Source organism: Vicugna pacos, chromosome 8 (genome assembly GCF_048564905.1).
Source record: "Vicugna pacos chromosome 8, VicPac4, whole genome shotgun sequence".
In the NCBI taxonomy this organism is placed as follows: Eukaryota; Metazoa; Chordata; class Mammalia; order Artiodactyla; family Camelidae; genus Vicugna; species Vicugna pacos.
The window spans coordinates 24702058-25813481 of record NC_132994.1 but is presented as its reverse complement, the minus strand read 5'-3'; the positions used below and the strand labels follow the sequence as shown (position 1 = coordinate 25813481).

The 1111424-nt window shown below is 36.6% G+C and overlaps 6 protein-coding genes, 3 long non-coding RNA genes, 2 other non-coding genes and 1 pseudogene across 31 annotated transcripts; 7 read left to right on the top strand and 5 right to left on the bottom strand.

Moving 5' to 3' along the window:
* Positions 1-136810: 136810 nt before the first annotated feature.
* Positions 136811-469559, bottom strand: LOC107033197 (uncharacterized). Of its 2 annotated transcripts, XR_012074875.1 has the most exons (6): positions 469446-469559; positions 468471-468537; positions 454665-454767; positions 230510-230616; positions 151589-151706; positions 136811-136953 (listed from the first exon to the last, which is right to left on the bottom strand). It is a non-coding gene; the product is annotated as an uncharacterized lncRNA (long non-coding RNA). The 2 variants fall into 2 exon arrangements; XR_012074874.1 differs by lacking the exons at positions 136811-136953; positions 151589-151706 and adding an exon at positions 220680-220976.
* LOC140697673 (uncharacterized) lies at positions 412280-429808 on the top strand. The gene is made up of 4 exons (XR_012074876.1): positions 412280-412353; positions 414238-414302; positions 419892-420000; positions 429710-429808. It is a non-coding gene; the product is annotated as an uncharacterized lncRNA (long non-coding RNA).
* TRNAT-GGU (transfer RNA threonine (anticodon GGU)) lies at positions 438648-438719 on the bottom strand. Its single transcript has one exon. It is a non-coding gene; the product is annotated as a tRNA-Thr (tRNA).
* Positions 469560-469662: 103 nt separating the features above from the next.
* MMS22L (MMS22 like, DNA repair protein) lies at positions 469663-577244 on the top strand. 2 transcript variants are annotated; one of them, XM_006200264.4, is made up of 25 exons: positions 469663-469775; positions 470371-470549; positions 471579-471704; positions 474672-474721; positions 479368-479455; positions 479551-479728; positions 482210-482300; positions 483962-484092; positions 485558-485671; positions 491230-491406; positions 496387-496449; positions 505191-505310; positions 507483-507709; positions 511385-511888; positions 550411-550604; positions 553019-553169; positions 554902-555053; positions 555798-555940; positions 559764-559923; positions 563815-563984; positions 566626-566837; positions 569582-569745; positions 570561-570657; positions 572037-572204; positions 572906-577244. In XM_006200264.4, the coding sequence occupies exons 2-25, from the start codon at positions 470386-470388 to the stop codon at positions 572997-572999; spliced, it is 3738 nt and encodes a 1245-aa protein (XP_006200326.2). In that variant the 5' UTR covers positions 469663-469775; positions 470371-470385; the 3' UTR covers positions 573000-577244. The 2 variants fall into 2 exon arrangements, with proteins under 2 accessions (XP_006200326.2, XP_072821743.1); XM_072965642.1 differs by lacking the exon at positions 469663-469775 and adding an exon at positions 469937-470017.
* A 2561-nt stretch (positions 577245-579805) lies between these two features.
* KLHL32 (kelch like family member 32) lies at positions 579806-761613 on the bottom strand. Of its 7 annotated transcripts, none has more exons than XM_031680209.2 (11): positions 761274-761613; positions 721056-721143; positions 712664-712844; positions 677700-677807; positions 654127-654225; positions 631246-631461; positions 606329-607055; positions 593842-593900; positions 590607-590799; positions 588827-588921; positions 579806-580155 (listed from the first exon to the last, which is right to left on the bottom strand). In XM_031680209.2, exons 2-11 carry the CDS (start codon positions 721076-721078, stop codon positions 579994-579996), a joined length of 1863 nt encoding a protein of 620 aa, XP_031536069.1. In that variant the 5' UTR covers positions 721079-721143; positions 761274-761613; the 3' UTR covers positions 579806-579993. The 7 variants fall into 7 exon arrangements, with proteins under 7 accessions (XP_031536069.1, XP_031536070.1, XP_031536072.1 ...); XM_031680210.2 differs by having other exon boundaries at positions 761307-761613; XM_031680212.2 differs by having other exon boundaries at positions 631246-631299; positions 761274-761611.
* LOC116281673 (U6 spliceosomal RNA) lies at positions 611931-612036 on the top strand. Its single transcript, XR_004191134.1, has one exon. It is a non-coding gene; the product is annotated as a U6 spliceosomal RNA (small nuclear RNA).
* On the top strand, positions 614346-614455 carry LOC116281666 (U5 spliceosomal RNA; annotated as a pseudogene).
* Positions 761614-790022: 28409 nt separating the features above from the next.
* On the top strand, positions 790023-797125 carry NDUFAF4 (NADH:ubiquinone oxidoreductase complex assembly factor 4). Its single transcript, XM_006200270.4, has 3 exons — positions 790023-790243; positions 790776-790879; positions 795668-797125. The coding sequence occupies exons 1-3, from the start codon at positions 790108-790110 to the stop codon at positions 795953-795955; spliced, it is 528 nt and encodes a 175-aa protein (XP_006200332.2). The 5' UTR covers positions 790023-790107; the 3' UTR covers positions 795956-797125.
* A 42584-nt stretch (positions 797126-839709) lies between these two features.
* On the top strand, positions 839710-951444 carry GPR63 (G protein-coupled receptor 63). 2 transcript variants are annotated; one of them, XM_072965640.1, is made up of 11 exons: positions 840410-840482; positions 878238-883497; positions 884250-884324; positions 886699-886884; positions 887022-887116; positions 917665-917833; positions 930415-930517; positions 942711-943033; positions 946434-946539; positions 949255-949383; positions 950078-951444. In XM_072965640.1, the coding sequence occupies exon 2, from the start codon at positions 878387-878389 to the stop codon at positions 879644-879646; it is 1260 nt and encodes a 419-aa protein (XP_072821741.1). In that variant the 5' UTR covers positions 840410-840482; positions 878238-878386; the 3' UTR covers positions 879647-883497; positions 884250-884324; positions 886699-886884; positions 887022-887116; positions 917665-917833; positions 930415-930517; positions 942711-943033; positions 946434-946539; positions 949255-949383; positions 950078-951444. The 2 variants fall into 2 exon arrangements, with proteins under 2 accessions (XP_072821740.1, XP_072821741.1); XM_072965639.1 differs by lacking the exons at positions 840410-840482; positions 942711-943033; positions 946434-946539 and adding an exon at positions 839710-839968 and having other exon boundaries at positions 878125-883497.
* Positions 951445-986994: 35550 nt separating this feature from the next.
* FHL5 (four and a half LIM domains 5) lies at positions 986995-1022937 on the bottom strand. 4 transcript variants are annotated; one of them, XM_072965637.1, is made up of 7 exons: positions 1022772-1022931; positions 999500-999584; positions 998623-998793; positions 997366-997540; positions 995403-995572; positions 991280-991466; positions 986995-987223 (listed from the first exon to the last, which is right to left on the bottom strand). In XM_072965637.1, exons 3-7 carry the CDS (start codon positions 998779-998781, stop codon positions 987060-987062), a joined length of 855 nt encoding a protein of 284 aa, XP_072821738.1. In that variant the 5' UTR covers positions 998782-998793; positions 999500-999584; positions 1022772-1022931; the 3' UTR covers positions 986995-987059. The 4 variants fall into 4 exon arrangements, with proteins under 4 accessions (XP_072821738.1, XP_072821739.1, XP_072821737.1 ...); XM_072965638.1 differs by lacking the exon at positions 1022772-1022931 and adding an exon at positions 1022168-1022347; XM_072965636.1 differs by lacking the exon at positions 999500-999584 and having other exon boundaries at positions 1022772-1022937.
* Positions 1022938-1023004: 67 nt separating this feature from the next.
* On the top strand, positions 1023005-1050868 carry LOC140697672 (uncharacterized). 9 transcript variants are annotated; one of them, XR_012074866.1, is made up of 8 exons: positions 1023005-1023096; positions 1023679-1023713; positions 1032762-1032813; positions 1033382-1033507; positions 1034635-1034718; positions 1035124-1035316; positions 1035524-1035566; positions 1050788-1050868. It is a non-coding gene; the product is annotated as an uncharacterized lncRNA (long non-coding RNA). The 9 variants fall into 9 exon arrangements; XR_012074865.1 differs by having other exon boundaries at positions 1034630-1034718; XR_012074867.1 differs by having other exon boundaries at positions 1033348-1033507; positions 1034630-1034718.
* On the bottom strand, positions 1029497-1063280 carry UFL1 (UFM1 specific ligase 1). Its single transcript, XM_006200273.3, has 19 exons — positions 1063147-1063280; positions 1061816-1061961; positions 1060720-1060748; positions 1059972-1060069; positions 1059314-1059428; positions 1054447-1054577; positions 1049146-1049204; positions 1047037-1047183; positions 1045569-1045744; positions 1044152-1044331; positions 1042326-1042446; positions 1039875-1039991; positions 1036736-1036853; positions 1035422-1035585; positions 1035208-1035338; positions 1033111-1033191; positions 1032719-1032804; positions 1031986-1032166; positions 1029497-1031392 (listed from the first exon to the last, which is right to left on the bottom strand). The coding sequence occupies exons 1-19, from the start codon at positions 1063221-1063223 to the stop codon at positions 1031174-1031176; spliced, it is 2376 nt and encodes a 791-aa protein (XP_006200335.1). The 5' UTR covers positions 1063224-1063280; the 3' UTR covers positions 1029497-1031173.
* Between the last annotated feature and the right edge of the window lie 48144 nt (positions 1063281-1111424).

Genomic DNA, 1111424 nt, shown 5'->3' with positions numbered 1-1111424 from the left:
CAAGTATGATGACAAGTAGTAAAATTGAATAGCAAGCAACAGCTAATCTTTACAAAAAGCACAACAGATTTATTATCTTGGTTTCATTTATCAGTAAGTCAACTTAGAAAGGTTAGTTAATAAATGCTAACCATACAGCTACAGAGCAGTGGGTGCAGGATTTTCAATTCACAGACATCTATCACCAAAATTCTCTTATTCTTTCTTATACACCAGTGGTTTGTAGACCTTTATACACATCAGAAGTCTCAGGAGGGTTTGGGGAAACACACATTGTAGGCTCCCCGTGCCGACGCTTCTGATTCAGGAGGTCTTAGTTGGTGCCTAAGAATTTCCATTTCCGAAAAGTTCCCACATGATGTTTCTGCTGGTTCAGAAACAGCACTTTGAGAACTAGTATTCTATATTCTGGTGCCTCTCAGACAGAGACAGAAGGAGAAGAGGAAGCAGTCTCACTTCATCACTACCTCAGAGGCAGGCAACTGGTCATTAAAAATCAATCTCAAGAGACACACTGCCTTAATTTGGGTCCTGGGTCCACTACTAACAACATGTGTGTCCTCCTCCTTCATACAAATAGGAACCGTTCTGCTCTCCTAAGGTGGTTGTGAGACCTAAACAGTTGATATGCATAAGATACTTAGAACTGGGCCTGGTATATAGTCTATACTCAATAAGTGATAACTATTAATACCACAACTCACCAAACTGTTTACAATTCCTGAGTGCTAAATATTTTAAAAGACATATTGATTTATACAGTTGTCATTTTCTGACAAAAGAAATACACAAATGAATTGACAGAGACGAAAATTTCTGAATATAAATAAAGAAAAAAAATCTATTGTATGATTTCTTGTGTAACAGTGGCTAAAATTTTCAAGCTAAGTTTTTAAAGACACAGACCATATTTCAAATAGATGATTCTCGTATTGATCTTCCATAAATCCTGATAGCATAACGTAACAGTAAACCATAAATCAGTGAAAAGATTTCTGACGTGAGTTGGGATAATAGGTCCGAGGCACTTTGTTTTAGGATGATTTAGCTTCTATAAGGTTTAAATTCAAAAAGTTCAGATGGATAGAGAGTACGCATATCTATTAAACTCTTTGTCTTAAATATTAGGTGTTATTTGTCATACAGACTTGTCTAAAGGTGCTGGATCATAGTTGATTCATCATTGACTCTTCTAACAATGAAAGCTTTGGCGAAAATTTGAGTAATATGAGAAATCCAGGGTTCAAATATACCACTCTGTTTAACAAATTTACGAACCAAATTCTTTTTCACAGAGACAATGTGTCAATTCACTTCATGTGTGTGAGTGGCATGGACCATTTAATATACAATCAGGTAAATACAAAGAGATAAAGAGAATATGAGAGAGAAAAAGAGAGCAAGAGTAAAGAAGAGGGATTTTCTCTATGGAAAAGCACTCAGATTTTTCAACTAGAGGAAAGCCCAGATATAATGATGAAGAAGAATATCAGCAAGAGAAAGCAATAACAAATTAATCTGGTATACATACATATACATATACATATATATATATATAGAGAGAGAGAGAGAGAGAGAGGAGAGAGAGAGAGAATGTTTTGCATTATTAACATTAAAACACAACCAGGCTGTTTTTTGAGGCAGCCAGTAGTGATGAAGATAGAATTTTGTTGCTAAAGAGAACTGTTATTTTTACTTTGGAAAAAGTTCAGAAGGGCCTTCTTCTCCAGTGACAGATCAAATTTTCATAGTTCCACTATCTACAAAGGCAAACCTACTTTTACTACATTTCTGAAAGTCTCCAGTCTCTATGGAGGGTCCTCCCAAGGTCATCTCTATAGTAATTCAGAATCCTAATGCATTTTATCACTCAAAAAAGAATTAAAATTAATGTTAATCTAACAAATCTTTCAAAACCTATAAATAAGAACTTTAAACTCTATGGAAGTGTACAGATCCATGAAACTTAATGTAGCTTCTACTTTTATAGAATATAAGGTCTAGAAGTACTGTTCTTCCTATGGCTTAGACCACTACCAAACCGTTCTCAAGGAAGGGAGTAAATTACAAATTACTAACTTGGTCCTGTGAGAAAAACTTGGGTCACTTTTATATTATAATACTTTAATGTTTGTGCTGTCTCTTATAGACGTCATGTTTACCAGTATTTACAGTATCTGAAACTCTGCAATGTCCCAGGAGAAGGAATGGAAGTTCTGAGGCTTTTATATGCTTCCTGTTGCTAAGGTAACTACATCCTTGATATCCATGTGTTCAACATGTCACTCTCATTTTGTGTCTTGCTCTCAGAGAGCCAGCACTGGTGCATGGCATCAAAGAAACACAAGAAATAAAAACAAGAAAAAAGACATATAGAACTGTTTCCTTAAGATTTCTTTTAAAACTAATAAACTCTCCCAAGTTAATACTGAAATTCTTACACTCCTAAATTGAGTTAATAGAGATTTAATGAGAAATTAAGAACTAGTAGACAGTATATGAGTCTTCTATAGATAAGATTATTAAATACTGACAAACATACAAAAAAAACAAGTTTATAAATGATCAACTGTAGAATAGTACTTACACATGTACCAAAGGAAAGGAATATTTAATCAGTGTGTGAACTATTCAAAAAACTCAATAAACTATTATAAAATTTCATTTTAACTTTAAGTGTACCCACCACAAAGGCCTAAATATCAGTCAGTTCAATCATCAACACTTTGATCAACATAAAATATGTTTAAGAGAAAGGCAATTTATTTTTATGTGCTAAATATGAAATGATCTATTAATACTTAAACACCACTTAAAGCAGAACTGTTTCTACATTCAGGTCCCTTTTAGAAATGAAATATATTTAGGTTTATATCAACAAAAAGGGCATAATTTAGCACTTTTTAAATCATCATGTATATATACTTAGAGATAACTTCATAATTCTCCAACTAAATTTTAAGCAAATAACCTTGCGCACCTCTGTTATATAAATTGATGGCATAGCATATACTGCAAGAGATTACTAAAGATAATTGATCAAGAAACACTGGTTTTTTCCCCCTTGAATGTTAGTCTAGCCCTGCCTTTGTCATTCCTGTTTTTAATTTTTAGGTTTCAACAATAAAATAAAATTTTAAATGGTTTATCTCTGTCTCTATGCAGAAATACAGCAACTTCTTTTCATGTAGCATAATCTTCAGTACACAGCACGCACAGTGACTTAGCTTCCATCCTTTTCTTCTTTTATAAGTTCCTGTCTCCCCAACAACCCATCAGCACCTGATAACTCCTTCCAGTCACTGCCTACACAGATTGAGCCAAAGCTTAAATTGCTGAATATGAAGTACAGAAAGGGCTTCAGTGTCACCCATCAATGTTAATATATGGACAAATGGTCAAAAAGTGAATTACATTATAGAGGACACTTTGTAATACAATATAAATATTGTATCATCATTTCAGCACCTAGGTCAGCTACTGCTGAGTTTAATGTTACATTTTTTCTTTTAAAAAAAAGGTTATTGAAAAGCTCGTGACATAAAAGTTTTAATCAAAATGTTTAGTATTAGAATAAAAGTATTTTTTAAAAAGACCTAATTGTTACCAACACGCGCTGGGCCTACTGAACAGCATAGACAAAAGTGTACATTATTTCCGACTGAGTAGAAAATACCGATATGATTTGGTTTTCATCATGCATAGATAACATCTGTTTTTGTAGTCAGAGAGCATTAACAGCTACTGTTTTGGAACATGAAAAGTAGATGAGTTGATGAGTTTTCTTTTTTATTTTTTACCTTTTTTTAAAATTTTTTTTTTACTTTTTTTATTGAGTTTTAGTCATTTTACAATGTTGTGTCAAATTCCAGTGTAAAGCACAATTTTTCAGTTATACATGAACATACATATAATCATTGTCACATTTTTTTTTGCTGTGAGCTACCATAAGTTCTGATGAAAATTAATTTTTTTATGGAGCAAGGTGAATTCATTAATCTGTATAATAATACCAACAATAATTGAGACAGTTTTATGAACCTACAGTAGTACTAGAAAAAAGAATCAGAAACAATTTCACTCTTACAAAATAACTGACTATTTAGTGTTATTAAAGTTATCAATTTAAGTAATTAATCTGTACAGTGTTCTGTTCTACATAAAGAGATATAAAGAATTTGAAAAGCAATCCCTATCCTCAAAAAGAGACAGATATATTCCTAAATCACTGCAGCCCATGGTATAATGCCATAGCAGTTGTCTGCACTATGTGCTATGTTAGAGCAAATGTGGGAGTGGCCAATTCTACATGTGGGGCAAAAATTGTGAGAACAAATACAACAAACATCTGAGGCTGCTGGGATGGCCAGTAAAATCTTACAGACTGAGCCAGACTGACTCAAAATATAAGAGTTTTTGAACAAAAGTAATATATTTTCTTTATAAACTTTAAAAAATAATTTTATTCTGGTATAGATAACTGGTAAAGAAAATTCTACGAAGAATTGGAGGTACATTAATTGCTTTTGTGCTTTTATGCTTCTCACCAGGGTGGTTCAATTTCACATTATTCAAGTAAAAGCCTCGTTAAAAATCAATGAAGAGGATGCTTCTTTATTTGGCCAAAATTGAAGAAAAGAGACCTGATTACCTTCCTGACTGAAAGGACCAAAAAACTGGACAAAATGTAAAGGTTTTGAAGACACTGTCCATCAAGTAATGAAGGACAGTGATCCCTGATGGACAGAAAACAAAGGAGGCACATGCTATGGTTACTTTCAATTTAAAGCCTTGAAAGTTTCTAGCTAGTAATACAGGAAGGAGGAACTCAGATGGAAGCCCGAAGAATCTCTGATGTGAATCGCAGAGTTGGGAGTCTGGAGAGAACAAGAGAGCTAGAGATTGTAGGAAAGAGTACAAAGGATGGAGAGATGCATTTGAAGAGAATACGAGAGATCTGTAGAGGGTCCTTTGGGAATATTTAGCTGAGTACTGATAAGGGCATAAGTATGAGGAAAATACCCAAGAGTGGGGAAAGAATCATCCTAAAGGATTAGAAGGAACAATACTTGTGATCATTCAAGACCAGAAGTGTACCTGTTCCCACCAGTCAGACTGGAAAAGTTCCATCCTACATGGGCCATTGGATAGAGTTGTGAGGGTTTTGTCTACGCTAATCTAACTCTAGATTAACAGCTGCTCTGGTTTCACCTAACAAAACCTAACAAACGAACAACAACAGCAAAAACCTAAATCAAACCATTTCTAATGCTTAACTAAATCCTAGAACAAAGCACAAAAGTATTTATAAAATGCAAAAAATTCAGCACACAACAACATAAATTGTATCATTTATAATCAGGAAAACATGAAAAGGAAAAAAAAAATCAACCAGTTAAAACCAATGCAGTATTGTTAGAAACAGCAAACAAAGTTATCAAAATAACCATTACAAGTTTATTCCATATGGTTAAAAAGTAGAAAAATAGAGGATGTATAAGATATCCAAATCAAACTTCTAGATATGAAAACTATAATGTCTGAAATGAAAAATACACTAGATGAGACTACTTGTGGATTACATATCACAGAAGAAAAGAAAAAATTAGTGACCTTGAAAACATAGTAAAAGAAAATATCCAAAACAAAAGACACAGCAAAATAATTTTAAAATAAACACAGATGAATGATTTTTTTTTAGAATATCATAGCTCAGTGGTTCTTAGTATATTCACAGAGATGTGTACTAAAAATCATTACATTGTATACTTTATTGAATTCTTTGGCATGTGATTTATAACTTGATAGAGCTGTTTAAAAAATACGAGCCGTGAGCAACTTCAAAGGACCTAATGCACATATACATGTATGGAGTCCCCAACAGAGAGGTGGGGGAGGAGGACAGAAAAGAGATTTGTAGAATAATGAACAAAATTTTTCCAAAAGTTACGAAAAGTTTAAACATAGAGATCCAATAAGCTCTATAAATTGCAAGAATAAGAAAAAATGAAATTAAGGCATATCATAATCAGATTGCTCAAAATGAGAGATTAGAGAAAATCTTAGAAGCAGCCAGAGTAAAAATACATGTTTGAGACACAGGGAGAAGAATAAGAGCAGATTTCTCATTAAAAATAATGTAAGAATGAAGGCAGTAGAGTAACACTTTTAAAATAGTGGAAAAACTTTCATTTAGAATCAAGAATTAGTTTTTCAATTTCATTCCTCTATTTCAAGTTGTTTTAGTTACCCTAGAGTATGTGCATTTTCACATGAGTTTTAGAAATAGCTTGTCAGTTTCTGCAAAGAAGCCTGTTCGTATTTTGATTGGGATTGTATTGAATCTATAAGTCAGTTAGTAGAAAAGTGACATCTTAATAATATTAAATCTCCCGATTCATGTTTATGTTATATCTCTCTGTTATTTAGGGCTTCTTTGAACCTTGATTGATAATGATGTATCAGTCCTGGTTCATGGATTGCATCCAAAGTACCACACTTTTTTGGTAGTGGCAGAGGTTGGAGTGGGACGGGGGAAGGGGAGGTGGTAGGTGGCAAACTCTGTATTTTCCACTCAGTTTTGCTGTGAACTTAAAACTTCTCTAAAAAATGAAGTATATTAATAATTTTTTAAAAGAATGACTCACAATTTATCCTTTCCCACCCTCTCTCCCCCTGGTAACCGTAAGTTTGTTTTCTATGTCTGTGAGTCTGTTTCTGCTTTATAAGTAAGTTCATTTGTCTTTTTTTTTTTTTTAGATTCCACATATGAGTGATATCGTATGGTATTTTCCTTTCTCTTTCTGGCTTACTTCACTTAGAATGACATTCTCCAGGGCCATCCATGTTGCTGCAAATAGCATTATTTTATCATTTTTATGGCCGAGTAGTATTCCATTGTATAAATATACTACAACTTCTTTATCAAGTCATCTGTTGATGGACATTTAGGTTGCTTCTATGTCTTGGCTACTATAAATAGTGCTGCTATGGTGCAGGTGTCTGGATATATGCTCAGGAGTGGGATTGCTGGGTCACACGGTAAGTCTATTATTAATCTAAAAGAATTACTTTAAATCAACAGTCTAAACGTCTGTATTTAGAAATTAGGAAAAGACAAACTAAAACCAATGTAAGCAGTGGGAAGTAAATCATAAAAACTGAGCAGAAGTAAATTTAATAGAGAAGAGACAAACCAACTAAACCAAAAGTTGGTTGCTTGAAAAGACCAATAGAATTGGCAAAGTTTTAGCAAAATTGATCAATAAAAATAAAAGAGAAGACTCAAATTACTAAAATCAAGAATTACAGAGAAAACATAACTACCAATCTCAAGAAATACAACTGTTTATAAGGGAATAGTATGAAAACTATATACCACCAAATTAAATAACTTCTAAAATTGTTGGAAAAGAATCACCAGAAATTACTGAAAGGCACAAATTACTGAAATTCACTCAAGAAGAAACAGAAAATTTAAATAGGCCTATACCAAGCAAAGACAAAATTAGTAATTTTAAAACTTCACACTGGGGTCAGTTCAAGATGAAGACATCCTGAACTCACCTCTTTGCACGGACACCAAATTTACAACTATATGTGGAACAATTTCCTCCTAAAAAAAATAAATAAATAAATGGAAGAGAAATCGCTTTATATCTGGCAAAGGAGAGGAAAAAAACCACACTGAAGTGGGTAGGAAATGCTAAGACACAATCTCACCAGAAACTCCACCCCTAGTGCAGTGACCCACAATTGAGAGGGAACACAAACCCCAGAACTTCTTCCTGAGGATAAAAGTATTTGTGCTCCAAATCAGACACCCTAACTTTTGAGAACAGCAACAGATGAGTGCCCCAAAAATCTGGCTCTGATGACCAGTGGGGCTTACAGCCTATGTGGCAAACTGAGGAACATTCCTTAAAGGGCGCAGGTACAAACTCACCACCCGAGGGCCCAGCACAAAGCAGTCTTTTGAAAGGTGCCTGCACTTTATGTGAAAGAGACCAATTTCTAATTTTAAAACAATTGTCTAAGGGGGGCTGGATCCTGCTGGGATACTCTCCAGGGACAGAAGCTAGTGGGTGCCTCCTTCCTGCTCTCTCAATGCCTTAGTGCCTTTCTAAAGCCAGCAGATACCACCTTTTTATTTCCTTCTCCTGTGAGCGCCACATCTATGCTCCCGCTAGTAGGAACCATCTTCTGTGCTCTCTCTCTGTTTTGTTAAAGTCAGAAGGTGCCATCCTTTTTTTGTTTTTAACTTTTCTTTTTTTCTTTTTCTTTTTTATTCACTTTTGCTTTTCTTTCTGTTTTTCTTTTTTCATTTTCCTTTTTTTCATCCAATGCCATCATTGTATTGCCCCTCTGCCTTAGTCCAGCCAACGGGCAGCACCTTTGCAATCTCCCTCTGCCATGCTCCACAAAAGACCAATACCTCCCAGAGGGGAGCTTCTACACATGTCTGGTAACCCATTTTTTTGTGGCTGCCACTCAGGGGATGCCCCTTAATCACCTGGCTCTGGAGGCTAAGCAGACTTGTGTTCCTGGGTCCCATGCACTGTAACAGCTGGAGCGCTCATTCTTGGCTGATTGCTACCCCCAGGGCACTGCACAAGTAGCAGACTGAAACACATTCCAGTCTTTTTTGAGGAAGACACCTATGTACTTGTCCAGGAGCTCTGCCCTGAGGGGCAGGCTTTTGGTCTGGCAAACTTATAGAGGCCTCCAGAAGGTCTCTTAGATAACAGAGGCTGGTGAATTTATTCTTTTCACTCTCCCACCTCACAGCAGCTCACTAGTATCTTACAGAAAGAAGTTTATATCCTTCTCTAGTGTCCTGATTTTTGTGGCTGCTGAAAGGAGACACTTCTTCATCACCTGGCTCTGGTGGCCAGTAGGGCGTACACTCATGCATCCCACAGGACTATAATCAACAGTGAAAGAGTTCTTAGACAGCTACCACCCTCCTGGGCACAACAAAAGACAACAGTCCCAGGAGCTCAATCTTCCTGGAAAGAGGCTTATTAGCTTATCATCATAGCTGCAGCCTGAGGGGCAGGCCTCTAATTAAACACATATCTAATGACCGATTGTAAACCTTTCCTCAGACGTAGGATGCCGAGCACTAGCTACGCCCTCTCCCTCTGCCACAGTCCAGAGTGCTAGCATCTCTCAGAGGGGAGCTATTACATGTGTCTGGTACTCCAGTTTTTATATTTGAGTCCCTGGTATTTGCAGATGCCATCTAAGGGATAGTCCTTGATTGCCTGGCTGTGGTGGCCAGGGGCACTTGCATTTCTGGGTCCTGTGGGAGTGAAATAATCAGAGACAAATTTTGGCAGGCTGCCATTGCCAGGGCATTGCACAAACAGCAGACTGAAATACACCCCAGCCCTTCCATGGAAGAGGCCTACTTGCTACTTCTGAAGCTTCAGCCTTAGGGGCGGACTTCAGGTTTGGCACACAGCTAAAATCTGTAGAGGTGTTCTCAGGGAATACAAGCTAGGAACACCAAGTTTGTCCTCTTCCATGGTCTCACTATGGGTCACTGGAATCTCCCAGAAAAAAAGGTTGTACACTCAACTGTAGCCCTGATTTTTGTGACTACTGTCCAGGGAACACCTCCAGATTGCCTGAATCTAGGGGCCCGTGAGGCTTATGCATATGGTTCTGCATAATTATATATATTTGCATCCTCTAAAAGCTGTTGTCTGAGGGTCTGACCTCTAATCAGCCTGAATCTCGGTGCTGACTTAGATCCTCCCATTGTCTGGACTTGCCATACCCTCAACTACTAAGACTTATTTAAAACAAAACAGATTGGTTAGACAATCACAAAGGTTTGAGAGACAACCAAAAGTGAGAGTAAGGTTAAACAATATGATTCATCTCCTACACATGATCAACACCTCAAGACTGGAAGAAGGGGCTGTTTCATCTAATGCATAAAAAGCAACACACAAAGAAAAACGAAGAAACAGAGGAATGTGTTCCAAACAATAGAATAAGATAAAACTTCATAAAACGTTAATGAAAAAGAGATAAGCAATTTATAAAGAGTTAAAAGTAATGATCATAAAGATGCTAACCAAACCCGACAGAAGAGTGGATGAACAAAGTAAGAAATTCAAGGAAAACATAAAGGAGTTCCAAACAGAAGTCACAGAACTTAAAAGTACAATATCTGAACTGAAAGACACAATACAGGGGTAAAACATCAGACTAAATGAAGCAGAAAAAAAAAGGATCAGTGAACCCAAAGACAGGGCAGAGGAATTCACCCAATAGAGCAGCAAAAAGAAAATAAAATTTTAAAAAGTGACATTAGCTTAAGGGACTAATGTGGCAACATCAAGCTGACTAACATCTAAGAGTCCCAGAAGGAGACGAGAGAGAGAAAAAGACAGAAAACTTATTGAAAAAATAATAGCTGAAAATGTTCCTAACCTGGGGAAAAAGTAGACATTTTAGATCCAGGAAGCCTACTGGGTTCCAAATAAAAGGAACACAAAGAGACCTACATAAGACACACCATAATTAAAATGTTAACAGTTAAAACCAAAGAGTGACTCTTAAAAGCGTCAAGGGAAAACAAAGGAGCCTCCATAATACTATGAGCAGATATTTTAGAAGAAACTTTGCAAGCAATAAGGGAGTGGCAAAATGTATTCCAAGTGCTGAACGAAAAAAAAATTCCAACCAAGAACACGCCACCCAACAAAAATATCATTCAGATTGAAGGAAAGAGTTTTTCAGATAAGCGAAACTAAAGAAGTTCATCACTATTAAACCAGCCTTACAAGAAATGTGAAAGGGACTTCTTTAAGCTGAAAAGGTGTGCTAGTGAGTAACAAGAAAACATATAAAACTATAAATCTCATTGGTAAAGATAAATATATAGTAAAGTTATAAAGTTATATATGTATAAACTTATAAAGTTAGTATGAAGTTTGAAAGACAAAAGTAATACAAATAACTGTAAATACAATAATTCATTATATTTAGTTATGTAAGCCCCATTGTAACTGCCAAACAAAAATCTACAGTACATACACAAAAGACAATGAGAAAGAAATCTAAGCACACCACTAAAGAAAGTCATCAAACCACAAAGGAAGACAGAAAGAGAAGAAAGGAACAGATGAACAACAACAACAAAAAATCAAAATAATTAACAAAATGGCAATAAGTACCTACCTATCAATAATTACTTTATATAAAAACGGATTAAATTCTTCAATTAAAAAATACAGAGTGGCTGAATGGATCAAAAAAATCAAGACACCACAAGCAAAGGCAATAAAAGCAAAAATAAACAAATGGGAGTACATCAAGCTAAAAAGCTTCTGAACAGGAAAAGCATACCACCAACAAAGTGAAAAGCAACTTACTGAATGGGAGAAAATGTTTACAAATAATATATCTGATAAAGAGTTAATATACAAAAAGTATAAGAAACATATAATAGCAAAAAAAAAACTAATCAGATTGAAAAATGGGCAGAGAATCTGAACAGACAGTTTTCTAAAGAAGACATACAGATGGCTGACACGTATGTGAAAATATGCTCAACATCATTAATCATCAGGGAAATGCAACTCAAAACCAAAATGAAATATCATACCTAACACTTGTTAGAATGGATATTATTAAAAAGACAAGAAATAACAAGTGTTAGTGAGAATGTGGAGAAAAGGCAAACCTTGGGCACTACTGGTGGGAACGTAAATTGGCACAGCCACTATGGAAAACAGTATGTAGCTTTCTGAAAATTTTAAAAATATAATTACCATATGATCCAGATATTCCACTTCTCGGTATTTATCTGAATAAAATGAAAACACCAACTCAAAAAGATATATGCACCTTCATGCTCATTATAGCTTTATCTACAATAGCCAAGAAATGGAAACAACCTAAGTATCCATTGCTGGATGAATAGATAAAGAAGATGGGTTATATGTATAAAATGGATTTTTTTTTTCAGCCACAAAAAAGAGTGAAATCCTGCCATTTGTGACAACATAGAAGGAACTTGAAGGTATTATGCTAAGTGAAAGAAGTTATAGAGAGAAAGACAAATGCTGTATGATCTCAGTTATATGTGGAATTTTTAATAAATAAGTAGATAAATAACTCAAGCTAATAGAAACAGAGAATAGATTAGTAGTTACCAGAGGAGGTGGGTGGGCATGATGGGTAAAGGGAGCCACAAGGCACAAGCTTCCAGTTGTAAAATAAATGTCATGGGGATGTAATATACAGCATGGTGACTATAGTTAATACTATAGTGCACATTTGAAATTTGTTAAGAGAGTAAATCTTAAAAATTCTTATCACAGGCAAAAAAAAAAAATCTGTAACTATGAATGGTGACAGTGGTAAATAGACTTACTGTGGTGATTATTTTGTAGAATCTACAAATATGTAATCACTATGTTGTACTCTTGAACCTAATATAATGTTGTATCCAAACTATACATCAATAAAAATTTTTTAAATTTAAACTTCACACAAAAAAAATTACAAGCCTAGATAGCTTTACTGGTGAATTTTACCCAACATTCAAAGAAGAACTAATACAAAATCTTCATAAACTCCTCCAAAAACAGAAGAAGGTCTACTTCCCAACCATGTGTGAGGCCACTGTTATGATGATCCCAGAGCCAATGATTCACAAGAAGAAAACTACTAACTGATATTACTTTTTAATATAGATGCAAAACTCCTCAACAAAATACTACAAAATCAAACCCAGAAATATATAAAATGGATTATATGTCATGAACAAGTCCCAAGAATGCCAGGTTGATTTAACAACCAAAAAAATCAATTAATGTAATACACCATATTAATTTAAAAAAAGATTGTCTCAATAGACTTATAAAAAATCTGACAAAATCCAAAACCAGTTCATGACAAAAATAATCCTCAAATTAGAAACAGAAAGAAACTTTCTCAGCCTAATAAGTAGAGTCTGTAAAAACCATATGGCTAACCACTATACCTAACAGTAAAAGACTGAATGCTTTCCCTGAAGATAGAGAACAAATTAAAGATGTTTTATGCATAACTGCATATTTCTTCAAATTTGGAATATTATATATAACCTTTCAGATGCTTTGATATTTAAAACATATCATAATAGTAAATGGTCATCAAAAGCATAATTCTACTGGCTGTATAATATTCTATTAAATTAATGTACTGTAATGTATTTAAATAATCCCCATTGTTGGAAAATATGATTACTTTAAAATTTTCTCTTATAAATAATATTAGAAAAGTCGGCATACTAGATCAAATAATAGGAGAGCTTTTGAAGACTTGATTTATTTGCCAAAATCCTTCCACAATAAACTTGCACTAATTTATAATCCTACATGAATTTTGAGTTTTTTTTAAACTTTAACATTTTATTTAATTGATATTGAAGATATTTGCATTTTTATTGATTATTTATACTTCTGGTTTTTTAGATTATCTGTTTATAGTTTTAACAATCATGGAACTCTAATAAATGTTTTCCATTTTTCTGAACTATATACCAATTAAGATTCCCAGTCAGAGAAGAATTTGGCCAGAACTTTAACACGATATATGAATATCTAGTATGTATATGAATATTTAAATACAAAAATCTGTATACTTAAAAACACTGTATATTTTCATTATATAACTTACAATCAGATTATCTGAAGATGTTTAAGTAAAATAGGTTTAACTTATTTTGAAGTATTCCTAGGCACTCTCATCTTCTTTCATTCCCATCTAAATCCCTGTGAAAAGTAACTGAGTTCTAGCACTTTGCTGCCAGAAATGAGACCTTTCCAACAGAACAAAAGGGCTTCCCTGTAGATGTAACTTTCAGAAACAAGGACCTCACAAAGTACTGTCATTTAATTTGAATTTTCAGCACAATGTTAAGGGATTGTTTTTCTTCAATTGCCACCCACATGCCGTTGATCAAGAATCTTCTTTATTTTTGTGCCCCGCATGTTCTAAATTGTTGCTTTCACAGCTAAACCTGCTCTAAGCAAAGTACATTTAACTATCCAACTTCCAGAAGAAAAGGTTGCAGTATAAGTGATACAAAATGGAACAATACAGAATAATACTAATTAGTCAATGTAATTGAGGAAAATGACTCTAAATGACACATTTTTAAGAAAAGCTGGGGACTATGGTGATACATTCCATAGATATGGGTTAAGTTTAGTACTTTGTAAACTTGAACCACTTTACAAATATTGGAGAAAATGTTTTAATATCTAATTTACATTTTTCTTTTTGCTATGTTAATTATATGAAATAATTAAAAACCATAATTTGTCTGATATCATTTAAATCTTCTATATATTTTAATTTCTTGGTAGTTTTTTTTCCCCTATCATGTATCATTCACTAAAAGCCTGAAGTACTCACATAAAAAAAGATGTTGCTTGAAGACTTGAGATGACTTCAAATATTTCTGCACTTCACAGTGAATTGCTCATTCACCTGAGTGTTTAACAGTGTCAATGCGCTCAACATTATCATATTTAATTGAATAGTTCAACAAGATAATATGCCAGGGCATACACCATCCTGTGAAATCATTCAATGCATTAGGCTAACAATAAATAAAGCAACACTTGAATGCAATACAGAGGACTTACAGGAAATTACACAAAAAAGGAGAAAAGAAAGGGAGACAAGAAAGAGGGACTTTTCAGAAGAAAAGGGAAGGTGGATGGATGACTGGGGAGAGATTTCTGAAGTCTGGTAACACCAATCCTTAAACCTCATTTTCTTGAATGGCACTAAGAGTAAATATAACTCATGAGAAGAAAAAAGAATATGTTTGAATTTTATGTACATGGCAAATGAGATGGTCGACAAGATTTTCCTGTAAATAATAACAATCATATGGTTTTTGGGGTCATATGAAAGAAGCCATAGATAATGCATACACAAATGAGAGTCACTGTGTTCCAGTAAAACTTCATATACCAAACAGGTATTTGGCCGAATTTGGCCCATGGCCTTGTATCACTGATGTCTGATTTAGACAGTAAAGCTAACTCACCCTTGAGCTTAGACGGCCTAAAATATCACGGATAATAGAGTCAGGCCTTTCATTTTACTAGGGATTCAATGACTCCTTTTTAGAGGTCAGTCCTTTTCTTCCATGGAGTGACCCAAAGCATATATGACATCAGCTCTATGCAATTGCTTTCTGCTTTACAATCAGTTCTTAATAATCTCAAGACCTTCATTCTTTAGGCATTTTGCATATCCTAATTACTGTCACTCCAAGATATCACTTAATGTTCAGTATAGCAAAAGAGCTCAATGGTGTCCCCCTTACCAACACAAATTTTACTTGTTCCCGGTACGCTGAATACCTCTTTATCAAGTAAAGTAAAAGAAAGTTCAAGTGCAAATGAAAGTTTCAAATAACACAAAGGTAACACAATGTATCAGTCTTTTTTATGCAAATAATCATATTCCATTATTAGATTTCCAAACATAATAAATATATTATAGAATGACATCAAGATTATCTTTCCCCATTCCAGTCATTCTATGGATATTGATGAAGGACAATATTTCTAATATTGTCAGACTTGCTAACTTTTACTGGATTATAAATCATAATCAAGGCATCTTTATGTGTTTGACTCCTGGGACCAAGATAGGTGCTTCTGCAGATTCTTTCCAAAGCTGCTGAAGGTTCGCAAAGACAGGAATCGAGGGATGAGGGCTTGCATTCCAGCTTTTTCACAGGCTAAATGTGTGATCTCAGACAGATTATTTAATATCTCTGAATTTCATTTTCCAGAAATGTAAGATGATGACAATAATGCCTAATACAGATGGCTGTTGTGAGGATTAAGTAAGAAAAACCAGAGTTCAATATATGTTAATTCCATTTCCTTCTTTCCCTATCCTAAATGGATGCTTCTGAGGGTGCAGAAACATCAGAAATCCTTTTTATCAAAGGACAACTGATTGAGAAAAAAAAGTCATTGAGGACAAAATCATTGAAAAGAAAAAACAAATTTTTACTGTAATTAAGAAGGGGTCAATGGCCCAATTGGGGCTTTACTTTCAAAAATGTGATTAAATATATGGGTATAACTTTGTTTATAACAAAATAAATGTAATCTTGTAAGTATAAGTATGTGCTAATTCCTAGAACAAAAGAAAGGATTGTGTTAATGGAGAGGGAAGTATAACTGTTTTAGATAAAATATGTGATAATGTGATATGTATGAGGCCATTTTCTTTATATTTCAAACTTTTATCTCAAAAAGTACCATTCTTGCAAAATAAATCACAGAGCATTTAAAATAAAATTCTTTCAAAATAGATAAATAGTGGATAAAAGATAAGAAAACAGTGAACCACTTAAACTAACCAATTATAGTGTGCACCTCTATTTCAGGTATTCCACATACCCTATTTTGGCCTGAAACCAAATTTTCTTAATTGCAACATAAAATGTTAGATAAAATATGCATGTACTAAGAAAAAAAACTATGTAAATGTTGGTAGAAATCATTATATTGTTATTACTACATGCAAACTGTGAAAACAGCCATTTGGAATAATTTTATTGCTGAATTATCTTCATTTGGAAGATAGTAAAATGTATTGGGAATATATATGAAGTGATGTTCTATAATTGTTCTTGGAAACTCACACTTGGCTGTAATGATATGAACCTTGATTAACCTTATTAATATAATTAACAAGGAACTTAAATATAATTCACAGCTTTCTCAGAAGAATTAATTTACTTCAATATTAAAAATGGGCCTTTTTTAAGACCAAATAGCAAGCATATAATATTTCTTAGTGGATTTTTTAATTGGCACAATTGTAATAAAATAGCAGGATAATTATAGTAGTTGAAAATACAAAGTTAAAAAGTATGGTATAGATATGAAATATAGTAGTTACACTGTTTGTTTAAGTCTTGGACTCATAAAACAAAAAATGATTCGGAAACTTTAAGATCACATAATACAATGTGTTCTCCATTCTCCTTGGATATGTTTTTCTATTTTTTTCTTCTCGTGCATGCAATACCACATAAATGTTGACACATTTAAACAGACCAAGAAACTACTTGCTGTCACAATGAGTAGTTTGCCACCAAAGTTAGAGTATTTATTTAGACATTAAATCAGTCCTCTCTCAATGAATTGGAAATTCAATTACAGTGAAAGGAACAGGTTTGGTGACCCTTTCTGTGATTACATCTTGCATATAAATGTATCTAAATCATAAATGAGTATCATTTTCCTAAACAAGTAGCTATACTGGGCAACTTATTGCCCACTTAAGTTAAACTAGTACCATGTAAGCATTTTTATAAATACATAAATGGAATGAAATCTCTAATTTAAAATATAAATGAATTCAGTGGAACTTCATGCTTTTTAATATGTATGAACCACATGACCATGTATCAGGTTGAACAAGATCTTACAAATATAAATGTACAACTTGCAGGAAGTATCTAAAATTACACAAGAATTCTTATAGAGGCATTAAAATAATGTATCACATTGTGACTTAAGAGGTATCTAAAAATTTCAATAAAATGTGGTCTGTAGAAGGAAGAAAGCTTAGCTAATCATCATCATTGTCAAAAGTTAAATGTGCTGGCTTATGAAAATTCATATATATATATATATATATCTACATAGATATAGATATACATTACTGGGATAAGATTAAGAAATAGCATTATTTTTGCTATTTGATAGAACTCAAGATAACCTTACATTAGGAGATTCGTAAGTAAAATCTGAGAAGAATGAAGCTGAAAATATTCTTCTTTATTGAATGTGGCTTAGATTAAGGATAAGGAAAGTTCACTGCTATCTGAGAACAGTTTTAGAGCATGTGAGGGAAACTAGATAAAATCTGATAGCTGAAATAAAGCTTCTAGGAAAAAAAAAATTAAAATGAATTACCTATCATTCTATAGATGTTTCAGGCCATCATATTGAAATCATGTCCACCCAGAGCAAATTAGTTAGTTAGCAGCCAACATCCAGGACACTAATCAGATCTGCCTTTCCTCTGCATGTTTCTGTCCTGTGGACACAGCCCTTATCCTCTAACAAACAACTCCCTGTGGGAAAACCTGTAACTACAAGTTCAGTATTCTATTCCAAGAACCTTTCTAAATTTAGTTCCCTCCTGTTGTTATGGAAAACAAAGTTGGATTATTTAACATTTTTAATGCACTGCAGTTTTTATATGAGTTTTATATGCAGTTTTTATATGTTTAACCTGTTATAATAAATGGTTATTTTAAAAGTCAAAACTTTATGGCCCATTGACTATATAGATGTCTATAATCTTTAATATCACAGCCTTTATTATTGTGTAAAAATTACTTTTCTTAACCCCTGTACCTGAATCTCAAAAAGAACCAAGGAAAAAATAACTAAAAACGTAGGATATTCTGAAAAACAAAAGTGAAAAAAAAATAGGACAATTTAATAGTATACTATAATTGGAAACCATTTACATAGTATTTGTTTTGAAATATAAGCTTTTTGAGGGTAGGGCTGTGTCCTTTAAATGATAGTATATATTTGTATTTATATTAAACAGAATAGTAATTTTAATATGTCATTTTGCTTATTTATATATGAAATATAAGTACATAGTTCCATGTTTGTATCTGCTTGTTTATTATGAATGTTGGTTTTAGAACCAATATATTTCTGTGTCAAATAAGCACAGATGACACTTCAGTCTGTTTCACATCCCCATGGGCCTTATGATGGCTTTCTGCATGCCACATAACGGTGTCTCTGACATTCAGGCTTGGATGTCATCCAACTTTTTAAAGCTAAATGTAGACAAGACTAAATTATTACTCATAGGGTCTCCTCAACATCAATCTTTATATTTCTTTTTAGTTCTTCCCTCTGACATCTAGTATATCCTCCTCAATGTCTCAAGGCTCATAACACTGAACTGATTTTAGATTCTGAGCTTTGTTTTTGATGTCCATATTAATCAGGTTGCAAAGTCATCTTATTATCATCCTAGGAGCCTTTCTAGGATAGATCTTACTGAGTCTCCCAGGAACAGAAAAATCCTCAGATATGCTTCCGTTATTTCTTGCTAGGATTACCACAATTCATTATATTCTGGCCTACCTGTCACCTCTACTCTTAGCTGCTTACAGCTAGTGCAGACTCTGGTAATGCATAAAGGCATACAAAAACTAGAATATCTGATCATATTACTTCAGCAAAGAGGAAATTCTGCTTGCCTCTAGGGAAGCTGTGGATTGTGTTTGAGCCTTTATTCCACACAAACATGACAGGTTTCTGAACTATAGTTAAGTAACTTGTTTTCACTAATTGTTATTTTTCTTCAGGAAGAGTGCCAAGCATTGAAAGTATTCATTTCCAAAAGCGAGTTTACCTCATAGAAAACATAATACTTACGACCCTGCAAGGTTGAATAATTAACATTTAATAAATTGATTTCCATTTTTTGTTAACTTGGGAGGAGGGCTTATCATATAAAAGAATCTTGTTAAAAATCAATTATTATTTTATAATGCAAATAATCAGTCATGTTTGTTTGTACTGTAAACTTAAATGTTAGTAGTAGGGTATTAGGTTTAATAAGGCAAACAACACCTGCACTGATGCTGTACAATGAAACAACCACCTCTGTTTCAGTCTGAATTCTGAACTGTGAGCAAGTCCTCTAGGAAAACTAGCAATGCAAGAACAGATTTACAGTATGGTCTCTCGTCCAGCCACTAACAGAAGTTGGCCAAAATGAACAATAAACTATACCTATTTTCTGTTTCAGATGTGATTAATTTGTACATTTACATTTCTTTGTTCTGGGGCATATATCATCTTATTACTTTGCTTCACCCATGTTATGCTGTTCCAGTGTATAAAGATCATCATCAGAAATCTCCTTATGAGATTAAAGAACTTTACTAACTTCATCTTCTATGCTAAAGCTGACTTGTAAGGTTCTTGAATATGGCAAGATGAATCTTTCACCACATCAAATCCATAAAAGGTACAAACAATGAGAAGGCAAAAGACATGCTACACTCTCTTTGTGTCCATGCTCCTTACCTATTTCTTGTGTTATCAGTCCCATGGAAGGCATCTATGATAGACCTCCAATATCATATTAATATAATCACATTATTATGCAACACTGCAACTGGTCTGTCAAAAACACTTGCCAGGTAATAAACATGAAAAATGGCAATGTCTCCCCAAATCTTTACTTGCTTTAGGAACTGAAGTACCAAAGGGAGGCAAAAAACAAGTGCATATCCTTACTAATATTCAGGACAGATGGTGGGTGGTGAGGGACAATTCTGAGGATAAGAAGAATCGTGAAACTAAAATCACCCTTGAGGTAAAAGACATTGAGCTCCTTTTGAAAATCAGTGATGACATATTATCTAAAAACACTGTTATTCAATTCTGGGAGTTGACTAAGTAACAGGTAGGCAGCAAACTTTGGAAGACCAATCCCTTAATAAAACTATTCTATCAAAATAAAGGTGAAAGTCTTCTGTACCAGTAATAATCAGCACGGTGTTCTAAAGTAATGGAAATTTTATCCTTTATAGCCTTAAATCCAAGATCATCCTCTCCTCTTATGAATAGCCTCCTTCTTCAATTACTTCCTTTACAATATCCAGAAAAGTAAGAGTTCCAACAGTAAAAGCAGAGGCAGTAACTTCTTTCTCCAGAAACATTCTTCCCCTGTAAGTTTCTCCATCTTCCATACCAACCTTGGTTGGCAGCAAAGCTGTTATATTTCCAATTTTCAGTTGATCATCAAGGCTTTTCTCCTCCTTTACATGAATTAAAAACATACCTGATAAGATGTTTTGAAAAATCTACACACTGAAAAGAGATTTTCTGAGTATAAGGATGCCATAGTTTTCTTTTCATAGGATATCAGAAAATACTACAAATCCTTATGTTCCAATCAAATTTACCACGTCCATTCATTCATTTCTTCATGTATTAATACAATACTATTTATTAAGTAATCTTAGGATATCTACAAGACAACCTAAGCACATATTTAAAGTGACATCAGGAGAGGATTCAAGATGGTGGCATAGGAAGATACTGAACTCACCTCTTCCTCTAAACACAACAAATCTACAGCTACATATAAAATAGTTCCTTCAAGAAAGGACTGAAAAACTGGATGAAGTGAGCCTCTACAACAAAGGTCAAGACAGATAGGAGAGGCAGATATGATATCACCAAGGAAAAAAAACACACCCCAGCAGCAGTTATCCAGATTGGGAGGGGTCACAAAAGTTAAGCTCCTTATCAGGCACCCTAATCCCTAGGTCCTGCACAGGAGAGACGTGCCCCCAAATACCTAGCTTTGTAAAGCAAACTGACAGGATGTATGCCCAGAAAATCTATAGAAATGCAGAGAATGGAAAATACAGTCTTAAAGTTCTAGTACATACACTCACTCAACTTGAAAACCAGAACAAAAACATCAGACTGAATAGCACATAGAGCACAGGTGAAGGGGACACACTAATCTTAAAGTATCTACCAGAAAAGGAAGAATCAGTTGAGATGCTCCCAGGAACTGAGACACTGGCAGGAATCAGTTTTGCAATCTCAGGCTACCTTGCTAATGCCAGTGCTGGTGGGTGCCATTTTGGAATTCTCCTTCTAACCTCACCTCCAATGGGCACACCCTGCTGAGTGCCATACCCATTCCTGAGCTTCGCCCAAGATTCACAGCTGGCAGGGGCATGCCACGTCAACAGACATGGCCCTGCCACAACAGGGGGGCACATGTGGCCTACATAGGGGACACCCCTTGAGCTTATAGGCCAAAAGGGAGTGGCATGCCATATTCAAAGTGCTGGAAAAAAAAAACAAAAAACTCCTAACCAATGATTCTATACTCAGCAAGGTTATCACTCAGAAATGAAGGGAGAAAAATATGAAAATGAATATACATATGTATGTGCATGACAAGAACATTGTGATGTATACCAGAAATGGTACTTCACCAACACTAAACCAGCCCTAAGGAAATGTTAGAGACTTCTTTAAGCTGAAAAGAAATAAACTAATTAATAGCAAGAAAACGTACAAAAGTAAAAATCTCATTGGAAAAGGTAACTATATAATAAACGTAGCAGATCAATTACTTATAAAGCAAGCATGAAGGTTAAAAGACAAAGGTAGTAAAATTAACGTAAATTACAATAGTTAAAGGATACATATAATAAAAAAGATGTAAAATGTGTCATCAACAATACAAAACCTAGAGGGGAAGTAAAAACATAAAGCTTTGGAATGTGTTCCAATTTAAGTTGCTACCAACTTAAAACAGACTGCTGTTTATGTAGAATATTATATGTTAACCTCAGTAACCAGAAGGAAAAAAACTATACAAAAAAAAAAAAAAAGAGAGAGAGAGACGAATCTAAACATAACACTAAAGAAAATCACCAAAACAGGAGGGAAGAGAGAAAGAGAAGAAGAAAGGAAAAGAGAGAAACTACAAAGATAGCCAGAAAACAAGATATATTATGCTTCCCTCTGTTCAAAGCAGCATTACTTACAATAGCCAAGATACGGAAACGACCTAAGTGTTCAACAATGGATAAATGAATAAAGAAGATGTGAGACCTATATATATAAGAATACTACTCAGCCATAAAGAGAATTATATCCTGCCATTTTCAACAATGTGGATAGATCATGAGGGTATTATGCTAAGTGAAAAAAGTCAGACAGAGAAAGACAAATATCATATGATTTCACTCATAAGTGAAATCTAAAAGAAAAAAAAACAGACAAAATAAAACAAAAACAAAACAAACTCACAAATACAGAGAACAGATTAATTAATTGTTACCAGAGGGGAAGAGGATTGGGGGTTTGGCATGTTTACCATATTATTTACTTATAACATTAAACATTAAACATAGTGTTTACCATGTTATTTATTTAAACATCATCACGATAGAGATCAGATTTTTGTTATACTTTAAACTTATTTTGCAGATTTATATATATTTTAAACTCAATGTTTGGTGTAGGAGGGCTCTACCCTCTTAAAATGCTTAGGACCTCTAGAGTCTTTATCTAGTCCTACAAATGCCACACCAGGAGTTGAGTTAACACTATGAATTAGATAGTCTCCATCCTGAAGAACACTTAGAAAAAAAAAGATGATTACAGATTGTAATAAATAGCTTAAGATAGTGATGAAGGATGAGGAACTTGCCTTAGATACAGTTGTTATGAAGGTCTCTCTGAGGACATGACATTCAAGTTGGTAACTAAAGAATGACAACAAACTTGCTTTAAAGATATGGGACAATAGCAATCCAGCAGTTGTAGGAGCCAGAGTGAAAGTCCGGTAAAGGGAAGAGGCTTTGAAATAATTGAAAAACAAAACAGAACAATATGATCAAGCACACTGACTACGGAAAGGGTCAAGACAAGTTTGGAAAGGCGGGTAAAAGAACAAACAAGGACTCATGAACTAAATAAAGCTGTGATAAGTAGTTCCAATGTCATTGCAATAGAAATGGAATGCATTAAAATAATTTAGCAGAAAAGTCAAAATGGCATGATCTATGTTCTTAAGGAATTATTCTGGCTGCTGAGTATACATCTGAAAAAATAATACAGATGAGGAAACTCAATCTCTAATTTGAAAAATTGAGTGGATGATTTTTTCTTAATAAACAATGAAACTTCTGAGGTTGAGAGTCTAAAGGAGGAAGATCAATGCAATAGGTAACAAAATACAAAACTGTATTTTGGACAGATTAAATCTGAGATTTTTATGAGACCTTCAAGAAGAAATATCAAGTAGACAGTTTGGATATAGAAGTCTGGAACTTAAAGATGTCAGAACTTAAAATATAAATTTAGGAGTCCACAGCATATGCAGTATATTTAAAACCAAATGTTTGGAGGAGATGATCTAAGAAGTGGGTAGAGACAGAGAAGAGAAGAGGGATCCAGACCAATCTCAGGGCATTCCACTATGTGCCAGCAAGGAAAAAACACTGATCGCTAAGATAGAAGAGGCAGGAGAAATTAAGTTAAATGAGGAAAGGTTTCAAGAATAAAAGAGTGGTTAAAAACTGTTGTATGCTTAAGGAAAGGAAGAGATAAGAACTGTCCATTAGACTTGCCTAATGGACCACGGTTGTCTCAGGTTTCACAGTGGTTATAGTGATATGGTGGAGATGGAAATCAGAAGGGATGATGGTGTTAGATAATGAATCATGGATGAGAAAGTGGAAATAGCAGATTAGGTTTATTCCCTACATTGCGGCTCTGTTAACTCAGAGTAAGATACATTAAATGAAACTACGAACTAAATGGAAAGGTCATGTTACTGCAAAATATTAAATAATGGCGTAAGGCAGAGGGTACTTATTTTGCACACCTATGCCACTCAGTCCTTCACCATACTCTAGGTTAATTTTTTAAGGATTAAAAAATTCCAGAGTACAGAGACTTAAATTTATTTGATCTATTTTTCAGGTAATAGCAGTTCTTCATTCTGCTGCCCATTTTTGAATAAGTAAGCAAACAATAAGCATAAACTATCTATGTGAAAAAAAATCTGCAACAGAAAGAAGGAAATAAATACAGTGTGACATATAGATGAAGAATATATTATCCAATAATACAAAAAATTAGATGATAAGCATTGGACACTCTTAGGAAAATAAAAATATGGACTCCATATTTTAAGAGGATACAAGAAGAGAAAACAGCCTGAATGAAAACTGAGAGCTAGGGAAATATTTTAAGGAGAAAAATTATCTCATAAAAATGTTAAAATTATTAGAAATAGTCAAATGAAGAATCAATCAAGTTGAAAACTGAACCCAAGATGTGGATAACAAGCTTGGGAAAAGCATAAGCAAACATACACTGAAAAAATCAATCAGAAAGGAAAGTATACAATTAAATCCAATAAATATTGAATTTAGATTTCTGAAGAAGAGGATGAAATAGAAAATATGTTCAACTGTGTAACAAATGCAAGGCTGTTTATAAGATCTCCTAATTATGCAACAATGCTCTTATCTAAGGTTCTTTCCACAAATTTGTTTGTAGCTTCAGGTAAGAAGAGAATATTGAAATGTGGCTGGATATACTTAGATAGCAAGAACTGGCTGTTGTTTTACAATTTAATAGTTCAGGAAAAGGGTATTTGAAAGGCAGGTAATTTCTCCCTCTTTATCAGTTTTCTTAATGGAAAGTTAGGATTAATTAAAATTTAAAATTTAAACATAATAAAGCCAGTAACTACCCTGCTCCATCCTGTCTTTATTGCTGGATTAGTATTTACTATTGCTAATATCTAAATCTAAGATGATGTAGTCTAAAACTAGAAATGCTAATAGCTTTTAATTATTGAGAATATTGTAGAGGAAGTAAATAGTAGACCTATGTAGTTGGATAGTAACTGAAGATGACAACCATATCCAAACCTTCAGTGAAGTCTTGCAATTCTCCTTCACCAGAAATAACAGCTGAGAGAAAAGCAGAAAAACAAAACCAAAAACAAATATAAAGTATAACAACATAATTTTTCCCTTCAGACAGGCAGACCATGCTAATAAATTGTCAATTATGTTTTAAATGAATACTTTTTTGTAGAAACTATGCATCATCAAAATTGACTCAATAAATCTAAATAAACCAATAATAATGGGAGAAATTAAGAAAGTTGTCTATGGTACCTCAGAAACATTCTGAAATATTGTTATAATTCTTATAAATCTAAGCAGGAAAACTTCCTAATTATTTGAGAAGTTTATATACCTCTAATAATAAAAATAAAACAAATTATAAGGAAAATTTATTTTTTATAGTCAAAGTTCTTAAATGATATAATAGCATCTAAGATTAAATTATGTATAAAAATGTAATGCAAAATGAATAAAAAATTAATTCCAGTAATTCAAGGACTATTCATTATTTCTCAAAAAGTTAGATTATAAAACTATATGAAGATTTCAAAAGAGACCTAAAATTTACTAGCTAAAATTCAAGGATTTAAAATTTTAAAAAACTGAATGTATTTAAAAGCAGTAAGAATCAGCATTATGCTGACTCTGTCATAACAAGAATAAGAAAAAAATTATACCTTCATATTTTTTACACAAAGGTATCAAAGCTTTGTGTAAAACTCAAAATGAACATGAAAGCAACAACAGAATTACATAAGTACTGGAAATAAGGTCAAATGATCATCATTAGCAAATAAGAGTTTTGCTATCAAAAAAACCTTAAAGAAGTTCTTTACGATTATAATGAAACTAATATTTTGAAAGACAATGATTTTCTTATGTACCAGTCAATATTAATTATAAAATGCATTATGAAAATAATAATCCCCACTAGACACAAACATATAAAATATTAAATTCCTCAAAATAAATTTAATAAGAAATGTATTGAAATATGTAGTGAAATAACATAAATTTAACTTAGGTTCTTAAAATATTATGGATGGAGATATAAAGTTCTGTTTTTTAAAGAGTTAGTATCATAAACCTTCAAAATTGGAAATTCCAATCAAAATTCCAATAGATTTTTTGGAAGGAAACTTGAAAAAAATGTTTCTCGTGTTTTAAGAAAGATGAGTTAGATAAGAAAAAACTGAAAAAAACTATATTTCCTTAACATGTATTAAAATATACAGTTGGCCTTCTATATCTGCTGTTCCAGTCACTTATCAAAATATTCCCAAAAACAAATTCCAGGAAGTTCCAAAGAGCAAAACTTGAATTTTCCATGTACTGACAACTATTTACATAGGATTTACATTGTATTTACAACTATTTACATAGCATTTACATTGTATTAGGTATCATTGGTAATTCAGAGATGATTTAAAGTATATGGGAAGATGTGTGTAGGTTACATGCAAATACTACATTATATATGCACATCATTTTATATAAAGGAGTGAGCATCTTTTGAATTTTGGTATCCAGGGGGGGTCTTGGAACCAATTTCCTGTAGACACCGAGAGACTACTGTATATAAATATAATAATTTAACATGGTGATATTTATGAAGAAATAAATAACACAATAGAATAGAAAACAAAATTTAATCAAAAGTAACTAGAACCCTCTATATAAGAAATGTGATACTTAAAATTATAGTAAAATGATGAATTTTCAGAAACTAGACTATAATTTAAGAAAAACTATGAATTCAATTTACTTTTGTATAACAATTTGAGTAAGGTTTTAATATGTATTTTAGTCATTAAAAATTTCACTTTTAGGAATTTATTTTAAGAATCAAAATACATTATAAGTTAAAATGTATATTTCTTTTACTATTAATGAAAATGGAATTAAGAAGAAATGTAAGAAAATGGAAATAAAATACATGCATTGATTACAATACATTCTTGCACACGAAATATTAGCAGCTAGTGTGATCTTGTAGAACAATTATACAGTGTACATTAAATAAAAACAGTAGGTTAAAATGAAGACTTTTTTTTCTAGCTAGAGTGTTTGAATGATGATTTTTATTTTAATGATACATTAGATTTTATATAATTAGCAACATTTTTGAAAAAGTAATAATTACATACTTTTATTTTTTGAAAAAAAGACAAGCATTCCAACCAGGGCTAACCATTTACACCATATGTGATCTTGGGCAAAGCAATTAACCTCAGAGTCTCAGTCCTTTCAACTAATAATTAAAAAAATAAAAATTGCTGTACTGCTTATCTGTTATATTTAATAATATATGTATAACATATATTGTGTTAGTATTAATTAGTAGAAGACATTCTCCTATTTAATTCTATTAAGAAATATCTGATGTGCAAAATGAGAACATTAAAATGTGGGAGATATGGAATACAGTCAATATTTTATAATAACTATAAGTGGAGTATAAACTTTAAAAATTGTGAACTACTATGCTGTACACCTGAAACATGTAGGATTATAAATCAACTACACTTTAATAAAATTGAATAAAATGGTTAAAAAAATAAAATAAAATATGGAAGATACAATCCAAAAGTGATTTTTGTCTGTTAACTTGACTATATTAATTTTGGGAAACAGGTTTGTATTAGGGTAAATAGAAGTGTGGGGGTTAAAATATAGACAAATATAGCATACAATTGAATTTAGGGTTCTTAGGAAGATAAATATGTAGCAGTAAGCTTTATCAACTTGAAAAAGTTAAAAATCCTAGTACTAGAAAAATCAAGTAATGATAAATTTACATCCCTGGTCTTGAAAGTCACTGTTTCACAACGAGACTACTTCATAAATCTTTGCCCACAGATTTCACATTTCGCATCCACAAGATAAACATATCTTTGTGACATACATGTTAGAAAATAAATTAAGAAAGTGGTTTGTTTTTGTTTTTTAACTACTTTTATGATGGACTGTGAATGTATGGAAAGTCACTAAGATTCCTTGATGGAATCAAAAGTTTTTTTAAAAAAACTGGAATTCATAAAAAGAGTAGAATGGGTTTTTGCTTATTGCTGAGGAGTGAGGAAAATGAGTAGAGTTTGTTAAAACAGTAAAAACTTTCAGTTACAAGATGAATAAAGTCTGAGACCTAAATTTATTGTTGATAATAGTATATTGTATAATTTGCTGAGACAGTGGAACCTAATTGCTCATAAGGGAAAATATAGTAAACATTAAATCATGGACTGTTAATTAACTTGATTGTGGGAAATCATTCATAATGTACAAGTCAAACCATCACAATGCATATTTTAAGTATATTACAATTGTATTTGTCAATTATACCTCAATAAAGCTGAGATGAATAATTTTGAAAAAAAAAGTTTTGAGGGTTGGCACAGATTAAGGATGAGAAGGAGTAAAGTAGCGGTCAATCTTATGCAAGAAGACATCATGGTTACTCTTACAGGGCATTTTAAATACAAACATTTGCATTGATGTTATCTGCCTACAGTTTCAATTCCTAAAGAACCTTCTTCTAAATTTTTTTTATTTGCTTTAAAAATGTGTATATCTATAAGGTCAATAAATTTTAATGAATAAAGACTTGGCATCTGAGAGATTCTAACTCTCTGAGATAAGGAGGTAATTTCTCTAAACACTTGGTCCCTCATTTGTAAGATGAGTGACATTAGAGACTTGTCACATATAGTTGTTGGGAGAATTAAATAAGATGATACTTGTTGAGCCCAAACTAATCCTGGCACAGAAGAAACAGCAGTAATTATTAAAGATTTTTAGTAATATCAGCGGTAATTATGCAACCTCCTTTGGTTATGTAACTATTCCTGAAAATGCACGGAATAGTTTGGAAATAAATATTCTCTCTATATAAATTTTGACAATAATTTAGAAGTTAACTCTATACGAAAAAGACTACTATATGGATTAGTAAACAATGTGTTCTAATTGAGTTCTTCCTAGCTATATAATGATGCTAAAACTAGTCCTTAATTTCCCTGCAGTTAATAAGAAAATATGTATCATATGTATATATGTGTGTGTGTGTATATATATATATATAAAAAATAAATAAATACAGGCAAGGGCCAGAAGAGCTAAAAATAACTTCACTTTTAAAAGTAATGATACATAGGGTATATTTATATTTATACAAAATTATGAATATATATGATTATAATAATTTCAAAGTTGCCAAAAGATTTGCTGACATAGGATGGTGAAAATATTTTTAAAAGAAGTAATTCACCAATTAATGTCATTAGTATGGTTCTCTTTGGTGGTCAAAATGAAGAAACACACTTCTTCACATATGCCTGCATATGTTTGCATGAGCAAACAGAAAGCTACACCAGCCTATCAACCTTGGTTTTTTGTGGGGAGGAGCTGGGGCAGATATAACTGGAAGAAGTCTCATGACCAGATGGGTAATGACTATCATTTTTTATATTCTTAGTATAAAGATAATATATTAAATATATTAAAACATATTTTAGAAATTCTCTTAATCTCATCGGGCAAGACATACCAAGATCCTTTAAAATGCTCATTTCTCTGGATGCAGTAATTTCTCTATTAAGAATTTTTCATAAGAAATAATTAGAGATGCTTTCCAGGATTTATGTACAAGGATGTTAATTGTAGAATTATTCATAAGAACAAAAAAATTGAGCTAACATTCCATCAATAAGGAGTTAGCTAGACTATTAAAATCTTATATGTGTGTATAATATAAATATACAGTATATTTCTATGTATAATATATAACATATACACACATTTTATGAAAATATTAAAAGCCAGGTAGATATATTTACAAGAGAATATGAAATGCTTTGTTCTACATGCTACAAATGTGTTCCCAGTTTGTCACTGCTTTCCATTTCTATTGTGACATATTTACTACACTTTAAGCTATATGAAAAGATACTAGAATTAACACCACCAAATTATTAACAGTGAGTCAGTACATATATTTCCCATATTTTAGTTTCAGATTGATGTTTATATATCCTACATACCCTTTATGATGAAAATGTTACATTTATAAAAATTATATAAATTATTAAAAAAATAAAATTTAGTTTTATTTTATTTAATATGTTGTATTTATTTAAGTAGTTTGCACAGAAGAATTCTACATTGACTATAACAGCATATACGTAGACTTAAAATATATACTGTTCAGGAAGTCATGCTTGTCAGAGGACTGTGACATAGGATAAGACTTTTTTAAATTATTATTTTCTTAGATAGAAAGTGGAAATAAGAATTGTTAATGATTTGCAACCTGAACATATATCTGAAAGTTATCAATTAACATTTTCTTTTCATGATATATCACTGTAACATATTACATACAAATGTTAGAATACATATGTTTTATAATATATTCAGAAATTTTAGATTGTTAAAGAGGCAGTTATTACTAAATACTTTTCAATATGGATTATCTCCAACATAAACTTTAATGGATAGATTTTTTAAAAACTTTAATTTATTGTATTTGTTTCAGTTTTAGATGTCTCAAATGCAAATTTCTTTATAAAATAAGGTGGAATAGGAAGGGTTTGGTTGGTTTGGCTTGTTGCACTTTTATATAAGTAGTTTGAAAATAATTCTGAAGTGAAATTTTCACTGTGGTCAAATTATTCCTATTATCTTTCCATAGCACCAGCCATGAAAAAAGAATTCTTTGCTATTTTAACAATCATATTAAAGAGTAAAAAGACCTTTCCAAAAGGTGAGAGAGATAGCCTTTGGTACTGTTAGCTAAATGTCATATCTTCCTCAAGAACCAGAAATCACCTTTATTAATATAGTTGACTACAGTGGCATCTGCTGCCCCATTGTGAATTTAGAAAGCCACTAAGTTTTTCCTATTTCTCACGTGAATAATCTGGTTTGTATATCAATCGTGGAAGCTGCCTCATTTTTTCTCTTGGCTCTATTAATTTCAAACTTAGTGTAAGACTAATTATACTAGAATTCTTGTGGTTAGAAGTGTCAGAAATCAAGCTCTAACAGTTTAACACAAAAACAGAATTTTAATAAGTCATGAGATGTCTCACTGAACCCAAAGATAACAGTGGGGGAGGGCCTGAGCAAAAGCTTGAATGAGCAACTTTCTTCTCTGCTTCTCTCTGAGTTTCTGTTTCATTTTTGCATCTTTCTGTCATTGCTTCTTAATCTTCTTGGTCCACAGGCCAGGACACATGGTCATATAACTGTTCCTAACAGTCCAGACTCCCAGTGAGAGTATGACACTCTTGGCCCCAAGTCCTAAACCTCCTGAACCTAAACCCAGTGTTTCATAACTGGCAAGTTGCCCACCCCAAACCAGTCAACTGACGTCACTTGGTTATAAGGTTAATCCTGCTGCTACAAAATGGATGGCAGGACTGGGGAAGAAACAGACTTAGAAACAGTAGCATTGATGGTCCAACAAAGTAATAGATATCCATTGAACAAGGGCCCTACCCACAGTATTTTCTGCAGAGGCATACCTCATTTTTTTGTGCTTCTTAAATATTATGTTTTTCACAAGTTGAAGGTTTGTGGCAACACTGCATCAAGCAAGTCTATTGGCGCTGCTTTTCCAGTAGCATTTGCTCACTTTCTATCTGTATGTCACATTTTGGTAATTCTAGCAATATTTCAACTTTTTTTATTGCTGTATGTGTGATGGTGATTTGTGATCAGTGATCTTTGATGTTACTATTGTAATTATTTTGGGTCACCATGAACCCCACCAATATAAGATAGCAAACTTAATCAATAACTGTTGTATATGTTCTGGTTGAGCCATCAAGCAGCTGGTCCCCTGTTTCTCTCCCTCTCCTCAGGCCTCCCTATCTCCTGAGACACAAGAATATTGATATTAGGCAAGTTAATCAACCTACAGTAACCTGTAAGTGTTCAAGTGAAAGTAAGGGTCCCATACCTTTCACTTTAAAAACAAAAGCTAGAAATAATTAAGGGGAGTATTGTCCCCTTCCTCCCTCCCCAGGCACCACTGGACCAATTACCTCTGAATGCTGTATTTGGATCTCATGCTGCCTCTGTGGTTCCCTCCCTCATTTTTCTTGGACGTGATAGCTCTGCTTATTGCAGGACAATGATGGCTAAACACTAAGAAAAAAAAAAAAACAGAACTGTTTCAAGTACTCAAAACTGACTTATAGACCAACCACCTGGACTGAACCCTTGCGAGCACGCATTCATAGACAAGAAACTTCCGAGCCTCCTTATATCGCTGGAAATTCAGCTGTGCTCCAGACTACAGCCTCCGTAACTATGCTATGGAGTTTTAATTTATTTTCTCTTATTTCACGTACACTGCTTTTTTTGATTACAGTATATGATGGATGTGTATGAAAAAATGTATCTTTGGGAAAACAATTACAGTTTGTTAATTTGAAAAAAAAAATTAATGAGGATGGCATCCCAAAAGAATAGAAAGGCCTAAATCTAGGGCTCTTGCTTCAGTTAGCCAAGTTGTGAATACAAAGAAAAAATTCTTAAAGGAAATTAAAAGTGCTACTCCAGTGAACACAGGAATAATAAAGTGAAACATCATTATTGCTGATATGGACAAAGTTTTAATGTTCTGGATAGAAGATCAAATTAACCACAACATTCCCCTAAGTCAATACCAAATCCAGAGCAAGGCCCTAACTTCAATTCTATGAAGGCTGAAACAGGTGAGGAAGCTGCAGAAGAAAGGTTTGAAGCTAGCAGAGATTGGCTCGTGAGATTAGAGGAAATAAATAATTTCTAGAAAATAAAAGTACAGGTACTGATGTAGAAGCTGCAGCAAGTTATTCAGAAGAGCTAGCTAAAATAATTCATGAAGGTGGCTACGCAAAACAACAGATTTTCAATGTAAATGAAACAGCATTATACTGGAAGAAGATACCATCTTAAGACTTCCATAGCTAAGAAGAACTCAAAGCCTATCTTCAAAACTTCAAAGAACAGGCTAACTCTTTTATTAGGGACTAATGCAACTGGTGACCTGAAGTCAGTGCTCATTTACGTTTCCAAAAATCCTAGGGCCCTTAAGAATTATGCTAGGTCTACTCTGCCCACGTTCTACAAATGGAAGAACAAAGCCTGGGTAACAACGTATCTGTTTACAACTTAGTTTACTGAATATTTTAAGCCTACTGTTGAGACCTACCACTCAAAAAACAAACAAACAAAGATTCCTTTTAAAATAGACTGTCATTGACAATGCACCTGGTCACCCAAGAGCTCTGATGGAGATGTGCAATGAGATTCATGTTGTTTTCTTGCCTTCTAACACAATATCCATTCTGAAGCCCATGGATCAAAGAGTCATTTTGACTTTCAAGTCTTATTATTTAAGAAATACATTTCATAAGGCTAGAGCTGCCATACACAGTGATTCCTCCAGTGGATCTGGGAAAAATAAATTGAAAACCTGGAAAAGATTCATCATTCTAGATGCCTTTAAAAACATTCACAATTCATGAGAAGAGGTCAAAATATAGACACTAATAGGAACTTGAAAGTTGATGCCAATGTCATGAATGACTTTGAGGGGTTTAAGATTTCCTGAAGCTGTAGTGGAAATAGAAAGAGAACTAAAATTAGAAATGGAGCCCAAAAATGTGACTGAATTGCTGCAATTTCCTGATCAAACTTGAATGGACGGAGTTGCTTTTTATGGATGAGCAAAGAAAGTGGTTTCTCAAGATGGAATCTACTCCCAGTGAAGATGCAGTGATGATCGTTGAAATGACATCAACAGACTTAGACTATTACATAAGCTTTGATAAAGCAGCAGGAGCAGTTGAGAGGATTGATTCCAATCTTGAAAGAAGTTCTGTGGATAAAATCCTAACAGCATTGCATACTGCAGAGAAATCATTTACGAAAGGAAGAGTCAATTGATGCAGCAAACTTAACTGTTGTCTTATTACAGGAAATTATCATAGCTACCTCAACCTTCAGCAACCACCACTCTTATCAGTGAGTAGTCATCAACATCGAGGCAAGACCACCAGCAAAAAGATAACAACTTGCTGAAAACTCAGCTTATGGTTAGCATTTTTAGCAATAAAGTGTTTTTAAATTAAGGTATGTAAATTGTGTTTTAGACATAATTCTATTGCACACTTAATAGACTACAATAAAGTGTAAACATAAGTTTTATATCTTCTGGGAAACCAAAAAATTGTGTGACTTGCTTTATAGTGATATTCACTTTATTGTAGTTCTCTGGAACGGGACCCATAGTATTTCCAACGTATGACTGTATTAGATTGGTTTCTCCCTAAACTACAGAAATTTACTTTGGATCATATGTAAGTAGAATACTTTGATTCATTAATCTCATGAGAAGTTAGTTTTAATTTCTATAAAAAATACTAATTCCATCCAGTTTCTTTACTTTCTCTGGTGCCAATTATACTTGTCCATGAGTAGTTCAATCCCTCTTCCTCGCTACTCACCCCTGGTATGTGGTACAACCAAAGATAAATCATTATCATAAATGATATTATCATCTGAAACTCTTTCTTAAGCCCTAAAATATTCTGGTTTCCTTATCATCAGGTTAGGTAACCCATGTAGTAGAGCCAGGCCAACAGAGTTCACCCTATATGCCCTGACATTCACCAAACATATAATCACATTTACACTATTACTTACCCATCACATAAATGAAGATGATTTTGAGTCTTATATGTTCCCACATTCCTAATTCATGAAATACCAACTCTAGTATTCCATTGATTAGAAGAATGTGATCAAGAAGAATTCGATTTTGGAACCTATTACTACCTATCATTGCATCCACATACCCAAGGATATCAGTATGCTATTCACAACTTTATTTCAGAGGTCTACAGTTACAGATTTCAACTCCAGTTCTGCTATGTAATGTAATCTTGGCCAAGTCACTTAACCCTTCTGAACCAATAATCTTATCTCCAAAAAAAAAGAGGCTTGTTATATCTACCTCAAAGTATTGTAAGGATTAAATAGGATAGTATGTACAATGCTACAAGCACATTTTGTCTTTTTAATAAATACCACATTTCATAGCACTCAATCCAATAAACCTCTAGGACCAGAGGCTCAGTCTGGCCCTGGGATTATAGATACAGCCAGGCTAATGGTGGGATGTAAAAAAAAAAAAAATCAGCCTCCATTAGATCTCCATTAGATGATAAGGTAGTTTCATATGGAGAAGAGATAGCATCATCTCTCTTAGCCTGCAGAAGCTGCTGATTATGACAACCTCCTTTCCATTCACCCTGCACTCCCCCTTGATGTATATTGGCACTTCTAAGACTGGAAACAACTACAGAGCTGAGGTCTGAGGGGTTCTTTTGAGCTAAGTAACATATACATTGCCTATCAGATAATTTAAAGTGATAAAAATCAGGACAATGGAAAATGAAGTGTGAGTGCTACCTAACAGTCCTGAGACAGAATTTCTTCTCCAGGAAACCTCAGTTTTTCTCTCGTAAGGCCTTCAACTAGTTGGATGAGGCCTAGGCCCACCACTCACATTATCAAGGGTAATTTTCTTTACTTAAAGTCAACTGATTGTAACAGTTGATCATGTCTACAAAATGCCCTCAGAACAACATCTAGACTAATGTTTGATCAAACACCTGGATACTAACCAAGTTGACATATATAATTAACCATCACACTACCCTTTCTAAGATAATGTTCCACTTTTCCCAATAACATGCTATAAATGAGGCCATGCTCACCAGTTTTATTTCCATGTAGGCCAATTAGCTTTAGCACCCTACCACCTCCACCCTATCTAAATTACTATCCCTTAAATTTTATCTCATATCTAAATGTCAGTTCTAAAATCTGTTTCTACCAATTACTGTCTCCTTTTGGTCACATGGTTAACTGACTGCTGTAGTGCTAACAACTTAAAATAGGCAAACTGTTCATCACTTTAACTTGTGTAACAAGACTAACTCCTTAACCCAAGTCTAGGTCTTTGGTAAACCAGATAATCCAAGCAAGCCAAAATCTACTACCTCCACAGGGTTTCCTGAAAATCATTTGATGTTTCAACAGCAAAAACATCACTTACCTTTAGCAAAATCTTTCATGCATAGTGTTTTATTCAATCAGCACAATATAACAGGCATAATTATTTCTCACATTTTATAGAGAAGGAAACAGAAATCAGTAGGCCAAATGACTTGCCTAAGCTTCTTTAGAGAGGTGGTTTGTGAGATATGGGGGGATCTAAAGACCCAGTCCATCTAGTCAGCACACATGACTTGAATGCCTGTTATATTTTAGGATCTGGGATTCAACAACAGACAAAACTTAGAGACCACCTGCCCTCATGGAGTCCAAATTCTAGAAAGTGGAGTAAGACAGCAAACAAATAAATAGGTAAGATAAAGGTGTTTCTGAAGAAAAATAAGGCAGATAGCAATTAGGGTATATATGAGTTGAGGGGGTGAGAATTGCAACACAAAAAAAGGTGGTCAGAAAGACCTCATCGAGAAGGTGGCATTCGATCAGGGCCCAAAAGACATGAGTGAGCAAACCCAGTGGAAATATCGAGAAAGAGGGTATCATACAGAGAAGGTCTTGGCATAAAAGCTGTCTAGTGTGTCTGAGAACCACAGTGAAAGCATTACAGCCTGATGCCAACCTAATTTATGCTAATCTGTCATTCCCATCTTCAGACGTCTTTGCTATAGAATTATATTTGGCATGGAAAGTCAAATATGCTTTATAATAGGAAAGCTATGAAATCTACAGTTATTATTTTATCCCCCAACATATCTATTACATTGATACTTGTCACAATATGAATTTATCCTTCACTCATCAATGGGTAAATAGTGTTACAAATTAACAGTACATGACTACTAAGTACACAAAGCATTAATTTGGCTCCTCAGCCAAGGGAAAGAGTGATTGTGGTCTTTCTACATTCTCTCATTTTAGGAGATAATTTAGGCGTGGCAGTACTTTGTTTAAGATGTATTAACACTTTGAGAAAACCACTGTTAAAAAGTCCTTAGGGAAAATTACCTTTTATAACGCAAAGTAAGTCTGAACAAAAATTTGCATTTTAAAATCACAATATCTGACCGTATCTACATTACCAGGGTTTCTTGTTTTGTAGGTAGATTTTCAAGACATATGAATCAATACTAATGGTGTCTGTGAACGAGGACCATTTATATCATCTTATGAGCCTTACTATATGATGATCATTTATCTAAAATCTGTGTCCACACAATGCTATTTGAGCAATTTTAAAATGGTGAATGGTAGAGAATCCAGTCTAACTGCATAGAATCAAGTTGAGTCTAGGTAATATGTGTTACCAATAAGATATGTGCTTATTACTTATATATAAGACATACCAGTTACCAAGTAAATTCTATACTATAGCATCACGCTTACTGCCATCTAAGCTATGTAAATACAGCAAATGGATGTTCAGGTTGACAGAAGTTTGCAGCACATTTTTCATACATCTCATTTTGCTAATACGTCCTTTAAATCATTCCCAAGAAAATTAGTATGGTATCTATTCTCTATTTCTTCCTTCTCAATTCAGCCAGATGCCCAAACACCACATACGGAAGAACAGGGGTTCCAATGACAAAAAGCCAATAAACTCGATAAGCAGAAGTATCTGAACAGGGACTTCTTAATTTAAGAACTTTTTAAAAAATCTAAATATTGTTAAAGTACACCTTAAGATTATTCCCATATTTTCCAATAAAAACTACGAAGGCACTCCTTCAAGCACAATAACAATAAATAGCAAAAAGAAACTTTTAAAAATCCCATTGGTCCTGCAGCCTCCTGCCAGAGCCCCACACAATAGCAGAGACTAAGGCTGAGAACGGCTCCACTGGAGCAGTACTAATACATTTGACACAGCTTCCACCCCGTCATTATGCAGAGGAGCCTGTGCTGATCCCTTTGTAAATTGGAGACTCTTTTAACCAGGAATCCCAGGATGAAACGGAACCATTTTCCTCACGGCAAAACAAATCCTTCTCCAGTGAATTTTGTTATTGTTTATTGTTACACTGTTTTATCAGCACTAAACTGTATGAAAGCTTCAATTAGTTCTTGATGAATGATCCCATAAAAGCATGTAGTTTCATTTCCCCTGCCACCAGATATTTCACTGAGTGTTATTAAATGAAATATAATTGGGATAAGATTCAGGAAACTTACAGAGGCTGTAGCGCTCTCAGTTCAGCCTAAAACGGTTAGTCATCAGTGTGGCTGGATCACGCTCGACACACTGGTGCGTATTAATTCCCATCGCTGGATCCTGAGGAGAACGTAGAGGCCCTAGGTACAGCCTGATGCACAATCTCTGCCCCTCAGTGAGGATAAAGGCCTGTGATGAGGTGCTGAGTTCAGTACTGGGTCAAAGAGTCATTATCTCCACAGAGGAGCAAAAGACATCTGTACCAATCAGCTTTTGCATGATAGAATATATCCACATAATATGTTACATAGGACCTATGGCATTGTTCCAGCCATAGGTGGAGGCCATCAGTTTTCCTCCTTCTTCTTTAGTAGAGAAGCCCTAATTTTTAGCTAGATATATTTACACATAGAATAAAAGGCTAACTTCTCTGCCTCCTTTGTTATGTGACCATGTTGCAGCCAACAAAATGTAGAATTAGGGTATGAGACTTCTGAGAAACCTTATTAATGGGAGCTGACTCAGCAGGGGGAAAACCTTATAAAGCATCTTTCTACCTTTCTTCCTTCTTCTGGACTTTAATGCAGAAGTGAAAACTGGAGCTTCAGCAACTCTGTTGGATCAGGATGTGACCTTAAGATGAAAATCATGTAGGAGAATCTTAGTGCAGGGAAACAGAAGCCTGAGTGCCTGAAGACATTCTGGAGCTATCATCTAAGCCTTGAACTGCTATCTTAGGTCTTAATTAATGTATGATATTCTACTTTTTTTATTGAAACCCTATTATAGGCAACAGAACCTAACTATAACCAAGAGAGCTGTGGATCCTTAATGTATTTTTTATTTTATTTTTTTAATTGAAATATAGTCAGTTTACAATGTTGTGTCAATTTCCGGTGTGCAGCATACTATTTCAGTTGTACATATACATACATATGTTCCTTTCCATATTCTTTTTCATTATAGGTTACTACAAGATATTGAATATAGTTCCCAGTGCTGTACAATAGAAACTTGTTTATCTCTTTTAGATACAGTAGTATCTGCAAATCTCGAACTCCCATTTTATGCCTTCCCACCCCCTTTCCCCCTTGGTAACATTTTAAGGTAACAAAACAACACGACTCTGTGTTGGTCATTCTGTGAAGCGTTTTAACGCATTGTGGCATTTCATATTTAAAACAAACCTATAAATTAGGTACTGATGTTATCTCCATATTACAGATGAGAAAACTAAATCATAAAGCCACCCAGCACATAGCCTGGTTGGTGGTGAGGGGTTAAGGGAAAGGACTGGAATTCATGTGTTCAATGCTTCTTTCTTTAATGCAATGAATAATACATTTGTACCTACATCATGTGTCAGAGACTAAGTGCTTGGTAAACAAAAATGAACAAAAGGATGACCCTTGCCCTCATGGGTCAAATGTTCTAGGACAGTCTCAAGAGTTCTTAACTATAATCTTGGACAAAGATTAACAAAGTGTGGTGAGCGAACCCCCTGGGAACCCAAGATCTCGTGGGTACACAAAATCAAAACTATTGTCACAATAATACTAAAACTTTACTTGATTTTTTTCTTTACTGTGTTCACAATCACACTGTTGGTACAAAAGCAACAGTGGACGAAACTGCTGGCAGTTTGCACCAAATCACTTGTAGTCACGGTATTTCTCACCATCACAGGTCCATAGTTAATAAATAGCTCAACTAATTAATTAAAGAATTTCCCTTAAAAATGTCCTCTGGGAAGCAGTAAAAATTTGTAATTTCATTAAATCTTGAAACTTGAGTACACATCATTTCAATATCCTATGTGATGAAATGGGAAATATATAAAATGCATTTCTGCTGCATACTGAAGTAGGATGGTAATCTGGAGGAAAAGCACTTGTGCGACTGAATCACAAGCTGAACTAAGTTGTCTTTCAGTCTTTCACGGAATGTCATTTCACTTGAAACAATGATTTCAAAGTAAACTATGGTTTATTCTTCTATGAATATTTCAAAATGAATGAAGTAAACCTGTCCGATAAAGAAAACAACAGAATTTGCTGCCAGTGATGAAATTTAAGGCTCACAATAATTAAGATTTTTTTTGATGAAATTCATGGTGATATTGGCAAGTGTGATGTTTTGGTATTTGGAAAATCTGCATAACTCAGTGAACTAATATTTTCTGAATGACCAATGTATGTGTTACATACATGCATGGGCAAAATCATGCATTGGTAAAAGATCCATTAAAAGTGCATAATAAACTAATGGATTTTAAAGTAACAAAGTATCAAAAGTATGTTGATATGATTTCAGATTTCACACTGCATAACCTTCAAAAAAACAACCACTTGCTGAGTTTTGGTGTAGTATCAAAAAATACCTACAACTGTATGTGATAACAACTAAATATCTATATAAGACCGTATATTCTTCATGTATTTTGATCATAAGAATGAATTGCAGAAGGTTAAGGTGCAGATGTAAGAACTGATTATTGCTTATTAATTTAGACTTTAAAGAGATTTGCAAAAGTATAAAATATGTCATTCTTCTCCCTTAGTTCTTTTTGTCTGGGAGTTATTTTTCACAAAAATGTTATCTATGTTAGTATGTAATGGGTGTAGTATTGTTATTGTAAATGAATTGTTTTAAAATTTTAAAAGTGTTTCCTTGGTTTTAAATTTTAATAGTAAATAAAGACAGATACAACCCACAAAACAAAACTTATGAGGCCAGAAAGTTTGAGAACCACTGGTCTAACACATGGCCCTTCATATCCATTGGTTGTACATTATTCCTGACATTGGAAAAGATCTTATTTTAATGGTGAGCAATTTATTTTGAAACAGAAGACCAGGGTTCTTCAGATAGGTTATTTTTAGTTCTGTGGGACTCAGCATCTCACAAGTGCTTCTCTCAAGTCTTCTATTAAACCAGAAAGACTCCATAGCAGAAGAAATTTGTTAGTGTAAATTTTGTGACCTGAGTATGATCACAAAAGGATGCCAGATTCCTTTTATTTGGAATACGAAAATTAAAGTGCAAAAGCATGTGACTTTTAACATTGCAATTAAGCCAATACTGGGGAGCCTGCAGAATAGACAGAAATATTTGTGGTTAATTATTCTAAATGTTGCAACTGTTGTTTTCTCTAAATTCCTAAGAATCCATATGTTTGCTGCAACCTTTCAAAAACTGAATAGAAAAGGATTACTGATTCTTACATCATTTTCCTCAAGACAAAACATATTTTCTACAACCCAACCAAGGAATCCACTTAACAACTGAGTTAAATATTGCATTATTTATTACTCCTTAAAATTAAGATGATGTCAGACACCTAAATTTCAGTTTTTATATATTTGATCTAAGGATAACAAGATTTATTTCTTAGAGTCGTTGTAAGATGAAAAGAGATAACAAGCTTGAAAACATCCAAAACATGTGCAACATAACTAGTGCCTAAATACTTTGGATTTCTTTTGATGCTTTCATTTTCTTGGCCCTAGTAGTTCCTCTAACAATAAAATAGCTCTCATCCACTGTGGTGGCCATAAAGACATGCTTCTTAAATCTCTCACAACTGTGACAAAGAATAATTGACCTCTGGCCTCTGCTTCCATCTCAGGTGTAGTGTTTGCACTGAAGCTGTGCTTCCTATAGGAGGTTCCCATTCAATGACTGACATGGTGTTGATACTAAGATGGGCCTATTCCTGGGAAATCACAATTCTCAATATTCTAACCAGAAAAGTGTTGAGAGTCCAAAAAAAAAAAAAAAGATCAGTTTGCACAAAATTATAGCGCTAAAGAGCTGAGAATGTTTCACTGAATTTGTTATTAGGTGGAAGGTTGTCCTGAAATATGAAACTACAAAGATTTGCAGAGTGGCTTCAGTTGATTATGAATGAGAGATGGAAAGTAATAGGGAGAGAAATGTGATATTAGTTAACCCAAAACCTTTGTAACCACAATTTTAATTCAGAAATTCAAATTCATTCTATTTTGTGCATAGTATCTTCTAACCATATGTACATTTTAACTGGTAATATAAATCATTATCATATATTATACTGAGTTCTATTCTGTCATATATGCAAGTCTTATAGACACACACACGCACTCCATATTTTAGTCCTCTTTCAAATGTAGGATGAAATCACCACCTTGGGAAAACAAGTAATTGAAGGGGAGAAAAGAGGATTAACCTAACCCACTTCCTGCTCCTGATCTCCACAATCTTAAATTTAATATATTCTGAATCAGCTTTTCATGTCATTTTAGACATAGAATACTATAAACAGAATTCAAATTATATTTTCTATTTAAACATACTTAGACTATATGCATAATAATAAAAAGTAAATATATAAGTAATAAATGATGAAACAGTAAAAAATAAAAAGTAAAAATTACTTTAAACATTTTCTGTACCCTGCCCTAACATCTATGCATTTCAGTAGCTCTTCTTAGACATTAAATTTATTTGTAATCATAATACCAATTTATATTCAAAACTCTCATAACCTAATCAAATTTCAAATTTAGGCAAAAAATGTATTCTTCAGTTACATACAAACTTCTGGAGTGGAAAATAGTGGCAATTACATAATTGGCAATGATGATGACCATGGTGATGAAAGCTTAGCACTCACCACTTTTCACAGTTTTCCCTAATGTTAACTCAGTCTCACAACAGTTCTATCAAGCTGATGAAGCAGGTAAACCTTTTTTCCTAAAGAGAAAAGCATAGCAGTCGAGGTGATTTATTTGTTATCAAATAAATTGTTCTCCTGATCTGTAGTCTCCTCCTCTAGATAACAAATAACACGAAGTGAGGGAGAATTGCCCTTTCACACAATTCAAATCCATGGGGTTCTGCTCACCATTCGTATATTATTTTCCCAAGTCCTTGTGTTAGAGTTAAAGGGATATGGATTCTAAGCTTTGATACCAATCTTATTTTCTTAATTACTAGATCTTACCATATTTTACTTACCAGATAAAACAGTTCAAGTCAAACGAGAACATTTTAAAAGCAAATTGCATGTAAATATGTCAATTATTCCCAACTTGGTCTGTATATTCAATGCAGTCTCCATCAAAATCCCAGCAAGTTATTTTGTGGATATCAACACACTGATCTTAAATTTTATCGGGAAAGGCCAGAAAAGCCAACACAATATTGAAGGTGAAGAACAAAGCTGACTGACACTCCAAACTTCAAGATTTACAATAAAGCTACATTAATCAAGACAGTGTGGTGCTGGCAAAAGAACAAACAGATCAATGGAATAGGATAGAAAGCCCAGAAATAGATCCGCATAAATATAATCAACTAAACTTTGACAAAGAAACAAAGATAATTCAATGGAGCAAAAATAATTTTTTCAGGAAATGAGACTGGAAGATCTATATGCAAAAAAAAGAAAAAAGGAATCTAGACACAGATCTTATACTGTTTTAGAAAATTAAGTCAAAATGGATCATGGACCTAAGTGTGAAATTCAAAGCTATAAGACTCCTAGAAAGTAGCACAAAAGAAAACCTAGATGATCTTGGATATGGTAATAACTTTTTACTTACAACACCAAAGGCATGATCCATAGAAGAAGAAACTGACAAGCTGAGCTTCCTTAAAATTAAAAATTTTTGCTTTGCAAAAACATTGTCAAAAGACTTGGAAAAAAGCAAGCCACAGATTGGGAGAAAATAATTGCAAAAGATATTTCTGATAAAGGACTATTTTTTTAAATGTACAAAGAGCTCTGTAAGTTCAACAATAAGAAAACAAAAAACGCAATTAAAAAGTAGGACAAAGGCTTGAACAGACACCACACCAAAAGTATGCAGATGCAAATAATCATATTAAAAGATGCTCTACATCATATGTCACCACAAAAATACAAACTTAAACAACAAAGAGATACTACTGCACACCCATTACAATGATCAAATGCCAGAACACTGACAACACCAAATGCTGGTGAAGATGAGGAGCAATAGGAACTCTCATTCATTGCTGGTGGGAATACAAAATGGTAGAGCCACCTTAAAGTTTAGCAGCTTCTTACAAAACTAAATGTAATTTTACCATATTATCCAGCAGTTATACTCCTTGGTATTTACCAAAGGAGTTGAAAACTTGTCCTGCATGTGAATGTTAATAGCAGCATTATTTATGATTGCCAAAACTAGGAAGCAACTAAATTGTACTTCAGTAGAAGAATAGGTAAGTAAACTGTGGTACATTCAAATAGCAGAATATTATTCAGTGCTAAAAAGAAATGACTATCAAATCATGAAAAGATATGGAGGAAACTTAAATGCAGATTACTAACTGAAAGAAGCTCTTTTGGAGACGATGTGTATTGCATGATTCCAATTCTAGAAATGGCAAAACTATGGAGACAGTAAAAAGATCAGTGTTTACAGATGTTAGCAGGAAGAGAAGGATGAACAGGCAGAGCACAGAGGATTTTTAGGACAGTGAAGCTACTCTATAATACTATAATTGTCAATACATATCATTCACATTTGTCCAAACTTTTAGAATGCACAACATCAAGAGTGAACTCTAATGTAACTATGAACTTTGAGTAATAATGATGTGTCAGTGTAGGCTTATCAATTGTAACAAAAGAACCATTCTGGTGAGTGATGTTGATAGTCACACATGTGAGGGTGGGGAGTATACGGAATCTCTCTGTACTTTTTGCTCAATTTTGCTATGAACCTAAAATTGCACTAAAAAAATAGTCTATTTTTAAAGTAGATTTCATACCATCGGCAAAACATTTTAAAATCATAATCTGAGAGTTGGGTACTAGAAGCTGTATTTTATAGAGCTTTGGGACTTTTCCTTCAGAGCCTTCATAATGCTGTTGGGCTTCTACTTTAAAGGACTTCATTTTGCTAAGGGGTGGCATGTTTCCCACTTTGAAGATTCTAACATGTTTTAAAGGACCTGTCTTTGAAGAAATGAATATCTGTAGGATTCCCTGGTGAGAAAGTTTCCTATTCTGGGAGAAAAGAAATCATATGTTGAAATTATTTACCAGATTATGGTTTTAACCCTGGAGACAGTCTAATCCCTCACAGGGTTATCATCTTTTTGAAAATATTAATATGCTTGGAAAAGGTTCTACTTCTGAAGAAATTTTTATTGCTAGAAGGAGGCTATCTTTAAATTTTCAGCAAGTTGTTGTTTTCAAGGATGTTTAGTAGCATAGAATGACTTCACTGAGAGAACATTAAAGTAAGAGGTAATTTCTTCTATTGGCATTTTTTTTATAGAATTCAATGAGCATCAGACTAGAAGTAGTATCTCATGAAGTGTGTAAATCAACATTTTCATTTATTAAATTAAGTTAAAATGTTAAATGAAATCTATTTAACTTAAAATTATGTATATTCCTCCATTGGTCATCTTTTATGTTTTGGTAGTGTAAATATAGAAAAGACAGTCACATAACCAATGAGAAACATTTGGTCTAGCATTAATCTACTAAAGGAAACACATGTTCTTTATCAATTGTCATTTTAATTCCATTCCTAAAGTTCCAAACATATACAAAGACAACACAACTATTTCTTATTTGGAGAATTCACATAAGTGAACTGAGGGAAGACAAAAGGACTAGAGGATCTGTAATTATAAACATTTTAATGTTTTCATAGAGAAAATAAAAATGAAATGAGAGAAAATAAGGAGAAAAGTGAAGAAATAAGTTACATAATTACACAAATATTATCTTACTTCCCTGTAGAAAGTGAAACATACAGAGGAAAGAATCGCAAAATAGGGGGGATAAAGAACAAGGAATTTAATGAGGAATCTAGTTTTACTAAAAACAATCAACTGAAACTCAATGGTTGCGTTTTAGTAAAGTTTTATTTAAAATGTTTTCCTTTATTTTTTAATTTACCATATGTCGTATATGAGAAACTGATAAATGATTTTATGCAAATTGAAAATCTCAGGAAGAGATATTCTAGGTGTACTTCCATAAAAAAATGTGGAAGTACAATCTATCTGATGAGTAAAATTTGATGTTAATGGTTTTGCCTAGAAGTAAAAGTATTTAACCTAAAATTTGGCCCCAGACTGTTATGTAATTGTGTGTCCTCTGATCACTTAACTCAGTCTCCAGCTAAACTGCAACACTTATTACCCTGAACACACCTCCATATATTTTGGCTCATTTTGTCTCCCACTCCTAGAATGTTGTCAAATTCTATCCTAGCTTTAAGGATTATCTTAGTCCATTTGGGCTGCCATAACAAAACACCAGAGATTGGATATATTATAAGCAACAGAACTTTTTCTTACAGTCCTGGAGGCTAGGAAGTCCAAAATCAAGGTGCCAGCAGATTGGGTGTCTGGTGAGAGCTCACTTCCTAGTTCACAGATAGTGTCTTTTCTCTGTGTCTTCATATAGTAGAAGGGGAAGACTAGCTCACTGGGATCTCTTTTATAAGAGCACTAATCCCATTCATGAGAGCGCCATCATCAAGACCTAAGCTCTTTCCAAAGGCCTCACCTCTTACTATCATTATACTAGGCATTAGGTTTTAATATACGAATTTTGGAGGGGACACAAATATTGACCTATAGCAAGGATCAAACCATGTTCCACTTCCTCCGTGAAGCCATCAGTGGCATCAGAGCCCACCAGACCTCTGTTTTCTCTGAACTGCAACAGTATATGTTCTTGATCTAATGTTGAGTTAATTGTAGAAAGAAGTAGGCACAGTTCCAGTTGTTTTTAAAATATGACTTCATATTTGAAGTTTAACATTTTAATGCAAAGAATTCTTATTCATATAATATGTTGTACAAAGTGAGACTTATTAATAACTTCAATGTTTTGCTAGTTCAACAGAACCAGATCTCCTACTTAATTATGCTTCTGCCAATTTTAATAAGATATTGTCTTACAGTTCTTTAAAGTTGCATTTTTCTCTTGAATAAACTGTTCATATTGTTGTTATTAACCTCTAAATTAAATAGATATCCAATCTAGTTATTGCTAGACATTAGAATAAGAAATAGATTTTTCATTGTGTATTTATTACTTTACTATCTTTTAAAATTTCACACGTATAAAGCTGGATCTGCTTAATGTTATGTTATTTAACTGAATGTGCCTCTATTAACCAGACCAGACTTTTCTGATTCAGAGATTTGCACTCCATGAGTGTTTGTGGATTCAATTTCCCCTAACATTCCTTCATCAATGCAGAATTTGTTTATATAGCAAACCATAAATTTATATGAAAAAAGAAAAGAAACACAAATTACAAATGCAAATCTGGGTACTAAAATTTCATGGCAAAATTTGCTACTCAATTTGATCATTTAAAACATGATTAATTACTATTTTCAGGGATCATAAATCTAATTATTTTATATCCATTTACAAACTTTTTTCCAATGCAGTATACACATACACATATTGATCAATTAGTCATCAACAATCTATTGCATACATTCTATGAATACAGCAGTTATTCTATTGTGGTCAGAAGCTCTATACCAGAATTTCATTTAATTTTTGTTTTCATTAAAGTGATAACCAGAAGGCCTATGAATACTTATCTCAGAGGAATGGAGGTATGGCTGTGAGGGAGAGTGAGAGAGAGCATCTGGATGACAGAAAAGAAAGCGGGAAAATCAAGAACAGAGAAAAGAATTAATGAAACTCTGGATAAGGTTGAGGTTTACGTCATAGATGTCTAACTTCAGTGAGGCTAGAGGTTTCTTACCTCTTACTTCCATAATGGGGCCAGATGGGGGAACACATGGGGCAGTCTGGTCCCTACTAGCTCTTGCTTCTCTCACCTGGGTAAATAAGTAATTTGAATGGAGGAAAAAAAGCAGTGGCTTTACTTCAAGGATTTTAGATGTTAAAATCCCATATGAAAGACAGGATAAACTTATGCGAAAAAACTTAGGAATGCTTAATATACACCCCCAGAGTGAGAGAACTAAAAACTGCCTTCTTGAAAGTATTCGTGGCAATTCCTTCTCAAAGAGTTTCTAAAATCTCACTGAAACTGAAGGTCTTCTGTAAAAGTGAATATGCATCTTTTAGTTGATTCTATCATGTAGTTTATGCTCCTTAGTTCAAATCTGAAGTAATTTGACACTTGCAGTTCTTATAAACTACATGCTTTACATTATTTTGAATTTAATTAATTTAAATGGCAGATAGTAGCATAGCTTAGTGCTAACAGTTATATATTTATTTATAAGTCAAAATGCATATGTTGCAGAATGGTCTCGCAGTGAGAAAAGATGAAATAAAGGAATATATACAAATACAACCTATTCAACAATTTTCAATCAAATTGAAATTTCCTTTTTTTTTTTTTTTTTAGGAGATGATTCTCTTAGGACAATCATGTAAGAAGCAATGTACATGGTCACTAAGGCTATTTTTGTTCTTTGTTTAAGGCTTTAAATATACCAAGCAAACAGAGTAAGATGCTGAAAAAAATATATATATATGTATATATACTCTACCCTGATTAATGAATGCTACAGATATCTTTCTGCTCTATCTGCTTGGTTAGCTTTGTTTCAAATGTGATACAGATCTTATGCTGCATGGCAGATCCAGAAATAGCCCGTGTTCCTTTAAATTCAGGCAATGCATCATATTCTATTACACTGTGTCACATCAGTCTATGACAGTAAAGCATGAGTTATGTGGCTATGGAACAGTAGGTGAACCGGTCTCAACAAATGGACATTTGAAGATCAAGTACAATATTCTCATGAAAAAAAATTTTTTAACTAGAATCATAAATAATATATAAGACATGAAGGACAGTGTTTCTTATTTACTCACAAAAATCAACAGCCCACATAATCTTTCCAAAAACTCCGAAAAAATCATCTTGACCACATGCATTCATACAATCTGGCACTTAGATTAAAGTTTCTTATGTCAAACTTCACCTTTGTGTTTTTTATTTGTATTAGTTACAGAAAAGATAAAAAATGCATCAGAGTCTCTTTTCACATAATCTATGTCTAACAAAATAATAATGGGAAACATTAAAACATAGACAAAAAGAAAAGGCCTTCAAGGATAAGAAATTCTGTTTGTTGTAAAAATTAGTATTATTCCAGTGGGGTCTTAAGGAAGAGTATATGATCAAAGCCAAGAGAAATTTAAATTGCTATATCATTACTAGTATAATTCTAATTAATTATATTTATTATGCCCTGATCTGCTAGGTATTGCAGAGAATTTTAAGTGTACATAGTTTTAAGATATATATAGTTCCAAACAATACAGCATATAAAATAAATTAAAAACAAACTTTAGAATAATAAGAGGGAACAATTAAGAAAAGAATAAATGGCAATTTAGAATGTTGCAAATCTGAAGTTCTCTGATATTGATACCGGATTGTTTAGAATGTTTATGTAAATTGAGTATGAAAAGTATGCTTTAAATAGGATTGAAAAGAAATTGAAGAAGATTCTAGGTATAGAATAAATACTCTGACATAAATCGCAGCAACATTTTTTTGGCTCTGTCTCTTAAAGCAAAGGAGATAAAAGCAAAAATAAACAAATGGAACCTAATTAAACTTAAAAGCTTTTGCACAGCAAAGGATACCAATGACAAAACAAAAAGATAACCTACAGAATGGGAGAAAATATTTGCAAATGATATGACCTATAAGGCATTAATATCTAAAATATATAAACAGCTTATACAACTCAACATCAAAAAAAACCCTCAATTTAAAAATAGGCAGAAAACCTGAATAGATATTTTTCCAAAAGAGACACACAGATGGCCAACAGGCACATGAAAAGATGGTCAACATCTCTAATTATCAGGGAAATACAAATCAAAACCACAATGAAATATCTCACAACTGTCAGAATGGCTATCGTCAAAAAGAACACAAATAACAAACGTTGAGGAGGATGTGGAGAAAAGAGAATCCTTGTATACTGTTTATTGGGAATGTAATTGGTGGAGCCACTGTGGAAAACACTATGGAGGTTTCTCAAAAAACTAAATATAAAACTATCATGTGACCCAGTACTTTCACTCCTGGGTTTATAGCTGAAAGAAACAAAAACAGTAATTCAAAAAGATACATGCACCCCAATGTTCATAGCAGCATTATTTATAATTGCCAAGATCTGGAAGCAACCTAAGTGTTCATCAACAGATAAATGGATAAAGAAGATGTAGTATGTATATACAATAGAAAAGAAGGGAATTTTGCCATTTGCAACAACATGGATGTACTTGGAAGGTATTATGCTAAGTGAAATAAGTCAGACAGAGAAAGACAAGTACTGTATAATACAATTTATATGTGGAATCTAAAAAATACAGTAAACTAGTGAATAAAAAAAAGAGACTCACAGATACAGAGAACAAATTAGGTTATCACTGAGGAGAGGGAAGGGGGGAGGGGCAATATAGAGACATGAGAGTAAGAGGCACAAACAATTATGTACAAAATAAGCCACAAGGATAAATTATCCAACATAGGGAACATAGCCAATATTCTGTAATAACTATAAATGGAGCACAACTTTTAAAAATCGTAGATCACTACCTTGTACACCTATAACTTAGATAATATTGTACATCAACTATACTACAATTTAAAAAAAAAAGATTCTAGGTATAGAAGTAGTGAAAAAGATGGAAAAACAAAACTCCAGTAATTTTAGTAAACTAATATAAAAGTTCTTACCTAGTGGATTTTTCATGAGATTTTTACAACAGTCTTTTCTGAACATCCAGATATCCCTATTCATGCCCCTAAAACTGCCCTTGCAGATTTGAGGAAACTGAACGTCAGACAGAGAAAGCCCTTAAGTTATGTAGCTTTGGGTTCTGACACGGATTGCAAAGTAGAATACAATAGGTTGTCTGCTTTTAAAGGACTAAAACTTTAATAGGAACTTTACTTCCAAATCAGTATTCTCTAGCCCGTAGTTTTTCCCCTCTCTCTCTTTCCACACAGGCACAGAAACACATGCACACACATAAATGTTTCTTTATCTTTGCTTAGAAGATTCCACATTTCCTTTGGGTGTTTTTCAGAATGTTTATTTCCCAAAGTTTTAATCATTTTTCAAAATATTTATTTTTCCACTGCTCCTTAAGTTTCACCAACAATTTTAAAGAGTCCTACCGAATGCTCAATGCTTTGGGCTTTGAGACATTATATCACTTTTGCTCATAATGCTAGGTATCTTATAGGGTCACTGTGCATTCTGCTCTCTGCCATGAGAGGCTGACCCACATGCACTCCATCAACAATTTTCCTTGCCTTCCAGCTTATGGTTGGATTCTGCCAATGGGGAGCACCAACAACAAATTGTAAGGATGGAGGTAAGTGAGGTCAGGACACTTCCTGCCCTGCTTCGCCCTGGCTTGGTTTTCTCAGTTGGCTGTGTTCCTCAACAACTCCTTTCAAGATATTTCCCTTTCTGAGTTTTGGTACCTGCTGCCTTTCCTTCTTTTGGGACTGAAGTGATAACAGCTCTGTTTTTTTTTTTTTGGAGGTGGGGGGTTGTTGTTGTTGTTTTCTGTTTTTTTCTAATCACCTCCATCTTTTAGGCTTCCTTTTCATCCTATCCACACCATTGTAAATGGCCTCTTGCAAATAATAATTCTCAGTTTACCCAAACAGATGTGCCATCTATTTCTGATTGGGACCTTGGTTGCTATTCCCACTTATCTTATTGTAGCGATTACTATGTCATTAGGTACTATTTATTTTGATGTTCATTTTTACCTCTCTGTTTTAATTATTTTCTGTCTGCTTTTGTTGAATTTTTCAATTCTTATGCAATTTTTAAAAATTAAGATATTTTATTAAAATATTTTCAAATAATTTGATATGTTACTCTGATGCTTTAAACTTAATATTTAGAACATGAGTTAACCTTAACTGATAAGGAACTCACATTGTTATAAGCATGAAATTCTGTAAAGTAGTGCCTTTAAGAGCTTTAAAATGTTGCACTGGCTTCTATAATAAACAATCATAGGCTCTTATGCAATTCTACTCTACTTGTCTGCTTACTTTTGCAATTTGACTTCTCTTTCCCTACTGCCCACTTTACTTAACACATATTTAAGGACATCAACTATTCTAGGAGACACTGAGCTAAGCACTACTAGAAGCACATAGGACTTTGTAGTGTTACCTGTGTGCCCCCTAAAAGAGTCCTCTTGTTTCTTTCTCATTTGATATTTTAAAACTGCAATCACCTTGGAAACAAAACTAAACATAATAACCAGTCCTGAGTGAGGGTCCACCTTAAAGTAGCTGTATGGATCTTCAGTGAATGGGTTTTGTGATTATTGCAACTATTTTGTAGCTTTGGGTAGCCCATCTCTGGATTTATAACCTTTTATCAGAAAGTTGAAAAACCAGAAGTCAGATATTGGGTTGAGTGAAGATTCATAAGCATGGATGTCATGAATTGCTTATAAATGTAATTGATCATTGATGTCACTTCTAGTGTGTATGGAGAAACAAATTTTCAGATAGTACCTAGGGAACTTAAATTAAAAGATTTTTCCATGAAGCATTTACTAACAATTGTAACAAAATATAGTATCTTTCAGTCTGATAACTCATGGGATTTATTATCTGTATTATATAGGCAAATTGATTTTTATTTAAATTATCAATTGAGAATAATATCTTAAAATATTTTCCATTGGTTTTAAGTGAACCTTCTTTCCATGGTTTTAAAGATGCTTACGGGTAAAGACCCTGAGATATCTAAACTTAGTATGCATAATCAACTGTAGATAGTGTGATATTAGGGACATGGTGAATGTTGACAACTTATTGAACTAAATACTCTGATGCAATGTTATTTTAAAGAAAAGGGTATACAGTGTTATGTTTTGGTCTAATAACTTAATTAGGCCTTTGAATTTAAACATACAGGTTTCTCAAACAATCTGAACACTTTAATATCAAAATCACAGAAGGTGATCACAGATATTTTGGTCACTAGATGAAGGGAATTCAGTGAAGGAAAGTAACGGGATCCCTACACTTACTGAATGTACAGTGTGCACCTGCCATAGAGGACCACAGTGCAGGGGTTCAGAGCGCAGGCATCTTGACTTGATTAGCAGCACAGGCACCTACTAGCAGATAAATTAACCTCTCTGTGATTCTGTTTCCCCAATCATTGGGAGTATTATAGTAATGTATATCCCATACAATTCTTGTGAGGATTAGATAAGTGAATATATGTAAATACTGTCTGCACAGGAAAGTGCCCAATGTGTATCATCTCATTTATTTTTTATAACAGTACTTTGGAATTGGTGTCATACCCATTTTTTTTTCTTTTGGGAAAGGAAGACTGGAAAACAAATATCATTTATCTGTCCAGAAGTCTTAAAAATTAAAGTCCACGCTTGATCATTGTGAAGACTCACTGCAGCCAATTCATGGACATTTAAGCAATATCTCTGTTTTATATTTTTATGTTACCCAAAGCCCTAAATAGAGGGACCTGTCAAAATATATAAAATATGGCTTATCCATTAGTGCTGACCATAGCCAAACACTAATCAACTTTGAAAGTAAAAATGAAAAGAAAATGTTTTTAAATGTGAGGACAGAAGAGGTTGGGCACATATTGCTTACTCCCACTCCAAAATGATCAGGCAGAATTAAAGTTAAAGACAGAAGAGGCAATGTGCTTTTTCTTATATTCCCTGGTCATCTTCCCATCTCACTTCTGTCTTTCCCACTGTTTTTATTGTGACTCCTCATGTGAATTTGCTAAATCACTTTCCACCTCTATTTTCTAGTATACTTTAATTTATGGTCCCATGCATTTTATTGGTTTGCATCATAATCTTAATGGCATTGCAAAATGTGCATGAAGGTTTTGTGTTCAATAAAAAATTAACCCCTTCAAAACTGCTTCTTTACTAGGTTGATCAACACTCTTATCAGTAACTGCACATCCACACATGTTGGTTGAGCATCTGTCTCCTGGCTTGCGCCCTTGTCAAATTTACAGATTATTCTGCATAACTTTTCACCCTGAATCTGCACTCTACATGGCATAGGTAAAAAAAGCACACAGCCAAGTGCAACACTCTTTCTTTAGAGAGTGAACATGCAGTGCAAATTCATGCTGTGAGGATCTGCAAAGCTCCTTGAGCCTATGAACAGGAAAAATGTTGCGACAATCTGGAAAAGCATATTTTAGACAAACTACTATTGTATTATTTAGGTAACAATGAAATTGTTTCCAACAAAAAAGCAGTTTATAATACAGATTTTTTAAATATAAGAATATAACTTTGAGAATCTAAATTTAAAACCAGCCCCCCATTAGAGAATGTACAGGTAAATAATTAAAAAGTCAAAATCAAAATACCAATAGCCACATATTTTATACATAAAAAAGATCTGCTTTCTCTAGTTCGCATCACAAAAAGAAATATTTCTTTGCAAAAGCTGAAAAGAGTGGAATCCAGATCCTGAATATTTAATAGAAAATAAAATGATATTTATTTTTAAGTGCATTCTACATTCAACACAACTGCATACTCACAACAAATCTATTGCGTTGCCCTGACATAGTTACTGCAAAGGTTTTTCCTTTGCTATCCCAAGGGCCCAATTGATTTATCTGCCAGAAGCCTAAAGCCCCAAAATAAGATAGCTTTGAGTTTACAGAGGTCATTTTTCATTGTCTAAATAAAAATTTCTAAACAAAAATCTCTCATCCTGTTAACCGCAGGGTCCTTATCTCCCCAGAGGCTACAGCAACCTGAAAGAAGCCATTTCAATTCTTTCATGAAGAAAGATAAAAGCAAGTTTTCGATTAGAAAGCCCAGCAAAGCCTTCTTATTAAATGGTGGTAACAGTAACTAGTTGAAAAGGCAAAACTGTTCAAGAATGGGGCGGGGGAAAGAGGGAAATTATTATGCATGAGACAAACCTTATACAGGGACTGTGAAGACAATCGGAGACAGTAACATTCCAAGAGGCAAAAGGAAGTTTATGAATCCTTGTAACTCCTCTCAGTTGTTCTACCCAGGTCCTTAATAAACTGCCTAGTTTTATCAAGCATGTTCTCTTAATTGTGTGTGCCTACTTTTATCAACTAACATTAAGTACATGTCACTATAATTATGCATTCAGGCCCATCTTCTCTGATCTGTCATCATTCAAAGTGCTTATGCAGACAGGCAGGGGTGGAATGTGGCATGCTAGCCTAGCTTCAGAATAATAGATTTTGTAAGCCTAAACTAAAAAGAAATTATCAAAAATGACTTCATAGACTAAGTTTTGATAAAGAAGAGAAACACAGACACTAGTGGCGATGCCCTGGGAAACAAACCAGGACCATGAAAGAGAAGATTTTGCTGTTTGCAGAAACCTGCTGTAAGCGAAGGAAAATGAAAAGCATGGCTCATATTTTAACATAGTTCTTTCAGTAGAATGTAGAAGTAGAAACGAAATAATTTGGGAGCATGTTTACACTAAAGCATAAACTAGTTCATTTACCAGTTAAAGTGCCAGGGTATTGCTCCTAACATTTCTGAAAAATAGAAAAGGCCTGAGGTTGGAGTTGGGGAGTAGGGTACTTAATTCAGTAAGGAGAAAAAAATCTTTCTCGGTTTGTTCTCTAAATGTAGATCCTATTAATTTTTTAGATTTTTATTAATTTTAAATTCTGATATAAAGAGAGGTACCTCCAGACAAGAATAAACAGTCAGGAACACCTTAAGGTAAGTCTGGCTTACCTTATTTTCCCACTCTTAGCCTGAAGGTAGTAACTGAAAATGAATAGAACTTTATTCCTCTCAGTTCAGATACATATTCTGAAGAGCATCTGAAGGTGCACTTTATTATGTACCTAATAAAGGAAATACTTTTCCTCACTTCTCCTGAGAAAATACGAAAATAAGAAAATAAGATTTCTATACGCTGATTTTAAAATTTACTTTGTCACAAACTGCCAGTTATCCAATAAACTGCTGTCAGAAAGTATGGCTTTATATTAAATATTTTAATGCTAAAATTATTATATCTGATAGGGAATATCTAAGTTTTCTAGCATTCTGCAGAGTATTCATCTTAGTTGATTCAGATGGAAGCCATGTTGCTCAAAACCAGACAAAGCATGAGGACATGACATAAGGGCTTTTTCTGTGTGTGTGTGAATGTGTGTGTATAATTTTGTTGTTTTTGTTGTTTGTACTATAGCTATGGAGTAAGTGATAATACCTGCTTTGAAAATTTTCCAGCCAAAATCATCCTGATTATTTCTTTGGGGCATAACTTAAAAGATTAATTTATTACAAGTTTATGTATTACAAGGAACCCAATATTGCCTCACAAGCAAATATGTGCCCATGAGGCCACCTTCAGGCAAAGTGTGATGGTTTTCTATCCAGTGATGAGTCTTCATATATACCTCAAGAATTGCTTATAGGGTACCGAACACATGACCAGTTTTGCAGTTTATGAGACATATGGATTTGCCCTGAACCAGAAATACAGAATATTTCCTCCCTTGGCCTCCATCAGAGAGTAGAATGTTTATCTCCCAGATCTCACATGCCCATCAAAATCCAAAGTGAGGAAATTATGATGCTTAGGGAGAAAAACTGAAAGCTATTCTCTCCCTTATAAATTAAAATCTGCTTCAAGTCAAAGGTCCCTCTAGAGAGTATTATATATGGTTTTATTGGCCCCACACATAATTGATGTCATTAGATTGTTTACTGATACCTCTGACTCACTCTACAGAAGAATGCATACAACAAGCAGCTCCATAAAATTCCTAATTATAGTTTATGTAGCAAGGTTGCAGAAGACATTACCTCACATCAAGATCCACATAAGAAGTGTTATTTAGAAATCAGTGCTCAAAAATAACTATGCTTCCCCTGAGAAACTCTAAGAGCTTACTTTCATTGATACTGTTTTAGATAACTGAGTTTATCAATGTTATTCTTATTTTTACCCTGTTCTACAATTGTGCCATTTCAAACATTTGGGAAGCAGAATGTGGCATAAATAATAAAAGGAATGGTTAAAATGATTGAACTCACATTACAAACCCCTGCAAATTAGGAAGAATACCTGACACACACTGGCTTGAGTAACAGAGTCAAGAAAGTCAGTCATAAGATGTCTGGAGGAAGGCGGTTGGTCCATGGCTAGTGCAGCTGATGAGCAATGTCAGCAGGGATCAAACTGCTCCATCTTTCAGCACTGATATCATCAGCCTGTTATTTTTTTCATCTTTGTGCTTTTTGACTCTTAGCTTTAACTGCTGACAGTATTCTAAATAATAGGATTATATTCAAAGATAAGAGGCAGAGAGAAGGAATAGTACCAGTTATGCTTTTGTTAGGAAGAGAGTATCACCATATGCCCCAAAAGACTCTTCCCCATGCCTCACTGGCTGTAACAAGAACCCATGGCTCCCTCTTGCCGCAAGGGATGTTGGGAAAGAGAGTATTCAGCTTTCTGGGACTTGCTGTGGGGATGGCAAGAGAAAGGGTAGTATACTTGGCAGGTAGATTGTCAAAAACAATATAAAACAAACAAAAGGGGCTTCTAAATACTCATCATTAAGTTCAGAAAGAATAAAGTACCGTATTGGTGGTGCTAGGAAATTTTCGCCAAAAGTGTATTTGCTGTAGGCATCTTTGCCACAAGCATTTTTACCGTAAACATTTTTGCCACCTAACTAATTGGCCGTAAATCAGTTTTGCCATGACAGATAAAATAACTGGTTGACAGTTTGGTTTGACTATTTGGTTTCACCTGGTTGAAATGCATTAGCATTTCTGCCATTTAGGGCCATTATTGATGGCTTTATGGTGGTGACAGGTAACAAAAATTTGCCACAGGAGTTGGTTTCTGACTTTAGAACACACTACATTGGAGGAGAAAGAGGCTGAGAGCCTGAATTCACATTTCCCACAGAACTCTGGAATGTCTATCAACTGGCATATCGTCATATCGTCGTTGAACAGTGTAGAGGCTTTCACAACACAACACAAAGCTCAATTACAAATACATATCCTAGTATTTGGAAAATAAAACCTCTTAATGAAGGAAGAAATTTTAGCAAAAAAAGAAACAGCATCATGTTTTTTGAGGAAACAAGTCAACAAGCAAAAAAAGAATATATATAAATATATGTGTGTGTGTGTGTATACATAATACTAAGAACAATTACAAGTGCTTAGATACAACCCACAGAATAAAATCAGTTACTTGTGCAGCATTGCCAAGAATCTATACACATCTTAAATGTACTCAAATATTTTGTATTTTGCACATTTCAATTTTGTTACTAATTTTTCATGTTTCTTTTTTAAAATGTTCTTTTCGTTGTTATTGTTATTTTCTCTTTTACAGCAGAATTGTCTTATGAACAATTAGCTGTGCAGCAAAAATGCTTGCAGCAGAGATGTCTATGGCAAAGATGCTTATGGCAAAAATACCAAACACGATACTGAGTATGACAATATTATAAAATAGCTGAGCAAGTTGTAGAGTTTTCTTTATAATCTGGATGGTTACATTTAAATATGGTAATTGTGATGGCATCATACTATCATTGCCTAAGATTTCAAGGCCCAGAATAAACTTAGAGTGCAGTTCAGTTTTGTGATGGTAATGCAAATCATACGTTAAATAGAGTTCTTAATAATGTATATTTTTGGCCAACTTCTTGTCAGACCTGATAGGTCATCATTGATCTTACATTGTATTATGGGTGGAAAAAAAAATAAAATGTCAACTCTACCTTTATCTTTTATACACAATGTTCTTTCTTAATTCATGTTACATTTGAAATCAGTGGGTTTTTTTGCAAAAATCTTTTTAAGTCACATATTCCTTTTACAAGCCTTGTTTAGTTTCAATGTGTAAGGAAATCCATAAATCAGTTATCTAAGCACATGAAAACTATAATATTTGACATTACGCTTAGTATGTGTCAGACACAGTTCAAAAGGTTTTATTCACATTTTCTGATTTAATCATCACAACATCAAAACAAGATAGTATCTCTATTCTATAAATGAAAAAGTGAGGCTTACTGAGGGTTTAAAGGCTACTCAGCTGGTAAACCGCTGATCTTGAATTCAAAACCAGGCTGCTCTAAATCCAAAGCCTCCTTTCTTAACCACTCTAACAATAAATCAGTTAAGTGAGTAACCAATCAAAATTCAGCCAAGTATAGCCTTCAGTGAAATAGAATTTCAAGGCACACTCATGGTCTAAGAAAAAGTAAGAAATCAAAACAAAACCAATACAGTGTTATAGATTTATTGACAGTAAACCTCTGGGAAAATTCAATCCAGTTCTACAGTTGTATCTATGGTAGAGGACAACAAAGTTTTATCTTTAGGATAATGAGTGGCATCAGAATGCTCTTAATTACTGTGATTTCTAAGAAAAGAGAGATATGAATACTTTTATGAAAGCTGAAAACCAAAAGAATATTCTAGTAAACATTCAACCAATAGGGAAATTCAATGAATTTTACAGCCCCATTCAGTTAACATAAAGGCCTTACTACACATAGGAAACATCATGATATTTTTTAACCCTAAATCTTCCATAAATGCAAAGGTGACATAAAAAACTGTGAACTTTCTTTGAAGAAACAGGAAAAATAATGAACTCAGTGAACACTTAATTTTCTTGTGACATTCCCTCTAGAATTCTTAAATGCATACACCATGGGCAAGCTGGGAGCCAGTAAGTTAGTCCACATTTAATAGACGTGTGCTGACTCTCACTAAATAGACCTCAGTCTACACCATAATCCAACTATAGCAGTGCACTGTCTCTCCCAATCCTCAGCTTCTTCTCATGGTTCTTATCCCAACAGATTTAAACTAGAATTTTAAACATTCATTTGCTTGTTCTTCAATTCTGGTTCCAAACACTAGTAGGCTTTTGTTTTAACTCTCATATCATGTTATGGAGAAATAGGTTGTTTGGTTCTTGCTGACCTCCTATTCTTATTAAGAAGTTAAATATTTTGCTCTACTTTACTATAAATCTCAAAAGTGATAAAATTGCTTTCAGATTGCTTAGATTTAGGTGCAGAATCTGATGCAAAATTAGGCTCAAACTTATTTGATAAAAAAGCAACAATGGAGAAGTTCCCAGAGACCTGAACTGAGAGCTTGGTACAACCATTATGTACTGTGATACACATTGTTTTACCCTCTTTTCATCAAAACAGTCTCTGATACTTACACTTCAAATTACTTTCCAAAACATGAGAGGTCTTACTAGCTCTTTTGTATGAAATAGGTCTTTTTTCAGCAAGATGTCATCAATTTTCACACTGAAACAGGTATTTACCTCATTTCTGAGGATTGGTGGTATATATTATCAAGTAAGATATGCTCAGAATTATGCATACAGTCTTATTCAGATGTTTGAAATTTTCTTTAAAGGTCTTGTTTTTAAATCCATGCATTCATCCACCCATCCAACTAACATTTACTAGGAACATTGAATATATGATACACTCTGCTAGATAGCTTCACCTTCACTCTTGTCTCACATGTAAAAGGATTTGCTTGGTTCAGAAAGTGTCTAAAACAAACAAATACAAGCATCTTTCTGAATATACATAAAAGCATATTATAGAAAAGTGATCATTTCAATTGAGATGTCGATAATGTTCCTGAATGTGTGCATGTGGGCCTTTGCAGCAAGATCAGTTTACTCTTGTGATGTATTTGCCACCCTTATTCTAGGTTAAGGCTATTAGTACACAAACAATAGAACTGATAAGAATCATATGAGGAGTTAGCACAGTCTCTTGCCTCAAGTTGCTGATAGTCTCATGGGAAGACAGAAAAATAAATACACAATCTAATCAAATTTTAAGCCATTTTAAGTGATATGGGAATATAGTGATTTAGCTATGATGTTAAGACTGGAAGTTTTCAGGAAAGATTTCCCAGAGTAGGTGATGTTCCAGCTCAGTCTTACAAGATGAGTTTTATCTGGCCAGAAAAAGACGGTGAAAAAAGCATGCAGACACAGAGAACAGCACCAGGACAGGTATGAAGGGCAAGCAGGGAACTACAACCATTTAAGTATGGTTGGGGGTAAGGTATGAGGTATACTAGTGGGGCATGGGGCTGGAGATTGTATGCTGTCTATGTCAAAACCGGTCAGGTATTTCAAAAAACTCAAAATGTACCACAGATCAAAAGGAGCCAGTGAATGGATGTCAGAGGAAAATGAAATAATTAAGTTTTAGGTTTGCATGTTAGAGTGATGGCTCTGAGTGCAATCACTGCTGTAGGTTGACTAAGAAAGAAAAACCAGAGGTACGATCTCCCATTCAGTAACAGGAGGAAGAGAAGATTTTTCTGGAGAGCCCTCTGTCCCAGTGGGATCTGTTCATGCTATGGACACTTAAATCTGTGGGTTTCTTGTTCACACCTGACTCTGGACTCACATCTCCTACATACCCTCCCCTTCCCTTCATGACCTTCCCTCATGCACCATTCTCTTGCCCTATAACGTGATTTCACTCCTTTATTATTCTCATTATTTAATAACCCAGTCAACTTCTACCAACTATTTTCTCCTGAGGAGGAGACAATTAAATAGAAGCAAATAAGTGGCATTGTTCAAAAAAACAGTATTACAAATTTATAGCACTAATCTTTTGTTTATGTATATCACATACCTAACTTTTCTAAAACATATAGCCACAGTTCAGCTCTATGTAAGTAGTTTCCTTATATCTTATGCTTATCCAATGATATCTACATTTTTGGATAAAAATAATTTTAGTAGGTACATATGCAACACCAGGCACTGACATAAAGAATACATAATGAAATAGTTATACTCCAAGAGAAAAATCAATTTCCAAGTGCTTTAAGTGGAACATTAAAAGAAAAGGAAATAATAAAACTATACATATGGCTACCCACACATACACATACATACACACAAACTATGCAAAAGTTTATTTTTCTATTTTAAGCTATGTCATTGAACTTATTTGGTTACTAGAAAAATCTTTCAAAAAGCACCCTGAAACAGCACTGTGGAGACTTAAGGCTGAAAGAAAAATTCCACTACTATATAGCTTTCAGTATAGTACCCATAATGTCCTTGATGGAGACCATCATGTATTGGGACACATATGCTGTTTTCTAGTATTTCTTTGAGTAGCTCTGATTCTTGCTCCTCAGGGTTTCTATCATAATACAAGAAAATAAAATTTTAAGCCCAGAAGGATTTTTTTTCAGTAATGCAAGCTATTGATTGGTGCAGTTTTTTCAACCAGAGCTTACTATTGCATCCAGATTCCTTACAGCTCCAATATGCCCAGTGGGTTAATATTAGGTAAGGTACAAGCTGTTAGAAAACTACCAGTAAAATTTTTTTCCTTCAACGTTGCTACATATTTCAAGCTCCTGTGGGGCAGTAACAACAACTTTATTTCTTTGCCTTTATCCAAACCCCAGACTTCAGACATACTTTGAGTGTTATAAAAATCAGTCGTGAAAACCTAATTCAAACCATGATTTTCCTGTGTTGGTTAACCCTGAAAGACTGGGGCATATCCATGCCTGCTGTCACTCAGAAAGACATCTTAAACACCTACCAACTCTTCCCATCCCCAGAAGACCATGGGTGAACTATAAATAGTCATTGCTGTTGCCTTCTCTAATTGGACATCTTATCTTTCCATTGCCTACCTCTCCCAGGCTCTGCTTTGAATTTTCTTCCGGCTCCTGGTCTCAAATCCTCTGGCTTGTAGCTCAGTCCATCCTGTCTAATCTCTAGAGATTGTCCTCGACCTCAGAGGCAATTTTATAGGAAGCTTAAGCTTCAAGTTACCTCATTTGCACTGGCCCCTTCCATGGCCCTGAGTGGGAAAGTAGCCATTTGCCCATTAAGTCTTTTCATTTACATTGAAAAGTAAGAATCTTTATTTTTTTCCCAGAGGACTCCCCCTATATTTATATAAGCTTTGGACTCTACAAAACCCAGATCTGCCCCTAATGTTATCCCTAAGCTGGTTTTTTGGTTGAGGCTTCCCTTATAGAACTCCTTTCATTTTCACCAGCTGGGTTCCTCTTGCTGAGGCCCAGAGCTACGGTCCAGCTTAGCCTAGGTTCTTCTAGGCTTCTGGGCACAAAGCCCTGCCAGATTCACCTCTGAGTCCTGCACGTCAGCATGGGAGAATGAGTACCTGAACTATAGTAAATAGTATGAAACAAATATTGCCCTAAAAATCATGTGTACAAAATGCAAAATTAAGGCCTCATCATAAGATAGAAAACAATTTACTTTTATCCACTGCCAATTTCCCTGGGACATATCCTAGAATCACATAAAAACTGAGACAAAGAAAACAACCAGATGCATCTAAATTATCTCTGACAAGGTTTAGCCACAGATCTAGGGTCTTGAAAGAATGTTTGTTTCCACCTAAATGCTTGGCACCATCAGAGACTACAGCCCAACTGATAAAGCTATGCATGTGGGGCTGTCCACTTGCAGAATGGCAGGTGGAAAATTATTCAAGGGAAGGAGTTTAATTGGTGACCTTTAAAATAATGATTCATTACCTTAAAACACTTTTATTATGTCAGCGTGAGTGCTTCAATTGAAACTAATGTATTTAAATCAAAAACAGTAGGTCTTATTTAACCTATCTCAACCAAAAAAAGTACATTTTAAAGAATTTGTTAGAATTCTTTATCTTTTCTTTCCTTTCCCTCCCCCATTCTCCTTTCATCCTTTTCCTTCCCTCCTTTCTTTGCTTCTTTCTTCCTTCCTTTCTTCTTCCCCTCCCTCCAGTAAGCCCTGCTTTTGTTACGAGGGCATTCTCCACTTGTTCATTTGCAAATGAAGTGGTATCTGCAGGGTAGACTCTAACCCTAAACAGTCAAAATCCTTTCTCCGTTTCCTGGAAGCAGCTGGCCAAAAATGACTTCAGGAATAGCTCTTCCAACCAGGCAAAGAAGTCAGCAGACCAGCATTTAACTTTTGGTGCAACTCTTACTAGCTACTGCATGGAGTTGCTTAGGTATGGAGACGAGATAGTATCTGTAAAGCACCTGGTATGGTTCTGGAACCTTACTAAAGGTCGGTGCATTGCAGCTTCCTCACAATCTAACAGTAAGTCCTCCATCAAGACCCAAAGAGAACAGAGTCATGGCACATACTATTACATGCCCAGCCGAAAGGCAACCCTTTTAGGTCTTACATTTGGCCTGGATTTTACCCAGAAAGAAAGAATGACTGGGAAAGTTGGCAGCCCATTAACCAATATGCTAAATGTGTTGCATGACTCACAAAAAGCAGATTCCCACATGCTAACATGGATCTGAACCTAGTGGAGACATATGCAAGCAGGCAGCTACTCTAGTACCAAGAAAATAAACGGCTGGGCAGAAGCTATATTTACTAGGACATGTTTGTGATTTTCAAAGCAAAATTTTGTGACCAGTTTTCATTATATTCTGGGCTATGTAACTTTTTATGGCATACACATTTATAAATAAAAGTATGAGAGCCTCTAAATCACTGACTTAGGCTGAAATGATGCCTCTAGGGTTTGGGATTATAAAAAAATAAAAGGAGACCGAACAGGGATCATAAGGCAATATCCTACAGGAAGCAAATTGATACCTGGGATTACAGTAGCAATTCCTTTCTGGCATTCAAGAAGGAACATATTTTAGATAAACAAATAGGCAGAACATTTTGGATCTCTGTAAATAGATCTGAAAAGTCAGGCAAGAGCCTTTCCCTATATGGGTGCAAATGACATCATTCTTAACCTTTTGAGCAATTGGTGCATTTGGAAGAGCTATAATTTGCAGATACGATACTGAAGTTGAACTATTCACTCTGTTTCACATTACAGTCCTATTGGCAGAGTATGAGAAAGGCAAGCTATGACCAAATTTTTCATGACTGTTTTTTTAATAAGAAAATTTCACCTGTAATACTTCCATACTAATGTAGATATATGTCTTTTTGGTTCTGAAAACAATAGTAAGTGCTGATTTATTCCCACACCAGCCTTTTATGTTAAATGCTATAATTGCTGTTTTTCCTAATGGGTGTACAGACATAGGAAGTTAAGTGACACACAGAAGAGATTCTACACCATAGTCATTTCCTATGTTTTAGTCATAGGTTCAGTAAGTATCAGTGTGTAAAGTAGTGAGTGAGGAGTTTGGAGGAGCTTGAAATGAAAAAGGACACGTCATATTATTCTTTAAGAAATTTAGAAACAACAGGAGAGAGGAAATGCCGCACAAATACTTATGATGCAAGAAGCAGCTTAACATGTGCCATGAGAAACGTACAAACACTGGGCCACAGAATTTCAAAAGAAAGCAGAAGTCTGTCCAAGATAACTCAAAAAAGCTCCAAGGAAAAATGTTATTTAATCTAGACTTCAAATTATAAAGAGAATTTGAAACAAAAAATGTTGTCAAGATGTATTCTAAGATTCTGATGTTAGATAAACTTGCATTTGTTCCTGCTGGACAAGTACTCTGCGATGTAAACTTAAAGTCTAATGAAAGAAGGGAAATCCTTTGACTTTTATGCTCACAAATTTCACCAAATATTTCTAATCTGGTGCAAAGATCAAAGTATACTTAGGATAAGAGATAGTATGAGCAAAGAAACAAAAAAATCACTAACTCTCTACTGGCTGCTGTATTTGAGGCCCGATGACTAGAGGTGTAAGGATAGAGGAGCATTACTGACTGACATCCTCCTCCCTCCGGGGAACTCTGGCATGGCCAGGGAGCACTGCAGCTTCAAATAAGAACACATACACCCTAATTCATTCAGTTGAGTACTTATTTTAAAAGACATCAGGATAACAAACATCAATAACAAATTATTGCATGTTTGTTGTATTTTCTTTTTTAGTGTGTTTTTCCATTTACCTAACAATGAAAAACATTATATTATTTTGATTTTATTTGAATACACATTCATCTGGATGGGGTACAGGATATAAATTGGTTATGCTGCTTTGATAAAGTGCATAAATTACTCTCCCTTTTATTCATGCCATTCCCTTTCATTATTTATAGTTATGCTCACCGAAGAGAACAAATAAATCCTATGACGACACCACACAAACCCCTGTTGGAAATATTATGTGTTCATATACGCTAATCCTTTTCATAGGGTGAAGGCATTGCAAACAGCTCCTCATGCCCTGAGTTTCCACTGTGCGCTTAGGGTCACTCCTGGGCATCTACATAAACAAATGTTACTACTGGTGAAAAGCAGGCACTCAGGACCTGGAGGAAAACAGAGGATAGCAGTGTTTGATACACGAATAACTATAAACTAGAATTCCCAACCTACTTAAAAATTACTTGCAGGGTTATTACTAAAGCAACTTTTCTATTAATTCATGTTAATAACTCCTGGGTTTGAAAACATTATCTTGGGTCAGTGCTGGTTATATTTCACATTCTCCAAGGTAATAATTTAAATGTAAGTAAATGTAAGATATATCTGACTACGTACTTTGCATAAGCAGTGCAAAAATATTCAGAACCAACAGGACAAAAAATGCATTTGTATACTCAATTTGAATAGAATTAGTGAATCAGGACCATAAAAACTGAACTTGGGTGTGAAGAAAACACATCCAGAAAGACAAGGAGCAGGATGAGCAGGGGTTGCCAGAGGAGGGAGGGAAGGAGGGGATGTGGGAAGACCAAGCAAATAGCCTCTTTATACATTGAGATGGTTTTGAGAATAATAATGTCCCAGTTTCTTTTTTTTTTTTTTAATCCAAGTAGCTATTGAAGATTGTAATGATTTCAGTCTAAAAAGCAATGCTGGAAAGCCTCTTCGGAGATTGCCAACTCCCACTGTGCAGAAACACTGTGTCCCTGAACGCTGGTGTAATGGAGACAAACAAAAGAAACACTTCAAGGAAAGAGGAGGCAGGAGAGGGAGGGCGGAAAAAAGCACAGAAGATGTGGTTCCCAGGAAAACAGTAAGAGTTTAAGCAATGACCAAAAGCAAGCATAATATCCCCCAAGTTGGAAACTGATGTCAGTTAAATAAAAAGCTCAACAATTTAAGTAACATATTACATAATAATATTCTCAGTCAAAATAATAGTAACTTGTCGTCAACAGTAATTACCTAGCTCCACTTGCAGTGACACTCATTCCTCACCCTAACTGGCTCAACTTGATTTCACCTTTTCAGATATCTGTATGGGCGCCTGTTGGGAGCAAATTTATTTGAAAGAATATTAGTTATGTAAACACGATGCTCTATTGCTCCTGTCTGTTTGCATATCTCTCTCTCTTTTTTTCCCTCCCTTTCTTCTGGCAAAATAAATGCTTTGAAAATCAACATATGTAACTACACAATGAAAGTATCCTTAATAGGATAATTTTCCTTAGTTACTTCAGCTCCTATAAAGATTTGAACATGGCTTATCACATCCAGATTCTGACCATTATTTAAAAAGGCCAATAATAATTATTGTTTAATTGCTTTCAAATTCTCTTTATGTAAAACTTTCGTGAGATGGTGATAACCAGTATTGCATGCACTTTCTAGAAAAGCCTATGAAGATAGACATTTTAAGAAAGCATATTTTAATTTGTTTTTAATCTCAGATAATTTTAATCACAGTGTCTATTTTCAAAACTACAAAATGAGAAAGACTAACTCTACTTAATGCCACTATTTCTATACCAGGAATTGAGGCTTCTCGGGTATTCATTAAATATCACTGTATTCCAAACCAACTTATAATTTCTAATTGTGTTATTCACCTTTGTATAAGGTATATCTGTAGGTTTCATCAAAGTATTTTGGTGTTACTACATTTCATAAATGTTGCAGTGCAAATGAGGCATCTACTTCTTATAACCAGCAACTCATTCCCTAGATAAGATCACACTGGATCATTCTGACAGAAGGTTCTCACATCTCTATTTGGAAAACAAATTATTACACTTGAAAACTTTGAAGAAAGGCATTCATTTCAGGCAAAAAAAAAAAAAAAAAAGAAAGAGAGAGAGAGAGAAATGGGAAAATACCAATGCTGCCAAAATTATTTTTAAGGTCACAAAATAATCTGAGAACAACCTTATCACTTAAGTTTCTTTTTTTTAAGAGAGACATAATCTTGATTATGCTAACATATCATCACTGTGTTTCAAAATCTAATTCTAAAATTTACCAATATATAGAAGTTTCAGTGTTATACAAAAATATTTTACCAATGAACATAAAATATCATTGAATAATACTCTTTTAATATAGTCACAAATAATAGTTGGTTAGCACAATATTCGTACACTTAATATCTGAGTAGCTATTAAACCTACCTAGCTATAAAAAAGGAGACTAACAAAGAATAACACAGGAATTCTGCTCTCACTGACAGTCCCTGTTTATGATTCTTGAATAAAGAAAACCTTTTTTGTTTAATATTATTCAAAACCTTGAAAGACCTAGCTGTTAACTACAGGCAGATCCATTCTTATTCATAACACTCAAATGTTTTATTTGGATATCTCTTGTCCCTTTTGTTTTTAATTATTTATTATTAGTGTTGGCATATTATACACAATATAATGATAGTTATCATTATATAATGGCTAATATTTATGAAACATTTACCATGTGCCATGCATTTTTATAAGAGCTTTACATGTACTGACACACTTAATTCTCACAGCAACCTGAGAAATGTATTTTATTATCCCAATTATATAGATGAAAGGTTAAATAACTTGCCCAAGAGCAAATGCATTTTAAGTGGAAGTCAGAATTAAATCTTGGTAGTCTGCCCTGTATATAATACTTCTACTATTGACAAGTCAATGTTTTCAGTGTCTAAATATATCTATATTTATTTGATTATACTCAAATTTCCATAAAATTTTATAATATTTCCAAACAGTAAAATATATATGATTTACCAATAAAATTGTAATACACTTTTCAGAGGAAACCCTATGATTATCACTTATGACCATCCATCCTCCGGAAAATAAAATTTTAAAAGATAGAATGAAGAAAGAAAAGGTAAAAGCATTTCTGTTCAACCTCAAGAAGGGAGAAAAAGATGGAGGCTACCTAAGACCCCAAGGAAGAGCAATGGGTTTCAGTCACTTCCTTCCTTTTCCCTTTCTTTTGATGCTATTAATAAGGTTATGATTTGTGTTTTCTTCCGTTTAAAAAAGGAAGAAAAAGAAGTGTTTGTCAATGAAAAATGAGTAAGGGGAATGGACTTTTACTCTTTCCTTACAAGATCCTGAGAGCTATTTTTCTAGAAGTTTTTTAGAAGAGAGCTAATGGCAAGTTCTCTCTCTCTTCATTCATCATGATGTTTAGTAAGACAGTCTGGGTGAGTGGTTGCTCACAGGGAGCTTGACAATGGGTTGCTGGCTAAACCCTTAATCGATCAGTCTAAGGAAGCATCTCTGATGGTAGTAGAAAACTCTAGATGATAATGATCTGTGGTAGTCTCACCTTTGCCTGGAAATCTGCCTATGGCCTTTCATACCTGGAACAGGGTTTCCATTTACATTCAGATTAGAAGCAGAAAGGGGATAAGTAAAGCATCCTGGGACAGTATCGTACAAAGCTGGAAAGATATAGTCTGTGCCCTCTAAAAGCTCACAGCCTGGCGAATGAGTGAGTGAGAGACTGAGCGAGGTTACTATGGCTCTGAGGCACTGCACACGTTGTTACAGAGGACAACGCCGCTTCACCAAGAAGGGGCAGGGCCAAGGCAGGGTAACCAGGAAGGCTTCGCAGAAGAGATGACTTGTGTCTGGGTCTTGCAGAAGGTTTTACCGTCAAGCCAACCATAGAGAACAGGGAGGAGGATATGCAGAAATGAAAACATTTCTTGCCAGAAGAAAAAGAAAACAATCCAATCAATTTCACTTGTGCAGAAATCAGTTCTTAGAAACTACTTACAAACTCCAGCAGAGCAGAAGGTTTCTCAGCCATTCCCAGCAAGTTTGTAATCCCACATGGGGCTCTCCTCGTTCATTTGCCGAGAGTATGAATTATGGGGCAGCAGTGGTGAAATCATCCAGCGATGATTTTAACCCCTCAGCCCTTCTTCATTTAGCACCTTCTTCCCATTTTACTGTTTCTCTGTTTGGAGTTCTGTTAAGCAGGGTGCTTGTGGCTTTAAAAATGCAAAATGGTTGCCAAAAAGAACAGTTTTGCCATGTAGCAAATGTTCATACTCTGCAATGCTAATTTATATCCTTTCCTATAGTTATACAGGTTGCTATGTGCAATGAATTAAACATTAATGAAAATCATTTGATGATGCAATTAGGGAATATATTGAGAAAAATAGATGTTTGAGTACAGGTGTTGCCATTCTAAGGAGGTGACTTTTTTTCAAGATTTGAAAAGCCACTGAAATGAAAGCACTGGGAAATGCAACTATTGAAAAACTTAGCATGAGTAATTTTCTGCTTCTTAATCTGGATCCTGGCTATATGGATATGTGCAGTTTGAAAAAATTCACCAGTTCTGCACTTATGATGGGTATACTTTCATTTATGTATATTATGTATTAATAAAAACTTTAAGAAACTTTAGCATTAGCAATGAAATGTTTAATGCATTCAAAAATGGAGTACAGTCATATTTTTCAGTCCCAAATCTAAAATAAAAATAACAGATAAATAGGAGAAAATGCTTTCCCACATAGGCATGGATTGTTTCATCTCTTGAAGAAATTTGATAATCGTAGTAGGAATTTGGGCTATGATATTTGTGGAAATTTTCCCTAAAATATATACTTGTGAATGAAGTATGAAATGCTATTTTTTTTAAATCTTACTTGAGTTCAATACATTGCTGCTTTTGTTTCCACTTTTGTCTTTCTGTATAAGAGAACTGAACAGCCCTGGAGGCTGACAGATAGTTTATGTGGCATTTAACAACAGAGGAGGAGGACCCATCAGCCAAGAGTGGCAATGAGCTGACTGACTTCATGGAATAACATAGGTGGGAAAATTACCTTGATGCTTTCTACTTGTGCTGATTTTTCCTTCTGCTGACACTTCTGATGCACTGAAAGTTGCTTTGCTCACATACTCTGCTACTGGTGTCAAAGCACACTCTCAATCTTCATATGCCAAAAGAGGAGGAAAACCTTATTTCAATGCCCAAAAGACTTAGCTCCTGTCAGAGATATTCATTTAACACTCACAGTTGGTCTATGGCAACTTGAAGATGTTGTCTTAAAAAGTAGGGCTGGTAGGGGGTGGGGTGGAGAAGAAAAGGCCTGGCTTTCTAGGGAAATCTTGTGCTTTCCATATCCTGAAGGCATGTAATAAGAAGAGGCTGTTAGAATCATAAACAAAGAGGGCAATTTCAACTGTTACTTACAAGGTCTGCTTCTTCAAGAAAAGGGGGTAGGGTTAAGCAAGCATAATAAGATCATTACAATTGGCTAAGAATGGGGATATTTTAAAAATAATAAAAAGGGTAATATTAACAAAGTTTTCTCTTATAACCACCATTCAGTCTTATTTCTTATATAGTTTTGGTCAGTTACAGCTAATAAATTTCATGATAGGAAAATTCATTGCCAGCATTAATTGCAGGCTTTGAATCTTCTGACTGTTTCAAGTGCTTTAAACACCATCCAAGAAACATGGCCATTCCTATATGTGTGGCACTTAATCCTAATCTACATGAAATAAGCACATGGAACTGGAAGTCACTTATAAAAAGGTAATGATATATTTTAGTAGAGATTTGCTATCTGGCTGAATGACAAACAGATGACAAGTCATTCTTCTATTTACTCTGACCACATACACATTCCTATTGCATGTCCTTTTCCAGACCATTTATTCATCTTCCACCACTACTCCCACCATAGTATACTTCTCTGATAGTCTTATCCGTCGTCCCATCCTGAAATCCATCCCAGAATGTGGTGAAGTACGCAAACTTAGTTCATTGAGCTTTCTTTTCTTTCCTTAGGCTATTTTTAAAAACTCTGTATTTTACACAATAAATCCTAATTCAGCCAATACCAATTCATTCAAACAGCATCTGAATTTTAAAATTGGCTCCTTTTCAGACAATTAGCCGGGGTGCCAATTTCCCAGTCAAATAAAATCATTTTCCCATTAACATTTTTGGTTATATAATCTGCTATACAAATATAATACTATTAAAACTCAATGTGCAAATTAAGTCCCTAGAATATCTCAGTTGCTAATTTGGTCAGATAATTCCAAGCATACATTTTGCTGTCATTTAAATTGGAGATTTTTCTGCTGGTTGATTACTTTCCAAGGGTGAGAATGTGGCTGAAGAGCCCAGTGCACGTCTCAGATTTTCCCCACTTTGCACACATGGAAACTGTCTTTGGGCTGGGACTCTCTCCTCTGTCTGTGGAGCATATTGTACTTGCAGCCCTGCCTTTCCTCCTTCTAGGCTGCCAGACACATTTGCCCAAAATGAGTCACTCAGTCTTTGATTTTTTGCATTTAAGTTTGGCCTGTCTGATGTTGTTTGCACAGCCATGCCACATTGTTAGAAGTTGTGATTCAGTGTGTCCTTGGAGCTTTTCTTTTGCCAGCCCTGCCTACTTGTGGTGCTCCTATTTCAGCTCACTGTTGAGCAGCTGACTCAGGGCCTTACAGTGAACCATCCCCCGGGTTTGCCCAGTTCCCATGCTTGCTGCTGTGCTGATCTTCTTCACTTCACAGCTACAGGCCCAGCCGGGGGCACACTTTTAGTAATCTTGCTTTCCCATTTATGTCACATATGTCTTGCAGGTGATGCGGGAAGCTGCCTGCGACATCTGTGACAGATACAGACCCCCCAACCATATGGGAGGTTGGACAGTACCAAACATTTGATTGGATCCAGAGTTTGGTGCCACATTTTCTGCCAACCTTCTAAAAGGCACACGGGCCGTCTTGAGTCGGTTTCTGTTTCTTTGTTTCCCAGAGCTACAGTTCGGAGTAGTTCGATTTTTAACCACATCAGTAACACACCACTATCACCTACAGATTACTGGTTACTGGTTGTACCACTTTTCAGCTCTGTTCTTGTACAAATTATTTAACCATTTTAAGTCTTAGTTTCCTTATTTGTCAAATTGTGGTAATAATCATTTCTGCTTCATAGAGTTATGTAAAAGATTAATTAGGAGAGATGATACATGTAAATTGCTTGGTATACACAAATGCTCATTAAATGTTAGCTATTGGTGTATATAAGCTAAAAAAGTCTCTTTAGGCATTAGTATAGCATATGTAGCTTGCAAAATATATATGCTAAAATATTTATTTGCTCAGCTCTCATTTTATTCCCTGTAAATTGAAAATTTTCTTATTGTAATTTTCATGAAATCTGTCTTTGAAAATGTAAGAATGTAAAGTTTACAATACTTGACTTCAGTCCCTGGACCAAGTGAAATATTTCAGTCCATTTCATACTTCTTTCCCAAATACCATTAACACTAGTGCTCCATCCTCTCCATGAAGGAAGGCAGGATTCCACTCCTGAATGTTTCAATTTAGCAAGAGCTTCTAAAGCCACGTGGACTTCTGCCCACTGTTGGTCCTTCCATTGTGTGCTCATCTTTCTGTTACTCAGTTCTGAAAACTGGAGGCTAAGATTGGCTTTTTAGACCCTCATTCAGTTTCATGTGTTTGATCTCTGAGTCCCCGTTAATGAAACTACTGCCTCTAGCTCTGTTTCACAGATTGCCTTGTCACTGTAATACCATCTAACCTTACAGTGTCCTCAAATAGGAGAAAGGAAAGGGAGCTTAACAGGCATCTTGCCCTCCACAGAGTCCTCTTCGGCCTGTTGACTAGTCTGCCAAAAAACTTGGTGAAGGAGATCTTACTTGTTTAGCTACAAATCCTTTCCCATGTTAATAATCACTGCCTTTTATACAGTCAAAAATCTGCCTACTTGGCAGTCTATTATATTATATAGAGTATTATGAATAAGCAGACTATATTTCTCTATGCCTGACTTTCAAAATGTTGAAAGGAACTATAATAACATCTTCAAATTGTACTTATCAGTTCTATCATTCTTCATGATATCTAGCCTTCTTCCCATTTGAGTGATCGTCTTTATTTAGTTCTTAAACATGTGATTACACTTCCTTTTGTAGAAAGAACTTCTTCTTTGAAAAAGCACAGTAAAGCCACAAAGAAGTGAGTAATTTTGTTTTTCTTTTTCCTTCTTTTTGTCATAACAATGCATTTTCCCAGAGGCAGAGGACTTACTCTTTTTCTTGCCCTAAAATTGCTCGCAGGGCTCTTTTGTCCTGATCACACTTCAGTGAAGATTGAGACTTGGGGCACTAGTTTTAGCATTGCTGTCACTTATTACTTGTTACTCACTTAAACTCATCCTTGGTTACAGATTCCTTACTCTACCTTTTATGTTTATATGCTTTCTGGGCATGGAAAACACATGACTTTACATATACATGGGTAACATCACATGCCTCTTGCCCTTTTCACTGTAGCTATTTTAAATTATGAATCAAAATTCCTCGTTTTAGCCTGCCATCATTTTTTAACTGTATTCATCTTTTGAGTCCTTAAACATAGAATTGTACCCATATTTCTCTGAACTTTTTCCACTCTATTGACTGGAATTGTAAGGTTATCATATTTGGCTGTGCAATCATGACACTATTTAAAATTCTAATATAAAAATACGACTTTCTTTCAAGGTTGACATGATTTCTACTTTAATGTGTAATTTCTTGTACAAAAACAGTAGACTCTCTCACCCATATGAGAGACTATGAACGTAAAAACACATCAGATGTATCTTAGATTACTGGTATATAACAACAGGCTCATTCTTCATCTCTGATTCTAACACTGGGTTAATCCTATTATTGATAATAGGAAAGTTTAAGACACACTTTCCTTTGGGCCGGGGTGTGGATTCACACACACATATACAAACATACTTTCCCAATGCCAAATGCTATAAATTATGTGTTTCTTATAAACAAGGTTTAGTCATCCATTTAGTCATAAATCTAATCCAATCAATTTCAGTGATACCAATAATATTACTTTGTTTATTTTAGCATTATATATAAAAAATATGGTTGATTATAACATATGCGTGTGTGCATTATGTGTGATCTTTATGTGTACATGTGTGATTGTATATGTATTTTTATTTGTCAAAGTATTAATTATTCTGTGTCCTGATCCTTTCCTTTGTTGTTTCTTCCTTAGAAATACTGGGCACTTTCTTGATGCAGTTTCATTTTTTTAAACTAGGTTATATAAGTTATTCATGCTTACTTCTATTACTTCATTGTTATATATATTATTATACTTATTAAACTGTATATTCAGTTTTTAAAATATTGTTGGAATTATTTATCTTTCTCAAATATTATTTTTTAAAAGTTTAAATCAGATCAGTGAGTCTATGGCAAAATATACCCTTCCTTATGTCCTAAGAAGAACTCTATCACCAATCAGATAGCAATTTGTCTGAAAATCTCAGCCATGGGCCAGAAAAATAATATTATAGGTTTTTCTTTCTTGATAGTACATTCTCCTTATCTATCCAAAATAATGGCTTTGCACTGGAAGAAGGCATAAAAACATCATCTGTGTCTTCAAAGCCATTAGTTTCCTTCCTAGGAAGACATGTTCCGTGATTCTTCTACCAGACTTGTTCAATAATTTAGCACATCTTCATTGAATGCCTTCTCTGTTACAGTCAATCTCCTGGCTGGACAGGCTGGTGAATCTGCCATAACGGGAAGGAATTAGTCACCTGGTCAAGGCTGTATTGACATGTTGTGTGTAATTCATGGTTACAGTCATGGTTACAGTGGGCACAGGACTTCAAGTCCAAAACCAAATTCTACTTAGGATGGTCAGATCCATTCAGTGCCTCCAACTGACCTCTAATTCAAGTTAGCTGCTGAGACTTTTGTTATATATGATCAGAAAGATTTATTTCAACTCTACCCAAGCTTAGGAAGACACAGAGCTGGCTCCTTAAAGAAAGTAATGGGTCCTCACTCTGATAAGATAGATGCATTGACTGTTGAGTACTTTTGTGTAACAAATTTGAGTCAGGAAAGTAACACTTCTACTTAGGAGATTGCTGCTATCTTTCTCCTGTTTCAAGCATTCTTCATATCCATAAGTTTTCACAGTCTTCTCATTAAATAAATCCTATATTCCCTAACTTTGTCTGTTGGCATCTTGTCATCAAAGACTATTACCACTGTAAAAACCACAAAAATATTTTCAGAAGTCAACATACATCTAACTTAGCCATATCAAGTCAATTTTCCACCAATACAGCTCTACCTCCAGGTAGCTTTGATAGAACTTTTATAGGATTCTTTGGTTCCCCTAAATTTACCTGCTCTGGAACAAACCTATCTTTTTAGAGCTCATAGTTCTGCTTTTTCCTCTGTTGTCTGCTTCCATATACATGAGAGGCAACAGTAATAAGCACAGTGACCAAATCTTTATGATTAAGTGGCTACTTGAAAATGACCTAGTTGCTACTAGCAATATTTGTAGGTATGGTCCTAAGACCTTAGACATTAACTATTCTTGTGGATTATAAAGTTCCTTAATTCTCAAAGAAATATCCATTATATCAAGGAGATAACACCATTATAAAGTACTTTTGGATCATTAAAAAGAACATAAATCAAGAGTGAAAAGTGATTTCTAAAAACAAACACCAAAGATCTGCACAGAACATAAATCAATGATTATTTATACATAGTAAACTCAGCATAATCAACATTCCAAAGCTGATGTATTTGAACTATTAGAGCAGTGGTCCGTAAGATTTTCTTGTCTCCAGTGTGTATCCAGTTCTTTCTTTTCCCAGCAGATTCTTTAGTCATTATGAAACCTTCATCTTTAGTAACAGCTTATTGCTTTAAATTCCACTATCTTTTTATTGAAATAATTACAATGGGTTTTAAATGTGTGCTTTCTGCCTTTTGTATTCTTTTATTTATGGTATGTTTTTTAAGAACTACATATTATAGCATTTTTATTTCTTATCCTGACATTTGCCTTTTAATTAAATCTGTTTATATTTAATAAACTTTTGATAAATTTAAATATAAATCTACCATCTTACTATTTGCTTTGTATTTATCCAATCTGTTGTTGCTATTTTTTCTCCTTTCTTGTTTTATTTTGGGCTAACTAAAATTTTATTATTACGTTTTCTTTTCTATTACCTTGTTGGTTATACATTTTAAAAACACCTCTTTAAGTGGTACCATAGACAGTACTAATATTTGACTATAAATTAGTAGTTCTCTCCCTTCTAGGAAAAAGTTTCTTAGGATAGGTTTTTAAAATGTTTATTTAATGCTCTCCACCACGTATGCTATCAGTTTAATGTATTTTATTTACATATACAAATACTTCTTTAAAGTATTCTATATACTCATAAATTTTATCTAATTATTTTATCAGTTACTAGCTTATCAATCATCAATCTGTGTATTTCTCTTTTTAATTCTGTTAAATGTTGTTTCATGCATTTTGAATTACTGAGCACATGTATACTTAAAATTGCTATGTCTTAGGGACTCAGCCTTTTATGATTATGAAATATTCCTCTTTAACCCGGATAATTTACTTTGTCTACTTTTTTAAAATTTTAACATAGCATTCCTGTTTTCTTATAGTTTTCTTTTAGACAATGGGTGTAGATGGGTTTTGTTTAATCTTTTTTTTCTTTAATCTAGTCTGAAATATTCCCATCTTTTGAGTTTAGTCACTTGCATTTAATATGTTCAAAAAACATGGCTGGGTTTATTCTAACAATTTGCTTTTCATTTCCTATTTGTTCCATATGGTTTTGTTTCCCCTTTTCTTTCTTTCTGTTGTTTGACTTTTTATTCTAAGTTATTAATGTCAGTGATTTTATTTTATAATTCTAGAACATTTACGTGATTCCTGTTTACTGATTCTATTTTGTGTGAAGTACTCCAGCTAATTTTTATTTTCTTAAAAGTATTAATTGCAGATATCTTTAAATTGTATATCCTAAATTTCAGCCTTTCATAATCTGTGGCCTGCTTTCTTTTGATTATTTCTTTCTGAAATTTTGTTCATTTTTTTCTATCTCCTAGGATATATGATATTTTATTTCCAGTTGAATTCCAAATATAGATTATAAAGATTTAAAAGCTCTGCACGAAGTTATAATATTTTTTCCAGTCAGTTTGAGTAGAACAGATCATCTAGTTCATATTTGGATCAAGATGATTTAATACTGAGTTTGAAAATTTGTGAGGTGTGGTCTATTTCTGATTTGCCCTTACTCATAGAACATAGGCTTCCTGGGTTTCAGCTCTTTTTTTCAAGGTCCCTTCTCCTTGGCAGGGCTTGATCTCCTATTTTTGGCTCCTCAGCACTATGAAACTGCAAAAATATCTGCTTATTCTTCTTGATTTCTTGGACTCCTATCTCACAGCGCTTAGGAATCTGCAAATCCCTCAAGGACAACAGCGGCACAGAATATCAATTTCACCTCAATTTATGTTTTCCTTTTCCTAAGACTTTAGCCCTTCAAAACCTGCCTACTTTTGTTTCTCTACAATGCCTTCAGTCAGCTACTTTTTGTATTTCCTTTAGCTTCTATATTGTTCTCCAAGCAAGGTTGTCCTGATAAGTCATTTTATTGTAGTTCAAGAAAAAAGAATTCAGCCTTTCAGGTTCTAAGATAATGATTTACATATTTGTCTTATATCCATTACTAATTTACAAGATTCTTGTAGGCAAGGACTCTGACTCATCATCTTCGGTTGTTCAGGGACTGAAAACAGCTGTCAGTAATTATTAAGGCTTTCAGTACGCCTCTTATTTCTCTCCAAAAAAAAAAAAAAAAAGTCTGCACACTTTCCTTTTGAGCTACTTACTCCCCCTGCATCTCTCTCCACCCACCACTACTATCATCTTTCCATCCCTGATTTCCTTAAAAAACAAAACAAACAAACAAAAAACCTATTTTAAAATACTTCAGGATTCTTTTCTTTCCTGACACTAACAGGTGATCAGAACACAATCTATCATCTCTCAACAAACATATTCTCAATGTCCTGTGCCACCCTGGATGTTTTAAGTGAGAAGTCAGCATCCTCCCTCCCTTAAACAGACTGTGAGCCCCTTAACAGCAGAAGGTGTCCCTTTTGCTGAGCATATATACACTTAGAGAGTGGGTTTAGCACCAGGTAAAACAATGGCAGTTTGAGAAATGTGGACGTGGACATCTGCAAACCTCAGAAAGGGTGCTAAATTATATTTGAGTTGAATTGGCATAAGAAGCCATAATCATAACAGAATTAATGAAATATCTCCAATACATAAGCAAAATGGAGACTTTTCATTAATGTAGTCTCTCATGAATGCTTGCATTTATCTTCATATCCCTAGAATCTGTTCTCTAGGCAGTGACCCCTACTCCTTAATAGAAGTTGATAGTAAGCTCTGAGGTAAACTGGTATCCAGAAAAGTTAACCTTTATGTTTAAGTACTTCTAAGCACTGGAGTTCACAGTAAATAAGCTTTTAATCAGCAATTATACATAGTATGAATATAAATCAACACACGGAGAGTAAAATATCAGTATCACTGTTTACCCATATGCAAATATTGATTGAAGCAATTCCTACCACTTTACTAACGTTCAGAATTGTATCGGATCTGCCCCAATTCTACCTTTACATATCAGAACAAAGACATGTGGAATTTTAAAAAATTATATCAGTCTTTGAAGATTAGCAAACATTTCTCTTCTGAGTGTCACTTTTATCTTGTTCAGCATCATTTGCCTGATTTAAACTTTTTAAATAACAACAACAAAAAAAGGTGAAAACACCTGCACAAAAGAATGCTCAATTCAACTAGTAGACAAAAAAGAAAAAAAGGGGAAAAAAAAGTAAACATGGCACAGTAGGAGAATAAAGCTTCTGGGGAAAGAAAGCAAAGCTGTGTGACAGATGGAAAGGTCTCAATGGATGAATGGTACTACTACAAATAAGTAGCAGGCAGCCAGAGGGAATCAAATAATGATTATGGAAGAAAAATGAGGGTTAAAAAAGATGAAAAGAATGTTTTGACTCAAGCGAAAGATTCTATATTAATAAAATTTCCTATTTTTAAAATATATTTAATTACATAGCCACAAAAGATAGAAAATAATTCATGTCAAATAGGGTAGACAGCTGACAAGCGGACCAGTATAGACAATATAAAAATCTCAACATGTCCTTGGAGAGGAAGGAATGCATTCCACAATTTGTACTGGCATGCCCCCAAACCTGAACAGATTACTTTCTGACGATCAATATCTGTAACCACCAGAGGCCTGTTAGAGAGTTTTTAAAAAATCAGCCTCAGAGAGACCTGGTCCCCAGCTTACATTTTATTTTTGCCAGTGGGTGCTGAGGTAAGAGTTTTGGACAAGGCTCATTTTTCTTCTCTTTATAGGGCTGTGTATTGAATATGAAGTGCCCTCGCATGTTGTCGAGCTCTAGTTAGCTGCATTCAAGCCCTGTCTACAGGTACTGTGAAAGAGGACTTATCCCCCTCGCCGCCCTGAAATAGCCTGGGCACATTTGACTCTGAAAATTGCTGGCCACACTGTAGCTGGGTTTCCAGTTGTAGGTGCTTATTCATCAATCTGATTTTAGTCTAATGTTGAGTACAAGTGGAATATTTTCGTTTTAGATTAAATGGTATTATAGTTACTTGACTTGAAAACCTAGAACATTTCCTCCCTTCCAATTTCTATAATATGTGCAAATATCAGTAAATCAAACAATATTTTTCCTAACATCTTTCTACCCAAATAAATGGGTATAATTAAAAAATCTATTTTTAATAATGCAGCAAATTAAAAACAAGTAACAGAAAAACCCACAGAATTTTCCCCATGCGTAACCAAATGTAGAACACTCATTTCAGTCTAGGTCGACTGTTTCTAAAGTGTACTCTTCAGCAATCTAGTTTGAGACATTCTCCTATTTAAGTTTACATCATTAGGTACATTTGAGCACGTTCTACCCTGTCTAAGCAACTGATAACATATACTACAAGTGAACAGCTCTGAGAGGCCCACAGCAAATGAACCTATTTAGCTCTTTTTAACCCTGCATTTCTCAAATGGATTTGAATCAGAAGTTATTTAAAATCCTGAGAAACTTTAGGGTATATCCATTTAGAGCTGTTTGCCAAAATTCTGCCTTGGAGTTCCCTCAACTTCATAATCATTTACCCCTTGACTGAAATATTTTTTTCCAAGTAGTGAAGATGAAAATCACAGAGAAGACAGAATGATATTTCTTGCCCATCTCATTTAATATCCAGAACCCGTCTACCTGAATAAATGTTTGCAAGGAAGACAACAATGGATGGGAAATAGAACCCCACCCCACACCTTATTGTAAAGATGCATCCTACCCCTCTGTGCTCACTGCTTCTCCACCTCCAAGTGATTATGTTATTAAAAGCAAACTTAAGGATGATGGATGAAAAGAACAACTGTTATCTTTAACCACAAGACTATAGCATTTCAACAGTGTTGGTAGGTGGAGGGAACAGTGAAATTGTTGGAGACAAATAAATGGATTAGAAAAGGTCCTGAAATGAGATGCTGGAGATATCTGAAAACAGAACCTTGATCATCTAATGCACAAAATGCGTGAACTCTTCCAATCAATAAACAAAGACATATAAGTATGATATCTGGATTGTAATATTCAAACAAAGTAGGAAAATAATCTGAGAGCTTCAATATCTGAAAAATAAAGTGCCATCATTGTATAAATTTCAGATTATTTTATTCTTTATCTTTTATATTATTAGTCTCTTAAGATGTTCTGCAAAAATTTAGTCAAGTAAATTTAACAACCCTGAATATGATATCTCATAGTTGAACTCCTAATGTTAATTATCATTATAAAGGTCCTGAGAAGTCCTGCAGTGCAGAAGAGTGTTAAGCTTTCCTTGAGTTTTTCTCCAACTGAAGGGAATAGAGAGTCATATTTCCAAAGTAAGACTATTAATATCCTTTAGTTTACTTTAGGAAATAGTTTCCCACTGTTTCTTCCAGCAGATTATGTTCATAAGGCTATGGAAATGCAGAAAGGTTTATAATGCTTAGGAGAGTGTCAAATGGTAACATTAAAACAGTATTTCTCAAACTGTGATCAGGGAAGTCCAAGGCTTCCCCAAGACCCTTTCAGAGAAGCCATGAAGTCATAGATCTTTTAATAATACTAAAATGTCATTTGCCTTTGCACTCTCACTGTCTCACATATATAAGGAAGAATTTCCCAGAACCTACATATCAGACAAGTAAAGTCTATGCTTAGAAATGATCAGACAGCACATGTAAAATCACGAAAAGAGCAGTATCACATAAGAACCCTATTTACTGTGCCAATGCTAGGAGAGATTATTCATTTGAAAAATATTAAGTGTCCACTGTATGCCAGACACTAGACTAGGCTCTGGGTATACACTGATGACTCACACAGATAAGGGCCTTGTCTTCACTGGGTTTTAACTGAGGAGATAAATACAATTAAATTTGCAGGAGCATACTGCTATTACTTGAATAAGGAGTACCTAAACCTGAGACATTAGAGCAGCACTCACCCCCAAAATTGACAACCAATTGAAACATGAAGAATTAAGAGGAGTTAATGAGGGATAAAGTGTGGTGAAGAATGTTCAAAACCCTGGAGGTCAGAGAGAACACGACATGTTCAAAGAACTAACAGAAGTAATTGTAGCAGGATTATGAAGTGTGTTCGAGGGCAGAGGTGGGGGCTGAAAAAGAGACAGGCTTAAGAGAAATCTCACCCTTAGTCTATGTTAAGGAGGTTGGATTTTATTATAACAGCAACTAAAGCTACTGAAATGCTTTCCCTTTGAGAATATAGACATTATCATATTATCAATTTATTATCAACTGATAATGAGAGAGCAGCATTATGAAGTTTGAGTTTCATAAAGATACTTTTTGGAGAATGATTAGGAATAGGACATGACTGGGGGCAAAGAAATCAGCTAGAGGGACATTTCTGAAAAAGACAATAATCACGACCTAAATAAACTGAGGTAAGAACAGAGACAAGATGATCACATTAAGAAGCATTTGGAATGTTTAATCCATAGAAATTAGTATTGAGACATTAAAGTCAGAGAAAGAATTTAAGAACAACAGGCAGGTTTTTGGGCTTGAACCACTGAGAAAGGGAACACAGGTGGCAGAAAGTCTAAAGAGAAACAAGAAAAGCTGAATTTTTAAAATATTAAATTTAAAGTGACTCCAGGAAATGCAGAAATGACCAATAGGCAATTGGATATTCAGATGTGGACTTAGGAAAGACGTCTAGAATAAATATGTAAATGTGTGCTTCACTAGCATGCAAATGGTAATTTAAGCAATAGAAGTGGATGAGATCTTTAAGAACCAGTGTGGGGTGAGAATAGGAGAGGGCCCAGAACTAAGCCCAAAGCACACCGATATGGTAATTGGTGATATGATGATAATTTTCTAAAACACTCAAATTAAAATGTATCCTTTATGTACAGACAATTAAAGTCAAAGGCTTAAGAAAAGCTCCATTTGCCTGGCTTCTTTTTATTTGTATACCCCTCCCCTGCCTCACACACACACACACAAGCAAGGCACAGAGCAATTTAGGATCTTGCACAATAATGGCTGCTTCTGTTGAATGCTTACTACAACCCAGACTTGTTAACTAAGCATGTTCGATGCATTATTTCATGTCACATCTCACACATGCATTAGGTATAATTACTACCCCCATTTAAATGAAGACACACAGGTAGAGTCATCAAGTAACTTAAGGATAGCCACAGTGATGGCAAGTAATGAATCCATGAAGTGTAGAAAAAGAGATGAAAGAAGAATTAGATGGATCTGAAAAATAATGAAAGATCCAGGAGTCTCTGTTTCCAAAGGAGTATTTCAAGATGCTGATATTTAGAATGAGTTGGATCCTAAAGGACCTTCACTTTTCCCAACAAAATTAGACTGTGGTGCTCAGTGATACTATGGAAATAGTTCCTCCTGGGAAGCGTAGTTCTATAGCTTTCCCCCAGTTTCCCAGGAATGTGGCCATGAGGCAAAGAGGCCTGAATCCCTTACTACACATTTTTTCCTCAATAAGCTCAGCATTACTTGAAATTTCTATTCTTACACCCCGGATAGTGCCTCTTGTATTACTGGTTAATCCCAGATCCCATCCACAGTGAAAAGTGAAATGTACGAAATCAAAATTTACGCTTATTTCAATGTACCTACTCTATGATGAAAGAGAAAGCAGGTAATGTATCTTTTGGTGAGAAATCTGGTTTCAGAGTTATTTTCTATTTGTATTTTTGATACAGCAAAGTGACATAAGACATTATGAAGTCTCCTCATAAGGTCATTCTCTATTCACCACATGTAATCATCCTAGCAGCAATCAAGCTATAAGCCTCTTCTCAGTAACTCTAGGTATCAGTTGATAATACGATAATGTCTATATTCTCAAAGGAAAGGATTCTGGTCCAAATATACTATAATCAGCCAAAATTCCATTTTAACAGAGTAAAGAAATAAATCGTTAAACAAACAAGCTCTTAAGGAGTGTACTAGCCATAGACACCTCTAAAAAATTTGTAGTGTATTCCAGCTGATTTATAAATATAGATGCCTCAAAATCATTGTATTAAAGAAACAGAAATCTCTTTTTTTAAGATAGACAATATCTAAATATCAACATCTTGTTGACAAAAAACAGCAGTGTGAAAGAGAGGAGTCATTAACTGCGTGTTACATTTTTTAATCTTTTAAAGTGGGGATGTAGAGGCCATCAATAGATATTGTTTCTAACTTACAGAAGAAGAGATTAACATATGTCAATAAAAATTCTTAAAAACAAGAAAACTGGAATGAAAGAGCAAGGATGGGTTAAAAAAAAGAAAAACCAAAGTCTGAAACATGTTAGAAATTAAAACAAACATATCAGATAAGACATTTAATGACAAAAATTTCTCTTAGAGGGGGAAAAAAAAAAACCTCAGAAAAGATTAAAAACAAAACTTGGTCATATGATACTCATCACAGAAACATCTAAAGCAAAAACAGAAATATTAAAAGAGTAAAATAAGTAAGTATCCAGACAAAAGCAAACCAAAAAAATTAAAAGTAGAAATCAGAAATAGAGCTGAATTTCACGTTTAAAACATCAATCACAATGTGCACACTTTTGTTCTCTTATTCTGGAGTGTTGAGGACAAGGACAAGGGAGAAGGTGAATCTGAAGAAGGTAAGCAGACAGGACAAGAAAGTCCGACAGCCACCGGTTTAAACCAGAGTAAGGAAGATGACAACTGAAAACCTCTTACCTCTTGCCCTGCCATTCCTCTCCCCAAATTAGATTCCTGAAGAAGAAAAGGAGAGAAAACCTGATATCCATCCATTTTTGATATCCATTGTTTAGAACCCATGACAGAAAGTAGTTTCAGTTACAGAAAATAAAATTATATTTATTTTGCATCTTAGGTCATGAATTGTGATTAACACCATCTATATTAGTTAGAAAATGTAAAAAAATACATAATTTAATTATCATTTTCATAATAAAAAAAGAAACATAATACAACTAAATCAACGGGACAGTACAAGGAGAGCAACACTTATATTCTAATGTCATCTTATTTTGAATAGAATTTGAAGTAAAGAATGAAACTAGGTATTTAAACTGAGAATGCCTCTTTGGACCAAATTGGAAGCAATGTTACTGCATTGCAGGAAAACTATTTAACTTATATAATACCTAGAAGGTACTTCTAGGTACTGCTAGGTAGGTAACAGAAAGAGATAAGAAGTTCAGGCATCTCTATACACGATCACAATGAATAAAGCATCTCCATCTATATGGTGATGAGAAGAGTTGAGATTCAGCTGCACTCTTTCGTTCATAAATTAGATAACGACACTGAAATGGTAAAGTAGTTACTAATCGGTTCTTGTTATGAGGATAGTTATACATAAGGAAGGTATCTTAGTCAGGATTCTCCAGAGAAACAGATCCAATAGGATATATAGCTCTTTATAGAGCAGAGAGATCCATCTGCCTCAGGGAGTTGGCTCACACGATTGTAGAGGCTAGCAGATCCAAAATCTGCAGGGTAGGCTGGCAGGTTGGCTATCAAGCGAAAAGTTAATATTACAGCTTGAGTTCAAAGACAAACTATAGGCAGAATTCTCTGTTTCTCAGAGGATGTCAGTATTTTTTCTTTTAAAGCTTTTAACTCATTGGATGAGGCCCACCCACATTATGGAAGGTAATCTACTTTACTCAAAGTCTATTGATCTATACGTTAACCTCATCTAAAAAGTACCTTCACAGCAACATATTATTTGGTCAAATACCCAGGTACTGTGGCTTAGCTAAGTTGACACATAAAATTAACCATCACATATTGCAAAAATAATTTTACAGAAGAATCAGAAATGAATATAATAAAACCTAGCATAAAGGCCTGTACCTCAGAAACTGAATCTCAGAAAGCATAGAAAAGTTATAATAAACCATACAGTAACATGAGTAATTCCTTACAATTATATAGAACTTTTTTTTTAAGATGTCAAAGCATTTTTACAAGTTGGTTTAAAGAAGAATTATTATTAAACATTTAAGGCAAGAGTTCCCAACTTTCCTCCACATATGAATGTAGACTATGTATCTGAATTCAACTCATCACAAGAACATTTTTCATTTTATTCTCATAACATGAGTTATAAAGGGAAAGGTCTATTCAATTGATTGGAAAATAGAAACACAGGTATATTAGGCAATATCTCTGATGTGTCCTAACAGAGAAAATTTAAGCACAAATTCTTTGACTGTTAAAGAAGTCAGTGTTCAGCTCTACTTCCCTGCTCAGTCCCTCCTCACTCCATGAAAAAAGCCAGACATTAAAGCAAGGTAGGCATGGTAGTTGAGGGAATCAAGTCAACAAAAAACGTTTGAATAAGTACTCTGCATTGGGAGTCCAAAGAGGAATAAGACAGACATGATCCTTCATCTTGGAGACTATGCAGTTCACTAAAGGCAATAAGCAGATAATTGGGTGCCAAGAAATTTAATTCAGCCTGAGTATGTTTTCCAACAACCTCTTAGAGTAGATGTTTTCCTAATTTGAGTGTTGATTGAATGTAGCCCTTAGCCAAAAAGTTGGAGATGGAGAATGGCAGAGGAGAGGATATCTGGGCAGAGATAGCAGCAATAGCAATGGCATGGTAAGTGTAGAATGAGGGAGTATAAACAATTCTAGGTGCTCATAGGCAAGTGAACACACAGAGCAGACAAAGTTCAGGATGGAGAATTTCAGGGTTAGGGAACGGAGGATCTCAAATGCTATCAACTGATGGTGAGAGAAAGCCATTGAAAAATATCAAGAAAATATATTTAGGGTTTAGGTATATTACTCTTACAGTATTGCAGAGAAAGGTGGATAGACTAGAGGCAGAAAGAGCATTAAGGAGATTTTGCAGTTATTCAACAATAGTAGCTCAAACTGATGAGAAGCATTTCTTCTGACCTGCTGACTTGTACACTGAACTCAAATTGAAGCTCCCTATCACTTCCAGAAGTTATCAATTTTTGAGAGGAAAAGATACGGAAGCCATTAGGAGAATTGGAAGGGTGAGCTACACAGTTTCTGGTAATAACAATTATTGGTCATCAATATTGATCATTTAGAACCTCATTAAAAACGTTAGCAGATTCTCACAAAAGAATTAGCAAAATTGAGAGTGGAGTTGAACACTTAGAACTAAATGATATTTGGGAAAACTGACTTGATGTAGATATTGGGTAAGTTTTTTAATTATAATCTGCTTAAAGAATTAAGGGTGTAAATCATTGTTAAAATATGAGAAAGCTATTAAAATAAATTTTTTGAAATAAATTCTTAGAATAAAGTAGCATGAGTGCAAAATATAATTTTAAACAGAAGCAATCACGTCAGTCTAGTCCCTGACATAGGCCACTCTCTATAGTTCGCTCTCAGCAGTCACCTTGTAGACTTGAGGAAAAGGAAAAGAAAAGGAAAAAGAGGCACTTAGTCATCACCTAGTGACAGCCCCACTTGGAAATACTGAAATTAGACTAAATACTAACTGGAAGAAATATGGAATTTTTTGAGGTAAGGATATATGTTTCTGCTGTCTCTCCCCAAATAAAAAGAGATCTGCGTTGACATGAACAGAACCAAAGCAAAGCCCGAAATACATAAACAGACACAAGGAAACAGTATCTCTATTTTACCTTAGATTCAGCCCAAGACCAATTGTCCAAAGAGTATTTCGAAGGAAGGCCTAGGTTCAAGCAGGTATTAAGTTAGAAATCAAGTTAGCAGTAAAAAGGGCAACAATGTGGTTATTAAAACTTTTGGTTGGATCTCATATAAAAATCTCATAAAACTATTTCTCCATGGAAAAATGCACTTATGCATAACATTTTAGGGAAGCAACAGAACATCTGAAGACTATCCATGGAACCTGTAAGATTCCAAATGCTCCATATTAAAAAACTATATATCTCAGCAAACTAAAATTAGAGAGTAACTTTCTTAATAGGATAAAGAACATCCACAAAAAGCCTACAGCTAACATACTTGGTGGTGAGAAATTAGAAGCTTTCCTGCTAAGATTAGGAACAAAGCAATGCTATCCCCTCTCACCACTCCCTTTCAATATCATTATGGAAGTATTAGCTAATACAGTAAGATAAAAAGGAAATAAAGGGCAAATAGATTAAAAAGAAATAAAGAAAACTGTTTTTTTCAGATGACACAATTGTCTATGTAGAAAATCCAAAAGAATAGACAAAAATACTGAAACCAATAAACACAACATTTTGTATATTAAACTTGCACAAATTTAATATACAAAAGTCAACTGCTTTCCAATATATCAACAATGAACAAATGGGATTTGAAATTAGAAAAAAAAAATGCCATGCACATTAGCCCTCCCCAAAATGAAATACTTAGGTATAAATCCAATAAAATGAGTATAAGATCTATATGAGGAAAACTATAAAATGCTGATAAACAGAAGGATATTTTATGTTTATAGATAGAAAGACTCAATATGTCAAGATGTCAGTGCTTTCCAACTTCACCTATAGATTCAATGCAGTCTCAATTAAAATCTCAGCAAGTTATTTTGTGGATAATGACAAACTGATCTTAAAGTTTATATGAAGAGGCAAAGACCAAGGATAAACAACAAAATATTAAAGGAGAAGAACAAAGTTGGAAGACTGACACTACTTGACCTCAAAATTTACTATAAAGTTACAGTCATTAAGATAGTGTGGTATTGGTGAAAGAATAGACTAACAAATCAGTGGAACAGAATAGAGAGACCAGAAATAAACCCCACAAATGTAGTTAACTGATCATTCACAAAGTAGCAAGGCAATAATAATGGGTCAAGATAAAATGTACATGTATGTTACTGAAAAATCTGTCATATTATATAAGATATTTATAAGTTTATCCTCTGCTTTTTCTTACCTAGTTTAAACAAAAATTAGCCCTGTAATACTTTAATAGAAGAAAATAGTTGTTTAGATAAAAGATAATCACACATTCCATAATAAAAAGGAAAAGCATATATAGCAAAAGAACTTACTGATTAAGTAGACCTACTGTTTTCTGATTATTGAGAAAGTAATTTTTCATTTCTTGGCACATAACAAAAACACAAACAAATTCTGGAAAAAAAAGAGTTAATATACTCTAAATTACTAACTTTGAACTCTGCTGTGTAAAGCTATCACCATCACTACGGCTGTACTCAACATTGCCACCATCATCTTTTCATGGAAAATTACTTGCTCCTATTAGATGCTCTATTAGATGCTACAGCCAACAGCTTCCCTCCGGCTCTCACAATAATTCTTACTTTTCTTCCTCCATTTTGACACACCTAAGAGAAACTCATACTCTAATGAAAAAGAAATAATTTTGTAGAGCAAAGATTCTCATGCTTTCTTGATCTCTAAGGCAGTCTTTTCAACGTTTTCTCATTAATCATATTTTCTTTGAAGTTTTTTAGGAAGTCCCTTTTATTCCTAGTTTATTAAACGCTTCTATCTTCTTGAATCTTACCAAGTGCTTTTGTGTATTTAAACATATGACCCTACAATTTATCTCATTTAAGTTGTTAGGGTTGTAACTATAACTGATTTTCTAATGTTAAGCAATCTTGCATTTCTGGGACAAATCCATCATAATTGTAATGTAGTTTTTATACATCACTAGATTTAGTTTGCAAGCAATTTTTGCATCTATTTTCATGAGTAATCAGCCTATAATTTTCATTTCTTGTACTGATTTCTCATGAATTAGTTTTGGTAAATGTATTTTTAAACATTTATGCATTATGTATATATGTATGTTTATTGATATAAAGTTATTCATCAGTATCTTACTCTATGTATAATCTCTTGTATATCTGTAGTTCTACTGCATTTTCATTCTTACTATTATTTATAAATATATCTTTTCTCTTCGATTAATTTTCCTAGAGTTTTGTCTGTTTAATAGTTTTTCTTAAGTGTTTTATTGATCCTCTCTAGTATTTATTTTCTATAACATTGATTTCTACTCTTATTTTAATTCTTTTCTCCAATCTTTCTGTGTTGTTCTTTTTTTCATAACTTCTCAATTTAGAACATTAGACTTTCTTCATTTCTAATGTAAACTATAAATTTCTCAGTTCTATTTTAGCTGCATCCTAGAAGTTTTGATATGTAGGGTTTTTAAAAATAATTCAGTTCTAAATATTATCTAATATCCATTATGCCTTGTAGCTTTTTTTGTTTATTGTTAATGTTTAACTTAATTGCACTGTAATCAAAAGTGTGGTCTTTATGACACTAATTTTTGAAATTTCTCATTAGTTTTTACGGTCTAGCACATAGCCAGTTTTCATACATGCTTCAGAAGTGTTTTAAAAGAATAAATACTCCATATTTATTGGATTAAGTATTTCATTATCTGCCCATTAGATGCATTTGTACTTGGGCCCTTCAAATTTTAATATCCTACTGTTTCATCTGCCTTATTTGTCATTTTCTCAGGGTTAAATTATTCAGCAATTGGGTAGACTTGTCAATTTTACCTTGTAGTTTTTGCCAATTTTTCTTTGAATATTTTGAGGTTATATTATTAAGTTCATAAAAATTAGAATTATTATTTTCCTGAGGTTTGAAACTTTTATCATCAAGAAATAACCTTCTTTATCTGCTGTAAATCCTTTTTGTCTTTGTTTTGTTTGCCTTTAATATAATTATACCAGTTTCATTTCATTAGGTTTTATGTGATACATGTTTTGCCTTCCTTTAAATTTTGCATTTTTCTATAAATTTCCAACGTGTCTCTTGTGAACAGTCTACAGTTAGCTTTTTAATCTGAGAATCTTTTGTTTTTTAACTGGATAGTTTAGTCCATGTACTTTTTTTTTAAACATTTTTTATTGATTTATAATCATTTTATAATGTTGTGTTAAATTTTGGTGTAGAGCACGATTTTTCAGTTACACATGAACATATATATATTCATTGTCACATTTTTTTCTCTGTGAGCTACCATAAGATCTTGCATATATTTCCCTGTGCTACGCAGTATAATCTTGTTTATCTATTCTACAATTTTGAAATCTCGTCTATCCCCTCCCACCCTCCACCCCCTTGGCAACCACAAGTTTGTATTCTATGTCTATGAGTCTGTTTCTGTTTTGTATTTATGCTTTGTTTGTTTGGTTTTGGTTTTTGTTTTCTTGTTTTAGATTCCACAAATGAGTGATCTCATATGGTATTTTTCTTTCTTTTTCTGGCTTACTTCACTTAGAATGACATTCTCCAGAAGCATCCATGTTACTGCAAATGGCGTTATGTTGTCGGGTCTTATGGCTGAGTAGTATTCCATTGTATAAATATACCACTACTTCTTTATCCAGTCATCTGCTGATGGACATTTAGGCTGTCTCCATGTCTTGGCTTGTGCTGCTATGATCATTGGGGTGCAGGTGTCATCCTGAAGTAGGGTTCCTTCTGGATATATGCCCAGGAGCAGGAACCCTGAGTCATACGGTAAGTCTAATCCTAGTCTTTTGAGGAATCTCCATACTGTTTTCCACAGTGGCTGCACCAAACTGCATTCCCACTAGCAGTGTAGGAGGGTTCCCCTTTCTCCACAGCCTCTCCAGCATTTGTCATTTGTGGATTTTTGAATGATGGCCATTCTGACTGGTGTGAGGTGATACCTCATTGTAGTTTGATTTGCATTTCTCTGATAATTAGTGATGTTGAGCATTTTTTCATCTGCCTATTAATCATTTGTATGTCTTCCTTGGAGAATTGCTTGTTTAGGTCTTCTGCCCACTCTTGGATTGGGTTGTTTATTTTTTTCTTATTAAGTCGTATGAGCTGCTTATATATTCTGGAGATCAAGCCTTTGTCGGTTTCATTTGCAAAAATGTTTTCCCATTCCGTAGGTTGTCTTTTTGTTTTACTTATGGTTTCCATTGCTGTGTAGAAGCTTGTAAGTTTCATTAGGCCCCATTTGTTTATTCTTGCTTTTATTTCTATTGCTTGAGTAGACTGTTCTAGGAGAACATTTTTGAGATGTATGTCAGATAATGTTTTGCCTATGTTTTCTTCTAGGAGGTTTATTGTATCTTGTCTTATGTTTAAGTCTTTAATCCATTTTGAGTTGATTTTTGTGTATGGTATAAGGGAGTGTTCTAGCTTCATTGCTTTACATGCTGCTGTCCAGTTTTCCCAACACCATTTGCTGAAGAGACTGTCTTTAATCCATTGTATATTCTTGCCTCCTTTGTCAAAGATTAGTTGACCAAAAGTTTGTGGGTTCATTTCTGGGCTCTCTATTCTGTTCCATTGGTCTATATGTCTGTTTTTGTACCAATACCATGTTGTCTTGATGACTGTGGCTATATAGTATTTTCTGAAGTCTGGGAGAGTTATTCCTCCAGCCTCTTTGTTTCTCTTCAGTAATGTTTTGGCAATTCTAGGTCTTTGATGGTTCCATACAAATTTTATTATGATTTGTTCTAGTTCTGTGAAATATGTCCTGGGTAATTTGATACGGATTGCATTAAATCTGTAGATTGCCTTCGGCCATGTGACCATTTTAACAATATTGATTCTTCCAATCCGAGACCATGGGATATCTTTCAATTTTTTACAGTCTTTTTAATTTCCTTCATCAATGGTTTATAGTTTTCTGTGTATAATTCTTTCACCTCCTTGGTTAGATTTATTCCTAGGTATTTTATTACTTTGGGTGCTATTTTAAAGGGGATTGTTTCTTTACTTTCTTTTTATGTTGATTCATCGTTAGTGTAAAGAAATGCAACTGACTTTTGAACATTAATCTTGTAACCTGCTACCTTGCTGAATTCTTTGATCAGCTGTAGTAGTTTTTGTGTGGACCTTTTAGGGTTTTCTATATATAGTAACATGTCGTTGGCATATATTGACACTTTTACCTCTTCTTTTCCAATTTGGATCCCTTTTATTTCTCTCTCTTGCCTGATTGCTGTGGCTAGGACTTCCAAGACTATGTTGAATAGGAGTGGTGATAGTGGGCATCCTTGTCTTGTCCCAGATTTTAGTGGGAAGCTTTTGAGTTTTTCACCGTTGAGAACTATGCTGGTTGTAGGTTTGTCATATATAGCTTTTATGATGTTGAGATATGTTCCCTCTATACCCACTTTGGTGAGAGCTTTTATCATAAATGGGTGTTGAATTTTATCAAATGCTTTTTCTGTATTTATTGAGATGATCATGTGGTTTTTGTCCTTTCTCTTGATGCATTACATTGATTGATTTGCATATGTTGAACCAACCCCACTTGGTCATGATGTAAAATCTTTTTTATGTGTTGTTGGATTCTATTTGTTAATATTTTGGTGAGGATTTTGGCATCTATGTTCAAAAGTGATATTGGCCTATACTTCTCTTTTTTGGTAGTGTCTTTGCCTGATTTTGGTATCAGGGTGATGGTGGCTTCATAGAATGAGTTTGGGAGTATTCCCTCCTTTTCAATCTTCTGGAAGAGTTTGAGAAGGACTGGTATGAGTTCTTCTTTGTATGTTTGGTAGAATTCCCCAGTGAATTCATCCAGTCCTGGATTTTTATTTGTAAGGAGGTTTTTTTATTGCTATTTTGATTTCATTCTAGTGATCAGTTTGTTCAAGTGGCCAGTTTCTTCTTGATTCAAGTCTTGGTGGACAGTATGTTTCCAGAAACTTGTCCATCTCCTCTAGGTTATCCAGTTTGGTTCCATATAGTTTTTCATAATATTCTCATATGATATTCTGTGTTTCTATTTTATTTGTTGTAATTTCTCCATTTTCCTTTCTTATTTTGCTAATTTGTGCTCTCTCTTTTTTCTTCTTTGTGAGTTTGGCCAGTGGTTTGTCGATTTTATTTACTTTTTCAAAAAACCAGCTTTTGGTTTGATTAATTTTTTTTCTATTTTTTTAATCTCTATTTTATTTATTTCCTCCCTGATCTTTATAATTTCCTTCCTTCTGCTCCTTTTGGGGTTTTTTGCTCTTCTTTTTCTAATTTTATAATATTTTCTATTTGTTCCACTATTTTTGTATTTCTTTCACCCCCCATTCTGTCTTAGAGGTTTTCTTCTTTTGCAAGAGAACAGAAATATCATGATATGTAAAAATATGCTTTACAAAATAACACTTTACATTGAGCACTTTATATATATTGTCTCATTTAATCTTCACAACAACACTGGGATATAGTCATCTCATTAACAAAACAAAAAGACACATTTATCACTCTCAATACTTCCAAGGGTTTTGGGAGCTGTAGCCAGGAAGCACGGATTAAGACCAAATATATATGAGTAATATATTTTGGTTGTCTGAGTGACCAAAAATATTTTTATAAATTATAATATTGCAATGTTATAAATATTTTAACTTGTATTATGGGTTATTATTTGGAACATAATGAAAAATGTGAACTGAATTCAGACCCTGCTTTCCCCCAAATTTTCTTTTGGTAAGGACTGCCTGTGCATCTGTGCCTTATAATTACTTTTCCAAAGTACACTGTAATTTTATGTAGTAGCTTTGTGAAATCATGATATGTGTGCTCAAGCAATGGGGTACCTGGGATTTGAATTTGCATTTTATTTATTTCTCAGATAAAATCTTTCTGCTTTAAGAGTATCTCACAAGGCAAAAATACCTGGTTTTTAGATTATTGGCTTAATCACCTAGCATGTGTCAAACTGTTAAATAACCCAAGAAAGACATTTTCTTTAGAAATGAACGAAAGTTTCACCTTGGGATGAGCATAGTGTGACAACCAGATTTGAGGTCATCTGAGATGGTAGTCATCCTCACTTGGTGAGTTTAATTATATAACATTCCAAAACCATACTATAATCTATGTAATTATAAGGAAATAAAATTGCTCTAATTCTGAGTGATTAATATTCTACAATTGACAAATATTATAACTGCTCAAACTTGGTCAGTTTCTGTATTTATCCAGCTATGCAATAGACACCATTCTCTCACCTACAATGTTCTTCTTAATTCTTTTTTTCCCGAAATGATAACTATGAGTCCACAAAGGGAAAGTAAACTCTCCAACTCAGACCCCTCTTTAGCTCTGTCTTTTTGAACATTTTGTTGTCATTTCTATGATATCGTGCCCTTCTTCATATGTGACATTTTAAATATTTTTACAGGCAGCACATATTTCATCTCCTCAGATGAACTGTAAACTCCTTAAGGGCAAAAGCCTTATTTTCTATTCTGTTTTACTATCCAATATCTTAAAGTACAACTAGAGAGATAGTTTCAGTGTTCTACCATTTTGTGTTTATGGCATGCTCTGGAATATGGTTTTGGGTGGCATCTTGAAGAATCAGAGCATCAAAATTACCCTCCATTACCCAACAATGTTTAGAAAACATTCTTGACTACACTGTAATAGTGACTTATCTAGGCTACAAAAAGGCTTTATATCCACCATACCATTGGCTTGCTCTTCTTCTACTTGTGTTCCTGCTTTGAGTTGCTTGAGAACTATTTATTGAATGGATCTCATTTTTTTTACATATGAGTAGGGTCAGGTTCTTCCATATGAAGATAAACATGAAATCCTTTTGGTGTTAACTTTTGCCTTGTCTCTTCCCTCCTACTTCCAGGGAATGGTACATAGTCTAGCCTGTGATATGATGGGCCTACCTTAATAGGCTGTGTAAAAGAAGGTCACAATTTTTTTGTAAAAAAAAAATAACTTTTCCATATTGATTTGAACATTGTACAACACAGTACATCTTTGAGTCCCACACACAGGGTAAGGAGTACTATCAGTTGACTCTACAAAAACATAGATCAGAGCAAAATCTTTGCACTTAAGAACATTAAAACCTCAAATTAGAAAACTGTGTAAAACTGTAAAGCACTCCAACCAACATATAGCTTTACTCGCAGCAATATAAGAGTAGAGGTATTTTAGACCTAATACACAGAATTCTAGGTGTAATTCTGTTAAGCAGCTTTACATTTTGCCATTAGAACTATTTCCCCTCTATGTTAAGCTTTAATATCCTTTCAAATGCATTAATGTGTCCCCAGAACAGACTCTCACAGACTCCTGCCTGCTTTGAATATTTCCATTTTAATAACAGCTTCAGATCTTCACTCAGAGCTTTATATACCCCTTACTGTCACAGAGGCTTGTGAAAGACAGAAGGAAACAGCTCATCATCCACAAAAGTCATCCAATGTACAGTTGTTTGCTTTGGCATACAACCCACAGGAAAATTAAAGAGGAACATCATTTACATTTGATTTTCTCTACCCTTTGTGCCCATCTCTGAATAATTCTAGAGGAATTTTCTAAGTCTCTGTAAGGACTGCTTAAATCTTTTCCTTTCTGAGAATGACTATAGTTCTGTGCTGAAAGAGCTAAGGTCCCTCTCTTAGATTTCAGAAAGGGAGAGTAGAGGCAAGTATCATTTAGACCTCCATGGTGTTGAGGTCTTATAATCAGACTTGCTATTCAGTGGCCTAGCAGCTCAGAGACAAGGAACACTACTTCACCAAAGCAGAAGTGTTGAAACAATTTTTGTGACAGTGGTGATAGTTTTTCAGGCTTGTCTAAAAGGAAAAGTGAACTTTTTATGTTTTGCGAAATTTCTGATCATATCCATAACCACTGTCATGCTTAAGAGAAATTCTCAAGAGGTCGAGGTAATGATAATTTTGGAGTAGGGGAGAGGGATAGCTTAAAGCAAGCTGGAAGAATAGTTCAGATATAACCTTGAAGACCTATAAGGTTTTTCATTAAGAAAAATAAATACAAAGTCGGAACAGATAAGAGTGATTGTGAAGACGCCAAGAGGAAGGATGTGGGGGTGTGGGAGGAAAACAGACTACCAGAGGACAGAGGAGCCTGGGCACATTTTGTATTTTGCCCAATTGCTTATGTACAAGTACCATTCTATTTCATATTCCACCTTCAAAAAGTGTGATTTGTCAAAGATGGTAAATGCTCTGTTCCCTTATCACATCTCAGTTCATTTGAAATTGCTAATGAGAACACAGGAAGGCAAAACTGTATACTCTTAGCTGATGGCTTGCTCTGACACACTCTCAAGAACAGGAATGAGGTTCAACATTATGGGACTGGGCTTCAACCTAAGGGGTGTTTTGAAAATAAGTTAGTATGTCACTCATCTTGATGACAATGACCCATTTGAAGCCTTTAGCTCTTCACCAAACACACTGAATAATTCCAAAAGATCTTATCTGATTGATTTTACTTGGTAAAATGAAAGCAACTATGAAGAGCTATTCATTTCCTTGAATTAGCACATATCCTTAAGTAGTTGAGTATCTTTTTTAAAAAAATACTTTTTTTTTATTATCTGGGGTATCTAAATAACTAAATCAGTAACCCTTTCCTGAACTCTGAATGTTAATATCCAGTTGCTTGTCACCTTTTATACTAATATAACACAGGAAGCTCCAACTCAATACATTCCAAACAAAATTTAACATTTTTATTCACAATTTTATTCTTTCTTATCTCTTTCTATTAATAATGCTTTATTCTCCCAGTAGCCCAGGCTCAAATCCTTGGAGTTTCCTTTGACTCCTCTCTCAAACAAATCTCACATTTTAAGTTTATAATTCTTTCTTCCTAATCTTTTATATTCTAATTCTTTTATGTTCTTACAACTACTACTATAAAAATGATCTTCAAAGAACACCAGATGATCTATTGAGGGAAGAAAAAAATATTAGAATTTCTACTTTAAAAACTTCCTTTTTTCTATTTTTGAATATAGACAGAGCTATATATCTATATCTATATCTATGTCTATATCTATATACACAAAGAGGGAATTGGTTTTTTTCATGCTAAGGGTATTTAATTAAAATGTCTCCCAATGGTGTGTGAACTTTCTCTGCTTCTCACCTGACTTGTTGCAACAGTCTTGGACTGGTTTTCAGTCTGAAGTCTCAGCTCTAATTGTACCAGGCAAGATGGTATTGATTGGACATCTGACACATTTTTGACTCCAGTTCTTTGCTCTTACCATTTTCTCTACCTAAGTATCCTTCCCACTCCAGTGACACCTGTCCCACCTTACCCCATCCTTCTGGATTCAATTCAGATGACCCCTTCTTAATCCTCTACCTGAAATAAAATTTTCCTTCTCTGAACATCTATGGCAGGGATGTCCATACTTCTTTTATGGCAGACGTCAAAGTTAGTAGAGTTATTTCTTTCTAGGTATTTGCCTAAGTGTCAACTGCAAGCTCTTGGGGAGAGAGTCCATGTTTATATACTCCCATGTACTTGGCATAGCCAAAACAGTGCCTTACACATAGTAGGTACTCAAAAACATCTATTAAATTAAATAAATAATTAATTAAAATTATGAATAGCAATTTCTTTAAATTTCTTTAAGTTGCATTGCAATTTGTGTTTTCTTAAGACTACTTCTATTTTTAACTACAGTATATACTTGGTAAAGGATTTTACAACTCTCTAAATTAGCCCATGGTGATTACCCCTACTGTGCAATTTACCACTATTTTATTAAAGCAAGATTAAAGATAATACTTCATTGGAAGAAGTAACAGCAGCATTAACCTCTATTTACCTTGACATAATAAAGCTTTAATAAAACATGGGTAAATTGCATTGAGGGGGATAATTATTCTAACATAAAATTTAAAGGGAACTTAATTTCTTATTCTGCATGTTTAGTGCTTTAAGATTAGTGTCATTAATGTCCTTTTTCTCATTTATAGAGGATACATAAAAATGTTCAACCCTCTCCAATTTGTTTTCTTATTAAATAATTCTGAATTTATATTAGAGCTCATAAACATAAGAACACAACTTTAAAATGCAACAGTTTTTCAGAAGTAAATATCCTTACAGAATGTCAGGGCAGGGAGAGTTTTGTGGGAGAGTTTACCCTAAACCAAAAAAAAAGAAGTCATCCTTGTCTAAATTTTTGAGTGTTGAATCAAAGAAAATTCTTGTTTGTTTTATATCCTCTGGCTTTATTACATCAGACAAGCTTCAAAGGGGCAGAGCACGTAGGATTGAAAAATAGCACAGCTGCATTTTGCAGTGGAGTGTTCTGCCTCTGTTTGTGTTTTGTTGTTCATGTAATACTTTTCAATAAACAAAGATGTCAATCAACTCTCTTTGCAGCACATCACATTTCAGATTTAAACCACTTCAGACACATCACTGCCCCAAGCTCACATTTAACAGATAAAAATTCAGCTTTCTGTCAAGGCAGAACACAGTATTGATTGTAGGTGGTATTTAGGTGGGAGAGTGGCAGAACAATATTACTTTCACAGTCACATATAGTCCACTATGGAGGCATAACATAAAGTGCATTACACTCCGTGTAAAATTTTTTTCCTATTGCTCAGCATTGATGAATACCCATTTCCAAACACATTCCTAAGAAAGGCTTCCACATACAGCAAATTGTGAGGGTGGCAGAGGTGGGTGACAAACACATGATAGCAATCATGAAAACTTTGATCACTTGATTTGATTCTAGTGCTTTGGAAATTAGCATAATTATTCAAACATGCTTCATTAAAAATCATGACTGTACAAGTCCTTTGGTTTAATGATCCAAGTATATACCATGTGAGCTAAGCTTTAAATAAGAATACCAACTTGCTGCTAGGAGGCATGAGAGATGTTTTTCTTAAAATCAAGAGAAAGTGCAAAAATACAAACTCTAAAAAACAAGTCAGGAAAAAAATCTACAATTGACCAGCAGTGGATATGGTGGGTTTAATTTTTCTATTTATCTTCACATCTATCTGAATATCTCTCGGGGCCACCAAAGGTTAGATACTACGTCACTTCTAAGCTACTGGAAGATTGGCATACAATCCCTGTAAATCTCGAACTAATTACATTTGAATTTTAGGTGTCAAAGCTAGTTTTGAAGGTTGACCTTTGAAGGTTGGCTGAAGAAAAGTTTGACAGTTCTTCAAGTATTCACAGATACTAAAAGAGGTTGTTTCAAATTAATGAAAAAGGGGAGAAAAACTAAATTAATGATGCCAAAGATACTAATAAGACTACTGTTATTGGCACACATTTAATTATGTATGAGATCTCATTTAATAATGATGTCAACTTCACTTATACTGCAGGCTACACAGGAAAATAAAGACAGCATACAAGACACTCTGTCATTTTAGTTGTTCTGTTAATATTAAGTACTAACATAGGCAAAAGTGAATCATTTTTATGGGGTTAAAATATAGGGTATGAGGGGATGAGTTTTAAGTTAAATTAATCTGCTCCTAAATCATTCAGATTCTGAGGCATAATGGATAATTACCAAGACTCTCTGATTTTATATAGGTTCCTGATACATGGAGTTGGTTTAAGAATGGATTGTCACTTTCCGTATCACTTTTTTTTCAGTTTTGACAATTTATGTAGCATCATCAGAGAGACATTTCAAAGAGTTCATAACAATTTTAAAGTAGATTAAATTTTAGAGTGTAATGTATTTTCAAAATATATTTTATTTAAATACACAACTTTATTGCCAAATATCTAGAGCACTACAGAATTAAAATGCAAACTCTCACTGATGGCCTTTTAACACCAAGAAAATAGTCATTAATCTCAGAAATGTTAAATTGATCAGTTGCTCTCATGCAATGAAATAGCGTGAACATCAGGTCCCTGGTCACCTTTCAAGTTCACCGCTAGTCTGGTGTATCTTGGCCAGGTGCCTAGATCAAATATTAGCAGTGTACCTGTCCAGGAGTGATTCGTGAGTGGAAAAATGACAGATGATTCACTTTAGCCTCACTGAAAAAAATGTAAAAGTGATTAAAAGCAACTAATCAATGTGCTGTACTAAGAAAATAACTAAAAAACTAAGTCTTATGTTAGGTGGGAAAATATGGGCCCAAATTTGCACTCAACCCTACCTCTATCAATGGACATATTATGGGGTGTTAATAATCAGCCATGAGACCACAGCCCTCAGGGAACTCTCCTGCAGAGCTACAGTCATTTGCCTGGAGTGTTTCTACCTGGAAAGATTAATTCACATCTCTCATGTTATTAATATTACAGCTGTAAATGTCTAAGAAACAAATGAATACTTCTACAAAATAAATCTGAGAAGAGAAATTAGAAAATCAAGTTTAAAACTAATAGTAGTTAAATAATAATAAGTAAGAAAGGTTGAGACTTTAAATTCTTTGAAGGCAGAGATCATTTTTTATTTATTTTTACTATCATAACAGTTTCTATATTTAACTCAATAAATTACTTTTAAGTGAATGACATTCATTTCATTCTGGTCATTTATTCTGGTTTTCTGTGAATAAAATTTAAACCTGGTGAATCCAGGTAACAACAAGCAGTGCAGCAAATTTGGAGTGCCAGCCGTAGGAGGAGTGCAGGTCAGCGATAAAAACAGTAATGTCTACAGACAGATTGTTCTCTCTGGCTATTGACGCTATGTCAAGGAATTCAGATTTCCTCCCACAAACAGTGACAATTTTTGGAGGATTTTTAATTGGAGAGTGACATGGTCAATACTATGCTTTAGAAATAGCACCCTGCAGTGAGGATCCAGAGATGAATTTAAGCACAGCAAGACTGATCATTTAAAAAATTACTGCATTACTTAAGGAAAATGATGATCTGAATTAAGGTTTTAACAGTAAAGGTGATTAAAAAGTGAGGAAGGAGGGAATGGGTCAGGAATAGTCGGTATAATAATAAAATAAATATATAGTTATTGAGCACTACTAGGTGCCAAGCACTATTTTAAACACGTGGCCTGAATGAACTCGGTTCATCCTCACTACAAATCTGGGCGGAGGGATTATTATTTTAATATAGTAATGGAGGTGAGGAAGATCTCCAGGTTAGGGAACTTGCTAAAAGTCACACAGCTGGTAAGTGACAATGATGGGATTCCGACACAGGATGCTTGCCTCTGAGGCCTCCTCCTTAACTACTGTGTTATGACTTGTAGATTTCTAGCTTTTGTGACATAGCAGATAGTCATGCTAGTCCCATACACAACGGGAGTCTCTGAAATAAGTCTTATATGAAATATGTGAGATAGGAAATAGCAGGGTTTCTTAACCTTGGCACTACTGATACCATTAATTATTTGTTCTGGGAGACTATCTTCTGCATTGCAGGATGTTTAGCGCCATTCCTGACCTCTGTGCATTAGATGCCAGTAGCAATCCTCTACTCCCCCACCCTAGTCACAGTAACGTTTCTAAACATTGCCTAATATCCCCTGGGGGCCAAATCATCCTCTATTGAGAACTACTGGTTTATGGAAAAGATAATAAATTCAGTTTTTGTTAGTTTCTTATATTGGATTCAAGTTCCCGGCATCTAGATAGAAATGTCAGCCAGAAGCTAGATTTATGAACTAGAATCCAAGAAAAATTCTAACTGGAGCTGTAGATCCAGCAAATCATCATCACATAGCTAATAAATGGATTTGATTTCCAAGGACAATATGAAACCAATGGAGGTCCAAGGAAACCTTGGGGGCAGGGGCACAAGCATTTATGAATTGAGAAGAAGAGAAACCTTGAAATGAGGATGAGAAGATAGAAAAAGAAAATCAAGGGAAGGAGGCATTTTGAATAATGTCAAATTCTGTGAAGAGTCCAAACTGGATTTAGAAGTTAGTATGCTACTGGCTACTTCTGCTGGGGCCATTTCTATTTTTTTCCTTGAGATTTTATTCTTTTTTTTTCTCATTTTTTTAAGTTTTTATTCTCAGGCTTCATTTATTATATGTCTGTATCTTAATTGTTCAAGTCTCAAAGTCTTCAAGAATCAGCTGGTTACACTGCCAACTGGCACCTCTTTCTTAGAAAAGCAGTTTCAGGCTAGTCTTTATGATCAGCAAAGTCATGTGCTTTCAAGAATGACACTTCCTCTGGACAGACACTAACTCAAATGCTAATGAAAATCAGTGCTCCATATCCAGATGCTGATTATCCTGGATAAACATGTCTTCCTTGCACAGGGAGTTTAAAGGTGTAACACAGACAAAGAGATCAAGAGACCAAGGGAAGCACTGAGGTGACTATACATGAGAGCACAGCTTTTGCCTCATTCTTAAAATAAGCCTCAATTATATGAGATTACTGGGATCCTATTTTTCTAACAACCTGAAAGACAAACACAGAAACTGGTTCCAGAGACAGAGCTGTGATAAAGGACTCTCAGAGGGGACGTGAAACTGGTGGTGGCACAAAGACAGGACCAAAGTGGAAGCAGGGAGAGCAATCACTCCCTCTGAGCACTTCTTTCTGTGGACACATGATAGTGAAGACTGCAGTACAAATGGCAGTGGATGCCCACATAAAAGGAGACCAAAACATATAGTAAAGTCAGAATGAGGATCACAGGTGTTTAATGAGCTGATACCCCATGGCTGACCTTACCCAGCAGCTCCACTGCCTTCTGGTCAGAATCTAGCTAAGGCTCTGCCATGTAACTTAGGGTACAGTTGGCTGTGAAAAAGCAGAACAGTAAGGTTTATTTCTCTGTTATCTCCACGCACATTGCAGGTAAAGTGTTTGGTAATTGCTGCGTAAGAGTTGTTTTGAGGGGTTAAGAATGTACAGATGAGGAGGTTATTTTATGCATGTATGTATCATGTATAAGTATTTATTTTGTCAGGATGTTTTTGGCTTTGAGCAAAATCTACTGAGTTAGAGGCCAACTATGGTTCTAGATTCCACAGCCAGAAGATTTAAGAAAATGCAGGTTATTATGTGATTGTGGCTTGTAAGTCAGCATGCTGAAACCTGTTCTTGAAAATCACATATATGAGCTAAATTTAGAACAACCTGTATATCCAGCCAAATCTTATCTCCATAGAGTTGGATCTCTTATAGAAACACACACAAAAAAGGAACTTTGGAACTATCTGAGAACACTCGGATGAGACTAGGCTGCCCTACCAAGCCCCTGTGAAATCCCAAACATAGTATTCACTATCCTTCAGGGCGAAAGTGACTGTTACATTATGATGTGTTAATTCATAAGGTAGCGGTGATTGAGTTGCAAAATTGCATGAGAAAGTAAAGAAATTCTACCCAGAATTGCTTTCAGGAGGGTCTGGACTTGGAGTTCGCAAACTACAGCCTGCTAGTGGACGACCTGTTTTTGTGAATATATTTTTACTGGAACATAGCTATGCCTATTCATTTACTTGTAGTCCATGACTGCTTTCAAACTACAATAGCAGAGTTGAGTAGTTGCCAGACCATACTATGGTCCAGAAATCTAAAATCCTTACTATCTGATCTTTTCAGAAAAAAAGTTGCTGATCCTTGGGTGTCAATGAGGTACTTCTGACTGAAGCAGGAGAAGATTTAACCAGTGTGTCCCAGGAGCAGGAGATCTAGCATAGCTGTGCTGAAACGGCTGAGTAATGAGGTTCTCACCAGAAACCCCTGGTTTTGTGCATCCACCAGGGCAGACAGCTGCAACTCCAGCTGCTTTCCTTGCTCTCTGAACTTACTCAGCCACAGCATTTACCTGTGATATTCCGCACTGAAGAGTCAGGCAGTCACCGATCCCTGGAATAATGTAGCCCAGATGTGTTTTGTCTTGTTCCGTTTTGTTTTTGGTTTGTTTGCTTGTTTTGAGAACACTAGTTTACTCTAGGTGAATAAGTGTTAATGTAGGGGGAAAAAAGGGGGTTCATGATTAAATAACTTTGGGATATGTGGACATACTTGATTAAACAAAGCTAAATAAGTTTCTCTGCTTCATAGTTTTTCAATCTTTAGTAGGTTAAAATGCCTTATGGATCCCGCAGAAGAGGGAGAAGGTGAACATGTAAGTGTATTTCAAAATTATTTAAGCCCAGCACTTTTTTTTCCAGAGATTCCACAAGACTTAAATTTCTTAGATATTTACTTTGAGAATTCAAAGTGAAAGAAAGAATATGGATCTGTTAGAAACTGTCTTTTGTCACAGGACCTTAGTATAAATTGTTTCCTCTTGGACCATGTCTCTCTGCCCCCAGCACACATACACCTTTTCCTGGTTAACGCCAATTCATGATCAGATTCTTAGCTCACATGCAATTCTTCCATGAACATCCCCAATTTGTTCAGGTCACTTATTTTACATGTCCATGGGATCTATTATTCACAGCCTTATCACAGGTATATTTTTTAATTTATTTGAGTGACGGTTTTATTAATTAGCCTTGCTCACCAGACTCTCAACTTCATGGAGATAACTATTATATTCCTGTTACCCAGAATAGTGCATACTAACACATGAGAAACATTCAATAAACACTGATTAAATGCATGAATGAGATCTATAATGTGCAGCAAGCAACACAGCGCTGCTATTGCAGTCTCCACCAGAAGCTTGAGGACTCAGTCCATCAAAAGCTGACCGATAAAAGCTGATTCTGATAGATTAAAAATCTCCATACGCTCAGTCTTTCACAACCAGGATGGTGTTATTATCTGACCGTAAAGCTACTCACTTCGAGTAGAGGCTTACTCCAAGTGAGAGGAAGAGCTCTAATTAATCCAGACTCTAAGATAAGATGCCCATGGCTTCTCTGTATCAAGTGTTTGAGGCAGACACTCCATGCTGGAGAGAACTCTGGGGATGTGTCCTCAGAAGGAGAACCACTGTGAAGCCTCTGGTATTTTGAATGAAGAACATAGTCCCTTCAGGGTCACTCTCCTGAGATGCAGCTCCTATTGTATTGCTGAAACTCTGTGGACTCCCAACACTAGACTGAGGCATATACTGATTTTAAATTACCTGTGGGATACTGATGTGGAGATGCCTACGATCTATGGATTTTGGACTCAAGAAGGTAGTCACAGAGGAAGAAATCTGTGTAAAGCCATTAGTGTGGATAATATCATGCAGGAAGGCATGGGTTAAAAAAAGAAAAATAGGAGGAGAACTCTGGAGAAAACATCTTTAAGGACAGGGGAAGGAAAAGAAGACAATCTAAAAAGCTCCAAAACAAATAAGGACGACTAGATGTTAACATTTGTTAAATTTAGCTAGTGAGAACACAGTGTATGTTATTTTTCACACTATGAGTTTGTTTGAAATATTTCAAAATAATTTTTAAAAGAGCCTGAGGAGTGACCAGAAAGACAGGAAGTAAGGCAGGAGGGAGCTACGTAATTGAATCCAAGGAAGGGTAGCATTTCATGTAGGGAGAGGTCAATGATGAAATGGAGAGGTCAAGCAAGATAGGGATTAAAAACTGTCAGTTGTTTTGTCAATTGAATGGTTATTGTGACCTGACTGAGAACAGTTTCAGAAGACATGTGGGGCAGATGACAAATTTCACTTGGTATAAGAGCAAAAAGAAGATGAAAAACAGCTGACTATTAAAAAATAAAGCTTTTTTTTTTTTAATCTCACCTATCAATACAGTGGGTAGGGCAGATTCAGGCTTGCTTAATTCAGTAGTTAAATGATATCATCAAAGACACAGGTGTTTTCATCTTTCTGTTTTGTCATCCTTACCATTTGGATTTTGTCTTCAGGCTTGTCCCCTTGTATTAAGAAATGGTTACAGCAGCTTCAAGCATTAAACCCTCAAACAGCAATAACCAGAATCAAAATATTAAAAGGCGAGGGAGATGTTTTCCATCTCTTTTTGAGGTGAGGAAACTTTTCTGCTATCAACCAGGAAACCTCTTTTCATTCTCATTGGCCAAAATAGTATCTCTGTGCTCAGCTCTAGATCAACTGTCAGCAAGGTAGATGGGACTACAATAAATAACAAGACTTACTCCCTGAGGCTACAGATCAGAGCAGCATCTCTTCTGAACACAAGACAGCAAACGATAAACCCCTGATAAAATCTGGGCTCTGCTGTGTTGGCAAGAACTAGCAAAGCAGTGGTTGAGAGGGAAGGAGGAGTTGAGGTAGACAGGGCACCTGCCGCGGCCTAAACTGAGAGGAAACATCCACCAGAGAGGGAGAGGTGAGAGTACAGGCAGGAGAGGCAATGGGAGGGTGGAAGCCGGGACATGAGTAGAGAGATCAGTCTTGGACAGCAGGACTCTCAATCCACTGAGAAGGGAGATGGTTAGGCAGAGGGGGGATGTGGGAGAAAAGGCCAGATGCAAGTGATTTTCAGTTGCTGAGATGAGGTTGTTGCAGATTTGAGTATGTCAGGAAATACAACTATGTTTAAAGAGCACGAACTGCAAGTTGCCAGAGCTGGATGGGGTCACTAGGGAGAGGCCAGGTCTCAGCAACATCTAATTTCCAAATAATTAACAGAAGAAAGATAATTAGGTCTAGATGGATTTGAAAGACTTGATTAAGTAAAATAGGATTGTGGAAATATGAGATGGGGAAGCATCTTCAGTGTCAATTTAGTCTTTAAAAACCTTTATAGGTACAAGTTTATTTAAATCCTGATATATAAAAATTAACATGCTTATTAGGCAGCATATGTTGGGAAAAATTCACATAGAGCCTGGTATACAGTAGATCTTCAATAAATGCCAATTTCTGGTTTGAATCATACCCTATACCAGGTCCATTAAAAGCCCTATTATATCCAACCCAATTTATGTACTTCAGATTTTCTTGGCCGCATCTGCCTCCTGGCACTTAAAGGTTTGCTTGATTAAGAGTCCCAGCCACCTGTGGCAGCTTCCCAGGGTAAGGACCAGGCTCAGGCGTGGCTTCCCATGATACCCTCTACAGCCAAGGGGAGATGCAAACCCTCTAATGGTCTGGTACCCAGTCTCAGATGAAGTACAGTGCTCCAGAACATGGAGCCAGACTTCCCCAGTGATCACTAGGAAGGGCAGGGTAACACCACCAGAAGAAGTAAGGGTGTGTTAAACATTCACAGCTCCTCAGTGTCTCCACAGTGAGACTTGAGCTACAATAGTTTAGACTGCTAACCAGCTGGGTTACTCGACTGAACCTGGACCAGTGAGTGCAGGAAAACAGAAGGATCTGGCAAAGAAATTTCTCTCCCTTTGCACCACTGACTTTTCCCAAAACTACAGTGGTTCCCTACAGCCTACGTTAAGAGTGTCTCAGGATCAAGCAATTGGCTATGGATATCTATGAACTGTGCTATCTAGGTAATGCACAGCATTACAGCTTTTGCTTCCCTGCTTTCTTGCCCCACTCCCCTTTTCTCCCTCTGCTGCTCTGAGATTTCACACCAGCCTTCCTACCTCCTTACAGAGTTAAAAAGTGAGCATTTCTTCCAAAGACTGTTTTCTAGGGAATCCCAGTGAAAACTCAACAAACAGCTGGATTGCTGACCTATTCAGTATATACGTCAAGGGTGTGAAACAGTAAGGCTGTTTGTCAATACCCAAATGTACAACTCTAGTTGATGAAAACTGCTCAAACAGCCAATCAATCTGAGCCTGTTATAAAAAAAATCTAAACTTAAAAGGAATTACATAATCATTTCAAAACAATGCACGAAAAATACCCAGCGCATGTCTGGCACAAACTAGGCACTCAGTAAATATTCATTAGATGGTTTGTTCATTGATTTCCACTGATTTCAGCAAAAACAAAGGACTGGGAGGGAAATAAAGCATTTGTTGACCTTTTGTTGAGTGTGTGCACAGTTGGAGACAATCTAAAATCCACAATGAACTACAATAAATGTTTTCATGTTCAGTATTGGATCACATGGAGGACTCTATGTAGCAACTGTAATATGAGCCTATTGATAGAAATTCACACCTCAGAAGGACAGCCTGATATGTGTATTTGGGTGAGAAACAGCATAGTCCACTGGAGAGCAGCAGTGAGCTAGATCACATGGGGCTGCTCTTGAGTGAAAGGCAATTGTGCCAAGGACAAGGCGCCATGATGTAATCCAGGACTTGTTAAACCTCAGACACGTCATCCATAGCCCACCTGTCACCACCACTCATCCCCTACCAGTTCTATGGATGCACTGTGAATGAATATACACTTGAGAATGTCACATGGGTTATGTGGTACTTTTAGCTATGGAATTAAGTCCTCAGTGTTGTAATAAATATAAACACGCATTACATTCAGAACCACTTCTAGTTGCAGAACCATAGGCACAAATGAGATCTGTGTATAATTCTGATTTACTCTAAAATTTTCAGATGCAAATCACTTGCATACAAATCCTAATATTTCAGAATGGGCAATAATTAATTGTATTGTCCTCAAAAACACTTTAATTATAAAGTGAAATAACTGATTAGTCCAATTCTAAACCTTTACAAAAACTTGAAAAACTTCATAATTTCTATCCTTAGTAATATGTTTTGTATTAAAAAATAATAGTTCAAATACATCTAACTGCTGACAGCATCTTTCCAAGAAAGGTTGGTGAATAATAATTTAACGTTGTAGTATCAGAAACAATAATCCCATGAAATGCACTATTATTATCATGTTATAGAGAAGGAAACTGAGTCTTAGAAGGTATAATTATTTTGCCTCAGGTCATTCAACATCAGATGTTGAACTAAGATTGTTGATGCTCTGCCAATTATTATTACCCCATAGCATACTCTGAGCAAAAAAGGCAAATATTGTCCAATTTTTAGTATATTTGATTTTAATCCATTCATTCATCAAGTATTTATTTAGCACATCTATCCTTGAGTAGTTTTTCTGCTACATACCATCTCACAACACATACTTCATACAATTCCCAAATCCTGCGCAATTAACCTGGGAAGTAAGATGAGCAGCTATGACTATCATCATTGTACCTTTCTCTTGAGACTTACTATGTGTTAGTAAATAAATTACATTAGACTAGTTAACCCTCAGAATAATCCTTAAACCTTTACAGATGATACAGTCACCATATGGAAATGTGAACCAAGGCTCTTAGACTACAAGCCTATGACCCCACCCATGGCCCAGTTTATAGTAGAAAAACTTAGAGCTCAGAAAAGGTATTATTTACAAACATCAAAGCTTGAAACAGTTATAATCAAATCTAAATCTTTAACTCTAGAACTTACTATTTAGTTTATAAAAGTTAGATTTTAAAAAACTCAAATTTATGACTAAAGCCCAAAATATAAACAGTAGTAAAGAAAATTAAAAAAACTTGTAAACACAAGGTAAGCAGTTAAAGTCTTTTGTCCCAGTTGAAAGAGGAGATGAAGATGCCACTATATCCTTTGTACATGAATTTCATTATTGAATAACTGACTCAAGGTACAAAATTTTGGAATTAACATTAATTCAAATGCATTCCTTTCAGTGCACTGTTCTGCACTTTCGGGAAGACAGGCTATATAAGTCAAGGAAGTGGAAAGAACAGATACTAAGTACAGGCATAAAGATCATTTAACTGGCTCCCATTTTCTTGCTTTACTACTTCAGCCACAGTCCTCTTATACCATCATCAAGGTCATGAACAATTCCTTTGGATAATGTATTCATCAAAGTATCAAGATATTTTTAAAAGATATCATAATACACAAATATCCTGAAAATAAGAAGACAAATATCACTTCCTTTCTTTGCTTTTATTCCCAAAGTTTAAAGAACTCAGAGTCACTTGCAAGATGGAAACCAACTGCTTTAAATTTTGATACCATCTTAAAGAGATTCAAAGAAAGTGCTAGGATTCAAAGCCTCCCTTTGAAGTGAAAAAAAAACACCCTCAAGAAGATTGGTTTTTGTCTTGCATTAGTGATCTTTCTTAAAAGTCACTAATGTCTAATTCTCTTTTCAGTCTAGCATATAAGTATGTACTGCATAAGGTTCAGAACCATGTCATGTGCAAACCCTCTTGCAGGCATTTTACCAAATGCCATCACTTACATTTGGAAAAAGTAACATTCATAAACAAAAATGAAAGTGAAGATAATACCAAAATTAGGATTTGTTTAAAGTTACTGGGAAATTATTACCTCTTGATCTACCCAGAATATTGATGAGGTGCTTCTTTGAGCATATTCTAGTTTCAGTGAAGAATCGGCATAGCTATTCCATTTTAATTCACTAGTCACTTCACATTTAATGCTACATTTATTAAAATGTTTCCAAGTACCTAGAACATTAGGGTAGGTGCTTTGAACAAGTTTACATTTTGATTACTTCTACTATTTCAAGTTGTCCCCCCATCCTCCTCTCATAGCATGTGCTTACCATAACTAGAAGTTATGACCAATAAGGCCGTTGCGAGTTGACCCCTGCCTCCCTGTCCAGCCTCATCCTTCACCACCCCTTTGTCTCCTCAGCTGTTCCTTTCTTCCAAGCTAAAACTGCCTGGAGTAACTGCTACTTGCAGCTGAAGAAAGGCATCATCTCTATCACCCCTGTTCCTGGTACATGTGCTCCCAGAATTATCCCTCCTTCCCTGGTCAACTCTTAGTCACACTCCACCCAAGGATTAGTTGCCCTTCTGTGCTCCTGCACAGTAGTCTCTGTCTCCACCACATGACCCCTCTAAGCTAATAAGTATCATGCTCTTACTGTGTGTCAGCCACATTCAATCTTCTGAAAAACTCTATAAGGTTGCCACTATTGCTATCTCTATTTTTCAGACTTTGTAACATTAAGTATATTCAAGATCACATATTAAGGATCAGCTACAGAATTCAAACTCAGGTCTATCTGATTTCAGATGCCTTGCTCTTAACAAATATATTATTTCTAAAAGTCATAACGTAGTGTGATGCTGACTAGAAATCCACTGTCCTTATCATTTGGCCATTAGCACATATGGAGAAATCTTTCCACACCCCATGCAAATACAATTTTTTTGATTTCCCCATAAAATGTTTTTAATATACCCATAATGGTTTCTAGTTAACGTTGCCTTCTTTTTTCTAAGAGATTAGTAATCATCTGATTAATAGTAAAGAATAGAATTCTGCCAAATACCAAAAACCAAAGTTTACAAGCTATGGTTTCTACAATCCACTTTATCCTCTCCCTAGCACTTTCTTACCTGGGTCATTACCTTCCTGATTTTTCATTATTCTTAATAGAGTAATAACAATGTTTCTGTGATCCTGTTTTTATATGCTTTTAATATTCTAGAGTGAAATGTGTCTATCTGGTTTAGGGGTATTACTCACATGTTACACCTGGCTGTGTTCTTGTATTTCTGTCCCAGTCTTAAGTTTGATTCCCCTCCTTTGTGTCATTTCTGTCTCTTCTATTTGCATACCACTTTCCCTGATGTCAAATGTAGCAACTGGAGTTGAGTCACTTGCTGTTTTCTCTCAGCTGGTAGCATTTGCTCAGCTTCTTCAGGAGCAAGCCTAACCCCTTTTGCTCAGCTATTACTTCTACATACAAAAAAAAAAAGACCATTTTGGTTGTGATTAGTATTTGGCAAGGTTTGCCCCAATCATTTTTGCTGTTTCTGATACCACTTTTAAATTCCAACACATAAGGTATTCCAAAAGATTAATCCACTCAAAGGACCCAATGTTTCTCAACTATCTTGTTCCAGACACAGGAAAGGTCATCGTTAGAAGGTCTAGAGGTGCAGATAACTGATGATTTTTCAGCCTTATCTCAGCTACATAGACCTCGTCCTAGAAGCACCAAAGGCAGTATGTCTACGTATTCACTTTATTGCTGTTTATGATGCCATAGGCTTGATTCTTGGATTCCCATTTCACACCAGAATTTATTTACCAACATATAATATGCACAGCTCAAAGTCCTCTCGTTTTCAGGAAAGAGAGCAGCAAGCCAATCTATAGAGTTCCCATTGGCCTTAAAATCAGAACACATCAGGAGTGCCTTGTTAGATGAATTTAGCAGCAGGGAAGCCTGCAGCTCATCAGTTTTCTGTTCCTCAAAAGTAGGTACTTACTACAGTCAAGAGGAATTATTCCTGAAGATTTCTGGTCATGGGGATGTTTTTATTACCTTAAAAAATGTCAGAATAAGACAAAAGAAAAGTCCTCATATTTGTTTTCACCTACAATATTACATTTGATTCAAATGGCCTTTCGAGCTACTCTGAGGGTTTTAATTAGTAAGTGAAAACTACATATTCAAATAGAATTCAAGTTAATAGTATTTTTATTCATTCTATAAACAAACGTTCAGACTATCTACAGCGGCCCAGGTGCCATGATAGGTGCACAGATATATAAGACATGAAAGTCTCCCACCTCAAGAGGAAGTACACACAGTGGTAAAGAAAGAGATATTAATGGAGTATGATGAAGACTGAAAGACAGACTAGAGGAGGGACAGTTGTGATCTTCCTGGCAGTGTTCAAGAAGACTTCATAGCAGAAGGATATAAGAAAAGAGAAGAGGATTCACTGTCACTGGGTAACCTAATATGTTCCAGACCTTGATTAAGCACTCAAAAAAAGCCATCTTATTGAATCTTCACCATCTTCCTTTTACATGGACAGTCTTCCCCTTCATTTTTAGATGAAACTCAACATGTTAAGTAACCTGCCCACATTTTGCAAGTGATATTGCTAATACTCAAAATCTGTCTAATTCCAAAATGTTTATTCACTCCCTACATTATTCTGCCTTCCAGGTGTCATATGACCTATGCGGCAAGGGATTGCTGGGCATTTTTTTAAAGAATATACAGCAAAGGAGTTTTCCAGACAGAGAATTAAAAAGGAGGCAATTCCAGGCAGAGGGAACTACATTTTAAAAAGAAAGGTATGCTAAATAATATAGGAAAAAAGAAACTCTAAGATTAAACTTAAATAATAATGAATTTGCCCATATTAAGATCTAAAAGTGGAAGGTTTATTGTAAGTATTACCATTCTCTCCATGTTGTGCCCTTCTCAGTAAGTCCCCTTGCCTATTTTAAATTTTTAGGACATATCTATAATCCTGATGTTTCTAAAGATAAAAATAATAATTGATAATTGGATTTTTATGTGTGAAATACTTCCTAAAATCTGAATATACATTAATTGCTTTGTAAAAATTCTTATGAGGCAAGTAGCATTATTACCCCCATTTTAAAGATGAGAAAATTGCTATATAGGAAATTATGTAGCCTACTCAGGGTTATAGAACTAGGAAGTGGTGGAGCTGTGATGTGAATATAAAAATCTGCTCTTATTCACTACACAGTACTGCCTCCTCAGTTTTAGTCACCAATAGAAGCAACTTAAGATTCAAATGTTATCATATGAGAAAAGAAATAAAATGTGACAACATATAAAAATATTCGAAGGTTATATAGATCAGAATGACTTGGCTCTATCATCTCTCATTTCTCAACCAAAGGGACTTTACTCAAATTACATATTGCCAAGCAAAAACTGCTCATTCTCACACTGCTTCATTTTTTTTTCTCTCCTTGGAGCTTTGTTTTGTAGAATAATCTTCCCAGATTAAGATAACTATTAACTGCACTAGATAGAAATATTCAACGTCCATTTATAGAAATAATCATATTCATATGTCAGGCAGCAGAGCATTTCAGCTCTTCAAAGCATTCCTTTGTTTCTTTGAGTAAGATGCATGTGTGTCATCAAGAATTAAATGGTGTAAGGCTGTGCTACGTCTGTGGAGTAGCAAGCTTGTGATATCCAACTTCCTGCACTCCTGTAGGAAACAACTGTAGATTCAGGGGGAAAAAACAAACAAAATAGAGAAAAGCAAACAAACAAATGAAACACTCTCGGGCTCTGGAAAGTGGACAAAGCAGGCTGCACAGGGGAGTTGAAGCCTGGAGGAGACGACTGGCAGTGAGTGCCCTGTTGTCATGGCCTTGCCCTTTGGGCAGTCACAGTTATAGCAGTGGAGAAAAGTGGCTGAAACTCTAATAGAATATCCTCTTTGTTTTTGTCTGGGGAAACCAGAGGAAAGAATATGGACAACTAGGGCCATCAGACAGTACAGGGGAATCCAGGAAAGAAAAGAGCCACTGGTCAAAGCTGCCCACCATAAGTGGAACAGAGTATGAAGTTTGAGTCTAATCAAGCTAACTGTTTTTAAAAACAAAACAATAGCACTCTTTGAAAAATACAGCAGAATCCAGAGAATCCAACACATGATATGCTCAGTGTCACTGTGTAATTATTCCATAGTCAAGAGCTAGGAAAATGTGACCAAGTCTCAAGCAAAAAGAAAATAAGCAGAAGCCAATTGCAAGATGACCCAGTTGTTGAAATTCTCAGACTTTATAGGAAAAAATGTGCTCACTGGGGTAAGGCAAATATGCTTATAATGGATGAAAAGATAGAAAAATTCAGCTTAGAAATACAAACATAAAGATAAATCAAGTAAATTTTTAGAATTAAAAAATACAATATTTAATTCAACAAAAAGGAAACAATCTGATTAAAAAATGGGCATAAGATCTGAACAAACATCTCCCCAAAGCAAATATATGACTGACAGATAAGTATATGAAAAGATGCTCCACATTATATGCCATTAGGAAAATGCAAGTGAAAATGAGGTACCACCACATGCCTATTAGAATAGCCAAAATCCAAAACACTGACAACACCAAATGATGATATTTTCATACCAAAAAAAACCCCAAAAGGTCAAAAGATAAGTTACATGTGGAAAAAGTATTAAAATAATCCAAAGGAAAAAAGAAAGAGAAAAAAATTATATAGCAGACATGAATCCAGGTATATTAATAATTACATTAAATAATAACATACTGCAAGGTATTTATCTATCTATTACAAATAAAAGTAAAATGGAGAAACCTAGCAAACACCAACTTAATCAAGTGATCATAGTTAACATTATAAGACATATCAGCATCATGTACCCCCGATATGATAGACTACAAAGGATAAATCACTTCCACAGTTTTTTCGCCTAATATGAATAACCTCAATTTAAGAATGAGAAAAAAACAGGCAAACCCAAATTAGGGCCTTCTTACAAAATAGTTGACCAGTACTCTTCAAAAGTGAATAGGTCATGAGAGACAAGGAAAGGTTACAGAAATGTCACAGGTTGGAGTAGACAAAAGGGATTAATAATTAAAAGCGGTAAGATCATTGACTGGATCCTAGAATGAGAAAAGATTAGTAGAAAAACTTCTGAGACCCAATAAAGTTTATACATAATGAGGTATTGCATCAATGTTAATTTCTTCTTATTACAGTATGTATATAATATGTCAGCATTAGGGGAAACTGGGTGAAGAGTATACAGGAAATCTCTGAATCATTTTTGCCACTTTTCTCTGTCTAAAATTATTTAGAAATCAAAGGTTAAAAAGTACTAATGGATTAAACCCTCCAATTGGAACACAAATATTATCAGAATGGGCAAAAGAGACACACTTTAAAATTAAAGAAATCCGTAGGTTAAAAAATGGATTTTTTAAAAGATGCACATGAAAATAAATATAAATGGGCTGAAAAGCTATATCAATATCAATAAAATAGACTGAAAGAATATTACCAGAGATAAGGAAAAACATTTCATAATGACAGAAGGATTAATTTTTCTGAAAAACATAATCATAAATCTATATTGTTAGTGACTATAATTGTTTATTATTAACCTGGACTCAAATAAATTTATTAATATCTGAGTATACAATGTCATATAAAACTCAATCATATTTTCACGTACTAGTCATAAACAATTGGAAGATGAAATTTTGTAAAAAGTCACTTAGTGTTACACCAAATAACATATTTGGGGATAATTTTAACATAATATGTCGAATATGTCTTCACCCAAAACTACAGAACAGTGATGAGAGAAATTACAGAATAGCTAAATAAAGACATATACTATGTTAATGGATTAGAAAACTAAGTATTTATAAGATGTCAGTGCTCTACAAATTGATTTACAGTTAAACATAATCCCAGTGAAAATTCTAGCAGGCTTTTTAGTAGAAATTGATAAGCTAATTCTAAAATTTATGTAGTAATGCAAATGACTTAAAATAGCCAAAACAATTTTTTTAAAAGAATAAAATTGGAGGATTTATACCAATGAACTCTAAAGCTTACTGTAAATCAAGACAGTGTGTGGTATTAGTAAAAAATAGATACGGATTTTTTTTTTTAAAGAGGGATAAAGATGCAATTTTCAAAGTGTGGTATAAGGTTGAATTAAAATTACTTTCCTAATAAGAAGTCAATTGCCTGTTTCACTCTCTTGTACTCACAAGTGTACAGGGGAATCCTCCCAAAAGTGAATAACCTGTAATATCTCAATAGATTTAATGCAGAGGTAGATATGATCATCTAGCTGTCTTCTACTAAAACAGACATTAAAGAGATATTTTAAAATGCAAAACAATGCCTTTTTTCTCATTTTAAATTTTGAAATATATAGGTATTTTATGTATTTTGTTTACTGTTGATTTTATGTAAATTAATAAATATATATATTTTAAATTTCTGAGTTTTAATTTCTAATACAGTAAATATTGATAGATATAACCCACATAAATAAACAAACATACAAAAGTTGTTAGTATTGCCCCAAGACCAAAAAATAAAATTGAAAATCACTGGAATAAAGAGCCCAAAAATAGATCCATATGTTGATTGAAATACTGAAAAGATTTTCAATAAAGATGCCAAGAAAATTCCATGGAAAATGGAAAATCTTTTCCAACAAATGGCTCAGACACCATTGGATATATATAGGAAGAAAAAACAAACAACCAATCTTACTTCTCACCATAAAAAAAAGTATAATAATTCTGAATGTATCATAGACCTGTATATAAAAAACTACAATTGTAAAACTTCTAGAAGAAAACATTAAAAAAAAACATGATTTGAGGTAGGCAAAGATTTCTTAGATATGACACAGAAAATACAAAACATAAAAGAAAAATTTTAAACTACTTTATCAAAATTAAAAGCTTTGCTCTTGAAAGCTACTTTTAGAAAAATAAAAAGGCAAATCAACAAATAAAAGAAAACTTTGTAATGCATATATTTGACAAAGAACTTGAATCAGATCATAAAAAGAAACTTCAATTCAGTAATAAGATTACAATCCAATAAAAAGAAGCAAACTATATAATGCACTTCACAAATAGCAATATATGAGTAACTACTAAGCACAAGAAAATATGCTCACCATCATTAATTAGAGTAAGGCAAACTAAAGCCATAATGAGATACTAGTTTATATCCATTAGAATGGCTAAACTCACCAAGACTGACAATACCATGTCTTGGTAAGGATATGGAGCAACTGGAACTCTCTGGTACTGCTGATTGGAACTTAAAATGGTGTAATCACTTTAACACTGTTTCTCAGTTTTGTAAAATGTTAAACATTTATATACTATATGACTCAGCCATTTCACTCATAGGTATTTTCACAAAGAAATGAACACACATGTCTACACAAAGTCTCCTGCACAAATACTTACAGGACCTTTATTAACAATATTCAAACTAGAAACAACCCAAATGTGGATCAACAATTCAGTGGCTATGCAAAGTGTGATATTTTCATCCAATGGCTACTGAGCAATAAAAAGAAAGAGACTAATGATATACAAAACAGCATGACTCAACCCTCAATCATTATCTTGGGTGAAAGAAACTAAAGGGTATATATGCCATGAATCTATTTATATAAAATTATTCAAAGTGCTAACTAATCTATAGTGATTTAAAAAAAAATCAATGCCTGGAGTTGTAGGTGGCAGGAGGAATAGTCTGCAATGGTGTAATGGGACACAAAGAACCTACTGAAGGTGGTGGAAATGTTCTGTATCTAACTGTGGAGGTATTCCATGGGTGTAAACAACTGTCAAAAATGATCAAATTGCATGTAGTATACTCTATATAAAGTTGATACAAATTTTTGAAAAGAACTAAGTCTACAAATGTGACATCTAAATCAATTTCTAAAAAACATTTATTTGCACACATACACACACAGGTTAGAGCTACATATCCCTATCATCACCCAATTTAATGATTCAACCATTGAGTCTTGTAATGTGGAAAGTATTGAAAGAAAAAAAATCTTGACTCTTTATACTCTAAAACTAGGAAGAACGGCACAATCAGACAGGATGAGGCCTTAATAAGGCAGCATGCTGAGAGAGGATAGATCTTGTCTTTTTCTGATCAACATCACAATAATGATAACAATTATACAATGGTCTCTGCGCAGTTCAGAGATCTCTCTCTCTCTCTTTTTTTAACCATTCTTAATAGATTGTTAATTCAGGACTGCATCATGTTAACAAACAGATCAGCTGAGAATAAGCAAAAAGTCACAGTGTGAAATGAATTATGTATATTTTACCAAGAGTCAACTTCAGCAAACATACCAGTTATTATTACAAATAATACATATCTAATATTAATCAATCCTCATGAAAAAGAATTTTAAAACCATTAATCATTAATGTATTAAAATAAAGTATCTGCCTGTGTTCTCTTTAGTTTATTATTCTGCTGTTTTTGTCTGGACCATTTGCCTGATGGGTGAACCACTCATGGAAGAAAGCCTCAGGATTACAAGCAATACCCTCACAGCAGCATAGGTGGGTAGAAAATCAGAATTTTCTTAATGTCAAAGGGATCACTATAGGAAGAGAAAAGTCCACTAGTCATGAGCGAATAAGAAAGGACAACAGTAGTCAGGTCTGTGTACCAAATGAGAGATGGGTGAACACAATTAATTTAGTACCTAATCCTCAAAGGATAATTGGTGGGTCACTATTTTTACACAGCAATTCAGCTGCTCATGTGATGGACCTCATAGGTCAAGGGAAATGCCATACTAAACTGGAGAGCCTGGTTTTATTTGTTTTTGAGTATTCTTTGTTGTATTCCTTGCTGTGTGTGGTCGCAATGAATAGAATCTTCTGGGTAGCCAAATTTTACGTAAAATGCAGACATTTTTTTCTTTGCAATAGCTGAAAGGGTCAAACTAAATCTTAGTCAACAAAAACTTAGTTCTCATTATTGTTATTATTACTCCCATGTTGCAGGTTTAATATATTCCATGATGCTTTCATGCTGTTTCATCAGCCATCCTCCCCGGCTACAGTAAAGCATGATTGTATATTTAATTATTTCTTGTCTTTTCTGGTGATAATTTTACAATAACTTTGTGATGCTCTGCCATTGTTAACACATTGCTCCTTAAAAAGTCCTGGAAACTTATTTTTGAAAGGTGAACTTACTCCCATACCCAGGTTTAAAGACCCTGGGTGCCTTTTGCTTTCTGGGTCAGAATCTTAAGTATAACTATGTAATATGAGGAGCCAATTTTCTGTCTCATTTTTCAGGTTTTTTTTTTTTACTTCATATCTCCAAACTCAAAGCATAAAAGAGAGGCAATAATGAAATAATGGAGTTCATTCCCAGGAGTTGAGTTCCCATCCCTGATTAGTTGACTTAGCCTCTTTGTCTCTTTCTCTTAACGGGAGGTAATAATATCCAATTTGCCTGCCTCACAGTATTCATTAGGGTATCAAAATAAAGAAATGAACATATTTTTAAAAATTGAAAATATGAGAAAGATATTTTAAAATAAAAATTTCAATTGTATTACTTGGTGTATTCAGCAGGGGTTACACTATCTAGAACACTAGTAGGTAAAATATAGATATTGTTCATATTTAGCTTTTCTAAAATTACTTAGGAGATAGTATCTATACTCTGATTATTGTTAACATTTTGTTAAATGTATACCCCCTAAAACATAACAATTTATCGCAAGTGTGATTATTCTTTATATAGAAAAGAAAATAACTCATGTTTATCTCATCCACTAAAAATTGTATTAATTTTTTAAAAATCATACAAAAGAAGTGATTTTGAGTATTAAAAATCAAGGTAGATTTAAATAAGGGGCCGGAATTATAAGAGTTGCCAATTGATGCTATTTGGCTGAGATTTCTGCCATTATTTACTGAACCAGTCCTATAAAGATCATGTCACTCTGGTGTCACTATCTTGGAGGATTGAGACAGACAGTGATTTAAATCAACGTAATTACTGAAGTAGGGTTGAAAGAAAGTGTGTCTTGTGCCTCTCAGGACATTTTACTTGGTGCATATTTGAGGAGGAGATAGACTGTGGTCAACCTTGCTGACAGGTTGGCCCTGTAACTACTGGCTTTATTTTGCATTTTCTTTAATTGATTTAGGGAGGGAGAGAGGAAGAAAGGGGATAAATAACTTTTTGTTCTTCTCGTCAACAACTGGATTAAGAAGAATTTAGTAGGAATAATATTTTGTGATTAACTTTATTCCGTATGATTTTAGTGTTCCTATTATGTCTGTGTGCATTTGAGTGAAAGCATCTACACAAATTTTCATTCTGCTTTCTTCTGCCTTCTACATTCTCTTTCTTTTTTCCTGCCCAAATCAATGTAAATGGTGGCATCCTGTCGTGGGGACAGCATTGCCCATTGGCCTAGAAGTGTCTGGATCTGAGTTCCAATATTACCATTTAATAGATAGGTGACCTTGGGAAAACCATTTATCCTTTCCAGGTGACATAAAAACAATGTTATGTGTGCCAGTTTCAAAGATCACTTCTAGTTTTAAACAGAATTAGCTTATTGTTTTTTAATCCATCAATAGGTAGTTATGATTCTCTTCTGTGAATATTGATTTCCCTCTCATTGTGTCAATTAACACTCTTTATGTTAAAGTTTTTGTGTGTCTTAGAAAATGCAGTTAAAATATACCTGAGTGCCCATGGAAGGTTTAGCTAAAATAAAAATCGAAAATTCAGTACTTATAGGGAAAAACACTTATTACCATCATTTAAATTGACACAAAAAATCAGTTTATTGAGATGTAAAGCTTGTTGTCTTTATCAAGTATTAAATGTACATGTATCTACTTAGTGATTTGTCATTCAAAACGCTGAGGCTCACTGTATGTAATATTTTTATAATAAAGAAAATTTTAGAGACCGTAATAGATCACCAAATCCAACACATAATACATTTTAGAATCCCCAACATTAGCTCACTGATTGGTATTTTCTAAAATTTAGCTCAAAAAGCAGATTCACAAAGTATCACGTAGCCTTCTGATGTTTTAGGTCAAGGAATCCTCTTAGTGTAGAAATTTTCTGGGGTGTGAGGGCTCTCTATGTGGCTCACTTACAGATTACAGGGCTTTTCTACAGGTTAAAGTATGTAGTTATCCTGGTAGCTGCAAAAGTAGAACATCACATATCACAGTAAAATACTCCAGGTGCATTGTCACTGTCTCCATTCCCTTTGCCCTGCTTTCCATTTAGTTATCACTGGGTTTCTAGAGCTCTTGAACTTGAAAAAGGTTAGACAGCACACCGCTGGAGCAGTTTGTGAGCATCAGCAGATTTAGCTTGTAATTTCATTGATCTATATGGGCTCGCTGTTTGCAAACCAGCTGCTGCACTGTTTCCCTACAGCTACTGATCTCAGTAGCATTGATTTTTTCCCCCTTACATTAACATAGCATTACTTCTTTAATGGGCAATAAATGACTGGATGTAAATACAATCAGGGCAGCAACAACAAAAGGAAAACGTCAGACTCATTTTTATTTAAGGGATCCTTTCTATTAATTTTTGCCATAAAAATTATAACACAAATTATTGACAAAAGTAATGCAATTTTGATTTTAGTGCATTTTGTTCGTTTATAAATATGTGGTGTCTGCCAAGTGGTCTTCTCTTCCTAATGCATTAAGCAAAGCAATACAATAACAGTGCTTTTATGGACACTGTAAATTTGCACCATTACCTTAGTACAACTAAATTCTCCTTATGAAAGAAAGCAGAAAGCACTACAACAGTTTATGCGTAACTCCACATAAACTGAAAATGAAGGTATTTTAGACTGCGTCAGCTGGCTAAAGGACTCCTTTAAGATATTGGTTAATTTCAATAAAATCATAAAAAAGACTAATATTTGATATTAAAGAACTTAGTCAATATAAATATTAAGATATAACCCTTACACATCTTCCTGATGCACATTTAAAGTGTGTGTCTGTGTGCACACACACATGCATGCTCAGGGTGAGCAGTGTTTAGAAATTATTTCTCAGAGATCCTTTCTGGAGTTAAAAATCTGTAAATGATGATTGTGGGAAAGGATATAAAAAGCATGCATTTTAAAGTTCTTTATGCATGGATATGTTTTAGGTGGTGAAAGAGGTGAAAACAACTTTAAAACAGACTTTCACTTTTGCTTGTCAATTTAGTTACTTTAAAGAAGCCAACTGCCATTAGCCCCAAACAATGACTTCAATTTGGAAAAAAACAAAGCCAACAGTGTATTTTATTTCATAAATTTTAGAATTTCCACTGATTGCCATTACTAGTGAATACACACAACCAACCGCTCATATCAAATTCAGCATCTATTACCAAGGCTATTGTTTCCTTTGTCGTTTGTTTTGAGATGGGCAAAAATCTTTTGGCAGCAGCTTCCTCAAATATTTTATGTCAGGACTCTGACAAATATGAATTTTGAATTTTTTTAAGAAAACAGTATTGAATCTAAAGCCTTCTTTAAAAATCACCTATTTTTGCTACACCTTTAAAATATTTCTTTTCACTTTCTTGATACTTTTCCAGCAGTTTTTTACATTTCACTGAGGTTCAGGGACCATTATATTTCAAAGAAGTAGAAATAATTATTTTCAGCAATAATTTTTGTTGGTATTTGTATATCAATTTTCTTTTTCTTTTTTTTAATTCTGTGTTGTACATAGGTGATAAAAGCATTGACCAGAAGTATGATTCACCAGAATCGATTATAGAGATAGAAAATATCTAGAGCAACGTCTACAGCACATTCCAGCATAACTCTTACATTTTAATGGTTTTATTATTGTTTCATTGTTGTCACTGTTACTTACAAAAACATTTACTCATTTCTTTCACTCTAATATCTTTTTTCAAAATTATGTCAGTGTCTATGACTCTCATCAGTGGTCTAAGCCATCCCCAAGCCTGAGAGCTATAAATGACTTTAGCCTGAGCAGTACTCTATCCTGATGGTATTGTCCAAAGTCTCACTGTCAAACGATGGACTGCAGCCGAGCCTGTCATTATGTCTTGGTTGGTTCTTCTACCGGATCATCAAGCTAACATACCCACTTCCTGCAATATCACCCATTCTACTACACTCCACATGCCAATACATTTTAAAATGTTTATTTATTATTTTTTTTTGGTAAATGAATTAAATCCTCATTCCTCTCTTGCCTACCAGAAGAAAATTAGGACAGTGGAGCTTCTTTTCTTTCAATTCTAAAATTCCAGATTTAGGAAGGAAAGGAATGCTTAAACAAGTGAAATCTTTTTCAGATATTTTTGGAGGCATGGAATAGATAAATTTTTCAAACAAGTACTCTTAGATTCCTTTTTTAGAATTTCATATAGCCCATCTTTATTTCTATTATGTTTAAGAAAAATCTAGCCCTAGGAGTAAGTCCATAATTTATGTGGTCCAGGAAAATGTCCAAAATTTTTCTAATATTTTAAATACAGTAAATGATATTGATTCTATTATGTGTAAACTAATGTATAATGTGTAAAGGTATTCAAGATCACACTGAATTGTTTCTGTTACAACTTACTTTCTCTTCAATACTTAACAGACAGGCTTATTTCCAAACTATAATGCCATAAATATAAAACTATACAGAATCTTTTAAAAAACCAGGCTTTTTGGATTAATTCACTTAACAAAACTATTTACCTTAAACTATTTACTGAAATACTAGCTGGAAGTCAGAAATAACCAAGTCATGTCCCCAGTCTCAGAGAGCTTACAGTCCAGCAGAGATTACATACAGATATACAATTCACCCTATTTTTTTGTCTAAAACCTCCTAGAACTGGTGAGATACTTCTTTATAGTCTACTATAGCACAGACAATGGTCTATGGTCCCCACATTGGGATACACAGGAAGACTGCATCTCCTAGTTCTTCAGTAGGCAGCTGGGAATATGGCCAGTGGAATTTCGGTAGAAAAGATGAGCTTCATTTCCAGGCATGACCCCTAAAATATCTCACATAAACCTCCATGGGACCTTTTTTCCTTTATGCATTGACTGGACAAATGAAGCGAATCCATCAGAGATTTCCAAGGAGAACCCACAGTGTGGAGGAGCCAAGAGAAAGGAGTCTGAGTGAAGAACTTCCTAGGAGAACCTCCTGATTTACAATGGATTATGAAAGGAGTGGGAAAAACTACAACAACAACAACAACAACAACAACAACAACAACAACAACAACAACAACAGCTTTCATTGTGTTAAGCCTCAGAGGTGTTAGGTTTGTGTGTTAACTTATCTTAGTAATTCTCTATAACTATATCACTATGCCCTGTGCTGTTATATAAAGGTGTACAAAACTGTGAGCAAGAAATGTAGGGTTTTGAGTCACTATAGTAAAAGAAACTCAATCCTTGCCTTTATGAAGTAGCTTATTTCTTCTTGTGGATTTTTCTGACCATGTTTTCCTACTAGGTGTTCTGAAAGGTTCTCATCCTTCATTGAAAACCATGTAACTGCTTCTGACTTTAATTTTGAGTGGTCTCAAAAATGAGATAATCAAGCCTAAAACTTTTAGTTACCATTTATAAAACACTTACCAAGTACCAGGCAAAACCTTAATCACATACAAACTTCACTAAAACCCTTTAAGGGAGATATTATCATAACTGTTTAATATACGATGAGATAGAAACTTACAGAATTGAAATAAATTACCAAGTTAGTAAATTCTAGCATAAGTATTTGACCCTAAGTCTATGAATGCTCAAACTATTAATTCTTTTAACCTAGTTAAGTAGCATCTTTTATTAGAATGTTTCAAATAATATGTGTCAGTATATTATCTTATGATATTCATACTGACTCATGAGGGACCCCCTTTTTCATGATTATGTTTCATTTCTTAACCATGTTCTCTTTTTCACACTTTCACTTTTATTTATTTATTTATTTATTTATTTATTTATTTATTTATTTATTTATTTATTTATTTATTTTTTACATTTTTTATTGATTCATAATCATTCTACAGTGCTGTGTCAAATTCCAGTGCCCAGCACAATCCCTCAGTCACCCATGGACATATACACACCCACCGCCACACTTCTTTCTCTGTGATTTATCATAACATTTTGCGTACACTTCCCTGTGCTACACAGCGCAATCCTGTCCATCCATTCTACAATCTTGAAATCCCAGTCTATCCCCCCCCACCCTCTAGCCCCCCCTCCCCCGGCAACCACAAGTCTGCACTCTCTGTCCATGAGTCTATTTCTGTCCTGTATTTATGCTTTGTTTTTGTTTGTTTGTTTGTTTTTGTTTTTTAGATTCCACATATGAGCGATCTCATATGGTATTTTTCTTTCTCTTTCTGGCTTACTTCACTTAGAATGACATTCTCTAGGATCATCCATGTTGCTGCAAATGGCATTATGTTGTCGGTTTTTATGGCTGAGTAGTATTCCATTGTATAAATTATTTTCTTTATAACATTGGTTTGTAACGTTATATAAGTTTCACATGTGCAACATTATAATTCAACTTCTGTATACATCACAGTGTGTTTATCACCAAAAGCCTGGTTTCCACCCATCACCATACAGTTAACCCCCTTTACTCATTTTGCACTCTCCCTACTCTGCTTCTTCTCTGGTAGCCATCAATCTGTTCTCTGTATCTGTGTTTGTTTTTGGTTTTTATGTTCATTTATTTTGTTTTGCTTTGTTTTCTGTTCCACACTTGAGTGAAATCATACGGTATTTGTCTTTCTCTGACGTATTTCACTAAGCATAGTAGCCTCAAGGTCCATTTACGTTGTTGCAAATGACAAAATTTTATCTTTTTATGGCTGAGTAGTATTCCATTGTATACATATATGCACCACGTCTTCTTTATCTATTCATCTGTCAGTGGGCACTTAGGTTATTTCCATATCTTAGCAATCGTAAATAATGCTTCAATAAACATAATGGTCTATATATCTTTTTAAATAAGTGTTTTTTATATTTTTTAGGTAAATACACAGAAGTGGAATAGATAGATCATATGGCAGTTCTATTCTTAGTTTTTTGAGGAATTCCCACACTGTTTTCCACAGTGGCTATACCAATTTACATTCCCACCAGCTATGTGTAAGTGTTCCCTTTTCTCCACATCCTCTCCAACAGTTGTTATTTCCTGTATTTTTCATACTATCCATTCTAGTGGCATGAAGTGATATCTCATTGTAGTTTTGATTTGCATTTCCCTAATAATCAGTTATGATGAACATCTTATCATGTGCCTGTTGGCTAGCTGTATGTCTTCTTTGGGAAAATGTCTATTCAGATCCTCTGCCCAATGTTAAATTGAGCTATTTGGTTTTTTTTGTTGTTGTTGAATTGTATGAGTTCTTTATATATTTTGGATATTAACTCCTTACTAGATAAACAATTTGCTAATATCTTTTCCCATTCCATAGGTTGTCTTTTGTTTTGTTGATTGTTTCCTTTGCTATCCAGAAGCTTTTTAATTTGATGTAGTCTCACTTGTTCATTCTTATTTTTGATTCCCTTGTCTGAGGAGACCTGTACAGAAAGATACTGCTGAAACCAGTGTCAAACTGTATACTGCCTATGTTTTCTTCTAGGAGTTTTATGGTATCAGGTCTTATGTTCAAGTCTTTCATCCATTTTGAGTTAATTCTGTGTATGGTATAAAATAGTGGCCTAATTTCATTCTTTTGCATGTGGCTATCCAGTTTTTCCAACACCATTTATTGAAGAAACTGCTCTTTTTCTATTGTATGTTCTTTGTTCCCATGTCATAAATTAATTATCTATATATGTGTGGGTTTATTGCTGGGCTCTCAATTCTGTTCCTTTGATCAGTGTGTCTTTTTCTGCCAATACCATACTGTTTTGATAGCTTTACTACTATAGCTTTGTAGTATAACTTGAAATCAAAGATTGTGATACCTCCAGTTTTATTCTTTTTTCTCAGGATTGCTTTGGCTATTTGGGATCTTTTGTAGTTCCACAGAAATGGAATTTTTAGTTCTATTTCTTTGAAAAGTGTAATTGGAACTTTGATAGGAATTGCATTGAATCTATTGATTGCTTTAGGTAATATGGACACTTTAATATGTTCATTCTTCCAATCCATGAGCATAGAATATCTTTCCATTTCTTTGTGTCCAGAATTTCTTTCAAAATCTTATAGTTTCTGGTATATAGATCTTTCACTTTCTTGGTTAAATTTATTCCCAGGTATCTCACTCTTTTTCTTACAGTTGTAAATGAGATTGTTTTCTTAATTTCTATTTCTACTAGTTTGTTGTTAGTGTACAGAAGCTGAACATATTTTTGTATATTGATTTTATATCCTTCAACTTTACTATATTTTATTTCTAATAGTTTTTGGTAGAGTCTTTAGGGTTTTCAATACATAAAATTATGGCATCCACAAATAGTGACAATTTTACTTTTCTTTCCAATTTGAATGCCTTTTATTTCTTTTTTCTTGCCTAATTGCTCTATCTAGGACTTTTAATACTATGTTGAAATAAGAGTGGGGAGAGTAGACATCCTTGTCTTGAACCTGATCTTAGAGGGATAGCTTTCACATTTTCACCACTGAATATGATTTAGCTGTGAGTTTGTCACACGTAGCCTTATTATGTTGGTGTACATTACTTATATACCCACTTTATTGAGAGCTCTTAACATAAATAGATGTTGAATCTTGTCACATTTTCTTTGCATCTATTGTGATAATCATGATTTTTATCTTTCATTTTATTAACGTGGTATATCACATTGATAGATTTACAAATGTTGAAGCATTTTTGCATTCATGGAATAAATTTCACTTGATCATGGTGTGTAACTCTTTTAATGTATTGTTGTATTGTTGTATTCAGTTTGCTAATATTTTGTTGAGGAGTTTTGCATCTATATTCATCAGAGATATTGGTCTGTAATTTTCTTTTTTGTGTTGTCTTTTTCTGGTTTCAGTATAAGGGTAATGCTTGTCTCATAAGATGATTTAGAAAGCATTCCTTCCTCTTCAATTTTTTGGAAGAGTTTGCGAAGGATAGGTATTAAATCTTCCTGGGTTGTTTGGTTGAACTCACCTTGGAAGCCATCTCATCTTGGACTTTTGTTTCGAGGGAGGTTTTTGATTACTGTTTTAATCTAGTTACTAGTGATCAATCTGTTTAAGTTTTCTATTTCTTCATGATTCAGTCTTGGAAGGTTGTATGATTCTAAGAATTTATCAGTTTCTTCTAGGTTATCCAATTTGTCGGTATATAGCTGTTAACAGTGTTCTCTTATAATCCTTTGTATTTTATGGTATCCATAGTAATTTCCCCTCTTTTGTTTCTATTTATCTGAAACTGCTCTTTTTTTCCTTAGTGAGTTTAGCTAAAAGTTTGTCAATTTGTTTTCCTTTCCAAAGAGCTATTGTTAGTTTCATTGATCTTTTCTATTGTCTTTTTAGTCCCTATTTCATATATTTCCACTTTGATTTTTATTATTTCCCCCCATTGCTAACTTTGGGCTTCATTTGTTCCTCTTTTTCTAGTCTCTTTTGGCATAAGGTTGGATTGGTTAGTTGAGATTTTTCCTGTTTCTTGAGGTAGACCTGTATGTTATAAACTTCCCTCAGTACTAATTTTGCTGCATCCCATAGATTTTGATATGTCATATTTTTATTTTTATTTGTCTTCAGCTATTTTTTATTTCTTCTTTGATTTCTCATTGATCCAGTAGTTTTTCAGTAGCATGTTGTTTAGTCTTGTCATATTCGTGACTTTTCCAGTGCATATATATTAATAAGTGTTGTGTCTTTCGATGGATCATTCCTGTATCAGTATATAATATCCATCTTTGCCTCTTGTTACCATTTGGGCTTGAAGTCTACTTTGTCTGAGTATGGTTATCCTGTTTCCTTTTGTCTGTTATTTGCTTGGAGTATCATCTTCCATCTCTTCTTTCTTCATTTTAAAAAATCTTAGTTCTCTCTTCTCTTCTACTTGAATTATTTCTAGATTTTTATCTTCAGGATTGCTGATTCTCTCCTCCATATGGTCTGTTCTATTTTCAGTGCTTTCTATTGCATTCTTCCATCTTTTCTATTGAGTTCTTCAGCTCTAGAATTTCTACTTCATTCTTCTATAGAGTTCCAATCTCTTTGGTAAAGTTTCACTTCTGTTCATTAATTTTATACCTGAGCTCATTGAACTGCCTTTCTGAGTTTTCTTGTAGCTCGCTGAATTTCTTCATAATAGTTATCTTGAATTCTCAAAGTATTAGATCACAGACTTCTGTGACTTTAAGTTTGGCTTCTGGAGAATTGTATATTTTTTTCTTTTTGTGATACCATGTTACCATGGTTTTTCATGGTACTTGATGACTTATTCCTCTGTCGGCTCATTTGAAATATTAAATACCTTTCTTATTAGATTTTTTTTTAACTTTAATTCTAACAATTCAACAGATTGGTAATTAGAGGCCTTTCTCTTGTTTTTCAGTGGGTAGCATTATAGCACAAGTTTTTGGTTTCTCATACCTGAACTGCCTCTGGCTACATTTGAAAATTGGCACTTTCCACTCTCCACCACTTCTGCCAGGGTGTCACTGGTACCCTTGTTGTTGCTTGTGCCTCTGGGGACATTGGTGCCCTGCTGCTACCAGGGTCACTGCTGACACTGGTGTCATCACTGGGGATATTACAATGGCAGATTCCTCTGCTGCATTCAAGTTCTCTTGGGTCATGGGTACTGCCACCCATGGGGAGAGGGGGAGGCTGGGAGGAAGTCAAAGTTGAATGTGCCTCCACTGCTTCCAGAGTTGTCAGGTTTATGGGCACCACCACCTGAGGCAGGGGCCAGAGTTACAGGTGCTGCTAAAGGTGGAAGGACAGGGGTCTCAGACCCTGTGACTGCTGCTGTCCAGTTTCCTGTGGCCATCGGTGCCACTGTGGCCAGGAGGCTGGAGTCATGTGTGCCACCTCCCCTGCTACTATCAGTTTCTCAGGGGCTTGCTAGGCCAGCCACTGTGGCTGGGGAGACAGGATCATAGGCACTATCTCTGCTGTTCCCCTATTCTGCCTCCTCTGAGGTCCACCCGCCTTCAGATGGACAGATATGTGAATGTCTCTGGTGTACTGGTGTGTTAGGTAGAGGAAACTTTGTTGATTATGGATGTTTTACTAGTTGTAGATCCAAAGGGAGGAACAAAGTAAGTTTCTCACACCACCATGATGCTGACATCACTCTCCTTGACCATGTTCTTGATAGATTAGGTTCCCATAAAGTTAAATTCAAAATAAGTGAGACGTATTTTCTTATGACAGATTTAAAACAATCTCTTATCTAGTATTTGTGGAAATGACTTTTTATATTTAAAACATTTTTACCATAGAAAATTTTAAATATAAAAAATAAAGAATATACTTGGTCCTGATGCACTTATCATACAGCTTCAACAGTAACTAAATCATGGCCAACCTTGAGTCAGACCATCCTCATCCCTCCAGATTTATGTTTAAGCAAATTACAAACTTCAAATTATTTCATATATAAATGAAATATTTAGAGACTATTTAGAAAGAGAATAGATAATCTCTTTCAGATATCCTTAAAAGATAAGAATACTAAACATACATATAATTGTGATCCTTAAAAAATATTAAAATAATCTGGGTAAGAATTCTAAAAAGACATTATTCATGTATTTGCTAAATAACATATATTGAGTACATATCATGTTCCAGGCCTAACTGAATATCTTTGAGCCCCAATCAATAAATTTTTGTGCATGCGTGAAGAAATTTCTCTGTAGTAATAATTGGCAGAAGTTGCATTTCATGATTTCAAATTTATCCAGTTACAAACACAAGCAAAGGGTGTCCTTTAAAAAAGATAATCCCAGCTGGAATTCACTTTGAGTCTCTGAAACCATTTACATGGTAAGGGCCTATCTCATAAATTTAAACAGCTTTGATTCTATACTCAAATTACATAGCCAGTTTTTTTTCTTCCTAGCAGCTTATAAGTTGGCTATGATTTAAAAGTTTTGTGTGTGTGTCTTAATTGTTATGAATTTTACATCTATGCCGTTAAACATTCACACTTCAAATTATTGTCAATAACATTCCTATTATTACAGTTATTTACAACTTGCTTGTTTACAATCTATATTACCCAGGATGCAACAAAATTAACTTACTCCAAGTTATGAAATTTTTCCTTCTTATCAGCGTTAACTTTTTAGGACTGAAAACAAAGACTTAAAAGATAGTTATTAACTGCCAGGATTAAATCATCAACTGCATTAATAATTCCTAGAAAGCATGGCCTGGCTTTTGCACTAGAAGTCAGGTCCTGAGCTGTTTCTGGCATCCTGTCTCTGTCTTGTGTATCATTTACTGTCTTACTATCCTTGTAGTCAAAAGGAGAATAACAAGGTAATAGTACACCTCCCTGGGTGCCATGCAAAAATCTTGTGAGAATTAATACTCAGAAAGGATTTCTGAACTTAGTGAGAAAAGGTACTTTAGAATATAAACATCATGCAATTATTCTCATTACTGTGAGCTAGAAAAATGCTAGGAAGAAATAGCATGATTATTGTGGCATGTATTAAGCCAAATAGGAAAGCAGACTAGTGAGGAATCCCATCGAAGATAAAAATTACTTTGACCAATCCTTTCTTCCCTCCAGCCACTGAAAGAAATTATTTTTATAGCCATGTTTAAATGGTACCCTAACTTCCTTTCATTTTGCTTAAAATCTGTGATACAGGAATTGTGCTTAAATGAAATTTCCATCAGCTTTTACATATTAAAAAAAGCAAGTGCATTTTAATGCACATATTGAACATTAAATCATTTTGTGCTGCAGGTTATTGCAAGTAAATAGTAATTGTAAAATAGATTCTTTTTGATGAAACAAAATGAAAATAGACTGCTAATATTCACCTCAGATTTCTTCATCATTTCATTAACAGTTCAACTAGGAAAGGCATTTTTATAATGATGGGCAGGAAAAATCATACTCATCAATATGCATCCATATTCATATGTTTGTACACTGACTCTCAAACCTTAAAATAAGGACACAGAAATATGTGACATGCATATGCTCCTTAAAATGATTTGTGAGAACTATTGTATTTGTTCAACAATTGTCTCTTCATTCACAATATTCAGACATCAAAGTCATTAAGAAATATTACAAAATTTAAATAAGAATCAGGTTGCTTTTCTGCAGACTTTTTTTTTCAGAAAATAGGAATTTGACAGACAAAAATTAGTGAAGCAGATTAGATTCCTTGCATATTAGCTACAAACTTCTGTTCTACTTTTGTGTCAACTGTGAACTCAAAGCCTCTCCCTCTCCATTTATTCTTTGTATCTTTATAAAATATTTTTCTTTATATTCAACTCTTTTACATTTCCACATATGGCTTACCCCAAACCTTCAAGTAATTATGCACTCTAAGACATTGTGAAAATGTAAAGATTCAATCTGTTTTAAACAAGAATAATAAACCAGCCATGCCTTGAAAGGACAGTTTTCACTGGTGCAGACAGGGAGCTGAGAATGCTACTGCTGAGCTTGCATTGCCCCCTGTGGTTGCTATCTGACAGTTCCTGAGGAAAAGCAGCAACGTGCTCTGTCCTCTTGGTGTGTAGCAGCATCTGGGTACTGTGCTTTGAGCTTTAGCTCAATAGTGAATAAATGCCTTATAGCATGAGAGCATCGATTCAGATGCTAATATTTTGGAAATGTATATGCTTTATTTCAATTCTTACTAATGCAGTAAATTAACATTTCACCGGCTATATCACTTTAATACATGTTGTCAACCTTACACAAATTTTCAAATTAGAGTAGTGAAAATTCTTTCACATAGGAAGCAATTTGATAGCTTTCAGGTATGTAGCTCTCTGAGGAATACACTCCTTTTTTTCTGAACTCCGATTTTACCTCTTGTCAATTTGGTACCATATAGTGCTGCATCCCAAGTTTAAGTTGTGCACACAACTAGGTTTTTACTTCCAAACTAGATAGTGAGTTCAATGAAAGCAAAGGCTCTGCCTCATGTCATTGTATCCCTCCCCAGTGATAGGAGAGTGCTGGACTCAGAAAAGCTGCTGTATCAAGCCAAGATTATTGATGTCTTGCTTGAACTTAATCTTATTACTAATTGTCTTAGGTCCAGGTCCCTAGAAACAGAGCCTAAGAAAGCAAATTGGATGCACAAGATGCACTAAGGTCATAATCTTTAGGTAAAGCTTGCAAAGGAAGGAGAAAAACAGGAGAGGAAATAAATGAGCAAAGATGTGGTCTCAGATAGTCTAGCCTTGGCCTGATCCTCAACATGGGTGGGAAGGGAGTTTGAAGCAGAAACTGCACGACAAATATGCCCCTCCTTAAGACAAGAGAGCCAGCCTGCTGTACCCCCATTTGGGGTTCATTAGCTGTGGCCACCCCCAGAAGGTGGGAGGTGTGTAACCTCCTGGGTGAGGCAGAATCTCAGCTGAGGGCAAATCTCCAGAGAAGGGGGTAGCTGTGAGCTGTGAGTAGCCAACACTCCAGGCAGATGGGGGACAATAAAGGGGCCAATAAAGGGAATCTGGGCTGAGTATCTGCAGCATCCGCTTGAATGCACTTGTTTCTTACATCAGATTTACTCCATCAAGGCAGATTCTCCAAGGTTCTGTGGTCACAATACTTGAGGAAACTTACTAGCTGCTGCAGTTGATCTTACGGCAAAAAAGAATATTCCTCTCCCTCCTCTATCACCCTTTCCATATTCCTCTCTCTCTCTAGCACTTCACTGGCCTTAGTAGTCCACCTAGTGGAGGAACACAGAGGTTCACCCTGGAGGGTTGAACCCCTGTTACACTGTCATCATTAAGAAGATCATGGTTGCTGTATTTGCCCATTTACAGTTACAAATGAACATCAGAGGACCCAGAGATACCACCCCTTCCTCACTCCAGTGGATCACCTAAGTCCAAACACGTTCTTCCCTGTTCTCAGATTTCCTGACTCCCAAAGAAGGCAAAGGTCAATCACTCTTGTTTGTGTCCGCTGGTCTACCAGCACGAGGTGCTTAAAACCACCAGGTGGCAGTTGTACATTAACAGTTACTAGGAATCTTTTTGTGTCCACAGGTGGAAAGGAGCTTATCTGGAAAATCAGCTCCTCTAGACACACAGAGGTCAATGTTTCAGGGTCAGGAAGCACAAATTCCCCAAGCAAGTCAGCGGGAATGATAGTGAGTAGAGCCACGCCTACTTTCACCTCTTAGTTCCTAAAGTCATGTGTATTCGTTTGCTAGGGCTGACATAGCAAAATACCACAGAAATGTATTTACTCACAGTTCTGGAGTCTGAAGGTCCAAGACAAGATGTTGGCAGGGTTCATTACTCCTGAGGCCTCTCTCCTAGGCTTGCAGATGGCCAGCTTCTCACTGGGTCCTCACATGGCCTTTTCTCTGTGCACATGCATCCTTGGAAATCTCTTCCTCCTGTTGTAAGGATGCCAGTCCTATTGGATTAGGTTCTCACCCTCATGACCTTATTTAGCTCTAATTACCTCTTTAAAGGCTCTATCTCCAAAAATAGTCAGTTGGGGGTTAGAGCTTGAATATACAAATTTGGGCGGGGGAAATACCATTCAGTCCATACCATCATGAATTCTACCTTTTTATGACACAGCAACACACAATGGATGTTAGTTTAAGAGTATATCACGTTCTGAAAAATAGTTCTGAAAATCTTTCAAGCTGTCGTCCCCAAAACAGTACCTCATCTACATCTTTTAAAGGTTATTCCACTATTCTAACAGGATAACAATTACTGGATGGTACAGAAGCTGATGAGATCAGTGGTTCCCATGGTCATGTGCCCACTTTTCTAACTTCTTTGCAAAAAAAAAAAAAAAAAGAATCTCTTAGTGTGAGATGTTTTCATACAGGACCTCATGCCAGTAAATCAAACACTTCATGAGCAACTAGAGTATGATATTCGTTAAAATCCTGTGGACAAGAAAGGAGGATATGTATGTATCACTCCTTGTCAGAATAAAGTTTGCCTTTTTCAAGATAGAAAGCATCCTATTTTTTAAAAATGGCACCAAGTGGCTGACTGGTCTCCTTGGAGTATGGCATCATATAAGACATTCAACACTAATCTCTGTTGCTCACAGGTCAAGCATTCAAGAGTAGCAAGTAGCTAGACAGGTCTTGATGAGACAGAGCACATGTTCTTGGAAATATACATAGATTTCATTTCTGCCACCATGGCTCTCCCTTTCATGTGCCCATGATGCCATCATTGTCATGGTCAGGGAGAGAAGCTAACTGATAACCACTGGCCTAGTTATCCTATCCATTTGGTTGTTTAGTGCTGCTTCTATATAGGGGCCCACCCTGCTGTACAACAAAAAGAGCTTTATGTTACCTTTCCACTCCATCCATGTCTCTTCTCAAACATCTTTAACCTTGATCTCACACTATTGCTTCTTCCAAACCCCTTGAATAACCATCTAAATTATTTACCCCTGTCTGTGAATTCATGAATATTATTACCTCATCTCTCTTTACACAATAACTAGGAGCTCTGCCCAAAGTGCTTCCAACTGATAGGTTTTCCTTCCTTCATCATTGTCTTTCAAAGCCACACTTGAATGGAAGTATAATGTATCAACTACTCATTTTAGGATTGCACCAACATATCAACTTATCTGTGAACCAAACTTAGATTTGTTTAACCCCTCTCTGATACTCGGTCACAGGAAACCCCTATGTCTGTCACAGCATGTGTTACCTTAGAAGTAGATTCTGTAATAGTATTTAGAATATGGGATGTTTATTAAAGATTTCTCATGGGATCAACATCTGTGGAAAGGAGAAAAAGGAAGTAGGGCTCAGAAGAAGTCAAGTTCTAATGCAGCCTTGGCCAACTCCATGGAGATCTCTAGATAAATATCTCTGGTAATACCTAAACTGGCCCTTCAGAGTTAGCCTGAATTAGGCCAAAGTGACCAGACATTTATATCTGCATTTACTGGTAAGAGAAATCACCATGGGTGAGGCCTCTCTCTACAGCTTAGACAATCCCTAAAAGATCTGAGAGCTAAAGAGTATCTTTTCATAGCTCCCCTAGAAGATGGGGCATTGAGCCCTCCATTGAAGGGGGAACTGATTTCATTAAGTGTCCATCATAAAGCCATTGGTATGAGCTAAGGTGAAGCTGCTGATACAACAGTGATAGGTAACAAGGAGTATGAGCTACCTTGTTTGTGCAGCTCCCGCGAACCCTTTGAACCTGCCTGAGCTTACATATCCTGGATATGTCACTTCTGTCTTATACTGGATTGATGCTGGGCCCACCCTACCCAATTTCATTTCTTGGTAGTATAACATTGCTCTGCCCATGATGAGAAATTCTAGCTGCACTGTCACTCGAGATTCCATTGTTAGATGCTTCATTTCTAGGAAGGCCTACTAGGATACCATATGTAGAATGGTTTGGCATTTATTTGTAGAAATTGTCTTTGCTGTGTATGGCATGTCCTTGCTCCAGAACTTCAGGAGTCTGTGTTGCAGCTCTCCTATTGGGGCTTGATAGAGTCTCCATGTAGCATGATTTTCTACCATAAATACCTCCTGGTATTTATCAAGTATGTGTGACGTATGTCTGAGGTATGCCTGACCATATGGCTAGTAGCAGCCTACTTGAACCACAGCTGGACCACCTGAAGAGTGATTTCTTGCTCTGGGCCTTTTGAAAAATCTAGCAGCTTCTACGTCTATGATGAATGGGTTAGAGTGGTATTCCCAAATGCAGAATATTCTGCCTCCAAAACCTGAAGATGTCTGCCAAGAGATACGATTCTTAGTAGAAGGAGGTGAAAGGTACAATAACTTGTTCTTCATTTGAGAGAGGATGTCTTGTTGTGACCTAGACAACTGAACCACTCCTCTACAAAAAGTCTGTACACTGAGGCCGCTTCTGAATACTAGTAGAGTCTATCTTCCACACTCTGTTACTTTGGAAGAGATATGCTTGCATTCCTAGGTCACTGAACTCCAACCCCTCTAAATTGTGTCATTACTAAAGGTCCCTAAATATTTGTGAGGTTTATCCCCCATCCTCTGGAGTACACATGTTTTACCAAGGAACTGATAATCACTGCCACTTGTTGTCCAACAATATATTGAACCAATATGATACTCTGCACTATATCCAGATGATCCTTGCACCACTGAAATATATTGACAATTTCAATATATAAAATATATTATGAGACATTTAACATAGCTCCAAGGAGAGACTGTAAGTGTATATTGTCTGTCATGTCAGTGTTAACTGCTTCTGATCCTCTTTTTTACATGTATAGAAAAGAACGTATTCCAAATCTCAGCAGCCATATATCCAAAGCTGTGTTCATCTTCTCAACTAAAGACATCATATCTAACACAACTGCCAACTGGGATTACCATTTGGTTAACTTAATGGTTAATCCACTGTCATCTTTCATGATACATCTGGTTTTTACATGGGTTAAATTGATGAATTAAATGAAGATAATGGTACCACAATCCTTAAAGCCTTTAAGGCTTTGAGAATAGCACTAATCTCTTCCATTTGCCCATGGATACAATATTTTTTTTTGATTTATTATATTGGTTTTAGTGGGGCAGTTTCATGGACTTTTACTTTCACTGCAGTTGTTCCTACTGAGCTAGTCAGAGAGCCATAAGAGAGTTCTGCCAACTGTCAAGTATGTCCATTATGATTATATACTCCCATACCAGAAAACTGACTAGCAAGTAAATCTGGTTCCTTGAACATCAGCATCAACTTGGATAGTGTATCCAAAGGTTCTCAAAAGATCTGGATAGTCCCCTTTCCTCAGTGTACAGTTACTCATGCATATGATTAAAGAAACAATATATAATTTCAATGATGTTACAAGGCCTTCCTTAGGGAAGGGAAACTGATTTCTCCTTAAGTGGATGAATCTAGGCCTAATACTTGTGCGGGTCTGGAAACTTGGCAAAGGATCATAATTTTCGATTGGGGTGGCTGATCTCAGCCTTCTGCATATCCATTCTTGGCCACATCTGATTACAGATAGATAATAGATGATAGGTAGGTAGGTAGGTAGGTAGATAAATAAATAGATAACACTATTCTACATATTGAGTACATGCTCAATTCTATGTAAGCAATATATTGAATACCGTTATCTATCAATCTAGTCCAATTCTGTTATAATATTTCTCCTACAATCATCTCAACCTACAAAATACAGCCACTATGAGCTTCTAAATGATGCTGGTGTCCCCTTCACAAATGGACTCTAGACCTTCTGAAAAACAAAATCAGCAGATGAGTTTCCCGGGTTTATTTAGTCAGTCCCTTCTAGAGTGCCCAACTTTCTGAGCTTTTGATCACTTCCAATTTGCCAAGGCAGTCTGGCATTTCTACAACATTAAATGTAAGGCATTGATTTTCAAGCTTCCAAGAAGCTTGCAAGCAGTGCATTAGAACCATTTTCAGGGTGTTAAGTTCTGTATCAAAGGAAGGTACCCCCATGTTGAGATACTCTCCCTTATTCAGCTTTATGTTTCACCCTACCATCCTGATCAACAACTTCAGAACCCACTCTCAGGAATACTTTCCTAGTTACTGTCGTACTTGTTAGTCATTCCTGCAATTCTACTGACATATAATCCATCCCCTCCCTTAGCAGTACTTTAACAGTTGGGTTACGCTGAGATATAATCTTAGTTGTTGGTTATGTGTCCAAGAGAGGAGAAGGAGGTAGATTTGGGAAGGTAGCATTATTTTGTAGAGCATCTGCCTCATTTTTCTGTACAGATTTCAATCAAGAGGTATGTATGGGGATGCTCTATCTTTCAATAAAGGAGATTGGACCACACATACAAGCCTAGAAGTTTCAAGGGAATCTGGGAGTCCAAGATTTGCATGTATATAAACCCAGATAACCCTATCCCAAGTTTCAGTGTCACCTTCTTTACCTTTCAGGTCTCTGGCCTTAGCATACGAAACTTTCCTAGGCTGAGAATTAAGCTTTACTCTTGAGTTCTGTGACTTCTATAATTAATTCCTATGCCTGGTCTTCAGTTCTATCTGCCCTCCAGCTGCAGGAGCCGAAGGCCCCTTTAAAAGCTGCCAAAGAGGTCCTCTGACTCTCATACTTGACTTTAAATTGGTGTTTGATTGCCCTGGGCCTGTTATTTCATCTCTTCAAAGCACCAATGGTATTCAGAAATAGCTCTGAACTCCACAGTCTTTATAATTTGTATTTCTCTTGTACCTCTGAAATGCCAGAGACTGTGCAGAAGCCAGTTCATCTCCTTTTCCCCCTGGCCTATCCCAGTTGGTCTCAGTGACAGTTTTAGCAGTTGCACTGTGGTGTATGCCAAAGCTATGCAAACTCCACCTACCTATCACCAGCAATGAGCTATTTGTAGCAAGCCAGCCCTCAAGTTTCTAACTCCAGGATCTCATTCTTGGAGTCTGCTTCCTCAGGTCACCCTTAGTACCATCTTAGGTCAGTTCCCTAAAAGCAAAGCCCATCCAGGGTTTCAGATGGAAGAGGAAGATCTCTTCAAGAATACGTACAAGGTGGGAGTGAAGCAGTGTAAGGAAGGAGAAAGAGCTGATCAAGAATGCAGCCTCAGCATTGGTCTTAGTAATATTTTTGGATATGTCTACTCAGACAAGGGAAATAAAAGCAAAAATGAACAAATGGGACTACATCAAACTAAAAAGATTCTGCACAGTGAAGGAAACTATTAACAAAATAAAAAGGCCACCTACTGAATAGGGGAAGGTATCCAATAAGAGGTTAATATCCAAAATATACAAAGAACTCATACAACTCAACACTTAAAAAAACATAATTAAAAAATGGACAGAGAGTCTGAATAGGCATATTGCCAAAGAAGACATACAGATGGCCAACAGGCACATGAAAAGATGCTCAACATCACTAATCGTAAGGGGAAGGCAAACCAAAACCACAATAAGATACCTCACACCTGTCAGAATAAACATCTCCTGACAGACAACAAATAACAAGTGTCAGCGAGGATGTGGAGAAAAGGGAACCCTTATATACTGTGAGTGAGAATGTAAGGCAGTTCAGCCACTACTTGAAAACAGTATGGAGATCCCTCAAAAATTAAAAATAGAACTACCACAGGATCCAGTACTTTCACTCCCAGGTACGTATCTGAAGAAAACATTAAACAAGTTTGAAAAGATATGTTTACCCCTATGTTCATTGCAGCATTATTTACAACATCCAAGATGTAGAAATAATCTACGTGCCCATCAATAGATGAATGGACAAAGAAGATGTGGTACATGTATATGCAGCATAAGATTATTCAGTCATAAAAGAGAAGGAAATCTTGCCATTTGTAACAACATGGGTAGAACTAGAAGGTATTATGCTAAGTGAAATAAGTCAGACAGAGAAAGACAAATATTGCATAATCTCACTTATATGTGTAATTTAACAAAACAAAACAAATGAACAAACATAACAAACTAGAAACAGAGCTACAGAGAACAATCAAGTGGTTGCCAGAGGGTAGGGGAATAAGGGAGGAAAGAAATAGGTGAAGAAGATTAAAAGGCACAAACTTCTAGCTGCAAAACAAATGAGTCAAGAGTATACAGTGTACAGTGTGGGGAATACAGTCAATAACTATGTAGTATCTTTCTGTGGTGACAGATTGTATCTAGACTTACTGAGATGATCATTTTGAAATGTATAGAAATACTGAATCACTGTGGTATGTAACAGGGACTAACATAGTGTTATGGGTCAATTATACTTCAAAAACAAACTCATAGAAAAAAGAAATCAGACTTGTTACCAGAGGGAAGATGCGGGAATTGGATGAAGGCAGTCAAAAGGTACAAGCTTTCAGTTATAAGGTAAATAAATACTAGGATGTAATGTACAACATGGTATGTACAACTGGCACTGCTGCACATTATTTATGAAACTTGTCAAGAGTAAATCCTAAGAGTTCACAGCACAAAGAAAAAATTTCTTCTCTTTCTTTAAATTTGTATCTATATGAGATGATAGATGTTCACTAAACTTATTATGATAATCATGTAATCATGTCATGATGTATGTAAATCAAATCATTATACTGTGCATCTTAAACAGTGCTGTATGTTGATCATATCTCAATAAAAATGGAAGGAAAAAAAAAAGAATGCAGTCTCAGGTAAAGTCTAGCCATGGGCTGATCCATGCAGATTGCCAGGAGTCTGAAATACAAATCGCACCACAGTGTTGCCCCTTTTTGAGGCAATGAAGCTAGACTTCTGTACTCTTATATCAGTCAGACTTGGTCTAAATGCCATCCCTGAAGTGGAGTAAGGAGTGTCACAGCCCCCCTGGCTAGACTTCTCTCATCAGCCAAGGGTATTTCTCAGGGTATGGGAGATAGGAGATGGGGCTAGGAGATGGGAGTGGGGTGAGAGCTGTGATATACTTGTGGCCAACACTGCCAGCAGCTAGGGTATGGGTGCAACAACCCAGGAAAGGAGATAAGACAGAGTACCACAGATTCTACTAAGCTAGAAAAATTACTGACTCTGGCATTAGAAATAACTTAATTAATGACCCCAGACAGTTATTTTTTTTTAGTATAATAAGTTCATCCAAGATCTGTTTGGGCATAGAAGAAATATATAATACATACAAATGTTCACATAATCAAAGATTCATGAAGAAGTTTCATAAGATCACATGGAGGAATCAGAACACTTGTTTGGAGAAATTTATAAGATGACATCAAACTGAGGACTAGAAGTTGGCACCACCTAGCACTCAGCCGGAGAGGACAAGCAGGACAAATTCATTTGGCTGCCAGCACAACTCCCCTCGTCTCCTTCAGGGGTGGCTGCCAGCCAGCAGCAACTCAAACTCCATCCAAGCCTGTGTGAGGAACTTACAAGGTAACCAATTCAGAAAGTCAGCTCTTAAAAAATTAATTGGCTTCATCCTGATGACAGATAAAGAACTTCTCTTGAATTCATCAGTAAGTTGTTAGTATCTAAAAGAACAAAATTCTATCTAAAATAAAAATCCATCTAAAATAAACAAAATTCGCAATTCTATCCACAGGGTAAAGAGCAATAATCACAATTCTACCCACCCACAATTCTACCTACTGAATCTGTTCTTCACAAAACTGAAGTCAAGAAAGTAAATCATATATGTACACACACACACATAGCACACAGACACACACACACACACACATATCTATCATATACACACATGCATATATATATCATACACACACATATATATCACACACACATATATATATCATACACACACACACAGGTATTTGATATATATACCTTTATACCCATTTACGTCCCTGCCTAACACTCCACTCCTTATACCAAAGCAGCCATTTGGCATTCCTTTGGCATGACCAAAATAAAAATCAAAGCCCCCCATTGGCAACGTTCCACCAAATCAGTCCATTCCTAACAAGGACATTAGTTATTTTCTTATTCTTTCCCATTAAATCTTAAAGGACCAATATCTCATTTTAATAATGATTTGAGTCTATACAGTCCCTGTAAAATTCCACTGACATGATGAAAAATAGAAGAGCAAAGCAAATTTTAAAAAAGAACTTAGCATTGCTAAAGTGCAGAAGCCATCAATAATCAAGAAACATAACTTTTTTTTTCAGGAAGTTTGAAGTACAATGATCTAGACTAAGGAAAGTTTGATTGATGTTGATTGGCTTGTTACTCAACATTAACAAAGGAGAAGAGCTTAGCTTATAAACCGAGTGGTTAGGTTTCCCCAAAAGGACTCAGGAAATACCCAAGTTCTGCACAGCTGGACATAAAGCAAAGACAGCTCTTACATTCAGTCTGTCTCCAAGAACGGCTGACCACTGCTTGTTTTTTTACAACACCTGGTGGGCAATATGTACTAAGTGAAATTTGTATTTTACCACGATTTTCCTCAACAAAGGCAGCTGGGTGAGTGAAAAAGGGGAGAGGGATTTGCAACATTTCAGTTAACTTGAGACCATCTCAACAAATCCAAAATAAATAAAAGACTAGGGGAACTGTGAATTTATATAACACATTCATCATTATTGACCTCTTTCCTCTCTTTCTACTAGCAACAACAGCTTTGAAAATTTTTGGAGAGCCCTAAGTTCCCATCAACAGGAACTGGAGAAGAGAGAATGCTGGTTAGAAATACATCAAAGGACCTTGGGAACCCAGTTAGAAGTCACAGGACAGTGATCCCCAACTTTCCATCCCAGGCTTCCCAGCTGTCAGAGAGTCTTAAAAGATTTTAAAGTAAAAGTTGCATCACTGGATGAGTGGCCTATTGATGGATCTCATCTACTGAGCTGTCCTCTATGGTGAAACCCCCACCCAAAGTCCACTCACCATACCAGGACAGTCCACCCCCAGTATCAGAGTAACGTTTATAAAATAGCAAAATAGACACTACTTGAAGACCGTCAATAAATAATTGTTCAAATAAGGAATACTCAGCAATTGTTAGAAGAGATGAGTTAGATACAAATTAAGATGAAAAAATTGCCAAACCATTAAGGAAAAAAAAAAGTATGAAAGAGCCCTTACAGCATGGTTACATTTTTATTTGAAAACTTTAAGCATATTTAAGTAGATATAATGTATACTATGGAAGTGAAATATAATGCAACCAAAAAATAATAGCTGAAATACTATGTAACAAAATGTGCATTATGATTACAAATGAATGTTAAGATTATAGGCGATATTTTTACTCTTTATATTTTTATTGTCTAAACGTTTGTTTTTTAACCAGAAAAAAAAATCAGTTCAGACTTTTTCATTTATGTTGGTAGCTTTATCATATGGAACTGATCAAAAATTTTTATATTCCATGGCTGTGCATGTGTATCCTCTCTTGAATATGTGTTCTTTCACTTTTATCTTAAAATATTGTATATAGAAGTTGAGAATTCAGTAGAAAGAAATTCTAATGATTTGGCAAGACAGAAAATCTTGCTTCACTTTTGAAAGAAATGATTCCCCATTCGGGCTATCTATTACTGTAGTTCTGGCAAAAGTACAACGTCCAAGGATAAGTTTAGAGTGATGGTCCTATTTCTTTTATGTGACTGCATTATATAGTAATCTACTTCTTTGAAGTTTGGTAATTTGGTTATTTACGTAGCATAAACTTCAGACACCTATTTCTGGTAATAGTGGATTAAATAATGCCTTCTAACACTCCTGCTAAGTACGCTAGAAAACATGAATGAATATCAGAAAAAGTAGGCAAATACTATTTGAATGTATTAGAAAGCTAACAAGGCTGAGACTGGGGAGAAACTGAAGCCTAAACAGATAAGTTTGGCAACTAGGGCCACTTTTCTCCTGGGGACATTTCTCTGCAGTTCTTGAAAATTTGGCTCAGAGTTTAAGGAGTAAGCAGCTCTTGTCTTGGGAGTCAGGGTGAACTGCAAGCAGCTCTCTCAGGGACTGATGCCCAATTGTAAATCATTTGGATCCTTGAGCTTGGGTTAAGGTGATCCAAAATTGCTAGTTTCCCTAACAGCTTGACAGAAGCAAAGGTAAATTCTCTCTATAGAAAGACAGTCTTATTCTGAGCTTCAGATATTGTTTATAAATTTTCATCTGGGATCATTTTCATTTTGCCAGAGGGGCATCCTTTGGTATTTCTTGTAATATGAACAAAAGAATCTGCTGATTGAAGGCCTTCATTTTTTAGCTTGATTAAAAATAAGTTCATTTCATATTTATTTCTGAAGGATATTTTTTCTTGGAGTAGAATTCTAGGCTGTTAGTAACTTTCTTTCAGTGTCTTAAAGAAATAATCTCATTGTCTTCTTGTTTCCATTGTTTACATAGCAGTAATCACCAATGCTCACATTTCCGGGTAACTTGAACTCCAAAAGCCATCTTATTGTTCTCAGTAAGTCAATAATAAATGGATTAGGTAGACTTCTACAATACGTCTCCATTCAGCATCTCCACTTCCTCAACATCCACTCACTCCTCAGCCCACTGCAGTGTGGCATCTGTCCCCAATATTATTCTGGAATTATTCTCATTAAGAACAATAGTATCTGCCTTCCATGTCAAAGAACCTGCAGTAATATTATTGTTCCTCAGAAGCATTGCCCACAGTCAATAACATTTTCCTTTATGCTAGATACTCCTACAAACACACTCTCTTGGTTTTCTTCATCTCTGTCTGGGCATTCGTTCTTCCTCAACTTTTCAAACTCTTCTACCCTTTGCAGCCTATATTTTGGCCATATTGACAAGTCTTTTTGTTCCTCAGTGCCACACAATCTTCTGGCTCCTTGTGCTAGTATCTCTGAAAAATATTTTTGTCCTTGGTTCTCATTTTAAATTTCCTCTGGAAAATTTTTTTTTCTATATACCTAACACTAGGTTAAGAGCTCCCATTTTTCTGCTGTCAACCATTGGTTGTAGTAGTCATATTTTACCATTGATTATTTGTTAATTATATTACTTCTTGCTAAGATATGAGTTCTAAGAAGATAGGGCCCTCTTCTTGTTCACTATTGAGTGTCCAAGATTCAGCCTCTGGAAAGTGCTCAGTAAATATTTACTGAGTGAAAAAATCTGCTGTAGTCTATTCATCTCTCCATGTACCATGCCAGTCCCCTATTAAGCTTTCATTACTGAATTTCTGCAAAAGCCTCCAAACATATGTCCATATTGCTCTCCTTTCTCACTTACATCTTAACCTACACATTGCTTTCAGATTAATGTACTCTATTTTGCCTTTAAATATTATTAAATATTATTATTCCCCCTCCCTTTCCACCACACACATATTCTTGGGCACTCTCATACACACACACCCACCCCTTTCAAATACAATATGTTATAGTTACATATTTATTAAATATTGAGACTCACAGGCTTGAAGACAACATGTAGTTACTTAGAAAAATGGATGCTAATGAGTTAAATTGTGTAAACATCCTATAGTAATTAACCTATTTGTAACATAAATGTGCATTTGTCGTGCTTTCAACATTTGTTACAGAAACAAATCTGTAATTATAATATAATACCCACAACATAACTCATTATCCCCTATATCTCTCAGTGCTTACCTGTTATCTTCAAAGCTATGAGTCTCTGTGATCCAGCAATCCCACTCATGGGCATATATCTGGAGGTAACTTTTATTTGAAAAGATACAGGCACCCCAATATTCATAGCAGCACTATTTACAAGATCCAAGACATGGAAGCAACCTAAATGCCCATAGACAGATAACTGGATAAATACATTGTGGTATATATACAATGAAATACCACTCAGCCATCTAAAAGAATAAACTGCCATTTGCAGCAACATGGATTGATCTAGAAATTATCATACTGAATGAAATAAGTCAGACAGAGAAAAACAAAGATTATATGATATAACTTCCATGTGGAATCAAAATAAAATGATACAAATTAACTTGCTTACAAAACAGAAACAGAGTCAGAAACATAGAAAACAAATTTATGGTTACCAAAGGGAAAGGTGGGGGGAGGGATAAATCAGGAGTTTGGGATTAGCAAATACAAAGTGGATCAATTCACTCTGATAGGTGAAAAGGAACTTCTTTAGGATATAGTACCAGGAGTGAATTCTGGAATATGAGAATGTTGAGGGGGCAAAGTAAAGATCATTTGGGAGAAGAATCATGGCCATTTGCATTTTATCTGGATAGTTACAACCTCATAATTGATGACTCAAGTAAGGTAAGAACTGAAAAGTCTTTATTACATTGAGAACTAAAGTGGAGCGCATGAAGGTGAGAGAAGGGGCAAGAGGGAGAGCATCACAAAACCAACTGCCACAGGATGTTGGTTATGGAGTAGATGGGCACACAAGTAAAGAACAGACTCCCAGTTCAGGACACTTGGCTGTGGAGAAAGCTCACCTGAGCCATTCAATCTTTCATTGAAATAAATTTGGTCTTCTTAATCCAGTGGATGAATTTTGTAACACAGCTTAGGTCTGCTATTATGAGCAATAATCAGAACTCCAACTGGAAACTGCAATTCTGTCTTTGAGATTTTGTTTTATGGCTTGCCTTGGCATTACAAAGAATCTCTTCCATACTGGCAGACATGCCTCTAGAATGGTGCTACCAGAATGTAATAATAATCCAGAAGGCTACTGACATTAATATAACCTGGCTTGACTTTTCATTGTCGAGTTACGCTACTGTAGTGTGTACATCCAGCACAGCGCTTGGGTGCTGAAGAGATAGCTAAGCTGAATGGCTACTTCCTTCTTTGACTTCTCGTTTCCCTTATTCTCTATAGCTGTCAGGAAACTATGGCCTGCAAGCGAAATCCAACCTACAGCCTGTTTTTGTATGACTGTAAGCTGGGAAAGATTTTTAAGTTTTTAAAGGACTGGAACAACAACAACAAAAATATGCCACAGAGATTTATGTGGCCCACAAAGCCTGAAATGTTTGCTATCTGGTCATTGGCAGAAAAAGTCTTGTCAACTTGTGCCCCAGAAAATAGTATAGAGTTATCCTACTACTTCTGCCTTTTGTCCTTTCCTTTCACAATCTCATCTGATTTTAAGAGGGCTTATTGCTTAATAGTCTCTACGACTTGTCTCCATTTCTAATCCATGTCACCTTATTGACTGCTACTTAACTCTTCTTGTCTTTCCTAAATCATTTACCTTCCATATCCTTTCCCTATTGTGTCTCCCGAAATTCTTGCCTCAGTTTAGAGGAGGCTGGCATTTAATAACCAATACAAAAAAGTATTTCTTGCTAGGTGACTGATTACAAAGTGTCACAGATGTAATCTTGAAGTATTCATCTTAATTTTTGCTGCTTCTTCAGGTCAAAAAAAAAAACCCACAAACAAAAGGAAGTTGAAAAATCTTCTCTCTTATTTCATGCTGTCCATCTTTATCTGGATACCTTCCCTCACTCCTTTATCTTAACTTCACTCTTTTTATCTTTGATTTTTATAATCCTAATTAGCTCTAGTCCACTCACTTGTTAACAATTATCTCATCTCTAGCTAATTGAAGCAATCCTTAATTGTTTTACTTCAGTTTGTGTGTGTGTGTTTGAAATGTCAAATGCAGTCATATACATCTCTTAAAATTTTCTAAACTATGCTTCACTTTTTAGAGATGAATCAAAGCTAAAGAAAAGTGACCTGGACATTTTCCAACATGAGTTTTCTGCTCTTTTCAGATAGTAGGCTTGGTAATTGCCAATAATCAACATAAAAAAGAGCTACCGCAACAGTTTCCCACTTTTCACCTCATTATTTCCATGAAAATGATGAAATACACTTAACCTTTTCCTCATTTTATAACATTCGACCATCTACAACACAATATAATTTACAGACCTATGAGGAACTAAGTATGGACACAGCAAGGTTTTCAATTTCTTTTTTATATTACCACCAAGTCATCCTCACATTCTACATATTTCCTTTTAAGGTATTAAGTGGTATCTACTTCAACTTTTTTTAAAACTTACTAGCACTCAAAAAATATTTGTGCTTTTCTCAGACCTTTCCATTCTCACAGACCCGTGTAAATGACAGGGCAATATGATCCTAAAAAGTTCAACACTATATGCATTATGAAAAAAAGTTTGTTGTGCAATGTTAGAACATCCACTTACTTCATAAAGACAAAGAAGAGTTCTGTCATTACTGAAGTAATATAGAACACACTCTGGTTACGCAAAAACAAGAACTTCAAGCCTGAATGGCAACAACAGTTGTATGTAATGAGCCTGTTTGTACACACCTAATTTAAATCTCTTAGGTTTTCACTGGTATCTTTTATAGGCTAAACCAAACCCTAAGGATGTAATCTAATTAAAAGGATTAGTGCTTATTAATAAGCTAGCAGTAATATTTCATCAAAAGTTTGCTAAGTCTCTCTCTGCAAAACCAATAGATAAAAGCAGGCAGGGCATGAAAGTGTCTGTCTACTGCATTAGAACATGACGAAAATAATATTTCTTAACATTGCCAAAGAACCATCTATTTCTGAAGATCATACCAGTTCCTATTGCATAGGCCAGTAAGGGTCATTAAACACCAATGGGTCTCTGAGTCCTTCTTCAGAGTCAATGACATTGTAGACTTCACTCAGGATCTCATTTTCCTCCACACAAGGTCTGCAGGGCAAAGAAGGCAAATGAACTATGAAAAACATAATCACTGCTTTTACTGTTGCTTTTTTTGTCATAAAAATTCCATTTATTTAAATTCCATTAAAAAGCACATTTGGCTGCCGAGAGCATAAATATACACTTTTATTATACTTAGCATTTTTCATTTTCAAAAAAATTCTGACATTTGTTTAGATAAAAATGCTAAAATATTTTCAAACTACCTGTTTTAGATAACCATTTTCTATGTGTTTGTTGCATATAATAAATGCTGGAAAAACAAGTGATTTGCAATGCAATTCAAAAACTGTATATATTTCCCACTAGAAGTTATCAGATTACACTGATCATTATCCTTACTCTGTCATGTGCCTGCCACTACGACTTTTCCCAAAATACAGCTCTTAGGAGAGTGATTTAAATTACTTGAGCTGTAGTGGAAAACATTTTTTAAAAATCTCATTTATCTAATTGCTGTGATGCATTTAATAAATCATTAACTGAGCAAGTGCCAGTGTTAGAAATTCAGAAAGGCTCTTTAACACAATGTTCTCCTAAAGACGAAACTATAACTCAGTCATTCATATTTGCCTGTGCAACTTGGCAGATCACCAAAACCAAATATTGGGGGAAATTATCAAGCAACAACATTGACAATACCTCCGTCCTAGAAATAAATTTAAATTTAGTAAAACTAAAGGTAAAATTAAACTACCTAATACCAGAGTCGTTCTTCTTTAGAAATATATATAAGATTAAACCAAGATTATAAATTTATTAAGAATTGAAATGATCTCTAATTTTATTATAGTCCCAGACCTGTGCACATGGGTTATTTGGGAATTTTTCGCCAATTTATTTTTAGAGTATTGAAATGGAATAGCCAAGTAGCAGCATTTACATAAGAAGATACACCTAGGAACACTCTCTACAGTATCATTTGCAAAAATAAGAAACTGGAAATAACTTTAATGTCCATCAATATGAAATTGTTCAAAAATCATGTTTTAGTCACACAATGAAATACTATTTAGCAGTGAAAACAAATATTTGATCTACAGATGTCAATTGGATCCATTTGGATAGATATCAAAAAATTGTAAGCAGAGAGCAGATTATGATATCATTTATATAACTTTTTAAATCATCCCAAAACAAGTTTATAAATCATTTTAGATGACATATATGTAATATATGAATCTAAACATACTTAGGAGACCAGTATGAAGAGGGCAAGGAGAGGAATAGTTTTAAAGTGGTGGGGGAGCACACAGAGGAATTCAGCTCTTAGTGATTTATTCCTTTAAAATACCTGGAATAACTATGACAACATGATGAGGTTAACAAATATAGATGATGTTTATCTGTTACACACTATATTGGTGTATCTATTTTCATGTGTGTCTGGAGTACATTATAATGACAAAACACTTACAGGAACAAAATTAGTGAGACCTCATTGTTATATTAATAACCAAAAAATGGCTTCTATACATTGGCCTATGTTGTCTACTTCTTCACATTAGGTTGGAACCTTAGCTCCTATGCTCACCAAAAAACCTCCAAAGTTTTACTCATCCAATTGTTTTCAATGTAGCTGAAATAGGGAGATTTTAGCTATTTAGAGTCTTCCTGCTTTGCATACCACACAAAACTGCACCCAAGATGTGCTAGCCATAGATCAGATAAGCTCTGTGGTCATAAAAGAAAGACTCCATGCTGCTGCTGCCCGTCAGAGCCCTCTGACCCCGAGACTCTCCACCCTGCTGCCCAGCAACATCATCTAGGCACTAACCCCCTCTCTGCCCCTCCTTCTTCTGAGGACTTTTCCTTGCCCTCTTGCTCTTCTAGGTATGGTCCCTCACCTCTTGCCTCTGGAAGGTCTCCTGCTGTGAGGGACACTTCCCCAGGTGGAAACCTGCCAAAGAGCCACCCAAACAAAACTCATTGTCTGCTACTGCCACCTCATGGTCAAATCTGTTTCTTTGATCAGCCCCCAAATCCTTCGAACTCAATACACTAGGAAAAAGAACTGGGAAACATCAGAATAGAGGTCAGGAGACCTGAATTCTAGCTTCTGTTCTCCACTTTGGCCTTTTCAGTAGTCAGAACAGTTGAAATAACATTAATCTGGCTAAACACGTCCAGTCTTTGTCAAGAAGAGGATCATTATTTCTTCAAGAATAATTGTTAGCTGTGAGTTTTCAGAAAAATACCAGAATCTTTTGGTTGGCCATTTAGAAAACTGTATCAAGGAGCGTGGTGTTCAGAGAGACGCACAGGGCCCTCCTGGCCTGCCCTGCGGCTCACACGGTCAAGTCCTCCTCTCTCTACCACTGCGATGAGCACAGTGCCTGCCAGGCATCAGAGGGACAGCATTTGAAACTCATGTAATAAAACATTTAAATAGAAGAGGAGAAAAGGAAGTTTTATCAAAGGTAAGAATTTAATACTAAAGCAATAACAATACAAGTGGAATAAAAGGAAGCATAAAGCAGTAAACTAAAAAATAATAATAAATGGAAGTTAATCGCTAAAATAAGAAATTAAAAGGACAGGCATAGAAATATGTCTATCATGATTGGATTGTCTCTTTCACTCATATGTTCATATAAGAATAAATATTTACAGAAGAATATTTAAGAAAATGTAAAACTGGAATGGGGGCAAGAAAATCTCTTTATGACCCTCTGTACTCATTTGAATTTTTTTTTGACCAAAGGCATGTACAAAATTGACATGAACCAAAAACTTAAGACAAAACAAATATCAAAATCTCCTAAATTTTCAACGAAATTTCACAGTCTAGATTTATAATAAAATTTCTAGGTTTTAAAAGATATTTATATCCAATAGAAAGTCAGTAGGATATATTTGTCCCAGTGACAAAAATTTTGATCCCTGCTCTATATCCTCAAAATTCTACTACATGTAATTGGAACTCAGAAGGGTAAAAATCCTATTATCTTGAGACAACAAATTATAAGAATAAAATAGGTTACTTCTTCACAAGATCTGATGTAAATTAACATTATAATGCACTGAATCTGAAAATCCCCTTGTTTTGTTTAGCTCAAAATAGGGTACTTTTTTCAGAAACTTATATTTTAAATATAAATAATTATATCTTGATTTTCATATCCCTTTCAGTTACTTTCTCAGGATTAACACTGAGAGAAAATCTAAATATTTTGAATCTAAACTGCCTAGCTTTTCAAAATATTTTTCTCTCTACTTATATTTTAGCATATCTGCTAAATTGCAACATTTTCATTTGCCTCTCTCTGATTCCCGAACACAATGACCTGAACTAAGTCCATATGGGTGACACTGAGATGCAATGAACAACAGGTACCTTCCTCATCTTGCATGTCCCTGAAGAGCACCTGCTGTCTTCAGAAATGATTTAAGTGACCCAGGTTTGAGGCATCCCATTGCAACGATTACAGTTCTTATAACTGAAGAAAATTGTGTGAAAGCTACATCTCTGTTGGATTTAAATTCACAGAACTACATAGCTGAGATTCAGAGCCCTAAATAGGATGTCATATAGGAAAATGCCAAACTGGCTCCAAGTGATGATTCCTTTTCAATTTTTGAAAATAGTAATGTTAACCATCGCATCATTATCTATTATCCTACTAGATGTTTTATAGGAAAGCTCCATTTTGGAAAGTAGTGCATTACTTCACAATTCTACCAGTTTCCGTTAATTATGCATGTGTATACTTAAGCATACATACATACATACACAGTTATTTAACAACTAAATGAAGACACACACAAAAAAATTTAAAAATAACTTAGCACATATACCCTTTTTATTCCTAACAAGTTTCTTTTACCTTTTTTAGGAAAGTAAATGTGACAGATTTTCAAAAATTGGCCCAGGGACTATCTTTGAGACAGCCATGGGAATAATCTGCCATAGAGAATAAAGCCACAGCCATGATACAGTTAGAGGTTTGGGAGCCTTGCCAGAAACAAGCTGGTAGGGCCTGCAGACTAACCTCAATTCATGCAGTTCTCAGGCAGATAATAGCTGCATGGTTAGAAGCCACTTCACTGACTCACCTAAACACTACTTCAAGTTTCCCTTCTATGCCCATCTCACAGCATGGCTTGGAAAATATTTTATCTTTGAAAAGATACTAACTTACTAACTATCTACCTGACAGTGTACACAGATTTGCATCTAAGCAAGGGCTCTTTCTATGGGAAATTAAGATTTTAAATTTTTTTAAGCAATAATGCAAATACTCTTCATTGTGAAAAAAATGAAAATTATCTGGAATAATAATTTTTAATTCTTTCTCATTATTACATACTACAAAAGCAAACAACAAAAATCTTGTGTATTCTTCTAGAAATATGCAAATCTATGTGCTAGTACAAGGGTCAAAAAACTTTTCCTATAAAGAACCAGATAGTAATTTAGATATTATGAGCCTTTATAGTCTCTGTACCAACTATTCAACTTCACTGTAGTAGCAAGAAAGCAGCTATAGACAATACATAAACAAACAGTCTGGATTCCAGTAAACCCTATTTACAAAATCACGTGCTGGCAATATTTGACCTTTGGCCCTTGTGTCATAGTTTGTCGAACTCCGTGCTGGTCTGTAACACACTTTTACCAATGACACAGCTGATAACTATAAAAATAAACATCTATAATTAAGTATAAAGAAAAAAATAATCCACTTCCTATTGAGGTGTAAGTGCAATCTGCTCTTAAACTGTAGCATTAAATCCCAGGAAAAAGGTGAAAAACAACAAGAACTAAATGCATTTCTTTTCAGTACTACTGCTTTTGGTCTTTCTATTTACTCTTCAACGCTTTTTGTTGTGTTTTAAAAATAGTAATTGATCATGCAACTAGAGAGAGAGAAAACTAACATTTCAAAGGGCAGCACTGCTGACAATTGAGTTCTCTGCTAGGTGAAATGGGCATTGACTTATCACAAAAAAACAGAAGTGGATGTTTTCAGTGAACATCCTAGAAGGTGTGCTTGTAATGAAAGATTAATCAATAAATGCAAAATGTACTTCTTCTAAAACTTAAGGTTCAAAGTAGAAGCTTTCTAGAAGAGGTTTCTAGAATATATCAGGTATTGGCTTAGCTCCACAAACCCACAGCACTGCCTTTATTTAATTACCATCCATGAAGCATTCTGACAGCACAAATGCAGTGCTTAGTAAGCATCTTACTCCAGGCAGATTGAAGATGTATAGTAGCTCTGAATTTACAATACACACCATGACTTGTTCTGTCATCCAACTTTGGGGATGGAACATACTTGTCTCTATAATGTGATGTCCCATCCAGTTTACCTGTGGCAAACAGGAGTAAATATAATGAACCAAAACGCTGGCATATTAGTGAGATGAGAACAAAAATATTTTTCTTTTTTCAAGAGGCTTTAAGTAACAAGAAGTCACCATACATAATTTATTCACACTGGCACTTTCACGCAAAGTAGTATGCATTTAACATTTTTCAGCATAAATGAAAACTTACTGCAGGGTACTATTTTCTCAAATTTTCCTTGTGATCTTGAGATCTGACTAATATATCAATTAAGAGAAAGAAATACACCATCATATTTGTCTACCGTAGGCACATAAAGTGATTTAGTACTTTGAACTTTGTTCCAGGACACACATGTCCTTCACATGACCTTCACAGGCTAAGTTTGCTTTGTCAGATGTTAAGATATTAAGTTGTATGGCTGCAAGTCTAGCAGTAGGTACAGACTAGTAAAACAAAAAGTATTTACTAATTAAATTGTTGTAATATATTGCTGCATCTGTTTATACATATGGCAACTAGAATAAAATAAGAGCACATAATTAAATTTAACATTTTGCTAAAATCTGCAAAAAGCCTTTTTACTGATAAGATGTTATACATTTCTTTTAAAATTTTTTACTTCTAGGAAACTAAGAATGTTAGGCTGTTTATCGAGTTCAATTTTGATAGACATAAATGGAGAAAATATAAGTTGACAGAATAAAAGGACTTATATCAAAACTTTATATGGGAAAAAAAGGAGAGAAAGGTAACAGGGAACATATTTTTCAATGAACTAATTTCTTTTTGAATGTTTTTACTTATCAGTAAGAATCACTTCTTTTTAACCATTAATTTTTAGCAAAAATAAATTTTGCAATGTCTTTAAAAAGGACATTCAGCTTAAAAAAATGACTGAATTGGTTTCTGTTTCACAATACTCTTCACTAAAGACCCACCACATATCATGGACTATGCAATATATATCATTGTTATTTAGCATTTGTTCCACACAAGAAGTCTAGTGAATAGCATATCACAGCCAGGATTTCTAGCAATTAGACGGAGCCTTGTTAACAAAATCAATCCCTGCAATGCTCAAACAATGAAAATATGGCACATGGAAGAAAATAGAGATTATACCTAGCCTTTCAGAATATAAGGGTTTTATGTTTATCTTTGCCCTATAAATCCACTGATTCTCCTAACTGTACTACCATTGTGAACGAAAAGAACAAGTCTCTCTCTCTCTCTCTCTCTCTCTCTATATATATATATATATATTCTTTTTGTATATACACATCTATATGCATATATATGTATACACAATATATATTTAACAAAATATATATGTATATTTAATATATGCATATATAGTAAATATATATATACATATATATTTAATAAAATATATAAATATATAACAAGTAAAAGTGTCTTAGAACACCAGAGAAATTAGCAACCCAGTAAGACTCTTCAAATGCTCAGTATTTTGTATTTATATACTATACATATTAATATACATAATTGTTTATATTATATGTATATTTATACTTAGGTCTCCTGAGCCATAGTTTAAAACTGCTTCCTAGTTTTACACCTGGTTTATAATACTTTACTGATGCTCCTTCATATTCCTTGAGTTTTCTTTGTAAAGTTAATGGAGAAGTACACAGCATGTGGAGTATTTTCTCTAATGCCCTCGACACATATTTGGCGGCAACAGTACCACAGGGAAGTGGGGGAGGGAAGAAGGGTTCTATGCTGTCTTCAATAAACCACTCATCGCAAATAAACATGAGTAATCTTTTACTCTGATACTGTAGTAATCACTTAGGGACCAGAGGCATTGTCATCACAACAAACATTCACACACAGCCTAGATACCAAAGCTCTGCTGTGAGACAGGGGCCTCCCAGTCTCTAAAATATATATTTGGCTTTGCTCTCCTCAGAATAGCCACATCAATAACACTCTATATTCTGATTTTTCACGTATTCTGTCTTAATCACCTCTCCCTGCTCCTGACTCATAGCAAGCTGATTTAACCCTGGAGTGAAGCTTGTGAACATACAACAAAGAGATCAAAGGATATAGAACATTAAAAATATATATATATATATATATATATAAATATTAAAAAGTGTTTCAGAACATCAGAGAAATTGGTAACCCAATGGTTACGTTTCAGGCCTAATTAGTTTTTCTCAGACATTTTAAGACAGTCAAAATTATGAGACCAGTTATTTGTTTGCTTGTTTATCTCAATGCAGAATTTAAGTTTCGCTTTTGTTTTGTTTTACTGGGTAAACGTGGGTTTGAGAGGCAGTAAGAAACTAGGCTTAGTGATGTTTAAGTACAACTTCCTCATTTTGAAGATGAGTAAACTGAGACTAGATTTGTTTCACTTCTGCTGCTCTAATCACCAAAAATCTCTTTTCGTTGACTTCTTTTCTTCTAATTCTAATGATTCTAAATCAACCAAATAAATATTGGAGTTTGGATCTTTCATATACAAAATCAGAGGTATTTACACAAGTCCAAGACTGAATGCTAGCATTTTTTAAATGCAACCATGTGAAATTACTATTAAAAGCACTTAAAATGTCTTACTATTGAATGTCTTCATGCAACTAGAAATAACATGATTTTAAAAAGTCTCTTCATGTACAACATGGCAAGATACTATTAAAATCAGATGAAAGACAAACTTTTAGATAATTTCTTTATTAAAGTCCCCTTTTCCTGTGTCCTGTATATTATTTCTATCTTTGTTTTGCCCCCAGTACTGGTGTATCTGATAGGAAATAAAAGGGAGGCAGGCACACTGACATTCCTCTTCACCTTTCAGGGTCTTCTGGCTCTATTATGAATTTGGTTGTAATATTCATTTTTAGAAATGTCTACTCAAAGTTATTCCTAAAACTTTCTTGGAAGTCTGATAAAATATGATTCCTTTATTTTCTAAACTAAGATAAAAAAAGGCCTAACAAGTAACAGTGCCAATTTTTCAGGCCTTCAGATTATTTGGGGAAAAAAAAACTTTTGCTAATTAGAAATCATTTTCTTTCTCACGACTAGTTTAAAACAACATTCCTTTCTCTAGTTCTCTAAAAAATAATAAAAAGCATAATGTTGAAAAAAAAAAAACTCTTGGACAAAGGCAAAAATCATAGACTACATCCAAAGTCTACTTTACATGATGCACACAATGTCCACAAATGCTGAGGCTTTTTTGAAAAGCATGTTTTTCTTTCATATAAAGATAAAAAGAAAAGCTTTTAGGTCATGGGCTATGGAAGGGGAAGAGATAATGTCTCCTGCGCTTTGATGTTACAAGTAGCTCTTCATTACAGAAGACTTCTGGTGGTGTAATAAAGGTCCTGATAAACTGAGCTGGAATATTCAAAAACCAGCTTCTATGTGGAATTTGTGACTTTATGGTCCTTGGCACAGCAGAACAAACACATATGTGTTATAAACAAATAACAAAGCTTTATTATCTTTGAGTAGAGACTTTACTTTTGTATTTAAAGATATGTCACTAAAAGGAAAATCATCATTTCCATATTTCTTAGGAAGCTATCTGTTTGGAAATGTTCCCAAAACACCAACTGACAAGAAATTAGGATAAAATAACCCATTCGTAGTTAAATGCAACATACAAAATTAGTTTCAAACTTCTATGCATTCATTGTCTGTAAACCAAAATTATAGCCTATTGAATGATATTCAAAACTCTGATGACCCACACTTTGTTAGTTCTGAGGCTAAAGGTCAATCTACATGAAGTTTGACAACTTACCTGTAAACAAGTTCCCTGAGTTTCAAACTCTGGGATTCTAGACATAATAATTATTTAAAGAAAAATTTGGTCAAGTCTCTTTTAGGAAAATAATACTTTTTGAGAAAATTCTAAATGCATGTGTGAAGAATTAAAAAAAATAGAAGTATTAATGAGAGATTATAACATTCACATAAGATGTACAACCACAAATCATCACTGTTTAGCAAACTCCCTTCAAGACCTCTCTGTGCATAGACGGATGTAGGCATACATAGATCTAGTATATGTAGATATGAGTACAGATGAATTGGGCATACATAGATGGGGAGAATATAGGTCAGGCATATGTAGATAAGGGTGTATACAGATCAACATAAACAACTTTGAAATAAAATCATGTCAGCATGCATGGTACTATGTGACCTGCTATTTTTCTCATTCAGAAAAATTCAGCATGCATAGTACTATGTGACCTGCTATTTTTCTCATTCAGAAAAATGTCACAAGCATCTTTCCAAGTCAGTAAAAATACACTTTTAACACTTGATACAGCATCCACTTGTAGCAAGATTTGCTTTTCTAATTTCTTGATGATGGACACAAAGTAATCATCTTTTTGTACACAATAATAAAATATTATCTATTGGTTGATTTACAGTTCATCTCTTTCCAAAAAAAATTTATGGTACCTTACAGTAAAAATATACATAAATAAAGAAAGTGTGATTTAACACCAAACAAACCAAAAATAAATAATATAAAAGGAACCAACAAATGAAAACAAGAGAAAACCATAATTCTCCTGGTAAGTGGAATTTTGAATAAAAGTCTTTACTTCAGGATCTCAAAATTTATCACTAAAATATCTATACCTATGGAAAAAAATACTAAATGAAACTAAACATTAAAATCAAGTATCAACAGCTTATTGATCAAATCTAGGGAGGCTATTAACTTCAAAAATAACTGAATTAGATAAAGAAAAACAGCAGCTCACAAATATCACCACAAATGATACAAGAAACAGCAGATATTCTGACTATAAAAAAGAGAAAATAACACGTTAATTTTTGTAATAGAATACCTCTGCAAAGACTCACAGTAAACTGGTGCAGTGACTGTCTCTACCTGGGGCAGGTGGAAAACTCGAATCAGGAAGAGGGGAGATCACATTCATGTTCTTTCAAGACCTCTGTATTTCTACCACAAAAAATGTATTTTCTCATTAAAAAAAAAATTGGTTATCATGTCTAAAGATCATTAAGCCCAACACAGAAAAATTCAGTTACAGAACTATAGATAAATTATTATCCCATATTTAAAGAAAAAACTATATATATATTTGAATGAATGGGTAATGGGTGGGATTATCATTTATTTTCTTGTTTCTCCTTACTAGATTTTCTTCCATTCTTCTACCACAAACATATTATTACTGTATAAGCAGAAAAGCTCCTACTTAAAAATAATTAGAACTAAAATTAGTTAAAAATAACAAAAAAGAACACTAAATGTAAAAACTTAGCAATTCAATCAAAATTATATTCAAAGAAAGTTTCATAAACTATAATTCCTTTTTCATTTTTCATTAAAAGAAAGGATACAAAAGGAAATGAAGTCGGCCAAAGGATTTAAAATATCAACAGAAAACAAAGCAAAAGAAATAATATAAAATAAAATTTTTATAAGACAACTATTTTTAAAAATATAAGGCAATGTTTAAAACATTACAAAAATCCTTAACAATTATAATTAAGAAAAAAGTGAAAACTCAAAGAAAGGAGAAATATACAAAGAAACTTCAATCTCTGCTAATGGATCTTTGAATTATCTCCTGTCTTCCCTTTGGGTCACCCACACTGGTCTCTTTGCTCTTTCTCACATATGCCGGGCACATGTTTACATTCACACTTGATGTTCCCCTACCTAGAATTTTTTCCCCAGACATTAAGCACAATTCACTTCCTCAAGAACTTTAGGTCTTTATTCAATGTCACCTTTCAGTGAGGTCTTCCCTATTAAATACATGTATATATAGAGACACACACACACACACACACACTTTTGTATGGGTGAATAGAAAAGATAATGAATTTGCTATGTAGTTCTTCTAATCTGTGAGGTTTTTAAAGGTAAATACATTTTTAAATATATTCATTTCCTTAATAATGTATAATAAAAACCTTTAGAAGGCACTAAATGCTTTTGGAAAATACTCATTTTAACAACTGTGGTATCCAGTAAATGAATATAACACAGTACATTGACAGTTTAACAGGTGTTAAACGTTTTTTACTTTTCTATTTTTTATTGAAATGAAATCTGAAAGAAACATTTTATTAATTTATTAAAAAATCAGTGATTACCTGTAATGAGCTAGAAACATTGCTTCAGCACAAGAAGAAGCAAGAACAAAGATGCAGTCTTTGCCTCCAAGTTTATGGTATATGTGGAGGAGAAGATGGCAATTATGCAGATAAAATTTTAAAAACCCACACAAGTATGACTGTGATACAGTATATCATGGGACAGACTGGGCAAGCGTATAAACTACTACTGGATATTGAAAGAAAATCATGCTGAGGAAATGACGTTTCAACGGAGACCTGCAGGGAGTCCAACAAAAGACAGTGTTTTAGACAAAGATTTGTGTGCTGAGCATCTTTGTGCACCACATAAAATCTTCCTGCAAATCTGTATTTCCCCAGGATAAAAAGCTAGACATTAAATCAGCAGATCAATGGGCATGACTACTTTTACAGTTTTCGATGCATACAATCTAATTTCCCAGCACTGAGTTTGTTTCAGTACATAATCCCACCAGCAAAGTATGAATGTGTCTATTTTACTGTCCTCTCGCCAGCACTGGGTATTGTGTTTTGAACTTGATTTTTAAATTACACTATGAGACCATAATCATTTTTGAAAAATCATAAAATACGCATAAGTAAAAAATTACTAATAAGTTTACAGTTCCCAAGTTGCCACCATCTAGCAATTACTACTTTGAACATTTTACCATATATTCAAGACATTCCTCTGTGTACACGTACACACTTAAATGGTATTGTTGTCCTTGTACTATGATTGTTTTCCACTTAATATATTAGAAGCTTTTTCCAGAATTATACCTGTGCATCTACATTTTCAAATTCATATGCTGAACAGGATCCCATTTTTAGACTACAGTAAGTTTAGCCAATTGTTAATTTTTCTGCAGTTTCACTACTATGTGTCTAAGTGTAGTTTTTGTTTGTTTGTTTGTTTTTACCCTATTTATCTTCCTTGTGGCTTACTGAGGTTCTTAAACCAGTGGATCAATGTCTTTGAGTAGTTCTTAGAAATTTTCAGTCATTGTCACTTCAAAATTATCTCTGTATATTTTCTTTCTCTTCTTCTGGGACTCAGATTAAACATGCTAAATCTTCTCATCAGGTTCTCTAGCTAGCTCTCTTACCATTTTCTGAATTGTCTATGTTTTTGTCTCTCTATATTTCATTCTGCATAGTTTCCAATGAACTAGCCTGCAGTTCAGAATATATCAAGCGTACATAATCTGCTTGTAAACCCATCTTTTGAGTTCTTAATGTCAACTCAGAATTAAGTTTTATAATTTCAGGTGGGCCCTTTGCATAATTGTATCATTTTTTATAGTTTTCAGATTATACGGAGATTTTTAAGCTTGGCCTTTTCCTCCACTAACATGGAAAACATCATTGTTTTATATTTCTAATATCTGGAGTACAGAGGTCTCTTTGTGTTGTAAGCTGCTTCCGCTGATTAAGGCTGATGGTGTCTAAAGGCATTTTATACCTTGTTTGTTATCTTTGGTTGTTTGCTAAACTTTGATGTGAAAAACTACTTTTAGAAGAAATTTGAGACCCAGGAAATGACACAGTCCTTCAGAGTGAAACTTCTTTTCCTTCTGCCAGTCATGTGAGGGTAGTGGCCACCTGAGAGCCAGGCTTGAGGTTTTCAGGCTGTGTAGATAACCACTCAAGAGTACATTTCATGTGCCCTTACCCAGACAGATCCAGGGACAGATTTCAGAGATCCAGGCCAGAGCAGGGTTAGTTCCCTTAGGAACCGAACATAAAAATCTGCTTCACACTCTACCAAAATTCCAGCTTTACAGTTTAGGGGTTTCCCATAGCCAAAGATTGACTGGGACATATCTCTTTAATTTTTGGGGGTGGGGGGGCAGTGTCTTGTTATTTATTTACAGACTATTTCCATGGGACAAAAGAGAATGTATTTATTAAGGGCTTGCTGGCATACAAATACAAACATATGAATGTCAGGCACTGAGGACACCTAGCTAAATTATTTGCCTCTAATCGCTTTTGTTTGTTGGTTGGTTTTAGATTGCTGGCCCTGCTCAGCTCCATGGACATCCAGCATGGGAAGGGTTACTCCCAGAGGTCAGCACAGCCTCCCTGCCTGCACAGCACTGCTGTGGGCAGCAGTGGTGACGTGGTACCCATATGCTGGATTTTTCTGCCCTGCCTCTGCAAGTAAGCACAGCATTGCTCCTTGGGCCAGAGGTGGCTCCCCTCAAAAACCAAAAGGCACACTCAGGCAGGAGGGTATAGCTTAAATGGTAGACTGCATGCTTGGCATACACAAGGTCCTGGGTTCAATCCCCAGTACCTCCTCCAAAAACAATTAAGTAAATCTAGTTACCTACCCACCAAAAAAAAGTAAATAAATAAATACATGCAACGTATTTCTTTAAAATTTAATGTTCTCTCTGGTTCTTGGTCTGGTGTTTTCTTACTATCTTATCAACTACATGATCTATTTAAGATGTGTTGTGTGACTGCCAGTTGTTGTTGTTGTTTTACACTTTTTTTTTTAGGATTATTGGTCTGCATTATCAATTCATCATTATAAGAGAAAGAAGTCCCCCATATTTAACTCCAATTTGTTTGAAATTAATTTTATTCCCACTTGTAGTTGTTGTACTACTACTTCAAATGGTGCTATCATGAACATTGCTTTAAATATACTTAGTGTTCTTTTGGTTACTTCTTTAAATATCTACAAATAAATTGTTGTGTTCAAATGGTATGCATTTTAAGGCCTTGACATGTCTCACCAATTTACCATCCAGAAAGAATCTGTTTTTTTCTCCCTTTAGTTCTTTATCAGAAAGTCAATTCGCCCCAGCTCCCCTCCCCATCCCACATTCACAGACATTTACACATATAACTGAGTAATGACTTTTCATTTTTAGCAGCTTAAAAGGCATACAAATATAAATTTAAACATAAATATATATCTTTTGAAGTGTTTATTTGTTTCACTTCTAGTGAGACCAAGCATATGTTAATGTTAATTGAACATTTGTAGTTCTTCATCTGTGTATTACTCACTATAACTTTCTTAATCATATAGTAGGTAGTCGATAGACAATTTTATTCCTACTTGTACTACTAAAGATTAGTAGATACAATTACAATGTAACTATATAAAAAGGGAAAATTAAAGTAAATTTAGTCAGTAAAAGAAAAATAACATGAAAATATGAGGCTTTAAATAAACAGAAGTAAGACCAAAATTAATTATTTAAAGCAAGAATCAGTAAACTATGGCCTGGAGGCCAAATCTGACTTGCAGCTTGCTTTTATAAATAAACTTTTATTGGAACACAATCATGCACATTCATTTATGCCAGAGCCGAAGAACTGCCACAGATACCGTCCAGCCGGCAATGCCTGAAATACATGTATCAAGAGTGACTGTTCTTATATCTCCTAAATGTGAAACACTAGCAACATTTGTACTAAACTCTACCATAACCCTCAGTATTAATATTATCATTGACCTGGTTATTATTTAACATCACTCTATAATTTTACATGAAAGGTAAATGAGCAATATAACTGTTGAAAAGGAGGAGAACTACACCTTTGTTTACATCAAATATGAAAACACAAGATAAAAAAAGAAAAAATTGAAGAATTAGTAAGATAATTGAGTCATTGAGTAGATACTAATATAAACAAAAACCCATAACTTTCCTCTACTTTATCCTTAACCAATTAGAAGATAAAATGAAGAAAAGCTCTATTCAATAGCCATAAGCACATAAACTATTTTTTAAAATTCTAAGGGAATCTGTAGTTTCTTTACAAATAAAATTTCAAAATGAATAAAGAGACACACCACGTTTTGGATTGTGGAAAACATAATATCAGTACAGCAGTTCTTTACAAGAACACTTAGAGGTTACAAACAATTTCAGACTTTTTAAAATTATTTTTTTAATCATTTTATTACTTGACAGATTAACTTAAATTGTATCTGAACAGATGCACAGGTTTGAAAACTAACAAAATTGGTGGGGGGAGGTAGTGGAAACAAATAATCACAAATAGTTGCCCTGTCAGACATTAAATAATAAAAGTGTAATGATTAAACATTATCTGACATACATCTCAAAAATGTTCTCCTAGAACAGTATACTCAAGCAATAGAAATAAAAACAAGAATAAACAAATGGGACCTAATGAAACTTACAAGCTTCTGCCCAGCAAAGGAAACCATAAGTAAAACAAAAAGACAACCTACAGAATGGGAGAAAATTTTTGCAAATGAAACTGACAAAGGCTTGATCTCCAGAATATATAAGCAGCTCATATGACTTAATAAGAAACAACCAAACAACCCAATTCAAAAACGGGCAAAAGACCTAAACAAGCAACTCTCCAAGGAAGACATACAAATGATCAAAAAGCACATGAAAAAATGCTCAATATCACTAATTATCAGAGAAATGCAAATCAAAACTACAATGAGGTATCACCTCACACCAGTCAGAATGGCCGTCATTCAAAAATCCAAAAATGACAAATGCTGGAGAGGCTGTGGAGAAAGGGGAACCCTCCTACACTTCTGGTGGGAATGCAGTTTGGTGCAGCCACTATGGAAAACAGTGTGGAGATTCCTAAAAAGACTAGGAATAGACTTACCCTATGACCCACGAATCCCACTCCTGGGCTTGTACCCAGAAGGAAATCTACTTCAGGATGACACCTGCACCCCAATGTTCATAGCAGCACTATTTACAATAGTCAAAACATGGAAACAACCTAAATGTCCATCAACAGGTGACTGGATAAAGAAGAAGTGGTATATTTATACAATGGAATACTACTCAGCCATAAAAACCGACAACATAATGCCATTTGCAGCAACATGGATGCTCCTAGAGAATGTCGTTCTAAGTGAAGTAAGCCAGAAAGAGAAAGAAAAATACCATATGAGATAGCTCATATGTGGAATCTAAAAAACAAAAACAAACAAACAAACAAAAACAAAGCATAAATACAGGACAGAAGTAGACTCATGGACAGAGAATACAGACTTGTGGTTACCCGGGGGGGGGGGGGGGGGTAGAGGGTGGGAAGGGATAGACTGGGATTTCAAAATTGTAGAATAGATAAACAAGATTACACTGTATAGCACAGGGAAATATACACAAAATGTTATGATAAATCACAGAGAAAAAAATGTGACAATGAGTGTGGATATGTCCATGAATGACTGAAAAATTGTGCTGAACACTGGAATTTGACACAACACTGTAAAATGATTATGAATCAATAAAAAATGTAAAAAAAAAATAAAGGTCATTCTTCCCTCACTTTCCTAACATTTTTATGGAAACCACGTTTTTTGAAATGAATTGTTTGCTCTGGGCTAAAGTGGAGATAAAAAGAACGCAAACCGTAGTGGTAAGTGAACTAATGGAGGAGCACATTTACTGAAGCAAGTGAGCAAATGGACCAGAAAATTATGTAAAGTGAGTTACAAGATACTCTGTTTAGCCTAGTGCATAAAACATGGGGTAAGGAGTTAGAAGATTTAGGTTTAAGATCCAATCCTGATACTTAGTAACTCCTTTATTTTGCACAGGTTAACATTTCTTAGTATCATTTTTTTTTCATATGTAACTATGTCATAAATCACACAGGGCCCCTGTGGGAGTAAATAAGATAATTAAGTTAAAACATATATAAGCCAAAATTTTAGTTCTATATACTAAATTCTGAATACTTTATATAAGGTATACTGGTCTTTTTTTTCTTTCTTTCTTTCCTATTTAATTGATTCCCCAACTAATCTTGAAACAATACTAAACCTATTTAAATATTGTTCCTAACTCTTTTTAGACATATTATTTGCCACACTACATTACAAATACTAGAGTTAATAGACTATGGACTGTAGTTCTGTGAATCCAATTGTTATATTTCTTTACATAAGTCATTCATTTTTAATTAAACCTCTGGTCTGCAAACATATTACTGCACTTCAAAACAGAATGATTTTCGTGGTGTTTGATTTTCTTTGTCATGCATTAAATTGTATCAACTCTTGATGAATAACACAATCCAAGAGAAACAGGAAGGGCAATCTATGAACACACTATAATGGCTCTGTTCATGCATCCCAAAATTGTGCACCTATGAAGTTCTAGGCACTGTGCTAGGAGCTGGGAATCTAACATAGACAAAATCATCCTGGCCCTACTCTACACAGAGTGCAATCTATTGAAGATTTATAATTAAACAAGATATTATGAAAGTCTGTAAGAATAAATGCTATGATAAAGCAGCACAAATTATCCTTGGAAGCCAAAAGAAGGATAATTTGCGATTAAAAATAAAATCAGGGAAGGTATCCGAAGGAAGTAACTTCATGCCAACACCTGAAGACAATTAGCCAGGGGAAATGGAGATTATGTGGAAGAGTACGACACATTTAAAGAAGTAAAACATACATACGGACTGTTGGGTAGCATAAAATGTGATGAGGAAATGTCATGAACAGGACAGCAGGAAACACTGTAGAGCTTCTGCAGACCAGGTTCAGGAATAGTGGAAATCCATTGAAGTATATTAAAGAGGAGCATGTTCTCATCAGATTTGTGTTTTAGGAGGCTAGCTTTGGCTGATTTATAAAAGATGGACTGGTTTACAAAAGCTTTCTAAAAGCAGGACACTTTTTAGAGAGATCAATTGGGATTCTACTGCTGTATCTCAGGTGGGGAATGAGGGTCATTTTGGCAAGGGTAATTGCAGTAGAAAACATTTATGATGGAAAAGTGTCTGAGCTTGATGATTCCCTCACTGATTCATTCAACCAGCCATTTAACCAGTACTGGTTAAAACCCTACTTGGTCAGGCAATGAGCTGTTGCTGTGAATGTGGCCTCAGATATGCATGCTTTCATTTGTCTATAGTCTAACAGAATGACTAGGTAAGAACGACTAGCTTACTGCCATCCGAGGAAAAAAATAGGTTCCTTCCCTTGAACACTTCACCAAAGCATATTTCCATCCAAGTAGAGATGTCCAACTAGTCTCTAGATAGGGTGGTCTGGGACTGATACATAGAGTAGGGAGCCCACAGTACACAAATAACAATAAGAGATGATTCTAGGAAGAGAGGACACAGTGACATGAGGAGAGAAGACACGACAAAGGAGCAAGGAATGCCAACATTTAAGGGAGGGGAATAAAAGCAGCCTGTAAAGAAAGAGGAACAGTCATGGTCAGAAATGGAAAGTTAAGAGATTGTGGTGTCCTGGAAGCCAAAAAAAAAAGAGTTTCAAAAAGGAGAGTATGTTAACAATGTCAAATGCAACTGATAAGTCAACAGTGAGTATTTTCCACAGTATTGAATCTATTGCAACATAAGCCACTGTGACTATGTGGCAAACAGTTTCCATGAAATGGCAGATTAAACATGAGATTTTAGTAGACAGAAGTTAAGATATTTCCCCCACATTTTGTAAATTAGTAGTACATATTACGAATTTATAATATCAGAGAAATGCATTTGGCACAAACATCTAAACAACAAGGTTGTTTCTCCACAACTGCCTTCCACTCTGATTTGCTCTAGTGTGTCCATGTCCAATATAAACTAAACTGAACAGGATTCCAGTTATGACCTGACCTGCACATAAGACAACGGAGCCATCGCTTCCTTAATCTGCAAAATGCACTTTATTAGCCACTTACGTGCCCAGACTTCTGATTAGCTTCTGCGGTAAGAACAGACTGGTCCATGGGGAGTCAGACCTCACTGATGACTCATGAGAAGTTTGTCACCTTGTCTGACTAAATCTTTTATACATTTATGCTCTTTTTCTATGATCCTTAACTTTTATGTTACCTTTTTGTTCATAGTTATTTTTATTAGAGATTCAACCCATTGCTCGACCTAAGACCTCTTTGGACACATAATATATTTAACAAACATATCATGTTTTTACTATGCTAAGCAATGATAAATTTTAGGGGGAGCTTCTTTCTATCCTACCTTCACATTACCTCTGAAAGTCATTAGCATGCCATGCATTGTCTTCATCCAAGATGACCAAAGATGGAGCCCATAGCACACCATAAAAGATTACCTTTCTTATAGACTTCAATCCATTAAGAAGCATATTTAGGATATAATCGCTCAATCAATGTTACTAACTTGCCTGCCTATGCTATCACATATGCTATACGTCCCCAGACTGTTTAATATTTTAGCATCAGACACTCAAATGTCTTGTTGGACATTCATTTAGTTATACCAGTTCTATCATGTTTCTTTGATTGACCTGTCTAGTGAACTTAACAAAATACAGTAACAATCATATCTTAGTAGGACTTGACCCAATCTAGTTCACAGTGGTTATCACTTTATTTCCTGTGTATTTATGAATTATTTTAGATAATATAGAAAGCATTAAGGTAAAAAACATGGATATATAGTCTCTAGAGTTGCTTTTCTTTCTTGTTTTGAAAAAAAAGTGGAACTCCGATCTTCTATAGCTTCAGTTTTCTACCATAATATTGCCTGTAAATCTTATCAAAGTTCTGGGATGTAACTCAACCAGATCAGGGAACATAAATGTATTTAGATTATTTACTTGGTCACAAAAATATGTTTAATTTCCTAGGCTTAAATTTTCTCTAACTACACTATCTTGCATTTATTTCCAAAAAAGAGGATGGTCTCTCAGTCTTCTCTCTGGTACTTTACATTAGAGTCCCCTGGAAGTTCATACCACCTTTATTGTGATATCGAGGACTTTTTTCTACAGTCTCATTAGAAAAATAGCAAAATCATTTTACATTAATATGTACTTGCCTTCAACTTTCAGGTATTTTTTCCTAAGTTGCTTCTATTTCAGAACAGTTTTTATTATAGTCGGAATATCCCTGATGGACTTATTGGGAAAACTACATTATCTATTATTCAATAGGCTTGCTGAGTTTCTTAAAACCATTGCTCTGGATAATTAATAAATAAACCTGCCAATAAAATAATTCATGTGGAACTGACAACAAAGTAAATACATTTATTTGCCAAAATTTTCTAGCCAGAGCATTATTAAAGGAGACTGTATTATTTTCTTTTTAGTTGGCTTAGCATCCAACTTACCTAGTCTATCAAATAAAATACTTCTTCTCTGTTAGAATCATCATAAGAGGACGGAGTGTAGCATTATTAAAAAGTAGTTCATCGCTTGTTATGGCAATACACCTTTGAAGGGCACAGAAATTATTTTAATTGGATAAATTAGATGTTCTTTGTGTCCATATGGAGTGTGGAATTTAATGATTTGGTTGAATGGATGTCAGTGTTTCTGTTCAATCTTTCAATTAAACTAATATTAATCTTACATTTTCTAAAGAAAGCTTAATAGCGTAAGATAACTGTGATATCTCCAGGACGTACAGTAAGGTCACTGGATATAAATTAGCCCACATTGTTTTCCTGAATAACTCTGTAGCAAAGAGAGAAGCTGTGGAATTGTAGCTATATTAGCTTTTCTCCTTTTCAATCTCTTCAGACCAACACTAAAAGATCTATGTCTCTCTCTTGTCACATTGTTATACCTGGCACAGTTATACTACTTCATAAGGGTTTTTTGTAAAACTATCAGTTAATTTCTTGTTTTGTCTGTTTTAACTCACAAAAATCAAGATAACCTTTCAATCAGCGCTTTTTCATTTCTGGAAGGTCTACTAAAATTATAATGTCTTTCTTTGTTTTTCAAAACTAATTTGATGTGATTTGTACAGTGTTTCAATCACGTATCATCATGCTAGGAAACAGATTGGGCATGGATTTTCTTTAAGAATTATATGAAAATATAAAGTTATAAAATACTGAAATCATTTTACATTGCTCATAAAATTGCCAAATTTTAAGAGTGCTTCAATTTGAAAATGATTGGGGTTCTAGGAAGACGACTCAGAGAGCCTGTAAAACTACAAGAACACTTCAGCACTTCTGTGAGCATTTCCATCCAGAGATGATTGACAGTACAACTTGCTGAGCAATTTGCCTGGTATTTGGAGGAAAAGCTTGTTCTTTCAAAGTGAAGAACTCTTAAAAATACGAAGAAACTCCAATAATTTTAAATTGCAGCATGTAACACAGATGCCCCCATATCCAATTCATTCTCTAAATAAAAACGTTGTAACTTTTAAAACATAAAATACCTACCCACAACTGAACAACAATCTATCCCCTCCAATTCGATGTCAAATCACTATAGCTGTTATGTCCCCCAGTCTGGGATTTTCTGACATGAGGAATTGTTCTTCAAACAAGATTATTTTATTTCTTTTAAACTCCTCCTGTGTTATTATTCTGAAATTATTTCTGAATTTCTTTCCAAGCATCCTGTGAACTTTGGAAAGCCATTCTGAATTTAGATAAATTGTGTGTGTGCACTTGTGTATAAAATACAAAATATGTCTTCTCAAAAGTTATATCTGGAAATAAAGCTACATGCTCAAGAAATATATATAATTCCTCTGAGTCTATTTATATGTCTATAAAATAGGGATAATAATGTCTACTATAAAAGCTCATTGTGATGTTTTGATGAGTAAACAACCTACTACGCTGCCTGATATGTGGTAGATCTATAAACATAGTTGTTATTTTGATATCAACATCATTATCATTATAATAATCATTGTAAATCTGAAGTTTCATGTCATAAGAACTATTTGATTACAATTGTAGCTCCAATGCAACCTTTATCATCTTGAGCAGATTATGCACATTTGGGGGCCTTGTCATAAAATGTTAATAGTAGGTATGTCTGGAATGTGGATTATTTTTTCTATTTCAGTTTTTTTTCTTTTTCTCAACTATGTTACCTGGTTTTTACATTAAATACACATGTTTATACAAAACTAGAACAAATACCATGTACTATTTTTCCAAGCATACTTGGCAGTTGTGTATTAATAAAACTGCACTGATAGGCAACAGATAATGACTGTATGGGGTTTCTAGGGGAAATAAAAACAGAAGACAGCATCTAAAGAGATTCAGAGTTACATGAGATGTGGATGATTAATGCAGATTATGAAACATCTCATGAATCACAAATCCCTTTTATACCCTCAGACCAACGTGAATTGGAAGGAAGGCATCCTGTCCCTGTGTTTCCTGCTATTATAGCTACAGTGTTTAGACTAGACGATCCTGAGGCATAGACAGTGCTCAAACACTTTTGTTAAATGAATGGCCTGGATGAGGACTGGCATTCCAAGTCAGTTGGTGAGGCTCAACTATGGAGTAAAACTGGACTGGAGAATGAGACTTGGGTCAAGATGACTAAGCCAGGTCTTTTGATCCTAAGTCCTTTTTCTTTAAATCTTAAAGCCCAATTATCCCTAACAGCTGTATGGATAAGTAGCTGAAATGGAAAGAGAAAAAGGTGGTCCTGTTAGGCTCACACATTCAATAGAGGTGGAAGAGATTACACAGAGAGTTAGAATCAAGGAACCTGGTTTAAACCTCTTGACCTAAATTATGTTCTCCAATCCAATTTCCCCTGTAGTGGGGATTATCAGGCACATGCACAGTAATTAATAAATTGTTCTTTTATTCCTCATTAGACTATTCTTTAACAGATTTAGTTTCTTTGAAAAGAAGCCTAGAGGGAAGATAGAGTTACTGACAGGCCTTGAACTCCAACATATATTGTAAAAGCATTAAGGACAGGAATCCGTTTTCGAGGTGAAATAATTATCTGGAAAGAATCTCTGGAATGAGTCAAAACAGAGTTTTAAAAGGTGAGTAGGAGTAATTAGGTAAAAAGAAAGAAAAAGACTTTCCTGCTAAAAGACACCTTGACCAAGTGACAGAGACAAAGGGTCCTAGAAATAGAGAAACAACACGCAGGTTTAGAATGCTGCAAAATAATTTACAAGATGGAGAGAAATAAGAAAACCAGTGAGACTGGCACAGGTCAAATCATGAAGAGCTTTGAATGCCAAGCAAATGAGCTTAGCCTCTACTTTATGAACAATGAAAAACCATTAAAGAAATCTAAAAATAGAGACAATCCCAGCAGTTAGGTGGGAGAGAGAGAAAGCTGAAAATAGGAAATCAGTTTGGAGACTGCAATAGTTAAAGATCAAAAAACTGACTAAATTTGACTATCAAAATTTTTTAAAATTGATGACTTAATTAAATTTTGACAATTTTGGAGTGCCATTCTTGGACTCTGAATTCAATCTAAAGAAGAACCAAAAACACATGACTCTAAACAACATGCGGGATCACAGAATGTGGCTTCTATGAGTTTACTGGACTGCACTGTCATGGGCAGCATAGAGGCTCAGCTGGAGAAACTTCAGACTTAGGACTTTCTGCTCTACCAAACTAGGAATTCCGCTGAGGTGTCAAGGCAAAAGGCTGAAGACCGAGATGGGGTATTCAATACAACCATGAAGGGATCTAACAGCCGCTGCTGCATGTTTTCATCAAGTGACAAACTATGATTGTTCAACTGGTGGCATTATAATGACATCGTCTGACTTTTCTATTCATTCTTTTATTCCTTTGTGTAATATCTGAAAAGTCCATGAACAATCATTGGTATGCTAGGGACAAATTTAAGAGCATGAATGTTTATATGAGGAACAGAAAGCTGAAAAAAATCTTTAATTCTCTGGATTTGGTTTAGCAGATCTGAGTGCAAAACCCAGTTTAATTATTTATTTGGTCAGAGCCAATGTTATACAAAACTGCTGGTGTGCTTCTGAAGATCACAATCAATCTCCCATTTTTTCATTTCTCATTTATAGGCCTGGATGTGTTTGTAAATTTGTTTTATTTTATTTTATCATGCCTTGTTCCAAACAAGAGTTGAGTTTATTGTCCTAAGCACAGCCTAAACCTTACCTTTCTTCATAATATTTTATAATTTAAAATTTCGCTTAAATTAAACATTCATATATAGTTCGATTCATGAGAGTAAATTTGAGGTTTTCACATAAAACTATTAGAGTAAATTAACAGAATTTTTAGACTGAAATTTTGCAACAATATATAACTTTTGACTTTCAGAACTTATCACAAGAAGGCAAAGACTTGAGAAAATAATATAATTTCCTAAAGATAATGTACGTTACAATTCATAAGTTTTGATAGAACAGAAAGTTTCAAGTCCAGAATTTTGCCAAATTTTTATTAATTATTAAATTTAGAGTCTGTATTTCTAAAACAAGTCAAGTATTTTATACAATTATTAAATATGTTATACTAGAGATAGGATTACTATTTTATGCAAGATTCACAATCTTTAAAATTTCTAGTATCTCCTAACTGCTTAAAAAGCAGTACAAATTGTTTTAAATACATATAAATTGGTTGCAACTACTAATTAAAACTCTTAAAATAATTAAAATTAAAACAACTGACTAATAAATAAGTTTAAAAGTAGAACAACTAAAACTTTTAAAATAATAAATATTTTATTTTTAGAAAATCCATTCCTGTTAAAAATGCATGCATATATCTACAATATTTTCTGCATTTCAGTCATCCTCTAATTCATCATTGTAAATCTTCATGGAATTTTTGATAGTCTGGTGTTCATTTACTACATTTCATATTTTCTTAAAGTCATAATCTCCACCCATATTTTAGATGCTTACTGGATAAGGCATACAAACCTACCCCTAGGTATTTTTTTAATAAAAAATAAAAATGTTTCAAACATTGAGAACTAAGTCGTGTGAAGGACTCTGATTTTTTTTTTTTTTTAGTGTGGTAGTTGTGTCACGGAATATAGTTTCCCTCTAAAATATCAGTCAAAAAATCAAATGATTTATTTTAATTTTTTAAGATTACGTGGTGCTTTTCTTCTATGTACAGATGTGAAATAACAAATATCACAGCTAAATATATATCTAAAATAGTTACATCATTCAAACACATATTGTAGATAGATGTTGCTCCAGTAAATCTAAGAATGTCACTCCCTACTCTGTAGATGCATTTATGATTATTTTTTGGAAGGAAGGACGGAAGGAAGGGAGGAAAGAAGGAAGGAAGGAAGGAAGGGAGGGAGGGAGGGAGGGAGGGAGGAAGGAAAATGAAAGGAAAGGAAAGGAAAGGAAAGGAAAGAAAGCTTTTCTGCACAAGGCTAATAAGCAAGGAATCTGTGTAGCTTGTAAAGCATGAGTTTATACACAGCAACTGTGTATGACTTAACTCATCAAACAATCAATCATTCATGTTTATTGAACACCTATTATGTATAAATCATTGTTTCATAACTGAGACTTGGGAGAGCCTCAACGAAATCAGTAATTGAACTGTGAAAAATAAACCCAGAGGTGCACCAATTCTTTCTAATATTCTATACCCTAGATTTACATTCATGCTATTAAATTGGTCCCTGACATTATGAGATTTAATTAATCCATTAACTCTAAAATCACAATGAGATGTGTGTGTTAAAAAGATATTGGCTAGGGTGGCTAGGGGTGCATCCAGTGTTTCATTTGTTACATAATCTTAAAGTCATGCCACAGTTAAGGGAACAGGTGCCCTGATCTTTCAGACACAAGACACACTAGCAGTTGCAAGGCTCCCCTCCATTGCTTTGGCCATTCGACGTTTAAGAGTACAATGGTTCCCATCTCTCTAGAAATGATGATTCTTACTAAACTTACTTCTTTGATTCCTCTCAGGTTAATCACATTTTATCTACTGAAGAATAGCTTTTAGCCTAGTTGATTAATTCACACATGGCCTATACTAGTTCTCCTAAGATCACTCATGATTTGACTCAATTAACCACACTGTTCACCAAGCACTATAAAAGAAAAATAAGTCTTTTTATTTGCATGCTGTAAACCAAAAACTCAAAATATGGAAATAGCACCCAACTGATCATTCCCATATGTCTTATGCTTGACCCTATAGCAGAATATTCCTATAATGTGCATCTATCCCCTTGAGCTGAATATAATTTATAATTAATGCAGTATAAATAGCAACTCCTGGACCATGATCCAGCTTCATAGGCCCCTTATCTTCCTGTCCAGCAAAAGCCCAGAAGAGAGTAAGGATACAAGGCATTAATCTAAAAAGGATACCTGTAAGGTCCACTGTAGCAGCTGTGATCTGAACAAGATACCTTCATTCTACCCCAGTCCCTGACTCACTGCTTACAGTGGTCCATCACAGGGAGACTAGAGCAATGTGTTATGGGTACTGAAATGGGGAGAGAGAGTTGCTTATTTTCTCCTTAGCTTGAGCCTAAATATTATTAGTTCAATTGATCTATTTTACCTAAAGGGACAAGTTTTTACATAGGATTTTTCTTTGTCTCAGTCATACTGTCTACCCCCCAATACATCCCCTATCATTACTTGCAGAGGACAGCCTACTTCTCTGAGAGAATAAAAACAATACACAGAAACCTTCCATGAGCTCCCACTAACAAATCAACCCACTCATTTGCATCCAGGTACAAATACTCTGCCATCCCTCCTTGTACTATGGCTGTTGTTTTGATGCTACTTCATTCTAACATCTATGCATCAGCTGCTATCCCTCTCACCTTCTCAAAGATATAATTCTAGAAATTCTCCTCTTTCTTCTGCACTATCATCCCACCCCACCCCGGTATACTCCATCAGCACAGAAATAGGCTGTTTTTATCCTCTTTCTTTAAAAACAAACAAAACTTATGGTCAACTAATATTTGATGGGGAGCCAAGAATACTCAATGAAGAAAAGAGAGTCTCTTCAATAAACGGTGCTGGGAAAATTAGATATTCACATGTAAAAGAATGAAACTAGATCTCTGTCTTACACGACTCACAAGACTTAACTGTAAATGGTTTAAAAACGTAAATGTAAGACTGGAAGCCATAAAACTCCTAGAAGGAAACATAGGGAAAAAAGCTCCTTGATGTGAGTCTTGGCAAAGATTATTTGGATATCGCACCTAAAGCACAATCAACAAAATAAAAAAATAAGCAAATGAGACTACATCAAACTAAAAAGCTTGCACAGCAAAAAAAATTTTCAACAAAATAAAAAGACCTAAGGAATGATAGAAAATATTTGCAAACCATATATCTGATAAGGGATTAATAACCAAAATATATTAAAACTCACACAACTGAATAGGAAAAAAACTAAATAATCCAATTAAATATCGGCAAAGGAACTGAACAGACAATTTTCAAAAGGAGATATATGAATTGCCAACAGGTACATGAAAAACTACTCAACATCATTAATCATCAAAACCACATAAAAACCGTATGCCTGTTAGAATACTACTCAGCCATTAAAAAAAAAGAATAAAATATCATTTGCAGCAACATGGATGGACCTGGAGATTGTCATACTAAGTGAAGTTAGTCAGATAGCATGTATGTGTGTAATCTAAAAAAAAGAGAGAGACAAATGAATTTACTTACAAAACAGAAAGACTCACAAACATAGAAAACAAACTTGTGGTTACCAAGGAAGGAAAAGGAAGGATGGAGGGATAAATTGGGTGTTCTGGATTTGTAGATATTAACTACTATATAGAAAATAGATAAACAGCAAGGTCCTACTGTATATCACAGGGAACTGTATTCAATACCTTGTAATAGCCTATAATGAAAAAGTATTAACAGGAATATATATAAATATATATAACTGAATCATTATGTTGTACACCAGAAATTAACACAGCATTGTAAACCCACTATACTTCAACTGAAAAAAAAGACAAGAGATAACAAATGCTGGCAATGATGTGAAGAAAAGGGAACCCTAGTGTACCGTGGGTGCAATTTTAAACTGTTACAACCACTATGGAAAACCACATGGAATTTCCTCAGAAAATTAAGAATAGAACTATCATATTATCCAACTCTTCCACTTCTAGGAATATATCTGATGGAAATAAAAACATTATGTTAAGAGCAGACCAGGATGTTCTCTCTTGGTTATAAGAAGGGCAAATCAAAGATTTATACTAAAGGAGGTGGATACAGGAGAGCTTCATTTCTCTCTCCTTGTATATGTAAATGAACATAAGTGATAACAAACATGCCAGCTGATATAAAGATTATTAACCTATCTGCACCTTCACGTTAACATCAGCATTACTTATAACAACCAAGACATAGAAACAACTTAAGCGTCCATCAACAGATTAATGGATAGAAAAGTTGTGGTGTATATATCTGTACAATGCAATATTATTCAGCAACAAAAAAGAGGGAAATCTTGCCATTTGTGACAACATGAATGGAACTTGAGGGCATTATGCTAAAGTGAAATAAGTCAGAGAAAGACAAATACTGTATGATCTCATTTATTATATGTGGAATTAACTAAAAAAAAAACTCACAAAAAGAGAGCAGATTTCTGGTTACCAGAGGGAGAAGGAAGAAGAACTGCATGGAGATGGTCAAAAGGTACAAACTTCCAGTTTATAAGATAAATAAGTAGTGGAGATGTAATGTACAACATGATGACATAGTTGACACTGCTCTATGTTAAAAGAGTAGATCCTAAGAATTCTCATCACAAGGAAATTTCTTTTTCTTTTTGGTATCTATATGAGATAATGGATGTTAACTGAACTTATTGTGGTAATCATCTCACAATATGTGAAAGTCAAGGCCTTATGCTGTGCTTCTTAAACTTATATATGCTGTATGTCTGTTATATCTCAATAAAAATGGAAAACAAAACAAAACAAAAACACCAAATGACACTACTCTCTCTTTCCAGCCACTAAAATCTTTTCTATAATCCTACCTCAGCAAAACCCCTAGAAGGTGTTATCTATTTGCATTATTTTCATTGTTTCTAACTATTTTCACATTCTCTCTGGAATCTACTCCTGAGTTTTGTCTCCATGATTCCACCAAAACTGCTCTGAACATGGTCAACAGTAACCTTCATATTGCTAAATCCAGTGGTCAATTCTAGTGCTTATCTTATTTCTCCTAGCACAGTATTTGCCATACCTGAAACATAAGTTTTATTCAGCTCCCAGTAAGCCAGAATTTCCTGGATCTCCTCTTAAGTCACTAGTTTCCCCTCTTCAATCACCTTTGCTGGTTTCTCCTCATCTCCCTGACCTTTTAACATTGGAAGCCCCAGTGCTTGAACCTTAGATTCTTTCATCCGTCTACTCTTACTCCCTTAGTAATCTCATGCATCCTAATAGCTTTAAATACCATCTCTGCGCTGATGATTCTTTAACTTCCATCTCCAGACCCAACCTCTCACCTGAACTTCACATTTTTATAGCCAATTGTTAAATCCACATCTTTACTTGGATGTCTAACATAAATCACACCTATAACATATAATAAACTGAAATCATCCTTTTTTCAACAAAATTTGCCCCTACTTCATACTTTCCTCATCTTGGTAAATGATAACCCGATATTTTCAGTTGTTCAAAGCAAAAGCTTTGTCTCTTCCATTTCTCACATCCCATAATCAATCCTTCTCCAAACTTGTCAGTTCTGTCCTCAAAATATATGTCAGACTAATCTTTATCACTATTTCTACTTCAAGCATTCTGAACCAAAACATCAGTATTTCCCATTTGGATTACTGGAATATTCACTTAACTAGTTTCCCTGCTTCCACCATGGCCCACTGAAGTCTATTCTCAATACATTGGCCAGAGTGATCCTTTTAAAATGGAAATCAGATGACCTGGCTTCTGAGACAATGATCCATGTTGGTTTTCTCCTACTTCAGTGGTTCTTCCCTCTCAATATTCTTTACTCTTTCAGCTCTTTCTCCCAAACTCTTACTATTGGGATGCCACAGAGCTCAGTCCTTCATCCTCTTCTATCCTCTCTACACTCAATTAGTGATCTCCTCCAATATTAATGCTATAAATGTCATCTATATTCCAACAACTCCCAAGTATCTATCTTCAGCTTGGCTGTATACATCGAACTGCCTGCCTCGTTTTCCCAGTGGAATACAAAATAGATATCTTAAATTCATTATTTCTGAAACTATATCTGTTCCACTTATCTCTTTCCCATCATAGTCAATGTCAACTTCATTCTTTAATTGCTCAGTCCAAAAACTTGGAGATACACTTAATGTCTCTGTTTTTTTTTTTTTTTGCAACCTATGTCCCCAAATTAGCAGCATCAGCATAACCTGAAAATTTGTCAAAAATGCAAATTCTCAAGCCCACTCCAGACCTACTGAATCAGGAAGTCTGGATTGAGCCCAGAAATTTTTGTTCAGCAAAGTTTCTCAATGATTCTTCTAGTTGATTCCAGATGTTTGCTCAAGTTTAAGAGCCCCTGTACAAAAGAACATTGAGAGTCTTATTGAAAACTGAAAAAACTTAGGAGTAAGGACTCGTTCTTCAGTTAAAAGTTACAGCTGTTTGTAGGCCACTGTAGGCCATCATAGTTGCCATTGTTAAACTTCACAGGGGACTCATGGAGTTTTGGTGAGTATGAATGTGTCATGGCTAGAGCACCGCATGTGAGGGACAACAGCCTGGGTTGAAGGACTATTCTGTCTTATTACCTACATATTCTTCACTACAGTATTTCACACCTTTCTATCCTACAAAATAAGGAAAATAATACTTAGCTCACAGAGTATTGGGAAGATTGAAAGAGGTTATGAATTTAATAACATATACTGCAGTATTAGCATATAATATTCATCAGTAAATGTTAGTTTCTGATGACTTTACAGTGAAAGTTCGACTCAGGCCTCTCTGCCAAAGCATCATCTCTATTTCAAAAAACTAAGTATAAAGACCAAAGGCCAAGGACTGAAAAAAGATTCTTTAGAAATGCTCACATTTACTGAGAATAGGAAGAACTGATTCATAATTCCTGATTTGTCCCTTATCTGAGGCAACTCCTGAAATCTTACCCTGTCCATAAAGCATTCCCATTTCCTGTCTTTCTCTCTCAACATGCCACTTTCACAATGACCTTAAGTATTCCTTTGCCTCTCTTCACTGATTCAATGGCATAAAATCTAGTTTTCATGCATTTGTTTATTTAATTTATGCACTTGGCCAATGCCTGTCTTCCAGCCTTTGCACCTTGTATATAAAACATCATTAATCCTATATTTGTTAGGGAAAGGTTGTTGGTAGATAGAGCTTCTACTTGCATAATGTTTGTAGAGCATTGTGCAAATACAGACTTAATTAATGCTTTATAATAGATAATCTCAAATAAAATGGAAATAAGCCAAAATTATAAATATATATAGTACTTCTAACTAAGTTTAATCCATTTTTTCCCTGAATTCACAAAATTCCAATTTGCCTCTAGCTATTCTCCTTAGTGTTTAGTAACTTGAGCAAAACATATATGTAAAAGATTTACTTAAAAGGAAAAAGACATAAAAATTAAGCTGAGAAGATAAATCAGGCCATTAAAAATAATCACATTCTCCTACGGGATATTTTTTTCTCACCCTTGCTTCCATCCTCCCTCTTCCTCTGTGTGTGTGTGTGTGTGTGTGTGTGTGTGTGTGTAAGAGAGAGAGAGAGAGAGAGAGACAAAACTTTTGTAACACAACATCCTTGAGAGATGAAATAGGTTAATAACCTTTATATCAGCTGGCATGTTCATTATCATTTATGTTCATTTCCTACAAAGAGGGAGAAATAAAGTTCTTTTGTATCCACCTCCTTTAATATAAATCTTTGATTTGCCCTTTTTATAGCCAAGAGGGAAGATCCTGGCTGATAACTTTCTTAGAAGGAAATGGAGAGTTGATTTGAAATGAACTGAGTTAAAATCTCAGGTGATTCTGCTTTCTAGGATATGGAAAACCTCCAAACTTCAAGCTGCTATAGCTTTTTAGAGATGCCAAACTTCTGGAGATGTCAGGTAGAGATTCCACAGGACTGAGGTGTCTTAATGGATTTTATCACTTTGTTACATAACTGAGACTATAGTTACCATCAGCCATTGTTATTGTATGTTTTGTGTGTGTGAGTGATTTTTGCAGGTTTATATAAAAATGGTTTCCCTTCAGAAATAGAAATGTGGAATCTATTGATGAGCAATGATATCACCATGACTCCTTGACATCAAGAGAATAATTATTCAAGAAGAGCTACCATTAAGCTCTCTCCAGGGAACTCCCAAAGTCAAGATCAAAAGCCAGTTGCTTAGGACATTTTCAGCATATCCTATGCCTGGGCAGAAAAATGAGTCACTGCCTCAGTTATTATTTTCTAGCCTTTTTTAAATGTAGGGAAATACAGAAATGATCTACAGCTATAAGACTGTGAAATATTCGGGCATCACTCAGCGTTCTCATATGACAAGATTTATCAATCTTTAAAACGCTCAAAAGGCTGTGAGAACAAAAACTGTCAAACACAATCACAGCACCGGGGCTCCACAGCACCAGAAGAAATTAAGTGAGGATGTCACTGAGTAAGCGGCTCCTGCTCACACACTCACACCAGCCGAGAAGAAACAGTAAGTGCTACGGAGTTAGAAAAAAAAACCTTGCTTCACATGTGGAATAGCACGACACCTACACAGAAAAATAGCGAGCTGGGGCAGTTATCGGCCCTGACATTTCAGCTCCACTCCCTCCCACCCCGCAACCCTCCTCAGTCCCACGGGCAGCTGCGGCATTGACAGAAGGCCTGTGTCAGTTTCCATCTGACTGTCACTCTCACTTCTGCCTCTATTATCAGCAGTGCACTGGGGCAGTCCCCGCTTGGAAGGGCTGCTGATCTCTATCTCTCCACTCAGCGCTGGTCCTGCCATGAACCTGACTAAGAGAGAGCAGCGGGGAAAGTCTGTGCTCTGGGAAAGGGGACGGGGGAGGGAGGAGGCGGGCGGTTGGGAGGGAAGAGAAGGAGAAAAGAAAAGAGAAAGAAACCAACCAAAAAAGGTTAGGGAGGATAGGGGTGGGCCAGAGGGTGGGGGCAGTAACGAAGAGGAACAGACCGAGATGGAGTGGGGGGCACTGATACAGTTTGGGTCCTTTTCTTATTTTTCCTATCCATTCTCCAGCGTTCAGTCTTTTGTGTCAGCTTTCAGAAATGCTCTGTTTGACTGGCAGCCTGTCACAGATCAGTTACCACCTAAAGCCGCTTGGCAGCGAGAGGTGACGGCCCAGGAAGGGATCTAAGTGGGTTTATCAGTGCTTCTTTACGCCTCGTGAGCTCCTTGACACAAAAGGAAAGGGTATTAAAGATCTAAAGCGAGCCCAAAAGCGTGAAAGCTCCTTATAGGCTGCAGGATGTGGATGTGACTAAATTTTTAAATATTTTGAGTTGATGCTATTCATTTTGCCAATAGAGTAGAAAGAATTTTTGTTACAGAAATGAGTGTATGTTCCACTTGAGTGAGATTTGGAAAAGGGAGGAAGTCCCTAAAATATGTGCTTAGAATATTACAACCACCCTGTATTTACAATCATGCATCTGTTTTGAATATAAATAAAATGAAACATTTTTTTAAAAAATTCACAATTACATGATTCAAGTTCATCTTAATATTACAGATTTTGTTTTAGACATAATTTAATATTTGAGATTTAATTTTTTTGTAGAAATGGTAAGTATGGAGAAGATCCAGAATTCATTAGATCTCTGCCATATCTTCTCTCATGGTCCTTTATGCATGGATTATTATTAAAGTAGTGTATTTTTAGCATGCCAATAGCTTCTCTCAGCATATTCCTACAATGATAATGGTCCTACTACAGATATCCAAGGTACAAAGCGGTCCCCTCTGTTATCTAAAGATATTTTCTACTGTTTTGCTATTTATTTTAAAATTAAAAATCACTGGGTCTTCCCTGGAATATCACGCGAATGCCATGATAGTGGATTATCAATGATAACCTACTTTCTGGTATCCAGGACAGACAGATTTAATTTAGGAAGTGACTAAACTAAACATTCTGATTCCACAAACCACACATGATTATGGCAGCCAGTCTCAGCACAAGCTATTAACTCTGTGACAGGAAGCACCGTATCCTGAGTGCCTATTAAAGACTCTGGATTTTATTTTTTATTGCAAAGAAAATAATGAGAAGATAAGTATATTCTATTAAACGTTTACCGAGGTCTTACAGTAGAAACTTTTCTAATTCCTTGATTTTACAAAGAACTGCCACCTATTTTCAGTCCTCCTATTGTTTGCCTACTAACCTGTTTTCCTTCCCCCTGTTATTTGAGTCCCTTTCCAGACTCTACAAATGCTACCAAGCCTTTCTGAGAGAAACTCTTGCTTGCCTAGAATTCTCTATTTATAGACAGTTATCATTTTATAGACCAGCAGAAACGTGACAACAATCAAATTTAGCTCTTTCATTTTATATATAGATAAATAGATGAACAAAATTTCCTACCTATACAGTGCTCTTTTATAATCTTACGAAGTCCATAATATTATCACAATAATAAAAAAAAATTAAATCTTAAGAAACAAAGTTAGGCAACAACACAGAACAGATGAGCAAAGGGGTTTTTGAATCAGAAAGCCTGAACCTTCTACTCAATAGCTACATGATCTTAGGTAAGTTAACCTTAACATTAACCACTCTATATTTGGTACTCATCTGTAAAATGGGAAAAAATATCTACTTCATAGTGTCATTATAGGAATAATAAAATAATGCATCTAAAGTTTTTAGGACAATATATATCACATGGTAAGCACTCAATAAATATTTGCTAGATTGTTTATAATTATTAGTCCAAAGACTCACAGATAAGTAATCAAATAATTAAAAAGGAGGTAGGTTAGGGCAGATCTTATGACACTGACAACATAGACCATTTGCAAACCAATCAACAAAAGAAGATAAGCGTCCTGTTGTACAATGAGTTTAGGTAGCCAGTTTGCTTCCTATCTATGTGAGGTAACTTCAGCTAAGTTTGATCACCTTAAATATTAACCAAGTGCAAAAGAGGTCTCAATTTGGCTTCTGCAAACTCTGGAATCAAGGTAGTGAATGTTAATCCAGGCCAACCATTAGACTGTACACAGGTGTCACTAAAAAAAAAAAGAAAAAGAAACCTGCTTTGTGCTTTGTTCAAACTTGGAGCTAAATGGTCCAACTTAGAAATTTCTATTAACATTGAACAAAAAATTGGAAAAAATTAAAATTGTTTTTACACTATTATTTATTGTTCTAAATGATCAAGACTATTAGCGTTAAGTAGAAGTGCTTCATTCATAATTGAAACTGAGACAAAAAGAAAGAGCAGATTTAGTATCTGGAAACAGGCTTTTCAGAGATATTTACCGTGAATTATTTGAAATTCCAGTATGGCTTTCTTCTCAGTATCAGGAGCTGTAGAATTGAGTTAATTGTCTTATTTTCTATTGTAAACAAATTATGGTCCCACATAAATTATTCTCATATTAGGCTACATCAGTCAGATCATTGAAGGTACCATATATAACCAGGAAAAAGTTGGGGATGGTGTGGGGTATAAGTAGAAAAAAATAAAATTTCAAAAAATTAGCAAGAATCTCACAATCTAATCTCACTTTAAACCAAATTTAACTCATGCTTGGTGTCTTCTAAAAATGTCAGTGCGTTATATAAAAAAGAGGAGCACTAAATAAAAGATTATTGACTCTAGTCTTAATGGCAATCTTTCAAATCCATGGCCAGGGAAGAGGGAGGAGCCCAAAAGAATGTTAACACTTGTTTAATCCCCATATGTGACCATTAGCTTCACTGAAAGAAAACTGCTCCTAGTCATAGCTGCAGCCCACGCTGGTCATCTCACAAATGTGCCACTACACTAGTCAAGTGCAAAAGAATGTGGATGGCTCTTGTCACAACTTCTAAAAATCATCGTGGGAATAAAGTGACTATGTCCACTTGTTGAACAATGCTAAAGCAACCAGTCAAATGCTTTAAAGATTCTCTTTCTTTGTTTCCTCCTGTTTCTTTTCTGTTTGTTTTATCACAAACTAATTTGCATTCACAGAAGAACTGTATTTTTTGAAGGAGAAAATGTGTTACTTTTGCTTCATTACTGAGGGAGCAAGTAAAAAGTGGAGATGACTAGAAAAGTGAGGTGCCACATTAGATCAGCAAGTTGGAAACATAATTTAATCCCACTGAATGTGCCTACTAAAAATATGGAAACATCTTTTTAAGTTCAAGGTCCTCTGGTCCTCTGGTCCTCAGAAATTGTTTTTAATTTGACACAGATTTCTTTGCAGCTTTTAAAGATAGCACAGAGAATAAACAAATTTTTATTCAATACACAAATACACAGATTTTAGGTAGTTCTATTTCTCAATCTCCTCAGTCAGGTCATTTAACTAGAAATGTGCTAGTGAAAAAGGGAAAAAACAAGTTACGGGTGATGATAACCAAAAAAATGTTAAGACGTGAGAGAATTGTTTTAGTAAAGGCTCCATGGATGCCAATCCTCTTCCTAATCCACTAGAATTATACTAAGAGGTTAGCATGCACAAAGCATCATCTTTTCTGTCCAGAACACTGCCATTAATTTATGATTCTATAGCTAGCAGAAACAACCTGGTTGCAAATTTACATGCTCTGGGCATCAAATAGACTAATTAAACCGATCTATACAGTAATTGTCTTCTACTGTTTACTGATTAAAAAGCCCTTGAAATAATCAGAATTCCTTGCAATAGGAAGGTTTGGACCCACGAACTATGATGACTATCAATGGTCTCAGAACTCCTCCTGGAGGACATGAGGTTAAGAGGCAGTGAGGAGGAAGAAAATGCCTGGCCCGCCTCTCAGCAATCACTGTTCTTCTGAGTCTCTGACTCTGAGGCAGTGTGACCTGTTTCATAGTTTAAAGCTCGGATATTCCAAGGTTACCAATAATACTCCTTAGCTAAAATTTCAAGGGAGCTCAGAAGATTCTTTAGATAAATGTCTTACACAACGGCTAAAGCTCTAAGGGAAGGTTAGCTATAAATATAACCCTATAAGACTAATATGACAGTCTTACTCAATCCGTCCATAAATTATACTTTTTTTTCTAAAAATAGTTTGCTTCTGGTTCATGGAATTTATGATTCTAGCAATAGCATAATGAGGAATATGAGTGTTCATAGGTAGACAAAAAACAACTTCCAAAGATTTTCAGAATTGTATGGTTGTCACCCTATATGCTAGGAATCCTCAATTACCAACATTTATTGAGGAAATCTTTCCATACATTTTATAATGAAATATGAAAGCTGAAAGTAATTTGAACACTTTCATAACATTTTAGAGTCCTTGAATACTGAAAAACCTAAGCAATGTTTTATGTTCACTTTCTGTACATAGACTCTTTGCACTTGAAAATACAATATGGTTTGCAATTACCATGTTAGAAAAGTTTAAGTTTTCACAATAATCCAGACCAAACATATATTTTGTAAATATGTTCAGGAGCACTCATTAGCTAGTTTACTACTGCTTTCACTTTAAAAAAAAAAAAAGAAAGAAAAACAAGAAAGAAACAAATTTATAACAAATGACTTTATAAAGTTAGAGGTTACTGCATTACAGGAATGTCAAGCTAGATAGCTTCTATTTTTTGTGAATAACAAAAATTTAAGCCCTGTTGAACTATTCAGTGTAACGTTATTTTAAAATTTGTATAAATACCTACCAGGCTGAGGATGTCTGCCAACTTTCAGTATGGATTGAATCGTCACTAAGAAATTTTCCCCAAAAGAGTGTACAATGAAAATTCTTATGTAGCCATTAGCTGCAATTACCTCCTGTAGTAGAGTTATGTCTAATCCCTTGTAAGGTCCTAATGCTCATTCAAAACCAAAAGGACAGACCCCATTTTTTTTTAGAAAAATAGAGACTGTCAAACCATTAATAACTGCTGCTAACAAAATGACAGAGCATCCTTTTAAAGTTTGAGTGTTATTCTGCGTTCATATCCCTCATTAGCTCTGATTCATAACTAGACAAGACAGGGCCAATATTACTGCTTTGAAGTGAAATACTATCATATCTTGATTATTTTTGCTTTAAATTTATCTCTTTCTTTGGGGTATCCAAATGTAAATTGCTCTTTTCTTTTGGACATACATTCAGATTTTAAGAAAGTAATTTATAAATTATTTTAAATTGTATTAGAACTAATTTCCTCCTCCTTAATATATTCAATGTTTGGACAGGCTAACTCTCATATTTTCTATTTAATGGACCAATGTAGATATTTTACAAGTATCCATGCTTTATACAATAATGCTGCCTGATTTGCCTCTCCCACAGGATTATTTTGAATATTAAGGATGATAAAGTATATAAAACTACTTTATACACTGTAAATACATAGATTTTAAAGGTACTATTTACTGTTATTTTCTAAATCTGACATCCTTAACATATAGAATATATTGGTATTAATTCTATTTCCTATTACTTTCAGGTGTTTACTCATCAATACAGGTATGTCAAGTTCATCTTCCTTTACTCAGCATGAGAGGGTCAAGGAAGGCTCACCAGGGAAATATGGATGCTACAGGTGGGACTCCCAGCTTTAAACTTTATCCTGGGTGATATCAACAATACAAGCCACTGAAAAGCTTTTCTGCCTAAAATGCCTAGCAGTACATTTACTCACTTTCTCAGGTTTATGTAAAATTATCTTGAGACTTCTTTTCAATATCTGACTATGCCACTCTGCACAGTAGAATGGGAAAAGGCTGTCACCTTAGAAAGCACTGGACAGAGCTCTGAAGACACGAGCCATAGAAAGGTATTAGAGGAACCTGAGAAAATACTCAGTGCATGGGGAGCTCCTTATGGAGTTGATCTTGGGCAGACAAGGAGAAGTTTAGGTCACATGAGGCCCAGGAAACAAACAATTTCACAGTGTGAAACAAGGCTGATGCACTTGATAAAAATTCTGCACCCTGAGCAATAGCATCCTGTTAATAGGGGACAGTAGGAATGAAATCATGCTCACTCTTCTCACAGTCTTGCTCCCTGTAACTTCCTTGCATTCCTCCTGAAAACATTTTTTTATTGATATGCTCCTCAATTTGTATGCCTAGGAGGCTCCTCATTATTCAGAATAGCAACTTTTTTCTAATTCTTCCAGCCAGAGAGAGACTATTTTATTATAATTTGCAGAAACGTGCAGGATAGATTGGTGGTGGCCCTGGGCTGAAGACAAACCTGGTAGAGAAACTATTGCTTCCAGAGAAAAGATCAAGTGAAAGGTATTTCCCTAAAGTAGGTCTTCATCTGGCAGAGACTCTCTGAAGTGGCTGAGGCAATTCGTGAAAACTAAGGATATTGAAGAAACCTGGAGTTAAAAGAGTTGTATCAAAATATTTCCCAGTGAAACTATGAAAATCTACTTCAGTACTTGAAAAGGCCCCTGGTGTCATGGACTGGGGGGGTAGGATGAGGGTAAGAAACATGCTGGAGTCTCCCATACAAGGAGGCAGTTAGTCTTTTTTTTTCTTAAATGCATCTCTCCCATACTAGCTGAAAGTTTCATGACAGATGCTGTGTTTTTGACCACTGAATACACTTGACCTAGAAAAGCTCAATAATTAAATAGTTGCACCAGTGCTCACTGTGAGTCAGGTACTATCCTAAGCACTTTGCACTTAATAATTGACATAATACAACATTTCTATAAATTACATACTATCATTATTATTTCTTATTTCTGGATAAGGAACTGAAGCATAATGGAGCTTAAGCAACCAGGTAATAAATCACACAATCACACAGGTAGGGCTGGGATTTGAACACAATCAATGTAGCCTAGCCCCAGAGTCTGCCTTCTTAGCCAGTTTTATACTATTCTAAATAAATATTTTTATGAATAAACGAATGAATGAATGACATAGGAGAGTAAATGTCAGAGAACTACTATGTAATTTTAACCACACTGAATTTTAAATTACTTTTGGTCTCTGGGAAGATTTCAATTGGGTACTCAGTGCTTCAGAAGTCATGCCCCCTTACTTATATTACATTGGAAATACAGGCTAGCGAGAAAATTTTAATAGCAGGGTGTCTCCAAGATCTGGAATGAGAAAATATAATCAGCTATGGGAACACAAATGTAGGATATCCAATCCAGTCTTGGGGTGGATGTCAGAAAAAGCTTTTAAGAGGAAGGAATATCTCAACTGAAGTGAGATATAAAGGATGATCAAGATCAAAAGGAAGGAGGGATGTTCCAGGCAAGTATGACAACCAAGTCGGTAAAAAAATAGCAGAGTGTATCTGAGGAACTGAAAAATTAATGCTTAGTATAAGTGTAGCAAAGGGTGTGAGGGAAATAAGGCAAAAGATAAAGCCTACAAAGAATGAATGACAAATCTTAAAGGGTCTGAAAAACATAAAGAGTTTAGACTTGACTTAGACCTTAGGATTCAGAAGTCAGCAGTCAATTTCATATGCAGCAGATCAAATAAATGATGTGACCAGATTGACATTTCATTACTGTGGCTAATGTGTGGAGAGTAGATTGGAGGATGCCAAGGCTATGGACTAGGAGTTAGTTTAAAAGGCCATTTAAGTAATTAAGCATCACATGTGGTGAGTTTGAGATGTCTGAAAAATAATCAAGACGTTTAAAAGAACATTCAATTTCTAGGGATGGAGCTCATCAGAGAGGTCTGAGGCAGAGAAACTGATATAAGTTTTCAGTCTAAAGATGGTCTTCAATACTGACGAGTAGGTGACGATTCCCAGAAAGAATTTACATGAGAAGAGTCTCCAAGTCAGAATCCTGAGAAATGCCAACGTTTAAAGGCTGGAAAAAATAACAATAATCTGAGAAAGGGAATAGAGTGTATGTTTTCAAAGCCAAAGAGAGCATGATAAGCCAAGTCTAAATCCACCAACAGGTCAACTAATATAAATTGAAAATACCCATTGAGATTAGCCCCAAAGAAGTTCTCTGTGATCTGAGTGAACACAGTCTCACATTGGAGTTTTGAAGACAGAAGGAAACTGAGAAGTAAGTACGAAGTGAAAAATATACAATTTTTTCAAAAATTATGGCCTTTAATAGGAAGAGACAGGACAACAGTTGGAAGGAGGAGTCTGAGTCTAGGCACAAACTGTTCTAAGATAGCAGAGATGTGAGTATATTCAAGTACTCATTGTGAGTATTTGATGGAGAAAGGTTGAAGGCACAGGAAACAGAAGGGATAATCACTCTAGCAAGAGCCCTGAGAAGTCAGGAAAAGGAGAAATCCAAGATCCTGATCAGGCAATTGGCCCAGAGAGGAGAGATCACATTTGTTCAACTGTAAAGGAAGAGGGGAGAAAATAAGAAGGAGAATGCACTTCAGCGTGAACTGTCAGGAAGAAAAGGTATTTTTCATCTTATGGGTATAATTTTCTCAGTGAAGGCAGTCAATTTTGATGTACTTATGGTCACTGGTATCTTCTTTGTACTTATTGGATGGATGGATAGATAGACAGAGATATTAATATCCATATATAAATATATCCATATACACACAGGTATGTACATGTATTTATATATACACATAGCCTAACATATATTAATATCCTGTATAGCATCTGCTATAACATCTTACAATAACACAACAGGAAATCAATAAATATATGGTGATTAATTTTTTAAAACATCTCATTTTATACTTGTACTAACACCTCAATAAAGGTATGTCAATTAATCTTAAGTGAGAATGCGTTCAAATTTCTTTTGAAGTTATTCTTTTATCTACCATATGCAACAATAAAAGAAAAATAAAATTTGGAGACCAAGAATATTATTCCAGTATTTCTATTTCTTGGAGGACTATAAATTAGATTGCCTGTTATATACAAAGCAACAAATTTTACTGTTTGTTTGCTCCATGTAGTTTTATGTTTTAAAATAAGAAAGAATTATCCAATGGAATATCTATTAAAATATGCTCAATACATCAGTTCCTTGTTTATGTTTATGCCCTAAAATAAAATACTTCTCATTCCAGTTACCAGCATACTCTCAATTGCACATTATAGCTTAAACGTTTGTACAACAACCATGAGACTGTTAGGCAAAAAACCTATATTTGCTACTGGAAACTTTTGAGAAAAGAATTTGAGACTAAATTTCACTTTCTCTTTTTCATTTAAAAAATGGTGCATGTATGAGAGCCCAACAATTAAACCACTGTATCATCAAACAATGTTTTAAAGTGATGCTTTTAAAAAAAGTAATTAAGGCAAAGCTAGATACCCAGACTCTGACAACTTCTCTGACATCAGTGGTAAAAGCTGAAGTCACAAGTTTCTTACCTAATTTGAGTTTTGCATACAAAATTTGAAATAGGCAGTTTTCATTCAATTCCCTATCCCCACTTTGCCCCTAACCTTATTGAACTTCAAACCTTCCTTTCAACTTTTGCTGTCGGTAGGGAAGTTCAATTTTCTGTCAAGAGCAAACTTACTTCCTTCCCCTTGCAATTCATTATAAATGATGGAATCATTTCATACTCTTGTAGATGGCAGGTCCATGCTTCTCGCAGCTCAAATAGGTTGAATTCACCAGTCTCAAAAGACTTTTAATTGGTCTTTAGGGTATCACTACATTACCTTTTATTTATATGACATGCTGTCAAAAATTGTAGATATTTAAGGTAAATTTGTTTAAGTTAAAATTATCTTCACAGCATTTCAGTAAGTAGTTAGAGGCTTACTATCACTGTGAAGATGAAAAAGCTTGGGTTCACTGTCGAGTGAAATGCTAGGACAGAATCTTCTTAACATTTTGTCTTTACCAAGGGTTGCCTAATTTTGCAAACATAAAAATAAAAGACAGTTAAATTTGAATTTCAGATAAACGAATTAAATTTTAGTATAAGTATATCCCCATACAATATTTGATATATACTTATACTAAAAACTGTTTTATTATTTGAAATATAAATTTAACTGAGCTTCATATCTTATCTGACAACCCTAAATGCTTCTCATCTGAGAAAAGAAATATTCATAACACTGTTTTTTTTAATGATTCTTCCAGCCTAAACAGTATTGCAAACTCACATTTTCAAATCTCCATTGAGATTTAAAATTAAAAATGTGCTCCAAATTCCTTTTAAAAAAAAGTTCTTGAATCTTCCAAGCTAAGATTCTTATAACTAAATGTCTATCTTGGCAGGTGTGACTATTTTTTTAAACATGAAAAAAAAAATCCAAGGAAGCTTGACTCACGATAACTTAACATCAATACCCAAAAGGCAACTAGGAGAAAAATTCAGAGAACAATTTGCAAACTCTTAGAAAACTGAGAATTGCTAGAGAAACTAACTATGACTTGTAGAAAAAATAATGACATACCAATCTAAAATTAGATATTGAAGGTGAAGAGAAGCAAGAAGTAGGACACAACGTTAGTATTTGCTTTGCCCACAATTATACCTATCACAGTCCAGGGCAACATGCTATTAATGATCAAATGTTTGGAGAACCAGACTGAAAGACCATCATCAGTGGCCCACAAACGATAGAATTGCAATGAGTAGTCCTCCCTGGGAATCTGTCTAGGTTCAAAGTCATTTAAAATTACTGTAATGATTAAATGATAGGTGACAAAAGAGCACTAAGAATTGTCAACAAAAGTTGCTAAAGGAAAAATAGAGGAAAGAGATGAGGCTAAATCTCTAAGACTGTCTATATCCTGAGAGTCAATTCTTTCAACAAAATGATTTCAAAAGGTTCAAAACTCAGAGTAGAATTTGCAAAAGAATTTGCAATTATATAAAAACACTCCATTTGTAGAAACTGTATCACTTGCTAGCAGACCCAAGCATACTCATAAGTCCAGGGAATCTGCTAACAAATTTGAAAATAGGGTTATTAATAAATAATAATTGAGTTACGCTATCTTTCTGACTAAGCTAATTTTAATATGAGTGGTAAATGGAGATAGTTTGAAACTGCTGTTTTCGTAATAATGGAAGAAGATAGTATTAGTGTCCACTTAGGTTTGGATTTATCTATTCAGCCTACTTTGAGTCAAAGCTGCTAGTCAAAATAACCTTAAATGGTTTTCATAATTTGGGGATAGTCCATTTGCCCATTTTCATATAGAAATGCATCTATCTAAAGGGGTCAATTTTTTATATGAGCAATAGTATGTATTCCTTGTCTTCTGTATTTGAACAATAAGATAAGGGAAAGTCTGATTGTCTTGAGAAGTACAGAAAAGTTATATAATTCTAGAATTGGCCAAGCACATATAAATCAGTCGGCAGCTTGCCCATTGCAGGTACAAGAGAAAAAATTTTTCAGAAGAGCGAAGCAATGCATTTTCCCAGAAATCACTTGTAAAAGCAGTCTCTTCTAAGACATTTGTTTTATATATATTCAGTTGGCCCCTGTTTTAGTCCTGCTGTGATTTCTAATTATTCTGTGACTGAAGTCCTTTTTATTAAAAAAAAATTCAAAAGCATTAACCTGCAAAAAATACTAAGTAGGTACTTTTGTTGTTATATGGGCCACATTTATTCAAGTTGTTACTGACCATTACTTTTTATATATTAAAACATCATTATCTGCTCCTTGAAGGTTTTAGTGGTTTCAGGGCTTAGCTTTTCATTCTTAATACCTTAAAGACAACAGGCCTGAAAGAACAGAGCATAAAAGAAAGTACACTACTAAAAGAAAGGACTTTTTAATTCGCATTTTGATTGTGCTCAAAATACTTAACACTTACTAGCCTTAAAAAATTTTAAGTCCTAGACCTAGCACAAGAATGTTGCAGTCTGAACAGCTTTTTTTACTAAGACCTAAGTGAGTGCATATCTCATACTGGAAAAAGAAGGGAACACACAAATGCTGAACGATGACTTAGGAAGGTTTCACGTCTTTGGGTTTGTTTTTTGGTTTTGGTTTTGGTTTGTTTGGGTTTTTTTTTTTTTTTTTCTGCTTCAGCATTCCAGTGCAATGGCTCTGCTGCTCTGACCACTTGTAAAACCCTCAGTCCCTGTCAACTATGACCAGCAATTAGGAATTTTGTGTGGAGAACTTTCCTATCCACTGCATACTTAGTCCTTATTTTCTGTGTTAGCCGAGCAAAACGTATGTCTTTATACAATAGGCAACCACTTAGGAATCAACTTGGTGATGTTTTATTTCTTTTTTACTACTTTCTAGGAATTCAATTAGCTTTAAAGGAAAAGAAAAGCTACTTCTGGTTAAAAGTCTAGATTTCACCAAAATTCTTTAAAACGGGGTAAAATTCCTGTATTAATACCTAAAAAATAATATTTGATTCCCAAACAAAAGCATTGCTTTTCTGTCCAATTTGATGTCTTTTTCATGCTGCCTCAGTGATGGCCAAATAATTGGTTGTTCACTTGTGTCCTTGTCTCCCCCGACAGTTCCACAGATGCCCCGAACAATGCTCCAAAGACTGCTTTCAGTAGGGGCAAATCCTCATTAATCATTCCTGGCTGACAGCACAAGGGGACACCTGCATCTGGTGCAAGAGCCCAGCCATGGCTTGTGGGAGCATGGATTAAAAACTAACCCGTGCGAGGTGCGGCAGGCTACTTTCAACAGGAATATGATAAACAACAACACACATGCGTGCACATACATACCAAAGAACAAAAACAAATTCTCTTTGGGTTTGTTTTTTCCTTCCAGCATCTCCATTTACTTAATATCTCAAACTGAAGCTATGGCTCATGTTGCCATTAAAACACCATTCTACTCTAGGAAAGTGTATCAGAGAACTAACCACACACAGGGTTATGATAAATAGCTGCTAAATTCTTCATGCCTGCATCACACAATGTTAGCATTAAATACTGATGAACTGTCACATAATTTTCATTTAGAAATGATTGCAGTTTCAGCTTCCTATCTTATGGTGCTCGTAAATATTTCCCCTACTATATTTCACAAGTAGAATGTATTCACAAAATTTTTGAGCAAGAGTTCTTGCCCCTATGTGATTGCTTTCTTTTATTGAAATAATAAATATGACTATTTTGAAGAAAGGGTTAAAAAGAATCCTGGAAATACCTCCAGGAAATTAAATATATTTTTATGTACCATTAAAGTTATTTTAACTTGCTTTTTCAAGAAAATGAAGTACTTTTTAATTTCACAGAATACATGCGTTTTCTTTCACTTGTCACTATTTTCCTAACTGTGCCAACCAGGAAGACCAAAAATAATGAACCCCATTTCATATCTTGTAGCTTTCCTCTTAAGCAAAGTATGTTTGTAAAGCATCAGAGCATAAAAAGATTTGTAGTTAAAATACTTAGGAGATTTAGGGTGAACAATAATTGAGGAATGTTTTTAAAGGAATTTATAAGCAAGCTTAAAAACCTCTAAAAAAGAACTGCCAAAAGAATACAATGATTAATAGAGTTGATGTTTATAATTCTCACTTTATAAAAATAAATAATAAATTTATGCATCAATTAGAGATTAATTAGAACATTATAAATATAAAACTGAAAGGTTAAACATACTGAATGCAATACAATATAATTTCATGTTGGAGATATTCGATTTGGAAATGTAATCAAGTTCTGAAGTTCTAGTTTCAAAAATTTATATACATATGCAAAGCTGTATATTGCATACAAGCTAAAGGGTCCCCAATGTGAAAATTTAGTTTGCATTTAGTTTGGATATTTAGAATGATTCGGATGAATGAATCTTCAGAGGTTTTTAACAGATAAGTTATGTTGTCAAAATTGTTCTTTCAAGGCATCATAATATCCTTTAAACTAATTATTTACAAAATAATTGTAAAAGAATGTATGTAAATTTGAAGATGGAAGAGTAGGTTAAATGCTGTGAGACAATAGGTTAATAGTCAGCAGAGCATACAACGGTAGTAAATACTATTTGCTACTATTTAAATGCTATTCAAGAGACACTTTCAATATCTCCCAGAGGAATCTGAAATGCCATTCTCTTCAATTTTGCTAGGGCCTGTCCCGTGGCAAGGACATAGCAGCCAGGCAGCAGAGCTCTTTGCCCAAGGTCATGCCCCTGTCCTTTTTGGATGCTGCTGGTAACCCCTCACAACCAAGGGTTGCAAACCTAATTGAAATGTAACTGTACTTGATAATCGAATATAGTAGATTCATAACCTGCTTAGAGACCCTCCTGTATTTGTATTTGCCATTTAAATCAGAACTAAGAAATATGGCATGTCCACTCTTCACTGAGAGATGTTGAAATACAACATGAAATTGTCCTTCAGTGCATTCCTGTGAAAGTTTAGAACTAAGAAACTGCTTCTCATACAGAAAATATAATTAAGGCAGTAAGGAAGGGTAAAAGGAGGGAGAGAAGGGGAGAGGGAAAAAATGGAGGCTAGATGTAAACTTCCTTGTATTAAGTACTCTGCAATCCATGTCTTTTTTTTTTTTTCCCCCACACCATTTCAATTTTCCCTACTCTCAGGAAAGGAAGAATAAGTAACTAACTTTTATTGAACACGAACTCCATGGCAGGCATTTTCTGTGAGTAGCTACTTCATTTAATCCTTAAAACATTTCTCTAAAGTAGACATGGTTTTCTGCGATTTGCAAATGAGGAAACTGAGAATCAAGGAGGTTAAATAATATGCTCAAGTCACATAATCAAAGTAAAAACTGGTTTCAAATTAGACCTGCCTTCCTCCAAAACACATATTCTTTCCACCAAACCACATGGTGGCAACATTTCCAAATCTCTGGACTTGAATCTAAAAACATCCATCTGTCCACTGAGACAAACCCTCAAATTTTTGTCATATTTGCCCATTTTATTTGGTTTTCATGTGCCCATAATTCCATGCCACTTATGCTCCACTAGCTCCTTCCCATTCATTCTTTATATCTTAGCCTAGTGTCGCCTCATCAGAATTATTTTCCCTTCACAGTTGCTTTTAAAGTATCCTTAACCAACCTCTGCATAATAGTCTTCTGTATAACAGATTGCAATTGCCTATTGACTTATCTTTATTCTTATCTAACCTCTATTCCCAGAGATTGTTGGCAGCGTCTTAACATTATTCTTACCAGTGTGACTAAGAACTATGTCTTGAATGAATGAATGAATGAATGAACAAAGAATGAAAGTTTATATAGATGATTATTGCAGATAGACAATTACAAATTTAAGTAAGCATGTGAAAAATATTTGGGACAAAATAATTGTACTACTTCAAGAGAAAAATCAAGCTTTGTCTTCAAATTTCAAAGTAAAGATATTTATTTTCTTCTGTTCTAAAATGCTCTAGAAAAATGGTAAGTGGATACAATACCATTGATTATTGATGTATAAAGAAGAACTAAAATTCAAATTTAAATAATCTTGCAAAAATAAGCTGTATTTATGAACCAAATAAGACATTTGTAATTACCACTGTAACTGAGACTACTGCTTCCTTTGAAACTTATATATATTTTTTATATTTAGTGATAAATATTTTACAGGCTCCAGTAGCATCTTCTTTTAAACTTTATTTCAGTTAATTAAAGAAACCTGAAGCAATGTGTTCCTAATTCATTTTTCAAGGAATAGAAGATCCATTAAACATGTTTCATTATTTATTGCATAGTTTTGCATGTAGCAGTACATTATTATTTCTGAAAAAAACAACAAATGTAGTGGTAAAGCTTATTTTAAATAGATATGCTGAAACCAAACATTAGTCCTAAGCCTCTTTCTTTCAAAAATAACATCAACTATAATGCATCAGATATCATTTTACTTTGAACTTTAAGGTTTTTACATTGAAAGGCTTCTATTAATTTTCAGAATAGAATTTTAGAGCTATATGAACTTAAATAATTTATTCCATTCCCTTTATGTTATGTATTGGGGAAAAATGAAGCCTAAAAAGGTTATTTATTCCGGATCATATGTGTAAGGAATATTTAAACCTATGCCCCTAACTCCAAGCCCAGTGGTAATTCCACAGAATATACTATGTATCATCTGATACGTATCCTAAGGGTCAGCAAATAACAGTCTGCTAGTCAAATTGGGACCACTGCATGTTCTTGGTAAATAAAGTTTTATTAGAACAGAGACATATCCATCTGTTTGTGCGTTGTCTATGTTTATGTGCTATAAAAGCAAAGATGAATAGTTACCACAGAGTCCATGTGGTCCACAAAGTGGAAACTATTTACTGCTTTTTACTTATAGAAAAATTTTACTGACTCAAATATTCAATAAGAATATGATACACAAAAGGTTCAAGTTCATAGTGGATTTATAACAGCTCCATCAATAAACTACAACTTGGAGAATAAGGTAGTGTAACTATGTCATTGACAAATTAAAAGACATTTTTAAAAATATATCATTGATTGTGTGCTGATTCTACCCTAACTGATCACATCATCTTTGTCATGCCCTTCATTTTTAATAAAAGAAATTGAGGTTTAGATTGGTTATGTAACCTGTCCTTGGTTGCTCAGCCAGTCAGTAGCAAAGATGGGATATGATCTAAAATCTGATTCCAGAAAGAAATCTAAATAGTATGAATGTAAAAGATCAAGAAAAATATGTAGTATCAGTCATAAAAAATAATTCAAAACATAAGCAACTTAAGTGTAATTCCTATTATTAAAGTGATTTAAGGGGATATTTCCATTATTTACATAAAAACAGACTATTAAGGCAAATAACCAATTACAGAAAAAGAAGGAGTTTCAGGAAATTAAAAAGTATAATTATCAAAAAATAATTCAGTGAGTGGACCAAATAATGTCATCAACTCCACCAGGATACAAGCAGGAAGTATGAAAGACAAAAGAGGGAAAACTTCCATAACAGAGGACAAAAATCAAAGAAGTGGTGTCTATTAGAAGGAAAAAAAAATGAATCTCTGAATAGAGGGCAGAGACAATGGAGGGAAAAAAAATTCAAAGAAATAAAAAATAAAGAAAAGTTTACTAAGCTAAACAAGAAACAAGTCTTCAGACCTAAAGTGCTCAATATGTGTCAAGTAGAGTGACAGAGGTAGGGAGTACACTTTGGTAGACTGGTTAAATTTCAATATTCCAAAAATAAAAAGTACCTAGAATCTTTCAGAGAGGAAAAATATTACATAATAAGCAGTGAGATTCAAAATGGTATCAAAAATTTTACAACCACAATTTACATTAGAAATCAGTAGATTAATGCCTTCAAAGTCCTAAGAGAAAATTATTTTGACTCTGTAAATCTAAGCCCATGCCAATATATCAATCAACTGCCAGAACAAAATATTTTTGGATCCACATAAACAAGAAAATATATTTCCTATAATGAAATACTATCAAGGGTGTTTTCCAGCAAAACTAAAAGGAAAAGGCTAGAAAGGCTGGTGGCAAAAGGTATTTTAAAAAGTTGGAGTTAACTATAGCTAAGAAGTAGTAAAGAAAATTTTAAATAACTTAAAAGTCTAATAAATGCCCTTAACCCTTTTAGACGTTTTCTTCTCTGTGGGTCCAGGCCCAATATTTGATTTAACATTAAATAACAGTTATATAAGTATAAAACTATAAATGTCATTTATATTTAGGATCATATTTAGATTCAAGCTATAGTCAAATTTGGAAGATTTAATTATATATAGTCAGAGATCAAACTTTGGCAATGTGAAAATGATAATATAACTACATCATAACTATAGCTATAAAAATTTAGTTATTAAAAGTAGAAAGGGAAGAGAAAAATACTGTGCTAAATTCTTTACTTCTAGTAAGAATTCAAAAATACTAACAAAACAGAGTAAATCAAGAAATTTATGAATAATATTTTAAAATATAATGGCAACCACCAAAATATTTTTAAAATAGAAACTAAGAATGATTGTCTCTGAAAGTGGGAAGTCTAGGGAGGTTGACTTTTACTATTTAGATTCTTCTGAATCATTTGAATTATTTTCACTATGTGCAAATATTGATTTATAAAAAAATTTCTTTTACTGATGGTGCAAAGCAGAAAATCAAGAAAGTATAAAACATTTTTCAGGTGCTTCCTGAAAGCATGATATGTTGGGGTTGCTGTGCTTATCTTGCCACTGATAACTTACTAGAACTGGCTAGACTGGCAGTCCTCAGAGTTCAGACCTTTGAATAAAAGAGTCATGATTGGAACTAAGCCCAGAATTAAATTTGTGATTTAAATCAAGGCAGATATAGCTAAAATATAACAATGAGTGCAAAGGTAAAAACGCACCTCTAATGGATGTGTGAGAATTACTATGAAACAGGTACTTGCCGTAACAGATTAAAAACGTGCCTGCCTCTTGAGGAGTGGTGGAAATGTTAGCCATCTTGATGGTGGTGGTTTCATTGGTGGTATACATCTATAAAAATTTATGAAATTGTACATCTGAAATTTGTCTAGTTTACTATTCAGGAATCATACCATAATAAAGGTATTTTTAAAAAAGAAAAAGGTGCCCAAAATACAGGTCCCACTTTTATAGGAAATATGATAAACTGTATGATAAATATCCATCCAACAAATGTTTATTAAGCACCTAGTATGTTCCATGAACATACTTATTTGTAAAGAAGCAAAACTAATGCATCACTCTTAAATACCTACTGAGAGTTGATACTAAACATAAACATTGAATTCTCCACTTCAACTAATCAATTTAATGGAGGTGCTATGAGGCCATAATTGTAATTTTGCTTTATAATTAAAAGACAAACTGAAAGTTAATATTACACAGTAGGTTTGCTCATTTCCCTTCTATCCTTATCTACTATACCACATATTTACTTTCAGTTACCTGGTAAAATGATTCTAGTCTGCCACTGCTGACTTCCTTCAGTATGTTCCACTCATTCATTCATTCAGCCAGAAAATACTTATCCATATTAATTATGCACCAGGCACAGTCCCATGCTCTGGGAAAATAGCAGTAAACAACAACAAGAAAACCCAAGCCCTTATGGAGTTTACATTCTGAATTTATCTCCTATTTCAAAAACAAGACTCCATTCCTTTAGTACCCTTGTTCAACACACTCATTTAAGGAATGCTAATTGGCCACAGTAATATATAACAATTACTCTCTGTTTACAAAGAAGGAAAATGAGATTAGGGGAGAATGAACAATTTGTCTAAAATCAAACAGAAGCAGACTTCTTGACCTATAGCATAAGAGAGACTTACTTTGATCTCCCTGAGGTGAGTAGGAAATTCAGTCTTTAAATTATCAAATATATTTTCTGTGCATCAGCAAAGGAAAGTTAAAATTACATATGCAGTAGATGAAAACCTAGAGCATGCCATACATAGTGCTCTGAAATGTGTAGTGTATGGAAAGTCTTAGAAATTTTACTTTAAATCTAGAAATGAAAAAGGTAATTAAGACTTCGGTCACATTAATGTGTCTTTTTTTTTTTTTTTGCCTAGGTTAAATAACATTAGAGCAATTAACATGTCAGAGTTTTTCAGGTACTTTTTTTTTTAATTTCTTACTTATTCCCTAAAGTAAAGGAATAATTAACTGAAATCCAATTAGTGTAGACTTAGAACACCTGTTTCTGAAATCCTTTGAATAACTTTATCATATTATTATTTTTTCTTGGTCTTTGTTTTAAGATGAAACACATATCCCTATCCAGTTGCTCTTAGGAGCTGAGAAATTTGCATATCACATAGAAGAAAAGTACCTGTTTGTAAAAGAAACTAAAGATTAAAAAGACCAAAAGAGTTGTGGATATATTAGAGCAGCTACTGTTTCTTAACCCTCATTTGACCAAACACAAATTTATAAAACCTCACTGAGTGCTAGAAAAAAAGAACTTAATTTGGGAGAGGATAATATAGACCCCATTTTAATATCCATAATAAAATTATTATTTGAAATGCACACCAAAGAAGGAAATAATGCATATTTGTGGAGGGGGAAATATTTGATATCTTATTTTTCAAATAGTAGTGGAGGGAAATGCTGTTTTATTGTGATAGCAGAAATAGTAAATTATGGTAATTCTTGGGAATCAATAAGGGATCAAAGCAGAGTAAATATGAAAAAGGCATTACAAACAGGGAAAAGTATAAGAAGAAGGAAGAGGCAAAATGAATAAATATAAAGTATATCAATCATTTCACTAAATGCCAGGCTACATTTTCTCACTAAACAACAAAAACATTTGATCAAATTTTAAAGTAAAATCCAGTTATGTGCTGAAAACCAAAAAATCTTACAGACTTAGAAATTAAAAGTTCATTTCTCACTATTCCTGGGATCGAAAAAGAAATCAAAGGGAAAGTACAGACTGTTAAGAAAGCAATGCAAAAGATGATAGTTCATAATGAAAATATGAATACCAAAGGTATGTTTTCAATAAGAAAGGTGGGTGGATGAATAATTGTGAGAAGACAGGCAACAGAACTTCCATCCCTCTTCTGTAACTTTGAGAAGTTACCTCTATTTCCAATGACTATTTTAAGAAGTTTATTTACATTACCCAAGCACCTTGGCCTCATGATCCACAGTTGCAAATCCAGTATATATATATATAACCCTCTAGATGTTCACCTCCTGTCTTCCCTTCAGGTAAGTCCTTTTGAATCCTGCATTTATCATTCACCCTCAGAAGGTAAGGGGAAAAAAGAGAAGTGAATTATAAGAATGTTCATTTCTCTAACTGTTCACAATTCCAGAAAGAACTGATGTGGGAATGGCTTAAAAAGAATGACTGAAATGAACTTTTAGAATACCTATACTTTGGTACCAGTAATATTAAGTAACTTTCCTTTAGAACTCTGTGTTCTTTCTTAAAATCTAAGAAAATATTTCCTTAGAAATAAAATGTATAGACACATGAATGAAAGCATGTGCTAAAATACAGCTGAAGATGACACAATAAAGCTTAAACTAATGTTTGTTCAATATGAGATAGCCAGATTACACTGAACTTAAATAATTTTTTTAAAAATCTGGCACCGTTTGGAACCATACTTTCCAACAGACATATAAAACAAGCCAGAAATGTAATTTTCAATTCTGTAGTAGCCACATGAAAACAAGTTTTTAAAAAGGTGATATTAAATTATATATTTTATTTTATCCACTATATCTCAAATATTATTTCAAGGTGTAATTAATATAAAAAGTGATTCATAAAAAAGTGATTCATCGGATACTTTTCATCCTTTTTATACTATGTCTTCAAAATTCAGTGTATATTTTACTTTACAGCATATCTCACTTTGGACAAACCACATTTCAGGGCTTCATAGTCACATGAGACTATCATATTGGATAGCAGTAATTGGACACATTGCAGAACATTCAGAGATTCAGAGACATAGCAGCAACTTCCAAGTCCACTCCTTTTAATTTAATGGTAAATCACTAAAATTCTATTTCTGTGCATAATAAAATTTCACTCAGAGAACACAGGCTATTAAACTCTATTTAGATCCTTTTGTGGCCAAAGGTTTCCCTGCCCTTGCAGAGTTTCCGATCAAAATGTGTATATAAAATAGGAGAGAAAAGTGTTCTAAATATTAAGTGAAGGTCTTCATAAATATATTTGAAGAACAAGTTCAGAAAGTAATATTTAGAGCCTAATTTTTAAATATCTTATCTTAGGGAATTTATATTGATAAAATTATAGAAAAATTATGTATAATTTATTTATGCAGTGGTGACTGATCTTCAGTTTTTAGTCAGACTGGAGCTTTAATGCATCTTTAGCAGAGAAGCAGTATTTGTAACAGTGACATTACACAGAATTTGGCCTACTTCTTTATATTTATTTTCTTTAAATCTACTAGTAAATTATAGTTTCATTTAGGCTGTTCAAATGTAAGGTATAGTGTTTTATTTTAAAAAATTCCTTAGTGAAATTTCTTTCCATAAATCAGTGCTAATTTGACTTCTCCAGGTTAGCTTGATGCAGTCACCCTAAAAACCTAATTCACAGAACAGAAACACATGAAATGCACTTGGTGGGGTCTTGTTTTATCTTCTTGTATGTTGATTTATCCACAGACTCCCTGGACTGCTGTATGATAATTAGTCTTCATCCTGACACTTTCTCCTTCACCTTTGATCATACACTCTGTGCTTTTATTCTCCTTGGCCAGAATTTTACTATTATGTGGCTACAGTTCATAATCCTTGAAAATCCTTATTAGTCTTGAATCCTTATCATGATTCTTCCTAGTGAACTGCTTGGTGACACGTTTTTGACCAAGTCAAATATCTGAAAATTACTGACAATAAAATCAGTCATTCTGAATTGTAAGTTTATAATAGAAATCCAGGACTATTTCAAACTGCAGGTGACAAAATAACAAGATCACAGTGAAGAAAAAGAAAATATAGTTTAAAAGATTCTATGAATAATAATACAGACTTCAAACTTTTTGATTCACTTGAGATTTCACTTGTGGTTGAATTTAATAGCTTGTGTATATACGAACATACTCTGTTATAATCTCTCCTATTCTCAGATACATTCCCATTACATAGATATATTAAGAAAATATTACAAACAAACAACTCAACTAATTCACTACTCATTACATCTATGTGAACTTTATAAGAAATATTGTCTTGGCTCATTATCATACATTTTGATTTTACCACATGTTCAAACTCACTAAAAAGTAAAGTATGAATTTTAATGCCCTACAACAATATTTTGACTACATTCATATTTAAAGAGAAAAGCATTCATTGAAAGAATAATAAGTATATATTTTCCTCTCCAAAGAGAAAATATAAATGGAAATGAATAGGATGAAATAAATGTTTGTTAATTACATACATTTTTCCCAGCTGTTGAAACTAACACATATACTTAATCAAAAGATACTGACTTCACAAAATAAACATCTTAAAAAACTTATTTGAAAATAGAAAAATGTGTGACCTACTCTAGAAAAATATCATATTGAATGTCATATTCATAGAAACTTTTGGGAGAGTGGAGGGAAAAGTATTAATAAAGTCCTCTGGGTGAAGAAAGGGGACACAAGGTAAGAAGATCTGACAGAACCGCGAGCCTGGTGGGCAGGTTGCACAGTAGAAAGAAGGGTCAGACGCACAAAGAAGAGGCAAAGCAAGCTGAGGTAAAAAGCCAATTAGTGGATTAAAGGGTAGGAATCTGAGTTCTGAAACACAGGGGTGATAATATAGGCAGCTTGGGAGAGGATTAAAATAAAGAAGTGATAACAGTATTCAGTTGAAAGGGAAGCCTGTCAAAAATGTAAATAGGAAAAAAAGGTAAAACAATGAAAACAAAACCCTGACATTTACTCAAGGGTTATAGTAGCAGAAACTCAAAGGGGTAAATGTGATGGTTTTAGCTCTAAGTGTTCTGAAATCATTAACAGAGGACCAAGGCAGATGGAAAATTTGGTCCCAATTACAGGAAACCAAATGGACTGAAAGGAGTAGAGGGAAATAACCCATTTCATTTTCCTGTTGCTTTTTTTGAATACATCATATTAGGCAATCAAAGCCTGACATCCACAATTAGATCGTTCCTAGAGATGGTACTGTATTATTTAGAACAATACATTGGAGATAAATCTGATGTTTGGCAACTCTAAAAATATGGTATTTCAGAGCACATCACTAAAGCTAGATAGTGCTGAGTTTTCAGTTGACAATTTGTATTTAAATGTTTACATAATCTAGCTTATATTCATATTACTTCATTCATTAAAATATTTTGTTGGTAGTCCATAAAATGAAAGTTTATTGTTTAAAGGGTAATTTTGGCCTTTGATTAATTTATTAATACATAATTAAGTTGATGCTTTATTAATACCTACTTTTAAGAGCAAATAAAATTTAAAAAGTCTTTTCTTGTTATCATATTAAATTTCACTGTATGGCACTGTTCAACCACATATTACAAAGAGACATGTCTCTACCAATTATTCCATCAAAAATGGGAACATAACGCATAAAAAAAGCAAAAAAATTTACAATTAGAATTTTAATCCTCATTCTGACTATATTTTAGGTAATTCTTATAATATAAAAATACTTTTATTTAACAAGTATTTTGATTATTGGTGGAATGTCGTATTTTTCAATTAAAATGACAAAACAAATAATTTAGAATAGGTCAATGATGAAGATAGCAGGGGCAAATTGTGACAAGGACACATGAATTTAAAATATTTAAATCTATTATATAGTGTATATGCAGATAGATGTCTTACACAAGTGAAAATTTAAACTTCATCTTTATAACAAATTGCTTTTAATTAAAATGAAAATGGACTACAACTTAAAATTTTTCTGACCAGCAGTCCTAAAGCAGTCTCATAAAGTATGATGAAAACACACATACAGATATAGAAAATATAAAAACTAAAAACAAAGTAAAATTAAAGCTGACACTAAGACCACATCAAAGAATGCCAGAGCTACATCTCACGAACTAGTACTAAGTGGGAAAAAAAAATGTGAAATTCCTTTTTTTCCCTAGTACCTCTGCTGACTCAGGGACCTAGGCACTATGCAATGAGAACACTGGGAAATCAGTTGTCACGTTCCTAAAGTATACACTTTTTGAGCTGAAAGAAGAACTTCCCAATGAATTAAATAAGAGATCTTTTTTATTTCTGATACCCTAATAAGACTTTTCCAAAAAATATGTTTCCTAGAACAGTGTTTAGGGTCATGATGACCAATGCACATTATCATAATTTGGATTATAAGAATAATAATGTTAAAAACCTTGTAAGACATCAGACGAAAACAACAAAGAACTAACTACAATGGAACAAACAGTCAGGCTGGCCTCAGACTTCTTTATAACATTAGGTGCCAGAAGGAACCGGGAACAATAGCAGATTTTTGAGATGAAAATGTGGTGATCCAACAATTCAGGCTTTCACCAAATTATATTTTATGTGTTAAAGCAACTGACAACTACTCTCAGAATAGGAAAAAATCTATGTAATACTAAAAAAATAATTTTTCAGGACATACTCCAAAAGACCAAGAGGTGAAAAATTAGAATTAAAAATCTTAAAGTCATAGTATTACTTTAATTATATTCTTTAAACCTCCATTACTATAAAACATCCACATGCTGGACATACTACAATAATACATTGTACAGTACATTAATAAGCTCACAAATAGACAAAATCCTTCGATACTAAGGAAAAATGAAGAATAAACTGAAATCACAAAAGAGTCAACTCAAATTCAACAGTACTGACTTTGGGGTAAAACTGATTCAAGGAACCAGCATTTTAGGGTAAAAAAATAATAATAACCTCCCCTGTGAATATGTATTCTTAGCTTGTTCACATAAGGGTCAAATTCATACCATCCCATAGTAAGGAAATGGCCAGGCTGAAAAAATCAATTAAAGTAACTCCAGACTGGTAGCCCCCTCTGAGCTTAGAAGAAGCAAATGCAAACAGACCTGGTAAAAGGGTTTGCAGCAGATCTAGGAGGGCATCAACAGTATCCAGTTATCAGCCGTGATTTAAAGGACTCAGATTCCCTTTATTCAGATTCAGATTTTGAACGTTCCGTTTCAAAGAAAAAGCATGTTCACACGATCATTACATCAATAAGCTACTGAATTTAGAATAATCTATTACTTGAAGTTATTTAAAAAAAATCACAGGGAAAAACACCCAACCAAACTCTCCCAACACAAAAAACAGTTATGAAGGCTTGTCTAGTTATTTACACTGATGGTGCTACGAAAAGAAAAATATACCCAATTAAAAGTGAAAGTACTTATATGTTGAATAATTTTAGTATTACTAATAAGATAATGATAAAATTATATATGCATGTTACACTCAACTACAAAAGCTAAATATTTAATAAAATGTGTGATTGAAAAAATCAGAATTGTGAAAGAACTCACATATTCTGTATTAATAAATCCAGAATGGTAACTCTTGTTGCTAACTTATCTGTAGATAGAGATCATTTGCTCTTCAAAAACTATTTTAAAAAATCAGTAATTTTTTATTTGATCACATTTTCCCAAGATTTTCAAGGAAACATTTTGTTAGTAAAGGATAATCCTAAATATATTGTTTGGGGATGAATTCTTATGTCTTTTGACCTATTAAAAAATTTGTTTCAGAACAATCACAATTAAGATATGTTATAACTTTTTATGCAATAAACAACACATTGGCCAATTCGAGAAATCAGAACTACATATGATGCTAGCAGAAATACAGGGACACATTATTTAAAGAAAATTTTAAACCCCATTCTCTATCATGTAACAGGAGAAAAATAAGAAAATGAAAAAGCTAACCAGCATAAAAAAGATGGTAAATACATACAGGTATATCCAATTTACATCTCAAAAATAAGTATTTCATTACTCTAAAGCACACATGGAACACTCATGAAAATTCAATGTATATTATTTCAGTAAGTTCTATAAGTAGGAAATGATGCAAACTTGATCCCAATGCCATAAAATTTTTAAATTATAACAATATTTTTAAGGTCCATTATAAACTGAATTTTAGAATTCTATCAACTCTTAAGTGAAAATGGAATTTTATAGTATGATAATTAAAACACTACGTAACAGAATTTATACAATTATATGAAATTACTAATCAGATAAAATACGTGAGTTAAATTCCCAATTCATATAGGTAGGAAAACACGAAGAGCAATGAGATTTTTCCTTTTGTAATGTTCACATTTCTAGTTATGATCTTTTCTTTTTCATTTAGAGAAGTTCCTTTAACATTCCTTGTAAAGCTGGTGTGGTGGTGTTGACCCCTTTCAGCTTTTGCTTGTGTGTGAAACTTTTGATCTCTCCATCAAATCTGAATGAAAGCCTTGCCATGTAAAGTAACCTTGGTTGTAGTTTTTTTTCCCTTTTATCACTTTTAATATATTGTGCCTTTCCCTTCTGGACAGCAGAGTTTCTGCTGAAAAGTCAACTCATAGGCTTATGAGAGTTCTGTTGTATATAACTTTGCTTTTCCCTTGCCACTTTTAATATTCTCAATCTTTAATTTTTGCCATTATAATTACAATGTATCTTAGTGTGGTACTCTTTGGATTGATCTTGTTTGAGACTCTATGTGCTTCCTGGACCTAGATGTCTGTTTCCCTTCCCAATTTAGGGAATTTTTCAGCTATTATATCTTCAAATATATCCTCTACCTCTTCTCGCTTCTCCTTCTGAGACAACTATAATGCTAATGTTAGTACATTTGATGTTGTCTCTTAAACTGTCCTTATTTCATTTTATTAATTTTACTTTTTCTGTTCAACTTCAGTGATTTCCACTACTTTGTCTTCCAGTTTGTTAATTCATTCCTCTGCATCATCTAATCTACTGTCGATTCCTTCCAGTGCATTATTATCTGTTATTGCATTCTTCATCTCTGGTTCATATTTATATATTATAACTCTTCATTAAACATTTCACTCTGTTCATCCAATCTTCTCTCAAGTTTTTTGAACATCTTTATGATCATTAACTTGAACTCTTTATTGGGTAGCTTGTTTATCTCTACTTCATTTAGTTCTTAATCTAGGGTTTTATCTTGTTCCTTTGTTTGGAACATATTCCTCTGTTGCCTCATTTTGCCTAATTTGCTACTTTCATTTCTATGTATTTGGTAAGTTGGTTACATTTCCCAACCTTGGAGAAGTAAACTTTTTAAAGAGACATCCTTTGCATCCCAGCAGCACACTCCCCTCTGGTTACCAGAGCCATGTGCTCTAGCAGTGCCCTCTATGTGTGCTGCATGCATCCTTCTGTTGTGGCAGGCTGACTACTACAGGCACCTCGTAGGCATGGCTGGATCCAGCCCAGTTGGTTGCCAGACCCTGCCTTGTGCAGAGGCTGCCAGATGCTGGTGGAAGGGGCTAGGTCACAAGTCAACTGGCTGCAGAGACCTGAGGGGTCCTGAGACTAGTGTTGACCCACTGGTGGGTGGAGATGGGTTCCAGAATGGGTTGTTGTGGAACCAGGGGTCCCATATCTAGTGTCAGTCTTCTGGTGGGTGGTGCCAGTTTCTGGCTGGCTGCAGGATCTGGGCTGTCCCAAATCCGGTATAAGCCCATTCATGAGTGGGCAGGATCCCAGAGCAACTGGCTGAGGGATTCAGTGTGTCTTGGAGCTGATGTCAGCCTGCTGGTGGCTGGGGCCAGGGCCCAGTAAAGTACCAGAGCTAGTGCTGGCCCACCAGTGGGTGGAACCAGGTCCCAAGGTCTCTGGATAGGGCTTTGGGGATCCTGGAGCTGGTGTTGGCCTGTTTGTGGGTGGTGCCAGTTCCCAACATGGCTGCCTGTGGGGTCTGGGGTGTCCCAAAGCTGGATTCATCTTGCTGGTGGATAGGTTCAGATTTGGGGTGGCTGGCTGAAGGGCTCAAATGTTCCAGAGCTGGTGTTGCCAGCTGGACGGCAGATTTGGAGACCAGTAGGTTTCAGGGCTAGTGTTAGTCTGCTGGTGAGTGGGCTGGGTCCTAACTTGGCAGGTTACAGTTCCTAGAGCTGGTGTCTACATTTTGGTGGGTGGGACTGGGATCCAGATGATCCCAGGGCTGGTGCCTGCCCACTGCTAGGGGAGGCGGGGTACTGGGTCTAGTGCTGACTCACTGGTGAGTAGATCTGAGTTCTTGGGTTTCTGGTTGCTGAAACCAGTGAGCAGGGCCTAGGCCCGAGAGGTCCTAGGGCTAGTACAAGCTTGCTGCCAGGAGAAGCTGGGTCTCATGATCTCTGGGTGAAGGGTCCTGGGTATTCCTGAATTGGTGTGTCATCTTTGTGTTGAGCAGGGCCAGGCCCAGTGAGTCCTGGGATAGGTGCCTGCCCCACTAATGTGTGAGGCTGTCCAGAGGCTAATGCCAGCCCACCAGTGGGTGGAGCCATGTTCTGAGGTCTCTGGCTGAAGTGATCTGTGGGTCCTGGGGCTAGTGCCAACGCACTGGGGTATGGAGCCATGTCTTGGGCCCTCTGGCGTGCAGGGCTGGTTCCTGGGGTGGCTGTGGGCTCAGGGGGTCATAAGACAGCCAGCCTACAAGTGAGTGGGGCTGTGTCTCCACCCAGTTAGTTGCTTGGCCTACGGTGTTCCTTAACTGCTGCTGACAGGCTGATGGGCAGGGACAGGTCCCTGCACCAATAAGCTAGAGGGAGGATTCCAAAATTGTGCTTACCAGAACTAGTGTCTCTGTTGGTGGAATGAACTGCCAGAAGTGGCCACCACCAGTGTCTATGTTCCCAGGATGAGCTCCAGTTGCCTCCTGCCTCTTTGGGAGGCTCCCCAAGATAAGTAGGCGGGCCTGACCCAGGCTCCTTTCAAAGTATTGGTTCTGCCTGGGTCCCAGAGCCTGTGAGATTTTGTGTGTGCCCTTTAAGAGTGGAATCTCTATTTCCTATAGCTCTCTAGATTTTCTGAAAGTAAGCCCTGCTGGCCTTCAAAGCCAAACATTCCCTGAGCCCACCTTTCCAGTGCAGGAACCCCAGGCTGGAGAGCTCAATGTGGGGCTCAGAACCCTAGCTCCCAGGGGAGAACCTCTGCAATTTTAATTATCCTCCCATTTGTGGGTCAGCCACCCTGGGGTATGGGTCTTGAGTATACCACATCTCCATCCCTCCTACCTATCTCCTTATGGTTCCTTCTTTATATCTTTAGCTGTAGATCTTTTCTGCTAGCCTTCTTGTCTTTCTCATCAATAGTTGCTCTGTAAATAGTTGTAATTTTGGTGTGCCTGTGGGAGGAGATGAGCTCAGGGTCTTCATACTCAGCCATCAAATATGTACTTTTAAATACAAGTATTGATATAATAGATATCCCTTTGGAAAAAATATATTAGATCTATACTACAAATATACCAGAATAAACTAAAAATTGATCTGTTTTCTAAATTTTAAAAAATGAAGCCATACATGTACTAGAACAGAACATGGATAAATTCCTCTATAAACTCAGTATGGGGAAAGCCCTTCTAACTTTGATTCGGAATCCAGATACAATAAGAGATAAATTCAACTGCATAAAATCTTTTAAAATATCATTTAGCCTGGAAAATATAACACCATTAGCAAAATCAAAAGAAAATGACAAAACCTAAGAATATATTTGCAATATATATTATAAAGGGCAAATATTCCAAAATATTAAAAACTCTAAAAATGAGCTACAGATATGAATATATACATCACAGGAAAAAATATATATAAAATGACCCGAAAATACATTTAGGATATTCAGGGTCACTTAATTTATAAAAGTGCAGATTAAAATTGCACTTATTGACCATATCGCACTTATCAGATTGACACAAATTCAAAGATTAACAATACATCCCGCTGGTGAGGTTGTGAAGAAACACATTTGCATACATTGTTGGTGAGAATATAACATTAAGCCACCCTGATAGAGGAAACTTTGGCAATAACTAGCAAAACCAAATGTATCTTTTGTTTTTTTGTTTTTTTGTTTTTTTAACATTTTTTATTGATTTATAATCATTTTACAATGTTGTGTCAAATTCCAGTGTTCAGCACAATTTTTCAGTCATTCATGGACATATACACACTCATTGTCACATTTTTTTTTGTGCCAAATGTACCTTTTGAATCAGCAATTATACTACTAAGAATTTACTCTGATGACATATCTCCATACTACAAAAAACACATGTGTAAAGATATTCATTGGAACATAAATTATAATAGAAAACTGTTAAAAACAAGTTAGATGCCCAGAAATAGAATGCAATAGATTTTTATAAAGTACTGTATGTCCAAACAATAGAGTATCATGTATTTATAAAGACTGAAAAAGATATTTATAAACTGATAAGGAGTGATTTCCAGGATATATTACTGAATAAAATTTTTTTCTATCGTGTAGGCATGAAGAATATAAAGAAGATATACATTGAGTGGGTGTCTCTGTTTACATATTGCTTACTTTTGCAAAACATAAACAGGAAAAATAAAACAGAAACTAGTGAAAATGGTTGTCTAAAGATGGTAAGTGGGAACAAGAAAAGAAAGGAAAAGAATCAAATGTCTCTGATTAATCTATATACTTGCGTATATATATACATACATACACACACACACACATATATATACACACATACTGTATATATATATATATATACACACGTATATATACACACATACTATATATGTATATATAGTACTTAATGAATTATATATAAATATATAGTGTATATATTATATTATATATAATTAATATATTAATATAAGAATGATCTATATTAATATTAATAAGTTAATATAAATACTTTGATATGCTTATTAGAACATATTTATATATTAATAAATTATACGCATTGAATGTATATACTTTTAAAAATATGAAAATGAATATATGTATATATATGCATGACTGGGACATTGTGCTGTACAGCAGAAACTGACACATTGTAACTGACTGTACTTTAATTTAAAAAATATATACTTTAATATATACTATAAAAATATAAATACTATAGTATTTAAGCAGTATATATTTATTATACATTTTTATTTAAGTATTTACTACACTGTATATTACATATACAATATTTAATGTGTGAGCCATATATATTCTTTATATTATAAAAAATTAAATTTAATCAAGAATGCAAAAACAATAGAATTTAATACAAATAGAAACAAATCAATTTAACTGTATATAAGATTTATAATATAAGTGTGTGTGCATGCACACATCCCAAATAATTTAAGTAACTTTGGAACCTCGTATTATGACTATAAACCTCTATCTAATAGGATATATTTTAAAGACAAAAAGAAAATAAATTTTTAAACTTCAAGTTTGCTTAGCAAGTTTGTTGTTAGTAGTGGTAGTAGTGTGGTAATCCTGAAAATATTTTGTGGGTACTGTAGGATATGCTAAAAGGGTAAATATATTGGTGTTCTTGGGAGTCAGGATTCTCACTGCAGGGAAAGTAAAACTCAGACATGAACTGAGGCTAGTGTGAAGAACCCTGCAATGTAGCTATAAGAGTAAGATCTAGATAAATAAATATACATATACACATATGTACACACAAATATATATATATTTAGTCTATCTCCTGAAAGCCCATAGGAAAAATATGTACATCATAAATCCCAATCTTGGTTTTTAAATACAATTCCATATGAAAAGGAAGCAGGGAGCCTTGGAGAAATGGTTGATTCCAGGTTTGGGACATGGTAAGTGTAAGGTAAGCTTACAATATCTTGCTGAGCTAAAAAGCAAGGAAGTAAAACAAAAGAGGTGGGGTGGAAGAGAAAGTTCTTCTTTAAAGCAGGTTTATTAATAAATATAAATAGAAAATCATTTTGCAAGCACTAATGTTATAACTGATTCAAGCAAAGATCATCATGAGTACTAAAAATATTAAATCAAATTTTGTTTAGTAAAACATGTTCACACTATCTTAATATATTGCCCACAGTTATCTATCAATTGCAAGAGAAAAGGATACTTTTACAATGGAAGAATTTCAGAGATGCCACCCTAATCAAATAATTAAAGTTAGCATCAACAATAATGGAACAGATCAATATCATACATCTCCTGATGTAATACACTGAGATGGATGCAAGATCCTCCAGGTAGTATTCTTGACAAAATGTTTAACTTGATTCCAATAATATAGAAATAATATGTAAAATATTATACAAAACAACTAGGCTGGAGTTTTCAAAACTCTTGAAGTAAGGAAAATTAAAGAAATTGTTTTAGATTAAAAGAAATTAAGACAGCTACACGTATTGAATGATCCTTGATTAAATCATGGGTTGAAAAATAAAACAACTATAAGGGATATTAATTGGATAATTGGGAATTTTTTAATATGAGCTGATATCAGGTAGTATTCTCACATCAATGTTATATATTTTGAATGTAACAACATTATTAAGCTAATAAAGAAGAATGCCCTTGTTCTGAGGCAATATATGCTGAAGTATTTAGTGGTAAATTATAATGATGTCTGCAACTGATTTTCAAATGGTTCAGCAAATATATATCCATATATCAGAGAGAGAGAGACTGCAAATATGGCGAATTGGTAAAAATTAGTGAATCTAGGTAAAGAGAATATAAATGTTCATTATACTGTTTTCAGTTTATCCATGGGTTTTAAAGTTTTCAAAATAAAAATCTGGGAAATGTTTTTAAAGCATTTAGTATTAATAAACTAAGAAAGTATTAACTTGGAAGAATTCAGAAATTAAGCTGTACAAAACTAAGATTATCAAAGGCATCGTAATATAATTATAGTCAGGATATTTAACAGTCTCATAGAACCTAAATAAGAATAATAACAAAGGAAGTATTGCCATTTGTTTAGCACAGCGCTCTCTCTATTTCAAAGAGATATTACTATCACAAGTAGGAATACAATTTTCTCAGATGTCCTCATTCACCAAATATGTGTAGTAATTCACAAGAATGTTCACTCTTCTGTTAATTCCAGAAGTGTATTGTAGAATTTGTAGTAAAGAGTAAATTTAATGATAGCAAAATCACTAATTTCCACATTGGCGGCAGGGAACCCTGGCTTCAAGTCCCACATTTATTACTCACTAACCACGGAGTCACCATCTAACTTATTCAGACTTCACACTTCTTACCTGTAAAATGTGAATATGAATATCTAGTTCATTCATGACTCCAAAGAATTATAGGTTAAATAACAGATACCATATAACAGCATAATGTCTGACCAAATTAGGTGCTCCATTAATGGTAGTTGAATCTGAATCTGATACTGTCTAATAAAATCAATGGTGTAACACATTTTTGACACTTGAACTTGGTTCTATATTAATATAGGCATTGGTGCTGTCTGCAAGAGAGAATACGTTGAATTTCATGAGCATATACTCCCCAGTAGAGATATTTCTTCAATTAAAATTTGTATAAAATGACAGCTTTAAAAAAGGCACAAGGACATTTGTAAACTAATAAATTCTCATCCATAATTGATCTATAGACAGGCTTTTAATTAATGCATTTTTCTAATAGTTGTAACATTGGTACTATTAAAATTAAAACATTACAAAATATTGTTATCATTCCAAATATATACATATACCTAAAAATAATTTTATCTCTTACAAATTTACCTCTTGTGGTTCCCCTTTTTTTACAGAAGTATGCCCAAGTTGTCAGAACAGAGTCATCTTACATGTGAACAAAGCAGGTGCTAATCTATTTTGAGGTAGCATATTTTGAGAAATGTCATGGCAGAAAGATCCCCAGTCCCTTTCCTCTAAAAATAAAAAAAAAAAGAGGTACTAACAGTGGATAGCTCTACAGAAAAGACTGGCAGTTGAAAAGCCCCTTCTACCCTCAAAAAATTTTTGATCACTTACTTCTCCTTTAAATATGTTCCAGTGGGAAAAGGTGTATAAAAGGAACAGTGGGCATGAGAAGAAGGAAAATCCTCTAATTCACTATTTTTCCAGAGGCTAAAACACACATCACAGAAGTAGTAGACTATAGAACCAGAGTATCTTGAGCTATAGAGAAGACCCCTTCTTCACCCACTCATATCAAATACAGACCAGTTCCTCTTTGTAACCTCTGATTTGTATGGACATTTGTTATATAATCGAGAAAGAAGAGAAAATTTTATTTGGGTCCAGAAGCTCCCAAGTCAGAGGAGACATGAATAGTGAAGGAGATGGCATCCCTTCCCTACCTGGCCCATCCAGGTATGAGCACTTGTGGTTCCAGAGCTAAAAGTTAGGAGGTAACAGAATGGTCTCATGAGATATCCTGTGATTCCTGATGGGCTTAAAAGACAGAAGATGCTGGAACGTTTTCATGAGAGTCTTCACTGACACAAGTGAAATTCTGAGTTGGGCAAAAGCCTTTCTCTCTAGTGTTTTCCCTGCACTCTGCACTCCTTTGGCACTCTAAGGGCGGGCAGCTCTATAGACATCCATGTCCAGGAAAGACAGGAGGACCACTGCCAGCCTAGTCAGGAGGTGCAGCTCTGTGAAGCCGCTCTGTGGGTGGAAACTATGATTGGAGAACAACATGAGAGAGAAAGAGTATTTGGTCACCTAGGGGAAAAAATGGGATTGCGAGCACATGTGAGGCCCCTGTCCCATTAATATTACCACATGCTGCCACTGGGACAGTTTCTCCCAAGAAATCCTTTTATCTTAGAAAAAAAATCTTTAAACATTTCTATACTATAAGATAAGCAAAACATTCTAACCACAACCTTCCAAAATGTGGGTTCAACTAATTCCCATTAATTTTTCCCTAAGAATTTCTGCTATAGTCAGTGTGTTCCCCGAATATGTTTGCTACTCTCTTCTTTCTTTCCTTTCAGCTCGTTAGCTTTGATCAGAGTACATCATTTCATGAATTTGGTATAGCTTCTCACAACTTCTCCTGCCCCTCTAAATACAAATCAGAGCAATAACCTATCAGTTTCAGAAACCCTTCACAGACTTCAGCAAGCCACCTGAATCTATTGCTCCTTCAAAAATACGGCAGAAATTGTCCACATTCAGATATCATGCATTTGCAAACGGAAAAAAATTTTTGATTGAGCCTTCATCAATTATCTATTGTTTGGGAACATCTTTTCTTCTGTTGTCTGATTTTGTATTTGACCTTTGCATTTTATTCTAGTTTGGCTTTCCCATTTAGAAAATACGTTTCTTGATGTCAGGGTCTGTTGTTATTTTCATCTTTGAATCTTCCACAGTGCTTAAGACAGAGAGGTCCTTATAAATATTTTTGGTGCATAGGTTGATTCATTTATTATCCATCATGGTATTGAGAAAAAAACAGATGGAATATTTGGGGTGACAACTGCACCACATTTTGAGATGTTATTTCCTCAATCCAGAAAAATTTCTTCATTTATAATATTAAATTTCCAGTTATTGAGCTGAAGTCAAACAAGCAGGCCACAGTCTGCTAGCATTTAGCAGCAATTTTTTTTCCAATCTACAAGCAAAATTATCAAAGAGATAAAATGTTAGTAGTCACCTCCTCTCTCATCAGGTTTACCAACACTGAATATATGACTACATATAAGGTGGCATCTAAACCTGGCACCATGATCTTCTTTTTATTCCCCATTGTGAATCTTCTTGAAGAAATTTAATAACAAAATATTGCCAGCAAACTTAAGGTCTAAATAAGCTCTTTACATTTATCTTTAAAATGTACTTTTACGTACTAAAATAAAGACTCTTCTCTCCTAAGTTCTGCACTGGCAGAAAGACCAAAATGTTTTGCTTGGTCTTTTGCTTCCCTATTCACTGACGATCAAAATTAAAGTCATCACATTAAAACGATCATGTACGTAAAAATCCTATTTACACAACACAGTCAAAGATTAGTAAGAACTGATAGTTATTAAACATGAAATCACAGGATGGTTTATTTTAATAGTCTCTGATGTGCGTCAAAACGCATTGTTTTCTCTTCTTATATGAAGCTTAGCTTCTTATTTATTGTTTTACTACTACCTTTATGTTATAAATACTTAATGTCATAAAAATATACAATAGGAAGAAATCTCTTTGTTTATCGTTAGCATGAGAAATCAGCCCTATGTTCAATTCAACACATTTCAGGACAAAAAGAAACCACTGATCCCCAACCTCTAGGACAAGAGAAATTAAGCAGAAAGAGTTGCCTCCGATGTTTTTAAAACAATATATTAAACTGGATATATGGGGAGGGAAAGCAAAGAGTTGATTCGCATGACCAGGGTGAAAAGAAAAATAAACATTAGAGTTGCAAAAACATATATTCCATAACAAGTTCTTAAGACTCCCAGGTGCAACATCAGCAGTGCTCGGGTCTCGATTTTTATTGTAATCTTGTGGCTTTTTATTTGTAACTTATATGAAAAGAATCATATTGATTGGGGCAGATTTAACTCAGTAAAACCTATTCTACTGAGATTGTCTGTGCTAGGTGATTTTATCAAGTTCTCTTTTGGTTTCATTTTCTTCCTCATCCCTATTCCCAGAGGAGGCTGCAGCCCAGCTTGCAGAGCAAATTGCCCTAAATTGAGTTCTTTCTCTGGCACAGACAGGGCTGCCTTTGGCTCCTCGGCTTGAAAACTTTATGCATTCTTTTTTCCTTCTTCCTTAACAATCTCCTTCCCTTTTTCCAATTAAAATGGAGAAGTTTGCACCGGTACCTGCTCCCAATTAAATGAATACTGCATTACCAGCCACACTCCCGGATCTTCTTTACCCTCCCTTCATTAGCCTTATTCCTCTGAGGCTGCATGGCTGTCTGCCAGAGACTTATGGCAAGAATTCAAAATCTTGCACACTTTATCCCCTCCAAATCATCCTTGAATATAAGCAGTCTGCTCCTTAGGCCCAGCATGAGAAATACAAGAACGTGTTCAAAACGCATAGAGGGTGGGGAGGGAGAGAAAAGGAAAATGATTTATTTAAAAGGCTAAAAGCCTATGCAAAGAAAGACAAGCTAAGAGAGGTTAAGCTTCCCAGTTAATTGACCTTAGTTTCTTTTTTAAAAGCCTGAATAGGAAGAAAAACAAATGACAGTTCGATGACCATGCTTTGTTTCTGAGCGCCTTCATGCCTACAGGAAGTACATCATCATCTTCACACCTCAGGCATGCTGACTCGCTAACACTCACATTATACACCAGGACCACAAAAGCCAACCTCGGAAGCCTGAGCAACTGTTTTGTTTTGTTTTGTTTCTTTATAAAGATCAACATGGAATTTTCCAACAAATGTGAGTGCTATGGGGCCACTGCATCAGCCATTCTCAACTGACACTTGGAATCAGTAAGTGTGCATCAAGCTGTCATGAATGATGACCCAGGTGTCAGGCCACAGAAACAAACAGGCATTCAGTGTGCTTCCACTGCCCTCTGAAACTGTGCAAATTCCACTTACAGAAGCTTTGAACACATTTAGCAGAATGTATGATCAAATCTCATTTCTGGTACATACTGTCTGTGTGACCTTGAGCAAGTTATTTAACTTCTCTGAGCCTCATGGCTCTCATTTGTAAAGTGGGGATAACAGTTTCTAGCAGCAAATCCTGTTCTGTGGACTAAGTAGGACATGCAAACTACTTAGTACGATTCCTGGCACACGGTACATAGCTAGTGTAAACTTCTATTATTGCTACTAATACTAATATCAAGCAAAAATTACACCATATGATCTAACAGAACTTTCGGGGCATTTCCCAGGACATGGCAAAGGCTAAGGACACTATGTAGATGATTTTTAATTTTACAAAATAAAAAAATGCACAACTGGATTCTCAGAAGCCTATCCTTGTTTGACACAGAGCCCAACACAACTAGGAGAACCACTAAGGTCATTATTAGACAACCTATCATTTAGTGGTAATTATTAGTCATCAAATTCTCCAAGCACCTTAGAAAATGTATAGTCATTGTTGACTCTTTAAAGGCAATACAAAATTGAACACTTTAAAGTGTTCAATTGAAGTCATCACTGAAGTCAATTTGTTTTAGTTCCAAGAATTAGCATATAATTTGGTTTATCTCCTAGTGAGAAACTTCTAAGGCCTGCTATAATGCCACAGTTTACTACTTGAAAAAATAATAATAAATAAAAGGAAAACTGTAAAAAGCCATAATTACTGTCTATAATATGTGACTATATTGATGAAAAGACAGAAAGATTATGAAATTATGATAGAAGGTAAATATTATAAACAAACTTATGCTGACCATTTTTATCTCCTGCAGTAGGCCCAATTCCTTTCTCTCCATGAGCTGCAAGATTATTGCCTGATTTGTAAAAAATACAGTGTTGTTTGAGAAACCTAAGGCAGCAGACATACTCTCAACACAGGAAGGTACTTTATAAATAACATTTTTTGATTAATCAAATCCAAGTAATATGTCCCATAGCATTTTGTATAATTATTAGGAAGGCAAACATTGGAATTGGAGACATGGAATTATATTCTAGCCTTCACATTTTATTTGCTATGCAACCTCTAAAAACTTATTTAACTTCTCAGACCTTCAATTTCCTCAAATATAAAATATAGCAATATGATCCTATTCTAAGAATTACATTTAAAATAGTTAACTTGAGATACAAGAATCTGTTTTTATCATCATCATCAACAGTGATTATTGTCAAATTTTTGACTTTTCAAAGGTTAGTTCTTACAATAGGAAAACAGCATTTTATGAAGCAAGAGATTTTGAAATATGTCATTTAGTCCATCAAATATTGGTGGAACTGCACTGAACCCAATAGCAGTAATATACTCACTGCTTCAGATCATGTATATTTGAGGGCAGCTAAAATGCAATGGCTTATTAGAGATTTTGGTTTTAAGGAAAAGATTGGGAAATCTACCTCATTTATGAAGTTATCTAAATGTTTGTTTAACAAAAAGACAAAATCACATACCTAGCACATAATATATAAACAAGGTCACACGGTAATGGCAGAGACAGGATTTAAGTTCAGGACTGCCAATTACAGATAAATGTGTCTCAGGTTATCTTTATACTCATAATTCAGAGATGTCATATTTCCTGGCTACATGAGAAAAAAACTCATTAGGAGAGCATGAAATTTTCCATTGCTGTACTACCACGGGCATTTTAAAATTACAAAATTAATTTTAAATAAAAATGTATTCTAAATTTCAAGTATCACACATATATCCCCTGAAAGCTGCCCTCCTGTTATAAATCCTGTCCTGGTTAATGGCACCACCATCCACCCATCCCAGAAACTTGGTGTCACACTGATATCTTCCCCCTCAATAAGTCATTTGTGTGGACAAATATATTTCCATAACATTGACCAAAGCTGAATCTTCCCCTCAATTTCTGCTGATACTGCCTTAATTCAGGACCTCATTGTCTTACGCCTGCACTACTGTAGCGGTCTCCCAACTAGTCTCCTTTACCCCAGCTTTCTTACCTACTCCCCATTCTACATTCCACTCTCCACTCTTCCACATTCTCATCAAAATGATCTTCCTAACAGTCTGATTGTGCTATTCCCCAACTTGAAACCTTCAATCTCATGCAGTCTCTACTCAGTCAGGCCCCTATTTGGCTGTCTCTCCTCACTCTCATCTTGTGTCCACTCTCATCCCCTATGCTCTCTGTATGTCTGTGTGCCATCTTCTTTTTCATCTTTGCTCTGTTTTTTAACTTATGCCATTCTTCCAGTCTGTAATTCCATAATTTTTCCCACTCAGAGTGCCTAAATATTCCGTTAGTGCTTAAAAAGAAAGTTCTATATAGACTCATTCGATGAAGCTTGTGTCAGTAATTGAGAGAAGTATGTTAAAAATCTTTTTGGATTGTGCATTTGTCAATCTTCCATGTAGTTCTCTCCACTTAATGCTTTATATTTTTTAAATTATATTAGTTATATGTAAATTCTAAATCTATAAGCATAAATATCTAAATACTCCATTTAACTTTACATTAATGTAAATATACTTGGTATAAAAATTATATAGTTATAGCAGCTTTCTATTGGTTAGTATTTATCTGGGATAGTTTTTTCCATGCCTTTACATTCATATTTGCTATGCATTTACGTTTTAAGTATGAATCTTTAGATTGGATGCAACTGAGATTTTTAAAATCTGGTCTGACCATTTTTGTCTTGTAATTGCAGAGTTCACTCTGTTTTCATTAATTGGGATTACTGGCCTATTTAAATCTATTTCACTTAATTCATACGCCTAAGAGCAACTTATCTGATTTTTTCTGTCTTTTTTTCCTTCTCTGCCTCCTTAATTCCTTCAGAAAGCATTTCCTGAGCAACAGCAATATTGTAAGCACTACTTCAGACACTGGTGATAAGGGCCGAAGAGAATAGACAAGATCCTTACTTTTAAGGATATTACATTCTAGTGGGAGAGGACAGAGAATGGATAAGCAAACCACTGAGTAGTAATATAAATAGATAGTATTGAACATGTTTTTAAATAATGTTCTATTCTTAATCTTTACTCTTTTCAGAGCTCTTTAATTTTTTCTTCCTCGGCTAAGAGTAGGCTTGTAATGAGTCTCTCCTTTTCCCATTTCTCTTCTGATACATCTGCCTCACTAATATTTTTTATTATATCATAATTTAAATATTACTATTACCTAGCTTAAAACCTTCAGTGTCTCCCTATTGAGTAAAAATACCTCAGCCTGACATTCAAAGTCTTCTGCAAAATGGCTCAGCCTACCTTTTCTAGCTCTTTTTTCCATATATCTTTATGTGTCCTCTACTGTACTCTCTAGCCAAATAAACTAGTTACTTCCTGTTTCTAAATACATCTAGGTATTTTTTTCTCTCTCTTACTCTACTTTCTCATCCCTTTCCACTTGATTCTCTAATTTCTGCCGTTCTTTAAAGAACATTTGAAATACCATTTCTCCAAAAAACACCCTTAATGATTCCATATATTTGTGAGCTCTCCCTCTTTTGAATTTCATAGCACTCATTATTTTTTACCTTTTTAAAGGGCACCATTCTATATTTTTTCACCTATTATAATGTAAACCTCTTAATGGCAAGATTTTTTTCTTACTCATTTTGATTTCCAAAAAGTACTAAGTAAAATGTCCTGGAGATAACACATAAGCAGTAACTAACTCTTGAATTAAATTAACGATTGTGTCTAAGCCTGATCACCACCTCATACCATCCATTCTTATCCTAAGAGGCAAAAATATTTGGATAAATGCCCATAAATGGCCAATACATTAAAAAAAAAAAAAGAAAACTATGCAACTTCATTCTGGAGAAAACTGTTTTGAAAAGTAAAACACCCCAAATGATCAAAAAGCCTCAGTTAAACTGTAAAAATTAAGTAAGCAATAAATATATATGAAATATATCTATACTCAGTTCAAATGATGAGTGAAAGTATATCTTGCTTGTTGGGAATGGGAGAGATAGGAAGGGGAGAAGAGAAACAGATTGGAGAATAACTACTTTAAATATGAGATGTTAAGAGTTTCTTGGAGACATAGGCAAATTATTAACATATTCATTAATATTTCTCAGTAAACATGTATGGAGCACCTACGACATGCTAAGTTCTGTGCTAAGCCCAGGGAGTACAAAGATGAATAAGGCTTAATATTTGCCTTCAAGAAGCTGGAGCTTAGTGGGGAAAAAAAGATAAATAAACAGATAGAGTAAAACACAGGAAGTGTTAACAACAGAAGGGTCTGTGAAGTTCAACTGGAGACTCAGGTAGGAGGCTCTGTAAAGGTTTCAGGTGAATTAGCTCTTTTACTGAGAAAACAGCATGGGAGCTGAGAAAGGCAAGCCTTTATGCTTTCAGAGTATTTATGCCCTCTTTTACTTGCAGATATTATAGTGATAAATTGACAATATTCTACACAGTATTAATGTCACACCATGGGTGTATCACTATCTTTTGCATATACTGCTTTATGATATTTTATAAACTTCTGATTAAGCACGGCAGTGGAGGCACATATTTATTTATTCCTCATCCTTGTAAAACCACACAAAACTGACAGTGAATGAATTTTAAACTTATAAACCCATAAGGATGAAAAGAATATGAGAGGAGAAGATATCAGATAAGGAATAACAAAAACATTTCTGAAATGCTGGAAGATAGATGGATGAATGGTAACTGCTTAGCAAACTGGATAAAGCTAAAACCTCAACCTAAATTGAAGCCAATAGGAAGTTTCCAATTTTACCTCAAAATCCCAGTAAGTCTCAGAATATGAAAATACTAGGTATCTCTGAAGGTGAGATGTTAAAATAATGGGGAAGGGGTATATTAGTAACTCCCTTCCCCACTATTAGTTGAAAGGATTAGTTGAAAATTTACCTTAAAAAAATTAGTTACTAGATCCTTTCCCTGACCACAACAGAAGATCAGAGGTTTGCACTCTGTAGAAGTTCGTACAACAGAAGACAGATTAAGATGTTCTATTGAGTAATAAAGGATGAAATGCAAATCCCCGTACTGCATGGTGAGACCTGCAGGTCATTTTCTGGTTTAGTTCCCAGAACATAGCCCACTAGGCTTTTACCTTCCAAGCATAAAATTGGAGAAGTCTTCTCTAGAAAAACTGAAAGGCTCAGAGAAACATGTACATACATGAGATTTAGGGCCTCTCAATTAAAAAGTCATGTGGCCACCTTATCACACTGTAATAAACTAACAGCCAGGGATAATCAACATATGGAAAAATCTTCTAGGACGAAAGAAAAACCTAAACATGGACTCTAGAATCTGAATGGGGTCAGGTTTCTGGACAGAAATAGGAAAACTAAAAGATAATGAAGTAAGACAAACTTTTTGAGGGAAAATTATTTCCAAGCTAAAATTCAGCAGCTAGCCAATGTACTTACAGAATGTAAGTGCAAATCAAGAATATTTACAGACAAAGAAAATTCTGGTATATTCAAGGCCACAAAAAAAGGTACCTCCTGTGTATTCTCTTCAGGAATCTTCTGGAAAATAGCTTCAATTAAAAGTTTGCAGTCAACCAAGAAAGAGAATCAGAAAATGAGTCAGGACAAAATAAAAAGAATGTCCCAGGATGATGGTGAAGGCTCTAGGAAGGACATGTACAAAAAAAAAAAATCATGTCTAAAAGGATTGATAGGAAAACTGATTCACAACATAGATACATCTATCAAAACAGGGTATGCTTGAAGAAAGTAAACTCAATATATCAGATGTATTAACATGGAAAAGGGTGATGGTTGAGGAAGAAACATACAGATTATCAAAGGGAGAAGATTTGGAAATTGAAACAAGTGACTCAACGTATTCTATGATTGATCTTAAAGAAAATTCCATCACATTTTAATGTTTAAAGCATTAAACTCTAAGAGAAGAAATAGTTTAAATTAATTCTATTGGCAGAGTTTTGCTAATTGGTTTATCTGAAAGCTCTTGAAATACACTGACATACCTCTTCAATGACAGCCAGATTATGAACAAAGGACTGTTGCTTGTTGAAGTTGTCATTTGTACCTGATACTAATTACTGAAATAAATGTCATAAATGTGCCTCTCTGTTAAAAATCGTGGAGGAAAATAGGAGAATGAACTTCATGTTTAACCTTTCTCCTAAAATTAAAACTGGCTAGAAATTAAAATTCTTGCCATAACTGCTAGTTCCCCTGAGACTCTCCAGAAGTCTTATAATAAAACTTTGACTTGGACTAATTTGAATGGCCACCTATTCCCTGCAACAGTCTCTAATTGGTATCTGTAATAAAATATAAGCCATATAAATTGGACAAAATTTAATGGGAAACTTCCCCAGCTTAGCTATTTAGTGATTGTTCTTTAATTAGGAGTCCTTGATTACATTTTCATTCCTACAAGATGAGTCTGCAAGCATAAAACAAAATACTTTCTTTTCCACCTCAACCTAGATTCAACTCATATCTTCCCAAAGCACTTCAAACATACCAGTTCATGACCTTAACCTTCATCAAGAAGCCTGGCTGCTGTGGAAAATTGGTCTTCTACTCTTGGTAAATCAAAGGAGGAGAAAGACTGTCATATAGTGGGCCAGGAAGGCACAGTATGCTCAGTGTCCAATTAAGAAGTGAAATAGACTTATTTAGTTAAAACTACATGCAACCCCTTATTTTCAAACATAATATCTTTAATTTACATGAAATTAGTCAAATTATACTATTTTCCCAAATTAAATAAATTTGACTAGCTTATTATTCAGACCCCTTCCAGTTTCCAACAAACTAAGCCAATGCTTATCTCAAGGCAATGAAAACTCAACAATTGGCTTAAAATTCACAAACCTACATTTGAAGTCATCATCTGAATCTCTAGAAATAAAAGAAACCATAAAACCTAATATTCTCCACAGCAGGAATAACCATTTTATCTCCCCAAACTAACCTACCTTGAAAAAAAAAAAAACATTTGAACAATGCTCACATGGCAGAGATATATACAACAACTCCAAAATTAATTTGCTGAAGAATTTGAAGTTCTAAATTGTGTATATAACCACTAACTTAACTAGTAAACCATTCAAAGTTCTGGGTTTCTTTTAAGATGATAGCAACCTGCCTCAGTGGCCAAGAGAAGGGATCCTTAGTATGTTATATTCTTAAAACCTAGATGAAAAAGATGCTAGCCTGCACTGGGAAATTTTCATATGTGAATAAATATCATTTAGCAATATTTTGTCTATCATTTGATAATATTTAAGCTATTTGATAACTATACTAAAAAATAATCTTTGCTTCTCACTGAGCTAAATCTGGGGTTTAATTCATCCATGTCCATCAAAGCCTTTCTAAGGCAAAAATGAACCTGCACACATGAGACAATTCCAATAAAGATATTTTCTAAACTTAACTAAATACTGCCCTTAACTCCTCAGACTGAAACTATAGGGTGAATTCATTTCAATACAACAACCATTATGAAATAATTTTAGAAGACCCTTGACAACAGTAAAATTGACCTTATTATTTCAATGTACTCACACATTTTGTTCACAGGCTCAGGACATAAGGACTCAAAACCACCTCTGATGCTTTCTGACAGATTGTAGATGAACCAGATTCCATAGGGGTGTACACGCCAAGGACATCTAGAAGCCAAATGACAAAAAATTAACATCTCCAGATTCTGTCTGTGTAGAACCAGGAGCAACTCTGAGATTTTTAAACTCTGAGTGTACTGTCAAGAGAATCAAGTCCATTTTTTTTGTTAAGGTTTGTTGAGTTTCAGGGTTTCATTAAAAATAGCACCATGTTTGAAGCTAGTTTTTCTGTATCAAAAACTTAACTTCTCTGTAATTTGCTTATATTAGTCTCAGTTTTCATTTCAAGAGGGATAGAATTTCAGACAGGGTGTTGGCTTTTTAAGGAGATTTATTTAAACATTTCATGAATTTTACAACTAGAACTTTAATTCATTCACAAAAAGAACATCTTAAGACCATAAAACAACGGTTACCAAGATGAGCTTTGAGAGTTGGTATCAGTTGAGTTGGAGTTTAGATTTTTAAAGGAAAAATGGGACTAACACTAGTACCTATTTTGTGATGGGGATGTTAGCATTAAACTTAGTACCTAACATATAGAGTTTAGAAATGTGAGACTTATTATTTTAATTATTAGTCCCCATTCAGCCAAAATTCACAGATACTTAAGAGCCACTCTTCTTACTCCGTTTGTAGGTGGTCATTCCTTTTTAATTAATGAAAGCAGTTATTGTAGAAGATTGTTCCATAGTCAAAAGGGGAAAAGCAGAAAGTATTAATGGTGAGGCAAAGAACTTTCAACAAGCTCAGAAATTACCTCAAAACTCAAAACCAACATCAAAAGTCAGTAGCAGAGTCCCCAGAAATGAAAACGAAACAGTTGCACACACTATGTAGCATGAGATGAAAGTGGCAAGACCCAGTGTTAGGAGCTGAACTACATCCTGTTGGTTCCCTCAAACTCATGCAAGGTTACTAGACAGGTATAGTAGACTTGGCATAGTTTCTTTAAAATCAAAATCAAAGAAAATGCCTATGAGTGAGGAATTCATTTGAATGCAATTCCAGGAAGTATGATTAAATGATAAGGGAAGTGAAAACAAAAAGAAAATAAATAAAAGGATATATTATCAAGTCAGCAATTGATTGCTTAATTTAGCAAGACTTTCTGAGAAGCCTTACAAAACTGACTTCAGAATCATTTTTGTAAGGGAAGAAAAGGAGCATTAATCCATAAGCTCCCATTCCCCCAAGGCCAAGGATCACTCTGAATGTTGTCACCTCCCTTGCAGTTCCAAGTTGCTCATGCATGAATGTCAAACAAGTTCCCACAAGTGGTCTTATGCCATGTGCGTTGAGACTTTATTAATTTGCATCTACATAAAATAAATTACAGCCTGAATGTAACTGATAGCAACAGCCATGGTTGAAATTAGTGTTGAGGCTTTAAAATGATGAGCAAGAGTTCAGCATACAAAAATCAATCAATGTTAATATCTTATGAACAGAATAAAAGAAACCAAGACACGTGATCATCTCAATTGATGCAGGAAAAGGATTTTACAAAATCCAATACTCTTCAATGATAAATGCACTCAACAAACAGGGAATAGAAGAAAATTTTATGGTAAATAAACACGATAAAGCACATTTATGAGAAACACACAATCAAAATTATACTCGATGAAAGACTTAAAGTTTTTCATCTTAAATCAAAAACAAGATTAGGATGCCCACTTTCACCTTTTCTATTCGACACTGTACTAGAAGCTCTAGCCATAGTTATTAGGCAAGGAAAAAAAAAAAAACAGTGTCCAAGTTGGAAAGGAAGGAGTGAAATTATTTATATTCACAGATGGCATGATTTTACATACAGAAAATCCCAAATATTCTGCAAAAAGACTACTAGAGCTAATAAACACATTCAGCAATAGTTCAGTATAAAGATCAACACACAAAAATCAACTACAATTCTATATATATAGTAGCAATGAATAATGTGAAGATGAAATTAAGAATATGTTTTTATTCACAAGTGTATCCAAAAAATGAAATAATTAGGAATAAAGTTAATCAAGGAGGTGCAAGTTGTACAGTAAAAATTACAAAACATTATTGAAAGAAATTAAAGACAAATAAAGTAAAAGACATCCCATGTTCATGAATTGGAAGACTTAATATTGTTAAAACAGCAATACCACCCAAAGTAATCCAGAGATTCAGTATAATCCCAATATAAATCCCAATGACTTTCTTGTAAAAATGTGAAAGCATACCCTAAAATTCATATAGAAATAAAAACGACCATGAATAGCCAAAACAATCCTGAAAAAGAAGAACAAAGTTGAAGGACTCACATTTCTCCAATTTCCAAACTTACTCCAAAGCTACAGCAATCAAAAAAATGTGGTACCAACATATAGATCAATAGAATAGAATCTAGAGTTCAGAAATAAACTATAGTTAATTCTTTTTGTCAAGGGTGCCAAGATCATTCATTCAATGGGAAGGAAAGACTTTTTAACAAATGGTGTTGGGGCAAATAGCATCCAAATGCAAAAGAGTAAATTTGGACCCTTATTTAGTACCATATATAATATTCAAAATGGATCACAGACATGAATGTAAGAGATAAAACTTTAAAACTCTTAGAAGAAACACTAGGTAAATGTTCATGACCTTGAATTTGGTAATAGATTCTTAGATATTACACCAAAAGCACAAGCAACAAAATAAAAAATAGATAAACTGGACTTCATCAAAGCTAAAAACTTTTGTGCATATAAGAACACCATCAAGAAAGTGAAGGGGTAACCTACAGAATAGGAGAAAATATTTGCAAATCATATATCTGATAAAAACATACAATGCAAACACATGCATATAAATAAATGTTCATAGCAACACTATCCATAATAGTCAAAAGGTGAAAACAAATCAAATGTCAATCAACTGAAGAGTGAGTAAAAAAAATGCATTCAGTGAAATATTCAGCCATAAAAAGAATGAAGCACTGATAATGTGACAATGTGAATGAACCCTAAAATTATGCAAAGTGGAAAGAAGCCAGACACAAAAGGTAACATATTGTATGATTCTATTTATAAGAAATATCCAGTGTAGGTAAATTCATTGACAGGAAGTGGTTGCCAGGGAATAGGGAAATGGGTCCCAGGTGCTTAATGGGTACAGTGTTTTCTTTTGAGGTGATAAAAATGCTTTGGAATAAAATAGAGGTGATAGTTGCATAATATTGTGGATTGTCACTGAACTGTACAGTTTAAAATGGTTATCTTTATGTTATGTGAATTCGATCTCAAGTTTTTAAAATTAATGTACAAAAACATCTAGTACAGTTCTCTCAGTCCTCAGATTGCTATAGGTCTAGCTAACTGAAGTCACATCACAGTCAAAGCAAATAAGTGTGTTTCCTGTGTATATGAGAGATCATTTGAGATGACAGTGGTAAATATGTTGAGAGGCTGAAGTAAATCACCTGAAGCTGCCCCTGTCAGCCCAAAGTTTTGCCGTAAGCCAACAGGGTCACCTTGGGTCAACAGAGTTCCTCCACACTTGTCAGCTCCTCTGTCTGAACCTAAATTATCCATAATATCCATCACCTATTCACGTGGTTTTTTAGAATACTATCTACATTATCCTACAGATAAGGGTCATGGTATCTCTAAACATGTTTATTTAAGCCAATAAACAGGGAGAAAAGACCACAATAGAAGGAGAGCAGAGGATAATTTTTTGGATCTGAAATTATATAATTATAACTGGAGATGACTGCACAAAGAACTATATAGCTTTCTCAATAAATAAATCAACTTCTGAAAATAGAAAATATATATATGTATGTTCACAGGGGGTTGTGAATGTGATTTTTAAGAATGCAAGCATACTATCACATCTTTCTTCTACACTAACATGTCTCATTTATACTCTATTTACTGTAACAGATAATATTGAGTCCTGCTCAATTTTAAAAGCAGTAATTTTCAACATTTCTTACCACATCTTCATTGGATCCAAAGTCATGTAGCCCCAAGACAAGTTAATACCTTTTTAAATTAACAAAATCTTTTTAAAATTATAACAACGAAAACACACACACAGAGACATACACCAATGACTGCTTAGTGAAAGTGTGGAATCTCTCTTTTCACTGCCCCTCTCTTCTTTAAACTGCTTCTTGACAAACATTCCTCTTAAGATTCAAAAGGGAAGTACAAGTAACGTTGCAGACAAACAGGAGTCCTAAGGAACTAATCCATTTCTGGCTAGAGAAGAACAGCATTAAATCCACCAGTCTCCTAGGATATTTTCCTACACCTCTTGAGTGGAACCCACTCTCTCCCCTCTGAGTCAGGATCAACTTCTAAAGAGATAGTCTCAGAACCCCTTTGATCTTTGTGAGCTTCAAGACTGCCTCCCCTACCCGCACTCATTATACTTAATAATCCTCTTCCCTTTTCTTTTGGGAAAAAATGAAATATAAAATTTTTTACTGTTATCAACAATTCTTAAATGCCGTACTAATGTTGGTGTGTCCTTCTTACAAAATAAATTATAACTATGACAGCAAAAGTAGAGAGTGTACAATATTTGCTAAATTCCTGTAGGAAGTCTCTATTTATCCAGAAATCACATTTGTTTACTGCTCTCTGCTTCTTATGATGCTGAAACTTCCATCTTATTGTACATTTAAAAATAAAAGTAAGGCTATGAGGGTCAAACATGAGGGTCAACTCAACCTTTCCCAAGGAAGTAAAACAAGAACTAACGTCCTCAACTGCCAGAAGTCACAATTCTGCAGACACCAGCAGTCAGTCTTTCGCAATCGCCCACGAGTCATCAAGCACCACTCTGCTTGGACTTACCCCAGTGGAAGACTCACAGGAGCTCCTTTTTGGTGGCTATTTTATCTACCCAAGTAGCTTACTACAAGAGAAAAACCCATTTAGGCCTCTCTCTCAATTGTTTCAGGAAGAGGAGAAAATTTTATCTTACTTTGTGTGTATCTGTGTGTGTGAGAGAGAGACAGATACTGACTTGCCAAATATCACAGAGTACACAGGGGGCCAGACCAGTATTTTGAACCCATGCTACATGACCATAAATCCTGTATTCTTTCCACTGTACCCTACTCCATCAATGTGGCCACTGGTTAATAATAAAAGGCAAAAAAAATGCATTCATTTTAAATTTAAGATCTAGGAACAACTAACAGCTTTTTAAAATTTGAGTCCATGAAATAAATCAACTATATGTCATTTCCTAATGAACTTCCTTAATCTGCTAATCAAGACATATGTAATATGAACCCATTTTCCAAAGATCTGTGTTCTTGTTTACACTGAATTCAAAACACAACTTATTCACTTTAAACTGGAGGCATGTTTTGTTCCCTGCTCCTTTCCCTGCTATAAGAGATGATCATATATACGCATTGTAAAGATACTTCTCCTAACATAGCTACAAAAGGCAATTAAATGAGCTTAATAATTTTAGTTTTGTTTGCAGCCTCAAACAGAACGTGGCTATATGTGTAACCCTTTTTATGGGATCTTACTGAGATCAGAAAAGAATAATTATTCATTGATTAAAGCACAGTAAATCTCCTACACACTAAGGATAATTTATTCAGCTATAAAGTCACGGTGCACGCTTTTCTGCTATCATTCATTTACACACAAAAAGAAAATTATAGATATCACTCAGGAAAGAAATACTGATACTGAAGAATATTTTGTGTTTGAGATTAAGAGCTACTGGAAATCCACCCATACAACACCAACATTAAACACACACATACACACACTTTTGTTATCAGTAATGTCCTTATTTTATTCAGTGCTGTTTCTGTGAAAGAAAACTAACGTTAAACAGTGTGAAAATATAGTGCATCAGAAGTTAAGAACAAGTTTATGCTTTTCACTTGAAGGAAAGACAACTATAAAAGAAACACATTATACACTTGATTCTAAAGAAAGTGAGTACAAGGCTAAAATAGGTAACATTTATTTAAAGTTTCTTGTTAGAGGGACAGTATGTGCAACTGCAGTACTGTTATTCTTGAGTAAATATTCATATATAATGGGTATATTATACACTAGAATGCTGTGAAAAATAATAAATAAGAAAAATTTATACTGTTTTAATAGACCTCAGAGCTAAATGGGAAAATAAACTCACAAAATTGAAATATATGAATGTAACTACATTTACAGACATGTTTGACACCTCACATAAATATAAATTCATTACTTTAGACTTCATCACATAGTAACTGAACCCACAACCAGGCACTGGAGAAACAAGGGTGAATGGGAGAGATAAGATGCCTGCCTGGATGCCTAATAGGCCTTAATGCCTAAGTCTTTATAAGCATGTATGTACACCAAAATAGCAAAGATGAAGAAGCATAGAGTGATGAGGGAAGTGCTGAGAATTTACTGATGACCCACTCGGCTCCGCTATACAGTGATACCTACTAAGTTAACAATATCAGTGATTCCTGTATTTTCATGTAGCTACACTGAAGCATTCATCATAACTTTCATCTCTACAAGTAATCTAGATCTTGGATTTCAGATACCCATATACTACTGCCATCCAAATTTACTTAGTTCTAACCCATAGTAGGAAGAGAGAAAGCAGTGCCTAACTGATCAGCTGCCTCCAAAGTCTCCAATAACATCTTTAGACACACAAAACCATGCCTCTAAGTCCCACTTAGGATCTAGATTATTCTTATTGCTCAGGGATCCAATGAATAACACAAAGGACGTCTACATTTCCCAGCACTCTCTGCAGTTAGAGGGGATCATATAACTGAGTCACAACCAGTGGAATGCAGATGGAAATGATGTATGCCACTTCAAACCTGGCTGCACAAGATATCACTCTCTCTTTTCTATCCACTGCCTGTGAGACACAAAGTGAGCTTGTATCTACATGTTGAAGATAGTAGCATTACAGCAGAAGAAACTCCTGGATCCCTGAATGACTGTATGACAAAAAACTTTCTGTACTTTTTTCATCACAGACCAGGAACAATGAGTTTCCCGTTTAGATCTTGGTCACTTCAAAATAGTCTAGCAATCAAATTCCTAAAAGCTTAATAACCAACATCATGTTATGTATATTTGTAAGGAATTAAGGTACAGAAGAAATGAGACTGGAAAGAAGACATAAATGATTGTCAAAGGAAAAGTAAGTTGAAAGTTTGTACTCTTTCTCTGAGGCACAGAATTCTACACCCATATTATTACATATGCAATTCTCCACCACCTATACTATCATCACATCACCATCAACTCTACCCGTAAACTCCATCCCAATTACTGGACTATGATGTTTTTTAATCAGTTTATATACTGCCAGACCCAATTCTCAAATCATCTTCAGAGAAAATGTCCATGTGACCTCTCAATCCTTTGATAGCTTCCTCTTTGCATCCCCTGGCATCTATACATGCTCCATTCGAGTGAAGCTACTATATGTCACTCGTTGGATTTCCCTGTGACTATCTCAAAGGGAGGAATCCCCATTTTTGGCATTTTCAACACCCAGTCCAGAACTGTGCCCAGAGAAGGTACTTATAAATATTTATTGAATCCATTCTTAGTAACTAACTTATAACTATTTGATAGTTTTTGTTCTAAACTTTTATTTTTGATTTTTTTAATATGATTTCAAGTTACTTGAAGTCAAGGTTGTATTATGTACCTTTATCCCCCACAAGCCTGCTTCTGTATTGTCATGCATTAAGTAGATAACCAAACAAGTATATTGAACAATTATGTGGAATTCATTCTTTATGTTTTTCCAAATGCTCAGAGAATAGTTAGAAAATTAGTCTATTTAGGGAAAAAAAATTTTTATATGTGTACTTTCTACAGTTATTTATGACTTTACCTCCAATTCTTCTTGGGCCATTTGTGGCAATAAAACACAAGAAATCTTCAGGAACAGGTACAGAAAGAGTACCCCTAAAAATGCCCTATTATTTCATACAGAATTTTTTTAAATGCATTCTTTCCATCTATAATGGGTGCATAACTAACCTCCTATCAGAAAGTTATCACCTCATAAATAAAATTTTACTTCCTATTACTTCTAACACTAGCCATTTCTCCATATATTACCTTATATTTGCCGACAATTTAAGCATTATCATTCATTAGTAAAGGTGTTTCTATTATGAGAAAAGAAAATCTCAAGCTACCTTAGTTTATACTTCTTGAGATCATCTAAATTTCATTTATTAATTTCTTGCTGTCTTGTCTACTTTCTAATTTTAATTTGGATTCTCATACAGATATGTCCATAGAAAGGGACTATTCATGGATAGATGATTATTTTAGTATACGTGAAGGTAAATTGTTCATTTACACTAGGATATTCATCAGTAACTGTGAAATTTGTTAAACGTGTTTTTTCACAAGGACGCTGAACCACTGACTGCATGCTGACAATGTGGATCATAGTCAACTGGACAAGGTAATACCACTCCAATGGGGAATGTCATGTTGGCCATCCAAGGTTCCTCTTGGGGGATGTCTGCCCTATTGTATACTTTACATTTCTGAGCATCTACTCTAGTGTATGACTGCCTAGTTATTTCAGGTCTTGTCTGCTAAAAAGGTAGTTGCACTAGATAACATTAAAGATTTCTCTAAATCCTGAGAATCTATGGTTCCAAGCTGCAGGTACTTCCCACAGAGGTTGTATTTTATTCTTGTTTGTATCCCTGTTATGGATTGAATGTTTGTTTCCCTCTAAAATTCATATGTTGAGAACTTAACCCCAAACATAATGTTACTAGAAGGTGATTAGGTCATGAAGCTGAAGCTTCATAAATGGGATTACAAAGAGCTCCCTTCCCCCTTCCACCAAGTGAGAACACAGCAAAAAAAGATGGCTATCTGTGAAGTAGGAAGTAGGCTATTACCTGACACTAAATCTGCTAGTACCTTGACCTTGGTCCTCCAGAATTGTGAGAAATAAACGTCTGTTGTTTATAAGCTACTTACTCTGTGATTTTTTTTATAGCAGCCCATACAGACCAAGACAACCCTCTTACCATCCAACACCATTCTAGATATAGTAGGCAATCAATATGAAATTGTTGAATTATTTATTGATTTACCTTAGGCTTTAAAACTATCATTTTCCCTTTATCTTAATCAGCTATGAAAAGGTTATGGAGACTAGAGGTGATGGAAAGTGGGTATTACACTCAATAGAATTACTGCTCTGTGTCAGGCACTGAGGTGAATACTGAATCCAAACAAATTCAGAGGCAAGTATTATTTTATTTCCATTTGATAGATGAAGAATTTGTAGCTCAGAGCAATTATTTGCTCAGAATAACAATGATAATATTAAAAAATATAATTGGGAGAATCTGAATTAAGGGATGGTCTGCTTATCCTACTGTCACCCTCTGCCAGTCCCTTGCAGTTAAACACCAACACTACGGAATTCCTACACAAAACAGACAGCTAGTATTTACAACATAAATGGCTTCTACATTGTTCTTTGAGGCAATGGGAACTCCAACAAGCTGGTGGTCATGTAGGACTCCATAGCTTTTCTTACTCATCTATACCACCCTCCATATTTCCCCTGAAATTTTGAAACATTTGTTTGGGATGCTAAGTTCTGTTTATTTTAAAACTGCATCTATTTAATCTACTTAAAGGATTCAACATGCGCCCCTTTGTTTTCTACGGATTAGTAAGAATAAAGTGGAAAAAAGAAAGACTTTCAGAAATAACCAAATAAGATTTCACTGGAAGCATAGGCCAGGAAGGCTAGAGAATACCAGAGAGAAAGAATGCCAGTGACTATAAGGATGAGAAGAGACAGTTGGAATTTCAAAAAGACATTTCATTTGAGTTAGAAGATATACATTGTAAAATATTCCCCTTCTTTTGATTTTCTTAAATTCTACTCTATTCACTAAAGTTCACATGTAAGTGTAGTTTTATTCTGAGGGAACTCAAAGAAGAGTACATCAAGATAATTAACAAAGATATTAAATCAAGAGGCATTAAGATTTTAATAAGAGAATTTCAGTCCCTACAAAATTCTACTATATAATTAAGTAAATATCTAAGTGGGCTTAAAATTAGCAGCCCATCTTAGATATTGCCGTGACCTAGCCAGACCTTGACCAAAATTTTCTGAACTGAGAGAAATTGCTTGAAGAGTGTAGCTCACCGTTTTATCAACACACTTCTCTGAATCTAGAATGTTGGTATTAATTGCAGTATAAAGGACGAAGTATGAGAAAAGGTTGGACATGTGAGCAACATTTTGTAGTTGCTGAATATAAATCAACAAACTGACAATTTGTATCAACAAAATAAAAGCACTTCATTTTAATGTTACTGTGTTGGGCATTGCATATTTCATATACATACTTGGTTTAATAATTCCAACCTTCAATTTTTGATAAAATATCTTTCTTTTATTAAAAAAGAGGTCTTTCTTTAATTCATTTTTAGGGGGAGGTAATTAGGTTTGTTTATTTATTTCTGGAGGAGGTACTGCAGATTGAACCCAGGACCTTGTGTATGCTAAGCATGTACTCTATTGCTTAAGCTATACCCTCCTCCCTATTTTTTTAAAGTCTTCATTGTCAGATCTAGAATCACATGGTATGCACTTATTCCTGCACATTCAGAGTGACCAAGGTAGTTACTTGATAAGTCTCTACCTCATGAGAATATATGATTTGTCACGGAAAACAAATATTTTTTTAATTACACAAACAATTTCATAATTTCAACTTGTGATGATGTTGGTTATCTTAACTTTTTACTTGGCAATGAATTGATAATTCTATATTGATTTCCAAATTTTTTTTTCTAGGCCATGGAGCTCAGAAATTTGGAAACCACTGAAATTAGTATGTAAGAATAGGTCAAGGAATTGGAGTAAAAGGGCACTCTTGCACCTAAGGGAAAGAGAGAAACAGCATTGGAAAAGGAAGAGTGTTATAATCAGGGTAGGTATTTTTATGGTTCAAGATCTAAATGGTAGAGCCATTTTGATGGTGATGATCTTTAGTATGGAACTAAGTAAATAAGCTGCTGAAGCACACTGGAGATAACAGCGATTTGCTGTGGACTTCTTATATGCCAACGGTGTTACATATATTCATCATTAAAACAGATAGATGGGACATAATATAATTCTCATTCTACAGATGAAGGAAAGATGACACAAAGAGGGTAGGAAATTTTCCCAAGGTCACATAGCTAGAAGTGATTCAATCCAGCCTGTATTCAGAATTCAGTCTTTCAAATTCCATGCTCTATTGCCATCAATGAAAAAGAGCACTGGAGTAATGAAAACCAAAGTACAATGAGACTGGGTAAATAGATGGGTCATCAGTATGATGGCTGAAAGAAGGTTGTAAACCAAGTTGTAAGATCCCCAATAAATATTAGTCAATATACAGGAGGCTTTTGGAATTTGTTGGCCATGAGGTAAACAAAACAGCCTAAATATAAATCAGAGCAACCTAGAAAGTAATGAAATATTTTCCCAGGAGCCAATGAAGTTTTAATTTTTTTTTCACTTTCCATAAGTAATTTTTTTTTCACTTTCCATAAGTAATTAAATTCAGTATCCAAGCATCCTTGGAAAATATGATTCAAAACGTAATTTTATGGAAATTTGCTTTATGATAGTAATCCCACCTTAGAAAGAAAGTTGCAGATTCATAATTTCACTCCCACTATCAAATAGAAAAGATTCTCAGTTTTCCATTGCTATCAACAAGCTGGGAGGGTTGTTGATACAACTAGATCACTTTTGTCAATCTAGTTGTATCACTTTTGTCAATCTACCCTGGGAGATGGTATCTAGAATCAACTGGAATGTAGAGCAATGAACACATAAATTACTCTGTAATCACCAAATTGAATAAACATTTATGATTCTTTGATATCCAAAGTCCAAACAAGTTATTTTTAAATGGTATCTCTCTTATTCATTAAACATTGCAATCTTTATTAATAGATGTTATTAAAAAGGTATGTGTCTCTTCTCATGAACTAGTTTAACCCTCATGCAGCCACATGCAGCCTTCTTTCTGTTCATCATCATCACATTCCACTTTTACCACATTTCCTACCTCAGTCCAACATAGACAGCAAGTTTAGACATTCCCTTAAATAACTGGCCACATCAGAATAACATATTATTAACTATTATTATTTAAATCTTATTTTTTATAATGAAATTGTTATCAAAATTTACTTTTTATAATTAATTTCTGCCTAAAATGCAAAAAAAATTAATTTCATAATTACAGTTTAACAATATAACTCATCAATTTCATCTGTTGATCCCTCATAGTTGTATGAATGTAACGTATGTAGTTACACACGTGTTTTTACTTATTTTCTTAAAAGATAACACATTATAGAAAAGTCCATAAATGGCTGAATAAATTATTATAAAGCAAAGCCCCATGTAAGTACCTCCAAGATCAAGAAGCAGAATGTTAACATCACCATTAGGGAAACTGTTTTTGAAATGATGCATCTAGTCAATGAATATCAATGACTTAACTTTACTGAAAAAGAGACAAGTGGATGCTATATTCTTTCTACCAGAAGTAAACAGCATCACCCATGAAGTATTCTCCTCCTGTTCCCCCTTGAAACTTAAAACAAATCAACCTTCTAGTTCTAACTTCCAGGTTTCAGGAAATACAGGGGGCAGAGCAACATATAAAACAACAGCAGGAGATGTATTTAGCAAATATCAAGACTGTAGAAAACATTAGAGGGGAAATGACCCAGTTTCTTCCAACAACAAAACCTAAAAAGTAAGAAAAGGAATTGGAGGGGAGTGGGCACTTAAAGATGAAAAGGACTAAGTTGTTGAGTGACCATATACTTTTTTTTCTCCATACTTTTGTATATATATTTTTATTGGAGTATATAGTCAGTTTACAATGTTGTGTCAATTTCTATTGTACAGAATAATGCTTCAGTCATACATGAACATACATACATTCGTTTTCATATTCTTTTTCACCATAAGCTAACCACAAGATATTGGCTACAGTTTCCTGTGCTATATAGTATGAACTTGTTGTTTAGCTATTGTACATATATTAGTATCTGCAAATCTTGAACTCCCAATTTATCCGTTCCCACTCCCTTTTTCCCCTTCTGGTAACTATAAATCTGTTTTCTATGTCTGTGAGTCTGTTTCTGTTTCGTAAATAAATTTGTTTGTCTTTTTTTTTTTTTTAGATTCCACATATGGTTAATACACAGTATTTTCACCCAAACTGGGATATTTCAGAGAGTAAAAGGGGATACTATTGAAATGGAACTCTTGGACAATCTAGAGTGTACAGTCACACCACTCAAGATGGACAGCAGCCAAACAAAAGAGGTAGGCCATTTTGTGAGTCCTAACTGAACAAACAGTTTAAAAAATTGACCATAGCAAGAAAATTTGAAATACCGAGTGGATAACTGATGATGTGAAGAAATTGTTGAGTTTCTTGGTGTGATAATGGCATTGTGAAGTGTGTTTTTAATACTTTATCTATTACAGATACATAAAAATATTTATACATTAAAATGATATGATGTATGGGACTTAGTCCAAAATGATCCATATTTTAGGTAGGGGTAATAGGGTAATAGAGATGATATAAGACAGTCCATAAATTGGTAATTTTGAAACAAGATAGTAAGTATATGCAAGTTTATCAAATTGTATTCTCTGCCTTTGCTTAGTTTGGTATATTCCATGACTATTTGCCTTGACATTTAGTTTATAAAAAATATTGCCAGCACCTCAGAAATCCCCCATATGCCCAATCCCAATCACACTCTTCTTGCTCTTCTCTAAAATTGACCACCCTGTTTTATTTTATGCCTGTGTTACTACTTATCACTAAACACTATAATTTAGTTTTTATATACATAAAAGTTTTTAGTACTTATTCTTCTGTATATTTTTAATCTATATTACATATATAATTTAATGCCACAACCCCCTGATAATTATACAGAATGCCTTCCAGAATTGTCCATCTGAAAGACAGGAGACTGAAGCGTTTATCTCTGTTCTTGTCCTATTTTTGAGGATTGTGTTTTGGTGTGTTAATCCCACACTCCCAGACTGGGTTTGCACACCGGCCAAGAGATTCTTTAGTGCTGCAAAAGGCCATGAATAAAAACTATGAAATACTGTTAGGGAGATGCATGTAAGCCAGCAAGGAACTATGTATCTGCTAGCTACAGCTTAAATTAGCAATGAGTCAAAAGAATGTGGCATTGGGCACCAGTAGCAATTACTAAAATGTACTCCAATTTAATATTTTCCTCTACGAGTAAGGCATTTTGTGTGCAGCTTGAAAAACAAATTACCTATCCCAAGGTCATGATGATATTCACTGATACCATTGTTTAAAGTATTATTTTGCTTTAATATTTAAGTATACAGCCCTACTGGAATTTGTATTTAATTAGGGTATGATGTAGGGTCAAGTTTTATTTTTTCTCCGTATTAGTATCCAATTCTTTCTGAATTATTTATTGAAAAGACAAATCTTTCCCCACAGTGCCTCATTTGCATTAATCAAGTATCCTTATAAGCATGGCTCTGTGTGGTAAAGATGACAAATTTTTGGTCACTTTTTCCACTGAGTGGCAGAATATATGCCTCCCACCCCCCTTAAATCTGGGGTGACCCTGTAACCTGCTTTAACCATCAGGATGTGGCGAAAGTGATGCTGTGTGAATTCTAAGAGTAAATCTGAAGATATGGGTAGTTTCTCCTTTTGCATGTTTAGAACACTCTCTTTTGAAACCCAGCTGCCATCTTGTGAAAAGTTCAAACCATGTGGAGAGCCTAATGTAGGGGACTCGAGGTGCTGTGATCAACAGACCTACAATATCCCAGCAAGAGTCAGCACCAACTGCTATACATATGAATAAGCCATCTAGGAAATTCCATCTCTGCCGAGCTTCTGGAAGACTGCAGCTCCAGTTGACAACATATGGGGCAAAATAACCATCTGCCAAGTTCAGAATCATGAGAGAAAATAAATGGTTGATGTTTAAGCCACTAAGTTTTGGGACGGTTTGTTGCATAGTAGTGAAAACAATATGCTTTTGGGTTTTCTGCTTGGTCTACTTGTCTATTTTTGCTACAGAGTCTTAATCCCTGTAGTTTTAATATTTGGTAGAACAAATCTTCCTACCTTGTTCTTCTTCATCAGGATTGCCTTGTCTATTTTGACACTTTGTATTTACATGTCAGTTTTAGAATTTGCTTTTCAGGTCCCACAAATTACCTGTTAGGACTTTGAATTGAATTGCAATGAATCCGTAAACAAACTTGGGGAGAATTAATATCTTTACAATATTAAATCTTTCAATCGTGCTGCAGTTTTCCATTTATTTAGGCTTTCTTTAGCATCTCTCAATAATATCCTACAGTTTTATGTAGAGGCCTTCCACATCATTTGTTAGATATGTGTCAAGTCATTTAACATTTTAAGTTATTGTAAAGATACAAGTTGTATTTAACCTGATTTTTATTGGTACATAGAAATACATCTTGTTTTTATATTAATCTTATATTCAGCAACTTTTCAAAATTTGTCTATTAATCCTAAAAATATTTCTATAGATCTTTTATTTGATATATATCCAACCATATCACATTTAATAAAACATATTTATTCCTTTAAAATTTTGTTTTCTTTTTCCTTATTTTTCGTTTTCCAGTCCTTCAAATAAAATACTACAACATTTAATACATGTGATCATAGCAGTTAATCATAAGATCTTAAACAAAAGTATTTTAACATTTCACCATTAAGTATGATTTTCCTGTATTTTGAACATATCCTATATCAGATTAAGGAATTTCTCTTCTCCAAGTTTGCTTAAAGTGTGTATTATGAATGTCAAATCATGTTGAAAGTTTTTGCTTACTCTACTGAGTTAGTTATGTGATTTTTTCCCCTTTTTTAATGTAGTAAATTTCTTTAAATAATTTTCAAATGTTAAATTAACCTTGCATTCCTGGAATAAGCTCTACTTAGTCCTGATATATTGTCCTTTTTATATATTGCTGGATAAAATTCACTAATATTTTCTTTAGGATGAATGGATTAGACTACAATTACAATGCTGTAGTTATTAAGTTGTGGTTTAAGGTTGAAGATATTACGGCATGTGCTTCGGGCTTCTAGTGCTTTTGTTGAGAAGCAAGGCGCTAGACTGACACTTTTTCGGAACAACAAAGGAAAAAGAAATTGAAAAGTTTTAAAGGCATAATGAAAGCAACCACAGCAGCTAGGATTTGAGGACATTGGATGATTCAGATGTATTTCACTCGTTTTTCCCTCAGGAATCTACAAATTTGTAGCACAGGCTACAGAAGCAGAGAAGAAAGTGATATCTTGATACCCTAGAACTTTCTTCAGCCGCAGGGATATGGAGAAACAAAATTTAGAGTGTGGGACTACCAAAGCAGCCAAGGCTCAGTGGTCTAGCACCTTGGAGAAAGAGAAAATGCAGTGAAATCAGCCCAATATTCTTTACCCCTTTTCCACGTGAGGTATTTGCTGAGCTTAGAACTCAAACCTTTGTCTGACTTCTCCCTTTTCTACAACCTCTTTTCAAATCACTTTATCCCTGTGTTCCTGCCATAGCAACTGTCCTTCACTGCCCTTCCTGGCTTCTGGAACGCACTGTTCTGTTTCTCACAATCAAGAAGATAATTTGTTCTGCTCCAGTTTCCTGGAATTCTTTCCTCCTTTCTCCCATAAAGCCATCTCCAGAAGCATACAGGAACTACAGGACAGATCTAGGCCTCTAGTGAGAACACAAATGGATAGAGGACTTCCAATGGCACTCTGAGGGAAATGAGAAGTATGACAGAAGAAGATAAAAGATCTTTTATATGCCAATTATAAGAGGCCTCTTTGTGGACTGGTAAGTGCCTTTATGAGAAGAATAAGTAAGTTTCATACTGGATTCCAAGGGTGTGCAAGGACAACTGCTGGTACAACTTTCTAGTAACGTACTGTGTCTATACTCCTTCCCAGGTATTAGAGACATAACTAAGAGTTTAAAAATCCTTCTTAACCTTTAGGATAGCCTTCCTGGTAGATTCCCCTAAATTCACTACTCCTGCAAGATTAGGTCCGCCTCCTGGTAACAGATACACTTTCTTAGCATTGAATGCATCACATTTACCTTAGTTTTAATTTTATATTTATCTGTGTTACTATATCATTTTGGGGTCTCTCCATCACAAAGTTGATGTCCACAAAGCAAGAACCGTATGGGTTTCTTCCTGCCATTATATTCAGTGGCTAGTATTGTGCCTGATAACTCATAGATACTCAAATATCTACTGAAAGGATTAATGAATGAACGTGATATGAAAATCACTTCTCATTTGAAGGTAATTTCATAAAGGAAGCTGGAATTTGTCTTGACAGAATGACAGCATCTACAGAATTACAGGCCTGACTGAAGAAAATTGTTTTAAACACTGTAGCCTGAAAACAAGGACAGGGTGACTCATTAGCTCCAAAATGAATAAAATCATTATAGTCACATTTTATATAATTTTCATAACATTAAATAAGCTATTTATAGAATCTTTCATTTAGTATAAAATTACTGAGGGCCCATCTCATAGAGTCTAAAGACTTCAACTATGGCTTCAAGGTCTTATTAGGCAAGATAAAAAATAAACAACACACTCTAGTATCATGGAAGGAAATGATGGTACATGGTGAACAACAAAGAACATGGTATTTAGATTCTGATGGATCTGGACTCATATCCTACTTCAGTTTCTTCATATCTATTGGACACTGGACAGTTATTTAACCGTCTCATATATAAAATGAAGATAGTGTCTTCTTCATGAGGTTATTTTAAAATTGCACAAAAAATTGCATATAATCTTCTTGCACAGAGTGGGCACACAATAAATGCTGAGAAGATAGCATCACAGAAGAAAGAACATGAATTTTGGAATCAGACGACCTGAGTTAGCATCCCTGCTTGAAGATTTGTTACTGAGTGACCAAAAATAGTTACTTCACCTATTTAAAGATTCAATTCTCTTATCAGTAAAACGTGCACAATAATATTAATAGTTATCATGCAATTTAAATGTACAGAGTTACCATTTGTAAAGCTCCTATCACATTTCCTAGCAGAAAGTAAACATTCAATAAATGATGTGAAGAAGAAAGAGAAGGAGGAGGTGAAGGAGGGAGAGAAGAGGAAAGAGGAGAGGAGGAAGGAAATACATAGCACACAAGAGAAAAGTATGTGCCCATAACTCAGGCAAAAGGCTGAATTGAATATATTAAGCTAGGTGAACAAAAGTAATTTTTCCTTGTTATGCTCTTTCAATATACATTATTTTCTCCAAAGCATTTATCACAATTTGTAAATACATATTCATTTGTTTACTACAACTGTCTTCTTCCCAAATTATTTTTTCCCAGTTTTACATACTTGTAAGCTTACAGTCTAGTAGAAAAGAAAGTTAACAGAAAAACAAACAAATAAAAATAACTTCAATTGTGTTAAAGGTCATGAAAAAAGGATAGAGTACCATAAGAGCAGAGGAGTCTTTTTAGGATGTTACAAATTGCCTATAGCAATCAGCAACTTGGAATAGAACTGCGAAAATAGACATGTAGAGAAAATATTTAGAAATATATTTTGGCTTTGGGATGAATTGCTTTTGTTATTAGACCAGATGCAGAAGAAAAGAATAAAGAAAGAAGTCAAGGATGAGCTAGCAACTGGTTAGCTGATTCTAGTCACTTCCTGTACAATGAGGGAAAGCTCAGCACGTGAATCTAGAGCACAGAGAAGCTGTCAGGGTGAAAGATGTACATTTAACTGTCACCAATATATGTTTTAAATTATTAGTGCCTGAGTTGCTCAGGAAGAAAATCTAGAAAAGGGACACAGATCCAAAACCAAATTCAGAGGAATTCCCTCACTTAGTGTTGGGATAGAAAAGGAAAATCAGCTGAACAGATGGAAAAAGAGGTAGAAGAAAATGAAGAGAGCAGTCTCTTGGGCTTCTTGCAAGAGAAGGGCCATTTTTTAAAAGGAGGAAGTCGCCAAGTGTGCCAAATGCTCCCTCGAGTACACTAAGCTCACTCCCACTTTCCACAAACCATTTCTTCTGCTGTTTTCAACCTCAGAATCAAGAACAAAATAAACTTCTAAGGATGTCTCTAATTTCCTGTCTGAGGAGTAAAAATCATTTAGGCCTACATGTAAGGACAAGGTGAATAAATATGAATAAATAAAAATGTGCCAATTTTCAGACATGGAGAGTAATTTGGGATATAAATTTAAGGAACATTTTACTACATACCAAAGTAAACACAGAGAAATGTAATAGTTAAATATTTTTTAAAGCAACTGATGGAAAATGATATGAAAAGAGAATAGCATAGCTCCAAAAGAATAACTTCTTCAGCTTTAAAACAAAGAAGAAATAATAAAGGAGAAGATAACAGACTTTAATCACAGTCACTTAGAATTTCCATTCAATGCAAAATAGTAATACAAAGAAAAAGCATATCCAGGAAAAAATGTTCACAAGGTGCAATGATTGCGTTCACTGAAGGAGTACTGGATTCTAGTTGCATGTGGGAAACAACCACCTCACTCTTTGTCAGCACTGTCTCTGACTAATCAAGTCTCAAAGCTACTTGCAGTAACTTACAGGAAGTGAAAGTTCAATTCAGTCTAATATCAAACCTCCAAATCATCAACATAGAAAATCTCCTGTTTTGGCCTGCTCTAGTTTCAGAAATTTCTACAGAAAGGAAGCAGTATAATCAGCTTCTTACTTTTTCTTCACTCTACCTCTTCATAATTACTCTTTAGCAGCTATTTTGGTCTCTCTAGAGTTGCGTCTGGGGAAGGTGGATTATGGGAAAGGGACAGTGCATTATGGCTAATGAGCTGTGTCTGAAATCAGGGGGTTGCTTGTTTTTTCCTGGGACATTTCAGTGAACTTCTAGGTTCCTTATATGTAGAGAAGGCCACTTTACCACTGGCTTTTAAAACAACATTTCTCAGCCCCTAGTATCTGAGGCTTCATACTACCCATTGTCTATATATGGGGAAGTCCCCCCTTACCCAGAAGACTTGCTTCTCCTGGAAGCTAGTCTCTCAGAGCAGAGTCCCTTTAAAGATGATACAGTTGGGTTCCCCTCCCCTAGCCCACCTGGACCACTGGAAAACTCAACCTCTTTGCCCCATCTGAGGATAATACAGCTAGCTCCTGTCCATCACTTTTGGACTCCTTAGGCATGGATTAGGTACTGACACCTGTCCTTTAAATGTCAGGGAACATAGGGCACTTTCTCTGAACAGTTCTCTCCTGAGATGGATAAATACTCCCTCTCTTCACCCTTGGGGAGTAAGAGAGGGTCTGCAACAGCACCCAAAAACTTACTTTCAAAAGAAATTCTCCCATGTCTGTCTCCTTCTCTTTTACATCCAAGATAGCCAACCTGTATAACTGATCTATTGTGTATTATATATATTGTTTCCAGTGAGAACTCTGAGACACTTGGAAAATTCACAATTAGCACGCTGCTTCACTGCTAGGGTTCTGGTGGGTGTTCCTTCATTACCGCTGACATTGCAAATCAGTGCATTTTAGAGACAGTGATAAGGTTCTTCACCCAGTAATTTGGCTGGAAATACTACCAAAAAAGAGCATGAAAAAGCTTATGCATGTAGATGTCCACTACAGCATTCACCATCTAAGGTAGTGCCTAGATGAGAAATATCAGCCAGGGCTAAATGATAAGGAAAACTTTGTTTCCTCAGAAAATATATTAATAATTAGTTTATTCACCCTACTTTATTTCAACTTTTGTGCATCAGAACCATTGCTTTTCTCGTCTTGTTTTGACTTCTTAGTCTTACGTTCATTGCTCTGGTCCTAATTTTGTTGGAATTTTGTTAAATATAAGATGTTTTTATAAGATCCTTCAAGCAACTCATGCACTAAAGCAAATATAAAGGAAATAATGAATGAGGAAACCCATGACAAGAACTAATGCTCAACTGTTCAAATAGAAAATGAAATTGCTTAAGGAAGCAGTCACTCGAAGACATCACATCCCCCAACCAAACCATCACAATAATTTAATCAGAATCTCTAGGGGTATGCTGAGGCTTCATTTACTTTAAGTCCCCACAGGTGATTCTAATATGTAGCCAAGGTTGAGAACCAGAACCATAAGGATTACTATCTACAGAGGAAAAGAGACAAGCAGTAGAACACATGAATGATGTGTGTATAATGCAGCCATTCAAAATTATAACTCTAAAGAAGACCAAGATAGTATAACTTAAGATATGGCACACAAAGCCTCGCATTATCTCATCTCTGCTTCTACTGTCACATTTGCTGCCCCCTTTGTAGGCCTCCCCATTCCGTGTGTTAGAGCCTCACTAATCTATCTGCAGGTACCTAAACATGCCAGGTCCTCTTAGGCCACAGCCTGATTCCCCTCCTTATCCACCTGAATCATTCCTCCTCCTAGTTAACTGACAGCTGAAGTGCATGCAGCTACAGATGGCTTTCCTGGTCTTCCAGGCTGACCTGGTATCTATAGCACTTCCTGCTAAAAATGGAACATCATACTATTATAATTGTTGGTTTTCTCATATTTCAGTTTTTGTCACTTTGAAAGTAGGAACATTATCTTCTTCTTCATCTCTGAATCTCAGTATCTATCAAAGTGCCTTAGCACAGAGGAGGTGTCCAAAAATTAATAGACCGAATTTTTAAATGCTTATGATATAATAGAAATACTTATGATATGTGCATTAAGTGCATTTGATATAAAGAGAAGGAAAGAAAGAAGGAAGGGAGGGAGGTAGTGACGGAAGGAGGGAGGAAGAAAAAACTAACATTCACAGTACACTTTCTAAGTGACAATATTTATAACTTCATGTAATTCTCACATCATTCATTAGGGTAAATATTATTTTCCTTATTTTACAGATAATAAAAGTAAGGCCAAGAGTTTTATATAATTTATCCAACAATTGAGAGTTAATGAGTACTATATTCAGGTTTTGAACCCAGGTTTATATGATCAAAACCACCTTGCCTTTTCAAAATAAAAGTAGTTATTTTATATCCTGATTTAGGAGGAGATGACAAGGTGTTAAGGGGCTGGAGGCTACAGGCAGGGTAAGTCACGGCAGATAAGAAAGACAACACATTTTCTATAATGCTCAAAGTAAATCCACTCAGAGACAAATACACAGTTATAGTCTTTGTGGAGCAAATTCAGCAAAATTACATAACTGAAAAATATCACAACTACTCAATATTCTTAAGTGTAACATCTTCTGCATTTAATCATTCCATGTTTAAGGCTCCAGTAAAAGCCTATCATATTTAACAGTATTCAACAGAATTTCTCTGCTAGTGTATTATATAACCATCCTGCAGATTAAGTGTTTCAGGAACAAATAGTATTGAAATCCTTTATTTCCTCAACTCCCTAGCAGTAAGTTGATCAAAATTGAAACAAAATGTGTAGTACCTATATTTGTGCTTATAATTTATTATATCCCATAAACAAGTTATTTTGAGATTTCATTATGTGTATTAGCAATAAGAAACCAACAAAAGAAGCTATCTTAAATGTACAAGTAAATCCATAATAAATAAATATAAAGAAGGATACCTTGAAATTTAAGGGCAAAGCATCTATGGTACACACAGAGATTACAATGCTGAATGCACTCATGTTCCATTTTCACCAGAACCCCAAAATCTGCTGAAGACAGGAAATTTTAAAACTAAAAACAAAACCCTTCTCAATTTTATTTCTGTAGTTTAGGAAATTGAGACTCAATTCAGATGAGTCTTGTCCAACACCTTATGGCTAAAGCAGTCAGAATTTGAAATCAGCTCATTGACAGCCAAGCCCATCTTTATACTAAACCATGATGCATCTCTCCATTACTGGTTTCTCTATCTTCACAAAATCACAGCAAAACACTCTCAGGTAGACCTGCTCTGTTTATTTCATTCCTTTTTCTCCTTTGGTCAGAGCAAGTGTTTTTTTAATCTAGTTTTTGTTTATATTGCTTGTAGCATAATGTTTCTAACAATATTGTCATATTTCTCCTTATATTTTGTTTTGCAACATAAAGCAATATTATTTACATTTATTATTAACAAGTTTACCCAGAATTCTGTATAAAATAATTACTCACAATTACTTATGATGGTAAATTTTTGCATTGAGATAAACATCTCGCTATTGTTATGAAGAAATTACTTTAGTAAGATGATTAAAGGAGGAACACACACAATGCTTGGTATTGGAGATAAACTGTTAGTGGATTGGAAACTGAAAGAAAAAAATGATTAAAGAGACATATCTAGCCACCTCCAATGAATCCAAATATCTTTAACCTGACACATTACATCTCAGAGTACCAACAGAGCTTGCAAGTGAGATTTTTGAACCATAATTGGCAATATTTAAGGAAATGACTGTAAGCTAGAGGGTGTTCTTGGGGAGTAATGAGGAAGAAAATGGAACTACAGAAGACAGTATTCAAATTTCTCAAACTCAGATGCTTCTAGGGAGTATAAATGAGTGAGGTAGATAGTAGGGAACTAGTAAATATTGGGAGCACAGGCTTTGTCCACAGTGAGCAGCACTATTCAGTTCCACTCAGTTGTTGGGATAAGGGAATTTGGGCTTTATTTGGTAGGTCTTACAATTTTCAAGAGTAGTCTAAAATCCAGACTTCTAATGAAAATGTTGGTCTTAAATTTAAAAAGTATTTACAAGTCAAACACAAAATAAATAAAATGCATCAGACGACAGAATTCCTCCAATGCCACATTCCAAAGTCGGCCACTGATTTATATCAATGTTTGCTATTTCTTCCATTTGGAAATAAGAAAAGTAAGACTTCCTCCAGAATTGTAAAGTTGACATATACTAGAATGAATCAGAGATACAAAGTCATCTAAAGAAAAGGAAAGGCTCTCAGGCAATAGCAAAGTTTGACTAAATGAATTAATATAACCAAAGAAAGATTTGTCAGTCTGAAAAAAGGATAACCAGAGTTTGGGTCTGAAACAGAAGAAAAACGGGTGTTCTGGCTCACAGACTTGAACAACTCATTCCTAACCTAAGGTATCTAACTTGATATTTTTGTAACTGCCTTCTGCCATTAAGTACTAGATTCAATTTCATGCATACCAAGCTAACACTCAGGTAAAATTTTGATATTATGTAAATCTGTATTCAGGACACTACTGTCCCCATGAGAGTAGTGTCAAATTATAAATTGATAGGATGATAGATTTGTTTGTACATCTGTCTCCAATGAGTTTGGTTAATGTAAGTTCATCCCTGAGAAACAGATCCATTCACAATGTGCTCAAACATGAACAACAGAATTTGAATTTTCGTAAATTCACTAAGGAAAATTCTACTTTCTGAGTTGTATTGGTGGACAATATTAATTTTCTTTTCTAGAACTACCAAAAATCACCTCCCACCATTTTATTTTTACTTCATTAGTACTAAAAAACTAAAAATGCTCCAATAGTTCAATAGGAAAAAAAAGGTTGAGATATTTCTACAATCCAATAGAATGGTGAGTTTAACATCAATCCCAAGTAAAACTCCAGAATGAAATTAGAGTTTGTAAGTATGTTAGAGAAACAACATGGATTCAGTAAGTATAATTTTTAAAATTAATAATAAAGTTACTACACTGAAATATTTTAGAAATGTGGTAGGCACAATGGACCTAACTTTAGAAATAGTGACACTCAGAGTTCTCCTTCATGATTTTAACAATTTTCCTTCATCCCTTTCTTGAATAAACATAGAGAATTTTTATCATATTTTCAGTTCACAAGGCTGTAAAAAAAGAAATAGAATGGATGACAGAACCAGAAATAAAAATGATATGATAAAATGGGATGAGTCTGAATTATACTTATTTGAATTAACTTTAAAATCTTTCATTCTAGTTCCTAAAGCCAAATGCATGAAATATCATGACAATTTCAAAATATACATACCTGGGGGGAAAAAACTGAATTTTCTGGGAGTAATGTCAAATAGAGTAAATAGTGTTATTAATGTAATCTTAATAGTTCACTGAATTTAAAATTTTTTCACATATAGAGGGAGTATGGTGATAATTAGTCAAGAATCTCTATGAAGTCAAACACCCAAACTCTATTTAGGCCCAAGTATCATTTCTTAAAGAGCATATAGGTTTATGGAATTCATTTGGAAGAAATAAAACAACTTATGTGAGTAACAATTCAAGGATTTTAAGCATTCAGATGGAAAAAAATCAAATAAGATATTAGAATCATCTTCTAATATCTGAAGAATTACTGTAAGGACAAAATGCAGATTTATTCAGTTGGATCCCAAGAAATAGAACTGGGAACATGGTAGAAGTTTCAGGAAAACATATTTTAGCTCACTATAAAAAAAGGATTTTCTCATGGTCAGAGTTGCCAAAACACAAAATGGACTGTCCTAGACATAGGGATATTTACATGGATACTGAATAACAACTTAGTGAAACTGTTACAGATGGATTTCAAAAGTTGGATGGATCACTGGATTTGGCTAATGATTCAAAAATACTTTTCTGAAGAACTTAGTGACTTAAAGATTCCTTGTACATATGATTCAAATTTAAATCTGAAAATACTTGTTCATTTATTTCACAACTTTAATTTCAAAAACACACTGAAATGTGTTCAATATAAATATTATCAGTATACCAGTGTATCTTCCTGTGCCACCAGTTATCCCATTTGTGCACCATTCTGGCAGGTGTTTTCCCCAGCACATGTGTGCCACACATTCAGCTAATTGCTAGGCACTGCCATGGTGTATCAGCACAGCACATGCTCTCTGACAGCCAAAAGTTGGTTGTATGATAACAAGTGAATATATAATAAAGTGTGCCCTGGAAACATAGTATTAGAGATAATTTTAGGGTTTATTTTAAGTTTTAGGTGCTGATTCTCTGACTGGGTAAGGAGTGTGATCTGCTTTGAGTTAAAGTTACTAATTCAATCTTGAAACCAAAATTCCCTCCCTCTACTCTTTCAAGCTTCTGTATCTGTTCATTAAAGAGAATGAAACATTACAAGGCATTCTTTTATGGGAAAATTATCATTTGTAACTACTTATCTATGAGTCTCAGGATGCTCTAATACTGTGCAACCTAGTCAAAATATAGAACTAAATTATACACTGAGGTAGCAAGAGGAGAGCAACCAGCACACATACCCTCCAATTTCAAACGTGAACATCAGGTCATACGAGACTCACTCACTGATTTTATAAGAACAATATTAGAAACATAAACATATATAGTTTAGGCTAGTAAAATGTCACTTATCTGTTTAATTTGGGGGATTCTGAGTAACATTTTTGCTTTTAAAATGTAGTTTCTAACTTTCAAAATGTATTTTCTGATTTTTAAAAGTGTATAGAAACCACTGGTATAATCATTAAGATTATGTAAAACCTGATTTTATATGATATAATGTTGACTGTAAGAAAATTCTAGCTTGTCTTTGCTAAGTACAATAAATGATTTTCTAAAAAGGGCCCTACCTTAATCACATAACGTTTCGATATTCCATTAAGAGATACGTATTTTAGTGCATCTCTATATTTATAAATATGCCTTTTCCTCAGTTTATTCTTCATATTTACAACATGTAGGTTGTTAAAATTCACCCTGTCCATTACATAAAGTATAAACGAAGTAGAAACCTTAAATTATTACTGTTCTAATCAACTGCACTCTGGTTTTATTTTAATGGAATTAATATAAAAGCAAGATTGTAACTATTCAACTTCAGTGAAACTCTGACTATCAGAAACTCTATAAAAAGATAGCACATAGTATTTTTAGAAAGACAATAAAAGGAGAGAAGTGCCAAGATGGTGGAGTAGAGAGACTCACAGCTCGCCTCTCCCACAAATACACCAAGAACTGCATCTACAAACCCATTGACTCATACAGAATACCTGCTGAACTCTGGCAGAGTGTCTCTAGCTTTGAAATACAGGAGGATTCTCACAAAATCCAGTAAGAGAAAAAAAAGAAAAAGAAAAAGAAAACTGGTGCAGGACCCATCCTGTGGGGAGGGAGTGGCAAAGGAAGAAAGACACCCTCATGCTGAGATGCCCCTCTCCACCTGAGAGGTCAGTGGGGACAGAAGCTGAGCTTCCAAGGCTCAGAGGAGAAAGTGGCAGCTGCTTGGCAGACAGAACTAAGGGAAACTGGCATGGACAGTCCCTGCAGTCCCCCGCCCTAGACGCAAGCTGGTAGGAACAAGCCAGGACCGGCTGCTGGAGATCAGTGATGAGCCTGAGCCCAGAAGCAGCCTCAGGGGACTGGTGAGCAACGTGAGTTCTGGCTGAGGGTGTGTGCGAAACAGAGCAGCCTAGGACCCCCACAAAAAAGCACCATTGCTGGTATGCATGTGGGTGAGGGCTGCAACACAGCCACACCATAGCCACTGTCTCTGCTTGGCTCCATTGTTGGTGTGTCCTCCCAAGAAAAGAGCTGGCACTCAGTTACAGCCATCATTGCTATTCAGAGGTGAATACTGAAAGGTGAATCCATACCCCGGGGCCCTGCAGCTTCACAGGCAGGACTGAGATTTGTTCACAGCCCCAGGCAGACAGGGTGGATTTGCTCTGCTGGAACCTTTGTGAACTTGGGCCTCTAGGACAAACAGGCAGTGGGTGGAGTTTTGGTAAACAATGGGGGCAAATACAGGTATTTACAACAGTCTGGTGAAACTCACCACACGCAGAGGTGGGGCTGGGGTCTGCACCGACCCTGTGATACACTCATTTCAGTGGGTCCTAGTGCCTGATATTGGCGTATCTGCACTGGTGGTTCTAGGGGCCCAGAACCTAGGGGACACCATAGCGGGTGGCTGATATTCCCGCAGCTAAAGCAGGGACAAAGCCAGTGTCGACAAAGAGTACTTTGTAAGCCTGCATAACAAGTGACAGACAATACCACAGAGGGCATTTCCCAGTGGACATCTCCTGCTGAGGTATACTCAGCAACTCTTCTTCCCAGCTGAAGCACTCCAACTCTGCCTACCACACTCCGCAGCTCAGAAATGGGCTAGAAGCCTCTATTCCAGCAACTGAAGAAGATCTGGCCCCTGTCAAGGTTGTGACAACCACAGAACAAAAAGGGAGTCTCTAATCAACAACACCAATCAGGGCTGGCTCTGATCACCACAACAGCAACCACACCCCCAGTCAAAGGGATAACAGCCAACACAATGGAAGAAAGACTTGACAACCATCCATACTAAAAACAGACCTTGAGAAAACTATTAAATGTACACATTCTACACAGGAATGCTCCCACTTTATATAAAAACCAACAAATAAATAAAAAACAGCCCTTCAAGATTATACTAGATAACATACTCCTAAATCCATAGAACCAGAAAAATATAAGTAAAATGAAGTAGCAGAGGAACCATTCTCAATTAAAAGAACAAGAGAAGTTCCTGAAAGAACAATGAGTTAGACCTTGACAGTGTACTAGATCATGACTTCAAAAATGAGGTGATAAAAGCACTGAAGGAAATAAAAAGAGACAATGCATAGAGACAGAGAATACTTTAAAAAAGGAAATAGAAACAGCTATCCAAGTACAGGAAGCACAGAGGGTCCCACACAAAAAGAACCCAAAAAGACCTACACCAAGATATTATAATTAAGATGCCCAAAGTTAAAGATAAAGAAATGATTCTAAAGGAAGGAAGAGGAAAACAGTTAGTTACAAGGGAACCCCCATAAGGGTTTCAGCTGATTTCTCTACACAAACACTGCTTGTCAGAAGGGACTAGCAAGATACATTCAGTCCTGAAAGAAAAAGGCTGAAACCTAGGATACTCTATCTGGCAAGACTATCCTTTATCATACAAGGAGAGACAAAGAATTTCATACACAAGCAAAAACTAAAAGAATTCAGCAATACTAAACCTATCCTAAAAGAGATATTGAAAGGCCTACTCTAAATAGAAAAGAAGCAAGAAGCTATAGAAATGAGAAAACCATATTTGTAAATGTGATAAGCACAATGAGTTCCAAGAGAATAAACATGAAGATGTTAAAAAAAAAAAAGGGGGCAGCAAAATCATAAAAAGTGGGAGATAGGAGCAAGAAAATATAGGTTTTTTTCTCCTTTATTTTTCTTTCGTTTTTTCATTCTTTTAAAGATGTGTTTGAAGCTACCTAACTACCAGTCTAAAGCAGATGTAGTAATGGGTTAACATACTTAAAAAACAGGGTAACTACAAATCAAAAGCATACAATAGTCACACACACACACACACACACAAAGAGATAGAAAGAAAAACAAAAAGGAAAAGAAAGGAACAAAGAAGAAATACCAAATCAACTAGAAAACAAAGTTCAAAATGGCAATAAACATGCATCTATCAATAAGTACTATAAATGTCAATGGACAAAATGCTCCAATCAAAAGATATAGATTGGCAGATTGGATAATAAAACAAAAGCCTACAGTATGCTGCCAGCAAGAGACCCACATCAGAGTGAAGGACACACATAGGTTGAAAGCAAGAGGACGGAAAAAGATATTTCATGCCATTAATGAACATAGATGCAAAAATCCTCAACAAAATATTAGCAAACAAAATCCAACAACACATAAGAAAGATTATATACCATGATCAAGTTGGGTTCATCCCGGGGACACAAGGATGGTTCAACATATACAAATCAATCAGCATGATACATCACATCAACAAGAGAAAGGACAAAAATCACACGATCATCTCAAAAGATGCAGAAAAAGCATAAAATTCAACACCTCTTTATGATAAAAACCCTAACCAAAGTGGGTATAGAGGGAACATATCTCAACATAAGAAAAGCTGTTTATGACAAACCTATAGCCCTCAAAGGCAAAAAGTTGAAAGCCTTCCCACTAAAATCTAGAACAAGACAAGGATGCCCACTCTCACCACTTCTAGTCAATATAGTATTAGAGGTCCTAGCCATAGCAATTAAAGAAGGAAAAGAAATAAAAGGGGTCCAAACTGGAAGAGTAGAGGTAAAATTGTCACTATATGTGGATGACATGATACTATATATAGAAAACCCTAAAGGCTCCACACAAAAAATACTAGAGCTGATAAAAAAAGTTCAGTAAGGTAGCAGGATACAAGATTAATGTACAGAAATCAGTTGCATTTCTTTACGCTAACAATGAAATAGCAGGAAAAGAAAGAAACAATCCCTTTTAAAATTGCATCCAAAAAAATAAAATAGTTAGGATTAAATCTGACCAAAGAAGTGAAAGACTTATACGTGGAGAACTACAAAACACTGATTAAGGAAATTAAAGATGACTTAAAGAAATGGAAAGATATCCCCATGTTCTTGGATTGGAAGAATTAATGTTGTTAAAATGGCCATACTACCCAAAGCAATCTACAAATTTAATGTGATCCCTAAATTACCTAGGACATTTTTCACAGAAGTAGAACAAATAATCCTAAAATTTATATGGAATCACAAAAGACCCAGAATCGCCAAAGCATTTCTGAAGAAAAAGAATGAAGCTGGAGGAATAACCTTCCCAACTTCAGACAATACTACAGAGCTACAGTAATCAAAACAGCCTGGTATTGGTACAAAAACAGACATATGGATAAATGGAACACAATAGAGAGCCCAGAAATAAACCCACAAACTTTTGGTCAATTAATCTTTGACAAAGGAGGCAAGGCTATACAATGGAGTAAAGACAGTCTCTTCAGCAAATGGTGTTGGGAAAACTAGACAGCTGCATGTAAATCAATGAAGTTAGAATACTCCCTCACACCATACACAAAAATAAACTCAAAATGGCTTAAAGACTTAATGCTATAAACCTCTTAGACAAAAACATAGGCAAAACATTCTCTGACATAAATCTTAGCAATGTTCTCCTAGGGCAGTCTACCCAGGCAATAAAATAAAAGCAAAAATAAACAAATGGGACCTAATTAAAATTATAAGCTTTTTCACAACAAAGAAAACCATAAGCAAAACAAAAAGACAACCTATGGAATGGGAGAAGATATCTGCAAAAGATGAGACTGACAAGGGCTTAACTTCCAGAATATATAAACAGCTCATACAACTGAATAATAATAGAAAAAAAAAAGCCCAATCCAAAAATGGGCAGAAGACCTAAACAAGCAATTCTCCAATGAAAACATACAAATGACCAATAGGCACATGAAAAAAATGTTCAATGTTGCTAATTATCAGAGAAATATGAATCAAAACTACAATGAAGTATCACCTCACACCAGTCAGAATGGCCATCATTCAAAAGTCCACAAATGGTAAATGTTGGAGAGGGTGTGGAGAAAAGGGAACCCTCCTACACTGTTGGGGAGAATGCAGTTTGATGCAGCCATTATGGAAAACAGTATGGAGATTCCTCAAAAGTTTAAAAATAGACTTACCATATGATCCGGGAATCCCACTCCTGGGAATATATCCAGAGGGAACCTTAATTCAAAAAGATACATGCACCACAATGTTCATAGCAGCACTACTTACATTAGCCAAGACATGGAAACAACCTAAATGTCCATTGATGGATGACTAGATTAAAAAGTTGTGGTATATTTATACAGTGGAATACTATTCACCCATAAAAACCGACAACATAATGCCATTTGCAGCAACATGGATGTCCCTGGAGAATGCCATTCTAAGTGAAGTAAGCCAGAAAGAGACAGAAAAATACCATATGATAACACTTACATGTGGAACCTAAAAAAAGAGGCAAACGAACTGATTTACAAAACAAAAACATACTCACCGACACAGAAAACATATATGGTTAGCAGGGGGGTAAAGGGGTGGGATGGGAAAAGTTGGGAGTCCGAGATTTGCAGATACTAACTAATACATATATAAAACATATAAACAATAAGTTCATACCATATAGCACAGGAAACTATATTCAGTATCTTGTAGTAACTTATGGTGAAAAAGAATATGAAAACGAATATATGTATGTTCATGTATGACTGAAGCATTATGTTGTACATCAGAAACTGACACAACATTGTAAACTGACTATACCCTAGTAAAAATATATATAAAAATAAATTAAAATAATAAAAGTTAAAAAAAGAGAAATACAATAAAAGAATATAGTATTTGAGAATGAAAAAGCAAAGAAGGAAGATTCACTTGACCTGCAGACAGATAGGAAATGAACTTATCTGACCAAGCAACTTTGGTTGTCAAGCAATTTCTTGTCCTACAAAGCAATCTGGCACAGACCTCAGAGTCATCAGAATAAAATCTGAGAGCCATTTTACAGGAGAATCAAATAAGATTTGGAATGAAAATTTCATTGTAAAGCAAGAAAAATTTGCAATAATTTTCTATAATATAAGAATACTTTTTAGCACTTTTATTGCAGAAGCAATTCTAAATAACAGAGCTTTTCTTATAATAGCATTTCTATAATAATGGTGTTTTATAACAGAAGTGCTATTATTATAGAAATGGCATTATAATAGTGGCATTATTATTGTTGAATCTCTCCTATAACAGAAGCACCAAATAAGCCTATCTATATTAAAGAAATTTCAAATTTCTTCCTTCTCAGAGCTAAATGTGATTTGGCCAGTCTCTTTCATATGATCATATTACAAGTAATTTTATATGAGTTGACCCAACATTACAAGATATGTCCATTTCACACAGACTCCCAGGAAATCTGACATCAAACCAGGAGTCAAAATATTTAAGTTATATTCTCAACTCTAGCATTAGCTACTGAGTGACCTTGAGCAGCATGGTGATTCTCTTCTGAGCCTTTTTTCTTTCCTCATTCAAAAAAAAAAAAATCAAGGAAATATAACTTTCAACTTCAACTTAATAACTTTCAAGGAAAACCTTCTTATTACTAAAAAGCGTATTTGATCCCAAATCCTAATAACATCAATTACATGTTTTTATTTTTGTTTTAAACTCATTGATGTGCTATTCTGTAATTGTTATATTTATTCTATTGGGATAAACTTATAATCTCAAGTTAGAAGCTGAATAAAGGTAAGAATTCCTTTCCAAAAAAAGAAAAAAAAAACTTTCCTTAAATGGGCAGCACATAGCCATGAATATAATGGATAATTTTAAAATTTTAATTAAAATGTACCTGATAACAAGGTTCTAAAAACCCAAGCTGAATCTGAAAATAACAGAATTTCATCCTGCAGCTAATAGAATACTAGTCAAGAACTTGAACACTTTCAGGTTGAAGTAAAGCAATAAAATATTAGAATAAGGTTGGAAGTGATAAAAACATATAACATTCAATAATAGAGTTCAAAAATTGCCTCAAAAGAAATCTATGTTCACATCTAATATATTACTATAAATTTCACTTCTCATCCAATAAAGTATATATCGCTTTGCCATATATTTAGGTAGTATTCATCAAAAGAACTTAACTATGTATGGAAAAGAATAAGTAAATTTAAGTTTATAAAATCCTTTTTATTAAAGATACCTGTAATCCTTTGATGATGAGCTTCCAGCAGATAAAAGAAGACAGGAAAGATTTTAAGTTCCAAACGTACTGACCTTTTTAACACTAAAATAAAATCCTATATATTTCTAGGTTGATACAATTAGATTACATCATCAGCTTAGGATATAGTCAGAGAAACAGTGAAGTAAGGAAATTCAATATACTGATATATTCTGCAGGCATTTTTATATTCTTATACTGTGAAACAGAGCAGTCCACTGTGGGGTCTTCGCAGGGACATAACCGCTCTCCACCTTCAGTGTCTCCCATCTCTTGTTTGTAAAAAAAGCTTCAGCCTCTTAGGACTTCCCTGAGTTCCAAAGAGCAAATTTACTCAGAGAAGTGAGAAAATGCAGAAACAAAGGAAAGCAATCAAGCAAAACTAAATAATAATATTTTAGCCATAAAACAAAGCCAAGGACATTTAGTTCCTTCTCGAGGGCTATAGATAATATCCTGAGCCATAATCTTGAGTTGTTTTGCAGAGACTAAAACCTCCACCAGGTGGAGGAAGTTAACTTCATTCTGACCAACAGCACCTAGACAGGTTGGAACCAGAAGGTTGATAATTGAGCCTCTAGAAACATCACCCTGTTACCACACCATCAACCAATTAGAAGATAATTCATCAGCTGATCATGCACCCTGTGGCCCTCTCCCTCACACTGTCTTTAAAAACCCTTCCTTGAAAGCCATGGGGGAGTTCCAGTCTTTTGAGCTTGAGTTTCCTGTTCTCCTTGCTTGGTGCCCTGCAATGAATGCTGTACTTTCCTTCGCCACAAACCAGTGTCTGTGGATTGGCTCTTCTTCACATCAGGTGAGCAGCCCTAAGTTCGGTTCAGTAACAACTATCATGAATGCTTTCAGTGTGTATTCTGAATAAATGAACTTATTTTATTATTAATTGCAAGGTGAAGAAAGTTTTGTTAGCATGAATATATGTATACACATATATGTAGGGGTGTATGTATAATATATACACATGTATATAAATATAACACACATACATTCCATTGTCACCAAAGAAATAAGAGTTCTTTTGGGGACAATAACCATACAATGCTTATTCATCATAATGAATGACAGCCATTAGGAGCTATCATTTTTTTAAATTTTAAGACATTGTGAAAAAAAAAAAAGGTAAGAGCATTTTTAACCCAAGAAGAGGAGCAAGAAAAAGAACAAAAAGAAGAAAGGATGAGGGAAATGAGGAGAAAAAGTTAATAATTATTTTCAATAAATCACTAAGAGATAGACTTCAGACAGGAACTCCCTGGGCTCCACTCTGGCTACCCAATGTTTGCATACTCACACATAATCCATTTACTAAAGCCTGTTACCTCAATCTCAAAAAGAACAGTGTTGAAGTTTCAAAGTATTGGGTCCAGTCTTCAGAGATACTTAGTTTTCCTCTGTTCCAAGAGGAATTGAGGTCTAAGGTTAATTAAACATCTTCTGTGTGCCAGATCCCATCCTAGGTATTTAAATGTGACAGTTTATTTAATCTTTACTGTTCTCAGAGGTTATTATTGTTATTTTTATGATTATTAATGTTATTGCTATTCTCAAATAAGGAAACTGGATGGACAGATGAAATCAAGCCACTTACCTACAGTCACGCAGAGACTATGCAACAACTTCCTAACCATCAGAAAACCTACATAGGCTACTGGTCAAGGGGTGGGAGGACCAGGACAGGGTAGATTAATCCAGGCAGATTCACCCTGACTGTGAAGGAGTTTTTCTAAATGCTCCGTAGCACTATTAGCAGCAACGTTCCTGGGAAGACTCACATGCTGTCAGAAAGAAAATGCATCTTAAACATCACCAGACAAAATTCTTCTGTTCTACAGAAGAAATCACTAAGCATAGAAAAGATAACCTTCCCAGAGTCTGAGCCCGGACTCGAATCTTTGGCTTCTGTCTCCCAGTTTGGATCTCTGCCCTCTACAGCATAGCACCTCTCCGTGGGCAGCATATGTTACCATTTGAACTAGTTCTCTCTCGTTGGCTAGATCATGATAGACAGAAAGCTGGTTTTACAGTCTTCCTCCAATAAATAATATTAAACTGAGAAAACTCTTTTACAGGAGGCACTAAATGGAATCAGCTTGGAAGAAAATCACTTGACTACATGTAGCCTCAGGCATTTGTGCCTCAGATAAACCAATATAGGCCTTTTTTCATAATCATACTGTACCATTATTAGTACAGGGGTTTAAAGTACCTAGTACAGGAGATTCTGTTTGCTTTGTGCCCCCTCTCAGATAGTATTTTTAAATTCATGAAAGGAAACACATACATAAAAACCAAATATATTGAAATTTCAACATTAAAGTAGTCTTTTAACTGCTTTATTGAGATATGGTTGACATACAAAAAGCTATAGATATTCAATGTATACAACTCATGTGTTTGACAATAAGTATACATCCATGAAAACATCATCACTGTCAATGCCATAAGCTTAGTCATGGAGACAAAATTTTATTTATACTTTCATTAAATAATAGTATCTAACAACAGTTCTAACAACATTAATTTAAAGCAGTGGTGAGGGTAGTTTTTGAATCATCCATAATAATTGTAGTGTGATATGAAAATATCAGTGATTTCTTTTAGTGTTGAAGTTATACTACTACTAACATCACTGTGGTTTGTGGCCTACTTAAATAAGTAAAGGAAATGCTAAGTTTCATTACAGATTAGTGAAAATAAAGATTCAGTTTTTGTCCTCTGAGTTTTATCCACATACCCCTTGTGCACTCCAGATTTCAAAAATTCTGATTCTAGGAAAAGTTGGTATGATAAGGTAATTGGGAAAGAAAAATACTGGAGGTTTTATTTAATCTACAAAGAAGACTGACTCGCAAAACTAACAAACAAGTAAACAAAACAAAACCAGAATTCCTATAACCTCCAAAATCTCAACAGCTCATGGCATAATGTCCTTGTTCCAAAAGTTACATCATACACTCAACATTTAATAAAGGGTCTCACAACACCAATGTTTGAAACAACTGAAATTTCTGTTAGAGGTAGAATCTTTACACTCTACAGCTCTAAATATCCAGAGGAAAGGAGAAAAAAATGGGAGGGAGGAGTGTGAAAAATTGGGAGTGAGTTGATTTTTTAAAAATCATCAAGCAGCACACAGAGAAGGCAAGAAGAGTTCAGGGTAATAAATCCAATTAGTGGATCAAAGGAAAAGAAGTCACATTTTGAAATAAAAGAGTGATAATTTTAAGCAGCAAGAGAGAGATTAGAATAGAAAAGTGATAATGCTATGCAGTTTAGACAGGAGATGTTAGAAAACTGAATAGTAAAAGGGGTGGGGACACCTCTATTAAAACAGCTGCCTAAATTAATCATCCCTTCATTTTGGGGTCCTGATTAGAAAGATTTCGATTCACCAGTTTATCTTTGTATTCTGTTGTCATCTTTTGCTTTGTTGGTTTTAATCTTATTCCTCAATTGATTCTTATCTCTCAAACTGTTCTTTCTTCTTTATCATTCATGATAAACAACAATCCCAGTTTTCTTCTTCATCTACTAATTCCATTATTTTCCCCACAGGTTAACATAGAATCCAAAGGCAAATATTGCTTATAACTTTATCTCCCAATTCCTAGTTGTTATTAGCACTCAGCATCTTGTATGCACAGTATCAGTTTACCATGCAAAAGGTAATAATACATGTGAAATTTCCTTAGACTATGAGGATCTACACATTCTTGACCTCTAGAATCTGTAGGCACCATACTGAATGGCAACTGTGGTCTACCAGCCAGCACCCCAAAACGTCACAGGGCTAAGCCCAGAATAAGAAGGGAAGCACTCTGATTACGGGGACCTGATAGACAAACTGTGGACTGTGGGTGAATCAACATTCTGAACTTCAGGTTCCTCAACTGCAGAACTGGAATAGGATCTAAATAATTCTTTAAAATAAAAAGATTGTAACTCATTACAATGACAACTTGTGTGCATTTCATATTTCTTCTGTTTGAGCTTCACTGAGCTTCTAAGATCTGCGGGTTTAGTATTTTTTATAAAAATTGTTGACAATTATTTCTTCAAATATTTTTGATCTCTATCATCTATTCTGGGGACTCCAATTACATGTATACTAGACTACATGGTACTGTCCCATGTGTCATTAATACTCTGCTCTTTTTTTTGGCTATCTTTTTTCCTCTCCTTTTCACTTTAGATGGTTTCTATTGCTATGTTTTTAAGTTAACTGGTCTTTCTTCTGTAGTGTTTAATCTACTGTTAATTCCAGCCAGAGTATTTTTCATTTCAGATATTATATTTTTCATCTCGAAGTCTGGGTCTTTTTTATGTTATCCATTTCTCTACTTGTCTTGTTAATGCTTTCCTCTAATTTTTTAAACATATAGATTTTAATTATATTAGCTATTTTTAAATCCTTGTCTGTTATTTCTACCATTTCTATCATTTCTGGGTCTGATTCTATTGATTAATTTTCTCTCAGCTATCGGTCATCATACCCTGTTTCTTTGCATGCTTGATAGTTTTTCACTGGAAGTGAGACATTTTTAAATCTTACTTTTTGGGTGCTGGATTCTATTGTATTCCTTTAAATATAGTTGAGTTTTGTTTTAGGACATAATTAAATGATTTAGAATCAATTTGACTCTTAGAGTCTTGTTTTTCAACTTTGTTTAGCATGGGTCCTGGGGGCCCATTAGTTTGGGGTCAATTTGGACACACTATTAAGGCAATATCATTCTGAGGACTCTACTCAATACCTTACATGTTAGGGTTCTTTCCTTTCAGGCTGGAAGGAATACAAACTATTCTCTGCTCAGCGTGAGCTCTCAAGATTGTTCTGCCTGCTCCTTCTGAGGGGTTCTTTCTCTGGCCTCAGGTAGTACTCTCACCTACCTGCATAAATCAGTACTCAGCCAAAGACGGAAAGGGATCCCTCAGTACATTTCCAAAGCTCTCCATGGCTCCCTCCTCTGTCATGTTTTGCCTCACTATTTCTGCCTGTCTAGGGCTCTCAAACTCCAAATTCTGTCTCCTCAACTTAGCCAGACCAGCAAACCCTGTTTGGGTTGCCCTTACCTGGGCTGCAGCTTGGAAAAGCTCTCCAGTCAACCAGCTGGGACAATTACAGGGTTCTCCCTGATGTTTCTCTTCTCTCAAGAATCATTATTCTGTGCTGCTTGTTGTCTAAAATTTGAAAACCATTGTTTCATATATTTTGTCTAATTTTCAAATTAAGATGAAAGGGTTAATCTAGTCCCAGTCATTACTTTTTTAGAAATTTAATTCCTGACTTCTATGTCCAGTATTCCATTTGAATGCTGAATAAAGTAATTCTTCTCTGAATTTCTAGCCAAACCAAACCAGAACAAAACAAACAACCCAACATATATCCCAAATACCAATTTTTTTTAATTAAGTAGTAGCAATGGAAATATAATGCTGATGTAAGGAGACAGGACTTCTACTCCTGGATTTTTATTAGAATAAGGTGTTTGGGGGAAACTATTTAATCTAGTTTAAATCCATATTCAATATATTTTAAAATAATATTTTACTGCATGATTAAGCATAGCCACTGGAAAGTAACACTTTAAGGTGTTCATTTTTCTTGCAAGGACGAGATAAGATGTTTGGAGACAACATTGCTAAGTATTTTCTTAGTTCTGGGTGCTTACAAGAGTCAGTGAAGAAAGTTGGTCCATTCCCTCTGCATAAGTTTAACAAATACCTGGCAAACACAAACACATAACTTTATATATTGGGAAAGCCGTGTGTAGCAAAACAGAGCTTTGCGAGCAGGCTTTGTACCATAACCTGCTGTAGCCACATGTCAGTATTCAATCCCGCACCAAAATTTAGTATAACAAAGGTTCCAATTCTGAAGTAAGACTAAGAGTTTTAAATCCCAGTGCTATCTCTTACAATCGTGTAATAAAGGGAAAGTTGCTTCTCTGGGCCTCAGTTTCAGCATATACACAATGGGGACAATAGCATTATTTAGGGGAGGATTAAACACGGACTTGTATGGAATCTGAACTTTATACAATATCAGCCATATATTATTGTCAGCTTTCACTCTATCTCATACACTCACCAAAGCCATTTTCTTTTCCCTTCTTCTGATTTTATAAGATGAGGTCAGAAATTCAAATTAGGATGACCACAGGCAATATGAATTTTCTCTCCTTAAGAGGAAATTATATTATTTCTAAAAAAATATTGTTTTAAATAAAAAAATCAATACTTTATTTTGAATCATATAATGAATCAGCTTCTACAATGTTCAAGTTATAGCTACCTTTTCATACAATACATGCGACAATAACAAAAAGAACTCTCTTGAGACTCTCAATTTCTATAATAATTACGGAAACATCACTTAATAGGTATATTTTACAAAGAAGTAATATTTTAAAGGAGGTTTTTTTTGATTTTTTGTCAATGTGTTTATGTCATCTTCTGTCATGATTCTGGGTATACAAAATTATTTTATCATAAAACAATATGCTTATACTCTAATGTATGTCTTCATTATCTAGAAAAATCTTCCCATTATATGCAGGTTTAAAACCAAAAAATTTCTTGGCACTTATTTTTAACTGAGAGACACATTAAATGCCAGTTTCCTTGAACATGGAAAGAAATGCAAAAATATGGTCTGGGAACACTGAAGGAGATGATAAAAAATTTTTAGGGGAAATGAGATTTTATTTAAGCTCTTAAAATTTGATCCAAATGTAGATCACTATATATAGTCCTATTAATTATGTAAGAAAGATCATTACATAGGATCTCAAAATAAATAATTTTGCTCCTACTACAGAATATCATGTGTCACTAAATTTCAGTACTTAACTCAGAATCAAAATCCACAGGCTGACAGGTAAAAAGAAAGCACATGCTGTATATATTTACAGCTATAATACTTGCATTACAAGAGGATTAAAAAGAAATGAGGCTGTAAATGAAAGACTTTTATGGATGGATCTCTTCTAAGTGATATATGCGATACAAATGATTAGCATTAACTGATCTTCTTGAGGAATGTACTGGTATAATTCATTATAATGGCTTCGAAGTGCAATTAGTGAACTATAGTATAAATGACACTGCAGTTCATAGACCTACCCATAAGAGTAATTATATTTTGAAAACTACTTACTGAAAAATTGATTGAATGAGTCCTATGGGTATAGATAATTGAGATAAAAATATGTAAACAAAATGTCTATTAATAGGCTTTATTGGCACATTTATATATTTACTTGGTTTGCTAGTGCAAGATTGTATAAAGGGAATTTTAAAATGGATTTTTCTAACCTAAGAAAAACTAGATTTGTACATTTCATTTATTAAAGCTAAATTATATCTCTAAATATGGTATAACTATATTTTTAATTGGATGAAAATAGAGAGAATGTCCTATTTTAATGACAAACTAAGCAGGATATGAAAGATCAAACTTCATGTCCTCTAGAAATAGGATAATCCAATTTATATTTTTATACTTCAAGTAAAAGGAAAATTATAGTGGGTGACACTATATCATAATCAAGTTCATAAAATATAAATCAAAATTGTAACTATAGGATATAAAATAATAACTCAAAAATATTTTCATTGTTTAGATACTACACTATCATACTGGCAGAAATACATGTTACAAGTTAATTCTTAATCTTCAGATTTATTGTTCTAATAACAAAAAGACATAAATATGATATATGTACCCTATATTCCATATTTACAAAGGTGTAATTTTAATACGTATATGTAGATACACACACATATGCACACACACACAGGAGTACTAGACTGTGCGATTATAGGTTTGATGTCTAGTTCATAGAGATTAATGGTTTAAGTTTCAGCTTTATATCTAACTAGTGGAACTATATATGATAATTGAGGACCTGCATCTACTCTTTTGTAAAATGAACATACTGCACTATATGATACCTAATTCTAAAGTTCCACGAGACAAGACTCTGTGGGTGAATCTTAGAAATCAGCCAGACTTATACGCCTACTCATAGTCCATATATTTTATTAGATAATCAATCTCGAGATAATTTGACGAGCTGTACTTTTCCCAGTTGTGAATGGGGATGTGATCATTTCTAACCCATGAATTCTTGCGAAGATCACGTGAGACAAGTGTGAAATTAACCAGTATCATTCTTGGCCCATAGAACTACTCAATATCAGCTATTATAGTTGTCTTTAACCTCCAGCTTAAGCCAAGTTATACTGAAGTAACAAAAAAAAAATTCAATAACTGAAAATAACAAGTATTTTTTTCTCACATTATTTATCATTTGTGGGTTGGCTGCAACTCTGCTTAATATCCTCTTCATTGAAAGACTCACATTAAAGGAGCAACTGCCATCTGAAACATGTGGTCTCACAGCAGAGGGGAAAGAGCAATACGGAACTGCACGATGGACCTTAATGCTCCAGTTAGGAAGTGAGTCACATCATTTTCACCACATTGCATTGACAGAGCAAATCCCATGCTAAGTCTGGCAACGATGGGGTGGAAAAGTATAATTCTCTAGCAGGGAGGGGCCAGTAGGAAAGGGCAATAGATAATTTTGAGGATATACAATCTACCACAATGTCCTTCAGTCCTCTTTGAATCCAGTTACCCCTGCAGCCAGCTGCTCTGCAGAAATATGTGTGATGTGTCTGTGTTTCTACTCATACGTGCTTACATATTGATATGCAATAAATGTATATTTTATGGGTATTGAATTACACCTTTCTTTAACCTTAACTCTGAAAAATTAGACAGATTCATATGCTTAAGGACCAAAAATAAGCAGAACTTAAAGTCTGATTATCATGACATCATGCATGAATATCTAATATGTTTGCTTTGGGACTATTTGGAGATAGGGAAAAACCAAGAACTTTTATAGTAAAAATCTTGATTAATAAACTCTAGTCATTACCTTCAATTAAACATTTATGCATATATTTATTTGTATGCTGCCATTTCTTTATATTTTACTATGCTATCTTGCACAGCTTTGACTTTCAGGGAAAAAAGTAAATGAAACCAACACCCAAAGATGCTTCTTACATCTCTGTATGTCACATCTTAGTGCTTGTTGTAAGCCAATCAAAGGCCTTTCAACTTGCCTGCACTACTGTTGAAATTAAAGTGCTTAAATTCTGGGACTGTGGTACAAGTTGCAGTTTAGAGCATTTTACAGTTCACCACCCTATTCCTAGTGGCTGAAACAGTATGTGGCATGAGGTAGAAACTCAACAATATTGATGAGGAAATGAATAAGTAACTGAACAGATAAGGAGAAAGATATTTTATTGGTTATGATGAACATATTTAACATATTTTTATCTTATCTCCTAGAAGAAAGGACCTTTAATTAATTATATTCCAATACAAAGAAAAAGCCATTTAAAGATTTTTAAAATGCTTATTTCAGAGATAAAGTGAAAACCAAATCTCTTGGCATCTCATAAAGTACAGTGTACAAAAGTTATGCCGCACTATTTGTGAAAGAAAAAAAGAGTCAAAATTTCTTGTAATAGTTTCTCTACTGATATGAAGCAGTATTTGGTATAGAAGGGGAAGAGCAGGTGAGACCTTCAAAAAGAATGTTAAGTTTTAGATAAATATTGTAAATAGGTATTAACCATACTTGTCTATTTTTTCATCTAATTCATGATTTTGATTTTCCCACAGCAAAGTTTCCTTACTAAGTAATATCCTCTTCGTGGTTTTATTTAAAAAACAATCCTTCAAATAATCACATAGTGTCTTTATTATACTAAATATCAATGGAGCAAATCTCTTCATCATAAAGAAGTCTTCATGTTCAAAATATTGTTATAAGAATATATTCAATGGTTACTGCTTTCACATCTGCTTCTTGATTCCCTGCATGTACTGCCAATCTACAAAACCTAAGGCTACAGGGTAATCCCCAGATACTATTAATAAAAATAGTTATCATTTATGGTGCATCTGTTATTAAGTTTTTACTATGTTAAACGTTTTTTGTTGGCTAACTCAGGTAATCCTTAGAATAATCCTAAAAATAAGTGGTATTATTTCCATTTTATAGCCAATGAAACTGAGGCTTAGAGAGACTATATCTACCAAATGGTTAGTGGCAGAGTGAGGATGCAAACTCATCTTTTTAGCATAGATACTGGAGCAGAAGGTATGTTTTCTACAGCTGTTTGAGTGCCTGGTATACCTTGGCACATTTCAATCCAAGAAGTTCTTGGTGCTAAATTAAAAGCCACTTTTCTATGAAGAAGCAAGGACTCTGCCCTAAAATTAAATATGGAAATAAAAACTGTATTAGTTATCTTTTGCTATATTACAGATTACAACAAACTTAGTGGCTTTAAAAAAAACCCACATTTATTGTCTCACAATTTCAGTGGGTCAGAGGTCAGGGAATGGCTTCACTAAGTCCTCTGTTCAGTCTCACAGGATGTTGGCTAAGCTTGTGTTCCCATCTGCAATCTAAACTGGGGAAGGATCTGCTCCCCTGATCACATGATCTGGGGAAGCTTTCAGTTCCTTGCAGTTGCAGGACTGAGAGTTTCAGTTTATTGTTGGCTGACAGCTGGAGGCTTCTAGGAAGCTCTAGGAAGCCACCTGCAGTTCCTTGCCAAGTGACATTTCTCAACATGGGCACCTGCTTCCTGACAGCCAGCCAATAATAGCAAGATTTCCTAGGCACCCAGGGGGCACTTTACATATCATGCTGCCTTTTTCAGAGTCAGTTGTCCCCACTGACGCATTGTAAGGTCCCAGTATCTTTAGACTATGGTACAGACCACCACTCAGGTACCTGTAAGAAGTGGCCCCAGCGTGCTTGGGAGAGAACTGCAAGGGGTAAAAAGAAAAGTTAAAAAATTTTTCTTGTATAGTTTATAGGTGAATCTCAAGCTTCAATGGTATAGTGAAAAAAAGTTTGGTTTTTTCGCTTATTTGTTTGTTTTTTGGTTTGGAACATTAAAAACCAGTTCCCTTCTCTACACAGAAGGCAAGTGTGTATCTAAAAGGCTAATATTTATCTAGAACCTACTGTGAGCCAAACCCTGCTCAGCACTTTCACAAATGTCATCTCATTCAATTATGTATGTCTATAATTCCCCAAAACTGTGAAATAAACATCATTAACCACAAACAAGAGTTGAAAATAGGATCACAGAGGAACCCCTCAATGGCAAGAGGATATAAGCTACAGAAGCAGAAATTGTATTATAGTTACATGTGTTCTTAGAAACCTACAGGATATTCCTATCTAAGAAGGTGTTCTTGTTTCAATTAAGAAATAATTTCTTAGAAGGGAAATTTTTACTTTTTTAATGGTTTAAATGAGTTAGAGATAATACATATAAAATAATGATATTAATATGTATTTAATATTTACTAAGCATCAGGCACTGTTAGAAATAAATTACCTCATTTATTCTGCATAGTCTACTAAGATATAAACTATTATTATGTCTATTTTATAGATAAGGAAACCAAAGACTGAAGAGGTTAAGTAATTTGTCAGTCATACAGGGGCTGAGCCAAGATTTGAACCAGGCTCTTGATTCTTAGGAACTTTGGGGGTCAATTCACTTTCTTCTTCAAATAGCATTTGTCAGGTTTTTACATAAATGTGTGTAATTCATAAACACAAATAATTTATAGTGAAGACAAGTCCAAGAAGATCTGAATGAATGCTTTACGATGAAAAATCTACATTTCATGTATCCAGGTCATTCCAATTTTCTCATTTCCCAATATATGTTTAAATTTTAACTGTGATGTTTCTTTGAAAAGGTGCCCTTCTGCATTTTCAAACCCTTCTTTTTTTATATATGGAGTAAGGCAACTCTGTAGCTTCTAATCACCTCCTTAATATGAGTTGTTTTTGAAATGGTAAATTGCTGTGAGATGAAAAGTAGATCTCATATTTCTTGGAGCTAAATTCAGTACTCAGCTACAAATATTGTCACAAGGTCTCTTTGCTGAGGTCTTTTATGTTACTTTAAGTTTCAGCTATTATTATTACTGCTGCCTCTAAAGGTGCATAAAGTATCTCAGGAAACCTGTTTTTGAGAGCATCTATATTTGTTTTTTCTTAATCAATCTTGAGATAATTTCATGTTCAATCCTGCTGTCTGCTAGGTGCTCTGTACTCTAGCATCCTTCTTAGATTGATCTGAAACCATGTTTAAAAATGAAACCTCGGCAACACAAGGTTTGGTAACATTATACTTGGTTTGAAAAAAATGCCTCTGGTATCCTAAACCAAAATTACTCTGGAAGGGTGCAGGCTGCATTCCCAGGCATGCAATTGTGTTTGCAAGTCAGCTCCATTGCTCTGTTGTCCCAGAGCGGCCACGGACAGGCTGCTGCTCTACTAAGCCTCTGTAGCAGTTGGCGGCCAACAGCTCTCTATGGGGAACTCGAGAATGGAAAGGCAGCCAATCATGCATGGTATAATTTACGTCTGATTAATGAAGGTCTAAGAATCACAGAAACAATTAATTTGTATCAGGACTCCTGTGGGCCAAAAAGTAAGAGATTGTGCCACCGGTACCCAATTTTAATTTTTGCCTTGATCAATCACCTGCCTTTTCACATCTACTTTGTTTTCAGAATTAACTTTTGCAGCCACAGATGTTAAAAGATGCAACAGAAAGAGTTTTCAGAAAATGAGAACACCAAGGGAAACACTCATTGATAAAACTCACTTGTCACTGCACTACATTATCCCTTTTTCAATTTGATAATGGTAAGGCATTTTCCTCACAACTGCAAGGGAGGATTTAAAAACTTTTTTTTTTTCAAATAAACCACTTTGTTTTTATTCGTGTAAGAAAGATTACAATGGCCAGGAGAAAGGGAAAAGAACAGTGGCCTCCCTAGGAGGAGAACAACAGCAGGAGCAATTTAAAATAAAAATAACTAAAGATGCCTTAACTATACAGTTAAAAATGAAATGAAAATTGCAAAAGCAATTTGTGGCAGGAAGCCTTTAAAATGTTCTAAGGATTGTTCTTATTTTGCATAAGCCGTGGCCAATCTTTAAAATAGTTAGTCCATTAGGCATATGTATACCTGATTCAACACTCTATTGTAGGCAGAAGCCCCTCAATTACGAAATTGTAGAAGGATGGGTCTGACAGAGCCTCATCTAATTACAGGAGCAAATTACAAGTTCATAAACTTCATAAAGCATTCTAATATCTTTCCTTAATAAGAAATCTCACTGCTCAAACCAGGAATATATCTAATGCAGTCATATTTTTTTCTACTATTCTTGGCATGTAATTACCCTTTACTTGTAACAATGCACAAAACAATAGAAAATACCATCCATCGGTTTTTATTGATCAACTGTTTAAATTAGTATTAATCTTTCTCACACACTTCTAAAAGATGATTTAGCATGAATGCAATCATTTATATTTGCTTTGCAATTATCCGATATTGCTTTCTAATCTTATAGATGTGTAAAGTGAAATGGACAGGAGTAAAATGGCTAATGTCAAAGGATGCAGGGAGCTGAAGCAGAAAGTAGAATCCACATGGCCTTAGAGGTATTTCTTTGTTTTGGTGCCTAAGTCAAATAGAGGGATTAATAATAACATCTAATACACAGTATTGGCTTTTCTATAACTCTGGTGGCTTGTACACTAAACTGTCTTTAATAATATAAACTACTGTGGATGATTAATTTGGTGATATGTAATACTATTTCTGTTTCTGCCTAAGCAAAAGTTTGCACTGTAAAAGAGTGCAGCATACTATGCCAACTGTATGAGATAGAACTAAATTTCTTAACACTTGGGAAAAGATGGTCCACACTAGAAAAAATGTGCAAATTTTAATTAGTCATCTATGATACCCACCCGTCCCCTCAGAAGGTGGTTGCTTTAACTGAGCACAGATTCAATAACTGGCCTTAAATGTTGCTAAATTTAATCAATTTCATAGTACTACTGGTTTTCATTGTAACCCTTCCTCTGGATACGCTTATGACATTTTGACTACTTATGTTTTCCTATGATACATCATTTTCACAGCATATACATGATTATCATAATTTTTAAATAATAGAAACATTTTAACTGATTTTGTTAACTTAGTGTCTTAGCACAAAAAGCTGAAGCTGGAAAAATCTTACGTTAATAGCTGTCATCATTTATTTGATAAATTTTAAAATGTGAATTTCCAGTTTCTCTTTCCTCTAAGAATTAACAAGATGGGTAGATTTTATACATGAATAAGGGAAACACAGAAAGGACCATGAACACCAAAAGCCTTTCTGTTTCCTTGGCTCAGGGAAGCAGTTACTAATGTCCTGTTAGTTAAAGCTTAGGAGTCAGTGAGACCTAAAACTCATCATTGCTATATTCTCCTTGCCCTGTAGCTCTGTGATCCACATGCCACAGGTACCCACTTATGTATCTTTTGAGCATCCTGTTCTGAACACTACTGAGCACACTGGCATAGGCTTTTACCAACCTCCACATTTCAAGGGCAGTGACTTAAACCCTCACATGTGATAGGTGGGTTTAACCACTGAGATGGAACCAAACTTGGCGGGGTGAGGAAGGAGCCCCCAGGTCTGAATAGCAGTGTTAGGATATTCTCTCTACAAGCTATTTTCCACCATCATACATGGGCCTGCTAACTCTAAGGTTTGGAAGAAAAACTCAGAAATGAAAGCAACAGCACCAGCTGTGCACTGATCTGCACTGATCTTCATGGACTAACACAACAGCAATACCTGAAGAGGGAAAAAGTTGCAATGATGCAACATACATTTTCCCTGGTATTAAAATAATTAATCCCATTAATAGAGGCTACCTGCAAAGTTCACATTAATGGACTTTAAATGACACAAGGGATGGTAGAGAGAGAAAGACAAGTGTACCTGCACAGTGTCCCAAGTTCAGCTCTAAGGTGACAGCAAGTGCCAGGATGACTGCGTTAATACGAGGTCTTTAGAATTCTGTACTATGGAAGTGATATATAAAATTAATGTTTCCCATTCTCATATAGTAGACAAATATATTTGTATATAATTCACAAAAATACTTCAACAAAGACGTCAAATACTAATAAATGTTGATAGCATATATACCACTTAAACCTGCACATGACACCGCCATGTTTCAAATTTGTTGGATGTATAGCAGGAAGCCTTACTGAGATAACTGGCAGATAAGCTTTATTGTTATTTTTTTCTTTTAGAATCAGTTAAATCAGGAAACCAATCTAAACTGCCAACAGTTCCAGACTTGGCACCAAATGCAGCTAAGGAATGTCTGAATTCCTTGACCCTATGGCCCTACATAGATGAAGCTTAGGAAATTTCCCTATCACAGTGGAGCACTGGTTGTAGGGTCACACTAGAGGCCATCATAATGGTGATTTTTAGCTGCTAAGATCCACTTATTCACACTTTCATTAACTGGACGAATATTCATTGATATTATCTAGTAGACAGACGTTGATATTGATAGTAGTAGTTCCTACTATGTGCTAGGTACTATGCTAAGCACAGAGAATAAACAACAGAAAAACGACTGCTTTTAAGCAGTCATCCATCTAACAAATTAGGTATTCTCAATTTTTTTCTGCCTCAGTAAGCCTAAGAACTATGACACAGTCCACACAGTGTAAGTAGTTTCTGGTGGAGGCAACTATCACGTTAGGGAGCTGGGTGTGGAGAGAAGACAGGATAAGGTGTCTGGTGTTATTTTAAATTTTAAAATAGATTTCCCCTTTTTTGGTGGAGAATCACTACAGTAGAAATAACTAGATATAAATTTCCCTTCCCTCTCAAAGGAACTTCCACGTGATTATATTATTAAGCTCGCTATACTTCATTGGTAGAGGTAACATCAGCCAGTAAAAGAAAAACAAGTCACAGTGATGTCATCGCTTTGTTGGCCAAAGTAGGAGGCATGAAAAAAATAAAAATGTAAGCAGCTGCCACTTATTTTATGTTTTCTACATTACAGCTAAGTGTTTTACATACATTTTGTCAGTGAATCTTTGCAAGAACGCTGGAGAGTAGGTATTACTATTACTGGATGACCATACATTCTGCTTTGTCTGGACAGTATCCGTTGTACTTGTTACCTTAATTATTAATAGGTCCTCCATTCACTACCAAAAGTGTGCCAGTTGGATAAGAAAAGCATTCTTTTTTCCTACAAAATAGCAGCTTCATATAACCCAACTTAATAGATGAGTTTACAATAACCTCATGCAATCTTGGAAGGGCCTTTAAAGCTCCATTGAAATAACCTTGGTGTCCTATTTGGATTTCTGAAGATGGCCATTTGAGAAAGAACCAATGCTACATCCTCTAATAAATTCAATTTCTGTGCATGTGCTCATGGGAGGCATGGAGACAGCAGGACATAGAATGAACATCATTTACTAGTGGCAGAGATTTAGCAGGTGTACACCTCCCTACAGATAGATGGAAAAACTGGAAATAACGATTCTTGGTCAGAAAACCTTGTGAGACATATTTCCACAGGATATATAATGGCAACAATTCTAAATACAGCTTACACAGCTTAGAAGTCATTATAAAGGGTTTGATAAAATAAAAGAATTTGATTAAAGTTTACTGTAATGAGATTTGAAAATCAATTCCCACTCCTTTGTGACTCCTTTTCTATTAAGGATCAGAGTATAGCAACACCTTTAGAAAAGATAATGGTCTACTACTTATTCTCAAATTTGACGAAAGTAACAAAGTTACATCCTCATATTGCATTCGATAGGATAATAGTGAAAAGCAAATGTGAGTGCCAAAACAAGAGGCAACATGGAAGCAGCTATAAGTGAATGATTTAGCACTCAGTGAAGGAAACTGAATTCTTCCTGCCACCAAATTTTGCAACACATATAGGCACACTGATTATGAATTTTTATACTTTTTAAATATTCATACCATATTGTTTGGACTGTACAGCTCAAATGCATTCCAGCCTTGCTCACTTTGCCCAGTTTTGCACGTGTACACTGGTAATGACCAATAAAATTCTATTAATGGCAGCAATCTCAGACACAAGCTTCCCAGATAATCGGTAAACCCCCATTCCCCACTATAAACCCAACAGTGATCTTCTCATCAAGTAACAGTTGTGAGAATTTCTTTATCACCAGTTCATCATTAGTGCCAACAAGTATTGATTTATAGTCTGGTAAGGGGAAAATTCCATTTACAGGAAGTTTTACCACTTAGGAAATTGTCTGAATCATCTAGAATTATCTGTAAAAAACATCTTCAAATGGCTTTTTCATCTCTGAATTTTTGTTAAGCCCCTGGGGTAATGGTTTAACCCGTGAAAGCATCTTTACTAAGGAAGGAAAAACTCCTGTGTGAGTGTAATAAAGAGGACAATGTTTAATTATTCATGTGTTTTTAAAGAGCATCATTTTATTGGAAAGATTACTTATTTATCCAAATATTTGTAGAGATTGTGTGATAGAATTAAATGTGTACAGACCACAGACTGGCAAAAGAAAAGTTTTCTTGGAGGAAATGTTATACGTAAGTAAGGTTTTTATTACTGATTAATTAAGGATGAATTATTTCCACAAACTATCTACAAAATTATGAAGGAAGTTAACGGCAGATGTATTTTCTCTTCATAAGCAGTCACTCATTATGGCGACTAATCTAATGCACAGCTTAAGGTCTCAGTACTTAGAATGACGAGGTCCTCATAAGAGCACCTAGTCTACCTAAGCTGCATACTTGTGAATCATCCAAGTGCCCTTCAGGATGATGAGCTTTTGATTAGTCCTTTCAATTAGTGTTTATTTTCTTAAGTAGAATACTCACAACAGTTTCAAAGCTCTGAATCTCCTTTAATCGCTGCCTTTAAATTAAGAGGAATAGATTTTTTTTAAACTGGTCTCTTGCTGCTTTGGCCAAAAGATCAAGTATGAATGCAATTTAAATATGAAAGCTAGCATCCAATAAGCAAAGACTCACTTTTAACTAAAGGTGAAAATTCACTCTAACTCCATTAAGTAAAAGCCATTACTATGTATGCAAACCTGCTGACATATTCTTGATTGATAGTTGTGCTTTCCCATTAATGGAAAGATGAAAACAATTACTTTTTTGCGAAGACTGCACAAACATAGCCACTCTACACATTTTCTCAAGGTACCCTAGAAATTTTATGTTCCTAGTTTTACTTCTAAACACCCCACAAAATTGGATATTTAAAAGGTCACTATAAAAAACCATCTATAAAGGATATTATGGAGGCAACTGGGAAATTTGAATATAGACTCTATATTAGATAATTTTATTTCATCAATATAAAGTTTCTTGAGCATAATAATGGTACCATGGTCAGGTAGGAGAATACACATCCACAAGATAAAGGCTGTAGCATTTAGGGGTGAAACATCTGCAGATGGCTTTCAAATTGTTCACATATATATATACACACACATAAAAGTAAACATAAATAGTAAATACAGCAAAATATTAATAATTAAGAAGTCTAGATAAAGGCTGTAAGGGTGTTTGTTGTTTTCTTCTTCCAACTTTTCCACAGGCTTAAATTTATTCAAATTTAAAGCTGTGAAAAAAGCCACTTTCCTTTCTCTACCATAACTATCTTCTCCAACTTACAGAAGCCATTTGTCATTTACTGGCAAAAAGACAGAGCTTCTAACTGGGTGGTCAGAACACAGCATTCTACAGAAGCACAAGAAGATAAGTCAAATTAGTGAGGGTGGGCAAGAAATCCAGGTAGATTCAAGGCTAAGATGTCATAAAGGAACCTGACAAGTTCCATGGAAACACTTCCTCCTTGGCTCTGAACCAGGCTGACTGAAGTCTCTTGTTGACCTCAGATTTTCATCTCTGTAACTGCATGTTTCACCCAAGCTGTGCAGCCTTTGAGCCCTGGCAATTCTGCTGTGCACTCTACACTTCCTATAGGAGGAAAGTAGCCCATCTTCCCTGGGCATGTCAGAATGCTTCCAGGACCATGGAATAGTGTCTTCTGACTGGCTGAATAGTGTGCCTGGCCACAGCTAAGATCCACAGTTGAAGTCTCTCTAACGCCACTGACAGAGGTAGCACCAATTCAGCGTCTAGGTCTCAGTGTCTTCCAAATCAGAAGTTGTGGAGAGTTGGGCTAGCAACTTAGCACTAAGTCAGCTTACTGTTGATTTTGCTGTGTTTTGGACCCCAGGCCTAGTAATTCACCACCTGAATTATTTTGTGATCCAAGGTCCTTGCAAGGTCCAGTTTTAATGGCTGGGGCTGTCTCACACCTCAGTTCCACCCATCCACTTCTTCCTCAGCCCATGCCTGAGTACCTATTACTATCTCTAGTAAACTCTACTAGTAAATTCCTCTAGGACTAGGTCCTAATGTCATCTCTTTACTCCTCCATGAGCAGACACTTACTCTTGACCTCCTAGTGCCATAATTGAATTCTCACTTTCTTTTTCCAGGCTAGCTACCAACTACTGTTGCTTACCCAACTGTCTTCTGATTGCTCTTTATGCTAATAATTCTCAACCATAAGAACAGGTAGCCTCCTATGGTCTCTGCCTGCTGCAACTTGCTGACTGCAAGACATTCTTATGTTCCACTACCTCTCATTGCCTGTTTCTAGGACCATCCCACATAGCGTGTCCTATCCCAGTGATTCTGGTTTCTTCTTATATAACTTAATCTAGCCTATCCAGTTGCCAACTGAACCAAATTCTAAGATAGCCAAAAGTACAGGTATAATTTACTCACTTATTTTTTATATCGCAAATATTTATTAGGCACTAAGTATGTGCCCAGTTCTGTGCAGGACATAGGCACTAAGAAGAGTTTTTAGTTTTCTGGTATTCCAAGGATGATGTGTGGATACTTGGGTGAATCTTGCCTTCTTGAGTCAGAAGAAAAGATTGTCAGGACTGTAATATCAACTCAGCCCTAATCTTATATGATAGATCATTTCCCACAGACATCCCAAGAGACAATATAGGTCCAAAATATGGTACTAAAAGTGTCATATTTATTGGCAGATGTGTGGCAATAGTAGGTCATGAGCTATTGACAATGCATATCAAGTAATATGAGGCTTAAAATACAGACTAAGATTAGCTGGTTACCTGAAGCTCATGCTATTTCATTATTCAGACCCTGGTTTACTTATGGCTGTCGTACATCTTTTCAAGACCATAAAAATTTCAGTGGTCTATAAAGGAGTATTATGTCAAAATCTAAAGGCCTAGGGTTCTGTGACCCCCATTAGCCAAATATGGGATTATGAATAGTTAACAGTTTTCTGTCAGACTTACGTTATCTTCTCCACCTTAGGGCTAAATTCTATGTTTCTTATTCTCATTCATTGTGTCCTTTCCCACTCTTTTCCCAGCCCTCCAGCCTCAACATATCTTGACCATAACTCACCATGTTTTAGTATTTCTTATCTGTTCCAGACTATAAATTCTACCCTTGGCAGAAATTGTTTACCCAACTTTGTGTTCTCTGTGCCTGAGACAGGGCCTGGGATATACTAGGAACTCCAAAAAAAAAAAAGTTTGACAGTATAACTTCACATACCCTAAGTATGAAGTTTAATCTCATAACCTCTTACAGGTATGAATTAAGTTTAAGGTGAAGGGCTAACACAATCCCCAAAATAACATTTTGCCTTCGGATGTGTTTTTTGTCAAGAAAAAAAGTGTTGTAAGAGATCAAGAATTTTTTAAATAACTTTGTCCACAAGTCCTCTGAGAGACAGAATTTCTAGGCTAAAAAAGTAACATATGAATCTTAAAAATATGAGATATTAATGGTAAATATGAGACTATATCATAGAAACACTGTAATGGTTAATTTTATGTGTCAAGTTGGCTGGACCACAGTGCCCAGATATTTGCTCAAACATTACTCTGTATATTTCTGGGGCAGTGTTTCTGTATAAGATTTACATTTGAATCCATGGACTTCTTTAAGTAAGTCAATTGCCTTCCATGATGAGTAGGCTCCATCCAAGCCGTTAAAGTCCCAGAGAGCAAAAGGCTGATCTCTCCAGATCAAGAGGGAATTCTCCAGAAAGCTGCCTTCAGACTTCATCTGTAACTTCAGTTTTTCCTGGTTGTAGGCAGATTGCCTATGTACTCAAACAACAACTCCTTCCTAAGTGTCCAGACTGCTTTTGATAGAGGCCTTTTTTTCTCTTGCACTTAATTTCCTGTAAATGCAGTAGCTCAGACTACATGTTCCAGGTATCTTATGAGACTATAGAATAGATAAAGATAAATAGACTCCTCTCAGCCTTGGGAACTAAGGAGCTATTTCTTCGCTTAAAGTCAGTCCTTCTAGTGACCTCAGGATAGAGATCTAAAGTCTGGTATTGAGCTGCCATCTTTCAGTGCATAGGCATTAGGGAATGAGTAGATGAGTAGATCTAAGAATGACCACCTAATGCCAAATAATTACAGTAGAACTTGCATTCAGTCATTTATTTATTCAATTAATAAAAGTCACTCAATTATTTAAATATGTGTTGAGCATCTACACTATTCTGAACATTGTTCTAACATCAAACATGAGCAAAGAAAACTTCCCCCAAAACAGTATTCCTTGTTTTCATGAAGCTCACACGCTAGTGGAGAGGACTAACTAATCAAAGAATCACAGAAATAAATGTACAATTTAAAGTGTTTTGTGATAAAAGAGAGGAGACATATAGCATGAGACAGTATGAGCTAGGCAGGATTCTAAAATGGTCCCCAAGACTTGTCCCCTCCTATGCATGCCCTGTGTAATCCCCTCCCTTTGAGCAGATTATGGGCATAATATCTAAATAGAATGGTATCTCACTCCTATGTTAAGGTTACTAATCAACTTTGAGTTCATGAAAAAAGAGATTATCTAGGGGTGTCTGAGTGGGCCTGACCTAATCAGAGGCATATTTAAAAGAAGATGAAGCATCAGAAAGATGTATTCCTGTTGGCCTGGAAGAAAGAAAATAGCCATGTTACTAACTCCCTATGTAAACTATGTGCCAAAGAACTGTAGACAGACTCTAGGAGCTTAGAGCAGTCCTTGGCCAACAGCTAACAAGAAAAGGAACCTCAGTCATTCAACCTCAAGGGAATGAATTCTACCAACAACCAGTGAGCCTAGAAGAGGATCCTGGGTCTCAAATAAGAATAGCAGCCCAGCCAATTCAACTGCAGCTGTGTCACACAGGAGCAGATCCAACTAAACCACGTGCACACTCCTAACTTAAGGAAACTGTGAGATAATAAACGTGTGTTATCTTAAGCAACCAAATTTGTGGTGATTTGTTCTGCAGGGATAGAATACTAATACAAGCACAGAATATAGATCTGACCTAGTCAGAGAAGGCATTCTGGGGAAGGGACGTTTGAACTAAAATCTAAGAAATAAATAGTATTTCATCAGAAGACAAGGGCTAGAGATGTGGGAAATCAGATGCAGAGGATTTTGATTTAGAATCTTTAAAAGGCTTGGGCTAGCATTGCAAACATATAGAGATATAAAGACACCTAGGGCAGTAAATAAGGGGAAAACACTAGAAATGGGGCTGGAGAGGAGAAAATGACATGGATGAAACAGAACTTTGAAGACCACGTTAAGGAGCACAGATTTTATTTGTGGAGATTAGAGTGTTGTTGGTTTATCCCTTGATGTTCTCAGGGGGCATCTCTTTTACAACAGATTTCTGTCCCTGTGGTCTCTAGAAGCAGCTTTATACTTTTCAAGGAGCTCTGACATGAACTCTGTTATTCAAGAACATAACCTGCCCAACACCCTTCACTGGACATGTAGGACGGTCTGCCTTCTAGACATACACGGAGATGATATACTCCTCGAGCACTTCCCTGTGTCACGTTTTAACATGAGTTGAGAGTTAGGAAGTGAAGGGAGGGTGACTGGGGTGTGGAACAGAGATGTATAAAGAGTAAATCCTCACATGCCTGAGAGTTGAATGTATTTCAGCTCTCAACTCCTAATCTTTGATTTTCTCAACTCTCCTGCTGAAAGAATAGGTCCTATTGAAGCAGAAATCAGGAAATCAGGATATTATAGAATTTTCCAAGAGTAGACAGGTTTCTACAATTCACACCTATACCCAACCTTTTGAATTAAGAGTTAAGGGGAGTTTCCAAATATCTCTTTAGCTGCTCTTTCACCATATGTGGAAAGATTATTTTCCCCATACTTTCCTATGCAATTTAAAACCCATCTTCTTTATCCTCAGATTTTTCCATTCTAAAGTTTAAATACCAAAATTAAGTAAATTGTTACATTAGAATCCTTTTAAGAAATTCATCCTTTAAAAGAAGTCTGCATACTGTTTGACTTAAGTCAAAAAAAAAATAATAACTGTTTAAGTTACTATAAAGAAAGCAAGTATGATTCAGATTTCCATTGTCTACAAGGAAAAGTTTCATTTTTAAACACTTTTAAAAGGTGACTGATAAAGTATAATACAAATTACATAAGTTATGGTTCACTAGATTCAGCAACTCTGTATTATACAGAAATTTAATCAATCTTTCAGGGATTGCAGACATATCACAGTAGGAGGTACTTTTGACCTTTCATGGAGAGGTAAGCAAGATGAGGTAGTGAACTGCATATTTCAGTGGGTTTGTTGGATTTTATGTAATTGTCTTTTTCAGAATTTCTGACCAAATTTGAGCCCTCCTATTTGGTAATTCATGCTATTTTACATATGAAAACCTGCAATTTGCCTATTTGAATCAAAATGTTACCTTTATTCAAACTCAAATCTTTTCACTTTCTGCCTCAATAAGGGTGGAGAATAAGTAAAGAAGAGCATGCAAAGCCATATAGAACACATTGAAATTGTCCCCTTTGCAGCCCTTATATGCTTCCTTCATAGTCCTGGTTAATAGTGGTTGTCAAAATATAATTGTTAATAGTAGTCCTTTTCAATCTCAAAAGTGTGCCAATTTGGATGATAAATTGTATGTTCACCCTAATCAAGTTTGGCATCATGTCTAGGAAAGTAACCTCAATGTATCAGTCTAGTCATTATTATCCCATACTGGGTAAGGACAGAGAAGGGTTATATCTTCTACTTTAATCTAGGGCTCAATATAGCCTAATATATGGCTCCAAAGAAGGAGAATTCTATGAAAGAGAAATAGAATAACTACAGATTTAATACTAAACTCCAATTAACCTATAAGTAAAAAGGATTAAACTTTTTTATGGATAAAAATAATACAAAAATGTCCTATGCAGTCTAGTTCCTAGACTCTTACATACAGAATTGTGTTCTTTTTTTCCACTCTTTGGGTTTTAATATTTAGGATTTAAAACAAAACAAAGAAAACCTTGGCACTCAAGTAGTCAGAGTTTTTTATTTGGCAGATGAGAAAGTGAAGTCCCAGAGAGCGCAAAGACTTCCCCTAGATCACCTAGTTTATTTGTTTGTTTAATTTTTTATTGAAGTATAGTCAGTTTATGCTGTTGTGTCAATTTCTGGTATACAGCATAATGTTTCAGTCATATATATACATACCTATATTTGTTTTCATATTCTTTTTCATTATAGGTTCCTACAAGATATTAATATAGTTCCCTATGCTTTACAGAAGAAACTTGTTTTATCACCTAGTTTATTGACTAGGGCAGGAACCTGAGCATCTTATTCTCAATAGACAGTTCTTCCTTTCTTTTTTTAAATTTTTTTCTTTCTTCTTTCTTCTTTTATTCTTTTTTTTTTGGAAGGGGTAATTACGTTTATTCATTTATTTATTTTTTTTAGAGGAGGTACTGGGGATTGAACCCAGTACCTTGTGCATGCTAAGCATGCGCTCTACCACTTGAGCTATACCCTCCCCCCAACAGTTTCTTTGATGCTATGTTCTAGCTCCTGTCTTACAACTCAAATTCTCTCTACAACTGCCAAAATTTGAGTATACTTATAAGAAATTGTTTTCTAACTTACCTATATCCAAGTTTTAAGGATATCTGTCAGTTACCTGGACTTTATTGTAGCTCTGGCTACTGCCTTCATATCAAGAAGACATTATATTGTAGCTCTGGCTACTGCCTTCATATCAAGAAGACATTATAATGTGATTTAAATGTAATATTTTCATTGATGTTAAATAATGTTAGTTTCTAAATAAACCTATAGCTTCAAAGCACCTTTTTAATTCCTGCTATATAAATGCATCAACACTTGAAAAATACATTATATACAAAGGAAGAAGTTATATTCCCTCTGAATACAACACTGAAATAAACAATTAGGAAATGCATTGTACTAGCTAAAAGCACTCAAACGTGAAATCACTGTAGTTGGTTTTCAGATTTTATTTTGAAAGTCACACACGTTAATATCCATTAAGCTAATTGTTTGTTAGGGATGAGATCGTTTACAAATAGACTTGCCCATCTGTAAACTGACAGATATTAAATTTTTAAATTTCTGTGTTTTAACTATGAGCTCAAACTCATTAAACTATAATAAAATTTTCTCTAGTTAAAAAATCAAATAATAGTTTACTTTTTACAATTATGTTTTAACTAAACAATAGTACATCTTTAACACTCTCACTTAGGAAACTTTCAGTGTACTATTTCAAAGTCACCTGAAATACTGCATAGTCTAAGACCAGTTCCACACGTGAGTCTTAGCATATATCCTTACTTCTCTCTTCCCATTTTGAATGCCAAGTAACAGAAGAGATATATACTAGTTTTCTTGGCCTAGTCTTCATGAGCAACCTATTTTTTTACTGCAGTATAATTGACTTACAATATTACATTAGTTTCAGGTATACAGCATAGTTCGTGAGCAACCTATTAAATACTGAAGACAAATTTAAGTCCAGGGAACTTCTCAGAAAACAAATCTATTGATATACGACTTGAATGTCTAAGTTCTGAACCATTCATGTTAAATCTGGAGGACAGCTACTTGGCTGACATGGTGGCATTTGCTCACAGAGTTAAAAACTATTTGAGAAATAGAGCATGAAATTAATTTATATCCCTTTTGTAATAATAAATAAATAAAACTATGAAATCATACATGTACCAATACCACAGCCATCATATTAACTTCCTTAGCTATAAATATATCTCCTGCTATTTGACAACTATAGATTTGAGTTTTCAAGTACTAATAGCTTTTACATCATGTTATCAGATGTTACTGTTTGCATGCTGAAAAACAACAGGCTGATGTCAAGTTTTACTCAGGATCTCTCTTTGAGAATACAATATGGTACCAGACCAAGAAAAAGAAGTGTTAATTCTAGTTCAAGTTTCACTCAAAATCTACATAACCTGACATTTGCCACTCTTCCAGAACAACAGAATGTCTGTCTGTTCAAAGCGAAATTGTCTTAAATCTTTAGTTTCTAGAATTATAAAGAAATAGGAACTGCTTTAATGTATGTGAAACACTTAGAGTTCATAGGCAAAATGCAAAATATATAAACACTGAATTATACATACTAGGTATTATTCAATGATTCATGTTGTCATGCCCTACAGAAAACCTCTCAAGGTTTGAGAAATACTTTTTTGCCTATTCTTGTTTCACCTAACTATATTAGTAGGTCATATACTTCAATAAAGGAACTTCCCTTGATGCTAAGGACATAATTTTTATCACAAAGAACCAATCCTTAAGAGCATTTCCATCCTGATAGCAAGGTCAGACAGAGAAGTGGGCACACTCACAGGTTAACAGTCATGAGAACACCATTTGGTACTCATACAAATTTTGTATAATTTTATAAAATATTCTGTATATTTTATAAAATATTCATAACTTCAAACATTATAAAAATGTGTCTTGGTAAATCAAACGAATCTTTTGCTTTTCTTCCCTGAGAAGTAACACAGGTACATGCCTACATGTACTGTTAAGGAAAACGAGTACATGCCTACAAGTCAGGAAATCTGGAGCTTTGGCCCTAATCTGGTGTTCTTCATTCATTTGATAAGCATTGTTTCAGTGTTTGCTTTGAGCCAGGTGCTGTGCAATGAAGCAGGAATGGAAACAAGAAAATAATTCCTATTATCAAGGAGGTGATAGTTTAGTTAAAGAGGAGAGAAGTAAAATACTTACAAAATACATGTATGCTTTCAAATGGGAGTCTAAAAAGTGTTACTAGCCCAAAATGAAGAAAGCAATGATCTCTGTCATGGGAGGGGGCGCTTTAAGAAGTAATAATTAAGAATAATTACAAATAACATTTACTGAACAATTCCTTTGTGTCCAAAACTGAAAAAAAAAGTTTTATATGGATTACCTCATTCAGATTTTTAATACAAAAGGATAGTTATTATGTTCCCCATTGACAGATGAGGCAATTGAGACTTGGAAACTTGAGGTTTAAAAATGTAAACCAAGTAACAGACCACTGCACACAGGAACTTATAATTGAACTGAATCTTGGTGAAAGAGTTACCTAACTCAAATCTGATTTGGAAGTAGACATTCAATAAAGTATCAATGAATGTATGTATGTACTTGTGAATGATAGTCACATTCTCTTTCAATTTTATTATCCAAAAATAAAATTAATAATACAAACCCCAGTAAACCATTCATTTAAATATTAATTGAACACCTACTATGCCAAGTGCTATACTAGGAACTTGAGATACAATGGTAAGCTAGACTTATGCTGTTAAAAGGACAGCCACTGACTGTACATAGCTATTTAAATTTAAACTTTATTAGTTTGCATTAATAAAACTAAAACTTCATGTTCTCAGTCATATTAACCACATTACAAGGGCTCAATAGCCACATGTGGTTTATGGCTACCATACTGGATAATGCAAAATAGAATGTTTACATTATTGAAGAAATACTACTGGACAGCACTGAACCAGATGGAGGCTGATCCCTATCCTCCTGAATTTTAGGGGGAAAGATAGAAAGCAATTCTTCAAATAATTTTATTATAGTACTGATATACGCCATGAACAAAAGCTAAGAGTGCTAAAAGGACATCTAATCAGGAGACTTAACCTAGAATAGGACTTACAGAAGACTTCCCAGGAAAAATGACATTTCACTTGAGATCAGGAAGGTGAGAAGGAGTTAGCCAGGGTAGAAAGTGGGAAGGAGATTTCTGAACAAATGGCCATGACATGTGTGCAAGCTCTAAGGAAGGAGGGATCTGGGAGAAATGGAGTGGCTGTAGCATGAAAATGGGGAGTGTGTAGGGGCAGGTGCCTAGCAAGCTGATGGGGTCAGCAGGGGCCAGAGCTGGTGCAACCATCCTTAAATCAACAGAGGTGATTAAAGGATTTAAGAAGAGAAGACCAGCACATCTAGTGTTTTCAGAAATACCACTCTGGCTGTAATAGAGAGAATAAACTGGTAGGGGAGTGTGACAAATGAAAGCCAAAATATAAGTTTACTATGGTATTCAGGCAAGAAGTTAGCAACGGTCATGGCTTAGCCTGGCTCTACATTAATATGCCAAAAATTAATTCATCTGAAACCAATTTTCTGTGGCAGTTCACCTGACGATACATTTGCCAAGCAGCCAATTCACCAAATTTACCATGTTTATCAATTAACTTCTCAGAGAATATAATACCTCTTGAAATAACTAGATGTAGAGTCAGCAACCGAAATTCCTGGACCCCCTCCACAGTGGTGAAAAGATATCTACCAGCCACCACAAGAGCACCCTCTTGGACTCAGAAGGAACTTTTTTGACATTTAATCTGGCACTGGGTACTACTTTAAGAGCACTAAACTTAACCACACATAGTTAAATATGTCATGGTGCCCCAATCACTTAGGAGCCAGGAGAAGCCTTAAAGTTTCTAGAACGGGGTTTTTTGGCTACTCTAAGAAAAAAAAAAAATCATTCTCCTGCGTATTTTAATGGCCTTGGTTCTAACTAAAATCCTCAAATAGGAGGAAAGGACAGCAACAGCCTTCAACTGAGAACTAAATACCTGCCAAACACTGGAAGAGTTTGCTCTGCTGTCTAGGGGAACACTGCCCTCCTCTACCAACAGAAAAGAGAAACAGTGGAGGAGCCAGTAATAAAATATTCCACCTCACTGTAGGTTGTAGAATGGTTAATTCATTACCAGTTTCTGTGGCACGAGACAGTTTTCTCCTGGGCAAAAAAAGGAAAGTATTAATATACAAGTCAGTAAATAAGCAGTTTAAGTTCACAGCACAGAGTTGAATTCAGATTGATGATTTTTCAAATAGCCTATGGTGATAATTATGACTGTGAGTAATGAGGGGGAAAAACTGTATTTGTTTGATATGTTTTGTAAACTTTCTCAACCTGGAAACGCATTAACTATCAAGATCACTTGCACCTAGATAAACATAAAATAAGAGAATATTTTCAACAGACTTTCTTTTTTAAATTACTTATTTGTTTATTTATTTATTTTTAGTGGGGGAGGTAGTTAGGTTTGCTCATTTTGTTTATTTTTAGAGGGGGTACTGGGGATTGAACCCAGGACCTTGTGGATGGTAAGCATGTGCTCTACCACTTGAGCTATACCCTCTGCCCTTCAACAGACGTTCTGTTTATTTTTCAGTACAAAAGTGGATTTTCTATTAAATTAATTTGCACTATATTTACAACAATTAATCAGAGTTAAAACGGAAAGATAAAACCAAATTAAAGCACTGAGTCACTGCCTTTGTTTGCCAAGGAAGAGAGGAAAAAAATTCTCACAGATGTAGAAACAGTAATACACTTAAAAATGAGTATTGGCAGTCTTTAATCTATTTACTTGACACTTTCAAGACTGTAATTAAAGAAGCTCAATAAATGCATAATAGACACAGGAAAGGATTAAAAGTGACATCCGGCCCATGAGATCTCTTTTAGATAGTAACAAAAAGGAAAAAAATGATAAAGGTCTAATTTTGCTTTCACTGATAGCCCCATTCTAAGCCCTTTGAGAACCAGAATATTAGCATTCATAACTGTCTGGAGTGTATCTTACAGTTCAACACTTCAAATTCACTCTTCTTATGGACAAGGAAAAATGGTTCATAAGACGTTAAATTAAGAGAGTCCAGTGTTTGCTTTTCCCTGGTAGGCCACCACGGCCTTGCCCACTTCTGTTTCTCATGGTTTGCTGGAGCAACCTGCACAACATTAGGCATGTCAAGTACTTAAGGAAAATGTGTTGTTTCAACTACTATACCCTGCACGGTAGGACTCTCAGTGACTATAATAGTGAATCTTAATAATGAAGCCCAACAATTGCTCCTTCTTTATTGATGCAAGTAAAATTTTGCCCCTGGGTTTTAATGGCTCTAAAACCTAGAAAAGGCCAAATCTGTTATGAAATGAATCAGATAATACCTTCACCTAGTGCTCTCAGTACACTCACATAAAACGTTCCCTATCTTTCCATCAAAGTTTCTGCCAAGAACCTCTTAGTTTCACTGGATGTGTTTAAGCTACCATTTCAGTACCAAGATCACATAGCATTTTCAAAAATGAAAAACAGCATAAGAATGTTTTAAAGGACAATATACACTTTATTATTTAATCCAATGCTAACATTGTTGAGAACAACTTCAGGGATTAAATTGAATGATGACCTCAATCTACTGATGTCCACAGTCCTACACAGGACTGACACCAATCTTTTACAGAATTCACCCATTTAATTCAACAAAATTATTCAGGTTTCAGAAAGGAATTAATTCACTAGGGACATTAAGTTAAAACATTTTAGACCAAATGGTGCAGGCTATCACAAGAATCAAAAAAAAAGTGCAAAGAATATTTAACATAATATAGAATCAAAGAGGCAAGTGCTCACATTTTTGTGTCAAATGTGAACTTGGATTGTTGCTCAGAATTATTGTAATGGAGGATTAGCAATGAGACTTGCAGAAGTAGCAAATTTATTGTGTGCCTTATAACCAATCTAAACTCAGTGTGCCACCACCTGTAAACATGAGCAATAGATTTCTTTTTTTAAATGACCTGGAAAGTATCTAACAGGCTATCCTTGGGGAACTAACACTTTTTGAACCAATTAATCACCGGATGTCACCACTGCTCCACTCCACTGAATATGAAAAAGCAATTATTAGGCAATAAAGAAAAATTCTCTAGAAAAGGAAGTGTTTATATACCACTATTAGAGAGCAAACTATTCTGCAAACAATATTTACAAGTCATCTTCAAAATCTTCATTTTAAAAAGCAGAAGAAGATCAAAAATGGTTCTCTACATGAATGGATTTGAACACTGAAACTAATTTAAACATTTTGATTTCCTTTGTACTTTGAAAGAAACATGGATCAAGAGGAGCTAGGTAATGAATACTAAGAATATTAAAAGGAAAGGTATTTCATAGTAGCTAGAGCCTTGAACTGGACTGAACTTCAAAGGGGACTGATTTGTATTTGGGGCCTGAAAATTAACCAACTTTATGACTCTGGACAAAACAGCTCTGTTTCCCAGTCTCCCCAGGTATGAAATGAGGTTAGATTAGATGATGTTTAAGATCCTTCCAGCCCTAACCTTCTATGAAATGTCAACATTTTTAGAACTACTTTTTCTTTCACATCTGTACAGCTTTGTCAATATGTAGGCCACTGTAAAAGAATTATGGTTTGGGTTTAGCATTGACAATCAATATATGAATTTTCATTAAAACTTAGCTAAGTATCTCTGAATCCTGGCACTGTTAATTCTCTAACACTTTTATAATAAACAAGGTAATTTTTATTAGACCAAGCAAGACTTAGGATGTTGTGACTGACCAGAGATAAATATTAAATATAAATATAAATATAAATATAAATATAAATATTAAAGGATACTTTGCATATATTATAAGCATCTTCTTGGGACTTCAAAGCACAATGCACTTTTCTTATTCACTGTATTTTTATAGTCTTCTAATTATCTTCAGAATACTAATATAGGTTTAACAAATGAAGGAGGCACAAGAACTGTGCAATTTGTTAGAACATGTGAAATAAGAACTCAAATTCTTGTTCAATTCTTCACTACAGGAAACTACATGAGAATTGCAGTATAGTAGTATACTAGGTGCAAAAATCTGAAGACACCTGCTAACAGAGCAAACTGGAAATAAAATCCATATGCATAATAATCATTTTCTGCCAAGAGGACCATGAATAAGGAGAACAAAAAATGAAAGTCTACATAGTACAGTACACTCATATGACGTATGATTTACTTTTATGGTAACAATAAAATATCTAACATTCTTTGATATTTTGCCATGAATTTCCAAGAATTGTGATAAATATTTTAAATAAACTTTGCATTAGAGAGACTAGAGAGCTCTCATTTTGCACATTCTCTCATATCTAGTTAGGTGTTACCAATTAGATGTGTAACACCTGAATTCAGCACTTATGTAAATGGAACAGACACAATGCACAGGCAACAATTTTTTCTGGGTCAGATCTAGTAGCTGTGGTGTGGCTCTGGAGTCTACAATTCCGGTAATAAGTTCTTGGCTCCCCAGCCGCCTGATTTTAGCAGGTTTTGGCAATTTCCTTGGCAGAACTGTTCTGCAGCATTACTCTGGGAGACTCTCTGGAGACCCAGCCTAGTTTCTAATCTTCCCAGAATTCCAAAATTTGTAAGCACCTAATACCTTGTACTTAATTTCTTTTTGCTTAAAATAGCTAAAGTGGTTTCTGATATCAGCAACTGAACCTTGGCTAATATAGACTGCTATCAGAAATAATTGTAGATAAAATACTCAGAGATGAACATCTGAGTTTGCCTAAAAGAAGTAATAACCTGCCTGCCAGAAAGGGTTGAATATTGGTAAGTTATGGTCTCCAGTAGTAAAACAGATACTTCAGTTACCACCCATGGTGACCTGGAATGATGTGCCAATCAAAGATATAACTATAATAAAATAAGTAGCAATTCCTGAAACAGAGAATGATGAGGATAAGAATACAAGGATGGACACTGGAACTTAACACAACATTGTAAGTGATTAGAAATCAAGAAAAAAATGTTAAAAAAAAAAAGAATACAAGGATGGTCAGGTGGATTAGTTGCTTGTAACTGCATGGAAGACTTTTAAGAAGAAAAATAGCAGGCTCTAAACATATGGTCTCTGTTTAAGCCATAAGAAAACAGGGAATTTCTCTGATTGCCTTAAAAGAATCTCTTATTTCTGTCATAGGGCTGATTAGCTAAAAATCAAATAAAGAATCTGATTCTTTAGTTGCTAAATTACAATGAAGTCTTATATTTCTTATGTGAAAATTAGAAATGTGCTTAGGAAAGAGTAGAACCTTGAGAATCTGGTGACAGTTGAGAAAGGTAACAACTGGGGTTTTTCAAAGATCACTGATTACACAGCATCCCCCAAATCCTACCAACCTATTGGGTCAATGGGATTCTAAACTGCATGAAAAACTAGTACCAACCTCACTGGAGGCTGCTACCTTATAAAGGATGGCAATATTGCGTATGCCACATCCTATTTTCTTCCAGATCTGAGTCAAATGCCAGCGTGTCATCAGTTAGTTATCTGAAATCTAAATTCATTGGTGACCTAAGATATGGTGGAGACACTGGAAAAGTCTTGGTAGTACATTTATCAAAGGGGGGATGCAAGAACTTCTTTTTTTTTTAATGTTAGAAGTAATTTATCACATGTGATCACCTCTTATTTCTCCCAGGCCATAGCACACTACCTTCACAAAGACATTAATAAATGAATTGTCAGATAAGCACCAATAGCCTCAGAAAACACTATCATAACTGTCTTCTGAAGGCAGGGAGGAAGGTGATACATGGTGCCACTGAAGTGAGTTCCTTAATTTCAGTGGGCATAATAAGATATGAGGGTGGCAGAGAATTAACTACAAGAGGCAAGGAGAATACAGTTACCATAATAGGTATGAGAGCTAGAGGAATAAACTTTGACAGTAACTAATTAACCAGAGGGTTCTTATAACCAAAATGAACGAACAGTCTTACTTAATCTGTATAATGAAAACCTCTAGGTATGGTGAACAGAGGCCTGACTTGAGTCACTCTAATAGAAAAGCACAGCCTTTCACTTAGAAGGCCAGGTACTGATGTGGAAGAGCCTACAATGATACCACCTCCCAGTCTTGCCCAGAGTAACTGCAGCCACTTTCTACAGTGACTGTACATTGAGCAAAGAAACATACTCAGAACTTTTGAAGATTTTCAACATGGGCTCTGATCTAAAATTAATAATCAGAGGAGAGGCTCATGGTAGTCATGTGATAAGTGAAGTTTGGGCCCAAGCCCACCTCTCGTTCAGTTCGGTATGTCTGCAAACTCATTCTGCATTTATTGCCCAGTTTCTGAGTGGATAGTGGAAATAGACATTCTTGACAGCTAGCAAAATCCCAGTTGTTCCCTGATTCATGGAGTGAGAGCTGTTATGAGTAGGTGTGGTAACCACACTGCAGGATGGTCTCCAATGACCTTTGCCTCTTGTATTCACAATCTTGTATAGCATCCTCTCACATTGTATCAGGGCTAGTCTTTCTGACCAGCAGAATGTTACTTCCAGGGCTAGTTTATTGTAGGCTAGACATCGTAGCTCCTGCCTTCTTCTTTCTCTTGTATCACTTGTTCTGAGGGAGTCAGCTGCCATGTTATAAGGAAACCCAAACATTCTGTGGAGAAGCTCACATAACAAGGAGCTAAGGCCTCCTGCCAACAACCATGTGAGTCAGCCATCAGGGAAGCAGACTCTGCTGATTTCCCGACTGCATGAGAGATCCTGAGTCAGAACTCCCTAGCTGAATTCCTGGCTTAAGAAATCTGTTTGCAACTCTGGATCCTCATCAAATCTACCTTTTAAAATGATGCATGACCCTGGCTTAGATCCCAAAGATTCTAGTAAAAGATCTAGGGTAAGGCTTGGCCATCTGTAATAAAAAGAAAATGATGATTCTGGTTTACAACCAGGATTTTGAATCACTGTTCCATATGATTTATATTTTAACTGGTCCCAATTTTTATAGTTTTTGTTGTATTATTTTTGTAATTTATCTTAATTACAAGTTAAAATAAGGCAAGAAATCCATCATAAATAAATAAAACACTAAATCACTTTAATGTACATGAGGAAGCTCCCAGAGCTACATCCAAGATGTCACAGGAAATTTCATCATATTTTCTCTCTTTTTCCCCCAAACATCTTTATTTGGGTGAAATCATAGCAAAATGAAAGTTAAAGGACAAAATTAAAGCAAAATGATTTTAAAGGACAAAAATTACACATGGCAGCCTGTTTGGCCAGTAGAGAGATGAAAACAGAGTGACAGTCCTTTGCTTTAACTAGCAACTTTGTGTATAGGCTTAGAATTCAGGTGTCTCTCTGCATCTGAAAGGGAAGAATCCTCTTTTCTGTGCCAGTCTGCCATCATGCAAAGTTTCCCAGCCACAAGAAAGAGATAGTTACCACAGACTGCTGCATCCCAGGGACAGCTTCCCAATCTCAGACTCCCATAATATACGACAGGCCCAATGGATGATAGCTGGGAAACCCAGATTTGAGTGTTAGTCTACAAACATCCCATTGCTGGTATGGACATTAGTAACTCCCAGTCTAATCTAAAAGGGAATTACCTAATTCCCATAATCACCAACTATGCATTGTAAAATTCAATAGAATTAGAAAAACTCTAATCAGAGGTTTGGGCAAGAGACATGCAGAAGGGTTCCCTAATAACTGAGTATGAATAAAGCAAGGATCAGAGATTGCTCTAAGCAAGATAATGAAGACTAAGAATTTAGCTTTGAGTGTTTTTTTTTATCCTCCTTCCCACCTTATACTGCTCTTTCTGAGGTGTTCAGTCCCTAATCCAACTTCCCACCCGTTAGAAAGCTGGGATCCCATTTGGCAGACCTTCACTAGTGAGACAGAGCTCACATTCTTAATTCATTCATTTCCATTGACTACCTTCATAAGTGAATTTTTCTGTATAATATTCCTTCAGCAATTTCCACTGAAGTTGGCAATCAAAAATATCTTACTGTGTCACTTTCCCACAAGATATCTTCACTTGATCAGCAACTTTCAAGCCCTTGAAACAAAGAAGTAATTAAAGATAAAAATTTCCAGGACCAAGACAGGTCGAACATGCATGTTTTTCATTATGTCATATATGCTAGAGACAGAGGAGATTTTTTTAAAAATATATTCTGTTATTCACATGACTGCAGACTCTGACATCTACTCCACTACTTACCTCTTTGGGAAGGAAGAATGTATTGGGAAGTTTTTCACATGCCTTTCTCTTAGAGGTTATCCACCCCTTACTTGTATATCTCTAGTAGGAGAGATCTCAGCAATTACCAATGTAACTCATTCTTCGAACAATACTACAAATTAATAAAGCCTCATGTTGAGCCAAAACCATACTACCTGAATATTCTACACATTGATCCAAGTTTTTCCCTTTGAATGACAGAGATCAAGCATATTATTCTTCCATCTGCCAAGATTTCAAATATTGAACAACAACTATAATATTTTATCTTTTCCAGACTGAACATCTCCAACTCCTTCAAACCTTCCTGCTAAGACATAATTTTATCCCCTCTCACCATCCCATGTATTCTAGAATATGCTATGGTTCAATGTTTCCCTAGGTCTCGGTTTTCTTAAACACAAATTCTCGGTCCCACCCTCATAGATTATGATCCAGTAATTCTGGGGTATGACTTGGCAATTTACATTTTAAATTTTCTCCCAGTAAATTCTGATGCAAATCAATGCTCTAGATTTTTAATTCATTCAGGCTCCCTGAAGAAAATCACAACTAGTTGAAGGCTAACCAGCTCAGAAAAAAAGACTTACTATCCCCTTGATTTCAAGTACTATACTCCTTTGATAGAATCTAAGATTGCATCACAATTATTACTATTAACCATCTTCAGTATACTAGCAAATAAAACATCTAGGAGGTATCTATACCATCTTCTTATGACCTTGCCATTGTTCTACCAAGGTGCACTGCTGATAAGTAATCACTCATTTTTATAGCCTCTCAGCTGCATTTTAGTTCTAGATTTTTCAAATCAAGAAATGTTCCACTCAGGAAAAGCAGACCCTTAGGTAAGACGTGTGTCTTAGCTAGCTTGCAATCATAACAAAATACCTACACTGTGTATTTCTTAAGCAAAGGATATGTATTTTCTCACAGTTCTGGAGGCTGGAAGTGTGAGATCAGAGTGCCAGCATGGTGAAGTTCTAATGAGAGTTTTCTTCCTGGCTTGTAGACAGCTGCTTTCTTGGTATGCGTTCACATGGTCCTTTCTCAGTGTGGGCGTATGGAGAGAGCAAGCTCTCTGGGGTCTCTTCTTTTAACAGCAATATCATCATGAGAACCCCACTCTGATGACTCCATCTGAACCTAATCATTCCCCCAAAGGCCTCATCTCGAAATACCATCACACTGGGGCTTAAGGCTTCAACATATGAATTTTAGAAAGACATAATTCAGCCCATAGCAAAGTATAAACTTTCTAGTAATTTGTGCCTTCATGATTGTACACATGGTCCTACATGGGAAATAATGTCCATTCTGTTCCCTCTTGCTATTCTTTTCCTCACATTTTTAAATTAGGCTCAAACTCACCAAAATCAAGTAAACTCCTAGGATTAGCTCTACCTAGCCTCTATTCATACATAGTCAACAAATACTCGAGTTAGGTTCTGGTGCTCATCTTTAGTGTCAGTTTTTCAGAGGTAAAAATCCTTTTGAATCTTAGTGAACAACTAAGAACAACTACAGCACTGGGTTTTGCAGACTTCATGTGGTAGGTCATCAATGAAAGAGAAATTACTCAAAGGAAGTTAGTAACTTTTTCTCATGAGTCATTTTCAATCTTAACTTCTTTCAAAAAAATGTTAATATTAAGAGTTTATTAGGTGCCAGGCACTGTGCTCGACACTGCAGGGAAGCAAGGAGTAAGATCTAAGTACCCTTCTTTATAGAGATAAAAGCCAGCATGGGGGGAAATGTATTGAACAAATAATCACAGAGATAAATACGTAATTTAAATTATGATAGACATTGTAAAGGAAAAGTAAAATGACAGATTATAATGGGGGCCCGATTTAGATGAAAATTCAGGGAAAACTTTTCTGAGAAAGCCATTTTAGGAAGAACTTGAATAATGAGCAGGCATTAGCTAGGCAGAGGGACAAATTCCAAGCAGAGGGGATAGGACAGGAAAAGACCCCCATGCAGTCAGGATCTCAGCCAGATCCTTTGGGGAACTGAAAAAAGGTTATGTGGCTAAAGTGAAAGGGAAAATGGATCATGATGAGGCTGGAGAGTTATACAGGGACTAGGTTACACAGGAACTAGTTATAAATCCAGATAGAGGGTTTTTAACTTATTTTAAACGTACTTCATAGACACTGAAGAGCTGTAGCAAGGAGTGCTGCATTTTCAGAAGCTCACTCAGGCCTACTACATACAGGTAAAATATGTTAATGGGAGACAAGAAGAAATACAGAATCAAGTTTGAAAGCATCCACAGTAGATAGTTCAGGGGAGGAAAGATATTTGCTTAGACTAAATGACAACAGTAGATAGTTGAAAAAGCAGGTAGATTCATAATATAATTTAGAGAAATATTCCAAAGGAATCAAAAGGGAAGAACAGAGCTTGACACACATTTGTTTTCATAAAATGCCTACAAACTGTATAGATTTTTTATAATTGCTAAGATCCACAAAGATATCTTTATGCCTAATTGCTGCTTTACCTTTTTGTCTAATTGTTCATTTCAAGTAGAAGCTAGATTTGCTTAACTTTATACAGCAACCAACACAGCATGCTACCCATATTATGGTCTCTTAAGTTCACTTTGATAAATTCTATCTAACAAGATTCTGGGGTTCTTAGTGAGTCGGTATTGTAGGTATTGAAGGAGAGTGCCACGAGACAGACTTTTAATTCAGTTCAAAAGAACAAATCTGACATTCTCTTTTAATGCCATTTTTCCCCAAAAGATAGTATCAGTTTTGAGTCTGGAATGCAAACTTCATAAAACTTGCCTCAAATATAAGTTTCTGGCCACCACCAATATCCCTAAACTCAGTAAAACAAATCTCTAAATTTGCAATGAGAATAAAAAAATACTCTTTGATGTTGTAAGTAGATTCCTCTATGAAACATGCAGGACTTCCAAATATACACAGGCTGTATAGGATAAGGGTACAAAGTAAAAATAGCCTAATAGACAGATTCCTGCCGCATTTGAATCTGAGAATATGAAACTCCTTGGTCATAAGCTGTACACTCAGGGGAAAAAAGTCACATGGGAAAAATTTAATGTCAAAATCATATAACATTCTTTAACTTTAAAAAAATCATACTAACTTTTCTCTCTCCTAGAATGCCAGTCAACTGAAAAAGAACACGTTGATACAGCTGCAGATATTATTTTCTATGTTTTTTTTGCAAGAAAAGAAATACATATTTTTAAAAAGAAAATTAGGAGGAAAACCTAGTCAAGAGGAAAGAGATTCCAAAAGGATTTCTATATATAAAGATCATATCTTCTCTATCAACCCATGTTCCTGTTGCAACCTTGATCATTTTCTTCATGGCCAATAAGCACTAACCTAGTGTAAAATAGTACAGGAAGAGTATAGGCATACATGACGGATAAAATACAAGCTGCACCCATTTGGAGTGTCTTCATCATTATCTGCTGTTGCATAAACTGAACATACAATGGGCTGTGACACTGGATAAATCATTTGTTTCCACTTGTTATTGATGACATTTCATAACTCGTTTGGGGCTCTGCTTTGCCTCGTCACTCATGAGTTATGAGGTCATCAATCATGACCGGGAATAAATGATTTATGTAAGTCGCCCTATTGTATATTTTGGGTTCAGTATACAATAAAACACACACTATTGATTTCTAATATTGTTGCATTATGTGCATCGTGTGCATTTGTGAGACTGTGGTCTCGTGTCATCTGCTGCAATACTGAGTATGAAATGTTAAATAATGAGAAACAAAATGCACAGAAATGATTCAGAGAATTCCTAGTTTTAATTAATAACGTGCTAAAACAATACTAAATTCTCTTTGAATTAAAAACACACTGTCTCAAGGAGTTGTACTTAAGGACATGAACTCATTATACAAGGTCATGATTAGGAAACAGAAAAGGACTAAGAAAAACCCTTTAAATAGACTATATGCCACCCTGAATAACCATCAGAGACACTGAGGACACACATCCCATGGAGGGATATTTTGTACTTGAACACTTAATAGGATCAATGGCTTGGTAACAAGAATATAATGGAAATATGAAAAACTTCTTCCAGCCATTTTTAGAGAGGAAAGAGGTAGAGTAGGGAGCAAAAATTAAACTGATTCCTTTTGTTGATGAAAGCTTAGCTCCTTTAAGTTTGCAAAGAATCTACAAGCAAGTTTAATTAACATATTAATTGAAAATAAACATAAAGCGATAAGGAAAATACTCTTATTTGAATGGAGTTCTTTCAAAAGGATATGGCATCTTTAGAGATTGAAAAATTCTTCTTTTGCTTCTTTCCTATTTCATCTGCCAACTGACTTTTCCATTTTTTTTTTCCATGATGAGCTTAAAACTATAAACATGGTTTAAAAAAATAAAACTACAAGAAAATGCAAAGAAATTTAAGGCAAGCAATCAAAAACATATTGAAAATCAAACCTAGAATAAGAGCATCAAAAATCCAGGAACCTTCAGCTATTTGCAATTACGAGAGTAATTGCTATTTTAACATGTTTTGCTTGTTCCAGAGAAACTCTGGTTCGTAAGCTGAAATTCAAGGAGTTTAAATCACAGCAAAATCTTTTAGAAGCTGATCAAGATTAAATATACAATCAAAACAACCTATTATCTACATATTTTAGTTGATTAAAAAAATAAGGTACCTCTCTGAGCAGTATTACGCAGAAGTTGTTGACCAGCTGTGTTCAATTCCCAGTGATGATAAGAAAATATTTAATCTGAAGTATGAAAAATTTAGGTCAGATATAAAGAAAAATTTATTTTTCTTACAGGAAAGTATGAAATATTGACATTATTGAGTAGAGTTGTAGAATTTTCTTTGCAAATTTTTAATAGTAATTTCACTTTTTAGAATGATTTATACTTGTCCTAATCTAATGGCCAACGGTTATTTATAAATTCAAAGTGATTTCTCACAATTCCTTTCACTGCTTAGTTCTATGATGATACTAATTAATTAAGAGCACTATCTTATAGAGTAACAGCATAAGAGGATTGGGGATCTCAAAAGTGAGAGTTGGTAGGTTTTATGATTATAAGATGATACACAAGAAAGTGAGTCAGAGGTCCATGGTTAAGCTAAAAATCCTTAGTTTAAGTTCACAATTATTTAGAAATATTTCATTTTTACACTTTTATTATAGATTTTTTTTCTGGGTGCTTTTATTAAGTATAAGATTTCTTAACCTATGGTCTTGAATGGGCTTTAAGGGAGTTCAGGAATTACCTAAAATTATATTAAAATTTGTACATAATGAGGGCATATGCATGTGTCTGGGAGAAAACACATAATATTATTTAACTTTATTCAGAGTCCAGGTCCAGAAACAAACAATTATAAAAAATAAAGATTAAAACCACTGATTTGAGAGGCTGTCATTCACAATCAAGTCTATTATCCATTTTTCCAAATTGTTTACAAAATTAATTTCATTTTTTTAACTTCTCTCTCTGTCTTCCTTTCTCTCTCTCTCTCTGCCCTTGATTCATTTTGGCAGTTGGTCAGAGAGAAGTACTTAAACTCAGTGGCTAATTTTGCTATCTTTCAAGTGCCTTTGGGTAAAAGCTCGGTTGTAAAGTCAATACTTTGAACTCGTCAGATAAAGTCACTTTTTTTCTTGTGTGAAGATATCAATTAAATATGATTTCCCTTCCCCCCCCCACATATAATCAAAGAGTAGTTGCTACTTAAATGTGGCAACTCACATATGGAATCAGAACAGTCACGTAAGAAAAAAAGAAAATTCTCCTCATCTAAAACTCAGGGTAAACCTTGTAACATTTTAATTTCAGATTTTACATTTTTAACGATAAAAATGTGATGAGATGTGGGAAGATTATCATTTGCTATAAGGAGGCTACACAGAGAGGTAGGCAGTATAATTAGGACATCCTTGCAGATTTGAACAGTAAGTGGTACATGATAAATTCAGGATATTTTAAAAAAGAAATAGAGAGAGGGAGGGAAGGAGGGAGGGAGAAAGGAAGGAAGGGAGGGAGGGAGGGGAGAAGGAAAGAAACTGTATAAACCTTATGTAATTAGTTTAGAGCTGTTTTAATGAGCTTGTTCTCCAAGCATTAGAAATGCTGATGGAGCCATAGCCTATAAATTTGGTAGTGTACCAGGTTGGGTGTGAAGAGACTGGAGACTTAACCCCAGCTCTCTTCCTGACTCATTGAGTGACCTCAAGCCAGTTAACCCATCTGTTGTTTTTCAGAAGGTGATGACTTGGAGGCTGCCTAGCAATTGCTGTGCATTAATGGGGTGACAGTCAGAGGAAGACGCCTGGGGCAGGAGAGCTTCAGTGTAAGGAAATCAGCCTTTGCTGTTCTGCCCAATCATGTCAGCACCACTGCTCTTTGAGGGGGCTTCCTGCCATTGTTGCTCCCTGCTCCGGAACACCCCATGCTGCCAAAGCCCCTGCAGGAGGTCACCTTTAACAGACAGCATCATTTTCAAATTTCCAGACCACTAAATCAAATGAACCAGTGCAAGGGTAATTTTTTTAAGGTTGCCAAAGAGATGCATAGAAGAGATGCCTATCTTGGGAACAGAGAATTACAGCAGGAGTCTCGCTTTGTGATGATTGGAAAAGAAAGTAGATCAGAAAGCAGCTTCTTGAGTTTGGGAATTATTTAGGTTATAAATTGTGTTTTGCTCTACATCAAATTGGATTAGATTCCTTGAATCTTCTAAGACTTTGATCCAGCCCATTTCACATTTACAAATTGAAAAGCAGCTTTGGCAGTGAAAATCATATAAGATACAACAAGAAAGCTTTGAGGGGCAGATTTAGCCTAAAGGCCCATCCACTTGTGCAGTGTCTCATACCAGCATGTTTGCACTCTGAGAAAATATACTGAATTCCTGTAATGCTAAACATTCTTCAGTAGAGAGGCACACATTCATAAAACAGCTGTATACCTATATTCCTTTATACTGAATCATGTTTCTGAATCCAATAATCTATTTCATTGGAATAAGCCAAAATTTCGGTGTACTAAAAGTGTTGTACAAATGCAGATCAGTTAAAATATTAGCCAGATTTTAACAAAGATAAAATAAATGAGTCATGTCATATATTTGATAACCTAATATGTCCATGACAACTATACTCACCCTAAATAATCATGCAGAAGTGAGAACAGTGAGGAAGAATAGAGGAAGAGGGCTAAACACTCAATATCTAGAACTTAGACAACATTAAATTTGGCTGGGCAGGAATTTTAAAACAGAAAACATCACTGATCACCTTATGTGTGAACAGGGAGTTTAAACCAAAATATCACCCATCCAAACTATGAAGACTAGATAAGGAATCTCTTAAGAAATAAAAGGATCATCAGCTTCCCCAAACACAATCCTTCAGCACAGTACACTCCAGCAACTTCCCAATGCCATCATGTGTGCGCAAGGCTTTGTCAATAGGGTTTTAAAAGCACTGCTATTTTCCAGATAGTGTTCACTACAAGAATGCTAACATAAATCAAAAATACTGGCGAGTGTTCCCTGTAGTCACTGCTGCTTAATCTGCTTACTCTAACCCTTCCCACCTTCACACAGGGTCATCTCTCCATGTAACCAACATATTCTCCTTTCAAAACTCTTTTCTTTCATGAAGGTTTATAAATGTCTTATTGATTTTTCCACACAAGGCCAGTCAACTTCTGACTTCATAAGAATAGCTGAACAAAGTGGCTGCACCCACTGCTGTTTCCCTACCTACATAACTCAAGGACTACTACCTAGTTAATTTTGGTTCTACTAACTGACCTGGTCATAGAATAGCCATCATCAGTCTCCAGGTCCCCAAAGGACAAAGACTTTTCTGTGCTCCTGCCTGACTACAAAGTTACAAAACCACCAGCCAAATAACTGCATGGCTGCCTTGATTTTCCTGCCAGTCTCAGTTCTACGTGCTAGAAAAAAAGAATCTTGATGCAGATTCTGAAAACATTCTTTTGATACCTGATTATCTTTTCAACAAATCAGTCAAAAAAGATTGAGTCATGTATCTTTTGCATTTTTCAAACATATTAGAATTAAGATTATAAACTTAAAAATGTTTTTGTCTCTGATTTCATTCATAATTTTTCCATAATTTTTGAGAAAATATTTTCTTATATATTTATTATAGGTTATTTATAATTATTATCATAGGTTGTTAAAATTTTATGCTACTTCATAGTTTTAAATTTTTATTTTATTTATATCATTTCACCCATAATTTCTTTTGTCTCCACTTTCTTTCTTTAACCAAAATTAAGAGTTTTCAGAAATAATTTGCATCAAATTGTCCTGATTTAGAAATTAAATGGTATAAGACAAAATAAATACACATACTTTATATATATATATATATATATATATATAATTGAAAGTAGTAAATGGGCCTATACAGTTGCAAAATTTCTACATTTTACTTAAAGTAATACAATATTAACCTTAATTGAAGTGAAAAACTAATGATACATATTGTAATTCCTAGAGTAACCTTTAAATGTGTATAAACAAGTGGAATGCTAAAAATTCTAAAAACATTTCTATTGTCCAAAATAAAACAAGAAGAGAAGAACAGAGAAATGAAAATCAGAGGGGAGATATAGAAAACAATTTTTTTTAAATGATGACCGAAATCCAAAGGCATCATGAATTACATTAAATGTAAGTAGATTAATATTTCCAATTAGAAAGCAGAGATTGTCAGTTTGGAGTTTTTAAAAAGCAAGACACAAATCTATACTTTCTATATGAGATACAGTTTAGATATTAAAACACAATAGTTTAAAGTTAAGTGGATGGAAAAAGATACATCATTGAAACAGTAAGTATAACAAGGCTGGAGTGGCCACCATAGCAGCTTTATTTATAACAGACAAAAACTAGAAGGCCTACAGTCTGTCAAAAGAGGAGTGCATAAACAAACCAAGGTTCATTCATACAATGTAATACTACTTGGCAATAAACAGGAATTACTGATGCACCCAACAATATGGGTACATCCCCAGAACATTATGCTGAGTGAAAAAAAGCTTTACACAAAACAGGACATACTGTGATGTTCCATTTATATTCCATTCTAGAACAGGTAAAACTAATCTGCAGTGTAAAATATCAGAACAGGAGCTATTTCTAAGTGGGTTGGGGCAGGGATTGACTGAGAAAGGGCATGATGTAAATTTCTGGGGTGATGATAGTGTTCTATAGAATGATCACAGGGATGGTTGGTTACACAGACAGATGCAATTGTCAAAACTCAATGAAAGTACACTTAAAAGCTGTGCATTTCATTGTATGTAAATTATACATCAAAAGAAAAAATGTAAACAAATTAATGATATGCATAGTAGGTATTTAGGAGAAAATGTACTGATGTCTGTACTTTCATTTGAAATATATCCAAAAAATAAATGAAAAATGTAGGATTAACTAGACAGATAGATGTGAGACAAAGCTATAGTAAAAGTTAATACCAACATCTAGATGGTAGTTATATACATGGTACTCACCATAAGATTCTTTCCATTTTTCCATATATTTGAAATTCTTCTAAACAAAAATGTAAAATCACAAATTCAAAAAAAACTAGGAGAAAAAAGGGGGAGGGATGTACAGAGGGCTACATTTTATTTGCTTCATTCTTTAAAATGAAGAGACAAAATGGTCTGAAGCAAATAAAGCAAAACATAATTTTAAAGACCCCTGTGTAGAATTCATGGGTATTAGTTGTATTACTCTTTCCTTTCTTCACATTTTTCTTCATGCTTGGAATACTACATTATTTAATTTTTCATAAAATACAAGTGGAATGAATGTTATGCAGAAAGGGCAATGGACTGAGTTCTGGGACCTGACATTTTGGTCTCTACTCAGTCATTTGCCGGCTGTGAACCTGGCGCAAGAGATGAAATCTCTCTAGGTCTCAACTTCCTCATTTATAAAATAAGAGAGTTGAACTGAATGATGTATTAGAGATTCATTTTCATTTCTACCAATTCCGTAGGTGAAAATACACAAAAGTTAATTTTTAGGAATTGCCTCATGAGAAAATGCTATGCAGTAGCCAAAATAGTCAAAAGTTAACCATAGAATAATTTTATCTATAAGGAAACAATGACCTTTATATCTCTACTCAACCTAAAACCAGTAAAGTAATATATGGGGGGTGGGGGGGAGTGCATGTCACTGAAGAACCCAAAGCCCAGAAAGAAAAGGGAGCAAAGTTTAATTTTTAAGACATGATTTCTACTATTTATTCTTCCAATAACTTGGAGTATTGAGAATTCCATTTTTAAGCCTCGTTTTTTCATCCCTACAGTATGGAAATGAGAGTCAATGGCCTTTAAGAATACTGCCAGTTCTAAAGTTCTACAATTAGAATTCTATTTGAGTTAAATATCAGTGAATATGTATTGCTAAACTTTTACCTATCCTCTCATAACCATTAGTACCTCCGCCTAAACATCATATGTAGGAAAAAGGTGAAGAGTTTATTGTGTATAATCTTTGCTGAGTTGTGTGACTTTTTTGAGAGACACAGTAGATTACTGTCATTATCAGTTCCCACCACACAGCGACCTATGCATTGACATGAATTGTGAATTACATGCAGTGGACAAATTAATCTTGCAAAACTATTGGGATTAAACTTTTCAACGTAGCATTTAGCAACGTAAACACAGGGTACTACTAGTGATCAAACAACATGCTGCTATGTTACCTATCACAATGCCATATCCTGGCCTGACAGCATACCTCAGGATGTACACAGAAAGTAACAGTACACAGAAAGGGCATGCAGATGCCATTTTAACAAAAAAGACAGAGGCAAAAAGATAAATTTATATATTTAATGTCAGTATTTACCTGCTACTTGGTAATTCCCTATCCCTTTAAGGTATTTACTGAGCTTGAAACAGTCTTTGATTATCAACTGAATTAGGAGTTAAACCTTTAAGAGCTGTTTTTCTTCTTTAAAATAATGACACAAATGAACTTATTTACAAAACAGAAACAGACTCATAGACACAGAAAACAAACAAGGTTACCAGGAGGAAAAAGAGGCATTGAGGGATAAATTGAGAGTTCGAGATTTGCAGATATTACTATATATAAAATAGATTTAAAAAAAAAAGAAATTAACACAACATTATAAGCTGATTATACTTCATAAAAACTGTTTTTCTGGCTAACAAGTAACTTCTATCATCTTTTTCAAAAAAAAAAAGCAGGAAAAGGAGAAATTCTTGCACTCCTCAACTCTTATCAATGCAACTTTTCCACTATATTCTCACAATTATATTCTTTAAAGAAGAAAAGGATTCTGAAAAGTAACAACTACTGCTACTTCTCAAAAAAAAAAAAAATAGGCAGCTTTTCTTCCTTACAGCAATGCTGTTCCAAATCATTTCTTATTCTGTGAACATCTTATTTTGAATAAAAAGTTACTAGATCCCATTTTGTAGGTCAGCATTTCTTACCTGACAGACAAATCTTTCAAAGTTTCTAATATCATCTCCTTTCTCAGAAATAGAAATGTATGTCCATGGAGAAATGTATCCTTTTGGACATACAATGCCATATCAAGACTTCTGTCTTTTAATTAAGTTAGGAGCACTTTCTTCTTTTTCTTCTTCCTCTCCTTACAACTCTCTTAGTTCCTTTTACTTTCTTTTTACTTCTCATTTGATTTTTCTCTTTTCTTATACTTAAGCTTATCATTTCTCAGTGTCCTAACATGGTTAACACTTAAGTCTTCTTCAAGTGAGTTTAGCAGGAATATATTCCATTGTGAAAAAAGCTTTTGCCAAGGAGGATAGAGGAAACAAAAGGATCTGAAGGAACAAATCTATTTTTTTGTCATTAGGTACCTGAAAGGAACCTGCCACCAGAAGAAAAATCTATTTAGTTATAGCACAGCACAACTAATTGTACATGACTTTAGACCAGAATGCCTAATGTTCAAAGAAGCTACATTATGCCACACAGTAGAGCCATCTTTCATTTTTAAGAACTGATACAAGCTTCAGGCAGCTGTGAAGTCCTTTTGCCCATCGTACACAATAGTTTTATGACAGCTAAGAGACCAAAGGCCCATGGAGAATTGATAGCAGCTACAACCTAATAGATGTTAAAAACCAACAATGTGAGCTTTAGATTTTTGCTTAATATTCTGCATGTCTATCTCGAGTTAGTCTAAATGCATTTCCAAAAAACTTGGATGCGGTTTTATTCCACTGTTTTTAAGCCCCCAAGAGACATAAATTTAACAATAAACATAAACTAGAATGGCCCAGGGCAAAAATATCTTTTTGTTTCTTAAGGGACAAGAAGAGCCAGATTAGTTAGTTCTTCCAGAATCAGTCCGTAAAGGTGTAAAAAAGAATGTTAATATTTCTGTAGCTTATATTTCTGTGAGAGGGAGGGAAGGGGTACGTTTCCCTATGTTTCTCACAGTTTAAGCTGTGGATGGTTGGGCTTGGATGGGTAGAGATGGAGAGCAGCATGAAGACTTTTTTCTTAGGGATATTCTGAAAGATTTCTGGATTATCAAGAAAAGATATGAAACTGTAGCCTATCTCCTATCCCTATTCCTTACAGACATGTCCACTTTAAAGAAGGAAATTCTGGTTCTTATAATGGGGCGATGGATAGGAGATAAGTTCTGTTACTCCATATAGCACTCCTCTAAACTAAAATCAATATAATAAATATAATTTATTTATTCCATTACTTTCGAGCAAAGAAGATGGGAGAATGAGCAAAAAGGGGATTGGGGGGCACTTAATGTGGCTGCAGGGCCCATGTGTTTAGGTAAGACAGGGAAGGAACGCTGCTAATGAAAACAGACTTGGGAATTACTTTTCTGGGTGAAATTGCCAGATCCTTTCTATGTTGCTAAAGAAACTCACACTAAATAGCAATTGTCTTCCTAGTAAGTTCTGTGGCCTGATTATCCAAAAATGGTTACCAATGTCTAGATATATTTTCTATCTTACCAAGAAGGCAGAATATGCTAGAGTTTTTTCCATCATTTTATCATAATATTGGATGCGTAATCCTTTTACTAGACATCTTTCTCCTCCCTCCCCACTGTTTTCACAAACAGTTCCAAAAGACGAACAAACAAATCATATGAAGGGAGCTAATTATGGATCTGGAAAAACAAACAAGGCCATTTTTAGAGACACACAGAATCAAAAAGATAGATTGCCTGAAATGTATCTCCATATTTTAAAATTTTAAATTGAAACTATGCTGATACTATTAATAACAAGCTAAATAGAATGCAACAGGAGCATTTACAGTCCAATTATATTATTAATAAATAGCTTATAAAATAAGCTATTTCCTTGATGTTATAAAATGCTATTTTTCAAATAGATGTATGCATTTTCCTAGTATATAATAATCATGCCCTCTAAACAATTTATTTTATGAAACTTGCTGTTAAAAGTGACCTTTGATAGAAACTGTGTTTAAAAATTCTGAAGACACAGAGTAGTATGTGAGTTATACTCTAAAAATAAAGCTTAGAGAAACTACTATGCATATTGCAAAAGAAAAGAAACTCAAAATGGAAGAATTTAGCAGTCAAAACGCATAAACATTTCTTTCTCGTTTCTACTTTATAAGCAAATAGAATATGGCTAAATTCAATTTTTATTGCCTTTCTAGTCAGAGGTCAACTGATCCCTGAGGCATTGGTTCTGCTCTCAACACAAAATAAAGCACTTTCAGACTCTTATCAGGAAGTACAATCTTGAACTCGCCACTACTTGTCACAAATTAAAAGCTGGATTCATAGAAATGTCATTGGTACAGAACTGCCCAAATTTTTTGGAGTCCCAGTATTTCTTTAGCCTTTGTAACAATCTATCCCTGGATTAGGTTAGACCGACATAACCTGGACTTCCTCTTACTGAACACCTGCAGGCCTTCTCATTGCCCACATATTACTACTTGTCAATGATGACTGTCAAGAAAAGATTCTAAGTTTGATGAGGAGAAGGGCTACATCTCTTGCTCACAACCAGTTTCCACCTGCTGCAGTTCCAGATGACACGTAGGAGGCAATCAACAGATGACTACCAAATGAATGAACAAACTTAAACTTGCCTCCACTGACTTGCTTTACCAAGATGCTACATAACAAACAACTAGTTTTCATCATACTAATGTGTGTGTTGACCATTGGCTATGGTTATGGGACATATTTCCCTGAATTATTCGATGCTCTCTATGAAGATTCAGGACATAAATCCCACGAGCCTGTGTACCTGGAATAGCTGCTCACCTCCTAAAGAATCAGTTTATTCTCTTGATGCTGACTCTGTGTGTCTTGAAATTAATTGTTTCTATCATTGTGTTGGCTGTTAGAGAGCTGAGGACTAAACATGTGGCCTATGTCCAGCCAGTATATAGGGCTTCACAATGGGCATTTAGTTCCGTAGTTACACTCCATGCTCTGCCCTTCCCTTCTCTGGCTTTCCCTTGGCTTCATTTCCTTCACTTAGTTTTAAATTTATGTTATATATCTTTGTAAGCCAACTTAATTTCTTTTTAAATCAAGATGGGACATAAATAAATTGATTTTCCCCTTCACATAGAAGTTATTAACTTTGCTGAAGAAGAGAAGGGGCAAAGGAAGACAAAATATAGACTTTGGCAATGTATGGCTGATTTTAAGAGACCTTAGGGATATCTTGTGAAGAGAAGATACTGTTTCTATCCCACATTGTATAGTTTTAGTTTTATGTACAGCACAAGGCAATTGCACAATGTCAACATTTTTATTATGTTACATTCGTTATGTTAATGCTACAAAATATTTAAAAATAAAAAAACAAAGGAATGTAACTGGACCAGAAGAATCTTAGCTTTTACTTATGGTTGGAACATTAGGAACAAGGAAAATCGAAGGAACTGTAAACACATATGGAAAACATCGGTATCAAGTAGACAGAATGAACTCTGGCTGCTGAATTATGTTTTGAGATGCAGGGTCCCTCCCCCCTCCCCATACTCCTCTCTTTCACAGAGTAAATTATCAATTTTTCATGAGAGGTAGATTCTCATGAGACAGAGAAATAGACGAATGCCAGATAGGAGCAAATAATCACAATTTTTCTAAGAACTAATACTTGAGTTGAATAGTTACTCAGAAATGCAGTTGCATTGTATCATACTCTAACAAAATTATGATAATAGTCAATCTGAACATAGACTATTTCTGTGTTTGCTATTGCTACCCCTACATCTACATAACAAGTGCATTTAACTATAATGAAGAAACAATGACAAAGGAAAACATACACACACACACACACACACACACACACACACACACAGAGTCATCTAAAGACATCTCTGCCACAAGAACTGTGCCCACCTCTGCTCCAGGTTCAGGTAGATAACTCCCGTCAGTCTATTTTAGCACACCCATTTAAATTCTGTACGTCTTTATAAATGCAGTTATCATTACCATTGTTGCCTTATCACTATCCATGATTGCTCTCTTTCAGTCAAGTACAAAGGCAGTCTGAATATAAATGTTTTGTCATAAAATTGCTATTCAAACAATAAAAAGGGTTATAATAGTACTAAAAATAATTTACCCCCAAGACTGCCACATAGACTGGCAGTGTGCAGACTAAGGGCACAAAGCACCTCCATCCATACTCTCACTATCCTTTGAACTCTTCCCCTGCATCTGTACTCACAGCTGCATAATTTTAAAGAGAATTCAGATATCATCACATGGCTAGGAACCATTTTAGCATAGGATTTTTAAAAAGACACAAGTTATTTATAGCAATATTATCATTGCTGGACTTAAGAAACATGGGATAAATTACATTGAGAGTTTATATCTTCCAAAGAAAAAGTCACTTTCAAGTTTGTTAGCTGGGGGCATGTAGCATATATAAACACACATATATACATACACGTATGTATCACACACACACATACCACATGTAGATACATATACCTATCTTATATATACACATATATCATACATGCACACATACATCATAGAGATACATCTCATGCACACATATATATTGTGTACATAAACACATATGAACACATATACCCTATATATCATACATACACACACACACACATATAAAATCTTTACTCTGAAAATGCTTTTGTTGGCATCAGGACTGGCTGTGCACTGCCACCCAGGGGCTGCCTACAACATTTTAAGACTGCTATCTTGCCAAAAGGCATTTAAAGTCATTACCAAATACATTCTGGACAGTACTTCATGGTGGCTATTAGCACTCCCATTGCATTTTTCTGTAGCTTTGGTGTCATTTCCCATAGCTTGAATGTATACTGCAGAGAAAGGCAGAGAAAAGGAAGAGAGAAAAGAATGCCAAACAGGCAAAAGACCACCTAGAAAGAAAGAAATTACACTGACAAGGCTGACAAGAAAGAATAAAAGCGAGGGAAAGAGGGGAAAGAGGAGGTTTATCAGGGCTTCATGCCCACTGCTCTGGGTAAATATCCCTCCTTGCAACAATAAAGACAAATAAAGTACAAAGAAAGGGTAAAATAGAAGATTACAGACCTGGCCGGTGTTTGATAAATGGCACTCTACTTTACTCTGCTTATTGTGTACTTCATACCTCACTCCTGAATATGGAAGAGAATTTTATTAAAGATTTAGCCACGGTGGTGGTGGTGACTGGCTCACAGTAATTTTCCTACAAAGTAGTTTAATCTATCACAGGGCAGACAGTGCACCTTCTTACCATGTATCATATCTGTCTATTGAGTAAGTGCTATCCAAATCCAATTTCTTTTCATTTTTGGAACCTGTGATGCATATTCAAGATACACTTTCGTTTTGTCTTTGTCCTAAATTGGGTGCTGTACTGAGGCTGGGGAGGGGAGAGGGAAAGTACTAATAAAAAGGAAATATGCACTCTATGGTTTCTGTACCATTCTGGTCATTTTTTGTATTTTACAAAAGTAAATTGCATAATTTCAATGGCATATAATATTGGTCACATGTGGAGTCACCAAGACCTTTCATATTTATGGATATGAATATGAAGCACTGCACCACTGATTATGGAATGAACTTAGAAAATCATTACAGTCAAGTTCCAGCTTTGAGCTTTGTGGAGCACATAGGGGTTGTTCCATTCAATAATGAGATGACTCGTGCAATAATAGGGAAACTATTTCAACCAAAATCATTCAGCAGTTCATTATGTGGTAAAATGTAAATCCAGATGTGTCATAAGCAAGGTACCTTCAGAGTGCTCTGTTACAGAATCACAGAAATTAGAAAAGCCCCATGAGGTCACTCACTTCATCTGTTTCTGGTAACAGAGTGCTCTCAGAAAAAATATTTTCAAATATAGAGTCTATACTCCCATCGTAAGATTCCATTATTTCTCCTTTCATTGTATTGTACTTTTATTTCACTGTGATGAATTGTCTTCTAAACTGACAATTGTTTCTTTTAATTGTTATTGGCCTTTTTGTAACAAATAAGTCATTCTGCCTTTACCCAATAGTAACAAATCCTTCACACATCTTGTATCCTGCTTATAGAGTCTTTAAAATTGAACTTACAAATTTTTTTACATTATAAGGCTAATAATCATATAATTTGGCCAGAAAAATTTACAATCAGAATCACAAACTATTATTGTTTTATAGTCCCTTGGAGAACACAGAAGTCCCAGAAACAGTCAATTCCCATCTACCAGCAATTTAAAAGGTACATTTCTTCAACTTCCAAGCTGTTTCCATCCTCAGCATCTTGGACTCTTTCTTGTTTGGCCCCAAATAAACATAAGATTTTGTAAATATTAAAAGCAGTTCTTTACCAGGAAAACTCTAAGATCCCTCCAACCTTGTCCAAGTCCTTCAATTTAAACATGAGAAAACAACTGAATCCCAGAAAGTAATTTGTCTATATGGTCAAACAATCAATTGATTTACATTTAAACAGGAGAGAATAGATTTTAAATTTAAAGAACCTTGTTTCAGATTCCACGTCTGCAGTTAACTAGTCCTGTGAACTTGGGTAAACCATTAGCTTTCTAAGCCTCAGTTACTTGTCTGTAAAATGGAAATAATAATACTGAGCACATGAGTTTGTTACATAAATCAAGATAAAGTATTTAAAATGCTATTATCACAATGCCTGGCACACAGTAAGTGCTCAGTAAATGACATCAATCAGTCACAAAACCAAGCCTAGAAACCACAGTGAAATGGGATTTACTTAGCCACGATTATTCATGCCACACATTATCTCTCCTTCACCTATATATTATGAAGTAGTGCTTACAATAAAAACAAAACTAAGCTTTCATCTAAGACCAGGTACAAGGTATTCACTTAACAAAAAAATCAAAGGTTTTTACAACTAAAGAGTTTTTTTAAACTCTGATTATAGAAAACGGAATGAGTTAGATATTGCACCATGAAAAATTTAGCCCTGGATTTGGGAGCAAAGGGGAGATAATAATCAGTAACATTGGAAAGAATCTAATTTTTCATCTATTTCCTAAAATATATTGACAATAAAGTATAAGCATTTTTAACATTAATTAATACAAATACATGATCTTTATGTAAGTTTCTGTCTCAAAATAAAATGCATTTTTTTCATATTATAAAAATAATGCATGCAGTGAAGAAAATCTCCAGAGTACGAAAAGAGGGAAAAAAGTCATTCATAATCCTACTATCCAGAAATAACTGCTTTTAATATTTGGTGAAAAAAAATCTTTAAAATATTTTAAATATGTATTTCACAGTTATTTTATATAAAATTAGGTTATATTCTACCTTTATTCCCAATTATAAGTTGTAGGCATATGTCCATCCATTATGTATTCTTGAAAACATAATTTTTAAGTGGCATATCATGGGATTTTGTCAACACTTTATTTAATTCCTTTCCTGTTCTAATATATTTATACCATTTTCAGTAACTCTGCAATAAGCATCCTTTATTTTGTAAATTCTTTTTGAATTAGAATTTTCTGCCATTCATTAAACTAAAAACTCCTTGAAGCCACACTCTTGTCCAACCTCTACTTTATTTTACTGCCAGTATAGTGTGGATAGTCAATAAGAACTACTCTAAGAAATATGTTCCTATTAATTAACAATCAAAAATATTTCTCTTTACAAACACTATGAAACTAACTGACAATCTGGGAGTTATACTACTCCGGTTTCTTATTGTCATAATGTTTTGCATGAAAACTTTAATAATTACTGCTAACTATGCCCCTCCTTTGGAAATCCACTCTACAAACTAGAGAGCTTCATAAATATCAACACAATGAAGATACATACAAAAATTAAACTGTTTTTTTAGTCACTGTAGTGCCTAGATGACTACTATAAAAAGATCAAAAGGTTGGCAACCAAAAAACTGTCCTTTTTTTCATAAAGATTGAAAAAATGCTCACATCTTTTAGATGCTATCTCTTGAAAAACCTAAACACTAACATTGACTCATATTTCTGATAGGTGTTTCATATTCAAAGAACACATTTACCTTATATATTTATACAATCTGGAGATTTAAAATTGAAATTATGAAAGAAGTTGTAAAAGAAGACCAACATTTAAAATAACTTTGGATCTTATGTATGCCACCTGCACTGGTCTTGGAAACTTCCGGTCTGAAGATTAATCTGAGAGTGATTTTGAGGTCAGGTCATTATAATAACAAAGAAGAAAGCACCAAATTACGTCAGGCTGAAAGAGAAAGAGAACAACCAGAAAGTTGACCATTTTAAGAATGATGATAATTGTCCTTGAGGGGGAAAATGGGCAAAAATATACTCACTTTGAAGAAAAAAAATGATTTAGGAGGTTTTTCTTTTCAAAAAAAGATTTTAAGTACGTGCTTACACATGTTAAACTAATGCTATATTTCCCCTATTCATCACCTTCAAATTCTTTCTATTCTGATTATTCCAAAGTAAAAAGCATTCTATTGGCAACAAAAGAGTTTTATTTTTAATACTGCTTTATTTATATTCAAAGCAGAGTATTTATAAGGCATGAGGCACCAGTTATAATGAAAGACGTTAATGCATTCTGGAAACCATGAGTCTTTTATACACTATTTTAAGATTCATTCTCTAAACACAGAAGCTTCCCACTAAAAGTGAAGAATAATAAGACATGTCTATAGTTATGCAGACATGATTTAGACATTTGTAAAATAAGTTTATTTTCACACTTCTAATAGAATCAGTTACTAGGGTCAGCAGTACAATTAAATAGTCAGGTCAGAAGCAGACATTTTACGCCTTGCACACACCTACTACCGCACAGCGCCACCTGGCAGCAAGATGAAGAATTGTGTCAAACGGGCCTCCTGAGTGCAGTGGCTAACTGGTACACTACACTGTATTCTTCTGAAAGTTCCCAACTGATGCTGACCTCGTTTTCCTCATTAAAAATGGACACATTCACATACCAAGTTTAAAAAGCTGAGGGTTTGCTCACTTGGTTTTTGTTATTTGTACTTTTTAAGCATCTTAATTTAGAACACTTCATTTTCAAAGGACATCTTCACTGCAGCTGATTACAGCTGATGATGATAAATGTATACACATTTTTTCAAATATAACCATCAGTTTTCATGGAGGTCATCACAATAAGTTAATTTACAACAGTGTCACAAGGAAAAATCAAGTGTTCAGCTGAGTGTAGCCATATGCCTCCTTGGAGAAACAACAAAAACAAAAATAATAATAATAATAACCTCTCATATCCATATACTTGAGTCATTCCAATTTTTATTTATATGTCTACTCATATAAAAACATTTGTATTTGCACCCCGGTATGTATCTAAACACACGGTTTGTGTGTATTAACATGAACAAAATCTGATTAAATCCTTTGACCTCTCTCTTCACAATGATTTGCTTGTAACCTGAATATATGTAAAAACTAGAGACATTTACAAAACAAATATTTCAATAACAATTATTTCTGTAATCTGACCATTTTCACACTTTCGACAGAAAAACAAATTTGGGGTATGCATTGTTCTTTAGGCCTAAATAACTATCATTTGTCATTCCCATTTCTGCAGAACCTCATACTTAAAAAACAAAAAATGGGAGAGAAAAGTAAGGAAGTGATAATGGTTGTCTTTAGATTTCCAGCACAAATTGTGGGTCTAAAAATAATACTGCCAACTCACTGAGCAAAATACCACGCTGGGTTCATGTCCGTATCTAGCTTGCTAGGATGGTCCTAATTGAAGAAGTTAATATCCCTCTCTGAGATCAGGATCTGTTCTAGGGGGAAACCTGGACTACAATGGAATAGAAGACAGGTGAGATGGGTGAGGGTTGAGATGAGAATATAGGGTAGGCTATATTGAAAGCTATAGCAATGGTAACAGAAGAGATGGAAAAAAGATGATTGGGAAATTAAAAAGTGGGATCAAAGACACTTGACAACTGATTGCATATGGGAGATGAGAGAGAGAATCCAAATACAAAATATTTCTTATTTGAATGAATAATGGATAATGACACCACTGACCAAATTAGAGAATTCAGAAGAAGAAAAACTGAAGTGTAACAAATTTGTGATCTCTCAGTGAAAACGTCTCAGCAGCCAGTTATACTGGAGTCTGAAGTCAGTAAACAAATCTAGGTAAAAGGCATGGTGATGAATATAACTATAAATACACAAATAAACACTTATTGAAAGCAGAAATAGAGTTGGAAGAAATTTTCTGAAAAAAATATTATAATGACATCCATTCTTTATTTTTACTACTTAAACTCCTGCTGGCAACCTATTATGCTTTAAAATACTTCCATAAGAATTATAAATACAACAGGAAGAAAAACTAGATCAACTAATTACTGTATTGAATGATTTCAGTGTGAAGTATTTCCAAAATCAATATTTAAAAATCTGAAGGTTATTGCATTCCTTTTTGCCATTATCCTCTATCTTCAAATGACATAATCTATTTGAGAATTTAAATAAACTTAAACTTTTATTAGGAAACTAAAACATTCATACTACTAAACTCTAGGGATCTGCCAAGGTTGTAAGCTTCTAAAGGTTTTCCATCTGACCCCAGATACTTGGCCAAGAACTACAGGGCAAATTTTTCCTTACATAACATTTACTGTAAAAGTCATGCAATCTTTCATTTCTACAGAAAGTAGATAGCAAGCTAATTTTAAGGGGACAGCTCAAAATCAGCTATACCTACAATCATCATATTTGGCTTTATTGATCTGTTTTGAGAGGAATTAAAATCTATCTGGATGTTTGGGAGTTGACTTTACTCTAGAATTTACGTTCACATATCCAGTATCTTTAAAATTCTCTCTTTGGGATGTATGTACTTTCAATGTTACCAGGCTTTTCTGAAGGCAGAACTGTCCACATGGATCACAAAGAAATGAGACTGGCATGCAATATAAGGTAACTTGCTCTTTTTGACAACCCCTATACGTAACCTCTTAGAGGTGGTAAAAAACAAGACAAGATGCTTCAGCTGAAAAGATCAAGAAGACACCCTTAGCTAAGATAGGAACCAGAGTAGGCTTGAACCAGAACATGAACATGGGAAAACCTGTCCCAAAGCCTATGAAACACAAAAAGAGATAAGGTGGTAAATTGAAGATCAAATTTAGATCATCAAACAGGTAACATAAGCAATACTAAGGCATTAGCTATAGAATGCAACCATGTGTGTAGTATGTATAAACAATATACAACGGATTATATCCAGAGTAAACTGTTTTGAAAAACTCTTCCAAATCAAAAGAAAAACAAGACAACTAACCCAACAGAAAAGTGGGACAAGAACATGAAGAAAACACCACAAAATAGGAATTATAAATAGTGCAAATAATTATGATAAATACTTTTAAAATATATTTCCCCTCATTTATGACCAGGGAAATATAAATTAAAACAACAATGATTAAGCATTCTTTTCTTACAAGATCAGCAGAAAAAAATTTAAGTTCTAAATCTATTAGACATTGGATAATCTGAGGGAATGGTCATTTGGTGGGGTACCACTACTAATAGGCATATAAATGGGTACAGTCAATTCAAAGGAAAATTTGGTAGTATCTATTCAAACTTAAACTGTACATTTGTTACCACCCAGCAATCCCACTTTTAGGTGTCAAACACAGAGAAAAAATGGCAGATGCAAATGAGAAGGCACGTATAAGGTTGTCCGCAGTAACTTTTTTATAGTAGCAGAATTTAGGGGATGGGAATATATATATGACTTCAATAAGAGAATGAATAAATAAATATTTAATTATCTCAAGGGGGGAGCCTAGGATTGAGAATGTTTTCAGTTAAACAATCTTTAAATTACTCTTACTATTTAAATGTTTCACAAGAATTTATTCATGTATTATATGAGTAATTAAAATGGTTTTAAAAGCAAACAAGGAACCTCCTGAGGATTAAGCTGAATGAAAAAAGGTATTCACAAAAGGTCACATACTGTATAATTCTTTTTATATTACATAACATTTCTGAAATGACAAAATTTTACAAATGAAGAACCAATAATTGATTGCAAGAAATTAAGAGATGAGAGAGAAGTTGGTATCATTATAAAAGAGCAATGGAAGAAATCCATATGGTGACAGAAATGTCCTGGTTCAGTATATTTTCTGTGGTGGTAGGCACATGAAACTACACATATAATAATATTGTATAAAACTAAATGCACACACACAACTACAAATAAAACTGGAGAAATCTAAAGATCAGTAGATTGTAGCAATGTCAATATCCTGACTGTGATGTTATACTACAGTTTGGCAAAATGTTAACACTGTAGGAAATTTGATAGCATTGAGGGTCTGCGTATATAAGCAGAAAATGGCGAAACCATATAAGACAAAAGAACTGTGACCCATAACCTCTGGAGCAACCATTGTGGAAAGCCAAACTTCTGCAACAATTGACCCAGAACAGTCAGGATTTGTTCAGTAACTGCCAGTTTCCCTACTTTTTTTGCCATCCTTCCAACTCAGGATCACCTACAGGAAGTAAAACATGCCCCCAAACAATCATCCAAGATGCCTCACGTCTAGTTAACCAAACCCCAGTTTCCTCATGGCAACAACCTCCAGTCAGAGCACACCTGAGTCTTTATCTTTTTTCCACTATAAAGCTTTCCTATCCCCCTGCCTGCTTATGAATCTCTGCTGAATGCAAGTGATGTGGCTGGCTCCCTTGCTATAGTCTCTGTCTACTCTCATTTGGGTGATTTTCATTTATTCCCCCAATGTAGATAGATCTTGATGTATTATTTCTTACAACCACATGTGAACTTGCAACTATCTCAATAAAATTTTCAATTGAAAATACGCCTAGAATCAAAAAGCATTCTTGCAAATACTGGTCCTTTACACTCTTCCTCCCTTCAGTTTGTTTTCCCTGCCTCTATTATAGAAGACCACCATAGAAGTGTAGCTTAGAATAGAGGGGGAAAAAGAACAGCAGAAAGAAGAAAATAAACATCTTGGAACAAGCATTTAAAAATATCTTTGAAATTGCTAAAGAACTAGACTATCTTCAATTATATATGAATGTATACCACTGTATCCTAATTGTTCTATCTACTTGATTGGAGGAGGAAGGCACTCCTAAAATTCAAGTTCAAAGATAATTTTTTTCAAATATCAAATATTTAATTAACCACTTAGAACTTCAAAACTGTGTATACCGTAGGTCAAAAGAAAGATTTCATAACAACCCCTAAAAATGAATTCCTTGAGACACCATGAGCAAGTCTTTCTAAAGAACATACACGAGTGTACACAGGTTCAAACCAGCTACCATTAATATGGCCACAAATTTCCTACAAGGCAATAATGACAATCAGTCCACCATGAATTAAAGTCAGCTCACAAATTTACATGCAGAAGCTAACAACGAATAATTAGTACAGCTTCCAAGCAAAGGTCACAACATGCTCTGAAGTAGCTTAACCTTCAGATGCATATTACTAAATATTGCGTGGGATGTTTCTTTATGATCTAAGCCTCTGCTATTCAGACTGTAGCCTGAGAGAAACAGTAGTGGCAAAACCTAGCAGCTTGTTAGAAATGTAGAACTTCAGATCTACCACAGACATACTGATTCAGAACCCGTACTTGAGCAAGACCCCTAGGTGATTTATCAACACACTCAGGTCTAAGAAGCACCCACTAAACTAGCTAAAACTTAGTTAAAACTGTAATGCCCATTTAGAAGAGTTTGGAATTAAATAAAAAGAAAACAAGAAATTCTTAGCACAATGCTAAGCACATGATCAATAAACACTGGCTTCTCTCCTATCATATTTAGTCTTATTTATAGTTAATTGGATTTCTGTCAAATACAACTGTCAATGAATGATAAATGTCCAACTGGCAGGAAAGCATTTCTCACCTAAGGATAGTTAATTAATAGTAGTTAAATATATTTTGAATTAAAGCAGTTTGATAGGTTAAAATGAACCACAATTGGATGAGCTGGTGTTAAGACTAAGTTCTGCTACTGGACATTTTACCATTATTATTGATTATAATAATAATAGCAAACACGTAATGCTTACTATGCAGTAGACATTTTCTAAGTGTTTGTCAAATTGTTTATTTAATACAACAATTCTATGAAGTACTATTTTTATCACCCTCATTTTATTTTTTTTTTAATTTATTGTAGTACAGTCAGTTTACAATGTGTCAATTTCTGGTGTACAGCATAATGTTTCAGTCATACATATACATACATATATTCATTTCCATATTCTTTTTCATTATAGGTTAGTACAAGATATTGAGTATATTTCCTATATGGAAGAAACTTGTTGTTTATCTGTTTTATATATAGTAGTTAGTATCTGCAAATCTCAAACTCCCAGTTTATCCCTTCCTACCCTCTTTACCCCTGGTAATCATTAGTTTATTTTCTATGTCTATGAGTCTGTTTCTGATTTGTAAATAAGTTGATTTGCATCTTTTTTTTAGATTCCACATATGAGTGATATCATACGGTATTTTTCTTTCTCTTTCTGGCTTACTTCACTTAGAATGGTGATCTCCAAGTCTATCCATGTTACTGCAAATGGCATTATTTTACTCTTTTTTGTGGCTGAGTAGTATTCTATTATATATATACCACAACTTCTTTATCCAGTCATTTGTTAATGGACATTTAGGTTGTTTCCATGTCTTGGCTATTATAAATAGTGACACTATAAATGTTGGGGTGTGTGTATTTTTTTTAATTTAAGTTCTCTCCAGATATATGCCCAGGAGTGGGATTACTGGATCATATGGTAAGTCTATTTTCAGTTTTTTGAGGAATCTCCATACTGTTTTCCATAATGGCTGCAACACACTACATTCCCATCAACAGTGTACGAGTGCTCCCTTTCCTTCACATACTCTACAACATTTATTGTTTATATCACCCTTATTTTATATTTGAGGTTATTAGGACACACAAAGGCTAAGCAACTTTCTCAAAAATTGCATGGCTTGTAAAGGGAAGAATCAGGATTTAAACCCAGGTAATCTTGCTCCCATACTTCTAACCACCACACTGTAACTTCTGGTATGGGCATTACATATGACTTAATCATTTTAAAGATTTGTTAACAATAATATTTTATAATTATAAAGCTATTAAAATTTCCTATTTAACTAAAATTTGAGTTACACATCTAAAAATATAAAACTAATCATAATAGGTCAAATACATACTTTAATGTTAGAACAGTATCACTGACCTGCTCTTATTCAGTTTTTAAAATAAATCAATACTCAGACCTTACATTCTCACAAAGCACACAATATTCAAATTCACCTCAAAAATGTACCATCAATTAGGAATCTTTCTTTATGGTGATGGTTAACAGAAAAATAAGTAATCAGATAAAATAAAATAATTATTTATGCACACATTTCAGAAGCAAGTAGGAGAGAAAAATTTGCACTAAACTGGGGGAAAAACTGTTCTATTTCTGGAAGTTTGAAAAGTAGAAGACAAGAAAAAATTCTTTAAAATCCTTATCTAGCAAAACTCAAAGCATGATTTTCCACCCAAATGATCTCATACAAAAAAGGAAGTGTACTATACTTGAGAGCTTTCAAAATCTTTGACATTAAAGGGCACTCTTTATATTTATTCAAACAATGAAGTGTAGTTTGGGGAAGATGCATTAGCCTATAATCTATGCTAATTTAGGATGCTTAAATATTGTCAACTCATGGGACTGATTAAACAAAGAAAAACAGTAAGAAGACACAAAGTATTAAATGCAGATTTAATAATTATACCTGGAGTGGGATCTCGCAATTTTAACAGATTTATGGCCATGGAAACAAGCTTTTTAAAGACCAAAAACAAATGCAACACTCACATATGCAAAAGAGTGTATTAACAAACACATAGTAAATAAAATGAGTAGAAATAAAAACTTTTATAATGTTATATAAGTAATTATTAATAGCTCGGATTAGAATTTTAAAGATGTATCATACGCTGATTACAAAATTGCTGTACCTCAAGCTACTTTGAAGGTAAGATCATGTACTTTGGAAATCTATTAGATGACAAAAAATAGGTTGAAGTGATGATAAAGACACTGAGGTGGTAGATAACCGAAATCACTGAGATAAATTTGATTATAATAATTCCATGACATTTAAGAGTGGGAAAAAAAGCAACATTTATTAATCACACTTTCACAGAAAAATAGAAATTAAAATTCCTAAATGAAATTTTATAAGTGCATATTACATAATTTCATCTATATTCATAGAAGTTTAAAATTTTAAGTCAGCCAAAAGCTTCAGGGAAGTTAGGAAGATGAGAATTGCCTTGTATCTTCCGTTAGAGGTTGACATATTTAAACAAGTGGAAAAAATAAGGAAGAAAGCCTAGTTTCATGGTGCTTAGGGTTACTACAGGCCACAGCAGTACTTTATGGAATATTTGTCTCTTGAGATATTTAAAATGAGCACAAGGAAATATATGTTTAATTAGTTTATTGTGGGAGGAAGGAATTGAATCTGAAGATCCCAACCAATTCTATGATTTCTTATTCCTCATATGAGCAATAGAATATTGCAAACACTGAAACCACACTTTTGTAAATGCTATTTACCAAAGAAAATGGATCTGCAATGATTTCCATTTATCAAATTGTTTTATCTGTTTTAAGAGTTTTAATTACGGGTTAACAGGAAAAAGCACACTAATTATATCCAAAATTCAGGCAAGACCCTGAGATAATTATTTTATTCATTTATTATACAGATAATGATTGAGATTTGACTAAGCGGCAGACACTGTTCTAGGTCAAGGGAGATAGCAATGAATGAGAATAGCCAGGTGGTTGCCTTTACAGAGCTTATGTTTAAGGGGGAAGAGATTGAAAATAAATGCTAGACATACAAATAAATAAATAAGAATTTCAAATAGTAAGCAATTTGAGGGAAAAATAAGAGTAAGAGAGTAGAGAGCCACTGGGGTAGCAATAAAGGTGAGTGGACTAAGAATTCTATGAGGCAATTACATTTGAACTAAGATATAAGTGATGAGAAAGAAACAGCAGTAGGAGGAACTTCAAGAGAAAAGCCCCTAATACTTGAATGTTCAAGACACATAAAAAGGCCCATATAGTTAGAGCACAGTATGCAAGTAAGAAAGTATTAAATGGTGCAGTCAGATGTAGATGGAGTCCCTATACATTGGGCCTTATAGACAATAGTAAGGAATTGGAAATTTCTTTCTAATTCATGTTTAGTTTATTCTAAATTTAATGTGAAGCTATCACTGGGAAGTAAACAAAGATTTAATATGACCTTACTTATTTTAAAAACTTTAAAAATGGCTTCACTGATTAATTCTAATATATTTAATGAAGAAACAATACCAATATTTCCTTCACATATGAGTATAGTAAACTGATCTTTGACAAAGGACTAAAGGCAATACAATAGAGCAAGGATGGTCTTTTCAACAAATAGGGCTAGAACACTCAGACATCCACATGCAAAAAAAAAAAATACACAGACATTATAACCTTCACAAAACACAAAAATTATGCTAAAATAGGTCATAGACTAAATGTAAAACACAAAACTATAAAAACACATAGAAGATAACATAGGAGAAAATCTAGAAAACCTTAGTTTTGGGACTTTTTAGATACAACACCAAATACACAATCCATTAAAGAAAAAATTGAAAGTTGGACTTTATTAAACTTAAAAGTGTCTGCTCTATGAAAGACACTGTCAGGAGAATGAAAAGACAAGCCACAGACTGGGAGAAAATATTTGCAAAAGATGTATTTAATAAAAGACTATTATGCAAATATACAAAGAATTCTTACACCTCAATAATGAGAAAAAAATTCAAAAAATGGGCCAAAGATTTTAACAGATACTTCACCAAAGAAGATATACAGATGGCAAACAAGCATATGAAAAGATGCTCCACATCATTTGTTACCAGGGAAATGGAAATTAAAACAACAATGAGATATAACTATACACCTTTAGAATAGCCAAAATGCAGCCAAAATACTGACAACACCACCAAGTGCTGGTGAGAGTGTGGAGCAACAGGAACTACCATTCAATGCTGGTGGGAAGGCAAATGGTTCAGCCAATTTAGAAGACAATTCGGTGGTTTCTCACAAAACTACACATACTGTTAACATACAATCCAGCAACTGTACTCCGTGGTATTTACCTAAAGGAGCTGGAAATGTATGTCCACAAAAAAACCTGCACACAGATGTTTATAGCAATTTTATTTCTAATTGCCTAGCCTTGGAAGTGACCAAGAGGTCCTTCAGTGGGTGAATGGATAAATAAACTATGGTACACCCAGACAATAAAATTTTATTCAGTGCTGAAAATAAATGAGCTGTGAAGCCATGAAAAGACATGGAGGAACTTTCAATGCATATTACTAATGAAAGAAGCCAATCTAAAAAGGCTGTATACTGTATGACTCCAACTACATGACATTCTGGAAAAAAATATGGAGACAATAAAAAGATCAGTGGTTGCCAGGGATTAGAGGAATGGGAGGGATGAACAGGCAGAGCACAGACTTTTAGGGCAATGAAACTATTCTATATGACATTATAATGGTGGACACATGTCATTTATCCAAAGCATAGAATATATAACACCAAAAGTAACCCCTAAATGTAAACCATGAACTGTGGGTGATAATGATGTGTTAACATAGGTTCATCAGTTTTAAGAAATGTACCACCCTAGGGGGAGATGTTTATAGCATGGGATGCTATTCATTTGTGGGGGTAAGGAAAACATCTCTACTTTGTGCTCAATTTTGCCATGAATCTAAAACTACTCTTCTAAAAAAAAAATCTATTATAAGAAACAAACAAATGAACAAAAACTACAAAGTACTGCTAAGAGAAAGAATACCTAAATAAATAGGGAGATATTCCATGTTTTTCAATTGGAAAACTTAATATTGTTAAATTGGCAGTTATCCTCACAATGACATACAGATTCAACCCAGTTGCTACTGAACTTTAAGGCATGTACTTTGTAGATTTACAGCTAATCCCTAAATTTATATAGAAATAAAGAAGACCTGGAATAGACGAAACAACTTTCTTTCAAACATAGACTTAGATTATCTGATTTCAAAACTCACCACAAAGCTACAATAATCAACACCATATGAAATCAGTATAAAATAGACATTTAGATCAATGGTATAGAACTGAGAATCCAGAAATAATTACAAATTTACAATCAAATGATTTTCAATAAAAATGCCAAGATATTTCAATAGGGAAAGTATTTTCAACATACAGTAATGGGATAATTGAGTATTCATATGCCAACAATCAACTTAGACTCTTACCTCACAACATATGCAAATGATCTCAAAATAGATTATAACCCTAAACATAAGAGCTAATGCAAATAACATATAATACAGCCTTTGTGCATTGAGTTAGGCAAAGAGCTCTTGGACATGACAACAAAAGCACAATCCATAAAAGAAAAAGTTGATTTACTGGACCTGCTTAAAATTAAAAATTTTTTTCTGATTCAAAACACACCATTAATACAATAAAAAGACAGGCCACAAACTTGGAGAAAATATCTTCAGATCATATTTCTACAGATGATATTTATCTAGAATGTATAAAATGCTTAGGATTCAATAATGACAAGCAACTCAATTTAAAAAATGAGCAAATTATTTAAAAAGACATTTCAAGAAAGATATATGAATGGCTAATAAATGTGTGAAAATATGCTAAACAATATTAGTCATCAGGGAAACTCAGGATAAAACCTTAGTTAGATATCACTATTCATCTACTAGAAAGCTTAATCTAATAGAAAACACAAAGTGTTAGTAAGGATATGAAGAAACTCAGACAGTTAAACATAAAATTACCATACTACTCAGCAATTCCACTCCTAGTAGTCCAACCAAGAAAGTGAAAATGTATGTTCACACAAGTACTTCTAGAAAATATTCATAGCAAGGTTATTCATAGTAGCCAAAAACTAGAAACAATCAAAATGTTCATCAACTAGTGACTAGACAAACAAAATGTAGTATATGCACATAATGTAGTATTATTAATCAATAAAAAGAATGAAGTATGGATAAATACAACTACATGGATGAATGTCAAAAACATTAAGTGAAACATGTCAGATCCAAAAGACTATATATAGTATGATTCAATTTATATGAAATGTCCAAAAAGGCATATTCACAGAGAAAGAAAACAGAGGAAATAGGGATTAACTGCAAATGGGCACTAGAGAAATTTGGGGAGTGATGGAAATATTTTAAGACTGGTTTATTGTGATCATCGCATGAATCAATAAATTTACTAAAAAATCACTGAATTATATACTTACAGAGTAAATTTTAAGATGTGTAAATTATGCCTCAATAAATCTGCTAAAAAAAAAAGGCAAGTCATGACAGAACCTAAAAGTTCCAGTCCTTGTATCTCAATGAACTTTAATACACTCTTTTTTCTGTAAAAAGTTTCCCAGTATACTTATTAATTTTAAAAATAATTCTATGTGATAATGTGCTATTAGAGATAATTTTTAGTTCACATGCACACACAACAAAAAACTTCTTTAAAAGAGTAAAGTAATAAAAGAAATTTCTGAGAAAGTTCTATTATTATCGTCTCAAAACCAAAATAGACTATCATACACAACCCACTTTGGAAGACCTTTTTTATAATCTGTTAATCCACTCTATGTACTTGGAATGATACCAGAAAGTGCTTACAAATTTTTACACAGAAACCCCTGAGAAACACTTGAAGAAAAGAGTAAATTACTCCCCAAGAGAGCTAAGATTATAATTCAGAATACCTCTATTTTGAGGGTAAGTGCTTTGAAAAATTAGAGCCAACATGTATTTAATAATTATAGGTAACTATAATGTCATTGGTTTGATAACTTTTATTCAAAATTTTATTCTAAAATGTAACTTCATTATACATATAAAAAGTCTTCTTGTTCTGTACTTATCTCTAGGTTCCATTCTAAATACCATACCTATCCTCTTCTCCATAGATCTTTTAATGACCTTTGAAAACAGCAATGAAATACTGACCTTATAATTGCCACACATGCATAACAGGGCACAAATTGAAGGTAAAATATATTGGTCAAACCATCTAGTCTATTTCTCAATCACTGGAGAACACTCTTTTTTTCTTAGAGTAAGTACATATTCTAAGATATCCTACATCTTTTGGTTTTCTATAACCTTCTTTTCTTTTTAATATAACTAGTATAAAATCTCTCATTCAGCTGAACAAAATCCCAATAGCTGTTGAACTCTAGCAATTTTAACTAACCCTAGTAATCTTTCAAATCCTAAATCAAGATCTTTTTTCCCTCCATTTGCTCCTTCACATTTGTACAATCATCCTGTTTTTCATTCTGTCATCTAGAGGCTACAAATCTTAAAAATGATAGTCTTCTATGGATAACTCTTGAATATTCATCTTATTAAAGTTCAAAGTCAAATGGAGCTATAATAATCAAGTTTAAAGAATTTCTCTCTAATCAGATATTCTATCTCTATAAAACAAAATGGCAAACTAATTATTGTTAAGTAAAAACTGTGAGTTACATAAAAATTATTTCCCCCAATTTCAGTATAAAAAATAACTTTAAGAAAGTTTATTTGCATCAAGTATTTTGCAGAAACCCATCAAAAACTTTAAGACACAAATGCTCATTATAACTGAAGTGACTTTAGCAAAATGCTAAAATTAGGAAGCACCAGCCTTTATTACCCCACAGAGACACTGAATTAGTATATGGACCAAAATACTTTTATGAGAACTTCAGATACCAATTAAGAATTTGTATTACTCCAGGTAAGCACAAAGCTGAGACCTACAATGAAACACATAAGAAGAGCCATTTCAGTTTATATGTGATGGCTCCTTCCCAAGCCAGCATAGCTCAGCTTAGTTCATAGCTTCTCCTTCAGGGGAAAGAGAAGAGTAGAACCTGAGTTCAGGGATCTGTCTTTTTGAACGGCTGCTTGAGAGATTGATTTCTGCTTGCCCGGGTGCTTAGAGGCTGCTGAAAGTGAAGGAGTGGAGGGGGGTGGCTTGCTGCTGCACCAGAAGGCCTACAGTACCACAGCAGAGCCCATCACAGCTCAGCACAAACAGGAGAAGGAGCACAACTTGTAACTTCTCCCACAAGTCAGAAGAGGGAAAGATTGGATTGTGCACCCAGGATTCCAGCTTTTCAAAGAGGTTCTCAAGGGACTGCTATCTGTCTTACGTGGTTGGGTGAGCTAACAGAGAGCTGGCATATTTTGAAGCCTGGGGGCTACTAAGACAAAGGAGAGTGGGGTATCTTGTTGCTGCAGAACCAGAGAACCTGCAGTACCACAGACACACAGCAGAGAGAGCAAGATCTTATAAACTAGAGAGAAAAAAAAAAAAACTTGCAGATATCTCTAATTAGGAAACTACATGTACAAGTCCAGAGGAGTAGTATACCCTCAAAAAGGTTTCAGGGGTCACAAAAATCTCTAGCTGGGTTAATTGGTAAATGTCTTCCTCTGTACAAAACCAGTCCATACAGACTATGGGAGGTAAAGATGCATAAATCTCAGCAAAAAAAATCACAACTCACACAAGGAAATAGGTAAACATGGTTGAATCAAAGGAACAAAATAAATTTAAGTCACAAGAGAAGAGAACAAGAGAGGAAGAAAGTAACAGAGAAGAACAACAAAACTGTAACAAGAAAACAATTAACAAAATGGTAATAAGTACATACTGATCAATAATTACTTTAAATGTAAATGAACTAAATGCTTCATTCAGAAGACATAGAATGGTTCCATGGAACAGGATGTCCACTGGACATTGGTCAGTTGAACTGTGAAAAAAAGAGGTTTTGGAAGTAAACAGGCTGAGGAGGAAAAAAATGTAGAATGGCTGCTGAGTGGATTATAAAAAAAGACCCATCTACTTTTGGCTTACAACAGACTCGCTTCAGTTCTAAAGATACACCCAGACTACAAGGGAGGGAATGGAAAAGGTATTCCATGTGATTGGAAATGAAAAGACAGCTGGGGTAGCAATATTTATATCAGACAAAATAGACTTTAAAACAAAGACTGTAACATAAGACAAAGAAGGGCATTACATAATGATAAAGTGATCAATCCAACAAGATGCTATAACAATTGTAAATACGTATGTATCCAACAAAGGAGCCCCTAAATACACAAAGCAAACATTAACAAACATAAGAAAAGAAACTGACAGTAACACAATAATAGTAGGGAACTTTAACACCCCACTTAAATCAATGGACAAATCATCCAGACAGAAAATGAATAAGAAAACACTAGCTTTAAAGGACCCAGGAGAGCAGATGGACTCAATAGAAATATATAGAACATTCCACCCAAAAGCAGCAGAATACACATTCTTTTCAAGTGCACATGAAACATTCTCCAGGATAGATCTTATGCTAGGCCAAAAAACAAGTCTCAGTATAATTTAAGAAGATTGAAATCACAGCAAGCATTTTTCTGATGACAAAGTTATGAGACTAGAAATAAACAAGTAAAAATTGCAAAAAAACCCCACAAACATGTGGATGCTAAATAATATGCAACTAAATAACCAATGGGTCACTAATGAAATCAAAGGAGAAATTTTAAAATATCTGGAGACAAATGAAAATACAACGATCCAAAATGTCTGGGATGCAGCAAATGCAGTTCTAACAGGGAAGTTGATAGTCATACAAGCCTACCTCAGAAATAAGATAAAGCTCAAACAATCTAACCTTACAACTAATGGAACTAGAAAAAAGAACAAACAAAACTCAACATTACTAGAAGCAAAGAAAAATAAAGATCTAAGCTGAAATAAATAAAATAGAGACTGAAAATACCAAGAAAATAAGAGAAGGGACCCAAATCAATAAAATCATAAACGAAAGAGGAGAGAAATACAAACAACACCACAGAAATACATATGATCATAAGAGATTACTGTGAAAAATTATATTTCAATAAATTGTACAACCTAGAAGAAATGGATAAATTCCTAGAAATGTACATCTCAATACAGAATTAGGAGGATATAGAAATATGAACAGACTGATTACCAGTAATAAAACTGAATCAGTAATTAAAAAAATAAAAACTCCCATAAAACAAAAGTCTAGAACCAGATGGCTTCAAATTTTACCAAACATTTAAAAAGTTAACACCTACTCTTCTTAAACAATTCTGAAAAATTGAAGATGAAGGAATACTTCTGTAAGACCATCATAATACTGATACCAAAACCAGAGACATCACAAAAAAAGAAAATTACAGGCCATATCACTGATGAAGACTAGTGCAAAAATTCTCAACAAAATTTTAGAAAACCAAATTCAATAATACATTAAAATAATCATACACCATAATCAAGTGGGATTTCTCCCAGGGATGCAAAAATGGTTTGATATCCACAAATAAAACAAGGTGATACACCACATTAACAAACTGAAGAATAAAATTTATATGATTATCTCAATAGATGCAGAAAAAAAAAACTTTTTTTAAATTCAGTGTACATTCATGATAAAAACTCTCAACAAAGCATGTATAGAGGAAATATAATAAAGGCCATATATAACAACCCTACAAGTCTCGTCACACTCAACTGTCAAAAGCTTAAAGCATTTCTTCTAAGATCAGGACCAAGACAAGTGCACTTTTTCTACTTTTGTTCCTTATAATATTAGAATTCCTAGCCATAACAATCAGGCAACAGAAAAAATAGAAGGAATCCAAATTGGAAAGGAAGAAGTAAAACCATCCTTGTTTGCATATGACATAATACCTTACATAGAAAATCCTAAAGACATTACCAAAAGACTATTAGTACTAATGAATGAATTCAGTAAAGTTGCAAGATATACCAAATTAATATACAGAAATCTGTTTGCATGTCCGTACACTAATAATAAACTATCAGTACTATAAAGAAATCAACCTCATTTACAATTGTATCAAAAAGAATAAAATACCTAGGAGTAAATCTAACTAAGCACGTAAACTATAAGACATTGATGAAAGAAGCTGCAGACATCACAAACAAATGGAGACATATACTGTGCTCAAGGATTGGAAGATTTAATATTGTTAAAATGACCATACTACTACCTAAGGCAATCTACAGATTCAGTGTAATCCCTATCAATATACAAATGGCATTTTTCACAGAAGCAGAACAAATAATTCTAAAATTTGTATGGAAACATAAAAGACCTTGAATATCCAAAACAATCTTAAGACCAAAGCTGGAGGTTTCACAGTCCCTGATTTCAATGCACACTACAAAGCTACAATAATCAAAACAGTATGATAATAGAACAAAAACAGACACGTAGATCAGCAGAACAGAATAGAGAACCCAGATATAAATCCATACTTATATGGTCAATTAATCTGTGACAAAGCAGGCCAGAATATACAATGGGGAAAAGACAGCCTCTTCAATATAGTGTTGGGAAAAATGGACACAGAGACATGCAAAAGAATCAAACTGAACTACTTTCTAACACCATAGAGAAAAATAAACTCAACATGGACTAAAGATTTAAATGTAAGATCTGAAGCCATAAAACTCCTAGAGGAAAACATAGGCAGTATACTCTTGACATTGGTATTAGTAAAATTTTTCTGGATCTGTTTCCTTAGGCAAGGGAAGCAAAGGCAAAAATAAACAAATGGGACTCCATCAGACTGAAAAGTTTTTGCACAGTGAAGGAAACTATCAACAAAACAAAAAGGAGACCTATAAATTTAGGAGAAGATATTTGCAAGCAATATATCTGATAAGGAGTTAATATTCATAATATACAAAGAACTCATAAAACTCAACATCAAAAAAAAAAAAGATTGAAAAAGTGGGTAGAGGACCTAAATAGACATTTTTCCAAAGAAGACATACAGATGGCCAACAGACACATGAAAAGATGCTCAATATCACTAATCATCGGGGACATGCAAATCAAAACCATAAAATGATAGCACCTCACACCTGTCAGAAAGGCTATCATCAAAAAGACAACATACAAAAGAGGATGGTATAGCTCTGTGGTATGAGGTTCTAGATTCAATTCCCCAGTACCTCCATTAAGTAAATAAAGCTAATTACCTAATCACCTCCCCCCAAAAAATATTTTTTATATAGTTAAAAAAAAGACATACAGAAAGTATTGGCAAGGATATGGAGAATAGAGAACCCTTGTGCACTGTTGGTGGGACTGTAAATTGATGCAGCCATTATGGATAACAATATGGAGGCTTCTCAAAAATTTTTTAAAAAGAGCTGCCATATGATCCAGCAATTTCACTTCTGGGTATTTACCTGAAGAAAACAAAAACACTAAATTCAAAGAGATAGATGCACTCCAATGTTCACTGCAGCATTATTTACAATAGCCAAAATGTGGAAGCAACCAAAGTACCCATCAATAGATGAAGAGATAAAGAAGATGTGGTATAGGCATCTAATGAATATTACTCAGCCATAAAAAAGAATGAAATCTTGCCACTTGTGACAACATGGATGGGCTCAGAGGGTATCATAATAAGTGAAACAAATCAGCACAGAAAGACAAATACCATATGATTTCTTTTATACGTGGAATCTAAAAAACAATATAAATAAACATAACCAAACAGATTCATAGATACAGAGAACAGGTGTTTGCCAGAGGGGACGAGGGTGGTATGATGAGTGAAATAGGTGAGGGAGATTGAGATGTACAAACTTCCAGTTACAAAATAAGTAAGTCACAGAAATGCAATGTACAACATAGGTAATAAAGTCAACAATACTATAATTACTTTGTATGGTAACAAATGATAACTGGTCTTTTTATGGTGATCATTTTGTAATATGGAATCACTATGTTGTATACCTGAAACTAATATAATATTATAAATCAATCAGACTTTAATTAAATAAACAGAAATTTATTGTTCACAGTTCTGGAGGCTGAAATTCTAATATCAGCTGCCAGCATGATTAGTTTCTGGTGAAGACCCTCTTTCAGGTTGCAGACTTCCAATTTCTCTTTGTATCCTCACATGGCAGAAGGAACAAGCTAACTCTCTAGGGTCTCTCTTGTAGGGACACCAGTCCCAATATTGAGGGTTCTACCTCTATGACCTAATCACCTCCCAAAGGTCCCAGTTCCTAATACCATCATATGGAGGTTAGGATTTCAACATGTGAACTTTAAAGGGAATAAGAAACTTCAGAAATTGTTTTAAAGAAGAAATGTGGTCATCCTACATAGAATGTTTCCTGCAGTGTAAAGAGATCCTTCACGTATTACTTGGACACTACAAAATGAAAAGATCAGAATATCAAGTAAGTTTTAATCACTTTACTAGTTTTAAGAATGTGAGATTAAATTTTTCTAAGATACTATGGATCCATTTGATTCCACAACAACTAAATAAACTGCATTTGCAAGCAGATCATATCCAATAGCTCATCTATAAGATAGTAATTTGAAAATCTGATCATATTTTTATGAAGGTTATTTAATAAACACTATCTCAATAGTAAGACAACCTGAAAAGGTAGATTTTCTATAATGCACTAGAAGAATATTTGTAATAGAGATAGCATACATGCAGTCCTGAGTAAGACAGATTTGGATTCAAATCTTGATTTCACCATTTAATAACCAAGACACATTGAGCATGTCACTCAACCTCCCTGCATTTCACTTCCTTCTTGCATACAGGTGCACTCCTTAAAGCAGGCATCATAATCATAAGAATAAAAAGAAGATTAAGCACATCTAACAACAGTTGAATGATTATTTATTGGCAGGCACTTAACGAGTATCCATTATCACATTTAATTCTTATACCAATCCAAAATAATAGTTACTATTAATACAGATGAAAAATGAAGCCTCATGGAACTTGTAAGAGGATTAAATGTAAAATATCTATTATATTACTAGGTATATTCTTTTTCCCTCTGACTAAGAAGTGCTTGCTATATAAGAAGACTAAATTTAGTCTTCATTTCAAGATTGTAAGCTCCATGAAGATAGAGATTGTGTCTATCTAGTTTATTGCTATATTCCTAGCCTCTGATTATATTACAGGAAAATATATAATTACTGGATAAATATATAAATGTTAACTAATTTTAAGCAGAAGCAGCAGTATTTCAAAAGTTTGGTTAAAATACATAAAATGCTTTTTTTAAATTCCTGGTAGCATGAAGACTTCTGAGCAGCATATATAAATCTGAAGAGAAATGTTTCATCTTCTGAGACTTCAACTGACTTTTCTTCATAAAGGGTCACTGAATTATTAGCAAGATGTGATTCTCTTTCTCCTTATCCTTTAGGGTTTTTCTCACTCTCCGAGACTAACATTAAAATAATTTTTTTTCACAATTTGTGTCATTTGTCTCTACTTTCCTTGGATCTCAAGTATTCCATATACTATTTAAAAATAATTCCTTCTGTTTTAATTCTGACACCACACCACAGACTTCAGAATTATCTGATGTCTGCAATTCTCTTGCTGCATCTAAATTAGGTACCACTTTTCTCAGCTTCACTGAGATATTGTTAACATATAACATATGTAAGTTTGAGGTGTACAATATGATAATCTGATACACATACACATCGCAAAATGTTTACTACAAAGGTTAGTTATCACCTTCATACATTCATGTAATAACTGTGTGCGCGTGGTGATAATATTTAAGATCTACTTTCTTAACAATTTTCAAGTATATAATATAGTATTGTTAATTATGGTCACCATGCTGTACATTAGCCCCCCAGAATGTATTCATCTTAGAGCTGGGAATTTGTAATCTTTGATCAACATCTCCCTATTTCTCCCACCTCCCAAGCCCCTGCCAACTGCTCTCTACTTCTCTGAGTTTGGATTTCTTAGACTCTACATATAAGTGAGAATATATAGTATTTATTCTTCTCTGTCTGACTCATTTCACTAAGTATAATGCCCTCAAAATCCATATACATAGTCACAAATGGCAGGATTTCCTTTTTATGGCTGAGTAATATTCCATCATATATATTATACCATATTTTCTTTATCCATTTATCTGTTGATAGATACTCAGGTTTTTTCCATTTCTTGGCTATTGTAAATAATGCTGCAACGAACATGGGGTGCAGGTATCTCTTTAAAATTGTATTTTCATTTCCTTTGGACATATACCCAGAAATGGAATTGATGGAACCTATGGTAGTTCTTTCTCAAGCTTTTTGAGAAATCCCCACACTGTTTCACAAAGTGGCTGCACAAATTTGCATTTCCACCAACAATGCACAGGGTTTCCCTTATCTCCACAGCCTCGCCAACACTTTTTGTCTCTTGTCTTTTTTACAACAGCCATTCTACCAGATGTGAGGTACTATTTCATCATGGTTTTGATTTGCATTTCCCTGATGATTAGTGATGTCAAGCATGTTTTATGTACCTGTTGCCCATTTGTATGTCTTCTTTGGCAAAATGTCTATTCAAGTCCTTTTGCCCATTTTTTCAGTTGGATTGTTTGGTTTTTTGCTACTGAGTTGCATTAAGATAATTAGGTAACATTTTTGCACATGCTTTCTATCTTCCAATATTAGGAACACCTCTCATCCACTTTCTTTTCTTCTCCCATTCTTCTTGTCCATATTTATATATTTATTAACCTTCCATCATTTTAATTGGGTTTCATGAAGAGCAAATGTAAATGTGTATGTGCAATCCAACATATTAAACTGACAGTACATAACATCAATAATAGTTTTTCTGTCTTTATTTCAGGTTTATTAAGTGAGAAGCAGTCACTGTTTGCAGTAACTGATAGAATTAATCTTCTTGTGCACAAACCTATATTCTACCCTCATTCACCTGTAATAGTATCTAGAAAGGGACAATCACAGAGTGCTATTCCAGCAGATGTCCTTGCAGATCAATAAAGGAAAAAGAAAGTAAGGAAATTGAAAAGTGGGACAATAAGTGTATCTTAAAACTTTTCCTAAATTTAAACTATTGACTTAACAGGATCTAGTTCAAACTCTATACAAAGAAGAAATCACCTTTAAAATAACCCTAATAAGTAGTCATAAATATTTCCAGAGAAATAAAGGTAACAACCCGGCTAGAAAACCTACTGCATTTTTCTAGAATTTTCATTATTTAAATCTCTGGGTTAGTCTCTAGTATGGTAAGATGTTCAGCAAAGCCAAGCAGCAGAGCACCATGCTACCACAGTGAACATGCAGAATCTCTTCTAGTGAGGATAGGGGCAGTAGCAGCAGCAACTACATCCAGATTCCAGAGGCAGTGGTTCTAGAAGCAGCACCCAAGGTCCAGGATAAGTATTGTCAAGAATGTAAGGTTCTATATCTGTATCCAATAGACCACACGTTCTGCAAAATAACTTTGCTATTTGTTTCTAACTATGTAAACTACAAGCCTGAGTCTCTAATTTTTTCAGAGATTCATTTTAATACTCTTTTAATAACTGGATAATATCCAATGTCCTTTTAACAAATTTTTTCTGTTTTAAGTTAGCCAGTAGAATTCTTTAGTGCACAATTAAAAATCTGATTGATGAAAAGTATCATTTAACTTTTAAATAATAAATTTGATAAAAATAAAAATTGTTCAACCAAAAATAAAATAAATCTTTGAAAATATTACTAAATAATGTTAGAAGCTAATATCTACTTTGTGATCTGAACCTCTTCACAAAATGTCAGTTTCTCAGTTTGAAAGCAGCAGACTGGCTTTTAAGTTTTCCTTTTCTCAGAGCACTGTGATTTATTTAGTAAATTTCTCCTTTAGAACTAGGAAGCATCAAAATGACCCATTGCCAGGAAGTGAACAGTGTACCCCCTTCTCCTAGCAACACTATGGTGGAAGTCAATTATTGCAGCCCAGTTGCCCAATGAGTAGAAACTGAGGAATGATGGCCTATTCAAATAGTTGAGGATGAATTATGATTTGAGAGAGGAGCAAATATTTCTCCCAAGTACTCTTGGATTTTACCGAAATAATTAATGCTAGCTATACATCTCTAAAATAATATAAAAATATTAACAAAATTGCATATACAGACATAGTAAAACTTATTGGCCAAGTAAAAAAACCATCAAACCTCACTTCTCATTTTTTCTAGCTCAATACATATGGTAAAAACATGAAATCACTAGGATTTATAAAGGCAGGTTTGGCAGACTTTATTTACTGGGACTGTGAGCTATAAAATTGAATTTGGGGCCCTATCTCCAAGAAAAAGTTATTAGTTCTCAGAATAATGGCATGTTAGTGGATCAGACATAGATAAAAGATTTCCATTATGACTGTTTTTAGCTATGATTTACAGTGGCCTACATTGTTTTATAATGACTTTCAATTTTGAAAATGTACATCCACTGTTAGTTTTATAGATGTAGTCACAATTGATTGTGGGCTTCAGAGATTGATCCTTCTCAGTAACAAAAAAAAAAAGAAAAAACTCAACATACAATAAACAGGCATTCTAGACACATTTATAAGCATGACCTTTAGAAGAAGAATTTTTAAGGGAAAAATAACTGTAAAAATGTTTTAATAATTGCTTAACCATTCAATATTTTTAGTTAGAGTCTGGAGGAAACTAGCGAGTAAAACTTGGTTGATACAGAGCTCTATATCACATGATTCTGAGATTATCTATTCATTTGTGCCCAGATGCAAAAGAAAATCTCACGTACTCAATTTCTAATTGACACACGGTGTGGAGGTATCATTGAATAATGAATTTGACAAAAGGAAGCCAACCAGGATATCTTTCACCCACACCTTTCCTTCCTAGCTCATAACAAGGCAGATTTGCCAATGAGCTCAACCAAAGTCTTGGGCCTACTCATAACGTCTAGCTTGAAACCCATGCTGAAATTTCCTTAACTCTACTTACCACGCCTTTCAACCCCTTCTCCTATAGCCCCACCTTTACCTACATTCTAAGACAAGACTGATCTTTACTCTAATTAGAGATGGTTAAAGTCAATAGTTACATCCAGACCTCAAATCACATCTCAGCCCACCCTACCCCATCTGGCTTGGTCCTCTGCCTAGCTTCTTTCTCCTTAATTTCTGTACAGGTGACCTGACTTCTGCACTCATCCTTTGCCCTAGAATTGTAGTCTACCAAAACCACATCCCTTTTGGCTCAAGTAATTAATATCTTTCCTAATTCTACTCAATTCCTTTCACCGAAACAAGATATATATGCTAACAGAGTTATTATGAATCCTTTATCCTTGCTGAAGCATAATAATTAGGGAGATATAACACAGTGATTTAAGTGAGTGAGAAAAATCAGGTAGAACATAATATTTTATCACTATTCTATAACAACAGCAGTAAACCACATTCATATGATTCTAAGCTCATCTACCGAATTATTTTCAGAAACTTATGGGAAGGAAGAACTAACATCTACTGAGTGATTATCATTTACCAAGTCTGTACCAGAGAGGTAAGAAGTATTAGCTCTTTTCCCTCTATTTTCAGATAAGAAACAAAATAATTACACACACATACACATACAAAGCCCAGACATAATTCTTCAAGAAATTATATTTAGTAAGTTTTGAGCCAGGATTTGAACCAGAGTCTTTGTGTAAGCCATTATACACCTTTAAATGTTTGATACCTCTTAAAACAATAATTTATTTGTCTGATAATAGTAAGACCTTTCTGGCTATGTTCTAAAATAACTAGCCACAGACATTCTGGTAAGTCAGTATCATTGTATGGGAAAAGTACGCTGTCCCTATTTTGCTAATTAGAAACTTGATTTACAGAGAGGAAAATAATTTGACCTAAATCACACAATTTGTTAATGGCAAATCCAAACTAGAAACACACATTTTCACGTGATTTAATTCCATTAGAGAATGTTTACACAAAAGAGACAGAAGACATATGTTCAGTTCATATATTTCATATGGTTTGAGAGTGAAGAGAAGCACTATTAGTAATCAGGCTATAACAACAAGTGTAAACCAGACTGTCTCGTGTATACTGGGATCTCTGGTCATCCAACCTAACAAATAGTGGATATTTTTAAAGCGTTAGTTCTTTCCCCTCCAAGAACCAGATATGGTCTCACTATTATCTGGAATAGTAACGTTGAATTTTGTTCATTAAAACTGCTTAGTTAAATGTTAACATTTATGTTTATTCACTTCCTATTGGAAAATGTCAGACAATGTCACAATAAATTACTTCCATAGGTGACATATTAAAGTGCTTATCATCCTACTTCTTTTTATATTAATAGATTTCAAATTATTTGTTCTGGGGGAAAAAAACAAAAAAATAAAATAAAATAAAATCATAATGTACAATGAGAAACTGAACTAATGATATCTAAGTTCTCTACTAGTTTGATCTCTAACACAGACATGGGTCTATGACTTTTAGGATATCTAACATTAAACAAATAGAACCAAAAGCAAGAAATAAATCAAGTTCACCTCACTCCAAGTAATCAATTCTACTGACAACTGTAAATATCTAAATTACTGAGAAACCAACACACTACACTACACACACACATTTCTTTTTTCTTGTAATATTTTTCCAAAACTATAATTACAATATAAATAGTGAGAAGACAGAAAGTTTATGATATAACTAGTTTTGAGATACCAAAGAATTGTCAGAAAAAGACTATTATTCTATAATTTTAAAAAGGAGAAAAAAATAAAAGTCTCACTCAGATTTCTCAAGTGTTTGAAATAAAAACTGAAAATGACAATGAACTGATATTTTAAATAATTTTTGCATTAAACAGATACCTATACATCTTTTTTTATAAAAACTAAGACTTTTAAGAGTTAACTAATTTTATATTTTCCATATGTAGTTTGGCAAAATTAATGTCTTCTGGTGAATTATCAAAGATGGTACAGACCTCTCAGAAAATGGAAATCAAATGAAAGCTCAATCACTGCAGCATTTTGGTGCTAAATTTTTTTTTAAAGACATGTAAGTAAAATCACTCATCACTTTTTGCTATCTTTCATAAACTTTTTGGATAGTTCTAAAATTAAGCCAACGTATTAAAAAATTAGTACACTATCTGTAGTCCAAAAAGATGTTTATGACATAATCTACTGAACAAATTACTTTAATGTATACATGTTGTGATGAAAAAGTGGCTTGGGATTAAATCCATCTCTGCCTCTCAGTGACACAGGTACACTGGGCAAGTCACCCAGCTTTTCTGTAAATCAATAAATTTATTTACAAATTTAAGGACATTAACCTACCCTGACCTACTGTCTTCTCAAGATTTATCATGAAGATTAAACATTAAAAAATATTTTATAAACTATAAAGCAATATATGAGCATAGCTATTATATTACTCTGTGTTTGTCTCAATGGTCAATTTAAATCAATTATTTCCAAGAAATCAAGAATTTACTATCTTATCCAAATGAGTTGAATGTGAATGCATCTAGCCCAGCATCCTGCCATTAATTCAGAATCCTATAAATTGGCAATGATGAAAAAACATAATCTATAAGAAAATATATCTAGTAAATTGACCATTAACCCGTTATAAAAAAGTTGAGTTTAAAAAAATAACAATAAGGTTGAGAATGTGAGAGAAGTGTAAGATCAGGAAGGGAAATAGGACAGCGAAAGTAAATCAAGAATGTTTGGGTGATTTACATTATACCGTTCTTGTATGTTTGCCCAGCAAGGATTTTTTTTTTTCTTTAATCAACGCTCAGGAAATTATTCACCCTTTAAAAATTTTGACTATACGATTCAATCTGCTTTCCAACCAGTAATGTTCAATGGTCTGACAGTTTTTTTAAGTATAAAAGGCATTTACAACTAAACTGCATTGAAGTTCTTTCCCCTATTTCTTACACCACATCCAGCTAATTGCTCTTTAACATGCTAACAGAAGGATAAGCTGGTACATAATAATTCAGGCATGCACCAATCCCAGAATGCCAGGAACTCAGAAGCAGCATGAGAAAACATCAGATTTTTGGCATGTGGGCTAGATGTTTAAATCTGCATAGATTCGAGCCAATTAGACTTGTCAGACTCCAATCCAGTTGAGAGTGACCCCTGATGGTGGAAAGACATGTGGGACAAGCCACAGAAAAGCTTGCAAATGTCAGAGAGGCCAAAAGGTGCCCCACTGGCCTCAAAACTATTAATTAGCAACCAGCAAAGGCACCACCAAAGAATCGCTGCCCCAGCACTCCTCCTCCAGAGGTTGCTGCTACTCGGCCTCATTATCATCTGGATGGAAAACAACACCCTTTCCTGGGAGCTCTCGGCAACACTCTTATTGATTAAGTTCCCACAGTGTTAAATCATTCTGTAGCTTTCACTCCAATCTTCCCACCCCTGAATAATAAAACCTTCAAAGGATTTACTGGGATGGAGAGGGAAGTGGGGGTGCAAGGAGAGAAGGAACACTGCAACATACTGTTTATATAGTGCTCACAGTGTCAGCACAAATCAGATCCCAGGAAGGGTTTAAGAGACATCTAAAATGAAGTTAATCTGAATTTCTCTTGTATGTACTAAGGTATTATTCCCCCCCTCCTAAAAATCCAACCACATATTGGCTATTTCGAAGTCACCTACACCAAATAAAACCATGACACCAAATTATATTTCTACAGGTCTTTGGTGATCTTATTTAGTTTGAAGATCACAAATGTCTGATAGACAGGTGTCTGTTCAATGTGCATAGCAAAATATTCCAAGGAATTAGAGATGAAAGCTAACAGCCAGAGCCATAACGTGAATTTCATGAGAAAAACGTGTATAGACTTTCACTCCAAATAATTTATTTTTTTAATATTTTTATAGAGTAATAGTCATTTTACAATGTTGTGTCAAATTGCAGTGTAGAGCACAATTTTTCAGTTATACATGAACTTACATATATTCAGTCACATTTTTGTTTCACTGTGCGCTACCACAAGATCTTGTATATATTTCCCTGTGCTATACAGTATAATCTTGTCTATCTATTCTACATTTTGAAATCCCAGTGTGTCCCTTCCCACCCTATACTTATTTTTATTATAGAGTATTTCTACTTAAATATATATGAAATTGAAATGAAAGCAAGAAAATAGTTACTATGATGTAACAGATTCATTTGTTTAATGCATATTGTATAGTAGTGAAAGTCAGTTTTTTCAACTGTAAAGTAGAGATTATAACTATCTTGCAGAGTGAATGTGGGGATTAAATAACAGCATTTTATGAAATCCTTAATATAATGCTTAGCATATAGTAAGTGCTCAAAAAAGACAGCTGTTATTGACATTGTCCTTTGTATTATAAAGCAAATAAGCAGTCACTTGCTTGTTCTATAAAACAAGATGTTTCAACTGTTGGGTCTGCTTGAAGCAATACATCTACACTCCAAGTTATTTCCAATCCCCACAGAGAAATAATAAAATAAACATTAAGTGGACATATATGATCTGTATTTATTTGTGGTCTCTCATCTAGCATCCCCTGACAGACTGCCTGACTGACTTAGTAAGACCACAGCTTCTGCCAAACAGAGAGACACACTCAAGGGAAAACAGGAGATGTAAACTGAACAGACAGGAGATCTAAGTTGGACAATGTTGGCTGCAAGTTTGGCATGATGACTGCATTTTTGGACAATATACTTGGGCCTTCTGAGCTCTGAACAAGTAAATTAGCTGGCTAGATTTTAGGTAGGAAAAAGGGTTATTTTCACACGACTATTTCATTGTGGATAATAGTATACCACAACCATGACATGTGGAAATCAGAATGTCCAAGCCAGTGGAAAGATAGCGATAATTTATGGATTTTGTATGAAGTTAAGGTCTATATTATGGTTATACATGTGAGGTCACTGCAATATTTTTGACTCATCCTTTATGTGCCCTATATCAATTATGGTCTGAAAACCCATGGGGAGAGGAAAGGGGACAATTTAAACTCAGAAGGTTCAGAAATAAGTCAGGGGTAGAAAACAGAAATTAAGATTTTAAAAGTGGAAAAAAGTACATAGTTCTCATGGGAGAATGTTTTGTGTAATAGTTAGCAATATAAGATCAAAATGAAGTTATTAGAAAAAATAGTCTGAGCAGTAAAAGGGAGAGAAACCTCTCTTAGAAAAGTACATAGAGTTAGAGGAAACAACAAATTATACAAATAAGAACTTTAAAAACAATGGTAGAATCAAATATAAGATGCCCTATAGACACCAATCTTCTATCAATACTCTGTTCCCCTTTTTGAACTTGTAATTGCTGCATATGTGACTATATAAAATGTTGGGTATAAAATGGCAACACTATCAAGAAAGAAAAGTGAAAACAAAAATGATTAACTACCTTAATTTGCATTGATGCATTTTATATTTTCATGAGAAAGGGTCATGTAGACTAAATCATATCAGAAGTCAATTTACAGTTCCTGCCAAATAAGTTGAGATAGAAAAATTATTTTTCTAATGAACATTTGTTAATATTATGCTGAAAATTTTTTAAATATTTAAACTTAAACTGCCACTAAAAAAGCACTCTTTCTAAAAATGTTTACTAATGATAACAGGTAACTGGACAGAATTCACAGCTAAAGCACAAAAAGATATTTTGCTATTATATTTCCAAATTATGCATAAGTCAAACTACTTTGGCTCTCAGTCTGCATTTTGGCAGAAGACACTATTTTTCAGGTTTCTACTTTCCCAAACAATTCCATTGTTTTCATGAAAAAAAAAAGAGCACAACAAGATTTTACCTCTAAACACAGTGGGATTGATTATACAAGAAGCTGATTGTGGAAGCAAAATGCCAAAATATATTCTAGGCTTCACTACACACCTCCTGCAATATTGAATACTCTCTAGTAGTAGGTCTACATTCTCAGCCTCATATATGGAGATAAGAGAGATGATTTTCACTGGGGAAAAGAATGCTTTCTGGTCCTCCCTCCAACCCTACCAATAGCCTCATTAATGCCAACAAGTCACAGTGGGAACAATTTGAAGACAAAATCCACCTGGCAAACACCCATCGCTGAACTTAGCAGAGGAGAACTGAGCTCACTGATGTTATTTTTGCTATTATTTTCTTAACAAAATTTTAAAAGTATGGAAACCCTTGGTAGACAGTTGAAGTAAGAGGAAAAAAACTTCAAACTTCTTTACAGGTGCAAAGCTCTTTGAAAGTTACTTTTATTAAAAACTAAACAACATTTTAAGCCTATAAAGTTAATGTGATAATTATATGCACAGTAAAATACAAAAAGGAAAGAAGAAAACCAGGCAAAAATTAGCCTCATGTTAGTTCACTCTGCTCCAAAGAGGTGAATATGCCACATGAACTCCATTACATAGAGTCCAAATTCCTGAGACATCAGTCTTGGAAAACACAGACACACACTCCCTGGTGACAGAGCATCTGGCCATTGCAGAATTAGGCAGAGAGATGGTGTGAGCCCACACCCAGGAAAGCATTTACAACAAACATTTTGTTGATAAAACTGTTTCATTTCAGCTGGCACTTCTTTCTCTGCACCACACCAAGAAAAATCATCTTAAACAACATTCTAGGAGACTCTTTTATGTAATACTGAGGCCAAGGCTGTTTCCTCAGGATCTTGGTCTACAGACAGAAGCTCTTGCTGGGGAGGATGAAGGTAATGACAACTCTAACTGAGAGGTCATTCACACCACTCATAATTATAGAACAGGACTGAAGTAGTTAGAGAACTGATGGGGGACTTAAGGGTAAAAGAGAAATCCATTCAACCACAAAAGCCAAGGCTAAAAACCGAGTCTAAACAGAAGCTCAAACACCTATATTTATCTAACACTTTAGTAAGAGTCAATTTGACAACTCATTTCACTAATTTAAATGCAATTTAAAAGAACTGATCAAAGTAATCATTTAACTAAGATTTTAAAACTAATTACTATAGTTTTCTTTAAAATCAAATCCCCTATAATAGTTTCACAGTATAACAGAATGGTGTGTTATAATAAAGCATAGTTATACTTGTCCCTTATGATGAAAGGACAATTCTAACTAAAAACCTTATGTTCTTACTACCTCACCAACAAACCATCAATATATTTTTTGCTGCTTCAAGTAAACATTTTGGACTAGCAGAATAGAAAATCTGAACTAATCATAGTCACATTCTTGGAGTTCATCGTAGTAAATCCTGTCCCCATCCAAGCAAACGCCCATCAATTTGATCCAGAGGTGAAATACCCCTTCAAGTACCCAAAACTTTGTTATGTTCATACTAACGCTGTGCTTAAAAATTGCAAACTTATTTTAATCATTTTGCTTATCAGGAGTGCTAAAATTTAGCTAGAATAATTCAGTAGTATGACAAAATAACTACTAAAAACTTAGAATATTAAATAAGCAAAAGTATTTTTGGTATAAGAAAGTGAAACCAGAAAAAGGACTGATGCAAATCTCTTTTCATATAAGCTAGTGACAATAAACTAGTTTGCAATAGAATATCAATAACTACTGATAGCTAGTTTTTTTAAGAGATGATGAGTCAGAACTCATTTGCCAAGTAAAACAAGAGGGATGAAAGTCTCTACCAGCTGCTGTCATATTTTCCTATTATATGTTACCAAAGGATATAGGCTTTTATTTTTGCAGCATTTTTGCAAGCATAGGTGTCCCTCTTTAATTTCCATTGCAACTCAGTGTGAAAGGCTTATGTAACAGTGATAGAATGCTGATCCTACAACAGAAAACCATTATTTTTACTCTAGTTAATGAAAACTACGTTTTTTTTTTTAGTAATTTCTTTCACTGCCACTAATGGTCTTATGATAATAATCATTGTATATAATCTGACACAAGTGCTCTTAAAGAAATTTCTAGTAAAGGACTGCAGCCTCTGTGGGAGGTAACTGTCGGAATTATCTTAAACCACTACCTGTCTTCTGCTACAATAGAAAAGGCCTTTAATCAAAATAATCCTTTTTCAAAAGAGCAACTTTTTTCCCTCTGCAATTCACTCATCTTAAAAGAGCACTATAGCTTTTGTGCATAACTTAATTCATTCTTCAAGACAAGTACAAAATTTGTCACTGACATTTAGCGCCAGCCGTAGGCAATGGATAAAATGAACTAGTTAGCAATTTAACCTGTAAAAAAACAGAGTGGGATGAACAATTTTCTGCCATCAAAGCAAATGGCTAACATTTAGCAGGATTTTATTTTTATTTTTCAGCCCATCCCATCTTCAAGAAGAAAGAAGTCAGGCTAACATTTTTTCAGGGTCCTAAATCTTCCTCTCAGCCTATTCCTTTAATGGTTTCAAGTAAATGACTATCCAGAGGATAATTAGGCACTGTGCTGTCGCATCGTGTCAGGTCACAGCTGGATTTAGTCAGCATTAACCTTTGGGGAGAATTGGAATATCAGTATCATTTAAAATTAAAGACGTGTAAGCAGGCATTTCTGGAGATGTTAGAAAAGTAATTGTCTGTAAATTGTTTGACCTTGAGATTTAATTGCATGCACAACACACATTCAAGCAAGAGCCCTGGACTGTCTTCAGTCTTTTACCTCCAAACCTTTCTCCACAGGGCCCATTAGGCTACCTGTGGCTTTTTAAGTAAAATATTAAAGATTCTGGCCTTCAGTTTGAAACAAAAGCTTTAAGCATTGCTTGATATACTAAAAATGTAAAGCAAACATGCTTATCAATCAGAATACCAATTTTACCATACATTTTTAAATGCACACATATCATAGTTATGTTTAAAGGCTAAGTTCAAATCTTACCCCACCTTCTTTTCTGCTAACAAGTTTGCATATTTTGCCTTATTCCCTTTTACCCTAATGAGACAGCTTATGCTTTCAAAGTCCCTCAAGCTAGGCAAATCTCTCCACTGCTTCCACTGTTAATAATGAAACTTCGTAATTATACAAATCCAAGGTGGCCAATCAGCTTTCCAGGCTGAGCCTTCGGGTACCTCATAAATTATTCATGTGACACTTGGGCCTGTGAACTCACTTGCTTATATTAGAAGCCTAATTAATATTTAATCACACGTGCAGAGGGCAGTTGGAGCTGCACTGTCTCTGAAAGAAGGGTAAATATAAATGTGCATATGCCTCTATGTAAATCTCATCCAGTATCAAAAGGAAGTGTCTCCAGGCATGCGGAAGTGACCAGGAAACACACCAGGTGCCTTCCAGTTAGTGAGCCTATTACATAACAAGCACTATGCAGGAGGACGAAGTTGAAACCCCTATTCCTCAGGGCACCCATGAATCCTTTCTGGTTTGAAACCAGGGGATTTCAAAGCCTTTGACAGGTAAATATTGCCTTTTCAAATTCCAAACAGGAAAAAAAAAATTGAACTTAGTTATCCAGCATCTAGAGAGAAATGATACACATTCACATTCTCAAAGGATGTTTGGGCCTTGGATAGTTTTCATTTTGTTTAAGAGACAGCAGTACTATTAAACAACACAGTATACCTTGGTAACCTTTTTTTGAGATTCCACTATCCCCCCCACCAGGGGAAAGGGCTGAAAAGCAAGCCAGACATTAGCTGTTGACAGGCTTAAAGACAACTGCTATTTAGTGGAGTTATCCTATGATGTACTAAGAAAAATAAAATATGTTCTTTCAAAGGGTGATGAGAGAAAAAGACAGACCCATAGCTGGTTATGGCACACCAGAGGTCTGTGAGATGATGAAAGAAACAGTCACTGAGAGAGAAGCATGAACTGGGTCCACAGGCATGACTATTGGATAGAACCAGCATTGCTGCACTGTGGGAGTCTATACTCCCAGGTTACATATCTTTAAAAGTACAGCCAGTGGCACTGTTTCTAAAGATCTCTTCTGTCTTTGATGACATCTCCATTCTGTCACAAATGACTCTATTGTTTTCCCCTGGAACTGCTATGGCACATTCATCACTATTGGCAACTCCACCTTAAGGATATCAATGAGGTATATGTAAACTAAAAAAAAAAAAAAAGTGCAGTATACTGTATATATGTATTTACATGCAATATAATGTGTATGTGCAATCAAACTGTAATAATTCTACCTAATAAAACTGAAAAAGGAGAAAGAAAAAAACAAGGGTACCAATGAGGAGACAAAGTTTATTGTTCTTTGGGCAATTATACTGCAGTAGCCCGAACATCTCATGAGGTGACTGTTCTGGGACATTTTAGCAGATAAACCAAATGATGTGACGGTGGTCCTTTTACAAAATGCAAAAATGGCAAAAAGTGACAGGGCTGCCATTTAGAGAGATCATTAACAAAACGCTTTATGTTAATGCTGGGATATATCACTGGCCACAATGTCATTTTCTTTTACAAAATAAATTAGGCTGTGCCCAAATGTGGTCTTGGTAGCTCAGAGTTAGCATAGTTAGTAGAAACAATGGTTCCATATGTCTAATTAGGACCTCTAGTAAGTTTGCTTCTTCCTGGTCAATAAGAAACACTCTTACAGATTTGAAGCACATCTACAATAAAATCCTATTGCCTTCACCCTGGATTGTCTCAAATACCTCCAGCAATCTCCTAGGCTTCTAAAAGACACCTACTGCTGAAGACTCTTTTTTTCTGGATTGCACAGGGTCCTGACTGATTCTAAATCTTTATCAATACCTTGCCCTGAGAATGTGTGTAAAAATTATACATAGATATAAAACATGTAGACCTAGGAGGCGTACACCTTAAATATGATAAGACAAATAACCTTTGATTTCTAAAAGACAATGAATTTGGAGTCCCTAAAACCTGAGTTCAAATTATAGCTGTCTTTATGGCTCTGTGGCTTTGGGCAATAATACACTCTCATCAAATCTCAGTTTTGTCATTTATACATATAATAAATTTGCTGACATCTGCATAATAGACTAAGATGATATATGTAAAGCATTCATTAACGTACCCAGCATGCAAAAGATACTCAAAAATGCTAGATAATACATAATTATCAAGACTCACAATTCATTTAATCATTCATTCATTCTTACCCCAAACCTTGCTAATTGGAATGGGTTATTATACAAGATAACTAGAAACCATGGTACTTATTTATCTGTAAGAAAATGGAGTATTACCCCTTGGGCTCTGCTTTTAGCAGAATCCTAACCAAACCCATTTGTCATTAAAAGCTGTGCTATGACTGGATTATTATCCAGCAAACAAAAAGAAGAGGAGAAGGGCCAAATATTTCTATACTGCTTTAGAAAATAGCTTTTCACCATCCACAACCCTAGATTCTGAACAAGTCTTGTTCATCAGGAGTCAACAGTCACAAGAAACAATCAGTAGAAATTGTGACCCTGAGGAGTTCAATTTGGACTAGACCAAATCGTGGGCTATGGTATGTTAAAACTCAAGGTGAGGTTTTTCTAGGGATTCAAAGGAGTGAGAGGAATGGAGGTAGACTACGTGAAAATATACCTCCTGGCCCCCAGGTCTGCTGTTGGCAAAATTTTGAGAAATGATGAGGATGTAGAACTGAGCAATCCTAGGTGGGCCACCAACTTGGTCTGGGCTATGGACTTATATGAAAGTCTAATTTATGCCGTAGAGCTAAGAGCTGAGATTGTTTAAATACTTTCTGCCTCAATGAGGATTGCCTCTGAAAGGGAGAGAGTCTGAGTTTGTGGAGGGAGTGAGGGAGGAAGGTGGGAGTAGTGTGGAAAACAGCAGACTCAACTTTGAAAAGCTACAGATGGTAGGGAGAGCAAAAGCAGAATAATTGAGGAGTGAACTGTAAAGGAACATTCTCGTCAATTTAACAATATTCAAACAATTTTTTTAAAAAATAGATACCCACAATTAGATACTCCTCTAACACTTCCCTGTAGAGGAACTATATTTAGCAAATGAGTGAAATTATTCAAACTGCCAGTGCATGACAAACTGGCATCAGATGATCACATACTTGATAGGCATAAAGCCTAAAATTCCTAGTCAAATTAAATTTTACTTCCACATTCACCTCTAGTATTATCTTTGACTCTTTAAGAACAATCCTTATGACATCTCACAGGTACTACATGAAGTTGTTTATATTCTGTCTCCCACTCTCTTCCATAAACCCTAGATCAGCATTTGTCAAAGACTGGTCCAGGGACAAGGTGTATCGGAATCACCTGAGGCCAGCATCCTGAAGCTTGTGTGATTTAGTGAGCTCATTTTAGGGAAAAGAATATAAGATTATGAATCAAAGTTAGATACAAATGTAAATATTTATTTAGCAAAAGAGAAAAAATCACAACAAATTCCTGGAGTCTTGAAAATTGACATCAATTTCAGAAATTTACCAAGTGCTTGTACAGAAATGGTTCTTGATGGAAATCTCACTCCTTCCTCTCCACCCAGAACTCTTTATAACTCCTAGTAACTTCCAGAATTCACAGAGTGAAGTGAGGGGCCCTGCCACTTAAGCCCTGTTAGCTTCACAGTGACTCTGCCTCTGCCTGAGATGCTTGTTAAAAATGGAGATGCCCAGACCTTCCCAAAATCAGTGACTCAGAACTTGTGCATATGAACTCAGGAATCTCCATGTCCACCCGTGCAACTCTGAGAACCATTACCCTAGACAATAATAAAGTACCTGAGGTCAAGAATCATGTCTTATTCACCCATGTTGTTCTCTTTGCATGTAAAAGTCTCCTTTGCATCTTCCTAGCTTGCTGCAAGTGCTTAATAAATACGTTAAATTACAAAGTTAATTATTGATGTGTTTTACCATTCTACAAGATCCAAGGATCTTGTAGGGGAAGGACCAGCTATGTACCTCTGAATCACTTCAGCAATTAGAACTATGTTCTGTGTACATTAGTCCTTCAAGACAGTGGAATAAACAGCAATAAAAGCATGAAATGTAGAAAACTGCACCAACTTGTAGGAAAAAGAGAAGCTTTATGTGTATTGGTAAGAAATGATATCACTCTTTTTAAGAAAAAAGGAGGAGAATTAACAAAGCATGTACAGGGTTGAAAATCTCAAATCGTGCAAGTATATACACATCTTTCCATTCTCCCAGATTTATCAGCACTATCAATGACAACATTTAAGAAATTGCAGGTAATGAGGAACGTACACATACCTATCATACCGCTCAAGCGTGACAAACCTCCCAGGCTGTGCTAGAAAGAGGGCAGTCATATAAAGAAGAAAGTGTGCTGTGAGGACCTGGAGAGCAGCTCCTCTGCTCCTCCCAGTGGTAACCATGTGGGAATCAGCCCAGCAAGGCCACATTTTTTTTGAGAGGAACTGAAAATTTGAATCACTAAGAGAAATCTCTTAATTTTTAAATGTCACTGAGAACTAATGCAGAATTTTAAAAGACACTGAGCTGATGAAACAAAACATGTCTACAGGCCATCATAAGTTCTCTAGCACAGGGAGTTTTCATAGACAACACTGAAGTTAGAAACAAGTGTCTATATTATGGCCTATTAAAAGTATAATAGCTCCCTAATCCATCTGTGACCTTACCGGTAACATTTTTTATATATCCATTTTTGAGCACAGTGCCTTCCAAGAATATCTGATTCACTGCTGAATCTTCAGCACCTAGTACTCTGCCAGGCATGTAGTTGAAGCACAATACATAGTTGCTGAATGAATGATTGATCAAGCTCCATTAATCTCACAGGTGAAATTCAAAACCACATTATTGGTCCCCCAAAATTATGTATATATACATATATGTGTGTATATGTATCTATATATAAACACACACAATATAGTATCATTAATTCAAGTTAAAAATGTGTAACACAATATGAAACATACTCTATAGATTCATATATATGTAGAAAAAAATACAAAGATATGCCCAGAAGTTATCAGGACAAATTTAGTATAGTGTTTACCTCTCAAGAAAAGGATATAGGATGTGGAGGCATTCACATAAGACTTTATATTTGTAATTTTTCTTCACTTGTGTGATGGATACATTATATCAATTACATTCTTCTTAACTTTTTGAATTACTGAAATACTTCCTAACAATTATTTAAATAAGCTTTTTTATTTTGGAATAATTTTAGATTTACAGAAAAGTTGCAGACAGTACAGAGAGTTCCCACACACCCTTCATTCAGTTCTCTCCATCTTAAATTAGTTAATAGCTTACATTATTATAACATTTGTTAAAACAAAGTAGCTGACATTGGTATGCTACTAGTAACCAAACTCCAGACATTATTTGCCTTTCATCAGTTTTTCCATCAATGTCTTATATCTGTTCAAGAATCCAATCCAGGGGAGCACATTGTATTTAGTTATTATGTCTCCCCAGTTTCTTCTGATCCATGACAGTTTCTCAGTCTTTCCTTGTTTTTCATGATTTTGACCATCTAAAGCAGTACTGGACAAAGATCCTGAAATGTTTCTTATTCTGGCCTTTTCTGTTGTTTTTCTTATGTTAAATTTGGGTTACAGATTTTTGGAAAGGAAATGACAGAAGTGAAGTGCCCCGCTCATCACATCACATCAGGGTACTTGTTATTCACATGACAGCATTGTTGATGTTAACTTTCATCACCTGGTTAAGATAGTGCTTGCCAGGATACTCCACTGTAAAGTTACTATTTTCCCTTTCCTTACTCTATTCTTAGAAATGAGTCACTAAGTCTAGCTCATCCTCAAGGTGAAAGAGTATGGCAGGGAAAGAAGGAACAGAGTTAAGCTCTACCTCCTGTAGAGGAGTATCTACATATAGGTAATAATTTGAAGAAAAAGAAAATTGAATGTGGCATAAAAAGAGAACAGGAGACATAAAAAGTGAGAATTTTACTCCCAGAAACATCCAAGGCATTCCTGTGGTCTATGGAGACAACAGTATCTCTTATTCTTAAGATAAATACATATGCACATTCAAAATGTCAAAACAGTCTCTTCTGCCAGTTATTTCTTCCATTCAAAGAGTAACCAAATTTTCTAACAAGTAACCATTCTCTAAGCCTAGATACTAATACCTGCTTTAATAGGAATGTAATAGTGGTTCTATTTAAAGGAAAATGTCCCCACAGGCATTTGACTACCTATTGTATTCAAGAGACCAACTTGGCACTGTGAAAAATTTCTTCTAAAATATACACAAGTACCTGCTCACCAAGGACAGGACAACCTGGTATATGGGGAGAGGTATAGGGCTTAGGCAATTTGAAGACAAGTGCCCATGTAACCATATCACAAGTCACACTGGGTTTACTGCCATGAGAGAAGTACTAATTCAGTGGTGTAAGAATTTGGGTGAGAAAAAGATGGACGTCAACTTAGAGAAGTGAGACTGTGCCCACTGTGTATCACCTCTAGAAAATGCTCTTTATCTCTTTTCACAGAGTCACAATATCTGAGATCTGAGGTCTGGATCAATGTAAGTGATAAGTTCTACAATAGAAGATACCCATAGGAAAGAAAACTAGCATTGCTATAGATACAGTCAATGCCAGAGTACAGAAGGTAGAAAGTAGACTACTAAAAAATTACTCCCGAGAGAGACAAAGATTAAAATCTTCACTGCATCAGTCTACTGCTCAAAAACACTGGAATGGCTCCCATTTGTTAATGTATCAGTCCTTTCCTCAGCTCTATGCCAACTTTTGTTATCATACTTCATCTCATTTCTCACCAGTTTCAGCATGGCCCAAAGTCTTCTATTAATTCAACCACTTATTCTACTTTGCTCCCAGTTTCAAGATGGGGCCTCCGTGCCCTATACATTAGTCGGGATTTTCATCATAAGTTATACCCAATTTAGATAAACTCAAGCAAAAAAAAAAAGAAAGAAAGAGAGAGAGAGAGAGAAGGGCATTATAGTCACTGGCCAATATAACTGACTTTCTCTCTGGATTCTTTCTTTCATTTTCAGACACTCTCCCTTTATGGTGGCTCCTGGCTGCTCCAGGCACACATTCCCATAGCGTAGCAACTTTAACTGAAAGAGATCTTCTTTTTCCCAATAATTCCAGTCAAAGCCCCAAGATTGACTCTTACTGGACGGAAGGGACATATTTCTGAAACAATCGTTGTGGTCAGAAGAGGAACATGCTAATTTTCTAGGCCTAGATCACATGCTCACTCTTGACTTTGTGAAAAGAAAGATAGCAGGCACACTGAAACTATCTGGACTGAGAGATGGAGGAGTTGTGGTTCCCCAGAGTAAAATTATTTCTGTAATCATAAGAAGGCAGGGTGAGTGCCCAGTGGCAAAAACAATTTTGTCTACCTTATCCTGTGTCACTTCCTCAAGTAGAATTTACTCATTTTTCTCACTTACCTTCTTAGACTACTCACATCTCTGTTGTTCCTCATGTTGTTTTCACATGAAATCTATCACCTGCTCTGCCACTTAGAAGAATTTTTACCTGTCTTTTAACAGCTTGTTTATGTGTCCTCTCTTTTGTGAAGCCTTTCATTAATGCTCCAGTCATGCAATTGCTCTGTGATTCCATAGATCACATTCCACTATCTGGTATTTATTCCGTTCTATCATATAAAGAAAATTTGTGTAATATAAATTATTTGAGGACAGAGAAGGTACCATACCGATCCTGGTTTTATTTGTCTCAAAGTAAAGTGTCACATGCAAAGGAGTCACTTAATAAACATTTGCTGACTTAGAGATACCTTTTTGCCTCAAACTCCTTCCCTTACTAATCCTTATTTACTTTGATCAACCATTTCTGAATCCCTCTCCATATGTATATATGCTTTTGGTGCTGTTGGCTTTGCCAGTATCTAAGTCTCACAGAAACTACTTGATCTTCACCAATGGATTCAGCTTTGTTCCAGTCCCTAGGGACTATACATCTATGTTGAGTTGAGATGGAGGAATTTAAAGCATTCCAAACAAATACCTAGAGACTTGCATTAAGTAGTCCAGTTTCCCTTCTGCCTTGGGGACCTACATGACACATATTTCCTCCAGAATTCCTTCTGTATATAATCTGTGGAATAAGGGATTGTCATGTATATTAAACAGAGCAAGATTTTAAAGTCAAGAGATTTTTGACCTCAAATAAACTACTAAATCTGAGTCTTGTCTGTTCAAATGTGAAAGAGGGATTTTTAAAAAATACTTAACTTCACAGAGGTTTCACAAGTATAAAATAGAATAATAAACATAAAGAGCCTAGTATAACATCTCATAAATGGAATGCAATAAATGTTACCAGTCTGTGCTAAAGGATCCATGGACGAGCTAACCTGCCTCCCTTTTCCCATCAAGGAATCTTGCAGAGATGTGCTCACTTGTATGACCCAAAATCATATTAAATAATTGAAAACTTAGTTACTGTAACCCAAGTACTTTCTGGAAATTCCAGTGGAATAAGATTTCTTCTACAGAACCCAACCCAAGTGAAAGTCTATTCCCTAAATTGACTAAGCTTGTCTTCCTTCATTATCCTAAAATCTTGACAAGCCAAGTCCCCAGAATTTATAGATGGCTCCATTTTATCCTGCGGTCTAAAGCCTTCATAAGTTTTTTTTTTTTTCGTAAGTTCCAGACATGGGATTCATTTCTTGCTCAGATCATAAACAGAACTATGTAAGCTATAACGAATGCCCAGCTCCATAACCAGGACCCACACGAACAAGTGCAAAGAACTCAAGATTTCCCAAAATATCCTTGGGGTAAATATTAGGGGGTTAAGGAGACAAGGGGTGAAAAAGGCATGAAACCATCATTTAATGATTGTTTTACTTCTCATAGTAAAACATGGTATAAAAAAAAGAGCTACTATTGTTTATTACCTCCATTAAAAAAATGACACTTCCTTCCAAAGAGTACAATATAGAAAAGGGGATAAAAGAATAACATTACAGTGGAGAAATCTGACAAACACATCCTCAGTCAGGTGATATCAGCAATAGTAAGTCATGATGACAGCATATACCTGTAATATGTGTGATAATTATCTTTTTACTTATTTTGTGGTCTTAGTCTCAAAAACCCATAACCCTAGTCTAATCATGAGAAAAATATCAGACAAACTCCAACAGAGGGACATTCTACAAAATACGTAACTATTCAAAACTGACAAGGTCATCAAAAACAAAGGATGTCTGTGACAATGAGTGTATATATGTCCATGAATGACTGAAAAATTGTGCTGAACACTGGAATTTGACACAACATTGTAAAATGATTATAAATCAATAAAAATGTTAAAAAAAAAAGAAGATAATTTGGCAAAGAAAATAAAAAAAAAAAAAACAAAGGATGTCTGAGAAACTGTTACTGTCCAGAGGAGCTTAAGGATGCATAAAAATTAAATGTAATGTGGTATCCTAGATGGGATCCTAGAACAGAAAAAGGACATTAGATAAAAACTAAGAAAGCTAGAATAAAGTACATAAGTTTAGTTAGTGCATCAATATTGGTTCAGTATTTGTGACAAATGTACCATACTAATGTAATAAACGTTTAACAATAAGGGGAACTGAGTGTGGAGTATATGGGAACTGTCTGTACTTTTTTCACAGCTTTTCAGAAGTGTAAAACCATTATAAAATAAGGAGTATGGGAGGAGGGTATAGCTCAGTGGCAGAGTACATGCTTACCATGTACAGGGTCCTGGGATCAATCCCCAGTACCTCCATTAAATAAATAAATAAATAACCCTAATTACCTCCCCCTCCCAAAGCAAAAACAAAAACAAAAACAAAATTTAAATAAATAAATAAAATAAAATAAGGAGTGTATTTTTTAATCTGCCTACTGAATTTTAATAGAACTAAGCAAAAAGAAATTCTTACCTAGACAGATGTAGTGGAAGTATAGACTATCAAAGATAAAGAAAAGGTCTTAAAAGCAGCCAGAAAGAAAATACAGATAAATTAAAAGGAATATCAACTTATTTTTCATCAGTACAATGGAAGCCAGCAGAAAATAGAAGATAATATTTTCAAAGGGCCCAGAGAAAATAACTTCAACTTAGAGCTATATACCTAGAAAATTTTTTCTTTTAAATAAAAAGAGCAACATAGACTTTTTTAGATAAACTAAGACGAAAAAGATTACCATCTACAGACCTATACTAAAAGAAATTATAAAGGATATTCATGGAGTAGAAGAAAAAATTAAATGCAGATAAAGGTCTGACATGCAAGAAGAAATGACAAAGCAAAGAAAATTTAAATATGGACAAACAGAAAATGAATGAATACCAAAAGTATTAGTAAAGATACCTAATTTCATTATTTAAAAAAGACTAAAACTAAAATGCATATAATGGAGAGGGGAAGAGATAACTATAGTTAAATTTTTCTAAGGTCCTTTGGGTATTACATGAAAAAGGGAAAGATGTTGTTTAAATTTAGACTTAAATAATATACCTATATCAATATTACCAGGGCAATCATTAAAAGAACAGAAATAGAATTTATGACCTCCAAATTAGTCAAAGGGAAAATTCTAAATAAGAAAAAAAAATTAGTATTCTAAAGGAAGGCCAGAAAAAGAGGAAATAAGAAGTGTATAAAAAACAAAATAAATAGACAACATAAAATAAAATGATAAAAATGAATTATAATCTATTAGTAATTATTAATAGAAATCAACTCACTGGATAAAAGACAATATTAAGACTGAATCAAAAACAAAAATAAAGTCTAGCTATACTGATTTCTCAAGAGGCACACTAAACAAAATCATGGAAAAGTTGAAAGTATAATGGAAAAATATGACAGGACTTTTGTCCCCAATATTGGCTTGAAGGACTCATAGGATTCAGCATGTAGTCATACCCATGGTTAGGACTTATTGCACTAAAAGGAAACAAAGTAAAATCAGCAAAGGGAAGTCCAGAGAAAGCCAGGTGCAAGCTTCCAAGAGTCCTCTCCCAGTGGAGAAACACAGGACACACTTAATTCCCAAAGCAATTAATTGTAACAGCATTGTGAAATGTCCCTAGAGAATCTTATTAGAAGTTCAGTGCCTAGGGATTTAACTGGGTGCTGGTGTGGTCAAGCTTCTCAAAACTGATCCACAGAGTCAATAAAATTCCAACCAAAATCTGCACAGATTTTTTTCATTTAATTTGACAATCTAACTGTAACATTTATGCAGAATATCAAATGGTCAAGAATAACCTAAACATTCCAGGAAAAGAAGAACAGAGTCAACGAGTTTGTTTCTCTAGTTATGCAGAATTACTTAAAACCTACTGCAATTAAAACAGTATTATTTGGCATATAGACAAATTGGCTAATGATGGATCATAACAAAGAGTCGAGAAAGAGTACCAACATACAAGGAATTGTGATTTGGACAATAGCCAATAGCATAGGATGATCACTTGAGTAAATGGTGCTGGAATAATAAATTGTCATAAGAAATGAAAAAAAACCAGAATTTAATTGTTGCCCCCCATTAAACATGAAAATAAATTCCAGATGGATATATATATACACACACATATATATACAAAAATTATCTGGGAAATGTAAATTAAAATAATGCAATATTATTTACACACATCAAATTAGAAAAAAATCAGCAGTCTAACAATATCAAATTTTCATGAAGTTGTTGATTTACAGGTAGTTTCACATGCAGCTGGAGGGTAAAACTGCTCTGGAAAATTATTGATATTACCTAGTAAAGTTGAAGATACACATTCCTTATGACCCTAAATCTACTCCCAGTGAAACATTTCAACAATTTCATCTTGAAACATGCACATGAATGTCCACAACAGCACTGTTAATATAGCCCCCCAAAAATCTGTTGATAGTTAAATGCATGACTAATGAATCTGATATATACATGTGATGAAATACTATACAGCAGAAACAAAGTACAGCTATATTTGGCAATATGAATATCAAGCCATAATGTTAAGTGAGAAGAACAGGTTATATAAGAACACATACAATATCTGTCTATTTACAAAGAACAAAGCTAAAAGTTACATATGCTTTAGAGGTATACATGTATACTAAGACCATAAATAAAAGCAAGGGAATAATTAGTTACATCTCAGGGAGAGGAAGAGTGACAGATCATGGAGACATGCTGCAGAGTTTCAAAGTAAGCAGTATTCTAATGTTCTGGGAGTAGTGAGGAAACCACTGTGGTGCCTTGGAGGTAGCAAAAATACCTAAGTGTCTGGAAGAGTCTGAACCCAGCAAAGACTGATAGGGAATAAAGTCAGAGAGGGAGGCAAGGGGATGGTCATCCAAAGCCTAAAGGACAAGGGAAGGATTAGAATGTTATCCTGAGCATAAAGAGAACCTTCTGGGAGGTTCTGAGTTGGGAGTAGTGTGATTTGATCTTTGTTTTTAAACACTCACCCTGGTTGTATGTAAAATATAACTGCATAGGAGCAAGACTGGACTCTGGAGGCCAGTTAGGATACTGCTTCAGTAATACTGGCAGGCGATAAAGGTGTCCTGGACAAGAGTGGTGTTGGAGGTAGTGAAAAGTGATCAAATTAGGGGATTTGTCTGAAGATAGAAAACTTGCTGATTAGGGGATTTATGCCAAGGTTAAAAACTCAGGTTTAAATATATCTTTGGGGTTTTGAGCAAAGCAATTGAATGAATGTGTATGTCATTTATTAATACGGAGACTAGAAGAGCAAGTTTGGGAATGGGTGGAATTCAAGAATTCTACTTAAGAAATGTTACCCTGAGGTGTATATTAGACAATCCAGTGGAGACATTATGTGTGCAATTGGATATGTCTAGATCTCTGAGGGGAGGTCAGGACATATGCCAGATTTCACTGATTCCATAATATACTTTTCCTCATACTTTAGTATCTTTGAAATTAGGACATGTCTTGCAATCAATGCTGTTCTCTTACAATGAGAACTGGCAACATTGTTTTTCTTCCTTTATAGTATATAAAATAATGATGCATTTTATAATCAAAAGGGACTTAGATTTTTCTGAATTATATAACATTTGGGAAATATCAAAACACAGAAGGCATTAAAGCCATGAAACTGTGAGATCACTCAGGAAGTACGTATAGGCAGAGGGGGAAAAGATGGAAGAATGAGCCTTGGGACAGAGCCCTAGGACACTTACGGGAATGGAAGAGAAGGAGAGGCCAATAAAGGAAAATAAAAAGGATGACCAGTGAATCAGGAAAAAAAACTAACAGCTAGCAGTATCTTGAAAATAATTAAATTATTTCATAAAGGAGGGAGGGAGTGATCTGCTGCGTCAGATGCTGAGGAGAATATAAAAGACAATGAAGGTGGAAAAGAAAGAAGAAAGAAGAATGTGACACTAGTTCTCCAGTCAGGAGGGGTTCAGAAGAACTGCAGGGACAAGTGAAAGAAAATTTTGTTCTCTTTTGGTTTTTTCCCTTATCCCAACCAGAATAGAATATCCCTTAAGGCAGGGATCTATGTTGTTTGTTTGCTTGTTTATATTCTAAGAGCCTAAAATAGTGTCAGATGCTCCATAAATACTTGTTGAATTGAACTGACTCTTTTCATGAGTTTTGCTATAAAATAGAGCAGAGAAATGGAGCAATATCTAGATTTGATGGTCTTTTATTTCAAGAATGAGTGGTATTCTGGTAGCTTTTCATCACAGAACACAAACCAGCAAATAGAAATTATTGTAAGGCAGATCTGGGCTCAAAATAAGCAAGAGCCACTTGTTTCTTAAAATATCTCAACATAAGAGGAGGTTGCCTTTTGCAGAGAGGTAATGAATGTACTATTACTGGCTCAAACAGATAAAAAGCTATAAAATAGTACCAGAGAAGGCTGGAATTTTGGAGAGGATAAGGGAATTATTCGACAGAAAGTTGAACTAAAGTACCTTCTAACTTTAAAATTTTTCTTTTCAGAGTCACTGCAATTTTTAAATCCCAGATTCATCTCATCTTCTCACTTGGGGCATTCTGAGCCATTCTGAGCATGTTCTGTTGGGGAATGCACATGCTTAAATTCAAATCAGAGCAAAATATAATTTTTTAAGGAACTTTGATGTGAAAAATAATTTAAGCATTTCAACATCAATTTTAATTATTCATCCCCAATTGTGCCATTGTATTAACATACATAATTAGGTGCTCTCTTAAAAAACATTTTTAAAGAATGAAATGGTTGCATTCAGAGAATTGTACAATCACATCTGTTTGTGATATCTTCCAGACTTTATAGCATGAGTCTCATAACTATTTAAGAGACAAATCAATTATATTACAAAAAAATGTTTGCTACTCTTCCAACAGTTCTTCAAGTAAATGGCAAAATCCCGAAACTGAACGTCAGAACTAATCTATTTAATCCTCTCTGAAGCAGTCAAAATAATTTCAGTGAGCTATCCATTGAATTTTGAGTACCTAGGTATATCTCATAAACTTTTACTTAAATAATATTAAGCAACATTAAATAATTTCCAAAGATATCATTTAAACAAAATGAAACTTTTTACATTATTAATGTAAAGCAGAGTAAAAGTTATCAAATTGTCTTTGGATTCTAAAATATGTCCTATAGCATGTTGTAGCCAATCTGCTCAGAAATCCTTCTGCTGAATTTCTCTCTTCAGGCTAGCTGCAGAGCCAGGAATAGGTTAATGAAATGCATGCATGGAATGAAAAAACAAATTATAAGTGGTAATTCAGCCGCTAAACCCTTGCCAGACTGGGGAGAAATAGAAAAATAAAGCTAATCTTATTTCATTTTTCTTTATGTACTCAAAATGTCACCTCATAAATCCCATTTTCTGTTTCCATAAAGAATCTGTGTTAGAACTATTGTTTATTAAAAGTTCTGATGCCATATGGATAACTTAAAAAAATCTCCCCCCAAACCAGTACTGTGTGCAAATATCCAACAATTTTACATTCGTGGTCTAAAATTTTAATTTAAATTCCCTTCATTTCCTCACAAATCAACATGGTGCTCTATGTAAAGGAACTATGTAAATATCAGGACCTTGAACTTTGGTACAAGAACTTCTCTCAAAATATATTTATATGAACAACAAACAATACAGAAAATTTTCCTACAAAAATCATGCTTCTAGCTAACAGTATTTTGTTTTTTAGAGTGTCTCTGAAGGCTTATAGTCTGCCTTAGATTTTTAACCAAGCAGATTAATAATGTACCATAAAATGTGAGGCTGCCATCAAAAAGTAAATTGGGGACATCATTTACAAGTTCCTATACTGAAACATTCTGGGATACATAAAGAAAATGAATTAAAGTATATCACCTATAATTCTTAATATACAAACAGCAACACCAGCATGCCTAGCTAAAAACAATACTACATTCAAATGAATACAAAGAGACAAAATATATAAAGTTACAAAAAACTCTGTAGTGTGATTTTTAACAAATAATGTGCTTTTTATTTAGAACAAAATAACTCTTAGGAAAAAAAATTGAAATGATCAATACCAAATTCTTTAGAAATATAATAGAGGTCTAAATCACTAAAAACAAATTAAAATCTAAAAAGAGCCAATACAGTTTCATGTTCCATTTTAAAAATATATTATTTTCCTTTCCTAGTGGCTTATTGAATAAAACTCATGAAGCCTCTGCCCACTGGCCCTTTATTTTCATCTTAAATTTTAAAAATATAAAAAATATTTAATCTTACCAAATTTTTCATCTGAATCTTTCCAAAGGGCTGTTATTTTTTTGACCTAATAATGATAGATCAGATCCTGCATCAGTGTCTATTTTAAAATTCAGATAGAATCAACTTAGAAAATATAATGAATTTCTTAAAAAACATACTAACACTTTCAAAATATGCCTTCAAATATTTACATTGTAAAGTGTAAGCTCTTTAATATGCACAGCTTCTAACAAAAAATACAAGTTTTGAAAAAAAATCTTTGTTATATCAGATTTCTTGAGAGCCTTTCACAGAGGGCTCCAGGTTCCTATCATGGAGTTTAAAGAGTGGTTTAGTCACAAGAACTTTAATGCTAACATACTTAGAACTCAGTGACTAACACAATGCCCATACTGTAGTAAAAAATTTCATTCATCTTTATTTATGTATTGAATAATTATTCTGCTTGAAGCCTGAGATTTATTTTTAAACTTCCAAGAATAGCAGAATAGCAGGTTTGTAGATCATTTAGAAAAAATATATATATATTAACATAATCCACATAAATGGCCTTTTGGAGAGTTAATTTAAATTTTCCTACTGTGCTGCTAAGCACCTTCATATTAATAAGTAAATACATATAATGAAAAGAGGCTATCCACAGCAGCAGTTAAAGTATCCTTTGGTTGCTATATTGTAGCAAATATAGTTTATGTAAAGGGCTATTAGACTTTCAAAAAATAGTATCTTGAATTCTAAAGAGGCCAAAGATCACTTACCTTTACATATAAACCTAACTCAAATCTTAAGAAAAGGCTAAAGAGCACGTCTACCTGTAAACCATCATTGGAAGGACCTGATTTCCTATTTATACAAGAGAAAAATACTTTTTGAAATAATTGCTTTTGAATTCATCATTTCAAATCAGGGCCATGATAAGTTTGGAGAGTCAGGGAAGTAGACGTCATGATGAAGAATGGAAAAAACTGGCTTATCTGACTTTCTTAGTCTCTGGTATTTGAGCCCTGAGTCTTTGGAAAAAAGCATACCAAATAACATTTTTGTACACTAGACTATTTTAGCCCAGGTTATGAAAAAAAAAGTTAATCTAAGTTATATTTCTATGCTTAAAACTGTCATGACATATTTAAAGCTATCAGACTTAATTGTATCACATAAAATTGTCTATCTTTATTTATCCAAAAATGACATGTGTTATTTTTTCATAAGTAAAAACCTTCATTTTTACAACCAATTTACCACCAACATATGCTAAAATAGGTTTAAGTATCATTCTGTGTAAGTAATGATGGTGTTGGGAATAAATACCTGATAATTAACAAGTCAGTCTAAGTTTTGGGGGTATTTGGTTTGTTTTTTAATGCAGATAATTGACTACAGAAAGTAATCCACATACTAAAAATAAGAATCACCCATGTATTATCATTCATATCACAGCTGATCTTGGTCTTTTCTAACTTTTATCTGCTGGCAATCCAAATTCATTAACTTCTAAGAAAGTTAACCTTTAAGGAAGCGGATCTTTATCTTAGCCCAGAATTTGCAACATAGCAGGGAGGAAAAATGGGATTTGGAATCAGATAACCTGGGGCTAAACTACTAACTATTTAAGGCTTTTAAGTGTAAAATGGGCCAAGCACCACCCAGTTCCCAGAAGATACTGAAGTTAAATGAGATAGTATACTTCTGGGCAAATAATGGGGTAATTAATAACATTTCCCTTCCTTTAAAATGAATATAATCTTTAATAAACACCTACTCTTCTTTTTTTTATTGCTTTAAATAGCATTTAAGAAACAAATAAAGAACCTAGACTTAAATCACATTATAGTTTATAAGAGGTAAAATCATCACCACCTTACTTCAGAAACTGAGAGGGAAGAAAAAAATGGATTCATCTTATCTTTCAAATTGAAGGATGCATCTAGATGGTCCAAGGGACTTGAGGTCCCATTCCTCCCAGTCTTCTCACCTTTTATGTTTCTTATTTTCATCCTAAGTCCCTACTATCAGACTATCTGGATCCTATTTACATACTTATTGTTTATATGTTCATTATTTCTGAAAACAAATGAGAAAGCAACAATTCCAACCAAAGACTGAATTAAGTGGTCCATGCCTGAATACAACATATGATCACATTTTAAGCTGTATTTATTTCCTAATTATTTTAAAATAAGTTAAAGTATTAACGATGCATATAAAGGAATGAAATAGTCAAGATACTTTTATAAGGTCTATTTAAAAGTCTTAAATTATTATACTTAAAATATAGACATGTTTTTCCTTTTATAGTTACAGTTATAATGTATTTTAAATATTCATTTCAGAAATACATGAATGCCAAAATTAAAATAACCTAGTTAAAATTACTACCAAATTTTATATATTTTTTACATATATAAAATATGTAAATATATATATTTACAGCTATATAATCTTTTATAAAAGCTTCAGTCTTAAGGCTCTTCTTTTAAACTCTTTTTAAGATATTTCCATAGTTAAGTTTCTACAATGTGTCACAAAAAAAATGAATTTCCATGATCTAAAATGATCATAACATCTCTAAGTTTTAAAAACTTTTCCCTATATATGTTAAGTTAGTTATTTTTATATTTATAGGCAGTTAAATTTCAAACAATCAACAAAATCACTTACGGCATTTTTTTTTCACATTTTGATGTCAAAGGGCTTTATAAAAACACTATTTCGAAAGTTTACTTATTTTCTTGTGGCTTAAATGTCGTATCTTAGAATGATTTTCTAGAACTCTGTTTTCTCAAGGAGAGTAAGTATGTAAAGCTACTTTCCCAAAATCAATTGTTTTAATTAAATTATTTGTCTTTTAAAAAAAGATATATATCAAAAACCATTTGGAATCATTATACACTGGCCATATTAATATTCCTAATACATACACCATATCCTATTCTTCCCATATATATTGAATCTTTAAAGTAAACAGGAAGAGCACAGTTTCAATTAAAAATAAGGTAAACCCTCCTTGCTTTATTCTTAAAAGGCAAGCAATTTATTTCTTTTTAACTGGAAGGTAAATGTTCTACAATTATTCACCTGCTCACCATCTTTAATATTAAAAAATTAAATTGTGTAAACTTATTTTATTAGGTGATGGGTAAAAACATATCAAAAGTTGGACAAATTGCGTTTTCATTTAAAAACATAAATAAAACTATTGAACTCCAATTTTTTTTATTATAGATTGCTTTTAAATGTCTGTTTTCTCTCTGAATTCAAAATGATTGACTTGAGCACAATATTAAGTAAAAAATAAAGCAGTCCTCCTGCCTGAAAGATTCCTGAATAAAGAGAAAATTATTTTTGGATTTTCCTCTTGATCAGATATGAAATATTCTGAGACGCCACCTCTGTAATTTGATAAAAAGCTTGATATCCCCAAATGAAAATAGGACTCAGCACTTTCATTTTTCTGTCTCTAAAGGAACCTGGGTAAACTGATTTTTTTTTAAAAAATGAAAATCTCAGGCATAAAGGTGGCAGTAATGAAGCAAGCTTAAATATGCGCTGACCTTTGAAATGAACTGCAATCTACGTTGTTTGGCCAAGGATCTGACTGTGTTACTGTCTCCATCTATTTCTAGCATGAAAGATGTGGGTGTTGGAGCTGCTCTGCTCTCTGGTGGATGTTGACAGCATGGCTGCAAATACACAGCAGCACCAAAAGAGACAGCTACACACCATGAAACAAAAAACAACCACACAGTCATCAAAGACAGAACTACAAGCATTGATCTGTATTTTCTTAAAAATGCAATAGCAAAATAAATTATAAACATGTCTCCATTTTCTAAAAGCAGTATATTTTGTGTTAAGAAGAGCATTGCTGCTAGGAGGAGAGAATGTGAAATGACAATATTTAAAATTAGTAAATGATTTTAGAAATCATTAAGTCTCAGCTAGTTTTCTGAGGGTGCCCACACAGGAAAGAACACAGCCTCAAGTAACACACATTTTGAATTAAACACATAGTGGGATTTTAAACAATTGCAGGTATTCCTGGAGTGACATTTTTTGCTTAGGATAAACACCTCATAGATAATTATTTTATGCAATGTTGAAGGACATTTCATTTTCAAATGATTCCTAGGAGTTATAAGAAACTTCATAATATTGCCTAGTATAATTTCCTAAATTTAGCAGGACCATCTGAGGATCTGTGTCTTAGTTTTATCGCTGTTACTCAGTCTGCCCCTAGAAATCCCACTTGAAAAAAAAAAACAATGCATGCAAAACACTTTGAAGAATAACAAAGCTACCACAATCTGCAACATCACAATTAAGTTAAGCGAAGCCTATACTTTTTTACATTCTAGTCCACAATCTGTAAGCAAACACTTACGTGAAACCGAAATAACCTCATAGTAAAATATAATACGTATCTCCTTGTTCCAGTTTGGCACAAATGTAGTCACTCACTCAACAGTCATTGACTAAGATTTCCTATTGTTCTCAAAATCCTAAAAGAAAGCTAGTATTAATAGGCTCATTTATAAAGGTCTGTTACTGTTAACTTTCTTCTTAATATAAAATATTTTATGGGATTTCTATGCCTTGAATAATTACTAATATATATCTTTCATGTAGGGGATATGTTCTTTACAATCAAGGATTTTACAGTCTTTGAAGAGAGTGGCATTATGCAAAAATTTTTAAATGACATGTCAATAGTCAATCAGGCATTTGAGCATGTGGTATAGTTACACTTGATGTGATAGAATCAAATGCTGATATTGGAATGATCCTGGAAAATCATTTCTCACAGTATTTTATTTTCATTTGGATCACCCATTCTAATCCCTTAACAGGAAAAAAAAATTGAAAGTAATATTTTCTTGTGGTGGGAATATAAAACTCAAGTATGTTGGGAGAAATGATTCTTAAAATTAGTTATACTAAATGAAAAATAAAAATATATATATTCCAAATCCCTAACCTAGCAATTTTTAACTTCAATAAAAAAATATTTCAAATTCAGTAGTAACTAGAGATTTTGATTGAGTTATGCCTCCTAGAGGGCGAAATTATGAGAAACCTGGATATAGAAAACTGATTTCTTTATGATCTGAAAAAAATTGTGTTTGGGGGAATTCTGAGGTAAAAGTGACTTGGAAACTATTTGTAATATTTCCTCCCTCATTCAGCAAATTTTGGATTTCCAATGTATATCCCAGAAGTCACATCCCTCTAAATGAGTGAATAATATAGGCGCAATTTTTTTTAAAATGCCTTGTTGTACCTAAGTGCACTGCAGGACATCTGGCACGTTTCATTTTGAAATGATGTTTATCCACAGAAACGCCATCAGTGGAAGATGTATTGAAAAGCTGAAGGTCTATTAAGGGAGTATGGGACAGCTGCATACATTCTGTATAAGGCCATGGAAATGATACAGCAATACCCCATCTGTGGTTTTGGTTCACAGAGCTTTGAATAAAAATTCAAGATCAAACTTCACTTGCTAAGGAAAAGAAGAATGCTAAAAGAAAGCTAGTATTAAGAGGCTCATATATAAAGGTTTGTCACTGTTACCTTTCTTCTTAACATAAAATATTTTGTGGGGTTTCTAAGCCTTTAATAAACACTAATACTATATATATTCACTCCTTGATGTTATGTGAAAAACTACTTGTGGGGAACTGTAATTTGCACTTTTATAATGTAGGCCGTTTGTGAATACGCTTAAAACTTGCAGAAGTGTCAGGAAGGGGCAGGGCAGATGTTGTTCAAACTTCTCTATTTGGCCCTGCCAAGTCCTTCATTCTGGTCCTACAATTCCCAGCCTATTTAAAACTCAAGGTCTCTTAGTGGAGATTTCTAATCAAGCTGATTTATATAGTAGTTTTAGGAGGTGGGGGTCATTCTTTTTTTGGTAGTGGTGTTTCTAAAGAAAGTTTAATACTCACAAAAGCCTCAGATTGACAGCTCTGCAAAATGGAAATTCACAGAACAGAAGTATCACATGTGAGGGGGATATAGCCTCCCCTTATGTTAACCTGCCAATTTACAATTTCAACCTGCAAGGATCTGCCACCAAATTCAAGAGATTAATTCAGTCCCTGTGCCTGTTCAATCCTTTGCCAATAAAGAGGCCAATTAGTTTCAACTACACTGGTTAGTTTATGTCTGTCTGTATTTTTTTCTAATGGGGGTATTTTCTCTCCATCATTTGGATGATTTTGACCCCCAGTTCATTACAGGTTACTATAAAATGGCTGTCAATCACTTAAAACCACAGCTTAATGCAAACCAAGGCCTGAGGTGAAAAGTTCAGTCATTAGCTATTGAAACCATCCAGCTCCCCATGGGGGTGAGTTTTGTAATGTTCATAGGAAACAGTAATGGTAATAATATTAATGTTTGAAATAATATTGCAAATCTCTATTTAAAAAATAACATAGTCAACTAATTAGCAAAACTAGTTAGCCTCAGTTAACTTCTAGTTTAAAAAAATCAATTCCAAACTGTCCTTAACCCACGTACACTTATGTATTCACAGAATAAATATATTTCAGAAAACTTTCAATCAAGAATTAAAATATCACCTTTTTGACAAATGACTTAAATTTCATTTTAGCTTATATTTCTAGAAGATAAATTATTGTAATGCTAATAAAAGTGCAATGTTTAAAAAAATGTAAAAGAACTTCTGAGTTTTTTTAAGTCAACAAATGAAAATATTCTGTGCAAATATGATGTCACCAATTCTAACACCTAGACTCCAGAGGAGAGCATACAGCTGAAGAAATGAACAAATGAACTGAATAAAAAGTCATTATTACTAGATCATGTAGGAGTTTATTCTTTTTCCCAAAACTAGAAATAGATAAGGTAACATTTTAACTCCTCATTATCATTTATTTTTGAAAAGGAGCTAACAGAGCAGGTGTTAATAAAGGAAGGGGAACAAAGATTCTGAGGCACCTAAGGGAAGGCGTGTATATAATATAGGTAGAAAGATCACAGACAAGAGATTGATGCTGAAGCCTTCCATTAATAACATTTCCTTAGTGAACAGAGAATCTGCTATGCCCCAAGTACTCCACTTGGCACAGGCTAATATGGCTTACACGTCCCAAAACAAACAACGGATCTCAAAACAGCAGCCTGACAATTCAAGATAAAAGCTGAGACTGTGATAATTGGTAAAAATATATATCTGAGCAATCAATATTTATCTCACCAAATTCAGAAATTTTGAAGATTGATTGATCGATTGATTGATTGATTGATTCTGAACTACATGTTCAGGGCTTCACAACTCCAGTTTTCTCTAGTCTACCCTCAGAGGGCAGTAGAGGCGACAGGAGTAATACTGTGATTTGAGGGCTAAAAACGGAGGATAGACATTTTTTTAAGAAGGAAGCAAATCAATAATGTAGCATTTTCAAGAACTGACAGCCACTTTTTTGTGTGTAAATCCTCAAAAACTTTTTTTTCATAAACCAAAACAAGCAATATTATTTGTACTATAATCAACTACAAACATAGTTATCAATACTTAGGACAACATTCAGAAAGTATAACTTTGAGAGTCAGAACTCCAACCAAAACCCATTTCAAATAAAAATTTTTTAGTTATGAATAACATTTTCCAAAAACGTATTCAAAACTTTATAGTGCTAGTATTCACATAAAGACCTCTAAACTGAAAATGACAACTGACAATCGCTGACACTGTTAATAACGCAAATAACAAATCTACTTTTATTTCTGGTTATATCTTTGGATGGCATTTATGCATGTATGAGGGGTTTTAACTATTCTAACTATTTTAGACTTAAAAATATGTTGCAAAAATAGTACAAAGAGTTCCATATACCAGTGTTAACAACTTACATAGCCATAGTACAGTTACTAAAACCAGGGCATTAACATTTGTACAATAATGTTGACCAAACAACAGACCTTATTCAAATTTCACCAGTTTTTCCACTAATGTTTTTTCTTTCTATTCTAGGATCCTATTCAGAAGGCTGTACTGCATTTAGTTGTTTTCTGACTGCATCCACACCTCTGCTTAAGCTCCTCCAATCTGTAGTTGTTCCTCAGTCTTTCCTTGTCTTTTATGACCTAAACATTACTGAATTTGTGAATTTTGTCAAGAATATCACAGAAGGGATATGATGTTCTCTTCAGTGCATCATATCAGGGGTTCATGCTATTGACATGTATTATAACTAGTTATGCTAACCTTGATCACTTGGTTAAGGTGGATATCTGAGAATTTTTAATCTAGAACTTATTTGCTCTCTTACACAAAAATATATAGCCTCTTAGATTTACTTAAGAATAAAAGCTTTCACACATTCAGCCAAAAGTAGAATATCCAAGTTAGTCACTACATGTTATATTCTGAGGAATAGTATATGTTAGCGCAATGCTAGGTGAGTTTATTAAGAGGAAGAAAAGAGATTGTACTTATGTAAATATTATTTTTTATATTTAGTTTTTCTGGTAAGATCTGAAAGCACTTCTTCAATATAAAGACATATATTCTGTCAGATCATTGATATATTTACATTATATTATGCCACTTATGTTGCTTTTTGCCTGCTTGCTTTCTCAGGTCAGCTCAGAACTATCCAGAACCAGAGAACAGAGAAAAGTGAGCTTCAATTCACATTCTCTAATGCCTCCTTATGTGGTGTTGTTGCAATGGAATTATCCTAGGTGGAGAGAACAGTTCAATAGGAGTATCATTAGTTCAAGGGGATCGCTAACTAAAACCACAACAGTAGGTTGGCTTTGGGGACCCCAAAACAACCCCTAAAAACATAAAGTGGGTATGAGACATCAGTTCTGGGTGCTGGAAAACCTCTGAGAAGATGCTCAACAGATCCTTCAGGCTATGTCAGCAACCATTGCCTTCTTCAGTCCTCCAGGTGCTTCCAGTGGCATCACTGTCTCCCATGCTGTTTATTGTCCAGCTCTAATGTAATGTACACTGCAAAGCATGCCCAAACTTTCTATCTACATCAGAAAGAAGCAATAGCTTCTCCCATACAGTCCTGCGTCACTTGATCCCCTTCCATTATTCTAGCACTCGTTCTTTTACATCCTTTTTTCTGACTATGCTGTGAGGTCTTTAAGAATATGGATATAGGACATATTCACATTTGTCTCCTCAGTGCCACCAAGCATTGTTCCTGAGCTAACATTCAACAAATGCTTGCCATGGCATATAGCTGTCCCTTGAACACATGGTTCAATCAATTCAGGATACTAGAGAAGATTCTGTTAGCCCTTGTGAGTAGGATAATAATTGAAAGTAAATCCTGTTGAAACAGTCAAGTCATCTGAGGTTTCTAAAAGTAAAGATGAATACCTTTCCACACAATATTTCTTTTAATTTTTTTTCCTTTTAGCTTAATTTTAAAGTCCCACAAAAGCATAGCAGACTTTGTTCCACTTGAGATTCAACAGAAAATCAAGAATAGAAAGGATGAAAGGCAAAACTGATTTACATTAGCTATTAATTATAGAGGTTAAAGAAAACTACGGCTTCCTTCTCTTATTAAGTACATCAATATACTCCCTTAATCAGGTCAAAAGCTGGATTTGGTCACTACTTAAATAGCTATAGGCACTGTCTCTCTACTGTGCTCTGAATGCTACAGGTGGGAATCGGGAGAAGGAACAAGAAACCCATAGACTTGCTCAGAAGAGAGAAGACAGCAAGAGCAGAAACTTTAATAAGGAAAAAGGGAGATACCTCAGAAGGATTCTGGCATTGATTGTATAGGGTGAGACTCTAGGAGGCTGACTTTAACTCGCATTTAACCTATATTCATAGCTATTATTGTCAAATCAGGTGTCCACCTGGGAGAGAACTACAGTTGACAGTGAAAAATTAATTGAAGAGAATTTTCATTTTAGGGTATTTTGTGTGCTTTGTTTTGTTTGGAGACGAAAGAAAAAAGATTGTTGAAAATCAGAATTCATACATGCAGACATTCATTCACATCAATTTTTTCAAGCATCATGGTCTTTCGTCTCTGTTAACTCTATTGCTGACCTTCCAAACTCCGTCTCTTCCCTCTTCCATTGTATTCTCCCCTCACAACCATCCCAGCAACCACAAATCCCACCTGTAGTTCAATTCAAAACATCCTATTTCAAATTTAAAAAACCTAGATGTGACTGAAAGCCCATTATAAACCCGTTACTGAGCTTATATGCTGAGAATCTAAAGGCAGTGACATAATCTCTACATTCCAGTTACAAATCTCACTAGGAAAATAAAATTTTTCTCTTATACAACAAACCAGAACTATACATATGGAAGTAACACAGAAGACTACGAAGAAACAAAAGCAGGAATAACTGACTTAAATAAATAACTCCAAGAACTAAAAGCTACTAATAAAGTGATAGAAGATTTATACAGAAAAATAAGGAGGGAGAGAAACCCTTCAGTTATTTCAAGAGTCTTATATTAACAGAACTCTATAAATCCATTTTTTAGACTTTGGTATATAGATTTCAAAAAAATTTTTGCACCTTTATCTTGTAGAATACATAACTTTCAGGGAAGGACAAAACAACTAGACAGAGGTTACAGTAGCCCTCCATTAAAACATGCAGATGTTCCACATGTGTATTTTTTGACTAAAAAACTTCAGAACAGAGGACTAGTTTGTCAATGCTTCTAAAATGCTGGCTTCACAACTCCTGATACACACACAGAGTTCTCATTATTGTTGGGATACATGATGTTCAGATACCAGTAAAGATTTTGGACTCAACTTGGATGGGCTGTCATTTACTCTTAGAGTTTACTATGACTAAAGCTACATTTACCCTTAGGGGTTATGTTGTTAGACTATATGTGTACTACTTTTTTAACTTACTTTTTGGACTAAACTGCATAGTCATTTCTCTTCTAGAGAACAGAAAACAGTGCAGGATTTTGAATCTACACCAAGTCAACTCAGTGAGCTCAGTAGCAGAAGAGACCTACGTTTTATGGTTAGTACTCTTCAGTGCGTTAGGCTTTTGTTGAATCAGCTTTTGCATTTCAGATTCTAAAAACCAAATTACGTATCTTACAATAAATTAGCAACATACCAAAACTATTGCTTAGTACTGATCATAGTTGCCTCCAAATTTTGCTAGTCTGGCAAATTTTTTAAATCTGCTTTCATCTTTAAAATCTAACACAGAGAGATAAGTAGATAATTCATAAGTTCAAATTCATAATTCTGCGTTAAAGTCTTCCCCAAACCAACGTTAAGATTCATTTAAACAGTGACAAAGTGTTCATTTCTGCATTTAAAAAATTAGATTAAACATTTAATCAACCACATTTATTTGAAGTCACCAAAAGTCTCATCATGTGATGTCCAATAAACATATATGACAGCACTTTAGTAGCTCAGAATAGTACATGTGTTGTGTAATCAGTTTCAATTAATAATGTATACAAATATCTCAAGGAAGAAAAAAAAGAATATTTATACAAAGAATTATTGAGTAACATTTTAATGATGAGCCAAAGTCTATCATACAAAGCTTAAATTAGTGTTAATAATTAGATTCCTTGAGGTCTTTTAATAAATAAGAGTTAATAAAATTTGATTTATATTATTCTAACCTTCCAAAAAATGACCTGGGAGGAAAAAAGTTGAAACAACAAAGGCAGAATATTGATCACTGTTGAATCTGTATGATATTTACATGAAGTTCATTATGTCTTCTCCTTATTTATATTTTTTTAATTTCCCATTTAAAGGAGAAAAAAAGTAAATAATTAAGAGATACAAACAGGTACATAGTACTTCCACTCTGGCTAAATGCATTAGATATACTTTTCTCTATTCCTCCAAGAACAAATAAACAATCTGAATAGACCTTAATAGGCCTATTCATTTTTAATAAAGTGAGACTGAATTAGTGATTTTAAAAAACTAAATCTAAAAAAAAAAAATCCCAGGGTCAAATGGCTTTATTTTGAATTCTACCATACATTTAAAGAAGAATTAATAATAATTCTTCACAAACTGTTTAAGGAATATAAGAAGAAGGAACACTCCCCAACTGGTTACATAAGGCCAATATTACCTTGATATCAAAAATTAACACGGTTCCTGTTCAGAGTGTAAGTATTTGTAGGGAAGGGGCTATTAATCAAGCAAAGCACACAAGACGATGTATCTTTTATAAATATGGACGCAAAACTCCTCAACAAAACATTGAAAACCAAATCTAGTAGCATATAAAAAGAATTATACATCTTGACCAGGTAGAATTGAAAACATACATAGTGTGTTCTGCAGCTAAAGTGGTATCAACCTAGAAATGAATAACTGAAGCATACAGGAAAATTTACAAACATCTGGAAACTAAACAACACACTTCTTAAAAATCATATGGTTCAAAGAGGAAATCTCATGGGAAATTTTAAAAATTGACCTAAATGAAAATGTATGTATACATTGTTTCCTACAACATATGAAAATTTGTGGGACATAGCTAAACTAGTACTGTAAGGGAAATTTGTAGCATCAAATGCATATATTAGAAAAAATGAAAAGTTTCAGATCAATAATCTAAGCTCCCACTTCTAAAAGGAGAGCAAAATAAACTCAAAGCTAGAGAAGGAAGAAAATAATGAAGATGACAGCAGAAATAAATGAAACTGAAAACAACAATATATATAATCAACAAAACAACTGGTTTTTGGAAAAGATCATTAAAACTGGCAAACCTCTAGGAAGACAAAGGGAAAAAAAGAGAGAATATAAATTGTCAATACCAGTTATGAAACAAGGGATATAACTACAGATTCTGAATATACCAAAGGGATAACAAGAAAATATTACAAACAACCCTATAAACATAAATTTGACAACTTAGACAAGAAGAACAGGTTATCGCAACTACCCAAATAGAAATAGGTAACATGAATAGCCCTATAACTGATAATGAAGTTGCATTCACAATTTAAAAACACTCAAAAAAATTATCTCTAGGACTAAATGGTTTCACTGGAGAATTCTACCAAATTTTAAAGAAGTAATATCAGTGCTATACAGTCTCTTCCAGAAAATAGAAGAGTTAACATTTCCCAATTATTTTATAAAGACAGTATTACTCTGATACTAAACCAGAGAAAGACAGTACAAAAAAAATTACAGACCAACATTCTTCATGAATACAGACGCAAAAATCCTATACAAAATAGAATAGAAAAGAATTTTAGCAATATATAAAAAGAATTATACACCATTATCAAATGGGGTTTATTCCATGGATGCAGGACTGGCTTAATATTCAAAATTCAATCATTGCTATTTACCATATTAAGGAAAATCACAAGATTATATCTCAATGCAGGAAAAACATCTGAAAAACTTAATTACAAATTTATGATAAAAACTCAGAACAGAACAGAGCTTAGAAATAAACCCACACTTACATGGACAATTAATCTATGGCAAAGGAGGCAAGACTACACAACAGAGAAAAGATAGCTTCTTTAATAAATGGTGTTGGGAAAACTGGACAGCTATATGCAAAAGAATTAAACTGAACTACTTTCCCATACCATATACAAAAATAAACTCGAAGTGGATTAAAGACGTAAGTGTAGGACCTGAAACCATAAAACTCCTAGAAAAAAACATAAGCAGTATAATCCATGACATCAGTCTTAGTAATATTTTTTTTGGATCTGTCTCCTCAGGCATGGGAAACAAAGGCAAAAATAGACATATGGGACTCCATAAAACTGAAAGGCTTTTGCATGGTGAAGGAAGCTATTAACAACAACAACAAAAAAAATGTAGCCTACCAAATTAGGAGAAGATATTTGCAAATGATATATTCGATAAGGGATTAATATCCAAAATATACAAAGAACTTACATAACTCAACATCAAAAAAACAAACAACATGATTAAAAAATGGGCAGAAGAACTGAGTACACATTTTTCAAAAGAAGACATACAAGATGGCCAAGAGACATATGAAACAAGGTTCAACATAACTACTTATCAGGGAAATGCAAATCAAAATGACAATGAGATATCACTTCACACCTGTCAGAATGGCTATCCTCAAAAAGACAACAACAAACAAGTGTTGTCAAGGACGTGGAGAAGGCGGAACCCTCACGCACTGTTGGTGGAACTGTAAATTGATGCAGCTACTTCAGAAAATAATATGGAGGTTCCTCAAAAATTGTTTAAAAACAACTGCTATATGATCCAGCAATTTCACTTCTGGTTATTTATCCAAAGAAAACAAAAACATTAATTTGAAAAGAGATACACTCTAATGTTCATTGCAGTATTATTTACAATAGCCACAATATGGAAGAAACCTAAGTGTCCACTGATACACAAGTGGATACAGAAGATGTTTTATATATATAATACATATATACACACATAACATATATAAAATTACATATATAACATATACAATAGAGAGAGAGTGGCATATTACTCAGCCATAAAAATGGTGGATCTAGAGGATGTTATGCTAAGTAAAATAAGTCAGAGAGAGAAAGACAAATACTGCATGATCTCACTTATATGTGGAGTCTAAAAAAAAAAGCAGACAAAACAAAAACAGATTTACAGATATAGAGTAGAAATAGATAGTTGCCCGAAGGAAGGGGTCAGGGAGGATGAGCCAAATAGTTGTAGGTGTTAAAGAAAGATACACCTCCAGTTGCATAATAAATATATCATGGAGATGTAATATATAGCATAAGAAATATAGTCAATAATATTTTAATAACTTTGTATGGGACAGATGGTTACTAGAATTATCACAGTGATCATTTCACAATGTATGCATATGTGAAACCATTATGTAGTACACTTAAAACTAACATTGTGTGTCAATAATATTTCAATAAATAAATATTTTTTTAAAAATAAAAATAAGAGCACTCTACATGATGATTTGAATTTAATGCTCCTCTTTGGAAATCAGAACACTATATAATATAGCATATTTTAAATGGTAGAAGTCCACTGGAGGCTCAAAGCAACTGCTTTCTTTGGATCAGACATGTGCTCAACAATTTGCCACAATCTCCACCACTGCCTACTGTATTACACATAGTCCTGTGACTAAATTAACTACCTAACTGCTCACCTTTTAAGCATCTGTGTTTGTAACCACTATAAGAGGCTCATTTGGACACTCCTCTCAGTCCATAGACCACCTGCATGAGCCAGTTACAGTTCCCTTAAATCCTCCAAACTGATCTTGGAGGCTCCAACTAACCTGGTTCAGACGCTAAGTATCTCCTATGTGGACCATTGAAAGTGATTCTCTTTGTCTCCAATCTCTCTCATATTCAATCTGTTCTCTCTACTGTCTCCAGAGTTATTTTCGTAAAAACACACCAAAAATATAGTATGGTATGTTGATGAAATACTTTGAAACTAGACTATCTGGGTTCAACTCTCACCTCTGCCACCTACTTGCTATAAACCTTGGCAGACACGCTGGGTTTGTGGTCCCTGTAAACTTATCAGTGAAGCAAATCAGCAAGATATGGGACATAGAAGAACAAAAGTACAGATAGTTTTAGTTAATTAGAGAATGGCATAAGAGTCTGAAGCATCTGAGGGTAGGGAAGAGCAGGTGCTAGGCATGTCAGAGGCAAGTATCAATTCTGCCTTTGGAGAGTGATATGCCACCCATATACCTATCTCCACCCCTGGCCACACTGTATCTTAGAATTTTATATTAATATCATTTTTTTACTGACTGTGTTGACGGTGATGATGTAAGGTGCAACAGAGTTTACAAAGGCCTTTTACAAATGCTACCTCACTTGGTCCTCACAAGAAATCTATCACAGTTACATGAGCACTCTCATTCCCATTTTATAGATGAGGAAACTGGGGATTTGAATAGTTAAGTGTCTTCCCAAAATATAACCTGAACTAGTGACAAAGTTAGAATCCAAACATGTATGCTGACTCTAGGTTCTGACCACATTCATGCTGCAATTAGATTTGATGTTCAACCTAAGGATATAACCAGAAAAGTGTTTGTCTTTCACTAAATCATCAATTCAAACTTACCTACCTATTTTCTTGAAAGTTAATTGGGTTCAACATAATTTCAGTTACTCAGAGATTTTCACCGGCCTCTGACTAACTGAGCTTTCTTCTAAACATACATAAAATGTATGTATGTCTAAAACAGTGTTTAAGAACTCAAGCAATGAGCCAGACATTCTGTGTTTGAATCCTAGCTCTACCATTTAGCAGATGTGTAAATTTAGGCAAATTATCTAATCTCTCTGAGACCCAGTATTCTTAACTGCAAATTGGAGATAACAATAGTATCTACTTCATCATGTTGTTGTAAAGCAACGGTAATTTAATACCTATAAAGTGCTTAGAACAATGCATAGCATACAACAGATACTCAAGGTTAGTTAATTTAATTGTTATTATTAATGTTATTATTATTATTATTAAATTACAAGTAATTTATTGTATGCCTTATTTTACTCGGTCTCAGCAATTTTGTTCCCTCAATAGCACACCAACAAATACATAATAAAGAAGATGAGGAACAAAAAATGCTAGGTTAAGTCTATGGAGGGAATACAATCTCCCAAACCACCTCATTCACAGATGAATGGTGATGCTATAACTTCAGGAGACTAACCATGTTATCTTTTGATTTATAGCCAGATGCTATAGCCCTAAAAGATCACTTCTGAAATTAAGTTGCCATGCCTTTCTATAAATCAGGTTTTAGGAAGAAAAACGAACATATCATGTGCCTTTAAGCAAAATGCAAGTGGTGTTTATAAACCATCAATAGGCATAGACTTTTCAGGTCACTCAAATTCCAACATTTGGTAGAGTCAATACATTTTCTATAGAAACTAATAGGATCTGAGATGCAGATAAGTGTATGAGACCCATCAAAAAAAGGCACTTCTATGGGTAAAATTTAAGCGTACCTCTCTTAGCATTAAACATAAAAAGCAAAGAAAGTAGCCGTCATTTTTAAATGAATTATCCTTACCATATTTGAAGATTTATTGAAATGTGATGAATTAACTCAATTTAGATGTTGGACAAAATTTATACTTATATTGGTTATTTCATTTTAAAAGGTATACACGATTTAAAGAATCAAGTAGGAGGAAGTGTATCAGGGGCTGTTCAAGCAGAAACTATTTGTGAGACAAGTTTCACTTGAAACCCATCAATTATATTAGTCATTAAATGTGGATAGGCATTTAAATTTCATAAAATTAAATGTATATACTACTACATTAAATATCTTATAATGTCTTTCAAAGTATGTTTTAAAATGTAACTAGAAACTTACCTGTCAAAAAGTATTGAGCACTTAATCCAAATAAGAAAATAATTTTTTAGTGATATCAATAAACAAGTCAAGATTTGAAAAAAAAAACTGTATTAGAGCAATTTCATTTGAGGCTAGGTTAAAGTTTAATTTTATATTTACTAAAAAAATAATGACTTAGTAGTATAAACAATATTGTTAGAAGATATTTGAAAAATAAGATAAATTGATACGAGTTAAAGGATGACCATTCAAAAGATTATCATAAAACCATACGTTATCAGTTGCCAGTTAGAGGTCTGGAAGACGCATTTTTAAGGATGTTAATATTCAGCTCACACATCATCACAGAGTGATAATCATGTTTCTATGAGAAAAATGCAAGTAAAAATAATACACCTCACTTAATTACACAAAGATCATGTTTCTTATTTTCTAGGAGCTCCCATTCTTATTTAAAACACACAACTTAAAAAAGGTAGGTTTAATTGCATACAAACCAAAGGCACCTAAAACTCAAGTATTTCACTCATCATAATTGGAATTTAATGTCAATAATTACTAATTTAAATCAATAACTGAATGGAATTTTTTAAAAAGTCTGAAATACAAATGTATTGTTCTGCAGAACATTTCATGTCTGGAACTGGGCCAAAATTTATCCTTTATGGTGGATTCAACAATTTGCAAGCAACACTATCGATCCAGAATGTGAAGTCATTCATGACTTACAAATGCAAGAGTCTGATCTCAGGCAAGCAAGAGTGAGCTGTTTGGATACCAAGTAAGCCTAGATCTCCATCATAGATCTGTCAGATTTTGTTACTCTCGACTCACTATTGCAAGTACAGATACACTTATGAGTGACTGACTGATTTTAGCTTTGCTTCTTTGTGCAAAATGGCCATCTAAAAATGCTTAACTGCTAGCAAATATAATGGAATGTGAATGCAAACTCAGAAGGTGACTGTTGCCTGAAAACAGAACTTTAGAATAAATTAAAGGGTAGAGTGTAGAACGCAACAGGCCCAACAGGGAGTCAGATCTTGGGCACTGGTAAATCCACTATGAGTGTTCCAATAATGAAAAACTTGTTCACCAAGGGATGGATAGAACATTAGTGAATGCTGAAAACATGGTTAACTTGTGTGTAACTATTCATAGGAATCATGACTCTCAGAAGAAATGTGATTCATTAGAAAGCCTGCATTCACCCTGTAGAACAGTTACTAAAGATTCTATCATCATGGGCAAAGTTTGGTCGAAGAATTTTAAGAAGTTTTCTTTTTTCTTCTTTTTGCATGATATGAAGGGAAAGAGGGGAAGCTTATTAGCTGCCAAGCAGAAGCATTTCCTTTTGAGTTGAAGAAGATCGTGCAGGAAAAGGATGAGACCCAGCCTCAACTGATAATGAAGAAAACACCTCTGGGAACCAACGAATCTTGGGACTGTGAACACTAGAGCAGCTGAGCAAGATCTGCTCTTCTGATTTGTGGCCTTGCTGCAGACCTAGTGATTAAGCCAGGTTTTCTCTGTTCTGTAAACCCCAGGATAGTAAAGGACAAACATAAGGACCTCACACACATGAACTGGCAGTTCAATGAAAAGTCTTGGGTCACAGCCAACACTTCTGCAGACTGATTTCGTAAGTGCTGTGAGCTAAAGTAGTACAATAGTTTGCTTTACTGAACCTCAATTAAAGATTCTGCTCATCAAAGATATTGCAAAGGGCTATCCACAGTGTCTGAGTTTGCACATTTAAACTGAAGTTCTGCAGTTTATTTCCAAGGTAGACAACATTTTTAAGGCTTACTAAATCATTTAATTCCTTTATTTGTAGAATCACTAAGTTTCTTTTTTAATTTTAGACTTTAATGTATTCTATTAAAAATTAATAAAATAAGAAAATATATATGTAATATACATAATATATGTATATATGGATAATATTTGCCTTAATGTAACATGTCTATTATATATGAAGATAGTATGTATCACCTTCTAACAACACTATTTACTATTTATCAGTTTAAATAATGCTAAGCACACATACATTTTCTTTTTTTCATAATAAATACTTCCAAAAATCTTTATAAGATTTTTAACTACTCCCTTACAACATTATTTCAACCACTGCTTTGCTTAAACAAGTTCTTTTTTTAAGAAATATAGAAGAAAATTTTATCCAGATCATTAACTGAAATACCTAAAGTATTTAGAAGTTTAAACAGAACTTTTTACTGAAGATACTAATAGTATTATTCTTTAAGTCAAACTTTTCTTTTTTAACTGAGGCATAATTGAGATATTATATTAGTTTTAGATGTACAACATAATAATTTGATATTTATATATATCACAATTAGTCTAATTAACATTCATCACCATACATGGTTGTAAAAATCTTTTTTTTCTTGTGGTTAGAACTTTTAAGATCTATTCTCTTAGAAACTTACAAATATGCAATATGGTATTAACTACAGTCACCTTGTTGTACATTACATCCCCGTGACTCATTTGTTTTATAACTGGAAGTTTGAGCTTTTGATCCTCATCATTCAACTTGCCCACCCTCTACTCTCTACCTCTGGCAACCACCAATCTGCTCTCTGTATTTATCAGCTTAGTTTTTTTTAAATTTTGTCGAGATTCCATATATCAGTGAGATCATATATTTGTCTTTCTCTGACTTATTTCACTTAGCATAATACTCTGAAAGTTTTCTTTGATTACAATTATTTTAAATGTACTAAATTCCACCTAAAGCTACATTTCTATTCACAATATTATTTTTACATTTTTTCTCTCTCCCTTTGGCATCCTGGGAAAATAGACGGCATTTTAATGAAATAATACCTTCATATTTACCTGAAATCATTTGTTCTCAAATGTCGTTTCTATTCCAACATAACTGAGAGACACAACTTAGAAACAGAGGCTTGCTAGCCAGTGATTTTGAGATCACCGGGGAGTACAAACTTCTAAAAAAAATCATGCTGTACACCGAAAATTGACACAACTGACTATATCTCATTAAAAAAAATCAATCCCATAATGTTGAAAATAAATAACCCCAATAAGAGGAAAAGGTAACTCTTCAGACTAGCCTATAATAGGTCATTTTAAAAATTTCCGGTTTGCTGTTATTTTTATTTAGGTTTTGTTTGGAAGAGAGTTTACTTGTGTGTGTTTTATATATATATATGTATAAATATATGTACATACACATTTTTTAAAGTTTTCTTATTTCTGTGTCTTTTTTTACTTATGAATTTACATATTTCAGGATTAAATGCCTGAAGGTACAAATGCAAACATTAAAAATTTACCCGAAATACATAAAGCACAGCAGCAACAGTCATCAGCATATATTTCAACACTAAGCAGCACTTGTAAGCATGCTTTCAAACTCAATAGGTTGGATTTCACTGCCAAGAATAATTAAGTCCTCCATCACACTCCACAGGTCTTCTGTTCACCAGGTAATGAACCTCAGAATTAATTTTCAGTGCTGTAGCTACATTGAGTTGTCCATATAGAAAAAAGATCTAAACTGTTTGGGAATCTATAGACAATAATTGACACCTTGAAATATACTTGGAAACAAACAACACTGAATGCACTAGTATTAGCAAATATCTACTAAATATGTTATTTATATTTAAAAGTTCACGGTCTCACAGGTACTTCACCTAAAGCAATGCAATTCTGTCTTCATGGGTAGGGATGGCGGGGTGGGTGGAGAGAGTTAAGTGTTTTTGTGATGAAAGTGATGGCCTATAAGATAGAAGGGCCAAATAAGAAATAACTTTAAAACTGGAAATATAGTTTAGGTCATATTTGTTGATCAGATATATTGAGTATCTCCTACCAGTGAGAAGAGCATTTCTCTAGGAAACCATGGGTTAGCCACACAATAAGGCACTGCACTTTAAGTCTACATAGTGCTTTCAATCTCATGCCCTCTCTGTATCCTTATGCTCATGACATTCGCTCTGTGAGTTAACAGGTATCACAATCTTCCTCATTATGCAGATGAGAAAACTGAGGCTGAGAGACACAAGTTTATTCCAAGAAACCAATATACACAAAAAGATAATTTTACCTAAGGTTCCATATCATATTCTGAAGTCCCATTGACCTGACCTGGCCTGTTACACACTCAGTGTGACCTGGCTATTCTGTAGCTTGAGACTATTCCACCTTCCAAGTCACAGTGCTGCCTCTGCACAGAAAAGTGTAGTAGGTAAAGCACTGGCTCCACTACTTTTTGGTTAGGTACAGCCTTTGGCAGCTTATCTTAAATTCCAGGTCCCACAGTTTGTAGTAGCTACTTTACAAATACCTTTGAAAATTAAATGAAATGCTGTTTTAAAATATTGTATTACAAATCATGAAATGCTGCATAAAATTTCATCTGTTCAGTCAGTCTACAAATATTAAATGCCTTCTGTGTGTCAGGTACTGTGGATATAATGATTAACAAAACAAAATACGGTTATATCCCCCCTGATGCTAAATGATGGTTACTAGTCTAGATAATGATTTTTAGTAACCTTAGGTTGATTGGCACACTTAAACAGAAATCTGTAATAAAGAAGCATTTTCATAAAACCAAGCTCAGAAGCAAACTGAGTAACAGAAAGAGCATAGAATGCGTGAGAAGGTATTTTCATTTATTTACCATACTGGCTTGATGCTTATAGTACAGCATCTTATTTTAGATGCATAGCAAAAGAATCATGTGAACAACTTGGAAATGATTCATAGGCAAGCTACAAATATGGTTAACTGGTTGGAAAATAATATTGTACAAAATTTTTAAAGGACCAGGCTTTTTAACTGAGAAAATAGAAAAATCAAAAGAAAATTAAAGTTGTCTGGTGAATTCAGCCATGTCAATTCTGCTTCTTTCTGTCTCCACTGGGAACAAAGGCTCAAGTTGAAGCATAAAGGTTTGATTTAATTGAGGGGTGAGAGGGATATTATTGCAAGAGTTCTCAAACAAATGATTATCCTAAAAATTAAACTGAAGAATGTTTTTCCTTTTTTTTTCTTTTTCTTTTTTCTTTTTTTAGCAGTAGGTGACATTCTCTTATATCAGAAATTCTGTGGATATGGGGAAATAAACCCAGTGATTTCTCAAGGTCCTACAAGCCGTTTAGTTGGTGCTTATTACCCTAGAATTAAGATGATCCATTATCTTTCATTTAAATGTATTCTAAAAAAAAAAAAAAACAGTGGGACAGGAAAAGAAGAGCTGGGTTTAACAACTGTCTTCATTTTTATGAGAGAACACATGGAAATTAAATAGTTGTTCTACATGTCCTCAGAGGCCAACACCACCAAGAATTGGTGTGAATGAGAACATGGAAGATTGGGGTTAGATGACTGCTAAATACTGGGCAGGGAAAAGCAGAGCAGGTCAGCAAGCACATGCTTAACACTAGCAGAGTTGGCCAACTGAGAACAGAAGAACCAAAGGGAAGTAGATTATATCTTGACAGAGGGCATTTACTATTCAAAAATATTACATAACTTTTAAACTTTTTTTAAACTGAAGTATAATACTTTACAACGTTGTGTGCATTTCAGGTGCACAGCAAAGTGGTTCAGTTATATATACACATATATACATATATGCTTTTTGTCAAGATTCTTTTTCCTTATAGGTTACTACAAGATATTAAATACAATTCCCTATGCTATATAGTAGGCCCTTGCTATTTATCTATTTTATATATAGTAGTGTTTATATGTTAATCTCAAATTTCTAATTTATCCTTCCCTGCCATCCCTTTCCCCTCCAGTACCACAGTTTGTTTTCTATCTCTTTGAGTCTGTTTCTGGTTTGTAAATAAGTTCATTTGCATCAATTTTTTGTAGATTCCACATATAAGCAATATATGATATTTGACTTTCTCTATCTTACTTCACTTTTTCCTGCCCATTTTGGATTAGGTCGCTAGTTTTTTTGATATTAAACTGTATGAGCTGTTTGTATATTTTGGAAATTAATCTCTTGTCATTGGTCACATCATTTGCAAATATTTTCTCCCATTCTGTAGGTTGTCTTTTCATTTTGTTCATAGTTTCTTTTGCTGTGCAAAAGCTTTTAAGTTTAATTGGGTCACATTTGCTTATTTTGCTTTTATTTCTATTACTTTAGAAGATGGACTGAAAAAAATATTGCTGTGATTTATGTCAAAGAGTGTTCTGCCTATGTTTTCCCCTAGGAGCTTTATAGTATCCAGTCTTACATTTAGGTTTTCAATCCATTTTGAGTTTTTTTTTTAATATGGTGTTAGAGAATGTTCTAATTTTATACATTTACCTGTAGCTGTCCAGTTTTCCTAGCACCACTTATTGAAGAGACTGTCTTTTCTCCATTGTATATTCTTACTGCTTTGTCATAGATTAATTGACCATAGTGCATGGGTTTATTTCTGGGCTTTCTATCTTGTTCCATTGATCTATGTGTCTGTTTTTGTGCCAATACCATACTGTTTGGTTACTGTAGCTTTGTAGTATTGTCTGAAGTCAGAGAGTGTGATTCCTCCAGCTCTTTTTTTTTCTTTCTCAAGGTTGTTCTGGCTGTTCAGGGTCTTTTGTGTTTCCATACAAATTTTAAAATTTTTTGTTCCAGTTCTGTGAAAAATGTCACTGGTAACTTGACAAGGATTACACTGAATCTGTATAATGCCTTGGAAAAAAATATTTCATAACTTTTTATTCTGCTTTTCAGTACATTTTTCCAGTGTCAATTCAATATTATAGATCTTATTTTGCCTTCTTTCTTTCTTTTTTTTTTTTTTTTTTTTGGGTCTGGAAAGCAGAGCAATTTCTGGGTAAATTCCTCCCCACCCCCACCTGTTGACCATCAGAGAAGTCTAGAATTTGACTGCTGTGGTATGTAATAAAACACTTTAAATATTCAAACTAAATCTCTAATGTATCTATAATATCTATTTCAGAAGGTTTTTGACAATTTTGTGCAGGAATTCCTCTAGATTTCTATTTAATTGTACTTCCACCTCTTAGTAAAAAGGATTTGAGATAGCATGCAGCAAAAGACATCATGATAAGGTTAAGAAAACAGACATTTAAAAAAAAATCAAGAAAAGTCAAAAAGAACTCAAAATTTATAAGGTATTGTGACAGACCTTCCAACTTGGTTCCTGGCACCCAGAGCAAAAAGAGAAACACAATATACAATATATTAAATACCTATAAAAATCTCCCATGAAGAAGATTACAATTCCTAAGGGAGAAAAGCTGCTTATAATACTAGGTGGCTGATATTTTTTTCTGAAAATAATAAGATTGTATGTTCACTGAAGATAATTTGAACAGTACAAAAATTATTTTAAAAAAAGGAAAAATTAAACATCCAAAACCCTACCCTCAGTAGCAGCCATTTTTTCTCATTTCAGTATATTTTCTGCCAATTTCTTTTCTGTGCATTTTAAATGAATGAGATCAAAGTATATAATTTTGAGATCTGTTTGTTTCAGTTAAGAAGATATTAAATTAAGGCATGAAGTTTTTTAATGATTGCATAAAGCTTCATTATGTGGATATAGTATATTAACCAGTCCTTTAATGTGATTCAGATTATTTCTAAAATTTTATCACTATAAATAATGCTTTATTGAACATCTTTGTGCTTCAACTTTTACCTGCATCTCTGAGAATTTCCTCTGGAAACATTTCTAAATCTGAAATTACTTAGTCAATGGGTATAAACATTTAAGATTCTTCATGTGCTTTTCTATTAGAAACAGTTGTTCCAAATGGAGTGCTATGTGGCTGTGCAAAAGAATGAGGAAAGTCACTATGAACTGATATGGAATGCTTTCCAGAAAATACTGGTACATTTTTTTAAAAGTACAACAATTTGTATACACATGTATTTTTTTCTTATTTTCCTTTCTTTTGTTATCCAGAAAAGATCCATCTTGAAGAGGCTTCCACTGGTCAAATCTGAGGCAATAATTACAATAACGAATGATGAGTCATTTAAAAAATAGGAATTAATGAATCCATACAGAAAAATAGCGGATAAGGGTGGGAGTGCTTTTGCTTACAGTAGAATGCTGAGGGCCAACTGATGAATGTGAAGGGAATACCAGGAATTGAAAATTAGCATTTTACAACCATCACAGTGAAGACCAAAACAGACAGAACCACCAATGCGTGCTAAATATCATGAGAATTTTTATGAGGAGAACATTTGTGTAGTCTTAAGGTGTTTCTATACACACACACACACAAAATTATTATTATTATTCAATGAAGAAATCAGACCACTTTTCACAGGTAAATAAAATTAAATTACCAGTGAGGGTCAGATGGACATCATATGTGTTCAGATGTGATAATCTGAGAAGGATACATCACATAAAAGACATTTCAATTGAGACTATAAATAGAATCTAATAATGAGGATCATTAGACAAACACAAAATGTAGACTGTTCTATAAAAGGAAAGAGAACAGTATATTATTCTTCAAAAACATCAAGGTCATAAAAGACAAAGTAAGGACTATGGAAGTATTCCAGATTAAAGGAGGTTAAAGAGACATGACCACTAAATGCAATACCTGATCTTAGACTGGACCCTGTACTGAACGGGGAAAGAGACCATCATAAAAGAATATTGAGACAGTGGAGAAAATTATAAAATGAATGGTAGGTTAGATTTAAATGATCACATCAATATTAAATTCATTAAAGCTGATAACTATATTGTGAGTATGTAAGAGAACATCGCTATTCTTAGCAAATACACTCTGAAGTGTTCTGATCTAAAGGATCATGATTTATGTACATTAGCCTCAAATAATCCCATAAGACAACTTTAAAACAAATGGGGTAGAATTTGCTTTAAACAACAGATGGATCTCGGTAAAAGTTATGTAACTGGTTTTTGTACAAATCACATTCTTGCAGCTTCTCAATAAGCTTAAAATTATTTGCAAATAAAAAGTTTTAAAATTAGGTTAAAAAAACGATTGTTTCTCCTTTTCCACTAATAATTGTTGAATGTACATCCCTCATTTCTTCCTTCCCAACAAAGTACTATTTTTTGTAATCCGCTATTTTGACAGGGAGAAACAGTATTAATGTGTATTTATTTACTACCAATTATGTTGAAAATGTGTTTGTGTTTATTAGCAATTTATATTTTTAATCTATAAATGATCATTTCTTCTTCATTTTCAGGCACAATTTTCTTAAGTAAAAGACTATAGCTTCAGGGGGTGGAAAGGGATAAATTGGGAGTTAGAGATTTGCAAATTTAACTACTGTATATAAAATAGATAAACAAATAGCACATGGAACTATATTCAGTATCTTGTAGTAACCTATAACAAATAAGAAACAAATATATGTATGTGTATGTGTGATTGAAACATTGTGCTGTATACCACAAATTGATACACTGTAAACTGACTATACTTCAATAAAAAAAAAAAAAGACTATAGCTTCAATTAAGCTACATTGACTCTTGAACGTCATGAACAAAATCTTCAACCACATTTTCATAGAAAATTGGGAATTTGGCTTTATAGGGTTGCTTTCTCCAGTAAGCTCAATAATGGTAAAGGTATAATTTAATGCAGGCAAGAAGTCACCCTACAAGAGGTCAAAGAACATAGAATTCCCTTCCAGAGGGACCTGTTTTCATTGCCTTTTTAATTACCCATGTGCTCCAGGTAGACTGCCACTAGGTGGGAGTAGTGCTCAGTGTTGTAATCTCAGCAGCCAGAACTCAATTTCCTTATATCCAAGAAGCAGTCATTCATTCATTCAATGAACCTAAGAGTCTCACTTCCAGGTACTGTGCTGGATTGCTGGGTTTTTGCATCCACTGGCTTATAGATTTTAGAGTATAGATTATTAGTATTGTAATCAGAACTAATTTTCTTTTTGAAAATTAGTTCAAATGTGATGTAATAATTACTTGAATAAATATCGAATATATTTTAAATTTTTCCTATGATACTTAATTGATATTTTGCCTCACTAAACATTAGCTATCCAATAGACCCCCAAATGAAACTCACTGTATGTCACCCTGGACTCTTTAACCTAAGACCAATTTCCCGCTTGCTGGGTTAGTAAACTCTCTACATTCTCCCAGTTTAAATAAGGGCCTCAAAGCAAATGAGGTGGTTCCAGTAAGGCTGTTTACCTCACAGATCTCAAATCTGCTATCAGATACACAACACCAAAAACCTAAGAAAAGCGTTTATGGCCAAGGAAGTGGCCTTCTTCCTTTCCAGAACAGTCCCTTTTCCACCTAATCAACAGGAGCCATTCATCTACTTTTCATATATAAAGAATTTATTTTTTCTTCATGACATTGGCTCCTTCCATCAGAAAGTGTTTCATTTAAGTATAAACACAATTATTTACTAATTAATAGATCTACAATTCATATCATTTAGCAACAGTACTCACATTTTAACTGGACAAAGAAATGTAACACTTTCAAACAATTAGACTAAATATCAGGAAAGTCAGAGGATGGCAAAACATGATCACATCATACCTTCTATTACCTGAATTTTAGTGTATTAAGTAGACCAAGAAAGTGTGATGAGATATTAGGCAAGTACAAGTAATTATTTTAATAATAAATACTTTGATTTTAAATAAGGCAAGCAGCAAGCAATCTGACTTTCTTTACTGAGATGTTTCCTTTTCAAAATTATCAACTCATCCCTATGTCTTTGAAAGTTCCACTTATGTGATATGTACTCAAAAATCATCTGTAAAAAATCTATACACTTAATGGCATACAGATTTCTATAATAACATATTATTTGCTTGTATTTGTGTTTTGTTCTCAGGACATTTGACTTCATGAAACCATTTCTGCTCCTCTGCCCTACTTATTGCTCCCACTTCCATATCCCTCTGGCTGCCTAAGCCTCTAACTTCAGTCTCTCTCCTCCACCCTCTGCCCTGCCTAAACTAAAAACTTCATTACCTTTGTCCCAGACATATAATGAAACATTGTGCTGTATACCAGAAATTGATACACTGTAAACTGTGTATCTTCTAACACCTCTCCTGAAATTAGAAAATAAAAATAAAGCATGAAGTTGGCTTACTAAGAGCCCAGTAGTAATCTCCCAAAGACAGGAAAAAATATTACTATTGCCACAAACCACTGATCAATTAATCCATTGCTAAATAGGAACTTCCATCACTTTTGACTTTATAAGTTTCTGTCACAGTGAATAAAGTCAAGAACACAAATTCCTGCCTTCGTTTTCACCTCTCTACCATCCCTGCTTCACACTTCAGAGTTGGAGCCTTCTCTATAAAATTTAAGAATGATCAGTCAGGTCTATCTCATGCTTCAAACCCGTCAATGGTTTGCCATTGACCTTGAAATTAATTTCAAAGTCCATAATATAGTTACAAACTCTTTCAAAATCTGGCCTCTATTTAATATTCCAGCTTCACCTAACTTCACTCATCTCCATCTCACACTTAACACTACAGTCATCCTAAGTTTCCCTCAAGTACCAAGGCTCTACTCTGTGTCATAAATATGCCTCCTAACTTGACAACTTTCAAAGTTCATCTTGGATATTCTTCCATGCAGCCTTTCCTAATCTTGCTAATAGTAATTATCTTGTCCTCTTCTGTATCTCACATATTATATTATTTAATTTTCCACACTGCAATATAATTAATTTACACACCTCATTATAGTCCCTTAAAGACAGGAACTAAAAGGTACATTTTATACCTCTATAGGATAGAGTCTGACCCCTGGTAGGGGCTCAACATCAATTTAATCAAACAAAAAATGCTCTTCCATAATCAGAGTAATGAAGAATCTCTTCCATGAGTAATTATATTAACAGTTTAATCTACTTTTGGCCAGCTTGGCTCTCTTTGCAAAAAGAAACAATTCTATTCCTGGTTTGCATTTATATTACTGTTATGACACTCAATATTACCATGGTGGGACCAACAATGGAAAGAGTTATGCTTAACATTGCCCTAGCCAGAGTCCCAGTTATAATTTATAAATGTTCTTTGATATAATGGAATTAATAATGATTAATAATGCTCACTACTATTAACATACAGCATTTATAACATGTCTGACATGGGATTTTGTGCTTTTATGTGATTATCTAATTCTAACCCTCAAAACAACTCTTTCCCATTTCTTATTTAAATAGATCTGTGTTGATGTGGCCTCCAGGTCACTTTGGAAATAAATACGCTAATTGGTTATTTATTCTGTGGCAGTACACATAAATTGTCTTCAGAGAGCATTTGTCCAGTATCCTTAAGGAGAATAAATAAGGACACAGACATGAAAATGTATTTAACCCTTTTTTCCTAAAAATATTTGCTTTAGGGGAATTTAATGTCTTTGCCAAGTGAGTCTTCCAGGCTATCTTTAATACACAAGTGAATTAAAAGCATGAACAAATGGCAACACTGCAAGCATGGTGAGTTTATTGACTTTTGTCCTGTAGGAATATCTACTGGAAAGGACAGTTAGTGGCAGAAATGCCTGGTGTGGTAGATTCTGCCTTGTTTGACGTACTGATGTAAAAATGAGTAGTATTGATTAATTCTTTAAAAGACAATTTTCCAGAGACTAGATTAGAATCTGAAAATGCTATTAACCTCACAGCAATGGAAAAGACTCCAACTCCATTTGATGAAAGCAGCTGAAGAGAAATTCAGGTTAGGGGCCAATACCCTCAGAAAAATTAGTTCACTGCACTAGTTGTAGTGGCAAGCAAATATGGTTTGGAATATTCTCCAATTGGATTTAATGTTTCTGGAAGCTCTGAAACCCCAGTGGGATAATATGTGCATGATTGTCAAATTCTTAAAGCAGTCCTTTTTCAGTCTGTAGGGTTAAGAGGAGAAAAGAAGGAAGAGATAATTCTTGCTTATTTATCAAATTTATCAAATAAGAATATTCCTTCTCAAATGAAGAAAAATCCTTCTGAACTTTTCAATTCAAACATGTAACTTAATGCTTATTTGCATAGGAATATTTAATTTTTTGTTTATTTTATTTAGGTAAATTGTTCTTTGGGGGATATTATTAGAATGAGGAGTTTTCATTGATTCTGACAGACTAGAAATATAAATGATAAAAGTATAAGATTAGAATTGTCAGTGATCTGAATTGGTTTAAAAAGAGGAAATTTGCTAGTAAAAATAGAATAAAGCTAGTTGTAAATATATGTATTTTATTTGAGAAGTGGTAGGGCCAGAGTTTAAAAGATTTGAGTTTCATAAATTTTAATATTGCTTACTCAAATACCTAGTCAAAAGTTAATATTCTATATTAGATAATGCAACTAATTCTTTTATTAAAATTATACCATCACTTTTTTCATCAACATAAAACAGTTTCTAACAAGAAAAAAGAACCATGTTAATGCTAATTGTTAAAGCTTATTTAAAAGCATCAATAGTAATCATAAATAGGTTAACATGAAAGTCACTGGTTAAAAATATTAGAAGGTGACTATGAACATATTTTTAGTAAAAAGATATATTTTTAAACATACAAATGTTTACAATTTAAAAGAACCAAATTGAGGGAACCACAAAATAAAAAAGGAAAGGATACAAACCAACAATCCATTCATAAGAGGATCATTTGCACATAAGGATAATAATAATAATCTTCCCTAATAATCAAAACACAAAGCAAAACATCAATGTGGTACTACCTAAAGAAACTAACAAAATTTCAAAATACTGATAATTCCTACAGGTGGGAAGTCATGATAAACTGATGCTTACACAACTCTTTTAGAAAGCAATATAGCAAGAATCACAAAAATTTTTATATACTTTTGATATATTAATACCACTCCTCACAATGTATTTTGAAAAATAATCCAAAAGAGAGAAAAGGTACATGAATGCAACAAAACTGCAAAGAAATGGAAGATATTCTACAACATTGTAAAATGATTATAAATCAATAAAAAATGTTAAAAAAAAAAAGAAATGGAAGATATTCTCTGCGTGAAACAATATGTAAATGATTAAATAAAGTATGCTATCTGAACTCAATTAGACATTGTTCAGTAAGTAAAATACATTTATCATAAAATAGGTTAAAAAAACAAATACAAATATACATCTATAGTATGGTTAGAATTATATAAAAACTACTTGTACTTACGAAACCAGAAAAGAAAGTGAAAAATGCTAATTTTTTATATCTGAGATGAATACTCTACATTTTTAACATCTATCACAGTTACGTAAAGCATGTTAACAATAAAGTATAATTTATATAAAACATTTTATGTCTTTATGTTATTAAAACACTGGCATTCACTAGAGCAATACCAGGATATAAAACAAGTTTAAGTCTTCCCCTAACTCCAGATTCTTCAGACTAGGGCAGTCCTGTAATTTATCTTGGCTTCAGGCAACTATTCATCTGTAAAACAATAGGAATTGTATTGGACCTGTAGTCTCACACTTTTTAAATCCTGCAACTCTTTATTCAGACTAAATCTTATGTTATTTTGCATAACAGAAAGCAGAGGGTCTGTGGCCAAAGCACAAGGAGAAGGAAGTGTTCCTCAGGCTCCATTCCTTCTCCCCTCCCTAAACCCTACCTCTGAAAACAATCTCTAAGAAGGTTATGAGAAACCCCAGTGAAAGCCAGTTGATTAAAGATTTTAATGGTCCCCTTTTAGCTAAAATATAGTTATTGAAATTGTACGGTATTATGACAGAAATATGTACAAAAGATAGATTTGGAGCACACTACAGTGAACAATTTTCTTTATCTGGAGAGTTAAGAAAGAGTCCACAAAAGGAAAAAACATTTGATCTGGAACTAGAACCATCAGAAGCCCTTCACACTGAATTTACTTTATCAAAAGGAGATCCCTGGGGTGCTTAGGAATTTTTATTTCAAAGACAGACATTTGTAATAGAATACTATATATTTTTTTAAAGTTCCTAAAAGTGTCAAGAAACATTTAAAGCAGAATTTTGAAACATAACAACATGACTTTACATCAGCTTAATCATACGACAAAAGGCATAATTACCACAGCTACAACCTCAAGTCAACAAAACAGAAATCATTTAGCCTGAGTTTGAATGCGGAAAGAATTAGGGTCTTCTTCCACCAGGCAGTGAGAACTGGCTCTAAGATACTGCGAACATGAAAGAAGTCTCAAAAATAAAGACCGTTTGCCAATGAAGAGCAAAGACCCAGAATATTCTCAGGATGTAAGGTCTACCTACTGTTGGTAGGGAAAGGATTAGGGAAGGATGTCTCATCTTTCAGCTCTGGGGGCTCTACAAGATTCCACACTGTAGTTGTTGAATGTCAGGTACCCTTTAGTGATTCCCTTTTGACTCTTGCCTCTGAGGTAAGACTCAGAATAAGGAACCCATAAGCAGAAAGATGATCCCCAAAGTTTACAAGACACAGCGCCTCCCAGATATCTATGGACACAGTTAGGCTTACTGTATGTGAACTATTCAGTATGGTCTTAGTAGTCCAGGAAGTACATTCCCTCTTGACAAGATTTTTGAAACAGCTCTCTGCCTTTCACTTAATCCATTGCTAAGGCTCTTTTTTATAGCATGTGAGATGCTGAAATAGTGATAATGATAGTCTCTAATTAACCCAGAATGTTCAGAGGGTGAGGAAGCAAAATGTGCCTTGGCCCCAGGGCATAAGCCAACTTTATAAACTAGTGAAGTTAAAACTTCATACTTGCCAGGAGCATCTCCTGGCTGCAGTCAGAAGTAGGACACCAACATCTATAAGGCATCTGACAAACCATATTCTGGAAGTCTCCCCAGGGAATGAGGTTCCCCATTGTCCTGAGAGTAGCCATTCCCATGGAAAGACCTAATGTGTATTTCACATTATTTCCTGCTTCTAAATTCTTCTTGGCATTGTTTTCCTTTAAATAATAATAATTTTAAAAATCAAACTAAAATAAATCTATATATCTAAATGTTAAGAAAAAATTACTCAATCTTCATAGTTGAACATTTTCCCCCTCTTCTCATTATGTCCACAAAAAAGGAAAAATATTCTCAGTCTGAGAGCCTAGGAAGTGTTATCAAATATTGCCTGCAATTAATTTTTATGTTAGCCAGTTATATTTTTAATTTTTCAGAAGCTGTACAGATCATATGTTGCACAATTGGTCTTTTGACACATCTCAGGACATATGACAAGGAATTCTGGAAAACTTGGTAACTGCCACTTGCTTAAATTCCACAGAAAGAGAAGTTTTTGGCCGAACCTGAGTCACACTGGGAGGCTGAAAGCGATGGGCAAGTTTATTCAGGCTCAAGTACACTACAGTGTACTTTCTGTACTCTATGATTCTGAGTTTAACAATGTACCCTGGCCCGGGGGTAAAGACACCTAGTACATATGCCAGCAAAGTTGTACCCTGAAACCTTTTAACCTCTTATTATTAAGGTGGGGCTGTAATGGGGGCATCTGAGCTTCCAGAAGTTCTTAACTGATCTTTATTAGCCTAGACTTATCATCAGCAGTTATGTGAAATATTTTGGGGAGACCCAGAAACACCTCAGTCCGTCACTGGAGATTACTGCTGATATTTCTCCTCTGTTATTGTCCTCTGTAGGACTCACAGTTTCTCAAATGGTGAATTGTAGCACAGTAGTGTGCATCCAGTGGTTTAGAGGTGTATGTGAAAATGGTGGTTCACTCAGGCTTTGGGACTAGAGTTCTCCCACTGGATGATTCTGACCTCAATAAGCATTTTCCAAGACTCCTTAGAGAAGTGTCAGAGATTAGGACCACGCTCACCTTGTGGTACCCACAGATGGGAAGCACAAGATGTGACAACATGCACTTACTGCTCCTTTATGGCACCGTGAGCTTCCCCAGAGAGCTGGTCTATTACCTGGATATCTGTGTAACTCAAGAGACCTAGAGAGATGATGGAAGAGTTCACATTCAAGAAGTAAAGGAACACAACCCAAAAATGTGTTTAAATTACAGAGGAGAGATGAAGGAACTCCTGGCTGATACAGCTCCAGGCCTGACTCCTACACTTTGTCTTCCTATATATTCCATACTTCGGTATGTGCCCATCTAGAGCCATGCAAGCTGGCTACAGAATAAAAAGGTGTGTACAGTCTGCAATTAGAATTTGATTGCTGTTTTTAAATTTTTGATATAAAAATGCATAATTGAAATAGAAATTCATTTGAATTTGCCATAATAAATTTTAAATTACATTTACCTTGAAAGAAAAATAATAGCTATAGGAGTCTTTAAACATTCATGTTAATTGTTGAAAAATTAGGCTTGCTATAAAAACAAGAGTTTTAAAACAAAGTTTTTTATAATTCAATTAAAAAAACAAAAAAATAAACCAAACACAAAACAGTTTCTTATCTATATTATGTAACTATCAAGTATTGAATAGATTAGTATTAAAATGTCTTGATCAGAAATTTTGTGTTCACTAAAGCAAGTCATGATTAAAATTTTGAAAAGGTTTATTTGAAAGTTTTATATACACTCAATTTTCATCTTTTTTAATATTTTGTATTTATTTCTCTTATAATAATTATATAACATAAAGAAAATAACTTTTTCTTTACCAAGCCCCTTCCAACATTCCTTCATTTTATCCCTGGGTACCAAACAAATAAAGCATCTTTTATGCATTCAGTGATATAAAAATAATTGGAAAGTACTTCTTTAGATAAGTAAACCTTTGTCTGATTTATCCAGTTTGGTTTATGTCCAGCCTAGCCATCAATCTGAAACTACAATTGACATTCATCAAGATAATGGTCAGTTAATGTGCAACTCAAATATTCCAAGGTCTCATCAGCATGGAGTTATAAATTAGGTAACACTAATATGCAACACCAGTTATCACAGCTTTAATATATCTCTTATCTCAGTTCTCAGTGATTTAAGAGTCCAGTAGAATCAGTCCCCAACATCTTATTCACAAATCAGGCAAGTTCAGTTTGTAGTTTTATCACCTTTGGCTACTGAAGACCACCATTTACAAACACATGGGGCCCCACTTACGCCATTCCAGTGACCCATCTCCAGGCCACGCGCTGGCATCCAAACACATCATTTATGGGAATAAATTAGATGAGCTACCAGATGCTCTGATATCCCCAAATAATACCTTGGGAGGTTAGCTTTAGGATGTTAACAAACTTCATGGTTGGCCAAGCTTGCTTAATAAATGCTAATGGTACCAAATACATTTATAAAACCTGTGAAAAGCAAAAAGGTCTTGGGATAGTTCATTATAATTTTTCTGTCTCAGAGCAAAGGTAATTTATAAGGCATAGTCCCATGTTCCAAAGCTATATTGCTATTCCATGATTATACTACAGAAGTCTCTCCAAATGTTTAAGGAAATTGAACTGTTCCTAAATGAAAATATCAATGGGGACACTCAGGCAAACTTTTCCAACTCACATGATGTAAGCATTACCAGAAATTAGAAAGTCATTTGATTTGGGACTAAGCTGTAGTATTGTGGACTGTTAATTATTCAGATACAAAACTGCATGAAAGAAATTATACACATGCTCTAAAAAAAGTACCAGATATGTAAAAATCAAAAACTCTGAATGAATCATGCCACTAGCACCTTTATATACACAAGCAGTACAAGTTAGAGATGAAAATTCTCAGCACAGTTTACCAGTGCTTTCTTTATCTGGCCTGGGTTTCTTTCCACTTTCCACCTCCTGTCGGTTATATCGGCACCCTGAGCACACCAAACACTTTCCCTCTTTCTGATAAGTCATTTCCCTCTCTTTTAGTTCATAAACTTCATCTCTCAGGAAGCAGCATAAAGGTTTCCTCATTTGAAAGTTCTTCCCCACTAGAGAGAATTATATTATAATTATTTATTTGCATTTCCTTCTCCTCCACTTTTTGGTGAATTTTTTCATATCAGGAACTGTGTCCTCTGTAGGTTAGATACTGTCCTCTGGAACACTGATTGAGCACATGCCCTAGTAGGCTGCAGGACAGAAGGGTGAACTCAAAAAATACATTGAGCACCAGATAGTAGCTTGGCATAGCACTCAATTCTGGATACTGTATATATATATATATATATCCTCACTTTTTAACATTACTAGGAATGTATCACTAACCAATTCAAAACATATTCCAGATGGTTTGAGAGTTAAATGTAAAAAGTCACACTATCAAAACTTAAGAAAATAATACATATGAATATTTATTTAAACTACCAAGGAAAAGGGCTTTCTATGTTTAAAGTCAATAGACAAAGAAAAAAAAATCAGTTTGGCTACATATAAACTTAAACTTGTGCACAATAAAGGTGTTAAAAAACTGCTGAAGGAATGAATGTTCAACTTAAAAAGAATTTTAGTCACTTATTAGCTTTATCAACATACAGATCTGTCAACAGCAGCATGGTCAAAAGTTTGGAACAAAAATATATGCAGGTCAGCTTTTTCATTATAAATGTTCAAAGGTGATACCTTTGGGAAATTGTCACTAAGGTACACAGGAATTAATTTTCCTATAATAGCCATTCACCTGTTCTCAACATAAATTTCTGGAAAATAGTGGGTATTAATTTAAAATTTATCAGAAGAAGGAATAGATATGGGACAATTCATTTCCATCCAGCAATCTGGAACAAGAGTAGCTCATGACTAAGAGTTAATTGATAACTTTTGATGCCTTAACAGAATGTTCTAAAAAAATCCAGAAAACAGCCATAGTATCCTTGCAAATAAATACATATACATGTATATTTGTACATACTTCATGAATATTTATATGCATGTGATATCTGCTATAAAACTATTCTTGGAGTCTGTAATGTCCTATTGCCTTAAGTAAAGCCCCATATAATGAGGAGATTCAGTACCGAAAGTCTGTAATACAACATTCAGTAAAGATGAGCCTTAGAAAGAATTTGTTCCAGGGCAAATAGTAACATAATGACATTCCTATGCATTGTAATAAATGTTCACAAAAAGATTTCAAAGATTAAAGCAAGAACCCATGTTTTTTGACAATAGCATCTAATTACTTGCATTGGAACTTAACCTTCAAGACCTTAATCCTGAATGTAGTAGTAACAGTTTGAATTTTAAAATGTTCATCAACATTGCATAGGAAATCTAAAGTGCTCAATGTAGACAATGTCTTCAAAAAAGTGGAGCATAATCACTATTAAAAATTCTATTTTCTAAATTGATACCTCCATTTTGAAATAAATTAAGATGACTAATAGATTTACTATTGGCACATGAAACATTCAGCTACTTAAATAGCTCTAATATTCTATGTAATGGTTGAAGTTCTCTACTCTTACAGAAAAACAAATTGCTAGACACTTTGTCAAAGATATACACGGAAGAGAATGGTAAGAAGAATGATGAAAATATGACTATTAGTCTTCTTCACATTAAAAGGACTTACATCTTATCATAGTGTATTATATTTTCAAGTAAATAAGCATTCATGTTGTAGTTTTTACAAATTGCTGTAAAACTGAAATACAAGAATTCTCCAAAACTGTATGAATATGTATAGGATATATTTTTTAAATGGCAACCACAAAATCTTTATCATAGTTTCATATAATATGTTAAGCACTTCTTTCAGAAATGGAAAAGTGACATACCTGCAGATAATGGGAAGGAGAAAGCCTGAGGTCAGTGCTCCCATCAGCAGCATTGCTGATGAGAAGAAAATGACCAATATCTTTAATCTGGAATTGAGTGAGAGCTTCTTCTTTATGTAATCATTTAAATGAGAAAATGCTCATATCTTTCTATTCTTTTTTGTTGGTCTTTTAAAAATAGAATCATAAGGCTGTTAGAGTCCCCTGCCTCTTACAGGCCCATTCCAAAGAAAATTCTAGGTGAATAATGGATATATTACATGTGATTTACCCTGTTCTTAGTAAAAATGGGAAACAAATTAGTCATGAGTTTTCTAATAACAAGCAACTTCTTACATACCAGAAAATAATCTAGTCAGCTTTAGCCCATTGTCTTTAAATTAAATAAAGGGGTGCCTCAGGCTTCAGGTGCTTCATGCATGATACCTAAATATCATTTCTAATGCTCCCTAAAGCTATTTTTTATTTATTTCGTAATTATGTTCCCTAAACTAGGTAACAAAGAAAAATCAGTATCAAATATTGGCTAGGAAACTAGGCTTTTTTTTTAAACTTACTTTTATAATAACATATCATTAGACATGCTTTCTAACTTTTTTAAACTTTATATCCATGATCAGGGATTCCTCTAAGCATTTTTTCTTCGTATCTAAGTGCTCTGCCCAGCCAGTTCTAACTTGTTAGACAGAGGAGGATTTCAGTGCATACTAGACTATAGAAAGCAGTTAAATTCAAATGAGAACTTTAACGCCAATTTAACCCAGTAACCTTAGCTAGACAATTCGTAAACATGTGATCCCTATTTCTGCTGAATCACAACAGGATTAGTTCTTCTCTAATGAGTATGTTGCTAAAAATGCACCAAGGCCCTTGGAACATGCTCCAATTTTTACCAAAAAGAAAAATCAAAGCAGAATTGAAAAAAGTGAGAGAAATGGGGTGAAAACAAGACCTGAGGCTCATAAACTCATAGAAACTCACAGGCAGAGATCAGCTGATGCTTGGAAGAGCACAGAAATAAGGGAAATTTGCACAGAGAAACTACAGTTGCTGCAATTTGAGGTGAAGTTGCATCTTAATGTGATGACTGTGTGGGAGAAAGGCATGACAGCTTTTTCTATGCCTTCCTGAAAACTCATTTTTGCCTGATACTTAGTTTTGGTCAAAAGAGGCACTTGGAGTAGGAAAAATAGCTTACCAATTTAAAATTTAGCCAGAGTCAGAAATTAGAATAACAGACTCCTGAACTGGTCAGTACACTAATAAATAACAAATATTTATAGAGGAAAATGAGTATTCTTTACTCAAGAAGAAGCTGCCATTTCCTTTTCAGCTCTTGTTTGCTTTTCCTTTGTATAGTTTTAACAAGCAAGGTTATTTATGCCAGATTAGCACCAACAAATTAGAAAAAAAGAGGAAGTAGTACACTGAGAGAAAAATGTGACGAGTAGTATGAGAAGATTGGAAAATAAAAAGCAGGTTCAAAAATTGTCAGCAGAGCAATATGGAATCAATTAGCATGAGCAATCATAAAATTCAATAGGCCCTGAGGAGAATAAAATGGCACAGCATATAACAATTACCTAAGGCTTGCTTAAATAAGTCAAGGAGGTATAAAAGGTAATTCTGAAATATCTTTAATTCTTAGGGGAAAAAATTGCATTATTCAGAAAATGGCTACCTAAAATGGCTCATTCACCAAGAATTCTATGTGGCTAGGCTATTGACGCATCATAATTATAAAGAACTGATCTATATGTTAACATAGGACTTTGGGCCTCCATTAAATCTTGGGAAGTTAACATGGCTCTCTTTTCAACTTGGGGTATTGAATAACAATAATAATGAAAGTACACATAAACCTATAGCATTTTTTTGGTTTTGTTTAGTTTGAAACTCTCCAGTAATGACTTGTACACTTTGAGAACCTGTCTTTAATTTTTTGAGAGTACTAGGGGTTAATTTAGAACACTGAAATAAATAGCAATTTACTCTAGAGGAAGGTAAAGTTATTTGAGTTAGCAAAACTTATTCTGTGGGTTTCTTTGAGGGCAAAGAACACTAGCTTATGGGTACAAAAATCTGAGGATGATCTTATTATTCAATAATGAAACACACATGAACGTGTGCAGCCTCTTAGTATCAGGACAACCCAATAATATGTCTGACAAATACAACCTTCTACTAATTCTTTAGAGAAAGTGTTCCACAAATACATTAAATTATATTACTTTAAATTTCTTTACATTCAATTTTATCCTTTATACTTTCATTTAATATTCTTGCAGGGGTAAATTCAGAAGCACAGAGATATTGATCTCTTCTCAATTTATTTACAATTTAATCACAAACCTAACTGAAGTATATTGTCACTAATGGTTTTATTTTGAGCAGAATAATGTTAACTTTAAAGAAAAGCAATTTAAATCAGAGTAAGATTTGGTTATACTCTCATACATTGCTTAGTGAAAATAGAAATAAAATGATACAAACTTTCAGACCAATTGGACAGCATTTGAAACATGCATACATTTTAATCCAGTAGTTCCTCCTGAGGAAATAAGGTGAACAAAGATGACTATAAAAGACTGTTTATTACAGCATTATTTTTAATAGAATAAAAGGGGAAACAATCTCAAATGTACTAGAAGAGGAGAATTTGTTTTTTTATGATGTAGCATATCTATACAACAGAATATTAGGTATTTATTTGAAATATTAATTTATGTTTATTTTGAGAAAGCTTTTGTGATATATTTATTATGTGAGAAGAAACAGGTAAAAAGTCATATGCATTATCTGATTCCATTTTAAAAAGATGGTTGTCTGTTTAAAATGATTTTTAAAATGTTTACATCAAAATGTTAACAGTGATTATACCTGGATGATATTTTTCCCTTTTTTCTGTATTTTCACAATTTCTCAATGAGCATGTATGTATTTTATAAACATGGAAAAATACAACTACTGCAAAAAAAGATTTGTTTTAGTTTACTGTTGTTAAACATGCAAATAGCTACTAATTAAGCTTAATCCAAAAGTATCTCATCTGATCAAGCATAATTTCATAAAAATCACTAACTGGCCCACAGGCTTTTGTTGACTCCACCAAGGCTAATGTCATCTTCTAACCTGGTATATCCATCTTTGATCTTTCTCTTTTTCTCAAGACTAAGGAAGCAAATATTCCCCTGCTTTCCATCCTCTCACATAGCCAGCTCCTATATCCCTCAGGAACCAACCCAAGTGCCTCCTCCTATGCAAAATCTACTCTGACCAGCAATCCCTGCAGGGGGGGTCACATCTTGCTTTCTCCTCCCCGAGGCAACAAGCACATTTTGCCCCTGCATCTCCCACTCTCAACTACAAACATTTCTTGGCGCCTTGACCACAACAAGACCATGAGGTCCTCAGGATAGGAATCATGTCTTATTCATCTGTGGATCACCAGCATTTAACCCCCATGTGTCACAGGGTGTGTAAAAAATATTCATTAAATGAATTTATTAATATACTTAAATCTCCACAGTCATTCAGTTTTTCACAGAATTAAGTCAAATAAGAGAAAAGACATAATAAACCCAGCCCCTAGGGCAATGCCTGATATATTAAAGTTGAAAAATATCTGATGGGTGAATAATCATTATCAATACAGCAACAGATTTTTAAAAATTAAGAATATATTTTCTCACATTATTTGCTAATTTCAAAAGATATTTGAAAAAATATGTAAACATTCTGAGGCAAAAATAGAGGAAAAATAAATAACTACACACACAAGTAAATGTATGTTTGCTCTTGGTTTGCTTTCATTTATACCAAAATAATTTTACTGAAGTTGCAAATTAAATTTAGAATTACTAAGAAAAAAGGGAGATGAATATCCATCTTTACGTTGCTAACTTGAGTTTACTAGCCTAAATTAACCAGGCACATAGGAAACAGCTGAAATAAAGTTCATAACATTTGACCCCTAATTTCACTTGGAAGAATCAACATTATTGAAATAATCCAATGTGCATTTTCAAATGCATTAATATATATAAAATAGAGGGCTAATAATATTTACATATACAATCATACAAACTAGCGTCAAATAATAGGTTAGTGGCCAAGTAATAGAAAATTCTTCCACAAAATAGACTGTTGAGCACCATGAAATATTAGTTTTTAGTAACATAGGGAAATTCTTTTACTAAAGTAGTAAGTGATGAAATCACAACACATCTCTATCTATTCAACATGAGTTTTAATAAGTAAAAATATACAGAAGAAAGGACTATACAGACCCTATAACATAACAATGGTCACTTCAGAGAGTTCAGATAATGAATAAAATTTTACCTTCTTTATAAATTTCTCTACTATTATGTTTTCAATGATTAAGATATCTTACTTTATAATTAGGAGGGAAAAATACATAAGAAGAAACATGTACTAAAATGTTCCTATTTTTCTCTAGCTGTTAAAATTATGGCTAACTTTTAATTCCTTCCTATGGTTTCCTATAATTTTCTACAAGGGTGTGATTTCATTTTTACAATTAGAGTAAAAATAGTATTCTAAAAATGAAACAAAAGTATTGTTTGATAACCATAAAACAATTCTGTTTTGAATGTCTGCAATGATTTAATTTAAATAGTTTTCACTAGAATATTGTTTATAATAAAACTTTGGAAAAAAACGTAAATGCTCAGTAATGAAAAATTAAATAATTCTAGTATGTCCATACAATGGAATACTATAGAGAGCATTAAAAGTAATGTTATAGTTAAATATTTAATAACATGAAAAAATGTTTGCCTAATGTCAGGCTTTAAAAAAAGTATTAGATAATGATATTTATACCAATTTCACATTTATTAGTAAGCAAAAATAGTTGTATAGGAAAAAAATGGAAAGAAAGATTAAAAACAAAATGCCAATGATTATTTTCATTGGATAGTAACACTGGAGATAATTTTTACTTTCTTTTTTCCTACTTACTTAAGTTCTAAATTTTCTATAACAAACAAGTATCACTATGAAAAAGAAGTTTATAAAATAAATAAAAATAGGAAGAATTAAGAAATAGATTTTATCAGCTACACAAAAGATAAAATATTCTAGACATTTTCCAAATTTCAGATAGACCCATTAAATTATTTTTTCCAAAATCAATTATTTCAGTCATTTTGCATATAAACATATACTGAAAGACACATAAAAACACTGACATTCAACATCAGATATTATATAAGGTAATCCTTGAATTTAATTAAGGTCAAAATTATAGACTTACTGAGAACCAATACTTGAAATTATCTAGGACATAACTCTCTCTGTGTTGATCACTTGAAGGTGTTCTTCTGTCTCAACTGAGTAACTGTCTAGGCATTTATGCATGCTAAACACAGGATTTTTTTTTTTAGGAGAAAACATGGCCCCCAGTTGCAGTAATCCCTTTTGTACACCACTGTGCACAGATGCCTATCCTCCATTCAGGCGGGTCAGATTCCTCTAATTTCAAAATGACATGCCAACACTTTCCTGGATACTGTATAGATAAAACACAGCATCTTCATTTAAACCACAATTCAGAGCATCTGTACTTCATTCACTTTATAGAGAACTCAGTCTTGCCTATGATTGAAGATTGAGATGATTAACATTTGTAAAATTACTTCAGTTTAAGGGACATCTGAATCATAGCTCCTATAGATCAAGCTAGGTCATGAGAAAGCAACATTTTTAGATGTACCTTAATTCTCTTACAAATGCTTTGTGTTTCTTAAATTCAAGATTCAGTTGTACATACTCAGCTTTGATTGATAATAAAAGAAAATGCCATTATGTCTAGGAGATGTCCATATTTTACCAAATCACACTTGAAGATATCTATTACATTGCTAAATAGCCTTACTAAAAGGATCCAATTAATAAATCATTTTTAGACATTTATTAGACAAACCAAGTAACCTATTGGCTTCTGCCTTTGCGTGTGTGTTTGTGTCTATGTTACAAGGAAGCTCTGAGTCAGATTTCCAGATATTCTGATCTGAATTTTAAATATAAATAAGGTCTTGTTCGTAAATTCACTTAAATCCTTTCTGGAGGTAATAAGTGCCTATATTTGGCAAGCTTGTTGAGACTTTAGAGGGTATCTAAAATTTTACACTCTTGACTGTTATCTTAAAGCCCTCAGTATACTCCAGGAACCACCATGAGGATCAATGGATGAGGTCTTGGCTTCTAACTTCTGGTTTTAACTAGAAGGATTTAATCAGAGCAGCCAATCAGGTTTTATTTACATACTAGAGTTGAGCACACTTATTTGACAAAAGCATTCCAAGAAGAAAAATGTATTTTAAAAACATTTTACAGATATAGAAACTAAAACCTACAGATATTGAGAAAGCATAGTTATAAAGACATTAATGATAGTGATATGTTTACCTATGTAGAATATTCATCATATATAAAATTTCTAAAGATATTGTTGGTTATTTACTAAAGATGTGTAACTGGGATTGGCATTGGTGATCATAGGATCAAGTAAAAGATAAAATGAGGAACAAGGTAGAGTTCCTGGCTGGGAATTGGTCCTTCTAGCTATCTTTTCTTCCTCTCCAAGAATTCTATCCCCCTAGCCTTATTAATGAGTGATGAGAATAGGGGAATGAAGATCACCTTATATTCACTAATTTGCTTTTTAAAAGATGTTAGGAGGTCTTTTCTGAAATGTTCGCATGTGGTTGGACCAATATTAAATCTTAGGCTATTCAGTGCCTGCTTTCTGTTAGATGCTGAGTATATGCCATGTTTCGTGACTGTGATACATAGCTTGTGCTCAGCTCCAACGTCAGTGCTTGAAAGAAGCCTCAGTAAAATACGGTCTGTTTTGCACAGCCTTGTAAAAATAAAATGCATTTACTTTTCTTTGCCACCATCTATAACTTAAAGTAACTCAAAATTTTTCTCCAACTCTGAGAAAAATCTCACCTGTCAGATTTCTACCCTTTAACAATATTTTGCCAGCCTTGGAATTATTATAATTATTTGATTGCTGTGAATGCAGCAGAAAGTAAGAAAACTGCTTATTTCAGTTTAGACCTTAGGCAGCAAGTGTCAGATTGCTGAGTAAGAGCATCTAAATATGTGTGCAGCCCTACAAGAAGATTTTTTTAATTATCTAGTTCATATAAGTTTCACCTATCATTACCTGTTATTTCCTTCAGAGTCATTCATTTGTATCATTTTTTGGTGCCCACTCAATTGCATCATTTTATCTACTTCCTTTCACCTGCAATTTAATCAAAAGGAATGAGCAACTTTGCTTAAATCAGAATTAACATAGCTGTTTCTTTTTATCCCTTCTCTCATCCACAGTATAGTTTCCATTGATTTCAAAAGGATCATTTGATTCAGATCGGCTCTTCAGGGTAGATAGCAAGGTAGGAAATTTGTGGCTCATTAAGAGTGTGAAATTATTTCTTTTATAAAACGTCTTTGGCAAATTCCACTTAGCCGTTCTTTTCAAGCCAACTCCTTACAGTGTCTATGTACGTGAACCATGTGTACTGCTGACATTAGGAGACTATCTCACCCTCTGGTCCCAGAAAATGCTACTACGTTGGCGATTCTCAACTTCAGCACCATTGACATTTGAAGTGAATTTTTTGTTGTAGGGAAGGAATGATATCCTGTGCATTGTAGAAGGTTCAGCAGCATCCTTGGCCTCTGATATGAGATGTCAGTAGCACCCTTCAGTTGTGACAACCAGAAGTGTCCACAGACATTGGCAAATGTCCCCTGGAGGACAAAATAATACACAAATGAGAACTACTAGACTAAACCAATGATTCTCAAAGTGTGGTCCTTGAATCAGTAGCATCACCTAGAAACTTGTCAGAAATGCAAAATTTGGGCCCCCACCAAGATCTATTAAATCAGAAACTTTGGGGATAAGGCCTAGCGATGTGTGTTTTAACAAGTCCTCAAATGATTCTGATGCACAGTCAAGTTTGAAAACCTTGACACCAAACCAATGTTGACACTGTTTGGTTGAAGGACACTTACTGCATCAGAATAATCTGGGATCTTGTTAAATGTATATTTCTAAATCAATATGCTGCCTTGAACCACCAAAACTTGAAACTGCTCTGAGGATGTGGATTAGTAAAGTGTTTCACGTGTATGTGCTTTACAATCACTCATAGTTGTTCTTAAGTACTTTCAATTTTGAGAACCATTACCCTACTCTCCAATTCCTAAAGCCCTAATGTAAAGGTTTCCATGGTGTCGTGGGCCAAAGATTCCGGTTCTAATATTAGTCAACCAAAAGAAAGAGCATCTGATGTATTCTTAGATGCCATATGACTGATGATCTTCACAAAGATCCTTCAGAGAGAGATATAACTGGCATATTCTCATTTTATAGGCCATGTGGCAGGTGGAAATCCTAACCAAATTCAAGTGCTTTTCCCTCTACCCTAATGTGGCATAAGGCCAAAATTACTACTTTGTGTTGCCCTCAGGAAAACTGAGAGGGCCTCAGTTCCTGCAAGTTCTCCTTCCCACCGTTCTCAGGCAGATAAGGTCCCCTAGCCAAACACTTTTCTTTATCACGGGTCCCAGGCACAGTGCCTGCTTATGCCTGAGGAGTGGTCTTCAGTTCCCTGCCAGTGCATGAAATTATTCAAACAAGCCAATCACACCCTCCAACAAAAACCAGGGAGCATCTTATGTTCCTAATACTACAAAGTCAGCTTCCTGCAATCCCTGCTTGTTCACTCTATTCCCAAGTGCAACCCCATATGGCCTTGGGAAGCATGCAGTGTCCTCCTCCCCCAGGACTGATGAACCGCTGTCAGTCTCATCTGTCCAGTGTCAAGTGTCATGTGTTTGGCTAGCCCCATAATCTTAGGACAGGAATCTCTCCCTCAGCAATGGGGTAAAGAAAAGTGGTCAAAATACCCAATAAAGTTGATGACCAAATAATATGTGACAGGGGGAAACACTGATATAGACCATTAAAGTACCATTAATTAAGCACTTATTATATACCATGCCCTATACTTTATTTACATTATTCCTAAGGTTCACAATAAATATTATTCTCATCATAGGGCAGAAGAAACTCAGGCCCCTAAAAAATTAATTAACAATATAAAGTCATTTGTACGGTGTGATGGTAAATTTCTTATCAACTTGCCTGGGCCAAGGGATGCCCAGATATCTAATTAAACATTATCTCTGGGTGTGTCAGTGAGGGTGTTTCTGAAAGAGATTAGCATTTGAATTGGTAGACTAAGTGAAGCAGATGGCCCTCACCAATGTGGACGGGTCTCATCCAATCCATGGAGGGCCTGAATAGAACAAAAACGTGGAGGAAGATTGGCTTTGTACCCCCTCTAATCTGAGTCATTAGTCTTCTCCTACCCTCAGCATTCCAGGTTCTCATACCTTTTAACTACCACAAGCTTTGCTGAGACCCCAATTGCAGACAACAGATGGTAGAATTCTCAGCCTCCATAAACCTGTATGTCAATACCTTATCATAAATCATATGTTGGTTCTGTTTCTCTGGAGAACTCCAACACATAAAGGATATGTCCAGGTGTATCAGATGATTATTTATGCTGCAAATGGCAAAACAAAACTCAAAACACAATGAGAATGTATTGGCTCCTTTATCTACAAAGTCCAAGGGTTGACCTCATCTCAGGCTGCTCCTGTCGTGGGGAGCAAAGTAGCTGCAGTCTCCATCCAGTCGAGAGGAAAAGTGCTTGCCCCTTCTGGGGCTGCTCTTTAGCAGTTCACTTTCTCTTGGTACCAGATTGATAACCTAGAAATAGGCTCAAGGACTAAGCAATCATAAGCTGTTGTTGACCAATCTTGGTGTTTCTTGGTGTTAATTTAATAGAATTAACTGCCTAAAAAATACAGGGGTTTCAGTTTATATGCTACTGGTTAGTCTCATGAGCTAACCATAGCCAGAGATCTGCTAAGACAAGGTCTAGAAACAGAAAATGTAATCTATTCATAGTAGATCCCTGATGTTCTGCCCATTCCCCTAACACTCAGTTTCCTACTCCCATCTTGTCCTCTGCTTTAGAGAAATTTGAAATACTAGGATGAGACAGGGATGCTCTATGAATCTGTCCAGTCCACAGGCTAAATTCTCACCATGATGATGCCTGTCCAATCTGTCCAGGCAGGGCCACTCAGGTTCTAATCTCACCTTCTGTGTGATGCTTTTCCCAGGTTCTAATCTTACCTTCTGTGTGATGCTACCTCTTTGCCTCCATTAGTACTAACCTTGGCTAGGGGCTGACTATTAAGCTTTTTCAGACTTGCCAGCTCCAGGGGATAAGTCTTCCAGTATTCTTGAATTACAGGCCTCAGGCAGAAAGAGCTTTTGTTTAAAAAGCCACAGTTTCTTTCTCTTGCTGTCAGAAAGGGTAGTTTCAGCTTTAGCTTACTTCTATCCTGTAGCCCTAACTGAAGGCTTCAAAACACAGCGAATACGCTCTACCATCCTGAATTTTTCCTACCTTTGCCTTCCATTGTGGCAACCACAGTAGATGTGGTCCCAAGGTTCAAAAGTCATAGATTTAACTACTACCTAAGAGAGATAAGAAACATTCATGCCAAAAAGAGATGGAGCTCCTAATTGTCCATCTCTTTGATTCCATTTATCTAATTCTACTCTTCTAAGAACTGATTCATTCCTTTTTTCCTAACTTGGAGGTGAGAGAGTCTGCAAGTCTTGGTTAAGCAGAAAGGGATGTATCAGTTCATGCAAGCTCAGTCCTTGAGCAGAAGGCTGGTCATATCACCTGGTTCTAGCTCTGTCTTTTTCCTCTAGCTTGCTCACCTCCTTAGACAAGATAGCTACAGCCGTCCCAAGCTTCACACCCACACCAAAACCAAAGGAAAATTGAAAATAGCTGATTACTTTCCTGGTTACCACTAAAAACATTTCTTACAGCTAGTAATTGATTATTCTGATTGCTTTATACGCCCATTGCTGAACCAATCACTGTGGTCAGTGCAGTGTGATCTGCCATTTGGCTGAAGGCAAACAGACGAAATAAATCTTACCCAAACCACTGAGAATGGCCGAGAATGGGGGTCACACCCCTCATCCCCAATTTAGTGAATCTTTTGCCAGAAAGTGGTAGAATAGATACATAGCAGCAAATAAACAGGTACTAGTTGAACCAAATAAACTAGGATCTACTTGAACCAAATCATGCCTATTTTACTCACTATGCAATACACAGGCCACCTGCACTGGAATCACCTGAAAAGCCCATTCAAGTTTACACTGCTAAGCTACTGAGTCAAAATCTCTGGCACCAGGCTCAAGAATCTACAGGTTAACAAACTCCTAGGCTATTCTTATGACCACTAAGGTTTGATATTCTTATACCCAACAACTTGCTATTTATTTTAGAGACTAAAAAGAAAAGCAATATAAGCATAATACTAGTTATAATCAATTATGTTAATGTTGCACGATACGGAAAAAATTATTCTAATGAATGGCAAAATTCCTCTTTGAAGTAAGAAGTTTTTATTTAGCAAAAATATATCTTGTTTGGCTATTCTGTGGCAAAAGAATATTACTCAGGGCATAACTGAATGGCTGAGAAGTTAACCAAAAAGAGAACTAAGGACAAAGCAGGCATTTGGGGATTTAGAAGGAAAAAAAAATCTTGAAAAATGTGTGATGGCATTTGAGGGAGAAACAAAAAGGATACAGTAACATGAAAGGAGGCCAGACCCCCAGTGGAAGAGACAATAAAAAAATGTTAAAGCTGGAAATAGTTGAGAGATTTTTAAGAAAATGGCTAGCTAACATGCAATTTTAAATTGTTTCCTGAATTACAAACTTTTTGTAAAGTCAGCTACAGTTGAATACACTTTCTGTAGCAAAGAGATAGGGACCCTGTCTTGTGGTACACTGCAAAGTAGAAACAAAGTCAGAAGCAAGAAGCAAAAGGTGAGGCAGAGAATGAGAATTTAAAAGCAGGAAGTAAGAGCCAGAAATAATTACATGTATTAACCTCCAAATCTCCAAAATGCTGAAAATTTTTCTAGATAATATACTGGGGGAAGTAATGCTAATTTTATCTCAATATTATCACGGAAAGTGACCTTATACCTAGGGTTATGAGAGACTCTAAAGAAATGTATTACAGATAGAAGAGAGCAAATATTTCTGAGCCTTACCAAAGGTTTTATAAATATTAAATGTAATTCCCATGAAAATCCAGTGGATTTGTATTTTCCATGTCATTGATGAAAAAGTATTCTTAGAGTAGCCTACATAAGGACACATGATCAGTGGCAGAACCTGGTAGAACTGGAGTTCAACTGAGGGACAATCTCCCTAAAGTCTTTGCTTTCCTCTCAGGGTTGGCGGCACAAAAGAGTAATTCTCAATCTTGCATTCACACCAGAATCCCCTGATAGTGTGAAACAATCACCTGTTCTTAAGCCCCACCTCAGATAAATTAAGTCAGAATATATGGGGTTGCAGCTTAAGGCATCACTTTTGAAAACTTGCAGGGTAGAACAATACAGTTTTAAATTTTCTGTTAGTTTTATATTGTAATGATAAATTGAATATAGATATATCCAGCTTGTACAGTTTGATATGCATATTTTTGCCATGTGGCCACTCATTCACAATTTGAACAGTTTTTAGCAAGTGTGTGTATGTGTTTGTTTGCTTGTTTGCTTCAACATGACCCTCAAGAGATATCCCATACCAACATAATGGGTAGATTTCAAAGTATTTCCTTATTTCTCCTTTGCTTTGAAAAACCACAGAACAATTCTAAATCACAGATAGCATCAGGTTGACCTTCAGATATTTAAGCTTTTCTTCAAAATTTTTTCCTCTTACATCAACCTGACTAATGAAACCACTACACATTTGCCAGATTCCAAATGTTTGGAAATTAGAAAATAGTATAAACAAAGACAAACTTTAATCAGGAATTTTGCAATTTTGGTTTTTATCCACACAGCCTTGTTACTCCTGGTCAAGCCTTTGATAGTACTGAACATAATACACCAATGAATGAGGGAAAAGAGACACTAATTTTCTTTCTCATCTCAAGTATTTAAAAGCAAAAGGTATGGCTACTTTGTTTTTTCTATAAAACACTAAATTTGGCTCACAGTAGTACTGCACAAAAATTTGAAAGACCTATCTTCCAAAAAGGTACAAAAATTATTCTAGCAATTCAAAGAGCTATTCTAATTTAAGCATCTGGTATTTGCGTTTCAATGGCTTGTTTCAGGCTCCACAAACAACCGAATACACAATTCCTTCAAAATGAGCTATGGTCATTAAATCTTGTGCCTTGTTCATCTGGACAAGGGACAGAAAGTAATGATACTTGAGAGTAGCCAGGTGGAGACAAATGAAAGAAGTCACTCCAATCACTGCGAGGCAAATGAGCCCTTATTTATTTTAACTATGGTTATTTGATTGTTACCTTAATATCCCATATTACCAATTGTACCTGAAGTGAAAGGCATGCACTACTAAAATAACTGAATGGATTGAGGCCCAAGGACCTATTAACCTTAGCTACATATTAGCCCCTGAAATGTAATTAATTGATACTGAATTCCTGATAGGCTTAGTAGAGAGGACCACATCTATTCTATGTCAGACGTGAGCTTACTTACATCCATGAATATGTTGTGCTGATATTCAGTGCTCTTTTCCTCTTTCACACACTATATTCCATAAGTGACAGCATTAATATCAATGGCAATTTCCATTAAAATGCTATGTAAATTTTAGTATTTGTGACACTATCCTTACTTTTTCCTTTCTTGACGTTTCTTTAAAAAGAAATTACTAATCTTAAAGGTTTTTCTGCATTTCCACAACATATTTTAATCAGAATCTATCATAAACATGTGTATACAAACACAGACACATACATATATGTTACCATATATATTAGCATAAATGCTACACAGTGCATAAATATTACATATTGTGATTACACCTGACATATGACCTATTTGATTTGTCTGAAGTAAAGATCATTTGACTACTTTTCATGGTATAGAATTAATGAGTCAATCATCCACCACAGTATTTCCTTGCAAGAATGTGTCTTCAGGAGGAGAGTATAGCTCAGTGGTAGAGTTCATGCTTAATATGCACGAGATCCTGGGTTCAATCCCTAGCAGCACCTCCATTAAAATAAATAACTTAATTATCCTACCCAAAATTTAAATAAATAAATAAATAAATAAATAAATAAATAAATAAATAAATATGTTTAGAAAAGAATGTCTTCAGTATATATTGCACTGTTTACATAATCTTCTCTCTTCCAGCATTTCTAGCACTAGTTCAAGAAAACTTAAATTGAGAAAAACTAGGTTCATTTTATTTTTATATACAAACATCTCCCATTATGTTTTCCACATTAAGATATATACCAAATTATATTTGTAACTTATATGACTATATTTTTCAAAGAATGTACAATTTAAATTTTTACATGTTAGTCACATACACCATTGAAAATTTAATGATGATATGTCACAAGAGGATAAAAATGGTAAGATGAATTCATTTTTTTAAATTACAGAACGTGGTATAGTTAGCTAACAGGGACAATTTTAAAGCTTCCCATAATTTAAGAATATTAGAAAGAAAATATAATATCATTATATAAATTATGGTATTCTTTCACCTTTCAATTAGGGTCATCTTTCTTAGAGAGAAAAGCATACAAATTTTGTAAGAGTATACCAAAAGAGACATTGAAGATATGGAACACTTATATGCATAGGAGGTTTAAGAAAAACTAGGACTTTTGTCTGGTGAAAAGTATTCTCATTACAAGTCAAATATGTTCACCTCTAGCCTCTGTTTTTCTGCTTGACTCCAAGGAATCTCTCAGATGTCTTGCTGCTATCTCAATTGGATGAAAGTCTTGCCAGTCAATAACATTCATTAAGCATCACTCCGTGCTTAATAAATGTTTCTAAGCATTATGACAGGTACCCTAGAGAGATTCAATAGAAATAGAAGATGTGGTCTCTGACATTAAGGAACTTTCAATAGTACTGGTTATCCACACTACACAAGTGGACTAAAATGGGACTTCCAAAGAAACACAGAATTAAATTATTGCAAATTTTTAAAGTACAAATAATATATGTATGCTGAGGTGATTCAGTGGGTGATCTGAGTCGGCGAGGTAAACAGAATATTTTAAATCACGTCAAAAAGACATGGATTAATGAGCTAAGGAAGGAGAGTTTCTCAGAGGGTAGAAAGTTTACGTAAAAGGAAGGAGGAGAACTAAATCCTGAAGTAGTGTGGGTAGAACTAGAATCTGAAAGATTGTACAGCAGGCTATCGACCTGACTTTGCTCATATATCTTTCCTACAGTATTATTAATTTTTTATCTGGCTGGTATAGTTCTAGAGCAGAATCTTCCAAGTTTTACTCTTCATTGAACCCTTTTATGAGGAGAAATACCCTTCAAATAAACAATGCCTCTCTAACCCAATTCCTGCTAACACTATCCATTAAAAACACAAGATTAATGGTAAAAATGTTCCTTTTTATTAACTTCCATCTGTCTTCAATGAAATGTCAAATAAGTTTCCTCCGTCATGAAAAAAATTAAGAAGACATTGCTGTACCATTAATATCAATGTAATGGAGACCACACTCTGGACTGCTACAGAGACTGCTACAGACTCTTACAGTCCTCGGTCCTCCCTAGACCACACTTACAGGAATAGGAGCCCTAAAATAAGCATACAGAAACATTAATTTCCTTGTACATGTATGCAAACCTCACACAAATCAACACCATATGGTGTTGCTTGTCATTACAGTAGCAGTAATAGTAAAGGTAGAGGTGGTAGTGGTAATTTATATTGATTGCATTTACTATGTGGAAAACACCATTAGAAGCATTTTACACATATTATTTGATCATAACAACTACATTAATAATCATTATTAATCCCATTAAAAAAAATTAAAGCCCAAATAAGCAACTTGCCTAAGGACACAGGACAGGTGGGTGATGTGGCAGGGTCTTAGCAGGCCCTGCGATGACAGGGCACGTGCTTTAGACATGACATGTGACTGTCTCTGCATGTGTCAGGTGCCCATCCCATAAATCCTGGCCCTCCATTTCTAACTGGAAATAATATCCATTCTCTTACCTGTCTCTTAAAGATACAATAAGGATTAATTTGATGTCTGCAAAGTGCTCTCACCTCTCCATAAAGACACCTATATGATTAAAACTGCTTAATTTTCATTTCCTTGTATGCCAGGTCTTCAATTATAGTATCTCATAGGTATGCAATCTGGGAACCAATTGACTTTGCTTTCTCTCATACCACATTCAGGTTGTAATCAGTTGCTATTTTATCATAGAAACATCATTCCTAAAATTCACTCATTTTATTCTAATTTTTGATGCTTAAACCATCATTAGTCTCAGTTATTGTAATCTCCTTAGAGTACTGCATTTTTACCTTGTAAAGAGGAAATTTTAATGGAAATTGGGTCCTAATATCCATCGGGGGGAAAGAAAAAGTTCATGTGTTAATCAAGAAACAAATAATCTCATTCAAATATGCACATTCTTAAATTGCTCTCAGCTTTGAAATCTGCCTTAAGTCTCAAGTCCACTGACTACTTACAAGCTCTCTATATTTTATCTCTACACTTTCACTTTTAACAATTTCTTAAGATAGTAGAATTTGGAGCTAAAAGGGAACTTAAAGATAACCTAAGGCAAACTCCATTTAAGAAATGAGAAAACTAAGGATCACAAATGTTAGATAACTTGTCTAAGGTCCCTCAGCTAAAATGAGATAGATCTAGAACTAAACCCAGGCATTCTGATTTCAGATATATACTATTTCTAATCTACACATCCTTCCATCTACACTCGTGTCTTTAAATACTTTATGCAGCTGATTTCCCAATCTTTTTCTAGTCCCACTTTTTTCTCCCAGGGTCCACGCTTGTATTTTCAACTACTTAGTGAAATTTTAGGAGGATGTTAATATTGAAAACTAATTTTATTATCTCCTCATTAAAACTTAACTCCATCCACTTATTATTGTAATTGTGTCTCTCAATCCCATGAAAGGTACAGGTATAATGAATTTGAATAGGTTTAAAAAGGAAAAAGACATGGAAGTGGTGATTCAAGTCAGTTCTTTCCCCAACTATAAGAACACTATTCTCTTGGATTCCATTTGGATACTTCTTTTTCCAAAATTGATGATACTCAACCAATCAGATCAGCAAATAGGCCTAGGCACATTGAGTCACTTGGCCTGTGAGAAGTTAAAATGTAGCTCTAATGGATTACGTATGGTCCAACCAGTTTAAACAAATTTGAAATCAAGTCTCAACTAGTAATTATGTATGCAGGACATTTGTTTAAAAAATGTCTTCTATGCTTATCTTGGGACACTAGGAGGCTATAGGAATATCTGTGCTTCTGGGTTCACAAGCAATTTTTCCTCCACTGAAAATGCTCTTGTATGACAATAATTCCATTGTGGATGGATAATGGGGAACACAGTTTACTCCAAAACATCAAACTTCTAAAGCCACGTATCTCTTAAAGTCTAAATCCTAGGAGGAAGCAGGGCTTATTACAGCATATAATATATAGGAAGAACCTGAGAGGGAGTGGATAGAGAATCAGTTCTGGAGTCAGTGCAAGCTCTATAAATAATAGCTACACACATAAATTAACTCTACACTGTGTGAATTATGCAGAAATCTAGTCTTAGAAAACAAAAGATTTCATTACTGGAGCTAGAAAAGATTTTCTTCACCTAGATTAAACTCTAGGATGCAGTCCAGCCTTCTGGATATGGAAGTGGGTTGGATTCATTATTACAGTTCATTTTATTCACAATAGCCAAGATATGGAAACCACCTCAATGTTCATGGACAGATGAATGGATAAAGAAAGTATGATATATACATACAGTGGAACACTATTCAGCCTTAAAGAATGAAATCCTGTAATACACAACCATATGTATGAAACTTGAGTACATTATGCTAAGTGAAATAAGCCAATCACATAAAAACAAATATGGCATGATTCTACTTACATGAAGGGTATAAAATAGTTAAATTCATAGAACCAAAGAGTGGAATAATGCTTGCCAGGGACTGAGGGGATAGGGAAATGAGGAGATATTAACCAAAAGGCATAACATTTCAGTTAAGTAAAGTGAATAAGCTCTAGAGATGTGCTGGACAACATTGCATCTATAATAAACAAATTGTATTGTACACTTAAAAAAATTGTTAGGAGGGTAAACCTAATGTTAAGTATTCTTACCACAATAAAATAACGTTTTTTAAAGAGAGAAGGGAGTGGTTTGTTATTAAGCCTTAATCATTGTCACTATTGTTGAGAATCCAGAAAATAGATTTGTCTAAAGTGAAATTCAACAAGGAATGAAAAAGTAAGAATTGGTTCTGGGGGCAGATAGAAGATGTGTCATCTTCTTGGACTAAAAGGAATGAAAACTGCAATATTTCCAGGCAAAGAAGGTATTTTGGGTCTTGTGCCTAGAACACCAGATCTAGAAGTCTGATTTGTGTTGTAGCAGCAGAAAAACTGAGTAAGCTGACCTATAAAACATACACACACACACACACACACAAACACACACACAAACCAAATTCATGATTATGAAAATAGAAACAACTGCTAGAGATTTTAAAGGTAATAGAAGCATCTATAGAAATGCTTTTAAAACCAGGTTTTAAAATTTTTTGTTTTCCTTGAATGTTAAGGTAAAAATTGTGACAAGGAGAAGGAAGCTTGGATTCAGCACAGTCCAAAATCTGAGAGGATAGAAGAAAAATGGTTCCTAGCAATTGCTCTTATAAAATCCAGATGAAAGGAGACAAGAAATGCTAAATGGAGGTGGAAACAGAGCAGGGTCTTGATTCTGAAGGAAATGGGGGTGCAAAAAAAAAGATGTTTGTGTTGCCCTAGAAGTAGTGAAGTAATCCAAGGACCAGGGAAATTCAAAAGCAAGATAAAAACTAGGTTTAGAAGGAGCACGTGGCAAAGATGTGGTGCTCACTGGATGGATCCTTGCGAGCATACTTGGGAGGCACCCACAACAACAGCTCCCACAGCTCTGAAGTCTTCAGATGAAAATTTTAGTATCTGGATGAAGCTAGTATGTTTGGAGGTAGGGAGAGGGTCCTAAGGTGAGAGTGGGGACTATTACAAGATAAAGGGATTTCTGGGCTGTATGCATTAGCATCAAATATAGTTCAGAAATGACTATAGAGTGGACTTAGAATGTTGAAGAGCTTGCTTGAATGGAAGGGAAACAAACAAAAGGCAAACAATATTAGGAATATGAGAAATGCAAAATACGGCAGAAAAAATGAAAAGAATAAAATCTGCCACACTTTTGGTTCACCACACATTTAAAACTTTTCTTTGGCTTTTACCATGAAACCATGTTTAGGAGTTGAAAAGATTTAATAAAGGTTAAGTACAAATAACCTGAGGATGAGTGAGCAATCATTCTAAATTCCTTATCAGACTGAAGAAAGCTCAAATAGCCTCCCCCAGACAGATTTTCTGTCCTCTTCTACCATGGCTTTTGATAAATACATGTAACAAGTATCTAAGGAGTAATAACAGATAATAGCAATAAAACACATTGTCAACAATTTACTATTTATCTTCTGTACACTTAGGTGTGTTCCCATTTGCTTGATTCTAAAAATAATGAGGTGAAAAATGATGACAGAGGTTAACAATTAATGGATATAATAGCCTACATGAGAATAGAAGGTTTCCCGATTTCTGGAAAGAAAAGAAAATAAATAGAAACATGATGTTATTTATATGCTCTTGCCTATTTTCTGTCCCAGAAGTTGTTTAACATGAGATAAAATCAACATAATCAGCAGCTTCCTCCATGGCTGCTTCCTCTATCCCTCAGAAGAGGCAAAGTTTAATGTGGGTAACTCACTGCTACTTTCTTCCAGTTCAACAAATCCCAAATCTGTAGTGACTTTTTCTTTTAATTTGAGGTATAATTTATACACTATAAAAATACAAAAATCATAACTATAGAGTTCCATGAATTTTGCTCCAGTCTTCCACATTCTCACCAGTCTTTGAGAATCTTTTTTTTTTTTTAAGGAATTTGCCTGATTATGGAATGTGTGGTTTTAATTTGCATTTCCACAGTTATGCTGAGCACCTTTTCATATGCTTATTGGTCATTCATTTCTCTTCTTTTTGTTCAAGTATTTGTTCTAGTCTGTTCATTATTTTTTTTTATTAAGTTTTGGGTCTCTATTATTGACTTGTGGGAATTCTTTATATATTCTGGAATAATTATCTTGACAGATAAAAGGTTGCAAATATTTTCCCCAAGTTTATAGCTTTCTCTTTATTTCCTTAATAGTTTTCTTATTTTATCTTAATTGCTTTTGATGAAAGAAAAAAACCTTAATTATCATACAATCCAATTCGTCTATTTTTTTCCTTTTGTGGTTGGTGTGTGTGTGTTGCTAAGAAATCTTCAAATATCAAAGACACAATTTTTTGTTATCTTTCTAGAAGCTTTATGCTTTGGCTCTTAAATTTACATCTATGACCTATCTTGAATTAATTTTTTATTATATGAGGTAGGAGTAGAGGTTCATTTTCTAGTTGTTCTAGAACTATTTGTAGAAGATTTTCCTTTCGTTCATTAAACTGTTTTGGTGCCTTTGTCCAAAATCAATTGACCATATTTGTGTTCAATTCTGTTCAATTGATCTAATTGCCTATCCTTATGTTAATAACACACTTGTTTTCATTACTTTAGCTTTAAAATAACTCTTAAAATCAAGTGGTTTATGTAACTTCTTCAACATTGTCCTTTCAAGATTCTTTTGACTATTCTAAGTCCTTTGAATTTCTATATGAATTTTAGAAACAATTTGCAAATTTCTATCAAAATAAAACCTGTTGGAATGGGGGGGTGGAATTTTACTAAATCTATAGAATTTGTAAAGAATTGACATCTTAACAATATTGAGTTCCAGTCTATGAGCATGGTATATCTCTCTACTTATTTATCTCTTACTTTGCAGTTTCTTTCTTATGATTTATAACTATAGATAATAAACTTATAGAAAAAAACAGTTTTATTAATAATTATGAACTAAATTGATTCTTTAAGAGATCATATTTGGTTTTGTTTGATAAATGGTTACACTAGTTTTTTAAAACTCATACAATTTTTATTTTATACTACATTAGAATTGGTTTTCCTCACTTGTCCTTAGTAGTAAATAGTAAAGTGAAGAAAGAGAAAACTGGAAACTATTCTTCTTGTGATAAAAGAGTATCTTTGAAGGGTCACAATACATATAATCAAGAGTATGCTAACTTTTTTTTTCAGTTCCCAAAATATTAATTAGGTAAGCCCTGGGTATTCAAAAAGCACTGGCAGAATTTAGATCATTTTATGACAAAATCTTTGAGTTTCGTATTAATGTGTTTTATATACCTCTACTTTGAATGCTTATGTTTATAAATATAGGTAGAAGATAAGGATCAAAAAGATTCTTGGATCTTGTTTAAACTGATAACTGTAGACTCTCCTCAGTAGTCACATACGTTAGGAAGAAAAGCATATAGAGAACGAAATACTTAAAAATACAGCAACATATGGTCTCTGCAGTATGAAGGTCAGCTGAATCTATATGATTATATACCTAAATCGGGGGTAACAAATTCGTCTGTGAAGGGCATGGCTTCGCAGGCCATGCTCAACTCTGTTATAGCATGAAAGTAGCCACAAATACTACAGGAATGACTGAGTATTATATTCCAATAAAACCTTATTCATCAAAATAGGCAGTGGGTCAGATTCAACCCACAGACAGTAAATTTGCCAACCTTAAACTAGATTAATTCTCATAATTCATGATATGATGTCCATCACATATGCATGTTACATATCCATCATCATACATGAATATACATACTCAGACATAAAGAATCATACTAAACATTTCAGGGACTGTGTTCTGAAAGTGTGAGAATAATCTAAATAATGAAAAATTCCTTCTTAGTCTCTTTTTTCTATTATATGATTAGTAATGAAGTCATTTGAGCCATAGCAAAGATATTACGTTTATTCTCTATGGATATTTTATTATCTTTCAAACAACTAGATAACAATACCTTATACTCATTGTCTCTGTGCTTATAAATCAGATACTTTATAAATATTCATAGAAGTAGACTATTCCCTACAGAATTATCTCCAAAACAATAATTATGCAAATTGCTGATTGTCCAAAGCACTTAATTTCTTAGTAATATGCAATCTGAGCTAGCCTAAAGACAAGTTAATAAACAGTCTTTAAAGTAAATGATAGAAGTGCCTTGTATCTACAATCAGTGATAAAGTTTAGAAAACAGAATGAACAATCTTAGAGGCAATTTTTAATTTGATAAGCACATACTAAAACTCCTACTTCTGTAAAATATATAAAAGATATTATAAACACTGCAAATAAATTTGGCATATCACAAATGCTGTAATGTAATAACATCTCTTTCAATTATAGTAAAAGAGTAATTTTCTATCAGATTTTCCTCAAAGAGTATTGTTTACCTATTTATGCATTTAATTCCACTAAGATTTCAACCCAACTAGGATGTTGACACATTCACTGTGTGCTTTTCTTTCTTAAAGATAGTAAAAGAGTTCCTAGGAGAGTGTAATTCCAATGTCTTTCTACACCAAATTTCTTTTCTTTTATAGGCACCTTGGAAGGCACTGAATTATAAAGGTCATCCAGCTATGAAGACCAAGCCTTTATAACAATGAAAACAGGAATAATTTTCATATAATAAAGGGAGTTTATTTAGGAAGATTTACAATAAAATACATAAATCATGTTTTAGAAAATGATATCAAATCCTTCTTCCAACAAGTGTGTTACAGAGATTATGATCATTATTAACAATGTTTTGCTGATTTGGCGTCCTTCTTTTCTTGACTTAAGTTGCAATGAAAACAAAAGCAAAGTTTACTGAGTATTTCAACACTGTTCAATTACTCCACTCAACACCATAGGTGTCCAATGGGTTGAACATGCCCCCTTCCCCAGGTAGCTTATTATATAGTCAGCAAGTCAGAACATTCAGAAAAAAATAAATATATAAAAATAAAGGTTTGAAACAAAAGTTCAAAACAGTACAAACTAGGAATTCCATTATTAATTTAAAAATGAAGAGAAACAGTTGTTTATACAATCTGGAAAAAATTCTCTAATTATCAAGAGCTTATTTGTGTGATTGAACACCTGAGTTTCCTGGCCATAAGGCAACTAAATTTTGATTTAGAAAAACCTCTTTAAAAGACCAAGATTATAAATAAGAGAAAAAAAAGTAATCATATGCCAAAATAAGCAAAAGCAAAATGGAGAACAAATTGGGGCACATGTTGAGGAAACAGTACTATAATTAGTCACAATTAGTCAAAAACTATTTGAAAGACTTCTGTGAGACAGGACTATTTATTTGGTAAAAACAAAAATGAAAACAAAAACAAAATATGCCTATCTCCAAAAAGCTTATCGTTTAAGGAAAGGGACAATAAATATATCTATATATAAATAAAATTATTTCAGTTACTTTTCAGAACTATGAAGATAATAACATAATCTAAATATGGGATAGAAAATAACTGGGCAAATAGAGGTAGTCAGGGAAGTCCTCTTTGATGAGGCATTTGGACTGAGATTTTAAAGATGAAAAATGTGCCAGCCATGCAACTATCTGGAGAAAGCCTTCCAAGAAGAGGGAAATAAAAACACCAAGTGCAAAGGCTTCTAGGTAAGGATGAGCTTGGCATATTAAAGTAGAAGATGCAGAAAAAGAGGCATTATGGCTGGAAGAGGGAAGGAATGTTGGTTATTTTTAGTAATCTCTTCCTACTAGAATATATTATTTCATCATACCTAACAATAGGAAGCCAAAATCTCCCATCAACAATGTGCACTGATCTGAAACTTTTTAAATATGATGTTCATATGTAGAGAGAACACAGAGTAATGGGGCTAAAGGAATGTTCAAATCCCAACTTTGCCTTTATCAGCTCTCTGAGGCCTTGAGAAAGTCACTTATTTAAGTTTCAGATGCCTTAACAAGTCAATCTCAGTTTTCTCACTCATAAATTGGTGATGCTTTTATCTGCCTTCCAGGTTATTAGAAGGATTAAATACGATGTGCAAGGAACCTGGTACATAACTGGCACTCAGGAAGTGCAGACTGTCATCCTCACCATCATGGTCATATTAAATGTACCAGCACCATTACCATCACCATTATCATCATTAGGTAGATTCAAGTCAGACAGAATGCTCTTCCAGAAGAAAAGCATCAAAAATAAGCATGTGATAATAGTAGCCATTGGCAAAACCACTGAATTCATATCATATTTCAAAATAATTTGAATATTAAACATCATTACTTCCATATTTAAATTAAAAAGGAAGAACTTAAGAAACTAACTGCATCTTATAATGGTAATTTTCAATTTAGGTATCATAGATGTGTTTCTACAAAATAAAAGCATTTGCCATATAGAGATATATCCACATTGAATATTTGCTAATCAATTTTCAGCCTGCCTCTGGTCTACACCTATCAATTTTGGTTAATGACTATGAGGCAGGTATCCTCCTTTCCTCCTGTTCTCCTATCTCTCTTTTGTGTGTTCTTATTCTCTAATTTCATTTACAACTGTCAGGGAAGAATTGATGCCCACCCCTCCATAAAACCGTCTCTGATACAACCCACTATTTTATTTTTTCCATGAGTGTTGGTTTTGTTGCTATAACTAATAAGTAATTTCTGGCTGCAAGTACTATATTACACTTTTTAAATTTACCATAGTTCCTAACACAACACTTGATTCATAGTGTGCACTCCATAATTATTAATATAACAAAAGGTAGCAAAGCAGCATCTCAACTCACTGAAGAAAAGACGGATTATTCAATAAATGCCATTGGGTAGCCATCTAGAAAAAAAATAACATTAGAGCTATACCTCATATTCTACATCAGGATAAATTCCAAATGAATCAAAGATTTAATTGTAAAAGTGAAAGCATAAAAGTATTAGAAGAAATCTGGGAGGAATGTTTTATAATCTTGGTGTAGAAGAGGCCTATTTAAATATGACACAGAAGCTATAAATCAAAAGATTGATAAATTCTACAACATAAAAAAATTCATAATCTTTATAGCAAAAACTATAATAAACAATGGCGAAAGAAAAATGACAAGCTGGGATAAATATTTGCAACTCATATCACAAAGCAATAAACAATGAACACCTACTATTTGATAATAAATGACCTGATAGAAAAATAAGCAAACAATGTGCACAGTTTGTGGAAAATGAAACACAAATAACTCTTAAATACATGAATAAGAGAATAAGAAAAATGAAAATTAAAACTATGCTAATATACCATTCTTTACCTATCAGATGGGCAAAAATACAAAAGATTAATAATACTGTTTGGTCAGGCAGTACAAAAACAGGCATTTTTGTATGCTGTTAGTCAAAGTGCAAAGTGGCACAACCTCTACCAAAGGCAATTTGACAATATCTATAAAAATTATAGATGTACATACACTTTAATCCAACTCTAACTCAAGGAGTTTTTCTTAAAGCCATAGTTACTTACAAGTGAAAATACCTATATGTAAGGTTATTCACTGCAATATGGTTTGGAAGAGCAAGATTGGAAACTATCTAAATGTCCATTAGAGATGACTGGTAAAATACATTATGAAATATCCAAAAAGGAAATCGTTTGTAGCCATAAAAAAAAAAAAAGACATAATTTGTTACTTGGGCTATGGAATTATCTCCAAGGTATGTTTGTGAAAAAGTAAGATTCAGAACTATGTGTAGGATATGCTACTATGTGCGTAAAGCAGTCTGCACAACATAGGTGTTGGAGAGAATAACCTCTGCTTAGCTTATATCTGCCTAAAATGTCTGCATAAGGATACACACAAAAAATTGGTAATATTTGTTGCTTCTGGGGATGGAAACAGAGATAAAGCAATAATTTTCATGGTATTTTTATTATGTATCTTTATGTATTTTTTACATTATGAACCAACTGATTATTCAAAATAAACATTCAGAAATATATATTTTTATAAATCTTCCATAGCACCTAACAGTGCTAGATTCACAGTATGAACTCAGCAAATGCACATATAGTAACAATGCCTTATGTTTGCTTATTGTTTTTAAACTTACAAATTCATTTACGTTAATTGTCATACTAAGAAGCATATGTAAACTATTCTTATTAGTGATCTAAACATTTTGAACTACATGTGAGTATGGATATAAAGTCATTTGTACTTAGTTTCTGCGAAAATTGTCCCATAAAAGAAACACTAACTTCAAGTATCAGAAAGAATTCCTGCTATTCCCATTCAACTTGAGTTACTTTTTTAACTGCCTACAAGTGAGTAAAATTCCCTGTAAATTTTTATTTAAAACTTTGATATGTTTAAGAAACACAATTCTTTTTTTAAATATCTACAAAATTGAAGTTTTAAATTGTTGTTATATTTTCTTCAAATTTTTCTTAACTCTAGAATAATTTTTTGTTTGTTTCATTTTTTGATTAGAAAATCCAAATAAAGCACTAGATATGAAGACTTGCTGTTTTGATGGGAGACGAACTGTATAATCATCTAGCCATAAAAAATATTCTTATTCCATATGAGTAATGACCTAAAGGCCTATTTTGAGTATTACATGATATACTATGATTTACATAACAGCATACAAAAAGAGGTTAGTGTTCCCTTTCCAACCCACCCTTGTCTTTAGAATATGTTTGTTTCCAAACAAAATGCAAGATCTTATCATTTTCAAGCCCTCAATGGAAGCATCATTCTTTATCACCAAAATTTCACTTGATAGAAATCCTAAAAATTATACTGACACAATCTGAATAACATGAAAATTTTAGTAAGCACTCATGTCAATCAATTACAATTCCAGAAGAAGGCCAAGAGTGAGTATTTATCTTCTCAGAAATCTCCAGTTTAGAACCAAAATATACTGTCTTGAGAACAACTATAACAACTCTGCCCTCAATTTATTAATTAATCTTAAACAAAGCACAGGCTTGGCTTTTTTCGTCCTCAGTCAACAAAACTTTGAAATCACAACAGAATCCATAGATGACCAATTCTAAACGGGTCAGGTAGTAATGTAGTTGATGACAAGAGAAGTGACAGGGAAGGTGGTAAGATGAGAGCCCAGGCTCCATTCTAAAGGGAGCAGAGAGTACTTCCTCCCAGCCCCTATTTCAGACCCTCCTGACAAATCACAAATTTGGATTTGCATGTGAAATCTTGTGATTCTTACATACGATAATTATTCAAAGTTTAAATATGGACACATTGTAAACTTTCCATTATAGGACCATCCCCCCAGGGTGTTCCACAAACACAGTGCTATGTGTTGTTAGTGAGAAAAAGATGGGCCTGGGAGTTTAGGGAACCAAACTTGAATTCCACCTCTGCCACTTAGCAACCATGTGGTCCACAGGTAAGGTGCTCTCTACCTCAGCCTCCTTATCTGCAAAATGAGTATTATAATATCTATGGCTTTTATGACTATTATAAATAAAAATATGAATGTCTAGGCACTCAAAAATAATAAAAATTGTGTTCATTAATACTTCAATAAATGAAATGATAATGTCTTTTGGAGGACATTTCCACTTCATTTTCAAATCTGGATTTAGTGAAAAAATAGTACCATTTATTACAGTTATAAATTACTATGAATTTGATTTACAGAAATCATAAACTATCTGTCAGGATACCAGGTAGTCTGCAGCCACTTTCAAACATAGAGACAATGGTCTCTGATTGCTTCCAACTATGTACTGCCATGATCACTTACTCATCCAAAGACTCGTTTATCTAAGAGCGTCACAATTTATATGTATATACATACTGACTTTTATTGAGTGATGAAGATGAGAGTATGGTGAGAATAAAGGCAAAGGTGAATAATGCAAAAGGCAGCATTAGCATTTGGTTCAGAGTTTGGGGTTGGGTGTCAGGTGAAACAATATCTCAGTCCTAGCTTTATCATTTTCTAGCTGTTAAGACTTGGAAGAGTCAGCTCTTCTCTCTAAGCCTTAATTTTTTCATCTGAAAAATTTTGGATAGTCTGTTGTATAGAATAGTTCCTCCTACTTGGTAAGAACTCCATAGTGTTAGCTGTTACTTTCCTTATTCATACTACTTCATTCACATTAGATAGAAATATTTTAAGCAATATAACCATTCTTCTATCAAATAATTACAAAATAATATATGCATATATAAGGAGATTTATTTAAATTCTGAAAATCAGTTCATAATCATAAAGATGGCATCCAAAAAAGGTAACCATAAATGTCAATGGCAAATTAAGACTCATTCATCCACAAATGACAAATGCTGGAGAGGCTGTGGAGAAGAGGGAACCCTACTACACTGCTGGTGGGAATGCAGTTTGGTGCAGTACTGTGGAAAAAAAGTACGGAGATTCCTCAAAAGACTAGGAATAGACTTACCGTGTGACCCAGAAATCCCACTCCTGGGCATATATCCAGAAGGAACCCTACTTCAAAAAGACACCTGCACCCCCAATGTTCATAGCAGCACTATTTACAACAGCCAAGACATGGAGACAGCCTAAATGTCCATCAATGGATGACTGGATAAAGAAGTTGTGGTATATTTACACAATGGAATACTATTCAGCCATAAAAACTGACAACATAACGCCATTTGCAGCAACATGGATTTGCCTGGAGAATGTCATTCTAAGTGAAGTAAACCAGAAAGAAAAAGAAAAATACCGCATGAGATCGCTCATATGTGGAATCTAAAAAAAATTAAAATGAACATAAATACAAAACAGAAATAGACTTACAGACATAGAATACAAACTTGTGGTTGCCAAGGGGGCAGGGGGTGGGAAGGGACAGACTGGGATTTCAAAATTTGTAGATAGTGACAGGCATATGCAGAATAGATAAACAAGATTATACTGTATAGCACAGGGAAATATATACAAGATCTTGTGGTAGCTCACAGCAAAAAAAAAATGTGACAGTGAACATATGTACGTTCATGTATAATTGAAAAATTGTGCGCTCCACTGGAATTAGACACAACATTGTAAAATAACTATAACTCAATAAAAAATGTTAAAAACAAAAGACTCATTCAATCGTTTAAAGTTCTGATAAGGGATTTATCAACACTGCGTATATTATATACGTGACTGAACTACATTAAATAAAAAGATAATATCCTTTCTAAGTATTTGAAATAAAAACACAATATTAATGATTTCTCACATTTGAAGAGAAACATATTCAAATTGTTCACACATACATTACCTCATTTGATCCTTAGAATAAATTATGTGATATAAATAGAGTAGGTTCAAGAATAAGGAACTGAGGCTGAAAAGATTACATCAGTCGACAAATGGCACTTGAAAAGGAAATGATGAAACAGAGGCCAGAATGCATGTTTGCTCACATCTAATTCAATTTTGATAACACTATACCACATTTAACAATTTAGCACTTCCCCTTTTATATTAAAACCAAAATGTGATTTTTATATTCCAGATTTATCAGCATTAACACTGTTGGCAATGGTTTGTGTCATCTTAATTAGTCTTTAAATCACTGTTGTCAGGTACAGTAGGCACTGTCTTAAGAATCACAGTCCTCTTTGTAAATAGGTACTGAATTCTTCAGCCTCACTATGCTTAATGTTTAACAATTAGAGATACTAATAGGGAGGAGAAATAGGAACCCCCATCTAATGGGCCATCCCTTCTATATCCAGACTCCGGATGAAATCTTGCAATGGTAACCACTTGGATTGGCATAGCAATCACTTGTTAAGTTATAATATTCAAGAGAATAATGATACTCCAAGTTTCTGTTAAAACAATTAGTCTAAAAGTTATGATTAAACCAAACCAGAAAAATATTTTAATTTTGTACAGTTTTAATTTTAATTGTTGTACAAATCACATAGGGAATTAAATTAATGTAGACTGGTTTTCCTTTAGAAAACCCAATGAGGTGCCAAAGAGGAGATCATTTACATTAGATGCTATAGCACAAATTGGTCAATTTTATAATTATGAATATCAGTTGGTACAGCCACTATGGAGAACAGTATGGAGGTTCCTTAAAAAATTAAAAATAGAGTTACCAATGATATAGCAATCCCACTCCTGGGCATATATCCCCAGAGAAAATTCTAATTCAAAAAAGATACATGCACCCCAATGTTCATTGCAGCACTATTTACAACAGTCAAGACATGGAAGCAATCTAAATGCCCATCAACAGGTGAACGGATAAAGAAAATGTTGTATATATACACTACAGAATATGACTCAGTCATAAAAAAGAATGAAATAATGACATTTGCAGCAACATGGATGGACCTAGATATTATTATATTAAGTCAGGTAAGTCAGACAAAGACAAATATCATATGATATCACTTATAAATAGAATCTTTTAAAAAAGTGATACAAATAAACTTATTTACAAACCAGAAATAAACTCAGAGACATAGAAAACAAACTATGGTTACCAAAGGGGAAAGGAGGAGGGAGTATAAATTAGCAGTTTGGGATTAACATAAACATACTACTATATATCAAGTAGATAAACAACAAGGTCCTACTGTATAGCACAGGGAACTATACTGAATATCTTGTAATAACCTATAAAAAAATCTGAAAAAATATATATGAATCACTTTGCTATATACTGAAACTAATACAACACTGTAAATCATCTATACCTCAATAAATGTTTTTAGACTTGTAACTATATATAGTCAAATTGGTAATTTACTAAAAGTAACTTCAATAATAATATTTTTTTAAAAAAGGTTAAAAAATATACCTTTAAAATATCTGCCAAAAAAAGTGATAACAGGCTAATAGCACTGCCATATAAATAGCTCATATTAAACAAAAATAAAAACACTAACATTCCTAAAAAAACAGATTCCTTACCGAGGCTGTACGGCTCCTTGGCCCCAGTCCAGTGATATGCTAGTAAACACTTGACACCAGCTCTCTAGAGGGGAAAAATCCCTAATTTTTAACATTTGCCAACTTCTATAGAGTAAATATTCCCACTAGAGTTGATTTCAAGCTATGAACGTGATGTCTCTCAAGATGGAGTCAGAGAGGTATAAAATGGGCTCTCACAAACTAAGACAGGCCAGCTCCAGCCTACCACTGCCCAAACTCCAAAACTAATCCAAATTTCCAGAAGTCAATTTTAAAAAGTTTTCTCAGTGATTTTGCTACAGACAGTCCATAGACCAGGGTTTAGGTACCATGGGTCTACCTTAATCTGCAACTACAGAAGTTTCTGAGACTAAGAATGGGAAAACATTTGTATGGTTTCTCTTGTGTAGCACAAAGCCAGGTGGAAGTGACATCGGCATCACTATCACCTAGGAAAACTGAACTGTGGTAAGATTATCTCACTTTTAAATTAAAGCAAACTGTAAGGCATCCCTTTGGTGTACAGCAACTTGTGAGCCCAGGTAAATGACAAGCCCTTTTTGTTGTTGTTGTTTTGTTTTTCCCCTTAACAGAGGTACTGGGGATTGAACCCAGGACCTCGTGCACACCAAGCATGGGCTCTATCACTAAGCTATACCTCCTACTCCCTGACAAGCCTTTTTGATATCTTTCTGAGCGAAAAAGAAAATCCCACCCTCTAATAAGTCACTGAAATCATCAGTGTGTCCTCAAAGAAGTCATCTAGTCTGGTCTTCTGCTTCCAAAGGAGGATAGCAGTATAGTGGTATTTCAGGCTCCTATTATTCACATTTATGAACTACTTAATGAGCATTTTCAATCCTTGGTGTCAAATTATTCAACTGGAGCCAACAAAATACAGGCATTCCCTTTGGAGACATCTCCAATTACATATGAACTTATAACTTTTAATCTCTAGGTTTCTACCAATCTTCAAGAGTCAGACAATGAGGTGGGTTAGTACTGATAATTAGGCTTTGCCTGGGTTCCCCTGAAAGCCTGATAAAAAGGCTTCCAGGCAGGTAGTTTATTTGGGAATTGATCTCAGGGAACATGAGGGAGGGATGGATGACTCTGTGGGGAAGAAAGGAAAGTCAATACAAAAATGTGTTATCTAGTTGGGAACCTCTGTGGGAAATAGGTACTCAGCGTACGTAGTAGTAGATTTTGAGAAGCTTTATGAACATGCATTTTGGAATTGCCTACCTGGCACTGAAAGGAAGAAACATATGTCTATCTGATATATTCCCTATTAGCCAAGAATGGTCCCATGGACATTAATTCCTCTGTCTCTATTCTTTTGGTTGATTATGCATGAGAGCCAAGCAGGGCTAAGATAGTCAGAGAAACACAAGATGGAAAACAAGAACTGGTCCAGGCTGAGGTATCGTCAGGCTACAGCTGTATAAATGTGGTCAAAGTCTCTGTGGACCTGATCACTAGAGCAGAGCCAGCAGGAAGAAGTGGAACTAAGATAATACAAAGTGGTATACAAGAGGAGTTCAGTTCACTAAGTAATAATCAGGCAGTGTCACCTGCTTTGTGACTGTTACTTGGTCCCATGATCTTATTCTTTGGACCTAGAGACCTGAAAACACTACCAAGGCCCAAATCAATCCACAGACTTCTCTATACTTGGAAAATGGCAAGAGGTCAGTGGGAAAAAAAGACAATCTTCCTCATAAAGGAACTGATTAATTTCTGTATTTTAAAACATTGGAAATGTTAAAAAAAATGACCATACTATCCAAGGCAATCTAGAGATTCAGTGCATTCCCTATCAAAATACCAATGGTATTTTTCACAGAACTGGAAAAAATAATTTCTAAGTTTGTATAAAAATGCAAGAGACCCACAAACAGCCAAAACAATCTTGAGAAGGAAAATCAGAGCTGGAGGAATCACCTTCTCTGACTTCAGGCTATACCACAAAGCTACAGTAATCTAAACAGTATGGAACTGGCTCAAAAATAGACAGACAGATTAATCAAACAGGATAGAGAGCCCAGAAATAAACCCACACACTTATGGTCAATTAATCTATGACAAAGGCAGCAAGAAATATACAATGCAGAAAAGACAGTCTCTTCAATAAGTGGTGCTAGGAAAATTGGACAGCTACATGTAAAAGAACAAAATTAGAACATTCTCTAACACCGTAAATAAAAATTAGCTTAAAATGGATTAGAGACTTAAATTAAGATCAGATACTGTAAAACTTCTAAAGGAAAACATAGGCAGAATACTCTGACATAAATAGCAGCAATATTTTTTTGGATCCATCTCCTAAAGTAAAGGAAATAAGAGCAAAAGTAAATAAATGGGATATAATTAAATGCAAAAACTTTCACACAGCAAAGGAAACCAATAACTAAATGAAAAGACAATGTACTGAACAGGAGCAAACATTTGCAAGTGATATCACTGATAAGGGGTTAATATCTAATTTATATAAACAGCTTATACAACTCAACATCAAAAAAAAAAAAACAGTTTTTTTTTTAAAGGAGCAGAAGAACTGAGCTGACATTTTTCCAAAGAGGAAATGCAGATGGCCAACAGGCACATGAAAAGATATTCAACATCTCTAATCATCAGGGAAATGCAAATGAAAACCACAATGAGGTATCATCTCACACCTGTCAGAATGGCTAACATCAAAAAGAACATAAATAAAAAATGTTGGCGAGGCTGTGGAGAAAAGGGAACACTTGAACACTGTTGGTGGGAATGTAAATTGGTGCAACACGTTGGAAAAACAGTATGGAAGATTTCTCAAGAAACTAAAAATAGAACTACCATATGACCCAGTAATTCCACACCTAGGTATACATCTGAAAAAACAAAAACACTAATTTGAAAAGATACATGCACCCTAATGTTCATAATAGCATTACTTACAATTGTCAAGACATGGAAGCAACCTAACTGTCCATCAACAAATGAATGGATAAAGAAGATGTAGCATATATGTAGATAAAGAAGATATATATATATACACACACACACACATATATATGTGTATGTATATATATACACACACATACACACATATATATACATACACACACAGGAATATTACTCAGCCATAAAAAGAACAAAATTTTGCCATCTGCATACTCAGCCTTAAAAAAGAATAAAATTTTGCCATTTGTAGCAACATGGATGGACTTGGAGTGCATTATGCTAAGTGAAATAAGTCAAACAGAGAAAGACAAATACTGTATGATATTACTTATATATGGAATCTTAAAACTACAATAAACTAGTGAATATAACAAAAAAGAAGCAGACTCTCATTTATAGAGAACAAACTAGTGGTTACTAGTGGGAAGGAAGAAGGGGCAATATAGAGGTGGGGGAGTGAGAGGTACAAATTATTGGGTGTAAGATAGGCTCAAGGATGTATTTATTCTACATGGGGAATATAGCCAATATTTTGTGATAACTATAAGTGGAAAATAACCTTTAAAAATTGTGTAATCTTTTTAAATTTTAAAAACATTGTACCCTGTAAACTACATCAAATAAAGCACTCCTGGGGCTACTTTGAACGGGCTCTGAAAGGGCAATAAGACCCAACAGAGAGACTCGGTGTCACATGAAGAGCAGTAGGGAGGAAGAAGGGCAGAGAAGAAAGGGATTTGATTGAATATTCTCAGTGAGGCCTCTGAAAAAGCTGCCATCAGAGAAAGAGTCAACTTTAAATAAATCCCAGCTCCTAAAACAAGAAACTATGACAATGCCAGGGAAATAGTAACCTTCCTGACTCCTTTTCTATTCCTGCTCCCTTTGCTTTGACCACAGAAATCAAGGTTACTAAGAAGGATGAAGAGGGAAGCAAGCATAGGATAGTGCAGTGGTTCTCAAACTTTAGCATGTGTCATTTGAAACACATTGCTGGCCCCATCCCCAGAGTCTCCAATTCACTAAGTCTGGCTGGGTGGGACCCAAAAAGTCATATAACTAAAGACTTCCCAGCAGATGCTACTGGTCCACAGGACAACATTATAAGAATCACTGAAACAGGGAAATAGAAAGTAAAGCCCACACTCTTTACCTAGCTTCCAACCTGCAAGAACCTTCAGCTGGAGAAGAGGAAATAAACTGTAATTTAAAAGGAGATAGAAGTATTTACCAATACATGGGAGTGGACATGCTTCATTACTGAACTGAGATTGCATATGTGAGTTACAGACTCTGTAGGACCTCAAGAGAGAGCAGAAAAGTCACAGAATTGACCACATTTCCATCCAGTAGCAGACAAGCTAATGCTGCTGAAGAAATTTAAAGAAACAGAAAAACAAAAGCAAAGACCCTTTCTGATTATATCTCATGACTGTATTAATTACAAAGATTAGGCACCATTTAGCTTGCTTAAAGCAACTGACCTTATCTGTTTTCACATAAAAAATTAAGTCAAGAGATGACTATTTACTTAGACATTTGTTGACAATATCAAATTTTGGGGTTTTACCCACTACACAACTCTAATTCATTTAAATTTTATGGCAATTAGATTAGTATTAAATTTTCAGGATTGTCTAGTACCATTTGCCTTAGGAAACATCTCAGATAATGTTTATGCACACTAAACTTTGAGGACACTGGTCAGTAGCAGCCATTCTTAACAGTGCAATACTAGTGCAGAAGTCATTCCCCTGCAAGCCCTTCATAAAGAAGAAGAAAGGTTAGTAGATAAGAAAGAAGAGCCTTAGGTACAGTGCAAGCAGCCAAGCAGAGCAGTTATAGGATTGGAATCTGCAGTTAGATTGCTTGGTTTAAACAGCAGTAACCTTGGGCAAGCTATTTAATCTCTCTAAGCCTCATTTTCTCATCTTAAAAATGATGATAATAATTTCTACTTCATCGGGTTGCTGTGAGGATGAAATGAGATAATGTATATGAAGCACTAAGCACAGTGCCTGCCACATAGCAAGTTTTTAACAAATATTACTATTATCATTACCACATTAGTCCTCTGGAGAACACTGTAATGCACACATAACACACAATGGGCTAGAAAATGAAGAGAAATCTCAAAAGTGCTACACAAATGTAAAGTGCCATTGTTGATCTTACTTTTATTCTCTCTCTCAAAAGGAAATATAATAAGAAGTTTGTTGTGGTAGAAAGGATATCTTGAGTGGGTTTTGCACTCAACCTCTAAGAACCTCAGTTTCCCCATTTATAGAATGGCAATCATAATGCAATGCTAAGATTAGAAGATTATGCTGTAAGGTTAGAAGAGATGACATGTTGTGAAGGGCCCAGCAGTGACTACAGCCACAGTCATGGACATCCAGGGAAAGTAGCTTTGAAACATCTTCCCTCTACTAAGGAGTTCTTCTTGAGTTGCCACAGAAAGACTGCAGGATCTTCACATTTGGACTTCGAAAAGTAAGAGACATGCTCTTTCTTCAGAAAAGTGACTCCTTAGGATACAAGCTATGACAAGGCTACAATCTTAAAGTCTTTCACCAGCTTTAGGCAGATAGTTAAGAATATTTTTAAAGATTAACACATGCAGATCAAAAGAAATAAATGTAATTTATAATGTACATTGCTATGAAATTAAAATTCTAAGAATAACTTTTGACTGGCATTCCTATCAAGTTTCTGCTCCTGAATGCTAAATACATATGTCAATATTCATCAAAACTAATGATTATAAGGCAATAAGTGAAATTTATTATATAAAGAGCAATCTGCTTTTAAAATGCTAAGTATTCTGAAATCTGTAAATATCAAGATATTATAGTACATGTGATTGGTATCTAATATTATTTATTTATAAAATGCAGACTGCACATAAGTTTAGTAAATTCCTTAGGAAAAAGCTATTTTCAGCACTTCCAAATCTTAGACTATTTTCCAATAAATGGGGTATATTGTAATTTTATTTTACCTACCCTCAAATGAACAAGATTTGATTTAATCACCTTGTACTCATCAGAGAAATAAACATGAAAAGAAGTACCATGCAAAGCTATTTTCCAGCATCACAAGTGGAGGCAGCAGGACCCCCACCCACTGACTGTGTGATCTTGCCCAATTCACTCAATCGCTCCTCTTCTTTAAAAGAAGCATAATAATTGAACGGACTGTCAGGGTTAAAGTGAATGTAAAGGAGCTGGAAGAATTGCAATATATGAATAGATAAGCCACTCAGCCTCATTGTGACTCAGTTTCCTCATTTATAAAATGAGGTATGAGAGTTATCACTAATGACTTTTGAAATATAAAATCTGTCATTCCAAGCTTAAACCAAAGGTACCAAAGCAAAAGCTGAGAAAGGCCTTCTACCATTGGACCTCATTCCTAGATATAGACACCAACCCCAAAACCACACACCACTTTTATGGACTTCTTTCTTCACAGACTGCCAGGCGAAGCAGAGATTATTCGGGTGACAGCGCTACCTAAGTCAACATACAGCTTAAATACAGATAGGTCCTTCTTACCAAAGAACTTTCAAAACTGTGAGCTTAATTGCAATTAAAAAGGCCACTGAAATTCAGTGCAACTAGGAGACAGACTTTGAGTTTTGTTCTAGCATTAAAATAAACAACTTTGTAATAAAATATACTTGTATGGATCTTATGCTTGAAAAAAAGGCTCATAGCAAAAGAGAATGTGACAATGAATGTATGTATGTTCATGTATAACTGAAAAATTGTGCTCTACACTGGAATTTGACACAACATTGTAAAATGACTATAATTCAATAAAAAAAAGTTTAAAAAAAAAGGGATCCTCAATGTACATGAGTATGTGTAACATTTAAATATGTCTGAATAAATTTTCATTTTGCTGCAAATCATAGATTATTGGTTTATCTGATAAGTAATCAGTGTATTAAGGGGATTTTAAATTGAAGAAGGTAATTTAAAATAGCCAAGCATGCTTAATGAAAATTATCCCTTTTTAGTATCTCTTTTTTAATTAATAAATAAAGGTGTTCAATAAATAAACTATGAAGTTTACACATTTTACATTATCCTGATCTAGATAGGATTTTAGGATTAGAAGGACCTTTAAATGTCACATGTTTAATGCCTTAGCATCAATCTGCCAAGTGGTCATCTAATGCATGTTTGAATTCCTCAAGTTTCAGGGAACTTACTCCCTCTTTTTTTAACTTTGGAGAGCATGGAGTATTTGAATTTATTCTATTCTGCCAAAGCTCAATCTAAAATTTTAACTTGGAAAATTAACAAAATGACCAAAGAATGTAATGACCAGTGTCCAGACTTGGAATAACACTATAGAAGCAAGCAACTTGTTAGTTTAATTCAGGTGTGACTGGAGTCATGTGGCATTAGATGAACTTCACAACACAGATGGAACAAGTTTCCATGAAAGTGTTCCCAGCATTGCAAAGACCAGTTGTGCTCCTCCCATTCCCTACAGGCTGACAGTTGGTGCCTATAATGTCCGTGGCCAAATGCAGGTCCAGAAGAACACTAATCAGTGAGCCCTAATCTGTCTGAGTCAATGAGAATGAGATCTGATTGGATATTAGAGTCATTGTCCCAAAGGTCTGGAATTTGCCTACCAGCAGAAGCTCATATCTTCCCTGACCACAGTGATCCCAAACCGCAAGCTGGAATCTTTGTCCCACCATTCATACCAAGTCTCTATTTCTGGCCTTCATCCATGCTCCCTATATTCAAGTTCCCTATCCTGAATTCTGGTCCATTTGCCTGAGATCCAAGCAATATATATACCTCTTATCTCCTTAATGAAACCTAGATTTCTGTATCTTCAGATATTTCTCTGGCTGGGTCCATACTTATCATTTTAAGAGCTTCTGTGATATGATATATAGGGACCCAGCCATAGAAGTTTCTGTGATATTAATGGTAGACTGTCTCAGACTTGAACTACACCCCCTTGAACACTGGAATATGGATTTATGGCCACACTCCACAGGAGTCAGCCTTATTGCCATGTTAATCTCTCTTGGGGGCATCATGAGAGAATAAAAGGAGTCCTAGCTCGGTTAGTTTTCCAAGTCTTGCCCCCACCTGGTCCTGATTTACTCCACTTATATGCTATTAAGATCCCAAAATGCCTGGTGCTAAAAATTCTCTCAGATAATAGGACAACAAATTTAAAGGGAGAAATATTCATTAAAGGTCTATAGAAAGTTGATACAGACTAAAGTACAAGGATTAATTAAGTAGTTTAGTGAACAATTAAGAATATATATACCCTGACCAAGAGTTCGACAAGATGGCTTGGTAAAAGGGGATGCTTTTTAAGCTAAATGGATCTAATAGTGACAAAGTGCAGCAACACATATTGAGCTATGTAGGGAAATATTTTCAAACAGAAAGATCTGATCATTTTTCCTTAAATCATATCCTGTAAGTGACTTTAGCCAGGCAAAGTCACAACCTTGCTTTCCTAATCCCACTTGGGCGTGCTAATCTTCCCCTCCTAGCACCCTTGCCTGTCGTACACACAGGCGATTATATTCTCTCTAGCATTTTTCTCTATCTCATATGAATATGTCTTACCACTAAAGCAGATTACAAATGCCACATCTTACCTTATCATACCAGAAATGTGTTCAGTAGACAATAAATTCTTATTGAATTGAATTGAATGTAACTGAATTGAAACAAATTGGGAGAAAAGTGAGTTTACATTGCAGAAGAGCTAAGCTGACAAAAGATTTGAATCAAATGCCTAATAGAGTTCTGAGACGGGATACTGAGGCTTAGAGAGAAACTAAAAATAATATTGCACAAATTAGAAAACAAAATGTGGAACAACTATTATACAGACAAAAGCTGTCAGTTACAGGCTGTGGTAGGCAGAAGGGACCCCTAAAGACATTTACCTCCTAATCTCTAGAACCTGTGTATGTATTATTTTCAGTTGTGATTAAGTTAAAGCTATTTAGCTGTAGAGATTATCCTGGATTATTCAGATGGACCCAATGTGATCACATGAGAACTTGAAATTAGAAGAGAGAGGCAGAAGAGTGGGTCAGAGAGATGATGTGAAGTATAAGGAGAGGTTGGAAGTATGAAAAAGATTCAACTTGCCGTTTCAGGCTTTGAAGACAGGGAAGAGGACCAAAAAGCCAAGGAATGTAGAGGGTCTTCAGAAGCTGGAAATGGCCTTCAGCTGACAGCCACCAATAATGCCCTCAAAGCCATTATGTTACGTTCAGTAAGTCAGTCAGAGAAAGACAAATACTCTAGGATCTCTTTGATATGTGGAATGTAAACAAACAAACAAACAAACAAAAAACAACAAATGAAAAACCAAGCTCATAGATACAGAGAACAGATTAGTGGTTACCAGAAGTGAGGGGTAGGAGGATGAGAGAGATGGGTGAAGGGGGTCAAAAAGTTAAAAAAAAAAGTCCCATGCCATTTACCTTCACACAATATTTGGGACATATTTATACCAGAAACTGGGAGAGCCTGGAGTTCCTATGCAGCCAGAGAACAGCAGATATGAGAGAAGAGGTATGATATGAGAGATATGAGAGCAGATATGATATGAGAGATATGAGAGCAGATATGATAGAACAGGCTTAGCAGTCAGACTAAATGAGCTGGACTCTGGCTTTCGTGTGTACTCAGTCAAGTTACTGCACTTCTCTGAGCCTTCCTTTCTTCATCATAAAGTAGAGCCAATAAAATCTGCCCTGGGGATGGTATGAAGTTTTCAAAAAATTTTTTTGATTGTTAATTATCTAAATGATTCTTCTGTACTACTCCTTATCTTTGCTTCCACTACAAAAAAAAAAAAAGGAGAAAAGAAAGAAAACAGGGGTCTCAGTCCCACAACCACAAGCAACTGAATTCTCAAACAAGCAGGAAACAGACTCTCCCCTAGAACTTCCAGGAAGGAACACAGTCTTCCAACACCTTGATTTTTATCTGGTGAGATCTGTACTGGACTTCCTACCTACAAAATTATAAAATAATAAATCTGTATTGTTTTAGGCACTAAGTTGACAGCAGTTTGTTAAGGCAGCAACAGGAAACTAACATAGGGAGAGAGGAAGTTTATATGCCAGCCCTAGTTAGGTGAACAGTCAGTTACTGAGACTGGTTCATGTAACTGAGGGTTTAGAGTTTGTTAGCAAATTAGCTGTATAGTTTGGGGGCTAGGGGCTCAAATGCAGAGATCAGGAGACATTTTTGAGGCAAATAGTGGGAAAACCAACCCCAAAGAACTACCAAATTTGTTTTTTTTTTCCTTTTCTCCAACTCTTCTTCCTTGCTCCTCTATAAGTTTCCAACTTTTATTTAGTAATTTACTTAACAAATCTTGTAAGGCCTTAGGGATCCAAAGATATAATATACATCTTTTCCCAAGTAGGTCATGACCTTGTCAGTACAACAGATGTACCAATAATTCACACTGTATACTAAAAGAGTTGAACAAATACATTCTCCTGCAACTCATTTAACCCTTGTAGCATCTTTCTATGTAGAACACTAACTGTACTGTAGATTGTAAGTAGATACTGTGTGTCTCTGTGTGTGTGGAGAAAAACACTCAAAATGGGGCAGGAGGGGAAAAATTCTGAGGAAAAAGAGAATGCTCTGCTAAGCTTTAGCTAGTTTAGTTTGCACAGTGCAGATATAGCCATGAATAATATTTTGCCCCCAAAGGAATTCAAAATCAAAATATATTTTAAATGAAATTCAAAAAGAATTGTTATTAGCACTAAGCACTTACTAATTTAAATTCTAAATAAACTTCTATCTTGTAAGTCATTAATATTCAAAATCGCTTTTGGATTTCTCCAATACTGTGAGGAAAAAAACAGCAATTAGTTCACTAGAATCCCACGAAGAGACAGGAACTGCATTCATTGCACACCTACTCTACGTCGACACAGTGTGGAGCACTTTACTGGCCTTACCTCACTTACCTCAGAAAAGCCCCATCAGTCACTCACCTCCTAGGTAATACCTTAGTCACTGAGGAATTTGAAGCTCAGAAGAAACAAGTGTGCTGGCCCATTAGCAGAGAAATATTCAAGGAAAAACAACAATGAACCAGTAAAATTGTTATAAGTGGGACAAACTGAACAGGAAGACAAGTCAGATAAAGGTATGTAATAAACTATTAGTTTCCTATTGCTTCTGTAACAAATTACCAGAAACTTAGTGGTTTTAAATAACACGAACTTATTGTCATGCAGTTCTAGAGGTAGTAAGTCCAAAATCTGTCTCACTGGGCTAACATCAAGGTGTTGGCAGGGCTGGTCCCTTCTGGAGGTTCTAAGGTAAATTTTGTTTCCCTACCTCTTCTAGTATCTAGAGGATGTCTGCATTCTTTGGCTCATGGCCCCTCCCTCCATCTTCAAGGCCAGCAGGATAGCATCTTCTAATTTTTCTCTCTGACTGACTCTCTAACCTATCTCTTAAAAGGATGCTTATGATTACGTTGATAATACATAATACAGAGATAATCTAGGATAATCTCCCCATCTCAAGATTTTTAACCACATCTGCTTAGTCCCTTTTGCCATGCCTGGTAATATATTCACAGATTCTGGGAATTATCTTTGGGGGGCCATTATCTTTAGGGGGACCATACTCAGCCTGTCACATAAACACATATAGATTAGAATCAAGGAAGAGAGTTTAGCCAAGAACAAAGAAGTACTAAAGTGGGTCAAAAACTGAGTGAAATGTCTAAGCACATCTGAGATTCACTCTAAGAGGGACAAATTTAGAAGCAGGACATAAAAAAAAATCAAGCTAGGTCGAGGCTAATGGATTATGCAAAGTCTCTCTCCAGAGCTTGGGCAATAGCAGTGCATTCAAGAGACCCAAACACAATTCTCCCAACCATTGGTATTCCTTTTCCTGCTCATGAACTGGTTTCAAGTTTCTCGTAGGCCAATGTAGATTTTGCTAGCAAATAACTACCTAAAAGCTCTAAGCAGCTCCCAAGGGAAGAACCCTAGAGCTAACTGTCTCAACATTATAAGGTAAAATAATCAGGAGAAGGAAGAAGACCAGTGATGGCTCATAAAAGCATTGAGCTCTCTGAATTCTCAAGGCCATGCCATTTATCAGATCTAAACTGCAAGTGGTTATTATAAAATATAAGTGTGATAGGTGATAAAGAAACATCATCAGTGTCTGAGATAGAAGAAGTTAGGTTAGGGCCCATCTCACACTAATACGGCAGGTACCTAACTTGTCTCTCTATCTTCAATTTTGCCCCACTAAATTCGTATGTCTCAATACCAAGATTATTTTTCCAAAACACACATCTGATCACCTTGCTTTCCATCTTAAACCTCTGGTAATTCTGTCTGTAGAATGAAGTGTAAACTCTTTGGTTTAAAATATAAGATCCTAAAAGTGAGGCTACCTACTTTTATAATTTTGTCTCCTACTCCTCTTTTCTGTGTGTTAAACACTTTTGTCAAAATGGGTGTCTCAGATTAAAGATAACTTTCTCATTTTTATCTCTCTGGCTTTGTATATGCTATCCCTTTGGCTTGGGAAAAAAAGGCCTATTCCTTCATTGGCTAGCCAATTCAAATGTCAATCATTCAGCAAAGCCTTTCTGAAACCAGCTCAGCAAAGTTTTAAATTCTTCCTATGTTGTGCTCCCATTGCTAACATAGAGGCCTAGACAAAATGTTCCTAGTGGATGGCAAACTTAAACTCAAGCTATGCCAGTATCAGTTTCTAAAGAATCCCCTTCAGATCAGGGCACAGCATGGGCCCCCTGGGATGGTGTTTTCATTCAGCACATGCTGCCCATCAGATCAGTTATGACACTTTGTGAAAGATTAAAAAAAAAAAATTCCTAAGGCTCACTCCAGGCTTACTGCATCAGAATCCATGTGAGTGGTGCTGAAGGGCTTGCAGGTATTTAATAAGCTTCACAGGTGATTCTGACACAGAAAAGGGAATGAAGATCTTCAACCAGGCTGATGCCACAACAAAGATATGTCAGTCAATGCCAGTGACTAGGAGTATGGGATCAGACCTGTAGGAAAAGGTGTAAGCCAGAGCTAAGCAGGTAGCCAGCACCACAGCTATGTAGGCTGAGACTCAGGGCACAAGAGGGCTGAAGTCAGGAAACCAAGGTGGAAGCTATTCTATATGGACCAAAAAAACATCAGAATTGGAGAAAGAGTAGGACTCAGTAAAGAATCTGGTACACATGGCCTACCTTTGACATGCTGGGTACCAAACTTGGGGAAATGAGAGTAATTCCAGAACTCACCAAATAGAGGCTTCTCCAAACAGTAACACTGCATCACCTGGAAATTTATTAGAAAAGCATCTTGGGCCCCATCCCAGGGCTACTGAATGGGCATCTGCATTTTCACCAGATCCCCAGGTGATTTAAAAGCCAGATCAAAATTTGTGAAGCGCCTAGGCCTGGTTCCAGATGACGCCAATGCTGCTGGTCTGTAGACCACAGTATAAGAAGCAGGTTTTGACCTACAACTGAGCAAGTAGGAGAAGTTCAAGTGTTACCACTGGGAGCAGTTTGAAAGCAGGAGTCTCAATCAATTATCTTAGCTTAGCAATTATCACAGGGCCTTAGGAACTGACAATACAGTCTATTGGTTAAGACCTCAGGACTCAGAGCTGGTTCAATTCCAACTCTACCACTCACTGCCTGTGGTATTTTTAAGTTACTTAACTTCATTGTGCTTCAGTCTGTCATCTGGAATACAGAAATAACTGCTTCATAAGAATAAGGGAGAGATGGCATGTTATTTTTGATAGCACTGTAAATGCTCAACAGATGATGAAAGAAAAAATTAACAGGATAATCAATTTTTGATTGATTTTTGGTGAGTAAAAGAGCTCAAAATTCTGGTGATATAAATGATTTCAACTTAACTCGCATAATCTAGGGAAGAATGATTTAAATCTTAGTGCCTGGCAGATATTCCAGTCATAAGACTTCTTAGAGTATTAATATGTAAGTTCTCGAAAGTGATGGGTGAAAGAATTGTCTAAAGCAAGAGGATTGCTAACCTTTTTGGAGTAGTGACACCACAATGATGTATATGAACTCTCAGAGCTCTCTTATTCTTCCCCAAATACCTAAGAAGGAAATTTTTCATGGCTTATTTTCATTAAACTAAATCTAAATTGACTTACTTGACAATATTTTGACATTTTTGCATTATAGTGTTGCAAATCTAGATTAGAATCTCTTCCATAATAAATAGTACAGTTCAAAGAAACACATTTAGTTTTATGCTAATCCTTAATATAACTTATTTTTGTCTAGCGCTTTTAAATTTTCAGAAAAACTTTCACTCCGTCTACCTCATTTATCCCCATAACAACTCTACAATTGTTTTTTCTAAAGCCTAGAAAAGTTTGTTGTTCCTGTCTGACAGTTGAGGAAATGGAAAGTGATTTTAAATGCTCAAAGTCACATAGTTGGTTTGTGGCAGAAATGAGACTAGTAACAAGTTTTCTAATTCCCAACCATTTCTTTGAGCTCCCACCAGCACCACTACCACCATCTGACTGTCACAAATTATCCTGGATCCAAACCCAAGTCAAAGCCAAGTCCCCTGCTCAGCTGCCCAATATTCTAATGCCTCTTCCAACCAAGTGTCCTTTCCCAAAAACTATGTTCTCAGTATCACAAAGGCAACAGCTTCCTAAACATATAAGACAACCTTTTTCATTTTGTTAAAGTAACTTTTCAGTTCTAGAAGTTAGAAGTCAAATTTAGAGGTGTGACTTTACTTAATTTAAAGTTTTTCAAATTTGATGGAATATAATTTTTTTTTAATTTGGCTAGTTCATTCATTCACTAAATGTGACATTTGCCTATAGATTTCTCAACTCAACTTTCTTTAGAAAAAAAGTTCTAATCTATAAAAGTATTACTGTGCTTTCCAATTTTGGATACTAATTTTTATTAAGGATCCTAACACTAGGGTTTTAGAAATGAGCATAAATCTGAGACTGATAAATGATAAAGCAATGAGAACTTATTAATAAAAATCAATTTAAGTCTTCAAAAATATCCCCAAACAGCATGTTCTTAAAAAAGAAAACACACACACACACACACACACACACACACACACATTGTATTTAAAGATTTCAATTTAGTCATTAAACTTTAGAATTAATACTATGAAATGTTTTCCCAAAGTTAGTACACATTTTTGAAGTTTTGCTAATGTTTCTGGATAACCAATAAGGTTATATAATTTATGGCAGAACAATTATGACAGAATCACTAAAGAAAAACTGACAACTCTAAACCGACAAGTGTAAGAAATTCCAAAGTCGCACTGACAATTCAGATCTACTTCCTTTCATGCCCAAATTCACTTAATATCTCATTTGGTTTTCAAACCTCCCCTCAGAAGCAATTGGAACAAAACCATGAGCAAGCTCAATCTCCATTTGGGCATGTAACCCTTTTACAAACACAATTACAGCCAAACACTATTGTAACCTGATTTGCATTTGCACTAACTAAGTTACAAAGCACATTGAAAATGCCTGCTATGCATACTACTGACTTATTAGGAGAATATATTGCAGGGCTTCTGTGAACACTAATTAAAAAGGTTTTATCTTTCCCCTCTGGTCCACTGAAATTGTTCAAATGCCTTGCCTGCTACAACTTTGTTCAAAAACAGTTTTCAAACATGTGATCAGAGCTGGGCAACTATTTCAGGTGGCTTGATTCTGTTTCCACGGTGGATAAGGCCTGAGAGACAAAGTTTCAGTCTAAACTTTGAGCTTCCTTTCCTTTGTTATTTTGTGTTGCAACCTTAGCATTATCCAACTGTGGGACTTTTATCTGTGAATATCTAAATCCTGTCTTGTGGAAAACTAATTACTGAACCACTGAGAGCTTCATAATGTCCTGCATTTAAGTCCTGAGCATCATACATAATGCATAGGCAGCAGTCTCTGCACTCTGATTACAGAACACTGTCATTAAGTGAGCAAATTAAAGATGTGAATAATTCACTGGCTGAGCTTATTGTCAGTGCTGCATTGTGAAATTAGAATTTCTAATAAGTACTGCAATTTTTTTAACCCAATTAACACAGAGAACATCTTGAGACTGATTAGTACAATAAAAATTATTACCTTATTCTTTTGCTTCACAACAGCCAAATTAAATACTGTACTTAATTATGCAGCATTCATTCCTTCTCTGCTAAAAAAAAAAAACCCTATCATTTTAATAAGAGTTCTAATATTTGTAGGTAAGCTAAAAATACAGCACATGCATCTGTAGCTCACTGTCTTTTTGCAAAGTTTTTTTAAGAGTCTGAACATCAGTATTATCACCACTGGTGGATTATGGTGACACTAGTCTATTCTTAAACCAAATATTTTTTTTCTAAAAAAAAAAAAAGCACACATGGAATTGACAAAGTAACTAACCTCCTCAAATTGAGTTGAACACATTATATCTCTGCTTTTTCTTAGATCCTTAAATGCAAATTAACAAAGATTTGCCCCCACTATACTGTTTGTGATTGAGGCTGAAACATATATTTAAGAAAATTAATTGATAGGAAAACATCAAGTATCTGTAAGAGTGGGTCTTACCTCAGATGCTCATTTAGCACACAGTGATCTGTCTCACTCCTGCCACGCAAGTGGGAAAGTCCAGTTTATGCTCGGCATGATGATCCTACGCAGAGAGTGTCTGCTGCCATGTTAAATAAAGAAAATGATCATTTAAACCGGGGCTTTTGTCTCCCAATATTTCCTCCTGCTGCCCCTTTCGCATCAAAGCCCAGAGAGGCAGGCACATCTGGCGGCGGTCCCTGCCCCTGACCGCAGCTGCCTCTGGAGAGCTCCCCCCTTCCTTTCAGCTCCTCTGCATCCCCTTCCTGGGCAACTTCAGCCCCCTAAAATGGGGGAAAGAAACGATGACATTGCAGGCAGAATATGAGATTGTTTGTTCAGCCTCTGCAGCCACCTCCTTCCTGTCTAGATATTTTACAGAAAGGGAATGAGAAGGGGGAAACAGCGAAGGTGCTCTGAAAATCAGTCAGACACAATGCGATAGGGAGATGGAGAGGAGGGAAAGGAGAATGAGAGAGCGAGAGTGTGTGTAAGGGGGGGGGATGCTGTCAGTGCAGATAAATCTGCATATGGAAATTAGGGTTATCCTGGGTACAGTTTTATTTAACTATGATCTACTGTTTTTTTAATTAGACCAGAATTTTAGCAAAGGAAAGGAAGAAGGAAAGTGAGTCTTGAAACCAGAGAGAGAAAAACTTCTAATTCAATAGACTTAAAATTTCATAGCAACTGCAAATAGCAGATCCAGAAGTTGTAGGGAATAGAAAAGGCACAAAAACAATAAGAACAAAACAAAACAAAACAAAAACCAGGGCATTTTTTCCCCTGTTTTGTTTAATAAACAAGAAAACCTCCCTAACTCCAGGGAGGAAAAAAAAAGAAAGAAAGAAAGAAAGAAAGAAAGAAAGAAAGAAAGAAAGAAAGAAAGAAAGAAAGAAAGAAAGAAAGAAAGAAAGAAAGAAAAGGAAATTGGGATAAGAATGTGAAGAATTTAAAAGCCTTTCGTGGTCTGTGTAAAATCTGTCCTTAAATGATAGAGGGATCATATGGGAAAAAGGAATTGTCAAAAGTAGATAATTGATATTACATGTAGAAACCAGTAGGAACACATTCTGCATTTTAATAACAGAGGTATAGAATGTTTTTTGCCTTCCTTAGAGAATATCTTTGCAGCTCTCACCCATGGCAAAGTGCTACTGGCTATAATCAGTTTGAGGTTGTCATTGACACTAGCCAACTACTCCTTTTGAGGTGCTGGGAGTAAAACAATAAGGAGGTGGAGTGACCAAGACTACAGGAGACTGGCTGGAGTGCTGGGCAGTGAGCCCTCCACCAGAGATGCTGGCTGATAGCAGTCTGACCAGAAGGAAGCATGAGTTGATTTTGTAATGTGAGTGGGAAATTTCATGGAATGGACTAATGTTTACTGGTCCACCTAAAACATGGCAAGCACTGAATCGTTTCTCTTCTCAAGAAGTCAGAATTCAATGGGAAAAAAAATTAAAAATGAGATGGTATTGCACTGTTATAAACAAAGGAGAGGTTCAGATAGTCTGGATTTGAGCAGTGTGAGGAGATGTCAGTGCCCTCAAAGCTCTCCATGCACATGGTTAACTGGATCCTTCAAGACCAGCTCAGGCACTCTAAGCAAGTTACTTTGTCCCTTTGAACTCTAGTTTCTTCACCTGTGAAGTAACTGCTTTTTAAGTTGGTGATAAAAGAAAAAAAAAATTAAACATCTTTTGCCTGACTCATGATAATGGCTCAAAAAATATCAAACCTATTGTCAGTTCAGATGGCACCTCCTCTATGAATCCTTTCCCAATATCTGCAAACAGGCTCAGAGGCTTCTTCTGCAAGTCTCCCACTATTCCCCATTACATTATATCCTTGTCATTTTCAGCAGGTCTGTCTCTTTAACAGTCCTCAACCAGCGGACATTTTGCCCTCAGGAGACATTTGACAATGTCTAGAGACATTATTGAGTTTCACAACTCAGGAGGGTTGCTGTTGGCATCTAATACATTGAGGCCAGGGATGGTGTTAAACACGCTACAATACACAGAGCAGGTCCCAACAACAAAGAATTATCAGGCCCACAACATCTACACTGTAGTAATGAGCACAGCTAGCACCCAGATCTTGGTTTCTAATAAAAGGAACTAGGGGTCCTTAGACAAAAGGCTGATTCTACGTCGGGGGCAAGAAATATATAAGGTGATCCTGGAGCAGCTTGTAGTGCTAGAAAGCAAGAAGTACTCAAAAAACAACAAAAACTACAAAAAAAATTGATAGGGGTATATCAAAGGGACACAAGAACAATCTGAAAGATCTCCCAAGGGCAAAAGTTGGAACTGTTTAAGCAATAAATACACAAAATAGTATTGGGTTTAACCTAAACTATGATATAAATATCCACAAGTCCATACTGATATAAATAAATTATTGAAAAATAATTAAGTGAGAGAAAAGACAAATCTTCTTCACAGAAGAATCCCAAATCATTTATATAAATAATCCTCCCTCCAGGAGATGCAGCGTAACTCCCCACTCCTTAAGTGTGGGACTCTCACAGTAACTTCCATATTTGGGAATGGGGAGGCAGGACTCAAGAGAGTACCTTTATGAAGGAGAAATCTGACATAACACTACTTCAGCCAGGTGGTCAAGGTTAACATCAAACATAGTGTATGTTTGTGCCCTAACCCCAGTCTAATTATGGGGAAAAAAATCAGACAAATTCCAATAGAGGGACATTCTACAAAACACCTGACCAAGATTCCTCAAAACTGTCAAGGCCATCAAAAACAGGAAAAGCTGGGAAAACTGTCAAAACCAAGAAAAGCCTAAAAAGATATAAACACTAAATGTATGGTGGCTTACACACAGAGAACTACAAGACATTGACAAAGGAAGTTAAAAATGACTTGAAGGAATGGAAATATATCTCATGTTCTTGGATTGGAAGAATTAATATTAAAATGGCCATATTACCCAAAGCAATCTACAGATTTAATGTGATCCCTATAAATTACCCAGGACATTTTTCATAGAATTAAAGCAAATAATCCTAAAATTTATATAGAATCACAAAAGACCCAGAATTGCCAAAGCAATACTGAAGAGAAAGAATGAAGCTGGAGGAATAACCCTCCTCCTAGACTTCAGACAATACTACAGAGCTACAGTAATCAAAATAGCATGGTATTGGTGCAAAAATAGACATATGGACCAATGGAACAGAACAGAGAGCCCAGAAATAAATCCACAAACTTTTGGTCAATTAATCTTTGACAAAGGAGGCAAGAACATACAATGGAGTAAAGACAGTCTCTTCAACAAATGGTGGTGTGAAAACTGGACAGCTGCATGTAAATCAATGAAGTTAAAATACTCCCCCATACCATACACAAAAATAAACTGAAAATGGCTTAAAGACTTAAATATAAGACAAGACACTATAAACCTCTTAAAAGAAAACATAGGCAAAACATTACATGACATAAATCTCAGCAATGTTCTCCTAGGGCAGTCTATCCAGGCAATAGAAATAAAAGCAAAAATAAACAAATATGACCTAATTAAATTCGTAAGCTTTTGCACAACAAAGGAAACCATAAGCAAAACAAAAAGACAACCTACAGAATGGGAGACAATATTTTGCAAAAGATAAGGATGACAAGAACTTAATTTCCAGAATATATAAACAGCTCATACAACTTAATAATAAAAAATAAATAAAAACAACCCAATCCAAAAATGGGCAGAAGATCTACACAAGCAATTCTCCAATGAAGACACACAAATGGCCAAAAGACACATGAAAAAATGCTCAATATCACTAATTATCTGAGAAATGCAAGTCAAAACTACAATGAGGTATCACCTCACACCAGTCAAAATGGCCATCATTAAAAAGTTCACAAATGATAAATGCTGGAAAGGGTGTGGAGAAAAGGGAACCCTCCTACACTGTTGGTGGGAATGTAGTTTGGTGCAGCCATTAAGTAAAACATTATGGAGATTCCTCAAAAGATTAAAAATAGACTTACCATATGATCCAGCAATCCTACTCCTGGGCATATATCCAGAGGGAACCTCAATTCAAAAAGATGCATGCACCACAATGTACATAGCAGCACTATTTACAATAGCCAAAATATGGAAGCAATCTAAATGTCCATCGACAGACGATTGGATAAAGAAGCTGTGGTATTTATACAATAGAATACTATTCAGCCATGACGATAATAAAATAATGCCATTTGCAGCAACATGGATGGGTCAAGTGAAGTAAGCCAGAAAGAGAAAGAAAAATTCCATATGATATCATTTATATGTGGAATCTAAAAAAAAAAAAAAAAAAGACAAATGAACTTATCTACAAAACAGAAACAGATTCACAAATATAGAAAACAAACTTATGGTTACCGGGGGGAAAGGGAATGGGAAGAGATAAATTGGGAGTTTGAGATTTAGAGATACTAACTAATAAATATATAAAATAGATAAACAATAAGTTCATACTGTATAGCACAGGGAACTATACTGGATATCTTGTAGTTAATTTATGGTGAAAAAGAGTATGAAAACAAATATATGTTTGCTCATGTATGACTGAAGCATTATGCTGCACACCAGAAACTGACTGTATTTCAATAAATATATATGCAAATAAATGTATGGTGGTATCCTGGATGGGATCCTTGAACAGAAAAAGAATTTTAGGTAAAAATTAAAGAAGTCTGCATAGAGTATGGAATTTAGTTACAATGTATCAATTGATGGGTGTATTAATTGTAACAAATATACCACCTTAATGTAAAATGTTAATAATTGGGGAAAGTAGGTGTAGGTATACAGAACTCTGTACTTACTATCTTTGCAATGTTTCTGTAAATCTAAAACTGTTCTAAAAAATAAAATGTATTTAAATTATTAAAAAGCCAGATGGGCCAAAGTGAAGAAATCTTGCCCTATACTATACTATAAGCCTCTGAGAGAAAGGGGCTTTGTGATTTTGTTGAGTATGTTTATAGGCTGATGTTTATAGGTGGTAGCTTGTCCTCAAAGATGACCCTCAGTGGCTGTGGAGAAAGGGGAACCCTCCTACACTGCTGGTGGGAATGCAGTTTGGTGCAGCCACTATGGAAAACAGTGTGGAGATTCCTCAAAAGACTAGGAATAGACTTACCCTATGACCCACGAATCCCACTCCTGGGCTTGTATCCAGAAGGAAATCTACTTCAGGATGACACCTGCACTCCAATGTTCATAGCAGCACTATTTACAATAGCCAAAACATGGAAACAGCCTAAATGTCCATCAATAGGTGACTGGATAAAGAAGATGTGGTATATTTATACAATGGAATACTACTCAGCCATAAAAACCGACAACATAACGCCATTTGCAGCAACATGGATGCTCCTAAAGAATGTCATTCTAAGTGAAGTAAGCCAGAAAGAGAAAGAAAAATACCATATGAGATCGCTCATATGTGGAATCTAAAGACTCATGGACAGAGACTACAGACTTGTGGTTACCAGGGGGGTAGAGGGTGGGAAGGGATAGACTGGGATTTCAAAATTGTAGAATAGATAAACAAGATTACACTGTATAGCACAGGGAAATATACACAAAATGTTATGATAAATCATAGAGAAAAAATGTGACAATGAGTGTGTATATGTCCATGAATGACTGAAAAATTGTGCTGAACACTGGAATTTGACACAACATTGTAAAATGATTATAAATCAATAAAAAATGTTAAAAAAAAAAGATGACCCTCAGTGAACCATGCCTCTCAGAATTCATACTTTGGTGTGTTCCCCTCCACCTGAATCTGGGCTGGCCATATAACTTGCTTTTGACAAACAGAGTGCAGCAAAAGTGACACTGTGTGACCTCTGAGACAAGGCCCTAAGAAGTCTTGTAGTTTTCACCTGAGTCTCTTGCATTGCCTGTTCTGGGAAAGGCAGCCACTGGGTAAGAAGTCTGAATACACTGAGATCTCCATTCTATTGGAAACCCCAAGCCACCAAATGGGGAAGCTTATAGAGGGAGGAGACAGGGAGAATCAATGATAGACAGAGAGAGATGGGGGGGGGGGTCCAGTCATCCCAGGCTGTTCTGCCCAGTCTAGCTGACAGAATCAATAAATGTGAGTTAAGAAACCACATTTGACATCCAGTACATTCAAGCCTACAGATGGCTATAGCCCCAGCATCTATTTGCCTGAAACAGTATGAGAGAAACCAAACAATAACTACTCAGATGATCACAATTTACCCATAAAACTATAATAAACCATAATAAATCATTTGGTTAAGACATTAACAAATTTAGAGGTAGCTTGTTGTGACACGGTAGATCAGTCAGTGCCTCTTAACTCAGTAGACATTCCAGAACAATGAGAAAGTTGCTTCTATATTGTGGAAAGAAAATAATGGTGAGATTTCTTCTAACATTTTAGACCATTTCCATTAAAACAAAAACAAAAACGTATCAGTTGGTAATTTCAAGATAATGGGTTTTGCAATCAGGTATTAAGGAAAGAAGGAAGGAAGGAAGGAAGGAAGGAAGGAAGGAAGGAAGGAAGAAATGTGCTTAGTATCTGAAACAGGAAGGTCAAGCTGGGGTGAAAAGAGGGAATAGTTTATGTGGAAAGAAAGAAATTAGTTATGGGGTTTTTTTAGGTGTATATTTTAAAACACATATTTTCCACTTGAATATAATTACAATGATTTTAAAATTTATTGAGTGCCTGTTACCTTTACATGTAGTATTAGCATCACAGAATTACGAGATGAAAGCTACTTTAACCCCAGTTTTACAGATGAGGAAATAGTGCCTCAGAATAGCTAAGTTACTTGCCTAAGGTCACCCAACTAGTATATGTGAACAGGATTTGAATCTGGGCATTCAGACTCCAGAGTCCATTCTCTTGGCACAGTCTAACAGAGAAGATAAGCATAAATAAAATAATCATCCAAACTGCTATAAGTTTCATAAAACTAAGTGCAGGATGCTATAATTATAAAACAGATACCTGGGCCAGTTTGGGAGTTTGAGGAGGCTGTGAAGGGGTTGAGGTTGAGGGGGTCACCTGGGTTAGTAAGGTCAGGTGCTTGATAGATAACTGGCCCGTGAACCAGAAAAAGGCAGAGACGAAAATAGGTGTACAATTGGCTGTTGGTCGAGTATCTTTCTGAGAATTCTGATTTGTAAGGCCCCGAACACAATTTCTCTGGCACTCACCATTTTGGTAATGATGGGCTGTCACAGTATGGAGGAATGAGAGGGGAGACAAGGGGAGAGAAGAAAAAGAGGACTTAGTTTTGCTCCACTTTATTTAAAAAAAAGGTTGTCCAAGTTGTGATCTCCATTTCCCCTCTTCTCGCCCCCTCTTGATCCACTCCCTAGAGTATCTCTCCTCATCATTCCCCTGAAGATGCTCCTAGACACCAATGACCTTCATTTTGCCAAATCTATTGGTAGTCTATTCTCAGACTTCATTCTTTCAAGCTACCAGCAGTATTTGGCAGAGCTGACCATCCTCCTTGAAACACTTTCTAAGCTTGGTTTCAGAGATACTATGCTCTCCTGGTTTTTCTCCCATTCCACTAGCTATTCTACTCCTCTGTGTTCTTTAATGGAGCTTCCTCTCATCCCTGAGTTCTAAATGATGAAATGCCCAAGAGCTTAGCCCTTGAACTTATTATCTTCCTCATCTATACCCTTTCCCTAAATTATCTCAACTAAATTCACGGCTTCAACTACCATCAATATGCCAGCTCTTAAATGTATAATTCTACCTAGATCTGACCCCCGCTCTGAACTGAAGCCAACTTTGTATCCAACTGCTTGCTGAATGTATTCATTTGGATAGATTTCAGAACAGATTCTGGAGCGAGGCTCTCTAAATTCAGATCCTAAATTTCCTTTGCCATAGTTAGGCAGAGGATACATAGCTTCTCCATGCCTCAGTTTCTTCAACTGCAACATGGGTACAATATTATTACTTTATCTCCCAGAGTTGCTTAAATGAGCTAATATGTTTAAAGCACGTCTTCCAATAGTGCCTGGTATCTTCCAAGTGGCATATTGTTAGTTACAGATAGGCATCTTCTTTGTGACTCCTCATTTCATCAATGACATCTTCAGTCACCTAGTTGTTTAAGCCAAAACTTAAACAAAAATGGAAACTCTCCTCTTACACAACTCACAACTGTCACTCAGCCCATCCTGCCAGCACCACCTTCAAGCGTATCTCAGTTATATCTCACCACTTCTATGTCAGTCTGAGTTACTAAATTCTCTCACCTGGAGCATTCTAAGAGTCTACTGTTGGTCTCCCTGTTCCTAGACTTACCCAAATAGTTTATTCTCCCCATTGCAGTTGAAGTGATCTGTTAAGACTTGAGTTGTTTTATTCCTCTGCTCAAACACTCCAATGGTTTCCCACAGCACTCAGAGTAAAAGCCAGAGTCTTTATGGCCAGGACTTGGTCCTCCCCACTTCATACCCACTCCAAGACTCAAGCATTTACCACTTTTCTTTCTTACTTTTCATGGGAAATCTTGCTCTTGCTCAAACATATGAGAATATGCTCCCAGAGATCAACCTGGATTGCTCCCTCACTTCAGTCAGATCTCAGCTTTAAATGTCACTTTATGAGTTAGGCCTCCCTATATAAAACAGCATACCTGCTCAGGCATTCTCTAAACCCTGTCTTTGCTTTATGTTTTTAACAGCATTCATCCATATTTTTATTTGTTTGTTATTGCCCACCCTGGCCCCCATTAGAACTTAAGCAGTAGGCCTTATGCTCTATCTCCAGCACTTACAACAATACTTGGCTTTTAGTAGTTGCTCAGAAAATATTTGTTGAACAAATGAATGTATGTAATTTTTTTCTGGGCCAATTATTAATTCCAGAATTTTTTGAAAGTTGTTTTTTCCTAATCAGCCCACATGCTCACACTCCTACCCAACCTCACTCTAGTCATTCTACCCATTAAAGATAAGATCTGGCCCTGGTGTTAGCACACTGAATTATGCCTTCCTAGAGCTGTTTCACATATGCACAGTCTCAGCCATCTCTTTCTTTTCAAGCTGGTAAGTAAATCTTTTCAAAATGACTAAGTCACAGTTTTCCTGTGATGATGCTTTTCTATTTAGGGAGAGAAATCTAGTGTATTAACTATGATAGTTTAAGGAAAATGAGATAATTATAATGATACATAATTGTATTCTTGAATAAGAGGGTAAGAGCATTGATAGGTCACAAAAGTTATCAGAACCAGGAAATTTAAAAGCCTTTAAAAACAACTCAGCTCTTCTCTCAGTTTATTTTTTGCTTATTCCCAGCCTCATTCTCATTATGTTTAATTCTCTTCCCTTTCTTTGGCCACAAGGTCTTTGATTTGTACTCTTCTAGGCTTTTTTTCTCTTCTCTCTGTTATCTGGCTAACTCTAATTATTTCTGTATGTGGTGGAAGGTGGTTGTCCCACAGCTCCTGAATCAGAATCACTGCAGATCAAGAGCCCAGGACAGAATAAGCTAGCTCTTTTCAGTTCCCATTACAAATCCTTTAGAGACAATCCTTTAGCTGACCAGAGAGGCAGTCTTTTACCATACACATGGTTGCCAAAAGAATGACTTTTTAGAATGTGTAGGGGGAAGGACAGGGACAAAAAGATTCTTAAGGAATGAAGGTTGTGATGAACTGAACAGATAACCACCCAAAGTTTCCACTGCCACTAGAAATCAAGTGTAAATAATCTGCAGTCTGTGGAATCTGACACCAACTAAAAATCAGGATGATTCTTCTTTTCACCTTAGGTTGGTTTGGTCATTTCTAATATTCAAACAATAAAAACATGTATAGAGTTTTTTTGCCCCTAAAGTGTGCCTTCATTTCCACCTTCCAAATTTTAACTAGTAACTTTTTGGTGTATAATCTCCTTGTAATCATACACATATAACTTCAGTGTGATATATAAATGAGTTCAATAGAACAAAAGCTACTTCAGCTTCCAACTACCCATTTCACCAACTTCAGCCATCTTTAGCTGTATACCTCGCATTACTCCTGTTAATGAAAAATTGTCCTTGATCCTATTAGAGGTCAATATGTCATCTGCGTGGTGAATACAATTCCCCCTTGTCTTCTTAATGCCCGCAGTCCTGCAATCATTCCCCTCCTCTTCAGCATCATCAACCTTTCCCTTTATACTTGATTGCTATAACCTCACACACATGTTCTAATACTGCCTATCTTTAAAACCTCATCTCTTGATCCCCACATCTCCCTCTTGCCCTAATTTTGTTTTATTTTAAATTAAATTCCTGGGTAAAGCTTCTATATTTGCTGACTCACCTCCCATTTTCTATCCAACTCACTCCAGTCTAACATTTTCCCCAACCACTACTCAACTAAAATGGCTTTCATCAACATCAGTAATGACCTTGCCAAATTCAATGGTTAATTTGTTTTCTCTTAGAATTCCATTTATCAGCAGCATTTGATATAGATTACCCATTCTTTTACGAAAATCTCTTGGCTTTTGTGACAGATACTACACCATACTGTACACAGTTGAGTTTTCTCCAGAGAAATGGCTTTACTTCTTGCCTTTCTTTGTTGCCATTTTCCTGTTTACTAGCCCTCTGAATATCTAAATTTTTATCATTTTAGCTTTTAGATTTAGGACTGTGATCCACATTGAGTTAAATTTTGTAAACAGTACAAAGTAAAGATCAAACTTCATCGTTTAGTGTATCATATCCAATAGTTTTACCACCATTTGTTGAAAATTGTCTTTTCACCATTGAATTATCTTTCCCCAAAATCAACTGACCATATCTATAGGAGTCTATTCTTGGATTCTATTCTGTTCCATCGACTATATGTCCTTAGACCAATACCACATAGTTTTGATTATTGTAGCTTTATAATAAGTCCTGAAATCAAGTACTGCGAATTTTCCACTACTGTTCTTATTCAAAATTGTTTCTAGATGCTTTTCATTTTCATATCTATTTCTGAAAGCATACGTGAATTTCTATAAAGAAAAGACCACTGAGATTTTGATTAGCATTCCACTGAATTTGTAGACAGATGTTGGAAGAACATCTGTATCTTCTATGTCTATTTAATTGGGTATACTTGAACTTCTCTCAGCAATATTTCATACTCCTCAGCATACAAAATCTGGTGCATATTTTGTTAAATTTATCTCTATGTACGTTTGATGCCATTAAAATGGTATTGTTCTCTAATATTCAATTTCTAAATGTTCACTGCTTGTTTATAAAAATACAGTTCATTTTGTATAGTAACATTGAAACTTGTGCCACCTTGCTGAATTATTAGTTCTAGTAGTTGTTTTTGTACATTTTAAGGATTTTCTACATAAATGACTATTTATGTCACCTGAGAATGATGACTAGTTTTCCTACCTCATTTCCAATCTGTGTGACTTTTCTTTCTTTCTCATACTTTACTGCATTGGTTAGTTACCTCCAGCACAATGTTACATTGAAGCAGAGAAAACAGACATCCTTGTCTAGTCCTCAATCTTAGGAAGAACACATTCATTTTCATAATATTAACAGTAGGTTTCTCACGGTTGCCATTTATCAGTTTAGGGAAACTTTCTTCTATTCCTACTTTTCTGAAAATTTTTATTGTGACTGGATGTTGAATTTTTCAAGTGACTTTTATTTTCATATTGAGATGACAGTGATTTTTCTTTTTACAGTCTTTTGATATAATGAAGTACCCTAATTGTGTTTTGAAATCTGAACCGAACTTGCATTCCCAAGATGAACTTGATTTTTTTTTCGCATGTCATCTTTTTTATGTACTGCTAGATTTTACTTGGCAAAATTTCTGCCTCTTTGTGCATGATATTGTACTTTCCTATTCTTGTCCTTGTCATTTTTTAAATCAGTGTAATACGGGCCGAATTAAATGAGTTTTGAAGTATTCCATCCTCTTCTAATTTCTTTAAGAGTTAGTATAGAATTTGTATTATTCCTTCCTTAAATGTTTGGGAGAATTCAATAGTAAAACCATCTGGTCCTGGAGTTTTCTTGGAAGAAGTGTGTGATGTGTGTGTGTGAGAGAGTTTTTAAACTAAGGATTAAAATTATTAAGATGAATATAGAGATAGTTGAGTTATATTATTCTCCTTTCATAAGCTTTAGTAGTTGGTATCTTTCAAGGAATTTATCTATTTTTCTAAAATATATTCTAATTTTTATGATTTCAATCCTTAAAAGTTGATAAAATTTATTTTATGGCTCAAAATATGGTCTTAGTGAATGTTCCACATGCACTTGTTGAGTTTATTCTGATATTGCTAGATTGAATCACCTATAAATGTCAATTACATCAAGTTGGTTGGTAATGCTGTTCAAGTCTTCTTATCTATACAAATTTTCTGTCTACTTAGTCCACCAATCAAAGAAAGAGGAGTGCTGAGGTCTCCATAATTATTGACTTGAATATTTCTTCCATAAGTGATAGTATTTTGCTCTTTATGTAAATTGAAGGTCTGTTATGTAATACATATATACACTTACTATTGTGTCTTCTTCATAAAATTGTCTCCATTTCTGTCAGATTCACTATCTTTCTTCAGCCTGGATGATACCCAATGAGCCTGAACTTTAGAGGTTACATCTTTGCCCTCTGCTTTTAGGGTGGTTTTAGCAATGAAAGACACCAGTTAGATATTGGAGTGTGGAGGGTAAGAGGTTTGGGTATAGGTTACCTCAGAGATATTGTGGGTTTGTTCCAGACCACCATAGTAAAGCAAATATTATAATAAAGTGAGACACAAATATTCTGGTTTCTCAGTGCAAATAATAGTTATGTTTATACTATATTGTAATCTGTTAAACGTACAGTAGCACTAGGTCTAAAAAAGGCACATACCTTAATTAAAAAATAGTTTATTGCTAAAAAATGCTAACCATCATCTAAGCCTTCAGCAAGTCATGATCATTTGCTGGTAGAGGGTCTTTCCTCATTGTTGATGGCTGCTGACTGATCCGGGTGGTGGTTTCTGAAGTTTGGGGCGGTTGTGCCAATTTCTTAAAATAAGACAATGAAGTTTGTCATAGCGAGTGACTCTTTCATGAATGATTCCTTTGTAGCATGTGATGCTGTTTGATAGCCTTGTACCCACAGGAAATCTTTCAAAATTGAAGTCAATCCTCTCAAACCCTGTCACTGCTTTATCAACTAAGTTTACGGAATATTCTAAACCCTTTTTGTCATTTCAACAACTAAGTTCACTGTCTTACATGAGTGCAGTTCGTAGCACCCTAAAACAATTACAAGAGTAACATCAAAGATCACTGGTTATAGATCACTATAATAAATGAAAAGCTTGAAATATTGTGATAATTACCAAAATGTGACACACAGACATGAAGTGAGCAAACACTGTAGGAAATATGGCGTCTATAGACTTGTTGGGCGCAGGGTTGCCACAAACCTTCAATTTGTAAAATACACAGTATCTGGGAAGCACAACAAAGCAAAACACAATAAAATGAAGTCGGTCTGCACTTAATCCTTTCAGCTTCTCTCTGCTGGGTTCAGGTTGGCAGTGGCTATGCTCTTCCATGAAGGCACCATAAGTGGCTATCGGGTAGGTGGTTGTCTCCTACAGCAGTAAGTCTCCCTGGGCCCTGGTAATCCCTTTTCCCTTATCATTTAGGCTTAAGTGTAACAATGACTCTCATTAGTTCTGGGTGCCGCTGCTATAACAAGTGTTATACTACTAGCTTAAATTACTTACAGAGAAGTCATTTAGTTCTTCCATTCCACTCACTGGTTCAACAAAATTGATCACTCAACATCAGGTGCTTGAAAAAAGAAAAGGAGACCTATTTGGATGTTTTGAGTAGAGGAAGAAGGAACAACGACTACCTGTTGACTTAGTTCTCCTAAACTCAGTGTCACGGCCCAACATTCTCATACCTAGGCGCTATTTCCTAGAAATTGTTGTAGATGACACTATGTGTAATGCTAGAGACGCCACATGGACCATTAATGAGACGTAGTGAACCCCAACAAAGCATCAGGTCTCACAGTACAACAGCTGAGCATAACAGACAGCATACAACACAGCGGCCCTAGGTCGCAGTTGAAATACAGTTTTTTTCCCACCTCATTCCATTTATCAGAAACTATATGGTATTGGTTTGAACAGAGAAAAGTGCTGACAGTTCCCTATTTAGGAATTAAACCCAGGAAACTGTATTGTGGAGGATGGGGAATACTCAAATTATAGCAAGACATTTAAATGGAAATTCTAATGTTTTTTCATGAAACTGAATACAGTCATAAGCTGAAATGTGCTATCTCCGACTTAGACTGAAAAGTCTTCTGAAGAGTAGATGTTAAAAAACACTTTAAAAAGATAAAAATACCGTGCATGGACGCTTTACAAAAGCGCCCAAGTTTAAGCGACTTAAAACTGTCCAGGTATGTTGCAGAGGAAAAAAAAGAGGGGAGAGGAACAGTTTTTATACCGAAAACAAGTACCATCTGACCTACTCAGTGTTTCCATACGTTAGAAAAGCCTCCTTTTTGCACCTGCCTTGCCCACAGTCCATGAACAGGCATCCTCAACCTCAACAAAAGAGCTGCCGGGACTAGCGCGGAAGAGGGGGTGGCGCAGCCTGAGACGCTCGCTTCGGACTCGCTGAGACAGAGCTCTTTTCTCAAGCCCGGCCTGAGGACAACCCCGGTATCCCTAAGCCTTGCTCACCTCAGCCTCAGTTTCCTTTCTCAGTGAGGCCCCCGCCTTCAGGCCCAAAGTACCAATTAAAACTACGAAAAAAAAAAAAAAAGCAGCTTGTCGCTCTTCCGAGCGAACGGCTCAGCTGACAGACTCTCGCGAGAACTTGCACAGCGCCGGTGGTTCCCGCGGAGACCTCGCGAGCGGACCTCCGGGGGCGGGCTGCGCCTTAGCCCCGCCCTTCCTGAGCGCGAGCGCGCCTTGGCGGGAATTTCACCTGTGTGGGATTTAGACCCCACCGAGTCGCAGGCTGCGGTCGGAATCCCCGGGGCGGATCTCGGGGACTGAAAGTGTGAGCAGGTACGACGTGCAGCTAACCAGGGACGCCCGGGTGCGCAGGACGCCGGTTCCATTCGCCCTGTGTTCGGCGTTCTTATCGCTGCCTTGTGAGGACCTGGCGGGACTTGCCCCGCGGCGGGGTGGAGTAGGGTTTTGCGCCGGTCCCTTCTGATCCCCTACCGGAGTCTGCAAGGGAGCTTACAGTTCCCAACAGTGTCCGGAAACTGGCTGAGAGCAGTTTAGAAACGTAGTGGAGGCCGCAGGTCGAGGCGGGCTCAGGAGTTGAAGTTGGATCTGTCCTGAAAACACTTCTTTCCTTTCCACCCTGTCCTGGGCTGCGGTGACCGACTAAAGGGGATTTTAAGTTCCTGCTGCAGCCAGTCGGGGGTGCATTCTCCCTAAGTTCTGACGGCCTTGATCTCGGGAAGTCGGTAGTGGGGGGAGTTGTTCAGCATTTGGCGTCTCGGGTTTTTCCTTTGTGTGTGTGTTGGGGGGGGCGTTTGGGGAACTTTCTCGAGGTCACTTCTAATTTCTCGGCCCGCCCCACCTCCAGGAATCTCATTACAACTTATTTGGAGCCCTTAATGATAATCATAACGAACCCCAAACATTTCAGGACATGAAGTAAACAATGGATAACTGTGCTTCTGCGTCGACATTCCTGACCGACAGCTTGGAGCTGGAGCTGGAGACAGAGTGGTGCAAACCCCCTTGCTTTTCTTGTGATTTTGACCACAGAGAAGGAGGAAAACATTTTTCTGGGGAGTCCTACCTTTCCAGCGGAGCCCTTAAGCGGTAGGTAAAAAATCGAAAACTTTGCTCTAACCTATTCAGATTTGTTACCAGTCTGTTTAGGAATGTTATTTATGATTTCAATCAATTAAACTTTGATGTTCATCAAGCAATGTATTTAAATTGGCTTACTATATCACACGGTTACAAGCTATTCTGTTGGTTTCCTGCTTAGAGCATACCTAAAAGATTTTTGGAAGGTCTTCCTTGTTACCTGATGTTTTCTTACCTCACTGCTGCCTCACCTTTGGGATAGGGAGCTGGGCACTATTTTACCTTTTACATAAAGTGAATTCTGAGTCACCTGGGCTTTTTAAAATGAGCTAATATTCCAAAACATGAGCTAATATTCTGAAGCTTCTCAGTAATTCTTAAGTAAGACATAAACTTTTTTTGTTGCCCCAGTGCCTTCTAATTCTGCATATTTATGCATATAGAAGTCTTATAGACTTCCTTTTTTTTTTCACTTTTCTGATAAATACTCCCATAAGTTCACAGCAACGTTATTCTTCAACGCTCTTGTCCTGAACAGGCGTATACACATATTGCAGTAAAATTCCTATTGAATATCTTGGCAATACCTGCTGAGGCAATTTCAGTCAGAAAGGAAATCATTTTTGTTGATTTTTATAGTTGTACTTTCTTTGAGACCTTAAAAAAAAGTTACTGAATGTGATTATGTCCTTCTTTAGACATTGGCTCAGAATAACTTTCAACTATTCTAAAAATTAAATGTCCCCTTCAAGGGTGCAATTTTACAACTGAAGACAGATGAAAGTATGTGCCCTAGACTCCTTTTCAGTTTTTTCCCCCAAGTTATAGTGCTATTTAGTTATACTTTTTAATCCCAATGTAAGATTGAATTCTTAATATAGTCTAACTACAATAGTATAAGGTATCAGACATTTCATGATTTTATAACATTGTTAACATGTCATGTGTAATATGGATTCATATAATGTCAAAAAAGACATGCTATAGTATGGAATTTAGCATAGTTTTTATGAGATTAAATCAGAGTTTTCATTTCAGACTAATTTTGAATCTTGATCCTTTACCAACTAATTTTGAAGAGGACACAGTGGAAATATTTGGCATTCAGTGGGTTACTGAAACAGCATTAGTGGATTCATCTAGAGTTCTTTTTCATCTATTCAGGTATGTTTTGGGTTTTTTAAATTACCATTGAGTGTAAATGCTATTCAGTTTTAAGTTACATTGCTAGGTGGTTTCTAATACCAGTATTGCTAAAGCACCTGTAGAATTGTGCTTGTTGCTCACTTGATTATCTTATCAGTAACAACAGTTAAGCAACAATGTTTGATGGAGTAATGATTTTGATGAGTTGTTTTTTAGTGATTTTCAGAATTTTTATCCTTCTGTATTTGACATCATGCATTGAAGACAAATATTTAAGGCTTTGAACTGTACCATAATTTTGGAAGAAAAATAAAACACTTTTATTGCTTAATAGCCATAATTTTTCAATAATCTTTGGAGAATGAACTCAGACTTCCTAAATCTATTTTACTTACTGTGTAATAGAAATGTGATTAATTAACTTGGACAATATTTTTAAAATTTTAATGAAAATTTTCAAATGTACACAAATATAGAGAGAATAGTGTGATAATGTCCCTCAGTTACAATAAACATCAAGGTTTTATTACATTTCCTTCATCTCTCCCTTTCCCTCTATTTTTGGCCGTTTTTTTTTTTTTTTGGCTTACATATTTTTAAGCAAATTCCAGGCACCATGTCATCTCACCCTTAAATGCTTCAATATACATTTCTTAAAAATATGAACTTTTTTAAACATAAACATTATCTTATCACAATTAATGAGATTGGGATAATTTTTCATTATTATTTAAAATCCAGTCCTAATTCGATTTTAGATTTTGAAATGGAATTGTTTATCAAAGGCAAATTAATTTTTATCCCTGAATCCATTAAGAATGTATACATGATAGTTCTAAAATTTATATGGAACCACAAAAGATCCAAAATAGCCAAAACAATCTTGAAAAAGAAGAACAAGGCTGGAGACATCACACTTTCTGATTTCAAACTATATTACAAAGGTATAATAAATAAAATAGTATGTTATTGTCACACAAACACATAGATGAATGGAATAGAATTGAGAGCCTAGAAATAAACCCACAGATATATGGACAATTAATTTACAGCAAAGGAGCAAAGAACATAAAATGGAGAAAGCACAATCTCTTTAACAAATGGTGTTGGTAAAACTGGCAGCTACATGTAAAAGAATGAAACTAGACCACCATCTTATAGCATACACAAAAATTAACTGAAAATGAATTAAAGATTTGAATATAAGACCTGAAACCATAAAAATTCTAGAAGAAACTATAGGCAGTAACCTCATTGACATCAGTCTTAGCCAAGTTTTTGTGGCTCTGACTCCAAAGGCAAGGGAAACAAGCAAAAATAAGTGGGACTACGTCAAACTAAAAAGCTTCTTGCAGCAGAAGAAACCATCATCACAATGAAAAGGCAACCTACTGAATGGAGAAGATGTTTGAAAATCATATATTTGGTTACTATGTAAGGGGTTGCTATCCAGAATATATAAAGAAATCATACAGCTCAATAACAACAACAAAAATCCGATTAAAAAATGGGCAGGGGGTCTGAAGAGATGTTTTTGCAAGGAAGACTTGCAGATGGCCAAGAGGCACATGAAAAGATGTTCAACATGACTAATTATTAAAGAAATGCAAATCAAAACTACAGTGAGCTATCACCTCACACCTATTAGGATGGTTGTTGTCAAAAAGACAACAAGTGTTGGAGAAGATGTGGAGAAAAGAAACCTTCTGCACTCTTGTTGGGAATGTAAATTGGTGTAGCCACTATGGAAAACAATATGGAGATTCCTCAAAAAACTAAGAATAGAACTACCATACCCAGCTGTTCCACTTCTGGGTATTTATTCAAAGGACATAAAAACACTAATTTGAAAAGATATATTCACCCCTCTGTTCATTGCAGCATTATTTACAATAGTCAGGATATGGAAAAAACCTGTGTCCTTCGATGGATGAAGGAATAAAGAAGTTTGGTGTGTGTACACACAATGGAATACTACTCAGCCTTAAAAAATGAAATGTCATTTATAACAACATGGATGGACTGTGAGGGTAATATACTTAGTGACATAAGCCAGACAAAGAAAAATACTGTATGATTTACATGGAAACTAAATAAAGCAAATGAACAAACAATAAAACAGAGTACAGATTAGTGGTTGCCAGAGAGGAAGGGGTTTAGGAGGTGGGTAAAAAAGGTGACAGAGTCAAGTGTATGGTGATGGATAGTAATTAGACTTGTAATTATGTTGTAGTTTACACAGATGTCGAATTATAATTCTGTATACTTGAAACTTACACAACTTTTAATAAAGAATGTATACATGGTACGTTTAAATGAAAATGGAAAGTTGGAGGGATTTCTCCTCTTACCCTCATCCCATGGGACCTGTGCTATAATATGGGTTTTATTGGGAAAACAGGCTGAGTGAGTGGTTCTCTGTAATCCTGAACATTACTGAATAAGTTGTCTTATTCAGGACACAGGTTATGAATATGAGTCAGTCTTTAAGGAGTTGAAAGGTAACTAGGGAGAATGGCAAGGGAAGATGATTCTGAGAAATTAAAGGACAACATCATAAAACTTTCCCTGATAACTCTAGTCTACTTTACTCTTCCTTTTCAGAACTCCTATTGTCTAATTGATATAGTTTAACATTTCATTATATAACTGTTAACTTAGGGTGTTTTATGTAACTATTTTAAACTTATTGAAGATACAAATAGTATCTTGATAGTGAAATCTATGATATTTTATATAGTTTTTGAGATAAATACAGCTTTTAGTAGATATTTTTGGGCTGTCAGACAAAGGCATGTTTTATCTTCTCTCAAAGTCCTCACTATCTGAGGCTGACACTAATAAACATTCATGATGTATTATTAAACATTTTTCACAAATGAGAGGCATTGAAGCTGTGTAATAGGTTTGGAAACACTATCCATGTAATTGTTACATCTTTCAAACTGTTCTAAAACTAATTCTCACCGTATATTTTTAAATTAGGCAACAGCTATACAACTTGGAAACCTTATTACAGGCCAACTGTGATTTTGGTAAGTTCTAAGTATGTTTAATGGTAAAAAGGAATAGTTCTCCATTACATTAAATTGCACGTGGGTCTATGGCTTGTCATTGGAATATTATTATAATATGGAGCAAGTGTTAGTTCAGAAGTTCAGGATACAGTGTATTTAGTGTTCAGAAAAAGTATGACACTTAAATTTTGTTGTAGATGAGAATTATAGTACTCTTCCAAATCTGCAAGTAAAATCAACTTAAGGCTAAACTTCTCTGTAGTGAAGTAGTAACTTGCTTTGGGGATGGGGAGTGGGATGGAGAACTTAGAAACAGAAAGTGCCAGACCTCCTGCTGTTTTCTTGCTCATTTCTGCTTTCAGTTTTTGTTTTTGGCATTTAGTGGACTATCAATTTTGGAGGGAATTGGTATAGTTAAGATAGTGAAGAGAATTGAGGGGCAGTGCATTTTAGTGCAGGATAGCTTCTTCTCCTTTCTATCAATTTTGGTATAGTATTTAGAATCATGACTGATTAGCCTAGGTTCCAATCTTGGCTAATTGTGGATCTCACACCGGGTAATAGTTCCCACTTCATTGAGTTCTTATGAGGATAATGCATGTTAGGTGCTTAGCCCTTGTGTCTGTTATTAGTGATGCCTAGCAACCACAGATCACCTGGAACAAACCTTTGGTCAAAGGGCTTAGTAGCTCAGAAAGCAAGGGAGAAACAGACATCCTGAGGGACAGTTGAGGCTTCTCAGTAAGAGGAAGTAGGGAGGGGCTTGTGACAGGATATGGGCCCGTGCAGGCTGATTTTGGGTAGAGTTTAAGGGTGCTAGGGCTTTATTCTGGATTTGATGCTGTTAAGAAGCAGAGACAATTTAATGACTGAGTGTGTAATTCATCCTGGGAAGGTGGGACAAACAGGGAGGTGTGGGAGGGTTCTATTTAGTAAAGAAGTAAGAGTCATATTAGCTGAAAGAAGGGGATATTCTGTTTTTGCATTTTGTTTGTTTTTGTGTAGTTGTGTAGTGCCTTGTTTCTGTGTCAGGCATGATTACAGAGGTTTTGTTTTTTTCTTGCTTCACCATAATCATGGAGTGACCTTGTGAGGTTATTTTTGATACTGTATAACAACTGTTTAATTTCAGTGGGGAACATCATGGCCTAATTGTTAGCTGTTAGCTGTCAGGGCTATTTTATTTCTTTTGTTTTCTCAGTTTGTACTTGGTAAATGTTGAATATTACAGTTTCATTCTCACATGAGTTCCTGCTTCATGCCAGGTAGTGTGTAAGGTGGTGACGAATGAAAGAGGAAAAATATCCTGCTGAGGATTTTGCAGTTAGTTGAGTAGGAGAGAGAAACAAGCAGGCATAGTTCAGCTTGGTAAATGGAAAAGTGTAGTAATAGAGGCATGTACAAGCTGCTGAGGGAGCCAAGGGCTTCATCTGTTTATGTGCCCATCTCTGAGTGATGCCAGATCTGGCTCTTCAAGGATGAGGAGGAATGAGCTAGGCAAAAGATTTTGGAGTTTTGTGGGGTAGGAAAAGTTCCAAGTAGAAACAGCTGTATAGACAAAGATACTGAGTACGTAAAAACATAAAAAGTTCAGGGAGCAGGGTGTAAGTAGTAATTATGTATGGTTGGAACAGAGTGCATATGAGAGTGATGAATTTTTAGAAGGTATGAAATCATAGCTGTCTTTGTAAAACCACACCAGAGTAAGAATTTTATTTGAAACCCCTGGGGCGCCTTTACAAGGTTGTAGTGGGAACAGCAAAAATACCTTTACTATATAGAGTGATAATTAAATTGGGTTCATGGAAGGTAATTATTATGTAAGATTATTCCTTGAAAAGCACTTGCCAACCTCAAATAACTGCAGTGGACTATTTGTTGAAATGGTTACTTGACATTTTGGTCGGTTTTGTGGCTTAAAAAAAAACTTTCAGTGACAGATTTGTTGGGCAGGTTAGCAGTATTAAAGATTATCCCAAAGTCAGCTTACTCTTGTCGTGCAGCTGTGTCGGAGCTCTGTTAATAAACTCAGGTGGTTAGCCTTGGCCTTCAGCCCAACCCTCTCCCCCCGCCCCGAAAGCTCTCGTGTAGGGTCCCTTGCTGAAGTGCATATGGTTCTTGTTCTCCTGTTGATTATACTCCTCGGATTGCCTTCCTGTTGAGGCATAATAACATATGTAATATAATGTTACTTTTTTATTGATACCTGTTCTTAAATATAGTTGTTGATGGTACCCCTTTTTCAGATCTTTTGGGGTTTTTTTGTCTCTAGACATTGCATTTGGATTTTTTTTTTTATCTTCTGTTTCTGTTCTCATGCTTTTTAAAATCTATCTTGAATATATGGAATATATGTATAACTACTTTTTTTAAATTTTATGTTTTATTGAAGCGTAGTCGATTTACAATGTTAGTTTCAGGTGCACAGCAAAGTGATTCAGTATATAACTGCTGTTTTTAACTTTGTTGACTCCAGAGGCTTTCATCGCTGTCATTTCTGGGCCTTTTTGTATTGATTGATTTTCCTCCTAGTTCTGTGATGTTTTTCTGCTTCTTTGAACATCTAGTGATTTTTCTATTGTATGATGGGCATTGTAGATTTTACATTGCTGCTCTCTGAATTTTCTTGTATTACTAATACTAGTGTTGAATTTTGTTCTGGCTAACTGCTGAGTACTTGTAATTCATTGGATCTTCTTGAGGCTTGTAAATTTTCTTAGGACGTCTAAAAAGTAGCCTTTAGTGTAACGTTAATTTACCTGTAGTAAGGCTTTTGAGGATTATTTTTGGAGTATTACTTTTTTTTTTTCTTCCTTCTTGCTAATGGGAACTTGAACCGTTCCCTGGCTTGAATGAGCTTTGCAGGGAATCGTTTTCTTTTTCCTTTTTTGAGGGGAGGGGTCGTTTTCTGGTGTTTTTCTCTAGGCTACAGATCAGTCCTTAGCTAAAGACTCAAAAGGGACCCTCTGTACCCTCCAGGGCTCTTTTTTGTGTAGCTTTTTTTCTTCTTTGGTACTTTTGCCCTCCAAATTTAGACTGCCCTAAACTCAGATCTCATTTCTCCTCAACTGAGTGACTTGGGCTCTGTTTGAATTCTCTAACCCTGTGCTGCAGCCTAGAAACTGTCTCTAGATGGGAACCTGATACACTCTTAGGACTTACCTTCTCTCTAGGATAACAGTCTTGCATTGCCTTTGGTGCCTAAAAACTATTTTATGTTTTTGGTTTGACTTTTTTTGTTGTTTGTTGGCTTGTTTTGTTTTTGGTTATCTAGTTTGAGGTGGGAGATAGTTAAAACTGATTCTTTTAATTCCATCTTTGCTGGACGCAGCAGTTGTTCTTAAGAGTACTGACTTTATGGGCTAAGAATTGTCACTGGGGGATCATTTGACTTTTATAAGGGAAATGTAATTAAGCTGTAAAAGTATACTGCACTGTATTGTATATGTTTGATATGTAGATAATTGTGCAATATCTTTACATTTATGCTCCTGTTGGTTTTGCCAAAATAGTGTCCATGTTTGCTCATTTGAGCACAAATTTAGAAATAAGTTTTGCTTTATGTTTCATATAGATGATAGTTTGTTGCTTATAATTCTCATCATGTTTTCTCTGCCTTTGTTTTCTGGTTGACTCATTTTCCCTACAGTGGTTATCCGTGTTTTATACATAGTAAGCACATGATAATTTTTGCTGGTGTAAATGTTGATGTGAGGGGAAGGATAGCATGGGTTGAGGTTGAGAGATAGGTAGGAATAAGTCATTCAGGGCCTTAAAAGTCATTATAAGGAGTTTTGATTTCATTCTAAATACAGTAGATGGCCTTTCATGCGTTTTGATTTAGGAGTTACAGGAATTGATAAACGTTTAAAGCAGATTTTGTACTTAGATTATAGAGGGGCAAAGGAGGATGTGAGAAGACCTGGTAAGAATCCTGTTGCAGTAATTCAAAAGATCATAGGGAAAATGGATTGGTTGAAAGTGTATTTTGGTCATAAACTTAATGGGAATCTGATGGATTAGATAAGAGTTTGAAGGAAATGAAAGTCAAGAATGACATATAGGCAACTGTTGACACCATGTGATGAGTGGAGAAAACATGGGCAGCATGAACTGGTTTTGGAAGACGTCTGCACTGTCTGAGTAATCCAAGGATAGGTATCAGGCAGTTTGACTTGCAAGGGCTGGAGTATAAAGGAGAGGCCTGGAATAGAGGTTAACCTTTGGAGTTGTTTCATTTATAAATAAAGGAACTGACGAGATCATACATGTAGGAAGAGAAGTACAGAGGGATACTCGAGCTGAGCCCTAGGAGCCCCATTATTAGTAGTAGAACTGAGGAGGAGGGGCCAGTAATGGAAAGGCAAGAGAAAGGACACGTGAGGAAGAAAGAAGACTGACATCACGTGGCATCCATGAAGGCAGGTGTAGCAAATGCTGCTACAAGGGCAGGTTAATTGAGGACAGGTCGTGTCCCTTAGATTGGACCACATGAGTTTCACTGGTAACCTTAGTAAGAGTAGTTTTTGTGGGGATACTAAGAACCATGTAGGAATCAGTGGGGAAAAAAAGATAGAGAATTGCTGCTTATATGGGCTTATAGAATTTTTTTGTCACTGCCCACTGATTATTTAAGCGATGATTATCATCTCTTTTGGTTTTAGGGAAGATATCAACCCTACATTGCAAAGCAGACAATATTAGACAGCAGTGTATAAGATTTCTTCATTATGTTAAAGTCTTCATCTTCAGGTAGGATATCAGATGTATATTATGATTAATGCATGAATTTCTGGGTGCATATTTATCCAGACTCTGGTTGCTTATTGTATCTAATCATTTTTTAGGTCCCTGAAAGTACACAATGCTGAAACTCATGTTCCTGTTCATCCCTACAAGGCTTTGGAGGCACAACTTCCCTCCGTGTTGATTGATGAGCTTCATGGATTACTCTTGTATATAGGACACCTATCAGAACTTCCCACTATTAACACAGGAGCGTTTGTGAATCAAAATCATACTAAGGTTTGACTTGTTCAGTTTAATTTTTAAATTGCCAGGTTTTTTTCCTTCTCATAAGGAATATCCATTTAAGAATGAAGGAAATTAGTCAACAGTGTAGTTCATGGACCAGGCTACCTGAGTTGAAATTCTGGCTCCTCCTTTTATTAATTTTGTGTCATTGGGCAAGTAATACCTCTTGCTTTAGTCTTTCCATCTGTATAATTGGTATAGCCTCCTAGAGTTACTGGGAGAATTAAGTAAATTAAAATGCATAAAGTGCTTAGCACACTGTTTACACTGAATCAATGATAGCTTTTTTTCATTCCATTTTATAACTGCAAATATTTAAAAGTTTCAAAGCAAATAAAATACCTTTATTTTCTAAAATTTATATCATCTTTCCTATTGATAAAGTTTTGGACAAATCCTAGTTATACTGTAGTCAGATTCAAGATCACCTTTAAAGTTATGCTTTCAAAACCACATCTTTATGTCTATTCTGACTTTTGAGATCTTTTTTTGGAATATGATTAGGATTGTTTTGACTATGTCCTTTATTTTTCTACCTGTGATCATCAATCTCTCTGAAGTTTGGTTTTTAAAAAATTTGTATTGTTAGCATGACCCAGTCTGTGGATGTAATTAATCAATTCTCCATAGATAAATGTGAGTTTATGTGAATGGCAATTTATAATTCCCCATGGGATCCCCTAAACTCTCATCTTTACCATTCTATTTGACTTTACCAATTTGAAGAACATTCAGTTTTTAGGAATGGGTTTTTGCCCAAATAAGCTACAATCAAATGTTTATATATTTCTCTGAAGTTTAACAATGATTTAGAAAAACTGACTCTTCTTATCAGGGATCAATATATGTAAACATAAAAGTAACTAGAGTTCCAACTGAATTCTAATCTAATCCATAGAAACCAAATAGGCATTGGCTTTTAATCATGTCAATTAATGAAGATTCATGGGTAGATTGTGGGGGAGGGATGTTTATCCTTTGTTTTAGTTTCTGTAAATTGAACTGGTTTTTATTTTCTGAATATCCATCAAATGCCTAAGAAAATAAAAATTAATAATTTATCTAGCAGCAGAAATAAAAAATGTGTGCAAGTGTCCTCAAACTAGGTTTTGCTTTTCATAGGCTTTTGAATTGGGCAGACTTGAAAAGACAGGTTATTTGAAGATCAGAAGACTGAATTTTTAAAGTAGGGGAATGGAATCTTCAACACATAAACAAAAAAGTCATACACTAAAATACTATTCTTTTCTCAAACAACAGCAAAAAAAAAAAAAAGCTTACAAAATAAAAAGCATCTTTCAAGACCATGTATTTCTTATATTTTATCAATCTCATAAAAGGTAATGCCTTAATTGGTATTTTCAGTTGAACATCTGTTATTCTTTTTTAGGAACTTTTAAAAATTTGAGAAATTATTTGTTGAATATTATGTATGACAAATATTTTCAGTAATTTATCTTTTTTTCAGCACTTAAGCTTACTTGCTAGGTAGATAGATGTTTTAATTTTTTTATATAGTTATATTTGTCAACTTTTTCTTTGGTATCATCCCTATGCTGCTGTAAAAAACAATTTTTTTAACATTTATGTCTAATTTGTCTCTTTAAAAAATATGCTGTGAAGTAGGAAATCTAACTTTAGTTTCTTGCAAATGAATAAGTTATTAATCCTGTCTCTTATAGAAAGACCTGCACATTCCCCACTGATTTGAGATACCATGTTTATCCATTTCTCTTTTCCCTATTTTTCCTATTAATTTATTATCTATTCCTGAGCCAATACTGCTTTATTAGTGTTGTTTTGTTTGCATATTTGATAAGGCAAGTCCCTCCATCATTCTTCCTGGTTGTCTTAATAGAAAATGTATATTATATTTTTATAGTGGCATGAAATCATAACTGGAGAAAGTTTATTGATAACCTACCACAGCACAATAGTTAAGAGCACTGGCTTTTGGATCAGATAGAATTAGGTTTGCATTCTAAGGCATAAATTGAGGGGTAAGTTTCTTCACTGCTTTTAACTTTCGTTTATTAATGAGCACAACAGTAATGTCTAAATGAGAGTCTAAAAGTTCTCCTGTTAAAATATATGGGTGTTCTTGGGTATTCATTACATTTGGAAACACAACTCCCAACTGAAGTCTAAAACAAAGTTATGAAAATAAGTGTTTTAAAATTTATTGCCTTGCAGCTGTAGTAACATCTCATTTGACTGGTAGGGACCTTTACTATACAAGTCTATCCAGCAGCCCCAAGGCTGGTCTGTCTGAAACAACATCAGATAAAAGTGTATCCTGCTTTCAGAGATCGCCAGTGGAAGAATCCCATAGTGAATAAGGTAGAGGTTTCCCTTGAGCTTTTGGAGGATGGGTACGTTAACTTGTGCTTGTGGAGGAGTGTTGTGACATGCTATGGAATACCTAATAAAGTATTATGAATTCTCAGTCACAGTTGATATTGTCATTCACAGCTTTTCCCACCATCATGGCATTTATTACATCTCCACTTAGATATCCATTGGCTGGTGCTGGAAATTCTTCACATGCTTGGTGAAAAATTGAGTAAGTTTATGGATTTCTGATTTGTGTCCTTTTTTAATCTAACATTGATATTTTTGTAAATCACACAAGTAATGAGTGCTTCCTGATTTTTTTTTTTTAAATCAAATAGTAACAAAGTAAAAAGTGAAGTTCTTCTTTTTTTTCCAGAGATAACTACCGGGAACAGCTTGGCCATTTATCCATCCGTATTTACTTATTATCTATTAGCATACATATATAGAAACTCACAGGTAGAATTTTTTGTTTTGTTTCTAACCACAAATTGTATCATCATATTGTTCTATGTAGTGTTTCCTTTAACATTTTTTTAGGGATCTGTTCATGTTAGTACATATAGTTTTACTTGATTTATTTAAGGGCTATATGTTATGGACCTATCATAATTTATTTAGCCGAGTCTATTTTTTAATATTTCAGTTATTTCTGGGGTTTCTTGATATTACAAATAATATTTCACCGAACATCCTTGTGCATATATACATCTTTGAATATTTGTGCAAGTTATTCTGTAGAATAGAATATTCTTAGAATTGAAGTGGCACATTGCATTTTTAATAATTGTATTTGATGCCCTAGTGCTGTATAGTAAGTCTCCCCATTTTATATACACTCTTGAGTGTGCCTTTACCTCATACTCTAGCCAGTAATGGATGTTTATTTTTTTTTTGCCAATACATGAAAAATGATATTGAACCTATTTTTGTGATTTCCTGATTACCAGTGAAGTTGAACATCTTTACTTAATTTTATTGTTTTTTATATTTGCTCTGTTAATTACTTATTCATTATCTTTTGCAAAATATATGTTGTATTATCTTTCGTCTCATTATCTTTCCTGTTTTTCTTTAATTAATTAGTAGTAGTTTGTATGTATTATGGATAGTAATCTTTTATTTCACATGTTGCCTATTTCTTGGCCTTGTTCTTTGGCATCTTCAGATTCCATTATCAGTTTAGCAGTATTCTCTGAATATTATTTAGTTGTAAATGATTAATTATTTAGGTTATAAAGACATTCCTTACCTCAACACCTGCTTTTCAATGAATTAATAAATACAAAAATACACATACATATATATGTGTATGTGTGTGTACTCATATACTTAGACGCGAATATACAAAGGTATGTATACAGAAATACATCATTTCCTCTCTCATGTGGACTCTGTATTTAAAATAATATTTTCTTAGAGCAATACTAAGGTGGACTTACTCTAATACAAGTACAGATTTTGGTATCTGTTACTTTGGTTTGCTGTATTTCATGCCCACAAAACAATTGTGCATGGTTTATCAGTATTTTTTGGAATAATAATGTTTTAAAGGCTTTATTTGTTAGAAATGTAGGTAGAGATTTTCTTGTGTTTCCTCTTTTATTTTTGTTTCTCTTAAGTGTTGTTGCACTGTTGCTTTTCAGATGGCCTTATTAAGAAAAGAGAATCTGATAAATGGTACTTGGGAGGATTGAAACTTTTTAGGTGATGTCTATCAGTGCTCATGTATGAAAGGAATTGTCTTCAAATTTAACTTTTATTTGCAGAAAAATTTGCTTTTAACTGTGTTGCAGTTTTGTTATTTAAAGGTGTACAGTCACTTTCCTTCTGGATTGGTAAAGTCTGCTGTACTTTTAAATACGATTTATTTTTTCATTCCATTTTTAGAACAAGTTGTATATGGTCAACAGTTTATGAATCTGGCAGGTGGCAATTTAACCAACGTCAGCTTATTTGAAGAACATTGTGAAAATCTTCTTTGTGATTTAATAAGCCTGTCTCTCAACAGGTATGACAAGGTAATGCTTTAAGAGTTTATTTGCATTTTTGGTACTTAATGGCAGTAGTCAATACTTAGAGCATGTGGTATAATCTGTAAGAATTTAATCTAAAATGGTTTACTTGTTAATTCTTCTAACTTTATATTTAGTATTTGGGAGTTAGATGGGAAAAGTATTTGAGTTAAACATTTAAAACAGGCCAAAATTAGTGTTTTTGAACTGTTTTTTCCAAAAATAGCTTTTCCATCTTGTCAAAAGTAGATAAAAACAGAATATTTATGATAATGATCGTAAATTTAACTTCTGTTCAAATAGGAAAGACTAGCCACTTAATAATCTATTGTTTGTTGTTATAAAATAAATGAGTACTTAAATAAAGTTAGTTGACAAATTTAAAGAGGTTTTGTTTGCTTATTTTCATAAAGGGTCTAGAGGCCCGGGGGAAATATGTGTTTTTACTAAATTGCTTATCATAGAGTGTTTAATGCAAATAGTGATTTAAAAATGCTACTGTATACATTTATTTTCAAGCAATGGAAATCTGTCAATTATCATCACTTATTTCGATTACAAGCATAAACCTTACCTATGAGGAATTGGGATTTATAACTTTTTAAAATTTAGATTGTGTTTTATGTATTTATTATTAATATCTTTTAAATCTAGTCTGTATATTACAATTAATATAATTAGTAGGTTAACCAGATACGATATAGTAATATCTTAATGGTTGTTTTTTCACTTTGTATTATGTTAGGAAAAAATATATGTAATATGTGAAATAATGAATGTGTTATAAGTTTCAGAAGTCTAACTGTACTTGCAAATACAGTACATATTCTCTATATTATTTAGGGCCATTGAGGATATATTTGTTACAAAAATGTTAAAGTTGCCTAACCTTTATAAATTTCTAGTAATTATATTTATTCATACTTATAAAAATTTTAGTCTGCATTACAATGAATCAAAATTTATTTTCTAATCATTTCTTACAAGTCTTTATATTTGGCTGATGGATTCAATCAAGGTTTGGAAACCATGGCCCCTGATGCCAAACTAGGATGCTACCTATATAGAAATAAAATTTTACTGTAACACACCCTCCTTTTTTATCCAGTGTCTGTGACTGATGTTGTACAGTGGCAGAATTGAATATTTGTGACAAAGACTATTTTACCAATAAAGTCTCGAATATTTACTGTTTAGCTTTTTACAGAAAAAATTTGCCGACCATTGGACTAGATGATTAAGGCAGAGGTTTTTTTTTTTTTTAAATTGAAAATAAAATTCATTCTATACTTTAGTTTTTAAAATGGGAATTTATTTTCAAAAGTAATGAAATGGTACGTTTTTTGTAAACAGTTTTATGTAATGGAACATAAAATTTAAGTCATCTAAGTCATTCATTTAAAACATTTGGAGAGATATGTGGTATATAAAATTCTGCTCTCTTGTAACTGTTTTTGCTTCTTTCCTGCAGGTTAGACCTTCTGAAGCATTAATAAGTCACCATTGCCCATGTCCATGCATTAAAGAATTATGGGTTCTACTCATTCATCTTCTTGACCACAGAAGTAAATGGTCTCTCTCAGAAGTAAGTTGTAAAATTTATGTTATTGTTACTAATGCTTGCATTGAATTTATGCAGTGGTTTTGGCAAAGAAAAATCTTAAAAGTTCCTTCTTTATAGTAAGACAACCACTACTCCCAAACAGAGCATTAATTGAGTACTAAACCTTTACTATATATTTAATCCTAAATTGGTAGTTTAAAGCATTTAGGAGAAATACAAAATTTAACTTTTATTTTCTCAAGTTATTTTTTTGTTCTGTCAAGAATCTTTTAAACTAAAATACTTAAAAACTCTCTAGTAATCCAGGAAACATTTTAGTCAGGAAATGAGGCAGATTTAGACTTGGGGAGAAATGAAACCTAGGTTTCTAGTAATCAATTTTACAGTGTCTTTTTTCAAGAAGAGAGAAAGAAAAGCACAAAGGGGAAGGTGGGAAATTTTCTTTGACCTCATTTTGAATCAAGTCTTCAAGTTAGGGATTTATTTTATTTCAAGTGCTGTGAATTAGTGAAAAAAGAGAAATATCCATAGACAGAAGTAAACACAAACAATTCATTATGAAATGATACTTAAAATGATTTATGTTATTGAAAAAGTACTTTAGATTTTTTCATAGGTTTTTGACTTTCTCAATTTCCACACTTTGGGGATAGTAACTATTTTTGAAGGTTTATAGCACTATATTTATTTTGTGTTATTATTAGTAAATTTACTATGTATAAGTAAAAAAAATTTACTACGTATAAATTTAAGTTTTTATCTATTATTGAATAAGAAAAAGTTTTTTTACTGACATTTTAGTTTGTCAATAGAGTTCAGCTTTCTACAGTGAGATTTAAATGTTACCAAGTCTCAGCAATTTTTTTCCTTTGATTATTTGCCAGGTTATTTTATTTCACTTATGTGGTAAACATCAGTTTTACCATTTTTTGCAAAGCTAATCTTTATTTTTTAAGTCTACTTTTTTTTTTAATAATTGTTCTTATTTTATAAATGTCAGACTTGGAAGTATAAACCACATATTGTTAGTGAAAGCATATTCATACTTGTTGCCATGAGTCTTTTCCTGGATTTTAAACAGAAAAATAGGCATAATTTAAAATATTATATTGTAGAAATTTGCATTTTTGTTTTTAAAAATATACATTTTAACCTAAATGACTGTTATGTTCTTTCTTTTGTATAGTTACCAGACTTACTGTCTTAAAACAATGAAACTCTGAAGTCATTTCATTTTTTTAATACAACTGAAATAAGTTATATTATTCACAGATTTTGAAAGTTATTTTATTTTGAAAGTTAAATTAGAAGTTTCTATTCCTACCAGTAAGATAGTTTGACCTCCCTTCAAAAAAAAATGTAATATAATCGTGCTCAATATCATATAAGCATTTTAAACGTGTCAGTAAACTTATTGAAAGTAAAGAGATACTGAGGCCAAATACTAAATGTTTAAAGGGAGAACTCAGGTTAGCTGAACACAGAAACTTAGAGACAGTTGCCAAATTGTATAAACCTGAACATTAGCTTTCAATTTGTTATAAGACACAGGAATAGAAGACAATGCTCAGAGATGACTCAAGTTGATAACCTAATATACACAAACTACCCATAAGTCTGAGCCCCCAACAGAATGAACTAGAAACTCAACTAAATTTATAAGGAAAATTGCCTGTCTTTAACTTTGTTGCTTTGCAGTTTAAAATGCCTTCAGTGTATTTGTTACTATAAGCCAGCACTCATGCAGGTTTATACTGTGAGTTCATGTCGCCTAGATTGTACTAAAAATTTCAAGCCAATGACTTCTAAGTAGACAATGCATGGATACTTAAACCCATATCTTCCCATGTAACCTCCCCCAAGGTATAGAATAGCAAGAAAAAATAAAACTGCACCAAAAACCATGTTGATAGCATAACTGCAGCATAGGAATGTTCAAAGCTGTAAATTAAAAGTGAAAACCACCACAGCTCTACCATACAACTACTCACAGGAAAGAAGAAGAGAGCTAGAAGTGGCCATAAAATTGGTCTACAGTCATTGCAAGAATGTGAAAAATACTGAAAAGTTTTCTTATAGATCAAAAGGATAGGAACATAAAAATGTGTGCATGGAGGAAGCAGTCTCTGAAGGTAGAGCTTCTGGAGAGTAAGAAGTCAAAAAAGGAGTGGTTTCCCCTTGGTAATTAGGTGGTGAAGGGGACAGGAAGTAAAAGCAAAAAATGTTGACTCTTGTAAGAATAAAAGAAAAAAAAATGAAGGAATTCACACCCACTCTCCCACTACCACCACAAAAAAGAAAGAAAGAAAGAAATCCAGGAAAGAAATGGGACTTCAATATTTCGGCAAAAGGAGGCTTCACTGAACTAGGAATCTTTTAAAGTAGTCCAAATTTACAAAATGAAAAGAAGGAAACTAAGCAAGTCTTTATAAAGTAACTACAAGAAAACGGAATTGATACACTTTAGCTGACGACACCCTCTTCCCTAGAAACAACTATAAAGCTGAAGAAAATTGTAAGACAGCACTCCCAGCTAATTAAATTGACAAGCATTCTAGCATTTGTGGCTGAAAAACAAACAAACAAAAAAATACCTAGAATGAGATATTCAGATGTTAAAATAAATAGACCAAAAGCTAGGAATGAATGGAAAGAGTAACCTGAATGCAGGAGAGAAATGGAAGAAACAATCATTTTAGAATTGACTAAATTACAGGGTGCCCAAGAATAATTGACTTAAATGGAAGAAAGGCAGAAAAACAACCAAGGGAATAAAAATGAGATAAAAGTATGTAAAGGGTTAGAGAGAAAATGGTTGTAATGAAAGGGAAAGAGGAAATAGCCGTATGTTTAAATGAAGTCCCTAAAAAAACCCTGAGAAGAATGGAATACACCTAACATTCTGAACTATTAACCAAAAAACACTCCAGAAATAAGGCCTAAATCTACATATTGGAAAGGCCTACTGGTCTACTGGTTAGTGAAAGATTAATACCAAACAGTCCATCCTGAGATATATCATTCTAAAACTACTTTGCTTCAGACATACATAAAGCATCTTCAAGTCTTCTAGGCAAAAAGACTAAATAACTTAGAAGAGCAAAATAATTTTACCTGCACTAGACTTCTTAAGAACAACATAAAAACAAGGCAACAATGGAGCATTTAAAAAGACTCAAAAACCCTTCCTCTTTGTGAGGACATAGCCAGGAGTCAGTGACCCAGAAAAGGTCCCTCACCCGACCATGCGGATACCCTGATCTCAGACTTCCATCCCCCAGAACTGATGAACAACCATTATGGCACAGTAGAACAAGCCCTCAGCTTAGAGAAAAGCAATTTAGTCCCACCTTTTACTCTGTAGAAATTAATATGATCTCTAACTGTTAGATATACTCCCTTGATAGAAAGCTCAAGACTAAAAGTGACTAAACCAAAAGGAAACAAAACAACAACAAAAAAGTCCCTTCTCAAACAAGAAAGAAGCAAGTTAAAAGTTATTCTTTGTACTGACTGACTGACATACAATGGCTTTAGGGACCAGGATGGACTTGGATAAGCTGAGAAAGAAAACAGGAAAAGCAATGGAAAGATTCAGGAGGAACAGGGAAGCTTTCCATTTCATTCATCCAGGAGTTAATGGTGTTGCAGACGATGTGATTATTCCATGCATACTGACAGTGAGCTAAGCTCTGTAGAACCTATTCTTAGGAGCTTTCCAGACTGCTGAAAGCAGAGATTTTTTTTTCTCTTATGTAAGTATTTTAAAAATTTATGATGTGACAACACTGATTTCTACAATGCATTCAGTTTATTTTTTCAAAAAAGAAGAAATTATGTGTGTCTGGCAGAGCAAGCTAATATTCTTCCAGAAAGAAGTATTGACTCTAATCATCTCAAGAAAGATTAGCCAATTTTGTAATCTTTTTAAAAAACCTACTTTTGGCTGTTTTGATCTTTCATTGATTTGCTCATCTTTGCTGTTTTCAACTTCATAAATTTGTGTTTTACTTACTACCTTTTACTTTCTTTGGATTTATTATACAGAAATTTTTTCCCTAGCTTCTTGTAATGAATTCTTACTCATTAATTTTTAACTTCTTTTCCTCTAACATTTGTATATAAGGTTACATGTTTTCCTCTAACTGTGTCTTTAGCTATAGTCCCAAAGCTTTAATTAGTAGTATGTTACTTATTTACTTCAAAATATTTTATAATTTCCATCATATCTTCTTTACTTATGGGTTATTTAGAAATATATTTCATTATTTCTAAACAGATATATTTCTCCTTGTAGTTTTGTCAATGTTTATTTTCTACATTTAACAGTGTATTATTGGCCACATAAAAAATTAAATTTATTTTATCTTCCTAGTGAATTGGACCTTTTATCAGTATGAAATGACTTTATGCTTTCATTGGTTTTAAAGTCTATTTTCTCCAATATTAGTTTAATATGTTACCTTTCTTATATCTTTATCAATTCTGAATCCTTCAGAATTTTATGTTTTAGATTCTCTCTTGTAGACAGCTTACAGTCTATTCTGACAGCATATCTTTTAAATGAGCATTTAGTAGTCCATTTGCAGTTAATGTAATGACTCATATATTTAGTTTTAAATCTACCATCTTTTTCTGTATTTCTATTTATACACCTATTTTTCCAGCAGCAGTTCCTTCTTGCCTTCTTTTGCGTTGACTATTTATTTCGCTTTTCCCCTTCATTAGCTTGTAAGTTAAATAACCTAATTTCTCTTCTTTTAGTGATTATCTTAGAAGTAACAGCATACATTGAAATATCTTGGTAAGAAGCACATGTCTTTGCTCTTATCTTAGACCAAAGGACCCTAAAATACTCTAACTCATTTATGCCCTACCCAGTTTATATGCCAGTATTACTGTGTACTTTAGCTTTATTTTTCAATCCCACTAGATTATTGATTTATACAAAACATTTACTACTTTCTTTACTCTTTGTTCCTTCCGATAGCTCAGACACCCTCCTCTCCCATTTTGACATCATTATTCTTTTGCATAAAATTTATCTTTCAGGATTCCTTTCAATTTTGCTTCATTGAAAACTTTTTTTCTGGATGAAGAATTTTATGTTGAAAATTATTTTGTTTTAATACAATAGATATCATTCCCACTGGCCTCCATTACTGTTGAGAAATCAGCTATCAGTCTAACTGCCATTCTTCTGAGAGTAATATATTTTTCTGTCTGAATGCTTTTAGTCTCTTCTCTTTGTCTCTGATGTTCTTCAGTTTCACTATGATGTATTAAGGTGTGTTTTTCTTTTTAATTGCCCTAAGTGGAATTCAGAATAAAGTCAGAATAATGATTATCCCTGAATGGGAGAAGATGTGATTGTGGGAATATGTCAGATCTTTCTAAAGTACTAGTCATTTTCTGATTCTTAACCTGAGTATTTTTACTATTATTTAAGATTTGTATATGTGTTTTGAATTCTCTTCAGTGTGTATATTTACTCATAAAAATGGAGGAAAAAACCCAAATCAAAGGTTATTGGATCAGTGCCTTAATTTAATTGAGTCATATTACCTCTGTTTCTATAGTCATTTTGGAACTGGCTGAATAAACTACTCAAAACACTCTTTGAAAAATCAAATGACCGAAGAAGATCTTCTGTGCTTGTAATCCAGCCCAGGGATCCATTAGGTTTTAGTTGGTGGATTATTACTCATGTGGCATCATTTTACCAGTTTGATCGTCACGGTACACCTGATGAAATGGTAAGATTTTATTTTTTTAAACTTTCATGTGTTATCAATTAATATGTATTTTTTTGTAGACAAGTTTAGAAAGTGAGCAAAAACAATAAAAATCAGATCATAATCCTACAGAGATAAATTTACCTTCTGAATCTAGAAGCTGTAGACCTTTCTGTAAACATCTTGAAAAATTGTAATCTTTATGCTTTTATTGTTTGTTTAAGGAAAAGACTTGGGATCTAGTCTTGGCTCTGCTACTGAGTAGTTGTATGACCGCTAGGAAATTACTTAAACCTTTCTGGGCCTCTTTTCTCTCATCCAGAAATCATGGGGTTGGATTGTTCTATTCAGAAGATTCCTTCTACTTCTAAAGTCTCTAAGGTTACTGAAGGGAAAGCCTATGTCTCTAGAAATGAATTAGAAAAGCTTTTTGCAAAGATATTTCAATCCGTTAAATAACCATGAAGTGTACTCAAGCAAAAAGAGATTTTAACTAGTATATTAATTTCTAATTGGAAACGTTTTTCCATTGTTATTTAAAAAGCCCTATGAAATAAAACAAGCTGGTAGATGTATTTATTTGAAGCTTTATTTGAATATAACTTCTTCCATGTTCAGAAATAGTATAGTATTATATCAGCCCATTGGTTCCATTAAGTAAGCATCTAGAATCTTGAAGCCAATGTGTCTATATTTTCAAAATTGGTCTGCTTTCTGGGAGTAGTTAACAAAATTGGCTGATCATCAGACCGATCTGTGAGTTTTTAAAAATTCAATTTTCTCAAATCTGGAGATCCTGATTTAGTAATCTGGTCTAGAGTTTAGGAATCTTTATTTTTTAAAAGGTCCTTGGATCTCATTCTCTATCAGCTAGGGGAACGATTGCTTTATGAAGCATGTTCCTTGATGGGCTTTACAGATTTTCCTCTTTTGGGAATACTGGAAAGAGCTCAGAAGTCATCCGTGGAATCTAAGGATCAGTTAGTATCGACATACTGTCGCAGAAATTGAAAGGGCCTCAAGAGTTCTTCTAAGTGATCCCCTAGTAATAAAAAGGTTCTCTAGGAGGTCCCAAGATAAGGTAAGATAGTAAGTCAGGAAGTGCTCTCAGAAGTCCACACCTAGCTCAGTATCAGTGTATTTAAGCATTCTATTAATTTATTAAGGGAGGTCAATAGAATGAGCTTCTCAGAAAAAGACTGTCCTTTGTTTCTGTACATGAGTACTTCCCATGCTGATATGAGATGAATAATAAATGTTACAGATTGCCATTATTACTGTCATAGTTCCTTTATTGAGTATTTTAATGAAGTTAATATGGTTATGGTTCACATCTTTTAATTCTTGAAATACTAGAACAATGAAAGAATTTTTAAAATTTACCTATAATTCAAAGGTCTTTACAAAAGCACTTTTATTTCTCTTATCATTCAGCCTTAATTCTTCCAAATACATATTTGATTATAGTCAGGATAAAAAAGTATGGTAATTAGTTAAGAACTTCTGAGTTCCTATTGAGTGGCCATCATAATAATAGGTGCCAATGATAGGATACACATGAAATTGACTGTACTGCCTCTTGCTTCAAGGAACGTGCTTTCAGGTTGTTAATACTTGCTGTAACTGCCATTAACACTTATTTGAGTGTATTTCAATAGTGGTTGATATTGACCCCTACATACTCCCAGTGTGGTAGGTAATCTGCCAACGGTAATATATATCATTACTATTACTGTTGTAGTGTTGAACTGTACTGGTTCAACCACCCTCAGTTGCACTGCTGAAATCACTTTTCTCTTTCATATAGAGAACTCCATAGGAGATTATTGCTTTCATTAGCTCTATATCAAGATAGTAAATGAATTGTCTGTATTTAGAGTAGCTTAATCTATATCTTTTAATATTTGTCAGCAGTTCCTTTATGCATGTTCTTTTGCCAAGGTACGTATTTTTAGTATTAATTTTTAAAATTATGTAGGTTTTAAGAAGAGAGTCATAGTATTTGGAAAAATTCATATAAAAATAATAAAGATATATAATGTTATATATTTTTATATATATATGTAGAATAGACGTTGCCTTTGTTCATGAGTCATCAGAGAGTTTCAAATATTTGTGGACTTCTTAATGACTTTAAAAGAAAAACTCAAACTCTCTAGTTAATAGTTTTCATTTGGGGTGATACCTTCAACATAATGCATTTGCAAAGTGTTTTGATATCTCAAAGTGACCTTGGATTTTATCTCATGAAGTGTTATGAAGTAGATGAGGGGTTAATATTACATCCATTTTACAAATAATGACACTGAGGTACACAGTGGTTAAATGTCACCCTGTTTTTATCACTTAGATAAATTTGATATGAAAATCCTCCTAAGAACTGCCTCTCGTGGCCTTTGGTAGGATAACCATATAAACCAGTTTGCCCAGGGGCAGTCCCAGTTTATGCCTATTTTCCCCTCATCCTATCTGGTTAGTTTTTCCCTTTTACTCTCTGTTTGGTTTATGAATGATATAATCATTTTAATCTGTGAACATAAAGGCGTATTGACTCATTCTTTCAGAGAGATTACATTGGGTGTTGATTTCGGTCTGGGATATCCTTAGATCAGAATTTTGAAAATTACCTGAATTCTTTTTTCCTCCTTATGATATATTAGCATAGCAAGCTACCATATAGAAAATAGTTATGCATTAAGCATGCTTTATTCCACTGAAGAGTAAACTGGTGTGAGAGGATGATGCAAAGGAATAATGGTTATTCATATTTTCTAGAGCAGAGAAATAACCCCTAGTCTTGTGATAATCATAGAGATGTTTCAGTTTTTGAGCATGAACTGTTTGCCCTGTAGGTTAATGTGAAATCTTTACATTTTAAATAGGTTTCAGATATGGTTAAATTTTTTTTTAAGTTATTGTAAACTGGACGTTTGCTATATGTGGATTTAAATCACAGAGCTTGCAAACTGCTTAATACAGGCCTATAAAGAAAATTTGGTATCTCACTTCTCATACTAGAGGCTTTGATTTTTTATATTTCTGTTTAATGCTTTTCTCCCAACCTAGATGAGAGTGTGTTATCCTCTCACAATCCCAGTCATCTATTTTAAAAACAAATATAGTTTAAAGAGAAAAATTACTTTGGGGCATTGCAGGGATCATTTTAACAGTGCTTTCCCTGCCCAGAACATAGTGCAATCAGTCAGGCCAGCTGGTGCTCGTCTTTGAAACATCTGAATGGTGACTAGATAAAAGGTGTGAAATACAACCTTAAAATGAGAGTTGCACCAGGTTACCTAGTTGATTGGAAGTGGAAGGTGGGGGATCTATTTTATATTTCTGTTTCTGGTGGAGATACCACCTGTGTTGAAACTTAAGTGAATGTCTTAGTTTTAATATTGGGACAAGAAATATAAAACACAGTCCCCAAATGATGGCAGTTTACCTCCTTTCTATTCTGTAACTTGGTATATAGAAAAAAAAATGCTGGTCAAAGTTGTTTTCCTGTGGAAGTAAAAATCTGTATCCCTTGTATACATATTCTGCCACTCAGACTTGATTTGGGTATGATATAGTTGCCATTTTTTCCCCTGAATTATGGTTTATTTTTGTTTTAGATTGTAACCACAGTACTGATCCATAGAGTTGAAGTTCCTTGGACAAGAATTATAGTACTTCTCCATAATTTGTGTGATTCAAATGTTTAGAACAGAACAACTGAAACACACTCATTAGCACTACAAATTATAAAGCTAAATACATCAACCCTGTCAGTTCCTGCTTAACTAAGACGTTATCTTAGTAAAGAATGATTTTTATAAAAGTGAATTGCTGAAAGCTGAGGGAAGGCTTGTTAGAAAAAGAAACTCAGTTACAGATAGCATGGTGAAATGGAAGGAACACTGGCTTTGGAGCCAGACCTACTTGGATTTGAATCCATGCTCTGACTTGTATATACATGACCTTTCTGAAACTTAATTGTGTTGTCTATGAATTGGAAAAGATTTTTTAAAAGAAAATAAGAATGTGAAGATATATATAGTATTGGTAGAACAAAATAGTCTCCTCCTTGAGAGAATTTTAGGGCCAACTACCAAGTTTTAGGGCATTGCCTTCAGGGCTGCTTCATGTCTGATGACAACTATGAACAGCATAGTTGTTTTAATAGAGATAGGAGGGTGTGAGGAGGTTCTTTGCATTTGCTCTTTAAAGCCTCGGGCTTAGTTTTATGAGGTCTTATGGTTAACTTTTTGCACATTTTATTCCTCCCTTGTTAGAAACTAGTTGTCACTTGCTTCTTCTTAGAGGCACTTTCTTTGCTTCTGGTTACATCCACATATCCAAACGTTTAAGAACTGAGTATCAGGTGAACTGAGAGTATCCTCTGAGAATGTCCTCCAGGCTTTCCTGTTGGAAAAGTAGACTTGTTCTCAGTGCCTAGCCTTTGTGAAATATTTTGGCTTTGTGAAAGTTCTCTTTCACTTTCTTCCTTATTGTAGGAAGTCTTCCAGGTAGTTGAGGTTGCCAGTTAAGTGACCACTGGCTAAGTGAAATGGCATGTAAAAAATTTTTAGTTACTTGTTTAGTAGATTAGGCCGTCTTGAGTTTATTATGCATAAAATGAAGGCAGAACTCTGCTGAGTAAAGTACAGAATAAAGAACACACAATGTAAAAAACTCAAAAGCATATGTAATTTTTTTCCTGTTAGATTATAATGTCACAGCAAAAATTAAATATTTGTTAAAACATTTGTAATTTTATAGAAATACCACTGTTTAATAAAACAATTCCTAATAAGGTTTATACTGGATTGGAATAGTTGTAAATTTTTTTCTGTTAAGTCTCTCAACTAACTCTTTGCCGAGGTCATTTTAGACATTCAAGAAACTAATGATATCTGATGATAGAGAAAATGTACTTCACATTTAGCTTGGCTATTTTATAGTTTCAGTGCATAATTAAGAGCAATAATTCTGATGCAGTATTTTCTCCCTTTCTAGAAACAAATGGAATCAAATTGGAACTTTGTAGAAGAACTGCTGAAAAAGTCCTTCAGTGTTCAGGTACCCATTTAAAGTGAGGCGGTTTGTGGGCTTTGCTAAATGTTTATGTTACAAATTTTATTTATAACAATCAAGCAAACTGTTAAAATGATTTAAATGACAAACTTAGTCTACTTTTTAAAAACCTGAGATAGAATTATCATTCTTTGTTAATGCACGGTCCATGTTTCCATTAGTGCTTGTTCTTTGAAGATTTTTGTTTTAACACTGAGTTGCCAGTTAAAGGACAAAGATAATTATCCTAGTTGGTGACTTTGACAAAGTGTATTCACAATAAGTAGTAGATGCTTCAGAACTATAAGCCATTCCTTTACTGTATGATATCAAGTCTAGGAGACACGATGAGGGAGATAGTGGCATTGGAAATTCAGCTATATCCTCATCACAGCAGGAAGGTGACTTGCATTGCTGAGCAATTTGTCTTACAGGCTTGAATCATACTCCAACTGATAAGGTCCTAGTTTCTGAGCCCTCATTTCATAGCTTATCATTTTTCTTTCTGCAAAGCTGTTAACGTAGTGCTTCATGGCCCAGAGGTCAGATTTGACCTCCTTTTAAAATAGTTTTAAATGTGCTCTTCATCACATCTTTAAACATATTGTGTTATAGTTCTGTATAATTTTGTAGCATAAGTTATTTATGTAAAAGTTTAAGGGGAAACTTTAATATTTTTAGTTTTGGGAAATAGACTACTTTTCTGTTAAGAAATGAAAACTGTTAAAACTTGAAGAGGAATAAGAAGGAAATAATGTAGTACAAGATTGCTACACACACACACACACACATTTATTTTGTAGCCATTTCTTTGAAAATTACTTTCACAGCTTGAAATTTTCTTTTCCTTGTTATCTATACAAACTCTTAATTTTTTTAGGTAAAAATGTAAGTACATGTAGTTGTAATATGAATCTCCTAATTATGAACTGAGAATTCTTTTAGGTAAAAATGTAAGTACATGTAGTTGTAATATGAATCTCCTAATTATGAACTGAGAATTCTAGATAAGAATGCCAAAGAACTCTGAATGTGTGAGTTGTGTCAGAAACAAAAGAGGCATCATCTCAACCATTGTAAAAATTTTTATTTTCTTTTTTCTGTATCGTTTAATTGGCTTTCTCCTTTGTTCTTTTTGAAAGCGTATTGATTTGATAACTCAGAAAATTTCGTCCATGTATTTTTACTTCAAGAGTGTACAGAATCACTAAAAAATGGTTATCATTATTTACATCAGCTATTAATCCAATCTTAATGCCTTAACCGAATTTAAAAACCTCTTGGTTAAACTTGCTTTCACTTCTAACAGTGTATGAATTTATGATTTTGTTCAGCTAGGTTTTAAATTACAGAGTATTTCTTAGAAGGCTCTATCATATGAATAAATACCCATAACGGTCCAGGACAAACAGGAGAATTTATCATTGCCTCTCTTCCATAGAAACGTTTGCTTTTTGATTAAGAGATTAAAAACCCTCTTTAAACACTTTTAGGTACTTGAAAATTAATGCTTTTGTTCCTTTGGATTGTGGCTCCCTATAATTTTGATTTTTAAATGAAAGAAAATCATTTGCTTGGGGGGAAAAAAACTTAATTGAAATATCTTAGTCCCAAAGTGATAAAACTTACTCTGATACTGCATAGTATACTTTGATAATGAAACTAGTATTTTAATGGTATCAGCTAAGGATGTTTTGAAGATAAATCCCTAATTCTTGGAAGTAAGTAGGATAACCATCTGGAACTTACCTGGCTGGGAGTATCCCAAGATACAGGTTTTCCAGTGCTAAAACCAGGAAGGCCCTGAATAAACCGGGACGAGTCAGTCACCCTAAACGCACGGAATAGTACAGCTAAGCTAAGAAACTTTCTCTGTGAATTTAGTTCTAGCATAAAGTCAAAGTAATATCTTTCCTGTGAGAGAAGAGGTCATTATAATATATAGAAAGAAGCAGTCCATTCTCTCTAGTAATCTCAATTTTGTCATGCCTTTGATAGTATCAAATTAGATTTTATAAGTAGTAGAGGGCTACTTGCTGGAGTTCTTGAAACCAATTTTGTGGGTGCAGTAGGTGGTCATAAAGAATAAATAATATGTTTGGATAGAGCTATCAATTTGATTATATCTGTTTTCCCCCATTGAAGTAAATTAAAATCCGACTATGCTCATGTGCTTTGACTTGATCTCCAACAGTGAAGGAGAGTCCATTTGCAATATTTAAAAAAAAAAGTTTCACATATAAAGCAGTCTTTAAATAAAATTAGTAGGCAATCCACTGTAGTTTTAATTAAGCAAATAATGTTCTAAAATTTTTTCTAGCCAGAGATGATCTTCCAGAAACAGACACTGAGTTTTGTTAGTAAAGAAAGGATATATTGTTTAATCTTACTTACATAGCTACAGTTGAATAGTTAAGTATTTACTTTAAAAACAGTTTTTTGGAGGTAATCCTATTTTTGGAGGTAATCCTATTTAATACTTGTGAATGCTACCAGTAAATATTTGTTTACCCTTAAGATAGCATTTTTGTTTTCATATGAAAAGGGAGATTTTTAGTTTTGTGCTACAGCTTTTTAAAAGCTCATTATTTTCTGAGATCACAGAATAATTTCCTAACAAAGATCGTGGAAAAGTATGAAAAGAAATCCTAAGCAAGCTTAATATTTTTTAATTATTGTTTTCATTTGTCAAAGAACTTGGAGAGTCCAAGGTTGTAAACTCAGAATGTGATAGAATCTGAATAATGTGGGACAGTAATCTTACAATTACTAATCCAAAAATCATTGTTTCTTGGACGGAAAGATCTTGACTGGGATATTGAAGTCCAACTCTCTTTATCCATTCCTAAAAAAGTCTCTCATCAGGTAGGCTAACAGTTAGCAATTTAGCTTACAAATAAATTTTATTCTCCTAATGGTGTCCGACAGGTAGGTTAGTTACTCAAAAAATGAACTCTCAGTTGTTATATTGCATTTCTACAGAATAAGTTAACTAGAGTAAATGTTTTCTTTTTTAGTTCAATAAAAGAATTTGATATATAGAATATTCCTGAATTGATCTTTCAAAATAAAGATAGGAAGACATTCTTTTAAAAAATGACTAAAATTTTTTAAAATACTGAAAAGGACTAAAGTAGAGATCAGGACCAGGCACTATGGAATATTCTAGGGTAACTTCCTCCATTAAATAGTTCATACACACTAACGCAGGTGAGATGAGAAACCCAGAGAGCCCTTGTGAGAACTGCGGAAGTCGAGTAGCAGGGCTTGGGATTGAGACAGGCAAGTGTATGCCTGTGTGGAAGAGAGCCCCACAGACCTGGTTATTAAAAATTTTTAGTCAGCGAGTGTGGATTTAGATGTTGTTAATCAAACCTCTTTGTTTAGCTATGGTTTGACCTCAACACTCACAAAAGTGAAATATATGAGCTTAAGGTACAATACTGTGAACCTGTTACATTTAATATTTGATCATCAAAATACCTAATATTTAGGTCTAAAAAATTCATTTCTCTCTTGCAGGGAACAAAATGATAGCTATTCCTCTGCAAGCGCTGTATGTAGCACTTAGTGTACATTCTTCTGCTTCATGCTTATGACAATCTTGTGAAGCTCCATTTTACACATTAAAAACTGGGGCCTAGAGGGAGCTTGTCCAGGTTCACAGAGCTGGCAAGGAAGTAGCAGAGCTGGAATCCGAATCTTCATGGGTGTTTTACTCATTCCGCGCTACCTCGGAGCCATTTGACCTTGTTGGATTCTTTGTAAAACTTTTTTTCATTATGTCTGTTTTAAAACTTTTTTGCTGCTATGTGTTTGATTAGTAGTTCATTTTGGTTTCTAGATCTGTTGGTAATACTAGTGGAAAGTATCTAAATTTTCCATACTATTTTTTTTTCATTTTTTTGTGTGTTTTCTTTTCCTTCCTCAATAAGTGTATGATGGGAAAATGTAGGAAGAAATTAATATACTCAGATGTTCTCAGATATCCCTCCTCACCGTATTTCAGCTGTGGTTTTTCATTATGAATTTGAACGAAGATGTCTGTTGCTTCTTCTACTCCTGACTATTGTATATTCTTATCTCTATGGCTCTCTGAACTTGAAGATGGGAGGATCCTTTCTTTCCTTAATTCAGCTGATGTACATACACATATTTTTTAAAGGGGATTTTCAAGAAAAACTGTGGGAACGTGGTTCAAAACAAAATAATGGTTGAATATACAGAATATGAAAATGTATACTACCTGTAATTAATTTAGGCTGAAAAAGAGAAACTTGCTTTTTAAGTTACATTCAACTGACTGTCTTTCCTTCTAGAACTCTGGGGGAAATGGTATTTTCAATGCCATTTCTTTTCATTTTCATCTGCAGCCACTAGCAGGAAAATGAAGGAAAATCGTCTTTTTTCCTTAAAAAAAGAAAAAAGAGAACATCTCCCAGGATGCCATATCTAATTTTTTTGATTGGATACAGTGAAAAGAGCACGGGCTCTGGCTTCACAAACTTTGATTCAGGTCTTGATCTTGTCACTAAGAGCAATCTTGACCAAATCTGGTGTCCTTTAAATGTTCATTTCTTTTCCCTTCTGTTTTTGGAAGATGGCATAGAGTAGCATGTATAGTAGACTTTTGAGTCATATATCCTGGCTCCTTCCCAAGTGGACGTGGATAAACTATTTGTAACTTCTGGGCCTCAACCTTTTTTTCTATCAAATGAATGTAGTAAACCTGGAATGGTATGAGAAATACATGAACTAACATGTAAAACATCACACAATGCCTGACACGTAGTCTGTATTCAATCTTTTGCTTTTCCCAAACTTCATAAATTTTTATGGTTTAAATACCATTTTTATGGATTTTTGATGTAAAATGAGTTTCAGATATCAAACAAAACAATACAAAACTCTTCAAAATGAGCCCACTTTTTAATATAACCTACTTTTTAACCTTACAGCATAATAAAATTAGTATGCTTTCATTCATATCAATAGTGTGCTATGGGAATAAGCCTAGGTCTAGCTTAATATTTTCATAGTAAAAGAATATTAGTGAACCTTGTCTTGGGCTTCATGAGTTTAACTGTCTATTAGAGACGCTGAATATCTTTGCCTAAGCCATGCAGCTATTTGGTGAAAAGGCACCAGAGCCTAGATCTCAGTTTTGTTTGTGAAACATTTATGGAGTCTTTTGGTGAACCAGGCACTGTGTTGGGCCCTAGAGACATTATCCCAGCCCTCAGAGAGCTTATAGACACTTGAAGGCAGATAGACATTAAAATTAGCAAGCTAAGTACTAGAATACAGGTGTGCAAAGTGTGCTGTGAGCATAAAGAAAGGCCCCCGAATAGTGTGAAGTTAGGAAGTTTCCTAAAGGACTTGAAACTTGAGTGTATTCTAATAGATTAATAACTTAAAGAGTTAAAAGCTTTCTCCAAAAAAATCTAGTCATGTTTGGTTCACTCTCATTCATTGAAAGATTTAGCACCAACATCACTGTTTTCTTCTATCCCTGTACATTACTTTTATTAATGACCCTGACATTATTGTGTAAATCCACCTGTCCTCTAAGTTTTCTGATATCCTCACTGCTTATCAGATTTTCTTTTACTTACCTCACCCACCTCCTCCTGTAGTTATGCTCTACATTTTTTCATTTTTCTTTTCATTCTGCCCTTCTTCGTTAATCTTTTCATTTTTCTGTCTTCTTCCATGTCCAAACTTTCCTCCTTAAGCATTTTAGATTATACAACCACTACTATAATCACTCTATCACAAACACCTTTAGTTCCATAGCCCTTCTCTGTTTGAAACTTAGCAATATTGAATCCTCTTTTACCCTCTGCCACCCTCACCTACAGCTGAATGTTGCTGGAAAAAAATGATACAATCATTCTTACCAACTGATCTGACTTTAAATTCTTGATCATAAATCTCAAATGGCAGTCAGTTCTAGAGTGTTTGCTTTTTTACTCTCCAAAATGGCCTATTTCAGAATTTCTTTTTTAACACACAATTCAGCACATGCTCTGCCCCAGTCAACTTAGCTAAGCATCTTGCCTCATAAATCATTGAGAAAATAGGACCAGTCATTTGAGAATTCCTTTATCTTTACACCTTCAAATTACCCAACATGTCTGCTTTGTACACAACCTCTCAATCTGCTTTTCTGTTATATTGGAAGTGTCACTGTTTCTGTCAAAGTCTAATTCCTTTCCCTGTGCACTGGATTTTCTCTCTTCTCACCTGTTCAAGGATTTTATATATCTTCACTTAAATATCTCTACTTCCTCACCTCTTCTTGCCTCCTCAGCCTGCTATAGTTAAGCTTCTTTCTCTGCCGTACCTGAAACAACTCTTATCAAAGCCATCAAAGACTTCCATAGTGTTAAATGTAAGAGTTCTTTGCTCTCATTTTAACCTCTCAGTAGCATTCAACCCTCTTGGCTACTGTCCCTTTCTGAAATATTTTTCTTGGTTTCCATTATGCCTGGTTTCCTTTCTACCTCATTGGCCATCAGTTTTTGCTTATAGACTCCTTTACTTTTTGCTTAATACCTAAATTTTGGAATAAACAAAGGGCTCTCATTTCTGGATCCTTTTCTGTTTTCCGTCTATAGGCTTTCCTTGGTTGATCTTAACTAGCCTCTTAGCTCTAAAACCCGTTAATATGAAGATAACATCCAAATTTTTATCAGTAGCTCTGACTGTCCCATTGAGCTCTAGACCCATATGTCATTTGTCTGCTTCATGTTCACACTTGCAGTCTTCCATCTTTTTCTCCCCTAGTCTTTGCCATTTTAGGAAATGGTACCATCAACCCATTTCCTTAAGCCAAAACCTGGGAATTCTCTTTAATTGCTGTCTTTACTCAATACCTTAATATAACTCAGCAGCAAATCCCATTGCCTCTGTGTCCAAACATATCCCGAAAGTTGTCTGCTTTTGTTAGTCTTACAGTTGCACAGATTTGCCTCCTAACGTTTTTTTAAACTTTTTTTTTTTATTGAAATGTAGTTGATTTACAACGTTGTATTTATTTTTGGTGCACAGCATAGTGATTCATTTATACATATATATATTCCTTTTCATATTCTCTTTCATTATAGGCCATTATAAGGTACTGAATATAGTTCCCTGTGCTATACAGTAGGACCTTGTTGTTTGTCCATTTTATATATAGTAGTTAGCATCTGCAAATCTGAAACTCCCAGTTTATCCCTCCTCACCCTTCTTTCCCCCCTGGTAACTGTAAGTTTGTTTTCTATGTCTATGAATCTATCTCTGTTTGGTTAGTACTTGAGTTGGGGGGGCCTTCTAATATTTTGAGTTGGCTGGAGGAGAAGGAGGTAGGAAAAAAAAGTAGATGTCTTAGTCTAATCTTCGGTAATGGAATAACCATGCAGGTTTGTTAAAAAGTGACACACCACTGAATCCCAGTCATTCAACAATTATTTATTTAAAGCTTCCTGTATACCAAGCACCTTCAAATTTCCTAGCACATCTGCTTTGTACTTGACCTCTCAGTCTGCTTTTCTGTTACATTGGAAGTGTCGCACTGCCTTCTAATTGGTTTTACTACTTCTATTCTCATCTACTATATTCTTTCTCCATGTATGATCTAGTGTGGTGTTCTTGAAATAATCATTTGATGTCACCCTTACGCTTAGAGCCTTCTAGAGGCTTCCCAACATAATTAAAATAAAATTCATACTTCTGACTAAGACATATAAAACCTCAAATGAGATATGGCTCCTGACGGTCTCTTGACTTAATCCCATAATACTAAGCTTTCTGCTAATTCAGGAACTTTCCATGTGTTTTCTCTGCCATGAATACTTTTCTTTCAGGTCTTTAAGTGGCTGGTTCTTTTTTCATTCAGTCATTTAGCCCAAATGATGGCCCTCAAAAAGGCCTTTCCATTCATAGTTCTTGATATAATAATGGCCCACATCCTCTACCAATTACTCTGACATATTACTCTGCTTTTGTTTTGTTTTTCACAGCAGCCATAACTGTTAACATTTATCTCATTTGTTTCAGTGTCCTCTTTTTCCATTTTCCCCAGAGTGTAAATTCTGTTAGTGGATGTACCATGTATGACTTACTCATTGCTTTATGTTTAGTACCTTAGAATAGTGCCTGATTTATAGTAAGCTTTGAATAAATGTTGAATGATTGGAATTCAGTGGTGTATCACTTTTTAACAAATATGCATGGTTTTTTTCATCACAGAAGATTAAAGTGTCACATCTTTTCTACTCTCTTCTATTGCCACTTCCTAAAAGGTTAAAATATATCTACTCTGCCAAGCCTCTGTTTCTTAGAAGAAAATCTCTTATATTCCCATAAAGAATCTGACCTAGTCCTTAAGTATGACCAAGTCCTCTGAATTTGTATACATCTTAATTATTAGGTCATTTATGCTACTTCTTTCTGGATTAGGTTTCTTCTTTGGTCTCTGGGTTTTATACCATTCAGTTATGAAATACCTACTATAAGTAATTGAGTTAAATATCAAATTGAGTTATGTAATTTCAATTATCTGAATATACTAATGCTCTCTAGAGCAAAGTTTTAGTATACCTTATGCTGATTTAGACCTGGTCTGAAACTAAGAATGGGTATGATTTGGTGATGTATACTCATATTCTTTTTAGGAGCAGATTATTTGGTGCAGTATCAAATGATAATATTTGTGTTGCTCAAGCCCATTTACTTCCTCACAATTTCAGTTTATTTTTTAGGATGGTATTTTGGAGGAGCAGTTACGAATGTATCTCCACTGTTGTTTGACCCTTTGTGATTTCTGGGAGCCAAACATTGCAATTGTCACCATTCTATGGGAATATTACAGTAAAAACCTGGTGAGTAAATAGAGAATGAATTTGTTCCAGGAATTTGAAGAATTTGTACATTATTTTTGAAGAATGTTTTTATGGCTTAATTATAAATAATTATGGGTTTTTCTTAAAATTAGTTTTTCAAAGTAGAATAGTTCAAGAATAGTTTTACCTTTCATACTGTCTATAGAGCATTGGCATAAGATAATGGAGCATTTGGTGTCCCTTTTCTTTTAAGAGTGAGAATAAGCAAAGTAGCCAAAATTGTAGCAGAAAGATATTTCTAAAAATCATTTGTAGATGTTTTCTAATAATTATTGATTGCTTATGACACATTGAACGCATTGATTGAGTAAGACCCAATCTCGACATTTTAGTAGCTTATAGGCTAGTGGACAGATGCACATATACTGTTGGAAAAGGCTTATAATACTGTGAGATGCCAGAGGAGGGAATATCTGACCCAGTGTTTGGACTTGTAAAAGACTTTATGAAGTCATAATTTTCTAAGTTGGCCTGAGGAATGAGTAGAATTTTCCAAGTACAGAAGCAAAAGAGCATCTGAGCAAAAGGAACAGTTTGGACAAATATATAGAGACATGAAAAAAACATGATTTATTCCTACTATGATAGTTCTGAATATGAATGATGGCTCTGAGATAATTATGAAGAGATATGGGAGATAAGAAAAGTAGAGAAGTTAGTCTGGGACTCGATTATGAAGGGCTAAAGATAATGTGCAATTAACTTATTCAAGAGACGTTGGAAAGCAGGCATGTGACATATTAGGTATGTGTTTGAGAAAGTGTTTTCTGAAATTAGTATAAAGGAATTGGGTACAAATGAGTTAGTAGTCCAGTATAGTAGTATAGGCAAATAATGCAGTGAAACCTTAAAGTAGGGACAGCGGATTTTAAAAGGAGAGGATAAATTTGGGAGATGAACATTTTAAAGGTAGATTTAAAGGATTAAGTTACTTGTGTGTGAAGACAAGAGATGATTTGGAATGTTTGGTTTTCTGGGTAAATACATAGTGAACCCCTCAATCAAGATAAAAAGTGAAAGTGGAAGATTACAATTACCAGTTTGAGATTGTTAAAAATGAGAAGAATACCTTCCTCTGAAGTGTAATGTCAGGCTGGTTGGAGAAATAGCCAATTCTAGTTCTGAGTCAGGATGCGTACAAAATAACTAGACTCATCTCAGAACTAGAATTGGCCATTTCTCCAACCAGCCTGACATTACAGGGTATGTTGCCATACCTGAAAGCAGGGTTGTATCAGAGTAAACTGGAGCCAACTTGAAGGAGCTCACATTGCCCAACACTGGGTAAATTTGAGCATGAGAAAGAATCATAACTACTGTGAATTAAAATATGCCAAATGTGTTTAAATCCTTGAGTTTATGGCATTTTTAGAAAAATTATTATTCTGAATAAAACTATTCTGAAAACTGTAAGTAAAGGAAAATATAAACTATATTTCAGAGTAAATTTCTGATGAGCTAATTTAGAAGGAATGATAGAATTAGAAAATTGCTATTTTGTTATGTCTGATGAAGTAAGCCATCTGGACGAGGACTGTCTATGACTGCTAAAACTGTGGGGATAGACAGCGTGATCAATCTTAACATCACAAAAAGAAAGACAATCAGAATTTATGTGCCTCTTTACTTACTGAAATAGAAAGTAACCAGTAAGTACTACCAATAAAGGATTCTTAGCAAAAAACTCAACCTAAACCTGATCAGTCCTCTAGATACAGCTACCAGTTTACAGAAAAGATAAGAGGATAAAAGAATACATGAAGTGACACTAGGGAGGTACAAGCAGCTAAATCCAGAATTTAGGAAACTCTGCACAATAAATTATCTGATAAATGGTATGACAAAAACATTGGGGAGCTTATAGAATAAAAGAGATTTAAGAGGCATATCAATCAAATGCAGTGTATGATCTTGTTTGTATCCTAATTTGGACAACCCTACTGTCAATAAGACACATGGGGATAATCCAGGAATGTGAACACCCCTTGATGTTCTGTGCTTTATGGAATTTTTATTGGCAGGGAATATATGGTAATGACTGTGTAATCTTTCTGATTAACAAGAGTCAAACTTGCAGTGAGCTAATTGGGATTTATAGCTTTCCATTTTTATTCAGAAACTTAATACTTGTTTTCTGTCTCTTGCTTTTAGAATAGTTCTTTCAGTATTTCTTGGCTTCCTTTGAAAGGCCTTGCAAATATTATTAAGTCACCCTTGTCTATGCTGGAAATGGTGAAGACCTGCTGTTGTGATAAACAAGACCATGACCTGTATAAATCCAGTAGTAGCTACACTATTTTCCTTTGCATTTTGGCGAAAGTTGTTAAGAAAGCAATGAAGAACAATGGCCCTCATCTTTGGAAACAAGTCAAAGGAAGGTGTGTGCCATGTCTTTGTCGTGAACGTTAACGTTTATCTTTGAAGAAGTGTTAGTATTTTTATTTTTTAAGTTAATTTGTGCTTTGAGGTCTTTATTGTTCACAGTTCAAGTGTATTCATTAATTTAGGACAGCAAAATATGAAGCATTTTGATCTTGCCAATTTGTTATAGTAAGGAATAAACCTAATATTTGTAACTTGGGAAAGGTTTTAATTTCTTATTGATCTCATTAGCCCCGAAGATTGAAATCTCATATATTAAATGCAGAGATATAAGAAAACTATTGTTTTGCTTGCCAAAGTTGATTGTCATGTTTTACACATATATTTTATTAAAAGTTGTAGAAATGAAAAGCGTCTTCAAATTGTACATTGGCAGGTGATAGATTAAGTCTGTAAAACTTTGTGTTTTTTGATCCCACCAGTCCCACAAACCATCCTTTCTTGAATGAAAACTAACCAGAATATAGTAGAACCGGATAATTCTGATGTCATTTGAGGAGTATGCCATTTTCATTTCTGGTGTGGTGAAGGGAACTTTTGGTTGCATTTGTCTATTCTCCTTTTTTTGAAAGTTTTGTTTGTTAAATGGATGTGACTCTTAATTGTCTTCCCTTGTTCTGCTTCTTTTGCCTATTGCCCCTCTGTGCAGTGCGCTGCCCTCTACCACTTGCTTAGCTTATGTGGTGGAAGCTCTCACAGCATGATGCTTATTTTATTTTATTTATGTTTAAAAATGTTTTTTAATTGAACTATAGTCAGTTACAATGTGTCAATCTCTGGTGTACAGCATAATGTCCCAGGCATAGATATACATACATATATTCATTTACATATTCTTTTTCATTTAAGTTTATTACAAGGTATTAAATATAGTTTCCTATGCTATACAGAAGAAATTTGGGTTTTTTATCTCTTTTTATATATAGTAGTCAATATTTGCAAATCTTAAACTCCCAAATTTATCCCTTCCCACCCACTTTCCCTCCGGTAACCAGAAGATTGTTTACTATGTCTGCAAGTCTGTTTCTGTTTTGTAGGTGAGTTCATTAGTGTCTTCTTTTTTCTTTTTTTAGATTCCACATATGAGTGACATCATAAGGTATTTTTCTTTCTCTTTCTGGCTTACTTCACTTAGAATTACAATCTCCAGGGCCATCCATGTTGCTGCAAATGGCATTGTTTATTTTTATGGCCAAGTATTATTCCATTGTAGAAATATACCACAGTGTTTTTATCCAGTCCTCTATGGACACTTTGCTTATTTCCATGTCTTGGCTATAGTAAATAGCACTGCTATGAACATTGGGGTGCTTGTATCTTTTTGAATTAGCATTCCCTCCAGATATATGCCCAGGAGTAGGATTGGTGGATCATATGGTAAGTCTGTTTTTAGTTTTTTGAGGAGTCTCTATATTGTTTTCTGTAATGGATGCACCAAACTACATTCCAACCACCAGTGTAGTAGGTTCCCTTTTCTCCACACTCTCTCCGACACTTATTGTTTGTGCACTTTGAATGATGACCATTCTGACTGGTGTGATAGTATTGATTTGGAATGCTTCTTATTTTAGATAGAGACTTAACAAGAATCACTAAATGAAATTCCTGTTTGATTCCCACAATGACTAATTCTTATAAGTTTATGGTGATACAGTTTGGATATTTTATTTAGAATGTAGTTTTTTTTAATGGTAGTATCGTTGTAAAACCTCCAGTAATTATGTGACCCAAACACTTTTTTTCTTTTGTTCTGTTTGCCAGTTTGTTTTTGAATCTTAAATCATTTTATGGAAAACATAAAATTCAGAACTTTATTGCTAAAATAAATTGGAATTCAATAACAAATCTGTATACCAAGCACTATGATGGGCATGATGGGGATATAAAGATAATTAAACAGATCTTTATTTCGGAAGCTTCATTATTCATAAACAAACATTTAACCTCTCATTAGCATTAATCATTTCTATCTTGAATAAACCAATTATAGAAGTTATGAAATTTAACAATCCATAAGTGGGATTCAGAATGAATCGTTTTCAATTCTAACCCCTTAATTGATAAAAGAAAAGTACATCAACTGTTGAATTGTATTAAGCAATATTGATAGTATAAAAATTTAAATGGCTAGTCTTGGACATTTGAACACTAACAATTTTTATTTGTGAATAGGTAAATATTTTTCTAGCACTTCAAATTGTCTTAAATATAAGTATAGCAGGAACAAGTCTATGAGAGGTAGAGGGAGAAAGGTGTAAGGAAAATTGCTATAGAAAATTGCCCTGTTAAAACTCATGCAACTTAATAAAAACAACAACAAGAAACAACCCAATCAAAAAATGAGTAGACCTAAACAAGCAATTCTCCAGTGAAGACATACAAGTGGCTAATAGGCACTTGAAAAAATGTTCAATATCGCTAATTGTCAGAGAAATGCAAATCAAAACTACAATGAGGTATCACCTCACATCAGTCAGAATGGCCATCATTAAAAAGTTCACAAACAATAAATGCTGGAGAGAGTGTGGAGAAAAGGGAACCCTCCTACACTGTTGGTGGGAATGTAGTTTGGTGCAGTCTTTATGAAAACAACATAGAGATTCCTCAAAAAGCTAAAAATAGACTTACCATATGATCCTGCAATCCTACTCCTGGGCATATATCTGGAGGGAATTCTAATTTGAAAAGATACATGCACCCTAATGTTCATAAAACAATTTATAATAGCCAAGACATGGAAACAACCTAAATGTCCATCGACAGAGGACTGCATAAAGAAGTTGTATGTTTATGCAATGGAATACTACTCAGCTATAAAAAAGAGTAAAATAATGCCATTTGCAGCAACATGGATGGCCCTGGAGATTGTCATTCTAAGTGAAGTAAGCCAGAAAGAGAAAGAAAAATACTATATGATATCACACATATGTGAAATCTTAAAAAAAAGAAACAAAAACACACAAATGAACCTATTTATAAAACAGAAACAGACTCAGACATAGAAAACAAAATTATGGTTACCAATGGGTAAAGGGTATGGGTGGGAAGGGACAAAGTGGGAGTTGCAGATACAAACTACTATATATAAAATAGATAAACAGGTTTATGCTGTATAGCACAGGGAGCTATATTCAATATCTTGTAGTAACCTATAATGAAAATGAATATGAAAAGAAATACATGTATGTATATATGACTGAAACCCAGAAATTGACACAACATTGTAATCTGACTACTTCAATAAAAATTTTTTTAAATTAAAAATTGCCCTGTTAAGATTTCTATACACCACATCGAATTGTACTTAAAAAATTGTATATTTTTTCTTATTTGTCAGTAAAAATTTTAAAGGTGATGTAGGGGACTAAAATAAAAGGAAAAGCCATGTACTAAATGAAAAGAACATTTCTACTGTCCTTTGGGGGAAACCACTGAATTCTTTGATTCACTTATAGATGCTTGCTGCATCATTGAAAAATTTGAAGGTAGTGGGGGTGTTTTGTGAGATTTTTCCAAGGAGGAAAAGTGACATTGTAGCACCATAATGAAGAATTTGCTAAAAATTTAGAGTGATGAGACTGTCATGAGTATTGAGTGAAATGTTATTTTAAAAGATGGGTTTTTGTGAATAAAACAGTTTTATTAATTCAATTTTTTATTATGTTTTACAGAATATATTCTAAATTCCATCAAAAAAGAATGGAAGAACTAACTGAAGTTGGTCTGCAGAACTTTTTCAAACTTTTTTTGCTGTTAGCAGCTGTGGCAGAGGTGGAAGATGTAGCAAGTCATGTTTTAGGCCTCCTAAATTTCCTCAAGCCTACCTTTATAACATCCCCTCTCATTTGGAAGGGTCAGATGGCCTTTCTCTTGATGTATACCCAGAAAAATCTGGACATTGGTGTTTTGGCTGAGAAATTTTCAGGTGCTTTCCGGGAGAAAGCAAAGGAGTTCTTAGTATCTAAGAATGATGAAATGGGACAAAGACATACTCTCTGGACGTTTCTTTCCATATATATTGATGGTGTTCAAGAAGTGTTCGAGACTACCCATTGCTTACACCCTTCCCATGAAAAACTGCTTAATGATGGGTTTAGTATGCTTCTGCGAGCTTGTCAAGAATCTGAACTTAGGACAGTATTGAGCTTTCTACAAGCTGTTCTGGCCAGAATCAGGTATGTTTTCTAATAATGTGCTAATTTATTGATTTGTTTTATATCATCACCTATGTTGATTCTATATTAAAGTTTTGCTTTTGACCTACTAATGCAATTCAGATGTAGAGACAAGAGTTAGAGGAGTTTACTGCAATGTAACATAAGTCAGTAGCTTTCAATCTGTCCTTTCAAAAAGTGCTTCTTCCAAAAAAAAAACTTAGGTTCAAACACATAAAACTAAACTAAACTAGAAATAGCTCTGGTACAGGACGAAAGCTATGCCTCTTGGCTCCTTTCCTTTCTCCACCTCTCCTAAAAGAGTATTTTTATCCAGAGGTGTATTTCAGATATTCTAAGCAAGACTACGAATTGGCTTTCATTGAAACAGGCAATTTTGTGCCTATAAGGAGATTTTGGTCACATTGTACCATTAAAAAAAAAAAAAAGTAAGTTTCCTTAAATATTTTGCTGCAGAATTGTAGCCTCAAAGGCAAGAAATACTCCCAGCTAAAACAGTTTATTCTCAGATTAAGATAGGATTGTTCTATTTATAACACCAATCATCTATACAAAACTTATTGTTTTCAGAGCCATTAAATTATGCAGATACACTCGCACCCAAATTATAATGGATAAGAACAGTGGTTATGACATTTATTGCCCTTTTCACATAACAATTTTACCTTCAAAGTACATGTTCTTAAAAAGTTAGATACTGCCACTTTGTGTAGTCACGTCACTGAAAAGTGTAGAAGTTATTTATAGAAATATAATTTTATTTGAAATTGTGTCTGAAGTCAATGAAGAGACTGCTGCTCTCTATTTAACTGTACTTGAGAAAAGTAGCATCTGTTTTTCAAAAGTACTAAACTTGGCAGAATTTCTGAATTTCGGACATATAGTCATTTATCACTAATTTATTTAATTTCTTTCAGTTGGGCTATGTATTCATACAGATTAATCCTCAGGTTCTCACTCCTCATTAGGTTTTATGTTGTTTTTATTCTTCTGCTCTTATCAGTTTAAATTCTAGAGGTTTAGCCAGAGTTCTTGACCAGATAATCATCTCTTGTCCCCTAGTGTAAGCTGTATCAAATTTTTAGATGGATGGATGGATGGCTAGATGGATAAATAATGAATAACCAACTTCATTAGAAGAAGCTTTTACTGATTCTGGATCTTCTCCACAAGGTGCATTTGTTTGTTCTTGGTCTAGTTGAGTTTATTAGCAGATGTTATGCTCTTCCAAGTGCCAAATTCTTTTCATTTGTTCAGTTTTTAAGTGAGTGGTAAGTAGTATTTTCCTGTTTCCTGGGCAAAATTACAGATTTCCACATTTCTGGTACCAGTTTTGGTTTGTTTATGTTTGTCTTAATCTACAAAACAGAAAGGAAGAGGGGGGAGCTGGTCTAAACCATCCTGGGGGTGGTACTACAGCCTGGGCAAGGAGGTAGAAAATGAAGCAAGAGTAAGGGTATCATGAGAAGGTGCAGTCATGGAAACCAAGTGACAGAATCCATGCACCTTTCTACCTTTTCCATTGAAGATGGATAAGTCTTAACAATTATATCGCTTCTTACATAGGTTTGTTTTTTTTTTTAAACGAAGTTTCATGTCCTACAAATACTGTTAATTTTTAGTTAGAAATTTGGGGAAATCTTTTTGTTGTGAATTTTTTGTTTAAATTGCAGATGGAGTATATTGGCATGGTAAAAATGGTAAAAGGAAAAAAAAATGAGGTATAAGATGACAAGTGAAAGTTCTTATCCTCACCTTCCTTCCTTTGTTCTCTGATTCAGTGGTTCTCACCTAGGGGTGAGTTTGTCCTCCAGGGAACATTTGGCGATGTCTGGAGAAGTTTTGATTGTCATATGAATGAAAGGTGCCAGTGGCATCTAGTAGGTAGGGATCAGGGATACTGCTAAATATCCTACAAGGTACAGGGACAGTCCACACAACAAAGAATTTCTGGTCCAACCTCAGTGATGCTGAAGTTGAAAACATTGCTCTAGTTCTACTCCATTTAAAATGGTTTGTATAGAACCTTCCAGATTTTTTCCCATCCATAGGCTTAAAACACAAAACAGGTGATCTTTGTTCTGCAGCTTCATTTTTTCACTTAATATTTCCTAGACATCTTTTCATGTTACTAAACGGAGACCTATCTAATTCTTTTTGTAGGCTGAGTTTTAGTGTTTCATTATATGAATATACGAAACTTTATTTAGCCAATCCCCAAATAATGGAAGTTTATATTATTTACTATTTTGTTATGATAAATGGTTTTATTTAATATCTTTATACATGCATTCTCTGTGAACTTTTGGAGGTTTATATGTAGATTAATTCCTAAGGGTAAATTGGTATATGTGCATTTCAAATGTGGATTATGGATATTACCAGTTCCTTTTAATCGGTCCTATTAATTTAAAAAAAATTTGCACTGGTTTCACTCTCCCTAATAGTGTATAAGAAGGCCTCCTTTCTCATTTTCAGATTAGTGTGTAGAGTATGTTTAGAAAATATGCATTCCAGAAAAAATTAAACACAGAAGTTTGTTAAAAATGTTACTAGAAACTCGGTAGTAGGGGAATGAGATTTATCTTAAAGGTTGGAGAGACTTTAAAAATGAAAACACAAAGAAAGTAACAAAATAGGGAAGTATTTTTTCTTCATTTACTGACTTCTTTTTGTCTCCAAGCTCATAATTGAAACTTTTTAGTCATTGTTCAAAAGTAGTAACTAAAAACACAAAAATAATTGTTGTATTCTAAAAAATGTACCCTTTTCAAACACTGTCTCATTTATTTCTTTACCAATCTTGTCATCCCAGTTTATAGATGAAGAAATGGTAACATGGAGACTTTTCGTACCTTATCTAAAATAACACAGTTAAGTTTCAGAATCATCACCCCCCAGATTCTCACCCACTATACCATAGCTGCCTTCTTATATTTTCTTTGTAACAGTTTGAAAGTAACTAAACAGAAACTAACTATATCACTATAGTTTTTTATAAATTAGGAAGTAATTAAATGAATGAAATCTGCAAACTGTTTGCAAACCTGAAAGTATTACCACTACTCATATATACTTCTCAGTGCTTTTACCATTTATTTTTGCTGCTCAAAATAGGATAGTTGCTTATTGGGGACTTTTGATTATTTTGTTTTTATAATCTTGCAAGTTACATATTTTTTGTAATGAGTTATTAGTTGGAAAAAAATCAAAAAGAGGTGTGGAGACAAGTAAATCACATTTCATTTAAAATAATAATTTATCTTTGATCTATTCTTAGCACCCTTTCACCCATCTAAATTTCACTTCTTGTAAAATAAAAATCAAATTTTTGCTCCTTAAATTCAACTTAATAGAGGTTCTTTAGCATTAAAGCCAAAGCTGTTTCAGGAGTGTTGGAAAGATATTGCTTATAAGTACCTTGTATACGGTAATGCATCTATTTTAATCCTTATCCTTGGGGGTCACTGTTCAAAAGTACAGAGGTACAAATCAAGAGGGCATAATGGAGACTGTCTGTTATATAAGGTGAGAGTAACTTTACATTAATATTAGGAACTTCTTTTAAACTGGATCTGGTTTGAGTTTGTAATTTGCTATCATCTGGAGCAGGGGGCAAGTAGTGTGTTGTTGCTCTTCAGGACTAATGAAGAAAAGGACACAAATGGTTATGTTGGTAACATTTAATTCCTTGCACAAATGTTTATATTTCATTTTGTTTTATACTATTTGTGTATACGATGATTAAAAACAGTTGCTGTAAGTGAATGTGAGATCATGTATAACTTCTGTTGCCAAAATTATAAATATGTTTTAACAGAAGTATGAGGTCAGTGTGTGGATAGGAATGGTGTAGTAATGTGCAGGTCATTATTAATGCTGTCGTGGTTTAGGCACTGTCATCTTTTATATTTCTGAAGCTTGCATAGTAATTTGCACAGTCCTTCAATGAGGCTGATTGCAGTATATAATAAGAGAGGCTGTAACTTGCATAGTTTTATTTCTTCAATCTTCAGTACTTCCAAGACAGATATATCAAGATAAACTTGCTTTTACTTTGGAATCTTTGGTGAGGAGAGGATCGCAGAGATCATTCAGGATTGTTTAACTTAAAAAGAAAGAAGGAAGAGAGGCGAGGAGGGGAAACACAAGAAAAGTGCTGTAGGTATTTGATCGTAGAGATGTGTTCCTAATTTCTTAGCCCAAAGTCTGGAACTTCATTGAAGATCTTTTCCTAGGAGTCTTTTAGGTATACTGTAATATTTTTACTATTAGTATTATTAGAAAATTAAAAAATATTTTGGAATAGTTGTTAAAAATTAAAGCATAGACTTTTTTTCTTTTAAGTTAAGAACAGAGCTAAATTCTTTGAAGTTTGGTTTAAATAGGGAAGATGGGTTACATAGATTGATGATATTTATTCCTGGCTGCATCCCTGACAAGTGAAAGAATGAAATACTTTACTTTAGCAACCTCTTCTGTTTTCTAATTCAGGTGGGAATAAGGTACCCGTCCTTGCATAAATGTGTGTGTGTGTGTGTGTTGAGCTCGGTAATAGTTTTATAACTGTATGACAGAGAAATTACAGGTAGGAAGGAACTAAGATCACTGATTAAAGGGAGGAGCGGCTCCCTCTAGGCTGTTAAGAAATAATAACTTCATATGCCACTTTCTGCTAACTGGAGCTGATGGCTCACCAGAGCATTCTTTATTGCTGATTAAGTAACATTATGAAAATACTGACTTGGTTATGTTAACTAAATGCCTCCGTGTTTAAAACTTCGAATGTCAAATAGTTTTAGCAGTCATCTTTAACATTTCACATTACCTTTCTGGAATCACATTTCTAGCTCTCACTTGGCTGTTATTTGAGGCTAATATAAAAATGGCAGTCTTTCATTTGTGGAGTTAGGTGTAGCCAAAAGCTTTTCTTTAATTATATCCATTCATGCTGCTATAGTTAAGGGTCTGTCAGCATTTCCATTATAAACCTCCATTTCCAGGGTTTTATAACACAGCTATGAAAATTAGCTCTGGGCAAATTCTTGACATACAAGGCCTCGTGAGATTCTCCCTCCTCCTAACCCCTCTTTTTCATTTTTACTGAAGTAGGGGTGAGTGATTTCAAAATGCCTTTTGGCATCTGCAAATATCATCTGGAATTTAAAAAGGAACAATAAATTTTCAGGCTTTGTACCTGTTTGTTTTAACACTTAAGGGATGTTGTGGACTTACGAATTTAAGCCAAATGGGTATTGATCAACTGACATCCTATTTTGTATTAAACAAGAGCCTAGTTTCAAGGAGGTCTAAAGGCAGCTGAAAACTTGTCTAAGATGTTAAATCTGGAGACTAAGAAATAGTTCAGAAGAGATGATTGCCTGTTTTTGATATAGTATGTGCTCAAGTACAACTCCCTAAAGGGTTAAGATTCTTTTTCCTGGCTTCAAAATACAAATACTTCAAATATTCAAAATACTTCAATACTTCAAAATTTTGAAAATACATGTTTTTAAATTCCTTTTCCCATGAACTTGGAAGTTCATCTGTTTGTTATGTATCTTTTTTGACACTTGGGATGGGTGGATGTGTGCATGCATACATGTGCACAGAAGAACTGCATTTATTATTCCCCTCAAATATTTTCTATGTTCAGTAGTTCTAGTTATTTTAACCTTCATTGGTATGATATCATTAATTCTAAACAAAAAAAATTTTTTTAATCTTTCCTTTGGTGAGAGACCTGGGGGTTTTCTAGGTAGGAAAGAAGGTGGTATAAAAGGAAGTATTCCTGTGAGGCTCTGCTGAATGCCAGATAATTGATATGATTTTTCAGGAAAAATAGAAAAATTACTCTTTATGGCATGCAAACCTTTTCCTCCTTTTGTTATTGGGTGTTCTATTAGTATGAATGGGTTACACCTTTTTTTTTTTTTTAATGGAGATACTGGGGATTAAACCCAGTACCTCCTGCGTGCTAAGCATGCACTCTACCACTGAGCCATGCCCACTCTCCTGGAATACAGCTTTTAATTACTGAAGAATAGGTCACTACAAAACAACTTTGAAACTAGTATGATTTTTCAAATAATCAAATTATGAGCTATTTATTTGCAAAGTTTGATTAGTATATACCAGATTGCCAAAAATAACTGCTGATCTGCTGTTACATCATATATATGAGCATATGTATACATACACATATGTGTATCATATATATGAGCATATGTATGTATATACATATATGTACTACACACATGTTTGTGTATATGTACACACTTGTGAGTACACATATGTACAGACATGTACACATGTGTTTGTGTATAGTCATGTGGGAATGTATACATGCGTGGGTGTATTGTATACATATGTAAATCATTTAAACTATATATAGATCTATATTTGATGTAGATTTTGATTTGATTTGCTGCATATTTGGGTGCAGTGTTCTAACAGTTTGGAAGAGAGAGCACATGTGTATGCTCCCTGGGAAAATATATTTCCAGCTTTTATTTGAAAAATCAGACAGGTGTGTTGCCCACTAAGAGTGATCCATGTATCAGTTTTGATTCCTTCAGAGAAAGTGAGCATTTCTAAGGGAATGTACTACAAATCTTATTTGGGAATATACAAAATGTAAAGATTTCTTTTCATTAAATATTTCATGTATCTTTCAACTGAGATTTTTACGTATATACTATGAATTAGCTTTTTTGTTTGTTTATTTATTCTTTACCAGTCTTGAATTTTGCAAAGCATGTTTACTATAGCCCTTTTTTAATATTACATGTATTATAAATTCATGCAGTGATATAAACTACTTACCCTAATAACTTGGAAATGTTTGTGAACTTTTTTTTTGTATTTTGCTGAAACATAAGTTATCTTTTAATTTTTCATGTATAGGAGTTAATATTTTGGGCCATTTATTTAGTCTCCAACTAGATCTATTACATAGGTATAAATTCTCCTTGCATAAGTACAAAGTGATTCTTTTAAAATATTGTAAGGGAAAAAGTTGTGTACCCAAATCTCAGCTTCATTGGGATTTGGGGGATGGGAAAGGTGTTTCAGACTTCAGTAATAAGTAGATCAGAGCTAGAGATGGAATCAGAGAGCATCGTGTAGGAGCATCATATATGGGAAGAGTCACAATTTCAGGCAGTAGGCATTTCCACAACAGCAAGTTGTGCTTTTCACCTCTGCTTCTTAAGGGACCCCAGCAGTATTGAGAGTTCCTACTGCTGCAGCATTGTGTGAAAAACAAGGGCTGTAGTCAATACATCTAAGATCAAGCTATCTCTTCTCCATTTACCAACAGTGCAATCTTGGGAAATTACTTAACCTTTCCTAACTTTCAGTTGCATATTTGTAAAATAATCCCTACAGATTTCTGTGAGTATCTGCTTAAGTCTCTGCTGTCCATACACACTAGCTATGTGTAACAATTTAAGTTAATGAATAGAAAAGGACAAATTTAATTCCTCTGTCATACTAGTTTCATATCAAGTGTTCAGTAACTATAATGGCTACTGTAGTGGACAGCAGCAGATCTCCTGGACAGCACTGACTTGGGTGCTGCACCTATCCAGACTATGGGCCATGGTAATCTCTCAATATCTGCTTGTTTTCTTTTACTTTTTCTTCATTTTTATGTGAACAATGGTATCCTTTATTCCAAGGTTCTCTTGAAATACATGTTTGTCCATGTGTCCCCAATCTTGAATAATCTCACTTTCCTTAAAATTTTCGTAACACTCTCTCTAATGCCCTTTATTGCTTTCTACTTTGTATTGTAGTTTTCTTTTTACAGAGGATACATATTCATTAAACAAATTATTCAGCAAATCCACCTAACATTTATGAGCGCCTACTGTGATAACAGGCATTATTAGAGGCACTTGGTATACATCTGTAACCAGTTAAATGCAGCACATATTGTATGCACTCATGTTATTTATTACATGAATGACAGACTGAGAAAATAGGTACTTATGTAAATGTTTATTGAGACCATCACCTTTTTATCATTTCATATTTTATTATTTCAACCATTCAGCATTATTTGATAATGATTTATACTTGTCCCCAAATTTTACCTGCTTATCCAGCAATTCTTGCCATTATCTACATGAAACTAGAGAACAGTATCTGAGCAGCCAGGCTCTGGATTTCATGGATTTAATGCATAATCTGAATTTCACATTTGTGCTTATTGTCTAAGCAGCACTGGGCAGAAGGAACTTTCAGAGGGATGACAGAGGTCCATTCTTCTCAATTAATTGAAAAGTTTTTGTTGTTAGCTGAAAAATGAAACTCATGTTTACTTTAATTGAAAATTTTGGGGCCATTTTTATTATTTTATTTTGGCAATACAATAGTTAACACCAAACTATTTTCCCACTGAAATAGGAAAACAGGGTAGAGTAAGTGGGCCTTTGAGCTTTTACCGTGCTTTTGAAAGTTTCCAGGATTTCTCCACCAAAGCTGGGTCCATAGGAACACTCTGAATCTAAAAGTAGAGATCATCTGTATTTGGATTGATCTGGAAGCAAGGTATTTGGAAGAGGGAACTGAAATAAAGGTGGAGGAAACAATTCAAAGCAGTTCCCTGGAGTGGAAGATTCCATATTGAAAGGGCCTTTTGAGTGACTGCCGCATAGTGTAAGAAAATAGACGCACAGCAAGACACATCTGTGTGAGTTTCAGAAGGCTGGGTACAAAGAAAAGGTACCAACATTTCCATGGACTTCTTAGTCTTACCCACTCTTCTTGCTCGGCTGTTTTTTGGTATTTGCTGTGCCCCTAGTCCTGTAATCCTCAGTTATAATCTAGGGTGGATCTAATATTTAACCATGTCTCCAAAATTATAAAATTAAAGTAAGAGGTGAATAAACCTGTATGTTATATTTTTTTTCAAGGTTATTTTCAATGACTTCTGATTCATTTTTGTTCTCAAAGTTTGACGTTTCTAAAACCCTGGTTTTTTTTCTGGGATGAAACTGTAAATTTCACCTCTAATAATTAGAAAGAGAAGGGTCAGAGTGGCAAAAGGATTCTGTGAAACAAATCGGGATGAAGAACATTGGGATAAAAGTACAAGGACAAAAGAGATATACCCTGGAAAGGAAACATTTCATTCTTTTGAAAGTGGGTCAGCTCAGGGAATAGAAGTGCCATGATTATTTTCTGTACCAAGCACTGGAATATTTCTCTTTAGCAAAACAATAATAAATCAAAAGACATTGGGGTGAGGCAAAAGCTCCTTTTTCCAATCTTGCTTATGTCACTGTGGTTTCTTGTCTGAACCCCATGGTTCACTGTAGGTGTTTAGACCACCCAAATCTTTCCAGCTTTGGATGAAATTCAGCAATAAGTTTATAGGAAGGCATCTCTACTGTGTTCTTTCATGGCACCATACAGGGCTATGTTTCTTAAACCAAAGACAAGTTATAATAAATATATTGAAGACTGGTAAATCCCATTTGTGATGCGTTTGCTTAAGTTTACACTCTTCTTACTATGGGGTGGGTAAAGACACCTGAGACTGTGGACTCGGTGGACTCAACCTTAAGAAACTCAGTAGATAAACTGTCATTGTAGCTTTTGGTTATAAAAGGGAAGGACTCAGAGGAAGCAAGTAATAATTTAAACATTTATGCCCATTAAGTGTAGTACAATAAGCTATTCAATGTGTTTTTTTAACGTGATGTGTCGGTAAGGGAAGGAAACCGATCTCTTAATTATCCCATTGTCTTTAGATGAATAAGACCTCAAAAGGCACTATAAGTTGTGGGAAAAGTAGATTCATTGTAGTTTTTAAATATCCCTAGCTATCCTCACCATCTTCTGGTAATTACCCCAAAGTTATTTTCTTTAAGATGTGTTTCTTAGAAAACATCAGGGTACATTTTTGTTTTATGATATGAATTTACTTTTGCCATCATATGGCCTGTAAGGAACAATTCCTTACCTTTCTTCATCTACCTTGTGGAGAAGGGTAATTGCTCTGTTTCAAATTTTATTTATATTTTAACAAAATTGAGAACAAATATAAGGAGTGAAACTAGCCTTTGGAACTCTTAATTTCAATTGTTTCTTCTTTACCTTACAAGATATATATTTTTCTCTCTTTAGGATATCTCTTGTCAGATTTAAGGCTTATTTAAAATGAAAAGAAAGCTGGAGCAATTTTCTTTATTCCATCTCAGTCTCCTAAGGCCTATTTCCCCCTGGTGAGCTCATAGCAACAGGGGGGTTTAAGGGAATTCAGCTTTCTGCAAATTAATGTCTCACATCATGAAAATTCAGGACTTTTTTTTTTTTTATCTTGAAAAGTAATACAGTGAGTGCGAGTATTATTTCTTGCCAGCGGGTGGAAGATGAATGATTTTGTCACAGTTTTACTGCTTGATGAGCAGTATCCTGAGGGTCAGGCTTAAGTCTGTGTCACTATGCTGCTCATTACTCTTGAGCTAAATAAGGGCTGATTGGATCTAAATTGCCTAGCACATGGGCCACAGATGAGCTCAGTGAGCAGGGGATGACCTGCTATTCAGTCTGGGAGTAACCCCGGTGTGCAAATGCAGCATTAGAACACCGTGGGAGAATGAGAGGCTACCGGCTGCTGCCAGCAAAAGAAATCGAAATGTAAAAACTCTTTGATGCTGTGATGTTAGAATTTGAAATGTAGGAAGTGACAGGTTGATGGTACTTATCAGCTTTGGCTGGATTAGAGAACAGTGTCATCTTGCTTCTATAATGACAGAAGAATGAAGCCAGCAGCTAACTACTGTGCAGAGTAGAGCTGCCGCTGTTGTCACGGCCAGTCGTTGCTGCCTCCTACTGGCAGTTTTCCTGGAAACCAGTAAAGATAACGAAGAAAAGAGCATCTGTAAATTTCCAGGAATTTGGGACTCTTTGGTGATGAAAAGCTGCCAGTGGTAGGATGCAACGGAAAGGGTATTTTAGAGCATACTTGATAGTAAATTGCTTTAAAAATCATCACTATTGGGAAATCGGTTGTTCCCAAATTTTCTAGTTAACCAAGAGTTAATCCATTTATGAAGTGAAACTACCCAGAGCAAGAAAGCCCAGTATACTTGTCTGGAATAGTGTTCGTTCAGGCGGCCTCAGTTGGGTTGTTTGGTCTCTCAGTAATGTATTTTTATAACTAACAGCACTTTGCTAACAACTAATCTTCAAAATCTACCAACAGACTACCAACCACGGTGTTAGCACAGTTTCAAAGATACCTGATAAAAATAAAAAGTGAAAAATGCTTCTAATTATGTAGCTTATGCTGCATAAAGCTCTCTTAGGGAGGGGATGGTATGGAAGGAAAAGATTTCTCCTGTAAGTCAAATGATTTAAACAAGCCAAAAAAACCCCAGCAAAACCCTATGATATAAGACCTCTTTTGTTTCATTTTATTCCTGCAGTTGTAATTTTAAAATAATCAATACTAGGCTATTATATGTTTGTGATATAAAACTTAGAAAATATAGGCAAGTGTTTTTAAAAAATTACTTATCTCACCATGCTGAAGAGCTGCTACTGATATTTTGTTGTATCCTTCTACACTTTTCCTATTCATACACATTTTTTAAAATGAGGCTTCATACTGTTTAGTGGCCTCCTTTTACACTTAATGTATCATCAGTGACATCTGAAACATTATTTTTGGTGGCCTCATAATATTCCATTGTGTGGATATACCATAATTTACTTGACCATTTCTTATTGGTAAAAGGTTACACTGTTTTGAATTTTTCACCATGAGATACAAAGCTGTAATGAATGTCTTTATGTGTTTCTTGGCAGGCTTCATGAGTACTGTACAAATTGTACACCACACAAATCTAAAGGTGCCATTCACAACATTGTAAATGAGACTTTGATCTTCATGGACAAGACATGTTTGGTTATATACAGAAGATATTTCTTAAATGATTTGGTTTAAAATACAGAGGCTTAGATTTAATTTTTTTTTAAAGTGGGAGCCATGATTTAAAAACATTCAGTTTATATATACACATATATACGTAATTATATATAACCTACAGAAGCAAATTTTTAACTAGTGGTAGAAAACCATAGATCAGAAAAATTGAGATTTTGTTCCCTTTAAAACAAAACTATTGTTCTGTATGTTGAAAATGTAGAGATAGAAAGCTCCTAGTTTGGGGTAAAAGTGTTAACTTTCACCTCCCAGAATTTAATAAAAGAATTTTCTTGCATTTGTCAAAATACATTCTCTACTGTTTTCTTTAAGCCTTGTTTTTCCTTCTATTAATATTAAATATAAAATAAAAATTTCAATATAACTTCTAAAGCTGGAAGGCTCTAGAGAGAGAATTTTTAATGCCTCTCTTTTTTATTTTTATATTATCAAACTTCATGTATTCTATAAAGAATGTAAATAATACAAAATTGTATGCTGCAGAAAACACAAATCATTCCCCTCCTAAACCTTCCTCCTACAAAAGGAACCACTATTAACTCCGGAGAATGTTCTTCTAAACTGCTCTTGCTTTTCCTTTTACCCACACTGCCTCTTTTACCACCTCTTATTTTAAATGGGAAAAATGGGATCAGACCTTGGAAATTTCTACCTTTAGTTTTTCAGTGAAAGAGATATCAATGACATCTCTCTACGCACACACATTGTGTAGGCTGCATAGTATCTTGTGTAGAAAACCTTAATTTATTTAACCCCAGTAAATATTTGGGAGCTATACATGATTTTAAGTTGGCTTGGCTCTAGCTCCTATTTGATTTTCCAAGATCCTGGTTGAAAATTTGGGTTGCTCTATTTATTTAATCAGGATAGTAGTTGTAGTTCAATTTTGTGAGTTAGTAATATATCCAGCATCAAACCAGCAGAGCACACTTCCACTTCAGTCATTCAATATGTGTGACTCATATATAGAATAATTAATGTCTTTTGCTTATAGTGAAAAATGTTCCTATATTTTTGAAAAGGCTGCAGATGTGAGTTTTCATTCTGACTCTGCCACTTTTCTTTCACTTTAATCTTCAATAAGTCATGTAATCTCTTTGAACCTCAATTTTTCTAATCTGTAAGATGTGTGTAATAATACGTATTAAAGAGCTGTTTAGAAGACCATAAGAGATAATATATGTCAAGTGTCTAGCAGAGTGCCTAGTGATGATTGCTTTTATTATCATTTCTGCTTATCCACTGGTGTCAGAGAAATGAAGTGAAAAAAAGTATATTACAAGTAAATTTTAGATATGGAGTTTCCCACTCTAAATTAAGATTTTTAGAGCTCCATTCTGAATCTGTTCAGTGGTATTCCCTGAAAAGAATACTATTTATGTTTGAAGTGAAAAAGTAAATGACTAATTTCTTAGTGTGTCTTCCTTTTTTTTTCTTATGGCTTAGAGAATTCTGGCTTTATTAATTTTGTACCTTTGTATAAAATAGAAATAACTATTTTTCAATCAATCCATCTTTATTGAGTGTCTAGCAAGTACCTGCTGTGGCAGATTTTGTGCTGGTGTTGGAGAAAACAGAGATGCAGAAAATAGAGATCGCTGCTCTTGAGTGCCTCACAGCATAGTGAGCTAACATAAAAACAAAGAAATACACTGTGATCAATAGACAAATGTTGAAGAGACTCTTAACACTCTTCTATATCACTTACAGAATTTTCTCTGAGACTGCCCTATATGAAATAAAGTATGTGATTAAATGGCAATAAGTCAGTCACATAGTTGATTGGTGGCAGATATATTACAAGGGAGACATTGTAACTCTATCAGTTTGAGCTTAGGTAGATATTTCTTCAAAAGTTTTAAAGTTGTTTTTGACATCTTTAGCGTATTCCCTCCATTAATAAATAATAACTGCTTGTAAGCATGTGTAAGGTCTTTAGTGAATTGTTAATTGCAACACTATGTCATTGATATATTTTTCTACATTTCTTTCTTCTGACATCTATTTTTTTTTCTATTCCTGTTCTCTGAAACCTTAATGTGCCTTCCTCACCACTACCCCCCCCCACCACTTTTTTAATGTGTTATAAAAACACTTCATCTTTTCAGGACAGCATACTCTGATCATTTAACATGACAAAATAGAATCCAAAACCAATATGTAATATTTCATTGTGCATTTTCAGAAGTTTGGTGTGGTGGGGGAGGGTATAGCTCAGTGGTAGAGTTCATGCCTAGCATGCACAAGGTCCTGGGTTCAATCCCCAGTTATCTCCATTAAAAAATTAATAAATAAACCTAATTACCTCCCCTCTCCAAAAAAATGCATAAATAAATAAAAGTTCATATAAATGCTATTATACCAGAAATGCCGTATACAGCTGTGCCACTTGCTTTTTTCTTACAGTTTTATTGTTTTGAGATACACTGCCAGAGAATGTGCACTTCAGGGAAGTGAAGGATTTAGCCAAGAACAAGAAATATTTTGGGTTCAGAAAATAGAGAATCCAACACAGAATCATGAAGGGATGGAAGACAGCTGTACATTTGTCCCAGGCAACCACCATTCCAGATTTAAATAGAATGATGGTGAGCTTTGGGGAGGAAGGCCCCCAGGAAAAAGTGGAGAAAGAAAAAATTATTTTTCTAGTTCTGGAGGAGAGTAAAGCAATTTCATTTTAAAGTGACCTTTTCTTTGAAGAGCCAATAGCTCTGAATGACAGTTGTTTAATGACCTCTCACTAACTAACCTTGTTTGATTTTTTAATATTAATTTGCCATACAAATTATAGATTAAATATATCAACCTTGTGAAAGTCATGTATGTTTCAGATATACTGAAATTTGCATTTTACATTTTCTTTCATAGGAAAGTTTTAAGGGTTTTATGTATATAAATGTGAATCTTTAAAAAATACGTATATATGTATTTATGTGTATACACATGCACACACATACATATATTTAACAGTTAACAGTTTTTTCCTTTGGTTTCCTAGGAGGAATTCCAATGTAATTCAGCATATGTTTCTTGAATACTTTGTGCCTTAGGACTAATGAGTGTTCTGGTGTACATGAAGATGTATCTGGCACTCGTAGAGCTATGGTGTAGTGGAAACCAGCTATTTAATGGCTCCAAGTTTTTATGTCTCCACAGTCACTCTGCTGAATTCTGAAATACCTGGACCGTTAGTTTGATCCACTATATGTATAGAATTTCTTATATTCGGAAGACCATACATGTAAAATGGTGAGTGGTCTCCAGAGTATAAGAAATTCCAAGTTTGGGGTCAAACTAATAGTCCAGGCTTTTCAGATTTACATCACAGTGGAAGTTTTGTGACAAGATGTAGTTATATATCCTAGTTTCCTAGAAGACAAGTGCATTTTGCCTTATTTAGAGATAGTAAACATGGTTCAGTTTTCCCATTATTTCCTTATGGACTGATAACAGTCATATCTTTTCAGATGCTATTCTGCATTTATCATTTAAATTAGGGCTTACTGTAGGCACTAGGAGCTTGTATCATTTAATATATATACATTTTTTAAAATTTGGACAAATGGTGTCTTAGTCTGTCCAGGCTGCCATAACATAATACTAGATCACTTAAACAACAGAAATGTATTTTCTTTTAGTTCTAAGGGTTGAAGGCCCGAGATCAAGATGCCAGCACTGTTGATTTCTAGTGAGGGTTCCTTTCCTAGCTTGCAGAGGGCCTCTCACTGTCTGCTCACATGACCTTTCCTTGCATGTGCATTGTCGGGGGAGAGGGGAGACTCTGATGTCTCTTCCTATAAGGACCCTAGTCCTGTTGGGTCAGGGCCCCAACCTTATGACCACATTTAACCTTAATTACTTCGCAGGGTCCTCATACAACTACAGTGGGGGTTAGGGGCTTCAACATGAATCTAGGGGGATACAGTTCAGCCCATGGCAGGTGTATCTGTTTATCCCGACTAGAATAATGATGTGGGGATTTGGGGAGAGATGGGCAAAGAAGTCAAATTAAATTTCCATATACATTATTTCTCTTTTTTTGTCTTTTATATCTTTTTTTTTGGAATTACTGAAGTTAGAGAATCCTTATTTACTCTGTTGTTTCAGTTTCTCTGTTTATGTTTAATAGAAAGTTTCAAAGTTAATGAAATAGGTTAAAATCACTACTTGTTCCATATTCACCTATCATCTTGCATATTAAGTATGTTCTGTATCTCAAGTATTCATTAATATAGTATTTACATTTATTTTAGGAGAGAGACCACTGGTTTAAGAATAAATTAAATTTATGTGGAGAAGCTAATTGAGATGAGATGTGAAGTGATGGAAAGATCTTTTTGTACATAAATCAATGCTAACTCCAGTGGGACCTCAGACTGGCCCCCATGTTTCAGTTCTTTCATCTGAAGGATAAAGGATTAGATCAGATTACTTAAGTGTTTCTAATTCTATCAATTATATATTGAATACTTTAATATTTTTAGGTAAATTTGCTTTTCTTTTTAAAGTTGATAGCTGAAATGAAAATATGATTTACACTCCTGGCTGGAATGATTAAACTAAATTTTACTTAATTGGTTTTATTTTATCTTTTACTTATGTAGAGCTGGTTTTATCCCCTTTTTATGTAACATGTGCAGAATCAAATACAAAAAAGAATGTCATAAAGGAAACACTTTACTTAAGTACCCAGTTATAACAGCACACATATTATCAAATATTTTATCTTTGGCCAGTAGTTGGTAATTTTTAGTTATACATTGGAAAGAATAAGTTAATAAATATTGAGGTAGCTACTTTGTGCAGTTTATTTTTTTAGATAGAGGCATAATAACCAAGTCATAATTATTAAACAGCATATTTGATGAGGGCTTCTTATATGTCAGGGACTAGAATCAGTTTGAGTTCTCATTTTCCTATGCTTTAGCAAGGAAGAAAAATTTAAGGATTACAAATAAATTGTAACTTAGTAGGCTGAGTGAGTGAAAGGTAGATGAATACATAGGCAAGTATTTTTTGGATGCTTTAAATGGGCTCGTCCTCTCACCTGATGCTACGTAGAACATGAGATAGGCACCAGGTACTCTCTAGCTGGAGATACATAATACCACAAACAATAAAAAAAATTAGTGGGATATTGTAGTAATTCAGTAAATAGGATCATACAATAATAACATTTACTGAGCTCTACTGTTGCAAAATACTTTATGTGCAGAAAGATATAGACTTTGTTATTGGGGAAGTTATGTTTCAGTAAACATGTACATACATGAATGTATCTGTAGCATAGTTCAAAGTAAAAATTAATAAGTAATGAATATTATAAGATAATGTATTATAATTCATCAGTAGTAGGAAGGAGGAAGAAAAGAGATGGAATGAGAGGATTTTAGGAAAGATATTTTGAACTAGGCGACATTTGAACCGGGTATTAAAGGAGCTGTGGAATTTAAACTTGTAACGAGGAAGGAGATGGCCAGGAGGAAGGATAGGAAAGGCCTTCTGAATGCGGCGGGATATAAGAATGGCAATTACATACGTAACTTGTTGAAGGAAAGGGAGGAAAAAGCTAGAATCGGTGATACAAGAACTGGAAGTTAGAGTGGGTTAAGTGTTTTGGGGGGCTGGCGGAGAATCTAGTCTGATAAAAGAAGAGGATATGAGGAGGATATCAAGGGTTTTAAGCAGAAGGACAACGTGAGAGCAGTCCTTCAAGCACGTCATGTGCTCTTCTCCCCCACTGAAACATAAACTCCTTGAGAAAAAAATCTGACCTGTTCCTTTCCTCTTAATCCCCCTGCCTGGCATGTTTCTTGATTTCTTCTCTGCCTGGAAAGCTTATTTCCCCTCAGGTATGAATGCAGTTTCCCCTGTGAAAAGTTTCCAGGCTCCACAGGCAGAGCAAGTAGCTTCCTCCCTTGTGCCCCCTTGTGATACATATTTGTATCACCCAGGGCAGTTATTACTTGAAACACCATCATTCTTTGTCCATCTCCTTCTCTGGAATGATACTTTTTGAGGGCAGGGAATTTGTCTTATTTGTATTTTTATCTTCAGCCCTAGGTATTCAGCTAAAATGTCTGACATACAGTGTTGCTTAGTTAAGTCTTTGTTGACTGGATGAACAGTAGTTATATAGATGGTCTGGCATGATGGATTAAAGGGGAACTTCAGACAAGGAAGCCAAGTTAAGAAGCTATTGTGGTTAAAAAAAAAAAGACCAGTGATATGAAAGTATATTTTAAAAACGGAAAGTAATTTAAAAAATACAGTGTGATAGAAAAGAGCATTAGCTTCGAATAAATTGATAGAGGGACTGATTGATAGAGGGAATAAAGGAAAGGAATGATCTGAGGACCCAGGCTGATACTGTGTATCAGGGAATAATATGTAAGCAACATTTTGAGCAATTATGAAATTTTAGGTTTGGCGACTTCTTCCAGACTGATAAAATTTTTCTTGTTTGATCTCATTACCCTAAGGATGTCAAAAAACTTTAATATTGTGTCATTCCTTCTGCTATTTTAGCACTATAAATGCAAAGGTTGGTAACTTTCAAGGACTTACATACTTGCACAGTTTTCTTCCTTGTGTAATGCTGTCACACAGTTTTGAAGGGGTAGTTCACGTGTGAGACCTGTCTGTTAATTTTGGCACTCCTTCAGCGAGCTGGCTTTTTGTTGTCTCTCAATAAGAGAAAGTCCTCTTTATCCCTGGGCAGGGTTAATCAAGCCTTAGGGCAGTGATTGGTACACAGAGCTGACTGAAAATTTGCCTGTGACTGGAAGACTCTGGCGTGAACACTGTATTGTCCCTAACCAGGAGGGGCGAGGGTAGTGGGGGGATGGGGAGCCAAGTGAGCCCTTACTGTACACCTTCTGAGAGTTCCCTTTCAAAACAGGATGACAGCCTTTCACAGATGGTTACATTTGTGTGAGAATTTATCTCTTGTAGTTAATATTTTTCTTCCTAAAAGCAGACATTTGTAATGAAATTATGTTTTCAGGCTATAAATATATCTTAATTTCTATGACTTACATATATTATACATTTAAGTGTAACACATGGCGTTAGGCTGGAGACTTCTGTTCCTTATTTCATATGCAAACATAATAGTCCAGTGGAGCACTTGATACCTTTGATGATTGCTCTCTGAATCCAGAAGTGGTATGTTTCCAAAGCATACTAATCAGAAGCAAAGTTGATATAATCATCTGCTCTGCTATAATTTACTTACAACTCTGGAAAATTCAATTATGGAAAGATGAGTGGAACATTTTTTCTTATCTTTTTGAAGGAGTTTACCATCAATTTTTATTACCTATGTGTTTAAAATAGAGAGTTCCCACTAATACTACATTTTTTTCCAACTCTGGCTTAAAGTGCTGAGGTTTTACCTGTGCTATAAAATACTGTGATAGTAAAGATACTATGCCTTATTTTGGCCTCTACTTGTCTTTAACTTAACATTAAGTTATATTTTATTTTCCAGTTAATGATGGGAGAGAAAGAAAGAGAATGTTAGCACAAGTTAAAACTTATAAATTGCTGCTGTATTAATAAAGAGTAATTTTTAGATAACTGTTATTTCACCTAAAATCTAGAAATTAGACAGTAACTTTATGCCACCTCTGTACTTGAGTAAGTTTGGCATAGTCGTGATAATGGATGTTTATCATCTGGTTTCTTTTAACTGTATTTATGTCACATTGAGAAATTTTATTCTGGCTATTCCTCATCCCCTTCAGAGAAGACCCAAATTCTTCATTTTCTTTTGAGGCAATTTAGAAATGAGGCACTTAGGGTTTTTGTTTTGTTTTACTTTAAAGAAAAAAAAAACCCTTATTTCCCACTTCTTAGAGTATACTTTGATAGGTATATAGTTTGACTATTATATGACAAAAATTTTGATATATGCAACTCCATTGGATTTCTTTGTCTTCTGTAAGATAAGAATATAAGAATATAAAACAAAATTGTAATTCATTGTAAAAACTGTTTTAATATAGTGCTTACATTGAAGCTTTTAGTTCTTTAACAATGTGTAGGTCCCCTTTGGAGGATGTGAAGTATGTGAAATGTTTTCCTTTAATTTTACTGAAGTGTACATGGACATGTGGAGGGCAGTTTTGAAAACTCTTCAGCCACCTTTTTTTATCTTCTTAAGAAATATTTTTGTAAATTGTGCTTCTAGAAAGGTAGGGGTGGATGTGGTAAGAGGAAAGTAGAGGAATTAAAAATCATTCCAATAAAATGGTTTAATTTATGCCTCAGCAGTTAAGCAGTGCTCCTGGTTAACAGATATACCCTTCAGCTACACAGGATTTTGGAGGGTTGGAGGGCACTCATTTGCACATAAATAGCCATTAACTGATAAATTCCCAGAGGTCTCCTGTTGCATGTTAGTGGTTCTGACCTACTTAGCTAGCTTAAATTTGTTTTACAGAATTATTATAATTCTATCCTTGGTACTTAAACTTTGTGATTAATGCATGCCTCACAATGCAATTAAAGTATAATTACACAGTTTTGCAGTTTCCTATCGTAGTGTTATTATTACAAAGATCTGGATTTTGCAAATATTAGAAGAGTTAAGGTTTCGATATTTATTACTTTTTCTGTTATTATGTGATTATGTTAAATGGGACCCTTTTATGTCTAAAGAATGGGTTGGAGAGAGGCAGATCATTCAGTGCAGAATTTGTTAGCTCAGAAATGATTGAATCGGTTAATGTGACCACTTTGGTATGCTGTGTGGATTGATAAGTCCCAGTCTTTCTTGCTTACCTTTTTCAAGTGTTTCTGAAGTACAGTAGAATCTTCACACCATATTTTTTCCAGAAGTAATGTTGGAGTAAATGTTGGGAAGCAGTAGAAAAACCCCAGTGTGGAATTCATTAGGTCTGGTTTCCAGTGCTGACAGTTGTGAGAAGAATTCATGTTCCTGAGGGTCTCTGTCCTCATCTGTAAAACGAGTGATTTAAACTAGAAGGGGTTGGCAAACCAAGATGCTGCTGACTAAATCTGGCCCGTCGCCTGATTTTGTACAGACATTGAGTTAATAATGGTTTTCACTTTTTTTTTTAATTGAAGTGTAGTCAGTTTACAATGTTGTGCCAATTTCTGATGTACAGTGTAATAGTTCAGTCATTCATATATATATACAGGTTTTTACATTTTTTTAAGTTTTCTAAAATAGTAAGAATATATGACACCATATGTGGCCCACAAGGCGTAAGTATTTACCAAAATATTTTGCCTACTCCCTGGCTAGCTGTTCCATAGGGTTTCTCTCAACTACTGGCATTAAATTATTAGTTGATTCTTTTTAAATGCTGATGCTTTATATGCAGCCCTGCACTTCTGTTTGGGGTTTCATTTCTTCCGTGTTCACTTTTTAGGGGGTTCTGTGATGTGACACCCAATACCTGTCTCTTTACTGCCTGTTATACATCCAGTTAGTATTCTCTTAAATTTGGTAGTGATGACTGCTTTTTGAAGCATCAGAACTTGAAATTTCGATTTCTATTAAAGGAAATTTCCAGTAAAATGATATAGTACAGTGTCAGTTCTATTGAAAGGCGGGGAAGAAACATTTATTTTCAAATACTTAACACTATCACTTTGGAAAACTTTAAAAGTTGTGTTAGTTTATAGAAACGCTACAAATAAATGTTAAATAATATTTTCTAATGAACTTCAGAAACCCTTTCTATACTTTTTCTTTCTGAATATCCTTTCACCAACATACAGTATTGTATCGCTAGAAAGGTTGGCATTCCCTGGCCCCCGTGTCTTTGAGTGTAGAATTAGGGACCACCGTTAAAGCTCAGATGCATTTAAGTGATAGTCAGCTATGGAGGAATTCAGCATCCTATGTTGTTTGCTTGTTAATATGCATTAAAGGTAATGAGATAAGTAATATTAAACCATTTTTATTTGCTATGATGAGGATCATTTTGGGCCCCCAAAGGAAAAAAAAAAATAACAGTGGTCAGAAATAGGAACTGCTTTGTAAAGTTGGCATACAGTCATCACATTTCTCCAAAGAGAAAATGGTTACCCTGTAATAATCAGTCTAATGAATTCAGAAATTCATTGATTGTCCCAGCTCTGTGTAGATTAGGTAGAGACTTGCTTCAAGGAGTGGAATTTATGAAATGTTTGCTGCATCCAGCAAGCAGAGCCGCTATAATGCAGCTGCCTCCTCAGTGGTTTGCTTTGATCCTGTGGAATGAAAGGACAGGAGGATCAGCTCAGGTCTAAATGAGATTACAGCTGGTTCTGCAGCTTATCTGGTCTATTGCCAACTAGTGTGGCTTTGCACGTCCTAAGGGGCTTACAACAGAAACTGTTTATTGAGTATCATCGGTTTACTCAACGCAAGCGGACTAATCCTTCCTGGCCTCAGCGTGCTGTGGAGTTGTGCGGGAGCCAGACCAAAAGCTGGGGCAGCCAGACCCTCTGGAGCCCTTTGTCTTGCTCTATATTGATTTTTACCTGAGTTAAAGGCAGTGAAAAAATAAAACCGATAACCAGTCCTATTCTGAGCAAAAGGTTAATCTTACCTAAAATCTTACAAAAAGCATCTGTTAACCCTAGAAGGGACAATCTTTTTTTTTTTTTTAACTTTCTGGCCAAGTGGGATTTTCTAGTTTCTAATTTTGAAGAACAAGATAAGAAAAACAGCTTAAAAGATCTTGCTAGACATTCCAAGTTAAATGCTTAGTCTCTTGTAGTGGTACTGTAACAAACGGCTCTGTGTATGGAATAGAGGATGATTTGTTTCTAAACAGTAAGTTTTTGCTTTATATCCATTTTGCACACTGCAGTTATTTTTTTCAGTGTAGCAAGCAAAATGCATGAAAACAAGGCTAGAAACCTTAATTAAAGAAAAGAACTCAACTACCAAGGTTAATAACTAGTAGTCGTTTTGCCTGATGAGCCCTTGGTAAGTAGTAGTACATTTCTTTAATGAATAAGGACTGGTGATTAGGAGGATTATAAAGATATACCTATTATAAATAGTACTATGTGTATTTAAGTTTTATTTTACTATTTTATTAGGTACTTATTTAAACATTTAGGTGTAAGATTTTAATTATTACAGTCTCATCTTGAATAAAGATCCTCAGTATGGCTTATAGTGGAAAATGACTTGGAGTCAGACACACCAGGGGTTGAATTCCATTTCTATTAACTTATTTATCAAGTTATTTGACCTCTCTGAATCCATTTTTTCATCACCATACTAGAGATGAAATTATTTACCTTGTATCTAATCAAACCAAATTAGAACATAGTAGAAAGTAACACTGAGTTAATCATGTTAGTCAAAGCTACTGTAGTTGCTCAGGAGCCCAAAGACGTTGAAGATTATATGTGTAGGGTCCCTCCCATGATGCTGGAAAGGATATTTAAAGGTTGTATTGCAGTTATCATGACAGCCATGCTGTGTCTGTAGATCAGAAACGCCTATTGCCATCTTGAAAGGTGTCTGATCTTGGGCAGGTGAATAGAGAGGTTGCCTGGTAAATATCCTTCCCTTAGTACGTAGCAGCAGCTACTGAATATGCCATGAGTATGAAATCTAGGCTAGATTAAAATTTTTAGGAAGACCTGAACAGTAAACTGGTATTTAGGGTAGGTGGGTGAGCCATACATTTATGTTCCTTCCTGCTTGAGTGATTATTCTGTTTCTACATACCCAGCTGTAGTAAGTGCTAAATAAAAAACAAAGGTAGATTGTTTAAGGATATTTCAGTGGTCTCTCAGTTTACTTTCTCCTAATTGGCAATGAGCATGTGTCCTCAGCTATGTGTAAGCACAAAAATGTTACTATGGAAACATTTGGAGGCTTTCTAAATGTACTGTGTGATGGAATCATCTAAGACTGATGTTTATCTTAAACACGTAGCTTGTCCAGTATTTAACTTAATGGACAAGATGTGTACCAGTTGAAAATGTAATATTTATCCAATCATTTCTATTCTATCAAGCCTGGCTCTAAAGCAATAGGTTGTACTCATAGAGTAATAAATTTTTAGTGCGTCTGGAGATAAAGGCTATTGGTGGTGATTGCTTAAACTCTTTTTGCTCAATCATCTGAATGGTGCAAATCAAAGCATTTTGTCAGACTGTGAGAAGTTTCACCTAGATATTGCTTCCCACACATGCGGGTCACCATATAAATTACATTCACGGTTTTACAGCATAGCTGGTGCTGGAAGTTAAATTGATGCCCAGTGGTGGAACTCGTAAAACATTTTCCTGTTAACACAACCAGGCAGAGTTGACATTGTTGATGGTGGGTTCGATCTAATAAACCATTGGTTCTAACAGTGATTTTTACTGTGTTTCAGAGGTGATGATGATACAAGTTTAGTGCTCCGGCAGTTCTTCCTGAATGACAGAAAATTAGCTCTACTATCTATATTACCAAATGCTGAGAACAGTAGAAGTAGGTGGTGATTGGAGCCTAATGTAACCTTATGTTCTGAAAGATGATAAATTTTAAGAACAAACTCTTTAACTCGATGTGTACTTTCTTCACAAAGAAAAATACTGATTTTTCTCAGAAGAATGTTTTATGTATCATCTTTGGAAATTTGGAAATAACCTTGTTATTACCCTGTTATTCAAGTATGTAGGCTGTGCCCTCCTTTCAGAATATTTTACACAGATGCTTTTAGGCTGATTATCATTCCTGAAAGGAAAGCAGTGTTACATTTGGTTGCCTTTTTGTTTCTGTGTTCTCTAAGTTACTTTCCTATGAAGACTTTAAGCTTTATCAAAGGTTTTTAAATTAAGAACCACAGCAATAGAAATGTAAACATTTTTCCCCATAAGAGCAAATTTCAGGGGTTAATTTTCTTCTGATGGTTATAAACAATGGGGACTATTTTAAAGTTTATTTTGAAATATTTCTTCTTTGGTCATAAAGCTTCATCTTGTTTGAAGTAAATTAATTTTTGCTATTTCTAGGTAAAATTCACAGGATGCTAACAGAACCCTGCTGTTTTATCACTGTAAGCAGAGGTCTTTCCAGTTCTTCCTTTTTTGGTCCTATTTTTGCTCCTTTATCCCTGTTGCACATTTGTACACAACTGGTGATTTTCGTGTAGTTTGGTTCCATTTTATGAGGTATCACAGGTCTTTTACCCACCTCTTTAACTTTGCTTACCCCAGTACATGCATACTTTTTTTATATCAGGAGATGAGCTTTTTGATGTGCAGATAAATATTATCAGTGGTGCTACACAAATGAAACCTGTCATGTACAAATAGCATGTATCAAGCCCCAAGCATGCAGAACCAGATAAATCAGCTCATTTGCTGAAGCCATGAAAAAAGAAATTAGTGCTGTAACAGAAGCCTTTGAGACTCAGCCCTACAAATGGAGCTTCACAATAACCCCCACGGATCATTGACTCAAGGAGTAATCTTTTAGAAGAACTTTTCCCCCTCTATCTTTTCCTCCCTTTCCAAGAACTATAGTAAACATGGAAAGTAACATCTCTAGAAAGAAATGGGTGTGTAACTAAGTACCTGGAATAACTACAAACTAAAATTAAGAAACTTATGAACTGTTAAATGCAGGTTTGTTCTAAAGAAATTTATAATTTATGGATTAATTTTGATGACTGATCTTAAACACTAACTATTAACAGCTTTTTCTGTATAGAATTTAGATTAAGCTTTCCTTTTAAATTAGTGTATTGATACACAGGTTACAGCTGGGTTGTTGGAAACAGGAGAGGCACAGAGTGCTGAAATGAAAAGGAACAGAGGAGTCAGGGTTGGAAAGCTAGAGGAAGCATTTAGTGTGAGTGAAAAAAAGATAGGATCTAATTAGTGGGTTTCATTTGAGGCAGACCCTTTGAGACTCTCATGAAAGCTGCAATCTCTCGTTACAAAAATAAATGCATTTACATATACACAAAACTTTACACATAATTTCAAGGGGTTTACAGACTTCTAAAACTTATCTACCCCAGGTTTAGCATTATATTCCAGTAGTGGCTAAGCTATTGTTTCTGTTAGAGTTTGGTTATATTTTTGATAAAGAAAATTCTTTCTTAAACATCCCTAGGTACTTTTTAACTCTTTTGCTTGACTGAGTTAAAACCTGAAAACATAGTTGCTTTTGGAGCTGATGAGGTTTTTTTATATCCATTATCACAATTGGCAATGGTCAGTAGTGTCGGGCTTTGTAATTTACTGCATTTCTTGACTGTAAGAGAAATATTGAGGATGCAGAATGCTTAAGAGGTTTTAGAAAAAATTATTTATCAAAGAACACTACTTTTCCCAGTGCATTAGCTATTGTAATTATACATTGGTACAGTCTGTTGACATAGCATTGGATTTGATTTAAATGGAAGGGAAAAATAGGGACTGGACATTTTCAATATTTATTGATACACCTAGTCCATTAAGGTAAATTACAGAGCAAATTTTACTGTGACAGGAACATTTGGGTTAATGTAGTTAAGAACAAGTCAACATTACTATTAGACTCTTTCTTTTTAGGAATTTATTACCACCAATTAGGAAAAAGAGCTTACAAATGGAATTTAGCCCTAGCTTACTTGTTGTGGAATATTTGACCTCAAAAATGTTTGGGTCTTTACCTTTAATAAAATTATCCTGAATTGTTTCAAATCAAAGCATATTCCCCCACATAGCAGCTAAACATATTTAGTAAGATGTGATATAATGATTGCAGCTGTACACCGTTGTTTTCAGAAAAGACTACTGGGATGGTGAGAATTAAGCTAGTTTTTAGTGGGCGGTTTTATTAATTAGCTATAAAGATGATCTTCATAAGTTCACAAACAAACTACCCTATATCTGGGGAAAATTAAAATGAAACTCACTTTAAAGAGCTGTCAATTATTAATGACATGTGAAAGCAACAGAACTGAATAGAATTTATGAGTAAATATGATCATAAGATGTTTCAGTACATGCTTGATATGAGTATTCTGTGCTGGATAGTTAGAAAACTAAAGTCGTTTTTCTTCAGATGATCCTTATCTTTGCTATTCGTTTGTCCTAAAACAAGTGTAGAATTTCTGAGATTGTTGCAGATGGTCCCTCGGAGACTTGAAACATAGCTACTTTGTCTTAAGTTTGCCTTTGCACCATTGCAGGTACCTCCTCTTGTTTATACTTTTGATAAAGGTAAGTCTTTGTTCCCCCTCCTTGTGTGTGAATTCTTGAGTCAGATCTGTATTTTTCATCTTTGAATTGCTAATTTCTACAAAGTACTTGGTATATAGTGGGTACCTGTTCTTTAAAACATAGTAAACCATGCCACAATGCAGTGGCATAAAATACCCCCAAAACAACTCTTTATTATTATTTTTTTCTTCAGTGTTTAAGTTGTTGACTTCCCAAATGTAATACTGTAGATTCTTTAGGTCAGAATATGGAAAGTCAGGGAGAGCTCTTCACAGCTCTACTATGTCTGTGGCTTCAGCTAGAATGATTCTGTCTAGGGTAAAAGGCTATCAAAAGGCTGGAGACAGCACGAGCTGAGGCCAGAGGATCCAGTTCCTAGATGACTTCTTCTCTAACATGGCTAGCACCTCAGCTAGAATAGCTGAAGCACAGGCTTAGCTGGGACCATCGACTTGAGTACTATGTATGGCCTCTCTAAAGAGTATTCTCAGAGTAACTGTACTTTACACATAGCAATTCAGGACTCTTAAGAGTGCATTCTCCTAGCAAATAAAGCAGAAGCATCATGCATGGCCTTTTCTTACCAAGTCTTGGAGTCACTTAATGTCATGTCTGCTGCACTCTATTGGTCAAAGTAGTCCCAGATCCCAAGAATGCCAAAGAATTTGTGGCCATGTTTTGAAACTACCACAGTATTCAGTGAACAGTGGAAGAGCCAGAGTGAGTGAGTGAATGAGTGAAAAAGAGAAAGAGAGAAATAAGAGGAGTTTGGAAATTAAAAATTGTGAGGTGTGTTTAACATCACTAGTAATTATTGGCTGTCATATTGCTAAGTTTGATAGAGTGTTCATCTCTGTTCCAGAATGAAGGCATCTTCCATAAATACTCTGTTCACGTTATTACCTATACAAACATACCCTATAGATATTGTGGGTTTGGTTTCAGACCACCACAATAAAGTGAACATAGCAATAAAGTGAGTTATATGATTTTTTTTTGTTGTTTCTCAGTGCATATAAAAGTTATGTTTATACTATACTGTAGTCTGTTAAGTGTACAATAGTGTTATGTCTTTAAAAAATGTACATGCCTTTATTAAAGAATACTTTGTTGCTAAAAAATGCTAACCATCTTCTGACAATGCAGGGTTACCACAAATCTTCAATTTGTAAAAAACGCTATATCTGCAAAGTGCAATAAAATGAGGTATGCCTTTATTGCAAATATGTATATTCTAATTTCCTCTTTTAGCCACCAGCTCCTAAGGTTTTTTGCCTTCTCCTTTTTCTCATGTAAGAATTCTATCCATGACTTAATATTTTAGATAAAATCATTATAATGCATGTATGCTTGCTCAATTATACCTATCCATTTACAGTTAGAGAAGAGAACCATATTTGAAATCCCCAAAAACCAGTTTGACAGCTTTAGATATGTTACCAATAATGTGTACATTTTATTGTGAGACTTCTTACATAAAGAATCTTACCTCTGAGTGCCTGTTGCGTAAAGGACAAAGATCCTGGATCATAACTCATGATCTTACCCACAAGGTATTCTTGTAGCAGGCAAACTTGGAAACTGCCTGGTTTTGTATTGAGCCCATATTCTCTCCCTCTCTTACTTTCATCCATTACCTTGTATCCACCTACTTGCTGTTATATTTGGAGGATGAGTTCCTGGAAACAAAGGCCCTAACTGAATATGAGCAGTACAGGGCTACTGCAGCATTGTCCCTTTGGAAATGAGTTGTCTTGGTCTGGTGGTGATTGCTCTCTTGTTCTTTTAGAAATCCCTAAGTCATGACATCCATCTGCCTATAGTTTCTCACAGTGTTAATGTCAAAGGACTTCAACCAAGCCTTAATGCGGTCTTTACCCTCAACCACTTCCTTGAAGGCATCTTGAGACGTAAAACTTCAGTCTTAATATCCAGCATGGTACCATTTCTTTTGATTCTTTGTGTTAAGTTTAGAACTATTACTTGATCATCAGCTGATCAGTTGATCATCGACTAAACTGTTGCCCCAAACACAGAATGAATGACAGAAACAGACCACACACACACAGAAAAAAACAAAACGTATATTCAACTTAAGATAGGGCAGTAGTGCATCCAGTTCCTAAGAGTATTTGCACTATACTGTGCTAATAATGTGAATGGTTGTAGATCAGGTTGGTCTATTGTGCTCAATTTTATTAAATGAGAGCATAAGATAGCATTCAAGCATCAGCAAAAGACATAAGTACGTTGTGATGAATGATTATATGTCTTTGGACAGTTGACCCTTTGAACAACATGGGTTTGAACTGCCCAGGTCCACTTATATGCAGATATTGTCCAGGAGTAAATACTACAGTACTGTTTGGTCCATGGTTGGTTGCATCCATGGATGCAGAAGAACTGTGGGTTTGGAGGACCAACTATAAATGCAGATAAACTTCTGCATTGTTTGAAGGTTAGCTGAATATGTACCAAATCACACATATACATACTTAAGAGGTTGAGTGTTTCAATGAAAATATTTCAAAGACAAGTAGCATTGTTAACATTCAGCCTTGTGCAGTTACACAGGATTTTTAAGTGTATCTGTGTCTAAGGTAGTCCTTAAAGCTCTAGTTATATTGGGAACATCTATGGGAAGATACATGTTGGCAAGTGTATAAGTTGGTTTTGTCTGTTAATTCTCTCTACCTTAAAGAATTGTTTACTTGTAGCCCTAACTTTTTAGATATCATAGCCCTCCATGACCTGTTCTCCATCAATACTCTAGTTTAATTTTCTATCATTCTGCCCTTGACCTTTCATCTTCCTATAATATTAAATTGTGAGTTCATTCCTATACCATGCAGTTTCATGTCAGTGTGCTTTACTCATAATATTATAACTTCCTGAAACTTTTTGTATTATTTTTTAATCAGCTAACAATTTTCATAATCTTATAATAGTGTGTTTACTCCATGAAACCTTCATCAAACCTCCAGTTGGACCAGATGTTCCTTTTTTTGTGCATTATAGTACTCTGTACATACCTTTGTCTCCACCTTAATTGTATGTTCTTTGAGAGCAAGGACCATATTTGATAGCATCTAATAAAGAACCTCATGTAATTAAGAGACATTAAAATGTTAATTAAAATGAGCTGAACTACTCAGCACAGTGATTTCTGAGCCTGAATGTACTCTTAGACTCTAGGTCCAGAGTTCCAAAAACCTTTTGGATTTTGTTACTTAAATTTTCTGTTGTCAAATCAAATTGTACTCTCCTTCTGTAATAATTAACTGTATCTTCTAACCTTGTTTCCCTCTCCCAAAACTTAGCAATAACATAGATTGCTCCTTCCTCTCCTTCACAAAATGCCAAATAATTACTGTTAGCTTTCGTTTTTCTTCATAAAGTAGCTCAAATTGCACATTTACACATACCTAGATGTTTATAGAAGCTTCATAATTGATATTTCCTGTCTCTAGTCAGTTTTTATTCTAACCCATTCTGTTTGTCATTACCAGATTAATCTTTCCCAAAACACTGTTTTTACTATATCACTCCTTAGTTCAAAACCCCACAGTGGTTCCTTACTACCTTCAGAATGAAGTCTGGATTTTTTTTTTTAATAGCAGGATATTCCTTAATCGTTTCTGTATCTCTGGCATCGAATATAGTGACTGGCATTGGGTAACGTCTTGTACAGTAAATGAGGAGAACATGTCAATGAACAAGTAACGGCTCTATATTCTGTTCTTAAATTTATAGCCTTCTAATGCTATTACAAAAATTCTCCAGTATAGTCAGAGTGATTACTTTTTTCCCCTCCCCCAAACACCTTGCTCTTTCATATGTTCCTTTTAAGGTACGCATTATGTTACTCTTTTGCTTTCCTGGCTTGTTATCAACTTTGATTTTATATAAAGTACTTGGTGTGGCTTCTAAGACCCTACATGATCTGGATCCCAGCTGTGTCTTTGAATTCATCTGCTATTCATCCTTTCTGCTTCAGCCAACTGGCCTCCTGATTGTTATTCTTGAGCCTGTGAAACCACCAGCCTAGGCACCTGTGCACTGCTGTGTCTTCTCCCCCTCATGTGCATTTGTTCTCCACCTTACTTAAGTCTTTGCTCAAATGTCACCATCTCAGAAGGTATTTCCTGATCATCCTTGTTGAAACATTAGCCCTTATCACTCATTATCCCTGTGCCTTGATTTCTTTTTATCCATAAAGCTCACCACAACCTGAGATACTCCACATCTGTGTTAAATTATCTTTGTCTTTTAAGAATATAAGCTCCAGAAGGGCAGAGACTTTGTTTTCTTAACTTTGTATCCCTCTTGCCTAGAAGATGTGTAATACATATTGAATTAAAGAGTAAATATATGGAATATATATGCCTTTGTGCACTTACTTTCCTCTTTTTCACCTATTCCGTCCTTAATGTGTTCTTTGAGAATCATTTTCATTCCTGTTTTCTCCTGCTGCCCTCAGTAATCTTCTGTGAATTAGTATAAAACCTATCCTTGGTTGTATACTGATGCCTACAGAGTAGAGGAATGGTTATCAACCTCCTCTAGCACAGAATTACAAATGGTCTTCCTACTCAGTGTGGTTCATAGGCTGCTTATTGTGTGACCATTTCCTCATCTGTTGCAAGAATCAAATATGACGTATTCAATCAATGGAGTATTTATTAGTGTTAGCCAGAAAATTAAAGACTTTATTGAGAATATGTGTCTCAGCCCTATTCTAAGTGTTTGACTTTAATTAACTAATTTAATCCTATAGGTACTATTATTGTCCCCAGTTTATTAACAAGAAAAACCAGGAGTTAACTGCTTAAAGTGTGGTCCATGGACTTGGAAAATCTCCCTAGTAGAAATGTAAACTCTCAGGCCCCTCCCCAGACCCACTGAGTGATAATTTTTTTTAAAAGTAATATGCTTAGACCCCAAACTTGAAAATGCAGTAGAATCTCCAGTAAGACCAGAACTTTAATATTTCTAGAAAGCTCTATAGGTGATTTTGATGGTAGTGAAGGTTGAGTACTCCTGAAGTAGATCCTTCTTGTCAGTGTTCCATAAAATACAGTGAAATAAAATTGAAACACTTAAGTCATTTGATCCCTGTATCATCTACAAATACAAGAGTAATAAAATTAGAAGGGTAATTCCTAAAAGTAATCACTTTTTATTGGCATATTTTTATACTGTGCCCTGTTTTGGGGGGGTTGGGGCAAGCTACCTTGTCTTAAGGACATCATCAGTATTATTCAGTAAAACCATTAAGGCAACATTGCTCTAAGCATGCTTGATTTGTTAGGCTCAGTACTGGATTCCTGATTTATTCTCTTTACTCAGTCAATTAACTCAGCTGTGGGCCCCTGGAAAATTCTAACTTATCACATGTCATTAACCTTTGGGATCCCTGTAGACTAGTCCACACTCCCCGGAAGTATTAAACTTTTAATGTGTGTGCATCTGGTAGGCCACCAGGACTGGACGTCATACTACTTTGTAACTACCTCTGTTAGGAACTTAGCATGAGAATGAACGGATACAGCAATGTGACATTTAAAACATGTATTACTCGTTTGAGTAGTAAAATGGTGTTTGAGTTAGCTGTAGCATGGTTGCCTGGTAATGTGACTGCCTGGGTTAAAATTCTGGCTTTGCTGCTTACTAGCAAGCACTATGACCCAGTCAAATTATTTATCTTCCCTATGCTTAGATTCCTTATCCACAAAATGGGGAAAATAATAGTTCCTACAGGATTAAATTGGTTAATAAAGGTCAAAATCTTAGAATAAGGCTGGCACCTATATTCTCAATAAACAGTCTTTGATTCTCTGGCCAGTAATAATAATTATTCCATTTATTGAATATGGCTTATTAAGAGTTCTTACTACACATGAAGAAATGACCATGCAGCTAGTAATTGAAAGAATAGGATTTATACTCTTGTGTGTCTCTCTCTAAAGCTCATGTCTGTCTAGATAATGCTCTGCTGTATATAAACTTGGTTATTAGGAATTAGAATCAGTAGCAATGAGACTACAGTGAGTATTTTCTTATCTTATAGTCTACAAGTTGTTTTTACCTAAGTGGTGTGATCTGATACTTTAAGCAGCTCCATGGATGATAGTAGGGGATTATTCCCAGTTAACAGGTGAAAAACTGAGGCTTTGAAGTTTTCCAGGGTCCCAGGCTGGTCTTCTCTCTCCTAGACAAATTTCATTTGAATAATTTTCATTACATCTTGAAGAGCCATTTTATTCCTTAATGGTGCATTATATGTGACCAGCAGCATCATTGCCAGCACTGTGCTTTTTATTTGTTATAATCCCTCAAGTCAGAACAGACAACAAACTCCTTCCCTTGATCACACATATTCATTCAGTCATCTGCCACCCAGTCATCTCCTCCTCCACATACACAAAAATGCATTGAGGCAGCACTACAGGGAGGCACTGCAGGCTGTGCCTGGGCTGCTACTTGCCAGCCTGGTTTCTGATTTATCACCTTTCCTCTGCCAGAGAACTGGGCATGCACAGAATTGGGGGTCAGGACTTAAGCTATCATTATCCCCTGGTGAGACATTGAAGAAGTCTATACATGGAGTCTGGTTTTGTTTTATTTCATTTTCACTTCTTGAAGTCAGGATTGGATTGGATGATTTTTAACATACCTGCCAGCTTTAAAACTTTGGGACTTTTTTCTGGTATTGTCATTCCTTAGGTTATGTTATATTTTTTAATGGTTAGTAATACAGATTATAGCCGTATTTTATATATGTGAACAAGAATGACAAGAAGATTCAAAGTATCTAAGGATTTTTTAGTGAGTTTAGCTGAAACTAAAAATGGTCATAGAGTAGCTTGATTCCCATCCAGTTTTTTATTCGTTAGATCAACCAGATACTTGTAATAATTACTCATAGTCGTTTAAAACAGCTTTTTTTTATTTATTTATTTATTTATTTATTTATTTATTTATTTTTTCCATCTTTGGGGGGGTAATTTGGTTTATTTATTTATTTATTTATTCTTAGAGGAGGCAGTAGGGTTTGAACCCAGAACCTCATGCATGCCAGGCATATGTTTATCACTTGAACTATATCCTCCCCGCCCCCAGAACAGCTTTTTAAAAGTTAGAACTTCCCACTAATTTTTCTCTAATGTAGATTGAAGAAGGTTGGCAGGTTTGGAGTAGAACTAAAAAAGAATTCAGTTATTAATTACTGTTAATCCAGGCATTCTGTTCGCTCCTATCAGTCACATTATATTATGCATTTTCTTTGTGGTATGGGGTCCATCAACAGACAACTTCTCTTTAAATTCTAAAACATAATATGTTAGAAGTATTACATAAGCACCTATAATTACCAGGAAAGTGATATACAGAATGTCATACCTTGTTCCATAATTATCAGTTACAGAAGAAGCAAGAGCATACAAAGATCAAAAATAAAACCTAGATATAGTGTTCTGATAAGGGTTCCCAGAAGCCTGTCCAGGTTTTTGGGGAAGAACAGTGCCTCAGAGAGCATGCTCTGCAGTCAGATGCTGCAGGTTTCAGTGCCTCTCATGTGATAGATGGCTCAATACATTTGTGTGTCTGTGTGGGCGTGGGGAGGTTTGGGGAGAGATGGAGAAGTGAATATGTAAAATCACAACAAGAAATAGCGTGATGATAAAAAACAGGAAAACAGATCTTGGAAAGCGGGGCACAAGAGCAGTCAGATACAGGAAACAGGAAAGCGCTTGAGCTTAAAGAGGTAAGCCAAAAGAGGCAGGGTACCAGAGCTAAAATAGAAACATAAGAAGATCTGGAATAACGAGGTATGTAAAAGTTTCAGTGTACCCATAGTGTAATGATAGGTTCCTAAACACTTTTGAGGACATTATTTCGTGTGATCTTCACAATAACGCTGCTAGGGTGATAGTAAATAATTGTTCCTAATCTTGACTCTTTAGAAAACAAAAATTGGGAGGTTACTCATTTTTTTCAAGTAGCTCTGAGTAGCTTTGCTAATAACCAGCAGTGTTGCCCAACACAAGTTACTTCTGTTGACTCAGTTTCCTCATTTATAAGATTTGAACAATAATTGTACCTACTTCATAGAGTGAGAAATAATGCTTACAAAACGCTGAGCATGGTGCTTGGCACATGGCAAATACCAATAAATCCTGGATATTGGTGCTGTTTCTCCTGTGAGAGCTACAAGTTGAATAATGATGTTCAATAAATGTTATTTTCTGCTGTACTATATTGCATCTTTTAGAACGTAAGTGGGCTGGTTATGCATGTCTGTTTCCGCATATGTATTATTTCCAAAATGATTCTAACCCATGTTAAGTTGGTCTTTACTCAGAACATTTGCCAATTGTTGGGTTACTCTACATCTCTTAGGATGTTTCTTTTAGTTTTTGACCCAAAATTACATTTTATCATTTGTGCAATAAATCAGCTTTCATATTTTCCTACTGTTTGTTGAAGAAGGTAGGTCGTGTTTCATAAAATAGCCATGACATCTAGAACTATATTATATTGCTTATATATTTCATACATGTTTTGTGTTTTCTTTTACATCGTTAGCTCTAGTGACAGGGCTACTTTCAATGTTTGCATTTTTGTAAGTGTACCTTCAGCAGATATGCAGTCATATGTACTATAATAAATTTATTTTTTGGTAGTCTTTGTGTAGTTATATTTCTGGTCCAGAAAAATGTGACTTTAAAAATTGCCTGTGACTTCAAGGGGCATTTCTAACTAATTTGGCTGTATCACACAAATTTGAGTATTCCCCCAGACTCTATTACAGTACATCCTTGGCATTTCCTACATTTGCACTCTCTGATTTTTTCAAGTTAATAGAAATTATTATAAAGTTTTAAACAACTTTGTTTTGTATTAAAATAGCAGATAATCATTCTTCTTATCCAATCTGATATTGCTTGAACGTTTGAACCATTGAGCAGACGATATTTTGCGTAGTCCAGGATTTATACCTTCTTTTCAAACCAAAATTCTAAGTAGATACACATTTCCAAAACAACTCTGTTTTTGGGTCAGTGTCTTACACTTAATTGGAACTCATTTTTGCTGTGTTAACTCTTACCTTGAAGAGTTATCTTGCTTTGACTTTTATCCTAGTGGTTTGTTTTTCTCAGAACTCTGAATCAAATCTCTGTAGTAACTCCTACTTGTGTACTCCATGGTACCTCAACATTTTGTTTTGGAGTGGTCAAAAGTGGTTCAGATTTGTTGGTCTTTTTCAGTATTGCCTTAAGTTGCATTTCTCTTGGTATCTCTTCTTGTAATTTTTCCTAATACAGAATTCTGGAGTTGCCCCTGCCTCTTCACAAGGCAAAACTACATGTGGCTTTCCAGCTTCTTTTCTTAGGTTTACTACAATTTTTGCAACCCAAGTAGGGAGAGAAGAAAATTTATAAATGTTTAAATTGGGTAGGTGTGTCTTAGTGCATAAGGGTGTGTATCTTCGTGTGTATGGGGAAAGTGTGGGCTTCAAAGCAGATGTAGGTTCAGATTACAGGACCAGAACTTCTTGGCCATGTGACCTTTGGGCATATTTGGGCATATTATTTTAACTTCTTGCTATCATCTTCATCATCTTTAAAGAAGATCAATGATACCCCTCTCATAGAATTGTTCTGATTTTTAGTTAAAGAACTTCTAGCATTATAGAGGATTATCAGAAGTGACACCCCCTCCTAAGGAATAAGTTTTAGTGAGTAAAGAAAATGGCTTATTTACTTAGAAACAGTGAGCAGGGTCCATCCTTCCCAGGTACAGTAATCTATTGATTATCCTTTGAGACCAGTATACTTTGAAAAAGCTATGAATGGGTTGTACAAATGGTGGTATTATTTTACTTGGACTCCAGTGTCTTTCAGTTGCTAGATGAATTTTAGCGGTTTGATATTCATTTTAATCAAAGCTAAAGGACTTGAAATGGTTCTTTAGTCACTAGTTCAAATTGAAAGCATCTCAGTCAGGTTTTTACACAAAGAGGACATAGCAGATATTTGGTTGGCTTTTATGAGTATTGCTTACTGTAATATTCTTTCCCCAGGCATCTGTATACTTTTCCCCCCAATACTTCAAGTAACATTAAGTAGTGTCTCATGATTAGCCAAGAATTCCAATGTAAAGGGGCGCAGAATCCTAATGTTACATAATTTATTCTTTTAATTTCCAGTTATGTGTAGTTATGTGAAAAGTACTAAGATGTGGTCTTGCAACCAGTGTGATCTTTTTGTGGAATTACTTTAATTATTTGTGCTACTTAGTCTGTTCTTTATATAGTTATTTTGAGTGTCCTCTTGCCCTACGTAAACTGATTTAAAACATCAGGAATGTTGGAACTAATGTAATATTTCTTTCCTTTTTTAAGTACAAATTATTTTTCTTAGTGGAATACTACTACTGTCAAAGAAGTTTTCTGCCTTAGATCCATTGGTTATTTTTCACTGCTTTCTCTTTAATTGGAGAAAGCAAATCTAAAGACGGTATTCACACATTTGTGTCTACTCTAAGTTGATATGACAGAAATAGAAACAGGAATATCACGGTTGTACATTTAGTTCGAAATAGTATTATTAATTGCTGGGCATAATACATAAATGCCTTCTGTTACAGATCACTAGAAAAATGTTTTAGTATTTCCCCTCTTGTTTCTATTAAGGTCTAGAGATATCTATAATCAACTGAAAAAAAAAGGTGAGTGATGAATCAAAATAAAAGGCAGTATTGAATTCATGTTTTACTGTTTTATGGAGAATAACTTTTTATTGTTTATTATTTTGTACTATATGAATATGATTATGAATCTTTTCAGACCAGGGTACTAATTATAAGATTGTATCTGGCACAGTTTTATATACTAGCTCAATGCCTGTGTTTCTGTTCTGAACAAGGGAAATATTTTAATTTAAAATACCACACATAAGCTATATATACTTACTTTCCCCTTGGTGCATCACGTCCTAAAGCTCACGGGAGAAAATGGTTTAAATTTTTGTTTTTATGTCTAGATTGTAAGTAAAATCACCTGTCATAATGAGTTGCAAAATTCAAACCTTCATTCTGAGGCTGCCTATTTCTCATTTGAATTTGACATATTAAAAAGCATATAATTAATGGTTGACATTAGTAATTAACGTTAACTTTATGGTGCTTAATATGCCATCATTCATCCATCAAATAATCAGAAATGCATAATTTCCTGGCATAAAGGTTTTAATTATATAAAACAGTCCTTCAGTTTTCATATGGCATAAATGTTAAAAGCCCAAAATGTGTTTAAAGAAAATTTTTTGTAAGTATTTGTTGGGTGTTAGCTGTATTTTTTTTTTCTTTTTAGGAGTATGCATCAACAATTGTGTCAGGAACTTCAAAGGGAGAATGTGGACCTAATTGTGCAGTCTTCATTATCGGCTAAAGAGCGCCACCTTGCTGCAGTTGCTAGTGCACTATGGAGACATTTTTTTTCATTTTTGAAGAGTCAGAGAATGTCACAGACAGTGCCTCTCTCACAACTTGCGGATGCAGCTGCAGGTCAGCATTGTTACTTTGTTAATTAGTTTCTCATTTTACAATCTCTTCTTTTTTTCTTCTGTTTTCTTGGTAACAAATTCATTTTTATCACAGTGCAGTACATATTTTGACAATCAGAAAGACAAAAATAATTACATATTTTAAGTTAGGATCCTTTGGCTTGTTTATTATTTTCCTCTTATTGAAGATAAAAATTAAGTGATTATTTGCTAAAAACGAAAGATCATTTTTAATCTTAGAAATGTTGAATGTACATAAATTTCTTACGCATGCACTATTTGGAAAGTAAAGTAGCATTTGATTTCTTCTGGTTCAAGTAGTTTATTTTCAAATTGTATGTGCAGATATGTAGTGTAAGATGAAGTTGCATAAAGAGCAAAAGAATACAGCATGAGTTCCATTCACCATTGAGCAGGTGAGCTCAGACTGACATTGAGTATATAGAATGTTATTGTTCTGACTTATACTAGATTCTGTTTTGGGTTGTATTTCTACTTAATTTGATTATTAGCCTAAGGACATGTCCTTAGGCTTTAAGGGACTCTGAATCAAATGAAATTATAGGCAAGAATTTGAGTATTTGTACATATATGCACTTTTCCAAGAAGAGGTCCTTATCTTTCTCAAAGGGATATTTTACCCAAAGTATGTTAAGAAGTACTAGAATGGACAGAGATCAATATGGTGACTGCATGTATTTAAATGCAATTTATATGAAGGTATTTAATGTATTAAAGTGTAATGTTTTTAAAAACCTAAGATGTAAACCAAGGTTTATTTTACCCTATTTTGAATGAGGAAAGCTGAACTAAAAGGACGACATAAAAGACAACATGAAATAAATTTTTAAAAGACCTTGAATTCTGGTAGCACTTCCATAATTAAGACATAATTTATGTAGATTGAAGAATTCTGACAATACAGTGGTTTTCCAACCAGTGTAATGCCTATGAAAATAAATATGGGTATTCAGTTTAACCAAAGCAGTCATTACTAGCCGATATGACTTATCTTTCTTGCCATTCATCATCCCAGCTCCTAGTTAGTGTTCAAAATGATATCACACAAGTTTAGTCGGTGCTGTCCTAGGTGCTGAAAGTAAATGGTATCTAGATATAAAGCAAAGTATGTGTGGGTTTTGAGTTTGTTCTGAAATAAAGACTGGTAGGTTAGGAGAGAGAAATTTCCTGCATTAAAAAAAAAAGTTATTGAATACCCACTTTTGGCACTGGGGATAGGCCAGTGGGAAAAAAAGTGCTGCAGTCCCTTTTTTCATGTATAAGCTCCATGTTCTCATGAGGATATTAGCTGGAGGGGGAAGTGGAGTCAAAGTTTTTGTTTTTTTTTTTAATAACATGGGAGAAATTTTAACATATTTATAATGCTTACAGGAATGTTTAGGAGTGAGGGAAAATTTAATGATGCAAGAGAGTCACTTACATTCTAATGCCCAAGAGAAATGGGATCCGGGATCCCTTAGAGGACTTGACCTCAGATGACCTGTAGTAGCAGAAGAGAAGGCAGAGAAAATGGGCCCAAATGGAGGTGGACAATAGTGGTCGACAGTCTTCAAGGAATGAGAGGAGGTGAACTGGAAAACAGTAGACAGATGCAACAGGGAGAGTTAGTGGCTGGTATAATCTGATCGAAGCTAAAGATTTTCAGGAGGAGGAAGGGAAGATGGTCTGGAAGCAGCAATGTGGACCAAGAAGTAAGCTTACCCTATCTGTAGGTCCAGTGTACGAGAAGTGTGGGAAATTAAATAGCCACCATTTGAGAAAGCTTCATAGAAAACAGTGCTTAATAAGCAATTTATTGACAAACATAAATTGATATAGTACAAATTAAGATAGGGAATCCCAGGTAATCACAAAAAAAGTATATTTGTTTATCATGGTTTCCTAAGGAATTCTAGTTTCTAGGTTTTGTGAATTCTGAGGGAAGTGGAGTATCATTTAGTGTTTGTGGGAGATCACTGTTTACTAGAAGACAATGTCCAGCATCTAAGGTGAGAGTCAACTCTTCACCTGTGACAGGTGGCAAGTAAATCAACTCGATTGAAGAAGAGTGGACACTAGAAATATTTTTTATAATGGATGTTTTAAATGAGAGAGGCACATGGGCAGAGACATCAAGTTTAGAATTTGCCATTTGAGGGAGCCATTACAGATTCATGTGATGCTGCTGAGAGAGATTATTCTAGATCTTTTCTTGGAGATCCAGATGATTGCCACAGAAATTTCTCTGACAATATGAATTTAGTTCAGTTTTAACTTTTTGTTAGTTCTACATTTCTAAAATGTGACATTTTATTATTAACTGCTGAATTTTAAAAATCACTATCCATATAATTTGGGGAAGAGAACGAGTTTTTAAAAAATTCTCAATGTAAGCTTCTCTCATTTTAAATCTAGATTTTACTTTGCTGGCAATGGACTTGCCCAGCACAGCTCCATCAGATCTTCAGCCTCAGCCGGTTATATCAATGATACAACTTTTTGGTTGGGATGATATCATCTGGCCCGAAGTTGTAGCCAGATATTTAAGTCATTTCCTACAAAATAGGTAAGTGATTTTATTTTAGGTATGCACATTCAAGTAAACCCATGATAGATCAGTACACTAGGAAGGTAAGAATTTTCACAATAAAAACTGAACTTCACTTCATACACTCTCACTTTGGCGGCTTGTTGCTTTTCCTGTGTCAGCATCTTGACGGTACTGAAGTAGGAAAGCTTTCTTACAGCAGTGTTGCTGTTGTTTTACCAAAACGGTTTTTATACGACTGCTTTATCCTCATCCAGAAATGACCTCTTTACACTCACCATTGTGGAAAAAATTACATAATTAATATTGCTGAATCTGTATGCTATTGCAGTTTTAGATTTGGTGATAGCTTTCCTCTTCACAGCTAGATTTTTAAAGTTTTGACTTTAGTGTAATCATGAACAAGACACTTCTCCACCCTGGACGCTGGCTTCCGAAGTGTCTCCTACCATGTTATAAAAGAAATCTGAGGAACCCCAACAGAAAAAAAATATATACAACAAAGTTAAAATAGAATTAGTAGAGAATAATCAGGAGAATTTGAATAAGAATATCAAGATGAGGGAAAATAAAATAAATACATAAACCTGAGAGAAAAGGTAGGTCTTGTCCCAGCTGCCAGTCAGTGAAAATGAAGAGCCATGCAGTCGGTGAGGAATCCTTCTCGAAAGGAAGTTTATTAAGCAAAGTCATTAGTCATGTTCTCACTGGCTTTCAGTTATAAAGTAAGGGAGTTCAACCTCCATTGGATTACTTTTAGGGTCCCTTCTAGCTTAAGAATTCTGTAGTAACAACAGACGTTTATGTTATTTATTAAATACTTTAGCTGAAATTATCTGAAATAATTTTAACTTTTTAAATAATATTGTTGTGTCAGAAACAGCTGAAGAAACTGAAGTGCGCAGATGTTAAATAGCTTTGGGAAGGTTGTATAGGTAACAAGTGACCCATCTGAGTTCTCCTGCATTGTGTACCCTTTTTATGATAACTGATACTCAGAGTATTTCAAAATAGTCCTTTTACAGTTGAGATTTATATATGTTTTTCAAATGCCTGACTTTACATAACATTTACAGTTAGAGACCTTCCTCTTCTCTGTCCTCACTTATAAAATGATTAGAAATCAGATTCAGTCCGGCCTTTCACTTTATAGAAATTAAAAACAATTTTTTAAGATTTCTTTCAGATGTTATTTTGGAATTCTTTAATAATGACTACCTGTGAAGTGGGGGAGCCAGAAAGAAAGGGAATGGGATTGGTCAAGAGACTCGCTTGGAAAAATTTTGTTCTTTTGTCTTTTTACTTATGTATATGGTCACCATTGCATCTCTGTTTGTTTACTCTCACGGCTGCTTTTTTTTTTTTAATTGTACTTGCCACTTCCTTCAGTACTATCTCACCAGCTAGTTAAGCCCTTTCCTTGTTGTTCTGGTTTTAACTGTCTTCTTCCTTCCCTCTCTTCCTTGGCATAAGCCTAAACAGAAACTGTCAGTGGAAAAAGGAAAATGAAAAATTAAGATGTTACAAATGAAAACAAGAGTATTTATCTGAAATATCTTTTTGTATATGTCTGTAGTGTTCATTTTCAGCAATGCATGTCTGCATTAGTGTGTCTGTAAAGTAAGTGAAACTAGGAACTGGGGGATATTAGAATGGTTTCCTTTATTTCTGAGTATCTGTACACAGGGAACACTTTGTCAGGGTTTTGTTTTGGTTTCTGTTTTTAATACCCATCAACTTATTTTCACAGCATGTTATGTGAAGCACTTTCTCACGCAGGCTGTGTATCTTTTCAAGCCTTAACGGTAAGATCTTGGATCCGCTGCATTTTGCAGATGTACATAAAACACCTTTATGTGCCAGATGATTCGTTCACTGATGTAAATCCTGAACAGGCAGCTGGTAAGTATTGCAGGTTTGACTTTCTAGAGAGCTAAGTATATTTAAAGTTAACTATTTCGTTATATAAATTAATAGAAAAGATAAAAAATACATTTGTAATTAGATACAAATATAAACAGAAATGTATTTCCTTTTGCAGCCTGTGTCTTTTTCTTGATATTTCCCCATTATTGTATATGACAAATTTCTCTCCTTTAAAGATAAAAGAACTTGTTTCTTGCAAGCCAGGAACAAAAACTTTCTCTCGGGTGACAAGCTATTTTTTTTACCTCGAAGAAACTGATCACAAAAAAATGGAAATATGAAGTAAATAACCAGATATCACACAGTGAACACCCTACAAAGAAAAGTACCCAATTGTGAATAATTTCTTCCCATTTCCTCATAACTTTTATTTTTAATATCCTATACCGTTCTGGTTGTTTGTAGGGCGTGACTTTTTCTAAAGCTTTATAACCATTTATAAACCTCACAAAGGCTGAACTGAGAAAATGCTCCGAATTTACTTTGATAACTTACTATACCAGTTGGTTTTATAGGAATAACCTTTGGGACTAGGTGTTCACAAGTACACATTGGTTTGTTTTTAAATGAAACCTTCCCGTAGTGAGAGAAACTTAGAGGTTTTCAATAATGTGAAATTTTAATTTTAAAAGAAAGCATTGTCATAATTAAGAATATTCCATACTGTCTTATATATATGTGTATATATATAAATTATATAAATATATTTTATTTTAACAGACAAAGAGTATGTGGAACAGTTGGCTGAACTGACGAGGTTGCTATTTAAACTCTCAGAAGTAAAGAATATTTTCTCAAAGGCTCAAGTTGAATATTTGCCCATTCCAGAAGACCCTAAAAAAGCACTTGCTCAGTTCCTTGAGGTATTTTTTATTTAATAGTATAGTTGTCCAGATCAGTTACAAGTATTTTTCCAAAATCTTGAATTGTTCATAGTTTTTCTGTAAAATGAATTTTTAAAATTGAATCATATTATTGGTTGCCTGCTATTATAAAGTCTGGAGGAGCAAAAATATGAATCTAAGTTATAGCACAATTTACCCTTAAGGTCAGCAGAATAATTAAATTTAATGGAAAATAGTAAGAGTAAAGAATGCCATATAAAAACCTTACTCCAAGTATGATCTAGGTTGTAGGAGTATCTTACTGCTGAAATTCCTGGATAACAGTATTCTTCAGGTACTTAAATTTCCTTGTATATGGTCTGTAATAGTTCCAGCTTAATGTTTACCACCCTATTACAAACATTGTAAATTTTACAGTAAAATTTTAGTGTATTCAGCATAAGCACCAACTACTTCGTATCATAGCATGGTTGAAGCTTTAAAATGCAATCCATTTGTTTTGTTCTGTCTCCATAATAAATATTCAACATTTTATTTTTAATTATTAATTTTGTAGGAATCTATCTTATGTGATAAGTTTTGTTTTATAGCTTAATTGAGATTGTTAATGTGCTTGGGTTAGTGTTTTTTAAGCTATTCACAGTAAAACTTGGTTTATTTTCCCACCGAGTGGTTGGTATTAACTGCAGTGAAAATCATTACAACCCATAAGCTCCTTCCATAAATGAGAATTCTTCCACTGGTTTTTATTTAAGTTAAAGTACAGTTGTATGACAGTTTAGAGATGTCATATAAATCCTCAAAATATTTAGTAATAATATATGCAAATGTAAAATATACATTTCTCTAAAACCTTTTATTTAGTTGTTGATTGGATCTCTGTCTGTAATTAATTAAACACCTCTGGTAGGGACCATATTGAACCAGAAAAGGATGTAAAAGTCATGCACTCCAATGACCATTTTCAAAGGTGTTCCTAATTTAGTCCTGTCCAAATTAATTACTCCTTCATCACTCAGTAAATAATTGTTTGCTAAATGATAGATAATATTATGCTAGGATTTCTTAGGGGTTTGAAGACTCCAAAGAAGTAGTCCTTGATCTTAGAGAACTTTTACTTATCTGGGAATATAAGATATACACAAAGGTTGAAATAATAATAAAAGACAGTATGCTAAGTGCCAATTAGTTGATAGATCAATCAGTATGTTAAGAATTCAAAGCATCTTGGTATAAGAAGTTTAGGGGAAAAAAAAGAAGTTTAGATTTCATCCTATAAATTTTAAGTAGGTCTGATTTGATCAAATTACTTTAAGAAAATTGGTAACAGTAGAATAAAGGTGCAGGAGCACTATTGACCAGAAACTAGTCAGATTTAGGAGGAATTGAAGATTGAACTATGGGATTTTTAAATAATTATGAAATAAACACTGTGTTTAGAAGAATGATGATACCTTAAGGAGAAGTAGGAACATCATGATTTAGGGTGGGCAGGAGTAGGTGAGAAATCCAATTTTAAACCTGTTTAGTTTGAAATTTGTCAGGGGTCCCCAAGATCATCCCCAGGTGCTGTGATTCACTAGGAGGGCTCACAGAACTCAGCATATAGTTGTGCTTACATCTCTGACTGCCACATCTGGCCACAGTAAAAGGTTTCAAAGTGCAGTCAACAAAGAGAAAGAGTGCATGAATGAAGTCTAGAGAAACCAGGCACAGCTTCCAAGAGTCCACTCCCAGTGATGTTACCCTGGACATGCTCAATTCTTCCAGCAAGCAATTGTAACAACACAGGTGAAATTGTCTACTAGGGGAGCTCATTAGTGACTCATTGCCCAGGAGGGTTTTTAAGGGGGCTGGTCACCAAGGCCCCCTTTGTCTAGCACTTATAAAATTCCAGACTCCCAGAAGAGAAGCAGATAATCAGCATAAACTGTATTGTCTGCACAAACAGTTTAGGCGGAGTGAGCCATTCTTATCTGGAAATGATGGAAAAGAATCTAAGATTCTAAAAACCAGTGAAGGACCAACCTTGCCAATAGGCCTCTTAAGGACAGCAGCATTGGAGCCTGCTATTATAACTCTTCTCTGCATAGAAATAAGTGTGACTTAAAAGTAGGGGTAGTAAAGGCACTGAAAAATAAACATTTTGTAGTCTGGAGAGCTTAAAGCTAAACATAGAGAAATACTGAGATCTAAGGCACTGTTTCTCAAAAGTCTTTCATAGACCTCTAGGAATCAGTCACTAATACTTTTCAGGAGTTCTTTGAGCTCAAAACTATATTGACATTTGTACAAATAGTGCAAAAACTATAGTAGGAATCAACAACATGGCCCAAGATTATACTAGTAGTCATTATAATTTTGAATGCCTTGCAATCACAAGAAAAGCCAGTTTCAATTTTTAAGTGTGTAAAAGGGAACTGAGACCAAAAAGTTTGAGAATTTCTGGTCCAGGGAAAGAAGTATAGAGAACAAAGAGCAGAGAGCTGAATAAGAAAAGGGGATTCATCAACTATATCTCTTGTTATTCTCATCAGTCCACCTCCCAATCACTCAAATTCACTGGGTTCCTATTCTTTCCTCTATTCTACATTTTACCATCAGCGTGGCTAACTTTTAATATCATCTTGAATAACATCTTAAGTCCTCATTTCAAAGCATCTCCAGGGGTCTTTACTTCTGCTCTGTGTCATCTACCCGCTGCCGTGACCAGTCACTGAACCGTGGCATCACTCGGAGCATCTGTCACTGCCTGTCTTTCCAGCCCTCTTGGTGACTTCATCGTGGTCTTCTATTGCCTTTTCTCCAAGTGCAGCATTCTCTCAAGGTCTCACTTTCTTCTTTATCTGCCTTAATTAGACCCTTGAGGGCCTCCTCATGTCAGCTATTCTTACACTCAAAATCTTCCATCCTCTGTCTTTTGGTTACACATACAAACCTTCAACTTTGGATCACTACAACCACCTGCTGTCTTTCCTCTGTCTTATCTTCTGAGAGTTGTGGAGAATAATCACATCACCATGTATATTGTTGCCATTCATAATCCACTTTGGGTAATTGAAATCCATGGTAGGTTCCCAATAATGGTTTAAAACCTTTACCGTTCTCCTTGAACCTTCTAACCCATCTCTAGTCAATCTTCTCTTTATTCTTTCTGTGACTTCTTGCCCCTTTCTTATTCTCACCTTTCCTCGACTCATCATTTATTTCCTTTTCTCTTCTCACTTCACTGCTATTCTCTTACTGTTTCACCTCACATTCCTCTCCACCACCTCCCCATTTTGCCATTTCTACCTCATCCTTTTTTCCCTCTGAGAAAGTTAAGCTGGCATCTAGTGGCTTACAAAGAAAATTCTGGGGGAAAAAAATAGTTCATATCATAAAGCTAAACTTTACTTATGGAGGTCTCACTTGTAAGAATTTGTTAACCTCATCTACAGGTCTTTTTTGTAGGAATTTGGGGATTTAGAATTCCCAGCCTTGTCCTAGAAATCTGGTGAGCCAACCTCACCATATTATGTGATTTGGTTATAAGCTCCTTGTATCAGTTCCATGTGTCTTTTACTAATACTTTGCTAGGTCAGACCTTCTATAAATGATTATTGTTCAACTGTTTTTTTTTTATTCCTTTAACCTTTACTTTAATTATGCAAGGCAAGATAATTCTTTTTACTTGGATTTTAATTGCCGTGAACATTTATTGGAAAGTTAAGGATGAAGGCCTAAGCGTAAGGGGTATGTGCCTGCATGTGTGTGTGTGTGTGTAGGAAGAGAAATTATTCTTCAAAGTCTGTATTGTATCAAACTTAGAAAGCTAAATTATGTTTTTCCTTATTTATAGGCTGTTGGTATAACTTACGGGAATCTGCAGACACTTTCTGATAAATCTGCCATGGTCACGAAGTCCTTAGAATACCTTGGTGAAATATTAAAATATATAAAACCTTATTTGGGAAAAAAAATGTCCAGTGCAGGGCTGCAGCTGACTTACTGGATGATGGGTATGTATTCCTGACATTATTAAAACTTTCCCAGGTTGTACCTGTAGTACCATGATGGATAGAAATATACTAATATGCTGGATGAATCACTACTCTCCCTACAATCATAAGAATAATCTGAAAGACATTGATTTAGTTTAAAATAGTTCATGCTGGCTTTCAAGTGTATCTCTGTGTTGCCACACCTCCTTTCAGAACCTTTCTTATTATGCTTGGTTAATATTAAAATTAATTATGGTCAATACAGAAAATATGCCAACTCCAATTTGCTACCAGTAGTCTGTTGTGAATCACTCACATTGTGCATGCCTGGATAATTAAAATGGACCTTTTTTCAGTATTTATCTGTGCCTTGTTAGAATTTAAAACATCTGAAACCCATCACTTCCTTCTGTTTTTATGGTCTGCTTAGTATGAAGGAGGTCAGGAAAGGATTTATTACAGCAGTAAAGGTATTTATACCTCAAATCTTGTTTCTCACAATACTATTTTCTCTTTTGAAAAAGAAAAATCTTTTTCTGTGTCTGTTCTGTGACAACAGAGTTCATCCTTCTTTAGGAAGTCAGTAATTTGAATATCTTTGTTCACTAAAACCATGTTGCTAACCAAAAATAGGAACTGGATAAAGGGAAATGAGAAGGATTTCCTTAGAAGTTTTTGTACAGAATTTAAGTTTTTTTTTCTTCTTTCTTTCTTTCTCTGTGGCCAAAACCTTATATCTGTTCCCTTTGATCTTATGAACATATGAATAAACCTGATTTGGGCTGTCTGAAACCTTTTATCTTTGTTGTGAAAGATAAAGGAGAATGTGAAAATGTGTAAATATGGATGATGTAGAATGTAGTGAAAATGATGGTAGCAATTCGGGTATTTTAATTTTTAAGAAAAGTATAGGTGAGAATTTATTATAAATTTAACATAGTAAAATGTGAAGTAAATATTTCAGCATTTAGGCTTATAATTCATTAGTTACTATTAGATTTCTGCCAAGCTCAATGTATGATTTCAAAAGTATGTCTTTATTCTACAAAATATATGATAGTCTTATCAGGAACTGTAAAATCATTTGGATTGGTGACATGTAGACCTGGGACAGAATTCTCATAATGAAGAATTGAGGGCTTTCTTTGTGTTGCTGCATAGTTGTTTGACTTAGTGGCAGGTAGATGCTGCATTCTTCCTCTTTGTTTAGACCCAAGAGCCTGGAAATAGAGTACACTGCTACAGTGTTGCCCATTTATTCAGTAGAAATTAGGGGTAGATAACTGTCTTCGAGGTGTACGAGGTTTAGAACAATATGAAGAAAGAACAAACATAAACTTTTGAGAGTTGGAAACTGTTCTAGGTGTGTTAGGGTTGGACTATCACATCTACTTGAGGGGAAGAGAGTTAACCAGTGAAATTCTGTGCTTTGTTTACCTTGCTAGTTTCTACTGGGGGTGCTTCTGCTGGTTGCTTGCATGGCTCCTAGTGGAAGTCACAAACTGGAGAAACTCACTCCAGATTAAGGCACCTGGATCTTAATTGTAGCTCAGTAATTTCTGAGATAGCAGGGTTGATCTGTCAGTAGTGTCTTCAACTTTCTTCCTCTTTTTATCAGTTTTTGGGGGGTTTTCTCATTCTTTATATCTCTAATTTTTCTATCTCTGTGCCTTTCCTTTTGATCTTGGGATCATTCTTCCCCTTTGGTCTTTGCAATTGAAATTCTACCCATGACCATTCAGTGTCCAGCCCAAACAGCTTTGATCCCGATTGTGCTTCATTCTGTCCTTCTCTTAAAACATTTTTTTGTAGCTTGCGATTTATTATAATTATTTGTGTACTTGGCATGTCCCTGCCAAAAAGTAAACTTATTCATCATTAGTGACCATGTCTTTTGAACTTTTTATTCCCATCGTCATATTGTATTTTGGATAAATAAGAACATTTACCAAGTGTGTATCAGGCACTGGATTGGGAAGTGTGGCTACAGTGGTGAAAGAGCTTCTCCAGTGTAGGAGATGGCATATACTAAATAAATGTTTCTGGAATTTAATAATTTTATAGACCTAGCTAATATATATTTCGTAATGTTACTAAATGAGCAAAGTTACTTTCTAACTATAAATGCATCTAAAAATATATATCGTAATGATCCCAGTTCTCTCTCTTAAGACGTAATATATACACAGAGTAGAAAATAAGTAAATACGGAAGAACTCATACAGCACAGCTCTCTCAATTACGGGAGTATGTTCCCCACAAGTTTTCTATATTTCAGCGTCATCAGTAAATAAGTAATAGTTTATAGCCAGGAAAAATAACTTAGTTTCTTACAAAGCTACTCTGTATACTTAAATGTTTCCACAGTTCTTTACTAAAAAAATTTCTTCCTCTTTGCATTTTTAATTCCACACACACTCAGAAGTTCTTCGCTGAAACATTAAAAGTAGTGTCTTGACATAGCAGTAAACCAAGTGTATCATCTCTGCCTTCTATGAACTCATAAAACTTAAGGTCTTCAGCAAAGTGTTTTAACCACTGCAGAAGATAAAAATACAAGAGAAGATAGTGCACTTCTGGTTGGGAGGTCCTTGCTGTTTATAAGTTAATACTAATGTGACACCTGAGTGATATGAATTATTTCAAATGTTGGTGGTGATGGCAGTTCCTCTTACTGGTATATTAATGTTGCTTAGAATGTGAGTCCTTCTTGCATTGCTGCCACTCTTAAGTTTTTTACCTACTGGAAAAATGAGAAGCAAGCCAGCGTTATTTAAAATACTGCTAAGTGAGCACTGTGTTTCTTTATGATTGATTATTGTATTTCCTTGTACAACAGAAGATTAATGTTGCTGTTTGTTTTTCTTAGAAGTGATTATCAGGTTTTTTTTAACATCTATATATTCTGCAAGAATATTTTTGTTTTCCTTCAGAGTTTGAATTTTAAACTTTTTGTTTTATGAAATGACTTTGAATTTTTCATCTTTTTTTGCTTTCTAAGATCGAGCACAATATAAAAGTTTATACAGTACATGTACCACAACTGCTTAAAGAGCTCCTTTTAAATTCATTTTTTTATTTCAGTAAAGGAGACCTCAAAAGCAGTAACATACTCTAAAGAGAAGTATATATCTGCTCTTAAATACTTTATTAAACAATTACTTTATTAAACAAGGGATGCTCATTTGTTAAGTTTTATTATCATCAAATATAGCAATTGGCAGATTCCTATCATTGAGGAATATGATGATCCCATAGTATATTTCATGCAGTAAAGAAGTCTGTTTTTCTTCTTTCAGAATCATAGTTTAAACTCACTGTTTATGTAGTTCAAAGGGGTCAACTGATTGCTTCAAGATATTACAGCTAGCCTCTTTTCCTACTTGAACAATTACAGTTCTTGTTGTTGAATTTCTTCTGTTGCAAACTAAGTTGAGACAGCCTGTAAATTAAATGTAAGATAAAAATATAAAGAAATAAGAGTATCAAGAAAATGAGGAGTAGCATGATGAAGCCCAGGAAAAAATGAGTATATACATAAAAGCATAATATATGATTTTGCAGTATTTGCCTCTGAGTTTCCTAGCAGCCAAAGCAAAAAAGAGATCTGTTTAATGTGGCTATACATTCTGTCTGTATAGTCATATAATGTATAACCACATATTGTTTATATGTATTAAATATAAATTGCTCAGGGAATGTATGCTTTCCTTAGCCCAGAACTCTGAGAGAGATTTGTCTCTTTAGTGAAATACTTTGCATAAGTCTTTTGACTCATGATACGTGGTTATTTCTATTGCCAACTTTAACTTGATCCTGTGTGTTTTAAATATAAATTTTTTAGTGGGATGGCAAAATTTTCTGGTTAGAAGATCAATCATAATTTCTGTTATTGCTCTTCTTTGTTAGGAATTCTTGTTAAATCATGGGCACAGATCTTTGCCACCTCTAAAGCCCAAAAATTACTATTCCGGATCATAGATTGTTTGCTGCTGCCACATACAGTATTACAGCAAGAGAAGGAGCTGCCTGCACCTATGTTGGCTGCAATTCAGAAGAGTCTTCCTTTGTATCTCCAGGTATAGTAAGTGTGGCTACTTAAAAGTAAAAAAAAAAAAAAAAGGAAGAAAGAAAGAAAACAAAAAGACAGATTTGACACTTTGCCATAAAACAGTTTATTAACTGCAGATTTCCAAACCATACATTGTAATCCTAATGTACGTGTGTGATTTTGCACATCCATTGAACAAGTTTAAAATGCCTTTTGCATTGGGCTCAAAACAGAGGAAAGGCAAAATCTTCACCTTCAAGAAGCTTAAAGTTGAGAGAAGAGACTGACTAGCATAGACGGTACTGTGCTCAGTATTTTCCTTAGAGGCCTCAGTTGTCCATCACACAGACTGGGATGAGGAGATGTGAGAGAAGACACTGTAGTAAAGGACCTTAGGTGTTAAAGAGCAGAGTGGGTGGGGGTGGAATGGCTATTCCTGTCAGGGGGAACAGCATGTAAAGAGCATAAGCTATAAGAAAATATGACATGCTGGAGAGAAGCAGATAGTAATTCGGTCACGGCTGGAGGCTCATACAGGAGGAGCCACATAGTGACGGGCTCTGTGTGCCATGCGAAGAACTTTGCACTTGTTCTTGTACATGGAGACTGTTGATGGATTTGGGGCAGAGAAGTGGGAGTGACATTTATGTTTTAGAAAGGTGATTCTGGTGGCAACATCGAGTTGGTGTGGAGGTTAGATTGGAGACTTGGAAAGCAGTGAGTAGTTCATTATCTAAAGGGTTTGAACTAAGTCAGTGGGTGTAAAGGCACACAGCAGATTTCAGGAACATTGAGGGTCTCCAGTCACAGTCTTGCTGAGTGTGAGTGTTGTAGAGCAACAGGAAGAAGTAGAATACCCCCTAGATTCCATGGCGGCTGCTTATGTCAGTAGTAGTGCTACTCACTGAAATGGAAGATTCTAGAGATACAGGGATGAAGGTAAGAACTGTTTCTGAGCAGCTTTAGTTTGAGGTGCTGTGGAATATCTAGATAACAGTGTCTAGTAGACACTTGGAAATGCTGATCTGTCATTCACGGGAAAGGAGGAGCCTGGAGGTGTACTTGGTTACTTATTGGTGTCTAATGCTAAAGGTAAGTGCTTCTTAACTTGGGTTCCAGCAAAGGAAGCTGATGAGGAAGAGAATGGATTTTGACTAGGTAATAAGCTGTCTCTTCCACAGGTGGATTTTTTAAAACCGATTTCACAGTTTCTAAGAATCTTTAATTTTGTATTCACAATAGCGTTCAAAACAAAGTTTAGTCTGTCCACCAGCAGAAAGATAAAAGCCTTGATTGCCAGCCTCAGAGAGGGGTAGACGGGTGGAGGGCGCTGTGGGCAGCAGGAGAGTGTGGAGTGCTTGCCCTGTGCGGCCCTTGGAAACCAAAATAGTCCATTTCATAATAAGAATTCTTATAAACTTCCTAAGTTGAAAACTTTGGTGAATTAGCCATTCGGCAGAATAGACTTGAAGCTATATCTTTAATGTCTTAAAGGTATAAGCTCTCCTCTTCAGAATTTTTTACAAAAGTTTCCAGGTATTATTTCATCTTCTTCCAATTTAATGTTTTTCCTTAAAGCATTGAAGGAACAGGGATGGGTGGGTCATTTTTTTTTCCCCAATTGTTGCTTAATTGCATATGTTTTAACAGTGCTGTGCTATTATTCATTAAAATAAACTTTCAAAATTTCTTACCAGGTTAAGTACCATTTACAGCTAAAATGGAGACATAACAATTCCTTCTCATTATTTCTCTGGGAAACCACATTGTGAATCACAAAGTGCCAAATTATAAATGAACGTTTTAGAGCATAATTTGTTGCTCTGTTACTGATTGTCTGTATTTAGTAGTATGTAATAGTTAATAGAAAAAATTGTAGAAAAAATTCTGTTTCTCAGGATATTGGTTTGTTTGTAAGTATCAAATATTGTAATCCATGAGAAAGTTTCTTGTTAACTTCTATACAGATGGAAGGGATTAAATCAACAGACATGTAATAAGCCATTGTGAGTTCTGTGTGACCTTCATCAAGCTCTTCTCTAAACCTCAGTTTCTCCAACTGTAAAGTCAGAGATACTAACTCAGTGGCTTTTTGAGAAATTTAAGTGAAATAATGAATATAAAACATGTGACACAGTGTCAGATAACTAAAAACCTGGAAATAAATTATCATTATTCTGGGTCTTAATCTTCTACTCTCTGATTTTTTTTTAATTTATCACATTTCTTGACATGGAAGAGTTTTAGCATAAATTTTATAGTCTTATTCAGAGAAAATGACCAGTACCCTCAGTTAAAAAATCTACCTAAAATGTATTTTACAACTTCGTAATTACACATATATGCAGTTGATAGTGTGGTAGTGAAGTGTTTTGAGGATGAGAAGGAAGCTTCCTCTGTCTTCCCACACTTCTCCCCTGCTTCCACTGGGCGTGCTCCAAAGATGTGTGTGTGCGGTTGGGTACCACAGCACAGCTGCTAGCCACGCTCAGCTGTTCCCTGAGCTTCACACAAACATTATCTATTGCTGATGGGGGGTGTTCTTGTCGATTGTGACAAGTTAGAAATTCTGACATGAATACTAATACTGGGAACAAATGAGTAAATTCCTAAATTTTTTTCTTTTTAACTTTTTAGTATTTCTTTCTTTCTTTTTTTTTCTCCTATAGGGCATGTGTATCGTGTGTTGTCAGTCTCAAAATCCAAATACCTATTTAAATCAATTACTTGGGAATGTTATCGAGCAGTATATTGGGCGATTTCTTCCAGCTTCACCACATGTTTTAGGTCTTGGACAGCATCCTGTTTTGTTGGCATTGAGAAACTCAGCCACTGTTCCACAGATGTCATTTCTAAAGAAATGCATTGTACAAGTCATAAGGTACATCTGAATATAAAAAATAGTTGGTATTTGCAATTTATTATTCTCTGTTAAAAGGTACCAAAGCATCTCAAAAGTATCGGCAATCCTTAGGATACTGGTGGTTTACAAACTTTTTTAAAGACTTGGCAGCCTAAGACGGTGCTCTTTAAATTGTTTTCTCTATGTAGCTATTGTTTTCCTTATGTATGTCCTAAAGATATATATTTTTTCTTTTTTATAAGGTAGTCATTGTATTTTGTAATGTGTAAAATGTAGTAATAATATTTTATAAAAGATAGTTAAGTGAAAAGATGAATGCTAGTATGAAAAAGGAAGCAGTATGAAGTCCTATTTTGTTGGTCTGCTCTCTGTCCTAGTAACTCAGTTTTATTTTTAGGCAGATGAATCAATGAAATGTCCTAGGTTTTCTACTAAACTCCGTATCTTTAAACTGCAACATTAGAAATTATCTTTTCTTTATTTAGTGTCATATGAAATTAGTTCTCAAACTTTAAGATGCTAGTATGATATGTATTATTGTTACCTAGATTATTTTCTGTGTTTTTAATGATCTGATAGCTTTAATGACCTAATAGTATCCATCACCTCTCACTACAGAATTCCACGTCTACAATCTGTGCTCCTTTCTGACCTTTTCTGTATGTTCTTAGTATTTTGTTACTCAGATTTGCAAGCTTTATATTCTTTGTTCCCTCTCCTTTTCCAACCTTTGGCAAATGGTTGTTCCCTTCCCTTTTCACATCTTTTTTTCTCTTATCACATTATGCCTAGACTATCGCCAGAGTCTCCTAACTACTTTTATGGCCTCTAGTCTTTTTTTCCCTAGTCCTACCTAAGTAATTCCCCTAGATTATGTTTCCTAAAATACTGTTCCAGTATGACACTTCCCGGCTCCCCAAACCTTCGTTTGCTTTGTTTTTGCCTGTGGAGTAAATTCGTACTGCTTAGCTCTCCATGATCTGTCATGTAACTTTTCCAAATGTAATACATATGGGGTCATATACAGACCCTAATGAAATGGGTTTAAGTATTGTTCCTCCAAAATGCTTTACATTTCCCTGCATCACAGCTTTTCCATACCGTTTTCTTCATTAAAATGCCATCTGTTGGGACTAAATACTGCCTAGACTTTGAGACCAACATCTAGTGTCTCAGTGCGCCATGGTGCCTATTTGCTGCTTCTGAAGTCACATGCTTTGTATAATGCAATTCACAGAATCATATTTTTGCCTAACTTGCATCTGAATTTCCAGCAAAATTGTGGTACTCTACCACTGTGTTTGAGACATTGCGTAAGTGATTTTAGTACAAACCAAATGACAAGTGCTGAAGGGAAATTAAATCCTTAAGGTCTTAAAGGTGTTGAAGTCCAATGTTGAGAGTCTTGGCTGCTTTCATAGACTTTCCTATTTACTTAGCATACAGTATGAGAAACTTGAGAATGGTTTTCTTTTCATTTCTAATTGAAGATTCAAACATGTAACAATTCCTTTTTCTTTTTTAAAAATACTCAGGAAAGAAAAAGAGATTGCCTCCTGTGACTTCCTTCATTTTTTCCATGCTTTTCTACTCTTGCAATTCCCCATTTCAGGGCTACTTCTACTGAATCCCCAAGAATTCTGGGCTTATCTTTCAAAGCACCTGCCATTATATTGTGATTGTCTTTTTCTTTTCTTGTCCAACTTTTCCACTGGACAGTGAGCCCCTTGCTTTCAGAGACCATATTTTATGTTCTTGTTCTTAGACTTGTACATGGCACCCCACAGGTACTCAATAAATGTTTGTTCTAGGCATTAGGAATTCAATAGTAAAGAGAACAGATAAAACCCTTGCCCTCAAAGAATGAACCTTCTAATAAGTAGTATTTGTTGGAAGTCATTGTATGGAGGAGAAATGATGAAGGCATATTTCTGCCCTTAAGGAATTTATAATCGTTAGTGATTTCTGTGCCTTTTTGTGAAATTACTATTGCTTTGCTAGTATATATGGATGTATGGCTTAGATTAAGCTGTATTTGACAATTTTTCATTTGTTGAGACTTTTTAGAAACTGAGCAATTCCTACTTTCATTTATTGACTTTAAAAAAGTATATTGAACACTTCTTATGAGCCAAGACCTATTTGAAGAGGTAGGGATACAAATGTGACTCAGATAAATTACTACCTTTATAATCTCGGTTGAGTTTTGATGCTAAAATTTGTCCTGCTTTAAGAGAGGATATTAAATCCTAGATTACCTCTCTGATTCTTTTACCTGCTAAGGGAAGGAAAGAGGTAGGCTGGAATGGGAAGGTGATTCTTAGTGTAGTCCTCCTATTGATTTGGAAAAATAAGACCCTCTCCCAAATCCCTAAATAAATAAATGTGAGGAGAGATTTCTTTATGCAAATTTGACATTAGAGAAAACGTTGCATCACTGAGGAGCTGATAGAAGAGATCAAGCTTATATTAGAAAGAAAAAGACTTAACAATTAAATTTTCATTGGATTTTGATTAAGTTTAAGACCAGGTTGCTTTATATTTAGTTTGTGTCTATATTCTGCTTTACCAAAAGCACATGCAGTCACTGCTTCAAAAATCTTATGTTTGAAGAAAACATGGTAAAATATACATCCTTTATAAAAACTGTGCTTTATTAATTTGAGAGGTAAAATGAGCCAATATCTTTAAAGTGTATGACATTTGATTTTGCTCTATGAAAACTGTAAAGAGAAAGAAAAACAAATTGTGCTTCTTTTCAGGAAGTCCTACTTTGAGTTTAAAGGGTCCTTGCTCCCTCCTCGTTTAGCATCCATCCTGGCCTTCATCCTCCAGCTCGTTAAGGAAACTAATATCGACGTTTCTGAGATTGAACTACTCCTCCCTGGAGTACTAAAATGCTTGATGCTGGTCAGTGAACCTCAAGGTTAGTTCATTTATGAGCTTGTTTGTTTTACTTTTATGTTCACAAACCGAGTACTCTTTCCTATCAGTTAAATTGACAGTTACAAAAATATATTCTTATTCTTAGAGAAAGTAATTTTTTCCTCAGCTACTTATATTTAATGTGCCAAAACAACGTTAACAGAAATTTAGTCGTGTTTGGAACATGGTGAATATTCTACATTGTTTCTTGATTTTTTCCCCCCATATGTATGTACAAGTGCACGATTTTAAGGGATTTAAATACTGAATGAATATAAATGTTCTTTTTGTAATTTTGCTGTGTTTTGGAAGGAAGGTAGCATCACAAATAGTTGATTTTATATATGTGTGTATTTCTCTGATTTCAAGTGAAGGTGAATTGTTGGTTTCTAATTGGCTACATTTGTTTTAGTGAATGGGAGGAATATGCTTATGAAATTAAAAAATCAACCTACTTTGTCTATAATTAATCAAGGTTATCTTTTCTTATCATGTAGCGGTGTTTGTAGGGTTAGGATGGGATAGTGGTTTTGAATATGGGCTCTTCTAACAGAAAGACATATCTTCACATGTTTTTTCAGGTACAGGCTTGTAAAAAATAGACTCCTGAGTGTTTTATATTTTCTTAAAATGGAAAATAGGGAGATTTTAGAACAAAACAAAACTCATAACTATTATTTCATTTTGAAATATAACAAAAAAGCATGTATATACTTTAAGAAAACAGCATGTTTTTCTAAATCGAGTGCTCATAAAAATAAGGATCCAGATGGTCAATTCAGACACAATGTGTAATGCTATCATTTTTCCTTCTAGTTAAAAAGCTGGCCACAGAGAACCTGCAATACATGGTAAAAGCCTGCCAAGTGGGGTCAGGAGGAGAACCTGCCACCCAGCTGACTTCTGTGTTTAGGTAACTGGAAAATATGCCAACTGGCAAGGCGACTATTGCCAGCCATTTGACAGCCAACATGTTTTTTAAATAACTAATTATCCAAAACATAATGTGTTACTACTTGTTTGTAGTTTCAATTATTGTACTTTTTGGCAGTAGTTTTGCTATGTTGTGTTGTTTTATTAAAAAAACAAAAAGTACCAGGGAGAAAGATAAGTGAGCTGACTTAAAATTACCCGAGAATTTAGTGAGGAAGATTCTTGCATATATTTAAGAGGAGAAAGTGGGAAACGTGAGTCATGATGACGGGAGTGCAGGCTTTGTAGCTACTAAATCCATGACTCAGGACCCAGGGTCGTGCCCCTCACTGGTTTTCACACTCGCTTTAGATGCTGTAGACCGAGGAAGCTCCGCTATGTATGATTTGTGAAGCACAGACTGCATAGGTCTGTTGTTCCTACACAGGAATAAAGTGCAACTTGAGGAACACTTTCTGTTTTGTTTTTATTTTCCTGCCTTGCACCCTATTGAGTCTTGTGCTTTCTGTTAGGGCAGTATTTTTAAATATTTCTTTGTTATACTTTATATCAGTTTACCTTTTTTTATGCATCTCTACCCTAGCACTACCATGATAAATAATTTGGGTCCGTTTTCTTCATTCTATGTTAGGTTTTTTGATACCTCAGTTTTCTTTCTCGTTACATAGCTGACCCTTGTCTGTTATTTACAGTTTATTTAAATTGTGATCATTGACATAAATGTTGGGTTTATGTAAAGTGTAAAACCCTAAGAGAGGAGAAAAGATTTTATACAAATAAAGATTGTGTTAATTATTATGTACTGTTTATTAAGCTAGGTGGCTTTTATTTTGTTGGCGGAGAGAGTAGAAATTTTAGGGTTAAGATAAATAATTCTTATTTATAAAAGGCCTTCTATGAGTCTAAAGTTAAGGAATATAAAAATATATTACAAATAACCTACTTTCCTCATAGAAATATTGTTTGATTTATCTAGCGATAGGAAGAACTAAAAGATAAAAAAAGTAACTAGGAAACCAGACTTGTTTCCTGTTTTATTCTTTCCGCACCCTTACCACCCTGATTTCAGCAGGCAGAATATAGCAGAAAAAAAGTCCCTAGGATTAGATTTTCCCCCTTATTCTTCTGGGATTCCAGCTGTTCCCTCTTCCAGTGTCATCACTCTGGTCATGGCTCACACCGAAGCCATTTCTGTTCTTTATTAAGTGTTATAAATAGTATTCATGTGGCATCTGGATCCTTTCAGTCAACTTACATGAAATGATCTTTCTTGTGTTCAGATTACAGTTTATTGCCATAAAAATACCAGCCCAAGGAATTGCCCCTAGAGTAACTCTAAGTAATTTGTTTTACTTTCAGGCAGTTTATCCAGGATTATGGTATGAGATATGATTATCAGATTTACAGCATTTTAGAAATAGTAGTAGCATTGGACCAGCAGGTTGTTATCCACTTGATTTCTACCCTCACTCAGTCTCTGAAGAATTCAGAGCGGAAATGGGGCCTTGGCAGGAATATCGCACAAAGGTATGTTTGATAATTTAGTTGTATCCTATTGGACAATGATTATGAAATCCAGATTCATTTTCTAGAAATGGCCTATTTTCCCATTCACAAGAATTTGGAGTGTGTTCTTTTGAGTTGAAACATGTTTCAGTACTTTGATTGACACTTCTGTTCACATATTGTTCTTAAAGTGACCACCGTAGAGAGTTGTATATTTCATCACTACTGCTGTTGCTCAGAGCACGCTCGCTGCTCCTCATCAGGAAGTGGACTTTAGAGCCTAAAGTGTCTTGTTTTTTATAAAATCCATGGCGGCAAATCAACCCCTCGGAGGAATGCTTGATTTACTGAATCAACTATATCATGTTTTTCCAGTGAATCAGATTAGTGACTCAATTCAATAATGTGAGTTTTGGTCAAAAATAGGTAAAGGCCTTTTTTCTCGTAGACTTACAATGCAGTTGAAGACAGTGCTGGACTATTTAGAGTAATGAAACATTGTGGGAATAAGCCTGTATTTTCTGAAAAGGTTGTTTTAGAAGGGTCAGTACTCATACTGTAGTTCACCCAAAGTAGGGTGTTAAAGAGTCAAAGTACTTTAATCACATTGTGTGTGGTGTGTGTTGACAAGTAGACATTCAGGCAGGCTCAATTTGTCTAAGTACTTAAATGAAAAATAATGAAAAGGTAATAAATATATATCTGTTTTTTTCCTTAAACAGGGAAGCCTATAGCAAACTTCTATCTCACCTAGGACAAGTGGGACAAGATGAGATACAGAGACTGGAAAATGATAATGCTGAATCCATTTTGTGATTCATCCTCTATATTATAACTGTATGAAGCCACTTTGCACCATTCTGACTCCTACCTTTAATTATATAATGTTCTGTTAAAAAATGCTTTCTAGGATTTGTTTCCTTACATACTTATAAGTATATAAAGGTTAATTAAATATGTTATAGGATCTTTGGAACTTGGCAAAACTGCATTTCTATTCTGAAGAGGTTTTAGTTAAACTAAAGAAACTTCTTCTAATGGGAGTGTTACCTGTGTATGTCCATTGAGCAGGTTTGTACTGGTTAATCCATGAACTTTTTACTGTCATGTGACTTTCTGTCTTGTGTATGAGTGATGTGTTTCTGTTTGTTTTGTTTTTTACAAATTTATGTTTTATTACACTATTTCAAATTAGCTGGCTGCCCTGTGCGGGGTTTTTTTGGAGGGGTGGTCAGGAGATAGGACTGTATTTGTTATCCTTTTTTATACTAAGTGTGAGGCAAGTTAATAAGACCTTTACAAAGCAAACTTAACTCTGTGAGGAATGAGACTGAATCTGGGTAAATGATTATACAGATAATATGTAAATTTTTTAAAAACTTGGGCCAACAGTCTTTATTCTTAGGTCCCAACAGTTATCAGATGTTTCTCTCTTCTCATCCTTTCTTTTGGAATTGTCATTAAAGGATATATCAGGAGGAGGATAGATTAGAGCCCTTACAGAAAGAGAATAATATTCTGGAAAACTTTAAGATTACAAATTAAGAGGTCTGTGCAGTCAGCTGATTTATCTCCCTGCTCTTCAGTTAGAGCCTCTTTTAAATTAGCATCCTACACGTTTACAGGGAACCAGCTTAGTTTCCTATAGCAGCTCTTGTCTGTCAGCCGTCTAACTGTCTCACTCAGATTTATTTTCCAGTTGGGCTCTTGTCCTTGACTCCTTTTTCTGGTGAGCGTTATTTGGTAAAAAGACCTCCAGTCCTAGTTTTGGAAACCTACTTGGGCCTCCAACCCAGCTCTGCTTTGTGACCTTGAGCAAGTTACTTAACCTTTCTGAACCTCAGTTTCTTCAGAGAATAAGAATCCTTTTTTTATTTCACAGTGTTCTGGTAGGAGTCAATGGGATAATTGATTTTTTTTTCTTTATAGGCATCATTTCTTTTCTTTTCTTTTTTTCCGGGGGGGGGGCAGGTGGTGATTAGATTTATTATTTATGTAATTTTTTTTTAATGGAGATCCTGAGGATTGAACCCAGGACCTCATGCATGCTAGCCCTTCACTCTACCACTTGAGCTGTACCTTCCCCCCGATTTTTAATTATAATCATATAATTACAGTGTATATGAAAGTGTTTGGTGACCTAAGTTCTGTCTGGAGGTGAACAGATGTGATTATTGCTCATACACAAAGGTAAAGAACACCTCTCAATTTGTTCCTTTTTTTTCCCTAATCGCATGTCCGAGATGAATGATCCCACTTCTTTTCAGTGTTTTCTTACATATCATGTTTGCTAACTTTAAAATAATTTATTGTTGTCTTCCTTGGGCCTCTAGTCTTTATCACAGTTTCACAATTCCTTCAGGAAAACATTTCAACTCTTTTCTGGCTCAAGAAGTATCTTTTAAAATGAAATGCAATCAAGAAACTATAGTTAATAACCCTTTCCTACTTGTAATTCGTGAAGTTTAAAGGACTTCATGAAATATAAATGGTCTATTTCTCCCCCAAATCAACCGTCTTTACTTCAACAAATGGGATGAAAAAAAATTCTTTGAGGTTACTTAAGACTTCATAGCAATGAGTTTGTATTCATTACAGTAGTGACTAATTAAACTAATGATGTATGACTTTGCAGGTTTTAGCAATTGAAATTAAACTATTTAATGGGATGCCTTTAAAGAGGTTATTTATGTGTGTGTATGTATAATATATATATTTTTCCCAAGGGAAATTGATAAAGGTATCTTGGAGAATCTTGCTCCTTAGAGTGTGACACTTTTTAAGGGATAAGAAAAGCTGCTGCTGAATCATGCATTAGGGTGTATTTCTGTAGATGCTAAGAAAAACAAAAGTTCATACATAAAAAATCAGTAACAAGAAAAAGTCTGTAACAATGCGTGTAAATGTAAGTATATAGGTATTTTTTTTTTTTACTTATGTGGCTGAAATGTTAAAAAAAAAACTTTTTAAATTGAAGAAAAAAGAAAATTTATGACCAACTCCATTACTTGAAAGTCTTTACTGACCCTTAACTTATTACTATATCTTGTCTTTTTCCATTCCCAGACTTAGAGTACCTATGCCTGTTATAGGTAAGCCAGTCTCTTTTGGTCAAATCTGGAGTATGTTCCCATTTCTCTTGCTCATTCTGGTGCCTCTGTGACATTCACATTTTCTTTTATCTTCTCTTCCCATGCTCCACAATTGGCCCCTTCCTACATGTAGGTTTTTCCTTCTTGTCCCCACTGGTAATATCTGGCCCTTTACCTGCTCCGTCTTAATTTCTTCTAGTAATGAACTGGTAAGACTGGCTTATAATTTTATGTCTCGAATCTATCTTTAGGGCTAATTTTTCTCTAAACTTGCCTAGTTGGATTCTCCTGAAATCTCAAGGCAACATGTCGAACTACCTCAGTCACCTTTTCTTGTCCAGCTCCTGCCTTCATTTCCTACCAAGGAATACATGATTTTCCTGAGGCATCCAGCCTTGACACTTCCTGAAGTCTTCATTGTTCCCCACCTTTCCTTTGATCACCAATGCAAGCTCTTGCTATTTTTTTCGTTTTGCCATCATGTGCATCCAGACTTTTTTCAACTGGGCACTATCTCCTTCTTACCATCTATCTCTAGTCTCCTGCAATTTACTTTTCATATAGTTCTGAAATTAGTGTCTCTAAAATACTGCTTTCCTCTTGTTACTTTTCTGCTCAAGAACCCAATTTACTTTTCATGGCTAATCTGACATTCAAACCCCTTCAGTCAGGAGACTTTCTGCTCTCTGGCTCTATGCACTTTCTTTCCAGACTTACCTCAGGCAGGAGACTAGACTGTTACCTGCTTTCTCTGAATGCCATGTTCATTCTACACTGTGGGCCTCATTCAGTTTGCCAACTTAGGATACCACTGTTTCTATAGAAACCTAACCTTAAGACACTTAAATAGGAAGGAAATTAAAATACACATATTGGATATGTAAGCATTCCAGTCAAGTAATTTCTTTAAAATATCAGATGGAGTATGAAAGAGATGATTGAAGGACAACAGGGTGATGAAAGGACTTTATTAGACACTCAGATTTGGTTATGATTTAAATTTTAGTTGAACATTGAATTAGGTTTCCATAGGGGAGGAAAAAACATGGAGTATTGTCTCTCTACAAAAATCATTCAGTATTGAGTTCATTTGTATTAGAAGAGTTTCATAGTTTAAAACTTTTTTATTTTATCCATATTTTCTTTTCCTACTAGACATATTTGACTTTTTCTACTTTTTTTGGTGTATTAAAAATTAATTGTAGTTTGCTAGGCTTTGTGTGTTTTTATTATTAGACCTCTTATTATTACCTTATTCAGTGCTTCATCACAAAATTTTAAAACTACCTAGTTCTTAACTAATTACATTGACCCATTTCCATGTACTTTCACAGAATCTTCAACAGTTTTTATTTTTACTTCCCCTTAGTTAGGATTATATATCATTAAAAAATTTGGCGAGCCTTTGCAGTTGGGAAAAGCCTTTAGGAAACCTACCTTCCCAAAATTCTACACATTAACATAGCACTTACGTTTCAAAGACAAAAGGTAGGTACAAAACCTCACCCAAAACCGTTATCTATACTAAACCCTGCTTTTTGATTGATAGATTTTTTACCTAAACCTTAACATTTTCCAAAAAGTGATCTCCTGCCTGTTCCTCCCAGGGTTAAAAATACTGCCTTGTCAGTCAAGTGTATAGTATGCTAATGTAAATAACATGTTATCTTTGTTTAAAACAGTTGGTTTGGGAAGCTAGCAAAGTAGCACATTCTTTCACATATTTAATAAGATATGAAATTTATATTATGATTCTGTTAAATTGTATCAGTAAGGTTACCAAAATCAGTACCAAATGATTGAAATCTACCAATTTCTGCTTATTAAAGTTTTTGGTGTACTGTTATCCAGTTTATTGTGTTTGTGAATTGTGCTTTTAGGAAAATTCTGGGCACTCTTATTGTATACTCATGTTTTAAGTTATTTGTGCTTGTAGTAATGACATATAATAAAAAATGTATATACTCAACTTACACTGCACCTGTTGATCATTCAACTCTTTTTATGACAGATCAACTCTTGAAAAACCAAAATAAAAATGAACCATGTTACCTGGAGGAATAATTTTTATCTTATTCGTGTTGCTTTATACTCTGTGCTAAAACAAAAGAAAGTTATTTTTCAGCTGTTGCAATGGCTGAAGGGGATACAATATACATGTGGTTTAACTGTGAGGAAAATATGAAGAGAAAAAGTATAAAAAATACCCTGATGATAACCAATTGGCATTTTGTTCTTAAGGATCAAAGGAATTTTACTGCATTTTATATGTGTATCATTGTAGAGTCATCTCTTTTCCTGGCTTTTCCTTCTACGGTAAGAACACTCTGCTAATATCTGTGTTGCTTCTTCTTTTTTAAAGTAAAATCTTGAAATGGTATTTAAATTGTTGGAAGTTTCATGGTCTTATGGAAATTCAGATTAATTTAATAATTTAAATATAAATACAGTATGGTCTTTAATTTTGAAGAGTAAAAATGGAAAATGAATTACTGTAGGATAGTTCACTTAAATGTAAGATATAAATCTGGTAATTTCAAAGGAATTTGGTTTATGTGACCAACATTGTTTTATAGAATTTTTCATATTAGCTCTTATGATTGATAATTTGAGGAAAAGGATTTGTAAGTGATCTGAGTTTTTCTTCTTAGGGGAGGGATGCTGTATTTTGGATGCTGTTCTTTGGCTGTAATTACTAGTGTTTCTGAAAGCTCTACAAAACTTAAAAATTCTGACTTCAGTTCTATAATATTAGTGAATAATACACTCAGGTTCACCAAAGACAAGTTTGATAATATACACTGACTTGCTTTAAATGAATAGTTAGAAATCTACACAGAAATAAGAATAATCTCAGACTGCCTTTCTGTTATCAGTCAAGCAAGCTCATTTTTAGACCATTTCCCTTTCATTAATTGGATAGAGGGTCTGGAATTGCGAATAGATTTTAATTGTTTTATAAGGTAAAACTGTTGGAGGAGAAAAACCTGTGTGTCAAGTAGAAATTTTAGTAAATCTGAAATGCTTCTTGTTAGGTTCTTGTTGAAAAGATTTCTCAAACACTGGAGCCCATTCTTCTTACCTGGTAAGGCATTTTAAACATTTAATTTAGATGGTTTATACTCTGTCTTCCTTCTAAATATCAGTTACCAATATCAATTTTCACTTTTCATAACTGTGCAAATACTCTTTTAAGGTTTTTGTTTGTCTAAATCATGTATCAAGTTAGTGAATTCTGCATTTAGGATAAAAAATATTTTTTTCACTTCTGATTACTAAAAGTAGTTACATAAATAAAATGACAATTTCCCATAAGACAAGAATTGCTGAATGATTAAACTATGCCTAGGGAAAAAAAGTCAGAGTGAAGCCTTCCTTTTAATAAAGGTGACTTAAATCCTAACAAGATCGGGGGGGGGGGGACTCACGTTATACTTGTTAAATTTATGTTCAAATCCAAATACTGAGTTGTTTTTATTTTTCATCATAGACAAAGCAAATCCAAAAACCTAACCTAAAAAAATCTTTATGCATTATTAAAAGTGGTAGTAATAAAATATGTATCAGTGGTGGAGAATAATCCCACAAGCATTCAAGATTGACATAACCTTTAACAAAGTGGAAAAAATTTTATTAGAACTACCAATTCTAGGTTCAAATTTATGTCAAAGCACTTTATGGTACCAGAATTAGTACAACTAATTTTTTTTGAGCTTTAAAGTGTCATTTTTACTAAATGAGCTTAAATGAAATGTTTGAGACTTATTATTTGAGGCGAGGATTTATGCAAGTTTAGGAATCTTTGGCTTTGGTAAACTCCCTTTTTCCTAATTAGCATGTCTCTTTCATATGCTTTTCAGAATCATTTATCTCATAGCATGTGTTCGAAGTTACATCTAGTAATTTTTAAACTTCAAAAATAATCTCCCTGTTCAGTTACAAGGTTCTAAAAACAGTAAAATACCTTGTAATTTGAGTGACATTTTTTTCTTAGGTGAAGTACTTCAGAGCATTTGCCTAATCCCCACAACATTCTTCCGAATTAATATGGAAATCAATAATTGCCCTCCTTAAAAAGTGGGAAAACTGAAGCACTGTAAAGTTAAGCTCCTGGCCCAAGGTCACAGAGCAACTAAGGCAAAAAATCTGGGTATTCCATCTGCCGTTTCAGTGTACGTCTGTTATTCGTATTACCTTGAATAAAATATGGCACTTAAAAATTTATGATGTCATAAATGGTGAGTCTCTACTGAGCGGTACTGCATAATGTTAAATTTTTAAAAGAAAAATTACAAACGCAGGCTTAAGTACTACAGGGATTAAGTACTGAAGATTTTTTTTTAAGGTCGTTGATAGCAGTACTTGTGAAATAAATTGTCTTACTAAGAATGTAATGTCCTAGACAGCACTGATTAGACAAAGTATACAAAGAGTGTTCTAAAGACCGATGGACCATTAAGTTGGCACTAAAGCTACACCACAATAAAAGTCATACATATTGTATGTTGACACACTGAGAAGGGTGACAGGCATTTTCAATAATGTATTTTAGAAAACTGTTCATTTTTTGCTAATGTTTATCTGAATATAAGATCTAGAAAACAAAACAAGGAGGCACTGAGCACTGAGTTTTTTCATGCCCAGAATCCAAAAGTCAGGCTTTTTTTTTTTTTCTTTCCCCTCCTGTTTATGATGGTTATTATGAGAGCATTGGCTTTTCAGATGGTGCCAATCCTGTGATGAGGCACTTGGAGAGTTTGAAGGTTAGGGCATGTGAAATATGGAGCTGGAAGGAAGCATGCTGCTATTCCATTGGAAGCAAAAGGGAGTGTAGGCCCATAGAACACTTCTTCTTTGCCTTCTCTACTCACATCCAGTACCTACAAAAGAAGAATAGGAGAAACGGGTAAGCCAGGGATGGTTGTTCACTGTAAAGCTGTGTACATGTCAAAGGGAGCCTGCAGTTGGATTCAGTCAGGCCACCATGACCATACCTTATGCATTGCTATTTGTTTTACAGTATAGTGCCAGAAATATGGATTAAGTTCCTGCTCAGTGCTATGCTACACATTTGTTTGTGTATGTGCATATGTACATAGATGTATATATATACTCATTTAATCTTCAGAACAGTGATGAGGTAAGCAGCATTATTCTTTCATAAAACCACTTTAGACTGGTTAAATAATTTGCCCGAACTAGTTAGTAAATGTTGTCGTATGCTGGTTTACAAATCCTCATCTGTAAAATGAAAACAACAGTGACCTTGCAGGTTTGTTCTGAAAATTGGTGACTTATAGCTCAGTGCAGCTTCAAAAAAATCAGTTCAGTTGATTCTGGAAGTTTTTCCCCAGTTATTTCCCCTTCAAGCTGGAGTTCTCTCTCTTTCCTTATATGGAAAAGAGTCGCCTTGTTAGTCTGTGCTTGCTGTCACCTTACTGATTATGGCTTAATCTCACCACTAGGAAAATTCTTTTATGAGGAGAGCTGATCAGCTCCTATTTGTCAAACCCATGATGCTCCTTCCAGCCCTCAATCATCTTAAGCTCTCTTCATATGACCTTCCTCTACTTTAATTTAAAATGTTTCCTCCCTTGGGTCCATGACCTAAAAACAAAATTTGTCATCGACAGCGTCCTATTGCTAGCCACCTTGGTCCCCTTCCTCCACCTGCATCCTAAATGTAGTCATGCCCCAGCAACATTCCAACCACATACCCCTTGGTTACCCTCTGCCTTAATGATCTTGTCTACTCTCTTGCCATCATCTGTCACCTGAGTGGGTAATTCTTAAGCCTTCAATGCAATAATGCACTATTTTAGATGAAAGAGGCCCTTGAGATTTAAGGGATCCAAGCTCATAATGGAGGAAACCACTAAAGCCTAGAATAAAAGAAAGATGAAACATGTAGCTTTTTTCCCCCAAATGGGTATTTAGCTGTCCCATCCCATTTTTTGAATAATATGTCCTATCACTACTAATTTTAAATAGTTCCAATATATGCTACATAGAAAATTTCTTTGTTCTCTTTTGTTAACTTATGTATCTTCTGACAATACTACGTTTAAAGTTAGTTTGACTGTGTAGGGCATGACTCTCCCATTCATTTTCAAGCATTTCTATTATTATTACTATGTTTTCTTTCCTAGAGAAACTTTAGGATCAATTTGACAAGTATTACTGCCCCACCCTCTGAGGGAAAGGAAAATTCCATTGGGATTTTGACTAATATTTCATTAAATATAGAAAGTAGAGATATTGCAATATTTACCTCAATTATATAAGATTACTGTCTTCAAGTTACAGAGAAAAAAACTGAGATGCAAAGAAAGTTCAGTGACTTGACCAAGATCACACAGCTAGTAAGTGGTGGAGCCAGTAATTGAGCTCAAGGTTGCAACACAAGAAAGAGCTAGGATTTCGTGCCATTTGTGACATCCCCACCCCAACTGAATACATTTTTAGACGACAAAATACCAGTTGAGGTCACCATCCAGAGAGCTTTTGTCTGGTTCCCTGAGCCAACAGAGACCACGTATGTTAAGCAGATGTAATTTATTTAATCTGTGAGATGGGAAAAGGAAGTGTTGGCAGTTTTTCTCTGAAACGCTCCCTGTAAACTGGCAGAAAGAAGGCGTCTGGGAGAAGGAGGTGCCAGCTTGGCAGCATATCCTCCAGCCAAAAACAAGTAATCATAGATGAAGAGCAGTGGAAGTGATCTGGAAACACAGACTAATCACTTGCACACTTAGGCAGCTGCTCCCCTCTGTGCTGCTCTTATCCTCAGCATACCACATTAGAGTCACCTGGGTGCCTGGCACTTGCTTATACACCCACAGAACAGGGGCACCTGACTTTCCTCAGGAATCTTTAAGATTTTCCACAAGCCAGCATTACGAACAAGTCCAAATCTCAATCTTTAAACAGTATTAATTTAAGCATGTCTCAGCTTTTCTCTTGTTTGGGTTGCCCTTGTAATGGATCAAATAGTCTATGGAGTCTGTTAAATCAAGCAGCAGGAAAAAAAAATGCTCTTTCAACGTTTGACATGCTTCATGTGTGGCTGAGTCCTACAAATGACAGTTAAATAAGCTTTGATTAGAGTCCAGAAGGGTCATTCTAATGAGATGGGTTATTGGCTGGAATTTTCAAGAGGGGAAAAAAAAATGACTTTAGTCCTTCTGGATGTTACCAGACCATTCACTGCACTATTTTAAGTGTGACCGTCATTAATTGTAGGCATACCCTTAGAATCCAAGGATGCTACAGACTTCTGACTTATGAAACCAAAACTATGATACTTTTAAAACCTAAACTATAATACTTTTTAAATATATACTATTTTCTCCACCACTCTTTCCTGTACTTTTCAACCTGCTGATCTGTACTCAGGAATTTCTACTGTCTAATCAACATCTTCTCATAAACATGATTCCAGACACTCATTATCTTACTTTTGTTGGATACTCTTCCAGCAACTAGGAGAGAAACGGCTTGCTTTTGAACATGGAGCCAGCCAGTCTCTCCAACCATCAGTGTATTTACTATTATTGAATCAAAATAAATAGGTTCTATAGTAACTCAAAATACAAGTATTTGAGACTGTGCAACCATACTTTAGGATGATGATAACCAGTTGTCAATAACTAAAATGAGATGTGTATGATGAGTCTATTATCCATGAAGACTTCAAGTCCAAACATCTCTTTGAGTGACAGTCCATATGCTTATATGAACTTATTACCTATAAGCAGTAAAAGCTCTTAAAAAGCCTTTATCAAATTTTTCTGTGCTTTGTGGAACTAGTGTATCAGCCAAGGGAATAAATTTCCAAAATGATATTAAAATATTTTATTGTCCAATCTCACAGATGAAATTTATTTCACTAACACAGCCATTGATTAAAACATTTATGAATTGCCTCTTTTAGAATCACCTTAATCCCAATGCTACTCCAGAATATCCTCAGTGGGTTAAAATATACACATGTACCCCTTCATCTTTTGAGGACAGATTTGTTTGGAAACAGCCAGAAGCCATGAGCCATATACATTAATTAGTGTATATGATTAGTGACCATTCTAACTTAATTTCTATTCCTTAAGCTAATTTAATGTTACATTGAATAGAAATATATCCATAAGTATATTTTAAATTTGCATCTTTATTACCCAAACTTGCTTTCATGTATAAGTAGTCAAATGAAGGGTCCCAAAGCCACTTAAAAACATGGTCCCAGAATTACACAGCACTGCCTGTTGCCCAGTTCAATGTTTTACAATCCTGAAAGGTACAAAAAAAGAAACCCGAAAGACAGTGAAGACTGACAAACACATGCAAGGATGAAAGACTGGAAGCATTCCTTGAAAGAAAACAGTTTGCTTGTTTGCTGTTATCCAAAAGGTAGGACCAAGCTCTAGTACAAGGCAAACTTCAATTAACTAAAGACTCTTTTAAAGACTTTCATGGTTTTTCAAAGAACTAACTTGTGGGTTTGATAATTTTTTCTACTACGTTATTGTTTCCTAGTTCATTATGTGCCTCTCATTTTATTCTCTCCTTCTACAAAAAAATTCTCAAATATCTATCCCACAAGCTTTGCTCTCTACTGTTTCTATTATCCCTAAGTTCTGGGTACTTTTTAAACTTTCATTATGACTTCTTTAACCCATGAGTTATTTAGCAATGTGTTTTATTATTTCCAATATATAGGGAGTTTATTTAACTTTTTAAGTTCTAGCTTAATTGCATTGTAGTTAGAGATCACACATATGAATAAAATTAGAAATAAAAGAAGAGACTTTAGAGTCTAAGGAACAACTCTGGGTACTCCAGAACCTGGGAAATGGAGACATCCAAAAAAATATTACTAAGGCTGATGTTAGATATCTTCCTTCAGGGACTGGCCAAGACGGTGGAGTAGAAAGATAGACCCTGAGATCACCTCCTCCCATGAGCACACCAAAATTACAACTATTTGCAAAGCAACAATTAGTGAAAAAGATCGGAACCTACCAGAAAAGATCTACAACTAAAGATACAAAGAGGGAACAACGAGACAGGTATGAGGGGTGGAGCTGTGATTTACTCAAGCCCCAGACCCCCAGGTGTGCGACCCATAAATGGGAGAATAATTATAATTGCAGAGGTTCTCCCAAAGGAGTTAGAGGGCCAAGCCCCACATTGAGCTCCCCAGCCCAGAGGTCCTGCACCAGGAAGACTAACTCCCAGAGCATTTGGCTTTGCAGGCCATCAGGGCTTACTTTTAGAAGTCACAGAGGGCTAGGGAAAAGAGAGACTTCACTCTTAAAGGGTGCACACAAAATCTCACACACACTGGGTGCCAGGGCAGAAGCACTCATTTGAAAGCAGGCTTGGTCAGACCTACCTGCTGATCTTTGAGAGTCTCCTGGAGAAACAGGAGGCAGCTGCAGCTCACCCTGGGAACACAGGCACCCACAGCACCCATTTGTGGGAACTCATTCTACCACATGGACACTAGTGCTGGCAAGTGCCGTTTTGGAATCTTCCCTCTAGCTTATTATCCTTAAGACACAGCCCTGCCCTGACCCAACACCCTGTAGGTACCAGTGCTGGAACACCTCACATCAAGCAACTAACTAGGCACAAACACAGCCCTACCTATCAGCAGACAGGCTGCCTTAAGATCCCCTGATCCCACAACTGCCCCCTGGAAATGGCCCTGTCCACCAGAGGACCCAGGACTTGGCACCACACGTTAGTGTGCAGCCACTAGAACCGGGACCCCCAAGGCCTTCCAGCCAGAGACCCCAGAACCCAGCCCCAGAATCCCCTGGGCCCTGGCCCCACCCTCCAGTGAGCTGACTCTAGCCTCCTGACCGGCCTCACACACCAGGGGGCAGACACCAACCAAGACAACAGAAGCCCCACCATTTATGGACCAGGCCAACCCACAGCAGGCCAGATCCAGCCAGCCAACTGTCAGGGACTGGTTCCACCCACCAACGAGCTGACAGCAGCTTGGGGACCTCTCAGCCCTGCAACCAGACCCCAGGATCTGGCTCGGCCTGCCAGTAGCCTTTGGGTCTCCTGGAATCTGACTCTACCCTGGGGTAGCAATAGCCCTGGGGTTCCACAGCCAACCTCTGCATGACCCAGTCCTGCCAACCAGTGGCCAGCAGCCTCCACATAAAGCAAGACCTGGCAACCCACTGGGCTGGGGGCCAGTCAAGCCTACCAGACTGCTCACAATAGAAGGACCCACACAGCCCACGTAAGGGCTAGAGCACATAGGTAAGAGAGGGGTGTGCTGCTGGGACACAGGACATCTACAAAAGGTCACTTCTCCAAGGTTGGGAAATGTGACCAACCTAACAGATACATGAAAATAAAAACAGCAAGTTAGGCAAAATGAAGCAACAGAGGAAGATGTTTACAAAGGGACAAAGCAAAACCCCAGAAGAACTAAGTGAAGTAGAGACAGTCAGCCTACCTGAGAAAGAGTTCAGGATAATGATCATAAAAGTGATCCAGAAACTCAGGAGAAGAATGGATACACAGAGCGAGAAGTTAGAAGTTTTACAAAAAAGAGAAAATATGAAGAACAGCCAGAGATGAAGAACATAATAACTGAAATGAAAAATACACCAGAAGGAATCAACAGTAAATTAAATGATACAGAGGAACAGATCAGTCAGCTGGAAGACAAAGTAGTGGAAATCACTGACAGTGAACACAAAGGAGAAAAAAATGATGAAAAGAAATGAGGACAGTTTAAGAGGCTTCTGGGACAGTATTGCGTGCACTAGTATTTGCATCATCAGGGTCCCAGAAGGACAAAAGCAAGAGAGAGGACAGGAAATATATGTGAAGACATGATAACTGGAAACTGTCCTAACCTGGACAAGGAAACAGACATCCAAGTCCAGGAAGTGCAGAGAGTCCCATACAGGATTAAACCCAAGAGGAACACGACACACTGCAACTACAATGACAGAAATTAAAGAGAATAGTAACAGCAGAAAGGGAAAAATGACAAAGACTATACAAGGGAACTCAAGCTTATCAGCTGGCTTTTCAGCAGAAACTCTACATGCCAGAGTGGCATACTATATTTAAAGTGATGAAAGGGAAAAAACCTACAAACAAAATTACTCTACCCAGCAAGGCTCTCATTCAGATTTGGTGGTGAGATCAGAAGTTTTACAGACAAGCAAAAGCTAAAAGAGTTTGGCACCAGTATACCACCTACAAGAAATGTTAAAGGAACTTGTCTAAGTGAGAAAGAAAAGGCCACAACCAGAAACATGAAAATTACAGAAGGAAAAATCTCATCGGTAAACACAATCATACAGTAAACACAGGACATCATCCGCACACAAAGCTAGTAGGAAGGTTATAAGACAGAAGTAGTAAAATCCTGTATATCCACAATAAGCAGTTAAGGGATACAAACAGATACAGGAAAAGGTGCTCAACCATCAGTAATCATCAGGGAAATGCTAATCAAAAGCACAATGAGCTATCACCTCAAACCTGTTAGAATGGCTGTTACCAAAGAGACAAGAGTTAACAAGTGTTGATGAGGGTATGAAGAAAAGGGAACCCTTGTGCACTGTTGGTAGGAATGTAAACTGGCGGAGCTACTATAGAAAACAGTACGAAAGGTCCCCCCAAAATTGAAAACTACCTAGCTTACAATCCAGCAATTCCACTTATGAATACCAAAGGAAACAAAATCACTATCTTAAAGAGATAGCTCTACCCCTATGTTCATTGCAGCATTATTTATAATAGCCAGGATGTGGAAACAACTTAAGTGTCCACTGATGGATGGACAGATAAAGAAAATGTGATATTGAGATTAGGTAGATAGCTACATAGAATTTAGCCATGAAGAAGAAGGAAATCCTGCCACTTGCCACAACATGGATGGACCTTGAGGGTATCATTTTGCAAAATGAAATAAGTCAGACAGAGAAAGACAAATACTGTATGATCTCACATGTGAAATCTAAAACACCTGAACATACGAAACCGAAAACAGATTGGTGGTCACCAGGAGCAGGGGTGGGGAGTGATGGAAATGTGTGCAGGTGGTCAAAAGATACAACCTTCTGGTTATAAGAATAATAAGTTTGGGGAATGTAATGTACAGCATAGTGACTATAGTTAATAACTGTAGCATATATTTGAAAGTTGCTAAGGGAGTAAATCTTAAAAGTCCTCATCATTAGAAAAAAAACTTTTGCAGCTACATGAGTTAATAGATGTTAATTCACTGTGGTGATTCTTTAGCAATATATACATATATAAAATTACTGTGTTGTACACCTTAAACTAATACAATATTAAATGTCAATTATGTCTCAATAAAACTAAAAAAAAAAAAATTCTTTTGTTTGATCCAAAACCTGCCTCCATGAGGACAGCCTTGTCAGCTACATTATTCAGATCTTTGCTACTTCGCTGATTTAGGCCTAGCTGATCTATATCAACAACAGAAATAGGTTTTAAAAAAATCCCCAGTCTACGGCCATACCACCCTGAACACGCCCGATCTCACCTGATTAAAACAAAATCCCCAGACAAACCTCTGGCAAGACAAATCAAGAGAATAAGAGAAAAACCAAACAATATTATGAATGTAAAGGAGAATATAACAAAGGCTAACTCAATAACTTTATGCTAACAGCTCTGAACACTTAGACAACATGGATAAGTTCCTTGAAAAACATATATATACCTTATGAGATGCGACTGAAGAAGAAAGTAAAAGCCTGAATAGTCCTGCAACTGTTAAAGCTATTGAAGCAGTTGTTAAAAGTCTCCCCACAAAGAGGAGATTATTTAATATGAGTAATCACAAGAATATATTTTTCTGGAGGTAGAATAAAGGGCAGGGCTAACACATGTCAGTAGGTTATCAGAGAACATGTAAAGTAGAAGGACAACTATGGTGCATCAGAATTGTTTAAAAATGAAATAAATAATAATACCTTGACTATATATATATAAAACCAAAGCTACCGTTGTTCTGAGCCACGACCGGCAGCTTGCCCAGCCTGGAATGCTCACGTGCTGATGTGCCAGGGGTGCTCTTTGGGCAGAGCCTCCCCTGTCAGACCAAGCATAAACCACTAGTGCTCACTTCTGCCAGGAAGGAAGAACATGTTTGCAAGTGGCATTTATTAAATGAATGAACTGCGATACAGAAAATAAGGAAATGGAGTAGAAACAAGATACGCGTAACTTTTGGGGAGTGTGAAAGTACTATTGCTAAAGACTGTTAGGTTTATGAGAGGGCAAGGTATCCCACTTTTCCATTTCCAGAATATATCACATATATTTTCAAAGCTCATTCCCATCTTTATTTTCAACAGGGCTCAATCATTCATTAGGCATCATTTTTAGGATGCAGGATGAAGTTTAGTGGCTGATGTAGCTGCACAAAGGGGGCTCAAGCTTCTTTCTACATGTAAATATCTCTTCCTTCCATAGCAACATAGCAAAAAAAATAACCTCACTGAACAGTGTGAACAAACTTCAAAAGGAACTTTAACCACTCACCTGGATACAAGCCAGAGGCTCATTTGTCCAAATTGAATATCCACCAACTAAATATATTCTCTCATTATGGACAGCAACTCCAGATTCATTTTGGCCTAAAGTAAAGAGAATTGGATAAAAAGGAAAAATAAATCTATTTCCTTGAATATCTTAATTAACCCTTTTGCCACTGAGGGATACAATTTTCCCCTGTGGCATACTTGTATACTCCACGGGATTTCTGCAGCAACTAATCACTGCCTCCCAGTTCTCAGAGGGAAGAATTAACCACTATTCCTCAGAGAATGAATCTGTGTTGGGTCAGAACCAGGCTGTAACACTCATAAGCCACCCAAGTTAGTAAATACAGCACTAAGTATAGCAATAATAAGCCATAGAGAACTAGAGTTTTAGACTATGTTGTATGGCATTAATTTATAGTGATGGAAGTAAAGTTTATTTTAAAAATGCAAGACACCTCTTGTACTACAAATGCTTTTAAGGCAAGTGCTTACATTTGTAACATATGCAACCCCAAGAAGCCAATAAAACAGTCATGCCCCTAGTGTGTCCCAAATGAAGACAAACGACACAAAAGATTGATAAAGTTACTACCCTCCTTTTCTTTACATACATAACAGTTTTAAGACTATATTAAGTTCCCGAGCTGGGACCAGTCTGGGTAGTCCCTAGACACTGACACGCCAAAATGATGAAAGATTCCTCCCTATTTAAAAAAGAAGTCAGAATAACTCACAACCACATATTCTTCCCCGGAGGCCATCGGATAGTCTCTTTTTATTGATGGGCTGATACAGGATTGACTCCAGTAATAAATAAGCTGGATCCTAGAGCAGACGGAATCACAGATCCAGGCACCAAGGGGCTAAGGTACCCGTGCAGCAACTTAGAGTTAACTGCTTGCAGGTGGGCCTCAAAGATCATTTTCACAAAAACAAGAGCTCCGCACAAAGCACCGGAACCGCTCACATTGGTTATGCGCCCCCACAGCCTCCCTAGCAGCAGCCGTAAGTGACTGAGTGCCCACTCAGCATATTAAAATGTCTTCAGGCACTAATTCAGCCCACCCTTCTGAGTGTGCAATTTTCCTATTAGTAGAGCAGCCTGGCAGGGATCTGATCACTTGTAGATGTTGACAAGTGCAAGCCAAAAAAGGGAGGAAAAGTTTTCAACTTCATAAATGTCAGGGGTAAGCAGCTCACTGCTTTCATTTTATTCTCCTTTGGGGTGAAGATGGTCCCCTTCTAGTGCTGCCCCGGGGTAATGCTCAGGTGGGTATGCGTGGTCAGAAGTGCCGCCAAACCCCTACGTGCAGAGCTTCTCTAAGGTTTAGTCTTTAGGAGAACACAGCTGGAAACAATATTTGACAGTGACAAATAATGAAGACCATTCTCCTGAACTCACAAGAAGTTAGAGGACTACAAATAGTGAGAAGTAAAAAATAACTTGCTCCTGTCATTAACTCTTCCAGAGCCTCGTTCCTCCTACTTGCATCAGTATTCCTATGTGAATATTGATTGACGATAATAAACGTAACATGCCTTTCTCAGCAACGTGAGAACATGCAAAAAGGTAATACAGGCCCTGAGAAACTAGACGCTCAGCCACTTGAGTCAGATTTTGAGAGATAAATAATATGCCCCTTTCGGGGTGATACAAGCACTCCGTCCTACCACCATGCACTTAATATTTCGAGCTGCACCACAGAGGTCTAAGAAAATAAGTCTGGCAACTTTTTGTATCTCTGCTTCTCCTGATTTACTTAATCAAAGGTACTTACCAGTCAAAAGGTTAAAATTACAACGCGTCCACTGGTCGGTGTCTATGTTGTAGGAGTCTATGTGCCGCACGAGGATGCGGTCGTTATTGTAGTCCAGGTCATTGCCTCCAAGAACATACAGCTTCCTTTGGACAGCAGCCATGGAATGGTAGACCCTCCTCTGCAGCATGGGGCTGCGGCTTATCCACTTATTCTGGGGAAAAAAAAAAAAAAGAACTTCAGGTGAATTGTTAACTGGAGACCTCCATAGCAGAAAACAGCAGTTCCTTGTTAGTAGTGAGGACCCTAATGTTTTCAATCACATTCTCTTTGAATGTTGTTTATAGTCTTTGAAAGGTATGGGCTTCTCCCCCGAGAACAAGTGCGGAAAACTCCATCCATTCCAACTTTATTTTTCAACTTACATAAGGTTTTTTTTCTCTTGTTTGGTTTGCATATAAAGGGCATTTTGCATTTGTAAGGAGAGTGCGCGAGAATTTAAACATTTCTATAATGGTTCTTTCTCCCAGCTGAGAGAACTTACTCCTGCAAATGACTTAAGGGTGAAAGCGCCTGGGCGGGTTTAGTGGGAGCGGTGGTGTGATGATTAGAAAACAGGCTCTGGACCCAGGATGCCCGCGTTTATGGTCTGCGCCTGGCCTTAGCAAGTTACCTCACCCGTCAGTGCTTGTTTCCTCATCTAGAAAACGGAGATCATAATACCTACCTGAAAAGCCAGCTGTGAAGATTAAATGAGCTAATACATACCCAAAGCATTTAGAACAATGCCTGGCACATGTGTCCAACAATATGCACTTTCAAAAAGCTATTATGATCTAATCACTGGTTGCCCGAGGCCCTGCAGAAGCTCACAGGAGGGGGGCATCTTTCCTGTTCTTCCCAGGGTGAACTGCTTGAGGTCGATGGAAGAGCTAAGATTTGGTTCGGCAACAAACTCCTCACAGCCTTTAATATTACTTACACTCACGTGTTCACCAAATTGAGAAAAGTTATTTCTAGGCATATGTTTATTTGTTTTGGTAGAAGGCCAAATTTTCTATGATAACTTTACGGAATGGTGAAGATTCCAATATTTGGTTCTAGATCATGCTCAGGAATGAGAAAGGTATGCTCGACTCCTCTCAAATGAGGCTCCTATTTAAAATACAACGTAAAATTAGATGAAAATCAAGTATGACTTTAATTATCTCAACTAAGTAATCGACAGGTAAGTAAACCTATTTTCTTTCTATACAAATATCTCTAAACATACAGGAAGAAAACACAGATTACTCCTTTTTGCCATGAAAAATTTGGATCTCGACCAGAAAAACGATATGATGTTTGGATAAATGGAATTTCACCAGTTCACAGAGCTGTAAAGAAAGAAGCAAAAAAAAAAAATGTTTTGTATAAATATTGGTCTGTTCCCTATAAGCATATCAACTAGATTTCTAAACTTCTCTCTTAAAGATGCAGTAAAAGAAAAAAGAAAGAGGTTTGTCCAATTTTTTCAGGCTTGCATTTATCTGCTCCCCCTTTTAAAACATGTCATAGTAAGAATCTCCTTCCAATTAAATGCATCTTTAATAAAACAGTCAAACCTTTCTTTCAGATATTCTGCTAAGAAATATCTGTAATACATTATGCAAGAGTGGATTTAACTCCAAACTCTCATGGGGCTTTCCTTAGGTGCTTTCTAGGAGGCAATCCACCACAGTATTAGAAATCGATGTTTGTATGAGCAGTCCAGTCCCCTGCCACAAGACTATGGATGCCATCTGGTTTGCAAAGCCTGCCTGCATCCCCTGATTACATCTTTAGCTTCCTTCACTGCCGTGCCTGCCAGGTGAGCCGCCAACCGCTGCAAAGGCAAAGAAACAGAGAGGCCTGGTGGGGTCATTCCTAATAAACTAGCGTGTGAATACTAATCAGTGGTGGGGAAGCAGAGGTCACCCCAGCCTGCCTGTTGGCAGGTAGTGATGTGCTCTGTGGCAGATGGCAGGCATTATCGACTCTCCACAAAGGCCTAGAAGAGAAATAAGCACTAGGGCTGAATGATAGAGTTATTGAGATTCTGAGCAAGATGCAAGCAGATGTGATGTTTGCCAGTACCCACCGTAAACAATATGCCAGCAGAATTTTAAAAAAGAGCATGTGTGTACAAACATGAAACAGAACTCATTTGAGAAATGTTAACATCTTCCTCCTCTTTAACCGCATGTGCACCAAACTCAAACAACTGCAATTAACGATCCCACTTGAGACATCTAACCCAGGGACATGTGGTCTCTAAAATCTACAGCTTCTAATGGCATCAGGAAGCACACTTGCAAAGACAGACATACCTTTGTTAAACTCAGAATCAAGTACTTGTTAAAATAAAAAGATGCAAATAGGCTGAGGTCACTCTGGACATACATTTCATGGCCAATCCTGAGCCAGAGTGCCAAAGCCAACCTGTTGTCTTATTTTCATTATCTTCAACTGATGAAAATTAAACCCCCAAGTCAAGTCATTTTGGAATATTGTAATAATCATGAAAAATTACATTACCAAAATCATAGAAATGGTGAAATTCAGCAAACATTTGCCATGGTCACAAATACCTTGGTAGAAGGAAGAGAGAATAAAAATAGTTCTTCTTTGGGAAAAAAAAAGTCATTAAGTGTGCATGAGAAGTGGATGGATGAAGGGACAGGCACCATCAAAATGCTCCTGGTGGAGGCCCGGCTGTTAGATAAAAAAAAAAAAACTCCAGCTCTCAGATACTTTTACTTCAGACTTGTCCTACACACTGTTCAGGGACGCTTTGGCTATGCTGCATTAAATAAGTTATTACTTGACTTGGAAATGACAAAACCATAAGCATATTCGCCTCGTAGAATGACACACCTTCTAAAAGGACGTAGTGATAGGACAATCCAAAGCCTTTCTCTGAATGCTTCCAAGACGACAGCCACTTGAATAATGGAATTAAGGCATTTAACTAATATATCTTCCCTTTTTCCTACATTATGCAAAGCTCTGAAAGAGTTAAGCACTGCATATAGCATAAAACTAAAGGAGCTGAAATTTGGTGAGAAAAAAAAAGAGCAACCCAAAAGCAGTTTATCCAGATGCTTCCTTTTCTCTGTGTAAGTTTAATAAGATGCATGTGTGTGTACAGACCTGGCATTCCAACTCCTAATTACCATGGAAATCTTTAAAAATTCATTTTAATTAAGGTCATAAGATTTTCTTGTATGAGTCTTACCTGGTTAGGTTCATATACCATTAGTCTGTTCTGATACTGGGCTGTGTTGGTTACTCCACCTGTAATGGATTAACATGTGTTAGCGCTTTCATGCATAAGAAATGGAATATTCCAACATAAGGATGAGCTACAATTAAAGGGAAATTAGCTACTGCTGAGGATCTGTTTGTATACCCTCGTGGTGAACCCATGACATAATTAAGAAGCTTATTGTTGAAGCGGTTTCATTTTCAAGAAACATCTCAGAAGCAATCCAGTTGAGAGGGAGCAACAAGTATGCTGAGGTTACCAGGCGGCCCCCAGTTCTGGCAAGCTGCTCTGCACGGCCAGAAGGAGGGGCCAAGTACGATGAGGGAGTGGGAGCTACGTAGCACACACACCTAAGACAAATTTCTATACAATGTGTGCCAGGGACATAATTATATGGAAAATTCTTGTCCTTAGCTCAACTGGCAGTTTTACAGCTCTGATCTTTTGTGCGCCAACACAGTGATATCTTGATATCTCCTTGGAAAAACCAGGTCTAAGAAAAGACATTACTTATCAAAAGAGATCTAGAGTCAATGTTGTCCAACAGAATAAAATAAGAACCACAAACACATATCACATATGCAATTTCAAATTTTCTAGCTGTCACATTAAAAATAAAAAGAAACTCTTTACTTTAAAATTAAACTTAATATGAATTTCATTTAACTCAATACAGCAGCCCCCCCTTATCTGGGAGGGGATACATCCCAAGACCCACAGTGGATTACTGATACCATGGATAGAATCGAACCATATATAAACTATTTTTTTCTACATATATATACCTATGATAAAGTTTAATTTATAAATTTGGCACAGAAAGAGATTAACAATAGTAATGAATTTGAACAATTATAACCATATACTCTAATAAAAGTTACGTAAATGTGGTCACTTAAAATCTCTCTCAAAATACCTTATTATATTGTACACCTTCTGGTGATGATGTGGGATGATAACCTACGTGCTGAGATGAAGTGAGGGGATGACATAAGCAGTGTGACATATGGACCTTCCGACAACACATCAGAAGGAAGATCATCTGCTTCAGATGACCCTGGGTCATCGAGCCCTGACAATGTTGATGGCTGGATGGCAAGAGGAGACTGTGCCCATGGTCAGGGGTCCTGAGTGGGATGGAGTGGAGTGGCATGAGGATTCATCATGCTGTTCAGATAGTGCACAATTTAAAACCTCTGAATTGCTTATTTTTGGAATTTCCCATTTATATTTTTAGACCATGTTTGATTATGGGTAATTGATACCACAGAAAGCAAAACTGCAGATAAGGATGAACTGCTGTGTAGCCAAAATATCTTTTCAACATAAAAGTAATATAAGAAATATTGAGGTATTTTATATTCTTTTTTTTTTCATACTAAGTCTTCAAAGTCCTGTGTGTATTTGACACAGGACATCTCAATCCAGATAGTGAAGGTGGTGGACAAGAACTACCTACAAAGCTAGTATGAAGGTTAAAAGACAAAAGTAGTAAAAATCATCTATATCTGATATAGTTAGTTAAGTGTTGTCAAGGAGGTAGAAAAAGGGGACTTCTGTGCACTGTTGGTGGAAATGTAGTTTGTTGCAGCCACTATGGAGAACAGTATGGAGATTCCTCAATAAATTAAAAACAGAACTACCTTATAGTCCAGCAATTCCACTTGTGGGTATTTATGAAAAGAAAATGAAAAAAAAATTCAAAAAGATATATGTACCTTTTGTTCCTGTTCACTGCAGCATTATTTACAATAGTCAAGATATGGAAGCAACCTAAGTGTCCACTGATGCATGAGTGGATAAGGAAGATGTGATACATGTAATAGAACATTACTCAGCCATGAAAAAGAATGAAATCCTGATATTTGCAACAACAAGGATGGAACTAGAGGGTATTATGATAAGTGAAATAGATAGAGAAAGACAAATGCTGTTTGATTTCACTTATATGTGGAATCTAAAAAACAAAGCAACCAAACAAAACAAACAGATTCGAAGATACAAAGAACAAACTGGTGGTCAACAGAGCAGAAAAGGATGGAGGTTTGGGTGAAACAGGTGAAGGGGATTAAGAAGTATAAAATTCCAGTTATAAAATAAGTAACTCATGGGGATGTAATGTATAGCATAGGAAATACAGTCAAAAATATTGCAATCACTTTGTATGGTTCAGATGGTTATTAAACTCACCATGGTGATCAATATCATGGTGATGCATATAAATGTTAAATCAATATGTAAACCTGAAATTAACATAGTATTGTATGTCAAATATACTTCAATTAAAAAATTAAAATTAAAAAAAATTTTAAATGTGTACTATAACAATATCGACCAAGGTCACCTTAACATTCCCCTAAGCTTGACTAAACTTTAGGCAGGCTTCTTCCTGTGTCTGGGTCCCTGACCTCCCTTTTAGAGCATTTATTTTAGAAAACTTGTAATTGTAAATTCTTTCTCTCTGTCTCCTTGAGATGTAAATCATTTAAGAAGCTTCTTGTAAGTTTTACAACCCAGGAATATTTTCCTCAAAGATCTGCAACCCTCCCACTGAGATTATCACCAAGGAAGACAATACTCCTCTCTCCCAGTTTCTATGGAGGCTAGGATCCTAACTCCAATGGATGCAAATCAGCAAACACGAATGACCTACTCACAGAAAAAAAATATTTACAAACTGTGTTCAACACATCACATCGATCAACCTTCCTCCAAAAGTACTTCAGTGATTTTCCGCTGGCTCACTCCAGTGCTTAAAACCCCTATTGTTTTTCAGAGGAACTGAATTGAAGGCTGCACTCTAGTCTCTCTTCCCTGGTGCCACAGTTTTGAATAAAGTCTTCCTTGTCTGTTTTAACTTTGTCCACTATACCTTTTGTTTTGGCCGTTCAAAAACTCGGAAAAGGTTACCACTATCAACTCCATGCCACGAGTCAAGTCAACCAGAATCTAGAGGATTAGTGCGTCATCCCAACTAAACTAGAATAATCAATCAATAGTAATGGCTACATAAAGGGGAGGCAAGGGAACCTGTCCAGGCTAATCATTACTCTCTCATTCAGCCTCGGTAAGGAGATTATCCTTCATGTTACTGACCACAACTGTTATTAACTGGAAGGCTTTTTTATTCTAAGTCTTCTCTGAAGCTTGCAACTACTTTTAAGATCAGTGGAAGCTTTGTCTGCAGAGGAAATCCACCAAGAACAGAGAGAAATGTGCTTCCCGCCCTCAAAGAAAGTCTCAGGATTTCTCACTGAATGTCTCATTTTTAAAGATGAAATCAAAGAAAAAGAAAATACACTTAAGAAAGCTGAAGCTGAAATGCCAAGATGAGGTCAAAATGTATGTCAAAATAAATACAGAGGTATGTTTGCTTTCCACCTCTCAATCTTCCTTTTTTAAATCTGATTAAAAATGGAATGCCCAATAATTCTTTCTCAGCATAACTACAGAAGACTAATCAAATCTATTGAGACCTCACAAGTCTTCAGGGTTAAAATGATTGCCAAGTGCTTTTGATCTGGGCCATAACCACCAGATTAATGTCCAGATCGCCTATAATCATTTCTCCCAATGAGAGGGAGCAGAGGGTGAACTCCCCACATTATTTCAAAGCTTTGACGGTTTCTCTACTTGTTTTAGAAATATGGGACAGAATTAATATCTACTGCAGTAAACTATCTGTTGATGACACGATTTGAAAATATTTACACTACAGTATGTATCAGACTCTGCCCATTATAGATTAAATGTACAACCAATGGATCAGAATGTCACTACTGCAGCCTCTCCCCCAAGCGGGGTGCACCATTTATCTTCATGCTCTTCACAATTACTATTTACTGTCTTCCACAGATGCATTTATTATACAGTTTTTTCCCCTGAATCTCACTCAGTAATTAGATTCCTTAGCCTTACATACAAATTTTCACTCACATGACAATGGTTAGAAATGAGATATTGGGTTACTAGTTGGGGGTAAAAATAAAAGTCCTAGTTAGTTATTTGGTTGATTACTTCTAGAATGTTAAACCAGAGGAGGTGCCTGGAAAACCAAGTGCCGTAACTTCTGCCAAGTCACGATGGCAAGGGAAAACCTTACGAATCGGTTCTATTGCTTTCCAACCCCCTTGAAACAGCTTACAAATGAGCATATAAATAAAAACCATTTCTTCTCAGTACAAAAAATAAATTTCAAAAAAAGCCTTCGAGTTTGCAGCCCACACTTCACTAGCCGTGTTACTCATTTTCAGAGCTCTGTCATTACATTCCCTTCACATAACACTCTTCACTTTTAGATTAATCTTCTGAAATGAGATGCTCAGGATTTGCATACAGATTTGACTATACAAAAATAGATATGGAATTAATAACAGTCTCTATATGTTTTAATTTCTCCTAGACTGGAGTACCCTTGCCTGCAGCAGTATTCCTGGCTTTGAAAGTCATCAAGCTGATTTGCCTGCTCTGGGTTATGATGCCACATGCTGCTCTACTGTCCCCTGCAATCAAAGCACTTGCAAAGATAGATTCCATGCCTTCCTCTATCGAGTATATTTTATAGATTGGCAGTTTTGATCTCCCTCCCCCACCCCAGGGGGGATAATCTGCATCTTAACAGCTTTCTATAGATACATCTGTCATTAAATATGCCATCTCCTATCAGCATCCATTTTTAAAGCCAAGTTTTCCCTAACTTTGAAGTGCCACAGTCAAAGTTAAGACTTTTCAGCCAAAATTGAAAATGAACAACCCTGTCTTATACTTCAGAACTGTGACTTAAAGATAGACTGCAGGTTCCCCCAAAGTCAAATAAGTCTTTAAAAACTGCCAGGAGGAATGAAAAGTTACCACCGTGCTACCAGCAATGAGAAATGCTTTCTATCATCAAGACAAGAGTAAAGCATTTTTCTTAAGCTTCCCTGTTCAACTCCCCACAAAACATGGTGACAAATGGATGAATGCAAGCCAGGGAGAAGATGACAGGTGACTGCTCTGTCTCCACTACTGAGAAGTCACCGAATCCTAAACTCGTCATGCTCAAATGGTCACTGCTGACAGTGTCTATAAAACAACGTGTTTAGAAAAACAGCCCTAAATAAACGTTGGCCGGGGTAGGTCAAGTCTGGTGGCTCTGCTAGTTTTTTTTTTCAGGGGCAGAAAATACCTCTGTTGATAAATAGAGAGTCCAACACAACTCTTTAGGAGGAAGCTGTGGTATCTAATGCAGTCCTTGCATACTTACTGGAACCGAGGAGGATGCACAGAACTGAATGAACGTGGCCATGCTCTTAAGGAAGATGCTCTAGGCTGGAATTCTACCAGCCAGTTCAGGATTATGGAAAACCATCTCAAGTTTCCTGCAGCTCTCTTGGAGGCCTGCACGGACTGGCTTCACACAAGTCTAGGGGGGAGTGTGGGCACAAGCTGTGCCATCAACTCTACACGGTTCCTTTATGACTCTATCTTGGGGAGGAGCCACTGAACAGCCAAGCTCAGGCTCCTCATGTGCAAAATAGAGATGGCGAGACCTCTCTCACAGGTTTCAGATGAACAAGAGTACATGGTACAGAGGCCATCCGGAGGGCAAAGTTTACTTCTCTGCTGTAGCAGGCAGTTTATGAAAATTCCTTACCATTTCCATAAAAGATACAAATGAGTATGTATGAAATATTGAAAAAAATAACTAAGCATGGAATACTGAATTAATGAGTGAATTCATGTGAAGATTTCTGCACATTCCTAGCAGGGTTAAGCTCTCAAGGTCACCCTGCCAGTTGCTAGCGTCCTGGCTCTGCTGGTTCTTGTTGGGTCTTTTACCTCTCTCCCGCCATCGACCAAATTCTTCAGTCATTCCCCATTTTCATGATATAAATTTAATCTTTTTCTCTCCTCTTGGGAATAAAGACAGTGACATATTTCCTATATTCCTAGGTAGAGCAATTCAGCTCCCTCCTTTTTCTCCCTTCTTTTCCTAGATTCATCTAGACAGACACAAATGGATCATCTAAACAAGGGTAGTTCTCTCCACGAGAGGAAATCTGGAGCCAATAGGGTGCACTTTTTTTTTTAACTACTTAAACTACCAATTTTAAAGGCCACTAGACTACTACATTTTAACATGTAATCCTTTCAGAAAACAATGTTCTAATCTAAACCAATGCACTTTAGAGTAGCTCCATTCTCTCACTGTTTCTTTTTATATTTTAACTTTATATGACTATTTATAGAAGAAAGAAAAAGTAACTGCTGGGGCCGGCTGGTTGCTAGAATCTAAAGCAACAGGGAAGACTTCATTCTCAGTGGAATTCCAGTTCACTAGGAACTCCGAAGTGGGATGTCAAGCTGTCAGGCCGCAGACCTTCCCCGGGTGCACTCATTCCCACAACACACTTGTTTCTTCCTCAGCAGACCTTAAGCTCTTGACACTCACCTAACTGGAATCCAGCATGCTGAACTCCTTCCAGTAGGATACTCTGGGCTATTCCCAGCCTAAAACCCTTCCAACATGAGTGAATCCAAAGATCTGCTCTCTTCAGTTCTTTGCTGAGCACCCCTAAAAATAGGACAAATTTGCAAACTGGGCTACCACAATTTTGTGATTTCTAACCTTAGCAAGGGCTCTAACACAGTTTGTTGTAGTTGTTGTTGTTGTTAAACATGTCAGTTCCCTCTGTTTCCCTCAGAGACTTTTCCCAAGGCCACTCCCCTCGGCCCTCTACTCGGTCCCAACACTGAACCACCTTCACAGACAACCATGCCTCTCATTTGACTTCATGACAAGGACCCTCCCCAGCTCCCTGCCCTGCCCTCCAAGCTCACCTAGGTCCACACCCAGTACTGCCTCCTGCCCTGGAGCTGGAAGGGTCTCTCCTCCTTGTGTCCAAGGCTGAGCCCCTCCCTGACTCCCTCCGGTCTGTTGGGGACACTGTGTCTGTGGTCAGCCTGGGATCCTCAGTACTTCTCCCCACTCCTGGTACCTGGGAGGAGCGCTCAGCATTTACCACCCGGAGGATGCTCTACTCCCTTCACTTCAATTTCTCTCTCTCCCTCCCCTCACTTTCAGAGTTGCTCAGTGCACTCACATTCTTAATAAAATTTCCCTCCTGTGACCCTGCATTTCCTCCTCTAGCTACTCTCTTCTCCCAGCCAACTTCCTTCTTTTTCTTTCCCTCCATCTTTCCTCCTTTTTCCTTCCTAAAGCCAAAATGTTATTCATTAATTCATAATGAAAAATACGGCTGTCACACGGACTGAAATGTGTGTGCACGTAGGAACAGCCCACTCTCCCCCCGCAGGCCGGGCACACTAATCAGACAGTTGCCGGCTAAGTCAGATTCAGGGAGTCGAGTTTAGATGGAATCCCAGCTCCATGCAAAGGTAGCCTATACCCCAGACCTGAGGTTTTCACTTCCTCCCGTTCCATCCACACCTTCAACCTCTGCACTCTAGCCTCCACCGTCTCTCACGGAAATTACCTGGAAACTGCTTTCATGGAAATTACCAAGCAGTTCCTGATGGAAAAATACAGAGGAAATACATTGGACTGGGATGTCCCCATAGGACTGGACGCCCCGCTGCTGTGGTTCTGGCTTCTATAACACGCCTCCCCCCTCTGGCCTTGCTCATCGCACATTCTCTGGCTCCTTCCTTCGTCCCCCTCCTCTGCACCCTCCTCGCTCGTGTTGCCCAGCCTTCTGCCCCTTTCCTGATGCTCTCGGGTCCCTCTGTCTCCTCAGTCTCCACCGCCTTCTCATCGTGCCTTACCTGATTTGCTGTGAAAACCTCCTCACTTCCATTTGCTCTGAAAAACAGGGGGCCAGGTTCTCTGTCTGAGTTGGGCAGAGGGGACTGTGAGGAGAGTGAGCCGGGGAAAGGGGGGGGGGCCCTAGTGGCAGGGCAGAGAGAGGGCTTAGTGTACACACACCAAGCTCTCCTGCGAGCAGCCTCTCTCCAGGGCTCGCCGCCCGGGCACAGGCACAAAGTGGACCATCGGGCTTGTCCAGCGGTGCATGCGTGCCAGAGGACAAGAGGATTCTCCAAATGGTTGGACCGTGAAGCCCATGGGTGAGCACGAGGAAGGGTTAGTGGTCAAGGGGGAAGCACTCAGCAGACCTGAGGCCAAGTGAGGCTGAAGGTGCCACGAACTTCTGTGAAGCCCCCTGTGCCCCTGCACTGATTACCCCCCACTTTACATTATGCTGCACCTTGGAAAGACATCTGTCATAAACACTTCACGTTATACTGTCATCATCTGTTTAAAATTTGTGAGCCCCAGCGTGGACCTGTCTTACTCTTCTCCGTGGCCCCAGCACTAGCCTGAACAAGACTCAGGGAGGTGAGGAAGCTTGCTCGGCATCTCCTGCTTGGTAAGAAGCAGAGGAAGTTTTACACGTGTGGGTGCCCTCAGTCTGTGACCTCAGTGCACCACAATCCAGCCTCTGCTGCGTCCCCTGTTAGTTCCCAGTATTTTGTGTACAATTTTTTTAGATGCAAGTAAGCTACTATTTGCACAGTAAAGCTCTAGCTCTGGCATTTAAAAAATGTTAATGATATTTTACATTGTTCCAATTTTAATGAATACTAGAAAAGCCAGAGTCCCTTTAGTAGGTTTGAATAAGTTAGTCCCTTAAAATGGGGCTATGCAAACTTCATCTAAATTTAATCAAGATGAAAATAAACATATCTTCTAGGGAGTGAAGGAAGCTCTAACAAACGCTCTTTCATTAAAGAAATATCTGACAAACTCTTTGATTGTCAGCTCCTAGAGGGCAGGAAGTGCGTTTGCTGAATTAATCTTTTTTGCTCTGAGCCAGCACCTAATAAGGATGTAAAAAGGATCTAATAAGGATGTAGCATTCACCCAAAGAACCAGGAAAACACTTAAGTGCTGCTTTTGAGGAAATGCAGTACCATTTGTCTTGTTTTTATAGTTCTAAAGCACTAATCTTGTGCTTCCCATCATCCTCCTGCCATTTCACAAAAACGAAAAGGTAACTTATGCTGCAAGAGGAGCTGGGGATTCATTTTCACTCACACACACAAAAAGAGTCTTTTTAAGCCGTTCACAAACACCATCTTACAATGGACAGCACACCTTCTAAAGCACAACTGCAGGATATGCAACACTTACTTTACTTCAGTATTGTGAATTTCAAGTAGAAACGATGCAGAGCATTTGTGAATTGGGCCACAAGGTCAAATGCTAGAGGAGCCCGTAAAATCTGACTATCTCTAACATCTTAAGTTAAATGCTAATGGGCATATCTATACAGCCTGATTTTCTGAATTCGTTTCTGCTTGTCTCATTTTAAAAGCCATGGACAGGTTTCCAGGTATCCTGACCCTAAAATGGACAGAGAACGGGGAGGAGGTAGAGAGAGGGAGTGAGTACACTGGAAATGTCAAGTCTCTAAAGAAACATTCATTTTGTGTTCTGTGGAACAGAAATAAGCCCCTAAAATCCATATCCTGTAATCCTTACGACCTCCACCTCAGGCAAAGCTTACAACATGCCAGAAGGATGCCAACGATCCAGTCCCCCTTCAATTAAACTGGAAATATTTGATTATTTGGCAAAGGATAAGAAAGAGCCTCAAACATTTTCATCTGCCCAAAAACTCCGAGTAACACTTCTAAATCAGAGGTAGAGTCAGGGTCTTTTTTTTTTTAAGGGGCCCATTAGCAACCCCTCCCTGTCCATGGTTAGATTCACAATTGATTTATTATAAGCTGGGCCTGAGGAAAGAGGCAGATGACTGAAGGCATTAGAAATGTCGCTGGTGATTTCCTCTTCCTTCCAATTAAAGGTATTGTCCTGTACACAGGGAAGTGAGTTTTTCATCTCAAGTACACAGTAGGGAGAAACCAACCTGAGAAAATTGTGATTGTTTTCATTAAGCATGGTTAACACAGGCAGCATATATTAGCGCAAAAGAAGAACAAAGAAAATGTATTTCCTTTCACAGTAGGGGAAAAACAAAGTAATAACAGCAATATAAACTGCAATAAGTTGATACAGTTACCAAAAAGAAACATACAGACCCATATGGAAAGAGAAATCAGCTTGATACCAGCTCAACAGATCTGGCCAAGCTAAGCTTCCGTGCTTTCTTAAGGCCTCACCAAGGAAGGTGTGAAGCAGTCATATCCTTAAGATTAGGTAAGAAAAACTCCATCATTTTTTTAAATTAGTTTCATAACTAAAAAGATTAAAATAAGTAAGGAGTATTTATTAAACTACTTAAGAGAAGTTTATACAAAATTTAGAAAACGCAATGCAAAATTTGGGAACGCTGTACTTCAGCAGTATATGAAAACTGAGTCAATAGAAGTTGGTGTAAGTTGGAAGAAAGTATGAATTACATTGATTTCATAAATCCATCATTGTTTTGTTATCTAAGTATAGGTCTGTTGCTTCTAATAGCAAAGACTTATTTGCAGCCAAATTTAAAATTTCTTCAGCAAAGCTAACAAGATATAGTCTTGATGGACCTAGAGATCATCATTCTAAGTGAAACAAACCACAAAGAGAAAGAAAAATATCACATGATATCACTCATGTGTGGAATTTGAAAAAAAGAAAAATGAAGACACTAATGAACTAATCTATAAGGCAGAAACAGACTCACAGACATAGTAAACAATCTTATGGTTACCGGGGGAAAGGGGGTGGGAAGGGATAAATCTGGGAGTTTGAGATTTGCAAATGTTAGCCACTATATATCAAAATAGATTAAAAAAACAAATTTCTTCTGTATAGCACAGGGAACTATATTCAATACCCTGTAATAACCTCTGATGAAAAAGAATATGAAAACAAATATATGTATTATATGCATGACTGTGACATTGCTGTACAACAGACATGGACACATTGTAACTGACTATATGTCAATAAAAAAATAAACAAATAAAAAAATATATAGTCCTGGTGGCTTTTTTCTTAACTACTGAAATACAAACTTAAAGAAAAGTAAGGAAGTCACCAGATAAATAAGGTTATCTAAATATATCTATATATACTAACATACACACCCATATCTAATGTTTATTTGGTTTATAGTACCAGTACTTTTTGGATACACTTCATTTATCCTCTTCCTTCATCCAAATTTTAACTTCATTCATTAGTTACTGAGTGCTTAACTCCAGACATGAGCTAGGTTTCTTTGATAAAAATCAGTGAATTGCCCATAATGGAAGCACTACCCAGAGAAGCCAAGACTACGACTGCCTTCCTGATTTCTGAGTACAGCAGGAGGAAAAATGGGCAGAGTCCAATTTACTTAAAATGCAAGGAAGAATTTTGTCAGAGCAGATGTTAAACTAGAGAAGATTACTGAGGGAAGCTGAGAAGTCTTCACTGGTGTACTTAAAAGTGATTGTTTCTTCTAAGTACAAATATCTCGAAGTTACTCTCAGTATTTAAGTTATTTGATTTTTCTATCCCTCTTTGTCCTTGACATAAGAAATTTAACAAGTTCCATCTGGGTCACAAAATGAGTATCCTCCTACTGAGAGAAGATGCAACTTTCTTCCCTAATAAGCAAACCTTTCAATGGAGGACATTTTAGGTCCTTTCAATAATAGGATTGGAAACACAGGTTGACAATGTGATGTTAATAACATACGCGGCACAGACTCCTTCTGTACCAGAGAGAAGGCAGCCGTGAGGGGCTGGAAGGAGTATGTGGGAGTGAATGAAAAAAGACTGATACAAATGGTTCACTGATGAAACTGGGTTATGAGCACATGAGGTTTATTATACTAGTCTCTTCCTTTTGTTCCTAATAAAAGAGCTTTTAAAAAAACAGACAACAAAAAAGTAAACTAAAATAATCAGAACCCCCAAATAATCAGGAAGAATGGCAGAGTAAATAAGAATAAAGGATTGGGACAACATGAGGAACTACAATCACATAGATGACAGAAAAACCCTATTTCAGCCAATAGCTTAAATCCCTTCCCTCAGTGCACAGCATGGCTCCTGCCTGGATGTGCATCCATTGCTACACTCCTCAAAGTGGATTTTGGGCATTTACTTCGCCTGCCCTGTCTTTGATAAAATGGCTCCTAGTCAAGCAGCCCAAGGTTCAAGGAAAAGCAAAGGACCTGCATAAACCACAAGGTGTGCAATACAATCCAAGAACAGCAAAAGCTGACAACCTAAACAATAGGAGGTTTGGTAGAAAAAGAGATTTGACGGGCCATTCATTACCATCTTGAATTTTTACTCCACTAGTCACTCAGAAAAGGCACAGAAAGGTCAATTACTTCCTACTACGCTGCTCTCTGCAGAGTAGGTGCTCAATAAACGAACGTTATTTAGCTAAAAACGGCATGCTTGGCCGAACCGTTCGGTTATGCACGGCCACAACTACCAAAGCTTGACTTTTAAATTAATGCCACAATGGAAGTGTTCTGTGATAAATCCAACATAAGAAGCACGTTCTACCTGATATCCAAAGAAGACCGTCAGCCACGTATCCGGCGTGACATGAGAGGGACCGGTCAAAGGACTGCACAAAAGTCCACTTGTTCTTCTTGGGGCAGTAGCGCTCGACGGTAGGCAGGACCTGGCGCAGTTCGTTTCTGCCCCCAACTGCATAGAGGTATGCGTCCATCGCTCCCAGCACGAAATGCTCCCGGCAGTTTTTCATGGGTGCTATCTCTGCCCAGGAGTTGCTGCGGGGGTCATAGCGACAGGCGGTCCTGACGGCACACGTCCGGCCGCTGGCATGCTCAACTTCCCCTCCTGCAACAAACAGGAAGTCCCCCATCACGGCCACACAGTGGTGGCTCCTGCCCACGGGCATGGGAGCCAGCTCGCTCCAGTTGGCAATGGCAGCTATGAGGGCGTTCTCCTGGTCCACCGGGTTGAAGTACCGAAGTTCCTTGACTTTACAGACCTCGCGCTTCTTCCCACCAATGATGTACAGAGTATCTGACTGGAACCGCGGTTTGGTCCTGCGGGTCTGCCACACGGGCTGGGCATAGATGCTCTGGTGGTACTCCAGGGCCTCGTTGACGAGAGCTGTTGCGGTCTCACTCGCCTGGACCAGGGGGTGGGACAGGGCAACAGAGTGGAGAGTATCCACGTCCATCAGGCCGAAGCGGATGTACTGCAGGAGCTCATCCATGTACTGGTAGTGGCAGCTGTGTTCCAACCACCTGACGGCTAGCTGCAACAGAGGCGGGGCCAGGACAGCACAAAGGTAAGAAAGAGCCAAAGCAACGGCTCGGAGACTGGTTGCCGTGTATTCTTTCAGACACTGAATGACACAATTTTCTTCTTACAAGCCATGTAACACTCAAATATTCTGATACCCAGTTGACGGATTTGGGTTTTTTTTTGTTTTTTGGGGTTTTTTTGCATCAGCAGAGACACAAAAGAACTCAAGACACTGATGGAGAGATTAGGAACAATGTTAAGGGACACTGATGAGACTTAAAGTATCCCTTGGGGTGAACAATAATTACTTTTCAAAAAATGAGAATATGGTTGTGAAGCAGTTCTCTTATGTTTCATGCATAAGAGGCTTTGGTCCACCGCCCTTGGTGGGAAATGTCAATGCTGAGCAGTGTCGTCTGATGAAGCAACATATGTCAACCTGTGAGTCAAGGTGCTGTATCAATATGGGTAATGTGAAAAAATATGTGATCATCTGAGACCACAGGGTGTCCTTGAGAGAAAATCAATATGACACTAGTAGCATGATTTAGAAAGAAAAAGGGCTTTTTTCCCCTGCCCCTTTGGTAGGTATATCAGTCAGGAAGCAAGAGGAGAAAAAGAAAGATTGCAACCCATCAGTTTTATTTTATTTTTTCTCAATTAGTTTTCCTCTTAAAGACAGTTGTTGTTTGCACATGTAAGATATGGGCTATCTGTTAGAGCCCTTTTCACAAAAACAGGATATGGAGAGTATCTTTGTATTATGGACACACAGTAGAATGTAATCCTAGCCATTTTGTTTAGGTCTAGATCCCTTTCAGGAAGGAAAGGAGTAAGAACTTTTGGCTACAAACAGAATGTCTTAAAATTAAAGCAGGTGCATTAAGTCATAAAATAACAAAACAGAATAATAGCTTAGAAAATAACATCAATGAAAAAAACCAATTCATGCTATGGAGCAATTGAAGTAATTTAACTAATGTGACTTAATATTTAAGTTTGGCAAAACTTCCTGCACACTAGCACAAAGAAGTATATCTAAGATCTCCAGTCAACATATTTGATACAATTCATTCTTAGCAGCACCTGTGTTAAACTAGCTCTCCTAAGCAATATGCGTGGACCTGAAGGAAATAGCGTGAACAAGTAAAGTGATGACGTAGAAGACTGAATAATTTTGTTGTGTTTTACTTGCTTTCTGACCAATGGAATTGAGGTTCTGGGCTTCTTTTTTCAGCTGATTCATCGCACTGGGGCAAAAAATGTCTACAGAGGAGAGAGAAGGAAATGTAGTGCCCTCGGACCATTACTCCTTGACAAACATGAGGTGGGTTTTCATGCAGATAAAAAGGATCACTAAACACTCTGAAGCACAAGATGATTTCAGACTTGCAGAGTTTCTGTATCCTTTGACAAATGGCTTCAAAAGGCAAGGCATATTCGGGCATGGCTTTTAGTTTTCCAGATGAAGAGAATGTAGGAAATGAATTTGCTTCCAATATATACTGAATTGCATATCTTAAAGAATAATGAGTGAAGAGAAACGAAAAAAAGAATGTCACCGGGCACCAGGTAGCCTACGAATTCCACGAAGGCAGACACCATGTAGGGCAGATGACACTCTTTGGCTGTCTTTCTAGAAACTAGTATTTTTTTATTTAAATAAGATGAAAAAATTATCTGTGTACAGTAACATCAGTATTAATCAAAGACAGTGCAGAACAAAAATGTCACTCATCAATCACCAGGTCTCTGCCAGAAGTGGAGTTTTCCCACAGACAACATCCTGGGTTTTCTCCCCCCCAGTTTTAGAAGTTTTAAGAGATGAGTTCCAATTATTTCCCTGGGGAGATAATTCTACAACTTAATACATGATTTTCCATTCTTTGCCCACAGAGCTTTCAAAAGTTTTCAGGGAATCAGTCATCCCACTCAAGGTTCCTCCTCATGCACCAGGTAAAATTTTCTGAAACTTAATCTTTCCTGTTGCTTCTTTGCTTCTAATTTGAGTCATTCCAGCTGGTATCGCTTTGCTTTGAAACAAATTTCTTAGCATCCTTATGTCCTAATGTTTCTGCATCTTGCATATGGATACTACAGGAAAACACCACTGCAGAAACACTAGATAAATATCCATGTCTCTGTAGTTTCTTTTTATACCACAGTGCTGCCCATTTAATTATTTTTCTCTTTCCTCATAAATCAGTTCTTTCTATGCCATAATCACTCTTCTAGCCCATCTCTTAACACTCTGGTTTCTACTTAGCTTTCTAGCAGTGTCACTTACTGTGTGAAAGGGACACATGCCACAACTAGGCTCTGCCTTTAAGGAAATTTCTAAGGAATCAAACCAGCAGTAGAACAGTGACCACTGTGATCTATCGCTGATTCATGCCTGGCTTTCTGCCTGCCTGTCACTCCTGTGTCACAAATACCATGATGGTTTACACATTCAATTTCCCCAAATACTGTGTGTTACAGAATACTTCGTGCACATACATTTAACTTGCATTTTGGGGGATAATGTTTATCTTATTTATTGCCAATATTTCTAACTTCTCATATGTTTCATATAATTTTCACAGTTTATTATTTATAAATATTTTCAGACTAAACAAGTCCTTCATGCTTGTTGAGTTTTATTTTCCTCCAGATCAAAGGTAAATACAATTTACAATTCTGCCAACTTCCAACCAATCTCACCTATGTGTAGTAGTATTTGTAGATTTAAATCCAGTGCTTCTCAAACCAAACACGTACATGAATTACCTGGGGTTTCTGGTCAAAATACAGATTCTGATTCAATAGGTAAGAGGAGGAGGACTGCAGGTCTGCATTTCTAACAATCTCCCAGGTGATGCATGTGCTGCTGGTCCATGGACCACATTTCGAGTGGGTACATTTTAGACAGATTCCCTTTCCTGAGACAGTAAATTGATGCTTTATGAGAGTAAACTGTTTCGATTTTTAAAAGGTTTAAATCAAAGGAAGTTTAAACAGGATGCTTTAGTAAAGATACAGGGCATGTGTAGCTAATATCATGGGTAAAACAGCATGTTTCCTCTGCAGTAAGATATGAGTAAGATCTTACTATGGGTAAGACAGCATATTTTGTGTCTTGGCACTGTATGGTCTATAAATCAACAGCTGATTCTGACAGCATAACGTAAGTCATACATATAAATGCTCTGCACAGTTTTGCTTTTGCAGTATTAAGTAGCCAAAAGTAAAAGTGTTACTGTACTCAGTTTTTACCTTGGTGAAAATGTAAAGGAGAAAAATCACTTAAACTATGGATAATTCTTGTTTATCCCAATAATGGAAGAAATGGGAAAGAAAATCCAAAACAATGGGCTACCTCAAAATCACTCCTATACAGTGACCCCCCACCAAGCACTGTTCGTTGCCTCACTGAATTAAGGGCAAGGTGGTAGAGGGAATCTTGGAGCCCACTTAAGAGAATTAGAAACTACAGTAAACAGAAGGCTGATTCATCATTGGGGCATCATACAACACAAAGACCACAGTTAGCTCTGGAGTGTATTTTGGGGCAAATGTTTGTTCTGGGAACTTACGGCTTGTAATGGCACTGCACTTTGAAAGCATAACTCAGGAAAGGCTAAAATCCTAGTCTATCTTACTTTTTCTGGCATACTGACATCCCCAACACCCTAAAATCTATCATATTTTAACTGGTGGGAAATGGAGCACACAGTGAAAGTCTTCTCTCTCACTCTTTAGGTGACAAAGCCAGCAACAGTGGAAAAGAAATCAAGGATTCCGTTTAGGATGCACATCAAAGAGAACTTAGGAAACAGGGCTATTAGGCAAGATGTTTCTTAAACCACCTGAAACAGGGACTGTCACCTCCAAAGACTACAAGAAATCTCCCAAGCACCCTGCCTGACCCAATCTAGTTCATCTCTGTCTGATGGAGAATTGTTCCTTCCTAAAGGGAGCATTTGCCACAGCTTATTCCAACATCAACTCATCTCATCCTCAGTTTCTTGATAAGAACAGTGCCTGGCACATCGTAGGCTATATGTTTGTTGCACAATGGAAAATTCTTTACAACAATTCTTAGGCTATTTTTCATATTTTTCTTGAACAAGCAGTATCAATTCCTCCCTATATTTATTTATCTATCACAGGCTTCAGTTTCCTATTTTATTATCTCATCTGTGTGGCTTTCCTATAAAGCCCTGATTATAAACTCTCATGCAATGTACTCGACTCACTTATATACAGCCTTTGTTTTACTCCCTCCATGACTGGTGCTGGCCGCCTCTATTTGAAATTCTTGGCAATGCAATGAACACCATAATCTGTTAAGCCCTCAAATAAATAATTACTAGGGCAAGAAGGAACTTTAGAGTGCTTTTGACTCAAACTTCTCAATTTTACACATGGATGTCAAATCCAGACAAGTTATCTGACTTACTCCAGGTCATGCAGCTGATTAGTGGAAAACCTGGAACCAGAAATCCAGTTTTTAAATTGTACAATGTGTTCTTCTATTATATCATATCATCATTATTTTTCCATCAATAATAATTTTAAGGTAGAATCTAGGCAAATGCACTCAAAACCAAACTTAATTTCTATACTGTCTAAATTTGAAAAATAAAGTCTGTTTCTTAAAAAGGTATGCTTTGCTTCTAGATAGGTGATGATATTTTTCAAAGAGTCTCAGGTATGGATTACTTCTGCATGAAAATATGCATTTAATAATACTGATTAAAGAGTTTGTAATTAAAGAATAAATCTTTAGAGGAAAGGGCATCCCTTGAGTCTTGAATTATTATTTCACTTTTTACGGGAATAAATTTCTTAATTCTAGGTTATTTCCTGTTAACTAAACCTGGCTCAAAAACATATGAAAAAGGTGCTCCTTGAGCAGCACATATACTAAAACTGGAATGATACAGAGAAGAATAGCTTGGCCCCTGCACAAAGGTGACACGCAAATTCATGAAGTGTTCCATCTTTTAACTCACAGACACAGTAAACAATCTTATGGTCACTGGGGGAAAGGGGATGGGAAGGGATAAATTTGGGAGTTTGAGATTTGCAAATGTTAACTACTATATATAAAAATAGACAAAAAATAAATTTCTTCGGTATAGCACAGGAACTATATTCAGTATCTTGTAATAACCTTTAATGAAAAAGAACATGAAAACAAATATATGTATGTAAATGCATGACTGGGACATTATGCTGTGCACTAGAAATTAACACATTGTAACTAACTATACTTCAATTAAGAAATTTTTTTTCAAAAATAATATAGAAAAGATAATCCCTTCCTTTTGGTTTTCTCAGTGTATCCCCACTGATTAGTATTCTATGGAAAGAATATATAATATATATAATCTTAAATATAAAAGTATATAATTCTAAATTCTACAATTTTTTTCTGTAATTCAATTAAAATGTATAATTTACTCATGCATTTCACAAATATATCAATTATATGAATAAATGTTACATTCCTAACATTATAAGTTCTCAAGTTGTGGTCCAAATTCCTTTACTGTTCTTGCTCAAACACACCCAGACAGAAGCTGCTGTTTTAAAATCTCAAATTCCTGATCCTTTGAAAGAAACTGCTGTTTTGAAGTCTACCTCTGCTTATGTATTTCCATATGTATGTGTACTACCCAACGTGACCCCAAAACAGTAAGAAAGTTTACACTCACAGATTTCCTGGAAAATATACGAATTATGTCATCCCAAATCCAAGAATACATACCAATGCACTCTTCCATAAAACTGTCTTTCTATCTTGCAAATATATATATAAAATGCCTTTTACAAAAGCAGTTCTTACCAGATGAATAATCAAATATTTTTAACGAACACTAACAAAAGATAAAGCCCTTACAATACTGTCTAAAAGCTATAACTATCTCTTTGTCTTTCACAAGTATTCTTTTTCACCGAAGAGGATATTCTCATCACAGAACTCATCAGCCAGAGCTCAGTGAGCAAGAACCGGTATTTTTGCCCACAGCCTGATTCTGCTCCCTTGGCCAGGGGCAGCTATAATTATTCTCCTATTTCAAAACCTAGTTGCAGACAGCTTTGCTGAGGGGCAAACTGAGCCCTGCCTTTTGCAGGAGCCCACGCTGTGAAGCACAAGTGTCTATATCCTTGCCAGCCAGCCCTGTCATCCCACTGAGATAAGCCAAGGCACCAGTCTCCCCTCAGTACCCACAAGGCAGCACAAATTCCACACTTCTGCAAATTCAGGAAGGAACAAAGGAAGGGCACCTGAGCAAATCAACAACCAACCAGCATCCCTGAAGCTCCACCAAAGAGCCGGGCATATTACAGAGCCCTTGGGCAACAAGGAGGGGGAGCCATGAGAGCACGTTTAACAGAATGAGTGACAACGCACGGACAGAAGTTTTCCTTTCTAAACAGAGTATTAGGGATGCTCACTATATCCTAATCCATGTCCTCAAAGGGAAGTCGCATTGCATTATGTATTGTATTATAACGCACTATGTCATCTATTACCTGATAATGCCTTAAATTCAAATAAGCATCAACATAAAACCTTAGCAAGACACCCTCTTAATATTACATACAATTTCTTTAGATGATAAATGTGGAAAGTATCCCTAGTACAAGTGAGCAGGAATTGAGACTTGCCATGTTAAGCCACATAGAAACTCATTTCTTTAGTGTGAGTCATATTAAAGGTCCAAGTAGTGACATATTAAACCAGAAGAATGATTGACATAGAGAGGAAAGTTTATATCAGTAAATAAATGCACCAAATTTTGTAGCCCTATTCTCCTCTTTGAGACCAAATGAAAGATTTCTGTTCCAAAAGACATCATTCCCATAAAATCGAAAAGCACCAGAAACTAGGGACATAAGATCAGAGTATTTTCCTCTTCCAGAACAATGAAAATGCTACCGTGGAGGAATATTAAAAATTATTACAGTGCTCACTCGAGTGCTATAATTAAAACTGTGTCAACATTTTGCTTGTAAAACAGATTTTTCAAGGGAGGTTGTACATTAACCATTATAGCTGACTACAGACTTATGTAAGACACATAGGCTATTTTTCCTCTAAGAAATATATTTCAATAGAATCAAATCTGATGAGGTCCCAGGTTCACAGACCATCAGAAAAAAAGACCTGACAGATTTTTAAAAGGATACTTAGCTTAGCAGATACGACAATAACACACATCCTTTCATTGTTCATTTAAAACTTTTAACGTTGGAAGACTGACAAATGCTCTTATTTTCACCTTTAGCATAAAATTTCTGCTTGAGAAAACTCTGGTTTCTCTTCAGATTGTATAAACCATTCACCTTTTACTAAAGATTTCCATGGAGAGGAACCGTAATGAGGGGATTTTTTTAGGGTTCTTTTTTTAAAAGCATACTATATACAACTTACCCTCAAATGGCTCAGAAAAAAAAGCGCACATGTGCTGTCTCTCTCTTTCTAGATATCTATCTATTCTCCTACTATATATATCTACAGATTTTACCAATAGATTAAAGAGTGAGACAGAGAACACATGATAAAGCAAATGAAGTAATTTGCCTAAGAAACTGGCAAATTATATGGGTGTTCTTTACTATTCTTATTCTTGCAACTTTTCTGTAAATTTGAAATTATTTAGAAATAGAAAATCAAAAGAACAAAAATAATTGTGTCTGGTAATTATCTTTAATACTTACTTTAAAAAAAACACATACCACAGAGCATCAAAAGCAAGAACCCTTGTAACCAAGGGTGTCTCTTTCCCAAAGACACCGAGAAACACACAGGACTGGGGGACTCACAATGAAAATGGCCCTGGGGCCTGCTACCTTAAAGTTCCAGGTATTTAGGGGAGGGGGCGGTGGGGGGCAAGTACAAGTGACTTGAGTTGTCCTCTGGTTCAGTCTTATCACACAAGGTAATTTTTTTAAAAGGTACATGTGTATCAAGAGGAAGAGGAAACAAAGGAAAAGAGACAAAGTTAGTATACTGCGATGTCTTTTCCACCTGTGAGAACTAGCTACCCATTTGAGCTGATCTATGAAAAGTCAGAATGAAGAATAGCATGAGTACACGGCTGACACTGGACCAGTCATTTGGCTTCTCATCTGTAAAATGAGTGCATTGATGAGAGACTTTCTTCGACCTCTAAGGTGTATGTCAGTTACAGATCCACGAAAAAGTAATATTTCAAAAGAGAATCCCCCAAAATTCCAAGAGGTGGGCAAAGCAATCAGAATCCATCACTGTGTCCAAGACACAGATTTCCACAGCACAGTTTTCATAACTCTCTTTTTGAAAAACAAAGTGACATTTTTTTGTCTGTAACTCTGTACTATCAGAAATATATGCATGTGTGTGGCACGTAAAAGTGCATGTGCACACAGACCCACATAAAAATAAAATCATCTCAGACAAAGAGCACACATTTCCAATTTGTAAGGTGGTTGCTTCAAGGTACTATTTATTTAAAATCCCAAAATGAGATTTTATTTATAAAAGAAATATTTAGTAAACTGTTCACATAAAATTTTATCTCATGACTGTCTTTAAACATACCATTCCCACATCTAGTATACACAAGGTTTTTAGATGAGATGACTGTCCTTCAGGATGATAAAGCCAATCAACATTACCTATGTCAAAGACGCTGCAGGGAAAATGGAACCCATTCTTGGTTTCCTCACACTTGAACAGAATACAGAAACAATTAGAAATAATTTGCAATCCTTGCCTCCAATGGTTTGATAATGGTCTCTGAGCCAAATGATAATATTCATCCATCTAATCATTGATGGCATCAGAGTATCACTTGATGCTGGACTGATGACATGAAATTTCTAAGTAAGATATTAATGATGCACATTTATATATAATGCCCTTCTGAATGTAAAAGGGAGGTTGCATGTGGTCCGTGAGATATTAAGCTTATAGTGCCAGAACAACACTGGAAAATCAAAGAAAGCCAACTTGGTCAATAGAAGAAAATTCTGATGGATCCTACTGGCAAAAGGGACTAGAAGTGACCCTACATGGGTCACACAATTTCACGTTCTTTCCCAGCTACTGCATGCAGTGAGGATGCACTGTCAGGGTAAGTCAGCTGAAAAGGCAGGGGAAGCCTGATGCTCTTTTCTACCGCTAACTGGTACCTGCCCACAGAGGTGAGTGCGACGACGTGAAAAGGAGGCAAGACTTGATGTCAAAAAACCTGCTTCTGCAACTTAATGTACTTGAGGATTTAAGAGAAACACAAACATACTGAGCTCAGTTTCATCATCTGTAAATCAAGGACGATGTTATTTACATCACAGGGGTCTACACAGGACTGAATGAGGTACCATGTGAAAGTGCTTGGTAAACTATGACACTTGGACAATAAACAGAATTAATATAATGGCAATGTGTCACCAAGAGATGGAGCTAATCCTCAATTCAATTATCCTTCTGAATTCATGATAGAGTCAGCTCATTCAGACTGTCCTCATATGACACAATATTGTGCAAGACCGACATAAATTTTGAGAGATCTCTGTAGTTGATAAGGAACTTGCCACACAGTATTAAATACTTTACATGTTGTAAAGTGATAATAAAAACGTGGCAAATAACCTGTTGCAGATTACAAACTGGCCTTTATGATGAGCCTATTTCCACACAAATGAATTCAATAATTCTAACTCAGTAATTAAAGGAACATGTCTTTGTTATATCCCAAGTCAGAGAGGCACGAATGGACGAAAGAATGAATGGAAAGAGAGGTATAAACCTACTTGTCTCTGCATAACACTCAGTATATATATATTTTTAAATTTTAGGTGGGGAGAGTAATTAGGTTTGTTTGTTTATTTACTGGAGGTACTGGGGATTGAACGCAGGACCTCGTGCATGCTAAGCACACACTCTCCCACTGAGCAATACTCTTCATCCTATATTCACTTTCTTTACTTGACTTGAGTCTCCCATTAAAACTACTTGAATTCATATCCATGAGTCACCTCAAATCTCAACTCAGTTACCTCAGTGGCAAGGAAAAATACATATAAACTAAGCCAGATAACTTAGTTTATATGTATTAAAATAATGATTGATTGTCCAAGTTGATTATTTTTTGTTTTGTTGCTTTGGGATAAATGACATAATCATGAATCTTTTAGTCTTTCCATTTATTTATTCCACAATTTCTGATTGTCTGTTATGTGCCAAGAACTTGGTGAAAAAGAAGCCTCTATTTGGAACACATACATACAGTCTTACTTTGCCATTCACTTACAATCTCTGTCAATACCATAAAACTCAAGCCTTACTCTTGGCCTCAAGTGTCTTAATGTATCCCTGTAAAATCTACTCAGGGAGTTTGGAATTAGGGGAAGAAAAGCACTGTAAATTCGGAAGTTTCAGCCTCTCACAGGCATTGTTTCAGACACATAACAAAAACCATCTATTTATGTTGCCATTTCCCTCATGGGTGCTTTAAATATTGCTGGTACATTTACGCATTTTATGGTTTTTTAAAAAGCTGTTTAATTTGTAAACATGCCCTGGAGCATCCTGAGAGCATCAAGCCTTTGAATATTTCTTTATGAACTGATTCAATAATAATGAACCAATTACAGGTTCACCAGCAAACACCCTCCCCAACTGAAATGAAACCTTTAATGACTAAAAGGAGCTCACAGGCTCAACCAGCTGCCCCAGGTCATGGATACAGAGCTGGTCAAATCCCTCAAACAAGTGGGACTATGATGAATTTAGATGTCCAGGAAGCACCCAACCTGCATTTACGGGTTCATGTTGGCAGCCTCCAAGTAAAAAGAAAAGAATCCTCAGAGGTCACTTTAAGCATTAAGTTAGACTTACAGAGGACAGTGATTGGAGTGGGGAACCCACAAACTGAATCACATGACCGAACATGGTGGGGGGCCAAACTCTCCTATCAAGGAGGTGGAGCTGGGGCGCCAGGGCCTGCATGCGCAGTGAGCTGCAGAGACACTGACCACCCTCACTATGTGAGTTGCAGCCTGACTACTGCTTGTCTGAACAGAACCCTCACACTGCGCTCTCCAACTTCATCTCATCATTGTGCACATACATGGGCGTCACTGAATCTTCTAGTAGCACCCTGAAGTACCTTTGAGTATAATACACAAGTAATATTTCAGTCAAAGAAGATACACTCTTTTCAGCACAACTATCACACATTTTTCTGAGACTGGGAAGTAGCTTAGAGAGCCAATCTGTAGTAGTCACATACAGAGAATGGTACGTGGGAAGACGCACCCAGTGCAGGAGAATCAGTGGCCTGACAACCTCAGGAAACCTGTGAGGGGAGAGGGGACTGCGGTGGGGGAAGGACGCAGCTCGAGGAGGTAGCAGCCCTTCCAAAGCCTATCTGAGAGAAGGACCGTGTTTCAGCCCTGGTGCTCGGCACCCAGAAGGAAATCCATAAGCATTTGCTGAAGGAGAAAAAACTGGGAATTATGAGACTAGAATCTGAAGAAATCAGATCTAAGATATCTTTATGAGGTTAGGAGGAACACTGTTTGAAGAGCAAGGGGAACCTCAAAGGAGGAGATGGAGAAATTGAAGAGGAAAGAGAAACTAGGTCCAATGACAGGGCCCAGCCCTGAGAGCAGAAGAAATGCCAGCCCAGGCCAGAATCTGAGGGTGACACACCTGGAGGCCTTCTGAAGTGGGACAGCGCTGCTGAGAGGGGACAGTCAAGGTCAACTGAGTCAGCGTGAGAGCACAGTGCTGGGTGTGTGCTGGGGGCTTATGAGGACATAGGAAAAAGTCCTTTATTTTGAATATTAGTTCTCCACAGTTAGATATAAAGAGTATATAACAGATTGGGGGACGGTAGAAACCCAAGCAGGCTTGGACCAAAAACAATTTGAAATAATGAATTACGCTCCCCTTAAGAAGAAATTCTTTGCTTAGGTCCTATTAATTTGCAAACACAGAGAATCTAAAAATCAAAAACATAGACAATGAATCACACTACTTTTTTAAATGCCAAAAAAAAACTGTTCCTGGTTTGACTGATATATTTCTCCCCTAATTACCTTTTTACTCCCCATTACTGAAACAAAAACAAGACATAACTAATCGGTAATTTTACTAAGCATTCCTGAGGGCGATTTAATCCATGCTGCCCAGAGATCTGAATGAAAATAATCATTCGTGGTCTGGTGCAGTGAAAAATCTGGTGAGACTGTATCTATGCACAAGTCTATTCTCACAGCTTTTAAAATATTTTAAACAGCACTGTTGCTTAAATAAGGGCTGCATTAAAACAGTAACTTAATTCAATGACTTAATTCATTTTTTTGAGCCTCTTCACGTGAGACTGAATTATTGCTTAATGGCTCTCTTTACCATTCAAAAATGAATAGCTTTTTTTTAAGCAAAAAATAAATAATGTGAAAATAGAACACTTGAAGTAAAATTATAATCATTATGATGCTGTCACTTTAAAATCCATGGACTTAATTGTTTTGCAATTGACACGTGAGAAAAAATATCCAAGGCTAGGTAGAAACAGGCTGCTCAACGTTCACTGGGGGAAAAATACCCGGAGACAACACAAATGAAAAAGCAGAAAATGATCCTGGCTCCCAGGTGCCTAATTGATGAGACCACTATTCACAGCTTGGAGACAGAAATAAAGGTCCTTAATTTTTTTCATTTCCTTTATTTTTCTTTTTAAAAGGTATGCCTAAAGAGGATTGTAATGAGTTACACATTATAAACACCAGCACTATTAGATGCCTGCATCTTTTTTACCCTATGCTTCAAAAAGCAACAACATGAGGCGCCGAGATTACACAAATTGAAATCTGCAACTTCTAATAACCCTCCCACTTCTGCAGACAAACGTGTCTCCCTGGCTCCAACCCTCCCCCATGCTTTCCAGGAAGGGAAAAGGAGTCAGATGCTGCCCTTGGAAACAAGAATTTAACAAACTGCTGTGAGACATGCTGGTGGGAGAAACATAAGCAGAAGGGAACCTTCAGTTCCATATATGCGCCCATTGTGAATTTCCGAGCTTTGCTGGTTAGTGTAAGAAACAGTGCTGGCAACTGTGGGAGCTGCTGCATTAGCAAACTGGCCAAAGTATCCCTGTCGTTTCTACTTCCCCAACCGCACCATCGGAATGGAAACATTTGCTCTATTGGAAGGCAGTGATAAGGATGGATTTTTAAAGTTTCCATTTTTAAGTGAAAATGAAAGAAAAATGCTCTTCTAGATGTGTTGTGCCTTTGAGCTCCATTTGAAAAAAGAAAAAAAAAAAGGCAGAGAAAGCTGCTGTGAAGGTCACCGAGTGAAAGAACTTCCTCAGGGCACAGAATAAATTAAATCCCAAGGAAAAAATAAAATGTGATTTCCAGAGTGTGAGGCACAAACTCCAAATGACAATGATTGACAGCCAAACTATATCCGTGCAATATCCAAGACTGCACGTTCTCATTTACCTCGGTGTAGCCAGCAAGCGCCCATTAAACATCCGTCTGATGCCCAAATTAACCTTCTTGGCAAACTGAAAGAGGCACAAACTATCATAATCAACCTTTCATTATCACAGCAGCCTCTAGTTAAAGGGTCAGAATAATTGTGCCATCAGAGCCTTGATTGTTTTCAATCAACAGACGGCTGGAGTGACAGCTCGGTGATGGAGGGGTCTGATGAAACCGCACCAGGCCTAATCAGAGCAGATGAAAGGAAGGCATGATTGGTGCAAATGAACAGTCGTGCCTCTCCTTTTCATTTACAATCTGAAATTACTCTTAAATTTGTGGGGGTTTTTTTCCCTCCCTTATGAGCACCACTGAAAGAATGTTTGACTTATTATGAGTTCTGACAGTGCAGAGTTATAAAACACAGGTAGGGTTATCAGCTGAGGCTTTAAGTGGGTATTCAGCATAATTCTAACAAATTCACTCTTGAAAAGCACAAAATGACTAAAAAGGCTTCCAGAGAAGTGACCTAACCTCTCAGTGCTGTTTGATTAACAGGCCCATTTATTCTGCTGGCATTCTAAATGATGAGAAGATAAAACCCCGGGCAGAAATACCCTGTAAATGTTTTCTCTCAGCCCCTCGGCTCTGTTTACTTCAGTACTAGTTCCTTTGCCCCCAATCCTTACTGTTCTCAAAGAACATCACATTAAGAGCTCAAAAGAGCTCATCCATCAGAGGGCAAGGATCAAAGGGTGGTGGTTTGGGGTTAAGCACATGAAGCTCTGCTGGGAGCCACAGGGGTAGGAAAGAGACTGGAACCCACCAACCCTCTGCTGATGTCAAAAAGAGCATGTGGGGAAAAGGAATAAAAAAATTATGTGATAGGCCACTCTAAATTTGGCATACAAGGGATGTGGAGAAAACTGAGGCAGTATACAGCTGCATTTATATAGCCGCTACAAAGACTGTAGACATGAATATCCTTAAACAATTTATGATGAATGGAATATACACTTAGAGTAGCTAAAATAAGCTTCTAACTCTATTTTCTTCTTTAAGCTTGGGATCAACCAGCCAGTCATGAGAGTGTTATGATTCAGGTCAGTACTGCAAAATGAAGTCTTTTAGCTGCAAAAATTAATATGCATGCAGCCTGTGCTGCATGTGTGTGTTGACCTGAGAGTGTGTGTGTATGGTGTGAACCCCACTTGCATGTGTGTAAGAGACAGGGGACAGGATGGTTTTTAAACCTCTCTACTCAGAAGTCTTACATAAAACTGAGGCCATTTTATTTGCTAGATTGTGAGTTGAAATGATACAATGGGGGTATGTAATTAACAAAGTAAAAAGAATTATTAAGAACAGCCTGGAATTTTCCATGCAACATTTAGCAAAATGTGTTCCCTCATAGCTAGACCTCATTTGATAGGTTAATTGCCACCACAAAAGTACTGAGAAAGTACAAAATTCCCAAAGCTCTACCTACACGTAAATAGACTTCACGCAGAATATTGCTAAATCTGCCCTATGACTTCCTGAAGCATCTCAAAGTTTTCATCCTGACTGTTTTTTAGAAGACAATTCCCAAAGGAAGACAACTGACAAACGGCTCAAACACAAGTATTTGCCAAACCCATCCTTGTTCTCCTGCCACTTTCTTGAACGCCCCATCCTTCAGTGGTCACCTTACTTCCCGTGTGTGCACAGGCACCTCCAGCAAGCTGCGTCAGCGACTCAGGTGCCGTCACCTCCTGAGGGCTTTGTTCTTCCCCCAAAGTAGCACTCGCTTTTAAGGCACAGCTCCTTTCTGCCTGGAAGGCAGTCTGTGTATTGGTCAGATAGGAGAGGCTCTGGGATACTGACAGCACATGGGATTTAAAAGAGGATTTCCCAGCTGGTTCACAGAACTCGAGGATGAACAGCAGGCCGGCCTGGGTCAGTGCCTGTTCAAATCCTAGAATCCCAGAGGTGTGGGATTCATCATTCTAAAACACTACGTGACCCGCTCTACATGGCCTAAATTGTACAAGAGACGAGAGGAGCAGAAAGACTCTTCAGGGGACCAGGCAAATCTGACAAATCAACCCCTTTGTTTACTTTATTATTTACTCTTTGTATTGGGCTTCACTCCAAAGTATACAGTCCCAGCAGTGGGCAGAATAAGAAGGCTCTCACAGTCCCCAGCAGGTTCAATGTCATTCTCACAGCCAAAGAGAGGGATGCCTGAAGTCTATTTGCCTCTTAACTATGCGCCGTCCTTTCTGGATGGAGAATTTTAGTTTTACTTTCAGCTGTGAGTAATTTCCCATTGTGATTGGCTGACTTCTAGTCAATTTAGTATAATTAATGCCAAATTACATTGTAATTCACATAGAATTACAAATTAAAAGCTATATTAAGAGCAAATGAATTAATCAAAATTAATGAGATTATGCTCACTTGTTCTAAAGTGTTAATAAGATAGGTCCTCCTAAAACGTTTAAACTTTAGCACACCATCCATCACTCCTTCAATTACCTGATTTCCTTGTGTGGCCAGAGGAGGTGGCGAGTGGGCATCCCTCATCAACAAGGACACACACAAAGAAGGTATGTGCATTCAGCCTCCAGCTGGCCTGGCTCTTTTTAGCTTCTGTACCTGAAGCATAAGTAATACCTGTGCCACTTACCGAAACTGCCTTGTAACACTCCCTACAGACAAAGGGGAACAATGCAAACATTGGTGATATTTATCTTTAGAATCCATCAAGGATTTCTTTTTTCCTAAGAGAATTTTTCTTCCTGGTTATATTTTGTCTCCTGGAATACTGAAATCTGTTTTCATTCCTCCAATGTGGCACCCCGCGCAACGAAGAGGTGGTCAGACTAAGGAGCAGAGCCTTACCACAGAGAACGCATTACTCTGCATTGTGGACCCCAAAGAAGTCTAAGAATTATCTCTATCTATGAATGCTGCCCACGATCACTATCTTAGAAAAGCCACCCTTCTCCTCCAGGTGTGTGGAGTTCAGATGTTCTTCCTTACTTTCACTTCTAGCAAAAGTCTTGGAGGCAGGGGAGAAGGTAGTAGTGTGTCAGGATGTCAGTGTTCAACAATAAATGCCAAGGCTTCCCCAGATGTCTCCTTGGAAAAGAAACAGGTCTAGAGCCTCTGGGACACACTACGGCTAAATTGAGATCCTCTCCTCTAGAATGCCCAGAATAGGGCATCTCTGTGATCTGGCATGGCCAACTGGCATGAACACCGTGGCCACTGGGCACTCAGCTGGCCTGATAAGGATTCCTGTCAAAACAGCCTGGTGATGTGGGATGGGGGCACAGGCTTGCTTAATGTTCGTATCAATGCATTAATATTTTTTCTCCTTTTCTCTTAAGCCCCATATTGAGGCCACCACCCAACTGTCAATTTCTGCTGCATAAATTTCCCAATTTTAATATTTGGGCAGACAATGAAGATATCATGAATAATCATTCCCATTTGTTCCATCCACACTCTAACAACAGCCTAAAGACCTCCCACCGTGCAGTCTGCTGAGCTGTAATAGAAATAACCATGCTCTAGGTTCTCCTTCACACTGATTTAAATCTCTTGATCGGATTTGAAAGTGATCCTCCCTTATGGGCCTTCTCTTCCTGCTTTAAATGTCATCACTTTGTACTTTGAAGGAATGGAGGGTGGTTCCCTACCTCTGCCAGAATTCTCCATTCACTCTTCCTCATCAAACCACCCAGAGCCTCAATTTTCCAGACCCTGACAGAGAAAGCTCCCCAGCAACACCTTCTGGTACTGCTTTTACTGGAGTCATTGTTGCAACTTCCCACAAAACTGCACAACAGGGGAAAGCGAAAGTCGGTAACATCAGGAAATGTGTGCTACTGGCTCACTCATTGTGGACTAAAACAACTGCTTTGACTTTTGAGAAGATGCATCAGGTACTCCGGGTTACTGTTTCCTCTTAAATTTCTGTATTGGAAGAGAACACGGTGAGACCCGCACTGAAACTGATCTGGTGAAGAGAGTCAAGCACTGCACCTCTGCGAGACTCCGTTCCTCACTTGTTTGCATGTGGGTAATCCTTGCCTTGTCAACCTTAACAAGGCTGAGGCTCGACTGAAATGATGTGTGTGAAAATGCTTAAAAAATACAAAGCTCTCCAAGGACTGTAAAAATTATTATTGCTGTTATGATTATTGATGAACTTCTGTGCCTCGCCTTGGGGTCTCTACCTCATGTTTAACATACAGTTGGGTTTTATTTTTAAATCCCTGATAACCCAGGTAACAGCAATATTACTGCAGGCCACCAACGCATAAGTACTATTCTCCAGTCATCTTTTTCCTTCTCACAGCAGCAACAACAAAAATATCAGTCTGGAAACAACATGAATCACAATGAAAATTAGAAGCAGAGAACAGAAATATGTCATATCTCATAAATCACCTTGTTGTTCTGTTGTGCTCATTTTAAAAAAAAGAAGGAAGGGAAAATGAAAACGATTAACTCATGGGAACAGCAACACATGAACACAAGCTAGGTCTCCTGTAATTTCTGACAACCACTGCCCCTCACAGCTACTTGACGACGCACAGCCCTACCACTGAGGATTAGCTGGAGCAAAGTCCCTCTGAAATGCACGTGTCATGTGCCTCGCAAAGGCACGCAGCCCAGACAAACAGCAGCAGGGCCACTAGTCAAACTCCTCAGGGATCCGTCCTCACAGAGGAATCAGCCGCATGCAGATCAGGACAAATGACTAAATACACACACCCGCGCTTTGAGCACCAAGCCCTGGAACAGCAGAACTGCTCAGTGTCCAGCTGGGGCGCTCCGCGGAGCAAACATCCTCTGGGCACAGTACTACTTGGGATGCGAAAGAACCACTATTTATTCTCTTCACTAACAGCTAGTAAAAACGAAATGGAGATATCCTCACCATATTTGTAAAAAACAAAACAAAACAAAACAAAACCGTAGGTAACTGGGAGGGAATGCCAGAAGTTTCAAAAAGAAAACTGAGAAATGGTACACATTTAATCAGTTTCAGAAATGGTAAGTAAAACAATAAAACAATCATGAAGGTACCTGGAAAGTATCTCTCTGAAAAAAATAGTAACCATACATGCATACATGAAATTGAATTGAGGAAGAGTGGGAATATGATGAAAGATTGCAATTTTGTTTGGGGATGAGCATTCTCAGGCCACAGTATTTTATTCCATTTCCAGTTACCAAGGTCCTAGTGTTAAGAATGTGGACAGTACTTACAGAATTTTTTGACTAAATGGTTACCCACAGTCTGATTTCTTTGAGGCTTGGACTGTACCACAGAGACTGACAAAGGTTTGCAAAGCTGTTTAGAGGGTACGTACAATGAACAAGAGTTAACATCCAATAAAGCACTGAAGGAAAGGCAGAGAGACACTGGGTGATGTTGGAAATGTCCAAACAAAAGGATTTTGTTTTCCAATCCACCCATATCATTTCAACATGCCCAAAATTAGCAAAGAAATCACCACCCTGTTTCCCCCACTGGGAAGGAATGAGGCACGGTGGAGAAGCACAGCCAGTTTAAAGATCCACATCAGACTCTAAGATCTACGAAGGCAGGGCCACATCGGACCTTTCTACTGTCTACCGCCCAGAACCCATCACATGGCAGGCAGCAGTGGTACTCAACAGCACATGAGCCCACAAAGTAGGCACTCAATGGTTATTTGAAATGAATGAAAGAATGAATTAGGAACATGGAGTGAGAATTAGAGTTAGCAACATGACCCAGGCAGGAAGGCAGGCAGAGTGGGCCATTATCCTTCCAACCTGTGGGCACTAGATCAGAGAACAGGAATGGCCAAGCCCTTCCTAAGTTCTTTTAAGGTCACAGGATTAACTGGATGCACCTCTGTGTCCACCACTCCCAAGTATTTCTTCACTTCTATTATGAACTTAGATGCTGTGGACCAGAGTGGAAAAAGCCCAAGAATGAGAAGACATGAATTTGGTTTCTAGTTCTGTGACTTCGGTTTTCACATTCGTACCACAGGAGAGCACAGCAATGCAAAAGGCAGAAGCATTCTGGAAACCGTGATGTGATGTTCAAAGAGGAAGTATTATGATAGTATTGTTGGACACATAGACCTGTGCGACGTCCTTGCTTCTCGCTGGCCAGAGGTGCATCTGGGGCAGTTTATCATCTAAGAGATAAAAGACAAAAGCTCAGTACATCAGGAGTGCCCTCTATTTTCCAACCATTAAGGGATAGTAGCTTTTTGTTTGGCTCTACCTTCTGAGACTCCTTTGGAGGAAAACGATTAAATCAGACTCTCAGGTGTGTGGTTTGTGGAGGAGATGGAAGCCCAGGAGGAGCTTAAGGAGAAATCACAGCACCTGAGGTTGCTGACCACTCTAAACAATATGTGACTCACGTCCGTAGAGATACAAAGTGAATGTGTTATTGAATGTGTTATTAACAGTATGACTTACGAAAGCAAATTTCCAACAAAAACACAAGGAAGAATGCAGTTTTAAAAGGCTAAATTCATTTTGCATATATACCAATCTTCCTAGAATGAACACAGCCTTTATTATCCACTCAATACATTTTAATACGAAAACTCTACATTATTGTTTTTATTATTTATAGAGTGCAAGAGGACAACTTGGTAGCATTCAATGCAAACCCTACAGCACACCTGTGCCTTTGGGGATGTATAATCAAAGACAAGTTTAAACACGATTACACCCCAGCTCCAAACCAGGTGACGTGGTCCCTCTTTGCCAAACTAAAATGAGACATGTCTAGGATAAAGAAGTGTGATTTTGTCTGACATCTGTGATGTGACCACTGACTTGTTTGGTCTCATTATCCACTGAAGTCCAGGCAAAGTTAGGCTCAAAATACAAGGAGGAGCCCTTAACCCAAGGTTAATAAAGGAAGAAAACTGCTGACATATGTACCACCCTTATAAAGTAACAAGTCCTCTTGGCTAAAAGTAGGAAACAGTTAACAAATTAATAATTCAAGGTAAATAAAACTTCTCCACAATCAGAGATGATGCTAAACTCAATCTCTCTACTCCAATAATCGAATACTTTTATAAAGCTTTTCACTCCAGGATCTAGCTTCTAACACTATGCCTAGCACGTAACAGGTGCTCAAGAAATACTCATTTTATTTCTACAGAGAGCTGGGTTAATAGTTTAAAATCCGAAGGATCCTTCCCAACTGGGGTGAGGCCAGGGAGAGGGAAATGGAGTTAGCTAACCTGTACTCTGCCTTACAGTCCATGGTTTGGGGCATTCAGTAGGTGCTCAATAAACATTGATGGACAGACAGTCACACCTCCTCCATATGCTAGCAAATATAAGAACTTACACTACATTCAGGTTTTTCTATAAACTAGACTTGCATGGAAAGTAATGTCCCCCTCATTCTTGGAAAAGAGAATCTGAGGTAGGAAAGGCAGAGAATGCACTTTCCTGAAGGGGGAGAAAAAAAACAGAGTAGCCAGTGCTTCCTGTGAAAGGAAAATAGACCCCATATGTGGGAGTGGTGTGGGATCCTTTCATTATTTCACTCTGCTTTTTAGAGCAGGACCCCGGGGTCAGTAGTCTGAAACTACGCGCTGAATCTAACAGGAGAAATTTAACACAGCCCTGTTGAAACAGAGTTTCAGTTAGAGCTAAAGCTGGAAAGTAAAATAAAGCTGAAGAAGATGTGCCAGGTCATGGAGGCCAGGGACCTCGTGCCCCCTGTTTCCTCCTCAGCTGATTTGCTCATTTTTAGTCTCCTCTTTCTTTGAGCCCAAGAACCAATTTGGTGTCTTTCATCTGGAACCTGAGAAATTGCTGGCCTTGAACCATAAGACCAAATTGTTGAGCTGAATTCAACTGAATTTTTTATTAAGAAAAGATGTTTTGAGGGGACTTCTCAGTCCTAATGTATCAGCGTATACGGTGCAGTCTCTACATAACCTGCGAATATAAAGGGAAGTTAATGAACAGATCAAGTAGTTTCAGGCTATGGAAGGGTGAAAAAAATGTCTAAGGGGGATGAAGAAGACTTCTGTGAGAGAGGAGACTTGAGATCAAGTTTTAAAAGGTCATATGGGAAAAAAAAAAGGGCAGATACAAAGCAGTATCTTGGGGGATTTCTCAAGTCTCCAGATCCACAGAATGGTTATTACGGCCTGTAGCACATGTTAGCAGGAAAGGAACTGGAGAGGGGACAGCAGAAAAAAGAGTTTGCTCAGTGAGGATAACCTGAGGGTTCTTGTGACATGTCTTCAGAGCCAGACTGCATGAAATCTGGTGATTAATAAAAAATTGGCCTTTTGCCAAATAAAGCAAATATCCCAGATCACACTACAGGTAGAGTAGACAGTGGAAGAGCCACATGTATAGGGGTGTGTGTGTGTGTGTGTTTACTGGGCTCTCACGTGTTACCAGTTGCACAGATTAATCAAACAGCACTAGCCCTCCACCTGCTTTTCTATTACTTGTCCTACTCTGTGCCAATTTCTTTTTGCCTCCCCAACACCCCTTGCTTCACTGTTCTTCTTTAAGACGTGGGATAGGGATTTGTCAAAGTCAATGAGCACTTTATTACAGTGAGAATGTTTCGTAATGAACAATTCAGCAATTTAATGAGATTCTGTAGATCTGTCTCCAGCCTGTCCATCAAGTTTCACTTCTCTAAAGCACCCTGACACTAATCCTCTGGCATACCCAATCTTCACCCTGGGCTGAATATTAGATTCTTCCATGCTATATTGCATTACTAGTATAACCTCAGCAAAAATGATGAACTTAACTATACTTGAGGCAATATAACTGGACTGATTTGATTTTCCTCTACTGGGTTGAGTACGTGGGAATTACTTATTTACTAAGATAAAGCAAAAACAGTTTCTTATTGCCTGCTGAATGCCGAAATTGATAATATTTGTGAGTCTTTTAATTCTTTCTTGAGGACCAGGTATAAAAAATATCGCCTGCAGCAGAAAGCAGTTTCTGAAATTCTACATTATAATATTAGTAACCTTTAGAGATGCGATTATAACTCCTATGTGGATAGTATGGAATTTTTTGGATACTCACATCTGCACATTACCATATTGGTATCCATGGCGTTCAACCATGCCACAAAATGAGACAGAAGCCACAAGGATGGTCAGCTCAAACTTCAATTTGGTTAGAAATCATTAAATGCTGAATTCATTCTAAGTTTTTCTTTTTCCCTTCAAGAAGTAAAGAAAAACTTGGCAATTCACTACTCTGAATAGATCAGAGTAATTCTGATGATCTGTATTTTCTACAGATAAAATTCATACCAAAAACTCATCCTCACCAACACTTTTGACCTCTGCTGAACAAACATTATGAGAAAAACCTAAGAAGCAGAAAATAATTTATGGCTTGTATTTTTCACTTATATTTTCTTGTCAAGACAGTGTGACATACTGGAGAGATGAGGGCAAGTGTCGGCAAACTTGGATTTGAAGTCTGGCTCTGCTCTGTAACCCTGAGGCAAGACACTGAAGCCTCATTTTGATTGTCTGGAGGATGGAATGATAACAGCCATCCTTCAGACCTGGTGTGATGATAAATTAATAAGTTTGCAAAGAGCCTAGGTCTTGGAAGGCCCTCAGAACACTACAGCTCTCACTACCCTCACTGGTAGAAGCAGCCATGAAGAGGGAAGTTGCTGATTAAAATAAGATGAAGACAGAAACAATGGAAAAACGCATCAGGAAAATTAGCAATCAGTAGAATTAGATGCTGGATAATTTAACAGCTACCTACGACTCTGTTTTGGCCAGTATTTTCTGAATGTCATTTGATATGATACAGGGTACTCACTGCCTCATCAGCTAATAGATGATTTCGTATTTTCCCTTGTATTTTGTGTATAAATATTTTTCAAATGATCATGAAATCTCCAAGGTATGGCGCCCTAGAAGTAGCAAGACAGCTAGTCAGTGCTTCAGAGAGGAAGGCAGACAGCATAAGCAGCAGCAGGGGAAGATGGCCTCTGACTGTTTCCCAAAGACGCCATGTGGATTGTTCAGGGACAGTCACTGGGGACAAGCAGAAATGGATTTAAATTGAATAATCAACATGAAAACACAAAACATCCTCCTGTCCCCAGACAAAGGATACTTGAAAAGAATGCCATGTCAGGTGAAAAGACAGGGCTTAGGAAAACAGCAATGAATGTAGAATGAACCAAGGAGGAGATATTTCCACTGCAGAACAAGAAGAGCTTCATCTCATTTAAGGCCCCAGCTGCTTTCTATTGCAACAAAGAAATGTTTCTGAATTGTTTACAGGAAAGCCCAGAATTTATTCTAATTCCATTGGTCTTAAATATGCATAAACATCGCTTTATAATCCATTCTTCTCACATTCAGTTTAAGAAACTATGTTTGTCAGGGGAATAAAAACCCTTGACTCTGATGTAATTACCTTAGGTCCTGGGAAGCCATGATGAGGGTCTGAGGAATCTCACCTGTGATTCCCCGAGTTAAGCTGAGAGGCCCGAGGTCTGTGAGCCTCAAGGGCTGGTGTTTTCCAATTACTTGCCCATCAAAGAGCATGACTTCTAAGACTTTGACTCCAATGTGGACCAAACCAAACAAAATCGTTGTCATTGCTCCTCCATCCTTTCATTTTTCATCATTCCATGCCTTCGCGCCAACAGAGGACCCCACGCAGAGCGCCCTTACCTGCCAGATCTGCTCTTCACTCAAGGAGGTCAGGCGGTCGCTCTTCAGGACCTCCTGAAGCAGACAATAAGGGAGCGTTAGAATGTCTTCCGGGCGACTCTTCAGGAGTTCAGAGAGATGTTTCACTAAGAAATCGATCACTGCCTTCTCCAACAAAGTGAGGTTAAAGAGGTCAGCAAGTCTGTACAGATCCAAGTAATTAAAGCTATTTAATTCCTGGGTGCCAAAAAAAAAAAATAAAAATGGGGAAAAAAGATCTCTTAGAAATCAATCCAAGAAAGAGCAAGCAAGAAATTCAGATTGACTCCCTCAAGTTTGCATGACAGGAGTGGGAGAACGGGAACTGCTCTCCACTGATAACGTGAAAACCAGCAGCAATAAAATCCTCCATTATAAGGCTCTGAGCAGAGAAATGTTTTAGAATTTAACATTTTTCCTTACTTTGCCCCTCTTAAAATCCATATACTTAAAGACATCTTGATAAAGGGATTGAAGGGGGGTTTAGGTTTCACTGGCTGAAATGTTACTTCGCAACTATTTAGAAACATACCAGTGAAAACAATTTCTCTACCTTTACCGTGTTTTATAGCTCTCAGGTGATACGTTTTTTCTACTAAAGATAATGTGAAGGCAGGCAGAGTAGGAGCCATGATTAGATGACACAGACCATATGAAAGTAAATTGACCCTACTCTTCCAAAACTTCAAATTGAGTACAACTTTGAGTAAAAATAACCTATTCTGAATTAATAAGCTAAAACACAGATTTTTACATGTTTACTCTCAGGAAATGAAGAAATCTCAGAGAAAAGATTCCTATCCTGAATAATTCTATATGGTATCCACCTGAGACGAACAATTTATAACTGTTCTTTACTCTTCGTTAGCCTCAAACATTCAGACAATCAATGACAATTTTTTTAAAGTTTCTATAGCAATGCTTCATTGTGGGGGATTTTACTTGTCTCTGTAAGTTCTCAGACTGCATAGCCAGGGCCCTAAAATATAATATCCCCAGAGAGCCAGGATACCGGTGAAACTTCACCTTCTAACTTTGCAAGAACCATAGTGGCCTTGCAGGTTTGTTGATAGAAAACTTACCGATTTCTAGTAGCTTGAGAGTGGGCTGTGTCCTACTTTCCCCCTTCTTTTCAACTTGTAATTATTATTATGTGAACAATATTTTCCATTAACTTAAGGCATGCAGAATACCATCAGGTAGCTATTTTACTTCATTCATCTGTTTAAGTATTTCCAACATCCTTATCCCCTTTTTTCCAGTAATCTAATAGTATTAAGAACTCTTTCTAAAATATATATATTCTATTTTAATGTATGTTTCTATAATATTTGAAGGTTTATAGGAATCTGTTCTAAATCTGCACTGTCCAACATGACAGCCACTAGCCACACGTGGCTATTTGGCATTTGAAATGTGTCTAGCGTAGTTTGAGATGGGCTATAAGTGTTCAATATATACCAAAAGCCAGGAGTGAAAAAAACAAAATATTAAATGTCTCATTAATCATTTTTATACTGATTATCTGTTGAAAGGGTATTGTTCTGGATATAGTGAATTACACATATTGTTATAATTAATTTCACCTGTTTCTTTTTTGTTTTTAATGCAGTTACTAGAAAATTCAAAATCAACCTATGTGGCTTCCATTATGACTCTATTGTACCATGCTGTTCTAAATAATGAAATGTGTGATGAAGAAAGTGTAAGAACAGAGCTCAGAGTAACAGCTGCATCATCACCACCACTGCCTGATTCAATCGTGTTTTACTTTAGATTCTATTTCTTTTGGTGGGAGCTGACACTCTAATTATATTCCTAACAGGAGTCAAGCTAGATGACTTCAGGAATCAGCCATAAGATCCTGGCTCTTAATAGCTCAATTTGCCCACACAACTGAAAAGGAATAAATGCTTATCTTGAAAATGAAGTTTACCACAGTTAACCACTAAAATCCATCACAACTCAAACATCTAAGGGTCGACTCACAGCCATTCAATAAAAATATCCCCGGCTTCCCGTTCAGCAGATTTAATCAAAGCAATACCAAGCATTTTGATTTCAGCACCAATTTTTTTCAAGAAATGTTTAAACTTACTCTCCAAATCCTACTTTTTTAGAATTGGTAAGTTCTACTGTGGGAGGAAAGAAGGTGTAACCTTTGCACATGGAACTTCCACAGCGAACTTTAGGGCCATCTCTTTGGGATAAATAAGTTATTTCTGGTCGGTACCTCTATGAAGCAGGTCTAACTGCTTCAGGGCGCTAGATGCAATTTCAACGTCCGTCCCAGTAACTTACACCAGAGTCCCCTAGAAGCGTGACAGGGATAGGGGTGCGGTGTCAGTGCTCTGCAGGTACTCCAGGCGCACGCCCCGCCTCTGCCCAAGGTCCCAGGGCAGCGCCCAGCGGCACCGCACAGAAAGATGAGCATGCGCAGAGGCGGAAACAGCCGAGCTCTGCTGAATAAAAGGCAGACGGGCACTGCTCAGGTACAGCGGATTTTTGTTTTGTTCTGTTTTGTTTTGCACTTTTTCTGCCAAAAAGGTATACATGACAGTGAGTTCGGGACTGGATTTTATAGCCGCAATCAAATATTCTTCATTAAATATCTTTATATAGAAATAGTGGGTTTCTTCCAATTAAAAGCCTGCAACTTAAAAGCAGGCCAATTCAAAACTACAGAGAACCAGAGAATTAATTTTATTTCATACAGGATTTTTTAAAAAGTGTGCTTCTTTTCTGCTGTGTTTCTTCTGAATGTAATTATTTAATGCCTGCTTCCACAGTCTCAAAATGTTTTTGTTTCCTAGGGGTATAATTTTATGTAACCCCCAAATCCAATCTAACAAGGCATTTCTTATTAGTGGAGAAGTAAGAAGGTTAAATGGGCACGTGTCAATGGCTACCTTAACAGCTAAGGGGAACTGAACTGGCACATATTTGTGTACAAGAGAAACAGCAGTTAAATGTCTGCTTCCTACTTTTATTTTTTCATTTCTCCTCTCTTCTGCTTAAAAAATATAATTTCCCCAAATCTCCAGTGCTTTCTGTATGTGTCAAAGGTTTCCATTCCCCTTGCCATGCATACTTAGCACCTCAGTAGTTACATTGTGTAAAGTGAGGGGTTGAAGGGAAAAAAGAAAACCTTCATTGAGGTCTTGATACCACAATATACATTCTTCCTACTGGGGCCTACAGGCTTCTGTGAGTCTTTAGCAGAATTATCACTTCTTGTCATTTTGGCTAAGACTGTGTTCAAGCAAAATAATCACCAGTAATGGTGCTTTTAACGAGCCCCATGAATGTGATGGGGGGAGGTGGGAGGCAACGGTTAAATTGCAGTAAATGCCATCTGTAATACTCTGCGTGGAAAAAAAAAATCACTGTGATGGAAATAGTGCCATTATGTTTCTGGTTATAAAAAGTAGTAAATGTTTATTTCATAAAATTCAGGAAGTACAAAGTATGGAAAAGAAAACAAAAATCGTATTTCATTATGCAGAGATAATCACTATTAATGTTTTTGTATATATTTCTAGACTTTTTTTGAAAGAGGTCTTTTATATATCAAAGAAAGAAAGAATAAGTGTATTCAGGAATAGGACAAACCATCAGCAGCCGTGGGCACTTGGAAGCAACCCAGGCTGGTGGAGAAGAGCAAAGGCCACACAGAAGCAGGGAAACCTGGTTCAAATCCAGCACTACTACTTACTGTTGGCTACGACCTTGGGTCAGTCACTGAACCTCTGTCATTCCTCATTTACAAAATAGAGAGTTCACCCAGTTTATAGGCTTGTCATGGAGATAATGAATGAAGAGCACTTACCACACAGCTCGGCACATGGAAAGCAGACAGTAGATTTGGCAGGCGAGGAACAATAAAGTATATTTGAACATTCTTGCTTGGCATCCATAAACCCTGATTCATCACTGATGCAAGAAGGTCAAAAGGAAGAATGCGGTCCCTTTAGATATTAAATTCTTAAATAAGCTGCACCATTAAGTCAGGGAAAAGGAGGAGAGCCAAAGCGAAAACCATACAGCTGAGTTACAAACTGATTACATGGTAATGCCTCCCACATCTATATTACTAGCCCAAACCTCTCTCCTAAGCTCTGAATTCATTTTCCCAAATGCCGATAAGAGGACATCTTCTCTTGGATAGTCCACTGCCATACTGAACTCAACATGCCCATATTGAACTTACTTTTTGCAAACTTGCAACTTCTCCTATATTCCTTCTTAGACAATGACCACATCGTGTCCCCATAGCAAGGTCCCAAAAGGTGGCCCATACTTTTCCCTTATAGCCAATCCATCACCAGGTCCTGTTTGCTCATCCTCCTTAGCATTTCTTGTTCCATTCATCATCTCCTATCCAGACTTCCTGCAACAGAGTCGTGAATTACAATCCTGCCTCCAGCATCAAACTCTCAATCCTTTCTTTTCACAAGAATCTGTCCATATTGATCATCTATTTAAAACGCATTAATAGGTAACCATTTGCTGAATGGAACAAGTCCAAACTCAGTAACAATGCATAGTCCTCCATGACCTGGAACCCAATGACCTTTTTACCCACAGTGTAACAGTCCTACCCATCCTTGCTTGGCTTCTACCATTTCAATGACCTACATATTCACAGCATGTGCGAGGACCACACCAGGCATTCACGAGACAATAATAAGGCAAAACAGGCAGGTCCCAGGCCTCATGGAGTGTGTAGTCTATTGGAAGAGTGAGCCCTTAATTTAAAAAATCAAAAATAAATGGAAAATTATAACTGAAGTAAAGACTACAAAGGGTAGAATATATGGCTAATGAGTGATTTGTCCTGGAGTGGAAAGTTAGGAAAGGCTTCCCAGAGAAGCCACGTGGAGATGATAACTAAAGAAGAACAGATGTTAACTTGGCAAAGGGTCGGGAGGGGATGCACATTAACTATATTTTCTTGTTTTTGTACTTTGATGCTCTGCCATCTGGGGTCTCACTAACTGGTTAGAGACTGTCCCTCCCAGGGCTAGCCAATTTTTAGAGGTAGCAAAACTCACCCAGGAATGCACCTTTCATATGCAAACTAACCAATCAAGAGCCCCAAATGCCAACGACCTCTAGCTGGCTCCTACACTCCAGGTGTCAATATTCCTGTGCCCTAATCATCCCCGGCCCAAGTACTGGACAACTACAAACAGCCTATATACCCCAAAGCCTGTTTAACTATTCAAACTAGCCAGTCATAAGCCTACTTACGCTGCTTTGTCTTGCCTTTCCTGTGGAAACCACAAATGAGGCTCTTGACCCCTATTTCCCCTCACTCCTTCTACCTCCAGCCCACCCTGCTGCTTCCCCCGTGGCCCTGCATGCTATGCTATGCTGCCTCCTCTTGGGAGCTGTGAGGAACAAAGTGTATTTTCAACGGCAGTGGTCTCCTATCTGTTGGCTTCACCATACCTGAATAAATAAAACCTACATTTTAAAACAAGAAGGTGATGGGATTGAGGCAGACTATTCCAGAGGAAGCAGCATTTGCAAAATTCCCCTGGATGAGGAATCGTGTTTCCATTGTCCCACCTGACTATCCTCCCTGAACTGGCATGTCCCCCCTCCTCTCCATGCCACCCTCCATCACATTTCTCCATTTTATCTGTACTCATCACTGTCTGTAATTATTGTCTGCAGTTATTTGCCTACTTATTCATGATGTGCTTGGCCCCTGCCCCCAGCCCTCACTAAGTAAGTTCTGTAGGAGAAAGGACCTGTGTTCTATTCACCGCTATATCCCTAATGCCCCAAACAGTGCCAGGCCCATGGTAGAGGCTCAAGCCTCTGAATGAATGAACTTATTTTACCTTTTTGGCTTCCCTTGTTCAAGTCAGATCGACCACTTCCTCCTTTGGGCCTCCACTCTGTCCTCTGCAGATTTCTAGCAAAGTACTTGTCCCTATAAATAAATGCTCTCTGATTAGAGATCTGTCTACTAAATCTAAGGTCCTTAGTCCCAAGGATTATATTGTATCTCTGGAATCTATCAGGGCGCAGATGCACAATGCACAGGAGTTGAATACAAGAATGTCCATGAGCTTCTTCTATTTATTCACAGCTGAGCAAAAACAGAATAGGCCATGCCTCTCCAACATGTCTACCCAATTCTGAATATCGTCCAGGGTGGGCCATTTTCATACCTCATTGGTCTCCCTCATCTTTCCTTTCTCTTTCTGTTCTTCCTATGCATACACACAAGGCAAAGCCAGCGGCCAGCTTTCCAAATAGGAAAACTTAATAATGACTAGAGTTCAGTGTTAACGGACAAGTGCAATATAACTGCTCTGCTGTGAAAAATTTTTTTTTCAAATATTTTAATCCACCCAGAATTTCCTTCTCAGCCCAAGAGAATTATTTTCTCTATTAACTGGCTATTCAGATCAAAATACCTTTTCAAATGATACTTTGTTCTAATTGTGAGATTGTCTCCCTTCTCTTACATTCTGTGACTTAGAAATCCAAGCAGTCAGGTAGAAGGCATTGGTTTTGAATTGAAATCATAGCTCAGCAACAAGAAACTCTCTTGAGTAAAAGAAAAATCTTGTTCTTTTTTTTCCCTAAAAAGGTTTCATTTCTGTCACACTGCTTCTCACTTGAAATTTATTTTCTATTCAGAATTATGGTGCCTACATTGTTGTTCTTTGGGGAATCTTTTAAAACAGTATTTATTTTCCTTTGGTTTAGGGCGATTTGGCTTCTCTCTTCTATTTGTTTCTTATAGTGTGAATGACAAGTTAAATAACAGAAGAAGAGCCATAAAATGTGTCCCAAATACTATACTAGCTATGGAATAAACACTGGTTTTCCAAGTGCAATAATTTTTAAACTTTCTATATTCCTCAAATTCGTCTTTTGGCGTAATCTATTCCCCTAATTAATTAAAATGGCTATTTCCCAGATTAACTACTCAATATGGTCAGGGAAAAAAAAAGCATGAGAAAGACAAATACTATCTTATTTTGTAATTACATTTGTGGGGCAAAATTATCAGGTGGTGAGGACATGAGCGGGAGGAAGTAGGGCAGTTGTGGGGCTGTGGAGAAACCCTGTGGCTCTTTTAATGCTCTTCCCAAACCAGGAGAGGCAGCACAGAGCAGAGGTAATGGATGTCTCCTGGCAGGGGTCTCACCTGTAGCAGAGTGTTTGGCCACTGTAGTAGCAGGTGTCCCTCAACATGTCAATTAAGCAAGTCCTAACAATTAGTGATGAAAGTTCATACAAGATTTTCTTTATCTTGTAAGTTAGAGAAGATTTAAGTCTATCCCTGAACTAATGTCATCCAGACTCCCTTGCATTCTAATATACTTTCTTGAATGGGAGAAAAATGTGTAGCCTTATAGCTGAGGTCCTGAGGTCTGCACCTCCACTGCACATAACCCAGAGCCTAGCTCACGTATGCCACAGCCTAGAGCTGTGTGTTGATGCACACCACCAGCGAGACACACTGAGATTTCCAATACACAGTCTATCTCTGTGTCAGTCTCACCCACGTGTCCCCTGGTCTGACTGTCCGTAACCCCTTGCCCATCTAGCACTGCAGCTTAACCATAGCCCCAGCACAGGAATTGTACACTACACAGGAAATATTTGCCCTCTTATGATAGCATCTACAGTAGACTTTCCCCAATATCTGCCCCACAAATACCTTTCCTCAACTCTAGGAATCCTTATTAAACTGATTGAGATTTAGAAATCTGATGACGATGCTGTGATTTAATACTAAGGATACCCATGCAAAACACGGCCTTCATTACACCTGTTCCTCTTGTTGCCTCATGTAGTTCTGAGAACATTACTGACTTGTGAAACAAAGATAAGCATCAACAACCGGTTCTACCAGTACGGAAAACTATGACTTGTGTTCAAGATAACAAACAACTTCTCTCATGGTCAAAACAAAAGTAATGCCATTTTGATTTCCTGAACTTTTCCCCCTCTAAGATGACCAGATTGAACAGGATTCCAGATTTTTCTAGGTAATAACACTCAACAGATGTGACTATTTTGACAAGCTGTGTTTCACCATTATAATGATAACCTTCTACTGCCAATTATTGATGCCCTCCACTTATCCCCCCTTCAAAAAGTCACCTCGGTTGCCACACGTCAATGCTTTACTATAGATACAAGCGGTCAGGAGATATAGTGATTTCCATGCCCCTCATGTAATAGCATGCATGGAACTTGAAGTTTGATGATAAGATGTTGGTATTACGTCACATTTTGGGGAGTCACTTTTGTTATGAAAGCCAAGAAATCTTTTTTTAAAAAACATTCCCAAATCAATTCCAAATAGCCTGATACAGCTACTCTGTATATAAAACCAGTATGATTTGATTTTTAGCAATGTTAACTAAAAGTGAAATAAAAGCATTGTATTAGCTGCTTATAGAGACCAAATATTGTAAGTCAGACATAGTAAATATGAAGCTCTTTGTCACTAAGTCCTAAAGCTCCCCACCTCAAGTCTCCTGTTGCATACCAAGGAACTTGTCACTAAGCTATTCATGCATATATCTTCCAATGAATAAAAACTTTCCTAATAAACTAGTAAAAAGTAGGTTTTACATGTTATAGTTTTTGTACCCAGTACAATGCCAATTACAATCCTTTATCACAGACTGTAATTTCAAAATGTTGGTTGGATTATGAATTTTAAAAAGCAACATGTTTTTTTAAAGTTTTGGGGTGTTTTGTTTTGTTTTGTTTTAGCACATCCATGACTTCAAATGGAGAGAGGAAATGACAGTTTGGTTATAGGTCTGATTTTAAAATCAGGCAAAATGAACAGATCGCTCACAATTAACTGAGAAAAGTGCTCTCAAATATTTGAGCTGAACTTAGGAAGTTCTGTCTTGATGCTGACTACACATCAGGGTTTTCATATAATTGGTAAACAAAGTGGAACACCCACTTGTGCCAGATTCATAAAGCCGGCTTCCACAGTGAATGTTGGGTCTTCTATCTTTTCACATGTTCATTTTTTTTCCTCCCCAGAATGTTGAAAAGGAACGTTACTTCTCTATGTATTTAGTGATAACCATAAATAAATAAATGTCTATGCTGTTTGCCAAAAGCATATCAAACATTATCGGTGTGGGGGAAGGGCAACAACCAAGATCAGATCCCACCTCCTAAGAAAGCTGGACCACTCCAGCTGGAAGGATTGTTCCCTCTTCTGACTTCTAATTTCAGGATCTATTTTAACCCTTTGCCAGTGGTTACATACCCTTCCCCCAAGGATTAAATATTCCAATATTCAAATATGGTAGCCATAAAAGGAGAGAGAAAAAACAGTTATTGCCTGAACTTTTCACAATCGTATGCTGTTTTCAGGCTACCATTCAATAGCGAGCGTATTGCCATTTTACTCTTTGTGACTCAGAACAATTTTAAGTTCAACTTGTGCATATTTATTTGAGTTTATAATTTTATATTTTCCTTGTCTCTTTCACTCAGTTGTAAGTTGTAGGGACAAGGAACCGATTGCACCTTTAGTTCAGAGTTGTAGGAAAAGCACGTGATTTGAAACTGACACCTAGGGATAACCTCAGCAAGGGATTAACATCTCTGAGTCTAATTTTCTCACCTAAAAAGTGGGGAAGGTGATCTGCAGTAAGAATGTTCAAAAACACATGCAAAGTACCTTCCACAAGGTAGTTGCTCAACATTCAGTAGCTATCTTACCCTAATTATTCCCTTAAAAAAATACTATTAACAGTGCTTCAGCTATAGTTTTGCATATTCCACAAATTTTACTCACTGACAGGATGAAGAGAAGAAAACACTGAAGGTCTAATATGGATTTTGTTTTTCTACAAACAACAGCAAAAATCATAGTTGTTGTATAAAATCATTCATTTCTTTTGTACTTAAAAAAGCACTTCACCAGAGAGAAAAGAGGAGAACAGACTGAGACATTATACTGGACCATCACCAAGTATGTTATTACTATAATATACTCTGGTTCCCATGCTCTATATTACACAGCAGAAAAGGCACACAGAGAAATCTAAGGATGGAAGAGCTGCATTTCTTTATGACCTTATTTGAAAGATAAACTCCTTGGGGAAATACAATTTATTCAGATTATCAAGACCCTGCTGTGCAAATCTACAGTCTGGGAGCATACTATGGAGATCAAAAAATATTTACTTTATTCTGTTGGGTATAAAAGCTTTTAATGAATGCATAATTAAGGCAAAAAAAAGTGTATACAGCTTTAGAGATTCCACTGCTGAGCCAAGCCATTAATATCCAAGGCACCATACCCAGTTGTGATTCCACCTGTTTCCTATTTGGATTACAACCTAGTTATAAATCAAGGTATTACGTGACTACACGACCTGGTGCTGCAAAAAAGGACTGCACTCCAGGACTAGAGAAAGCAACATAAAGGGCTTTGTTGTGAAGGGCTGGCCCTTTGGAACATGTTGAAACAAACAAATAAAAAACAAAACCCAAAGCCTTGGGATGAATCACGCAGGAAAAAAGTCATCATGCATATCATGTACGTAAAGGGAACTGTGAGTTTTCTCCACAATCTCTTAGACTTGATAGGATAAAGCCTATAGTTATAGAGGAAAAACTGAGCAATTCATTGACAATGCAGGCCAGATTACAATGTGATAAAATAATGTAAAACCAGACTTTTTATTTTTATAAATATAGAGAGAGATAGATATATTTGTACACAAACATAAATATACCTGGACAACAGTATGCAACTATATGTTTATGTATTGATATAAATATGCATATGATACAATGTGATTAAACTAAAGCAAATATTAGCAGCAATTCAAAAAATACAAGAAAAAACCCCCAGCATGCTCTAATTCTTGGAGTCTTTGAAGGCCTATTTAAATATATTTGTGCTGTATAACAGAGGAATTCTACAATTAGGTTACTAGTACATTTTCATAATCAATTGTATGCATAATATCCAAGGCTCATGAATAATTTTATATTGTTCCTTGAGAAAGTCTGTAGTAAGCTGGAAATGCAGTAGGAAGGAAGCACAGAGACCCAGCATCACTGACGACTAGTAAGTCTGACCCCAGTCACCACGTGCGGCAAAATGCTACTGCAAAGTTTACTACAGCTGCCTCAGCACATCAGGCAGTTGCCACTGAATTATGCACTATATAGAGGGAATTAATGTACGCTTTTCTTTAATTGAAAATTGTCTATCTGGGCAGCTGTGGCTTTAAAATTGCAGTAATCGCAAACCTTTTTCAAGTGACAAGAGGTAGTATCAGGTTAAACATTTTTTTAAAGAATAGTAGAGACCAGAAGTGATTATGCTCTATCTCCTTACTTAGCTGTGCTACCCAAAGTCAGCATGCTGAAAATCAGCCCAGTTCTGCAGAATTTCAGTGATCTCTCAGTTACCCACAAAGTTATTAAATTTTGTCTTAATCTTTATTATAGATAAGAATGAAGATCGGGAAGTTTTTTTTTGTTTCAAATCTGCATTGTTTTGGCTATTTATATTTTGGATGCTATGAAAGATGTATACTATCAATAGTTTTTATATTTATATATATATATATTATATAAATATATTTTAAAATATGTTTGTAACTAGGATCAGTTTGAATTTCTCTTACCGTGATGACACTTTCAAGGTGGGTGTCAGTGACCTGGGCTGGTAAGCGATGTGAAGCGGGCTGGCAGCAGCATCTAAAGCAGTGGTGCTCAGACTGTAGCTCCCAGACCAGCGTCACCTGGGAACCTGTCAGGATGCGGATTCCTAGGCTCCTCCTCAGACCTCTCAGATCAGGAAATCTACGGGTGCTCAGCAGTCTGTTTTGACAAGCTATTTGAGTGACTCTGCACATGATCAAGTTTAAGAGCCATTGGTACAGAGTATGCCTTTGAGTGAAGACAGGAAAGATTCTCATCTGTATAAATATACTCTTGCATTACAACGAGTTAAATGACCCCAGTCCCTCATCCTGGCCTCTGAAGTGGGCAAGCATTATGCCGAATGTATGGGGGTGAGGCCAGGGTACGTGGGGCTGAGTCAATGACATGGATAAGCAGTCCTTTCCCAGGGCCTGAGCACACGTCCCTCAAAATGCAGCAAGGGAGAGGCTGGCAACCTGCTCTAAGGGATATTGATGGAGAGAGTGTGAGAAAGAGGGTAGGGGGAGACGTCTAGGAAGGAAAGAAAGTTGGAGGGAGGCGGGCATGTGGATCGCAGTCTCCTAGTAAGGAATAACTTACATTTTTCTTCTATTAAATAGGTGCACTGCGTTTATTTCCTCTAGTCAGGAGATACAGGACAGGACACCATGCAACTAGATGACAAAAAATTCCTATCATAGGAGCTCTCATAGCACATGTAGAAGGAACTTAAACATGCGTTTCTAAGCAACTATTAGGTACCAGAATGAGAAATAAAAGATTTTTCCAAATTTTTCCTTGAATTCTGTATATGAGGATGGGGCAAGATGTTTTATTTACGGGAAGGGTAGGGGAAAAAAATAAAACAAAACTTCCTATCTATGAAGCAACAATACCAAGTATTGTGTTGCTTTTTAAAACATCAGTTTTTACTATTTATTAAAGTGTAATTTCAATAAGATGTTTTCACTTCACTGAGGCAGGGAGAAAGCAATGGTTCATTTAATTATTCGTGAGTTTTTTCCCCTAAAACAATACATTCACCTCTACAAAAACAAAGAGCAGTGGCTCAGAGAAAAAAAATACCTTTTACAGAATGGTTATTATTTCTGAAATTTTCAGGAACAGACTTGTTCAATATGCTGTTGATCAGAAGTACGTAGTAAAGTTTGTGACATTTCCAGGAATGAAAGAAAGACAGGAGTGGCAGGAGTGGGGAGGAAGGTAACTGTGGGATCAAGTAAAGCATTCCAGTCCACTGGCTCCAGTTTCCTGGGCACCTACCACATGTAGGATACTGTGGTTGTTGTAGGATACTTTGCACTTACTGCCTCATGAACACTCCAATACCCCTAAGGGGTACATCGTATATAAGTCGCTATACCTATATTTTACAGATGAGGCATTTGGGCAAAGAAGTTAAGTAACTTGCCCGGGGTCGTGTAACTCTGGGACATGAATTCATATCACCTGGAGATAGATAAAGAATTCAACACAAACAATAGGTGTGATCAGCGTCCTGGAAGAGTGCCCATAATTAATGAAAAGGATGTAAACCTAACTTCAACTAGGTGGACTAATCAGGCAGCTCTGGAAGAGGAGGTAACATGTGGGCAAAGTACGTGAAGGTTAAGGAGGAACTGTATAAGGTGACAGAGCAAGGGAAGAATCATCCATGGACAAGGAGGCTTCATAAAAAAAGTTTAGGTACAGGGAAATGCATGAAGTTCACAATGACTGAAGCATAACATGTGGGTAGTAAATTGCTTTCAAAAAAGGCAAAGAGACAGGAAGTTTCATAATAAAAATGGGACCTGTGAGCCACACTAAGAGGAATGGACCTTATCCTGAAGGCGATGATGAACCACTGACTGAAGAATGATTTTAAGCAAGAGTGTGACACAGATTATTATTTTTTAAACCAATCAAATATAATTTATAAAGTTTTTTTAAAATCAATTTAAACAGGGTTTTGGAGGAGGGACTGGAGTAAGGCAGGAGTGGAGGCAGTTTCGTTGCTTTAGCAGGATGTTGTTCTAGCAGGACGTTTGCCTTAGTCCAGGAAATAAGTAATAAGGATTTGAATTAAGACAAGGGTAATAGAACTAGAGAGAATAAGAGAGATTTAAAAAGTTGAGGAGGTCCACACAAAACCCTGCACACAGGTGTTTATAGCGATGTAATCATAATTGCCTAAACATGGATGTAACCAAGATATCCTTCAGTAATTAATGGATAAATCAACTGCAGTACCTCTAGACAAAGGAATATTATTCAGTGCTATAAAGAAATGAGCTATCAAGCCATGAAAGGACTTAGAGGAAATTTAAATGCATATTACTAAGCAAAAGAAGCCAGTCTAAAAAGGCTACATACTGTATGAATCCAACTATAGTATGTTCTGGAAAAGGCAAAACTATGGACACAGTGAAGAAAGATTAGTAGTTGCCACAGGTTGGGGCAGGGGAAGGAGGAATGACTAGGTGGAGCACAGAGGACTTTGAGGGCAGTGAGACTACTCTGTGTGATACATGTCATTATACATTTGTCCAAACCTACAGAATGTAAAACACCAAGAGTGACTCCTCATGTAAACTGTGGACTTGGTGATAGTGATGTGTCAATGTAGGTTCATCAACTGTAACAAATGTACCACCCTGGTGAAGAATGTTGATGATGGGGGAAGAGCTACGCATATGTGGGCACAGGGCATATATGGGAAATCTCTGTATTTTCCTCTCAATTTTGTTGTGAAACTAAAACTGTTCTTCAAAAACAGTGTATGACTAAAAGAAGTTAAGGAGGTAGAATTGAAAGGTTTTGGTGACAGCAGATGAGCAGCACAGGGGGACGGAATATTTTAGGATGACTCCTGGGTTTCTGGCTTAGGTTAACACTCTGAAAGGTCATGTGCCTGTGGGATATCCAAGAGGAAATGCTGACGAGGCAGTAGGCCTAGAGATGATACAACATGCTATCCTCAGGTACAGTGAGAATAGGGAACATTAAGGAGACAAGAAAGAAAAAAGACAATGTTAGAAACCTAGCCTGTAACCAGGAGGTAGGGATCCAGCCTGTGTTATAGGGAAAGAAATTATTTTGTGGGCCAGAAAAATTGCTTAGATTTTACAGCAAAGTACTGATTAGCTTTAGACAACAGGCAAGAAGCAGAGTTGAGCTATTTCAGGAATGTCTAGGAAAAATAATCCAGACCTGAATGATGTTAGGGAGAGTGAAGAAAAAGAGAAGGCATATTTTAGAACTATTTAAGAGGCTAAACCAATAAAATTTAGTGGGATTCATGAAATCATGGAGCAGCATAAGATTACGCCAAGATTTCTGGTTTGGGTTACTACAAGTATGATGGTTTCTTAATAAAGAGGAGGAGGAGGAGGAACAGGTGTGTGAGACTGGCTGAAGGTGAATTTGAGATGCAATGTGGGATGCCAAGTGGTGATGCTGGCTGGGCACAGAGGTTCGGGAGCTCAGGAGAGGGGACTGCAACCGATCCACATGTGGATGAAGGAGAGTGGTGGTGAGCAGAAGGGAAGGGCACCCACGTGGCGCCACTGCACCCAGGGGATATTCACGGAGCTGATGGAAGAAGAGCTTTTAAAAGATCTGAAAAGAAGTCGGAGGAGAACAAGAAGAGAGTCTTGAGAAAACAGGTGGAGAAAAGACAGGAGCTACCAGTGTCGAAAGGTTGTAGAGTGGCCATGTGATGAGAGCATAAGCGGCCCACTGCCTTTGACAATTAGGAGGTGTTGGTGACCTATGCTGGAACCGCTTTTGAGGAGTAATGAAGGCAGAGGACTGAGTTCAATAGGATTGGAGAATGAATAGAGGGTGTGGAAGTGCAGACACAGGTCCCAGTTTGGTATGAGTGGAAGGAGCAGGTTGTGGTAATGAGAGAAGAAAAGTGTCTCCCATCTATTGATACTATAAATGAAAGGAAGGTGTCAGTGGAGAAGACACTGAAACCAGGGTAAACACAGGAGGGACCTGACAGAGTAAGGAGCAGAAAGGCGGTTTAGTCTTAAAAAGAAGGCAGGCAGTTAACTGTGGGCACAAATATTTGCAGGTGGAGGGTGGGTAGGAGGATGAATGTTTTAAATGAAAAATAGATTTTCTTTTAATGCCCGTAATTTCAAGTATTGATAATGGAATTAAGTAAGATTGATTTGGTTTGCTTTGTTTATTGATCCTTAACTGTGGCATTAATAAAACATTGGAAACATTATATTTTTGAGAAAAATAGGCTGAAAGTTATTTTAAAATTACCCACCGAACCACAGTTAGCTTGGAATAGAAATTACTAATATTAGAGAAGTCCTTCAAGACAATCTTTCTTCTCTTTAAAAACTCACCAACAAGGAAGACATAATGAACCCTAGATCATCCACACAGCAAATTCAAGTGCCAGGATGACTTTCGTGGCCAGCCAGCATATCTCTGGGCTGTCACTGACATCCTTTGGTGTGGGTTTTGGAAAGAAAAGCCAACATAATAGCATATGAAAAAAGTAATTGGGATCCTAAATGGCTATTAAAAGAGCTTATAATATATTTTAGAGCCAAATATTAATATTTGGCAAATACAATATTCTGGATCCACCATGCCAGACAGTAAGTACTCACGATTAGAACAAATAATTAGTAGTTGGCTATGGTTTAATAGGACTGATACATTTCTTCTCTTTCTGATCATTTGCACTGGATTTTTTAAAAAATCCAAAAGATTAAATCGTTTGTAATTTATTTTCCAAAATTCATACTTTCACTTTCTCCAAATACAAGGTACGAGCTCTAGTGAACTATGGAATAGCACACAGCTAGTGTATTTGATTAGGGGCATATTAAATATATATGTTGGTACAATCATTTGTCTTATCTAATGTGGAAAAAAAATAGCTCAGTGGTGGAGAAAAAAATGAGCATGAGTTACAACTTCTCAACCTTGAGGATAAATTATTCTATTCAGAACACCCACTATATATTATGTATTTAGGAGATACTGCTAATTTAATAATTAAAATTATAATAATACATTGTTTGGAAGAGATAACCTCCTATAAGTCATCATAGTATTAGTTTGTTAAAAATGATAATCTATTAAAATACTGTAAAATATGCAAGATATTCAAGGCTAAATGCAGCCCCAGCCCCATAGATAGTATCTTCAACATAAAAACATTATATTCAATGGATAAAACTAATGAAAGACTGACTTATTAACATATTTTCCTCCCACAATATAAAATTTCAGTATTTAAGCAGGAGAAAATTATTGAATGAATGCACCATTCATTTTCTCAATACATGCTTCTGTGGACTGCACTGTGTCCTTCTAAAACTCTTATGCTGGCGTTCTAAGCCCTAGTATGGCGGTATTTGGAGGTGGGCCTTTGGGAGGCAATTAGGTCATGAGGGTGGGGCCCTCATGACGGGATTAGTGTTCTCTTAAGAAGAGACACCAGAGAGCTTGCTACCCTCCTCTCTCTTCCATGTGAAAACACAGCCAGAAGGTGGCCATCTGCAAGCCAGGAAGAGAGCTCTCACCAGAGCCTGCCCAAGCTGGCACCCTGATTTTAGACTGTCAGCCTCCAGAACTGTGAGAAACAAATACCTGTTTAAATCATCCAGTCTGTGCTATTTGTTATGGTAGCCTGAGCTGACCGATACACACACGGGAGAGAGGGGGGAAGATATAAAGAGGTTTAAGTCATGACCCCTGCCTTCAAGAGTCCCACTATAAGCGGGGTGGGTAAGACACTTTCCAACCACATTAACCCACAAGGAAACTGAGGCAGAATTGGCACTCAGATATGTTCTGCTTCTGTGAAGCTATTTTAAGGATCCAGTGCCTCTCAGAGTTGAAAGAAGAAAAATATTTTCTAAGTAAAAGAACAGTAAAATCACCATTTATGCAAAAAAAAAAAAAAAGACCAGAATATCCAGAATCCCTCCTAACACCCTCATGAGAGAGTAACAGTCTTTAAACCTTTGTAGCTACACCGAAGAGAGAAAATGACTAATTCTCACAGTATCCCATTTAGTGTAAAACTAAATGAAGACAAGGGATGACTAATAAGCATCAGTCACAGAGGAAAGAGATTTAGGGCAGGAAGCCACTTCCTCCCTCCTGTTCCCTTTATGTTCTTGGCTTCTGAATGATTAATAGTAAGAATTTTGGCTTTGCTTTATGAGATGATCCAAATGTGCACACTGTAAATAGAACAACGCCTTCAATCTGGGGAAATGATCTTTTATGCTTATAAAAGCAGAAAACAAAACAAGTGGAAAAAATAAAGAACCCCCGCCACCACACACCCACCCACCCACCCACCTCTGTTTTCCTTTATGTGATAAAATGCTCTACCTAGAGCACTCCTATCCCTTTCCTCTCACATCTCGGCAGCGCGGCTCCTCTTTCAGGTCACGTCTTTCCCATAAAAGTGCTAAACTAATGCCGCTTAATGACAAATTAATGTCCATGAATAAAAAATACACCTCTAATAGCATAGAGTAATTTGCCATTACAATATCATCATTGGACATGCCCCTGGTTTAATACGATGTATTTAATTCATAACCTAATGAGTGATATATAAAAAGAGGGAGATGAACCCTGCAATTACATTTATGTGAGTCTGTCACCTTATTTGTAAAACCTTAGAGTCATTTACATTCAAATTAGAACAAATGAGTGATTTCACAAAGTACGGTGATAAATGACCACAGCAGCCCAAGACAAAACTGTATTTCCTGTGAACACATTCACAGTTTCCTATTATTTGTTAAAAATTACAATGCATATTGCCCAGTGTGGTGTGAATAATGACTTTTTTACTGATTAGGTCAGAAGACTAATATGTAGCAAAATAAATAATTTTTCTTTTCATTTTTTCTGATTTTTGCTTTAAATTAACTACTGAATTCTGGTGGATTCACACTGCCACCTGCTGCCTAGAAATAGATACTAAAAGTATATTTCTACCGAAAGGAGTTAATTTACCCCTTCGGTGGTCTTATTCACAAAGTCTAGCTAAGGTTTTTTCTTGTCAATATATTTAAATTTCATATCACAATAAAGGCTGATACTTGGCAAACAAAAAGAACACTTGCTAATCAAACAATAGGATATACTATTTGCTATTTGGGGAGGGAGTACAAAATGTACAAACTTTTATTTTTGAAAGCTAACTACAAAAAAAAGACATTTTCAGCAAATCATGTGCATTTCCTAATGCATCACTTTCAGTGGATACAACACAAAATCTACTGGCCAGTACCCTGACCTTACAACAGGGGAGGGTGAAGGAGGGTGGTGTGTGTGTGTGTGTGTGTGTGTGTGTGTGTGTTTGTGTGTGTTTTTCCTACTCCTGCCCCTTGGTACAATCTGAAGGGGATGACTGAGGGCTCTGCCTGTCACTGAGGATCTCCACCACCTAGTCTTCCCTCCTAATGACAAGTTCCAACATGAAAGGAAGGTCTCAGGGTCCACAAGAGAGCAGGCTAGGAAAGGCATGAGGACTAGACACAAGACTGGGGAAGAACAGCCCTGGCCGTGGAGACCAGGCTAAGGTGAAATGATGTTCCCGGATGGTCATCAGGAAACTAGGAGAGGTTTCCAAACTGGATCAAGATCCTAGTTCTGAATTTAACTTTTCTCATTTGTGAAAAAAGAAAAGAACCCTCACCTGCCTTAAGCAGGTGTTACTTAGAGGGGAAATGGGAATCCTTGTGCAAAACAGTATAGATGGGCTGTCATTAAATGCTGGTTCCCTTCTCTGTGAAAGATGACAGCTCTGAGGACTGTGGTTTGGCGTGGAGGGAGGCTAGAAACAGGCAGACCCCTTAGGTGGAGACTGTGAACTCATAACTTACAGCCAATGATGGCAAGAATCTAAAGAAAAGTAAGAAAGTTAGCAATGGAGAAAAGGATCAGGTCTGAGAGACATTTGAGAGGTAGAATCAACCCAGCTTGGGAACTGATTGGATATGATGGTGAATAAGGACTCAGAAACTATGTTCAAATTTCTAGACAACCAGTGGATTAATGGCACCATCAACAGAGAAAAGGGTAGATTTTCTCACGTTAGGTTTGAATTGCCTGTGTGATATTTAGGTAGACATATTGAAAAGCTTGTATTTTTTTAAAAAGTCAGGAAAAACCAAGGTTTGGGAAAACAACCTGGATTCAAAAGTTTTGTCATGTTTATCTGAGGGACTCAGTAAACCAGGAGACATACTGGAATCTCTCCTGAGGATGGTCTGCAGAGATTCCTTTACAAGATTTAACATAGTGAATGACATGTATGTAAACGTGCATACTCTGAAAAACAAGGAAACTCATGCATTTACTGGACCCATTTTAAATACAAATATTGCTCTTTAATGAACTGGTGCATCTTTCTGATGAAATTTTTTAAAAGAGCACAGCAGACAAGGAAGAGGGAGCAGAAGGAGGAAAAGGGAAGGAAGCACCCACGTTTTATTTGGGACTGAATCTCAGCAGTTAAGTCTGACAGGTCATGCTTATTAATAATTTATAACACGAAAGGCTACACAGGACAGAGTCCACGGAATTCCATTGCAAAGCAGGTGAGAACGGATGCAAATATGAGGAGCTGTCTGTAAATCCCTTATCTTGGGATAATGGCCTATTGCTGCAGCCACTCTCCCTGGGAGCCACTCCCTCCCAATAAATTAGCGGTTTTCATTTCATTAATTCTACCAACATGCACTGAGAACATGCGTGTTCTCAAAGACAGGCCCTGTGAGAGGGCCTGGGGCCAAAAATGAATAAAGGGGAAGCCCTCACAGCCTGGGGGGCTAATTCGATGGCTGTCCTCACTGACACAGAGGGGCACTGCTCCGGCGAGGTGGGGCCGTGGCCCTCAGCAGCCTGCCAAATGAAAAGCAAGAGAAAGGAGCCCACACCGGGGCCTCGAAGTGTCCCTTCGCTTGGCTGGGGGGCAGCAGCTGCAGCACCTAGGCACGTGCAAGAGAGCTTTAGGCCAGGGCAGCAGCAGACGGCGGACGGCTTGGGAGGCTCAGGGAGGTTTAGCCAGGCTCAGGAAGCGTCCACCAAGGGCTTCTCATAGCACGTGCTCCTTAACGAGCACTGGAGGACAGGAGGGGCACCAGAGCAGAGCCCTACCCCTCACATCTCTGAAAAAATGGTAATTTGAGAACAACAAAACAGTATCAGACATCTAATCTAATGGTCTTCTTATAGTCAATATTTTCTTCTACAGATTGGACATCTTGCAACATCAGAGTTAAAAAGGAAATGTAAAATTACATAAGAGAATGAAATGAAAACATATTGGTGAAAAGAAAGTGAAAATGTCAACCACTGCTCAAAAAGGCTGATAATAAATGAACTGTCCACAAAATACATCTGTATACAAGCTACACTTTTCCCTCAGCCAAAATAATGAACTGCAAGATCTAAATTCCAAAGTGCACATGAGTCACTCAGTATCTCAGCAGATTTACTGACGGGGTAGGGAGAAATACTCAAGAACTTTCAGTGTTCATCTGGAATTCTCATTTAGAGAAAATTATAGGTATAAGTACACACACACACACACACACACACACACCTCTGTATATACCCACTATTTTAATATGCATCATGGTTATTAGCACTATAACCAAACTTCTGTCAACATACATCATTGATTATTACCTGCCATGGAAAAAGTGAATCAGGTGATGATGCTGAAAGCTCAAATTGCAATATTTGATGCAGAAATGTCAAATAAAAGTAATTTCAATTTCACAAGTCAAACACACACCTCTGAAATCTTGTAACCTTTCTATGTTATTCCCATTTGTTACTTGCAGGAAGGGATTAAAACGGCTCTCCCATATCACCCAACAATATCGAGGGGAAAAGAAAGGAAAATAAGATAAAAATAGTTCAACATTTACTGTTAGATTAAATATGCTGAGATAATCATGGAACTTTCATTTGCTGTACTTGAAATGCTCCTTAGGTGAACATAGCTGACAGTCTCACACTGTCTCCCTGGGAAGCACTGGTTCCCACTTCCTGAGGTTGCTGGGAAGTTGAAATAAGATGATATATGAGAAAGAGCTTTGGAAATGACCTAACGAGTAACACAAGTAGAGGCAATATTTAGAATAAGAGAAATGATTAGGAAGAAAATAAAGTAATTCGGCAGAAAAACAAATAGGGTTTTTCTACTTACTAATATCATATCATGTGCACAAGGATAGCAGAATTAAATTACGTGGATTTATTATTATTTTTTAATTTATCTTCACTGTTGTTATAACTCTGTAATAAATGCAAGTAAAAAGTCATGCCAGAGGAGGAAATGGGAAGATCTCAATATAGGGAATCAGTGCTGAACTTCCTGCAAAGGAGAAGAGACTCACAGCCGTACCGTCTACTTAAGATGTTCCAGATCTTCCTATTGAATCAAAGGGTTTTCATCCAGAGGGAAAAAAGAGTCTTTGGAATCAGAAAGGCCTATCACTCACCAGTTGTGTCACCTTGGGCAAGCTGGGTACATTTCAAATCTTTGATTTTTTTTTTTTGCCTATATAAACACGCAGAGTTGTTTTGAGGACCGAACATGAAGCATCAGCGGGCACACGGGGCAGGTGCTCAGTGAAGGGGAGTTTCCTCTCCCTCCTCTTCACAGAGCCTTTCCTACCACCCCAGACAATGGGGACAAGAGTGCACAGATCACTCATCACTTCTCCAACCACCACGGCCTGGGACGTTCGTGCGGCAATGAATTATGTATGACTTTGTGATATGTTACTGTTACTGAAATCTTCAATGACTATCCAACTTCTCATGCATTTCCGTAACTGGAGAGACTTGCTTCAAATCAAGACCCTTCCTAGTGTCATCTCCCAGGGCCCCCGTGGTGAACCCTGTGTGTGTTTGCTGAGTTACTCTGCCGCCCAAGGGGAATGGGGACCTGGGATGGGCAGGGAGGGTCAGGGACGTGAGACAGGACATGTAACAGCTGCACCAGCCCTCCCAGGAGCCTCTCAGCTGGTGTCCTGGAGAAACTCTACCACCCCAGGCCACATCTCCCACCACCCCCTTCCATGTTACCTGTCACTGGGATCCAGCTGGTGGGGTGCTGCAGAGGGAAGGAATGTGCAGGGCACATTAGTGGGATGCAAGCTTACATACCTGGATGAGATAGTGGGAACATAAGTTGAGAAGCTCCAACAGCTGTAGGTGACTGCCAGCTGCTAATACATCCTGGATCACGCCTGGCTCCAACAAAATCTGTTTGTTTTTTAATAAAAAGAAAACCATCAATGACTTAAAAATTAATACTTGCTTAATAAGCAACTTTGCTATATTTAAGTTGCTGCTTAACATACAATATCCGAATTAATACTGTTCCTTACTATGGAAGTCAGTTCTTTTTTTCTATTTTGATTCATGAGCTGTGGCCTCCACTCTAACAGCTGAGTTCTCATTTCTAATCCTCATTTCCTGTGTGTAAGGCTCTATACTTTACCACTTATTTTTGTAGGAGGATATGAAAATTCGCCAAGAGCAATGTAACAGGGCGGAGGGCTCAGTGGTAGAGTGCGTGCTTAGCATGCACGAAGTCCTGGGTTCAATCCTCAGTATCTCCATTTAAGAAAAAAAGGAAAAAAAAAACCCAAAGAACAATGTTATAGTCTTAAAATTCAGTTTGTGATGGATGTAATCTCATAGATACAAAAGTGCTGAATTTTAGCTGGTCAAAGTACATTTCAGAACGTTGTTCCTCAGTAGATCACAGAAACAGTATGGTTAGCAGGTATTTTAGAGGAAGGGGGCTCACACTTCTTGAAATATGAGACCAGAGGTGGGTATCACTCTGTTTTACTTCTAAGTCCTACAACAGTAAACATCAACCACAACTTTCATTTTTCTCCTTTTCAGTCTCAGATTCTCTAACCTTTTCTATTTGAAATATAAGATGTAGAAATAGAATTTTCAGAACATAAAGGCATCACAGAGAAGCAAAACTTCCCAAATACACTGGTGATACCAATTCTGGTACCAGTTTTTTTCTGGTTAGGTCCAGCGCTGTGCCTACCGGGGCCAGCTCTTGACCTGCTGCACAGGGCTGGAGAAAAACACAACTGCGTTGGCTAAACTCACTTTACACGCAAGACTCCCAGGCCAGGGGACCTTTCGTGCTGCTCTCACCATCCTGACTCATTTCCCGAGCCCAGTGGCTCCCAAAGTCTAGTCTCTGGGCCAGCCACATCAGCATCGCCTGGGAACTTGGGAAAACTGCAAATTCTTGGACACCTCCCCAGACCTCATTGAATCAGAAACTTTCAGGGTGACGCCCAGCAACTGCATTTTAAGAAGGGCCACTGGTGCTTCGGATGCACAGGAAAGCCTGGGAAACACTGATGGGGTCAGTTCCCTCTCCTACGCCACTACTTCTCACATTCCCTTTTCCCCTCAAGCCTCCACCTCCTCCCCTCTCTCCTTATTCTAACCTCATGGTCTTCCAAAGGCTCCCACCACAAAATCTCCCAACCCACCTACCCAGATCTGTATCACACACTTTACTTTCCTCAACACTCCGCTAATACACTAGATCCCAACGCCTCCTGTCTGATACTGTTCTCTCTCCTTCCGGCATCGTTATCTGTTCTCTCTCTATTGGATGATAATCCCCATCAGCATATAAATATGTCATGATAGCTCTTCTCTGAAGAACTAACAACTCCCTCCCTTGACCCCACAGATCCCTCCAGGCTCCCCTTCCCAACAATGTTCCTCAGGAAAGTTGTCCATACAAACACTGCTATTTGCTCTGCTCTCTTCTCTCTCAAACCCACTCCTGTTGAGCTTCGTTCCTGCTGTTCCTCTAAAAATGCTCTCATCAAAGGCACCAGAGACCTCTAAATCCAACAGCCATTTCTCAATATATAATCTTATCTGAGCCAGCAGCAGTTAGCAAAGTTGATTGCTCTCCTTCTGAAACGATTTCTTCCCTTGGAGGACAACACTCCCTCTCTTGGTTTCTTCTGCTTCAATAGCCATTCCCTCTCCATCTCCTTCCCAACCTGTAAGCTTTGGAGATGCCCAGAGCTCAGTCCCTGGATCTCTTCTTTCCTCTCTCTTCTTACCCTGAGGATGATCTCATGCAATCCCATGGCTTTAAAACCACCTGTACACTGAATCTGCTCCACTTGGTTTCTCCAGCCCCAACCTCACCCTCGAACTCCAGGCTCTGATATCCAACAGCCCATTCTGTATCACCACATGGATGCCAATGGGCTGCTCAAACCGAACGTGCTCCAAACTGAACTCTTCATCCTCTCCACCAACCACCACACCTGCTCCTACCCTAGTCCTACCATATCAGAAAATGGCAACTCTCAGAGTCATTCTTGACTCCTCTTCTTTTCTTCCTGCCTTACGTCTGATCTATCAGCCACTCCTTTGGCTCTATCTTCAAACAGTTCCAGAATCCAATCACCACTCAGTACTACTTTCGTCATTACCTCTCTAGTCCAATCCGCTGGCTTCCTAGACTTACTATAATAGCCTCCTAACTAGTTGAACTGATTTCTCCTTTTCTTCCTTGCACTGTTTTTAATAATATCAATCAAAATGGTCCTTCAAAAATATAACTGAAATTATGTCACTCCTTTATTCAGAGCTTTCCAATGACGACTTATTTCACGGAAAAAAATTCAAAGTCTTCATTGTATCATAAAAGGTTCTTTGAATGCACTGAGCACCTTAGTGTTTACAACTAGCTGTTTTCTCTGCCTGGATCAGTCTTGCTCAAGACATCAGGGAGGCTCCCTGCCCCATGTCCTTTAGACCTCCATCCAGATATCACTGTATCTGAGAGGCCTTCCCTGACCACGCTATGGTAAACAGCATCTGACTCCCCATCACCCCTATTTGCTGTCTCCTTACTTCACTTTATACCTCTTCATAGCACTTAATGCCTCTCAACACAATATACATTTGTCTATTAAATGATTCTCTGTTCCTCCACTCATTAGGATGTAAGATCCAGGAGAGCAGGGACTTGGTCCATTTTGTATCCCCAGCACTCAGCACGATGCCAAACAAAAAGCATTCACTTAATACTGATGGATTTATTTTGTAAAAATTTTTTGATGAATTAAATCATCTTTAGATACATTTGAAAATTCAGAATTAATTTTATTAACTAGCCTAACAAGAGAGAAAAGAGGAGGAAGTACTATACATTTTATTTCTGAACTACTAAAGACGTGAAAAAGTTAAGTACATGTGGCAAAAAACACCAACACTCATCTTCTGAAAATTTCTTTATAGCTCCTTTCCTATCAAGTCAGAAGGAGAAACCTGAATTTCTCCAACTCCTCAAGGAGAGAGGCTTTGACTGACATTCAGGAAATTATTGCAGCTCCCATCACAGGAGCAAGGACGAACGTATTCTTGCAGAAGAGGCATGGCCTACGGCGCAGAGCGGGGAATAGCTGGATTAGAAAGGTTAGTCTTAGCCTTTAAATCCTGTCAGTTGCGCTTATTTCACACAACTGGCATTCGCGATAACCTCCGAGGCTCGGTAATGCCCAACACAAAGACAGATATCACAGAGAGACAAGATGAATATTCCACAGCACGGGTAATACGTCCAGCAGGCTCACTCGGAGAAACCCTCACAGGAGAAACCCATACCAGGGTTGTTTTTGTCTTTGTTTCTTGTTTTTTGCTCTGTAGGTTTTTTCCTTCTCTCATTATAATGTAAGTTTTTCTAAAAGATGTTTTAGCACAGAAAATTCCTAAGTGCTTTTAAAGGGCATGGTTTGGAGAGGGAAAAAAAAAAACCCTACCAGGAAAGCTGGATCTCACTTATGGAAACAGAATCAGCATTTTCAAGCTCTATTTACACTAGAGTCTTAAATCCAGCTTTGCTGAACTTTGGTGACTAGTTGTTCTCGTATATTTTTCCAGAGAATTTGTGTTTGGGCAGGAAAGTAAACAAGGGTTCAATTACCTCACAACTTACAGTTTGGTGAATTTGTCTGTCGCCTGTCTAGAAGAACAGGGTGAAAATCGCCTTCTGCAGAAGGGGCCTCACACACAGCAGTTTATGGAGGACAACTGAGACCACTAAGTTTAAGTGCCGCAGGGCCCAGGCTGGTTACATTTAGGCCTTTCAGAAACACATACCAATCCACATCCCACCTGGCACTCAGCAGGACAGACGGAAGGAAGGATGCTCCAGGCCCAGCACACGGGGAGGAAGGGTGTCCCCCTGAGAGTCCAGAGCCCAGCGTGGTGGAGTGGGAGCTGATGTTAGAGGCTTGACACAGCTAGTCAGTCATCAAATAGTTCAGAGGTATCAACAGTGGACAAGGCAAGTGTCTGAATAACAAAAGAGATCAAGAAGTGCAGGATGCTTAAAGCCAGGTGGTCCAGAAAGCAGAGGGGAAGGTGAAAACCACTAAAGCCACCAAGCGGGGCCAGATGTGGCCTCTTTCCTCAGTGATGCTCACCTGCCCAGTGGGGGCCGAACTGGGGCTTCTTCAGATTGGACAGAGAGGTTCTGCTGGGATCTCAGGTGCCCACGAGCGCCTCTTGCTCACAAGCCATCTGTGTGGAATATTCTCTCCCTGCCACCCACCCACAGCTGACCTCCAGGTAACAGAATATGGGGGCTGCAATTGGAAGACAGGAGCTGGACAGTACTAGCTGGGGAGGAGACAATTTCAATACAGGAGCTTTCGTGCAGCTGATGGCAAGTCAGGCCATGTGAACTGAGGAAAGGTCCACCGCTGACCCCTGCCCCAAATACTGAGACTCTGCCCTTATTTTGATCAAATGAGGATAAGAACTGGCCAGTGGCTGTGGTCAGGGTGACACCGGGTAGGTGTGGCAAGGTAACAGAGGTAAAAGTCACAACTGCAGTTGAAGGTGGTAGTCTCTAAATATACCAGTGAGAGTTACTACATCAGAATTCAGGCATGAAGTGGTCCAATGGCCCTGCCGGAAGGAAGCACTCTAGAATACTCAATCCAAAGGTGTCCTCTGGCCACCAATCCAAACAGGGTTGAATCTGCATGATCTCTATTAAAGGCCTTCCAACCTGGAATGAGACCGGGGCTCCTGGTCCCAGCAAAATCCTCAGGCAGGCCATGAGGTCAGACACTCATGAAGGAGAGTGTGGGGGGTTAGCTGAGATCCTGCACAGGTACAATGAGGGGCCCTCTCCGTCAGTGCCCAGGCCTCACCTGGCCCGGCCCTGGGAGGGCGGGGCTCGGACTGATGCAGCACACAGACCCCAGGGTGTTCCTGCCCTTCCTTCTTCTGCTCCTTCTCCCAAATCACCAGGATCCACCCATCTTTTAAATTCTGCCTTCTTGTTCTTTTTCTTCTCTTTACTTTCCCTCCCACTTTAACCTTGCTTCTTGGATTAGCTTCTGGTACCCTACCTCTAGTAGCCATGGCAAGTGTCAGTGTGACCTTTTTTCCCTGCTTTATGAACAGGTGAGTTGGCATCTTCAGAAGATTTTGTATCTCAGTTCTTCAAAGCTATCTTTCTCATTTCTTGCTTTAGGGGATGTTTAAATTACTTCCTCCCAGGTTTATGGATAGAGTAGCCTGAAGGAATCCAACACATTTAAAGCCAGACAACAAAGGACATTACCACACACACAATTGTGCACACAGAAACACAAGCACTTTTGAAAGTACTCATGTAACTGCAAATTAGATGTGGCCTGAGGCTATTTATAAAAATAAATGAGCTTATTTATTCTTCTTTATACTTTGTTTCTTTGGGAATTTTTTTCTGTATAGTATAGCAAAAGTGGTAAATGATCACAATTTTGAACTTAGAAACCAAAACAAGTAAATTGAATACAACAGCATATATAACTTTGAAATGATAAGATATTCAAGACACATAAAACTCTTTGCAGAAAGTTCTGAAAAGAGACGTCTTACAGACAGAATATGAACCATAAGATCTAGCTATGAGAAATTGCCATCAGTTCAGGTTTTGTTTCAAAACCATTACAGTAAGGATTTTTTTAACCACAAGGTGGCGCCTAGGTTTAAAGTAAAAGTACTTTCTAAATTACTCATGTACTGCATCTCTCTGTCATCTTATTTTTAAGCAAGGAAAAAAAATTCAAATAAGAATAATAAAACATATGCATTATACTGTCTAGGTATCTTGATAATTCTGGGAAATTTTCATAAATATTTCTGCTGAAGTGCCTGATCTGAGTGACACTGATTAGAATTCAGTAGTTCTCCATAAATCAGGTCCCAATTTATGAACATAGTTCAACCTTTTTGTCTTGGTATTCAGAAACTCTCATGATGTGGCCCCAACCTACTTTTTAAAACTTGTTTCCAATTCTGCAACTTTATGGTCCTTTTGCTAAGGCCAACAGCCCACTGTTCTCCACAAATAGGCAATAAATACCTTTTTCTCCACCATGAATGCCCTCCTCCTAACTTCTTCAATCTCTGTATGTCAAAATCCTGCCCATTCCTCAAGATTTAACTCTAAGTCCATCCCCTCTACAAAGCTTTGCAAGATCTTCCTTCACCCCAATCTGCAGCTGAAATTAATCTCCTGGGACTCCAAACCACCACAGGTATCTAACGAACTAAGCCCATGGGCTCCCAGCCACACCACCTGACTTTAAATCCTGGCTCCTACACTTGCTGGCAGAATGAGATTGGGAAAACTGCTCAATTCTACCTGCCTCAGTTTCCTCACCTGTACGATGAAAATATCTACTTCAAAATATTATCTTAAGGACTGAGAAAGTACATATATATCATTACAATCGTGTGTGGCTGTGTCAGCAAAATGGCTTAAACAATTTGGGACTATTTTCCTCATGATACTCGGATTAGGCAGGTTGGAACACTAACAAACCAGGATCTTATTTTCCTACTTGGCCAGTCTTAACCTGTGGTCACAAAAAGGATGCCATACCTCCAGGCATTGCATCTGCACTCAAAACAGAAAGAAAGGGGTAAAAAAAATCGTGAGCCAGCTGAGTTTGTCATTATTTATTAGAAAAGAACAGATTTCCTGTAAACACTACCACAAATACTTCCATTTACATTTCCTCTGCCAGGTCTAGGTGATGTTGCTGTAAGCTGTAAAAGAACCTATGAAATTGAGTTTTACAGCTAGATGCAGTACTGTCCCAAATTAAATTGGAGTTCTACATGAAGAAAAAAGAGGGAATGGATATTGTGCAGGCAATCAGAGCATAGGCCATAGCTATTAGCACAGTATTTCCTTATACAAATCTGCAATAAGTGTTAACTATTATCTGTTTCTTCTTGATGTAACTGAGTGTTTTTGCCCTGAATGAGTTATGTGTATCTGATCTTATGTTTTACCTTGAGACGTTGATTACAAGGTCTATCCTATTTCATGTTCATTGCTGTTGAACATCCTAGAAGAATACCTTGGGAATTATTTACTAAAGAAATGTACAGGCTTGAAAAATAAAGTTCCTGGGGAAAATGGAAGAGGATATCAAAAGCCTCCGTGGGAGACCCTGGTCACACGCTAATCCTCAATAAGGATTATCTAGTTGGAGGAGTTAAATAAAAGGACACAATCGAAATTTTAACTAATAGTTGTAGTAATATGTTCAAATAACGATAAGCCTTGGGGTCAGAGTTTGTATATAACGAATTCGTGATTTGATTATTGATTCCTTAATTTACAAATTTTGTCAGGTGGCTTTCTTCCAAACATAGTACACTTGTACAAATTCCTAAAAGATCTCAATATCAAATATTTAAAAATACTAGTTTATTTTCAAGTCATGAAAAACCAATCACCTTTTCCATCTATTAGCATATGAGAAAAGAGAAAACTAGATTTGATTTTTCAGGGTATTTTCAAAGAATGTTAAAAACCACAATGGCGAAAGCATAATAAAAACATACTAGTAAAAAAAGAAAGGTGCAGAAATCACTTGGAGATTCTATTATTTTCCCTCACAAGTTTACACACCCTCAATCAGTTCACTTGAAGTTTCTCAGGTTACAGATGGTTGGCAGAAGCATAGCCTTGTCTAAGATGCCAAAAAGAAACCTTAGAGCAGACAAGGACACTAATTTTACAGCACTGAGAAGCTACATGCTACCCTGCAAAAATTTCATTTATTACCACTAATGCAACTTAAAGATCTATAGATGCTGCTCCTCATTCTTCCTTTCCTATTTGAGGACGTATGGAAGGGTGATGGATTAAATACTCGAGTTAGGTGCTCAAGTAAAGAGAAAAGAGACAGGGGGAATTATCAAGCTGCGGTATAATTAATGCTACGGCAAGCTCTAGGAGCACTTGGCTGGAGATGCCTCATTTCAGTGAAGTTGTGAAATAATTCTTCATATGAAAAACCTTTGTCCCCTCATATTGTATGAGCAACCCCCATTTTCTTTTGCCCCCCCCATTAGCATAATTTCTGGCATTTCAGAGCTCTGAGATCAATAGTTCTGGCAGAAAGTCATTTCCAGCATTGTTTTCTTCATTATGTTTAAATTAACAAAATGTATTATTTAACAAAATGTAAGGATGAGTTATACATACTTAGTTTAAAAATATGGCCTAATTATTTGAAAAACCAGAACACATTTTTGATAGTTTCTAACTTTAAGAGAAAGAAGCAGCCCCGGCAATTAAATATAATGAAACATGAAGGTCATTACAGGTTACAAGAAAAGCCAAATTAATTATTAAGACTCACTTGCATAACCAGTGTTCTTTCAAGTGTGATGAACATGGGAGGCTTTATCCCACAGAGCTTTATTCATGAAGCTGGGCCTTTCCACACAGAGCTAGTTACTTACAATGCTAGCACGACCAAAGAGGAAGGAAACGGTACTTTAACATACTGACACCCAAGGATGGAAGGTCTCTGGAAGAAGGAACAGGGCTGGTGCCAACGTTCATTGATAGTTGGCTACCACTGCGTCACTGCTGGGTGCTCGAGCGGGAGCAGCGAGGAGCCGACAGGAATCACTATGCTGCGGTGCAGTCACAGCGCGGGCACAGGGTGCTACAGCAGCGCTTGGCTGGGGGTGCCACATTTCATTGAAGGAAGCTGCAAACTAACTTTTCATTTAAAAAATACATCATTAATACCCAATTCCATGCTCACTGGGGGAATCCCTTGCATTTGCTTTATAAGGAATGGAGGTAAAAGTATGGCTCTAGGGGCCACTGCAGGAACGTAGGCAAGTCATTGACATGCATGATTTTAGCACTATCATATAAAAAAAGGAAAACGGTATTACCTATTTTCACCAAGTCTACATAAAAATCAACTGAGATAACCCAGGTAAAATTCTTAAAATAATGCCTGGCATGTTCCATCGGGTAAAAAAAGACTTTTTAAGGTGGTTGCTATTGTTATTATTGTCATTGTAATTCCATAAAAAATAAATCTACTTCATAAATAATGACCTCCATTTCTGGTGTTTACACACTTCCTACTATGGACCAGGTATCATGTGAGGTAATTTCATCTACGGTATCTCTCCTTATGCTCCTCCCAACTCCTCACTCCTGCAAGGTAAATATTATCCCCAGAGGTACAGGAAGAAACTGAAGGCAGAGAGATTTACATATTCAAACAGCAAATCTTTTCTGTTGCTACCGTGTTCTGGGCACCCTTCTAGGCACCGTGGGTATTACCAAAACAAGACAAGTTTCCTCGTCTTATGGGACTTAAGAGTCTGGGTTTTAGCCAACTGGGTAGACTAGTACTATCAACTGACAAGGGTAAAACAAAGGCAGAAACAGGTCTGGAGGGAAGATCAAGAGTCCCACTTCGGGGATATGTTAAGTATGTGATGGCTATGAGTCACTGCAATAGAGATATGTTAAGTGGACAGAAATACGTAAGTCTAGTTGGCAAACCACAAGTCCCAGACCAAGTTTTCCTTCCACATATTTTTGTATGGCCTGTGAGCTAAGAATGGTTTAAGACAAATTTTTTTAATTGCGTTTAAAGAGATTTAATTTTCATTAATAGACTTGATTTTTTAGACACTCTAAGGTTCACAACAAATTGAGCAGAAAGTACAGAGAGTCCCGTATACCTCCGGCCCCCAAGCGTGCATAACCTCCCCCACTATCAAGATTCCCCACCAGAATGGTACATTTGTTACAGTTGATGAACCTACATTAACACATTATGATCACCCAAAGTCCATAGTTTACCTTAGGATTCACTCCTGGAATTGGATTTGGATCTATGTATAATAAGATGTACCCATCATTATAGTATCATATAGAGGATTTTCACTGCCCTAAAACTCCTCTGTGCTCCACCTGTTCATCCCATCCTCCCCTCAGCCCCCGGCAACCGCTTATCTTTTTACTATCACCTTTGCCAGGATGTCATATAGTTGGAATCCCAAAGTATGGAGACTTTTCAGATTGGCTCCTTTCACTTAGTGATAATATGCACATTAGTTTCCTCCTTAAGTCTTTTCATGGTCTGATAGGTCATTTCTTTTTAGTGCTGAAAAATATCCCATTGTTTGGGTGTACTACAGTTTATCCATTCACCTACTGAAGGACATCTTGGTTGCTTCCAAGTTTTGGCAATTATGAGTAAAACTGCTATAAACGTCCGTATGAATGCTTCTGTGTGAGTGTTAAGTTTTCAACTCCTTTGGATAAATACCAGGGAGCACAACTGCTGGATCCCATGTAAGAACATGTTCAGTTCTGTAAGATGTGTCTTTTGTGAATATTTTCTCCCAATCTGTCTTGATTCTCATTCTCTTGATATTGATTCTTGCAGAGCAGTTTTTAATCTGAGTTAAATCTAGCTTATCAATTTTATTTTTTTGTGAGTTGTGCCTCTGGTGTTGTACCTAAAGAGTCATCTCCAAGGTTATCTAAGTGTTCTCCTGCTATCTTCTAAAAATTTTATAGTTTTGATTTAACATTCAGGTTTGTGGTCCATTTTGAGTTAATTTTTTATTACACTGTAAGGTCTGTGTCTAGATTCTTTTTTTTTTTTTTTTTAGCATGAGGCTGTTCAGTTGTTCCAGCATCATTTGTTGAAAAGACTATCTTCACTCCATTGTACTGCCTTTGCTCCTTATTCAAGGATCAGTTGACTACATTTACGTTGGGCCTATTTCTGGTCTCTCTATTCTGTTCCATTGATCTGTCTACTCTTTCCAGCCAATACCACACTGTCTTGATCACTACAGCTTTATAGCAACTCTTGGAGTCAGGTAGTGCCAGTCCTCCAACTTTGTTCTTTCTCACTATTATGTTGGCTCTTCTGGGTCTTTTGCCTCTCCACAGAACTTTCAGAAACAGTTTGTCTATATCCACAAAATAATTTACTAGGATTATGAACAGGATTACAGTGAGTCTACAGATCAAGGGAAGACTGACACATTAACAATACTGAGTCTTTCTATCTGTGAACGTGGACTATCTTTCCATTTCGTTAGTTCTTTGATTTCTTCTATTAGAATTTTTGTCATACAGATCTTGTTCACATTTTGATAGATTTATTCCTGAGTATTTCATTTTGGGGTGCTAATGTCTAAGAATGGTTTTAACCTTTAAAAATAGCTGAGAAAAATCCCAAAGATGAATAATATGCTCTGACATGTAAAAAAAAAAAGATATGAAATTTAAATTTCAGTTTCCATAAATAAACTTTTTTTGGAAAATAGCCAGGCTTATTCTTTTACATATTTGTCTCTGGCCATTTTCATGCTACAACAGCAGAGTTGAGTAGTTACAATAGAGTTTTATATGGCCTGCAAAGACTAACTTATTTACTATCTGACCCTTTACAGAAGAAGCTTGCTGATCCCAAGTCTGGAGTGTAGGTAGGGACTGGCAATTAATAGTATAAGATTGTACCAAATAACATGGGGCTGGGTGACACTATCAAGCAAGCTGGTGAGACGAAACAGGAGGGTCCTGAAACATGCCAAATCCAGAGCCAATGGTGGAAAGAAGCAAGCAAAGACACCTGGAAAGGAATGATGGGGAGCACCAAATAAGAACCCACAGAGTATGGTGCCAAGGAAGCCAAGAGACAAAGGGTTTCAATGGAGAGGCAGGTTGGCTGTGCTGAATGAAGCTGACAGTATCATCTAATTGGTTTGGCAATCTCTGTGCCTGTCAAGGACAGCTTCAGTGGACACTGAGGACGGAAGTCTCCAGACTTGACAAATGGAAAAGTGAGTACGTTAATGTAACTCTTTTTAAAAGCTCTGCTGTGAAGGAAAGCAGAGGAATAAATGGTAGCTGAAGAAAAATACAAGGTCAAGAAAGGGATTTTGGAAGATGAACAAAAAAGCATGTTTATACACTGGTGGGAATGTCCTAGTGGAGAAGGAGAAACTGATGATGTAAGAGACAGAAATGAGGTTTACAGGAGTGATGTCTGACAGGATAAGAGGGAGTAGTATCCAGAGCTTAAGTGAAGAGGCTAACCTTTGACAATACAAGGATGCCTCTTACACCGTAGAAGATGGGAATATACTGAGTAAGTGCACAGAAGCAGGGAGGTCTGGAGATTTGATAGTGCAAAGATGAAGATCTCCCTGCCTGCATCTACTTTCTCGATGGAACGTGAGTTCCCTTATGGCATATGTACTGGAGGTAGGGTAATGAGAGGGGGTTAGGGTTTGAGAAGAGACTAAATGAAAAACTTCTCTGGGAGAGGAGGAAAGAAAATTTACTAGGACAACAAATTAGCATTGCCTGACAAGGATGAGTATTCATCTGAGATTTGGGATCATGGATTTGAAGTGAAAACAGTAATTTTTTCCAGCAACAGTCAGCAGAGTTGATACTTATCAGTCCATAATTCTTCAAAGTTGCCACAGGCTGGAATCAAGCTTGGTTCCTTCCAGGGTCAGTGGCTATAATCTTTGGTCTCTGCCAAACTGTTTCTACCCTCACAGACACATGCTAACATAAGGTTGCCCGGCTATAATCAGTTTTTCACGAGCTACATCTATTTAATCACCATATATCAAAGGGCTACCTTTTCTCCCTGCAAAGTAAAATGCAGGTAGGACTATACAAAAATATAGCTTGATTATTCATCCTTCTATCTGAACTGGCACAACTTTTTTTAAAAAATTGAAGTATAGTCAATTTACAATGTTGTGTTCATTTCTGGTGCTCAGCATACCGATTCATATATATATATATATATATATATATATATATATATATATATTCCTTTTCATATGCTTTTTCATGATAGGCTATTACAAGGTATTGAATATAGTTCTGTATGCTATACAGTAGGACCCTGTTGTCTATCTATTTTATACATAGTAGTTAGTCTCTGCAAATCCCAAACTCCTAGTGCAACTTTTGGAGCACTGAACATTCTCAGATACTTCACCATGCTCCACACAGAAATAATTCAGGCTACTTGGTAATTCATTTCTAATAAAGGCAATGGTATGCTGACTTGGTGTTTCCATTCACTGCTCAATCTGCTCTGCAAAAGCGTTCATTGCATTTTCTTCATCAATGCATTCCTAACATCTGGTAAGTCCTTAACACATAATAGGTGCTCATTAGGTAGATTTAATGAATTAATGGATCTCAGTTTGGGAATAAACCATATATAGATGGTTTTTATAAAGTATAAAAAGGAAATAAAATATTCACAAATTAACTTAGGACACTCAATCACTTGAATTAGCCTTCATTTGAAGGTTCACATCATTATTTTACTCAAATGAAATATCTGAGTATCTACTTGCAATATAGATCTTCTCAAAAGTTTTATTCAGCAAGTTATATTTTTTATCTCGAAATTAGCCGCAAAGGCCATATATTTTTGCTAACAGGTTATTTTCTTTTTAAAAATCTTACATTTAGTATGGTAAAACTCCCATATACTACCACTTCATACAAATACTAAATGCTTCCAGCAGAGGGCTCAAGAATTCTTCCTTAAGGAAAGAAGTTTAAAAAGTTCATTGTCCAACAGCAGTTATTGCAAAACTCCTTCAGAAGGCCATCACACAAAAAATATGTTCCTCCTCTTGATTATGTAATTCCAGGCCTATGAATTTATTTAAAATAATACAAACAAAAGAAAAAATTATATTACAATAAGGCAGCATTATTTATATACTATACATTTATGGATAAAGGCACTTTTATCTAATTCCAGAAAAGACACTGAAGTAAATTATAATCCCAAAAGTCTGTATAAAATTACCTAAGTATATGGGCAAAGGCCAGAGAAAAAAATAGAAAGATAATATATAATGTGTACGGAAGTAAGAATTTGGGTGAATAATGCTTTTTACTTTTATTCTTCCTTATGTCTATGTAAACACTTGGGTGATTTTTTTTTCATTTTCAAAAAGTGAAAAACAATAGTCACTTATTTTTACAGAATTTGCATGCCTTTCAATTTTAGTTCTCAAAATAAGGATGGAAAAAATTAGGAAGCAAGTAGAATGACTTATTCACGGGACAGCATGGGATTGTGGAGACGTCCATGTTTGCAGGCAGAACTAATGGGGTGCAGCACCACTTTATTCGTGCCTACAAATAACACTAAAGTGCTCCTGGGAGTCCAAAAACTTTCAGATAGAGGTTCCAAATCTTTTTATTTATTTATTTACATATACACATTATCAGAAGGATCTGAGGCATCAGTATAAGTATTGAAAAATTAGGAATATAAATAACTCGAGCTAGAAGAAAATAGGAAATAAAAAGTAATATGAGGTCAGCAGAGCACATATATTATGTGTGTGTGTATATATATCCTCATAACTATTAAAAGTGAGCCACAAGTATGGCTTTAAGCTTCCCAGCATCAAAGCTAAAAAAGGAAATTTAGCCTAATACAAGATATAAAAATGAAAATACTAAAATGAATTCTAGCTTCTCCAAGCTCTGAAATCTAATGAAGAATTTCCTGCAGACATTAAGAGTATCACTGAATGATTTACCTGGTGAGACTTTTAATACCATCATAAGTGTATTTTATAAAGATTCGCATAAAGGGTGGAATAATGAGACTCTTCAAAATTCAGACATTCAGTTTTCTGATTTTTCAACCTTGATACCTTGATCCAGGCATAAAATTTAGAGTTGTTGTGCAGTGGTTCTCACTGGAGGTAGGACAACCTTTTGGGAGCAATTTGGAAATGGATGCATGTATATTTGGTCGCCCCAAGAGGGGAGACACTATCGGTCTTTAATGGGCAGTGGCCAGGTAATGTGTAGGACAGCCACCAACCACAAAAAATGGTCCTATCTCCTGCACATCTGAATGCCCTGCTGGAAATGCACGTTAAGTGAAAAACGTGTTTATGAAACTCAAAGCCTAGAATCGAACTCTGTTTTACATATAAACACAATTTGTTGTTGATTTTGAGTGAAGATAACACTGAATTTTCAAGGAATGTCACCACAGTGGAAACCAAGAGAAGACTATTGTTTTGTATGGATTTTTACTAAGAGTTGTTCACTATTTCAGAAAATCATGTCACCTGGGGCATGCCCTTGTGGTATCTCAGGTGCCAGCAAAAGAGCCACGTGTCAGTCTGTGTCTGTATGCAGCTGTCCCAGTATCATGATTCTACCTGTGGCTGTGGACAGGCGACTCTTATATCTTCTGAAGAGTTGTGCTCTAGCCTGTACCTACTGAAATACATATTATTTTCATTTATTTTCATTATACTTTCTTTCCTTCTGTTTGTTCTTTATATATGGTTAAGACACTCTTACTGATGTTTAGAGTAATCTGTGTGTAAGTTATATTTTTAGGAATCTCATTTTAGGACAGTAAAGGTGGCCTTTCTATATTAAAGCCTGATAGATGAGGTTGAGAACCACCAAGTTAGATGGACAGGCTGCATATCTTCTGGGAATTCATTATGTATATAATTTCTCCCTGTGAACTTTTTGTTTTGTTTTGTTTTGTTTTGGGAGGGGGTAATCAGGTTTACTTATTTTTAAAGAAGGTACTGGGGATAGAACCCAAGACCTCGTGCATGCTAAGCATGCACTCTGCCACTTGAGCTATACCCTCCCCGCTCCCTATGAACCTTTAATGAGAGCTGTCTAGCAAACAGGCTGACGCTGGAGTGTGGTCATTCTCTTTTGCTGAATAAGAGGAAAAGTTCATGTCCTTTAAAAAGCCATCAATAGACTGACATCTTCTTAGGAAAGCTAAGGAGCTAATCAAGATTCTTCACTAAATAAACTGTTACCCTCCCTTCACTTGATGGAACACCTAAAGGAAGGGTCAGAATTTCCTTAGGGAATGATTCTGAGTGCAGCCAACTTTCAGAAATTCCAGTAACACAACTGTAATGATTTATGCTTAGAAAAGTTGCTACTCATCTACCACAGCAAAGGAAAACTTTCAGATGGATAAAATAAAAAATGTTTAGCAACGGAACTTTCTGCTGAAACAAAGAGAAACAAGAGCACAGAAGCACAAAATCCACCCTGAGTTAACTAAGGGGCTGACCTCCTACTCTGAGTTGCTGGATATTAGCTGTTTCTAATGATGTCTTTGGAGGACGTCAAACAGAAAAGAGCTGATTGTTTATTGCCCCACTTATGACAGTAAAACCATTCTCAAGAGCATACAGGAAATACTTCTCTTTCTATTCCCTACACTGGCAGTAGGATCCGGGTGGGAGGCAGAGTGTGAGAAGAACAAGGCAGAACCGCAGGGCAATAAATCCAGCCCATTTAAATGGAATCATATAATGAAGACGGGTGACAATATAGAAAGGCCCCGCTCATCCTTGTCATCTAACCTCCCCTCAGCTATCCGGAGCCCCTCAGAGTGTTATCAGTGTGCATGTTCTGTACACAGGAGCTCGAGCACCTTGGCCCACAATGGGTTCCTCGGCCCAGAATTAATGCCAAGAAAGATTATAAAGGCTGGACGCGTACTGTTCAAACCCATTTTGTTTTCGTTAAGTGACTCGAGTTTCACAATGTCCCAAAGGACAATGTTTGTGCCTAAAATGTGACTAACACTCAAGTAAAACGCTAGACTAATGTACTGGAGTCTGACGCCACTGATGATGTGTGACTGCTGACAGCTCTCAAGCCTCACCACTCCCTGTCCCCTGCCTGCTCTGCACCCAGGGGGAAATACAAGAAAGTCTGAGCGTTCTCTTCCTTGATGCTGGTGGGAAGTTCAAACCACCCTCCAGCCCCACCCCCAGCACTAACAAAACTGAAGCCAATCGCCCCTACTTGCTCTCTCAAGCCATTTTTGGACCTCTCTGACCCACTCTGTTTTTTCCCCCCAGAAATCCTCATTATAAGAGTAATAAACGTTTTCCTACGCTCCTGGTGCATGTGTGGTGTTACTCAATTCAATATCTAAATCAAATGTTGGGCGGGTGAGGGGGCCTTTCTATTTCTGCAGAGTGACTGTCAGACAACTAAGAAAACTCAAACTTGCAAATTATTAGGGAAAAGCCAGGAAACACTTTTTAAAAAATCAAAACATCAGTTTTATTACCATATTGGAAAGCTGACCTCACAAATGTGGCCACAGTTACACTTCCTCACACAGAGACATCTTAGACATTGTTATGCTGAGCATATGGCTTTGTAATAATGTAATGTATAAATGACACTCTGATCCTTTCTGATCAAACAGCACACATGGATTTCAGGAGGGAGAACAGGCTGGCAGGAGGTGGAGACGGGCAGTTAGAACTGACCCTGCTCTACAGGTGAGAGGCCCTCCCGTATGACTTCACTTTGTCTGGATCAACTGTTCTCCATGAGCAACAGACAGGCTTTGGTCCAGTGATGTTGATCTTGGGTCCTCAGATGAGAAAGGCAAGCTTCTGGGGGTCAGTCAGGACCTGGACTTAAAAAATCTCACTTCCATTTTTTCACAATAAACATTTAGGTCTCCAACCTTTCCTTAACCATGTCAAGGATATGTTATTTTAGTTGACTTCTTGAAAAGCTGTAAAAATTCCATCTGGCATATGGTTCTTGTCTGTCAAGTCAGTTGACATTTTCTAGAAAACCATGAATGGGAACATGTAACATTCACACCCCAAAACAGTAAGCAGGCACACCTGCTTGTTTATTTCAATAATCCTCTGATAAAAGAGAAAATCTCTCCAAAAGGTAAGTGATACAGAGTTTCCAAAAGATCCAAGAAAGTAAAAATTCATTGATGGAGTTCAAACTTTTTCCCTTCATTTCACTCTTCTCAAACTTTCTATGTCAGCGATCCAGATCTCTGGCACAGCTCTGACAAGAATTAACGTGAGAAGGAAATAATCACTTTCTGTACAATTCAAAATATCCTTCCTTACAATTTGGATGTCAGACTGTGTGCTCTAGAGCCTGGGGCACAGAGCAGGTGCCTTGGGGGCCTCTTACTTGCCAGGCTTCCATAGGCACTGCCAGGTGAAGAAATGATTCTGCAGCTAAAATATTTAAGCCACTGAATAGTCTTAACATTGCTCCCGAGAAGCATTTATGGAAAATTTCTCCCAGATTTGTTCCATGTGCTATCATTTAGCTCAACCAGGTTATGTTTATAAGTAAACCTCATGGGGACTTTTTCTCATGTAAAGTGACACATCTATCCCTGAAGGATAGTGCACAGGAAAGCATTTCCAATTAAGACTCCTGTCACTTTGCTGCCACACCTGATGCTCAGGTCTCCAGGGGAAAGTATTCTGTTCTGCAGAATAAATACAGTTTCAATGATCATCAAAATGTAATGCTACTGTTGGGAATGTAGTTTGGTGTAGCCATTATGAATAACAGTATGAAGATTCCTTTAAAAACTAAAAATAAACTTATCATATGATCCCAGCAATCACATTCCTGGGCACATATCAGGAGGAAACTCTAATTCGAAAAGATACATGCACCCCAATGTATAACAGCACTATTTACAATAGCCAAGACGTGGAAGTAACCTCAATGCCCATCGACAGATGAATGGATAAAGAAGATGATGTGGGGAGTGTGTGTGTGTGTGTGTGTGTGTGTGTGTGTGTGTGTGTGTAATGGAATACTACTCGGCCATAAAAAATAATGCCATTTGCAGCAATGTTGATGGACCTAGAGATTGTCATACTAATTAAGCCAGAAAGAGAAAGAAAAATACCATATGCTATCACTTACATGTGGAATCTAAAAAAAAAAATGACACAAATGAACTTATTTACAAAACAGGAAGAGACTCAATGACACAGAAAACAAGCTCATGGCTACCAGTGGGGGAAGAGGGGGTGGAGGGATATATTGGGAGTTCAGGATACAAACTACTATATATAAAATAGGTCCTACTGTATAGCACAGGAACTATATTCAATATCTTGCAGTAACCAGTAATTAAAAAGAACAAGAAAAGGAAAAAAAATATATATATATATATACATAACTGAATCACTATGCTGTACATCAGAAATGAACAAAACACTGTAAACCAACTATACTTCAATAAATTTTTAAAAATGTAATGCTATAGTGTCTGCCTTATCAGGGCTACATGAAAATGTCATGTGAACATATTAGGGAATCAAATAAGAATCAGGAAGAAAATCTTTACTAAACAAGAGCATGGAAATTAAGGGGCAATTTCTTTTAGTTATCAATTCCTGACTGCATGTGTATTTTTACATGACCACAATTATAGCTAAAAAAAGGTTTTGTTCACTTAACAGAGTATCCTACTTTTCTAGATTTCCAAAGACTTTAAAATATTAATAGTTACACAAAATATTCTTGTGAAGACTGTACTAAAGCATCCTGTGGATCAGAGAAAGGTAATTAGGGTATGTGTCCCCACAGAGATGGGTTCTTCTATGATGCTGAGGAGCCAAAGGCTGGAGTTATTGGCTGTGAAGAGAAAAGCAGGGGAACAAGAGATACCAAAGAATCCTTTTTATCTGCCTAGACATGCTGTCGCTGGCTCATGGCTGACAAAGTTAGCAGCGCCTGGAGGGGCACTGCGGGAAATTTCAAAGGGGGCTACGAATCTCACTATCACTTAGTGCATGGTTTCTCTCTTTACTGGATTCCTGGAATCTCTCCATCAGGTTACAAGGGACAGAACAGGTGGACGGTTCTCGGGAAAGTAAGAGGAAGCTAACTGGCTTTAACTCTTTGCTCCACTGTATGGAGGGTGTTAGCACAGTACGTGGCACGCAGTCTACCTTCCTCGACGCTGCTGTAGCCAGAGTGCAAAAACAGTGAACTTTGTTGTGGTTCTCAGTCCTAACTGCTTTCATTTTTGGTCCTTAGCTACTCAAATCCCTAGAGACATATTCCAAGACCTTTGGGGATGCCAGTCCTTCATCCTTCTGAGCAAGGCTCTTCTCCCCATGGAAGGATCTTGGTGTTAAGTGCTCGTCACTGCCTGGCTGGGTTCTCCCAGCAATACCTGTTGCTTCTGCATAACTGACCTCCTGTCCTGTTTGCACGGCGATTCCTCCCCCCAGGCAACACCTTCATTAGAATCCCTTTTTTCCCCTTCTTTTCATATCTCTTCTACCCACGACTGAAATACGAATGGATTCCTGGCCAGAGCTGGAAAGCAAGGAGATTGAGTGAGGCCAGGGTTACAGGGTCCTCTTGCTCACTGGAGTAAGTGAGAGTTGGTATTTTCTTAGGTTCACTTTGTCCTTCTCTGCCTAAGGCACTTCTGCCCAGTGACAGTTTACATCACATCCTTTGCTTCCAACCCAGCTCCCAGTGCCAGCCGGGAGCAGGGCCTGCAGAGCAGTCGGATCCTCCGCCCTCTGGGGCCAGTTCCGCTGTGTATGGCTGCGCAAGGTCGCCCCCGAGGGCTGCGATGGCTCCGCTCAGGCTGTGCCCCACGCAGAGTGTGCCCACAGGAAGGGCATGCCTCTGATCAGAGTGAAGGCAGAGAGCGTGCTAGCCCAGCCCCACGTGCTTTCCTTGATAGAAGAGTGCATGCATTTTCAGAGGATGTATCCGCATAAGGGGGAATTTCTGCTTTTTCTTTAAGATCTCCTGGATGAACCCCGTGACCAATTTTAAGGAGGCTCTGCTTCAGAGCAGTGTGTAGGAGGAACACGCACACCTTGCTGCTCTGAGTGGCGCTCATTCATCACACCCACTCCATACTTTCAATTTCTTTCCCAAGACAGCAACAATTTCCAGACACTTAAAATACTTAACATTTTATACTATGCTTACTACAACAGACTAAAGATATAATCAACTGTCAGTAGAAATAGCTATAGGTAGAGAAATTCAATGTTAACCCTGATTTTTATAAATCTACATACATATCATGGCTAAAGACTGTGTATTAGTAAATGTCCACAACAGTAAATAACAATTAAGAAATTGAAGAACGATGCTTTTATCCATGCTTCCATGTCCCAAACTTTTGGCTTTGAAATTCATTAATTTCATTTCCACAGTAAGAGAATGCAGCTTTTTTGCATTTCCCAAGTACACTACAGTTCTACTTTTTTGTCATCACCTGTGTTCATGTCTCAAAGGGAAAACAGATCTATGATAAAGTCATTTTGGTGTTTAAGAAACCAAAATGCCATAAATGTTGTCCAAGAAAGGCTGCATCAACTTTCACTCTGCAGCCAAGAGCAATCACACACAGAGGACAAGTGCAGCGACTCAGAGCCCTCGTGAACTGAGTGTTGGAAAAGCACCCCAGCTGAGAGGCCCATCAGAGAGTTCACTCTCCAAAAACAAGAGAGAGAGAGAGAGAGAGAGAGAGAAAAGAGCTCACTCTCTAAAGTGTCCAAACACTTCCCGGCCTCCTTCAAGTATAACAAGTATGACTTAATCCTTCCTTAATGACGCAGAACAATAAAACAATGGATTTGAGAATAAGAGGTGGGTTTGACTCACTGGGTCAGTCACTGGGCAGACCGATCTTACTCAACCACAGCTCCTTCCAGGGCTTGTCAGCTCTGGGACAGGATCACCGCCTTCCTCAGAGCTGTCTAGAAGATTAGCTTACACAGCACACAAGAGGTGCCTAGGGCAGTGCCCTGGCTTTTGCAGAGGGTGCTCCGTGAAATGCCAGCCGACTTCCTGTCCCCTCAGTGCACAATCTGAACAGATGCGTTGCTGCTGCGTGTGCTGCAGGGCTGTCACCTCTGGGTGGATGCACATGTCAAGAACGCGTCACTGGGCAGAATAAATGCAGCTCCAGGATTTGCCTAGAACTTTTTTTTTTAAGTACCTACACCAGATGTATATATATCTAAATCTCTCTATATGTAGATATATATGTATATATATATATATATACATATATATCTGTTTTTTGATATTTAAATCAAGTTTAACTTAATTCAAATGTCACATACTTCCACCTTCCAAGAAATGGTTGCTTCATCTTAGTTAGGGAAATAGAAACTATTGACTTAAGCTTTCATTATGTTTGGACAAGTTCAGGCAAACAGCAAAGATTCAGAAGTCCTACCATCAAACCTCCAGCATTGAGAAATTGCTAAATCCAACTCAATCTATGTATGTATACATATAGATATAGATAGAGGCAGAGATAGAGACAGAGATATATATTCTTATTTGGCTTCCTTTTTCTTCATTAAAGTGGAATACGACTCCTAGGTAACAGGATGCAGCTGCCTTCTGCAAATTTCTTCCCTCTTCCCAAGCAGTTTTCTTACCCTTCCAAAAGTCAGCTCCCTTTATGCCCTTATGTGACCTTCAGTTCATGCTTCATAAGTCCTCTGTGCCACAGGCACTGCACATATACACACGGAAGTTTTAGCAGCTTTATTCATCATCACCAAAACTGGAAGTAACCAAGATGCCCTTCATATATCCAAACAATGGAATAGTACTCAACAATAAAAATGATCTACTGAGTCACAAAAAGACACGGAGGAACCTTAAATGCATATTGCTAAGTAAAGAAAGTTTCACATTTCAAATCACTCTGTTGTGCACCTAAAACTAATACAATGTATTACGTCCATTATATCCCAATTAAAAAATAATTCTAAAAGGAAGGGCTTTGTATGTTCTAATAACTGTTTCACTAACATGAAACTAGGTAAGAACCATGAGGCTTCAGACCTAGATTCAATCTGTCTTTATGCAGTTTTGTTTTGATTTGCTCAGACAGTCGTACATTGATATGGCTTTTGCATTCTATTAGTTGTCACTATTATTCTTTCATTAAAAAAAAAAAAGAAAACAGGTTTATTCTGGAAATCCCCATAAGTACCGTAACAATTTTAGTGATGAACAACTTTGGCTTTTAAACCATCACATTCTAATCTATTACTTGAGGCCCTGACGCTGAAATATATGTAAAGGACAGGTGTCAAGATGCTAGACACAGCTCTTTGAGGCCAAATTAAAAAAAAATTTTTTGGTCTTGTTTTTAAGCCAATAGAGCCACAATAGAGTCACTGAGCTTCTGAGCATTCTCAGAACAATGAGAATTCAAGTTATCTTGCCAACTCTTTCCCATATAATTCTTTAGGATATTTTTAAATTACACCAGCAGGCCACTGAGCTAAGATTAAAATACTATGTTCCCTGAGTCATATTTAAAATCAAATTGCTTTACTCACATTTGCCTTATTTTGTTATAACATCAAGTAGATGTAAAACTATTTTTTTAACATCAAAATAAATAACAAGAAAAATACCTAAATCTCATACCTCAAGGATATCTCCTCTGGTCAGGTGCAGTTAAAATGTTAAGCCTCTCAGATGACGTTTGGTACCATACCTGTCCTGTGTACGCGAACTCCAGGGCCTGCTTTAAGCCAAGGCTGGTCACCCCGCGTAAATTCACCTCATCGGCCCCACTTTCCACCATACAAAGACTGAACATGGCCTGGGATGGGGGGAGAAAGGAGGACAGACAGTTAAGGGACAAAGTCCTAGAGAAACTAAGAGAGAAACAAGTTTTACAAGTTAAAGATTTGTTGTGGCTTCTGAAATGCTTCTGCAAGGCTTCCTTCACACAAGCCACGGTCACTTCACTGTCTGACCAGTTGCAGTAACACACCGAGGGCTCTGCGTGGCTCACACGCAGAGTCACACTGAATCCCATGGCTGTCCCCTGGGGGACTTGTGTTGGGTCTCACTCACCAAACTCATTTGCTCTCCTTTGGGGTCCCACAGCTAACCGTGATCTGGGGGCCAGTCCCAAACCTTCTTGCCAACAGGACATGGAAAGCAGTACCTCCCGACATCTCTGCCTTTTCCTTCTGCCTCACCTCAGTGACACGTCTCCTTCCTCTCATCTGCCATTATCACACACGCCAGTCCAGTGGTTCTCAAAGTGTGGCGCCTGGAGCAGCAACATCAGCATCCTCTGGGAACCTGTCGGAGCTCACATTTATGGGGCCCCAGCCCAGACCCACAGAGTCAGCAGCTCAGAGCGTTGAATTTGAGAACCACAGTCTGAATTATTCAGTGAAAATTAATTTGCCCCCAAGCCTATTCTCAAAATAGTCAGCTTCTTGAAAATCAGTTAGTCAAATGAAAACTTAACAATTAAATAAAGGAAATTTACCAAATTATAAACAAAGGCATGGGTCCTCCCACCTAAAAAAAAACAACACCCAAAAAACAAAAAACCTCACTAATTTGTACACATTTAACAAGTTTAACTTAACAGGGAGTAAAGAGAACATTCAGTTTTGGGGTTACTGATGGTGAAATACACAGCTCTGTAGTGCTGAACTAACCTTCCCCAAAGGGAGGTCTGGCCTTTGCCTTTGGTTTCTGGAAGGTGACCTCTAGGCCTTTGGAATATCCTGCCTCAGAGGAGCATCTCTGTTTCCTGGGGCTTTGGCCACTGACAGTCTAGCAACATGATTTATGATGGGGGCTTCAGGCCACACTGCACCAGTTGCGACCTTCAGAGGAACTAGAGGCTAAAGGTATTAGTCTGACCTCAGGAGAGCTGGTGACGAAAGGGCAGCCACATAGGCAGTGTGTGATTGAGCATCATTAAAAAACTCTGGACACCAAAGACTTGAGTGAGCTGCCCTGGTTGGCAGTCCTGTGTGCATTCTGTCGCAGAGCATGGTCAGGATGGGGTCACGCTATGACTCCACAGGCGGAGGATGGCCAGAAGCTTTGTATTTGGTCCCCTTCTGGACTCTGCCCTATGCGTCTCTTCCCTTGGCGAGTTCCGGTTGTATCCTTCCCCTGCAATAAGCCACATCCAGGAGTGTACAAGCTTCTGTGACTCTTTCCAGAGAACGACAGAACATGAGAGCAGTTTTAGGAATCCCCTCAAACGTGCAGCTGGTGTCGGAAGGGAAAGAAGTCTTGACAGGACTGTCTCTTCAGATTTTGCGGTTTGGCTAACTTCTCAGAAGTAAAACAAGAATCAGAACGAACAAACTCACTCTCGCTGTTCTATGTGGTAATATTTCAGTACACAACAAATCTTTTTAATTTTAAAAGTGATTTTTTTTGTTTCGCCAATGGATTAATATTCATCTTCTAGCAATTTTTTCCTGATAAATGTATTTTGGATCCTCACAAGTCTATACATTTTAACTTAATATGTATGGGATGAGGGGTATTAATTGATGGTCCATTACTCTTTCTAGAGGTCCTCATTTCTAGCTTAAGCATTAGAGTTGTAAATTTCATAATGAATAGGATTCTCTTTGATAATTTAATATATAATTAAAATTCTAACTGTCAGAAATACAAAATTGTTGCTCTCTTTTCATTTGACAAATTTTGTAAAGAATATTTTAAATGCTTACAATTTGAGAAAATAAAAAATAATATTCAAAATATCCTAAAGACATTGGGAGTATGTAACATGTAACACATGCAATTTTATTTGCTATATTAAATAGCAAAAATTTGGAATATATTTAACTTTCAAAAATTTACTTTATCATGAACAAATGAAATCTAACATTCCTTTAGAAGCTATTACAGGTGAATGGCCAATATAGTAAATTTGGCAACTTGGTTAGTGAGTTAATCTGGCTTCCCACTGATGCTAATGGCAGTTAAGGTACTGCATGTAGGTTAAGAATGATAGATTTGAAGTCACATAATTCTGAAGTCACAGTGATAAAGGGAAAGCTTGTAACCAAAAAATTCTGGGTTTGAGCACCGGCAAGTGACTAGGACAAACATGTTACTTCTCTGGACTTCAGTTTTCTTATCTGAAAAATGGGGCTAAAATTTGTACTCAATTCATGAACTTGTCTGGAGATTATATGATAGAACATATGAAGTATTCAGTACAGTGCCTGGTATATGATGAGTTCTTAGTGAAATTTATATTTTATGATAACGACCAAAAAGAATAGTTTCTCTTATGTATTCTGTGGTTAAAAGGATTGACAGAAGTACAAGTTCTGGGGTTTTTTTGTTCTTGTTTTTGAAATCAAGTATGGCTATAGCTAAAAAATACTAATAGGAAATTGACTTAATGATAAATGGATTCTGCTTATGCATTTGTAGAAGCTCTAAAATTTCAAAATTAAAAAGCATAGGTTACAGTAAAAAACAATTTTCAATTCGTGCATTTCTAAATTTGCTTTTAGATTTCTAATGGCTGCTTTTAAAAGAACTTGAAAGAAATTTCAGTTGTTTACAATGTCTCATTTTTATTATATGGGTGTTTCAGTTCTTAATATTCCCCACATTAATTTCTTGTTTCAGATTTCCCAAGTTGTAATTGCACCTGATTTCGTGACCAGCTGCCCTCCATCACCCCATATACAGTAAGCATGACAGAAATTACTCAAACTGCAAAAAAATTATCTGGATTAATGAAATGGAAAAAGTTCCCGAGAGCAAAAGTTAAATGACAGAACAAGCTGCCAATTTTTGAATCTGCTTTCATAAGGGTCTTTCAAAAGCAAGCACGGCCATACTGGCATAGAACAGGTATCCACCCTCAAACAGAGACTTGTGAGCTACTGATCTTGAAACCAGGCTTGGCAGAGTGGGGGAAAGAATACAACCCCTTCAAAAATGTGTGTATTTATCTGTATAAACAACACTGCGACACCAAATGGGTCACTGTGGTTCTATTAGAGGGGACGACTGCAGAGGGAAGGAAGAGACTGTTATTTTACTCCACTTACATACAGTATTATTTGGATCATTACTATGAACATGTGTTACCTGCGTACTTCTAACACCTACCTTTTGAAAACTTGGTTTTATTGTTAATGTTCAGGGTTGTGCAGGAAGACACATCTCATTCAGATCCTGGTTCTATAACCTACTGTGGGCAGTTTACCATGAACATGTGACCTTTGGATAATCTGTTAACTTCTCTGAACCTCAGGCCCTTTATCTGTACACGGGGATAATACCAAACTCACAGGGTTCTGTTATTCTAATCCAGGCTGATTGTCCTACTCTTCCTTGTCTCCCTTGGATCCCGACTGGAATGAGAGCTAAGAAACAGTCCCCTATCTCTGCCCTGTGCCCAAATCCATTCCTTTCAAAGATTTTGCTGTTGAAAATCTCACTCAACATTCCTACGTCTGGCTGCAGGGCTTCACGTTCACCGCATACTGCTACACCGTACTTTCAGGACTGACCCCATCATAAAAACCATCGCCTCCATTTCTAAAAACACGTAACTTCCATTCTGATATCATATAGTCTTAGAAATTTAATGTTACAAATTTAACATATAATTTTTTAAAAATATAAAAATGTGTTAATTAAAAGATTGAAAAAAAAAGGAAATATTAAATCAAAGACAGTGTCTTGAGTTTAACAAGCTTAAAAGGCACCTCCATTAGGAAAAGCCCCACTGGATACCACTGAAGTAAGGAAGAACCCAGCCGTCTGACACACAAAACCCCAGCTGCCTAGGCTGCCTGAGCTTGTGCAACAGTGTCTAGAGACCTGCTAGGGCCCATGGGAAGGGACACAGCCTTCTTTGGTAGCAGAAGAGGTGAAGACATCAAGGGTGCTACCTTTCAGCATTAACTTACTGAAAAGGTAAAATGTAACATGCATGCAAGTGGGCACCGTATTTGCCTTCTTCACAGAGTCCCTGGACCCCAGCATTGCATTCATGCAATACATACAGGTCAATGAAGGAATGATTCAATCAGTGAACTGACAAACTCTTCACAAAGTCAGCTGCAGATGATGTCCAGCTGTTCTACACTGCAATAAACAAAAATAATTCAACACAAGAAAGAATTTTCTGGATGTAAGGTGTTTTAGACACTGGGATACAAAAAGTAGCTAAAGTTAAAGAGAAAGAATATTTACAAAATGAGTTCGAAGCTAGACATTTAGAAAAAAGTAAGAACATATGGCAATGTCCTCTATCAAGCCACAACATTCTGCCAAAGCAGGGGAGGGTTCTGCTTAGAAACAGGAAAACATCGCACAGACTCCTTCTTGGTTCACACTGTTTGTCTTTGGGAGAGCCCTGGCCAGGCTGAGATTTACAGTCCTCACAGCTTACTCTTGGCTGATAATGTGCTGCAACCACCACAAATCCTTCTAATGGAAAACCCAGTTTGTGAGAAGACAATCCACTTTAAGTGCCTACCACAGAGAGATCTGTGGATTTACAGTGCGTCATTCCCCCTGTATTTCACACAGAAATGACACAAATTGAGTCTTAACATCACATGAATGAAGTTTCCTCGGGTCCCATCAGTTGTCAAGCAGTCACAAGATGAGCAACAACCTGTTTTAGGTTGGTACATTATGCCACAAAACTGACCGAGGGAAATGCTACATCCTCAAGGAAGGCAGAATGACAGATGATAGACCTTTTTAAGCACTTAAAGTTGATGAAATATGATCTTCTTACCCGGTCAACTATGCGTAGATTTGGGGTTGCACCAGATATGGGCAAGATATACAGTGAATTCTCATTTTATCAGGAACCTAAATGATTTTACAGATGAAATAACTGGATTGTTTTGGGCACATTCAACCCTTAGCTTTTACAAGAGAGTTAAATAAAAGTAAATAAACATGTTTAAGATAGTTATTGAAAACAGCAACTTAACAATGATTGTGGTGGATCCAGCCTGATCCCCTAAATCTTTTATAATGCCTTTTACACGTGATGTAATCAGTGGTGTTTACAATGGCCATGAGGCATTACAGGGATTGGAGCTAACTTCTGAATCAACAAAGATTACATTTTGCTCAATTTAGTGTTAATGGTGATTATCCTTTATTGCATTTTGGTTATACCTCACATATAAAATGGGTAGTAAATCTCAGTTAATGAGACTGTTCAATTAACCACAATAGCCCATTTCCCTGACATTAAGGCGAGAAGAGTCCTGACCACAGTCGAGATGGCTGATTTACCTTCTTTATCTCATAAATGCAAAAGCAATCCAATCCATCTGAGGAGCTTAATGGCCTGAAAGACTGAGGCTGTTTGGTTGAAGGGATATTTTCCCCTACACATTTATAGCTGTTTTAATTCTTCCGCAAACCACATAATAATATTCTCAGAGAATAAGATGTCTGGATAAATGAAGACAATCAAATTATATTACTATGCACATAATTAGGTAGAAAAATTAATACTTCTGAAATACCTGTTTCCCCTCACCTTAACCACATAAAGAAAAATCCACCTTATATGCTAAAAACTGTGAAACATATTGGTTTTCCCAACATCTTCAAATATGTAGCTTGTTTATTCAATGACTCTAACTGTATTTCACAGCTTTGCTCTTGGCACAGTTACTTCTTAAATTAACTACATGGTGATAATGAGCCCTTCAAAATCAGCGTGATTATAGTCTATCCTATTTCTCCTTAGAATTCCTCCCTCTCCTAGACGTGGCCATATTTCAGCTACTTGGGCCTTCGGGGGTGGGCGGAGCAGGAAATGGAACAGAATGGAAAAAGGAAACAAATCTAGTTGTTTTATTTTCTTAGCTAAACATATAGTAAACTACTATATATAAAATAGACAAACAACAAGTTTCTACTGTACAGCACCGGGAACTATATTCAATATCTTGTAGTAACCTACGATGAAAAAGAGTATGAAAACAAATATATGTATGCATATGTATAACTGAAACATTATGCTGTACACCAGAAACTGATACAACATTGTAAACTGACTACACTTCAATAAAAAAAAAAAAAGAAAAAAAAGAACATAGTAAATGTGAAGGCCAGAAACTTCAGAAAGTGTTGCCCATCATGAAGTCAGGTTTGCCATGAATGGTATTTATCCTTGTCACCTGTTAGATACTCCGGAAAATGACACCCACACATCTTGCTTTAGCCTTGGGTCCCCCTCTCAGATCCCTAGGCTTTTGTTCTGTCGTCTGATGTGTCTGTCATCTTCTAGTCTATGGTTATACCCCATGGGTGTGGGATTTCAATACTTCACTACCCACCATGTAAAGAAATCCATTCTTCTACCTTTAGATACTCAGGGATGGCACTTTGACTCTTCATTATTGAATATACTTGATATTGAATATACTTCGGTACGTCTGTCCTCATATGGCAGCCAGCGGCACAATCTTGCCTTTCAAAATCTACTAAGGACACATAAGACCAAAACTGGACTTCCCACATTATGACAGCTGTCCTAAGATAGAATCTGAGGTCTGCATGAGGGAGTGACGGAGAGCAGGTATGATGCAGAGTTTGCTTGAATCAGGGGAAGTAGCTACGAAGACGGGAAATTTTTAGAGGGCAGTAGTATCAGAAAAATTTGAAAGCCTCATGAGAAAAACAAGAGGTGGAGCAACTGAGGAGGCAAAGGGAGAGATTCTGTGTTGATTAAAATACAATAGGCATTCAGGGAGGATTCCTTGAGTAAGACACAGAGGAGGCCCTTATGTGGCTTAGCAGGGCTGCACAGGGTGTGTTTTAAGTATCAAGAGTAAAACTCTAGCTTTCTTCTGGAAATGGGATTTTAAAACTGGAAGGTAATTTAGAGACCACTGGCCCCTCACTACTCAGGCTATGGTTCCTGGGCCAGCAGCACTGACATCACCAGGGAACTGGTGAAATGTGCAATCTCAGGTCCACCCACATCTACTAGATGGGAAGCTGTGTTTTAATAAGAGCCCCTGGTGACCCACATGCACGTCAGAGTCTGAGAGGCACGGCTATAGTCAGTCCTCCACCCTTGTAGCGCGGAAGGAGTACGAAACAAAAAAACTAACAAGCTGGCTTCCCTGATGCTAAAACTGTTTGCTGATTCATTCTGACTGAGAGAACATGCAACTTGCTTTTTTCTCCCTTACTGCGTCTGTGCAAAACAACCACAAACTTTTCCTTTACGCTCTCCCCTCACTATACATTCTTTACCGAGAACACCTTTAAACCCAGAGACTATGCTCCAGGAAGGAGGTAATGGGTCGATAATCTCAGAAGAATGGACAGACCCTCTGGAGGAATTCCTGGATGCCATGAAGATTCCTCAAGGGTAAGAGGAATGTAGCACCCTGTAAAATGCCCTGATTGTTATCACCTTCTCTGTTCCATCCAGTTTTTCTATAATCCTTAAGACCCCAACCCCAAGATGGATTCACAGTTTCTAAGGCATTAGCCTGTGATCACTCCCTTTTGCCTGGCAAAGCAATGAAGGTGTTCTTTTCTGATTCTCCCAGTACTCTGTCTCTGAGTCTCAATCAGGCTATTGGGGTGCAGAGGCTGGTTTTGTGGCAACAGCACTCCATGAATACCTGAATATCTGAAGTGATAAGACACTCAGTACTTCACATGAGAATGCCAAGTATTAGTAATGCTTTTAGAATACTGAATCATGGTCACTCTCCTGTTTACTTTTTCCCCTTGTTCCTAGTAGGTGTATACATTTACTCCCTTTTCTTCTTAACAGCCTTTCCAATATGTGGTAAGAGCCCTTAAGTCTCCTGTTGGAAAGAGAAGCTACTCCAAATTCTTTGAGTGCTAACATTTTAGCACTCAAAGCCAATGTTAGAAATCCTGCAGTCCAGGCAGGAGACGGGAGTCCAAATCCCAGCAAGCAAGGACTGATCTCCAGATTCAGGGGGAAGGGAGGGGAGGTTACTGCTTAGGAAATTAAAGTTAAAGAAAGACCCATGGTTCTAAGAATAAGGCCTTTGGAAAAGTAAACCATCTCATGTTCTTGAATGATGGCAGTGGTAGGAGCCTTCAGGCAAATACATCATACCACCTTTCTTTCCCCAATTACTTTGGTTGACTTTCTCTGGTCCATCTTCTTACATTTTCCTGAAAAGGAATTTGATGTGGCCACGTCAGAGTTGTTATTGACACAAATCCCTTTGACCCATTCCTATGGAATTCAAAAGTAGAGTTTTAAAGGATTTTCAACTTGCCATAAAGAATGGCAAGTCAACCCAATCAAAAAAAAAAAAATGGGCAGAAGACGTGAATAGATATTTCTCCAAAGAAGACATACAGATAGCCAACACAACAAGATGCTCAATATCACTAATTATTAGAGAAATGTAAATCAAAATCCTGACGTTTTACCTCATATCTGTCAGAATGGCCATCATCAAAAAGTCTACAAATAACAAGCATTGGTGAAGATGTGGAGAAAAGTGAACCCTTGTACACTGTTGTGGGAATGTAAGTTGGTGCAGCCACTATGAAATACAGATGGAATTTCCTCAAAAATCAAAACAGAATCACCATATGATCCAGGAATTTCACTCCTGGGTATATATCTGGAAAAAAACAGAAACACTAATTTGAAAAGATAAATGCACTGCAATGTTCACAGCAGCACTATTTACAATAGCCAAGACATGGTAGACATGGTAGCAACCCAAGTGTCATCAACATAGGACTAGATTAAGAACATGTGGCATATATATATATATGTATGTATATAATGGAATATTACTCAGTCATAAAAAAGAATGAAATACTGCCATTGGCACTAATGTGGATGGACCTAGAGAATATTATGCTTAGTGAAACAAGTCAGACAGAGAAAGAAAAATGCTGTATGACATCACTTATATGTGGACTCTTACAAATGATGCAAATGAATGTATATGCAAAACAAACACAGACTCACAGACATAGAAAACAAACTAGTGACTATCAAAGGGGAGAGAGAAGGGGGAAGGAACAAATTAGGGGTATGGGATTAACAGATACAAATTGCTATATATAAAACAGATAAGCAACAAGGATATACTGTACAGCATAAGGAATTACAGCCATTATCTTATCATAAGTAAAATGGAGTATAATCTACAAATATACTGACTCACTATGCTGTACACTTAAAACTAACATGATATTGTAAATCAACCATGCTTTAATTGAAAAAAAAGTGCCCAGGCAGTTTCTTGCTTGTCCAGTCTGATATTGGTAGTGGCTGCCTCGAGCCCTGTTGAGGGCTGTGAGGCCACATCCAGGCTCAAGTGAGAGTGGTCAGGATCTAGTTATTACACCTGTCATGGGTATAAAAAGGGAGCAGGGGCAGATGTGCCAGCTCTGCATCATAAAGTGTGCATATGTACAAGCAGGAGAACACAGTTTCTGTCCTAAAATTCATGACATCATTGTATAAAATGCTTTACCTCTTTTCTATAGAGAACTTTTCGGAAGAGTGTCGAAGATAAGAGTGTGGAAACACCTCAATTACCACTTATTCTACTTTTTAAAAACCTAATGTAAGTTAAAGATTACTCTTAAAACTTGAACCCCAAATTCCAACAGCTCCTCTTTTACTTTTAATGTCCTCCCTATATATATCTTTTCCTTCAACCTGCTAACAGAAAATAAGATGTATAAGACCATAAACACAGGTGCCCAGTCTAGCTGTGACATCTCTTTTCAATCTCATTTTATCCATCACTTTGGTTCGACAGCGGTGAGTCAGGTAACGCACATCAGAGCCACTCTCCCCTTGTTAGGCGTTCACACGGAGGAGGGCAAGAGTCCTGGCTAACACAGGGCTTCCTCTAACTCCATTAGTTGCTAAGCAACCACTTCACTGGCACCTTCCTGATTCAAGGCAGAGCAGATCAGTTTAATATGAAGTGTTGGGTCATCCCATAAGCTCAAGTTCACTCCTTCTGTGAACACATTTGATTCTTTGTCCATGCAGGCTATGTGCAAAGTCTCCACATCTTACAAATGGAGGGGGGGGGGAGAGTTTAAGAATAACCCACAAGAGTTCAAATAGCTTTTCAAAGTAACTAGATGAAGAACTTCTTTTAATCCTATGAAAATGTATATATGCATAGGTACATAATTTTAAAGTGATGTGAGTGATTGGATACAAAAATCTCTCTTATCACTTTAGAGTCACATCTCTCTAAATGAGAAGAATCCTGATAATTCAATCCTTCAGGAATCAAGACATGTAAGCCAAAACTGCAGTCAACATCAGGTGAGCAAGGGGTATGGCTCAGTGGTAGAGTGCAAGCCTAGCATGCATGAGGTCCTGGGTTCAATCCCCAGTCTCTCCACTAGAAACAAATAAATAAACCTAATTACCTCCCCCTCCAAAAAAAAAAAATCAGATAGCTAATTAAAAGCAATTGATTCAACAAGCAGCTGGATCATCCAACAGCTTGGACAATTCATTTTGAATCAGTTTTTTTTTTAATAAAAATGATAAACAGAATCAGGGCCTATCTATAGAGTCCAATAATTCTTTACACCAGTTCATCAGATTCACATGGTCAGCTGTCTTGTCCTTCTTTTATAAAACATCTGTCTTTGCTCAATACTCAAAAGGTTTAAAATTTTCATCAGCTTTATTATCATTCAGATGTGTTCTTGTTCTTTCTGATGAAGCTAAGGTTGACTGCATTACTGAGATTAAATAAGCATGGGTAAATTTTTGGTTTTAAATAAAACAGCGTGAAAGTTATCATTTTAAAAGCATAAAAAGATATGGCAGAAAAAGTGAAATAATCTTTCAATACAAACTTAAATACATATAAAAAGCTTATCACAGTGACTGCAGAGAGTAAATGACAAAAAAGCTATTATTATTACATTATAAGTATTTATCTGGCTTCACAGTATTTACATTCAGTAGAAATGAATCAGTTTAAATAGAGGAATAAAATGCAGACCAGAGTTCACCATTCTCCATTCACTATAATGAACACAGTGCACTAGGAGCACAACAATGAAATTAATAGTTATCTAATCTGAGATGTTAATGATTTCTCTGACACTGAGGCAAATAGCTTTAAAGGGGATATAACAATGATTGTTTAGAGGTTCTCAGCTTTCTATGTAAAAAGGAAATAACATTTGACCCCTACCAGTACTAAAGGTACTCCACCTTGAACTGACAAAGGGAATACTATTTTTAATTGATGTGTTCAGTTTCGAAAGGAAATTATGAATCCATATTAATTTAAGAAAACAAAACAAAACCCCACACACCCTTTGGTGCTCACAAGGTCCTACCCACAGCACATCTAAAATAAGCCTTCTTCTAGTTATTCAACCATTGCAGCTTCAATAATGGACAGATGTGCAGCTGTTCATTGTCAGCCAGGCAATTAATGCTTATCGAACATCCACCACGTGTGAGGCTCTGTAACAGACTGTCTATGAAATGTCAGATTGACTGCTTAATTTGGCTTTGCTGAATGTCAAGGCCATCATTAATGGTGCTATTTTTTTCTGGCTAAATTTAAAAGCTAGTTCAGGAGGCCTCTTCTTGGTAGATGTTAACTAAATGACTCATCAGCAGATACAAGTTGCAGAATGTCAACATCTACTCACAGACAACAGGTGATTATGACTTAGGTGAGAAATTGAGCACATTTTCAACTGGGGGTGATTTTTGTCCATTTCTATGGCTCCTCGGAACTATGTTTGTGTGTAGGTTTTTTAAAGTCACAATTGCCTTAAGAAAAGAAAAGTCTATTGCAGCATTTTGGGTACCTCTTCTGAACTAGATTTGGTATTTCTGGAGTTACAAGCTGAAGGGAAGCAACTGAATGCTACTACATTAGGTCCCCAGCTAATTAGACAAGGGCTCTAAAACGTACAAGTAGCTAGCTGTCTAGTCTTTCCTGTTGCCTAATTCCCTGGTGGCTTCAGATGGTACTGCACATGTCACACTGGGCCAGCTGGATCCAAGGAAACAGCAAGATGTCTGCTGGGCCTCAAGTCTTTTGAACTCAGGACTTAAACTTCTCTCCAGGAGTACATATCCACTAAGATTCTAAGAAGCTCTATGTTGGGGAGTGGGACAATCCTCACTTTCCTGGTTTGCAACTCTATCTTAGCATCAGTAAGGCCATATTTTCAAGTGTAGGAAGAAAAGAGAGTCAGTGCCCCAGTGTCTCTGAGCCATCCTTCTGCTCCCTAGCTCCACACCAGCTGTTAAACAGAGAGATCTGCATGAATAAAAACAAAACTATTATTTAGTCTTAGCAAAAATCACCTTTACTTGTGAAAACTGAAACAGGTATTACTGATCAGTTTTGTATTTCAACTGTATCTATGGACTCAGGCATCCTGGCCACTGCTGAATAAATACGATCCAAATCCCAGAGAGGAAAGGCTTGTGCTGACTGGGCCTAATGACTCAAAAAGTTTAAAAAAACTAAATGGTGGCTTCTTGTCTTTACTATTTGTTATTTATATAAGTAATACATAAACAAAGTTTTCTTTAAAAATAAGGTTATCATAGATAAAAGTAAAGCCTTACTTTCTAGAAAGTAATATTTGAGCAAAGATCAGAAGGGAGCAAGGAAGCAAGTCCTGTTGAGTAATGCAGGCGGAGGAAACAGCTGTGCAAAGGCCCTGAGGTGACAGCATACCAAGCATACTTGAGAGAGGCCCATGTGATTGAAGCGGAAGGAGGGAGGGCAAGAGTCATAGGAGGGAGGCCTGATGAAGTAGAATCATGTGGACCACAAGACATTGGCTTTTACTCTGAATAAAAGTGGAAGTCATCGGAGGGTGTTGAGCAGAAGTGAAATAATCTGTGCAGTTTCAGTTATATCACTGGGGCTGCAGCCCTGATATAGATGCCAATGGATCAAGGATTAAAGTACAAAGATAAAGCAGAAGGTTACTGCAAAACTGCAGGGAAAAATGACCCTGGGCGCCAGGGTGGTAGTAGCATAAGTGGTTAGAGTCTGTATATATTTTGAAAGTAGAGTCACAGAACTCGCTGGCAGTTTGGACGCAGGAGAAAGGAATCACAAATTATTCAGCAGTTTGGAAACTGCACTAACTACAGTCATTGTTAACTAAAATGGAGAACACCGTGCAATAAGCAGGCTTGTGGGAGGAAACTGGGAGTTTGCTTTGGACATGTTAGATTTATGATGCCTCTTAAACATCCAGGCAGAGGTGATGAGCAAGCAGCTGGATATACAAGTTCTAGATTTTAGGGGAGCATCTATACTGGAGGTCTAAATTTGGGGGTGGGTCATCATCTGTGATGCTTAAGTTGGTCAACTTGCTTGGGTCATGGGGATCCCAGACAGTTGGTCAAACATTATTCTGTGTTTCTGCGAAGGTGTTTCTGCATGATATACACATTTGAATGGACTGCGTAAAGCAGATTGCCCTCCCTAACATGGGTGGGCCTCATACAATCTGCTGAAGGTCTGAATAGAACAAAAGGCTGAACAAGAGCGGATTCTCTCTGGTGACTGCCTTCAAACTGAGATGTAGGCTTTTTCCTGCCTTTGGACACAAACTGAAACATTGGCTCTTCCTGGGCCTCGAGCCCACAGCTTTCAGACTGAAACTGCATCACTGGCTCTCCTGGGTCTCTAGGCTGCTGAGTGTGGAGATCTTGGCACTTGTCACCTCCATAACTGAGTGAGTCAATTCCTTATAATAAATCTCTCTCTGTATATAAGATCCCATTGGCTCTGTTTGTATTAAGAACCCTAATTAATATATCATTTTACATTACTATATATATAAAGCCATGAGATAGTATAAGATTATCATGAAAGCTGGTATAGACAGAGAAGTCTAAGGACTGAGTCTGGGCCATGCCAATTTTAAGAAGTTGGGGGAGATAAGGCAAAACTAGCAAAGAATTTGAGAAGTAGCAGCCAGTAAGTGGGAGAAAAACCTGAAAAACTCAAAAGCAAAATGAATAAAGTATGTCAAGGAACAGGAAGTAATTGAGATGCTGATGAGCTGTGAAAAAGAGAGGACTGGAAATTGATCACTGGATTTGGCAGCATTTTGTTGACAATTCTTATATCTACAGCTCTTAAGTGAGATTAGGTTCTCATTCCTTTTTGCTGCCCTTGTGTTTGGTAAGAGAATTATGTTAGCCATAAAAAACTAGCTGTGTGGCTTTCCATTTTCTTACAGGCTTTAGACTTGGTTCATGGGAAACAGCTGTTAAGTAAAGAGTTGGTAGGACTAGCACATAAAAAATCTGGGCCCACGGCCTTTCTGAGGAGGTGTGTGTCTACTCTGACTACTACCCCAATTTCTTACATTTTTCCCTTTTGGTCCAATTTTGGTAACTTTTATTCTTCTAGAAATATGTTCACCAAGGTTTTAGTGTTTGTTGATATGAAATTTCTATGGTTTCTTTGATAATCGTTTTTCCTTACTTCATCTCTAAATGTCACATTTTCATTTTTATATACTTTTTTTAACTTTTACATATTGCTGCTTCCTTTCTTTAATAATTCTTGAATAAATTTGGTCAAAGTTTATCTTAATCCATATGATTAACAATAGTTGAAGAATATTTAATACAAAAATATGTATTTTTTGCTATTTCATGAATACTTGCTTTTCTCCTTATTCCTTTCCAGCTATTTTATTAGCATTTATTTTATAATTCCAGGTTTTGTCATTGAAAGCATAGTTCACTATTCTGGATCTTTCCTATTTTAAACAAATGCACCAAGGCTTGGAAAAGACGCTACTGATGTGGCCCCCAGATCCCTCTTTAATGAGGAATCTGTGGTCCCAGCTGCTGGGAGAACTGTGGGCAGACAGACTTCAGCTGCCAGCCTCTTCAGGGAGAGTGTCTTGTCTAAGGTCCCGCCCCTTCCTGGGAGGCCCAAATTCAATGAGTGATCAGGGCAAGAATATAAAAGTCCCAGCCACCAGGCCCAGCCCTGAAGGGCATCTTAGCTCTGGAGTTCCCCGTGGAGCCAGCTGTGACTGTTGTTGGGCTGACATCAAAGATCAGCTTCTCCTCCTAAATCTTGCTTTTTTTCACCTCCCACCACGGGTGTTGATTCCAAAGGCTCTTCACACTGAACTCTGTCTCAGAGTCTTCTTTCCAGGGAGCTCAAATGGCAAAGAAGGCTTTAATTGTCCTTCTTCAAATCCATGTTAAGAACAATGCTTTAATTACTATTCAGTTTAAATGTTGTGCAATTTTGACACTGATTTTCCTTTTAACTCATTGAGTGCTTTCTAGGAAAAAACTTGCAACTGTATGTGGATAATTAACTTTGTTATTGATTTCTCTTTTTAATAAGTTTCTTATGACCAACTTACTGTGTGGCCAGAATGACCTACTTAACTACAGTTTTTACAGTTATTTCGAATGTGTTAAGAATGTGAGCTATTCAGATTCTCAATGCAAATCTTTATTATTTTTTTATAATCTAAATGATCTGTCAGTTCAGAGAGAAGAGTGTTTAAAACCTCTCACTATGAGGATCTGTTGATTTATCCTTACGATCCTATTATTTTCCTAATATATTTTGAAGCTTTACTAAGTAGATACAGGTTTGTAACTGTTATCTTCCTGATGGATTGTTACTTTGGTGAGCACAGAATACCACTTTATGATCTTTCTACTTCTGTTAACCTTAAATTCTAGTATGTGCCATGTTAATATTATTACACATACTTTGTTAGTGTCTGACTAGTATATTTTCCTGAGGTATGTTTCTTATGAACAAAATATACTTAGATTTATATTTTTAATCAATCCGAGTTTGTGCCTTTCAATGAATGACTTTGGACAGTTCACATATATTATTACTAAATATTAATAAAATATTCGGTCTAACTTCTGCCATCTTATGTTGTTATAATTTTTCATGCTTTTTATTTGTTTCTTTTTTCCCTTTGGATATATAGAGCAATAAAAAAGGTTTCTTCATTCAATATTAATTATACTTACTGTAAAAACCTATTTCTGATTGCATCAATAACCATTTTCCACATGCCATAGTTTCATCCATTTGTTGAGTCTACTGATAATTCTGAAGTAATTAAGGTAATATGACATTATAATCTTAGGTAATTTTATAACAGGTAAAACTCAAATTTCTATGGCCTCACTCGCTCAGGACACAGCTCAGTGTAATTGTTCCTAGTTAGGCCACCAACCACATGGTTATTTAGGGCACAAGGTCCTTTCATCTTAGGGCTCTGCTCTCCTCCGAGTTCTTTCAATTTGGCTTGTAGACAGAGAAAACAACTGCAGAGAAGATGCATCTGATTATAACCACCTTCCTGCAAGTAACCCATACATCCCCTTCATACTCCTTTAACGAGAACTAGTCCCATAGCCCCACCTAGAAGCAAGAAGCATTAGAAAACAGAGTCCCTGACTGAGTAGACACTTCCGAGCAACAACTCAAAACAAAAGAGGAGGGGGTTAGCTGGCTGTCTCTGCCACATTCTGGTTTCTACACTTTCCTAAATTATCTGGCTTGTCTATCACTACTTCAAGAATAGAAAGCATGGCACAATTCACTTCTCTGTTCTCCATGTTCTTGTCTACTTAATCCTCACATTAATCACATTAATCACTAGTGGAACGCTACTAGTGAACCTTCACCTACAGGTAAGCAGACCAGACACTCTCCCAATGATGGCCTTCTGTTGGCCTAAACCTTGGGTAAGAACTCTGGGAATCTAGAAACCTCCCAGGTGGAGTTAGCTTTGCCATCTGTCTCTATGCTCAAGTAGAATCTTTTAGATACAAGCAGCTTGGCTCTGCTTCTTAATCCCCTAAGTACCAAACACACTTACTTCTTGACAATTACTTCTATTAGTCTTTACATTTTATTTTGCTATATGTTTTCTTTGCCCTTGTGCAATGAGTTGGGGTTTTAGAAGAATTTATAGAGTTTTTGAAGTTTATGGGAAAGGAATTCAAAATTTTTATAATTTAAGTCTTCTTTGCCCTTTTAAAGTGACATTTTTCACTCATTATATAAAAAAGCACATGTTTCTTTTTATTATAGCTTTCAGATTAGCTCCCATCACACATATATTTTGTGATGAGTAATTTATAATTGCCATGTCTGTTAGAAAGCTTGTGTCGTTCCAACCATTAGAACATAATTCACTGGGTTCTTTTAGGTGATTTATCACAAAGCTCCTTGAAACTGACTTTGGCTACAATATTAAGATATGGTTAATATCATTTTCAGCAACCATCTCTTGTGGCATTCAAAGAAGAACATGTCTACCATTCTAAAAACCAGAAATTGTATTATAAGACCTCAAATGCTGACCTAATGGAATTTAATTTGGACTTGGCTAGACAAGAGATGAATGACCGAGCAATGAAATCATGGCATATATGATGAGCACATCATGTTCCAACACTGACCCTCCTCCCACTCCCACCCCCGGCTACAATAATGCTCCCCTGGGAATCTCTTGTTTACCAACTAAAAGCAGAATCTCGTTATAAGCAGACTGTAGAGTCTACCAGATATAAGAGTTAAGGCCCAGAAAATACTTCCACACATTCACAAATATTTTCTTTGCCTTGCTGGAAAATCTCCAGTAAAGAATAGTAACCTTGCTATGCCACACTCCTAAACTGCTGTCCAAAAGACTAGTGACTAGGACTAAGACTAGTGACTGCTTAGAAAAAGAAAAAGAAAAAGAAAAAGAAAAAGAAGATGAATAAGAGATATAAAAGAATATACCTTTTATTCTTCTAGGTTACTTTTAATAGATTGAAAAAATTTCTATTTCCTTCTCTTGGTGGCAAGGTTTGAAGTCATTTGGGTTTTTTTCAACATTAGAACCCAAAATAACATACAGCTGAATATTAACAGATGTTTTTTCTTTAAGAAAACACTTCTGTAGTACTTTTTTCACTCATGCACACACAAAATTGAGAAAAGATAATGGATAAATTTTTCTATATCTAAGATAACATTAAAATAATGACATACCAACAGAAATAATTTAGGGGAACAAAAAAGCACTTTATAGGATTCTTAATTTATAAAATATTTTGTGACGAATGAATGACGTTCGGAAATGTTTCAAAAAATATCCACTGTACTAATTATGTGCAAAGCCAAGGACTGAGTATTCAGTGAGGTTGGGGGGATGAGGGAGGGACAGACATATGTACAAATCTTGACTCTCTTCCATACCATCAGCCCTGCTCCACCAGCGGTCCTAGAACCGACCACAATTCCTTCTTTCCACCTGTTCCACAGCTGTGACCAATGCTTCTCCCATTCATTTACTGATAATTTTCAATGAGCCAGGAGCATGACCCAGGTGTCCTACACTGTCCTACATGATCACTTTTTTTTAAACCAGTCCCCAATTCTTTTCTTGCCCCGAAGTCAAGGGAGAAAAAAAGCCAGTAGCTTGTTTAGGCCATCTCGGTTTGTTTATTTTGCCTTTTTCTGTATGAGCTGAATAGAAATCCTCACAGGCTGCAGGCTGGAGACACAGTAGCCTGTGTGTGAGGCTCCCTGACTGACAATGACCCTCAGTCCCCAGAGCCGGTATCAATACACTTTCATGAGGAATGCAAATTAGCCCAAAGCACTAATCTCTGAAGACATTTTTATGACACTAGAATTAATGTCAAGAAATGCCTTACACACTTTTAAAACTGCTCTTAAATGTGAAATCATATGATACTTTGGGTAGATGTGAGCATGACATGTAGGCGGCCTTCTTTTCTACCGTCCAGCGAGATCTCATTGTACTTCCACCAAACAGGGAATTCAAAGTGCAAAACAGAGCCTATTCAAAACAGTAAACACACAACAGCAACAACAAAAGACACACACAGACTTCCCTTTCATAAAACATAAAGCAAAGGAACTCCTCACCTGCGCTCTTTTTAATCCCGTAAATAACTTTTCAAATATTTAAAATTATGTTTACAATTATCTTGGACTGTAAATTAGAGCAGAAATAACTGCATGACCAGTAAATCCTAAAGAAGTAACAGCTAAGAAAATTTGGGGTGCCTGGAGAGTTTGGTACATTTCAAAAGATTAATTCATGTCTCAAAAGGAATGCCTTGGGGAAAATAATTTCAAAATAAAAGAAAACTGAAATGTAAAAAACAGACAAAATTGGCAAAAACTGTCTTTGCTGAGTAGCTTTAAAACAATGCTTCTTCCTAACAGAATTTTGGTTTAAAAACCAGAACTCTGCTCTCTTCTGCATTGAAAATAAAAACCACCTGTAACACTAGCAAACTAACAATTTAGCATCCAGTGTGTTTCAAACTCTTGGTTTGTATCCGACATTTATTATTTCATTCAATTTCCAAATTAGCCCCCTGAATTAATGACAATTCACCTACTTTTAAACTTGGAGGAAAAAACAATGAAACTTAGAGATAAAGCTATTCACCCAAAGACATACACAAGCAGAAAACATTTGAAAAAAGCGGTTATAAACCAGGCTGGTCTCAGTCTAAAACTGTACTGGCTCTATAATTAATTCTCTTATTAAAATGTGAGTTCTTTATTGGAATACAAAACATATTCTCTTTCTCGCTCTTAAGCTATATGACATATTTCTTTAAATTAAAATTTTTATGTGAAACTTTCAAAAGTGAAATTATCAGAGGCAACTAGGGCTACCCCAGAAGCATGTGAAGGAATCGAGAGCACACCAGCCTCAGCGTTCAGGCTCCCGGAGCCCTGGGGTGCTTGCAGGGGAACCGACAGAGATGGAGCTTGTGGCAGGACCGTCTCACTTGCAGTGGAGGGACAGGGACAGAGCAGCATGTGCCACAGTGGACACAACATGATAAGCTGCAGCTTTGGCTCTGCGTTGCTGCTCCACAACTTAATAAGCACGGGACCTTAGGACACTTCCCCAACCTCTTTCGGTCTTAATTTTCTTATAGGTAAGTGGGAACAGCTATTTCTTTGGTTGATGTCACAGTCAAATGAGACTGAATGAGTAACTCACTGGCACAATAAAGAGATAGTTGCCACAAGACAGAACGAGCTGTTGTGATCTCTTCTGCTTGCCCTCCACCTCCAGGGCAACCTTAATGCTCCCCCAGCCTGGAAAGCACTCCTGGGACTTCACTGTGTGGGAAAGGTCCTCCTATTCCAAGAAGCTTCCCAACTGCAGACCACTGTTTTCTCCATCCTTCAAAATCATTTATTTATTTATTCATTCATTCAGCAAAAACATTCACTGTGCTCAAGGCACTTTGCTAGATCCTATAGGAGACTGAAAAAAAATTCAGTGTTTTCCCCTAGGCAGCTGACACCCAAATATATGAAGCTATGTAGTTAGTTACTGTCAGGAGCCAGGGTGTTAACCAGAGATAAAAACATCTACCGCTGTTTTAAGAATCAAATGAGAGTGGCTTGATAAATGCTGTGATTATGACTATTATGATTGCCACCACGCCACTGGTTTGGCACTCATTTTGCTGTTTGCAGTCTACATGCGTGGTCCCCATCAGGCCAGAAGAGGCTTCCAGCCAGTGCTTTTAGACCAGCTCCTGGTCTGGCACAATGTTGTGGACATAAAAATACCGTTTGCTGGATGTTTCAGTCCCACAGAGACTTTGTATAATTTCATCACCAAGACAACACCCTATTCCAAGTCAATATGGCCACTGTCGACAAATCCATACAAAGCCACCACTGCTGGAGAAACACAACTCTACACTACTAGGGTCCAGAATGCAGTTAAACTTTGTCTGCAGCAAAGTCTGTATGTTCATTCCTCAAATGCTCAGTGAGCATGTACCACGTGTGAGGCACTGCGCTAGGCAGAGGGTAACAAAGTGAACGGGATCCTATGACAGAGACCAAAACCTGTCCCCTCCAGAAAGTCCCGCCTGGTGGGGGAGATCACACGTGCACAACTACTAGATAATGTGAGGGAAAACCTATACTCTGCAGTCACCATGACCAAACAACTGCAAAACTAGTATTTCCACAATCTTCCTAATCTCAGTAAATGGTAACTACATTTGTCCAGTGCCTTAGGCAAATACCCTGGAGTCAGCCTTCACACCTCCCTTCTCTCACACTCCAAGACCAGTTCACGGTCAAATTCCAGGGGCTCTTCCTTCAAAATGCATCCAACAGTCCTCACCACCTCCATCCCCACGGCCCCAGTGTAAACCATCATCTTGTTCCTGTCTTACTCTAATAGCCTCCCATTAGGCTCCCTGCTTCCACTCTCATCTCCTGACAGGAGAATGATCTTATGAGAACGCAGGGCATGTGACGTTATATCTGTCAAAATTGTCCAAGCACTTACCATCTCACTGAAGTAAAAATCAAAACCCTAACAGCAACAGCCTGCAAGGTGGTCACCTGTGACCTGGCCTCACGTGCTCCTACCTGCTGACTCCTCTCCAGCCCCTGCCCTCCCTGCTGCGCACAAACGCTGCTAGTACCTCACACCCCAGGCTTGGTCTTTGCTGTTCCCTCTGTCTGGTGTGCTCCTTGCCAAGCAACACGTGGCCTGCTCCTTCACTTATGAGAGGGCCTTCCCAGACCATCTTATTAGGAGGCAATTCCCACCGCCACTACAGCCAGCACTGCCGACCCCACCCTCCTGTGGTCCTCCACGGCCTTTACCCCTGTTAGACAAACTCAATACTTACTTATCTGTTTAGAGTCACTCTTGTCCAACCAGAGTGGAAGTGTCATAAGGGAGGATTTTGTCTGTTGTATGTGTTACTGCATCTTCACAATCTAGAACAGCGCCTGGCATTTAGTGGGTAGTTAATACATAACTGTTGAATGAATGAATGATTAAAGAAATGAATTAATGAATGAAAGAGCAAATAAATAAGTGAAACGTGTATAGAATACTAAGGTATTGGAGAAGGAACTAGAAAGTTAGGAGGCAGGAAATTATATGTATGAGACACAACAGCAAAGGAAGCCCACATAGAAACCTGACTCCCTAAAAGGGAGAGATTCAGATTACATGCTCCTACATTATTCTGCCTTGAATTATAATTATGTGTATATGCTTTACCTTTTCTATGAATTATAAGTTCTTTGAGGACACAGACAGTGTCTATAATGGTTAATTTTAAGTGTCAACCTGACTGGGTCACAGGGTTCTCAGATACTTGATTAAGCACTACAAATGGGAGCCCTATGAGGATGCCTCGGGTGAGATTAACATTTGAATTGGTAGACTGACTAAAGTAGATGACCCTCCCCCATGATGGGGGCCTCACCCAATCAGTTGAAGGCCTGAATAGAATAAAAGGCTGAGTTAGAAAGAATTCTTTCTTTCTGCCTGACTGTCTTTGAGCTGAGACATCAGTCTTCTACCTTACCACTCGAACACAGGCTGGTACCTGCACCGTCCTCCTGCAACAGAGTCAGTACAGTGTTCTGCACATACAGGTGCTCAGCACACTGTCCAGATGAATGGTGATGCCCTTTAATGGAAGATCAAGCCAGATCATCACCAGGGTGCTGCCCACTACCTTAATATATCCACTCCTGCTACTCTCAGAATCAGGACTTAACTGTATTAAAGCTGTCTATTCCCCAAAGCAGTATGTTCCACGTTTACAACCTAATTGCTCACTTGACGCTAAAAAAAAAAAAATAAAAATTCAAAGGTCATCTTCTCTTAAGACAATTATGAGAAAGCAGTGAGGTACCTGCAGTATTCTTTTTCTTTCATTAAAAAAAACTAATAGATTTTATTTTTTAGATTAGTTTCAGGTTTACAGAAAAATTGAGTAGAAAGTACAGAGAGTTCCACATGTCCCCTTCCCATCAACATACTCCACTAGTGTGGGAAAGCTGACGAACCAACGTTGACAGATTATTATCAGCCAAAGTCCACAGTTGACACTAAGGTTCACTCTTGGTGCTGTACAGTCTATGAATTTGACAAACGCATAATGATGCACACCCACCATACAATGTATCATACAGATTAGTTCCACTGCCCTCCAAATTGCTTCATCTGTTTATCCCTCCCTTCCCTTAGCCACTGGCATGACTGATCTTTTTACTGTTTTCAAAGTTTTTCCTTTCCCAGAATGCTATATAGTTGGAATCACATAATTGTGTATCTTTCAGACTGGCTTCTTTCACTTAGTAATATGCATTTAGGGTTCATCCTTGTCTTTTCATGACTTGATAGTTCATCTCTTTTTATTACTGATAATATTTCACTATATGGAGGTATCATTGTTTATATAATCAGAAACACAAGAGGAGACATTATAACTGATACCACAAAATATGAAGGATCATAAGAGATTACTATAAACAATTACACACCAACAAATTGGATAAGCTAGAAGAAATGGATAAAATCCTAGAAATGCAGGCTACCAAGACTGAATTATGAAGAAATAGAATCTGAACTGACCAATAATGAACAAGGAGATAAAACCAGTCATCAAAACCTTCCAACAAAGAAAAGTCAGGACCAGACGGTTTCCCTGGTGAATTCTAGCAAACATTTAAGGAAGAATAAATGCCAATCCTTCTCAAACTCTTCCAAAAAACAGAAGAGGAGGAAATATTCCCAAACTGGTTTTATGAGGCAATTATTACCCTGACATCAAAGACAGATAAGGGCACTACAAGAAAAGAAGAATACAGCCTAATTTCCCTGATCAGTATGGATGCAAAAATCCTCAATAAAATAGCAAATCATATTCAACAGCACATTAAAAGGATTGTCCACCATGATCGAATGGGATTTATCTCTGAGATGCAAGGAGAGTTCACCATAAGCCAATTAAATATGACACACCACATTAATAGAATGAAAGACAAAAATATATAAACATATCAATGGATGCAGAAGAAGCATTTAACAAAATTCAAAATCCTTTCATGACAAAAACTCTCAACATCCTAGGAGAAAACATAGGCAGTAAGCTCCTGGACATCAATCTTGGTGATAATTTTTTCAACTTGATACAGAAAGCAAAGGCAACAAAGGCAAAAATAAACAAGTGGGACCATATCAAACTCAAAAGTTTCTGCATAGCAAAAGAAACCATCAACAAAATGAAAAGGCAAGATACGGAATGAGAGAAAATATCTGCAAATCATGTATCTGATAAGGGGTTAAAATGCAAACTAAATAAAGAACTCATACAATGCAACAGCAAAAATAAATAAACAAGCACTCTGAATTAAAAATGGACAGAAGATCTGAATAGACATTTTTCCAAAGAAGACATACAGATGAACAACAGGCACATGAAAAGGTGCTCAACATCACTAGTCAGCAGAGAAATGCAAACCAAAACCACAGTGAGAAGTCACTTCACACTTGTTAGGATTATTATTATCAAAAATATAAGAAATAAGTATCGGTGAGGATGCAGAGAAAAGAGAACCCTTGTGCACCGTTGGTGTGAATATAAATCAGTGTAGCCACTATGGAAAACAGTATGAACATTCACCCCAAAATTAAAAATAGAATATGAGCCAGCAATCCCACTTTTGGGTATATTCAAAGGAAATGAAATCAGGATCTTGAAGAGATGTCTACACTCCCATATTCAGTGCAGCTTTATTTACAATAGTCAAGGTATGGAAACAAACTAAATGCCTTTTTACAGATAAATGGATGAAGATGACGTGGTATACATACACAAGGGAATATTATTCACCCACGAGAAAGAAGTCAGTCCTGCCATTTGTGACATAGATAAAACTTACTAACATTATGCTAAGTGAAATACATCAGACAGAGAAAGACAAATACTGTGTAAGTGGAATCTTAAAAATCCAAAATCACAGAAACAGTAAAATGCTGGTTGCCAGAGGCTAGGGAATGGGGGCAATGAGGAGATATTGGCCAAAGAGTATAAACTTCCATTTAAAAGATAAATAAGTTCTGGGGATCTAATTACAGCATGGTGACTATAGTTAACAACACAGTATTATAGACAGAAGTTGCTAAGAGAGCAGATCTTAATAGTTACCACACACACAAAAGGTAACTATGTGAGATGATGAATGTGTTGACTAACCTTACGGTGGCAATCATTTCACAATATACAGGTGGATCAATCATCACGTTATATACCTTAAGTTTATACAATATTATATGACAACTATATCTCAACAAAACTGGATAAAAAATAAAAATAAAAATAAAATGGTGTACTTATCTACATTGCTATTATTTGTACCACTGCTCTTCAAAACAGGCTGTCTTCAAACTGCTCCTTATCCATCCGACACAAGGTAAGAAAACGCAAATGAGCTCACTACTTGCTTTCTTGAGCAAGACTTTCTGTGAAAAAATGCCAGTTGAACTACTGCAGTGTTTCATAATGTAGCTGATTTATATTCAGAAGCTCATAAGCCTGGACAGTTAACAATCATTTCACAGACTGCCACTGGTCCACGGACCTCAAGTAGCACTGATCAGTATTTTTATACACCACCCCTAAGATGCTGGCTTCCTTTCTCACACTACTGAGTCCAACTTCTTTAAGAACAGTGAATTTTTCTGCATCTTCCTTGATCTTCTGCAGAATATGTCAATATTCTTTTGGGGCTTTGATTAAAATGTACATGCTGATTATATATCTTTGACTTTTTCTTTTTCTGTCCCCATGGCCATCTTCTCATGCTCTTTCTGCCACCTGAATAAAAGGCATCCTTTAGGGTCTAACCACAGACATTTTTTCTGCTTTCTCTTTTCCCTCCTGATGTGCAGTCTCTTATGTTCCCAAGCTCTGTCTCAACCTTTACTTCTTGCACAGAAGCTGCAGTGGTGATATTTTCTGTACCCCTTGCAACATTGAGACAAACTTCTTTTGTACATAGTAGATGCTCAGTAAATATCTATGGAACTGAGAAAATAGTGAATTATGTGGATCATCTGGCATTATTATCAACCATAGAGTTAATCTGTTCTTACCACATTAAAGAAGCACATTAATTTGTGAAGTAGTAATAGCTACCATATTAAAAATATTAAATAAAATTAAATATTAACTACTAAGTACAATTGAAGAAAATTTAAATGGAAATGTTTTAAAATATTAAAAATAAAAAATATTAGAGACAAATTATTTCACTGTTGCATAGAGTGAAATAAGTTTACCATCAGAAAAAGAATATAGTAGGGATAATTTTAAAATTATTTTTAATTATTTCTACTTTTTAATTATTTCTGTAAACAGATGTGATAACATTGAATGTTAAAACAAGTATTCACTTGATAGAAAACAATAATTAGTTTACCATATAATGTATAAATCAAATGTACTACAAGAATGATGCTCTGGTGCCTCTGTCATTGATACACGAAATGCAGATGTTAGGAAAAGGAAACACACAGTAGTGTGCAAATGTGCAAGAATTAGCAGGCTGCGTTTCAGCATAAACCCCAACAACCACTGAACTCAGTAGTGCTTGGGTCTGGCCTCAAGCAAAGTAATTAATCACAGGCCAGGCCAGTGTGAAACTGATTATGGAAAATATTGAACCTTGTGGGATTTAATTTTAGTGATATTCATGCACCAATTAAATAACTGCAGAGTAATGCTTTGCTCTTTAGGACAGTAGTAATTTATATACTTACAGTAACCAGCAAGAAGATAAACTAAAAACGATTACTATATGTATTGAAGGATGTGAGGGTTATTTTACTACAATTTTTATTCTTTGTTTTTTCTTTTTAAGGAAGTTAGTTTTAAGCCATTTTCAGCTAAAGTTTAATTTTTCAGGGCTGTACTAACCAGACTGTGACAACAGTCCTGCAGATTAGATGAGTGACTCCTCATTACAGCACTGAGCCCAACGACTGCTCAGAACGTGCCCGGAACGAAGCTGTGGCAGGCGTGACCGAACAAGAGACAAAGAAGGACTATTAAAAGTCCTATGATATTTATACAGGTAGCATTCGGCAGTATACAACGTACAATGTACTTTTAGTCTTAATTTTATTTGTTTAAGCAGAAAGATAGTTTATTGGAAGCATGTTGGGAGCTCACAGAATCAGTGGAGGCTCAGGAACAGGCAGGGAGTAAAGGCAGGAGGCTGCAGGCTTGGTGGCTGGAAGTAAAATAACAGTCGGTGGTATGTTGCTGTTTATCCTCAATGTGATGAACACAGCATGTCTTATGTATGATTTCTGAACAACAGAAATGTCAGCGAGGAGTCTATAAATCCACCAAATGGGAGGCAGCATGAACCCAACAATGGTCTCATTTACACGTCTTAACGTCAGCAGTGCCATCACCTTCAAGTCTTTACAGGAAACTTGCTTAAGAAATAAGACAAACTAATGTGTTAAACGAATAGCACATATATAATGTGTGCTCTGAAGGAGAACATTCTGAGAAGGAGACTGGTCAGGCCCCACCCACAGGACAGTAGGCAACTGTTCCAGTCAGAGCCCCGACAGGGGAGAAGCAAGACTGAGGGTCTGGGGGGTGCCAGGAGCTATAGCGGGCGCTGGGGATGCAACGATCAGAAAAGAAAAGAAGGCACTGGCTCTGCCCCTCACATCCAGCCTTCCCCGCTTCCTCCCTCAATGGTACAGCTTCCTTCAAAATGCCTTGCGGCTGCTCCTTTCCCAACCACCTCCACACCTCAGGTCTGCAGTGCGTGTGAGCGCCTCCTGCTCCCAATATCCCTGATCCTCCAGCCAGGACCTCACTCATTCTTAAGTCTTTCCTCTCCCTCATTGCCCACTACAGTGCCCTGTGGATTTCACCCACTACGCCCGGCCCATCCACCTCCTCCACACCACTCCCCACATATCCCTTCTCTCCCGCATCTGCTCCCCACTCAGGTCAGGCCTCCACCAGTTCTCACTTACCTGTTCTCCATGCCCCTAACGTGAGTTATTTAAATTTAAATCTCCTTTTCTCTATTTTTAAAATGGAGATGATGATGATGGTGATGGTGAAGGTGATGGTGATACCATTCATCTTACGTTTCTTTACAAAATAAAATAATTGATACACATAAAAAACTTAGAATTAAGTGTCTGTAGCACAATAAATACTCAATTAATAGTTGTTATTATTACTGTTATTATTGACTGAGAGTGCCAGAGAGAGGAAGAGGGATAAAAACAAGGTTCAAGCCCCACCCCCAACACCCCCTAAACCCTTAACATACTTACACTACACTGTATAGTTATTTGTTCACTTGTCTGTATCTCCTACCAGACCATAAATTCATTTTGTGTCTAGAAAATAGTAGGTAGGTAACAAATGCTCATTGAATTAAAAAAACATTTATTTGTAATTATACATTATGTACTCATTTAATAGCCTTTAATGCCATTTTAATCAAATAGTGACAGCAGAGTATGATTATAAAAATACATGGAACATGGATTTTTTAAAAATTATTGTGGGCTTTATCCTCTTCTCTCAAAACTAAACATTACATAGGCAGAGCACACTCAGGCTCTAATGGAAAATGATGCTCAAATATTTAACTTTGCAAAATGTCATATTTGAATCACTTTACCATCACATATGTGAAGCGATGTTAGACAGTCAAGGCATCTGCTTCCTTGGCCAGAAAGTGTAGGCATTCATGGAGACTGAAGCTGGAGACAGCCAATGTCAAACAACAGCCTCCAGAAGCCACAGGGTGGCCCACAGCCCAGGGCTGCTGCAGGGAAGAGGGTAGGAGGCTGACACTCGTCCCCATCTCTCACATACACTCCAGATCACAGGGCCCCTAATTTCTCCTGCTACCTCTGGGTCAATACTTCCTCATTCAGTTCTGTTCAACAGTACTTTGATGGACTTCACTAGTCCTCAGCTAGTCACAGTCACGCTCAGAGAGGTTACTGGTGAAAGAGATGGTAATACATGATACATAATCTTCAATTCCTTTTCTTAAAAAAAAAATTTCCGGTTGTATTGAGATATAATTGACATATAACATTATGTAAGTGCACGGTATACAATGTGATAATTTAATACACGTATGTATTGTGAAAAGATTGCCACAATAGCCACAATAAGGTTAGTTACTACATTCATCACCTCACATAGTTATCCTTTCTTATGTGTGTGCACTAAGAGCTTCTAAGATCTACTCTTTCAGGAACTTTCTGAAAGTCTACAATACAACATTATTAACTATAGTCACCCTGCTGCTGCACATTAGATTCCCCAGAAACTTACTCATCTTACACCTGGAAGTTTGTGCCCAGCCCCTGACAACCACCATTCACTTCTGTTTCTCCAAGTAAGATCATACAACATTTGTCATTCTCTGTCTGACTTATTTCACATAGTGTAACGTTCTCATGGTTCATCCATGCTGTTGCAAATGGCAGAATTCCTTCTTCCTCATGGGTAAATAATATTCTAGCACACACACCACATATTCTTTCTCCATTCACCCATGGACATACAGGTTGTTTCCATATCTCAGCCATTATGAATAATTCTGCAATGAATAGGAGAGTGCAGATATCTCGTTGAGATCCTGATTTCATATCCTTTTGATACATACCCAGATGTGAGACTGCTGGATCATATGGTAGTTCTATTTTTAACTTTTTGAGAAACTTTTACAATGGTTCCCATAGTGGCTGCACCAATTCACATTCCCACCAACAGTGTACTAGGGTTCCCTTTTCTCTGCATCCTCACCAACAGTTTTTACCTCTTGCCTTAGTAATAGCCATCCTAACAGGTGTGAGGTCGTTTTCCCTGATTAGTGATGTTGAGCATGTGCCTGTTCATGCCCATGTGCCTGCTGGTCATTTGTATCTCTTCTTTGGAAAGTGGATACCAATATCCTTCGCCTATTTTTACATCTTAGTATTTGGGTTTTTTGCTATTGAGTTGTATGAAGTCCTTACAGATTTTGGCTATTAACTCATCATCAGAAAGATAGTTTGCAAATATCTTCCCCCATTCTGTGGGTTACTCTTTCATTCTGTTGATCTTTTATTCCTTGAGGGATACAAGCTACAGTTTAAAGGCCTTAGAAAACAGGGACCTTGCATATGAATTCAGAGAGGCAGCAGAGGGTGGACTTCACACTTGTTGGTTGTGATGAACCTTGGAAGATGGACAAGGTAGACTAAGAGATGAGCAGTAGGAATGGTCATTAGTGAGGCTGAGAAGTAGAAAGGCCCTCAGGTGGAATAGTGTGTGGAGAACAGTTATGACCATAACATTAAATGAACAGATGGGAGAACACAGACAAAGATGAATGATAATGACACAGCATGAAGGCACACTCCAGACATGCAGTGAGGAGCCTGAAGGACCTGAGCAGGAGAGTAAAAATTATCCGCACAATTGTCTGCCAAGGGACAACTAGAGGAGGAGAAAGTTAAATGGCTACTGGAATGTTCTAAGCAAAAAGAAAGGAGACGTCAGCTTCAGCCACGAAAAAGAATAAAATAATGAGATTTGCAGCAACATGAATAGACCTGGAGATCGTCATGCTTACTTTTTACTGAAGGTCTGCTGTGTATCAGACACAGTGCTTAGTGCAGTCTATACCTTATCTCACTTAAATCTGTTTCAACCTATTCTGAGAGTTGTGATTGATGATCACCAATTGACAGATAAAAAAACACAGGTCCACAGAAGCAAGATGGCTTGCCTATGCTCAAAGAATAAACAGTGAAGATGGTGAATAACCCAACAAAAATTAATTAGATAAGCATCCACTATTTGTCAGGAAGTATGGGAAACGGAGAGAAACAGTCCCTGCTGCTGTATTCAAACTTAGATCTGACTCCTAAGCTCTTGCCTTTCTTCTTTCACTACTACTGTTCACTCTTACAAAAGTCCCTCGTCTGACACAGTTATAGCTTTTGACTATTGCCATGTTGTGCTGATATTAAGCCTAAATTTAATTTTTTTTTAAAAAATCATTATTACTTGGATAAAGAATGTGTTTTCACCCTCTCATTTAAAATGTTGATAATCATAGGGAGCCATAGTATTTTGTGCTCAGCTGTTCATTATTCATATTTTAAGTAAGAAACCTGACACCAACTCTCAGATCAACGTAAAGGAACAGTTTACATCAAAACTGAGGCCTTCTCCTCACTCTCACTGTCCCACGTTTCCTGAAGCAGAACAATTACTTTAGCTTTGAAATAATATGCCAGGTTTCTGAATACAGAGTATAAAAATATGTTTAGGTCAAAGTACCTAAATTAATTTAAAAAGATCACTAGAAAGAAAAAAATCCATGAATAATTTGCATATTTTTATATGCAGGATGTTAAACACTGAAATACACATGAAATTCTCTGAGAATTAAAAAACATTTTTTCATTCACTTAATAAATAGCAATTAAGCACTCATTAAGTCTGAGGCAACATTATAAGCATTATGAGAGATACAGAAATTGCTGAAAGAGGATACTGTTTCCAGGTGTTTCACTGTGACAGAGCGTAAGACACAAGGAAGACAAACATTATTCTAGTTAAACTAGCATGTGGTTTGGAGAGACTATTCCCATGGGTCTCTTACATTTCTGCATGTATTGTGAGTGAGGCACCGACTGCCCCAGGCTCTGAGCTCTCTTTTCTAGGATGTTTCTATAGCAAACAACCTTGGATGACAGACCAGTATCTCCCTTCAAGGCAAATAGCAGTTTTGCTTACAATCCTGGGAGATGCCATGTGACTTGCAGAGCCAAGGGTAGGCATGCTTACTGTCCTGTACAGTAATGTTTCCCTCCAGAGCAAAGGACAGACATGCTTCCTACCCATTATAAAAGATTTGGGTTCCATACGCTCAATGATCCTCTCCTACAAGGCAACCTACTTTGTGTGACTTACGAGTTTCATGTCTTCTAGCAGCATCTCTGAACCTATGATAGACTAACATGCTGGTTTCAAACTTGGGCAAATCACAGATCTTTCACAGTTTTTGACAGTGGTACGTTGCAACAATGGCTACAAGTTCTTCCCCTGCCTGCATCCGTGTCCTTTGGTATACCTTCTTACACCGACTCGGCTCAGCCATGTGACTTGCTTGACTATTGGGACCTTACTAAAGAGGACACAAACAGAAGTTTGAAAGGTATCTGTGCATTGAATCTAGCCCTCTTGCTGTTTTGAGAATTTAGATGTCACGTGAAAAGGTCCAAACAGGTTGTTTGTGAAAAATACATGCCCAGTGTCCCCTACAACCCCAGCCACGAGCCAGCCATTCACCATATAGGTGAACAGGGCAAGCTCAGACCATCCAGCCTCCAGCCAACTCTCCAGTTAACCGCTGATGTGTGAGTGAATCCAGCACAGATCAGGGAAGTGGGCAGGCCAGAGGAACTACCCAGCTCCTAAGCTTTGGGGCGGTTTGTTATGCAACAGAAGTTAACAAAGATACAGGGTATAAGGCAAAAATGACTTCCAGTATAATAACTACATTACAAGTTCCAGAGGGTTCAGTCTATGTCTGGTTAAATATTGTGTAACTACTATACTCAGAACTGTGCCTAGAAAAGAGTTAAGTGCCAGTGGTTCCAAGTTTGTCTTGGTTTCTCTATCTGAACAGCCAATACAGATATCACTGAAATTCCACCTCACAAGCAGGTCATGAGACTGAAGGAACTGTGTCTGAATCCAGCAGGGTACGTCATTAAGTAGGAAAAGCACAACTTGGTCCTCAAGGAGACAAATGCTCCAGTGTGTGAAAATCAGCTCTCCTACTTAATATCTGGCAGTCCTTGAGCAAGTTATTTAAACATACTGCACTTTAGTTTCCTTACCTGCAGAATGGGAATAATAAAGCTTTCTTCACAGACTTTATAACACTGGTGTTATAAAGGAGGCACTCTGTGCATGACATACTACAGCACGAGGGGGGCTGTGGTAAAAGATGAAAAACTCGGAGGAGAGTCAACACTGTTAAATGCCAGCAACAAGGGAAGTGCTCTCTGGTGCTCACATAGGTGCACTCGCCTGCACATTCTCTCTCTCTCTTATATACGCACATGCGCAAAACCAAACCTCAGATTCAATCCAAAAGCCAGCCCACAGAGACCTAAGAGGAGAGAAGCTAGGTACCAAGAGGGCTGTATTAGGGTCTACAAGAAGACAAAACTCAATTACATAATGTGCACGGGTTACATGCAACAAGCCAAACTATGTTGTTTCAAGAGCCCTTCAAGTAATATAAGCTTCCTGGAAAACTAATGCCTGACAATGTGAGAGTGTATAAAACGTACATTGTATTAATGAAACTAGAAGATCATTTTACAGATATTCTGCTTCATTTCTGCAGTTTAGAATTTAATCCCTACTTTTAATTTTAGAGAGATATTTCAAGTAATTACTTCCTTATTCTCTATATTACCAGGTTTCATCACATTTAAAACACTTTTTAAAAAATCTTTCTTTTATGATTTGGCATCTTGGAACATTCTCTTTAACTGCTAGATGGCAATTGAGTACAGTTAATATTGTCTCTTAAACATCAAAACACAAGATTACTGTTGAAAATTTCTAAATAAAACCAACAAATCACCCCAGGCTGGAGTTAGTTTCTGTATCATTTTGAAAACATCGGGAAGGAAAATTTTTTAAATTTACAATTAAATTTATACTGTCATTTATACAGAGATTGTATGCTATTATGTTCTGAATCACCAATTAACTGAAATAACATTGAAAAGCAAATTAAATAAGAATTAAATAATACATATTTAGAAATTTATATATCAAACATTTCTGGTTAATAATTGTTAAGATTTTCTTTCTTACACCCATATAAGAGGTAGAACAGGATGCTTGTTAAGTGTCAGACATGGATTTCAATGGAAAATCTGCCACTTTGGAATTAGGTGACTTATTATTTAACCTCTGAGTTACCTCAAATCACTTAACTTCTGAGATTCAGTTTCCTTGCACATAAAATGGGGATTTTTATAGTACGTGTATACGTTTATAAAATGGATTGTTGTGAGGATTAAATGAGATATGCATATAAAGTCCTTTGTCCACCACCTGAATCACAGGAAATACTAAATAAATTACATCAAATTTAGATATGACCATACTATACACTTTCACCTTCAACAACAACAAACATCATCACATAGTGTAGGCCACTGGAAACCAAACTCCAGAGTTCTACTAATCAAGACTACAGTCTTCAGCTATACGAACGCCCACGTGTTGACTATTAAGATCCTTTAGGCAATTCCATCTCTGTCCCTGGGGCAGAGAGTTGGAAAGCACTAAGACAAGAACATGCGTAGAAAACTAAAAAATCAGAAACACCACATCTATTTAGGGACTTTTTAAAAAATAAATTGTTTTATGGATTGTCCTTTTGATCCGGAATCCAGAAACACCCTGCCCCCAGCCTGCACCCTTTTACGGAGTACTACATGCCACACTTTCTTAAGGTGGTAAAGTGTCAAAGACCTCTCGGCTCCAGTGCACAGGGGTGGTCTGCTCTCCACTGAAGGGACATCCAGTGTCCAGCCCAGGAAGGATCCCAATGGGGCCCCAGTCTCAGTGTGGCCTGGAAAGCTCCCCAGTATTCACAACTCTGGGGGCTATTTAATAGGCTGATGGCTGTGTGACAGTTCAGGAAACTCTGTCATCCTCTGTTTATTGACTATCTTAAGAGAAACAAATAAACTACCTCGACTTACCCGGAAATAGTCGCTGCAGGCTGCTAGGACTGCCTTGTGAGCATGGAATTTCTGTTCCTCAGCAATCAGGGTGACATCGCAGAGGATGCCATCACTTCTCTGCTGATTCAGTGCCGCCAGGACGCTATCATTGTGAGATTCCGAGTGGCAGAGCCTCTGGCCCGTCAGCATTTCTTGAATACTGCGAAAGAGAGGGATCAAGTCAACATTCTAGCTCTCACCAGCCCTGGCTGCCTAACACGCCCTCACTCCTTCAACAGCAACTCAGGGAATGTGGACTCCAGCACCTAAAGTAGTGTGATCTTTCTAGTCCCTCATTCCTTTCTCTCCACCATCCTCTTGCTTTCCTTTTCTCTAATTCTCTCTTTTCCTCACCCCTACGTGATCTTTCTCTTTCCTACTAATCCCTCTCTTCAGAATTTGTGTTTGTGTGTGTGTGTCCATCTCTGCTTGTGTATTGGCCCATGTCTGCAGGCCTGTGAGCACCTGCTTCTGGGCCCCCGTCCCCTTGATAAGTATATATCTCTGAGTGTAAAGCTTTCTCTGGATGTGTGTCTGGATGTGTGCATGACTCCTTCCATTCTGGGACCCCTTCCCTAGCTCCCTGATTCCTTTTCTAGCTTTGTACCACCTATGTGGGGTTAGCACAAGTTCAGATCATGATCACTGCCATGCACTGATCCAATACAGAACCCACTGGACCTGTGTGGCTCACCAGAGATACAGGAAGTTAGTTACCAAGTCTCCCCATAAGACACAATACTCTATTAATAAATAAAACAAAACTGAGCAAATATTGGGTAGGGAAGAAAGGACTGCTAATGACCACTTCATTTAAAAAGCCATTAATTAAACCATAACAGCTCATTATCAAATTTTGGAAATTATGCACCACTAAGAGAACATCAAAAGAAATGCCATTGTAAATGAAAAAACTTAAGGCTGAAAGTAAAATATATCTATATGATCAGCCTGCAATACCAGTGTGATATCATTGTACTAGACTTACGAATGACTATGCAATCTATTTTCTGTTCTATTTTGTGAAATTGTGAAACTTACCCTTTCACTCCATACCCCAACCTAAAACATTCATTCCATGTCCTTTCAAAATTCCTGGGTGAAACCCCAAATCTTCCTAAAACAATGTAGAAGTCACGCTATAAATTCCAAATACAAACTGAACTTATTGACAGTTTGAACAATTTCAGCTTAGATACATGAAAACCTTCACTGCATCTAGAATCTCAGGACCAGCGCTGGACTAAGACGAGTGAGCTGCACAGCTGTAAGTTACTCCCAGAATGAAAATGAGGATCATCAAACCCAATTTCTGGCCTGTGGACTCTTCTTAAAACTGGGTAAAGATACCAAAGGGATGAGTGCGCTTGTTCTCTCCCATCCTGACAACTCCTGCACCCAGTCCCACCCTCCGAGTGAGAAAGCCCCTCAGGGGAACCAGGGAGCCGCCACCATCCTAGTCTGCATGGCTGCTTTACTGACAAGGCTCTGCCCAGCCCGTGGTGCCAGCTGGCTGGTAAATGACAGTTCAGCACGAATCACCACCTTAAGGTAAACCAAATGCTTGCTGTGAAATGCCCGAGTGCAGCCAGTAGGATTTATCGGACATTTTTGACTGGGAGCCTCAGAAATGTCAGAACTATTGGGGAAAAAAAAAACTTGACAGGAGGTGATGACATAGGAAGTTCTCGTGGGAAGATGGGAGGATTATTTTCAGCTGAAATGCAGCAGTGAGTTTTGAAATGGTGACTGTCATCGAATATTCATCTAGTGGCTCTAGCTATAGGCAGACTTTTAAAGTCAGGAATTGAAAACCACACTCAGAAGCATAAATAATACTTATAACAAATTGCAGTGCAAAGCCTAGAATGGAGAATAATTAGCATGGCTCAATTAAAGAAATGAAGGAATAGAATAGTAATAGAAATATGGTATCAGCTAAGTAAGCTTGAGGCTAGTCTTTGAAAAATACTTCCTAAAAGAATAACATTTTTATATATTTTATAAACGCAAAGCTCTTATTATGTTCCATGAACTATTCTTAGTGATTTAAAATCGTTACTTCATGTAAACTTCATAACAATCTTATGAGGCAGGTATTATCTCTATTTCACAGATTAAAAAAAAACTGAATGTCCAAGATGAGGAATTTTGAGACCCTATCCCCATGAACATAACAATGTAATTCATCTTCTTGCTTAAAAAAATAAAAGAAACAAAACAAAACCAAAAAATGATAATCCCTAAAGAAGATCTCAAAAATCTATGCTAGAGGGGAAAAAAACCCCACAATGTCCATATTAATTATATACTTACATTATGCACAGTTAATCTCAAAATCAAAGTTACCATTGAAAAATAATACACATTAACATAATAACATGAGATAGTAATAAGACATGTTTGAAATCATGCTTCGAACACATTTATCTTTGCACTTTGTTTGGGGATAGAAAATAGATTTTAATTATTATAATCTTAGAACATTTATTTGAAACTCTCATAACTTTTCTCCCTTTTAATATCACCTTAAATGCTAAATAAATGTATTTTGAAATTTCATTTGTAATGGAACAGAAGAATACATTAAAATAATTGCCTTATAATGTTTCCCTACTCATTTTCCAAATATAGAGCCGCAATGCATGTCCTTATTATTGAGACTGAAACAGTATTTGCATTTCAGAGATCTATTAACATTGAATAAATCTTGCCAGGGAAAGAGCAGCTGTAAACTGAAATTTGGCAAAGGATAAAGGGCTCAGCTCTGAAACAATTGTGATGCCCAATTTCACAGGAGCATTCAATTGGGCTTGAAATATTCAAGCTTAAAGAAAACAGCATGCTAAATATTTAAGGCAACACTTGGCACAAGATTCCAAATATTTTGGAACCAATATGTTACGAATCCTTAAAAGCAGAAACAAATACTTCAACATTTGGCAAGAAGTAAAAGCCTATTAGTCAACAAGTCATTATTGTATTCTGAAAGTAACTTCCCACTCAACTCTCGGATGTGAACCTGCAAAAGATCTCAATCCTCTACATGCTAATGCACAAGCAGCCAAGGCACACAGCTGGAGGGGCACCGGCCCATGTCACAGCGCCCACAGTTGTAAACCGGGGGGGAGATGATTCAAAGACGACCACGAACTATGTCTAAATTAGGGTGGGGAGCAGACACATGTTTGCAAACAGCTCCTTGGCATCAAAAACTTATATACGAATTAGCAAACAAAACCTCCCAACGTACATTAATGTCCCTCCATTATGTGAGAAACAGAGAAGATGGAAGGAAAAGCATATTTCTAAAACTTCCAAAATTACTGGAAAAAAAACAAACAAACAAAGAAACAAACAAATAAGACCCCATAAAACAGGAGCCTCACTTCCCAAGGGTATGCAGATTTGAGTGTCACCCTAAAATTGGGAAAGGTCTTTCATGGAAGCAATAATGCCACCTCAAAATTCACAAGTGAGTTCAGAGGCTAACATGGCTTCTTCAAGACAACCCCAATCCCCCTTCCTCCAGGGAATCGCTTAGAACGGCACTGTGTCCAACACAATAGCCAGTAGCTACATGTGGCTATTGAGGACTTAAAATGTGCATAGTCCAAACTGCGGCGTGCTGTAAGTGGAAAATGCACACTGGATGTCAAAGACCTAGTGTGCAAAAAGAAATCCAAAAGCATCTCATTAATATTTTTATATTGATTACATGCTGAAATGATAATATTTGGGACACACTGGATTAAAATATATTGTTAAAATTCTTTTTATCTATTTCTTTTTAATTTTAAAAAAAATAGGTCTACTTGAAAAGCTTTAATTATATACACGCCTCACATTATGGTTCTGTTGGACAGTCTACAAGTTTCCTGGGGCTATGTTCCTCATTTCTTTCTACCTCAACCCATCAGGCTGCTGATGCATGACTGTTCCTGAATCTCACAGGGCCCAGCCTCTGCCAGGTACAAAAGGGAAGCCCCAGGCTCCCTGAGCAAGAAATTGCTTTTTAGCGATGCCAGGGAGCAATGATTTGATTGGCCAAATGTCAGCATCCAGTAACAGGGAGATAAATATATGAGGTCTCAGGAGACAGGGCTATTCATGACTTCAAGTCTTTAAGTTTCATTCTGGAATTGATAGTAAAAACTAAAAAATCAAATGCCCAGCATGATGTCCATAACATGGTGCACCTTCCAGTGAAGGTCCTTGCTAGTGCAAATCGCTGCTTCAAGTTCGTAGTTAACATTTTTGACCACAGAAATCTCTCAGGGTCTCATTTTCGTAGCATAAATTTTGACTGAGTTCAGTCAGTTCGTAAGATATAAATTCCAAAACAGCTGTCAGATTTTTAAACATCTGCATTTCAAATTTAAAAATTCAAGTCAATTTCTATATTGATGTTTCTTTAGTATTTAGATATACAAAATATATGCAAGTGGTTTTCAAGAAAGGTCGCCAATAAGGGATTACATACTTAAATATCGAAAACAGTCAAGTAGCATAAAGATCCTCACTTCCTAAATAGATTACACAATAAAGAAAAGGACTAGACAATACTTTACACACTAAAGAAAAGGGCTGGACAAAAAACCTGATAATACTGGAATTCTACATGATTATATCAGTTCAGTCTATTGATAAACTGTATCTTAATCACTTCAATTCCATAGTCAAAATATTTTACTACAAATTAAATATATTAATATTAAAACAACCCTATTTACTTAAGTGGACAGGCTGTTAAAAAAAAAACCCAGCATGGAACTTAATTTTATTCTTTATAGAACACTTTATAATATTTAAATGCTTTCAAATTAATGCTAACAATAGCAATGATCAAAATAATAAGCAAAGAGGATACAATACGTTTAGCGAATGATCAAGAAACAATGAAGACTAAGCAGAAAGTATGATAGTCTTGTTTCATTCCTTCCTACATTCATACAACAAACACTTACTCATCGTGTGCCAGGTATTGTACCAAGTACTGGCGATAAAATGGGGAACAAACCAAACTCTGTAGCAGCACTCACGGAACCTTCAGTTTAGTGAGGTGGTCACACTCTAATCAAACAATCTGGCCTCCCTGAAGAAGCCATGCTGCAGCTACAGGGTGAGAACAAGTTACCACGGCAGAAAGAAGGGAGGAGTTTTCCACGCAGGGAACAGCAGGTGCTCTGATCCTGTGGTAGAAGGGAGCATGGCCCTTACACAGAGCCTACAGAATGTTCATGGCCGGAACCCTGAGGACAAATGCGGGCCTGGAGCTCAGAAACAGGTCTTGGATAGAAGTATAAAACCAATCTGCAGAGAGAAGCTAATGGAAGCACAGCTGTGTCTCCAGAACACAGCAGAGAGATAACCAACTGTCAAAGGTTGCTGAGAAGATAAGAAAGATTGGATTCAAAACATGGAAGCAGGGCTGGGCTCTGTTGTGGGAAAGGACTGCCTTTTGCATAGCAGGAGGGAGGGAAGAAGTGGAACAGAAACACATATTAAAACTCTGGGCATTTTTTGGGCTTGGTGAATCTAGATTTATGGGAACCAATCTCCAGTGGACAATGTAGGCACAGAAACATGGATATGTGGGTTCATCTGGGTTGGGATTTTGTCAGGTAAATGCATCAAAAATGCAGAGAGCAAGAGATTAAGGATTTAAGGATTACTATTAAAGATTTTAAAGAATGATAGGATCTAAACTGGATAAGAAGGGAAATGAAGGAAAGAAAGGGTAGATGGATTGGTAGAACATGGCAGGGCCAGTGGGTGAGGCATTATGACGAGATCAAAGTACAACCACCATGGGGGTAGGCAAACTGACAGGCTAGAAGGGGAGGAGGTACTGGTAGCAGTAAAGTGGCTGGTGCAGGAGAAATAGAGCAACTGCTGGGGATGGAAGACCCATGGTGGGGCCATGGTAATAGGTGGCTCAGTGAGGGATAAGGTTTTTGGGGTTGAGCAGGCTGAAGATCCAAGGTCACAAAGTCAGACAGATCTTCTATGCAAGCACTGAAGGCACTGGGATGTTGTAAAGGGTTTGTGGTGAGGAAGAAGACTGTCAGCCAGGTGCCATGTGCTCAGTGAATGAGGGGAAACCACCCTGCCAGCCGTGGAGAGGAGGAAGGGGTGGAGAGAGCTGAAGAGCACCACCCTCAGAAGAGCCTGTCCTGTTGTTTTGCTGTTGTGTAATAGGGAAGAACAAAATCTGACTCCATATCGGATCTGTTTCTTTTACATTAGCCTTTGTAACTATTGCTTGTTAATCACTAAAGGAATGTTGCCTATAAGCTTAAATTATACATAATGGCCCATCTCTAGGAACCCTGCCTCCCAGGTAACGAGCATTAAGCTAAAATACCTTTGTTTAGCTCACAGGAACCATCCTGACCAGGCCCACCTGTGAATGACTGCAAGCAGGCAGAAATTAACACATCCCCTCTGGAGGGTGATTGGAACCAGGAAATGTTTGACTTTACTCCCTCCCCTTTTAGTATAAAAGAAGCCTGAACTCTAACTCAGGCAAGATGGTTCTTTGGGAAACTAGTCCATCATCTTCTTGATCTACTGGCTTTCTGAATAAAGTCGTTATTCATTGCCCCAGCACCTCGTCTCCCGAATTACTGGCCTGTCACATGGTGAGTAGAAATGATCCAGAAGCAAAACTATTTCCCAGGGTGACAACAATTTATCTACCCCCGCCTAAAACACAGGAGATGTGAAGAAATCATGCCAGCAGTTGAAAAGGCTACAAAAAGAAGTGGTGTCTCAGAGGAAGACAGGTCTGAGTGAAGACAGGAGGTGCTTGGAGCTTTTCAGGGTGAGGGCGATGATGCAGCAGGGCACATACGTGGTCCCAGTGCAACAGTTCCACGGGGCACAGGGAGAGGTTGAGAGGTGGGCAAGGGAGGGTCTGTGTCGCAGCAGAGAAAGAAAGTCCATCATAGAAACGATGGTGTTGGGGAGGACAGATGGCAGTGGGATCACAATTCATCAGTAAAAGCAGAGATGGAAGATTTAAAGTAAAAAATCATCTGGGGAAGAATGCACGTGGATCCTGGTAGCCAGACTTAGATCTCCTGGCTGAGGTGGTGGCGGACAGATAGCACGGTCTCTATGTGCTAACCCAGCTGGACGCCAGGTCCTGAGCAGGTTTTCCCAACCTCAGCGAAACAGACATTAGGACATTTTTTGCTATTGTGTGGGTGTGGTGGTGTCCTGTTTATTCTAAGATGTTTAGCAGGATCCCTGGCCTCTATCACTAGATGCCAATAGCACCGCGAATCCTGGTGACAACCAAAAATGATGCCAGATTTTGCACAATGTACCCTGAGGGCAAAATCATCCCCCTTCTGGGCAAAAACATCACTTGGGGAGCACAGAGGCACTATACTAGTGGGAGCAATGCCTCCATTTCTGAACACATTTTTGGAACTAGTCGCCTCTATAGCTTCAGAATCACGGAAAAGAACTGGGTCTCATTATTTCACAGACATACCGAATTCTTCATATTTAAAAAGGTATTTCTCAGGCTTATCACCTCTCTCATTCCTTGATTTGAAGATCCTTTTGACTGTTTCTTCAGAGGATGATGAAGACTTGCCTCCACAGAGAATATTCAAAGGAATGTCCTGCATTTTCTTATTGATTGCCCCTGAGTTTGGGGAATGTGCCAAGTTCCTTCCTGCCCCAGGGCATTGCCCCATGTCATTGCTCTGTTAAGATCTCAGATTACAGAGCACTTCATCAGGAAGTTACTGCCTCATTCTATCATTCTTCAAAGCACTTTTCGCAATTATATTTGTATTGTTACTGGTGTGATTTCTTTAATATCTGTTTTCCCCCCCTAGAATATACATTTTATGAGGGCAGGAGCCTTATCTGTTTTATTCACTGCTGGATCATCTGCACCAAGTAGTTTTCTTGGCTCCATAGATATCTGTTAAATAAGTACTAAAAGAAAACCTTACGAGTATTTTGAGAGTATGTATTATACTCCCTAAAGTGATTGCTTTAAAGGGGACAATAGTCATATACATGCAGAGTTTTCTGGTTATTTTTTAAATCATATACCTTTATAGCAGTATATCTTTTGTTTGAGGGAAATTAGTATCCTAAATTTAACCAAAAAAACATAAAAAGAAGTATCATTCAAAGAATCATGAAACATACCTAGGTTTGGCCAGTAATTAGATCTCTGTGGCTGGTCCTTAGGCTAACATACTAAACTCACACAAACTCGGACTGGTTTGCTTAATTCCTTCAAATACACGTTGAGCCCCTGCTCTGTACTTGGTTTGGAATGTGCAGTGTGACTATTTCAGGGCTCACAACACCAAGCAAAGACGAATCCTACAGGGCCGACCTGAGGAAGCGTTCAGACGGCATTCTCCAGCTGGGTTCCTCAGGATCTCAGCCTTAGAAGTTTGCAGAGGAATCAGCAAGCATTCCAGCTGAATAAAAAAGACAAGAAAGAAGAGCACAGTAAGCTAAATGCAAAAAAAGCACACTCCGGGCCTTTGGGATGGTAATACTTTAGAATCCCAAGGAGGCACCTTGGAGAGTTTTATAATCGACATATAACAAACATTCTGCCTGCATGCTCTCTTAATAAGCAACGGTTCAGAATGTTTTTAAGTTTTAAAGTGTTTTCACCTTATCGGAACTTCAGGGATTAAGAAGTAAAACGTGTTTGAGAATTGATAATAGCTAAATTAAGATTTACAGTAAAAATTAATGCATCAGATGACCAAAGGGAAAAATTAAGATTTGACCAAATAAAGGTGCAAAAGCTAAACCACGGATACTAGTTGACTTCTCCTTTATAGCGATTTTACTTTCTTTCCAAAGATGCATATTAGTGAAATTAAGTTAAAATCAAGTATGTCTTGCTAAGTGCCTACAGAAAGATGATTTTCTATTCAAGGAGCAGATTTCTAAAAACTAGATAAAAAATAACAGAGAGAGGATGAAAATTAGTAGGAAATGGAAAACAGATTATTATAGGAGCTTTGAACTTAGCATAATTGGAAATATGTCATAGGATGAAGCTGTCAGGCTTGAAATTGCTCCTTGGCTATGTACTCATTCAATCCCACCCTGGGCTTTGGTTTCAATCACTGATGTAATGCTAACCAGAAAAGTAAATTATCTGAATAGTCTGGGTCGTGGTCCAGGACTATGCTCTACAACCCTCATTAGAGGGTCTAGCTCCCATTCTTTAATACATCCAAGTGGCAAAATTTATTCCAATTTGGACAGTCTCTCTATTGTCTAAGTTTTCTTTTGAAAAGTGGTAACAGGGTGAAAACATTTATGAAAGGAATATGTTAAGCTGTGCCTATTTCTGCTGATTTATGTAAAAGAGAGAGCTATGATTTCCAATCTAACTAAAATGTAATATTTGTTATATTTTATTCAAATCCTCATTGGTATGACTATAGTAATTGATGTTGATATATAATAATTTGCTTAAGATTCCACTGTTATTAAAATCACGTTATTTCAAACATTTTTTCATACAATTATATTTATTTCTTATTTTCTTTAATTATTGAAAATAGGATGCCTACACTATACTATACATTTATTTCTAATCTGACAAACCTAAAAATGAGCATCATTTTTAATTGATCCATTACGACCGAGCAGGAAAGAGGCTCAGAGAAATTCAAAGCACATTGTCTAATCAGCTAAGAGACTTTCTTAGCAACCTACCACTGCCACAGAGTCCTTGCAGAAACTGGGTTATAAACTCCAGGCTCTTACAGCCTAACACAAACACTAACAGACACAGACACTTGAGACTTAACACGGCAAAAAAGGCTGCCTCTCTCTCCCTCTTCGGAGATGGCCCGCATTCTGTCTATGGAGTATGTATCTACTTCCAGTCTGAGCACCCAACCCCGACACCTCATGGCCTTTCTCTTGCTTTTCAGTGTATCTATCTGAATAAATCTACCTTTACTCAAAATTTAAAAATTTGAAAATTAAATAAGTAAAATAAAATGGCAAAAGAATATTTATTATTACAAAGAGGTTAAAAAAAAAAACCCTTACTCTTTCTAAAGGTCTAATATTTTTAAATGTTTTCAATAACTTGGTGAATGTAGAACAAGAATCCTGAAAGCTAAAATAATCTAAAGGACACATTTAACTTGATATTTTTCAGACATTCCAAACATGACAATTAAAAAAAATAAAATAAATTAAATTCCTGTATTATCTGAAGCCCAACTCACTACATCAGTTCTCCTCAGAAATTATTTAATTATAATCTGCTCCATTCTGCCAAATTTAGTGAAATGAACATCATTTTAAAGGTGAGTTACAACGAGTTAAAGGATGAATCTTCCCTGAAAATTATTGTCATTTATTATTTACCATTTTAGTACATATTATTGACTATTTACTATATGTTTTATATAAATTATATCATTGGATTATAATTTTATTATTATATAAGTAATATTTGTTTTTACATCTTGTTTATTAATATTAACACTTTATATTTTAAGTTTCCTTTACATAAAGCGTGTCTCGTAGCCAGTCAGACCTCTTCCTCCTCCTCCTGTCTCCTTACACTTTTTCCTGGGCCTGGGATGTGGATTCTTTCCTACCCCAAGGCTCTTACCTCTCCCCATGAGCCCAGGGAGCTCCAGGCCAGCCTCCTGCCTTTTCCCTCCTCAGAATACAGAAGTGGATTCAGGGCTGGGCCAGTTTGGTGGGACCATAGAAAACAGAATGATAGGGGAAAAGGCTAGAGTTGCTCCCTAGGCATCCAGCTTTTAGGGCTGCTCACTCCCCATTAGAGATATAATCACATTTAGTGCAAATCCCAAGGGTAGTGTTATGTGGGACTGAACACATATGAGGTGGTCAGATGGTGGAGCATCTACAATTTTCTGAGCCTATTGGCATCACAGAACTAAATCATCTTATGAGTACTAGAATGTATTCATCTCAGCCCCCCATATCCACAGGCCTAAAACTACAATATATTCTCCACCAAGTTAGCCTGTGTGGTCACCTGTGCAAAGAACATCAGACCAGTCTGTCTACTTCCATTTGGGGCCGATGCTACTCCCAGCTTTGCCTCACTTTGGGGACCAGGGCTCCTGAGGGCTGAGATCTGTTCCCTTGGCCCACTTGTTCCCGAATCAGGGTCCACACAGGTGTCCCCTCTAGTCCTGAGCATCCATTATTTAGCCCAAGCTCAAATGAAATCACTAGGGATTAGCCCCCACCATCAAAGTTGTAGACTTAGGGCAGAATTCAGATGTAGCTTGATCAAAAACACCTCCAAAATTGTGGAGATGTTTTTCACTGATTCATAAAATAAATACTTCTTGAGGAACCACTTTATGCAAGACCCAGAGCTGTGTTCCTAAGATACAATAATACATGAGTTCCTCCCTTCATAAGGCTTGTCATGGGCCATAATGGACAACAAGGAGTGGCTTGAGAGTATTTTAGCCTTCACAATCAGCATTAATTTCTCTCAAAGCCATCTCAAATAAGCATACTGCCCAGAGCACAGCATGCTCTGCTCTGCGAACACATCCTCAAGACCAGTTCCAAGCCCTTCCCTTCTAAACAACAAGCTGCCCTCAAGCTCCATCCTGGCCAACGTCATGGCCTGTATAATTTATTCTTTAATCATATTGGGATAAGTGCAAGGAGCTTTAAGCACAGTTCCCTCATCTTAAAAATAGTCATATCCACCTCATAGGGATGTTGTGAACCACAAGGATGGTTTAACATATGCAAATCAATCAATATCAACAAAAGAAAAGACAAAAGCCACATTATCATCATAAAAGATGCAGAAAAAGCATTTGATAAAATTCAACATCCATTCATGATTAACAACTCTCACAAAAGTGGGTATAGAGGGAACATATCTCAATAAAAGCCATTTATGACAAACCCACAGCCAACATAATAATCAATGGTGAAAAGTTGAAAGCCTTCTTACTAAATTCTAGAACAAGACAAGGATGCCCACTCTCACCACTTCTATTCAACATAATATTGGAAGTCCTAGCCACAGCAGTCAGACAAAAAAAGAAACAAAAGGCATCCAAATTGGAAAGGAAGAGGTAAAACTGTCATCATATGCAGATGACATGATACGTTCTACAAAGAAAACCGTAAGAACTCCACACAAAAACTATTAAACAAATTCACAATTCAGCAAGATATCAGGATACAATATTAACACATGGAAATCTTTTGTTTTTTTACACTAATGATGAAATAACAGAATGTGAAAAAAAAATCCCTTTTAAAATTGCATCAAAAAAATACCTAGGAATAAACATCCCCAAGGAGGTAAAAAGACTAATATATTGAGAACTATAAAACATTAATTAAGGAAACTAAAGATGATTCAAAGAACTGGAAAGATTTCCCTGCTCTTGGCTTGGAAGAATTAATATTATTAAAATGGCCATACCATCCAAAGCAATCTACACATTTATCGCAATCCCTATCAAATTATCCATGACATAGTATGGAGGTTGTTGGAAAGGTAGGTAAGAATTCCCAAAAGAACAAAAGGCAACCTTGTACTCTTTGGCTCATTGTACAAGGGTACTCACCAGTTTACACAATCAACCTCTCCCCAACATCAAAACTCCTCTGGCTTTCCATCTGAGGGCTGGCATCTGCTTTCCCTCATCAGACATTAACCTGACCAACCATGCCAAGTACTTTTCTCCTGGGCTTTGTACATGGCTGGCACTAACTCGTTGGTTGGCTCAAATTAAATATCCCATTCAAAAGAACTAAACTCTCCCCTTCAGGGCTTGGTAAGTTTAGTGCTGGTGTCTAAGGAGAAACCTTAAGGTGGGGAGAAGATGAGACCAAGTGTCAGAGATTCCCTGGCTTACTTGACCCTGACCAGTCTCCTCACGTTCATGAACTTGGTACTTTGGTAGAGTGAATACCTGTTCTTGCACCTGCCTGGCCTCCAACAAGGTTATGTTGGTATCAAGCACCTCCCACCACCTAGCCTTGGCTGATGGGTCTAAGAATATGGGCCTAACCCAAGCTGAGCCAATCGGAGCTCTTCTCTGGGATTTGGAATTGGAACCACCAGCCTGCAGATCAGTTGGACCGTTCAGCTGCAAGTAGAGAACAATACAGGAACTGATGGAGGTGGCTCCCTTTATACTAATCCTATCTTTATTATAAATGTTTATATTTTGTTCATCATTATCGTTGAAATTTATATTAAAATAGTATTTATCTTGATCACCTAATTTTTTGGTGCCCTCTAAAATTCTACACCTTTCTCATTTCATCCTAGACTCAGTTGTTTTCTGCCATATGGATTAGGAAACCAAGAAAGCAATTATGCAGGAAAAGAACTAGAAAAAGAAACAAGCATACAAAGAAAAAGTTAGAAGAGACAGAAAGAGGATATTCTGGATTTTTCATGCATTCCTGCCTCTGAGGGTATATGAAATAACCTAGATTTTTATAATAAATTCTTTGTTTTATTTAGGCTAACTCAACTGGGGGTTAAAAGATGCCCAAGAAATTCAATTAGGGTCCTACAAAAGATTTTACTTGTGAAAAAAGGGGGACTTTGCTGCATCATAAACACAGAAAGACACATATATTCATTTATTTTGAGCTTATCTGAAAGCCTAACCACCATTTAAATTTTAAATATTGCTTCTATGAGAAAATACACTCCAAGAACTCCCCAGAAAACACATTTAGAAAACTAATATTCACATTTTTGTGACATTTAATGCTGTCTCCCCTATATTCTTTAAAAGGCCAAAGACCTGTAGATTCAATTTTAACTGCTTTTTCACACAAATTCATTATATGAAGAGGCAAAATAAAAGGTTTATGCCCATGGCTCAGTGGTCAACTACTGAATGTATAAAATATTATTTTGGTAAACAGAGAATTTATTGACTTCACTATACATCATTTAAAGGCAAGAAACATATTTATTAAAATAGTTAAGAAAAAAACTTTAAAATTTTAAGTATCTTTTGATCAGATTTTCAGCTCACCTTAATGAACTTGAGAAGGGAATAGGGGATTTTCCTCCATAGCATGACTACTGTACAAGAACAAGGTGGGCAGAATTCTTTACATTTATTGGTGCAGAGTTTGGCTGTGGTAATTCTCAAAATATGTCATGTCCCCCAAAAGACTAGTAATACAAATATCAGTCCTTGTGGTTAAAAGTCCAACCAAATAAATTTAGTCTGCAAACACAAAATAAAGCAAATATTTTATAAAACGGAGCTGTGTTCCCTCATCAACCTGCTGTCATGACAGCTGACCCATCCTGGGCAACCACTCTGGGCTAGTTATTTACCTTTTTCAAGTCTGTTTTTTCATTTTCTGAAAATACAAATACTAGCACCTGGTCACAGAGCTGTACAATACCCGGAACATACCCAGCTCAAAGACTGATATGTCGCAGAGCCTCGTTATACATATAATTAGGAAATACATGGTGATTTGCTTAGGTGATAGGTATACAGGGGAATCTTTACTTTTGCTTCACTTTTTGCTAATGCAATTCACATGCTAAGAACTAATTTTTTTAATGCCAAAAATGTGTGTATCAGCAATCCTCTTGGGGCTGTTCTCAGGACCCACTGCAGCCTGGGATGATTCAGGACCCCACTCCAAGCTCTCCAGCAGAAACGAGCACTCACCTTGGGAAATGAGGCAAGCTTTTCTCAAAACTACAGCAATTCTTTCACATAATAGAAATTATTCACCGGCCTCACCCTTAGGGAATGTTCATCAGTGGAATCGCTGCTTTTACTGGTGAGTTTCTTTTCAAATATAGTCTGACTGGTAAGTAGGATTGATGGGGGTTGTACCTTTATAGTTTTTATTTTTACTTAAATGTTTCAAGGTTGTCAGAGCTTCACTTAGACAAATTTTTTAAAGTGAACATTAAAAATATGATATTCTTAAAGAAAAAAATATCTTATTAAGCCATAATAAAGGGAAAGGGAAAAGAAAAAAAAGTAAGTGTCATATAGGTCTGACTTGATTACATGGAAAGAAGACCAGATAGACTAACCTAGGTTAACATGATCAACAAACGTAAAATACCAAAAAATTAATTACTGGAAGCACACCTATACTACTGATATATAAGAAACTGATTAATTCTCACTATTATAATATATTTGTTTAATAATGTTTTAGTATTACACTCCTTTTAAAAATACTTGATTTTTTAAATTATTAGTTATTTGGATCTCAGTAATTTATAGTAATTACAGGGAAATATCACCACTTTTTAAGCAGGCAAAAGTAAAATGCAAGAGATACAGGGGAGTTTACAGTAAGAAAGCCTAGAGATTAAAAAAATTTGAATTATAAATCTTGACCATGAATAACTAGTTACATTAAATGATTCTTCAATATACTCAAGGGCTTGTTGATTCTAGTCAATGAATTACACCAAATTAATACGTCTTGAAAGGAAATGTTGCTTCTAAGCATAAAAGAATTAGGACGCATGCAATGGGCCCAATCGTTATGTATTTATATATTATATATGTTGATAATTTATCTTTAATTCTGATTATTTCATAAATTGCTATATTTTCAACACCAGTAAATTGGTATATTTTAACAATAGCACACCATCCTGTGGTGTGTAATAAATGATATTAGCTACCCCTGTAGTCTGAAAGGCAAACATTCAAGGGTACCCCACTGGCATCCTTTCCTGTTTGGAACATTCATTCCTGAAGGTTAACAAGGATGCTTGCTCTTTCAGAGAGTGAAAACACCTACGCTCTCCCACCAAATAAAAAAGACGTGAGATGACTTAACTCTAACAGGAAAGGTCCAATGTACGATTAAAGCAGTTTTCTACCTGAATAGAAATTTAGGCCAAAAGAACACAATTGTCTCCTTTTTACAAAACCTTACTCCCTTTTAATATGTAAAATAAAAGGCATAATCATTCAGAACATATTCCTAAGATCATAACCTTAAAGCCTTTCTATTAAGCAGCTGCTATTCTAAGTTTTAATTTAAAATAATTATCAATAATAACCAGTTCACCTACTACCAGAGCCAAAAGCTTTCTGTGACTGCTGTTATATTAAGAGGCACTTCACATGTATGACCACATTTAATCCTCACAATAACCAGATGTGGAAGACATTATTACTTTCATTTTATTGATAAAGAACCTAAAGGTAAGTAATTCACACAAGGCACAGGACAAGGAATTGGTGGCGTCAGGGATCAAAATGTAGTCTGTTTGACTCCAAACCTTATACTCTTAATAATTCTGCTCTAATCCCAAATTTTAAAATAAATCATAAAACTACTATTTTTGAAGAAATACCTAAAATCAAAATATATCAATTATATGAAAATTACAGAAGAAAGGTAGTCAGTAAGTTCTCCTTAACAATATAAGCCACAAATAGGTATATAATGATACACTGAGGATTTCTTATAATTCTATAGTAGGGCAAAAAATCAAGAGTCAAAAGGCTATCTTTTTGCAGGTGGATTTCACCAAAGGTCACCAGGATACATACCAGTGTAAGTTGGCCCAGCACAATAATCCCAGATAAATAGATACTTATAATAGGAAGAGAGTAAATTCTTTTTTACATTCTGGAACACACTGAACCATCCATTGTCTTGGACAGGGCAACGTGAAGCCACATCTCATGTAGTTAGGAAAGGAGAGCCAACATCCATGCAGTCTATGAGAGCCCACGCAGTACAGCTTCAGAGTCTTCCACACTATTCAGCGCAACACTTGACATATTTGAAAGCATCTAGTTTAGTGCTTGATACACAGTGGTGCTCAGTAAACATAAATTTGACTCTTATTCCTCGTCTCTTGGGTGGAAAGATAGAGGGCACACTGTGCAAACGTGTGGATAAGAGCAGAGCTGGAAGAGAAACCAAATGTGCTGGAAGACAGTCAGCCTCAGACAGACTCTAACAAGATGAGGTTAATAGGGCCCAAGAAATGTTCTGTAATGAAGTGTAGCTTAAGAGTCACGTGAGAGTAAAAAAAGTTTTGCTGCTATGAATAGTTCTCAGAAGAGCATGAGATAGGAGACAATTCATTAATGTTTTCAATAAATAATTTACACATCAATAAGAAAAAGATGACTATATCCATAGGAAATAATGGGCAAAGAGCATAAACAGGCAAATTACCAAAGCAGAGAAATAAAGGAAAAGCAAACATGCAAAAACATTCACTCCATTCACTATAAAAATGTTAGTAATAGAAATGCAAATAAATTAACAACCACTTCCTTCCAATCACATTGGCAAAGAACGATGATGGCTAATGGGATCAAGGAAAATGATGCTCACATGCGCCAGCAGGTATTTAAATTGGTACAATTATTCAGAAGGCAATTTGTAAATACGTACCAAAGGCCTTAAAATGGGCAAATCCTTTGATCTAGAAATTCCACATCTAAAAATCTACCCTATGGAAATAATCCGATAAATGTTCAAAGGTGTATGTACAAGGGGGTTCACTGGAGTGTTGTTTATACAAGCAGAACATAGAAGCAAACTGTATGCTCAGGGATGAGTTAAATAGCATATATCTGTCAACGGAGAAACAAGCAGAAATTTTAAATGATAGTGGAGAAATATACTTTTAACATAAATAATACTTACATATTTAAAAGAAAAGCAATAAATCACTACTTATCGTATTACTTAAAACCACTTTTGTAAGAACATATATTTTAAGTGCCAATAATGATTATTGCCATGTGAAAGGTTTTTCATAAATATTGCTTATCCGTATTTTCTAATGTTTCTACAATAAATTTGTTCTTTGTATGTATGTAATTAAAAACAAGGGTAACAAAAAAAGGAGGTTTCCATTTGTGTCCTAAATCTAGCACTTACCAACCATATAACTTGAGGCAAGTTAGTTAATTCCAAGACCCTTGTTTCTTCATATATAAAATTGGTATAAACTATACCTCTCAGGGCCAGTAGGAGAATAAAACTAAAAGCAAAGGCACTTTGAAGCTATAAAGTACTTACTTGATAAACATTGGTGTTATTACTTGCTGACAGAAAGTCCAATAAAAGACAACCCCATAAAGAAGCTGGGAAAATAAAAACTGACTGCCTCTCGGGTGACATTAACAGACACATGGGGAAATGCCAGTCATCCTCCACCTGCACAGGTCATCACGTGTGTGGAATGCAGTCGTTTCTCAGTGTCATGTTAAAGGGAAGGGCAGATGATGATGTAGACGATAGGAAAACCTTTATTAAGCACTTGAGAAGTGTCCAGCACAGGAACACTTTCCATATCTTATTTAATCCATTAGGCACTTTACTATCTCTTTTTATGGGTTAAAATATTAAGGCATAAAAAAGTCAGTTTGTTAAGAGCCACACAACCAGTAGATGGTGAAACCAAGCTTCAAACCCAGCAGACTGATTTGAGTCCACCCTTTCAGCACAGCTAACATGAATACAGGAAATGTATTCCAGGACACAGTCACATCCTCAAGTGCTGAAGAGATCAGGACCAACAGCCACAGGCACTGAGTACCAGGACCAGAGAGTGAAGGCAACATCGACTTCTTCTGACTCAATACAAGGTTTCCAAAAATCTAAGATGCCCAACGGGTGAATAAGTAACTACGCAAGGTAATATCTCCCTCAGCGGAAGTGAAAACACGGGACCGTAGCATATTCAAGGCTGTTCTGAAGGGAACTCAAATGGCCCTGGGCCTGCCTGAGCCATAGAAGCTGACAGCTGGGGATTAGGACCTGCAACCACCAGGGGCAGGTGTCTCCCATGGAGGCCCCCACTATGGGCCGAACTGGGTCCCCCCAAGTTTCTATGTTCAAGTCCTAACCCTCAGTCCCTTAGAATGTGACTGTACTTGGAGATAGACCCTTTAAAGCAGTAATTAAGATAAAATGAGATTATATCGGTGAGCTCTAACCCAATATGAATGGTGTCCTTTTAGGACGAGATTGGCACACATGCAAAGAGGAAGGACCATGTGAGGACACAGCAAGAAGGCTAAAGAGGGAGGCCCTAGAAGAAAGTAATCCTGCCTACACCATGATCTGGGACTTCTAACTTCCAGAACCAAGAGAAACTAAGTTTCTGTTGTTTAAACACAGTCTGCGGGACTTTGTCGTGGCAGCAGGGCGGGCCACAGCCCAGCACCAGCAGGTCCTTGCCCCGGCTGCTCTCGGGCCATCACTCTGCTCCGAGGTGGAAATCAGTCTTTTCTAGCCACTGCTGACATGGTTTGCCAGTCTCCTCCAAGCTTCTGAAGCTCACAGGCTGTCCCACTGACCACCTTACCTCCAGGTCTGGGATGACTGGTGCTCCCCTCGGAGCTGGATCACAGGTGACTCTCAGAAGTGTCAGCCTCGGGGGACCCTTGAAGCCTGAGACAGCTGCCTCTCCACCACTGCTCCCTTGAGTAGCTAGCTCCTGGCTTTCACTTATCCAGTCAGTGCTCACCTTTCTCCAGATGCTAAACCCACCGCTCTGAGAGGAAATTCCCTCTGGGAAGTGGCTCACACTCTCAGGGGTATCGTTTGTTTGTTTTACAGGAGCCCTTCCCTCCCCAGGTTGCATGAGTGCTGCAGGGGCCCAAGCAGAGAGGGATGAGGGTGCAGAGTGTGGAAGCGCAGCCTGGTCACACACTGAAGCACCTGCCACCTCCCTGAACAATGTCTCCGAGGTCAAGCTGTGGGCACCTGTAAGCCTTCTGCACAACTTCAGGTGATTTTTTCCTCAGGTGTTCTCCAAAGGTTCCTCCCAGCAGTAACCCTACCAGTCACTTATGACTGCAAATGTCTGCATCCTTTCCAATGCAGTCCTCTTCTGTGATCTACCCTCAGAGGGGAAGGGGACACTGCCCAGCTCCACATGCTGGGGGATGTGGAAATGCAGCCCCAGCCAAAGTACCCAGGCACATGGCAGTCAAACAAATGTAGGCAAAAGCCCTTATCCATCCAATCATTTCAATGCTCTGCTTCAAATTATTGCAATAAAAGTCAAATTCCTTAAAAATGGTACCCTCATCCACATTTCCTGCCTTCTGTCCTACCACTCGACATCTTGTTTTCTGGTCACAGTCATGCAGATCTACTCAACCATACTGAGCTATTCTCTCCCTTCAGGACACTGGTACTTTTTATGCTCCTCTTCATCTGATTAGCTTCTATTCATCCTGCAAGTCCCAGATGTCACCTCTTCTGGGAAGCCTTCCCTGAAGCCCCCTCTCCCCCAGGTCTGAGTTCATTAATCTCCTACAAACTCCAATAATCTCTATACCTCCACATTCACAGCATAAGCAGCACTCTAAATAATTACTTGTTTGGGGAAAGGGAGGCAGAAGCTATTGGCTCAGCCTCCTTTCCACCTCTAACCTCACCCCAAGGTCTTTAAGTGGGATTACCATTCATCTAGGGATCGTCACAGTTTTGTCTGTTGTCCAACTGTAATTACTAATTGTAGCCCTCATTTGTTCTCTTTGGTTTCCCAGTTTGGCTTATAAATTATTTGGTCACCCTGTTTACACAGGCAGGATCCACATCTATCTTGCTCGCTGTCTTGAATCCCCGGGGACTACCATTATTCTCACAAAATTCCCCAAAGCAGAAAACGTAGAAGTATAATACATCTCTGTTTTAGAATGAAGAGCATGAGCTCTTAATGCCAGCTTATTTGCATATATTGAATCACAATGTTTTAGTTTATATTATCAAAATTCATGCCCTAAAAAGAATAAAATGCTTCACTGAATATCAAAAATTCCTCTAGCAAGAACAAGGGTGAAGTATCTAGTCACCGTCATGAATATAGCTGGAGACTTTGGGAACCAAACTAAAATATAATGTTTAAGTCAGTTCTTCCAGTCACATTAACATGCCCCTTTTTCAGCTCTTACTTTAATTTAATTTTTAGCTCCGTCACTCCTCTATGAATAGAAACATAAAATGCTTGGATCAGTTACACCACCTTGTCAAAATAACCTAACCTGCAATTATAACATCCTAAGGTGCTTTTAAAAAATGTTGCCATGAAAACTTTTTTATTAAAAAATTTCTTATAGTTCTCACACCACTGAAAATTAAACCATCCATTTGCATCTTTACAGATGGCAAAATGTAGACCTTGAGTGTTTTACTATATAAAAATTATTTGTAGGATGAACACATTATTATATGGAACAAACAATGTGCTACATTTATGTAATTATTTCATTAGAAAATTCTGTATTAAAAAGTTATTAATCAGTGAATGAACATTCTTCTCTGATTAATGATTGCCTTCTAACAAATAGAAAATATACAGTTTACAGTTCTCTAGCCTATGACCTAGATACAATCCAAACTCCACCGTCAAACAGAGAAACATCCTTACTGTTAAATTTTAAAACATGAACTCTTCATTCAAATATTTACTAAAGGCTTAATATATTTCCAATAATCACTAAACAAGAGGTGGCGACAGACACAAAAGATTTAAAAATAGTCTCTGCCCTTCAAATAGCTTATAATATACAAAGTGCGACATAACATCCACATCTGCATCACCCTAGTAGTATAAGACATTATGCATTTTATTCAACTGAAAGATGTACAATCTCTTCTCATTTTAAAACTTCTAAAATTGATTGTACCTTAAATTGATTTATTAATTAACATGCTGATGTACTGAAAAGCTGATGCGTATCTTACATCTGCAAGAAATATTAGAACTGGGGTAGTGGGGGAAGGGTGTTGCTCAGCGGCAGGTAGAGTGTGTGCTTAGCATGCATGGGTTCAATCCCCAGTACCACCGTACCACCATTAAAAAAATAAATAAACCTAATTACCTCCCCCCGCAAAAAAAAAAAAATGTAGTAAAGCAACAAAAAAAAAGAACTGGGGAAGCACTATAGTTCAAGAGTCTAAAGCAGGCAGCGAGGAGTACATGCGCTATTGCATTTAATTCTTACATTGATCTAACATTATGAGAATTAAATGGATTCATTTTTTTCAGAAGAAAAAGCAGAGGCCCAGCAAGCTGAAATGCTCGAGGTAAAAAAACAGGGAACAGTGAAGCTGAGACTCAAGTCCGGCTCTGTTACACTCTGCTGCACCACACTGTCCTACCAAAGGCAAGATGGTTGTCAGTCAGAATAGTGGGGGAAGGTGAAATGGAGGAGCACCGAAGGATGCAGAGAGAAAGCAGGAGGCTTTCCAGATGAAAAGCACAACATGCTGAAAGATACAGAGGCTTCCAAGTTATGCTTTTATATAATAAGAACCCTGTACCAGCTAGAGACACAATATAGACGTGTGTTCAGTCCGCCATCTTTAACAGGAAGCCCATTCAGTAAGTTCCATTTTGATATCCATTTTACTAATTAGGAAATTGAGGTTTAGAAAAATTAAGTAACTTCACAAAGGTCACACAACCAGTATGGGAGCTGGGGTGAAAACCTAGGCAGTCTATCTCCAGACCCACCCTTTCTAACCAGTAAGCTACTCTGCATCTTCAGCTAGTACAGGGTTCTTATTTTACAAAAGATAACTCGGAAGCCTCCGTATCTTTGAGTGTGTCGCACCTCTCATCTGGAAAGCCTGTTATAAACATGCTAATTCTCTCAGACAAAACATTTGGTTTTCCATAAACACACAAATCTGACCAGGCTAAGTAATAAACCATTCACTAACCATCTTCTCACTTACTCATTCAACATTTAAATAGCATTCGACATACGTAAGGAATGCACATAAAGAGTAAGATTAAAATGACTTTGTAAAACAAAATGTCTTTTTTTTTAACATGCAAGTGATAAAAGCTATCAATTCTTAAAGCATAATTTTCTTTTAAAAAAAGAGATATAAGGTAGAAAAAAGGACGTGGGAACGAGGTTAAGTTCCTTCAGCCAGGCTGAGCTATGCATTAAAGGACATCATAACTGTGAATTACCAGTAGGGACCATGTCCTGTTCATCTCTGAGTTAGGAGGAGCTTTGTTTCCAGACGACTTGCTAATAACTGAATTGTTTCTAAGTCATTCTCGTTGAGGGGGTTAATGGACTTTGACCACAAACGCAGACGTTCCAGACCCCTCCAAGAACACTACTCCCTGTCGTTAATGTGCACTCCAAGTCTTTTACAGAATATGCACATAATGCTAACCCCTTCAAGATATTAAAACCAAAAAGAAATCCAAATTTCATTTTCATTAAAAAACTAATGTCACTTTAAAACTTTGGTGCAACATTAAACAAAACAACGAGATGTGACAGAGTCAAGGGGCATTTAGTCTGAGTGGTCGTGCAGAGCCTCTGAAGACATGAAGTGCATCTGAAGCATCAATTTTACAAAGGTCAAAATACTGAAGAATATTCCAAAGTCAGAGGCCAGAAAGTTTTCTACATATTGTTTTGCAATTTGAGACATGTTTTGAATTGGGACATGACTTTTTGGCATGAGTCAGAAGAGGAGGAGGCGAGTGGAGCCTGTTTTCTTGCCTCAGTCAATAGGCCTGGGTGGGCTCAACAAGTGGGAGGATGAATCTCGGAGAGAAGAGTGTGGAGGAGGTCGAGGGGAAAAAGGGCTGTCAAATCCGTCATGTTTGATATTTCACAATGACTGAAGTAGAATCGTTCCTTTATCAATCCTTATTTTCCCAATGCACAAAATCTAAAATGACACAATTTTAAGTATTTCTTTTCATTAGTAGCTGCTTATTGATCCATGGTTTGATATAAAGTTATTTCAGGTCTTATGGAATCACAAGCGTTACAAAGTTTTTTTTCATAAAAAAAAAAGGCGGGGATAAGGGCAGGTTGGGAGGGACCAATCTAGCAGTAGTGGTATTTGAGAATAAATTAACAACAAAAAAATTTAGTATTACCATTTATTGATGACAAACACTAAGTTTTACTTACATTCTTTGGGGAGAAAAAATTCCAGCGTCAACAATGAATGGAAGTAGTACTTAACTCGCAAGGCCACTGTGCTTTTTACCTGGACCATATATAGATCTCAGTGCACACATTTCTGCACAGAGCAACACATTTAAGTGCACTTTCTAATGAAGACATCATTGTCCTTTGGTGATATCCAATGTATTTCTAGGATATACGGTATGTAGTACTATATACTCTTAGTAAAAACACCACCACTATGTTCATTTCATGAAGAAAGCACACTAGAATTACATCCCATGGGTTCAATAACTGTGTGTAACAGAAAAAGACTTGCCCACCTACATCACAAAAATCTTAAGCTTCAAGAACTATCTAATGGCTTAGCTAAATATTTTTTACCCATGCCATTAAAAACAACAACTTCTGGTCTCTCTGGGGAAATTGCTAGGAATGCCACCTAGAGTAATCTACCAAGCAGAGAATATGAATCCAACACCAAGTCGGAGGGAAAGGTGAAGTAACTTTCCCAAGGTCACTGGGCTAGAAAGTGACAGAGCCAGGTTGAAACCCAGGAAGTCTGATTAGGGTTCACACCCTCTCATCATAGACTATGTTGCCTCCAGAATTAGCAACATGGAATAGGTGGACTCCACAGATTTCCAGAAAGCAAAATCTCTTCCATAATTGCTCAGTAATTTCCAAGATGTCAGCTATCACAGATGATTTTCTGGAAAATATTCAGCATAACCGTTTCTCTTGTGGACCCTCTAAAATCTGGCCATGGGTTCCAGAAAGGCACTTAGCATGACGATAACTGTGTAAACATTGTAATCAAACTGTCTGGTTTCAACTCCAGGCCCACTAGCTTGGGCAAACATGTAACCCCTCTGTGCCTAAGTTTCTACTTTCTGTAAAATGGTGTTACTAACACTACCTACTTCACAGCTTAGCAACAAGAGTTTAAAGAGTCAATATAAGTAAAGTACTAAGAACAGTGCTGAGAATATTAAATTAACAAAAGCTTTAGCTGCCAGAGTAAAAAGGCTACAGACTTCAACCCTATGATCCCTCCTCACCTGTACTCCCAAATTACTGCCACTCTACATACTAAGGCATAAGGTGAATAAAAGCCTCAGAGAAGGTGCTGTGATGACCCTGTAAAGATACCTGGGAGACACTGCTCACAGCAACCATTAGGAAGCGTCCTTTTCAATGAGAATCTTGAGAGGGATTTCTTTCTGGTCCTGGTATAAAGAAATGAATTGTACTGATGCTCCCGAACAACTGGTTTTGTTTTACTCACAAAGACTTTAAATCAAGTAACTAACCAAGCTTCATATTTTACCGTGACTGCCAAGAACATTTAGCGTGAAACACATTTCTACTTTTTTAGTATCTACGCACTTTTTTATGATTGTTCATGGTTCTTTTTATGGTCATTCTCTTTCTTTTTCCTTGGCCAGCCACTTCTCATTTAAATTTTTTTCTTTTATAATAACCAACGTATGAAACAAAATGTCAGGAGGAATAAGAAAAGAAAAAAAAGGAAGAGTGATGATCTCCTTAGGATCTACTTCCAAGTCTATGGGAGCAGGGTTGGCATCTGTTTCTGAGCTAATGGTCTAAGAAGGGCAAAAACATAAGATGAAAATCACAAATTTGGAAGTGGCCTGCCACAACCACGCCCTCACCCATACGTTAATCTGTCCAGTGATCGACATCAGGCCCCTGTTTCTCACTGTCTCCTCCTCACAAACAAAGCACATATAATTCCAAGTTCATGGGCAGTGAAATGACAGATTCTTGGCTTAATAATGAACAAGACTGCTGAGTGCCCATTTCTTTTTAGGCAGGTATCTGGAATATATGAGCAAGCAGAACAGATAAAACACCTGCCCCCTCGAGCTTACCTTCTCTGTGAGGAGACAGATAAGCAATAAACATAGCAAAGAAGCAAACTGTAGGTGTGCCCGGAAGTGGTAAGAGCTACGAAAAAAACTCAAGCGAGGTAAATGGGATCTGGGTGAAGGACTCATGTAAAAAAAAAATTTTTTTTTTCACCAGGAACTGAAACCAAGGACTATAGTAATTCTGAATGGTCATATTGGTTAGAATGATAAAAAATTTTTTTAAAAAAAAAATTTTGTCCTAAATAAACTCACATTTTAAATGTCTGAAAGGTTACTGATTCTGTTGATGTTTCTTTAATACAGTTAACACTTTTTCATAAAACAAAATAAATCATGTCTCATCACTTCTATAAACCCTATATTTCCCAGCCTCTTCAGTAAAACCTCAGATTCCAGATACTTTTATATAACGTTCCCTTTCTGGTCTTGCACCCACACCCATAACTTTGGAAACTCCAAATGTACAGGGAAGACAGGTCATCAGTGTCAGGGTTTGTCTCATGGGCTCTCAAAAACACAACCATCCTCTTGGCCCCCATATTCTCTCTTGTCCACTGTGCAAGGATGCCCACTGCTGAATCTACAAATGGAACCCAGGGGGGTACCACTCACGCCAAAATCACTGACGATGGCAGTAGTCTGTGATAGCCCCTCGACGCCGTGAAGACACTTTTCTGAAGGAGTCTCTGCCCAAAAGTGCCCTTTTGTACAAAAACCACAATTCGAAGGGTCAGAATTGCCCACCTCACCAAGGCCATGGTGCACTTAGAATCCCACAGGGGTTTCAGTCAAACAATGCATTTTTATCTTTCTTGCTCTTTGTATAGAATCCCTCTCTTTCTAGGACTTGGGCTTGGGTCCAAGTGGACTTGGGCCAGGGGACAATCTGGTGGCAGATACTGCGCTGTACTTGGATTCAAGCTTTTGCTCTGACATGGCCCACTGGGCTGGAACTAAGTTTATAAGCTTGTATTCTCTCCACAAGGTCTGTGATCTCCAGGAGAGCTTGCCCCACAAGTTCTCCAGACATGTTTCAACCTTAGGGTACATTCAGGGATTTCTGATCTAAGGGAGCTGGATGTAGGCTTACAGCTCTTCAGGAGAAAAGCATCGTTACAGATTAAACAGCATCATAAGTGGCACAGTGGCCCTGCTACACACTGCCTATCACAAGCAGAAAGGGCCACACAGCAATGTGCTGAGATAGGGGGTGATGATTAAAAACAACAAATAAAAATGACGTACAGGAAGCTACATCAAATTTCTGAAGGAAGTGGCTTCCAAATTAAAATTAAAATATTTGGGGATAGTTCATTGTAAGAGAGCTACAAATTCAGCACAAAAATATTAGAACTCTCCAATATGGGGCAGTCATATCCTAGATGTGAACAGAGTGATCCAAGTAGTGTTACATTCATAGAGTTATAATTTAAGAGTAAAGACGATCATTCTGCCAATGGAAAAACGTCCATGTCTATCAAAAACATTCTTTTCCTCTCTGTACTTTTTATTTTTCTGAGAAGAGTAGATCCGGAAGATTCCACCAAAGAAGACAGCATTTGTTATATTTTCCCCTGAATATAAGAAATATAGCAAGGATATATTATACAGCTTTCTGCCACATCACAGATTTAGAAAGTGTTATGAAATCATGAACAAATCTTATATTCTAACCCAACCTCACAACATATTACTTGTGTAACTTGGGCAAATCACTTAGTCATTCTCAGCCAACATTTACTTCTTCATAAGACAGGAGGGGAACTACCTTGTCTACAAATACTTTCATTGACACTAACTGAAATAATGAGTTTGAATGTACTTTCTGCACAACAAGGTACAATATAAGCGAACAGCCTCATCAAACTCATTCTGCTACTGTAGCAGACAGGGCATTTTTCCCATAATTACCTGAGAAATCTACAAAAACTGACTTGTTCATCCAAAACAGCATTCCTCCAGATTTTATTACATAATTCTGTTTTGTAAAGAAGGTAAAGACAACTGGTTAAACTTGAAGTTCATTATCTACACAAAGCACTTTTAGCCAGCATATCTGAATAAAATAAGAATGAAAGCATTTTCTTATTGCCTGGGCTACTCCACATAATGCCTTTTTTCTGACACCTTGCCTCACAGGTAACACTTTCAATTATTCAAGCACTAGTTAATATTGCTGGTGTCGGCATGATCAGTAATTACTGTCTCAGTAAATCACAGGCGTCTGATTCCAGCTGCTCCCATCTTTGATATAACCACGAGCAACAGCCTGGAGGACAGGAACTGACAGGCAAAGAATACAGCCGGGGGGTCAAATTCATGCTGGTGGCTGTACTAGCTTTCAGTGAGCTACCAAAGTCAGAGACACATGCTGAAAGGTGAGACCACAGATTAAGAAAGAATTAATGTCCTGAGAGTTCCGTACAAAATAAAATATTTTCTGAACATGGGAATGGCTTTTGAATCCAGATCTGAAGAAGGTGGCTAAATAAATCATACCTTCAACAACCTTCTTTTTAGTAATTATAAAAAGAATTCATCTGCATACTCATTCCCCTGCCAGATATGATTTTTCCCTTCCCCAGATGGCTGGGGTGAGTGTCTGTGCATATGGCAAGGGAAAAACAGCAGGAGCTCAAAGTACTTAACTGTAAAAAGAAGTGAACGCTTCTGAAACGTGTACTATGTAAGACACCAAAGGGACCATAAAATCAAAGACTAACCAGTGAATGCAAGGCCTGGGAGACCCGTGTCCTGTCCCAGCTCTGTTCCTAACGGTCTCCCTTGAGCAAGGCAGTTTGTATCACCAGGCTTCTGCTTTCTCACGTGGACAGAAATGTGATCCAACTCAGTCAGTCTGGAGAGTTCTTTATAGCCTGAGTGAAATTATCCAACGCTAAGGATCACCAAAAATAGGTAAAACAGCATCCCTCAATATCCACAGGGGACTGGTTCCAGGACCCGCCGCAGAGACCAAAACCCGCAGACGTTCAAGACCCATTGTCAGCCCTCTGTATATGTAGATGCAGGACCCATGGATACAGGCAGCTGGCCACAGAAGTAAAAACACTACCGCAGGGATCCTGTGTGAACACCACCAAGAGACGCAGCCCTTCCAGAGCTGGTTCTAGGGGAATAAGGAATCTGCATCTACCATCAATCAAATATACTTTCAGGAGAAAATTAATGGGAGAATAAGAATGTGTGTATATGTGTGTACAAGTGTAGGGATGCATGTGTGTATGCGCAGGTAGATTGTGTGTGCTGCGGCGAGGGCATAGACCATACACTTCATTTCTCTGTTTCCCCGTTTTGTCTACTGCCCCTCCTCTAAATCTCCAGCACTGGGTGCTTAATTTAATTTTTAAGTAAGTATGTGGTCAAGGAAGAGGTGAAACAGATTGCCTACTTATGCCCAGGCTAGCTCAGAAGCTATTCTGCATTGGTGAGGGATTCTCTGCAGAATGGGGACACTAAAGGACTAGTGATGGTGGCGGACAGGGAGGTAGTGGCATCAGAATCACCTAAGAAAAGGCTTTTTAATCTCTCTATGCTTTCTCCTTTCTCCCTCCCTCCTTGAGATTCTCATTTGACCCTGAAAGGACAGTCTTAATCTACCCACACATGCGCGCGCGCGCACACACACACACACACACACACACACACCCCTCATCACAGTTGCGAGTTACTACTACTGGTTTGCTGCAATGGAGTAAAAGATTAAGGACTTCACTGCTACTGTCCTTTCCTGCTCTAACACTTTCGGACATTGCTCTTACCATTGATATACTTTCTAATTGAGGAAACACTTGAGATGACCAGAAAACCACAGAAGGCAACACTACACGACTATGGAGAAAACTGAGTGGCAAGCAGATGAGGACTTGTGAAATAAGGAAAATGACTGTACGGCAGGGCTAATCAGGCGTGGCTTTATGGAGGAAGTAGGTATCGAGCTAAATCCTGGTGCACGATCTTAGAACGAGAGGGAAGTGAAGACGCATGCCGGGGGTTGAGGCATGTACAGGATCAAGCCTGTGCAGGAAGGCACGAGCCAGGAAGACAGCAGTGGGGACAGTGGCAGTGCTGGCAGTAGTGCCAGGTCAGAATGACCAGGAGAAGTGGGGCCAGCTGACCTTGGGCTGCAAACTGCACGGCGCCAGGACTTCAAGCAGTGACTATGGAGTCACCACTGGCTCTGAAGCAGGAGACTGCTACAATAAAGCATGCATCTGAGGAAGCTCCCGCAGATCCTGAGGACTGGGATGGGTCAGAGCAGGAGCTTCTAACCTGGGATCCACGAACAGACTTCAAGTACGTGACAGCCCCTGCTGTTCTTCGCCACTCTTTTTCTGAATCCACAGGTAAACGTGCATTTTGTAGAGGAAAGAGGAATTTATTAAATTCTCAGAAAGGTATGTGACAACCACTTCTCCCATCCAACCCTCATCCCACCCACACACAACACAGGAAAACTGAGAGTTTAGTAGAAGAAAGTGTTTGCAAATTTTCCTTGTGGGTGGGGTAGGGTCTTCTGGTGCAGGTGAGACAAATCAGTAAAGGGTAAGACTCCGAAGAACAGCCGCTCAATGGCAGCATCCTCGGTGATCCCTGCGCAGCAGGGACCGCGCAGAGGCTCCAGAGGGGAAGATGGACCACGTGCTTTCCTAGGCTCGCTTTTTAGGGAGGTGCTGGCGAAAGGGGCTTCCGTGGTTTATACAAAGTTCACTGCAACATCAGTCTTATTCTGAATTGCTTTATTATTATCACCTTGTAGCAAACCTCTTTTGCATAATAAAATCATGTTTCCCAGAGCTAGAGTTTCACATAAAATGTGTCTCAGTCATTCAGGAAATTAATTTAAGGAATCAAATCAAATTAAGTATGGCCAATTCTTAATGCAGATACAAACAGACTTCCCCCCAAAAAGAAAGCTAGAATCAACATATTTCTTAAATATTGAAATCCACATTTGACCATTTCCTAAATAGAGATAAACAGTTATTTAGTAGGGCTATTTCTCAAAATTAATATTTTAAAAACCAGCGTCAACCCCAGTTGAAAGAAGAAAACATACCTTTTTCACTCTTTATTTTCCACCCAAAGCAGTGCTGACTTTCAGTTAAATTTGGTTTGTTATTGGAACATATGAATCATAAATACTGTACTTTTAAAAGCATTTTCAGAAAAATTTCTTTTTTGAAATTTCAACCTGGTAAGCAAACCTTTGAAAAAGACTTGAGAAATTTGTTTGCAAAAGTACAAACGAAGAAGTGATACCTGAGAAAGTCTAACAAGCTACCGGTGACACTTGAGAGTAAATCCTAAGGTGTTAATTATCTCAGATTTCCAGAAGGCTTCTTCCCCTGAAATATGCTCAGCTTTTGATTGTGCATTTCATGTTTCTATTTTTTATTGTGCATTCCACATCTTCTCTTAAGTTTTCCCTTCTCTGAATTCCAAGAATTTGTGCCTGTGTTAGGGACACTGACATTAGGCCTAGATGACAGTTACAGATGTATTACAGTTACATCCTTCCTCTCTGCTGCTCTGTGAGTGTATCAGGACCCGGAGCACCTCTCACCCAGCTTCCATGAAAGTCTCCAATAAAGTCTGCTGAATGACCACATAGACATCACTTAAACAGCAGGTATGAACCTTACTGCAAACTCTGCTGTGCAAGAAAATGAAAAGCTCATCTCCCTGTCTTCTACAACTCAAATTTAATTTCTGTTCAACCAGTTGGGAAGCTCTGCCTTCCTGAGGTTGTTCGAGAAGAGTTATGGCATGGTTCTGGGATTTACCTGGTGGCAAAGTGACAAGGGCTGGGCCGCCAGGTACCTCTGGTCTCCAAGTCACCATGCATACTTGACTGTCACTAGCCTGACTGTCACTAAATCCAATTATCATCTTCAGTCCTTGACTAACTGGACTTTGGCAGCGTTCAGACCGGTAAGTGCTCTCGCCTTCTTGAATCTTGCTACTTCCTTGGCTTCTATGATTCCATCTTCTCCTGGTTTCCCCCTTCCTTTCTGCCTACATTTTTTTTTTTTGCTTCTTCCTCTCTACTTAATCATTATGTGCTATAGTTCCATGAGATTCAGAATTCAATGATCTACTTTAACTAAGCAATGCCACTCCAATTAAAAATTATATCACAGGCCCACAGTCTTCTGTGATGTCCAAACATACAATAACCTCCTATTTGACACCTTCATTTGAACATCTTAAAGACAGCTCAAATTTAATATTGCCATAGCCACACCGGTAATTTCCTTTACCCATCCCACTTCTTGCCCAAACAGTTCCTCTTTTAGAATCCCTTTCTGGATGAACTGTACCAACAGACACCCAGTTGCATAGAACGTGACCACCATGCAGTGGTATGGATTAGTATCACCACGCATGCAAATGGTGCCCCCACCCACACGGCTATGTGGAATGACACCACCACCCACATGGATGTGGGACTCATTAGGGTTCTCTCTCCCTCATTCCCAATATCTAATCCACCACTAAAACCTGAAAATGTTACCTCTTAAACAGCCCTTAAATGGTCTCCTTTATCTCCACTTTCCTAGGTCAAGACTCTACTATAATCTCTGATCTGAGCCAGAGCAACAGACGGCAGCACCTTTCTATACTGATGAGAGCTCTCCTCCAACCAGAAGCCATTGTTAGGCTTCCAGGCCCTGTCACTCTTTGATTAAAACCCTTCCTCAGTGGCCACCCACTGTTCTTAGGATAAAGATCCAGGTGTGGTCCTGCCCCACCCACCCTCAGCATCATCTCCTCCTACAGTCTCCCTGGCTCTCAGCACCCGACTCCACCTTTTTGTCAACATTGTTTCCTTCCAACACTGCACTGGGTTTCTGCACATGATTTTTTTCTCCTTTATTTGAAGCATCCTCCACCCTCTGGCATTTACCTCATTAACTCATCACATCCTTCAGACCCCCAAACCCACTTTCTCAGGGAAGGCGTCCTCACCACCTGCTCAGAGCAGGTCAAAACTCTTTTGACACTTGTCATAACACCATGAACCTCCTATTCTCAGTGTTCATTTCAATCGTAATTTTACTCTTATTTGTGAAATCATTTGATGAATGCCCATCCCTTCCACTATAGGGTGTCCACTCCAAGATGACAAAGCTCTGATCTGTTTTCCTCACCATTGAATCATCAGCACTTGGCAGAGAGCCTGACATCTAACAGATGCCCAGAAACTATGTGCCGAATGAGCATTCTTGACAGAAGAGAATAATATTAATGAGAAAACTGGCGGTGCTTTTATAAGCAAAAACACCAACGGTGGCATATTTAAGAAGCAATAACAGCATAGAATCTTTTAAAGCTTTCATCCTGAAATGAGGGCATAAGGGTCACCAGGCACACCAGGTGCGATCCATGAGTCACAGCTGTCCTTCAGCATTAGACAGTGAGTACCACAAAACGTAGGTGGTCATGGTAAGACTGCCTACATTCTCATGACCCCCACACCCAGGGAGAGGTGGTAACAGGAAGAAAGACCTGCTCTCCCCAGTGACAGGGGAGCAACCTCAGCTCCCAGGCCCTCCTGCCTCTAATAATCATGGTAGCAGATAGCAAAAATTCACTGAGTGCCCACTTCCTGCTGGACAAGGAGACTTATATACATTATTGCACAGGATTATATGGCAGAGTAGGTGGAACTGTCTCCAGAATACAAATGAGGCCACCCAAGTTCAAAGAGATGACTTTCCCAAGACCAAAGAGCTAGTAAATGAAAGAAACAGGATTCAGCCTTCAGGCTGTCTCTAAAGCCATTCCATTGATGCACCCACGGCTGCTGCTACACAAAGAAAGAAAGGCAGCTATAAGCAGCCAAAGGCCCGCTGGTTGTGGAGGAGGTAAGTGGCTGGTGGACAGCATAGTCCAAAAGCAGCTTTAACATCACTGGTCATCGAGGAGGGGCAGAGCAGCCAGAAGCAGTAACAACAGCATGGAGAAGGCTGGATGTGGCATCTGCAGCACATGAGAAGCACCTGAGAAGACTGGATCTGGGAAGAAAAGGCCCCCCCTAGGGGACCCAGCCCTGCCCAGCGCCCTCTGGCAGGCAACAACGTGAACACAGAACACAGAACAATGAAATAGAGCTGAGGTCTGCTCCTGATGCTGCAGGCCCTTAGCCAGACACCTGCTGTTTTGTTTCCAGTATAGAATTAATCCTGTAACTTTCCTTCACTACACTAGTGGCCAGAGAAATACCTGATTTAAAAAAAAAAAAAACCTTCATATAAAGCAAATTTGGAAGTATTGTTTTGAGAATACCCAATTTGGGGAAGTATAAAAGAGATAAATTACTGGATTCCAATAGCCAACTCCCAGAAGCTTTAAAGATATTTTGTTTGTTTTCTATTAAATCACACATTACTTGACAAAGAAGCTTAGGAATCAGACATACATAACTCTAGAGGCTGCAGAGAAATCAGTACCCCCTGATAGCATGTTTATTTACAGAGCCTGAGAAAGAGAGATAGCTCCACTGAGAAGAATTAGAAGGCAGGTGGGAAATGCTTTTTGAGACTAATTTAGCCACGGGTCTTAGAATCAGGGGAGGTTTGGGGGAAGAAGAGTGAGATAATGAAAGCCAAGTTTCTAAAGATTTTAGCCTGACAGCAGTCTATAGGAGGGGACGGAGGAAAAAGAAAGTCGCACAGAGAGACCAGTTAAGAAGCTATAGTGCTGAGGACCAAATCAGGAAGCAGCCCGGAGAACAGAGGGGCGAAGTGGGCATGCAAGACTCCAGGAAGGAGAAACTGAGAGGCCCTGATGACTGGATGTTGAGATGACCCCCTAGTTACCTGCAGGCAAGGTCAGACACACACGAATAGGCGATGATTTAATTTTACACAAACATGCAGCTTCTTGAACCCACACTTTCTGAGCTCCGTGCTAAGCAACTGGTGGTACAAAGTCAGAGAAGACCAAGATTGAAATGTCTAGAAAAGGCAAGTTTATTGACAGAGAAGATCAGAGGTTACCTAGGATGGAGTGGGAGTGGGAATTACTGTAAATAGGCACAAGGGAACTTTTGGGGTTAACAGAAATATTCCAAAAGTGGAGTGAGGTGATGGCTGCATAACTCTGTATACATTTACTAAAAATGATGGAACTGTACATTTACAATGGGTGTACTTTATAGTCCATAGATGAACTCTCAGTAAAGCTGTTCTCAAAAAATGATGAGAACTGTGGAAAAGGAACAGTAATATAGCGTATGGAGAATTGAGAGGGAAGCAGTGGAGGTGGTGGGGAGTTTGCCTTTTAGACGGGTGATCACAGTGGGCCTCACTGAAAAGGTGACATTTGAGCAAAGACCTAAAGGAGGTGAGGAAGGGAGTCTGGGGACAGCCAGGAGGAGGACCATCCCAAGCAGAGGAAACCAGGAATGATGTGCACAGGTTCTAAAGCAGAAAAGGAGGCAGTGAGACCAGGGCAGCAGTGGGCAGGAAAGAGCAGAAGGTGAGGGCAGCGGATAAGGGGGAGAGATGGTGCACACTGTGTTGGTTCATGGGTTAGAATCTACTGCAGTTTTGAGCAAAAGAGTAAGGTGATCTAACTCAGGTTTTCAAAGGATCACTCTGACTGTGGTATTGGGAAGAGTCTATGGAAGGCAAAGGAGACCAGCTGGGAACCTGTTGCAGCAGTTTACACAAGTGATGCTGACTGGGGCAATGGCGGCAGCGGGAAGGTGGTGAGAAACGGTCAGATTCCAGGTATACTTTGAAGGTAAAGCCAACAGAATTTCCTGACTGCTTGGATGTGAGCTGTGAGAAAAAGAAGCAAGGATGACTCTACATCTCTGGGCCTGAGCATCTAACGATGGGGAAGCTCTGGATGAGGCAGGTTTGGGGGAAAAAAGTTAAAAAGTATGTATTGGGCAATTGGCTACTCAACTGTATTATCTATGTCAGTCACTTCACATAATTTTGGTAACTTTCTTTAAAAGGCCAATTTCACTATATGGTGAGTTTACCCATTCTTTAGTTGAGGTATTTTAGAGGAATAAATTGGTCATGCAAAATGCAGTAACATTTATTTAAAATCCTGCTTCTTGGCCTTCTTTTTATCCTTAGAACTCCTGAGCAGCTTATTTTCTTATAACTTCTTAATTATACTTCTAAGGACATTAGATCTAACTTGCTTGGAAAGGTCTTGCTGTTGGTCCAAGTAAACCATCAGAAAAGTGCAGGGACACCAAATGGTGGTCACTCATCTCTCAGTAATTCTTCTTAAACAGCCACTGAGCTGGGAAAAGGCCCAATTAATGAATGTCAGGGTATGTTCATGAAATCCACCTCCTATAAAAATATCAACGTTAGGGTAAAATTCATGAAGCGTCACAAAGAAATGACAAAATTCAAGGTCAATCCCTCTTGTGGGTTTTTTCTCTTTAGGAGAAAGCCACTGTAAAGAGATGAAGGTAGAAGATGGGAAGGTTGAATTCCCATCTGTAGATTTAGACAATACCAACTCTCATTTCCCAGTGTAAAATACAGATTTTTTTCTTTCTTGCACTTCTAAATTCACATGTATGTGTCCGGGTCTCTCTATTTATTCTGCACATTTGGCCACCGGACTTCTCCATGTGATCATTGTCGTTAATACACAAGTTAGAAATACACATTAGACTCAGCAGCTGTGCCCAAGGCCATTACTTCCTCTAATTTGGCACAGATGGCCAAAAAGATGATTTTGGCAGAATAACCAAGCGCTAACCACCTAATGAAGCTGTAGCCTCAAAACCAACTGATGGTAAATGCAATTTTACAGTTATCTTCCCTTCTCCCTCTCCCCCTTCCTCTCATCTTTGGTCCTTCACATACAAGGCAGAAGAAACAGCACACCTAACTCTAACTTGGCAAAGCTCTAAACATGGCATTTCATCTGATTTTCTGATGAGGAAAAGGTAAGTCAATAAATTCTGAAATGGTCATTCTTTAGGTCAAAAGACTTTTTCTCCAACTCAAAAATATTCCTGCAATAGGGACTAAGCTGGTTTGTACCTAACAGTATCAGAGAAACCATCACAATAGTCAAAACAATGATTAAATGACCATGGACAAATTAATACAAGTGTGGTATCTGCCCTTCTTTCACACACTCACACACCTCAAAATGACTTCTCTTAAAATTATAAGTAGGCATAACTTATGCAGAACTCTGATCATCTTCATAGATGTCTACAATTCATTTATAATTTCACAAGCTGTCTAATGGCAAGGTTTCTTTTACTCTTTATCTATATGCCGGTGCTTAACAGTTGCATATCTCTTCAGAATGCCTGATAGTCAAATCATCTGATGCTCTAAGATCATGACAGGTAAGAAAGTCATGAAATTCCCCTCAGACAAAAAAGATGTGCATACACACAGTCACACTCTTGTTTCAGCCAGTCTCTAAGGACAGAATATTAAATTTAAAAGCCATTAAAAACCTGCAAAGCACCCTCTAAAACTTCCCTAAAATGAAGAGCAAATGACAATTCAAAATTATAGCTTCTCTGCTCCCAAAATCCTACTGTAAAACTCTATACTATTCTGCCACAGTTCACTACAGACCTGTTAATCAATGACTCACAGGATTTCATCCTCAGTAGAAACTGTATTCTCCAGTTGGCTTATATAATGCCACGTAATCACCATCAATGCTCTAAGTCTAAAAAGGTATAAAATAGAAAGCAACTGATTTTATCTTGTGCAGAAATGTCCATCTTTTAATTAATCAAACTACTTCAATGTTGGGTAAAACTGCAATAAGGATATTTATAAAGATGTTCTCTGCAGTCATCCACCTGATTAGTTGTACACAGATCTGAGCGGAAAATCCTAACTTCTGTTTCAGCAGTGAAGATGTTACTCACACATCACGATTCCTATCCAGATGGGGCACTTGGTTAATAGAGCATTGCCTGCAGTGTTTAAACGTCCACTGAGTATCCAGAGGGCTGTGCGACCTCAGAGCTGATTTATCTTGCTATTTTTCGTTAAGTGTGAATGATGAGGAAGCTGAGGCCCAGATACAGGTGGCCTGGCGGAGGGTCCTTGGGAGGGAGAAATAAGAACCAGAGTGTGAGCAGGTCACTGCTCTCGTCCTGCAGCTCCGGGACTAGCCCTACCATTAGAATCACTCAGGGAAGGTGGTTTAATACACGGGGGCTCAGCACCAATACAGATTCCAATACAATAAACACAGAGACTCCAAGAATCTATATTTTAAAACAACTCTGAGGATCAGCCTGTCTGCAACCGCTGGGCTGTGTTTATTTGTAGAACAGTGATCATAAATGATTTTTTAAAGCAAGGTTCTAGAACGGCCAAAGAAAGCAATAATAGAGTTCTTTTAGTATAAACAGAGTTTTTGAAAAATGTGTCTAATTTTGCTCTCATGATTCTTACCATTACCCCAGTTTATAAAAAAGGAGACTCCCCCCACCGCCCCTACAGAGTTAGAAACAGCCACTCTGACTTCATGGGCAGGCCCTTGCTCTCCCGATCTGCCTCACTGCTCCTGTCCCCAGTCTCCCCTCACTCCACAGAAATATGACCAGTGAGGAATATTCAGTTCTGCTCTGGGACCCAAGTAACCACAGGTAGAAAAAGCCTTAAGAAAAGGCCTTGTCAGCCCTGGCACTGCCCTTAGGAAGCCTGGAAGTGGCCTGGGAGGGGAACGTGCTGGCTCCCCACTGATGGGTGCTGTGCCACCACACTGACAGATCCTCTCCTGAAAGTCTCAATCTGCTCCCATCCCTGAGGTCAACCATGAGAGTCCAGATAAGAAGAGGAGAGAACTAAAAAAGTTCTTGAGTCATTGATACCTGGGCTTCTTAAATATCTTGACCCATGGTTGCTTACTGTCCAACTTAATGAGCTCACTTAACGTTGAGACGCAAGAGGTCCCCTTTCATCTTGCGTCCTGTCTCTCCATCCATCAGCACATAAATAAATAAATAAAAGGAACAGCATACCAACAGCTGCTGAGTGAGGCACTGCACATTTGCACATGAGCAAAGAAGGCTGGCAACAAAAGTCTGACGCCATCACAGGATATGGTTTTCCAAAAAGACATCAATATAGAGGGAGCAGAAGAACTCCAAGAATACAGTGCCCCGAGAGAAAAACACAGTAATCAAGGCACATATTTAGGGGGTCTGGGAATTTCATGCCCCATTAGGTCTAGGGGTAAAGTATGTGCTCATTTACAAAGGCGATATATAGAGCTGATGCTACCACAAAGTTAAACCATATAACTGACTCTTGTACAATCCTGTGCTTATCAAATCCTCAGCCACAGAGAGAGGTGCTGGCCAATGAGTTTCACCCACATCTGCAAACTCCTTCGAAGTTACATACATCAAATATATTAATATTCCAGCTTAAAGCAACTAATAATACATAGTGACAACTAACTACAGACTTCTGGAGAGCAACACTGATAGAACAATGTGGAACACAGAAATCAAAAGTTGACAACTGACGTGGTCAGAAAAGGGAAACTCATCAGAAAACCCCACAGATGACACCAAGATTCACAAATTAGAGTTTCAGTGAAAAGCTGCATGTGCGTAGAAGGGCCTTAGGGATGAGCATGAGTTTCTCAAATGACATCTGATCAATTAGGAAGCCTTATCTGTAGGTGATAGTCAATACCTTCAGAAATGATAAACAGATTCAACTCAAAGCCAAAGAAGATAAGCTGTGCCCAAATTAAATCAGATTGTAGGTAATTAATGTTTCCATAGAAGAAGAAAACAAAACCTCCATTCCATATTCCTTTAGGCTTTGAATTCTTAGAAAAAAACCCAAAAAACCCAATCAGCCATATCAGCTCAAGGACATCAGCCTGAGAAAGACTAGTGAGTCTTTGCAGCTGAAGGGTTACTGGATTATATCTACACTACTGCCTATCACAAAAACAGCATTTTTTTAAGGTCTCCTTTCAGGGAATGTCAAACCAGAATAGATGAGGAAGCAAGTCAAAGAGAGACTCTATCAAAATAAATCTCTTCCATTCAGTTATCTACCTCAATTATGAACCTTAATTTCCAAAATAATAACCATAGCTGTCACTTGGGAAGTGATTGAGAATGTGCTTATATTTAGAGGCCTTTTTCTCCTTTATCCTAATACAGGATTTTGTAACTTTGCTGGTCTGTGAACTGGATGTAAACACAAAATCGGGCACTGATGTCATCTGGCTTGCCAAATTCTTCACCCTGGAATTCACACCTCACTATAATTAATATCTACTACATACTGAATCTTCTTTCAAATATTACCATATTCTCTTCTGGATTCATAGAGAGTAAAGAAATGAGTAAAGGATATTCTGTCTTTGATAAACAATCACAAATTTAGCACCAGCAATTCTCTAAGCCTTTCTTATTTTAGGTATCTAAATTAACATTATTTACCAACTACTGAACATACATTTGAATTATTAAATTGAAAAACATTTAAAGAAACACTGCAATAAATAAACACACACATATATACATACACACATGAATACATACATACCAGAGCACATTTAGCACAAGAAATAGTCTTTTCTGTAATGATGTGCTTTGTAATTCACTGCATGATAGAAACAGAATTTAGTTTGGTATATAGGTTCCTAAAATTTACGGTTCAAGCTACCTTCCTATAAATGTTCTTTGTTATCACCACTACAAAAGTCACCAGTTTGGCAAGCGGCTAGTAGTTTCCACTGCTGTCTGGGTTACCCCAAGCCTGTGAGCTGGGGGGTGACCTGAAGAAAGTCAGGATACACTAACCTCATCTGCACTCCTAGGTCATCAGAAAACCAATGAGAGCAAAAAAGCAGAAAGATTACTCTGCCATTTGTGAGCATGAGGAGGTAGCTGGCTGGGGCGGGACAGGGGACAGATAGTGGTAGAGAAAAAAGAAAAAAAAAGATTTAACTAGAGAATATTCTCTTTGGGAAGACTTTAATCCCATCCGACTTGAAAGTGAATTTGAGGACTTTTTTTTCCCTAGAGCCCGTGGAGCTCGTGACCTTTTCATAAATTTACATAATTCAGCTTGAAGGGAAACCCCTAGGTGAATGGAAAGATGTTGGCAACTAGAGCATGAGCTCAAAGAAAGACTATGTCTGTACCCACTAGGTACTAGGTGCTGCTTTTATTAATCCACAGGGGACACAAGGGGCAGCTTCATGCTTTTTACAGATGGGGACCCCTGAAGAGAACTTATAACAGAGGAAACTGACATTCCTCCCTTTTCCCTGTGGCTAGGCTGGGGCTCCAGGCTCTGCAGAAAAGGGGGAAGGCTTGCCAGCGCTGCCAACAGACATTAACTCCAACAGACACATCCCGCTCCCCAGGAGAGCCAGCCAAGTGGTCCACTGCTCACGCAAAGCTCCATCACACAGAGGCCAGCTCCTCTCTAAGGCTGCCAGACTGGATTAAGACATTTTATATGGTACATACAATTTAAGTGAATTCTATCCTCATTATAAGGACGGCAAAGGTAGAAGGGGAAGGAATTTCTAAGTACTGAGGTTTTATTATGCACGGGCATTGTGCTAGATGTATTCTATGTATATCTTACTGAATCACAGACTAGCCTTGTCATCAAGGTAACAGAATTCCCATTTTACAGATGAGGAAAATGAGACTGAGAGGGGATATGCAGCTGCACTCTGGACCACAGAGCCTAGAAGCGTCAGGATCAGCACTCAATCCAGGCACCGAGACTGTCATTCCTTCGGCTGGGCCATGTCACCTTGCATGTACAATGTGCAAGAACCGGAAGAACTAAACTCATAAATGAGAAGGCTTCTGAGGAACTCTTTAAAATGAGGTACCAGAATTTGTGTTATAAAAAATTGCAGAATGCCTCCTCCACCGCTCTTGGCGTCTGTCCCATTAGCATTGACTGTGTTCCCACTGAAGCAATCAGCCTGGATGGGACTACCTATTTGAACAGTATCCTGTATGCCAAACAAGCTGTGCTTGGGAAGTGGGGGTGAGGGAGAGAAAAGTTCTACTTCTAAGTAACTGGAACGAGCTCATCTGGCATAGAAAGTAGAATATATTATACCTCAAATAAACATGTGGGAGAAAGTCAAGAGTCTATGAAAACTGCCAAAGATTTTCTTTCTTCATTTAAAAATCATCTTATCAGTCAGTAATTTCAACCTTGCAAAACTCATTTAAATGAATTTATAGCTTTCAGTGCTTTTGCCATATGTAGAACTAATCTGACTCCAAGTCAGGTTTGCAAAGCTAGTTTTTATACACAGTTCTTTTTAAAATCTCACCAAAATTTATAGTGCCATATGTCTAAGTGAAGTTAAACTAAAGGCATTAAGGCATCACAATGTACATATGGAACAAGGCAAGAAAGTTGAGTGCTTCTTCCACCTCTGAGGTCAAGATCTTGGCATGAAAGACCCTATCAGCAATGACAGAACAGGGAAAAGATGAACAAAATGAATGTCATCTACTAATTCCCTATCAAATTACCCAGGACATTCTTCAAAGAACTAAAATAAATAATCCTAAAATTTATATGGAATCACAAAAGACCCAGAATTGCCAAAGCAATACTGAAGAAAAAGAACAAGGCTGGAGGAATAACCCTCCCAGAATTCACACAATACTACAGAGCTACAGTAATCAAAACAGCATATTGGTACAAAAACAGACACATGGATCAATAGAACAGAATAGAGAGCCCAGAAATAAACCCACAAACTTTTTGTCAGTTAATCTTCAACAATGGAATTCAGAATATACAATGGAGAAAAAACAGTATCTCTAGCAAGTGGTGTTGGGAGAACTGGACAGCTGCATATAAATCAACAAAGTTAGAACACTCCCTCACACCTTACACAAAAATAAACTCAAAATGGCTTAAAGACTTAAATGTAAGACAAGACACTATAAAACTCCTAGAAGAAAACATAGGCAAAGAATTCTCTGACATAAACCTTAGCAGTGTTCTCCTAGGCAATCTACCCAGGCAATAGAAATAAAAGCAAAATAAACAAATGGGGCCTAATGAAACTTTTAAGCTTTTGCACAGCAAGGGAAAGTATAAAGCAGACAAAAAGACAGCCTAGAGAATGAAAAGAAAATATTTGCAAATGATGCAACTGATAAGGGCTTAATTTCCAGAAAATCCAAACAACTCATACAACTTAACAACAAAAAACAAACAATCCAAAAATGGGCAGGAGACCTAAACAAGTAATTCTTCAGTGAAGACATACAAATGACCAATAGGCATATGAAAAAATCATCAGCACTGCTAATCATCAGAGAAATACAAATCAAAACTACAATGAGGTAATCACCTGTCGCCAGTCAGAATGGCCATCATTAAAAAGTCCACAAACAATAAATGCCGGAGAGGGCGTGGAGAAAAGGGAAACCTCCTACACTGCTGGTGAGAATGTAGTTTGATGCAGCCACTGTGGAAAACAGTATGGAGATTACTCACAAAATTAAAAGTAGACTTATCATATGATCCAGCATCCCACTCCTGGGCATATATACAGAGGAAGCTCTAACTCAAAAAGATACATGCACCCCAATGTTCACAGCAGCACTATTTACAATAGCCAAGACATGGAAACAACCTAAATGTCCACTGACAGATGACTGGATAGAGAAGTTGTGGTATATTTATACAATGGAATACTACTCTGCCACAAAAAGAATGAAATAATGCCATTTGCAGCAACAAGAATGGAACTAGAGACTATCATACTAAGTGAAGTAAGCCAGAAAGAGAAAGAAAAATACCACATATCACTTATGTGTGGAATCTAAAAAAAATGACACATACGAAGTTACATACAAAACAGAAACAGACTCAGGTATAGAAAACAAACTTATGATTACTAAGGGGGAAAGGAAATAAGTTGGGAGTTCCACATTTGCATATACTAACTATTATGTATAAAATAGATAAACAACAAGTTTCTATTATATAGCACAAGGAACTAACTGTGTTCGATATTTTGTAGTAGCCTATAACAAAAAAAGAATATGAAAAGGAATATACGTATTTCCACATGTGACTGAAACCCTATGCTGTATGTCAGAAACTGACACATTATAAACTGACTATACTTCAATTTTTTAAAAACTTCCCAATAAGAGAGAAAGTAAGATGTTCTAGTGTAAATTCTCAAGCTCTACTGCCCAAACTGGAAGAAATTCTGAAATAATGCTAACCAGTTATGGAAGGAGGGATGGGGAGTAAGACACTGCCTGACAGAGACATATCCAAGTCTACCTCCACCAAAACCAAAAGCCCCATTTAATAAGAAAGATGGGCTCCTAACACCATTTGTTCATAATACTTTCTATTACTTGCCAAATATATCTGTGAAAAGCAAATCACCACATTGGCTTATCTTGTACTTGATGGGAATTAAAATCCCTCTAACTTCAAAGTGAACCCCTATCATGCCAAACGTCCTCAGTGCTAGACTCTTGCCAGCTATGCCATGTTTTCTATTTCCTTTCGTCCTATTAGCCTGTGGCCATGATTCCAACAGGAAGTCACCCCACCCCACCTTCATCACTGCAGATCTAGTACTTAATCCAAGTCTAACCTCCACTTACCTGTCACATTTTTTTTCATATTTCCACTCAGGTAACAAATAACAAGTTGACCCAGTCAGGATCAAGAGCAGAGCACATTTATCTGTCACTGAAGGCTTCCCTCTGGGTTTGAGTATAGACTTCCAAACATCTAACACACAGCTTACATTTCTCCTCACTTGTTCCACAGGTATGAGACTTCATCGAAGGTGTATTTAACATTAAAATCTCTATCTGAAAGAGCCTCCCTACCACTCAGTCTATGACCCTGCTAAAAGAAAATGTCTACATTGGTATGTTCTTTTCTCATCTAGTTTTCACAGTCTGCTTCCCATTTTTGAAAATCCAGATACTTGTCCATTCTAGTTGCATTCATGTAAAATATCTATATATGCTTTCTTTCTACAAAAAAGTGATAACATGAGAAGAAATTATGTGCCAGATGTTGGATGCTAAGGGTACAGACACACCATAGTAGTTAATGGGTATTTACTGTATACCAGACTCTGCTGAGAGAGCATAATGCTTGGTTTATCCTTTGCCCTTATGTTCAGTCTTCTAGAAGAGTCAGTACCACTCTCTCTGGATTCTCCTCTGTCTGCAGCTCTCCCCTTAGTCTCCTTCACCCACTTGTCTTCCTCTACCTCCTCCCAACCTCCCCAGTTCCTTCTTCTTGCTATACTCCAACTGGAGACCATATTTCTTCCCACAGCTTGTGTCATCCCTTCAGCTACAATGATGAGTTCATCAGCGTCAGAGATCATGTACGTTATCCTCTCAACTCACAATTCCAACTGACTGTCTGGCAGAGCCTTCCATCTTTTGACAGCTAAGGGATCTTCATTTACTATAATCAGACCCAGTCATCAAGGTCCGGCACTAATCCTCCTCCTACACAGGACTTATCTGACCTCCACAATCAGAGTATTTTTTTTTCTTGTATCTGTGCTTCGATGGAACCTGAATTTCTGTTGCAGCATTTAACAGACAACTGCCTCAAAATCACAACAATGTACATGTCTATAACCTCCATCAGCAAACTGGCAGAGAAGGGTGGGTGTGAAGTGAGGAGAGCTGTTGAGGTTTACTTTTCTCTCATTGGTCCAGTTTAACTTCACATAATCTTGGATTCTTCATCTGTCAAATGGAAATAAGATGCTCACTTTATAGAGATGTCGTGAAGACAACAGGGAAAGTAGCTTGCATGTACAAGGGGCTAGAAAAGTAGAAGCTGCCAGGAGCACTACGTTTGTTTAGTCTGAATCCTTGAGGCCAGAGATATCTCCACAGCACCCAGCCAGGACTTTGCTATATTAGTATTACCTGACACCTGTGTGGCTCTTTACTAGAGGTGCAACACATTTCCAAGAACTGGAAACTGAAATGCATTTACTTATTACTGAAGCCGCCTTCCAAAGGGTGATTTTAGAATAAGAGAACTACTAGAAACCACTGTCCAAATGTGAGCTTTTTCTTTTTTAACGAGACCTCTTTGGATCCACAAAAGAAATGATGTGAATAAAATAGCACTTCTTTCTGACTACCAGGTCTGCTTCTGTGAAGTCTATTGACATCTCTGTAGTTTTAGTAGACATACAAGAAAGTGGCAGCTTCTCAAAAGATATTTGTTTCATTATAAAATTATTTAAGGAGTAAATAGCATTTTCTCTGCCAGGGTCCTGGAAACAAATGTACCTCTGAGTTCCCACTTATGTTTTTGTTCCTTTGGAATCTTTCAGTATTCTGTAGTAGGTATTAACTAATTGCCTAAAGCCCTTAATAAGAACTTTTCATTGAAAAGCTCAGGATGTTCCCTTTTGTGACCAACTTTTTATTGGTACTCCACTGACTTTTTCTATACTTTCAAGTCCTATGCCCAGAAAAAAATTAAGCCAGGAACATAGAAAGTTATAAATTATAAATGCTTTTGTTTAACTAGATTCAAAAATTCCTCAAGTTTTGGAGCACTTCATGCTCCTTTATTTTCTCTGCAGTATAAGAAAGAGACCTAGGAACCATCAAAAACAAACTTGGACCTGTTTATGGAAGAAAGGATGTAGAGCATTTTTTGCAGAGATTTTAATACCAAAGTCAGAAAACTCCCAGTCACTCTCATAATGATGGATGTATTTGTTTATATCAGTATTCTATTAGAGAAAAAATCGTTTAGAATTGAATGAGACCTCAGTAGGACTCACTGCAAACTGGCAGGTCACAGAAGGATTTTTAATGTGGTCCTTACAGATTTTTTAATTGAAGACACTTCATTTTTTTAAAAAAAATCTGAAAGTTTCTTTTTTTCCTTGAAAAGCGAGAACGTATTTAGAACCAGGGTGGCAACAACCAGCAACACAAGTAGGAGCTGCCCCCTTTATAGTGGTTTCCACATTCCAGAGGCCACAATCCACACCCCTTTTCTCCCACATGTCTCCCCCTGGACCTGCACACACTGGAAATGCAGACACGGGACTTTTTTTTAAAGCAAAGAACCTGGATCCAAAAGGACCCTGCCATTCACTAGCTCTGTGACCTTCAGCAAGCACTGAGTCTCAGTCCCTCATCTTTAAATTGAAGATAATTCTTTAGCCTCACAAGGTTGTAATGGGGATTAAAAGAGAAGTGTACAAGTACTTTGTAAACTGAAATGTAAAATGTCTATCATTGTTATTCATTTCCCAGCCCCTTGTCAGTTGCATAAATCCCCTCTACCTACCTATTACTGCACATTATTACACTCTTCATGACACAGTTTAAAATCCAAATAAAAAGAATTTGATATATTTCCTGGCCTCACTTAATAAGAGGTAGAAAAGAGGAACAAATATCAAAGGAAAACAAAATGAATTGCTGAATTCCAGTGGGTCTTTACTAGGTCATTTCCATTTGTGCTGAAATTAGTGCAAAGTGTAATTCCTGGACTGTTGATCTCTCCAAGTGCTGTTACAAGTCCACCCATTAGGCACCTGAGGTCTCAAGGTAAAACTGACAGTCCAGTTATTAGGGGTTCCTGTGAGATAGGTTCACTGACCTCCTCACTGGGCAGCACCCAGTGCTCCAGTAAAGGATCCAATCGATCAGAAAAAAAAAAAAATCAACAGGATCTATAAAGCTTTCTCTGTGTTTCCTTCCTTTCTACATTTTAATATAAGCTCTAAAAGCTTAAAATCTGCTGCATTAAGCCATGGCACACATTTTATATCTATCTACAAGTAGATGTATGTCAAAAAATCAGTAAGAGACTTGAAGGAAAACAGAATCTTTTCAGAAATGGGCAGAGGTGCAGAAAATTGCACTTAGTGATGCAGTGGATATAGAAATATTAGCAAAGATGTATGTTAGGAATGCTGTCTCCTTACATGAGGCATTCACATATGTATTCCTGTTCTGGTCATTTTGCAACAGAAGATCATCCTTCTGTGGGGAACCACAATGAATTCATCTTCTGCTTTTAATGTTAAAAAAGTCACGCCTGAATTTGACACAACATTGTAAAATGATTATAAATCAATAAAAAATGTTAAAAAAAAAAGTCACGCCTGAGTGAACTGCAAAATATAATGTGGAGAGGGGAAGAAAGGATTTTAATTGGAATCAGCTTTCTTTATAGGATCACCAAAATGGGAGTAATTTATGATTCAAGACACAATCCGTTGAAAAATTCATCTGACGAATCCTTTTTAAAACACTCCATATAGTGCAATTACCGCTCTTCTTGAAGTTGAATGAAACCGTCGCCTGAATACAGATTAGCGAATGCCAGATTACCACATGACCCTCAGTATATATTTTATTTTAAAAATCAAAATAAATAAGAGCATCATTGAAACCAGTTCTTTCAATAGACGCCCCAAGGCTGATGTTTAAGGAGGTCTCCTTGGCAACCAAGGAGCAAAGTACATCTTGGGCTAGGAGGAAGGGGGAAAGGGGGAGCAACTCCAGGGCTGGGTAGAATAAGTAACCAGGAGTAGTAATTGCTCCCGCTAGACGACGCTGCTAGAGGCTAAACGGGCTGCATGCCCCTGAAATTTCAACTCTAGTCTCGCCCCGACTGGCTCACCAGCAGCCTCCCACCCTCTCCCTCCAGTCTGCAGGCACCAACCCCGAACACGTTATGAGGAGAGAGACTAGCTTACCCTTTGGGGTGAGCGGTCTGCTGGGTTACGTACCCAAGGTGGCAGCGCAGGCACCAGGCTCTCCCTGATGCACAATGGCCCTGCTTCGCCCCACGATGCTGAGGTTAAGAGGAACCGCAGCAGCTTCGCTCTGCCGGTTTGGGGATGCGGTTGTTAAGCGCGAGCGCGCTAGCTAGCGTGTGTGTGTGTGTCTGCGCTCCCGGACTCTCCCGCAGAGAAACAGTATTTCCTAGCAAATAAAGGCAGCAGCCAGCCCTGCGGGTGGCGCGTCCAGCTTGCTCTGCGCTAGGCGACAGCGTCAGCCTAGAGACGCACCTTGGCGGACCCGCGCGGGCTCAGACCGCGAAGCGGCTCCGCCCCCTCCGCCTCCGGCGAGCCAGGGCGCACGCACGGACCCTCCCCCTCCGCCCGCGAGCACGAGCGCGCGCGCCCCTCCCCCCAACCCGCGCCGCCGGCGAGGCGCGCACGCCGCGCACTCCGGCCCGCTCCCGACGGCGAGCCGGCGCGCACCCGCTCTCCCCGGAAGTCCCCCGCCTCCTCACAGCCCCTCTTCACGCTCCCTGGCCCCTGCGCCGCCCGCCGCTGGGCTACTGGGACCGCCTGCCTCCTCAGCTGCAGCGCCTCCTGCGACGACTGAGATGCAGGGGCGCAGCCTACCTGCTCCCAGACTCCCTCCTGGGGCTGGAGAGCGACCTGCGGGGACAGGCGCCGTGACCCCAACTTGGCGTGGTCGCGTGCTGTAGCCCTCTGCTTCCCTATCCCCGACCTAACTAACTTGTAAAGTTCAAATTGCCCCTTTTCCTAGTGGTCCCTTTGCAGGACCTATGTAGTGGCCCTCCTTGATAATACACTTTATGGTACTGTTGAAAACGACTGATGGCAGATCCCCGGGACGGACGGAAGCTCTGAACCGGAGGAATGAGGAAGAGTATTTGGTTGCAGCTAATTCAGCGTTAAAACAGAAAACTGACAACAACCCCAGAATATCACCGTTAAACTCCCAGGTCTGACCTACTTTTGTGTCACTTGCGGGTCATTCATGTCATTCCTGTGTTAAAACATACTTAGAAACGCACACCTAAGCAAAGTGAATAGTTTCGATTAGTAAAAATACTACCTATTCCACTTTCGAATTGAAAAACTTGGTTTGATGTGGAATTATGCCACCAGGTAACAGTGAAATGAAACTCTAAATTGGAGTAAACTGTTTTGTAGAAGTTCAGGGTTTAAATTACTACAAAGATGGAATCTCACAAAATGTGAAGTCCCTTCTCTTACAGATGTGTTCTCCCACAGTTGGGCTAGGAACAATACCCTAATCTATTTTGTGTCCTTAACATTCTCTTTAGTGTCAAATCAAGGTTTAGCAATTTTCCCACTTTCAGAACCACCGGTATTCTGGGCGGGGGAGGGGGGTCCCCTCACCCATTCCCTTGGGGCCTGTCTGGCCTCCAGCGCTTCATGCCCATTGTCTTGATATTTGGACTTTAGAATCCTCTGTTCTACTTGTCTAGCAGTCCTGGACACCAAGATAGGCACAAAGAGAAGAATGACAAACCACTGACTGCAAACATGAGGTCATTCTCTAGAATTTTTCATAAGCAATTTTACATTTTTCATTAGGTGTTGTTTTAAACCAGAAGATCAAATGTCAAAGCATGTTTGGACCCAAAATACTGACAATGACTGGTGTCAATAAATAAAACACCCCTTTAGGATTCATGAAATATTTGTCACTAAAGTGAAGGTGCTTAAAATTTTAAACCTCCATCTATAATGATTAGATTATCTGTTTGTTTAGAATAAACAGAAGCTATTTATTAAAAACAAAGAGAGAGCAAAGACTACCACCACGTCCTGTCCATCATCTGCCACACATGGTGGGGTGTCACTCCAGGACCCTTCAGACACATAAGATTATCCCTACCCATTAAACCATTGATGTCTCTGTCATTTTTTTAAAAAACCTAAAACAAAAAACAAAACAAAAAGAAAAGCAAAGAATATAACTGTATTTACACAGAAAAAAAAAAAAAAAGCCACCAACTCACCACCTGCATGACTATGGAAGGGTTTCTTATTGCCCAAGCCAGGTCTGTCTTGTTCATCATTGTATCCCTATACGCTAGCACAATGCTTGCAACATATTGAGGGCCCAATTATTGACACACAGATATTGAGGATTAGAAGATTAAATATGAAAATATATGTTAAATATCTAGCAAAATGTCTAGTTCAGGGAGGGCAATTTTTTCCTAAGTGACTCCTTAAGATTGATTTAAAATATAGATTTTTTTTAATTTAAAAAAAGCCTTTTATTTCTGTGAAATAAAAGACTGTAGTTTGTTAGCCACAAAAACTCAACCCAAGTGTATTTTCCAGTATCCTCTGTTACTAAAGGAGCAAATAGGTTTTAGGCCCTATTTCTCTCTTGGGTACTGTTGCATATGGTCTTTCTCTTTGTTAAGAAAATAGTTTAAAAGAATGCTTTATAAAAGCTATGCTTTGGAATACTAGTTATTTGTTCAACAACAACAACAAAATTTGAGCTCTTAGGATGTGTTTCACAGTATGCTCAGTGTAGGGCTTCAGTTGTCAATAATTACATTTTCCCTGTTTCAGTGTAGTGCTATGAGAGATAAGTTAAGGACGCGTCGACTGAAACAATGCACAACCAAAAAGTTGAGATTTAGTTTTATTCAGCAGACATTTCTGAAGACTTAAGCCCAGATCCAGATCACCCTCTCAGATCCTCTCTGAGGGACTGCTCTGAAGAGATAGGGGAGGAGCCAAGATATATAGGCATTTTTTTTTGACAAAGACCAGGTAGTCGAAACATCAAAAGATTACTATTAATTAAAGAAAACCAGACATCTGAAGTTAAGGAATTTAGCTCTTTTCTATGTATGGGAAAGTGAAAAAGTCTGGGCTCATTGATATCATTCCTTTGATATACACCTAGCTATCTGGGGCCAGTATCCTGTTCTTTCCTATCCTGAGTTCCCTTGGGTGCCCCATTGTGGGTGGCTGCAGAGGCAGGGTGGCTCGCTTGTCTCCATCCAGAGTCCTCCGGTCCCCCAGGGGCAGTGACTGATGACCTGATGGCCGTATCATCCTTTGTTTACTGATAGGGCAGGCAACATTTTTCATTCACAGAAGTTTAAAAAAAAGCATGAGTTCTTTGGTCACAAAGCAACAGACAACCAGTCTTCAACAACCAGATTTCAGCAAAAAGGAATTTGATGAACGGATTTACAGGAGCTCTGAGAATTAATGGTCAGCCTACCTAGATAACCAGGCTAGGAAGCTGACAGGATTATAGCAACTCTGGAGGACACAGCAGCAGTGATAACAGGATAATGTCAGGCAGGAATGTCATGATCGGGTGCCTTCTGCTGCTGGAATGGGTCAACTTCGATCTATTGCTCTTTGATATCCCCAATTCAGATTCCAGCTTTCACCTGTCCTGACTTGGAGTGCTGGCCTGCCCCTTAGCTGGGGTAAGGTTGGCTCACTGACTACAGCCCCACCAGACTTGAGAAAGAAAAATGGACCATTGGTGGCTGGAAAATAACATACATTCACCAAAAAAAAAAAAAACGATAGGGTGCCGGGGTCACATGAGTTGGGGAAACACTGAAAACTGACTCCTTGTGATATTGTTGTATTAAAGACTATGAGATCTTAGAGTAAAGAAACCTCTTTTACTTTCTTAAACTATCCTGGAACTTGGTTTAGTTGGACACTTTTTTTTTTCAGCTCATCTATTAATGCACTTTGAGGATTTTGGAACACAGTAAATTGTTGTAGATTTTTTTTTCCATCTGTCATCACCTTGTCCATGGACCAAGATGTGAAAACAGAGCATAAACCTAGTGTTATCAAAGCTTTTATAAACTCTGTATTTTAACAATTCTGTGGAAATCATAGAGAGTCAGAAGTGTCTCTGGATATCAAATTTCAACCTAAAACCACATCATAAAAGTGAGCCTTGTCATAACTCCTTCTTCAGCCCCAGAATGAACACCTGTCATAGCTGCCTTGTCCCACAGCAAATGAGGAGTTATGTGTCATTCTTAATGCCAGTGTCATGGTTTCCTGTTATGTCCATAGTGACGTTAAGTCGTCACTGAGCCAGATTTCTAATTACTGTACTTCCAGAGAGAACAGATCATTATTAATTATGCCAAAGCCAAAATTGATTTTTGGCTGACATTCTCTAGTTTTCAAATAGAAACTATAAAATAACTCTAGCTAACACCTTAATTTATTCAATTGCATGTGGGTACATTTTGTAGCTGATTCATTCTGCTTATCAGGAGCTAGTGTCATTCAAAACTAGTTATGCCATGGGAAAATCTTTTACCATTAATATTTTTGATGTTTATATTTTCTGTCACATTCTCTGTCACCAAACGCTGTTGTTGTTTATGTTGTTTTCAATCTAGTTCAGTCTAATCAACTAGACACATAATGGATGCTTGGTAAATATTTACTGTACTTAATAGAAAGTGATCCTTACCCCCAAGACAGAATATTTTAACTGTACTACTAAATAGGTACAAACTAAATACAAAAGGGATTCTTCGTCATCATTAGGGTAAGGCAACTTTTAAAATAAATTGTATTTTTTCATGTATCAGGTTGGCAAAGGTATAAAGGATTATATTGTCTAGGTTTAGCATGTGTGTAAAATAAGAATTTATGAGAATGCAAGTGTATACAAACATTTCCAATGACAACTTGCCAATATTTTCATTTGTTTTTTAACCCACATCCTTCTTGGTACAGCAATTCCAGTTCTAGGAATTTATCCTAGGGTTACTGTTGGTTTGCAAACTGGTCCCATAAACAGACAGCAAGGAAAGACTGAAGAAAGAGGCAGACCACCTCAGATTAGCAGGTGGATGGTTTAATAAGCAAGGGAACTTACATAAGAGTAGAGCTCTGCTCCTGCCTTCCAGAATCTTCAAAGTTTATACATAGAGGCCTTAATAGGGTTTGGTCACATATGTCATCCCTACAGTCTCAACAATACTTTACTCTCCCAAGACTGTGCCCTTGGAATAGCTCCCACTTTTGGAACAGTGGGCAGAATATACATTTCAAGGACAAGGGAGGGAGTGAGGAGCCTTCAATTGCCTGGGTCCAGCTTGAGGGTCAACCAGTGGTCACATCCTCTCCATGACCTCTTCCAACAGTTACCACTAACAAAAGTGCAAAAAGTCATGTAAAAGAATGATCATGATAGCTCAGTAATATCCAAAAGAAAGAGACAGAGAGGGAGGGGAAAGCAGTGGGGAGGGACAGACAGAAGTAGAGTCCATCATTTGGACACAGGTCAAACTATTAGGAAACTAAGTAGCCATTAAAAAGATTAAGCAGATCTTTACACACTGATGTCAAATATATATCACTAAGTGTGAAAAAGCAAGTTGAAGATCAGTGGAGTATAATATGATCTAGTTTGTGTAAAAGTAGAGGAAGGGATGGGGGAAGGAGGGAGATGTGTACATAATAGTGTGTTTTTCCATTTTACTTGCTCAGGAAGGAAGGGTAAATCTCAAGCTGGCTTCATTCAGACGCACACACATACACCCACACACATACACATGCCGTGATGTTCTTTGCCACACAGCTGCCATGAACCTTTTGATGTAGGAGGCTTGCGCACGTCCCAGACCATCAACAAGATCAAGATGGATCCCTCTCAGGGCACAGATAGGATCCCTGCTAGCTGGATGTCAGAAGGTGGTTGCAGACAATGGAATGGAAAACCTACACTGTCTAACACAGGTGACAGTCATATTGGGCTCCACTATACAAAGACTGGGTGACAGGTGGTGCTCATAGTGGTGGAGGATGGGGTCTCTGTTCCTGTCCAAGGATCCTTCTTGACCAGGACCCTTGACCTGGCCCCAAGGACCATATCTCCTTGTCAAGTCTTCACTCTTTTCCCATCATCCCAACTCAAGGAAGCCTGGCCAGTCTCCCCAGTTAGGAAGCTTCACTCCTCCTCATCATGTTCTTCCCCTAAACTGTTTCTGCTTCTGGGCACACAAGACCCTGCTTTTCCTCTGATGCCTACCATTTAAAACTCATAGGCTAAGCAAATCTGGTTGATTTGTTTCTTTCCCAAGCTGTTGTCTCTAAGGTCATCCCTCCTCTGAGGCAAGGTTTATAAAATGCCGACTTGGTTAAATGAGGAATAGGCCCAAGTACTAAGAAACACAAGAACTAGAAGTATATTAATCATATGTAGAAATACCCTAGACACAAAACTTTTATTCCCTCTTGGGAAGAGGGTGATGTGGATTTTTCTTTTACATTTTATACCTTTCTGTACTGTTTGTAGTTTTTACAATGAGCATGAATAAATTTTATAGTATTAAAATACATTTGTCAATAAAAAGTACACCTCTTAGAACTGACCTTTACACTTTTTAGAATTGACCTTTACAAATGAGTATTATAATACTTTTAATTGCATGACTAGAAAATAGTAGGCATCAGAGTCAGAAAAAAATTGCTTAAACATTTTGGGAGTCCTCACATTAATCAGGTCACACTGGCAAGTACAGAACTAGATCTGCATATAAGCTTGGTGTGGATAGAGGACTAAAACACAAACAAACACAAACATATATAAATTGGCCCTATACTTCCAACACTGGGTCAACATAGACCCAAGATTTCTCCCTCAAGTTCTGATTCTGTACTCTTTCCTGACCCTCTCCCCTTTTTTTAGCCATCGTGACAAACCAGTCACAACATTTCAGTCAGAGCTTCCTGTGTCTATTACAGTTCTTTGGAGTCTGCTTTAATTGGCAGAAACTGATTCTGGATCATTTAAGCAAGAATGCACTTTATTGGAAGGATGCTGGTGCCTCAGTGAATGGAAGGGCTGGGAGGGAAAATCCAAATAGCCAAGCTTTGAAAAAGACCAGGAACCCAAATAATATCACTCTATCCAAGATTCAAATTCTCAGGAGAGTCTTACTGGCCCACTCTAGGTGCTGAGCCCTTCACTGTGTGGTTTGTGGCTGGGGAGGTGAGGGGTGGTGAAGGAGTGGTTGAATCTGACTACATGGAAGAGAATGAGAAAGAAGTAGTTCCCAAAAGGAAAGGAATAGTGCAGTTGTCTTACCTCAATAAAGGGTGTGAATGAAAACTACTGCCAGCCATATCAGTAAACAAAGGACGCTGTGGCCATCAAGTTATCAGCCACTACCGCCACCCCCAACAGTGAGCAGGAGGGAACTCAGAATGCAGACAAACTGCAGCCCGCCTCTGCAGCCACCCCCAGCAGTGCACCCTGAGGGGACTCAGGATGGAAAAGCACTGGTTGCTGGCCCTAGACAGCGAGGTGCATATTAAAGGAACGATTTCAATAAGCCCAGACCTTTGCACCTTCCCATACATAGAAAAGGATTAAATTCCTTAACTTGAGATAGCTGGTTTTCTTTCATTAGCAGTAATCTTTTGATGTTCCAACTACCTGGTCTTTATTGCAAAAACTCATATATCCTGGTCTCTGTCTTGACACTTTGGAGCAGTCCCTCAGAGAAATCTGAAAGGCTGTCATCCCAGCCTTAGGTCCTCAGAAATATCTACTGAAAACATAACTCTCAACTTTGAGGTTGTGCATTTTATTTCAGTCCACAGGGGCAAGGGATGCTATGCAAAAACAGTAACTGTTCATTATCTCCATCTTTTAAATAGAGACATAACTAAGGAATTTTATTATTTCCTTTTATGGTCTCCTCTCCTGCCCTTTTACTGCTATAAAACATATTTCAGGTGGAATCAAAAATTTTTTAAATAAAATAAAAATTTTAAAACAAATTAATAAAAGTTCTTTTCAATATAAATTCTTTAAAAAGTAATGAGTAACCTAGTAAATACAAGGATGACATCTCAGGGACCCTGTCTAGAAAATTCTCTCTCTTATGTTTAGGTTACTTACCATGGAATTTAAATTGAACACTTGATGATACATCAAAATTTTAGTTTCTAATCTTAGAACTACTTGTGTGGGATCAATTTTCACAGAAAGTTCGTCACTATCTCACAGTAGTATAATGCAGATAAATGTTCCTGATGCTTCTAAAATTCTAATCCCACAGCAATAATGTATGAATTCAAGCATGCCATTAAGAAAAAAAAATTAACTTCATTCATTAAAATGATCTTTTCATTCAAACTTTACTAATGTTTCCCGGGTCACATCAGCCTAAAAGTAAAATAGACCATGTAACTGTCAAAAATAACAAAAAATATTTTTTTCCAGACTGTCTCTTAACAGAAACCAGCAGCCCCACTTCAAGTTGTCTCAAAGGTATTTCACCAAGGAGCTCAGATGACTCACCCAACACCTCTTTGGCAGCAGAAGAGGCAGCCTTTTTGCTGCAGGCACAGAAAGTGCTGCCTTCTCTCGTGCCTGGGACATCAGCTCTTTTCCTTGTATTTCTTTTTTTTCTTAATACCTCCTTTCTTTCAGAACAGGGGCTCTTAGCCAAAGGGACTTGGTGTCTGGAGACACTGTTTTTCATGACTGAAAAAGGAAGGTGCTACTGGCATCTACAGGGCAGATCTGTTAGGCAGTTAGATAGAAATTAGCACCGGGCAAGGGGAGGGGAAGGAGGAGGGAACCCAGAAAATAACAGTATGCCTGCACTCAGGATAAGGGGCTCCCAAAACTTTTACTTTCTCTAAGTGAAGGCCAGCAGAGAAGCCGAGCAGAACTGAACGCTGTGGCTGCGCAGTAGAGAGAAGGACCCAGCTTAACTTGACCCAATGCTCATTATAATGTAATTAATATTACAGTTTGAGCCTCCTCCTATAGGTTTCTCTGTGTGCATCATGGGTAAAAACGTGCGTAAAAGAGATGGGTGTGCCTGAGCACAAGGAACATGAGCTGTCAATCAGCCTGAGCACTCAAAGAACGGATGCCGTCAATAATCAATCACAAAAACGCCCCCTAAGCCAGGATATAAGAACCAGAAAAAAGAAGGAGAGGTACCATTTTTCCTCTCTTGGATTGGCTCGCCCCCAATTCTTGGGGGTGTACTATATTTTACTATCTTTTTACTTTGCTAATAAAATCTTCTGTTTATATCATGCTCTCTGTCTCCCGTTCATTTTTTTTTTTTTGGTAGACCCAAAAAGGAACCGAGGTAACTTTTATTCCCCTCTTCCCTGCAACAGGGATGCTGCTAAACATTCTGCAATGCACAGGACAGTCCCCTACAACAAGAAATATCTGGCCCCAAATGCTAATAGTGTTGAGGCAGAAAGACCCTTCTCTGGACTCAGACCTGAGTCTCAGACAGCTGGCCTAGACTACAGGATGATCTGAGGAACAGAAGCCATTTCATCCTCAAAAATCACCAGTCCTCTTTAATAAGTCAACTAGAATCCTATATACGTTGCACTTTTCAGATTACAGAGCATTCTTAATTCTCTTACTCCTCACAATTCTATGAATATTCTCTATCCCATTTTTTTCTCCATGAATAAATACTCAGCAATTCATCTAATTCACCAAGAAATTAACTGCAGGATTGGGGCTAATATCCAGGTTTCCAAGTCGCAAACTCAGTGCCATTTCCCTTAAGGCACAGCTGCTTCTGAGTAGGGGAAGAAACCACACAAAACACAGGCTATGCCTCTCCCTCCACTGAGCTCCCAGGGTACCTGGCCCGTACCCCTACCATTCCTGGTCATATGGTACAGAACTTTTGTGTGCATATTTCAGTTATCCTCCACTAGGCTATGTTTTACCCTTTTGTTTTTGATCTTACTTCCTACCATGCTGAGGACAGATGTTAGAAAAGTACTCAGTGAATATTTATTAGATGATAAATGATCTAGATGAACAGATGATTCATGGATAGATGAATGGATATATATAAACTAAGAAGCAATGAGATGCAAAATAGCCTTAGGAATCATTGTGATTGAATTATTCACTTCAGTAGAGGAGTATCAAGAAATACTTTCAGCAAAGCAGTTTGGGGAAAAATTAGGGGAAGATGTGAATGTCAACCCAAGGTGTTTGTACTTTAGCCAAGAGACACAGGTGACTTTAATTCTTTCCCTTCAGGAGGGTTGACCTTCCTAATGGGTTGGAGGAAGGTGTTGTTGTAATTATCTAGGATTTAGGTGCTGGGAATGTGGCTATGAGGGCTGAGGAAATGGAAAGGGAAGGAACAATGTGGGGGTTATGACTAGCTGAATCCTCTTCTGCCTCATAAACATGTGATGCAGGGTGACCAGGTTGGTATCTACTAATTGGGCCGTGGTCCAGGGAGGTAGACAAATGAGTCTATCTAGCCAGGTTTCAAATGCCAGCAAGACAGAGTATAACCAAGACCAAAGGGTCAAAAAGAGAATCACAGTTAAGGCTGCAGAGCCAAAGATTTGGAGTCTGCCGGGAGCCATTCCAACAATGTCGATGCCCCTTGACAAAGTCAGGGCAAAACGGCCGTGCAGATTGCAAAACAGTCTCACTCTGGAAAATACCGACATTTCCTTCTGTTGTTTATAGTGCTTATAATTGGATTGGGGTACATGGGCTTTTTGAAAATTGTGCAGGATGATTCTTAACCTGGGAAATAATAGGGGCTATGATGATGACTGTGCAGGACAATCTAAACAATGGAAATTTCAATGAAAGTACTTGGGAACAAATCAAAAGATCAGGGCCCCCATGGTGTGTTACACCTCAAGCCCTAAAGACAATGCATGCCGTCAGCTCTGTAAGAAACATAAGGTAGATCTCTCTAGGTTGACTGCTCTCCTTGTAGGTAATAGGAACAATAATCAGCCCACTGTTTGAGTTCTAGGCCCCAGTTGTTTGGGACCCTCGTGACCTTTTCTTCTTGTGCTTGTTTTTGTGAAATAGTCTTTGGTTAGGAGCTGTTCTTAGGGATAGAATTGAAAATGGGTTAAGGGATAATGATTAACTAAGTATAAGGCTAAGAGGAAATTTAAAAAATCATAAGGGTGATGACGTTTAGCCAAGTCGAAAAAGGCCCGTGGCCACATCCTGGGTATGGAAAAAAACGGTTAACAGTTTAAACAATAAAGATGTAAGAGTCAACTTGGCCACAATGTGAAATCACCTGTTTGATAAAATTGTATAAATATCACAAATAAAGAAAGCCTTGCAGAGTAGCCTGCATGGTGATTAAACCTTGACTGGCTCTCTCACTCTTTCGCCGACGCCGTCCATCCCTGGGTACTCCTGGACCTGCTGGAGCGGGACTCTGGCAGGAGTCCACAAGAAATGGAGTCAAAATTAAGCAGGTCCTTAGCAAGTACAGAGGGTCCTTGGTCATGTTTAATAGTGATGCCCTTGTGTATTAGTTTCCTATTGCTACCATACCACAAATATAGAGGCTTGCAGCAAAACAATCTTATTATATTACTGTTCTGTAGGTTGGAAGTCCAACATGGGTCTCACTGGACTAGTATCAAGATGTCAGCAGGGCTGAGTTCCTTCCTGGACGCACTAGGAGTGAATCTGTTTCATTGCCTCTCTGCCAGCTTCTATAGACTGTCCATAGTCCTTCACCTGTGGACCCTTCCTCTATCTTGAAAGCTTGGAATATTAGGACAATTCCTGCTCATGCTGCTGTCTCTCTAGGTTCTCTCTCTTCTGCCTTTCCATTCTACTTTAAAGGACCCTTGAGACTACACTGAGTCCCCTGGATTACCCAGGGTAATCTCTCTATTTTAAAGTCACTTGATTAGCAGCTTTAATTCCATTTGCACTCAACTCCCCTTTGCCCTGTGAGGTTACATATTCACAGGTTGCAGAGATTAGGACATAGACATTGTGGGGGAGTCGGGGGGCCTGACTGCCTTTCATACCCTTCCCCTTACGAGAGACAGCATCAGACCTGGCTTGCATGAAAAGAGTCCTACTTGCTGAGGTGCACATATGTCAAAGGAAAGCCTAGAGATCATCTGAGCCAGGCCACTCTCAAGATTACCACTTTCTTTCAGATTTTTTTTTCCAGTCATGATGAATATTTATTCATGGAAATAAAATGTACATAGTCCCACCACCCACCCACCAGACTGGTGTGCTAGAGCCAGCTTGTAAGGCTTGTGAAAAGTTTTTATAATATTTTCAAGAATTTTACAACATGAAGTTGACTTCCACTAAGGTAGCACTATTTACACCATGGAAATGAACAAACACCACAAATGAGGGCCTCTCCCCTGGGAGAGGCAGGTATCACTCATTCATTTAAATGTATGAATTTAAAAGTGAGCACCATCAACAGTCAGGCTGGGACCCACGTTATTTCAGAGACAGTGGCTGGCTACTGCAACTGGTCTGGGTCTCCCAGACAAAGGCCCAAACCAAATAGAAGACAGTTTTGTCCAGTTAGCCTCTTCTCTCCAGTGGGACATGCAGGATCAGTTTATTAGTTGCTGGGTGTTGCCAAGGCTAACTGGAGTTGTAGTGTACCTAAGCTAGGTGGGCATGCCAGGAAGGCCAGACTTCATTAACAATACTTCCTGATCTTTGCAAGATTATAGACACCCACAAATCCACCCTTGACCAGGGGCTCATGCTCCTCAAAGCTGGTCCAGGAAGTGGAGAATTGGCAGAACAGATAGCAACATCTCGCTGGAATCACGTTTCATCCATATTCTTTGAGTTATAACCAAAAATTCTGAGCTGGTACTAGGAATACAGATACCATAGTAACAATGACAGTTATGGTTCCTGCTCCTAGAAGGCTTATAAGCTACCTTGGTGGGAAGAGAGAGAGAGAGTGTGTGTGTGTGTGTTTGCAGGTGGTGGGGAGAGGAGAGAACAGACAAAGGAACAGGCAACTACAATTCCAATGCAGGGTGACTGGCTCCTGAAAGTACTCATGAGGGTCATCTTACTGAGACTGCCCGGGGTCAGTCAAGAAGTCCTGGATGAAATGACACATAAACTGAATCCAACAAGTAGTAGTAGTAATAATGGTAATAATAATAACAATGATAATAGCTAATATTTATTGAGTACCTTTCATGCTTCAAAATCCTAAGCTCTTAAACTCATTTTACTTCATTTAGTTCTTCTGACACCCATGAGGTGGGTATAATTATTATCCCCATTTTACAAATGAGGAAACTGAGGCACAGCTAGGTTAAATAAAGTCGTCCGTCTCAGAGCAAGAGTAGAACCGGGAGAGTAGGAGATGGGCATTTTAAGGGATGCTGGAGAAAAGACTGTGCCAGTAAAGGGAACAGCATATGGAAAGTCAAGATGGGTTCCAGGAAAAGAGGAAGCTTATTTGATTAAAGATTCAAGTGAAGGGTAATGAAATATGACAACCACAGAGAAAAGCACAGACTGAATCATAGTAAGCTGTGTTTGTTTGGTTGTTAATCTGGAAACAGTTAAATTGGCTTCTTTTTAAAGGGTCACTGCTGACCTTATTTGGAACTACGGTCCTAGTAGGTGTACTTAGTTAAGGTCAGGTCATAGTGGAGTGGGGCCAGTACGAACAGTCCAGTATGAATTGTGTTCTTATCAAGAGGAGGAATTTGGACATAGACGCACACCTACGAGAATGCCATGTGAAGATGGAGGCAGAGATCAAAGCTTCTGCAAGCCAAGGACACCAACGCACGTCAGCAAGCCCCCAGAAGCTCGGCAGAAGACCTAGAACAGATTCTCTCCCACAGTCCTGAGAAGGCGCCAACCCTGCCAAAACCTTGACCTCAGACTTCTAGTCTCCAGAACTGTGAGACCACACATTTCTGCTGTTTAAGCCACCCAGTTTGTGGTTCTGTTAAGGCAGCCCTAGCAAACTAATACAGAACGGCAAAGCACTCTCTGTACAGCTTTTAAAAGATTTTAAAATTATAGTTGTTCCTTATCATGTTATTTATATAAGTAACCATATTTTACAATACATATTCACATTGAATTCATCATATATAGTGTATAAATAACTATGATTTTATTAAATAGGAGCATTTTAAGTAAACAGTTATTTACTCTGCACAGCACCTGCTTGAGTGTCAAAGCTTGGGTTTCTTCTAGTTTCATGCCTTCTTAATTTTATCAACAAACTGTGCCAAATCTAACTGCTTTGCAGTAATCCAGATTAAAATCATATTTCTATTACTAACTGAGGGTTTACCTAAAAGGCTTAAGGGATTACAATGTGGAAATGCAGCAAAGATTGAGGAATAAATCAGTAACTTCCATTAAGATACAACTGATTTCTAAAAATAAACAAAAATTATAAACTTGCATTTTATTATCAGCAACAAACATTTATTTATTAAGCATGTATTTCAAATCACCATACACAGGGCTGCAGATGCAGGGAGGCAGGTGATAAAAAGATACTTCCCCGTGGACCTTACAATATAGTTGAGAAAGCCAGTATAAAAGTAGAAACAGTAAACACAGGTTAGAGTGTTCACACAAAATGCTGTAGATACTGTTGCTTATTTAAATGCTGTTTACATTTTCTCTCATGAACATGGGAGTCAATCTTTGCTCTATCATATAAACTCATCCTTGGATATTGTTCTTTGAGTAACCTCTCTGACTTAGCCATGGCAATTTTTGTTTATTTTTTGCATTGTCTTCTGTAGGACCAGGGTCATTAAAAACAGGGAGGTTCTAAGTGTGGGACTTCTCTGATGCCACTCCCTGGTTCCAAGAGGGAGACTCTACGGAAGGGGCATGTTGTGGGTAGTGGAGAGGTCTGTTGTGGGTGCAGGCATCTGGTAGAGCTCTTCACTCCCAAAGTGAGAGGCTGCTGTCATGGGCTCTAGGGATAGAGCCATCTTATAATAGAGCTGCAGTAAACTTTGGTAACTGGGCTCACTCCCCATACTGGCTACGTGTGCCTTGTCTCTGAACTCTTGGCAATTCTTCCTTCCCACCTGTCACATGTACAGGAAAGCGCAAAGCACAAAGTCCTTTAAATCTTCTGATTCAAAACTACCATCCACCTTCCTAATAACTCTACAATTCCAACAGGACAACACTGTTGACATTCTGCTTCTAACTTTTAATGGGTTCAAATCGCAATCCCAGCCCTGCATACAAAAGGCACAGTATTTTCAATCTCTTCTGAATCTGCTGATGTCCGAGCAATAACTCTATCCATTTTCCTTTCCTGATTAGCTCCCAAATGCTGAACTGAAAATAATTCTGTGCAAGAGGAAAGAACACTGGATGGAGAATCAGTATACCTGGATTCTGACCCTGCCCCTAACCATCCATAGGATCTCAGGTAAGTCACTCCATCTCTCCTGAGTCTGCTTCTTCCCAGCTGTTCATTATGGAGCTAAGAGATAGGACTGCCTTAGCTAAACAGTAACCCAGAACATGATCAAGGTACCAGTAGACTGGCTCTTTTTAAAGCTGTGGGATAAACTGGGTTGCAAAGCATAGTCCAGAATCAAAATCAAAACCAATCACTCAAGGTGTTAGGTCTAAAAATCAAATCATTAAAGCCACAAAGAGGCCCCCAAACAAGACTTTGTGACACTCATGTGAGATTCCGGGGCAGAGTTCATTTTAGGAGCTGATGGGGTGTTTTTCTCTAGGCAGCATCTCTCGTTACCAGCCCCACCTCTGTGAGGTTCTGCTAGGGATGCCTAATACTCCATGACCCACTACATGACCCACATGAGGTCAGTTAGTGTCCCTCTTGCAGGGAATTTAAATCTGGGGCAGAAAAAATTACAGCAGCACCAGACAGCTGGACTTGAGTCACCACAGGGTGGCGTCTCAGCCCTCCTGCTGAGACCCCAGGGCTGCCCTCGTAAAGTGTTTTCTTTATCAGGCCTCAGTATCCTTCAAATAAACCCTCTTTTTGGCTGAAGTGGCCATTCGGTGTCTCACATTTCAACAAAAGAACAAAGTGTATCCCCAAACAATTACAATTCAAACTGTACACAAGTAAAAAGCTCTTGGTCTTCGTGGACAGTAGAACTCATGTGCTGCCCAGGAAGCACAATGGAGCACCAGGAGGTGGTGAGTGGGAGGGGGCGGGCCCTGGTTGGGGGGCTGTGGACAGTTTCTCATTGAGAAATGAGCTGATCATGTCGGAGGATTTCTAAACTCTAACATCCTATAACTCAAGGTGATCAATCAACTCCACAGCCCAAATGATTAAAGCCATGTTTAAGTGGGATGCAGAGAGAAACGGCTTTGTCTTTTCCTCTTTCAGCCTTACTGTTTTTGGTCAGGGCTTAGTGGGCGGGAGTACCCACAAGTGTAGGGTGATGTAGGGATCCAAGCGCTCTGATTCACAGCTGTGAATGCAGAGAGGCATGCAGGTGACAGAACCCTGGTAATAACACACATGGGACATTTTTCATATGGCTCACAAATCAATCCTGCCAAATTATGAGGCGAGTCTGGTTTTATCACAGAATGTATACATTCATCCTGGGACACTTCTGTGTGTGACAGTTTTGGTGTTTATCTCCTTTTCCAGGAATATTCCGTGGTTCAATATCAGCTTGTACTTTTGTACCCTGAGCTACGATGATATAAGAAATCCTCCATTCATCTTGAAATTCCTCCAATTTCCCTCGTACCCTGCCAAAGGATATACGTGCTGGGCCAGAGAGACACAGCTACACTACTGCTAGTCTTGCTGGCCTGTGATTCTTTTCTTGGGTTTTCTGGGTAGCTGTTAGGGAAAGGGCAACACCAGTTCACATGAAAGCATGTCAAGCATGATTCTGCCTCAGAGCCTTTGCATTTTCTGTTCCCCTGGCCTAGAACACTTTTCCCCGAGATGCCCACATCACTCTTTCTCTAACTTCACTTTGTGAACGAAATAAGTGATACTTAATCAATAAGATCCTACTTGAACACTCCATATAAAATGGTAACTGCTCCCACTTTCTATCTCCTTTACTCTGTTTGATTTTTCTACAAAGCATTTGTTACTATCTATCAATTTTTATACATGCATGTGTATTTGATTATTATCTTTAGCTACCAGACTTCAAGTTCCATGAAGGCAGGGATATTTATCCCTTTAACCAGTACTAGGTTCCCACTGGTTAGAATAATGCCTGGCACAAAGTAGACTCTCAGTATATGTTGGTTGAATGAATTAATGAGTTCAGATACATAAGACAGGACACTCTTTCCCTCTTTGAAGCCATGGATTCTAAAGGCACATGAGGAGGCTAACCTCAAGTACGCTGCAGTCTACCAGGAGATCTGAGAATGCAAAGAAAGCCCCCTAGTAGGGTATATACCCGGTAGTCTGTCTTATAAGCTGAAATATCACCATTAGAACTCTATTCCTTGATTCAAAGTCTCCTGTCTGTTGGGATGGAGTTTTCATTACTAGCAGCTAAGGGTGAGATACTTGCTTCCATGACTGCCCTTAAGGATCAGGGCTCAGGAAGATTTCAGCACCTGGAGAGCACATGACATTTCCAGGTGCAGGCCTGGGCCAGGTGTCCTGTGGTAGACCACACAGGGTGCCTGACACTGGACACTCGGAGGTTAGCACAGGCTGAGACAAGGGATGGCAGGGTCAGAGCAGCCCCAGGGGGAGGGAAAGCTATGAGCAGTGAACCTGATCCTCATGATTTTCTTTCACCCTAGCTCTGTAAGCCTTACTCTTTAGCAAAAGACTTGACAGGGTTAATCTGTGAGTATTAAGAAACTGAACAAGGATAAAGAGTAAAAATACTTCGGGATTGACAGCCAAGACAGTAAAACCACTGTCCAGTCTGAGGCTGTTCCTGGGATCTGGGAGAGGTGGGAAGAAACTTGAAGATGAACTAAGGTCACAAGTCATATACACCGGGATGTTGTGAATGCCCTGTTTATTAACATGAAGTTATTTTCTCCCTTATTTGTGTGTCTTTTATGAAAACCTCATATACCCTATCCTGCTTTTCACAAGGTAAAACCTGGAGTTGCCTAGAGAGCATGAGAATAGTGGAGTGGAGATCTTTTTCATTAAAACAGGTGCCAAAAGACATGGGACCCAGTGCAGCTATACCTCAACTCGGCCATGTTATCTTAGGCAGGACATTAGCCTCCTATGACTGCTGTACCAAAGGACAGCAAGCGTGGTGGCTTTCAACCACACACATTTGTTTTATAGTTCCGGAGGTTATAAGCCTGAAATCAGTTTAACTGGGCTCAAATCAATACGTCTTCAGGGCCATGCTCCCTCTGGAGTCTCCAGGGGAAAATCTGTTTTCTTGACTAATGGCCTCTTCCTCCATCTTCAAAGCCAGCAAGAGAGCATCTTGCTTCAGTGATCACATCACCTCTCTTCTGTGTCAAATCTTGCTCTGTTTCCTTCTTACTCAGAAACATGTTACTGCATTTAGGGTTCAGCAGGATAATCTCCTCATCTCAAGGGCCTTAAGTTAATGACACCTAAAAAGTCTCTTTTTCCAGACAAGGTTCCAGGGTTTAGGTTCCAGGGATTAGGACCCGAATGTTTCTGGGGCCATTATTCAGCTATCAGATCTCTAGATCTTAGCTGTCACTATGTTAAGTTTAGGAATTTTACTGTATGACCTACTATTCATGAGTATAGGAATCTTCTGTCTGTTCTATCGGATTCTGGGTTAAAAGATGAAATATTAATTAGTCACTCACATGCAAAGTAGAGCTATTAGTTGTACATTTTAGACACTAAGAACCCTGATTTGGGGGGAGCAAAGTTAGGGGGCTAGCAAGGAGGTAAGGATGGAATGTTGTTATTCATGTGAATCATTCACTTGTCATCTGAATCAACCAACCAGTTAAAACCCAAAATGGTCTTATAGCAGGAACTGATACAGAAATGAGCTGGGTGAGTTCAGTTTTGGCATCATGAGATTACAGAGTCACTCTTCTGATGAACAACAGACTCCTCCAGCCTTTTAGAGGGAGGAAAACCAGCGAAAGGGAAGCAAGCTGGTGGGCAGTGAAGTGTGTAGAGAGGGTGAGACACAATTTCAAAACCTTCTTGTGCATGAAGTGTTTAACAGCCATATTATGACTTTACTGCTCAAGTTCAATGAAAGCAATAATAACAAATTTAACAAATGTAAATCCATATGAAAGTCTGTACCTTTTTCTTATCCACAGCTTTTTTTCTAAAAAAAAGACTGTCATTATTTTATGGTTCTTTTAAAAGATCAGTCCTTGTCTTTGGTAAGGTGCCCTTAGAGTCATAAGATGAATAAGATTTACTTCAAAATAATCAGAGTAGATGGGAAAATGGGAAGGTATACAGGAAATATTAGGTTGGCCATAAACTGATGTTAATTGATTCTGGGTGATGTGTCCCTGGTGATTCATTATAGTGAATACATTTAATTGCGTCTGAAATTTCATAATCAAAAGTTATATTTAAAAGGGCTACCACTAGTTTTCTAATAAAGCTACACTGCTAAATAACAAGATTACCTCTTACTTGCATAAACACTTCCAGTTTCTTACAGTAAGCATATTCAAACTCTGTATCAAAATGTAGGTAGGTACATGAATTTTTTTTTTGACAGAAACAGAAACTTCCTATACTAGTTTACTAGATCACACCGCTGAGATCTGAAGACAGAAGTGATATTTTTAGCTTTCTTTGTAAGTACAAGTGTTACTGTGCCTGTGGCCATGGGTTGGGAACCTGCAAGTCAACAAGTTCATACCGGGACATCTTGAGCTTCTCTTCAATCAAAAGCTCTTAAAAAAAAGATAACTACCCCAAGAGTGACAACATGAAAATAGCTGACTGCATTTCATGCTCCAGCCTCTGAATCCCAACCCACTGTCTATTCATCCAGCTTACAGGGACGATATATGTAAGCAGTGCCCCTCCAAAGGTCTCTGATTAAGTAGGTATCTCTAAGAAAACTGGACAAAAAAGCTTGCCTCCCACATGGACAATAATAATAGCATCTTACCTGGCCTCTCTTTCTCTTCCAAACCATTCTTTATGTTGATGTCCATCATCCTCCTAAAACAGGTCTGTGACTCTCTAACGTCCATTCAAGAGACCTTTACACGTGGCGAATAAAGACCATACTCTGTTTTCCGTCATTTAAGGACCTCTGCCAGCTGACTTGTGATGACCTCAACAGTAGCTGCATCCCATTCTCCCTGTCCTGCCTCCTTCTTCCTAATCATCCCTCTCCTTTTTAAAACAAATCTCTGATTGCATGTGTTTTGAGTCTTTGAACCACTTGTAAATCTTGCTGGCTCTCTCATATGTGTTAAACAGAATCATGGACTCGTATTTTTATGCAAAGTATGAGTCAGTCGTGATTTCCCCCTTTTACTGGCAAAATCTTTGAGTAACTTTGTGTGTGGTGACCTCTACTCTCCTGTCTTTTGGGTTCCTAGTATGTGCTTTCTCTTGCTAGTCTCACATGATAACACTGCATTTCAATACTGTCACCCCTGGTCACAAGGATCTGATCTTGTTGACCTTATCTCTAGTGCTTCATACAGTGCTTTGGCATGTTGTCAGGCACTTCTTATTTTGAGTGAGACGTGGGGGGAGGATGCAATCCTTGAGCTCTCTTTGGTTTGTGGATTCAAGAGTTAGGGGCACATCTTCCTCAGCCTTTACAATTGCCAAGACCCCCACCACCAACCTCATACCCAACCTTACTTTCACTCTACCTGCTCTAGTCATTTTCTGTTGCTCCATAACTAGTCACAGCAAAGGTAGAGGCTTGAAACAATATCTATGTGTTATCTCATAGTTCTGTGGGCCAGAAGTCAAGGCAGGCTCGTCTGGGTTCTCTGCTTAAAATCACTAGAGGTCATAGAATTCTGTCTCCCACATCTGCCTCCCTGCTACCAGCGTCACATCCAACAGAAATGAGATTCAGCAGGGGGCTGTGTACACTAAAGCTTAGGGGGAGAAGCTGGCAAAAGAGGAGTCTATTGGGATAAAAAGACAGAGCTGTGTCTGCAAGGGCCAGGACTAACAATAAGAAACTGCTCCTGGAATTCCATGGGCAAAAGCACTTCACAGACTTCCTAGGTTACCCTCCACTTAAAAACATTATCTTTTTTCCTAATGCCTTTTTTGTTTGTCTTGGGGTTTTTTTTGGGGGGGGGGGATTAGGTTATTTATTTATTTATTTTAATGGAGGTACTGGGGATTGAACCCAGGACCTCATGCATGCTAAGCATGCCCCCTACTACTGAGCTATACCCTACCCAAACCCCACCCTCTGCTTTAAAAACAGTAAGCAGCTAAATGCGTTCTCTGAAATATATGTAATATGGATAAAAAATTCTAGAGAGTGTTGGCAAAATGTATTAATGAAATAATGTATCTGAAAATACTAATTTCTAAACTATAAAGTACTAACCAAACCTGAGTTATGACTATTTAAATGTTTCATCTTTGATTAATATTTTTGTTACAGAAAAGAATAGCTAACAGTTTTTGAATGTTTGCTACATGCCAAGCCCTATGCCTTCACATGGATTATGTCTCACAGCCACCCTACCTGGTGAGTAGTATTGTTATCCCCACTTTACAGATGAGGAAACAGTATCAGAAATTTTAAGGGACTTACCCCAAATCACACAGTCAGGAAGATAGAGCCAAGATTCAAATGTAAGTCTGTCTAGTGCCAAGCGTGTTTGTAATCACTATGTTGTTCTCTGGCTGTTACAGAAAGTGTCAGACAGATAGTAACAATCAGGGAGAAAGACCTGTAGATGGACAGACAGAGGATACAAGCATGGATCCAAGCTCCAGAATGACGGAGTTGGGTTCACTAGCTAAGGTAGCTTGCTCTAGCTGCAATTTCCCTTCCACAGCTTTTCTGGGGTCCTTCTGGGGTTCTGTTTTCTATTCCCTGTGTTCATAATGTTTGAAATGAAAACTAGTTCCGGAGTATTTACTTGTTCTTTATGACTTTTCACTATTTTGTCCCTTGCCAAATCGTCAGGGGTACTTTCTGTGGCTGGGGCCAGGAGGGAGAATTACTGTGCTGACGACTTTGCTATGGACAAACAAGATTACCTCGCTGGAATCAAACCGAAACCCAACCCTGACTAAATGTTTCCTACTTCTGTAAAGAGCAAAACAGTAGGGATTTGGAGGAGTAGATACATTATGAAAGTTATCTGATGCCGGGAAAACTGGAGAGAAAAAGGAGACAAGGAAGCAAGTGCTACTTGGGAATAGGGAGCAAGGGGAAATGGTGGACTGGTAAATCAATGATGTTGGAAATTTGCCTATCCATTTGGGGAAAAAAGTTAGATCTTTATATCACAGGGTGATTTTAAATGTCACCCTATACGTAATTAGATCAGTCTTGTCACTATTATATTCACTGATTTATTAGCCTATTCCTATATTAAGATCATACTACAAGGTTTTATATTGTGTTCTAGTATCTCATAGGGTAAGTCTTCCTTCACTGTTGTCTTCCAAAAAATGTTTTGGTTCCAAAGCAATCTTGAGAAAGAACAAAGCTGCAGGCATCACACTCCCTGATTTCAAATTATATTACAAATTATAGTAATGAAAACAGCATGGTACATGGATCAATGGAGCAGAATAGAGAGCCTAGAAATAAACCCACACATATATGGTCAGTTAATTTACGACAAAGGAGCCAAGACGATACAACGGGGAAAAGACAGTCTTTTCAATAAATGGTGTTGGAAAAATTGGATGACCACATGCAAAAGAATCAAACTTGACTACTTCCTTACACCATACATAAAAATTAACTCAAAATAGATTAAAGACTTGAAAGTAAGACCTTGAAACCATAAAATTCCTGGAAGAAAACATAGACAGTAAGCTCCTTAACATAGTTCTGAGTGATTTTTTAAAAATCTGGTACCAAAAGCAAAAAGAAATAAGCGCACTACACGAAACTAAAAAGCTTCTGCACAGCAAAGGAAACCATCAACAAAATGAAATGGAAACATACTGAATGGGAAAAAATATCTGCAAATCACATCTATGGTAAGGAGCTAATATCCCAAATATATAAAGAACCAATTCAATTCAATGGCAAACAAACGATCTGATTAAAAAATGGGCAGAGGATCTGAATAGACATTTTTCCAAAGAAAACATACAGGTGGCCAACAGGTATATCAAAAGATGCTCAATATCATTAATCATCAGGGAAATGCAAATCAAAACCACAAGGAGATATCCCCTTACACACATCAGATCAGCTATTATCAAAAAGACAAGAAGCAACAACTGCTAGTGAGGATGTGGGAAAAAAGAGGACACTTGTACACTAGTGTTGGGAATATAAATTGGAAACCAGTGTAGAGGTTCCTCAAAAAATGAAAAAATGAAAACACTGACTCAAAAAGATATATGCACCCTCATGTTCATTGCAGTCCTTTAAAACTTTTTTGGATTTACTTCTATTTTATTTTTCTTGTGCTTTTGACCTGAATGCTTATTTCAAATTCATTTACCTTCGATCCTTCTAGTGTTCTAACAAATACATTTAATAAAAACACATACACATTTTCTTCCAGTATGGCTTTGGCTACATCCCTCGGGCTTTGGTAATTATTTCTTTCAACGTTGCTCATTTCCAAAGAGTTTGTACAAGGAGAGTGGCAGGAGGAAAGCAGCTGGGAGGAGAGCGGGTGCGGAGCCTCCTCGCCCCACTAAGGGTGGTGGATGCCCCTTTTCTGCCTCTGACTATTCTCTTGCTCCTTTCTCTCCATCTCTTTCACCTCCCATCTCTTCTGGTAGCTCTCCCTCTCCTCTCCCTCTCTCTCCCACTTTTCAGACAGCTATCTTCTTCCAGCCAGAGTCCAGAAAACTGATAAACTCTTCCACAAATGGATTGCCTTCTCCAAGAGTACCTACCTTTTAAAAGTGGATACAGCAGAGAAGAGGAGAAAAGCCCTAACTCAAAGAAAGGAAAGGGTGGGTGATTGTGAAAGTCTAAGCTGAGAGGGAAGTAATGGAGTGGGAGGGAGAGAAAGGTGGTAGACTTCTGGTGTCTCTCAGGTGCCATAATTAGGAAGCCTAGTCATGCTGCTTTACACACAAGGGAGATCCATATCCTTGCTCCCTGAGGCTTCTCCGACACGGGTGTTCCAGAGGAGGGGAGAGACTGAGACCCAAGAAAAATTGCTTGCTTCTCCGTGTAGTATAGAGAACTAGCAAAGTAGTGGCAAGTTTACTGGTGAGCTACTATGGCTCTCAGGCAGACTCTGAGAAAGAGAATAATACTGCCCAAGCAAGATAGTTTTACTCTTTCAACAATTAGGTTGTTTCGTTGGAATATAAAGACTGTGGGGCTGAATGAAGAATACCAGACATTCTCACCATCCTTCTACCTTTGAATTTTACTAAACTGATCATAGCCACATAGGTGGATATGGATATTCTGAAGACGATGACCATGCTGGGCAGAGCATGGTCCTCCAAAGACACCCATCTCTTAATCCCCAGAACCTGCAAAAGGTACTTTGCAGATGTGACTAAATTAAGGATTTTGAGATAGGAGATTATCCTGGATTATCCGCATTAGGCCCAATATAATCACAAGGGTGTGATGGGGGGAAAGGGAGGACAGAGAGTCACGTCAGAGGAGATGTGACAATGAAATGAAGCAACTGCTGGCCGCCAAATGCCAGAAGTGTCTCAAAGGCAAAATGGCCAGGAAAGGAATTCTCTTCTAGAGCCTCCAGGATGAAGACAATGCTGCTGGCACATTGATTTTAGCCTCCTAAAACCCATTTCCAACTTTCCAACTTCTGACCTCCAGAACTGTGAGACTATAATTTGTTCTGTTTTAAGGCACTATTTTGAGGTAATTTGTTAGTAGTGATAGAAAACTAATAAAATGACAAAAGTCATGGATGGGTACAATAGCTACAGGGCAGGCATCTGGGTGTAATTGCTAACTATAATAACAGTAATTATAATAGTTATTATTGTAGTTGACGTATTCTAATCTCTGAAACCCAGTGTTCCTCAATATGAATATGGGATCTACCCAAAGCCTAGTTTGTTTTGGCTTTGTTTTTTTGTCCAAAATAGTCTAGATTTCACAAACCTGCAACACTGCGTCACTATGCATCACTATGGAACTGGTCAAGCTTGGGAACCTGGTAAATGACCTCAGGTGGACTCACAAATCCCTTGAGCCCTGGAGCTGGAATCCAGAGCAGGAGAGTGGGCGTTCTCTCTGTCTGAACACGGACACCTCTGCCAGCATGAGTCATTCCTCCACAAATGTGCTAGGCTGCCCACTAGTGGTGGGGGTTTGGTCAGTGAAACCTCTAGGGGCTTTCCTGGGTATCTGGAGTCACCTGTCACTTGGGTTCAGTGACTGCAAGCCTTTGGAAAACACAGCATGCCTTTAAATTATGTTCACAGGAAGGAGTGCACAAAAGTAAAAGTCGAGACAGAGAGAGAGACTGAGGATGGAAGGAGGGAAGGAAGACTAAGGATGAGGGAGGGGAGCAAGCAGGGACTGGTGAGGGACTGTTGAAACTGAGCAGGACCCTATGGGCCCTCTGGGGGCAGACCCCTCCCCCATATCCTCTGCTTTAGCTCCTCTCTCAAGTGCCTAGGTAACAGCATATGATGCATTATTCCCCACATTGTTTTACAGATGTGAAAATCCCCACCAAGTGGAAAATGTTAACTACTTGACCATGAGCACATGGCCCCCAGGGGTACTGGAGCATCAGGATGGATAACATTAACCCCTGTGACACCATCCTGTTACCTCACCATCAACCGACCAGAGAATTGTGCCCTAGCTGATCACACAACCTGGGGTGCCCCTCCCTCATCTTTCCTTTAAAAGTGCCTTGCTGAAACCCATCAGGGAGTTCGGGCTTTCTGAACACTGGCTGTCCTGAACTCCTTGCTTGGTGCCTGGCATTAAATGCTGCACTTTCCTTCATCACAACCCGGTGTCAGTAGGCTGGCTTTACTGCGTGTAGGTAAGCAGAGCCAGGTTTGGTTCCGTAACACTATTTCTGCTGCCAATACCAGGCAAAGCCAGGGGGCATCTTGTGCCTCTGAGCTAATGATTCCTGGCCAAATTCCAACCTGAATAAGCCCAGCAACACCACCACGTGTGCAAAACATGCTAATCACTGAATAAAAATCAAATCTAGAAAACCTATTTTTTAAATTAAATTCTTGAAGAACCCAAATCTTGCTTTATTTTCAGATATTTAGTTATTTTATCCCTTTCACTCACCTATAGACCAGGGCTTCAGAATATCTGGTCCTTTTTCAACCTTCTCTCTGTCCCTCTGGAAAATGGAAAGCAATGCAAATATTGAAGATCATATCCTGAGCTAGGTACTGCATTAGACACTTTGTATTTTTAAACTGTGTGAAACATGTTAAATAACTGTCATCCCAATTTTAAGATGAAGAAGTGGGCTCAACCAAAGTGACTTGGACAAGGACTCACTTCTGGCAGAGGGGCCGGTGATCAGGCAACAAGCCTGTCTAGGGCCTGGACTCCAGCTCAGGAGCCCTACTTGTCTTCAAGCTCTAAGAGTTACCTGACATTTGTTTAGCACCAGGCACTAACAAATGTTCAATGTTCAGTGTGATGCATACCGCAGTGAACAAAAGAGACAGTAATTCCTGTCCTTATAGAGTTTACATTCTACTGTTGGCAAGACCTTGAGTTTATTTCATTGGTTCCCTTAGATATTCAGCAATGCATACCCATCATAACACTCCATTCAGAGAGATGCTTAATTCTGAGCAGCATCCTGGCTATACTTTCCTTGGGGATGCAACTTCAACCCCTAACATAAACCCAGAGAGAGGTCTGAGTTCAGATTTCCTGGTAATTTGCATATTTGACGAGATGAGCTGGAATTATGCATTTGTGACTCAGGTTTTATTTCCCAATAATTCCCAAAGGGTGACAGCCAAGGATGCATTTCTGGTGAAGTACCTCTGCCTTCTATTCTGCTCTTTGAGGGCTTGAGCAGCACCTGGCCAGGACTGGCAGATGGCCAGGGGTTGGATGCTTCTTAAATTTTGAATCCAAACTTTACCAAGTGTGAGAATTCAAGGAATTCTTTCATGTGGTAATTCCCATAGCCCCTTACACTTCCTGTAACTTCTGTCTAATGTTACAATTTCATACTATCAGAAGTATGGTGGAATTTCTACAAAAATGAGACTTTCATTTTTAAAAAATTTTAACACTCAGTGAATGTAATTGCTCCCATAATTGTTGAAACTCATGGATATATAAGGCATCCATAAAAATATGTGTATCTGGACTACAAAGCACTTAAGTTACAGGCATACTTGTCTCAAAGATGGAAATCCTGGAGCAGCCTGCCACCTTCAGGATAAATTCCCAACTAACTCCATCAGGGAACACTGGTTTTAGCCTCTATAAATTCCAATCTGCATAAAAACATTTCATGATGATCAATGATGGCAGCTATATTCCTTATAGAACTTTTGCTGTGATTATTATACATAATAATTACATTAGTTTTTCTCTAAATAAAACTGCCCCTTACTTTACTTTTAAAAAATTATTACTCCCAGAATCAATTATCTTTACATCAATTATTTCATTGCTTTTAACTTCATTTTATTAAGGAGAGATGAAAACACTAAAAACAGAACTTGCAGCCAGTCTGTGAAAAATATTGTAACTTTGGAAACTCTACTTCCTAGTGGGTTCTTTGATTATGGATTAATGACAATATTTATAAAGAACCTTAAATATAAGCAGTAACACAGTAGTCCAGTCCATTCAGAAACAGGGAGGGAGAGGGAAGGGTAGAGGGAGCGAGAGAGAGAGGAGGGTGGGAGGGAGGAAGGCAGGGAGGGGGAGGGGGGAGGAGGGAAGGAAAAAGGGAGAGAGGGAGACACACACACACACACGCACGCACGCACACACACACACGCGCGCGCGCGACAGACAACACACTTTTCTATTGGCTGTTCCAGCTACACGGTCTCCTAGGCCTAAAAATAATGAGGAAGGCAGGACAAACAAGAAATAGGCTAGGGAATGACGCGGTGACTCAACACGTAGAAGGAGAAGTAACTCAAATTAGTACCAAAAACGCATTAAGAGAAAAGGCGGTATAATGGAAATCGATACAATAAGGTCAAATGAGTTATGAGAGCGGAATGTAAAACACCATAGAAAAAGAGAACAGAGCTCAGATTTAAACGCAGCAGGCAAGGGGGCAGGAAAATGAGGGACATTTTTATTCAAATGTGTGACAGAAAATGTTAAGAGCGACAGAACAAATATTCATCAAGAGTGGATAAACTTTCATTATTTCCTTTCACAAAAGCAGGGGAGGGAAATCTTTGACCATTCCTTTACCCTGCTGCAACTAGTTCCATTTTTATTGGCTTCCTCTTCGGCTGCACTGACCTGTGAAAGGACTTCAAGGTCAACTTCCTTACGACTTTGACTCTTGACCTGCAACTTTGGAATCACGTGGGAAGCTTGAAGCAACACGGGGCCTCACTTGGGAGGAATTAAGTCAGAAAACCCGGCATTTCTCTTTTAAAGCTTCCCGCCCAACTCCACGAGTCTCCAGGGGTGAGAAGCACCGTGGGTCCGAGCCTTAAGTCCCGCCCCGTCTCGCGGGACGCTGCAGCAGGTGGGAGGGAGCACGTTGCCGACCCGAGGGAGGCGCTCCCTTTCTTGTACTTGGGGCAGAGAGGCGGCGTGTGCCCTCCCGACCGCTAGGGGGCGAGCCGCGCTCATTTAGCGCCCGTTTTCCGGCGCGCGGCCCGGACGACCCCCGACGTGCGCATGCTCGGTGCGTCCCGGAGGTCGCCCGCGCCGGTGTTTAACCACGTGTGGCGTGGACCTAAGGGCATCATGTGAGATGGGGGCCGCGGTGGCTCGAGCAATCAGAAATTTCAATCTCGAGAGCCGGGCGGAACGGGAACTCAGCAAGATGAAGCCCTCCCCGGCTCCCAGGCACCCCTCCACCAAGAACCTCCTGCGAGAGCAGATGAGCAGTAAGTGGTGCAAGGGCGCGTCGGGCTCAGCGCGCGGCTCCCTGGGCAGGCTGGGCTGTTCCACGCCGGCAGACCTCGGTCCAGTGGCCGGGTGACCGGATTCTGCCGCAGTCGCTCGGGCCAGCCGAGCGCCGGAAGGTGGAGCCACCAGGCCGGTGACATTGAGACAGTCCCCTTGCGCTCGCGAGGGAGTCGGCGGCTCCGCCTACTCCAGAGTCCGGGCGGTGGGAGCCTTAGCCGCCGCTAACCCCGTCCTTGCAGGCGTTTGTCTTTAATGCTTAGCGGCTTGATAACAAGAAATTAAGATCAGAAGGGATTGTGTGCAAGGGAACTTTTCTCTAGATATCTTTACAGAACGTTGGATACCGAGCTTGATCTAGCATTTTGGTTTACATTTAGAACCTGCTCTGTACTGTCCCAGTGATTGTTGATTAAGTGAAAATTAAAAGTGCCTGTCTTGTGTTAAGTGTTTAGGGTCTTAGAGGAAATTTTCTTTGGCTTCAATATTGTGACATTCTCTTCCTTTCCTTAGGCCATCCAGAAATTCAGAGAGAAATTGCTAGAAAAGATGACAAACTGCTGTCTTTACTAAAAGATGTGTATGTTGATTCCAAAGATCCCGTGTCTTCTGTGCAGGTAATGTGTGTTTTAAGTAAGTAAATAGTTTAATCTTTTGGGGTTCCAAAAAAATGACCGAGAGAATTGCGTCAAATAGTAGAAGAAAGGGAGGGCTCTCCAAGTGTAAAAATGTCAGTTGTGACCGGAGTGCTGAGCATTGGCAAAGCTGCACAATGGTCTAAGCAAGACACATAGGCCTCCATTCATTGGATATTTACCAAAATTATAAAAAACTTGTGAAAGTATTGATTGAATGCAGCTCTGTGAATTATTTGATATTATTTCAGAATTTGTATGATTTGGTAGGGTGTTTCTAGTGGTTGTCATTTGAATGACCCAAAAAGAGCTTTATACTACTTTCTCATCTTTAAGTGGATTGAGGTATGTTCCAATCCCAGAGATTCTTATAATGTTGTGTTCTTGGTGTTTGTTTGTTTATTTTGCTTTTTAAGAATATATTCAGATAGGATATGTTAAAAATGGGGACATCACAGAATACATTGGGAATAGGAACCTATAAATATCAGGCACAAGTCCTTTGTGTATAGAGATGAACAAAACAACTCTCTTGCTCTCACAGTGTTTATAGTGCTGTGAGGGACACAGGTGAGCAACCATAGGTACATAGTTACTGATAAGTCTATGAAGGAGATATAGGCACTGAGTATATCAGAGAGACCTATTTGAGCTTGAAGCATCAGTGATGATTTCTGAGGAAGTGACATTGAAACTCAGGCCAGAAGGATGAGTGGCAGTTAATCAGATGAGTTTGTCAGGGCAGGAAGCTTCTAAGTAGGGGAAAGGGTTTGATTAAAGGAGAGGGAAGTGCCAGTGACAATTCCCAGATTTTCTCCATTCTAAAATCCTCTGGTTGTCTCTAGATAGGCAGTAGACTGTTTGCATGAATATATTATTAGTATAATTTTCACTAGAGAAGAGAAATAAAATTCATGTAAAATAAGGTTTGTAAATTTTTGCACACAATCAGCAATTACAGGTTTTAGTTATTACTAAATGCTCACATTAAAAAAATATATAGGGGTTCATATTCTTTATGCTGTTTTTTAGACAGATGTTGGATGGTACTTCCAAGTATTGTTTCTCCCACATAGTACTAAATCATTCATTCTGAAATTGGCTCTTGGGGAGCAAAAATCATTTAGCAATTCTTATGTATAAAACACAGAAATGTAGATGTAATGCATAAAGGGATTTACAGTGGTATTACAGTTTCATGGGGGAGTATTAGGAAAAATCTAAAAAAGACTCATGGGGGATTGATAATGAAGAAAAGGTTGAAGTGACTATGTTCTTTGTCCCTTTTTTTTCTTTTAGGCAGTTCATAATTTTCTTAATCTGTGATGTCTCTAGACATGTGATACTGTGCCTATCATGTGTCAAATTATTTTTTGTGTATATATATATTTTTGAAATATAGTCAGTTTACGATGTGTCAATTTCTGGTGTACAGCATATTGCATCAGTCATAGATGAACATGCATCTATTCATTTTCATATTCTTTTTCACTATAAGTTTCTGCAAGATATTAAATATAGTTCCCTGTGCTATATAGTATGAACTTGTTGTTTATCTATTTTATGCACAGTAGTTAGTATCTGCAAATCTCAAACTCCCAATTTATCCTTTCCCACCCTTTTCCCCCGCTGGTAACCATAAGTTTGTTTTCTGTGTCTGTGAATCTGTTTCTGTTTTATAAATAAGTTCATTTGTCTTTTTTTTTTTTTTAGATTCCACATATAAGTGATATTATATGGTATTTTTCTTTCTCTTTCTGGCTTACTTCACTTAGAATGACATTCTCCAGGTCCATCCATGTTGCTGCAAATGGCATTGTTTTGTTCTTTTTTATGACTGAGTAGTATTCCATTGTATAAATATACCACAACCTCTTTAAACAGGCATCTTTCGATGGACTCAAATAATTTATTTTTTCTAACCATTTATTTCTGTTCAAAATTCTGTGAAATATATTAATCTTTTTGTCCTTTATGGTATACCTAAAAGCAGTCTTCTGTGTTTTTTTAAATACTTTTAAGACTGTATTTTTATGTTAAAATATGTATTTTGCATTAAATAAAGTGTTTGCTGTATGAAGGTCCTTTCAACTGGATGGTCAGTTGTCTAAATATAATTTATTGAATAACCCAGTCATTTTACCAGTCATTTACCGTGCTAATAAATACACTAATTGGTCTGTTTATGGATTCTTCAGTTCTATTTATTTTTCTGATTCTACAGTAAAATCATACTATTACAATTAATAAACGTTTATGATGTGTCTTGATATTTGCTGTGATCTTCTTTGTTTCTTTTCAGAAGTTTCTTGACTCTCACTCACTGTGCATTTTTTCCCAGGTGAACTTGAAGAGGTTCTTTCATATGTCCTATTTGGATTTTGAGTGTAATTGAATTGGAATTTATAGATTAATTGAGGAGAACTAACATCTTTATATTACTGAATCTTTGGGAGATAGAGGGAAGGTTGTTACTATGGGATCTCTTTTCACTCTGAGTTTTTAAAATATTTATCACTAGCTAATGTGTCAGAAAGTGAGTGATTTTTGTACTGCAGATTCCCACTTAGCTAGATTATCGTTTCTGTTAGTTTTTCAGTTGATTCTCTTATTTTTCTGAAGATTTTCTCACATTATTGGCATAGAATTACAATTTTCTCTTCCCTTTTATTGTTTATACTTAATTCTGCTCTTACCATATTGTCTTAGTGTTAAATAGCAGTGAAAGTTAGTATTCTATCCAGTTTTTTCCTCACATGGTCTGCCTCTAATGTTTCAGAATTATATGGTTTGATTAAATGATATGGTTTCTGATTAAAAATACTTTTATCACATTTGGGACATTTTCTTCTATTTTCAATTTGCTAAGAGGGTTTTTTCTTTAATTAAAAGAGGCTTTTGAATTTTATCAGTTTTTTTTCAGTGTCAGTATTAATTTTAGTATTTAATATTAATCAGAAGCAGAATCTGAATAAAAGTTTGTATGGAGTGGAAGGAAGATCTACCTGGGAATAGGAAGATAAGAGAAGCTTTGAGTTTTGGAAAGTGGAGAGATTGTCAGGAGTGTTTCACGCCAGAGTTACAATATAAATGTAGAAGAGTGTGTGATGCCTTTGGAGAACAGAGTTCAGCACAGTTAGGGGAATGTGTGAAGGATAAATTTGGGAGAAATGAGGTGGCACAGGAAGTAATAGGGGCCAGATCATGAAGATCCTTACTTGTCTTACTAAAGAATTGGGGTTTTAACCTGAGGGCAATGAAATGTCATTGAAGAGTTTCCTGTCGAAAAGTGACGTGAGATTTGCTTCATTCTGGGGGCAGTTTTGAGAGTAGACTGGGAGGATTGAAATGCATTTTATCCAGTTAGAGGAGACCAGTTAGGAGTCTTTTGCAGTCGTTCCTGCAGGAGATATTATCTTGGACAAGGGTGACTTAGTGACTGGGAGAGAAATGATCGGGTTTGAGAGGGACTTAGGAGGGAGTATCAACAGAATTTGGTCATTGTTTGGCAGTAATGAATGAGGGAGAGGGAAATGTCAGGTATTAACATAAGAGAAGCTTTGAGTTTTGGAGTGGGATATGGGAGGTGGGTGGTGTTGGCCACCGAGCTAGAGAGTTTGGGGATAGAACTGGATTTTCAGGGGAAAGGGATAAGTTCAGTTTTAGACATGCTGATTTTGAGGTGCTTGTAGGTTATCCAAGTAAGGATGCCATTAGGCATTTGTGAATTTGGATCTGGAAGTCAGGAGAAAGGTCTAGGTTTGAGGTCAGATTAACTGTAGGTAATAATAGTGAAGGGGTGTATAGGATTGCTTGGGAAGAATGCGTAGAGTAAGAAGAGAACCTGGGCCAGATCTTGGGGCACAGTAACATTTAAGGGGTAGCTGAAGGGACATAGTCCAGAGAAGGAACCACTGCAGAGACAGATGGAAGACTAGGAGAGGGGTGGTGTGGAAACCAAGGGATAGATGGTTGTGGGTACGTGGGAGTGGTCAGAAGTGTCACGTGCTGTCGTGAGTCAGGATGAAGTCTGAAAAGTGTCCTCTGGATTAAGATCTAATCCTCTGGATTTTAGATCACAAGTATCGTTATCTTTTAAAGTTGAACTGAAAAGAAGGAAACTGGTTATAAAAGAAGTTTTGGGTTTGGGGGGTGTTTAAAAAAATGGTGATTATAGCATTTTTATATTTTGACCAAACAGCAGTAGAGGCAGGGTGCATTTGAAAGGAAAAGTAAAGGGGGATGGTCAGTGCAGCTGATAAAAGAAGGGAATACAGAGCACAAATGCAAGAATTAATCTTGGTTGGGACAGACATTTGGAAAGATGGGTGTGGGTAGGTGGTTTTATTTATATTTGTTGGGGTCTTGGAGGCATTAGTTTATTTTCTCTGAAGAGGCAAGATCTCTAGCAACATTTGAATTCATTCAAGGTGTTTGGAGGCACTGATAAGAAATACCAAACTAGGAAACAGAAATCAATTCTTTGTTCTCTTAATACACATGAAATAATGTGGTGAGTAGATGGTATCCATTTGATTAGTGTTTTCTAGAACTACCTAAATTTCTTAACAATTGAGCTGTAGTTATGAAATGGCAATGTGGCAAAAGTGCCATCTAACTATGGCTCATTGTAATGAGAAGAGATAGTCTGAAAAACACATGTAGTATTTATTTGAAGGATAGTGTAGTTTCGAGAAGCATAAAAGTGGGTATCAGATCTTTGCTGTCATCTTGAAAGCCTATGTTTTGGTTTTTGTTTTTTGATTGTAGGTCAGAGATGCTGGGACACATCAGGAGCCAAAGGAGTTCAGGTTGCCGAGAGACCATCACTTGGGCATGATGGATGTTCAGAACATTCCCAAAGGCAGAATTTCCGTTGTAGAGGCATTGACACTTCTCAATAATCATAAACTTTATCCAGACACATGGACTGCTGAGAAAATAGCCAAAGAATACCATCTAGAACAGCAAGATGTAAATTCTCTTCTCAAATATTTTGTTACTTTTGAAGTAAAAATCTTCCCTCCTGAAGGCAAGAAAGCAATAGGATCAAAATGAAGAAAATCTTGACATTACTTTTCCTATCTGTACCCCATATCCCCACGCCCTGTTTATTTTCTCATTTTAGCATGTTAAATTATATAAATTACTGAATGTGTAAAGCTCCCTCCTTGTGAGAGCATGCTATTTATTGAATTCTGCTGAATTTTCAGGATTGCTTGTAGAATGAATTTTGTCCTCTTTTAAACTTTGATTTGGTTTAGGCATATGTTCATGTGTAATATCAGCATGACTAATCAGCACGTGTATAAAATTAGCATAAATAAAAGTTATAGCATTTTACACATATCATATCATCAGCTTTTAAGTCATATGGCCTCTTAGGACATGTCCCAAATCCCTCATTTAACATTCATAGCTTTACCTTCCAATTTAGGTGGTTAGTTTATTCTTCCTATGGAATAGTGAAAGTGAGAGTTTTCCTGACTCTTAAGACTGACATAATTTTGTTAGAGAAAGGGAGACTTGACAGTGAGGTCGAATAACAGTATTGCCTGAATAAAGGCAGGCAGGAGACTGGATACAAAATCAGTAGAAAATATATGTTTATTACTGCTCCAGGGAATAAGAATTAGTGAGGACTTACTTTGTTTTGAGTGGGTTTTACATGTGGAGTAACTTTGCAGTATAAAAAAAGAACTGGTATTTATAAAACTATAGCAATCTCTGCTTTGCCAAGCAAACAGGTAAGTCTGAAAGCTTTCAGAGAGGGAAGCCAAAGTGAGAACTATCTGAAAAAAATTACTTTTCTCTGGACTTAATGTAGAAAAACAAGAAACTTTTAAAGAGTGGTTAAATCAGAGAACCATGGTAAATTGAATTTGGTGATCAAATATATCTGTGTGTTCTAATTTAAATGCTGGCTGGAAGAAGAGATTAAAAAAAAATAGCAAGTAGAAGCATGAATTGTGATCACTGGGCGAGACCTGGGAGCTTGCTGCTTCATCCGTTTAACAAACGTAGGAGCTCAGTGGTACCAGCACTGGGGTCCTGAGCGAAATTGTGAGTGTGTGTGTTTAGCTCAGTCATTATTACCACCTGTGGAATTTGGGGCAGATTGTATAACCTCTTTGAGATTTAATTACCTTTATAACATGAATATAGTGCTGTCTTATGAAATCGAAGGGTTACTGTGAAGATACGTAAGATAATAAAGGACTAAACAAATTCGACTTATTTTTTTGCAGTTGAGACGCCTGGGGAGGTTTCATGACCTATTTAAGATTGTTCTGTAGTTTATGACATAGTGAGGCCCAGAATTTAGGTTTTCAGAGTCTTAGTGGTGTGTTCTTTCTGCTGTGCTGTAAAGCATATCTCAAGAGAGCAGGTGTAAGTTGTGGGAATATCTGGAGAAGGTGGTAAAAATTCCAGGTTATCAGTGTCTTTCTGAGGGAAGACAGGCATTCCTTGCCTCCCGGGGATGCTTCTGGAAGTGGTATGGAAGATGCTGAGGAATTTGGCATGATAATGGAATGAGACATTTGTAATGCTGAGAAGAGAAAAATTGACTGAGATGGGGAAAATTTTAAGCTGTGTTCAAATGCAGTTTCATTATGTGAATAAACTATACCTAGCTTATATTTGGTTCAAAACAGTACTTTTGGGAAAACAAGAATTCTTAATATAAAATTATATTTTAAGACTCTGGTAACTCAATCACCAAAATTTTCCTTTACCAAATAAAGGTCAATACCTGTACTGGAATCACTGACACTGCTAGCTCTGAGCCGTCTTCCCTGTTGAAATCTAGGCCGCAGTTAGGCAACTGTAAATACAGCTGTTACGTGGTGTCACCTGATAAATAAAGTACTTCCTGTATCATTGATTGGCCTACTACTGGTTTTTATTATAGGTAGGAGAGTGCTTGGGTAGTAGTGGTGTCACAGAAGGCATGGAGTTTAGATTCAGGAAATCTGGATGTAGACCTCAGCATACCACTAGCCATATGATGTTGGAAGTATCCTCAACTGTGAAACAGGTAATAATTGCTAATATCTTAAAAGTAATGACTGTACTAGGCAATGATCTAGGTGCTTTACGTGTGTTAACTTGCTTCATATTTACCACAGGTATGAGGATAAGTCTTGGAACCATATTTTACAGGGAAAATTGAAGCACAGAGATATAAAGTTACTTTTAAAAGGTTGCCTAGCAAATACTGGAACCTGGTTTTAAACCCTAGTAGGTTATTTCCAAGACTTTGTGCTCCTAACTGCTGCACTACGCTGCCTCTCTGTGGGATTGTAAGAATTAAGTGAGTGGTGTGCAAGGTGCCTGGGACGTGTGCGGCCAGGACCACTCAGTGCCCACTGTGTATGAGAATCAGCCAGCGACCTCTCGAAAAAATAGATGTCTGGGCCTTCCTTGCTGTAGTAGACTGCTTTAGTACAGCCTGAGCAACTCCTCTGTTGGTGGGCTCTAAATCAGGAATGTTTTAAAAATATTTGATGACCAGTGTGGCACCAGACTGTCCAAACAGTGTGTGCTGACCATCTGTGCAGTTTGAATATAGGCATTTTCTGGGTCTAAAGTTTCCTGTGAACGAAGAAAAGGAGCAGGAGATAGACAGGCTTTGAAGGAGAGAAGCTTTCCAGGACATGGAGAAGGGGAGAAAGAAAGAATTCCAGGAGGTGAAAAGGTTTGAGGTTAGCAGGGTCAGGGGAAGTGGGATCCAGGAAGGGGATGCAGAAAAGCTGCCCAAGTGGGTGGATTTGGCAAAGTTCTACCATAAACAGGGTCACCATATAGTTTACTGCCCCAGCTGGGACACTTTTGAGACTGAAAGGGGCACTGATGACATTAGGACAATAGGGATAATAGGCGTAAACTGAAATGTCTTGGACAAACCAGGAGTTATGTTGAAAAGGCACTAATGGAGGCCTTGAACTCTACCTGGGATGGATGTGACCCTCTTAGCTCCACCTGGTCAACATTTAGCACCTCACCATTAGCCACCCAAGTGTGGCCCCTGGGCCAGAGGAGTGGCGCATTGCTTGGCCCCGACTAATGCCTGTGCATGGATATTCCCTTCTCCATATCTTCTCCATGCTCTAAAACACCCACAATCCCAAGAAAAGGAGGGTGGGCCCTGGACAGTTAGAGGTGGTGTGGTGGGGACACGTCTGTCCTCGTACCTGCAGGGACTGAACCTAAGTGGCTCAAAGCACCCTGAATTGGAGCTGTGCTTAAAGACAGCTTGTTGGGTACAAGCTGAAAATGTATATAAGAAATGAACATGTAAAGGATTAAAATGGTTTTATGCATCTTAAATAGCCACCATTCATTGCTTTAAAGCTACTCTGGCTTACGTGTCTTGACAAAGACCAATCCATTAGGAGAAAAGAAATGTCTATCCATTTGTTTATCAGGGTACTCCATTTCCTTTGCTTTAGGAATAGATGGACTGAGTTACTCGTTAGGTCCAAGTCCCTCTATAAAAGCCAGAGCTTTACATTCAGAGCAGTTGGGTCACTAATTCCATGGCCTCTTTTTGCCACTGTCAGTGCTCCAACGGCAGAACTGTGTCTTGGGGGCACACGGGTAGAACTGTAGAAGAGGGGCTCACCAGGTAGCAGAGCACGATCCCGAGCAGGGATGAAGTGCTGTCACTTTTTTAATGTGTTAATGTTGTGAAGTACATAGCAGGTAATACCCAGATTGTGTCTTCCTTGCTTTCTGTGAGGAAAAAGGCAACGGGTTGGTCACCACAAATGAGTAATCTGGGGACAAGAATTTAGTCAAAATGAGATAAGCCAGTACTTGGAAGTTGAGAAGTAATCCCTGAGATGAGAGGAAATAGGTAACAGTGTGCAGTCTTGATGAGCAGGAGGATTTCTTGGTTGCATGAGAGATTATAACCTTTGGAAAGGTTATCTAATTTTGAAAGAGGAAAGCCATGATAATGCCACCTGAATAACAATGAACTCTGCCTATGGCTCCAAAGAAGATAAACTATAGAAGAATTTATATGTAGGATTGATTACTGACATTCACATCTGGAAGCAGAGGGGGCCAGTAAGGAGAAAAATAAGCAATATTTAATTTATATGTAAAATAAGCCTCAGGCTTTCTTACTCCAGAGGGATAAGTAATGATTAAATTTAATACATATATGTTTGGTACTAAAAATTCCATTTGAAGATAATGATTTTGAGCAATTTTGTTATTTTAGTAGACTCTGTAGCACTTACATATGCGAAATATAGCCAGATTTTTCATTAAATGCCTTCTTGCATTTCAGGGTAAGCATAATGGTTCAGTTAAAGTAATCCAATAATTTAACTGAACTATATAATGAAGATTATTACCTTCGTTTTGGAATTATCTAAAATTTTCTTTCATTTTTCAGTGATGCCTCTTACACAGCAGTATGCTTTTGTGTAAAATTTAAATTTTATTTTCCTTTTAGTTGTTTTCAGTATATAGCATGATTTCATGTAACTTTGTATGAATCTGTGAGTATTTAAACAAATGCTACTTTTTAATTACCCAAATAAGAAACAATACACGTGGGCTCCTGTTTATTATTTAGGCTTTTATTAGTGTAGGGAAACCCCTGCATAGAGTATTCAGCTCTTACTAACTGTTTACAGCTCCGTAGGCCATTATCTATTCACTGTTCAATCATTTCTCTTTCAGCTTTCCTGCTCCTCTTTCTGGTCCACAGCTGGTGCTGTTGGTTCATATAAGGAGCTTAGAAATGGAAAACCACTTAAAATACTGCAATACCACCAAAGCAAATGAGCACCTTTTCTCTTTGGTTATTTTGTTACATCTTTTTCCTTTTGTTGCTGACCTCGGTGCTTCGGGAGGAATAGCAAAAGGTAAGATAAAAGATTTTAAAAGGACCAGATTTAAGAGTTTCCAAAGCCCTTAAAACAACATCCTTAATGAGGCCTTTATTAAATATTGAGGTTGCCACGTTCTGTTTTTTAAGAGACCCACTTTTAGGTAGGTCAAATGTGTCACCCACTTCAGAATGTAGATAGAAGATTAATAGCATGATTTTTTTTAAACTTTCTCTGCTTGCTCAAGTAATTTGTTAAGCCAAAGGAAGGCAAACATTTCAACTTTGTTTAATAGTGTTTAAGAGAGAAGTGGCTTTTCAAATCATTTCCTCAAATTGATAATGTTTCTAATGATTCATTTCTTTATTCATCATCACAAATATTTATTGTTCTGTTTACTGTGTCCCAGGTACTGTTCTAGAAGCTAGGGACATAGCAAAGAAGATAAAGCCTCATGGAGTTTACAGTTTTACAACATCAGCTACTATTTTAGTTAGATAACAAACCGTAACATTGCTGCATAACAAACCATTTCAAAACCTGGCAGCTTAAAAGAAAATTCTTTTTATTTTTTGTATATATATATACATATATAATATATATATTTTATTGAAGCATAGTCAGTTTACAATGTTGTGTCAGTTTCTGGTGTGCAGCATAATGCTTCAGTCATACATGAACATACATATATTTGTTTTCATATTCTTTTTTCACCATAAGTTACTATGAGATATTGAATATAGTTCCCTGTGCTGTGCAGTATAAACTTCTTGTTTATCGGATTTTGTGAGAATCCTCCTGTTTCAAAGCAAGAGACACTCTGCCAGAGTTCAGTATGTGTTCCGTGCGATTCAGTGAGTTTGTAGATGTAATTCTTGGTGTATTTATGGGAGAGGCGAGCTGTGAGTCTCTCTATTCCGCCATCTTGGCACCTCCTCCCAGCCAAAAAAACAATTCTTTACTATCTCCCAGGGCTTTGCAGGTATTTGGAGCTCAGCTGAGCAGTTTTCCCTTGACATCTCTTGTGAAGTTATGGCTGGGACTGGTGTCATCTGAAGGTTAAACTGGGCTGGGTCTCCAAGGTGGCCCACTCCCATGGCAGGCAGGCAGTTGATGCTGGTTGTTGGTAGAGCATCTATAGGCAAGGTCTCCATGCGGCATGGACTTCTTGTAGCATAGTGACGGGCCGGGTGCCAAAAGCAAAAGTTGCAGGACAAAGAAAGTAGAACTATCAGAAATTGTCAGAGCATCACTTCTTTATTCTATTTGACAGTGTAGTCACAGAGCCTGCCTTGATTTGAGGGCCATATGTCCTGATGGGAAAACTGTCAAAGAATTTGTCATCATCTTTGCCCTTTGCAGGGCATCATATCAGGAAATGCATGATGTCAGTTGGTCTCATATGGATGATGTTAACTTTGACAGCTTGGTTAAGGTGGTATCTGCCATATTTTCCTCTATAAAATTACTATGTTTCCCTCATAATTAACAAGTTATTGATTAGGCTGCGGCATGAGAGGTACTGAAAGTGTTCGCTGTTTTGATCTGGGTGGCCATTACATTAGTATATACTTGTGTAGAAATACACCAAGCTGTGTGTTTCAAAAGAAAGCATTTTATATACCTTAATATGCTTAATTCTCCAATGAAAAAGAAATTAAAAAAAATTAAAGTTGTCATCTTCACCTTTATACTTTGCTTGGTTGTCCTTTGGTTGGCTTGACAATGATTCCAGTCTCCCAATTACAAAGACCAAAAAACTCAGACACCTCTTGACTGTTCCCTAACTTACTGCCACCTGCAGCTTCCAGCCTTCATTATGATTCTCTCTAATTCCTTTTCCAACTGGCACCCAGACTAATTTTTCTATAAAAAATGCAAATATGAAACTGTTTTTCTCCTGCTTTAAATTCATCTCATCACCCCTAGGATAAAATCCAAGTTCCTTAAATTATAAGGAGCTCCACGCCTGATTTATCACTCCAAACTCATCTCTTGTGATTCTCAGTGTGAACGTAGCCTTCCTAACTCAGTTTCCTTTTGGAGGTATGTATTTACCTATGATCTTAAAGGGAAAATAACACTTCAGTGGTTTATTGAATGGTAATTTAATTCAATTCTGTTTAATGGATGTTACTGAGTATTAATTGAGTGTACATTTCTAAGCTAGGTACAGAGGTAAGAGTTGTGATAAGAATTAACATAGTCCTTGCTTCCTGTTGGAATCAGAGAAGTGTGCAAATTACCCCAGGGCAAAATTTAGTAAGTGCCCTAAAAAGTATAAACAAAATGCAGTGGGAATTCACTAGAGGGAGAGGTGAGAGCTCTGCTCAGCAGGGTTTATTTGCCTTAATGCTACTGTCCCAAGGAGAATAAAGCTGCCCTTTAAGGGGAAAATCATATAAATATAATTAGTCAAAAAAAAATTAAGGTTCCAGAGAGCCTAGTCCCTTCACGTGGGTGGCGTATTTGGTGACCGTGTACCCAGAGGTCTTCCATTCCCCGTGAACACGCTTTAACATTTCTTGAGAGGCTAGTGAAAGAATCTGCCTTTTGTGTGGTTTTGATTTTCTTATGCTGGTAGCCACCGTTTCCATTTTTATTTTCTGCTTGCAGAGCACTGCTGTGGCCGAGTCTCACTGCCACGCTCACTGTGGGGCTTTCATGCTGAGCGTGCTGTTGTGAGAGTGATCTCTTTAATGTTTATGGAGAAGGCGTGACCTCGCAGATTTTCCTACTTCATTAGATACCTAATGTTTCTTTTATACCTAGTATTTATATTTATATACATTAGAATCCTTTGATTACAGAGCAGCTATGGAAGAACCAACTGTGTTAATTTGTTCGGGCCGCCATAACAAAGTACGCCTGGTGGCCTAAACAGCAGAAATGTATTTTCTCATAGTTCTGGAGTCTAGAAATATGAGATCAAGTTGTTGGCAGCGTTGTTTCTTCTGAGGCCTCGCTCATTGGCTTCCAGATCACCATCTTCTCCCTGTGTTTTCACAGGGTCTTTCTTCTGTGCCTTTCTGTGTCCTAATCACCTCTTTTCATAAAAACACCAGTCACATTGGATTAAGGCCCACCCTAATGACCTCGCTTAACCTTAGTTACCTCTTTAAAGGCCCTGTCTCCAAATACAGTCACATTTGGAGGTTCTGGAGGTTAGGACTTCAACATGTGAATTTTAAGGGAATAGAATTCAACCCAGAATACTAACCTATGTCAGAATTTAGTTGCATGTAATCTTTTTAAGGACATAATTTGATCTTGGTGCATGTTGCATTGCATAAAGTTCAAGTTGGCTTATGCTGCAGTTTAGACTGCACACTTCTGTTAGTGATAATTGTGACGTCTGCCCATTGAAGCATCCTATAGCACTGGATGGTATTTTAGCCAGGATCAGGTCCAACTCTTTTGTTTTCTAGGTTCACTATGATATCTAAAGTCAAAACAACTAAAAGCAGAGTCTGGAACTGAGTCCTGATTCCCCAGTTCACCATGCAGTTTTCCACCTACTTTGTAATACCTCTTAATTTCCTAAAGATGATCTGGAAACACTATAAGATTTTAGAATAGTAGTAGTGTCAGTTTTAGGTTTAAGGCTTTTAATTGTATTCTAGTGCTTTGAAAATATTTTCAGTGCATATGTAGTACCCATGGTAATTTTTCACAAGTGAATTAGGTTATAGAGTGTATTAGCAATGCATACCTGCATTCAAATGTCAGCTTCTACTGTCTATTGGGAAGTTAAACATTCACAATTTCGTTCCCTGAACAGTGAAGTTCCCCCACTATTGAGCTGTAAGAATGTGTTAAAAAAAAAAAAGAGAGAAATAAAATGTCTAAAGTTCATGATCTTCAGAATAAAACAAAACAAAACAAAACAAAAAAACCCATGTCATAGCAATGTACCATTTTTATGCATCTCTCTACCATAACTGATAATGTTAAAAAAAATGGTTTCTGGTCTGTGGTAATTCTTTTTTCTTCTTATTATTTTATTTATGGCTTTGTCAGTTTAAATCCTTTCCACTTTGGATGTGCTTCCAGATTTATGAACTTTTATTACAATTTTAAAATTTGTTCTCCATTTATAATACAGTTTGTGAGTTAAATAAAGTGGTTTTACTAACTGAGAGTTTAATCAATTAAAAGGAAAGAATTCTATAAAAGAATAATTTAAGAGAAATGTCAAACTTGATCTGTGATGAGTTACGAGAGATAGTATGAGGTATAAGACATTAGTAAGAAGATTAATTCTTAATTATTTCGCTTGATACCTTGTGTAAAAAAAGAAAAAACCCATCACTTGGGTTTTTTATTATATGACAGTACCAGACAGAAGCAGATCGTTTTTTTCCTCTTTTTTTTTTAATTGAAATAGAGTTAATTTACAATGTTGTATTAGTTTCTGGTGTACAGCATAGTGATTCAGTTATATATATGTGTGTGTATATATGCATATTCTTTTTGATATTCTTTTTCATTACATGTTACTATAAGCCATTGAATGTAGTTCCCTGTGCTATACAGTAGGTCCTTGTTATTTATTCTGAACATAGTAATTTGTATCTGCCAATCCCAAACTCCCAATTTATCCCTTCTTCCCCACCCCCACATAGCCATAAGTTTGTTTTCTATGTCTCATTCTGTCTTGTAAGTAAGTTCACTTTTGCTGCTTTTTTAGATTCCACATACAAGTGATATCATATGGTATTTGTCTTTTTCTGACTTACTTCATTTAGTACAATAATCTCTAGGTCCATCTATGTGCTGCTAATGACATTATTTCATTCCTTTTTATGGCTAAGTACTATTCCATTGTATTTATATACCACATTTTCCTTATCCATTCATCTGTCAGTGGACATTTAGGTTGCTTCCATGTCTTGGCTGTTGTAAAAAGTGCTGCTGTGAACATTGGGGTGCATGTATCTTTTTGAATTACAGTTCTTTTTTCATTTTATTCTCAGAATTACTCCATATGGTATCTCTTTTTATTATCCTCAATTAACAGATGAGAAAACCGAATATTGAGTGCTAAGTACTTGCTTGATCTGTAGTCATGCTGCAAGTCCCTGGGGGAGGGGCTATCCCAGGTGCACTTCCTCTCCAAAGCCAGGCCTGACCACAGTGAGTGGGCCACTTCACCATCACAACACCTGTGTTCTACTTGTAATACTCACTGTACAGCAGGCAAGACTCTTTTTAACTTTGAGGCTAGAAAAAATATGACCATTGCCTGCAGCAAAGATTCCCAGAAAGGTAGATTTCAAGGGAAGTGGAATGCCACAATGAATCATATAGGGGAAGTGGTTATTGGACTGCACCTAAAAAGAGAGAGGAATTTGGAGGAAAGTTTAGTGTAAAGAGAAGGAACAACACGTTAAGGCTTAGAGGTGAAATAAAGACTGGGAGTAGTCATTTTACTCAGTATTTACCTATTGAGTATGGGTCAGTAGTTTGCCTTACATTCCTTTTTTCCTACATCCCCTCTGCCTTCTAGCAAGGATTGTGCTCTTGGTTTCTTTTTTATCCACCTGGACTGTCTTGTATGGCTGGAGCCTGTCTTACATCACATTCTATCTGGAGACTTTATGCAGTCTTGCTGTTTGCCTCATTTTTGATGAATCCTGCTGGCCTTTGAGGTGCACACGCATCGCTCTGCATCGTGTCCTTGGTGATGGGATGCTGATAGAGGCTTTCAAATGCTGATTAACCAGACCTTCATACCTCAGACATCTCAAGGGCTCAGAAAAGAAAGGTCAAGCTCCCTAAATGAGATTCCTAAAGACAAGCACCAAAAGCTCTCTCCTCCCTTGACAGCACCTTATTATGTTAATTATGGCATGTTAGTTGGTTGTTCTGATGATAGTTAAGGGAGAGGACGCTGAGCAAGGAAGGGGTGGTGAAAGTTTTGCTTCAAGGGGAGGGAAGTAGGCTCCAGCATCTTTTACCAAAGCTCACTCTCTTCACTGGTTTTGGCTATCACATGACTTCTATCTGTGATGCTGGTATATTTTCCATACATAATTAATATACTTAAGAATCTAGAAAAGTAAAAAAGGACTATGATATTTGTGTGTGTGTGTGTGTGTGTGTGTTTTCCATTTGACTAGCCTCTGCCATCACTGAAACTTCTTGACTTACGTTTATGGTTGTGTCCTGAAAGCAATACTGGTGCATCATTTCTATTCTATTCTTTGTTAACAGCATTTAAAGTTTTCAGAATTATTTCTCCATTTCTATCACTTATGTGTCTGATTTTAACAGAGTTAAAACACAATCAAATAAACATTTGACCACTACCGTTCTTCAAGGCTCAGCTGTTGGCTTCTCCTTCAGGCAGAACTGAATCCGTCCCACAGGGTAGGTCTCATAGGGAAACCTAGGGTCCCAGCAGACATGTCCCTCTTCCTCCCCCTCTTCCTCCCATATCTAACCATTTTGACTGAGAGGGTTTTGAATGGTTAGACATCGTAATAGGCCTTTCCTGGGCTTCTCTCCTTCCCAGCTGATTGTGATAGAATATCTTTTTAAAAAGACACCCTCTCAGTTCAACCTTGGCAGCTGTACAGTGCCCTCCAAACAGTTATGGGTACGAAAGATGAAGATAGCCTCCCTCCATGCTGTCTGCTCCATTAACTTAGGATTTGGTGAGGGAAGGGGGTTGGCCTAGATTTCATTCTGGCCTGATTGAAACATCAAAGAATGAGACAAAGCAATTGGACACCACAGTCTGAGAAACCTCTCTGTTGGAAAGTAAAGGTAGGCCAGCATCTAATTTATCGTTTGTTTCTTCCTGACACTCCTCCCACATTGTCAATTAGGAGAGAGAATCTCCAGTCTCTTTTTGAAAAGGAATATTGAAGTTGGCAAGAATTTGAAAAAGATGGTTTGAATTCTGTTTTTCCCTGGATTTTCAAAAATAGTATTTGCATATATAAATACTTTTAATTATCCTTCTAAAAGTAAAAGAAGAAAGTGATCATTTTTGAGAAGGGGCAAGCTAGAGACGAAAATATAAGTATGAGAGTTCTAAAATGCAGAGAGCTGCTGTAGTCTTGATTTGCTTTCATTGTCATGGCAGAGGGCACAGAGAAGAGATTAAAGCTGTTTTCCTCCTCTAGGACTCAAACTCCTTTCTTTCCCAGAAGTCGAGTTTGTATTTTTTGTGAAATCCCAAATCCATGTTTATTTTTTCAGTGTAGTATACAATTTAACACACCATTTATCTTCGTTCATTGTTTTGTATACTTAGGACTCCACAAACATCGTGTTCTCAGGACTCCAGAAGACACTGAGGTCACACAGGCTGATTCCCTGCTTTACCTCAGAACAACACAATAAGATTACCTTGGTATGTCTATTTTTACCCTATAATGAGGACACTCAATCTAAAATTGCACACAGCCCTGAGCTGTTACATTTCTGGTTCACTTTAACCTGAATAAGGGCTTCAGATTTTCCCAAAATCAGATGCATGCAATGCTGGTTTCAAGGCGGAGCATGGCTTGTACCCATCAGAATCCAATGTTTATTTCTCATTGTAATGAAAAAGGCCCTCTGGCCTTACCAGCTGTAATCTTTCACCAGTTCTGAATAAACATTTCAACCCATAATGAGTCATTGTTGGATTTGATGAAGAAAATGGAATTAGAGACAGTAATTTGCATCTGTGCTGGACAGCCATTATAGTTTTTCAGCAAATGTAGATGAGGCAGAAAGATGTGAGATGAAAAGACGTCTATGATTTTCAGAACGTGGAAAAAGCAGTTGAAAAGACGGATGTTAGCCTAATGTACTGCTTTGTGCTGTCCTTGCTGTTACACAGACCTCCTGTTCCATGGCAAGAAAGCCTTCCATGTAGATGAAGTTGGACCCCCCCAAGAGCAGGACCTAAATTTCCACCCCGGGAACTGAACTCACAGGATCCATTCCTACAGTCCATCTCCTTCCTCTGTTTGAGATGGGAGTTTTGATCTGGAAGGAGGAAGATGGTTCCTGTGTCAGACAGGCCTGGGCCAGCTTCCTCTCTAGCCTATGCGGCTTCCTTTGAGGCCCTGGAATTGGTACCCTTCCGAGCGAGTCAAACCACGTGGGAAAAAGCCTCCTTTGCAGAGGCCCAGTGAATTCAGAACTCTCCCAGGTGTTTTAAGGAAGTCTTCTCTGGATCCAACTTCTGTTGCCTGGAAAATTGCTTGGGGATAGCCTGCCTGCATCTCCTTGGCCTCCCTTTTACCCACTTGAACCACCAGATGCATTTTTTTCTCTAATAATCAGGTGAACACTCAACATTTAGCCAAAATGATTCAAGTTGTACAACTTAAGCTTTTGAGCTTTCCACACTTCCAAAGCTCTGGCCTTGGTGCCAGAAAATGTCCTTCTTAGGATAAAATTGTATATTTGACTTACAGTGGAATTTGGGGAACGATCAGGAGCCTCAGAATGATGGATGAATGGTGGCATAGATAAGCAGGTTACCCCAAGAGAAAGGGAAAGGGAAGCTTGAGAATCCAGTTAATGAGCACAGGCTGCAAAGCGTAGCACGTTCTCAGCATTCAGCATTACTCCTCAGAGCAAAGCACCACACCCCACGCCCCCCGAGTCACCATTTTCCTTGCAGCCTCCGTGCCCTCTCAGAAAAGAGACAGTAATGCTTAATTTTATATTCACTGGTTGAATTTCTTTCAGCCGCTTTAAATATCAGAGCAGCATTCTTACCATAAACAGCAATGTTGTTCTGAACTGATTATTTAAATGAGTTTGTCACTTTCACAGACTGGAAATCTTTCAGGGAATTTTGTTTCCAAAAGAACTTAAGAGAATACTAGCAAAGATCTTTTATTAAAGTGAGACAAATGATAAATGAATCTTTCTAAAATTACAGATTGTGAATCACCGGAAAAACGGATGGCTTATGCATATCAAATCTGCTCGAAAACATCACTCTGCCAGAAGGCTGTGACTGAAATGTAGAGTAGAAAAAAGATGCACAACGTCAGTGGCGAGTGTGTGAAGATGATCAGCCAGATCATTTCTGACAGAAAAGCAAACCTAGTAACTATTTTTATTCTCTAGCAGACAACTTTACCCACCTTAGATGCTGGAAAAATGACCCTTGTGTGTTGGTCCCTAGCGAAAGAAAAATCAGATTATTTGAAAAGATACTGACATTTACATAAAAAGGCATTTTTGCTCACTGCAGTCATACCTTCTTTTTAAATAGTGATGTTGGGCTATTGAAAATGATTTGATTCTCGTATCTGAGGGTGTGATGATTATAAAATCTGATTATGAGAGAAGGAAAGTCTATCCTCAGAGGCTGTATGGGTGAGAGCAACTGATCAACTCTTTCAAGATTTTGCTTTTTATTACTATTATTTTTCAAGTATTTTATAAGCAAGGGGATTCTTTTTTAGCATACTCTCCGCCCTCCCACTTCATGCATCCTCTTCTGGAAATTATGGCTGCACCGAGGGGCTCTATTCTGAGCGTTAGTTGTGCTTGCCCCATAGGGAAGAAGGATTTTATGAAGTTAAAGAAAAGAAAAAGAAAAAAGAAAAACTATGATATGAGTTTTAGATGTTGAAAGTAGAGTGGTCTTTTGTATTTTGAAAGAAGAGTGGTCTTTTGTATTTCTATATTTCTTCTGATATGGAACAGAGAAAAAGATCAGTAAATGTTTTTTGGGTGAATGAACTATTCAGACTAGAGCAGATTTCCTTATAGACAGAATTCAGCACATATCATACCTAGATTGATACAACACACTAAAGAAATCAACTCAAATTCTCTATTCAAAAAAAAAAAAAGGTTTTGAAGCAAATGTAAGAAAAGAATTTTTTTTTCTCATGTGTCTCCAGAGTACATGGCCGCTTAGTAGACATTACCTTTCCTGGAGTAATATTGAACTCATTAGCCCTGGGGGGCCACCAAAGGATTCAGAACATTGGAGAAACATAAGGAGAACAGTTGTGTATGTCACAGTTGTAGCTGAGAAGCAGGGACACCAGGTAGGCGTCTATTGTGACTTGCCCAGATGTTGAAAGAAAGAGATAGTATCCATAGAAATGGAAAAGAGATGGATATGAAAGGTTTTTTGAAAAACTATAAACTCATTGAAGGCCAGAATTTGGCTTCACTTCTCTCTGTGTCTGCTCTGTCACCCCAATGAAAGGGGCGCTAAGGATCCAATAGACATACGTTAGAGAAAATGAGACTGTGTGACAGGACAGAGCATGAAGATTAAGTACAGAGCAAGAATGCCTGCAATGCCTATGGCGTTGTTTGGGATGAATACTGTTACATTTTTTAAAGGATTCTAATATACCAGTAAGGAGGAAATCGTGAGGGCCTTGAGAGAGACTTCCCTGGGGTTAGGGTCATAAACACCAATTCCGTACTTGCTTATGATGCCTTTGATCCTTCCCCAGACAGAATTCCTTGATTCCTCCTCTGTGCTCTGTGGACACTCCATTCACTAGGTATATTGTTGCTCTTATTACATTATATTATAATTAGTCCCTTCCTGTTGTAACTCTTTGAAGGTAGGGACCTAATCTTAATTTCTTTTAAAGTTGACATATGATTGTCACACAGTAAAATAAACACATACTAAGTGTAGAGCTCAGTGACTTTGTACTTCTGTATATACCCATGTCGCCACTGCTTAGATTAGGATGTAGAATATTTCAGTCATCTCAGAAAGTTCCCTCCTGCTCCTTCTCAGTCAAAAGTCATGAATGCCTCTGCCCCCACTCCAGGTAACCAGTTCTGATCACTATTACACAGGTTAGTTTTGCCTGTTCTTGAATTTCATATAAATGAAAACATTCAGTGTGTACTCTTTCACTCAACATAGTATTTTTGAGGTTCATTTGTATTTCTGTGTGTGTCTTGATTTTTAATTATTATTTATTATTCTATTGTATGAATGTATCATTTTCTATTGATGAATATTTGAGTTGTTTCCAATTTTGAGCTATTATAAATAAAGCTGTTATCAACATTCTTGTACATGTTTGTTTGGGAGGTATGCACTCATTTCTCCTGTGTGTACCTCGGGGTGGAATTGCTGGATCGTAGGGAGGCCTGTATTTCACTTTATTAGAAACTAATAGTTTTCCAAAGTGGTCTTAGCAGTTTACTCTCCCACTATTAATGAGTCTTGCACTTGGTCCAAAGCTTGACCGGTACTTGATACGGCCAGTCGTCTAGTTTAGTCTTTTGGGTGTTATGTAATGTGGTTTTAATTTGTATTTCCCTGATGAGTAATGATGTTGAACACCTTCATTTGCTTATTGGCCATTTGAATCTCTTTCATGAAGTATCTCTTCAAGTGTTTTACACATTTTAAAAACTGGATTGTCTTTTCTTATTAATCATGTTACTTTTTGAATTCCTATTATTCAGCATGGTGACTGACAATCAGCAAATATTTTTTAAAGGTTTGTTGTATAAGACAATGAGAGTAAATAAAAGTGGCTTTATTTGCAGATTTTTCTCTGTCACTGGCCACAGGAAATGGGTTATGGCAGTAATTAGCATCTATCATGCATTTAAGTTTGTTGGTTTTTTAAAATATCAAGACATAAATTCTAAACACAGCTGGTTATATTTTTGATAGGAGCACTTGTGATTTTTATGTTAAATTTTGGTTCATTCATGCATTTAAAGTACTTACCATCATAGTGTCTGGAAGGCCAGAAAAATTTTGTACTAGAATACAAATTGTAATGTTGCTCTCTGTTCTTCTTTCATCATGTTAATAAGGTAGATTAGATATTATATCCAAAATGCAGGATTTATTCCATTAGTTGTATCTATATTTGATTTGTAGACTAGAAATGTGCTTTCAAATTCCTTGAAGATAAATGAGCTTTAAAAAATATGAAAAAAATTTAAGATCCAGATTTAAATTTATTTCATGTTTTAATAACTTTTTATGATTATAAAAGTAAAAGCCACTCAATTTTGAATATTTAGAAAATATGGCAATGTAAATCTCTTTTAATTGAAGTATAATTGACTTATAACATTGTGTTACTTTCAGATATACAGCAGTAGGACCTTGTTGTTTATCTGTTTTATATATAGTAGTTCATATCTGCAAATCCCAAACTCCTAATTTATCCCTCCCCCAATCTTCCCCCTTTGGTAACCATAAATTTGTTTTCTATGTTTGTGAGTCTGTTTCTGTTTTGTAGATAAATTCATCTGTATTATTTTTTAGATTCCCTATTTAAGTGATGTTACATAATATCTTTCTCTGTCTGACTTCACTTAGTGTGATATTCTCTAGGTCTGTCCATGTTGTTGCAAATGGCAGTATTTCATTCTTTTTTTAATAGCTGAATAGTATTCCATTGTGTGTGTGTGTGTGTGTGTGTGTGTGTGTGTGTGTGTGTGTGTATAAAATACATCTTCTTTATCCATTCATCTGTTGATGGGCACTTAGGTTGCTTCCATGTGTTGGCTACTGTAAATAGTGCTGCTATGAACATTGGGGTGTATATATCTTTTCGAAATAGAGTTTTCATCTTTTCCAGATATATGCTCAAGAGTGGTATTGCTGTATCATATGGTAGCTCTATTTTTAGTTTTTTGAGGAACCTTCATACTGTTTTTCATAGTGGTTCACCAGTTTACATTCCTACCAGCAGTGTATGAGATAGAATATGAAAATGAATATATGTGTGTTCACATATGACTATAGAATTGTGCTGTATACCAGAAATTGACACAATATTAAACTGACTATACCTCAATAAAAAAAGTTAAAAAAAGAAGTGTATGAGGATTCCCCGAGAGAAACAATTTTAATTTGACCAAATACAGATTCCTATTCTGAACATCTGGCCTTTCTCTGGGGTGGGTGTGTGTGTTTGTGTTTGTGTTTGTGTGTGTGTTACTTATCCCTACATATATGTGCAAATACGTGTGATGTATGTGGCCATATGTTTATTTTTGTAGCTCTACTCCACTTTCCCCCATGGTAGATTGGAGGATTGTTAGCATGCATACATGTATAGAGAAAGCTGGTGATTTAATGTCTCTGGTATCTTTTGTATAGCTTTTTGCTTCATGTAGCAAAGCTGAAAATAGACATTTATTAATCCTTTCCTACTATCTGTGCTTCTTCAGGATGGGGACTGTGTCCATCTTTCCTGCCCACTGGCCCCTAACTTTACGCCTTGTGTATGTAGCAGGCACGCATCACGTGCTAATTGATGAACAGACCTTTGGACAGCTGCTGGCTGTTAGAGGCATCCCTGTTGTGAAGAGGAGGCCGGATTCTGTGCATTGCATAAGAATAGGCTGTTGTATGTGAATCCAAGTAGATGTAAGGAACTCATGAGGTTTTATAGACTCAGGAGTTCAAAGAGATCCTTCAAGCTCTTCTCATTTACTTCTCTACATCCGGGCAGATGAATTGGTGAACTCTAGAACAGCTGTGAAACTTTTCAAAGACAAAGACTATTGAAATATTATATCAAAGACAGTGTCCTCCAAACATTATTTCATGGGTAAATTTAATCAGTAATTTAGTTATGTTTGGAATAGCTCAACTTCAACTTTGACTTTTCTAGCTTTAACACAGGTAATTATATTCGACATTTAGGAGGTAAGAAGAAAATGATAGCAAGAAGCAGGATGCTGAATTTACAAAGTGAAGAGGCTTATTTTCTAAATTTTGAATACACCAAGTTGTAGCCCTGCAAATTAATGTGACATATAGTTTTGAAATATGAAAATTAAATGTGATTTTATAAAACCTCACTTGCAGAGAAATAAACCCAAAGGAAATAGATAAGCATAATATAGTGATCTCTGATTAGATATATTTTCCCTTAAGACATTTTAATATTAATAAATGCTTTGTGTATAATGTACCTTTGAAGTACCTTCAAATATTATTTTCTTTTAAAATAAAATGAAGTTTATGGGGATAAGCTCATGGAAGCTTTACATGAATTTACAATGTACATCTTTAAAAACTTCAAAAGGCTTAATTAACACAAATAAAGCGCCCTGACCCCAGAGTTTCCCCTCAGGTAAAAGATGATGCCAGTTGTGCAGAAGGATGTCTCCTCCTGTATCATTGTCTCCCCAGAGTTTTCTATTAAAGGGAAGGGGACACCTACTCAAATCCTTTTGTTAGGCCAAGGTGCTCTGGAAGATAGGTGTATAACCTTTCCTATTCTTCAGATTCTCTGGGTGTTATAATGTTCAAGCTGTGGGATGTTTTTAGCAGCAGTGATACTGAGCAGCTGACCCCAAGAATGCAAAGCCTGTGCATCACTGCTGACCCCCTACAGGCAAAAGGATTCTGCTTTCCCTTTCTCTGACCTCTCTCCTCCCTTCCATTCCCTAATAAGAAGAATTAAGATCCTGACTAGGATCACAGTGCATCAGTGATATTTTTGCAGATGATTATGGTTAGTAAGTAGGCAAATATTTAGTCAGCATGCAATGTAGTACTGAAATCCTGCGATGAATCTGGTTCTTCTATCCGAAATATCAATTTAACTGAGTCTGAGAAAACCCCAAACCTGGGTAATAAGCTTAATAACTTTAAGATCCTTGAGCAGTTCCATATCAAAGCACTTAACGGGGTTTAATTGCATACTATATACATACTGCATCCTACTTCATACTAAATAGGCCATTAACATATATTTTGTGCTTTTTCTGAATGAGAAGATGGAATCTTATATGGCTTAGTCTTTTAAATGCACCCCTTTAAAATAAATAAAATAGATAAATAGAGAAAATAGACACATTCTACTATTAATCCCCAATATTCCCTTTCCCATTAGACATCAGGTCTGTTGATCACTATTCGGGAGACCTCATCAGCCCCACGTGTCTTTAGAATTGCCAATTAGCAGCCCTGCCCAGATGCAGCTTCTTACCAGCCACAAAGGAGGGATATTGTTTATGAACAGGCAACTCATTTCTTCCGTGAATGGGCTAAAAACATGCAAGTAGAGCTAAATGAAACAAATAATGGCTTTGAAGTTGTTGAAATCATTTTAAAACTGAGAACCGCTGCTGGAAACTTTACTGAATGCTTCAGTACCTCTCCACTGATAAGCACCCTGGAGACTGGAGACGATGTTTTGCTTAACTCAGTGCAAACTGCTTTGCGACTCTCTAACATCATTAAGTCAAATTTTAGCCCAGACATTTTGTTCAGACCTAAACTCTGAATGACACTTGCTTGGCTGATTAAGAGGGAGATAAAGAATCTGGAAGCTGCTCATGAGGTGATACAAATGCCAAGGGGTTCACCTTGGGCTGAGACACACATAGTGGTATATGTTCTATATCTGTGTCTACATCCACGTGTGTTTCTCAGCTCTCAATGTTTTATATCCTGCTGGGAAAATTTAAAATTTTTTTCCTTCTGACTCAACTTCAGCCTGGTTAATAATTCCTTGGGTTTGTGACATGGTTTTTTCCTTCTACGCACTCCCTCCTAGTTCAACTTCCCACCTCCCATCTTCTGTCCCTGAAGTATTTGCCTTTCCATTTGTAATCGTTCATGTTTTATTATTTTATGACTACAAGTTTGACTATGAGACTATACAAAATGTTGCCATCTAAAGAAAATAATACTGGGCCAAATTTATAAAAGATACATAAATTTATTTGAAACAAGTATTGTATACTTAATCTTGTGGGGATAAGACTTGGCCACTGCCTTTAAGTGTAATAGTACAAATAATATTATCAGTAATAACCATGTTAACATTTTTTGCAATCGTATTTTGTGGTAGACACTGTATAAAGTACTTTTCATGCATAATCTTCTAAGATAAATTCAATGATGTTCGTATTTCAGATGAAGAAATTGAGGCCCAGAGAGTTTAAATAACTAGCCTAAGTTCACACAGGTCAGATGGGACCCAGGTGAGACGAAGAGTTGGAATGAATCTGCCTGACTCAAAGCTGACATCCATGCACAAGGCAGTAAAATATCTGTGCAAGACATTGGGAGATTGAGTGCTCAGATGTGTAGAAGAGTGTAAGGAAAGGAAAAACAGCTTGAGACTCGGGTGGTCAGGAAACGTTCTACTGAAAAGATGAATGCTCTTAGAAGTGGGAGGTTGGAAATGTGAAGAAAAGGACCCTGCGAGAACTCTTGAGGGGAATCTCACACTTTGTGCAGGTCTGTGCAGACTGTTCCACGTTGATTCTTTAAGTCCTCAGGGTCCCCATGTTTGCCAGTATCATCGAGGCAGCCTACAGACAGAGCAAAACCTGTGTTCCAATCACTGTGCCTCTGGTTGGCCTTCTAAGTACACAACCCAGTGGGTTTGGTCTGCATTATACCATTAACTTACAGCTTTTGGGAAAATGTCAGCATTAATTTCAATTAGAGAAACTTATAATTCATTAGCAACTTTATGTTGAGTTATCATTTTCAAGAAAATTACCTTATTTTGGTCCTGTCAAAGTAGGACCTAACTGTATTGGTTAAAAAATTAAAGCTCAGAAAAGCTTTGTAAGAGCAGTGTTATAATACAAGCATAGGAATAGTATTTTCTTGCATCTTTCTTTTCCCTTGAAAATATATCATAAGCATATTCTTATATGATTAAATATTCTTTTACACCATAATTTAAGTAGTTGCACACACTTCCTCACGTAGTTATGATGTAGTTGCCTTAAGCAGTTCACTGCTGTTAGACATTTAGATTGATGATATTCCTCTATTGCCAATGGTGTGGACAAAGGTTCTCCTAAATTGTAGATATTGTGGGTGGGAATATAAATTTGACAATATCCATTAAGATTTAAAATATGCATGTTTTGGAGCAAATGACTCTACTTAAAAAAATTACCCATTAGAAATATTCACATACATACAACAGTATCATTGTTTATATTTGCAGAATCATTGGGGGCAACTTATGCATTCACATATTACATGTTAGGTAGATCATGGTGTATTCATACAATGAATACTCTACATCCATAAAAAGGATCCAAATGAGCTGTCATGGAAGGCTTTCCAAAATAGATTTTGAGTGAAAAACATAAGATTGTAAAATAGTAGGAATCCATTTACTAGATGGTGGGTAGAGACTTATATATGCATAAAATGTATTTAGAGTAAGAATATAAACCAGGTCATAAAAAGTGATCTTTTGAAAGTTTATTGGGCGAGTGCATGTATAAGTTGGACCAGAAATTGGAGGCAACTTTGTATTTTATACATTTCTGATTTTCCTTAATTTTAATATTACTTTTATTTTAAAAACTATTTTAAAAAATTTTTTTCAAGTTTAAAGAACTTTTCTCCAGGGAAAAGTTAACAAGTGTCATAGTTGGTATGGCCCATCTCTGCTTGGCGCCTGACTACCCGGCATGGCTGGGCCTGGATTTGAGCTGTGTTGCAGGTGCTGGGTGCTCCCGTATCCCACTGCTGGCTCTTTGCTCCGTGGAGCTGCCCGGACTCTGGGGTCCTTCCTATGCCCCTCAACCACCCTCTCTCCCAACACCCTCAGCCAGCCAGACTGAACTATTCACCCCAGCTCCTCTCATTTACCTCACAACCTGCTTTTGCTCTCCCAAACAAGGAGTTATTTGTGAGATTTTTCTTCGACCCAATTTTCTGAGAGATCAGGCTTCTTTCTTAAGTGTGATGAATTGCACAGCCAGACTCCGTGCTATTCTTCAATCTGGAACCCATCTGCACTGCATCCAATAGGTATCTCCTGAAATTTCTGGTATTTCAGTGGTTCATTCCCAGTGCTGAGGTGTCCTCTGTCTCTGTTTCCACGTTTCCTTAATTGTTTTGGTCTGCGACAGAAAGGGGGAGTTGTCTGTCTCTACTCACTGTCCGTCTCTACATGGAATTCACAGAACCAACAGCAATGAAGCCAGACCCCAGAGGGTGTAGCACAAGCAAAGGCACAGGATGAGAACAGGGTACGCTGAGGAAACTGCAGGTAATTAGGCATAGCTTGAAGATGTTCCAGGAATATAAAGTATGTGCCCTTAAGCTCTAGTTGCACCTCCGTCTACTACACATGCAGGCAACTCATGCCTGTGGCAGACATCACTGATTAATTAGGGAGATGACCGCATAATCCCTCTCCACAGACTCCTCCATCAGCCATCATCTGTGGGTATTAGTTTAGAAGAGGAAACTCAGTTTCCATCTCAGCTATAAAGACTTCCCTGAGGTCCCAGGTAGAGTTGACCACTACTTTTGTAGTGTGACCCCTATCTATTGCAGGCATGACAATACCATGCTGACAATATTCAATGGGTGACATTCATTCTAATTTATTTAGTAAGCAAATATCTTCACTAATCATCCTGTTCATCCTTGGCAGGCAAATGGCTGTCCAAGGAAATGAAGATTGCTTGAGATTCTGGAAAAGATCACTTCTATATGGTTGAGAAAGAAGTTCGGGGCTGAAAGTTTCTTTTCAACTTAAGAGGGAGAGGTAGAGCCACTTTTCTCTGCTGATGTATAATTTATCTCTTTCGTTTCCCACATTTTCCATTGGATCAGTATTTCTTTTTTTTTTTGTATATTTTTTTAATTGAAGTATAGTCAGTTTATAATGTTGTGTCAGTTTCTGGTGTACAGCATGATGCTTCAGTCACACATGAACATGTGGATCAGTATTTCTTAAGTTTACGGTTTTGTATTTAAGTATTGTATTTATTGTCTACATTTATTTGCTGAGAAGATCAACTTTAAGGACATGGAAATTTAGGGCATTTAAAAATGGATATTTTAGTGTTAGGAACTATTAAGTTAGGAACCCAAGATGTTTATTTATAAAGTTATTTTTATTTCCAAAGCAATTAATATGCACATCTACATTTGACGGTCTACTTTTTCTCTTGAATAAATAGACTCCTGGAGGTACTTACAGCCTATAAAGCCGCTGGAATTATGGGCTGAATTTAACTCTGAATCCTTCCGCACTATTTCACGTTCTCAGTTCTGTTTTCAATTAAAAGAGCTTTTAATGATCATCATTAAAATGTTTACAGTTAAATTTAAATTTAATTCTTTTTAATGAAATACCTTAAGCAACATTTGAATTAATAAAGAGAAAACAATATTTTCCTATAATTTTTATGTTTTTAAAATTTATTGTCCATGGGGGAAGGGTATAGCTCAAGTTGTAGAGTGCATGCTCAGCACCCAAGAGGTCAGGGGTTCAATTCCCAGTACCTCCTCCAAGCGGAAATCAGTAAAGGAACCTAATTACCTCCCCCTCATAAAACAAACAATACAAGCTAAAATTTATTGTCCAAACCACATAAAACCAAAATAAAGGGAAAAAAGTACCCTCTCACAATCTTATCCTCCATCATCTCCATCTGTTTTCATTTTTATCTGTTCTCTTTAAGTTCTTGTCTCTATGTAACAGAAAATTTAAAATTTCACTGTAATGGAAATACAAAGTTTATTTCTATTACAATAGGAATTACATTTTACATTTCATGACCAAGGTACAAATCTTTAACTATGAGCTTTTTTTCTGGTGTCATGTTTTTCATATTGAGATTTCTTGGATTCTCTCCAGACTCCTTTTGTGGTATGTTCTCTTCCTGAATTCACATGTCATGTGGCCTCATCACTTAGGAGATTATTCCCTTATTCATTCCATAAAGTAAAAGGCAAGAGAGCTCTCCAATTTTGAGTCTGTTGGCTTTTTGGAATAACCAAGGGTAGTTCAATCTTCCTCTTTTCTAATACTGTAATTTAATATTTCCTGAATTTCTGTTTTTAAAACATGCCATTTATATTTTGATAAGCCTAAAATATTTAATACTGGATGAAACTGGAATTTTGTAGGCCATCCACTCAGCCGATCCATCTTGGCTGAGAAAAAGAGGAAGAAAGTAATAGGTTTGTGCCCTGTAGATGGCTTAGCTGTAGAACTAGGCTCCGAGGCCAGTGACCCAGGATGGCTTGGTGAGGAGGATACTTCATCCCATCCTTCATGGGTACAGGAAACTGTGGCCACAGAAGGGCCTGAAGCCAAGATGTTTGTTTCCCTAAAATACAATGACCTTGAAAGCAGGGTAAGAGTTAGTTTTATTCATGATGGCCCTGAATGTAATTCAGGTATCAACTCTTACCAGATTTGTGCCACAGAGCAACTTGTGAAAGGCTATTTTTAGTTTTAAAATCAAGATTTACAATTTCTTCTATATTACCCAGACTTTAAATTTTCTTAATATATGTGAAAAATCCCATTGATTTCTATAAGATTTATAAAAGTTTTGTAAAAGATTTATTTTTATAGGATCTTTTTAAATAAGATGTATAAAAATTTATAAGTTATAGCAGTATCTAAAATCAGGAAGGGTTTATAACCTGTTAGGCACTTGTCTAACAATTTTTTTTAATCCCTTTGATCTTCCTGGGAATTAGGCAGTGTTTTGTGTTGTTGTCCCCACTTTGATGATGACATGACTATTGCACAGGAAGTTTAGGTGGAGGGGCCAGAGGATGAACCAGGTGGCCTGGATCCTGAGCCTACAAACCTACCCACCAGCTGCAGCAGCCTCCCAGCATACAGCAAGGCACAGAGCAGGAGACTCGTTTGCAAGTTGAGGAGTCTGTGAAAACTTGTTATGGAGGCCATGGCTGCATGAATAGGAAATGAGCATTGATTGAAACATCTCACCTGTATTGATCTTGAATATACCAGAGAAGGTATTTGAGTTTCAAATTATTTGTGGAATGTAGCAAAGCTGCCCCTATTTTATAACCTTGCATAACATGCAAAGGAACTGCTTGGTTGCGATACTTCAGCAGACAGGGGGACGCCTTCCAGAGGTTCAGTGGAAGCCCTTTTAGGCTGCATTTTAACCTTAAGTTCCAGATATGTCTCTGTCTCTTCACACCATAGCACCACCCAGACCCTCTTCCCTAGTCTTCTCTGTCAACATACAGCCTCCTGCCTAGTGTTCTCCTCCAGTTGATGGTCATGAGATAATGTGCGTCATCATCATCACTCTAAGCATCAATGCTTACGATCCAGCGGGCCAGCTCAAGCTAGGTCCAAGAAGAGTTTGTTAGGATATTTGGGGTAAACTGAAATTTCAGGCCTCTAAACAAATTCCAGATCAGTGGTGATTGTGTTGAAGGAAAAGAGAGGCTGGGAACAAGTAGCTAGATGTGAGGGAGGAAAATAATCCTCCCTAAGATTTTGCCCGGAGCCCATCAGGCTGATACATTCTGCTCCATACCTCCTTCCTCCTCCTCCTCCTCCTCCTCCTCCCCCCCACTTGGGCACAGCTGGCAGGAAGGAGGCTTGCTTTTAATGGAGATTCGACTATTTAGATTCTTTGAACTAAATCAGAGGTGTCAATCAGAGTTACACTCCATCCTATCTAGTTAGGATCATTTCACTTCTTCGGTTTTTTTTTTCTTTTCTGTTTTTTACTGGGGAGGGGATTAGGGTTTATCTATCTATCTATCTATCTATCTATCTATCTATCTATCTATCTACCTACCTACCTATCTACCTATCTACCTATCTATCTATTTTAACCGAGGTACTGGGGATTGAACCCAGGACCTCATGCATGTTAAACATGCACTCTACCACTGAGCTATACCTGCCCCCCATTCACTTCTTTATGCCCCATGATAATGGTGAAATAAGCCATCTCTAAACCACTGGAGTGGGCCTGCGCAATCCTCTGTCATTGGTTTAAAATTCAGTATGGGTGGAAGAAGCAAGCTCAAGCCTATTGCTGCTGCATTTTTAGGGTTTGTTTGGGTTTTTTAGTTTTTATTTTAAAAAATCTTAATAGGTGAAAGATAAAAAATCTTAAAGATGAAACTATTTAAGATTCCAAATTTGAACTTTACTTGGTTTAATAAACCAAATGTTCCCATGTGGAATTTAAACAAAAATTTAAAAAAATAACCAACTCGATGCTGCTAGAGAGAACAATACCACGGCAAAAACAGGAAACTCTTCTTTCCCGTAAACAAAGGCTGCTCTCTGAGTGGAAAAGTGAAAAACCCAGGCTGCACCAAGAGAGAAGTCAGCCGGTGCACGGACACAGCTGAGAAGCGAAAAAGAGAGACTCATGGGTGCTTGCTGATGCTTGGCTTCTGTCCTGCCCTTGGGTAGGTGTCCGTTACTTGCAGCTAGAATTATCTTTACTACGATAATAAATAATATTAAAAGCTAGGAAGTCTTAAAAATGTAATTCATGACATACCTTTTGCTGAAAGGAGCATGTTGGAAACACTCAGATGCTGAGATGTTTGCCTTTCAAGGTTGAACGTGAGTGTCCTCATGACAGAATACTAGGGCTTTTCAGGAAGGGCTTGGGAGTCAGAGTCTGACAGGGAGACACCATCGATACCAGATCTCTTTATCTTGACAGCACTTCCTCATCCCATAAGATACTCAGAGAAACCAGAAGTAGAGACTGGAAAGAGAAATTGAGAATTGAGCGTAACTTGAGAAGACTTAAGTAGATTTATATGGGTGAAATACAAAAGAGTATCTCATCTTGAAATTGCTTTAACTGGTAGACGGAGAATAGATATGAAGGTGGGTGGACTTTCAGGCACCTGAAAATTGTTAGAGGAAGGAAAACAAATGGGTGGATGAAGATAATGTGGAACTAGTGTGATTGTGAGGCACATAAAAATATATGACTTGAGACAATAAACATGGAGAGGGCAGGATGTGAATGTTCAGACTTGTTCAATTTAAATACTTCATAAATTTTGTTTCGTTTTCTCTTCCATGCCCTAGCAATATAAATGGAGATATTTCCTCACCATCCAGAAGTTTGAAGAGACAACCCTTCCTACCCTTGAAGAAAGAAAATAGTTTTAAGATTTAGGCTCTGGGTATAATGGGCCTTCACAGCTCATTGTGAAAGAACAAGGGATTAGAGTGTTTGTAAAAAACAGAATAGCATGGAGTAGCTGAGGCAGAAGGGGACTTCCTCCACCAGGAACGAGGTTCCCTGGGAGTAGGGAGTAGTGGGGCGCAGAGCATGAGGAATCTGTAGTTCCAGGAATGGCTGCAAGGTGAGCCTGTGGAGGTGAGATCCGAAGTACCAGGGTTGCCGTTCTCTTGGAAGATGCCCATGTCCTGATCAGGGCACGTGAGCAACAAGTTTAAGAGACTTTGTCAGGCTCGATTAACGAGGATGCCTGCAGCAAGCCCAGCAAAAGGGATGCTAGAGGTCTTCTTTCTCCAGAATCCTGGAGGGACTTCTGGTTTCTGACGAAGCCCTGAGATGGGATTAGGGGGCCTAATCATGATCCAAATAGAATTGATCTCCCCTGAGATAGGCTCAGAGGTGGAACTTGGATTGAATTCATGAAAATTAGGTAATTTTTCCTTTATCTTTGAGGTTACGGACTGAGTTTCTTACTAGTGGCATAGTTTTACCCAGTGTTGGCCTTTGTCCAGACGCTAACAGTACATCCGCTCTTGTTTTCTGTGAAGGTAACTTAGATGCACCCTTTTCTAGGAAGTCTGTATTGTTTTCCTTTTGGAACCCAACACCTGGCCTCCCTGCTCTTTTTTTTTTTTTTTCTGTCTTATAGAATCTAACAGAAATACTCAGAATGAATATAATTACCCTTGATTTATAGGATTACTCAAATATATGGACGTATTCCCTACCGATCATTCCTTTAATTCTGGTTTAAAAGGATTCGGTGTTAACATACATAATGAGGGTTTATTTGATAGAGTCAGGCTTCACTGCATTTTGTCACTAATTTCAGGTGTCTCTTCTTCTAAGCAGGGTGGACACAGGGAATTCAGATTTATACACGCAACTGATCTGTTCTGCATAATTGGAAGCCTAGAATTTAAGTAAACATGTTTTTGGCTGAGGTCATTCCTGATTATAAAGTGATATTAAGGTCCCACTTTGTCTTTTTTGTGTTAATTCTCAAACAAAAGGCCTAGGGTGTGGAGTAGTAAAGTTTTATATCTCTGATGACAGCTCACGGGGCTCACCCTGAGAGACATTTCTGTGATGTAGAAGCAGCAGGGGGCAGATTTGGATTTGATTTGGGCAAATGCTATGTACAAAATGCTGGAAGCTTTGCAAAGGAAATGTGAACTCCAGGGTGGAGCCAGCATTGTTGTAGATGTAGTTGTGTTTATAAAATGTGTTGGGTCAGATGTAGAAGAGGGAAGGAGGGAAAGATACTAAATTTGTTTGAAGAGTTATTGTTTCCTAATGATAAAAGTATTCCATGATCAATTGAGGAAAATGTAGACTATTAAATATAGAGAAGAAAACAAATCTAGTTTCATCCAGATATAGCTATTATAAACATTCTGGTGCATTTCTATGCAGTATTTCTCTTTCTCTATAGATATATATAGAAATGCATACATACATTTATGTGTATACTGATATTCCATCAGAAACAAATAGTGTAACTTACTTACCCAGTATGCAGCTTTAGGAGTAGCTTTATGGTGAAACTCATTACACATAAACCGTAGACATACTTTGTTTATTTCTTATGACAGTTTAGTAGATGCGGAATTACTTGGGGAGACTAAATATATGAACTTTTCTTGGGCTCTTAACTTATACTATGAAACTGTTTTCATAATAGTTATAATGTATATTATGAAACTGTTTTCTAGGAAGGTTGTACCAGTTTATGCAAGAATGCCCATTTTATTATACCTTGAAGGTCCAGAACAGTATCTTCTGAAACTTTGCAGTTCAAGCTGCTTAAATAATTGCAATTGTTTGAATTTGCATTTCTTTGATTGCGAGCTTGAACACATTTCATGGTTTACAAGTCACATACGTTTCCTCTTCTGTAAATGTATCTTTTACTTGCTTTTCTGTTGGGGGTTTTAGTGTGTTTCTTAACACATCTATTGCTATATACTGAAGACAGTAATCCTTTGCTATATTTATAATATATGGTATGAATTGCATGGTGTATGTGTGCTTCTGAACTAAGACTATACAACTCTTTGTCTTTCTGGAATTTATTTTTGCCTCATGTACATTGCCTCTGCTGAAGTTCTTATCAATTCTTCAAGGGCCAAGTCAAATCTTGTATCCTTCTCAAAGCCTTCCAAGATCCTTGAGGAGAAATGCAGCTCCTCCTCTTCCACACCACCATGATACGTGGTTTCATGACTCTATACCACTTGTTTCCAACTGCTTTAGAAGAAAGCTTCCCCCTTTGCAAATAGCCATTGTGCTTTACTTAGTTTGATATCGCTTGCAGTCCTTTGGACAGAACAATTGTCCAATATATGCTTCTTGTGTTAAATGAAGTGACATCAAAGCCATTACAGCTTAACTTTCAAAAAATAATAGATACTTATCATCTTGCAACTGCATGTGCATTAGACTTGACAAAATCAAGTGACCAAAAAAAAAAAAAACTCACCATGAATTTTTCTCTCATAATCCAAGCACAGGCTGTGGAATTTATGATTCTATCATAGTTTGGCTGAAGTTAGTCACTTGTATGAGCTTTTTCTGAACTATAATCTTGAGCCCATATAATTAAATTTCACTGGGAAAATATATCATAAAACCCACTCTAAGTAACACAGTTATAAAAAAGAGAAATGGAAGCCAGGCAGGCACACTTAAGCAGAACTTCTAACGAGATTAGAAATATGAGAACAACAACCCAAACAACGAAACATCCAGGGATTAAATTTGCTGAGTTAAAATTGTCAGGAGTGACTGTCTGTGAGTGGTATAATCTTGTGTTATTGGTACCCAGGGCCTTTAAGGATGCAGAATAGAGTGATAAACATAACCAATAAATAGGACAGTACTGGTGTAGTGACAGCCTCTTAACCAGGAATGCGGACATAAATGGCTTTGACTGCTCTATTGTAAAACTCAGGGCCTCAGTTTTCTTCAAGAAGCAAGAATTGTCTTTTTTTTTTAAAGGAAAATTTATATGGATATAGACCTAAAAGATGGTCCACAAGTGGAGCCCAAGAGTACTGTTAAGATGTCAATGAATAGCAGAATCACTTGTGCCCAGTCTCTTTGGCTCAGAAAGAGGAAGATTCACCTGGTGTCTGGGTGTGCTCACTCCTCCAGGTTGACAGAAGCTGTCCCCTGAGATGGAGACCACTGTTCTTAGCGGGAAACAATTTCAGAGTAAGTGCATCCTCTAGAACTTGGAAATTGAAAAAGAAGGAAACCCTTAATGGGGGACTTGCTATTTTCTTAAGCTTTGATGTTCTAAGTGTACAGTCTAGGTATGAAGCACAAGAGGTCTGGGACAGGCACATCAATTGTTCTGCCAAAAAGATGGAAGTGTTCTAATATGGAGCTACAGAGATGGAAGAGAAGTAAAGTTATGTGTAGCACTCTGCCTCTCCAGCCCTCCTTCCTTTTTGCCTTCACTTCCTCTCCCAATGGCACACTTTTTTATTTGATGGGGGAATACAGTAGAGAACACAAGGGGAGCTATCCCCCACTAGTTTTGAAAGATCCCAAAGTAAAGAGAACTTTTTCTTGGCAAATTTTCCCAGGCCATCAGCCATGAGAAGTCTAAGAAATGGTGGTGAAGGGATAGTGGCCCCATGTAAGTGTTCACCTAAAAGATAATAGTATTATGATCAAAATTTAAATGCTACACTGGTATAGTGGTAGAAGAATTTTAGAACTGGAATGCACTTCAGTGACGACCTATTCACACTCTTACATTGTATATTGTAGAGGTGAGATGGTCTGACCAAAAAGATTAATTATGTGCCAAAGCAACCCAGCTCATTGGTGGCACAGTCCAGATTGGAACCGAAGCCTTCCATTGCCCAAGTGTCCATGCTCTCCAGGGCCCCAACTCCCCATCCTCCCAGGGTTTTTCAACTCTTAGCCCAAACATTTCTTGTATAGTTTTGCATTTTAGAATTTTTACATAATTAATAATATTTTATTAAGGCACATATATAAACAAAGTTATTTTTAAAAAGAAAACCAAAACCCACAGAAGAACTAGGAAGAAAAATAACAAGCCTGGCTCTAAGTTTCTTCTGTTCTACTCTACAAATGCAACTATGTTAACTGTTTTTTCCATTGTTCTTCTCATAAACCTTTTGGCCTTTATCCAGAAATAATATACTGATATGTTTATTGCTTAACTTTTCAATTTCAGATTTTGCTTATGATTTTATAGACGAAAATGTAGTTAATTACACCCACCTTCCTGTCTTTCTTCTACAACCCACATAATCCATCACCGTTTATTACTACTGACTCTCCTTACCTTTCCGTGCAGAGCATTGTGTATGTGGCTCATTCTCTTTATCACAGACCTGTGTGGAGCATTGTTGTAAATCTTTTTCCTTTGTTTTTTTTCTTTATTGTTTTTTAAATACATTATTTGATATGTAATTATATGTGGATTATAGACTTAATACAGTTTTAACATATAGATGTCTGATGCTTAAAAATACATGGCTCAGTTTTACTTGTTTTTGAGCTACAGTAGCATAGTGTAAGTAGTCTTCTTGGACTTGCTTTCTTCACTCAATATTATGTTTCCAAGAGTAATCAGTTGTGTTGCATTTTTTTTTGAGTTCATTATAACATCTGTACGATATTTCATTATGTGAATGCAGTACAATATATTCATCCATTCTCCTGCCGTCTCTATGGACATTTTCTTTTTTCTCCTTTTCTTCCCCTTCCTATTAGGAGCATTGAGATGAGGAGCATTTCTGGGTCTCTAGTGTGCACCTGCCCAGACTTTCTCTTGGGTGCATAGTTAGGAGTGAGGCTGCTGGATCACCCACTATAAGTAGGTTTAACTTTTAGAGAGACCGCTAAATTGGTCTTCCCTCTCGGCAGTGATGTAAATGTTTCCATTGATCCAACAGCTCTGCACAACCACTGTGAAATGATATGCTAATGAGGTTGAACTATTTTTTAAATTTTATATGTGGAGTGGCCATTAATTTTCCTCTTCTATGAAAAGCCTACTTACATCTTTTGTTGATTTTTTTTTATTAGATTGTCTTTTTCGTATTGATTTTAGTAGTCATTTATGTATTATGAAAACAAATCTTATGTTTGTTGTGTGGTATAATCAGTAAGGGTCCCATCAGGAAAAGATACCTCACCAATTATTTGAACAGGGAAAATTTAATATGAAGAATTATTAAGTTGTAGAAGGTAGTTACCTACAAAAGGGGTGAAAGATGAAGTTAACAGGTCTAGAAGGAGCATGCGCATAGCCCCCCAGCTGCCCACTGTAGTGATTCGGACATCTTTAAAGAGAGAAATTTCTCTTCCAGGGCCTGCTAGTGATGAAGAATGTTTTGAGAGGGTGCAGCTGCAGCTTGTCTGTTAGAAACGATCATCAGTTCCGTAGGTGTTGGTGAGCTGGGTGTGGTCTCTAGAAGTGACTCACCATTGCTGGAGGGCAGAGGTGACAAGGGGACCTTAAGGCCTCTTGGAGGGGTGAAGTTAGGAGGAGCCTGAGAATATTGCATATACTAGAAGCATTCTAACAGTTCCATTTCCCTGAGTTTTCAGATATCTTCCTCTGTAGGTCTGGTTCTCAAAGTGTGAGTCTAGTACCAGCAACATCCACATTACCTGGGCACTTGTTAGAAATTCAGCTTCTTGGACACCAACCTGACCTACTGAATCAGAAAGTCTGGGGTGAATCCCCAAAATCTGTTTTTTTTTTTAAAAAAATCCCTCCTGAGATTCTGTTGTATGCCAAAGGTTGAGAACCGGTGCTACGCATCTGCGAAAGCCCCCCATCTAAGGAGTCCAGCCATCCCGAGGTCACCACACCGGAAACATTGTGCAGAGAGACTGCAGAGAAAGATGCCCGGGGACCCCCAGCTGACCCAGCCCCTGGCTGTTTAGTATTCACTTCTAGGGTTTTTTAATGTATCTTTGGGTAGATGTATGACTTTGAGAAGCATGCAGTGTTATTTGTATGTATGTGTTTTTCATTTACATAAAGAGTATTGTTGCCTTGTATGGCTTCTTACACTTTTCACTTAACAGTATGTTTTCATACATTTCTCACCGCTACATTACGTGGTAATTCGTCGTATGTACCTACTAAATTTAACAATCATCCTCCAAATGAAGGGCGTCCAGGTTGCCTTCAACTCCCTGCTGCCACAAACCATGATCAGCATCCTCATGCATGCCCTGCCCCACTTCATGAACCTGTGAACATTTCTACAAAGAAACTTCTGGTAGAGAAAGACTTAAATTCCCATTTTTAATTAGAAATAATTCTATTAGAGAACAAGGCTTTTCTGTCTGAAATTTTAAAAGACTGGGTGGGAGATCGTCAATACAAAGAGCCTTGGATGTTTTCCTAGTTGGTATATATATTTCACATCCACACACACAAAGATAACTCCATAGTCCATATTCTTGGGTTTTGGGTGGAAAACAAAAAAGTCATCCAAGTGACATGTTGTTAATAGCTGTGATATTTTCTACTGAAGTCTATTCTAACTGATGCTTTTCTTGCAAACTATGTACACGTGAAACCAGCTGAGGAGTGGTGTTCCCTATGGGAATGTGAATTCCCTAGAGGGTCGGCAATAGCATAGTCTTAGTAAATATATAACCCGTTGTCAGTGAAGGAGCCGTGGGCTAGCACGAAGTGCTGTAAGACTATTCATGGAGTTATCTACTAATGTAATAGCAGGTCATTCTTCAGGACTGATATTGGTATCTGTTACTTTTGTGAACTTTTTAACTGTTAGAAATAAATGTTGTAATGTCCTCAGAAGTAAAACCAGTCTATATCCTCCATAGGCCTCTTGAACACACTTCTAGTTTATTATGTATTATTTAAATGTAGGTATCTTGTACAAATCAGTTAACTCTCTATTTCCCATGCCTGAAGGAGAAGAATGAAAAATGACTGTTGTCAGCATAGAGTTTCCTTAGATTCCGCCACTCTGTGTCTTTTCTGTGAGACTCCCTGCAGGTCTCTTTATCTCCATGTAGAAGAGGCTTTCACTGCCCTGCTCCATCCCCTCGGTGTGTAATACTTCGATGAAAGCCAGCTACACGTCTTTTTTTTTTCCCCCAATATATTTTTGTTGAAGTACAGGCAGTTAACAATGCTGTGTCAATATCTGGTGTACAACACAATACTTCAGTCTCAAAGGAACGTAGCATACATTCGTTTTCATGTTCTTCTTCACCATAGGTTACTGCAAGATATTGAATATAGTTCCCTGTGCTATACAGTATAAACTTGTTGTTTATCTATTTTATATATATTAGTCAGTATCTGCAAATCTCAAAGGGGAGAAATTGGGAGTTCGAGATTTGAGCTGCACTTCTGATTGTCAGAATCTGCATTTCTGCCCGAGGGCTCTTTCTCACCTCTGGAGTCAGTTCTTTCCCAGCACTGGACAGGGCAGAAGTTCTAGAGAAGGACCACTCCCTACTTAACCAGTGATTGGCAGGGAGCTAAATATTCCAGCTCCCTCACCCTTGGGAGCGTTAACTCTGAAGTGCCTGCTCTGCCCTGGGCCCCAAAGCTTCTCAACAGTATTCAATTTTAGTTGCAACCAGTGGAAACGTGCTTGAAAACACACCCTTTAGTGAGTTTCTTCCCTTCCTGTCTCGTTTTCCCACCTTTGAAAGTAACTTCTTGCACTCAAGCATTCTTGTCAGGATATGCTTCTAAAGGAACTAAGACTCTTTATGTGCCTCGAGTTCCTTAGCTGTAAAAAGTGAAGACATTGGATGAGGTGAATTCAAGAATTCTGTAATTCTACTGAATGATAGTAAGTGCAACCAGACATCAAATGGAACCTTCTTGGCCCTTATGAACCAGATAAAATGAGTTCAACACCATCAGCCCCAAATTCATGGCCATGGAAGTCCGAAGCCTTCTCAAGAGTTCTGAGAATTCCTGAAGGACTTACACTGTAATGCTCACATCTGCTTTTTAAGATACTCTAGTCTGTACCATATAAACCTAGGTAGGGACTTCAACTATGAATTATCTTAAAGCAAACAAACAACAACAACAAAACCATGTCCTACAAGCATGTGTAGCTTAGTCAGAGTTTAAAAATGAATTTCTGGAGAGAAGATGGAGGAGTGGTGTGGGTCTGGAAACAAATAAAATAGTTACAAGCAGAACAGCTGTCGCACAAATCTTAAAAGGTCCTTTGAGAACCTACTGCTGGAAAGGTTCCCTGATCCTTCCTCACCTAATTTAGGCTTTCTCCCTTTCTTCCTTCTCTTTGGCTCTTCACTGTCTCTCTCCCTGTTACTTCAGGAGCGAGAACACCCGACCCCCTGTCCATGCAGTCCAGCTTCTCCCTTCTGGAGTAGTCTGGCATGTTTGTCATCTCAGCCTTAACAGCCTTGCTTCTATCAACTGGCCTCATCAGTTTACTCTCCCAAACACGTCTCCTTAGGGAGACTTCCAGTTCAGTGAACCATCCCTTCCCTTTCCCCCAATCCCTTCTTGTAGAAGTTAAGACAGTTCTTTTCTTTCTCTTCCTCTAGTGGGCACTGCTGTTATCTCTTTGAATTACCAAACCAGGACTCAAACATTAGTTTTTGCTTTTTCTGTTTCATATTCTTTTAAAAAAAAAAAATCGAAGTTCTAATTGGTTTACAATATTATATTAGTTTCAGGTGTACAACATAGTGATTCAATATTTTAAAATATTGTGCTCCACTAAAAGTTATTACAAGAGAATGGCTGCAATTCCCTATGCTATATGATATATCCTTGTTGCTTATCTATTTTATATATAGAAGTTTGTGTCTGTTAATCCTGTACTCCTAAGTTGTCCCTCCACCTTCCCTCTCCCCGTTTGTAACCCACTAGTTTGTCTTCTGTATCTGTTTTATTTTTTAGATTCCAGATATAAGTTATATCATGCAATATTTGTCTTTCTACGACTCATTTCACTAAGCATAATATTCTCTAGGTCTGTCTATGTTGCTGCATGCAAATGGCAGAATTTCCTTCTTTTTATGGCTGAGTAATATTCCTATGTATATAGGAATATTATATCTATTATATATATATCACATCTTTTTTATCCATTCAGGTTTGTTGAATGACACCTGGGTTGCTTCCGTATCTTGACTATTGTAAATAGTGCTGCTATGAACATTAGGGTGCATGTATTTTTTCCAATTAGTGTTTTTATTTTTTTCTGGATATATACCCAGGAGTGGAATTGATGCGTCATATAATAGTTCTATTTTTAGTTTTTTGAGGAAGCTCTTTGTTGTTTTCCATAATGGCTGCATCAATTTACATCCCACCAACAGTGAACAAGGGTTCCCTTTTCTCCACATCCTCTCCAACATTTGTTATTTGTAGACTTTTTGATGATAACCATTCTGACAGATATGATGTGATATATTTCATTGTTGTTTTGATTTGCATTTTTCTAATACTTTGCAATGTTGAACATCTTTTCATGTGCCTATTAGCCATCTGTATGTATTCTTTGGAAAAACATCTATTTAGATCTTCTACCCATTTTTTTATTGGGTTTTTTTTTTGATATTAAGTTGTATGAGCTATTTATGTTTTGGATAGTAACCACTTTTCTGGTCATATCATTTGCAAATATTTTCTCCCATTCCATAAGTTGTCTTTTTTGTTTTGTCAATGGTTTCTTTCCTTTGCTGTCCAAAAGTTTTAAATTTAATTAGGTCCCATTTGTTTATTTTTTCTTTCCTTTCTTTTTCCTTTAGGAGGTAGATCCCAAAAAATATCGCTGCAATTTATGTCAAAGAGTGTTCTGCCTATGTTTTCCTCTAGAAGTTTTGTAGTATCTCATGTGACATTTGGGTCTTTTATATGTTTTGAGTTTACTTTTGTATATGGTGTTAGAGAATGTTCTCATGTCATTCCTTTACATGTAGTTGTCCAGTTTCCCCAGCACCACTTATTGAAGAGACTGTCTTTTCTCCATTATATTTTCTTGCCTCCTTTGTTGTAGATTAATTGACCTAAGTATGTGGACTTATTTCTGGGCTCTCTATTCTGATGCATTGATGTTGTCCAGTCTCATGCTGGCCAACATTACTATAGTTTTGTATATAGTCTGAAGTCTGAGAGGGTTATGCCTCCAGGTTTGTTCTTTTTTCTCAAGATTGCTTTGGCAATTTGGGATCTTCAGTGGTTCCATATAAATTTTAGGTTTATTTGTTCTAGTACTGTAAAAAATGACATGGGTATTTTGATAAGGATTGCATTAAGTCTGCAGATTGCTTTGGGTTGTATGGCCACTTTTAACTACATTAATTCTTCCAATCCAGGAGCATGGGATATCTTTCCATTTCTTTGTATTCATAGTCTCTTCTTTCTTTCTCCATATGGCTAATATCTTTAGTCCTCTTTCCAGGCAGTTCTTAATGCTGGTCTCTGCCTGATTGTAACCACGTCAACTTTTTTAAAAGTTGCAGATGGCTTCTCACTATTTCACGAATAATGTACATGATGGTCCTTCAAGGAAGTCTTGAGTATTAAGAAAAAGAAGTAGGCACTAATTCCTTGTGTCCCTAGGCTGGCTATGCTACCACTTCCCCACACTTTGTTATTAAATCCTAATTATGCTCTTATCAGTTTCCTAAGTGCCAGCTTCACGTTACCTGAGTTTTTTGTCTTTGCCCAGCAAGAAGCAGGCACCAATGTAAGTTTTGACATTTATTGGCGGAAATGTTAGGGAGAGATAAAGAAGAGGAAGGAGGAAAGAGGGAGAGACTTTAGAGCTTTGTCTTCACTGTGCAGTGAGCTGAACAATGTCTTGAATGTGACCAGTAAATACTGGCCACGAGATTTATAATAAAAGACTTCTGAGCCTGGAACTTTGTTTCTAAAGATACTCAAGATGCACCAAGGCCCACACTTACATTTATTTATCACTGTCCTATTGGCAAAACCAAGAAGAAGATTTTAATAAGAGGTTAACTCAACATCAAATACATCAAACAGAAAGTTTTTTTTTTAAAATAACTTTATTAGGGGACTTTCCAAATATATGCAATAATAGGAAGTATGAGACAGTAAATCTCCCTGTATCCATCTCCCAGCTTCAAAAGTTGTTAATCATTTCTCATCTATTCCTCCTTCTGTCTTTTTGCAGATGATAAAACTCTTCAGTATGTACCACTGATGACAGTTCTGTTTTATACATAATGGTCATGCCATGATCACATCTAATAAAATTAACAAAAATTCATTTATAATACCTAATATTTAGTCTATAATCTGATTTTCCTGACTGTCCCAAGGGTTCTTTTCAGAGGTGGTTTGGTCAAAACAGAACTCAAAGTCCATATACTGCATTTCATGTTATGAATTTAAATCTCTTTTACCCTTTTATAATTGGCTCCCTGTTTTTTCATGCCATTGATTTGGTAAAGAAACCAGGTCATTTTTCCTTTATTGACTGTTCAACATTCTAGATTTGACTGATTGCTTCCTTGAGGTTGTTTTAAAACTTGACCCTCTGCCCTTGTATTTCCTATTAGGTCTAGAGGCTTGATTAGATTCAGATTCAGTTTCTCAGGCAAGAAGACCTTAGAGTGGTTCTGGGTACTGATTTTGTCATCTGATGGCCATATTGTCTGGTTGTTGGATTTCTTAGTTTTAGGTTTTGTTTCTTGTTTCTTCTTTTTCTTTCTTACTTAGTTGCTCTGTTTCTTTGGTAAGATTCAAAATTATGCTACACTTATTATCTTTGCCTAACCAAATTAAAAAAAAAAGTTGAGATTTACACAGACAAAATGACTAGGCAAAATACCAGTGGTTCTGAGTCTCTCAGCCAATTTGTATTTGAAGAAAGCTTCTGCTTCATACCCAAAGGGATTGACTGTACGAGAGGAAAATTTATAAGATAGGAACACTTAAGAGATTGCTGAATGAAAAATTATGAAAAGCACATCACTAATTACTGTATTTAGAAGCGAAACTATTAAAAGTCAGGATGAAAATAGCTGAAATGTAATGAGTCATTTGCTAATTATTGAGCTTATGGATTTCCAATGCTACTTGCTTCAAGCCCTTTTCCTCTTCCTTAGGGAATTTTTGGTGGTATTTTAGTGTTTTCTTTTTTTTTTTTTAACACCTCCAGAAATTGCTGTGTGCTGATAACTGACCATAAATTGTACATGTGGAGAGACACATAAGAGATTATGACTCAGGATCCATGCTGTGTTATTGACTGAGATAAACCATGAGCGGATTGCACCACAGCTGAAGATTTTCAGAGCAGAAAGTAGTTAGAATTCTGCTGACTACCTACTATGCTATCTATTGCTTGGTAAAGAAATAGAAACATAAATCATGAAGGTCAGTGTGCTCACTGGAGAAGAACAGTGCATCACCCTGCTTCTCAGGTGCTAGGTGTGTTTGGTTATCGGTCTAGGCCATGGGTTTGCAGCCATGATTGCACCTGGGCAGCTTTTAAACCTGCTGATACCCAAACTCTACCCCAGAACTGAGTCTAGGTCTTTGAGGCTGGGTCATAGGCATTGGTATTTTGAAAAAGCTCTTTAGGTGGTTCTAATATTGAGCCAGGGCTGAAATTTAGCCAGCAAATAAAAGGTACCATTTATGGGTCTTACTCTGTGCAAAAGACTATATCGGAAATCTCTTGCATATAAAGAAATTGATGTTTGAAAAGATGTTATTAGCTCACTGTCTTGCTATGAAGAATTTCACATCTGTTCAGTCTGGATTCAGAACTAGGGATTTTGAAACTTTGTGACCCAAAGTAAGACAGGAAATTTACATCATAAGCTAGAACACTCAATGTAATGAAACACAAGTTTAACAAATAATCTTACTAAGTATGAATGCTCACTGATCTTTTCTGTTTTATTTAATTTAAAAATTACTGTTCAAAACCCACTAAAATGATTTCATGACTTGCAGTCTGATACACTCTTCTAAACCATGACATTGCAGATTTCCTGTTTCAAACACATTGCAAGATCTTTTCCCCATCAATGCCTTCTCACATTTTGTCTTCTCATCTGGAAAGCCCATTATTTTATTCTCTGCATTTTTTAAAGGTCATCAAGTTGATTCCTGACTGAAAAGCATTTCCCAGACTACTCCAGTTTATTGTGTTTCTTATTCCAGTGCCTACAGTTATCACATGGAGCTCATCACACATCTGTTTACACTAAATTATATAATATATCGGAATGCTCTGTAATTGTCTTCTGTCTTAGATGGCTTTGTCTCCTTGACTAAATTTAACCTCTCTGAGGGCAGTGATCAGATTATATGCTTTTGCTTCTGTACTTTTCGACATGTCAAGCACAGAGCAGGGAACATGGCAAATGCTCAAATCAGCCCTGTGACCCTAGATAAGTCAATCTCTGAGCTTTTATTTCTTCCTCCTTGAAATGAAGGAGGCTGTTTTAGGTTAATGCTAAAGTCTCCCCCAGGTTTTCAAGTTTATTTGTCTATAATATCCATGAACGTCTTCTATAAATACAGGAATGAAGGGAAAAATATTAAACATTTTTATGAGCAATCAAAGAAAAGTTCTTGTGTGGGAAGAAAAAAGGCTGAAATTATTTGGGATTTTTGATAGGCAAAATGTAAACTCCTCCATGCTAGCTCTGAAAAGATAAAGAACTTATTGGAGTTTGGAAATGGAGTTGGGCCCTGTGTCATTTGGATACTGAAATGTGATTATTCACAGGCTGCACTTCTTTTTCAAGTTGAATGAATAGAGAGGTAGCAAGAAATATTCACAGACTCTTATCAAGCCAAACTGATTATACAATAACACAAGGTTTAACAATGAATGTAGGATTGGGGCTGTGTGGAAACAAAGGCAGCATGATTTAGAAGAATATTGAATACAATTACATTTTAGGTATTATTTGTTTTCAAGTGGTCAGTTAACATCACTGAGGACCTGCCCAGTGGTTTCTGAGGCCAAAGGATTTGGCTAGCTGGTTCAGTTACTTGCATTCTTCTGAAATGGAGGCTGCTGGCAGGGGAGCCAGAGAGGTAGTTGCCGTGTATGTGTGTTAGGGAGTGGGAGGTGTGGTGAATAGATCATCTGTGGTCTTTACCTGCTTAACATTCATTTCTTCTTTGTTAACAACACTCCTTGTCCTTTGAGGAACCTCCTCTCTCCTGCTCAGTCCATGTGGTTTGGGTGTGTACTGGGGGTGGGCAAGCTGTCTCCCTTGACCTTTTTCAGACAGAGGCACATAACGCAACCTGGCAGTGAGTATTACAACCATGGTTATAATGGTTAGTTCAGAGGTGGGCACAGGATCTAAGCGAGTCCAACGAGACTCATTCTTTGACCTGCTTTCTTGTTAACAGGACCAATTGCTAAGGAGGTTGGGGGAGGATGAGAGCCTTGGGCTGTAGGTCTTGGCCCTTATTAGAGAAAATAAAAGCAGTGCAATGAAACCATAACCATGATATGAAAAGAAATTGAGTCCTAACACTCTTTGAGCACTTGAAGAAAAAAAAAAGAATTTTAAAAAGCATTTTTTTGGCCAGTCCTACTCTTGGGATTTATAAGCACCTGAGCCAATACATTCCAACCTCCTTCACTGTAGAGTTTCATAAGTCAGTTTGAGTTGGGTACCTATTAACTTACAACTATCATGACTATACAGGAGTTGATTCATAAAACCAGGATATCTTCACTCTTGCTCACTGCTAACCTCTTTCATCTTATCGTTTGGTCAGAGAGGACCATGTCTTCTGCTTTTATAAAGCCCAACACTTACTTCTTCTCCATCTGAGAACAGAAGTTTCTCCAACCTTTTGCATCTCGTCTCCCTGCCCTCTTCCTCCACAAGTCAGCATGTGTCTCACAGCTGCAGGTGGCAGGAGAGGAAGAAATGAGGTCCAGTCTCAGGCCATGATGCCAGTGCCTTTGTGTGGATTAGAAAACACCTCTCCCTCAGAGGCTCCCTCTACCCTTCTTTGGAGCCCAGGCTTGATCTTAACCCTGAATTGCTTGCCACACCTCTTCCTCAGCCAGAGCACACTGCAGGGTACAAATGACACAACACTGTGCTGAGGCCCCACAGTACTAAGAAGCAAGAGGTAGAGCCAAGAAGTAGAAAATCAAGCCCGCTGCTGCCCACACCCACTATTATCTTCCTGCAGGTGTTGACGGCTATAGACTCTGTGTGTCCCTAGGCATCCCCATACTGAGCGTCCCCCACCGTGGTCTCAGTAGTGATCACAAATGCTGATGATAGCTGGATAAACAGTATCACATGTCACTTGAAAGCAGCGTTTCCCAGTATCATTTTGGTCTTAAAGCGGTATCTTTTCTGGAGGGCCTTCCTGAATTCAGTTTGGCGATCTTTACAGCCAGTCTTTAATGATAAAAGTCAATAGTTCAAGAAGTCCAGTGGGAAGTCACTTGGCCACTGACCACTGTAAGAGAACAGAGCACATGGTAAAACAGAGCATTTGGCAAGTCTCCGACAGCACATACCAGTGACACCTTCAGGAGTCAGTCTAGGGGTCCTAGCTAGTCTTTAGTTATTTCAGTTTCCTGCGCTCCTGGGGGAAACCCTCATCACTGTGTTGGAGATAGTGGAGGAAAAAGCAGGAAACACGGGAGGAAACGGAATTTCACTGGGCAATCTCCAGTGGCGCGCGGGTTCTGGGGGCACGGGCGACACCGCAGTGCAGGCGGGAAGACAAGACCCTAAAGGGGATAAGGGCGGTTGGGAAAAGGGGGGAAGTTCCAAGGATCGTCATGGGGCGCAAGCCAGGTCCCAGCACTTTAACTATTTTTATCCAGGCAGAGGGGCGACTACACTCGGCGGAGAGGAAAGGCAGCCCGGATGGTGGCCCCTGGAATCGCTCCCTCCCTGCCGCCCCCCACCCTTCCTTGCAGCCTCCTCTTCCCTCCTCTCCACCCCTCCCCGCCCGTACTAAAACAAGGCGGGCGCCTTTAAGAGGGAGCTCGGTTACCCTGGGGGCGGGAACCCCTCGGCAGATCGGGAGGCGGCGGCGCTCGTCCGCGATGCTCCTCACTTTGTGCCCCAGCTCCCGCCACCGCCGCCGCCGCTGCCGCCTGGATCGCCACCGCCACCTCCTCCTCGCCTTCCTCCTCCTCCTCTGCCTCGAAGCGTCGTTTTCTGCAGCTCAGGAGAGAAGTGCTATGTCAGGAAAGTTCCGGCAGGGACTGAATGGGGCCATGCTCCCTAGGCTCTCCTGCGGGCGCCCGCGCGCAGCCCTTTGTATGAGGTGAGACTTGGGGTCCCCGGCCCCCGGGACAGGTAGCCGCCCGGGGGAAGCGCTCTGGTGTGCCGCGGTGGGCACGGTGTGCGGTTGGGTGGAGTGTGCGGCGGAGGAGGAGGCTGGTTAGACCGAAGTTGTGCCGGAGAAGCTCGGGTTTTCGGGAAGATTTTTGCAGCTGGACTGGAGGGATTTCAGCGGCCAGCGCCACACGGTGGGGCCCGGCCGGGACTCGGTGTCCGCGGGTGCCGCCTCGCCTCGCCTCCCGACACCCCTGCCCCGTCCCCTCCCCTCCCCAGCGGTGAGGCCTTCGAGGAAACCGGTCGGCTGCAGGTTGGCACCCACTGCCGGGCTCTCTCCTCGAGATGCTGAGCGCTGGGAGTGAGAGGAAGGGGACGGAATCCTCCTGAACTTTTACACTCTGGGCTCGTCACTCTTTAGGGGCGAAATTCACCTCGTTTGCCCAAGTCGGCAGGCTCCTTCCGCGCTCCAGCAGTTCTGAGAGGTCGCCTCTTACTTGCGGGTGAGCTTTCGGCGCTGTGCATCTCAGCCTTGGTCGGTGTTCAGCGTTGCACTGATTTTAGTCCTACCTCCTCCGCCGCCGCTTTTGGGAAACATCTTTTTTTTTTTTTTAAAGAAAAAAATTTCCTGGAGGATTAGGATGCTAAAAAAAACAAACAAGCAAACAAACAATAAAACCCAGCAAGGTATCTTTGTGAAATTTACCCCTAGGGCTGATCTAAATGTTCAAAGTGATCATTTAGTCCCCATGAAATATTTAGACTTGGTCTTAACACTTAATGAAATGCAGGTATTCCTGTAGTAGGATGCAGGTTTTTTTTTTTTTCCCCAGTGAGGTAAGATGAGGTTTTAACCACATGTTTTTAAAAATAAGATTTTCTGTTTGTTTATTGGTGAATTTGGTTTTCTTAGATTAAGAAGGCTCCAACTAATTTTAGGAGTAGTATTTCTAAGAATACTAAATAAAACCTGATGTTTCTTGCATAATCCTATATTGCTTAAGATAGTTTTACTCCTGAATGAGCTATATAATATGTATAATTATTTCATGAAACCCAATATATAAATACATTTGTTGCACAATGGGTAAATTATCTTTTTTCATGTATCCTGTGGGTGAAGGAAGCCCACTTTCTCACACCTCCAGGTCTCTACCACACCTGTCTATTCCTGTTTCTGTCTTCTCCATTCACATTGTATATGTCTAATGTCAGCTACAAATCAGAGGTGCTGATGACAAGTCCCTATATTTTCTGAAATGTTGCATAGCCAGAATTTTAGTGATGTCATCGATTATATCATCCGGATTATTTTGAAAAATAAAAATAGAATGTGGGAGCTTGTTTAAAGAGAAAAATGTCATGAAGTATTTAAATTCTCAGTCATATTCATTACATATAATTTGTATGTGGAAAAATATGTTACCAAAATAGAGACTATGGCATAAGACAACTTATTTGAGGAAATTTTGAAAGAAAGTCATTCCAGAATAAACATTAATATCACAACATTTTGTTTGGGATATAGGTTTTCATCTCTGAGCATAGTTTTGTCCCTTGGCTGTCAAATATACCAGAACTGAAACTTTAAAAAAAGATCTCGCCATCTCAAGCATTTTCTGAATATTTGCAGCAAACTGAACATTCTTGGAAAAAAATTTACTTAGAAACAGTCCTTTGCTTAAAATCCTAACTGCAGTTACTATTTTACCTTAAGCTGGCTGGGTTCCAGGCAAGAATGTACTGCATTCAGTAAGGATTTGGGGTTCTAAAGTGGATGTGACTTAGTTCCTAGAATTGTGTTGGTTAATGTGAGTACCTTGAGATTTGGTATGTGATTTATTTGATTTGAGATGATTGTTGTGTGAATGATTCTTTTTGAAAATAAATATATACATTCACATATACATCATATATAATACATATCACAAGTATATATCACAAAACCCATATCTATGTATAGACATGGGTATACATATACTTATGTGCATCTGTATATCTATAAAAGGGAAAACTGTTCAGGGACTCAGTAATACTCTTGCACTAAGAACAGCAGGTCTGAAAGATCAGAATCTAAAAATAGTTCATGATAGGACTTGTCATTTCTTCAGCATTTTCATCAATATCAGTTAAATTAAAGAATACTGTGTTTTCCAGTTGTTCTTGTTTTCTCACAAGGCTTGGACCAGGGACCCAAATGCTGGTGATACACATATTTATTAAAATGGACTGTATTATCCCACCAGTGGATGATTGATCAGTCATTTCCTAAGCTTCAATAAAGTATCTTCAGTAGCTTGTCAGTATAGTGTTTTATTCTTTTAATACTTCAAAAATGGCCTTCAGGGCATTCCCCATGGGTCTGGGCTTAGAGAGGAGACCTCAAAGGCATGGGAGGCAAATCTCGAGGAAGTTTTGGTACTCCAGTGTGTGAAATGACGTCCTGAGTATTTGATTTGAGGGAGGTACCCAGTGATGCTTGGGAAAATAGTACCTGTGATAGGATGCTCCAATCACACAAGCAATGCTTTGGATATTTCTTATCATATTCCACAGCTGAAGCTGCTACATTTCAGCATAGGTATGAAAATTTTAAATGAAATGATTTTTTAGACTGACTTTTTCTTTAATTTGCTAGGCATTTACCAAAAATGTATTCTTGTTTGCTACAAATGCCCTTTACTTGTTGCATGTAGCGATTTTTCCGTTTTCTTCTCTTTTTTTGCAGCTATGACATTTGTATGTTCAGAGTGAGTTCTTAGTGTTTACTTGAAACAGGCAGTACCATATTTCATGGAGTTGGTTTTGTGTCTCTTTGGCTTAAAAAAATAACATTTGAAATGTTTGAGCCTGAGATCACAGACTTTCAGAACTGATGGGATCTTGGTCAATTATAGTTTCTGTTTCCTGGGAATTTTCTGTTTAAGGCCAGATGTGGCCCTGATTTGAACTGGATGATCCACAAAATAGGTGCTTTTGCAACCACAAAACATGGAGAACATTCCAAATAATTCTGCAGTGTGGGCAGCCCAACATGCTTTAGTGTTTAGTTGGCTTGAGGCAGTATGCCACGCTTGTGAAAAATGGTTTTTGAAGCTGACAGCAAGCTGTTTCAGGCTTTGAGTTTGACGCATAGGATAAAGTGCCTTTTCACCTCTATGCCAGTGAATATGGACAGGATTGGTAAAAGTAATTTGTTCCCATTTCTGTATGACAGAAGATTAAGGAAATTCAAGCATGAAACTAGCTCAATATACTGGAAAGCTCATTCATGTTCATTAAAAATGTAAGGAAGAATTGAGAAGGTAGGATTTTAACACAGCTTTCAGGTCTTGGGCAAAATAGTGTATTTGCAATTAAGGTAATTTAGTGGTCACCTATTGAAATGAATAATAACAGTGTTATGAACAGTATTTCATTTGAGTGATAATCCTTCCAGGTCCAAGTTTGATTAAAAAACATCCCCAGCCAGATGCTGTACCAGTCACCTAGCGTGTATGTTCATTGATTCTTAAATAATTTTCAGTTGAAACTCGTACGTGTCATAGGCATAAGTGTTATGTACCTTTGGGGTTTTCGACCAAAGCGTCTTGGTTGACTTCTTTTCTGTAAGTTGATGAAACCGAACCTATATCATTAAAGTATTTAAAAAATATTATAGGCAATTTTTTTAATGTGGAAATTTCTAAGGATTTGCCTTGGGTAGGAGGTACAGACAGGACAGGATTCTTTATTGTAGCTGTTATCTCCCAAAGGAAGGTGCCTTCACTTCTTATCTTTTTTGGAACAAAAACAAATGCATAGGTAATTTAAGAGAAAGAGCATTTGCAGGCATTTAAAGATGCTTAAAGTTTGGGTTTCATCTCAAAGTTACCTAAGAATCAGTTAACATCTGTGCCAGGTGTTCAGTACACTTTCCGGCTGAGGGGGCCTTCTGCTGATCTAAGTTGGTCCTGGAAGGATGTAGATTCACAGGGAGTTGGACTACAGTATAGCACAGGGACTACTGTATATTCAGTGATGTGAAGTAATCTGTAATGAAAAAGAATATGAGAGAATATGTATATATTTATATGTATAACTGAATCAGTATGCTCTACACCAGAAACTAATGCAACATTGTAAATCAACTATACTTCAATAAAATAAAATGGGAAAGAAAAAAAAAAGGAGTTAGAGTGGAAAGGAGCTAATTCCAGGCATAGATTCATTGCCTCCCAGAGGGAAAATGTTTGCCTAAGTGTGTACTTCTAATAAAATCCACTTTTCACCACTTTAGTTTATTTTTTCCATTTCCTTCAGGCTGTATATGAAGTATGGTTCCTGCTCCATTTTGATTAACCTTGCACAAACCGTGATGACTTCTAAAGTTTCACAATGTTCAGCACTAGCAGAAATTCTGTTCTTTAAGCCTTTCAAGTTTTTCCCCAGCAATGCTTTTCAAATGTTTTCCTTTCTTTTAAATTATTGAGTTCTTTAATGATACATTATGAGTTTTGAATTTAAGTTTCTGCCATTTTCCATAATAAACCTTGATTAAATTTGCTACAACTTAAAGGAGCAATGATGTTGGGAACTTCACATTTTTGTGCCTATATTTCATGCATAGTTGCTCAGGTTTCAAATCTTTAGTCTTTATTTGTATGTATAGAAAATTTAGAAAACCCAGACAAGCCAAAAATCAAAAAACCAAAACCAAAACCAAAAACACACACAAACCCCCCCAAAAAAGGAAAAGGATAATTATGCCTAGAGGCAACTGTTGTTAACATTTTGGTATATATTTTTATATACATATTAGAAAAATCCCATAATATTTCATTTTCTAAAAATGATACTTCTTATATGTATTTCTTTAAATTTTCATAGAAAGATGAATTACATTCCATATCATCCATGTCTTTGTAAATAGCTGGATCTTTGCTTTTAACTGGAGAGTTTAGTCTTTCTGTGTTTCGAATAAAGACTGAAATATTCAGATTTATTTATTATCACATTATGATGTGTGTTCTAGTCTGCTTTTTCTCTTTCTAGTTTCCTTTGTTGCCTTCTTTTGGGTAGGTTGATTCCCTCCCCCTCCTTTTTTTTTTTTTTTTTTTTACTTTTTTTTTGTATTTTGAGGGTTAGGGGACTGGCTATAAGCTCCGTGTCTATTGTTTTAGTGGATGCTCAGGCAGTTTTACTATGTATACTCATTTTAATCTAGTCTAAAGTTAATCGTATCTTTGCCTTCTGCTGTAGACTGAATTGTGTCCCTCCAAATTCATGTGCTGAAGCCCTGACCCCCAGTGTGATTGTATTTGAAGATGGAGCTTCTAAGGAGGTAATTCAGGTTAAATGAGCTTGAATGGGTGAGGCCCTAATCTAGTAAGACTGGTATCCATACAAGAAGAGGAGGAGACACCAGAAGCATCTTTCTTCCTTGTGCACGTGCACAGAGGAAAGGCCATGTAAGGACACAGTGAGAAGGTGGCTGCTCTTAATCACTCATGTTGCCTTTATCATTTTAAAGTTTTGTGATTTTTGACTGTGAGCTGCTCACTTTCCTTAGAACTTTATTGGTGGTAATTTTTTCAGCCCTAGGTTGAAGGTGAGTTCCTCCAGAGGGGAAATATATTTAGCTTCTGCTACTAGATTGGACACTCTGTTGACCCAGGTGCATTTTAAATCAGGTTTCTGCTTGAGGGTTTTTTTGGTTTGTTTTTTGTTTTTAATCTCAGGGATAGTTTGTAGTTACACATCCTTAGGGGAGATCATTTTCCTTCATTAGTCTAGATTTGAGAACTGCAATTTTCTATGTTGTCTCTTTTGGCCTGAAGGACTTTATTTTTTGTACACATTTCACATAGTGAATTAGCCCTTTGAAGTCCTGGTTGCTGTTTGGGATCTTCTAACAAATGTAATTCTGTAGTCATAACTCAAATGATTTAAATTTGACTTTATTAAACAACTGTTTTGTTTCTGAGATTATGGACATGTACAAAATAGGATATCTTTGTTATTTAGGTTAATATGCAAACCTTAACTAACCACTATAGGGTGTTTGCTTTTGAAAAGAAAAAGCAGATACTAATGTGTTAAGGTACGATGGCAAAATGCTTACTTTTCTTTTTTCCTTTTGACTCCAGTTTTATAACATATCGTTCTCTGCTATACATTTTGAATTTCTGCATAGGATATTGATATCAGCTCCTTTTCTTCCTAAATCCTAACCTTCACCTTATGTACAGTCATTTAGTATTTAGTTTATATTTTGTTCTTTAGGAAGTTAGTGCGGGCAGTTTTAAACTATTTAGTTACATCTGTTTACATCTTCAAGCTTGAAAGATACAGAAGCCAACAGGACTAACAGCAAAACCTTACTGAATAGCAGCATCATTGGGGCACTATCAATGGAGAACCCAGTAGCAAACAAATAGCACAACCTCACCCCGGATTCTTTCTCCTTTGTGATTTTGTGATGCATGATGAGAAATTGTTCTTTGGTGTTTAGAATACAACCATTTTATCACCTTGATTTATTTTTCATTTCTAAAGGTTCAGAATGAATAGTCCAGACTTTCTTTAAAAAATTTCTTTGCTAAGACATGATTTTTTGATGGGCAGCACGTAGGGTAGTTGTTGGGAGATGATATACAGAACTTTGAGTTTAGAATGACAATTGCATAATGATTTTTACGTAGAGCATCCTTCCCATTATTGGATGTTCAGCAAACTTGATTGAAAATTAAAATTTAGAAATAATAGAAATGGAAATAAGATTGTGTTAAAGGAGATAATCATTTTTATTCATGAACTCTGCTTTATGGCAGAATTTAGTAGAGAGTCCATCTAGTGAGGTTTCAAGAAACATTTTCTTGAATTTAAAATTGTTTGTCAACAACTTGGTTTTAGACTTTTTTAAGGACCACATGCATTTTGTAAAATTTTATTTATTCTTGCAATGAAAGATTCCTGCTTTTAGTCTTCATTTATTTGTTTTATTTTATCTTTTACTTCCTATGACCTACTTTCTCCCATCCTTCTCCCATCAAAAAATTAATTAAAAAGAATACAAAATAAACTGTAACTTCAAATCTAAAATGTATAGGCATACTTATTGCAGGTTTGGTTCTAGACCACTGCAATAAAGTGAATATTGCAATAAGTCGGGTCATGGATTTTTTTTTGTTTCCCAGTGCATGTAAAAGTTACGTTTACGTACACTGTACTCTATTAAGTGTGCAATAGCAGTATGTATAAAAAAATGTATATCCCTTAATGAAAAAAATACTTCGTTGCTAAAAAATACTAACCATCATCTGAGTCTTCAGCGAGTCATAGTAGTAGCATCAAAGATCATTGACCATTGATCACAGGTTACCATAACAAATATAATGTATAATAATAATATAATATAATTACATAATATATAATGTAATATGATAATGAAAAAATTTGAAATATTGTGAAAATTACCAAAACGTGGTACAGAGACATGAAGTGAGCACATGCTATTGGAAAAATGGAGCCAAAAGACTTGCTAGACGCAGGGTTGCCACAAACCTTCAATTTGTAAAATGAAATATCTGTGAAACACAATAAAGCAAAGCATGATCAAATGCCTGTACTAATCTTCAGCCTAGCACATTTGGATATTTCTTAGTGGATAATATCTTAGAGTGTGGCATAGAGAATGTTGTGAGAAAATATGGACAAATAAATGAGGAATTATGTTTCCTCTATTTTCTACTCATGGGGCATCCTAAGTTTTTCTTCACAGCACACACAATATGATGTAATCTAGTGGTTACTTTGTGTTTGTATGTGTGTTTGGTATGAGTCAGGGTTCTCCAGAGAAACAGAACCAATAAGAGATACATGTGATTTATTATGAGGGATTGGCTCTTATGTTTATGGAGGCTGAGAAGTCCCATGGTCAGCCATCTGCAAGCTGGAGACCCAAGAAAGCTGATGGTATAGTTCTGTGAACTGGAGGGCTGTTGGTGTAAGTACCAGTTAAGGGTAGAGGAGTGAGGTCCCAGCTCAAACAGGCAGAGTTCAGATTCTGCCTACCTCCCTCTATTTAATTTATTCAGGCCTTCAATGGATTGGATGGGCACTTGGGGGAGGGCAGTCTGCTTTACTCAGCCTACTAATTCAAGTGCCAATCACATCTAGAAACAGCATCACAGACACGCCCATAAATAATGTTTAATCCCCAGGCACCCTGTGTCCCAGTCAGGTTGACATGTAAAATTAACCATCACAGTGAGTCTTCCCACTAGACTTGAAAGTTACATAAGATCAGGAGATACACCTGTTTTGTTCAGTGTGTGCTGTATTTAGTCAGAACTTGGTTCAGAGCAAATGCTTAATAACTTTGTTAAAGGAAGGGAATGAACGTAAAGACGTGTGTAAGTTAAGTTGAAAAGCATCAGTCAAAGATTTGTATAGCATACGTGGACAGCGTGGTGGAAGACTGAGCATCAGGGCGAGATATGCAAGTGAGGGTAATTGTAGTTAGCACAGGACGATTGTGTTGACATCTCCTTTGTCTTTATTTGGTGGCCGCTTTGAATATTAAAACCAAAGCCTTCGTAGATTTATGAGTTCTGAGTATTTTAAGTGTGACCTTTAGATTTTTCAGAATCTTCCCAAGTTAAACAGAATTATTTGGATCATGGCCGTGAATCAAGGTCAAAACAGACTTGTCATTACTTATAAGGATGAGTCAGCTCTGCTCTTCAGCAATCCTGGTTTGAAATGACATGCCAGGAGCAGAACGTTCTTTAATTCTGTGCTGTTTCTCGTGCATTATTTTCTAGCTTCCTGCTTAGGAAAATGTTTAGTAATTGCATATTTTCTTTTGTGTTCATTATTGGAATTTGCTGTGGTAGTGAATTACATTCACAGGACCAAGGGACCGAGGATTTTAGCATTTTTAAAAAGGTATATATATTATGTATATAAAAGATATGTGTGTGTGTGTATATATACACTTATATATATATATTTGACTATTGTATGTGTTAATACACACTCAAGAGGTTATTTGAGGTATCTGGCGATATCTTTTAGATCTCCCAAGTCCACATTCTGTAACATTTCTATTATACCATGGAAGATGTGTCCGGTTGGTGCTGGTGGGGTAGGGTAGGAAGGTGGTAGGGGTAGAGAAACTTACAGGCTGTCTTATCCAAGAGAGGATGCTTGAGTCACCTCAGTCAGGGTCATTGCCCAAATGTGTAGGAAGAAAGAGGAGACCGTGGTATAAGCATATACGTCCCCCATTTGTTAGACTGATAGCATGTCACATGAATCTCCAGCAGCTAGCACAGTACCAGGCACATGGTTGATGCCTTAAACATTTTTGTTGAATTGACTTGGCTGGAGCTCTCAGGGGCAGTCATAGTCAGCAACAAAAAGTGTTGTTCTGAAAAACAAGTAAGCTACACTTTAGTTGCACCCACAGGTAGAGGAATAAACTGGGCATGGGTTAGGGATTTGTTTCTAGGTCTAGGAAGGAGTATATAGACTTCCACCAGGTTTGGAGCAATGACAGAACAAGAGAAGCTGCATCTCTTTGGTCCTGCAAAGAGAATATTGAAAGTCGTTTTTCTGAAATAAAGGGGGCAGAAACTGGAGTAGAGACGATCAGAGGAAGGAATACAGAGGTATCGTGTCAAAATCACAGTGTAGAATCTTGAAGTAAGAAACAGGTTTAAATTCAGTTTGGGTGAGACATGGAAAATAGTCATTTGCAAGGGTGACGGCGTAGGAACACTAACTGGAGTACTCGTGTTGGGGAGAACGTGGTTTTCTTTTCTGGCCCACGTAGAACTTCTAGCTCATAAGTATTGGGCACTGACTATGTGCCAGTGCCTTACATGTGCTGTTTCATCTAACACGGCCCCACAACAGCTGCATGAACTACATGAAGCTAACTAGCTACATGATCGTGCACCACGATCATCTCCATTTTTCTAAAAAGGAACCTAAAGAAACGAGAGATTACGTAACCTAACCAATGACACATAGTTTGTGAACAGTTACCAGGTGCTCTGACCCCTGCTGAGGTGGACACATTGGGCATCTGGAGGAAGAGCATGAAAGTGCTCAATAAAAAGCTTATTTTGGTCCTGACTGACTTGACTCCCTCGAAAGAACATGCCCAAATCATTTGTAGTTTAGAGGCAGTGGAGAAGAGAGGAGCAGCATTTTTAGAAGAAATACCAGTAGAATGGTGGAAACTTTTAGTTTGATTAGATAAAGTTATTTTAAGGCCTTGGAAATTTTCATGGTGCTAACTTTGTGTCTATTAAAGAAAAATTAAATATCTAATCTTCACATAGATAGGTGTATGGGGTCAGATGGGTTACAGAATTGCTTATGGAAACAGTGATAAAAAGTGGACAGGCAGGGAGAGGGTATAGCTCAGTGACAGAGGGCATGGTTAGCATGTACCACGTCCTGGGTATAACCAACCAACCTAATTACTCACCCCTCAAAACACACACACACACACAAAAGTAATTTAAAAAGTGAAAATGAAATAAAAAAAAAGTGGAGGGGTAAGCTGAGCTGTACCCAGAAATTCAGATGACTCTGAAGCTGGATTTAAAAATAATTTGCAGAATAGCATGAAAGCAAACAAAAATAAGCAGGTTTTTAAACATTGTCTTCAAAATTGCATTGATTCCCAGGGGATGTTGGTGGGAACCAGAAAGGTGATCTGATGTGAAAAGGTAGGCAATGTTGTTGTAGATTAGTAGGTAAATAACTAGTGGAAATATGGGATACTTTAAAAAGTAGTGACTGGATAAATTACCGTATTTAAATTTTGTGCTCTGGAAGATAAAAAATTCTATTCTACTCATAAGTCTGTTATGCCCTTTACTAATGAAAGAACTTTCCTTGTATGACAATAGTAACACTTGCCTAAAGGATAAGGGACATTTAAGTAACCCTACTTGTCATCGTTTTCCAAATTTTTAAACATTGTCTTCTGTTCTACTCATCGATAATACGTGTGTTGAGATAGTCAGGAGAATGCTTATTTTGCTTTCTTATTGTCTCCTAAGAAGTAGAATTGCTTTTTTTTTTTAAGGCATATGTCTTATCATTGAAAAGAAATATTAATGTATATGTTATAACACATGAAAATGTTCTTTAAGAAGAATTCTTTCTTGAATATAAGAAAACTATTGATTTTATAAGATTTGGAAAATACAGAAATGTGAGAAAAAATGTATCACTGATAATCCTACTCGTCAGAAACATCTGTTAATATTTTGATGTGTTCCAATCCCTTTTAGGAACTTGGAAAAACATGTCAAAAGAGTACTGTATCTGCGGCTTTGTAGTCTGTTTTCTTCACTTAACATGCTCACATAATATTTTCTGTGTCTTTGTTAAATACTCTTCAGATACAGTTTTAATGGCTACATACCATTCTATCATATAAATCACACAGTTAACTCAATCAATTTCTTTAATGTGAACCTTTAAGTTAGTTCCATTGTCTTATCATGTACATGAATTTTTTAAACAGCTTTATTAAGAGGTATATTTAACCGTATTATAAAATTCAGCCATTTCGAGCACACAGTTTACTGGTGTTTGGTAATTTTACCAAGTGGCGCAACCATCACCATCATCAGTTCTAGAACATTTTTTCCCCTCCCCAGTGAGATCCCTCATGCCCAGTTATAGTTAATTCCCTTTCATCTTGAGTCTCTGGCAACCAATAATCTACCTTCTGTCCCTCGATGATTGCCTCTTCGGAACATTTCATCTAAGTGGAGTTACGTAATACGTGGTTTCTTGTGACTGGTTTCTTTTGCTTACCATGGTATTTTTGAGGCTCATCCATGACATAGCATGTATCAGTATGTCATCACTTTTTATTGCCAAGCAGTAATTCATTGCAGGGGTATAGGGACATACTTTATTTTATTGCACTTCACTTTATTGAGCCTCTCAAAAATTGTGTTCTTTACAAATTGAAAGTTTATGGCAACCCTGCATTGTCAGATGATGGTTAGCATTTTTTAGCAGTACTTTTTAGTTAAGATATGTACATTGATTTTTTAGACATAATGCTCTTGCACACTTGGTAGACTACAGTATAGTGTAAACGTAACTTTTATATGCACTGGGAGACCAGAAAGTTTGTATAACTCTTTACTGTATTTGCTAACATTTATTGTGATGGTCTGGAACCAAACCCAGAATATCTCCAAGGTATGCCTGAAATACATTTTGTCTATTCATTCACCAGTTGATGGACATTTAGGTTGTTTCCAGCTTTGTGCTGGAATAAAGAATAACATTGCTATGAACATTAAGTTCATACTTAACATCGACATGCAAGTCTTTTGTATAGACATATGTTTTCATTTCTCTTGGGTCAATACCTAAAAGTAGAATTGCTAAGTTCTGTAGCTGCCAAACTGTTTTCCAAAGTGGTTATACCATTTTACATTCCCATCAGCAATATATGAGGGTTCCTATTTCTCCATATCTTCACCAACATTTTTTATTGTCTGTCTTATTTATTATAGCCATTCTTGTGGGTGTGAAATATCTTATTATGGTTTTAATATGCATTTCCCTAATGGCAATGATGCTGAACATCTCTTCATGTGCTTATTAGACATTTTTATATGTTCTTTGTTGAAATGTCTACTCATATCTTTTGTCCATTTTTCAATTTGCTTTGAATGTTATTAAGTTATAAGTGTTCTTTGCAAATTCTGGGTACAGGTCTTTGATATGTGTTTTGCAAATACTTTGAGCCTATTGCTTGGCTTTTAATTTTCTTAATTATGTCATCTGAAGTGCAAAAATTTGAATTTTGATAAAGTCTAGGTTGTTAATTTTTTCTTTTATGGACTTTTTTAAAAAAGAAGTACAATCATTGTGGACTTTTTTTTTTTTTGGTGTCATGTCTGTTGATTCTCTGCATAACCCAAGGTCTGGAAAATTTTATATTTATCTTTATTACTTAAATTTTTAAAGGACATTTAAAAATACTTCTAAATGATGGATCCTGAGAAGTGAAAGTTCTAGAAACTTGTAACACAGTCAACCTTTTGTATCTGTGAGTTCTGCATCTATGGATTCAACCCACTGGGGGTCAAAAATATTTGAAAAAAAAATTCCAGGAAGTTTCAAGATGCAAAACTTGAATTTACCATGCCCCAGCAACTGTTTATATAGAATTTACATTGTATTAAGCATTATAAGTAATCTAGAGATGATTTAAAGTATACAGGAGGGTATGTATATCTTATATGCAAATACTATGCCATTTTATATAAAGAACTTGAGCATTCATAGATTTTGATACCCATGGGGGATCTTGGAACCAGTCCCCCACAGATACCAAGGAATGGCTATGTATTTTTAATGAAGTTTTTTTTGAAATGTTACTTACAACTGGAAGATGTACAAATCATAAGGGCAAAGCTCTATGAAATTTGAAAAAAAAAATTGAACACATGTATAACTACCACACAGATCAAAGAATGTTACCAGCACCCCAGAAACCCCTCAGAACCTCCCAGAAGCCCCTTATGAATCATCACTCCTACTCTTACCCAAAGTTAATCAATAATTACTAACACCAGAAGTTTATTTTGCCTGTTTTTGAGTTTTATATAATAGGAATAATACTATACATACATTTTTATGTCTGTGTCTGTTGCTCAGTATTTTAAGAGATTCATCCACGTGATGTGTTGCAGTAGTTTATTCATTTTCATGGTTGTATAGTATTTAATTTTGTGAATACATCCCATATATTTATCAATTCTACTATTGATGGATATTTTTGCTATTTCATTTTTGGGTTTTTTAATAGTGCTGCTAGCAGAATACTTGTACCTGATTTTTGGTGCACAAATGTGAGCATTTCTGTTCACTGTATACTCAAGAATGGGATTGCTAAATCATAGAACAGGCATAACCAAATATTTACCATAAATGGCAAAACTGTTTTCCATAGCCAGTTGTCAGTGTCCACTCCCAGCAGCAGATTATGAAAGTTTCATTTGTGCCACATCCTGATCAACACGTGATGATTTTTTATCTTTTTAATTTTAGCCATTCTGATGGATTTGTGTCTGACTGGTTTTTATTTGTATTTTCCTGATGAGTAATGAGGGAGAGCATCTTTACTTTTGTGTGGTGTGTGTGGGGTGTGTATGTGCGTGCTTGTGTGTGTGGCTATTTGGATATCTTCTTTTGTGAAGTTTTTGTTCAATTCGTTTGCTCCTCTTTCAGCTGAATTTACATTTTATAGGTAAATTTATCAGCATATATGTGTATGTATGTGTGTGTGTGTATATATATATACATATATATATATATTCAGGGTATGAGTCCTTTGTCCATTATACAGTTGCAATTGTCTTCTATTGTTTGGCTTGCCTTTTTTTATAATGATGCCTTTTGGTCAACTCTTCAGCCTTTCATTTACAGCTAGTGCTTTTGATGTCTTATTTGTGTCTTAAACTTAATTTGGAGACTTCATTAAAATTAAGAAACTTGAACTTGAGCTAATTGGAGGCTGGTGTTTGGTTGTTATGAGGGCTCTCCCGTTTCCCGTCCATGCCTGTTCCAAGGGTGAAGTCCTCCAGAGGTCGTTTCCCTCACCCTCCCGTGGCCCCGAACACAGTAGCTGGCCTCTTGAGACCAGGTACAGGGTCTGCTCTGCTCAGCTTCTCAGCCTCCCAGCTGTCTCTGTGACTCAACTTTAAGCTTCTCAGCTGCTTTCAGCTGCTAGTTTTCAGGCTCTCAGCCTCTCTGCTGCCTTGAGAAAACCTCTGGCCCAGGCCTCCAGGGGAAAAGAAATAGCATCGAATTCTGAGCTACCTCACTTTTCTGTATTTACTTCTCTCTGAGATCTTGACCTTTCAAGTTCTCCCTGCTCTGGTAGCTCTTAGATGCTTTCAAAGAGGTTTTTAAAAATTATTTAGAGTTTTTTGGTTGTTCTTGGTTGGCGCATAGGTCTGCCACAGATTGTCTTTCTTTTCCAGGAGAGGAAGCCCCTAGGAATGTTTTTTTAAGGCTGTTGATAAAGCTTGTTGAATTATTGTCAGGTTGCATTTCCACTGATGGAGTATTCGTTTGCCAGAATTATTTTCATCTTCTTTAACCTCTGAAAATTTGCCAAGCAAAAAATAACTTTGTATTTTTGTTTTAATTTTCCTTTTTATTCTGGTGAGACTGAACACTGTTTCAGACAATGGTTGGTCTTCTGCATCTTCCATTTATGATTTACCTATTAATCTCCATGAATTTTTATTGATTTTTAAGAATTATGTAACATTGCTTGTATTAATAAGTAAGAATTTGAGCATCTGAAGATAAAGGATTATTACCTTAATGAACTTATAAACAATTGTCATTTCCATTGATCTTTATAATGTTTCAAGACTTTTGAAGTCAAGGGTTGTACCACCTTTTTTGTGTGTGTTCCTTTCTCGGTGTCTGGTGAACGGTATAGTCCAGGTTGCCATGAAGGAGGTTGCATTAAAAAATAATGTAGAGGTAGGATGAGGAAGCTCTTTAAGATTGTTTCCTATGTCCACTGTGAACATTTTCTTTAGTTACTGATTTATGTGATTTCATTTAGGAGCATGGCCTCAAGTCTTGTTCCATTTTGGGATCATTCTCTTCTTTCTCACATCCATCCAAATCACTAATACAGGATCAAACTCTCCTTTGTGATGTGCCCCACTTGTTGGGCGTATCTGCTTCATAAATCCCCACAAATGTAAAAAGGGAATTATATGTCTTACCTTCCTCACATGAAGTTGAATTACTGTCATCCCTAGAAGCATCATATAAATGCTGAATGGCAACCTTGCTGGCTGCGTTTTGAAGGAGTTTGAGGTTGAGACAGTTTGAGACTGACTTCAGAGTTCTAAAGCATGCGTGTAAAATTTTTAAACATCAAAAGCGCTCTTCATCCACTTCATTCACACTCTGACCAAGTGTTTGCATTTCAAGAAATTATATAGACAGTGTAATTTTTTGTCACATTATGAAGACCGGGTCTGAGGATGAGGGGTTGTGGAATTCGCCTTATCATCTGAGGCATGCTTTGCCTCTTTTAATTGTGGAAATATAATTTCACTCCCCAAAATGTCCTTGTTTTAGTCACTGCCCTATCTTTTTTTTTTTTTGATCGTTTCATCAACTCTGCATAAAATATAATAATTGCTCTCCGGCTCCTGCCTCTGGCCCTCAGGGAATGGTGTTCTATGGGGAAGACTGGTCTAAAAATAAAATCCTCTAGGTGTCAGACCAAGGACGTGGGCCAGATCTAGGGACAGCATTTGTAACACTGCAGATTGCTATAGTAAATAGAATAAAGAGGTTTTCTCTTTCTTGGTGATGAAGGAGGCAACAGAGCATTTTGGAAAGAGCAGGGACTTTGGATCCTGGCTGCCCTGGGTTCCAGGTCCAGCTCTCCCACCGGTGTGTGATTAGAGGCATGTTGTGCTCTAAGCCGCGGTTTACTTGCCTTCAAAATGAGAAAATAACTTCTCTCTTTAGGGTGGTTTGTCAGGAATAGCAATCATATATGTGAACGTCTGGCACATGGTGGGTGTTTAAGAAATTGTAGCTATAATTGCATGTCTTAAATTTTCTCTCTTATTCTGGCATAAGACTTTTTTCTTCTCTGACGTCGTAATGATTCACGGACTAGAGCCAGGTTACCTAGGTGCTAATGCTAGCTCTGCTGTTTATTCGCTGTGTGACCTTGGGCAAGTTACCTTCTTTCTTTGTAGCTCAGCTTCCTCATCTATAAATAAGGATAGTTATGATGCCCACCTTCTAAAGTTGTTGCAAATATTAATATTTGCAAAGTACTGGAGTAGTTTCAGGCTAATATGTAAGCATTAGGTAAGTATTTGATGTATAAAAGTAAACGCTTAAAGACAACATTAATTGGTTATTGTTATGAATAGAGGTAGTAAGATCAGAGATCGGACTAGAGGCAGTATCGCTGTGTGACAGGTGATGGCCTGGGGGTAAGAGAAATAGGCCCGAAGAAGTTTAGTGAGATAAAAACTGGCAGTTCAGCAGCTGTCACAAATTTGGATGGCTGCTGTTGGTCTGTAGGAACTTCAGAGTGGTGGGGATGCTTACTCTTAACTCATTCTTATTGGAATATTCTCACCAGAGTGGTTTCTGCTGCGTTCTCCACTGTCAGAAAGAGACCTAAAGGAAAAGGAAGGAAAAGGAATATGACTTGGGCAGAAAATACTTTGACACAATGCTCAGCTGACACTGGTCCTCCACAATCCCCATACATTGTCTCCATACATACATACATATATATGTGTGTGTGTACAAATAGTATACTTCACATATAAAGTTGGAAGTTGAACATGTCGGTAGATTATTTCCTGAGAATCATTGGAATGTAAGGATGAATAAAATGATTTTTTAAATTTTTTTCATTTGCTCTGAATTAACATAAATAATACCAGAGCTGTCTTCTTTTTTGCTGAACTTTTATAATAATTTTCTTCTATAGATTACATTTCAAGTAATGCCAATCTTCGCCCAAGGCTTTGCTTTGTTTTTAAGCTTTTTGGGGGGAAGATAATTAGATGGATGGATGGATTTGTTTTATTTATTTATTTGTTTGTTTGTTTGTTTATTTATTTATTATTTTTTAATGAAGGTATTGGGGATTGAACGAAGCTATACCACTGAGCTATGCCTTACCCCTAAGCTTTTGTCTTAATATGAACTGAATGTCTGGTAGACTCACACAGGTGTTTATATGTTACCATCCTTCACAGCTCACCCTTATGTTAAAAAAAAGCCATAGCTACTGCTCAGAAATAAGTCAAAGAATAGCGACATCTTAAAGGTAAAAGAGACTTGTAAGAGATACCCAAAAATATGTCTATAAAATGAGAAATGAAATGCTGTTTATGGCAGAGTGACTTTCTTTCTGTCTCAAATATTAATTATTTCTTTTTAAAAGAGAGAGAATAAAAACAGATGGGCTCAATAATCTCTTAGTGTGAGCACTGAGAATACTTTTACGACTAGGGATTTTTGGGAAGTTCACCACATCTTGTTTTCTGCAGACTGACATTGGCCAGAGTAGGTATTTTAAGAGTAAAGATTCACAGAGTTGTCTAATTGCAGTAAGTGGATGAGGGAAAATGAACAGCTAAGCTGTGCCCCACACTTGCACTGTTTTTCCTCTGCCTGCAACCCTACCCTGTAGGATAGAGCAGCATTTTATCCCTGAGTTGAAAACGAGAGACTTCTTCAGAAATCAAAGGAGCTGCCTAGGAGAGAATTGGGGCTGAGAAGGGCAGCGCATATGCCCCAGTAATGCCCTTGGGGTTTTCCTGTTTGATCCCCTGCTCACCCTAGATAGAGACTGTCTTTTGATGATTCCAACATTTCCTTACACAGAACTCCCTGCCAGCTGCCTTATCATGGGACAGACTCTCAGAAAAGCAGAGGAAACCCACATCAACCACAGAGGGGAAAGGCATTCTCTCTTTTATTCAGAAATATCCATCAGATATATGGCAAGAAACAAAAGAATGATAGAACAGAACAAACGTCCCTGGAAGAACTAGGTTAATTAAGGAAGAGAATATAAATGAAAACTTTAGGGACGTTCCAAGAAGAAGACATCTGGAAAACAACAGGATGCAATAAAATAGGAACATCAAAGAATAAACAAGAACTGTTAAAAATTAGGCGTTTGCTGAAATTAAAATAATTTAATGGAAAATTTGAAAGATGACTGTAAGGATTCTCCTAGAACACAGTGCAAAAAGAGAGGCAGAAAACTTAAAAGAAAGGCAAAGGGACAGGCTCAGTCAAGTTGGTCTGTTATCTAAATACTTGGAATTCCAGAAGATGCAACAGAGTAAATGAAGAGTTGAAAATATCAAACAAATAATGGAGGCTTCTCTTTTGCTCTGGGAATGAATCCAGATATCCAGGCTGACAGGTTCTGAGGGCCCAGCAAAACAGAGGAAGGCAACTTCAAATTCAGACTAATTTCTTGTGAAATTTGAGGGTGCTAAGTAGAGAGAAAGGATCCTAAAACCTTCTGGAGAGAAAAGTGAGGTGGTCAAGTCTGCATTAGTCTTTGAGCACTTCTTTGCTTTCTGGTACAATGAGTTTAGTTCAGCCTCAGCCCGTAACGTTCCTGCCCCAGACCTGGAGTCAGCCATGTTTCTCAGGAGCTTTGGTTTCTTTTAATGGTGAGTGTGTTTAGAAACCAAGACACCCTGGGAGTTCATTATATCTGAAGTATTGGTGGTTTCTGGACCCTTTCAGTGGATAGAACTGGGTGGGGAGGGGGTAAATGTATGTATGCTTTAGCCTGTGATACAAAATAGTTTTACCAAATATCAATATCATTGCTAACAACAAATAAGCTAACCAAAGTTCAGAGTTTCTTTGCAAGTATTTTTTTTTTGTCCTTAGAATGTAGGGTGTTCTAAGGGCATATAATCAGAGTGCTATGCTTCAGTGTGATTATCAATTTGATAATAGGTTGAGGTTCATTTATTTTTTATTGGTTAAATTTTGAGGGCTTACATTTTTATCCCTTTAATATTAATATTTGCACATGTAAAATATTTAAATGGTTCAAATATCAAACCTATAATAAAAATATACTCAGAGGTGCCTTGTTAATATCTCTATCTTTTTCCATTCAAATACTCCCTCACTCCCTATTTTTCAAAAATAAGTGAATACATGTATATATTTTTTCAAAAAAAGTAAATACATGTATATATTTATGTTTGCCCTTTATTTCTAAAGATAGCACATTAAATATTCTCTTATACTTTGCTTTAATTCACTTTATGATATATCTGGAAATTTACTGAATTCTTGGATCTTTTTGACAACTCCATAGTATTCCATTATGTGGATGAGTAAAATTTATTCGCCCAGTCTCCTACATAAGCAATTAGATTGTTTTCAGTATTTTGCTTTTACAATCACTATTGCAATGAGTAATTTTGTGCATATGTTGTTTTGTACTCATGGAGGTATTTCTTTAGGGTAAATTCTTGAAACTGAGCTTGCTGGGGCAAAGGGTAAATGAATATATGGTTTTGTTTGCTAAATTCCCCTTCAAACGGGTTATATCATTTTGCACTCCCACCAGCAATATGTGGAGTTGACTAACAGATTTACTAATATCAGGCGTGCAAAAATTTTTGCCAGCCTTCCATGTGAGTAATAGCATCTCTGAGAGTTTATTATTTGCCTTTTTTTTTTTTTCATGAGAGTGAAGTTGAACATCTTTTCATACGTTTGTGGGCCATTTGTGTCTTTTCTTGTGAACTATCCATGTCTTTTGCTCATCTTTTTTTTTTTTTTTGGCTTATGAAGATATTCCTTTTATAAACTTTCTTTTTGTTGTGTAACATGCTCATATAATAAAATACACAAATGGTAAGTGTCTACCTCAAAACATTTTTAATTTGTAACCACTAGCAGATCAAGATAGTTGTTGTTTTAACTCTCATTTCCCTAATGATAAGTAACACTGATAACTTTTTCATAAGCTAACTGTATGTTTGTATATCCCATTTTATGAAGAACCTATGAAATATTTTGGTCACTAGAAAAAAAAAACCTGGGGTGTCTGTTTTTTATTTACTGATTCTGTAAGTTTTGTATGAATTCTGGACAAGTCCTTTATAAATATCTTCTCCCTGTTTGTGGCTTGCCTTTTTCACTCCCAGTGATGATTTGTGGTGACCAGAAGTTGTTGATTTTAATGAAATATTATTTAACCCTATTTTCTTTGAAGGTAGTATCTCTTTGACACATTTTTGCTTACCTAAGGTCCTGATACTTTTCTCCAAAATTACTTTCTAGACCTTTCCTATCTAGGTGTGAGGTTTCATCTGGATATGGTTTGTGCGTGCAGTGTGAGTTAGGAGTCAAGACTTGTTTCTTCCTTTACGGATATCAGTTGATTCAGCACCATTTACCAAAACATTCATCCTTCCCCCATTGAATTGCAGTGACATCTTTGTACATACAGTGTATGAATGCATCTGTCTCTGGACTGTCTGCTCTCTTCAGTTACTCTTTCTAATGTTAGATATGATGGAAAGTTTCAGGGGCCTGTTAAACTTGTGCAATAAACTGTGATATTGACAGATAGTAAATAAATGAGTCAAAGCCATATTCTTCTTTGAGCAAAACCCTTGTGTAATTATTCTGGTTCTCCCAAGTGTTCTAGGAATATGAAGTTCATTTCCAAAGAAAGCCTTGGACATTTCAAAAATGTCTTAAATAAGGGGAATCAGTAAGTAAATTAGCAAATATTCACTGAGCAGTTACTGTGCTGTGTGCCTGTCCCTGCACTGGGGTCTGGAACACAGTACCTGTTTTGCTTTGTTTTGTTTTTTGCTTCTAACTGACCACAAAGTAGCATTTTATAAAGAGCAGAAAGTGTCTAGAAGTTCATTTCTTTCCATCAGTAGCGAAGAGCCCCATCCTTTCCAGGTCCTCTTGGACATAGCATAACAAACAAGCAGAGGAAGGACATCTTGGAAAAGTGGGAAGAAGGCCCATCGCCTAGGACCCTTGGGACTTGAGGAACAAAACAGCCACGAGTTCCCTGTGTGTCCTTACTGCCTCTGATGTATCTGGGACAGGGTGCTGCAACCTGGGAATGGATGGGGAAAAAAACCCTGCTTCCCTTAGCCAGAGGACGGGGAAAAGAATGGTTGTAAACAGGAACCCTTTTTGTCAGAAACCTTCTTGGTCCCTTCTTTCTGCAGACATAGCCAAGTTATTCTAAAATCTAGACGGAAAAGCTCTCAAATAGTTAAAACAGTCTCGAAAAAGAAGTGGGAGGAGTCTCTCTACCCAACACTTAATTGCTACATTATCAAGGTAGTGTGTTTGTGGAAGAATGAACATATAGAACAATGGGACAGAATAGAACCCAGGAGTAAACCCACAAAATGTGCTCAGCTGATTTTTGACAAAGGTGCAAAAGCGATTCAGTGGGGAAAGATTTGCTTTTCAACAAATGGTGCTGAATCCATTGGCCATGCATAGGCAGAAAATGAACCTCAACCTTAACCTCATACCTTATTTAAAAATGAACTTAAATGGACCATGGACTCGAATGTAAAGTATAAACCTATAAACCTTTTAGGGGAGAAAATAGAAGGAAATCTTTAGGATCTAGGGCTAGGGAAAGATTTGTGAAACTTGACACCAAAGGTGCCACCCATAAAAAGAAAAACTGATAAATTGGATCACATCAAAATTAAAACTTTGTGTATTGCACAAGACTGTTAAGAGGATGACAAGATAGATTGGAAGAAAATAGTTGCAAACTGCGTATCCCACTAGACAGTATGTAGACACATACAGAACTCTGAAAACAGTAATAAAGCAATTCAGTTAGAAAATGGGCAAAAGGCATGAAAAGACGTTTCACTGAAAATGATGTACAGATAGGGAATGAGCCCATGAAAAGATGTCCACACCATTAGCCATTAGGGAAATGCAGACTAAAACTACAGTGAGAGATTACTACGCATCTACAAGAATGACTAAAATAAAAAAGTGACAACACTAAATGCTAGTGAGGATGCAGAGAAACTGGATCACATGTACATTGCTGGTGGGCATGTAAAATGGTGCAGCCACTTTGGAAAACTGTTTGGCAGTTGTTGTTTTTTTTTAATTAAACATGTAAACATGCAACCATATGACCCAGTAATTGTATTCTTGGACATTTAATCTAGAGAAATGAAAACTGATATTCACACAAAACCTGTGTTAAAAATGTTCAAAGGAACTTTGTATATTGTATAGAATATCTGGAAACAACTGCCATACCCCTCAGTGGGTGAGGGGTTAAACAGACTTGGAGACTGATGGGATATCATTCAGCAAGAGATAAGAGCAAACCCTCTGTCCGTGAAATGACTTGGATGGATCTCCAGAGAGTTATGCTGAGTGAAAAAAGCCAGTCCCCAGAGATGACATACTGTATGATCCTATTCATGGAACATCTTTGAAATTGTGTCATTATGGACATAAAGAATAGATTAATGGTTGCCAGGGGCAGGGATGACAGTGGGAGTGTGGGAGGGAGGGGGTAAGACTATAAAAGGGCAACAAGGATCTCTCTTCCTTGGTGGTGTTGGGACTGTTCTGTATCTTGACTCTGTCTTTATCAGTATCTTGTTTATGATATTATACCAGAGTTTTTCAAGAAACTCAGGGAAACTGAATAAATAAGATCACTGTGTTACTTCTTACTACTCTGTGTGAATCTAGTTATGTCAAAATAAAAAAAATTTAATTAAAAAATTAAATGTTACTTAGTTTAGTGTTGGGTTAAGATTCTGATATAAATATAGATGTGAGTCTAAAGGAAAGGATTTTTTTAAAAATTGGAAGAAAAAAATTCCATAATTGATTTAAAAATTAATGTGTTCACTGTAAATGTTTGATTATTTGTGAGGAATCAATTCATACAAAAGCAGGAACTGGAGGCCTTTTGCATTTTCTCAGTGTTTACCTCTTCTAGAAACTAGTGAGGCCTTGAACAAATCAGTGAGAAAGTTTTTTTTTTCTCTGCTTTCCATTTAGTTTCTCCAGTTTCTGAAGATTTGATTTATATATTTAAATACTTCAGAAATACAGGAATGTAGTGCAGAATTTAGTTTTTATGGATTTTGGAAAACGTGTTGAAGCAGCTAGCATTTTAGGAATTGGTGACTAATATTTTATTTTTCCAGAAGTCCAGGCCAGTGCAGAGTTGAGCTAATTTAGCCTCACTTGAAACCTCAGCAGCCCCTGGAGAAAGCCCTGTTCCCAAAGCACAGATGGGGACAGTCTGCACGTCCTCACAGCTCCATCCCCAGTGCTAGCTGCGAGTAATGAGCGTGCTTCCTGATTTACCGGTAAAGTGAAGACCAGGCATAATCGCTCCACGTTTCCTAATGTTAGAACAAATTTAAGTGTGTCAGTAGAGTTACCAAGGTTTGGCAACTGAAACAACCTAGCCGAGGACCCCTAAATAAGTACTTCCATCTCACATGCCTGGGCATCACCCCCCAGATCTTTTTAAAATGCAGATTCTGATTCAGCAGCTCTGGAGCCTGGTATTCTGCCTTTCTAACAAGCCCCCGGGGAGGCAGATGCTGCTGGTCCACAGCCCAACTGCCCTTGGAGCAGCAGATTTCTTGATGAATTTGCAAATTTTCTACTTTTTCATTTGACATTCCAAAGCCAACATGATAGCAATTGCCTTGTATTAAAAGTGTATCCCTTGATGCAAATCAAAAAGTATGAGTGAAATGCTAGGAGATAGAAGACATAGGAAAAGAAGGAGGAAAGAGGGGCAGACAACCAGGGCCATGGAGAAGTCCTTCTGAGAGCATCAGCAGGCAGCCTGCACCACAGGAAGCAGGAGCACTAGTGAGGGTGGAGACTGAAGATACTTAGACAAGAGAAGCAGTCAAAAGTAGATGTGGGTACCCAGTAATCCTGCTCCTGGGCATATATCCAGAAGTAACACTACTTCAAAATGACACCTGCACCCCAGTGTTCATAGTAGCACTATTTACAATAGCCAAGACATGGAAACAGCCTAAATGTCCATCAACAGATGACTGGAGTAAGAAGATGTGATATATTTATACAATGGAATAGTATACAGCCATAAAAGCTGACAACATAATGCCATTTGCAGCAACATGGATGTTCCTGGAGGACGTCATTCTTAGTGAAGTAAGCCAGAAAGAGAAAGAAAAATACCATATGAGATCTGTCATATGTGGAATCTAAAAAAAAAAAAAAGAAGAAGAACATAAATACAAAACAGAAACAGACTCATAGACACAGAATATAAACTTGTAGTTGCCAAGAGGGCAGGGGGTGGGAACAGACAGACTGGGATTTCAAAATGTAGAATAGATAAACAAGATTGTACTGTATAGCACAGGGAAATATATACAAGATCTTGTGGTAGCTCACAGTGAAAAAAAAATGTGACAATGAATATATGTAAGCTCATGTATAACTAAAAAATTGTGCCCTACACTGGAATTTGACACAACATTGTAAAATGACTGCAACTCAATAAAAAAAAGTTAAAAAAAAAAAGTAGATGTGGGAATAGCTCTGCTGGGGTGGTGGTGGAAAATAGGGTAGAACAGCTCCTGCTCTTCTCTGCTTGAGCTGAAAACACAGGCATTGGGAACCTCCTTGGAATGTGTGCCCCAGTCTGGCCTTCCATGCAGTTAGTTCAGTCACCCTCAGGGACAACCATGTGTCACACTAAGGAAAGCCACCACTCAGAAGCTCTTTCTGCAGAGTTTTGGGAACTCTCAAGACATCCAGCAGGAGACCAGCTGTGACACTGAGCCCTGTGTCCTGCACATATGATCTGTATCTTTAACGACATCCCAACATAGTTAGACAGGCCAGGAAAGTGACTAGTGCTTGTCAAAACATATCTGTCATCAAGATGGTGAAGCTCATTCACTCCCCTCAGTGTTAACTGGATCATCTGGCTATAATGAATTCTTACAGACTTAGGTTTTACTTTGATAGAGTGTTAGTGAGGCATGGCTTTATGCTTTCTTTCAAATGCATTGAAAATATTCTTTGGGATTCACATTAGTTATTTTTATTCTCTCATCCAAATAATAAAAGCACATTAAAACGTACAAAGAAAAGGAAAAACCCACATTCCTACCACCATTAACATATTACTTTTAGCATTTGGGTGATTATTTCCTTTTATGCCTCTGTGTGTGTGTGTGTGTGTAAAATAGTTATATGTTATAAAAATGAAATATTGCATCCTGTTTTTTATGACTACATTTAAAGCATTTCCCCATGTTTTTACAGTCTTAATCAACAAAGTGGCTGAATAATGTCTTACTGAGTTAACTAGGTCTCTAAATATTGGTCATTTAGGTTGAAACATCCTTAAAGAGCTGTCAGCATTTGGAATATATGTAGGGGCATGGGAACTAAAGGCAGATAATTAGGAAAAGGAAATATTCTTTCTTTTTGGTAGCTTTTTTTTTTTAAGTTTAAAATTATCTCTGAATCTTAAAGTGTGAGACAGTCCTGTTACTTTATTACAGGGATTCGCAGAGATGGGTATTTTACTTGGTGGGTAGTTATATTTAACAGAATTTTTTTAACACAAGGGAATCCCAGATTACTTTTTAGAAATCAGCCTTCTCTCACCCCCTGGCTTAGTGAAGACTTAATAAAAATTTCCTGAAAGATACCTTGCTCCTGGGGAGAGACTGTTACTGTAACACCGTGCTAACATGGGGGTGTGCAGAGAGTACACTTGGAGTGCAGAGACAAGATGCTTAGTCCAATCTGCCGCCTTGAGAGGGATTTCTGGAGAGAATGAGATCTTAGAGGAAGTGTAAGAGTGTGTAAGAGTGACCGGAGATAGAAATGTGGAAGGTCCTTTAGGGAGAGGGACCAGCAGGTGCCATGGGCCTGTCCGTCCCCAGACCTGTCATTGCATGGAGATGAAGTACTTGGAAGTCACATGGCTACTTCCATGGCCCGGGGGCCCTGTTCTTCCCGGGTGGTGGGAGAAAGGACACTAAGAAAACAACAAAACAACAGCAGCAACAAAACCCACCTAGGTATATTATCATCTGGGAGAGCAGACAGAAGGGAAGCTTTTCCCAAGTACACATGCGTCTTTTGGAAACTCCCATACGTGTTTTTTGGGTGCCAATCCTTCCATATCACCCTCTGTCCCTGAATTCTTATCAATTTATGAATATGTTGGATCCCTCAGGTTTGTTGAGGAGGAAAAAAATTGCTGTAGTGAATGGAAATCTATTAAGTGTTTACGTGATTAGGCTTGTGATTTTTATAAAAAGTTCTCCTGGCTACAGTTTGGTGGGTGGACTTAAAAGGGGAAGGCAAGACTGAGGAGGACCTCCATTCAGGAGGTTCCTACCCAGACGAGGTCATAGGGGTATAGAGGAGGGGAAACAGAGAACTACTTAGGAGGTAAAATTGGCAGGCTGAGGCGACTGGTTTGGTGCTGGTGAAGGGGCGAGAAGAAACCATGTTTGACTCCCAGGTTTTGGGTTCAAGTAAATGGATGATGAGGTCATTAACTGCAGTTTGGGTATAGAAGAAAGAGAGTAGTAGTAATAGTATCATTTTAGATTAGGACCTCTTTTTTCTTTTTCCTTTAGTTCTTTTTTTTTTAATTGAAATAGTCACTTTACAATGTTGTGTCAGTTTCTGGTGTACAGCACAATTCTTCAGTCATACATGTACATACATATATTTTTTTTCATATATGTTTTCATAGTAGGTTGCTGCAAGATATCGAATATAGTTCCCTGTGCTATACAGTACAAACTTGTTTATTTTATGTATAGTAGTTAGTATCTGCAAATCTCAAACTCCCAATTTATCCCTTCTCACCCCTTCCTCCCACCCCCACCAGGAACTGTGCTTGTTTTCTATGTCTGTGAGTCTGTTTCTGTTTTGTAAGTTTGTCTTTTTTTTTTTTTTAGATTCCACATATAAGTGATATCATATAGTGTTTTTCTTTCTCTTTCTGGCTTACTTCACTTAGAATGACAATCATCCATGTTGCTGCAAATGGCGTTATTTTATTCTTTTTTATGGCTGAGTAGTATTCCATTGTATAAATATACCAAACTTCTTTATCCAGCCATCTGTCAATGGACATTTAGGTTATTTCCATGTCTTGGCTATTGTAAATAGTGCTACTATGAACATTGGGGATTAGAATCTCTTTTTCAGTGCTTTTATTTTTCTTAGGTGGAGTTTCCTAGAAACCATAGCCTGAGGCAAAGCTAACCTAATGGAAGGGCTGTGCAATCCCAGGGTAGCAAGAGTGAGGGGAAAAGAGAAGTGAGGCAGGGAGGGAGGAAAAGCAAATGCAAAGTGGTATGTTACTGATCTGGCCACAGCTTCATCAGCTGAGTTGCCTTCTAGACAGGTTTTTAAGGAACCCTGCATGGGCCTGGTGGTTAGTCAGAGATGTAAGGAAGAGACATCCTTTTTGTCTTGTATGCCTCCTGGGCCAAAATTCGCCCCAGAGTATTTCGACCTCCACTCTTAAAGGAGCCACTCTGGGCAGCCAGTGGAAAGCCAATCCCAGGCCTACCAGTGTGGTGAGTAATATGAGCTGAGAAGTGGATGGAGGAGCTCGAACCTTTGTGGGTTGTATGGAGTCAGATTTGGGCAGGCAGCTAACGTCCAGGGGATTTAGGGAGGCTCAGGTGGCAGGTGGGGCTGAGTGAACAGATAGGCTTGTAAACAGAGTCAGAGCACTTCCCAGGTTCTCTCTCCCTGTTCTCATGTCCTAGTTTCCCATTCATAGTCTGTAAGAGTTGCATACTGCTCTGATTTTTATTATTCTTTTATATTTATATTTTTAGTACTGCTCAGGCTTTAATCCTAGATTCATATTCCCCTAGTTTCTGTGAATGTGCTGCTTCCATTCACATAATTTCTAGACCGTAGATTTTTATATACTTGTGTTCCTCTACTTAGTCTGTTCCGGCTGCTGTAACAAAATACCACAGATTGAGTGACTTATAAACAAAGGAATTTGTTCTTCCCAGTGTTGGAGGCTGGAAGTCTGAGATCAGGGTGCTAGCATGGCAGTATGGTACTCTAAGGGCCCCTCTCCAGACTGCAGACTGCTGACTTCTTGCTGTGTCCCCACATGGCACAAGGGCCAAGGGAGCTTTCTCAGGCCTCTATTTTAAAAGCAATAATCCCATTCATGCGTATTTTGCCCTTCCAACCTAATCAGTTCCCAAAGGCCCCACCCCCTAATACTATCACATTGGCCCATTAAGTTTTCAACTTATGAATTTTATTGGAATGGGGTGGGACATAAACAGTCATACTATAGCAATTCACTGGCTCATTACTTAGAGAGCAGAACACTGCCCTGAGACTCAGATCCCACCAGGAACTTGATTGCATCCTTTCCCTGTATATTACTATGCTAATCTCTGCAGCTTGCTTCCAAATAGACAAGATGCACCAAACGTTTTAATAAAGAAGTATAAAGTAAACTCTTTTTGAAGGGTTTCAAAAACAGAATAAAAGGAGGTACTGAGTTATAAATGTGATGGCAGAATTTTTAGAGGTAATGACTCACTAGCTTTTTATTGAGTGTATGCTATATTGCCAGGCTGCTATCTGAGTTTAAGGATACAGTGCTGAGCAAAAACAGTCACACCTCTGCCTTCCTGGGTTTTTCTCTCTAGTCAGGGCAGGAACAGAGCAGGCCTGGGCACAAGTATGGATCTAGGGATGCTGTGGGTAACTGTGAAATGATTGCTGATAGAGTGTTATCACAGAGAAATACACGTGGAAATGAGACAGTAGGGTGGGGGTAGGGGTTGGCTTGGTCTTGGCCAGAGAAGATTCCCACAGTGATGGAAGAGTAGGCGTTCAGAAAGTGAACAGGAAATGGGGCTGGGTGAATAGTCAGCAGCAGGCTGTTACTCACTTAGCAAATGTTCACCAAACATGGACTGTGTGACAGGCACAGTTGTAGCTGTTGGGAATCAGTAGTGAATAACCCAGGCAAAAATTCCTGCCTCAGGAATCTTGCTGGTAGTTTTGAGTTTGGACCAGGATGATGGAGAGGGATTGGAGAGAAGTAGCCTGATAGAAATAATATTTAGGAGTTAAAGTTGACAGTTCTTGGAGGAGGGAATGAATCATGGCTGAGGCAGGAAGCTGTCAAGGTGACTCTTCAGTTTCTAGCTTGTACAGCCAGATGGGTGGCACTCCAGTCACTGAACACAGGAACTCTGGTGTGGGGTCACTTCGAGGGGGCAGGGACCATCCCCCTAAGTTTAATTTGGGCATTTAGGGATTGAGGTGCCTTTGAGATATCCAGTGCAGATGGTAAAGGAGCAGTTGGGTACTGAGCCTGGAATTCAGAAGCAAGGTTTGGGCTATTGAAACACATTTGTCAGGTATCTGCATACAGGCAGTAATTGAAGAGTGGGCAGGGAGGAGATTGTGGCATAAGAAGAAAAGAACCAAACTTTTAAAACCTTTTTTTTTTCTTTTTTATGTGTGTTTCTCAAAGTCAGACTAAATTATATTGGTTTTAATTAGCATGTGGATTTCAATCTAAGTACCTGTGTACTCCCTTTGGTGTGAAAAACAAAACAAAATTTGTGGTTTATACAAGTACTTTAGAGGTGGTAAAAGGAGATATTCAAGTTTTAACATAGCAGTTATAGATCTAGGCAGAGCTATGATTTAAGATTCCAGGCTCATTACCTAATGAGACTTGGTATTTCCTTCCAACTGTTGAATTTACTGTCAAGCACCACTGTGAGAAACATCAGTGTCAGGTAAGTAATGTATCTGTGAACTGTTCAGAAAGTCTGATGGAATTAAATTGGCCTGCATTTTCCTCTGTAATAGGCAGATGAAGATTCTCAGCAGAACAACGGCTTAATGAATGTGAGCCAAAGAATAAGAATTAGGAACAAGGGACAAAGGGAAGATGAACAAACCCTGTCACCCATAGGGCTCATCATTTCTGTTGCTTTTTGTATTTCTAGAAAATGTTCCAGAAGGTTAATTCTATGAGCCACTTAAAAAAAATACATTTTTCTAATTTTTAATGACAATTAATTTACTTTTTCTGTTAAATGCTGACCTTTCTGGCCACTTGAGTTTCCCTTTTAATTGTCATCAAAAGTCACTTAGAATAGTCTCCTCTGAAACAGAGCCCTTACTGACACTTAGTTTAACTTCTCCTTGGTGATTGTGGGGAAGAGTAACTCAAATGCAAATAAATCCTCATGTTTAATAATCTAATTTTAAAAATGTCTATGGGAGAATGAAATGTTCCTTTGAATGTTCATGAGAAAAACTCTATTTTTTTGTGGTGAATATTCTGGTTGGAATCAGAAATATATTAGGAATGGAACAGTGTTATAAATAGAACATTGCTTGTGGCTCATACTTAAAATGTGCACATAGCATTTTTTTCCCTTTACCTTCATTGCATATAGGTTTTAAGTTAGATATACCTTGAAAATAAGAGAAGTTTTGACGAAGTGATGAATTTCTCATTATAAAAATGACTTCAAATAAGCCCTCCCCTACCCCATCCACTTTACTTGATTGTTAAATGTTCTCTTTTGATTAGTTTGTTCAAAGTGTCCTTTTATTTTACCTACAGATAAACCAAAAAATAACAATTCAGCCAAAAAAAAATGCTATAGTGATATACATTTATTTGTAGACTTTTTTTTTTAAATTTTAAGGCAGGATGCCCAACGTATGTGATTGCTTTTTTTTCTTATGAAATGAAGTTGAAATTTGGGCTACCTCTGAGGTGAAATGCCTGGTTCTTTACTTCTGGTTATGTCTACCTATACGAGAACTCAGGAGTAGACTCAGGATATTTGCATCCATCCTGGTGTGTCTTTGTCTACCATTCCCCTTTTCCTGTTTAACTCTAGACGAGTAAGGAGTGGATTTATGTGTGATACATGGTGTCTTTCCTCTTAGTTTTCAATTTATTTCTTTCTTGAATGAGAGGAAGGACAGGGGTGGAGGGAGGAAGCCTTTGGGAAATTCTTGGCTGAGAGTGTGGTGAGTATCAGAGGAGGCCAGCGGTGTGGCCTTTTCTCCTCCAGCATCGCCTCTGGCCCAGAGTGGGAGAGAGATGCTCTGTAAGCCAGGACAAAAGCGCCCCTTTCTCTTAGGCATTTTCCTTTCTTTTAGATTTTCACTATGTTCAAGACAAAAGCAGACAGTCTGAGTAAGGCCAGTATTTCAAATTCTTACCTGTTTCTATTCTGCTGTGACAGTTATGAATCTGCTAAGACACCTGGGTAATCCTATTAGTCCGCTGGTCTTTACTGGCAGCCAAATATGTGTTTAGTTCGCTCCTTAAGGGATGGAAGAGTTCTAGAGCAGCAGCAATTATCTCAAAATGGTGTTGCTCAGCCCTTCCCAGTAGCCTGGGCTCAGTGGACTCAAAGCCAACTTTAGGGCGGATCCAGTGAGCAAGGGCCTGGGGTGCTGGGAGCCCTGAGAAGCCTGAACCCAGGGCCTTCACTGAGCCCAGTCATCAAGGATCCACAAGCTAGATGGCTTGCTTCTCTTGTCCGTGGTTAAAGGCTGCTTTAAATGGTCATTGCAGTTTTTAGCATCACTGGCGTACAGAGCTTTGTGTTAGGCTGACAGGTTACAAAGAAGATAGGCTGCAGCCTGCGTCCTGTTTCATTTAGGAAACAGTAAAGAAAAGTTCGACAGAAAAATAAAGATCAGTACTTGCTTAATGTGAAGAGAAATTTTACAAAGCCAGAAGTAAATAAGGAAAATATATTTTGCACCCTTATTTTCACACTAGAGAGGAAATCCTTTTCATCAGTTGAGTATATGTTCTTCTATTTGTCTGTCTAAACATACACATATACATGTATATACACATGTGCATACACACACGTGTACACACATCTACATACCTGTACAACAATGGGACTATGTTGTGTGTCAATCTGCAGGTTGATTTTTTTCACTCAGTGTATGATAAATATTCTTTGGTGTCACTGTTGTAGATTAGCTTCTTATATGTGGTAGATCCATGTTCTTTCTCGAGCGTGTGTGTACTATAATTCATCTAACTACTATTGTTGAGCATTTCAAAGAGGGTCTAGTTTTTCACTCTTAAATAATATCTGTAATAAATATCCTTATGTGCATGTTTTTACTATTATTTCTATAATACAGAATTCCAGATAATATTTAAATTATTTATTTTTAATGTAGAATAATACTTCCTATTTAACCACCAAAAAGTTGAACCAGTTTATACTTCTGCCAATGGTGTACAATAAATATATTGATTGCATAAAATAATTGAAGTGCCATAGAAAGATCATGGTTATAATACTTTTTTTAATGGTACTTTGTATTTTATAATCCAGTTCCACCTATATGTTTTTTAATTTTATTTTTAATTGAAGTATAGTTGATTTACAATGTTAATTTCTGGTGTACAGCATAGTGATTCAGTTATACATAAATATATATTCCTTTTCATATTCTTTTTCATTATAGGCTATTAGAAGATTGAATACAGTTCCCTGTGCTATACATAGGACCTTGTTGTTTATCTATTTTATATATAGTAGTTAGCATCTACAAATCCCAAACTCCCAATTTCTAGAATTCACCAGTGAAGCCATCTGGTACTGGTTGGGACATTTTAAATTACTGATTCAATCTCCCTGCTCATTATTCGTCTTTTCAGAATTTCTGGTACTGTGTTAAATCATTAAGTCTTGGTAAATTGTATGTTTCTAGGAATTTACCCATTTCTTCTAAATTATCTAGTCTGGTGGCATATAATTGTTCAGCTTCCTCATACTTAAAATGGGGATTATAGTAATAATAATCTTGCAGAGTTGCTGTGGAATTTTTTAGAAAGCTTATATTAAAAAAGCTTAAGACATTCTTTGACATTACCCTTTTTAGCAAAACTCAGGAGACACTAAGTTACTCTCTTTAAGAATAGAAATTCTCTTTTTGAGTACTGAGTAAATATCTTGATATGCTTCTAAGTACTTAAAAAACAAAACTCTAATTGTTTCAGTTTTGAATTTCCACTGCTTTTATTCCAAAAGTATAACTACATAGGTAGAAATTTTTAGCTTTCTGATTCATTTTCTCTGACACATATAGTATATTCTGTGAAAGAAAGGAAGTATATATGCTAAACATACTGATCTTGTGATTGACAGTTGAATTTGATAAAATTATCCAGGATATGAGTATATTCCAATAAGAACAAAGTCTTCCATGATGGAAGTAGTCCATGTAATCGACCTGCTACCAGATGGCTGGCCAGTGCCCCAGGGAATGATGCCATATTCAATAAGTCCAATTTTGGTCTCTGTGTTCTCAGTTGAGTACTCAGTGGCTGTAGCCAGATTGGTTTTGGTAATTGAAAATCCCATGTTGCTGAACCCATGCACAATCTCCAGCTCTACTTCTATGGTTACTTTGTTCATAATCCCTTTGGGGAAGAACAAGAGTAGAAAAAGAAGTTGGTTAACTTCTGTAGAATGTGTCATCTTGTCTACCAGATTGTTTAGCTCCTTAGTTTTCAAGTTGCTATCTGGTGAGTATTTACATGGCCAGCTGGCCAGATCATTAGCTACTGTCCATGGATAAGTATAGATCTGTACCTCTGACATGTTTCCTTCAAAATGGAACAACCGGGTACAGTCAGCCCTCCATATTGACGGGTTCTGCTTCTGCAGCTACAACCAACCACCGATCGAAGATGTTTGAAAAAAAACCCAGGATGTTCCAGAAAGCAAAACTCGAGTTTGCTATACACCAGCAAACACTTACTTAGTATTTTCATTCTGCTACATGTTATCAGTAATCTAGAGATGATTTAAAGTATACAAGAGGATGTGTGTAGGTTATATGCAAATACTACACCATTTTATATAAAGGACTGAGCATCTTGGATTTTGATATCCATGGAGGCCCTGGAACCAATCCCCTGGGGATTCCAAGGGGTTCCTGTATACCGTTCAAAGTTTTGCCCACTGGGAGGTTTTCCCTTTGCCATGTCCTTAAGGGCTCCTGAGTGGGGCTGTAGTGTTACAGCTCTTCACCCTTGGGTGGCACCAACATGCTGTATAGAACCATTTCTAAGTCACACCTCAATTTTTCTTCTTTAATTAACTGGTCATAAGGAACTCCTCTTGATGAGGCCACAGGAGAAGTTTGAAGAGAGGATCAATGTAGCAAGAATAAGAGCTATGGGAATATGAGCCATTTGCTTATATTACCTAACTATGCCCACAGCACCCATGAGATGTGACTTCACATATACCACTTCTGTTTAAGGTGAAGAGCTCTGTGCACACCAGACTTCATGGCTTCAGGTCAGACAACACTAAGTTCATGTGGAATGCTTATGCTGTGTGGCTTTGTTCCAAAATCCTAAAGGTCTCTGTTCACCTATAAAGGTTGTAATTCACCGATAGGGGGCCCACCCCATGCCATGCAGAATGCCTGTCTGCCACGGACACTTAAAACACCAGTGAATCTGTCAGGCTATGTAGCCCAAGTGGTGGAGCAGCTGTCATGGCACTCTGGACCTGTTGCTGAATCTTCTCTTATTAAATGTCCCACTCAAACCTGGCAGCTCTGCAAGATAAATGGGTCAGAATAACATACCCAAATAAGTATACGATGCCTTCCAAGTCCAAAAGAGCCTACTAAGTGCTGTGCCTATATTTTAGTGGAAGGAAGAGCCCACTGTCACCTTGGAAGAGCTATCTTGACATGCTACAAGATCCCCAGAAAATTACAAAGATGGCAGGCCTTTGAATTTTTGGAATAATCTTACCCTGCCCTTTGGGACACCTGGTTTTACCAAGTATAGAGTAGTAACTGCATACTGCTCAGTCAGCATATCATGGAAAGCATGCCGTTCTATGGAACGGAGAGGCAGTCAACGTCCCTGTGGGCTGTGTTGTGAGAGGGTGCTGGAGAGCTGATAGAGCCCTGGGGTTGGATAGTGGGGTGCCAACTGGAGCCAGACTGCCCAGGTGTACTTTGCTAACACATATAAGGAAAAAAAATAATAATTTCCCCAATTAATAGCTATTTACCAGGGAATGTGCTGATCTACTCCATAAATGAAATCACCGCTGGTACAGCATCTGCACTGCGCATGATCTATCTGTTTTCTGCAGGTGTGTTAGGGATAATCACCATCATCCTTTAGGTCCTTGGTGGTGACACTGTTCTGCTCTGTTCAGTTACCACTCCACCATCTGCCTTTTTCCTTAAAACATTAAAAAAAACCCTCTTATCTAATGACGTATTTTTCATACTTCTTGTCCTTTGGAGTTGTACACTTTATTTAAAAAATCTTTACATTACTGTCATTTCAGTGTAATTTTGAGATTCAGGGTCTATGGTTGGTATGTCCTGCTAAATAAAGGTTTGATGAATGAGTAATTGAATGAATTGAGTTAGAGATTTTTATGGTAATGGCAGAAAAATGTTATGACTACATACGTACATATATCAACCTAAAAAGCATCTTTTAAATTATGGTTCCATTCCAGCCTTTGTTTTTGTTCCTCAACACAATCAAGGAAACTAAGTGTTTAGAAGTGTGTACTGCTTCAGGATGGATATGTTTGTTTACTTGATCAACCACAGTTACAACTGTGACCTCAGGCTTAAGCTATACATTTATAATTTTTCTCTAGAAATAGCATGGTATTGAGACTGATTTATGTAGTGAACACAGTCTTTATTCTTTTTGTATGTATATGTAGGTAGTTATAAAGAGACTTATGGTGATTATGGTGTAAAGCTCCCAGTGCCCCTTTCCCCACTGGCCCTTTGGGTAAATAAAATTTGAGAGCCACTGGGCATTAGTAGGGCAGCTTATTCAGTTAAGTTTTGCATTTCAAAGTGAATATGTGAGGATGGATAATATCTAGCAGGGACAAAGAAATTAAGTCATAAAAGTGAAAGTACATGGCAAAACTACTATTTTGAACAAACAGACGAGTATTCTCCTTATTCCTAAAACCAGCCCTGGACAGCACTGGGGACTGTAGAGGGATCTGAGTATGGTAGAGAGCCCATGGTTTGGCTTCAGTGCTGGATCCTGGGTCTCGTGAATGGGATCCTTCTACCCTCTATACGACAGGAAATGAGTAAATAAACTTTTGGCATTTACCCCTAAAATCGGTGACTAATTATAAGTTCAGATAATGAGAAAATTGCAGCATTGTCTTAAATGTCTGCAATTCCCCCCCCCCAATCTTTTGTATTATTAAAGGAATCTACCGGGAAATCCAAAGGGTGTTCTTTCCAATGAAAGAGATTAAAGTTACCTTTCTAGTAAAGAAGGTAGAAACCACATCAGAAAAGTGGGATAGTAAGATAGTAGATTAAGAAAGTTCCTTAAAAAAAAAAAAAGTTCCCTACAGAAAACTCAAGGGTTTCAGAAATTAAGAAGTTCGGAGTAAGGATAAGAGAAAGATGATAACAAACTTTTTGGAGCAAGATAACTAAATATCTTTATAAGTTTTCTAGAACTCATTTTCCATACCTGAATATCTTTCTAGTCATTGTCTTTAGAATCCCCATTTTTCTTACTTGGTTGACATCTTCTACCAAGTTGCTGACATACAATAAGGTCAGTCTTGGAAGCAATTGAGGAGATAGAAGTATTTGTGTCAGAAAATAAAGGATGGAAATGGGTGGGCATGGCAAAGAAGAGAGAATATGAGAAGCCAAGAAACTTCAGAAAAGGAAAAGAAGTCTTGAAAATGTGACCAAGACGTTTTGCAGATAAATTTTCTACTCTTCTTGAATAACTTCTCCAATAGAGTTGTGTTGGGATTTATGGGAAGAAACACTTAGAAAAAAAAAAAAATAGAAAGCCTTGGAACTTTCAGATCCTTCATTGAAGATAACCTAGTGCCTACTTGTGAAAGTGTTAAAGCAAAAGTGTGTGATTATCATGTGTTAAATAGGAAACTGATTTCAGGGTTCTTTGCCAACTAGTTCTGTGCTAATGTAAAAATGGAATACGAACCTGTACCAGAGAGCTATCAAGAAAAGCGCTAGCACTCTCAGGAGAACTAGATCATAAAATCTGTATTAATAGCGACTATTTGGAAAGGCTATGCTGCTTCTGGAAATTTAAAGAAAAATTGACTGTAAAGTTATACTTTTTGCCATTGAGACAGTAATACATTTTGATTCTTTTCCCTTTCACTTTATATATGAGTGTCATGAAAGTTCCACTCTGGTTGACTAAAAATAAAAACAACAATATTTTAGTGCTGACTAGACTAGAGAACTATATATAAAATAGATAAACAACAAGTTTCTACTGTATAGCACAGGGAACTATATTCCATATCTTGTAGTAACCTATAATGAAAAAGAATACAAAAAGGAATCTCTGTATGTATATGTATGACGGAAACATTATGCCGTACACCAGAAACTGGCACAACATTGTAAACTGACTATACTTCAATCAAATATATATATATATATATTTTTTTTAAACAGTCAAAAAGAAAGCAACACTGGTCCTTCCTGATGAAAGGTAAGGAGTCAAATGTTACTTACAAAGCTCATTTCCCATTTGTGTGTGTGTGTGTGTGTTTTGGGCTTGTTTTCAGGCAAAAAGACTCCTGTGGAAGGTGGAACTCTTGGTCCGTTTTCCGGAGTGTGTTTCCAAGCCCATCAAGGAAACTTGATACTGCTGCTCTGTGTTGAAGTGCTTGAAGAACATCACCTCTCCGCCGGTGCCCTCCATCCTGCTGAAACCATGGTCTTCTCTGCAGTGTTGACTGCTTCCCATACGGGAGCATCCAACACAACGTTCGTAGTTTATGAAAACACCTACATGAATATTACGGTCCCTCCACCCTTCCAGCATCCCGGCATTGGTCCACTGCTTAGATACAGTCTTGGAACCATAGCTCCCACTGGGATGAGTTCGTTGACAGTGAATAGCACAGCCGTGCCCCCAACACCAGCAGTTTTTAAGGGCCTCAACTTGCCTCTGCAAATCATCCTTTCTGCTATAATGATATTTATTCTGTTTGTGTCTTTTCTTGGGAACTTGGTTGTTTGCCTCATGGTTTACCAAAAAGCGGCCATGCGATCTGCCATTAACATCCTCCTGGCCAGCCTGGCTTTTGCAGACATGTTGCTTGCAGTGCTGAACATGCCCTTTGCCTTGGTCACTATTCTCACTACCAGATGGATTTTCGGCAAATTCTTCTGTAGGGTATCTGCCATGTTTTTCTGGTTGTTTGTGATAGAGGGAGTAGCCATCCTGCTCATCATTAGCATTGACAGGTTTCTTATTATAGTCCAGAGGCAGGATAAGCTAAATCCGTATAGGGCTAAGGTTCTCATCGCAGTTTCTTGGGCAACTTCTTTTTGCGTAGCTCTTCCTTTGGCAGTAGGAAACCCTGACCTGCAGATACCTTCCCGAGCCCCCCAGTGTGTGTTTGGGTACACGACCAGTCCGGGTTACCAAGCTTATGTGATTTTGATTTCTCTCATTTCTTTCTTCATCCCCTTCCTGGTGATCCTGTATTCATTTATGGGCATACTCAACACCCTTCGGCACAATGCCTTGAGGATCCATAGCTACCCTGAAGGTATATGCCTCAGCCAGGCCAGCAAACTGGGCCTCATGAGTCTACAGAGACCCTTCCAGATGAGCATTGACATGGGCTTTAAAACGCGTGCCTTCACAACCATTTTGATTCTCTTTGCTGTCTTCATTGTCTGCTGGGCCCCGTTCACCACTTACAGCCTTGTGGCCACGTTCAGCAAGCACTTTTACTATCAGCACAACTTTTTTGAGATTAGCACCTGGCTACTCTGGCTCTGCTACCTCAAGTCTGCATTGAACCCACTAATCTACTACTGGAGGATTAAGAAATTCCATGACGCCTGCCTGGACATGATGCCCAAGTCCTTCAAGTTTTTGCCGCGGCTCCCTGGTCACACGAGGCGACGGATACGCCCCAGTGCTGTCTACGTGTGTGGGGAACATCGGACGGTGGTGTGAATGTGGGAACTGCCTGACATTTGGGGTGATGGATCTTCTTTATCTGACTTCGAATTTCCTTTCTCATGGCTTCTCCACTTAAAATATATTGTTTTTCATAGGGTGTGTGTATATGTGTGTATGTGTGTGTGCAGTGTAAAGACAGAATGGTGATTAGTTATAATTCTGTTACCAAGGATACACAGTAGGGATGTGATCACAAGTGTTACCTCCAGGGTTCAAGAGAAATCCTTGATTTAGGCTGGAGAGATGGTTTTCTATTCCTTCGATCGATTTTGTTTTTGTGGTGGGAATCAGGATTGTGCTTTATTGAGCCTGCAGTTACACTGAATTGTAGGCATTTTGTATGCTGCTAAGAATATGCTTAGTTGAGTTTATCAATTCTTTTATTTTTTCTGGAAGACACTGCTGCTTTTTGTCATCACATTGGAGCCAAAAACCACATACATCTCAGTAGATAAATATTTAGTTTTATTTTAAAAAGTAACCCATAGGGGTTAGTGACATTTTAAAGGTCATTAATATTTACTTTGGTGCACTTTAAGAAACAATGTATAAACTAATCCAGTCATGTTTTTCAGAATTGTTTTTATTCATGACATGTGCTTTAGGAAACATCGCATTATTTCTAGGAAGATAGGGTTTTTTTTTTAATGTTTTATTTGCATATACAGTCTTAAAGGGGAGAACATAAAAATGTAGAACTTTTTTCCTAAGCACAATAGCTTTAGAGCAATAGGGCAGAGTCAAGGAGATAGCAGCACTCTTGCAAATTTAAAAGGGATGCAGTGACGGGGTGGCTGGTGCAGGCTGTGACGATTCCATTTACTCGAGGATTCTCTGAGTCCAGTGCGGAGAAGGGGCACCATTTATTAGACATCTGCCATGTGCCAGGCACTGTGCATCACTTTATCCTCACAGTGTCCTGTGAGGGAGGGATTATTTCTGCCTTTTTACAGATAAAGAAGGCAAGTTTCAGAGAGACTAAGCCCTGCCCAAGGTTCTCTAGACCTGGGATCCAAAAATCTAGAGTCCTGGGTCTTTGCAGTTCCACACACTGTACCACACAGACACCTCCTTCAGGTTTGGACGTTTCATAGTCAAGAGGAAACTATGTGTATCCTTTCATTTTTTTTTTTAAAGACTAAAACTTTTTTGAAAATAGCTTCTTTTTTTTGTTGTTGTTTTACTAAAAGAAATGTGAAGCCATTACAGAAAGTCTGGAAAATAGAAAAAAAAATCACTCATAACCACCTTTTTAAAGTGGAACTTAAAAATCTTGACTAAATAAGGCTATAAGGAAATAAGGCGCTTTTTTGGTTTGCAGAACGAGTGACAATTATTGAGAACTTAAATACAGCTGTATATAGGTCTTAGCCTTGTGGATCTGGATGTTTTCAGTTGTCCAGCTGTATTTCTCAGTGTTCTGGGCAGAAAGGCATTGTCACCCCCAGTGCTTGCCCGGAGCAGAGCTGGCCTTTGTGAATGTCCTCAGAGGCGTGTCTCTAAAAAGAGGTGAAGATAAGCAGTGGTGCGAGCCTAGAGCAAGTTTTCAGCAGGTCTGGGATTTGGAATGACCTTTCTCTTGCTCACGATCTGCCCCTGCCCCGCCCCAGGTGCATCCTGAGCCTTACTTAGGTGCCCTTCTCTCTCCAGCCACTGGAACACTTTGTGAAACAGCCCTGGGGGATGGGGCTTCAGACTGAGGCCGTAAGTGCTGAAGTGTAGCCTCGTGGCTACACCATGGGCTTTATAAATCGGCAGGTTAACCAGGAACACTTTTTGGATGTATAGTATCTTTTCAGAATTTCAGTGCTTTGTGACCAGTAGACAGCGAGCCTTCATTTCTTCAGTTGTACAACCGGAGAGTTGGATTCTCTGAACCTTGAAGGTCTTGTCCAACTCTGATGTGAAAGTAGAGATTTTGAAGAGCCCAGCTGACGTCAGCATTGCTCTTTGGTCTCCGGTATTATTTCTTTACATTTCACTTCAGTAGATGTTTCTTAAAATTGAATGTCTGAAGAGCACAGGGCACCATATCAGGAGTTAGGACTTTGGAAGGTGGATGACATCCTGAAGGACCTGGGAAACCCTGCTCTTGGGCAATTGTCATGGTATGAGAACCCGTTTTCCAGTAAACTTCCTTTTTGGGATTCAAGTATGTTATTCAACATGTTGCTTGAGGGTCATCTTCTGATGATAGTCACCTACCTCTTTGGTTTCTCATTCGTATTACTCACAGGTAAAATTGCTTTTATCCATAGGGATCTTATAGGACGTAAACACTGTAGTAGATATCACTAGCACACTGAAGTGTATCATGCTTTTCATTTTCAATATTAACTAGATTTCAAGGAGATGTTAATAAGTATATTTGAAATTAGACTTTCTCTGGAGGAAAGTCAGCATGATTTGTATTCATCTTACGTATTGGCAGTGGGTCTTGAGACTCCTTTTGTGGTTGGAGTTGAAACTGACCTTTGTTGTCTTTGTCCTATTTTTATGAGCAATCCTTGGGTAGTTTTGTGCTGCCTGGCAGGTGCTGCATCGTCTGGTGAGAGCTCTGGAGTGCCTGCTAAGAGGCTCGGTGTTTGTGAAAGAAGGCCACGAAGGGCCTTTGGAGAATTCAGGCATAACACCGGACAGCAGTTCTCTTTACACTGGATCATCTCAATCTGAGGACAGTTTACAAACCATTTTGAACGTTTTCATTATGTATACATTTGGAAAGCTTTAAAACAAAGTACTGTGGTGTACCTTTGAAAAATTTAGGTGCAGAATCATATGCTGCCTATTCTTCTATATTTTCTTGAGGGGAAAAAAAGTACCACTACTGTTATCACCACAGGCTGAATAATCAGAAATGTTTTTGCTTTTGTTTTTGTTTCTGGCTAGTAAGTAAGAAGCATGAAAGAGAGAATGAAATATCTGTGGTCAGAAGAAAGAGTCAAAAGAAACCCCCAATAGTCTGGAATAGTGATACTCAGACTTTAATCTGAATTTGTGTCTAAGCGTTCCCATGGGGGGCTTGTGAACAGTTCAGATCCCCAGGGCCCCTGGAGGGTCTGCAATTGGGCTCAGGAATGCACACTTTTATTCTGTTGGGTGTTTGGCCTGATTCTGGTTCAGGTGGTCTCTGGGGCATACTCTAAAAACACTTTCCTGTGGAAAATATATCCACTTAAAATATTGTCTGTTTTATTCAAAAAATGTCTGTTTTGTGTTGGAAGCCATTATCTCCTAGTCCGTGGGCAACCCGCAGCAAGAGGAACATCTGTGTATCTACCATTTGCCGCCTCGTGTGTCTGCGCCGGGTCTCACCAGCATCGGCTTCACCGTCTTTCAACTGGCAAAATTCTGATAAACCGTATAGTTTCACAGTAGAACAAAAAAAGTGACTTAATATTTGAAAGTCTCTCAGGAGTCTGATTCCTCTAATATTTCTTTTCTCATGAGGTGGAAAGAGGTCCTTACTGTGTGTAACTTCCTGAAGGGGATGAGAGGAGTGCAAAGATTCACCTGATTCCTGCTGCTCTGCTTACGCCAGTCCTGTTCAATGGAAGCATGAAGAAAATAAAATAACCATTTTAATCTACACATTTCGGTTGCTGACAAGGATATTTAACTTAATTTTTTCTTGATCTTTGCTTTTGTTTACATGAAAATATTTATGTATAGATCACAGGAAAAAAAAGTGTTCACTGGCTTGACATTTTTATTCTTCCATGATTTTTAGTTTAAGTTTAAAGAACTGCTTAATTCCAATTTATTTTCACAACCATAGTCTTCATTGAAAACTCAATTTTTATAATAATAAATGAAGACATCAAAGCACATGTTTGTTATTACAGGTAAATGGTGATACATTTCTTAGGTATATATTGGTACTAGTCCTTTGTAATTAAAATTAATTTATTTTACAATAGTACCGACCTATATGAAAAAAAACACTTTGAATTTTGGGTTGGTTGTAATATTAAGAAATCAAAAGTTATGATTATTTGTGTATATTCTTATTACAACCAGGAAAAGAGCTCCCAATAAGAAGATGAATAAAAGTTTACCATTTCTAAAAGTTGAGTTTTTTTTTTTAAAGGACTACTTCATTTATCTTAGAAAAATTTGTCATCAATAATACTTTCTGTTAAATTAAAATCTGAGTTTAGTTTCAAATCTTGCCTCCTTTGAATTTTTACTTTCAAATTAGCTCTCAAAGCCTGTGTGTGTATAACTATATTCTAGTTTTAGAAGTTCTCAGAGTAATTAAGGGTGAAATGAAACTTGGCAAAAGATCATTGGTATTAAGAGACAGTTTTAAGAAATTCTGCCTTAGAAGAGTTATAAAACTTTTCCTGCTAAGTCATTTGAAACTGGATTGTCACTAGCAAAGCAATGACAATGTTTGCTTCTATTTTGATGAAACAGTTTCATCCTGCACTTCCTTTTCTAAAATCTAAGGCCTTTCTAAAACCTACTTTTAAATCTTGAGGAAATATCATTTATTTGTATATGAGTTTTAAGTTTTGTCATTTAGACCTGAGGGTTTTATTTTGTCTTTTTTTTCACTCATATGCAATAGCTAAATATATTTCTTATTTTTAAGTTCCAAAGGAAGGTTGGTTTACAAAAGAAGGTTGTCATTCGATCTACATCTGATAGTTCCTCCTGAAATGGAAAGGTAAGAAAGATCCAGCAAAATAGAGGAACATGTCGAAATAAAAGCATTTTCATTCCTACCATGAAAATAATTAGCCCCACTCAACCCATTCATAATAAAGAGAACCTTTAGGAGACATGTCTAACATCAAGGTGCAATCAATTAATTTAATGGAAAAGAAAAAAAATTCATGGCTGTATCAGCCAGCATTTAACCCAGGGAAGCAGAACTAGTAGCAGATGTTTATTAAGAGAATTATTGCAAGAACTGGCTTACATGATTGTGGTGCTGGGAAGGCAAATCTGAAATCCAAAGGACAGGTTGTCATGTAGGACAGGCTGGAAATCACAGGCACAAACTAAAGCTGCAGTCCGCAGGTGGAATTTCTTCTTCCTCAGAAGTCCCTCAGTTCTGCTTTTGGCCTTTCAAGTGGTTGAATCAGACCCACCCGGATTATCTAGGATAATCTCCCCTAGTTAATGTGGACCGATTACAGACGTTAATCACAGCTACAAAATACCTTCACAGCAACACCTAAAAATATAACAACACCTTTCTATGATGCCATGGTGGTGGTAGAAAAAGCTCAGTCACATCAGTCTCAATGTGGAGATTAATGTAATAACCAAGACAAGTTTGTTGAAGAGGCTGGGAGACATTTTCTGACTGCATTATATTCAAATTGACATAATCACGGCACAATATTTATCTCTGGATTTCACTATTCTGAAACTTCTCCAAAGGGAGTAATCAATTGATCAGATGATTATGTAAATTAACTTCCTTTCTGTGTAAGCTTTAATTCTTTGTGACACTTGCCAAGGATGATGCCTTTCTTAGAAATTTTAAAGCTTGTATAATTTAAACAGTACTAACTCAGCATAAAAATACGCTAATAGTAATAATGATGGGTGCCATTTTGGGGCTACTTATTGTAGTCAAAATATACTTTGTTTTAATCTACAGTATTTTCCTCTTTTTTCCAGTTGAGGAAACTATGTTCCCAAGAGATTAAGTAACCGTTTCAGGCAATAGCTTGGATTCAATTCCAGGCCTAATGCCAAAGTTTTATTTCTCTAAACCACCTTGCCCATCTTATTCCCTGATAACAGAGCTGAGTTTCTAGTGAGACAAGCTTACTAAACATCATACTAGATGTTTACTCTCTCTCTATGCATGAGATAAATACTCATAGCAGAAGAACCCATACGCAAAGTTGTGGGCATCAGAACAAAACCTCGGCTGGTTTGTTGTTGATTTTACATCATTAACTACATTTGGCTAAATCAGAATTGAGACTCTCAAGCTGACTGGGCCCTGGGGGCCTTGGGTACACCATCAGAGATGTCACAGAACCTTCAGGACCTTGCTGACTGGCAGAAATTTGGGGGAACACTTCCATACCTGCTTCCCTTAGACTGCATAGATCCCACAACACCTTTTGGAAAAAGTTTCACCCTGGTGCACAGTTGGGGTTCAGTTATGTACCCAATTTGTCTGAAGTGCTGGGGTTTATAGTAGCCAAGACCAGGGCAGTGGTGGTGGTGAAATCAGGAGTCCTGAGGGCTTCCTGCCAGTTTGTCACTCCTGCTGTGTCACCAACCGGGACTCCTTTAGCTGACCTGAAATGGCAGTGTTTTAAGATACTGATTAATTCATGATTACTATAGTAATTTGAATTGTTTAGTTGATCAAATCATTTGTACAAAAATAACCCCCCCCAAAACTCTGTAACTATAGTTTGTTATATATTCTTGCAAATGATGAAAAAATTTAGTTGTGTAATTTATCTTATTGACCTGTGTTCTGTGACAGTACCTCGGTTAAGAAGTTTTCTAATGCATTACAGCTGACCCTTGAACAACAAGGTTTTGAACAGGTCCACTGAAATGTGAAATTTTTGAATAGTAAATACTGCAAAGCTACAGGACCTGTGGTTGGTTGAAGCCCGGGGCAGAACCCTGCAGCCAGCAGGACCGCCACCCAGAGAGGCGGAGAGCTGGCTGTAGATTCTACATAGATTTGCCACCTCCTGCAGGCTGGACGCCCCAAGCCCCGCGCCGTTCAAGGATCAGCTGTATTCCCTAATAAGCAGATGAAGAAACAGTTTTAGAACAATTAAAAGACGTTCCCAACTTCTCGCAGCAGTTAGGAGGTAGATCTGGGATTCAAACTCAGCTCGACAGCTCTCAGCTTGAGAGCTCTTCACCATTTCACTTCCAGTCGGTGGTACTTTACTGTCAGAGAGCAAAAGGCTGTGAAGTGAGGTTGTGAGATTTGGAAAAACCAGTAATCAAGTAAGCAGAGTTGAATAGGTGCATTTTCATTAGTTGAAAGAAGAATAATAGAATGTTTACATTTTTAAGGAAATAACAGGTTTTCTTTCTATTTTAAGTTCATCACCCAAACTTTACCACTAAAAAAACCAACTGAGCTTGTGGACAAAGGGACACAGGCAGGTCAGTGTGAGGAGGCCAGGAGCAGCTGCTCCCCAGTGTGGAGGCAGGCGGTCTTTGTCTGCAGCCTGGACATAAACCTCCGAGGGCATCTGAGCTGGGTCTCCATACCCACAGCTTGTCTGGTGAGTATTGCTGTTGCTGTCACTTCGGCTTTTCTGGACTTAGGCTGGAAGAGCTTTTTCTTCAGGGATGCCAGGGACTCCTCGGGAAAACTGTCAGTACCCAGGGAATGTCTTTCTGCTCTCACCTCCTCTTCTAGGATTCGTCTGATGAACAAAGTAGCTGCAAATGCACAGAAGACGTTTCTCTCTGACGGGAAGAAAGATGGAGTTTTCTTGGATGACTTCCCCAAAGGTATTTATAGTCTCAAATGCTATGATTAACTCACAATATTTTATGTTCATCTGTGTGAAGGCTACCATTGCCAAGCAACAGGTTCTATTAGCTCTCTCTCCAGGGCAAAAGGCTTCTCATGAAAACAAATTTACAGCATAACAAGATGACACTGATGGGAAATAGAGAAATGTAATCTGACAGAGACACGATGACAACCAAAAAAAAAAAAAAATACAACACCAAGAAACACCCAGACATCAGCTCAGTCTTGATGTCTTGATTTCTAGCCCTACCTTTCCCCCTGGAGTTCTCACGTTTCTTTCCCACTAGGCACTAAGCTCCCCGAGGACCGGGCACTGTGCTTGTTTACTTTTTCTCCAGCACCCAGCCTGGTGGCTCGGAGAGGGCTGGTTCTCAAAAATCTGGTAATGGACCTTTTGATAGTAGAATCTTGGTGTCTAAAATTATCCTGAACTGCTCAAACCAAGCAGGTTCTGAGTAGCAAGGGCTAAGATCAGCACGCAGGGCTTCGGTCTCCAGCCCAGTGACCTGCCCACTATATAAACCTGCGTCCTTGACTTAGGGGAGAAAGTAATCAGAGGGTTTCTGCTACTGCATTTAGGGAAGTTTGGGAGACGAGTGTGTGGAGTGGATAGGGCTGCTAAATTTTTATCTGCTAAACCTGGCAACCCTGAGAGTCATGCACATATGTATCTAATTTTCTGACCCTATGATGTGCAAGTCACGACATGGAAGAGGTCCTCTCTTCCTCATATTTGTGAAGCTGATCTGTGACTACGTCTATGATCTTAACTAAATGTGCTGGGGTTCAGGCTTTAAAGGGTGGAGGAGGACATGACTCATGGTGCATTGACGAGCAGATACAGATGGACTGATAACAGAAGTAAAAGGTGTGTTTTGTAACTGTTTTGGGTAATCTCAGTTTGTTGGTAAACGAATGATGATGGTGATAATGACAAGATGTATTCAATAACCACCTCCATCAGGGAGATTTTGGTTGGGAAAAGTTTTCTGTTGCTAGAATTAGACATCCGTATGTTGAATGCCATTTGAACACTTGCAACAGAAATTCAGAGTTTAAATCACTTTCACCATAGTTTTGGCAGGACTAGGAACACTTTTTTTTTTTTTTCAGCTGTTCTTCCTGATGGGAGCTATAAATAGCTTTGGGGAAGTATGTAATTATCTCAAAGTAGAAGCTAAAGATAAAAAGCTGCTTGAGATTTTAAAGGAACATTTAATAGTTATTATTATGTAACATTTATTAAGTATGCTCACTGTTCTCGTTGTCTTTGCCAGAAAGAAAGTCGGAATAAAAAGTCAGTCCAAGATGTGACATGTATAAATAGACCAAAAGGTATATTAACATGGTGCCAGAACAAAGGGTGGGTTCAATAAAAATGAAAATTCAGGGGAACAAAAAAGGCAGCCAAATCAGAGCAGTGTTGTGTAGAAGTGAGGAAAACTTATATTTAGTAACATATCTTAAAGCACTAGCAGTTTGAAACAAACATGCATAGCCACATAAAAACAGGTAACATTATGGCACATGCATGGGTAATACTGTGTTTTTGGCAGCTGGCTCAGCCTTTCGTATATAAAAGGAGTTTACTTACTCTGATCAATGAATGGATACTGAAAGATTTAAGTACTAAATAAAAATTCTTTGTTGGCTGAAGCAAAGTAAGTGTTATAATGATTCCAGTCATTGGCTCCTGGCTAAAACTTGTTGCTGTTTAAAGCCTATAGAAAGTCCACAACCAAGTAGTGTATCACTGGTATCCACCCTTTATCCTGCTAAACGACGCAAGTACTATAACTGTATAAACATATAATCTCTAATCTTATAATACTTCCAGGATGTAGATATTCAAATCCTTCAAGGTTCTCAGTAGTTAAACGAATTCCAAGAGGCCACAGGACTTAGGAAGTAGAGAGAGGAGAATTTAGTCCCACATCTGCATGAACACCAAAACTTAGGCTTTTTTTTCACGTTGTAACAGCATCTATTCAACCTCTTACCTATGCTTTCTTGTTTCCTTCACCTTGTCTTCCTTTCGCTTATGAAGGATTTTCCTTTAGAATCTGATTGTCCTTCTCAACCAATTTTGGACTTCATGATTCACCCTGTTGGCTCTGGTCTTACCATTGGCTTGTCCTCAACTCTTCTATGATCTTCTGGCCCTAAGCTGTGGTGATCTGTCTACATTTTTCATCACATCTTCCTTTTGGTGTATACTAGGTTCATTTCTCAGTACTGATCATTTGTGTAGATGCCACCCCACAAGGTGAATATCCTTATTATGGTTTGAAGGCATGTGTTTCTCATCTGCAAACAAGAAGCACAGAAACCCAAAGATCCTTATGAAGCATTATTGGCCCTTATATCCTCAGAGAACCTCCTAATATAGGGCAGAAATCCAGGCAGGCCAGGCAGACACACAGCTCCTGGAGGCCAGGGCTAATGGAAGACTTTTGAGATCTAAATAATTCAAACAGTAAACAAACAGTAACTCTTGGTGTTGGGGTTTTTCCTGGGAAGAGGAAGCACCCAGATGAGCACCCAGGCTGCCGAAGAGGGCAAATGCCCATGAAACCCTGCTTCTGAGACATCAGGAGCCCGTGACAAGAGCCACAGGCCCCTAGGCATTCCATGATCTCTTGGCCAAGCTAACATTCCTGAGGAAGAAGGTATCTGTATTTGGGTTAAAGGTCTGAGTAGGAACTTCACCAGCCTGACCTCCTCCCCATGGTCAAATCCTGCCTGCCTTTCTAGTGGTCACCATGTCTGATTTTTATGGGCCAAGCCTGGAGGTGCCATTCATCACTTCTCTTCCATATTCCATTGGATAGAGTTCACCCACATAGGTACACCTTCCTGCAGTAGAGACTAAGAAATGGGGCCTAGTTGTGCACCCCTGCTGAAGAAGAAATGACTTTTGGTGAAAACATAGCGTTTTCTGCCACAGTAGAACCAGCAGCAACCTCTTTGTTTCTGGCCAGAGTATCCCAAAGAGGAGAAACTACGTGAGACCTTGAGCTCCCCTCACTGGTGGTGGCCCAGGAGAACTACCCCACATGCAGGCCAGCTTGTCTTTGACACAGTCCAGCACCTCAGTTTCCTTATGCTGTTGATGAACTCTGTATCCTAGACTGTGAAATTCCTGGGTGAGTCAGAAAGAGCGACAGTCTGGATATCACGGCTGAGAAGAGAGACAAACAGATGAGCGATCCCACACTCATGACCAGCCAGACTCCTGAAGCACTGTGCAGGATTTCTGGAAGTATTTCAGGCCATGTCAGGTCATCTGACCTGGCAGCTAATGCCTCCATCATCTGTCACCTCTCTGGGGGCATCAGACAATGTGTTGCCGTGTATAGGAGTTCTGGTTGTGGGTGTACATCTTATTCGAGAGCGAGGAAAACCTGAGTGTGTCAGGAAGGCTTTCTGGACACTTACATGACTTATTAGTCTAGGCCACAAAGTCAGTTGTCTATGCATGGAAAGTCAGTGGGCAAGCCAGCTGTGTAATCTCATTGGCTGAGGACTGGAGATGGGCTCTGTGAGTGGAGGAAGCATGAAAGTGCAGCCAGTGGGTATGTTTACAGTTGTACCTCAGAGAAACCAGCTACTTCTGTAGACATTCCCCTCTGCTTATTCGGGGTACCCTTTACTCAGTGATGGGAAGTATGCATCCTGCTCTAGTAAGTGCAGCTGCTGGTTTTTCTTTTCTCTCCTCCTCTAGCTCGTTATTCTCTTCTTTCTTTTTCCCTGTTTTGTTTATTTTTATAAACCAGTGGACTCTGGGTGCTCATGGGACTGAGATGGAGTGGGCACAAACCCACAGAGTGGTAGCTAGAAAATACCCTGTTTTCTGGATCCTGCTGCATAGGCCCAGCTGCTGGGCTGCCCCAACTTTGTGCAAGTCTGTGTAAACACCACTGATTCCCACTGATGGGTGGACACTGGGGGACAGTCATGACCCATGAATGTCTGGGTGGAAGATCACGTGGAATCCCTGGTGCTGGAGGTCAACCACATGACACAGCCATTCCCCATGAAAGCAGAGCCTCATCTGTCTGTGACCCTCACATGTGTGATAGCTCATGAGTAAGATTTTCCTACCTTCTGATCACATTTCTCAATTCTTCCATTTCTGAATTCACTGTACTTTTAGGATCTGATGCTTGGCTGTAAGTTCCTGTTGTGTCTCCTTGGTGATAATTCACATTATGCCCCTAGAATCATGGCTGTAGGCTTCCTTCGGAAAATACTTCACCTGGTCCGAGATTTCCCCCAGATTGCTGCAGATCACCTAAACCTTAATCTGCAGTTGTCCTGCTGGGGCTTCCTGGGCCTCAGGAACTGGAGATGGGCAGAAGAGACCAATTGAACAGATAGCACAAACCCTCAGTGAAGGTCAGTGCCCTAAGTTGCCTTTAGCTCAGATTCTTTTGCCCCTAAAATACTATATCCCAAATATTTGTGTGTACATGGGTTAAGCCCATTTAGCTTATTAAAAGTACAGAGCTCTGCCAAGACCTACTGAATCCGAGTATTTAATACACAGTTTGGTCCCTAGTCTGTTTTCCAGGAGAGATCAGAAAACAGTCTCTCGTCCATTACTTTCCATGACTATCTATTAGATGGGTGTTGGGGAGAATGAGCTGTCTATCACTACCATCTTGGAGCATTCTGCTTTGGGTTAGGAAAGGTTCAGCGTCCTAGGAGTTGATTTAGAGTTCAAGCAAAGCAACTTCCTTTACATCTTAGTGAGACTCCCTCTCACTCCCTGGAGTCCATGGGCTGGCAACCCAGAGTCAGACATCGTGTCAAGGCATAGTTTTTGAAATATGAAACTGGGCTTGGGAATTTCAGTCTCTCAGCAGCTGGCCTTGCCTTAGTCTCAGATGTTGGCTTATGCACTTGACTCTCAACTAAATGGCCTTCATGTTGGTCTCTGCCTAGTGATAGCATTAAACAATAGCTGTGGTACGAGTCACTAGTCATTTTTCTCTCGCTGCTAGGCTCCATCCCAGCTTCTTTGCAATTAGCTTAGTTGTTCCCTTTGTCAGTCACTGCTAGAGTGGGTGACAGCAGATAGCTGAGTGGGAACATATCCCAATTTTGTCTCTTGGAATGACTCCTTCCTGCATGAGCCTTAACTGACAGCCAAGCATTCCATCTTTTCCCACCCCTAGTTTCGTTTCATTGGATTTTTAGCCAACTCAGATTGCAGGTCACAGGCAGAAATGGCTTCCGTCGGCATATTCATAATTTTTTTTTCCTTTCTGCTTTCAGACAGGCCAATTTCAGCCTAATCAAATCTTTTCATTGTAGGACCTTACAGAAAGCTACAATAAATAACAATCTTTGAACTCTTAACTATTTTCTTATCAAGTCTTTCATTGGGAAGATTCAAGAGGCACATGGTCTGAGTCCCAAGATACAAGGTTAAATATTTTAGTACTTTTCGTCAGGGAATATCATCTTTCCTGCCCAAGATGAAAAGTCTTCTTTCTACTGGAACTTTGCCTCTTCCATCTTTTTTTTTTCTATTACTTGCACTATGTTACTTCCAGTTCCATTTAAAAAAAAATTCATTGAGGACTCTTTCCATTGTAAGTGACAGAAAACTGAATAGTCTGGCTTGGGCCCAGGGAACATGCTATGCTCTGGACAGCCCGGAAGTGTATGGGCTAAAAGCGAGGAAGGAGTGGGTGGTTCTCTAGAGAGAAGTTGGGATACAATGATTAAAATCATGGTCTATGAATATTGGGTGGTCAGAAGTCAACAAATTTCTATTACATTTGGTTTCTCAGCTGAGCTGCTGAATGCTGCTGGAGAATATCACACAACGATAAAGACTGGTGACATTTTAAGTTCATGTTCTCCAACTTTATTTTGACTTCAACAGTCCTCAGCAAACTTTTCACATTGCCCTGGTCATGTCTTTTATAGGTTCCAAAAATCACTATTCCTAACTTCACCCTTCTTTCTTATGCTCAACTCCCCATTCAGCTTTAGCAGATAACCTTGCCATTTACTTCCTACAAAAAACTGTGGATAAAAGGCGAGACCTCCCTCAACTTCCTGTTTCTACATACACAGATTTGTCTGTATTGAAACCAATGTTACCGCCTTTCCTGCTCCCGAGTCCTACACTTCATCCTTCTGTCCTATAAAGGAAGCCCCCAGTTTGTGCCCTCTCTCCGAGATTTGCAAAGGCTCCCTTTCTACCTGCATTTCTCTCACAGCAACAGCTGTTATCACTTGTTTATTCTTGCCCATAAGGCTTATCATGGACTAGGTGTACCTTGATGTCAAACATTTTAAAAATATCAATCCTTTTATATAGTCACTGGAATATGTTGTTCTCCAATAAATATTGACTCAATTACTGCATGTGGAAATACAGCCACTGGAAAATGTTAATAATGAGGGTTATTGATGTAAGTAAATGTCCTGTGGGGCGGCAGATTTGTGTAGAAGAAGGAACACGAGCTTTGACCTGAAGCAGATCTGGGTTCACATCTTGACCAGTTGTTTAACTTCTGAGGCTTTGTTTTCTGCTCTGAGAAGGAGAGAAAAGAAAACCAATGCTTCACTGTTCTTGAGAAATTTGGAAGTAAAATAATGCTTGTAAGGTACCTGGCCTACAAAGTGTGTTCCATTAATGGTAGTGAGAATGAATAATAATGGGGATGAACTTGTATCCCACATGGGAGTTAATTGTCCATCCTTTCAGCAGTTGCTGCAGTGGAACCAAAGATTGTTGTCCCTAATTCTCTCCCACATCTCACCAATTTAATTACAAAGTAAATATTTGCTTTAAAGGAGAAATTGCAGGATACAGACTTCTTATCCCTTTATTAGACAACAGACATATCCTCTTTTCTTCTGGACATGTGACATGTAGAAATCTGATTCTTTCTATCAGCTGAGGACAAAGTCAATGCACAGAGGAAGGGAAAGGCAAGAGAATCTCAGTGAAATGGAGCTGGAGTCCGTAGATCACGTCACTCCTGAAACCCACATCCCTGCTGGACTTCTGGTTATGTGTGCCAATAAATGTCTTCATTTAAGCCAGTTTGAGCTGGGTTTTCTACTGCTTGTGGCCAAATGTACTATATCTACTCAATGTGACCAGTTCCTGGTACTCAGCAAATACTGACTGAATTGAACAGAAAATTCTTTCCCACAGATGATACATTTATCTTTCCTGGTATATAGTTGTTTTTATCTTTTTACATTTTTTTGTTTTGTTTAATTATAAGATGGTAAATATTCATTTTTTGATAGTCAAAGCAATATAGACATATGGAAAAGAAAACTTGAATCTCTACTTTCTTCTTTCTAATCACACTTTCCTGAGGTAACCAATTTAACCATTGATTATATATACTTCTATATTTTCCTCTATGCTTATGAAAACTTATAAATATCTATCATGTTTAGTTTTGTTTGTTTAGATTCAGTTTACAAAAAATGTGGTCATACTGTATACCTTATTCTACAGTATCTGCTTTTTAATTAATAGATCATAGCTATTTTTATAGGTCAGGCTACATAGATATAACTCATTCTTCTTAATAACTGCATACCATCGCTATATCTCTTTGCATCTTTGCTCTGCTTAAATGTTTTTCATAGAGTTTTATTCAAATTATTTTCTTTACCTGTAAGTCTGAGCCTTTAACTATTTCCTCTTTTATTTAATTATGTCTCTGAATTTGGAGCATTAGAAGGAAACAGTGGTTGATGGAGTCAGATAGGCATTGGGAAGGGTATGAAAACCCAAAAGGTATGTGATCATTAAGGCATCTAGTCTACCATTTTGAAATTTTACTTATTTGTTTGTTTGTTTGTTTGTTTGTTCGTTTGTTTAAAGCAGGCTGTCTTTTCTTCTGCTTGTCATAATTAGAATTTTTTTCCTCTGTGCCCTTTATAAGAAACCACACCTGAGGAATAGTCCCAGAGAGACTTTTCAGCTGCCAGCAACAAAGTAATAGTTTCCAAAGGATCCAGAAATTAGATGAAAACAAGAAAGAACTAAGATTTTAACCCTAACCCAGCAATTAAGGACTGTGTTCTTCTTTAGAATTGAAGATTTAACTCTTAGGTCTATTAATTTACTTATTACCATTAGGGGACAAATATACATTTTATTTTTTAATATAAATTCTTACTGATTGGGGATAGTTTAATTTCTTGTTAGCAGCTATGCTGTAGTTGAAAATGTGAGTAGTAGATGACTTTATGATGTCAACTATGTGTCAGTTCTCCCCACCTCCCTTGGAAGGTGGAAGAAGATATGGAAAAAGAGAAAACAGTGATTTTTAAACCAAGGGAAAACTAAAATGACCTGGCGCACTTATGCTCTAGGTGACATATGATCCGGGTTTTTCCTGGTTTCCCTAAGGAACAATTCATTCTTGACAACAGCAAAACCTAATGTCAGAGAGAGAAAAAGAGAGAGAGAGAAGGGAGAGGTAGGATGATACGAAGCAAATTGGACAACATAATAAGGGCAAGACGCAGGTAGTCACAATATTTCCAAGCAGTTTTTAGCAGCTAAACACCAAGGAGGACCAAACAGAACACCCTGTGGTAAATTAACCTATGAGCCAGATAGATAAAGGCAGCTGCCGTTTCTGTGTAAGTTCAAAGCACAGATGAAAATTAGCTCCTCTGGGTATAGTCATTTTAGACTCTAGGAACACGGGTAATTTTCTGAGGTTAGAAATATTGCAAAAGTCTAAAGCATGATTTTTCCTGAGATAACTGGACTCGGCTTGTCTAAGATGAGCCAAGGCTTAATAAGAATAAATCCTGAGTTGTTCATGAAGTCATTGAAAATGAAAACAAACAAAACAATGACCAAGTAGATGAACAAAGCAAGACCCAAAGTCCTTTTACTTTTATTCCTAGGAGAGATATAAACATATTTGGGTTTTCTTCGTTTTGATTTTTTATCACAATGAGTGGAGGTTTTATTTTGTGAAGTCCGCCTTTTCCCGGGTAGAGTATGCTGATAGTCTTCTGTGGGTGGAGTGACACAGAGAGAAGTTTGAGAACAGAGGGTCATTCTCTCCACTGTACAATAGTCTGGAATTTGCAATTCACTGAAGGTTAATGGACACAGTTTACTAAGTAAGTACTCTAAGGCACATTGGATGTAATGGTAGTTTTCTCTTCTGTAGCCAGTGGTGTTTTGAAATGATATTCCAGGTAATGTTAGTTTGCTCTTTGAGTGACTGTATTGTAGCATACTGGGGCGTATATCTAGGAAGATTACATTTTGAGCACCCATACCTACTTGAATTTCAAGGCTCCATGTTTGTTGGCTTCAAAGCAGTTATCAGCAGATAACTTAACTTTAATAACTTAAGCTTGATTTAACCAAGTAGTAGGTAGTTAGCAAGCCAATTGCCAGTCTGAAAAGAATTCTGATGTGCCTTGACTCTTGTCCTACACAAATTATCACAAGTTTCTGGTCAAATTTTATAGGTCAGCACGTAGTGAGAAGAATTTAGTGAAATTCTGGTGCAGATGGAGTAATCTTTCTTTACTTACTCATTTAATTTGAGTCATAAATTAGAGTCAGTGGAGTTCAAATCCTGGTGTTTTTGCAACGTTTACAAGAATGAAAATTGAAGAAAAAATGTATTTTAAGATGTATTTAGATGACAATACAATCTACACAATTCAATAAGATAAATTAATTTAAGGAAATATAGGGATAAGAAGAGCAAGGTTGTAAGAGAGTTGGGAGTAAAGTGAGCATATGATGTGCATGTATGTGGCACAAACTCTAACCTGAGCTTCCTTACAACCAATTCAAAGAGGGAAATGTGATCATTCAGAAGAGTCAGAGTCCACAAGGTAAGCAAAATTCAGTCTCATTAGGAATAAAACTATTCTTGACACTGAGACCAGAAATCACTTTGAGTTTTCTTTTGAAGAAGACACTAGGGATCATGTTGAATAGCGTTCTTAATATCACCCTAACAGAAAACATAGTTTTCTAGAAATGTCCAGAGCTTTTCCACTATAGACTGAGAGCATCACTTAAGATCAAATTTCGGTAAGAACAATTGCCCAGGAGGGAGAACCATAAAGCAGGACGGGTATTTTCCGTCCTGTCGGTCTGGCTTATACTGGAGCTAGATCTTACTAAGAGGGGTTGATAAAGAGCTGACCCTTCAGGAACTCCTCCCTAAAGAGTGCTCCTCTCCAAAGAGCTTTTGAACGTGATGAATGTGAGATAATATAATATCAACTTCATAGAGGTGTTGCGAGGATAAAAATATAGTTAATGTAAAATGTTAGATATTACTGCTTTTCTTACTTTTTATTTTTGTGGCAAGTGAGCAGTGTGGTATAATGAATATTGCATCATCTTCAAAGTCAGATTTATGGTTGGGTTTGTGTGTTCTTATACAATTTACGTAATATTCTTATAGCTCAGTGTCCTTTTCTCTAAAAATGGGAGTAATTTGGCTACTAGCTAGGATTGTGTAAAGTTTGAAAAGGACAATATAATCATATGTAACACATCTGTGCACCTTCCCTAATATGTAAAGAGTCCTTAAAATTCTAAAGACCCACAGAAAAATTAAAAGGCAGGAGCAGATAGATAACAGAAAATAATAGGAATGCCATAAGCATATGAAAAAGTGTTCAACCACACTCATAACATGAGAAATAAAAATGAATTATGTAATATACCGTTTCTCACCTACCAGACTGGCAGAAATCTACAGCTTTGACAACACTATGTACCTGTTAAGTCATACACCGCTGATGGTGGCCAGTGTAGCACAATGCTGCAGCATCTGTGGAAGATCATCTAGCAATCACTACCAAAATTATAGGTACATTATACTCTTTGCCCCAGAAAGCTCACTTCTGAAATCTGTTCTATAGACACATGTGCACAAACACAGAATAGCACAGGTATAAACCTGCATTGCGGCTTCATCTCCAGTAGCAAACAACTGACAATGTGATTTTTGAAGTCTATTAATACTGAAATTATTGAATGAACATCTGTAACCGTCCTTGATCTACAATGGAGGTTGGTGCTCTGTGTGAATAAGCTTTCTCAAGAAACCTGGGAATTAACCTAAGTGTATATAATCCTCCTTTACAATCAACCAGCAGCTGCTTAAGCATACAGTGTGTTAAACATGAAAAGAGGGATTTTTCGGACTCATGAGAAGACTCGTGATCTCATAACTTATCCAAACATGTGTACTGTTTTATAACATTTTTAATCTTCATCTAAAAACTATTTTAAGGTTAGCTCATTGACTGGTAACTATAATTTGGAGTGTCCTTTGCTTTTTACTGAACTCCCAGAATGCTTTCAAGCAAAGCAGATTTTATCATATTTAAATCACTGACTGGTAACTTCTTTAGTTAAATTCAAAAGGTGTGTTGTAGAAATGAGAGGAGAGTATTTCATTGAGGCGACAATAAACCAGGTGAAGAGCAAAGTCGCTCTTTAGACCATGGACGGATTAAATGAAATACTAAGGAAAAAAACCCTTGGGTGGTTAAAAATCGTTGCTCAAGAACACCACTGTGTTGAAGCTCTTTTGATCCCTCTTGCTCAGTTAAATGTCTTTAAAACATTTGATTCATTTTCAGAAGTGAATGTGAGATGTTTAAAAATATTTCCTTTCAAAATTGCTTTCCAAATTCCCAAATAAATTGAACATAATTACTACTGTGATTATATTCTGAATATAATCACTGTAATTTTATTCTTATTCATGTATTTATTCTTTGAGAAATAGTTGCACCAGAGTTAAAGTATTGTGGTTAATATTAATATATAAGAAATGAGGCTGTGGTTATTTAATCAAAAGGTGGTATTTTGTAGCTGTGTAAAAGGCAATTCCTCCCACTCAGTCATTTTGTTTTTTTCCAAGGTTAGTCAGTCCTTATAATTGAAACATTGGATATTCAGAGTGTGGATTAAAGATCTTTGTATTGCTTGTCCCCTTCTGTCTCTTGACTGGTGACATTCGAGTGCTGGTCCAGCATTGTCCATATATGTTAACCTAGAAATTGTACCTGTGCCATGCTGGATGTTATGCTCAACATTTTTATCTAATAGATTAAATAACTGTAACTGGTATGGGGCTGCACCCCACGGGCCAGCAAGCCCTGTCCTTGCCCAGCCTCAAGACTGAAGAAAGAGCCCAGAGTCAGTGACAGAGACGTCAGTGGTTTAATGGACGGGGGATCTTACACATCCGAAGCAAGGGTGCTGGAATGGCACCCCCATGTGCAGCAGAGGGTAGGCAGGATGTGGGAGCAGTCTTCCTTGGAGGGGGGTGTTACCATTTATGGGGGGAATTGATGTCAGGTTGGCTCATCAGTCACCAGGGAAACCAGAAAAGGAGCACGCCCCTCCCCACCCCTTTGATAAGCTGTCATGGTAGAAATGTTCTGATTTAAAGATTGGAACAATCACTAGCTGGGGCAGGCAGGTCTGTAGGCATTACTGATTAGGTCTGTGCGTAAGGGGGAAGGTCAGTCACGTGAGTAGGTGTGGGTGAAGCAGGCACTGGCTGAGCAGGGGATGTGCAGAGAGCAGGAGAACAGCCATCTTGGGTGGCCCGATCGTACACTGCTGTTTTCTTAAAGATTTAATGAGAATTTATATTACATAACATATTTTGTGTCAGACATTTCGAATAAAATTATTTCATTAAATTTTTACAATACACTTGTGAGTTAAGTAGGAGGAGTGTTCACATTTGTGAGCTAGTGTAGAATGTCTTCTGGGCTAGCTGAATTTACAGACAGCCTATTTTGTTTATCCAAGTGTGTTTCAACAAATTATACTCCAAACCTCAAGAGAGAAAAGAAAAAAAGACCGCACCTGCTAGCTCCTCGTGCTAGAGGCTTTTTTTGATCTGGACCCTGTTTCCCTGGGTGGACAACGCTGGAGGTGGGCAGGACGCTGATGGCTCCCGCAGAACACTGCTTGCTTTCTTGGACCCCCAAGTGCAGTTAATTAGTGTATCCTTAGGGCAGTTGTCAAGGGCGTGTCAAAGTTCTGCCTCCTGGCAGAGGCCTCCACCGAGCAGCTGTTCCTCTGAGCATTTATACAAGAAGAGAGCAATATATGAGGATATATGAGCAGTGAGTGATTACTCTTTATTGATTTTATTTCCTCCTCCGCTTCCAGCTGGAGGAATGAGGATTCAGTGATGTTTGGCTCCACTATGTCAATCTAATCTAGAGGTAAGGTTAGCAATGGTAAACGCAAACATTTCTTATCCAGGCCGTTTTTAATAGTTTGAAAATAGTCCCTGATTCATGACAATTTTGAACCAAAATGTGTTCTTGTACCCTGAATCTTAGTAGGGCTTGGGCTTCTAGTTTTCAGAGGGAAGGGAAATGAAGTTTCTGTGAAGGAAAAACCGTATTACACAGGCTGATACCAGTTTTGCCCTTTGATCCCAACTAAGGTAAGATAATCACAAGCGTGGGAAATAGCTAGAATCAAAACAAAACCTGACCAGATCCATCAAGGTCGAGTGCTCACGCTGCTAACCCATCCAGTGCCTCGTGCCTCCCGAGAAGATGCTGACCAGCAGCTACTGCCGAGCGGTGGGGGTGGGAGTGTGCGGCTAGGATGTAATGTGATATTCTAGCTAAGATAGAATTCCACCAGAATATACTCTCCATGTGGGCGAGAAATTTGCTTCATTTAGTGATATATTCTCAGTGCCTAGGTCTTCAATGATATTTGTTGAATGAATAAATGACTCTAAAGGTATGTAATTTGCATTCAGACAAACCACATATTAACTATGGCAAAGTATTTTGATTTCTACGGATCTCAATGTCCCTGCCCTTTAAGATGAGGATAATCATGTCTACCTTATAAGGCTGTGGTGAAGACAAATTCCAGAAACAAGTGTTTATTATAGGTAGAGAGGGATCAGTCTTAGATTTAATTTGAAAGTTAGATTTCTCAGAAGCAGGGCTTCCAATCTTAGGTTCTGCGTGAGGTTCCCCGACGAGCCACAAAGCTCTATGAAGTCGTACCTGTCACACTTTGACACCATGAAGAGACAATGTTCGGTCAAAAGCACCAGTTTTTTGCCTTCACCTGAGTATGGCAGTTGCCATGATTGCATTGGCTATGCAGTATGTATCAGATAATGGCAAGCAAACATGTCTTTGATTAATACATGGGATAAAAAGTAAAATGGTTGAAGTTCAATTTGGGGAGGGGCAGGAAAGACATTGATAGAAAAAAAATAGAAGAATGAGAAAGAGAAAGGATCTTAGGTTCAGCTTTGCTAGGTTGTCCCCAAATCCATTCCAATTATCTAAAATTCACTTCTTGTGATTTTCAAAGTCAGCTGGTATAAGTCACCCATGAGGAGATTAACTGTAACACTATCTCATTTCACCTCAAAAAAAAAAAAAAACACCACCCGCGTAGACTGCTTCATTTGTTAGAGAATGTCATCTAAAACACTCTTTTATTGAAGTTTAAAACATTTTAGTCTCCCTGCCTCTCAACAATATTATTTCTGAGTTTTTTTAAAGCCCGTGAAATTTCCTTCAGAATCTTTCTTTGATCTCTGCATTCTGCCGCCAGTGCTAACTTGAGTGCCACCTATTCAGGAATACAGTCCCTATGCTCCTGTACTTTCTAAAATGAGGGTAGCAACCCTCCTATCCAAGGTGATGGCCTCACCTTCCCAGCTGCTCTTTGCAGCATTTCTTCAAGCCCAACAGAAACCCAGAACTTGCATCAATCTGTGCTGCCTCCACTTCCCTGCTGTTGAATTCTTTAGTACTTCAGGTTTATAACCCTTGCTTTCCTGAACAGTGGTGCCTCTTGTTTCCTCATATGTATCCAATTTCTATTTCTGGATACATTTTTAAACTGGAGCTCCAACTATGGTGCTGTGTCTCCAGCTGGCACCCTTAGGGACAAAGTGAAGACCGATACATCCTCTGCTGTGTGCTATGTCTCCCCCAAACCTGGTCTTTCCTCTGCTTTTGAATTCCCTTGGTTTTGAATAAGTGTCCTAACTTTGATGGCAGCACTAAAATGACTTCCTGTCGTCCCTTTTCTCCGGATTTTAGCTGGGAAATGGGACAAAAGGGAAGCTGATGCTGGGGCATCAGTGATCTAGAAGCCGGTACACCGAAGCTCCTGTGTTAGGCTTGCCCTGGTCACAGAAACAAGTGGCACGTCCCCCAGACCTGCAGCTATTCTTGCTGTCTCTATCCCTGCCGACACTGACAGCATGTATGTACACAGGTCAAAATCTTCTCCCAGTTGTAAGAGCTCTACTCTCTCCACATGGGACTTTGCCTCCAAGAAACCCAGGTTTTTTTGCAGGTTCATGTTACTGAGTGATCCAGACCCCCAACTCACCTGCATGCACCTGAGTCTGCCTGCTAAACTGAACCATGTAAAATGGTCACTTTTTGTAGGTCAAAAATGGGCAAATAAACAAAGACCTTCAGTATAGCACAGGGAACTACATTCAATATCTTGTAATAACCTATAATGGAAAAGAATCTGAAAAAGAATAGATACATGTATACATATATACGTGTAACTGAATCAGTGCTGTACACCTGAAACTAACATTGTAAATCAGCTATACTTCAATTAAAGAAAAAAATAATGCTGCAATGAGAAAAATGGTCAAATAACTTCAATTTTATGATTCAACATAACAAATGCACTGTTTGTAAAGTGAAATGTGTGACTCTTCGTGGGGGCCGTGAGATCTTGTGCTGCCTAGAAAAAGAAAGGTTGAAAGAAGGCTGAGTGGCTTCTGTGTCCTCTGTAACCCACCTTGGTTCTGGCTTGAGCTTCTAAAGCAGGCAGGAAATAGTGGGTAGACCTCCTTCAAAACATACCTGACATTAAATGTAGGAACAGGTTATGGCTTCAGAAACATGGCTACAGGACCCTGGACTAACAATCAAGAAAAAGACTGGTAGATTTAGCTACTTAAGTATTTGAAACCTCTTGTGATCAAATGCAGCAGAATCAAAATAAGCAAAATTGGAAAACATACAAAGATTCTATATATATATATATGTATTTGAAGTGTAGTCAGTTTACAATGTTGTGTCAATTTACAAAGATTTAATGTTAATATATAAAGATAATACACAAGTCTGCAATAAAAAACACAATTACCTAATGGCCAATAAGCACCTAGAATACATCTAACTTCTCTAATAACCCAAGAAATATAGAACCAAACAATTTTTTTGGCCTTGCCTTTTTTTGAGTCCTTTTCTATTTTTCCAGCCGTATTTTGTATGAATGACATATCATAAGCTGCAGGTATTTGAAGTATATAATTGGTGAGCTTTGACATGTATACTCCTGGGAAACAACATTATGATAAAGAAAATGAACACATCCATCATCCCCAAACTCTCTTCTTTGCAATTCCTCCCTAAACTTTAAAAAATCGAACCAGTGTGGGAAAAATTAATAATACCAATAAAAACCAGGGTTGGTGAGAATGTCAGGAAAAAAGGCCATTTTGTACCTATTTTAATGAGACTATAAATTGATATTAGCTTTTGGAGAAAAATCTGGACGTATTTAACAAAAGCTTTTAAATTACACATCCCGTTTGACCCAGCAACTCCAATGCAGAAATGTATGAAGTAAATAAAGCACATTAAAGTATAATAAGAATGTTTATTCAAGTATTTCTTATAATAATCAAAAAAGAAATGAAAACTAAGTGAACTTTAAAAGTGAATTGGTTAAATAAATAAGGAAAATATATACTGAAGAAATTTACACTAAAGAAGATAAAATGTGTGTATAGACACCAAAGTATTTTAATAGTATAATTAAATGAAACAAGATGAGGCATGTTGTTTAAAAATGATTGTTTTTGTAAAGATATCTCTATAGATAGTAGAAAAATCTGGAAGATATCAAGGAAAATATTAGTGCTTATTTCTAGGTGGAGACATTAATACCGATTTTATTTTTTAGTAGATTTTTGAATTGCATGGAAATTATTTAAATTGAACATTTATTATTTTATAATCTGAAAAGACATAAAGTTATTTTTGTTTTGAATGAGATAATTGTCTTAATAGCCAGTTTAGGGATTTTGAAGAAACATTATGATCTGTGAATTGTTATTTTAGCATATTTGCATGGACTTATATTCATTTGATTTCATTGCTTAATAGTTCTGTTTGTGAATAACATGGTGTTGGTGGATTATTTTTTCTCAAGACACAGATCTAATTACAAAGTTACTGACAACACAGCTATAGCAAGCAGCCCATTTAGGCTAGGCAATTATACAATTAAAATAATTAGTTGCAATTATACCTAAATTTACAATTTAAGGATTAATTTCCCTGTGATGTGTAGAATCAGTACATCTTAATATTCAACTTTAAGAAGCTCAACTAAAGAATCTATGGAATCTAAGATTACCTACTTTACTTAGCTTCCAGTCAATGAATTAAGTACATTTAAGTTGAATTTACCATTCTTTTAAATGGAAAAATAAAGCATTCTCCTTTGAGAATTTCTTCTAAGTTTCTTCTGCTGAAAATTTTTATGAATATGATGAATAAAATAATTCATTGAATGGCTGAAATACGCCTCATTTCTCTAGGCTGAGCTGTTAGGAAAATAGCTACTGAAGACATTTGAATGATTTTGAAATGCAGTGATCTATACATATTTCCTCTCATCTTTATATTAAAAACAGAGGTGAAATATTGCATTAATTAAAAAAAAAGATTTCTCAGTAGAAACTGTATCCACATGTGATTTTTTTTTTTGAGACTGTTATTCCCTTTTTTTCTTCAAGCGAGGTGGAAAGCTGAAGATATGCTGTTAAGAGCAGGTTGCAGTCTACCTTTAAACAGATATGATCAGAAATAGTAGCACTGGACCAATCAGTTACAGTACAGCAGATGGAGAAAAGTCCTGAGAGGCAGCAGCCTCAAGGGGATGTAGTCAATTGTTAAAGCTTGCGTTTCCTGTCTGCTGCTGATGGAAAGATGTTAGAGCCTTCCTGTAATTGTATTATAGTGTGACTTTGGGAAGTGTCGATCATTGCAGGTGTTGACTAAAATCAAATGCACAACCTAAACGTTGAGAATTCCGTTTTGTTCTATGGACTTTCTGAGGACTCTAGCCCAGGAGGCAGCCCCTCAGATCGCTCTCAGAGACTGTTCCACCCAGGCAAGGGAGAAGCCAGGATGTATAGGAATTTTTGCAACAAAGACCAGGTAGTCAGAACATCAAAAGATTACCATTAATTAAAGAAAACCAGATATCTCAAGTTAAAGGAATTAGTTCTTTTCTATGTATGGGAAGGGGCCAAAGTCTGGGCTCATTGAGATCATTCCTTTGTCATGCACCTGGCTCTCTAAGGGCCAGTATCCTGTTCTTCTACATTCTTAGTTCCTTCAGGGGGCGCAGTTGTGGGTGGCAGCAGAGGCTCAGCTGCCTGCTTATCTACATCCTGAGTTCCCTCCACTCACTGACGAGGGTGGCAGTGGCTGATGGTGACGTGATGGCCACAGCATCCTTTGTTTATTGATATGGCTGGCAATATTTTTCATCTACACAGATAACATAATTATTTCTCTCTACATCTGTTATTCAATTAGACTGTGAGCTCCTTGAGGGGAAGGGCTCATCATTTTTTACTTTGTTATCCCCAGCACCTGGTGGAGGACCCAGGTATTATAAGCAAACAATAAAAACTGGTTGAATAAAGGATGAAAGAATATGGAAAAATCATAATCAGTAACTTGTCTTCTCTTTGTGCTAAGTAATTCTTTGAACTTTTCCTGAAGGCTTAGCAGTTGAATCTGAATTTAGAAAATGAATAAAGGAGCACTTTGTCTGACATTGTTAAGGAAATGAGATATGAATAAAGGCATTTTCCAGATAATGAAAGTTTTTCCCTATGAAGCCTAACTATTTCAGTGGAAATCTAGCCCACAATTCCATATTTTAGCAAAAATAATTTTGGAGAATTGAAAGATTTTTAAATCAGAAGGTCATCATTTAAAATCCATGACTGTGTTGTAAGTTTAGGTTGTTGTACTTACAGGTGATAATTCTTATTTTTCTTTTGAGTCTCAGTTTAGACTTTTTTACCCCTGGAAACCTTTCCTAACAGCCCACATATGGACCTCAGGCAACAGCCATACCACCCTCTTCTCATTTCATACCTTATCCATCCTGATGATAATCATCTGTTTACTTGTGTGATTTTCCTAGTACACCGTAATTTCCATAACGATAGGGATCTCCACGGCCTTGTTTACAGGGAACAGTGACTGATATGTATGTAATAGACAATAGGTAAATGTGGCAAGTTGAATACTCCACATTTAGTGTAAGAATGTCACATTTTACTACTTAAAAAAAATAATTTAACTCCTTTCTTCTCATCTCTGGCTCACAAGAAATTAAATCTGAGTTCTGAATGAAAATGATCCTCCTTTTATCCAGGATCATGCAATGATCGTAAGAATCTCAAATTATGACAGACATTTAGGAAAGAGAACAGTGGTCTCCAGCCTTCACTGGTCACCTTTGATGTGCACATTTTCCAAGCTCACAAAATCCTTCAAAGGCAGGAGAGTCCACTGCTTCCTTGCCAAGCTTGGGCGTGAGGTTCTTTGTGAAATCTCAGGCCCAGCCTCCCTAGATGTGCTATACAGCCCGTCCCTCCACTGTCTTCATCTTCCTTCAAAAGGTTAAATGCTAAATAAGCCTCTTGCTAGTCTTGCAATTTAAGAATGTTCCTTCAAGGACCTGAAAGCCATCTCTCCAGAATGTGTTACCAAGGAAGATACTGCCCACTACCCGACCTCCCAGTCTCCTGGGAGACTGGGAGCCTAACTTCAGTTGTCACCTCCAGATTGTAAACTTTACCTCCGGTCGTAAGGATAAGAGAAAATTAGTAATTTTATATTGAGAACATGATTTTCCTAGGTTGTATCCACTTAGCTATATAAAAGCATAAAAGACTAAGATTTTTTTTTCTATCTTTGCATTCTCTTTTGCCTGTGATTTGCATTGCATGCATCCTGGTTAAAGCTTATTCAATAATTGCTTTCTTTCTCTTCAGTCTTTGTGGAGAGATTTTCTGGATTGGGAAGAGATTTTGTTTTTAATTTTATTTCCCCAACACTTGGAACACTCTACAGACTCTTGTTCCAGCTACATGTGGGACACTCCAACAGCCAATCATTTGCCCAGTCTCTGAGTAAGTGACTACATTATCCTTCTTCATACTGGAAACAGCCAATGGCCAATTGCTACGTTTGGCCAGCAGCATGAAAGCCTCAAGGCAAGCGAACATTGCAAAGGTGTGAGTGGGAAGGGCTGAAGACATGTGACTTAGAGAACAAAATTCAGATCCATATGATAGTGAGAAGATACTGGATGAAACTGGAGTTTGTGGTGAGAATTACTCTTTCAAGGACAAATAAAAATTGAAAATAATAAGCTTAATTTTATTGAAAGTAAGAGAAGAAACTTTTCCCTCCTACTTTTTCCTAGAGCATTTACTTTGGAAAACTGTGAGTACTTCCTCCTCTCTTTGAAAAGTATGTATATCTTTTTGGAGACTAGATAGGCTTTTTCATTAAATTTATGATATTTATGACCCAAGAACGTCCTTTTCAAGGTTTGGGGAGCCGTCTCTCTGAAATGTAAACATCAAGCAGAAGGCTTCTCCCCAGTTTCTGAGGGAGGATAAGAGCCCAGCTTCAGTGGACACCTTGCTCCAAGTTGCAAAGCTACCTCCTGTCATAAAAATAGGAGAAATTTGTTTCTTCTCTGGATAAAGTGTATTCTTTCTCTGCTACCTTTGTGAAGAGGATTTCTGGGCTGGGAAAAGATTCGATTTTTAATTATACTTCCTCAACACTCTCAAATATAGCCTAGTTACCCACATATGGTGGACCCTGAGCAAATATTTTGGTTTTTATTTTTGTAATTGTCAACCGTAGTCTTCCTTCCAAGCATCCTCACTGGTGATTCTGACACTTCGTAGACATCTGGGTTGCCTGCTTTCTAACCAACCATTTGTCCTATTCTGTCAAGTAATTAGGCCACTGCTAATAATCAACCCAAGATCAGACGGTTGTATAGAAAATTCTTATGTTATTGATGCCATCTGTTTGTTCTGATCAGTGGGTTTATCTACTCCAAAGATGTAGATGTGTGAATTCAAATGGAATTTTCAGAATGAGGACAGTGGCAATGGTGAGAATTTAAACGGCTCTTGACTACTTAGGAAGCATATCAATTGCAGAGTTAAGAAATGGATCTTAGCTTGTTTATGTACGGTGAAGACTTAGAGCACCCCAGCCCAGTGATTTACCTGTAAATATACTCCAAATATTATTTTATAAGTAAATGATCTTTAAAAAGCCAATGGGAGTTGATTTGCATAAGTAATTATATTATTTAACTCCTCTCCCCTCCACCCAAGATAAATTATTGAGAACCTGAGTTTGTTACAGGAGGAGGGAGGGGGAGTTGTGTGATGATGCAAGGTTGATAATAATGAGTAATCTTCCCTAGTAGCTGCTGTGGTCAGAGCAGCAGTAACCGTTCTCTAGACGCGCTTCTGTTTGTTCTTAGAAAGCTAACTTTGACTAAGCATAGTTCCTATGACTTCTTTGCTATTCCCAAGCTTTTGGAGATACTGTAAAACTTGTGCTGATAGAACCTGGGGAAAATGTCAAAGGAAACAGATGAAACACCTGAGTAAATCAGAGCTTGATGTATGTGTGTGGGTATATGTATATGTGTATGTATATACATATATATGTGTGTGTATCGAGAGAGAGGCAGAGACAGACATAGAGAATACCACCCTCAACCTTTGTGTTTGAGACTCAGTGGTTTCAGCATGGCCTCAGGAGCTTTCAGAGATCAACAGGAAGAAGCTAAGTCTCATTCTTTCACAGGCCAGATCGAGAGCATGGTAGAGGCCAGTCCTCTCTCCCTTTATGTGTTATTTGGATTCCTAATCATGTCTCACTTATTACTGGACTCCCCGCTTTTGAACGACACAGAGTGGTGATCACATCCTCCTGCTGCGGAGCCCTAACTGACTGTTCTTATCTGAGAACCTGTGTGAACCAGGACAGTTTATGTATAAGTGGGCTCCAAGACACCTTTATTATTACTGTGACCAAACGCTCTAAAACTTCTGAGTGAATAGGAGTCGCTGGAACAGCGAGTAACCACTAAGAAAATGTGAGAGTCTGATCTTGAACTGTGTTCCTGTTGTAAGGCTCAGAATCTTATAGGGTGATGGCCAGTAGAATTCCAATTATCTGAATATTTCATCTGTATTTCTTACTCAGAGAAAGACATCACTGTGCAGACAAATGGGGAAGGGGTGGGGAGGAATAGAAGGCAGAAATAAAAATGAAGTCTGGTCTGATAGATGAGGGTTAAAAGAGGAACGTACTTGTGATTTCTATTTCTTTTTCCCCAGAGTCTTGAATCACAGAGTCTCTGTCATTTTAAACCAATTCTGACTGCTGCAGAAAATAGTTTGGCAAATCTAATTTATAGCCTCTTCCTATTGTTTTCATTAATATTGGAATAAAAGGTAGACTTATCAGGGCCTTCTGACGTGCATGAACATAGCGTTGGAACAGATTCCGTGATGAAAGGGGCTTGTTGTAATTGTCTTCAGCGAAGTGTTACAGCAACAGCTCTTTATCACTTTTTTCACAGCATCTGCCGAGGAGCTCATTTCCTGGCACTCTGACATCATTTCTTGGCCTGCCGACACCACGCGCAGTTGCAGGTGGGCAGCATGAAATGCAACTAGGCAACAAGAACACGGGTTCTTAGAAAGCCACTTAGCCTTGTCCACGCTCTCTTTGCAGGTGCTTTTGTTTCTGAAAAAGACTTTGTTTATACAGTGAAGAAAGAAGTCAGGGAAATTTTGACATGTCTACTAGCCTTATTTAAGTAATAATCTACTGATTAATGCTTATGACTATCATTTAAAGTTGGAGACACCTAGCTCTTGTATTTCTGAATAAAAGCAAAATGTTCCATCAATGACTCAGACTATAATGCTGAAAGAGGAAAATATTTTCTAACTGTGTAAAAGGAGAAATATGACTAAGTAGTAATGACAATCAAAGTAGTTGTTGGAAATAGAGTTTTTCCAGGAAAGCCATCAGAATTTTGCTATCATACCTGTTAATGAGGAGATGAGCATTTCTTCAGGACCAAATCTTCTTAGTGCATTTGACTTGGTTTCTGAAACCTGCTGACTGCCTTTGTTCCATATTTATTATTCACCTTTATTTGCCTTCCCCCATCTCTCCATGTTTGTTTTTTAAATGTAAATAAGGCCTCTTCTAGAAATTCAATTCCCTTTTCTCATCACTAGAATTAAACAAACAAACAAACAAACAAATAAGGCAAAATAAATGAACCAGACACAAAAAACTTTGTTGTAATTTCTTCTTTGTCTCTCATTCACGTAAAATTAGCTCCTGTAAGGGAGTGTTGTCTGCCATGAAAGCTAACTGAAGTAAGGAGCAGGAAGAATTCTTAGCATTTCTATTCTCAGTGGTTCAGGGGGCACTGGTGGTCTTAGGAAGTCTTCACAGAGAGATATTTCATTCTCTTATCTATGAGTGGCCATAATATGCATTTTCCCCACTCAACACAGGTCAAGTGTTTCTTATGACAGTTTCACCATTACACCATTCTCCCTAATCTCAAAGAAGGTATTTGTTTGGCTGGTTTGTTGTTTTTGATATAGATGAGGTAGAATAATGGAGTTAAGTCTTAGATGAGGTTTCAGATGAAAAGTCATGGGACTCTCAGAAGACATCATGGGAAGCTGCTGGTCTGGGCTCCTCTCACGACTATTTCTTCGATGAACTTATCAGAAAGTGGCCTCGGTCTTTTTAAAGGATTAGAAACCTGACTTGTCAGTACCCCCTAGAATAGGTTCGTTTTTTAAGGATGAGTGTGTAGTAACCAAGCTCTATGAGTGATATATATAACCAGTAATTCCAATTTATTGGGTTGTATAATGAATGGTAGGCACCTCATACCGTGGAATATTCCTGTACATTCTCTCATATACTTGAAGCAACTGGAGGGCAGTACTGGTGTCTAGCAAAGATATGTTCAGCAGGAAAGGGCTGCTCCGTTTTTGTTTTTGTACTCACCATGGTCTGTCTCTAGCTCTCAGGAGTAAGTCAGAGAAGAGTGTTTCTGTAGGGGGAAAGGGTGTCTTCGCTGACCCCTGCAGCAGAACCTAGTGCAGGGCAGGAGAACTTCCTCAGTACATGCTCATGCTGAGCCTGGATAAAAATCTGGATCAGGCTCATCTGTACATTCTGCCTCAGATTAAAAAGATGTAGCAATGGATATCTCGTTGACTTCAGCTCTTGTTCGTCTCTCAAGTCACACCTAGTCACAGCTGAGATGCTAGGGTCTTCCTTTACTACCTTCCTTGTGCTTCCCTTCACTGTTCTCCTGTATTATAGCTCCTGGTTCCTGCGTCCCATGTCTTCTCGCTTGGCTTTTCTTTCTCATCGTGGTAAAGTACATCCTTAAGGGACTTCTTAAGAATGGGGTCATGGGTGACAAATACTTTGATACCAAGAAAGTACTAAAAATGATTTTATTCTACCCTCATATATGATTGGCAACTTGGTGGTATAGCATTCTAGGTTGGAAATTATTTGCCTTCAAAATTTTGACGGTGCTGATCTATTGCTATTGGTGTTGCTGCTGAGAACTTCAAAGCCACTTAATTCCTCATCTTTTGTATGTGATCCTTGTTTTCCTTCCTGCCTCCGTGGAAAGTTATACAATCTTCTGTCTTCATTTTTTTTCTTTCTAATTTTTTTGTTGAAGAATAGTTGATTTATCATATTATACAACTTTTAGGTATATGACATAGTGATTCAGTATATATACAGATTATACTCCATTAAAAGTTATCACAAGATAATGGCTATAATTCCCCTGTGCTGTACAATATATCCTTGCTGCTTATCTATTTTGTACATAGTAGTTTGCATCTCCCAGTCCTACTCCTATCTTGCCTTTCCCCTCTTCCCTTGCCCCACTGGTAACCACTAGTTTGTTTTCTGTATCTGTGAATCTGTTTCTGTTTGCTATATATTCATTTGTTTTATTATTTAGATTCCACTTATAAGTAATATCACACAGTAAGTCTTTCTCTGTTTGACTCATTTCACTAAGCATAATATTCTCTAGGCCCATTGACATTGCTGCAAATGGCAAATTTTCATTCTTTTTTGTGACTGAGTAATATTCCAGTGTGTGTGTGCCTGTGTGTGTGTATACCACATCTTCTTGATTCATTTATCTGTTGATGGACACTAGGATTGCTTCCATATTGTAAATAGTGCTGCATGTGAACATTGGGATGCATGTATCTTTTTGAATTAGTGTTTTCCTTTTTTCCACATATATACCCAGATGTGGAATTGATGGATCATATGGTAGTTTTATGTTTAGTATTTTGAGGAAACTCTATACTGTTTTCCATAGTGGCTGCCCCAACTTACTTTCCCACCAATAGTGTAAAAGGGTTCTCTTTTCTCCACATTCTCACCAACATTTGTTATTTGTAGATTTTTTTGATGATAGCCATTCTGACAGGTATGAAGTGATGTATTTCATTGCTGTTTTGGTTTGTATTTCTCTAATAATTAGTGATGGTGAGCATCTTTTCATATGCCTATTAGCCATCCATATGTCTTTGGGAAAATGTCTATTCAGGTTTTCTGCTCATCTTTTGATTGTATTGTTTGGTTGTTTTGTTCGTTTGTTTGTTTTGTTTTGTTTTGTTTTGATTTGATATTGAGCTGTATGAGCTATTTATGTTTTGGATAGTGACCTCTTATTGGTCAAACCATTTGCAAACATTTTCTTCTGTTCCATAGATTGTCTTTTTATTTTGTTGATGGTTTCCTCTGCTGTGCAAAAGCTTTTAAGCTTAATTAGTTCCCATTAGTTTATTTTTGCTTTTCTCTTTTTTGCCTTAGGAGACAGATCCAAAAAAATATATCGGTGCAATTTATGTCAAAGAGTGTTTTGCCTATGTTCCCTTCTAGGAGTTTTATGGTTTCAGATCTTACATTTGGGTCTTTAATGCATTTTGAGTTTGATGTATGTTTATTTTTATGTTTTGTGTGACAAAAGTTCAAATTTCATTCTTTTACACATGGCCGTCCAGTTTTTCCAGCATCGCTTACTGAAGAGACTATCTTTTCTCCGTTGTATATTCTTACCTCCTTTGTTGTAGATTAATTGAGCATACATGTGTGGGTTTATTTCTGGGCTCCCTATTCTACTCCATTGAACTACATGTCTGTTTTTGGCTAGTCCGATGCTGTTTTAATTATTGTATCTTTGCAATATAGTCTGAAGTCTGGGAGGGTGGTGCCTCCGGTTTTGTTCTTTTTTCTCAAGATTGCTTTGGCAATTGGGAGTCTTTTCTGGTTCTATATAAATTTTAGGATGATTTGTCCTAGTACTGTGAAAAATGTCATGGGTTAGTTTTGATAGGTATTGCATAAATCTGTAGATTGTTTTGGGTAGTATGGCTATCTTAGCAATATTAATTCTTCCAGTCCAAGAGCAAGGATACCTTTCTATTCATTTGTGTCATCTTCAGTTTCCTCCATCGGTGTTTTAGTTTTCAGAGTAGAGGCCTTTCACCTACTTGGTGAAGTTTTTTATTCCTAGGTATTTTTATTCTTTTTAATACAATTTTAAACAAGATTATTTTTTGCTTTCTCTTTCTATTTCATTATTAGTGTGTAGACAAACAACAGATTTCTGTGTATTGATCTTGGATCCTGCAACTTTCCTGAATTTATTTATTAGTTCTCATTTTTTTTGGTGGAAGCTTTATGGTTTTCTATATACAGTATCATGTCACCTGCAAATAGTGACAGTGTTACTTCCTCCCTTTCAATTGGATGCCTTTTGTTTCTTTTTTTTTTTCCTTCTGATTGCTGTGGGTAGGACTTCCAATACTATGTTAAATAGAAGTGGCAAAGGTGAATTTAGAGGAAAGGCTTTCAGCTTTTTACCGTTGAGTATAGTGTCCACTGTGGGTTTGCCGGAAGTGACCTTTATTATGTTGAGATATGGTCCCTCTATACCAACTCTGATGAGAGTTTTTGTCATGATTGGATGTTGAATTTTGTCAAATGCTTTTTCTGCAACTATTGAGATGATCATGTGTGATTTTTTAGCCATCCTTTTGTTAACGTGTATCTCATTGATTGATTTGCAAATATTGAACCATCCTTGTGTCCCTGGAATAAAGCCCACTTGATCAAAGTTAATATTTACTTTTCTTAATTTTTTCTTTCTTATTTTTCATTATTTTGTCTTTTTGCTCTACTTCATGGGGTATTTACTGAAAATATCTTCTAAGGTCTCAACAGTAGTTTAAACAATTTTGTTAGAATATTTTTAAATTTGAAGCTTTTTCCTTTTCATTTTAAATGTTCCCCTGTTCTTTTTTCATGAATGCAGCATTTTGTTTTATGTCTCTGAGATTATCAGTAATGGTTGCCTAGATTGTGTTTCCTCATAGTTGTTCTTGTCAGGTTGTTTGTTTTGATCTCTTCTATCCTTGTCCGAGACTTTGCTTTGATATTTAGTAGTCCTTGATTGTCTACTCATGATTTACAGTGAAGGAATAAAAGATGATTAGGGATTTTGAATGCATGAATGCCATTTTCATATTTGAATTTCAAATTTGACCCTGAGTGAGCCTGTTGTCAGGGAACTCTCTAAGGTGTTTCCTTTGAGAAAGTCAGCTTCCTACAATGAGTGCCCAGCTGCTGGGGTCTTTGGGGGCTGAGTGTAATCAGAGAAAATGTGGGGTCTGCAGTCAGCTCTCAGTGGGTTCAAAGAAGTTACTTCATCTGCCTATATTTGGCGCTCTTCACTCTGCCTCATGTCTGCAGCCTCCTTTACTTTAAACATTTACTGTAGTTTTAATGAAGTTTGGAGAAGTGAAATAAGATATAAGTGTTCAATCAGCTGTCCTAACAGAGAACATAGGGGAAGGTTTTCAGGCCATCTCTATCACAAGAAGGCCTACTTTAAAACTGCATTTCATTGACATTTAAAGAAGATAGAGGTACTTGGCATAACATTCTAGTTTTATAGATTAGGTAACTGAGGTAAAGAAACTTTATCATTTGCTGGGTTGAGAGTAACCCAGGCTCGGGAAGAGAATTCTAGCATATTTGTTTTATCTTTTTGAATGACAAATAGGGATGTCGCCAAGAGGAAGTATGAAATACCAAAATAAAATGAGGTATAAAGGATATAAATTTCAGGTATGTTATGTTCAAGGTTTTTACCATGACCTTCATCTTTTATAGTCAGGAAAATTCCTGCTCATTTGAGGCCTTTAAACCCTGACTGATACAAAATAATTTCATTAAAATCCTGTATCTAAGAGTAAATTTAAATATAATATAGCAGTGGAAAAAGAATACCTTGTGCAGTTTTTTTTCCATACACATTTACACTGGTTTTAAAATTATTTTGCTTTGTAGGTCCATGCCATTGAGCTGTTTTTGTGTGAAGTTTTCTGGGTTTATAAGCAGGAAAAAAAGTGTGGCAATAAAAAGGAGTGTGGGGAAAACTGGCAACATACAGCCTTTGTGGGTGGTCGTATTTTTAAAACAGATGGAAAACTAAATATTTAAAGCCATGTTTTCTAGTGACAAATAAACATTTGAGTAAGACAATTACATTTTGAAAATTATGATGAAAACCTTTTTTTTCTAAGGACTTGAATTGCTCTTAAGCTGCATATGATTTTTGAAAACCTTCTAAAAATGTTGTACAGTACAGGACATTTTGTCATTTTGATATTTCAATTATAGCTTTCCTGGGAGACAGAGTTCTTTGTGCTTTTCTAAATATACAAACATCTTGCTGACATACACAATCAGGTTCGGGGCTCTGGACATCAACACCACTGAATAAATATTGCCCAACTGACAGAGAAAATGGGGGATGCGATGTAGAGATATTTGAAAAGAATTTTTTAATAGCAAGCTTTGGAGAAAATTAACATAGAGAGTTCTTAAGTAAAAGTAGAAACTGGGCCTTAGTTATACAAAGATTTTTTGTTTTTGTTTTGCTGTTTTTCCATGTTAATTGCATCATGTCTGTAGGAATACTTTCACCAAACATATTTAGGGAGTTTTTCATCTCAATGCTAAGATTACTCTGAGTCTGCTGTCACAGCTAAATAAATATAGTAAGAAGACATTTATTCACAATATGCCTGTGCAAATGACTGCCAGCAGTCTCAGTGACCAAGAATGCATGTGTTTAGAATTGTCTCAAACAAGGAAATGATTTCTCTCTGTGTAGTTGTTAGCTGTAGCCAAGTTCACTTGAAACCTTTTAGTGTTACCAGTTTGCATGCAGAAAGTGCTATTTTCTGTTTCATCTAGCATTCATTTGAAAAATGTTTGATTTATATGACATAACAAATGATAGCCCTATTAAGACGCTCTGGATGTACATTAAAGGATTTCAGGAGAGCTGGCACCGAGCCAGTCAGCTGGCTGACTCATGCTTATACCTGTGGGGGGACATTCAGAACAGTCACTGCTCTTCAGCAGGATGCGGGCTTTCGTTCTCTACGTTCTAATCATTCCTTTGGTCTTTCCAGCACCTAACTTGATTTTCCCAGCGTGTGATTTCTTCGAAAAGGATTATCTAACTGTAATAATAGTTCCTCTACTTTGTCCCAAACCGGGCTCTGTAGACAGCACACGTGTCCAGAAAGATGTTAATAGGTATTCTTGGGGAGTAAAGAGTTCTAGCTGGAATCAGTTGGGGCATACCGCTGGCTGAGTCCCGGCTTGGAGGATCTCGGTATCAGGGCCTCTTTGCCACTCGAGCCCCTGCTAGGGCAGCCAGCTTCATAGGCTTCACCCAACAGAGGCATCCAGTCTCTCTCCAGATGCTCCCACATGCAGTCTGGCAAGTCCATGGGGTTAACCCCTTACAGGGCCAACAGGCGATAGGACCCAGTGGGTAAAGGCTCCCTTCTCCACCTCTCAGCTGCTGAGGGCATTCTGTGGCTTCCCTTCCAGAGAGATCTAGCCCAGTTTCCCACAGCTTACTGAAGTCTCCTGAGAGCTCCTGCATGAAAAATAAATAAATAAACAAATAAGCACACACACGAAACAAAGTCAAAGACTTGATCAGCATGATTTCCCAATTTATAGCTGAGGAATAAAAAAAAAATTTTTGCCTTCTCTTGTTACTGAACACAGGATAGCTTCAAAACCGGGGCCAGAGTTGGCTTCATGGGTATATCCTATGTGGTAACATCGGGCCCTGCGTTTGGTTTAAATCTCTGCTGCCAACTTTTTGAAGTTCCTCATAATTAATGAAAAAAGGACTTCACACTTTTTATTTTATTTTATTTTGCACTAGGGCTTGCAAATTGCATAACTGGTCCCGGGCTGAGCTAAGTTGAAAGAGATTCAGACCACGGACTGTGCTCAGGACACCTTTTGCAATCCTGTCGTCCTTGTAGTTGAAAGATCCCCGCGTGAAAGCCTGGATCTGCAATCCTTTCTTTGCTGCTTTTCATCTTATGCAGGTGGGTTAGTGAGTGAGCCTGCCTGGGCTTCAGTTTGGCTGCTAATGACTGGTGGAGAAGACCGCGGCTCTCAGCCCCGACAGCCCATTAAACCATCCGAGGAGCTTTGAGAAATATCAAGCCGGGGTGGGGCTTTCAAGCAGCAGTATTTTAAAGCTCGCTCCGGTGGTTGGGATACTCAGCCAGGGTTGAGAAACCAGGGTAGAATGATGCCCAAGCTCTGGTTCTGTGTATATGATGTTACTTGCAGGCTCAGGCTAGACAAGCTTTCATAGTTCTCATTTTATAACAGAGTAAATTATCAAGAGATCATTGAAAGCTGCTCAAGGGACTGTAGGGTTTAGGGAGGCAAGCTTAAATTTTCATAGGGTCTTATTGTTAGACAGTATGTTGGAAGTTTGTAGCCCATTCTTACACCTGATATGAACAGTATTTATAATACTTCAGCTGTACACACAGATGCAATAAAAAGAGTTGTAGGAAAGAGAAGCAAAGTTCAGAAGAAAGGGGAAATCCAGTTGGCTTTAATGTGAAAACCGACTCCAACATGTTATGAAAACAAACAAACAAGCAAGGAAGGAAGTGAAGAAACAAAACCACGTGTTGGATCACCCTTCGTTTCAAGGACAAAAACATAGTTCCAGATAGAAGCATCACCAGGACCATCTGGAGGTTTGCAGAACTTTGGGGGAATAGAATGCTCTTATATGGGGGAGAGGATAACTGAACCAAAGAGAAGGCTGAAGGAAAAAGGAAAACAATCATGGGAAAAGATGAATTAATTAGCTGCTTTCATCCAGAATGTGGCAAAGCTCTCACTGATACACAAAGTTGATTCATGAATAGTATTTGATGGATAGAAAACATACATCTGAATTCTTTCCCAGATTTTTCTCTGATAATATGGAGGAAAATCATTAATAATTTGATGTCTGATGGAAGCTGGAGTCATTTTAGAACCTAACTTTTACATTATTAACACATGCTTCATTGTGTTTTTCCCCCATACCAATTATTTTTCTGGGAAGGAGGAAGTTATTTGTTTTCCATTTTTCTAATAAAATATGTTGCTGTTTTCTCCCCCTGGGACCTCTGGACCCTTGATGAGAAGAAAACTACTTTTATTTTTCATCACCCACAAATGTTTATCTACTTCAGTTCAGAGTGCATCAGTGAGAGGTCCATAAACATAAATCTCTGTTTTAGTTTCTTTTAAAAAACAACTGTGTAAGACCAGACTCCGTGCCTGCCTTCCCCTGCTGGTTTCTGCACTGACTGTGGTCCTGCAGGGTGTGTGTGTCACCGTGCAGACGACACTTACTCAGAGCACTGCATGTGCTTGCCGGCTGTCATGGACACCCGAGATGCTTGTTCTGTCTTCTCAGTCTCTTTCAACTTCGGAAATTTTAGTCCTCTTAAAGCATCATCAGGTCTACGAATTAGATGATATCAGCGGCAAATCTTGTGTCCTTTTTCTGTCTGCCAGGTTGGTAACAAGGTCCTCTGTGCTTCCTCTGTGATTCTGTCTCTGGAGAACGTGTCAAGCGTTGGATGAGTCCACACAGCCTCAGATATACTTTCAATTCAGAACCTTATTTTTGTTTGTTGCTGTGAAGGCTCAGGTGGGGTTTATTCAGTTTTGGAAAAAGAAGTGAAACTGACAGTCCTAGCTGCCCTGTGGATCGGGAGGATAGGCTTTTACTCAGAAGTTAAAGAAATGAAAAAAGAACGGGTCACAGCTTCAGTTTTCATTTTTGTAGAATCCCAACACGGGAACTTCATTGATATTCTGGTTATTCAGCTATTCAGAGCATATGTCAATGGAATGACATGCTGAAGTGATTACACTGTGGGGAGAGAAAATTATTCTGAAGGAATCGAGGAATGTTTTCTGATTCTTCACTCCATGACTTACCTAGATTTCATGTCTTATACTTAGGGAAACCAACAATAAAAGGGTAGCGTATTACCACCTAAGATTAATGTGCTATATCTTGCTCTAGCATATGTGTTATGCCCATAATTTTATAAATATTAATAGTATTCATATGTATTTCATAGATGGAGAAACTGGGGTTCAGAAAGCTTAAATATCTTGCCTGTAGTTGCTTCATCTAGAGCTCATAAGTCTTTTTATGTAAGTATTTGCGAGGTTGATCACTCTGCTTTTCAGGTAGTTTTATGGTCTGAGCCATTTTATTCTATATGTATTATATATATATTTATATTTTATTTTGTATATATAATTCCAGAGATACTTTTTCTCTTTTATATCTATTATATTAGAAAAGTATAATCTGCCTACCTTACTGAGTATATTTTTATGTTGAAATGCTTAACTGAAACAGTGTAATTATTAGTGACTTTTATAGTGACCAGTAAAGTAACTCAAGTATAAACTTCAATTCTTTGAGTATGTTGAAGTCGGCTTTATATATGTGTGGTGTATAATTTACCTTCTCATTAGTTCCCTTTGGCATTGATAGAGTGTTTTTATAGCATAGACCTTGATTTGAATTCCCAAATTGACATATTTCCCTTCTTAAAGCTTAGCAATTCTTGATACAACAAAAGTGTTCTTTCTTATATTTCACAGTTTCAGTAGAACAATAAGAATTTCTTCCAGCCTTGGAATTTTATAGTAAGGCCTAAGAAGACTATCTTCTGAAATCACAGTAACTTTGGTGTGTTTTAAATGGAGAATTATGTAACATGCAGAAGACAGTGATTGAGAATGAATTTTACGCATATAAAAAGGATATACTTTAGGAGGGTGGCCGTGTATCAGCTTGCTTATCTAGGGATAAGCATGAAATGAATAATGAGTGATATGTACATAGGGATAATGAAAATAAATATCTGGTCTTTCTTTATATACACACACATATATAAATATATTTATCATCTATGGTTTATTTCTGTTTTTGGCATAGGAATAGACTAAGAAGACAATATTTTGCCAGGAAGTCCTGGTTGGGATAATCTCTGGATTCTAATCCACATCTGACCTCTCACCCACACCCGTCAAATGTTAGCAGTTACCTTGCATTTGTCAGAACCTGGGGCCCCATTTGGGGCTCCATTTTCCTCGATCTCTTTAATTTTTTGTTTTCCACACCTCTCCTCCTTGGGAAAGGTTCTCTTTCTCTTGGACTTGGGGTCCCTGAGAGCTTGGTTCTCCTCCTGTCTCCATCTCTGCTTTTTCAGCCTAGGCTCTTTCCTCTCTCTCTCCTGCTCCTGCTCAGCTCTTTATTCTTTCTTTTTTACAGCCCTTTGGCTCTCATCCATGCACTCATCTTCACCTTTCTCTGCTGCCTCCCTAGACAAATAAGGCTTTTGAAATGGCTTCCGATGGATTGTCCTCTCTCAAATATTTCTTTTTCATTCCCTGTGATCCAGTCTTACTAAGGCTAAGTCAGAGACCAAGAATTATTGCTCCAAGGAAGGAAGGAAGAGATACTGTCTACAAGCAAGAAGTCATTACTCACCTTTGAATTTCAAATCTGACATTTTTAAAGCTATAGAGAGGCAATAGGTTTAAAAGCTAAGGGGCTGTTTTTAAACACTCAGATAAATTTGGAGGATTCAGGGCTTTCAAAGGTATAGCCTGAGGGAGCCTGTGTGACTCTCAGGGAAGTCCATATTGAATGTTACCCTGCTCACCAGGATGTGGGAATGGTTGTGTAACAAAGAGGAAGGCAGGTGTCCCAGGCAGTTGAGCTTGATAACAGCTTCCCTGGATGGAGCACACATCGGAATGATGCAGAGAAAGCAACTGAGAATTCCAAAGTCCCTAAGAGGCAGTGGACATGGAAATGCTGAGAGGAATGCAAGAGGTCTTTGATAAAGATGAGGTAGTTGCAACCACCTGGCAGCTGAAAGCTGTGAATAAAGGTAACATCACGATTCATCTTCAACATGTGAATTTACTTCCATCCCTATCTTAGAAGCATCAATGCATGCAGAGGACATTCCTGATTATTTAGTACGGCTGTCAAGTTTCCTAATACCTTATTAGTAAGGTTACACATTTCCACAGGTAGAATGGCTTAAGACAACACACATTTAATCTCTTCCAGTTCTGAAGGTCAAAGTCTTAAATCAAGGGGTTGGCAGAGCTGTGTTCCTTTCAGGGAGAATATTCCCTTGTCTTTGCAGATTCTAGAGGTCACCTGCATTCCCTGGCTCATGGCCCATTCCTCGAATCATTACAACTTCTTGCTTTTATTATTAGCATCTCTTTCCACTCACTCTGATCTCCTTATTTCCCTTTTTAAGGACCCTTATGATTACACTGTCCCCTTTTGGGTAATCCAGGATAATCTCCTCCCCTCAAAATCCTTAATCACTTCTGCAAAGTCCCTTTGCTACATAAGGTAACATTCACAGATTTCAGGGATTGGGCATGGATGTCTTTGGGGGCCCTTATTTTGTCTGTCACACCCAGTAACCATTCTAGGCTGTCTCCTTCTGTATCAAACTCTGCTGTGGCCAGAGTCTTCCAGTTGCTGCCCCATGAATGCACCCTGTGCTTTTTCATATCAACACCTTTGCTCTTGACTTTTCCCACACTTGGAAAGCTGTTACTTATGGACACCAGTGGCTGAAATTCTGCTCACTCTTTCATCCTCAGCTTTCTTTCCTCACTACCCCAGCCCACAATGCTTTTCTTCTTTTTGACCTTTCTAATCACTATTTTACATATATCATGTGAGAAAGATGATATTTACTATATTGTATTTTGCATTGTTATAAGTATCATGAAAAAAATTTTAATCAGGGTCTACTATGGGTAAAGCATTCCTTTTAAATATTAAGGGGAGTACAGACATGTAAAGGTGATTCTTGACCTAACAGAATTTACAGTCTGATAAGAAGTAAAAAAAAAAAATATTATTAGGTCAATGTGATCTGTTGGGAAAAAATATAGATTTTTTTTCATCATAACGTCCTATATTGAATTAAAGCTCTAACTTGGGGGCAAGTTACTTATCTCCACTGAAATTCAAGTCTTTTCATCTATGAAACAGAGATTTTTTCACTATATGATTCAATGTGCAAAGAAGTGATAGTTTGTAAAGTCTGGTTCATAATGTAAACTCAGTAAAGTTTCCTACATGATTTTTAACATTAAAGAACAAATCTGTGGGTGTTCAGAGGACAGAGTGAACATCCAGTGTTCAGAGGACAGAGCAAGTGGGATTTGGGTTAGGCTTTGAAATCTGGACATAATTTACTTCTTGGAGATATAAAACAGGATCCTGGACATGGGAACTTGGTTCCAAATGATACATACAGGCAGCTGGTTGGGGGGCGGAGGGTGGGAAGCACAGTGCACTCCTACAAGGAAGGCTTAAGCACAGGCTGAAGAATTTGCAGGATAGGCTAAGGGTTCAACCTGTTGTCAAACTGGGTGATTTGTTCATGGTCCTTTGTTTAGGGCTTCATCAGTTCTTACTTGTGATATTAAAAGCTCTGTAACAATAGAAACTGCATCTGTTTTGCTCATTGCTGTATCCCTAGCATCAGGACAGGGCACATATTAAGCACTCAGGAAATGCCTGCTGAATAAACAAATAGAGAATCACAAGGAGATAAACATTACATATAATTATTATTATTTTTTCCTTTGATGCAGAACAAAATGATCTGAAGACATAGACATCTTGTACACCTTTTCCAAGTTTTAACTCTTCTTGAAAGTTGATAGTGAGGACTATAAATATGAGGAGATAAGTTATCTGCTGTGTTGGAAGCTGGGAATACCGACAAACATATGAGTGCTTTTAAAAATACAATAAACAAAAGTATGTTGCCTTTTAAGTCTCAAAATCATTTCTATGAAAAACTATTAGTTATTAATCTTATTTCTCTGATTCTGAAACTTTGATTTGATAATTTATGGTGATAGTTTTGTATGTAGACTCAGGAGGATGGGTTTCATAAATAATTGAAAAGAATAAACAGATTCAATTTGCTGATACTTGATGGTTTTTAAACAAATGTATATTTTTGCATAATTCATACACCAAGTTTCTCTCTTCCCTGGAAGTTATAATAACTGTATGATGCATAAAATGCTTATCCCTTTGAAGCCTGATTGCTGGAGTTGATGAGGGAGAAAAATACACACACACACACACCATGGACATGAGAGAAAAATCTGTTGAATATCAGAGTCTGAACTGGTTTCTAACATCCAAACTTTTGTTTGAGAACTTTGGGTCTTACAATCTGCTAATAAACTTAAGCCTCTTTTCTGCTTTTAAACTATACTTTCTAAGGTGCATAAGGAAGTGAGTTTAATCATTAATAGGTAGGTAACCATGGCAACACCATAGTTACACTGCTATAATCAGCATCATTTTCTATCTGAGCTAAGAATAGCATAACATGTTGAGAGTTTTGCTTTAAATATGATTTCTAAGACTGGAGGTTGGTAGATGAGAAGGTTTAAATGCCACATTATAATTGTTCAGACCAATATTTCCATTTTTTCAAAGATAATGGGAACACGGTATTGAGATGTCAGTGAGATCTACATCAAATGTTAGTTGGTATATTTCTACCACCTTGGGCTACATCTTAAAAGAATGTATAAGATTTTTAATTAATAATATTTTTTCTACTCAGGATTAGGGAAGTAGCCACTCAGGAAGTGAAAAAGCTCACAAACTTGGGGAAATATGGAAGCCTATTTTTTTAAGTACATGGCAGAGTCTGCATCTAGGTGGTTACTATGAGACTAGTTCTTGCCAGTGGAACATGCAAAGTTCTAAGTGTCAACATCCAAGCTTAGATGACCAGATCGAGTGTCCCTTTCTTTTATCACTTGTCAGCTGTCCAGATACAGAGAATCTAACAAAGGAAAGAAGGTGGAGTCACTAGATAGGAGGGTCTGTGGTCCTGGAATCATTACATAAAGCAGAGCCCACTGCCCACCCTCACTGCACCGTTACAGGGATTATCCTGAAACAAAGGATGGAAGACTTTGAAAATCAAGGCAATCCCGTCTTCTTCTGATGGCTCAGACTCACGAAGTGATGTTGGCATGTGCATCAAAATATGTTCACAGGAATTCATCACTTTTTTCTTCATCCAGTGAACCATGGCAGGGGCTGTGGCTAGTCTGACCCACCCTGTCTCTTCGCTATGTTTTTGAGGTGCCTGTTCCCAACCAACAAAGGCCACACCACATGCCCTGCCTTGAATGCATGATGTAGAGCTGAGCATGGTGGAAGTGAATTGTCAAAACCATTTCAAGTGGACAAATTAAGAAGTTTAGCTAAGCTGCTACTTAAAATCCATTAGCACTGCTTTTTTTTTTTTTTTGCTAGTAAATAAAAAACCAGTAAACATAGCTTCATTTCTTTTCTTATTTATGACTGTTTGAGTCTCTGTATCTCATTTTCTTTTTATACAGTGCAGAGACAGTGATAAAATCCTTTATGAAATGTGGATTATTTTACATAACATCCTTTAATAGTATACCTAATCTCCAAGGAGGAAAGCAATTGACAACTTTTAATTTAGTGTGCAAATTTTTTGGCGTTTGGTAGTTGTGAGTAAACCTTAGGAATATTTATTCCCACGTCTGAATTTTTTAATTAGCCCAAAGTTCTTTGCTTCACTTTTTAAATATTTCTTCAAGAAAGTCATATAATCATCTGGGTCTTGGGCTTAAATCTGAAAAGAAAATATACTTTCAGCTCTCTCTTAAAAAGTCATCTACGAAGGTGTTGCTGAGAATATTTGTAAGAAAGTGACCCAAGGGAAGATGATATAGAGGATGATGTAAAAGTAGCCTTTCTACATAAAGTCCATTCCATGCCCACTACCCCAGTTTTGGGATTTGTGGCTTCCACCTGCTCGGTTCATAGTAAGAAGGATCTACAGCTTTAAATCCAGGCGTCAGTCTTGTGTGCATCCTGTCCCTTGCAGAACTGAGAGTGACAGATGATCTTTGATCAAGACTCTTAGAGGCAGAAAAGGGCAGGGAAAAGGCAGACAGAGCAAAGTGAGAGTGTATGGGTGCTGCCTTCCAACTTTTAGTGGTTTAAATAACATGATCTTTTAACTTAACCTTCGGGTGTCATTGCAAGCCCATCATGTCCAGTTTGGGCAAATGTATCCTTAAGAATTAGTTATATAATTTGCTAAGGAATGATTGTTCTTAAGACCCCTGAAAAGTTTCTCATGAGAATAACAACTGCAAAAGGGTTGTAGAGAAAACTTAGCAAAAACAGTATTTTGCTTTCTTTTGTTTTCAGAAAGAAAGAGACAGATCATGACTGTGTGCATGCCTGAGTGTGTGCAGCTTGCGAATGAGGCGCATGTAAATAAATAGTGTTTTACTGCCCCAGAGGATTGGGAATTATTTTAGTTATCTGTGTAAGGAAGCACCTTTCTCCTCCAATTCAGTGGGATAAAACAACAACCATTTTGTTAACCTTATACTTTCTAAGGGTCAGGAATTCACACGGGGCATTGTCTTCGCTCCCCCAAAGGTTGGGGCCTCAGCTGAGACAACTCAAATGGCTGGGGCTGGGACCATGTATCTGATTCCTTACCTGAGATGGCTCCAGGGCTATGTCTGTTGACCTGCGCCCCTACACGTAGCCTCCTCATGGCATCCTCAGGGTAGCTGGACTTCTTATCTGGTAGATTAGGGCTCCCAAGGAAGGTTTCCAGCAAATCAGGTAGAAGTGCCAGGCTTTTTATGATTTATCCTCAAAAGCCACCTTGTGTCTCTTCCTACATAACTCTATTTGTCAAAGAAGCCACAGCCTACCACATTCAAGGAGAGAAGACATAGACCTCACCTCTTAATGGGAGGAGGATGGAAGAATTTACGGCCTTGTTTTAACATTGGCCACAGAAGGAATAGATGCAGATGAAACTTAAAATCCAACAGATTATTTATCTAGGTCCCTCAGTATTCTGAAGACCAGGTGTTTGGATATTAACTTTTCTCCTTTGGTCCACTCCCATCTTCCATTCCCCTACGTTTTGGCTTCCTGAGAATGTTAATTTAATTTTTTCTGCAATTTCCTTTTTGTTTCTGAGCTTTAGCAAAGAAGTAATGTTAAGCGCTGTTTGCTTTGTATATAACTGATAACCAGTATCCTTACCAAGACTAGAGAAAGTCTTGCCTAGGGAGTTGGACACTGATACAGTGTTATAAACCCCCTGGAAGGAAAGGAACCACTATTGATCTTACATTGTGGCGGGGGTACATCTCTGTGTGATGGGCTCCCCTACACCAGCTTACCCACAGAGCGAATTGTTCGCTCCCTCAGGGTTTCTTTCATAGGTTTGGCTTCTCCTATATGAGAAGAGTAATGCAGACTGAATGGTGGCATCCAGCTGCCTCAGCCTTCAAGGCATGGACTTGATGTGCCTTTCCATTTATCTCTGCCTTTGTCTTCTTTTGATTATATACCTCCTGGTTTCTGTCTGGTCTTCTAGAAATATTTCCACAAGCCTGATCACTGGATACATCATTCAAAGCCTTCAGATCTGCTCCCTTTCTCTGACTGTCTTGTCGTTACAACTCTCCTTGTGTATGTGACAAGTTGGCCAACTCCTGAATCCTGGTGTTTCTCTATTCTCTTGTCAGAAACCATAACTTCTCCCTGCCTGATGCCACAGAGGCCCACCCTACCCACAGTCCAGCATGATGGTAAAGAACAGAAGGCTTAACTATGGAGAAAATCTTCCTACGTGAGTCCTGGCCAGGTGCTAGGACTCATGTGGGAAGGTTTTTTGTCTTTTTTTTAACAAATTGCAATCATCAGTGTTAGTGCTTTTACATTTTAATTCTAGTGTATGATAGGACCTCACACACAGTCCCATGAGGTAAGTACTACCTTTCTAAAGAAAAATGTCCAGTTCTACTCTTTTTATTTGCTTGTGAAATAATCAGGCAGGTTGTTTATTTGTTTTTTGTTGTTGTTGTTGTTATCACATGGTTTAAATCAGTTGTACTTATTGTAATGGTTTCACATAATTAAATAATACGTAAGTAAATGAAATATGATTGTAAAAAGAGAGCTGTGGCTTCTTGGGAAAACATTAAATGCATTAATTGCTTTATTAAGTGATTTATTGAGCAAAATTGTTGTAAAATTAAGTGAGGGAGAGATAAGTATAAAAGGTAGTAAAATAATTGTTAAAATGTAGAAGGATCTTGCACTAATTTGTTACCTCATCTGAGATTTATTGTATCCTCAATAAATGATAGCTATTATGTATTGTATTTAAGGGTAAATAACCAGGTGGACAAAGTTAGTACATATTTGATTCCTTTTCTTTTGTTGTTGGACTGACACTTGAAACAGAGCTTGGGTGGGAGGAGAGAGATTGTGTTTCATGTTCAAGGCATTAAAAAAAAATGTGTCTCTACCTAGCATCTTCTAATTACCTACTCAAGAGACTGTGTTGATTCTTCCAAGCTTTGATGGGCATCAACTGTCAGATGGTGATAAATCATTTATCTGTTCAAATAATGTGTCATGGACCCAAGTTCTAATAACAAGGAATTTTTGTAATCTAAAAATGAACAACAAAAAGTTTCACATGATGCAGCCTCATTTCTGTGGGTAAAATGTTCACCTCTAGCAGAGCCGTGTGATTAAATGTGCGTGCAGTGATGAGAAGTGCACGGAACAGTGAGGGTATGCCCAACCTTCCTACGTAAAACTTCAGCCCTTACCCCATCCCTCAAACATGGTTCTCCCTACCCTCTTTCCTGCTCTTGTTTTCCCCCATAACAATGATCACCTTCTTATATACCGTACAGTGTCCTTATTTATTTTGTTGCTTCTCTTCCCCCACAGCCTAGATTGTAAGTTCACAGAAACAGAGATTTTTCATCTGTTTAACTCATAGCTATACTATAGCATTAAGAAATATGTGACTCCATATGGTAAATGCATGCTCATGCCCATGTGCACACACACAAATTTATAAGTGAATTTATGAGTGAATAATAAATGTGAATTAATTATTAGTAATTAATAGAATTTTCCTACCACATAATAAAGCTTGCCTTGAAGTTACCCCAGGATTAGATTAGATTATCTAGATGAAGTTAGAGTATAGACACAGACATAGGCACACAAAGTTAGGAAGCGGCCAGTGATAAACATTTAGGTCCATTAGGATAACTTTGAAGATAATGTCTAGAAACAGATTCTAGAAACAGAAACCCATCTCAAAATGGCTTAAACAATAAGAATGCTTATTGCTTTATGTGACAAGAAGTTCCAGAAGCAGTGCTGCTCCACACCGTCTAATACAGGAGTCCAAAGAAGACATCATGGACCCAGTTTCTCTGAGTCTTTCTGTGCTTCCACTCTTAAAAGTATCAGATTTGTTCTCAGGCTTCAAAGTGTCTGCAGCAATCTAGGCATTACCACCAAACACAACAATGTTCAGAAGAAGAACAGACTATTTGCTTCTACGCGTTTCCTTTTAAAAATTCAGAAATATTTCCTGGAAGCCTTTCAGCAAAGTTACCCTCATGTCTTATTGGTCAGAATTGTATCACATGCCTACTAACCAATCATTGGTGAGGAGACTGGGATCCCCATGTTGGACCAATTAAGATTCACCCTCTGGCACCTGACCCATCCTGAACCACATGGCCAAGAGAAGGCAGAAACTAGAACAAATAGATTTTGAGGGGGCAGGGATGGAGGGGACAGGAATAGATGCTTGATAAGTGTTTGCTATAACACTAAATCACCAAATGCATTTGTATGTGGAGTTTAGGCTAAATATTATAGGATTATCTGAAGTACGTAGTTTAAAACAATGTAATAAAACCAATCTCTTTAATGGTTTTTATATATTTTTTATACTTAACCAACTAATTCTCTTTGTCAGACGTTTGTCTGATTTCATAAATTCTTCAATTTTATTTTAGTTTTAAAAATTATCCTATTATTTAAATTCAAGTAAAATTATATTTCTTACTGAAAATGTTACATATATTAAAAAGTTATATATATATATCCATCCATCCATCTCTCTATTATTTTCTGTATATTTATGCATAAGTAAATATCTGGAATGAAGCTCATTTAATGTTAATGAGAGTTATTTTTACTTGTTTGTATTTCACATGTATTTTTTGCTACATTTTTTGTACTTTTTTGGAGAGCTTAAGTATTTTGGAATGAGGCTATTTCATTTTTATGAAAATGATCATGACATTGTTCTAAAAGTAAAAAAAAAGATAACTAGGTTAAAAGTATCTCCGTATTGTTAAATCCAATAAGCAAATTATTTTTAAATGGGTAGTATAACCCCATTTCATGAATGAATGAATGAATAAATAAATAAGGAAAATTGTTATTAGAGCAATAGAAAAATTCTAGACATTTACGTCTAAAACAGATAAAAATGCTTGTCTCTGAGAATGATGCTGGTTACTGAGGACTTGCACTTTTCACAGTTTCTATGTTGTGTGACTGAGTCTTCAATGATTGTATAATTCTTTATAAGTATTAAATATAGTCAGTATAAATGTATAAATAATAATAATCAGTCCTTTTTGTTGGGTTACTGTCCCACAGCTGCTACTTCCTGCTGCTTATGCAAAGGCCATCCTCAGCCTGTCATTTTCTGCGGCTCCACACAGCCCCTGATGGTAGAACAGCTCTCCCCAAGGTTACGGAGGTGAGTGACAGGTGCCTTCCTGCTTGCGGTAAATACTGATGTTCTTTGCTGCTGCTGAGGCCAGTTCAGTGGGAGGCCAATGGTGTGACTCTGGCCTTTGCACTTAGACTCCCCACTCTGCCCTCCCTGAGCTCTGCCGGGTGGTGACCTGGCCAGAGCATATGGTGAGTGCACACTGAGTGGTGGCTCCCTTCCCTTCTAGTGCCTTAGGGCCATCCTGGGCCAGGCCAGCACTGTGCAGGCAGTTGGAATTGCTTTACAGCTGAGCATTTCAGACTCAGACAGGTTGGTTTTTAGGCATCTATTTCCTGAAGTAAGTGTTGGAGTTTGAGCCCAGTCCTCCCCAGCACTGTCAACTTTACTTCTCCTTTTTTGGTCTGAAAGATTAACTTTTCAGCAGAAAACCTCTATCTGAATGCTTAATATATTAGATTTGAGAATTACAGAGTGTCAGCTTTAGAAGCACCAGGCACGCATTTCTAACTTCCCACTGAAATAGCAACAGATACGTGCACAAAGACGGAATAAAGCATATACCACCTCTAAGACAGTTTTGGACAAGTTATTGCTAAATTTGGATGACATTTCGTTAAGGAAAAAAGATGAGGAAACTGCATTGAGAACTACTGGCCCTCGTGAATCAGAGCATTAAAAAACTTGTCGGTGAAAATAGGGATTGATCCTACCTGAGTAAACATAACGGGCTGCCGTAACAAAATACCAGAAGCTGGGTGGCTTGATACAACAAAAGTGTATTTTTTCATGACTCTGGAGGATAGAAGCCTGCAGTCATGGTGTTGGCAAGGCCATGCTCCCTCTGAAGTTTCTGGGGAGAATTCCACTTTGCCTCTTCCTAGCTTCTGTTGCCTTCCGGCCATCCTTGCTGTCCTTGGTTTGTAAATGGATCACTCCAGTCTCTGCTCATGGCCTTCACCTGGCCTTCTTCTGTCTTCACACGGCCTTCTTCCCTGCATGCATATCTCTGCGTGTCCTTCCCTTCTGCTCATAAGGACAGCAGTCATTGACTTTAGGGCCAACACTTACCCATTGTGACCTCATCTTAACTTCTGCAAGAACCCTATTTCTGAATATGTTGACATTCACAGGCATTGGGGGTTAAGACTTAAACTTATCTTTTGGTGGGGGGGACACAATTCAACCCACTATACTACCTGAGGCCAAGAGGGCTACACCAGATGATTGCACTAGATCCTATGCAGTCAGCGTTCAGTAACAAAGGCAGTGGTGGTGACACAGCGCTGAAACCTGGGACATAGAATAATAAAGATTTATTTGTGGCTTATATTGAATGTCAACTATGTGTCTGCAAAACTTTCCTTCACATATCTTCTTCATCCTTGGATTCAGGATGAGAAAGCAGTTGTGATGTGGGACACTGTTACAGGATGAATTGTGTTCCCCTCTTGTAAATTCATATTTTGAAAACTTAACCCCCAGTGCTTCAGAATGTGACCTTATTTGGAAACAGGGTCATTGCAAATGTAATTAGGTAAGATGAGGCCATTAGAGTGGGCCCTAATCCAATATGACTGTGTCCCTTATAAAAACGGGGAATTTGGACACAGACACACGCAGAGAAAAGACACTACGAAGACACGGGGAGAAGACGGCCACGTACAAACCACCTGGAACAGACATCTCTCTCATCCTTGGGAGGAACCAACCCCGCCGAGATCTTGACGTGGACGTCTAGAGGACTGTCAGACAATAAATCCCTGTTGCTTAAGCCTCCAGTTTGTGGCACTTTGTTATAAGACCCCTAGGAATCAAATGCCAGTCTCCTGGCAGAGGGGAAAGTATATACGAGGAAGCTTGCAGTGACTTTTGAAGCTTCTGCTCAGAACCACTTGCATAAATTCCTCTCATGTCACTTTGGTCAAACCTGCCAGTGGGGTGGCCTGAGTTGGAATCTGGAGGAATGGGGAACGCACGGGTCTGCTGAGTGCTCGGCCACCAGGCACGATGGGGCCTGGGCTGAAAAGTGACATGAATTTTCCCACAGTCTTTTTAGTAGACAAAGCCCTGCTGGAGGAGCAGGCCTGTCAAAAACACAGGCTCAGCCTCCAACTCTTGACACTAAGGTGAGCTGAGTCGTACCTAAACTGTGTCCCTCTTGAGTCCGCTCCGCTCTTGGCTAGAGCCCGGTGATCAGCCTCTCACTTTATTTGCCAGTCAGAGGAAAGGCAAGTCTTCTCTGGAGAGTGTAGGGCGGGGATAACATGGACTTCGGCTTCTACTATCCTCTTATACACAAATATCTGGAATAAAAAAAGACAGGGAAAGACATGCCATGAAGCAGGAAAATGTAATCAATCAGGTATTGAGTTTGGTAACAGGCAAAGAATTTTTTCCCCTGTGGTGTTTTAGGCAGAAACTTTTAGGCATCTGTGTCAACTCAGTGTCCCTGCAGACTACTGTGTTTGTGATCCATCCCTCTCCTTAGGACATGAGGCCAATATACAGTAGGACAAGGGAAATAATACATATTTAAAGTTTCGAGGATAATTGTGCTTCTAATCATATACTTTGAAATTATCAGAACCAAAAGAAAATTAAAGCAAACTCTCTAGTATCATCCATACCCATTAACTTATTTATTTGTTCAACACACATATGCCAGGCACTGTGCTGAGTATTAGAAATCTGGGAATGAACAAGACAGACCCGAGATACGTCCCAGTGGAGTTTAGACAAGGACAGGCAAAACCATTGACTAAGTAATGAAATTGAAGGCTAAAGGCTGTTAGGGTAAAAAAAAAAAAAAAAAACAGGGCTCTATCCCCCCAAATGGGTTTCTGGATCCCAATGCCTTAAGGAGGGTGGGGTCTGTCTCTCTCTTGTGAGTGGGCATTTCAGGGGCTGTGGCCCCAGCCTCTTCTTATGAAATTTCTTTCCCTTATGGAAACTGATTCCGGGGAAGGATTTCTCCCTCAAACTCGTAATTGTTTCAGCTGGAGAATCCCCTCAGAAATTTCTGCATAGGAACTTGCTTCAAGAGCCCGCGTGCAGATCCATGCCCAGGTCTGTTCTCTGCAGCTTTAGGACGTCAGAGGCCTTGCTTGACTAGCAGTTTTTACCCTTTATTGTTTTCAGCCAAAGTGAGATATGTTTCTATTAACTTATCTTCCTTTTCTTTTCTGCTCCTGCGATTTTTTTTTTAATAATGGGAGAGAGGTAACTTTTAGATCTATTTTTTTTAATGTTTTAAAACGAAAGTACTGGGAATTGAACCCAGGACCTTGTGCATGCACTCTACCACTGAACTATACCCTCCCCTCGGCTCCTGCTCTTTTAGGAAGTCTCTGTGGTGTCTAACAGTTTATTCTGCTTGTTATGGTAGCATCTTTACTTCTGTCAGCAATAAGGATAGTGACAACAATAGATAAGTGAAATATTCCATATGCCGCTGCCGCTCTAAAGACTTCCCCTACATAAACTCACTTTATCCTCATACCACCTGACAATAACGCTTATTATTAGTTTATTATCATCAACTGTTATTGTTTATTAGTATACTCTCCTCATTATTGATTTCTTCTGGACTTCAGGATCTCATGCCTCCTTTAATATCCGCATCTGTCTCCTCAGATCGTAACCTTTCTCCCGAGGAGAGTTCTTTCTTCCTCCAGTTGCATGTCTGTCTTGCTTGATTTGTTTTCATTCCTCCACAGCCCTTTGTCTAATACTGAATCAACTTCTTTTCTTTTTTTTCTTTAAATGGCTCTCAATTTCTCCTTGATTCCTGAGCAAACTTGATTTCTAGAGGCAGAAAGTTCCAAGCACAGACTATAAATCACTGTCTTTGTTTCTGCAGTATTTCTTTGAGCCCAAGAAGGTAGCATTTGTCTCTGACTTAAAGGCCCTGTTTGTTTTTATTTATTAATGAAATATGCCAGTCTCCTATGAATTTAGCCACAATCTGAGGCTTGCATAATTTTTAAGCCTTTTAAGAACGTAAATGATTAACAATGCAGAGACAGCTTGAGGCCATCCTGGGGGAAGATTTGTAAGGCCCTGTGGACAGACCGCGTGTATCCAAGCTAAACTTCACCACGTCCACGTTTTCACGAGTGAAGTTCAGAATGGCATAACACATTTCAGAATTCAGAGAAGTCTATCTCACTGCCAACCTAGGCCTCAAGTGAACAGTTTTAAGCTAAAAATTCACACCCTATTTTTCTGTAGTTCCTGTAGAACGTAGTTATAATTTATGATTTGATCTTGTTAGTAAAACAAAACAAAAAACAAATAAATAATAACCTCAGCAGAAGCATCAAATAATTTACATGACCCCCAAATATCTAAAAAGCCTGACACAGAAGGGCTTTTTCTCTGTAGTTGAATCTGCTCACTGTGGTCCCCAACGCCCACGTGCATGTGCTGAGATTGCAGCCGCCCCTTTTTGTGGGTCCCGGCATTTGTGCAGGTTTGTGGTTAAGCTACAGCGGCACCCAGCCTGAGGCGTACACCTCTGCTGAGTCTAGGACAGCCTGGGAATCAGACCTGTGCCAAGAGCAAGGCACCCTGTGCTTTTGCTGAGGCAGGCTTGAATTTTCCTAATGCCAGTGAGATGTACAAGATAGCTATTTGCCTTTGAACAAAGTTTCCAGAAGTTTCTGTGGCACGTCAGGGAAAAAACAAATTTGTGCAGCTTTAATTGCTTCCTTTCCCACCCGCTCCTCCATGCCTCAACTGTTTCACCGTTATTTGTCCCCCGAAGTTCAGCTTCTTATCTTTTTCTGAAGTTTCAAACAGATTTTGGGGTTTGCTGAATCCCAGTGAATGATTCCCTTGCCTTCTCTACCCAAGGTTGGACCAGTTCAGAGAGACAAAAAAAAAAAAGCAGATAGAGAGCAAATATTACCTGCATCACTGATAAAGGGTTTCGGGTGGCCTACGTGAGTGGCAACAGTGGCTATCTAGCTTGGAATTAGGCAGACCTCCACACGGGGTCCCAGGCAGTGCTGGGAAGCCCCAGGCCTCTCCAATCGAGCTGCTTCTTTAAAACTTACAGCAAAGAGGGCCAGATGAGACAAGTGCTTCCCACGGTTTCTATTATGGAGGGCCAGGGATGTTGGAGGAAGAGTGAAGCGATGCTTGCCCAGTTCCTTATCCCAAACTCACTAATCAGTCATTCTTCATCCCTAGGGGCAGAAGGAGAATGTGTGGAGGGGAGTTGCATAGAGAAGGGGGTTGAGGGACCAGAAGTGTAGGGGCTCCATCCACACAGATTTGGTTTGGCCTAAATATTTGTGTCCCCAGAACTCCTAAGGCCCAGGATAATGTACTGGGAGGTGGGCTTTGGGGAGGTGACGGGGTCATGACGGTGGAGACCTCATGAATGGGACTAGTGCTCTTGCATAGGGGAGCCCATGGAGCTCTCCAGCCCCTTGCACTGAGTGAGGATATGAGGAGAAATCTGTAACTGGCCCTCACCCCACCGTGCTCTGCTGGCACCCTCATCATGGACTTCCAGCCCCCAGTCTGTGGTGTTTTATTCCAGCAGCCCTAATGGACTAAGACAGACGGAAACCACGAGAGTGGGAAGGTACCCTCCTCTACGTATATGTCAGTAAAGAAAACACTAACAATGGTGCTCACTGGGCAAAGGAGAACAGAAAAAGAAAATTTTCTATAGGAAATTAGGCAAAATACATAGACAATTAACAGAATAAATTTAAAGTATAAATAAGTAGCTTAAAAATTGTCCACTTCTCTTTTGTTGTCAAATAATTGAAATTTAAAATAATGATGAGTTACTTTTTTCCACCAGAGGTTAAAAAAAAAAAACAGAATTTCTAGAAAATATTTTAATCAAGATCTTACTGTATTTTGATGAAAAAGCTTTAGTTTTTGAAATATAGGCCAAGTAAATAAGGATAATATAGACAAGTATTTAAGCACAAAAATGTTTCTTTTAGTGTAATTTATATTAGCCAAAAAATGGGCTAACATCTCAACATTCCAGTGAGGGAAATTGGTGAATTAACTAGGGCATGGGGGAATATTATGTATCAATTAACACCAATTTTCAATAAAATTTAACAAATTGAAGAAATGCTCATGATTAAAGTTTAAAACAATCAAGAAGCAAATCTATCTATCTATAAAATGATGACAATTTCATTGAATGTCAGAATGTACAGAAAATATACTTGGAAGAAATTTAGAAAAATAAATCCTAGTGTATTTTTCTCTCTACACTTTTATGTTTCCAATTATATAATCTTAGTGAGTATTCATTTGATTCTTAGTTTCCCGCCCACACTGTCCTCAAAGCCTCACTTGAACTAACTCATTAAGTCCTCACAACAGCTCTATGAGGGATGTACTATTATTATTCTTATCTCGTGGTTGATAAAAAGACTGAAGCAGAGAGAGATTAGTTGACCGTCTGAGTTCAGAGGATAGGATCTGATTAAGGACCATCAGATCCTAGAGTCCATACTTTTAATCTTGATGTTCCGCTGCCTCTATCCTGGTTGTTCGCCTGTATTACGGTCCAGGAAGGGACTTTTAAAACAGCAGGGTCTCTTTTAGGTGCTTTCCCTATACCAGTTCCTTTATTGCCATATTAACTGAGTGGCTCCAGAAGTTTGGCAGGGGTCAACTCCAGGATCTTGGAATCCAGATTTCATGTTCTTCCTACTTTACCATGCAGAATGCCAGGAAAGCTCTTTCTTGTTATTGTAAGAATTAATTTTCTTATAAGAAGACTAGTTACACTAAGAGGCCAGCTTTGCTCTGTCGTGGGTAGCATCTTCGTATGTACACTGCTGATTATTAAAGACAGTATTTGGAGTCATTGTGAACCATTTGTGTTTTAATATTCAGGTGGATTAAGAGAATGCTGTAACCTAATTAGAAGGCCAGATTGCATTACTTTAAATATTAGTATTTAGCTAGATTGTGAACATTGTTTAAAGAGAGTAGGACATAAGAAAATCAACTTCCAAAGTTGAAGAAACACATATCCCCACCTAGCTTACAACTAACAGTAAATTAGCCATCAAATTTTGGAAGTAACATCTATGGATTAAAGTATCACAGTGAAAAATTATGAACTCTTTCAGTCTCCTGAGCTTTCACATCCCCCTTACTAAAGGTACCTAAATATGCCAGTCAACTGTGGTCTGAAAATAAATGATCTTTCCTTTAATTGTGTCATAGTAGGAATTTGCTTTGAGAACCCCTGAAAACACTGTCAATACAGAATGATTTGAGAATAATTTAAAAAGCAAAATAAATGACAGCCCATTACTCTTCCTAATTAAAACAAATTAATTATAGAAACTTGCTGTCAAAGTGCTATACAAGGCAGGTGAATATACTCTAAATAGTTCATTGATTGCAAAAGAAATTCAGATCATATGGTTTCATTCAACAGCACTAGGTACTTAAAATCTTTGTTACAACTGACAGTTTCATACTGTGTTCTCATGGGATTTCATATTTTTTTCAAAATATTTTGCTTTAGTGAAAATTACAGTGTTATAAATGCGATCCATGGACCAATTCTTGTGTTGTATGACTCCCCCTCCCCACATCTTTATTCATGGTATCAATTCTCAGCCATTCAAAGAAAGAAAATTATTTTCATAATGCCTTAGATGGTTTTCTTTTTTCCTGGTCTAGCGAGGTAGCCTGTTATTGAATAAGCTTGTTCTTGATAAAAATTTAATTTTGATATTGTCTTAGGCAACTTGCAAATGGGAATGAGGAAGGATTATAGCAGTGAAATGGATGGATTTGATTAAAGATCAGCCTTGAATAAATCTTTTCTGCCAAATCCCAATATGGAGAGATGATTATATCGAGGACTGGCTGATCCTACCCAATGCCTCCCTCTCACTCCTCTCACTCCACACCCCATCAGAACAGGGATGCAACTCCCAGGAAACTGACTAAGACTAAATTTCTACTACTTGGAGGCCTAGAAGCTAAAAATAATAAAGTTTCAGAAAAAATGAAATTTACATAATTTTTTTTTTGGTATGCAAGTTTGCAGACCAGTGAGAGAGAAAGAAAGAAAAAAAAAAGACTGAACTGTATATTTTTCAAGAAGCAGGAACTAGGCCTGGCCTAAACAGTGCCTCTGTTTTGACAAACATGCAATAATATTGTACGCGGTGTGATCCATTGGCAAAACATTTTTCTCTTCATTTCAAAAAATAACTAAAAATACAATCATGACCAGGAACTTATCAAGGAAAATTAGTATAAATTTTGGACAAATTTAAATGGATGAACTTGTCCATTGCAGTAGTATTTATAATTATGACCATCATGCACTGGGATTTGGGCTCTGTGGTAAGAACCTTGCAAGTGTTATCGCTAGTGTGTGCCAGGTGGGCACAATGTTATTCTCCTTTTGTAGGTAAGGGAACTAAGGATTGGAGAGGTTATTAGTCATGGTTCTCCAGAACCAATAGGATGTGTGTGTGTGTGTGTGTGTGTGTGTACATATATATAAAACATTATACTTTTTTATTTTGATTTGCATTTATTTGCATTAATGAGATTGATCCTTACTGATGACTTTTCTAACTATATATTTTTAATTGAATTATCTATTGGTTTGGGGCATTTTTACTTGGTGAAGTTCTAGTATTTTATATACATAAAATCTGTATCTATATCTGTATCTCTCTCTGTTTCTATCTGTCTATCTATCTATTTACCTGTCTATCAAGATTTATTTTCAGAAATTGGCTCATGTGACTGTGGAGGCTTGGCAAATCCAAAAGCTGCAGGATAGGCCAGCAGGCTGGAGACCCAGGGAAGAGCTGCCCTTCAAGTCTGAAAGCAGGCTGCTGGCAGAATTCCCCCTGTGTTTGTGTCCTAGTCTCTTCTTATAAGTACATCAGTCATATTGCATTAGGACCCACTGCAGTAATCTCATTTAATCTTAATTATCTCTTTTAAGATCCTATCTTCGAGTACAGTCACATTCTGAAATACTGGGGGTTAGGATTTCAACATACAAATTTGAGGTGGGCCCTGTTGAGCTCCTAGCAGAGATTCATTCATTTGTTTAATGAACATTGATGGAGAGCTTACTGTGTGTCTCTCTGTGTGAGATTCTGGAGAAAGATTAAGTGGCATATTTAAGAACATGTAGGCGATTACTACAGAAACACTGTTTGATATCAAAGATGTGTTCCTAACCACTTTAATGTCTTGTAATGGGAAAAATCAGAAAATGAATTAACAATTAAGTATAGTATTATATAACCTTTTGGTGGAATACAATACAACTTAAAAAGGCTGATTATGAAGGAGGTAAGACATATGGGAAACTGCTTTTGGCATAAATAGCAAGTCTGGTTATCTATCTATATGTGTGGTTATTAGGACTACATCTGTGCACAACTGCATAGGAAAAAAAAAGCCTCAAAAGCAAGACATCAAAATACTAATAGTTTTTTTTTTGAGCAATAAATACTCTCAGTGTTTTTGTTTTACTTTCAAATTTTTTGTAATACACTTTTCTAAAATCTTCTAAGAGGTTAACTAATAAAAGGTTATTATTTTTGTTACTTATAAGACTCAAAAGACTGAATAATTTTGACATAGTAAAATCTCTCTTGGGACATTGATTAATCAAGGAACCATGAGTATTAGAACTGGAATATGAATCCAAGGACCATTAGTAACTTAATGATGCTAACTAACTACTGCCTATTTTATGAGCTAATAAGACTCATTGTCATCAGTATCTAAGTGATCTAATGATGCTGTTGACCAAAAATTCATTATTTAATTCTTCAGCTCTGTTTACTTTAAACACATGTTACTGCTTTAATGCATCTGGAAAATCTATGGTATTTGAAAAAAATTATTATTTATATTTCTTTCTCTTCTAATCATGGAAACTTAATGAAGTCTTTGAGAGTTTATGAAATGGTTAAATGGCAAAAGATGGATGTATTTTTATGACTCCCATAAATTTATTCATCTTACTCTTCTGTAATGGCTAATTAATCTTACTTTGGTAGTCTAGTTACAAAGCATGTACATTTCCAAACATTAACTATCCTCAACGTCCTTCTCCAGGGTTTTTCAGATTAAATTAGTATCTGTTACAGAAAGTAAAAAAAAAAAAAAAAAAATAGCACAAATCATTTACTATTCAGTAAGCACATACAATGTTCTGACCACTGCATATTTTCCATGGCAAGTTAGCCAGTGCACTGAGCTAAACTTCAGCATTCCAGCTAATAACACAGGCTGGTCCTTTTCCTATAGTCACTCACCAGTCTTTACCCACACACTTAACTCAACAGAGGGCTGGTTTTAAGTAGTCACCTTAAATAAGGACATTATATTGTGGGGCACTATAGAATACAGCAAAGAGAAAGAAATACAAATATTTTTGAAGTGAGTGAATGCTAGTGTGGCAAACTATGGGGAACAACAAAAGTGCTTATTACCTGCAGCAAAAATTCCCCTCAGTGAAACCTTAAATCTTTCTATTAATGATTATTAAATAATCCTTTGGTACTTGAAAGTAGTCACAGTTAGGATTCTATGACCTTGGTGTCAAAGAATTGTTAAAAGCCTCTTGTTTGACCCCAAAGTAGAAGGCAACATCCATGCCCAGGCAAGAGGAGCTAACTGGAGAGAGTGGATGGGCGGCTGAACGAGGGAGACTGACGATGAGGAGGGCGACGACGAATGACCCTGTGATGGTCTGAATGTTTGTGTGCTCCCGAATTCCTATGTTGAAATCCTAACCCCCCAGTGTAGTGGCATTGGGAAATGGGGCCTTTGGGAGGTAATTATGTCATGAGGATGGAGCCCTCACGAATGGGATTTGTGCCCTTTCAAAAGAGACCCCAGAGAGCTCTGTAGCTCTCTCCTCACCATGTGAGGATACAGGGAGAAGACATCAGTGTACAACCAGGAAGAGGACCCTCACCAGAACCTGGCCATGCTGGCACCTGAGTTTCAGCCTCCAGAACCGTGAGAAATAAATCTGTGTTGTTTATAAGCCACCTAGCCCAAGGTTTTCTGTTATAGCAGCCCAAACTGACTAGAACAGATCTTGACCTCTTGAGAGCACCTGCTGGTGAGTCTTGTCCCACCCAGCAAAAGTAGATTTGGAGAAGGAGTGAGAGAGGAGGTGGGTGGGAGAGACTTAGACCTTAGCATGTATCTCTGGATGCCAAATGGTAAGAATTACGAATAATGTGGCAACCTCAATGCATGGGCTAAAATCAACTTCTCTTATTCTAAAATGAGGCCTATTGGGAGGTAGGTCTGGTGTCTGTGAAGGGCGGATGCAATGTGATGGAAGAAACTGTCCCTTTAGGCTTGGATCATGTCAGTGACCCACACTGTGCCCCTTGGGCCAATGGTCTTATAAAACCCATAGGTCTTGACCTCAGTGCCCTCTTGATTCACTTTTCATCTTTGATCCTCATTCATTCCATCCATTCTGTTTATGATGTAACTACAATAACTACGGGGACTTTGTTTTGTCTCCCACAGAAGGAAGGTGAATTTATACTTGAGAACTTAAGAAAGGGGAAGCCATCAAAAATTGATCATCAAATTTGAATGGGGGCAGGTAGGGGAGAAAAGCAGAGAAAACGGTGGCTATTGCATGAATGGAAACACAAGTTTTCCTTCTCTCTACTCAAATCCAGGGTATGTTGTCTAGTGAATTTTAGTGCAGTTGAAGGGTCACCTCAACTGACCAGTGTGTGACTCTGTTCTGCCTAGGTGACTTGGGGGCAATTACTTAACCTACCAGCTTCCTTTCAGTGTCATTATCCACTTCCTGCTTGGGAACTGAATGGATGGTATGGGAAGTATGTTTTGCCCAGCACCAGACACGTAGGCTCAAGTCGGGGCTCGAGTAAATGTTTACTGACTTCAGTATTTAGAGCAAAGTCCCCCTGGACATATTTGCCTGAAGAACTGGTGTGGCAGGCAAAATAATGCCCCCATCCACACTCAAGAAGTCCATGTCTGAATCCCCAGAACGTAGGAATATGTTACCTTCTATGGCAAAAGAGACTTTGCAGTTGGAACTAAGAATAAACTCCTCGAGATAGGGAAAGCATCCCCAATCAGCCAGAAGGGCCCAATGTAAATACATGGTCAGAGAGAGAGGTGACTATAGAAGAAGGGTGAGAGAGAGATTTGACATTGCTGCCTTTTGCAGATGGAGGAGTATGGCCATGAGCCAAGGAATGTGGGTGGACTCTAGAAACTGAAAAAAGCAAGAAGATGTATGCTTCTTTAGAACCTCCAAAACGGACCTCAGCCCTCCTGACACTTCTTGAGCCCAGTGAGATCCATGTTGGAGTTCTTACCTACCTGGAAGAGAACAAGAACAGAAGTAACCCGCATGCGCACTGTGCTGGGAGAGACATGGGCCTTTATCCACTGGCCAAGTGCAATTATTTAAGCCAAGTGCCATAGGGGCACAGAAGAAGTGGAGATGGCTGGGGACTTATGGAAGGGTTTTGGACAAGTAATGGAAAGGTAAATGACACAGATTTGACATATTTCAGCAGATGTAGAAGTGAGATGAACATTAGTCGGAGGAGCAGCACAGTGGACGTTTGAGAGGGTCATGCACGTTCACTGGCTGGAGTGCTTGCCCCAGAGGACTGGAACTTGGGGTGGGAGGAGAGAAGAGTAGAAAGTGGGGCATCTGTGAAGCCTGGATGGAGAGGCAGCTTTGTCCACAAGAAAGCGCACAGCTTTGGGGCAAAAGACCATGGTTGAAGCCTTGGGGTTGAGCTCTCAAAAAGATAACCAGAGGGAGCAGCTGCAACCCTGTTCCACCTAAGTGCACCTCTGCAATCTGAGCGGGGCACTTACTGAAGTGCATTCTGGCACTAATGGCCTCAGAGGATTCATTCTAAGCTCTCCTATTAGTGACTCACTGCATGTGGGCACTTTGAGAAAACACAGCAGGAAAACACCGACTTGATTATTTCTCTAAAAGAGCCTTGGAAGTAAGTGTTAGTCCATTTTTATTTATGTTACTTCCTACCCAAACCTCCAAACTTTGTACTTCCGAGGATATATTTATAAAGCCCATCAAAATTGGAGACCTCCTTTCTTTACCCCTTGCTTGACACATTTTCCTCGTGTGAGTCAGACGTACTTACCTTCCTTCTCAGTGCGGTGCCACCAACCGGGGCTGGGAGGACAGTTTGCAAGCCCTGCAGAGTGAGAAAATGTGCAGCATGGCAAGTCGACCCCCAGACTAATGCAATGTCCTGTGAGGTCCAGGCTCCCATTAGGCAGCTCAGACCTTTCTATTTTTATTCTCGGGCTATTCCCTCGTGAAACCTGCAAAGCTGAGCCATCCATGCAAACTAGGGATACAGATCCAGTCAATGAGCCTAGAGACTGAAGGGGACAGTTAACAGGTTGAGAACAACTACTCTAGTCAATGGGAAATAGTTCTTTCGTCAACAGAAAAGCTTTCTTTTTCCTCTCTTTTTTAATTGACGTATAGTTGATTTACAATGTTGTGTTAGTTTCTGGTGTACAGCATAGTGATTCAGTTATGCATATGTATCATCTTTTCCATATCTTTTTCCTTATAGGCTATTACAAGATATTGAATATAGTTCCCTGTGCTATACAGTAGGATCTTTTTGTTTATCTTTTTTATATATAGTAGTTAGTATCTGCAAATCCAAAATTCCTAATTTATCCCTCCCCTCTCCTTTCCCTTTTGGTAACCATAAGTTCGTTTTCTGTGTCTGTGAGTCTCTTTCATTTCTAAACAAAGTGACATGATCAAGGAATTAGGAGATTGTAGCAATTTACCAGACAAGAGGAAATAAAGGCCGATACTTAGTTAAGCATGCAAGTAGGATTGAACTTCAGCCCCTGCCCCAACCCACACTAAAATGACAGTGAAGAGATTTTAGCTCTTCAACCTAAAAAGACAAAGGAAATGGAGAGGGGCCAAAAGCAAAAATTTTGAAGCTGGCAAAGTAGATGGATGACCAAAGACTTAATTAGCAGACCTGAGAAATGTGAGGATCTGAAAAGTAACCCAAGTTACACTACAGAATTCTCCATGAGTGAGGAATTGGTGGCTCTGTATGCCTCTGGGAGTGTAGGTGAATTTGGGACTGTAAACAGAAGAATTAATTGAAAGCTTGTTTGGGTAGAAGATTGTCCTGTAGTGGGGGCAAAATTTTACCTCTACCATCTTAGGTTTTCAGCTGGAAATTTTTAACACTACAGATTAACAAGAGAAAAAGCAACAGTTTATTAATGTGAACTATACATATCAGCAAGAAAAACCTAAACCCAAAGAAATTCAAAACAGCAGCTTAGAATCCCAGCCTATGCAGCAACTTCAACAAAGAGCAGTACCTTTGTAGAGAGAGGACATAGCAAAGGAAGGCAGTTTTAGGCTTCCAAGGGCATCAAACTGTGGGAAGGTAAATTTGTGGGAGGAAATTAAAGGAGTAAAGTTTGTTTGCAGATTCCTCTGGTGCCATCTCTGGGCCAAGAGTCTGCTTTAGTAAAAGGAAATTTATATCCTGCCTTTAGGCAGGAAATGGGGAGCTTTTCCTGGGTTTTCTGTCTCTTGAATGCCTTCAGGTCAAAATAATTTTTATGTCAAAGAGGCCTGTTTTGGGGCAACATATTCTGGTTTCCTTCACCCTCTCTCTTCATTCTTCTTCTATTGCATGAAGCTGAGACAATCCCCTCTTTTAACCAAGCAGATGATCAGAGATTTATTGTCTAAGGATTGTAAAATACAAGATCTTTGGACTTGGGAATACCAAGCAGATTTGACGGCAAGATTATTGTATGAAAACAGGGGCATTAAGTGAAAAGTTTACTCTGAATCTGACACCCTTTGCCTTCTTTTCCCTCTCACTTACCATTATGCTGGTAGCTAGATTTATACCATCCAAGTAGACATTGCAGGCTTTTCCTGAGGAATCTGATCAGCCAAGAAGAAAAGCTTTATAGAAATTAATGTTAGATATTTCTCCTCAAATCTGATCTGCCCCTTTGAGATTACCTTTTAGTCAGACTCCTCATTGAAAACTCCATCTATTCATTCACGGCTTTCAAATAGCCTTAGTGAGCCATCCTGAAATATAAGCAGACACCCCAGGATCATCACAAATTTAAATAAAACCTCTGATATGGAAGATAGAGAGCAAGACAAAACTTAGAGGAACAGATGATGCAGGGAGAAGAAAGCCTCAAAGAAATTAATCGTTAATATCCTCTGAGAGACAAAAAATAATTGCATCCATGAAACAGGATTGCAAAATGGAACGGAGAACAAAAAAGAATTACTGAAAATTAAAAATAGAAATGAAAAAAAAACCCACTAGGAGTGGATGGAAGTAAAAGTTAAGAAAACCTCCCAGAATACAGAGCAACAAAAGAGAAATATTCAAGGGAGTTTAACATCAAAATATTAAGAAGTTCAAAAAGAAAAAAAAACAGAGAAACTGAAGGCAAATAATTTTTAATTATATATATTTCAATCATCTATAATAGTTTAATTATTTATATATGCAATATATAATCTGTACAAAGATATATATATCTCACTATTAAAGGACGTAAGTTTCCAATGAAAGGGCTCTCTGAATTGAGTGCTCAGCAAAACGGATAAAAATAGACCCACGCTAAAGAACAGCTCTGTGAAATCTCAGAATGCTGGAGATCAAGAAAGATCCTACAAGTTCCCAGAGAGACAGAGAAATAAACAGTAGGAAGAGGAGAGGGAGGCTCCTACAAAGAGGATCAAGAATAAAAATGTCACAGACAGAAGTAACACTGGAGACTAGAAGGTACTGTTTTCTAACCTCAAAAACAATATCTATACATACTGTTAATCAAATGTGATTTTTAAATGTCTCAAAAATTTACCTTTTTTCAGGATGCTGCATCAGCAAAATGAGAAGTTATAGCTAGAAAGAAGACACGGTGTCCAGAGAACAGAGATTCAACTCAAGAGTTGCAAGAAGGGAAGCATCAGGATGATGGTGAAGGGAGACCTTAATGTGGGGGGTGCAGCTGGCCTGGAGTGGGGGTGAGGGGTGGGGGACGGTCTTCATGGAGCACATCTGAAGTTCCAGTGAGAGATGTCACTAAGATGCAACTGAAAGGACATCTGAGCTCTTTGAATATATTGAGAAGATGCTGACACAAGAGGGGAGAATTTGTGGTTGAATTCATGATAGAAAATCAGGCCAATGAAACTCTGGTGAAAATAAATTGTTCAATAGAGAAAGACATCATATTATGCTATTTGGATCAATAAAAGCATTTACTTGGCCATAAAAATAAAAACATTGATCCAATCAAAATTATAATACGTTTGTATTTGAAGGATGAAGATTGCAAAGTGTGTGGTGGGAGCAGAGAAAGAGAGCTAAATCTTCCTCTTCTCTTGTGAGAAATCAATAGTCAACACCCAACATGGAGAACAGTAGCAACAGACATGTGTCATTGGAAGTAAGGATGCACAGATGCCAAAAGAATCATTTAAAAGACCAGAAAATAGTTGGTTCTGGGGATGAGGAGAAGGAAGGAGGAGGTCTAAAAGTGGATGAGAGGGTGAGGTGAGGAAGGAGCAGTGGAGAAAAGAGACTTAGGACTGGATGAGAGGGATGTATAAATTTAAATCTGTAGGACTGGGCAACTGGTTGGATTAAGAAAAATAAAAGAGTAGGAGAAAGATGATCAGTGTTTCACGTGGGGTAACTGAGAAGACAGTGAGGTTACTAACAGAATTAGGAAGGCCAGAGAAGACATGGGTTATAGTGGGAGCAGAGAGGGAGAGACAATGGAATATAATAGAAAATGTAATGGCTCAGAAATGTGAAGATCCAGATTCTGCCACTTCATCTATATGACCACGGGCAGACCACCTAATCTCCATGGGTTACAGTGTCCTTACCTATGAAGTAGGAGATGGAGAAGAGCATAGTGATGAAGACCCCAAACTCTGGAACTGGATAGCCCAGGTTCAAATACCAGCAGATCCCATTCTTTTATCCCATTTACTATCCATGTGGTTTGGGCCATTTACTTAGCTTCTGTGTGCCTCAGTTTCCTCATCTGTAAAATGGAGATAATAGTATCTGCATTATATATTTATTTGCAGAAGTAAATGGGTTAATACATGAAGCACTTAGAACAAAAAGTCCTATAAATGAATTTATTATAAGTAAACTCTAAACTCTTTTTATTATAAGTAAACTCTAATGTCCATTCCACACTAAGTTTTTATGAATACATATTAGGACATGTTGTATTTGAAATGCCAGTGGAATATTCAGGGGAAGGAACAGGACAAGCAGTTATAAATATACTTCCAGAACTTGTGAGGGGAATCAGGATGATAAAAATTTGCAAGTTATTTGACTACAGTGATTGTTGATATTGGGAGAGTGAATTAGATTGCTTAAGGATAAGAGAGAAAAAAACCTGATACTACAAAATAAAAATACCCGATTGAACATAAAATATAAATGGACTAAACCTGAAAAATAGGAAGGAAACTGCAGAAGCATCAACAGATTTTCTCCCAGTAGACACCAGGTAGCACCAATAGATTGTGGCAAGAACTTGAGCCTTGGACCTGAACAGACCAGGGTTTGACTCTTGATTCGCAAGCCGTGTAAGCTGGGGAAAGTATTTATCCTAGCTAAACATACTCTACCTCAGCTGGGAAATACATAAAAGTTTATATGAATTAAATTACATATTATGAGGAACGTGTCCAATACAGTGCATATCACAGAATATACGCTGGGATGTCCTACACATACAGTGTTGCACACACAGTAGGAGTTATTTACCCCCACGAGCCTGTGTATACCTGGGGCCGTTGATGTTCATGCCGCCGGGAAGTCAAGCTGTTTCCTTCCTCAGTCCATCTCTTTCCTAGGTTTCTTCTCTCCTCATTCAGGCCTTCATTTCTCTTGGAGTCTCTGTGCAGCCATAACTTTCGAATAAGAGTCATGATTCTGTTGTCTGCTCCGTAAACAGTGTGAACAAATGACCCAGTTCACAGAGCCACGGCCAGGTGCAATGCAACATCTTCGTAGCAGGCATAGTACTTTGCATCTGCACACTGACTTCGTGCCTGATGCTGCCAAAGCACTTTCAGGAGCACGGTTAGATTTGAGAGTCCCCTGGTTTGATACAATAATGAAGGAAATTCAAATCCTGGAAAATGATAGGCTGACCTGACTAACATCCAGTGACAAAGAGTGCAGAAAAAGTCAGGTTTGATAGGTAGGATATGAAATCACTAGGGATTGGTCGCAAAAATGAAACAGTAAAAGCAGGAGTTCAATAAATGCTTGTTTTATTGACTGCGCCGTCTCTCTACAATCCAAAGTATTGATCTATGTGCTTGAGGAAAGCAGAAAAAAAAAATTTAAATTATAACAAAATAGAAACAGGTAGAATATAGTTCTTGGGATAGATTGAAACAGGGATAACTAACTGCAAGTTAGGACTCAAGATATAGATTTACACTAATTATTGTGGAATATATATGGTCGCATCATAATATCTCAGCCTTTCCTTCCTCTTTGAGCATTTTGTGCTTCTTCAAAAAATCTTATATTTCAGCATTTAAAAAAATGTATATCCAAGAAATCAAACACAACTCAAAGACTATCTATTACACCGTCCAAACTGTCTGTGTAATCATAACGCTGGGTTTTGAAATTGTGTCTTTGCAGAAGCAGAAAGGCAAAATGGAAAATCCTTCATGCCCTACAAGATGCGTCCCATTAGGAGGACCAATCTTAGAACAAGAGAGATGCAGGAAAGAGAAGCCAACGCAAGGTTATCTCGTTGCCCATCAAGAAGTGAGTTCTGCAGGTGTCTGCTTCCAGGAACCACAGCATCATACCAGCGGGTTTATGCTCATTTTATGCTCTAGGCTTAACACTACTGGCAAGGATTCTGCTGCCAATCAGAGTTAAACCAGTACTCAGCACTAATGAATGATTCTTAAGGTTTTATGTGTGGAAGAGCTGTGGCCCAGCCCAAGCCAGTCAGTGGGGCCAGAGTGGCCTCCAGTGATTGACAATATTTTGGTTTTTATGCAAAGTTTCCTGCCGTGAATAATGAATTGCTTAGCTCCAGCAAGACACACGCAGCTGGGGAGGGAGTTGGCTTTGGAGGTAGAGAATTCATGTGTGTTAGACGTCTTTGCCCAGTGCTTAAAACATTGGTTGGTTCTTTCATCTACAAAGTGAGGCCAATAATACTTTGCAGGGTTCTTATGAAGCCTAAATGATTAAACATAAAAAAGTGACCACCTCAGGGTCTGGCATATATTTAGAACTCCATAAATTTTAGATATTTCGTTTTTTTCTCTCTGAGTGGAAAATGGTCTTAGATAAATGACTGCAAAGCTGATCTTTGTCTACCTAAAAGTAGAGACGGGCGTACCCTTGTAATCACATTAGCCCTTTTCCATTTTATTGTGGCCGGAGAGGTGGATGTCTGTTGGCCCTGCTGGCTTGAATCTGCATAATCGTTTTGATTTTATTTCAGTGAGGGAGCGCCGAGAAAGGCAGTCTTGGAGAAAATGCCAGACACTTGTGGCTGCTCAACTGATGTTAATTAACCCTCACTAGCAGCATTTTGGCAACAGACCTTGACTCCTGTGACCTTTCATGCTGGATTGAATTACTCTCCAATGTTTCCTTTTCTCAGCCAAACCCTTCAGAACCTCCTCTGGCTGTTGGCACAATTCCATGAGCACTACAGTTTCCTGAGAAGCCTGAAGCTGACACCTTAAATGTGTTATTGCTAAATAAGTAGAATGTGAGACATTACATATCCAGTTTTGGTGATGGAAGATACCCAAGTAATTGTCATAAATATGCAAATATTCCCACCCTGAGCTCTGTGGAGGCTCAGGAGGATGGATTCAGGAGCGTCTTCTGCCTCCTGCCTGCAGTCCTTCATGAGCCTTGTGGTTATGCAGCAGGTCCACTCACCAGGACAAGGAACGTGGCTGGCAGAACGACTGCATCTCTCAGAGGATCAGCAGCTTAAATTTGGTGCCTTGGGTAGCATCGGCTTTATGTTAATTTTTAGTCCTCCTTCACTTTTTCTCCCGCTGTTTATGAAAAGGTGTTTTATTATGTGATTTGATTCTGTTTGAAATGAAGGCAGTAGGAGTCCCAGAGCTGAAAGAAGATGCTGACGCTTGCAGCCCTCCTGGGTCTCCTTCTGCCTGAGATGACAGTGCCCAGGCCCCAGCTATGACAAGGAAGGAACATGTCAGGTTCTGATCGTCCTTTGCATCCCCACCACTGCATTTTCTTGTAGAATGTGTTTAGTGCAATTTAACATTCTACTGTAAAGACAATTTTCAAGAACTTGGTAATAATAGTTATTATTTTGTAATTGGAGGTTACTACTGTTACTCCTGTTAATGCATTTTCTTTCCTGGAAGGAGACAGCACTGTCACAACATGTCAAAATGGTCAGTTTACTTTTCTCTCTCCTTCACCATATTTAATTTTTTCCCCATTGTTTCTGCATCACCTGGAACTGCGATGGGTACAGAGTAAACTGTTCAATAAATATTGGCTGGAGGAGTGAATGATGAGGTCCTACGAAATTAGCGGGACACAGATGACAGGGATGCAGCCAAATACTTACAGACTTAGGCTGGTGAAAAGTAGTATTATTTGCATGGGTTCTCCCCCACCTTCAACCTGCTCTTAGCTAACCGCATCATATCCTTTGGGGAAAATGAGTTTCTCAGGGAAGCCTTCTTTCATGCTATTTATCTTTTAAGCTTTATAAGTGCAGAGACCAAGGTGGTTTTTGCCCAGCATTCTATTCCTGGCACTCAGTAGAGAGCCTGGCATATTACAGACACACAATAAATATTTGCTGAAAAATTACTCTACGTTCTGACTGCGCCTCTTTTCTCTACCTACTACCAAAGTGTCTAGACACTCATCACATTTCGTTTAGAACACTTCCGTGGTCTTCCTGCCGGACTTTCATCCAGCCAGTCCACACTAGAATTGGATGCACACAGCTGCCAAAGTAATTTTCACCAAGCTGTGTTCACGCCATAAACTTCCTTAAGTCACCTTCAAATTCCTCCTATTTATTAACTTGTAAACAGGGACATTTAAGTTTTACACCAGTTGGTCTCCATTATCTTTTGAAATCTCGTTTCTCCATAGAAGTTCTTTGCACCACTCAAGCCATTTTTGCTTTGTCTTTAAATGTGTGCCTGCTTCTCTCTGGTTGTACCGACCATCTTGTCTTTCTCTCCGTCATGAAGGTTCAGGTCTTCAGAGTCATGCTTTTTTGCATATCCCATGTGCCTTACAGGTGTGGAAAAGACCCGGTACATGTTTTAGCTCTATGGAAGATGAGCCCTCAATATTAAACAAATAACATGAGGAAATGAAGCACACAGAGAGAGACTTGAAGTTATCCAACAATCTCCATGAAACTGTTAAATAAGCTGATCATAGGAATAAAGGCTTCCTTGACTCCAGCAGGGAAAAGGGGAGAAAAGGAGCAGAAAGTGGGGGTCCCCACAGTGCTGCGTCACTGCTGCTGCACTGATGCTCTGAGCTGGAGGAGGGATGGATGGAGGATGAGTCTTGGAAGTGAGTGGGGGCACCTGGGGGTAGTGGGGGTGGAAGATAAGTAAAGGCAGCTAAGGATGAGCTCAGCTATGTTCAATCAGCTGGTGGAAGTGAAGGGCCCGCAGCCTGGTGAGAATATCCAACTATTGTAGAAAGAAATCAGAAGTCTATCTTTGAAGTCTTGAGAAGTCCATCTTACTAAAACTAAATTGCCACTCAAGATGTGTGGTGATATCCATGGTCTATCCATCATGGTTTTTGCCTTTTTTAATATGATAGTTTGCCTCTGAAGACAGTTGGTTTTTTGAGACTATAAGATGATCTTACCCCTTTGTAGTCTTTGCCTTTAAGTGGTGTATTTAGATCATTCACATTTAAAGTGATTATTGATATAGTTTGCTTCATACCTGGCATGTTTGTAACTGTTTTCTGTCAGTTGTTATGTGGTCAGGCCATTCAAGATGACTGTTCTCTTGCTCTCTGTACATCACCTGCTCAACCAGTGCCTGCCTCACCTACAGCTACACACGCGACTGACCTTCCTACAGACTTGTCTCGACTGACCTTCCTACAGACTTGCCTCGGCCTCAGCTGGTAATTGTTCTAAGCTTTAGATCATAACATCTCTACCTATCAAAAGGGTGGTGAGGGGCGTGACCCTCTGCTAGTTTCCCTGGTAACTGATGAGCCAATCTGACATCAATTCCCCCTATAACTGGCAATCCTTCCCTCCTCTCTGGGAGCAAAGACTGCCGCCATGTCCTGCCTGCTATCTGCCACACGTAGTAGGGTGTACTTCCAGGACCTTGCTTCAGACATGTAAGTTCCCCCTACCCATTAAACCACTGATTTCTCTTTTACTGACCCTGGGCTCTTTCTTCGGGCTTGAAGCTGGGCAAATGGAGGCCTTACAGGCCTGCTGGCTGCAGCCCAACAATTGGTGGAACCGCCAGGAAAGCTAGGAAGCTCCTGTGAGCGCCGAAATGTCAGGAAACAAGAATGGGGAATGGAAAGTTGCAGGGGCCATCCACTAACATGTGTGGCCTGGAAGTTATGGGTGTAATTCTGAGGTGGCCGTCCACTAACACGTGTGGCCCAAAAGTTCCAGGGGTAACCCCGAAAGTTTCAGGGGTCATCCTGGGGTAGCCATCCAGGAATATGTGGGGCCCTGTGGTGGCTGTCCTTGGTGAGTGGGGGCCACCAAGAGAGTGCAAAGTCAGAGACTCCCCCTCCCCAGACTGTGGTGGAGATGTTGGCCGCCACTGCAGTGGGGAAATAAGTTAGGCAGTGGGGCAGTGGCCGCAGCTGCAGGGGGCCTGTTGCTTTTTGTATTAAGAAGGGCCACAGAGGCTGAGCTTACAGTCAAAGGGAAGGTTAACTTGAATGTGGATTCTTGTTCCTCTGAAAGTGAGGCATGTGAATGTGAGTGAATGATATGTATTATTGTCTATTACTGTTATTTGTTTAAACTGAATTGGCTATTTAGAAACTGAAAAAAATCCTGGAAAATGGCCAAGATGGGACTCTTTTGACATTCTAAAACTGGTTTTTGCGTATGCCTTTGAGGAAGTTAGCTTTCTGGGAAGAATTGTTGGTATTTCTCTTCCTGTGCCTTTGAGATGTAAATGACCTACCTAGGCTCTCAAGAACTTTAATCACTTGTGATCCCTGAGAGTGAAAAAAAAAAGCATTATTAAACTCTAGCAGGAAAACAGATTTCTGTGTCTATGTAGATATATGGAGAGAATTCATTGACTATCTGGGTCATTTCAAATAGGATAATAAAATATTGGAACATTAACTTTTAGGCAGGTCTAAGTTTGCCTACCTTTGCCTTCTTGGGAGAGGAAGACCAAAGTATAAGTTTTCCAATCAGGAAATGCTGGTATGACAAATAATTTACAGTTACCTGCTTCTTGGCTTTTGCCAGAGATTAAGACTTTTAAGGATTAAGATTATAATCAGTCATAATTTTAGCTATAGTAACCAAGTTCCTTTACCAATTACATAGTAATCAGCTGTTTAATCATGCCTTTTGAAGTCTTTTTTCATTTATGGACAGTTACTCTCGTACTCTGATACTGTTGCAAACGTGCTTCATCTTCAAGAAGATTCATAGGAAGGATCTTTTGTCAAGTACAGGTGTCCGATAAATTTCAGGTCATACCGCTGAACAGGGAAAGGAAGTTAAAGAATCCTAATGGAAAACCTGATGGTTTCATAAAAAGTTCACAAGAGGACTGGCTACTGAGTGAACTGGTGAATATGGTTATAACTTTTATGGTTCTTGTCTGGGATATTACTGGTTTTGATCTGTGTTTTTTAGATATAGGGAAGCCCCTCCCCTCAAGTTAGTTGTGACTTACAGCAATTTGGTAAACTTCACCTGTGGGTACAACTGAAGCATTTTCTTTTCTCTCTGCCTACTCCCTCCAGAAATTAGAGACTTTTGGGTTCCAAGCAGTCTTTTCCGGTGAATGAAATAGACTGTCTCTTAACGTGCAGTAATCTCAATATTTGGGGGATCTCTAGAAAAGAGAAATCCACTGAAGCAGTGTGATGGGCAGGCCTTTGGCATGGCTTTCCTGGCCTTGAGAGGTCTTTTAGGAATTCAGTCCTTTTGAGGAATTCCACCACAGCCAGTTTGGAGCAGTCTATGTGGTTGATTGACCAGACTTATTTTGTAAACAAATTAGTATTGATTTGGCTGAGTTTGGTGGAGATGAGGGTAATTTTAGGGAGAAAGAATTAGTATACTTCAGTGGATATTAAATTCTAGGTCTGCTAATGGAGGTCTGTATGTATGAAAGTTATTGTGTTAGCCAGACTTCTGCCCTGATGTTCAGGATGGAAAGAAAATTCTCTAAGTGAAGTTGAAACAGAGAATAACTACTCATGAAGTGTAACACTGCTTGCTTGAAGTCTGCTGCTAAAAGCACATGTACAATGCTTGTGCAACAATTCGGTTTAATTGATAAAATATATAGCCTGTAAAATGTTTCCCCGTCAGAGTACTTCTGAGCTTGCTCAGGGTGTGGTATTGTCTCAGGATGCAGTTACTGCTTGTATTTGCTTAATTGTCCTGGTCTCCCCTGTGTTGCGCCTGTTAGATTAGATGTCTTACGTTTTGTTCCGCTCCTGAGTGGGGGACATCTCTATGAGGACTGAGCAACGACAATAGCCTCATTGTGAAATGAGTCTAATTGCTGGTAAAAGAAGTCTAGAGCGAGATGCCTGGTCTTCTTCAGAGTCCGTGAATAATTGACTGGCTAATGTGACTATGTGGGGAGGACTGACGGTGAGGGGGAAAGACTCTTACCATCTTCCTGTCCTGCATGCCAATATGTCAGAAGGACCCTTGTTGATAAATGATACTGTATAACACATCGTACACTTTGCCAGGGTGACTGGCTATGAGCCTGTGTGGGCTATGCTGTGTGGAGTGGAATAGACTGGCTTCTGAACACACAAGTCCCAACTAGCATGATTAACTATTTTTTTGTTTGGAAAGACCTAATTGGTCCACCCCTAATGGCGCCCAACATAACATGGGGTAGCAGACCTATATTGTGACTGCTGACTCCTGGCTCGGCCACCAGAATGTTTCTTTTAGAACAACACATGGGGGTTTCTCTGGGTTTGTGAAAACCAGGGGTGGCCTTACCTTCCTTATAACTGGACAGTGTGCCACTGCCATTGACTCCCTCTCTATTGACCTGGTAGGTGCTCATCTCCAAAATTTGCCCACATCCTGGAAAATGACTGCTGTTAGCCTACAAGGTATCTTATTCTTGATACTCTTGGCTGCTGCTGTGTGTATTGTATTTGTGGTATCTGGTTGCAGTGCCCACCAACACACCTGACACATGGAAGAGGGATAGAGCAAGGTTGTAAGGGTTGTACAGGGAATGTAGGGGTGGAGTGAATGATCAGGCCACTAAATATGGCTGTTCTCTTGCTCTCTGTGCATCCCCTGCTCGACCAGTGCCTGCTTCACCTACACCTGCTTACGTTACTGACCTTCCTACATACTTGCCTCTGGCCCTAGCTAGTCGTTGTTCTGATCTAAAGATCGGATCAGGTCAGAGATCTGATTTTCTAAAGATCAGAACATCTCCACTATGATAGCTTTTCCAAGGGGGTGATGAGGGGTGTGCCCCTCTGGTAGATTCCCTGGTAATTGATAAGCCAACCTGACATCAATTCTCCCATAACAGGTAAGTTCCCGCCCTCCCCCCTCACCAGGAGCAAAGACCATCACCATGTCCTGCCCACCGTCAACTGCACCCGGGGTGGGGGGGTGTCATTCCAGGATCTTGCTTCAGACATACAAGCTCCTGTATCCATTAAACCACTGATGTCTCTGTTGCTGACTCCAGGCTCTTTCTTGGCCTTGGAGCTGGGCCCGCACAGGGCTTGCAGGCCTGCAGGGTGTAGCCCAACCGTTGCCCTTGCTCTTTGTGTTTTTGGTCTTCTACTCTTCCTGCTTTCCCTAGTTTTATTTGAACATTTCATATAATTCTTTTTCCTTCTTAGCACATAAATTATATTTGTTTTAAATGTTTTTTAGTCATTGCCCTAGAATTCGCAATATATATTTATAACTAATATAAATCTGCACTCATATAACACTATATTATGCTTTATGGGTAGTGTATGGCCCTTATAACAGAGTATTTCCAATTCCTCCCTCCCATTCCTTATAACAGAGCTGTCATTCATTTCACTTATCCACAAGCTGTATCACTGGATACATCATTGCTATCATTATTTTGTAACAAATTTATTTATTAGATCAATTAAAAACGAAAGATCTTACTTCACCTTTATTTATTCCTTATCTGATTCTGTTTCTTTCTTTATGACAGTCTGAGTTTTGAACTATATCATTTCCCTTCTCTTTGGAAAACTTGTTTTAATGTTTCTTGTAAGGCACCTCTACTGCCAACAAAGTAACACAAAACAATAACTTTGTCTGTCAGAGAAGTCTTTATTTCTCCTTCATTTCTGAAGGATAATTTTGCTGGATACAATTTTCTAGTTAGTGATTTTTTTCCCTCAACACTGTAAGTATTTCACTTCACTTTTTTCTTGCATGCATGGTTTCTGAAGAGAAATGTGATGAGATTCTTATCCTTCCTTCTCAATTTGTAGGAAGTGTTTTTTCCCGCTAATATTTTCTAAACTTTCTCTTTGCCTTTGGTTTTCTAAAGTCTGGATGTGATGTGTGTAGGTGTAGATAATTTTTGTATTCATCCTGCTTGGTGTTCTGAGATTTCTGGGTCTGTAGTCTGCATCTGTCATTAATTTGGGGAAATTTTCAGCCATTATTAAACCAGAGAATATCAGAGAGAAAATATCTTAAAACTTACTAGGGAAAGATGAACAGAGAATGACAATTAGATAGAAGCACATTTCTTATTTAGAAATAGGTACTTGAACACAGTAAAATTGTATCTTTAAAGTATTGATAGAAAAAACCATTTTTGATAAAAATAAGCTATGATTTAAGAGTGAGGTCATACTAAAAATATTTTCAGAGAAAGACTTAGAGGGTCTACCAGTCCTTTCTAACTCTTTTAAAAAGAGCTACTAAAGCATATAGTTTAGTAAGAAAAAAAAAGAATCCAGAAGGAATTCTGGATTCTGCCAGAAGCAAATTGATAATTTATGTTTGTCAGTATGAGTCACTACATATCCTGAAGAATATCCCTCAACAGAACACAGACATTCTAAACATACATGATAATTAATACATATTCACTTGAGTGCATAGGTTAAAGTAAAAAAAATTAGCAGTTGAGATCATGGTTGTGAGTGATCACAGATGCTCTGCCTGCCCTGACAGACGGTGTTTATTGAAATGAATTTGGGTTTAGTGGATTACTCGAATTAGACACAGGGCATAGGAGAGAGAGTTGGAAATGCCATCCCTCTCCCCTCATCTAGCTAAGAATCTTGTGGTATATGGCGTAATTTTCCCCAATTTTTCATCCCTCCCTATATCCATACCCTTTGCCTTGTTGAAACTGGGTGAGAGGCAATGCCCACTGAGGCAGGTTTTGGCTATGAAAATCAGGATCAGTTTATAAATTAAGTAATATTCTAGCCGACTGTCAATATATTTCATGTATTTCATATATAGTTCTCAGGGACACTCTGATCTCCTAGGTCACCAAACATCCCTGAGTCAAAATATTTTGACCACCACTAGGTGCCTAAGTCCTTTAAAAAAAAAAAAAATCCACCTTGTCTTTGGCAGCAAAGTGCTAAAATTTGGTTTCTGATATTTTGAAGTCTCCAATGTAATGAGGGAATCCATCTCAGTGGCAGTATCCAAAAGATCATTATTGTCTAGAAATGAAAACAAACACAGGTACTTCTAAGGATATCCTCATTAATATATACCCCAATGCCTAGTGAAGGGAGGGAAGGATATAGTTGGTATCTGTCTGTGTGCAGATTATACAGGATAAATCCATTCTAACAGTCCTGTCTTCCTAAATCTTTATATTCCTTTCTCTACATTGTGCCAGGGAAAGATTGGCGTTTCAACTTCATTAAGCATAGGTTACCATTAAGTCCAAGTTTGTACACATTTATAACACATCCTAGCTACACAAACGAACACGTTGACTTCAGTATCTCTAGTAAGTGCACCCACATTAAATAATTCAGCCTGGTATAGTGGTATAATCTGTCCTCCTTAAATAACCTTAAAAGCTGTTCACATACATATTCCCCAGGATTCTCCAGTGTACATTAGCAAAATATTGCAGTTCTTTTGGTGTTTAAACTACTTCCTCTTTGCTCATACTTATACTGGGTGTCCTGGAGCAAGTTTAGATTTGACTGTAGTTATGGCTCTGGTGACAAAGGGGTGGTTGCAGTGCACTTTGAGCAGGACAGGCATCCCGGAGTAAAGCACGTCTCTGAGGTGAGGTTATTACAGGGTTTACAAGCAGAGGAAGGAGATTCTTACAAGGAGAGTAAGGGCGTTTTCTTTGGGAGGAAGGCTGAGATTGACTCAGGGTTTGAAGATTCTCAGTTTTGTCTAAGTCGAGCCAGATATTCATTGTCTCAGTTTCAAGGCTCCATTCCTTGCTAAACACTGCCCTAAATTTTACCTGAGAAACTTGGCAAGGCTTCACATTCAACTATCTTTGTAATTTTGCAAACCACCTATTAAATTTTGTATTCAATTTTAGTTAACAATTCCTTAAATTACATTTCTCCAGTTCAGATTACTAGCGTAATCTGTCTCCTGCCCGGATCCTGACAGGTACCAAATGTGAATTGCAGAAATGTTTGCTAAAACATTGACTTAAAGATGATGTCAGCGTCCAGTGGCAATGATGACAAACAACATTGATGAAACAAAAGATTTTATTGAGTCCACTTGATTTCTTACGTAAAGTAAGTGACAAGCTCAACTCAAGTACAGTCTGAGGACCAAAGAGTTAATTTCTGGAAATCATGGGACGATATTGCTGGAAAAAAATCTTTCTCCTCAAGTCTTCTCCCTCTAAAACCCACTTTTAGCAGAGCCTCACATCAAGCCAACTGGCAAAGAAGAAACGTAGTTTGCAGAGTTCAGATCCAGCATCATAATACAGGGAAGAGGCAGGTGGGTTTGTCTCTGAGAGGCAATAAGATAAGGACTTAGGCAAACCTATAACTGGCACAGATAAGCAGCTTGAAATTGAAATAAGTAAATCCAGTTCTCACTGAAAAAAAGCATAAATTGCTCTGTGATTCACAAGAAGGGCTTTAACTTTTGTATAGCAAAGGAGAAAAAAGAAATTCATGATTTAACCACTCCATTTTATAATCATTTTCTTATGTATAAAAATTCTGATAATGTAGAGCACCACTGAATGTAGAATTTCAGAGATGCAAAGTACTAAAAAATTTTTTTTAGTTTTCTAATGAATCTTCTTGTCTTTGGCATGTCTGGATTGCACACTATGATTTAGCCCACTGTATTCAAGCCAAAATTCTTAACCTAATAAGAGGTGAAATCAAGTCAGTTTTTACTAATAGTTGGTCAGTAGTTTGCTCTTATTTTTTTAATTGGATAACTATATTGACTCCTTTGGCTCTTTTTTTCTTTACCTGTGAAATGAAAGTTTGGAGGTTTATCATGACTCCACACCTAGGAAAGGACCTCATAGGATGTCCCCGCTTTACACTGGGATTAAAAGAGGTGTCTGTAAAAATCACAAGAGTCAGAATCACATTTCCAGTTACCTATTTTGCCCGACAAGTGGTAAAGGGGAGAAAAAAAAAAAAAACCTTTTAAATGACCTCTGTCATAAACTTTTAATACTGAAAATGTACAGATGCACAAGTGTTTGTGGGTTTTATGGTAATGGGTCAGGTTATCATGTGTTGGGATTTTTCAATGTACGAAAAATGTTACTGTAGCAGAATTAGAGAGTATTTAGTGCCTCAAAAGACAGAAGCAGCAAAATACTAAATTCCTTTTTTTAGGTTTCAGATTTAACTGTAGCACTCATGAATTTCTAAGGTTTCAAACTTGACTATGTTCACATCCATATTCATGATGCTGTTTTTGTCTGTAAGTGCTACCCACTAGGTTTATTTTAGATGATCTTGTTAACACCCTGACAAGCAGTGAACCTCTTGGCTTTAGGACTTAGAAATGTGAAACAAAGATTTGATGTGATGGGGAGGGTAATAAAAAGAAAGAGGATACAGGGAGGAAAAAAAACCCTTCTATTCATGCTCAAATATCCACATGATTTCAGTGGTCAGAAATGAGTCTGAAATTTAATAAAAATGTATACAATAGATTAAGATGTATATGTATAAAATAATTTAGTGATTTTGAGACTCAGAATATTTAATTCACTATATTAAATTAAGAGTAGAGGACTATTTTCAACTATATTAAGATGTAATTCTCAAAGATATTTTAAGTACTTTAAAGGAACGCATTTGACTATTTAAAAAAATAAAAATCTGAGATCACTGAAGGATCAGTAATCATGCTTTTTGATCCAGGACTTTAGTCTTGATTAGGATATTTTCTACCATTTGGTAAAAAGAAAAGCGTTTTCACATAGTGATGAAAATATAACATACAAAGTAGATTTTACTGATTTTTAGGATAATCCTTCAACCACAATAATAATTCAACCTTGAGGCAAACCTACTTCACTTGTTAATTTAGTTTCTATTTCTGATGCCTATTTATTCATTGTTTTTCTTTTAAAATGCTGGAGTCTTTGGTAGATGTGTGTGTTGGTGTAATAAAGAGAAGGAAAGAGAAAATTTATTTTAAAAAACTGATCATAAACTGTAAAATGATTAGTTTCTTTTTGCAATTTAATAACTTCAGTAACATACTTTTAAAAAAGTACAATCAAATATGTCTAACAGTAAAGATGTCGATTAGGGGTTATATCATCAAATTGCTCATTCAGCTGTGGAACTGAGTTTGGACCATTGGTCCACTTTATATTTGGCAGAATAAATGACACATGTAACTTGTCTACATATAATGTGAACAGTGTTCAAGACCTGTTTTGCTGGACGGCCTGCAGAGGCATTGCTGAGCAATTCTGGTTCCTTTTTTTAAAAAGAAATTTTCTTCTTTTTTTTTTTAAATGGAAGTAGTCAGTTTGCAATGTTGTGTCAATTTCCGGTGTACAGCATAATGTTCTGGTCGTATATGTACACAGATGTATTCCTTTTCATGTTCTTTTCATTATAGGTCACTACAAGATACTGAATAGAGTTCCCTGAGACTGAAATTGTAGAGCTCTTGAGAAAGTACATTGAGAAGTGAAAAAGAAGAGTTGAGAATTCTCATTTTAGTATTTTTGTTGTTTAAGTATGCCTTATTCTTACCAGGGTGAAAAACACCTTTCCCACCTTTATCCTGCTGATCATTTTCTCCCTGAGCCAAAAGAATCTCACAGAAATGGCGTTTTTATGGCGACCTCCAGAGGTGTGCAGTGACAGTGGTGTCTGGGTCCTAGATCAGAGTGTTCCCACCACTGGCAACATGAATTAGCATGACAGACTCAAATGGATCTTATTTCTACCCCCTCACCACCTGAGTACTTATCTCATTTGATTGTTATTGTTTAATTTTCTGCCTGACAGTGTAAGCGAAGTAAGGGCAGGATCCGTTTGCACTTTATTTTACACTGTTTTTACAGTACTTTTAGTACAAGGTCTGGCTCATGGTAAATTGCTAGTAAGTATTTGTTGAATGTAAGTCTGAGGAATAAATAAATGAATAATGCTATGATCTCAGTTGCTGATGCAATGCTCTACTAAGTGGAGGGCAAAATTTTTATATAAGAGAATTAGAGTCTACAGTAAGAATAATCAAATGATCAATCCTTGACCAAGGGTGAATGGCTAAGCCAGTAATAGTCAACCTACTGGGAAATTCTAAAGCTTAGTCATTTATTAATCATCTTTTGAAAAGCACTTATTGAACACCTATTTTGTACTAGTTCCTGGAATAGCCTCTAAGGCAGCAATTCCTGACAGTAGCGGTACTCAACTCCCACCTCCTTTCCTGGTGGCGTTTTGCAATTTATAGGATCCTTTTTTGGTCACAGGCATGATATTTAGTGGTCAGGAGCCAATAATTCTAGACATTTTCCAGTCTGTAGGACAGTCCTTCACAATGAATTATTGTCCAAGGTCCCACAAGATTTTGAAATATTTGGCAATACATTCATATACCATATTTCAATTCGATATAAGATACCATTGGTTTTTTAAGATATATCATTATTTTATGTATAACTGAGAAAGGAGAAATGCTATAAGTTGTGACACATGCCTTTACGCTAGTTCTATACGAGATATGGCTCAGTCTCCATAGCTCTTGTTCTCTTGCCTACTCTGAGGGACTTACAAATTCCCCTGCATTAAGTAGCATGTGTTGGGAATCTTGCACATATTTCATTAAGAGAACATAAGCCACCATCATTTTATGGTGTCTGCCTTCCTTAAAGAAGCAATGTGCACTTCTTTCTTAAAGGAGGGAGCAATTTAGATGTTCCTTTGGAAAAAAAATATTGAATGTGATGGTCGTTCTTCAAATGATTAATATTTTAAAATTTCAAAGTGATGCCCAGCTACACTGTTTCCATGCCTTTGAAAAGCTATTTATCTCAATGCTGAACCATAGCATGATCTTTTAAAATGACCCACAAAGCAGATAACGTAACTGAAGTGACAACACTATGATCAAGTTTGCTGATCTTGGCTGCCACCTGGTTGAAAAAGACTGTAAGAAGCCATTGACTGTAAGATAAATTTCCTAATTTCAAAGAGATTAAAATGTGAGGGAAAAATGTACCCAGAGACAATAGGGAAAGATTTGTCTTCATAATTATCTGGGTCCAGAACCTATATTCATTTTATTTATGTATGCTGACTTTTCCAAGAATGCAAATCCCTTGTAAATCACAGTGAGATTGTGTTCTGCTTTGTTCAGAACATGCTGTTTATCATTGTGGAAGGTCAAGTCACTGATAGAAAAGACATTTGTGGTATTAGTGTCTCTGACATCACGCATCTGTGACTGTTGGTATTAGGAGTGACTACATTTAATGTAATTCTTCATATAGTTGCAAATATCTGACTAATTCAGATTTTGTCCTATTCAAGGATTTATATATTGACATACAGCCTCCTTAATTATGAATAACTTTCCTTTATTACTCCCTTATAGTAAAGTGAGGGTATTTGTTTGGTTTCTTTTGAACACAGTTTGCTGCTTTATTGTATGTATAACAATATAAAAAATATAATTTCAAAGTTTCATGATTACATTATATGTTATGATTGATACTTTTATATACAAAAATAGTGACAGTATTTAGATAATACTTGAAATTCACTGACATTCTTCATACAGATGAATCCACATGTTTTTCTAAGGTCTATAAATTTTTAAACTGACTTTATTCATAATCTTAGAATTTTCACACATTCTTCAGGAGTTAACTAAGCTCGGGAATTTTTTTTTCCTAAAAGAACTGACCTTTTTTATTAAGGCAATTACCCCCTACTCCCCACCAAAGCGGCTGCTCTTAGTGATGCATAGTAACTCATAAGATACTGCTGGCTGTTACCTAGTTCCTTTCTTATTCAGAGCAAAAGCAAAAACTTCCAACCGGGCATCCAGATCACCTCCTAAAGACTGACCATATCTTTGACACAGAACTCATTCAAAGGCATTTCAGATGGCCATTTCCATTGTAATAGTCAGATGAGGATTGTAGCCTTCAATCTGAAAACCTTCAGTTTAGAGGTCATTAATCTCAATTTTTTGAGGATTGTGAAGTTGGGGAAAGATCTAATTAACTTTCAATGGTTCAGTGTGATTTAAGTTGTTATGAGCCTTTCCAAACTTGCAACATCGCTTGGCTTCAGATCTTTTGTGTGGAATCGTGTAAGTGATGTTCAAAGAATCCTGGGGACCATGTCTCCTGTTACCTGGTGAACTTCACTCCTCAACATAGAACTGGCAACTGGCATGACACAGAGCCAACAAAGGGTGGTTTTTTTTTTTTTTTTCATTCTGAGTGCACCTAACGATTCTTTTGTCCTTGGGGTTGATCTTGAGTATATCAGTAACCTCTGGCAGCTGGTCTACTTCTTTATCTGAATTGTCTAGTTCATCTCTTTGCGTTTTGTCCCAGTGCCTCTACAGAAAAGCTTGTTCCTAATCTGCTTCTGGTGGGGAATCCCAGACTGTCCAAAGGGATTTTGGGGATTCATCGGTATAGTCAGATTTACTCTCTTGGAAGACAGTTCTTCAGCATGTGGTGATGCCTTGATGACCATAGTAAATCCTCCAAAACATCCTCTCAGAACTGGTTTGTCCTTCCTGAAGCCACAGTGGGAACAGGCTCCATCTTTCCAAGGTACCGCCGCTGGCAGCCAGGGTGCGTCTCCGGCCCTGGCAGAGCCAGCCTGCAGGTGCCAGGAGTCTGCGCTCCCCTCCTGTGCAGTGGGCAGCCACCTCAGGCTGCTGCACATGTCGTTGGGCCTATTGATATTGTATTTATTTTATTATTTTTGGTTTTTATTGTGGTATGGTTGGTTTACTCTGTTGTGTTAATTTCTGGTGTACAACGTACTGATTCAGTTATACATACATACATATATTCTTTTTCATCTTCTTTTTCGTTATAGGCTATTACAAGGTATTGGATATAATTCTCTGTGCCGTGGTCGTCTTTGGGGAGCAGGCCTGGAGCTGGGGTGGGACAAAGCAAGGAACTATACTTTTAATTGCTGCTTTTGTGTACTAAAATTGGTTGAACATTGGCAATTTCATATAGTTCAATCTAATAGATATTTTCAAACCAGGTGCCTGTATTGGTCTGATTAAAACATTTGTAATTGCAAAACAAAGAAAGATGAGACTAGGCAAGGAGACGGGAGTCATCCTGAAGGAGCTTGTATACATATTGTGATAAGGAGTTTGTAGCTGGGCTTGGTCAGGTTGGGGTCATGGAGACAACTCTCACAGTAATGTGGAGAAGACGCTGAAAGGGTAAGAGTCGGCAGCTACACTAAACAAGAAATAGGCTTTTATGGTAATCAAGTGACACATATAAAGATTAAACCAAGGCTACTGAGGAGAGGATCAGGTCAGGAATTGCTAGAGAGCTGGAACCAACAGGGCTGCACTGCCAACCGCAAGAAGAGAGTGGGAGATGGAGGAGGGGCAGGGCGGCTAAGTGGTTCAGACCTGTCTCTGGAGTCCTTCCATCGGCGCCCGTCACTCCATGTTTGACTTTGACAGGACTCTGAAGGATGTGCTGCTTCCCGTTCCTCCTCTGTAAAATGGATGTGACAGTAGGACCTCCTTCTTAGAGTCGTGGTGACTATCATGTGCAAGAGCCCATGTGAAACACTTAGCTGACTGCCCAGTGCAGACTGAGGGCTGAATGAACGCCAGCTCTTACTCTCACTGCTGGGTGATCCGTTTATAGCGAGGAGGCACAGGAGCAGGCTCAGACGGGGAGTGGGAAGATCTTAGACTCTGTTCTGGAATGTGGAGTTTGTGGTCTGGCTATCCAAGTGGTTTGTCTGCTTAAGAGGAAGAACAGAAAAATTGCACTACACAGAGGAGTCATTGGTATCCAGGTAGAATTTGAATCTATGGGAATGAATTAAATCTACATCTAAGAACAATGCAGAGTGAGGAGAATGATTAAAAAAAAGGGCAGGAAACCAATATTAAAGAGAAAGGGAGGCTTCAAAGAAATGAATGAGACATCAGTGATTCGGGAGGGGAATAAAGGGAAGTAACACTTTCAAATAGTCTTTGTGTATGCTCGAACTTGGCAAGGTTGTTGGGCATGTCCGTTGGCTTTAGCACCCAAGGGGTTGATGCCAACCCTGTGGTCCAAGGAGCACAGGAGCCAGGAGGCAGAAAGCAGAGGCGCTGCAACCTGAAGGAGGCAAACTGAGCCCTGGGCTTAGACCACTCTTCCCAGAAGCTTGCCTGGGAATGAAAAAACCAGGAGAGACTTGAGAACACGCACACATGGAAATAAATGTCAGAAAAGAAGGCAGAAAATATAGGGGAAAAAGTACACATGAGAGAGCAGGGTCCCTGAGGATCTGTTCTCCTCTGATTCTTCTGTTTTGCTTTCCCAGATAAGTAGGATTTGAAAATCCCAAACAATGAATCATTATTCTTGGCACTTACTTACATAAGATCTATCTTAAAGCCCTCATGGGAGCATGTGTTTTGTCCTGTTATAGATCCTTTTCCTGTATGTTTTCTTAAAATAAATAATAACATATTCAAAGGAGCAGTGAGAGAGAAAAATCAATCTGAAATGACATCACATGTCTAAGGATTATTTTCTAGCCTCAAAAAAAAAAAAAAAGCTCTTTCTGATAGCTTTTCCTACTAACATGCCACCTCTAGGAAGAACAGGAAAGTGCTGTGCCTCACAGTTAGAAAACTGTTTTCTATTTTAACTTCTCCAAAAAGGTAATAAACTGATTTCATCTGTCTATAAAGGTAGCAGGTGTATTTGTGTGTGTGTGTGTGTGTGTGTGTGTGTTTAAGAGACTTGGGAGTTGGAATTAAAAGTCTTTATATAACTAAAGGAACATTTTTAACTGTCATTGAAAACAGTCATACATAAAGATATATTTGATCACAGGATGTGACAAAAGGCATTTCTTGTAACAAGCAGAATGCATGCAGCCTGGGAGGGGACTGCTGTGCTGAGCTCTGCCCCTGCAGCCCTGGTGGGCAGCCACTATAAACAGAGACAGTGCACACAGGAGAACAGGCTTTTCTTTTTTTTTTTCTTTAACATTTTTTATTGATTTATAATCATTTTACAATGTTGTGTCAAATTCCAGTGTTCAGCACAATTTTTCAGTCATTCATGGACATATCCACACTCATTGTCACATTTTTTTCTCTGTGAGTTATCATAACATTTTGTGTATATTTCCCTGTGCTATACAGTGTAATCTTGTTTATTCTACAATTTTGAAATCCCAGTCTATCCCTTCCCACCCTCCACCCCCCATATGCTTTTCTGCATCAGCATCTGACTGATCCCAGGAAATGAACTCCTGTTAAAGCTGACGACAAGAACTGGATGATGATTTTAACATTATTTTGAACAGGTTTTCAATGCAGATGCTACTTGACATGTAAGGCAAAGGTGATTGATGTACATGAAGAAAAGCTCAGTAAAAAATGGCCTTCATGACTACCAAGCACATGTCCTTCTAGGCAAAAATACCTCCTGTGTCCTTCTTGCTGAGGGTTGTCCAGCATAGACTTGTATGATTCCTGGTGATTCCCTGATTCCAAATCTTTTTGAAATCTTTTTGTAAATTTCCCATAGTTTCCTAAACTTTTGTTATTATTTGCTACTTTATTTCTTAATTACTATTTTTATATTATTTCAAACTCAGAAATATGAGAATAGTACAAAGAACTATGTCCATACCCTTAACCAGATACACCAATTGCTCACATTTTCCACATTTTCTTCATCATTTTCTCTCACTCTCTCTAAATGTTTACTTTTTTTCTGAAGCACTTAAGAAGAAATCTCAGACATCATGCCCCTTTGTCATAAATACTTAAATGTATGTATCCTAAAAACTAAAGATAATCTACACAACCCACATATCCACAATTATAAAATCAGGAACTTAACTTTGAAACATTACTATTATCTAATGGTCCTTATTCAAATGTCATCAACTGTCCCATTTATGTTCTTTATAGTTATTTCTTTTCCTCAGTCTAGGGTGGGTCCAATCCAGAAGCAGACATGGTGTTTAGTTATCATATCTCTTTAATCTGGATCTGTTCTTCAGTCTTTTTTGTCATTTATGATTTTGACAATTTAGCTATTTGATGGAATGTCTCTCAGTTTCGGTGTGTTTGATATTAACTCATAATTAGACATTGGATCATGTGTTGTTGGCAAGAATATCAAAGAAGATATATCGTTCTTGGTGCTTCATAGCAGGTAGCACACGATTTGCTTAGTCCCATTGTTAATGACCTTGATTTTTACCACTCGGCTAACATGGTGTCTGCCAAGCCTCTCCTCTGTAAAGTTATTGTTTTTCTCTTCATCATTAACAATTAGTGGGGCATCCATTGGTAATTCTTGCCCAAATCAATTATTACTGTGACATTGCAAAATGGTGATTTTTCTAACTCTTTCCTTCTACAGTAAAGAACTTTTTCTCCCCGTTATGTATTTATTCACTTACTTATTTTATATCAGTTTGCACTCATGCATTTTATTTTATTCAATAAGATACAATAATTCATTATCAAATGAGGTAATTGATGTGTTAATTAAGTTGATGGGGAGGAACCCCTTCACCATGTATATATAGTAAGTCATCACATTATACTCTTTAAATATACTTTTTCTTCTCAATGATACTCCAATGAAGCTGAAAAAATACATTCTCATAGTATGAAATTTTATTCTATTTAATATATACAAAATCAATGATGCATATAGTCAATGATTTTGAAGAGTGATATCTTTGTTGGAATTAGTGTATAACTTCTCAGACAATCTACTAATAGTTCTCTTTTTTAAGCTAGTGTAGTATAAAGTTCACTGTCAGTAGGGGGATTTTCTCTTGTAGATTTTAGGTTCTGGTAAATTCATATTAGTCACAATATTAGTCATACTTTATGTAAGATTTTTGTATTTTCTTTGCTCAGGCACCCTCCTAACCTCAAAGAAGGACAACTTGATAGGTCAGGAGTGGTTTAAAATATATGTTGATAATAAATAGTTGCTTCTAATTGTTAATTATTGGTTCATTTCTCCATGTGGTTTAGTCCAGAAGCATTAAGCATTTGGACGCTTAGCAGTCTGTTTTGTTTTGGATGTTTTCTGGTCAATCTCTCTGAAAACCCTACAATGTAGAATTTTCACGTTTGGATCTTATTTGCATATGTAGAAATCTACAAACATATGACTGAAAGTGAAATGACGTAAACTTATGTGTGAACCTATTGATTACCATTGCTTCTCATATTGTCACTGAACAAGAGTGGCTTTGAATAGTTTAATTGAAGCTGCACCAAGGAAACTCTATGTAGAATTGTTCAGAAGCTGAAGAACAAGGAATCTTATAACCGTGAAGCTTCCTGGAGAAAAACTACCTGGAAGAAAATTAGAGTTTGGAAGGATTTCAAGTGTAGGTCAGAAGTATGGAAAACATACGCAGCACCCTTTTGACTAGGCCTCTTCTTGGACTTAGAGAAACAGGGTGATTAGGAGTGAAGAAAGGAGTCTGCTGGTTGAGAGACATTGATACAGGACTGTGTCTTCCATTTAGCAGGTTACTTAGGGTTTGTATCAGTTTCGTGCCTAGCCCAAATGAGGCATTCTATTGCTTGGGGAAATATTTTCTCTACTGTAGATATTCTAAGCCCTCATTTTGTTCTGTAATAATTTTAGAAAATAGCCTTGGCTTCCCATTAGAGGGCGGTTTACTCAAGTGTGCAAGTTGTTATTTTAGACGGTGAAAGCCACAGGGATGTACAACGTCACTGTGTATGTGGTCTTAGGTAGAACTTAGTCTTCATCATATTTAGATACTTCTAATAGAAAAAGTTTTTCTTTGTTTTTAATTTTAGAAGAATGGTATTGGTTTGGCAGTGGCCTATTTGAAATAGTACTGGAGTTGGGGACAGCTGAATGTAGTGAATTCACGCTTATTTGCCAGAATGGCTGATGCAGAAGGTTAAGTACGCCTGTGCTTCCTGCAGCAGTATATAGAAAATGAGCTCAGATGGCTTTCATCTGTCTCCAGGTGCTATGCTTCCATTCTTCCCACACTGACACAAACAACCTAAAGAACAAGTCAAACCGTAGTCACTGAAAGCGGCTACTCTGGTCTGTGGGTGCACAATGGCTTCCTGTGCAGCCCTGCAAAGCGGCCAGCAGCGCAGTGATCACGCATCCGCTCCAAGGCAGAGAGCTTCAGTCTGAGCTTGATGAATCCACCCAAATTCAACAGTGCATTGCTCACACTCATTGTAATTGTTGCCTGTATACAACAGGCAACAGTTTCTTCTTCACAAGAATATAAGCATTTATTTACAGTTGTTTAGTCAGGAACAAAGCATCAGGTAAGTAGGGGACTGTCTTTACATTATACACTGCAAGTCAATTATTTCCTCATTTTTATGACCAATTGATGATTAGTTTCAAGTTAGAAGCAAATGTTGGCTGATAATATCATATGTATGATATATATTACATATACCATTTTAAATATAATATGAGCCCAAAACATGAAACATTTCACTGAAGCGGATATACAGGTGGCAAATAAGCACACACATAAAACTATGTTCAACGTCGTTAGCCATCAGGGCAATGCAAATTAAAACCACACTGAGATACCACTACCTATCAAGATGGCTAAACAAAAAACTAGTGACAATACCCGATGCTGGTGAGCATGTGCAGAAACTGGATCACTCACACTGCTGGTGGGAATGTCAAATAGCACAGCCACTCTGGAAAATAGTCTGATGGTTTCTCATGAAACTAAACATACAACTACCTTGTAAGCTGATAATCGCACTCCTGGGAATATATCCCAGAGAAAGGCAAACTTATATTCACATAAAAACCTGTACCTGAATGTTTATAGTGGTTTTGTTTCAAGTAGACAAAAGTGAGGAACATCCACTGAGTGAAAACTTAAACGAATTGTATGTCTATGCCAGAAAATATTACTCAGCAGTAAAAAAGAGTGAGTTATTGATATAAGCAACAACCTGAAAGAATCTTCAGAGAATTGTGTTGTGTGAAGAAAGCCAGAGCCAAAAGCTTACATAATACGTGATTTCATTTGTATGACATTCTGGAAATGACAAACATCATAGAAATGGAGAACAGATTGTAGTTGCCAGGGGTTCGAGAGGGGGAGGCAGTAGGTAGGAAGCGGGTGTGGCTATGAAGAGGACAGCATGAAGGGTCCTTGTGATGATGGAGATGTTCTGCATCCTGACTGCATCAGTGTCAACATCTGGTGTCATACTGTGCTACGGTTTATACGTTTGTTAACGTAATCCTGTAACAGTGCTACGAGGAATGTTGTATTATCATACTCAGCTTTATTTTTCTCATCTATAAAATGAGCGAGGTGAACAACTTTCCCAATGTCACATAGCTTGGAAGAGATGGAACCAAGACTCAAATCCAGGTCTTTCTGACACCAAATGTATGCTCTTTGCTGTTCTGCTCATGTGACTGAGGAGTTATGAGCAGAGCAGAGGTGATGCCGTGATTAACGACGTGTAGCACATCTCCAGACGAGTCCGTGGGGAGACGGGTGACACCTGGGCAGCCCCTGGACCAGATTACAGTGGTCTGTAAAATGAGATGCGTGAGGCACCACAGACGCTTGGGTCATCACAAAGGAAATGTATACTGTATAGGAAGAATGAAAAATACTTTGTCAAAAAATTGAACATGGGAGAAAAGAACAAAGCATCTGAGGTTCTGTACTAAGGAAAAGTACATGGTGGTGCTTTTTGCTAGTAAGAATTGGTAGTAGAGTTATCTTGGTTAATTAAAAAAAAAAGGAAAGTAATGCTTTGTATTGACTGGTTCTGCTAGATGTTTTTGGATGTTATTCAGACAAGGAATGAGGGAGAGGACTGGCTCTCTGGCGGAAGGGGAGAGATTGGTGACGTGAGGGATGTGAGGAAGTCATGACTCAAGACAATTAGAATGGCTAAGCCTGTTTTGATAGCACATTTGGAGGGAGAAGGACAGTGTCAGAACAAAGATGAAGAAAACCAGGCTCCTAAGTTAGAGAGAAAGAGGGGGAACGAGAGTCCACGAATCAGTGCAGTGATGGAGTGATAGATTTGAAACAGATCTTTGACAGAAAATGTCAGATGTGTTTTGCATAACTGTTTAAGGTAGAACGTTTCACTGTGCTGAACAGCATCAGGGCATATTTTCCGGTTAATTTTAGGCTGATGGAAATAGCATTTCCGTGGAGCCTGCTGTATCTCACTTCTCCTTGTGTTTGGATTTCTACTGGCAAAAGTGCACTCTGGGGACCAGTGCCATAAACGAGTGCCAAGTCCCATTCTAACTCTAAAATGGACCACAATGGCCCTTTGGGAATGTCAAGGATAGAGAGACTTCAGTTTAAAATTGTCTTCTTTCCTTCCTGCACCTCTTCCCTTGGTAAGGCCAGAATTTCTGCCTGACTCTCTCAGATAAGTGTTGGGTGGCTGCCAGTCCCTGTGGGGACAATGGTTTGGAAAAAGCCTCTCTCACTGATTTCAGGGAGTTCACACGTACCGTGGGAGAAATCCTCCCGGCTGTGGCCCAGCCCTCCGGAATTCATGGACCAAGGGACCACACATAAGGAAGCTCTGGCTGGGGAGACGGCCTCTGTGTTAGTCCAGTTATCTTCAGGAGAGAAAGTCTGAGCCCAAAGAACTGTTCCCAAGATTATCTCCTTGTTGAGGGGCCTTCCTTTAAAGCCAGCCTCCTTCCTTCACCCTGTCCAGATGCAGTGGAAGTTTCTCAACAGCTTAAAAATTACACCCAATCCACAGTTTAGGGGATGTACCGTAGACTTCTGTGGTTTGTTAAATTTCCATAGTCCAATATCTCACACAACATGTGCTATTGACATTTAGCCCAGAAGAAACAATTTTCTCTAAAAGTAAATGATTACTAAGGAGATGACAACTATTTGACAAAAACCAAACACAGTCTAATGTTTAGACAAGGTGCTGGGGGCGAAAGTAAACTGTGGTTTTGTACTGAAAACTTTATATTCCTCCTGATTAAAATTTGCCTGAGAAATTACTTTTTGGAAATAAAATTTAATTCCTCAGTGCTCACCTACAATTCTTAAGACCAGGGCATTCAGTAATGAATAGATAAAATGGGTTCTAAAAATGTAAGTTTTACTTTCTCAGATAAATGTTCCGTTTGCTTACAAAACAGCCTGTTGCTTTTAGAGATTCATACTAAAATATTTACAGATGAGATAATATAATGTGTGGGACTTGCTTCAAAATAATCCATGTGTGAAGGGAAGGGAATAGGTAGAGGTATAGAAAATAGGAGATTGGCCGGGAGTTAATAGTTAATTGAATTTGGGTGATGGGGATATGAATGTTTATTGTACTACTTACTGTACTTTGCCTATGTTTTCCATCATAAAAAGTAAAAAAAAAAAAAAAATCACATAATGGCCACCCTTAGAGGCAGTTAGTTCTTGTGAATATGACTACTCTCCTCAAAGTCAGATCATCCAAAATTGCATAGCAACTGTACCTCATACTTAATACTTAGTTCTGCCCCCTCAGTCTTTGTTTAGCAAGAAATGTTGGCCAAAAGTATTGATATCTTTTCAAGGAGGAAGCTCCAAAGAATTCAGCTTGAGAAGCCGAGTGTGGAAGAACCTGCATCACATCTACTGTGTTTCTAAAGAAATACCCTCCGCTGGGTCAAGAGACCTATGTGCTTAGACGCCAGGAAAAAAAGTGAGGTTCTAAGAAGAGAAGACAGAGTGTGGATAGAATTCAGTTTTGATTTATCTCTATGAGCCTTGGAGTCAAATTCATGTCAGCGAATGTTTATAAAGTCTATTCAATTAGAATTTTCCTGAAAATTCTAGTAAGTGCATTTCAAATTCTCTTGCAAAATACCAGGGACTACTGAGTTCAATCACAGTTTCATCCAGAAAAACAACAGCACTCCCAAAGTACTGATTTTTTTTTTTAAGAGTTGGCCTTTGCCAAAGCACAGTTCCCAGACGGGTTATGCCAGTTTTCCAACCAGGTGGGCAGCTACGGCTTAAGTAACAGTGTTGGAACCATGATTGTTAGTGTAGGTGCAATTTTAGATACAGGCAGAAAAACAGAGATGGATGTCATTCGTTCATTAATCAACCAACCATTTATGAGGGAATGATGGCATAATGTTGTGTGCTCGGGCTCTGGAGCCAGACTACCGGGCAGCATCTCAGCTTTCTCTCTTACTGGGTGACCTTGGGCAAGTTACGAAACCTTTTTGTGTCTCATTTTTCCCCAACTCTTTCACAGTGCAGTGGATTAACTAAATGAATATTCGTAAAGGACCTAGAACAGAGTTGGCTCTTACAGTATAGTATAAGCTCACAAAGCTTATAGTAATAGATGTGCTGTTAGACATCAGCCCCAGGGTGTGGGAGCTTGAAAACAGACTAGAGTGTCTAGTCTAATCCTCTTATATTAGAGCTGAGGAGGCTTGAATGAATGCCGGTGTCCAGGCTCCACCATCAGAGAACTGGCATCTGGCTCAGGGCCCTCGGGCAAGTCGGGGGTGCAACCAGAGGTGAGAATGGTGACTTGAAAGTTACAGATAACTGTCCTACCAGAGGCTTTTCTGCCTAACTCTACCATCTGGCATCTGGATGGAACATTCCGTGAGGGCTCTCGGCCTTTCACCCAACATGTCTGTGCATCTGTTCCTATTATGGTAAAACAAAGCAACACAAACATCTAATGAGCATGCTCATACCTAATATTTACTACCGTGAAAACCTATGATTCTTCCTTCCCAGCTTAAAAGTAGTCGTTTACTTTAAAATGCCATGTGTGAAAAGACCAGCATTGCTAAGGGTAGAGGTGAAAGCAGTTTGCATAAATCTGAAGTTTAGCCAAGAGTCTGGGCTAATCCAGTAATGTTGCTTCTGACAGTAACAATATTCTGCCACCTAGTGGATAATTCAAAAAATAAACCATGTCTTTATTTTTTATTTTTTAAAAAATCAACATTATCACAAAGCTATGACTTCTAAGTGTCCTGCTACTGGACAGAAATGTTTTTGTGTTAGTAAGACAAATAGTTTTCCACAAGCTGTCTGAAATATAGTCTTGTATTTTTATTGATTTATTGACTTACTTTTTCAATGTAAAAAAATTCATCATGTGCCATCACTTCTCTTAATGTTACTAACAAAAAATTGTGGACACACAAAATATAAATCCAAATATGCTCAATTCCTAAAAGTTTTCATACTTCTAGGCCTGTGAGATAGATAAATGTGTTTATATTTGGCTCTTTAAAAAATTTATCCCTACTGGAAGAAGTTAAAATGTTGTCTACAGAAAAACTCTCAAGGAATCTATAAAAATACTCTTGGGACCATTAGGTGGGTTTAGCAAAGTTACAGATACAGGGTCAACACACAAAAATCAACTGTATTCTTACAAACAAGTAATGTACAATGGATAATCAAAGTTTTAAAAAATACCATTTACAAAAGCTCCAAAGTAACTGAAATTCTCAGGTATAAACCTAACAAAACGTGTATAGGATTCGCACACTTAAAATAACAATCAAACTACCACTGGCAGACAAATAACTATTCTGCAACTCAGGCAATTATCTATCCACCAAAATATAAATAAGACTTGATAAAAGTTCAATGACAAAGTAACATTCAGAATAATAAACACATTGCTTTACTTTAAAAAAAAATTTCTCTTTTCCAGTGTTGGGGGCAGTAGTGTCCAAGCTTAAGAGCATGAACCTGAAACCCAAACCTCCTAGTTTAAAACTCAGGCTCTCCCTTGTACTAACTGTGGGAACTTGGAGACTATCACCTCCTGGTGCCTCAGTTTCCCCATGTGATAAGGAAAGCACCTGCCTCCCAGGGCTGCTGAAAAGATGAAATACACACAAAGTCCTTAGTGTTCAAGTTCATTATTATTTTTACTGTTGTTATTTCCATGTGTGTCAGTACCTACTGATTATGGGGAAGAAGTTCTGAAGTGATTGTAATGAGATCCAATTCAATTTGAAAAATTAACAAGCATTTATTTAGGCTTATTTTATACTCAACATTACAGGGAATACAAAGCTGAATAAGACACTGCCCTGTTTTTGAGTCAATGTTCTTGTAAATCAGCGGGGGAGAATTAACTATAATTCAAAGCAAATATGTTGAGTGTGAGACTGGAGTTATCATGAAGTGCAGAGGTGAGGGAGGGTGTTTCTAGCTGGAGAAGTTGACTTATGAGCTGTAACTTAAATAATGGATAAATTTTAATTGAAATTAAATTGCTTAAGTGGAGATGGTAGGGAGGACTCCAGAGGTATATATTCTAAGCAAAGGAATCAAGTTGGGGGAAATCTAGGATTTACTTATTTTGGATGCAGTGAATAATTAGATCTGGCTAAAACATAAGATTTCTTCATTCTTTCACCCAACACTTATTTGAGCATCTACTCTGTGACAGGCTCTGTTTGAGGTACATGTATGATGGTCTAATGGAAGAGACAAAGATTCTGTCCTCAAGGATTTGTATTCCAATGAGGAAGGACTACTGCGAGAGAAGTCTGGAAAGAGAGGTAGAGCTAGATTTTGGAGGGGACCTAATGAAGAGCCAACAAAGGCTGCTGAGCAAGATGGAGCCATGATCAGGTGTTACTCAAGAAGGATTTATCTGGTGGAGGAAGTGTGTGTGATAGATGAAAGGATGAGGCCACAGAGTCACAGAAACATATTTCAATAGGATGCAATGTAAAGAGTCCAGGTAAGAGGTAATGAAGCTTGGACCATGGAAGTGAAAAGGAGAAAACAGACTTCAGAGACCCCCAACAGGTGGAGCGGGACTTGGGCCAGCAGGACGAGGGCATGAGAGAAATGATGCAAGGTGATGCCAGGCGGCTCACTGCAGGGAGAGGAGGCGGAGCCGTCCAGTGTATCGTCAGCATCACTGGCAGCGCAGATGGGAGTCACACCCACCTGTATTGTAATGACTCAAGCCGATTATTTGCTCTCTTTAAACCTGTTTCCTCTTCAGCACAATGGGAATAATTAAGGCTACCACCTTATTAGATTGTTGTGGAAAGTAAAGACAAGTACTTCCCAGTTTACTGCAGACTAGGTGAGTACTCGGCCCCGGAGGCTGTTGTCAGGGGAGTGAAGGAGGCTAAGCAGAGTCACCTACCCCTGCCTGTACTTGGCATCAGATGTGTTTATAGGGGACGGTGCTCTCTCCGTAAGGTTGACAGTTGTTCACAAAGAGGCGAATTAGTCAAGAATTTTTTCCCAACAATTGTTCCACATTAGAAAATGAACCACAAATTAAAGGACCTTATTTTGCATTTGGGAATCAAAATAGTTGTGAGTTTTGGTACTGTTTTTCTCATAAACTGGCATAGGCTTCATTTCAGCAGCTAGAAACATACCTCTTATGAAGGACAGAGTTCATGAAAAAACCTCAAGAATGAGAATTGGACTAAAGTTTCAATACCCCCAATCTCAGGACCGGTCTCTGAACATTGGCCAGCTGTAGCCTTTGATTACTCCATCTTTAGAAGCTACATAAAGAGTTTAATATCCTGCAGTAGAATTGGGGGTGGTTGTTAAGGACCAGGCAATGTGGATCAAGAAGTGTGCCTAGATGTCTATTTTCTGGCATTCCTTCCAAAGGAATTACGTGAATAGTCTGAGTCTATATCCAGGGGGACTTAATGCATGTTAAGAGAAAGAGAACGCTGAAATAGGAGAGGTGAAGTTGTCAAGACAAGGGGAAACTTACTAAGGAGGAACAAGAAAAATGCTGTCCCCTGGGAGGACTGAGGCAGCCCATTAATGCTGTTCTGGTATGATAAGGGAATTTAGGATGCCCAGAGCTACACATGCTCAGCAATAGGTTAAAGTAAAATTGTCTGCACTTTTGAGAGACACAGAGAATTCACTTTGCATTTTAAACATAGTAAACACAATTACATTTCTAACTGTCTGTAAGAACATGATACAAATCTTTTTGGACCAATTGACTCCAATTTGGCAGGCATATTTGGGATGGTCTGGCTTAACATAAAAGCAACTCTGCATGCAAAATCTATGTTGAGGGCCCAAGAGGAAACTTCAAATATAGGCAGTTATTCTCCAGAGCACCTGAAAATTAAGTGTCTCAAGACACCCATGTGAATGCTGGTTGAAAGAAGCTCACTCCACAGATCAGTAGTCTCTGGACAGAGGCAACAGCGCTATCAAATTTGAAAATTCAAAGCCGATGCTTGAAGTTGCAGGTGTTGATTTGCAATCTAGCTACATCTCACACGGACAACTTTATATATCATGATCAAGATGAGTAGCAAAAAGGATTTACATATTTATCATGGTTACTAAGAACATAGAAAGAGTATTATTATAACAATAATAACAGTTTCACAACTAAAATTTAATTCAGTAAGTATTTATCAGTTGTCTACCAAGTGCCAGACATCCTGCTAAGCACTGGGTTTGTAAAAGATGGATAAAAGCATGATCTAGGGGTGGAGTGAGAGTGGAAAGGAAGGTGAAGATAACTGATGTTTAATAACATTAATAAGTTAAATATGTTGCTGGTAGATGTGAAACAGTTTGCATTTATTTCATTTAATGTTCAGAGCAGCTTTTTGAAGTTTATAATTAATATCCCCAATTAAAGATGGGAAAACCGAGGCTCAAAGAGTTCAGTAACTACTAAACGTCACACAGCAAGGAAGTGGCAAGGTCTGAAGCTAGTTTTTCTGGCTCCAGAGACCATCAACTTTTAATTCGATTTTCTCCCATTTCTAACTGTACTATAAATCAGGTTGTTCACACTGCTCACAGAACTGTAAAAGATGTTGAGGCAAATGATTAATTTTTTCTAAGTCATATTAGTAAAGATTTCACATAGGAGGTAACTTTGACCTGGGCTTCAGAAGTTGATTAACATTTGGACAGGCAGGTAAGAGGAGGAGGATCCTAGGCACACAAAGTATAAAGGGAAGAAATGTTGGGGAAACAGGGAAAGGCTTGCAAAGGAAAATATTTAACTAGTAGCTTTTCTTACAGGAATTAGATGTAAGACATTGGAGAGAGGGAAGATCTAAGATAGATTTAAAAAAAAAGCTTTATTGAGATGTACTTTATCATACAGTTTACTCATTTCAAGTACAATCCAGTGATTTTTAGTTGTTTTACCAAGTGGTGCCACCATCACCATAAACCAATTTTAGAATACTTTCATTCCCCTCAATAAAGGGCCCTCACATCCATTTACAATAAATCCCCATTCCCTCTCCCGCCCTAGGAAACCACCAATCTACTTTTTGTCTCTATAAATTTGCATGCTTGGACATTTCATATAAATGGAATCATACAATATGTGACCTTTTTTTGTCTGACTTCTTTCACTTAGCATAATGTTTTCAAAGTTCACCCATGTTGTGGCATGTTTCAGTACTTCATTCTTTTCTATGATTCACTAATATTCCATTGTGTACTATGTTTGTTTATCCATTCATCAATTGAAAACTTGGGTTGTTCCACTTTTTGGCTATTAGGAATAACGCTGCTATGAACATTTATGTGGACATAGGTTTTCATTTCTCTCCGGTAGATACCAAGAAGTAGAATTGCTGGGTTGTCTGGTAGTTTTATAATTAACATTTTGAGAAACTGCCAAACTATTTGCCAAAGTGGCTGTATCATTTTACATTCCTGCCAGCAATGTATGAGGGTTCCTGTTTCTCTGCATCTTAACAGTGCTTGTTACTGTCTGACTTATAAATCACAGCCATTCCAGTCTGTGTGAAATGGTATCTTACGGTTTTAATTTGCATTTTCCTAATGACTAATGGTGTTGAGCATCTTTTCATGTGCCCAAGACATAAAATCTAAAGGCTATTTGGATAATGCACTTAACTAAGATGCAGAACATAAGAAAATTAGTGGAAATTGCAGGAAGGATAATAAAGTTGTGAGCTGTCTGCAAAATATTGAGTTGCAGATGTCCACAAGTCAGAGAGAAACTTGGATCTGGAACTCAGAAGAAAATTTAAGGCAGGACACAAAGATTTGGGCTCAGCTACATAGAAAAGGCACTTGAAATTAGAAACTGGATGAGTTCATTTACAGAGAAAATGTAGAGCAAGAAATTTGAGAATATTTAGGAACATCTGTTTTAAAGAAATAGATAAAGGATGGTGTACTAGCAGGGGAGACACAACTTTAGGAGCCATGAGAGACAGGTAGCGTGGAAGAAAAATTTTTAATTTTGCTAATGTTGATATTTTATTGTACTTCTTTGCAGTGTTTTTTTCACACAAAAATTAATAAATTTAGTAACATTGGAACATAGCATGCATGTTGTTTTATAACATTTTATTTCCACTCAACCTTAGGTCATGAACACTTTCTTCATGTCACTGAATCTTCAAATTATGGCTGCTTTTCAAGTATTTTGTTGTACCATAATTAATTTATTCTTATTTTGGACCTTTAAGTTGGTTTCTTGCTGGGGGCTTTTTAAGAAACACTGCAACAAACATTCCAGTACAATAAATTTGTGGGGCTCTCTCAGTATAAGTTCTTAGAAATCAGGATTTCTCGGTCAAAGCATATGAAAAAAAAAATGCTTAAGGTCCTTTTGTTATACATTGCTAAATTTCCTTCCAAAAATACTTTTCTTTCCCCAGCAGTGTATGGAAATAATTGGCCAAATGTATTGGACATGAAAAACATATCTCACAAACGTAAGGAAATTATTTAATGTCACTATTATTTTAGAAGCTCTGTTTCCAAGATCGCTTTGAGCACCTGTTGATGGGAACTGCCTGGAGAATTTTATAATTTTTTAAAGTTATTTTATTTAAGGTGTACAACATGATAATTTGATATATGTGCACAGAGTGAAATGATGACTACAGTCAAATTTTGAAAGAACAAAGAAAGGCCAACAATAGCAAACACCTCACAACAACATGGGAAGGTGAAGATTACTGATGTTGGTGACTGTGTGCCTGTTGGTGGCATCTGAGAGAGTAATTTTTCCTCGAAAGGGAGAGAAAGATACCAAATTGTAGTTCTCAAAGTCAAAAATTTTATCAAAAGTTTTCTTTTCCTTTTATTTATTTTGCTTTCTTCAAATGCCTTGTGGTTTTGAAAAAGTTTTATGGGAAAAAAGCTTTAAAACTTCAATTTAATTATATATATTTTTAGGAAGTTTTTTTTTTTTAATCACCACTTTTTTTCTTCATTTCTTCTTTACCCACACTCATTCATTTCCTGTTTAAAACTTGGGTTTGAGATCTCAGATAAATAGCTTCATAAATGATGCTACAGAGAAAAATCAAGGATAGGCTATCATTTGTAAGAAGAAAGAAGAAGCTTTGAGGTTCAGTGTGTGGATTTCTATAAATGTCAAACTTAATTTTTGTTTTTGCGTGTGGTGGGAATAGCATTGAATGTCACTGTTTGAGTCACTGAGTGGATGTCTGTTGAGCTCATTAATGCTCCCCCTTTAGAGAACCCTTTATGGACATCTACTCCATAAGTTTATTACCATTCGTGGGAAAATATTTGACCCAGATACTCTTTGCCTCTCAGTGACATGGATCATGATTCTATCACAGTGAGCTATTCGCTTTCTCAACCACAAAGATATACAATCCAGTCATTCCAAATACACAGGAACTCGGTTCTTTTATAGGCTCACACTTGAGCATGACCTCTTCTGTTTCTTTCGCCTCCTTTTTGATTTTCAGTTTGAGAAATGCCTCCTCCAACCCCATATTCAGCAGGGTATCTGGTCCTAAAGCTGGTCATCAGGGAAAATTCAGAATGTTCAAAATTTTGAACCAGAACTTCTCTAATTCTCTCTGGATGATGCATTTTTAGGACTATCTGGAAGCCACATGGATGACTGAGTGGATGGACTCACTTCTAATTTCTCCTGAGTTTGATGACCGTTGGTATCTTTGTTCCTTCATGTCCTTTTGTTAAGTGTTGGCATAACAAAATCCAGATACACTAACTTCTGAAAAGTTGTAAGGTCAATTCTATCTTAGGACATTTTCCCCAACTCTTACTAGGTCTTCTTTACCTCTCACTGGAAAGAGGACCTCAGAGCTCCCCAAACATTTCTTTACAGTTATCCCAGCTGACTCTTGGGAGTGGTTCTAGTAGAATAATGAAGAGCTAAAGAAGGTCTTATGTTTATGGGGTAAGAGGTTCAGGATGAAAGTAATATCCTAGCAAGTATAACTTCTAGTGATATGCTGACTGTTTTATTGAAGAAACACTATTCTAAGGTAAAAGTTAATCTTTTGAGGACCCATAAGAATTTCATATTTCAGAGCCATGTGGTCCTTAAAAAATTACCTAGAAGTGTTTGATGAGAAATGTTCTTCTGAATCTTTCTTGGTGGGATGCATTCTGACAGTAAGTGAATAAATAATCTAATGTTAACTCTGGAGAGAACCTAACTGATGCTTATAGTGTGGATTAGCGAAAGTTTCATGAAGCCTGCGTTACAGACCCAGAGTTTGCTTTAGATAAAATAAGAGATTGAAACCACTGAGGGTTTTAACAATTTCTCTGATATACAAATAACAAGAAATTAGCAGAAGGCTACTTCAGTCAGAACAGGAAAATCCAACTGAAGTGGGATATTTCTGATGGAATCTTTTTAGAATCACAGAAATAATAACTAAAATAATTCTCCTTAGTTTAGAATATTTAAAAATTTTATCACTCTTAAAAAGAGCATCGATGTGGCAGCATTACTGTTTGGGTCAGACAGAATTGAATTATGCTATATTTGTATTAATACCCTGAAATGATGTTTGAACATATAGTTAATTTAGGTGTTGTAAAAATGAAGGTAAAAGTCAGGAAGATAAATGTCACTATGTCCCCTTTTGTAATAGAAGTAGAATTACTACAAAGTTATTCCATATCTATTTTGCTTACTGCACAATTAATGTAAAAAAAATGAATCTCTAAAAACAACTTGAGAAATGCATACTATGTAAATTTATTCAGCGTAAGAAACTTCTGAAAACCAGAATTTGTCCAACAAGTAAAAACTGTATTATCATCGTAATAAACATATTTGAGAATAATTTATGTGCTCAAGTGAATATATCTAAAGCATACTATAACAATCATTTTCTTATTTAAAATATGAGTTATTACCAATACACCAAGCAGATTAAAAAGTACTTTTTTCCTTAAATTCAAAAATGGTGTAACTAACATCAGACCTGTTTTTAGGCTGACTTTTCATTTGTGGTGCTAAGTTTTGCAGTGACATTTAACCAAGGCCATTTGTGCCAGGGTTAGGCATTTTCACAAAGGTTGGCCAACCTTTCACTCCAGTGTACATACACCTTAATGTTTCTTTTGTTAAAGTTATAGTGACCATGTAGGTTTTGAACCTGTGATTGTAGCGCTATGACACTTCACTTAACCACTGGGCCCAGATCATCCCAATATGACATGTTTATGATTTTGTTAAGTGAAAACTGAACCCTTGAGCACCCTACCTGTTATCATGGAAGCAGAAATTCTCTTCTTTGTTTCTCTTTTTCATCTCTAACCCCAACATGACAAGATAAAATATTTGACTCAGCGATTGTTTGCTCATCTGTATGGACAGATACAGCTCTTGGCCTGTGTAACCTACTGCGTCTCTTTCTTCACTCCTGTAGCCACTAACCAAAGTCTCACTGTGGTCAGAGGCCTAACCTTTGGAACCTCGCCCTCTTCAGCTCTAGGCCACACAGAATCCTTAGCACCCTGTTCCTCAAACACTGTCGTAATGTTTTTCTCCTCTATTTAAGAACAGTTAGTGACTTTCTGTTGGCTGTTCTACTAACTATAAAACTTTTATTTTAAGACTTCACATTCCCCCTTCATCTGACCCTTTCTCCTCTAGCAGTCTCATTTCTTCTTGCTCTTTGGCAGAGTTTCTCTATTTCCAAGCCATCTGGGCTGTTACTAGCTCACAGGATTTGCTTCTAACCGCTTCCCTGCCTGTGCAGATGTTATGCCCTGAATCACTGGGAGCCCACAGCTTCCTAAGGTAGCCTGTTCCATCTCTGGGTAGGTCAGTTAGCTTTTCTCTTTACTGACCTAAATCAACCGTAGTATACAGTGTGTGATCTTTACTCTCATCTTTGTGTGTGTCCGTCTGATGGTGTCTCCTTTCTCAGTTGTTGTGTGTTACCTTGACAGTGGCACTTTGTGTAAGTTGTTGGGGAGGCTCTCTGCGTCTCCCAGACTTCCATAGCCTGATATACCCTCCCACCACCCCAGAACTACAGCAGCTCGAGCTCTAGTGTGCACAGCACATGTTTAATATAAATTTGATGACTAAGCTACCTTCTAACTGTGGAATTATTTATATGTGAAAGTAAATATACGTAACTTTACTTATCAAAAGATCACAAAATCTGTCTTGCAAATGGTTCTGTGAATTTTAATTGGAAAGACTGAACACAAGCCTGATCACATGCATACTTACACCAGCCCCCGCAACCTCCCACAGCAAAATGCCTAGACGTTACCAATTGTTTAACTAAGAAAAACCATTACATTCTGTATGTTTGTTTATAATTGGTTAACTGAGATAGTATTACATGTGGTATATCTATTCAGATTCAGAATGGCTTGGTTTTCTACGTATGTAATACATGGTTATTTTCTGGATCATAGAACAATTGGCATATTCAGTTCCACATGTGCAATTTCAAACAATGCAGGAAAAATATTGATACTTTTGCCTACATTTAATAATGTGAATATGAAGAAATATGTTGGCAAAAAAGATAATTATATTTTTCAAATAGCCTATGTACATCCTGACCTTTAATTAGTATCTCTAAATTGCTAGCATCTCGAAATGTCCTTGCATTTTAAACTGTTTCAAAACTTGCGCTTCCATAACCATTTAAATTGAATTTTCTGTGATACTATTTTAATCCTTGTAATCAGCCACAGCATATAATTAGATTTCAATCAGAACCTTTAAAGCTATGCAGTAATCTGAAAGTAAACACTTATAAAAATGTTAGGTCAATGTGAGTTTCTTCTCCTGACCTCTCTCTACTCCATACAAGTGACACTCTAACTGAAGGTGATAACTGAGTATGGAGAACAGAGCTTGCTTTCCATTTATTCCACATAATGTGGAAAATATTGTCCAGGGGCAGCCAGGTAGGGTCATCATCAGTAGATGTCTGGTATAAACACATGGTGGCGGGCTTTTCATTAAGGCTGTGACCAATAAACACTGACTGGCAACTGTAGACTGGCAACTGAGGGCTGAGTGTACCCCTCACAGTCATGCAAGGACTGAAGCTCTGGGACAGGGTTGTCGCGGCCGTGGTGGCTGGCATGGGTGTGGCAGGGGGCACGGTTGTGGAGGAACATTGGCAGGGGCTCATCTACAGACTTTATTGCTGTATTGTGCTGCTTTGTGGGTCTTGAATTATCAGCAATTAATTATTCTTTTTTCAGTTCTTATTATTACTAGATTTTTTTAAAGCCCACTTTTATGTCTTCCCATTAATCATCTTTGTAATTTTGGAAGGCAAAATGCATGAGGCTCAGAGCTAATTATGCATTCTGTTATGCCTTTAGTTATCTGGATGAAAGTCATGTTCCAACACTCAGTCCCTTCCCTAAAACTCATTTCCACAAGTGATGATTTAATGATCTATTTACTTTAAAGGTTTGCCTTTGGGGACAATGATTATCCTGGTTAGCTCATTTGAAAGAATAGACTTTCCTTTCACAGAATCTGTAAGTATTTATGAAAAAAAATTATTGTGGGCTTTGAAGATGCATTTAATATTAAAATGTGTTGAAACCTCTGCTTTGACCATCCCTAGGTAAAAAGGACTCTTTTATATCTATGCAGAGAATGAGAGTCATAGTGTCCAGAATTCTCAGATTCCATTGATTAAATATTGTAACCAACCAGCTGTGGAAGCGGGGTGGATGAGGGCAAATGGCAGCTTTGTTTTTGCAACTCCAAAGTCAGTGTGTGTGAACAATAAAAGAATGATAAAATGACAGAGTACTTAAATGTGATGATAATGAATCAGTTTCCCTGATTAGTTTTGTTCTTCTACAGTTCATAGCCAATAGCTACAATTAGCTAGTTAGGAATGCAAATATTAATCTCATGTATGCCTTTCAATTTGATCTCTTCATTTCCTTTTTACTCTGCAGTTTTGAGAAACATCAGTCTTCAGTATTAACATCCCTGACTCCTAGGTATAGGTCATACACTCGATTACAATAAAAAATATTTTCCTAAATTTCTAACAGCAGAGTGCAGTATATTGCAAGGAAAGGTGCCTATGTGATTTAGTATATATTCATATTTCTGTTAGGCTGTGCTTTTTTTGAACTCTTATAGTTCAATCAGAATGTGTGCAAAAACTCTCCCACTATAAACTCTACATTAATTTTTTTCTAAAAATTAAGTCAGAAAGACAACGCCAATCAAGTCCTGGATTTAGTGAGAACAAAAGCAAGGTGGATTTCAGTTGGGGAAGGACTGTCTCCTTCTAGATGTCAGTGTCTACCCCAGAGCCACATTTGCGGCAGAAGATTTCCTTGTTCTGGGTCAGGAAGCCTTCCCCCACCAAAGAGACTGAGCACTTGCCACAGTTAAAGCATTCGCTGTGCCACTGGCGGTCTTGAAAGCAGATAAACTTGGCACCTCTGAGACCTGTAAAGGAATTGGAAAAAAAAAAGGATAATCTATTCTTTCAACAAATAGATGGATCATTCTATCAGGGGCTCTTCTGGGAACTGCAGATACAGCAGTGAGCAGGACCATGTAGAGGCAAGTAACCTAAAAAGAATGCTGCCCCCAGTGGCCCTGTGTGCATTTGGTAACGTCACCATGGGCAAGGTCTTCCTGTGAGATCCAGCCAGATTCCCGTTTTTCCATAATCTACAGAAGTAGGTAGAATCTGGTTATACAAAACACAGTATTTTTGGAGACACTTAAGGATTACCTAGGACATAGAAAGTACAGGGTAGTGCAGTGGAAAGAGGGTGTATGTTTTGAAGTCAGACAAATTGAAGTACGATTTTTTTCCCCTCTTTTTGTGGCCTGGTTTACTTAGAAGCAAACTTAGGATAAAGGATAAAGTCAACGTCTATTTCCTAGCCTGGTATCTGATGTTTTAATGACTTTTGGTTCTTATTCTCTTCCTTCTTTTACCATGTTTAATTTTATTTAGGATAAAGTCCCATCCTCATGTTATGGTCTGGGACACAATTTCCAAAAGCCCCAAAGAGAGAATTTCATCCAAACTCTCCTGTAGCTAACCTTATGTGATGGCCTACGACCTCGCCCAGAGACGATTTCAGCTAGGCTTGCAACAAAGATCTGTGAATCTGATCCCTCTGGCCGCTGAGGCCACGTACCCACTGGTTAGTTTCTAGGAGATGCTGTCAGCCTCCGCCACTTCAACCTGAGCCTCACTTGAGCCGTAGGGCTTCTAAGAAAGGTAGTAGAATTTGAGTCTTCAGTGAGAGTGTATATCCCTAATACAAATCCATGGCACAGTTCAAGGAACTGCTTTTGAGGAGCTGATAGAAAAGGAGACAAGGTCTAAGGATTTGGGATGCCTAGGCTTGAGTCTTCATTTATTTGCCAAGTTTCCTCCAAGTGATCCTCGTGCTGTGAACTTTCTATGACTTGCTTATCACCCAGAGAATAAGGCTAAAATAGATCATGTGCTGATGCATGTGTAATTTCCAAATATTCCATTTGGGATGTTGAAGCAAAAAGGGTGAGTAAGTATTCTAATTCAGATACATCCTCCTTAAATATGATAATGAATGTTTGTTTTCATCCTTGAAACTTTTTTTTTTTATGTCTTCACATACAATTTACTAGTTCAGGGATAAATTTACATCAAATTCTTGTGCTTTCCTTGATTAAATTTATAGTTTGCTTTTTTATGATGCTATTATCACTACTTTTTAATAAGAGTAGATCAATAATATACCAACTAATTCCCTTGATGTTATTCAAAACATGAATAAGCTGCAAGAATAATGTTCTATATATACATAAATCATCTCTGTTCATAATACTAATTATTACGCATCTAGCATTTTGATATGCATGAGATTGTCTTGTTTTTTTTGTTTGTTTGTTAAGCCTTGTACAGGTGGCAAATATACAACTAATTCTTCTAGAAATTTACAAAGAAGAAGAAAAAAAGAAGCATGTGGTAGCAGGAATGATAAGAAAGGCCTGACTCAACATGTGAGATGACTGTAAATTGTTTTGATTTTGGATATATTTACTCCCTCAGATCATGAGGGTCATTTGCAGTAAGAAAGTCATCCAGGAAGCAGGTCTCTGGCACCTGTTTTATCTGGCTTCATTTATCCTGAAAATTTAATAGAACAAGAGCTAGCATTTGGGGAGCACTTGAAGATGATCCAGTCACTATTCTAAGCCCTTTACTTCATATAACTCTCCCCTCACGGGGTAGACATTACCATCAACCCGAATTTGCTGACAAAAATTGATGACTAGAGAGGTTCAAGTACTTGGCCAAATCACCCAGCTGGTAAATAGCAGATCTGGGATGCAATTTGAGGCCATTTGGCTTCAGAGCCTATGCTCCTAACTTCACCAAATTAAGTCTGAATTTCCTTTTGTAAGGAACATAATCAGCAACCTTAAGCATCCCTTTCTGAAGAAATCAGCATTTGAAACTCCTTTTACAAATAGTAAGCAGAAAGGGAAGAAAGCTAAGACGTGATCTTGTTCATTTTGCAAATAATGTGAATGAGGATCTCGGAGGTGACTTGAGTCTCCGTGGTCACACGGTAGTCAGGGCCAGAGGCGAGACCAAGGGCTTTTACTCCCTAGACCAGAGCTCTTCCCACTAGACCACACTGCTTCATTTACCCCAGAAAGATTGAAAGGTAAATCCTATCTTAGAGAAGGAGAAAAATAATTGTAGTTATACCTTCAGTTTGCCCAAATGAATCAAATTCATTGTGATGGAATTTTAAAAAATTACACCTGGTGACTTATAGATTTAATTTAAAATAGTGTATTAAAAACATTGTAATGTAGTCTCTTAGGATAACACTGTTTGCATGAATGTACAACTTTCAGAAGATAGATATATGGCAGTATAGTTCCCTATGCTACGTTAGTTCAAGTGGCTCAATTTTAAAGAAGCACTACTTCAGGGCCTACATATGTACTTAAGAGTCAGATCAAAACATATTAAAATGAGCTGCAAGTTTTTGCAAGGCCTGCTGCAGCCAAGAGAATAAGCCACCATCTCCACTAGTTTTAGTTAGAAATGGGACTCCCAGCAACGCAGCAATAACTACACCAGAAGTGTAGAAGCAGAAGAGCAGGGTGGTAAAGAGTGCAAGTTTGGAGTGCAACTCTGGGATTGCCAACATAACTCCCTGGAAGGGCTGGGGAGGTGACATAGCTGAGTGATGGAAACAAGGTGGGAGGAACAAAGAGGGCATGCCCTACACAATGGGCCAGCCGCTCAGCTCCAAATGACATCGACCTGGCCAGGAACATGAGGGCAGTCTTCTCACCCCAGGGAAGGCTCTTGTTTTTAACTCTTGCCTGCAAAGATGGATTGTACATTTGTTGTTTCCAAACATGGGCAGGCCAAACCAAACATGCTTACCGGCCAGATGTAGCCCACGGACCATTGTGTGATTCTGAAACACATGGTGCCTTGTGCAGACAAAGAGGACCATGCCCTGTTTCTCCAGGAAACTCTCTCCCTTGCAAGTAAAACCTATCAAGCTGGGTTTACAGCAAAATTCTTTCCTTTATTTGGAGATGAGTAAAGATTTAGCTTTTACTTTGTGATAGATTTGGAGATAGAGGAGGAGGAAAGGGATACATTAATCTTTCAATCTACTTCACATAAACAGCACTGGGACTAAAGGCTAGGGTTACAGTTCTGCCAGGTCACCCAGTGACCATACATTGCCTAAAAGGATAGCTGTTGGGTTTCTCAGGTGTGATGTGGGCTTCAGTTCTTTTATATCCTGTGGGCTTGGTGTTTTAGAAGTATCTCTGAGGAAAATATAATTTTTTTTTAACCTTGAGAATCCCTCTAACACAGATCAGCTTATCATTTGTGTCACTTTCAAACCATGTTATGTATGTTTTGTTTCTTCAATAGAATACTATCTTGTTTTATTTCATCTCTCCATAATTAAACCTTATTGTAAGTGAACAGAAGGAAAAGAGAATAATACATTTGTTAGAAGCATCTTCAATTGAGGTTTAATTAATTCCTGACCTGTGCTATCCTAATTATTACAGCTTCAGGTTTTTGTACAATACTTGCATTTAATTAAAACTTTTTCTATGCTAAGGTCCCTTCACCCTTGTTTGGAATTCAGCAGGACTTTGATTTATAAGTATCCCTTCCCCCTATTCAACTCAAAGTTCTGCCTCACATCAGGCCTTCTTTTGAGGAAGGTCTCTAACCACCCAGCTCCCTCTTCCCCAAATTATTACTTTACCTGGAGTCAGTACCATTAGGTTTAGTATGAATTACCCTCTGCAGAGCAAAGCTAACTTAATTATACTCTACCTGCCTTGAGGGTTCTGTGTCATACTTCTATTTATATATGGGTACCCATGTTTATTTCATAAGAGAAAGATCAGCCTTTTAAAACTTGCATTTCCTAAATTAACTCTGTAGTGTTTACATAGTGAGACTTGTCTCACGGGAGGCCTGCGTGACCCCGAGGAACTCACCAGTAATGGGTCTGGTGCAGGCGGCACACTTTTTGGCATAAAGATGGTTGTAGCAGTCCAGGCAGAATGGATAGTCGTCTTTGGACATAAACTCTTCTTCACAGAGCTCCTTCCGACAGCCACTACACAGAAAACACTCTTTATGCCACGGCTGGTCACGAAACGTTATCCCACCTGAAGTGATCACCTGGCAAAGGATCACAAAACAAGGCCGTGACCATGGAAACTCAGTTCAGACTTTTTGTGATTCTCTTCTGTGTCCAAGGGTGGTACTGCAGGCCACCCTATCACATTGTGTCAGGTTGTCTTTTCCCTGTGATTAAAAAAAAAATTAATCTGAGAAACAAAAGGCTATAGGTATTAAACAGAACTGGTGAGAAATAGCCTCATTTTTCTCATAAAATGGAACAGAAAAGAAGCAGGGCCAGAATGAACTCAGGAGGATGAAGAAGAAATAGGCCTTGATTCCTTTGCTCGTCTTTCTCTAACTTTCTTGTTGGTCTTCAAAGATCTGCCATTAGAACTAAGATATTTTCTTTGTTATGTTCTTACTTCCACATCTAACTCTTAAGGATCCTTTAAAAAAAAAAAAGCTAATTTTCCAAATGTTTTATTCTAGCAGCAGCAACCCTGAAAGAAATTGATAAAAACCATCACCTGCTAATAATGACTGACATTTCTTAAGTGCTCCCCCCCCCCAGTCTTCAGTCCTGTGCGTAACATTTTCTTAACATTCTCAACATCCTGACACAGTAGGGACTCTTACACACTTTAGAAATCAGCAACTAGTGAGGGTTAGTTAGAATGAAGTCACTTGCTAGGGTCACACTGAGCTAGCATCTAAATCTGCACAGTCTGATCCACATCCCGTGCACTTAATCATGAACACAGTACTGAGGCAAGACTGCTTTGCACTCATAAGTAGTTGACAAGTCTTTGCTGAATGAATGAACAAACATCAAGGGAGAAAAATCTTCAGAAATCAATTCCAATCTTGTATCCAGCAACAATGGGGCTGCTGTAGGAAACTGCATAAGTTGTCAGCATTAGGGCAGGAAGTCATGAGTGTTGGTTGTACGTTGAACCTTAATGCACGACGTGCTAGTGTTCTGCAGAGATGCTCATTACTCTTTCATAAGATTTTTTTTCCTAAACCAGTTTAATCTATGATTTCTAGTTTTTAAAAATCTGAGATATCTTCATTAATAATCAGATGAAAAAATATTAGACAGATCTTCTTGTGTAGCAATTGTTAAGTCATAGTGTCTTTCAAATCCATGGCGATTGAGCTCCTGGAGGGGCTGCGGAACCTGGGATGTGTTCCTGGAAACCTCTTACAATGACTGAAACAATGTGATGTCTGAGATGGTTCCTGTCATCTTTGTATTCAGCTTAATTAGCTACAGAAAATGTAGAATCTATTCTAAACCACCTTATTGTTGGCAAATTAAAAAATATTTGTCTAAGCTGTAAGCTTTTGAAAAGATTATTCTAAAAATATTTTAAAATCTTACTGTGATTATCTTAAAAATTAAAGGTATTTGATAGAAGTGTTTATTTTTTGTAAAGGAGAAAAAGTTTACTGTTCTAAATAAGTAAATGGGAAACATAATGGTATGTATGAACTAAAGCAATTTAAATACCCTCTACTGACATCAAATGTCTTACAGTGGGCACAGCTGAATTCAAGATTTCTTTGATTTGCTTGGTCAAATGATTAGCAGGTGATGCTTAAAAGATTCCAAACATGAAAAATGTATTCACGGTGAAATAAAATTGATGGACACACCAAAGATTGTTTAGTTAGAAGAAACTCTGGAACGTTAAAAATAGCGTGCTTGTGATTACATTCCTTTTGAAGAGGCAGACGGGCTGCGAAGTCTAATATCCAAGCTTGGTTTTTGCCACTGATTGATCCTAGGATTTAGAACAAGTTTCTTCTCTGGCGAAGTGGAGGCAATAATGATTTTGCACGCAGTGAATGACAGCCAATGAAACACAAAATATTCTATGTGAGACTTGTGGAGTTTGAGTTCACAGCCCTATAGTTTGAGGGTTGCTTGCTTTTTAGTAGAAAATAAATCTTAGTTTCACAACATAAAACCTCTGAAAAAAATTCTGTGGGCCTGGTTGTCAAGCAGTTTTGCTTGTTTTCTTTTGTTTTATATTTGGTCTTTGGCTTGGGTTGAAACAAATTGTTTTTCTTCAGTTGGATCATCTTAATCAAAAATATTTATATCCAGCTTTCCTTAAAGGACTTGTGGTTTTAAAAAATTAAATAGATCACCACATGCCAGATTATTTTCTATCTTCTACCCAATATAAACATTTTGTAAATTTTTTGGTGACTTCAAATCATGTCCTAAATATAGGGTAGGCTCCTGTAACCTGGGAAATGCCCAGTACTTCGCCCCAGACAGAGCTCCACGCTGATGTACTAGAGAAGTTCCCTTGAATCTTTACAGCACTGAAAAAAACTTTATATTATATGCCCACCAAATGATTTTAAGATAATTTCCACAAGTCTCATTAATATTTTAATGTAAGTCCTTAGGAAACATAGCCTAAAAATGGCCAACTTAGTTGGCCCTCAAAACTCTGAGCTAAATCTTTCCATTTTATTTCCAGCCTCTGTTTCTAAATGCGTGTCAGTGACTGATGATTTTTCAGAGGTTCATCTGTCCCAGGGTCATAGGCTCTGACTGTTTCTTGTAAAGTCTTTTTCTGAGTCAGTGTTTGTGACAGAGTAATGGAAGTCTCTGTGTACAAGATGATTTTCTGTCATGTTACTATCAATTGAAATTTTCAGCTGCCATTAGAGTATAATTTCATAATCCTGACTTAGGAGTTTATTGATGTCTCCTCAAATGCAACACTAGTATTTTAAATATATGTAGAAAATTACTGTGCTTGGGCATGTGTATGCACATGTGCATGTGTGTTTGTAGACGCCTTTGTAGAAAGTGGTAGTGAGTCTTCCAGCTGTCCAGATGCAAGTATACAAATCACCTTAAGTAGAAAGTAGCCCATAGATCAAAAATGTTTAGAAACCATTATCCTAATCCAATAGGTTTCCATGATTCAGCTTTTTCATCACAATTTATAGGGTTATTTAAACTTATGATGCCTCACAGGTCAAGGATTTTTTTGAGAATATCAATATCTATTTTATGGACTGTAGGCAGGTTTTATCAAGGTGATAGAGATGAGTGACTTTTTCACATAAAAGCTTAGAGGGTAAAAAGACTCGGACAAAGTTTACTTGAAAAAAAAGGACTTTTTTCCTATTGGAAAATAAGTTTTGAATGGGTATCACGTTAAAGGCCCTACATGGCACTCTGGCCCTGGAAGTGAAGGAGACCACTTGCAGCTCTACTTTCTGTCTGTCTGTCTTTTTTTCTTTTTTTAAATATTTTTCTTTTTTTTAAGTTCTGTTTTTTTTTTGTTGTTGTTGTTGTTTTGGGGGTGAGGGTAATTAGGTTTATTTATTTATTTTTAGAGGAGGTACTGGGGATTGAACCCAGGACCTCATGCATACTAAGCATGCACTCTGCCATTTGAGCTATACCCTACCCCCTACTTCCTGTCTTTCTAAAGAAGTTTCTTAATGATCTTTTCACTCTCTTGGGCCTATCTGTCTTCTAAACTTTAGAAATATAAAAGCTTCAGGCCAAGAACACATTTGTGTTGCTGGGACATAATGTGAGAGGTAAATATCCTTTTAAAATTGGTTCCCTTAGTCATTCTGAGACAAATCCGTATTTCCCTGAAATTAAACAGATCAAAAATTATTTTCTAAGAAATATTCTGTATTCAAAGAGAGACGTGTGCCCTCTCCCAGAATACATGAAATCTTTCATTAACAGCAGTGAATGGAACTGAAATATCAAATCACTTGATTTTGGAATATTAAGTTCATGTTCTGTGGAATTTTATGTTGATAAAATAGACGGCCATCCTCACTTCGACAGGTAGGGCTTTTGAACATGATGGAATTCAAAACTGACATGAATGTGTAAAGACAGGTATAACACAATAGTATCAGTTCATTCCAAATACCTAGTGCAGCTAAAATGCAATGGTCTGGAAGGTTCTACAAGCTTTATCCTCTTTAGATAATTACCTTCTTACAAAAGCTGCAGTAGTGAGCAAACTTCCTCTCAAAACAGGGCACACAATAGTTGCCACTCTCTTTGGAAATCAAAGGTTTTCTTCCTATCGGCTGTCGGCAGTGCTCACACAAAAAGCAGGTTTCATGCCAGTAGTTCCCCTTAAATTCCATTTTGCGGGAACCTGTACCCCAAAAGTAAGAACCTGTTAGTCAAAACCAAACATAGTTATGTTTTCTCTTAAGCAAAAATGCATCAAGTCAGAGCACTTATAATACATATTAAAGTTAAGGCGATTGACTAATTATTCTTATAGAAAAAGTGTTTTGTTTCTAAAACATTTATCTGGAAAAAAAAAAAAGAGGTAATTAGAGTTCAGCCATGATGATGGTGAATCATTCTTTCACCGAAAACTTTTGTGCTGCGTAAGCTACAGTTTTGAGATGTGAAAATGCTATAATGCTGCACGTGATTTAGGTAAATTGGGCCTTGCCAGCCATTACAGGGACATTAGGAAATCCCAGGACACAAACGCTCGAGACTGATGTTGTGCAGTTACAGTCTCCCAGAAAATCTTTGTATCTCTAATAAGAAAATGAGAAAGAATTGTGTCCTTAGACTGCTGTCCTTAGACACTGAGAAAAAAATCAAAACAGAGAATTAGTACTCACCGAAAAGTGTAGAAATTTACATGGATTCTTGTCTTCACTAAGAGAAAATAAAGATGACTAACTCTCAGACCAGTTTGGGTCAAGCTGCAGGATGATGGTTGGCCCCATTCTCCTATGATGGATTATGCTTTCTGATACCATTGGTTATGCCTCGGACAGGGTGTTTAATGCAGGGCTAGCATTGTTGGTATAGATCGTGTCTTTATTCCATGGCTCAGATTCTGGTTTTAAATGTTTCTATGAACTAGATTTATAAAAATACACAGAACCCAGTAATTTACTCGTTGAAGACATAAAGAATAATCTATTTATTTCTGAAGTATCCCAAATGAGATAAAGAGATAGCAAGAATGATGCCTTTCTCAGAAGCAGGGATTTGTACCCTAGTCCTCCTTTATCTGTGGAGGGAGGTACTTTTGAAGACCCCCAGTGGATGCGTGAAACTGCAGATAATACCAAACTCTGTATACACTGTTTTTTCTTATACATACAGATCTATGATAAAGGTTAATTTATAAATTAGGCATCATAAGAGATTAAAAATAGTAATAATAAAATAGAACAACTGCAACAAAGTACTGTAATAAAGTTGTGTGAATGTGGTCTCTCTATCGCAAAATATCTTACTCTACAAATTTAATGCCTTCTTTTCCATGTTAACTAAGCACTTATCCTGCTCCGTGGCCGTAACTTTTGCAGTGTGAGGTGTGACAGCAAAACTGGCAGGAACTTATTTTTTCTTCTTCACAATTTCATGGATGGAAAATTCATTCTTCCATTAGATCTTAGCAACCTCAGCATACAATTTCTTTTCTTTCATTATTAAGTCGAGAATTTTCACTTCTTCATCTAAAAGAAGCACTTTACGGCTTTTCTTTGGCATATCTGAACTGCCAGCATCACCACTCTTCCTCTCTGGGGCCATTATTAAATTAAGTACAGCTTTCTAGAGCACAGGCACTGTGACAGCGCAACAGTCTGATCTGCTATCTGAGAGCGCTCCTAAGGGTCTGCCAGGCAGGATACTCTGGACAAAGGGATGATTCACGTCCCGGGTGGGACAGAGTGGGATGGTTTGAGATTTCATCACACTGCTCAGAACAGTGCACAAGTTAAAACTTATGAAATGTTTATTTCTGGAATTTTCCATGTAATATTTTCGGACTGAGGTTGACCTTGGGTAACTGCAACCGTGGAAAGTGAAACCATGGGTAAGGCGGACTATTGCACTACGCTCTTCCTGTGCTTGGGTTTAATTCAAAGTACTGCAGCTTCAGCTCTAGACCAGAACTCCCTGTAACCTTACCAGGCATGATGGTCTTCTTGCAGTGGAAGCACTTGGAGGAGCACTCGTTAGAATAGCACTCTGAGCACAGCAGGCGCTCATCCTTGGCAACAAAAGGCTTTTCTACCAAAGAGTGATTGCATTTGGCACAGTTGAAGCATCCTTCATGCCAGTGACGGCCTTTGTAACAAAGATCCTTCGAGACAGTAAATAAAAGTTAATTAAAAGTATTTGCAACCAAACAGTCCATTTTATAAGACAAAACTCAACACTCCTGGGACTCTGGTGCCAGTAGTTTGTGTTGGTAGCTCGAGGGAATGTTGTTACTGATATTCTTGCCCAGAGAGAGGAGACGCTGGGGCAATTAAGAGCTAGAGCCTGGGGCTTCTCTGGTTGATCACCAAAGACAGATGGAAAATAAGTGGACCCTCCCCTATTTCTTCAAATTTCCTCTACTTTCCTTTTATAAATTATGAGAGATTATGGAATGATTTTTATTTTTAGGTTGTAATATCCTATTACTGTTTGAGATTTAACTAAACAAAATCTCAACACTACTTAACTAAAACAAAGGCAAAAAGAAGAGGAAGGAGAAAGATACAATAATGTACACTGTGAGAAGAACAGGCTGTTATGTGTGGGAGGGATCAGGGTGCACAGCATTTAGTGGAGACGAGGCTGATTTGAAGTCAGAAAATAGAGATTTTTGAATCTTTATATCTTCAATTATTTAATTGTTTTTATTCACTTGTATTCTTGTCATTCCAGAAATCATTCAACATTTTTTTAATTCTTTTTTTTTTATTGAATGTAGTCAGTTCACAATGCTAGCTTCAGGTGTACAGCAAAGTGATTCAATTATACATATACATACATACGTATTTTTTTTTTCAGTTTCTTTTCCATCATGGCTCATTACAAGAAATTGAATATAGTTCCCTGGGCTGTACAGTAGGTCCTTGTTGTTTATCTATTTTATATATAGTAATGAGAAATCACTCAACATTTTAACTGTGAAACTTTGGGCAAAAAAACTTAACCTCTTTAATCTTTAGCACCCTAAATTATCTCCTAAAATCATTGTGAGGGTTAAAGTATATCTTATATTTCACTGTACCTAAGCATACTGCCTGGAACTTGATTGATGGTGGCTTTGAAAATTCTTAAGTCCAATAGCAGAGCAATAGAGTATAAACAGTCAACACTAAAGAAAAAGCATTCCAAAGCATTTGTCTGCTATTCATGTGCAATAATTCTGTGAATTGAGGTAACACCTACCTTGGAATCTGATTCAATTGGTTCTTTGCACTCCTCACAATAGTTAGAAAATACACGATCATAACATGAAACACAGTATGGATTGTCATCCTTTAGTACATATTTCTTCCCAAGAAGTGATGCTGTGCAGTATTGACAATCAAATTGAGCAGTTGTCATTTTGGTTTAATCCTGTGGATAAAAAAATGATTTCATGCATATAAAGGCAAACATTTTTTGATAAGAAAAATTATAAAGTCTCAATAAATATAAATAGGAGTCAAGCCCCTGAATGGACTTAGTTTCTTATGTGAAAATCCACCAATTTGCGAAATAGGTTGTAGTCATGGTGATACTTGGAGTGATTCAGGAAAGGCTGCTCTCTCATCTTGGCAACTCTGTGCATTTTGCTAACAGAATGCATCAAGCCAGCAGTCAGACTGTGGAAAACATGTTGTACTCATCATTCACTAACGTGGGATTCACTGAGAACGTGACGTGTTGTCATAGGATTGTTTCGCCCCAACGATGTAAATATGAACTGTTGACAGGGTTTTCACCAACTGTCATCACTTACTATCTTATTGAAGAGCTCTGAAGTTTGGATTTCTATGGAAATAACAGTCTTTGTTTTACTCTAACTAAAACAGAAATGAGTAAGAACGTTGTCATTTTCTACGCCATTCTTCTATTTCCCAAGTTTTTATTGGGTACTTGATGAGGGTTCTGCACACCTTAGTCCTAAGGTCTTCCTGTACCACAGACTCTCCCTTGGGTCATCCTCCTGGTTACCTGTGTTTCCCATCTCCCCAAATATCCTGTTGACTCCAAAATCTCCAGCTTTAGCCTGTTCATCATTTGCCTCCTGGTCATCTCTATTTAAATGCCCTACACCTACCTGGTTAAATAAAATGCAGCAGGGAGGATTCAGTCAAAGTGCTCGGTCTTTGAGACTGCTGTTGAGCAATTATCCAGCTGCAGACCTGCAGTTAGAATCATCAATGGTAGGAAAGAGAGACAGGCTTCTTCAGGCTTTAGGGGCAAACTAATGTGTACACATAAAGAATAGCAGCAGCAGCGTCTTACAGGATGAACAACTGATATGAAACATAAAGCCAAAGCCCATATAAGAATTCTAGTTATTTTATACATTTAGAAAAACCATTAAAGGACACATGGATTTCAAAAAGGTTTACTTAGGCATTGAACATGAGTTTTCATGGTCACCAAATCAGCAGATTTTCTTGGAAAATAAATATATTAGGAACTATGAATATTTTCCAATTCTCCATCTCAGAAATTTGTTTTTTTTTAAAAAATTTTACCAAAATCAGAAAATCAATTATTGTAATGCTTTTTATAGAGTTTTTAATGCTAGTTTTCATTTACTACGTTCAAATTGTATTTCTAAGCATTTTGCCTTCTTTTATTCCAGCTGAGTGTCTTGATGAATATACATTGTTATTAATTCTGTTTATAGCAGATCTTCACTAACAGAGAAAAGACTGAGGGTTTGGAACATGTGCATCTTTTCCCAGGAAAGATGAAAATTCAATTAGAAAGTTCCCAATGGAACATGCCAAAATTATCTGCCAGGAATACTGAATTCCCCATTTGATTAATTCCACAGAAATGTCCCTTTCTTAGTGAATACAAACACATGAAAAGTATTATTGAGGGCTTGGAAACAGGAGGAAAATAGATCTGATTCCCTTGCAAGATTTTAAAATGCAAGTTTTATTCATATTTACGGTGATTGTTTATCTCTTAAGAGTGAAATAGGGTACGTCACTTTAACTTTCATCACTTAATATGGAAAATGCCATTTTCATTATTAACATTTACTTAGTTTTAGATGTATAAAATAGCACCATGAAACAACCTCTCAGGACTTAGGAACTCTTAGACTACTTCCATTTTGTGAGGCTTCTAGTATATTACAAAATGAAGAAATAACCAAAGAGCTCACAAAATTGGTAGAATTTCAAGTGTTTATTTTAAACAACACTTTAAATGCAATATTACAATATCTGTACCTCATTTGGTGATCAAGTCAGAAGTCTAAATAACTAAATATTTAAATATTTATTTTATAAATATATACTGATATCAAAATATATATCAATGAATATATATACTTGTCTAAATGTAAGTACAAGAAGAGACAGCCTTGCCTCATACCCATCCTAATCACACAATAGGCCTTGCTCCGTGGAAAATTCTTAACAAAATGAACCATATTTCCTTCATTTTTAAAGGAGAAAGGTACTTCTTATTCCATCTATTTGTTTTATTTAAAATTAAAAAAAAGTTTCATACATAGTTTTTAAAAACTTCTTTTTTTTTTTTAATGGGGTGTCCAGGGATTGGACCTAGGACCTCATGCGTGCTAAGCATGCACTCTGCCACTGAGCTATTTCCCTCCCCTGCCTTTCTACATATTATATAAAAATTTTTCATCTATTTTTTTTTAAAAAAGCAACATCAGGGAGTTGGGGAGGGGAGAAAACAGTCAATTCAATACGTCAAAACTATGTGATTTTTGCAGTTTATAGAGCTATGCAGTGAGAGTAGGCGTTTGGTCCAGGTCAACCTATATTAAATACCTGCTCAGTAATAGTTGAACTCCCCGCCCTTAAGAAGTCTAGATTCTCTTAGCTCTTCCCTTGGTAATCGTGAATATAATTTGAGGTAAGAGAACCAAATAAATGTTCACTCTCTTATTCTTGGTTGGGGAAAGTACACTAAGAGACTCAGTCCTCATTTTCATGAAGCCTATCATTTAACCATGGATAAATGACTACATCCAAATAGAGTTTCTTAAACGGAGGTGGTAGAACCACAAATATGATACACATTCCACTAAAACCGTATAGAATTCTTAGCAACTAATAGGAAGGAGTGAGGAGGAGAGGGAGTTCTCCTATACAGGATACACAATATGGGGAGACCTTTCTCAGAAGACTTTAAGGAAGCTGAGCTTTCAAAACATCTGTTGGGAAGGCAGGAAGGGAAGAAGGATCTTGGTTGAGCAGGGAAGGAAGGAGGAAAGACATGGGAGAATAGCACAGGATTACATCTAAGTTGGGATATGGTGAGACTCTCACCAATAGATTTTCACCCAGGTACATTCAGAAAAAAAGGAAGACCTTGAAACTACTTAAAGCTTTTTAAAGCTACTTGAACCTTTAATACAAGCGGTTTTAAGTAGGGTGGGGGCAGGCAAAAGAGGCAAGAGTATGAATTTTTCCTATCAGGTCACTTTTTACCACCTTTTCTCCTAAATATCATACTGTGCTTTTTCTTCTTCTTTATCCCTCACATTAATATTTTTGAATACTCAGGGAATAACTTGTGTCCACAAGAGCAGACCAAGTGGCCTGTTTTTAGTCATTCCCTGATACGAAAAATTGTAGGATAGGGGATGAGGACTACATGATTCTTATCTTGGGAGCCACAATCTGAGGGTTAATTTGACAAAGATACTGGAAAATTTTTGCTTTGCAATATTTAAAATCCTTGAACAAAGCTGATTTATAATTATAAGTCATAAGAAATCTTAACATTTACAGTATACTCTAATTGGACAGCGCTTAACTTTTCTAGACATGAACTTAGAAATGCTAGTATTAATATCAATTAGACATTCTTGTCAAACTTTTCAAAGGGATTTTATATATCAGTTAGATATATTATTGTCAAACTTCTTTCAAAGTCATTCTGCAATTATAGAACAGTTTAAGCACAGATTTTTTTATCATTGCATACTGGGGTTTTAGAAGATTGATTTAGAAGTATGTTGATATATCAAAGAACCTATGACAACAAGATAAGTAGCTCAGGAGTCCAATGTCATGAATGGACTTGGCTTTCTTTTTGCAGTTCCCTCCTTTAGATTTTAGATCTCTGCCTTAAAGGATGTGAGTTTATTAGTCATTGCTTCCATGGCTGAGGATGCTGTTTCTTAGATGTTATTTTTAAAACCAGGAATAATTTTATATCAAGTTATGTTATGTGGTGAGTTATTGATGAGAAGGCTAATGCTGAGAGCATTATACTCACTTATATTTTCACTACGCTGAGCAGAATTAATAGACACACAAGAAGTATACTTTAGAGAATGTTAAGCAGGAGAGAGACAAGGACCTGAGGGCTATGCATGGTGTCTTTAATATGATTTTGTTTGCGAGACATCACACACCATTCATTCATTCATTCATGCATTCGGTAAACAGGTAATTATTTTCTGTTTGCAAAGTAATCTGCTAGAAGTTGTGAAAGATAGAAAAACTGACTAGACTCAAACTAGACAGTTTAGTTTCCCCATTAAAAGTAATTTCCTTCTTCCGTCTCTTGACTGGTGGTTTTTAATGATCACTGGACATTAGAACTTCTTGTGAGCTGAAAAACACTCATTCTCATTCTCTACCTCGAGAAATTCTGGTTTAATTGGTTTGGGATAGGGGTGCACTTCAGAAATTTTAAAAATTCTAACATGCATTGTGTTTAGAACCATTGCTCTAAATTGTTATAATCTTTCATTTATCCTTATCACTTCCAAACTTTCGTTTATTTACAGAATGTCCTTACTCTTCCTACTATATATTTTGATAATGAAGGTTAAAAAAAGAGATATTTCCAGACACTCAGAAACTGAATATATCAATAGCACACCATATTAAAATAAACACCAAACAGTGTTCTTCAGGCAAAAGGACATTGATCTCAGATTGAAGCTCAGAGATACAGGGGTGAAAAAACAAGAAAAAATTATAAATATATAGATGAACCTGAATAAATATTAAGATAGAACAACACCTCTGGAGAATTTGAAAATTTAGACAAAAATGAGAAACTTCTAAGATGAGTAAAACATTAGAATTGACATGGGAAGAAATATAAAATTACAACTGGTTGGTAACTATCAGAGAAACTTGAATTTGAAACTAAAAGCCTACATACAAAGTAAAATACAAACCCACATGCCTTCACTAGTGGATTTTACCTGGCTTTTAGGAAGAAATAACACCAGTCTTAACAAATTATACCAAATAATTAAAAATAAGAAACATGATCCAGTTAATTTTGAACCCATTAAAACTGATACCGGTATCTAAAAATATTATGAGAAAAAAATTACAGGCATATTGATAATAGTATATTTTATAGTAAATACAAAAATTTTAGCACTAATAATAACTAATTGAATCCAGTCATGTATGAAAAAGTTAAAATCATAGTAAGTTGAATTTTTCCCAGGAATGCAATTTTGGTTTAAAATTAAAAAGAGATTTGACACAACATTGTAAAATGATTATAAATCAATAAAAAAGTTAAAAAAAATTAAAAACAGAATCACTCACATCTACCAAATAAAAGAGAAAGCCATATAATTATCTTAGCAGATGCAGAAAAGGCATTTGATAAAACTGTACTTCAATTCATGACTTAAAACTTAGCAAACTAAGAATAAAGAAACTTTCTCAAGGTAACTAAAAAATATAGCAAACATTATTCTTAATGGTGAATGTCGGTAGCTTTTACTCTGAGATCAGAAATAGGAAAAGAATGTCCATAATTATCACTTCTATTCAGTTTCATACTGAAAGTCATGGACTGTGCACTAATACAAGAAAAAAAACGTTTAAGAATTGAAAGGGAGCAAATAAACTCATTATTTGCTGATGACTGATTTTGTGTGAAGAAAATCCAAATAATTCTATAATAAATTATTAGAATTTATAAGTAAGTTATTGAGTTGCTGTATAAAATGTCTATGTATAAAAATCTATTGTATTCTTATATAACAGCAACAAAGAGCAAATGAAATTTTTAAAAAAATACATAATATAAGATGACATTAAAAACCCCTTAAATACCTTGTAATAAATCAAGTAAGAATATGTGAGACCTTTATGTGGAATACTTTGAAGGAACATAAAGAAAATCCAAATAAATAAGTGGAAAGGTATTGTACATTAACAGACTTGAAAACTCACGTTGTGAGGTGTTATTTTTCTTTTAGCCCTTTCAGAATATAGGAAAATGTTTTCATTAACTTGTAATAGGGAAAGCTTTCTTAAACAAGGCAGAAAAAGCACTAGCCACATAGGGAGCATTTAAGAAATTAGACTACATTAAAATTAAGAACCACTATTTTTCAGAAGATACAAATACAATACAATACAATAGCTACAGAGTCAGAGAAGGTATTACAACTCAAGAACTGACAAAGGATTCATATCCAGAACACACAAGGAGATTCTACAAATCAACAAGAAAAAACCAGATAATGTGATAATGGAGCAAGACTTGAATAGACACTACACCAAAGGGAATATTCAAATGACTGAAAGAGTTTAGTAAAGTTCCTTGATACAAAATCAATGCCTATTCCCAGAAATACAGTGTTTAAAAAAAAATGTTGGAAAGCAATAAAAAATATACTTGTATTAAATGTAGCACAATATATCTAAAAATTTTATGATAGTAAGAGAGTTTGTCATATGAAACCCCGAAACTTAAGGTGATATAGTATTGGAACTGGATAAACCTAAAGACCAGTGCAATATAATAGAAAACCAAATCAGACATATATGTATATGTATATCTATATGAATAATCAAATATCAAAAAAAATATTTCAGTTTAGGAGAAAACTTATTCAATAAATGGTACTACAATAATTGGTTATTTATATGGCAAAAATCTAAATTGGTTTTAGTAATAGATCCTACCCTACATCATACACAAAATATATCATCAATATGAAAAGCAAAACTGAAAACATAGGAGGAAATTTCTATGATCTCAGGTTAGAGAAAGTTTTTTAAAGATACAAAAACAAACCATAAATAAAATGATTGATGATTTTTAAAAAATTGCTCGTTGAAAGTTAAACTACTAACAATGAAAAGACAAGCCACAAAGTAACATATTAATAGATGACTTGCCATACATATAACTGATAAAAGATTCCAGTGCAGAATATAGAAAACATTCCCATGAATCAATAGGAATGAAAAACTCACTCATGGAAATATAGACAAAAGATACAAGCAAAAATTTTTCTTTTTAAAATGACAAATATTTTAAAGAAGCCTCAGTCGACTCAGTGAACTTTGAATTGATCTGTTTAACAAACCATGATGAAATCATTTATACTCACAGTCAGAAAAAATCAACAAATCTGACAATAAGAAATGTTGGTGAAGATAAGGAGCAATGGAACTCATGCTGAAATATGAATGAAAGATGGGTGGATAAAAGCAACCTGAAAAACAATTCTTCACTACATTCTAAAGTTGAACTTTTTACCTTCCATATGACTTGGTAATTTCACCCCTTACTGTGTGACTCATAAAATCTTGCAAAGCTCAAAAAAAGAATGCTCTAAACTGAAAGAATGCTCATGGCAGCATAGTTTATAGCAGCTCTAACAGCAGGAAACTCTGAATGTCTATCAAAGGGAAATGGATAATTAAGTAGATGTTTGGTCATATAACATACTGCTATATGGCAATAAAAAAAATGAGTTACAGGGACCCTCCTCAACACAGATAAGCGTCACAGCGTTGAGTGAAATAAATAAGTTATAAAATGGTAAATACACTAGGATTGCATTTTAAATAAAGTTCAAGAAAAGCCAAAATTGATTATTAGGAGTTATAATGAATATACTGACATGTTGTTAAACATAATAAATATGTTATTAAAGCTATTTAAAAAAGTATGATGGTGTCAGACACAAAAACTGGAATGTAATTTAAGGCTAACTCCTGGAGTAGATGGGGACTGAGAAGTTGCAAAGAGGGTTTCAGCTTTGTAGAAAATATTTGATTTCTTAAGCCAAATTATTTTTTATACTTCACATATATTAGAAATAATCTTTTCTATATATGTAATGTTTAATTTTTAAAAGTTTTAAAAAATGAGTGGATAATAAACAAATAGAAGTAGTATGTATTAAACCATTCTTTCCTTATGTTTGTCAACAGAGAAGTAATCTAGGTGGATGTAGCAATATCCAGAGAACATTTTTGTGTGATGATGGTGGTCATGGAATTTGTTGTCCAAACAGGGAAGATGTAGGGATGACTGCGGGCTAAATCAAAGGGTCAACTGCTCAGGGTGATCATTTTAGATGTGAAAGAGAGAAGAGTGAGAAAAAGTTTTCTCGCTTTTAAATATTCAGTTACCATGAAAGTGTGCAAGGCCAAGTGGTTCCAATATGCATGAACCTCATGCATGAGCACTGTGCAAATGAAGGACAACCTGTCTGTATCTTATTACTTTCCTGCCAGAGATAACAGGTTTTAAAAGCAAGAGGGCTTTTACCTTTTATCGTGAAGTTGAAATGTACTAGGATATAATTTGGGCCTTCTGGTTTCCAATAATGTCTCTATTTTAGTGCCATTTTGAGGAATTTTATTTACTTGAGGGAGCTGAATTACCATATAGCCTTTATTCTAAATATCAAATATAATTTGTTACATTGATTTGATTATGGCTTTTTCCCCATGGAGGCAGGTAATAACTATATAAAATCATTGCATTGCTTACTTGCCTTAAAATAGAGGATATACATTAAATAGTATTTAAGATTACTTCCATCTCTGTGCTACATGATCTGTAAGTTTTGCTAACTTGATGAAAATAATGCCACAATCCCTACTTTTGCATATATGTAATAGGGCACTACTCTTTAATTCAAAGTTTGCCAGACTTTCTGACTTAATTTTCATCTGGTTATTCAAAGCAGCTTCACTCAGCCTGTATAAATACATCTCTGCTCATCTGGGAGTGCTGCTCAACTATTTCAATTGCCCATTCAGGTCCCTCATTGATTCTGTAAACTAGATATGTCTCTGCCTTTAAGAAAGAACTTGGAAGAATTTAAATGGCATGTGGAATATTAAAGTGCTCTTGGGAAATGTTAGCTCAAAACATTGAAGTCTTTGAAACTTGTGTGATTGATGTAGCGAACTTGGGTGAAGTTAGAAAGTGGATAAAGAATCTTAATTTGAACTATGTCTAAATTTTCCCATTTAGGATTTTAATTTGAATTGTTGCTCTGAGGGCAGATAGAATGGCCAGTTAAGAACATTTTGGAAGCCCCACTGAGCAAGGTATATTGCTCTATGCTCTATAAACAGTGATAGAAACCATCTGCAGATTGACTAGATGTTCAGTCCACCTAATCTGCCAAGGCAGTTGTTTCAATCATTATCTCCTCCCTCCCTGCCTGTGTCCCCTACATATATTTATTGGGTACCACATCCTATTGACTCCATTTCAGAAGCATTTCTTATATCTTTGTTTAGGCCCTCCTCATATCTCTGATAGACCATAGTGGATTACATCAATCTGAAGATATTGAAAGTTTCTCACTCTATTGGGTGGAACAAAACACATTTCTACAGCATGACTTTTGTCCTCCAATAATAAGCTCAGTTTCCCTGGGGAGTTCCAGAACATCCTCCACAATGGTTGAGAAAAATCTTTCTCAGATTCATTTGCTCATCTTCTTTCCATGGAGAAAATCTCCAACAGCTCTTCTTTGACTAAAAAAATGAAGCCTAAACTCCATTACTTAGCATAGAGACCCTTTGCTACTTTGTTTACTTTTCTCTCTCTCCATCCCTTTTCCAACCCTGTGTCGTCTCTCTCTCTCTCACACACACACACATCCCACCTACACTTTAGCCACTTCCCATGGCTCCCTATTCTTCAAATATACTATGTCTTTTACACCTTTGAGCCTTCACATGTGACTTCTATCTCTGATGATTTCCTCCTGGTCACCCAGCTACCTTGTCCACCTGATGATTCTTCCCATCGGTCAAGGACCAGTTAAAATCTTTCTCTCTGTAGCGTCTTCAGATCTCTCAGGACAGAGAAGTTGCTGTCATTAGTTCATATATATGTCTTTTCCTTTTGCCACATTGGGTAATAGTTGTTGGGTACTGCATCTCTCTCTCTCTCACTTAGCTCCTCAAGAGTAAGGATGTTGCTTGCTTCTGTGTATCTCAGGCCTGAGCGTAGCAGGGCCCCAGAACATGCTTTATGGCTGAAGAAATAAATGAAGGGAAAACTTCCTGTTCCCCAAGAGCTTGGAATCCAAGACAAGTTCAAATGAAAACACATATACAAAGAAGATTCTGTCAACAGGATGGAAGATAAAGGCTCAAGCATAGAAAAGTTAAGAATCTGTATGTGTTCACTTGAATAGTGAATTAATTCATGTCTCTTATATCTGTGGCAAATATGTCCAAGGGCTGAGACAAAGATTAGGGAACAGAAGGTGAAGCTCTAAGGATCTGGCCACGTCAAGGAGAGTCCTTTCATTTTCCCTGAAGAAGACAGCTGCAGTTCCCTTTGACTGAGGGAACTCTGGCTGAGGAAGATATCAAAGCAGCAGCAGAAGATGGTTAATCTGTTGACATTATTAAAAGGTTTTTCTCTAAACTATGGGCACCAATAAGCTTTCATTAACAGTTTTTGAACTATTTGATCAGATACTTCAGTTCTCTGTTGGAAGATGTACCAGCCTTTCTGGGGCTGTGAACATGATTTTTGGAGGCAAGTCATTTCTTTACCAAGATTGCAAGGTCATTGCCTCTGAGATTTATGATGTTAGCTGAAGTATTGTTTCACTGAAGTGTGAGTGAATTTGACTAAGTTTGGGTGGAGTTAAATGAGATATATATATTAAAAAATCCACCAAAGTCTGTGTAAACTAGACCAGATGAGATAAATATATATTCTATATATATAAATCTAAATTCACAGGTTTAAAATATCATGGAGTTAGAATAACTAGTAAAGTTCTACTCTTAGGTTTTTCCTCTGTTTCTTTTCCTAGTTCTGAGGGTGAAGTTGAGCAGACTGTGTATACTTCCTTATGTGTTTTCTGCTTATGATCCAAAGCATAACATACTGAAAAGAGTACTGGGTTAGAAACCATAAATGGCTGCACTGGGTTGCTGTAGCCCTAGCATGTAACTTACGCGTTGTTATGGAAACCATTTCACCTTCCTGGCCCTTACTTCCCTGAACTATGAAATGATAACATTATCAGCTACTTGTGATCCCACTCAAGGATCAAGTGAGATACAAGCCTGGAAAAGCCATGAGTGAGCAGGTTGTATGTATATTCGACTTGATGGAAAATATGCAATTACAACTGTCATTTCCCATTTTGAAGAAGGAGACTATTTTCTTGCCCCCTCCAACACAACTTTTTAAAACTCAACAAACAATTTTAAAAATAACTAAAGCCATAACTTCAGGTCATCAATCAAAAATAACCTAAAACAAGCATCATAGAATTGTGGTGGAATGTTTGATATTAGTCCCTAGGGACATATTCACAAGCCCAGTTTGTTGGAAGCTGAATGTCTTGTGTAGGGAGGTCGAATAAGAATTCTCCTGAGAGCTGATGCACTCCTCTCCCATGAAACAAAACAGCTGACGAGAGCTTTCCATCTGGTTAATTTGTTCTGTGGATACTAATGAAGAAAAAAAAGTGCTTTGTAGGAGTTTTTTGGAGGGATTGCATTCAGAATCATGTAATTATAGCAGCCATTACTGAAATAGAGGTAAAATATAGTTCATGGTAATACGTAAGTATAACCATATTTTATCATTCTATTATTTACAAAATAAAAATGTAGGTTTAATACCATCCTTGATAGTTTTCCTTACTGTGGTATAAGAAAAGTTTCAAGACAAAAAGAATACCATCTTTTCAGGTGACACTGAATTATCTAGATCTCTGTCTATCCAGATATCAACTTCCTGCTTTTAAATCCAACATTAGGCTTACTTCAATTTTCATCCTAAAGGAGATGAAATTTCAGTAGGTATAAGCTGAGTCTTTCCTTCTACCCCTGTAAACTCATAGTTATTTCTGTAAAAGCTTCTAGAAGAGCAAATTCTGTTCCTAGGTTGCCTAGGGATCTCCTCAAAGTCTTGTTTGGGGTTTTGATTTAGTGCCAGGGTTTGGTATTTACAAGGACTGAACTAAAAGAAATAATTTATCTAAATAGGGATTACCTTGCCAGGTCAGCACATGGTAGGGATAGTGAATGTGAATATATGACTCCCCCAGATCAACCCCATTTCCCAGAAATGGAGTCTACGAGGACATTGCAGATCTAATATGAATATTAGTACTTCCCTACTCCCTCTGTGCTTTTTAAAAACTTCAACAAGTACCCTATGGAATTCCTCAAGGGCAGTCAGTGCTTGTGTCAGTTTTGTTGTTGTTCTGTTTTGCTTCATTTTATTGGTCTACTTGAAGATCACTTTCATCATGTTCATTAATTACTATCAAATATCTGAGCCCTGGTAGCTGTTTTCTCAGCAGTGGGGAGGAAGCGCCGTTGATTCATCTACTTCTTCTACCTGATTCCTCTCGCATCTAATGACAAACAAGCTTATTTAGCAAGAAGTGTGATCTGCCATTTGTAGAAATGAAGTCTACTGCGGAAGGACTGAATCTCTAACACATACTAGTCAGCTGAATAAACCCCACAGGGCCAGGTATTTGATTGCACAAGATCACATGAAAAAATTTGCTATGGTCTAGTGGAATATACTTCATCAGAGAGGAAATGTCTTCTGTGCCTTTTTTCCTTCACTTTTTTGAGTTCAATATCATGTGTTATAAGGACATTGTGACTTGATCACCGTAAACCAAGACACCTATTTTATTTCCTTGGATGTTTTAAAATAAACTCTAATTTCTTTCCATAATTAGTGATGAGGAAACTCTATCCTTACTCAATTCATCTTAAGAGGATGACAAACATATTCAATTTGCACAATGGCTTGAGACCAGGTTAGGTTAATAACCACGGATCCAGGAATTTAGACGAGCTGTGCTGGGTGCTCCAATCACCACAGTCCAGTCGTTTCATCTTAACCTTATATCATCTTGAAAACCTAAAAGTGCATGCTCCTTATCACATAGAAGAACCAGCAAAAAATACTTTCTGTAATTTTCTTTTCAATAAATATATTTTTAAATATGAGAAATAAACCATTTCTATTCTGACAAAAGATCGTATTAAAAACTGTTCAATGAAATGAAGAGTGTGCTTTATTTGGAAGGTGGCCAATATACAATGATAGATATATTCTTTAATAGAGCCCACAAAGTAGTTTTCTAAATCCATGACTTAACTAAATGACAACTCCAGTTAAGCAAATTAGGAAGAACTTTCAGTCATTTCACTCAGAGCACTAAATAAGATTTTACAATCAATCACATAATTCTTTCCTGAGACTAAGACAAGTCTAACCATATCATGTATTGGCTTTCATGTATCCTGGCATTAATGTGTATTATAGATTCTGTTGGTTTATGACCTTCTTCAAATTCATAAAACACAATGATGAAAGAAGAGCTCATTTCTGGGCCTTCGGAAATAGGGAGAGTCTGTCAACAAGTTCTGTTTCACCTCTGACTTAAAGCTGCAGGCATTTTTGAATTTTAAGGTATATGAGGGCACATTTATAAGTTGTATTATGATATGTTCTATGAAAGCCCTTTGTGTTTCTCTTAGATAATTTTTATATCCTGCCTTGTATTATAAATGGGGGGGGGGCTGTTGTGTCTTTTTGACCGTAATGTGGGCTCACTGAGAGCAGCTATGGTGTCTTACCCATTCCTGTACTCCCAGTGGAGCCTAGCAGCGCCCAGCACTCACTGGCTGAGTGTTTACAATGTCTCAGATAGAACTTATGGCAGTTTTAAAAGGATTTCTACTTTATTGAAAGTCGTGGTGGCTCAAGACCAGGAAAACAGGCTGAAACACCTCTTGTCTTGACTTTTCCGATGGGAGGCACCATATGACTCCCCAGGGATGAGAAGTACACGAGGTAAGCGTTCTTTCCTTGATTTCTAGGCTTTGGATACTCTCCTCTTTTCCTCTGAACTGGTAGGGCCAGACCAAGGATAAAAAGGGTCTTCTCTCTTTGCAAGTCTACCAGTAATTTTATAGAGGAATGTAGGGGTGGAGTGGGTATCTCTTTGGACATTCTTATTCTGTTTTCAGAAACAGTAGTCTCTGCAGCTTTTAGACTCCTCTGGAGCCTGGAGCAGGAGCTCTCCCTGGCCCTTGTCAGACTGGGGGTGGCGATCCCAGCAGCCTGGCACAGAGCGCTGGCCAGGAGGCGTATGTGCCGCCTGTCATCTGCACATCATTTCCAATTATTCTCCAAATTTTTAACTCTCAGTTGATCATTTTCATGATTTGGGGGAGAGAGATCATAGTAACACTTTATAAAACTACTCCATTATCAGCATCCCATTTGGCATTTTGGCAGCATGTAAATACATATATGGCAAAAAAAAGACATTTATATTTTGCCTTATAAGGGAGAATATTGTAAATTATACCTATAGATGGTGCTTTAGAGCAAATGAGAAAATATGTATCAAAATACCTTAAAAACTATTATGAGTTATGGAAAAAAAACCCTACTGAGGATATATAGGAATTAGAGAAATGGTAGATAGAACATTTTAGGAAGATATATGATTTGAAAGTACTGTAACTTTCGCACTGATCAAAACCAAATTTACCTTCTCCTCAACTGACATTTAACTTAAAAATACCTAATCTCTTGAAGAAACCACAAGAACAGAGATGAAGAGACAGGAAGGTGGTGAGATTGACTTTCCATTTGTACGTAGCCTTTTGTAACTTTCGATTTTTGTACCAAATGTATGAGTGGCCTATTTTAGAAATTAAGTGAAATCTTAACACAAATCGAACGGCTAAACTTAGTTCTCTTGAATCGCTTTTTCTTGACAATAAAACATAAGAACTAGAAGAGATAGATCAGTTTCAGCTCCTCATTTTACAGGGATAGAAACTAAATTCCAAAGAGGCTATTCATACAGCTAGTGTTTCTTTCCAGAAAAAACAGGAAAAATGGAATATAGCTTCCAAATAAAGTTTTGTAAATACTTAAAAAATACCCACATCACTAATCAAAATGAATTTTAACAAGCTTCTTTTTAGATTAGATTACTGGTTTGTAATGCATGAACTATTTAGGATCAGATTGTTAAAATAGAAATGAGATTTTCTTTAAGATCGGCAAAATGGGATGCCAGTTTAGTGACCCATTTAAAGAATCTTATATTTACCCCCATTTTGGTAATTTTGCACAATTTGTTTCTCAGCTATGCTCTGTGTGACCTCGTTTTCTCAAGGAGAAAGGAAGAATTGAATTCCACTCTCCAATATATTAGTTGCACCACCAGTCTGTTCTGCAAGTTTACTAAAAAAATTAAACCTCAGCCATTAGAATGAGGAGGAGGAGGAGAGTTAAAGAGAAGGAGGAAGGAGCAAGGATGGGGAAGCACAGAAGAGAAGTATAGAGAAATTCAGGACAAGGAATCCCCTCTAGCTCCAATTAGATATTTAGAGAGAAGGTCTCTGTGCTGCAGTTATTTTGATATTTTTTTCTTTCCTGTGAAAATATGCTTCTGATCCAAGCCTACTTTTCACAGAAACACTAAATCTAGAAGCTGAGAGGGATTTTTGAAATTCTTGATCTGTTCCTCTCACCTATCAAGTGAGAAAAACTGAAGTTCAGGAAGCAAACTGACATTTTTTTTTTTAAAGCCAACAGAATGGTTAGTGAAAAAGCCTCAACCAGAATTGAGATTTGCAGGCTTTTAATAGAAGCCATTTGTTGTTGCTGTTTTCAGACATAAATAGGCAAAAACTTTGTATGGCATCACAGCTTTGGTTACCAGTGCAATTTTTTTAAAAAAGGAAGACAAAAGCCCTCTCTTATTTGTATCTGGCACTCCAACTTTTAACTGCTCACCAGGTAACAGACTCACATGCACGAAGGGAGTTCATTCTATGCCTGAAGCCAAGCTGCCACTGGCTGTACAGAACCAAACTTTTATCCTAGAAGCAGGAACACGTTCCCTCCAACATACAAGGCAACTCAATTTCTATTGTTTTATGTTTATGATCGTTATTGTTGGTTTACTGTGGAGCTGGGAAGAAATGCTCAAAACCACATTTGGCTTTATTTTCTGGATCATCAGCTGAAAAGATGAGATAGTGATGTGTGTGCACGTGGGGTGTGTGTGCATTATGAGTATGTGTGCCGTGAGGAAGGTGTTTGGGTTGGGGTTGGAGGGAGGATGGAAGGTGATGTTAACTAGTTTTCCTAGTATTTATGCCTGAAGCAAAATAATCGCCTTCTTACCAGGATGTGATTTAAAAAGATACAAGGAACAGCTACGTCCTGTACTTTGTTGATAACACGATTCAATAATTATAAGTTATTGTAAGTTTAAAGTTTGTCCGTGATGGAGGGGGTGGCCAATAAATGGTTGTATGGTGGTAGTTAAAACCAGCTTTAGTTTAATTTTTATCTGTTCTCAGTCTCTGAGATTTAACCAAAGTTGGGTCTCGGCATCCGTGGAAGGAAGGTGACTGGGGCCAAAGTACTCAGAGCCTTCACTTGGCAGTTGTGGGTTTACAGCTTTGGAAACACAATATGTGGATCTCAGGTTGTTTATGTTAATTCTGTGTCTGAAGTAAAGGGAAAATCTGTTATCATTCCTTTGGAAACCAAATATTCACAGCATTAGTTGACAGATACTGGTTACATTTCCGTGTTATTTTTATTTTCACCCCAAGCCTCATTCAACATGTGGATTTGTAAGACATACCAGCGTGTCACACAGGCAGGAGCAGAGACCTTCCCTGCCTGGTTCAGGGCTGTGTCCCTGGCACCTGAAGCAGAGCCGAGCACAAATGTGTGTTGAATGAATACAGGAAGAAAGTCAGATGTTTGGCCATGGAATCTTAATGGTTTAGAGCCAAACAGCCACTCCCCTCCTGTTTTATAAATGGAAACCAACCCAGAAAAATAGTGTAAGTGAAGTAGCAATATGTATTGCAATAATAATTTATGGTTTACAAAGTGCTTTCATGTATGTTATCTAGAATAGTAATTCTTAAACATTTTCAGTTTAGTTTAAATATATTCTTCTGAAGAATATATATATATGCCTGTGTTCATATAACTTTCCCAAACCTGAATGAAGCCAGGGTTCTTGGAATCAGGCTCTCAAGTGCAGGTTGTCAACTACAGCCCAAGGACCAAACTGTAGCCCCGGCCTGTGTTTGCATGGCCTGGGGCCTAAACATAGCTTTTACGTGTCAAAAAAATATGAAAAGAAGGATAAAATTTTTTGACAGATGAAATTATATTAATTCCAATTTCAATGCCTATAAATAAAGTTTTATTGGAACATGGCCACTGTCACTTACATCAGTCTGTGGCTGCTTTTGAACTATTACTGCAGATTTGAGCTGTTTTGAAGTCTAAAATATTTACTCTCTGACCCTTTACAGAAAACATAAAAAAAAAGTGTGCTGTTAGTTATATTTTGCTGAGTATTATTTAAATTATACCTAAGTTTACGGTTTGAAAAGAACTTCTCCATACCACTTAAAAATATAATTGTTTACTAAAAGACTTTTAAAATAATACTATAAATCATTAACGTGTTGTTCAGAAAAGTACTTAATGACACGGCAAAATGCTTCTGATATTGCTTTAAGTGAAAAAAACCAGTATACATTAAGTAATCAATGTGATCTCAACCACATAAATACTTTTAAAGAGTAGAAAACAAGTTTAGAAGCAAATATGCTCAAATGTTAAGTAAGATTCAATTAAAGTTATAGATTTCTTAAAAAGATTTTTACTGTTCAGTACATTCTAAATTATAGAGTGCATAATGTACCATTTTGATAAGGAAAAATAAAATACTGAACAAAATTATAGTCGTTCAGTTTAAAAAAAAATCTCAAAGAGTAGACTCTTCTGTGATAGTATAACTGTAGAAATGTTCACAAGAACAAATGAATAGAAGGAAGGTAATCGCAAGACCAGAAAGCATTTTTCAATCTTGCTTCACTTAGGTTGCGTGGCACCGTGGTGTCAGGTGCTTTTTATTTTTTTCTGCATGCAAATTATACCCATGAATCTGCTAAAGATGGCAAATTTTATGTGAAGAATAAATTTTACACAAAATCAAAGCATTGTTAGTTCTATATTGAGAGGTCTTTGGTTACAATTTATGATAGGCCACTCCTTGTTCACAGAAGACCCATGAAATGGTCGTTAGCAGAGATTCACAATGTAAGAAAAACTGAACACCTTGATCAATGTTTCTGTGGACACTGTGCTGAATTGATCTAGTTGATGAATAAATAAGCAAATATATGAATGAATGAATAACCTGTATGTATGACTTTTTGGCTCTGTCAAAAAATGATAGACAGCTTGATACCTTAACCAGGACAACTATTAAATAGTCTTTTTTAAAAGTATTAGGAATTACATGATCGTGACGTTACTTAAATTATCTTGTGAACAGTAAGAATCATTAAATATAAAAGATCATTAAAGAGAACAGATCCAAGCTTGACAAGAACCCCAGAAGCCCATTTCCCCACCATCTGCAGTATGTACTATACTTGCAATTCAATTGAAAATAAAACCCAAATATGTTTTCTTAAATAATGTGAGCGGAGACATTATTTAAGAAATAATGATACCTCAAAATGATCTACTGAAAAATATGACTCGAGACCCATTGATCATACTGCTCTGGCAAAATGATTTAGCAAAGGACTACCTCAGAGCTTTGCTAACAATCAAGTAAGATGGGTTTAAGGTCCAGTAGCAACAGAATTGTAACAGCAGAATTTGAGGAGAAATAAAAACATAAATGACTACTGTTAGCATTGCTCTAATACAAAACTCTACAAGATGGGTGTTTTTATCCCAGCTTTAAGGTAGTTAGGCAAACTAATTTGCCTGAGTTCCCAGGGAACTCAGCATGGACCAGACTTCAAAGCTCTGACTCACTTCTCTGTATCACACAATCGCTCTTGCACTGACTTTCTAGCCTTGCTTATTTATTTAATGAATTAAAAATTTTTTTTCTTTTCCAGTGGGTTAACAATCCAACCCAGAGGCAGTATTGAAGAGAAGCTCATTCTATTATCTCCAATACTTCCCTTTTCTCAAATAAGATCTTAAAGCTTTCTATCTATTCCCTGACTCCATGTCTCATTTTACAAGTCTTTGGAAATGTGTCCATCAAATGCATTCATGCTTACTGATCACTTGAAATCTGCAAAAGAGTGTGTGGGATACTAGAAATTCAGTGGTAATTGCCACAGTTCCTTGCCCTAATGGAGTATATAGCCTTACAGAATATACAGATAAATAAATGAGATTATAATCTGAGCCCAAGAGGGCACATTGGTAGTATGGGAATATGCAGAAGTAATACCACATTTAAATTTGGGTGGAGGGTGGTCTATAAGTTCTTTCCAGAGGAGAGGGCACCTGAAAGCAAGTAAGGTGAGTTAGGTCTGTTTGCAGAGTGCTCTGCAGAGAAGTGCCCATGGAGGCCCGGCAGAAAAGAGGCATTTGCTCAGTTCTTAATTTGCTGAAGTTCATTTGGCTTGATTGAGCAATAGAATGTGTGCATGCGCACATCGATGCCATGGTAAAAATAGTTTTGGAGAAGAATGTAGAAGCTAAATTACTGAGAGTCTTGACTAATAATAATAATAACTAGCACTTAACACTTATTATGTGCCAGACACTGTTGCAAGTAATTTTAATATAACACATTTATTCCTCATTCCAAATCTAAGAAAAGTTATGCCATCATGATCCCCATTTCCTATACAAGGAAAATGACACACACAGAGGTTAAGTGACTTCTCTAAGTTCCCAAACCTAGTGAGAGAGACAACTGGGACTTGAGCTCTAGCCAGTCTGGCGTGAAAAGTGTTGTTCATGGACTAGTATTATCAGCATTACCTGGGAGCTTGTTAGATGTGCAAAAACTCAGGCACCAACCCAGAACTACAGAATAAGAATCTGTATTTTTAACAAAGACCCAGAAGTCGTTCTTGGGCACCTTAAAGTTTGAGGACAGCTGCTGTCATCCACTAAAAGCTACTGCTTCTCTTTAAACTTGAGAAGGAAATTGGATTTTATCCTACAGCCAGTGGAGAGTCAGGAAAAGGTTTAAAATAAGAGATTGACAAAACCAAATCTGTTTTTAGACTGATGGTTTTAGGTCAGCCTTCACGCTGGCTTCAATATGGAGAATGCAGCAGGAGAAGGCGACTCTGGAGGCAGGGAAACCTGTGAAAGGGCTGCTGTTCACCGAGTAAAGGAGATGGCAGCCTGAAACAGGGTGATGGCGGTGACAAAGGAGAGAAGCAGCTGAATGTATGAGGGAGCACTGACAGAACTTGGCAATTCGATGAATTGAGGGAGAAGTGGAGTTATTTCATCTCCACTTTTTGGCTGGAGCAAGTGGTTGCATCATGGTGTTATTTTCTGGACTAGAGTATACTTGGGGGAAATAGAGTGGAAAGTAGGAGGTGGAAAAGAAGAATTTACTTTTAGATTAAAATAATATTTGAGAGGACTGTGGGACAGCCAAGAAGAGCTGTTCAGCCAGGACCAAAGAGGGCAGAGAAACCACATAAATTACTCGGACATTTTGGAAGGGGTCCCAGGGAAAATTCTGTATCCAGATTTTTACCTGGCTTGCCTCTGATGTCCCTCCCCTTCCCTCACTGTATTTGCTGGAGTCCGAGTCTGCTCTGGCACTCCTGTATTCAGCAGACAATTGGACATAGAGGTTTGTAACTCAGAAAAGATATCTTAGCTGGAGATAAATATTTTGGATTCATAAGCATATAAAAGAGATGATGAGGAAGCAATGGCATTGCTCAGAAAGAGAAAAGGAGTCAAGGATATAGGGGAGAGGAAGAGGAATCTGTGAGACAGACAGAGAATGGTGGTCTTAGAGGTGGGAGCAAAACTAGGAGTTTGCTATCATGGAAGCCCTAGGTAAAGAGTGTTTCCAGATAAGTGGAGAACAGGGTAAAATGCTTCTAAGACACCAAGAAGATAGAGGATAAAAGATGTCTGTTGGATTTAACAATACACTAGTGACTGATCACCTCAGAGAGAGCTGGGGAAAGCTGATGAGGACCAAAGCCAGACTGCAATAGATTGAGAAGTGGGGGCTAAGGAAGTAGAGATTCTTAACAGAGTATAGACAGTACTTTCAGGAGACTGATCTATGAAGCTGAGGAATGAGGGTAATTGGAGGAGCTCAGTAACGAAGGAGAGGCTTTTCAAGATGGGGAATTTGAGCATGTTTAAATGGGTAATTGGAGGAGCCCATAAGGAAGGAAAGATTAGAGACGGGTTTGAGATAACAGGCATTAGCTTAGATCTTCCCTTTAATATCCCAACCTCCCAATAGGTCAGTAAGGGGATTCCGAGAATGGCCAGAGAGACAGGAAAACCCCACTGCAACCACCTGTTCCATATTCTGGGGTCTCCAGAGCCTCAGTCCTGCCATCTTTCCATTCTAAGCCTTACTCTCCACAGAAGGAACTGTTCTGCTGCCTCAGTCTTCTGCTTTTATTTTCATGGACACACTGCCCAGAACAAGTATGGCCACAAATTAACTAAGCACCTTCTTTGAAAGTTAACCCTTAAACATCATCTTCAGCTAAAATTCTGGCCTTACCCTTACTTGTCCTCAGGTGAGGACAGTTTAGAGATAGTTTAGGCATACCTTCACCTAAGCCTCTTAAAGATTTGGTGAACCCACCCACCCTAGGGTATGTCCGAAGCTGAGGTCTATGGCTTCATGGAGAACAGAGGTTCATAATCAGGACCCCCTAAGAATACTCAAGGACAGGTTTCAGGAATCTATCAACCCTAGAAATGTCATTGAAAAAATATGTTTGCAGTGGGCTTTTTTCCTGAGAAGAGGGTCCAGTGATTCTACCAGGTTCTTAAGGGAATCTGTGATCCCAGAGTGGTCTAGTGTGGAGAGAGATAAATGCTTAAGCTGATCATTTTGGAGGGATTTGAGGTGGAAGGGCAGGAAGGAATCCTCCTCCTCCTCCCCTTCCTTCTCTTCACAGCTCCTTCCAGGGAACCAAAAGTTAACCAAGAAAAACGATGACAATCAGGAGAAAGATAATTACAAGAACATGGAAATGTATGGTTGATAGCTGACATCTTACTCAGAACTTCACATGTGAACCCAAGTATTTGGTTTTCAATTCTGAAGAGGTTTCCTAGACTGAAAATATTAAAACATCCAAAAAACAAAGCTTCCCTCAAGTGTTCTAGATACACATTTTATTTTCAGTATTATAGTAGAAAGTGACTAGGCTTGCCTGAGGAACCCAAATTAATGCAGCTTTACTCAAAATATTTTTGGCAAGTACAATAAGAATAAGAGGTATGCTTGTCAATAAGGTGATGTTACATTAAACATAAGTCTGCTGCTCTTGTTTAGGTAGAACCGTCCCAGAATTGGCAGCTAATGATAACATATGGGAATAAACAGAACCAGCGTAGAAAACAGACATCAGAGTTTCCCCCATCAAGCAATTCGGATTATGGCTTTAGGCACATATCATAACAAACATGTTAAGAAATATCTTGTGTGATACACACGTTGGCAATATTTGTGTTAAATTTTAATCCATATATTTTGCTAATAAAATCCATATATTTTGCTAGAATTTTTACACGACAGTACTGTGATTGTGAAATGACAGCTGAAATGACAAGAGGAATTTCTCCCATCTTATTTATAAGAATTACATATTTTATTAATGATTCTTGTTAGTTCCCACATTTCTGAAACCCAAATTGACAAACTGAGGAGTTGCGTTTGGTTTTCAAATAGATGACAGACACCAAAGAAGATCTGATTAAAATAGTGAGGGAAAAAGCATAAACACATAAGGAAAACATACTTTTCCTTACGCAACACAATCTCAGTTTCAAGAAGCAATGCTTTAGATTCATGTAGTGTATTATATATCTGTGTGGGCCAGACACACAGGCATTGTCATTCAATCTTAGGAAACCTAAGGTTAGGAATTGTCTGTATACCTGTTAATGGAACATAGGCAGATTTCTTTTCTTTTTTTGGGGTGGGGGGAAACAGCAGGAATCTCACTAAGTTAAAATCTATAAATGACTTCAAATTGTCCTTTGAATATATAAATCCAATCATAAAATATCTTTAGCAATGAAGTTAGTCATTCAAATAAATTAAGCCAAATAAAACCTCGAATCCATCACCCTGTTTAAAAAAGAATGCAATAAAACTATGCCACCAATGTATAAAGCGATTTTCAGAACTTATGAGGCAACTCCAAAGAGTTACCTGGTCACTATGTTGCCTCCACACACATGGCATCCAAATGAGAAATCTGAGAAGCTCAGCTTATAAAATTTGATAACTGTTGGCTCAAATGACTCTTAAAAACTTTCTAAGAAACTTAAAGATGTATACTACTTGCCAAGTAAAAGTTTTCTCTTAAGCAGCCACTCAAAAGTTTCTAAGAATCTCTTGTACTTAAAACATTAAAGAAACAAAAATACCACATAAAAAGCGCAAAGGAAACATAAAGGAAAAGGAAACAAAACTTACTTTTTCTTAAAGCTGATTCTTCCAATGCTTTAAACAGTATGAAAGGAGAATATATGATGATATTCCCCCCTCCTCCAAGACATTCATATGTCAGCTCCAGCAGGAACAGAATGGGCCACCAAAGCTATCGGAGGGTCCCTCCCAATTGCAGCTTTTTTAACTTTGTGGAAGAAAATAGGAGGGCGTGTGGGTGTCCTCCAAGTCCTGTGACGTGCACAGAGCTGACTCCTACTGAGCAGGAAAAGCACTCCTTGTCAATTTTTATTTAAAATTATGAGTAACAAATTCCCTGCAGGATACCCTTAAAGGGAAATCTGCCGGAATTGGTATTTGAAATGTCTGGATGATCTCCAGGAAGTTAAACATATGAAGTGCCCATACAGACATTCACATCCACACTGAAGAAATTTCCACTGCCTAGGCTAAAGTAAGGGCATATTTAAATTCTAAAAAATTCCGTTAAGGATGTGTTTTCTGTTTCCTTGATTAATCTGCTTTTTGTTTTACCTTCGGTGACAAGCAGAATCCCTCTCATAGGTTAGGGATGGCTGAACTACACAGAGCTCAGAACTATCTGGAAAGAGATGAGGCCCCATGTTCTCACCTGCAGAATTTGGGGTAGCTTGAGAGATGAACGGCGGGTTGTGACCTGTATTACTGCCTTCCTGGGAAATTTGTGAGCCTTGGATTTGACTAGATTAACTCAAAACAGGCGCCTGCTTCCTTCTCCTGCACTGTGGGCCAAGCATCCCCGCTGCTGCCTGTTCCCCTGTGAGCTGGCACTGATTGTTACGTCACGCCTGCGGCTGTGTGACTTCATTTAAGCACACACGCGTGGCTAGAGCTTTCAAGAGTTGGAGCTAAAGAAATGTTTGAATATTGAACTAATCCACAACAGGAATTCTCAGTGGTTCGAACTGATTCGTAAAGCAAGTGACATTTGCTATCATCTATCTATCTATTCATTCATTCTTTCATTTATTTATATTTTTTAATTTTGTTTTAGAATGAAAAGTTGTCCTTATTTTCCTTTTTCTAAGGTACTGAAATTTATTTTCAAATTACTAGTGGAGCCACTGCTATATTTTACAAGTTGGAAACCTCGCAGAATCATAGGCTGTGAAATACTTTGTATATATTTTATTACTGTTGCAAATATAACATAGTAATTCTATCTCAACTTGACAAAAATTTATTTTTAAATTAATTTCAAATTTTAAAGAAACTCTTTGCTAGACATCTCCATTGGTGTGGTGATGATGGTAGTGATTTTTAAAAAATATTTTTATTGAAGTATAGTCAGTTTACAGTGTTGTGTCAATTTCTGGTGTACAGCCTAATGCTTCAGTCATACAGGAATTTACATATATTCATTTTCATATTCTTTTTCACCATAAGTTACTACAAGATATTGAATATAGTTCCCTGTGCTGTACAGTATAAATTTGTTGTTTAGATTATGATGTTGATAACAAATGCTTATCGAGCCTTACTGTGACTTCGCTCTTAAGCTCTCCATTCGAGGTCGTTTCTTCAGTCTGGAAAGGTGGGTGCGGGAAGAAATGCTCTGCCTTAATTCCCTTTATTCCCAGACCAAACTTGAGCTGTCCTTGTTCTAAGTGCCAAAGGGATGGTATGCTAATATTTTCTGAGGTCAGATGCAGTTATATACAATCAATAAACTTGAGCTGGGGAAGCACAAAGCCCATCAGCCCTGTGCGTTGTTATTCACCTGACTTTGATGATGAAGATATTATGAAAATGAAAGCATGATTAGCAGCAACAAGTTGATTCAGTGAAAAGTATGCAAGTATGTTCGCTTGGTGATAGATTTTAATCCTCATGACCCAGCGGCTAGATGGGCATTCTTCTCCTTTTATAGGTGCAGAAGTGGAGTCTAGGAGATAAAGTTGCTGGGTCCCCATCTAGTTTTGGAGCTATCACCCTCTTTGTTACACCTATGCTTCATGAGAGGATCATCTCCATCCAGTGATCCAACCTCTGATCCTTCTGCTCCTTCCTCAGACTGCTCCACTGGAGCTTCATTAATTTCATAAACGATCTTAATTAGCACCCCAAAGAGTACTGTCTTTAATCTTACCTGAAATTTCTTATCTCTCCCTTGTCCATTTTTCTTTTGAAATCCTCTTCCTTTGGTTTCACTGTCACACTCTTGATTTTCTCCTGGCTCCTAGTTTTGAGCATCCTCAGCTTCCTCTTCCTTTATTCACCTCACCCTTCCCCAGAGCTTCATTCTCAGTGCAGAATGTGTCTCTTTACACCCTCCTGGGGTTCTTTAGGTAAACAATGAACAGTGATATATTATGACTCCCAAACCTGTATTCTTAACTAGTATCACTCTCTAAGGTTCCAGACCTGTATCTTGTTGTCTGTTGGCCATCTTTGTCCAGAGGTCTCCAGGCATCTCAAACTCAGCAGTCCTTAATAAACATCTTCATCTTCTCCCCACTTCCCATCATACAGATAATCTGCTGTATCTCCTACCTCAGGGCATGGCCCCGTCATCCAACCCATTATCGCTTGGGCTCCTCCCCTTCCTCACTTATTCTCCAACATCCCCATCCTCAACTTCTATTGGTTCAATTTTGTTAACTATTTCTCAAATTCATCATTATCCCTGCATTCCGGCCCAAGCTTTTCTCACTTGGATTACTATTATCAGCCATAAAATAATTGGCATCTGCCTCAGTCTGAACCCCTTTCAACCATTTCTCTATATCACTATGAAACAATGTTTACTTAAAGATATCAGTTTATTGAATTTCTGCCTCTTGCAGAAAGTCTGGAATAAGAATGAAAAAAATTAAGTTCATAATGACTTGCAAAGAGACAGTCACAACTCAAAACTTCACCCACATCTCTTTAGAATATTAGGTATTTATATAAACATAATAAATATATTTAGTATGCATACATATAGCTATACAAAGAAGTGTATATGGAAATGTTTTCTTGTAGATGTTGATACAGCTATAGTTAAATATATTTAAATTAGAAAACCAAGACCACATTGTATATAGTATATCTTTTTTACTTAATATACTGTGAATGATTTTTCCAAATCAATTAAATATTTTTAAAGTGGGTGTGAATAATGGCTGCAATATAATGAAATGTATGATGGAACAGTGCTTCCTCTTCTCTCTGATTTGTTTTCTTCAACACCAAAACTTGCCCTGAGCATTTATAACATGAATTACAGGACTTAGATTTAAGGTGGGAAAGAGGGAAGGAGAAAAATATAGACCTCTCAGTTTTTTATTTACATTTACTAGAGACTATTTAAACAACTATATATTCTGTACTAACTGTGTGTCACGCCTTCAAGCAATTATCCAACCTGTAAGTCTATATGATAGACGTTTTAGGTAAGGACAAGTTCAGTAGGAAAACAATTTGATAAAGTGCTTTTTCCTTCTTTACATTGAATAACAAGAAACATAAGTGAAAACCAGTGGGAATTTTGTCTTAGCTTGACTAATCAGAGAAAGGGTTTTTCTTCAGCAGGTTAGCATCTGAATAAAAATATTTCAGAACCAAGAAGATAGCCTCCTTTCTGTGTGAGACACATCATCCATGTACCTCTTCTACCAGAGGCTGGGAAAAAGATTTGCACACATTTTACTGCTCAGAAGGGGAGACATTGATTTCACAAATAACACATACATTTTAAAGAATTTTGGAAAACTGTCAAATTGCCTTTCAGAATGAATGATCTTTCTAAAAGACAAAGCTAGTCACCTTACTTCCCTGATTAATTTAATCTTTAAAACTACCCCTGTTTTTAGGAGGATGGCTACACTTCTCAGCTTAGCGTGTAAGGCATTTCACGTTCCCCCTCTGGTCTCTCCAGTTTCATCTTACACTGCTTCCTCATACCATTTTTCATATTTCTCATATTTTAGAGATTCCCAAATGTCTCATTGTTTCATATTAATTCATCTTGGTACTCCTGAATCTCCTTTCCTCTGCCCAGAAATACCCATACCAGGCTGGTCCTGCTTTTCCTTCAGGAATCAGTTCAGGGGATCACCTCCAGGCTGTTCAGTTCCCCTCCCCGCTGTGCAGACAGTTTGACTTCTCTCCTAGCATCCTCTGCTTGCTTCTCTCAAAACATTTTATTGAACCATGATCGTTGATTCTTGCCATCTCCTTGAAAGCAAAGCATGTTTTTAAGATTTACAATCATATTCTTTATACTTAGCTGTTTTACAGGATCCAGGAGATTGTGAGCCAAGGATTTAGATTCACCATGTCCTCCCTTTCTTCCATCATACCCCAAAATAATCCCTTCCTTCCTGCTCTTCACACATCCTGGTTAAGTCTTACTACTAATCACTGAAGAGGACCAGAAGTGGAAATACAGTCAAGCTTGATAAAACAAATGAAACACAACACTGGGAACATAAAAACAATTTCATGCATGTTTAAAGTAGTTCCTTTTTTTGTGTGTGATGTAAGTGGAATAAACACTGTGTTTCTGAAGGCCCAAAAGTCAGGATTTAATATGTCTATGTATGTATATATTCTTTTCAGGTTCTTTTCCATTATAGGTTATTACAATTTATTAAATATAGTTCACTATGCTATACAGTAGGTCCTTGTTGTTTACTTATAGTAGTGTGTATATGTTAATTCCAAATTCCCAATTTATCCCCTTCTCCTTTCCCCTTTGGTAATCATAGGTTTGTTTTCTATGTCTATGAGTATATTTTCCTCTTGTAAATAAATTCATTTTATCACTTTTTTAGGTTCCGCATGTAAATGATTTGACTTTCTCTGTCTGACTTACTTCATTTAGTATGATAATCTCTAGGTCTATCCATGTTGCTGCAAATGGCATTATTTCATTTTTTATGGCTGAGTAATATTCCACTGTATAATATACACACCACTTCTTCTTTATCCATTCATCTGTTGATGGATATTTAGGTTGCTTCCTGGTCTTGGTTATTCTAAATAGTGCTGCTATGAACATTGGGGTGCATTTATCCTTTTGAATTAGTGTTTTCCTATTTTCTGGGTATATGTCCAGGTGTGGGATTGCTGGTTCATATGGTAACTCTATTTTTAGTTTTGAAGGAATGTCCATACTGTTCTCCATAGTAGCTATACTAATTTACAGTCCCACCAACAGTGTCGAAGGGTTCCCTTTTCTCCACACCCTCTCCAGTAATTTTAATGATGACCATTCTGACTGGTGTGAGGTGGTACCTCATTGTACTTTTGATTTGCTTTTCTCTAATATTAGTGATGTTGAGCACCTTTTCATGTGCCTGTTAGCCATCTGTACGTCTTCTTTGGAGAAATGTCTGTTTAGGTCTTCTCCCCAATTTTTGATTTTTTTTTATATTAAGTTGTATACGCTATTTATGTATTTTGGAAATTAAGCCCTAGTTGGTTGCATTGTTTGCAAATATTTTCTCCCAGTCCTTAGGTTGTCTTTTTGTTTTGTTTCCTTTGATGTGCAAAAGCTTTTAAGTTTAGTAGGTGCCATTTATTTATTTCTGCTTTTGTTGCCATTACTCTAGGAGACAGATCCAAAAAAATACTGCTGTGGTTTATGTAAGTGTTCTGCCTGTTTTCCTCTAGGAGATTTATGGTTTCCAGTCTTACATTTAGGTCTTTAATCCATTGTGTATTTTTGCATGTGGTGTTAGAGAATGTTCTAATTTCATCCTGTTACATGTAGCTATCCAGTTTTTCCAGTGCCACTTATTGAAGAGAGTATCTTTTCTCCATTGTATATTCTTGCCTCCTTTGTTGTAGCTTGATAAGTGTGTGGGTTTATTTCTGGGTTTTCTATCCTGTTCCATTGATCTATTGTGTGTTTGTGGTAGTACCATACTGTTTTGATTACTGTAGTTTTGTAGTAGTCTGAAGTCGGGGAGTGTGATTCCTCTATCCCCATTCTTCTTTTGTAACATTGGCTATTTGGGGTCTTCTATGTTTCCATACAAATTAAAAAATTTTTTTGTTCCAGTTGTGAAAGATGCCATTGGTAATTTGATAGGGATTGCACTGAACCTGTGGATTGCCTTGGGTAGTATGGTCATTTCAACAATATTGATTCTTCCAACCCAAGAACATGGTATATCTTTCCATCTGTATGGTCTTCAATTTCTTTCATCAGCATCTTATAGTTTTCAGAGTACAAATCTTTTACCTCTTTAGGTGGGGTTTATTTCTAGGTATTTTATTATTTTTGATGCAATGGTAAATGGGATTGTTTCCTTAATTTCTCTGGTACTTCATTGTGAGTGTAGAGAAATGGCATGGACTTCTGTATATTGATTTTTGTATCCTGCAACTTTACTGAATTCACTGATGAGCTCTAGTAGTTTTCTGTCACCATTTTTAGGATTTTCTATATGTAGTATCATGCTATCTGCAAACAGTGGCAGTTTTTCTTCTTCCTTTCTAATCTGGATTCCTCTTCTTTTTCTTCTCTGACTGCTGTGCAGTCCTGGGTTCTCTTTATTCTTTTGTTTGCTGAGTATGGCCTTCAGGATGGAGCAACCTGTGTGAATCTGTAGACCATTTTAATAGCCACTTTAACAGGGCTCCCAGATTCTGTGAAAAATACACATCCCGAAGTTTATAAATGTTTTTATTTCACCTGCCATGTACACTAGGGCAAAGGCTTCACTAGTAATAGTCAAAGAAAGCAAACCTTCCATTGTCCCCACCCTCTACCCAAATCATATAAGTTAGTTCTTGATAGAAAGAAATTCCATTTAGCTCTGGGTCAAGTGGCATTTTGGAGGAAGGAATGAATCATTCCTTCTCAATCTATAGACACACTATACTTCAGATCACTTTGACCTCATCCTTGGTGCTTCACAATCTGACTAAAGTACATTCTCTAAGAAGTTCAAGATGGTTCTACATCCAGGTTACATTCTACATCCTACAAAAACATACGGTCTGGAGATGGAACACATGAATACCTGAGCACATTGTTAAACTATCTCTACTGTTATCTGCAATGATAGGAATAATAGATAAGAGAGTTTAGCTACACATTTGCTGAAATGTAGCCAATGGAAAATGATTTACTAAGGTGAAATGGTTCATGAACAGCAAACTTTCAAGGAAAGAAAGACACAGAGGACTATGGACCTATTTTTGTGTAAGAAAAATATAATAAAATCCTTTAAAAATGTTCAGAATAAGAATTTTAAATTGTAACTATATTATATATGTATTAATTAATCCTAGTAATTAAAATGGAAGCTTCAAAGTACCATAATATTTAATAGAAACAACAGGCAAGTTTATTTTAAATAACATTCTTAAATCTGTCCATTATCATAGAAGATAACAATTTTTATTAATGAAATTAGATTTTTACATACAAAATCAGCTATATAATTTTATTTACAAAAAACAATAAAAACTGCTCTTATTTACTGTGGAAAAATAACCATTTTGATAAATGAAAAAATTTAATGCAAACAAAATAAGAATGGCTTTATTTGCTTCATCTCTTCTATTTTTATTTTCACAAATTAAGAAAGAATGCTTTTATTTGCTTCACTGTCTATGATCCAGTTTGGATACAAACATGGATTACTTTGGTATCTCTTGAAACATAAATGGTAAGGTCCTTAAAGACAATAAAAAATTAGGTAGGGTGTTCAATATTTTGGAAGCTGAATCAACAAATAAAAATAATAGGAGTTTGTGGTCACAGAGCATTTGTCATTTTTCTTCCTTTGCTCTTATGAAAATACATTAATAGAAAATTACCAATGGAAGATATTTTAAAATTTGTTATATTTCTATCTACTTTAATTAAAATGCTTAGCAAATTATATTAATTTCTTTCAAGCAATAAATACTTTATTTAGAATTAGAGGTAGACCAATCTTTGTATCCAAACATTTTAAAACAGAGTTTTAAATGCCATATAAGGAATTATACAAAATACTAATTTTCAATATTTGAGATTTAACTTCCTATTATATTTTAAATAAATTCTTTTTTGATATATAATAAATTGTTGCTTGAAACACATTTGGTTGAAATGATTACTCTAAGGAACTATTTCAGTTATTTTTAACTACTAATAATCTTTATAAAATAAGAATACCTAGTTTTTAATAAGGGTTCCCATTTTTTTAAAAAAAAAAGTTCCAGCAATTTAAATGTACTTGGAGATCCCCTTACAACAAAGTATTAAGTGCTATAAAAAAATGAAATTTAGAAATGCAAACTGGGTTAAAAGAAACCATTTGTATTAAATCTTTAATTTACAATGCTAAAATGTGACTTTTATCTATCAGTAGTAAATTATATATTTGTCTTTCACTCTTGTTAGCATCTTGTTACAGATTAGAGCACAGCAATGCTTGGGCCCCTCTGGTGTTCTGCACCTGTAAGCATCCCTTAAGCCTCCAACCACATAAAAGTTCACTCCTGGTGGGGAGATGGGAGGCCCTCTATCTGCCAGAAATAAAAGGGCTTAGTAATAAAAAACAAACAAACAAAAAAGCAAATTTCTGTACTTTAGGTTTGAAGCATTCTCTAGTAATTTTAAAATAAAATACACTATTTTCATTTGACACCACACACGGTTTTTTTTTTTTTTTAAAACATGACTGCATTTTAAGTTTCTCCCCAATATGTGTAAATATAATAATGTCACTTGAAATCCAGTAACATGACAAGTGAGTCCTCTCCTAGAGAAAATGATACCAGAAAATTTATTCTTCATTCAGCATCTAGAAAGAAAATAAACCTGAAATGTGTAATTTTTAGAATTACAATGTGAAAAAGAAATCTTCCATGGAGAACCCAATTTACAAAAATTGACATTTTTATAACATTTACAATGAATACAACACTACTGTTTTTAACTGAATTGTGACTATGGAAGGCCCTATTGGGGATTGTGAAATGAGTATTTTTTGGTAACCATTCACCTTTATCTTTGGGGAAAAAAATGTTTACTCTATGACAACACTAAGTAAATTAAAATCATTACTCTTCTGTCATTGATGATTTCCTGGATTTAAGGACAAGGTCTTTAATGGACGAAGAAAGTTCTTGAAGCTCTTTACGAGTAGTACTGGTGGTATCTTCTTGTTCTTTGTCTAATTCATCACTCAAGGGATCTTCTCCCTGCCCAGTTTTTTTACTTTGACTCACTAAATGCTTTACAACCAAACCTTGATACTTTACCAAAAGAGTATGCTGATCCTGTGAAAAACAGAAAGAAGAAAAGTTAACAGATTTAATTTTCTGTGGAACAAAGTAGGATTTGTTCAACCAATACACACTGAAGGTTTTCAGCTTTACAAAGTACAGGACATAGATGTAGAAAGCTGAATCTAGCAAGGTCCTTGCTCTCAAGGAGTTTATTATTTGGAGGGGACAAAATAAGAACACAGATCACTTTAATATAAGTTGACTGAGCTAGGTTCTATCACCAAAGATACAAAGTGATATGGAAGATCAAAGAAGCCAAATTACTTTTAGCCGAGGAGTTTCTCAGAAGAATTTGTGAAGCATAAGACTTTTTGAGCTGGTTTTTAAAGGACAGGTTAACCTGCATAAACTGAAATGGAAGACTGAACATTATTCCAAATTCAGAATATTCTTTACCACGGATCTTACAGGATCCTGAAAGATTCCTGAGCTATAGTGATAAAGTCAACCTCCTCATTCCCTGCTTGCATTCTTGGAAGCAGGAAGATGATGTTAATATGTTTTGTGTCTTAGTGTTCACAATGATTCAAAATATTCAAAACCTGAAAGCTTTAGAAGTTTCAAGTGCACTGAGAATGTAATACCTCTGGAATTTTACTGCTCAGAAAAGCTATGATCTGTGGGACACATCTTCCAGGAGCATGGAGCATGCTGTGGGTCGAGAACTGAAACAACAGGACCGATGTGAGATGCAGAATAAGAGCAGGGTCTTCTGTGACTTTCAGCTGTTCAGCCAGGGCTTGTCGATGTTGGAACAGTATCTGCCTAAACAAAATCACACAAACACATTACCATATTTTAACAAGTTCTCATCAATTTCAGTTCTTCCCTTCTGTATTCATTTTTAGCTTCTCTAGTTTAATTATCCAGTTCCATTTTAAGGGATCTTTAAAAAATATGGAATACAGACACATATAACCCTACATGGCATGGAAAAACTAGTAGGTTAGAAAATGACAGAAAAAAACTATACACACACACACCCCCTATACATATGGCAGGGATACTCTAAGTACGATTTTTATTTGGACTAGGGACCAAACAGAAGTACACTGGTTTAAATAAGCTCTTCTGTGAAGAAGGTCCTAAAGCTAACAGGAAGTTCCCATGCTTGATCAGCTGTGGGATTAGGGAACTCTGCTATCTTACTCATTTGGGTCAGAGAGGGACAATGAAGACTGACTATGCTTAAAAGTCTACAGCTACTTAGATACAACAGTTCTCTATGAAGATTCAGATAGTCAAATTCCAATTTCAGACAAGAAATATCACACATCTAAGAATTAATATTAATAATACAGATTAATTCAATGTTACCTTTCCCTTTTTTTGTCTCCCCTTTTTACCATAATATCACAAGCTTCTGCTGCAGAATCCAGACAAGAAAGGAAGTCTTCTATGCTCTGAAAAAGGTATTTAATAACATGATTTACTTTTATAAACAGTTTGCCTACAGGAAAGCAGTTCATTTAATTCTGTTCTATAATTTTATCATTTTAAAAAGGTCATTTTTCCATTAAAATTTGAAATTATGATTTAGGACTAAAGAGGGTTAAATGCCACCAGCGTGGTCTCCTCCTTCACCTCCAAAAGAGGTGTCTCAGTGCAGGATACTAATTTTAGATTTAGTTTACAATTACTCTGATAAAAATCTACTCAAAGACCACAAATTTTAACCCAGTATCTAAACAGAATAAAACTTTACTTACCTTTTCATTCAGAGAGCTATGGAGTTTTGTGAGAGCTACTTTAGTTTCTTCTGATAATTTACTTAGAATTTTTTTTCTTACCTATAAGGCAAAAAAAGTTCCTTTGAGGTTGTGCCTTTGACATGTAGTGAGTATAAGTTCAAATAAAACAAACAAAACAAAAAATGTTTATTTACTACTATAACAGAATGCAGAATGGAATTTATCTTTGTTCTTGAATTTTATACCACAAATTAGGGCTAGAAATATACTAAAACATTCTAAAAATCAGACAGCTAGTCAACAGCCAGAGGTCAGATGCAGCTCTCCTCCCTGCATCTGCTCCAGCAGTATAAGAGGAAGATGAGAGAGAAACAGAGAACACGCACCATTCATCTTGCTAGAAAAACGATTTGGGGTAAGAGGCTGCTCCCTCTCTTTTTCACTGTGGTGGGAACAGTGTTTTTCCCTAAGGCCAGCTGAGGGGACCCCCACTCATAAAAATCATGGATGCCTGTAAGTGAGGGGATTTGTGCCGTGGATGGATGGATGCTTGTTATATTGTCTGGTGTGGGGAATGTTTTCAGCACCCTCTCTTCACATAGATGTGTTTTGTGAAGTTTGGTGGCATTCTTGACCAGAGTCTTATGGCTCTTCCTAGTGCAAAATTTCTGGAAGCCTTACTGGAATGGCTTGGTCAGCAGGCCCTGAAAATTACAGTATGTCTTGGAAGACTGGACCAACCCACTGACTCCTGCTCTATGCTACACCAATCCTTCTGTGGCCCTTGAAGGGTAGAGGACAGGACCCCATGTATTTCTCATAGCAGAGGCTGACACACAGGCAGGTACATGAACTGTCCAAGCAGTTGGGAATCACTGCTCAAGCTGAAGAATGGATAGGGAACAGTACCTTCATGGGGTAAGAGGAAGAGATAAATGGACCTCTGTTTGGAGGCGTAGAAACAGTCTTTGCTATGAGAGGGAGTAACATGATATTAAAAACATCCCCCTCAACCTATGTGACAATGGCCACATCATGAGAGGCCACAAGCATTAGACTGATTTCCTTTGACCCAGATCAATGCCAGTGATATGCAGTCAGTCACATGAATGTACTTGTGCCTCTTTCATTTTCCCTAAATCTCCAACCTTATGTGGATCTAGGGTGAGAAAGAAGGAGAGGAGGAGTTCGAGGGACAGACCATATACTTCCTCCTCTGGGCAAGTGGGAGCCATAGTTCCATCTTACATTGCAAGAAGACAAGAATAAGCTTTGAATTCGAGATTAGAATTTAAGAAAATGAACTGGAATTAGCCTAAATAAATGAGATGGTGTCACTAAATGAAAATGACTGCAGAGTTACAGAATCTGGTCAGAACATTGATAAGGGACTTGTAACTCAGCAGGAGAAAGGGATGTAACACAATAATAATTAGGAGAAATTAAAATTGTTGATTCCAAAGTAATTAAGCATTATTACTTTTTTTTTCCTCCTGTGTTCTGGGTGCTTCCTGGAATTCTAAACTGGTGTGCTAAGCCTAGACCTTTAAGGATTTGTTAAAACTTCAGCTGCTTTATTTCCTGCTTCTATGATGGACATCTCTTCTCTCTGAAGATCTGTGTAAAGTGAGTCAGTTCATTTGTCCTGTCTCTCCATCCTACCTCCTTAAATAGTCACCTTCACACTTTGGATTTAATTTCACCATGTGGCCTTGCAATCTGAGTCATCTGTTGAGCTAAAAAAAGATTCTGTAGACCACTGGGTTTATTTATTTATTTATTTTTAGAGCTAATTCTAATGTTCTCCTGTTGCTTTCTACATGATAATAGGAAGCAGAAGGCCAAGCATGCATGCTGTGATTTTTTATTACAGGCATTTCCAGACACAGTGACTAGTGTTTTCTTACTTTATTACTACTTTTAATAGACTGGTTATATCACCCATCCTGGTAGCAACTGTATATACACTATACTAAACTTGAACTAAAAATCTGACAGATTTTTCCCTAAAAACTCCTTCCTGAATTTTAGTTTCCTCTTAGGTGTGAGAAAATAAAACATGCTCAGATTTCAAATCAAAACACATCAACAGTGGCAAGAAAATCACTGACTTACTTCACTTGTAATGGCTGCAGGATCGTCTACTGCCATCATTAAATCCGAAGCTAAGAAGTTGAAAATGAGATTCGTGATATCCGTACACACTGTCTTCATCAAGTGCTTGGTAAGAGCAGCCTGGGTATCATCTGGAAAATAAAGGTGCTTTACTAAAATAAATGTCCAAAAACAACTATGAGGACCAATGAGAAAACAATATTACGTATAATACCTGTAAAGAACTTCATCCCTTTTTCAAATAATCGTATATTATTGTAAAGGTTTGAAACCTCTTCTTGCAAGTCCTTTATTGTGCGCTTTCTGCCACTTCCAGAGGCAGAAGTTGAAGACATGAACACCGAACGTACCACCTCAAGGTAAGTTTTATTTAGAGGTCTGTGTGTGAGATAAATATATTTAGATTATTAAAATGTACTAGGTTTACACAGATAAGAAATTTTGCTTCTATGGAAATAAGGCTTTAAAAAACCTTTTTTTTTTTAAACCAGAAAGATTTATTTGGAGAATAGTTCACAAGGATGTTTCCCTCAAATCCCAGAAATTAAAATTTAAATGAATTATTTTTCTCAGTTTTTAAGTACTTGGTTACTGCACTAAAGCAAATAAAAAAACAATAACAAAAGCTTCAGTTCAAATTCAATTCAAAGTGGCTTTTTAAAGTTACCTTGGAGAATAGTAGACTATAAATCTGACCTCTATCCTCAGGATTAAAAATTTACATTCTTAATTTCAAAAGTACTCAATAGACAATGTATTTAAAAAAATTTTTTTCTGCCCAACAACTCAGAATAGATTATTTTAAAAAGTAATGGCAAATGATTAATAGTAACTTTCATCTTTTTAGATATGAAAAATATAATTATGTAACGTGTTCATGCACAAGAATGTTCACTTAAATTAAAAAAGAAACTCATTACAAAAAGCTGTATTTCTAAATTCAGAAAGTTAGATGCACTAGGATCCTGGATTGCATTTAGAGAAGCTTACACACAGAGACTATTTTGAGAGAAAACCATGTTAGTTAGCAATGGTCAAGTTACACATAATTTTTTTAATTTCTGTATAAAAGTAAATTTAGCCTGGCTCATCTACAAGAAAGTAATTTCTAAATTTATCCTCTTTGAGGGTAGTTTGTTACTTAATTTTCTCCCTAAAAGTTCAGTTTAGTCTCTGTAAACTCTCTGTAAAGATGATCTTTCCTTCATTTCAAACGTTCCTTTTCGTGCAATGGAAGAGACCAGCCCATGATCGGTGCTGGTGTTTTTCTCCCAACTAGGTCTGTAAGATGAGTAAGTGAGAATTGCCTCCACACTCCTGCCTTGTATTTCTCATACTGCCTTGCCTAGAGCACTTAAATGTTTGTTGAATTCCTTCTGTAGGCAAACAAAATCTGGCATTTGGTGACTAGGTTAAATTCTAAGTTTTGAAAACACTTAAATTATGTTTTCTATGATCTTGATAAAAATTTTATTTAATAACTCACTAAATTTCTATCATAAAACAGAAAAGATGTTCTTACACTTACTTTATTAAGTACTCGGCAAGTTCAGACATAAACTCCTCAGGGGCATCTTGTAAATGTTTTCTTAAAAAATCTTCAATCTCATCCTGGAACATAAAAGTGATCTCTGGCTTCCTCTTTACTATAATAAAAATGAGCCATAGGGAAAAATAATAAAAACAAACAAGTAAGCAACCTACAAGCAAATAAGGTTCCATTCACATATTTAAGAAGATGGTAATTCATTCATTGCTTACCATAAAGTCTGTTATTAATTTTTACCACCAAAATTGACAGTATCAAGTAGCAGTAACTAATGAAAACACTGTTAAAATAGGATACACAGTGGCATTCTTTTAAATAATGATTTTCTAACTTTTCTACAAGTCAATCAAAAAATAATACATGATTCCCCCCCCAATCTAACTTGGATGATGCAAACAGTTGGAAATAAAAACAAGTGGATAGAAAAACAACTTTTAGGATAGGAGGATTTCTTTTTGTTGAACAATGGATTCTGAGCAGAATTTCCTTCTTTATAAAAATAAATATTTACTAAAAATCAAATCATCTTTACAACTTATGTAAGTTTTTCAAGAAAAATCTTTATAATCAAGTGAGCCTAAACTCCAGTAGAATTAAGCTAAAAATTGTCTTTTGGAAAGGCATGGATGAAAAAAACAACTTAGAATTTTACACCCATAATTTATTTTTGCTCGCAAAAATTCTATACCAAGAAAAATTTGTATGCAGCTACTGTAATGGAAGTAATTGTTAACGGTGGAAATGTCATGCCTACTCACTTACTTGAAAAAGTATGAGTTGCAAAGAAAGCTAACAATATGTCCATTATTAATTGTAAAAATATAAAAAAGTGATTATTTCCAGTTAAATTAGGTTGCTGACTCTAAAAGTGAAACCTTAGAAATAAAAATAGAATAGCTCAAAAACCAATTTTCACGAAGCATCAAGATCTAAGTAGCTGAGATCACAGCTTTACAACAGATGGAAAAGTGCTATCCTTTCTTTTGGAGATCTGCTATCCATTCCTGACCTTTCACTCCAGATAGTATCTGATTTCTCTGTTTGCGTCCTGAATGCATTTTACTAGTTATTGAACTGTGTTTCCTTCTAGTAATCTTTCACACTGAGTTGGTCATATATTTCAGCTGAGACCCTAACTGCATCTTCCATTTCTGAGATTACAACACAACCCTTTGTCAAAAGCACTGAAATTACTTTTTTTTTTTAAGGTGGGATGGTTTTACTCTTTTATAGCCCCTCTCTCATACTATACACAAAAGGAGTATCATATGCCTATTTAACAATTATTTAAGGCTACAGGTTTTAGAGAAGTATTTTCTTGAATACCCCTTCACTCTCACTCCTTGTATTACACCTGGGGAATGGGAAAACCCATTTAGCAATGAAAAATAAAAACTCACATAGAACAGTCAATGCTAGTTAAAATAAGGATAGAGAGCTCATAGTTTCTAGGAAGCTACTTTTCCTTTAATTAATACTGTTTAATGTACATTGAGAACAGTGGCTATTTTTACCTGTCTTAGAATACTTTAGACAGATCTTAAGCAATTGTGCCATTACAAGTAGTAGCACATTAACACCTGAAGCCTTGTCACTTGATATTTACATGTCCCAGCTCAAACCCACACATAATAAATTCTGTGGAAGAGGTAAAAGAAAATCTCAAATTATCATTTCAAATTGTCTTCTCTTTTTGTTGGGGAAAAGGAGATATCATAGTTTCATTAATTATTTTTAAACAGAAACATAAAAAAATCCTAATTTCATTTAGAAAAACAAAGTAAGATGCCTCTCCCTAACTTAACCATACCAAACACTAACAAGTCGAGGAAAAGAAAGATTCATATACATAATTCTCCTGCTTAGATAGAAGCAACCAACCAATCAGGTGTTACCATAAAAATTAAATGTGCATAAAAACATTAATGTTTCCTACTTAAATTTGCGGAGATTCATTTTTCATAATATATTTTAACTTGTTTTGCATGGAAGTTGGGAGGCCATAAAAATGACTATGCAAGCTGAAACTGCAAAGTGTTCTTAATAAACAATGAGAAAATTTATGATTGTTCTGTAACCTTTTAAAAATGTTTGCTTTGAAAACATTCAGTGCTCTTATTGCTGGTTATAAATGTATAGAGAAATAAAACGTAAGAGTAATAGTTCTAATTTAGTACACTGTAATTTTGTGCATCAGAAACACTGAGAAGGAAAATGTTTTCTTTCTTGGTAAAAAACCTACTAAGAATAGTTTGAACAGTGCTTGCCTTCTCATCCTGTAACTTAAAATACAGAGCAAGCATCTTTTCTATGCCTGGGCAAGCTGTCATACTCCTTTTTTAACTCTGGATCAGTTTCCAACATTTTATCCTTTGCCCTTTCAGCATTGTGAAATATCTCTGAGAATTCCTTTAATGTGAAGCTTTTTGCCAACTTCACATCCTTTAAGACATTTTTATCATGACCATTTTCCTCATTTACGTCAATAAATGTGCCTTTACCAAGTCCCTCTGACTGCAGAGCTAAAGTCTCCTGAGCAGAGGCAACGTCAACATTCCCACGATTGGTCAGGTATTTCTTCTATAACTCCACTTATTCTTGATTCATGTTTTATTTCCAGTGTTACCACTTTTCCTTTCTTTGTCACACATTTGTCTTTGTTGGCTAACTCCCTCTTTTGATTATTCATTTTTGTAAAATGCCACACGATTTATCACTGGGGGACAAGGATGCAACACAACTACATGCTGTGTTTTCTATGCATAAAGCGAGTATGAGATGCACAGTGACCAATCTCCAATAAACTTTGAAATAAGTGATGTGACTGTCACAGATCATGATGCACATCTGTAATTTATGTGTTGATTTGTGGACTAAGGAGCCAGTAGCAAAATTTGCACTTTATGCAAATACTCAGAGTTAATATACACTGGTAACTGCACTAGGAATAGTGTTGTTGGGGGACTGATGTTATCTAACTGTGAAATCTGCACTCACTTAAACTATGCAAAGCAAGGACCTTCTGCATAAGCACAGACACCTAACCGTATGCATCTTAAGAAAATACGCTAAAAAAAATCATGCGTATTCAGAGGAAAAGTGAAATAAAGCTACAAACCAGTGTGAGATGACTCATCATCACTATCGTCCTCTTTTTTTCCTTTCTTCTTGGTTTTTTTAATTTTGTACTCTCTGGCATTGCCGCCACCGCCGCCTCTCACGCTTCCACTGCCCTCTGGTGGAAAGTGACATTCGTTAGTATTACCTAACTAAATTACCATTTTTAGAAAAAAATGACACTATATTGACATATTTAATCACTTGCCTTTTATTTTTCTACTGTAAAGTTAAACTTTTAGTCACTTTTAAGGCTGTAGTTCCCTTATTAAAACAAGTTTTATGAATTCAATCAATAAAAATAAATAATAGGATATGAAATCTCTTGAATTTGAGCAACTCACTTAGATAGCCTACCTGTTCTGAATGCAGTCTTTTCCTCTTTCTCTAATGACACCATTTTCTGTAGCTTTGACTGACATTTTCTTGGCCAAACCCATTCCTTTACCTCCTCTTCTACCTTCCCCAAAAGTGCCTTAGTTTGTTCATCTGTTAACACAGCCTCACTAATATCCCCTATTATAGTACCTCACAAATTTACTAATACTTGGTTTTGTCTTCTTGACTGAAAAATTATTTATTACCGAGGTTTACAGGAGTCATGCTCTCCTGCCACCGAAAAAGATAATGAACTTCTTGAAAGCAGGGAGCATGTCTCTCTAATGTTTGTTTTCTTGGGGTTAAAGCAATGCTTAACACATAACAGGGGCTCAGTAAATGTTGACCAAAAATATTAAACTGGTTAAGCAGAAAAATATAGTTAAGTTAAAAATATAGTTACACTGGCTAAATGAAGACTAAAAAAATATAAACTATGAAATAAATTAAAACATTAAAAAAGTTAAAAATGTTATTGAAGTGTTTCTATGCTGTTAGATATTTCATTTAAAACATCTTTTAAATAAAATAGAATACTTATCTAATGTGACTAACACTGAAAAATATTGAAAATATACTTCTTCATAAAAATTTTTTCAATAAAATAATTTATATAAACTAAAGATCTTTTTCTAAACTCTTAAGTAGAATTCCCTTAGAGTTCATCATATCCTATAAGTTTTTTTATTTTCCCTTGCTCTTATTATAGAAAAATACAACTTTCAAAAGCAAAAGTCTAAAGTGAATGTGTTTCTTACATTTGGTAATAAGTTTCTTATGGAGAAGATGTTCATGTCTGACATTATTCCATGAAGTGTAATTAAGCTATTACAATACAGTAGCACTATCACTAAGAACAAAACACTGGATGACTCTGAATTTTTAGAGGAGTATAAAACAGACTTGTTATATTGATAATAAGTACAAAACCATTTGATGAAGGTGGATTTTTAACTATACATGCAAATAAAATATTCATGGTTATGAATACTACTATGATTTATGATTTATTGCAGTAATTTACTATGCAGTTTTTCTAGAATAGAGAAACATTTCAAAATATTACAGAAAGATTCCATAGAAAAGGGTTTTTGAAGAGGAAACAATCTCAAAGAAATAGGAGTGAATTCTCACAGCAAATAAATATTAAGTTTTTATAACACATATTCAATATAGCTATATTTATTAATGAGATATAGTAAATAACTAATTTCTTTAACCCTGATATAGCACTAATAAAATTTTTCCTATCATAGAAAGTATGGGACATATATGTTAATTTGCAAAGCAAGTTACTAGTATATCAGTGCTACCTAGGGTAATTTCTAGTAACTCTAAACTAAAAAAAGAAATTAAAAAAAAAATCTCCTTGGGAAATTCATTCACTCAGTATTTATGGAGAACTTAAAAAATACCAAGGAATGCTTTAAGTACCAGGGAAACAATAAATGAGATGGAGAAGGTTCCCAAAGGATAAAACACATCACAGTGATAAAAGTGATGTAAAAAAAAACTGGGAAGATATTACGAGGGAGAGTGACAGTGTGTGTCTACTATTCTATAGGTGGCTAGGGAGGCCTCCCTGAGGATCTGACATTTAAAGGTGAGCTCTTAATGAAGAGCTCAGTTCTTCTAAGAAGAAAACAGTTACTTGAATTTCAGCATAGAACTTTCCAGGTAGATGGAACAGCTTGTACAAAGGCCTTGAGATGAACACAAACTTGCAAAATTCCAGACTTAAAAAAAAAAACAAAAAAACCCCGCAAAACCAAACCAAACCAATAAAACTACTGGGAACATAAAGGCTGAAGAAAACAACAGAAAGTCATAAAATTAGCTTAGTTCTCACAAAATAAAACACTGAATAAGTAATCACCAATATTTCCATCTTCATAATCAAAAGTTAAGTCAGTAGTGAAAGATCTGGTTAATATTAGCAGTTAAAAGCGAATCAACCAAAGTCCTTTCAAAGGTCTGATAAATGCAAAGTTCACCTCAACAAATAAAAAACTTATCTTGAATCTTCTTTGTTAATAATAATCATCATCATCATCACCATCATCTTTTTTGTTACCTGTTGCTTTCCTCCTTCGCTCATCTTTCTTATCCTTTTTATTTGTATTAATGCTTTCTAAAATGGAGACTTGTTTCAGATCTTCTTCAGTGATTAAATGAACAGGATTATTTTTCATTTCCTGAAATAAAGCATGCATTTTTTTTGTAGGCAAAAATATATAACATTATGAAAAACATAAAATAAAAGTTTATATACTCATATCCTAATTCTTGTTTGGTTTCATTGCTAAGAAACTAGAGCTTTGTCTCAGTTGCCATGCTGAGACTTTCTCCCCGTAATCAGTCTCTTCCCTTGCCGTTCTTGGCTTTTTGTATCTATTACCAGCCAATGAGAAATCCATTTCAGTCACTAAACAACTGATCACACAGCATCAGATGCAATCCTCTTCAACATTATTGACTGGTTTTATCACGGCTTAATGGGTGACACTTGCTCTCTTTCTTTTCAAGACTCCCAAGTCCAATGCCACTTGGAAATCTGAGATTACTAAAAAAATAATGAAATCTCTATCCATGTCCCACAATAATGATCATATGAGTGGCATACTTAGTCATGTAAACTTTTTTCCTCTTGATCTCTGCTTTTATAATATTATGTTAGAAACAATAAACTATTTTCAAGTTCAGAAACTGGTTCTTTATCATGGGAAAGAGTTCTAAATCTGTAGTGACAAATGTACATTTTCATGTGTTAAAAACAGTATTTCTTTTTCGGTTTTCCAAGGAAAACTATTTACAATGTTGAAAGTTCAAACAGAAGAATCACCTTTTTTTCTGAATTCATTTCTGTGGTTGGAGAAAGGAGCACAAGGAAAGAAAAAGACTGATGATTGTGTTTTTAGTTTAGCAAAAGATCACAAATAAAAATAATGATGTAGTCATTTAGTAACTGGTAGCTAACATACCAGATATTTTATTTACATTGCCCCTTTATTTACATTTATCCCTGGGGGAGCAGGCATCATGATCCTTTCTTTGGAGATGAAAAACTGGAGGTCTATTGTCCAAAGTCAAACAGAGAGTAAAGAAGTTGAAATTAGAACTCAGGTTTACTGGTATCAATCCTGTATACTTTTTACTCCTCTCTGCTGCTTTACAGGCCAAATGTAAAAAGATACCTCTTTTTTAGACTATTATTGGAGCTTAAAAGGAATAGGATAAAAATAAATTATTTATATATTTAATAACCCCTCATGAATTTACTAAAAGTCTATCCGAAATAAATTAGCTTGTGCTACCTATTTGTGAGCAGGCTTTATAAGCAGACGGTGCTGCTACATAGAAACATGAATTAAACAGTCATTAAAGCAGACCTGGCATGACTTCTCAGCACTTCAATAGCAGCTTCTAAGGAACTGATCAATTTTGATAATAACTTCTTTCCTCACTAACTTATCCTGTTGGTATATCCCAAATAGATAAAATTAACGAGGCTCTGCTAGATTTAATAAACATGCTGTGTACCAATTAATAAATGTACTGTATATTTATGTATATAATCCATAGATACTATTTTTATGGATTTTAATGTTGGACCAATACCCTCAGGTGACTTAATTGTGAAATGTGTAATTTCATTTATGTGATTTCAAGTTATAAAATCAGCTCTCTTAAGTTCTAACTTTTATGTCCTGATGGGAATGAAGAAGGAGAAAAACAAATCCAGGAGAGGAAATAAAAAAGGAATGATGCATTGAAGGAAAATGACCTATGAAACACTGTTCATTTTTGGGTATACTGCTTACCCCATTTTTCAAAAGTCGTAAGATGATTCTAATGTGAAAACACGGTTGAAATTAGTAGGTGAAAGAAAATCTGGCATACCTTTTCAGCTTTTTGGTGCATCAGTTCACTGAATAGTTCCGTACAGTCATTTAAATATTTTTCACTGACTACAATAGTATCGCTAAAGACCACAGCTGAAGCCTGTTTGCTGAGTGCCCTCATCACGTGTTGAAGCAATATTGCAGCATCTTCAACTGATAAAGAACTGGGCAGCAGAGGCTAGAATTACAAGAAAAATGAAAACGAAGTATAAATGCAATATAATACAGATAAATCATTTGTTACATATATATATATGCTCTCCCTAAGTGATCTCATTAAGTCCAATGGCTTTCATAACCATCTATATGCTGACAAACTCCCAAATTATATTTCTGCTTTTATCATCACTCTGAACTCTGAAATCACACATCCTACTGTTTCCCTAACCTCCCCACTCAAACTCCTCATAGGCACCTCAAATTTTAACACATCCTGTTGAAAACAATGTGGATTTGTGCCTCCTGCCCCGACTCCCAGCTCCCATATTCTCTTCCTCATCATTCCTCCATCTCAGTTAATGGAACCACTCTCCATTCAGCTGATCTGGTCCAAAACCCACAAGTCACACTTAGTTCCTCTCACAAACTCACAAGCAATCCAACTTCAAGTCCTGAAAAGTCTGCCTCCAAAATACATTTCTTCTTAGCTCTTTCTGCTATCCAAAATTACCATTTTCATTAACAACTGCTCCCCACCCTCATGAAAGCACCCCTCCTGAAAGCTGGAAATTTGTCTGGACAAAGCATTCCCAACAGGTAAAATGGTACCTGGCACACAGAAAGTACTTAATAAAATTTGAATGAATAAACAAAGACACCTGGAATCTCTGGGAAACATGTCTCCAAAGCAAAGTACTTTCTGCTTTATAAAGAGAATCTGGACTCTGAGTAGTAAATAATGGATTGGCCTCCCACTTCTTTCTTATCACCTACATTCACCTTTTTGGCATAACAAAGACAGGTCAATACTGAACACTGAAGTAAAACACTTATCAGTGCTAAAGCAGCTTGTGTTAATTCATTAGCAGAGATTAATGGATAGGAAACAAACAAATGCTACATGATGCCTGATGCCAGTAAAGCTGTAAATGCTTGGATAAGACTGTGAGAAGTCTCATCAATTTCTGTATGGCAGGACTGATATGAGTGTTTTATTGTCTGCTTATTTATTTTGAAATTCACAGAATTCTGGATGTTGACTATCCATATGTAAAAGGTCCCTCTACTTCAAAAGCTGGAAAGTCTTTAAGTATAAAATAATTAAGATTATTTCTGTCATAACAATGACTGCTAGAATTTAGCTCTAAAGCCATGACTACCTTTATGTATCCTAATTTTAAAATGGCTGCACGCCAGTGAAACACCAGTTGTTCATCAGTTTAAAGGAAAATTAAGAAAAAGATTTTTAAACATACTGCAATATCAACCCATGTTCCAGAGCTGATGGCTTCCTCTACTGATGCTTCCACCTGATCCACAAGTCCTTGACCAACACAAGCTGCTTTCAAAAACAGGAGCTGGGTAGTCTTATATCTTTTCTTTATGTAGCTCACAGCATCTGGGATTCCAAGTCTGGACAAAGCATCAAATTCTAGAAATATCACAAGGTTGGAATGGAATTGTCAATCATTCACACCTTTTAGAAATCATAGGAAAAGTTAAGTTCTACAAAATCTATTCTTCATGAATGCACTGTATTCTAACATCTTTTTTTAAGAATAAAATATAGAAGTGTACCACAGCCTATTTCCTGGTTATTCTACCTTCTCAAATTTTTATTACTAAACATATATTTAGAACAATTGGTTGAAGTATTTCACTATGTCACTTTCTCTCCAATTGAGGAGTCAAAGGGAAACATGAGAACTAAAGAGCAATAAAACTAGAAATGGGGGTAAAAGAATAATGATTTAAGTAGAAAAACAAAAACTGGAATTTATCTTTCCTATTACAGTTAAAGAATGGAATTTCAACTGTTTCATTAGACTACTGAGGACAAAGCAATTCTCTAGCCTAATTTAAACTAGTAAAAGACTTAGAATATAAAACAAAATTAAAAAGTTAAATTTGCAGCCATTAAAGCTATTGGAGATATCTACCATCTTCTCTCTGTCCCCAGATAATCATATTGAAGAAAATTAATCACAACAAAATTCTAATCCAAGTCCTTTGATGAAAAAACTGAAAAAATACATTACAGAAAGTCAAGAAAACATAAGCCAAGCCCCATTTTCATTCTAGCACACATTTAAACTGAACACTGATAACTTATATGTTTACTTATTTATAGCTAACTGATCTTACATAGTTTGACTTGGGCTATGAAATTGATCAAACTAAGTGGGTTACATATAAATATAAATATATATATTTGCTAATTGCTTTAATGATTAAATTCAATCAGTCTACTTTATGTAAATGACAGAACCTCAGAAACAGAATTTAGAATAACTTCAATGTTTCTGAAGTACCAGATAACTAATAAAAATGAACATTGTAAAACAGTCAATGAAATATTTCTAAGATTATGCAACTAAAAACCAGCTAACTTCATAAGTTATGAGATATAATAAATATAATTATTTTTATGAATTAAAAAGTACTTGAAGTATTTTATATATAGTATCACATTACTAGAAGGCTGGTGACAATCGATACCAGCTTTTGGCTTTTCTACATTACAATTGTTCAATAATTACGGAATTAAACTCAGTTACATGATCCACAAAAACCTGCAGGTCCCTACTTTTATACTCAAAAAGAACCATTATAGTCTGCTGGACAATAGTAAAGTACATGTGTATTCCCAGGGCTAATAAAATCTTTCTAAGACTATGTTTCATACTAGAAGTGAGTTTTAGTTAAACAAATAAAGAAAGTTACCGAGATAGCCATTCTGCCTGAAAAAAGAATCCACCCAAGCACTTTGTGTCCTGGAATAAATGTCAGGGACAAACACCGCCTTATCCTGTCTCCCACCAACCACAGTGCCTCGTAAGCGTCCACTATTAACAAGTTCCTCAAGAACAGCTTAAAAGAAAACCAAACAAATAGAAATAGAAATAAATCAGAGCAAGTAAAAAATCTCCAAAAGTAAAACACTTCACTATTTCACAATTTAGTCATTCTTACCCTTTAAAATAGCAATTTAAAGTTTCAATTCCATACTAAACACAATATTTTAGACAAAACTTACCTGCCATTTATGAGAATATTCAGGTCATAAATTCAGGAAATTTTGGCAACTAGCTAAATGTGCTGAACTTGTAATTCAAACTAGTTAATATTAATGTTGAGTTTTTCAGTCTGAGTGATTTTAGGGAAAAAACACAATATGCCATTATTATCTCATGATTAAAAGTAGATAAATAAGTACTTTGAGAATAGGTAATATACAGTCACTAGTGTTATCAACTTCAATTTTCTCATAAAGAAAAATCAAGATACCTGGATCCTGTTAGAATACACTGCGTGAAATAAAGCCATGAAAATTTGTCTAAATTATTACATTCCACTGATTAAACTGAAGCAACATATTTTAACCCTATGCATAACAGAAGTATAATGCCATGATTAAGAGGATGGATCCGGACCCAGACAGCTTAAGTTCAAACCTCCACTCTGCCACCTACTAGCTGACAAACACTGGGGCAAGTCATTTTACTGATGCCTTTATCTTCTCATCCTTAAAATGGGGATAATAATAATATTTATCTCACTGGGCTATTGTATTCAATTTAGTAAAGTGCTTAAAAGAGTATTTGGCATATAACAAGCACTCAAAAATATTAACTAAATAACATCACTACTACCATCAAAATCAAAAGATTGAAGTCAGTATGAAAACTGGATAGTGCTGCTATTAATACCAAATTTTTGCTTTTTATTTAAACTGTAACATTTGACTATACACTTTGTTTTAAATATCAAAATTCCCTAATAAAAGACAATGCAGATAGGAAGGACTTATTTCTAAGTGAATCAACAAGAACATTCAAAAGATGTCTGGTATAAAAATGGTTTAGGAGAATTTGCCTTTAACAGAAATAAAAATGAATTTACACATGAATTTCAGAATTTCAATGCTGAGTAAATTAGAGTATATCAGAAAAGTTTAGATTTCTCAATAGACTGCAATATATAATTTTAAACTTCGTGTGATTGTACAACACAAATCCAAGCTAAATTCAGACCAAAGTTATCAAGTTATCAGTTATTACTTCAAGAACTTTACATTATAATGAAATTCCACCAACCCCCGTTTATGTAGATTCCAAAATATGTCATATTTTAATTTTAAATTTGCCTTAAACAAAAAATTTAAGTTTAACTCCATATTCTGAAAAATACAGCAAATAAAATTAATTTTTCATTCTGTACTTGAATTTCTTTTCCATTCTTCATTTTAATTCTTATATTTGCACAGATACCTGATTGAAAGATTAAGGCATTGCTTTTAAAAATTATTCCAGAAAAGCTTAAAAAACCCCCAAAAAACCGTCAAAGCCTCATAAGAGCTTCACAAACACACAAAATGGGCAATGGACCAAAATTATTTTGGAGATAATACTATACTGTTCAAATACTAAGAATTTTTTTTAATGCTATAAACTTTCTGCAAAATTTTTTTTAGCCAAACACTATTTACTTTCATAAGAAAATGTAGTAAAAATCTGTAAGAAATAAAGTGAAAATTATTCTCAATCCTAAAATTTTAAATCTCTGTCTCTCTACATAGGTATACACATAAGATTATGTGCACACACAACTTTTTTTTATGCCACTCCTCTTGAGGTACCCACCACTGAATATTTGGTGGGTTTAACAGATAGACATATATATGAAAATTGGAATAGAGAAACTTCTCAACTTGAAATATTTTAGTTATGTAAGTTTTAAAATTAAAAGAGAAAAAGACATTAAAATTAGTAAGTTTTCTGTTAAGTCTATTCAACAGCTAATTAAGTGATACATAACTTAAAACAAACTCACAGTAAAGAAGCTGCTCCTGAAATCCATATTTTGAAATCAAAGAATTCACTGCTGTGGGCCTTTATGGAAAGGAAACAAACCAAAACAAAACAAAAACCTTTTTACTCATTATAGAGTTATACATTTATGAACGTAAAAAAAAAACCAGAATGGTTTATGAAAAATACAAATTAATTCAGAAGAAAACAATGAAGGCAAAAATTACACCAAATTTTATGTCATTCAGAATTACGCTACTGTGACACCAGGGGAATTGATCTGTCTTCCCAATCTGGGATCAATTTACTTTCCCAACAAATTTTCATCTAAAATTTAGTGATTCTTAATTGTCTGCCTTGCTCTTTATTGTACGTTTATTTTCCTTCATTCCATTCTTTCTGTCTGGGAGGCTCTTTTCCCATCTGGGAAGTCAGTGAATGCTACACAATTCTATTTTTGAAGAAAATAAGGTCATATATACTGAAAGGAATCTGTAATGACGTACTCCAGTTGTATGCCTGGGGGAGATTCACTTTAAATGCTCTCTTTGGCTCATTAGTATTTTCTGTAGTGATTACACATTTCTTTTTAAAAAAAAAAACAGCTTTAGTGAGATAAACATAATTTACATATCATAAATCTACCCAATTCTGAGTATACATTTTAATGATCTTTATTTATACAGTTGATCAACCAACACTACAATCTGGTTTTAGAATGTTTCCATTACCCAAAAAGTTCCTTCTAGATGTTTGCAGTTAAATTCTGTTGCCAATCCTGGACCTAGAAAACCATGATCTGCTTTCTGCCTCTACAGACATGCCTTTCTAGAAATTTCTTATAGATGGGATCAGTATGTGGTCTCCTGTGCTCTTGTGGCCAGCTTCTTTCACTTAGCATGTTCTTGAGGTTCACACATGATGAAGCATGGATCAAATATTCCTTTTTATTGCTGAATATTCTGGTGTATGGATACATCACATTTTGTTGTTTGTATCCATTCATCGTTGATGGACACCTGGATTATTTCCAGTTTGGGGCTATTATGAAAAATGCTGCTATGAAGATTTGTTTTCATGTATTTGTGTGGAAATATATTTTCATTTCTTTTGGATAGATTCTTGTGACTGTTTTTCTTTTATAATAATTACAATTTCTTTTAAGTAAAAGGAACTATAAAAAAGATCTAGACATTTTTCTGGCTCCAATTTTTTCTTCCCTATTCATTTTAAGCCAACAATTATGCCAGATCTACGGTTTAGGGTATGATTTTATTCTTATGCATATAATTACAGATTTTTAAGTTTTTCCAATTACTTGATCCTCTCTTGCTATTTAAGATGTTATAAATTTTCTCTTATGACAAACCTGGAAGGGAAGAAACAGCTGTCAATTCATATTTAGAATTGATATTAAAACTGCTGTGTTTGGGGATATTTGACTAAATTATTATTTTTACCAAATTCTTGTATAGATCAATTTGGTTTTTATTAAATTATTTTACCCCAAATTTTCAGCTAAATTATCTAGAGCTCCCAAACCAATTAGGTAAAGTTAGGTGCTCTGTGAAGTTTGCTCTCCTCTGTTTATATTATAACCTTCTTATGTTTTGTTTTTTGTTTTCTGTTTCCTTCTATGTAAACACACTCCTACGAAAATACAGAGCTCCTTGAAGAATCTTAAAATTTCTGGGTGCATAACTTATTGCCGGTGTTCAATAAAAGTTTAATTGAATTGCACAAAATGTCTAGCTTTTTTTGTACAATAAAACTTAGCTGCTGATTTTTTATTTCAATCTGCAATACAATGTAGTTTAGTATACCTATGTATCTCACTCTTCTCACTAATTACTCCTGCTCTTCTTCTGGCTACCTATAATAACAATAAATAGAAACTCTTTTTAATCAGAGATGCAGGTTTCTCTGAAAGCAGACCAGAAAAGTGAGTTAGTTTCCTATACTTAAGAGGCAAATATGAAGATACATCACATTAGGTGGAATTATCTGGAAGCTACACAGTCTAACAACCTCTTTTGAGGCTCAGAATTTATTTTGCTCTCCTGGTTTGATAACATCTCCATATAGAAAAACACAGGGCTACTGAGTCAGTAAAATATTTGCCGAATCTGATGATAACTACACCCATCACAATAATCAGTCAAAGAAAAAGAATAAATATTTGTTAACAGGAAGAATATATTTTTAGTTTTTAACTAAGCAATCAACGTACAGGATCCAAAAAAGTTACAAAACTGAGTCCCCTTCACTCCTATCACTCAGCTACTCAGTTCCTCTTCTGGAAGCAACTACTGTTACCAGTTTCTTCTGTCAAGAGGGTGATCTGGTGTAAGCTGTTAGACCCTATGTGGAGTAAAGAGGGCACCCACACAAGGAATAGAGCTGTAGCAGCAACGGGAGATCAGACACATAAAGGGGAATTATTCTAGTAAGTAAATCTATTAAGGATAATGGGAGCTAGGTTTCTCATGGTCAGAGAAGGGAGTTATAATTACAGAAAAGGAGAAAACTAGAACAAAACTTATGGCATTGAAAGGGAACTGGAGGTATCAGTGTGAACTCATGGTTTCTGATACATAAAAATAAAGATACAGAAATACAGGGGGGTGTATACATGTGTGTCTGTGTATCCCTTAGCTTGTCTGAGGGGAGGGCTTGAGAGCAGGAACAACTAAACAGCAATAAGCAATCTAGTGTCTGGAACTTGATTTCTAAATACAATACTCTACTAAAAGGAACCAGGCTCCTCGGAGAAATGGCTGATTACATGATTGAGACAGGGAAAGTATAAATTGATCCTGGAACTTCTTGTTGTGCTAGAAAGAAGTATTGGAAGAATGATGGGGACATGTCAAAAGGACACAGAAGCCACTCTAAAGGGCCTGCCACCAGCTAAAAAACCAGAGCCAATTTGAAAATCTAAATAATGATAACAGATTATAATCCAATGAATAATATAGGAAACCATAAGTCCACAGTAATTTAATAAATGAATAAACTGAAAATTTGATGAAAAACTGGGTAACTCACATGATCTCAAAATGCCCTCCTCACAAATACTTAATTATACATGGAAAATAAGTAGCTTTATGAGAAGCCTAGCAGATATCTCCTTACTAAGAAGTTACAATGCATCTCATCAGAAACTGGAAAAATGTAAATGGTTATGCCCTCTGATAGGGCTCAATGACAAGAACACAGAATCACTTCTGTGATATTTCGGTCAAGGATGTATAACCTGAACATCAGCTTGAAAAAACAGCAGAAAGGAAAAATGGAATATTCTACAAAATAACTGGCCTGTGATCTTCAAAAGTGTCAAGGTCATGAAAGTCAAGGAAACACCAGGTAACTGTTCCAGATTGAAGGTGACTAAGGAGACATGACAATTAAGTGTGTGATTCTGGACTCGATCCTTTTTCTATAAAGCATATTACTGGAACAATTAGTAAAATACGAACGGTGTCCAAGGACTGGATGGTAGTAATGTATCAATGTCAATTTTCTGATTTTGATGTTTGATTATAGTTCTATAGGACATTGCCCTTATTTGTAGAAAACACAGACTAAAGTATTTGTGGTGATAGGACATTATGTTAGCCACTTTCTCTCAAATGGGACAGGAAAAAAAAAAGGTTCTCTTGCAACTTTTCTGTGTGAGATAAAAAAAGAAAGAAAGAAGAAAACTGTTGCAACAGATTGCAAGCTCTCTCTTCTAACCTAGTCTTTTGTTCCATCAGTGTCTTTCATATACTAGGTATTCAATAAGTGCTTTTGATTGGTTGAATGACAAAAATAAATTACTAAGGCTGTCATGTAAAAATTACCCTGAAGGGTAATAAGAGTAGAAGAAGGGAGACTTGTTAGAAAGGTGCTATAACAGTTCATATAAAAAATGGACTGGAGTGATGAGAATGGTGATGTCAGAGAAGTAAAGATTACACAACTATTTAGAAGACAGAACTCAAAACATGTTGTGTTATGGAAAGGGCGGTGAGAGAAAGGATGGTATACAGGATGACTCCTAGTTCTCTGGCGAAACCAGCCTGATGATGATGTTTACTGCTAAAGGAAACACAAGTGGAAAAATAAATTTAGACAGGGTGGGGAGTGGGATAGCTCAGAGACAGTGAGTTATTTTAAATATGCTGAATTTGAGGCACTTGTAAGACACTTCAATAGACATGCTGTACAGGTGGTATGAGTCTGAAATTTAAAAGAAAGGTAAAAGCACCTAGGAAGACAGCACAGGACTGGGAAGAAATGAAGGCATGAAACAAGACTTGAAAGGCTAGAGAAAGGAGGAAGAGCCAGAGTGACTTACAACGTACAGACAAAAGAGGTAAGCAGAAGCCAGTAAAGTAGGGTGTGAAAATGAAAACAAGGGATGAGAACCTTTCAAGAACGAAGGCATAACTGGAATTTAATGCTGCTGCAAAGTCAAGTAAAACAAGGAGAAAAAAATACCCATTAGATTTAACAATATTGACATCACTGCTAAGTAAGCTGCAGAAGCCAGATGGGTGAGCTGAGAGGTGACAGAAGGTAAGAAAACTGAGACATTAATGTAGACATCAATTCAAGAAGGTTCACTTTAAGGAAAGGAATAAACAAGATGGTAGAGGGAGTACAAGATGAGGTTGAGAGAGGTTTGACTGTTAAAATGGACATACTTCAACAATAATGGGACTCCAAAACCAGAGATAAACTTAATGACACAAGAGAAAGGAGATAATTGAGAATGCAGGTTTTCTTAATTCCACACTGGAGTTTGTCATACAGGCCCCAAACTTTTCAAAAATTCTTACTTTAGAAAGGTTAAAGTGATTTTGAAAGTAACACTGTTAGTCACTAGAATTCTAGAATGTTATTTAGTAAAAAAAAAAAAAAAAAAAAAAAGAAGAAGTTCTAAAGTCATCCAGCTCCATCTGAGTCCCAAAGAAGTTTGGTGACTGACTTACCCTCTTAAGGTCGCATTGTTACCATGTGATACAGCTATGACTCAAGGACTTTTGACTTTAAACTGCATGCTCTTTCTTTTATCCCAGGGAGACTTTATATATGACCTGGATGTTTTCCCGAAGTGCATCTGGGGTCATGAGGGTGGTGAAGGTAGGAACAGAAAAGAGATGTGGGCTGGAAAGAGTGTGGCTACATCTAGGGCTCTGGAATCCCCATTCTTATTTCATAGAAGCTTCCCTTCTATCTGTTTAATAAACTAGACTTAAATCAGATTTTGCTTGAGGGAAAAAAACAAATCATGATCAGGAAGTGTAAAAATATACATATTTTAAAGCATGCTTACCGGGTAATAGCACTGAACAGCCCACGGATGCGTGCTTTATGTCTAGCTACAAAAGCTTCAGTAAATATCACTCCTCTGTTATCAAGATCAATGTGTCCGTTAATAATTCTACCTAGTCGATGAGTTAGTGCCTGAGGGTAAAGATGGATGAAAATTTTTATTAATTTGAAAGAAGAAAATTATACATTTACATTTGTACAGTCTTACTAAAGTCATGCTGCATGCTGATGCTGTATTAATCAAATGACAGAAATTTCAGCAAGCATGAATTAACAAGATATATGAGGTAAAATTAAGACTTAGGATCTAGGAAACTTCATAATCTTTCGGCAGAGTGGAGAACTGAATGAGTCAAATAGCTGATATGTTAAAAGGCTCAGATACTTGCTAACAAGGCCTATTGCTATTGTAAAATAAACGAGATTGACCAATCAATTTTCTAGAGAGTAGGCAGCTTAAACACAGACAGGCACGACATGTTCATAGGTCTTGGAGAAAATACTATATGGATCTTTTAACACTGATGGAGAGAAATAAATGTTATTCCAAGATTCTGTCACCTGGGATACATAAGACCTGAAAAGTTACCTCTTGTGATGCAAATATTAACAAACTATCTGTGTCCAGAAATCTAGACTGATAGACAACCTAATTTCTTGGTAACCTCAAGAGAGTATTCACAGCTACACTATTACCGGTATCAGGTATGTATGAAATAAGCCTAGACATATTTCACATTCTAGGACAAGTTAAATATATTCAAGTTGGCCTTGCTGATACTTTAGAGTACAGAAAAATGCTTTTCAAACAACCTTAATGAGCTTTTACAATACTATGATATTTAGAAAAATTAAAACTGAAAACCTTAAGAAACCATATGTATTTCTAAAATGTTATCAGTAGCATAGTTTTATAAGAAATCATCTGACTCTATTCTGATACTTTCAAAAGTGTTTAAAAATACTTCTTTTCACTTTCTGTGATTTACATATATTTGCTCAGGAACTTAGGCTACTAAAATGCTTTGTAAAACAGAGCTGTACCCTAAATGGTATTTTAGATGTAATTAGGGGAAGTCACTCTCTTAAAATGGGTGAGTAAATCTATTTTATTATAAATTAACCTCATGCAATTATGATTTGGTACATTTTTGTAAGCTGGATTTCCTTACAGTGATAATATACCTAAAAAGAGATTTGGCTTTTCCCTTAGCTGTTCCAGTAAATACAAAACAAAACCATCATTTGTTGAGTAATTCCACTGTACCAGCCATTTCACTAGATATATCATGTATCTAAGCTCACTTAAGTCTATGAAAAAGACAATTATTCCCACTTTTAGATATGTAACTTGAAGCACAAAAGAGATCAAATAATTCCCCTAACACTGAATAACTAAGCAGTGCCATAGACAGAATTCAAATCAAGGTCTGTTTAATTCCAAAGCCCATGAACTTTCCACTGTATCAAATGGATTTGAAGAAATACAAAAAACCTTAAGACTATGAACAATTATATACCAACAAATTGGGCAACCTACAAGAAATGGACAAGTTTCTAGAAACATACAATGCCCACCAAAACTGAATCAAGAAGAATCTACAGAAATGAAATAGAATCTACAGTAAAAGAAATTTCCTGCAAACAGAAGTCCAGGGCCTGATGGCTTTACCAGGGAATTTTACCAAACATAGAAGGAAGAACTTACACTGTCTTAAACTATTCCAAAAGACTGACGAGGAGGGAACACTCCCAAAGTCATTCTATAAAGTCACCATTACTGTGATACCAAAATAAAAGATAATACCAAAAAAAAAATTACAGGCAATATCTTTGATGAATACAGATGCAAAAATTCTCAACAAAATATTAGCAAATGGAATCCAACACCACATAAAAAAGATCATACATCACTATCAAATTGGATTCATCCCAGGATCACAAGGATGGTTCAACATACGCAAATAAATCAGTGTGATACACCACATCAACAAAAGACAAAAACTACATGATCATCTCAATAGATGCAGAAAAAGCATTTGATAAAATTCAAAATCCATTCACGATAAAAACTCTTGCCAAAATGGGTACAGAAGGAATATATTTCAACATAATAAAAGGCATTTATGACAAACCCACAACCAACTTAATACTAAACAATGAAAAGCCGAAAGTGTTCTCTCTAAAATCTAGAAGACAAGGATGCCCACTCCCACCATTTCTATTCTCAACATAGTACTGGAAGTCCTAGCCACAGCAATCAGACAAGAAAAAGAAATAAAACTGATGAAAATTGGAAGGGAGGAGGTAAAACTGTCATTATATACAGATGACATGATACTATATGTAGAAAACCTTAAAGACTACACACAAAAACTACTAGCGCTGATAAGTGAATTCGACAAGGTAGCAGGATACAAGACTAACATACAGAAATTTGCTGCATTTCTTTATACTAACAATGAAATATCAGAAAGGGAAATTAAAAAAAAACTCTTTTAAAATCACATTGAAAAATAAAATATTTAGGAATAAACCTAACCGAGGAGGTGAAAGATCTATATGCTGAGAAATATAAAACATGGATAAAGGAAACCGAAGCTAGTTCAAAGAAATGGAAAAACATCTCCCACGCTCTTGGATTGGATGAATTAACTTTGTTAAAATGGCCATGCTACCCAAAGCAATCTACAGATTTAATCCGATTTCTATCAAATTACCCAGGACATTTTTCAAAGCACTAGAATAAATAATTGTAAAGTTTATCTGGAACCATAAAAGACCCAAAATTGCCAAAGCAATCTTGAGGAAAGTAGAACAAAGCTGGCAGCATAACTCTTTCAGACTTCAGACAATACCATAAAGCTACAGTAATCAAAACAGTATGGTACTGGCACAAAAACAGACATATGGATCAATGGAACAGAACAGAAAGGGCAGAAAAAAACCCCACACCTCTACAGTCAATTAATTTTCAATAAAGGAGGCAAGAATATACAATGAAGAAAAGACAGTCTCTTCAGCAAGTGGTGTTGGGAAAGCTGGACAGTGGCATGGAAATCAATGAAGCTAGAACAGTTCCTCACATTGTACACAAAAATAAACTCAAAATGGCTTTAAGATTTAAATATAAGCCATGACAGCATAAAACTCCTAGAAGAGAACATAGGTAAAACATTCTCTGCATAAATTGTAGCAATGTTTTCTTAGGTCAGTTTTCCAAAGCAATAGAAATAAGAGCAAAAATAAACATATGGGACCTAATCAAACTTACAAGCTTTTGCACAATAAAGGAAATCATAAACAAAACAAAACAACTTAAGAGACTGGGTGAAAATATTTGCAAATGATGCAACCAATAGGGCTTAATTTCCAAAATATACAACTCAACAACAACAACCCAAACAAAAAATGGGCAGAAGACCTAAATAGACATTTTCCCAAAGACATACAGATAGCCAAAAGGCATATGAAAAGATGCTCAACATGGCTAATTATTAGAGAAATGCAAACCAAAACTATAATGAGGCATCACTTCACACTAGTCAGAATGGCCATCATTAAAAAGTACACAAATAATAAATGCTGGGAAGGGTGTGGAGAAAAAGAAACCCTCCTTACTGTTGGTGGGAATGTAAACTGGTGCAGCCACTATGGAAAACAGTTTGGTGGTGCCTTTAAAATAGAGTTGCTGAATGATCCAGCAATCCCACTCCTGGGCATATGTCCGGAGAAAACTCTAATTCAAAAAGATACTTGCAACACCAGTGTTCATAGTGGTACTATTTACAATAGCCAAGACGTGGAAGCAACCTAAATGAATCGATAAAGAAGACATGGTGATATGGTGTATATATATAAAATGGAATACTACTCAGGCATAAAAATAATGAAATACTGCCATTTGCAGCAACATGGTAACATCTAGAAATTATCATACTAAGTGAAGTAAGTCAGAGAAAGACAAATACCATATGATATCACTTATATGTGGAATCTAAAATATGATATAAATGAACTTGTTTAAGAAACAGAAATAAGACTCACAGACATAGAAAACAAATTTATGGTTACCAAAGGGGAAAGGAGTGGGGAATGGGTAAACTAAGAGTTTGGGATTAGCAGATAGAAATTACTACATACAAACCACATAAACAACAAGGTTCTACTGTTTACCACAGGGAACTATATTCAATATCTTGTAATAAACCATAAGGAAAAAAACATGAAAAAGAAAAATGTTTATATAACTGAATCACTTTGCTGTAAACCAGAAACCAACAACACTGTAAATCAACTATACTCTAATTTAAATAAAAATTTTAAAAAATAGAGGAGGAAGAAAGGTGACATCAAAAGATGTTGGTACTGTTGACACTGTAGGCAAGAAAACTGTTGCAGGGACACTCTGTGCACTGTAGGATGTTCAGCAGCATCCTTGACATTTATGCCACAAGATGCCAGCAGCAACCCCTCTAAATTATAATCTTCATCAGTTATTTCTTAAAATGTAACCAGACAATCAGAACTGTAGATATCCTGGTTCAAGTTTCTGTATAACTGACATCAGAAGCATTAAATAATCCTATGCCCTTATGGTATACTTGCTATTGCATCAAAGCAGGCCTTGAACTTAAGTCTATCAAGTTTAGAGTGTCTCTGCCTTCAGGAAGACTATAACCATTTCTAAACAATCTCATCAGAGCCATCAGTGTATAAATACCCCCTAAATATACTGCTATAAGACCAATAGTCAAACACTTGCAAAAGAGCAATTACTGGTAAGAAAGTCTGGTTTTTTTCCCTCTCATTAAAATTCTTTGTTTATTTATCTAAAAAGACACATTACACTATTAAGAAAAAAATACCTGTGTCAGAAAGTTTCCGGGAAGATCATAGGTTTTACATAGGTCTGATATGGTTACCTGCCCACTTTCTTGTAATTTATCATTTACCTCTTCTGCTAAGTGATCCAAATAGTTCCTAGTAGTTAAAAAAAAGAAAAAGAAAAAGAAAAAGGACTCAATCAATAAGGGATAATGATTTTCCTCTATCTTCTATGTTTGATTTCTGTTACAATAAGGTATGCCCCAAAAGTAATGAATATGGTGTGTTCCGGTGAACACCATTCCTTTCTCAAATTCTGAAAATTATTTTCTTCTTATCAGTGTAACTAAATATATGGTTAATCAAATAATAAATGCTAGAATTGTTTTCAACAATTAAAATTCTGTAGTCATTTTCATTAATATTTTTGGAACAATTTTCCTTTCAGATTTACAATCATATAGGAAAGATGATAAAAATTGTTTTATGTTGCTTTAAAATAATAGAAAAAAATAGAAGTTTATATTATTTCCAAGTACTCCACACAATTAAGCACTTACTTTTTAAGTACAATGATCCTTATAATGAAAATCATCACTAGAAGAGTTCTAAACAAAATGCCGAAGGGGTCACAATTGTTCTAAATTTAAATGTAAATTTACTTATAAAAAAAAAAGTGCTCTTAAATATTGTACATACTCATCTATCAGTTGTCCCAACACTAGCTGAACATGTTTCTCTGATTTAACAATGTCACCAATTCTATTTTCAATATGAGTCAGATCCACATTAATTACCTGGAAAACAAGTACAAATTCTATTAGTGATAAGTTCATACTGTTTCTTAAGCCTGGAATTACATATTTACAACTCTCTTTTTAAAAACTTACTTACCCTTAGGTGAATTTCAAATTGATTTGAAATACTGTAAAAAGTCTAAAAAAATTAGAGGCTTATTGCTTATTTACTTTCATTTCTGAAAAATTACAATTTTACTTGCTAAGAAAGTCTGTATTAAGAAGTTATGCTTTCCTCTAACAGGCACCATTTCACACAAGATTTGCCACTTTCTTGTATATGCTGTAGTATACCTTACTGATAACATGTACACTTATATTTTCTAAAAATATCTTCTTTTTTATATTTCTCTATTATTTACACATACTAAAAACAAGTAAACATGAAACTAGTGATTTTTCTCCCAAAGTTACATAAATCCTGTAATTATGTAAAATGACAACTATGAGTTTATTTTGTAAAGAATAAAGAATAAGCAAGTCAACTGAGAAAGAACTTATTAAACTGATTCAGTGTATCTGTGAGGATTATATAATTATTTTACAAACATACAAAATATGATACCAGTATCAGTAAATACTTAAGGCATTGAAAAAATTAGTAGTATCAATAAATTGAGGAATCAAAAAGTTTTAGAGCTGAACTTTACCTGTTGCAGATCAACAATGTTTACTCGACCTTGAAAAAAAAAAAAAGACACGAATTTTAAGTTACATGTAAGTACATACCAGCCAAAAATCATAAATTTCAACAGATTTATGTTTTGGACCATCAAGGTCCTCTTTCTACAAAATACAGAGGCCCAGTAATTAATGTCTTCAAACACAAACCAAAAGCTGAATAATGGCTGAAGATACAGATGATAATTTATTTTCAAAGTTTCATCTGTCACATCAGACCAATTATAAGCATCAACTGATACACAAGTTTGGCCAGACCTATGGGGGTTATTTATCTCACTTCACAATTTATTTATCATGACAAAGAGATTTTGACAACTAAATTCAGATAAGCTTTTTTCAATTATTTGAAACTGGTAGATTTCCACTTATTAGCAAAAAAGTATCTGTTAAGTATTCTAAATTATATCCAGTATTTTATTAGGCCTATGTAGGAAGATAAAAAATACACACCAAGGGTATATCTAATTACATCTAATGAGTTGTTTTCACAGTTGCATGTACTTCAATCAAATAGTGTTCAAATCTGCTCAGCAATTTGCTCAAATTTTAAAAAGACAAAGGAAACAAAAACTTCTTTTGTATGCTTGTAATAGCATTTCCTATAATCTAACAGATGTAGCTCCATATTAAACTGTTTCCTAATTTGCAAATACTTAAAGTTTAAAAAAAACCCAGCATGATAGGACAGCCTTGGTTTTTAATCCATAATTAAAAATCTCTGTTCCCTCTTCACAATTATCACCTGGTAACAGGCAGCTAAGTATCCACCCCTGAGTCATGCAATAAATTCATGAACTATGAAAAGCAGATGATTTAATTCACATATCGAACACATAACTCAAAATAATAAAAAATATTATTTTCTAAAGTGACAAGATTTGACTTCATTTAAATTATCTGATCATGTTTACACAAACCTTTTAAAAATATTAAGGCTGATTAGCATGTTAACAATTGAGAAGGGTGTCCTAAAACCTCCAAATCATTTATGATTTATGGTTTTAAGGTCCTCCCTATCCCCTTTTCAAAGAATCAGAAAAAAAATACTAAGGAATTACTTACCACCTCGAACATGTAGCTCATCTCTCATTTCTTTACTAATTTGGGCTGGAGTAACATATTCCTTCCCGTCAAGTGTGTGAACTACTTCTAGCTGTTTCTGAGCAATCAGTTTATTCACAATCTCAATGCAGTTCCGCTCTGACAACCTGAGGGAAAGAAAAATTAGGTTTAAAAAATGCATTTGATACATTCAGTGTTCAATAAATAACAAAAACGTATGAAAACAGGCTTTTAAAAAAGGTTTGGATAAAGAGTCTCTAGATTCTACATTACAAAATCTATAAACTTTGTTAATTAATACTAATTCAGTAAGTTAAAAAAATTTCTCCAGAGTAAGCGGGTTTACATACACTTAAATCAAGAAGTTAATTGTTACAAATCTATTACAGATTTCAAGTTTGCTCTCTTCTAGGCCTGCTTCTCATCTTCAGATCTGAATAGAAAACCGAGGATATATAATTTAGATAAGGCAAAAAACCTGCCGTACTTTTAATTTTCACTTTAACTTCAGTTTAAAAAAAAAACCCAAATTTTCTTTTAAATGAAATGTATAATTGCCTCACTCGTACAACTGCTCTGTAAGCAGGAGAGCTGGCCTAAGAAAACCGTAACAGCAACTTACAGTTAACCAAAGCACTTAAGTGTCCTAGTTTGCTCGCAGTGTTACAAAATACAGCATCATGGGATTAAGGTCTTCATCCCCAGAAAGAACATGGCAAGAGATAATCAACGGATAAAAAAGGGTTCTATTAGCATTTTACGTGTTCTGTAATGGTAAAAAAGCAGAGTCAGGGTGCTTTTTAGGATACAACCCAAAAGGTTAGTGGGTTTGTAGGAAATGTCAGTGTCAGGAGTCCCTAAAAATGACAAGTGGGACCATGGCTCTGGCCTAGTATATCTGTTCTGGTTAACAAAAAGGCAGAATGTTTAAAGAGTCAACACAGTATTTGCAAAGTACTATATTTTGAGGTTTAGCCTCTCCCTTCAAGTTCTTTCTAGGTCAGTAAGCGCACAGCGGCTCAATGACAGGTAAGAATCAGAAGGACCCTCTGAAGACTGCTCGGGGTCACCAGCCCCAGCTATCGTGGGGGCGGGCCGCGGCTGCACCTGGCTGGGACTCGGGTGTGGGTGTAGGCGCAGTAGATTTTGGTCTTCTCGGACGAAACTATTCTGGGAACCGCAACCCAGGGTCAGGGAGGTGGGGGGAGGCGGGAACCGTGACAGGGGCTGGGAAAGTCCGGGCTCCAGGGCGAGGGTCTGCGGCCTCAGATCTCGGCGTGACCGCCCAAGGGCTAATTTGGACTCCACACGGGAGAGGGAGGGTCGGGCACCTCTGCGTGGCCTCTGCGAACTGCGCCCGCTGGAAGTCAGCCGCCAACCGCCTAATTTCTTCCCAGGCGTCCGCCATCACGGCCCTACTCGCCGAGCCGCAGACGTACAGCAGACACGTCAGCCCGAAGGCAGCGGGAGCCGAAGCGGAACGGGCCGCGCAGAGGGACAAGACTCCTCCCGCACGCAGCTCCGGAACGCGCGCGGCCGGCGCCGGCGCCGGCGGGGGCGGGCGGGAAGCGCCGAAGCCCCGCCCACCCCGCGCGGGAGGTTTGTGCTCGGCTGCGTGAGGCCGGCGGGAGCTGCCGAGAGCCAGAGCGAGGTGTCTGACAGGCTGCGGATGGCATGCAGGCGAGCCAAGTTAGTAGTGTTACTTTAGGTTTTTGTTTGCGTTATTCCTAACGATTTGGCACAGTGATAATCAAATTAACCACTTTTTTTTCTGCCCTCCCTTTGGTTTTCGGGGAGGGGGTGCGGCGGAGAGGAGATGAGCCTGTGCCTGCAGTTGGCATCCCCCCAGCTATGACGAAGGGCAGCCAGGCTTGTATAGGAAATCATGCTGATTTCTGCTTGGGCTCAAAGCCTTGCCCTCTTTGGGTCATTATTTTATTTATTTATTTATTTTCCACAAAGGAGAATAATTCGGGTACCGTAAATACTGGGAATTGCTCTCACGTATTCTAGAGCCTTTCCTGTTTTCTTACGGGGAAGATTAGTTCCATTGAATAATGAAGAAATATAAACGTAAGATAATAAATGTATATGGCCAAGGATGGAATGGAAGAAGCAAGGAGTACTTTTGTTTTACTTTCTCCTACACTGATATCAGCAGAAAGTAGATATTTACTCTGGTTACCTTTCTTCACTCTTCACTTTAAAAAAGTGTGTCTATTATACATACATAATTCCTTTTAACCACACACCCTATGGAGTTGGTGAAGGGGATTTATTTCAGTTACTTTCCCATCTCGGTATCTTATTCTGGGTGATTCAAAGCCAGTGTCACAAATGTTCTTGTCTAGTAAAGTTCCTAGCTTTATTTAAAATGCAGAGAACACAGTAATAAAACTTGTCACTAAGGACTATCACCAAACAGGCAAACTGTTGAGCGATATGACTGCAAACGGAGAGATGGAACACCAGAAGTTAAAGGAGGTAACTTGGAACTGCATAGGTGGTGTGGTCCCAAAGGGCATCAAGCTTCAGAATAAACAAAAACATTCATTTGTGTAACAAATACTTACTGGTTACCAGATACCATGAAGTACAGGGTGGATAAGGCAGACATGATCTTGCCATAAACAACTTTTAAATCTAATGAAGCAGATTTAAAAAAAAGTATTTAGTATAAAGTATGGCATGTAAAAATAGGGGAGATATAATGTACTATGTGACTTGTTCACATCCAAACTTCTTACTTACCATTAAAACTCTCACCATCGGTATGGAGTCTACTTGCCAAGGGTATCCTCTGCCCTGTGCATCACACATGGATTAGCTTACTGTGTCCTAGATACACCAAGCCCTTTTGGGGCTTCACGTCTTTTCTGGAATGCAGGTCCTCTTCCTCACTCCTCCCTACCCCCATTTATTTTGTAATTTATTCTTCCATGATGTCCCAGTTTAACTAAAACTCTTTGATGAAATTTTTTAATTCGTGTGGTTATTCTATATGCTGTGTCCGCACAATTCTCTATTCAGTTGTCTTTAGCAGTAAGCAAAATTGTATTGTAATTTTTACTTACTACATTTCTCAATAGTCTGAACTCAGGGAACTCCTAAATGCTCTTTAGCATTTAGTATGACAACTGGTACATAGTGCCTTGTATTTTCCATAAATGGTAAGTGAATAAGTCAGTACAAATGTGTTGGTGCAACGTTATAGTTTGGTACAGTAGTAACATTTACATTTATTCTTAAAAGAGAATAATTCCTAAAAAGGGAGGAATTCATGATTGTATTTGTAGAGACTAGGTTTGTGCTGTCTAAAACAATAGCTATTAGACATATAAAGCTATTTAAATTTAAATTAATTAAGGTTAAGATTATACCAGCAATGAACAAGTGGAACTGGAAAGTGAAAACAATACCATTTTCATTAGTAACCCCCAAAATGAAATAGGTATGAATCAAACAATATATGCATGAGATCTACATGAGGAAAACTGTAAACTCTAATGAATGAAATCAAAGAACTAAATAAATGGAGAGAGAGTCCAAGTTTATGGAAAGATTCAATATTGTCAAGATGTCAGTTCCTCCCAACTTGATCTGTAGATTCAGTGCAATCTCGGTCCCAGAAAATCCCAGAAAATTATTTTGTGGATGTCAACAAGCTATTTCTAAAGTTTATGTGGAGAGGCAAAAGGCCCAGAATAACCAACACAATATTGAATACTGAAGAAGAACAAAAGTGAAGGGCTGACACTACCTGAATTTAAGACTTACTACAAAGCTACAGTACAGACAGTGTGGTATTGGTGAAAGAGTAGACAAATAGATCAATGAAACAACAAAATCCCAAAAATAAACCCACATAAATATTGTCAACTAATCTGTGACAGAGGAAAAAAAATGCAGTTTAATGGAGCAAAGATATTCTTTTCAACAAATGGTACTGGAACAACTAGAAATTCACATGCAAAGAAATTCTAGACATAAACCTTACACTCTTCATAAAAATTAACTGAAAATGCATCACAGGCCTAAATGTAAAATGCAACTATAAAACTCCTAGGAGATTACAGGAGAAATTAATAACTTTCTAGATAGGACACGAAAGGCACAATACATAAAAGAAATAATTGATAAGCTAGACTTAATTAAAATTAAAAACTGCTTGGCAGAAGTCCACATCAAGAAAATAGAAGACAAGCCACAGAATGGAAGTAAATATTTGCAAAAACACTTCTGGTAAAGGACTGTTTTCCAAAATGAAGTCTTAACATGCAACAATAAGAAAATAAAAAGCCAGGTAAAAAAATGGACCAAGGACTTTAACAAAGTAGATATACAGATGGCAAAGCAGCATATGAAAAGATGCTCCACATCATATGTCATCAAAGAAATGCAAATTAAAACAATGAGATACCACTACATACATATTAGAATGGCCAAAATCTGAAACACTGACAACATCAAATGCTGGTGAAGATGTGAAGCAGTAGGAACCCTCATTCACTGGTGGGAGTGCAAAATAGTACAGTACTTTCTTACAAGACTAAACACACTCTTAACATGTGATTCAGCAATCACGCTCTTTAGTATTTACCCAAAGGAGTTGAAAACTTATGTTCACATAAAACCTGCTCACAGATCTTTATTCATAGTTGCCCAAACTTGGAAGCTACTAAGATTTCTTTTAAAAGGTGAATGAATAAATGAGCTTTAGTACATCCAGACAATGGAATATTATTCACCACTAAAATGAAATTAGCTAGCAAGTCATGAAAAGACATGGAGAAAACTTAAATGCATTTTACTAAGTGAAATCTGGAAAGGCTACATACAGTATGATTCCAACAGCATGGAATTATGTAAAAGGCAAAACTGTGGGGACAATAAAAAAGATTAGTGGTTGCCAGGGGTTGGGAAGTGAGGAGGGATGAATAGGTGGAGCACAGAGGCTTTTTATGGCAGTGAAAATGTTCTGTATACTACTATAATGGTGAACACTTGTCATTGCATACTAGGTCACATCAATGGAACATACAACACCATGAGTGAGCCATTATGCAGACTATGGACTTTTGGTGATTCTGATGTGTTGATGTATATTATCAATTGTAGCATATACTACTCTGGTGGGGGAATGCTGATAATGGAGAAGTTGTATGTGTATAGGGGCTGGGGTTATAAGGGAAATCTCTACTTCCTCGAAATTTTGCTGTGAAGCTAAAACTGCTCTAAAAAAAAAGTCTTAAAAAATACACATATAAAATTTAACGTTAGTCTGCTAGTCACAATTCGCAGCTTTCAAGTGCTCAATAGCCACATGAGGCTAGTCACAATTCGCAGCTTTCAAGTGCTCAATAGCCACATGAGGTTCATGGCTATCTCATGGGTCGGTATGAAAAAACAATTTTATCTTCCCTGAAAGTTCTATTGGACAGCTCTGGTTTAGACCTTTGATAAGGGTACATACACATTTATTCAGACTCTGAGATCGTGAGACTCAAAGCAACCACCTCCACCTAGCGACCAAATATCCCAACTACAGTTTCAGTTATTTTGAATGGGGGATAAGAATTTGGGGAGTATTTCATTGTTGGCCAACATCTGATACATTAGCTGATAGAATAATGGTAAACAGCTCAAGTGGCTACTGAACATTTGAGAGATTTCTTTTAAGACCAAACTTTGTGTAGACTTGAAACACAGAGCTTCAATTTTCTAGAAAATTTTCTAACAGTTTTTGTGACTACAAACTTAAGTCAAATTTTGACATGTACATTATGTGGGAAGGACTCAGGGTCTTTTCAGCTACACTAGGTACGTGATTGTGACACTTAGATTCATCTTAATTTCAAAGGCTAGTGAACTATTCTGACATCTGTAATGTGGATTGATGGTTTCACTGATCTGATATGAGATGTGATCCTATAAAGTTCCTCCAAGATAAACTTCCTCCAACTTAACTACGAAAATAAAACTAAACAACTGCAAAATGGGTATTTTCAAGCAAATCAGTATTTACTATTTTCATTATAGAGAGATTCCGAAGACGTAGACAGTGTTAGTTACACAGCTGACATTATTTCATTGTAGTTAGGGATTTAACAATCACCTTAATCCCACCACCAAAAGTGGCAGTATAATCCTATACATAGAGAGCATCAATGCCTTAGGAAACTGCTATTATTCATGGGTGGAAGTAAAGAAAAAGATCAGTAGAAAAGAAGATGAAATTGAAGAAACAGAAATAAGGGAAGCAATACATTATAGGGAATGGAATAGTTAATAATACCTTTTCACAATCAAAGAAAGTGTAAATAAATGCAAGCCCATTGGCTTTTAGAGCAAAGAAGTTGTGACTTTTAAGAGGGAATTTTTTTTTCCCCTGCGATGGTTGCAATGAAAGTCAGATTGTAGGCCTACCTCAAGAGCAAATGAGAGTAATGGGAGAAAGAACGAACTGAACTTATCAGGTATTAAATGAAAAGAAGATAAGTTAATGAAAAGAGAGATGATGATGTTGAAGAGGTGGGCAGCAAATCACTTGGGGGGTCATAGAATCAGAGACTATCAGGGCAGGAAGGCTCTTCTGATCATCCATGCTAATACCCATCCACAGTAAGGATTTTTCTGCAAGGCCCTGGCAGATTATGTACTTTTTGCTTGAACACTTAAAGTGATGAAGCGTTCCCTTCTTTGCAGGGTAGATTAATCCAGTCTGGGACAGATTTAACTGTTAGAAATACCTTCGTTATACTAAAGCATGATGTGTCTCCCTGGAGCTTCCATATTCTTTCCTTGGGTGATTCACAGAATGACTCTCATATATCTTTCCCATGACAACTCTCCAAACATTCAAAGCATGTCCTTCCTGTTTCCTTTTTCCAAGTTAAACGTCTCAAATCCTTTGATTGTATCTCCTGACAAGATTTCCAGACTGCTAAACATCCTGGCCACCCTCTCTTGTTAAACTCCGGTTTGCCAATGTCAGCTTTAGGAAGTGATGCCCAGAAGGAATTTGTATTTTACACATAGTCTGACTAGAGCAGATGACAGTGAGATTAATTTCCCTAGGTATTATACTTCTGTTAATTGGACTCTTGGCTTAAATTGAGCTGGTAATGAACTGTATCTAACTCACATTTATCTAAATTGCTATCAAACTAAATTTAGTCTATTCTGTACCTGAACAAATTAACTTTATTTGATAAATTTCACCTTGTTAGTTTTGACCTATTCATTCATTCTTTCAACAAATAGTGTTTGAGGTCTACTATATGCCAGGGTTTGTGGTGTACCTTGGAGATACCAAGCAGCACAAACTATTCTAACTGGATGAGATTATTTCAGAGATTGACTGTGTCAGTCAACGTTTGTATTTCTGCCATCATCTGTCATCTGTAAATTTGATAAATATGATTAAGTCTTTATGCAGTTGAATAACAAAATTGATTAAGAGAGAATCAACGACATATACCTGTGATGAGCAGTGACGTTCATACAATAGGATCCTAGATTTAAAAAATTTTAGAGCCAGAGGGGAATTTAGGAATATCTAACTGTGTGATTCATTTATTTTATAAAAGAATTAACATGTACCTTTGAGTATAATTATCTTAAATATCATATTTTCCTTTTGTTTAGGGGAAGATCATTGAATGACACTTTGTTTCTGGAATTTCAGAATTCAAATTTATTAATCTTAGGAGGAGTAAATTTTTCAAGATTTATTCTTAAGGGGACTCATACTGTTTTCTAACAATCACCCTTTTCTTTATTTAAATCCTACAAAGCCATCTATTTAATTATTTATTTTAGAATATGTCCTTCTTTAGTATATTTTTTCTTTTGTATTCTTATTCCAAAATGAGGCTTAACATTTCATTTTGATATTTGTAGTTTTTGTTGGGAGGTGAGGGAGCAAGTTTCTGCTCACTGTGACCTTTCAACTCATCAGTAAATCAATAACCAGCATTGCTTCTGGTTCACATCGCTGTCTTTGGTACCTAATCTCTGTAGTCTGACCTATGGAGTAAAATACATGTAAATGCTTTTTAAATTATAAAATTCTCTCTATAGTCATGCCCCCCAGTTTATTCCTCACTTGTGTTATTTGTGAGTATATTGTCAGAATTTCATTTTAGAGCCACACTTCTGTGAAAATTGTGCTGCAAATATATATATTTATTCTAAAAGCACTAAGCATCCTTTTGTTTCCAAGGGAACAAATTCTATATTAGTCTTTTCAGGTTTTGCTTTTTTTTCCCCCAGTTCTTTCACAGTGCTGTATTTAGAGCCAGATGTATTAGCTCCAGGCAGCACTTGCTTTCCTGTGTACACTTCTCCACAATATAACTCCCAGGCAAAATGACAAAAAAGCAAAATCACAACGAACAAGTTAGTGCTTTTGTCAGTGCTTGGGCTTTGTTCTCAACGGAGCCGAAAATTTTTATGTTTCACCAACAAAACACTATTTAAAGGAATATAGTGCCAGCTTGTATCAGTGCTAGGGTAGTGGTATACAGAGTTAATAGTCATAGGAACATTTTCTAAAGAAATACAGTGTCTGTGCTTCCTGCCAAGCAAGGGAAAAGTCAGACTGGCTCAGATCTCCAGGAAAAACTTAAGGCTTTCTCCTTCCCACCTTCCCCCACTACACCAACTCCCAACCCATACCTCTCAGGCAGCTGCCAGTCTATTCTCCATATCTATGAGTTTTAAAAAAATTTTTTAGATTCCACATATAAGTGATATCATACAGTAATTGTCTTTCTCTCTCTGGTTTCTTCTTTCTTTATCTCTTGCTCCTCCTCTCTCAATTTCCTCCTCCTTCTTTCTCCATGTATTAATTATTAATTACACCAGCAAGATGACAAGTTGTAAAGAAATTGAGGACTTGCAGCAGATGCCACACTATTGCAGCAGCAGTGACAACATCTGGAAGTTGTCAAGAGCCACAGCTGGCATCCCTAAAATTTACCTTCCTAAATTCCATTCTGAGGAGGATGTTTCTGAAAGTAACTTCTGGCCAGCTCCTAAAGTGCCAAAATCAAGGGTAGTTGGCATCTATTCTAGTTTATATGAAAGGTAGAAATGTCTTCAGTATGTACATAAACAGGCAGTGTTATTGCAAAACTTCAATTCTCCTGCTCTTGTAAATTAGTTTCTCTGAATCTTAAAATTTATGCTTGTATTTTAAGCAGATGGAGTTTTTTTATGAGGGAGATATTATTGCTGATAACTGTTATTATTATTCATCATAGTAACTATGTTTCTATGTAATTTTTACACTGACTAAACATTTATTGTCTTGCTCTACATCTGTTTGACCATAGTACTTCCAATTGATTTCATAGGGTCAGCAAATACACAGCACACAAGCTAACACTTCTTTCTAGCACCCAGGGAAGACCACTAATCAATGATGGCATTTGTCTTGCTAAGCCTGGAAATGCCTCCGATTTCTTCTCAAACAATGTTCCAGCCAACCACTAACAATATATCAGAGTTGGCACTTACTATGAAATATATTTACCATTTCTAGAGCAAGGCCATATCTCTGAGAAATAGCCTCATGTAAAATGCTCTGTGGGCAGTGGCATCAGAAATAAAAGTGTCGCCAATCTAGTATGTCAGAAATCTCTCTGAATGGGGCATTGTGCCAGGAGAATCAGACAGAGATCCTAATTTCTCAGGAGACAGGAATTCAGGGAAGGTAATTCTGGTTTAGACTTGGAGTAAATGTCAGATGGAAGTGAAAAGAGAAAACAAACTTTGGAGCTGTATCTCTAGACCTATATATTGTCTATCTGTGTACCCATTACTGAGATTCCTTTCATTCTACTGGGCATTTTTTTTTGTGTGTTCCAAGATGGTGCTAAATTGTGACATCATGAGTGTTCCCTGGGACTAGTGGTCCAAAGGAGTAGTGAAAGAGAGGACATTTGTTTTTGATTTTGTTTTCCTACTACGTAGAGGAAGGAGCTCCTTCTTTTAACCTAGTGGTTCTCACTTTTTGGTCTTAGGAAATGTTTGTGTTCTTAAACATTTTGAAGATCTCCCAAGGAGAGCTTCCATATATGGGTTACATCTAACAAGATCTACCATGTTAAAAATTAAAATGGAAATAAAATAAAATAGTTATTGAAAATGATTGCAGTAAATCCCTGTTAACATAAATAATATACTTGTTGTGAAATTATCCAGTCTCCTAGAACAAAAAATTAATGAGAAGAATGGCATTGTTTTATGTTTTTGCAAATCTTTTAAAATTGGCTTGTCAAAAGAAAATTCAGAGAACTTTACACAATATAAATATTTTATTGAGTGAGAAGCAAACTATTTGTGAACAGGGAGACTTCAAAACTTAAAGTGGTAAAAGGTTGGCTTTATAAAGTTTATAAAGCATTGTTTCCTATTGGGATTGGTAACTAGAACCTTACATTTCTTTTAGGGTGATAGCACTGTATAAGGTGATTTGTATGTTTATATGTTCACTTGATTGGCTAGGAAGCTATAAGGTGATGCTGATTTGAGGAAAACTTAAGTTTTGTTTAAGGTCAGAGTCAGCATTTCAGGGAAATCAGAACAATTTTGAACTTTGGTTATATGACTGTAAGTGTTTGGCCTAGAGGTATATTCAAACTTGCTCTTCATTTTGGTTTTTTGTTTTCTTTCTAACAGGCTTAATAGAGGGCAGCTAGCTTCTGAATTCAGTTTGTTATGCTATCACACATCATATAGTCTCTGGAAAACTTTACTATACATTCATGACAAAAAAAGTGTGAAAAACACAAATGTCTTAGTACTATTTGGAAAATAGTTTTGGCCTCACAGTCCCCCTGAAAGATTTTGAGGATACTAGAGGTTTCTGACTGACGTTTTGAGACCTGCTACCTTAACCCATTCTGTGATGACTGTTGATGATGTAAAAATGCATAGGGAAAGTCTCTTGCTAGGGCTGTCCCTAGCACTTCACCATTCAAAACTTATCAGGTCTGTGGAAGCAATATTTATCAACTGAGATAATTTTTTTTCAATTAAATGTTTATTGAAGATATTTTTATAACTTCCACAACATCTGCATCATAATTTAAAGAAAGTACACTCCATAACTATTGATACAGAAAATTATTTCATCAAGGATAAATAAAAAATAATCAGGTGCAGGGAAATACAAGTAAAAATAGAAACCCAAGATTGGAGTGAAAAAAATAACAATGCGGATAGCCAGGCCATATAACCCTGTAAAGCTGGCTTATTCATTTATCGAATAAATGTTTGTTTAGCACCTGCACCAGGTATAGGGATGCATACATGACTAAGGCAGCTGTAGTTGTTCCCTGTGTTGAGCTTACATTCTAGTTATGTAACTTGCATCCCAAATATGATTTTAAGCAAAACAAATACAAAACAAACCACCAAATATATGTCAATTACAAGATTATCATTGATACAGATGGAAAGGGCCCCTCTCAGGAAGCGAAGACTTTTAGAGGTAGACTAAATAGTTTTCCTAAGGTAAAATGTCCTAGTGGACTTCATAAAACTATTTCTTGTGGCCTCCATTGATGAAAGTGGACAGCATGAGAACAAAATGCAGCTGAGAGTATCACAGAAACTGCTTTTTGTGAGACGAACATTATAATGCGTCTATTGCCAGTCTTGTGAGACTGTGATTCTAAAGTGAAATTACTTGTCTTTTTTGTATTCACATTTTTATAGTACAAGCCCCAGCCGGTCCATTAGAACTGCATACTGCCTACTGAAAATTAGTCCCAAGGCTCCACCTTATAGCAAGAGGGCCAGGAAGTGTGGAGGAGCCCAGGATATTTGATAGTAAGTAAATGTCCGATACAGCTGGTGCCTTGAGGGAGTAGTTCTGTAGAAGGGAAGTTTTTGTTGTTACTGTTATTTTCCAGAATGGGAAAGAGTGGTCTGTGCTATGGGCTGAATTGTGTTCGCCCCAAATTTATAGGCTGAAGTCTTAACCTCAGAATGTGACTTTATTTGGAGATGGGGGTCTTAAAAGAGGTTATTATGTTACAATGAGGTTGTTAGGGTGGGCCTTTAATCCAATAGGACTGGTGTCCTTATAAGACGAGGAAATCAGGAGACAGAAATACACAGACTGAAGACCAGGTGAGGACAAAGAGAAGACAGATGTCTATTAGCCAAGGAGAGGGGCCTCAAAGGAATCAACCCTGACAACACCTTGCTTTCAGACTTTTAGCCTCCGGAACTGTGAGAAAATAAATTTCGGTTGTTTCAGCCACCCGGTCTGTGGGACTTTGTTATGGCGGCCCTAATAAATTAATCCAGTGCGATTCTGTGATGAGGGAGGAAGCCACTGAGGGGGAGGAGTCAAAGATCCACGCGAAAGGGAGGAGGCGGCGGAGGGGAGGGGTGGGAACCGGAGGGAGGAAATCTCAGCAGAGCAGGGAAGTGTGGGATGGTGTGGTAGGCTGAAAAAGACGTCCACACCAATTCCCTGGAATCTGTGAGCACGCCTTTCTGTTGTGATACAGTTCAGGTGTGATAAAGTTAAGTCTCCTTTGAGGTTTACCTTGGATGATCCGGGTGGGCTCTCGAGACAATCACGTGTATCCTTATAAGAGAGAGATTGAGAGAATTTCAAGACAGACACACAGAAGAAGAGAAGGTGAAGGGATGCAGCCTTCAGCGGAGGAACACGGGGAGTCGCCAGAAGCTGGCAGTGGCAAGGAGAGAACACATTTCTCTTGTTTAAGTTTGTGGTAATGTGTTCCAGCAGCCACAGAACACTAAAAAAGAGGGACCAACCTTGGATGTCAGAGGGGAAGTTGTTTCCTTTTAGATGGGAGGTACAAAAGGAAGGGTGCTTCTACAGTGATTATCTTGGAGGTGATGGATATGTAATTGATTTTTTTTTTTGTATGTTGTGCTATTTATTACCAAAAATAAAAGGCAACTACTGGTAATCAATAAATATCCCTCCTTTTCTGTACTAGATCTCTGGTTTTCTCCAGGCTTCTCTTGCCAGACTGTCCATTTTGTAAAGAATGAGTCTCAAGAATTTTTCTGATTTTTCACTAGGTAGAAACCCAGAGTTTAGACAACCCCAAATATAATAGAAAGCATTGAGGTTTTTTTTTTTAAACTTTTTATACCAACAGTAAAGCTTCTTATTTTGCTTCTTTAAGTCTTTAGTTATAAATAAAACATCAGACCAACAAAGGGTCAATAATGAAATACCCAGCTCCTCAAGGTATGTACGTTTCATAAGTTAGAAATTTTACTTTTCCTGAGGTTGGAACAACTTTCATAACAAGATTGCTTCTTTGAAATACTGTTAACAGTACAATGGTCTAGATTGTGTGTTATAAAATCTAATGGTTTTTCCTCATAAAAATCCATAATATTACTATGATTAAACACTGCTATAGAACTGGGTAAATACATTGTTTTTCTCAAATCTTGTATTTGTTATTATACTTATTCTGACAGGTGGGGGAACATTTGGGTGAATGCTTGTTGTTAACAGAAGGATGAATTAGTTCTGCAGCATGAGTTGGCATTCCGTAAAATCCATTCACAAAATAATTGCTTTCAGGAGTTTTTCATCATTATAGCTGCGAAAGAGAGGCACATCTGTGCTCCTTGCAGTATGAGACATTTATCTTTCAAGCAAACGATACATGCTAGAATAGATTGGGATACGGGAGAGAAAAAGATTCAGTCGTGCTAGTTGGGACTGATTCTAACCTTAGAGGCAGAATTGAGATTCAGCTCTACAACTATACCACAAAAAGCCACAACAGCCATATGGAGGCTTCACACATTCTAATTCTGTCTATGATAGCTTTCTTTTGGGTAATTTGGTAGAGAAAGACAATATGAGGAAGGAACATGTTTAGAAGTGCATAAAGTATTACTTATTATTTATTGGCTTGGTTTTAGAAATTTGATGTGTTGCCGTTTTCAATGAATAAGAAATGCTCTAGTTTAAACATACAGCGTGAAATTCTAACCCCAAATGTGTTTTCTCTTGCTGGTGACATTTTTGCAACAACACACAAGCCGAACAATGGATAGGGACATTGTGTGTGTGTGTGTGTGTGTGTGTGTGTGTGTGCGCGCGCGCATGTGTGTGTTGGGGAGGGGCTAAGGAGGTGCAGGAGAACCAACTACTAGAAGCATTATCTGGCACTTTTTGAGCTCCAAAGATTCTTTGCCTCTAGTGTCTGACATCCTTCACTTCCTTTCAGTTCTCTCTGCAACCACCAGCAACTTGCCTTAATAAATTCCCTGAATCTAGGGACAAAGTCATTCATTTTTGTTACTCAATAGATGGACATAACACAGTGCCTTGAGTTGAAATATTTAATTGTCACCTTATACTTGATTTTTACAATAGTTACGTAACTGTTTTGTTAATTTCACTTTATATATCTACAGCATATTTATATTACATTTATATTTAAAAAATAATTGTGTTAAAGCATAGTTTAAGTCATACCACTTGTGCTTTTTAAAACAAAACATTTAATGGCTCTTCATTGGTCAAAGAAATGAGGTGTAGACTCCTAAAAATCTCCTGAAATAACCCTACACAATCTATCCCCTAATTCTTGCCCCAGCTGCAGCCTTGTCTGCCTCAGCACCGTTCAGGAGGGCTCGGATCCAGTCACGTGCCACATTGTTGCCCTTTGCAAAACCTGCAGGATTCCTGCAGGGCTCTGCACATTTGTACATGACAGTTTACCTCTCTAAAATACCCTTTCCCTTCTTTTTCATCCCTGACAAAGTAAGTTTCTCCTTCATTTTTACTCTAATAGCCTTTATCTGCTCTCCTCTTGAATAATATAAGGATCTTGGAAATTTTTAATTTTTCTACTTTTATGATTTTTAAATTCTATTCCACCATTTTTATTCTCCAAATTAGTCAAGGATTTAACATTGTCTTTTCTCTGAGTTTAATGTTCCATCTGCTTCTTTCCTGTTTCCAATTGCTTTATTACGAAGTAGATTTGTTAGTAGTACTTTCTGCAAAGAGCTATTAGTCATACTATTATAGTCTTTAAATGTTCATCAGTCAATCCCATCAGCTCTTCAAAATATCTGCAGAATCCAACCACTTTTCACAGCTTCTACCACTGTCATCCTGCTCCTCTTCACACAGGTGATGGGAACAGCTTGCCAGCTGATCATCCTGCTTTTGTTCTTCCTCTCAGTAAATACTGCTAGTTACTTACCAAAGATCTAGCCTTTCCTCTTCTGTTAACAAATTGTATCCTAACTATATTAAAGTGACAAAATACCTAGATAAAAAATTACAATTCCTCACATCTATTGCAATGAAGGGGTCGAGGAGACGCCAGAGTTGTCTTTAGGGGAAGAAGCTCTTTGGAGGTGATAAATCTGGGGAGAACATTTTTCTCTTGCCTCTTCCTGCATCTTAACGCCTGTAATGTGGATGTGTTAGCAAGAATTTCAGCAGCCACTGAGGCCACAAAGTAAATCCAGGAGAATTACTGAGACCTTGACACTGATATCTTTGAGCAGTGGAGTCTATACCAGCAATCTCCTAACTGATACAGTTTATCTAAGACTCTTGCCCACATACTAGCCAGAGAAATCTTTTGAAAATGTGGGTTTCTAAGGGAAAACATCAAAGAATGGTTACATAACTTTGAAGTAGGCAAAAATTGTTTATACATTACCTCCAAGAATATTAACCAAAAAGGAAGAAAAATGACAAATTGAAATACATTAAAATGAAGAACTTTCATCAAAAGATACCATTAGATATTGAAAAAGCAAGACCCAGCATGGGAGAAAATGTTTTCAATACATATATCTGACAAAGGGTTTATATGCAAAAAAATGTAAAGAACTTCTACAAATCAGTAAGGAAAATATTGCAACTCAATGGGAACATAAGCAGAAGACTTAATGGACACTTCACAAAAGAGAGTATCTAAATGGCCATTAAACATATGAAATAAGCTCAACCTTATTACTTTTTAGGGAAATGTAAATGAAAACTAACTTTAATAAAAGCTAAAATAATGAAACAATGAAATAGCAATATACACCCACCAGAATAGCTAAAACTAAGAAGACTGACAGTATCGAGTGTTGATGTGTATGTGACCCACTGTCTATGGAAGGGACAATGTAGAAACACTGCTTGGCATTGTCTAGTAATGCTGAACCTACTAAATATCTAATACTCCAACGATTTAACTCTGCGGTAAAATCCAATAAAAATGCAGACAAACTGGGGTAGGCTTAGAATAGTGGCTCTTTGAAGATGTCCACCTCCTAATCCTCAGAACTGTGAGTGTTACCTTATGTGACAAAAGGGATTTGGGAGGTGTGATTAAGTTAAGGATATTGAGATGGAGAGTCTATCCTTGACTATCTGGGTGGGCCTGATGTAATCACAAGGGCCCTTATAAAAGGGACACTCTAGAAGTCAGAGTGAGGGGGGAACAGTGTGATGGCTAAGCAGAGTAGAGTGATGTGGCCGGAAGTCAGTGAATGCTGGCAGACTCTAGAAGCCAGAGGGGGCAAGAAACAGATTCCCCTGGAGAATTTAGAAGGAACCAGACCTGCTGACACCCTTCCTTTTGCCCCATGAACTTCACTTCACTTCAAGCTTCTGACCTCAGAACTCTGAGAGTGGGGGCTTTACTTGTTCTCATTAATACCATGTCCCTGTAACTAGACAGTAAGTATACCAATAACAGTTGTTGGAAAACAGTGTGTGAATGAATGAATGCAGTGTCTTTATTTCTCTCGTATTTGGTAGGTAAGTTGCCATGGTTTAAAATTCTAGGTTGGCAGTTTTTTGTTTTTCTTTCCTTTTTCCCAGCACACTATAGAGGCTTCTGGCTTCTCTCTTACCTCTCAAGTCTCTCCTTTTGTAACTTCTACTGGATGTTCTACCCTCTGTGTCTCTAAACTTCTTCACTGTATCCATCTCTTCATTTGCTTTGTTGCTCTCTTGGTAGTTTATTCAAATCAACGTCAAATTAATTAATCCTCTCTGTTTAATTTATCCACACAAAGTGCACATCATAAGACTAAATCTCATTGAATCATTTCAGAGTAAATTTACCTCTAACCACGACCTAGGTCAACAAATAGAATTTTGCCAGCACCCAAAAACCCCCTCATACCCAGTCCCAATCACTATGACTGTCTTCCTACCTAGAGGTAACCATTATTCCTTTAATATTTCCATTAGTGAAATCTATTAAGATCAGTGGGTCTACTGACAACAGATTCTCTTGTTTTAGTCTATGAATATCCTAATTCCTTAAAGATGTTAGCATTGATTATAGAATTTTAGGTTGACAGTTACTGTCTTTTGGCATTTTGAAAATGCAGTTCATTATCTTCTGGCTTCCATTACTTTTATTGAAAAGTCACTGGTGAGTCTTATTATGGATCCCATCAAGCTGGTCTGTTTGACTTCTCTATAACTGACTTTATGATTTTGCTATTTTTCTTCCTTTTTCATTGATTTCACTGTAATGTGCCTGCATGTAGCTTTCTTTGTGTTTATCTCTTCTGGGTTTCCTAATGCTACCTGAACTTGTGGCTTGATCTCTTTTGACAGCTTTGAAAATTCCATAGCCACACTCTCTTCAACTATTTTTCTGCCCCATATTTCTCTCCTCTCCTTCTGAGATGCCAATTACACATCTGTTCAAACTTTTCACTGTATTCCCTGTTAATCTCCTATGTAATTATCTCTATTTTTTCTTCCTTTTGTTTCTCTGTACTTTATTCTGCACGTTATTTTCTGACCTATTTTTCCAGGTGACTTGCTCTTTTTTTCATCTGTGACTAATTTATTATAAACCTATATATTGAGTTATTAATATTTGATCATTACATTTTTCATATCTAGAATTTTCATTTGATTCTTTTTTGTACAATTTTTAGTTGACTGACAGTATTTTTAATCTTATTTTTTATTTCCTTGAAAATATTAAAATGTATTTCTGGTAACTATTATTTCGATATTCTGTTTCTGTTATCTGTTTTTCTCTTGGTTGTGATCATGTTTTGTCTCCCTGTATCTTGTTTATTTTTTAATGTAAACTTCACATTTAACACAAAGTGATAGAGATAATTTAAGGGTATAATGATACTGTTTTCTATCAGAGAGTATTTACATTTTCTTCCAGTAGATGGCTAGAAGTTCCAGATCATCTTAATTTAATGAAAGTTTGAGATGATTCTTATCTGGGCTTCAGTTCTTATAAAAGCCCGTCTTTTAATGATAGACCCTCATTCATAGGGTATATTTGTTTGTGGTCCCAAACCAATGTCCAAAGTTTTTATCATTACCCCTGTCTTGGGCAAGTAGTGAACTCCAGTTTTTTTTCCCCTTGGCACAATGAATCTGTTCAAAAATCCTGCTAAGTCCCTGATTCTCTCAGATGTCTCTTCTGGTATAAGCATGTACATCAAGGTAAAGTGACCCCAAATACAGATCTCTTCTTTTTTATTTCATCCCTTAGGTCTTATTCATTTAATTAATCCCTGCTTCTTTCATCCTCAAATGCAATCAATCAGATTTAATAATTTTTTTTGCCAATTTTAATAATTGTTCTTAGCATGAAGGTTGATCTGATTTACTTTGCTAATAATTACTAGAAATAAAAATCATGATCAATTTCTGGGTTTGTCATTTAGACAAGTTCTGTTTTATTCTTTGGAAATTTTTTTCTGTTCTTTTCTGTAAAGTCTCCTTCTTTTCATGTATCAAACTCCTTTTATATGTCTTTCATGTTTATTCTAAAGATAATTATTTTATAGTGTCTACTCAATAACTGCATTACTAGAAATTCTTGGAGGATATAATCTTGCTGCTTATTGTGGTTTTTTTAAAAAGGGAGTTCTAGATTTATGTGTTAGATCCATCCTTTAATTGTGTGTGACCTTAGGCAGTTTGCTTAAATTTTTAAGGCTTAATTTTCTCCATCTCTTTGAAATGGAAATTATGTTGAATATAATTTCCAAATTTAGATGTGCAATGTAGATTTTTATTTTTACCTGTTCTATTAATATAAAGGTGAGGAAACCTGTGCTAATTTTTTGCTTTCTACCAGAAAATAAGTTACAATACAAATGTCTTGCTCTGTAGGTATGTAAAACTTGGTGTTTTGGAGCTCCCTGTAATCACAATGGTTCAGTTTGCCATTACCTTGACAGACAGAACTCTCATCTTTACTGCTAGAGAAACTTGGGGATTTTTGCTTCCAGCAATATGGAGGGCTAGACTATCAACTACAAAATGAGCTGGATATAATGCAACAATTTTTAAAGTTCACAAGGGCACTCCTTGTTGTTCAAAAATAAAGAAAAAGCAGGAATCTGGCATGATAAACCAATACAGGATTTATGGTTGCATCAAGGTATTTTCTGAATCAAGGAGACTTGTGTTTTCATGGCTCAATAATACCTTATACCTATGCAAAGTGATTCCTGTAGTCAGTTCTTTCAAAGGGATGTTTTATTAGTGAAAAGAAGCTAGGAGAATAAAGGCTTTCTACAGCAAAAATACATGACAAAGTCACTTCTTTGTCCTTGGTTCTGGCTACTAGGTAGGGCAAGGAATGTATTTCTTCAGAATTCCTAAATAAAACCCTGACTTAGTAGTTAGGTTTATATAATCCTAAACCTAGAAATTTAAATAATATGGTTATGGGTATCTGGCAGAAACAAATAAAATTGCTCTCTAGAAAGACCCACACTGATTATTTCCATAGATTTGGATTAGCTGAGCTCAAAGTTCAAAATTATAAAACATTCAAGAGATAAGGCAGCATGAGTAAGAATCAATGTGAACAACAGACAGTGGAGGCTGTAATGTGGTACAGCATCACTGGAAGTTTTTGTTTTGCTTTGTTTTTTTTTTTTTTGTTTGTTTTTTAAGATGGAATAGACTTGAGTGTATTTCTAGGTCAAGTGGAAAAACTGATTTAAGATGGAAGAGTCAGGGGAAATAACTGATGGAATTCCTGCTAGTATACCAGAAGAGAGAGAGAGAACAGAGGTTGAAGGGAGTGGGCCCTTTCATCCCCTGAGAAAGGGAAGCTGATGTTGAATCGTTGAGTTAGGAATGGACCAATCCTTGACAGATTCATGGTTCAATTTTCTCAATGTAATAGGAAGACCAAGGAGGTGAGGGTGGGTAGTGGAATTGGAAACTTGAGGGTATAGGTAAAATTTTAGATTCTGCACAAAGAAGGAGAGAAAGATGAAGAAGAAAAAGAGAAAGGCAGCTGATCAGTGTTGACAGCCTGAGTGTGGACATGAAAATTTGAACTATATTCATGTTGTGAGGTTGTGGCATTTTGTGAGGTTGAGCCATGGAAACATGGAGAAGCTGTAAAGACCACAATGAACAACTAAAGGCATATTCAGAGCAAGAGCAAATGAGTAATGAGAATCCCTGCATCAAGAAAAAGTTGAAATTCTATTCAATGTTCAGATTTTAAGACAGAAAGAAATTGTGCACAGGAATTTTGAAAGCTTTCATTGAAGGTGAAATGATTATAAATTTAAATGTTTTTGTGCTAGAAACAGTAAAGATTAATTATCTAGACAATTGACTTACATGGACAAATACTGGACAAATGAACTCTGAATTTCTTTACCTGATTAAACTGATTGCTGAAAATTTAAATTTTTTTTCTCTTTCTCTAAATGTGTACAGCAAAACATGGGGAAAATCAATCTTAACCTTCTTTCAAACAACATATTCAGAAAGTGGTTAGGTACTGTGCATGTTAAGTTTGAAATCTTGAGAGCCAAAGAATAAGTGCATGTATGAATTTTAAGTGGTTTCCTATATCATCACTTCAGCGCCACTGGAGTCATTCACTATGTTAGGTGTTCTAATCATTTATTGATCTTCTGCTAACTAGCATGGGAGCTGCAACAAAAGCCTTACCACATTTCTATCCAGAATTGCTGCTGCATGAAAGCACCTGCTGTGAAGAGAATTAAGTATGGATGAGAGATCCTTGCTGATTTCACTCCCAGCAGGTTCCACATGGGAAAAAAATACTTCGGTTCAGGAAATCCTAAAGTAAGAGAGAAAATGAGAAGAAATGAGGGGGATCTGTAACAATAAAAGATAAAGTGAGTTGAGAAAGTAAACAAGGTACGACATCGTTTGAAAAAATTGTGAAATTCAGAGACTCTAAGAAGAAAGAGCATCTCCAATAATGGTTTGGTGGGGGAGCTCGATTTGGGAAGTGTCCAGAACTAAAGGAAGCAGGGAGTTGATCTGATTCCACTGCTCTTGGCATCTCACACAGCTCTTTGGCACAAAAGAATCCACTGGAGGCTGCTAACTGCTTAGTATCCCTCAAGGGGAGTTTATGAAGAACATTAGGTAATATACAGCCTTGTTTAACTTAGTTGCTACATTCAGTTTTGGTGCTAAGGATTTCATTAGTTGCCAATATTTTCTTTTTGTTATGGTAACATTGCGATGCTTGTTTTGAAGGGCAGTGAAAATTACTTAGAATGAGGGATATTTTAAGCCTGACTAAAATATGATCAGGGCCAAGAAGCTTCTCACCAAAAATCTCTTAGGCTCATTGTTTTGACTCAAGAGAAGAAGCTTAAGGAAGCTCCTATTTCCAAACTACCCAGTTGTTACATGCTAATCCCTCGACAGTGTGCTTCCTCAGTTCGCCTGTGCCCTCCTTCAGCTTCTGCCTTAGGAAAAGGAATTACCTAGTGAGGGTTAACTGAAAATCAACAGAAGCACACTCACTGAAAATATGGTTAAAAGAGATAAGTTTTTATTTATGAATGTGGCAAAGCTGACTGCTTCTTACAAAATAATGGTGGTATACCATAAAAATAGAGCCTCTGAAGAGAAAGAAAAAAAAGCATCCCAGTGTTTAAACATCACATCATAAAGTTCATATGCTTTATTTTACAGGAAATCCCCTCAGATCCTCATCCAGAGGCTACTGAATATTGTATAACATTCTTGTATACCCAATTATCTACTGTTTCAGCTTACACATGATGTGTGGAATAGATAAATCTGGATATTCGTGTGAAATCCACTATCAAACTCTATGAGGGTATAGGCCATATTTATCTAATTCCGTTTTGAATTTCTAGTACCCAGCATATGCCTACTACACAGTAATGGCACAGGAAATATTTGTTTAATAAATGAATAGAATGAAAATTAATCAAGGTTATAAGGAAATCTAGTTTTCCAATGAATCAGATGTGTGATACATTCTGAGAGACCTGAAAAAAAAATCTAAGTTGTGATGCTAACAGTGTTGCCTTTTAGAGATAACTGGAATGGAAAATATTCACTATTTTTCCTGAGGTCTGTCGGCTCTGTCTTGAATGACCTAAACTGTGAAATTTGTAACTGAGAATGTTGGCAACTACTTAAATCAAAAACAAACTCAGTCATATTAAAAATTGTGACCTCTGAGTAGAAAATGGGTATCCTTTTATTATACTCTTAAGCCAGGCTTGTTTTTAATATGTCCTTTATGTTTAAAACACAGCTCTTACCAAACTGAACTCTAAATTATGATGCATATGACCTAAATATTGTCTCAGCCAAGAATCTTTTAACCAATCTGCTTGTTAGCTTAATTCAACATAAGAGAGCTGGTGTTTCTGAATCCCAGAGGCCAGTTCCATGATAGCAGTAATCCTTGAGTAGTGTAGATTTTTTGGCCTTCTATTTCAAGAAAGGAAGAATGGAATGGAGTCATATCAATATTAATTCCATCAACACCTTGGCTGTATTCTCTGTCCAAACTGGGCAATTATTTTACTACTAGTCCTATCCCATGATGACTTCATGTGGGCCTGGAAGAGATTCAATGTTGATTCCTCTTCCCCACCCCTCAACCCCGCCACCTTCCCTTAAGATGGAGACCAAGCTCCTTGGTGTGATTCTTGGCATAGACCAATGTACTCTATTTAAGTGGTCATACTCTTGAACAGAGCAGTCAGCCATTTAGCTGTCTACCTCTATTTTCTCCTCTACTGAGACCTGTTTTCCCTCTTGGGTGACAGTTTTGGACTGGATATATGACAATTCCCAAGCTTGTTCCCACTAATATGTGGCTGCATCTATCTACAGAAAAAGACATGCATCTTTATGCAGACTAACCCTAAAGCAGTAGCATCTCTCTTTGTCACCAACAGAGCAATCTGCTGGCATGCTCTTGTCCTTCAGAGTCACTGGGCAGGTGTCAATCATTATTGGATCGCCTAACTCTGGGGAGCATATCAAGCCCTTTGAGGGTTCCTATTGAAGATCCTCTGGCTCCCTCTTGGCTCACAGCATCATAGGAACTTCCCCCTCCACCCAAGCCCTCCTCCCAAATCCTTTTTCCAGTCCCACTGTTAGAAGCAGACAGAACTTAGGATCTAACCCTTAAAAGTAGACACTCATATGCACAGGTGAGATGCACATTTATATGACTTTTTTTAAAACACAAGTCACTCTGCCATCTGCATGATAATAGAGCATCTGGACTTAAGCAGAAAACTGGGATACTATTGGCTTGAGAAATGAGAGGATGGAGTTCAAGGATGCCAGAATGACTGAAAATTTCAGAGGACAACCTGTAAAGGAGGAATTCATAGAGAGGGAACCTCAAAAATATGAAGCTGAACTCTCTTCAAGTCCCTTTAAATTATTGAAATTAAAAAAAATCACCAATCTATGATTCTATATCTAGTGAAAATACTCTTCAAATATGAGGGCAAAATATAGATGTTTTCAGATAAATGAAAGCTGAGAGAATTAGTTATCTTCAGGCCTTTGCTTTCAAGAAATACTAAAGAATGTCCTTCAGGCCAGAGGGAAATAACACCTGAGGAAAACTGAACCTACTGCCAGGAAGACGAGAACAAGAAACGGCAAATATATACATAAATATGAAAGATGACTATTTCCTTCTTTTATTTCAAGATATTTATACAAGATAAATGAGTGAGGTTTGTAAAACATTTACAATACAAGTGAAATATAAGAAAACAATAGTACAAAATAGGGGAGAGTTAAGTGGAAGTTTATTCCTACAAGATTCTTAACTTTACATTAATTGACACACTAGTAAGTCTAGGTAGACAGTGATAAATTAATCCCTAGAATAGCTACACCCAAGTAATACAGACGGGTAGGTCTATCTAGCTCAAAAGTCAATACACAGATTAAAATTTAATACTAAAAATCATTTGATTAACTCCTCCTCCCTCCCAAGAAAGGCAGGAAAGGAGGAACAGAGAATCAAAAAACAGGACAAATAGAAACCAAGTAGTAAAGTGGTATACTTAAATCCACCACATCAATAATTGAATTACACTTAAACGGTCCAGCAGATCAATCAAAAGGCAGAGTGGATGACAGTAGAGAAGAAATGAAAAGGATAAAACAGAGAGATGCACTGGGAGTAGGTGCTGGCTACTGTTGCTCAGTAGAAGGTGTATATTGTGAAAAGTGTCTGATATAACGTGATATTGTTATATTGTCTATGTTAGAACCTTCACTGATTTGTCAGGCCTAACTTTAGAACAACAAGTAGAACTCACTGTTGTTACTGGCTTACTTCATTGCCTGCACACTGGGAATGAAAACACACATCCAGGTACTAAATTATCTTTCTCTTGGATGTTTACAGTCTGGAAGGCATTGAAATAGCTAAAGAACAATGAAACAAGGGAACTGGGGCCAACACCCCTGGTTATTTCTTTCCTGAGTTATTGCTTTCCTTTATATCATCCACCACAAAATAGTGTGTATCTATTTTTAATGACACCCCGGGGGATAATATTCCTCTTGGCAACTTAGAGCAGTGCTTAGCAGGTTTCTCTGGAAAGGAATGCTTTATACATAGCATGAATCCGTTGTGTTGCTTTTTGAGTTTATTTTGAATGAATTAAGAATTCGTTGAACACCTGCTATGTGCAGTACACTGGGGAAGGGCAATTAAAGGCAAAAGTAATTTTAAAAGAGTGTCTCTATCCTTATTAAAGTCAAATATGTGTGGAGAGAGAGATGTAAATATTCAGGTAGTTAATTAAAAATACAGGCAGTATGATAAATATTAATTGGTTAGCAAAGACAATAAATGCAATACAAGTCCCTAGTAAATATAGACAACTGTGAGATGGGCTGATTAGGGAGAGCTTCAGAAAGAACATGTGACTTTCCCTGAACCTGAAATCATGGATAGGATTCAGACTGGTAGAGAAAAGGATGAGAACTCATTCCAAGCAAAGAATATTGGGGAACAATGCTGTGCCATAATGAATCTACACATTGTGCTTGAAAACAAAGGGCAGGCAAGCCCAACCTGAACAGAGTGACCAAACCAGTGTTGGAGACAAGAAAGGCAGGTTAGGCAAAGCCTCTGGGAGGGATGGAAGGCAAGTTAAGCTGTTTTAGCTTTTACCAGAAAGTTACTGGATGTGGTTGAGGAGAAAAGTAACATGGCAGACATTGTCATGAAAATTAATTTGATTGTGAAGTGTTGTGTGGATTGGAGACTAGACGATTCCTCTTATTTTGCTCTTAGTATAGTCAGAGAAGGATTTGAATACAAAAATTTGTATTTGAGGAAAGAATAAATACATTTACTATAGCCTACCTGTATAAAGCAGATAAGGAAATGCTAACGTTATTCATTGTAGAACTGCTTCAATGAGAATATTACACATTGTTGAGTATCTATGAATTTTTGATCAAGAAAATTTATGTGACCTTAGTTATGATCTATTAGCAATCATATAGTTATATCTTCTAATAGCCTGGAACTCATTTTGGATAAGCTGCATTGAATCCCCAGGAGAAGGAGCTCAGAATTTAAAAGTCTATCATTGGCATGACTTTATTAACTCTTCTTTGTTCATGGGAGACGGAAGCTTTCTATAAAAACTTAATTTTTTATTAATAAAAATGAATTAACAATGCCTCCATAGAGGCTTCCATTCTGTGTTTCATTTTGGCTTCGGCCTTATTTCAACCTTCTTTGTGATAAAGTGGAGGCACATTTTTTGTCTTTACTTATTTGCTATGGAAGATTTATATACAGGTACCAAAATATCTAGACACCTGCATGAGTCTGGAAACTTTATAGTGCTAATGGTAAGATGGTACATCTCTAGAGAAGCACTCAGATGGAACTCTTAGAAAGAAACATCAAAAACTCTTCTTCGACTTTTCTTGGTAACAGTTTTATTTATTTATGAAATGTTGGGGATGGGGTTAGGGACTAAACTGGAGGAGATATTTTAATTTTTAAAAAATTTAGAGAAAAATTTAATCTTTTGGGCTTTGTTGTAATATTGTATCATGCGGTTCCACGATGCTAGTGGTCAGTGAAATTTCCTGTGAATTCTACTCTGCGTTGCTTATGTCACCCTGGTGTATCAAGGAAGCTCTGTCTATGAAAGGAAATCCTGGGAGCAGTATGGGTAGGACTTTGCAATTTGATGACATAATGACACTACATATTAGATCATTTTAGGGAAAAGTTTGGTAATCATCAGCCTGACTATGATTTATTGTACTATTATGGACGAATATGCTAGGAAACCATTGAATTCTGATTTCTTTTCATTTTCAGCCTGTACATATCATTTTGAATCACAGGTGTTATTAGGACTTGGTGAATGAAGATATCACTTAATATTACGCAGAATTCTACAAACCCAGTACAGTTTGGATACATTGTAGATGGTCAGAATTACTGATCACTAAAAGAATGACTCATCCTACACATCAAAGTAATTTTATATGCAGAACAAAGCTTAGTAATTATAAGGCATAACTTTTCAATTATTTTTTGGCTTTTACATAAACCTAGCTTTAGAAGAACCATTAAAAGAAATTAGGGAAAATTCTTTTGCAAAAAGTAACCTGTTTGTTAGAATCTGGACAAATCCTTAGCTAGGCCATTCCCACCAAAGAAGGAGAAGGAGAAGGAGAAGGAGAAGGAGAAGGAGAAGGAGAAGAAAATGAGAGAAACCTCATCACTTACATTTTTCTTGTTCTTGACCCAACCATCCAGAATAAATGTGATACACTATTACCTTTGTGATGCCTGTTTCTCATTGAAATCTGTAATTGTGTTTGTGGTCACATTTAGACATATGCACCTAAATCCTGTCCTGTTGTGAACATTGAGATCCAAGTTTATATCTCGTCTCTGAATGCATTATGTACTATACGAGAGTTCAGCCACTAACTGGGAGGGAGAGTTGTAATGATCATACCACTTCTTGAGGTTAAGTAGGAAATTGGGTTGCCACTTGGCCCAGTGTCTGATGAAAGGCATGCAGATTTTCATTCCTTTCAGTTTTCCAAGTACCTGTTAGGCTGTATCTATTACACTGTTTGGGAGTTAAATTTTTTTGTATTTTTTTTATAAATGTAACACTTTTTCTATTAAATGACCTAAAAATATCTCTGATATCTCCATGACTGTCTTAGTCTCTTCTCATTGTGGGCAGGACAATCGCACATAGTATGGACTGAGTCTACTCCCGGAGTTTGTAGACAAATGCAAAGTGGACCAGAGCATAGGGAGGGATTAATGGTGAAAACAATGAAAAAATAAAGTTTGCTTCACAAGAATCAAAGATAGTAATCGTTTCCAAAATGACATGTCAGCAAGAGCGATTGGAAGGCTGGAAAGGAGGCACTGGTCACACAGTAATGGAAAATGTGGAAAACTTTGTTGTATTTATGGTTAGCATTTTTCTCTGCATAATGGATAGTATTGGCAAAACATTCTTTCTTGTGGGATGGAAATAACAAATTAAAAATTTTTCTCTTCTGATATTCATGAAATCTCTAATGGTAACCAAAGAACTTAACTTATGTCCTATCCTCCACCATGTAATTTCAATCCTTCAACACTAAAAATAGTTTACCCAGAGGTGTGCACTGAGAGAGACTTGAGAGAGGTTAGGAAAGCCTGTAGCTGAGGCTCCAGAAATTACCCCACGCATACACCATCTGCTCTCTGTTCGCCTGAAGAAGTATATGGTGTATCAGGGCACAGCAGCCGGTACTTTGACCCCCAGCCATGGGTGGCTGACTGGAAAGCAAGATGTTCTGACTTTTTGTACTTTTTGTACAAAATGTACATTCCCATTTTGTCCCGAGTGAGGGATGATTCCAGTCATGAAAACCAAAGCAGTACGTTGCCTGTGATAGACAACTGGTTTAAAAATACTCATTATGAAGGATGCTATTTATTTCTACTTTGAATTACTTTCACTTTTTTTGCTTGATACTATTTATTTTACATGAAATAGGTAAATAACCAATTTATATTGCAGAATTTTAAAATGACATTCAGAATGCATGTCCAAGTTGTATTTTAGTGGTCCTTCTTCATCATTCCTTTTGTAACAGTTATGAAATAGTTGTCTCTAGGTGGCAGCATTTCAAGCCTTTATAACACATACTTAAGATACACAAAAAGAGATGTTCCTGAATGTGGCTAGTGGTGATTTGGAGGAAGCTTGGTAAGACAGCCTAATTTGCTGAGAAAAATCAAGAGCTTGTTGAATTTTCATGGTATATTTGGCATTAACCGAAGCCAAACTGGCAGGAAAATAACTCCCCACAAAATAAAAAAAAAGATTGTTTTTGTTCACAGCTGGGCTTCCCAAGGACCATCATTGTGATTCTCTATCCACTATGCTGGCTAGAGCTTGGGTGGAAAGAAAATCCTCTCCAGTCATCCTTCTCAAAGTGTGTGAGTGCAAAGAGCATTCTCTACTGTAGCATCTGTGTGGTTTCTTAACCATTTTGGCAAAGGGGAGAAATTAGGACCTGGCCTGGGCTGCAAGCCCTCGACAAGACCAGATTGGATGCCTGTCATTACAGCTGTCATTTATTGACTGCTTATTATATGCCCACTTCAATCTATTTGCTTTACATATGGTATGGATTAATTTCTCACAATAACCTTGACAGGTTGGCACTGCTCTTCTCCAGTTTGCAAATGAAGTATTAAGGCACAGAGAGGGTAAGTGACCTTGCCCAAAGTAACACAGTTAGAAAAGTGGCAGAACTAGGATTTTAATTTGACCATCATGCTGCAGAGATTTTGCACTTATCTGATGTGCTATACTGTATAGTCTTAGCTGGGAAAGGCCTGGAGGGAAAAGTACAGCAGCAGGTGTCTGTCTGTAGCTTTATCGGGTTTAGGGGAGAAACATCACTTCTTTATGCTCAAGGCTTTGTAGAATATTCTTCTGAAGGTTTTGAGTCTACTCTCTGACCTGGTACTTAAATTCAGTTCAGCATAAATTTATCAAGTGCCCCTTGTGATCTAGGAATCATGTAAGGCACTAGAGACAGCGAGATACAGATAAGACTATGCTAAATCTGAGAAAGACGTTCTTTATTTTATAAATGTCCTCAGATGGCATTCTTTGCTGATGCCCTTAAAGTAGCAGACTAATGCAGTGAGAATGCAAAGTTCCAAATGCATGCTTGTTTCTTACTAGAGGTCAACCTCCCTTTTTGTTCACATCTCATATCATTCAGTGAAGTACAACTGGAGATGCTCATACCAGATGAATCCAATTCCTAGTGTCCTCTCTGGCCATCAGCAGCAGCCATGGGTGCTTAAAGCTGCTTATTAACCTGCTGGCCTATTGATGAGCTTCTCAGACCGCAAAGATGCAATAACTTAAATGGAAGAAAAAGAGTCAACTTTCTTCTTCCATCCCTTTATTTCATTTGGTTTTGACTCCTGACTTTACCTGTTCTCTAACAAAGCAAACAGCATGTAGCAAAAGCTATCATCTGATAAACAGTCACACAAAAAATACTGCCTCTCTAGCAATGAAAGCATCATCTAAAATAGTATTTGCTACCACCAAGGTCCATGCACTACATAAAACACTAAATACTAAATACATGGAAACCTCATCCTTTAGCTGTTTAGCCTCAACTGCTGTTCTCGATTCTGTGATTATTTTCAACAAGTGATTTTGAGCAGTTGATGAGGAATTGGATGTGAAAGAAGACGCTTGAACTTCACAGATAATATGTTCACAAAAAGGACTTGGAAAGACTTACTATTTCCATGTCTCTAAAATCCATGGAAAGTGGCAACTTTATAGGTGGAGATAACTTGGGGCCATGCTGTTGGTGGCACTCTGAGTATTTCATGATAGTAACAACACCAACCAGCATTTATTGAGTCAGGCCCCAGGCTAAGTATTTAACATTTAGTTTCATTTAATCTCCCCAAGCACCTATTTTTCATACAAGGAGGCTCAAAGAAGTAATTTGTTTAAGGTTCCATTGCTAATGTGACAGTGGGACTCTTACACTGGGAAATTTGTTTAACCAGGCCATGCTCGTGGTACTGTCCCAGGCACTGTAACCAAGTCATTCTTACTTACTCTACTTAGAGGCCACCCATGGAGCAAAGCCCAGCTGTAAGCCCTTCCTGACTCCCTGAATTTCTGTGGATTTATTATGAGAAATAAATTCACCCTCAATTATATACTCTCACTGCTCCAGAGACCTTTTCATTTTACATTTTATTTCAGATTTATTTCTGTTGGGATTTCATTAGTGTCAGTTATCCATTGATGTAACAAATTACTCCAAAACTTTGGTAAAGCAAGGAGTTCCAGCTATAGACACTATTGACTGGCTGTCTTACATTCGTTCCTCCCACTTCATTGCAAACAAAACTGATGTAATTTAGGTATATGACTGAAATGTGAGCAGATAAAGGTGGAGTTCCACTCATGCCTCCTAGCTTCAGGGAATAAACCATGAAGTGAAGCCCATGCTCTTCTTTCATCCCTTGGGAGGTGTAGTCTGAGAGTAAGAGACTTGGAGGTGCTGCAGCCATTTTTGTGACCACGATGGCAGAGCCAACAAAGTAGCAGGGAAGTCAACCCAGAGTCCTGACATTTTTGAGAAGCTAAAGTAACCAACTCTGGAACTTCTACTTCAAGAAGTCTTGATGAGTGAGTTACTAAAATATCCTTAATGTTCAAGCCGCTTTAATTCACCTGTTTTGTTAAGTGAAGCAGAACTCTTCCTAAATGACAATTCCTATGAAAACAACAAATCATATTTATTCCTCTTGGCAACAGAATAAAAGTATATAAATACTTGCTCTCATGAACAGCAGTAAAATGTGAATTAATCTTGAGACTGTTATAATTTATCATTTTCCTTTTGGAAAGTCAGTGCCAATAACACTGTTTGGAACTTCTAGGTCCCTGAGGCCATAATGACTATGTGTTAAAGGTACATTTAATCAAGATTAAATTAGAAATGGTTTTCCCAAGTTTTGAACTTAATGCTTTAAAATATTAGAGAATATAGGGAGAAAGCTCAGAAGATTTGAGCAAATGATTTAGAAAATAACAAGTTGGGAATTGGAAATGCTACAATATGTAAGAGGAGCATAGTCTGCTAGGCTGGGGGTCATTTTGTGCTACCAAATTGTGTGCAGGACTCCTGTGGAGTCAATCAGAGTCATATGCAAAAATCGATGTCAGGCTCTTTCCCTGAACCTGTAAATGAGGAAAGCAGAAAAACCTGAACTATTTCTTTATAAACGTGTGGGAATGCACCAGCTTTCAGCGAGGTCAGGTGTTTGATAGAAATGAATGTGCTTGAGACTTTAATATTGCTGGATAAATGAAAAGAAAGAGAATCTTATTCACTGTCTTTAAACTTGAAATGATTTTTTTTTCAAAAAAGCCCTCAGAACTTCTTCAGTTATTAATTTTTCCAAACAGTTAAGTGTTTTAATGAATACTCTTTGAATAAATGGTATAAGATTAGACTTTTTTCTTTCCAATAATCCTAGGAAATAGTTCCTTTCTTTTTAGGCCTAAATTTAACCTGTGGGTCAGAGGTTAATCTCTGTGTGCTCTTGTTTCTGGAGTGGGAGGTATGAGTTTAATATGCATGGCACCAACCATTGTACTGTCCATCTCCTTGACTGTTGGAAAGGGGGTGAGGAAGGGGCAGTGGAATATTTGGCGATGTCAAGTCTCTGAAAACCATTTTTAAAGTTTTGTCATGGAGATTCAAGGAAAGAATTAAAAATCACCTTACAAATCCTGATATGGTTATAAAATTTAAGCAGAAGTTGTGATGTATTAAAGAACAATGTTTTAATTGACTAGATATTTAAAGAGCCAGCACATAGAACCTTGCCTGAAGTCAGTGTTGATTAGAAGGCGTTCTTATCAGTTATATTTACAGAGGGAATTTTTTTAACCTTGATTTTTTAATCTTTAGTGATGAAAATTTTCTTAAGCATTACCAGGCCAGGTCTGTAATTTATAAGCTCATCATTCATGGGGACAAGTGGTTATTGTATTTTTGTTGCTATCACTTTCTTACTGGACACATTTCATCATTTTTATTAGAATTTTATCACTCTATAGTATTTATTAAATTGATACCAGAGATTTACACTATGCATCATTTTAGGGTCTGCTGTATGAGGTCTATGGCAATTTTGATAAAAGTCATAGTATTGATCTATTGATTGAAGGATCCGGTTTTTGTTGTTTATGTAAGAGATCAAAAGAAGTTCTTGGTAAGATCAGAGATAGAGACAATCTAGTATTTGTAGACAGAGCCCTCAAGAAATTTGCAGAAAGTGAGATGTTTATAGAATAGTGTGGAATTTGGGCATTACAAATCATGTGTTCACCCCTTTATCTTACATTCAAGGGACTGGAGGATCCCCTAAAAGTTCCATTATCTTGTCAAAACCCATATAGTGGGTTAGTGCAATAGGAAGGGAGCCCACATCTTTTGAGTCCTGTCCAGAGGTCTTTAGACTATGTCATAATTTCAGTCTCAAATAGCACGAAATTCCCCTAATAATCTACTCCCCAATAGATTATCATTTTATAGTTATCTAAACCCTTGTTTTTCAATGACATTTGTAGGGTTACATTCAATTAAATTAATATATTGGTACACAAAAGTTGCATTCATTATTTTTGCCCTAGAACAATCTCTTTAACATTTCAAGCTTACTTCTGGTTCCAGTGTTTTAGGATTTAGAATATTACCACATGATCTACTTATACTCTATAACATAGCTTTTCTAGGTTTCAGTGGACTCATTATAAAATAAGAATGTTGCTGTAATTGAATTCTCTTAATCTGTATACAGTTTCCACTTATTCTTGCAATGAACTCTTCCTGGTATTAGTATTTCCTTGTGTTTCTCTCATTGGGGAATAAAGGCTTTCTTTGTGTATATGAAAGAATTTTAGGCGTGAATGGTTAGAAATTTTTTTTTTTTTTTGGCAAGTGTCCTCTTTATCTTTGAATTAAATTGGGCTTAAGACTGACCCTGAAGATAAAACGACTGTCGTCTTTTAGAATGCCCTAGAGTCTGGATTCTAAGTAAGGTCTCTGGGCCAGCCTCTGTCTTCTGCGTCTTTACTGCAAATCTTTCTTTCCTGACGTCTCAGTTCTTAAATTCTAGTGCCAGAGATGCAGAGCCGTTACTCATTCTCCCTTCATCCACCACTCACACCTGTCTTACGTGTTGAACTAACACTCTGGATGAATCATGGCCTCATTCTCCAAAGTTCCTAGGGCCTCAAGTCGTCTGTTCTCAGAGATCCTGTGTATGTCGGGGGTTGTCCCGGTATTAGCTGCTCAAAGCCTTCTGATTGTGGTAATGGGCCTGGGAGAACACTGATGTATGTGAGCTCATGTAACATCAGCGCTCGGGCTTGAGGTGAAGTCAGTGGTACTGCAACTCCAGGGCCTGGTTTTTCTAATGTGTCAGCACAGTGTCAGGGTGAGGGTGATTATCCTGATGGTGAGGAGAACTAAACAGTAAATGCCATCAGGGAAAACTGGAAGTCTGTGTTCATAATAGACACAACATAAGAAGGAAAATTCAAAATTTAGTTTTTTTATTAAAAAAACACTAAATATAGGACTTTTGTGACCTAATTTTAACTAAGGTTTATTTATTGAGCAGTAAAATAGCAATTAGGTATTACAAAGCTAAATATACCACATGATACCACATGAATTCTTTGCCAAGTTTTATTGTTTCCAATATTCAGATTTACTCAGTGCTCATCAGTGTTCATATAATCTAGTCCCTTACTCGTCCAATGGGATTATTGTTTCAGATCTTCAAAAAAATTAGATTGCATCCTGACCAAGGTAATTTTGAGCGTAAAGGATTTGTGTGAATACTAACGAGTGCCACCTGAGACCTTTCAGTACCTACAAGCAGGTCTTGAGAATCGTTTTGGAACAGAGGGCTTTTAATCACACACAAATTCTTTGAACAGTTTTTTAAAATTTTTTAAAACATTTTTTATTGATTTATAATCATTTTACAATTTTGTGTCAAATTCCAGTGTAGAGCACAATTTTTCAGTTATACATGATAAAATATTATTTCTTATTTTTTTCTATCTGTTACATGTTCATCCCACAAGCAATAAAAATTGAGAAAACTTAATAGATGAAATAATTACTTACCCTGCACCACAGGTAGATAAGCCCCAGTGACGTTTTGGTGTAAACTCTTTTCTTTTTTTAATTAAAAAAATTTTTTTTTTAAGTGTGCAATCAGTGGTCTTGAGAGTGTTCACAAAGTTGTGTGCAAACATCACTGCTAATTCCAGAACATTTTCATCTCCTCCAGAAACAACCCCATACCCATCAGCAGTCAGTCCCTATCCCTGCCTCCCTCCAACCCTAACATACACTAATCCACTTTGTCTTTATGAGGTCTGCCTTTTTTACACATCTCGTTAACATGTGGTCTCTGTGACTAGCTGCTTTAACGTGGCATAAGGTTTTCAAAGCCCATCCATGTTGTAACATGTTTCATAGCATTTTTGTTGTCAAATAATAAGCCATTGTTCGGATGTACCATGTCTTGTTTGTCCACTCAGCAGTAAACTCTTATAAATTCTTTGATTCACACACATTTTTTTGGATGCAAAATTGCTCTCAGTCTATTTCTTTTATTTCTATTTTAAAATACTAACTTTTCTGGGTTTCAGTAGACTCACCAGAAAATGAGGGTGTTACTGTAATTGATCTCTGAGGTCTAGCCCTTCTCCTGCCATCCTATGAATCTTTGTTAAAGTTTCACTTATTCTTTGGAAAAAATTTTTGCACACCAATATAAAAATTCTTTTTAATTCACCATTTCATACCTAACAGTGCTTTATGAACATATTTATGGCATTGAATATTATTTGATATTATGATTTTTAATGACTATATTATTTTATTATACAATTATATCATAATGTTTTTACCAATCTTTTTTTTAAACATTAGGGTTTTTTTCTAACTTTCTTGTTATATTTTATGCTCAATTATTGTCTTTGTAAAGAAACTCCTATGCAAATGTCCAATGATTTGTGCATAATAAATTCGTAAGTGTATAATTCATGGGTCAAAAGATTCCCCAAATTTAGGTGTTTTATAAATATAGTGAACATTACTTCCAGAAATAATGTGCCAGTTATATACTCCTGAATTTTAGCTTAGCATATTATTATTTAAAATACTTATTAATCAAGTTTAATATGATAGCAGATTGTTTTATGTTTCTTTGTTTATTAAATTTTCCCATGTATTTATTTATCACTTGTGTCTCTTCACACATTTTTTTTTGAGTATTCATCTACTTTATTGGTTCCTTCATGTATTAACATTTTGTCATAAGTTTGCAGCTATATTTTCCTGAGCAGATTCCTTGACATACTAGCTGTGTGATCTTGGGCAAGATGTTTATCTTGCCTGTGCTGCAGTTTCTTTAATTTAAAGTTGGACTGATCTCGCTCATCTCTTCAGTTAATGTTTTCTGAATCTGGAAACGAGCTCAGCTTTTGGGACTGAGTAAGACTGTGACTTTTTATTGGAGGGACCACCCTCACCTTCCTGCTCGTCTGTTCTTGCCTTTTTACCTGGGTGGAGAGGTTAAGTAGCACCATCGTTGGCTGCACATCTAGAGGGGCTAAGCTCTATTGACAATTCCTGACAGGTCAAAGCCCCTGGGTTGCCTTTCCTGCCTTGCCAGTTGTCCAGGTAATTGTGGCCCACTGACATCTGCTGCTAAGCACCACCCCCTGGACTCTCATCTCTGCAGATGGTAATAAACCCAACCCTGTGGCCACCTCTCCACAGGCAGCTCTGCCCTGCAGAGAAGGCCACCGTAGAACTATTTAGTGATGCTGGCAGCCCTCTTACCAATGCGTCCCTCATGGCCTTGCTGAACAGTTCTTTACTCGGTGTCCCCTTCTTCCAGGGGAACATCATCCTCTGATAAGAGTCCTAGCCTTACATCACTCCAGCACTCCACTTCTCTCAGCCTCTTTATTCTTTACTCTGCCATCTGTTCCGCGTGGGCCTTCACTTCCTCAGACTTGCAGGAGCCATTCTGGTAACAAACGCACCCACTCCCTGAGGTTCCTGCCAGGTTGTTAGATCGCATGCCCTGTGAAAGTGCTCCAAATCAATAAATCCGAGTTTATCCGGTCTTATATTCCAGCCCTTCGGTTAAGCCCCCTCTAAATCCGATGCCTGGTGCACTCTCCTGGCTCCTGTTGGTGCTGCAGCTCTGCGGGTGTTTAGTCTCTTTCTGCCTTTGTTGCGCCCCGCTTGGCCCTGTGGAGGTGGTGCTGGGATTTAACCCTAGTCATCAGACTGGCAACCAGGACAGGAGGTGTGGGCAGCTTCTGAGGGAGTACCTGTTGCTTCACGTGGGAGGGGCCTCTGTAGCATCTTGTAGCAAGAGACCTATGCGTCAGGGTCCCTTGATTTTCCACCACAGACCTTCCTTGGACTGTTTAATCATCAATGGAGTTCTGCAGCTTTAAGTTTCAGAGCTGCAGTGTGCTGCTCAGTTGTGTCTCCTCTTCCACTTTGTAAGCTATTAAACAGGCCAGTGGCTTTCACACTTAGCCCTTCACTGCTTTTTAGCAATGCTCAGTTTCTTATTATTCCTTTGTAGTTAGCAATACAGTTTATGAGTAACCGACCAACTCTGCTGTCCTTGTAGGTATTATTCCTCTTTATCCTCCAAATGCCTTTCAGTTTATCAGTGGAGACCATTTGCAACTAGGCTGCCTTGTGCCAGGGACTGTCCCTGCCCCATATACCACTCAGGATGGCATCATCTTAGCCTGCTGGGCAGTGAGTGAACCCATCCCCAAAACTCATCTTATGGCCACGTTTCTTGGACTATGGGTGGTACCATTTGTGTCAGTCAGGTCCTCAAAAGCAGGCACTGAGACAGAATTAGACAAGTATATTAGTTTTCTATGGCTGCTCTAAAAAATTACCATAAATTGAATAATTTCAGACAACACACACCCATTCTTCTGCAGCTCTGGAGGCCATAATTTCCAAAATCAGCTTTCCTGGGTTGAAATCAAGCTGTGGGCTGAACTGCACTTCCTCTGGAGGCTCTAAGGGAAAATCTGTTCTCTGCTTCTTCCAGCTTCTGGTGGCTGCTGGCATACCTTCCATTACCAGCGTCTTCAGATCTCTCTTGCCATTGCCTTTCCTTCTGCTTGTGTTTCTGTCAAATCTCACTTGGCCTCTCTCTTACAAGGGCATTCGTGGTAGGGCCCACCTGGGTAATGCAGGATAATCTCCTCATGTCAAAATCCTTAACCAGCCACAGCTGCAAAGGAACCCTTTTCCAAATAACGTATGGTTACAGATTTCAGGATTATAACCTTATATCTTTGAATATTAAAATATAGCCCCCACCACAACATGCAAGAGACTTACTGGGGGAATACTAGTGAAGAAGAAAAAAAAGAAAGGAAATGAAGAGCCGGTGTGGAAATGCAGTTCTGGCATCTCAGAGGGAGTGAGAGGGAAGGCACAATGGGTATAAAGTGTCAGGCTGCACTGCGATTCCAGAAACTGCCCAGGCTGACAGGGAATCCTTGAGCCAAAGTACTTCATGTATAAAGTCCTGTGTCTGCAGGAATGGGTCTGTATCCATAAGCCCATTGTGCAAAGGCACTGGCTCAGTGCAGCCTGGGGAAATGTGGCCTGGACAGGAATGTGGTGGTGGGTCCAGAAGAGTGGGCGCTCGGGCCATCAGTCAGTTACGCTCCACAGAGCTAGAGAGCTGAGCAGGGCATTTTTCATGGCCACCACGCCCATCCATATACGTTTCCCTCCGATCTTATTGCCATCAATCTTCTCATTTCTCAAGGTCCCTGACTAGGCAGCCCATTAGCCATTAACCAATGATTAGATTTGTACCCATCTACCTCTCCTTTTACAAAAAGTGGAGCACAGATTATTGCCTGAAGTTCTGCTCAGCGGGAGAATTTCCCTCTCCTGCTCTTGTTTAGGGACACCCTTGTCAGGGGCTGACATAAAGCAGCAGTCTATCCTTGGCTGGGGACATGATAACTTGTAGACTCACCTCTGAAAAAGGCCTGTGCATTTTCCTCCTGTGGGAACTAGCCATTAAGGCAGTGTTTCTGAGTTCAGAGGTGGTGGTGAGGGAGAGGCATCAAGGCAGCAGTAGTAGGTACCCTGGGGTCTGATTCACCAACTCATGTGACTTACTTGTGCTGTCTAGACCATCTTGAGCCTGGTCGTGAGTGTACCATTTCCATTTAAGAGTGGAATGTTGCTGCACATGTCCAACTTCAAAATTTGGCACATCAAATAAGTCCTAGTTCATGGTGGGCAGTCCTGGTCACGTTGTCACACAGTGTCTTGTGTCTCTGCCGGACTCCGTTCAAAGCCTAGACCTGCTTTTCAAATGAAGGAGACTTGTTGGAGGGTGATAGCATGTCCTTGTTCCCAAATCCTGAAGTCTATGTTGTAATTCTTCTATTGAGCCTCTGTTTGCCAGAGACACTTCAAGTATCATTGAATGTCTTTGGTCATAAAGCCTAAATGACAGGACCACTTGCACCACAGCTTGTGCCCAGCATCCCCAACATCGAGTCTTCTCTTATTCTGGAACCCACGTAAAACTGGCAGCTTTATGTGTTACTTTGTAATTGGATTCAGTCACATCAAGATATGGTATATGTTCTCTAAAGTCTAAGAAGTTCTACCAAGCACTGTGCCTCTTTCCTTGCAGTGGGAGTGACAAGTGCGGCCAACTTTTCTCACTTTAGAGAGGCTATCCTCACCTGCCACAGACCACTGCTCCTCTAAAAACTTATCTATGTGTCTGGTTTCAGAACTTTCGTGTTTTATGTCACTCTCTGGCATGCATGTGTCTTTCAGAAGCATCTCCTTTGCCTACTTCCTGATCACTGCGGGGAGCCGCTCGTGACGGAGGGCTGCCGAGCACAAAACTTGGGCGTAAAACCCCAAAGTGCAGGGCGCCAGGCTCTGAGATTGAGGCTGCCGAGCACAAAGGTTGGGCCTAAACTCCCACAGTGCGGGGCGCCCGGCTCAAAGGTCAATTGAGTTAGAACAATCTCTGTCCCGCCACCCCTTTTACTAAAGAATGCACCAGGTGCGCTAATGCCTGAGGAAACATCTTTGAGCTATTAAGTCACAAAGGACCTTCAGAGGGAGAGATACAATCGGCACACAAATCGGTGATCTTTTTAGAGAACAATCACCTGAGTTGAATGTATACGAGTCACGAGGTTAGGCCTTATTGCCTACGTGCAGGAATGTATGAGCTAATGGGTTAAAATCATATAAAAGAACCGCCTGAAATAAACTCGAGGTCCACTCTTGACCTAGCGTCTTGCGGGCTAGAGTGAGACCCTCTCAACCCCAACTTGTCTTGCTGTCTTTTTGTTACGTCTTTCCTTTTCTCAGTCCTGCAGCACAGGTTTCTGGACCTCATCAATTGTCGGCTGGCTCTGACAATCACCAGGTCTGATTAGCATATTGCCATCAGTGTAACGAACCACTGTGATGCTCCGTGGAATATCAAGGTAGTCAGTGTCCCTCTAGAATATAATAAGACTAAGAGCCAAGCTGGCATAGCCCTGAGGTGAAAGAGTGAGGGTGGATCACTTCTAATTTTCTCTATTCCCTGGTGTAGGAAATAAATATTTGCTAAGTCAATGCCTGCATTAAAAGTGCCAAGAGCTGTTATGATTTGCTCTGGTGATGATACCACATTGAGAAGAGCAGCTGCAATTGGTGTCACAACCTGGTTAATTTTATGATAACACATAGGTATTCCTGAACATATATCTGACTTTTGTACCAGCTAAACAGGGAAGTAAAAAGAGGATATGATAGGAATCATTACCTCTGCATCTTTCATGTGTGTGATGGTGGCACTAATCTATGTGATCCCTAGGAATACAGTATTGCTTTCAATGATGGGGGGTGGGGGGCAAGGTAAAGGGGGCTTCTTACCATAATGGTGCTTACACTGTGGATTACAGAACCCCCAGTTCTGTTCTGGGGGTGCAGATAACCCCAGCTTCGGAGGAAAATGACCACAAAATGGGTCTGCAGTCCCTGTGATTCAACTATGAGATGGACTCAGGCCTAGACTCCGTCTATCCCCTTACCTCCACAAGCTCCTCTGACTGCCTGACCCTGGTGGCATTTCAGGTCTATGGGGGTGAGCATCCATTCAGAGTACTATCTGATAACCTCTAATGTCTGAGTATTTCTCTTTCTCCAGTGCACAGTCATCCTGGTTCATGGCCGCATGTACCTCTGGGGAAGACTTCGAGGAAGAGTTCTAGTAAACATTCATGGCCATATGCAAAGTCTTCCTCTAATTGAGAGACTCTGGGTTCAAGAGCTGGCTTAAGTTTCATAAGTGATCCTTTATCCCCACTACAGTGACTCACATCAGGTTTCTGTCACAGGACCTAGAATTTTTCCATTTTTCCATGTCGAGCAGTATTTTAATGGCTGCCCATCTATTTTATTCCTAGGGTTTTGTACTCAATTAGCTACCACCAGAGATCATTTTAGGTTAAGAGACTTTGATTACTGCTCTACCCCACTGGCTTATTATGGTAATTGCACGCAGCAAGTTTCTAATAACAGTGCTACCTGGTTTCTGTCCATCTGGAAATAAAACCAGGGAGCCCAATTTTATGATGGCATCTGCCACTATCATCTCTAGCCTATGGAGAACAGCTTCCGTAAAGCTTTTTGAGGATGTTGGTCTTCCCCACACCAATGCATTTCTTAATACCTTGGTGAAGGAGATGTCCTCTGGCCCAACAAGAGATGTGGCTGGAGGTGGCTGAGCAGATTGCACATGGCAGTATTATTCCAATACTCTCTCCCTGAGTCTTTATACTCGTTCCTCTGTTCTGTGCTAGAGTCTGGCATCTTATCCTTCTTGTTGGGAGGCCAGTAATGAGCTCATATTTTAAATTTTATCCATCATTTCCTAGGTGTTTTATGTTTGGAATTACTTTCTGGTTATATAGTCTGTTTATATTAGTTAGAATCCTGTCTACATTTATTCATTATTTCTTATTTCTCTTGACTACAAGGACCTCATTATACTTTAATTATGTGTTAAATATTCCTTACCATATTATTAATATTGTTTTAAAGTTTGGAGTATAGCCTTCTATTATCAACTCACAAATAATTTTTAATCTTGGTTTCTTTCATGTTTTCATAAATGTCTTTGATTCTGCTCTGCATTTTAGTGAGTTTCTTAATACTGTCTTCCTACTTATTAATTCTCAGTTTGACTGTTTATCCCATACATTGGAATTTCTCATTCCAGTTGCTATATTTTATATTTCCAACATCTTAATTTTAAAATTTAAATGTCTTTATGTTGTTTCTGTTTCTTTATCATTCTTTTTCTTTTCTTTTAAAGTGATACCTTTGTTTATCTCATTGGATACTTAAAATATATTTATTTTAAATTTTTGTTGGATTTTTAAAATGAGATATGGAGTGAATTCCTGTATCAGTTATTGATTTTGTTGGTTGCCTATCCTAGCACTGGAATTTCTATTAGTATTTTATTCTTATGTAACAAATCACTACAGACTTAGCAGCTTAAAACATCATTTATTTATTATCTCATACTACCACTTTCCATATTTCAGAAGCCCAGGCACAAGTTAGGAGAGAGCCTTATGATCAGGGTACCAGATGAGGGCTCCTCTGAGGCTTAGAATCTTTTCTCAAGCTCAAGCAGTTAGTTGTTGGCTTAATTTATTTTCTTGCAGCCGTAGAGCACATGGTGGCTTGCTTCTTAAAGGCCAACAGGAGAAAGCACCTCTGACTTTTTTTTTAAAGAGCTCACATAATTATGTTAGGCCTATCTAGGATAATCTTACTTTTGAGTGTCTCAAAATCAACTGATTAGGGACCTTAACTACATCTACAAAATCCCTCCACCTTTGTCATATAATGTAACCTAGTCACTAGAGTGCCACTCATCATATTCTCAGGTTCTTCTGTCAGTCAGATGGAGGGAATTACATGAGGTGTATACATCAGGAGATGGGAATCTTCAGGGTCATCTTAGAATTCTGCCCTTCTCACATATTTTAAAGACAATTTAAAGGGGTGGATAAACTTATTTTCAGTGGGAGATTTTATCTCTTACTTGCTTTTTTTATCTGTCTTTGAGGAGTGGTTTTGCTGCTGCTCTCACTGATCCTATTTAACCCTAACCCAGAACCAGGTCTTATAGGTTTCTTTTTTTTTTTTTTTTTTTTAATGCTAGTTTCCTGAGATGATGTTGGGGATCCTGAATACAGTCAGAATGGTGGGGGAGAGGAAGATTGTTGGCCTTAGGTACTTATCAAGAGGCTCTTCTATGTCCTCTGCATCCCTAATTTGGACTATAATTCTAGGCAGCATTTTACAAGAGTTTTTTGTTTGTTTTATGTTTTTATTACTTATTAACTTTTAAGCTTTCTTTAGGACTTGGTGCAGCCAAAACCTAGACTCTGGTTTCAGAAAGTGAGGCTGGCATTGGTTTTATCTGGCGCTCTTACAGTTTCCTTTATTCCCACCTTCAGCTTCTGGCCCAAAGCCCAACCATTCTGTGAATTCACTTCCCACTGATCATTTTTCTTATCTGTCCATTTCTAGTACATCATGATATTTAACTGTTAAGTGTTTGATTTTCCCATTTTATATTGGTCTTCAGTCATTTAAATATCAGAGACAGTTTTCAAAGTATGAACTCATTATGCCATTTTCATCCAGAAGTCCTTCTGTGTATTTGTGTGTGTTTCCTTATAAAATATATTTAGTTTGTCATTGTTTTTGGTCCCAAGAGTTTTTATGATTTAATGAGGAAATTTAACCCATTACATTTATCATTTTATAAACAGATTTGGTCTTTGTGTTGTGTTGGCCACGACTCAGAGTCCTGTTAGTGGGCATGCAATGTGAAATGGCTACTGGAGATCTCATTCGTGAATAGAGGTCTGGTGAATGGGTTCCATCCCTCTGGAGTGTTAATTTTGCTCCTTAAGAATATTTGAACATAAAAAAAATTGTCACATAACAGTCCAGTCTCTGTTACTAGAAGAAAGTTAATTTGTTTAAAAACAGAATACTGTAAAATGTTGATGTAAGAGTTAGTGTAAACTAAGTCTTGATCTTCCCCAGAAGAGGTATCAGTGCTGCTAGCTGCTCTTTCCTGCAGAGACTTTTGGTGTATGCAAGGCAGCGGCTTATTTTAGCTGTTTTGTCTAATTGCTACCCAGGGCTCCAACTGCCTACTTCTTGAAGGCAACTTTAATTGGTAAGTAAAGAGATTTTTTTAAAAAATAAATGTTTAATTGGGAATAGTCTTAGATTTATAGAAAAGTTGAACACAAAGATAATGTAGAGAGTTCCTGTATACCCAAAATCCAGTTCTCCTAAATCTTATACCTTTTATTACCATGGTACATCCAAACACAAATGCTACTTTACTTTAATTGAATTTTAGACTTCATTCAGATTCCATCGACTTTTCTATTAAATGTCCTTTTTGTCTTTCAGGATCCAATCCAGAATACCAAATATTACATCATGATGAATAGGTTTTAAAATCTAACATAGATTCAAAAGGTTTGATTTGACAACTCTAGAGCAAACTGTAGCTGTGCCTAGGACACATAAGTTGGAAGCTATGATTCATAGGGACTACTGACGTTGCCTTCTGTGGAGAGGCTTACTATCAGGGCCATACACAGCATCTTATATAAGGAAGCATTTCATTTCCTCTTGGTTTTCCTGATATTATGGAGTGCATTGAAAGTGGAGAAAACAAAGATACCAAGGCACTGGCATCATGTTTAGTGGTGCCTTCTGAGGATAAAGATTTGTCACTAACACAGAAAAGAAGTATCAGGAATTTAGCACAGGTCAAGCTGACCCAAAGGAGAGGCTCAAGATGGATAGCACACCATTTAACACCCGAGAGAGCTGGACGCTCTAAGCCGGTTTCCTTGGTTACTGGAAGACTCTCTACTCTGTGTAGTTGAATAACAAATTGTTGAACATTTGAATAAGTGGTCAGAGAATGTGCTATGTGGAAGTACTGGGGGTGCATAGTTACTAAGAAACCAACCTCTCTTCAGAGGCCTATAGGTAAATGAAAAAATATATTCTTCACAGAGATTCAGTCTGGTTCATCAGGAAAATTCCCCTTTGTGTAATTTTGAGTTTTTTTTTTTTTTTTGCCCTTTCTAGTAGCTAGGAGGCATGGAACTTTTCAATATTAAAGGCCCTTACTCTTAGCTGACCAAGTGCTCACAGGATTCAGAGGAATGCATAAAATAGCATGTTAGTCTTGAGATAGACACTCCAGCCCACACAGAATCCAGTAGAATTTAGGGGCGGCTTTCTCTGTTCCTGTTCATCTCATGCATCCCACTTTTCAGGTTCAAGTTTTGAGCTGCCTTAAGTGGCTTCCCCTTTCACGGTTATTAGGAGATACAAAACCTCTGTTCTTCTGATCTCTGCTTTCTCTTCACACCTCCCAGCTACCACTGGCCCGTTTTCTCCTCAGCCTCAGGGGAATTATTATTCAGTCCAATCTGTTTCTATTTTAGATAGGGTTGGGATTGTGTGTAGCCGGTGGGTGGCTGCATTTTGGATTCTGTGGGAGGGGAAGCGGCAAAGCAATGAGACTTATTACTCAGACACATTACAGTGCATATGTCCTGTGCACGGTTGTGCTAAGAGGACCCTATTTAGATGCAATACCAAATGTTGACTTTTCTCCTCGTTGCCTAGATATGTAACAAGAAGCAGGAAAGGAATTGGCATTTTCTAGAAATCAGGAGTGGAAGGTGGGGGAAGTGGGAGGAGGATCAGGAAGAGACTTCGTTCTGCTTTACTTGTTTTAGCTTTTGCGTTCTTCAGACTTGCCAGTTTCTTTCTTTTCCTTTCTTGGATTCCTATTTGGACTCAGTGTGTTGGCTTGTTTTCTTCCTCTGGGCAGTTGGGAAGTCTACATTCTATTTTTATTGTACTAGTGGTTATTTTTTACTTTTTATACCACATTTAAAGCTCTTTCTCTCTATCGATCAGTGTCAAAAATGAGAGAATGTCCATTGCAGAGCTGAAATGCATACCTAAGCAGTTTCATTCCAGCATTGCTGTTCTTAATTATTAAGGTCTTAAACCTATGCAGTGATGTTTCAATCTTCTTATCCTTTAGCCTTTATTTTTAGCATTATTTCCTAGCTTCTTTAACAGAAATTATTGAGAGCAAGGTTTCTTGAACTGAGATTACATACTCCTGAAGTGTTCCCTGTATACATTTATTTTAGTCAGTGAAGGATGGTTTCTTTTACTGGAATGTTGTTTATCTGAAGACTTGGGAAAGTATTGTTGGATCTTTGTTGCCATATGTATTTACAAGGGAATCAGCAGGATTCCAGGTCTGTATGTATTTATCTTTTGTGTGCAGTGTATGTGTGTGTGTGTGTGTGAGAGAGAGAGATTACCTAGAAGGAAGAAAATATGCAGAGTATATGGAAAACTTTGCACTTTATGTATTCCAGGAAACAAGTGGTATAGGGTTTCTATGTGGATGAAGGAAGGGGTGGTCTGCCATAGTGTTGAAAACAAATGCTACTGTCATTCAGCCCCATGGTTTTTCCAAGGCTGTCAGACAGAGAAGGAGGGGTGTGTGATAGTTTCCTAAGTCTGTGGGAGTCCATATAACATTTTTAAAAATAAGATTTACCGCTTTATAAAACATTGCTTCTTTTCCCAACTTTAATTAATTACCAACCAACTGAAACTTATCAGTTGAATCAACTGAAATTTGTGCTGAAATTGTGCTTTATTCAGTGTTTGTTTATAAACATATGATTTTTCTTCTTTCCATTTCCAGCCAAAATGAAGTCCCTTTTCACAAATGTCTTCAATTGTTATCTTTTATTACTTTGCTTGTCTTCCTTTATCTTACTTAAATGTCCTCATGTACCTTTTAAAATAAAAAATATATATATATTATCTTTGTTTTGGAACTAGGATCTGTGATGCACAATCATGACTAGAAAGTACAAAGCATGATAAGGACATTGAGAACAATATGAAATCATCATAGATTGTGGTAGATGAAGGCATTATCCCTAAGCTTCCCACACTGAACTTGACAACAAAGAAGATGATAGCTCTCCTCAACCACAACCACTAAATTGATGCCAAGCAGTAGTTATCAATCGAAAGAAGCTTTCGATGCACTTTAGTGCCAATTTAAAAGTATAGGCTTTTATTATTGTAAAGATGCAAATGAACCTAAAGTTTAGTGTCTTTTATGTAAGAAAACAATGAGTGATAACTTCATGAAATAATCATTCTTTCCACACCATTTACAAAAAACTGCATTTTCTCTCTTTGTGCATATAAGGTTTTTCTTTATTTCCAAACACCAAGTTCAGGATTTCATCAGAATACATCTAAATATACATTTTTCTCATTAATTATTCCTAAAACTCTGAACTTTTTAATCTTTGATTTGCAAACTCAGGTTTTTTTTTTCCCCAGTGAATAAAAATCTTTCCTTGATTAGCTTTTACCTTTTTAATTGTTCCTTCTCTTCTGTTCATCTTATCTTGAAATTCCTATCATGTATAGGTTGAATATTTTATATTTGTCTTCTAGGAATCATCATTTGTATCTCTTAAACTTCTCTTCCTCTTTAGGTGATGTTCCTAACTTTCTGTCTCCTATTTAACATATTTGGGTCTTCTTAGACAACGCTTTCTGCTATTTTGGGGTTCAAAAACAAGTTTTTTCTTTATTTCTTTTAGCAATACGCTATTTGATAGAGTTCTGCTTCCAGAAATGGTGATCTGGCTTCTTTGGACAACTGAAGAACAAGTAAACAGGGTTGTAAAACAAGCAAAAGTGTTTTGTAGAAATGTGAAACAAAAAAATCTGGTTGAAGGCATTACTTCAAAGGACAACAATGAGCTGACAATTGGCTTTGCAGAAGACAAGGGAATTATATCTTCAGAGTGCTGCAAGAAAATAATTACCAGCACAGAATTCTATACCAAATGGAAATATTCTTCAGAAGGAAAGACAAAGATATTTTAATAGAAACAAAAAGTGAAAATTAATCAGCAATAAACCTATACAGCACAGGAAATTCTAAAGGGAGTTTATCAGGCAAAAAGTAATGATGATAGATGAAATGTTGGAGGGGAAGAAGGAAGGAGTATATCAGAAAGGAGAAATTTCAGGTAAATGTAAATTATCTTTTAAACAACAATGATAGTCTTACGAGGCCTTAAAATACATTCAGAAATACACACACACACACACAAACATAAAAATGTTCACTCTCTGAGAAATGGTTAAAAAGAGATAAAACACGTAACTAAGTCTTTAATAAATTAAGTAGTCAGACTGTGATCACAGGTAACAGTTCACTAGTTCAATGAGGATGAAAGAAAATATATAAACTACACATAGGAGAAGAAAATGGTTTAGAAATATTTAGTTGATCCAAAAGAAGATAAAAGAGAAAGACAAGTACAGAACAAACAGAATAGAGATATTAAGATGGTAGCTATGAACAACTACATGTCAGTAATGGTATTAAATCCAAATGTAACAAATACTTTAATAAAAGCAAAGACTACAAAACTGGATTAGGAAATAAATACCCTATATTCTGCTTTTAAGGGACATTTAAAAAACACAAACATACAGGATGGTTGAAAGTAAAACTGTGGAAGAAAATACACAGTACAGTTTCTAAATAAAAGGAACCTGTTATAGTTACACCATTATCTTCCATAAGTAGAATATGACTAGATTTTATTCTTTTATGAGCAGCAGCTCCACTCATGGCCAGACTGTCAATGAGTGACCAGTTTCAATATCTCCTTTTAGGTTCTGCTTCCAAGGACCACTCCTGAGACCATCTGTCTTAGGTTGAGTCCCTGGGAAGGAGAATGGGGTGCAGAGGGTTTGGGGGCATGCTCTTGGGTACAGCAGTAAGGGAATGAAGGAGCAGGACTGTACAGAGAGTGAAACTGAACTCAGATGGCATCACAGCAGAGGTCTCAGCCAATACCATTAGGATCTCTGAAACTGGGATGGTGTCCCAAATTGAGGCAGTACCCCCGGCCTTTGAAGCCTCATATCTACCAGCATAGGATCCAGGCTCTCTTTGAGAGGGTAGTGTGCTGTTGGGCTACATAGCTGTCTTTACTGGAGGAAAATTTTGGAGGTGGGACTCAGCTGTGAGTTATCTGAGTGACCCAAGGCCAAGTTGGTTTCTTGGTTGGTACTTGAGTTTCCTTATCCATAAGTAACTATAATGTTTCTCTCATAGGAGTGATATAAGAAATACATGAGATAGTAAAATCAATGCTAGACAAATGATAAGGAGCCATCCAACATGAGGTATCTTTTAATAGGTCAGGTGGCTTTGGCTTTGTCAATTTGGAAGGAAATTTAGACATGCCTCTCTCTGTTTATTTTGGCTATAGGTTCTGGGAGGAATTCCTGCTGTTTGGTTATTTTTGGTTATTACAGATTGGCAGTGAGTGCAACTCCTGGGGAACCCTCATCACCCTGGCTCCCTGTCAGCTGGGTCTCTCTGCTCCAGTGCTTGTTCTCTGTCCTCTAAGTCAGTGGTTGTTATGGGTGGTTTTTAAGGTCTGTTTCATTTAATTCCTAGGTACATAAAGCTTTCTACATCTTTCTTTTCTCTTTCTATCATAAATTCCAATAAATATTGATAAATGGAGAACATCCCCCAGAATTTCTCCCATGTTTATACATTTAGCTTGTTCCATAGTAATATGGGAAAGGGGATTTAATTTCTGTGATGGCATCTTACCTCTGGGTGTCCTGGAAGGTGACTATGGAACACACAGGGTCAAGAGGGTACAAAGAAGAAAAGACAGCTACTTCTGACCTCCAGGAGCTTACAATAGTTGCCTCCTGAAATGATCCTTTACATAATTCTACCTGTAGAAGGAAGATTATTAATATTTGACAAATACTAATAGGCTAGCATTTCTATGTCAGGAACTGGGCTTGGAGTAGGAGATACACGTGACAACCTACATTCTGCATTCTATCCCCTTCACCGTTTAGATCTACTCCTGTTCCTTTAAGTTTCACTGTGTCCTGCCAGAGCTTCTTCAAGGTGGTGGA

What these genes read in the sequence shown, in the direction of transcription:
- NDUFAF4 (XM_006200270.4), top strand. Translation starts at nt 790,108, where the DNA reads ATGGGGGCCGCGGTGGCTCGAGCAATCAGAAATTTCAATCTCGAGAGC. An exon ending in CCTGCGAGAGCAGATGAGCA is followed by an intron (nt 790,244 to 790,775) that starts GTAAGTGGTGCA and finishes TCCTTTCCTTAG; the next exon opens with GCCATCCAGAAATTCAGAGA. An exon ending in ATCCCGTGTCTTCTGTGCAG is followed by an intron (nt 790,880 to 795,667) that starts GTAATGTGTGTT and finishes TTTTGATTGTAG; the next exon opens with GTCAGAGATGCTGGGACACA.
- UFL1 (XM_006200273.3), bottom strand. Translation starts at nt 1,063,223, where the DNA reads ATGGCGGACGCCTGGGAAGAAATTAGGCGGTTGGCGGCTGACTTCCAG. An exon ending in TTCGCAGAGGCCACGCAGAG is followed by an intron (nt 1,061,962 to 1,063,146) that starts GTGCCCGACCCT and finishes TCTTTCCCTCAG; the next exon opens with GTTGTCAGAGCGGAACTGCA. An exon ending in TCAGGAGCAGCTTCTTTACT is followed by an intron (nt 1,047,184 to 1,049,145) that starts GTGAGTTTGTTT and finishes TTTTCTTTTAAG; the next exon opens with CTGTTCTTGAGGAACTTGTT.
- KLHL32 (XM_031680209.2), bottom strand. Translation starts at nt 721,078, where the DNA reads ATGCCGTCTGAACGCTTCCTCAG. An exon ending in CCTGCAGCGACTATTTCCGG is followed by an intron (nt 677,808 to 712,663) that starts GTAAGTCGAGGT and finishes CCCCCATCCCAG; the next exon opens with GCCATGTTCAGTCTTTGTAT. An exon ending in TAATTTTAACCTTTTGACTG is followed by an intron (nt 588,922 to 590,606) that starts GTAAGTACCTTT and finishes TCTTTACTTTAG; the next exon opens with GCCAAAATGAATCTGGAGTT.
- MMS22L (XM_006200264.4), top strand. Translation starts at nt 470,386, where the DNA reads ATGGATAACTGTGCTTCTGCGTCGACATTCCTGACCGACAGCTTGGAG. An exon ending in AATATTACAGTAAAAACCTG is followed by an intron (nt 505,311 to 507,482) that starts GTGAGTAAATAG and finishes TCTTGCTTTTAG; the next exon opens with AATAGTTCTTTCAGTATTTC. An exon ending in GGCAGGAATATCGCACAAAG is followed by an intron (nt 572,205 to 572,905) that starts GTATGTTTGATA and finishes TTCCTTAAACAG; the next exon opens with GGAAGCCTATAGCAAACTTC.
- GPR63 (XM_072965639.1), top strand. Translation starts at nt 878,174, where the DNA reads ATGTTACTTACAAAGCTCATTTCCCATTTGTGTGTGTGTGTGTGTGTT.
- FHL5 (XM_072965636.1), bottom strand. Translation starts at nt 998,781, where the DNA reads ATGACAACTGCTCAATTTGATTGTCAATACTGCACAGCATCACTTCTT. An exon ending in CAATTGAATCAGATTCCAAG is followed by an intron (nt 997,541 to 998,622) that starts GTAGGTGTTACC and finishes ACTGTCTCGAAG; the next exon opens with GATCTTTGTTACAAAGGCCG. An exon ending in ACTGCAGCTTTTGTAAGAAG is followed by an intron (nt 991,467 to 995,402) that starts GTAATTATCTAA and finishes ATCCTTTGCCAG; the next exon opens with GTGATCACTTCAGGTGGGAT.